The sequence below is a fragment of the Pelobates fuscus genome, chromosome 3, assembly GCF_036172605.1.
Source record: "Pelobates fuscus isolate aPelFus1 chromosome 3, aPelFus1.pri, whole genome shotgun sequence".
In the NCBI taxonomy this organism is placed as follows: domain Eukaryota; kingdom Metazoa; phylum Chordata; class Amphibia; order Anura; family Pelobatidae; genus Pelobates; species Pelobates fuscus.
Window position 1 is genome coordinate 145,459,070 of NC_086319.1, and position 1,153,433 is coordinate 146,612,502.

Consider the following 1,153,433-nt stretch of genomic DNA (forward strand, 5'->3'; position numbering starts at 1 on the left):
GCTGGGGCATTCCCTCAGCCAGCGCCCCAAAATGGCGCCCAGGGGATGTCCATTCCCAAGGTTCAGTCAGCAATAGGTGATAGCCAGCTGACCATGTCCCCCACTCCCAACCCTCCCATCACCCATCCCGTCATTTCCCCTGTTTGTCCGGTCCTGAATTCTGATGGATCTCTATTTTCCCCTTCACCATCCCTAACATTCCCATCATCCTCATCCATCCCTGCACTACCTTCTGTGTCTAATCTAAACATTTCATCCGCCATTCCTTCTCTACGCTCTCTCCGTTGATAATCCTACCCTCCCGTCTGCATCCACCCAGCTCACTAACCCCTCCTCCCTTGCTACTGCCGATCCTACCACACCCGCTCCGGCTCCTCCTACTACACCCACCTCTGCTAATCCCTCTCCGTTCTCTCCCTTACCCACTCCTCCCACAGCCCAGGTTCCCACCTCCTTCCCTAATCCTTGCCCAGCTATCCCGCCCTCCCCAGGTTCCGCCCTAGCCCCCACCCAGATGGCCTGGCCATACCCCTTCCCCTACCCCATGGCCCTGCCCTATCCAAATTATCCCTACCTCCTTTCCCAAGCCACTCCCCAGACCCCGGTCATGCCCAGTCCGGCACAGTCTGCCCCGGATGTGCCCACATCCAACATGGCCGCCACCTCTTCCCTTAACCCTAACGCAGCTTCCTTTCACGCCTCCAATATGGCGGCCCCCAGTCATCCAGCACCCCTGATGCCGGTACTTCCCGGTGACTATTCACCCCAAGCTCATAATCCACTAGCCACTCCAGCATCTGGGAATCCCTCATTTCCCCCAGTTCTGACACCTCAGGTGGCCCCGTTACGCAGAGGGGCCCAGGCCACAGATGAAGATGAGTATGAAGAGGGATCCCAGGACTCACAGGAGGTGAGTACTGGCCGGGGGGGGATCGGGCCCCTCCTAAATATGTAGCTTTTAATCCTACTCAAGCTAGTGCTCTAATGAAATCACTCCCTGACCCAGAAAAGCAACCTATGCCTTTTTACCGAGGGATAGTTCAGATTCAAAAGACTTATTCCGCTGCATGGCGTGACTTACTGAGCATTTGTGCTATTAAAGCCGGGGATGCATATTGGCCTAGCATGGCCCGCCACCTCAGTACAGATCTGCTTATAAGTGACATTGATTACCCCTCCGGAGTAACTTTTTGCAACCAACTAAAAGAGTGGGCTAAGGACAAACTTGCAGATCAGGCTGCTGGCCTTACTGATATTATACAAGACAAAGGAGAATCAGTGGAAAGGTTTCATGCAAGACTGTTTCAAATGTTTACAGATTTGGGATTTGATCTTACTGACAAGATCCATTCACAAATGCTGTCTGGTGCATTTGTCCAAGGTGTTAAAGACTCCATACGCAAGGGAATCATTGCTGCACGCCCTGAATATAAGGTAGTCCCTTTGGATACCTTACTCTTAGTTGCTAGAGGTCTGGAATCTGCCCAGACTCCCAGAAGGCCCACTTCAGCTCCTCTCATGGTGTCCCGCCCCGCACCTGTCCCAAAAGGCACCAAACCCGAGGATGGACATTGCTTTAATTGTGGGGCTAAGGGACATTTCAGAAGTGATTGCCCAGAACCCAAGAAAGAACCCAAGAGGATGTCCAAGCCTGCCCCTGCCCCCAAGGCCACAAAAACGGTTCCAATTGTTGTCCTCTCTCGCTTGCAGGCCTCTATCATCTTCACTCCAGATGGACAGGTGGAACTGTCTACCCCTCTGTCTGTATCAGACACCTCAGCCTTGTGCTCCCTGCCTTTGATGCTCCATTTAGAAGAACCCCATGGGAAGGCAAAGGAACTGAGGTCCAATTTCCCGGATTCACTAAAGACAAGGGTGCCTGCAAAACTATGGTCCTCAGGCCCAGAGGACATAGGCCACCTAAAAAGCTCATTCCAGGAGCAAAATTACCAAGAAAACCACAATATCCTTTAAAGCCAGCACAAGCTGCAGCCATTTCAATTCAGATCAAAGCACTCTTGGAGAAGGGTGCTCTCGTGAAATGTGAATCAAAATGTAACACCCCATTATTTCCTGTGAAGAAGAAAACTCCAAAAGGTGAACCAGAGAAGTACAGAATGGTTCAGGATCTCCATGCTGTCAATGAAGCAACAGTCCTGGACACCCCTATTGTGCCAAACCCACACACTCTGCTCTCTGGAGTCCCACCATCTGCAAAATACTTCACAGTCATTGATCTGGCAAATGCCTTCTTCAGTGTTCCACTGGATCCAATTTGCCAATACCTGTTTGCCTTCACCCATGAAATGCAACAGTATACATGGACTGTCATGCCCCAAGGGGCACAAAACTCTCCAAGCCAATTTGCAAAAGCCATGTGCTCCATCCTTGATCCATGGCAAGCAGACCATCCAGAAGTTGTACTACTCCAGTATGTGGATGATTTACTGCTCTGTGGAGATGACATACCCACAACTGAAGAATGTTCAATTAGTCTCCTTTGCTATCTAGCAGAACAAGGATGCAAAGCTTCACTTCTCAAGCTGCAATTCTGTCAACCTACAGTAATCTTCCTTAGTCATTGTCTATCTCAAGGTACCAGACATCTCACTCGGGACCGAGTCAGAGCAGTACTGGATATTCCACCTCCAAGGACTTCAAAATCTCTACATGCCTTCTTAGGCCTCATTTCCTACTGCCGAGCATGGATCCCAGAAGCCTCTCTGCTTATGCAACCACTTTATGATGCACTCAAGTCAGACCCATTCTGCCTGACCAATGAAGCACTGGATAATTTCCATACACTAAAACGTGCCATTGCATCTGCTCCTGCTCTGGGCCTGCCAGACTATACCAAACCCTTCAAATTGTTTGTCTCTGAAAGACAAGGCCATGCTACAGGAGTCCTTACCCAAACAAATGACTTAACCCCTTAAGGACCAAACTTCTGGAATAAAAGGGAATCATGACATGTCACACATGTCATGTGTCCTCAAGGGGTTAAGAGGCCGCCAGAGGCCTATTGGATTTTTCTCCTGCCAGCTGGATATCGTGGCCAGAGGGACCCCTTCTTGCCTTAGGGCCGTTTTTGCTGCAAGAGAACTCATTGAAAGAACTGCAGACCTGGTCCTTGGCCACCCTCTGGTTGTCTTGGCCCCTCATGACATTTCTGCCATCATCAACCAAGTTCAGCTCAAGCATGTGTCTCCTGCCAGACACCTACGTCTACAGTGTCATCTCCTGCTACCTGACAACATTACCATTCAAAGATGTCAAGTTCTTAATCCATCCACTCTTCTTCCACTCCCTGAGGGGGGTATCCACTATGGGTTTATCATGGATGAAACCTACATCTACCTTCTCACTGGTACCATCAAGAGAATGCATCCTGATTTAACCTTTTATAAAGAACAAACACCTCTCTGTGAGGGTCCAGGATATGCCTTCTGTACCATGTGGTACAAGCCAAACATCACTCCTGAACCTTGCTATGAAGATGAACTCTATCATTGGGTGGAGGTGAAACTCACTGCTCAAGACTTCTACTGTGACTCTGAAGGCAATAGCATGGTCCTGATCCAACTACCTTCAGAACTCAATTACTTGTACCGTCACTGGGATACTGCTATTCCACATGTCCCTGTTACCAAGTTGAAAACAAAATCATGGAATGATCTTGGGCCCATGGCAAAATTATGGGCCACCATGGATGAATCACAGCTACAGGAAAATGGCATTGCCAAGTACCCAACAACTGACCACCTTGAAGCATGGCCACACCATTTCCTGGAAAATGAATTTCAAGACCTGGTCATAGTGAATGATTATGACACAGAGACACCTCATGACTGTTTTGAACAGATGAAAATGGAGACAATACATCTGCCAACTGTACATGAGAATCCATTAACAAATCCTGATTTCACTCTGTTTGTGGAAGGTTCAAGGTATGCTGATGAAGAAGGAAAATACCACACAGGATATGCCGTGACCACAACAGATGAAGTTATCAAATCATCATCTCTACCACCAGCAATGTCTGCACAAGAAGCTGAATTACAAGCCCTGACTTCAGCATGCAAAATCTCCGAAGGAAAACGTGCCAACATCTATACAGATTCAAGATATGCTCTGGGTGTGGCACATGACTTCGGCCTCATTTGGAAGACAAGAGGATTTCTTACCACTGCCGGTACACCAGTCAAACACAGCTCTGCAATCAAGGAACTAATGGATGCCCTCCTACTCCCTGAAGAAGTGGCCGTCTTGAAAGTTAAGGCACATGGGAAGTTGGATACAGATGAAGCAAAGGGCAACCATTTGGCTTATCAGGCTGCTAAGCAAGCAGCAAGAAATTTGCAGGAAGTGGATGAAGAAGTGTCCGGACAAGAAGAAATTCCTATTTTTACCTTGCAGACCCTTCCTACTGACCTAAGAATTTTGCAGGAAAAGCAAGCTGCAATTACCCCCGAAGAAATCCAGAAATGGAAGAAGAAAGGAGCAGTCCTAAAGGACGGAGTATATTACAACAACTTTAGATTCTGCCTTCCTAAGAATTTATATCCAGCAGTTGTTCAATGGGCACATGGACCTGCACATCTGTCAAAAGACTTAATGGCCGCCCTCATACAAAAGTATTATGAAGCACCTGGAATCACAACATTGATCAATAGCTTCTGTAGGGCCTGTGTCATTTGCGCTAAATGCAACCCAGGAAAGCCAACCAAAGTGCCTTTGAAACACCTGGCTAAGCCCATGTACCCATTGCAGAGAATTCAAATTGATCACATACAAATGCCCAAGAGTGGGACTCATGAATATGCACTAGTAATAGTGGACATGTTTTCAGGCTGGCCAGAAGCCTATCCCGTGACTAATATCACTGCCAAAACAACAGCAAGACGCCTACTTACAGACATTGTATGCAGATTTGGACTCCCAGAAGTCATTGAAAGTGACCAGGGCCCAGCCTTTACAGCAACAGTGACTAAAGAAATTTGGACTGCTCTGGGGGTGACCCTAGCCTTTCACACCCCTTACCACCCACAAAGTAGTGGCAAAGTGGAACGCATGAATGGCACCCTAAAAACCTAAATGTCACAAGAAACAAAGATGCCCTGGCCAGAAAGCTTGCCAATAGCTTTATTCAGCGTTAGGCACACACCTAGAGGGAAGCACTCACTATCCCCATATGAGATTCTATTTGGGACTGCACCCAGACTAGGTTGTTATTACCCGCAACAGTTGCAGCTTCAAACTGATGTTTTAGTAGACTATGTAACTGAACTTGCAAGTGCCTTAAACAAAATACATGCCCAAGTTTTCTCTTCAATTCCAGATCCAGAATCTGATACGGGTACCCACAACCTGCTTCCCGGAGATTGGGTTCTGGTCAAGAAATTTGTGCTGAAACATACCCTGGAACCAAGATTTGACGGACCATTCCAAGTCCTCCTGATCACTGCAACCTGCGTCAAACTGGCCGGCAGGCCACACTGGATCCACGCTTCCCATTGCAAGAAGACTCCTGCCCCAGAGGAAGCAGATACCGCACAACCATGTACTTCTGGTACATTATCTCCTTAATTAGCTTAATTAAGGCCCAACAAGTAGCCATCACCAAAGATGTCAGTGGGTACACCTTCTGGTACAATTCATCATGTACCCGTGTGGCTACTTATACTTTTGATTACTGTGACATTGTAGAATGCCCATTCCCTACATCACAGATTCAAAATATCTATAGAGATATCCCTCATTCAAAGGACCCCTATGTTTGTGTAGTTGACAAACAATGGGGGCACAATTGTAACCATTGGGGGGCGGCGGGATGGAATGCCGGGCCTGCCTGGGGTTACAAACCAAAAAGTGCCTTATCTAAAGTAGATGATCATGGTAGATCCCTTCTCCAAAGAATGACTCTGAGAAAGCCTGGAGGAGGTATACCAATGAAATTGATCCTAAATATTGAGCATCCCAGTCCAACAGATGCAGACCAGTATGTAATGGGAATGTATTGGAAGAAAGGTTCCTATAACAAGCTTGGGCATTTCTACCTTAAAGATATGTGCAACTCTTCAGAGTGGCAAGGGACCACCCATATGGTCTCAAATCCTTTAAAACCACACATTCAGTCCTTTAACCCCTTAAGGACACATGACATGTCTGACACGTCATGATTCCATTTTATTCCAGAAGTTTGGTCCTTAAGGGGTTAAAGACATGATGGCCATAGCTAACCCCACCTTTGAAGATACCATGGCCGCTGAAACAGGTTTTAATGATGTTAATCTATGGTTAGAATGGATGAAATATAATGCCAACAAGCATAACAGAACCGCATGCTATGTGTGTGGCGGTGCCCGGCCTCACCTGGGCACCGTGCCTTTAACCTTGCCAGTAGACATAGAAGAATGTGTTTTGAGTCTTTTTGCCTACCACTACGATTTCAATAGGTCCATATGCAAAGCATGGACAGTAGAGTATCCTCTTCTAGCCAAGGATGTCAAACCCCCAGATGGTGTTACAGTCTATAAAGGTAATTACACCTGTTATGCTAACTATGATGGAATTGGTAAATTTTTGGGTAACTTCTCTAAAGGGTATTGTGCCACCTACAGAACTGTCTCCATGAACCTTCTGCAATTCCACACTAGGTCATTGGGGGATATTTACTGGTTGTGTGGGGATTTACAGCTAAGATCCAGGATGGACAAAGAGTGGTGGGGGAGTGTACTCTGGCTAAAGCCATCATGCCTATCCATATTATCTCTGACACACACGAGTCCAAACACACACCAACCAAGGTAAAGCACGAAGCCCCAGTAAAAGGCAGTTTTGACCCTCACATTTACATTGATGCCATTGGGGTGCCTAGGGGGGTACCCAATGAATTTAAAGCAAGAGATGAAGTTGCTGCAGGATTTGAATCACTTTTCACCATAGTTACTGCAAACAAGAATTTAAATTGGATAAATTACATTTATTACAACCAACAACGCTTTGTTAATTACACCAGGGATGCCCTCCAGGGTTTAGCCGAACAGCTGCAGGCTACATCTCAAATGTCCCTCCAGAATAGAATAGCCCTAGACATGATTCTAGCTGAAAAAGGAGGTGTATGTAAAATTTTGCCCGACACCATGACATGTTGTACTTACATCCCAGAAAACACAGGCCCTAATGGTAAAGTCACCTTAGCCATAGAGAAATTAAATGAGCTCTCTGAAGAGTTAAAAAGGAATTCTGGGATAAAAGATCCCTGGGAAAGATGGTTTGGTTGGATGACAGGATGGCAAAAAGCTTTAATGCATATTGGTATAGCAATACTAATTTTTCTTTTTATCTTTGCTCTTCTTGTTTGTTGTGTCCTCCCTTGTCTGAGAAAATTCCTCCTGAAGACTGTAGACCAAGCGGCACCCACTTTCGCACATCTCACAGTTGATGACCAAGATTTCCAAGATCTCAACTCACCCTGTATACCGCTGCAAACTATCCCTTTTATTGATAAAGTGCGAGAATTCTAGGTAGGGACCAGCTTAGGGACAGCATCTGTCTGTATGGGTAAAGACTACCGTGTGGAGAAGTGGTGGGTTAGCCACCGTGGGCCACCCATGGTAGTGAAGCGTTCGAGTGCCATACTGACGGATGAGTTAGCCTACTAGGGTAAGATTAAGGGACAGAATTGCACTTTGCAATAACACCTAGCTAGCGGCCACGGGGTTTCTGTGCCTTTGGGCTAACACGTCTTCTGATACTAACTAATAAAGTTTATCTTTTAGAATCTAACATTTCATAGGGGGGACTGATGTAGAATTATTGAAAATCTTTATTGAACCTGCATTGAATTATTGTACTAACTCCATTTTAATCTCACATAACCTCACATTATGACAGACCCTCCATTTTGTCTACATTACACAGCATTTTGTATAATGAATAGAGACTGTATTTTCTATAAAGACATGACTAACCCCGGAATTGCTGAATCTCCCGTAATTTGCAACAAAGTATAATCTGAAGGCCATGAGAAAGCTGGCCTAATGAAATGTTCTATTCATAAAAGAACCCTGAACCTGACCACGAGATTGACATCACTAACTACGCAAAATGACGCCCAAGCCCCCCTTTCCACCGAGTAAGCCTCGTGCTGGGAAAGATGGCGCTTGAGCCATCCGTCCACACCCGTGTCCAGAACAATACCACCTCTCGGTGGGAGGACACCTAGCTAACCACTTAGTTTTTGAGCCAATTAATCATATTGATGGGTGGACATTGACATAGCCACTTAACAATTAATACAATTAATGATGTTTATTTACTGATATCTTGATAATCAATGATCGTACTTGGAAATCGTCATTTGGCAGAGAGACAATTTCCCTACAAACCATATCCAGGAATACCTCCAAATTCCTATAATCTATAAGAACTACTGGAATCCAGTGATGGATCCATTAGGAACACTGTTCCCCAAACTTATCTGAGATCCAAAAGTAGATTTACCCCTCCGTTTAAAGATTATAGGAATTTGGAGGTATTCCTGGATATGGTTTGTAGGGAAATTGTCTCTCTGCCAAATGACGATTTCCAAGTACGATCTGGGGGTAACCTCCCGAAACATGAGAGGTTGGCTATTAGTCAGCTCCAGGCTAATAGGGACTTGATCATTAAGCCATCAGATAAGGGGGGAAATGTGGTTGTCATGGACAGGGATAACTATATAAGGATGGCTGAACGACTGTTACTGGATGAGAATACATACCGTGTGATCAAAAAGGATCCAACTCCAGTCTTTTTGATTGAATTACGCACCTTATTGACTGGAGCTGTTGAAATGGAACTCATCTCGAAAGATGAATTTGAGTTCATGAATCCTAAAGAACCCATTCTGTCAACTTTTTACTGCTTACCGAAAGTACATAAGTCCATGTCAGATCTGACAGGTAGACCAATTGTATCTGGTTGCGGTAACCTCACCCAGAATTTAAGTGTATTTCTTGACAAGATTTTATCTCCAATGGTACAAAGTTTGCCCTCATACCTTCGGGACACAAAACAACTACTTGGGTTTTTAACCCAGACCGAGATTCCCTCTCATGCCAAACTGTGTAGCCTTGATGTCGAGGCTTTGTATAGCTCAATTCCCCATGAACTTGGAATTGAACACTGCAGAGATGTACGTTGAATTTATATCCAATCTGTTGAAATTTGTGTTAACACACAATATATTTCTCTTCAATGGGAAACTCTATCAACAGACAAGGGGAACGGCCATGGGCACACCATGTGCATCATCTTATGCAAATTTACATCTGGGCCGGTGGGAGCGAACAATTAGAGAAGACCCCAACCTCAAACAGTATATGGACCAGGTCCTGTACTGGAAGAGGTACATTGACGACATCTTTGTCGTCTGGTTGGGGACCCCCGAGCATTTTGCTGATTTTGTGGTTACCCTTAATGATAATAGCTATAACCTGCGCTTTACCAGCGAGATGGGGGGCTCTAAACTATGCTTTTTGGATGTCTCTCTTGAAATAGGGGAAACGAATAAAATAAATACTACCCTTTTCAAGAAAAAAACAGCTACAAACAGCCTTTTGGATTGGTCTAGTTACCATCCCACCCCATTAAAAGCCGGTATCCCCATTGGACAGTACCTCAGGTTACGACGGAATTGTTCATCTTTAGATGACTTTAAGTCTAAAGCACGGACCTTGAGACTATCATTCAGGGAAAAAGGATATCCCAATACGGTGCTTAAGAGAGCGCTCTCTCAACCGAACGACAAACTCTTATCGATGACAATTCCACCAAACAGGAGAGACACCTGATAAGATGCATTGGAACATTCGATGCCGGGTGGGCCCAAATGATGGGAATCTTTAAGAAATATTGGCCCATCATATCCTCAGATAAACATCTGAAAGATGTAGTGACAGCATACCCCTCTATTACAGCACGTAGAGGCAGGAACCTAAGGGACTTACTTGTCCCTAGCCACCTCTCCTCACTATCAATCCCAGGAACCTTTAAGAATTATTTGCCCATTGGCACATACCGATGTGGTCACTGTAGTGCATGTCCCTATATTAATAAGAACTCTAAAGTTTGTAATAACAGTTCAAACTCTGAGACTTTTAATTTGCGCTCTTTCATCAATTGCCGCACCGCAGGGGTTATCTACTTACTTACCTGTTCATGTGGCCTTATGTATGTGGGGAAAACTTTTCGCCCCTTCAAGCTCAGAATTAGGGAACATGTAAACTCAGTGAGGAGACGTCTTGAAACCCCTATATCAAGACATCTACATCTTTGCCATAATCATTCCTCAGCAGGAATACGCTTCCTGGGATTAGAACATATCCCTCAGCCCCCACGAAAAGGAGGGTGGGATATTAAACTCCGTCAGAGGGAGGCTTTTTGGATTTTTAAACTCCAAACCTTATCACCACAAGGTCTAAATGAGGGGTTCTCATATACCCCCTTCATCCAATGAACACACTTTTTCCAGTAACGTTATAAGGGTTTTGTTTATTATGATTGTAATCACTATTATTCAACATTTATTTTGAAGCTATGATTCACTTTTTGGTTTGTTAAGTGTTTATTTAGGGACCTAATCTACCATATATATCTTCTTATATACACTTCAGTGATGTCACATTGGTTATCATTAGTTACCTGACTGTCTGGAGGGATCTATGGTTGCCTTTGATATTCACTATATAACAGGACTCCATACTGACCTTTCATGGTTAGATAATGGGCTAGGGGCGGATTTTTGTACTATAGTGTGCCCATCCCCAAATTAAATGTAAGTTTATTATTATTATTATTCATTTTTCTAGTGGGTCCCATGTGTGTGTGTTCTTTATAACTATACACTGAGTTGTTATAATATCTAGGCAGCAAATAGCCAATCCTGGGCTAGGATCTGATCACCCTTTATAGGGTCGATCAGTCTTCTAATCCCCCTGCTGCAGTGTGTTTTCGGGGGTTTTCTGTTAACTCCGCCTACCTAGTGACGTCTTTAGTCACTTGGTTCATCAGTGAGGAAGCGTAACTATGGAGTTGGAGTCCTCCCCCCCTTTCCCGCCCACGTGACATAACGCTCGATGTCATAGTCACATGGGGTATACAGATGTGGCACCCGCCTCCTCATTGCCCACGTGACGTAACGTGATGATGTAATCGTCACGTGGGATATGCGGAAGTAAGCTGCACTGCAATGGACTCATTGGCTTAAGTTGGTAGGAGGAGTCTCGTCCGGACCAATGGATTGTGAGTCTCTGTTATGAGGACCAGCTGTTAATGATGATCAATTAAGAATTGGACTTTTAACCCCTTAAGGACACATGACGTGTGTGACACGTCATGATTCCCTTTTATTCCAGAAGTTTGGTCCTTAAGGTGTTAAGGAAGTGGGAGAGACCGGTAGATTTCGTATTTGCCCCTGACGACGGCGTCTTGGTACGCTGAAACGCGCGTCGGGCTTTGATCCTTTTATATTTTAACTATGCACTTGGGGTGTGGGGGTTAGCACTTTACTTATTACCTGATTTTTTTAGTCACTCCATAGGACTATTGTGTTAGTAGGCATTAGTTCTATGCTATGCTGAGGTAATAGGGACAGTACTCAGGTAGCACTTAGCTGGCAGTATGTAATTTGATCAAGAGAAGCTACAGATGATTTCTAGCTGTGTAGTGTAGAAAGGAGTGTGTTTATGCCTGCTGGATACCTATGATCAGTTTCTGCTAGAACTCTTATTCAGAGCAGGCTACCTACTATCCCTGATTATTACCGTTAGCCTTTTTGACATAGACTTTTTTTTGACCTACTACACCTAGTACCTAATGGATGGGAGACTAAGGTTTTTAGCTTTATTTAATAAATTACGATACATATTTTAATCATAAGTACATGTTAATAGGGTTGTACATCTTTTTCCTGGCACAATACCGATTCGGGCATCTGTGCTGGTGAATTAGAACCTTTTTTCTTGTTTCATAATCACAGACACACAGCCACCCTTTCTCTTAGCTAGTTTCCAGAAATGCTGGATAGGTAGAAGGGCTATAAAGACTCAGAGAGGTCTAAGAAGAATCCTCTAAACTAGCCCTAATCTCCTTGAACACCTTCAAGGGTGTTTTAAGCTAAAGCTCAATCTAAACGTTTAGATGACTGCCTGATTTCCCATCACAGATGCTGGCTAGGAATAACAGTGTGCAAGACAAAGAGTGGGTCTAAGTGCCCATAGTGCAGTAAAGTGTCCCTAGTGAAGTGAAAAAGAGAAGAGCTGGCACCCAAGAGAATAACGAGCTGGTGCCCTATCAGGGGACGTGTATATGGCATCGATTTTAGGAACCGGGAGATGTCAAAAGATGCTTGGTCGGTCCTCCTACTTCAAATTTGGGGCACTGCGCGTGCAATCTAATGTGCCACCAGATAGGAATAGTACTACTTAACACACCACTCCTATCAGTTTAATCCCTGTTATGTGCCTTTTTTTGGTTTGGTTTTTGAAGCCACAGTGCAGCACCAGAGGGCCAAAAAATTAGGCATGTACACATGCCTGAAAAATTAGGTATTGTTGCAGCAGCGGCCATAAAAATTAATGTTTGTTTCCCAGGCAGAAAGTGCCCTAAAACATTGCAGCTTGAACCGTAGTTGGTGGCGGATAAGTCACGCAAGTTAACCGGCATTCAGAGCTAAAATACAGCAGCGTGTGGACCATTTTTAGTCCAAGGCAGCTCATCTCATCAGGCCTTTTTTAGTCGGATGTATCGCCCACTGTCAGTACCTTCGGGATCCATCCCTCATTAATCTTAATAAAGGTGAGGTAATCTAGACTTTTTTGACCTAGGCGACTTCTCTTCTCAGTGTCAATACCTCCTGCTGCACTGAAGGTCCTTTCTGACAGGACACTTGAAGCGGGGCAGGCCAGAAGTTCTATTGCAAATTGGGATAGCTCAGGCCATAGGTCAAGCCTGCACACCCAGTAGTCAAGGGGTTCATCGCTCCTCAGAGTGTCGATATCTGCAGTTAAGGCGAGGTAGTCTGCTACCTGTCGGTCGAGTCATTCTCTGAGGGTGGATCCCGAAGGGCTGTGGCGATGCGTAGGACTTAAAAAGCTCCGCATGTCCTCCATCAACAACACGTCTTTAAAGCGTCCTGTCCTTGCCGGCATGGTCGTGGGAGGAGGAGGATGACTTTCACCTCTTCCCCTGTTAGATTCCCGTTGTGCTGTGACATCACCCTTATACGCTGTGTAAAGCATACTTTTTAATTTATTTTGCAAATGCTGCATCCTTTCCGACTTGTTGTAATTCGGTAACATTTTTGGCACTTTCTGCTTATACCAGGGGCCTAGTAGCATGGACACCCAGTACAGGTCGTTCTCCTTTTTATACGAGGGTCCCTCAACAGGCACGACAGCATGAAAGACCCCATTTGCACAAGGTTGGATGCCGAGCTACTCATTTCCCGTTCCTCCTCCTCAGTGATCTCAATGAAGGTATGTTCTTCCCCCCAGCCATGTACAACACCACGGGTACCAGATAGGTGACAACGGCACATGTGTCAACTTGCCCAACTTCAATGCCGCCAACAAATTTGTTCCGTTGTCACAAACCACTTTGCCGATATCCAGTTGCTGCGGAGTCAGCCACTTTTCCACCTGTGCGTTCAGGGCGGACAGGAGTGCTTGTCCGGTGTGACTCTGTTTTTAAGCAAATCAAACCCAAGACGGCGTGACACTGCCATATCCGGGATGTGGAATAGTACCTGGGGAGCTAGTGGGGTGCCGTTGATGTGGAGCAAGACGCATCAGCAGAAGAGGACTCAGCCGAGGAGGTTATGGAAGAGGATGGAGTAGGAGGAGTAGAGGACGTGGCGGCAGGCCTGCCTGCAAGTCGTGGCGGTGTCTCCAACTCCTCTGCAGAGCCACGCATTCCATGCTTGGCAGCCGTCAGCAGGTTTACCCAATGCGCAGTGTAGGTGATATACCTGCCCTGACCATGCATCCTTTTGCACAATCGAGTACAGGTTGGGGATTGCCTTTTGTGAAAAGAAATTTCGTCCGGGTACCTTCCACTACGGTGTCCCAATAGCTACAAATTTTTTGAACGCCTCAGACTCCACCAGCTTGTATGGTAAAAGCTGGCGGGCTAATAGTTCGGACAAGCCAGCTGTCAGACGCTGGGCAAGGGGGTGACTTTCTGACATTGGCTTCTTACGCTCAAACATGTCCTTGACAGACACCTGACTGTGGGCAGATGAGCGGGAACTGCTCAAGGCGAGAGACGGAGTGGCGGATGGTTGAGAGGGGGCAAGGAGGACAGCAGTGGTTGACGTGGCTGAAGATGCTGGACCAGGAGGAGGATGGCGGCTTTGAGTTTGCGTGCTGCTTGTACTCATGTGTTGATCCCATTGGCGTTTGTGATGTGCGATCATGTGCCTACGCAAAGCAGTTGTACATAGGTGGGTGTTGGACTTCCCACGACTCAGTTTCTTTTGGCACAGGTTGCAAATGGCATCGCTGTTGTCAGAGGCAGATACACAAAAAAAATGCCACACTGCTGAGCTCTGCAATGACTGCATTCTGGTGGTGGACACAGCATGTGTTGATTGGCGTACTGTCGGGCTGACCCCGGGTGCCGATGCATGCTGTCTGACTGTGCCAATAGCTCCTTGCGACGACCTCCCCCTGCTTCCAACTCGTCTCCTCCTCCTCCTCTCTGTCTCCCCATCTGAACTTTCATCCTGTTCTTCTTGCCGAGCGGGTACCCACCTGACATCCATGGACGCATCATCATCATCAACCGCTTCACTTGTATCTGACAACTCAGCAAAGGAAGCAGCAGCGGGTACAACATCATCATCATCACACTGTACGTCCATGTGTGTAATGCTGCCTGCCTGAGACATATCCCTGTTATCTACATCCTCTGGCAATAATGGTTGCGCATCACTCATTTCTTTAAACGGATGTGTGAATAACTCCTCTGACATACCAAGTGAAGCGGCTGTGGTGCTAGTGTTGGTGGTGGCGGCAGGCGGGTGAGTGGTATCTTGAGAGGTGCCCGAAGCTAAGCTGGAGGAGGATGGTGCGTCAAGGTTCCGAGCGGAAGCTGTAGAATATTGGGTGTCCTGTGTTAGCCAGTCAACTATGTCCTCAGAACTTTTCAAGTTCAGCATACGTGGCCTCTGAAAACTGGGCATTATTCTAGGGCCAAAGGGAATCACAGCACCACGACCACGATGGCCCCTGCGGGGTGGCCTGCCTCTGCCTGTCATTTTTTTTGGATTAGTGGTACTATGCATGCAAGCTACTGTGAGACCAGATATGAGTGGCACTGTGCAGTGGCAGAGGTTGGCAGAGTACACGCTGTAGGCCTGACACACCCGCTTGAAGACAACTAACTGCTATTCAATCTATAACAGTGAAAAAGTTTTTTGGTTTTAAATGCACGCTATTGTGACACCAGATATGAGTGGCAATGTGCACTGGCAAAGGTTGGCAGAGTACACGCTGAAGGCCTGACACTCGCTTGAAGGACACTGACTGCTATTAGCTTACAGTGAAAAACATTTTTTCTTTTTAAAGGCACGCTATTGTCACACCTGATATGAGTGGCAAAGTGGACTGGCAGAGGTTGGCAGAGTACACGTTGAAGGTCTGACACCCGCTTGAAGACAACTAACTGCTATTCAATCTATAACAGTGGAAAAACTTTTTTCTTTTTAAAAGCACGCTATTTTCACACCAGGTATGAGTGGCAAAGTGGACTGGCAGAGGTTGGCAGAGTACAAGCTGAAGGCCTGACACACCAGCTTAAAGGACACTGACTGTAGCGGAATGCAGTAAGCCTGTCCTATAATTTACCTGTGTAACTCTATTCGTGCTTTGTATTCATGTCTTTATGTATGATTTCGTATGTGGGTTCGGTAGTTCCATGAGAATGAAACTACCGAACCATTAGACCACCCCAGTGAGAAGTGTGCGCCTCGTTAGGCGTTCACACTTCTCACAGAAACCGCAACTTGAATCTTAATTGCTGATGCCTGGGTGGCCGCTGTTCGGTAAACGAACCAAGTGCGGCGGCCATCTTACGCATCAAAAATCTTTGGTCGTCGAGTGTCTGGAACTCAAATCGGACACTCAAACAAGCGAACACCGCTGAGACCTCCAGAGCTCTGAAACTACCGAACGGAGGGACCTAACAAAGCCCCATTCGGTAGAAACCAAGTACCGAACGAGGGAACTGTAATGCAGGGGGATTTAACTGTGGATGGCTAAGAATATTGTATATTTCACCTGCCGAACGGAGACCGACCGCAGGGCCCAAACGTATGGAACCCTTTTCGGCTACCACCTCGTGTACGGTCGGTCAAACTTCACCCTCCACCTAATTACCGAACCCCTGGTCCGATCTGGGTGAATTTTGGATATATTGTTCACCCAGATCAGGGCTACCTAGCGGTACCCTAATATTAATGTTATGTGCTAGTTTAGGGGTACATCCATGTTTGGGGTAAAATACTGTATATCTTAAGGGGATTATGAGTCACCCTGAGGGGAGGAGATGTGTGGGAGGTAACATTTACAGTATTGGTTACTGTCCTAATTGATGTAAATCCCTCCCTTGCATGGGAGCATGCTTTCTAAGGAACCCTGGAATAAAGATTGTTATTTCTGCTCCTGAAACTGTGTGTCATCCAGTTATTGGGATTGCTGTTGGGATATTGCTGTGTCATTTTACCTGCTGGAAACTCTGCTTGTGGATTTACTATTGCCTTGTTCCTGAGCCTCACTGTGATCTTAAGTGGAGAATAGTTGTGGGATATCAGCTCTCCGCTACATTGGTTGGCAGCGCTGGGATCCAGACTCACAGAGGAACAAGGATTAATGGAGATTGACTTTTCTACACTAAAGCGATCCACATTGAAAGATCTTTTGGAAGTGAAAGGTGTTCCAGCCAGCAACAAATCAAAGGCAACACTCATCGCTCAAGTGATGGCAGAATACCGAGCAGAGGAGGTTCTGGTCACTGAACAAAGGAATGAAACAGAACAAGAGGAGTTCCAAAGACAAGTACAGTTCAGGCTGGCCTTTTATGGAGAAAACCCACCAGCAGAAATTATCTCCAAAACCATGACGGAGGTACAGGAGTTTGTGATGCGCCAAAGGAGACCAGAAAGAAGTACAGCCGGAGCTATGGGACAAGAGGGTAAGCCTAAAATCCCATACCAAGCGTTTAAAATGTATGTAGAAGCGGAGGAGGATATAGATGCCTTCCTCCAAGACTTTGAAAGACTGTGTACGCTGCATAACATACATAGGGAAGATTGGGTACCCATCTTAGCGGGACGGCTATCAGGGAGGGCAGCTGAAGCCTACCGTACTATACCAGACATTGAAATCAGAAACTATAGCCGTGTAAAAGAGGTTATCCTGGCCCGGTATGCCATGACACCAGAGGCATACCGGAGGCGCTTCAGGGAACTGAAAAAGGCAGAAAAAGACTCACACGCAGAATGGGCTTGCCGGTTGCAGAGGGCAGCTCTCGGGTGGATACAGGCAAACCAAGCGCAGTCCATGGAGGACCTGTTACAAATGCTGTTATTGGAGCAATTTTATGAGGGGATATCCGCAGAACTGCAGGAATGGGTGAGAGACCGTAACCCCACATCCCTCACCGAAGCTGCTAAAAAGGCAGATGATTTTATGGATGCCCGCAGACAACCCAAGGCAGTGAGTGCTAAACCTGCTATGCGACCGCTGGGAGGAAAATCTTTCTCCACTAGCACTCACCCCCCACCGAGACAACTCCCTCCACCAGCACCTGCAGCAGCGCAACCGAGATATCGCCCACCTGCTTCTGTGCAATGCCACCGGTGCTAGAAGTGGGGACACTTCCAGCGAGATTGCCCGCAGTCTAGAGACCGCACCACCTGGGTCCGACCAGGGCCACCACCACCACCACCGAGAGCAGCAGCGCATCACTACCAGGACAAGACACCACTTCCCTATGGCTCTGCAGCTCCAGTCACAGCTGTGGAACAGTGGGAAGTGTTGCATGAGGCCAACCCATTGCAGGCACAGGCGGATAACAGACAGCACCATAGGCAAACCGTGTACCTAGAGGGGAAGCCTATGCAGGGGCTCAGAGACTCGGGAGCCACTATCACCTATGACAGGGCCAAAACCAACAAGACTGTGGCTGTCAGGGTTGCAGGGGGAGCCGTGTATCGGCTAAACACAGCCAGGGTGCACTTGCATTGGGGTGCGGGTGTTTAGCAATACCTGGCAGGAGCACTTGGCCCATATAGGAGCGGTTCTAGACAGGATCAGGGAAGCCGGTTTGACCTTGAAACCAGCTAAATGTAGCATTGGGATGGCCGAGGTACAGTACCTGGGCCATCGAGTGGGCTGTGGCAAGCAGAAGTCGGAACCAGCCAAAGTAGAGGCTGTAGCCCAGTGGCCTACCCCTAAGACTAAAACCCATGTGTTTGGCCAGGGCACTATAATTGGGAACAAACTTCCTAGGGACAGCGGGGTACTACAGGAAGTTTGTTCCCAATTATAGTGCCCTGGCCAAACCCCTCACTGACCTGACCCGTAAAAACCTTCCCCGCCAAGTAACCTGGACCCCGGAGTGTAAGCAGGCATTCCAACACTTGAAAAATGCTCTTGTTAATGCCCCTGTCTTGGCAGCTCCCAATCCAACTAAACATTTTCTTGTACACACAGACGCTTCTATGTTTGGATTGGGGGCAGTACTGAGCCAAGTCGGGGCCGATGGCGGAGAACATCCAGTGGCTTACATCAGTCACAAACTATTACCCAGAGAAGTAAGCTACGCCGCCATCGAGAAGGAATGCCTGGCTGTGGTGTGGGCCTTGAAGAAGTCGCAACCGTATTTATATGGACAGGCTTTTTCCCTGCTCACGGATCACAACCCGTTAGTCTGGCTGAACCGGGTGGCTGATTTAAGTGTGGATGGCTAAGAATATTGTATATTTCACCTGCCGAACAGAGACCGACCGCAGGGCCCAAACGTATGGAACCCTTTTCAGCTACCACCTCGTGTGCGGTCGGTCAAACTTCACCCTCCACCTAACTACCGAACCCCTGGTCCGATCTGGGTGAATTTTGGATATATTGTTCACCCAGATCAGGGCTACCTAGCGGTACCCTAATATTAATGTTATGTGCTAGTTTAGGGGTACATCCATGTTTGGGGTAAAATACTGTATAAGGGGAGGAGATGTGTGGGAGGTAACATTTACAGTATTGGTTACTGTCCTAATTGATGTAAATCCCTCCCTTGCATGGGAGCATGCTTTCTAAGGAACCCTGGAATAAAGATTGTTAGTTCTGCTCCTGAAACTGTGTGTCGTCCAGTTATTGGGATTGCTGTTGGGATATTGCTGTGTCATTTTACCTGCTGGAAACTCTGCTTGTGGATTTACTATTGCCTTGTTCCTGAGCCTCACTGGGATCTTAAGTGGAGAATAGTTGTGGGATATCAGCTCTCCGCTACACTGACTGCTATTAGCTTACAGTGAAAAACTTTTTTTCTTTTTAAAGGCACACTATAGTCACACCAGATATGAGTGGCAAAGTGCACTTGCAGAGGTTGGCAGAGTACACGCTGAAGGCCTGACACCCAGACGCTTGCAGACAACTAACTGCTATTCAATTTATTACAGTGAATTTTTTTTTGGGGGGGGGGTTTAAATGTCAAGCTTAAGCTATTGTGACACCAGATATGAGTGGTGGCACTGGACAAGTGGGCACAGTATCCACTGTGAGCCTGACACAGAAGCTGGCAGGCAGGCAACTGCAATTACATTACACAAAAAAAAAAAAAAAAAAAAAGAAGCAGACTGATGTTCTAGCTTTTTGGGGTGCTGTCCTTACAGCAGAGATCAGATGAGTCCTTCAGGACTGTAGTGGTCACTGAATACCCTAGCCTAGCTATCAATTTCCCTATCAAATGAGCAGCAGCTACACTTTCCCTCCTCTATCTAAGAATGCAGCTTCAGAATGAATCTAAAATGGATGCTGTACAGGAGGTGGGAGGGTCTGGAAGGGAGGGTCTGCTGCTAATTTGCTGGAATGTGTCTGCTGACCGTGAGGCACAGGGTCAAAGTTTGCTCAATGATTTCTAATAGGGGGCAGATCGAACCGCGCATGTGTTCGTCCCCGCCGTGGCGACCGCGAACACACTATGTTCGCCAGGAACTATTCACCAGCAAACAGTTCGGTACATCACTAGGTAAGACACATGGAGGAGGGAAAAGAAGAAATTAGACACATGGGCACTGGGCAATGAGACACATGGGGGCTGAGGGAGGGAAAAGAGAGAGGTTTTAATTAAACCCACTAGATTTCTAGTCATGTTGACTAAAATCTACTGGAGATTTAGTCGACTAAAACTAAAACAATACAGATGACTAATATATGACTAAGACTAAAATGGCTTTTAGGTCAAAAGACTATGACTAAAACTAAATTGAAATTTACCGCCAAAATTAACACTGATGTGCATTGAAGCTAATAATTACTTACCCTTTTAGTATCCGCGGCCTGGTGAATCCTAGCTGAAGTGGAGTCTGACTAGACTCCTTGCAGTTCCGCTCCTCTTGTCTACACTGTTGCTGGCTCAGTCCGACTCCTGCATGTCCCGACACCTGTGCTAACTATGTTGCCATTACAGCACACGTAGCCAGACACAAAGGGGAATTCTCACGCTCCTGGGGGCCAGCCCACAGCAACAGCCCTGCAGCAAATTGATGCTAGTAAAGTTCCCACTGAAGTTCCGGCACACACAGCTAGTAATCTCAGAGAGTTGAACTTCAGTGGGAAACATGTCATAACCCTGAGGACCAGGCTAGCTCCAGATCAGCCTCCCTCTCCAGACTCCTATGATTTTTCTTTTTGAGCAGCCTTCCAGCCCTCTCTAGCAGACGAGCTGATCGGGGAAAACTGGGCTTTCCAGTTTTCCTGTCAAAGTGCCGCCTGGAGCCATGGCCCCACTGGGACCTATGGATTGGCCAACCCTGACAGATACAGACACACACACACACACAGAAATAAAGATACACATACAGATACACAGACTAGGGATGTGCACAGGGAAAATTTTCGGTTCGCATTCTGAAATTCGGGACTTCGGCAATTCGGAACTTCGGCACTTATCTTGCAGTCGCTTAGTAGACAACTCCCTAATTCCCACGGTATTAGGGAGTTATCTACCAAAAGGCTGAAAGACCTAAATTGGTCTTTTAGCCACATTTACTTATACTAAGTTAAAATTACTTCGTATTTGTAAATTTTGCCCCTACTTGCTATACCTAAATTCAGCCAATCAGAGTGCTCTATGTCATTTTACACAGCGTGGGAAAGTTATTTGGAATTTTCCCATGCTGTGTAATTTGACTCATAACACTCTGATTGGTGGAGTGAAAGTAACCAGAGTTATGAGTCAAATTACACCACGTGGGAAAATTCCAAAGAACTTTTCCACACTGTGTAAAATGACACAGAGCACTCTGATTGGCTGGATTTAAAGTTAACCAATCAGTGCTGTGACAGGTAAATGTAGAGACTTACCTGTCAGTCTCTTCATTTACCTGTCAGAGCACTCTGATTGGATGGCTTAAACCGACCTACCAGAGTGCTCTGAGCCTAATTGCAGGGCAGGGCAAGGCGTTATAAGCCTTCCCCCACCTTGCAGAGTTCAGTCTGCGCAGAGCCCTCCATGGGTGAAGGAGGATTATTTTTTTGCGCTCTGTTTTTTTTTTTCAAAGTGCGTCGGTTATTATGGATTTTTATTTGGCCTTTTTTGGGGCTGAAAAAATAAGATTTTAGTAGAAAGAAGACATCAAATGGTAAATTGTATAAATTTTGATTTATTTTTTATGGTCCCCCCTCATTATTTTTATGGTGAGGGGGGTAGGTAGGGAGGGGCAGTGGCGGATCCAGAGCCTGATCTCAGGAGGGGCACTTGTAGATTATTTAAATAATCCAGGCACAATAACCACTACAGCTCAGTGTAGTAATTATGGCGCCAGTAGTGCCAGGATCCCATCGCATAGTAAGTAGTCAAACCGTTTAAGAACAGTTTGACAATTTACCTGGGGTCTGCTGGGATATAGGGCATAGGAGCAGTGGTATGTGTTAGGGGTGAAGTGTGTGTGTGTTAGGGGGCAGTGTATGTGTGGGGCAGTGTGTGTGAGCGGTGCAGTGTGTATGTGAGGGTGGCAGTGTGTGTGTTTGGGGCAGTGTGTGTATGGGGGGGGCAGTGTTTGTGGAACAGTGTGTGTATGGGGGAAAGTGTTTGTGGAACAGTGTGTATGGGGGACAGTGTTTGTGGGACAGTGTGTGTATGGGGGGCAGTGTTTGTGGGACAGTGTGTGTAGTGTGTGTATGGGGGCAGTGTTTGTGGGGCAGTGTGTGTAGTGTGTGTATGGGGGCAGTGTTTGTGGGCAGTGTGTGTAGTGTGTGTATGGGGCAGTGTTTGTGGGGCAGTGTGTGTAGCAGTGTGTGTAGTGTGTATGGGGGCAGTGTATGTGTGGGGAAGTGTGTGTAGTGTGTGTATGGGGGCAGTGTTTGTGGGGCAGAGTGTGTAGTGTGTGGGGCAGTGTTTGTAGTGTGTGTATGGGGTCAGTGTTTGTGGGGCAGTGTGTGTAGTGTGTATGGGGTAGTGTGTGTGTGGGGCAGTGTGTGTAGTGTGTGTATTAGGCAGTGTTTGTAGTGTGTGTATGGGGGCAGTGTGTGTAGTGTGTATGGGGGCAGTGTTTGTGGGGTAGTGTGTGTGGGGCAGTGTGTGTAGTGTGTGTGTGCAGCAGTGTGTATTGTGTGTATGGGGGGCAGTGTATAGGGGGCAGTGTGTATAGTATATGTATGGGGGGGAAGGAGGGTAGGGAGGCTTCTTTTTTTTATTAAAAATGTAATTAAAATAAATATAAATTTTGTTCCCTGGTGGTCCCAGTGGGGATTCATTGGTGGTTCCAGTGGTAGGAGTGAACGCTAGCCCGTGCTAACCGCGGCAACGCTCCATGCTCGCGAGAGGAGGACCCGGAGGAGCTGCTGGTAAGAGCTCCCGGGTCCTCTCTCACTCCCTACCCCCGCCGGCTGTCAGCAATGTGCTTTGATCTCCCTCCCAGGTCCGCAGGCACATTGCAGGGCTGGCACTTGAGCAATGCCAGCCCTGCACTAGCCGGCATGGGAGAATCTCGGGGGGGGGGGGGGCAATTGCCCCGTTGCCCCCCCTTTGGATCCGCCAGTGGGGAGGGGGTGGGGTCCAGGGGGAGGACAATAGGTCCCCCCCTTATTCTAATTTAGGGCCCCCACCCACAGCTCAGGGGTGGGGGGCCAGGGGAGAGGACAATATAATTTACTAATACTAAGTAATCTTTTAGTATTAGTAAATTTTGCTGAAAGACCAATTTAGGTCTTTCAGCCTTTTAGTAGATAGCTCCCTAATACCGTGGGAATTAGGGAGTTATCTATTTATTCATTCCTGTCATTCCATTGACAGGCTAAGTAATTTACGTTTTATATGAATGTGTGTTTCTTGATTGTTGTAAGTGTTGCAAATGCTTACAGCTGAATCTTGGCTCTGTTTGTATACTTTTTATTTAAACTTGTATACAGTGTAACATTCTTCATTCTTCCACTGGGTAGGTATATTAGTACTTAGGCAATACTGTGCTTCGGAACTCCGAATGTCCGAATTGCCTGAAATTAGTCGAATTGCCATTCGGAACGAAACTAATTGCATATATCTAATACAGATGCACACACTGACACAGACACACAGATACATACTGAAACACACAGATATGCAGACATACATAGATACACTCACACACAGATACAGACATACAGATAGACACACACACAGTAGCATACACACAGACAAACTGATACAGACATACAGATACTTAGACTGACACACACTAACCCTCACGCAGCCATACAGAAACGCACACTGGCACCCACATGCACAGACATACAGATATGCACATTGACACACAGATACACTGAAATACAAATGCGCACACTGACACACATACGCACACTGACAAACACACAGATACACAAACATACAGATATGAACACTGACACACACAGATATACAGACATACAGATACACACACACACCTAAACTGACACACTGACCCTCACACTGACACACAAACATATAGATATGCACACTGACAGATACACAGACATAAAGATTCACACACTAACACACACCCATACAGATACGCACATTGACAAATACAGATGCACTGGCACACACACATATACATATACACACTGACACACTGACACAGATATACTGAAACACACACACACAGTCATATATATATATATATATATATATACCGAAACACTGACACACACACTGCACAAACACTACCTACATACTGACACCCAAAACACACATACACATACCTTTTGGGTGGCTTCTGTGGCTGAGGCTGTTGAGAGTTGAGCTCTGATCCTCTCCACCCGCCCCCTTCACGGCCTCCTCCCGCGCAGCTTGGTAACAGCTAGGAGGAAGTGTGCGTCTTGCGCTCACTTCCTCCCAGCTGTCCAGTCGGGTTAGAAGGGGCCCGGTCGTGCTATTAAAGCGTTGCTGCACACGACCGGGCCCCTCATAGCACACATCCATCGGGTGGCCCTAAATGCATGGGCCACAAGATGAACCCGCTCACCTTGTGGTCCCCAGCCCGTGTGGTGGCACCACCGCCATTACCGTTTTGTTTACGCGTACCCCTGGGGCACTGAATTGTACCCCTGGGGGTACGCGTACCATGGGTTGGGAATAGGTATAGGCTTATAGTGGTTTCAGCTGAAAAAAAAAACACAAAAAAAAAACAGATGAAACCAGAAAACAGATTATGTGTTTAAACAAATCTCACAGTTATTGTATTTCCAAATCATTTTTCAGCACTCCTGTCCCAATTTGCTTTTGTCTGTTAGTGTACTACTAGTTTCAATAGTTTAACCACTTAATGATCAGTGACATGCCAGGAATGTCAATGGACCATTGATTTCTAGTCCGTGAAGAGTTAAAGTGCTTTAACGAACTTACATCACATTATTTTAGCTCTGAGTTTTTTTTTTGTTTTTTTTTAGTATTTCTTGTTTTATGTGTGGTAGTGTGTTCCTCGTGTCATTCATAGGTCACGGTGAGCAAATAGATTTAATTTACAGTTTGTTAAAAAATGAGGAAACAATTATTGGAAATTAGCTTTTTTGGACATGCTCGCCCCTTTGGTCAGTTCTGGTGAAGTGATATATATCAGTGGCCCACCCAGTGGAGTCTCTAGGATTCATATTTAGGGGGGGCGCATGGTTGGCCAGGGACAAAAGTGGGGGGGGGGCAGTTATAAAACGTGTGTGTGTGTGTGTGTATGTATGTATGTATACACATACACACACACACACACACACACACATATATATATATATACAAACAAACATACTAACACACACACACACACCCTTAATCCCTCTGCAAACTGCAGTCTCAGCCAGGTAGGTAATGTGTCACACATTAGATGTAGCCGCACTGTCCGTTCAGCTTGCATCTACCCCATGGATTGAAGAATCCATGTATTTTCTGCCCCCTTCCATTCATGTCTCTGTTCCCATCCCTTTCCTTTCATGTCTCCCCCCCCCCCCCATCTTTCATGTCATGGATGCAGTGTGTGTGTGTGTGTGTGTGTGTGTATGTATGTGTATACAGTGTATCTAGTGTTTTGTGGTGGATGCAGTGTGTGTGTAGTGGATGGAGGGAACTGCTCATGCCATTGTACAGGACACTGGTGAGACCTCATTTGGAGTATTGTACACAGTAATGGAGACCGTATCTCCAGAAGGATATTGATACTTTAGAGAGAGTTCAGAGAAGGGCTACTAAACGGGTTCATAGATTGCACGATAAAACTTACAAGGAAAGGTTAAAGGATCTTAACATGTATAGCTTGGAGGAAAGACAAGACAGGGGGGATATGATAGAAACATTTAAATACATAAAGGGAATCAACACAGTAAAGGAGGAGACTATATTTAAAAGAAGAAAAACTACCCCAACAAGAGGACATAGTGTTAAATTAGAGTGGCAAAGGTTTAACAATAATATCAGGAAGTATTACTTTACTGAGAGGGTAGTGGATGCATGGAATATCCTTCCAGCTGAAATGGTAGAGGTTAACATAGTGAAGGAGTTTAAGCATGCGTGGGATAGGCATAAGGCTATCCTAGCTATACGATAAGGCCAGGGACTAATGGAAGTATTTAGAAAATTGGGCAGACTAGATGGGCCGAATGGTTCTTATCTGCTGTCACATTCTATGTTAGATAGGTGACAGTGTAGGAGTGCAGTGTGTAGGAAGGTGACAGTATGGTGGGCAGAATGTGGGGATGACAGTGTGGATGGGCAGACTCACAGACAACATGCCCTCACTGATACACACTTACTGACATACAGTCATTGTCTCACACACTGTTTAACTAACACACACACATTCACTGACAGACACAATCTCAGAGACATTGACAAAAGAAGACACAAATGGAGTGTCTGGTGTACAGAATACTAGGAAGTGTAAGTATAAATGATATGTTAAAACTTAGCTTTTATTAATTAAATTACTAAAATATTCAAAACAAACTTTTATGCAAAGAATAAAAAGGAAGAGAAGGGAGAATAAGCACCATGGACAAGTTTTAATCTGAGTGGAATATAGAGACATATCTATTTGTTATAATACCAATCAAATGATAACTATAGTAGAGACATGACAGTCACACACACACACACACACACATTCACTGACACACTCACTGTCATGATCTTACCTTGGTCAGAGTCCAAAGTGCAGAGATGTATGCTCACCCTTGCAGATAAACACAACCCACGGTAACCAGGTAAGAAGCTTCCTGGGCTGTGAATCTGTGCACGGGGCTTAGACAGGAACAATAACTGGGTATGAGGAAACAGACAAGGGCAAATCCAGAAGAGTAGTCAGGCACGGTTTCAAAGGTCAGGGCAGGCAGCAAACAGGCAATAACAAAGATTCCACAAGCGGGGTCACAAACAAAGTCAGTCTTAGGAAACAGGATATAGGATACAACAAACTGACACTGCCCTAAGGGAGATTCAGTGTTATATATGTGGATAACGAGTAATCTGCCCTAGGTGGCCTTAGAGTGATAGACAGCAACCACAGGTGGAGTCCAGCCCCCAGTGCTGCAGACAATACCAGGTAAACAGGGCTATAACTAGAAGTTCTGGAGTGGTTCAAAGGCAGGAAAGATGGCTTAGGATACAGAAAGGCCCAGGTTCAATTCCCCTGTGAGGTGGCCACGCCTAGCTGTCTGGATGGATGGGGAGAACTGTGACACGCAGGTGTCACTGACAGACATAGACTCTCACTGATTTGACATACACACATGCTTTTACTGACAGGCACACAAACACTCAATGAGAAACATAGGCTTTCACTGATGTGACAGACACACACACATCAACTAACGGACACAGACTCAAAAATTACTAATATTATTATTTTAATTTGTCCACTCAGCCTCCCTACCTTTGGGCGAGCTGGAGTGGATCTGTCCCTGGGGTCCACTGGGGCAGCTGTGAGCACATCAGAGGTGGCGAGGGAGCTGCAACCCACCTGCTCTGCTCCCTCGCTGGCCGTCTTCTAATGCAAGGAGCCGGAATATGACGTCAAATACAGAGGTAGATAGTCACACACAGTTAGAGTCAAATATACACAGTTTTAGTCACACACACACACACACACAGTTACCTCTGTCCATTGTGGGCTGGAAGGTAGAAGTGGAGGCAATGCAGCTCCTGGAATCTGGGTGTTAGGGAAGCAGGCACTCCTTCCTGATTCCCCCTTCCTATGCAGCAGTTACCCCCGAACGGCACACTTTCTAGGCGCTTTAGCTCCACCCCTGCCGTCATTTATCTCACTTTATCTCCTCTACTCCAGAGCTACTGAAAGGAATGAGGGACCTCGCAGCATTCAAGTCACTATGTGTCCTCCACACCCTTAAAGCTCAGCACCTCTCCACATTTTACATAATTGTCCAGCAGAACACAACACACCCCCTTGACCCAAGTTTATGACCAAATGGACCACGGAACTCAATATCACTCTTACCAATTCAGAGAACAAACAGGTATTCTCAAACATGTTCCATACCTCTATTAACAATGCTACACATGAAAGCAATTGTAAAAGGCTCTCCGGGTGGCACTATACCCCAGCCTACCTACACTGAATCTTCCCAGACACTTCAGACGTTTGCTGGAGATGCGGGTAGGTTTGTGGTACCCCAGGCCATATTTGGTGGTCGTGGGAAATGATCCAAGAGTACTGGAAGAAAATATTCATGCTCATCCAACTTTTATCGGGATTAACCTACCGGCGACACCAAGTGTTGCTTTATTTTTCCTCTACTTGTTCCTGATACCCAAACCCACTTGTATGCTCTTAAACCATCTCCCGAGAACAGTATATTAGCTAATACATAGTTACATAGTTACATAGCTGAAAAGAGACTTGCGTCCATCAAGTTCAGCTTTCCTCACATTTGTTTTTTGCTAAATACCAGTTCATTGGAAAAAAGCCTCAGCTCCATCAATTGATCCAATGAGTACAGTCTATCGGGATCATGGAGCAGTTACATTTCTCCCTATCGCATTTCTATAATCTATACATCCACTCATCACAACCCCTTCTCGCCTCTCCAATTCCTAGTTTAGGCGAGAAAAGTTCTTTATCTCTTTCTCACTGTAGCGGAGTAGTAGGGGTTAATCCACAATATCTCCGCTGGTAGTCAGGATTCCACAGGTTAAACACAAGTAGTGCAGTATAATTCCCTTTTCCCCAAGGACTAGACGACACATAGTCTGGGAGTCAACTGAGGTTTTGTTGCAAGGTCACCAAATTTATACGATTCCCCATGCAAGGGGTTTCCAGAATGCTCCTGAAGGGTTTTAATCAGGTGGACTGTGTGGGAAACTGACCATGCAGGGTCATTTCCCATCATTCCTTACTATACAGGGAAGGTGATGACGTCACCAGGCACAGATAATTCCATTATTTGTATGGACAGTGAAACAGGCATTTTTATATTAAATTCAGTAACACATGCAATTTACCGTGGATTTGACTGAATGACCCCTCATTATATTGCGGGGATCTGAGTGCGTATTCTTACGAAATACCGCTCAGATCCCTGCAGAAATAACTGAATGCCACATGCAATACACTTTTAGGTGAACCGGGGTTTAAACGAAAAAACAGACGAAAAGCTTTGTTTTACCGAAAGAGCGAGTTGCCCGAATGGTCTGGAAGTCCAGCGGTGTTTGGAAATCCAGTAGCCGATTTTAGTTCCAGGCACTCGATGAGCAAAGATGGCCGCCCCCACGTGTTCGGCATACGAACGGCGGCCACCCACGAAACCCATTAAAAGCGGTTGATACAATGTTGCAAATTAGTTCGGTATTTATTGAGTTTCGCGAACAGTGTGGTAGGTTACTGTTTATGAAACTCCCAGTTAGATGCTGGCGGCTTTTCGCGACGCTAGCATACGAAAGCTTTATTCCCATAACATGTGCAGCAAGAAATTCGACCATTTACATTGTTTAAAGCGATACCAATACACAAATGTCTTTTGGAATGTAGTATTAACTGGCTAGGTTTGCCACACTCATATTTCTACCAAAGACTATGCACACGGGAGCCCAACCAAGCATAGGAATGTCTCTCATGCCTTTTGATATATATATACACAAAAGTTCTCCACACGTCTCACGAGATACCCAATTTTAACACAAATACATTTGCACATGTAGCAAACAGACCATGCATTTAGCATCAGAACATTTTATTTGAGATTTTATTTATGATTTGATGAGTATGTTCTGTAACGGAATGCAGTATATTAGTCCACGATATCCGTTGGTATTCTCAGGAAATCCACAGTCAGAGCAGAAAGCACGGCAATATTCCCCATCCTCCCAATAACCGGATGAAACACAGTTTGGGAGTCAACTAACTTGCTTTATTCACAGACTTCCATATTTATGCAGTTCCCCTTGCAAGGGGTTTCCTTACAGCTGTTACAGGGGATTTCTCCCATCAGGCATTGTAATTATCCCAACAGGCATTGCTACACGAGAGGGATACTCCCACTAAAATGGACGATTAAGTGGATTATACCCTCGTGGAGCAAAACCGACAATTTATACAGAAATCCATATTTTATACATTTTTGCTCGCTTTTAGACGAATGACCATTCGGTAGATAGCTGGGGTCGGCGGACACATTTAGTGAGAATACCGCTCTGATCCCAGCTAAACTAACCGAACGCCGCACAAAATACATTAAAACATTGAGTTCGGTTTAAAAGTACCGAACATCTATGGGGAACAGAATGTGCCGAACGCGGAACTCCCGAACGCTCTGGAAGTCCAGCGGTGTTCGGATCATTGAGTAGCCGTTTTCAGTTCCAGGCTCTCGACGACCGAACACCGCTGCAGAGACAAAGGATCCAAGATGGCCGACCGCCGCATGGTCGGTAGCAGGACGGCGGCCACCTAGGAGAGCCCTTAATTACCGATTGCAACATTGTTGCAATCGGTTAATTGGTGCCACACGACTTGTGAATGTGTGGTCTACCTGGGGAGCCCGCATTCGTACGGCGAACGGCTGGGATAGCCGTGTTTCGTCGAACAAATGCTTTGTATGCTGGCAGCGTACGGCTGCCAGCATGCGAACGGCCATAACACAGCACTTATACAGGTAAGGACATACAGTACACATTCAGCCTATGGACAACCTGCAATACATATAGTCCAGAAGTGGCTAGGTTTGCCACAATGCTCCCCCAGAACCAAGCCGGCATACACAGTCTGATCCCAACGGATCGGCTTGGGGATGTCCGGGGGAGTACTCACAGATCACTTCTCTAGTTCAGTCTGTCGTTTTGTTTTCCTGGTTGGTAGTGGATGGTAAAGTCAAAGGGCTGCAGCGCCAAACTCCAGCGCAGCAGCCGGGCGTTGTCCCCAGATACACGGTTTAGCCACACCAACGGGTTGTGATCTGTGAGTAAGGAAAAAGGTTGTCCATACAAATACGGCTGTAACTTTTTAAGGGCCCACACCACGGCCAGGCATTCCTTCTCAATAGCGGCGTAGCTCACTTCACGGGGCAACAACTTGCGGCTTAAGTAGGCTACGGGATGTTCTCCGCCATCGGCTCCCACTTGACTCAGCACTGCCCCCAATCCAAACATTGAAGCGTCTGTGTGGACAAGAAATCTTTTAGTTGGATCAGGAGCAGTTAACACGGGAGCATTAGTTAGGGCGGTCTTGAGTTGTTGGAATGCCTGCTTACACTCTGGGGCCCAGACAACCAGTCGAGGAAGGTTCTTTTTGGTCAGGTCCGTCAGGGGTTTGGCCAGGGTGCTGTAGTCGGGTACAAATTTCCTATAATACCCTGCAGTCCCTAGAAACGCTAGCACCTGGGTTTTGGTCCTGGGGGTAGGCCACTTAGCTACGGCCTCAATTTTGGCTGGCTCGGGTCTCTGCTGCCCACATCCTACTCGGTGTCCCAGATACTGCACCTCGGCCATACCTACGTGGCACTTACTCGGTTTTAAAGTTAACCCAGCTTCCCCAATACGGTCTAAGATCGCCCCTATATGATCTAGGTGATCTTCCCAGGTCTGGCTGAAGATGGCTATGTCATCCAGATAGGCACAGGCATAGTCCTGGAAGCCGTCCAGTAGCCGATCTACCATCCGCTGAAAAGTAGCCGGAGCGTTTTTCATTCCGAAGGGCATGACCTTAAACTGGTACAGGCCAAACGGAGTGACAAACGCCGACTTGGGGATGGCATCATCGGCTAAAGGAATTTGCCAGTATCCCTTACATAAGTCAATGGTAGTGAGATACTGACCCCGGGCCATCTTATCTAACAGCTCGTCTATCCGGGGCATCGGGTAGGCATCAGACACTGTCTTGTCATTCAGCCTCCGGTAGTCAACGCAGAATCGGGTAGTGCCATCCTTTTTAGGCACCAGGACTACCGGTGATGCCCAGGGGCTATCTGAGGGTTCGATAACCCCTAGCTGCAGCATTTCATCCAACTCGGCCTTCATATGGGTCCGGACGGATTCCGGAACCCTATATGGCGCCTGTCGCATAGGTAGCTGTCCCGGGGTTTCAACTCGGTGTGTGGCCAGCGGAGTGTACCCAGGTAAATTTGAGAAGGTAGCCCCTTTAGCTACGATCAGCGCCTGTATCTGGGCACGCTCGTGAGGGCTTAGCCGCTCCCCCAGTTGAACTCCCCGGGAAGGCTCTACCGGTTCTTCCGGTTCTAGTAGATCAGGTAGGGGCAAGTTCTCCTGATCTTCTAAGGCGGAGGCACAGATTGCCGTCACATCTTCTATCCTCTCATGGTAGGGTTTGAGCAGGTTTACGTGAAGCATGCGTCTCTTCCCCACCCCTGAGCAGGGGCCGATTACATAGGTAGTGTCGCATCGCTGCTCCACTACCTGGTATGGGCCTTGCCAGATGGCCTGCAGCTTGTCTGTGCGGACAGGTTTTAAAATTAAAACCTTCTGTCCCACTTGAAAGCTGCGGTCCCTGGCTCCTCTATCGTACCAGTGTCGCTGACGTTGCTGAGCCGCCTGGAGGTTGGTGTGCACAGCCTGAGTTAGCGCCTCCAGACGATCCCTGAACTCCAGTACATATGATACGATAGGGGTTTCGCTAGCTGTACTCTCCCCCTCCCAGTGTTCCCTAATCAAGTTTAAGGGTCCCCGTACTCTTCTCCCAAGCAATAGTTCAAATGGGGAGAACCCGGTTGATTCTTGGGGAACCTCTCTATATGCAAAGAGCAGGTGAGGCAGAAACCTCTCCCAGTCTTTGTGGGTTTCTCCGAACGTCCGAAGCATCTGCTTCAGCGTCCCATTAAACCTTTCACATAGTCCATTGGACTGGGGGTGGTAGGCGGAATTGACTATTGGCTTAATGCCACATACCTTCCACATATGTTGGGTGACCTCGGCAGTAAATTGGGTGCCCCGGTCGGATATTATTTCCTGGGGAAACCCTACCCGGGAAAATACTTTCATTAGGGCTTCAGCTACGGTTTCAGCGTGAATGTTAGGGAGAGCCACAGCTTCGGGGTACCTGGTGGCGTAGTCCACCACGGTTAGAATATACTTTTTACCAGAGGGACTGGGTTTTGGCAGGGGCCCTATTATGTCCACTGCTACCCTGCTGAAGGGTTCGGCAATAATGGGTAGGGGACATAACTTGGCCTTGTAGCGATCCCCTCGTTTACCTACTCGCTGGCAAACGTCGCAGGAGGTGCAATACTGTCGCACATCCTGTGAGATTCCGGGCCAGAAAAACGCATGCGTCAGGCGGTATCGGGTACGGGTCATCCCTAGGTGTCCTGACAAGGGGATATCGTGAGCAATTCTGAGCAGCTCCTGCCTATACTTCCGCGGTACTACTAACTGTTTGTTAGTCAAGGTGACAGACCCCCCCACGTCCTTGGCCGTGACACGGTACAATAACTCTTTCTCCCACGTGTAATGCTCCCCCTCTAACCCTGTCTGGTCAGCTTGGGCCCGGTCCCTATAGACTTGTAGAGTGGGATCGGTCTGTACTTCAGTGACAAAGGTAGTCGGGGTATCCCAGGATATGGGAGTCGGGTGGGGGTCATGGTCTCTTACCTGAGCCTCAGAGTGTATCGGGGTAGCCGTGGTGCGAGCCTGTTGCCGTGTGGTTACTGGATGGGCTTCCTGGTAGGGGGCCTGTGGAACAAAGGCAGAGGTCATCTGACCCAAATCATTCCCTAGCACAACATCTGCGGGTAAGTTCTGCATTAGTCCCACTTCTACTGTCCCCTCTCCCGCACCCCAGTTCAAATGTACTTTTGCCGTGGGTAGTCGGTATACAGCTCCCCCGGCTACCCGAACAGCCACAGATCCGCCGGTATGCGTGCCCTCCGATACCAAATGGGGTGCTATTAGGGTTAAGGTAGCTCCCGAATCCCGCAGTCCCTGAACTTCGTTCCCCTCAAGGGTTACCAGCTGCCGGTGATGCTGCCGGTTATCGGTGGCTCGGACCGACATTACTTCGTGCAATATACCCAGGGGTTCCTCCGCATGAACACTCCACAAATCCTGAGTGGCTGGTTCACTCTGGTAATGGTGAGCAGCCGCCCTGGGTGTGGGGTTTGGACGCCCCTGATTCCAGGTGGGCCTGCCGCGATTCTGGGTGCATTCTCGGGCCATATGCCCCCATTGTTTACAGGAATGGCACTGGATGTTGGCCCGCCCGTTGTATCTGGAGGGTGGCGGTATCTGTCCTTGTGAGGGACGGAACGGAGCGGCTGTGGGCGCTAGAGATGGTGTAGCGCTAGGTAGTCCTGTGGGTCGGGAGTAGCTTTTGGCTACAGGTCCCTGGTGCCTCCGGGCATCAAAGTGTTGATCGGCCAATCTAGCCGCTTCGGTTAGGGTGAGGGGTTTTCTGTCCCGCACCCATTCTTGAGTCTCCGGTGACAATCCGTTAAAAAATTGTTCCAGCAACATCATCTGACGCAATTCCTCCATGGTGGTGGCGTTGCTGGCCTGTATCCACCCTTGGGAGGCTTGATCTAATTTGTGTGCCCATTCTGCGTGCGAATCTCGCTCTGGTTTGCGTAAGTGTCTGAACTTGCGCCGGTATGCCTCTGGGGTAATGGCATACCTCTCCAAGATTGCGCGCTTTACTTTTTCATAATCTTTGCTGTCCTCACTGGGCACAGCACGGTACGCTTCGGCTGCCCGACCTGCTAGTTTGCTTGCTAGCAGTTGCACCCATACTGACCGTTCTAGCTCATGCAGATCACACAGTCTTTCAAAGTCCTGCAAGTACCCATCTATTTCGTCCTTTTCCTCGCAAAAAGCTCTGAAGGCCTGGTACGGGATCTTGGGCTTTACCGGGTTGTAAAGGGACCCTGGGTTGGACTCGGTTCGAGTCAAGGTGTGTTGCGGGCTGTGTGCCATAACATATTCCTGCACATTTGCCATCACCAGGTTCAACATGGCATCCGATATAGGCTGCGGCAAAAATGCTAGCCTGGTCCTCATCTCTCTTTCATAGAGGGTTTCCTCCATAACTACTGGGGGTGTAGCGCTGCGGGCTTGGTCTCCCTCCATCAGCTCGGCGATTAGGGTAGCCTTGGTTTTGCTGCTGGCTACTTTCCCTCTGGCTTCTAGTAGTTCCTTTAAAGTCTGTCGTTTCAGTATGGTATAATCAATCTCCATACGAATTGCCTTTGCTTTCCTTGTTCGGTAGTTCCAGTTACACGAACTCCTCTTTTCGGCTGTAAGGTTCGGATCCCGTCGCTTGCCACCAATTGTAACGGAATGCAGTATATTAGTCCACGATATCCGTTGGTATTCTCAGGAAATCCACAGTCAGAGCAGAAAGCACGGCAATATTCCCCATCCTCCCAATAACCGGACGAAACACAGTTTGGGAGTCAACTAACTTGCTTTATTCACAGACTTCCATATTTATGCAGTTCCCCTTGCAAGGGGTTTCCTTACAGCTGTTACAGGGGATTTCTCCCATCAGGCATTGTAATTATCCCAACAGGCATTGCTACACGAGAGGGATACTCCCACTAAAATGGACGATTAAGTGGATTATCCCCTCGTGGAGCAAAACCGACAATTTATACAGAAATCCATATTTTATACATTTTTGCTCGCTTTTAGACGAATGACCGTTCGGTAGATAGCTGGGGTCGGCGGACACATTTAGTGAGAATACCGCTCTGATCCCAGCTAAACTAACCGAACGCTGCACAAAATACATTAAAACATTGAGTTCGGTTTAAAAGTACCGAACATCTATGGGGAACAGAATGTGCCGAACGCTCTGGAAGTCCAGCGGTGTTCGGATCATTGAGTAGCCGTTTTCAGTTCCAGGCTCTCGACGACCGAACACCGCTGCAGAGACAAAGGATCCAAGATGGCCGACCGCCGCATGGTCGGTAGCAGGACGGCGGCCACCTAGGAGAGCCCTTAATTACCGATTGCAACATTGTTGCAATCGGTTAATTGGTGCCACACGACTTGTGAATGTGTGGTCTACCTAGGGAGCCCGCATTCGTACGGCGAACGGCTGGGATAGCCGTGTTTCGTCGAACGAATGCTTTGTATGCTGGCAGCGTACGGCTGCCAGCATGCGAACGGCCATAACACAGCACTTATACAGGTAAGGACATACAGTATACATTCAGCCTATGGACAACCTGCAATACATATAGTCCAGAAGTGGCTAGGTTTGCCACATGCTCTTTTTTGTTTCCACCTCTCTATGTCATGACGCATTGATGGTTATCATATGTTAGACACCATGTATGCAACATTATCCGTTTCTCCTCTGATAGTAACATCTCACTTTCCATCAGGTTGTTAAATGTACTAAGTTAAATGTACTTGTTAAGCATTATGTCTAAATGTATTTATCGCTCACTACCTTTCTATAATTTATGGTCAATTGTTCTGTCATGAACGAATATTCCAACTTTAAATTTTCTTTTTTTTTTAAAAATGGGTCAATACACTTCAAACCCAAGGTTGAAGAACAAGCTCAGGATTATAAATGCCTTGCCAGATTGTGGACAGTCGTCATGTATGTATTACACTTAGTGTGTTTTTTTCATTCATACTGAAATACTAGTCACAGGATTACATAATAAATTAACAGGTAGGATTTAATGTTACCATGCCTTGCTGGTAGATAAGTGCAAGTCTTTCTCCTGGTAGAAAGTTAGAAACCACCAAATCCTTGAGGCTGAACTCCATACAAAATTAATGTTATCTCACACCTTATGTACAAATGCAAAAATGTAGTTTATTCCATTATATTAAAAATAATCATAGTTATTCCCAAATAAGGAGAGCACTGGGTAGAATGTTGTGAGTTTTGTGTTTGATTTGGAATTTTATATAAAATATTTGGTATGAAAGCCCAGCTTGTAAATTGATTTGTGTATTAGCTTTTATGATTTCCACGGTTTCACTTTTCAAACATAGATTAAAAAAAAACAGATACATATTGTACTCTAAACAATGTACCATGTTGGAATGTAAATCTGTACACATTATAAAACCATAAAAATTGCAAAAAAAAAAAAAAAAAAAAGATAGATAGATACATATATGATATAAGAACTAACGTCAATCAAAAGTGTGACCCATGTTTATCAAGGTAAAAATAGGTTTTATTCTGAGGCAAATTGTTCAATAAGCACAACATTTAGATTCCCCCCCTAGAATAGCACCTGTTTTAGCTTAACAAATATGGCTCTATGAAATATGAAATAAAACTTTGCCTTCAAGAGGTTTTGCAGCTGAGCATTAATTGTAGATCCTAGGTAAACTAAAAGATATAGATTTTCTCAGCTGTAAAGAAGCAAACTATATTAAACATGGCTTAAAAATCGTACATCCTCTTGATATTTACTCCAAATGAGTATCTCTTTAAAATGACATGAGCAATGCATTGAAAACTGGGCATGTTTATTTGAGCTGAGAGACAGTCACAGCTTTTTGATCGTAGAAGAGGAAGCTCAGTAACTAAGCATTACAGAAAAGCCCAAATAGGAAGTTCTCAGTAGGAGTGTCACTGGGAGGGACCAGACGAATCTGCTACCTACAGCTAGATAAAGCAGAAACCAACTCCTTCCAGTTTGCGGACTTCTTGTTCATAGAACGTTATCTTTCGTTTGAGTGTTCCACATCAGTCTCATTCTCTATGGCTCCCTGGCAAAAAACTGGCAAGGAGAGATACGGAGTTGGTATGTTGAACAAACTAATTTAATTCGTTTACATCTTTGGTTCATCTCCCTCTTTTTTGAACAGGAAGGATGTGGGCAGGTGCTGAAAAGATGAGTTCACAAATCTCCATCTTGACAATATATAATAATGACTTGAAATAATTAAAGTAACCTAGTGACTTGAAAATCTTCCAGTTTAATTTTTAATATGAACTTTTAATTATATGCATGTTACATTACAAATACTTATTAAAACATATTTATATGAATAGTTAAGAAAATATGGTAACACTAATATACTAATATTTTCAAAAGAAAAACAAAAGTATATGTGTGTATAAAAAAAACAAGTGTATGCTTTACATTCTATTTATATAAAAACAGCTTCAAAAAAGTGAACTAATACTATCACTTACATCACATTTTCCCTGGGTTAAGCATGCATAAATTGCAACACTTTAAACCACAACTCGGTTTTTAGCTTGTGTAGATTAAATCAATACAATTAGAACACTGTGTGTCTTCAACAAACATCTTTACATAAGCAAGTGGAAATTTTCATTTTTTTTTACGATAAAATCTTTATTATATAATATACATAAATATTTTCAGGTTTTTATCACGTGTAAGTATGATTATACCTTAAATTAATAGCAAACGGTTTCGTTTCATGTAGTAAGTAATGACATTTTTAAACATTTAATCTGCTGTGTGAATGCAGACCATGTGTGTCTCTTGAGAATGAAATGTACATAATTAAAGCCTCTATGCTGCCTTGCTGTGTTGTGTAGTTTAAGAGTGCTTTTCAAAACGTTAATAACTAATTTTGACTGTTAATAGAAAAAAATAGAATCTTTAAAAAATCACTTGTTAAACTATTAAATTTTTAAAATGAAGCAAGCATATGGGCAAAACTGCCGGGTCTCACATAATGTCATTCCAGCAGGAGAACTTTTAAATTTCTAATCTAACATACCGGTAGTTTATAAAAAATAATTGTTGTTACTTAAGTTAAGCACGTGCATCCCCTCTAATGCTGGGCAGCAAAATCTAGACTAAAAACTGCAGCACATGACTAATCTGTTTTCCATTTTCAGAATCACTTATGTGCTAGAATAACTTTTTATCTTGTTCCATTTCTTTTTCCTATTTGAATTGGGCAGACTGTGAACCCATAAAACAAATGTGTTTGTATTGCCCAGTAAGTGCTCTACATGGTCTTTTTGGGTTTACTGAGATTTGTGGAGAATTCATAAGGGAACTGCATATTTTAGGCAAAAATAGCGGAAAGTTAGGAAAAAAAAATCTCAATCTCAGCTACTTTTCTAGTTCAGCTATTTTAGCCTAATGTTTGTGCCTGTATTGTAATTTTTCTACAACTCCTGAATAAGTGTAGGTAAGGACCATGTTTGGGCAGTAGTATTCAAACCTTTAGCAAACTACATCTCATTGAATACCAGCCAAAAACACAGTGCTGACACTGGTTCTTGGGAATTGAAGTTAGTTAATGGTTTAGGGTCTGATATTTATACACCCTCGTCTAAGTTGAGTTAAGATAAAGATCTCATATGTGTAATATGAGATCAGATAACATTAAGGTTAGAAGAATGTTCAAAAGGAAAATACTAGAGCAAGACGTTCGAACAAAAAAGGACAAGGATAGGGACAAAAGGACATAGAAAAATCCCTATGAAAGAAGGAGCAAACCAAAAATAATAATAGTTAAAACATAACTTTTAATTAGATCATTATAAAATTCAAGTGATGATTATAAAAATCATCAGTATAGCCAAGATATAGAAAATTCAAATATAAGCTATAGTGGTCATATTAATTGGATACAAATCTATTTACTCATACTAGTATGTGAAATAACAAAGTATCTAATAGATGTGTTTCAATATTCAGTATACATTGTACCATCATTAACCCCCTAAGGAATGCGTACATAAATCCTCAAGGCACACTCCAGGGAGTAATTACTGCATGGGGTAAATGTATATATGGAAGTATAAAAGGTATATAGAAAAAAGGGAAAGTAGACCTAAAGGTTAATACTGATTCCACCTCGCAGGGGTTAATCTAAAGTATGCTCTGAGTAAGCTATACTATCGTGCCTTCGAGGGCACCCCTTAAAGTATATCTACCTCCCACCAGCTCTATACACGTAAAGCTAACTCTAAGTATAGAGGAGAAAAGCGGGGTGAAAAGTATATATATACCATACCCCACCCCTTGCCAAGAGATACCAATATAAGGCTAAATATAAAAGATAAAAACAAAGAACGAGATAACATCAGATCTTGATATTAGTGAATGCTGCGTGTCTTTTAAATCAGTATATATAATGCTTCAAAATCATCCCATATCTATAATGCACCAACACAGAAACGTCCCAACGCGCATTTCGCCATTAACTGGCTCTTTCCCGGGGAGAGCAACCTTACACTATCGCCCTTTAACTTAGAATTCTAAGATATTATATTTATTTCAGACATTGCCGGTCTTACTGCCGAGAGACTTCTTTAGAAAATTGCGATCTACATTCCTGTCATTTATATGGAATTATAAAACTCCACGTATTGCATATAATACATTGACACTACCTATCGAGAGAGGCGGCCTGGGTCTTCCGCATATCTATAGATACTATGTTGAGGTATTATGTGCGCAAATTAGAGACTGGACGGCTATTTGTGACTGAAGGGGGGCAGGTAAAGGGGATATTTACTTTACTTTTTTTTATTCATATTGAAATACTAGTCACAAGATTACATAATAAATTAACAGGTAGGATTTAATGTTACCATGCCATTGGTCATACTCCTTGCTGGTAGATACGTGCAAGTCTTTCTCCTGGTAGAAAGTTAGAAACCCCCAAATCCTTGAGGCTGAACTCCATACAAAATTAATGTTATCTCAAACCTTATGTACAAATGCAAAAATGTAGTTTATTCCATTATATTAAACATAAGCATAGTTTTACCCTAATAAGGAGAGCACTGAGTAGAATACTTGAACTTGTGCATCCATCTTCTGCTAGGAACCAACGTCACTGCTGTACTCTCGCGCATGGGTGATTGAGGTCTATGGAAGAGACTGGGTGGGGGAGGGCTGAGGCAGGTGACCGGCTGAGGGAAAGCAGAGGCAGATGGCCTGCTGAGTAGAACAGAGGCGGTGTGGATATAATCTTCTTGCTCTGCTCCCTTCGTGCCTGCTGTGATGCCGGGAGCCAGAATATGACATGATTCTAGCCCCAGCATCACTAAACAGCGCGCGAGGGAGCAGAGCAAAAAGAGCAGAAAGATGATGCAGCCCCAAAGGACACCAGGGAAATAATCCACTCCAGCTCTCCCAAAGGTAGGCAGGCCGGGTGGATTTATGTATAAAGCAAATAATCGTTTGTTAGTGTTGCAGTATCAGTGTGTGTCTGTCATTGAGTGTGTATGTCTGTCATTGTTTGTGTCTGTCAGTGTGTGTCTGTCAGGGAGTGTGTGTGTCAAATCAGTTAGTATGTCAATGTCAGTGGGAAAGGGATTTTTACTCACCCTTTTTCCTACTCTGTGTCAGTCTCACCGTGATTGGCCCCGCCTCCATATCTGAGATCATCAATCTTCTAATCTCAGCCAATCAGCATGTCCTGATAGATATGCATTGAATCAACATGGGAACATCCAGCGCCCACATACAGAGCATGGTTTATTCACCTACTTGCGTGTGGCCCTGCCCATGCCCCACCTCATTGGCTGAGATAATCACTTTTGATGATTTCAACCAATCCAATGCTTTCCCATAGGAGGTGTAAGCGCACACAGCAAAATGCAGGACTTCACCAATCAGCATTTTCTCATAGAAATGCATCTAATCAATGCATCTCTGGGAGGAATGTTCAGTGTTTTGCAGAGTGTGGAAACACTGAACCAGGAAACACCTCTAGTGGCCATCTGAGTTACGGCCACTAGTTTTGACCCTAGGCAGTAATGTAAATACTTCTCTGAAAAGGCAGTGTCTACATTAAATTGCCTGCCGGGGCATACTATACTCACTAGAGTAATTACATTACGTTGTAGTGATTCTGGTGACTTTAGTGTCCCATTAAGATTTGTTGTTTTTTTTGTCCTTGCAAAACCTGTTTGCTAAGATTTTTAGCTGGATCCTATATTCCAATCAAATTTGTCAAGCTCTGACTTAGGGACAACTCCATGAATGTCCTTAATTGGCCCATCGAGTGCCTGTATTTGAACCCAATTGAACACCTGAAAATGCCTGTCCACCGACAGTCCCCATGCAACCTGTTTAACCTGACAGAGCTTGAGAGTATCTGCAGAGATAAATGGCAGAAATAACCCAAATCCAGATGCACAAAGCTTGTCACATCATACCCAAAAAACCATTGCCAAAGGTGCTTTAAGCACTTAGGGGCTGAATTCTTATGTCAGTGTGTTCTATTTTTTATTTATTTTATTTGCAACGGTGTAAAAATTCTGGTTTTAGCTATATTACATTTACAAAAAAATAATTTAAACAATTGTTGCATAAAAGGCTGTAACATAAAAAAGGAGAGATCCGAATAATTCCTGAATGCACTGCACATATGTGCAATAAAGTACAACTGGTCTCAATAGACACCTTAAGTGAACTACTTAATGATAGGCCATTGCCTTTTCTGCATGAAACAATGCTTCATTGCACAGTTGTTTTTACCACAGACATTTAATTATTTCAATTAATCTATGGTGATAAAATGCAGTAGCCTCGTCTCTTGTCTTTCATGCTCCCTGGCTTCGACTGCGACCTACAGAGTCTGCATAGATCCAATCTGCACCTTGCAGCTCGTGCTGTAGCAGCTTCGTTGATGCCCATGCAAGGCTAAACCAATAAAAAAAAAAAAAAAAAGATTACTGGCCCGGAATGACCTGTTCTTTGCTACAGGAATTGTCAGTGGAAGTATTGAACATTTTTTCTATTGTTCAACCCGCCTCTAAAGTGATCTCTTATGATAGAATAATTAATTAGCAGGGCATGTTATAATACAAATTGGAAAACTGATATAGGAACTGGTGTCCAGAGGTGTCATATTATACCTTATGAGCTACGGAAGGTTTCGATGTTTTCAGTTATGTCCCCATATGGCTCATGGTCTAAAATATGTATGTATTTTTTTGTAATGTGTGTTTTTGGATAAAACATGTGATATTTCTTTATTTGTGTTAGGTTAATGTATGTTTTAGATACAAGTGTTCTCTGCATGTGTGAGTGTACTAACGGATGTGTTTTGTGTGTATACATGTAAAAACACTGATCAGCCACAACATAAAACCACTTACAGGTGAAGCGAATAACATTGATTATATAATTACAATGGCACCTGTCAAGGGATGGGATATATTAGGCATTAAGTGAACAGCCTGTTCTTGAATTTCATGTGCTGGAAGCAGGAAAAACTGGCAAGCAAAAAGATCTAGGTGACTTTGACAAGGGCCAAATAGTGATGGCTAGACAACTGGGTCAGAGCATCTCCAAAACAGCGCATCTCCAAACACGTTGTAGCAAGCCAAGAGGTTTGAGGAGGTCATAGTGTACAAGCATACGTGAGCCCAATAGTTTATGTTTGGAGACCTCAAAAGCTTGTTGGCATTCTACTGACCACTCTCATCTGGAGTTACATAGTTACATAGTTGAAAAGAGACTTGTGTCCATCAAGTTCAGCCTTCCTCACATATGTTTTTGCTGTTGATCCAAAAGAAGGCAAAACAACCTAGTCTGAAGCACTTCCAATTTAGCAAAAACTAGGAAAAAATTCCTTCTTGACTCCAAAACAGCAGTCAGATGTCTGGATCAAGCAGCTTTTACCCCACTAATTAGAAATTATATACCTGTGTCTTGTGTTTTTGCAAATATTTATCCAACTGCAGTTTAAACATCTGTATGGACTCTGATAAAACCACCTCTCCAGGCAGAGAATTCCATATCCTTATTGCTTTTACTGTAAAAAAAACCTTTTCTTTGCCTTAGATAAAATCTAATTTCTTCCAGCCTAAATGTGTGACCTTGTGTCCTATGTATAGCCCTGCTTATTAATAGATTTCCAGATAATGGTTTGTACTGGCCTCAAATATATTAGGATAATGTTATCATATGCCCTCTGAGGTGTCATTTTTCCAAACTAAAGATATTTCAATTTTTTAACCTTTCTTCGTAACTAAAATGCTCCATTCCTTTTATCAATTTTGTAGCTCATCTTTGTATTTTTTCTAGTGCCATTATATCCTTCTTTAGAACAGGTGCCCAAAATTGCACAGCATATTCAAGGTGTGGTCTTACCAGCGATTTATAGGCAAAATTATATTTTCATCCCGAGAATTTATGCCCCTATTTATACATGACAAAACCTTACTGGCCTTAGCAACTGCAGATTGACATTGCATATTGCTGCCTAATTTGTTGTCTATTACAATTCCCAAATCCTTCTCGTGTGTGGTTATCCCTAATTCACTGCCATTTAGGGTATAAGTTGCTTGTGCATTCTTGACCCCGAAGTGCAAAACTTTGCATTTCTCTAGATTAAATTTCATCTGCCATTTTAGTGCCCAGTCCCCCAATCTATCCAGATCCCTCTGCAGCAAAGCAATATCTTGCTCACATTTTATTACTTTACAAAGTTTTGTGTCATCTGCAAACACTGAAACATGGCTTTCAATGCCTATTTCAAGATCATTTATAAATATGTTAAATAGAAGCGGTCCAAGAACAGAACCCTGAAGTAGACCACTTACCACTTTTGTCCAGTCAGAGAATTTACCATTAATGACAACTCGTTGTACTCTTTCCTTAAAGCGGCACTGTCATGGGCGAATCCCGTTTTCTTTTAACCCCCCTCCTGCCTCCACTACATCTAACTGACCCCCTAGTCACCCCCAAATGCCCCTAAGCGCCCCATATTGCCTATTTTTTAATCTTTATTTTCTGCCCGATCTATATTCAGGGCGCCGCCATCTTTGTGTGGGTAGATGAAGTCCCTGTGGGACATGTCATCTGCCCACAAAAGATAGCGCTGTGAGATTCCCGCACATGCCCAGTTAAACACCTGGACATGCGAACAGGAATTTCATCTACTCATTCATTCATCAGACAGACGATTGAATGAATAGAAAAATCAGACGAACAAACAAACACTGAATATCAGTGTTCGTTTGTTCGTTCAGTTTATTACAAGGAGGGAGCTACCGGCTCGCAGCTCCCTCCTTGTAATATGTAACTATAGAAGCGTCAGGGAGCTGTGCTCCCCGCCACTTCCTAAGCCCCCCATGTCCCCCTCTCACTCTATGGGGGTCAATATGACTCCCATAATAGCATAAGGGAGATTAAAATCTCCCGAATGCCCCTACTCGCTATACCGCGAGTAGGGGCATGTCCACTAAACAGTGAGCAGCCAGTGGCTGCTCACTGTTTAAAAACAAACAAACTACTAACCGCCACCCCCTCCCCCCTCCTGCGCGGGGGTGGGAGCCAGGGGGGAGGACAGTAGGCCCCCCCCTTAATGTTTTTTTATTTATTATTCTTTATTTTTGTAGTGCATAAGAGGTGCATACTTGCGCAAGGTACCCCGTCGGCAATCCTCTTGCAATGTCAAAGAGTACATAACAGTGGGGTTAACATACATGCACAATGTTTATATTTATAAATGAACAACTTCGGTTAAATTACGTTGAGTATGCTTGGATAACAGTTTTCAGAGTAACAATAGTAATGTTGGGATAGACTAAGCTGCCAGGATACAGGTCCTGCAGATAGGGTGTACTAGAAGAGGGTTCACTATATGCATGAGAGCAGTACTTTGCCATGTCTAGGGTAACTGGGAGGGTATACTCGTGTTACACCATGAAGATGGTAATCTCAAGACATATGTAGGTGAACAGGTGTTATTGCGGAATTCAGTTAAGCTAAGAGGCTCTCATTGCCGCAACAGCAGGCACCAATTAGTACGAGAATACAGGTGCCATTTTGACTCATGCCACCGTGTCTGCTTCAAGGTAGGGTAGTCTAGGCTACATAACAGGTAAGTGCCTTGCCCTTTAAAGAGAGTACGCGATCTTAGCTGCCACATTGCTCCGGTATAAGGAGCGCAAGTTAACACTATGACACTGGAGCGTGTACATGTTTGCTATATTATGTCATAAAGTAGGTAAAACATTGTGTGTGTACATTAGGGTAGGTTAGGTTATACTTTTCAACTTATCTGGGCACATGCACAAGGTGGGTATCAGAGCATCAGGGCTTCGCCAACGGTAACATTGTCCCATAAATTGTAAGCTGGAGAGACAGGAGTTTGGCCTCCAGCTCCACTGGCCTGTCCATTTACCTCCCTAGCCTATGCCAACATGGTCCATTGAACTGTCCAGCATAGAGGTGACTTGCCAGGGAGCGACTTGCTCGTTTGGTGAGGATATACTCGGCCATAGGTAGCTTGAGTGTCGGCTCAGAGGTGACCGGGGAGTTCTCTCCGTGTAGCTGAGGACAGACGCCTGCATGATGGGACTCGTCACACTGTGGTAGCGGCTGGCAGGGTGTCGGACTACTCTTCGCCACCCCAGCTGGTCGTGCGGTTTCCGCGGCTGACGTCGCTTTACTCGGTTGGGAGGCGGGTGCTTGTTCTGTTTGGATTCCATGCCCAGCTTTGTTCGCACTGGAGCAGAGCCTCGACGTTTTGGGGGTGGGAATCCTCCCCTGCCCCGGTGCTGCGGGAGGGCTGGTGTTTGTAGGCTACCAGCCTGGGGACCCACGAGACCCAGGGTCGCCCCTTGCGGGGTAGTGCGGTGGGTATCATTCAGTCGCTGGCTTGGTCGCTGTGCTGCTCTCCACCGATGTGGCCGGCACCTCCGGGTCATACCCTTCGTTGTGCTCAGCCTGGGAGGGCTACGGACGTGTGGAGCCGGAGTGTGGTTCCTAGAACAGCCCCGGTGGGTGACCCCGTACCTCCGCCTGTCTTCGGCTCTCATCCTTGCGGCGTTTTGGCAGCGTGGGGTTGCTGGCTGCATGTAGGCCTCTAGTTTCGCCCAAAAGCAATCAAAGATTCTGTCGATAGGATCTCTCGTGCAATCTGTAGTTGCTGCTGTAGCAGTTTGGTGCCATCGCTTGTCCGACACTTGCGTGTCAGGATGCTCCACCATCTTGGGGACCCCTGCCTCCATTTTGTGTAGGGAGATCTGTGCGCCTGTCTCTTGGTGCGGAGGCCAGAGCGGGGACCGAGATATCCCCCATCGGTCCATGGGGGGGGGGGTAGTTTGTTCCTCACTCTTAATGCGGTTGGCATCTGGGGGGGATGGCGGCCTTCCGACCCCCGTGCCTCCGCTAGGCCTCACGTTGCCGCTGCGGTTCCCGGTCGAGTACGTCGCCATGGATGGTACCGACAGGTCTGTGGAAACTTCCTCCGTGTACTGAGCACAATTGCGGTAAGTTTCCATCAGTCAGATTCGGGTTATACGCATTTTTTGGACTCTCTCCGCAGGAGCTCACACAGCGTGCGACTTGTCTGTTAGCTGGTTCAGCTCCCCCTTAATGTTTTTAAGGGCCCCCACCCACCGCTCGGGGTGGGGGCTGTGGGGGAGGACATTAGGTCCCCCCCCTTATTGTTTTTTAGGGCCCCCACCCACCGCTCAGGGGTGGGGGCCAGGGGGGGGAGGACAGTAGGTCCCCCCCTTATTGTTTTTTAGGGCCCCCACCCACCGCTCAAGGGTGGGTGCCAGGGGGGGAGGACAGTAGGTCCCCCCCTTATTGTTTTTTAGGGCCTCCACCCACCGCTCAGGGGTGGGGACCAGGGGGGGAGGACAGTAGGTCCCCCCCCACCATTCTTATATAGGGCCCCCACCCACCGCTGAGGGGTGTGGGCTGGGGGAAGGACAGTAGGTCCCCCCTTATTGTTTTTTAGTGCCCCCACCCACCGCTCAGGGGTGGGGGCCGGGGGAAGGAGAGTAGGTCCCCCCCTTATCCTTATTTAGGGCCCCCACCCACCGCACAGGGGTGGGGGCAGGGGTGGACAATAGGTCCCCCCATTGTGATTTATAGCCCCCACCCACCGCGCAGGTGTGGGGGCCGGGGGAGGGGAGGACACTAGCCCCATTGTCATTTAGGGCCCCCACTTGTCGCCCATGGTTGGGGGCCGGGGGGGAGGACAATAGGTTCCCCCCACCTAATTGTTATTTAGGGGGCCCTTGTTGGTTAGTAGTTTGTTTTTTTTAAACAGTGAGCAGCCACAGGCTGCTCACTGTTTACTAGACATGCTCCTACTCGCGGTATAGCAAGTAGGGGCAGAATTTACTAATACTAAGTAATCTTTACTTAGTATTAATAAATTTGGCTGAAAGACCAATTTAGGTCTTTCAGCCTTTTGGTAGATAACTCCCTAATACCGTGGGAATTAGGGAGCTATCTACTAAGCGGCTGCAAGATGCAGCCACAGCACGAATAGGATCGGAGTTTCATTCATTCGAATGAAATTGCGATCAAAAACAAAGTCCCGAATTGCATCCTAACACAAATGGAGAAACTCTTCTAATTCTGTTAAGATGCAATTCGGCAGTTTTGCCGGCGTTCTGTCTAAGTGACAGGACGCTCGGCAATACTGACAGGAAGCATTGTGGGAACAGGGAGGAAAGCTAAGGATTGTGGGAAAATTGCTCTGACCAGCGGAAATGAAGCACACTTTGCTCCTCAGCTGGTCAAAGCTGGTCAAGCGGAGGAAACCTACATAAGGCAAAGAGTCCCTACTTTGTCTTATGAGTTTAAAGAAAACTAAAGAAGACAGGAAGAAATGAAGAACAGATCCCGAGAGAGGGGAAGAAGAGGAAGAGATTGAGGAAAGGTAAGTTCGGCATGACAGTGCCGCTTTAAGCCAATGTTCTACCCAAGAACAAGAATAATCATCTAGACCAATTTCTTTTAGTTTGAAGACTAACCTATTGATACCGGAGAAACTGACGGAAGCCAAGCACAGAGAGATGGACACAGGTTTCTTCAGGAAGGAAGAGATTCTTTATTGGATCACCGATCGGGACTCAGAGGGACTAGCGTCACCAAAATACAGCAAGTTCTGAGCCCCGGACAATAGTGCAGGCTCCTTATATTGGCACATAACTCCTCCCATATTAAGCTCCACCCGCACATTCTCTTAACCAATCAACACAAATAAGAATTAACTTCCTGTTTGACCGCATGGCTTGTCCAGCACAATGGAGGAGGGGGAATACTACATCCTGTATTCTTGCACATGCTCCGTACACTACTGATCGTATCTTGCCTCGTGCAACCAACTGATCGATACGTCAGCATATGCACGTACACATGCCACGTGGTAATCTCGGCCTACTAAATTTATCTTTTACCGAGATTCCACCACATTCCCCCCTTTGATGCCTCTTGATATTTCACAATTACTTGAGGCATCACTTAACCTTGGTTTGCATACACCGCAAGTTACCATGAACCAGACCAGACTTATCTTATGATGTGAATCTTCAACACTCATCTTCCTGCATTGGTTCTCCCTGATCTAAAGCCTTATACTTATAAATCGCCATTATCTGTGCAGCAGCCTTCCTCTCTGCTATATTTTCTATCAGGCTTTGCACAGACCTAACTACTAAGGGTATAAGACACGGCAGGAGTAGACACAACATTAAAATTAGTAGGACTCCACCTACCACTGCCTTAAGCCCTCCAAACCACTCATACCAGCTACCAAACCAACTACTTGGATTATACCCTTTCCATACCTGAGTAGGCACATGCGCTAGTTTAACCATATGGCTAGTAAGCTCAGCTATTGCCTGCCCTTCGTCATCTATTTGAAGACAGCAATTGCTCAGGTTAAACTTCCCACATACACCTCCCTCTACTGCCAAAAGGTAATCCAAGGCTAATCTATTTTGGTAGACTGCCGTCCTCATCCTGGTGTTATGCTTCGCTAGAAGATTGAGCGCTTGTGATGTCTCGTTAGTAATAATCTCAACCACCGCCTGTAATCTTATAATACGGTTGAGCATATAAATAGGGGTTCTGTAACCAAAGGTACCATCCTCAGCCCACGTGGCTGGCCCATAATAATCTATGATACGCTGGGGAGGCCATTCATTATCTTCCCAGGTGCCTATCTCTATGGGTCCCCTTTTCTTCCTATGATTCACATCATACACTTTAACACCTAAAGTCTCACCTGTTTCAATCGGTAACAAGAAGAAGGATGGTTTGAGCATACCCAACACACATGCCCCTTCCCAGTCCTGTGGCAACTCCGAATAGGCTTTCTTACCACAGATCCAGTACAAATTTGGTGGTTTTAGATTAGATGGTTCTGAGACATTTGAAGCCGACCACCAAGTTGTATTCTTTGTATCATCATCATAAGCTTTTTGCCCTAGACAAGTTAATTCTCCTACAGAAGTGTTATACATTATTCCTTTCCTTGCTATGCAAACATAACCTATGATGGAGGTCTTTAATCTCCACTCAGATTTACCTCTAACACTCATATGATAATCGGCTTGTGTAGATATTAGTTGGTCAACTGCCTCAGAACCGGACATTACCTCCTTTGCTTCCCAAGGCCATTGGTCTCCCATGTTAGTACCTCCACACACATAGCAGTTGGTAACATTAAGACTACCGGCAATACTTTCAGCTAAGTCAATGAACAGGTTTTTAGCATTATGGGGGATCTTATTATCTATACTCATCTCTTCATAAAAGGAATGGTATACTTGATGAGTTTGGGAGGATACCGTATCAGTCTCTATCCCTATAAACAATACTGTCCCAGGATCTAAACCCGTCCCGTATATTTGAAACCCAAATAAATTGCCATATTTGTCTAAGAACTTATCGGGGTTATTTATAAGTATATGGATGGGATTACATTCCATAGACTTACAATATGGGCTAGTCGGCAACTTAGTCACTATCATGTCTTTGTCTACTGTCTGTCCCCAAGTCGCCCACCCCACACAAGACCAATATGGGCAAAAGTTATAGTCTTTATTTGGGCATCTAGGACTTACATATTTATTTTTACTACTGGGACAAATATATTTATCATTAGACCCATACGTCCTCTCCCATCTAAGATCCCCACATACATTCCACGGCTTTCTACCACTCGATATCGCTTTACACGCATCAAATAGCAGAACACCCGAAGAATGTACGGATTCTAACACCGTTTTATTAATTAGGGTCCCCTGAGGATCTCCATTCCTGAGAGTCAACCAAATTGTACGAGGTTGATACTCCGGACTGAAGCACTTAGGTTCTCCTACTCCTAAATGGCACACACTATAGTCTATATTTAAGTATCTACATCTCGATACATCTCCTTTACACTCGTATTGTGAATGCCAGATTAGGGTTTGGGAAATATGGTTACCTGTTCTCGTAGTCTTAATGCATACCTCACAGCTAGGAGTGTCGGTACCTCTACCTTCCTGAACATAAAAACACATATAAATAAACACTATCAAAAGCACATCTTTCGCCGTCATCCTCAGTCTTCGTCCGTGCGAAGGCACCTCAGCTTCCAGGATGTAAGGGCTGCAGGGAATGGAGTTCTGCTCGTCTTCACAGGAGTCCCTTCGAGACTTTCCCTGGCTTATAAACTATACGTCGGTGGGCGGACAGGCTTTATTATGGCCTTCTCACTCACGCACCAAATCCCCAAAATAATAAAATTTGTAATCCACAATAGTTCCTCGTTACTCCGACTGAGTAGTGCGTTTTAACTGGATCTTGCAGGGATTCTCTGGATCTGCTGTAACTTGCCAAGAATCGACTGTTGCTGGTTTAACCCTGGAGTGATGTATCCACGGAGGCACTTCGGCTACTTTTATCGCTGTAGGGGTAGACAAAAGAACAACATAAGGACCTCTCCACTTGGGCCCTAACGGTACATTATTCCACTCTTTAATCCACACTTGATCTCCTGGATGATAACTATGAACAGGGGGATAAATATTCACAGGTAATCTATCTTGTACCCATGTCTGTACCTCCTCCATAGTCTTACCCAACTCTACAACCTGCTGCCGGGTAATTCCTTCTCCCAACTGACTCAAATCCCCCCTTAAGTTACCAAGTACGGGAGGTGGTCGCCCATACATGATTTCAAAAGGAGAGAGGCCCATCCTTCTGGTAGGGGTACTGCGGATTCGCAATAGAGCTATGGGTAAGAGAACGTTCCACTTAAGTTGGGTTTCCTGACACATTTTAGCCAACTGGTTCTTAATAGTTCTATTCATTCTCTCTACCTTACCAGAGCTCTGGGGTCTATATGCAGTATGAAGCCTCCACTTTATACCAAGCATATGAGTCAGTTGTTGTAGGCACTGATGAACAAAAGCTGGACCATTGTCCGATCCTATAGAACAGGGTAGTCCATATCGGGGTATTATTTCTCGTAGCAGGAATCTCACAACTTCTCCTGCTTTCTCTGTACGAGTAGGACATGCTTCTACCCAGCCTGAATAGGTGCACACAATTACCAGCAGGTAACGATGTCCACCCGATTTAGGCATCACTGTAAAGTCTATTTGTAGATCGGACATGGGGAGTCCCAACATAAACTGGACTCCTGGTGGCTTTACTGGTCCTTGTCTTGCATTATTTTTAGCACACGTTACACATCTTCGTACAATGGCCTGAGTCAAGTTGGACAATCTTGGTATGTAGAAATGTTTTCTGAGAGATTCTTCAGTACTGTCTCTCCCAGAATGTGTCCCGTTATGATAATTTTGGACAATTTCTACTGCTAGTGATGCTGGTATGACTATTCTTCCATCTTCTAGCTGATACCACTTGTTCTCCAAATACTTTCCTGGTTCAGTCTTTAACCACTCCTCTTCTTGAGCTGTATAAGCTGGAGTCCATTGGGACAGTGGAGTTGGTATAAGAGCAGCTATATGCCCCACATACTCCTGTCTTCCTGATTCAGCAGCACGCTTGGCTGCACTATCTGCCATCCGATTTCCCTTGGTTACATCACCATCTCCTCTCAGATGCGCTCGACAATGTATGATACCGACTTCTTTCGGCTCCCACACTGCTTCCAATAGTTGTAGGATTTCAGCTGCGTATTTGATTTCTTTTCCTTCTGAATTCAGTAGTCCTCTTTCTTTATACAAAGCTCCGTGGGCATGAGTGGTTAAAAACGCATATTTGGAGTCCGTGTAGATGTTTACTCTTAAACCTTCAGCCAATTGTAACGCTCGTGTCAGTGCTATCAATTCTGCCTTTTGTGCTGATGTTCCTTTCGCCAGTGGCCGAGCTTCTATCACCTTGTCTATTGTTGTCACTGCATATCCTGCATAGCGGATCCCTTCTTTCACATAACTACTGCCGTCGGTATAATATTGAACATCGGGGTTCTGGATGGGAAAATCACGAAGATCTGGTCTACTTGAGAATACTTCATCCATTACTTCCAAACAATCATGTTGACTTTCAGTAGGTTGTGGCAAAAGGGTAGCTGGATTTAAGGTGTTTACAGTCTCTAAATGCACTCTGGTATTTTCACACAACATTGCTTGATACTTGGTCATACGGCTGTTACTAAACCAATGATTTCCTTTGTAATCCAACAACGTCTGTACTGCATGTGGGACTCGTACATAAAGTTCTTGACCCAGAGTGAGTTTATCGGCTTCAGCTACTAGCAGGGCGGCTGCAGCTACGGCTCTTAGACAAGGTGGAAGTCCGCTGGCCACTGCATCCAATTGCTTAGACATGTAGGCAACAGGTCTTTGCCATGATCCCAAGTACTGTGTCAATACTCCCACAGCCATTCTTCTTTGCTCGTGTACATACAAGTAGAATGGTCGTGTGTGATCAGGTAGACCTAATGCTGGGGCACTCATCAAAGCCTTCTTCACATCTTCAAATGCCGTTTGCTGTTCTTGGGTCCATAAGAAGGGGTCGTGCTCTGTACCTTTGATAGCTGCGTACAGAGGTTTTGCCAGTATCGCATAGCTGGGAATCCATATCCTACAGAAGCCTGCTGCCCCCAAGAATTCTCGCACTTGTCTTCTATTCTTGGGTATTGGTATTTGGCAGACAGCTTCTTTTCTCTCTGGCCCCATAATTCTTTGACCTTCAGAGATATGGAATCCCAGATATTTGACAGTTGGCAAACACAACTGAGCCTTCTTTCTAGACACCTTGTATCCTGCCTTCCAGAGAATGTGTAGTAGATTGTGCGTTGCTTGCTGACAGATTTCTTTTGTAACTGCTGCTATCAACAAGTCATCTACATATTGTAACAATACACACTCTCCTGGGATGGATTCGAAATCCAGTAGATCTTGACTTAGGGCTGAACCAAATAGGGTAGGTGAATTTTTAAACCCTTGGGGCAGTCTTGTCCAAGTCATTTGGCGTTTTGAGCCCGTTACAGCGTTCTCCCATTGGAAAGCGAAAATACATTGACTTTCTGCGGCAATTCGGAGGCAAAAGAAGGCATCTTTGAGGTCTAAGACTGTAAAGTAGGTAGCCCCGCCCGGAATTAAAGCAAGCAGGTTATATGGATTGGGTACAACTGGATGTATACTAACAACCGCATCATTGACTGCTCTCAAGTCCTGCACAGGTCGATACTCATCTGTACCGGGCTTTTGAACAGGCAGCAATGGGGTGTTCCAGGGGGAAGTACAGAATTTTAGGATACCATACCGTATGAACTTATCCAGATAGGATTGGATATTCTTCTTAGCCTTCTGCGGGATGTGGTATTGTCTTAGGCTCACTGGATAAACCCCAAGTTTTAGTTCAATTTTTATAGGTGGAATATTGCGGGCCAGTCCTGGTGGGTTGTTCTCTGCCCAAACTCCTGGTATGTTAAATAATGTCTCATCACTCCTAGGGTTTTGGCTAGTCAACGCTGTATAAAGTCGCCACTCTTCTTCCTTTGGTACGGATAATGTCATGATACCTGAAGGTCCATTAAACTTTAAGGATGTTGTTCCATTTGGTAGGAACGTAATCTGCGCTTGTAATTTTGATAGCATATCACGTCCCAGCAATTGGACTGGACATTCAGGCATATAAAGGAATTGATGTTTTACTACGTGGCCTCCCAATGTACAGAGTCGACTTTTAAGAACCGGTTTTTCAGCACTTCTTCCAGTTGCTCCTATCACAGTAATAGTCCTTCCAGATGGAGGAGCAACTAGATTAGTCACCACTGAATGTTCAGCACCAGTGTCGATCATGAACGCACTCCTTTTTCCCCCTATTGATACCTCGACCATAGGCTCCGCTCGACCAAGGGGGATGGAGCCCGGTCGGTATCAATAGTCCTCCATGACCGTGTCAGCCAATCCCACAAAGTCCCTACCTTCTCTATCGCGGGACCTTTGCGCTGCTGGAATATACCTGTCTTCCCTAACACTTCCTCTGTTCCCATTACTCCCTCTATTACCATTACTCCCTCCGGGGCTTCCTCTACCTCTCGCTCTGCCTCTAAAGTTTCCATAACCTATCCTAGGTCTGTCTTTCTCACACTGTTCTCTACGAGGACACTCATTTCTCCAATGCCCTTCTTCCCTACAGTATGCGCACTGATTTCTACTTAGAGGTTCCTCATTCCATCTACTATCGCCTCTATCTGGGCCCCGTCTATCTACGCCTGCGATCGCTACCGCTAGCATGTCTGCCTTTCTACGCATCTTGCGCTCTTCCTCTTTCTTACTTTCTGTTTCCCTATTCATATAAACCTTATTCGCTACCTCCATTAGCTGGGTGATTGACATACCTGCAAACCCTTCTAACTTTTGTAGCTTGCGCTTAATATCTCCGTAAGCTTGGCTGACAAAGGCGGAGTTCACCATTCGGGAATTATCTGCGTCTTCCGGATTAAAGGGGGTATACAAGCGGTATGCCTCCAATAATCGGTCATAAAAGACACTGGGCGCTTCATCACTTTTCTGAATCACCTCAACTGTCTTCGATGTGTTAATAGCTTTCTTTCCTCCGGCTTTCATGCCAGCAATTATAGCGTCTCTATAGGCTCTGAGTTGAACCATATCAGCACCATTTACATTCCAATCGGGATCGGTGTTGGGATAATGTGTTGCGGCCCATGCTGATGGATTGGCTTGGTTTAAAGTACGGGCTTTATCCTCTAGTGCTTTAATGGCCGCTTGATTAATTCTTGTCCTTTCCTCATTGTTGAATAAAGTCATTAATAACTGCTGGCAATCGGGCCTACCTGAATCAGTCCAGCCTGAGGCAATATTAACCACAGTCCACACAATCTTCCAATCCATCCTCCCGGAAGCAACAGAACAGGAGCTCTACATAGAACGCGCACACAGGGCCCTGCGCCCCCCAGCCTTCAACCTAAATGCGCCCAGGGACATCGTCACCAAGCTCCTGCACTTCCCAGTGAAAGAACTACTCATGAAAACAGCGAGAGATAACCCCCCAACCTACCAGGGGCACACACTACACTTTTACCAAGACCTAGCACCGACTACCTTGAAGAAACGCAGAGAACTCAAACCCCTTACGACCGCACTCACGGAGAAGGGCTGGCGATACATGTGGGGTCATCCCTTTAAGCTTCTCGTCAAAAAGGGCGACCAAACATATACCCTTCATCAAGTCTCGGACATGCAAGACTTTGCCGCCCATATCGGCATCTCACTTCGCCACCCAACACCGACCACCGACCTACCTGCGGAGAACGGCAAACACAGCGACCCGAGACCCCGCCTGCCCAGATACCAGACCAAGCCGAGAACCTACAGTGCACCCAAAGGCCTACCCCAAACGGACACATGAACTGACCGGCACCGAAAGGTTCAACCTTGTCCAAAGGGCTTTTCCTAAATTGCCACAACTCTAAAACCTTAAGTACCAAGTTTATTATTGTTATTAATATCTGTTGCTCAGTTATCAAACTTATCACTAACTGTTGTTTATAAAAATGTTTAATGTGTAGGATTTAGCCTAAGAGAACTGCATAACAAACATGTAACAATAGACATAGGCACAGACACCACTGGGACCCCCTTCCTACCCCTGAGCCCAGCTGCAGCCCACACACTTGTAGCTGAGCTCACCAAGCGAGAGCCAGACCCCCGAGAACTAGGCCTATAAGCCTTCCCATATCTAACCTGTAACAGAAAGCAACCCGGCAGCCTCCACACGGGCACGCTACTCCCGCCAAACAAAGCTCCATACACAATGGCACACCACTAGGCCGGTCATGTAGATACACAATATAAAGGGGCGAACATAATCGCAAACCAAAAACCCCCTTCAGCTACATGACCTGGGGGGAAAACAGCCCCTAACCATAGAAGAAAGAAGGGACCATTATGGCCACCCAACAAAGGCCCAGATACACTCATATAAAAACCACGCTACCAGAGAACCTAACATACTTAAGCAACACATAACTAGAGAGCATAGGACCACGGACACTCTAATTCCCAGAGACAAAGTGGCATACAAACACAGAGGCGGAAGGCCACGGGACGGCTGGCAGCTACACTAGAGTATCCCTTATATGCTATAACCCATGTCTGATCCAGGAGGATCCCACCGTTATACACCACGCTCCCATAAGCCTACACCTGGTCACACAATATTGTTATCACTAACATACACACCGAAGGGGCATACTGAGGAGAGGAGGGCGGGACGTAACACGAGAATTTAGGCAGTGAGCGGTCGATCTCACCCCTGCCCCTTACTTGGTAAGTGAGGCACGACAAAGACCCCGCCGGCTGAGCTGTAAACCCCAAAAACTGGAAGACTTTAGAACCCCAAGCCCGAACAATACAACGACCCCCCCACTACTATCGCAGGCGACCTGAGAAGCATAAAGAATTCACCCCCCACCACACCAACACCTCAGAGAACCAGCACAACAGGGGGACTGAATGCTGGCTAAAGTCTACGACACCAGGTTTATAATATAAGATGTAATGCACACCCAACTTAATGCACTACTGTTATGGAAATTACCGCAATTCACTGCTTTTTGTTACATATCGACCTCCAAATGTATCTGCTGCACTGTACTGAATGTTTTATTGTTATGCACTTGATTACAGTTTAATGCACATTGTTACAGGTTAACTACCTGCTGTGTCCCCTACAACCTACTACGGGCCCATTGACACAGTTAACCCGATCACTGACGCCACCCACGCTCAACGACCCCCAAGACCACGACCTGACACCTGACCAACCCTTCAACGGGACCCATAACAGAGACACACCTGAATCCCCCGCCCAGACAACCCACGGATGGAGCCACTACATTCCCGCTCATTACAACCCCAGACGAATAACCTAGAAAAACGACCTCCGACCCATTTCAGTAAGCAGACAGACAACCCCACAGCCCCCTACCTGACCACCCCCGAAACACGCCATACAGCAAACCCACCTCAGGTGGACCAACAAGACGGTATGGAGAACCACCCCCACCACGACACAGAAAACAGCAAATCAAAATAGCTGAAGAATCCCGGGGAGGACAGCGCCTGGTACTCCAGCCGCCTTCCCCCCACGTCCCCACACAGACGAAATACCACCGGACCTAGCTTCAACCTAAACGAAGACAGAGGCCGCGGCACACACACTCAACAAACCAGCAAACACAAGCCCACAGACGTAACTCCCTCCGCCCACAAGACACCTGGCAGCTGTCAAGTAAGACCAGGTACGCTCACCCCAGTACCCCCATTTAACCTCTAACCTCTCTCCCCCCCTCTTCTCTTCCTCCCCATATCTCTTGATAGTCACTACCCCCCCCTCCCCCCCCCCACACACACACCCACACACCCACCCACACACCCGACAAACAGAAGATGCCGGCCACTCTGACCTGCCTATCGATCAACTGCAAAGGCCTCAACAACCCCTCCAAAAGGCACCAACTCATGAGGTGGGCCAATAACACTAAGGCAGACATACTCCTACTCCAGGAAACGCATTTCACCCGAGCCAAACAGTTCCCTCTCCTGAGCCGACACTATCGGGTGAACCACTTCGCCAGCTCCCCAGCAGGCAAACAAAACGGAGTCGCCATCGTAGTACGGAAGTCATGCCCTCTCTCAGTCACTACCACCATAGCCGACCCACAGGGCAGATACCTTACAATAGCGGGCACAATCGGCCCACAACAATATGCGTTTACCTCAGTATATGCACCCAACTCGCCTACCAGCTCATTCTGGAACATTCTCAGAGCACACCTGGCATTATTCCCCTCCCACCATAAGATAATCGGAGGCGACTTTAATGCCACCCCATCACCCGCGGTAGATAGAAGACGAGCCAGAACCCACTCACAACGCCGAATTCCAACGGCAAAAGCCGACAAACTCTTTGCGACCTTCCTAGACCAGACCCACCTAATAGACGCCTGGAGATCTCAACACCCCACGACACTAGATTACACCTTCTTTTCCCACACACATCTATCACATTCCCGCATAGACCTTATTTTAATTTCCCCGGCAATGGCACCCTCACTCAAGAACACCTCCATCGGACAGATTACCTGGTCTGACCACGCGGAGACCACATTAACATTCACCATCCCAGGCACGAGTCGACCATGGACATGGAGACTTAACCCCACTCTCCTCCATAATCCACAGATACGGTCCACAATCTCCAAGGCCCTAACAGAATATTTTGACATAAACAAAGACTCGGTGGACTCCAAATGCACTCTATGGGCAGCCCACAAAGCGGTCCTAAGAGGGACAATAATAAACCAAGCAACTATACACAAAAGAAAACAGCTCTCACACCTAGAACAAACCTTGGCGACACTTAGAACCCTGGAGACCAAACTAAAACTCGAACCCACACCAGAATTGACGGCTAAAATCACAAAATGCCAAACCGACATAAAGGAGTACATGAAAAAAGACTCGACAAAAGCCTTACTGTGGTCCAAACAACTATTTTATGACAAGGCGAACAAAGCAGACACCCTACTAGCGAGAAAACTCAGACAACGCACAACCCAGAAACAGATAAATAAAATAGCCATGCCAAATGGGACCATAACGGAGGACCCCAATAAGATTGCAGAAGTCTTCCAAAGCTACTTCACGTCCCTATACGACCATAGCCCTGAAATACGGCAAAACCCACACGCCACCAAAACACTCATTGACCACTACTTAACTGAAACCCCGCTACCGTCCCTGTCAATCGACGCGGCGCAAAAACTAGTAGAACCGATAACCCCGGAGGAACTCGCGGGCACCATGAAAACGCTCAAACCAAACAAAAGCCCAGGCCCGGACGGGTTCACAGGTCTATATTATAAAACTTTCGCCCCCATACTTTCCCCCCACATATGCAACTTATTCAACGCCATCCTACAAGGCAACCCATTACCACAAGAAATGCTCCAGGCCACAGTCTGCCTCCTCCCCAAACCCAACAAAACGCACTTGGACCCAGGTCACTACAGGCCCATCTCCTTACTTAACGTGGATATAAAATTATTCACTAAACTCATGGCAGATCGGATATGCCCCTACTTACCTCAACTCATCCATCCCGACCAAGTGGGCTTTATACCCACAAGACAGGCCAGCGATAACACCAGAAGAACATACGACCTCATCTGGGCCGCAACCTCAAAACAGATTCCCACACTAATACTATCACTAGACGCGGAAAAGGCCTTTGATAGGCTACTATGGCCTTACCTATTCGCGACCCTCCAAAAATTTGGATTCCCCACGAGCTTCCTAGAAGCCCTACAAACACTCTATGCCTCACCAAGGGCCAACCTCCTTTTACCCCTCACACAATCACCCATGTTCACTATACACAACGGAACACGCCAGGGATGTCCCTTATCCCCAATTCTATTCGCCCTATCCTTGGAGCCGCTCCTGCAGAACCTCAGACAGAACGCAGCCATAAAAGGCCTCAAAATCCGTGAAGACGAATACAAGACCGCAGCCTATGCGGACGACCTGCTCATCACCATCACAGACTCAACAGTCTCCCTGCCGCTACTGATCCAAGCCCTAGAGCAGTACGCCACAATATCCGGTTACAAACTCAACATAGACAAAACCGAAGCCTTACCCATACACATTGACTCCCCCACATTGGAGTACCTACAGAAGGCTTATCCCTTCAAAATAAACTCCACCCAAATACAATACCTGGGCGTCACCTTAACAACAGACCTTACCCAAATCTACTCCAAGAACTACACCCCAATCATACAAAAAATCACACACGACCTCGCCAGATGGCAGAACATGTCAATATCTTGGCTCGGCAGACTGGCTTCAGTAAAGATGAACCTTATGCCCAGACTACTTTATTTGTTTCAAACCCTCCCAATCCCTCTACACACCCCAGACTTTAAACAGCTACAATCACGAATAGACAAGTTCATATGGTCCAATCGACGTATACGTATAAAGAGGCAGACCCTATACGTCCCGAATAGGGCGGGAGGCCTCGGCCTCCCCCACCTTATCCATTACTACCAAGCAGCACAGATAGCACAAGCCCAAAACCTGCACGCCCCCTACGGAGTCAAACGATGGGTGGATCTTGAGCACGACATGTTCGGCAGGGACCACCCATCCCTGTATATATGGCTCCCAAAACAAGCCAGACCTCCCACACCAAGAACTACCCCAGCACTGATCAATACAATCAAAATTTGGGACAAAGTCACACATAAAAGTGGCTTAACCACCTCCCTATCCCCTCTCACACCAATACTCCGCAACACAAAATTTCCCCCAGGCGTGTCACCTAAAGACTTCACGCGCTACGAGGACAACAATCTCACACGCCTGTACCACTTCTTTCAGGGCCAACATATCACCCCATTCCCCGATCTGCAGCAAACGACACCGTTCCGGACATTTGACCTGTTTAGATATATACAGATCAAAAGCTTCCTCGCACAACCAGAATACACAAAGGCGGGCACAACGGCACTAACTCCCTTTGAGAAACAATGCATGCAAGCCCCAACTCAGAAGGGGCAAATCTCAGCACTTTACACCCGTATTATCCAAAATGTCCGGGGCGGAGCTCTCACATACGTGTCGGCTTGGGAGAGGGACTTAGGCCCAGCAGAAGACCCCACCGACTGGGTGGAAATTTGGGAGGCCATAGCAACGATCTCCATCTGCGTAAATCACAAAGAACAGGCCTATAAAACCCTCATGAGATGGTACACCACCCCCCTTAAGCTAAAACAGATGGGCAGGTCAGACACCGACTTGTGCTGGAAGGGATGTGGCCACAAGGGAACCTACCTCCACCAGTGGTGGGAATGCCCCCCGATCAAACAAGTCTGGCAACAGGTTGCAACCATGGTCTCTAGAATCCTGCACATAGACATCCCACTAAACCCGTGGATCTGGCTGCTATCAAAACCACACACTGATATGCCTAGAGCCCAAAACAAAATGATAGCAAAAATCGCATTAGCAGCCAGACGGGCGATAGCCGAAAAATGGGGCAGCAACGAAATACCGACCATGGAAGCAATTAAACGAAAGATTACAGACACAATTAAAATGGATGAATTATCCGCATTACTTCACGATAATACCAAACACTACCACAAAATCTGGGACCCATGGTTATACGAATACCCGAACATCACCGGCACACACTGAATAAAAACCATACACCCGACACACCCCGAACCAAGACACAATAAATCGCCCAACTGGACACCCTACCACCCCAACAATTCCCCCCCCCCTCCGTCTACACGTTCCCTATTCTCCCCCTCTTATCCCAATCATCCCCTCCTAAACTTACAATGCCATCCGACGCCAAAACCACGCAAAACCTACCAAACCCCACACACCCAAGACCAACGACAACAAGAAAACCTGATACCACAAACAACTCACCTACACCAACGACAAAAGGGAAAATCCCAATAACAAACCAAAGAAACCACATGTAGACCCCTACGCCCCACCAAAACCCCCCACACTAAACCCCACAAGCCAAGACCTGACAAACTCGACCCAAACCTCAACAACCGACACCCGCAACACAGAGGTACCGAACAAACGGAATACATGACGAGTTCAATGTACAGACATACCTCTAGACACAAGCGATACACCGTCAAGACAGGGCATCCTTCCCCAACCCCTTTTTACTTCTGTACCCCATACCAACCCTTAGCAGAAACAGGATTGCAAGCTAATAGGAGAACGACAGACTAAAACAGTCACGAACAATTACTAAAGATGTTTTGGCAGAATCCCCACTTGCAGGTGGACAGCCAACGCACAGCTTATGTAACTTGATGACACCGCAAATCTGTACTGTTAACTAATCCCCTCTACTTTCTTTCTGTACCCCTACCCTGAAAAATATATATCAAAAAACTCAAAAATAAAGAATTTAAAAAAAAAAAATAACTGCTGGCAATCAGCCCATGTCGGGTTATGTGTCTGTACTATTGAGGTGAACAGATCAGTCATAGCTTGTGGTTTCTCAGTATACGAGGAATTGTGGGTCTTCCAATTTAAAAGATCGGTTGTCGTGAATGGGACATATACAAAGACTGGGTCAGCATGTGCCATTTGGCCTGCGGCATCGATATAGGCTGACCCAGGATTCAGACGAAGAGGCATCTGATAGTGTTTTAATTGTTGGGCACCGGTCAACTGTCGGGTCTGTATGGGGCTACGTGGAGGGGCGTCAGTCATAGGTTCCAGTCGGGGAGAAATAGGGTATGGGGATGTGGGAGCTTGGTTTTGGGAAAAGGTTGTAAATAAAACACTTCGAGCCGAGCTAGATGAAGCTTGACCGGAAGTCTGAAGTGGCGCCAAATCAGGATATTCGTTTTTAATGGGGGTTGGTTCTGATTCCGGAAGGGGAGATTTAGTACGAGGGGGGGTGGATCCTGTACTGGAGGAGGAAGCGGAAGTGGATGAGGGTAATGAGGGGAGGGTTGCAGGACTTCCTGTATTTGCGTCACTTCCTCTTAACGGAAAGTAAGGGGGCGGCAAAGGGATCTCGTACTCAGGGGGCGTGTCCAAAATGGGCCTAACACCAGTCCTAGTGGACGAACAAGTCCTAGCTACCATGAGGCGACATTGCTCCTCGTGGCATGTCCGGAGCCATTTTGGCGAGTCATTTACGGCCTGTCTCCAACAATCAATATAAGGAAACTGGCCGTAAAGTTCAGGCCTACCTGATACAGCCACGTGTAAGCGCTGTACCAGAGTTGGATCCAAACTGCCACGTGGCGGCCATGCCGCAACCAAAGTAGGCCACTCCCTAGTACACAAAGTGACCAAACGTACAGGAGACATTTTAACCCCAAAATCACAAGTTTTGAATCCCTTTTTAAAATTCTTCACCATACAACCTAAGGGATCCGGAATCGTTGACTGCGACGCACCCATACTTAACAATGGAACGTCGTCGACAACGAATACTATACACGCGTACTATTCAACAGTCACACCCGTTTCCTCTGGCAACAGCACCACGTGGTACGGTTACCAAGTGAAACGTACACAATAACACAATAAACACTCAGGGAATTCCCGTACACACACAGCTGTTACACCAGTCACTAGATAATCAATATTATGCCCTTTGGCGTAACTATACAGTCACCCACGCTATAATTCTCTATATACGAATTACCCGTCTATAACACACCCCAGTAACATCGTCTTTTACAAATAGCGGTTACAGTACGGTTAACATAGGTCAAAGCACAAGTTAAGGTCACAATACAATTTTTAGTGGTTATGGTGTTAAACATGCAATGGACGACAATGATTAGTACTTATATACAGTGTCAGTAAATATACAGGGTTATGGTACCGTGCACTATAATACAGCAACACACTATTAACACTCTCGCTAGACGGCTGAGCTCGCGCTATCTAACAAGATATACACTTTACTAACAATCTTTAACACATTTACAATTCCCAACTAAACTATTGGCCAGTACCTTGAATGGACTACCTAAAAACAATCTACATACGTTTTGGTTAGCCACACTGCCCAAGCACCACATATATAGCGAGCTAGAGGACCGAATTTACACAGACGCCTCTTAGTCGCACTATCAAAAGTCTAGTGGGTTCCAAATTTACACGCCTTCCCACTTAGCCCAGATAGGATGAGACCTAGCGAACAAAATATACACCCTAGAACGCTAGTCTAGACAAGACACCGGTGTCCGACTAGGGCTATTTACACCAGAGCCCCGCCTGACTAACAAAATCAAACGGTCTGACTAAAGAGCGTTCGATCGAGCGGTGCGCCTTCGCTCCTTCCCTCCGACAGAGGGGGCAGATACACAGATTCAAACCCCTTTGGGCCTACCGCACAATCGGTATACCCCTAGTGGGTCCTGCCGTCTAAAACAGCAGTTGTCTTACCTCCTCGTTCCTGAACCTGAGTTCACACTCATCGACGGGGACACCCCAGCACTTCTCACGTAGAGGCCGATGATCTCCTGGACAACAGACCAGTGGCGCCGAGACGAAGGGAGGTCCACGCAGAAGTTCAGGGGTGCAGCCGTAGAGAACGTGGGCAAAGATAGACCGTCTCACGCCTCTGCCTCTCAGCTACCGTTGAACGATGAGCTTCCCGGCCAATGCACCAAATGATACCGGAGAAACTGACGGAAGCCAAGCACAGAGAGATGGACACAGGTTTCTTCAGGAAGGAAGAGATTCTTTATTGGATCACCGATCGGGACTCAGAGGGACTAGCGTCACCAAAATACAGCAAGTTCTGAGCCCCGGACAATAGTGCAGGCTCCTTATATAGGCACATAACTCCTCCCATATTAAGCTCCACCCGCACATTCTCTTAACCAATCAACACAAATAAGAATTAACTTCCTGTTTGACCGCATGGCTTGTCCAGCACAATGGAGGAGGGGGAATACTACATCCTGTATTCTTGCACATGCTCCGTACACTACTGATCGTATCTTGCCTCGTGCAACCAACTGATCGATACGTCAGCATATGCACGTACACATGCCACGTGGTAATTTCGGCCTACTAAATTTATTTTTTACCGAGATTCCACCACACTATTGTGGGGAACCGTATCAAATGCCTTGGCAAAATCCAAGTAGATCACATCCACTGCAGCACGTGACCTATGTTTCATAAAACCATGCTGATTATTGCTAATAACAAAGTTCTTCCCAATGAATTCCTAAATATTATCCCTTAATAGCCCCTCAAAAATGTTCACAGGCACTAGAAAAAGTACAGAGACGTGCTACAAAATTGATAAAAGGAATGGAGCATTTTAGTTACGAAAGGTTAAAAAAATTAAATATCTTTAGTTTGGAAAAACGGCGCCTCAAAGTGCATATGATAACATTATGCACATATATTTGAGGCCAGTACAAACCATTATCCCTATAAAGGAAACTTTTGGTAAGTGCATACTTTTCTTTTTTTTTTAGAGAAAGACTGTTTATAAATGCTTTCAAAGAGTCAGTTATGTGAAATGAAACCATGTGATCAAAAATAGGGAAGTAGAATTAAAACTGTACAAAACATAATATTAGCTTTGTTTCAGTGGTTGAGACATAACTATAGGCATATGCAGAAGAGGGAGGTAGAAGGGAGCAGTTAGAGTTGAGGAAAATTAGTTTGGAAATGTTCACAAAAAATATATGGTAAACAGTTGGAAGCAAACATTATTGGCATAGGACACTAATTAACCCATTAAGCACACACTTTTGGAAGCTTGCCTTGCTCTTAAAGGGACAGTCCGGGCACCAATACAACTTGCATTTGATAGATTTTGGCCTTATTAAAATGCTGTATTTTTTTGCATGCTCAAATCTTTTTATTTTTCACACACAAAAAAATGTATTGCAGAATGTTGCAAGACAAGCCTGCCTCCTTAGCAATGCCCCACATGGTCAGCCCAACAGCACTGAGTGAGCTGTTTTTAGTTCACAACCTGGCTGTAGACAGTCAGAGAAACTGATATTCTTATGGTATGCCCCCTGGATGTTCTCTCCGTTTAATGTAGGCTGTTCTGATAATTCAGTGTTGCCAGTGGCTTAGCTGTGTGCATACCTTTTTTATAAGGATTCCTTTTCTGGAGTGAGGGATCGTGGCTAAAAAGGCAGGGTTATGACTTTCGGGGCATTCTGCAAAATGTGTATTTATTTTAGAAAAACTTAATATTTGAGTATGCAAGAAATACAGCATATTAATGAGGCCAAAAATATATGAAACGTATTCAAGTAGTATTGGTGGCCGGAGTGTCCCTTTAAGGAAACAAGAAGTCTTGGTATATCAGTCTTTATCATTTATTGTAAAAATACCTGTTGTGACACACATATACATATCATTTTTTGCATTTTATATTACAATAATTTTGAATTTAAGAGTACACAATATGTCTAGAATTTCAGTTTATTTTTGGTACTTAAAGGTCACAAAATACAAGGAGTAATATAACATTTCTAAATTCACAAAAAAAAATTGCCACACAAAAGTATATATTTATATAAAGTAGACATCACAGGGTACCTAAGGGTATTTTTACACTTTTTATGAAGCCGTCTGACTGCCAATCTCTACTAAATATTGTAGTAAAATAGGTTTTCAGATGTTTAACTTGCTCAGACTTAAGTTGTTTTATGTAAAGCTGATGTGTGCTACTTCTGTACAAAACCCCGTAATGTGTTCATCTACATCTTTTGAGAACAGAGTGGGAATTGGAGCACACCGTAAACATGCATTTTATAGTGTTGGTTCTGCCGTAGAGACCAAAATATATACATAATACAGACAGGAAACCGTGCACACATAAAAATGAAATTTTAAACTTTATAAGGCCACATAAAATCACCTATCTCAGCAAACAAATATGGTGATTCAGTTCCATCATATGGGTCATATTGTGTAAAGCCCATCACTAGGGGGTACTGTGAAGTAGTGGTGGGCTTAACACAATATGACCATATTTGTTTGTTGAGATAGGTGATTTTAAGTAGCTTTATTAGGTTTAAAGGAACACTATAGGGTCAGGAACACAAACATGTATTCCTTGCCCTATAGTGCTAAACCCACCATTAAGGTTCCTTACCCCCCCTTACAAGCATGAAACACTTACCTTATTTCCAGTGCCGTTCGGGTCCGCTGGCATTGGCCCTGCCTCCTGGGTGAAATCATCAGAATTTCTGATTTTTAGCCAATCCAATGCATTCCCATGGGGAAATCATTGGATTGGATACAATCAGCAAGGGGGTGGGGCCAAATGCCATTTTGGCCAATCTGCACCTCTTTATAGAGATGCATTGAATAAATGCATCTCTATGAGTAAAATTCATCGTCCCCATGCAGAGCATGGGGACGCTGAACGGCAGAGCTGCCTACTGTGCAGCACTGAGCCAAGAAGCACCTCCAGTGTCCATTTGAGGAGTGGCCATTTGGAGGTGTCCATAGGGGCAATGTGAATACCTCCTTTTCTCTGAAAAGGCAGTTTTTGCATGTAAATGCCTGCATATAATAATTATACTCACCAGAACAACTACATTAAGCTGTAGTTGTTCTGGTGAATATAGTGTCCCTTTTATATTTTATTTATATGTGTGCACTGTTCCTTAGTCTCTATTACATCTTTTGAGTACTACAGTACCCCCAATGTATGCCTTTGTCACCACCCCATGATGCTACAATGTCACAATTAGAGACCTGGCCATTTTAGTTTTTACAGTTAGAATTTTGATAGATGGATTTGATGGGTCTATGCCTCTTTTTTGTGCATTATAGCATGTATAGTATGCCTGCTAAATTTGTCACAGAAAACACCACCATTTGTGAAAGTATCTTACATACTGTCCATATTAAGTGATCGACTCCCCCCTCTCCCTCCCCCCACCCATGCTAGGGTTAAAAAGGTGTTTTACTTACCTTTTAATATGAGGCCATGCTACACTGTCCACAGATGGTCCTGTGATCTTGGTGATCTTCAGGATCTTAGCTAATCTAATGTTTTCTCATAGGAAAGCATTGGGAAGCTAGTGTACATGCACGTCACAATACCATGCTGTGACAATCATTGAAATAGCCAAGTTTCATATTTAGTTATATCTCACAATACAAAGGATGGGGAACTAGTGGATGGGAAACCAAAACTGCTACCACACTACTTTTTACTACTTTCTACTCACAATGTCATTGATGATATAGTGGAAAAGATTAAGTATATGGAAATGAAATATCATTACTTTATCATTACATTATTTTCTCAGAATTTGCTACTGAAAATTTTAAGTTTACTGAACAACAGTCTCCTGAAACGATCCTCATCATAACTCTAAAATTTTACTTTTGTTTTATCACAGCTTCAATGTGAACTAAGAGTATCTCAGCACTTTGTGAACTTTTTTTTTTATCAAACAGCAGGAAATCACATACAGCACATGATTATCTGTCAGTGCCCTGCAGAGTATAAGTTTGTCCACTTTTTTGCAAGTACCAGCCATGCAAAAAAGTGACATTATTATTAGTCTGCTGGTGCAGTACTAACAGATACATGATAAAAAGGAACTTTGAAGAGCTCTTGGTGATGTCTGATGGCAGACCATTTTTGTTTTTTTTTAACAACTGCAATACCATGCTTTGTATAGTAGGAACAACACTAGATTTTGCATAGCAGTTAGTTGGTATAACTAAACAAGTGAAATAAATGTGTAAAATGTATGAATATATCATATATAGTGTTTGCATATCCTATTTCTCTATGGTATATCCATGCTGTATTGAACCTCAATGCAACCTTCAGAGGAAATGTGTAGAGAGACAGTTCAGGGTGAACTTGGCAGCCATGTTACTAAAGTAATGAGCAGTAGGGCTTAGTGGAGATGGTGAGAGAAACACAACAGTCATTAGAGATGACTATAAAAAGAGACACAACAAAGGGTTATATAGACAAAAATGGTGCCAGGGAGAAGGGGAAGGAGACTCAAGGGGTTTAATGGAGATGCATACCCCAAACAGTCCTGGATTTGGTGGGACAGTTCTGAATTTGAGGTCCCATCCCACTATCCTGGATTTTTTGCTGGGTACCATCCATCTGGAGAAAACTGATAATTGTCCCCAACATATGTGAATCCCTTAAGTGTGGCTGGCCACCAAAATAGCCAGTCAGCCTGGTGTCTAATAATGCTAGGTTGACACTCCAGTTTTTCAAATAGTACCCATTCCCTTTTGGGCATAGCCAGTGGCACAATCTACAACACTCGTGTGCCCTCTATACACCCTGATCTAGAATTTGAAAGTATGGAGTTATGGTGGAAGCCAATTTATGGAGATTGGTCATGAATGCCGCTATGAAGGATTTTACGAGGATTTTATGAGGTTTTACAACATTATCCTATTTTATCTAACTAAATGGTTTACTGCCTTCTTCAAACCTATACTGTAGATCATAGGCGTGCGCACGGGGTGTGCCGGGTGTGCCTGGGCACAACCTAATCACGCGCGGCCCACAGACAGGGAGGGAGGCAGGAGAGGACACAGGGAGCTCTTGCCAGCAGCTCTGCGAGGCTCCTATCGCGAGGTCAGAGCGTTGCCGCAGCAACGCTCAGATCTTGCGAGAGTGAACTCTAGCCCTGCAGGCTAGAGTTCACTCACCACTAGGACCACCAGGGATCAGGGATGGCAGCAAGGGATCCCCCTCCCAGGCAAAAGGTAAGAAGGGAGGGGGCTATTTCCTAATCTGTCCCCCTACTCCCACACACAATCCCTCCTAACAAATTCACACACACAGCACCCTTACACACACACACAGACACACACACACAGCATCCTTACATACACACACACACACAGCACACTCACACAGAGCACCATTACTCTCACACAACACACACACACACAGCACCCTCACACACACACATAACTTTCACACACACAGCACCCTTACACACACACACACACACACACAGCACCATCTCTCACACACACACACGCACAGCACCCTCACACACACACAGCACACTAACAGCACCCTCACACACACACACATATACCCACACACACAGATACACAGACACTCATAAACATTGACACAAAAGGACACAGATACACAGAGAGACACACTCATTCCTGACACACACTTACACTGACACACAGGATAGACATTCCTGACACACACACACTGACACACAGATATAAACATACTGACACACACACATACATACTAACATACACATACTGAAAAAGACATACATACACATACGGGCATACATACTGACACACAGACACAAACTAACATACCAACAGACACACACACACATACATGCATAAGGACATACTGACACACACATACATAAATATTGACATACATACAGCCACACACACACACACACATACGGACATACATACAGCCACACACACACACAGACATATCGACATACACACATACATATGAACATACACACACATACTGACATACATACAGACAGATACACACGTGCATTAATACTGACATACATACATACAGACAGACACAAACTTACATACATACACACATTCATACATACATACATACATACAGACACACACATACATACATGCATACTGACATAAGTGCATGGGCCATCCAATGAGCCCCATTAGTGTGTGGGCCACAGTGCCGCTACACAGGTGGCAGTGCCATCACTACACATGATGAATGTGGGGCCAGGGGGGCCAGGACGTCTGTCATGGTTGTCACCCCTGATGGCAGCCCTGCTGTCGACTATACTCTTGTGGAATGTCATTGTACATAACTGAATGTTATACCTTGCACTACCAAAAATAGAAAAATATTAAAAAAAAATATAGTTCAAATTTTATTCAGCATGAAATAAGTATTAGTTATGTAGCATAAGGCTACATATTAATTTAATATTAAATTTTTTGGCAAATTCATACATTTCATGCAATTTTATTGAACTTGTGACTGCAAAAATAACACTTTTTCACAGCAAAAATATTATAAAATAATCATACAAAGTTCAGAAAAATACCTTAATCCCACTGTTATTCTGCAAATCTATGTAAACATTGAATAGTTTACCTTAAAGGGTTACTCCCAACATCACGACCACTTCAGTGATTTAAAGTGATCATGGTGCTTGGAGTCTGTATGTGCAGCTTTTCAATAAGAAACATTGCACATAGTGCTGTCAGATCTTTAACTACCCCTCCAGTATTATTAATAGTACAGAGTTTCACAGCAATAATACTCACAGTAATATATATTTAACATACAATAAATGTGTTTGGAAATCAGTCTGTGTAAAAATCTAAATTACATTTCCATTGCATAAATTGTTATAAGTAAGTCACATAAAATGTCTCAGAACAGTCTAACCCCTGGCCATTTCTTCAGTAACATCCCTAAAATTGAAGTGTCCCTCTTTGAAATGTTGGGAGGTGTGACGAGACCAATCTCACCACTGTGCATTGGAGGAGCCTGGTTGCCCGCCTGCTGCCTTTAGACTATGGCCCCATGTTGAAACGCTTGATTTTCCCCTGCAAAGACACGAAAGCCGGGTCATTCGGTGCTTGCCCTGTTTGAGCGGTGATACCCCAGATAGCTATGCCATGGAGCCCATTCGTATAATGAAAGACTATAGGAAAGACTTTGGCTCCATGGCAATTGAACTGTATGTGTGTGATCTGAGCGCCATTCAGTAATAATGTGCGCTCAGATCGGAGCTATCTGGGGATATGTTGAATGTACCTGTTTTATGCAATGGCTGCACAGTTATATATTTTTATGTATTTTATTGTCTTTTGCTGCCATGTGTTCAATGGAGTTTTTACTTCCCAATTATCTCCAGGATAGAAAACTGTGTGGAACTGGGCAGAAAAGCCATGCTTCATTTGGTCACAAAGGACTACGATCTATCGTTTTAACCACTGCACCAATTTGTATGATTTTGACGAATGTTTGTATTTGGAGTATGCATATTCTGAAAATTTAAGTTTTATGTGAATGTGATGCATACTTTTAAAGTTATGAATAATGTGGAAAAACTGTATTTCTCTACCTGTGATAATTACATTACCCATTGTGTAAGGTAATTGTATCACAGGCAGAGGGGAGGATTTTGTGTGGGAGTGTCTGAGTGTATTGTACGTGTTTATGGGTTGTTTTCCAAAACCCTGTGGGTGGTACTAATGTGTATATAAGAACAATAAACCCACAGCTCTGTCTGTTCACTGCTTGACCCTCAACACAGAGCTTTTTCTTGTTCTTGGGGGGTGGGGATTTATTGTATGCTGTTCCAGTTCGACTGCTAGGAGTGTAAACCTTTCGTATGGTTTTTCCTATTCGTCTGTTTACGGCATTCATATGGTTTCCTGTTCGGTGGATTGGTGTCTTTGGTAGCTGCCTGTATATCTGGAAGGGGAATATCCCCTAAACGGTTTTTAACCTCTTTTGTGCAAAACGGTTCCTTACAGGAGGTATGCTTTAACCCATTCCTGACCTCGGACGTATCAGGTACGTCCGAACAAAAACGGTCCTTAAGGACCACGGACGTACCTGATACGTCCGCTGCTAATTAGAGCACTGGAAGCAATCATTATTTCTTCCAGAACGGTTCTGCAGCAATGCCTTGATGTCGAAGCATGGCGTTTGGCAGTGAGGCAGAGCATCAGAAGCCATCAGGCAGGCTTCCGATGCTTTGTCTGTGCTGAATGCCTCGAGGGGTCAAGGCACTCAGTGAAGATAAATTACATTTTAAAAAAATTAAATAAAAAATAAATAAATCATTAAAAAAAAAAAATTAACTTATCCGGTCGCAACATTTCCCCCGCCGGCGATCAGTATTCTTCTTCTATGGGGGAACTGTCTGCAAATTAGGACCCCCAGGGGCCATGTGATCGCTCTGATCGCAATAGATGTCCATAGTGCTGCCAGCGGGGGACTGCCTGAACTGACAGGTAGTTCTCCTGCTGGTGAAAAAAAGTTTTTTTTTAAAGTTTTAAAATAGAAATATTAATGTTAATTATAATAATAATAAAAATATATATATATATGTATTTATAAGATATATATATACATATATCTATGTATATGTAAATAAAAATATTACGAAATATACATATGTCCATATACATAATTACATAAATAATTTCATAAATATACATGTACTCTCCCAATATATAAATATGTATATATATTTAAATTTTACGTGCATATTTATGTAATATTTTTACATAATTTAGTAATTTTATTGACTGCAATTTGGGGGACCTGCCTGACAACCAAGGACGAAAGTCCAAAGAATTTAATTTGCTAGCACTATATTTAACCCTGTAATTTTCCAAGACACCCTAAAACCTGTACAGGGGGGTACTCGGTAGACTTCGCTGAACACAAGTACTAGTGCTTCAAAACAGTAAAACATATCACAGCGATGACATGAAAGTGACATTTTTTGCATTTTTCACACACAAACGGCACTTTCACTGATGATATCATTTTTGTTATACGTTTTACTGTTTTAAAACACTAATATTTGTGTTCAGCGAAGTCTCCTGAGTATAACAGTACCCCCCATGTACAGGATTTATAGTGGTTTTGAAAGGGTCAAATATAAGGCCATTTTTTCACAGTGAAATTTGCCAGATTGGTTATGTTGCCTTTGAGATTGTATGGTAGCCCAGGAATGAGAATTACCCCCATGATGGAACACCATTTGCAAGAGAAGACAACCCAAGGTATTGCAAATGGGATATGTTCAGTCTTTTTTAGTAGCCAATTAGTCACAAACACTGGCCAAAGTTAGTGTTCATAATAGTTTTTTTGCATTTTTAACACACAGATATAAATGCTAACTTTGGCCAGTGTTGACTTGGTGTGACTAAGTGGCTACTAAAAAAGACTGGACACACCCCATATTGAATACCCTAGGGTGTCTACTTTTCAAAAATATATGGCTTTATGGGGTAAATTACATTGGCCGGCTTAAAATTTTTCCCAAATAGGACATAGGTGCATGATGACCAGCTTTGAAAATTCCAAGTTGGAAAACTGGAATGCGCACCCTCCAAATAAGGTATTTTAGCCCCCATAGAACCCGACACACCTATACATGGGTGGTATCACTGTGTTCAGGAGATGTTGCTGAACACATATTGGGAGTGTTATTTGGCAGTAACTCTTAAAGTTATCAGTACATGTATTGTTAAATTGCTATGTATGTCAAAAAATCACCAATTATTATTATTTTTTTTAATTTGGCATAGATTGGTGGTAAAATGGTTGCATTGAAAGAGTCAAAATACCCCAAGTTTAATACCTTAGGATTCGTGACAGATATCAGTGTAACAATGTAACGCGCGTTCATTTTGGGGGAAAAAAATGGTTTGAAAATAGCAAAGTGCTACTTGTACTTATTGTCCTATAACTTTCCCCCCCCCCAAAAAAAAACATGTTAACATTGGGTATTTATAAACTCAGGACAAAATTTATAAACTATTTAGCATGGGTGTTTTTTGGCGGTTGTAGATTCGTAACAGATTTTGGGGGTCAAAGTTAGAAAAAGTGTTTTTTTTTTTTACATTTTTTCATCATATTCTATAATGTTTTTATAGTAAATTATATGATGAAAATAATGGTATCTTTAGATGGCGAGAAAAACGGTATATAATATGTGCGGGTACAGTAAATGAGTAAAAGGAAAATTACAGCTAAATACAAACACAGCAGAAATGTAAAAAGAGCCCTGGTCCCAAACGGTAAAGTTTGGAGTTAAAGAGATTTTCTGTAGAACGCAGTTTTGTTTTACTATGGCATAACAAGCTAGAAATGTAAAGTGAATTTCACATTTAGGCAAAAAGAGCCAAATTGTAAAAATTCTTCAAACGCACCTATGATTTCAGTTTTGTTATTTTGAGATTTACTAAAGTGAGAAATGTTAGTAATGCAAAGCAAATTGAAAGTGAATTTCAAATATAAAGCTGAATTTCAGTCTTAGAAAAAAAATCACAGTTGCTATTCCAGTTTGGATACGTTGGATTTAAATTTAAAATTCACTTTGAACTCACTTTGAAGTCCCAACAATTCTCACTTTAGTAAATAACCCTGTTAGTGAATAACCCTGACAAACTGAAAATAAAAATGAAGAAACCAGGGGCGGAGCCAACGGCGCACCGAGGCAGTCGCCATTTCTGAGCGCTCCACACAGCGGGCACTAAAGACCCCAAATAACGAGCATACCCGACACCCATCGACCTAAACCAACGACGGGCACAGCGTCTGGGCACCCTGCTGACCACGCAGATGCCTTTTTTTCAGCCGTCGGGCACGAAACGCCGGAGCAAGGGGCAAGGGGCCTATCGCACACGCGACCAGTACCTCACCAGGGAGCTGACAACGTGGCTTGAACAAAGCCCGCAATCCACAGAGGTAGACTCCCCGATAGCTGCAGATATGGGACGGAGGTCCAACAAGCTGGCAGCAAGTACCCCCACACTTAACAGGGACATCAGCGGCACACTGCAGCACCATCCGCCCGCACAGGCCCAGGCTCCAAAGGCAACCTCACCTAAAAGGTCTGACGATGAGGACTCCATACACAGCACAGCTGAGACCACTGCAGGCACCTCGAATGCACAAGCCCATAGTGCAATAACCCCAGCGACGAAAATAGACATTCAGACCATGTTAATGGGACTCCAAAGTAACCTGCAAATCATGTGGCAAGCTGACCTGAAAGGGCTGGCAGCAGAGGTACAGACATTGACGGCCCGAACACAGACCACGGAAAAATAAGTAAAAGACCTGAGCCAAGCCCTGAACTCACTGACAGACAAAGTGGCCCAGTTACAAACAACACAAGCTTCTGTCGCCAGGCAGGTAAACATCCTTGATGATAGGGGTAGGAGGAAAAATATTAAGATCAGGGGGGTCCCAGAGTCAATCCCTTTGGACGAACTGCCCCACTTTGTAAGACGCTTGGTGGCCTCGCTCATTCCTAACAAGCAGGCAAAGCATTTTATGTTTGACGGGGTGTACTGTATTGCAAAACCCCAAAAGGCACCCAAGGCGGCCTCACGGGACATAATCCTACGCTGCCAAACCGTCACAGATAAAATAGCCCTAATAACGGCCATAAAAGGGAAAATGCCATATGACTTTGAGACTCCCCAAATCACGTTTTTTCAGGACTTATGCAGAGATACACTGGCATGGCGCAAGAGTTTGCAGACCATAACCACCACCCTGCGCACAGCGGGCTTGATGTACAGATGGGCAACCCCCAGAACGCTTTGGGTGACCAAAGGAGAGCAACACTACAGAATTGCTAACGGGGAAGAAGGGCAGGCCTTGCTGCACACACTGGGACTCTACAACAACGCTACCGGTGAAGACGACTCGCACCCGGAACCAATTCCCTGAAACATGAACTGTTCAAAGACCAGACCTTCAGTTCCTGTTATTGTTAAAGTTTTTCTATGCTCTGCTATTTGTCTAACGCACCATGCTGAGTTATGTTTAACCTGTATTCAGTCAGCTCCCTCTCTCTAACGACGTTAGGTTGTAACTGACCAGGGGCCCGTAGGGCAACACGGCAACAGATTGCCGTTAAACCTTCCCCCCCCTAATGTCTCAGGGTTAAGAGACGTAGCAACCGTTGGAACACATTACGCCCTGAATGGTACAAGCTTTCACTCACGCAGACCTCCATTGCCATCTTCGAGAACCCCATCTCAACACGGCTCAGACACAAATATCATGGGTTATAGACAACCCACACATAGACGATACTCAAACTCCTAGTTCCTACATTAGTATATTCACCTATGCCTCTCCACGACTAAAGGGGACAGGTGGCTTCATAGCACAACCCCCGTACCAGTACCATCTCGTTTTAGGTGCAACACCCTACTTTTCACACTAGACATGACACGCATAGTCCACACTGGTATTGGAGACCATGTCGTTATAACTATTTAGCCTTGTATAAAAAAAATTTGTATGACCACTCTTAGCCCCAATGGCAGTATATATTTATTGTTGAAACGTTTTGTACGACTTTTTTGCTGTTGTGGCATATTTCAAACTTGTCATATTGAACTGGCACTGAAAAATAAAGATTTACAAAAAAATGAAGAAACCACACACTGAGTTGATCTAATTATAAAGTACTTCCTTAAAGTGATCATGTCATGATTTTTTTTCTTTTAGTTTCCATTTTCTTTTACCTTTATTGATATTATACTATATTATCTTTTCATCCTTGTGCCAAATCTCACTACCGGGGCACAGCCATTTTATTCTGTTTTTCCCATAATGTCTGCTGTCCTTCTGTGGGATTGATTTAACTGATGGATTGTGGGCAGGTCTGGCTCTAGACTTTCGCTTTTGATGAAACTCAAACATGAGTCCCTCACTGACATTCATAATAAAGAAAAAAATAAATAAGGGCTTATATTGTGTGTGTGTGTATCAGCTGTGGTGTGTTTATAAGTAGAGGGGTTTAAGTGTGCGTATGTAGGGTAATGTTTGTGTGTGGGTGTACAGTGTTCATATTTGTATAGGGAGTATGTTCATGGGGTAAAGTGTGTGTGTGTGTGTGTGTGTGTGCAGTGGTTGTAGTGTGTGTTATCATGGGTATATATATATATATATATATATATATATATATATATATATATATATATATAATTACAGAGAATTGAGCACTGATAATACAGGAGTGTGATATATAAACCAAATCTGCTTCAATAAGCTACAGTTGTACTAGTGCCTATTTTATTATTTTAAGCCTTTAGGTGCCCTGTGCATAAAATATTCGCAACGCCCCTCCCTGGCAACATCCCATCATTCAATACCTCCCATAACTTAAAACAGATTCTTATTAACCCTGAAACAATGAGATTAGAATGCTGGATGTGAACACAGTTATTATATATGAATACAGCTGTAAATGTATGTAAGTAGGTGGTGGATTGAGGGTGAGCTTTATGGACAGACTTTGGCTGGCCCTCTTGGCTGACTCGGTGGCAGGTCCTCTGTCCTTGAGGGTGGGCCCATATAGCTCAGGCCTTAAGCAATTTAACGAGACCCAAAATTTCTAATGGCAGCCCTGAGTGCAATGTAAGTATAATTACTAAATTATTACTAAATAAAATATCAGTAAACATACTAAGGTTTTGACCTATTTAGTAAAGCAAAAATGGTAAGTTAAAATACCATTATGTATAATGATCAATCCTGGGGCAAAATTCTATAAATTGAGCAACAATACTCCATTAGTTTCCATGGTGATTGCTCCACGTTCATCACTGTATCCAAACTTTCAAAGGGACACTCCAAGCATCATAACCCCTACAGCCTGCTGAAGTAGTTATGATGTAAGCAGCACCCTGGCTCCATTTCTTGGTAATGGGGCAATCCATTTTGCAGTTGATTGCCCTCTTACCGTGACCTGTCGGGTGCAGCGGGTTCTCTCCTGCTGGCTGTGATGACATCGGAATTCTGCAGAGCTGCAGAAGCCATGCCATTCATTAGCTGAGTTTTTATGATAACTATTGTGCTCAGGGGAAAAAAAAAAAAAAACAGATTCAGCCACTAGGAGCTATACAGATACAATTAAATAGTTTAATGGTAAAATAGACACTTTAGAATGACTCTGCATTATTGCTATATCATTGCATGTTGTAGCCTGTTTCTTTCTTTTTTTTTTTTTTTAAAGAAATTAAAATAAAATTTAAAACTCCTTAGCTGGCTCTGCATTTGCTTGCCTTTCCCCTACATGATATACATTTTTGGCTTTGTATCTTTATGATTGTGAACCACAGACTTATACTGTGATAAGAGCACATGCTCATCAACATGAGATCACTGTCCCGAGATCCCATAGATATAGCCTAAGGGAAGACTAAAGAGCCAGCACAAATATGGAGATGGTAGGCGAGGCAGAAACTACCATAGAAATATGTTTTTAAAAAGTGATATGTCTCTTTTTTCACAACAGAAGTATACAATTTAATATAGTACATAATATAATGAAAATTGAACAGAATGTAAAATACAAAAGGGGTTACACATGGACTAGATTACATTTTTGGATTATATAACATACATACTGTACCTTTACAGCTACATAATACAATATGGAATTTCCTATGATGTCTATATAAAACTATTTAACTATTGCTTTTACATTCAAGTAAGATGCATTATACCTTTGCTGTACTATCAAACAAAACTGTTTTTATCTGCCTGTGTATATGGTATTGATTAAGGCCATACTACGCACTGGTATGGCATAAGTTGTAGTTCTCTTCGAATGCTTATTTACAAAGTTTTTTTTTAAAGTAACTATGTGTTATACCTGGAATGTAGGACACTGCCCTCTAACTTCCCGCTCACTTTAACTAGTGGCTTCACCCCTGTGATGACTCACAGGTCAGAGAGCATGGCAGCTATCTTAAGTCAGTGAGTGTGATCCAGTGCTGCACAGAGGATGTTTTACTCCTGTGTTCCTCTCAGTTCTAATAAGCCTGATTGTTTTTGATCCTTTTAAGATGTACAGACATGCCACACAGTAACCGCACTGATAGGTGCCTATAACAGAAATCCAGCTTTTCTTAACAGATGGGTTCGATAGGTGACTAGGGGACTAGGCTTCTCCTTGAAATCTTCTAGGGACAAACAATTACGTCTAAGTCTCAAATATTGGCTAATCAGTATCCCACTTTTTAAAAGTATTGGATAGTAACTATCCCATCTAAGCATTGTATTGCTTGAGGTGGGTTTCCGAAATAGAGTTGTACTGACCTCCAACATGTCAGTTATACTCAGAGTACAGTCTAGAAAATTAAGTTTCAAATTGAGGTTGTTCACGTTCAGATGTGTAACAAAGCGAGTGAAGAGCTCCCCAGTTCCCGTCCAGACAATGAGGACATCATCAATGTATCTCTTCCACAGAAACACATGGTCCATATATGGCTTTGAAGCCTCTGAAAAGACGACGTGTTCAGGTTGGCATAAGACAGGGAACAAGATGTCCCCATCGCAGTGCCCCGCACCTGGTAGTAGAATTGATTTTGGAAGAGAAAAAAGTTAGAACAAAGGACGTGTGCCTTTGATGTTCAATGCCCCTGGTCTCAAGGAAGAATTTTGTATTTTCAATACCTATACAGTGTGGAATATAGGAGCAGGGCCGTCTTTAACGCGGGGCAAACGGGGCAGCTGCCCCGGGCCCAGTTGCTCATGTGGGGCCTAGAGCAGCTGCCCCGTGGGCCCCGCGATTTGCGCAGCCCCCCTTGGACCCGGTGGTGCGGCTGCACAGAGCCGCACCGGCCCGCACACTGAGGAGGCTCCCCGGGTGGCTCATGCACTAAGGGCCACCCGGGGAGCATGTGTGAGCAGGGGCCCGGTTTGGCGCTGAGACGCTTAAACAGCGCGACCGGGCCCCTTCCTGTACCGGCTGGGACGTCACTTCCTCCCGACGGAGAGCACAGCCGCACGGGAGGAGAATGGCAGGAAGAGGGGAGTTCCAGAGGAGAACTCCCATCTGCCTCAGCCTGCCACTGTACCCAAGGGAAACCACCCTCCAGGAAAAGGTAAGAACCTGGAGGGTGGCTAAATGTATGCTTGTGTGTAAGTATGTCTGTGTGTGTTTGTATGTATGTATGTGTGTGTGTATGTCAGTAGGCCTGTGTGTGTCAGTATGTCTGTCTATGTGTATGTCAGTATGCCTGTGTGTGTGTGTCAATACGTCTGTCAGTGTATGTGTCTGTGTGTGTCAATATATCTGCCAGTGTATGTGTTTGTGTGTGTATATCTGTCTGTGTGTGTGTGTCAATACGTCTGTCAGTGTATGTGTCTGTGTGTGTATGTCTGTCTGTGTGTGTGTGTGTCAATACGTCTGTCAGTGTATGTGTCTGTGTGTCAGTATATCTGTCAGTGTATGTCTGTGTGTGTATGTCTGTCTGTGTGTGTGTGTGTGTCTGTGTGTCAATACGTCTGTCAGTGTGTCTGTGTGTCAGTATATCTGTCAGTGTATGTGTCTGTGTGTGTATGTATGTCTGTGTGTGTGTGTGTCAATACGTCTGTCAGTGTATGTGTCTGTGTGTGTCAGTATATCTGTCAGTGTATGTATCTGTGTGTGTATGTGTGTCTGTGTGTGTGTGTGTGTCAATACGTCTGTCAGTGTATGTGTCTGTGTGTGTCAGTATATCTGTCAGTGTATGTGCCTGTGTGTGTATGTATGTATGTCTGTGTGTGTGTCAGTATGTCTGCCAGTATATATTTGTGTGTCAGTGTATGTGTGTGTCAGTATGTATCTGTGAATGTTTTAATGTCTGTCTGTGTGTATGTGCCAGTACGTCTGTCTATGTGTATGTCAGTATGCCTGTGTGTGTGTCAGTATGCCTGTGTGTGTGTCAATACGTCTGTCAGTGTATGTGTCTGTGTGTGTCAGTATATCTGTCAGTATGTCTGCCAGTGTATGTGTCTGTGTGTGTATGTATGTCTGTGTGTGTGTGTCAGTATGTCTGCCAGTATATATTTGTGTGTCAGTGTGTATCTGTGAATGTTTTAATGTCTGTCTGTGTCTGTATGTGCCAGTACGTCTGTCAGTGTGATTGCGCATTGGGAATAATTGGGGGGAGGGATAGGAAGGGCAGGGCCCAGGGGGCCCAAGAAAATGCATTGCCCAGGGTCCTAATCATATTATAGACGGCCCTGTATAGGAGTATAAAGCCTCCATGTCCAGACTGTAGAGGATAGCATTTGGTGGTACTTTAAGTTCCGACAGACATTTGAGGGTATCTTTTGTATCTCTCAGATATAATGGTAACTTCGCTACAAAAATACGTAAAACCTTGTCTACATATATACTGCCTCTATTGGTCAAGTTGTTAGAGCCAGAGACCAGGTCTTCCTATCAAACTGGCATATTGTTTATGGACCTTAGGGAGGCATAGAAAGTAGACACTATTGGTTTATTCACGTAAATGTAGTTATACTCATTTCTGTTGATGACTTGGTCATCAAAGGCCTTATTAAGGAGAGCTTTATATTCCCTCAGGAATTTAACTGTCGGGTCTCCAGTGAGTATATTATAAGTTTGTCTATCATTAAAGATTGTCTCTGCAATATGAACGTAATGTGTCCTATTCATGAGGACTATATTACCCCCTTGTCGGCAGGTTTTATGATGATGTCCTCGTTGTCATGCAGGTTACTATGCCATTTACAATCTATCTTGTATAACTTTTCCTTGTAGCAATTTTTATTGTAACATTGTTATATTGTTAATATTTGATTAATACAGTTTATCCATGATAGTGGTTTTACCTTGGGGGGCTTTTTTATTGCCTCTCTTTATTGCCACAAGTGGTTCACTATAAATGGCATATTAATTTATACCAGAGTGACATCCTCCCAGGTAGCATTTTTCCCTGATTACCCATAATAGTGGGGTTGATTTATATGGCCTCAAATTGCCTTTCATTCCAGCCATAAGTGGTTTAAAGTTGAAATCTAAATCTTTTCACTAAGAGCTAAGGCTGCCTCACAGTCACATCGAGTATAGTCTATTCAACACAGTTCTTCTATAATAGTGGTATTGATTCATAGGGCTTCTGTATTGCCTTTTCATTATAGCCACATGAGATCTTGTGTAGTCAATATATAAAATCTTTTTAGGGCATCTAACTTCCACCACCATTACCCTCAGTCCACATTATATCCAGTCTACCTTAGAGTCTGTCCCCGTTTCTTATTATAGAGCCTTTACCGGTGTATGGCTCTTTTTTTTCAATGTCTTGATTTTTATTGACATTTTCATATATAATAAATCAAAAGGGGTACAGAAAGTAAAAGGGGAGGGGGGGTCATGCATACAGTAGAGCCAAACAGGATTTTTGATAACGCAGATCAAATATACAGGTACAATTGCATAATGGATGTACAATGTGAGATGGGAATGCATTGCGAATTAGGCCTAAATTACGATACATTAGGAACAATTGAGTCATCATGCGTCAGTCTGTTACAGCAGAGTATATTCATTGGTCTAGTGAGTCGCCATTGGACAAGTTCCTGGAACCCTGCTAATACAGTTTTGTGGCATGTCTGGGTCGGTCACTAATCCTGTTGTTGTCCATGGGGCCTATTAGCTCCCTTCATTGCACCTTGGGATATAGTTTCCTAATTTCCTTGTTAGCTTTTGAGGTTTTCTCCTGTTCTAGGGGGGTTGTTGGTAGTGTGGGAGTGGGGTAGTCATGGGGAGGTAGTTGCTCATTCTTTGTTGGTCTCTCAATTGTGATGTAGGTTTTACAGGACCCAGATAGGTAGATCCCTAGGGAAATCACTAGATCAGGGTTTTAGTACCCTTGTTGGTCTCTAAACTGAACCCATCTTTGCCAACGTGTAGTGTATTTATGTTCCTCGCTCCGGAGGCGGCTGGCCATTTGTTCATAATTGCTCGTCGTGTCGAGACGTGTGAGAAACTCTGGTAGGCTTGGGCTTTGTGTTTTTTTCCACCTGTGTGCTATTGCTATTTCAGCTGCTATGAGGCAGTGAGTGAGTATGTGCATTTCGTCCTCTTTGAGAGGATAGGGGAATAGATGGAGTAGGTAGTATTCTGGAGTCTTTGGTACCCTAATCTTCAATTCCTTTAGGAGAAACTGTTCTAATGCGTCCCAGAATTTAACGATGTTCGGACATGTCCAGAACACATGAAGTAGTGTGCCTTCGTTGTCATGGCATCTCCAGCACATGGGGGTCGCGCCTTTGTATATATGCGCTAAACGTGAAGGAACCAAATACCACCTCATAAGTAATTTACAGAACGCTTCTCTATGGGCCAAGCTGTATGTGGCTTTTTTTACCTTACCTAATGCCGTCCGCCAAGTGTTTTGGTTGATTTGTGTGTTTAAGTCTTTCTCCCATGAGTTCATGTATGGGGGAATTTCTTTATCTACTAGGTTCATAAGAGAGGTGTAGCAAAAAGATAATGCTTTAACGCCTTTTAGTTTCCCTTGGCATTTAAGGACAAATTGTGGCGAGGGGGAATTCCTGCCAATATGTAGTTTACGATCATGTAATATGTTTTTTATGCGTAGGTATGTGAATAGTTCCCTAGAGGGGAGAGTGAAGGACTGTTGTAGTGTTGGGAAAGGTGCCACACCCTTATTGTCGAATAAAGTGCTTATATGGAGAATGCCATGTCGTATCCATGTGTCAAGGCATAGATCCGATGTGTGGAGTGCTAACGTTTGTAGGGGGGCAACGTACACGAGGTCTTTGCTGATACCCATTTTTAGGACCGCCTGACCCCATATACAGAGCAGCAGTTTCGTGGGGGGTAGTATATTAATGTCTCTCATTTGCCGGTCTGAGTGTGCCCACCAGGCATCTTCCACCGTTTCCCGCGTCATGCAGGCATTTTCTAAAGCCATAACGTAAAAGAGAAATAAAAGGAAAGGCTGCGCCAAAATATAGTCAATATACAGACAATAAATAGTCCAAATAAGTAAGGAAGAAAGTCTTATCTAAAACAGGTCTTCTAGGGTACGCAGGATTTGTAGATGTAAGGTCCAGAACGGAAATCCTCGGTGTTTATTCTCCTTGGAAATTCACTCGTATGTGGAAAATAAAAAGAATAGAGAGCAAAAAATAGTGCAATATGTCTGATAGGAAATAAATATAATAATAAAAGCTGGTATAAAACTCACATGTATAAGAGCTATAACCTGCTCTTAGTATAGAAGGCGTACAGCGGTACAATCCCCGCTTGTGGGATATATGGGGAATTCCTCCGTCAGTGGTGTATCCAAAGTTCAAGTATAAAAAGAAGGGAGAGACAACCAATAGTGCTCACCGAATAAAATGCAAAGCTAAAATAATTAAATAAAATGGTACTCATAAGGGCGGAGCAGGCCAACTGCTCCTTGAAAATCGCGCTGGTGGTATTATCCCCACCTCGGGATTACTTGGAGTCCAGGGGTGCCAGGTAGCAAACAATATACGGTGTATTAAAAAGATAAATGGCACCAATAAAAAGTAACCAAATGATCTTTAATATATAAAATACACAGTAAAATATCCAAAAAACGCGTTTCGCCAATACGGCTTTATCAATATGGAAAGAGAACCTGATACCTGGCATTACAAAGTTTAAATAGCAATACAAATAATTAGAATAATTAAAATTGGCGCCAAAATTAGGGATAACCAATCAGAATTACCATAATATGCAGTATTAGTATAACATATAAAAATAGGCTTATTACATCGAATATATAATACAGTATGCTGAATGAACCTTGTGGTACATTAAAAATTGGAAAACGAGGGTTAAAAAGTGTGAAATTGCCTTTTTCAAAATATTTGTATTGCGGTCATGTGACCGGCAAGCGGCCGCAGGGGATTCTGGGGCTTGTAGTTAGTAGACGTCGGCAAGCACTGCGCAGCTGCCGACGTCTAAATCGGGGAAGGAGGGTTGGACGTCGGCTTGCAATCAATTGCGGCCGACGTCTGACGGAGGGAAACACATACTGGCATGACGACGGCGCGCGTCTAGCCGCGGCCGTCGTCATGGGAACCGGAATAAACAGATAAGACGACGGCTAGCACAAGGCTGCGGCCGTCGTCATGGAGATGGCAACAAACGTCGGATCACAAGGGCATGTGATCGGCGTGACAGTAGAAAGACTCTTATGTCTGATATACTGAAAAGTATCATCAGACATAGGTCTATTCCAGGGAATATGATAAAAAGCAAAGATGGATAAAAAAAGTGCATAAATACAGTAAGAACTATGAATATAATCTCAATATAAAAATATTATAAAAACATTATAATGGATAATAAAAGGCAAAATATAAAATATAAAAGCAACAGAAAGGCATATAATTACAGGAAATTAAATAAGTCAAAATCAACATTTAAACCATGTGGTGTCAGAGTTTTAAGTTTATATACCCATTCCATTTCTGTTTTACCGAGAATGGTTTTTAATATTTCCACCCCTCCATGGGATAGTACATTTTTTTATTCCAATACACTTCAACAGTCTCGGGTCTTTATTATGTTTAATAAAATGTTTGGATACTGAATGATTTAGGTATCCATTTTTAATGTTTCTGCAATGTTCGCTTAATCGCGTTTTCAGGCACCTTGTGGTGAAAACCTTGTGGAAAAATGAAGAAAATTCTATTTTAAATCCGACCCCACTCCCCCCACCATTACCTCAGCCCAATTCAATAATTAATACACGTCTTAGAGAAAAATCAACTTTTTATCCTGCTCATTTTAAGTCCGCCCCCCTCACTATGTTTGAGAAATTAGTAGTAAAAGACTTGGAAAAAATTAAGAATAATAAATATGATCCCCAAAACCTTACTCACTCTGAAAAATTGGCATTAAAGGAACTCTAAGAGGATAAAAATATTGTAATTAAGCCAGCTGATAAAGGAGGAGGTATAGTCATTTTATCTAGCCAGACGTACATAGAAGATGCACACAGACAATTAAATGATATTAATGTGTACGAAAAACTTTTATCAGACCCAACTGCCCAAATACAAGTCATTTTAACTCAGTTTTTAAATAAAGGTTTAAATTTAGGGATTTTAAATAAACACGAATTTAATTTTTTAAATAGACAATTTCCGGTAACACCGGTTATATACTTTCTCCCTAAAATCCATAAAAATGAAACTTTGCCTCCAGGGAGACCAATTGTGTCCGGCATGGGCTCACTCCTATGCAACCTTTCACAGTATATAGACACTCTTTTACAACCTTCCGTTAAACTCATGAGATCCTATCAAGACTCTATGGCTCTTTTAAAGTTCTTAAATAATTTTATATGGAAACCGAGTTTTATATTAGTTACATGTGATGTGCAGTCATTGTATACCATTATACCTCATGAGATAGGCTGCCAAGCCATTAGAGATATTTTAACTAAAGAAGGCAAAATTGCTGATACACAAATAGAATTTATATTAGACGGTATTAATATTATTTTAAAAAACAACTATTTCTGTTTTTTAAATTCCTTTTATCTACAAAAAAGAGGGACAGCTATGGGTACTAGGTTCGCTCCCAGCTATGCCAATTTATTCATGGCCAACTGGGAATCTGAAGTTATTTTTAATGATCATATCTGGAGAGCGAACCTAGTATCATATTTTAGATATATTGATGACCTCTTTTTTATTTGGGAAGGCTCTGAAGATGATCTTAACTCTTTTATGAATAATCTTAACATAAATAATAGAGGTATAATTTTAACTTATGAGTATAGCAGGGAACAAATTAATTTTTTAGATTTGAATATTTTTATAAAAAATGATAAAATACATACCAAAACCTTTTTTTTTTTAAAAAGTCTGTGTGAACACTGCCATAGATAAAACTAGTTGTCATTATCAACCCTGGCTTGACAGTGCCCCTAAAAGCCAAATACTAAGACTACGGAGGAACTGCTCTGAAATAAGCGATTGTAACAAACAAGCAAACCTCCTAAAAGATAAATTTATTGAAAAAAACTATTCTGAAACTGAGCTAATGGATACTATTGAAACTATTCAAAAAAAGATAAAAATGAACTCTTACAATATAAGTTAAAAAACACAGACGATCCTATGCCCCTGCCTATTATATTTAACTATAATAATAAAAGTAACAATATAAAAAAAATTAGCAAGAAACACTGGCATATTCTAAAACAAGATGAAACGCTCAATGCGATTATACCAGAACGCCCCAACATAGTGTTTAGGGGAGCTCCAAATTTTAAAACAATACTAACCAAGAATTTTACCAAAGAAATTACCCAGGTACCTTCATTATCCTTTTTCCCACAAATTGTGTATAGTGTGTAGAAGCACGGACCCCACAGTTCCTAACAAAGTGACCCAATTTACTTCCAAAATGACAAACCATGTTGATAAAATTAATGAGTTTATTAACTGTACAACTAAAAATGTTATCTATCTGCTTGAGTGCCCTTGTGGCCTCCAATATGTTGGAATGACCACAAGGTGCCTGAAAACGCGATTAAGCGAACATTGCAGAAACATTAAAAATGGATACCTAAATCATTTAGTATCCAAACATTTTATTAAACATAATAAAGACCCGAGACTGTTGAAGTGTATTGGAATAAAAAAATGTACTATCCCATGGAGGGGTGGAAATATTAAAAACATTCTAGGTAAAACAGAAATGGAATGGGTATATAAACTTAAAACTCTGACACCACATGGTTTAAATGTTGATTTTGACTTATTTAATTTCCTGTAATTACATGCCTTTCTGTTGCTTTTATATTTTATATTTTGCCTTTTATTATCCATTATAATGTTTTTATAATATTTTTATATTGAGATTATATTCATAGTTCTTACTGTATTTATGCACTTTTTTATCCATCTTTGCTTTTTATCATATTCCCTGGAATAGACCTATGTCTGATGATACTTTTCAGTATATCAGACATAAGAGTCTTTCTACTGTCACGCCGATCACATGTGATCCGACGTTTGTTGCCATCTCCATGACGACGGCCGCAGCCTTGTGCTAGCCGTTGTCTTATCTGTTTATTCCGGTTCCCATGACGACGGCCGCGGCTACACGCGCGCCGTCGTCATGCCAGTATGTGTTTCCCTCCGTCAGACGTCGGCCGCAATTGATTGCGAGCCGACGTCCAACCCTCCTTCCCTGATTTAGACGTCGGCAGCTGCGCAGTGCTTGCCGACGTCTACTAACTACAAGCCCCAGAATCCCCTGCGGACGCTTGCCGGTCACATGACCGCAATACAAATATTTTGAAAAAGGCAATTTCACACTTTTTAACCCTCGTTTTCCAATTTTTAATGTACCACAAGGTTCATTCAGCATACTGTATTATATATTCGATGTAATAAGCCTATTTTTATATGTTATACTAATACTGCATATTATGGTAATTCTGATTGGTTATCCCTAATTTTGGCGCCAATTTTAATTATTCTAATTATTTGTATTGCTATTTAAACTTTGTAATGCCAGGTATCAGGTTCTCTTTCCATATTGATAAAGCCGTATTGGCGAAACGCGTTTTTTGGATATTTTACTGTGTATTTTATATATTAAAGATCATTTGGTTACTTTTTATTGGTGCCATTTATCTTTTTAATACACCGTATATTGTTTGCTACCTGGCACCCCTGGACTCCAAGTAATCCCGAGGTGGGGATAATACCACCAGCGCGATTTTCAAGGAGCAGTTGGCCTGCTCCGCCCTTGTGAGTACCATTTTATTTGTAAATGTGCACATGGTAGTGATATAGTCGTAGAGTTTATCAGGCGGGACAGATTCCGCTATCCCCCGAAACCTTACATTGTTTCTTCGTGACCTGTCCTCCATATCCGCCAACTTCTGCCACAGTTTTGCATTATCAGCTTCTAGTGCTTGAAGCTTGTCTGCTGCTGCGTTATGAGCTGAGCAGAGTTCCTCAGTTTTCTGCTCCAGGTGGTCAGTGCATACTCCGCTATTTCTTGGTGTATGCCAGAAATAATAGTAGTAAAGTCCTCCCTGATCGTTGATCTCAGGTCCTGGAGCATGGTTTTAATATATAATTTAGTAATGTGCCCCTCCAAATCAGGGTCTAGAGACTGGTCGGGGTCCGTCGAATTCTCTGAGGCCTGCGTGGGAGTCTCCGACCCAGCGCCATCTTGGATTATTTTGTGTCGGTCTTTCTTTGGTTGTCTGGACGGGTCCCTGAGTTTCGTCTGCTTCGAGGGAGACATCCTTGTGGTAGGTATGTTCCCCTACACTCACCCTCCGGTAAGTAGTTTTCTTTAGTGCTTTTGAGATAGCTTTTTGGCTCGGTATGGAGAGGAGCTCTTACTCCATGCGTCAGTTCAGGCCAGAAGTCGGACACGCCCCTGGTGTATATCTCTTTTTAATGGGTTTATGTTATATATGTCTTTTTCTCTAAATACTTAATAAAATAAAATCAATTTAAATGTATATATTTTTCATATATTAGTTGTATATTTTACAAGGAACCTTGTTCTGTGTCCATTGGATTTGTATCCTTTGGACATTTATGCATTTGTCGTGGTTGTAAAATTAAGGGTTACCACCTTTTTGGTTCTGTTGTAGACACCAATAGTCCATTTGCAGAACTCTTTGTTTAGACTAAAAGTAGTCAGCTGTCACTCTCAGCCAATCACAGCTGCTCATTGCTGCTCAGACTAATGCTTCCTTATTATCCTAACCAGCACAGACGGGATAGAAGAACGATGCTAGGGACTCCAGACACTCTAACCACTTAAATGACTTGAAGCATTTACATGAGTCAGTACACTAGCACTGTTTTTGACCAGGGCCGGATTAACATAGGGGCTGATGGAGCTGCAGCTCCAGGCCCAGGCCCATGGAATAGGCCCATTGATTTAAAAAAAAAAACATTTTTTTTTTTTTTTACACACTACTCTTACGTTTGCCACCTGACTGGTATTTTACTGGCACAGCCGGTATTTGAGTCTGCCTGACCGTGCCAGTATTGCAGTAATACCGGAAATACAAACGCAGATATTTTTCTCAGAATAAATGGAGATTACTCTGCAATACCAGCACCGGCCAGTAGGGGTCACTGTGTGTGGAGAGAGGCAGGGATAGGAAGTTACAGCATATCCCTGCCTCTCTCTACTACTCACTGATCCGTGGGGGAGCAGCTACACAGAGTCCAGAAAGCAGCTCTACAGTAAGTGAGGGATGGGGGAAAAGGCAGCAGGGACACATGGAGACACTGAGACACTAGGGGACACATGGAGACACTGAGGCACTAGGGGACACTAAGGGACATATGGGGACACTGAGACACTAGGGGACACAGACACTAGGACACATGGGGACACAGACACTAGGACACATAGGAACACTGAGACACTTGGGGACACTGGAAAACATAGGGACACTGAGACACTAGGGGACACTGGGACACATGGGGATGCTGAGACACATGGGGACGCTGTGAGACATAGGGACATTGGGAGACATTGGGACACGGAGACACTATGTCCCAATTTCTCCCAGTGTCCCCATGTCCCCCAGCCAGTGTCCCTAGTGTCTCAGTGTCCCCAAGTCTCCCAGTGTTTGTGTCCCATGTCTCTCAGTGTGCCTAGTGTCCCCATGTGTCCCTATATGTCCCAGTGTCCCCATGTCTATCTCCACAACTGCCCCATGTCTCCCAGTGTCCCCAAGTGTCTGTCTCCCAGTGTCTGTGTTCCCATGTCTCTGTGTCCCTAGTGTCTTAGTGTCCCCAAATGTTTCAGTGTCCCCATGTGTCCCAGTGTCTGTGTTCCTAGTGTCTCAGTGTGCCTAGTGTCCCCATGTCTCCCAGTGTCCCTATATGTCCCAGTGTCCCCATGTCTATGTCCACAACAGTTCCCATGTCTTCTAGTGTCCCCAAGTGTCTGTCTCCCAGCCAGTGTCCCCTAGTCTTCCAGTGTCCTCTAGTCTCCCAGTGTCCCCTAGTCTCCCAGTGTCTGTGTTCCCATGTCTCTGTGTCCCTAGTATCTTAGTGTCTCAGTGTGCCTAGTGTCCCCATGTCTCCCAGTGTCCCTATATGTCCCAGTGTCCCCATGTCTATGTCCACAACTGTCCCCATGTCTCCCAGTGTCCCCAAGTGTCTGTCTCCCAGTGTCCCCTAGTCTCCCAGTGTCCCAGTGTCCCCTAGTCTCCCAGTGTCCCCTAGTCTCCCAGTGTCCCCTAGTCTCCCAGTGTCCCCTAGTCTCCCAGTGTCTGTGTTCCCATGTCTCTGTGTCCCTAGTGTCTTAGTGTCCCCAAATGTTTCAATGCCCCCATGTGTCTGTGTCCCTAGTGTCTCAGTGTCCCCATTTCTCCCAGTTTCCCTAAATGTCTCAGTGTTCCCATGTCTGCCAGTGTCCCCATGTCTGTGTGTTCCCATGTCTCTCAGTGTCCCCAAATGTTTGTGTCCCCATGTCTCTCAGTGTCTGTGTCCCTAGTGTCTCAGTGTCCCCATTTCTACCAGTTTCCCTAAATGTCTCCCAGTATCCCCATGTCTGTGTGTTCCCGGGTCTCTCAGTGTCCCCATGTCTCTCAGTGTCCCAGGGTCTCTCAGTGTCCCAGGGTCTCTCAGTGTCCCAGGGTCTCACTGTGTCCCCAGTATCCTAGTGACATGGGGGGACACTGAGACATTGGGACACTGGGAGAAATGGGGACACTGAGACACTGGGAGACTAGGGGACTGGGCGACATGGGGACACTGACACTGTGATACATAGGGATACTGAGACACTGGGTGACTTGCGAGACTGAGACAATGGGAAACAGGGAGACATTGGGAGCAATCCATCTATACAGCAGAATCAAACTGTGAGTAGTTTGTTGGTGATTTTACAGAATTTTCTCTGATGTCACTCCTTGTGATTATACAAATGATTAAGGCTGGTATTTTTTCCCAAGAAAGGTGGCAACCCTAACTACTCTTTACATACTCTTGCTTAAAGGAGCACTATAGGGTCAGGAACACAATCCTGTATTTCTGACCCTATTATGTTAAAACCACCACCCTGGCCCCTTCTTGCCTCAGTAAGTATAGTAAAATATAACTTGTATTCAAGTCTGCAGCTGCTGGCTCTGCCTCTGAACTGACTGTCTGCTGACATCATCAGAAGTGGTGGTCTGAGCAAATTACAATACTTGCCCATAGGATTGGCTGAGAGTGTCAACTAGGCAGATCAGGGGCAGAGCCATCACAAGTCCAACATAGCCCTGGCCAATCAGCATCTCCTCATAAAGATAAATTGAATCAATGCATCTCTATGAGGAAAGTTCAGTGTCTGCATGCAGAGGGTGGAGAAACTGAATGGCAGTGCTGCACAATAGGCAGTACTGCCCCAGGAAGCACCTCTAGCAGCCATCTAAGGAGTGGCCAGTGGAGTTATTTTCTCTGAAAAGACAGTGTTTACTGCAAAAGGCCTGAATGGAATTATTCTACTTAGCAGAAAAAATACAATAAGCTGTAGTTGTTCTGGTGACCATAGTGTCCCTTTAAGTTTGGGAGCTTAAGAGGGATGTATGGGAACAAAACTTGTGTGGACTGGCTGACAATAAAATTAGTTTAGGTAATGCAGACGTTGGTCTCTCTAACACTGTGGCATGTCCCCTTTCTTCTACACTCACTACATACACCTTTTCTCTGTCTCAGGAATTTCTGCCTGCTAGTAAGAAGGTAAGGAGACAAGTGGACCAGTGAGTGCTAGGGGACAGTCCTTAGAAAGCATGGAGTGAGTGCATCATTAGACACATTTATGTCAAGCTCAGGGTGCTGCCTGCATAGTATGCCCTTAGTTGGACAGCCTGCATGATTGGCGGGCAGCCTGACATGCATTCATGCCAGGCTGTCCTTCAAATTCGTTGGACAGACATGCCCCCTTTTTGGGCATGTTCTCCCCTTTTGGCAGCTCTGGTTACGTGATTCGCACCAGTGGCCCACCCTTTTACCCCACCCATTGACTTCCTGCTTCACTGGACACAGCTGTTAGGGGGTATGGATTTACTTGAAAGATGAAAGCATAAATTAGAGAGAGATTAGCATAGAGTATGTGTTTTCTTATAGCTGAATCCTATGAGTTTCCCTCCAAACACCATCTCCATCAGATACATGACGCTTGGGAGGTATGACTGTTTTTGTGTTTTTGGTCGATAAGATTCTGTAATTAGGCCCATTATAATTGTCAGCACCAGGCCCACTGTGCTCTTAATCCGGCCCTGTTTTTGACCAAACATTCATGAGCCTAACTAGGTTGCCCCTTGCCAAAAACAAAACAAAATAAGTCTCTTGCTTAATTCCACTTAGGAATCCCATACAGCAAACATAGCTTTAAATATATATATATATATATATATATATATATATATATATATATATATATATATATATATATAGTAAAAACCAAAGGAAAAAAAAACCTGTATATGGTTTTTACTATATATATTGGGGCTGATGTGTACTGTGGTCGTTGCTGCCGCCCAGGAGTGATGGGAGTGAGCGCAGGACTTTCTTTATCTTTTTGTTTTTGTATTCACTTTTTGTATCACAAAACTTTGTTACAATGCGGCCGCCCATCCCATGTGTTCCCTATTAAGGGTTAATTAGTATATAGTAGTGTATATAAAAAATACCCCTCTTTGTCTCATTAGAGGTATCTTTGCCAGTAGCTCAAGGAAGCAAGGTGAAGGGTCAGTGTAGGACCCGCTTAGGGGTCTGCCTTGACGTTGGCAGGTGGGAATTCCCTCCAATGGCCATTGGAGTATATAAATGACCTCCATTTGTTTAAATATACATAGGGATTAACCCCTTCAGGACGGAGTCAATAGTGCACGTTCTGATCAAAACAAAACGTAAACAAAAACTGGAATTTGCTCTATATGTCACATAGAAAGTTAGCCCAGTATAAATCACAAAAAAATAGGACAGGGACAGATGAGGGGGTTAACCCTGGGTAAACGTATGAATAGTAACAAGAAAACAAAGGAAAGAAAGATCTGTCCCAATATAATACTCAAAGGGATCAGTAATATACTTTATGAATGTACTAAAAAGCACACAGAACAAGACACTGAGTCACTTAGAAGTCCCAGTAGAAAAATAACTGGGGCACAAATCGTGACTTACAACAACTCCAAAGTGAGGAGTACATACAGGCGGGAGGGGAGTGAAGAGGGCAATAACAAAGACAACCTGAATCGTAAGGGGCAGAGAACCCCACAAAAGGAGGGGGGGGGGGGAAATAAATAAATCCCCAACAACTAATCGCTGATCTGTGATAATAGTTAAGTTGCACAATGGAAGTATACAATGGTATCTTAAATGGCCCAATTGCAGCAAGATAAGATGTGTAAATATGGTCAAAAGATACTCAATATATACGACTAATATGATGTTAGTAGCAAGGTAATGGTACACAGCTACAATGTTTCTAAACGGCCAGATTACCGTCAAGTAGACTGTGTGAGCACGGTCACAGAATTAAATCACAATGTTGCTCAATGTGTCAAACTAATACAATAAGCATCGAGCAAATACCCCAAAGTGCATGACTAATTGTACGTTCAATAGTGACACAGAAACTGCAGAGTGTATAATACAAATGTGCATCCGATTAGTTCATTCCTGCTCCACGTGAAATAACAGCAATCATCCCTGATCCGCATCAAAAGCTTAGATCGGCTGTGATTAAAACCAGTAATAAAGCATATAACCCCAGTTCTCCTAAGCTGTGCCTTCGTGGGCAACAATCTGAACTGTAAAGGAGTTAGCTGACGATACAACTATGCTGTGCCTTCATGGGCACCTAACGGTATAACTACAAAGGTCTCCTAAGCTGTGCCTTCGAGGGCACCTGTCTGAAGTCAGAGAGACCTAGCTAACTGTGCTCTAGAGGAGAGGGGTGAAAAAATATATAGCCCTGAGGGATACTAAGTTTAGGGGCGGTTCAACTAAACTGTGCCTTCAAGGGCACCTATCCGTATAGCTGCAGAGCCAAACTGGACCCAGGCTATAAGTGTATACTATATAAATGCGTCAAGTGCAGAGAAAATAGCTGCACCCAAAACATAAGCCAGAGTTAGATTATAACTGAGCTGATAGAGGGATCTGTTAAGAATTCGTCTGATATGGTTGTCAGTAGAATTATGAGGATCCGATGTATGTCAAAGTAACAAAGATAGATAATAGTATGATGAACTATTATCTATCTTTGTTACTTTGACATACATCGGATCCTCAAGATGGACTGAAACGTTGATCTGTCTTAAACTATTGGAATAAAAGTTATATTTTATGGAATCCGTGAGTGCCACCAACCATTTTTTCTATATATATATATATATATATATATATATATATATATATATATATATATATAAATATATTTATTTTATTTTATAACATGTTTAATCATTTTTTTTTTACTTTCCCACCAGCAGGGGGACTGTCTGCCATTTTAGACAGTGCCCCTGCTGGCAGATCCACCGCCAGCTATAGGGGACCATGTGATCGCTCTTTGAGAGCGATCACATGGCCCCCGGGGCTTCTTTTGCCAGGGGAGGGCTGCCTGGACTGTGAGGCAGTCCTCCCGAAGCGGAGTGCCGGTAAGGTAAGTATACCGGGCGCTCCAGGGCTCAAAGCCGTTATGGCGTTCTATGCCGCCGCAACGGCTTTAACCCCTTAAGGACCAAACTTCTGGAATAAAATGGAATCATGACGTGTCACACACGTCATGTGTCCTTAAGGGGTTAAAGCCCACTAAATGCGCGATGGCATAGAGGTCTGTGCAGGCACTTTCTTTGGTTTTTACTATATATATTGGGGCTGATGTGTACTGTGGTCGTTGCTGCCACCCAGGAGTGATGGGAGTGAGCACAGGACTTATCTTTTTTTTTTTTGCAAATCTGTTTTTATTGAAGATTTTGACAGTAGAAACACAATACAGTAGGGTATATCAGGTGGGACACGCAGGTCACCGACATAGCAAGATCATGAGCATTACGTTTGTGTGACATGCGTTCTCGTGATGTTGTGTATCTCTCTGATTGTTTCAGCCTGAGGCCTCTGCATGTAGATTCCCGTGTGACCTCTCTCCACTTTCGTAGGTGTTATGCAGTTTGTCCCCTTTTCACTGGGCTGATTTCATGCATTTGCCTATGTTTTGGGCCTAAGGTCTCTCCCATGTATATTTGGAGCTGCGTCAACCCTGGTAGGGTGTGGTCCTATTCTGTCTTGTCCGTTGTGTCTTTCAGTTGGTTCTAGTTGGGGTATGGTTGTCGTCTTCATTTTAGGTAAGGTGAGGTGTATTGGTGTGTGAGTCGCGTTGAGTGTGATCAGTAGTGTTGTGGCTGCATTTATGGCATTGACCTTTCCGTGTTCAGTGTGTTATGGGTTACAGCCAAATGTATTGTGTGGCTTGTGGTGTGCCATTGAACCTGTTAAATGGACAGATGTCCGTGTTTGTGTATCCTTTTTCTCTTGTGAGTGTTGTGATGGTTGAGTGTTGGCAGAGTGTCGTCTTTTTTCCATGGTGGTGTACCTCTCTGCTCCTGATTAGTGGTTGTATTGGGGGGGGGGGAGAGGAAGGGGAAAGGAAAGGATGGGTAGTGGGGAGTTCTTAGTGGGAGTTCCATACTATGGGGGGCCCGGGCCCGTCCGCGCATCTACCCCGGTTCCGCGAGCATCCCCCCTCTGTGAGTGTTGGGCAATATATACAAACCACAGTTGCCACATTTCCATGTGTTTAGTTTCTCTGCCTGTTAGGGAGGCATGAAGTGCCTACGTGCTCTGTATATCTTCAACTCGTCAAATCCATTCCTTTTTCGTTTTGGATGTTGGTTGTATTCCAGTAGGCCGGTATTGACGCCTTAGCCGCATTCAAGAGGTGTTGAAGTATTGATTTTTTATAACTCAAGATCGTTTGTTGTGAGATGTGTAGGAGGGCAGGTTCCGCAGACCAGTCAGGGACATCCCCCAGCACCCGGGTCATCTCAGTTTTTACCATGTCCTAATATGGGAGTATGACGCGGCATTCCCACCATATATGTAGTAGTGTGCCTCTGTCCTCCGGCATCTCCAACACGTTGGTGGCACTGCCAGGAAAATCTGATGAATTATGGTTGGTGTTCTATACCAGAGGGATAGCAGCTTGTAATTTACTTCCTGGTAGTAGGAACTCATGGAACTTTTGTGTTGCCATATCAGAGCTTTATCCCACTGTGGTGCAGTAAACATCTTGCCCAGAGATTCCTCCTATTGTCACCGGAAGGTGGTGTTGTTTGTTTGGGTATCCGTTATTAGTCATTGGTATAGCGTTGAAACCGCATGGTCCAGTCTGGTTCCTTGTTCGCAGGGGCCCTCGGACCATGTTAATTCCCTGTGTAGGAGCTACTTATGTGCGAGCGTGGTGTAATATTGTTTCAGTTGCATATATCGGAAGGTAGTCATGATGGTCCTTGGTCTACCTTCCAGTAGCGATTCTAAGTCTCGCATCCCGCCCGCTCGTAGAGCTCTGCTTATGGGGATATATTCTCCCTCTCCCAGGAAGCTCCAGGCTCTGGCTGGTAAGCCCTCACCTATTTTACTGTTGTTCGTAATCGGGAGCATTTGGCTAGGTGTGGGTGAGATGTATGACTTTTCCCTCAGCGATTTCCATCCACGTAATGTTTGTGCGACTGGTCCCCTGTTCTCCTCCCGGTTCCGGGGTTGCAGGGCTCCCCCCCAGACCATCGACTCCATGGTCCCTTCTGCGGCTTCTCTGTCTAGCGTCACCCAGTGTTTGTGTGGGGGGTTTCATGTGCCAATCCAGAATACGCTGTAGTACCGTGACCTGATGATATTTGCGGAAGTCCAGTAGTGCTAGTCCTCCCATGAATCTAGGCAGGCACAAGGACTTATCTTGTTGTATTTGTATAGCTTTATATATAGTGGTGTCATCTGCTAAATTTCTAGACATGAGTTTGGTATTCAGCCACAAAATTGCCACTAGAGGGAACTTCCTGCTTCATAGCACAGGTTTTCTGTGCTAGAGCGTCGCTGGACGTCCTCATGCTGTGTGAGGACCTCCAGCGTCGCTCTATTCCCCATAGGGAAGCATTGAAATTCATTTTCAATGCTTTCCTATGGGGTGCGCTAATGCGCATGCGCGGCATTGCCGCGCATGCGCATTAGGTCTCCTCGGCCGGCGGGCGAGATCAGTCTCGCCCACCAGCTGACGTAAGCAGAAGGAGGAGCGGCGGGGGAGGAGGAAGCAGCGACGTGGGACCTGTCGCTGCCTCTGGTAAGTCACTGAAGGGGTTTACACCCCTTCAGCAACTGGGGATTGGTGGGTGGGAGGGAAAGGGACCCTCCAGTGCCAGGAAAACGGATCGTTTTCCTGGCACTGGAGTTTCCCTTTAAGTTAAAATAAAGCTTTTATTTTTGTCTTCTGTAACTCTTGTAGAAAAAGTCAAGCCCAGGCAAGAGTACTTTTTTATTTATTGATTTATCTGAACAAAACTCTTTAGATAGGCTGTGAATTATCTTTCAAATTACAAATTATATTTGACAAGTATTTCAGTGTGTCTCTTATTGTGCAGAATCACTTTCTGTAAACATTGTTAATCTATAATTAAACTAGATATATTTTAAGTACAATGTAAGGTTAAGAAGCATACATGCTTATTAATTCCATCAAGTATTAATTATAATTAATTGCTAGTCTCTTGTATCTGTAGTCACACAGAAAAAAAAGAGTAATTTCATTGCCTTAAGTCTACAAGAAATTATTGGGATAATTTAAATAAGCTTTACTAACAGCTGCCTTGAAAACCACTTCCTCCGTATCTCTTTTTTTTATTTTCACAATATATATAAATTTTTTTTCCAGAAATGTAAATTTTACTTTTTATAGTTGTTAAGTTAGTATTATTATTATTATTACTGGTATTTGTATAGTGCCAGCATATTCCTTAGAGCTTTACAATATTAACAAAGGGGGAGATTTAACAATAAATGAGACAATTACAAAAATGTACAGGAACAATAGGTTGAAAAGAGCCCTGCTCAAAAGCTTACAGTCTATAGGATGTGGGCGTCAAACCCAACGGGACAGGAGGTAGCAATCAAACAAGGTGGAGTGAAGCAGAGCAGGAGGAGAGAGTTGAGTGCTGCCCTTTAGGAGATAGCAAGTGACAGGTATGTGAGGTAGAGGTTACTCTGGGAGGCCATAGGCTTTCCTAAAGAGATGGGTTTTGAGGCACTTTTTAAATGATTGAAGACTAGGGAGCTTGATGGTCATAGGCAGGCTATTCCAAAAGAAAGGAGCCACCCGCGAGAACTCCTGCAAGCGTGAGTTGGCTGTACGGGTGTGAGCAGCAGACAGGAGAAGGTCGTCGGCAGAGTGGAGAGACCGAGAAGGGGCATACCTGCGGATCAGTGAAGAAATATAGGAGGGGCTAGAATTGGCCAGTGCTTTATAGGTGTGTATTAGTACCTTGAATTGACTCCTATAGGATACAGGAAGCCAATGTAAGGACTGACAGAGGGGAGAGGTGTTGATACCGGAGAAACTGACGGAAGCCAAGCACAGAGAGATGGACACAGGTTTCTTCAGGAAGGAAGAGATTCTTTATTGGATCACCGATCGGGACTCAGAGGGACTAATGTCACCAAAATACAGCAAGTTCTGAGCCCCGGACAATAGTGCAGGCTCCTTATATAGGCACATAACTCCTCCCATATTAAGCTCCACCCGCACATTCTCTTGACCAATCAATACAAATAAGAATTAACTTCCTGCTTGACCGCATGGCCTGTCCAGCACAATGGAGGAGGGGAGTACTACATCCTGTATTCTCGCACATGCTCCGTACACTACTGATCGTATCTTGCCACGTGCAACCAACTGATCGATACGTCAGCATATGCACGTACACATGCCACGTGGTAATCTCGGCCTACTAAATTTATTTTTACCGAGATTCCACCACATTCCCCCCTTTGATGCCTCTTGATATTTCACAATTACTTGAGGCATCACTTAACCTTAGTTTGCATACACCGCAAGTTACCTTGAACCAGACCAGACTTATCAATGATGTGAATCTTCAACACTCATCTTCCTGCATTGGTTCTCCCTGATCTAGAGCCTTATATTTATAAATTGCCATTATCTGTGCAGCAGCCTTCCTCTCTGCTATATTTTCTATCAGGCTTTGCACAGACCTAACTACTAAGGGTATAAGACAGGGCAGGAGTAGACACAACATTAAAATCAGTAGGACTCCACCTACCACTGCCTTAAGCCCTCCAAACCACTCATACCAGCTACCAAACCAACTACTTGGATTATACCCTTTCCATACCTGTGTAGGCACATGCGCTAGTTTAACCATATGGCTAGTAAGCTCAGCTATTGCTTGCCCTTCGTCATCTATTTGAAGACAGCAATTGCTCAGGTTAAACTTCCCACATACACCTCCCTCTACTGCCAAAAGGTAATCCAAGGCTAATCTATTTTGGTATACTGCTGTCCTCATCCTGGTATTGTGCTTCGCTAGAAGATTGAGCGCTTGTGATGTCTCGTTAGTAATGATCTCAACCACTGCCTGTAATCTTATAATACGGTTGAGCATATAAATTGGGGTTCTATAACCAAAGGTACCATCCTCTGCCCACGTGGCTGGCCCATAGTAATCTATAATACGCTGGGGAGGCCATTCATTATCTTCCCAGGTGCCTATCTCTATGGGTCCTCTTTTCTTCCTATGATTCACATCATACACTTTAACACCTAAAGTCTCACCTGTTTCGATAGGTAACAAGAAGAAGGATGGTTTGAGCATAGCCAACACACATGCCCCTTCCCAGTCCTGTGGCAACTCCGAATAGGCTTTCTTACCACAGATCCAGTACAAATTTGCTGGGGCTCTCCAGTTAGATGTGATGGATAAATCAAACCATACATCCTTTAAATTGGCGTATCTAGCAAACGGGTTAGATGGTTCTGAGACATTTGAAGCCGACCACCAAGTTGTATTCTTTGTATCATCATCATAAGCTTTTTGCCCTAGACAAGTTAATTCTCCTACAGAAGTATTATACATCATTCCTTTCCTTGCTATGCAAACATAACCTATGATGGAGGTCTTTAATCTCCACTCAGATTTACCTCTAACACTCATATGATAATCGGCTTGTGTAGATATTAATTGGTCAACTGCCTCAGAACCGGACATTACCTCCTTTGCTTCCCAAGGCCATTGGTCTCCCATGTTAGTACCTCCACACACATAGCAGTTGGTAACATTAAGACTACCGGCAATACTTTCAGCTAAATCAATAAACAGGTTTTTAGCATTATGGGGGATCTTATTATCTATGCTCATCTCTTCATAAAAGGAATGGTATACTTGATGAGTTTGGGAGGTTACCGTATCAGTCTCTATCCCTATAAACAATACTGTCCCAGGATCTAAACCCGTCCCATATATTTGAAACCCAAATAAATTACCATATTTATCTAAGAACTTGTCGGGGTTATTTATAAGTATATGGACTGGATTGCATTCCATAGACTTACAATATGGACTGGTAGGCAACTTAGTCACAATCATGTCCTTGTCTACTGTCTGTCCCCAAGTTGCCCACCCCACACAAGACCAATATGGGCAAAAGTTATAATCTCTATTTGGGCATCTAGGGCTCACATACTTATTTTTACTACTGGGACAAATATATTTATCGTTAGACCCATACGTCCTCTCCCATCTAAGATCCCCACATACATTCCACGGCTTTCTACCACCTGATATCGCCTTACACGCATCAAATAGCAGAACACCCGAAGAATGTACGGATTCTAATACCGTCTTATTAATTAGGGTCCTCTGAGGATCTCCATTCCTGAGAGTCAACCAAATTGTACGAGGTTGATACTCTGGACTGAAGCACTTAGGTTCTCCTACTCCTAAATGGCACACACTATATTCTATATTTAAGTATCTACATCTTGATACATCTCCTTTACACTCGTATTGCGAATGCCAAATTAGGGTTTGGGAAATATGGTTACCTGTTCTTGTAGTCTTAATGCATACCTCACAGCTAGGAGTGTCGGTACCTCTACCTTCCTGAATATAAAAATACACATATAAAAACATTATCAGAAACACATCTTTCGTCGTCATCCTCAGTCTTCGTCCGTGCGAAGGCACCTCAGCTTCCAGGATGTAAGGGCTGCAGGGAATGGAGTTCTGCTCGTCTTCACAGGGGTCCCTTCGGGACTTTTCCTGACTTATACACTCGTTGGTGAGCGGACAGGCTTTATTATGGCCTTCTAACTCACTTACCAAATCTCTGAAACAATAAAATTTGTAACCCACAAGGTTCCTCGTCACTCCGACTGAGTCGTGCGCTTTAACCGGATCTTGCAGGGATTCTCTGGATCTGCTGTAGCTTGCCAAGAATCGACTGCTGCTGGTTTAACCCTGGAGTGATGTATCCACGGAGTCACTTCGGCTACTTTTATCGCTGTAGGGGTAGACAAAAGAACAACATAAGGACCTATCCACTTGGGCCCTAACGGTACATTATTCCACTCTTTAATCCACACTTGGTCTCCTGGGTGGTAACTATGAACTGGGGGATAAATATTCACAGGTAATCTATCTTGTACCCATTTCTGTACCTCCTCCATAGTCTTACCCAACTCTACAACCTGCTGCCGGGTAATTCCTTCTCCCAACTGACTCAAATCCCCCCTTAAGTTACCAAGTACGGGAGGTGGTCGCCCATACATGATTTCAAAAGGAGAGAGGCCCATCCTTCTGGTAGGTGTACTGCGGATTCGCAATAGAGCTATGGGCAAGAGAACGTTCCACTTAAGTTGGGTTTCCTGACACATTTTAGCCAACTGATTCTTAATAGTTCTATTCATTCTCTCTACCTTACCAGAACTCTGGGGTCTATATGCCGTATGAAGCCTCCACTTTATACCAAGCATATGAGTCAGTTGTTGTAGGAACTGATGAACAAAAGCTGGACCATTGTCCGATCCTATAGAGCAGGGTAGTCCATATCGGGGTATTATTTCTCGTAGCAGGAATCTCACAACTTCTCCTGCTTTCTCCGTACGAGTAGGACATGCTTCTACCCAGCCTGAATAGGTACACACAACTACCAGTAGGTAGCGATGTCCACCAGATTTAGGCATTACTGTATAGTCAATTTGTAAATCGGACATGGGGAGTCCCCCCATAAACTGGACTCCTGGTGGCTTTACTGGTCCTTGCCTTGCATTATTTTTAGCACACGTTACACATCTTCGTACAATGGCCTGAGTCAAGTTAGACAATCTTGGTATGTAGAAATGTTTTCTGAGAGATTCTTCTGTGCTGTCTCTCCCAGAATGTGTCCCGTTGTGATAGTTTTGGACAATTTCTACCGCTAGTGATGCTGGAATGACTATTCTTCCATCTTCTAACTGATACCATTTGTTCTCCAAATACTTTCCAGGTTCAGTCTTTAACCACTCCTCTTCTTGAGCTGTATAAACTGGAGTCCATTGAGACAGTGGAGTTGGTATAAGAGCAGCTATATGCCCCACATACTCCTGTCTTCCTGATTCAGCGGCACGCTTAGCTGCACTATCTGCCATCCGATTTCCTTTGGTTACATCACCATCTCCTCTCAGATGCGCTCGACAATGTATAATACCGACTTCTTTCGGCTCCCACACTGCTTCCAATAGTTGTAGGATTTCAGCTGCGTACTTGATTTCTTTGCCTTCTGAATTCAATAATCCTCTTTCTTTATACAAAGCTCCATGGGCATGAGTGGTTAAAAACGCATACTTGGAGTCCGTGTAGATGTTCACTCTTAAACCTTCAGCCAATTGTAACGCTCGTGTCAGTGCTATCAATTCTGCCTTTTGTGCTGATGTTCCTTTTGCCAGTGGCCGAGCTTCTATCACCTTGTCTATCGTTGTTACTGCATATCCTGCATAGCGGATCCCTTCTTTCACATAACTACTGCCGTCGGTGTAATATTGAACATCGGGGTTCTGGATGGGAAAATCACGAAGATCAAGTCTACTTGAAAATACTTCATCCATTACTTCCAAACAATCATGTTGACTTTCAGTAGGTTGTGGCAAAAGGGTAGCTGGATTTAAGGTATTTACAGTCTCTAAATGCACTCTTGTGTTTTCACACAACATTGCTTGATACTTGGTCATACGGCTGTTACTAAACCAATGATTTCCTTTGTAATCCAGCAATGTCTGTACTGCATGTGGGACTCGTACATAAAGTTCTTGACCCAGAGTGAGTTTATCGGCTTCAGCTATTAGCAGGGCGGCTGCAGCTACGGCTCTTAGACAAGGTGGAAGTCCGCTGGCCACTGCATCCAGTTGCTTAGACATGTAGGCAACAGGTCTTTGCCATGATCCCAAGTACTGTGTCAATACTCCCACAGCCATTCTTCTTTGCTCATGTACATACAGGTAGAATGGTCGTGTGTGATCAGGCAGACCTAATGCTGGGGCACTCATCAAAGCCTTCTTCACATCTTCAAATGCCGTTTGCTGTTCTTGAGTCCATAAGAAAGGGTCGTGCTCTGTACCTTTGATAGCTGCATACAGAGGTTTTGCCAGTATCGCGTAGCTGGGAATCCATATCCTACAGAAGCCTGCTGCCCCCAAGAATTCTCGCACTTGTCTTCTATTCTTGGGTATCGGTATTTGACACACAGCTTCTTTTCTCTCTGGCCCCATAATTCTTTGACCTTCAGAGATATGGAATCCCAGATATTTGACAGTTGGCAAACACAACTAAGCCTTCTTTCTAGACACCTTGTATCCTGCCTTCCAGAGAATGTGTAGTAGATCGTGCGTTGCTTGCTGACATATTTCCTTTGTAACTGCTGCTATCAACAAGTCATCTACATATTGTAACAATACACACTCCCCTGGGATGGACTCGAAATCCAGTAGATCTTGACTTAGAGCTGAACCAAATAGGGTAGGTGAATTTTTAAACCCTTGGGGCAGTCTTGTCCAGGTCATTTGGCGTTTTGAGCCCGTCACAGCGTTTTCCCATTGGAAAGCGAAGATACATTGGCTTTCTGCGGCAATTCGGAGGCAAAAGAAGGCATCTTTAAGGTCTAAGACTGTAAAGTAAGTAGCCCCACCCGGAATTAAAGCAAGCAGGTTATATGGATTGGGTACAACTGGATGTATGCTAACAACCGCATCATTGACTGCTCTCAAGTCCTGCACAGGTCGATACTCATCTGTACCGGGCTTTTGAACAGGCAGCAATGGGGTGTTCCAGGGGGAAGTACAGAATTTTAGGATACCATACCGTATGAACTTATCCAGATAAGATTGGATGTTCTTCTTAGCCTTCTGCGGGATGTGATATTGTCTTAGGCTCACTGGATAAACCCCAAGTTTTAGTTCGATTTTAATAGGTGGAATATTGTGAATATTGTTCTCTGCCCAAACTCCTGGTATGTTGAATAAGGATTCATCACTCCTAGGGTTTTGGCTAGTCAACGCTGTATAAAGTCGCCACTCTTCTTCCTTTGGTACGGATAATGTCATAATACCTGAAGGTCCATTAAACTTTAAGGATGTTGTTCCATTTGGTAGGAACGTAATCTGCGCTTGTAATTTGGATAGCATATCACGTCCCAGCAATTGGACTGGACATTTAGGCATATAAAGGAATTGATGTTTTACTACGTGGCCTCCCAATGTACAGAGTCGACTTTTAAGAACCGGTTTTGCAGCACTTCTTCCAGTTGCTCCTATTACAGTAATAGTTCTTCCAGATGGAGGAGCAACTAGATTAGTCACCACCGAATGTTCAGCACCAGTGTCGATCATGAACGCACTCCTTTTTCCCCCTATTGATACATCGACCATAGGCTCCGCTCGACCAAGGGGGATGGAGCCCGGTCGGTATCAATAGTCCTCCATGACCGTGTCAGCCAATCCTACAAAGTCCCTACCTTCTCTATCGCGGGACCTTTGCGCTGCTGGATAGTACCTATCTTCCCTTACACTTCCTCTGTTCCCATTACTTCCTCTATTACCATTGCTCCCTCCGGGGCCTCCTCTACCTCTCGCTCTGCCTCTAAAGTTTCCGTAACCTGCCCTGGGTGGGTCTCTCTCGTACTGCTCTCTTTGCGGACACTCGTTTCTCCAATGCCCTTCTTCCTTGCAATACGCGCACTGATTCCTACTCAAAGGCTCCCTATTCCATCTACTATCGCCTCTATCTGGGTCCCGTCTATCTACGCCTGCGATCGCTACCGCTAGCATATCAGCCTTTTTACGCATCTTGCGCTCTTCCTCTTTCTTTGTCTCTGTTTCCCTGTTCATGTATACTTTATTTGCTACCTCCATTAGTTGGGTGATAGACATTCCTGCAAACCCTTCTAACTTTTGTAGCTTGCGCTTAATATCTCCGTAAGCTTGCCTTACAAAGGCGGAGTTTACCATTCGGGAATTATCAGCGTCTTCCGGATTAAAGGGGGTATACAAGCGGTATGCCTCCAATAATCGGTCATAAAAGACACTGGGCGCTTCATCACTTTTCTGAATCACCTCAACTGTCTTCGACATATTAATAGCTTTCTTCCCTCCGGCTTTCATGCCAGCAATTATAGCGTCTCTATAGGCTTTGAGTTGAACCATATCTGCGCCATTAACATTCCAATCGGGATCGGTATTAGGGTAATGTGTTGCGGCCCATGCTGCCGGATTGGCTTGATTTAAAGCACGGGCTCTATCCTCTAGCGCTTTAATGGCCGCTTGGTTAATCCTTGTCCTTTCCTCATTATTAAACAATGTCATTAATAACTGCTGGCAATCAGCCCATGTCGGATTATGTGTCTGAACTATCGAGGTGAACAGATCGGTCATAGCTTGTGGTTTCTCAGTGTACGAGGAATTGTGGGTCTTCCAATTCAAGAGATCGGTAGTCGTGAACGGGACATATACGAAGACTGGGTCAGCATGTGCCATTTGACCTGCGGCATCGAGATAGGCTGACCCAGGATTCAGACGAAGAGGCATCTGATAATGTTTGAGTTGTTGGGTACCGGTCAGTTGTCTGGTTAGTATAGGGCTACGTGAAGGGGCGTCAGTTATGGGTTCCAGTCGGGGGGAAATAAGGCATGAGGATGTGGGAGCTTGATTTTGGGAAAAGCTAGTAAATAGAATACTCCCAGCCGAGCTAGAAGAAGCTTGACCGGAAGTTTGAAGTGGCGCCAAATCAGGATATTCAGATCTAACAGGGGTTGGTTCTGGTTCCGGAAGGGGAGGTTTAATACGAGGGGGGGTGGATCTGTACTGGAGGAGGAAGCGGAAGTGGATGAGGGCAACAAGGGGAGGGGTATAGAACTTCCTGCACTCGCGTCACCTCTTCCTGTAGGGAAGTAAGGGGGCGGCAAAGGGATCTCGGACTCAGGGGGCGTGTCCAAAATGGGCCTAACCACAGTCCTAGTGGACAAACAAGTCCTGGCCACCATGAGGCGACATTGCTCCTCGTGGCATATCTGAATCCATTTTGGCGAGTCGTTTACGGCCTGTCTCCAACAATCAATATATGGAAACTGTCCGTAAAGTTCAGGCCTACCTGACACAGCCACAGTACATAACGTGTACACGCTGTATCAGGGTTGGATCCAAACTACCACGTGGCGGCCATGCCGCAACCAAAATAGGCCACTCCCTAGTGCACAAAGTGACCAAACGTACAGGAGACATTTTAACCCCCAAATCACATGTTTTAAATCCCTTTTTAAAATGCTTTACCATACAACCTAAGGGATCCAAAATCGTTGACTCCGACGCGCCCATACTTATCAATGGAACGTCGTTGACAACGAATACTATGCACGCGTTCTATTCAACAGTCACACCCGTTCCCTCTGGCAACAGCACCACGTGGTACGGTTACCAAGTGAAACGTACACAATAACACAATAAACACTCAGGGAATTCCCGTACACACACAGCTGTTACACCAGTCACTAAATAATCAATATTATGCCCTTTGGCGAAACTATACAGTCACCCACGCTATAATTCTCTATATACGAATTACCCGTCTATAACACACCCCAGTAACATCGTCTTTTACAAATAGTGGTTACAGTACGGTTAGCATAGGTCAAAGCACAATTTAAGGTCACAATACAATTATTAGTGGTTATGGTGTTAAACATGCAATAGACGACAATGATTAGTACTTATATACAGTGTCAGTAAATATACAGGGTTATGGTACCGTGCACTATGATACAGCAACACACTATTAACACTCTCGCTAGACGGCTGAGCTCGCGCTATCTAACAAGATATACACTTTACTAACAATTTTTAACACATATACAATCCCAACTAAACTATTGGCCAGTACCTTGAATGGACTACCTAAAACTATGTACACCCGTTTTGGTTAGCCACACTGCCCAAGCACCACATATAGCGAACTAGAGGACGGAATTTACAACAGAACCCTCTTAGTCTATTTACTCTATCAAAAATCTAGTGGGTTCCAAATTTACACGCCTTCCCACTTAGCCAAGATAGGTTGAGATCTAGCGAACCGAATTTACACAGGCGCCGCTTAGTCTCCCGGTCCCTCCGGACCTAGCGAACGTAATATACACCCTAGAACGCTAGTCTAGACAAGACACCGGTGTCCGGCTAGGGCTATTTACACAGGACCCCGCCTGACTCCAAACCAAATCAAACGGTCTTACTAAAGAGCGTTCGATTGAGCGGTGCGCCTTCGCTCCTTCCCTCCGACAGAGGGGGCAGATTCCATACACAGATTTAAACCCCTTTTGGGCCTACCGCACAATCGGTATACCCCTAGTGGGTCTGCCGTCTAAAACAGCAGTTGTCTTACCTCCTCGTTCCTGAACCTGAGTTCACACTCATCGACGGGGACACCCCAGCACTTCTTACGTAGAGGCCGATGATCTCCTGGACAACAGACCAGTGGCGCCGAGACGAAGAGAGGTCCACGCAGAAGTTCAGGGGTGCAGCCGTAGAGAACGTGGGCAAAGATAGACCGTCTCACGCCTCTGCCTCTCAGCTACCGTTGAACGATGAGCTTCCCGGCCAATGCACCAAATGATACCGGAGAAACTGACGGAAGCCAAGCACAGAGAGATGGACACAGGTTTCTTCAGGAAGGAAGAGATTCTTTATTGGATCACCGATCGGGACTCAGAGGGACTAATGTCACCAAAATACAGCAAGTTCTGAGCCCCGGACAATAGTGCAGGCTCCTTATATAGGCACATAACTCCTCCCATATTAAGCTCCACCCGCACATTCTCTTGACCAATCAATACAAATAAGAATTAACTTCCTGCTTGACCGCATGGCCTGTCCAGCACAATGGAGGAGGGGAGTACTACATCCTGTATTCTCGCACATGCTCCGTACACTACTGATCGTATCTTGCCACGTGCAACCAACTGATCGATACGTCAGCATATGCACGTACACATGCCACGTGGTAATCTCGGCCTACTAAATGTATTTTTACCGAGATTCCACCACAGTGTTAGAGAAGAGACAGGAGAGGAAAATCAGTCTAGCTACAGCATTCATTACAGACTGTAGCGGGGCAATAAAAAAAGCAAAAAACTTGTGGGAAGACCTATTAGGAGGAAGTTACAATAATCCATGCAAGAGATTACTAGAGCATAGACAAGCTCCTTAGCAGCATCTTGTTTAAGAAAGGGGCTGATGCGGGCTATGTTTTTAAGGTGGAATCTACAGGATTTGGTAACAGACTGGATGTACGGCTCAAATGTGAGGCCAGAATCAAGTATGATGCCAAGACAGCATGCTTGCAAGGATGGAATGATGTGGGTACCACTCACTTGAAGGGAGTGTGAAAGAGGGGGATCAGTATTAGGAGGAGGAAAGACAAGGAGCTCAGTTTTAGAGAGATTGAGTTTCAAAAAGCGGGAGGATATCCAATCAGGGATGTAAGAAAGGCAAGCAGTGACACATTGCAGGACGGCAGGGGAGAGGTCCGGGGAGGAGAGATATATTTGAGTATCGTCAGCGTAACACCCTAACCATTACAATACTGTATTGTTTTTTTTCTGCTTTTGTTTTACTAAACAGTGAATTTTGATAACTGAAATCCATTCTGAAAAAGTTAGACAGAATAGCTAGAAGATAGAAAAGTAATCTGCTATTTTGGCCCACATGTTGCAGTTTTATTTTCAAACTGTCACAGGTCTCTGCAGTGTATGGCCCCCCATACAGAATTCAGTACCTACCAAATTTATAGTACAACAAACAACAACAAGCCTTTTCTCTGTAGGTTAGCATAATAACAATGCAATTTCACGAACTGCTGACTTTTAACCTAGTTGCCAATGTGACATGAAAAAACAGCTTACTAGGCATTAGTAAATACCCAAATTGTAAACTACTGATGTACAGTAAGCAGCTGTTGTACCTAAACAATAGACCTCTGAATGCTGGATAATATTCCACATTTTCATATAAAGTCAGTGGACAGCAAGCAAATGTAAAGCTGTAAAGAACATATAGGGGTGCAGCAGAGAAGTAAATTGGTAAAAATGTACGGTATTTGTGAATTCTCTGTTGCTGCGAGGTGGAAATGAATATATGGCGCATTGAAATATAATTTTTTTGTTAACAGAGCATTGTTAAACATTACAGTCAATTGCTCTCCAACGCCATGCCATCTGGTATTCAGTTGTCTCTAGCTTTGACTAAGGAAAATATACTGATGAAACATGAAAGAGAGAAAAGGAAAGGGTTTTTTTTAAATGTATTTTAGTATTTTGTCAATAATTGTAGATTATACTAGCTTTAGTGTAACTAGAATCTTCAGAACTCCACAGCAGCACATTAACATAGAGATAAAAACACCAGAGACAAAAAAAATCAGGAATCTATAAAAGGCTTCTCCCAACTAACTATTTCCTCTTTCACGCTGTGACAAGTAAAGTATATGAACAATACACCACAAATACAATAACAGGAGAAACAAACATAACATATCGATGAATTCCATCCGAAGTTGAAACCGTGGAACCAGTGGGTAAAGCCTTGACCTTTATCCTGTAGAGTAGTTGGATCTAAGAACTGTAGCCAAACCAATAAACTGAAACGAGATAAACAGAGTCGAAAAACAGATTAGCGAATGAAATGTACTGAGAAAACATGAATCCCCATCGTAAAGACTGACATATAATATCCCAGATAGTGAAAAAACCTGAATCCCCATCATAAAATACTGACGGTACCATATCCCAGATAAACCCCAACTCCCCCATATAACCAACCTAGTCCAGGAGACCAGGTGAATAAACAACAAGTCAGTCAAACCAACAAACAACAAGGGGAGGGAGAAACTGGGAGGGAAATATTCGCCTCCTGTCATTAATAAAAATAAGATTATAGTTGCACTAAAGCTAGTATAATCTACAATTTTATAGCATGACAGGAAGCTTCATATTTGCTGTTTTAACGCTTGGACAGCAAAGACCAAAGAAACACGATTCGCCATACCAACCTAAACGCTGAGAAGATAGCTCCTTGTAACAGGCAGGAAACCGTACAATGTCTTGGAGAAAAACGCCCGCCGTGTCGGTACCTGAAGTCACCGTGTTACGGACTGAAGTGAACCGAAAAAACCTATACGCCCGCCAATGCCAACCACAACCAAGCGGTACATGAAGGGCGAGAAAAAGGGAAAAACCATTTAAACAAACGGTGACGTCGAACATCGCCTAAAGGTGGGAGCGCTACCAAAGTAAGAATATGACCCTCGGATCCGACTAAGGCTGATAGACAACTAAGGTCCAAACCGCCGAACCCATCTGAAAGAAAAACAAGGTATAATAACGGAAATAACTCCAGAATCAGTGAATGGGCAAAACCCGACAGAACCCACCATAGGAGCATGACAAAAACGCATATACCCCCTGGGGAGATGAATACCCATCCTTAGATATCGTAAAGGGAATTCTAAGCAGAGCAAAGCCCGCCGACAACAGTCGTACGCGCTACCTAATCTAATTAATATGGCAGTCCTCGGTAATAAAGTGACCGAACAATACCCGAACCCTGTAAAAGCGGTAGCAAAATTAGGAGATCTGTACCAGACCCAACTACGTCAGGGTCGCCATGCAGAACAAGGTCTCACAATCCCCAAGATCAAATGAGCAAGGGTCCAGGGAATCCAGGAACTAGATTCGACTCTGCCAAAGCGGAGTTCATAATTCCAAAGTACCAGCAGACCGAGGTACATGTAGAAAGGTCCTGAGACCAAACAAACGGAGGAGACTCGTCCGCTTCTCCGTGTCGAACACTCCTGGAGGGAATCGTCCATCGCTAAGCAAACGGGTCCGTCATCCAGCCGAACTGGTCGGGGCCTGATGGGTTCTCCTCTGTGGACTAAAGTCTTGACGCTGGGTCCTTCCAGAGCAACTATTCCATACGTACGAGAACTTGGGCAGAGGAGAGTGTAGGAGGCACCTCCTTGCGTCCAATCCGCCCTCCAGGACTCTACTCCTTGAGATGTAGAGGAGGTCGATATTTCCCTGGTTGAAAACAAAATCCAGGGACTCGAACAAGGGAAAACGCAGTGAGCGTCTGACCTTTCGGCCTGGGAGGTACCTCGCAGGGGGTCCGGCAAGCATGTCCAGGTAGACCCTACAGCAAGATGTCCTATATCGATGAAGAGTCGCGTCTGGATCCCAACGCGTGGAAAACGAGAAAGATCTCTTCAAATAGTTCTGGAATTCCTGAATGTCCTCAATTCCTCCCAACCTGTCAACCAGATTGTATTGTCGCCCAAGTGACTGATGCACAAGATACCTATCTCACCAGGGAGAAAATAGAGGCCACCTTACCAGAACTGGGCCCCGCGGTCCCTAGAAGTTTCTTGAGGTCCGCGTCTAATTCAAAGTAACCAATGAATATACGTTCAATCGTAGACTCGTGCTGGGACTCCGAGGGGCTCAGTTCCCTTTATCCCAAGCACCTCCAGCGGACCAAATTGCGTTTCGGATAGGGTCGTCTGCCACCCCAGACTCGGGGCCCCGTCTGGGATGTCATCCGAAAGTGGAGGCAAGTGTGAAATTCCGGGTCAAGGGTCCAATCCACTATAAAAGGTACGGGTCGGAGCTGAGATAAGCCTCCATCAAGTATTTCCATGTAAAAAAAAGACATATATTATACTTCCTCGTATGTTCCGCTAGCACAACTCACTCATGTAGTGGAAAACAATCGGCTTGCCAGTGCGGACTTAATAGTATAGGCAGTGCAGTGGGCCGCACTCAGGATCCCCTGAATACTAGACAGGTGCTTAACCAGCAAAACCGCAGTGCCCCATCGGGGTCTAAGTCTGGGTTTGCGGCTACTTAGTTCGGGAGCCCGGCTGGGAATACCGCTCGAATTATCCTGCGGGCTTCTCAAGCCAGCAGTCTACGGGCCCAGAAACACACCAATGGTGCTAGGTGATCGGGCAGAGACCATTCCAAAGAAACCAGGTGAGCAATGGATCGAGGGTCGAACAGGGGTTCATTTAAGGCGATCCACGAGACAACCTCTTCTTCCACGGTCGTCGGGGCCCCTGTAGTTGACTTTGTTCTACATCTCATGGTGCCACTAGGGGCCATCATCATAATCCACACCCCCATCGTCCTCACCTTCCGAGGGCAACCGGTCCACCCGCCATTCAGCTAGGGCAGCCATGGTGGGGGGGGGGGAGTTACGGGGGACCTTCACCCCTGCGCCACATAGGCAGTGTTGTCAGGCCGTCAAAGCCGATCGTATCAGGGCTAGACACTTCTCCGGAGTCTAATCTTTCCGGGCGTCTGGTTCCGGGCCTTCACCCTACCCCTAGTGCTTATGCGCCCTTGCCTGCTCTCCACTCGGAGAGTCTGACTCCTTCAAGTCGTCTTCATTTTTAAGAAGGTGGTCACTGCCGCGTTCGGTGGTCATCGCCTTCCCCACGCCATATAGGCAGGGCTGTCTGGTCTTATCTTTCGGGGAGCCTGGTTCAGGGCATTCACCCTTCCAGTAGCGCTCATGCGCACTTGCCTGCTCTCCTCAAGGAGAGTTTGACTGATTCAAGTCACTGGTTCAGGGCATTCACCCTTCCAGTAGCGCTTCTGTGCCCTTGCCTGCTCTCCTCTAGGAGAGTCTGACTCATTCAAGTCGCCTGCCATTTTAAAGGTAGGCCCTCTAGTGTTACGCTCCTGATAAGCTTAAGGGAGGACCCTGGCTGAAGCCTAATTCCACGGAGGTGATCACTGCCATAGTATTCATTGTCTGCGCTGTTAACCCGGATAAGGGTTCTCCTGTGCAACGGTCCCAGGCAAAGCAACCTCAGGGAGTATAGAGGACAAGTGTCACCAGCAGGGAGATAGGGGCAGCACCTCATATAGTGACCGAGGCAAGTTGGGCAGCGCATTCAATGCACAAGCGTGAGTATGTGGCAGTAGGCTTGGCATGCAGACATTCTGGCAGAGACAGCGCAGGCCAGATCAATGGGGCACAGACAAAGCAGGCCAATCAATGGGGCACAGACTCAGCAGGCCAATCAATGGGGCACAGGCAAAGCAGGCCAATCAGTAAGGCACAGACAAAGCCGGCCAGGTCCTGGGGCACAGACAAGTCAGGACCTTCAGAGATGTACAGGTGAGGAACTGCACATTCTATTCTTCCGATAAAATGTACCTTTCGCTCTTCAGATAAGATGTACATAACACTTCTTCAGATTAATAGCACATAACACACTTCTGTGTAACTGTAATTAACACTCTTCTGTGTAACTGTACGTAACCTTCTTCTGTGTAACTGTACATAACACTCTTCTGTGTAAACATACAATACGTTCTTCTGTGTAACCGTACCTAACACTCTTCCGTGTAACTGTACATAACACTCTTCAGTGTAACTGTACATAAAACTCTTCCGTGTAACTGTACATAACACTCTTCCGTGTAACTGTACATAACACTCTTCTGTGTAACTGTACATATCACTCTTCCATGTAACTGTACGTACATATCACTCTTCTGTGTAACTGTACGTACATAACACTCTTCTGTGTAACTGTACATAGCATTCTTCTGTGCAACTGTACATAGCATTCCATTGTGTAACTGTAGATAACGCACTTCAGTTAAATAGTGCCTGACACTCCGTAAATAGTGAACTTGCATATTGAGTCTAATCTTTCCGGGCGTCTGGTACCGGGCCTTCACCCTACCCGTAGTGCTTATGCGCCCTTGAGTTACCTCACAAGAGGTGCTCCATTGGTCAATATGATTAAACAGAGTGCTGCAAGCAATCATCTAAACAAACAAAAAGGGGGGGGATGAGTATAAGTGGTAACACTGCCAGCTGTGCCTGTAACCCTTGAGGGGTTGTGCACAGCTCTATATAGCAAGCCTGTGATCTGTACCATACACTATGGTCCCCAGTAGCCTAACCTGCCAGCCACATGAGGCACAATGCCAGGACAGCCTGAGGGTGCAATGTACCCAAGTCCCAGTCAAAGCTACAGCACATGTGCCTGCCATCGACAGAACTAATGCGGTAAGTCTGGAAACTGTCCGGCCCCGCCCCCACCCGACCATGCGGTTGAAGGGAAGTGGATGCTCGGGGCCGCCGCACTGCATGGGAAGGTAACCCCCCCACGCTGCGTGGGTCGGGTGGGGGGTGGAAGCAGAGGATCTCGCTCGGCGGACGGAGCTGGTGGGCGGGATCCAACACGTGGGACCGCCCGAGTCTTACTCCGGGGTCTCGGCGGTCGGCAACGGAAAGCGGTCGGAGGGACGCTTTCCAGCGGCCGCAAATGGATGAAAAGTGAAGGGGGCAAAGCCACTGGAAAAGGAAGAGGGAGGGAGGGAAAAAGGAAACCCCCCCAAAAACGATCCCCAGACAGGGGGGCCCAAAACAGGAACATGCAGAAAAGACATAAGAGAAAATACATCCCTACAGCAAAAAATTAGGGACAGAAAAATACAATCTAAATAAATAAATCATAATGGCAGAAGGAAGGTAAACACATTCTAAACAAATCAATCCCTGCAGCCATAAGAAGGTAGATGCAGAAAAACAGAGTAAATAAATCAATCAATCACTAGAACACTAAGAAGGTAGGTGAAGAAAATACAGATTAGCTAAATAAATAAATCCCTACAGCACTAAGAAGGTAGATGCAAAAATACCCTCTAAACAAATAAATCAATACAGTAATAAACATATAAATACAGTAAAATATCTACAACCACCCACATATAACAGGAGGCAGTGGTACTCTGACCTGTACTGACTGTGGAGCAACAAAGAAAGAGGAAATAGTTAGTTGGGAGAAGCCTTTATAGATTCCTGATTTTTTTTAATCTCTATGTTAATGTGCTGCTGTGGAGTTCTAGTAAAGAGAGACTTAAAAGACCACTATAGGCACCCTGACCACTTCAGCTTAATGAAGTGGTCTGGGTGCCTGGTCCAGCTAGGGTTAACCCTTTTTTTTTAATAAACATAGCAGTTTCAGATAAACTGCTATGTTTACAATGAGGGTTAATCCAGCCTCTAGTGGCTGTCTCATTGACAGCCGCTAGAGGCGCTTGCGTGCTTCTCACTGTAAAAATCACAGTGAGAAGACGCCAGCGTCCATAGGAAATGCTTTCCTATGAGACCGTCTGAATGCGCGCGCGGCTCCTGTTGCGCATGCGCATTCATCCGATGACGTCGCTAGGAAGGAGGAGACGAGGAGGCCGCCCGGCGCTGGAGAAATGTAAGATATTAACCCCTTCCTCTCTCTAGAGACCGGCGGGAGGGGGGCCCTGAGGGTGGGGGCACCCTCAGGGCACTATAGTGCCAGGAAAACGAGTATGTTTTCCTGCCACTATAGTGGTCCTTTAAGCAAATATGAAGCCTCCTGTCATGCTATAAAATTCCAGTCATTTTAGGTTCAGAAATGCAGAAAAGTGAGTATAGATCAAAATTGGAGGAGGTATTTAAAAAACAACAGATCCCAATATATATTCATGGGTGGGTACTGGCTTTAGGTTGAAGATTTGATAAGGGGACAGTTTTAATCTCATCTACATCTAAACCAAAAATTGAAATATAAACCCTTAAGAATATATTATACATAATTTTAAAAAAATCTATATATTAGAAATAGATATAGACTAAATATATTTACCTTTAGCAACTTAGATTCCATAGTTGCAAGTTCTGTATAGTCTTGAAGACAATTGGAAACATGGCTTAGATGAACATATTGTGTTCAACAATGTATTTTTCTATTTACATAAATATGACTTTAAATTGACAGGCTACACAATGTAGAGCAATGAAAGTGTTATACAAAACAGTTAATGAACCAGGTGCATCTTTTTCAAGGGTCACTCCACTACCCAAATTAAAAAACAAAACAAAAAACTAACAATATAAAAATCACTCTTTAGTAGATAATTTTTAACGATGCTAGTCTGCCTAACCAGGATATGAATAGGCCTTCCCAAGATTCGATGTCTTGTTTTGCTTTTTGTATTAGGGGTGTGTAATTTAGGCGGTATGTATGGGTCATGTCTGCTGGCAGGTTTGTGCCCAGATAGTGGATGTGAGATTAGTTGTATTGTAACGGGTAGGATGCCTGAAGGGTGGACATGGTCTCAGACATGTTGTGGATTGGAAAGGACTCTGTTTTGTCTAGGTTTAAGTGGTAACCTGAGACTTCTGAATAGTCGTTTAGCAAGGTGAGTAGTGGTGGTAATGATTGGGGCGGGTTCGTTAGGGTTAAAAGTAGGTCATCCACATAGGCCGCTATCTTGTATTTTTCCCCTCGTACTCCCAGTTCCTGAATGGTCGGGTTGAGTCCAAGTGTTTGTAGCAAAGGTTCTAATGATAGCGCAAATAAGATGGGGGAGAGGAGGCACCCCTGCCTTGTGCCGTTAAATATCCGTAACAATCCACCAAACGATGGTGGGCATTAGGGATGAGACGATTGGCTGCCGGAACGGAAGAGAGGGCTTGAAGGGCATCGATGAAGCGCCGTGGGATTCCGAAACTTTTATGAATAGAAAGGACCATAGTAGGCGATCGAACATCTTTTCGGCGTGAAGTGATACAAATAGGGTGTGTTTTTTCGTAGTTAGCAAAGCATATGAGGTTGAAGGTTCATCGTTTGTCGTCATATGCCTGTCTAGATGGTATGAATCCCATTTGGTCAGGATGGATTAACTTGGGCAGGTGGGGTTAAGTCTTTCTGCTAACAGTTTCGTGAAGAGCTTGACATCGACGTTTAGTAGCGAGAGGGGTCTGAAGTATCCCGGTTCAGTGTGTGGTTAATTAGATTTGGGAAGGAGGCAGATATTCGCCTGGAGCATGTCAGGTGGTAGGGTTTCCCCTTGTAGCATAGAGTTAAATAAATCGCAGAGATAAGTAGTGTTGTTGAGAAGGTTTTGTATTATAGGCCCGTAAACCCGTCTGGGCCCGGCCTCTTGTTTGGTTTAAGGGTTTTGATGGTTTTAATTATTTCCTCTGTAGTTATCGGAGCGCCTATCTGTTTAGCCGCCTCTGGTGTAAGAGATGGCAGGGGTATGGCGTTGAGGTAATCCTCCACCAAGCGTCATGTCGTGTCCGGTCGTTGTGTCAGTGTGCATGAGTATCTGTTTGTGTGTGAACAGAGGCGGCTCTCTAATTAGGCGGCTGGACGGGGCCTCGCGGCCGCCTAAACTGCCTGTGGGCAGACTGTGTCTGGTCCTCAGTCAGTGACCGAGGACCCGACACCGGGTGCGAGGCCCCTCCTGGCTGCCCGGCCAGCTACCGCAGACACTGGTCTGCAGCTCCGCAGTGAGCAGAGCTGCAGACCATGTGTCTCGCCGAGAACTGGCCAATCAGAGCGTTACCGCAGTTTACCACATACACACAGACACACATACACACAGACAGACACACACACAAAAACACATACATACAGACACATACATACACACAGACACATACATACACACAAACACATACACACATACAGACACACACACACACAAGACACACATACATACAAAGACACATACAAACAGACAGGCACACATACATACACACAGACACATACACACATACAGACAGACAGACACACACACACAAAATGTTTAAGTCACCCTCCTGTTTCCTACCTTTTAGGTGCTGCAGGGTGATTTATCTGGGATCCAGTGCTGGCTCAGGTTGATGGGAGTCAGAGTTCCCACTCTGACTCCCTCTCCTTTCTCCTGCGCGGCTCTCTGATAGCTGGGAGGAGTGACCGGGGCAGTCACTTTCTCCCAGCAGTGATCTCATTACAGGGGGCCTGGTCACGCTGCTAAAGCGCCATAGCGCTGACCGGGCCCCCTGGAAAGCCGTACCCATCTGGTGGACCCCTTGAACGCGCGGCCCCGGTGGTTTGCCGTGCGGGCCGGGGCCACAAAACATGGTGGCTGGTACCCAGACACAGGGGTCTGCAGGGAGGCCGGGCCCCCTGGAGTGACAGGCCCATTCGCAGCTGCGACCCCTATATGTACGTCACTGTCTGGGTGCATACGTGATACAAATTGACCCTGGAAATTTTTTCTAATGTTGCCAGCTATGGAGATCTGTGTTCTCCCCAGTGACTGTTCTGGAACAAAAGAGAGCCCTTGCTGAGCTGTCACTTCAGCTGATTTCCAACGCCACTTTGATGTAGTGTTAGCCCTGTGAATGGACAAGGCACATGTACACCCTGGTTAGTGTTTACAGGAACTGTGAAACAGGAGAACAAAAAACAAAATAGTGAAGGGATTAACAAATAGGATCCGTATTAAAGGAACACTTTAGGCATCACTGTATTTACCGCGAGGTTGACAAGGCATTTGCCTTGGGCGCCACTTTCAGGGTGGCGGCAAAATAAGCCCCCCTCAAATGCCCTGGCAAATGCCTTGCCAGCCTCTTGTCCTGGGGGGGCCCAAGAGCTGGCCCGCTGAACCCCCCCCCCCGAGGCTTGCATCTACCTTATGTGGGAGGCGGGCGGCGAGGGAGCACTCTCCCGGGAGCTCCTGCTCAGCTCCTTCGCGTGCACCGCAGTGATGCCGGAGCCGGAAAATGATGTAACTTCGGCATCACTAAGAGGCGCGCAAGGAAGCTGAGCAGGGAAGATCACTGCCCCCTCGCCGCCTGCCTCCACTTTGTACCTGCCTGCTCGACCGCCCGACGAGCTACAGCCAGCCCCACTGGACCACAGGGAAGAATCCACCCCAGCACTCCTAAAGGTAAGAAGGCTGGCTGGATTGAACTTGATTTGTAAAATGTTTAATATTGTGAGTGTGTGTGTTTTGTTAGTGAGTATGTTAGTGTGTTTCTGTTAGTGAGTGTTAGTGTGTGTGTCTGTCAGTGAGAGTGTGTGTGTGCCTGTTAGTAAGTGTGTGTGTGTCTGTTAGTGAATGTGTGTGTGTCTGTTAGTGAGTGTGTGTCTGCTAGTGTGTGTCTGTTAGTGAGAGTGTGTGTGTGTGCCTGTTAGTGAGTGTGTTAGTGTGTGTCTGTTAGTGTGTGTGTGTGTGTGTGTGTTAGTGAGTTTTCGTGTGTGTCTGTTAATAATAGTTAGTGTGTGTCTGTTAGTGAGAGTGTGTCTGTCAATGAGTGTGCATGTGTGCCTTGTCAGTGAGTGTGTATGTGTCTGTCGGTGAATGCGTGTCTGTCAGTTAGTGTCTGTCGGTGAATGTGTGTGTGTGTTACTGTGAATTAGTGAGTGTGTATTTTTGTGATGTGTATGTTTTTAGTGAAAGTGTGTTGGTTAAATAGTGTGTGTGACAATGACTGTGTATCTGTAAGTGAGTGTATGTCAGTGCATGTATCAGTGAGGGCGTGTGTCTATCAGGGAGAGATATTTGGATGTGGGGTTGCCTGAGTATTTTCATGCCTAGGGCAGCACAAAACCATAATATACCACTGACTATAGGGTCAGGAACACAAACATGTATGTAGTGCAAAACCCACCATTTAGGTGACTTGCCTCCCCCTTTGCCCCCTTAAAAGCAATTCAAACTCACCTTATTTCCAGTGTTGCACGGGTCCGCAAGCGCTGGCCCTGCCCTCTTGGCTTAAATCGCCAATGGGGCGTTCAAGATCGGCAAGGTCATGGGTTTTGAATCAATGCATCTCTATGAGGAAATTTCAGCGTCCCTATGCAGAACGTGGAGATGCTGAACGGCAGTGCTGCCTACTGAGCCAGGAAGCACCTCCAGTGGCCATCTGAGGAGTGGTGACTTGGAGTTGTCACTAGGGGCAATGTAAACACTGGCTTTTGTCTGAAAAGGCAGTGTTTGCATGAAAATGCCTGAAGGCAATGATTATACTCACCAGAACAACTACATTAAGCTGTAGTTGTTCTAGTGACTCTAGTGTCCCTTTAACCCCTTAAGGATGGAGGACGTTCTATGCCGTCTTTAAGGGGCTGGCTCTAAACGCCAGCGGGCGGCATAGAATGTCCTAGCCGTTCTTGCTGCCCACGTGGCCGGCGCCATGAGCCCGCTGCAGTGACCGAGGTGACCACCCAGTGACCGCAGTCGGCAGCCTCCGATCACAGTGACATATAGCATTTTTATATTTTTTGGAGCAGTGTATATAGCAGTGTAAATATATATATATATATATATATATATATATATATATGTATATATATATATTTTTTTAATATCAAAATACACGAAGAATGATAAATAAATAAATATATTAAAAAATAACTAATTAAAAAATATATATACGTGTAATTTCGTTCTAACTGTATTTTGATATTAATTATATATGAACGAAATAATATATATATCTATATACATAAGTGTTACAAAATACGTATATATCACTATATGTATACCTATATATAATTAAAAATAATTGAAAAAAATTATATACATATATATATATACACACGTATATATATAATAATTTTACAGATATATTTATGTAATAATTTTACATAATTAGGTCATTTTATTAATTACAATTTGCGGGACCTGCCTGACAACCCAGTTAAGTATAGGGAATTTAATTTGCTAGCACTGTATTTTTTTTTTGTAAATATCTGTTTATTCGTTTTCAAAGATTTAAGAAACATTGAGACTTGCAGGTCTCCATATTGTAACCGTTTGTGTCAACATATCAATTGAACGTTTCGAAACTCGCAGGTTTCATCAGTTATATGGACATCGATTATTTGAGACTCGCAGGTCTCACTATTGGTTTGGTTTTTGTGAATATATTGTACATTAAGTAATTTTCAATGTCATGACGATGTGGCACCTCATCGCCGTGGACTCGCTGGTCCCACAGGTTGGTAAGATCTTCTAAGGTAGCTTAACACCTGGAACATTTGTCTCGAATGCAAACCTTGGTGACTCGCAGGTCACTTTATGGCATGTGTGGTATATATTGGTGGGTTTCGCAGGGCCCGCAGTATGTGTGCCTTAGGTGGTGGCCCTAGGCGATTATTGGGGTCCCTCTTACACCTGCGCCCTAATGGGCTAGTGCGTTTCGTGTGTTTCTTATAGGAGGAGTACTGCCTTGTTGGTGTTTGTGGCACCCATAGTCTAGGGGGTCCACTAGGGTGGGTGCTAGGGTTGTAGTGTGTTCCTCCCCATAGGGGGGGTTCCGTGCCCTGTACCCTGGGTGTGCGTCTACTTACCCCTATTGGGCGTGCCTGCCCTATCTGTGTTGGGGGTCTCCGCTCTGTATCCCCTTCCTTGGTTCCCCTGCCTCGTGAGCTACTGTGTGTGTGCCTGCAGCAGTGTTAAGTGCCTCAAAACCATCAAGGTGTATCTGAGTCAGGCTCGGAGGCCTGTGTGAGGTGTTCATGTTCCAGGTCTCCTTTCTCCAACCTTGCGTGTGATGCCTCTTTACTTGTCGTGCCAGGCTTGCCTAGCCACATTACCGTGGGTTATCCCCCCAGCAGTCGCACGTCCTCGCCTTCTGGTCCACGAGAGGGGGGGGGGGGCGGATGGGGGGGGGCAGATGGGGGGCGGGATATGGGTGGGGTTCCCGTCTTGTCGGGTCCTTGCATAGACTGAGTCAGTTTGTCTAGGTCAGTGGAGCATGGCTTGGAAGTCCGGGCGTGCAGTAGTCAGTAGCCAGTGTGTCCAGATCGTCAGGTAAGTCTGGGATTTCCCTTCTGCCATCAGGGATAGCTCCTCTAGTGTTCTGAGTTCCTCCATGCGTTGGTACCAAGTGTCTATGGGTGGTGCAATTTGTTTTTTCCAATAGATGGGGATGAGACTTTTAGCCACATTGAGTATACGGATTGTGAGGGATTTTTTATAAACAGATGACTTTGTCTTGGTGTGGTGTATGAGGAATGTTGCAGGGTCCTTCGGTGGGGGGATGTTGGTGAATCTCTTAATGATTTGGTATATGGATTCCCAGTAGGGTTGGATGAGTGGGCATTCCCACCAGATGTGGAGGTATGTGCCCGTGTGTCTAGTGCATCTCCAGCAAGTGTCGTCTGTAGTGGGGTCGTATGTGTGGGTCTGGAGTGGGGTGCGGTACCAGAGGGCTAAAATTTTATAGGCCGTTTCCTCGTTCCGCTTGATAGCGCGCAGTGGAGTGTGAGGGTGCAAATTTTGTCCCATTGAGGTGGTGTGAAGGTTGTACCCAATGCTTGTTCCCATTTCCCCATGAAGCCTGGGGGTGGTTGTCTGCCCTGTCGCTTGAGTATGCCGTAAAGGGTGGAGAGGCCTTTAGGTAGGGGGATTGGGTCCATACAGAGTTCTTTGAATTGTGTCAGTGTTCTAGTGGTGTTGTGGATCAGAAGTAATGGTTGTGTGAATAATTGCAGTTGTCTGTACCTGAATTGTAACATGAATGGGTGGTTCGAGTTTCCGGTCATGGCCTCTAGTGACTTGAGGGGGCCGCCGGTGGTTGCGTGGCACAGCCTCGGGATTTCTCGGTTCAGGAGGCGGACTAGAGTTTTCGGTTCCTTTCCTGGGGGGAAGGTCTCGTTGTAGGTCAGCGGAAGTAATGGGGAGGGGGTGGTGGTAAGTGACAGTCGTGTGGCTAGTCTATGCCACACCTGTATGGTCGCCTTGATAAGGGGGTGTGGGGCTGCTAACTGCCTGCCTTGTTGGGCGTCCAACCAGGGGAGGACTGCGATAGGTCTGCCTACCTGTGCAGTCTCCACGTCTTTCCACAGTTTGACTACCTCTGATTTAGTCCATTCCATGATCCGTTGAATAGGTGTGGCTCTATAATACTCCTTGAAGTCAGGGAGGGCCAGCCCTCCCTTTTCTTTGGGCAGTGTGAGCACATCATGCTTTATTCTGGCTTTCAACTTCTGCCAGGTGAATCTGAGGGTCATGGATCTAAGCGAGGCGAAGAAAGCCTCTGGAATGGTGCAGGGTATGGCCTGAAACAGGTACAGCACCCGCGGCAAGATGTTCATTTTGAGAACTCCCACTCTGCCGAACCACGAGAGCCGCACGCGTCCCCAGTCAGTGAGGTCGTTCTGGATGGTGCGCAGCAGCGGTTGAAAGTTCGCTTCATACAGATGGGTGAGGTCTTTGGTGATCTTTGCCCCTAGGTATTTCAGAGAGGTGTCTGACCACCCAAAGGGGAAGTCCTCCTCAGCGCCTTTTCTGTACGTTTTGGAATGGAGATGTTTAGTATCGTGGATTTGGAGAAGTTTATTTTGAAATTCGATAGTTCCCCATACGTCTCGAATTCCTTCATGAGAGCCGGCATAGCCGATTCAGGTTCGGTGACAAAGAACAAGAGATCATCCGCGTATGCTGCTACGGAATGCCTCTTGCTCCCCAGCCTCAGACCCGGGATGAGTGGGTTGTTCCGGACCGAGTTCAGGAATGGTTCCAGTGCGAGTACGAACAAAAGGGGGGGAGTGGGCAGCCCTGTCTGGTTCCATTCCTGATCGGGAAGGGGTCTGTAAAGGCCCCATTCACACATACGCGGGCTGTCGGTCTCGAGTATAGTGTTTTGATCCATGTCACCATGAACGGGCCCATCCCTAGCCCCTCCAGCATCTGGAACATGAAGTCCCAGGATATTCTGTCGAAGGCCTTCTCCGCGTCCGTGGAGAGCAGGAGAAGGCCCTCTTTGCTGGTGTTTGCAGTGTGGATCAGGGCTAGCGCCCTGATCGTGTTATCCCTAGCTTCCCGTAGTGGGGTGAATCCCACTTGATCCCTGTGTACTAAGTCCGGGAGGAAGGTTTGCATTCTCTGTGAGAGGATTTTCGTGAAAAGTTTGAGATCACAGTTGAGCAGGGATATCGGCCTGTAGTTGGCACATAGTTCCGGATCTTTCCCCTCTTTGGGGATCAGGACGATGTTTGCTTCCAGGGTCTGAGGGGGGATCTGTGTCCCGTCTCTAAGCGCGTTGAGCGCTACCAGGAGGCGGGGAAGAAGGAGCTCCGCGTACGTTTTGTAGTACCTGATAGGTAAACCGTCAGGTCCCGGGCTTTTGCCGGGTTTGGCCGTTTTGAGGGCCCATGCTAGTTCCTGGGCAGTGAGTGGCTCATCTAATTCCGCGCTTGCTTCTAGGGTGAGACGTTTGCCTATACGGGACTCTAGGTACCTGGCAATTCGTGTTTTTTTGTCCATTAGTGTGTTGTCTATTGTGTGTGGTTCTAGATTGTATAGGTCTGCATAGTAGGTTCGTATAGCGTCTGCCATGTCCCGCTATCTTGGGGATATAGGCTGTTGCCCTCTTTTTAGCTATCATGCGTGCAAGGAGGGTGCCGCATTTATTAGCGTTGTTATAGAAAAATGCCTTGGTGTGTATGCATGCTCTATGATAGTTGGCATTGAGGATGGTGGAGAGTTCCCTCCGGAGCGTCGTCAGTTGTGCCCCATCGGTCGGGAGATGGGTCTGTTTGTGTCTGTCCTCTACTGTGCGGATTTAGGTTAATAGGGCCTGTAGTCTGGCGGCTTTCGCCCATTTAAGGGCTGCACCTTTCGCTATGAAGTGTCCCCTCATCACACATTTGTGAGCTTCCCAGAGGCAGAAGGGCGTAACGTCCGGCGTGTCATTGTCTAAAAAATATTGCGTAAGTTGCGATTTGGCCTCTGTCAGCACCACCTGGTCATTCAGGAGGGAGTCGTTGAGCCTCCAGCTGTTGCAAGTGGGTCTATAAAGTGGGGACGTCAACGTCATTAGGACTGGGGCATGGTCCGACCAGGTTGCCGTGCCGATGGCCGTCCGTCTGATATCTGTCAAATAGTAGTGTGGCATCAGGAAATAGTCAATTCTCGAGTAGGTGTTGTTGGGGGTCGAGTAAAAGGTATAGTCACAGTCCGTTGGGTGCGTCGCCCTCCAACAGTCTACCAGGCGGGCGTCGTGTAAGGTCCTGTCTATGGCTGTGAGGATGTGGCGGGGTAATGAAGAGGCGCCGGTGGACGTGTCAACTGTCGGTCTTAGGGCTACATTCAGGTCTCCCCCTATGATCAGGCAGCCTTCGGCAAACCTCTCAATTGTCTTGATTGTGGAGCGCAAAAAAAGGTGTTGGCGTCGGTTAGAGGTATAGAGGCATGTGAACGTGTAGGGTTTGTCCGCTATTAGTCCCTTGACACAAATGTATCTGCCTAGGTCGTCACTGAGGGTGTCTGTGGGGGTGAAATGCAGCGATTTGTGGATCAGTATTGCAGTGCCTTTGGTTTTTCCCTCTGGGTTGTTGCTAAAAAAGCCCTGGGTGTACCGTCCGTCTGCAAGTTTAGAGCTTGACCCTCTTTGAAGTGGGTCTCTTGGATCAGCACTACGTGTGCCCTTAGGCTATGGAAGTGACGCAGCGCGTTCAAGCGTTTCTCAGGGATGTTTAGCCCTTTAGCGTTTATGGTCAGGAGGTTGATCTCTGCTCGCTTGTGCGTGGTCTGGGGCGGAATAGTGAGGGCACCACTGCGTCGGTGGCCTGTATGGGCGGGTGTGGTAGGAGTAATGGGTAAGGGAGGGGGGGGGGAGAAGGCTGTGGGAGCCGGTCAGTAGGAGTAAGTGGGGCTTCGGCCCTCCTGCCGGGGGCACCTCGGGCGAGGAGCGTGCGAGGCTGTAAATAAAATTAAAAAAAAAATGCAACAATAACAGTAAACAATAATACCAACTCAGTAACCAAATATGCAATGAAAAGGTAAAGGTGTGGGCGAGGTAGGAGTCGGTTCGACCGCACCTGTCGGTCCAGCCGAGTCCCCCTGCCACGAACTGTACACCCCTGTCCTGTGGGAGCGTGGCCTGTCACTCCGTCTCTCTTTGCGGTTAATCCCTACTATTCTGCCGTGGCTTAGTGGGTGGTGTGCCACTAAAGAGCGCCCTGACTGTGGGCGGCTAGTGGGAGAACTTGTCTCTTCAGGGGTCACCTGCGTCCTCCGTCGCTACCCGTTTGCCAGTGGATATAGTTGACCCCTGTATTGTCAGCGGTCGGGAGACCCTTTTCTCAAGCACCTCAGCGTACCTTGGGGATGTGGCCTATCTTGTGTGGTCAGCGTGGCCCAGTCTACCCATGGGCGTAGGCGTGTTGTCCCTGTTGTCCCTTTCTCTGGGCCACTAGAGCCGTCTTAGTAGGGGGAGGGGGGGATGGGGGGGGGGTGCTGTTGCCATCCCCAGCCAAAGTTGGCTCTGTGGGGCCCTAGTTCCCGGTCGTCACATGGTGCCTGCAAGTCAGCTACAGTGGGCCAGTGGGGTGGTAATTTATTGTCCCAACATTCTCTATTTGACTGAACCATTCAAGTACAGTGATGGTGTCCCACTTCCATACCCCAGTCAGCCATTTGACCGATACCACCCGCCTCACCCCCCTCCCCAAAATGTCAGTGTAGTCCCATGCCAATTCACGGCCATCAAAAACCCCAGAGCAGGAGGCTCGGAAGGAGTCAGCAGTACTCTTGTGGCCGTGTAGATCTGTCCCCTTTCCCCTTATTACCCTTGCCCCACCTCAGGAGTCTCAGTGGGCCGTTGATTTAAAGATCTGTGTGCGTGGCTCGTGTGTGTGTGGGGTTGTCTGCCCCGGTGTGGGTGGTTATAGTTACGTGTCTTTTATGTCCTTTCGCAGCTTTGGGGTCGCCTGGCATAGCTAGCACTATATTTAACCCTATAACTTTCCAAGACACCATAAAACCTTACATGGGGGGTACTGTTTTACATCGCTGAACACAAATATTTGTGTTTCAAAACCGTAAAATGTATTACAACGATGATATTGTCAGTGAAAGTGCAAAAGTAGACAACCCAAGGTATTGCAAATGGGATATGTTCAGTCTTTTTTAGTAGCCACTTAGTCACAAACACTGGCCAAAATTGGCGTTCAAATGGGTTTCTTGCATTTTTCACACACAAACAAATATTAACGTTGACTTTGGCTAGTGTTTGTGACCAAGTGGCTACTAAAAAAGACTGGACATACCCCATTTGCAATACCTTGGGTTGTCTACTATTGCAAATGGTATGCCATCATGGGGGTAATTCTCGTTTCTGGGCTACCTTACGGTCTCAAAGGCAATGTAGCAAATATGGCGAATTTCAATTTAAAAAAAATGAAGTTTGCTATATTTGACCCTGTAACTTCCCAAAACACCATAAAACCTGTACATAGGGGGTACTGGTTTACACGTGTGACGTTGCTGAATACAAATATGTGTATTTTATTGCAGTAAAAGCAAACAGTATTATGACATTCACAGCTAAAATGTCTTGTTAAACTAAAAAAATTAAAACAAATCTTATTTTCCCCCATTTTTTTATATTTTATTCATTTTAAATTATGTTCCATACATAAATATTTGATGTTAAATGAAAGCCCTGTTTCTCCTGAATAAAATGATTTATAATAAGTGTGGGTGCATTTAATATGAAAGAGGTGAATTACGGTTGGACAGACATATATCGCAAATGCCAGGTTTTGTTTACGTTTTGTTTTGATCACAACGTGTACATTTGGCTCAGTCCTTAAGGGGTTAACGTATACTTATTTGTTTGAGCAGTCATGATCATTTAATGGATCTGTGTTGTCCCTAGAGGAGAATTGTTTCAATCTTTATGTTTAAAAAGCAGTTAAATTAGTTAAAATATTTAGTTATTTGAATAAATCAGATGAATGTTGTATTTTTATATAAAATAAAATAATATGCAATTCTCCCTAGTATAATAAAAAGCATGCCTGTAATATTAGTTTGAATATTTGTAAACTCACAGAATAAAGTTACAATGTTCTTAATTTATGCCATGATATTAAGTTTGTTACAGGTAAGGTCAAGAACCCTCATATTACTGGTAACCTACGACTAACTAGCTGAACCTTATCATGGCGAGTGAGGATTCATGGCAAATAATATATTTTATAGACATCTAACTGTAGACAGAAACCCTAATTCAGTAACAGTTAAAAAAAAAAAAAAAAAAAATACAACATACAGTCTAAAATTCTGCGTGACAAGCTGTTTATGAGATTATATAAAAATCTTAATTATGAAATATATCTCTTGAATTCAAATGTAATGGTTACACATAAGCTCTATCTGAAACTACGCTAGGTTGCATTTTGATGCTTGTTTCATTTAAAAATGAATTATGCACAGAGCCAGATGTTCCATTAAGCGCCTGTCTTGTGGGGGTGCCTATATACACTGTTCAAAATGTATCTTTTTGGAGTTTAGCTGGGCTGGTGAGGGGAGATAAGTACCAGGAGCCTTGGCCAGTATTCTCTTTAGTCCAGTCAGAGTCCGATGCTTCATCATAGAGCTGTAGTAACAGTTATAGAGGGTGTAATACTCAGTGCTATCCCGGTTTCTCCAGTCTGTGGAAGGGATCACTTCCCTTCTGCCCACTATCAGCCTCTCACAATTTAAATGCCTTGCAGAAGGAGCAGGTATAGCATTAAGTGCTGCACACTATAACCGTACCTGGGCAGGTGCACCTGGTTGACAGCTTGCAGGTGCTCTGCAGATAGAGGCACATTGGCACAACCATTTTAAGCTCCCCACCCTCACACTTGGCTAGCACTGTTCAGGGGTGGCCAGAAAGAGCAGACAAAACAGCTCATTGCCCACTGGACCACAAGGGAACAGAATGGCCCAAGGCAAGCCTCAGAGAGGGAGGGGGTAATCTAGAGGTTTTACTACAGCCTCTAACCCCCCTACTAAAGCCCCTTAGTTTCTATTACAGCCCTAACCCTTCCACTAAAGCCCCTTACCTCTTACTACAGTTCCTAACCCCCCTACTAAAACACCTTACTTCCTATTAAAGCTTGTTACTTCCTACTACAGTCCATAACCCCTTACTAAAGCCCATTAGGTCCTATTACAGCTCAAACCCCCCAACTAAAGCCCCTTACTCCCTATTAGAGCCCTAACCCCCCTACTACAGTCCCTTATCCCGCCTGCAGCTTTAAGACCCTCCCCAGGGCAGCCCCTAAAAAGATGGCACTGATTAGCTATTTTGAGACAATGATAACACTGGTAAAGTTGTATGGCGACATAGATGGCACTGGGAAGCTGGCACAAAGATGGCACTGGTCAGCTTTTTGGGGGCAAAGCTGGCAGTGTAGGAAATGGCTGACATGATACTTGGTGAAGTTTGGAGCCCAAACAGGTGGAGTGGGTTCCATAGAAATATTTGTGGTTAGAAGTGTTATGTTTGTGAGGGAAGGAGTAAGCAATATAGCCATGTCTACCTGAGGGTGACAAAAATATTCTTGCACCCAGGCATCAGTGACCCCAGGATTGTCCCTGATGAACACTGTATAACATCTAATGCACTTTTACTATTAATTATAAGATATTGAGTAACTTGTAAATAACCCTTCAAACTCAACACGTGTGTACCTAAAACACCCACTTTTCACTAACCCTAAATTGAATCCCTCCCTAAACCTAAACAAACTCTTCCATTACTCCTAAATTTAAGCACTCAAAACCTAAACCTGAAACAAAACCTTTACCTTAATCCTTGGTTACACTCTTCTTAAAATGTAAATACACCATGTACCCCAGTACTAAATTTAAATGAACACTTTACTTTAGGAATTCAAAGATGTATTCCTAACACTAGTGTGTTAATCAGCCTCCTCAAGCCTTGTGGTTCCTCTAACAGGGGAACCTAATGCGCATGCACACTACCTCAATGCTTTCCTATGTTGTTTTCTCTGACGCTGGACTTCCTTATGCAGAGCGTGAGGACGTCCAGCGTCGTTTCACGTAATTAAACTCTGTGGAGCTCCAGGAGCGTCTCTAGTGGATGGTAGGTCAGTATGCCAGAACATACAACTGCAGAACATGCCATGAATTGAAAATGTTAGTGTTTTTTTAGTGCATGCACACTACTATTCTCTTTTTAGCTCTGCATGGACTGCGTAGAGTTAGCAAAGTAAAGGCCACTAAATCCCTCCCAAGATTATAATCACCAGGTCATTAAAAAATGCAATTTTGAATTATTTTTATATGATCTCAAGAACATACCATGCCACAGATTAGGTCTAATACCAGAGTTACTCTGCAATTGCATTTTTTTAGTCCGAGGTCTTGTGTGTTTGGAATTTGCATGCCCCTCTGCGTAAAGTGCGACTAAAAGGGACACACCTGCCCTGGGTTACAGCTGACCTCATTCAAATGTACCAGTTTAGAGATTCACTGTGGTCAATGTTCAAGCGTACTGGCTCCATGAACAATCACTGTATTTACAGACAAGGGGTTAGAGCAAATTGGTAAAGCTGCAAATCGGGGGAACACATTAATTTTGGAGATTTTAATTACCCGGACATAAATTGGGATAGAGGGACTAGTACTTCAGCTAGGGGAATCCGGTTTTTGAATGTGTTAAATTACACTTTTATGTCACAACTGGTACAAGGACCAACTAGAAAGGATGCTTGTCTGGATCTCGTTATAACAACAATGTTAATCTTTTAACCAACATTCAAGTAGGGGAGCATTTGGGAAATAGTGATCACAATATGGTAACTTTTGAAATAAACTCAAAAAAGCAAAAGCACGTGGGGTATATTAAAACGTATAATTTAAAAAAAGCCAATTTTAATAAGATTAGGGCAGCTCTACAACATATCTACTGGCATAAACTCCTTAGTGATAAAAACACTGCGGAAAAATTGAAACTATTCAAACAAATATTAGAAAGGTACATTTCACAGTATGTACCATTGGGTAATAAATATAAAAGAAACAAATTAAAACCAATGTGGCTTAGTAGAGAAGTAAAACAAGAGATTAAAAATAATAAAAGGGCTTTTAAAGCATTTAAATTGGACAAATCAGAGGCATCCTATATAAGATATAAGGAAGCCAATAATACTTGCAAAAAGGCAATTAAAGTGGCTATTGGGCTAAACTAGAAAATGAGAAATTGATAGTCAAAGAATGCAAAACCAACCCTAAAATATTTTTCAAGTACATTAATTCTAATAAAACAAAAAATGAAAGTGTAGGTACACTGAAAACAGAGATGGGTCTGTTAATCAATGAAGACCAGGAAAAGGCAGAAATTTTAAATAACTATTTTTCTTCAGTATATATTAATGAGGATCCTATGGCAAGATATATGCATATGATTGCTGCAACAAACTTGCAGATAACTTGTGATTGGATAACTCGAGACAAGGTGCTACAGTTATTAGAAAATTAATGTAAATAAAGCTCCGGGGCCTGACGGTATCCACCCACGAGTACTTACACTCCAGGCACCCAGACCACTTCTGCTCATTGGAGTGGTCTGGGTGCCAACTCCCACTACTCCTAACCCTGCAAGTGTAATTATTGCAGTTTTTTATAAACTGCAATAATTACCTTGCAGGGTTAACTCCACCTCTAGTGGATGTCTATTAGACAGCCACTAGAGGTCACTTCCTGCTCTATAGCACAGGAAACCTGTGCTAGAGCGTCGCTGGACTTCCTCATGCTGTGTGAGGACCTCCAGCGTCGCTCAAATCCCCATAGGAAAGCATTGAAATTCATTTTCAATGCTTTCCTATGGGGAGACATAATGTGCATGCGCGGCATTGCCGCGCATGCGCATTAGGTCTCCTCGGCCGGTGGGCCGGATCAGTCTCGCCCACCGGCCGACGGAAGAACAGGGAGGAGCATCGCGGAGGAGGAGACAGTGGCGAGGGACATCGCCGCTGCCTCAGGTAAGTGACTGAACGGGTTTTTACCCCTTCAGTAACCGGGGATTGGGGGGTGGGAGGGAGAGGGACCCTCCAGTGCCAGGAAAACGGATCGTTTTCCTGTCACTGGAGTTTCCCTTTAAGGAGCTAAGTGGGGAAATAAGTGAACCTCTGTATTTAAATTTTTCAAGATTCTTTTGTTTCAGGTATTGTACCGGAGGATTGGAGGAAGGCAGATGTTGTTCCTATATTTAAAAAGGGTTCAAAAGCATTGCCTGGAAATTATACACCTGTGAGCTTAACTTCTGTGACTGGGAAATTATTTGAACGGCTATTAAGGGATAATATTCAGGAATTCATTGGGAAGAACTGTGTTATTAGCAATAATCAGCATGGTTTTATGAAACATAGGTCATGTAAAACTAACCTAATTGCATTCTACGAAGAAGGAAGTAGAAATATAGATCAGGGTGTTGCAGTGGTTGTGATCTACTTGGATTTTGCCAAGGCATTTGATATGGTTCCTCACAATAGGTTAGTCTTCAAACTAAAAGAAATTGGTCTAGATGAATATTCTTGTTCTTGGGTAGAACATTGGCTTAAGGATAGAGTACAGCGAGTTGTCATAAATGGTAAATTTTCAAGCTGGACAAAAGTGGTAAGTGGTGTCCCTCAGGGTTCTGTTTTGGGACCGCTTCTATTTAACATATTTATAAATGATCTTGAAATGGGCATTGAAAGCCATGTATCAGTGTTTGCAGATGACACAAAACTTTGTGAAGTAATAAAATGTGAGCAGGATATTGCCTTGCTGCAGAGGGATTTGGATAGATTGGGGGACTGGGCACTAAAATGGCTGATGAAATTTAACGTAGAAAAATGCAAAGTTATGCACTTCGGGGGTTAAGAATGCACAAGCAATTTACACCCTAAATGGTAGTGAACTAGGGATAACCACACACGAGAAGGATTTGGGAATTGTTATAGACAACAAATTAGGTTGCAATATGCAATGTCAATCTGCCGTTGCTAAGGCCAGTAAGGTTTTGTCATGTATAAATAGGGGCATAAATTCTCGAGATGAAAATTTAATTTTGCCTCTTTATAAATCGCTGGTAAGACCACACCTTGAACATGCTGTGCAATTTTGGGCACCTGTTCTAAAGAAAGATATCATGGCACTAGAAAAAGTGCAGAGATGAGCTACAAAATTGATAAAAGGAATGGAGCATTTTAGTTATGAAGAAAGGTTGTGAATATTATCAATGATCAAATTATCTGACTGCTGATCAATCAGGCTTTCATCCAAATCAATCAACGTCGACTGTCCTCTTAAAAGTTTACAATGACATTCAAATTGGCATGGAACAAGGAGACTTAACTGGAGCTATTTTCCTTCATTTTGCTAATGCCTTTGACACAGTAGACCAGGAATTCTTTTGCAAAAACTTAAAAACTCAGGCATTGGTGATCGTCCGCTAACCTGGTTTCGATCGTATGGTATTTCGGCCCCCTGCTATTCACATTATTTATAAATGATCTGCCTAACATCTGCAAATCCTCCACTGTATATATGTATGCAGACGACACTGTAATCTACGCTAGTAAATCCAAGATACCGCAACTTGAGGCTGTGCTCCAAAACCAATTCACAGAGGTTGAAAAGTGTATAGCAGATAACAAACTCTTCCTAAACACTGACAAAACTGTTACAATGATCTTTGGAACTGTACCTAAATTATGTAAACTACAAAATCAACAACTGTGTATCAGAACAAATTCAAATAGCACACTGACAGCTAGGTATGGTGCTAGACCCCAATCTATCCTTTGGCCTTCACATTGAAAAAATCTCTTCAAAACTTTACCAAAAACTAGGTGCCCTGTACAGAAACAAATCCTGCCTAAGCCCTACAGTAAGGAAACAGATAGTGCAACAAATGCTAATGCCGGGTATTGATTATGGGGATGTAGTGTATGCACCCGCACCGCAAACCCACCTTAATAAACTTAATACATTATATAAGTCATTCTGCCACTTTGTACTAGAATGTAATTACTTTACCCACTACTGTGACATGTTAAAAGAGCTAAACTGGCTATCGCTGGAATACCAATGCACTCTTCATCTTTCCAGCCTTGCACATTAGAGTATTTCTGGAAAGCTCCTACCTGAGTAGAATGCTCTCCCCGGCTGTTCCCACCTCCTATAGCTTTCGATCCAGTACTGGCACAATATTTAGCATACCCCAATACAAAAATAAAGTGGCTCGATTCTCATTTTCCTGCAGAGCACCGCAATTATGGAATAACCTCAGGGACACAGTCGAGTCTTCATTCAATCTAAGATCTTTTAAGATCTATGGCAATATATATCAGCACAGAATGCACCTGTCATGGTTGAATATATTTATTAGCTGTAATGTATTAAATGTATATATGTGTGTATGTATATATATATATATATAGTTTGTATACTGTATTTTTGTAATGTTGTATCATATTGCAATTGTATCCTATTGCAATTATCCTATTGTAACAATGCAATGTTTTGTGGACCCAGGACATACGTGAAAACGAGAGAAATCTCAATGTATCCATCCTGATAAAATATTTTATAAATAAATAAATAAAGAAAGAAATACATTACGTTCGTGTTAAGAGTCGAATGCATAGACATGTCATTGTGGCTAGCTCTAGGAGACATCTAAAGGCGGAGGGAGTAAGAGTTTTTTTTATTAATATACCAATCGAGCTGAGAGCAGTTAATGCACAAAAATACATATTGCAAAAACAGACTATGTATCAAACTAGGTTAAACAAGAATAAACAAAGTAAAGCCATATCAAGCATAGACAAGCTTCCCCACAAGGTGAGTCAGGTAACAACAGCTGCAGAAAAGTCCGGTGTGGATCGCTTCGGTATAAATGGTGTTGCTCTGGGTTACATCTGTGAGGTGTGTGTCCTACTGCACAGATCTAGTGAGTCCTGTAGGAGACTAAAGGTAGCCAGCAATGCCTTCACTTCTGCAAGGATGTGGATCTTAACTCTGACAATAATCCATCTCTAGCAATAAACCTCCATTTACCCTAACCACTTACATTATTTTTTAACCTGCATACATTCATGATTCTATACCACTCAGACTCTTATACCCTAGCTAACATGGTCCTGCATGACCAGATAACAAAAAAGGAAAAAACGAAAATATGGTTGTTTACTTGGACCTGTGTCTCCTTTGGTAATGCACTTTATTATTTTTTTTGAAAATGTTTTATTTAATAATTTTTATTATACAAAGTAAATGTTCACATAATTGAAAATAACAAGAATACATAGACAGATATAAATATGACACAGAGAGAAGAAGACTACACTGTATAGAAAGTGTTCAGCATATGGACAAAATACAACAATCGACATCATGATTGTGGAGCTAAATCTGGCCATTCACACATATTAAAATGTGGTACATATACTGATAAATATAGCCTAGAAGATCCTGGTCTCAAATTATAGAATTTTAACCAAATGAACAAGATTGCCACAAGTAGAGATTTGTTTGTGATTAATATAGGGGTTAATTAAATATATGTCCTCCATTTCCAACTGATATATCAATTGTTTTTTTAAATTGAATTTTCTTGAAACAAGGGCTTGCTTCCTATATCTTGCAATTACTACCTTAGCTGCCATTAACCAGTATGTAATCAAGGTGTAAGATTTTCTGGCATTATCATCCCAGTTAAGATGTAAAAAGGCGATGGTTTTATTTTTCATTATCACCCCAAATACTTTTCTGATAGTGTCAAAAACTATATTCCAAAACTGCTTAATCCTTGGGCAGCTCTACCAAATATGTTTTATAGATTTGTCTTGCTGCAAACATCTCCAACATAGAGAAAAATTTGAAGGATACATTTTGGATAGTCTGGTTGGAACCATATACCATCTGTACAACATTTTCACCTCATAGTTACATAGTTACATAGTTACATAGCTGAAAAGAGACTTGCGTCCATAAAGTTCAGCCTTCCTCACATATGTTTTTGCTGTTGATCCAAAAGAAGGCAAAAAACCCAGTCTGAAGCGCTTCCAATTTTGCAACAAACTAGAAAAAAATCCTTCTTGACCCCAAAATAGCAGTCAGATGTCTCCTTAGATCAAGCAGCTATTACCCCACTAATTAGAAATTATATCCCTGTATGTTATGTTGAGGGTAAAACAATCTGCACCCAGAAGTCTCTTTTTTTCTTTTATTTCATCTTATTTGGAGTTTTTACATTGGCTGAAAGGGGGGAGGAAAAAGCAAGCTGAATCAATACGGTCTCGTTGCCTACCTTAAAGGCACGGATACTCAAGTGTTTAGAGCCTATATCCATATAAAAGGCTCTAATAAATGTGAGTTTATTTGTATACATTTAAATTCATTTCAATATAGGTCTTACAATATCACCCTATGCATGTTTTCAGTTTTTTCCTTTTTTATGTAAACATTTTGGTATTACCCTGAGTGGTAAGTGTATATTTGAATTCTTGAGCACTTTGTAAATACACCTATTAGCGCTACACTCTTACCAACAGTGAGAAAGTGTTTACACTGACCCATTTGAGGTTTATTGTCTGTTTTTTGCATGTGGAGAGTGGTTTTTGGAGTAACCTCATGAGTGTTTAATAGCAGCTTTTCGAAATTATCCTCCATTATATCTACAAGCGCCATCCATTTCCACACCTTTCTCTGTGTTGTTTCAATAGAATATATTGCTTTGTGTTTTGCGCCATTAGTTATCCAATGTTGTTTTCTAAAGTTAATAAGGTAATGCACTTTAATTCTTGCCTTGTAACCAATAAAAAGTTAATTCACCAAAAAAAAAAAGACACATAAAACCCACTTTATCATATTTTTGTAAAAACTAATTTTGGGGAGGGAGGGTGTGCATTTTAGAATATTATGCCTACGAGCATCGGACATGTACATCCAGCCCTGATTATGCAACCAGTACACTCCTGTCCAGCTAGTAAGGATGTATGTACATCTTCATGATGATGGCTGTAAGTACATCTCTCAAATATTTGAAGGTGAAAACTTTTGGGTTGTTGCAAATGAATGCAAGTAAATATTCAGGAACATTTTGAATTCATCACTACTATTAGTTATTTATGTTATTGAAAAAGTGATGTGAACCAAGTTCATAGTATTCCAGTTAAATATACTAATGTGTCTACATAATTGCTTTACTTTCAAGATGCATCTATTGTTTATTCACTAAATGACAAATGGCTTATGCGTATCCAAATGTAACCATTTCAACTGCAAGTTTGTTATGCAAAACCTATTTGGGTATTGACAAAAGTAACATGGAATTATTTTAGTGGTGTTAGTATTTCCAGTTTCCTGCCACATTGGTAACTGCTAAAATCAGCTGTATTTTTATGTATGTTTTCTAATTAGGTAATGCTACTGAATTGCCTTCAAATATTTGATCCACATCTGCTGCAGTCATGAGATATGGCACTTATAAATGTTTGCTCCCATTTTTTTTTTAATACTTTATTTTTGATGTGCATGCAGAGAACAGACTCTGATGCCCTAACAGCATAAGTAAGGCAAATAATATCATAAAGCGTTTTAGTATAAGGTGTTTGTTTGCCTTATACTAATATGCTTTATGCTATTGCATGTCCAAATATGCTTTATGATATTACACAATGTCCATCTAGCATCCAATAAATATCATTCTGATTGCCACTCTTGTTTTGTATAAAAAATAAAAAAAAGGTGCAGTTTTGGTTATTTCTGTATGAGAATAACTGCACTTTTTTTTTTTTAATAGAAAACAATAGAGGCAATCAGAATGAGATTTATTGGATGCTAGATTGACTTTGTGTAGTCACAAAGATTAGTCATGCCTTTATTTAAAATTAAATGAAGAGAATAAAATGGACAGTAATCTATAGAAGGTGAAGGTGATATACAGTAGATGGAATCTATGGACTAGACTAGGCTTCAGCACTGTCACAGATTTATTAAAATAAAATAAGACACATAAAGCTTAAACAAAAATATAGCCACGGGAGCATCTAAAAGAGCCACATAGGACTAGGCTTCAGCACTGTCACAGATTTATTAAAATAAAATAAGACACATAAAGCTTAAACAAAAATATAGCCACGGGAGCATCTAAAAGAGCCACATAGGACTAGGCTTCAGCACTGTCACAGATTTATTAAAATAAAATAAGACACATAAAGCTTAAACAAAAATATAGCCACGGGAGCATCTAAAAGAGCCACATAGGATATAAATATCATAATGTCGGGTATGTATAAGTAGACTTGACTTGTCGGGTATGTATAAGTAGACTTGAAAAGATTCCTCTACTCCGACTCTTAATGCATATGTGTCTGCTTCTCAGCCGACTCCTAGTGCTGGAAAGACACCCTCAGGCCTGCCCAGGACTCCTGTATTCCAGTTCTGCTGATAGAGGTAACCAAAGGGGCCTCTCTCTCAGGATCTAGTGCAGTGGTAGTCAACCTTTTTCTACCTACCGCCCACTAATGCATCTTTTTGGTTGAAAAAATTTCCTTACCGCCCACCAGTTTTCGCGCAAATGCGGAATATTTTTAAGAAAGGGGGGTGTTTTTTAAAAAAAATAAATGTACGTACATTTATCTTTTTATTTCTACTTAATGCAGGTTTATAAGGTTTTTAACTTTATAACGTTTAATGAGAAAACAATAAAGTAAATTGAAATTACCTTTACTAGTGATTAATGAGATCCTTGAGGTTGATGCTGCGAGACTAAATATTTGATATCTGGTTCGATTTTCGTAAGGAACAAACAAAGGTCTCTTTCAGTGATATTCAGACGACTTCTCTGTTTGCGCATAATATGATTTCTCATTTGTGCGTCAGCTCATCTCCTCTCCCTCCTCAATTCCCCTCCCCACCTTTTATTCCCCTTTTTTTCTATTTTTTAACCGTCCTTATAGCAATGCCCAGTAGGAAGGCTGAGCTAGGTAGCCCACTTACTATAGTCCACTATAACATACAGACACACACACAGGGGACACACACAAAGACACACAGGACACACACACAAAGACACAGACAGGCACACATACAAAGACACAGACAGGCACACATACACACACACACACGTATGTGTGCCTGTCTATGTCTTTGTATGTGTGTCCTGTGTGTGTGTGTCCTGTGTGTGTGTGTGTGTGTCCTGTGTGTGTGTCCTGTGTGTGTGTGTGTGTCTTGTGTGTATGTTATAGTGGACTATAGTAAGTGGGCTACCTAGCTCAGCCTTCCTACTGGGCATTGCTATAAGGATGGTTAAAAAATAGAAAAAAGGGGAAAAAAAGGTGGGGAGGGGAATTGAGGAGGGAGAGGAGATGAGCTGACGCATAAATGAGAAATCATATTATGCGCAAACAGAGAAGTCGTCTGAATATCACTGAAAGAGACCTTCGTTTGTTCCTTACGAAAATCGAACCAGATATCAAATATTTAGTCTCGCAGCATATACATACAAACAGACAGGCACACATACAAACAGACATGCACACACACATAAGACATACATAGACACACACACATGCAGACACACAAACAATGACACATACATACAAAGACAAGACACACATACATACAGACAGACACATACGACACACACAAGACATACAGACACATACGACACACACAAGACATACATACAGACACAGACAGGCACATATACAGACACACAAGACACACATACATACACACACACACAAAGACACAGACAGGCACACATACACACAAGACACATACATACAAACAGACACACAGACATGCACACACACATGCAGACATACATAGACACACACACATGCAGACACAAGACACACATACAATGACACATACATACAAAGACAAGACACACATACATACAGACACACACACAGACACATACACACACACAAGACATACATACAAAGACACATACAGACACACACACACACATACACACACAGACAGACACACACACAAGACATACATACAAAGACAAGACACACATACATACAGAGACACACACACACACACACACATATATACACAGACAGACACATACACACACACACACAAGACATACATACAAAGACACATACAGACACACACACACATATACACAGACAGACACATACACACACACAAGACATACCTACAAAGACACACACACACAAACAAACACACACACACACACACATTATATTTAAGTCACCCTCCTGTTTCCTACCTTTAAGGTGCAGGAGGGTGACTTTCCCTGGGGTCCAGTGGTGGCTCAGGTGGATGGGAGTCAGAGTTCCCACTCTGACTCCCTGGTGATCATCCCGCGCGGCTCTCAGTTTTAGCTCAGGTGGATGGGAGTCAGAGTTCTCACACTGACTCCCTGGTGATCCTCCCGCGCGGCTCTCAGTTTTAGCTGGGAGGAGTGACCGGGGAATCACTTCCTCCCAGCTCTGATGTCATCACAGGGGGCCCGGTCGCACTGTTAAAGCGCCCAGCGCTGACCGGGCCCCCTTACAATCCGCATCCATCGGGTGGCCCTGACAGCATGGGCCACCCGATGGACACTTTGGAAGGCGGCCCCGGCGGTTTACCGGGCGGGCCGGAGCCGCAAATGGTCACGGCGGTACCCAGTCGCACGGGTACCGCCGGCTCACACCCGCCCGCCCGATCAACCTGGAAATCCCTACCGCCCACCTGGAATCCTGAAACGCCCACTAGTGGGCGGTAGGGACCAGGTTGACGAACCATGATCTAGTGAGATTAAAAACCTCAATAGGTATCAACCAGGAGGCCTTGTATTGCGATGGAGGCGTCCCCTTATCAGATAATGACATTGACCTCTATGTGCCATACGAAGCCTTTGGTCAGGCCCAAAATGACTCTATTGGGGGGCATGTGGCTCATGCGAATTCCTGAGAGTCGAAAGCGCTTCATGCACTGGAATCCAAGTCAGGCTGTGGCTGCCACTTCCCCTCTGGGCTTGATGCTCCAGTTTCACCCAGAATTTGTCGCTTATTGCCGCAAAAGCCTGACTAAAAGCTGTCTCCCAAGCACACTCTGCTTCTCCCAACTGTGGGGACTGCAACTGGTAGCCGGAGGATGGTGAGTATAGTGATGCCCCAGGGTGGACCGGAATAACCCTTCCAGTCAAAAAAGGGGGGAAAACAGGGCTGTGTTGCAGGAACTCAGGCTTACTGGATTGCTGTAGTACAAGGGACCAGCCGCCTACCTGCACACATTGGCACTCCAGACTAGGCTGCACAGTCAAGAACTGCTCCAAAATAGTCAATATCCGATGAGAAGGCTGCAATTTAGCTTTAGCGCGGTCTGCTATATACCGTAATAGCCCTGCTTAGAAATCGAGTTTTAGCAGTTTAGCAACTGGAACAAGCCTAAAGGCCTAGAGATTTGCAGGAGCTAGCATGCTCCCAATTGAAAGATACCATAATACTGCCCACTGTGGTGTATCACCAAATTAATATATATATCACACAAGGTTCGTCTACATTAAAAGGTATTTATTTAGAAGGCAACAACACAATACTATAAATGTATCACAAACACACAGCCCAGACCCACGGAGCAACAACCCTTTTTAAATCTATCTATCTATCTATCTATCTATCTATCTATCTATCTATCTATCTATCTATATAGTAATCCCCTTCCCCACACGTTTGATCTCACCCACGGTTAGGCCTTCACATCTAGTAATGGCTCACTGCTGCAAGTTCGACATCACATCCACCAAGGAAGAAAAGGAAGCAACAGAGTATAACATGGTTCACCAAGATAGCACATGGCGTCTGCACATCTGCTCTGCAGCAGAGCCAAGAAAGAACAGAGAGGAATGAGGATAGAGGGGGAGTGGTTATCTCTTTCCTGACTTATAAAGGTATTGAATTACCATATCAAAGGTTAAGCTTATCCCCCTGTAAGAAAGATCTACATGAACTTGGTCACATGACCCCTGGTCACCATGTTAGTTTGATGACAGAATGTCACCACATTCCCTCACTTTTTCTTCTCTTATGTTGAGCACATTTAAAAATAATATCACTCTTATCTATCTAAACTATGAGATCTGAAGTAGGAAAGGGGAGCACAGGAATTAGTGTGAGTGAGATGAGTAAGGTAAAAGAAAACAGTCAAATAGGGGTTGCATCACCCCACATTTCACCCCACACCCACAACCACCTTAACACTGCAGCATTACTTAAACCCTATGTCTCCCTTAACCCTGATCTTAGATTAGTTCCTTATTGCAGAAAATTCTGCTGCAACTTGGTTAAATTTTGGTTACAGTTTGGTTGAGCTATTTTCAGGCAAATATCTCTGCAGAAAAGAGATTCATTTGAAAACAAGAGAGACCCATTGCCATGGTCGTTGCTAGGGAGATTGAACCTTAAATCGCATTGGTTAATTCCTGCTGTGAGTATTCAAGCTAGAGAGAAGTGCTTTTTCTTGCATGAGTCTAGTGTAATGCAGCTCCTTCAGCATAATTCATACTTGCACTGAAAATATTCAATATTGTACATGCATTTTAGGTTTCTTTATGTAAGAATAAGCATGGGTTCTAGCTTGCTTGCTTACAGCAGGTTCAGATGGTAAACCTTACTAGAAGGAGCATGACCAAAAAAAGAAAAGATGACAGCAGGCCCGTCATTAGGTGGGGTGAACCATATCTGTTCCCTGGTCCATGCTTTGAAGTCCCTTTGTAAAAGATGGGCTGTAGAGTATCTTTTCAAAGGTGGGCCCATGGTATCAATAGGCAAGGAGAAACATGGTGACTTTTAAAGAGTATTGGGGAATCACCTTGTTTTGTGGGTTATTGGGGAAGAAGGACTATGGTTGCCTTTACAGCTCCGAAGTTAGCTCCCGTTTTTTAATCTTTGGGCCAAAGCTCCAACAATTCAACTCCCTCAGAGAAATTCAGTAACTTTTTTGAAAGTTACTGAATTTGCTATAATGAATAAACCCCATGTATATTTTATGTCTTAAGAAATCTGTGATACAAACCAAACAATCTGAACGCAAATGTAAAGGCTAACAGAAACAAAGAGGAACTATACACCTTATAAGAGTAACCCAGTTGCTTCCATTTAAGTAGCAATATTCATAGTTTCATGTAACAAAAAAAAAAAATATGGATTTCATGTAGGTTTTATTTTTTTTTTTTATCTCTTAGGGCTGTTACAACTATTATTCTTATCCCTACCATTGTATACACTGGAATTGGAAAACAATTTCTCCAGTCATTTAGAGTAGCTGAACCATTTCCAAGACATGCAAGGAGGTTTCTTAGCACATTTAATTTAAGGAAAACCAGAACTATGCTGTATGATAGATCAAATTGAGAAATGAAGACTAATTAAATTAAAATGTAGAAACAGATGTAACATATGGCTTAAAAAAATATGTTGTCAGCAATTTATGACATACAGTATTTCAAAAGATAAAAAGAAAGAGATTGTATATTGATGATTTAAGAATTGCATAAGCAAAAATCTCTTTATAGAACTAAGCCCTTGGGCCAGATAGAGATAAAACCTGTTGCATCTCTCCCTCTATTTTAATATCACGATTTGAACTACTTGGTGCAAAATGTCTACATTTTAACCCAAGTGTGCATCCTAGTTTAGGGGCCAGTGCAAGGATTTTTGCCACTCTAAGCAAAGATCAATTTTGCTGTCCTCTCATGAATACAGCCTCTCAGAGTTTTATTCACTAAACAATGAATTGCAGTGAATTGAAAACTGAACTTGGAGAATTCTTCTAATTCAGCTATATTGGTCTAAACTTTGCAATTTCTTAAAATTTGTAATTTAGTCTATCAGCTGTCCCTTCTTTCCTAGTGTTCATTCCTCAGTCTTAAAGAAACAATTTGGGCATTATAACAACTTAATTGAAATGAAAGAACCAGAAAATACCTGTCTTATATCCAGCACCGTTTAGCTCTGCTCCCTGCTTTTGGATTATTGAAAAAAAGAAGCCTTGCACTGTCATGGAGAGAGGCATCGCTGATGCTCTAAAACTATCAGTAGCTCCACATTTAAAAAATGGCTTGAATGGAAAGCTAATAACGTTCTCAACCAATCGGCAGTGCATCTGTTCATGGCTGAGTGAGGCTTGCTCTTTCAAGAATTCGAGAGCAAAGGAAGGAGAGGAGGCTAAACGGCACTGGATACAACACTTTGGGTGGGTAAGCTTGAGCCAGGGACCAATAAAGTTGTTATGGGTCTGGAGTTTTATTTTAGCAATCGGTATAGTGTTCCTTTAGCTACTCTTTTCCACCAGTTTTCATCGCTCTACTCTGTTTCTTTCCCCCCAACTTGCAGTTTCTCTGTTCATGCTTTCTTTGCTCATTCTATACCACTGATTCTCTCCAGCCTGCCACTCTTTATTCTTACAGAGAGGCCCAGACTAGCCATCGGGGAAAACCGGGCAAATGCCCGGCAGGGTAGATCAATGAATCTCCACCGCCGGCCTATGCAGTGCAACACCGGCCTTAGGAGGGGCCAAGGTCCCTTCATGGGCCGAAGAAGAGATTTGTAGGCCGGAATGGAAGAACTGATCAAGACACACTCTGTCTCTGTACTCTGTTCCTGCATAATGCAGCGTAGACTGTTTACTGAAGCAACCAGGAGTAGCAGCAGTAGCACCCTCACAAGTACAAAGAGCAGTGTAGCCAATACCAGAACCTATAAGTCAGCATCAGCCCTATATTGCAAAGGAGTAGTGCTACTATTGGTAGTACTGCATATATTCAGAGAAGTATACAAGTATACAAATACAAGTATGAGGGATGTAGAGGAGGGTCAGTCAGCAGCACTGGTATTACTACGATTACCTGCAGATTTCACCCTCTTCTGAGAAAGTGTTTGAACAAATTCTAAATGACTTAGAGCTTCAGAAGGAATTAGATTTTAATTATGGTCCAGAGGAAAAAGAAGAGAAGAAGCAGGGGTCTATTGTGACATCATCTCCTGAAAGACAAAAAGAGAAAGATCAGGCCGGCAGGGGAGATTCCTTGATTCCATGCAGGGAAGCACCGGCCCTAGGAGGGTCCACAGTCCCTTCAGGGTCCAAAAGGAGAGATATGGGGGGCAGAATGGAAGAACTAATCCAGACACTCTGTGAGTGCCGTGCAGTCTCTGTCTTCTTGCAACTCCTATATTAACAGAAATTTGCAAAAATCTTACTCTTCCTGCAGCCTGCAAACAGCAGCACCATGTGAAGGAAAGTCAGCTGGCCTCCTCTGATGATGTCAGAAGGAGGGGGTATGACTTCCACTCCTAGACTCCCCAGCAGTCTTGAGTGGATCTCCAGCCTCCAGCTCCTGTCTGGCCCATACCACCTACCACGAGGGATAAGTTCCCCCCTCCCTGGCCCAAGGTAACCCGGGAGACCTTCTAGTTTTTTGTTTTCTTTTTAGATCAAAATGTTTTTTGTTTTTTGTAGAAGCCCCTCTCAACAGCTCCTGCCCCCAACATACTGACCCTATCCCCCCCTACAGTCCCTGTCCCATTCTACTACCCCTGTGCCCACCATACTGCCCCTGCCCCCCCATTAATTATACTGTCCATTATACTGTCCCTGCGCCCTTTATATTGCCACTGTCCCCCTCTGTATTTCCCTCTACTGCCCCTGTATTTCCCTCTACTGCCACTGTCCTCCTTTTACTGCCCCCGTTTCCCCTCTACTGTACTTTTTCCCCCTCTAAAGCCCCTGTCCTACCTTTAGTGCCCCCACCATATTGCCTATGTGGCCCCCCTACAGCCCCTGTGGCCCCACTACAACCTCTGCCCCCCCCCTACAGCCCATGTCTCCCCCTCTACAGCCCATGCCGACAGACACTGTGCCCCCTCTCAACTGTTCCTGCCCCCCTCTACTATCCCTGCCCACCTTCTACTGCCCCTGTGCCTCCCACCACAGCCCCTAACTGCCCTACTTCATATTCCTTCTACTACAGCCTCTATTACCCCACATGCAGCCCTTAACCCCCCTTTTACACCCCATGACCCTACAGCCCCTATTCCCTTACTACCGACCTTAACCCCCACTACATTTCCATATCCTCCCCACTATAGCCACTCTTCCCCAATTTCTGCCCATATCCCCCACACTGCAGTCCCTTTCCCCAATTGCAGCCACTTCAGTCCTTAAGCCCCATACTACAGCCCATATCCCCTACTACATTTCCTAAGCCCACAATTACAGCCTCTAACCATCAACTACAGCCCGTCCTCCCCACTACAGCCCCTAACTTCTCAATTACAGACCCTATCACCCCACTACAACTTACTACCAACCCACTTCTCGAGATTAGGTTCTGGATCTGGCCCTGCCCTGTATGCCTGTGTATGTATGCCTGTGTCAGTATGACTCTGTATTACTGTGTCTGTATGTCTCTGTATGACTGTGTCCGTATGTCTCTGTATGCCTTGTTCTGTATGTCTGTATGGCTTATCATGGTTCCTCGCAAGCTGGAATGCGTGTAACTGTAGCTGATAAGCTGATAGCAGCCATAACACGACTTACTTGCCTTAGGTTCTTTCCATAGCTGGAGAGAGGAGGGAAAATATGTTATGTGAATGTTAGGTGTGATATGAATGTGATGAAAATAACTTTGCCACTGGGTTTTGGAGGGGACTACTTGCCAGCCTTTTGCCCTGTGACTATGGCCCCTTTAATTTGGAGGATGTTGTGTGGTGTATGTAGTTTCATCGTCTCCTCTTGTTGAGAAGCCTTATAATAAGCAGAAAGGCTAGGCAGCCTCATCCCTCCATCCTCTTCCCACCTCTGCAACCAAGGAGCAGAAATCCTGGGCTTATGTTTTTTCCAAACGAAGGCTGTTGTCGGCAAAAGGAGGGGGGATAGTCACGGGTAGCATCCTAAATAGGTAAAGTATCTTTGGTAGTATGACCATTTGATGGCATTGATTCAGCCCATCCATGAGAGTTGGACTGATTTCCACGCTTGGCATTCTTTTGTACTTTGGGTGAGTAATGGTTTGAAGTTGTGTGTGAAGATATCCCCCGTAGTAGGTGTGAGTTGTACTCCTAAGTATGTGATAGTCTTATTCCTCCTGTCAAAGTTATACTTCTGTTTGAGTGTGTCTACTAGGATCTATTGGAGCCCGACTGGCATGGCTTGTGTCTCTGTTCGATTTAGTTTAAAGTAAGATAGGTTTCCGTATTGTGTTAGTAAGTCTAATAGTTCAGCCGAGATGTGGATGGATTGCTGATCAGGAGTCAGGAGGCAGGCTGGATTAACATAGCTGCAGCTCCAGGCCCATGCCCATGGAATAGGCCCATAGATTAAAAAAAATAATAATTAAAAAAAACAAAACATTTTTGTACACAGTACTCTTAGGGTTGCCACCTGGCCGGTATTTATTTGAGGCTTCCTAGCCAGTGCCAATATTGCAGTAATACCGGCAATACAAATGCCGTTATTTTTCCCAGTATAAGCAGATATTATTCTGGAATACCAGCACAGGCCAGTAGGGGTTGCTGTGTTTGTGAAGAGAGGCAGGGACAGGAAGTTACAGCATACAACTGCATCTCTCTACTCACTGATCCACGGGGGAGCAGCTACATAGCACAGAGAGTCCAGACAGCAGCTTCCAGCCTGCAGAGACAGCCTACAGCTCAGGGAAGTGAGGGATGGCGTAAAGGCTGCAGGGAAATATGGGAACACTAAGAAACTAGAGGACACTATGAGATATGGGGACACAGGGAGACCTATGGGGATGCTGAGACACTTGGGGACACTTGGAGACATGGGGACACTGAGACACTAGGGACACAATGTCCCCAAGTGTCTCAGTGTCTTCAAGCCAGTTTCCCTGGTGTCTCCATGTCCCCATGTCTCCTAGTGCCTCAGTGTTCCCATGTCTCCCAGTGTTCCCAGTGTCTTAGTGTCCCCATGTCTCCCAGGGTCTGTGTCCCCATATCTCTCAGTGTCCCCAAGTCTCCCAGTGTCCCCAAGTGTCTCAGTGTCCCCATGTCTCACAGTGTCCCCTAGTGACATGGGTACACAAACACTGGGAGACATGGGGACACTGGGAGACCTGGGAGACAGGGAGACACTGGGAGCAATCTATATATACAGCAGAATCAAACTGTAAATAGTTTTTTTTGGTGATTTTCTCTTATGTCACTCCTTGTGATTTACACGTATGTCACGCATACATAATTAGTTATGCAAATTAGTAAGGCCTGTATTTTTTTTCCAAGAAAGGTGGTAACCCTAACTACTCTTCACATACTCTTGCGTAGTATAGAAGTATGGAAACTTAAGAGGGATACATGGAAACAAAACTTGTGTGGACTAGCTGAAATGAAATTAGTTAAAGGGACACTTCAGCTCAATGGTGTGGTCTGGGTGCCAGGTCCCCCAGGTTTTAACCCTTCAGATGCAAACATTGGGGAGGTGTTTGATTGTGTCTTAAGCTGTTAAGCTGTCTAGTTCAACTGGGAGTAGTTTGGGAAGGTTTAGTGTCTCTAAGAATCTAGTGATGTCTTGTGTCGAGGGGATATTTGTGGCTGGATCATCTTTGAGATTATATAGTAAACTATAATACGTGGCAAACGTGTCTACTATATCTTGTTCATAATCTTTTCCTTAGTATTAGAGTATACATATGCGATTTTGGTACTTTTTGAGCATGATTTGAGTTGGGAAGCAAGTAAGGCTCCCAATCTGTTTCCCATCGTAAATAATTTATGTTTATATAGTTTAAGCAGGTAGGTTGTTTTTTCCAATTCCATTTCCCGAAGTTTGGTTTGTAGTTTGAGTAGTTTATCATTCAGTGTAGGAAATGGACTCATTTTGTTTCTGTGCGTAATGTCTGTCAGTTCTTGTATCAAAGAGGTGTATGCTTGAATTTTATTTTTTCTGACATAGCTAGCTGTCTTAATAAGCACTCCCCTAATCACTGCTGTATGTGCTTGCCAAATATGTTCAATGCTTATGTCAGGAGTCGTGGTAGTGGAAAAGTTTAACGCTTAACGCTTCTTTGATAGAAGAGACTGTAGCAGGGTCGAGGGGAAGAGTATCATTAAGCCTCCAAGAGCCTCTACCAGTATTCGGAAATCGTTCATGGAGTGACAGGAGTATAGGTGCATGGTCCAAGCACATTATCAAACCTATTCTAACGTCTTGGATTTTGTGTGTGATGGAAGCCGGTGTGAGAAATCTGTCAATCTTGGTGTATGTTTTATGAATGAGTGGTATATATAGTCTCAGTCTGCGGGGTGTAGTATTCTCCAGTGGTCTATGAAGGCATGCTAGAGTATAGTTGTGCATCTGTGTTCAGTTGCGTTCCGCAGCTTTTTTGCAGTGGTGTGGGAGATCCTACATGTGGAATAAGTGTTCAACGTGTTCAACGTGCTCTCCAGAATAAAATGTGTGTCACCCCGTATAATGACATCCCTGAACTTTTGTTGGGTCACCATGGCTAGAATTTTAGTTAAGAATTCACCTTGATTTGAGTGCGGTCCGTATACATTAACAAGAGTATAGGATTCATTATTGATATACCATTTTTATCACACCTTTTTTTGACAAGGGTAAAGGAGACACCACCACCAATCAAGTTTGACACACCCCGCTTTTTCTTTTTAAAGAAATAGTGTAAGTCATGTGGAAAGGCGTTGGAACAAAATCTTAGCCCGTGTCTTAGCCAGCCTCCTGTGCCTTAGCTTCTTTTAAAGCCAGCCTCCTTTTGTTAGGCGAGTTGAGGCCTTTGGAGTTAAAAGATAGATTAGTGAGTATCATTTTGAGACCTTAAGTGGGGGGGACTCTGAGTATATGAAGTATATGAAGGGTCTCTCTGTTATAGTGAAATATTGGCAGCTTGCCATATAGCGTGGATGCTTGTGTTTGAGGGGGGAAACTGAGGGGCCAACTAATGATGCAATTTTTTAAAATGAGATTTTTTATGTTTTGTATATATATATATTTTTTGTGTGTGTGTTTTTTTGTGTTTTGTTTAGTCCTTTTTTATATTTTTTGGGTCGGTTTTTTGTATGTATAAATGTTTCACTATGTAGGTAGTATAACATGGTGAACTAGAGGCAGAGCATCCTTTTGTAATGTGCACATCTCATCAACCCACCAATAAGTAATTGTGAGGTGTCTCCTTTTCCCGTTACTATCAACCCTGGTCCCCAGACCAGCATCCCCAGCAGGTAAGCATCCAGTGGAATCAGATGAAGTTTAAGTTTTCTACAAGCGTGGCTAACATTATTGGGGGTATATACATTACATGCCTGTAGGGAGCCCTGGACAAATATTGGGTGACATAAGGCGACTCGGGGGGTGGAGTGAGCTATCTGTATATTGTATGACAGGTGGGGGAGGGGGAAAGGATAAAAAGAGAGATACAAACAACATATTAGCATAACTATATACAAAAACATTGCACTCTTTTTAAAATTGTTTTATCAATATAATGCTTTCAAAAGTTTAGGTCACTTTGCATCCCTGTACTTTAATATTAATTTAATATTAATCAACATAATAACTTTATAAGATTGCGCAGTTTATGAAAACTGACTGCGATTATAAGCCAGACACAGCATGGAAGGAGTTTTTTTTTAATTAATCTTTTGATGTATCATTTTCATCCAACTTGTGTAGAGTTTCCCTTCTCCATGGAGAGATATGAACTGCAGCTGTGTTCATGTATGTTCGGTAGACAGCAGCTACAGATAGTTTGGTTAACAAAACTGTGAACATGGCTGCATGTTACAGCATGTATGCGATTCCGCATTATAAATGGAAATTCATCTGGCGGATGAATAACTTATCTCAGAAACTGGCTCTTAATATACATTTAAAGTGGATCTGTCATTTAAGTGGATCTGTCAATTTCAGGGTTGTTTGCATATTTAAAGACTCCAGAAACTGAAAGATCCAATGTGGCTCCGGTGGCCAAAGGGTGCAGGGGAAATTAATTTTACTTACCTCGAGGTGTCCCTCACGTTTTCCGCCATCTTTATGCAGCTGTCCTCTTTGGCTGCCAGGAGCCACATAACGCACAAGAGTACAACACTGAGGTCTATCCATAGACAGAGCCTGAATCCCACTTTCCAATTATTTGTGAGGGCTGCTGGAATTGGACAAAAGTTGATGGCAGAGCTGCTACTTTTTCCAACATTTGTTAGCCTCAGGCTTTTTCCATAAGACAAAGTACTCCTTACTTTGTTTTATGGCATCTTTGGATTTCATTAATATTCCAATGCAAAAATATATCTTTATGAAATACCGAAAAGTGACATCCGCTTTAACACAAGTTGTAGATCATTTGAAATGTTTTATTAAAACATATAAATTATAATTACAAACAAGTGTTACTCACCTTTTAAAATCTTTTGCTTGTTAGTTGAAAAATGAAACTTTTTGTCCAGAGTACCTGAGTTTGCAAACTGTGCATATAGTATTATATATTGTTATTGCTATTCAGATCAAACATGTAGCAATATGTCAAAGATCCTTGAGATGGCAGTGTTGGCTAATTTTCTGGATATTATAAGGTACACTTTTTTGAACAACAAAACAGTGTTTAAATATGTTTGCTCTATGAACAAAAAAAATCGTATTAATTTTGTTTGTTTTCTTTTTTTTCCAGCAATTTGTAACTTCAAGAGCAATACATCTCCACACATTTCACTCCAGATTGGAGATGTGGTTCATATATCGGAGTCTTGTGAAGGTAAGAATATCCCAGCTAATTCTAGCTATCCCAGCCATACCAGTTAATTCTAACTGTGACACACACACACACCCCTTAGCTGTTCCTAGAACTGCACTCTTCTGGACAGTGATCTGCGCAGAACTCTCAAACTCCCAGGACACTGGTAGAGGACCCAAGAATGATGAGGGGTGAAAAAAATTTTTTTTTTATATATTAAATGCCCAGTGCTCAGTAACATCTAAGTCCAATTCATACTGGCACTCTGGGTCTTTAAATTCTAAATATAATTATTATGTTTTTACTCCATAAGGGTTGATGTTTCAGTTCATAATTTGAACTTTCATCAGGACATTTAAGACTTATAAATCAAGAAATAGGCTATTTAGAGACAAAATACTCTTCTTATTATCCACGTGTAGCGCCAAAGTATCGCACTAGAAGAACCAAACTACACCCTGACGTGATCATGCACCTGGCAACTGTTGTTGCCATTGTGAGGTGTAAACTTTGTTGTGGAAGTTTTATTAGTTTTCAACCAATCACTTATCCTGGTGGTTAATTGCCGCATTTAAGCCGTGTTGATTGTAGCTTTGTGAGAAGAATGTATTGTACATCATTTCAGGAAGCTTTCTGCTTTGTTCAGCTTAGGAGTTATTCTTCAGCACTAGCAAATTGTGAGACAGGGAGGGACCACTTCAGATTTTTATGATAGGCACTGGAAGAGTGCAAGATAGCATTGTGATTAGTTGGTTTGGAATATAAGCTATACTCCAATTGTCCATTAGATAAACACATTTTCACATCCATATGTTGGATGAAAGTTTGATTAATTTGTTATGTGCCCTTGATAGGAGTGAGCAAGTTGTTAATATAATCGACACATTGTTGTGCTTGCTCCTCTCCACCTGACCTAAACATGTCATCGATATAGTGAAAATATCCCACTTTTGAGCCTGTATATTGTTCCAAGATTTATTTCCTTTTGCACTTGTATATGAAAGCATTAGCATACATGAGGGCCATAGCTGCCTCTATAGAAGTTCCAGAGTTTTGCATCTACGACAGTTTTCAAGTTAGACAGCAGAAATTAAAGAATATCTTCATTTGAAGGGCCTCAATAATATGGAGAATTATATGAAACATAGAAACATAGAAACAGAATGTGACAGCAGTTAAGAACCATTCGACCCATCTAGTCTGCCTAATTTTCTAAATACTTTCATTAGTCCTTCGCCTTATCTTATATCTAGGATAGCCTAATGCCTATCCCACGCATGCTTAAACTCCTTCACTGTGTTAACCTCTACCACTTCAGCTGGAAGGCTATTCCATGATCCACTACCCTCTCAGTAAAGTAATACTTCCTGATATTATTTTTAAATCTCTTGTTCTGGTAGTTTTTCTTCTTTTAAATATAGTCTCCTCATTTACTGTGTTGATCCCATTTATGAATTTAAATGTTTCTATCATATCCCCAGTGCTATATTTAGTGCAAGGCAAACAAGGCATTTGCCACGGGCGGCACTTTCAAGGGGGCGGCAAAAAATATCCCTCGGACTGTGACAGCTTCCATTAGTCTGAGGGAATTCAGGAGGCAGGTGCTGGGGACCGCATTACGCTGCTGACAATCGAAGGGAGCACTGAGTCTCCCTTCCTGATTCCCAGCACCTTACTTAGCACTTATGCCTCGGTCCAGCATGGAAGCTCTGCCCCGTTCAGAAGCCCCACCTCTGCACGTAAGCTTCACCTCCCGCACTCAAGCAGCGGACCTTGCTGCAGAAAGAGGCCTGAAAATGGCCTCCCAGAGAAAATGACATCGCCCACAGCTTTCAGTGCCAGGTGAGGTTTAAATACTGTGTCTGTAGTAAGTGGGTGTAGTAAGTGTGTGTGTGTGTCTGTAGTGAGTGTGTGTGTTCCAGTGATCTGGTGTGTAGTGAGCATGAAAGAGTCCCAGCTGTCAAAGCATTGTTGGAGTTGCTTGACAGATTGGAATCTACATTTTAGCCACCATTGCAATAGCGGGGTACAAAAAAATTCATGCAAAGGGTCCTCTCTACTTTAGTTCCGACATGGTAATATTGGTGGTGTGATTGCATGCCAGCGAATAGGCGGGCCAGGACACCCCCTGTGTCAAATGCTTGTCTAGGATCCAATCGATATTAAAAGTGTCCCTGACCATGCATCACTGTTGGGTTGGTATTGCTCAGATGATGAGCGGTGCATGGTTTCCTCCAGGAATAAGGCTTTGAATTTAGGCCAAACAGTTCAATCCTTGTATAAACAGACCAGAGAATCTTGTTGTTCACAGTCTGACCTTTAGGTGTTTTATTTTTAATTCCAAACAGGAAGCTCTTACCAAGCCCCTCTCTCTCTAGTGTTCAGTTTGGCAATAGGGGGACACAGGCTTGGTAAGAGCTTGCTGTTTGCCAATAGTTTGTGTAGTGATGTCCCGAACGGTTCGCTGGCGAATAGTTCCTGGCGAACATAGCTTGTTCGCATTCGCCACGGCGGGTGAACATATGCAATATTCGGTCCGCCCCCTATTCGTCATCATTGAGGAAACTTTGACCCTGTACCTCACAGTCAGCAGACACATTCCAGCCAATCAGCAGCACACCCTCCCTCCAAGACCCTCCCACCTCCTGGACAGCATCCATTTTAGATTCATTCTGAAGCTGCATTCTTAGTGAGAGGAGGGACAGTGTAGCTGCTGCTTATTTAATAAGGAAATTGATAGCTAGGCTAGTGTATTCAGTGTCCACTACAGTCCTGAAGGACTCATATGATCTCTGCTGTAAGGACAGCACCCAAAAAAGCCCTTTTTGGGGCTAGAAAATCAGTCTGCTCTTTTTTTTTCCTGTGTAATCTAATTGCAGTTGCCTGCCTGCCAGCGTGTGTGTCAGGCTCACAGCGTATACTGTGCCCACTTGCCCAGTGCCACCACTCACTCACTGGTGTCACAATAGCTTGCATTTAAAAAAACAACACTTTTTTGACTGTAATATAATAGCAGTCAGTTTCCTTCACACGTGTGCGTTTCAGGGCCTGCCCAGTGCCACCACTCACTCACTGGTGTCACAATAGCTTGCATTTAAAAACAAACAAACACTTTTTTGACTGTAATATTCTAGCAGTCAGTTTCCTTCACACGTGTGCGTTTCAGGTCCTGCCAGGGCACACTGTCACACCAGTGCAACTCATATCTGGTGTAACAGTTGTGTACATTTTAAAAAAAAAAATACAATTTTGACTGTAATAGATTGAATAGCAGTTAGTTGTCTGCCAGAGTGTGTGTCAGGCTCACAGCGTATACTGTGCCCACTTGCCCAGTGCCACCACTCACTCACTGGTGTCACAGTAGCTTGAATTTAAATAAAACAAAACTTTTTTTGACTGTAATATAATAGCAGTCAGTTTCCTTCACACGTGTGCATTTGAGGGCCTGCGCAGTGCCACCACTCACTCACTGGTGTCACAATAGCTTGCATTTAAAAAAAACAACACTTTTTTGACTGTAATATAATAGCAGTCAGTTTCCTTCAAACGTGTGTGTTTCAGGGCCTGCCCAGTGCCACCACTCACTCACTGGTGTCACAATAGCGTGCATTTAAAAAAAACAAAAAAACTTTTTTGACTGTAATATAATAGCGGTCAGTTTCCTTCACACGTGTGCGTTTCAGGGCCTGCCCAGTGCCACCATGCACTCACTGGTGTCACAATAGCTTGCATTTAAAAAAAGCAACACTTTTTTGACTGTGAAATAAAAGCAGTCAGTTTCCTTCACACGTGTGCGTTTCAGGACCTGCCCAGTGCCACCACGCACTCACTGGTGTCACAATAGCTTGCATTTTAAAAAACAACAACACTTTTTTGACTGTAACATAATAGCAGTCAGTTTCCTTCACACGTGTGCGTTTCAGGGCCTGCCCAGTGCCACCACTCACTCACTAGTGTCACAATAGCTTGCATTTAAAAAAAAACAAAAACTTTTTGTACTGTAATATAATAGCAGTCAGTTTCCTTCACACGTGTGCGTTTCAGTGCCTGCCAGGGCACAGTGTCACACCAGTGCAACTCATATCTGGTGTAACAGTAGTGTACATAAAAAAAAAAATAAAAACATTTTTGACTGTAATTGATTGAATAGCAGTTAGTTGTCTGCCAGCGTGTGTGTCAGACTCACAGCGTATACTGTGCCCATTTGCCCAGTGCCACCACTCATATCTGGTGTCACAATAGCTTGCATTTAACAAAAAAAAAACTTTTTGGACTGTAATATAATAGCAGTCAGTTTCCTTCACACGTGTGCGTTTCAGGGCCTGCCAGGGCACAGTGTCACACCAGTGCAACTCATATCTGGTGTAAAAGTAGTGTACATTTTAAAAAAAATAAAATTTTGACTGTAATAGATTGAATAGCAGTTAGTTGTCTGCAAGCGTGTGTGTCAGGCCTACAGCGTCTTCTCTGCCAACTTCTGCCACTGCACAGTGCCACTCATATCTGTTGTCACAGTAGCTTGCATGCATAGTACCACTAATCGAAAAAAAAATGACAGGGAGAGGCAGGCCGTAGTGGTCATGGTGCTGTGATTCCCTTTGGCCCTAGAATAATGCCCAGTGTTCAGAGGCCACGTACCCTGAACTCGAAAAGTTCTGAGGACATAGTTGACTGGCTAACACAGGACACTAATCTTCTACAGCTTCCGCTCGGAACCTTGACGCACCATCCTCCTCCAGCTTAGCACCTCTCAAGTTACCACTCGCCCGCCTGCCACCACCACCAACACTAGCACCACAGCCGCTTCACTTGGTATGTCAGAGGAGTTATTTACACATCAGTTGGTAGAAATGAGTGATGCGCAAGCATTATTGCCAGAGGATGTAGATTACAGGGATATGTCTCAGTCAGGCAGCATTACACACATGGACGTACGGTGTGATGATGATGATGTTGAACCCGCTGCTGCTTCCTTTGCTGAGTTGTCAGATACAAATGAAGCGGTTGATGATGGCGATGCGCCGGTGGATGTCACGTGGGTGCCCGCTAGAACAGAAGAAGAACAGGGGGGAAGTTCAGATGGGGAGACAGAGAGGAGGAGGAGGAGACGAGTTGGAAGCAGGGGGAGGTCGTCGCAAGGAGCTAGTGGCACAGTCAGACAGCATGCATCGGCACCCAGCCTCAGCCAGACAGCACGCCAATCAACGCATGCTGTTGCCACCACCAGAATGCCGTCTTTGCAGAGCTCAGCAGTGTGGCTTTTTTTTTGTGTGTCTGCCTCTGACAACAGCGATGCCATTTGCAGAAACTGAGTCGTGGGAAGTCCTACACCCACCTAGGTACAACTGCTTTGAGAAGGCACATGATCGCACATCACAAACGCCTATGGGATCAACACATGAGTACAAGCAGCACACAAACTCAAAGCCGCCATCCTCCTCCTGGTCCAGCATCTTCAGCCACGTCAACCACTGCTGTCCTCCTTGCCCCCTCTCAACCATCCGCCACTCTGTCTCTCGCCTTGATCAGCTCCTGCTCATCTGCCCACAGTCAGGTGTCTGTCAAGGACATGTTTGAGCGTAAGAAGCCAATGTCACAAAGTCACCCCCTTGCCCGGCGTCTGACAGCTGGCTTGACTGAACTCTTAGCCCGCCAGCTATTACCACACAAGCTGGTGGAGTCTGAGGCGTTCAAAACATTTTTAGCTATTGGGACACCGCAGTGGAAGGTACCCGGCCGAAATTTCTTTGCACAAAAGGCAATCCCCAACCTGTACTCGATTGTGCACAAGGAAGTAATGGCATATCTGGCACACAGTGTTGGGGCAAGGGTCCATCTGACCACTGATACCTGGTCTGCAAAGCATGGTCAGGGCAGGTATATCACCTACACTGCGCATTGGGTAAACCTGCTGACGGCTGCCAAGCATGGAATGCGTGGCTCTGCAGAGGAGTTGGTGACACCGCCACGTCTTGCAGGCAGGCCTGCTGCCACCTCCTCTACTCCTCCTACTCCATCCTCTTCCATAACCTCCTCGGCTGAGTCCTCTTCTGCTGCTGCGTCTTTCTCCACATCAGCGGCACACCCCCAGCTCCCCAGGTACTATTCCACATCCCGGATACGGCAGTGTCATGCCGTCTTGGGGTTGACTTGCCTGAAAGCAGAGAGTCACACCGGACCAGCACTCCTGTCCGCCCTGAACGCACAGGTGGATCAGTGGCTGACTCAGCACCAACTGGAGATCGGCCAAGTGGTTTGTGACAACGGAAGAAATTTGTTGGCGGCATTGAATTTGGGCAAGTTGACACATGTGCCGTGCATGGCACATGTGTGTAATCTGATCGTACAACGCTTTGTGCTTAAGTACCCAGGCTTACTGGACGTCCTAAAGCAGACCAGGAAGTTGTGTGGCCATTTCAGGCGTTCCTACACGGCCATGGCGCACTTTTCAGATATCCAGCGGCGAAACAAGATGCCAGTGAGGCGCTTGATTTGCGACAGCCCGACACGTTGGAATTCAACACTCCTAATGTTCGACCGCCTGCTCCAACAAGAAAAAGCCGTTAACGAATATTTGTATGACTGGGGTGCTAGGACAGCCTCTGTGGAGCTGGGAATTTTTTTGCCACGTTACTGGACGCTCATGCGCAATGCCTGTAGGCTCCTGCGTCCTTTTGAGGAGGTGACAAACCTAGTCACTCACACCGAAGGCACCATCAGCGACATCATACCATTTGATTTCTTCCTGGAGCGTGCCCTGTGAAGAGTGCTGGATCAGGCCGAAGATGAGCGTGAAGAGGAAGAGGAAGAGTATAAGCAGAAAGTGCCTGAAATGTTACCAAATTACCGCAAGTCGGAAAGGATGCAGCAGTTCCAAAATAAATTAAAAAGTATGCTTTACAAAGCGTATAAGGGTGATGTCACAGCACAACGGGAATCTAACAGGGGAAGAGGTGAAAGTAATCCTCCTCCTCCCACGACCACGCCGGCAAGGATAGGACGCTTTACAGACGTGTTGTTGATGGAGGACATGCAGAGCTTTTTAAGTCCTACGCATCGCCACAGCCCTTCGGGGTCCACCCTCAGAGAACGACTCGACCGACAGGTAGCAGACTACCTTGCCTTAACTGCAGATATCGACACTCTGAAGAGCGATGAACCCCTTGACTAGTGGGTGTGCAAGCTGGACCTGTGGCCTGAGCTATCCCAATTTGCGATTGAACTTCTGGCCTGCCCCGCTTCAAGTGTCCTGAGAAGAGAAGTCGCCTAGGTCAAAAAAGTCTAGATTACCTCACCTTTATTAAGATGAATGAGGGATGGATCCCGAAGGGACTGCCAGTGGGCTACAAAAGGCCTGATGAGGGGGACTACTTAACACACCACTCCTATCTGGTGACACATTAGATTACACGCGCAGTGCCCCAAATTTGTAGTAGGAGGACCAACTGATAGGAATAGTACTACTTAACACACCTTATAATAACGCAGAGAGAGGCAACGCAGAGAGAGGAGTCTGAAGAAGAGGAGTCAGAGGAGGAAGGTGGCTTTGAGGAAGTGGAATACCAAACACAGCAGGCGTCCCAAGGAGCTTGTTGTCACCTTTCGGGGACCCTTGGTGTTGTACGTGGCTGGGTGCAGGAAGAGACCTTCAATGACATCAGGGAGGACAAGGAACGGGACATGACTAGCTTGGTATCCAACCTTGTGCAAATGGGGAGTTTGCGGTTGTGCAAATGGACTGTTTGCGGTTGTTTGCAGTGCGTTAAACGGGGAGTTTGGTCTGTCACTGTGAAGCGGGCATAACCCTTACACTTCCTGATCGATACAACATCATACCTGATGTTTTAAAGCACGTTATTCCAAACAATTTAGGAATGTTAGGTGATTTATGCCCTTTATGGATTAAAACCAGACTCTGCATCAACTATGTAATTTTCCATGGGAGTTTTGCCATGGATCCCCCTCCGGCATGCCACAGTCCAGGTGTTAGTCCCCTTGAAACAACTTTTTCATCACTATTGTGGCCAGAAAGAGTCTCTGTGGGTTTTAAAATTCGCCTGCCTATTGAAGTCTATGGCGGTTCGCACGGTTCGCCAGTTCGCGAACATTTGAGGAAGTTTGCGTTCGCCGATCGCGAACGGAAAATGTTATGTTCGCGACATCTCTATTCAGGGAACATGAACTAATGAGAGAAGAAAAGTATGACTGTTTAGCGAGGGCAAGGGCTGCGCTGTATGAGATCGATAAGAATCTATAAAGGTGGGTTAATGGGAATATTGAAGTCTCTGAGAATTAGAGATGGAATAATAAAAGAGAGTAAGTAGGGTAGCCAGGCAGCAAAGTGTTTAAGGAAGAGAAGAGGGGAACTAGGTGGCGATAAATAACGACAATGTTAGCAGAGATGGTTTGAAAAGGCAAAGAGAAAAAATTTCAAATGATGGGAAAGAGAAGGGAGGGTGGGTAGAGGTTTGAAGTGTATAGTGTAATGTACAATGTTGGTGTTTGAAGGGGTGCTTGTATATAGTTATTGTCTTTTAATACAGGGGTGTGTTTGTATGTAATGTTTGTAATGTTTGATTGTAGGGGAGTGTCTGAATGTAATGTTCACTATAAATGTGGATGTACATTTGTGTGAAGTATTTGTGTTTAAGTGAAGGGGTGTATTTGTATATTTTTTTTGTTTAAATGCAGGGGTGTATGTATGTAATATTTGAGTTAGATTGCAGGAGTGTGCTTGTATGTTGTGTTTGACTGCTTGGATGTATGCATATACACTACCACATACATACTGTAACGGATCACCTGGCACCCCGACTGGGCACCTCCGTTGACGTACACTACCTAGCTGATGCCGAGGACCATAAGCACCGCACTGGACACCACAACCACCGCAGACTGCACAACCACCGTAGCTTAACTGGAGTCTCGCCGTCTTCCTTCCACCCTGGATCAACCTCTGTCCTCCAGGACCATGTGGGAAAGACCTCTCCTCCAGGAGAGTGTATCACGAACAGCTCTTTAAAGAGCTAAGTGATTAGAGCTCAGGGGAGTATACAAAGTATAGCAATCACCAGTGTGAATATAGCACAGACAAGGCTACGTATTGACGTTTAAGCAGGAACAGAATGCACTGAGGTGTTATCGCTTCTTATATACACATTTCCCCACAAGGTTACCACCCACATGGAGCTTGTTGGGCACTGAAAATGCAAACTCAACAACCAATCATTTACAGTTACACAGTTAAACACTCCCATTCATTACAGTAAATTCCTCCCCTCTGCTTAGGAGATAATTGAGTTAATTACTGTATCAGCTCAATTATCTCCAAGCGAAAAATATACTTTTTACACAACTTTTATAACTTCAAAATTATACATGCAATTCCAATAACGGTTTCTGAACCAGCATAATTAGGGAACCAACATACTTAAAAATCATGTGAATCGGTTCAGTGGTTCGGGAGATAGCTGGAAGTCCCATTTAACTGACCGCAAGCATGGCTTTCCTGCCCAAAACAGTTCCATAGAGTTTGGCTGTGCGGCCGATCCATTCACCACAGTTCAAATACCGTTCAAATGCACGAACAGGCCGATCGTGCAAATATGCAATGTTAATGTGGCATTCGTATTGTCGAACGCCGTTCGACTCCCGCCAAAGTGTTGAAGTTACAGAGAAGTTAGAAGTTCAGCTGTGTTCATGCCGCAATACCTTTTTTATTGGACTAACAGAATATTGTAATGACAAGCTTTCCTTATAATTATATATATAATTATTTGCATCTAGCTGATTGTTGTATAGTTGATAAAGTATACATAGTTTGTATGTTGTGCACTGTATATATTTGTGTTTTCTAGGCCTGGATACCAAGTTGTTTTGATGACTTGGTAATAAACAGCTTTGCAAGCGATGCTTTTTATTAATTGGCAATAATAGATTTACTAGATAACTATATTACAAAAAAAACAAACAATGATAGATTTATTAGATAAATATATTACAAAATAACCACACTTTCATTAAGTGACTTCCCATCCTTAGCGTCAACACATGAGCATTGTCCTTATGTTCCTGTATGATAGCTCTATTGTACTTTAGTTCTTTAATTTTTAATTTATTTATTTTAATGAACATGGTCAGTATAGTGTACCTTTTCTCTTTAATGGCTCCATCCTCTTGATAAAGATAGTATCTGCTAAAATACTTTGCCACCCCTTGCACTAATATCCCAATGTTGTACAGTTTTTTACATGGGTAGCTGGCTCCATTGCATACAATAGCAACCTCAAGTGATGTACTTTTGCATGGATGTCAGAAAAGTTGGTTGTTCTGCAAAAGGCAAATCAAGGCAAAGATGGCAGTTGTTCCACTGATGGTGGCTTATCATACTACATGTCAAACAGTGAGTGGATGCACTCAACTGGGAAGGACTGCAACGTAGCTGTGAAAGGGCTAGCTTCTGTCCATGATACCAGCACTGTGCAGACACTTAGTAGGTGCACCACTAAAAAACATCAACAAGTAACGCTATCATAATGTAATAAAGAAGAAAGTTGTATGCATGAGGGGTCACTTCTACCTGATGTTTATCTTAGCAATGTTCTTAATCTACACCAGAAGTGAGCACTAGAGGTCACTATCCCACCAAGAAAGTATTTTATCTGAAAGAAACATTCTCTGGTGAAAGAATTTTCTAGAACAAATGAGGTGTACACACCATCAGTTTTGTATTTTAAACATATAGAGAGGCATAGCTGACATTTCAACTAGCAACACAAATAATAATGAGTGATTTGGGGAGAAGAGTATATCAAATCACAGCAGTGATCAATGATTGCTTCAGTCAACTATTGGGTCACATTCTAGCAGACCCATAATGTTTGGCTGCAGGCAGAAGGAGATGCATTTTTAAATTATTCTACCTCATGTTTAGTAACTGCATACTATATGATAACAGTTCATTTCCCTGCTACAAGAGGGTTAGGTCAAGATACCTGCCTCTGGACCAAAGTTCTAGAAACTTGATCAGTAAACATTTTTTTGTTTTTATATACATGAACTTGGTTGCCCATCCACATACATAGATAAATCACAACATTACAACCACTGACAGGTAAAGTAAGTAGCATTGATTATATTGTTAACATGGCACATGTCAAAGGGTGATATATATACATGTAGTAAGGCCTTTTGGCCTGTGTTTGTGGGAGGGGCGTATGACACACCCCTTTCCTACTTAAGGGACACCCCTTACCTGGCTCCATACCTTCGAGGTCAGCGTTGCATGAGAATCCACTTCCGGTTCACGTGCGGCGCCATCTTGCTTTTCTAAAAACCCGCGGTTTTCGTCTGGTGTAGCTGTGTCCAGGATTCCTTACAGGTTTTCCGCCCGTCCAGCTCCTCACAAACCCGGTCTTCGTCACAGACTACGTCCTAGTGACTTCCAAATCGTAAGTTCGACGCCTGGATCATTCCCACGGCGTCGCGCTGTTAAACGGGCCTTACTTTACGGCCTAACACTTTACGGCCTAACACTTTACGGCCAGCTACACTTTCGGCTAAAAATCCTTTCGTTAGTTTCTATACGAATGGTACTCATTCACCAAGTACCCACTTCGTTTCATTTCACTGACTCATATCATACGTACTCATTCGAACTGACTGGCTTTCGGTTTTCTGCATGTCTCATACCCATATCTTTCGTCTATGTCTGTATCATACAGTTCTGCTCATGTCATTCACATCGCTATTCCTTTCATATCTTGGAATACAGCATGCAGCCTGTATATGTATATATAGACATAGGTCGGTTATTTACCTGTTTTATGTACAATCCATAGGATAGGTTATTTAAATCTCATTCTGTTTTATGGTATTTTGACTTTATATAATAGTTCATGTTTCACATTAATTTAGATAGCAAGTATAGTACATAATGTGATAAGCTTTCTCTAAGGTATTTCTGTATATTACGTTGTCACAACCATGTACACACGATTACATGGCACGTACAATTTCTGACCTTTCTGCATGTACTCAAACGATATATCGAGTATACAAGAACACGGTCCCAACATCACAAACTTTCGGGTTGAATCACACTTTTGGTTCAACCACTCATACGTCAACTTTTTCTGCAAATGGTCAATTTTCATATTCCACCTCACCCACATCTTTCATTTTACATCAAGGCTTATATAATCCATAACGGATAAATCACATGACACTCCCTGCACCATGAATACTACAGTAGCATGGCCATATATTTATAATTTTGTCACCATGTAGACACATTATACACACCCACTACCAGGGTAAATCCCTGCGTTACGGTTATACTCCATAACAAATCAGGCAGGTTACTACCATGCTCAAAAATTTTCCCAACAACACATACGGTTAAAAATCAACTACAGCATATCTAGTCTACATTGGTATCACAGGATCCAATTCTCATACTATCATATCTATTTCTACCCATTTAGGTTTATCCAGGTTTTCTATACCTGACGCATCTCATATACGTATACATACTATCAGGTACGTAAACCTGCTCACGTATCACATACGTTCTCCCTAAATAGGACATAGAGTACTGGCAATTCAGAGGTATAGGCCCAAATAGGTATCTCCCCTCTTGGCATACTGCCTATAGTTTAGCGGTCCGCGAGGCCAACACCCCGCCTCAACGTTTCGGAGGCAAACGCCCCTCGAGCCACACGTGAGTTAGCCGCCTCGCAAAGTATAGAGACGGCGTCACCTGTCACTCCCTTCCCCTGTTTTTCTTTTATTGTCACCGAGAGGCCTACGAATTCCTGCCACTACGATGGGTGGCCTCAATATCCCCTCGCGCCAACGCATAGATAGAGCCTCTCATAGCCACTTGGCAACTAGCAGGGCCTCACCTGTCACCAAAGAACAAGATTCATTTTTCGCCTTAAACGGTATAGTTAGCCCGCCAGTACATCCCCTGGGGTTCAACACACTAAAGATATATTTTCTCATCTAGTATGTCTCAAGAAGGGGTAGAGGATTTCTCCTTCCCGAGCACTCCGGCTAGACCAAATACCCCATCACCGGAAGAAGACATGGCTAGTCCGGCATCGTTCAGGTCATGGACAATCCCTCGCATAACCGGCGAACTCAGGAGGCGACATATTCCTTTCCCCGCTACTGCCAGGAAAGCGGAACTGTACAAATTATTGCATGCCTCAACTGATAACACTGATGCAGGGGAAAGGAATAGCCAGTCTAACCCGACAGATATACACGGCATGCTAACATCCCTCATGTTATCCATGGGCAAGGTCAACTCCAGGCTGGAGAAACTGGAATCGGTCACCACAGCCCTTACCATGGCTGGGTCAGCCACTGCGACCCCTCCGCCACTGGTCGAGTTGCCACTAGTTTCTCCAGCCACCACCTCCGACGAGCAGGAGGTTAACCCTGCCCATATGATACCTGAGCACCTTAAGAAAGACATTCTGGAAGGTAAAGATGTCAACTTAGCTTCACTACTAATTGCCTCCCAGGATGTGGTGGAGCATAAAACTTATGCGTATGAGGATATTTCTGTGGTGGTCAAGTCCAGGGATGCACGCCTAAATAGGAAACTCACCATCCCGGAATTTGTGTTGGCCTTTGGCATCTACCGGGATGTCATATGTGCCGTTTACCCACACAGGCGTGAGGAATTTGACATGTATATGCACAGGCTGGTGGACCTGGGCAATAAATATGGTGGATCGGCATTCTACGATTAACATAGATCTTTTTCTGCAAAAGTGTCAGGCGCCTTCTCACAGTACGGGACAAGGTCCAACTGGAGCAAGATAGACACAGTGATTTTCTGCAAACACTTTGCAGGTTTAAGGACGCCGGCTTGTGCATACTGCTCCTCCATGTCTCATTCCGCAAATTTTTGTCCCACCACTGCTAACGAGCATACCCACTTGCAAGGACCTAGCTCCACTGGTCCTATGGAGAAAATATCTAAAGATAAACTGGGAAGGCCTATCAAGTTTCTGGGCAAATCCCAGATATGTAATAACTTTAATGTTGGAACATGTAATTACAGCGGTTGTCGTTTATTGCATATATGCTCAAAATGTTTCAGGGCACATGCTAAAATCATGTGTCCCAATAAAATGTATCCTAAACAATACCTAACGTCTATAAACATATCCCTACTTGCGACATTTCTGTCACAGCATCCATCTACACATTTAGTAGATTTCATAATCTCTGGTCTATCAGAAGGATTCCACACGGGTATCATACATATGCCTTCAGGAATCCTGGAATGTCCAAATCTACAATCCGCACAACACAACCCTACAGCTGTTGACACACTCATAGCTAAAGAAGTCACAGAAGGTTTCTTATTGGGACCTTTTCAATCCCCTCCTTTCACTACATGGAGGACAAACCCTATCGGGGTTGTCACAGGGAAATCTTCCAACAAGCAGAGACTTATTATCGATTTATCGGCACCACACACCTCTACCACTCCTAGCCTTAACTCCCTAATACCATCGGAGGAATTCTCCCTGCATTATTCCACTATAGATCACGCCATTACGGCTATCATACAGGCAGGAGTTGGTGCATGGCTCAGTAAGACCGACATAACGAATGCTTTCAAACTACTATCAATCCACCCCACACTGTGGCACCTACATGGCATCAAATGGGCAGGGAACTACTACTTTTTCTCACGCCAAACTTTGGGTTCTAAAAGTAGTCCAGCCATATTTGACATATTTGCCGAAACCCTATGCTGGTTACTACTCAATATATCCAGATGCCCTACAGTCATACATTATCTGGACGATTTCCTACTGGTCGAGGAGAATTCTTCCCCTCCCAGTAGCCTCAAAAAAACCGTCAGCCTATTCAACCAGTTGGGGGTCCCAGTCTCCCCTACCAAGACCGAAGGCCCAGATACCATCATCACATTCCTGGGCATCATGCTAGACTCAGCCAACATGCAAGCTAGCCTGCCACGCACTAAGGTAGAAAACATCCTGACAAACATCAATCTCTACATACAACTACGCACTTGTAACCGCAAAGAATTACAATCTTTACTGGGGTCACTCAATTTTGCCATGCGTATTATACCTCAAGGCCGTGCTTTCATCTCACGTCTCCTCAGCATGTTCCCACGGTTTCTACATGATGCACACAGATTATCTCTAGATACCCAAGCTACGGCAGACCTACTCATGGTAAAATGGTAAAAGCATGTTCCTCCCTCAATTGTCTGACACCTCTCCTACTGTTTGGTCAGACGCGGCGTCTACCACAGGTTTTGCAGCAATATTTGGGAACAAATGGCTTTGGGGCAGCTGGCCTTCAGAGGTTCAGGACCTGGAGCGTTTTTCCTCTACCTCAGCTCTTTTTGAGATATATCCCATCGTGGCGGCTGCCATCTATGGACAGGTTCAGCAGTAAGGTGTTACTCAGACAACCAAGCAACCTGTTACATTATTAACAAAGGTCGCTCCAAATCCCTTACTATCATGAGATTTCTGAGGAAACTCACTTGGTTGGCAGCATGTCATAATTTCTTCTTGCATTGTGTTCATATTCCTGGTATATGTAACGAGGCAGCTGATAATTTGTCTCGTTTTAAATTCCAGGCCTTTCGTCAACAGCCACGGCCACTCCACTGTTCCATCAGCTAGTAATGGACTAGACGCTATCATGCAACATAGCAGAACGTTGTCCCAACTAGCTCTATCTACAAATACCCGGAAAACCTATGACAGAGCTTTCATTTTATTTAAAAGATTCCTTTTGTAACACAACATATTACAACTGTTCATCATGATATCATTTTTAGGTTTTGCCTCTTTTTGCCACATCAAACTCAAACTTTCTTACAACACAATCAAACTATATCTAACAGGCATCCAACATCACATGCTAACGCTACAACCCAACAACTCAAGTTTTATGTCATCATACCAAATTAAGAACATCCTTAGGGGTATACAAAGATCCGAACCCCTGCATACAGCACAGAGGCTTCCTATAGATTTTCATATCTTTAAAGAATTATCACAACTACTAGATCTAAAACCCTTTTCCATCAGCACAACTCTAGTCATCAAAACAGCAATTTATGTGGCTTTTTATGGGTTTTTGAGACCTAGAGAATTTACCGCCATCAATACAACACAATCCACTCACCTCCTGCTCCATTCGCACTTAACCAAACATATGGACTATTATATCCTGACACTACCTCATTCCAAAAACAATCAACATGCACCAACAGTAGAGGTTAAGTACTATCCAACTCACAACAGATGGTGCCCCGTCCAAATACTGGATTCTTATACAGAACATAACAAGGCACCGCCATCACAACCACTTTTTGTTCTACGAGGTTCAGTACTCACTACTACCACCTTCATGACCCACGTCAGGTCATTACTAACACAGCTGGGGCTCAAGCCAGCTAACTACTCAGGCCACTCCTTCCGCATAGGAGCGGCCTCCACAGCCTCCAGTGTAAACATACCGGTTCATGTTATCAAGACACTGGGGCACTGGAAATCATCCGCTTACACACGATACATTCCTAACCCTGTACAAGAAGTAAGGAATGCTTTTCAGAACATGTCTTGTTAAAAGTATGTATCTTGGTGGTTTGTATTAAATATTGAAATTTCTATTTTTGCTCTCTTTATTTACAGGCCTACCTCATCGTCGGTTCCGGCACACCACAACCGACTTGCTACTTTTATACCATCCTACACTTATTAAGGTCTTATTACTCTATCATCATGAGCCCTTCACACAAGTAGTAAGGCCTTTTGGCCTGTGTTTGTGGAGGGGCGTATGACACACCCCTTTCCCTACTTAAGGGACACCCCTTACCTGGCTCCATACCTTCGAGGTCAGCGTTGCATCACCCTCCCACCCACTCCTCTTTATCAAACTCCTTTTTATTACATTTCTTCTTGGTGGGCCCTCTTTATTTACAGGCCTACCTCATCGTCGGTTCCGGCACACCACAACCGACTTGCTACTTTTATACCATCCTACACTTATTAAGGTCTTATTACTCTATTCCATCATGAGCCCTTCACACAAATATATATATATATATATGTGGCGAAACCAACTTCGCCACTGTGAACTGGAGAAGCCTGGTTGCTAGCCTCCTGCCCGCTGACTATGGCCCCTGGACATATTGCACTTTAAAGACTATATTTGGGCATGTAGTAATTTATATTGCTGCTACTGGCCCTTTAAAATCAGCGATGGACATTTTGGGACTACTGTCCCTTTAAGACTGTGAAGCATATTCTATTGTACTGCCTGTATATTGTATATGTATTTATGTATGCAGTTAACCTGGGTTATATATATATGCAGCCTTCATCTGATTGTTCGGTAGAATCACTCCATTCCTTGTATTGAGGAAACTACCGAACAACCAGACCACCCAGGACTAAGTGTGCCTCCAATTACCGTTTGCAACAATGTTGCAAACGGGTAATTGGCAATCAGTGCAGTGTGGTCTTTGTCCTCTGGGTGGCCGCCATTCAGGAAACTAACACGTGGCGGCGGCCATCTTAAACTACCGAACAGCGGTGTTTTGCCGTCGAGTGTCTGGAACTAAAATCGGACACTCAACTAGGCAAACACCGCTGAGACCTCCATACTTCCAGAAATTCGTATGGAAACTACCGAATGACCCGCCGTTCGGTAGAAAGAACCCCACCAACAAGGGGATTCATACGAATCCCCCTTAGTCTCTATAACACAGGCAATTCGTCTGTTTTCATTCCCTTGTTTGTGACCGACCGCAGGGCCAAAATGCATGGAACTGTTTTCGGATACTTTACCCATGCGGTCGGTCAATACTTTAAAGTCCCATAACTCCCGAACCGTTTATCCGAATGGGCTGATTTTAACGTATGTTGTTCCCCCAGACTAGGGCTATCTGGAGATATTGGATTTGTGGATGTACCCCAAGTATTTAGGGTACATCCAAAACTTGGGTAAAAATATGTCCCTGTTAATTGTGTTAACAGATATGTTGGAGGGAGGAGATGTGTGGGTTGTACCTTAGACTGGATTGGTGTACTGTAAACCCCTCCCTTGCATGGGAGAATCTCATATAAGCCTGTGTGTGAATAAATCAGTGTTGTTGCTGTTTAACCCTGAAGCTGGAGTGTGTCTCTTTCTTGGGGGGAAATGCCGACTGCCAGGAGTGTAAGCTGTTCACATTGCTTTTCCTGTTCGGCTGCTTCCAGGGTTAGTGTGTCTGCTGTTCGAGAGTTGGTGAATTCGTGCAGTTTGGGAGTTCGGGAAGTTGGTGCTTATGGTAGCTGCTGGTGTATCTAAAAGGGATTATCGCCTAAACGGATTTTTCCCCTTTTATGCTGAAACGGTCCGTTACAATATATATATATATATATATATATATATATGTATGTATATATATATATATATATATATATAAATAAGGCAGTAAGTGAACAGTCAGTTCTTGAATTTCTTGTGTTGGAAGCAGAAGAAATGGGCAAGTGAAAATATCTGAGAGACCTTGACAAGGGCCAAATAGTGATGGCTAGATGACTGGAGCAGAGCATCTCCAAAACGGCAAGTCTTGTGGAGTTTTCTCAGCATGCAGTGGTTAGTACCTCCCAAAAGTGGTGCTAGGATGGACAGGGTCACGGGCGCCCAAGGCTCATTAATGCAAGTGGTGAGCTAAGGCTTGGTTGTCTGGTCCTATCATACAGAAGAGCTGCTTGCTCACATTGCTGATGTCCATCGCTGAAAGCATCTTTAGTGGGGACATGAGGATCATAACTTGACCATGGAGTAATGGAAGAAGATTGGGCTGGGTGTGTGTTGTCAACCTGATGAAGGGATGGCAGCAGGATGCACTATGGGAAGAAGGCAGGCTAGCAGTGACAGTGTTATGCTCTGGGCAAATTTCTGCTAGGAAGCCATGGGTCCTGACATTCATGTGGATGTTAGTTTGACAAATACAAACCTACCTAGAGACCATGGACAATTTTTTCATGGCAATTGCGTTCCATAATGGCAGTGGTCTCTTTCAGCAGGATAATGCACCCTGCCACACTGCAAAAAATATTCAGAAATGGTTTAAGGAACAAAGAGTTCAGGGTGTTGCCTTGGCCTTCAAATTCCCTAAATTTTAATCTGACTGAGCATATGTGGCATGTGCTGGAACAACAAATCCGATCCATGGAGTCCCCACCTTGCAACTTGTAGGACATACATCTGCTGCTGCCAGATACCACAGGACATGTTCAGCGGTCTTGTGGAGTCCATGACTCAATGCATCAGAGCTCTTTTGTCAGCACAAAGGGGATCTACACAATAAAAGGCAGGTGGTTTTAATATTGTGGCTGATCAGTATATATTTGTAGTGGTTTATTTACTTAACATGGATGTTCTGTTTGATGAAACGCACACATGAAGACTCCTTCCAGCTTACACCGGGAACCACGTGGGAGGAAGAGAAGGGAACTCTGACTCCCATCAGGCTGACCCCAGGGAAAGTGACTAAAACATTTTGTATATGTGTGTGTTTGTTTGCATGTATGTGTGTGTGTTTGTGTATGTGTCTGTATGAATGTTTCTATGTATGTGTGTGTGTATGTATGTGTGTGTGTTTGTATGTCTGTGTTTGTGTGTGTGTCTGTATGTATGTGTCTGTGTCTGTATGTGTGTTTGTATGTATAGGTCTGTGTGTGTGTGTCTATGTGTGTCTGTATGTATGTGTGTCTCTATGTGCGTGTCTCTATGTGCGTGGCTGCATGTGTACCTGTTTGTCTTCATGTGTGGGGAGGCAATGTACGGGGGGGGAGGGTAGATATATGGGTGGAGGGGGCCAGGGCAGTTTTCGCACCGGGGCCCTGTGGTTTCTAGTTATGCCTCTGTTTTACGTGTTAGTGTGTCAGGATCGGGACAGGGATCCAACACGCAGAGTACAAACAGTAGCCAGATACGTATACCGGACCTTAGAATGGCCGGACTAACGTAAGTAGTACAGTATAGAATGGTCAAAGACAAGCCGAGGTCGAGGGTAACAGAAGACAGGTAAGCGAGAGACAAGCCGAATCAAGGGTAACAGAGATAAGCAGAGTAAGGTAAACAAGCCGGGTCAAAACCAAAAGGGATAATAGAATACACAAGCACTGAGTGACTAGAACAAGCTAGAACCACGACAGGGCAATGAGCTAATGAAAGAAGCTCTGTTAAATACCCTGTTCAGAGCAGTAACCACGCCTCCAAGGCGTCCTGATTGGTCCTGCAGCCATTGACTGACAGGTTGTTCCGGGGGAGTGTCCTGATGACTACTTCCTGCCTAGATGCTGTAAAAGGCAGTCACTCCCTCGCGGCCGGCCTAGCATGACCGGATAGACCGCGGGGAAGGGAGCCATCAGACCGTCTGGATGGAGGAACAGCTAAGTCTCTACCTCTTTCGGAGGTAGAGACCACAGGTACCCTGACAGTACCCCCCCTCTCAGATACGCCCACCGGGCGGAATGAACCGGGACGAGATGGGAAGCGAGAGTGATACGCCCTGCGGAGACGGGGAGCATGAACATCCTCCTGAGGTACCCAACTCCTCTCCTCAGGACCATATCCCTTCCAATCAACCAGATATTGTACTCTCCCCCGGGAGATTCGAGAATCAATAATAGAGTTAACCTCATACTCCTCCTGACCCTCCACCTGAACGGGGCGAGGAGGGGCTATTGTGGAGGAAAATCTGTTACATATGAGTGGTTTCAGCAATGAAACGTGAAACGAGTTCGGGATGCGTAAGGTATTAGGAAGAGCTAAACGATACGCAACTGGATTGATACGGGTCAGCACCCTGTAGGGTCCAATATAACGAGGAGCGAACTTCATGGAGGGCACTTTTAAACGGATGTTCCTCGTGCTCAGCCATACCCTATCACCTGGAACAAAGACCGGAGCCGCCCTTCTACGTTTATCAGCGTGTTTCTTGACCAACATAGAGTTGTGCACAAGGATTTGTCGAGTTTGATCCCACAACTTCCTCAAATTGGCAACATGAACATCAACCGACGGCACCCCCTGGGAAGGGGAATCCGAAGGAAGAATAGACGGATGAAAACCATAATTCATGAAGAAGGGGCTTGAATGAGTAGAATCGCAAACGAGATTGTTGTGTGCAAACTCCGCCCAAGGAATCAAACCGACCCAATCATCCTGGTGTTCAGAAACAAAGCATCGTAAATATTGTTCAATTTTCTGGTTGGTACGTTCAGCAGCTCCGTTAGACTGAGGATGATAGGCAGAAGAAAAGTTTAATTTAATACCAAGTTGAGAGCAGAAGGACCTCCAAAAGCGGGAAACAAATTGGGAGCCTCTGTCCGATACAATTTGAGAGGGTATCCCATGTAGGCGAAAAATCTCCTTAGCGAATATCTCTGCCAATTCGGGAGAAGACGGGAGTTTAGGCAGGGGAATGAAGTGTGCCATCTTAGTAAACCTGTCAACCACGGTGAGGATAACAGTCTGTCTTTTAGAGATAGGTAGATCGACAATAAAGTCCATGGCCAAACAGGACCATGGTTTTTCTGGAACCTCCAAGGGTTGCAGGAATCCACATGGAAGCGTATGGGGTTGTTTGGTTTTAGTACAAACTTCACATGCAGCGATGAACTCCTCAATATCCCTCCGTAAAGCAGGCCACCAGAAGTCCTTAGAGATCAACGCGTAAGTTTTGCGAATACCAGGATGTCCCGCCATCTTGCTATTATGTAAACACTGTAAAAGTTCCAGTTGAAGAGCAGGAGGAACGAAATGACGGCCCGCAGGAGTCTGTTTAGGTGCTAGATGTTGCAACTTAACGATCTCGGCCAGTAATGGAGAATGAATCCTGAGATTCGTATTAGCAATGATATTGCATTTCGGAACTATAGAAGAAAGAACTGGTTCAGGTACAGTAGAAGGTTCATATTGGCGAGATAATGCATCGGCTTTAGAGTTTTTAGAACCAGGTCTGTAAGTCAGTACATAATTGAAGTGAGTCAGGAATAAGGACCAACGAGCTTGTCTAGAGGATAAGCGCTTAGCCTCCCCAATATAGGACAAGTTTTTGTGGTCCGTCAAAATCGTAATAGGGTGTAGGGTCCCCTCCAACAAATGTCTCCACTCCTTTAAGGCTTTAATGACTGCTAACAGTTCCCTTTCCCCGATGTCATATCTGCTCTCAGGCCCAGAAAATTTCTTAGAGAAGAAACCACAAGGGTGTAACGGTTTATCCACCCCTAACCTTTGAGACAGAACAGCCCCAACTGCTGTCTCAGAGGCATCGACCTCGAGCAAGAAAGGCAGAGTCGTATCAGGATGGACTAGAATGGGAGCCGAGGCAAAAAGTTCCTTGAGAGTCTTGAAAGCACCCAGAGCTTCCTTAGACCAGAACTTAGTATCAGCCCCTTGTTTGGTCATATTGGTAATAGGCGCAATGATAGAGGAGTATCCTTTAATGAAGCGCCTATAGTAGTTGGAAAAACCAATAAACCTTTGGATAGCCTTGAGTCCTTTGGGCAAGGGCCAGTCTAAAATAGATTGAAGTTTTACAGGATCCATTTTAAAACCCTCCCCAGAAATCACGTATCCAAGAAAGTCTACCTGAGACTGATCAAAACTGCACTTCTCCAATTTGCAATATAGACCATGTTGCAGCAGCTTGTGTAATACCTTTCTGACCTGTCTATGGTGAGTCTCAATCTCCTTAGAGTGTATTAGTATGTCGTCCAGGTAAACAATAACACAATCATGCTGAAACTCCCTAAGTACCTCATTAATCAAATCTTGAAATACTGCAGGAGCATTGCATAGTCCAAATGGCATAACAGTGTATTCGTAATGGCCATACCGGGTATTGAATGCCGTCATCCACTCGTGACCTTGCTGGATTCTCACCAAATTGTAAGCCCCTCTGAGATCTAACTTGGTGAAGATTTTGGAGCCCTTAAGACGATCAAATAACTCGGTAATCAGTGGGATAGGATAGGCATTTCTGACAGTTATTTTATTCAAGCCTCGGTAATCGATACAAGGTCTCAGCGTGCCATCCTTCTTCTTAATGAAAAAGAACCCAGCCCCGGCCGGAGAAGAAGACCTCCTGATGAATCCCTTTTCTAAATTCTCCCGAATATACTCCTCTAGAACCGAGTTTTCCTGAACAGACAAAGGATATACATGGCCCCTCGGAGGCATAGTGCCGGGTAGAAGCTTAATCTTACAGTCAAATGACCTGTGTGGAGGCAAAGAATCGGCATTCTTCTTGTCAAACACTGCCCTTAAGTCTAGGTAAAGGTCTGGTATTTGTCTTTCTGTGGACTGAGTAGGATTCTCCGGTATGTTAATATTAGCTAATGGAGAAACCTTGCACAAACACCGATCCTGGCAGCCCTGGCCCCACGAGAGTATCTCTCCTAACTCCCAATCGATAATAGGGTTATGTTTTTTCAACCATGGGTACCCCAGAACTATGGGAACGGAAGGAGACGAAATGAGCAGAAGAGATAAATTCTCCACGTGTAGGATACCCACATTTAAATTAATGGGTATGGTCTCACGAAAGATAACAGGGTCTAGTAGTGGTCTACCATCTATGGCCTCAACGGCCAAAGGTGTCTCCCTTAGCTGGGATGGGAAATTGTTCTTACTAGCAAAGGCTTGGTCGATAAAATTCTCAGCAGCACCGGAATCTATCAATGCCATAGCCCTTACTACTTCCTTCCCCCAAGTTAAGGAAACTGGTAGCAGAAGCCTGTGATCTTTATAATCAGGAGTAGAGGACAAAATAGAAACACCCAAGGCCTGTCCTCTAGAGAGACTTAGGTGCGAGCGTTTCCCGGGCGGTTAGAACAGTTCGAGAGTAAATGACCCTTGGCTCCACAATACATACACAAACCCTCTCTTCTCCTGTGCTGTCTTTCCTCCTCAGAGAGGCGGGTATACCCTATCTGCATAGGTTCAGTAAGCAAAGATATCGTGGAGTCAGGACTTGGAACAGCGGGAGCTAACCTAAAAGAAGGTCTCTGGTTCCTCTCTCGAGTGTTCTGTCTCTCTCTTAGACGTTCATCTATACGAGAGATGAACGAAATTAAATCCTCTAAATTCTCAGGGAGTTCTCTGGTAGCAACCTCATCAAGGATTACATCAGATAGGCCATTCAAAAATACATCCATATACGCCTGCTCATTCCACTTGATTTCTGCCGCCAGAGACCTGAACTCTAGTGCATAATCCACCAGTGTTTGGTTCTCCTGTCTCAGGCGCAACAGTAATCTGGCTGCATTAACCTTTCTACCTGGAGGGTCAAATGTTCTTCTAAAAGCAGCTACAAATGCGTTATAGTTATAAACTAATGGATTATCGTTCTCCCATAGTGGGTTGGCCCATCTCAGAGCTTTCTCAATGAGTAGGGTGATAATAAATCCTACTTTTGCCCTATCTGTAGGATAAGAGCGAGGTTGCAATTCAAAGTGGATACTAATTTGGTTTAAAAAACCACGACACTTCTCAGGAGCCCCACCATAGCGTACTGGGGGGGTAATGTGAGAAGAAGCACCCACTGTGGCTACCTCTAGACCTGAACCGACAGGAGAAACAGGGGTATTACGTATCTCCTCTGGTGGGTTATTGGCACAAGCTAATAGAGCCTGTAGCGCAAGCGCCATCTGATCCATTCTGTGATCCATGGCTTCAAACCTAGGATCAGGAGAAGCCAGCTGACTGTTTGTACTTGCAGGATCCATTGGCCCTGTCGTAATGTCAGGATCGGGACAGGGATCCAACACGCAGAGTACAAACAGTAGCCAGATACGTATACCGGACCTTAGAATGGCCGGACTAACGTAAGTAGTACAGTATAGAATGGTCAAAGACAAGCCGAGGTCGAGGGTAACAGAAGACAGGTAAGCGAGAGACAAGCCGAATCAAGGGTAACAGAGATAAGCAGAGTAAGGTAAACAAGCCGGGTCAAAACCAAAAGGGATAATAGAATACACAAGCACTGAGTGACTAGAACAAGCTAGAACCACGACAGGGCAATGAGCTAATGAAAGAAGCTCTGTTAAATACCCTGTTCAGAGCAGTAACCACGCCTCCAAGGCGTCCTGATTGGTCCTGCAGCCATTGACTGACAGGTTGTTCCGGGGGAGTGTCCTGATGACTACTTCCTGCCTAGATGCTGTAAAAGGCAGTCACTCCCTCGCGGCCGGCCTAGCATGACCGGATAGACCGCGGGGAAGGGAGCCATCAGACCGTCTGGATGGAGGAACAGCTAAGTCTCTACCTCTTTCGGAGGTAGAGACCACAGGTACCCTGACATAGTGTAATTAAGTGGTTTAGTGTAAGTGTTAAAGGTAGTGTATGAGTTAAGGGTTAGTTTTATTCAGAGTTTTTTACTTCTGTAGCACTGAGATTAGTGGGAGATTAGTGGGAGTTATACTCGTGCTCACTAGTTATTTTCCCATTAATATGGGTTACATCGGTGGTGCTCCGAGTTTAGTGGCCCCCATAGTCGACAAAGTTAGGTCAGCCATACATCACAAACGCTAACACATGCGTGATATTACCCACCTTACAATATGGGATACCCAATGTGGTGTTAGTTTTCCTTAACAAATAGTTTTTATCTTTTATATTACATGATGTTTGTAGGCTACAGCTGTGTGTTAGGGTTGAAATTAGGGCTAGGGTCAGTGTTAGAGTTGAGGTTTTTGGGGTAGTGTAAATGTTAGGGTAGTGTAGGTGTGTTAAGTATTAAAGTAGTATAGAGTTTAGGGTTCATGTAAGGGTTATTTTAGTGCTTAAGTTAAAAGGACACTATAGACCCCTAAAACAATTTAGCTTGTTGAAAAGATTGATTTGTGAAGAATGTAAGTAGAAGTATAGATCATGGTGTTGAAGTAGGTTTGATCTTCTTGGATTGTGCCAAGGCATTTGATATAGTTCCTCACAATAGGTTAGTCTTCAAACTAAAAGAAATTGGTTCTTGATGAATATTCTTGTTTTTGGGTAGAACAATGGCTTAAGGGTACAACGAGTTGTCATTAATGGTACAATTTCAGGCTGGACAAAAGTGTTAAGTGGTGTCCCTCAGGGTTCTGTTTTGGGATCGCTTCTATTAAACATATTTATAAATGATCTTGCAATAGGCATTGAAAGCCATGTTTCAGTGTTTGCAGATGACACAAAACTTTGTAAAGTAATAAAATGTGAGCAGGACATTGCTTTGCTGCAGAGGGATTTAGATAGATTGGGGGACTGGGCATTAAAATGGCAGATGAAATGTAACATAGATAAATTCAAAGTTATGCACTTCGAGGTCAAGAATGCCCAAGCAACTTACACCCTAAATGGTAGTAAATAAGGGATAACCATACACAAGAAGAATTTGGGAATGGTTATAGACATCAAATTGGGCAACAATATGCAATGTCAATCTGCAGTTGCTAAGGCCAGTAAGGTTTTGTCATGTATAAATAGGGGCATAAATTCTCGGGATGAAAATATAATTTTGCCTCTTTATAAATCACTGGTAAGACCACACCTTGAATATGCTGTGCAATTTTGGGCACCTGTTCTAAAGAAAGATATCATGGCACTAGAAAAAGTGCAGAGACGAGCTACAAAATTGATAAAAGGAATGGAGCATTTTAGTTACGAAGAAAGGTTAAAAAATTTAAAGTTTAGTTTGGAAAAACGGCGCCTCAGAGGGGATATGATAACATTATACAAATATATTCGGGGTCAGTACAAACCATTATCTGGAAATCTATTCATAAACAAGGCTATGCATAGGACACGAGGTCACGCATTTAGGCTGGAAGAAAGAAGATTTCATCTAAGGCAAAGAAAATGTTTTTTTTTTACAGCAAGAGCAATAAGGAAATGGAATTCTCTGCCTGAAGAGGTGGTTTTTATCAGAGTCAATACAGAAGTTTAAACAGCAATTGGATAAATCTTGCAAAAACACAACATACAGGGATATCATTTCAAATAAGTGGGGTAATAGCTGCTTGATAGTAATGTCCCGAACGGTTCGCAGGCAAATAGTTCCTGGCGAACATAGCGTGTTCGCGTTCGCCACGGATGGCGAACATATGCGATGTTCAGTCCGCCCCCTATTCATCATCATTGAGTAAACTTTGACCCTGTACCTCACAGTCAGCAGACACATTCAAGCCAATCAGCAGCATACCCTCCCTCCCAGACCCCCCCACCTCCTAGACAGCATACAATTTAGATTAATTCTGAAGCTGTATTCTTTTTATATTTTTCTTTTTTTGTGTGTGTTTGTGTTTATTATACATTATCCTCCATAGCCAGTAACCTGTGTTTATTATACATTATCCCCCATAGCCAGTAACCTTTGTTTATTATACATTATCCCCCCATAGCCAGTAACCTGTGTTTATTATACATTATCCCCCATAGCCAGTGACGTGTGTTTATTATACATTATCCCCCATAGCCAGTAACCTATGTTTATCATACATTATCCTCCCATAGCCAGTAACCTGTGTTTATTATACATTATCCTCCCCATAGCCAGTAACCTGTGTTTATTATACATTATCCTCCCATAGCCAGTAACCTGTGTTTATTATACATTATCCTCCCCATAGCCAGTAACCTGTGTTTATTATACATTATCCTCCCATAGCCAGTAACCTGTGTTTATTATACATTATCCTCCCATAGCCAGTAACCTGTGTTTATTATACATTAGCCCCCCCCTAGCCAGTAACATGTGTTTATTATACATTATCGCCCCCATATCCAGTAACCTGTGTTTATTATACATTATCCTCCATAGCCTGTAACCTGTGTTTATTATACATTATCCCCCATAGCCATTAACCTGTGTTTATTATACATTATCCCTCTATAGCCAGTAACCTGTGTTTATTATACATTATCCCCCCATAGCCAGTAACCTGTGTTTATTATACATTATCCCCCAAAGCCAGTAACCTGTGTTTATTATACATTATCCTCCCCATAGCCAGTAGCCTGTGTTTATTACACATTATCCTCCCATAACCAGTAACCTGTGTTTATTATACATTATCCCCCCACAACCAGTAACCTGTGTTTATGATACATTATCCCCCATAGCCAGTAACCTGTGTTTATTATACATTACCCCCCATAGCCAGTAACCTGTGTTTATTATACATTATCCTCCCATAGCCAGTAAACTGTGTTTATTATACATTATCCCTCCATAGCCAGTAACCTGTGTTTATTATACATTATCTCCCCATAGCCAGTAACCTGTGTTTATTATACATTATCCCCCATAGCCAGTAACCTGCTGTGTTTATTATACATAATCCCTCCATAGCCAGTAACCTGTGTTTATTATACATTATCCTTCCATAGCCAGTAACCTGTGTTTATTATACATTATCCCCCATAGCCAGTAACCTGTGCTTATTATACATTATCCCTCCATAGCCAGTAACCTGTGTTTATTTTACATTATCTCCCCATAGCCAGTAACCTGTGTTTATTATACATTATCCCCCATAGTCATTTATCGTTGGACCTAGGCAGCATGATGTCTCAGGCTGGCCCAGAGAGTGAGTGAGTGAGTGAATAATATCATATATATGTTCAGAAACATATTAGTAATATATGTAAATCGGGTTCATGCAAAGAGGGTGAAAAGGTATTAAAGAAAAACACACTTATTGCATCAAATTTACAAAGCCAAACGTTTAAAAGCTTTCCTCATTTCTTTCTCGGGATGTGGAATATATCGGTTGTAGACTGAGGATTTCCATCTGCCCAATCTTTTAATAATATGCACTGGAGTGTCAGTGTTGAAGGAGACCGAAGCTGCCCCTATTCTAAATGAAAGACCCGAGACATGGATACAACCCAATCTTAGGAGCAGTGTTCTGATGTAGAAGATGAATTTAGCCATAGTCAGAGGGATTCAGTGAGAGTAGTGGTGAAATGTTTGTGGCATGACTGAGTGTGGGTAAGTAAGAGTCAAGTATTTTAACTGGGCACTAGTTCTAGGTGGGATAAAGTGGTATAGTGGATGGATGAGTAGTTTGGTTAGTTTTAGAGGTTTGTAGAGAAAGTATATAGTGATCATGATTTTTAGCGATATCCAATATTTTTAAGGTGGTCCCAGTGCCACCACTCATATCTGGTGTCACAATAGCTTGCATTTAAAAAAACAAAAACTTTTTTTTACTGTAATATAATAGCAGTCAGTTTCCTTCACACGTGTCCATTTCAGGGCCTGCCAGGGCACAGTGTCACACCAGTGCAACTCATATCTGGTGTAACAGTAGTGTACATTAAAAAAAAAAAAAACTAGAAATTTGACTGTGAAATAATAGCAGTCAGTTTCCTTCACACGTGTGCGTTTCAGGGCCTGCGAGGGCACAGTGTCACACCAGTGCAACTCATATCTGGTGTAACAGTAGTGTACATTTAAAAAAAAAATACAGGGAGCTTGTTGTCACCTTTCGGGGACCCTTGATGTTGTACGTGGCTGAGTGCAGGAAGAGACCTTCAATGACATCAGTGAGGACAAGGAACGGGACATGGCTAGCTTGGTATCCAACCTTGTGCAAATGGGGAGTTTGCGGTTGCGCAAATGGACTGTTTGCGGTTGTTTGCGGTGCGTTAAACGGGGAGGTTGGTCTGTCACTCTGAAGCAGGCGTAACCCTTACACTACCTGATCGATACAACATCATACCTGATGTTTTAAAGCATGTTATTCCAAACAATTTAGGAATGTTTGGTGATTTATGCCCTTTATGGATTAAAACCAGACTCTGCATCAACTATGTAATTTTCCATGGGAGTTTTGCCATGGATCCCCCTCCGGCATGCCACAGTCCAGGTGTTAATCCCCGTGAAACAACCTTTCCATCACTATTGTGGCCAGAAAGAGTCCCTGTGGGTTTTAAAATTCGCCTGCCTATTGAAGTCTATGGCGGTTCGCCGGGTTCACCGGTTTGCGAACATTTGCGGAAGTTCGCATTCGCCGTTCGCGAACGGAAAATTTTATGTTCGCGATATCACTACTGCTTGATCCAAGGAGATAACTGACTGCTATTTTGGGGTCAAGAAGGAATTTTTTCCTAGTTTGTTGCAAAATTGGAAGCGCTTCAGATTAGGCTTTTTGCCTTCTTTTGGATCAACAGCAGAAACATATGTGAAGAAGGTTGAACTTGATGGACATAAGTCTCTTTTCAGCTATGTAACTATGTAACTATATGTGTCCTCTTTTTGCAACAAAAAGGGACACACTTTAAATAGAAATATGCACTTTTATAATAAAAACCTGGTTACACTTGGATTTCAAGCAGTCAACTGTCCCTGTTACTTCCTGGGTTGCTTTAAGTCAGCGGAGCTAAACTGAAGAGGCAGCAATTGCCTAGAGCACTTCCCAAAGGCTTCCCATTGAGCTGCATTGAGTAGTCGGTGATTGGACAGCCACAGAAAGTCTGGGCCAGGTTAGAAGGGGAAGGAACTTAACATGTATAGCTTGGAGGAAAGACGAGACGGGGATATGATAGAAACATTTAAATACATAAAGGGAATCAACACAGTAAAGGAGGAGACTATATTTAAAAGAAGAGAAACTACCACAACAAGAGGACAGTCTTAAATTAGAGGGGCAAAGGTTTAAAAATAATATCGGGAAGTATTACCTTACTGAGAGGGTAGTGGATGCATGCAATAGGCTTCCAGCTGAAGTTGTAGAAGTTAACACAGTAAAGGAGTTTAAGCATGCATGGGATAGGCATAAGGCTATCCTAACAATAAGATAAGGCCAGGGACTAATGAAAGTATTTAGAAAATTGGGCAGACTAGATGGGCCAATTAGTTCTTATCTGCCGTCACATTATATGTTTCTATGTATGTTTCTGAACCTTTTGCAAGATGTTTTTAGATTTACCCATAATGAAAAAAAATGCATAATTAAATGCATGCAAGTTTCCATTTTGGGTACATATACTAAACAGTGATTTGTATTTATTTTCTATTTGGGAAGCTTCCTGTTTTAATACAGCTTAGGGCCAAGCAGAACTAAAATGGTGGCAACTGCTCCTTTGCAGCATAACTCCCATTACGCTCAGTCCTATATTCTGCTGAGATTAGAGCCCCCAAACTGCATAGAGGGGAATGTAATTCAACAAATGAACCGATAAGCAATTGAGAACGCAAAGTTGAAATATGAAAATAATAGCTTGGCACCATTTTTGTAGTATTGTTCTCTTTATATAATGTTCTAATGTAATCCCCCTAAACTATAAAGATGTTGAAATGATTATCTGATAACATTAAGTGAAATTTGTGACATAGCAAGATGCCCATGCAAGAGGCAATAGAATATTGAAGATAAAAAAAATGATAAAAGCAAATTGAGTTTCTCTAGATCCAAGATATTGAGAAAACTGCAGCATACATATAAAATATATAACCAATAAAAATGATTATATTAAACGTATAAATCTTAAAAGTAATAGGTTGACATAGGTCAAGAGATAATACAATAACTGCAGATAACAGAGCACAAAAAATATAATTGTGTGTGCACACGCTTATTGCTATTGCAGTAACAGCAAATGTTGCTGTTCCTTGTAGCTCCAAGCAACAGAAGTGTCCAGTTAGTGGCCTAGTTATTAGCAATGCAAATATTTATTTCTTAGTGATACTAAAAATGAAATTTATTTAAGAGCTATTAGAGTGGATGTAAAATTAATTTTGAAAAAATTTAAATCGTGTTTGTTACTAAGGAAACCGTGTTACACACTACATCCATAAAATGCAGAGAGGTAGCAATGCTTTTTGCCATGGGACTTCACAGTTTATTTTAAAACTTACATGTACGTTTTCATTACTTTACAGCCGGATTTGTGACTATACCCCCTGACTTTATTATACATGTTTCAGGTGCATATTTTATACTTGTTGAAATATTTCAGGTTAACCGCACTATATGTAATAGTAAAAACCTTACCATTCATATATTAGAAATTTTATGGGAATTGGGTTCCTTTTAATATTCTTATTCATTTTTCCACAATAACATTTCAATTAGCATTATCACCGCAAGACCTTCCACATTATATGATGCTCGTACCATAACAAAGGACTGTAAAACCTGTCTACAAATTGTGTTGGCTGGTTTAGTTTGAAATGGCTCTTTCCTGTTAGCAGCAGCTCTGAATGCTTTCAATATTATCACAGATAATCTTGCCAACTACAAAGGAAAAACGCGATTGCTTACTACTGAAGTCTTAATGTTTTATATTCAATCCAAGCCCAACCCAAATAATGACTGACGCAAGTAATTTGGGGTAAGACATTGATCACAGCTTTATTACATAATGTCATAATAATCTGCCAGCTTAATTTAATCTTTCACCTGCCATCTGCTGTACCAACAGGACAGAGCAGACAGCTACAACAAACTGTATGCAGAAAATAAACAGTAAGCTTGTTTGTAGGGATCAGTCATTTTCACGCACTGGCCAAGAACAAATCACAATTTTGACAGTAGAACATAAATAAGCCAAGCGAGAACATATCACATTAGGAAAGGCAGGTGGGAATATTATTGTGTTATCCTGTCCTGTTGTTTAAAGAGTGAAATATTAACTTTCACAATACATTTTATACCCTTCAACATTGTTGCAATGTTTATGTCAATCAATTTCTGTGTCCATTATATATATTCTTACAGCAAGTTTGTTATGAAGACCTGTTGCTGCTTTGCTATTAGCCCAGGGGAACTCTTGATGCTTCAGAGAACCATTACCCTCCTTTATATGTAAGCAGAGAGGCAACTGCACTCCTGAATGCTTACTGGACTACTGAATTCCATTTTCTTTTGGTAGTTCAACTAGACAACCCCTCTAGGTTTATCCTACAGCTACAATTCCACTCTAATGACCTGATAACATGCTCACAGCTCCTTCCCAGTTTTGTGAATAGGGCAGTCCCCAGAAATCACCAGAGCAGCTGACAGCACGTGTGTGTTCTGAAATTATGAGGGAGACGGGGGCCATCTTATAAGCAGAATTTGTTTGCAGTTATATGATACCTTGTGCACCTATGAAAGGGTAACCAACTCTATGCATCATATACTGGACAAAGATATAGCACTTATTGTATTTATTTAAGGAATACACAAAATAGTTTAATTAAGCTTTAATTTTTATACTCTTGAGGTCAGCACTGTGAGCACAAATGTATATATCAAACGTTTACATAATCTGGCAGAAATTGAGAAATTTTGACATTGATTTTGAAAATATGACTGATCAAAAATTTATTTTATTGAAGGATAGTGATCATATTAAGCCATTTATTATCACATAGTAGACATGTGCAATTCGTTTCGGTCCGAATATGAACTTGGACGAAGGGGGCCCTAAGTCAGAATAGTCAGAATAGGGGGGACCTAATGTCCTCCCCCTGAGCGGTGGGTGGGGGCCCTAAATACTAATAGGGCTGGGACCTAATGTCCTCCACCTTGGCCCCCACTCCTGAGCGGCGGGTGGGGGCCCTAAATACTAATAGGGGGGGACCTAATGTCCTCCCCCCTGGCCCCCACCCCTGAGCGGTGGGTGGGGGCCCTACAGTAAAATAAGGGGGGGACCTAATGTCCTCCCCCTGGCCCCCACCCCTGAGCGGTGGGTGGGGGCCCTACAGTAAAATAAGGGGGGAGGACCTAATATCTTCCTCCCTGGCCCCCAACCCTGAGCGGCGGGTGGGGGCCCTAAATACCAATAGGGGGGCCTATTGTCCTCCCCCCGGCCCCCACCCCTGAGCGGCGGGTGGGGGCCGTAAAAAAATGTTAACCCCCCCTCCCAGGTGACTAGGGGTCCCCAAACCCCTAGTCACCCCTTCCCCCCCAAAAAAATTAACCCCCTACCTACCTCCCTCACCCTAAAAATAATTAGGGGGGGACCTTTAACTAAGTACCTGTAAAAATAAATAAAACTTACCATTCGATGTTTTCTTTCTTCTAAAATCTTCTTTTTTCAGCCCTCAAAAAAGGCCAAATAAAAAGCCATAATAACCGACGCACTTAAAAAAATAAATAAATAAAAAATAAAAAAAATAATCCTTCTTCACCCGTGGAGGGCTCCACGCAGACTGAGCTCTGCAGGGTGGGGGAAGGCTTATAAAGCCTTGCCCCGTCCTGCAATTAGGCTCAGAGCACTCTGATTGGTGGGTTTAAGTCTCTATATTTACCTGTCACAGCACTCTGATTGGTTGGTTTGAAATCCACCAATCAGAGTGCTCTGTGTCACCTTGAAAGACCTTGAAACTGAGCTGCAGCACGGTGGGCAAGACAGGTTCACAGGACAGGTTCCCCTCAGAACAGGCTTCACCATGGTCGACCAACGAAGTTGAGTGCATGTGCTCAGCGTCATACCAGAGGTTGTCTTTGGGAAATAACTGTATGAGTGCTGCCAGCATTGCTGCAGAGGTTGAAGGGGTGGGGGGTCAGCCTGTCAGTGCTCAGACCATATGCCGCACACTGCATCAAATTGGTCTGCATGGCTGTCATCCCATTAGGAAGCCTCTTCTAAAGATGATAACAAGAAAGCCCGCATACAGTTTTCTGAAGACAAGCAGACTAAGGATTACAGGAACCATGTTCTGTGGTCCGATGAGACCAAGATAAACTTATTTGGTTCAGATGGTGTCAAGAGTGTGTGGCGGCAACCAGGTGAGGAGTACAAAGACAAGTGTGTCTTGCTGACAGTCAAGCATAGTGTTGGGAGTGCCATGGTCTGGGCCTGCATGAGTGCTGTCGGCACTGGGGAGCTACAGTTCATGGAGGGAACCATGAATGCCAACATGTACTGTGACATACTGAAGCAGAGCATGATTCACTCCCTTTGGAGACTGCGCCACAGAGCAGTATTCCAACATGATAACGACCCCAAACACACCTCCAATACTACCACTGCCTTGCTAAAGAAGCTAAAGGTAAAGGTGATAGACTGGCCAAGCATGTCTCCAGACCTAAACCCTATTGATCATCTGTGGGGCATCCTCAAACGAAAGGTGGGGGAGCGGAAGGTCTCTAACATCTGTTGTTGTTGATGTTGTCATGGAGGAGTGGAAGAGGCTTCCAGTGGCAACCTGTGAAGCTCTGGTGAATTTCATGTCCTTGAGGGTTAAGGCAGTGCTGAAAAATAATGGTGGCCACACAAAAAATTTACACTTTGGGCCCAAATTGGACATTTCCACTTGGGGTTTACTCACTTTTATTGCCAATGGTTTATACATTAATAGCTGTGTGTTGAGTTATTGTGAGGGGACAGCAAATTTACACTGTTATACAGGCTGTACACTTACTACTTTGTAGCAGTGTGTAATTTCTTCAGTGTTGTCACATGAAAATATATAATAAAATATTTACAAACATGTGAGGGGTGTACTCACTTTTGTGAGATACTGTATATATACAGATGTATCATATATTACAATCCTCTGCTTAAAATTACATTATCAAGGTTGCATTGTGTAGCTTTAACATTTTAATGCTTTGGTTTAAGCACTTTGTTATATCTGGCAATGGAATTACAGAATAGAATAGATAATGGAACTCTTCTTAGGTTGTATGTACTGTACTTTGACTTGATTTGTACTGATTTGTACTTGATTTGTACTTAAAAATATATGAAAGTTAATATGTTATGTTTGAACATGGTGTTCTTTTTAATTCTTTTAGAATGGTACAAAGGATATCTGGTAAAGCAAAGGTCAAATGAGGTAAGATAAAATTTCTTCCTTCAGTCAAGATGATTTATAAGGCTCCATTTAGAGGAAATGACTGCCAAAACCATTAAAATAAATTAGGTTTTTGTGTTCATAAATTATAGCGAGAGCTGACTGTAAAGTGTTAAGTTTCATTTAATTTTAACTGTATTCCTACTTACATTTATAAAAGATTATTATTTTTAAATAATCCATTTCATTTTGTTAATTAACAATGTCTTATCTCATAGAAATAAGTAATTCATTTTGTTGTTGCATTTATTACATTACATGGAAACAAAGGTTATATTGCCCATTGGCTCTTAAACTGGATAGAGAAGATGACAAAATGTGAATTTAAATGTATGCAAGTACAAAGCAAATAGATAACAAAATGATATTTGATTCAGTTGTTGAATTTGTCAGAATACCCATACTCTATGGCTGTTTAGGGAGGGGTACACAAATACAGAGTATGCTTTACTTGTTTTACAACAGATAATGACTAATCATACCTTGACCATTGAAAATATATTTTTTAAAACATTAGTATGAGTTTAAATAAAGTTAGCAGAGAGAAAAATGCAGAATAGTTAAATGCAAATACTTAAAAATTCTACACTGAGGAACTCCTGTTCAGTGTATTGCAATTAGCTTTTAGGTTTTCTGATATTTAAAGAGCCAGATAAGACATCGTTTTGACTTCCAAGTGCAGTAACTTTATACTTTAGGAAAAGATTATAATTGACTTTCACTTTGATGACAGAAGCAGATTATTGGGAAGGCGTTTACTGAGCGATATATTGGATGATAAACAACCTCACTCTCTTGTGAGGTTGGAATCAATGTTCAGCCATTTACTGCTGTATATTTGTGAAGTAAAACAATTATCTGTGCACATAGATTACAATTACACATCCTGTCAGTTAAGTGAATTCAAAACAAACACAGAGCAATGGCACAATAATTATTTGGCTTTTTAAAAAAGTGTTTTTTTAGTAGTATCGTTTTAACTTTTTTATTGTTATTATATCAGGCAGCAGATTTTTTTCAATATTTATGGTTAACTATAAAAATATGTATTTGTAAATATAAAAATAAAATTAAAAATAGTTATAGCTATATATTAGGCAGTCTCACATTCAAGTTTTTAAATAAATAAGGGAAGGTGATAATCAACAGGGTATTTGTCTGAACTCCCCTAACTAAATTGATCTGCTAGCAAATGGGGTAAAACTATTCAGTGGGGCTATGCAAAATTCAGACACTGTTTATGCTATTTAACGCAACATTCAGATTTTGCAAAGAAGAATCCAAATGAGCCTGAATATGGTTGGATTTTATCCATACTGAACACTGTCGGTTTCAAATGTGGGCACAGATGTTAAAATTCTGAATTTTCATAGTTTATATTTACTGTGAATAGTCACTGGCTGCTTAGTAGAAATGACCCCACAAGCTGTAGAAGGCCAGCCACCTTATGGTTAATGTTTGCACTGCCGAGGGCTTTTTAACTATTTGCCCTCAGGGACATAGCACTGAAAGTGTGCAAATAGTACTTCTAATAATCTTTCAGATACACAAAGCAAGTGATCGATTTGAGAATGTGCATCCTGCTGGATGCATTTGGTCACAATTTTTTTTTTGAGCTGACAACTGACTTAATATATTGTGTAAAAATACCCCCCTAGGTGACTAAGGGTCTACAAAACCCTAGTCACCCCAAATAAAATTAAATAAAGCCCTACCTACCCCTCTCACCCTAAAAATAGTGAGAGGGGGAGACAATAAAATGAAATACCTGTAAATACATTTAAAAAAACATAATACCCGAACTATAAAAAAAAGCGAGGGCACTGTGCAGACTGAGCTCCACAAGGCGTGGAAAGGCATTTAAAGACTTATAAAGCCTTCCCTTGCCCTTCAATTTGGCTCAGAGCGCTCTGATTGGTTGGTTTAAGCCAACCAATGAGAGTGCTCTGACAGGTAAATGAAGAGACTAACAAGTAAATCTCTACATTTACCTGTCACAGCACTCTGGTTTGCTTGGAATCCAACCGATCAGAGTGCTCTGAATCATTTTACACAACGTAAGAAAAGGGGGGGGGGACAATAGGTTCCCACATTGTCATTTAGGGCCCCCACCCGCTGCTCACTATTTAGTAGACATGTCCCTACTCACGTCATAGCGAGTAGAGGCATTAAGGAGATTTCAATCTCCCTTATGCTAATATGCGGGTCATATGGACCCCCATAGAGTGAAGGAGGACATGGGGGAGTTAAGTACTGGCTGGGAGTACAGCTCCCTGCTGCTTCTATCTTTACATATTAGAAGGAGGGAGCTGCGAACCAACTGCGCGCCGGTAGCTCCCTCCTTGTAATAAACTAAATGAACGAACAAACAAACAAAAGAACACCGATATTCAATGTGTTTGTTTGTTTGTCTGACATTTCTATTGAATGAATAAATGAAATTCCTGTCTGAATTTCGGATAATAGCCCCAGTGTTTAACTGGTCATGCGCGAGAATTTAAAAGGCTATCTACCCACACAAAGATGGCGGCGCCCAGGACCTAGGTCCAGGCATAAAATAAAAATGAAAAAATAGGTAATATAGGGGGCATTAGGGGCATGTGGGGGTGACTATTGGGGCAATTAGATGTAGTGGAGTTGGGCGGGGGGTAAAAAAAGAAACAAAAAAACAAAACAAAACGTATGTGGCCATGACAGTGCCGCTTTAAAAATAGGAAAAATCTGTATGACTGGTACACTTATGTAGGTCTACTATAGAGGACCATGTTGAAGCCCTATGGTTAGTAACTTGAACTTTACATTGTTATCCAATTACTGTTGGGAGTTATATACCTAGATGTAGGTAGACAGGAGAAGCATAAGGTATGATTTTACCATAGGAGTATAGGCTCTCTAAATATTCTTTCTGATGTGATAGGTGTAACGGTCATACTGATTATTTTCTCTATCTAATACTCATATATGTTCTCCAAAGAAAGCATTTCAGATAGGAAGGACAAACACAATATATTAAGTCAGTTCTCCTTGCAGTTTATTGACATCTTCTTTACTAGCTACCAGTAAAGCTGGACTCAATATAATATTAGTTATTTGGGCTCCTGAAGTGGACCTATTTATATCAGTATATAGACAGATGTGGCCCAGTTTGGAAAATCTTTCTAACACAAGCAGTAAGAAAAGCGAAATAAAATATCCCTGCAGCGATATATTAACATACTAGAGGGCTGTCTGTTTCTGAATCTATGACTAAACATCTTTTGTAATTAACAGTAACAAAGATGAAATAAAGTTTCACTTTGTAACATCCATAGAGTGCATCTATCCATACATAATTAAAGGATCACTATAGGGTCAGGAACACAAACATGGGGAAAGCATTGGATTGGCTAAAATAGGCAAGGGGACGGGGCCAAACAATCCACATAGAGTTGGATTAAATCAATGCATCTCTATGACGAAAATTCAGCACCCCCATGCAGAGCGTTTACTGTGTAGTAAATGCTTACTGTGCAGCCCTGAGCCAGGAAGCCCCTCTAGTGGCCATTTAAGGAGTTGCCACTTGGAGGTGTCCCTAGGGGGTGTCCCTAGGGGCAATGTAAACAATGTTTTCTCTGAAAAGGCAGTGTTTACATGAAAATGCCGGAAGGGAGCTATTATAATCACCAGAACAACTACACTACAACTGTAGTTGTTCTGGTGACTATTGTGTCCCTTTAAAAATAAACACTGCCTCTTTTGGACTAATTGTCACTGATTACTTACTATCTCAAATACTGATATGTGTTCTTCAAAGAAAGCACTTCAAATAGGAAGGACAAACACAATATATTAAGTCAGTTTGCAGTTTACTGAAATCTTCTTTACTAGCTACCAGTAAAATTGCAAATACAAGCACTGTCTGTCAGTTTTCTGGTTGAATAAATAGAAACAACAAACTAATGTAGAGGTCATAGTGAAATGCCTCCTATAGTTATATATTATGTCAAAAAATGTAGTCATATAATATATTTTTCTCAACAACTCTGACTATATACATTAATTATTTTATTGACTACAATACAATTAATATGCATATTTGGAGCAGATATTATCTACCAAAGTTTATTATGCTTTAAGAGCAGATGTAAATATTTGGATATTAAGGAACATTGTTTCATACTTACTGTAATTTTCTTTTCCTGATCATTATTCATGGCAGCATTTACTCATGGGTTAGCTCCTCCCCTCACAGCAGAAAGGACAGGAAACAGAACTCTGAAACTGGTATAATTATATCCTCCCCCTCCCCATCAGGCAGTCTTTGTAACTAGCTTCACAACTTATAGTATATGGGTGGGAACGTAATGCTGCCATGAATAATGATCAGGGAAAGAAAATTACGGTAAGTATGAAACAATTTTCCTTATTCCTGATCAATCATGGCATCATTTACTCATGGGGAATACCCAAGCAGTATATATAAAGGGAGGGACAGAATTCAAAAACAGCTAATAGCTATAAAACCATTATTGAGCTGGATAAATCTTAGATGACTTCAAAAAGCCAAACAACTAATCAATAGGATATTGTCATAAAATCTGTTCAGACAAGTTAATTTACTCTTTAGGCTGCTAGGTAGTCAACCCCCTGGCATTCAAATGTCTGAAATATCCTGGAGAAATATAGAGCCATATAGGCATTAAGGTCATGATAGCCAAACCTAGAGTAGTAACAAGACAAACTCTCATAAGAAATAAGGTACCCATCTTGTAATGAATTAAAAAAATAATTTAGAGAACCTCCATGAAACCCAGACACAATCTAGAAATTATAGATCTGTTATGTCAACAATAGAAGATAATTTCCTTCTCTGATATAAAATTAAAAACCAAATGGATGGCATCATCAAATCAGAACCTTGACAAAGGCATAACTTTCAGAGATCATACTTGAACAAGCAGATACTTTTGGATGAGAATAGTCACACCGTGCTATTAAACAGGGGTAGAATTACACACTGAGAATCCTACTATATTCTGGATGTATTTATTAAAGATGATTCACACTGCTTCATCTTGCCTAGTGAACTACTTACCTGTAGACATGGAAAAAAAATCTGCCTGTCAGAAAGAGGCAGAACCTAGTAGAGAAATAAGAGAGTCTGTTATTAAAACACTGCAACAATGACTATATATTGCAAAAATCAGACTCACAACCATACCTCACACTGTGAATGAATTGATACAGTAATGATCAGTTACAGGAGAGGTAGAAACCAATATTGCTAGGCAAAGGCAAGAAGAATCATATACAGATTAGTTAAAAAAAATATCGATATGAAGCATAGAATTTGTGGCAACTACTAAATTATAAGTAGGCAATGTAGGCCAACCACGTCAGTACCTACATTAAATAAAAACATATTGTAAATAGTACAGATTATGCCAAACAGTAGAATCAAAATGATTAGAGACTATTGCAATATAAGTAGGAGATATGCAATAGGCAGGTTACTGATGAGAAGATGGTATCCAGAGGCACATGGTCCATTGTGGCAACAGACACATAATAAGCAGGATAGTAGAAGATATTCAGTTATCCTTACGAGAACAACAAACCGCATACTTACTCTGACCTTATCTTCGGATAGGGATGAAATACTTATGTTAGAGCCTGTGGTGATAAGATCATTCTGCAGCTTATTTTATCTGCGAATATATCAACACCAATCCAAGCATATAATCCACAAGTATTACATCAATGCAATGTTAGGAGTTACCATCACTTATACAGATCTGGGTACAGAGACCTTGTAAAACATATCAGCCAAATGTTTGTCATCAACAAGCTACAATATTATATTATACAATGACCCAACAGCTTAAAGCCATGCATCGGTTGCAAATTCCAGATATAAGGACACCTAGAAGAATCCCCATGAATATGAGAACAGAGGTCCGTAACGGAACTTCACCTGACATAGTAAACCTGGTAGAATGGTCTGGGGACTGGAAAGACCTTTCAATGTCAATTAAAATACTTGCAATACCCAGCTTCAAAGTTACATGGAGCATATGATCCTAAAAGAAATAGCACATTCTCCAACTTATAAAATTATGCTTTAAGGAAATGTACTAAAGAATATTTTAAACCCAATTCCAGTGCATTGAGCTAAAATCTGAATAAAAATTATAAACCAGACCAGGAGTAGTGAATTTTTCAGAGTAATAGTTTGTAAAAAAGAAAAAAAATTTCTAAAGTTGAAAACAAAAAGCCAATATCAACAGCTTTTAAATCAGTTAAATTAGATTTGAGAAAGAAAAACATACCAGTGAAAAAGTCAGGTAATTGCTTCAGAGTTATCTACTTATGGGAGCAATAAATAGCCCAACCTTTGCTCCTGAAACCAGCAAGATCTACTAAGCTGTGCTTCTGCAACCATCAAGATCTACTAAGCTGTGCATCTGCAATCAGCATATATACTAAGGTTAAACACTGCCACCAAACTTAAAAAAAAAAAAAAATCAAACATGTAATTCCCTCCCCAACCCTGGAGATAATCAAGTCTGATAAAGTAATAACTTGATTATCTCCAGGCAGAAAAATCACTGTTTTCCCCAATATCTGGAACACCCCTTTATACATGGAGTATCCCCACAAATAATATGTCCCCTGATAGCCCCAATCTGGGTGACCAACATATTCAAATTTCACCCAGATCGGTTCAAGGGTTCTCAAAAACCATGGAAGTCCTTTGTGACCGGTTCACCGTGGGTGGGCTGCCCAAAATAGTTCCACAAGTTTGGGTGGTTTTGCCGGTCACTTTAGAAAAAGGATAAAATGAACAAAAGTACAGAATAGATTCCCCTGGCTCCTAGCAGCGATTGTTCCCCTCATTTGTATGCACAACCGTACTGAATAGCGCTCTTCTAGCTAATCGGTACATATAGTTCCAGCGTTCGTGTGTTTGAGACCGGTGTTTGGGAAGTCGAGTGTCCGATTTTAGTTCCAGACACGCGACGACCAAGTCCCGCTGCCTTTGTTCGTATGAAAAAAGATGGCCGCAGCTTTCTCAGCCACGTGGCTTTTGGTAGTACGAACGCTGGCCGCACACGTAGAGGGTTTAATTGACGCCGGTTTTGAAGTTAAATGAGCCAGGGGGTGGTCTTTGTTCGGTAGTTTCATCTACCGAATGGAAACATGAAGAAATAGAAGGGAAACACTTAGAAATACCGAATACAGGGGTAATTTCTTCACAGAGAATACCTGGCAAAAGAATACATAGGTGTGCACACACAAAAACATTAACTGTTTTAATCTGTTGAACATTACCATGCTCCATTTTGGAAATCAGGTCTCCTTCTGTCCTGGGAGAGCCCCCCAGACAGGTTCAGTAACACCTGCAGTCCATCTGAAGTGGTTAATCGTGTTAAGTGCTTATCCTGAAACAACTCTGGGAGAAGAAATCTAATGCAAAGCCAAAGGCAGAATGTTTCTCTTATCTACTTCATTTAAAAAACTGAAATAGAAAATCCACAGTATGTAATAGTAACTTACCCAGTACACCAGTGCATTTGTTTTTGGTAGAATTGGGCTATATTATATTCCAGCGCAAAAATCCCAGACCTTAGATCAGTTGCATATATTAAATATACTAAGGCTGTGTAGAAATTGGGGTTATATAATAATACCAACTTGCATACAGAACATACTAATCACATATATTGTGAGTTTTTCTTAACAGTGCCTTATACACAGGGATGTCAGTCACATACTGATTCTGTTGAAACAGTAAAATCATGCATAGCCTACATCTGCTACATACAGTGACACTACGCCTGCACACCAGCACATATATTAAGATTATATGAGTGAGATAGATTGAGGCTGTGTTTTCACAGAACTTTGTGCACAGATTATACCACTCATATATACTGAGGTTGTGACTAACAGCAACCCACACACAGAGCTTGTATTAGATTTGACTCATATATAGAGGATGTCTTATATCATTCACATATATTGTTGTATTTCCTCTAATACATCAAGCATATAGTGGACACATTTACTGAAGCAATGTCTTCACATCAACTTACTTACAGAGCATGTAGCGGACATATACTAAGGCTGTGTTTTCACAGCAACCCATAGATAGAGCATATAAAGAACACACACTCAGGCTGAGTCTTCAGATGAACTCATACATAGACAATATAGTGGATCCATATACTTTGGCTGTGTACTCATAGTAATTCATACATAGAGCATATAGTGCATACATATACTGAGGCGGTGTCGTCATAGTAACCCATACATAGAGCATATACTGGACACACACACACTGAGACTGAGTCTTCAGACCAATTCATACATAGAGCATATAGTGGAAACATACTAATGCTGTGCCACAAACCAGTGGTCTCATATGCGGTATATTTTCTTCCACTCTCTTCATGTAGGCAGTAGATCACATTCATCCCCTGAGGGTTTACCCAGACTGGTGACTCAGATATATGCTGTTGCTGGGTCTTCAGGGATAAGAGGCTGAACCCTGGCATGCAGTGGACCATTTTCATTCCCTGAGGGAGAGGTTGGGTCCGACCCCTGGTCACTAAAGAGGGTACCTAGGCTAGCCACTTTTACAGTAGTGTGTTGCTGGGTCTTCAGGGCTTAGAGGCTTAACCCTGGCAGGGATACAAAAATATTACCTGGTGAGCATAAAAGAAAAATCTAGGCCTGCATAAGCGGACTCCTTCCAAACTGCTATGAAGGAGAGGAAAAAAGACTGCCTGATGGGAAGGGGAGGATCTATTTATACCAGTTTCAGAGTTCTATTTTCTGTCCTTTCTGCTGTGAGGGGAGGAGCTAACCCATGAGTAAATGCTGCCATGATTGATCAGGAAAAAGATTTGTCATCTGTGTAGTCTGTATACCACGGAATTACTATAAACTTTTTTGTCCTTCTCCTTACTACTATGTTTAATTTTCATATGCACTTTAAGGTGTTTGATAACACAATGTATAAGTGGTATTTTTGTTAAGTGTGTAGAGCACAGCAGTTCTTTTATTTTGCTTTAAATTATATAGTAGACATGTGCAATTCGTTTCAGTCCAAATTTATATTCAGATGAATTTCAGCAATTCGGACATTCAGATGCTTCCAAATGTCCGAGTTTCGGAAGTGTCGAGGTGCCGAATTTCGGAAGTGCCGAACCGAACCGAATTGCTGAAGTCACAAATTTTGGAATTGCCGAACCAAAGTCCCAAATTGTCAAAGTCCAAATTGCCGAAGTCCCACATTTTTTACCCATGCACATCCCTGTTATATAGTGTCAGATATTTTAGATGCACAACTAGCACATATTTACTTCAAGGAAGACAATTTGAAGACTGATAAAGCCTTGGATATTTATATCCACCCTCTCTTGTTTAATAAATACATCAGGTGTTATGTGTTACTAATCCCCCTTAGGACGGTGGGCTTTCTATGCTGTCTTTGGGGAACCGGCTCTAAACGCAACAGGTGGCATAGAACGCCCAAGTCGTCCTATGTACTTAGCTGGTCGCCGGCGATCCCACTCCAGCGATCACGGTGTGGGGACTCACCTGGCAGCCCAGGGAGTCCCCCTCCTTCCTCTCCGGCCCCCCTGGGCCATGTGATCGCGAGGTCCTTGCGAGGACCTCATGATCACATGGACGGCATACTAAGTCTATTTTAATATTAATATATATATAATTATAAATATATATTAATATCAAAATACATGTACATAGATATTGATTAAATATATATATTTTTATTATATATATATATATTTATATATAAAATAAAATACATAAATATGTAAATATGTAAAAAATATATAATAATACAAAATAAACAAATATATATGTATGTGTAAATTTGTTCTAACTGTATTTTAAAATTAATATATATATATATATATTAATATAAAATACATGTAGAACGAAATAATATATATATATATATATATATGTATATATATATATATATATACATATATATATATATATATATTATTTTGCTCTACATGTATTTTATATTAATATATATATATATTAATTTTAAAATACAGTATATATATATATATATATACTTATACTTTAAAAAACAGTATATATACTTATGTATATATATATACATAAGTATATACGTATATATCATTATATATACCTATATATAAATAAAAATAATGTAGAACGAAATAATATATATATGTATATATATATATTTATATATATATATATAATTTCGTTCTACATGTATTTTATATTAATATATATATATATTAATTTTAAAATACAGTATATATATACTTATACTTTAAAATACAGTATATATAGTTATGTATATACCTATATATAAATAAAAATAATTTAAAAAAATTATATACATATATATATATGTATATATATATATATATATATATATATATATATATATATTTGAAGATAGTGATCAGCACTCTCGGACTTAGAAAGGTTTAAAACTTACAGTTTATTGATAATCCATTAAAAGATCAACGTTTCAGTTCCCACTGGAGCTTTCATCAGGATCAGGCATACATTAGCAAGTGAAAAAGTGCATATTATATACATAAAATGTAAGTGCATACATTAGCAAGTGAAAAAGTGCATATGTATAGTGTATATATATAATAATAATTCTATGTATATATTTATGTAATAATTTTATGTAATAAGGACAATTTATCAATTATAATTTGCGGGACCTGCTTGACAACCCAGGCCAAAAGTCCAGGGAATTTAATTTGCTAGCACTATATTTAACCCTGTAACTTTTCAAGACACCAAGACTTTTCAAGACATCAAGACTTCGCTGAACACAAGTATTAGTGTTTCAAAACAGTAAAATGTATTACAACAATACTGTCAGTGAAAGTGACATTTTTGCATTTTTCACACACAAATTGCACTTACACGGACAATATAATTGTTGTGATACGTTTTACTGTTTTGAAACACTAATATTTGTGTTCAGCGAAGTCTCCCGAGTATAACAGTACCCCTCATGTACAGGTTTTATGGTGTTTTCAAAAGTTACAGGGTTAAATATAAGGCTTGCGTTTCAGTTGTTTCACAGGAATGAATTACCCCCATGATGGCATACCAATTGAAATAGTAGACAACCCAAGGTATTGCAAATGGGGTATGTCCAGTCTTTTTTAGTAGCCCCTTAGTCACAAACACTGGCCAAAATAGGCATTCAAATTAGTTTTTTGCATTTTTCACACACAAACAAATATTAACACTAACTTTGGCCAGTGTTTGTGACCAAGTGGCTACTAAAAAAGACTGGACACACCCCATTTGCAATACCTTGGTTGTCTACTTTTGCAAATGGTATGCCATCATGGGGGTAATTCTCATTCCTGGGCTACCTTACGGTCTCAAAGGCAACGTAACCAATCTGGCGAATTTCAATGTGAAAAAAATGAAAAATGTAACATGCTATATTTCACCCTGTAACTTCCCATAACAGCATAAAACCTGTACATAGGGGCTACTGTTTTACACATGTGACTTTGCTGAATACAAATATGTGTATTTTATTGCATTAAAACCAAACGGTATTATGACATTCACAGTTAAAATGTCACGTAGACCTAAAAAAAAAAAAATGTAATTCGTATTTTCTCTTATTTATTTTACATTTTATTCATATTAAATTATGTTTCATACCTAAATATTTGATGTTAAATGAAAGCCCTGTTTCCCCTGAATAAAATGATATATAATAAGTGTGGGTCCACATAAAATGAAAGAGGCGAATTACGCCTGAACAGATATATAGTGCAAATTCAAGTTTTTCATTACGTTTTGTTTTGATCACAACGTGTACATTTGGCTCAGTCCTTAAGGGGTTAAAGTGGCATGAGAACAGTAAGTGCTATCATGACACATTTTTTCCCAGTTGGAAGTTTGTTTATCTAATTGTATAATGGTTAGGCTCTTGTGACTGGATAGGCACTTATTGCATCCAGATATTCCTTTAAAACATAAGAGTCCAGTTTTTCCCCCTTTTTTTGTTTTGATGTGCATCACTTAATCTCTTCTATTAAGATTTAGTCCACTTGTCTGTTAAAATGAACCACATCTTCATACAACATGGGTGATTTGGCTATTTAAAAACAGCCAGATTGCTACAGAATTGCAACTAAATTGATTTAATTGCGTTGTTCCAATTTCCCTGACATAAGGGCATTGCACCTTAAATTCAAAGAGGTTTGTTCACTAAATAGTGAATTGTACTGAAATAAAAAGTAAACTGCAAAATTGAGAATAAATTCCTCCTACCTATCCCATAGCTCTCTAAAGGTGCCAATACCCTAAATTCCCAGCTAAACCTGTTATTAGCATTAGTAGCATTTTTGTTTTGTAGCAGGCAAATTCATTTCATTTGCAATTTGGTTTCAATTCGGTTAACCAATTTTTTAAATGATATGGTTACATTCTGCTCAGTTTGGTTAGAATTTGGCTGCTAGTGAATGTGGAGAACCACAGAGATTTTATAGCAACTGTTTGCATCACTTGTTGAATATAGAAATAGAGCTGATAACCCTTTTATTGAGAAGCAAAGAGGAAAATAACATTACTGTGGGTGGCATAGAGCAGTGACAGACAACCTTTAGTATTCCAGATGTTGTGGGCTACATCTCCCTAATGCTCATACAGCCATAATACCAGAAAAGCATAAGGGGGAATGTAGTCCACAACATCTGGAATGCCAAAGTTTGTATACCCCTGGCATACAGTGGAGAAAAAAAAACCTAGAAAAGCAAGGGTTTTTTGGCTTACTAGAACATATTTTAAGAGTTGGACATTCATGAAAGTGCACCATTGAAGTTATATTCTTGTTAAAATCTAATATCATTTTTGTTTTTAATTAATTTCATGTTTACTTCGACTTTGCTTGCTCTCTATGTTCGTTTACTTGTTGGTTGTGTAATAAACAATGTTATAAAATAACATTTTACAATTGTTTGTATACATTTTTATAATCCCTAAATGTGACTGTTTTTCACCACAATTCTGTGTTGAATCAAATGGAGCTTTACTTTTAAACACAATTTATTTGCACAAAAGTTAATCAAGTTTATTGTATGTGTTTATTTTATTCTTAACAGGGAATATTTCCCAAAGCATTCATCCATATCAAGGAAGTTACAATTCAAAAGAAAAGGTATTGTTTATATACTTTGCAGTATTATGTGCCAATTGCTGCAGATAGAACACATTCCTGTATGGTTACTGTTTAATTGACAAAGGGTTTATCAGGACAAGGATTGGCATGGGTAATTCCTGTATGTAATATGAAAGAAAATATTGTGGTTCACGAATATCCTAATAGATAGCTGCCCTTAGTCAAACATATGAATTTTTTGAAATATTTAAATTTCATTTATGAGCTAGATAATGCCCCCATATTGCATACATAATCCCTACTATTGCTGTCTAATTTCAATGTCTATTTTTCCTTTTTAAAGAAACCCGCCGGGCGCCATTACAACTTAATTGGGATAACGTTGTTATGGTGCAAGTAGGTTTCTGCCCCTCTTACCTTAGTCAAATATAATTTTTATGCAGATTAAAGTAAAATAAAACATGTGAAAGAATCAGTGTGAGGTTTGAATAAATGTAAATGTTTTACTTTGGGTTAAAAAATGTGTCCTTTATTTTGGAATTTATACTTTTGAATGCAGAAGAATGCAGTGAAAGAATACATTATTAAAATGGTACAGTTTACCCTGAATAAAAAGAAATGTATTATTACTTTTGTAGGTGAATATCTTATAAATTAAACATGGGCATTACAATATGTAAAAAGCATACAGATTTCATATGATGCAGCTTACAGAATTCCATTGTGTTCCTATTAAACTAACTAAAACAATACTATTTTACTACATTTAAGACATACAGAGAATATAGTGCCCGCTGAAATCCCATTGGTGCAAGAACTTACAACTACATTACGGGAATGGGGCAATATTTGGAAACAACTGTATACGGTAAGAAGCATTTATAATGTTGGGATAATTTCAGAGATGGCTAGTTGCAGTTTTGCACATTGCCCATAAATATTGCTTATCAGAAACTACACTATAGGCATAAAGAAGACGTGCATATTCAATTAGAGTGTAATGATACACGCCAAGTGCATATTCAATTCGAGTGTAATGATACACGCCAAGTAAGGCACTAAACTGTGAGGTGTCTGGAATTTAAAGCTAATTCAAAGTGAAGTTACATATCTGTCATATTCGGAAGAAACATCCTATATCAACATCAAATCTGAACTTTAGGGAGCAGAGTTCCTATTAACCTCCTGATTTTTTTGCAGTGTCAGGTTTATTCAAAGTGAATTATCAAGAATCTAAAGTGAACTCAGTAGCCAAATCATAACTGATATATTTCTCAATTTGGTTCTACTGGGATACAGATTGAAATTGTTTTGAATTCCTGACAATTTACACTTCAATGTATAACACACACTTAGAACTGAAAGTAAATGCTTTGACACGTTTTGCAAAGCACAGAGAATCATGACAACAGTTCAAAACTAACTTGGAAATGCATACTAAAATATTTGATATATAAATCTCTGGTCCAGTTGGGTTGGGATTTTTTTTTTTGTGTCTTTTTATAGTGTTTGGTGAAAGACGGTCTACGTGTGAGTGCATTTGTGATTATGTGCCTTTTGTTTCTTTTTACTATGTGCTCTTTACTTCTGTCTTTGGCTTTACCTGTTTGTATGCATTTGCCTTTCTCTTTTGCTTGCAGGTATGCAGAAAACGTAATAAAACCAGTCTGTCTCTATCTCTGTGTGTCTAACTTTATACAGAAATCTCTGTTGGTCTTTTCATCAAAAGAGTGAGATGACAGAGAACCCACATGGTTACAGCTGTTTGTTCCAGAAGTGCAAATGCCAATTTCTCATTAATGTAACAAAATTGGCTGCAAATGATGATAATTTCTCTCTTGTTACATGTTTGATTTTTCACTTTCAGCACCACAGAACAGACCAGTGCATTGTGACACCAAACAATAGCATGCACGAAAATTCAGGCTATTCCACCCCAGACTGTTTTCTTTTTTTCCTTTACCACTGCTGGAGACTACTGTAGTTTTCAACTTACACATGTTTTCTCCTAGCAACATGCAAACTTTCCTCTTATGTCAGTTAAAAACATAACTCTAAAAGTGTCAATCTTAGATGTCAGGCCCTGCCATACCAGCAAATTGAAAAGATCTTTCTTTATGGCTTTAAAGCAGATATCCTTTTTTTCAGATACATTGATAGTTACGTAGTTACATAGTTACATAGCTGAAAAGAGACTTGCGTCCATCAAGTTCAGCCTTCCTCACATATGTTTTTGCTGTTGATCCAAAATAAGGCAAAAAACCCAGTCTGAAGCGCTTCAAATTTTACAACAAACTAGACAAAATTCCTTCTTGACCCCAAAATAGCAGTCAGATGTCTCCCTGGATCAAGTACCTATTACCCCACTAATTAGAAATTATATCCCTGTATGTTATGTTTTTGCATGTATTTATCCAATTGCAGTTTAAACATCTGTACAGACTCTGACAAAACCACCTCTTCAGGCAAAGAATTCCATATCCTTATTGCTCTCACTGTAAAAAAACAAAAACCTTTTCTTTGCCTTAGATTAAATCATCTTTCTTCCAGCCTAACTGTGCGACCTTGTGTCCTATGTATAGCCCTGCTTATGAATAGATTTCCAGATAATGGTTTGTACTGGCTCCCGAATATATTTGTATAATGTTATCATATCCCCTCTCAGGCGCAGTTTTTCCAAACTAAAGAGATTTACATTTTTTAACCTTTCTTCATAACTAAAATGCTCCATTCCTTTTATCAATTTTGTAGCTCGTCTCTGCACTTTTTCTAGTGCCATGATATCTTTCTTTAGAACAGGTGCCCAAAATTGCACAGCATGTTCAAGGTGTGGTCTTACCAGCGATTTATAAAGAGGCAAAATTATATTTTCATCTCGAGAATTTATGCCCCTATTTATACATGACAAAACCTTACTGGCCTTAGCAATGGCAGATTGACATTGCATATTGCTGCCTAATTTGTTGTCTATAACAATTCCTAAATCCTTCTCGTGTGTGGTTATCCCTAGTTCACTACAATTTATGGTGTAAATTGCTTGTGCATTCTTAACCCCGAAGTGCATAACTTTGCATTCCTCTACGTTAAATTTCATCTGCCATTTTAGTGCCCAGTCCCCCAATCTATTCAAATCCCTCTGCAGCAAGGCAATATCCTGCTCACAATGCTCACATTTTTTCACACTGCTCACATTTTATTACAAAGTTTTGTGTCATCTGCAAACACTAATACATGGCTTTCAGTGCCCATTTCAAGATCATTTATAAATATGTTAAATAGATGCAGTCCCAAAACACAACCCTGAGGGACACCACTTACCACTTTTGTCCAGCTTGAAAATGTACCATTAATGACAACTCGTTGTACTCTATCCTTAAGCCAATGTTCTACCCAAGAACAAGAATATTCATCTAGACCAATTTCTTTTAGTTTGAAGACTAACCTATTGTGAGGAACCGTATCAAATGCCTTGGCAAAGTCCAAGTAGATCACATCCACTGCAACACCCTAAACTATACTTCTACTTAATACTTCGTAGAATGCAATTAGGTTAGTTTGACATGACCTATGTTTCATAAAACCATGCTGATTATTGCTAATAACACAGTTCTTCCCTGAATATTATCCCTTAATAGCCGTTCAAATAATTTCCCAGTCACAGAAGTTAAGCTCACAGGTCTATAATTTCCAGGCAAGGATTTTGAACCCTTTTTAACCCCTTAAGGACACATGACATGTGTGACATGTCATGATTCCCTTTTATTCCAGAAGTTTGGTCCTTAAGGGGTTAAATATAGGAACAACACCTGCCTTCCTCCAATCCGCCGGTACAATACCTGAAACAAAAGAATCTTGAAAAATTCAATACAGAGGTTCACTTAGTTCCCCACTTAGCTTATTAAGTACTCGTGGGTGGATACCGTCAGGCTCCGGAGCTATTTTTACATTACTTTTCTTTAATAGCTGTAGCACCTTGTCTCGAGTTTTCCAATCACAAGTTATCTGCAAGTTTTTTGCAGCAATCATTTGCTTATCTCTTGCCACAGGATCCTCATTAATATATACTGAAGAAAAATAGTTATTTAAAATTTCTGCCTTTTCCTGGTCTTCATTGACTAACAGACCCATCTCTGTTTTCAGTGTACCTACACTTTCATTTTTTTTTTTGTTTTTTTTAGAATTGATGTACTTGAAAAAAATTTGGGGGTTGGTTTTGCATTCTTTGACTATCAATTTCTCATTTTCTAGTTTAGCCACTTTAGTTGCCTTTTTGCAAGTATTATTGGCTTCCTTATATCTTATATAGGATGCCTCTGATTTGACCGATTTAAATGCTTTAAAAGCCCTTTTCTTATTTTTAATCTCTTGTTTTACTTCTCTACTAAGCCACATTGGTTTTAATTTGTTTCTTTTACATTTATTACCCAATGGTACATACTGTGAAATGTACCTTTCTAGTATTTGTTTGAATAGTTTCCATTTTTCAGCAGTGTTTTTATCACTACGGAGTTTATGCCAGTCGATATGTTGTAGAGCTGCCCTAATCTTATTAAAATTGGCTTTTTTAAAATTATACGTTTTAATATACCCCACGTGCTTTTGCTTTTTTTAGTTTATTTCAAAAGTTACCATATTGTGATCACTATTTCCCAAATGCCCCCCTACTTGAATGTTGGTTAAAAGATTAACATTGTTTGTTATGACGAGATCCAGACAAGCATCCTTTCTAGTTGGTGTTTGTACCAGTTGTGACATAAAGGTGTCATTTAACACATTCAAAAAACGGATTCCTCTTGCTGAAGTACTAGTCCCTCTATCCCAATTTATGTCTGGGTAATTAAAATCACCAATAATTAACGTGTTACCCCGATTTGCAGCTTTCTCAATTTGCTCTAACAGCAGTTCTTCCTCATTAATATTTACATTTGGTGGTTTATAACATATCCCAACCAACAATGTATTTCCCTTTTTTTGCCCCAAGCAGATATCTACCCATAAAGCTTCCACATTTTCCTCGTCACACTCCACATGCCTAAGATTTGACTTTAACTCATGGCTGACAAACAAACATACCCCACCACCCTTCTTGTTTTTCCTATCCTTCTTAAATAACGTTTACCCATTTAAGCTAACTGCCCAGTCATGTGTCTCATCCCACCATGTTTCTGTTATGCCTATTATATCATATTGTTTAGTGTATGCTATTGCCTCTAGTTCCCCCATTTTGTTATATAGGCTCCTTGCATTAGTAAGCATACATTTAATATTACCATAAGTCATTTGTACTTTTTGTGAATTATCAATATTACATACCTCCTCTGTTCTGAGCTTTCCCCTCCCCCCATCTCCATCCCCTTTGTTCTGAGCTAAAGCCCATCTCCTTTATATCCTATCTCCATTTTCTAGATTGCTTTGACCCTCCCCACCTACTACTAGTTTAAAATCTCCTCCAACCTTCTAGCCATCCTATCCCCCAGCACAGCAGACCCTCTTCCATTTAGGTGCAATCCATCACGACTATACAGGTTGTACCCAAGCGCAAAATCGGCCCAGTGCTCTAAAAACCCCAAACCCTCTTTCCTGCACCAAGACTTCAGCCATGCATTGACCTCTCTAATCTCCCGCTGCCTTTCTGCTGTAGCGCGCGGCACAGGTAATATTTCTAAAAATATTGCCTTGCAGGTCCTTTGCTTTAGCTTACTTCCTAGATCCCTGAACTCACTCTTTAGGACCTTCCATTTTCCTCTGACTTTGTCATTGGTACCAATATGGACCATGACAGCTAGGTCATCCCCAGCCCCTCCCAATAATCCCTCCACTCTGTCGGCAACATGCCAGACCCAAGCACCCGGGAGACAGCAAACTGTCCGGTTGAGTCGATTAGTTAAATATGTTCTCTTTTTAAAATGCTTACAAACATGAGATAAATGTTAATAACACATACATAAAATTATAAAATATATCATATAAAAAAGAAGGTATTATTCTAATTTAATTTTTTTTTTTAAATCCAGACAACCAACATTTCACCAAATAAACTTCTCCTTGTCTGATCTCCCTTTCTGCTGATCATGTCAGCAACTACCTGCCCTATGTTTCTGACTGTTAGACTTCACAATTCCTAAAACTCAACCTCTCCAAGCCCGATCCCATTGTCTTACCTCTCTCTAGTGGTACATCTGTGCCTGTTTCTCAAAACTACCATAACCTCTTCCATACAGGCACATTGCCTTAATTTGCTCTTTGACTATGACCTTTCCTTCACCACTTACATAAAATATATTACTAAATCATGTCTCTTTCACCTTAAAAACATTTCTTGCACCCTTTTCTCACTCAGGGCACAACTAAGGTGCTTGTACATGCTCTTGTTGTGTCCCACCTTGATTGTTGTAACCCTCTACTTACCTGCTTGAGAAGTGCCCTTATTGCCATGCTACAGTCCATAATGAATGCCTCTGTCAACCTCATCTACCTTATGTCAAGAACCTCTCAAAACTCATCCCCCTATCAGTCTCAACTCTGGTTTCCTGTTTCATGTAGAATTGGGTTTTTCATGCTTACCTATAAAAGCTCTGCATAACCGTGCCCTCTTTCCTAATTAGCAGATATGTTTCCAATTGGCCCTTCGCTCCACCATTCACCAGTTCCTGTTCGGTTCTTGCATCTGTACCCTGGACTTTTTCAGAGTTGCCCTCTCCTTATGGAGTGTCCTCCCTTAGCACAATTGACTTTCCCAGTCTCTGCATTCTTTTAATAAATCCCTAAAAACATATTTCTATAGAGAAATCTGACAGCTTACCCCTTAACTCCTCATCCTTTCCACCCCTTTTCTGCCATATTCCATCTACTGTGTTGTTTCCTCAAAAAAAACCCTACCGTCCCTAACGTCCCTTCTGTATATTTGTCCCTCATCCCTTTAGATTGTGAGCCTTTGAGGGCAGGATTCTTTTTATCTGCTGTTCCCATATGTTAATCATGTCTTGTTAGAATTAAATGTAAATAAAAGCAATTGTTGTATTGATTGACCTTTAACCACTGATCTACCAAAGATTTTCCATGACTACTCCTAGCTGTGTCTCCTGTCAGTGACATGGGGGAAATTGGACAACTCTGCAAGATATGATTAACCAGTCTCAAGCACGGATCCTGGAACTGTTTTTTTTTTCTCTGTAACTGGGTTCAGAAAAGCTCAGCTGTATATGTCCAACATATCTGTGTTGCAATATATTCACTTAAGTATCCCTATTCCAGACCACTTTCTACCTTAATCTTTTTTTCTCTTTGTTCCATCTCGTTCTTGTTTAAGCACTGCAACTTATAAAGCCTTCCCACGCCCTGCAATTAGGCTCAGAGTGCTCTGATTGGTTGGTTTAATTTTTGGTGGTGCCAGTGATGCTATAGTGTCACTGACACATCCCCTCCACGCACTCCCACCAGCTACATACTTATTGGGACGCCAATGTTGAGGGATATGTGAGTAGCAGAGCTGGGCCCTGTGTCTGTGGCTGAGTAACCTTGAGGCCTGCTTACTCTGATTCAACTTGAGAGCCTGTACATAGTGAGCCTCTCACAGGGTCTTCTTTCAGAAATACATATCCTCTATCTTGGGTATGGTGCTGCCAGGAACACACATTTGCATCGTACATCCTGGCCACCCAGGGAACCAGCATCTGCATGTCCAACCATGGCGAAAGCACTCATTGCATAGTGCGACAACTGGCTACTTCCTCCTTTAGAAACCAGTCTTCCAGTGGATATGCTCTGGCTTTATTTCACATTGCGCCATGTTCTGATATTTCCTCCTTAAAACCAATACTCTAGCTCTAATGAGTGTATATATGCACAGTGGTCACCTGGGGGAACCTTCCAGCTGGCATGGGCCTGGTATTATTTTAGGACAGGTCCAAAACTTTAGACTGTTTAGACTTTACACTTTTTTTTTTAAGGTTTAGACTATAAATGTTAGTAGTCACCTTTATAAGGGCTTGTGTGGGCCTCTCAGAGCAGGATTAATGGCGAGGCAACCATAGATCGCTGCACAACCAGAGGTTAGGCAGGAGATCTGGAATCATAAATTTACTTGGCCTTATCAATGATCAGTATGTGAAGAATGAAGGGACGGCTCCAAACTGGTAACCTGCCTAGGGCCTCTTGGTATCTTAAAAAAAAAGTTGCCTAGTGAGCGTAAAATAAAATAGTAAACCATGAAATGGAAGAAAATGTCCACAGACAGTCGGGACAGAAAAAAGAGTGGCAGGAGGGATCTTTTATTTCCTGTTCTAACAAAGTGGGCGGAGCTAAAACAAATAATTATGCCATGTCCATATAAATGTGCCATTGTTTCACTCACAAAGGTAACTTGCATTTGTAAACACAAACTTAGCATAGATTAATGCATGGAGCATTGTGCATAACTATGCTGTGCATATTTATAGCCTCTTGACATTATATAAATATTATAAACATATTGATCTCTTTTGTCCTATTGCAGACAAGCAAAACACAAAAATTTCAACAAGTACAATCCATGATGTACGACTTAATGGAGTGGCGATCACAACTGCTATCTGGTACCTTGCCAAAAGATGAACTGAAGGAACTCAAACAGAAAGTGACATCCAGAATCGACTATGGCAATAAGTATGTTCATTTTCCTCGTCCAGTTTCGCATACTTAGTACACTAAATTTTTCTAAAGAATGTATTGTTATTTAAAGGAACACTCCAACATTTTTATTTTATTGTGTTGAACAATGTAGTAAATTTTAACAATTTAGCTATACCCCCAAATAAAGCATACATGCATTTCATTATGCATTTTTTCATTGGTTTTTGCATAGAGACAGCCTGGAAAGTCTGAAGCTTTCCCACATCCTCCCCGTCTAACTCAGCCCAGAATTTCTGTGGCTGTCCAACCACAGACTTTCCAATGCAGCTCAATGAAAGTCTTGAAAGGCAATCACTCTGGACAATTGCCTGCCACTTGATTTTAACTCCACTGTGCTAAACAACCAGGAAGTTACAAGACTGGTTGTCTGATTGACAGCCATGGTGGTGTAACAAGGTTACTTTTCATATGTGCCAATTTCTATTGAAGTCTGCACTTTAATAAAAAAAAAAAGAATAAATAGAACACACTCGCCACACATGAAGCTAAAGTGATGTAGGTGTGTAAAGTGTTCCTTTAATATGTAGTTCTTTCGCTTTTAGAAATGGTACTACTGCCACTGTGATATACCACATGTGAAAGAAAATGTTCTCTACAAATGAAAAAAAATTAACTCTATATCTTATATATATATATATATAAATTTACACACACACATATATATATATATATATATATATATATATGTAAATTTATATATATATTATTATTAACATGTCTTATTTTAATGAAAACAAATTAATGTTTTCCATTCAAACCAGCCTCAGGCTGTTTTTTTTATTGCAAAAACAACATATTCACCTAACATCAGCACTCCTGAAGCTCAGTTTGAACATGCAAGACATTGGAACCTGAAATGCTATATTTTGAATTTTTTTTAGAACTGTGCAAAATGTGTTTCATTATTTATGTTTTTCCCAACTTTTCAAGTATTCAGAATTTTTGTAATTTTTTTTGTTCCTTTATATTTTCTTCCATCTGTAGAATACTTGAGCTTGACTTAATTGTAAGAGATGAAGATGGCAATATTATGGATCCTGACAAAACTAGCGTGATTAGTTTGTTTCATGCACACAAAGAAGCAACTGAAAAAATTACAGAACGTATCAAAGAAGAAATGGTAAATGGCATTGAAAACTGTTGTCTTTACATTTTGTGCTAGGTGTCTATAGAAATTATTAATTTATAATCTTTTTGCTAAAATCACATTCTTCAAAGTACGTCATGTCTATTTAAAATATTGTGTGTAATGAAATATATTTTAACCACTTAATCACTCACATTTTTTAAACTTTTGAGGAACATATTGCCTGTAGCAATATGGAGTTCTGGAGAAATTGGATTATTTAAAAGTTGCACTTCTGAAGGCAACAGGAAGAGCAGAAAGCTAAAGAAACCACTGTGATACTCCGCATATGTGGCCAAAATAGTAAAAAAAACAAAAGTTAGCATTTAGTAATTATAAAACAAGAACTGACCTTACTAGCAGACTCAAGTTTAAATGTAAAACAATTTATTGCAAACAATGCAGACAAAATATAAAAAAGTAATTACTTAAACATAAAACTTTCCTGATACATAAAATTTAAAAGAAAGCCTTAACAAAGTCCAGACCTTATTCAGATGCTCGGCGTCCCGAGTTTGAATATATCATGTTGAAAAAATATAGAACGAATAAAAGTCTTTCTTTAATCCAAGTAGTGGCTTGTGGTGTTTGGAGTCAGACCTCTCTGACTCCAAACACCACAAGCCACTACTTGGATTAAAGAAAGACTTTTATTCGTTCTATATTTTTTCAACATGTTTTTCAACATGATATATTCAAACTCGGGACGCCGAGCATCTGAATAAGGTCTGGACTTTGTTAAGGCTTTCTTTTAAATTTTATGTATCAGGAAAGTTTTATGTTTAAGTAATTACTTTTTTATATTTTGTCTGCATTGTTTGCAATAAATTGTTTTACATTTAAACTTGAGTCTGCTAGTAAGGTCAGTTCTTGATCTACTATTAGAGAAGGGGTAGTCTCGTTATGTATTTATATAGTTATTTGATAGGTTGTTAGGTATCCTATTTCGTCTAACCCCGCTCATATTCCTTTAATCAGCGCTCCACTTAATATATTTTTCTGTAATTATAAAACAAACCAGAGTGAGGAAGACAGTATGATCTATAAGATTAGGCAGAAAGAGGCTAAGCAAGTAATAAGAGCTTCCAAATCACACACAGAAGAGAAAAAAGCACAGTCAGTAAAAAAGGGGACAAAACATTTTTTAGGTACATAAATGAGAAAAGGAAAGTAAAACAATGATTAGTTAGATTGAAAACAAAAGAAGGAAGGTATGTAGAAGAGGATAAAGGTCTAGCTGACTGCCTCAATAAATATCTTTGTTCAGTATTTACAGATGAAAATGAAGGAAAGGGACCTCAGTTAAGAAAAAGGAAAAATTTGTAATTTGTTACATGTGAGTTTACAGAGGAAGAGGTTCTATTTCAACTGTCAAAAGTAAAGACAAATAAGTCAATCGGACCTGATGGAGTACACCCGAAGTTATTAAAAGAGCTTAGAGGTGTACTAGCAAAACCATTAATATATTTATTTAACTAATCATTGTTAACTGGAGTAGTCCCAGAAGATTGGAAGTAAGGAGGAGTCGGGCAACTACAGGCCAGTAAGCCTTACTTCAGTAGTGGGGAAAGTAATGGAAACCATGTTAAAGGATTGGATTGTTGAACATCTAAAAACAAATGGATTTCAAGATCAGAGACAACATGGGTTTACTTCAGGGAGATCATGCCAAACTAATCTTATAGATTTTTTTGATTGGGTAACTAAAATAATAGATCAGGGTGGTGCAGTATACATTGCTTACCTAGATTTCAGTAAGGCTTTTGACACTGTTGCACATAGAAGGTTTATCAATAAACTGCAATCTTTAAGTTTGGATTCCAATATTGTTGAACAGGTAAGAATAGGTAAGGCAGTGGCTGAGTGACAGGCAACAGATGGTTGTAGTCAATGGAGTATATTCGAAGCATGGGCTTGTCACCAGTGGGGTACCTCAGGGATCTGTACTTGGACCCATTCTCTTTAATTTTTTTATTACTGATATTGCAGAAGGTCTTGATAGTAAGGTATGTTTTTTTGCTGATGATACTAAGATATGTAACTGGGTTGATGTTCCAGGATGGATAAGCCAAATGGCAAATGATTTAGGTAAACTAGAAAAATGGTCAGAGTTGTGGCAACTGACATTTAATGTGAATAAGTGCAAGATAATGCATGGACGTAAAAGCCCAGCAGAGTACAGCATATTTGATATAGTTCTAACCTCAACATCTGAGGAAAGGGATTTAGGGGTGATTATTTTTGATGACTTAAAGGTAGGTAGACAATGTAATAGAGCAGCAGGAAATGATAGCAGAATGCCTGGTTGTATAGGGAGAGGTATTAGCAGTAGAAAGAGGGAAGTGCTCGTGCCATTGTACAGAACACTTGGAGTATTGTACGCAGTACTGGAGACCATATCTCCAGAAGGATATTGATACGTTAGAGAGAGTTCAGAAAAGGGCTACTAAACGGGTTTAAAAAATCTTAACATGTATAGCTTGGAGAAAAGACGAGACGGGGGGATATGATAGAAACATTTAAATACATAAAGGGAATCAACACAGTAAAGGAGGAGACTATATTTAAAAGAATGAAAACTACCACAACAAGAGGACATGGTCTTAAATTAGAGTGACAAAGGTTTAAAAATAATATCTGGAAGTATTACTTTACTGAGAGGGTAGTGGATGCATGGAATAGGCTTCCAGCTGAAGTGGTAGAGGTTAACACAGTAAAGTATTTTAAGCATGCGTGGGATAGGCATAAGGCTATCCTAACTATAAGATAAGGCCAGGGACAAATGAAAGTATTTTAAAAAAATGGGCAGACTAGATGGGCAGACTAGATGGTTCTTATCTGCCGTCACAATCTATGTTTCTATGTTCTATGTTACAATGTAAAGTAGTAAGTGTGCAGCCTTGGCATTCATGGTTCTTTCAATGAACTGTAGCTCCCCAGTGCCAGCAGCACTCATGCAGGCCCAGACCATGACACTCCCACCACCATGCTGGACTGTCGACAAGACACACTTGTCTTTGTACTGCTCACCTGGTTGCCACTACACATGCTTGGCACGATCTGAACCAAATACGTTTATCTTGGTCTCATTGGACCACAGGACATGGTTCCAGTAATCCATGTCCTTAGTCTGCTTGTCTTCAGCAAACTGTTTGCAGGCTTTGTACATCATCTTTAGAAGAGGCTTCTTTCTGGGACAACAGACATGCTGACCAATTTGATGTAGTGTGTGGTGTATGGTCTAAGCACTGACAGGCTGACTATGGCGAGGCCTGTTCTGAGTGGAATCTGTCCTGTGAAACCACCTTATGGTCTTGCCCACCGTTCTGAAGCTCAGTTTCAGGGTCTTGACAATCTTCTTATAGCCTAAGCCATCTTTATGTAGAGCAACAATTCTTTGTTTCAGATCCTCAGAGAGTTCTTTGCCATGATGTGCCAATGGTAAACTTCCAGTGACCAGTATGAGAGTGTGTGAGAGCGATAACACCAAATTTAACACACCTACTCCCCATTCACACTATAGACCTTGTAACACTAACGAGTCACGTGACACTGGGGAGGTAAAATGGCTAATTGGGCCCAATTTGGAAATTTCCACTTAGGGGTGTACTCACTTTTGTTGTTTAGACATTAATGGCTGTGTGTTGAGTTATTTTGAGTGGACAGCAAATTTACACTGTTATACAGGCTGTACACTTACTACTTTTTTGTAGTGTCATTTCTTCAGTGTTGTCACATGAAAAGATATAATAAAATATTTACAAAAATGTGAGGCGTGTACTCACTTTTGTGAGATACTGTATATTTAAATTCTACGTGCATATTTATTTAATATTTTTACATAATTAAGTAATTTTATTGATTGCAATTTGAGGGACCTGCCTGACAACCCAGGCCGAAAGTCCAGAGAATTTAATTTGCTGGCACTATATTTAACCCTGTTACTTTCCAAGACACCCTAAAATCTGTACATGGGGGATACTGTTTTACTCAGGAGACTTTGCTGAATACACATTTTAGTTTTTCAAAACACTAACACATATCACAGCGATTATATTATCAGTGAAAGTGAAGTTTTTTGCATTTTCCCCACGCAAACAGCATTTTCACTGATGATATTATTGTTGTGATACATTTTACTGTTTTGAAACACTAATATTTGTGTTCAGCAAAGTATAATAGTAACCCCCATGTACAGGTTTTCTAGTGTTTTTGAAAGTTACAGGGTCAAATATAAGTCTTGATTTTCTGTTTTTTCACATTGAGATTTGCCACTTTGGTTATGTTGCGTTTGAGAGCGTATGGTAGCCCAGGAATGAGAATTACCCCATGATAGCATACTATTTTCAAAAGAAGACAACCCAAGGTATTGCAAATGTTCAGTCTTTTTAGTAGCCACTTAGTCACAAACACTGGCCAAAGTTAGCGTTCATAATTGTTTTTTGCATTTCTAACACACAAACAAATATAAATGCTTACTTTGTGTCAGGATTACTGTTTGATCCAGCACGTAGAACTGTATTGCACGGATGACAAATAAGTAACGTATTACCGTTACCTTAGAATGGCCGGATTTAACGTACATAGAATAGTCAAAATACTAGCCGAGGTCAGGGAACACAGAAAGGGACGCAGCAATGAGGAAAGCCAGGAGTCAGGATACCAGAATATAGAGAAGTCAATAAACAAAGCCAAAGTCAAAAACCAGGTAGAAAACGAATAACAGGAACGCGCGCTCGAACAACCACAAGGGAAACCACGACAGGGCACTAAGCAGGATGAGAACAGGGCCTAAATACCCCTCCTTTAGTTCTGATAGGCTGTAACCGCCCTTTGACCCCAAAGTCAGTTACCAGGTTTCATTTGCATAGTTGCTGCTCAGCATTAACCCTTCTGTGGATTAGGTTGCTGCTCGGCACAACTTTCCTGTGTGGACAGTAAATGTCATTAACCACTTTTCTATAAGCGGATGAATATGTGACACCAGGTTTCATTTTTACAATTGCTGCTCAGCATTAACCCTTCTGTGGATTAGGTTGCTGCTCGGCACAACTTTTCCTGTGTGGAGAGTAAATGTCATTAACCACATTTCTATAAGCGGATGAATACGTGACACTTTGGCCACTGTTTGTGACTAAGTGACTACTAAAAAAGACTGGACAAACCTCATATTGAATACCCTGGGGTGTCTACTTTAAAAAAATATGTACATGTGAGCAGGGACGCGAGGCAAACAAGGCATATGCCTTGGGCGGCACTTTGCGGGGGGGGGCAAAAAAAGCTGCACCCAAATGCCCAGGCATATCCCTTTTTTGCCTCTTGTCCTAAAGGGCTCAAGAGCTGGCCGGGCTGGCCACTTTTGAGCCCCCACTGAGGCGGGCGGCAGGCATTGGGCAATGGGCAGCAAGGGAGCATACTCACCTGACTCTTCCTGCTCAGCTCCCTCCGCGCCGCTTAATGAAGCCGGGAGCCGGAATATGACATCAGACCGGCTCCCGACATCACTAAGCGCTGCCTACTCAGCCTGTCCATCCCCTGTCCTCCCGCCCAGCAGCCCTACTGGACTGCAGGTAAGCAATCCACTCCAGCTCTCCTAGGGAGGCTGGGTGGATTTAAAATAAAATAAAAAAAAAATTAGTTTGTGAGTGTTGGTTGAAATGTCTGTGTCTGTGAGTGTGTATGTCTAAGTGAATGTGTGTGTGTGTGTCTGTAAGTGTGTGTGTATGTGTCTGCAAGTGTGTGTGTGTCTGTGAGTGAATGTGTGTGTGTCTGTAAGTGTGTGTGTCTGTAAGTGTGTGTGCGTGTATGTGTCTGTAGGTGTGTGTATGTGTCTGTAAGTGTGTAAGTGTGTGTGTATGTCTGTAAGTGTGTGTGTGTGTCAGTCAGTGAGTGTGTATGTGTCGGTCAGTGAGTCCGTGCGTCTGTCAGTGAGTGCGTGCGTCAGTGTGTGTGCGTCTGTCAGTGTGTGTCCAAGTAATAGTGTGTGTGTATGTCATTGTTTGTCAGTGTATATGAGAGTGTGTGTCTGTCAGTGAGTGTGCGTCTGTCAATGAGTGTGCGTTTGTCAGTGAGTGAGCGTCTGTCAGTCAAAGTGCAGCCTTGACAGGAAGGGGTGGGGGAAATTTAAATTGGGGGAAGGGGTGCCCGAGCACTGTCCTGCCTAGGGCAGCACAAATCCTAAATACACCACTGCATGTGAGGTGTGATTCAGAGATTTATGACAGATAACAGTGTTACAATGTCACTATTGATACATTTTAAAAATATATATTTCGAAACAGCAAAAATGTCCTACTTGTACTTATAGCCTTATAACTTGCAAAAAAAATCTAAGAACAAGTTAACATTGGGTATTTCTGAACTCAGTACAAAATTTAGACTATTTAGCATGGGTGTTTTTTTGGCGGTTGTAGATGCGTATCAGATTTTTGGGGTCAAAGTTAGGAAAAGTGTGTTTTAAAAAAAATGTAATCATATTTTATAATTTTGTTGTTAGTAAATGATATGATATGATGAAAATAATGGTATCTTTAGAAAGACCATTTAATCACGAGAAAAACGGTACATAATATGTTTGGGTGCAGTAAATGAGTAAGAGGAAAATTACAGCTATATACAAACTCCACAGAAATTTAAAAACAGCCCTGGTCCCAAACAGTAAGAAAATTGAAAAATTGTCTGGTCGCTAAGGGGTCAAGCTGTCAAACTTAATAAATCCATTTCAGGGTTGATAAATACTTGATAAATTATATTGAATTACCACATTCAATATTATCAATGGACTTGAAGGTTGAAACCACTCGAACCAACATTTATTGGCTCCTAAATTTGCTTATATTAAATTGCTCCAATCTCATTAAAAGGCTAATCGGGAGCCATATGTAATACATTTCATTGGTGTATTCATTTACAATAATCTATGACTCATTTTTCATAGCTAGTAATAAGTCCCTGTAGATAGCTAAGCAGCAAAAATAATCCGTTATGGCTGAAAATTGTGTGATCTATCATGAGCTAATTTATATTTATTTTTAAGTATTATGTATTTTATTTTCTAGTCAAAGGCACAGAATGACTTTACTATGCATGGACGAATAACCTCTTCACCAACACACGGCCTCTATGTCTTTGTGAGAAATTTTGTATGCAGAATAGGAGAAGATGCTGAACTTTTTATGTCATTGTATGATCCTGTGAAACAAACCATCATAAGGTACGACTTTTGGAATTGGGAATATCGGTGCACATCCATTTAGAAATTACTGTAATATGTCTTGCTTATTCTTTGATGGAATTTTTTTTCCTTAGAGATAAATGAGAATAAACTAAAAGCAACATCGACTTTACTTAAATAAAATATTTCTACTTTTCTAAATATGTTTCTTTAAACATTCTGACATATTAAAAGTTCTGTTCAAAAATAAAACTGGAAAATAAAAGGATCAAAGGATCATCTTTTTAATGATAAAAATACCCTACATAGTCAGGTTAAATTTATGAAGAATTAATGATAATTTGTATAGCAGGCAGCAGTTTTATGACACGACGCACAGGTTTTGCTAAATAATGCACTAATAAGAAATATTGAATACACAGGTGTAATGTGATGAATACATATTGTGATGGCTTTTAGAAAAGAATGGTTTCTTAGAATGTATCTGTGTCTCATGTTTACCAACTATGTGTATTTGAATGGCTACTTAAAGAATCAATTAAGGCTATAGTTAAATTAGTTTACATGCAACAAAGCAGTGATTGGTGATTTTCCTTTTCTATTCAAGCTAAATTTAATTTATTCTAAAAGCAACGTGATCTGTCTTAATTATTAACATTTTGCAACCAGAGCAGTCATCATCATTTGTATGTATCAGCAACTTCCTGGAATTTGTTTGTTTATCAATTCCCAAATGTAGAGCCCCAGGAAAATATTGACTCTTAAATGAATGATAATATTATCCTCAAGGTTAAAAAAGAAATATATCACTTAAAGAGACTCTCTATGCACTATATGAACTTCTGATTAAAGTGGTTATGGTTCCTTGAGTCGCCTGGCTGTACAAAGAAGAAATAACTCTCATGTACTGTTAAATTTGTTAATTTGTTAAATGTGTTTGTAATCATGCTCAGCACCACAAGACCCTCAATTTTATTGATCCTCACTTTTCCTATAGTTTCTTAAAATATTAATTAAAAAATGTAAAAATGTACAAGGACTTCACTCTAATTTTAAACGACAAATGGTGCTAAAAACAATGAAAAAATAGGCTATATTATATTAATGGTTCAAGAAACCCATTAGAGAGTAAAAGATCAAAAATGGTGGACTAATAAATTTACACATGTATACTCAGCATCTTTGCCTAAAAATAAAAAAAACAAGGAGTAGCCATTATATTGGCAAATACCCTACAAATAAATATTAATTATCAGAGTAAAGATACAGAAGGTTGCTATATAATCTTGTGCGGGATAAACAATCAGTTATTCATTTTGTTTTTATATATTTACCAAATGTGTACCCAGTACACTTTTTTCAAAAGATTTTTGAAGAAAAATAAACAAGTTAGATTGGGCAGCTTTTAATCGCAGGCGACCTAAATTGTGTCCTTGACTACCATTTAGATAAAAAACAAATACTAATGTGATAGATAAAAATTCTATTAAACAATCAAAAAAATTAATAACTGTATTATTGAAGCGAATCTGTCTAATATCTGGAGGGTTTACCACACAAATGAAAAAGACTATATACATTTTTCTAAAGTTCATTCATCGTTTTCTCGAATTGATTTTTTTGGGTGACATGTCCATTATTAGTAATATGAAAAAAATATAAAAGATAATGTGTGGTCAGACCATAACCTTGTAATCTTGGAATTAAATGATGTTCTAAAATCAACATCTAGAACCACATGGCATCTAGCTGACTACATTCTATTAAATGAAGAATATTCAAAAATCTATTAAATCAAGAATATCTACATAACATAATCAAATTCTATTTTCAATAGAACTCCACTAAACAGATACCACATAGCACAGTTTGGTGTGCATTACAAGCCGTTGTTAGAAGTCATTTTGTTAAACTTAAATCTAATCTTATCAAAGCAAGAGGCGCTTCATTATCGGAGCTATATATACAATTTTATAATCTTTCTCGAAAAAAAAATAAATTAACTTTACAACTCTAACTCAAAAGAATCTTGAAGAAATCTCAAATAAAATCAAACAGCTAGAATTAGAAATTACTATTAAAAATTTGGATTGCCTTAAAATGAAATTTTACCACTAAGGCAAGAGAGCAGACAAAATTCTAACAAACAGAAAAAAAAAACATTAAAGGAAAGAATTACATCAATAAAAGTTAGATCAAGTATGTATGACCCCAAAAGATATAGCAAATGCATTAGTTGAAGTTTATAAACATCTCTATAATCTTCCCAAAAAGGTTTCTAAAGAAGACATTGATAATTATTTGAATAATATAAGTCCATCTCCTATTCTAATTGAAAAAAAATAATAAATTAAATCAACCAATAGAAATAGCGGAGGTAGAAAGGGTAATTGAAATTTTAGCACAGAATAAGACACCAGGTCCTGACCGTTTCAGCTATTTATTTTATAAATGAAAAATGAAATTTCACATAATCTAGTTAAAACCTTTTAAACCTTTTAAAAGTTAAAATCTAGTTAATGAGAGAGTGACCAAAGGTATTTTCCCTCAGGGGAAACTGGGTAAAAATCCATCAGATTTAACCAGTTATCGGCCTATCTCATTAATAAATGTCGACACAAAGCTATATTCTTCAATATTAGCTGAACGATTGAAGACTATTTTGCAGGATATTATTCACCAGGATCAGATTGGTTATGTTCCCGGCAGGTCATCCTGCAATAACATCAGAAGGATAATTAATATTTTAGCTAAGTGGGCGTGTACTCCTCTCCTTACCCTGTTGCAGAGAAAGCATTCGAAAGGGTGGGGTGGGAGTACATGTTCGCTACTTGACAACACTATGGCCTTAGCTGTTGGCTGTTCAGAGCAATAAAATCCCTATATACAGTTAAAACAGCCAGGGTGGTGGGCATGAACCTATGCTCAGAGTGGTTTGATTTAAAAAAATGGAACAAGACAAGGCTGCCCACTATCCCCCATCTTGTATATCTTGTCAATAGAACCACTTGCTATAAGAATAAGAAAGAATAGAGAAATACGGGGGGTAACCAATTAAAAATCAACAGTCAAAGTTATGTTTATATGCGGATGATGTTTTTATTTTTTTAACGGATCCAAATGAATCGCTAACGCACCTGTTGGAAGAATTAGACAGATTTAGCTATATTTCAAAATATAAACTTAATATGAGTAAAACTATTGCTTAACTTTTTAATTTAGATAAAAAAGAACGGGAGTGAATTTTTAACAGCTATAGCTTTGATTTTTCAAAAAAATACTTGCACTTACTTGGGTATAATTATTCCCAAGTTGAATTTAACTTTTTGGATAACTTTAGAACTATAAAAGATAAACCAAAGGTGCTGTGTCAATATAAGGCGCTATGGTAAATTTACATCGACAATTTGAAAAGCTGCTCAACACTCGTGTTAATACCTCTTACTTAACACAAAAACATGCAAACCAAATAGTGAAATATTGTTTGAGTGGCGAGAACTCACCACATCAAACAAAAGACAGTGGAGCGCCAAATTTATACACTTACCCTTAAATAAGGGAATATAAATAAAACATAGTGTCTAAAAGAAAAAATAGACAAAATATGGTGCAGTATGTCTAAAACAAGTAGAATATTATATTTCTCATATGAAGCACACTCACATGGTGCAGAGCCTTATGGGGATAGGCTCAAATCTCATGCGTAGAGGTATTTTAAGAGAATACCAAAACTTCTTCAGTGTAGAGATGTTGAGTACGCAGAGATAATGGGAGAGATAAGACAAAATATAGTGTGTTATCCTCACTAAAAACATAAATAAAATAAGGTAGTCACTGCTCACCTTGTTGAGAGCCAAAATACTGGTCTCTCAGAGTAATGCGCACTGTGCCTTTAAGAGGGCACAACTCTTCTTTGTAGCGAAGGACACTGGCAAGATGTGGGACTTGAATAAATTTATTAACCAAAATATAAGGTAAATTAAAACAAATTAAAAACAGTAAAATGAGGGGGCGTGGCTAGCAGAGTGTAAGGAAACCAAGTATATTTAAACCTCTTTCGGTAGTTTCCTCCCGAAGCGCCAGGGTCTAGTGTAGATAGATCTCCGTTCGGTAGTTCCAAAGAACGAAATCCATACGAAATACAAATAGCTTCACAAGATAATTCCCTTAGTAAAGCATACAAATTCCAAATAACAGCCAGAGTCAAGGATCAGGATACCAGTAGAACTGAGCTTTATTCACACACACAGCCTTTTATGCAGGTCCCCATGCACAGGGAGGAGTAACATTTATCCAATCATGTACAGTAAAAATATAAAACACACCCAACACAAACATGTAATTCCCTCCCCTAGCCCTGGAGATAATCAGGTCTGATACAGTAGCAACCTAATTATCTCCAGGCAGAAAAATCACTAGTTTCCCCAATTTCTGGAACACCCCTTTATACATGGGGTATCCCCACAAATCCTATGTTCCCTGATAGCCCCGATCTGGGTGACCAACATATTCAAATTTCACCCAGTTCAGGGGTTCTCAAAAACTATGGAAGTCCTTTGTGACCGGTTCACCGTGGGTGGGCTGCCCAAAATAGTTTGGGTGGTTTTGCCGGTCACTTTAGAAAAGGGAGAAAAACGAATAAAAGTACCGAATGGATTCCCCTGGCTCCTAGCAGCGTTTGTTCCCCTCATTCGTATGCACAACCGTACCGAATAGCGCTCTTCTAGCTAATCGGTACATATAGTTCCAGCGTTCGTATGATTGAGACCGGTGTTCGGGAAGTCGAGTGTCCGATTTTAGTTCCAGACACTCGATGACCAAGTCCCGCTGCCTTAGTTTGAATGAAAAAAAGATGGCTGCGGTTTTCTCTGCCACGTGGCGTTCAGCAGTACGAACGCTGGCCGCACACGTAGAGGGTTTAAGTGATGCCGGCTTTGAAGTTAAGTGAGCCAGGGGTGGTCTTTGTTCGGCAGTTCCATCTGCCGACTGAAAACATGAAGAAATAGCAGGAAACAGACAGAAATAGTGAATATAAGAGTCATTTCTTCACACAGAGCAACACACTGGACGTGTTTATGTGGAGCTCCTGCTTCACAAATCTAAAATTTACCCAAAAAGCCACGAAAACGCTGAACCGAGACCCAAAATCCAAGCAGCAACAAGCACTAGACCCCCTACAGAGAGATGGGGAAAAAGAATAAGAAACCCGCCCGCCACGAGAGCTCCCACCAGCCTGACATTAGGCGAACCTTTGAAAGGCCTTTGAAAGGCCGCAACAAGCTCCACAGGCCAAAATGAGTAGGCCCCGAAGCGACAGCGAGTCTGACTCCTCCGTGGAGAGGGAGAACTCCCAACCACAACCGAGACAACCACGTTATACGGGTCGGAGACGTCGGACTCGGACGACTCACCTTCAACAAAAGGTTATATCAAGAAACTCCTCGTAGATCTCCAGGAGATGTGGAAATCAGATCTGGCCGGTGTGAGGACGGAGGTTACTGGCATGAAGGGGCGCCTGGATGCAATAGAAACCCAAGAAGGTAAAAGAGACGACTTACTGGCAGATACCAGAAGGCAAGTGGACGCCATGACACTCCAACTCCAGGGGCTCACGCGCTCGGTTATGGCGATGGAAACACGCCACCGCAAACGAAATGTGCGCATACGTGGAGCCCCTGAAGACATAGGCCCAGAGGCCTTATTAGCTTACACAAACAAAGTGGCAATGACAATGGGGGCGAAAACGGACGGGGACACAAGGCCGATAACGGCTGCATTCAGAATCCGGAAATCCCTGACCGAACCAGCAGATGCCTCGAGAGACATTATAGCTGTTACCCAAATTGTCACAGTTAAAGTGACAAATCCCTGACCGCCCAGCGGATGCCTCGAGAGACATTATAGCTGTTACCCAAATTGTCACAGTTAAAGTGGGGCTGATGGCCTACTCCAGGAAGACCCCCACCATCACCACGTGAAAGTTTTAGCTGACATCCCATTCACAATTCTACTCCAGCTGAGGAAATTCACACCGATCACCCGCCAACTGAGAGACAAAGGAATCAGATATCGATGGGGAGCAGCAGGCACACTGGTGGTCCCACAAAAGAACTCGATCCTCACACTGTCCTGCAGGATTTATCCAGGCCCTCCAACTGCAGCAGTAAGTGCCCATGGACGGGGTGGGAGAGAACCAGGAGACCGAGAACCAGGGGAGCAACACTAGGGTGGAGAGGAAACGAAGCAGACAGCATTCGCACAACCCCCCACAGACCTGAACGGGCAAATGACTAACTCATGACTTTCACCGCAAGCCAACTATACGGACGAGATAGGTACATAAGGAAACAGTCCAATTCTACAGACGCTATGCCCAGACTGATTTGCTAAACATGTATTATGAAAGATACGTAAGAGACTCCAAAGTGTTGTTTTTTCTTTTGTTTCTCCTTTTTATATATTCCTGCACCTACTGACCAATGGCTCCACTCTTTTACACCCCAAAGGAGGGAAAGGGGGGGAGCGGGGGAAAGGGACAGCTACAACAAATATTACCGGAGATGCCACCTCAGGGACACAATAACTGCTCCGCTAGCCCACAGGTATTGTAGAACTGTTAACATCACTATTATTATAATATATTATGTTATATATTACCTCCTGCCATGCAACCAGATGCCACACTCCTTGAATGTCAGGACTCTTGTTTATTAATAATGACTGTCTCTGAAATGTCTGCAAATTTATCCATGGCAATGTGGGGCTCATTACCCAAATCCGCATGATTGTGCTCCTCCGATGGTAGTCTTGTACTGATAATTTATACCACGCTGTTACACTACTCTGTTGCCCTTATATATGAATACTCTTACTCCATGAATGTAGGGAACAGATGTTACTGAGGAGTGTACTCAATCTTAATATGTGCTATCGCCACAGTTTGCCACGGTGTACACTCTTACGGGAGCGGTTAATACATAATATTAATAGACACATTAAGACCCCACAAGAGGTTAATACTCCCAACCAAAGTGCTACACCATTGGCCTTATAGGGGTTACCGATGGGATGTACCTCAGTCTTTTATTTTCCTATTTTTGTTCTTATTATTTAGAAAACTCACATGAGCAGCCAGTAGGTTTTACCTATAGGGGTAACCCATGGGAAGTGCAACACGGCCCACTTAGAGTCCGCCCAAGCTGCCAACACATTGAACCAAATAAACAAACCCTCCCATGAGCGATTAGCTTGCTATACCAAGCTGCGAGTCCTAAGCCCAGTTGACCAGCTGGCGAGACACATTAATTGAGTTTCATGAGCCGAAAGTGAACTATACCGTGTTGCTACCCTTAAGCCCAATAGAGCTGCTGAAAGTGAAACCAACCCATTAAGCCCGAACCAGAACGGAAAGACAAAAGCTAAAGCATATCGCATACCCTGCGCCTGCAGGAACAACTGGTGCGAAATACTGACCTGGGTCCTCACTGCCCCCTCCCTGAACTTGTCACTGAGCGCACTAGAAAAGATAACATGCTCAACCAACAGAGACTCATGTTTATTATTACCTAATGTGATGTTTAATTTGTATTGCTTTTATTCATTTGTAATGAATGATTGCACGCTACCATTAAAACCAGTGGGAAGTTTCTCACTGCAAAATAAAGAATTAAAAAAAAAAAAAAACAGTAAAATAAAAATACCACAAATGTTCAGTCCAAACATTAAAGTTGCCATCCAAAGCAGTCCGAGACGCGTTTCGCCTGAACCAGCAGGCTTTTCCAATCGGTATCATCTTCTGTGCGTGTTGTGCCAGTTTTGTACCTGGCGGTTCGTCCGTGATTGGTCTCCCTGTGTGCCTCTTATCCAATCCAATTGCCGATCCGAGGAGGTGTTGGCTGAATCAGCTGTTTACATTTGCTTTCGTATATCCGGAAGTGACGTATAGGAGAGCATCAAACGTCACTTCAGGTATTTTGATATCGCCATATTGCAAACTGGCGTGGTACCTGTATTATAGCTCCAGGCAGTTATTCTTTATGAAAAATCCATTAATGCATCTAAATCAAAATAATTCAGAAACAGGTTTAGTATGTGAAAGTCCAGGTAAAAATTTCGTTCACACTGAATTAAAAAAAAAGTCTAAATTCTTTACTAAGCATTTCAGAAGAAATTACGACTTTCGAAAGGATGGTTATGCAGGACCTCCATAAGATTAACCCCTTAAGGACACATGACATGTGTGACATGTCATGATTCCCTTTTATTCCAGAGGTTTGGTCCTTAAGGGGTTAAACCCGTCAAGAAGAATGAATATAATTTAAGCTACATAGAATGGAAAACTTTAAGAGAACTTAAAAATGACACCTCACTGGTAATTAAACCAGCTGATAAAGGGGGGGGGGGGGGGATTGTTCTTTTAGAACGTGAGGACTACATAGATGAGTCAAATAGATTGCTCAATGACACTAAAACCTATGTAATATTACACAAAGACCCAACCAATGATATTACGGTACACTACCATAAACTAATTGATAAAGGGAAATTGGAAGGCATTCTTAACAAACAAGAATCAGAGTTTCTAAACATTCAACACCCTAAAATGTTGATATTTTATTACCTTCCAAAAATTCACTAAAGCATCACCAAACCACCTGGATGGCCGATCATTTAAGGCATAGGCTCCATCTCTAGCAGACTCTCACAGTACATTGATAGATGTCTACAACCCACGGTCCAAAAATGTCCCAGTTAAATTGTGAAAAACTACATGGGACACTGACTATTTTTTGGTCACGGTGGACGTGAATTCGCTCTACACAATTATGGAACACACTAAGGGCTGTGAGGCTACTAAATATTTTCTTGAAAATTCAGGAGAATTTCCTGAGTCACAAATAGGTTTTATATTGGAGGGGATCATTTGGATCCTTAACAATAATTATTTTTGGTTTTACGGTAATTTTTATTTACAGGTTTGTGGAACGGCGATGGGCACGATGTTTGCGCCTAGCTACGCCAATCTATTTATGTCCTTTTGGGAACATAAATTCATCTTTACGGATTGTAGATGGGGCGCAAACCTGGTGACCTATGGCCGTTACATTGATTACATTTTTTTCATTTGGAAGGGGAGTAGCGAATCTCTGGACAGTTTTTTTGAACATTTGGAAAATAATGACTGGGGTATTAAACTCACTAAAAATATAGTAAGAATTCAGTTGAATTCTTAGATTTGAATATATATATTGAAGATAATACTATTAAGACAAACAAGAAAGTGGATGTCAATAGTTATATCTAACAAACGAGCTGCCATTATTCACCTTGGCTTTTAAATGCACCAAAAGCACAATTCTTAAGAGTAAAACTCAACTGCACGGACACAAACATGTTCCAGAAACAGGCTCAAAAAATTATTAAAGATTTCTCCGAAAAGGGATATGGTAGAGAACTATTACAGACAGCTTACCATGAGGCATCATTTAGAGATAGAAAGGCTCTACTAGAATATAAACAGAAACCAGCTACACTTGTTAATAATGATATATCTTTTGTATGTGATTTTAATGTTCAGGGCAACCAAGTAAAGAAAGTAATTTCAAAACATTGGCCCATCTTAAAGAGTGACGATATACTTAATACACTTTTACCAGACAAGCCTAAAATAATATATTGGGGAGTACCTAATCTACGTAATAGTCTCACTAACTTCCACATGAACAACAAGACTACTAATCCATTTAACGAAAAAATGGGCTGTGGAGTATGTGGAGCATGTAGGAGCACGAACAGTAGGAAAAGAGAAATTAGGGAACTTATACACCCAAAAGACCCTAAGAAAAGTTTTAAAATCAAAAACATTATAACGTGCCATTTTAAAAAAATAATATACATGATTACTTGTCCATGTGGACTGTTATATATTGGACGTACTATTCGTCCTTTACAAATTAGAATACAAGAACACATTAGAAATGTGAGAAATGGATTTTTAAAACACAATGTATCTCTCCATTTTAAAAACTTTCATAATAGCGACCCAAGTAAAATAAAATTTTTGGGAATCCATAAAGTGACCCCTAACTGGAGGGGAGATGACTTAATAAAAAAGATGGGTCAATCAGAGATGCGATGGATATTCAATTTAGACACCTTACACCCAAAAGGTCTAAACAACGATTTTGAACTCTGTCACTTTTTATAAAAAATGTTTATAAAATAACTTTTAAAGGAGATTTTCTTTAAAAAATCTGTTGAGGAAAGGAAGGAAAAGAAAGAAAAAAGAGAAAATTAAAAATTAAAAAAAGAAAAAAGGAAAATATTTTTATAAAATGTATCTATACCATTCAATTTTTAAGCATATATACCGTATATACTCGAGTATAGTACAACTTACATTTCCATAATACAGACCAGGACCGCCGGGCTCATTACAAGCCCGAAGGTCCTGTTGGGGACTGGCAGGAAGCGTTTACTTACCTTTCCTGCAGCTCCTGTCAGCTCCCTTCACCTCCGTTCCCTTCCGCTCACTGTCAGCTCCGGTCTGCTCCCTTCACTTCCGCTCCATTCAGCGCACTATATATATCTCGCGAGACCAGCGGTCGTCAGAGCGTTGCCGCGGGTTACCGTGGCAACGCTCCGCGCGGCACGTAGACCGCGAATTTTAGACAGTGAGCTGAACGGAGCGGAAGTGAAGGGAGCACAGGAAAGGTAAGTAACAGCTTGCTGCCAGACCCCCTCCTGCACAGCCACTGCCACTGGACCACCAGGGATTGAGAGCCCCCCTCCCTGGCCAGGTAACAAGCACGGAGGGGGGACAAAAAAAGTAAACAATTAAATAATAAAATAATATAAAAAAAATAATTTAAGTAATTATATTGAAATAAAAAAATATTAAAATAAAAAAAATATTAAAATAAAAAAATATTAAAAATAATACAAATACCCTCTCCCACCCAGTTTACACACACACTACACAAACACACACACTATAATTAATGCAGAATGTGTGTGTATGTATATAATGCAGGGTGTGTGTTTGTATGAATGCAGTGTGTATATAATGCACACACTCTGCATTATATACACACACACACATTCTGCATTGATTATATACACACACTACACACAAACACACTGTAAATAAATATTCAATTAATGTAATTTTATTGGGAACTAATTTTATTTAGAAATTTACCAGTAGCTGCTGCATTTCCCACCCTAAGCTTATACTTGAGTCAATAAGTTTTCCCCGATTTTTGGTTAAAATTAGGGGGCCTCGGCTTATATTCGGGTCAACTTATACTCGAGTATATACGGTATATACTTTTTAATATAGATTTTTTTATTTAAATATATACTTTTTATATGTAGATGGCACTGTCATGTGGTCCTTTTGGAAAGTTTGATGACTCTTCTTGCACTTAAATATTATGTGATGATTACTCTTGCACTTTAATGTTATATGGGATAGGCATAAGGCTATCCTAACTATAAGATAAGGCCAGGGACTAATGAAAGTATTTAGAAAATTTGGCGGACTAGATGGGCCGAATGGTTCTTATCTGCCGTCACATTCTATGTTTCTATGTTTCTATGTTTCTACACTGTACATACAGTTTTGATCAAGTGAATGAGGATAACTGTTTATTTATTCTTTATTTTTTATTTTGTATGTTTACCAATAAAACAGTTCAACTTATATTTCTTTCATGAGAAATAGGTGTATAAAACACTCTTAAACACCATTTGATTTATTTGTTAGTTTATTATCAGAACCAAATTCCCTTTATAGAACAATTAAGTGTTCTTTTTATGTACAAGCCCACTTGCTATGTATTGCAATTTTAATGCTTTTGCTCTTCTCCCTAATTTACCGCAATGGACATTACAAATTACTGCCTAGAGCTATAATACAAGTGGGTACCACGCCAATTTGCAATATGGCGATTTCGAAATATCGGAAGTGACGTTTGATGCTCTCCGATACGTCACTTCCGGATATCCGAAAACAAATGTAAACAGCTGCTTCAGCCAACACCTCCTCGGATCGGCAATTGGATTGGATAAGAGGCACACAGGGAGACCAATCACGGATGAACCGCCAGGTACAAAACTGGCACAACGCGCACAGAAGATGATACAGATTGAAAAAGCCTGCTGGTTCAGGCGAAACGCGTCTCGGACTGCTTTGGACGGCAACTTTATTGTTTGGACTGAACATTTGTGGTATTTTTATTTTACTGTTTTTAATTTGTTTTAATTTACCTTATATTTTGGTTAATTAATTTATTCAAGTCCCACATCTTGCCAGTGTCCTTCGCTACAAAGAAGAGTTGTGCCCTCTTAAAGGCACAGTGTGCATTACTCTGAGAGCCCAGTATTTTGGCTCTCAACAAGGTGAGCAGTGACTACCTTATTTTATTTATGTTTTTAGTGAGGATAACACACTATATTTTGTCTTATCTCTCCCATTATCGCTGAGTACTCAACATCTCTACACTGAAGAAGTTTTGGTAATCTCTTACAATACCTCTATGCATGAGATTTGAGCCTATCCCCCATAAGGCTCTGCACCATGTGAGTGTGCTTCATATGAGAAATATATAGAAATATTCTACTTGTTTTAGACATACTGCACCATATTTTGTCTATTTTTTTTCTTTTAGACACTCTGTTTTATTTATATTCCCTTATTTAAGGGTAAGTGTATAAATTTAGCGCTCCACTGTCTTTTGTTTGATGTGGTGAGTTCTCGCCACTCAAACAATATTTCACTATTTAACTTTAGAACTATGAATGTACTATTAAAAGAATGGAGAAATAAAGAAATATCATGTTACGATAGAATTAATATCATAAAGGCAAATGTTTTACCCAAATGGGTTTATTTGTTCAGGATGTTACAGCTCAGCTTCCCATCTCCGTGACTACAATTAATTCAACTTAGTTTTAGGAATTTTGTGTGGAAGGGGAAAATACCACGTATCAATGTCATTTTGTACAACAATTATAAAATGGGTGGTTTAGGTTTTCCTATTGTTCAACAATATCATGATGCAGAGGGCCCTGTATCATATCAATAAGATTGTTAATCCAGTCTTCAATAATGAGGACTGGTACCAACTAGAAATGGTAAATGCAGAGTGTAAATATCTATCCACTTTAATATGTGGATAGATCAGCCTGTGTCAGTCAGAGGGGAGTAATGAGGGAGGAGCTGGGGGCTGCTGCGGCCGCAAGTACTCTTCCGGTGGCTGGAGGGAGACCTGTCAGTCTCCCTGCACAGTGTACAGTAATTACAGCTTCATGACCCGCCCCTGCACTTAAGCCCTAGCTCCTGAACACAAGCCCTTCCCCCAGATGGAAGCAGCTGACCTCGCTGGAATGAAGAGGCCAAACAATGACACTTTCAGCTACCACTGTCAGGTACGGTTTATGTGTTATGTGTGTGCTAGTTAGTGAGCTTATCTGTTTGTATGTGTGTGTGTGTGTGTGCATCTGCTATTGAGTGAGTGAGTTTCTGTGTGTGTGTGTGTGTGTGTGTGTGTGCATCTGCTATTGAGTGAGTGAGTTTCTGTGTGTGTGTGTGTGTGTGTGCACCTGCTAGTGAGTGAGCTTGTGTGTGTGCCTGCTAGTGAGTTAGCATGTGTGTGTATGTGCCTGCTAGTGAGTGAGTGAGTGTGTGTGACTGCTAGTGATTAAGCTTGTGTGTGTGTGATAGTGAGGGAGCTTATGTGTGTGTGTGTGTGTGTGTGTGTGTGTGTGTGCTAGTGAGGGAGTTTCTGTGTGTGTGCATCTGCTAGTAAGCTAGTTTGTGTGTGTGTGTGTGTGTGTGTGTGTGTCTGCTAGTTAATGAGTTTGTGTGTGTGTGTGTGTGTGTGTGTGCCTGCTAGTGAGTGAGTTTGTGTGTCTGCTCATGAGTGAATAAGTGTGTGCCTGTTAGTTAACTTGTGTGTGTGTGCCTGATAGTGAGTGAGCTTGTGTGTGTGTGTGTGTTTGTGTGTGTGTGTGTGCTAGTGAGGGAGCTTCTGTGTGTGCCTCTGCTAGTAAGTTAGTTTGTGTGTGTGTGTGCCTGCTAGTGAGTGAGTTTGTGTGTGTATGTGTGCCTGCTAGTAATGACAGTGCGTAGTGATCTCATATTTTGTTTAGATGCGAAATGTGTAACATGTTAGACGTATCTGTAACGAAAATATACCCCAACACGCAGGATTCAACTCAACAGAAGACAACAGAGGGGAGATACGTCTACCGGACCTTAGAATGGCCGGACTCAACATAAATGAGAGGAGTACAGAGTCAGGAGCAATCCGAGGTCAAGGGCACAAAGAGACAGCGTAAACTAGGACTAGCCAGGGTCTGGTACACGGTAAACAGCAAGCCGGCAAACAGAACAGATAAGGATAAAGAGAAAACGTAGTCAGAAACAAAGCCAAGGTCAAGTACGAAGGAACACAACTGAACACAACAAGCGCTAAAGGGAACTGTAACAGAAACCACGATAGGGCAAGGAACTAAGGGAAAAAGATGAGTATAAATCCCTTAACATCTATTTTGATTGGCCCCTGTCACATCCACGCCCCCAAAAGGTAAGTGTATGGGGAATGTGGCATGACATGGACCAATGGGAGGCCTTTGCCAATTTAGGCTCCCACTGTCCCTTTAAGAGCGCGCCCGAGACACGCGGCGCGCTCTTAGAGTCAGGCGGGATACGTGAGCACCTCTCGCGGTCACTGCCCACCTTCCTGTTGCAGCCGTCGGATGAGCCGTGCGCGGCTCGTGCAGCAGCAGGAACGTGCGCGGCTTGAACAGAGGACCCCGGCCGGCCCCTGGAAAAGGTAAGTACCGCTACAATATCTTTGATGTTTCCTATGGTGAGTTTGTTGGGTCGCAAAAACCCGTAAAATGCCAGGTATATTGCCGTTTTGATTGTATTGTTTGTGTGGTAGAGTGGGAGTTTGAAGAGCAAACAGCACAAGACGGTGGTATTAGCCCGGCAAAATGGCGGCAGAACAGTTCGGTGTCTAAGTGACTCCACCCTGTTCTTATGTTGAATTGAGCCAATGCTGCCACTGCTTTGGCTGAATATGACTTGTGGTAGTCAAAAAAGGTATGTCCACCGTACTTGTGCCCCAGATCTACAAACTTGTGCATGTACAAGTCTAGTTCTTCTCTACGTTAGGGAAAATTGGTGCATACTACGTCTCTGTATAACCCGAAAGCAAGGACGAATTCAGGTATGGACAGATTTTTGCTTAACCTGGGGTCTCTTGCTTTCAGTAGTACAGACAAGTCCGCATAATTGTAGGTCTTGTTTTCCACCAAGTCCTGTGATGCTATAAGTAAGGAAATTAGATTGACGTATTTTCCTTCTAAAATGTCCTTCCTAATGTTAAGAGGTATCAAGTGTGCTGGTGGGACAATGTGTGTGATGGGACTCTGTGAGACTTGTGTAACCGAAACATTACCCTGTGCTGCAATATTTTCTACCGTTGGTGTAAGATTAATATCTGGGGGAACAATGGCCGGCTCGGGGGCTTCCAGCCTGTCCATTCTCTGGTTTATATTGCTTATGGACAACAAGATTGATGTCATTGTGGCCTGTATTCCTGCCAGGGTTTTGTTAACATTATCCTGAGAGCTGGTTCCTGGTTGTGTGTTATCGGTGTTTGACATCATGATTCTATAAAGTTCTGCTTTTTTTGCTGTGGCGAGATACAGAATCCCTCTATGTCTTGGTTCTGCTGCAATTTTTGGGATTGTCTATGATCTCAATGAGCAGGGGCTCTCTTGATTTTCGCCTGATGTTGGGGCTGTTGTTGGGGTGGGAGGCCTAGCCGGTGTGGTGGGTGGGGAAATTTCTTCTCCTTGGTCAGATACATGAGACATGCTATAATTAAATGAAAAAATGTTTATGGTGAAATGTTAGTGAATTTTTTAAAACTATTTCGGGAAAGGTGAAGCCCTGCTAATTTGCCAAGTGGCTGATAGAGGCTCTGCCTATGTATTGGTCATTGGGCTGAGCCAGCCACCGAAGTGGTGTGGTGGGAACGTGGGCCTCTGTGAAAGATAGCAAGATTGACTGGACATGACAGATGAGGCCCTCTCTGTACTTTGGGCGAAGTACTGCGAGACTCTAACTATGAGTTGGACCGATGGGCAAATACCTCTGACTTGAGGAAGGATGTTGGTCTCGTGGGAATAATAATTAATTACCGTATAATGGACCGCATCTTGTTCCTAAACTTAGTCCTATGTTTGCGAGCTTAAGGATGTAAGGGGGATTCTTGACTATACGTACCTGACAGGTGTGTCTTTTGGAGATGGTTGATGTTAATGTTTATACTGATTATTGCTGGGCCTAAGGTAAAAGGAATTTATATATTATGAAACACATGCTGAATCTTAAATTTTTTTTCTTTCTTCATATATAAATACCTGTTTGAGAACTTAATTGGTTTGGTTCTATGTAATTCTCTGTAGAATAGTGAGAGGATATGCAGTGCCATATAATTTACTGAACACTCTGTAATGGGATGATGTTAAACCGATAGTGGAATATTTGACCTGAAAGGACATTACAGACAGCATGTGATATGCCGGAATAACTTAGAATTGGACTTCGTATGCCCCTGCTTGTGTTTCCTGTATCCTGTAACTTAATTTGTTAACATACTTTATGCTAGGAAACTAGCGGTTTGGGTTTCATGACTTTTGATGTGCTTCATGCATGTTACTTGGTCAGGTTTCTCTGTGTTTGTATGTGACGTGAACCTGATAATTGTGCCCAAAGCATTCCCTTCCCCATGAAAGAACATGGGTTAACACACCATGTTCTTTATTGCCAATCCCTTGTGATGGGATGATGGTAATTGATAGTAAAAGTGAACAAATTCGGAATCCTGCGAGGACATGACAATAATTCTTTATTTTATGTTACCAGGCCTATGATTATTCCTGTAGACATGTTTTTTATATCATTAGTTATGTATTAATCGTTATGCTATTTAAGTAAGTCATATTGTAAATGCATTCTTGTGCAAACGTGAACAAAGGACTAAACATTGCTTGTAATTATGGACGTTTCCCCTTACATGGATTATAGATTGTAACATAACAACGCATCAGTAAATGCAAGAACGACCCCCTGACAGATTATTTTTTAACTGATAATTTGTGTACGGTTGTATAGTTAGTTGCAGCATCAATAGGTGGCAGCGTTGGAGTCTGTACATGTATACTCTGCACGGTTAAGTTTGTGTGAATAAAAGCTTGTAATTCGTGCCGTGTTTGTGCATTCGTGAGTTTTATCGGTATGATCATTTTTGTGAATTTATCTCGGTTTGTGCATGCCTAACATTTTAACTTAACTACCGTTTGTGTATTAGCCATCATTCGTATGTTGATACCGTTCGTGTGTTTTATGCCTTTCGTGTGTTTAGTTCCATTCGTCTGTTTAAAAAAAAAATATATTTTTTGTTGGTGCCGTTCCTCTGTTTAGTGCCGTTCGTGCGTTTCGTGTCGTTCATCTATTTGGTCTGCCTGTATGCATAGCCTTACCACATTATGATGTGCGTGTGTACTGTCTGTTCGTGAGTTTTAGTCGTCCGTACATCGATTTTGCACGTATGTTGCTCACGATTACTGGCTTGTCGACCTGGAAGTATGGTCCGATGCCCCGGAAGCTGTAGTTACGTTGGAAGCGTTGGTGTGACCGCGGCTACCTGAGGATCGATCGCGATGGAAGGATGTTTCCTTGGCTGTAAGGCCTGCTGGTGGGCTGGAATACCTGCTGGTGTGGCAAGCACGTATCCTGGCTGGCCTTGTCCTGAATCAGCAATCCTGAGATGAATCTGGAACCGGAAGTAACCAGGCACCGTCACCCAGTTATAGAATTAAATCAGGGGTTATATAGGCTGGGTTCAACCCCTCCCACAACTCCAAGCTCCGCCTTCCATATATATATATATATATATATATATATATATATATATATATATATATATATTAAAACACACACACACACTACATAGCACAATATCTTATGGGGCTGGGGCATAGCACAATTACTTTTCCAAAGCTGCTTTGTATCCCCAGTCTGGCCCTGTTTTAGGTGTTAGGAGATCAACTGTCCTGAATTCCCCTAACATTCTCTGTATTGAGGGGCAGCTCAGCTGACCTTGGTGTAGGGAGGCTCCAGAGCGGTCTGATGTTAGCAGGTTTGTTAAATCGGAGACTCGCTGGTGCTCAGTGCAGGCAACCACCTGCATTGCTGCTTTGCCTTCAGTGGAGCCCAAAATCTTGCGAAGATTAAGTCCAGCAAGGCCAGAAAAGTTGCAATGTTGGCTCAGCTAAGAGAGTGTCTGCGATCGCCTTAATCTTGGAAGCCATGTGTTTTCTCCATGACTGAGAGCAGTAGGTGCTCGGCTTAGTGGTGGGTAAGTCCACGGGACCAGGATTACCCCCACCGGTCCAAATGTGGAGGGGTAAGTACAGAAGTCTGCCTTAGTTAGCAGGAATCCAGCACCAGGTGTGCTTGAAGGACATAAAAAGTAGCAGGGTGGCAGTACAGACCAGAAAGGTTCAGAATCTGGTATTGATCAGTTCACCTTTGTCTCCACTATGTGGTGTGCGGTATTTTGCGGTAAAATATGATGACTGGCTCAAGATATTAGTGAAATTGTTGTGAGGAGCCCAGGAGCTCTTTCAACTTGCATCTACTCAGCTTGCCAGTCAGGCTCCACCCCCCATGTTGATTAAAAAAAAAAAATAGTTTAAGAAATGGTACTAGGAATATCCTGGTCCTATTAGCATTAGGAAGTCTGGGCATCCTCTTACTCAATTCACAGCACTGGGGATAGAGAATTTGGCATCCCTAGGACCCAGATTGTATTTCTCTCCTCCATGATGCACACTGGATGAAGGAAATATGGGGATATATACCAAACCAGTTAGTTCACCTTCATTTGTATCAGTATCAAAAACGGACTTGAGAAAGACTTAACTTGATGGATGCACATTTTTACTTCAGCCTATGTAACTATGCAACTTTCCACTGATGAACCGAACATTGGTTACATGTGTAGATGGTTCAGCTAAAATTAATTAAAAGTTACCTCAGCAGCAAGGGTTAATATTGTGACAGCTGTCCAGTGCTTGCTAGCCATCTTCCACATTAATATACAAAAAGTCTGTGGGAGTCAATGTGATCCCCATATTAGTATAATGGAGATTAAGGACCTCCCGGATGCCCCTACCTGCCATTCATAGCTAGAATTGCTACCTGTGGGCATCAGGTATGGATTTTATAGTAAATAATAGAGGATTAACAGATCACTTTCTACCATGCCGCAACCGTGAGTGAGGGCTATAAATAAAAAATAAACAGTGGAGCATCCTAATGCCCCCCTGTCCTCAACTTTGGTTAGAGGGTGTACTTACTTAATGGGGGGTTGCCAATGTACCCAACCCTAGCCCCCACCCAAGATCGATGGATGGGGGCTCTAATGATTAAACAAGGGGAGGGATCCTAATGACCCCCATCCCAGTCCCCACCCATTGGTGGCACTTGGCGGGCTCTAAAACAAATTAAACGGGGTGGACAATGGCTATGGCTATGTCCACACACAATAAGTGGCTTGTTCCAAGTTAGTGGTTAGTGTCCCCAGGCCTGTAGGCACCCCATTTAAATAAATAAAACCTAGCACCAGGTGAGAGGTGGGATTTCAATAAGCGAATACCTTTAAAATAGTTATGTGAAATTTTTCTCTTAGATAGGGGTATTTATCCAGTATCTTACATTACCTACAGATTTTTTATACAATTTACATGTAATGCTATAAAGGGTTTCTAACCAAGGTTTGCAACATTTAGTTGCCCTTCGTGTTCACATGTACTTTCCATTTGGACGGCTACATGCTGCTTCTGTATTAATCAAAACTGTTGCAGTTTTTGGGAAGTATATGTTATGAACCATGTTAGAATTGGATTCATTATTTATTTAGTGTGTTATATGCCCCACCTAAGAGTTATTTAATATATCGAGGGTAATTATTTTTCATCATTTTAGCTGGTATTTTTTATTAAAGGTATATATCTTTTATAGGAACGTTTGTTTCCTCTAATTATTTGTGGAGCACACATGCTATATATTTTTAGTTATAATACCTTTAAAATAAAAAATAAATACTTACCATCAGAAGTCTTCTTTTTTTTAAATCTTCTCATCTTTAGCCTCAAAAAGACCAAATTAAAATCCATAATATGCGACACAACTCTTTTGCAAAAAGTCAGACTGCTCACTGTAGTGGCCAAATGGCACCGGCCTAAAATTTTTGTAATTCTTTCAAATACGAATGCACAAGTCTAATATACAGTGATTTATTTCACTCCTTTCCAGATAAGGAAACAGGGAGGTTGACTCCCACGCTACTCTCTGGGCCAATATGAATTGCTGTGCTATGGATACAATACCCGTCCTTGCAACCAACTTGATTTGTTTGTACAAACAGTCCAAGAGAAAATGCCAAAACATGAGATGCAGTGGTTGTTCCAACCTGTAAACTAAACTTGGGTTAATATTGTCCTTAGTACTTAAATTGTCTGATGTTTAAAACATTTTTTTTTAACAAAAACTAGTTCCAAGATTTCCATTTTACAAAGATTTGCTGTTTAGTGAATAAAACCCTGTGTATTTACTGAAGAGGTTTATTACTTTTGATTTATTCATTAATGAGTTAAAAGTTGGCACACTAAACATTGGCATCCTTAAACACTTACCTCTTAGGCAATTCATTTTAATGGCTGTGAAAGGGTCAGTCATTTTATTTGTCTTTAATGTCTTACTGTGATAGCAACTTTCTTTAAAATGCTTTGGGATTGAAATATAATGGTTCTGTGTATGCTTGTAAGTATGTCTTATAGTACAACTGAAAATGTTTTCACTTAAAGGTAAGAAAGAAACCATTTTGGGAACATAGCCATTTACTACATGGAAAAAATGTGGCGTACAAATCACGCTGGATATAGAAAGTGACAGGAGGAACCATTAGTAGTAAAAAGTGCATTGTTGCCATATTGACTTTATTTAGGGTTTGTTTAGCAGTGCAATATATCTGAGGAAGTAACAACTAAGAGCAGATTTACTGGCTTGCTGATGAATAAAGTGTCAAGCATGGCGTGTTTTTGTTAATAAAGGTGTAGCAAACTATTGCAAGATAAAGTTTCGTTTTACTAGCTTTTATTGGACTTGTATTTATTTTTTAAGCTAATAAATGTAAAAAAAAAAAAAAAAATGAAGAAAAATTAAATAATTTGAACGTGGTTCCAGTTACAAAGTTTAACATAATACTACGGCCAAAGACCAGGAAAGATACACCCAATGCTGGTTTTACTGGTTGGAGTTCCTATCATCGCCCGATTATACAAGGCTCCTCACTAATCTTGAACCATAGGAACAGCACTGCACAAACCCGAAGGGAAAGAGAACGGAATTCAGCCCTCCCCTCTCCTCACATTTCTCTTTGCTTTCTTCTCCTCTCACCTTTACTCTCTGCCTTCCCCCCACTAACCACCCCCCACCTAGCTAACAGCAAGCACCAACACAACTCCCGCTACAAACGATGACACAGGCCAGCATGGATGCCGCCATGGAGGCTCAACAGGGAGCGACCATACCCAGCCTGACACCTAAATACAAGCTGAGGTGCCCCATGTTGATAATTTTACTAGCTGAACACAATAACAGACAACCAGACAGACAGGCATCCTAATGCAGAGGCCAAACAGCCGTAAGCCCACTTCAACGATGCAGCAACATGACTGAGACATTAGCATACACATCCAGACACTTATTCAGACACTTGCATTGGAATACAGTCAGAATGCGTTACATTGAAGTTTGACTTTCTTCTGTTAGACATAAACATTGTTGCTTACATAATGTGCACTTTATTCATACATAAGCTACCTATTACTATACAAGGCCTTCATAACGCTGTAAATTTCTATCAGAAAAAATCCTGTTCAGTTAGGCATACTTCTCTTTGTACTTGAATGTATAACATTACTTTCTGATGACTTTATTAGCCTCTGCGTAGGCGCACGTGAAACTGCATTAGCACTCTGGCTAACTCTATGCCTTATTACGTACAAAATAAAAAATCATTTAAACAAAAGCTTAACCCCTTAAGGACCAAACTTCTGGAATAAAAGGGAATCATGACGTATCACCAACTTTAGCTTAATGAAGCAGTTTTGGTGTATAGAACATGCCCCTGCAGCCTCACTGCTCAATCCTTTGCCATTTAGGAGTTAAATCCCTTTGTTTATGAACCCTGGTCACACCTCCCTGCATGTGACTTGCACAGCCTTCCATAAATACTTCCTGTAAAGAGAGTCCTATTTAGGCTTTCCTTATTGCAAGTTCTGTTTATTTAAGATTTTCTTATCCCCTGCTATGTTAATAGCTTACTAGACCCTGCAAGACCCTCCTGTATGTGATTAAAGTTCAATTTAGAGATTGAGATACAATATTTAAGGTAAATTACATCTGTTTGGAAGTAAAACCAGTTTTTTTTTCATGCAGGCTCTGTCAATCATAGCCAGGGGAGGTGTGGCTAGGGCTGCATAAACAAAAACAAAGTGATTAAACTCCTAAATGACCGTGAATCAAGCAGTGAAATTGCAGGGGAATGATCTATACACTAAAACTGCTTTATTTAGCTAAATTAATTCAGGTGACTATAGTGTTCCTTTAACATAATATACTTTAAAAAAAAAAAAAGACTTTCTTAAATAACTGCAATAGCACAAATAAAATAGAATTCATATTCAATTTTGCAGTTAATGATCCTTCATTGTGTCCTCACCAGTGGTGGCAATAATTAATTTCAGTAAAGATTTTTTATCAAGCAATAGACATTGACTGCAAGCAAAGAAGATCATATCAGTCTTCATTATGACACATCAGTGAGGCATAGCTGGTATCCCTCTAGGCATAGTAAGCAAGGGGTCCACATCTGGATTACTGTTTGGAGTAGGATACTAGTCATATGCAAATTAAGCTAAAAACACAAATTTATGAAAATGCTGAAAAAGTGCCTTCTGAGTCAGAAGTGCACTCCTTGCTCAATGTGCCTAGCGGGTATCAGCTACATCTCAATGATGAAACAAAAATTATCATTGGGGACTATTGTATCTTTCCTGCAAAAGGAACATTTCAGATCTGGACTGCCCTTATGGGTGGATCAATCTGTTATGCAAAAGGCTATAAATCTCTCTGTAATGGCACTGGTGAGCTAAAACCTGTCTGAGGCCTTAAAGAGGATGAATCAGATGGCAAGCTATTTGAGCTGTGTCTCATAAATGTTTGTTTTTTTTGGTAATTTGCATATGTGTCTACATAGCAAAATAAATATTACATGTATTCTGCCTGTTCATTGCACACAATATCAAATTATTGGATATCCATATAAAATGCTTTACTAAACAACTGATAGCTAGTGTTACAGTACATGCATTTGTTATGCATCATAAAATTATACATTTTTAAAAGTTCACTCATAGAAAGTGCTCTCTGTATATGATTACCTGAGGAGAAAAATAAATAATATATACTTTACAGAGTAGTAGGTACTACTTTGTCTCTGTATATTTACTACATCTGACACTTCTAGAAACTGGGCAGAGCTGCAGGAAATGGAGGTTCCTGCAGTCTCACTAGATTCTCCATAGAGCTCAATGCTGTACTCACTCGCATGCGCGAGAGAACAGCTGCGATGTCAGCTCCTGCTACTGAAGCACCAGGAACTGAAGAGGACCCACCGGAAGAAGATGGCGGCACCCACAAGGGACATGTTAAAGGGACACTTTAGTCACCAGAGCAACTACAGCTTATTGCATTTGTTCTGGTGAGTAGAATCATTCACTTCAGGCTTTTTTCTGTAAACACTGCCTTTTCAGAGAAAAGGCAGTGTTTACATTACAGCCTAGCGATAACTTCACTGGCCATTCCTTAGATGGCTGCTAGAGCTGCTTCCTATCTCAGTCTTGCCTAGTTTGAATCACAACCTTCAGTATATCCTCCCTCTGCAAGCAGACACTGAACTTTCCTCATAGAGATGAATTGATTCAATTCATCTCTATGAGAAGATGCTGATTGGCCAGGGCTGTGTTAACTTGTGCTGGCTCTGCCCCTGATCTGCCTTCTTCACAGTCTCAGCCAATCCTATAGGGAAGCATTATGATTGGCTTAGAACAATTTTTCTGATGATGTCAGCAGATAGCTTGCTATTCTGAGCCAGACAGGGACAAAACCAGCAGCTTCCGGCTTGAATACAAGTAAGATTTTACTATATTTAGGGAGGCATTTTTTTTTATATAATATTAAATCAGTTTAAAAGTTAATCAAAATGAAATCATTGTGTAAACATATCTATTATATTAAATTGAGGCCTTGGTTAGGTAGGAGGGAAATAAATTAGCATGGATTGTCATTACAAAAATAATAACAGTTAAATCATTTAAAAAATGTATCCACTAATATTAAATCTTTTGGAAAGCTTATCCAATAATATTAAATTGAAGGATAGATTAGCAATTGATTCATATTCTGTAAGACACTAAGAACATTTAATATTAAACACATGCATGGCAAGTTAATGTCACCATATAAATAATATACAGTTAATTGATACAGAGATCTGCCCTGTATCGTACTCTAGTGGGTGTGGTGTTTGGTGTGTTCCTTTTATTGAAATTCTCCCATTGAGAACTATGGAAAATGTGCCATTCAATTTTATGTCTGGTATTTACTAATGAGTAGTGATGTACCGAACTGTCCGCCGGCGAACAGTTCCCGGCGAACTTAGCGTGTTCGCGTTCGCCGCGGCGGGTGGACACATGCGCAGTTCGATCCGCCCCCTATTCGTCATCATTGGGCAAACTTTGACCCTGTGCCTCTCGGTCAGCAGACACATTCCAGCCAATCAGCAGCACTCCCTCCATTCCACACCCTCCAACCTCCCTCCCAGCATCCATTTTCGATTCATTCTGAAGCTGCATGCTTAGTAAGAGGAGGGAAAGTTTAGCTGCTGCTGATTAGATAGGGAAATTGAAAGCTAGGCTAGGGTATTCAGTGTCCACTACAATCCTGAAGGACTCATCTGATCTCTGCTGTAAGGACAGCACCCCAAAAAGCCATTTTTAGGGCTAGAACATCAGGCTGCTTTTTTTTCCCCTGTGTAATGTAATTGCAGGTGCCTGCCTGCCAGCTTCTGTGTGAGGTTCACATTGGATACTGTGCCCACTTGCCCAGTGCCACCACTCATATCTGTTTTTACAATAGGTTAAGCTTTAGATTTAAAATAAATAATTTTTTTTCACTGTAATAGAAGAGCAGTTGCCTGCCTGCCAGCTTCTGTGTCAGGTTGGATGCCTTGCCCATTTGCACAGTCAGTGCCACCACTCATATCTGTTTTTACAATAGCTTAAGCTTTAGATTTAAAATAAATAATTTTTTTTCACTGTAATAGAAGAGCAGTTGCCTGCCTGCCAGCTTCTGTGTCAGGTTGAATGCCTTGCCCATTTGCACAGTCAGTGCCACCACTCATATCTGTTTTTACAATAGCTTAAGCTTTAGATTTAAAAGAAATAATTTTTTTTCACTGTAATAGAAGAGCAGTTGCCTGCCTGCCAGCTTCTGTGTCAGGTTGGATGCCTTGCCCATTTGCACAGTCAGTGCCACCACTCATATCTGTTTTTACAATAGGTTAAGCTTTAGATTTAAAATAAATAATTTGTTTTCACTGTAATAGAAGAGCAGTTAGTTGCCTGCAAGCGTCTGGGTGTCAGGCCTCCTTCAGCGTGTGCTCTGCAGACCTGTGCCAGCGTGCTTTGACAGTTGGCAATCATATTTGGTGTCTCTTTAGCGTGCTTTTACAAAGAAAAAAGGTTTCCAGTGTAAGCTAATAGCAGCCAGTCAGTGTCCTTCAAGCGGCTCTGTCAGGCCTTCCTTCAGCGTGTGCCCTGCACAACCCTGCCAGCGTACTTTGACAGTTGCCACTCATATCTGGTGTCTCTATAGCGTGCTTTTACAAAGAAAAAAGGTTTCCAGTGTAAGCTAATAGCAGCCAGTCAGTGTCCTTCAAGCGGCTCTGTCAGGCCTTCCTTCAGCGTGTGCCCTGCACAACACTGCCAGCGTGCTTTGACAGTTGCCAATCATATCTGGTGTCTCTTTAGCGTGCTTTTACAAAGAAAAAAGGTTTCCAGTGTAAGCTAATAGCAGCCAGTCAGTGTCCTTCAAGCGGCTCTGTCAGGCCTTCCTTCAGCGTGTGCCCTGCACAACCCTGCCAGCGTACTTTGACAGTTGCCACTCATATCTGGTGTCTCTATAGCGTGCTTTTAAAACCAAAATTTTGTTTCCACTGTAATAGAAGAGCAGTTGCCTGCCTGCCAGCTTCTGTGTGAGGTTCACAGTGGATACTGTGCCCTCTTGCCCAGTGCCACCACTCATATCTGTTTTTACAATAGCTTGAGCTTTAGATTTAAAAGAAATAATTTTTTTTCAATGTAATAGAAGAGCAGTTAGTTGTCTGCAAGCGTCTGGGTGTCAGGCCTCCTTCAGCGTGTGCTCTGCAGACCTGTGCCAGCGTGCTTTGACAGTTGCCAATCATATCTGGTGTCTCTTTAGCGTGCTTTTACAAAGAAAAAAGGTTTCCAGTGTAAGCTAATAGCAGCCAGTCAGTGTCCTTCAAGTGGCTCTGTCAGGCCTTCCTTCAGCGTGTGCCCTGCACAACCCTGCCAGCGTACTTTGACAGTTGCCACTCATATCTGGTGTCTCTATAGCGTGCTTTTACAAAGAAAAAAGGTTTCCAGTGTAAGCTAATAGCAGCCAGTCAGTGTCCTTCAAGCGGCTCTGTCAGGCCTTCCTTCAGCGTGTGCCCTGCACAACACTGCCAGCGTGCTTTGACAGTTGCCAATCATATCTGGTGTCTCTTTAGCGTGCTTTTACAAAGAAAAAAGGTTTCCAGTGTAAGCTAATAGCAGCCAGTCAGTGTCCTTCAAGCAGCTCTGTCAGGCCTTCCTTCAGCGTGTGCCCTGCACAACCCTGCCAGCGTACTTTGACAGTTGCCACTCATATCTGGTGTCTCTATAGCGTGCTTTTACAAAGAAAAAAGGTTTCCAGTGTAAGCTAATAGCAGCCAGTCAGTGTCCTTCAAGCGGCTCTGTCAGGCCTTCCTTCAGCGTGTGCCCTGCACAACCCTGCCAGCATACTTTGACAGTTGCCACTCATATCTGGTGTCTCTATAGCGTGCTTTTAAAACCAAAATTTTGTTTCCACTGTAATAGAAGAGCAGTTGCCTGCCTGCCAGCTTCTGTGTGAGGTTCACAGTGGATACTGTGCCCTCTTGCCCAGTGCCACCACTCATATCTGTTTTTACAATAGCTTAAGCTTTAGATTTAAAAGAAATAATTTTTTTCACTGTAATAGAAGAGCAGTTAGTTGTCTGCAAGCGTCTGGGTGTCAGGCCTCCTTCAGCGTGTGCTCTGCAGACCTGTGCCAGCGTGCTTTGACAGTTGCCAATCATATCTGGTGTCTCTTTAGCGTGCTTTTACAAAGAAAAAAGGTTTCCAGTGTAAGCTAATAGCAGCCAGTCAGTGTCCTTCAAGCAGCTCTGTCAGGCCTTCCTTCAGCGTGTGCCCTGCACAACCCTGCCAGCGTACTTTGACAGTTGCCACTCATATCTGGTGTCTCTATAGCGTGCTTTTACAAAGAAAAAAGGTTTCCAGTGTAAGCTAATAGCAGCCAGTCAGTGTCCTTCAAGCGGCTCTGTCAGGCCTTCCTTCAGCGTGTGCCCTGCACAACCCTGCCAGCATACTTTGACAGTTGCCACTCATATCTGGTGTCTCTATAGCGTGCTTTTAAAACCAAAATTTTGTTTCCACTGTAATAGAAGAGCAGTTGCCTGCCTGCCAGCTTCTGTGTGAGGTTCACAGTGGATACTGTGCCCTCTTGCCCAGTGCCACCACTCATATCTGTTTTTACAATAGCTTAAGCTTTAGATTTAAAAGAAATATTTTTTTTTCACTGTAATAGAAGAGCAGTTAGTTGTCTGCAAGCGTCTGGGTGTCAGGCCTCCTTCAGCGTGTGCTCTGCAGACCTGTGCCAGCGTGCTTTGACAGTTGCCAATCATATCTGGTGTCTCTTTAGCATGCTTTTACAAAGAAAAAAGGTTTCCAGTGTAAGCTAATAGCAGCCAGTCAGTGTCCTTCAAGCGGCTCTGTCAGGCCTTCCTTCAGCGTGTGCCCTGCACAACCCTGCCAGCGTACTTTGACAGTTGCCACTCATATCTGGTGTCTCTATAGCGTGCTTTTACAAAGAAAAAAGGTTTCCAGTGTAAGCTAATAGCAGCCAGTCAGTGTCCTTCAAGTGGCTCTGTCAGGCCTTCCTTCAGCTTGTGCCCTGCACAACCCTGCCAGCGTACTTTGACAGTTGCCAATCATATCTGGTGTCTCTATAGCGTGCTTTTAAAACCAAAATTTGTTTTTCACTGTTATAGATTGAATAGCAGTTACTTGTCTTCAAGCGGGTGTGTCAGGCCTACAGTGTGTGCTCTGCAGAACTGTTACAGTTCACATTGTCAATAATATCTGGTCTCACAGTAGCTTGCACGCATAGTACCACTAGTCCCCCAAAAAATGATAGGCAGAGGCAGGCCACCCCGCAGGGGCCGTCGTGGTCGTGGTGCTGTGATTCCCTTTTGCCCTAGAATAATGCCCAGTTTTCAGAAGCCACGTACCCTGAACTTGAAAAGTTCTGAGGACATAGTTGACTGGCTAACACAGGACACCCAATCTTGTACAGCCTCCGCTCGGAACCTTGACGCACCATTCTCCTCCAGCTTAGCTTCAGGCACCTCTCAAGATACCACTCACCCGCCTGCCGCCACCACCAAAACTAGCACTACAGCCGCTTTACTTGGTATGTCAGAGGAGTTATTCACACACCCGTTTGAAGAAATGAGTGATGCGCAACCATTATTGCTAGAGGATGTAGATAACAGGGATATGTCTCAGGCAGGCAGCATTAAACACATGGAGGTACGGTGTGATGATGATGATGATGTTGTACCCGCTGCTGCTTCCTTTTCTGAGTTGTCAGATACAAGCGAAGCGGTTGATGATGACGATGCGTCCATGGATGTCACGTGGGTGCCCGCTCGGCAAGAAGAAGAACAGGGCGAAAGTTCAGATGGGGAGACAGAGAGGAGGAGGAGACGAGTTGGAAACAGGGGGGGGTCGTCGCAAGGAGCTAGTGGCACAGTCAGACAGCATGCATCGGCACCCGGGGTCAGCCCGACAGCACGCCAATCAACGCATGCTGTGTCCACCACCAGAATGCCGTCATTGCAGAGCTCAGCAGTGTGGCATTTTTTTTGTGTGTCTGCCTCTGACAACAGCGATGCCATTTGCAACCTGTGCCAAAGGAAACTGAGTCGTGGGAGGTCCAACACCCACCTAGGTACAACTGCTTTGCGTAGGCACATGATCTCACATCACAAACGCTTATGGGATCAACACATGAGTACAAGCAGCATGCCTACTCTAAGCCGCCATCCTCCTCCTGGTCCAGCATCTTCAGCCACGTCAACCACTGCTGTCCTTCTTGCCCCCTCTCAACCATCCGCCACTCCGTCTCCCGCCTTGAGCAGTTCCCGCTCATCTGCCCACAGTCATGTGTCTGTCAAGGACATGTTTGAGCGGAAGAAGCCAATGTCACTAAGTCACCCCCTTGCCCAGCGTCTGACAGCTGGCTTGTCCGAACTATTAGCCCGCCAGCTTTTACCATACAATCTGGTTTAGTCTGAGGCGTTTAAAAAATTTTTTAGCTATTGGGACACCGCAGTGGAAGGTACCCGGCCAGAATTTCTTTTCACAAAAGGCAATCCCCAACTTGTACTCGATTGTGCAAAAGGAAGTCATGGCATGTCTGGCACACAGTGTTGGGGCAAGGGTCCATCTGACCACTGATACCTGGTCTGCAAAGCATGGTCAGGGCAGGTATATCACCTACACTGCGCATTGGGTAAACCTGCTGACGGCTGACAAGCAAGGAATGCGTGGCATTGCAGAGGAGTTGTTGACACCGCCACGAATTGCAGGCAGTCCTGCTGCCACCTCCTCTACTCCTTCTACTCCATCCTCTTCCATAACCTCCTCGGCTGAGTCCTCTTGTGCTGCTGCGTCTTGCTCCACATCAACGGCACCCCCCCAGCTCCCTAGGTACTATTCCACATCCCGGATACGGCAGTGTCACGCCGTCTTGGGTTTGACTTGCTTGAAAGCAGAGAGTCACACCGGACAAGCACTCCTGTCCGCCCTGAACACACAGGTGGAAAAGTGTCTGACTCCGCAGCAACTGGATATCGGCAAAGTGGTGTGTGACAACGGCAAAAATTTGATAGCGGCATTGAAGTTGGGCAAGTTGACACATGTGCCGTGCATGGCACATGTGTGTAATCTGATCGTACAACGCTTTGTGCATAAGTACACAGGCTTACAGGACGTCCTGAAGCAGGCCAGGAAGGTGTGTGGCCATTTCAGGCGTTCCTACACGGCCATGGCTCACTTTGCCGATATCCAGCGGCGAAACAACATGCCAGTGAGGCGCTTGATTTGCGACAGCCCTACACGTTGGAATTCAACACTCCTAATGTTCGACCGCCTGCTCCAACAAGAAAAAGCTGTTAATGAATATTTGTATGACCGGGGTGCTAGGACAGCCTCTGGGGAGCTGGGAATTTTTTTGCCACTTTACTGGACGCTCAAGCGCAATGCCTGTAGGCTCATGCGTCCTTTTGAGGAGGTGACAAATCTAGTCAGTCGCAACGAAGGCACCATCAGCGACATCATACCATTTGTTTTCTTCCTGGAGCGAGCCCTGCGAAGAGTGCTGGATCAGGCTGTAGATGAGCGTGAAGAGGAAGAGGAAGAGTTGTGGTCACCATCACCACCAGAAACAGCCTTATCAGCATCGCTTGCTGGACCTGCGGCAACGCTGGAAGAGGATTGTGAGGAAGAGGAGTCAGAGGAGGATTGTAGCTTTGAGGAGGAGGAGGAGGAGCAAGACCAAACACAACAGGCATCCCAGGGTGCTCGTTGTCACCTATCTGGTACCCGTGGTGTTGTACGTGGCTGGGGGGAAGAACATACCTTCAATGACATCAGTGAGGAGGAGGAACGGGAAATTAGTAGCTCGGCATCCAACCTTGTGCAAATGGGGTCTTTCATGCTGTCCTGCCTGTTGAGGGACCCTCGTATAAAAAGGCTGAAGGAGAACGACCTGTACTGGGTGTCCACGCTACTAGACCCCCGGTATAAGCAGAAAGTGGCATAATGTTACCGAATTACAACAAGTCGGAAAGGATGCAGCATTTGCAAAATAAATTTAAAAGTATGCTTTACACAGCGTATAAGGGTGATGTCACAGCACAACGGGAATCTAACAGGGGGAGAGGTGGAAGTCATCCTCCTCCTCCTCCCACGACCACGCCGGTAAGGACAGGACGCTTTAAAGACGTGTTGTTGATGGAGGACATGCGGACCTTTTTAAGTCCTATGCATCGCCACAGCCCTTCGGGATCCACCCTTAGAGAGCGACTCGACCGACAGGTAGCAGACTACCTCGCCTTAACTGCAGAAATCGACACTCTGAGGAGCGATGAACCCCTTGACTACTGGGTGTGCAGGCTTGACCTGTGGCCTGAGCTATCCCAATTTGCGATAGAACTTCTGGCCTGCCCCGCTTCAAGTGTCCTGTCAGAAAGGACCTTCAGTGCAGCAGGAGGTATTGTCACTGAGAAGAGAAGTCGCCTAGGTCAAAAAAGTCTAGATTACCTCACCTTTATTAAGATGAATGAGGGATGGATCCCGAAGGGACTGACAGTGGGCGATACATTCGACTAAAAAAGGCCTGATGAGATGAGCTGCCTTGGGCTAAAAATGGTCCACACGCTGCTGTATTTTAGCTCTGAATGACGTTTGACTTGCGTGAGTATCTGCCACCAACTAGGGTTCAAGCCGCCATGTTTTAGGGCACTTTCTGCCTGTGAAACAAACATAAATTTTTCTGGCCGCTGCTACAGCAGCGGCTGCAACAATACCAATTTTTTCAGGCATGTGTACATGCCTAATTTTAGGCCCACTGGTGCAGCTTCAAAAACCAAACCAAAAAAAAAATCCTTGCTCGGGTCCCATGGCACCAATATACCAGTGGTCTAAGCATCTTCCCACCTTGGCCTAAAAAAAAATCTCTGCCATTTACACGTCCACTGATAGGAGACGCGGAAGGTATTAAACTGATATGAACAATACTAAACTCACCACTCCTATCTGGTGGCACATTAGCTTGCCCGCGCAGTGCCCCAAATTTCAAGTAAGAGGACCGACCAAGCATCTTCTTCCATCTCCCTGTTACATAAATCAATGCCATATCCATAGAAATTGTAGAGAATATCCAGGATAGTTTTACAGGGCAAAATCATGTCGCCTGTTGAAAGAGGTGACCTTGCTCGGGTCCCAGGTGTGCGGTTCCTAAAATGGCTGCCATATACATGTCCACTGATAGGAGACGCGGAAGGTATTAAACTGATATGAACATTTACTAAACTCACCACTCCGAGTGCTGTTATTTATTACATTTTTTTGTGGTGAGGCTTTACAGGACAGAGTGCTTCTCCACGGGACATGTTAACTCACGGGCAGCTGGCTCATCAAGGAACCAGAGCAGCTTGAACGAGGTGACCTTGCTCGGGTCCCAGGTGTGCGGTTCCTAAAATGGCTGCCATATACACGTCCACTGATAGGAGACGCGGAAGGTATTAAACTGATATGAACAATACTCCACTCCTATCAGTAGGTCCGTCCCATTGTGATTTATCCCCCCACCCACCGCGCAGGGATGGGGGCCGGGGGGGAGGAAAGTAGGCCCCCCCCCATTGTGATTTATGGCCCCCACCCACCGCGCAGGGGTGGGGGCCGAGGGGGGGAGGACAGTAGGTCCCCCCATTGTGATTTATGGCCCCCACCCACCGCGCAGGGGTTGGGGAGGACAGTAGCTCCCCCCAGTGTGTATCATGGGCTTTGAGGACAGGTGTCAATCCATACCTGCCAAGGGACCCTACGTAGGGGTAACAGTCCCTATTCTGCTCTGTGTCAGTGTGTATCATGGTCTCTGTGGACGGGGAACAGTCTCTATTCTGCTCTGTGTCAGTGTGTATCATGGTCTCTGTGGACGGGGAACGGTCTCTATTCTGCTCTGTGTCAGTGTGTATCATGGACTCTGTGGACAGGGAACAGTCTCTATTCTGCTCTGTGTCAGTGTGTATCATGGTCTCTGTGGACGGGGAACAGTCTCTATTCTGCTCTGTGTCAGTGTGTATCATGGACTCTGTGGACAGGGAACAGTCTCTATTCTGCTCTGTGTCAGTGTGTATCAGGGGCTTTGAGGACAGGTGTCAATCCATACCTGCCAAGTGACCCTATGTAGGGGGAACAGTCCCTATTCTGCTCTGTGTCAGTGTGTATCATGGTCTCTGTGGACGGGGAACAGTCTCTATTCTGCTCTGTGTCATTGTGTATCATAGTCTCTGTGGACGGGGAACAGTCTCTATTCTGCTCTGTGTCAGTGTGTATCATGGTCTCTGTGGACAGGGAACAGTCTCTATTCTGCTCTGTGTCAGTGTGTATCAGGGGCTTTGAGGACAGGTGTCAATCCATACCTGCCAAGTGACCCTATGTAGGGGGAACAGTCTCTATTCTGCTCTGTGTCAGTCTGTATCATGGTCTCTGTGGACGGGGAACAGTCTCTATTCTGCTCTGTGTCAGTGTGTATCATGGTCTCTGTGGACAGGGAACAGTCTCTATTCTGCTCTGTGTCAGTGTGTATCAGGGGTTTTGAGGACAGGTGTCAATCCATATCGGCCAAGTGACCCTATGTAGGAGGAACATTCCCTACTCTGCTCTGTGTCAGTGTGTATCAGGGGTTTTGTATGTAGCATAATTCACACAGTTAAGCACATTGTGCGCAAAACGCAAGATATTCAAAAAAGGGGGGAAGGGGCACATAGGTGTCCAAATTCCCGCTGTTACAAAATGTAGCATATTTTGACATCAATAAGTTGGCATTGTACAGTATACCTTGCTCTTATACGGCTCACGTTAAAAGAGACTTGCGAATTGTTCTTAAGCAGGTAAGAGCGTACAGTTATATAAATGTGAAGTATACAAACAGAATCTACGTGGGTTAGCTTTGAATATCAGAATTCTGACTTGAATCGTATGTATGGAACTGATTAATACAAAGCTCTAGGCGAATAAGGAACCCCTGCAGTCTTAAAGAGCGAGTGAAACATCACAATACTCATGTAAATTAAATGTAATCATGTAAATTAACTGTGCAGGGGACTATTTGGCATCATTTAACCTTTGCACCTCTGTTGTTTATTATAATGTGTTTGCTTAACCCCTAACCGAACAGTAGATGTAACCATCCCTAGAGAGAGAAGTGTGGGTTTGGAGTTGACTACCTTGCAGATACCTATACGATCCATATGCAAATGGCGAGTGAAATAGTGACGGTGTTTGACATCGCTTAGGGGTGCAGAGGGGACACGAATAAGGGAAACACAAAAGGGACTAGCATAGGGGAGGGTAATTCGGTACCTGCTATGATTTGTGCACCGTATCGTTAAAGTGCTAATTTGGAGATCACATTCGTATCCCAATCATTACATAATGCATGGAATTTTGACATGTCTCCCCTCTTAGCCCATTCCTTTTCATGTAAGTATGTAGTATTAACTCTGGCAATTACCTCTTGTAATGTTGGACATACGGAGCTTTTCCAGCGGGTTGCAATGCAAGTCTTCGCTGCAATGAGAATGTTTAGCACCGCTGCTCGCAAGGGGAACATGTCTAGATCTGGTATCAAATGGAGAAGGTAATGTGCTGGTGAGAGTAGTAACGTTTGGCCACTTACTGATACTATGAGGCTTTGAATCTGAAGCCAGTAATTGGTAAGCATTGTGCAATCCCAAAAAACATGTTGTACCTTTTTGAACGTTACACCTCCAGCAAAGTGAAGAAACATTCTGAAATATATTACTGAGTCTATCTGGCGTTATATACCATCTCATTACCACTTTGAGGTACGCTTCCCAATGGGTAACGCATTTTGACGATTGTTTGGTATATCTGACGGCCTTATCCCAATCAGAGCTATGGATGTCTATGCCCAGATCCCTTTCCCAGCGAAGCCTATATGATAACTTGCCACTCGTCTTAGTCAGCGATAGCTGCAGATAGCAGAGGGAAAGGAATTTCAAGGATGATAGGTTCGCCTTACAAGCGTAGCATAAGCGTCCCACCATACTCAATGTGGATGGATCAATATATTCAATCTTTCTGGATTGCAATATGTGTTTCACCCTTAAATATAAAAACAGATCTCGTGGCGTTAGTACGAATGTACGTTGAAGATCCGGAAAAGGGATCAAGCCCGTACGTGCATATAACAAATGTACATGAGTTATACCCTTTGTCGTCCAGTTGTGTACTGGCATGTTTGGTGAAATAGCTGATAGGGCTTGTAGTGGTGCTACATATAGTAATTCCTTTTGAGGGCATAGTATTGAGCTCTCCAATATCCATGATTTCAATAAAAACCTAGTGGTCGTCAGCATGGATGATGATGCTGGGATAACCCTAGACCAAAGGTTATCGGATAAAGACCGAGTGTTCCCACACTCAGCCTCCAGCTTCAACCATAGTGGTCTGGATCTATTAGTGATAATGTCTAGGCCTTGAGCCAAAATTGTTGCCCTATAGTAGTTCTTAATGTTTGGGATGTTAAGGCCACCTTTATTGAAGGGGAACCAGAGTGACTGGGCCGCAATCCTTGGTGGTTTTTTCTTCCAAACGTGGGCGTTTATTGCAATTTGGAATCTGTTTAAAAGAGCATTCGGAAGGGCGATCGGCAGTGTTCTAAAAAGGTACAATATATTGGGCATTACCATCATTTTAATGGAATTGATCCTACCAATCCAAGATGTATTTACCATATCCCACGAGCCAGTTTGTTTTGAAATCCTAGCTAAAACTGTTTCATGATTTTCTCAAATAATTTGCTTATGGGAACACGCAATCTTTACCCCTAAATATAATATTGATGTTTTGCGCCATTCAAAAGGGTACTTATCTTTTAGGTTATGGATTATCCCTTGATCCAAATGGACAGGAAGTATTTGTGTTTTTTTTATATTGTTCTTATAGTAAGAAACATTGCCGTATTCATGCAGGGTGTCTAAAAGGTGGGGGATAGATTGTACCGGCGTTTGAAGAAACAGCATAACGTCGTCAGCAAAGAGTGCAATTTTATTTTCGCCATCGGGCGTTTGAAGGCCTGGAAGTAAAGGGTTCGTTTGTATTGTTTTTACCAATGGCTCCAAACATAAGATGTAAATTAGGGGAGATAATGGGCAGCCTTGCCTGGTACCATTTGTTATAGTGAAGTTACGTGAGGTGAACCCCGTATTGAATACCTTAGCCGACGGCGATGAGTATAAGGCCAAAATACTGTCTATAAAGGGTCGGGAAAAATTGAACGCTGAAAGTGTGCTAGCCATATAGTTCCAGTTAAGGCGGTCAAATGCCTTTTCCGCATCTAACGCCATTAGGACGCCATTTTGTTTATGTTTGAAAGCCCATTCCAATAAATCCATACAGTATCTAGTGTTATCCCCAACTTGCCTTCCAGGCACAAAGCCCGCCTGTTCCTCCGATACCAGAGTGGATAAAAGAGGTTTTAGTCTGTTGGCTAACAATTTTGCATATAATTTTACATCAGCGTTTAGTAGCGAAATTGGCCTTAGATTGCTACAAATTGTGGGCGCTTTATTCGGTTTAGGTAAGGTTATGATATAGGCTTCTAACATTTCCCCAGGAAACCTCCCGCTTTGTTTGGGAAGTGCTATGTTTGGGAAGTGCTTGAATTGTTTCTTTAACCTTGCTTTCTGTGAATGGAGCATTTAGCTGCTCATTTTGGAGTGTCGTAAGTTTTGGAAGTTTTATCCTTGATAGATAATTGTCTACGTCTATTTGAGATGGCGTGTGTGTGTCTCCTTGTGACTTTAAGTTGTATAGACCCTCATAATAATAGGAAAGTTCGTCCACTATGTCGTTAGGGTTATAAATTCTGGTGTCGGAGTTGGAAATTAGGTACGGGATTTTGGTCTGGAGGTATCTAGATTTCAATTTGCTTGCTAATAATTTGCCCGCTTTGTTACCCATATGGTAATAATGTTGATTGAGCTTCTGAGCATGTTTAGTAAATGCCTGTGTGTTTAGGTGTTGGAGGGCAGTGCGGGTGCTGGCAATTTGTTTGGATAGAGTTTTCGAGGGGGATGCCTTATTCAACGACTCTAATGACGATAAGTTTTGGGTCAGAGTGGTAAGTTCCTTGTTGAATTGGGATTTAATAGAAGAGCCCAATTGGATAAGAACTCCTCTAATAACCGCCTTGTGGGCTAACCACTGCGTTTCTATGGAAGTGTCGTCAGTGTTGTTGAGAGTAAAGTATTCCTCCAAAGCCGACTGTACTTTCTTTAAATGTACAGGCCCATCTAGTATGGATTCATTTAGCCTCCATTTGACCCTGCCTTTTGTAGGCTATGGGACTGCAATGGTGGTTATAATTGGGGCATGATCAGACCATGTTCGTGGTTCAATCGATTGACTAATTAAATGCGGCAGCGTAAGATTGTCTATCAAACACATATCAATTCGTGTATATGTAGTGTGGACCTGTGAGAAATATGTAAAGTCCTTTGCTGTGGGATAGAGATTTCTCCAAGAATCGTATAAGTCGTGTGAGTGTATGAGTTGAGAAAAAAGCTTGCTTGTCTGCTTGGAGATTTTATTTGGACGTTTGTTGTGTATGCGTTGTACATCTAAGAGCGGATCTAACGTGCAGTTGTAGTCTCCGCAGATTATTACATGTCCCTTGCGTATTTGGAGTATTCTTTTAATGGCTTTAGACAAGAAGGAGATTTGGGCTGTGTTAGGTGCGTACAAGGAGGCAACTGTTATTAGTAAGCCATTTAGTTCGCCTACTAAAATTAGTAGTCTGCCCGCATGATCTGCATATTGGGCATGTAAAGTGAAGCTCCAATCGGAGTGGAAGAATATAGCAACACTTTTTGTTTTGTTGTCTGCATGTGCGTGGAACCCTGTGGGATATCTTGGTGAGCGGATTGTGGGTGGATTATTCTTAGAAAGATGGGTCTCTTGAAGGCACACTATTGCCGCATTAGAGGCATTCATATCTTTTAGAACTTGGCGCCTTTTATAGGGACTGTTAAGCCCTTAAACATTGAGGGAAAAAATTTTCATGGTGTTATTAGTCATTGGCACAGAGTATAGTCATGCATTGAAAGTTGCTCTTCGTGAACGAATTAAAGAGCATGGTTTGGTGTAGCCTTGATGGCAGCTTACTACGTTTCGCGTAGATTGTGTGTCCTATAGCAGTTAAGTCTGGATTCTGTGGAGGTGATTCGGTTGGGCTGACATAATGTGTTACTGGGCGTTGAAATACAGTAAGCAGGATTTGAGGGGAGGTGGTGGATAAAGGGGGGGGTCGGTGAGGTGGAAAGAAACCAAAGTATATACAAACATCTCCCGTAAGGGGGAGACACAAAAAGGTCATGTAGAGGACACTCCGTGTGCACTCAAGAGGTGACCTGAAGTAGGGGAGGGGTAAGGACGTTCCTGTCGTCCTGACATATGGTGGCTTGAGTGTCGTTTGAATTAAGGACGGCTGATAAGAGAAATAAAGTATAACAGTGCAACTTACTGAACATATTTATGAACATTAAACCTTATTAGTAAGGACTATCCGCGTTCCCTGTCTTCGACCATATGGCTTGTTGGGCTCTCTCAACATGTTAGGAGAACGATTGAGTATTGAGTGGGTTATGTGCCAAGTAGGCTCTATGCTGATATGAAAGGTGCATGAGAAGTTAGCAAAGTATGTTACCAAAGTAAGGTGCATGCTGAGTGATATTATGCACGGCTATTATACCTTACAGGAAAGTAAGCATAAGACGCCTGTTGTTGGCCAAATCGTGAAGCCCTATGTTGGAAGTGTTGTTTGCATACTCGAAGTGATATAGCCCATAGTCATATCTTTTGAACCCTGGGCATGTGATTGACTACAAAAATCTAATTTACATGTTAAACCATTCATTAGCGCCAATGAAGGTCGGGAAGAATCCCCAGTCGCTGCACGTGATAAACATGCCGCAAGAGGGATTAAACCCGACCTCTGAGATATGTGGGATAGAAAGTATCTATGCGCCTTGTTGCATGCAGTGGTACAATTTCGCATAAAACATAAGAAACTAACAGTCTAACATGCGCAGAACATATCCCATTTGAATCAGGGCCGGCTGATAAGAGAGCTAAAGTATACCAGTGCAACTTACTGAACATATTTATGAACATTAAACCTTATTAGTAAGGACTATCCGCGTTCCCCGTCTGTGACCATATGGCTTGTTGGGCTCTCCCAACACGTTAGGAGAACGATTGTGTAATAAGTGGATTATGTGCCAAGTAAGCTCTATGCTGATATGAAAGGTATATGAGAAGTTAACAAGGTATGGTGCATGCTGGGTGATAATCTGCGTGGCTACCATACCTTACAGGAAAGTAAGCATAAGACGTCTGTTGTTGGCCAAATCCTTAAACCCTGTGTTGGAAGTGCTGTTTGCATACTCGAAGTGATATGGCTCACATTCATATCTTTTGATCCCTAGTCGTGAGACTGGCTTCAAAGATATAATTTACATGTTAAAGCATACATTAGCGATAATGAAAGTCGGGAAGAATCCCCACTCGCTGCACGTGGTAACATGCCGCAAGAGGGATTAAACCTGACCTTTAAGAAATGTGGGAAAGAAAGTATCTATGCGCCTTGTTGCATGCAATGGTACAATTTCGCTTAGAACATAAAAAACTAACAGTCTAACATGCACAGAACCTATCTCAGTTGTTCGAGTTCATACCCATACCGCCAACACGGTCTAGACTAGGACGAGGTGCGAAAGTCTATTTTTTCTTATTTTGCGTGCCGGCCATCTGCCATTCCGCCGATATTTTCTTGGGAGAAGTCGCCTTGGTGAGTTCTTGTTGGTCGCTCTCGTTGTGCCATAGACCCCATTCCATTAGTACCGTATATACTCGAGTATAAGCCGACCCGAATATAAGCCGAGGCCCCTAATTTTACCCCAAAAAACTGGGAAAACTTATTGACTCGAGTATAAGACTAGGGTGGGAAATGCAGCAGCTACTGGTAAATTTCTAAATAAAATTAGATCCTAAAAAAAATATATTAATTGAATATTTATTTACAGTGTGTGTATAATGAATGCAGTGTGTGTGTATGAATGCAGTGTGTGTGTATGAATGCAGTGTGAGTGTATGAATGCAGTGTGTGTGTATGAGTGCAGTGTGTGTGTATGAGTGCAGTGTGTGTGTATGAGTGCAGTGTGTGTGTATGAATGCAGTGTGAGTGTATGAATGCAGTGTGAGTGTATGAATGCAGTGTGAGTGTATGAGTGCAGTGTGAGTGTATGAGTGCAGCGTGTGTGTATGAGTGCAGTGTGTGTGTATGAATGCAGTGTGAGTGTATGAATGCAGCGTGTGTGTGTGTATGAGTGCAGTGTGTGTATGAGTGCAGTGTGTGTGTGTATGAATGCAGTGTGTGTGTATGAGTGGTGTGTGTGTGTGTGTGTGTGTGTATGAGTGGTGTGTGTGTATGAGTGGTGTGTGTGTGTGTATGAGTGGTGTGTGTGTGTGTGTGTGTGTGTTGCAGAGCCTTGGTGGGGGGTGGGAAATTTTTTTTTTTTTATTTTAATTTTTTTTTATTATTATTATTTATTATTATTTGTATTTATTTAATTGTTATTTTTGTATTATTATTTAATTATTATTTTTTTTTATTATTACTAATTAATTTTTTTTCGTCCCCCCTCCCTGCTTGCTAGACGGCCAGGGAGGGGGGCTCTTACTCACTGGTGGTCCAGTGGCATTGGCAGTTCAGTGGGGGGGAGAGGGGTGCTGTCAGAGCTGTAACTTACCTGTCATGCAGCTCCTGTCAGCTCTCTCCTCCTCCGCGCCGTCAGTGCAGCTCCCTCTGTCAGCTCCCAGTGTAAATCTCGCGAGAGCCGCGGCTCTCGCGAGATTTACACTGGGAGCTGACCGAGGTGCTGAACGGACGGCGTGGAGGAGGAGGGAGCTGACAGGAGCTGCATGACAGGTAAGTTACAGCTCTGCCAGCACCCCTCTCCCCCAGTCTGTATTATGGCAATGCAAATTGCCATAATACAGACTATCGACTCGAGTATAAGCCGAGTTGGGGTTTTTTAGCACAAAAAATGTGCTAAAAACTCGGCTTATACTCGAGTATATACGGTAGTTTCATACCATCTTCGGGTTCAGCAATCACTCGCGTCTTGCCTTGACGCCATACGAGTAACTTGGTCGGGTACCCCCATTTATAGGCCACGTTGTTATTGCGCAGAGTCTTGGTGATGGTGACAAATTCTTTTCGTCGTGCCATAGTAGTTGCTGAGAGATCCGCGAATAAAGCTATCTTAGCATGCGGTTCTGGAAGTGTAGGGGATTTTCTTGCAGCAGTCAGCAATGCTTCTTTGTGGGTGTAGTAATGAAACTTGACAATCGTATCTCTAGGGTTGTCGCTGGATAACCGGGCCGGCCTGGGGAGTCTATGCATTCTGTCATACGCCCAGGCAGAATCAGGTACATCAGGGACTAACGATTTGCAGATGGACAGCATGTAGGCTGGGAGGGCGTCATTAGAGATATCCTCAGGGATCCCCCTGAAGCGGATATTCTGTCGCCTTGATCTGTCCTCCAAATCCGCCAGCTTTAGTTTCAAGGTGGTATTTTCTTCTGCTAAACTTTGAAGTTTGTCTACTACTTCGTTATGAGCAGAGCACAGTTCCGCCGATTTATTTTCAAGATGGCTGGTCCTTTCGCCTATACTTGCCATCTCTCTCCTTAGGTCCCCATCAATGCGTTGGAAGTCCGCTTTTATCGTGGCTCTTAGGTTTTGTAACATTCTATGGAGGCTTTTTTCCGTTACAACGGAATCGGAATATTTAGAGGATACCGATTCTGGGTCGGAGAGGCCTTCTGAAAAGTTTTCTGCCTCCTCGTCGCCATCTTGAATCGTTTTCCGGCGGTCCTTTTTCCTCGATTTCATTGATTCTTGTAGCTTAAGTTGCTTGGACGGTGACATATTACAACTCCTCACAGTCCGAGGATCGCAAAAATCAATATTTCTCTGAATTTTAAGTAAATGATTGCTTATATTGTAGCTAGTCAGGTCGAGCAGCCGACGGAGCCCTTAAACCATGCGACCAGACGCGCCGGAAGCCAGACACGCCTTGAATCCTTACATGTTTACTTTATCGTTTGTTTGATTTTTGTGAACCATATATAAACTACAAGCAGCGTGAAAACTATAAAAACTCAAGTGGCCATGCTGATCAAATTAAATAGTATGCTTTACACAGCGTATAAGGGTGATGTCACAGCACAACGGGAATCTAACAGGGGAAGAGGTGAAAGTCATCCTCCCCCTCCCACGACCCCGCCATATCTGCCAAGTGACCCTATGTAGGGGTAACAGTCTCTATTCTGCTCTGTGTCAGTGTGTATCATGGTCTCTGAGGACGGGGAACAGTCTCTATTCTGCTCTGTGTCAGTGTGTATCAGGGGCTTTGAGGACAGGTGTCAATGTTAGGTGATTTCTGCCCTTTATGGATAAAAGCAGACTCTGCATCAACTGTGTAATTTTCCATGGGAGTTTTGCCATGGATCCCCCTCCGGCATGCCACAGTCCAGGTGTTAGTCCCCTTGAAACAACTTTTCCATCACTTTTGTGGCCAGAAAGAGTCCCTGTTGGTTTTAAAATTCGCCTGCCCATTGAAGTCAATGGCGGTTCGCCGGTTCGCCGGTTCGCAAACATTTGCAGAAGTTCGCGTTCGCTGTTCGCGAACAAAAATTTCGGGTTCGCGACAACACTACTGTTGAGTAAAAGTCAGTGATTTTGAAAAGTAATTGTTTGCTGAGTATTTCATCTAGTGTTTTTTTTGCATCTTTTCTTTGTGATTAAGCACAGTTTACTGATTGGGGAATAAACCTCAATCTGTTATCTTTGAATCAGCATGCAGATGATGAGTTCAGCTACTGGTGTATACATTACCATTCTAATATATATTCTTATATATAATTATAAAAATAATAATTTACATTGTGTTACTTGGTCTGTATTTATTTTAGCACATTCTTTGTTAAAGAATATTGTGAACTTTTTTTTACTTAATCAGCAGTTTATTTAGGATTCCTTTTGTAGACACCAATCCATTTATCTAACACCTGCATTCACCTAACTTATTGTCACACAGGACTACAAATTTCAGGAAAAGGCAGTTTTTGTGTTGATTGCATACATATAAGCAAACTATAACAAAATTTTATTTAAATCTATAATAAGTTTTAATATAAGCAATATTGCATTTCTGAATTTATGTAAAAATTAACATTTTATAAAGCTATACCTTCTGCAAATATAATGATTAATAACAATAATAATAATAATAATATATTTGTAATATATGTCTTTTTTGGAAGAGAGAATTTGGGGACAGCTTACCTTGTAGCAAACCATGCACTCCATGGATAAAATTGCTGAAGGAAATCACTCTGGTATAGTTTAGATGTCAAATATTAAAAATAGACAATATATAGTTAATGGCTATCTCTATGAAAACGTGTTTCTTCTGGTCCAGCTGATATCACCTACATAACAAATTTCGCGAAACACGTTGTGTGGATGACATCACTCAGAAGAAAGGAACTTGTGATTAAGACGTCGATTATCAGACAATACGTTTGTGTACGTTTACAAACGCAGCAATACATGGTTTTCACTATTCCGAGGCGTTTCTTGCTGGTGGTCTGAAGTGTACGTGTAGTTTTTTTTTTTATAGATATATGGAGTTCAAAGCTGACAGCCTTTGAAGATTGTCCAAGTGCATGCGACTCATGTGATTTGGGATACACCAATACCAATGGTTTAATTCTCCCAGAGTGCAGCAGTCTGTGTGACACTATAGCTACTCATATTTAATGAGTTCTTTTCAGGAGGGAATAAATTCAGGGGATTTTTTTTTCTTTGCAGAAATACACTATAATGTATTTTTAAAGCATATATATATATATATATATATTTTAAGGCCCTCATATATAAGGAATACCTTTTGAATTTTCTAACTATATACCCATATATTTTTGTGCACCATAAGATAAATTAGATGTTTGTACTGTGGATTTTTTAAATGTTTGAAATCAGTTGTCGCTGCAGTTGTCGCTGCATATAATTTATTTATTTTTTTTCTAGTATTTTACACATTTAAAATGTGTAACGTTATTTATATTGGGTCTTTGCACTTGTAATAATATTGCACATTTCAGTAGTTTGCACAAAGATGTGGCACCCAGATCAATTCATTGAGATCTTGGATCCTATAGTATTAATTTATGCTACAATTGTTTAAATTTTTTTTTTTTTACATCAGTCTACACTGAGTACCCCAGAATGACAAAAAGCAGAAACCAGATTTGTTTTTTTAAAACTTTGCAAGTTTATTAAAACTAAAACAAAAATATCACATTGACATAAGTATTCAGACCCTTTGCAGTGACACTTGAAATTGAACTCAAATGCAAACCATTTCTCTGGATCATTTGAGATATCTCTACACTTTGACTAGAGTCCACCTTTGACAATTTGAATTGATTGAACATAATTTGGAAAGACACAAAACTGTCTGTATAAGATCTCTATGTAAATGAACATGAGAGCAAAAACCAAGAGGTCAAAAACGATGCCTGCAGAGTACAAGTTTGTGTTGAAGCACCGGTCTAGAGAAGGCTAGAAAAAAAAATTGTCTACATTGAAGTTTCCCAAGAGCACAGTGATATTCATAAAATATAAATGGAGAATGTTTGGAACAACCAAGATTTTTTCCAGAACTGGCCAGCTGGCCAAACTGAGCATTTAGGGAATAATCACCTTTGTATGTAACCAATAATGTGATTGTCACTCTGGGTGAGTGCCAGAGATCATGTGTGGAGATGGAAGAAACTTGCGGAATGACAATCATCACTGCAACACTCCACCAACCTGGCATTACTGGTACACTGGCCAGACAGAAACCTCTCCTCACTGTAAAACACACGGAAACCCATTTGGAATTTCTAAAAAATCACCTAAATCATAAACTGGGAAACAAAGATTGAACTGTTTGGCCTTCAAAGAGTTATGTCTGGAGGTATTCAAGCACCACTCATCACTTGCACAATACCATCCCATTGGTGAAGCACATGGCGACAGTATTATTCTTGGGGGTATTTGTTATTGGCAGTGACGGGGAGACTGGTCATGGTTGATGGAAAGATGGATGCAGCAAAATATAGAAAAATCCTTAATGGAAACTTGGTTTACAAAGAAAATAAATGTGCCCAGGACCTCAGATTGGGTTGCACGTTCACCGTTCAACAGAACAGTGACACTAAACAAGCAGGCAAGATAACACAAGAATGGCTTAGGGACAACTCTGTTAATGTCAATGTGTGGTCCAGAAAGAGCCTGACTTGATCCCAATTGGACATCTCTGGAAAGACCTGAAAATGTCCGTCCACCAATGGTCTCCATGCAACCTGACAGAGCTTCAGAGAATCTGCAGAAATAAATGGTGGAAACTACCCAAATCCAGGTGTGCAAAGCATTTTGTGTCATACTCAAAATGAATTGAGGCTGTAATGACTGCCAAAGGTTATAGGCCTAATTACTTATGGCAATTTTAAGATTATTTATAATTCATATTAATTTACACCATATTAAAAACTCACAGTAGTGTGGTTTATACAAATGTTACAATAAAACATATGAGTAAGTACATTCACCATATTATTAAATTTACTCAACTATTCCAATAAATCACTAAAGTTTGAATCTACAGCACCATGTTATTAAGTCAGCACCATTATATACTTGTATTAATCCCTTGCTGGGTTTACACCAACCATTCAACTACATTTCATTACATAAGTACATTCACAAAATTGGTCAAACTACTTAATTATTCCATTAAAGCACCAAAGGTTGAATCTAGAACAACATTTTATTCAGCACCATTATATACTTGTAGTATTCAATTGATGGGTTTACATCAACCATTCAGCTACAATTCATTAGATCTCATAAAATCAAATAACCTTCCTTATGGAATGTGAATTAAGAAGCATGCAAATCATAGGCTAATTCAAAGGTATAAAATATAATAAAATAAACCTTTCCTTAGAAATTTCAACAAAGGCATATGCCTTCCTTTTGTAGCATTATTTCAAGAAGACCAGATAGCTTTTCATACCCATAGTAGTTGGTCATGTCCAGCAGTGATGTCCCTTCCTTGCTGTTGCTTGGGGAGAGATTTTGTCAAAGACTTTAAATAGTTTTTTCACATATTCTGTGTCATAAAACATGCTACTTAGCCATGCCAAGGAGTACTGAGTTAAAATAAAACTAACCCTACATATTTTATTCATATTTCTCCTCTATATATTTTACCAACTCTTAACATCTACACCAGTATAAGTTACACAGTTACATGGTAAGATAAGTTAAACAATATATATTATTTATCAAATTCAAACGTTCAAACAAACTCTATCTGTGATTGCTCTTAAAGAAGGCAAAAACAAATCAACTTGAAGGGATCTCCAACTAAAATATGAGAAAAATCATTTCTCTAAAAAGTAACAAATTGTTAATAACATCATATTAACTGTTTATGAATGTTTTCTAAAAATAAAAAGCACACAAAAAGAGCCTTTGTCTCTGCTGTAGGTGATATTGTTATTCTGCAAGTCTCAGTGGATAATCTGTTGTCCTTTGTGTAGCCCTGTTAAAGGACTGATCACCTAAAAGTCTATTGTGTATCTAAGTTACCTTTTTAAAGATGCAAATAGTTTACCCTTTCTTCAAAAAGCTTATCTGACAAACATACCTAACACATTTTTACCTTTTCTTCCAAATAAGTCACTTATTCTACTGGTGTGTTTCATTAGATTGTATATTATATTGTACATCTTAAATCTTTTCATTTTTTTTTCTTGCAGTGAGAATTATTTGGTAAGGTGGGGAAGCAAAGGCTTCCCAAAAGAAATAGACATGCTGAACAATTTGAAAGTGGTTTTCACGGTGGGTGCATTTGATTTTATGTTTTTTATGTGGATATGATTTGAGCATAAAAAATAACCATCATATTGAGCATAATTTGGTTGTATTTTTGTTAGTGATAGTTCTTCTGTACTCTCTCCAATTTCTCCAAGACTGATACGGTTACTGTTGTGGGGTGTGCAGTAGAAGTAAGAACAGACTTACCTTCATTGCCAGACAGGCTATACCTCCATATTCCTGACACTAACTGGACATATTTAAGAAATAATGGGAAATAGCATCATAAACAAGGCTTTACCAGCATATTTAGTGAGTGTTCTTGCATGCAATTAAAGGGTTTTTCCAATCAGTCCTGTGTAGGGTTTACAATGTGAGTAGTAACCGCCAGGCCCCATACCAAAGTAGTAAGGTAAACCATTTAGCACTTGTTAACCCCAATACCAGGGTCCTACATGGCTCCAGGGCTGCTTTAAAGCAAAGTTAATAACTCAGAGATTCTTAATCCAGATGCTGATCCTGCTGATAAGGCATTGGAATTACCTTATGTGCATAGAATTATGCACATAACTGACTTTAACCACCCCGGAACTCTTGTTCCAAGCTGACATTCAGTGATGCTACTGTAAGTGGAGTTACGCCTCCAACAGCAAATGGGTTAAACTCAGTAGGTGCCACAAATCTCTGAAATGGTCATGGTGCTTGGAGTAACCCTTAAATCTTTAAACGGGAATTGCAGATTTGTTTTGTGTACAATCTGTTTCCCCTACATTTGTATTAAGAGACCATGGCAAAAGGGAAAATAAAAACACCATGGCATGGGAGTATGGTTTTTTGGTACTTATTTTTTAATTTCCCTTAATTGTAGAACATCCAGCACATTTATTTATATTTCTAATCACTGGTAAAGCCCAACAAAGCACACTTTTAGTTTTCTGCTTGAGCTTATATTTTGTTTTTTGGTATATTATTTCTCAGTACAGACTGTCATTGTATAAACATTCACATATTCTTTAAAAAATAATAAAACATATAAATGTTAATAAAAGAACAATGACTACAATTTAATTAGCAATTGAATGTCCCTTTCTCTCCCAGGTGACAGTACCCATCTAATCCGAATATTTTACTTATTTCTAGCTCTACATACTTTTATTGCAAAAACAAGAGCATTTGATTATTTATGTAATCTTTCCTTCTAGCACATTTTAAAATATTTCCTGTTCTCTCTGTGAGCATTGGCAGTATGATTTAATGTAAAAAACATTTGCTCAATGTGAATACCAAATAGTTTGCAATAACTATATAATGCAAAATACCTGGATTAGAGGGGTGGGAGAACTTTTGTAAACCCCTTCAAATTAGCTGTGTTCTAGGATTAGTTTGATCTAAACTGATCTGTGATTTTATCATCGGTAGGGCCCATATATTAGTGAATCTCATTAAACATGTAAAAAAGAACATATGATATTTACATATCTTTATTGAACATACCTTGGTTCGTTTAGTGTTTGAAAGAAAAATCCATATTTTGAATAAAACTCTCTTATACTGGGCTATAGTCACCAAAAGAATAGCTCAATGAAACAGTTTTAGTGTCTAAATCATGCCTTTGAATTCTCACTGCTAAATTCTCTGCAAATTAGGAGTTTAATCACTTTTGTTTTTTTCCATGAAGCCCTAGCAATACTTGCACTGGCTGTGACTCACACAGGCTGCATGTAAAAAAAGGTTTAATTTTCAACAGGATGGTAACTTTCTTTAGACATTTTTATCTCCTGCCCTGTAAATTGAACTTAAATTACACAAGAAGTCTAGCAAGCTATTAACAGTTCAGGAGATAAGCAATTCTAAATTACACAGACTGTAAAATAACAAAATTTCTCACTTTACAGGAACTGTTTAGGAAATCTGTGCATAATGTATCGGACCGCTCGCAATATGTGTCCATTTCTGACAGCGACTCCCTCCCTCTCCCAGTCACGTGTGGTGTTCCCCAAGGTTCCATTCTCAGCCCCTTACTATTTACATTATTTATAAATGATCTGCCTAATGTCTGCAAATCCTCAAATGTACACATGTACGCAGGCGACACGGTAATCTATGCGAGCAAATCCGATCTACCGCAACTTGAGGCTGTGCTCCAAGACCAGTTTACAGAGGTAGAAAAGTGGATTGCAAAAAACAAACTCTTCCTAAACACTGACAAAACTGTCAAAATGATCTTTGGAACAGTGCCTAAATTACACAAATTACACAATTTCCACCTATCCATCAAAACAAATTCAAATAGCACACTGACTGCAGTCCACTCTTTCAAATACTTGGGTATGTTGTTAGACCCCAATCTATCTTTTGGCCTCCACATAGAAAAACTTGCATCTAAACTTTATCCAAAACTAGGTGCCCTGTACAGAAACAAATCCTGACTAAGTCCTACAGTAAAGGAAAAGATTGTACAGCAAATGCTGATGCCAATTATTGATCATGGGGATGTAGTATATGCATCTGCACCGCAATCCCACATTAAGTATTGAGTATACATTGTATAAATCGTTCTGCCGATTTGTGCTACAATGTAATTACAGGACCCACCATTGTAACATGCTAAAAGAACTAAACTGGCTGTGGCTGGAATCCAGACGCACCCTTCATCTTTCCAGCCTTGTGTTTAAGAACTTTTCTGGAAAACTCTTGCCCTACATGATTTCACCGCAATTGTGGAACGACCTCCCTTACAATTTAAAATCTTCCCAAAGCCTAAAGTCATTTAAGAGATCCCTCTCTACATACCTCAAAACAGAATGCATGTGTTGATTAGATATTTCCTACCTATTCTATGTTACATTTTGTGTATATTGTGTATTAATATTGTTTTTGTATTTTATTGTACCATAATGTATCAATGCAATGTTTTGTGGACCCAGGACATACTTGAAAAGGTGTGACTTGGTTTTCATAAACAAAGTAATTTGACTTCTAATTGTCAGAGAATTGAGCAGTGAGACTGCAGGGGCATGATATATATACCAAAACAGCTTCAATAAGCTAAAGTTGTCTTGGTGACTATAGTGCCCCTTTAAGTTAGAAAATGCCTGGGGCCTCAAAACAAAACCACCACCCATAGTACTAATGTTAAAAACAAACTGACTTGGCCTAATGCGCACTTCAGTGTTTAAACACACCTTTGTTGCAACCTTAGCCATCTTACCGGTTTAAAAAAATAAAGTTTACTAGATTTTTATTAGACTCTTTCTATGGTTCCCTTATCCTGGCTTAGCTACCTAAATATTTTTTTTTTTCAAATACAGTGCAAAAATTGACAGTTTGAATAGCAGATTAATTACAAATTAATTACTTATATAACCCATGGAACAATGTCAAGTAGCATTGCCATATTATTGACGTTGTGTGGCTTTTTAATATTGTTTGTTTCATTTGTAATAACCATGATATTATGATTACATTTGTATAAAAATGTATGCTTTGTTTGTAGGATCTTGGAAACAAAGATCTGAATCGAGAAAAAATGTATTTGGTCTGCCAGATAGTAAGGATTGGACGCATGGACCTGAAAGAAAACAACCTGAAAAAGTGCACTCAAGGTTTAAGAAGACCTTTTGGAGTTGCAGGTATTAGGACATCTTGTTCTTGTTTTGTCTTAAAAAAATCTTGTTAAAGGACCACTATAGTGCCAGGAAAACAAACTCGTAGGGTCTTTGGGTACCCCCTACACTCAGTGTCTCACTCTCGCCGGGCTGAAGGGGGTGGAAGGAGTTAAACACTTACTTTTCTCCAGCGCCGCGCTCCCTCTGTGCTGGGAAACTCTCCTCCCTCTTCCGACGTCAACGATGAATGCGCATGCGCGGCAAGAGCCCCGCGCGCATTCAATCAGTCCATAGGAAAGCATTTCTGAATGCTTTCCTATGGACGGCAGCGTCTTCTTACTGTGATTTTCACAGTGAGAAGTGCGGAAGCCCCTCTAGCGGCTATGTTTACAGCTGCAGGGTTAACCCTAGATGAACCTGGCACCCAGACCACTTCATTGAACTGAAGTGGTGTGGGTGCCTATAGCGGTCCTTTAAGTCAATACATGTGTATATATATATAAAATATTGTTCTCTTATTTACTCTATGGCACTTTTGTTGCCGCTCTGAAAAAATTTTTTAATTCTCACTTTTGCATACCTTTTTGTGTATTGCAGCCTCATTTGAATTTTTTTTTTAAATTCAAATGTTATTTCAACTCTCTTTCCTTAATTTTATTTATTTTATGTCCAACGTTACCACCCTTTACATAACTACATAGCAATAATATAACTACATAGCTAGACATAATTGATAACACTTTATTTTCCATGTAGCTATTCATATCATCCATCTTTACTCTAATTATGTAAAATAAATTCGGGTTACACTTAATTGTACCAATTTTCTTTCATTTTGTGCATAAAGTAAATATAATTTATGAGTAAATGTATAGTTATTAGCAAGTATTTATGAAGATCTTTAAAGGGATCTTATAGTGCCAGGAAAACAAAGCCATTTTCCTGGCACTAATGGTTTAAAAGGTGCCCTCCTCCCTTTAAAACCCCTTCAACCACTTACCTGAATCCAGCACCGATGTACCTGCGGTCTGGGTCAGGCCCCGCCCACACTCCTCCCCTGCCACAAAGGCCGCACTCACATTAGCCTTTCCCCATAGGAAAGCCTTATTAAACACTTTGTTATGGTGAAAATCTGAAGCTGGTTGTCCTCATACAGAGCATGAGGAAGTCCAGCGTCAGATAAAGGACCTAAGGTCCGTTTCGATTCTGGAGGTGCCCCCAGTGGCTGTCTGGTAGATAGCCACAGAGGGCAGACTTAGAGCTGCAATGTAAACATTGCAGTTCTATGGAGCTGCAATGTTTTACATTGCAGCACTACATGCAATAGGGACACCCAGGGCAGGCCTTAGGCCCTTAGGCGCCCTGTGCGAAAAATCTTCGCAGTCCCCACCTGTCATTCTTTTTAGAGTGTAACAAATAAATAATGATTTAAAAACAAATATTAATTCCTCCTTTCCTGTTGTTACCTAATTGGGAGAGGGGCATGCTGATCTGCATCTGGTCTGCCCCTGCACTGGGTGCAGGCCATGTGTAACTTGCAGTGTCCTGTGGTAATCTGCGGCAGTGCTCTAATTGGCCGGAGCTAGGAAGACAGCTACTTATGGTCTGCAGCCAACAGAAGTGCATGCCAGATGTGTCAGACTGCAGAGTCACAAACACAGTTACAGGCAGACAGTCACACGCACACACAATTACAATCAGACAGTAACACACACATACACACACAGTTACAGGCAGACAATGACAAACACACACAGGTACAGACAGTTACATACACTGACAGCTTCACACACAGACAGTCAAACACACAGAGGCAGACAGTCACACTGGCAGACAGTCAAACACACACACACACAGGCAGACAGCCACACACACAAGTACTCACACACACACACAGGCAGACAGTCACACACACACACACAAACACACAGGCAGTCACACACACACACACACACACACACACACACACACACACAGGCAGACAGTCACACACACACACACACACACAAGTCACACACACACACACACACACACACACAAAGTCACACATACAGACAATCACACACACAGGCAGACAGTCTCACACACACACACACACACACACACACAGGCAGGCAGACAGCCACACACACAGGCAGACAGTCACACACACACACACACACATACAGGCAGACAGCCACACACAGAGGTACTCACACGCACACAGGCAGACAGCCACACACACACAGGCAGACAGCCACAGGCACACAGACACACACACACAGGCAGGCAGACAGCCACACACACAGGCAGACAGTCACACACACACACACACACAGGCAGACAGCCACACACACAGGCAGACAGCCATACACACAGGCACACAGACACACACACACAGGCAGGCAGACAGCCACACACACAGGCAGACAGTCACACACACACACACACATACAGGCAGACAGCCACACACAGAGGTACTCACACTCACACAGGCAGACAGCCACACACACACAGGCAGACAGCCACACACACAGGCAGACAGCCACACACACAGAGGCAGACAGTTGCACATACTCACACACACTCACAAACAGACAGTCATACATGGTTACCTCTGTCCTTTATGGTCTGGGAGGAGTGAAGGCAGTGCAGCGTCTGATTGTTGGGGAAGCAGGGACTCCTTCCTGCTTCCCATGAGGCCGGCACTTTTAGCTCCGGCTCCGCTGTCATGTTAGCCCTGCCTGCCATCATGTTAGCCCCGCCACTGCCTCAAAGTAAGCCCCGCCCCCACTGCAATGCTGGGAGTTTTTTTTCTAATCCTGGGTGGAGAATAATGTAATCCTCCACCCGGGTAGCCGGCCATGTGTGAGCTGTGTCGGCCACATGGCGCCCCCTGCTCCATGCGGCTGCACAGCTCACACACCCCTAAGGCCCTGGGGACACTGCACCCAGACCACTTCAACGAGCTGAAGTGGTATGGGTGCCTACAGTGCCCCTTTAAGGAGTTCTTCCACATTTGTGCATTCAAAAAAAATTCTGTTTCAATGTCAAAATATTTAGTATTATCCATTACCACATTGTCAAAAAATGCAAGCAACAGTAAATATACATTATGCTAGTCTTTACAAATTAGGGAATTACTCCCACAGTTTTCATTTAAGAAATTGTAGAAAGTTTATATAATGTTAAAAAGCCTTATGGAAATGTTTGTATTTTTAATGCACATTTCTAATTTACCAGTTAGACTCCCTCAGGTTTTTAAGATGGTTTAAGCTATTTGATTAATATTACCTCTTGAGTTTAGACAATGAAACAGTTACAATTTTATTTTAATTAGTGATGGACATCACAGATGTGATTAAAGGAAAAGTGGAAAGTGATGAAGAAAAGCAACATTTCATACCCTTTCATCCGTAAGTTTTACAGGAATTGCATTTGTGTTTTCTGAATCAACTAATTAACACCTATTACGAAGGCAATGAATGTAGTTTGATGTTAATGTTTTATTATGGTAAGAAGCATTTAAAATGTATTATTAATTTAGTAAATACCTTTTTATATTGAAAATGAAAACTTATATAGTCTCTTTTTGTTAGCAATGTATACTTTGTAAACATGGAGCAAACCTTTTTGACAACCATAAACATTTATTATTCTGCAAAAAATGCTAATGCACTCAAAAATTCCCTACTACTTTGTACAAAATTGATTTTGCATCATCTGAAAACAACTGAATACAGAGTATTGCATTATTTTATAAACATTAGCACTTTCTGTATTCACCTACGCTACTGAACTGTACAAAGTCGGGCATTGCTAAGTTCCAGAAACACCCATAGCTTCAGAAGAAGGGAAAACTTGATGACCCCTAACAGAGAGGTGGAGATATGTTATGACATATGCCTTGCTCTCTATCCATGAACAGAGCACTGCTGATCTACCCCAGGAACTCAATAAAATAATTCCTGGAAACAAGAACATGCTGCACAGCCAGATATTCATTGTCATCCCTCCACGTTGCATTACTATTTGCCGCTAAGTATCTCTTTCTGACAGTCACCTGGAGGGCACCAAACCTCATCCTAAGTATCCTAGTGAAGCACTATACTACTGCTCTTTATTTTTTTAATAGGTGGCTAGTGGCTACCACATGTTAAATTAATAATGAAAGAACACTACTATCCTACTTCCCCCTCCACCTACTGTAGAAATCCTCTCTAGCAATGCCTATGACTACAATCCCTCAAAGATAGGGACAAACGTAATGTCCGGTTATGGATTGGATATAGAGGCATGGTAAAATGTAACTTGTTAGTGTATCAGAATCAGTGAATCAGACTGTTTGTACAAATGCATATTGTGTTTATACTTCATATATTTTTATATTTATGCTTAAAAATCCTAGGTAATTCTATGACATTGCAAAACATACCATACACATAATCTCTTCACGATTAACTCATTCAAATGTTATTTGTGCTGTACCATTTTTAAATGGTTATTTCAAGCAATATCACCACTTCAGAGATTTGAAGAGAACATATTTCTTGGAATTTGTATCTGCAAGATTTTGCAATGAAAAGCTGCACATACAGAGTTTAAACCATTTGCTGCCGAAAGTGTAACTCAATTCATGGCTGACTTATGTTAACCAAGTGCATATTTTAATGCACAGAGGTTAATTCATTAACTGAGAGTGCCCTGATGATGCTCTCAGCCTGTGAACGGCTGACAAGATTGGCATCTTTAACTTCACATGACAATAATATATTGTCTCTGACCTACAGATTTCATATTTCATACATGTTTTTAGTTTTATGTTTTTTTAAATAAAATGTGAAACACACATAAAACTACAAGTGGTTCCTGACTGTAGTTTGTTTGTGATGATTTTATTAATTGTTATTTCTGATTAAACAACTGTCCTTTTTTTAGAGTTGTAGCTGAAAATGATTTTCTACACAGTCTTCTAAATAAAGTTACGGCACTAAAAGCAGACAGCGGTGGACAAGGTAAACATATTGTTATGCCTGTTTGATTTTGAAATTAGCTTAGAAACCCAATCTTCTAACAAGAAAATAAAAACTCTCTCTCGATTCTTCAAGCATAACATAATTTACAGGAAGGCACACTTTAAGAAATATAACCACTAGCTTGAACGGCACTGGTTATGATGCTTATTATGCTCGTTTAAATGAAAGAATCAAGGTGTCTCCATCACACCAAAGAAAGCAACCTAACTGTAGTGTATTGTTTCTGTGCGTAGTGAACTGGGGTCTGGTGAATATTATGTTGCACATAGAAGGCTTATCAATAAACGGCAATATTTAAGTTTGGATTCCAATATTGTTGAATGGGTAAGGCAGTGGCTGAGTGACAGGCAACAGAGGGTTGTAGTCAATGGAGTATATTCGAAGCATTGTCTTGTCACCAGTGGGGTACCTCAGGGATCTGTACTTGGACCCATTCTCTTTAATATGTTTATTAGTGATATTGCAGAAGGTCTTGATGGTAAGGTGTGTCTTTTTGCGGATGATACTAAGATATGTAACTGGGTTGATGTTCCAGGAGGGATAAGCCAAATGGCAAATGATTTAGGTAAATTGAAAAATGGTCAGAGTTGTGGCAACTGACATTTAATGTAGATAAGTGCAAGATAATGCATCTTGGACGTAAAAACCCAAGGGCAGAGTATAGAATATCTGATAGAGTCCTAACCTCAACATCTGAGGAAAGGGATTTAGGGGTGATTATTTCTGATGACTTAAAGGTAGGCAGACAATGTAATAGAGCAGCAGGAAATGCTATCAGAATGCTTGGTTGTATAGGGAGAGGTATTAGCAGTAGAAAGAGGGAAGTGCTCATGCCATTGTACCGAACACTGGTGAGACCTCACTTGGAGTATTGTACGCAGTACTGGAGACCGTATCTTTAGAAGGATATTGATACCTTAGAGAGAGTTCAGAGAAGGGCTACTAAACTGGTTCATGGATTGCACTTTTCTAATCCTCCGCTGCTCCTGGATTCAGCTACAGCATACAGTGATTATAGCCCTCTGGAACTTTTTTAAAATTTCCCAATATAGTGGACAAGACCAGTCGTATTGGGTAAAAGAAGCAATCTGATCTTTATTAGGCCACGCTCTGCTTTTTATGCAGTGCCCCTAGCATGGGATTTATAATACAAAATCACAGGGGTTTCCTTCCCACGAACCATTGTGTTTGAAAGATAATTGAGCTTCACTTATGCTAATAAAATTATCTCTCAAATAGGAAAATTTACATACAATTTTTACATATCACAAAAATACATGACAACAGCATCGGAACCCCACACAAACTATATTCCCGAATAGCCCGATCTGAGAGCACAACATATCCAAAAAGCACTCAGATCGGTTCAGTAAAATGAAAGTTATGTTCGTGCATATATGAACTGGTTGCCTGGTAGAGGTAGTATTGTCAATTTCAAAATGGGTTAATTTGATTTATGGGAGATCAGAGCTTACAACCTAAATTCCTATTTGAAGCTGGGACCCCAGCCACTCTGCAAGGTGTGAGAAGTCACACATAAGTGGCCTGGAAGTCTGGTTTAAATATAAACTAACTCTATAATTTGCCATATGTCTAGATTCCCTCTTAGATAGGGGGTTCTTTGATATATTAATGGCCATAAGCCTTGTGTTCCAGTATCATAGCCAAAAGGAACACTAATACCCACCCATAGATTAATAATCAAGCCTTATTCCTATCATATTTAGAATTGGACAAGCACAATCTTTTAATCAAGCCTAAACATGATTTGTGAACAAAGGCGAGCCCACAAAAAATACATTGCTTAATAGCCCTGAGCTGAGCGCCCAAGTTCTCCAAATAGTGATCAAATCCATGAAGTGTAGGGGAAACGCCACCGTGTTACAGTTCTCACCAGCAGCACACATGGTTCTATGCCTAAAATACGGGGTGTTCCAGCCTGGTTCAGGTAGCGTTTGTTCAGGCGCCCAGGGAAAGCTACTAATGGCGGCTGGGCAGGGTAACTCCTAAATGGTGTTCCAGACCTGGACCATTGTCGGTGGGCAGGAGGACGGCTTCTACACTCTTCCAGGAGTCCTTGGCAAACGTATGTGGGAAGGAGCATTTGTCACATTATCTATGCTACTTTGTGAGGTTTAGGTTCTTTTGAAATAGCGATATATCATTTTTTACAACTTTTGACAAATGTAACCTGTATATATATATATATATCTTTGTTGCTCATATGATTTTAGGTCTTTGGGTAACAGTAAAAATGCTTGTTGGCGATTCTGTGCAAATTCGAAAAGATTACCCTCATCTCGTAGACAGAACTACAGTGATTGCAAGAAAACTAGGATTTCCTGAAATAATTATGCCAGGTAAATTCTCAAAGATAAAAATTATCTTTTCTAATATGGTTAAGACTACTTATAACTGTACTTGCTACACATGCTATATGCAGTGTACTCTAATTCTAACAGAAAATGTACACACATAAATACATTTGTAGATATATAAAAGAATGTTTGCTTGTGCATCCGGTACTTGAATGTGTATTCAATGTGTATTCACACTCCCAGAAATAAAGGTTTAAGAGTGAATTTATATACAAATTGAATAAATACTGACACAAACCACTGTATGAAAGCAATTGTATAGTTTCGACATCTAGACATGTGCAATTGATTTCGTACTGAATGTAAATTGGGAAGATTTTCAGCAATTCGGGCATTTTGGATGCTTCCGAATGTCTGAATTGCCTAATTTCAGAAGTGCCAAATTTTGGAAAGTGCTGAAGTGCTTCTGATTTCTGAAAAGTGGCAAAACGTTAGAGGGAGGGAAAATTATGTGAATGATGAGAGGAATCTAACCCTAACCCTACCCCTAACTCTACCCCTAACCATACCCCTAACCCTAACCCTAGACGTGTAAGTGGTTGTTGTGGTTAGGGTTAGGGGTAGGGTTAGGGATAGGGGTAGGGCTAGCGGTAGGGTTAGGGATAGGGGTAGGGTTGGGGGTAGGGTTAGGGAACTGCCAAATTCCTGAATTGCCAAAGTCCCGAATTTCAGAAGTGCCGAACCGAAGCACCGAATTGCCGGAGTCCTGAATTACCAAAGTTCCGAACCAAATTTTTTGCCCATGCACATCCCTATCTACATCTACATAGAAGATAAATTATAGTAACTTTCTTAATCTCAGCCTTGCTAGTATACCCCAATTTAATAAAATGTTGCATAGGTAAAATGATGAAATCTGAGTTTACCTTATTTAAAACAAAAGCAAGATCAGTTTATGATGAAAAAGGGATCTTTAATTAAGCTTTGTATTTGCATGACATTTTTATTGTAGCCATATAAACAGAAATTCTATTTAAAACAGCTCTTTGTCTTTTAACCAGTTTTCTGTCAAAATTCCAATGTCATTCCCCAGGGCTAATTGGCTACTTGTGTTATCTTACAAACCAACATCATTAATGCCATTGTGTCAGTGGTTATTGCAAAAGTAAATTAACTAATTTTACAGCACTGCCTTGATTCCAAGAAGATATAACTGGATGTCTAACATTCAGTTCATTATGTTTTGAAAAAAAGTCAGAACTTAATTAGCTATTATGTTTGGCCGTTTTATGTTTGCTTATGTTTTTGGCGGAACATTATTTATTTATTAGTTTTTATTCATGCAAACACAATAGCATAATACAATGATTTCTCTACATTAGTTTAGTAACTAACCTGACAGAATGTTGCTGTTTTTTTTTATCATCAGTAGCACCGTTATTTATTTTTTAATTTTTATTTTCATAAATTCTACATAGTTATTTGTTTGTTAGGTTGACTAGGCTGTAAAACATTCTTCCTAATGTTTAGGATAATTTTATTTTCTGTTTCTGTTATATTTTTTGTATGATTTCAATTGTCACTGTTTTGTTAATGCAGGTGATGTACGGAATGACATTTACATTACATTGTTAAATGGTGACTTTGACCGAGCCACACAAAGGAATGTGGAAGTTATTATGTGTGTTTGTGATGAGCAAGGAAAAGTTATGCAAGTAAGCATGTTTCATAAGAAATATTTAAATTTGTTTGTTTTTTTTAAATGTAAATTTAGATGTTATCTTTATTTTTCACCTTATAACACATATGTTACAGTAGAAACTGATCAAATAGCTCATGAAAGTAAAGAGATTGGAAGTAAGTGGAATATCATATTCTGATGGAAGATGTATTGAAGAAATAAAATGATTAGAAAAGTAGCCAAATGTTGCATATCTTACACACTGACTGATGTTAGAGCATTCTTTTTTTCATTAGAATAGCGGGCTCTGCTTGTTGAAATAAAAAAAGCTGCTGAAAGCAGTTAAAGGGAGACTATAGTCACCAGAACAACCATACCTTAATGTAGTTGTTCTTGTGTCTATAGGCAGTCACTGCATGAATTTTGCTATAAACACTTTCAGAGAAAAGGCAGTGTTTACATTAAGGCCTAGGGATACCCCTGATGGCCACTCCTCAGACAGCCACTAGAGGTGTTTCCTGGAGCAGTGCTGTACAGTGTGCAGCACTGTCATTCACCGTCTCCATGCAGAGTGTGAACTTTCTCCGTAGAGATGCATTGTTTCATCTCTATGAGGCGATGTTGATGGGCCAGCGTGGCGTTTGGCTCTACGCCCCGCCCAGACTCCTTGGCTGAGATTATCAGAATTGACAATCTCGGCCAATCCAATGCTTTCCTATGATGATGTCATCCAAGGAGACAGACCGGGGGCGGGACCAGCGCCGGCAGACCCATGCAGCACTGGAATAAAGGTAAGCTTTCCAGCTAGTACAAGGTGAGTTCAGCTCCCTAAATAGTGTTTTTAAAACTATAGGGTCAGAAATACACATTTGTCACACTATTGCCACACTCAATGAATCCAATTCTTCTCTATGAGAAGCATTATCAATATACAGCCGAATGTGAAGACCTTTGATTTTCAGAGGTCTTAAGGAGGAAGTTACTCTAGTGGCTGTCAGGGGAGGCTTGTTCTCAGAAACAGCTATGTTTTACAGTATCCAAGTAAAGAGACAGGGTCTATTCTTGTAGTTGTTTTTGTGCATAAAATGTACCTTTAAATATATATGAGTATATGCTGATGTTTTAATATTAGGATTCCTTTAAAAAAGTCAGTCTAAAATATTTACAAGCATTGTATAGAATTGGTGTTTATTAATGTTTCCTTGCTACACTCTAAACTGTGAACTATGTATCTTTTGTTATGTGGTTAGAATGCGATTTGCATGGGAGCTGGAGACAAACCAGTGAGTGAATATAGATCAGTACTCTACTATCAGATTAAGCAGCCCCGATGGATGGAAACCATAAAGGTAAAAGATGTGTCAAAAAATTCACTATTTTCTACAATCCTGCTGGCAGTCATTTTCAGAATAACACAAATCATGTGTATCTCATCTAACTGAACAACACTAAATAGACACACAACATAAAAATGTCAATGCAATAACAGATCTGGTGGCTTTACCGGGCAATTCAATCAACACCTTAAGTTTCACGTGCATTCTCCTTGAAGGAACACAGATGCTATAAAATGTTTATTGATGGTAATAATATTCAAAACACTGCAGCAAAAATTATTGTCTTTGAAGTAAAGCAGATATATAATATAGCTACTGGCATGAACACCCGATTCAAATTATTTTTTGCATAATGTCGTGGTTTGTTATGTGAATGTATGTATGTAGTTTTGTATGTATTTCTTCTATCTCTGATTGGATGTCCTCCCGCTTTCTAAAACTGAATCTTTCCAAAACAGAACTTTCTGTCTTTCCTACCACTAATATTAATCCTCCTCTCTCGCTCTCCCTTCAGATTGGTGGTATCCATATCATCCCATCCTTACAAGCATGTTGTCTTGGTGTTACTTTTGATTTTGAGCCTCACATCTGGTCTGTTGTCAAATCATGGCAATTCCACCTTAAAAACATCACCCGAATCCGCCCCTTTCTTGCACAAGATGCTACTAGAGAGCTAGTCCATGCTCTAGTAATCTATGTTGATGGGCATGGACTATTGTCACTCTCTCCTAATTGGTCTTCCCAATAGCCGTATTGCCCCACTACAGTCAGTAATGAATGCTGCCTCCAGACTGATTTTCCTCTCTAGTCGGTCCTCTAACACCTCACCCCTATGTCAGTCCTTACATTGGCTTCCTGTATGCTTTAGGAGTCAATTCAAAGTGCTAACCCATACCTATAAAGCACTGAACAATCTTAGCCCCTCTTATATCTCCTCACAGATCTATAGGTATGCCCCTTCTCGGTCTCTCTGTTCTGTCCGTGACCTTCTTCTGTCCGCTGATCGCACCCGTACAGCCAACTCACGCTTGCAGGACTCTGCTTCACTCCCACCTAATTTGATTGCTATTTCCTGTCCTAATGTGTTTTATACCCCACCTCCTATAGACTGTAAGCAGGGCCCGTCTGAGCAGGGCCCTCTTCAACCTATCGTTTCTGTACGTTTTCCTGTAATTGTCCTATTTATAGTTAAATCCCCCCTCTAATAATATTGTAAAGCGCTATGGAATATGTTGGCGCTATATAAATGGTGATAATAATAATAATAATAATAATAATAATAATAATAATAATAATAATAATAATAATAATATGGTATCTATTTACAAAACAGAAAGTAGTCATTTGTAAAGCTAATACTAAAATAATATAAACTTAAATTTGTGAGCTGTCTAAACTACAACACGCATCAAAATTATCTAATTAAATAGCTGAAAGGTCTCATTTAAACCCACACGCATACTTTTTTATGTTTCAATCTTGATTCAGCTATATGGGGTAATATTCCTTTTTCTAACCACCTTTCTAATGGCTTCACTGTCTGATCAACAACCGATAACTCAGTCACACATCATATTTATCTGATCTAATCAGGGCATAATACTCTTCTGTTTTATGTCATCTTACTGTGTGTATAACAAATGTGTATTATTCTACCAACACAGTCTCAACCTGCATGGTGAGATGTGGGCTTATGTCATTTAATTGGTATAATATTCCATTTAAATATGTACTTTGTACTTGTCCTCTTTATTATCATCTTCATCCTACTCTAAGAAGGCCTTTCACCAAACTCATTCAAATTAGTTTTTTTTCCCAACATGGCTTCCACCTAATCAGATTTCAAGCTATAACAGAGTCATTCCAAAATAGCTTATAGATTGTAGAGTTTATCACTGGACACACATACTAATTAGGGGAATGGAAGATTTTAGTTATGAGGACATGCTAAAAAACATGAACTTGTCATTTTAGAAAAAAGGCAATTCATAGTTGATATGCTGCATGAGTTATAGTGCTTGAACTTTTCCCGATTCTTACAATTTTCATAACTTGCCAAATAAAAAAGAAATACTGTTTAAGTTTGCTTTAATTACATTCTGTCATGTTTATGAAATAAAATATTTGATTAGTTATTTAGTAGAAATAATATTCTATTCACAAATTTTCACAGCCAAAAGAGTTACAGAATTTTACAATTCTGGCCTTTCCTCCCTCAAGTTTTGCTACTCCTGTGTCTGTCTCCCTCCAAGTCAACGGTGTTACCATCAGCTCTACTATGCTTGACTACTGTAATCCGCTACTCAGTGGTCTTACATGCTCCCAACTTGCACCGTTACAGTCCATAACGAATGCAGCGGCAAGGCTCATCTTCCTGTCCGCCCGCACCGCCCATGCATCATCCATTTGTCAGTCCCTACATTGGCTTCCTGTAAGATATAGGGCTAAATTTAAAATTCTGGTTCTTGCTTTCAAATCTCTACATAATGCTGCTCCCACCTATCTATCCTCCCTATATCCCGTCTTGGTCCTTACGCTCTGCTGAAGACTTATGTCTATGTTCTGTCCGTACTCCCTCCTCTGATGCTCGCCTTCAAGACTTCTCGAGGGCTGCACCGTTCCTGTGGAACTCACTTCCCTCCTCCGTTAGATGCTCACCCAGTCTCCAATCCTTTGTTTTGTCATCCTGGTAGCATTTGGAAAAGCATATTTATTTTAAAGGGACACTATAGGCACCCAGACCACTTCAGCTTATTTAAGTGGTCTGACTGCAGTTTTCCTTTATGCACTTAGTGCTGCAATGTTAAACATTGCAGTTAGAGAGAAACAGCAATGTTAACAATTGCAGCACTAAGTCTGCCTCCAGTGGCTGTCTCTCAGACAGCCACCAGAGGCGTTTCCTGAAATCAAACGGACCTTTGGTCCGGTAACTAACGCTGGACGTCCTCACGCTCTTCATGAGGACAACCAACGTCCGATTTTTCCCCATAGGAAAACATTGATTCATTGCTTTCCTATGGGGAGGTTGCAAGACATCTGGGATGAGGCGGAGCCGTAACGCAGCTCTGAGCAACTTCGGCGCTGGTGTAAGGTAAGTAAATGCAGAAGTTATACCTCTGGAAGCGATAGCTATTTAATTCAATCAGATACCTAACAGATATTTAGACTGACCATCTGCTGAATGGGAGCACCAAGCCGTTTTCATGGAGCATAATAAAATAGAGCTAGGTAGTTTACCTCGAAGATTAGATGACCACAAAGGCACAGTATAGACTAGTGCTACATAAACTCCAGGAATAAAAAGCTATTATATTAGCATCTCTCTACCTCTAATTCTTAACCAGATCACAATTTATTATTGGGTATATAAGAAAGACACTTTAGGAAGCACAATATCTTCCCTTTGGGTGTATTCCCACTAGTTACAAACCTCAGCTGATAAATTGATACAATCACTTCACTCAATCTGATTCTCAGGAAACAGCAACATTTGCAGATACTCTGTTACTTTTAAGAGGTTTGACTAATAATTTGACTATAAGTGTTGAAAGGATACCCAATCGTAGGAGTATGCTTATGTAAAACTGGCCAAACTACATACTAATATCCTATTATCTGGTTCCAGATACCTATGAATAGGAGTGTATTATGTAAATATCCATAGTTTCTGCCTTCTTTCTTTTCCTCATTTTCTTATAATTTTTTTCCTCTTTTTGATTATATATTTTTGTATTTTTAATAGTTTTGATTAAAAGTTATGTTTTATCAATCAAATGAAAGTTTCAACCTCAAAAGGAACCTATTTGGATATGGCATTTTTTGTTCTTATTTCTCTAAATTAAGTAAATAAAGTTTTTTTTTTAACCATGTATTTACTTCAGGGAGGGGGAACGCAAGGGGGGGGGGGGCAGAAGGAGCTATAGTGCCCCCTATATACTTATAGAATCCCTTTAACATTTGCAAAGTGTCGTTTTTTTTCCTCAGAATAAATTGCTCTGTGGAAATGTCTCCAAATTCTGGATGTCAGTCTCACAGGAAAAACAACTATTTAGTGGCCAAATTAAGGTTATACACCATGCTGTGATGGGGCAGGGATTGCATCAAAGCAGAACATTGGCATGAATTAAGTCATCATTTAGTTAAATGAAGATAAACGAATGCAGCTACATTTCTTTCAATTTCCTGAATACAGCGAAATATAGAATGCTCTGTGCACGGTGGAAAAAAAACAGCTGCTGGTTCTACAATCTGCGTCCGTACCCCGCTGGCTGTGATGTGGTCTAACGCGTTTCATGGGTGTCAGCCCCACTTCATCAGAGACAGGATCCTGTGTCTGATGAAGTGGGGCTGACACCCACGAAACGCGTTAGACCACATCACAACCAGCGGGGTACGGACGCAGATTGTGGAACCAGCAACTATTTTTTTCCCCCGAGCACAGAGCACTCTAAGACCAACCGGCAAACAACGTGCAGCACCCAGAGTGAGGTCTGGGACGCATGCCAACCTCACGAACAGCCGGCAGATAGTAATTGTTTCTGCAACATACTATCCACATCCATCCAGATCGGTCCCTGTGGTTAAATCGGAATCACCAATACAGATGTGCTGGTAACATTCCCTGGCTGTTATTTTTATACTTTTATAACTTTCATTGATTTTAGTACTTTGTATACTTTTGGCACAGTCACTTTTGCCTAAATAAAAAGTTGTATTATTTGCAATTCTCATCTATTATCATTTTTAATATAATGGATGCTATTTTTCAATATATTGGACTTTATTGATTGCACTATATTACAGAATACAGCTAACTGCACTGCATCTCTACCTTATAAGATCTTTGGATACGGATTTAAAGGTGTATACACCACAAATCACTGTGTCATTATACACTAATTTTCACACCCAATTTCAGTACAATTTAGGAAACGGTTCCTCATACTGTTTTCCTATACATGAAATGGTCAATATCTTTTCCATATAAAGTATAACATTTGGCGTGTATCAGATTGATTCTGTCTATAGCAGATTTAAAGGTATACACTCCATATATATAAGTACTGCCATCCATCCTAGATCTTCTAAAAATTTTACCAAAGCCTTTTTAATGGACCAGCTCCTGGATTCATCACACTAATCCCACGGTGTTAACTTCATTATTTCATATTTTCAGACAGAGTTTTGGTGAAATCTCTGCCTATATCCAGTTTTGAGAGTCTCCATTTACCAGTCAGACTCCCTCATTCCTGTGTGTTGCACTAGGCATACCAGATTAACCCAATGGAGATTTAAATATATCTATTTTATTATATAGAAATATATAAAACCATGTCCTAAGCAAATTATGTATAATTCTAAAAGAACAAATTCCATATTCCATCAATGATTTAGTTATACACTGCTCAAAAAAATAAAGGGAACACAAAAATAACACATCCTAGATCTGAATGAATTAAATATTCTTCTTAAATACTTTGTTCTTTACATAGTTGAATGTGCTGACAACAAAATCACACAAAAAAAAAAAATGGAAATCACATGTTTCAACCCATGGAGGTCTGGATTAAAGTGGAAAAACACACTACAGGCTGATCCAACTTTGATGGAATGTCCTTAAAACAAGTCAAAATGAGGCTCAGTAGTGTGTGTGGCCTCCACGTGCCTGTATGACCTCCCTACAACGCCTGTGCATGCTTCTGATGAGGTGGCAGATGGTCTCCTGAGGGACTGGGTTGGTCTTCTAGAGGCTGTCGCAAGTGATGAGACATTGGGACTGTAGTTTTTGCAAGCTGGTTGTAGATATACACCCAATGAAAAATTATATAATAATTAAATGCAAGCATGTTTTCATTGTGAGTATATATACTAAATAGCGAGTTGTATTTGTGTCTGTATTTGGGCAGTGGCATTTCTTTATAGGTTTAATTGTTGTTTAAGTCATAGTCTCTTCATCATGACAGTGCATTTTTGATTCAGTTGCTGTACTGTACCAAAACTTTCTCCAGGATTCTACATCTCAAGAAAAAGTATGCTAATTTGTATTTTCACATTTGTAAACTGGGTCTGCTTAGAGAAATTATCATCTAATTAAAACATCCTTCTGTAATTTCACAGTAGAATGGTCTCTTTACATCTGTAATAAGCAGTGGAAATTAAGTTTCTGTATTTACATATTAATCACAGATCACTTTTTGTCAAATTCTTCATAATATATTAATAACATATTTTGAAACAGTATTTATGGGATTATTAACTAAACATATGTATTGGTTATGGTGCCTGGAGTGTTCCATTAATATGTACTATGCAGATTTAATTTTGCACAGTTTAAGTGTCATTTGCAGCTTAGGTCTTGGGCATCTATTGTGAAATCGAAATAATCAAAATTAAAGCAGCTTCTAAAATGTCATATCAACATTGAGAGGGTATCGTTACATCTTCCCCCATCTCAAAGGCTAGATAAACAATTGTAAAAGCTAAATGAATGTAACTAGAAAACCATATCAACAAGATGGTGTTCTTTCCTTACCTTATATGAGAGATGTGAAAAGTTGATACACTTGCATATTCTGGAACATAAAATTACTCAGCCTAAAATATTGTCAGTGATCCTAAAAGTTCTAAAGTATAATTTTCAACATTGGCCTCTCGAGAAAAGGAAAGGGTATAGGTCAACTAAAATTCCTGGCAGGTCAGCCTGGCATGAGTGCGTGCAAGCCCTCTGAGAGCAGAACTTGCAAGGAGCACTGTTTCAGAGCCCTCTTCAGGGTTCTAGTGCCCTAAGTGCAGTGCAAGCGTGTCTAATGAAACAATCACATTATACTTTTTGGTATAATGGTGTCCCCAAAATCACAACACCAAGAAACAAAGTCGGAATGGTAGGACAGGACCCAAAGATTGTGACAGTTCTGTCAAAATTGGGATGACTGTAAGGCTTGCTTCCTAGACTCTTAAAATGTAGCTTTATTAATAATAGATTCAGTAAAATGGTCTTTTGTCAGATGTGTACAAATTTGATATTTCAATATGGTAATTACCTTGGGCAAAGCGGTGATAGAATTACTCGTTGAACTCAAGGCACCTAATATGTTATTCTATCCTTTCTGTTGTAGTGGCACTTTTAATTCTATTTATTGATTTTTTTTGGTAAGCAAAATATGACTTTAACCAATTAACCAATTAAATAAATTCTCAGAGATAATTTTGCATCACTTTCTAGTGTTGGCATGTCTGTAATTGAGGTTGATTGCTTTACTAAGTGACTGTGTTTGAGTTTGTCTGTTTTACTGTTTGTCTGTCAGGATTTGTCTGTTTGTCTGTCAGGATTTTTCTGCTTAACACCAGATAGTGTCCGGATAAACAAAATCCAGTGAAAATGACCGAATTCTGACTGCAATGGCAATTCCCATGTTTACTAAAGCCAAATAGTATCTGCTAGCCTGCTTCCATATTAAATAGTTTAAATAAATAAACAAAAAGCCTATGGGGGTCAATAATACCCCAATGTTATTATAAAGGATGTTTAAAACCTACTCATGCCCACACCTGCCATGGGACACGTGTGGGGCATATTTGCTGTCATTTTTTGGGGGGGCGGGGGCGGGTGAGGGGTTTGTGAAATAATTACGTATGGAAATTGTTTTCGCCTCTTGCTACCACATGTGGGCATCGGGTGGGGTACTTTAAAATAAGTAATGGAGGGTGAAAATATTACTCCACCGATGGCTAGGAGTGGGAATATTAAATAATCACTATAGTGTCAGGAAAACAAACTCGTTTGCCTGACACTATAGCATCCTTAGGACCCCCCACCCTCAGGGCCCCCCTCCCGTGGTGCTGAAGAGGGTTAAAACCCCTTCAGTTACTTATATTAATCCTACGCCAGACTCCCTAGGCGCTGGTGACCTCTTCTCCTCCGCCAACGTCAGCTCCCAAGTGGAGCCACGCGCGCATTCAAACAGTCCATAGGAAAGCATTTCTCAATGCTTTACTATGGACGTTCTGCACACTGGATGCAAATTTTGCATCCAGCATCACAGAAGCGCCTCTAGCGGCTGTCAGGAAGACAGCCACTAGAGGTTGGATTAACCCCGCAATGTAAACATAGCAGTTTTTCTGAAACTGCTATGTTTACATCTGAAAGGTTAAAACCTAGGGGCCCTGGCACCCAGACCACTTCATTGAGCTGAAGTGGTCTGGGTGACTATAGTGTCCCTTTTAAAAAATATATGGGGGCCATCCTTATGTCCCCCACTTCCCCTGAACAAGGGGGAGCACGTATTATCCTCCCCTGGCTCCCACCCCCACGGGAATGGTGGGGGCCATTATTATAATACTAAATGAGGGAGGACCTAATGTACTCTTCCCAGCCCCCACTCTTTGGAAGCAGGTGGGGCCCCTAATTATAATATCCTCAGGAGAACCTAGTTTGCCCCCGACAAAGGCACTGGGTGAGACTCTAATTTATGCCATTGTCCACGCACCAAATAGCGGCATGCTTCCTCCCAAATAGCTTGATGTTCACAAGTCGATAGCCACCATCCCTCATTAAAAGTAAAGAACTATACCTAACTCCCTCATTCTCATTCTTACAGTAGTATGAAAGGCCAATAAAACCATACCTGTTAAAATAATTTTACTTACCCATCAGTCTTAAGCTTTCTTATTCTAATTCCTCTTAGAGGCCAAAAAAGCCAACTAATACATAATAAATACAGATGCAAGTAATGAAAATGAAAAAAAGAAAATCTGATTAAAAAACAAAACAAAATTCTGACAGTCAAGTCTCCTCCTGAATTAGGCAGTGGGTGGGTGCCAGGATGAACACTGCTGCTGCTCCCCTGAATATTATAATAATAATGATTTAAAGTAACAAAATGTTTTAATCTCTTATAGGTGGCAGTTCCAATTGAAGAAATGCAGCGGATTCATCTCCGGTTCATGTTTAGACACAGGTCATCTCAGGAATGTGAGTACTATTACACTGCAGAAAAATATTGGCATCTCAAAAAACTGGATGCTGGTGGGAGTGGGTAAAAGGAGTGCATCACTTTCTCTACCCGAAGGGGAAGTCGAAATGCCTTACTTACTAGCAGGCTGCGTGCCAATGAAGCAGGCCGGCCCACTGAAGGCATGACTTACAGGTAGCCTGGTACAGAGTATAGAGTGCAGTGTGCTTGCACTTATAATGATCCACTAAGACTACACTTTTTAGGGACGATTCACTGGTTTCCCCAAAAGCAGGACACCAGGGAACAAAGTTGGAGTGGCGGGGCATCGTTACTGTCTTGCAAAATTGGGACAGTATTGGGAGGCATGTATTCCGAATTGAAAAGACTATGTATAGTATCCCGTCGTCCCTGATCCACAAACTATTGAATCAGAGACTAGGATAGAAGGTCAGGATGGTGGTACCAGGTCCACCTGAAAGTGGGCTTGGACCCCAATATCAACATGAAATTACAAAAGGATAAATAGATTGGGTAGCACCCCCCCCCCCCCCCCCTTAGAGAAAAAAATGGGAAAGAAGCTCCCAATCAACCTGGTATAGAGAAAAGAAGGACAATAATAAGGATATACCTATAGATATGTCCAAGTGTAGAGAAAAAGGTATCTAAAAATAAAGCATACTAATGTTGGGAAACTAGTAGAATATGTATCCTAGCATAAACAGTGAAACACTGTAACTTTATTAAACCAACTATAGAAAGGATACAAAATATCAGTTTCCAGAGAATGCTTGATTACTGAAAAAATCCCAATTGGATATATCTTAATGCCCAGGTACAAATTAAAGCATATTAAACACTGGAGAATCCAAATATTCCTATTGGGCAATCCACAGAGGAAAGAAAAAAAGTAAAGAATGATACCTTTAAATCTTATAGAAGTTGAGCAAGTGGGATAGAGGCAGAGTGGCACAGTATGGAAAAGGACACAGAGTGTCCGTTAATCAGTAGCTAAAGGATAGGCTCTAAACTATCATTACATGATAGGATAGAGCATGTATATAATATGGAGGATAGACAAAAAACTATCATAGAGTGAAAGGGTAGATCAATAGTAGAGTAAAGGGTAAAGTACCCAAAAAACCCGCTGGTTCTAATCTCTCCTATACACTCCCCCCAACACCTTCGTGGGTGTTCTATCCTTGCTAAATGGCTATGCTCTGTCCCATAAAGACTGCCGTTGCTACACTAGTACAGCTTCTTAAGAAAGGTAAATAAACATAAATTAAAACAACGAAAAAGAAAAATAAGTGGTAATCAAAAGGGGATTCCCTCGTGCATAGTGCTGGGTGAGTGCTCAGTGAGTGAGGGATCCACTGTAGAAACCCGACGCGCGTTTCGGAGTGCTAGACTCCTTCGTCAGGGGCTGAGAATTGCCGCCCGATCTCCCCCCGGTATTTAAATATAGGCTAGCCAATCAGCAGGGTTCCATCATTAATGACGTGTCGCTATGCGGTCACGTGAATTTGCTGTGGGCGGAGTGAACCGCCGCATCAGGGTGATTGGCAGCTAGATTGCCTCCCTCTGTTCCCTTGCTAACAAAGTGTCCGAAAATGTTAGAAAATTAAATATAAGCTCCGTAAAATGGCAAGAGAGCGCTGTTAATATCTCTTACTGTTAATGTTAGGCTGATGTAAGGAAATCAGCTGCAAATCAAAGTGCTGATTTCCTTACATCAGCCTAACATTAACAGTAAGAGATATTAACAGCTCTCTCTTGCCATTTTACGGAGCTTATATTTAATTTTCTAACATTTTCGGACACTTTGTTAGCCAGGGAACAGAGGGAGGCAATCTAGCTGCCAATCACCCTGATGCGGCGGTTCACTCCGCCCACAGCAATTTCACGTGACCGCATAGCGACACGTCATTAATGATGGAACCCTGCTGATTGGCTAGCCTATATTTAAATACCGGGGGGAGATCGGGCGGCAATTCTCAGCCCCTGACGAAGGAGTCTAGCACTCCGAAACGCGCGTCGGGTTTCTACAGTGGATCCCTCACTCACTGAGCACTCACCCAGCACTATGCACGAGGGAATCCCCTTTTGATTACCACTTATTTTTCTTTTTCGTTGTTTTAATTTATGTTTATTTACTTTTCTTAAGAAGCTGTACTAGTGTAGCAACGGCAGTTTTTATGGGACAGAGCATAGCCATTTAGCAAGGATAGAACACCCACGAAGGTGTTGGGGGGAGTGTATAGGAGAGATTAGAACCAGCGGGTTTTTTGGGTACTTTACCCTTTACTCTACTATTGATCTAACCTTTCACTCTATGATAGTTTTTTGTCTATCCTCCATATTATATACATGCTCTATCCTATCATGTAATGATAGTTTAGAGCCTATCCTTTAGCTACTGATTAACGGACACTCTGTGTCCTTTTCCATACTGTGCCACTCTGCCTCTATCCCACTTGCTCAACTTCTATAAGATTTAAAGGTATCATTCTTTACTTTTTTTCGTTCCTCTGTGGATTGCCCAATAGGAATATTTGGATTCTCCAGTGTTTAATATGCTTTAATTTCTACCTGGGCATTAAGATATATCCACTTGGGATTTTTTCAGTAATCAAGCATTCTCTGGAAACTGATATTTTGTATCCTTTCTATAGTTGGTTTAATAAAGTTACAGTGTTTCACTGTTTATGCTAGGATACATATTCTACTAGTTTCCCAACATTAGTATGCTTTATTTTTAGATACCTTTTTCTCTACACTTGGACATATCTATAGGTATATCCTTATTATTGTCCTTCTTTTCTCTATACCAGGTTGATTGGGAGCTTCTTTCCCATTTTTTTTCTCTAAGGAGGGGGGGGGGGGGTGCTACCCAATCTATTTATCCTTTTGTAATTTCATGTATTCCGAATTATGTGCCCTTTTTATGTAACTAATTTGAAAATGTTATATATTATAGCCTCTGGACAATTTTTTTTAAATTGCAGCTTTTATTTTACTTTGGTATTTACCATCTTTCTACTATTCATTTCTTGTTCCCTTTTTATTCTCGTATTCTTTCTCATGCTTTTCTAAATGTCCCCAATTGACATAGTTATTTTGTATCTATTGCTTTTCTGTGTCATGCTCTGCTCTGGCATGTTCTCTCATAATATGAATACTAAACACACCATTTATATTATGCCTCTAGTTTTAAAGAGGATGTTAAGTCCCTCATGCTGGAAAATTGGCAAAATTATGACCTATGTATTGACTTAAACACTTTTTGTTTTTGTTATTAGTAATCACAGCTATGGACTTTATGTCTACACCAGAGGCAAAGACAAACTTCTATACAAAGAGACTATAGACTGTATAAAAGATTTTATAAAAATATATATATTATTCATATTTATTGATGTCAATGTTGTGCTTTGTAGCTAAAGACAAAGGAGAACGGAACTTTGCCATGGCATATGTAAAGCTCATGAAGGATGATGGTACAACACTTCAGGATGGCTGTCATGATTTAGTGGTGTTAAAGGTAATGCAGATACAAACTTTAATTACCCGTAGATATATTCAAACCAGTGTAAAGATACCTACAAACATGGCATTTATAGTTAGATTATGCACAGGGCTGTCAGTGTATAAACTTCCATGGCATTACTGATACTTATCTATTATAGTAAAGCACCAGTTTTGTACACTGGTAATCAAACCCTATCTGGTTTATTGATAAAATACAAACCGGTTGGATTTGTTACCAATCTCTGTATATTGTTCCTTGTCCTTTGCTTTGTAATAGATATAAATGTAAACATTTAAAACAGGAGCAGAGAGATGTAAATTAAGGTTTTTTTTTTAAAGCCATGTTACTCCAGAGTTTTAATTCCAATAGTATTATGTTAAACTTTTATTAAATAAATAAAATACTTACAATAACATAGCATATTTAATAAGATTGTGTATATTCCCCTTTAAAGATGTCTAGTACATTTGCCATGTGGTATAACCTGGCGTGGATGCTGCTTTATGGAAATGTCTCACAGTACCGTCTTTTCTGTGACATGTTGATATCATGTGGCACTCACATAAGTATTATACTGTAATATGGCAGATGTGAGTCTGTGAATATAGGTGTGCCACTCTATTCGCACATATTATTATTATTATTTTATTATTTATATAGCGCCAACAAATTCCGTAGCGCTGTACAATGGGTCATATCATCTAGATTTTAAACCTATCATGTTATATATAATGTGCAAACTAAAAATTTCAAATATATTACATCTCTGTGTATATGATAATTTACTGTAAAGATAAAGGACCACTCTAACAACATAACCATCACAGCTTGACGTTGTGATTACGGTTGTCAAGAGTCTATGCATATCATGGATATCATCACCTGGTTTTTCATGAAAAAAAACACACACTCCCCAGCTATCACAGCCTGTTACCTTTCCAACTGACTTTTTAATTCTTTACAACCTTTATTGTCGTTGTAGGCTGTGAGCTATGGGCTAACCATCTCAATTCAATAGCTCTGAAACTCTTTTGGATTGCAATACTGTATGTTCGTTGTCACTTTTTTCAGAATTACATTTCTTTAGGCAACTTTCAAAAATGTCATTACTGTCTGTGTTTATTTGCAAAGTTTGCAAAGCATTCTAGGAGATTTGTGGAATCCCAATTTTTCAGATCTGCTATGTCTACAAGTGATTTTTTATCGGTTATCTGTGAATGTCTGGAATTTGCTTTAATCAGTTGGTACTACCGGTATTTCAAATTAATTGATCTCACCAAACCTTTGATAATATTGTATATTCATTTACATGTCTGTTGTCCTTGCTCTAATTTTTCATTTGACAGAGGTTAATATTTACAGTTTTAGTTTGGCACTGATGAAAAAGCATTACACAAAGGTTGTCTTGTTTATGCTCTTTTCTCTTTGTTTAATTATGTGCTTGTAACTGGACAGTTAATCAGACGATATTTATGTTTGCTTGAGTTGAAGTAATGCAGAATGCATTTTATTGTCGAACACGGTATAATAGATAATTATTTAGTGCTACACATATTGTACCTGTACCTTACGTTATGCTCTGAAGACTTTCTACTTTAGCTGTCTTTGCTAATTAGATCACAAAGTCCAGTTTATGTTGTATACTTTCCCTTTAGAAAATATGGGTGGAAGGAAGAAAATCTGTACTGCACCCTAACTAAAATGCAATAGTTATGGCTTATGACAGTGGAACGTGGATACACAATTAATGTGAATTCTTCAAGTAGGTTTGAGTTTAGTTTTTGGCTCATATCTAGCAGTTTTCTAGCAATTGGGCTCTTTGAATTATACCCTGTAGTGACCAACTAGAATAATGAAAGGGGTCTAGATCAACACTTTCTACATTGAAGCAGAACTTGGTAATTCCTAAACCCTAGGCTGCCTAGGTCTCTCTTGAGGTCTGGATCAGGAACCACTGCCTTGGTGCCTTGCTAATTTAAGTTAAATACTTTCCCTATGGCCTTTTGATGTTTATTGATAGCATGCATTCTGAGATAGATTAGAAGAACATGGGATAAAATGGTCTCAGTATGTTTTCATACTATACTAGTAACAATCAAAGGATGATTGTGTGTTGCATAACTTGTCAAAATATATATTGTGTTTAATGATTAACACAGATTTATGTTCAATGTTATTTTAGGGAGACAGCAAGAAAATGGAGGATGCCAGCTCTTATTTATCTCACCCATCTACCCGACAACAAATGGACTTCAAGTCATCATCATTCAGCAGAAACAGCAGCAGTTCTGGAGGGCTTTCAATTAGTTCACGTGATGCATTTTGTATATCTACCCTTGTGTGTTCCACAAAACTGACCCAGAATGGTATGTTTTGGTCCAACTTTATGATATTGCATAAAGCAACAAGTTCAGTTTAATTTAGATATTTAATTATGATAGATATATGATAGGTTGTTAAGCTACTGTTATTGTTTACATCATTACTTCTTATCAACTCACACTGTATGCAGGAAACATGCACCAGTGTAGTCAGTCAGAGGAGACAAACAGTAGGCAATAGTAGAATAGTCAGAGTAGACAGTGGTTTCTTCAGACAAATTTTCATTGAAGATATGTATATGCAACATGCTATTTAATCCCTGTCCTTTTCTGCTAAGATGTTGTTTTCATGCAGTTAGCTATGTGCTGTTTTGTCATTTAAAGGGACACTGTTGACACTATAAACAGTTCATCTTACTGAATTGGTTATGTTCCTCCATTAAGTAATAAACTATTTTCAAGCAGTTAAACACAGGATAAAGGTCATACCCACAGTCCAGCTTTCACTAGAGGCATGGCTAAGATGCACACTTTCTTCTATACCTTTTCACTCCAGCAACTGGTGCTTTAATAGGAAGAAATACTTTCTCATTAGCCCAAGAAGCACAGAGGAAATGGACTGCTGGAGAATCTCATTTAGTGTTAAATCAGGGGGTGGCTGTGCTCAAAACACACCAAGGGCTTGAGCCCAAAAATAATTTGGTGACCCCTACCTACTGGCCCACCCTTGGCCCATTTCTATACCGACCTCTCCCAAATTCCACGACTTAACACACCTTTTGGTACATGGTTACTTACATACACACATAGACAGACGTACAGACACACAACAAGGTAGACACAGACAGGTACACACAAACAGACAAGCACAAAAGCCTGCAGTAATGGGCATATGTGGTGATTATCAAAGCTACACAGCTATAAAACACAGAGTAATTTGAATTTTGCATTAGTATCATAGAATTCCATTGTAATTAACCTCAAATTTGTTGCTGACTTGTCTGGTATGCCCATGAGTACATTTTCATGGTGTAGTGTGTTGTTTTGTGTTTGTGGTGTAGTATGTGTGTCTAAGGGATGTAGAGAGATATAGATTGTGTGTATAGGAGCTGTAAAGTATGTTTATAGGGGATGTAATGTTTGTGTAGCGTGGATACAATGTGTGTGTCTCTGGAAGGTTGTGTATAGGGGGATAATGTGCTTTTGCTGGTAGTGAAGTCTATGTGTGTAGAGGATGTAGTATATGTAAGATAGAAATTGTGTATCCTGGATATACAGTGTGACTGGGTTGTAGATGTTCTGTGAGATAGGGTATGCCGTGTGTGTAGGGAATGTCTTGTGTCTGCAGGTGATGCAGGGGATGCTGAGTGGGCCCCTCTCACTCCTGTGTCAGTCATTGTTTGGGGATTCTGTGACTGTTTTGCAGTCAGGTTGCTAATAAAGTGTTGTATTTCTGTCTGATATTCCTTTATATTATTTCTAGCATGATGTGTGTATCAATAGCCACTGGTTTTGGCTAAATAGCAGTATAGGCTAGTTTTGAACAATAATGTGAGTCCGATGTGTTGATTTTGAATGGCTGGTATTTATGTTTCTGCCATATGGAATTTGTGTGTTTATTGATGATAGGTCTGAGCTTCTGCAGTGTGAATGTTTGTACGGAGCAGGTTCTATCGCTGTGTGTATAGGGGCAGTCTGTGTGTATGGGAGTTAGTGTGTGTGTGTGTGCACGCGCAGGGAATACAGTGTGCATGTCTGTGTTAAGGATGCAGTGTGAAAAAACAAAAATAGTGATGCTGTTGGAGTTATACTTAACAATTACTTCCCTTGAAACTAAATTTGTGAATAACAATATATATATATATCTAGCGCAGACCATCTGTTGAAAAAAAACAAACACTATATATAAATACAATGTAACATGTATCATGTGCATCACTTCTTCATTTAAAATCAAATATTAGGGACTGGTTTTCCTTTCTAAACCAATTCCTGTTTGTATCTGATCTGCCATAGAACATTCTTAATTTGAGGAAGTATTGCAAAGGAGACACAGTCATAGAAAATATAATTGCATCTTTATTGGTTTAAATAAACTTATTTACATTTTTATAAACACGTGTAGTAAAATCCAATTTAAAGTAATACATTGTAAGCAAAATACTGCTTAGAGTGATTACAGGGTCTGAAATTTAGTACTTCCTGCAAGATGTATGTTGTAAACTAGAATATTAAAGAGAACACAGGGCCAGATTAAATCTTATCAACAAAAAAGGCTAAAACAGTCATACCTCCCAAGCGTCATGTATCTGGTGGAGGTGGTGCAGGAGGGAAACTCACAGGATATAGCTATCAGAAAACACATACCCTCTTCTAATTTATCACTTTCCTCATTCAAGTAGGATGTCGGTGGACAGGGTAAAAGTATGGGTCACTGAAGCAAATCACGTAGACAGAACATGGCCAAAAAGGGGGGCATGTCTACCTGAAGAATTGGAAAGTCAGCCTGGTGTGAATGCATGCCAGGCTGCCTGCCAATCATGCAGGATGAACAATCAAGGGCCTACTTTACAGACAGCACCCTGAGCTTGACATAAATGCATCTAATGATGCGCTCACTCCACACTTTCTACAGACTATCCCCTAGCACTCACTTGTCTACTCCTCTCCTTACTAGCAGGCAGAAGCTCCGGTTATACAGTCTGGCACAGAGAAAAGGTGTATGTGGTGAATGTAGAAGAAACGGAACATGCCACAGTGTCAGAGAGACCGAAGCAGCAAGAGTATTTGCATAGTGCGCAAAGTCAGTTTTACCTTAACTAATTTCATTGTCAGTCAGTCCACACAGGTTTTCTTCCCCTTCATCCCTCTTGAGTTTCCATACTTAAGCAAAAGCATGTGAAGAGTACAAAAAAAAAAAAAAAATTCCATGGGCCTGGAGCTGCAGCTCCATCAGTCCCTATATTAATCTGATTGTAGATATTTGAAATGGAATCTGTGGGTATTTTAGTGCTGATTAGCAAATAAAGGACATTTCAGTTAATAGATTGTTAACTGCTCACGTTTTTTTCACTATCCCTATTATACTTACATGTGTCTTGGTGTAAAATTCAAATAATTTTTACTTCTTTATTTAGTGGGTTTGCTTGGCCTGTTGAAGTGGAGGATGAAGCCTGAACTCCTGCAGGAAAACCTGGAAAAGTTAAAAATTGTGGATGGAGAAGAAGTTGTAAAAGTATGTTTCAGAGCATATTTTTTTTTTATAACTATTATGCTGGTTACCACAGTGTTTATTCAGTAAGGATATTTCCACAATAAACATCAGCATCTAAAACGTTTTTGCAGCACAGTATGACTCAGCATCGCTCCCATCTTTAGTGCTTATTTCTGCTCGTGTTAGATATTTTTCAAAACAATAGACTCTGCACTTAGTTTCATTGCAAGTTTCCCTTGCTGAGACATTTTTATGTGATTAGCATAAACCCTTGGTACTGCTTGGTACAGAACATTTCTGACTATTCAGAATATTGTATGCTATGTACTAAATAACATTCAACATACTATTTTTACTGTCCTATGGCTACTAATATTTATATAATTTTGTACAGGTTTATTGCAGCTCTATATGTTTGTGACTAATGAAAAGTTATGTCACAGTATGTATAGTCATTCTTAACTCAATGAATAGAAGAGCTTATTTTGTCTTTTAAAATAATATGAACAGAATATCAGCAACACATTCAGAAATCATGCGAAGTGTAATGCTAAACAGGAAAGGATTTATGTTAACTTGTTCAAGACATGTGAATACCTACAGGATTTGATTCCAGGATCACAGCCTGATATACACCAGCTAACTAAATACTGACTAGTGGTACTTATAATTAGTACAACTAAAAGGGTAATTCACTATAATCTGAATGACTCTGTATTGAATGGGACCACACCATATATTGCTGTATGGAGCTATTCGGAATGCAAAATCCAAATACTGTACGGGTTTCGGAGAGCAATCTCTGAATGAACCCAAGTTTGGTTTTGGATTCAGCTAGACCGAACACTGTCAATGGCTGAAAGCCTGGAATTCCAAATTATTTGGCCACTGGCAGTTCTAGTAACCAGCAGACAAATAATTTAAATACCATAGGCAGTGCTAGGATAAACCATGAGGTCTCTGACCAGCGCTTGCAAACCAGTCACCATATGAAAAAAAGTGTAAAACAAACAAGAAAAAGGTATAACTAATTAAAATAAACGTGGAGGACTTTGCGTCCCTTCCACCGACCACCCAAGGGTAGCAGGTGTGAGCCAATAATAAATAATATACCATTGTCCCTCCCCCACACAATTTTGGCTATTGTTTGTCACCTCCACACCCCTTAGTTATTTATATAATAAAATTAACTCCTGCATGACAAACATATAGAAGTTTAAAGTCATAAGTAAAATAACAGTATCAGCAGCTCGATAAAGCATTAAAGATGCTAAATGAACTGAGGTGGAATATACACCAATAAGGGGGGTACCCCAGCCCTACCTCCTCCTGTCAAAATGTTTCCTTTCTGATCTTGAATAATATTAAACTCATAGAAAATGTTATAAATCTTATGTTCACAAAATATTGTTTCATTAACTTTGTATTAATGCATTCTGTTTTTATGTAGTTTCTTCAAGACACCCTTGATGCTCTTTTTAACATAATGATGGAACACTCTCATTCAAACAAGTATGACATTCTTGTTTTTGATGCACTGGTAGGTAATCATGTTAAGCTATCTTTAAGAGATTTTTAGTAAACATATTCGTAATGCTTTAAAAAAATAAAAATATGGCTTTTTAGTTCCATTATAATATATGGAGAGACAATTGTACACACTGTCACATTTAATACAATTAATTTAAACTATCCCTGAATCACACAAATAGGGCCATTTACTGTAACATCATAAAAGGATAAGCATATCCCAGGACTCTGGGCAAGTCAAATTAGTGTGACCCCAATCATTCAGAAATCGTTGTGATTAGCTATACATAAATAACTAGCCACTTATAAACATGGAATTAGAGATAAACACATAGATAATTTTCCTTGCATAACTTGCCACACACCAACCTAATTAGCAACATTATCACACACTAGAACAAATCAATACTCTTACACACAGATGCACATGCAAACACACTGTAGCATACAGATGCACACTACCAAACATACAAAGACACACTAATACACAAACTAATTCTAGCAAGCATTAATGCAACCATTAATGCAGGCAGACTAACATTCATGCAAGACATAAACAAACAAACACTTTTAAAAACTTTTTTTTTTTTTACTAGTTTTGCAGGTGATGCTTTACTACACTTTTGCAAAATACATAAATGCAAACTCGATTCATGAACACAGCAGTAACATTATAGTCACGTTAGTTTCACTAAATTTTCTCAGACTAAGGAACTAATAGGGTATGGGTGGAGGAGGAGAGAACAAGTTTATAGATTATTAGTCGTCAATAGATGGTTAGGGAGCCATCATATGTATTTGTCATAACCTTAGCACAGAAACGTTCTGAACCTAAAACAGGGGAGGAGTACAAGTTACTTAGAGTGAACATTTAGGAGAGAAGAGACTGAGAAGGAATAGGAAACAGGATCTTCCCCTAGCTCGATCGGAGTCAGGAAGGGGGTGGCTTCTTACACTTTCATCAGCTTGCCATCCCTGGGGACTGTGAGGGCTCTAGGAGTAGTCCATCAGTACAGGACTACTGCTTCCTGAAGCTGTTGTATGATGGGTCTCATTGACTGCGTCTATAATAGAGTTGAGCGAACCCGAACTGTAAAGTTCGGGTTCGTACCGAACATTACGATTTTTTGACCCAGAACATTTCAGTAACAGTTTGGGTTCGAGTTCGGTGTTAGGCGATTTAATGGCGCATTTTGAAAAGCTGCAGGGCAGCCAATCAACAAGCGTTTGACGCGTGTACCCTTAGAAGCCATCACAGCCATGCCTACTAATGACATGGCTGTGATTGGCCAGTGCAGCATGTGACCCAGCCTCTATATAAGCTAGCGCTGCACATCACATGAGCTCTTATTAGTGTAGAGAGAGGATGCTGCAGCTGTGAGGGACAGATTAGGAAAGAATTCTGGTGTTGAATCTCCAAATCTCCAAACTACAGCGATTATTTTTGTGGGTGCTATACTACATTTTTGTACCCTGCCCTGAGCCCAGTGCCACAGAGAAATAAGCAATCAGCCTGTTTCTTAGGTGGGAATCGGCGGCCATTTTTGCAAGTGCAGTGCACTTGCAACTGCATGTGTGCCAGGCACATTACTTTAATACTGTTCTGGTAGCTCAGTGGGCAACATCTAGGCATTTTTTTTTTTTTTTTTTTTATTAAATAAATTTTTCTTTATTTTCAAAGGCATAAAGAGTATGGGGTACAGAAGAGAATAGGGGACATTCAGGTATTACATAAAGGGTGAACAATACAAATGCACATAGTTAGATACTGTACTTTTCCCCTTACATTCAATCCAGCTTTGGGACGAGTCTGCGCCATGAGGTTTTGGTGTTACAGATGAAATACTAGGGAGGTAGGTGTCCCCAGCGCAGCTCTTTCCTTGAGGGGTTGTATAACTATGGCAGGTATAACCTAAAGTGGGGTAGTCTAGGGGGAAGTGGAGGTAACAAGGGAAAGGAGGTAGTGGGAAATTGTTCTGCCTCGTAACCTCTGAATCATGTCTAGTAGGTTCTCCTATAGTGCCAGATTGTAATAGTCTTGGTCTACGTACGGATGGTCAATAACTTAGCTAGGATGGGTGAGTTCCGATCATCTCCTGGGGAGTTATTCCAAAATTTAAGCCACGGCCCCCATATTTTAAGGTATTTGTTCCGCTTCCCCACTATTGACCAATGTATTTCTTCCAGTTCCCTCGTGCATTCAACCCGTCTTATCCATTGTTCCCTACATGGCATGCTGGGTCGCCGCCAGTGCGTTGGCACTAGGGCGTTGGCTTCCCCAAGTAGTGTGTGTAGGAGTCGTTGTTTATGAGGATCCTGGAAGGAGCGGGGCCATCCTAGTAAAACCTGGGATGGGGTGAGGCCTGGTCTCAACGTGAGAATGTTTGCTATGTCAGCTAGTATAACCTGTCAGTATGGCTGTATGGTTGGACAGCTCCACCAGATGTGTTCTATGTCACCCAAACCCTCAGAGCATCTCCAGCATTTATCGCTAACGGAGGGCCAGAATGTGTGGAGTGTAGCTGGGGTCCTGTACCATCTAGTGACTCTTTTGTAGAAGGTCTCTTTACGGGCCACACTAACAGGAGTTTTGATCCCTGTTCTCATAATGTCTGTCCAGTCCCTATCCGACATATGAATGTGGAGATCTCTCATCCATTTCTGTTGGAATGGAAGCGGAGTCTGCTCCCTGTCAGCAGTTTGGAGAATACGGTAAATTTTTGACAAGGGACGTTTTGGAGCGACTTCTGAGTTACATAGGGTTTCAAAGGGGGTGTCCTCCCTTGGGCGCCAGAAGGGGATGACCGACTTATTTAAGAAGTTTTTAAGTTGTGTTCTGCCCATTATGTCGAGGAGCGTGTCCTGCTTGTTTCGCCTGGCAAGAGCCTTTAATGTAGGTGGGTTACCAGCTTCCAGTACCTCTGTGATGCCTGGATTTGGCGATCCCAAGAGTCTTGATAGGATGGGGCTGCCCTGTCCTCGCTGGAAATCTGGGTTATCTGCCAGGGGGAAAAATCTTGAGAGTCCTGGGGATAGACCCCATGTGTTTTTGTAACGCCTCCACAGTGTTAGGATATTGTGTGTGAGAGGGTGATGAGTTGGTGATAGTCTTTTAAGTGAACATGTTTGCCACGGTAGTGTATGGAGGGGGAACTGTACAAAGCTCTGTTCTAGGTCGTACCATGATTTTTCCCTACTAGTGTTTGTCCATTCCTTTATACGGGTGAACAATACCGCAACATAATATTTGTATATGTGGGGTAGACCCAGGCCACCGCTCTCTATGGTGGATGTTAGTGTGGAGTAGGCTATTCTAGCCGGTTTGTTGCCCCAGGTATAGTGGAGAAACAGTGTTCGCATTTGTCTAAAAAAGTCTCTAGGGAGTGAAATTGGCAAAGCCTGGAATAGGTAAAGTATTTTCGGGAGGACCATCATCTTCAAGATGTTGATCCGACCCATGAGTGAGAAGTGGGGGAGGTCCCATTTATGGAGGTCTTGCTTGATGTTGTTTAGGAGGGGAATGTAGTTGAGTTTGTATAGGCCTTTGGACGGTGCGGTTAGTTTGATTCCCAGGTAAGTCAGCCCGGTTCGTGTCCATGGGAAGGCGTGAGTGCGTTGTATGAGCGTCTGTAGGGCCGGTCGTACAGAAATCCCTAGGATTTCGCATTTGTCGGCATTTATTTTAAAATTAGAGAGGGCCCCGAAGAGTCCTATCTCAGTTTGTATCTGCGGGAGGGTTTTTATTGGGTCGGTGATCGTGAAGAGGACGTCGTCCGCAAATGCTGCAACCTTCGTCTCACCTCCAGGGTACCTGTACCCTTGTATGTTAGTGTTGTTTCTGATAGCCGTTAAAAAGGGTTCCATAGCGAGAACAAATAAGAGGGGTGAAAGAGGGCATCCCTGGCGCGTACCGTTATTAATCTGAAAGGGTGTGGATAAATGGCCATTGACCCTGACATGGGCGGACGGTCCTCTGTATAAGGTTTGTATCCAGTTCCTCAGTCTCGGACCGGTCCCCAGGACCTCCAGGACCATGAACAGATAAGACCAATCCACCCTGTCAAAGGCCTTTTCTGCGTCTATCGCCATAAGCAGTGTTGGTGTGTCCTTCACTGTCGCCCCCGTGGATGACGTTTAATATTTTTGTGGTGTATCCCTGGCTTCGCGGCCCGGGACAAAGCCGGCCTGGTCAGGATGTATTAAGTCTGGCAATAGGGGTTTAAGCCGATTAGCGATCATCTTTGCCATTAATTTTAGATCTAGGTTTATTAATGAAATGGGCCTGTAGCTCCCACATTGCGTGGGGTCTTTGCCGGGTTTGGGGATAATTGTGATCGACGCATTCAGCATCGGGGGCGGTAGCGGGTCACCCTGGGTCAAGCCGTTAAGTGTCTTAAGAAAGTGGGGGATTAATTCCGGTGCTAGTGTTTGGTAGTATCTCGCAGTCAGTCCGTTCGGGCCTGGGCTTTTGCCTTTTGGCAGAGTTTTGATAGCGAGGGACAATTCATCTTGGGAGAATGGCTTGTCTAGTGTGAGGGCTGTGTCAATAGGGATGGTGTGTGGGAGATTTGAGGCGACATAGTCCCTCAGGTCAAATACCGGGGCATGGTCAGACCACGTGATGTTCCCAATGGATGCTTCACTCAGCAATGGAAGGTGTCTATGGCTAAGGAGGAACATGTCAATCCTGGAGTAACTGTTTGCTACTTGGGAGTAATACGAATAATCCCTCTCTTGTGGGTGTAGTAGACGCCAACAGTCCATTAATTGGTGGGTATGGAGGACATTAGAGAATAGTGCCCGTTGGTGGCGACGGGAGTCAGTGGTCTCTGATGAACTGTCAATGGAGTGGTCTAGTACCGTGTTCCAGTCCCCCGCTGCAATGACAACCCCCTCAGCAAAACTTTCTAATTTGGTTAGGCAAGAGCGTATAAAGGGTACGTGGTCTGAGTTTGGAGCGTATACACTCGCCAAAGTTGTAAGCACTCCATTATATACCCCTTTAACAAATACAAATCTACCCCTTGGGTCAGTTTTGACGCTGATCTCGGTAAAAGCAGCACTGGATGTAATCAGAATCGCCACCCCCCTGGATTTCCGCTTTGTATAATTGCTATAGTAGGACATTTGAATACGTTTTGTTCTGAGTTTTGGCTTAAATTCTCCCTTGTAATGGGTCTCCTGCAGGAATACTAGGTCAGCTCCCTGCCTGTCTATTTCTTGTGCTAGCATCATTCTTTTCATCGGGGTATTCAGACCCCTAACATTCAGAGACATGAGCTTAGTGTAGGCCATGGTGTCTGTGCGTGTGGCCATTTGGATCAATGTGCAACCATAGGAGTGCGCTTTCTATTGTAGCGCAGATTATGATAGCGGAGGCAGAGGTGGAGTGGGCAGAGGGAACTGGGGTAAAACTTGGACTATATACAAAATGATATGAGAGTGTCATATCAGTAGAGAGTTTGGCGCTGCACGTGTGGGTGACGCTGTCGTGTCCACAGGCAGTGGTAGGTCGCCTCTCTGGGGGTGGTGACTAGGCGGTATAACCGAGGGCTAGTGGGGATACTCCTAGGGTGGTTGGAAAGCTGATGACAATGCCCCCATTCTTCTAGGGAATAGGACAGTGGAGGGTCTGTGTGATAACATCAACCTCCCTAGGGGCCAGGTCCCTACGGGCTGCTAGAACATACATATAAGCGTGTTTCTAATATCTGGTGCCAGAGGGCCTGGTATCGGCATATTCTACATTCTATAACGTAATATTGGCAACAAGAAAATATAACATTCAAAACAGGTATACAGTTCAGTGCATGGTGAAGGCATTAAGTCGAGATTTAATGTAAAGGATATGGTAGTATAGCTCTGCCAGAGCTCAGGCCGCTCGATCTCTAGGTGAGGTAGGAACTTCGATTCCAGTTTGGGCCTGTCTGCGCCTCTTCCTCTGATTTTTTTGCCATTTGGGTCGTTGCTGCATCTGTGTCGGTGGAGGACCTGATAGGCCGGTCCAGTCCTCCACCTCCGAGGGCGGCCGGTTCAAGGCTCTCTGGAAGTCAGGTACATCTGCTGGCGTGGTGATGGTGTGTGTTGTATTCTGATAAGTCACTGTAAGAGCGAATGGAAAGTTCTACCTAAACCTAATTTGTTTCTCCATTAGAGCCTGGGTGACAGGTCGCAGGGCCCTTCTTGCTTGTAGAGTGGATGGTGATAGATCTTGGTATACGGTCACTTGATGGCCGTCGACTGAGAGTTCCTTATCTTGGCGGGCTTTATGGAAGATCTCCTCTTTCAGAGGAAAATTATGAATTCTGCATATAATATCTCGTGGCCTGTCTGGGGGTAGATTCCTGGGCCTCGCCGCTCTGTGGGCCCTGTCAAACTGGATGGCCGTGTCTGGGGGTCTGGCTAGGATGCGGTTGAAAAGGGTAGTTAATACCTGGATGGGGTTCTCTGTTGTGCCGTCCGGCCCCTCTGGTATGCCTCTCACCCTCAAATTGTTCCGTCGCCCCCGATTGTCTACATCCTCCAGCCTCCTTTGCAGGTGTCTGATGGCTTCAGAGTGTGTCTCCTGTGTAATGTGACATTCAGTCCACAGCCTGTCAGTGGTTTCAGTTTCCTCCTCCAGGGCCTGCACTCTGTCCCCCAGTTGCTGGACATCTGCACTGACTGCTTGGAGCTTTTCGGTAAAGCTGTCTTCCAGCTTTTGAAACATGTCTGCCAGATCAGACTTGGAGGGTAGCTGGGTGATAAGTGCCCTAATGTCGAGTTCGTCAGCTGAGCACTCCGATATTGAGGGGCTGGGCGGGTGGTTTCCTCGTGCGTTTTCCGCGGGCGCCATCTTGCCGCGGCCTCGCGGGTCTGAGTTCTCGGTGAAAAATCTCCGTAGAGACGTTTTAGCAGCCGGGAGATCCGTTGCCGGGGTAGTCCCCGTAGTGCTACGGTTTTTCTTTGTTGCCATCGCGCGGGTTTGGATGCCGGGTATCCCCTACTGTACTCGGTCAGGTACGGAGCTCAGCGATCATGCGTCCATACACCTCGGTGTCCTGGCCACGCCCCCCATCTAGGCATTTTTAAATACTTCTGTGACATTGCAGTTTGACAAATTCACATTTTTTTGGTGCTAAAAAGTTAATTTGGGGCGTGCACTTCATATCTGAGAGTCAAATAGAACCATCAAATACTGTGGTTAAATCACAGTTTTGCCAATTGTAACAGTCACCAGGGGACTTGTGTAACAGTTAACCAGGAGTTGGAGCCCAGTTGCAGGATATGGCACAGGAAGGAGGCAAAAACCAAAAGCACAGTACAGATTAACGGGAAATCCAAAGGCAGGGTCAGACGAGAAGCAGAATTCAGGGCTGGCAGCGGAGTAACGAAGTCGGTAATCGAAGTAGCGAAGCAGAGATCCGGCAGGAAACACCAAACAGTCAAAATGACCAGATGCTAGGTTTCAGGCAGGGCTGGCTTTTACAGCTTGCTGATTAGATGCAGCTGACCCTAATTGGAAAAGGGATGCAGGTAAGTCAGCACTGGTTAATCCAGGGCAAGGGGGTCAGGAAGCATAAAAATGCAAACAGAAACTGAAGCCCCCTGGTGGACAGCACGGCAGAGAACCTGATGCTGGAGCTGTGAGTTCTTAAAGGGGCAGCCACGCCTTGCTGTCAGCAGGGCTCGGGCTGTGCCGTGACATCAAATCACATTTTTTTGGTGCTAAAAAGTAAATTTGGGGCGTGCACTTCATATCTGAGAGTGAAATAGAACTGTCAAATACTGTGGTTACATCGCAGTTTGACCAATTAAATTTTTTGGGATGCTAAAAAGTAAATTTGGGGCATGCACTTCATATCTGAGAGTCAAATAGAACCGTCAAATACTCTGGTTACATTGCAGTTTTCTAAATAGTACATTTGCGGCCTGCAGTGCATTTCTTGCCATCCAATAAAACCGTTAAATACTACTGTTACTGTTGTTTGAGAAATTCAAATTTTTTGAGACAGTGAAGAAACTGTATTAATTACGCCTGTCACACTGTTGTGTGACCTCTAGAATTTTTTTCTCTTTAGGACACCGGCACTGCCTTACTGTCAGTGAACTTAATTGTTGACTATTGGCGGTTACATTGTTGCCTGACATAAACCATCTGTTAGTTTGGTGGCTGAACGCAAAGAATGAGGAGAGCGTCAAATAAGGGACGTGGCACTGGTCGTGGTGCTGCTGGTGTTGGTGGAGCTCCTGTTGCAGGGAGAGGACGTGGTCGATCCGTGCCAGCTACACGCACAAGTGAAACACCTTCCTCAGGTGCGAGTAGGTGACAGAACCTTCAGCGTTATTTGGTAGACCCGAATGCCGCTCTACGAATGGTGAGGCCAGAACAAGTACAGGCGATAGTAGATTGGGTGGCTGACAGTGCCTCCAGTTCCTTCACATTATCTCCAACTCGGTCCCCTGCACTGATGTACAACCACTTTTGTTTCAGGATGTGGACATGCGAGGACCACCACTGCACGTCTCTGATGATGACGAAACACAGTTGTCAACTGCTGTGGCTTTCGTCAGCGTGCAGACCGGCAAGGAGGCCAGGGTTGAGGAGTGGGTGGAAGATGATGTGGAGGACCTCACATGGAATCAAGGTCATGCGAGTGATGTGTGCAGTTTGGAGGAAGAGGCAGTGGTCGCACAGAGGCACCAGCACAGCATAAGAGGGAGCAGGGTGCAAAAACGGAGCGGTCGTCCCATAGACAGTACGCCTGCTTCTGCCCACCGTACCCAGGGACCGAGCACACCAAAGCCAGATCCAAGGAGTTCCCTGGCATGGCAGTTTTTCAGACAATGTGCTGATGACAAGACACGAGTGGTTTACACGCTGTGCAATCAGAGCCTGAAGCGAGGCATAAATGTTCTAAACCTGAGCACAACCTGCATGACCAGGCATCTAAATGCAAAGCACGAGCTGCAGTGGAGTAAGCACTCCAAAAACCAAGAAAGGTCAGACCGATGAGTGGTTGTTGCCACCGAGCCTCAAACCCAGCCTGGTGCTGTGCGATAATGGGCAAAATCTCGTAGCAGCTCTGGGCCTAGCCGGTTTGACGCACATCCCTTGCCTGGCGCATGTGATGAATTTGGTGGTGCAGAAATTCCTGAAAAACTACCCAGCTATATCAGAGCTGCTGCAGAAAGTGCAAGCCATCTGTGCGTGCTTTCGGCGTTCTCACCCTGCTGCTCGCCTGTCTGCGCTGCAGCGTAACTTCGGCCATCCCGCTTACCGCCTCATATGCGACATGCCCACAAGATGGAACTCCACCTTGCACATGCTGGAGAGACTGTGCGAGCAGCAGCAGGTGATAGTGGAGTTTCAGCTGCAGCATGCACGGGTCAGTCGCTCTGCGTAACAGCACCACTTCACCACCAATGAGTGGGCCTCCATGTGAGACCTATGTGCCATGGTGCTCGAGTACTCCACCAACATGGCCAGTGCCGACGACGCCGTTCTCAGCCTTACTTTCCCGCTTCTATGTCTCCTTGACAAAAACGCTTCAGGCGATGATGGAAGTGGATGTGGCACAGGAGGAAGAGGAGGAGGAAGAGGGGTTATTTCCACGGTTATCAGGCCAGTCATTCACAAGTGGCTTGGAGGGTGGTTGGAGGGTTGGGTGCACCAACATAGGCCAGGTACACAATTGTCCAGCCAGGGCACAGTTCTGGAGGATGAGGAGGAGGAGGATGAAGAGGAGGAAGAGGAACCATGTTCACAGCAGGGTGGCACCCAACGCAGCTTGTGGGCATCACTGGAGCGTGGCTAGGGGGATACGGAGGACACAGACGATACACCTACCACAGAGGACAGCTTGTCCTTGCCTCTGGGCAGCCTGGCACACATGAGCGACTACATGCTGCAGTGCCTGTGCAACGACTGCCTAGTTGCCTACATTCTAACTTGTGCTGATTACTGGGTGGCCACTGTGCTGGATCCCCGTTACAAGTAATACGTGCCGTCCTTAATTCCCTAGTAGACGCGCTGCTGAGGGCATTCCCAACTGACACCGGGGGCTCAGTGGAAGCACCAGGCGAAGGCAGAGGAGGAGGAAGAGGTCGCCAACGCAGCTGGGGCACTGCCAGCACCTCAGAAGGCAGGGTTAGCATTGCCGAAATGTGGAAAAAAGCTTTGTCAACATGCCACAACAACCAGCACCACCAGCTGATATGGAACGTCTTAGCAGGATGCAGCATTTCAGCAACATGGTGCACACGCCTACACGTACTGACTGATGGGTCTGCCCCATTCAACTTTTGGGTCATCAAATTGGGCACATGGCCTGAGCTTGCCCTTTATGCCTTGGAGGTGCTGGCCTGCCCTGCAGCCAGTGTATTGTCTGAACGTGTGTTTAGCATGGCAGGGAGCGTTATCACAGACAAGCGCAGTCGCCTGTCCACAGCCAATGTGGACAAGCTCACATTTAATAAAATAAACCAGGCATGGATCCCACCAGACTTGTCTGTACCTTGTGCAGAATAGACATTTTTACCGGCCTCACCCAACCATTGTTATACTCAAGTGCACTTATTCTTTGTTTACTTTTTTATATGTCCCAATATTTTGGGGGCTACCCCAATTAAAAAAAACAAAAAAAACAAAAACAAATAAAAAACTGTGTTGGCTACCTCCTCCTCCTCCACCGCCGCTTCCACCTACACTGCCACAGTCACCGCCTCCTCAACCTCCTACTCCACATCCACCTCCTCCTCCTAGTTCAAGATTATTATTTTTAATTTTTATGTATTTTAGGTTATTAAGTGTTCTTGCATAGCAAGACCACTTAATGTTATCTCACATATATATTATTAAGTGTTCTTGCATAGCAAGACCACTTAATGTTATCTCACATATATATTATTATTATTATTCTTATTATTCTTATTATAGCCAAATTTGCCACCCTAACTCCTCCCACAGTTTTTACACTACATAGACAAAAATATACCAAAACGTGCAGATTGTTCCCGATCGGATTGCTATTACTTTGTGGAACGTTTCGCCGAATGGTTCACGGAATATCGTCGTTCTTGTGGCGAAATTTGTCCCATAGGAATGAATGGCAAAGCTAGAGTGGGAGCTGGCAAAAGCTGAAAAATCAGGACATGATTTCTAAACTGCCACCACTCCCTCATTTTCAGGCCCACCTACACAAATCTTATATCAAAACGTTCAGCTATCCCTGCTGCCACTAGAAATGTCCACGGCTAAGCCATAGTCCTGATAGTTTTCACAATATGACCATTTGTTTGCAACTCACGCAGTCCATTGACATTCATTGAAACTCCACTCTGCAAAGCTCACATTTGAAGGGCAATTTCGAAACTGCGACTGTGCCTTCATTGTTAATATCTCAGAGACATACTATACATCAAAATGTAGGTCTGGGTCTTGTGATTCTCACAATATAAAGCTCTTCACTGTAGGATTTATAGTTTTTAAAATACGACCGTTTGAAGATGGCAACCGCCAAAATACTCTGATCTGTGCAAGGCTGCAGCAGCAAGTGATGTCATAGACAAAGCCTTTTACACCTGCTAATTTTTTATAACTGTATGTTTTAATGTAACTGTGAAGCACTTTGGGCAACAACATTGCAATTAAATGTGCTATATAAATAAATACTAACAGTTACTCCGCCCACTCTAGTTGTAGACTACTGATGGAGGCAAGAACACTTCACACAATTTCCCCAGAAATTGTAGCTTTTCTAGTTATTATTATTCTTATTATAGCCAAATTTGCCACCCTAACTCCTCCCACAGTTTTTACACTACATAGACAAAAATTTACCAAAACGTGCAGATTGTTCCCGATCGCGTTGCTATTACTTTGTGGAACGTTTCGCTGAATGGTTCTCGGAATATCGTCGTTCTTGTGGCGAAATTTGTCCCATAGGAATGAATGGCAAAGCTAGAGTGGGAGCTGGCAAAAGCTGAAAAATCAGGACATGATTTCTAAACTGCCACTACTCCCTCATTTTCAAGCCCACCTACACAAATCTTATATCAAAACGTTCAGCTATCCCTGCTGCCACTAAAAATGTCCACGGCTAAGCCATAGTCCTGATTGTTTTCGCAATATGACCATTTGTTTGCAACTCACGCAGTCCATTGACATTCATTGAAACGCCACTCTGCAAAGCTCACATTTGAAGGGCAATTTCTAAACTGCGACTGTGCCTTCCTTGTTAATATCTCAGAGACATACTATACATCAAAATGTAGGTCTGGGTCTTGTGATTCTCACAATATAAAGCTCTTCACTGTAGGATTTATAGTTTTTAAAATACGACCGTTTGAAGATGGCAACCGCAAAAATACTCTGACCTGTGCAAGGCTGCAGCAGCAAGTGATGTCATAGACAGGGCCATTTGCACCTGCTAATGTTTTTATAACTGTATGTTTTAATGTAACTGTGCAACAACGTTGCAATTAAATGTGCTATATAAATAAATAATAACAGTTACTCCGCCCACTCCAGTTGTATACTACTGGTGGAGGCAAGAACACTTCACAATTTCCCCAGAAATTGTAGCTTTTCTAGTTTTAAGTTATTTCCCTATCCACATTTGCTTGCAGGGCACTTGTCCTACTCTTACCCCCATTTACATCCTTTTGCAGCCTTCTAGCCCTTTCCAGGATTTTTTTAGAACCATCTTAGTGCCCAAAATGTCGGGTCCCCATTGACTTCAATGTGGTTCGGGTTCGGGGTCAAGTTCGGGTCAAGTTTGAGTCCTGAACTTGAACATTTGGACGAAGTTCGCCAAAGCCCGCGAACCCGAACATCCAGGCGTCCTCTCAACTCTGGTCCATAACAAAGTGGAGCGGTGTAGGTCTTGGAAAAAGTGATATGTTGTGAGACTCAAAGCCAGTGGGGACTTTTTCTGCATAGCCATAATCAGAGCCTGTTTGTCATGTAGTTTCCCGCAACATAGTATTATAGCTCTGGGGGCAGTAGGCAGTGCTTTAGGTGACATGGTGATACTGTAAACCACATCATTGGTCAGACCTCACCACCGCTATGTCCTGTTTTGTTGCATAAACCATAATTGAAAAAGTAGTTGTGACTGGGCGTAAATGGTGTCTATGCTGGTTTGCCGCTAAGCTCCACCCCCACAAACGAACACTTTTACATACATCCATTGAAATACACTAACACACATCCATAAACACACACTAACACATAGACACACTTTAAGGTACATCTTTCCAAAGACACACATGCACAAACACACATTAATTGACACACACATCTGAAGTCACGAAGATACACTAACAAACATCCACAGAAACACTTTTTTTTATTTTATTTGTAGTCCTGCTGCATACCTTACTTAGAGACTGAGGAAGAGTGCTGTGGCAGTTTAAGCTCTCTGGTGTCTATTGTGGGGAAGCCAAATTCACACAAATGTACCCATAGAGATCATAGAGGACAACTTGGCCCTGCATTATGATGTATTATGGTACAATTGGCACACTACTTGTGCACGCTTACTATATGTAATGCTATGACATTTATATTGAATTGTAACCTAGTATTTTGTAGTAGTGTTTCTACTATAAATCAAACATCTTTGTTAAATTATTAATTTTCTGAGAACAAAATAGCCTCCTCCACCTACTAACTTGACCGCCTCAGACTTTGCAACTCACTTCACTGACAAGATCTCTACAATCAGGGAAGAGATCTCTCATCTTTCTTCTTCCCCTTACAATACTTCCCCTAACCTCACTCCCTCTGCTGTTCTATGTTCATTCGCACCCGCTACAGCGGAAGAGGTTTCTGCTCTGCTCCAGTCCTCCCGCCCCACCACCTACTCCCTAGTTCCAATTCCCTCGCATCTCATCCATACTCTGTCTTGTTCTCTTTCTCTACCTCTCACTGAAATTCTCAATCTCTGGCATATTTCCATCACCATTCAAACATGCAACTGTAACCCCAATTCTAAAGATGCCCAACCTTGACCCTAACTCCCCGTCCAACTACCGTCCTCGCTACTGCCTTTTGCATCCAAGATCCTTGAAAGTGTTGTGTATGTGAGATTGACAGACTTCCTCAAGTCCAATTCTCTGCTAGAGCTACTTCAGTCTGGTTTCTGCGCTAAGCACTCTGTAGAAATGGCACTGACCAAAGTATCCAATGATCTACTCACTGCAAAATCTTGTGTTCACTACGCTATCCTAGTTCTCCTTGACCTTTCAGCGACTTTTGACACTGTTGATCATCAACAGCTTCTTCTCATCCTCTGCAATCTAGGTCTACAAGATATTGCTCTGTCCTGGTGCTCCTCCTACCTCTACAAGTGCTCTTTCAGTGTTTCTTTCTATGGCTCTGCTTGTTCTCCCCAACTCCACTCTATTGGTGTCCCCCAAGGTTCAGTCTTGTCTCAGTAGGTGTCCCCTACTGTTCTCCATCTATACTGCCTCCCTTGCTAAACTCATTAGCTCTTTTGGCTTCCAATATCATTTCATGCGGATGACACGCAAATCTATCTGTCCTCTTCTCATCTCTCCCCGTCCCTCTTGACTAGTGCCTCTGAAAATCAACTTGACCAAAACTGAAATTCTGGTCTTTCTTTCCTCAAGTGTTGCTACTCCTGTGTCTGTCTCCCTCCAAGTCAACGGTGCTACCATCAGCTCCGCCACGCAGGCTCGCTGCCTAGACTCTTAGACTCCAACCTCTCCTTCACGCCTCATGTTCAGTCTATGGTCAAGTCCTGCCGCTTCTATCTCATAAACATTGCACGCATCCGACCCTACTTAACACCAGATGTGACTAAGGTGCTGGTCCATTCCACTGTCCTTTCTCACCTTGATTACTGTAATCCGCTTCTCAGTGGTATTACGTGCTCCCAACTTGCACCGTTACAGTCCATAATGAATGCGGAGGCAAGGCTCATCTTCCTGTCCACCCGCACCTCCCACGCCTCACCCTTCAGTCAGTCCCTACATTGTCTTCCTGCAAGCTATAGGGCTCAATTTAAAATTCTGGTTCTTGCTTTCAAATCTCTACATAATGCTGCTCCCACCTATCTATCTAGATGTGGGCTTCTGTCATTTAATTGGTATAATATTCCATTTAAATATGTACTTTGTACTTGTCCTCTTTATTATCATCTTCATCCTACTCTAAGAAGGCCTTTCACCAAACTCATTCATATTAGTTTTTTTCCCAACATGGCTTCCACCTAATCAGATTTCAAGCTATAACAGAGTCATTCCAAAATAGCTTATAGATTGTAGAGTTTATCACTGGACACACATACTAATTAGGGGAATGGAAGATTTTAGTTATGAGGACATGCTAAAACACATGAACTTGTTATTTTAGAAAAAAGGCAATTCATAGTTGATATGCTGCATGAGTTATAGTGCTTGAACTTTTCCTGATTCTTACAATTTTCATAAAAAAAAATACTGTTTAAGTTTGCTTTAATTACATTCTGTCATGTTTATGAAATAAAATATTTGATTAGTTATTTAGTAGAAATAATATTCTATTCACAAATTTTCACAGCCAAAAGAGTTACAGAATTTTACAATTCTGGCCTTTCCTCCCTCAAGTTTTGCAATTCCTGTGTCTGTCTCCCTCCAAGTCAACGGTGCTACCATCAGCTCCACTACACTTGACTACTGTAATCCGCTACTCAGTGGTCTTACATGCTCCCAACTTGCACCGTTACAGTCCATAACGAATGCAGCGGCAAGGCTCATCTTCCTGTCCGCCCGCACCACCCACGCCTCATCCCTCTGTCAGTCCCTACATTGGCTTCCTGTAAGATATAGGGCTAAATTTAAAATTCTGGTTCTTGCTTTCAAATCTCTACATAATGCTGCTCCCACCTATCTATTCTCCCTATATCCCGTCTAGGCCCTTACGTTCTGCTGAAGACTTACGTCTATCTTCTGTCCTACTCCCACCTTTGGTGCTCACCTTCAAGACTTCTCACAGGGCTGCACCGTTCCTGTGTAACTCACTTCCCTCCTCCGTTAGATGCTCACCCAGTCTCCACCGACTTCTTCATAAAAGCGTATAAATTAAACTCTTAATAGCTCCTGACTGATTCCTCTCTTGCAACTGTCATTAGTCTATTACTATCCTTTCCTTTTGTGTCACTTTACCCCACTCCCTCTAGCATGAAACAACAATGAGCAGTGCCCTAAATCCCTCTGTTCTTGTGTGTCCAACTTGTCTGGTTACAACCACATCTTTGTTCATCCACCCACTGTAAAGCGCTGCAGAACTTGTTGGCGCTATACAAATAATAACATAATAATAATAATAATATTGGTTAACATTTTATAAAGAGCTTAATATTTTATTTTGTTATTTTTACCACTTCTCTTGTTTTTATTTTCTGTTTAGATTTACATAATTGGACTCATTGCAGACAGGAAGTTTCAGCATTTTAACACAGTGTTAGAAGCCTACATAAAGCAACATTTCAGTGCGACCCTTGCCTACAAGTAAGTCTGTTTTTACTGGAATATTATTTTGAGATGACTTTGCTCCACCCATTGCCTGACCACTCAGGAGATATGTAGTGTCGACTCCTCAAGGTATATGGGGTACTGCATCATATGTATGTTACTGAATCTCCAGTAGAATTCTAAAAGCAGGTTTACATGTGGTAACTAACGGTGCATCCCTTACCCTGTGCAGTACCCTGGATGGTACAAATTTGTATGCCCCTTATTTTCCCATTTGGACCTTTTTCCCTTAGTTCAACTCTCAGACACATACTCACTCACTCAGAGACACAGACACAGTGAGATACTCACACACACTGTTATTTTCAGACACATAAACATAGACATTCATGCACACACATAGAATAATATACAGATGTTTATTCTCATGTACTGATGCTCAGGTACTTCAGATGTTCATACACACACATATAAAACATGACACTCACATACAAACATGCTTGCACATTATACACGTTAACACATATGCACTTTCCCACACAAATAAAAAACTTATGAGATCAACATGCATAGGAGCTATACTATCACATTCAGTGTGCACTCACCCCCTTTCCTGGTTTTCTGATAGGAATTGGTTGCCAGTTTGACTATAAAGAGTAATTTTAGCTTCTATTTCTTTACAGACAATAAAATGCAAGTGAGATTAGATTTATGAATGCTGGGTGTACTGATAGAATACTTTGTTTTTTGTTGTTGTGTTTTTACACCTTAGGTTTTAAAATCTCACTCTCAACACAAATCTGTAAGATTAGTGGAAGAACAATGGGATTTGTGATGAATGTTATTTCATACCTGCTTTAATTGTTTAAGTGCCAGAGGAAAGTAAAAATTTCTGCATAGCAACATTTTGTTCTATTATTATTTCCATTGTAATGATGACAGTGTGACGGCAGTCATCATCACCTGGACCTTCAGACAGACTATTTATGTAGGTTGCTGGACTTTTCATATGTTTTAGTCACCCTGTACCCATTATAGGTGGAGGGTGTGTGTAATGTAATTGTTTCTTATGTGCGTGTTTATACTGTTAAATGTTTTGCCTGCTCTCCTGTACTGCTGAGGATTGTTACCAACTAGGTATGTACCCTGACTGGGTACCTCCGCCAAGGACCGCTACCTAGCTGGAACATGGGACAAACCGCAGCACTTCTGTCCACAGTCACCGTGGCTTGACTGGGGCCCTGGAATCGCTTCTTCCTGGAGCCAAATGGGGAATCTGCTCTAGACACCCCCAGGCACTGGACGACACTCAGTCCACTGAGCTGTAGTCCTTACGATGACTTTCCCCGTTGAAACAGCATAAACAGGGGTTACATTTTCCTTCCCTCCAATAACAGCACAACACACAGTTTTGGAGTGTAAGCTGGAATGTTTTAATGGCAGCCACAACTGACCAGGGCCGGACTGGGAATTAAAAGCAGCCCTGGAAAAAAATATTTACCAGCCCCATAATGCGTCGCGCCAGCATAGTGTGCAAATACAGCGTTAGAAAGGATAATTTAAGATTAAAAATTATTACTCCAACGTGAAAAAAGCACATATAGGCTTAAAAAAAACCAAGAGTGCAGATTTATTTTAAGCAGACGTGTCTTTGCATATAACCAATGTTTCAGTCCAACTACCTTGACATATTAAGAAAAGCTTGGTAATGGGACTGAAATGGTGAATGTATGTAGGGCACAACTGTAAAAAATGACGGTATCTTGTTTATTTTGAAGTCCTGTGGGTGCGCTCTTCACTTGAAATATGTTATTGTGCTGGAGTATGCACCTAGCAACAAGACTGGGCCAATATCTGCTCATTACATATGGTACATATCAATTACATTTCTCTGTGTATTACGTATATATATATATATATATATATATATATATATGTACATTAATATATGTGTAAATATAATAGGCATAATTATATATATATAACTAATACACACATAAATATACATGATATATATATACACACACACACACCAGGGGCGGATCCAGAGCCTGATCTCGGGAGGGGCACTTATAGATTTAAAGAAATAATCAATGCACAATAACCACTACTGCTCTGTGTAGTGGTTATGGTGCCAGGAGTGCCGGGACCCGCTCCCAGAGTAAGTAGTCAAACCGTTTAAGAACAGTTTGACAACTTACCTGGGGTCTGCTGGGATATGGGGCTGTAGTAGGGTATAGGAGCAGTGGTGCAATGTGTGAGGGGTGCAGTTTGTGTGAAAGGTTTGGTGTGTGGGGCTGTGTGTGTGGGGGGGGGCAATGTGTGTGTGGGGGTCTGGGTGTGTGTATGGGGCTAGAGGTCGCAGTGGTGAGAGTGAACTCTAGCCTGTAGCTCCAGCGCTAAAGTTCACTCTCGCGAGAGCTGGAGCGTTACCACTGTAACCGCGGCAACGTTCTGTACTCGCGCAAGAAGGACCCGGAGGAGCTGCAGGCTGAGCTCCCGGGTCCTCTCTTCCTCCCTCCCCTGCTGGCTGCCTGCATGGGGCCTCCAGAACAGGGAGGGATATCTCTGATCTCCCCTCCAGTTCGTGAAGGCACATGGTGCTTGGACAGTGCCAGCCTTGCATTGGCCAGCAGGGGAGAGCATCTGGGGGGGGGAAAGGGCAATTGCCCGTTGCCCCCCTGGATCCACCAGTCATATATATATATATATATATATATATATATATATATATATTTCTTTCTCCCCCTCACTGCTCCTCTGTGTCCATGTCACCCCTCTCCTTCCCAGTCACTCTCTTCCCCCTCTGCCTCTTTCTCCCCTTGTGTATCTCTCTTCCCCTCTGTCTCTTTTTCCCCCTTTTCCCTGTCTCTCTCTACCATCTCTCTATCCCCCTCTTTCTCCCCTTGTGTCTCACTCTCCCTCCCTTTGTGTATCTCTCTCTTCCCCTCTGTCTCTTTCCCCCCCTTCTCCCTGTCTCTCTCTCCCTCTCTACTATCTCTCTATCCCCCTCTTTCTCCCCTTATGTCTCACTCTCCCTCCCCCTCTGTCTCTCTCTATTCTCCCACTGTCTCTTTCTTCCCTATCTCTGTTTTATTTTCCCCCCTCCCCTTGTGTCTCTATATTCCCCCCTTGTGTCTCTATATCCCCCCCTTTTGTGTCTCTATATCCCCCCCTTTTGTGTCTCTATATCCCCCCCTTTTGTGTCTCTATATTATCCCCCCTTTTTGTGTCTCTATAGTCCCCCCCTTTTGTGTCTCTATATTATCCCCCCATTTTGTGTCTCTATATTATCCCCCCCTTTTGTGTCTCTATAGTCCCCCCTTTTGTGTCTCTATATTATCCCCCCCATTTTTTGTCTCTATATTATCCCTCCCCCTTTTGTGTCTCTATATCCCCCCTTTTTTGTCTCTATATTATCCCCCCCTTTTTTGTCTCTATATTATCCCCCCTTTTTTGTCTCTATATTATCCCCCCTTTTTTGTCTCTATATTATTCCCCCTTTTGTGTCTCTATATTATCCCCCTTTTTGTCTCTATATTATCCCCCCCTTTTGTGTCTCTATATTCCCCCCCTTTTGTGTCTCTATATTATCCCCCCCTTTTGTGTCTCTATAGTCCCCCCTTTTGTGTCTCTATATTATCCCCCCTTTTGTGTCTCTATATTATCCCTCCCCCTTTTGTGTCTCTATATCCCCCCTTTTTTGTCTCTATATTATCCCCCCCTTTTTTGTCTCTATATTATCCCCCCCTTTTTTGTCTCTATATTATCCCCCCTTTTTTGTCTCTATATTATCCCCCCCTTTTGTGTCTCTATATTATCTCCCCCTTTTTTGTCTCTATATTACCCCCCCTTTTGTGTCTCTATACCCCCCTTTTTTGTCTCTATACTATCCCCCCCCTTTTTTGTCTCTATATTATCCCCCCTGTTTTGTCTCTATATTATCCGCCCCTTTTTTGTCTCTATATTATCCCCCCTTTTGTGTCTCTATATTCCCCTCCTTTTTTGTCTCTATATTATCCCCCCCCTTTTGTCTCTATATTATCTCCCCCCCCTTTTGTCTCTATATTATCTCCCCCCTCCCCTCCTCTCCTCCATTTACCTGAGAGGAGTCAGAGGGGGCCGGCCGCTTTCCACGCTGGTGCCGCCGGGCACTTCTAATGCTGAGGACGGAAGGAGGAGGAGGAGGAGGGAGGAGCATGTCTCTGTACCATGCTCCCTCGCGGTTCCCACAATTCACATCACAGGAACCGTGAGGGAGCATGGTACAGAGACATGCTCCTCCCTCCTCCTCCTCCTTCCGTCCTCAGCATTAGAAGTGCCGCCGGACCGGCGAGGCGGCCACCCGGCCCGGCGGCACCAGCGTGGAAAGCGGCCGGCCCCCTCTGAGTGTGCCACCGGACCGGCCACCCGGTGGCACATACCTCTGCAGCCCCCAGGTGCCGCGGCCCACCGGGAAATTTCCCGGTATCCCGGTGGGCCAGTCCGGCCCTGCAACTGACCTTATATGCATGTACCCATGCAAGGGGAACTCCCCCCTGGACCTCGTGGGGGACTGCAACACAAAGTCACAAACCAATGACAAAAGGTGTTTAAATACATGACACTCCCATATACAACCATACAATCCCTCCCCTCTGCCTGGGAGATAGAAACATAGAAACATAGAATGTGACGGCAGATAAGAACCATTCGGCCCATCTAGTCTGCCCAATTTTCTAAATACTTTCATTAGTCCCTGGCCTTATCTTATAGTGAGGATAGCATTATGCCTATCCCATGCATGCTTAAACTCCTTTACTGTGTTAACCTCTACCACTTCAGCTGGAAGACTATTCCATGCATCCACTACCCTCTCAGTAAAGTAATACTTCCTGATATAATATTTAAACCTTTGTCCCTCTAATTTAAGACTATATCCTCTTGTTGTGGTTGTTTTTCTTCTTTTAAATATAGTCTCCTCCTTTACTGTGTTGATTCCCTTTATGTATTTAAATGTTTCTATCATATCCCCCCTGTCTCGTCTTTTCTCCAAGCTATACATTTTAAGATCCTTTAACCTTTCCTGGTAAGTTTTATACAGCAATCCATGAACCAGTTTAGTAGCCCTTCTCTGAACTCTCTCTGAAGATAAATACGGTCTTCTGAAGATACGGTCGTCAGTACTGCGTACAATACTCTAAGTGAGGTCTCACCAGTGTTCTGTATGGCATGAGCACTTTCCTCTTTCTACTGCTAATACCTCTTCCTATACAACCAAGCATTTTGCTAGCATTTCCTGCTGCTCTATTACATTGTCTGCCTACCTTTAAGTCATTAGAAATAATCACCCCTAGATCCCTTTCCTCAGATGTTGAGGTTAGGACTCTATCAAATATTATGTACTCTGTCCTTGGGTTTTTACATCCAAGATGCATTATCTTGCACTTATCCACATTAAATGTCAGTTGCCACAACTCTGACCATTTTTCTAGTTTACCTAAATCATTAGCCATTTAGCTTATCCCTCCTGGAACATCAACCCTGTTACATATCTTAGTATCATCAAGACCTTCTGCAATATCACTATTAAAAATATTAAAGAGAATGGGTCCAAGTACAGATCCCTGAGGTACCCCACTGGTGACAAGCCCAAGCTTCAAATATACTCCATTGACTACAACCCTCTGTTGCCTGTCACTCAGCCACTGCCTTACCCATTCAACAATATTGGAATCCAAACTTAAAGATTGCAGTTTATTGATACGCCTTCTATGTGCAACAGTGTCAATGCCTTACTGAAATCTAGGTAAGCAATGTCTACTGCACCACCCTGATCTATAATTTTAGTTACCCAATCAAAAAAATAAATAAGATTAGTTTGGCATGATCTCCCGGAAGTAAACCCATGTTGTCTCTGATCTTGAAATCCATGTGTTTTTAGATGTTCACTAATCCTATCCTTTAACATGGTTTCCATCACTTTCCCCACTACTGAAGTAAGGCTTACTGGCCTATAGTTGCCCGACTCCTCCCTATTACCTTTCTTGTGAATGGGCACAACATTCGCCAACTTCCAATCTTCTGGGACTACTCCTGTTATCAATGATTGGTTAAATAAATCTGTTAATGGTTTTGCTAGTACACCACTAAGCTCTTTTAATAGCTTTGGGTGTATTCCATCAGGTCCCATTGACTTATTTGTCTTTACTTTTGACAGTTGAAATAGAACCTCTTCCTCTGTAAACTCACGTGTAATAAATGACTAATTTGAGGTCCCTTTCCTTCATTTTCATCTGTAAATACCGAACAAAAATATTTATTGAGGCAGTCAGCTAGACCTTTATCCTCTTCTACATACCTTCCTTCTTTTGTTTTTAATCTATTTAATCCTTGTTTTACCTTTCTTTTCTCATTTATGTATGTAAAAAAAGTTTTGTCCCCCTTTTTTACTGACTGTGCTCTTTTCTCTTTTGTGTGTGATTTGGAAGCTCTTATAATTTGCTTAGCCTCTTTCTGCCTCATTTTATAGATCATTCTGTCTTCCTCATTCTGTTTTTTTTTTTATAATTACTAAATGCTAACTTTTCGTTTTTTACTATTTTGATAATTGGACCAGTAACTGTACTAATTCTAATCCAATTATCTCCAAGCACAGAAAAAACATAATGTTATGCAAAACACCCCAAAAGTACCCTAAAAATACATAAAAGCCCCCATATGTTACATCCCCTGATAGTCCCGATCTGGGTGACCAGCATATCCAAAAATCACCCAGATCAGTTCAGGGGTTCAGGATTTTCATGGAAGTTATAATTTTGAGTTTGTTAGTCTTTTACAGGTTTCCCTGCAGAGCCCATAGTCTGTGGGCAGGAGGCTGGCAAGCATGCTTCTCCAGGAGCTTGTGGCAAACTCACTTGGAGAGGGGAGTTTGTCACATATCTTCCCCCTCCCAGGGAGACTATCCAGACCCCAGACCTCCAATCGGTGGGTCTGTGGTAGTCTGGTGGCCTTTCTCAAAAGGCGTAGTTGTCCAGACGGCCTCCTGACACAAGTGCTCATTTGTACATCCAGTGTCCTGCGGGGAAACAACCTGGATGCACTCCACCCTGATTGGACCAAGTTGTCGCTGGGGACTGAGGGTGCAGTTTTCCTCATCCGTGCCTGGTGGGCAAAGGGGAGCGGCACTCTGCTCCATAGCCAGCAGTTCAGCTGGGTTGGTTGTTGGGTCGTCAGGCCCCAAAACAAAGGGGTTGGTAGGGCAGAGTCCAGCTGCCCCGATGCCAGTTATTCTGCTGGAAGGAGGTCAGTAGAGGCCGTAGTTCCCTCTCCTGCACCTGGACCATGGGGCAGTGGGGGATCTGGGTAGGCTGCCCAGCATCCCTGTAGCGCCGGTGAAGAGACCTCGGTACCATCTGCATCATCCATGCCAGGGGGCTTGGACGTCTCTGGACGACAGCCCCAGCTTCTGGGGAGTGGAACCATCCATCTCCACTCACTGTATCTTTCCCTGTGGTTGGGGAGTGGGACCGACTGTCCCCTCGAGGTGTCTCTGGCTGGCACTGGGGAGTGAGACTCCACTCCCTGTATAGTACTCTGCCGCTGGGGAGAGAGGACGATACGCTCCTCTCCCTGTGATACATACTGCCGCTGGGGAGGGAGACCGGTTGTCTCCACTCCCAAAAACTTGCCCTGCCGCTGGGGAGTGAGACCAATTATCTCCACTCCCTATAACACACTCTGCTGCTGGGGAGTGAGAGACCAACCGTCTCCTCTCTCAATAATACACTCTGCCGCTGGGAGGAAGGATAACACACTCCACTCCCTGTACTGCACACTGCTGCTGGGGAGTGAGACTGATTGTCTCCACTCCCTGTAGGATACGCTGCTGCTGGGGAGTGAGACCGGTTGTCTCCACTCCCTGTAACAGACTCTGCCACTGGGGAGGATAGACGACACACTCCGCTCCCTGTACTGCACACTGCCGCTGGGGAGTGAGACTGGTTGTCTCCACTCCCTCTAACACACTCTGCTGCTGGTGTTAAAACCCCTGATAGCCCAGATCTGGCTGACCAACATATCCAAAAATCACCCAGTTCAGGGGTTCAGGATTTTCATGGAAGTCATAATTCTGACCGACCGTGCACATGGTCCTATGCCCAAAACAGTTCCATGAAATCAGTGCTAACGGTCGGTCAAGTTTGGTAGTCTTTTACAGGTTTCCCTGCAGGGCCCATAGTCTGTGGGCAGGAGGCTGGCAAACAGGCTCCTCCAGGAGCTCGTGGCAAACTCACTTGGAGAGGGAAGTTTTTCACAGTTACCAACTAGGTGGATTTGGCTATGGAGCCTGTGTAGTGCCCACTGTTGGTAGCAACAGCAACTTACACTACCTGAGTAACAGGGTTGGTTAATTTGTATATTTGGGAAGATGTGCATATTGCTAATTCTGCAGGCAGGAGAGATATTTTTTGCAGGTCTTCCCCACCCCTTTATAAATATGTCATTGTATTGTAATAAGTTGCTGTATGTTGTCTGCTAGGAGTGGACTGTTTGTATTTTTATTGAGTTGTCATAGCAATCTTCATAATAATATAATATAATAATCATATAGACTAGTCACGAGAAAAATAAAGTTTTGTATGTCAGTTCCTTTGGAACTTGTGTCCTGTGTGGATTTGTAGGGATCCCAGTGACAGAGTCTTTGGACCTGTTTGCTGGTTGCAGGCTCTCTTTAGCCCTGGGATAAAGCGAGAGAGTTAGGCCTGAGAGCCGCAAATGTCTTTTTAAAGACAGGAGCTATAGCATTGCAGGTGGATGTGGATACCTGCCTGGATGAAGGGCAGCAGTCAGCGAGGCAGAGGGGACTCTACCTGCCTGGAAGTAGGGTTGCAGTGTATGAGGCAGAGGAGACTATACCTGCCTGGAATGAGAAAGCTGCAGCCTGGTCAGGTGGAAAAGCTCCAGAGGGACACCCCGTCAAGCTTTGGCGACTGGGGCTGAAGCGTTCCGGTGTCCCTGAAAGCGGCTAGGAAGAGGACTTGGTGGAGCTACTCGGTCGGTGTACTGGAGTTCTGTTACAGACAGGTTTAGCTTTGTTAAGTTAAAAGAGAACATAAAATTAAACAATACCTAATTGATCATTGATCATAATCCTAATTCAACTATAGGAATATTTTATCCATGTATTATTTTCTTATTTAATTCTTTAAATTTCATTTAGTTGAAATTAGTATCAGCAGAATGAATAAGATTCAAATGCATTTGTAATTGTGAAGCATATTTAAAAGGATGATTTCTCTTTGTATATTTACCCCAGATTGTGGAAATATTGAGCTAGGTCTCTACATCTTTCAAATGTTAAAAAGGATAATATTCTAGTAATATAGCTTTAATAGTTCAGCATGTTTTTTTTCAGCAATACATTACAGGACTAACGTATTTTGCAAATATTTTCTTGACAGGAAACTAATGACTGTTTTGAAGAAATATTTAGATATTTCCAGCAGAGGTGAGCAGTGTGAGCAAATTCTAAGAACTTTGAAGGCCTTGGAATACGTATTCAAGTTCATTGTGCGGTCGAGGACATTATTTTCACAGTAAGCATCCTTTTTTGAAGTACCTTGTAATTGATTAGTACTGTTTTGCCACAGTGATGTGGTATAGCTGCTGCAGCACTTACAAAACATATTGCTCTACAATGATCAAACATCCAACTCTAGGACACTAATTTGAAAATGTAAAGGGATTTCTCACCAATTAATTGTGAACCTCAGTACAAACATTTATAGGGTCTGCAGAGATTTAAATGTTATTCTTTTTTATTTCTAATTGAATTATTTATGTGGTACATTTAAAAGAAAATCCTCTGATTTTCTTTATTTTTGTCAAGGTTTTGTATCAGTGGTTTTGTAGCTTATGTAATATTAAATATTTTTTATTCAGTCTCTGCTTTGGGTAAGTCAAGAGACCTTTCATAATATTTGAGCATTTACAACTTTTTTTTATGTATTAGTTGAAAAAAACGTAAACATGTTATAACTAGATTAATGCTGGTTTAAGTATTTCCTATAAATCTGACTAGTAACATTTATAAATTAAATTGTCTGATTTTGAAGATATATATTTGTTATTTGTGTCTGCCAAGTGCATTGTAAATGAATAGTAATAACACATATACAATTTAATATATTTAAAATATAAATATAACATTTTAATAGTTTCTGTATTTGAAAATAAGATCCTATCCCAGTTAAGCATAAAAAATAAATAGTACATTCGAGGGAGGGGGGAGGGGGGGGGGAGGAAAGGGGGGAGGTAGAGGACCTGACCACTGAGCTAGACAGACACAAGTCTCAGCAGATCCTGCATTTTATTATATTTGCCAGCGAGGCTCTCCTGCCACTAAACCGAGGAATGCAGAAGATTGATACAAAGAAGGGTACTGCAACTCTGCCGTAAAATCACCTCTTTCCCCCCAAGATGGCAATGATGTCTTGCTGAAGCTAAGAAGGTTATGGACGAAAGCCTCAGCTCACATCTTATTGGTTGTTAGCCTGGTCTTGACCTCAGCAGACACTCATACTAAGTCCCAGAGGCCCTACAGATTGAGTGTCGGCTGAATCCCTGGTGACTCTCTCAAGCTGCACAGTGAGCACCGGTTGAATGGGTCCTAGAATTTCTCTAGTCTGTGGAGCTTAGAGTGTTATCACAATCATATTAGTGCTTTTTTTAACTACAAATAATCTTTAACATGCTTTATCTTTCTTATTATTCTTAGCATATACAGCCTGTTTATTTAATATCTTAATAACTAACTTAATCTGCACTGTGTTCCAACCATATAATCTATTGTTTACTCCTACCCCCAATGCCTAGGATTAGCCTGGATTTTTTAAACCTAAGTTATTAAACCTTGCACTGTGGTCATATTTATGTTATAATTTAACTTAAGATGAGGCATCCAAAGCTCTTGTGTGGTATGCCGTGCTACTCGTCCTATGACACGTCTATTGTATAACCACCAAATGTTTATGCTTTCCTTTTACGAAAGGTTTACCTTTACTAGAGTGATGCAAATAGGAGAGTTGCATAGTAAAATAGGAGGAGACAAATTCAAATCCATCAATTGAAACCTTTCACACATGTTTCGGCTATTGATATAAAATAAGGTGAAAACCCCATTTGCTTTCTGATTGTGCCAGTGTCAAAATCCAAGCAGATCACATCCACTCCAACACCATGATTTATACTTCAACTCACTTCTACAGAAAACAATTAAGTTAATTTGACATGAACTGTCTTTCATAAAATAGAACCATGTTGATTGCTAATGACGTTGCTCACAATTCCTGAATACTGTCACTTAATAACCTTCACATTATGTCACAGTCACAGATTTTAAACTCACATGTTTGTAATTGCTGGTCTGAGATTTTTTACCTCAGCTGAAATAAAAATAAATGTGTGAAGGTTCTTATACTTGATTATCTTGAGTCTTTTTTTCAACCTCCTTTACTATGTTACTATGAAAATCCATGTCTAAAAGACTTTTCTTTTATAGATATACTGAAAATTTTAAATATTTCCAGCTTCAAGTACATGTTAAACTATATATTCAGGTGTAGCTTACGATTTATTAAATTACTGGGGCAAGGAATGAGTGACCTCAGAGGAAAAAAGGTTATTTATTATAATGGGCATTGAAGTCTAGAAGATGTTTATTCACTAAAAAACAAAGGAAAAACATTAAATCTGGCCACCGTATGACAGAGGAAATGGTTAGTTGCGGTAAAAACAATAAAGGTGTTAAGTCATCTACCTAAAGAGGTTGTTTAATTAGATTTTGTACTGATTTTTAAATGTCTGGAGAACAATATTTAGGAAGGTAATATTTAACATTGGCTTTCATTGAGATGTTATAGAATTTTAAATATCGGCTAATCTAAAAGAAAAATCTCAACATGGCTCTTTGCCATGTAAAATGAGCCACGTATTAAAATGTCATCATACTTTTAGATTGTATGACTTCAAACCATCTTCATTTTAGCATGTTAGTTCTTAGTACATCACTTTACTACCCTATTGTGAAATTTTTCACACTCACATAGCAGTGGTTTCTACACCCTCGCTGTATCTATGACGGCAGATAAGAACCATTCGGCCCATCTGGTCTGCCCAATTTTCTAAATACTTTCATTAGTCCCTGACTTTGTCTTATAGCTAGGATAGCCTTATGCCTATCCCATGCATGGTTAAATTCCTTCACTGTGTTAACCTATACCACTTCAGCTGGAAGGCTATTCCATGCATCCACTACCCTCTCAGTAAAGTAATGCTTTCTGATAGTATTTTAAAATTTTTGCCCCTCTAATTTAAGACTGTGTCCTCTTGTTGTGGTAGTTTTTCTTCTTTTAAATATAGTCTCCTCCTTTACCGTGTTGATTCCCTTTATGTATTTAAATGTTTCTATCTTATCCCCCCTGTCTCGTCTTTCCTCCAAGGAATATATGTTAAGATGCTTTGACCTCTCCTTGTAAGTTTTATCCTGCAATCCATGAATCAGTTTAGTAGCCCTTCTCTGAACTCTCTTCAAAGTATCAATATCCTTCAGGAGATATGGTTTCCAGTACTGCTTACAATACTCCAAGTGAGGTCTCAGCAGTGTTTTGTACAATGGTATGAGCACTTCCCTCTTTCTACTGCTAATACCTCTCCCTATACAACCAAGTATTCTGCTAACATTTCCTGCTGCTCTAGTACATTGTCTGCCTACCTTTAAGTCATCTGAAATAATTACCCCTAAATCCCTTTCCTCAGATGTTGAGGTTAGGACTCTATCAAATATTCTGTACTCTATCCTTGGGTTTTTACACCCAAGATGCATTGTCATGCACTTATCCATTTCAAATGTCAGCTGCCACAATTCTGACCATTTTTCTAGTTCATTTGGCTTATCCCTCCTGGAACATCGACCCTGTTACATATCTTAGTATCATCGGCAAAAAGACATACCTTACCATCAAGACCTTCTTCAATATCACTAATAAAAATATTAAAGAGAATGGGTCCAAGTACAGATCCCTGAGGTACCCCGCTGGTGACAAGACCATGCTTCAAATATACTCCATTGACTTCAACCCTCTATTGCCTGTCACTCAGCCCACTGCCTTACCCATTCAGCAATATTGTAATCCAAACTTAAAGATTGCAGTTTATTGACAAGCCTTCTATGTGCAACAGTGTCAAAAGCCTTACTGAAATCTAGGTAAGCAATGTCTACTGCACCACCCTGATCTATTATTTTAGTTACCCAATCAAAAAAATAAGATTAGTTTGGCATGATCTCCCTGAAGTAAACCCATGTTGTCTCCGATCTTGAAATCCATGTGATTTTAGATGTTCAACAATCCTACCCTTTAACATGGCTTCCATTACTTTCCCCACTGCTGCCCTATAGTTGCCCGACTCCTCCCTACTAACTTCCAATCTTCTAGGACTACTCCTGTTAACAATGATTGGTTAAATAAATCTGTTAATGGTTTTGCTAGTACACCACTAAGCTCTTTTAATAACTTTGATTGTATTCCATCAGGCCCCATTGACTTATTTGTCTTTACTTTTGACAGTTGAAATAGAATCTCTTCCTCTGTAAACTCACATGTAACAAATGACTTATTTATCCTTTTTCCTACAAATATTTCCCACAAATATTCATTGAGGCAGTCAGCTAGACCTTTATCCTCTTCTACATACCTTCCTTCTTTTGTTTTTAATCTAAGTAATCATTGTTTTACTTTCTGTTTCTCATTTATGTATCTAAACAAATTTTGTCCCCCTTTTTTACTGACTGTGCTATTTTCTCTTCTGTGTGTGATTTGGATTTTGAAAGAACAAACAATTTGATTCAGTATAATAACTGACCCACAAAACATTACATAGTAACTGGATACAACTAGTGCTGGATTTTTAGTATAAAGAAAGCTAAAAGTGTATACATAAATCACATTACCTTAGTGTGATATGAACGAAAAATATATATTCATAACATTTTGATGTCTTTATTATTGCAGACATTTTTATACATTGCAGGCCACTTTATATATCTTATGTAACCTGCAAGTAGTTAAAATAATGATAAATTGATAGCAACATATATTTGTTTTGAAATTAAACTTCATAATCTCCCCAGATGTCTCTTAAATGTGTGAGTTAAACATTTAAAATATAACGACTCAACTCAGTGTATTCATTTAATAGATTGTCAATGTGTTTTTAAAAAATCTCCATGAACTATTTAAAGGAACACTATAATAATCCAGATCACTTCATCCAAATGACCACTAGGATCTCAGTGAAGTGGTCTGGGTGCAGTTTCCTTGTCCCCTTAAGTCTGCAATGTAAAACAGTGTGAAATGTTTACATTGCAGTTTTGTGAATGTTTACATTGCAGTTTTGTGAAATGTTTACATTGCAGTTTTGTGAATGTTTACATTGCAGGGTTGCGTTTCCACTAGAGGCACTTCCTCGGCAAAGACAGAGTAAAACTTGGTCATGATGCTCCTAAGCCCTATAGGAAAGCATTGCACATGCACATTAATTGTTTCAGTGTTCCTCTGTGAGGGGCATTGAAATGGACCATGCCGAGAAGGCCCTGCCTCCTCTGTGACGGCACCTGGGGAGGAGATGTGAGCAGTGCCAAGTAAAGAAGGTTTTTTTTAACCCTTTCAGTTCCGAACGGGAAGGTGGGGACAGGAATACTAAAACGTTAGTAATACAGATTTGTATTCCTAACATTATGGTGCTCCTTTAATTGCTTTATGTTGTGTGTGTTTACTCTACATTGCTAAACTACTAGCACTGATCCTAGTTAATTCACTGAGCGCTGCACAGAGGGAGATAGGACTGAATGGTCCAAAAGTAAGTAATGGGGGGCCGGGGGAGGGGGGAGAGAGAGTTGTTCAGTAAATGAAGGGGAAGGAGGGAGGACTTCACATTGCAGGTGTGCTCACAGTGCTGCCTGCAAGTGATGAAACACATTACATCAAACGTGAGCAGTGTGATCTGGCAGACGTATTTTTCGCTCAGAGCTATAATATGGCATTCCAGAACAGCGTTTTGGGCTGCCTCGGTCACTTTCCTTCCAAAATTGTGGAATATGTTGCAGGACTATTTTAACAGACTATTATGTCAACTCTCTAACATTTGGATGAGCTATAAAGCTATTTATGTAACACATTGTACCATCTCCTCTACTTTTCAAATCCTTGAACTGACTTCATGCATCATTGAGGAAGAGATGGACATCTTCAACTGACTTGTTTTGCTTTTGTTCTATATATTTTGTCTGAGAAATACTTTAGCCACTGCAGTCCTGTCTGGTTCATTCATGAATGCTAGTAGCAGAGTTTCAGGACCTGCTTTTAGGGGGCATAGTTCCCTCGTACATTCAAGAAAAGAGCTGGCCTGACAGACAAATGCTAGGCCTGTGAGCAGACAGTGGGGTCGATTACTGCCTGGAAGGAGGATCACAAGGTTAATGCCTGCCTGGAAGGACGAGGGCAAGTATATGGGTCAACACCTACTTGGAAGGAGACAGAGTTGGCAGCAGGGCCAGACTGGGAACAGAAAGCAACCCTGGAAATAAAATGATTCTAGCCCTATAATTCATCGTGTCACATAATGTTTGTATTTTTTATATCGATGTGCTTTGGGAGCTGTTATATTGTTTCTCACCTGGAGACCCTCCAGATGATCCATGGGTATTACAGTGCTGTAATAACCACCATCCAGACTGACACACACAAGCTCACCGACACACACAAGTTATTTTACCCATACACAAGCTCACTACAGACAAGTTTACTGATACATACAAGTTCAGTACAGACAAGCTTGCTGACACACACAAGCTCACTCAAGTCAAGATCACTGATACACACAAGTGCTATAAGCAAAGCCTGATTTCAAAACGATCAAGCCTCAATACTGCTGTAAGAAAGTCAGTGCTCCATCAGCTGATCGTCTGCAATAAGCAAAGCCTGATTTCAAAACTATCAAGCCCCAATACTGCTGTAAGAAAGTCAGTGCTCCATCAGCTGATCGTCTGCAATAAGCAAAGGAAGCCTTTTGGAAGACCACACTAAGACTCTATCCTGCACAGCATTATTTATATTTAATTTAACCACCCTGTACATTTATTTTATTTTATATATCCTGTGTGCATTGTATATATTCTTGACTTTATATCTTGTCTGTCATGCTAAAGTGTAGTTTTGCTAGCCCTGTATGTAATTGTTTTATTCACCTATATCCATTCCTATATTTCCCCTCTGATTTCTGACTGACCTCTGACCCATCCCTTCTTTTATTGATATGTTTGTTTTTATTTGAATAACCATCCCTTCATCTCTGTGCCTAGATACATATCTCCCTCCCTCAGCTTTATGGCAAGCCTATCTGACCCTTGCATATCTTTATTCAACAGCCTGATTTCAAAACTATCAAGCCCAAATACTGCTGTAATAAAGACTGATACCTGCCCTCCCCTCACTACCCCACCCCATGCTCATTATTACATTTATAGATTGTCTGTCACAAATTTTAGATGTACACACTGTCTCTTAAAAGTACACTCCTGCACTTTCTTAACCCATGAAACTTAATATTTACCCTACCTGCTCTTGATATTTAAATTATTTTCCAGTTTAGCAATAATCTGTCTTCTCCTCCTCTTTATTTCCTCCTTCTCCCTCAGTATAAAAACATCTCCTTACACCCACGTCACTCATCCCCCATCCACATTTACATATGCCCCTCTTTGCTACACTCCCCTCTTCTCTCATCTCATGCCTTATACTCATTTTTCTACTCTCTCACTCCTACCCAAAATCGATCTCATCCTAGACCCCATGCATACAAAACCCATTCACACCTCCTGTCACTTTCTCTCCTTCTGCTTCTAGCAGCTGGTGATGTCTCTCCCAACCCAGGGCCATTCACCTTCTCTACACACTAAGAAAACCAGAAACCCCAGAAACCTCATCACAATATCCTGCTCTTTACCCTCACTTACCAACATTCAGTGTGCACCCTGGAATGCCATACACAACTTTTTTTATCTCAAACTCTCTCACACTACTTGCACTTACAGAGGCCTGGCTGTCCCCCTCTGATAGCGCTACTCCTGCCTCTTTGTGTTTTGGTGGGCTGCAATTCTCTCACACTCCCAGACTCAACTGTAAAGGAGGTGGTGTAGGCATCCTTCTCTCCCCACAATGTACCTTTCAACCAATCATAACTACCCCTGCCCTATCCGTTTCTTCTTTTGGAGTTCACACTGTCCGCCTATTTAAATTCACTCCTTTAAGAATTGTTATCATGTACTCTCTCCCCCCCCCCCCTGGTCATCCTAGGCTATTCATTGAGCACTTCTCTTCCTGGCTTTCCCACTTCCTCTCATCTAGTACTCCTTCCCTACGTGGGGATTTCAATATCCCAATCAACAACCCCAACTGCACTGATGCCTCTTGTCTGCTCTCTGTAACCTCCTCCTTTAACCTTACGCAATGGTCCAATTTAGCAACCCATACAGCAGGAACCACTCTTGATCTCGTCTTCAACAATCTCTGTACCGCCTCTAATCTCTTCAATATTCCTTTTCCTCTATCTGACCACCATCTGCTGACTTTTGACATCGGCATACCTAAGACCCAATTGATACCACCGTCTGAACATCAATCTCACAGAAACCTCCAATGTCTTGACCTAGAGCATTTCTACACTTATCTTCAAACTGTCCTTTTACCTATCTCAAACCTCACCTGTCCTAGCTCTGCAACCTTCTTCTACAATGACACCCTCTCCTCTCAATTAGACATCATGGCACTTCCTACATTTAAATGCAGCAAACCAGAAACCCCAGAAACCTCATCACAATATCCTGCTCTTTACCCTCACTTACCAACATTCAGTGTGCACCCTGGAATGCCATACACAACTTTTTTTATCTCAAACTCTCTCACACTACTTGCACTTACAGAGGCTTTCCCACTTCCTCTCATCTAGTACTCCTTCCCTACGTGGGGATTTCAATATCCCAATCAACAACCCCAACTGCACTGATGCCTCTTGTCTGCTCTCTGTAACCTCCTCCTTTAACCTTACGCAATGGTCCAATTTAGCAACCCATACCACTCTTGATCTCGTCTTCAACAATCTCTGTACCGCCTCTAATCTCTTCAATATTCCTTTTCCTCTATCTGACCACCATCTGCTGACTTTTGACATCGGCATACCTAAGACCCAATTGATACCACCGTCTGAACATCAATCTCACAGAAACCTCCAATGTCTTGACCTAGAGCATTTCTACACTTATCTTCAAACTGTCCTTTTACCTATCTCAAACCTCACCTGTCCTAGCTCTGCAACCTTCTTCTACAATGACACCCTCTCCTCTCAATTAGACATCATGGCACTTCCTACATTTAAATGCAGCAAACACCCCCAAAAACAATCCTGGCACACCAAGCTGACTCAATACCTCCAAAAATGCTCCAGAACTGCTGAACTCTGTTGGAGAAAGTATCACTGTGCATCTGACTTTCTCCACTACAAATTTATGCTGCGCTCATACAGCTTGGCTCTTTCCTCTGCTAAAGTAAATTACTTTAATACCCTCATAACCACACTCTCCCGCGAACATAAACAACTATTTCACACATTTAACTATCTTCTTCCCCCTATTGTTCCTCCTCCACCTACTAACTTGACTGCCTCAGACTTTGGAACTCACTTAACTGACAAGATCTCTACAATCAGGGAAGAGGTCTCTCATCTTTCTTCTTCCCCTTACAATATTTTCCCTAACCTCACTCCTTCTGCTGTTCTATGTTCATTCGCACCCGCTACAGCGGAAGAGGTTTCTGCTCTGCTCCAGTCTTCCCACCCCACCACCTGCTCCCTAGATCCAATTTCCTTGAATCTCATCCGTACTCTGTCTTCTTCTCTTTCTCTACCTCTCACTAAAATTCTTAATCTCTCTTTCTCCTGTGGCATATTTCCATCGCCCATCAAACAAGCAACTTGACCCTAACTCCCCATCCAACTACCGTCCTATCTCGCTACTGCCTTTTGCATCCAAGTACTTTGAAAGAGTTGTGTATGCAAGATTGACAGACTTCCTCGAGTCCAACTCTCTGCTAGACCCACTTCGTCTGGTTTCCGCACTAAGCACTCTGTGGAAACGGCACTGACCAAAGTATCCAATACTCTACTCGCTGCAAAATCTCATGGTCACTACTCTATGCTAATTCTCCTTGACCTTTATGCTGTTTCTGACTTTGTTGATCATCAACAGCTTCTTCTCATCCTCCGCAATATCAGTTTTCAAGACATTGCTCTCTCCTGGTGCTCCTCCTACCTCTCCCAGCGCTCTTTCAGTGTTTCTTTCTCTAGCTCTGCTTCTTCTCCCAACTCCTCTCTGTTGGTGTCCCCCAAGGTTCAGTCATTGGTCTCCTACTGTTCTCTATCTATACTGCCTCCCTTGGTAAACTAATTAGCTCCTTTGACTTCTAATATCATTTCTATGCGGATGACATGCAAATCTATCTGTCCTCTCCTGATCTCTCCCCGTCCCTCTTGACTAGTGTCTCTGAATGCCTCTCTGCTATTTCTAACTGGATGGCTGCCCACTTCCTTAAACTAAACTTGACCAAAACTGAAATTCTGGTCTTTCCTTCCTCAATTGTTGTCTGTCTCCCTCCAAGTCAACGTTGCTACCATCAGCTCCACCACGCAGGCTCGCTGCCTAGGTGATTCTGACCTCTCCTTCACGCCTCATCATCAGTCTATCGCCAAATCCTGCCACTTCCATCTCAAAAACTTTGCACGCATCCGACCCTACTTAACGCCAGATGCAACTAAGGTGCTGGTCCATTCCACTGTCCTTTTTTGCCTTGACTACTGTAATCTGCTTCTCAGTGGTCTTATGTGCTCCCAACATGCGCCGTTACAGTCCATAATGAATGCGGCGGCGAGGCTCATTTTCCTGTCCGCACACCTCCCACGCCTAGGGCTCAAATTAAACTTCTGGTTCTTGCTTTCAAATCTCTACATAATGCTGCTCCCACCTATCTATCCTCCCTAATACACAAGTATGTCCCATCTAGACCCTGACGTTCTGCTGAAGACTTACGTCTATCTTCTGTCTGTTCTCACACCTCTGGTGCTCAACTTCAAGACTTTTCGAGGGCTGCACCGTTCCTGTGGAACTCACTTCCCTCCTCCGTTAGATGCTCACCCAGTCTCCTTCAAAAAATCATTAAAAACCACCTTCTTCATAAAAGTGTATCAATTAAACTGTTAATAGCTCCCGACTGATTCCTCTCTTGCAACTGCAGAATGTGTTGGCGCTATATAAATAACAACATAATAATAATAATAACAAGCTCACTAAAGACAAGCTTAATAACACACGATAACTACAGACAAGCTCAATGACACAGAAGCACGCTACAGACATGTTCACTGACACAAATACACAGAAGCTCATCAGACACACACAAGCTCACTGACACACACATAAGCTCTCTGACCAAAGTAGGCTCACTATAGACAAGCTCTCTGACACACACAAGCTCACTACAGGCTAGTTCATTGACCCACTACAGACAAGCTCACTGACATACACAAGCTTGTTATAAGCTCACCCACAAACACAAGCTCACCGACACACACAGACGCTCTCTGACCCATACACATGCTCACTAAAGACATGCTCACTACAAGCTCACTGACACTCAAAAGCTCACCACAGTCAAGCTGGCAGACACACAAGCTCACTGACACACACAAGCTAACTACAAAAATGTTCACACAAGCCCACTGACACACAAGCTCGCTACAGGCAAACTCACTACAAGCTCACTGACACACACGCTAACTACAGACATGTCTCAATGACACACACAAGCTCACTGAAACACACACAAGCTCACTAAAGACAAGCTCTCTGAAACACCCAACCACAACACAGAAAAGCTCACTGCAAGCTCACTGATACACACTCAAGCATAGTACAGACATGCTCACTACAAGCTCACTGACACATGCTCACTACATACAAACTCACTACAAGCTCACTGGCATACACAAAAGCTCACTACAGGCAGGCTCACTACAAGCTCACTGAGATACACAATGTTACTGGCACACACCCAAGCACAGTACAGACATGCTCACTGACACACACACACAGGCTCACACACACATAAGCTCACTACAAACTCACTGACACACATAAGCTCACTAACACACACACACGCACACACACTCTCTCTCTCTATATCAATCATGGGCTGCTGGTGAATATATAAGTACCTGTAACTTCACTGAAACTGGACTTCAATTGCAATATGAGGTTTTTTCATGTAAAGTTCCTTCCACTTACTGTGTGAAAGGTCACCAGGGTGAGGATATTTCCCGGTACTCCGGTGGGCCAATCTGTCCCTGGTTGGCAGATAGGCCTGTGCACTGAGACAAGTCCAGCTGGGTGAGATATAAGTTTACCTTAGACTTAGAATAGGGTATTTATGTCATGTATTTGGGTTCAAGGGGTATTTAGTTCTTAAGAGGATTTCAACCTAGGATTAAAGTAGATGATTTTTCAAGAGAAAGAGAGTGATCTGGTTGTCTCACAAGTAGTTGCAGGGTTATGGATTTTGGGGGGGGGGGGGGGAACTTTTTTAGGGCTGAAGATTTACAAGAAAGATGATTTGAGAAGGTAAGTATAACGTTTTTATTTTCACAGGGATTAGTTTTAATGGGCCCCTCCTCACTACCACTAGGATTGGGGACCCTTATCTACTTGAAGGTGGGACTATAGCAGTTTGGGAAGAGGTGTATAATGGCATGTTTAATAGTTGTATTATTTAGAGTCTGGAGGGGGACTAATGAATGGGCAGGAAAATTAGGTAAGCCCCATATAGTATGGGTGAGGGATGAGGTAAAGACATTAGGTTCCCCCTGTATAAAATTAGTATCCCCCCCCCCCCACATTCTCACTTCGGGTAGGGAGAACATAATGATGACCCCCCCTGTTTCTTTTAATTTAATAGCCTCCACCAGAAGGTCACAGGTACAGGTAAGGAGGTTATTTTTGATCTATCACAAAGTCACAGGTTTTAAACATTGAGGAGGTATGCCCCCACCTTCCTCATGGCTTTTAACCTTCCTTATAATAATGTTGGAGTCTGACAGACCCTGTAGGATTTTTATTTCATTTTATTTTACTATATAATATGGTGGCTAACCAGCTATCAAATAATTAACTCACGCACTGCCAAATAGTTGGAAAATAGTTTGAATTTGTTTACATTTATTTAATTTGACCAAGTTCAGGCCTATTTGGTACCTGAATTGACAAATCCAGACAAATTATCTGTTAAATAATGTGAATAATGTTCAAATTTTGCAGTCCAATGGCACTGTATGCAGACAGATTGTTTTATCCGATTCGGTATGAGGCCATTTTTTTATTTAGTGAATAACCCTGTTAATGTATAAGTGGCTTGTGGATTCCTTATTCCAAAATGCACTTATCTTTATTGAATCTCATGTGCCATTTGTCTGCACAGTCCCCCAATTTATCCAAATATGTGAGTGGTCAATATCTTGGAGAGCAGTCATTATTGGCAGTCAGCTGCTAAAAACTAGAAACAAGATTGGAAACCAGTAGCTTATTAGTAGCCGCTACTAGCTACTGGCTTTTCTTAAATACTAATAGCTTGAGGCCGTCAGCCATTTATTGATAAGGTTGGAAAAGAGCCCTTAGTCAGTTTTATAAATGATGCAAGAGAATTATTTTCTTGTAAATGTTTGCACCAAAAAAAAAAAAAAAAAATTAATAAAAACCCCAAAAATATGAAATGACATGCAACAAAATCTATGGATTTTGTTTTCAGAGATGCTGTAATTGCTACACAAGCTAATTTTGTTCAAAGATAATAAGCAAAGCATCTTAATTGTTTAGAGCTGAGAAGCCATCTGCCATTTCAAATAATTGGATGTTAGCTATGCACATTTGTTTTGCTTATCCCTTAAAGGCAAACTTCAAATGCTATAATCAAATAAGTAAGATTTGTGTTTGCTTCAGAATGGGACAAATAATAAATACCGTATATACTCGAGTATAAGCCGAGTTTTTCAGCCCATGTTTTGGGCTGAAAAACCCCAACTCGGCTTATACTCGAGTCAGAGTCTGTATTATGGCAATTTGCATTGCCATAATACAGACTGGGGGGAGAGGGGGGCTGGCAGAGCTGTACTTACCTTTCCTGCAGCTCCTGTCAGCTCTCTCCTCCTCTGCGCCGTCCGTTCAGCACCTCGGTCAGCTCCCAGTGTAAGTCTCGCGAGAGCCGCGGCTCTCGCGAGACTTACACTGTGAGCTGACAGAGTGAGCTGCACAGACCGCGCGGAGGAGGAGAGAGCTGACAGGAGCTGCAGGAAAGGTAAGTACAGCTCTGCCAGCCCCCCTCTCCCCCCACTGAACTGCCACTGGACCACCAGGGAAGGAGAGCCCCCCTCCCTGCCATATATCAAGCAGGGAGGGGGGACGAAAAAAAAAAATATAAAAAAAAAAAAAAAAAATTAATAATAATACAAAAAAAGGGGTATAAGGACCACTATGGGAGGGAGGGGGGGGTATAAGGACCACTATGGGAGGGAGGGGGGTATAAGGACCGCTATGGGAGGGAGGGGGGGTATAAGGACCACTATGGGAGGGAGGGGGGGATAAGGACCACTATGGGAGGGAGGGGGGGGGGTATAAGGACCACTATGGGAGGGAGGGGGGGATAAGGACCACTATGGGAGGGAGGGGGGGATAAGGACCACTATGGGAGGGGGGGGATAAGGACCACTATGGGAGGGAGGGGGGGGATAAGGACCACTATGGGAGGGAGGGGGGGGATAAGGACCACTATGGGAGGGAGGGGGGGTATAAGGACCACTATGGGAGGGAGGGGGGTATAAGGACCACTATGGGAGGGAGGGGGGTATAAGGACCACTATGGGAGGGAGGGGGGTATAAGGACCACTATGGGAGGGAGGGGGGTATAAGGACCACTATGGGAGGGAGGGGGGGTATAAGGACCACTATGGGAGGGAGGGGGGTATAAGGACCACTATGGGAGGGAGGGGGGGATAAGGACCACTATGGGAGGGAGGGGGGTATAAGGACCACTATGGGAGGGAGGGGGGTATAAGGACCACTATGGGAGGGAGGGGGGTATAAGGACCACTATGGGAGGGAGGGGGGGATAAGGACCACTATGGGAGGGAGGGGGGGTATAAGGACCACTATGGGAGGGAGGGGGGTATAAGGACCACTATGGGAGGGAGGGGGGTATAAGGACCACTATGGGAGGGAGGGGGGGATAAGGACCACTATGGGAGGGAGGGGGGTATAAGGACCACTATGGGAGGGAGGGGGGGATAAGGACCACTATGGGAGGGAGGGGGGGATAAGGACCACTATGGGGGGGACGGGGGGATAAGGACCACTATTGGAGGGAGGGGGGTATAAGGACCACTATGGGAGGGAGGGGGGTTTAAGGACCACTATGGGAGGGGGTGGGATAAGGACCACTATGGGAGGGAGGGGGGGTATAAGGACCATTATGGGAGGGAGGGGGGGGGTATATGGACCACTATGGGAGGGATGGGGGGGGGATAAGGAACACTATGGGAGGGAGAAGGGGGATAAGGACCACTATGGGAGGGGAGGGGGAAGTAAGGACCACTAGGGGAGGGGAGGGTAAGGACCACTAGGGGAGGGGTGAGTCAGGACCACTGGGGGGGGGAGTGAAGGAACACGGGGGTGGGGAGGTAAGGACCACTGAGGGAGGAGGAGGGGAAGTCAAGACATATGGGGGGGGAGGGGGCGGCAAAATTTTTTTTGCCTACGGCGGCAAATATCCTTGCACCGGCCCTGCACACACTGCATTCACACACTGCATTCATGCACACACACACTGCATTCATGCACACACACACTGCACTCATACACACACGCTGCACTCATACACACACGCTGCACTCATACACACACACACATACGCACACACTGCATTCATTATACACACACTGTAAATAAATATTCAATTAATATATTTTTTTTAGGATCTAATTTTATTTAGAAATTTACCAGTAGCTGCTGCATTTCCCACCCTAGTCTTATACTCGAGTCAATAAGATTTCCCAGTTTTTTGGGATAAAATTAGGGGCCTCGGCTTATATTCGGGTCGGCTTATACTCGAGTATATACGGTATGTAGCAAAATACACAGTGATATCTGTTGTTGTGATTATGCAGGGCAAAAAAATGTACCTGCAAAGCATTTTGTTAGCCAATGTGATAGCTCCCAGGAAAAAAAAAAATGTTTTATTAAATCACTTAAGGATGAATGAATGAATTATTCTGTCATGTTTTTTTTTTCCCTTAAAGGGTTACTCCAACCACCATGATCACTTTAGTGGTTTGAAGCGGTCATAGTGGTAGGTGTCTGGATATGCAGTGTTTCAGCATGAAATACTGCACATACTGAGTTATATTGTGGGGGGGTTAGTTGCATCCACAGCACATGTGACATTGGCAGCCCAGAACTCTGTGCTGTCAAGTTCTGTTTATGTCAATTGTGTGTTTTAGCGCGCACTGAATGCTGCCAACAATCGTAAAATTCTTCCCCTTGCTGGCAGAGTGTCTGCAAGGGGAAGATTGCCTAACCATGACAATGTAATGTTTTTCCAGGAATGCAGGTCATATTGGACCATATCAATAAGTGGATCATAGTTAAGCTTATAGTTCCTAAACATTTAATGAAATCTACTCTCTAATCATATGCAATGCATGCTATTAAACTAGTCAGTTCCTCAGCCGGTATCCCTAATTACAAGACTTATAATATGAAAGCTTCCCAAATAAATCCAGGAGAGTGAATAGCCAGTAAGAAAGTGGATTGTCATCAGAATATCCTCAAAGAAAAAAAATTATAAATAGGGAATTGTTCTCTCTCGATAATCCAGCACTGCCCTGTACCTAATTGTTTGGTGGATACCATCTACTTCCCTATCTTTTCCTGTACCTTTACCTCTACTCCTGGCTTTTTCGGCCAGACTCCAGAGACGTTACACGTGTGGCGGATTTATGTTTTTCTTTTTGGTTTCAGTAATAATGTTCTTGTTATTAATAAAGGACCTGGAGCCTCGTGACTCGGCAAGGATGCTGTTATGGGCTGCACCTCCTCTGAGGATATTGGCACTAGTTATCTCTGTTGATATAGCTTGGTGGGTCTAGTGATAGGGAGCTTATTCAAAAGATAAGATATGTCTTCCTGAGAAGGTTTATGTGTTCACTCATTGTCTCTCAAATTATACAGTTTAGAATAAACTGACCTGACTATTGAACTGCTTGTTGCCTCCTGCCTGTTCCTTTCTGGATTCCTCACTTCCTCTGTAATTATAAGTGTTCATAGCCCTGTAGATCTCTCAGGTTCCTGTATCACTCTAAGGCACTCAGGAAGATAGTGTTTGTGAGTGAGTACCTGCAAGTGAGTTCCTCTCCAACCAAACCAACCAATACATTTTCACATAACAACCAAGCACTCACTATGGAACTTGCAGGAACTACAGAGGCCATAGCTGCACTTATACAACAGGTGGTGGCTCTGACTCAATCAGTTCAGGAACTGCAATCCAGCCAAGCCACTCTTCTCATAAGTGAACAAGAGTGCTGAATCCACTCAGCTACCTGCATCCTCTCTGGCATTAGCTCCTCCCTCTCTGCCATCTATCATTGCAGTACCTGCCATCAGGGACGTATTTGCCGTGAGGCAAACAAGGCATTTGCCTTGGGCGGCAATTTCCAGGGGGCGGCAAAAAAAACGCAGCCCCCAAATGCCCAGGCAAATACCTTGTTTGCCTCGTTTTATGGGAGCCCAAGAACTGGCCGGCTGGACACCTTTGGGCTCCCCCGGGCGGGCTGCGAGGGAGCACTTTCCCCTGAGCTCTCTGCTCAGCTCCCTTGTGCGACCCGCAGTAATGCTGGGACCCGGAATATGACGTCATATTCAGGCTCCCGGCATCACTCTGCGGCGCTCAAGCAAGCTAAACAGAGAGCTCAGGGGAAAGTGCTCCCTCGCCGCCCGCCCGCCTGCCCGCCTGCCAGCCTGCCTGCCCGTCCGCCCACCAACATCTGGCCACCTCCCTGCCCAGCAGCCCCACTGGACCCCAGGTGAAATATCCACCCAGAGAATTGTGTGTGTTTGTCAGTGAATGTGAGTGAGTGTGTCAGTTAATTTGAGTGAGTGTGTGTCTGTCAGTGAGTGTGTCTGTCAGTGAGTGTGTGTCTGTCAGTGAATGTGTGTGTCTGTCAGTGAATGTGTGTGTGTGTGTCCATCAGTGAATGTGTGTGTGTGTCAGTCAGTGAATGTGTATGTGTCGGTCAGTGAGTGTGTGCGTCTGTCAGTGAGTGTGTGCGTCTGTCAGTGAGAGTGTGCATCTGTCAGTGAGTGTGTGTCCAAGTGAGTGTATGTCTGTTTATTAGTGTGTCAAATCAGTGAGTGTGTGTGTATGTTATTGTTTGTCAGTGTATATGAGAGTGTGTGTCTGTCAATGAGTGTATGCATCTATCAGTGAGTGTGTGCGTCTGTCAGTGAGTTTGCGTCTGTCAGTGAGTGAGCGTCTGTCAGTCAAAGTGCGGCCTTGACAGGAAGGGGTGGGGAAAATGTAAATTGGGGGGGGGGGGGGGGTTCCCGAGCACAGCACAAATCCTAAATATACCACTGCCTTCTGTTCCGACTATTCATACCAACAGCCCCCAACTGGCTTTGTGAGAGTCCTTCATTTCTTCTATGCAAGTCTTATATGATGACCTCTTAAGAGCATCCACTGCATGCACAACCGTGCAGTCTCTGCCACAAGGGAACATAACTGTACATAATTCATGGAAGTAGCCCCTGATATAGGATAAAATGAGACCAGTCTCATAAACCAATACCAATTGGGACTATCCAAAGCGTTGAAGGACAAGTTGGCTTGACTAGTAATGCCGCCATCTTTGGAAGAATTGATCCTGCTTGTTAACCAGTTAAACATATGTGTCCTCAAGATGAGGTCTCAAAAGATAACCTTGCTCTGTTCCGACTCTCTGCACAAGCTTCTACTACTTTCCCTGCACAGACCTTGGAGGAATCTATGCAGCTGGGGATGGTTCACCACCCTCTAGGCCAGGGGTTCTCAAGCCAGTCCTCAGGACCCCCTACCAGTCCAGGATTTGGGGATTACCTGGATGTATCTAAGGTGTTTAGAACAAGGGGAAAAAAAAACACCTTAGACTCTAAGGTGGTTTTTTTTCTTTTTCTAAACACCTTAGATACACCCATAGTGATGTCGCGAACATGAAATTTTCCGTTCGCGAATGGCGAACGCGAACTTCCACAAATGTTCGCGAACGGGCGAACCGGGCGAACCGCTGTAGACTTCAATAGGCAGGCGAATTTTAAAACCCACAGGGACTCTTTCTGGCCACAATAGTGATGGAAAAGTTGTTTCAAGGGGACTAACACCTGGACTGTGCCATGCCGGAGGGGGATCCATGGCAAAACTCCCATGGAAAATTACATAGTTGATGCGTCTGATGAGTCTGGTTTTAATCCATAAAGGGCATAAATCACCTAACATTCCTAAATTGTTTGGAATAATGTGCTTTAAAACATCAGGTATGATGTTGTATCGATCAGGTAGTGTAAGGGTTACGCCCGCCTCACAGTGACAGAACAAACTCCCCGTTTACCGCACCACAAACAACCGCAAACAGTCCATTTGCATAACCGCAAACTCCCCATTTGCACAAGGTTGGATACCAAGCTAGCCATGTCCCGTTCCTTGTCCTCACTGATGTAATTGAAGGTCTCTTCCTCCACCCAGCCACGTACAACACCAAGGGTCCCCGAAAGGTGACAACAAGCCCCCTGTATTTTTTTTTTTTTAAATGTACACTACTGTTACACCAGATATGAGTTGCACTGGTATGACACTGTGCCCTGGCAGGCCCTGAAACGCACACGTGTGAAGGAAACTGACTGCTATTATATTACAGTCAAAAAAGTTTTTAGTTTTTTTTTTTAAATGCAAGCTATTGTGACACCAGATATGAGTGGTGGCACTGGGCAAGTGGGCACAGTATACGCTGTGAGCCTGACACACACGCTGGCAGGCAGGCAACTGCAATTAGATTACACAGAAAAAAAAAGCAGACTGATGTTCTAGCCCTAAAAAGGGCTTTTTGGGGTGCTGTCCTTACAGCAGAGATCAGATGAGTCCTTCAAGACTGTAGTGGACACTGAATACACTAGCCTAGCTATTGATTTCCCTATTAAATCAGCAGCAGCTACACTGTCCCTCCTCTCACTAAGAATGCAGCTTCCGGGGGGCGGGGCCTAGCTGTCATGGAGGAAAGACGCACTTCGTGTGAGCTCCCTCAATATCTCACTTTAAGCAGCTATCAACAAGCGAATTTCACCCCCAAAGGGGATCACTGTCCCTCCTCTCACTAAGAATGCAGCTTCCGGGGGGCGGGGCCTAGCTGTCATGGAGGAAAGACGCACTTCGTGTGAGCTCCCTCAATATCTCACTTTAAGCAGCTATCAACAAGCGAATTTCACCCCCGAAGGGGATGACCCAGCAATGTTGCTCCTACCTGACCGACCCGACATGCTTAATAGCGGTCAGCAACTCGACAGAGTCTTACTTACCTCTGCGTGGCAAGTGTGGCCTGGTGCTCACCGGGCGGGAGAGGAGGCCAATCTCCCGATTCCTGGCAGGAGCTCTGTTACCCCCCCCCCCCTCGGACCGGTGGGGGTTATCCCAGTCCACCCCTGAGAGGCTGTCTGGAGCTAATGGACGCACAGAGCACAGCCGCCCAGGCTGACATACTCATCTGAGACTCTCGCAATATGGCGGCAGCCGCGTGTCTTTCTGGTACCAGCAAAGCATGGCAGGATATTGAGTCTAAGCTGGACAGACTCTTTAATCAATTTTGTAAGCAAAAAACAAGCAGGAAGCCCCAACAAGCTCTACCACAGTCCCAACAAGCTCCACCACAGCTAAGCGAAGCAGTCCCCATTAAAATCCACCAACGCAAAAGGCGTCGAAGACTGGACCGGAGGCACAAACAGAAATGCAGAGCCTGCCCCATGTCAAGCACTCACCTCCACCTTAAGCCACCACAATCCCGCACCGAACGTGAAACACCACCGGGACAGATCCGACCACCCGACAAAACAAGCTTCCACCACCTCAAGCCGCGAACCCGGCACTCAGCCAGAGACTTGCCTTTGTTGTTCTAGGTATCAGGAACTCCCAGGGTCTGCACTTGGCGCCTTGAAAGGATCGGATGAGCACAAGCAGTAAACAGCAGCTTGCCAAGCATGTCCCACTATAGCCGATCCTCCACACCATGCCTTTGATCACATAAACTGCTCTCTGCACATTAACTAATCGTAAAGTAGCAAGCGTTTAAACATGTCATTATGTCACCTCCTAAAGAGTTTATTGTCGTAGTTCCTTACATGCCTTTACCTTAACCGTTCATGTATTATGTTATTCACTAGTCTCATCTCATGGGGCGACTTACACTTGATTTATAATTAGTGGTGGAGCTGCTGATATAAATACACAGTTGATAACGTGCAAGCTACACCCTAAACATGACAGCCATCTTTCACAACAAATGTACTGCTATATACTCATACCCTCAGTGCAACTAGCCATGATATACGCACGTTCAGCCTAGCATGCTCAAATATAACACACTTCTGTCTAAAAAAAAAATAATAATAATAAAAAAAAAGAATGCAGCTTCAGAATTAATCTAAATTGTATGCTGTCTAGGAGGTGGGAGGGTCTGGGAGGGAGGGTCTGCTGCTGATTGGCTGGAATGTGTCTGCTGACTGTGAGGTACAGGGTCAAAGTTTACTCAATGATGATGAATAGGGGGCGAACCGAACATCGCATATGTTCGCCATCCGTGGCGAACGCGAACAAGCTATGTTCGCCAGGAACTATTCGCCAGTGAACCGTTCGGGACATCACTACACACCCAGGTAATCCCTAAACCCTGGACTGGTAGGGGGTCCTTGATGACAAGGTTGAGAACCCCTGCTCTAGACGAAGAATGCTAGAAACATTGTGCACAGAGACTCTCTGTGGAAAGGCAGACCACTTATTGTGAAACTGCCCTGTTCGCCCAACTCCACTTCCGGTAAACTAAATGTTGTCTCTACCTACTGGAATCTTCCAGCTCCTTCTGTTTCTGTTTCTCTCCATTTCTCTTTCCCTAGAGTGGGGAAATAAAAATCATGTTATCATTGCTAACATTGACCAAGGAGCTAGCAGTTGCTTCTTTGATCAAATAAAAATTAAAACTACAAGAAACTGTATCTTCTTCTGTTATATGTGGTTGATGGGACTCCTCTCAAAATCAGACCCGTACACCTGGAGACTGATCCTATGCACCTTCTCATCAGCCAGCATATTGAGACTATATGCCTGGATATAGTTCCGTCTTCAATGTTCCCACTTATGTTAGTACTTCCTTGGGTTTGGGCTCACAACCATGGCTCGAGTCCTGCAGGAACGAGTGGAACCGGCGTTCCTGCACTTTTTTTCACAGCAGGAACGCCGTTCCCGTTAGTAGTCCTGCAAGACCTGCCCTTTGATCTGCAATTAATAAATGTGAAGGCTCCTCTGTAGACCCTGATATTGTGGTCCACCTGCAGACCCCGATAGAGAGTTTCCCTTATGCAGACCCTGATATAGGGGTTCCCCACTGCAGATCCTGATATAAGGGTTCCCCCTAAGCAGACGCTGACATCTCCCCTTGAATCCCTAGCTCCCACTCTAGTAACACTGCTACTGTACGCTGACGGCATCTCGCCGTCTCTCTCTAGCCGGAGCAGCTCCCACGCCTGTCACTGGTGGCAGCCCGGGCACCTCATCCTGCAAGATGGTGGAGAGTGAGAGCCTGGGGAGCTTCACCGCCTGCAGGAGATCAAGAGCACCGACACGGCCTGTGTGGGGCCCACCCTGCTGTGAGACACTGGGCTTGGGCTCAGCCATTGTCCCATCCTCCTCCCAGCCTGACCTGGGGACAACTGGGTGATGGGGAGAACAGGGACACTGTGATGATGATGATTATTATTATTATTATTATAGGGGCACCCTTTAATACTACAATGTGATTATTATTATTATTATTATTATTATTATTGGGGCACCCCCTAATACTACACTGTGATTATTATTATTATTATTATTATTAAAGGGGCACCCCTAATACTACACTGTGATTATATTATTATTATTATTATTATTATTATTATTATTATTATTATTATTATTATTATTATTATCAGGGCACACCCTAATACAACACTGTGCTTATTATTATTATTATTATTATTATTATCATTATTAATAATAACAATACTATTATTATTATAGGGGCACCCCCTAATACTACAATGTGATCATATTATTATTATTATTATTATTATTAGGGCATCTCCTAATACTACAATGTGATTATTAGTATATTATGATTATTATGATTATGATTATTATTATTATTATTATAGGGACACCCCCCTAATACACTATTACTACCATTGTTATTATTATACACCCCCCATTACACGTTGGTTAATATTATTATTATTAATTATTATTTTTTATTAGGACACTACCTAATACATTAACACTACAATTATTATAGCCCCCCCTTTTATTACAATTATTATTGTGACACCCCCTAATACACTGTTACTATTAGTATTATTATTATTATTATTATTATTATTATTAGGAACCCTAGCCTCATCAATATTATTATATGGACACCCCCACACCACACTGTTATTATTATATTATTATAAAAACACCCTGCGTCATTTGGCACTGCTCATCAGACTGCTAGCCTCGTCTATCCAGGCGGTTAGGATAGCTCATCTATGAGAGAGTGCATCTTATGCAGATCTGGTTACTCTGGATGGCGTACCAGGGGACGCATTACAGTGTTGGGTCCTCAATCTGTCTGTGTGGCACGGCAGGACAATCTCTGACTCGCGACCGGAGTTCACCATAGACTCAGATGAGAGTCTCCACGACTGGGGTGCCCACTGCATGTGTTGACGGGGGGTCGTTGGTCATACTCCAAATCCCAACTCCACATCAATGCATTGGAACTTCTGGCAGTTTCTTTCGTGATCCGGAGCTTCGCGAGAAACCGTACATTTGTCTCTGCATGGATGACATCTCTGCAATGAGATGTCAACCGCATGGGCGGCACCCAGTCAGCAGCCCTGGCCAGATTGACAAAGGAGTCTTGGGAGTTCTGTCTGGCTTGAAACTTGGTGGTCCAAGTGGAGTATCTCCCAAGCCTACACAATATCCAGGTGGATTGGAATTCAAGGTATCTTGAATGACTGGGAATTTGGACACGGAGGTGTTCTCAGCTGTGTCGCCTCACGGCTCAACGTCAAACTCCCACAAATGTTTCAGCTGGAGACCAGACCCGACGGGGGGGCCGTGGAGATCTCATGTGTGCATTCCCCCATTCTCCATGGTTCCATGCACGTTCATACAGGTTTGCCGCCAAATAGCCGAACTGGTGCTTTATGGGATGCAGTCATGGTTCCCTCAACTTCTGGAGATATCGGTAGACTGTCCTAGGCTGTTGCCATCGTTCCTAGGCCTGGTTAACGATCCAACGGGAGGATGCCAATTTCGGGGGACCCTGGGAGGTCCAAGAAGTTTTGGAGACTACTCAACGATTGTTGGTGGATGCATGGGCTCCGGGAACTAAACAATCATATGGGTCAGCTTGGTGAGCTCGGGCTGGCTGTTGCCTGGCTCGGGACATGGATTCCATTTTAGCCCCTGAAACAACTGTTCTGGAATTCCTGACTTCTCTGTTTGAAGCTGGCAGGGCCTATCAAACGATCAATCTATACAGGTCGGCTATATCTTCGACCCACTGGGGGTTTGATTGTCCCACTGGTCAACATCCTTTGGTGTGTCGCCTTCTCTGCGGTTCCTGTCTCTTTTGTCTGCCTAGACCACGTTATTCATCCACTTGAGATGTCTTTGTTGTTCTGTCTTTTGTCAGTGCCTAGCCTTCTAACCAGGATCTCTCATTATGTCAATTGTCGTCTAAATTGATTTGTCTCTTTTGCCTGATCTCTTGCAAAAGAGTGTCGGATGTCTGTGTGTTGGAGGTGCTTCTACACCTCAACTTTTTTTTGTCTTTTCGACCTTTTGCTCCAGTTGCGAGCGCTACATTGTCCCGTTGGTTGAAATGGATTTCAGACCAGGCTGCTATCGACATTTCTGTTTTTGGTGCACATTCTGTTATTGGTGCCTCATCGATTATGGCATCGGGCGCACGTTTGGAAGTCCTTATGAGGATGGTCGATTGGTCGCGGAAGTTAGCGTTTCGTGAATTTTATTTTTGCCCTTTTTCTCATGTGTTTTCTGCGGTGGTTGATCAGCTTTAAACTTGCAATATGAGCCTCTGTGTCTTGTAGTAAAATTACATGATTTTCCTATTACATGACAAAAAGTCATGATTTTATTAAAGACACAGAGGAGAGTATTGTCCCACCTGTAATGAAGCAATTTCTCAACTTTAGTTTTTTACAATTTTTTTCCCACCCATGTTGTTCATTATAGGTGTCTGGACTCGCTGGTATGGTAAGTGGAGCATTGTATTTATGAGGCTTAGTTTTGATTGTGCCTGTTCATTTTGCTATATGGATTACTGCCTATAGTTATCCTGGTCTTGATGTTGGTCTATAGTACCGATTTAAACCTTGGTCTCCTGTTCTTTGTTTTCACAGCATGATCTGGACCTGTTGTCTTTCTCACCTGCCTCGGAGCATTATTGTGGCGAACAGAACCTTGCCACAGGCTTTTGGTGGGGCCTGCTTGCCAGCCTCCTGCCTCAGGACTATGGGCCAGGTCAGCGACTGTAAAGACCCATATTTTATTACCCCTGATTCAGCACTTTACATAGAACTGAACGGCCGTTCACTGGCGGCCATTCACATGGACCAAAACCATGAATAGCATTCAGGGGGACTTAGCCGCGAATGCCCTTGAACTATTTTCGTCATGAAAACTATACGGTTCATGGTCGGTCCCCAGTGGCACTTAGCCGCGATTCTATGGAACTGTTTTGGGCATGGGACCATGTGTGCAGTCGGCCAAAACTATGACTTCCAGGAAATTCCTGAACCGATCTGGGTGATTTTTGGATATGTTGTTCACCCAGATCGGGGCTATCAGGGGATGTGACTTTTGTGGGGGGTTTGTGTGTTTTAAATGTATTTTGGGGGTTTTATAAAAATGTGTTTTTGTGTCTGGAGATAATTAAGTTAATAAAGTACTTGAATCAGTTTTCTCCCAGGTAAAGAGGAGGGATTATCTGATTATATATGGGAGTGTCCTGGATCTGAGAGCCAATGTGGTAGTGGTTTACTGGATCTGAGAGCCAATGTGGTTGTGGTTTACTCTCAGGTCCAGGGGGAGTGCAACGTGCATGGGGATTGTCATAAAAGGGAAAGTGTGGTACCATTAATATCAGTTCATTTCACCCTCAACACGCAGCCTTGTCTCGTGATTGTAGGGAACAGTTATACCTGCTTCGGATTGCTATACTGGCTATAATCACTAGTTCTTGTAAGGGCTACACCTGCTAGACTCTCTGGAGTAGGAGAGGTCCACCCACTGGAAGCTGGATCCTGGGCTTGGGTCCTGGGTGGGTGGAGGACAGCGAGACCCCAGCCAAGCTATGGCGGCTAAGTGGCTATGGTACTTATGCTGTCTGGTGCAGTGCTTATAGTACTCCAGTCTACTAGGAAGCAGTGATTGGCGGATACACTCAGTCGGGGGGCCAGGCAGTCTGTCACAATTATCTTGTTGGAGCTGTTCCATGGATGTTCTGGATTAGTTTCCTGTTAATTAAGTGGTCCTGTGTTCTCGATTCTGGACATCTACGTTTCGTTTGCTGGTTTGTCTGCTGGTTTTTCCTGTTTGCGAACTTTCTTTTATGGTGTGTCGCATCGTCAAGAAATAGGGAGATCTGAGGGTGGTGCCTGCTATTATACTGGGACTTGGCTGGGTGTGCCCTATGTTACTATGTATGCATTATTTTTCATTCTGTTTTTGTATTCTTTGCTGCTATTGGTGGACAGTAAAGAAAGGGATATGCAATACTCGACTCCGTGTCTTTAATAAAATCATGACTTTACACCATGGGAAAATCATATAATTAATATAACTGAACATTCTAATTGAACCTATTTCTTCCACTTCTCATTCTACATTCCAGTACTATCCTATCCTTTCATGTACTACATGTTCCTAGATTCAAGGCTTTGTTAGCAACATATCAGCAATACTAAGCAATACTAAACGTGTTTAGCTCAAACTGGAGGTGGACACCCAGTCATGGATTATGTAAACATTTGTTATTTAATATTATGTATGTGGCATGTTTTCTATTCATTTTTATTGAATTATTTTGCATTTCTTTCTAAATTGGAATTTTTTATTTATTTATTTATTTTAGCATTTGTTTCTACCAGTTCTGATGACTCTAGGCCCAATAGCAAATGGTGATGTTGTTCCAAATAAGTTAATGAGCCAGGGGGGTGGTTGGTGTTCAGTAGTTTTAACTACCGAACCAAAAAAAAAGAAGTCTAGGATAAGTATGGTGGTTTCAGCACAGATGTAATCTATGATCAGTTACCATCAAGGGTTCAAGATCATGGTAAGAAACCGAGGCAGTAGGTGCTTGATTGCCAATTTTTATCTAGAAGAATAGTTACACACTACTACCTTGCAAAGGTTAGAGCAAGTGTACAACTAAAAGTTTGAGATATTCTATATTAATGTCCTTTAATATAATTTGCTTTCTTTCCAATTAAAGAATACAAATTGCATGTTTTAGTATTGAATTTATGTGTATTATTACAATTTTCTTTTTGTATAGTTAAACAAAGTCCTTGACTATTATTGCATATTCTTCTCTTCAGTTAAATGCACTTTGAAAACCTTTATTTGAGCCTTTTTTTTTCATTAAAGGTTTTATATTTTTACATCAATATATGCAGTACCTGTATATTGAATACATACAAGACAAAATTGTATATGGAGATACATACATCAAACGTACAAAGAGTATTTGAGCCTTCTAACAAGAATACAGATTTTGTGTTAATGTTTGCCTGCATTGCCAACAAATTACTGTAGGTAGCACTGTAATCATACAGTGTTTATTGTCCTTGTTAGGATACTGTACACATTAAACTGTGCTGTCTCAGCTATTAAGCACAATGAAGGGTCGCAAAAGGCCACTCCTTTATGCAACTGCAACATTAACTTTTGTTTAACTTATTTAATGCCGATATAAAAATTGCTTAATTGGTTATTCCAAATAGGGCATGGCTTTGCTTTTTTTGAAGCAATGAATGCTTTTTAAAAAACGCAGTGTGAACGCATGAAAATCAAAGATCATATTTAGCAGAAAAACATCTGAAAAACATTAAATAGCAAAAATAACATTACGCATTTATATTGTGCTTTAGTAGTAAATTGTATTAAGGGTTGGTAATTTTTAGGTAACTGTATAGTCAAATATTTTTTTGGGATTCATGCATATGATTTCTGCCACATTGTAGAGATTCTTAAAGAATATTGTGTTTTGCTTTAACATCTTAGCATGTGCACCAGGCTTTTATACTGTAGCTATGGCTAGGGCACCATGTGTATTTCTTGCCAATTCTACTCATTTTCAAGGGCAAAAATGCAAATTGAGTTGATACAATCAAAGTACTTACATCAATTAATATCAGATGAAGGTAGAAGATGAATATGTTCTCACTCTTTCTTTCATAATGGCAGCACATTCAACGGTTTTGAAAAAATATATATTTTTGACAATCCCAACATTATAGTTACATAGCTGAAAAGAGACCTGCGTCCATCAAGTTCAGCCTTCCTCACATATGTTTTTTGCTGTTGATCCAAAAGAAGGCAAAAAACCCAGTTTGAAGCACTTCCAATTTTGCAACAAGCTAGGAAAAAAATTCCTTCTTGACCCAAGAATGGCAGTCAGATTTATCCTTGGATCAAGCAGTTATTACCCTACATTGAAAGATTATATCCTTGAATATTCTGTTTTTACAAGTATGCATCTAGTAGCTGTTTGAACATCTGTATGGACTCTGATAAAACCACTTCTTCAGGCAGAGAATTCCACATCCTGATTGTTCTTACAGTAAAAAACCTCTTCTTTGCCTTAGACGAAATCTTATTTCTTCTAGTTTAAACGCATGACCTCGTGTCCTATGTAAAGTCCGGTTTGTGAATAGATTTCCACACAATGGTTTGTATTGGCCTCGAATATATTTGTATAATGTTATCATATCCCCTCTCAGGCGACGTTTTTCTAAACTATGAAGTTCCATAGAATTTTATGGAAAGCATAACAACTGTTCAATACTCTTAAGAATATATTTACAAACTCAGACTTGCCAACCGTCTCATGTACAGTAGTTGGTTGTCACATCATTTCATGTCCAGTAATTCAAGTATAAAAAATAATATATATATATATATATATATATATATATATATATATATATATATATGTTCCTGATTTCTAACTAGATCAGATCATCTCAGTGAATCCAGATAATTGACTTGAGGCCAAACATGATATATATTTCATAGGGTCATAAATACATGTTTGTGTTCCTGACCCTATTAGTGATCCTTTAAACATTTCACTCACATTCCAAATTGCTAGCTTTGGTGAAATCATTGCTTAGTTGGTAATCCAACAATGGACTTGAAAACTCTAACAATTGTGATGCCCTGTTTGAGATGGTCAGTCCTCCATATTCTTGCAGCACCCAAAGACAGGCACATCAATAGAGGTAAAATGTCCCATTTTTATTTAAGTTATTGGGCTAAATTAAAAACAGCAAAATATTGGAGCAGCTACTGCTAAATTTGCAACAAACCTCCACTGCCCTAGCAGGGCAGACATTGTGGACAGCACACACTCTACACGTTTTGGTGCATAACAACTGCGGGGATCCCCCAAGCCCAATGGGACACAAAAATAAAAAACTGGTGACGGACAAACCTTCCATAGGGCTGATGATCCGCGACATGTAGAGGCAAACAAGCGGCACAAGCAGGTCCAACATGGCGGCTCTCCACGGCGGCTGCTCAGATTTCTCAGATGACTTCTCTGGGGACGCCGAAGAAGAATATCTCCCTGCTCAAGCAGAGGGCGAGACAAAACAAGACAGGAGCTGACACTGAGCTGGTAACCACCGGGGTTTTGAAAACTCTATTAGCAGATCTACAAAAGAGCATCCTAATGGATGTAACTGCTCTCCGGGGAGAATTACAGGGCCTGACAGGCCACATTAGCACGCTGGAGGGTTCCTACCAAGATTACCAGCTGAACATTTCCTCATTACAAAAGGCTGTACAGGACTTACAACAGCAGAACCAGTTGCATGAACACCGCTTTGCGACCCAGGAGGATGCCAGATGCAGACACAACCTAAAGGTTAGAGGGATCCCGGAGAACTGCCACACGTAAAAAGGTCCATGTTGGCAGTTATATTGCCGCCCGGACAGACCAAAGCCATCACCCCTGCAGACCACGTCTGGGTTCCCAAACCCACCAGGGCACAATCTGCAGCCACAAGGGACACGATAGTCACCTTCCGGAATGGGAAAGACAAAACGACGGTCTTCACAGCCCACCGGCAGCATTGAATTTCTTCGCTGACTTGTCCAGAAGAACCCTAGCATTGCGCAGATCACTTCAACCACTCACCTCCCTGCTTCAATGACATAACATCAGCTACCGATGGCAGCTCTCCAGAATACTCATCATAAAACACAGAGCTGACTCCCATCCAATCCAAAGCATCCAGGGCGCAGCAGATCTCTTGCGGACTCTGGGCCTATCACAAGACTCACTCACCCAGGAGAGAATCCATAAGCCAACCTCTTCCGCTCGCAATTGGGATCCAGCAAGAATCATCCTGTTTATTCCAGAATCCTATGCCGCGGTCTCCACCTAAGCAGAGACTAAGAGCAACACATACTAAGTGCTAATGCATTATGAAGTGCTTTCCTAGAACTGACGCAAACCGTTTTATATAATGTTTTTATGCCTCTCAGAATTTAGTTAAAGCCGTTGATTTCCTTTTTTATTATTACTGTTTTAATTTTTACCTACAACTCTGGGAGTAACTCAAAAAGTTTACAGAGTAACGTTTGTACCATTAAATCGAGTTGCACATGCAGAGCAGAGCATTTTACCCATATATCCAGGTGGTCCCACGATTAATGGAACCATTGTACACAGCCCAGGCTGCAGCTACACCATACCTATCAGCCAGATAAAAATAGTCTAGCCCAATTCCTGAGGGGTGGAGTTCCACAGTGCCCATGCATACCCTTGACTGTCCAGCTCAGACATGCATGATCTGCATGCCTGCGTTTCTGTCAGGCCTGTATCAGGGCAGCCTGTAGACGCAGTGAACTCTGTTATATCATCCCCACCCGACTTTATCTCCCACACACACGCGTGTCTTCTTAATATTATTAAGAGGCCAATCTCCTAAACTCAAGCAAGTTAACTGAGCCTGGTATAGCCACTAACACTTAACCCAGGTGATCTCCCAGACCAGCACATAGGGGTATAGCGACCACACTGATGGATATGAGAGTTCAGTAAACCTCACTTATTTGTTGGCCCTGAGTTGGCCCTTCAGGTAACCTACACGCCACTTAATATGGCATGCTTACCACTATTTCGATCCTAATATAAACAATAATGTACCAACTACTTTTAGTTCAGATTGTATGTAATTCTATATAGACATTAATTTGAAGAGCTGATATAAGACCGTGGTTTATCTTTTAATGTAGATATTAAAAAAAGAAGAGTGTATCGGTGAAGCGCTAAAAAGTAATAATAAATGTAAACCATATATAGTGATTTTATTGGACACCCAATATAAAGGAATATACCTTTAAGAATGTTTTCACACTTTGGAATGCCAATACGTGTGTATTATCTCTTTACACAGAAAACATAAAAATACAAATCATAGTGCAAACTGTATAGCAAAGTTCTAATGTGAGGTATAGTGGCAAGTAAGAACTCACAATTTTCTGAGCTAAAATCTTAGCTCAAGTTCATACTCTTTAGAGTCCACTAAGGCGACCATTTCCCTCCTTTATTTTCAGATTTCTTGATGTTCTGTCCTAAGTAGTTGATGTAAAAGGAAACATATGTAGTGTAATTGTGTTGATCCTTGTATGAGTGATAGTAAAGAGCAAATAGGTACTCACAAACCCAGAGCCTTCCAATAGGCTCAAATCAGATCGCATAAGTGGTTAAGGACCACATTCCTTCTTTGTAATAGCAGGAAAAATAGTGCCGTAAGTGTAAAAAATTTATATATTTTATTTATCATTAATATTAAAACCATATAATAAAAAACAATATTCTAAAAACACTTATTCGGCTAAAGACTTTTTACCCAGCTGAGGAAGCCTATTGGTGAAACACGTCCTGGGAGAATTTGAGCATTAAGACTCTATTTTTTGGACTATAGCCGAATAAGTGTTTTTAGAATATTGTTTTTTATTATATGGTTTTAATATTAATGATAAATAAAGTATATACATTTTTTACACTTATAGCACTATTTCTCCTGCTATTACAAAGGAATGTGGTCCTTAGGGTTAGGTTTAGGGTTAGGGTTTCTGTGTTAATATATATAAAGCACTAAAGTATGGGCAGCCAGGCATTAATCCACTTGTGCTTGACTCAGTTTATAAAGCGATATTATAGCATGACTTTTACTTTTATTTAAACTGAGTTACCAATCGGTGAGCAAAGCAACTGCTTCTTTTATGTGGTTGTGAAGTATACAATATAATCCTGTTGGTTTCTCTTTATATATATAAAAAAGTGCAATGTTTTTGATGCCATGTAAACATATGTGAATGTAAATTGATCTGCATCAGTTATTGTGGCAGTGCAAATTACATATTTCATAACTGCACGAACAAAATAAAGAAAAAACATAGCTGGAAAAAAAAAGTATAACTAAATTGTAAGCAGTAAAGACCATAAGACTAGAAAATTGTCTATACTGTAGATTTTCAAAATATACCTAAACAGACCATTGCTTGCTGCAAAGAATGTATAGTATAGCTTGTTACTTTCCAAAGCTGCAAAGAATTGTGTTCTCCACGGCTCAGTGATTTCAAGACAGAAACTGATCTATTGTCAGACATTCTTTTACTACAATTTACTGAGGGGAAGTTGAAGCACTGTAAACTGTAGTCAAGATGAAAATAGTTTGACCTACATATGTATTTCAGAATTGCTACATATTGTGTGCATAGAACTTTATCAAGGTCATAAACAATTTTAGCAAGGTTATTTCAAAATATATAACTATGCTCTTTGTCAATCCAGTTCTGTAGTATGCTTTGCTTAACTCATAGACCACAATACTATAATCAACTTGTCCATCAATAAAAATGTATTTATATTTATACATAAAATATGAAGATGTACGACGTTATACACTAAAGTCCGAATGTCCCTGTCCCGGGGCAAGACCATTCAGCTGCATACCTTGCCATCTGGACTGCAAAATCTATACATTTTTCACACGATTTATCAATATCTAAAATTTTTTCAAACCAGGCCCTAAATGGGCCTGAATTCGGTGTGGATTTTAGCTAGCCAGCCACCACATTAAGAGAGTTCAAATAAATACATAAAAAGCCTATGGGGCGCTATAGGAACTCCGTATTACTGTAAGGGAGTTTTAAACCTCCTTATGTCCCCACCACCCATGTGGCAGGTGGGGTCATGTCTACTACTAATTTGTTAAATAAATACATAAAAAGCCTATGGGGCGCTATAGGACCTCCATATTGCTGTAAGGGAGTTTTAAACCTCCCTATGTCCCCACCACCCATGTGGAAGGTAGGGTCATGTCTACTACTAATTTGTTAAAATGATCGAGCGCTCTGACAGCCAAATCTCGAGTCTCGAGAGAAGGAGATTTGACGATCAGAGCCGAAACATAGAAACATAGAAACATAGAATGTGACGGCAGATAAGAACCATTCGGCCCATCTAGTCTGCCCAATTTTCTAAATACTTTCATTAGTCCCTGGCCTTATCTTATAGTTAGGATAGCCTTATGCCTATCCCATGCATGCTTAAACTCCTTTACTGTGTTAACCTCCACCACTTCAGCTGGAAGGCTATTCCATGCATCCACTACCCTCTCAGTAAAGTAATTCTTCCTGATATTATTTTATCATTAACATTTGTCCCTCTAATTTAAGACTATGTCCTCTTGTTGTGGTAGTTTTTCTTCTTTTAAATATAGTCTCCTCCTTTACTGTGTTGATTCCCTTTATGTATTTAAATGTTTCTATCATATCCCCCCTGTCTCGTCTTTCCTCCAAGCTATACATGCTAAGATCCTTTAACCTTTCCTGGTAAGTTTTATCCTGCAATCCATGAACCAGTTTAGTAGCCCTTCTCCTGAACTCTCTCTAAAGTATCAATATCCTTCTGAAGATACGGTCTCCAGTACTGCGTACAATACTCCAATTGAGGTCTCACCAGTGTTCTGTACAATGCCATGAGCACTTCCCTCTTTCTACTGCTAATACCTCTCCCTATACAACCAAGCATTCTGCTAGCATTTCCTGCTGCTCTATTACATTGTTTGCCTACCTTTAAGTCATCAGAAATAATCACCCCTAAATCCCTTTCCTCAGATGTTGAGGTTAGGACTCTATCAGATATTCTGTACTCTGCCCTTGGGTTTTTACGTTCAAGATGCATTATCTTGCACTTATCCACATTAAATGTCAGTTGCCACAACTCTTACCATTTTTCTAGTTTACCTAAATCATTAGCCATTTGGATTATCCCTCCTGGAACATCAACCCTGTTACATATCTTAGTATCATCAGCAAAAAGACATACCTTACCATCATGACCTTCTGCAATATCACTAAAAAAAATATTAAAGAGAATGGGTCCAAGTACAGATCCCTGAGGTACCCCACTGGTGACAAGCCCAAGCTTCGAATATACTCCATTGACTACAACCCTCTGTTGCCTGTCATTCAGCCACTGCCTCACCCATTCAACAATATTGGAATCCAAACTTAAAGATTGCAGTTTATTGATAAGCCTTCTATGTGCAACAGTGTCAAAAGCCTTACTGAAATCTAGGTAAGCAATGTCTACTGCACCACCCTGATCTATAATTGTAGTTACCCAATCAAAAAAATCAATAAGATTAGTTTGCCATGATCTCCCTGAAGTAAACCCATGTTGTCTCTGATCTTGAAATCCATGTGTTTTTAGATGTTCAACAATCCTATCCTTTAACATGGTTTCCATCCCTTTCCCCACTACTGAAGTGAGGCTTACTGGCCTATAGTTGCCAGACTCCTCCCTATTACCTTTCTTGTGAATGGGCACAACATTCGCCAACTTCCAATCTTCTGGGACTACTCCTGTTATCAATGATTGGTTAAATAAATCTGTTAATGGTTTTGCTAGTACACCACTAAGCTCTTTTAATAGCTTTGGGTGTATTCCATCAGGTCCCATTGACTTATTTGTCTTTACGTTTGACAGTTGAAATAGAACCTCTTCCTCTGTAAACTCACGTGTAATAAATAACTCATTTATCCTTTTTCTTAACTGAGGTCCCTCTCCTTCATTTTCATCTGTAAATACCGAACAAAAATATTCATTGAGGCAGTCAGCTAGACCTTTATCCTCTTCTACATACCTTCCTTCTTTTGTTTTTAATCTAACTAATCCTTGTTTTACTTTTTTTTTCTCATTTATGTATTTAAAAAAAGTTTTGTCCCCCTTTTTTACTGACTGTGCTATTTTCTCTTCTGTGTGTGATTTGGAAGCTCTTATAACTTAATGGTAATAACTGCTTGATCCAAGGATAAATCTGACTGCCATTCTGGGGTCAAGAAGGATTTTTTTCCTAGCTTGTTGCAAAATTGGAAGTGCTTCAAACTGGGTTTTTTTGCCTTCTTTTGGATCAACAGCAAAAAACATATGTGAGGAAGGCTGAACTTGATGGACGCAAGTCTCTTTTCAGCTATGTAACTATGTAACTATGTAACTATGTAACTATGTAACTTGCTTAGCCTCTTTCTGCCTAATCTTATAGATCATTCTGTCCTCACTCTGTTTTTTTTTTTATAATTACTAAATGCTAACTTTTAGTTTTTTACTATTTTGGCCACATCTGTGGAGTACCACAGTGGTTTCTTGAATTCTTTGCTTTTACTGACAAGCCTAACACAATTTTCTGTTGCCTTCAGTAGTGCAACTTTTAAATAATCCCATTTCTCTTGAACACCATTTAAATTGCTCCAGTCTGATAATGACTCCTTTACACATATTCTAATTTTAGAAAAGTCTGTTTTTCTAAAGTCTAAAACGTTTGTTTTTGTGTGATGTGACTCAGTCACTGTTCTTATATTAAATCACACTGATTGATGATCACTGGATCCTAAACTTTCACCTACAGTAATATCGCATACAAAATCTCCATTTGTTAACACTAAATCTAGTATGGCCTCTTTACGAGTTGGCTCCTCAACGACTTGTTTTAGAGACAATCCCAGTAGGGAGTTTAGAATATGTGTGCTCCTGGCACAAGCAGCAGTCGTATGGATATTACATAGCATTGGATCCCACACATTTGAACTATAAGAGAGATCGGTTTGTGGCAAGTCCTTGCAGAGTGAAGATGTATTGATTATATTGTGTCATGTTTATAATTTTTTTCCTTTTTTAAATTTTTTTAAAATTTTATTCAGGCTTTTAAAAAAATATTAATTTAGTTGCTTTTTTGTATTCATGGATTCCTATTTGTCTTTTTGGGGCTAAAGATGAGAAGAATTGGAAGAAAGAAGACATCCAATGATAGATATATTTATTTTTATTTAACAGGATTAGATGTATTAGCCTCAGTTATCTGTCTATCCCCTACTACTTATTTTAATGTTCCTCATCTGATGCCCATGGGGTGCTATGCCCTCCCTTTCTTTTATTCTTACATTTCCAAGGGCTAGGCCTTTTTTTTAGTGACTGCGCAACATTTAGTAGACAAGTTAGTAGACATGCCCCACCCATCATGGCAGGTTGGGGTATGTGGAAGTTTAAAACCTCCTCCATTATAGTAATAGGGGCCAGCAGACAAATAATACTAAACATTATTGTTCACTTGCATGAAAGCAAGTAAATTATAGCATTTGGTCCCTATTCAATTTAAAATTGGTGCTTTGAGAATCTTTTGAATCCTATACGTTTTATAGGATTCATATGCAAAAGCACTGATTTTAAATCTGGACACTGAATGCATCAAGGCAACTGCTGCAGATTTGCTTGGGCTAAATGAATTCTGACCTTATTTGGCTTTAGTTAATATGAGATTTGCCACTGCAGTCTGAATTCACCGGATTTTGTCCATCCGAACAAAATCCGGTGTTTAGTGAATAACCCTGGTAGTCTGCATTGGTGGTCTTATCGCTTCTGCACATGTGTAGAAATATATGTAGCACATTTCAGAATAATATAAATATTAAGAATATAAATACAAAAAGTGTCAGTTGAAGAAGAGCACTAGTTAAACATATTCTGTTTCTTTTTTTGTATTCTGTTCAGGTCCATTCACTTCTTTTCCCTTAAAATAATGTGCTCATTTTATAGCACATATTGATTCTTTTTAGCAGTAGTGACATAAATGTTTAATGGTATTTGCTGCATGCCAAAGGACACTGTTGAAAGTAAAGAGAGCAAAAATATGGAGCTGGGTATGATGATGTATATCATAGGCAGGGTTTGAAAAAAGTTTTTATTTAAATCACACAGACATTTTGAAAATGGGTTAATCCATCATTAAAGTAGCAAATCAGTAGCAGTTAATGCTTTAATATTGAAAAGGAAAAACATTTTTTTTTTCTATTTATCACTGTATATAGTTTTTGCCAAGCTTTCTGGCAGTTCAGTGTGATTTATGAGCAATGAAAGCATAGTTTTACAGTTTCACTAAAAACAGATCCTAACTTTGCTTTAGAATCATATCATCTCTATCATTTCCGGAAAATGGTTTGTAATTTTATACTGCATCTGTATTCATTTAAAGTATTGCACATCAAGCCAAAACTTCAATTACAGACTAGAACTGGTATCATAGCTCTTAAAATGTGTTTCTCGTGATTCTCAATGTGCCAAAATAAGTAATTTCAATTGAGATTTTAAGCAGATAAAACATTTCGTATTATAAACAGTCATTTTAGAAATGTAAGATTATCAAATGTTAAAATTCTTCTTTTTTTTTGAAGAGCAACTGTATTAAGGAAATGTGAACAGCCCATACATGCATTCATTTAAATAATTCAACTCCAATAGATTTAGATTGTAAGCTATTTTTGGCAGTGCCCTTTTCACCTACGGTTTCTATATGCCAAATATGTTTTGTTAAAATTGCTTGTCTTATTTTACTTCTTGTACAGTGTTGCAGAATATGTTTGTGCTATAAATGTAATTGTGATTGTATTTATAAATATGATACAGTTGTTGTTTTTTTTTACCAGTTATAATTGAACACCTTTTGCAAGGTATATTTTCAGACATTTTGAGAACAATGGGTGCTAACGCAAAAAAGAAAGGGGAAAGATTTTATAAAGAACAAGCAATAGCAAAATTATTAAAATGTTCACAAGTATGTAAACAAATTCAAGCTGAAGGTGGAAGGGATGGGGGTTTAAAATAAATAGGAGTCTATCTATCTAGCTATCTATCTATCTGTTATAAATATATATATATATATATATATATATATATATATATATATATATATATATATATATATATATATATATATAGATAGATAGATAGATATGAAAAAATGAAAATATATATGTTTTAGCATTGAGAAAAAGAGGGGTCCTAATGACTTGGTCTATGTAGAGGTGATGTCTCTTTGTATTAGGTTAGAACTTCCTGGTACTAATTCCTAAACCAGTTTGTGGAAATCAAGGTGAAATGATGGCTACATATTGTGTGTGTGTGTGGAAAAATAAGTAAGGCATGTTTAAGACAGATAAAAAAAAAAAAAAAAAAAAAACATAAACAAAAAACAAACCCCACATGAGAAGTGGCAAAGAATTAGTACCATTGATACATTCATGTAAAATTTTAGTGGCATTATAACAATCAAAAAGGTACTAAAAGTAAGGAAAGACTCATATACACTTGACACTTGGGTTATTCACTAAAGTGAGAATTTATTGGAATTTCAGAGTGAATTCAAAGTGGCTATGTGGCCATAAATTTGACATTCAAACTGAAAACAGAATTGACTTGAAAGATTTTTCCAATTTGGCTATTTTGCCCTAAATTTGGAAATTCACTTGATATTCCCAGAAATGTTCTCCTTAGTGAATAATCCTGATAGTATCATTGCCCATTGTCTGATAACACTGGCATACTGGTTTGCACTGACTAGAAGGAAGAAACTAAGTATAATTTTTCAGTAAATCTCTGCAGTGTATTTAATGATACTGAAAGTATGAGAGGCATTGTGAAGTAGACTAGATGAGTAACACTATTCAATGGGGCTCCAATGAGTGTGTATAGTTTAGATAGACAGACAAACGTTTTAATATCGAGAAAAAGGGAGTCGTAATGACTTGGTCTATATCGAGGTAATGGGGACAGTAATATCCAGCTCTGTTGTTTTTTTTTTTGTTTTTGTATTTATTATTAAATTCCACCCTTCTGCTATACATGTATTTAATTGCCACAATCAAAAGGTTAGAACTGCATGCTAGTAATTTCCAGAAATATCAACATCAAATGTTTGGGAAATAATTGATGAAAATAAAAATATGAGCGGCTTTAAGAAGTTAATTAGTAGAGTGACACTAGTCCAAGAGATTCCAATGAGCATAATAATTCATACATAGTCCATCCATCTGTCAGGTACTAAAACGGTAGGAGGCATATATGATCAAATGTTGTGTACTTCCTCTGTACTTGCAGGTGGGTGGTAACTGATCACAATGCCTTTTTAAATTACAGTGTTATAACATGATGTTTATTAATTCACTGGTTATTGTTGAGTCATTTATGGTGGACTAGGATAACTGAAGGCGGACAAGTAAAAACAAGGAGTAGCAAATTCAATGTAAAGGAGCAGAAGAGATTTAATTAGCTTAGAAAGAATCAGGGACACACTTACCAGTCTGTAGAGTAGCTGAGACTATAGAATATATATGCAATCCCTGTCCTTTCCATATATATATATATATATATATATATATATATATATACTTTTAATAGACTAGTATATGGAATATAGTAAAAGTATGGGAAACAAGAAGTACACAGTATCATATTTGTATGTGTACTCAAATCATATATGTATCATAAAGTATCAGGTTTTTCAAAAAATGATATTCAAATGAAGTAGACACCTTCTGTCCACTAAGGTATGCAAAATAATATACCCAAGGCTTTTGAGGGAACCTTCTTCTCTCACTCTTCTATCCGTGTTGTTTATTTCCTTTTGGGTTGAAATCCAGGCTTAGAACAGTGTTCCATTTCTAAGAAAATTGGGATAGTTGTTCAGAAATTATTTATCGAAACATCTCAAAGTGGCATTCCCAGGGTCCAACATGAGATTGCTAGGCGATACATTACAACAATGTTTGTATATGCATCAATTTGGAAGCTACTTTTATCATGTTTGCTCTCACAACAAATCACCTAGCTATGTTGATGTGTATATTTTATAAAGTAATTTATAGTCTCACTTGTGATATGAAATGGGAATTTTATTACTTCACCTAACTGTAAATTATGTGCATGGAAATCAATCTTTTCTATTGCACATACTTGGTTGTTTTTTTGTTTTTTTTTTAAATACTTTGTCTCAAGATGCCTTTATTACCATTTTAATTAATGTAAAGTAAGTATATGAAAAAAATAAAAATAGAAACAAAGGTTATACAAGAAAACAAAAAAAAAAAAACAGACAAACCTCCTGCCCACAGGTGGGAGAGTAAGTAAAAATCCGAGAACTGCAAGCTTTCTATGTTTCCATGTTTTAAATTTTTATATTTAGACTATAAAATATATTTAAATGTAAATTATAGTCACAAATCTAACATCAGTATATGTTTTCTCTACATATTGCATGCTTGGTGTGTTTAAAGGGTTATAAAAACCTTATTAAATAAGCTTAAAACTTTGTCAGGTTAAGTGCACTGCGCTGGTTTACGTGACCCTGACGATATCACCAATGCCCTCTTGTGTTTCAAATATGTATCATAGAGAAGCATTTAATTGGACCATTGCACCAGCTCAAATCGCACTGCGTGCGCATGACAGATGTGATTTGTTCACAGAATTGACATTAGGCAGCCTGGAACAGCGTTTCAAACTCCCTAAATCACGTGTGTCCTGTATGCATCTAGTTCCTGGCACAAATGTGCAAATATATTTTGGATATTTTTAAAACAAACAAGTAATGAACATAGTACAATTAAGAAAAAAATAAAGAAAATAAAGAAAAGTAAAAAGAATAAAATAAAGAAAATAAATTAGAAAAGAAGAGGAGAGGAGAGGGAAGGGATCCATAATTTTGGTTGATATTAAGAATAATAAATTAATCAGCATTGTGTATTCTATTTAGCAGATCTGCATATATGTTAGTATCAAATATCTTATAATATCATCTCTACAGGGTGTGTTCTAAAAGCAGAAGTGGTCATAGTGGTTGGAGTAACTCTTTACTTGTACCATATTAGCAGCATTTTCTTTTAGTTTATCGGAACATGTATTTGTTCCGGGAAAATCACCCACCTATTTACAAAACATAGCAATGTATCTCTAACAAATTACACAATGGATGTAAGCCAAAAGAATACTTGTAAAACTGTTTTATGTGCTTTGAAACCAGCTGGGAAGCATAAGAAACATGCAATTAATTGGTTGAGCTTCAAATAATTCAGTAACTCCAAGACATCCAGGTTTTCTCAAAAAAGAAAATAATAAACTTATAGAGACCCTATAGTCATCAGAACAACTACAGCTTATTGCATTTGTTTTGGTGATTAGAATCATTCACTTCAGGCCTTTTGCTGTAAACACAGTCTTTTCAGATAAAATGCAGTGTTTACATTACAGCCTAGTGATAACTCCACTGGCCACTCCTTAGATAGCTGGCAGTCTCAGTCAATCCTATGGGAGGCACTGTGATTGGCTCAGACCACCACTTCTGATTATGTCAGCAGAAAGAAGTAGTTCACAGGCAAACAGGGGCAGAGCCAGGAGCTGCATACCTGAATGCAAGTAAGATTTTACTATATTGAGGGAGGCAAGAGTGGGCCAGAGGTGTAGATGGTGGTTTTAACACTATGGGGTTCTTTTTATGGGTTTTTTTGCCTTGTATTGTAAAATTCAAAGAAGCTATGTACATTTATTGCTAATTTAGATATTATTTCTTTTAAAAAATTGTCTTGAGTGAAAAGTTGAACAGAAAAAGTTGAAAAATTCAACTTTATTTACATTGATTTGGAAATTAGTTTATAGTAAATATATGTAGTGGACTGGTATAGGCAAAATGTTTTCACCCTAAAATCATCTCAATGATGTTGAGGTTTTACTTGTTAAATTTGTGTGCAGCGGGTGGAGACTAATAATAAAATATACACAGTAAAGAGAGAGAAAGGTTGCGCCAGAAATAAAATAAATAAAAATAAAAAATAAAATAAAAATAAAAAATATAAAAAAATATAAATATAAAAATAAGATAAAATACAAAATAATACTTGATGGGACACCGATAGCTACAGCACGGACCCCACTGTCAGGGCATATACATCCCCTCCCCCCCCTCAACTGCACACTGGCATTCCGTGACAGGAATGTTCAGGGTACACATCATGCCACGGCAGCCCTGCCAGCTGACAGACGGGTTCACACGTTAACGCATTTACCACCGTCTCCTACACCAAGGCTGAGGCATGCCCACCAACACAACTCATATCTTTAGGGTATAATGCTATGGTTAAGCCGCTATGAATATGCACTGTGTTTTCACCTGTTTGCTGACAACGCCTACATGTTGCTGAAGATGATGTCGATACTGTGCCACTGCTGAACCCAGTGGTTTACTAACGCATAACATAGTCATCCTTCACTGAAAAGCTACGCACCCCCTCCCTCAAGTTACCTATTGGAAATAAATGATCTTATATTTGATTAACAACAACGCATACAAAAAAAAAAACACTTTGAGAATATACTGGCGGAATGTAACTGAGGGTCGGACCCAAATGTGACTAAAGCTATTGAAATTGTATTACTGACTTGTTGAATCCCACTCTTTTTTCTGTAACCCTTTTCCCTTCTAAAAACACGAAAAACACGAAAATACAAAATAATAGGTAAGTTCCAATGAGTGTCAGGAGATAAGATAAGTATAGTCACTAATTCCGCTGTGGGGGTAGGTTCTCTTGTTGTAGTAGTTCCCACCGTCTCGTGATATGGAAAACACAAGGAGAAAGGACCAATCGTGCGGAGTGTATACACTTAATGTGACAGTATTAAAAATATATATGTTGCACTCACATTTGGGTGAGCTATAGCCAGCTCAGGGTTTGTAGGCATACCCCGCTTACAGGATATATTGGTGCTTGTCCTCCAAGGGGTTTGTCCAACTCTCAGGAGAAGAAGGAGATAAAAACAGCAGATAGTGCTCTCTGATGATATTTTAAGGTGGTGAATAAAATAAGATAAAATATACTCACAAGTAAAGTGCAGGTCACACTGCACTTTAGAAATAGCGTTAGTGGTATAATCCCCACTTCAGGATATGTAGTATAAAATGCCAGGAAAAAATAAAATAAAATAGTAATAATAGTGTGCAAAAAATGATAGTGGTACACATTTCTAACCAAAAATCATTTATTATATAAATAACACAATATAAATAACCATTTAACGCGTTTCACCGCTGGGGCTTTATCAAAAATTGAATAATAATGATAAAGCCCCAGCGGTGAAACGCGTTAAATGGTTATTTTATATTTTTAATTTTAATTTTATTTTTTATTTTTATTTATTTTATTTCTGGCGCAACCTTTCTCTCTCTTTACTGTGTATCTTTTATATAGAGGGTTAGAGGGTTACCCTCTAAAAGGTCGCTGCCTGTTCATTATATTATTAGCGCTAACCTTACCTTTTTTTAATAATAAAATATACATGCGAGTGTTGATATGCAAGTGTCCACATATGCCCAAAATTGTGTCTAGTTTAAAACACCTATGGCTACTAGGAATTCCCAAACCAAGTTTTCATCCCCCCGCTGCCAAATAAAAAAAAATATATATTTCTACTCCCTTCACCCTAGTAATAGTGAGGGAGACCTAATGAATCTAATACATGTTTAAGAAAATTTACTTTTGTTTTGGTTCTGAAGATGGACAATTGCCTTGGTCTTTAAGTGGTAAATAACTTATCAAGAGCTCATAAACTGATGATAAACGTGATCAGCTGGCCGGTAAACATGATTCGCTGGAAATAAATTGAGATCTATATTTTTAAAAGAACATTAACTATCTGTTGACTACAGTGCATTTAACAAAATTTTTATTTTTTAAAATGTAATAGTATTTTCAAGATTTTATTTTCTCACCATATCTTGATTTTTTCAGGCTGTATGAAGGCAAAGAACAGACAGAGTTTGAGGAGTCCATGAGGAAACTTTTTGAATCCATAAATAATCTTATGAAGAGTGAACACAAAACTACGATCTTGCATCAGGTTTGTTTTGTTTTTAAACTGTGAAGAGTATAACATAAGTTATATTGGTTTTCTTTTTAAAGTATTAAGTACTAAATGGTTTTTGCACTGGGTAATGGAGGAAATTAGACCAATAAGAAGGCCACTTATGATTTTGGTTATTGTAGTTGTAAAAACCCTCCCTTGTATGCTGGAATCAGTGACTATAATATTACATGTTTTTCTAGTTAGTAATCTACATGTACACCAATTCCTTAAAATAGAATGAACTTCTTAAACAACAGTACAAATACATTTGAGTGGCAAGATAAACTTTTGACAATGCGACTTCAATCTTCCTGCACTATTCTAATAGTTGTATATGTGCTTAGTGGGAATGGTGGTGTTCCTGTTGTCTTGGTGTTGTCCTGTCTTCTTAAACTGCTTCCTTTACAACACATATATAGCCACACTGTCACACATTCAAGATTGTCCCAGTGTATAATAAACATAACTTTGTGTTAGTGTCCAGTAACTCTTGGGTAGGCGAAATCCAGGATATGCACCGACTACTTGTAGGTGTCAATATTGTCCACACAATAGCATGTTCCAACTTCCTCTTTGACCATTGAGGGCAGAATTTGTGTGTGTCCTTGAAGCCTTGTTCTTTATATCCTGGTTGTTGACATTTATCAAAAATAACATCTCACACCTCTCCTGCAATTGTCAGGATAGAGCCTTTGATATAGGTGCAGAGGACTGTCCATGCAATGTGCTTGTGATACCCATCAGTACAGGTTGAGTTTGGAGAAGTCAGACAATAGAAGAACAAATGTTTTGCAAATGAACGCCTTCTTTGTCATCAGTTAGACTTGTGAATTCAACGGAAGAGTTGTACATTTATAACAGTATTTATACAAAAAGAGAGAGAATATATTGTCATACAGTGTCTGGAAAGGTAGTGGATGGAAGTACTTCCATCCACTACCTTTCCGTGTATGAGACGCCCCTATTTTTTTAACCCCAAATTAAGAAATATATATTTTAAACATCAATAGCACTAAAGTCCAGTTTGGCTGATCAGGATCCCCAACCAGTCCCGGCCCACTCACACTCCGGTAGGCTGCTCCCCATTGTACAGCCACGTCCGGACACTGGTTCTCTGGGCCGCCGTCCTGCTGTTGGCGGCAACAATGCCCTCTGCCCGTGGTACGCTAAGGGGAACCACGGGGTACCCTAAGGGGAATGTCTGGTCAAGGCCTGACCTTGCGGCGTCTATCTGTAGTCCGGAGCCGTGAGGTTTTGGTGTGGTCCAGAGTGGTGTGAGGAAGCATGTGGTTGCACAAGATCTCTCAGACCCACGTACACAATCAATTAAATTCACGGAGAAGCGCCTCCTCTGCTTCAAGTATGTCAGCAGGTCGCAGAGGTTTACAACACAGCCTAGGCTCGCAGGAACCTGGCAGTAGCGAACTCCACAGGTAGTGTTCTTTCAGCGAGTAGCCAAGTTTTGTGCCCAAATTGAGTAAGTACCATAAGTATTTGGCTTAATATTTTGGTTTTGGTTTTTGAAGGAGCTCCAGCCACATGCACCTAGCTTGGTTGGCTGTCAGGCCCTGTGTACAAGTGTTTTTTTTTTTCTTTTTTTACCCCTGAAGTGACATTCCGTGTATAAAAAGACTCTTAATTGTAGACTAAAAGAAAAAAAATAGTCTTATACATTGAAGATTAAAACAGCTGAACATGCAGGTCCAAAATATGAAGGAAATATTTTTTTTCAGAATTGCCACATTCACTGGATGTTCACTTATCATCTTCAGCATCCGAGAAATGATTAAGTATTGCTAGATAATACAGTGGCAACACATTGCACCATCAACATCACAAGACAGTTGCCTGTAAAACTAGACTTCTAACACTGAGCACCATTTTTATTCCCCTCATAGATCATCATCTTCATCTAGCAGTGCAGTAGTTCGAGCAATCTGTAAATCTTGCTCATACTATGCTTCCAATGCTGGATTTATAAAAACGTCTGGTGGGGCTAGAGAAGGCATGGTACAAATTCAAGATTGGGGTCTCCTATCAGTTTTCTCAAACTTCAGGACTTCTCAAAGTTGTAATTACTGTTTACAGAAATGTTGTAGTACTGGAGGTACTTTATGTCCACTTTATTGCTAAAGAGGATTATAGGGATGTTTTCACATAGTCTCTGTGATCTCTGGGATGTGGTATGTGGTTGGCTAATGATTTGGGATGATCGTGTAGACCACCACCACATACTTATTCATGTTACTTTTTGAATTACCCCCCTTTTACATTTTATTCTTGCGTTTTCAGTTACCCTAGATGATACTTCAACTGTATATAAGTGTTGGACATCAGCTTAAGTCTCTTAATTTTCACCACATTAGCTAGGAGGGAGGGGGATTAGCCTTTTTTAACCCCTTAACGCTGTTACGACGTACCATGCCGTCCTGCATTAAATGGGCTTTAAAGCCGTTGCGACGGCATGGTACGTCGTAACGGCTTGCAGCCCCAGGAGGTGAGTTGTACTTACCTCCGCCGCGATCCTCTTCTGGGGGTCTGCCTGACAGCCCAGGCAGCCCCCCTCTGGCAAATGAGGCCCGCAAATATATATATATATATATATATATATATAGATAAATACATACAATTACATAATAGATTACATTAGTATATACGTAGAATTTAAATACCTATAAATGCATATATATTAAAATTCACGTATATATTTAAATAATCTTTTAACATAATTATGTGATTTGAATAATTAAAATTTGATTGACATGCCTGACAACACAGGGAGAAAGTGCAGAGAATTTAATTCGCAAGCACTATATTTGACCCTGTAACTCTCCAAGACACCAAAAACCTGTACTTAGGGGGTACTGTTTTACTCGGGAGACTTCGCTGAACTCAAATATTAGTGTTTCAAACTGGTAAATTGTATTACAACGATGATATTTTAAGTAAAAGTGACATTTTTCGCATTTTTTACAAGCGAACAGCACTTTTATGGTCTATATTATTGTTGTAATATGTTTTACTGTTTTAAAACACTAATATTTGTGTTTAGTGAAGTCTCCCGAGAATAACAGTACCCCCCATGTACAGGTTTTATGGTGTTTTGGAAAGTTAGAGAGTCACATATAAGGCTTGCATTTCATTTTTTTCACATTGAAATTTGCCAAATTGGTTATGTTGCCTTTGAGAGCGTATGGTAGCCCAGGAATGAGAATTACCCCCATGATGGCATACCATTTGCAAAAGTAGACAACCCGAGGTATTGCAAGTGGGGTATGTCCAGTCTTTCTTAGTAGCCACTTAGTCACAAACACTGGCCAAATATTAGTTTTTTGCTTTTTTCACACAAAAACAAATATGAACGCTAACTTTGGCCAGTGGTTGTGACTAAGTGGCTACTAAAAAAGACTAAACATACCCCACTTTCAATACCTTGGCTTGTCTACTTTTTCAAATGCTATGCCATTATGGGGGTAATTCTCATTCCTGGGCTACCACACCGTCTCAAAGGTAACATTACTAATCTGGAAAATTTCAATTTGAAAATGGAATGTTCTATATTTGACCCTGTAACTTTCCAAAACAACATAAAACCTGTTAATGGGGGGTACTGTTGTACTCGTGAGACATCGCTGATTACAAATATGTGCATTTTTTGACATGTTATGACATTCACAGTTAAAATGTCAGACGGAAATGCAAATTTAAAAAATAAATCTTATTTTCTCACATTTTTTTTAATTTTATTCATAATGAATTATGTTCCATATATGAATAGTTAATGATAGATTAAAGCCCTGTTTCTCCTGAACAAAATGATATATAATAAGCGTGGGTGCATATAATTTGAAAGAGGGGAACTACAGGTGAACAGACATATAGAGCAAATTCCAGTTTTTGTTTACGTTTTGTTTTGATCAGAACGTGCACTATTGACTCCGTCCTGAAGGGGTTAAGGGGTGCCGTTGAAGGCATGGTAGGAGAAGTATACCGTTTCTTTTACATCTCCTTTATCTTCATTTGTTTCCCTACCTACCCCTTTTTCCCTCCTAGATTTTGGTACTTTATGCTAGAGATGCCATAGGATAGCTGTCTATCCCGTCTGCTAATCATTTCGTTTCTTGTTATAGTTGTTACATTTTATCCAGGTAGCAGTTACATTTGTTTTTCTTTATATTCTATAAGAGTTAGAAAGTTACCATGTATATAATATCTTAGAGTACAAGATGCCACAGTCACAAAATATGAGGTAGATATAGTTACCAAAATGTTGAGGAAAGCATAAAGCTCACATGAAAAAGAGAAAAAAGAGATCATAGTGCAAACTTTAATTAACACACAAAGTTAAAAGCTGATAAAAGGAACACTCACAAATATAATGGCACAATTGAAATGAATCAATGTGTGCAAAAGTGCTTTTTGCCTCAATTGGGCTTAGTCCCAAGGAACATCAGTTGCAGTGTATCAGCAGGGCTTCCTTCACAGACCACAGGTGATCAAGAATTAGGCATCAGTTGATTAGATGCCACTGCGCTGGAGTCCTTACGGGGGTATAAATTAGCTCAATGCGTTTCGTCTCTTTCCAGGCTTCTTCAGGAGAATGTGTGTTCTTCCTTCGAAACTTGACATTTAAATATGCCAGGCAACATCCTTTTGCTGTGTCTGCGCATACGCCCCACCGCTGTTAGGTGACGTCATTACGTCCTGTTGGTGTTCCTCTCTGGAACACAAACAAACTTTATTGCTCTAAGCAAATTCGGACAACCCTGAACCTATACGTTAAAACCAGTCTCTAGCCGATTGCCAAAAGTCATCATATCCACAGATCTATCTGATGTTGAAAATAATCTCAACTGGATAATTAAAAATGATCTGAATTGGATATGTAAAAATCTAAATATGAAAAGGATAAATAAGTGATAGAAGTCAATATACATGATTCAATAGATTTGTGAATATTACAAAACATAAGTAAAATACAGTGATTACAGTGAACAGGAATATTATAGTGCATAATATCAATGTTGATGCTGATATATTCCAATAATGGGAAATCATGGTGGTGAAACATAAATAGTTCATAAAAGTATAAAATACATAATGCAAAATACGCAATATACATAATACGTTTTTTTATTTTTTTTAAATCCTAAAAGATTTTGGGGGTAAGAAAATAGAGAAATAGAGATACTTAATAAACTCTAAAATAAATGGTGAGACCTAGGGAATTATAAATAAAATACCATACATAATAATAACAACACAAGTGTAGTTTTTAAAATGTAGATGCTCTGACCATTTATAAAGTGCTTAATTTTAAAAGAGTCCCCAGCAGTGGTGCTTTTAAAATCTAATGTTTTGTGCTGCATCTGCCACATTTATAAAAGCCCTTGGGGTTTTCACTCAAAACTATTGTCAGGAATCATTATGTCCTTTCTATTCCTGACCTCCAGTAAAACACTAGGGGCTAGAATAGATTTAACATTTCCAGTTTTCTTGTAAGTTACACAAGGTTTTTTTTAGGAAAACATTTTTAAAAAACTCATCTTGAATTAAAATATTTATTTATAAAATATTTTACCAGGATGGATACATTGAGATTTCTCTCGTTTTCAAGAATGCCCTGGGTCCAAAAACATTGCATTACTATAGGATACAACATTACAAAATTTAATACATATTGGGTAATACATATCTTCAACCATGACAGGTGCATTCTGTGCTGAGGTATATTGCCATAGATATCTTAAAAGATTTTAGATTGAATGAAGATTTGACTGTGTCCCTAAGGTTATTCCATAATTGTGGTGCTCTGTAGGAAATTGAGGATCATGCCACTTTATTTTTGGATTGCGTTATGCTAAATATTGTGCTAGTACTGGATAGGAGGTTATACAGTAGGAGGTGGGAACAGCTGGGGAGAGCATTCTACTCAGGTAGGATGGGAGCGTCCCAGAAATGCCCTTATGCACAGGGCTGGAAAGAAGAAGAATGCGTTGGGATTCCAGCGACAGACAGCTTAGCTCTTTTAACATGTCACAGTGGTGCGTAAAGTAATTACATTCTAGTACAAAGTGGCAGAATGAATTATATAACAAATTAAGTTTATTAAGGTGGGTTTGCGTTGTGGATGCATACACAACATCTCCATAATCAATGATCGGCATTAGCATTTGTTGCATCTGTTTCCTTCATAGGCGTGCGCAGCCTATTGCATTAGGGTGTGCACCCTAAAGCACAAACACACGCCGCATGTATATATATATATATATATATATATATATATATATATATATACATACATACACACACATACATATACTGCTGTTTGTGTGTGCTGCTGGTGCGCTGTGTGTGTGTGGGTGTTCGTAGTGTGCTATGTGTGTGAGGGTGCTGTTTGTGTGCTGTGTGTGAGGGTGCTGGTAGTGTGCTGTGTGTGAGGGTGTTTGTGTATGTGTGTTTGGGGCCTGTTAGTGTGCTGTGTGTGTGAGGGTGCTGTTTGTGTGATATGTGTGTGTGAGGGTGCTGTTTGTGTCGTGTATTTGTGAGTGTGCTGTTTGTGTGAGGGAGCTGTGTGTGTTTGTGAGGGTGCTGTTAGTGTGCTGTGTGTGTGAGGGTGCTGTTTGTGTGCTGTGTATGTGAGGGTGCCGTGTGTGCGCGCTGTTTGTGTTAGGGTGCTGTATGTGTGTAGGTGCTGTGTGTGTGTGTGTGTGCTGTATGCTTGGAGGGATTGTGAAGGTGGGGGCAGATTAGTAAATAACCCCCTCCCTTCTTACCTTATGTAGGGAGGGGGGATCCTTGCTGTCCAAGGGAGAGTGAACTCTAGCCTGCGGGCCTAGAGTTCACTCTCGCGAGATCTGAGCATTGCCGCGGCAACACTCAGATCTCGCGAGAGGAACCTGGCGGAGCTTCTGTCTAGAGCTCCCCGGGTCCTCTCCTGCCTCCCTCCATGCTGCTGGTGAGGTAGATCTTTGATCTCCCCGCCGGCCCATGGAGGCTAAGAGCAGAGCCGGCACTTAGATAGCGCCAGCTCTGCATGAGCCGACAGGGGAGATCCGGAGATCTCCCCTGCCGGCAGGGGTCAAGTCCTGGGGAATAAAGTGTGGGATCTCTCCCAAGATTCCCACCCCCCCAAAAAAATATACACGTGTGTGTGTGTGTGTGTGTGTATATATATGTATATATATATATATATACATACACGCGTACACACACTCACACACACATACTCAGACACACACACATATATTCACAGACACACAACATACATTCACAGACACACACACACTTACAGGCACACACACATACAGGCACACACACATACATTCACAGACACACACTCACTTACAGACACATACACTCACAGACACACACATACATTCACAGACACACACACACATACATTCACAGACACACATACACACTTATAGGCACACACACATACATTCACAGACACACACTCACTTACAGACACATACACTCACAGACACACACATACATTCACAGACACACGCACTTACAGACACAGACACACACACACATACATTCACAGACACACATACACACTTATAGGCACACACACATACATTCACAGACACACACTCACTTACAGACACATACACTCACAGACACACATACACACACACTTAAAGACACATACACTCACAGACACACACACAAACACTCACAGACACACACACATTCACATACACACTTACAGGCACACAGACACACACATACACACTTACAAACACATACACTCACAGACACACACACACACACACTTACAGACACTCACACATACATACATACACAGACACACACACTCACACACATTGACAAATTATTTTTTTTTTTTACAAAAATTGTCCACCCAGCCTCCCTACCTGGAGAGCTGGCGTGGACTTGTCCCTGGGGTCCAGTGGGTCGGGCGGCTCTCTCCATACAACAAGCGGCGAGGGAGCTGTGTGCTCTCTGCTCCCTCTCACCGCGCGGGCTGTCTGCTGTAGCTGGGAGCCGGAATATGACGTCATATTCCGGCTCCCATTACCAGCAAACGGCGCGCGGCGAGAGGGAGCAGAGAGCACACAGCTCCCTCGCCGCTTGTTGTATGGAGAGAGCCGCCCGACCGGAGGGGGGGGGGGGTGTCCGGGTGTCCATCACCTCTTGCTCCCCCCCATGACGGGGGAGGAGGAGGAAAGCATTTGGGGGCGGCAGAGTACCTGCAGGAACAGCGTTCCTGCAGGACTCACAGGCGTGCCGCGGGGATTAGGGTGTGCCCAGGCACACCCGGCACACCCCGTGCGCACGCCTATGGTTTCCTTACTGTAGGGCTTAGGCAGGATTTGTTTCTGTACAGGGTACCTAGTTTTGGGTAAAGTTTGGAAGAGATTTTTTCAATATGAAGGAGAAGAGATAGATTGGGATCTAGCAACATACCTAGGTATTTAAAAGAGCAGACTGCTGTCAGTGTGCTATTTGAATTTGTTCTGATACACAGTTGTTGATTTTGTAGTTTACATAATTTAGGTACAGTTCCAAAGATCATTGTAACAGTTTTGTCAGTGTTTAGGAAGAGTTTGTTATCCGCTATCCACTTTTATACCTCTGTGAATTGGTTTTGGAGCACAGCCTCAAGATGCAGTAGCTTGGATTTACTAGTGTAGATTACACTGTCGTCTGCATACATGTGTACAGTTGAGGATTTGCAGACGTTGGGCAGATAATTTATATATAATGTGAGTAGCAGGGGGCCGAGTATGGAGCCTTGGGGAACACCACATGTGACTGGAAGAGGGAGGGAAGCGCTATCAGAAATGGCAACATATTGCAATCTGTCTGAAACATACGATTGAAACCAGATTAGCAGACGATCACCAATGCCTGAGTTTTTACGTTTTTGCAAAAGAATGCCATGGTCTACTGTGTCAAAGGCCTTGGCAAAGTCAAGGAAAATAGCTTCAGTTAAGTCTCCTTGTTCCATGCCAATTTGGATGTCATTGCAAACTTTTAAGAGGGCAGTCGAAGTTGAGTGATTTGGATGAAAGCCTGATTGATCAGGGGACAGATAATTTGATTGTTGATAATATTCACATAGTTGCGTGTGGATGCGTTTTTCCAAGATTTTTGACAACACTGAGAGCAATGATATTGGGTGATAGTTAGATATCAAAGTATTGTCACCACTTTTATGGATAGGTACACCTTTTGCAGTCTTCCAAATTTTGGGTATGTATCCTTACACCAGGGATTCATTGATAAGGCAAGAGTAAGCGCTAAATAACAAATGGGGCAGCAACCCTATAAGGGAGTCCCTCAAAAACCCTTAGAATACAACAAGAGAAAAAAAGAGGAGATAGGGCTGCGCCAGAAAGACCTAATATCATACAATAATTAAAATAAAAGATAGTCCAAATAAAAAAGTCTTAACTAGAATGCTCTTATTGAGATCACAGAGTCTATAAGGTGATTGGTCAGGAACAATGTCCTCGCTGTCCTTGTCCATGTAGATCCACTCATATGCAAAAGATAAAACAAATAGAGAACCAAATAGTGCAATATGTTCAGTCGTAATAAAGCAAATAAATATAAAAAGCTGTTATAAAACTCACATGTACAAGAGCTATAGCTAGCTCTAGTGTGAAAGGCGTACAACGGTACAATCCCAGCTTGTGGGATATGGGATAAACTTCCTTCGTCAAGGGTATGTTCAACACTCAAATAAAAAGAGACAACCATAGTGCTCATTGGATAAAATAATGGTGTATAAAATATATAAAATGGTACTCACAAGAAAGGAGCAGGCCAGCTGCTCCTTGATGATAGCGCTGGTGGTATGATCCCCACCTAGGATGATAAAATGCCAGGTAAAAGATAAAAACAATATAAAGTGTATAAAAAGATAATTGGCACAATATAGAATATCCACAGTGCGTTTTGCCAATACAGCTTCTTTAAAATGGAATTAGGACCTAATACCTGGCAGGGTAGGTTTAAATAGGAGTGCAAATAATTGAAATTGGCGCCAAAATTGAGGACAGACAATCAGAATCCTAGTGGTAAACAATTATCTTAAAACATGTAAAAACAGATTTCAATTAATATGTATAAAAAATAATAGGCTATATGAACCTTGTATGGTTATTTAGTGTAAATGATAATATATAGTAATGTAGTGCTGTCACGTGACTAGCGTGATAACCGCAATGAGTTCTGGGATATGTAGTGCAATATTAGTAGAGGTTGACTTTGGCGCGCACTGGGCATCCGCCAACGTTGGGACAAGTGGGCGGTGTATAGACGTTGGCTCGCATATAGTTGCATCCGGCGTCAAGGAAAGAAGGCGTCGGCACGCACAAAGCTGCGGCCGTCGTCATAGGAGATGGGCGTGTTTATATGATACAATAGAACGTTGGCACGCACAGAGCTGCGGCTGACGTAGGAATATGGGAGTGTACCTGGCAAACTAGAGAGAAGTGTCGCTAGGCATGGAGCCATATTTTGGGATGAAGTAATAATTATATATGGCTGATGAAAAGGGGGTTAGTAATATGAGCCATACTGGGGAAGGGAATAATATGAGCAATCATATAGGAAAAACATATATGGCTAAAGGGGGATAGTTACACAGTCACAATAATAAAATTAGACACAATCATAAAAATAAATAAAAATAAATAATAAAATTTAGTTGCACAGTAATAGCAGTAATAAATGCTAAAAATGAACAAAAGAAGAATAGGAATACATATGAAAATAAAATGATAATATATACTTATAAAAAATTAAACAAATCAAAATCAGCATTTAGACCATGGGGTATAAGGGTCTGGAGTTTATACACCCATTCCATTTCAGTTTTACCTAGAATGTTTTTAATATCCCTGCCCCTCCATGGTGTGGTACATTTTTTTATTCCAATTAATTTAAGCATTCTTGGGTCCTTATTGTGTTTAATAAAATGTTGAGCTAATTTATACCCACGTAAGGACTCCAGCGCAGTGTCATCTAAAGAACTGATTCCTAATTCTTGATCACCTGTGGTCTGTTGAGGAAGCCCTGCTGATACAGAGGTATCTACTGCGGACTGATGTTCCTGGGGACTAAGCCCAATTGAGGCAAAAAGTGCTTTTGCACACATTGATTCATTTCAATTGTGCCATTATATTTGTGAGTTCCATGTATCAGCTTTTAACTTTTTGTGTTAAAGTATGCACTATGATCTCTTTTTTCTTTTTCATGTGAGTTCTATGCTTTCCTCAACATTTTGGTAACTATATCTACCTCAGATTTTGTGACTGTGGCACCCTGTACTGTATTTACTTTTGTTTTGTACAGTTTGCTTGCATTTGGTTTTTGGAGGGAAACAGGGAGTGTTTCCTGTTTTTAGTGACTTGCCTGCACATTTTTTGCACTTTTAATCTCACTTACCCGTAACTTGGTTTCTAATATCTTAGATACTGTAATTTAACATTTCACTTTAGTATTTTTAGTCCTTTCAACGAACATTAGCCAAGATTGTCTAGGCATATTTACCTCAGAGTAAGTTTTATTCTTTTTATGGGTTGCATTTTTCATGAAGGATATGGTTGGAATGGGTTTTTCTAAACTCCACTTCCCCTTCACGTGTGGTCTTCTGGTTTTTCTCAATATTATATTTAGGGGTTACCCCCCATTCTGTATATAGCAACCTGGCACACTCTCCCTTAATCAAGTCATTTACAGTTACTCTCTGTGATCTGTAGGCCAACTTTGTGTGTTTTGGTATGTGACTAGATTTAGCATTACACATTAGGAGGACACGCTGGGCTTAAATATAAAAACCATCCCATCGATTACCAAACTTCTCTTGACCACACATTGAATTTAATAAAACCTCCGTTAGTATGGAATACTAAAGGGTGAACCTGGCTACATATTTCTTTTCAAATTCACCAGCCAAATGATGCTTCAAAAATTATGTTTTACCAATACCACCATCTCCAACTAGAACAAGCATTAACTGCACTTGAGGTTCTCCTTGGGCTGGCATGATTTGTGTCGTGCAGGGATCCTGCCCAAAGCTACAGGGATCGGTGGTGCTGCACTTTTGCTCGGGCAAAGAGACAGTCAAGTCTCCTTTGGGCATGGGATGGCTGTGATACAAGTAGGATTGTGAATAGGGGGGCTAAGGGAGGATGATATGTCTCACAGATATCAAATCTCACCTTCCAGAAGCATCTGTGAGGAAGTTAAAAAAAAAGTCCAGGGGCGTGGCCACGACCGGGATGCAAATGGACGCATAAGAACAGAGCTCCGCTCAACTAACGGCAAATCAGCCTGAATCCAACCAGGTAGCGACGGCTACAGCACCTCTAAGGGCACTTACCGACTGCCTGCACCCTCGAGCACCCATGGCGAGCAAATCCGCTCGTAAATCTAAGGGCAAAACGCCCTCACTGCAGATCGCGGCCTTTTCCCCGCCAAACAAGCGCTTCCAAGATGGCGCCGGAAGCGAGCGTTCTCCTTACTCGGAATCAGAGCGCAGTGAGTCTGGACGGAGTGATATCACCTCAATATCGCTGACCACTGCCCTACAAGCTGAGGAAACCAATATCCCTAAGCTGCTAGAAGACCTAAAAGCCACCATCAGGTCAGACTTTCAGAAATTAGCAGCAGACATAAGAAAGGATGTTCAAGCTATAGGGGAAAGAACAGCTCACTTAGAAGATAAGACAGAGGAGATCATAGAGGCTCACAATAATCTGGCTGATGCCTATGATACCTTCTCTGCAAAATTGCAAGCACTCGATACCAAAATCACAGATATGGAAGACAGAACCCGCAGGAATAACATCCGCCTGCGCGGTATTCCAGAGGAGGTCAGGGCCCAGGATTTAAAGCCGTACGTGACACAGCTATTTCAAACCCTGCTGCCAGAGGCTTCCCATCAAGAACTGGAGCTAGACAGGGCTCACAGGCTCATGAAACCACAAAATATACCCGCGGCGGTACCCAGGGACGCTATAGTCCGAGTCCACTTCTTCGCCACCAAGGAGAGGCTGATGCAAGCGGCCAGAGAACCAGCGCGTCTGACAGGGAAATATACAGGCCTTCAACTTTTTGCAGACCTATCACCGGCTACGCTAGCAAAAAGGAGATCCTTTGGTACCATCACTAAAGCACTGAGAGAGGTGCAAATTCCTTATAAATGGGGTTTTCCCACCCGTCTCATCATTCACAAGTGTCAGGGATCTTACCTGGAGTGGGAGTCCGGCAGGCAGAGTTAAGGCACCCTTTGCAATTCGGCACAGACCGAGGGGACTCAGGACAGAAATCCCCAAGGGTGTGACACAGTGCACTGGGGCTGAAATAACCAGTGCTTCCTGGAACGCAGTACAGACAAGGGAAATCCAGAAGAGTAGTCGGTAACAGAATCAGAAGTCAGGGCTGGCGGCAATCAGGCGAAAACAGTAGACGAGAAGGAGATCAAAACCAGGAGTCAGACAAACAGCAGTGAAACCAAACGGAACAGGAAACACGATCTGACAACGAGGACAAGACTTGCGGGGTTTAAATAGGAAGACTCAGCCAATAATCATGGAACCAGGAACAGGTGTGCAGATCCCAGGCAAACAGGCTCAGACTACCGGATACCAAGAACATGTAGAAACAGTCAAAGATGCGTGGAGCCCAATGTAAGGATCCTGACTGGGATGCAGGCAACTCAGGTTCGATTCCAGCCAGACCCAAATACACAATATTGTGTAAAACCCACTGATGATCCTGACAACAAGAACGGAGCAGACAAGATCGTTGCATCGCTGGAGGAAGGAAGAAGACTATTGACTCAGTGGAATATCCCCTTCCAAGCAGAGGTACCAGTGATCAGAGATCCGGAGCCGGCGGCTACCAAAATCGCAGGGGATTGGCAGAAAGTAGCATCCGCTAAGTGAACCATCATTTTGGAACTGTCAAACGACGAGTTCGAGCTATGCAGGGAACTACGGAGAGGGTGTAGTATTATTTACTGACAATCTGATATTCTTGTCTGTTTTGGTTTTTTTTTTCCTATTGTAGCATTGCAAAAAAAAAAAAAAAAGGGAAAGGGAAAAAAAAAGAAAAAGGGAGAAAAAAAAAAAAAAAAGAAAATGTTATAACAAAACTGTAAAAAAAAAAAAAAAGTAATAGAGAGAAAAAAAAAAGAGGAAAAAAGGAAAAGAAAGAGACAGAAAGTAGCATCCGCTAAGTGAACCATCATTTTGGAACTGTCAAACGACGAGTTCGAGCTATGCAGGGAACTACGGAGAGGGTGTAGTATTATTTACTGACAATCTGATATTCTTGTCTGTTTTGGTTTTTTTTTTCCTATTGTAGCATTGCAAAAAAAAAAAAAAAAAGGAAAGGGAAAAAAAAAGAAAAAGGGAGGAAAAAAAAAAAAAAAAAAGAAAATGTTATAACAAAACTGTAAAAAAAAAAAAAAAGTAATAGAGAGAAAAAAAAAAGAGGAAAAAAGGAAAAGAAAGAGATGGAAGTGCCTATACAATCACGAGACTGTTGCTACTCACCAGAAGGCCGTACTAAGCGGAACTTCGTGCGAAGGCTTTAGTACGCACACCTTTGTTACTCTCCTACCCACGTCCCCACTAGGCTCACTAGAGAGCCAATGCGGTGTGGTACGACCACACTGTCAAAATGTTTGTCCCTGATCAACACGCAGATGTCTCGGATGAGGCTATCTGGAGTGGGGGGACACCTGTATATAGTTAATTTTTGGTTTATTGCTTTTTATTTCTGTTTACTTCTATTATCACTCCTTTTTTCAGTGGGAACAATGTATATTTATGGCTGGTATGACCTGTATGCTTATATGTCTAATGAGGGTGATGTAAGGTTATGGCAATGTGGGAAAAGAATGATGATCTACCCTGTAAGGGGGCCCTTGGGCCCTAAGGTCAGCTCTTAAAACCCCTCCTCACTATGGTGCTTACCATTTTCTCACTTAACACAAAAGGGCTAAACTCTCCACACAAGCGACGCCTGGCACTACAGGAAGCAAAAAGGGCACGAGCCCACATAGCTTTATACCAGGAAACACATTTTAAATGGGGTCACAGACCTAAATTCAATTCTCAACAATTCCCGATTGACTTCCACTCCTGTTATGCTAAAAAAAAAAAGGTGAGTCTCCATCCTTGTTAGCAAAGATGTTGCCTTTACAATGGTGGCAAAACACACAGACAAACATGGCAGATATCTGATAATTCAATGCACAATTAACAACGCACATTTCACACTAGTGAACATTTATGGACCACACACTAACCAACCGGCCTTTCTAGACACGCTTTTCCAAAAAATTGAGGAAAAGAAGCTTGGGGAGGTGATCATAGGTGGGGACACCAATTTTATTCTGGATGACCACTTAGACACCAGGTCCTTAGGGACGGCAGTTCACACCACCGCGACATATAGAGCCCCCACAACGAGGAAACTGAATCAAATCCTCTTAACTCATGGATATATCGACCCGTGGAGGTTGACGCATCCGTTGAAACGGGACTACTCGTTTCATTCGCTTGCACACAACTCCTACTCACGGATCGACCGATTTTTATTACACAATTCAATGATATTAAGGGTACAGGAGACGGGAGTGGGTTTGATTTCTTGGTCAGACCATGCGCCGGTAACGCTCACATTGGGAGAACAATTTCCTAGCAGGGGTAGAGGTTCCTGGCGCATGAATGAACACCTACTCACAAATCCACAAATCCTCGCAAATATCCGAGAGGAGTTGAACCTGTACTTCCATACGAACCAACTGCCGGCCACGAAGCCAGACCTACTCTGGTTGGCCCACAAAGCCTACATCAGAGGGGTTTTAATTAAACATGCCAGCTATGCTAAAGCCAAACGGCTGCAAAATTACTTGTCACTTACTAAACAATGGGAGAGCTCCTCCCATTCCCAACCTTACAAGAAACATATCAACTGCCAACGAAATTTACATTCGCATACTTGCAACTTAAAGGGGTGATACTAGAACATGTTGATTATAGGAGAAAAGATACCAACCCCATTGATAGTGATACACAGCTACTGCTAGATTCATGCTGGACTGCACCGATGAAGCCCAAACTCCTTTCTCGTTGCTATAGAGCCCTTGCCGTCCCGGGGTCCGGAAAACCCATGACACTAGAGTCGCAATGGGAGAAAGAATCTGGTAAAATAGTCTCCCAGGAAAGGTGGATAAAACGACTAAATGCACTAAGGGGTGTTACCAGGTGCTATACACTAATAGAGGCTCATCGAAAGCTTGTTTACCGCTGGTACCTTACCCCTGACAGACTAAGCCGGATGTATGGAGGAGCGTCGGCAACATGTTGGCGATGCGGCCTAGAGAGGGGCACCATGACCCACGTATGGTGGAACTGTCGTGCAGTTCAACCGTTGTGGAAAGTGGTGGCGGAGCTGGTGGAAACACTACTGCTCGAGCTACCTACAGAACCTGAAATATATCTCTGGCTGGAGTTCCCCCCTTGGGTGTCCTTTCATCAGAGAGCCTTAGTATCACATATAGCTCTTGCGGCCAGGGCACTTATAGCACTTAATTGGAAATCCAGCACCTGCCCGACAAAACAGGCATTAGTAGATAAAATAAACCTTCACTATGCATACGAACGTATGGCAATCCTTTCTGTGGGTGCTAACTGTACAACATCCAGGATATGGGAACCCTGGGAAGCTCTCTTCCCCTCAAAACTGGGGGGCAGCAACCCTAACAACAGGAGTATTTCGAGTAACTCTCCTCACATGACACGTTCTTACCAGCCAAGTCCACAATAACCTACTACTCACTGATTACCTGATATTCTACTGTGTATTCTTGTTCTTTTTTTTCTTTTTTTTTTTTTTTTCTTTTTTCTTTTTGTTCCTTTTGTTTATCTCTGTTTTAGATGTTTAACTCACACAAGGTAACGGACAAACTAACTAGTTAGCTTATCAAAGAAACACTGTTACCATTAAGGTATCCACTACATGTGTGCATGCAACGCTTCAGACTCCCCCTCCGGCCAGCTCCGGTACGTAGTAGGCGGCTAACGCTATTGAGTTAAAATATGTCACCTAATAACCTCTACGGGGGCACCTCACACAGAACGTACCTGTAAACATAGGTAGCTGAATCCGATTCCAAGAGATGGGGGTGAAGGGAAATAAGAAAACTGGAGACTATTGTAATTTGAATGTTTATATAAATAATAGAATGGTTATGTCTCCATTAAGGCGTATGTTTTTGATATGACACAATGTGGATGTATGTATTGTAATGAAATCAATAAACTTCAATTATAAAAAAAAAAAAAAAAGTCCAGGATACGTTGAGAGGCATGCACACATACGCTATGAAGCAAATGCAACTTATCTAATATTTCAGGTTTAAACAAAACACTTTTTTTTTTACCAATGTAACCTACATGCCATCCCATAACCATGTGAGAATCACTGGTGCTACTACAGCAGGCAAAAACCAGAAGTGGCACTTGAGTGGTGCAAGAGCAGAGCAGCAGTACTAGTTCCCCCATTTTACATAAAACAGAATCATGTCTACAGCACAGGGGAAAAGTGTGGGATCATTGGAATCATTTTGATAGTGTGGTCGATGAACATTTGACAAAATGCAGGCTGTGTGACAAGGAGGTTAGTGTAAATCATGTTGGGCATTTGATAAGCGCAGGAATGAGCAAACATCACACATCACCTCACTCATCACAAGGCTGTCCTGTTGCAGTGTTAGAGTGAAGGTTTAGCAGCAGAGGAAGTTGTGATTGCCTGGGCTCATGTTCAAAGTCTGCTGCTGCTGATCTGACTGAAAACTAAACATCCCCCTTTAGGGCTTGTTGTGACTGCCACCTCTTCCCTGGCTCACATCTAAAGTGCTGTTGTTCTGACTTGGGTGAACATTCCCCTTTTAGGGATTTCTGTGACTGTCCAATTTTATTTTATCTAGTTGTTAGTGTGTGCATGCAAAGGCATACGTATACATTGCATAGCCTTTCTTTAAAAGTAACATATATTTATTTATGCTTTCATTTTGCATTAATTCTGTTCTATAAACAGGATTCATTCCCATAGATATTAATGTTTGGCCGAAATGTGTTAAATAAATTACCATTTTCAGGAGGATTTAGCCAGACCAAATAGATATGGGTAAAAATTTCAGAACTGAAATGAAAATTATTTCTATACACATCACTATGGATTAGTGCAAAATATTTCAACATGTTTACCTACCTCTAGCCATATTTGTAAAAGGGTCATATAATAGAAACTATATAATATGATGTATTAGGGGGAAATACTGCCTAGGGGCTCTTAAAGTTTTTATGCTGTCTACAGACCTTTCAATGACATTGTTTCATATATTACATGTTTCACAGTTGTCTATCCTATGTATATCATTCTAGTCGGAAAATATATATCCTAACACATTTATCAATATCTCCAGACCCTGAGATGACAGTTTCCCAGATGTACTTTTCTCAGCTATTTATCTTTTATATTTTTACTGCTTGAACTGGTGTACTGGTTCATTTTAGTAAGACAGTTATATACCTGTGTGTTTCTACCAAAGATAGTATACAGCAATAATGATTTAATTCCATTACCCGCATAAACATGTATTACTATTTTTTTTTTCTATCTACAAATGTTATTTTGTAGTTTACACGGTTAATGCAAGATAAAAATAAAATGTTATGCGTTTATCCTTGGAATCAGATGGTCCTATATCTGAGTTCAGTAAAATGCTATATTTGTGTACCAGCTCCCATGGTTCATATTTTCAACACCAAATTATCACAGTGCGAAAATGTATTATCTAGGTAATGATTATGTTGGTAAACTCAATACTTCATTTTACCCAGTTTTTGGGGGGTTATTTCATTTTGTACATACAAGAAGACAGACCTAAACAATTAAATTATTTTAGGGAAAATAAAATATGTTCAAGAGTCTTTCTCTTCTCCTGTAATGTTTTTATATAAAGTGACCACGACAGATGCGATTTCAAGACACTGATTTTCGAAAGCCATTTTTTTCAATATAGTGTGTATACACGTCTTTTAAATTTAAAACAACATTTAGTTTGTGTAAATCCTACATTGCAGGGCATCTGTAGTCTTGCAGTAACTGAAGGTATTACCTAACAACGTAAGGGAACACTGTAGTGTCAGCAATACAAACATGTATTGCTGACACTATAGTGTGGGTGTGGCTATTTAAGTGACCGCCCCCACTATCGTCATGCTGAAAAGACAATTTTACTCACCTTTTCCCCACACCGTGGTGTAGTGGTTCTGGTGACTGTAGTGTCCCTGTAATAAGTAAGCATGCATTATAGGTCGCACTGATAATTTTATATATTCAAAATAAATTCACTATTCCTCAAGGAATTATGTAACTTGTGTGTTACAATAAGCATTCTTACAGAATTTACACTGAATGTGACTTGGGTACAATACAAATAAATGTTATAGCCGAGAAGAATATTATTAAAAATAAATGTTTATAGAAGGAAACATATTAAAATATTTGATATTTTCAAGTACATACTGAATACACAAGTGCCATATGAATAAAAGAAAGATAAACATATTTTAAATCTCCTCTATATCTTTCCAAGCATTTAACTTTTTAAACAGTTATTATTATTATTGGTATTTATATAGCGCCAACTAATTCCACAACGCTTTACAATATTATGAAAGGGGGGAAATTTACAAATGATACAATTACACAGGAACAATAGGTAGATGCGATCCCTACTCATACGAGCTTACAGTCTAGAGGAGGTGGGGTACAAAAACACAACAGGGCAGCAGGGTGACAACCACCAAACAAGGTGGAAAAGTAGCAGAGGTGAGAGTTGTGTAGCTCTTTATGAAAGCAAGAGACAGATATGGATAAGTATAGATAAGTTTAAAAAACATATACAATTAAAGTTTACATGTGTATTCATTAGCAGTTAGCTATTGATAATATTTGTACTAAAGGGAACCACAAATGTAAAGGCTTGGAATGCAATAGTGGGAGGGGCATGGTACCTATTTAAACCCCCCTACTCACCTTCCTCCGTCCCGTACGTTTTCCAGCGACTCGCATGTCGCTGTTTCCGGCCGTCCTTACTCCCTCTTACCTGGTCCTCGTGGCTCCTCACCTGGCCTGCGGTTTCCTGGCTGCTCTTTTTGCCGCACGTGCACTTATGCACTCGCTGGCGGTCGTGTGTCCATGCGGCCAGAGTTGTGTTTGGGTTGCGGTTGTAATGGCCTCCGCGGGCATCCTGCTTGCGGTGTTTCTTGTGGGCAGGCAGGGATATCTTGCAGGTATGCCTCGCCCGTGACTCTGGGGGGAGGGGTCGGCCATGCTGCCCTTCAACTACAAATTTGATCTTCCAGTGATCTTGCAATTGAGAAACACTAATACCGGTGCCTGGGTTAACAATATAAAGTGTAATTAGAATGAGAAGCTGTAGTTACAGCTGCTCTCACAATAATGGTTTACTATGGTTTTATTCCCTGAATCAGGAATCCACTATAGCTATGTTGACCCTAAAATGGCAACGGCTTTCTTAATTCTCCAGAGTTATCTATTTAGTGAATAACTCCCTATTTTTTTTTTTTTTTTTTTGCGAGGCCGGAGTGAGGTAACATTTGTGGTCACTTTGTGACTGCGGCTGCTTTCTACCACGTCTGTGGTCTCGTTGGCACTAATTGCTGTTTTCCAGCAGTGTTTAATAAAATAATTAGGACGTTTATGTGGTGTCTGAGCAAGATTGCAGAGAACTGAGAAAACTCCTGTTTGTTTCTGTTACATCAGCATAAAAAGTGACTGTAGTTGTAGGGGTTATACTGAGGAACAGGAATCTCTCCATGATTTCACCATGTAGTAAATCAGCTCTGGATGCCCTGTGTGGAGTCACCCACACACTGCGGTTTACATCATGGTATGAGGTTTGGCTCAGAGTGCTGCGTCTTGACTACAGAGCCCCTGACTGAAAATCTCCCTTTTAAATTAGGATTTCAATAATGAAATCCTGGCCAGACTTTGGGATTGTGACTTGCCTTAAAGCTGCTATATTTATAAATTTGTCAAGCTTTGTAATCCTGTTTACTTCTGTGCAGACATATTTATGACAAAAAATTGCTTTTATTTTCTGGATTGCAGTTTCAGGAGGAAGGTAGGGACCATTATATTAGGTCACACTGCTCAGGTACTGAATGCATACATTTATTTTTCTGTTTAAATAGATTTTTACAAAGGTGAATCTCAGCAGACCCATTACCTTGTACATGGTCCCTGGGTTACACCGTGCCCTAGAACACCTCCCAGGAACATTTAGCTGGATATTCGTTACATGTTTTAACTTTATGTGTTATATTAACTATTATATAGTTATTATTCTAGATGGCAACTCTCAAATGCTATCTGAGTGCTACTTTAATTTTGCTACAGTTCACGGTTTAGTTGATATTCCCCTTGGTGTCTCCACTAACTTTTCCTTTTTACACTGTATGTGTAAGTGCAGTATAATCTGCCCCTGTAGTTATAGTCATAGTTAGTCGCCTCGCATTGTGGCATAAGGAGGGCCTCACCTGTCACTCCCATTCTATCTTATGTCAAACTGTCACCGAGAGGCCGACACCCCGCCACAACGTTTCAGTGGCCACGATATCCCCTCGCGCCAACGCATAGATAGAGCTTCTCACGCCGCTTGGCATCTAGCAGGGCTTCACCTGTCACCAAACCTAGTTTTAATTGTTTCGCCTTTTGGCTTAGCTAGTATGCCAGCACTCCCGCACTCGATCTCACACACACACACTGGGTCTCGTGACTCCTGTGGGGTTTACACCACCACGGTTTCTGTTACCTACTGCCGAGCTCGCTCCTTTCACCCTGTCCGCTTTGACTCTGACATGCTTACTCTGCTTCCGGTTACAGTCGGCCCTGCGGTATTTCCTCATTCACCCTCACGTTTTCGATACACATTCAGCACATCCGTCCTCTCTCACATTACCTTCCCTCCCCTCATAATTAGCTGTTGCTGGCTGTCAGGGTCCTAGGTGTCCAATAGTGGTAATTTCCCCCTGGCTCCTTCGCCTTAGGTTAGTGGTCCCGCGAGGCCAACACCCATCCTTGGAGGTACTACGCCCCTCGGGCCAAATCATAGTTAGTTGCCTCGCATTATGGCATAGGGAGGGCCTCACCTGTCACTCCCATTCTATCTTATGTCTACCTGCACTGCCTATTCGTCTCATTTTTCTGGCAGGTTTCCGCTGCTAGGCATTGGCATGGTATCGTCCACCCGGGCTCTCTGGCTTGGTGTGGTATCCATCAAGCTGTGGTGCTTCGGCTACTCCTAGCTTTTTTCGGGTCCTGCTTCGCTGCGGTTCTCGCGAGTCCCCCTTTGTCTTTTTTTTTTGTTTGTTTTTTTTTGCCCTTTTGGACAGCTGAACTCTCAGTCCGAACTCCATGGGTAACGCTGTTGCTGGTGGGGGCCACCGAGTTTGCGCTTACTTCTCCGTTTCGCCTCCTGGTTGTATTCGCTGCTGTTGTCTATGGGATGGTGTCGGATGGCAGTTTGGGGTAACTGGCATCTGCCACTTTGGCTGGTTCCGATCCAAACTTCCAGCACCTTTCGGGGGCCCGACAATGGGCTGCCAGCCTGGTTAGCTTGTGGTCATCATCTTTCACGTCTGGCTCTTTTTCCAATGCTCGCGGTTCGGGTGTTCGGGCCTTCTTCCCCTTTGAGGCTCCTTCTTCTTCTTCTTGTGCCTATACTGTTTCTGTAGCTATGTTGTCTGCATTTTAGTTTTTGCTTCTTTTGCCACCTCTAACTTGCTTCAACTCTACCTATCCGGTTCACAACTCTACATGTTTACCATTCATACGCAGTTTTCATGTCCTCATACCAGACTATTAGCATACTCAAGGCGTTTCAGGTTCCAGGAAATTTCAAATTTACAGATTTCACATCGACATCCAAGTATCTCATTCCCTACCAGACTTATTAAATGCCTGTCACTACGAACCGGGCATCAACCTTCAACCTGCTTGATCCAAGGAAAATCTGGCTGCCATTATGGGGTCAAGAAGGAATTTTTTCCCAGCTTGTTGCAAATTGGCAGCGCTTCTAACTGGGTTTTTCGCCTTCTTTTGGATCAACCGTTTATACACAATGTGAGGAAGGCTGTATTTGATGGGCACTAGTCACTTTAACTTTGTAATCTAGTTGTTGAGCCGCTATTCCAGCTTCCATAGTTTCTTGGGTCTCACATACTTTCCCCCAGCCACCACGTCCTTCTTGCAGCATTATCTTAGGAAGTCTCACCTATTCATGCAGTCTATTGATTACCTTTCTCTACCCCACATTTAGTCAACCCTAGGTGGCCAACACGTTTAATATACCTTACTTCTATTTCTTCGCTCGGCATTTACCATACAGCTAGGCATATAGGTTTTGTTGTTTGTTTTTCATTTCTGACAGGTACCCAATTTTTGCCCTCTTTTATTACAGGCCCACCACGACGTCGGTTCCGGCACACCTCAACCAACTTATTTCCATTTTACTTCCTATACGGCCTTATTTGCCCCTCACACAAATGTAAAGGCTTGGCCTGCAGTTGTGGGAGCGGCATGGTACCTATTTAATCCCCCCTGCTCACCTTCCTCCGTCCCGTACGTTTTCCAGCGACTCTCATGTCCCCACCCTCCACTCCCTCTATCTCTACTTTCATTACACCTCATGGGTGGGCCCTCTTTTATTACAGGCCCACCACGACGTCGGTTCCGGCACACCTCAACTGACTTATTTCCATTTTACTTCCTATACGGCCTTATTTGCCCATCACACAAGTGAAAGTAACAGAAGTTGAGAAAGAAATCAAACTAATTATTTAATTATTTTATTTATTTATAAAAAAATTTACCAGGAGGATACATTGAGATTTCTCTAGTTTTCAGGTTTGTCCTAGGTTCACAAAACATTGCATCATTACAATAGGGTACAGTAAAATACAAAAACAATATCATCACAGAACATATATACAACATTTAACATAGAACAATAGAACAGGTAAGAAATATATAATCAACCATGAGAGGTGCATTCTGTTTTGAGATATGTAGAGAGGGATGTCTAAAAGGGATTTAGGCCCAGGGAAGATTTGAAAGTGTGCGGGAAGTCATTCCATAATTGCGGTGCGCTGTAGGAAAATTAGTAATTATAAATTATTATGAACTAAACATTTTTCATCAATAAGAATCACTGTGTTCTACTTCTGTTATATTTTGCATATAAAGAGAAAATTTTCAGAAGTCCCTTAGTAGTATTATTTTTATTTATAACGATTAAACATCAACATTTACATAAATGTACCTTATTTGTAGGCATCAATGAAGAGCAATCTTGAAAACATGAAACTGCTGTCTTACCCCATATTAACCCCATAAGACTGCAGCTAAATTTACAAGTTGTGATCCAAAAAAAATGTAAACAAACCACAGAATTTTACTATATGTCTGTTCAACAATAATTTACCTCTTTCATATTAAATGCACCCACACTTATTATATATAATTTTATTCAGGGGAAACGGGGCTTTCATTTAACATCAAATTTTTAGGTATGGAACATAATTTAATATGAATAAAATATAAAAAAAATGAGAGAAAATAAGATTTTTTTTAAAAATGTCTTAGTTCTACGTGACATTTTAACTTTAAATGTCATAATACGGTTTTCTTTTACTGCAATAAAATACACATATTTGTATTTAGCGATGTCTCACGTGTAAAACGGTACCCCCTATGTACAGGTTTTATGGTGTTTTGGAAAGTTACAGGGTCAAATATAGCATGTTACACTTTTCAGTTTTTTCACATTGAAATTCGCCAGATTGGTTACGTTGCCTTTGACGCTGTATGGTAGCCCAGGAATGAGAATTACCCCCATGATGGCATACCATTTGCATGAGGGGTACTGTTATACTTAGGAGACTTTGCTGAACACAAATATTTGTGTTTCAAAACAGTAAAAAGTATTACAGCAATAATATTGTCAGTGTAAGTGCCATTTATGTGTGAAAAATGCAAAAAAAGTCACTTTCACTGACGATATCATCGTTGTAATACAATTTACGGTTTTGAAACACAAATATTTGTATTCAGCGTTGTCTCCCGAGTAAACCAGTACCCCCCCATGTACAGGTTTTATGGTGTCTTGGAAAGTTATAGGGTTAAATATAGTGCTAGCAAATTAAATTCCCTATACTTTCAGCCTGGGTTCTCAGGCAGGTCCTGTAAATTGTAATTAATAAAAGAACCTAATTATGTTAAATTAAGTATATAAATATATATGTAAAATGATTTTATATATACGTGTGTAAATATATATATATATATATATATATATATATATATATATATATATGTATATATATACATATATAATTTTTTTACTTGATATATTTACGTGATATATATGTATATACTTATGTATATAGATATATATATATTATTTCGTTCTACATGTATTTTGATATCAATATATATATATATATTATTATCAAAATACAGTTAGAACGAAATTACACATATATATATTTTTTAATTATGTATTTATTATTTTTTTATTTTTACTTTTTAACATATTTACATATTATTTTTGTATTATATATATATTTAATCAATATCCTTCTACGTGTATTTTGATATTAATATATATATATATATATATATATATATATATATATATATAAATGCGTGTGTGTATATCTATCTATCTATCTATATATATATATATATATATATATATATATATATATATATACTTAGATCATATAAAATTAATATATATGATCTAAGTATATTTTATTTGTAACTGTAATTTATTTATTTTTTTAACTAATATTTTATTTTTATAACAGGAGAGGGGCAGAGACAGTGTCAGCCAGTGATTTCACATCACTGGCTGACACACAGGATCAGTGATCACAGAGACTGGCTCAAGCATGCCAAGCATGCCCCCCACCGCAATCTGCAGGGGGATCCTGCCTGTAGTTACATGTGTCAGCCAATAGGCTGACACATAGTAACTCTGATCGCAGTAAGATGCTGTCACTGCGATCAGATCGCAGGGAGAGGCTGTCTCTGCATTCAGATTGCAGAGAAAGCCTGTCACTGCGATCAGGCTGAGCAGATCATGGTCAATGACCGCAGGGGGACTGCCTAGGGGGCCAGGCATGTCCCCCGACAGCGATCTGCTGCAGGAGAATGCGGCCGGCTCCATGTGTCATCCGATTACAAATCGGTTGACACATGGTAAATACCGATTGCAGTGACAGCTTGTCACAGCGATCGGAAACTGCAGACCGTGGTCCCCAGGCACAGGGGGGCTGCCTGGGGGGCAGGCATGCCCCGACCGCGATCTGCAGCGGCCATGTGTCGCCGGCCACGTGGGAGGCAAGATCGCCCAGGGCGTTCTATGCCGCCCTGCGGCGTTCAGAGACGCCCGAATGCCCTGCGGTCTTAAGGGGTTAAAGGGATGGTATAGGCATCAAATCAACTTAATCTTAACAAAGCAGTTTGAGTGTATATATAATGATTGATTATTGCTGCTTGATTCTTGATCATCTTCCCAAATCCACATTGCTGCACTACATTGTACATGTTGCTGCCAGGTTTATCTTTCTTAATGTTCCTCTCACATCTTACACATTTTCCAATCTTTATGTGGCTTTCTGTACTCTTCAAGATCCACGTGAAAATATTAATGCAAAACTACAATGCTCTCATCTAATTTCCTCATTACATTTCTTCTGTTACAAGTAAAGCAAGCCATTTTTTATCAATCCACTGTGTATGTGACTTTGTTTATCTTCTGTTGGCATAGGTTTTACCAATTCCCAACCAACAGACTTCTCAAGGGTAGAACCACTGCTGTGGCAATATAACTTACTTCATCTTTCCTATCTCTTTAGGAAAGTATACAATCTCACTTCGCTAATATTTCTCTTTATACCAGTTTGTGCTGTTCTTTGTCACATAATTAGTGGTATCATGCTCTCAGTATTCCACTATCCAGCTTTCCATGTATATTTTTTTAGTTCTTAGTTCATGTATAACTAGAAATATGGGTCATACCGGAGAATTTATCTTCTTCTCTAAAACAGTTTTCTTCATTTGTGATTTTATACATTATGTCTTCTACATTGTTAGCTTGTTTGAACAGGCCTCTTTTTTTTTCTTTTTACACAAATTTGCAATTTGTGTGATGTTTTGTATACCATTTGTAAAATTGAAAGGCACTATGTTGGGGCTATGTAAATGATAACAAAAATAGTCCTTTAAAAGGCATTTTTTACAGATTTTCCAAGTGATGAACAATTGACTAATATTACCACAGGTCGGATTGCAAAATTTACTTATATTGCCTTAAAGAAACACTAAATGTGTATTCCTGATGGTATATGTCTAAATAGCTGTTTTGGGCCACGGCCCCACCTTACCTCCGGTTAAAATGGTGATTTACTCACCTTTTTCCAGTGCTACACATGTCTAATTGTGGCTGGCCCCCGCCCATGCTCCTCCCCCTTGGCTGAGCTCATCAAACTTGCATCAATGCATCTCTATGGCGCAGGTTCAGCACCTCCATGCAGAGCGAGGAGACGCTGAACCACAGCATGGACCCAGGAAGCTCCTCTAGTGTCCATCCGAGTATCTGCCATTAGTAGTGTCCCTAGGCATCAAGTTCATTCCTCCTTGACTTTAGCTTTATCATTTTCTTTGAAAAGACAGTGTTTACATTTAAATGCCTGCAAGGATAGACTATACATTAAGCAGTAGTTGTTCTGGTGACTATAGTGTCACTTTAAGGTAATAGATATTTTATGCTTCCTTCCTGTGACCACAGTCTGATCATAGGAAAGGTAATGAATATATGCATAAATAAAAGCAAAGATGCCAGAGACGCCAAGCTCATTTTTCATCTTTGTGTGTTAATAAGAGAAACACTTGAAAATGAGCTTTGATATTGACTTTTTTATTGACTGCAGTATGATACCACACCACTAAGGTAATTTAAATTATTGTTATACAGTGGAATTTTCTAATGATGTATTTCTTGTTGTCATCATTATTGCTGCAGCATTATGTATTCTACGAATAATATCCATAGCACACAGAATTGATATCATGATACCTGTTCTGGCCAATAAAAACAATATTAAAAATCCTCAACATTATTATGAAATAAATGTGCAATTAATGTGTGTTCAAGAAGACACTTATCAAAGATTTGTAACTGTGTGAAACATTGCGATATATCGGGCTTTGTATTAAATGCTGCTTCGCTATATGCAACCAATTCTTGTGATTCGGTATTTTTAAACATACCATTGTGATATGATTCATCCATCACAACGATGCCATTGTTATTGCAATTGTGTTCCATTTTTCTAAACTGCACAAGTTTTCAAAAGTGTCCACTTTTGACTTTTAGAATTCAAAGTCTACCAAACTACACTTGTTTGGAATTGAAAGCAATTGGTGACCCGTAACTGTATGTTCAACCGTACCAACATAATAAGCTCTTTTATTTAACCATTTTTTCCAGAATCTTTTTAAAACCACTACGTGTCAGAATGAAAGAAATGACAGTTATGAAACAAATATCAGACAAAGCCTTTTAATCTCTGAAACAAAATAAAACACTTCATAGGAATGCCCATTGTTTACTGTGTAAAAAATCTAATTTATTGAGTGTTGGTAATTTATAAATAAATATGTACTTGTGCATGCTGTTAGAATTATTTCAATGTAAGTATTCAATTAAAACTAGTGTACAAAAGTTATGGAAGATATATTTTTTATTTTTTTTTGTCAAACCATTTTGTAGTAGTTTAACAAAAACTAGCTCTCCTGTATGGCAGTGACAGGTGGACAGTGCTGCATTTACTCGAATCTGATGATCCATCAAATCTATTGTGCATCTCAATTTTTGAAACCTGGAAGCTGACAAATGTTTTTGCTGGTACATCTATACAAGAAGATACTGCTATACAATGTTGTGCTACAATGAAAATGTTTATTGCCATATGCCATTGTAACATTGATGGTATGTCAATTTTAGTGTTACACGTTAAGTCTATTCTTTCTATTCTTTCTTAACCTTCCTTCGGGAACAAAATGTGCCTGTGTGAATTCCCCCGGAATGAAATTTGACTGTGTGTATTCACCTATTTGAATTCACCAGTTTTAATTCACCTGTGTGAATTCGTCAGGAATGAAATTCGCCACAAAATTTAAAATTTTAAGTTTTTCTCCAAATGTAATGTGCCATCGAATCCCATGTTACGAAGAAGTGGTGTCACATTTTTCATAGAGTGTCACCAAGTTCTAGTTGACCTGAAGAGATCATTGTAAAAAGATATGCCGGATCCATAAAATTTGAAAGTTATTAAGTTGCCCGCTGTGGGATGCGCCCTTCATCATTAGTTTGCATCTGAGAGATTTGAAGCGAATCAGTATGTCTCTTGGGGACCGCTTCTACTACCACTAAACAGCTTGCTGGTAGTACCCAGGAAATATCGACATGAGCTGTTGAAGATAGCACACAATATTCCCCTGGCAGGGCATTTGGGAATGAGTCATGCCATACATCAACTCACCCAAAGCTTCTTCTGGCCAGGTATCTCTAAAGACCTACGGCAATATTGCCAGTCTTGTGATGTCTGTAAGAAGGTGGGGAAATGGGGAAATGGGGTGATAGGCGCAAGACCAAGCTCCATCTTCTTTCTATTATTTTGGACCCCTTTGGCAGAGTAACTATCGACATCATAGGTCACCTTCCAAGCCTAGTTCCTTTCGGAAGACATACATTCTGACCATTGTGTTCTACACCACTAGATATCCTGAGGCAGTCACCCTAAACAATGTTCAGGCAGATACTGTAGCGGAGGACTTGATGCGAGTCTTTTCCCGTATAGGAAAAAAACAAGATGTTAAGCGCTAAGTGAATAAACCCCTTATATGGCAAGCAGGTTTCACTATGGACAAATGGTGAAGGAAGTCCATATAATATTGTATGACAATTACTGATGTAAATTAACCAGGATAATAGGTGAAAAAAACACGCAAGGGGTGGGGGGGGGGGAGAGACAATGCCTGCGACAAAATCCTCCTTCCTCCTTCAGGTGATGTACCTTTAAATATAGAAAGAAAAATACATAGCGTGATACCGTAAAATATATATTGGTTTATTAACAATCTGTGGCCCCCAAATTAAAAACTCTTACAAGAGATATATGTGGTTCTTGTCTCCAAGTCCCACACAACAGCTTGTCTGTTTTAGCCCAGCGGCTCTTTAAAACACGTTACCGATCCCAGTCGTCTGCAGTTGATGTTTAAAGTCCCGTGCACTCGGACAAGTTGTTTATCAATGCAGGTAAATGCTGGAATCTCGGTTTAAATGTTCGGCTTACTGGTGTCTTTAGTAAGTTGATTTCATCAATTTCATCTACGCGTTACGCCTGCTAGAACCCAAGCTTTTTCAAGATGTAAAGTTGAATGAGACATCTTGAAAAAGCCTGGGTTCTAGCAGGCAAAACATTTGTCAGCTTCCAGGTTTCAAAAATTGAGATGCACAATAGATTTGATGGATCATCAGATTCGAGTAAATGCAGCACTGTCCACCTGTCACTGCGTAGATGAAATTGATGAAATCAACTTACTAAAGACACCAGTAAGCCGAACATTTAAACCGAGATTCCAGCATTTACCTGCATTGATAAACAACTTGTCCGAGTGCACGGGACTTTAAACATCAACTGCAGACGACTGGGATCGGTAACGTGTTTTAAAGAGCCGCTGGGCTAAAACAGACAAGCTGTTGTGTGGGACTTGGAGACAAGAACCACATATATCTCTTGTAAGAGTTTTTAATTTGGGGGCCACAGATTGTTAATAAACCAATATATATTTTACGGTATCACGCTATGTATTTTTCTTTCTATATTTAAAGGTACATCACCTGAAGGAGGATTTTTTTGCAGGCATTGTCTCTTCCCCCCCTTGCGTATTTTTTTCACCTATTATGCTGGTTAATTTACATCAGTAATTGTCATACAATATTATATGGACTTCCTTCACCATTTGTTCATAGTGAAACCTGCTTGCCATATAAGGGGTTTATTCACTTAGCGCTTAACATCTTGTTTTTTTCATGTTGTTTATATCTGAAAATATCTGAGAATTTTCATGTGTATGTTATAGCAGCTTTTTACTAATTAGTCACTTATTACATCTGTATATATCGCGCTCTCTAAACAGTTTTCTTTTCCCGTATAGGTTTTCCCTGTGAGATTGTCTCGGATCAGGGTACTCAGTTTACTGCTGAGATAACTCACCAACTGTGGAAGTTATGTGGCTTTAAACCTATCTTGAGCTCCCCATTCCACCCACAGACTAATGACCTGTGCAAGAGCTTCAACGGCACTTTGAAGTTGATGTACCTTTGCAGCGACTCGCAAGGACTGGGAGAGATTCCTGCCGCATCTCCTGTTCATATATAGGGGGATGCCCCAGGAATCTGCAGTTTTTTTTCTATTTGAATTGTTATTCAGGTGGAGGGTTAGAGGGCCCCTAGACCTAGTCTGAGAACACTGGGAGGGGGATGGGGATCAGGAAGAAACCTCCATCATCCCATATGTGCTGGAGCTTAGAGAATGACTGGAGGAACTCACTGACCTAGTGCGTGAGAACCTCCAGGTGGCCCAGGAGCCCCAGCGCACATGGTATGATCAGGAAGCCAGGAGCCATAGCTTTCGGTCAAAAGGTGCTGGTTTTGAAACCCATTTGACATGACAGGCTACAGGCTGCTTGGCAGGGCCCATATCATGTAGTGGAACAGAAATGTGACACTACCTACATTATCGGTCCTTGCTCAGGCGAAAAGTTAGACACATGTTACATGTTAACATGCTGAAGCCCTACCACGAGCGGACGGAGGATGTAGCTACTATATGTGCTCCAGCCTCAGAAGATTTTGATAATCTTCCCCTGCCTGATCTCCAAGAAGATGAACTTCAGGCAGGGTCCATAGATAAGGTCCACTTAGGGGACCGACTGACTGAGAAAGAATGCAGGCAAATGCAGCAGATGCTCTCTGCAAAGAAGGAGACATTCTCCAATCTGCTTGGGTTTACCCCAATGACCACCCACAGAGTAAAGACTCCTGGCTAGTGATGTCCCGAACGGTTCGCTGGCGAATAGTTCCTGGCGAACATCGCTTGTTCGTGTTCGCCACGGATGGCGAACATATGCGCTGTTCGGTCCGCCCCCTATTCGTCATCATTGAGTAAACTTTGACCCTGTACCTCACAGTCAGCAGACACATTCCAGTCAATCAGCAGCAGACCCTCCCTCCCAGACCCTCCCACCTCCTGGACAGCATCCATTTTACATTCATTGTGAAGCTGCATTCTTAGTGAGAGGAGGGACAGTGTAGCTGCTGCTGATTTGATAGGGAAATTGATAGCTAGGCTAGTGTATTCAGTGTCCACTACAGTCCTGAAGGACTCATCTGATCTCTGCTGTAAGGACAGCACCCCAAAAAGCCCTTTTTAGGGCTAGAACATCAGTCTGCTTTTTTTTTCTGTGTAATGTAATTGCAGTTGCCTGCCTGCCAGCCTGTGTGTCAGGCTCACAGCATATACTGTGCCCATTTGCCCAGTGCCACCACTCAAATCTTTTTTGACTGTAACATAATAGCAGTCAGTTTCCTTCACTACTGTGTGTTTCAGAGCCTGCCCAGTGCCACAACTCACTCACTGGTGTAACAATAGCTTGCATTTAAAAAAAGAAAAAAAAACATTTTTGGACTGTAACATAATAGCAGTCAGTTTCCTTCACTACTGTGTGTTTCAGAGCCTGCCCAGTGCCACAACTCACTCACTGGTGTAACAATAGCTTGCATTTAAAAAAAGAAAAAAAAACATTTTTGGACTGTAATATAATAGCAGTCAGTTTCTTTCACGGGTGTGCGTTTCAGGGCCTGCCAAGGCACAGTGTCACACCAGTGCAACTCATATCTGGTGTAACAGTAGTGTACATTTAAAAAAAAAAATTTTTTTGACTGTAATAGATTGAATAGCAGTTAGTTGTCTGCCAGCGTGTGTGTCAGGCTCACAGCGTATACTGTGCCCACTTGCCCAGTGCCACCACTCATATCTGGTGTCACAATAGCTTGCATTTAACAAAAACTAAACTTTTTGGACTGTAATATAATAGCAGTCAGTTTCCTTCACGAGTGTGCGTTTCAGGGCCTGCCCAGTGCCACCACTCACTCAGTGGTGTCCCAATAGCTTGAATTTTAAAAAAACTAAACTTTTTTGACTGTAATATAATAGCAGTCAGTTTCCTTCATGCGTGTGCATTTCAGGGCCTGCCAGGGCACAGTGTCACACCAGTGCAACTCATATATAGTGTAACAGTAGTGTACATTTAAAAAAAAACCAAAAAAAAAAACATTTTTTGACTGTAATAGATCTTGGGGTTGACTTGCCTGAAAGCAGAGAGTCACACCGGACCAGCACTCCTGTCCGCCCTGAACGCACAGGTGAACGCCCTGAAGGCAACGGAAGAAATTTGTTGGCGGCATTGCATTTGGGCAAGTTGACACATGTGCCGTGCATGGCACATGTGTGTAAGCTGATCGTACAACGCTTTGTGCATAAGTACCCAGTCTAACAGGATGTCCTTAAGCAGGCCAGGAAGGTGTGTGGCCATTTCAGGCGTTCCTACACAGCCATGGCGCACTTTTCCGATATCCAGTGGCGAAAAAACATGCCAGTGAGGCGCTTGATTTGTGACAGCCCGACACGTTGGAATTCAACACTCCTAATGTTCGACCGCCTGCTCCAACAAGAAAAAGCCGTTAACGACTATTTGTATGTAGGACAGCCTCTGCGGAGCTGGGAATGCCACGTTACTGGATGCTCATGTGCAATGCCTGTAGGCTCATGCGTCCTTTTGAGGAGGTGACAAACCTAGTCAGTCGCACCGAAGGCACCATAAGCGACATCATACCATTTGTTTTCTTCCTGGAGCGTGCCCTGTGAAGAGTGCTGGATCAGGCTGTAGATGAGCGTGAAGAGGAAGAGTTGTGGTCACCATCACCACCAGCAACAGCCTTATCGGCATCGCTTGCTGGACCTGCGGCAACGCTGGAAGAGGATTGTGAGGAAGAGGAGTCAGAGGAGGAATGTGGCTTTGAGGAGGAGGAGGAAGACCAACCACAACAGGCATCCCATGGTGCTCGTTGTCACCTATCTGGTTGTACGTGGCTGGGGGGAAGAACATACCTTCATTGACATCAGTGAGGAGGAGGAACGGGAAATGAGTAGCTCGGCATCCAACCTTGTGCAAATGGGGTCTTTCATGCTGTCGTGCCTGTTGAGGGACCCTCGTATAAAAAGGCTGAAGGAGAACGACCTGTACTCGGTGTCCACGCTACTAGACCCCCGGTATAAGCAGAAAGTTGCGGAAATGTTACAACGAATTACAACAAGTCGGAAAGGATGCAGCATTTGCAAAATAAATTAAAAAGTATGCTTTACACAGCGTATAAGGGTGATGTCACGGCACAACGGGAATCTAACAGGGGGAGAGGTGGAAGTCATCCTCCTCCTCCCACGACCACGCCGGCAAGGACAGGACGCTTTAAAGACGTGTTGTTGATGGAGGACATGAGGACCGACCAAGCATCTTTTTCCATCTCCTGGTTCCTAAAATCGATGCCTTATATACACGTCCCCTGATAGGGGACGTAACAGGGATTAAACTGAGAAGAATAGTACTACTTAACACACCACTCCTATCTGGTGGCACATTAGATTGCACGCGCAGTGCCCCAAATTTGAAGTAGGAGGACCGACCAAGGATCTTTTTCCATCTCCCGTTTCCTAAAATCGATGCCTTATATACACGTCCCCTTATAGGGGTCGTAACAGGGATTAAACTGATAAGAATAGTACTACTTAACACACCACTCCTATCTGGTGGCACATTAGATTGCACGCACAGTGCCCCAAATTTGAAGTAGGAGGACCGACCAAGCATCTTTTTCCATCTCCCGGTTCCTAAAATCAATGCCTTATATACACGTCCCCTGATAGGGGACGTAACAGGGATTAAACTGATAAGAATAGTACTACTTAACACACCACTCCTATCTGGTGGCACATTAGATTGCACGCACAGTGCCCCAAATTTGAAGTAGGAGGCCCGACCAAGCATCTTTTTCCATCTCCCGGTTCCTAAAATCGATGCCTTACATACACGTCCCCTGACAGGGGACGTAACAGGGATTAAACTGATAAGAATATTACTACTTAAAGGACCACTCTAGGCACCCAGACCACTTCAGCTTAATGAAGTGGTCTGGGTGCCAGGTCCAGCTAGGGTTAACCCATTTTTTTTATAAACATAGCAGTTTCATAGAAACTGCTATGTTTATAAATGGGTTAATCCAGCCCTCAAAGCCTCTAGTGGCTGTCTCATTGACAGCCGCTAGAGATGCTTGCGTGATTCTCACTGTGAAAATCACAGTGAGAGCACGCAACCGTCCATAGGAAAGCATTGATAATGCTTTCCTATGAGACCGGCTGAATGCGCGCGCAGCTCTTGCCGCATGTGCGCATTCAGCCGAATGGGAGGATCGGAGGAGAAGAGCTCCCCGCCCGGCGCTGGAGAAAGGTAAGTGTTTAACCCTTTCCTCTCCCCAGAGCCCGGTGGGAGGGGGTCCCTGAGGGTGGGGGCACCCTCAGGGCACTATAGTGCCAGGAAAACGAGTATGTTTTCCTGGCACTTTAGTGGTCCTTTAACACATCACTCCTATCTGGTGGCACATTAGATTGCACGATTTGAAGTGCCCCGAGCATCTTTTTCCATCTCCCGGTTCCTAAAATCGATGCCATTGTAACCCGGTAACCCTTTTTTGCCCTTTATTGCCCTGCTCCTGGCAACAAGCCGTAGCTAGCAGCAGTTACACATTCTTCTGTGGCTGACAGGGATCCTGAGCCTCCGCTATAGTTGGGAGATCGGGACATCTTGTTCTGACGCAGTGCCTCCACTCAGTGCAACTTCTATTTATGGGGAACCCACCCCACTGAGTAGATGAGTACCCTCCACTTAATACCTCAGAGACATGAAATAAATACAGACATGGGAATAAACACTGTATTGTGGTCAAAGGGATACACATATAACAACGCAGTTCCTGGCTAATGTTAAACACAGTCACAAGAGTCTTTAGCAGCAGGAATGCAGACAACAAACTTATCTTATTAACATTAATAACTACATCTGAACAGTTAAACTTCTAGGTACCTGCAGGTAAATTATGTGCACAACGTTGGGGCCCTTAGGTGTAGGTAGCGCTACCCAGGTACAGTTATAAGGGAGAATCCTTAAGCAATCTCTGGAGACAGTACCTTTGAGTGACTTCTGTAACTGCAGTTATTTCCAGAGAGAAGCAGCAGAACAGCAATGGCAATCCTTTCTCTTCCTTCTGCTGGCAGGATGCAAGAGCTCATTCACACTCCTGCAGAAAGTTCCAGAATCTGCAGGGAGTTGAACATAAAATGACAGTCTTCTAATTCTCCTAACAGAGCAGTAGACCGTCTCCAACTTCTTGTAGTTGCAGTGCATTAGCCTTCCTCTGTTATTATCTCACTGTCCCAGCAGTAATAGACCATATAAACAGGTAGGAACACACTTTCTCTATAGCAGACTCAGAAAGTGGGCAGCGGTATTTGTACGTCAAGTGCTTGGAACTCTTTTCAGCTAGGCACTTGCGTGAACGCCGGTAAAACTGAGACCGCTGCCTGTTCTGTTTCCAGACCACCAATACGAACGCTGTTCGGGAGATATTAACTACCAAACAGGGGGAGCATTCGTATCCTGAAATGAATAGATTCGCTTGCATGGTGTTTGCACAGGAACCTCGCGAACAGAGACCGGCCAAGGCACCTATTTTCCTAGAATTGTTTTGGGCTAGTGCCTAATGCCGGTCAAAACTTTAGCTCAATGGCATTCCTGTTTCACTAAACCGATCTGAGGGATTCTTGGATATGTTATACACTCTAGATCGGGGCTATCAGGGAATATACTTTTTGTGGGGTTCCTATGAACGATGGGGGAACTTTTGGGATACAGTATATTTTTGGGGATTTTCTGTACCTGAGAGATAATTAAATTAGAAGGTTTTTCTCACGCAATTATCTCTCAGGCACAGAAGATCCTGGGATTAAAAGTCCTTTTAGGGGTCAGGGGACTGGGCACAAAAGCCGCGTGTGGCCAAATAAAGTTCAGTTGACTCCCAGGACGTTTCGTCTGGTTACTGTGGAAATGGATGTCTGCCTATTTTAATGGTTCCAGAGTGGCTGAGGGAAGGAATAAGCGGAGGTAACCGGTCGGGTTACCCCTGGTCCGCTACAGGCACCATCTTGGTAGGCCTCAGCTGTGGAGTCACTCAGCATAAATCTCCAATATTCTTAGATGATGGCATTGTTTCACTGCGATGATGCATCGTTTGTATCCCATCTTGCTTATAAAAGGATTGAGGGCAAGTAAACTCTTTATATCTGTAGATTATATAAGGAGTTTAGCAGTGTCTCCCAGGAGCTTAATGTCTGCAAGTCTGTTTTGGTCTACAACTAGCTCCACTCCCAGGATAGCTGTATTTCTAACTGGTTAATCTGCTAATAGAGGCTCTCCTTAAATTTATATGCTAATCAAGCCACTTTTGTGTGACAATGCAACAGTATTTGCAATGCATGCATCATTACCATTGTAATTATTTACAAATATTATTTCATGTGAATATATAATTAACACAAAAGCTTACTAAAGTTTTGTGACTATAATTTAGTCAGCGTTTAAGCTGTGGGGTCTTAAGATTTGCCATCTTATTTATTATGTAAGCCTTTTCTGAATTTGATATTCTATTCCTCTGGTAATAGCAAGTCCAAATATTTAATCTGTAGAAATTGGAGTAGGCACATGCACATATGATAATATATCCTGTTGGGTGGCCACATGAATATTGCTCCCTTGAAACAATTGCATACTCATTCATTGCATATGAGAAAACTAGTTTTAATTTTATTTTTTTCCAACACATTGGCGATGTTATTAAACAGTCTGTGATTCTTTTTTTTCTCGAAATAAAGCTGGGCAGATAGCTAAATCATTACCTTACCAGGTGTTGTAGTTCATTGCTGTCTAGGAGAGAACTTATTAGCAGTTTGTTTAATTCAGCGATGTAGTATTCTAATATAGCTTTGGTTTGTTAGGCATAACATTTCATGGGTCACTTGACAATGCCTGCCTACATTTGGCGGACCCTGATATCCAGTCATAGATGCAATTCAGTAATAGGTGCAATTCTCAAAACATGGTCATTTTTTATAGTAAAGAGAATGAGAAGGAAAATTAAAATTGTATGGCACCTCTTATTCTTTTCCATGTAGACATTATTGGAAGATAATTTTTTTTTATGTTTATTTATTATTAAGTTGCAATGTATTCTGCAGCATTGTATAGTTTTATTATAGGGTATTCAGAAGGTAGAATACAAAATTGCATACAAAAAAAATATAACCAGTACTGGGGACCAACACAACCCCAAATCTCAGATTTCTCTCTCTTTCTTTCTCTCTCTCCATCTTTTAATAATTTTGTGTGACTTCCATCTGTGTTATTCACTCACATTTTCAACATCTTCCTCCTTTTTCCTTCCATACTTTATATTGTATTGACATATTGCAGTTTTGAGGATGTAGTTCCCAGTGACATCTGTTGTTTTGGGTGAGTTAGACATATACAATATATTATTGTGCTACTGATTTAGTAATACGGCCTGGAGAATCTCACTGTTTATATCTACTTAACTCTATCTTTATCACAAGACAAACTCAATTAAGATGTTGGCAGTATAACTCTTGTGTCTTATAGAGAGGCTGTAACATATATGTCACAGTGGTGACCTCAAAATAGACATCGCCACACTGCACATTTTTGTTAATACTATGCATTAACGGCATTGTGGTGTATAGTTCCCCTAACAGCTCTCACTCAAATTCTGTTACCAACGTGTATTTGATAATCTTCTGTTGTCAAGCATTGAACGTTTGGATTAAATAGGAAGTTTCCTATCTTTCAGGGTTATTCAATAAAGTGTAAATTGTTAGGAATTCAAGGTGAAATCAGGCCAAAGTTGCAGAACTGGATGCATAGCTGACTTCACTTTAGATTTCCAAACTATTTGCACTTTGGTTAATAACCCTGTCTGTTATATCCATTATTTGGTAATTATACTACAATTGCACCTCTGCTGGATAATATGGATTTCTCTTGGTAACATTGTTCACACATGTATAATATCTCATTATAAAAAATAAATATCAGTGTTGTAATGACATTTTTTTTGTGGGCTGTGTGCAGTAATAATATGTTAAACATAAACAAAGACCACTTTTTTGCTTATGAAAAACTTTCTACCTATGCAAAAATCTGTCTTTTTTATTTTATGAAAAGTGATTGCTTACATTCTAATAAGCCAGCAACCACTGCAAAAAACAGGTGCAGATTAAATTCCCTTAGAAAAGAAGAGAAGGTGGTATGAGAGGTTATGCAACATTTTACATTTCTTGAATTTAAATAAAACAAATTATCAAATGCTTGATGTAGATAAGCAAAATGCATTATATTAATTAGTTAAGTACTTCAGCAGTGTTTAAAATAACTTATGTCATGATTAAGTGCATAGATATCTTCTTGTCTATTGTGTGTTATGTTATAAAACACACTGATATATTGTTCCCTTCTGATGTTATGCACCATTTTTCATCTGAAAATGCAACTCTACACATTTGAATTGACGTGGAACCCAAGGTTTTCCATTATAAAATAAATATCTTGGAAATATCCCTTTAAGTATTTATGACTCATATATTATACTCATAATGCTAAATTATGATTAATTGTGATTGATAAGTTATCAGCTTTTAAATCAGGTGTGCTTAGGAACATTCATAATATCTAAACTGGTAAACGTATATTTTTTTTCCAGCGTGGGCATTAAGTAATTCAACATAAGGTGAGATGAATGCCTTGTCTTTGAAGGGCTTATAAAGGCCAAAAGAAAATAGATAACATATTGTCAAATAGATGAAGTAGGTCATGCTTCTGTGTATCTTCTTCAGGACTTGGTGGATACATAACTAGTTACCTCCTATTCCTGCAGTGGATTCCCTATTCCTTCACTTCTTTTCTTTTCCCTATATCTCATATCGTTATCCTATTTTGTAAGCCTGTGGATTGGCACATTAATCATTTTTTTTTCACTAAAATCTATATATTCTCCACAATACTCAGTACTGGATTTGTCAGGTGCCTATGAGCATGTCAATACAAGGAACCCTCTGCCTACTCCCCTGCCTCTGAAAAATACCCATTAGTTTAATTTATCTTCTGGCATTGTAGGCATCAAAGAAAATCTGAAAATGTAGAATAAAATTTGAGAACTGCATGTGTGTATATGTGTATATTTCTGCTTGTATTGTGTTTGAAACTGTGAGCATAGTTTGTGCATATGTGCAAATGCATGTAAGGTTAAAAAATGTTAGAAGTGGTTAGGGTAAAGGTGAGTTTAAGGTTAGAGAAGGGTTAATTTTAGAGTTTAGTTACACAGTGTGTTAAATGTAAAGAGGTTTAAAAGCTTTGGTGAGTTACAGTTATGGTTTACAGGGTGTTTACAATCATTGGGTTTAGGAATACAGTGGGGTGAAATTTAGTACAGGGTAACATGGTGTGTTAAAATTTCAAGGGACACTGTAGGCACCCAGACCACTTCAGCTAATTGAAGTGGTCTGGGTGCACTGTCCCTTTTGCACTTAGTGCTGCAATGTAAAACATTGCAGTTTCATAGAAACAGCAATGTTTACATTGAGCACTAAGTCAGCCTCTAGATGCCGTCTACCAGACAGCCCCCCGAGGGTTCCTGAATTGAAACGGACATTTGGTCCGGAATCGTCAGAATTTTCCACATAGGAAAGCATTAATTTGTCGCGGGACGGAGAGGGGGCAGAGCGACACCCCAGCATCGAGGGACACAGGCGCTGGGAAAAGGTAAGTAAATAGAGGGTTATTTACCGTGGGGGGAGATGGAGCACACACGAGAGAGGGGGGGAGGCAGGGGAAGTGCCAGGAATCCAGCTTTGTATTCCTGGCACTACAGTATCCCTTTAAACCTAGGATTAAGATAACGTTCTTTGTTTCTGGTAGCAGGAAGGTGACTGTACTACAGAGGGCACTGACCACGGCTTCTGGTACTTATCATCCAACACCAATCAACCTAAACTCCAAAAAGGAACATGACAAATACAGTGAATTGGTGCCCTCTCCACAACAGACAACGGCATTGACAATATGGCAGATATAAACTGCACTCCAGTTATGTTTACGTTAAAACCACTTGAAATGTATTCTTTGTATATAAAAACTGCTTTCCATCCTCAGACAGGTAACTGAAAATAATAATAAAAACCAGTGAGATAGGTAACACAGCAAAAGAAAAGAGAAAAGCTGAACATGCATAGCTTCTCAGAGAGATTCTTTCTCAGTAGCCATCCACTAAAATCTATAAATAGAAGACTGTAAAATTATCTGGCATATTTATTCCTGAAAGGTTGTATTCTGCAAATGGGCAGTTTTTAGAAATGATGCAATGATGTATATTTATAAGCAACCGGGAAAAATGTGCTTAGTAATGTCTAAATTTACATCCATGATACCACTAGGCACGACGATAATAGGCATCTCCAACAGTCTCCAAAATCAATATATAAATTAATAGGGGTATTTTAGCACTCTTTAAAGTGAAACTTTGCTGCAGCTAACTATAGAAAATCTCAAATTATATTTTGCAAAATGTTTCTGTGTATCAGATTTTTGAAAATCATTAAGCATAAAGCAAATAAATATGCAAAAAAAGTTTACTAATATTCTGATAATTGTAATAGCATTACCAATTTAAAACACTTTCTTCTTTACAGATGCTGTATGCATACTATGGAATATTTGGCTTTGTAAGACTAGAGGCTTAGAATTAATGTGACACGTCACTGATTTTTTTATATACTCTTTGACAATTCCTTCCAAATTGTCCTTTTAACCCCATCACTACCGAGCACTTTCTGATTGGAAAAAAATATTAGAATAGCATTTATTTGAAGCAAGGGATGCATAGCTAGCAAGTAAACATGTCACTACACAGCAATTTTGAGTATAGATCGCTTTGCAGACAAACTTGAAAATCAAAATTATGTACATATGTCCAATTTTTATTTCCTGGCTAATCATAGCAGTATCACTTATGGGTAGCTCTGCACCTAACCAGATCAGGACAGGATCAACCAATAGACACTATAGATCTAAATAGCTGTTTAGTCAACCGGACTTCTGCTTACCTCAGGTTAAAAATGGGATTAACTCATCTTTTTCCATCACCACACAGGTCTGGATGCAAATGGTTCTGCCCTCTTGGCTGAAATCATCAAACTTGCAATCAGCATCATAGAGATACATTGACACATTTTGACTCACATTGTGCAGCAGTGACCCAGGAAGCACCTCTAGTGACCAGAGCCGCCACCAGAAATTTAAGGGGCCCCTAACTTAGCTCAGGGTCTGGGCCCCCTGGGGCCCGCCTCCAAATACCGCCCATAGGGTCCGCCTCCAAATACCGCCCACAGGAATACACATACAGACACAAACACACACACTGATACAAAAGGACACAGATGCATACTAACAGACACACATATTGAAACAGACATACACGCATACAGGCATACATACTGCCACACACATACTGAGACATACACTCATATACAGACACACAGGCATACATAGTGACAGACAGACACATACTAACATACATACAGACACACATGCATGAGGACATAAAGACACATACATACATACACAGTGACATACATACAGACACCGACATGCATACACACACACATAGATACAGACATCCATACACACATACATTCATAATGGCATACAAACATACATTCATAATGGCATACAGACATACATACAAACATACATTCAGACTGACATACATGCATATATACAGACACACTGACAGACATACATACATACTGACATACATGCATCCATACACACAGACATACATTCATACATATATACATACATAATGACATACATACATACATTGATACTGGCATACATACATACAGATATATATATATATATACACACATACATACAGACAGACAGACATATATACATACAAACTGACAGACATACAGACATATATACATACATACAGACATACTAATAAAGAAAATGTGCAGGCACTCTTCCATCAAATAGGTGCTAGATATCTGGGTAGCCCACTCCTGGTACCTCATGTTTATATATACAAAAACATATGATACCACACTCTAATATATGGTACAATTATACTGATCAAATGCTTCAAAAAAAATATTAATTTTATTCAATATATCTGATTATCCTATCCTCTACAATACAGACATCAACTATAATATTGGTGAGATCCAACCATATATTATTTAAATGGGACATATACCAACAATAATTGGTGTGTACACACTGGGACTGTAAATATTTTATTTTTTATTTTTCTCTTTTTTCTTTTTTCATTTTTTTATATTTTCAATTTTTTTTTATTTTTTTTCAAAATATGTTTTGCAACTTTTCCCTGTGGATGGACTTATGTTTGTTCTCTACTACTCAGTGCCAATTAGCACTTATATTACTGACATTGTCGGATTGTATTGGGGTATATTTATTTTATGTTTAGTGTATTTATAACAACTACGGTGGTTATGGTGGAATGGGATGTATATTATTTATTGTAGGAATTACAAATTTTTTTGAGAGATTTATCATTTCGATATATTGAATAAAATTAATATTTTTTTTGAAGCATTTGCTCAGTATAATTGTACCATACAGACATACTGACAGACATACATAATGACATACATAATAAAATACATACTGACAGACATACAGACATATATTTATAATGACATGCATACATACAGACATACATACAAACATACATTGATACTGGCACACATACATACAGACATATATACATACAGACATATATACATACAGACATACTGACAGACATACATAATGACATACATTGGTACATGCATACGTACAAACATACATTCATTCATAATTACATACATAATAAAATACATACTGATAGACATACAGACATATATTTATAATGACATACATACATACAGACATGCATACATACAGACAGACATACAAACATACATTGATACTGGCATACATACATACAGACATATATACATACAGACAGACAGACATATATACATACTGAGACATACAGGCATATATACATACAGACATACATACATAATGACATACATTGGTACATGCATACATACAGACATACATTCATAATGACATACATAATAACATACATACTGACAGACATACAGACATATATTTATAATGACATACATACATACAGACATGCATACATGCATAAATAAACAGACAGGCATACATACATACATACATACATACATACATACATACATAATGACAGACATACATACACACACACACACAGCTCATTTTCCAGCCACCCTCTTGTCTCTTACCTTTTCTTTGCAGGAGGGTGGCTGGGGCTGATGGGAGTAGTCGGCATGGCTCTCCCTCACTGCCAGGCGCGCGCTCCTCCCACGCAGTGTGAGCTGGGAGGAAGTGACCACTTCCTCCCAGCAGCACTTGCTGCTGCTTTTTTTTTAACCCCTTAAGGACACATGACGTGTCTGACACGTCATGATTCCCTTTTATTCCAGAAGTTTGGTCCTTAAGGGGTTAAAGGGGCCCGGCCACGCTATTACTTGGCCACAGCGCTGACTGGGCCCCTGAAGATACAGGGCCCATCGTGTGGCCCCATCAGCGTGCGGGCGCCGGTGCAAGGACACCGGCGGCAATTCCGCCGCTACACGTGGGGCCCGGGCAGCCGGGCCCCCGAGGGCCGCTGGGCCCGTGACAACCGTTATGGTTGTCACCCCCTGATGGCGACCCTGCTAGTGACCATCTGCCACAGCCACTGGAGGTGTTACTAGGCAGTAATGTAGTGTTTACATTAAAATATCTGGAGGAACATACCATACCATTAAGCTGTAGTTGTTTTGGTTACTAATGTCATGCTCTGTGTACTTTTAAATGTGTATCAAAATTTGTGCAAATAAAATTCAGCTAACACAAAAATTCAGCTAACACAAATCCAGGGCAAACATTGCAAATGAAGAAGAGAATAGAATATTTGTTTTTCTATCTAGCCTTTTTCTGTATTACAAAGGACAGAGTGACAATGAGTTACAGGAGCTAAGATGGTAGCACCTAGTTGCAGAAGAGGTTTGGATTTATTTTAATTTTTGCACTTCACAAAAACGTATTTGTTAAATATGATATTAAAAATCCTGGGAAGTGACAGTTGCCCTTTCATGTACATATTTTACATATTTTATTTTTAGATTAGTTTCCCAAAATGCATATTAGTTGTGTAGAATGATTAAACAAAGCTGAGTCCTTTAAACCCACAGCATCATTAAAGAATACAAAAACAAACAAACAAAAAAAGCAGTTGCTTTTTCAAATATTTATCAATAGGATGCTATCAAACATTTATGGTGCACAAGTAACTAGCTGTTACATTTGCTAAGGATAGTGCATTGTTATCAAGATTTCCTGGCATCATTTTATGTTAGTGTGTTAGAAGACAGACCTTTGGGAGCCTATAAAATTGCTAATACCATTTTCTTGATTTATTATATTTTCAGGTTGCTGCTTTGAAATATCTACCTTCAGTTCTTCATGATGTGGAGACCGTGTTTGATGCCAGGCTTCTTAGGTAACTAATAAATAAATCGAAGTAATTGTTATGGGAAATACTTAAAATATAACTTTCTAATATAGTAGTATGTATTTTCTATACTTTTGGTATGTACTGTTAAAATATTTAACACTTTTTCTAACTTTTTATTTGTAGTTTATACAGAATTTTAAATATTGTTTTTGAAAATTCAGAAGTACCTGTGAAATCTTTAAATGATTTGTGTCTGATACTGGCTTTACTTTGTAATTTATATTTTATAATATACTATTCCAAATTGTAATAAAAAGTGAACCAAGTGCAGTTGACTTTCATGTCGTTGTATTACAATAAATGTGCTAGGGTGAAAAAGGATGGTCTGTGCTACATAAGTGATTTAAAAAAAAAAATTGTGGAATAGTTAAGTTAAAATTAACCATTAAGGCTGACAGATCAGTAAAAATCAACAAAATCAATGTAAGAATTGTAAGTCTATGCAACTATAAAAAAAAGATAGGTAAACTTCATGCACACAGCAAGCACCCCTCCCTCCTCACACACAGCACCCCCCCCCCCCCCACACACACAACTCTACTCATACACAGCACCCCTCACAAACACACACAGCAACCCTCACAAACACACACAGCAACCCTCACAAACAGCAGTATGTGTGTGTGTGTATTCTGCAGTCTGTATGAATTCAGCAGTTTGTATGTATTCAGCAGTCTGTGTGTGTATGTGTGTATTCAGCAGTCTGTGTGTGCGTGTTTGTGTGTATGTATTCAACAGACTGTGTGTATGTATTCAGCAGTCTGTGTGTACTCGGCATTCTGTGTGTGTCTATTCAGCAGTCTGTCTGTATGTGCATTAAGCAGTGTGTGTATTCAATAGTCTGTATGTATTCAGCAGTTTGTGTGTATTCAGCAGTCTGTGTGTGTATTCAGCAGACTGTGTGTAGGTTTGTGTGTGTGTATTCAGCGGACTGTGTGCATATATTCAGCGGACTGTGTGCATATATTCAGCAGTCTGTCTGTGTTTGTATGTATCAGTCTGTGTGTATTTATCAGTCTGTGTGTATTTATCAGTCTGTGTGTGTGTCGGTGTGTATAAATGTGTTCAGCAGGATGTGTGTATGTATTGTAAGTATGTATTGCATTTGTTGGAGATACTAATAAATAGAAGCTTAGTTTTATCTATATTTTTTAAATCATTATTTATAATTTGTATCATTGAACTCTCTGTTGTTGTGTTCTTCTTTTAAAACAAAAGATGTTAATCAGTTTGGACAGCTGTATGAGTTGTTTGTTCTAAACTTAAACCTCAGTATTCAGGTTTAATTACCGTGTTGGGACTTTAAAGAAAAAAAGTTGGCATGCTTTGCAGTTTGTGCACTCTGACTCATATAGGTTACTGTTGTAGACGCTCTTTAAATTTATTTTGGGGGCTAGTTGGGATTTATTGTTCTTATGGGAATTCTGGAGTCCTGTAGCCAATATGTTGAAGATTACCCTAAGCAAAGAGTATTCTTCTAGTCTGAATCCATCTTGCTTATCGATATATTTCTATCATTGCAATGGATATGAAAAATGTCCACAATTAAATATATTGCGTAATATTTTGGGATGTTATGTAGACAGTCACTAAGGTGTTATTAATTATAGTGCACCTTTACATCTTTTGTAGGATAGTGTTTATTATTTTATAAGAACCCTTGCATATGTAAAAACTGCTTTGAGTCTGCATTTTAACTTAAACATGGATCTTGCTGACACTATTCAGGTAATAATTCATAGTCTAACTTGAATAATGAAAAAGAAAAATGTAATTTCGGCAAACGACTAGACATATATATATACATATATAAATACAAATAAAAATACAGTATACTTTAGATTGATATTAAACACTTTTGTTAACTTTATATTGTTGTATAGAACTCTGCAGTGCAGGTACTTTTTCATATGCCGAGGCCCTTGAAAAATATCAATAAGTTTAATACCTCACTAGTAAAAAGTAAAAATATATGAAAACACGTATTACTGCTTGCTAGATTTACTTACTTCACACAATAGAAAACACTAGAGTAAAATTTAACCTATTATTTCATCATAAAACCTTGTCTAGAATTGTACAAAATAGCTATTTGATTTTCATCAAACACCGTATGTGTTGCATAATGACTTAAACATGTTTGCTAGTTATTTTATTATAAAGTAGTTCTGACATGGCTTGAAGGAAAAATTTTGGTCATTATCTTGAACTACTGGCCAACTAGGCATCATCCATCCTTACTCTGCAAGAGGCTTATGCCATCCTCACATGTGAATCATAGAGTGACAAATTTCATATAGGAAATATTGACACTTTACAGGATCTGATTTAGATCCCCTAAGTGAGCTCCCAGTCTACAGCCACATACAAGGAGGAGCTCAGAAGCTGAAGAACAGTGGGCACCCCAAAACTTAACCTCCCCTGAAATACCCCCTATTTGGTGACTCCTTTTTGAGTGTGCCAATAAATTATTAAAGGACCACTATAGGCACCCAGACCACTTTAGCTTAATGAAGTGGTCTGGGTGCCAGGTCCAGCTAGGTTTAACCCTTTTTGCAGTAAACATAGCAGTTTCAAAGAAACTGCTATGTTTACCTATGGGTTATTCCAGCCTCTAGTGGCTGTCTCATTGACAGCCGCTAGAGGCGCTTCTGTGCTTCTCGCTGGGATTTTCACAGTGAGAAGACGCCATTGATAATGCTTTCCTATGAGACTGGCTGAATGCGTGCGCGGCTCTTGCCGCGCATGTGCATTCAGCCGATGACGGAAGAAGAGGGAGGAGAGTCCCAGTGCCGAGGGAGCCTGGCACTGGAAAAAAGGTAAGGGATTAACCCCTTCCTCCCCCTTCAGTGCCACGGGAATGGGACCCTGAGGGTGGGGGCACCCTCAGGGCACTCTAGTGCCAGGAAAACGAGTATGTTTTCCTGGCACTATAGCGGTCCTTTAAAACAATTTTTTATGACTGATCACCTGCTTGCATATATAGCTACTCAAACTAATTTGTATGCCATCCAATATCTGTCAGCTCATCCAGGTTCACACCGCCATCAGTAAAACACTTAGCACACAACTTACCAAACATAAATGAAAAGGTTTTGAGCATTAAATGTTAGTTAAGGGTATTGTGAAAAAACAAAAAAAAATGCATTTGTAATTACTGGCACAAGCATCCCATCCTCACTAACCTCTGTTTCTCAGTAATCAATATAAGCAAGTATTAAAACTCTGTATGAAAGGTTTCACAAAAACTACAACCTTGACCAGAACATCTGCATGAAATTGAAGGCAAGATTGTCTTCTGTTATATTTAAGTGGGCACACTATGGCATTACAGTTTATAATTTGTGTGAATGCACTATAGGTTCTAACTGGGCTTCGTGCATTCATAAAGGGAAAGATTGCCACGCTAATCCATTAGGCTGCCCTGCTCTTCACAAACAAAGACTACCACTTATGGGTCAATAATTTTTATAACCGTATAGATTACTTTAAAATGTGTGTTTTACTTTAAGTCCCTAGCATGTGGTACAGTGTACCAAAAATGCAAAGGTTTTCTCCAGAAGTTGACATATGGCAAAAAAACATCAAGGCACATCACCAACTTTACACCATGGTGGAGTTTTGGCTCTTCAGTTCAATAACAAAAAGGTGCAACAGTGCACATGTTTATCAGGAGAAGAGATGGCAAAATCCAAAAACCAAAGGGCATTGTTGAGGACAGCAATATATGGAGGGATTAGATTTAGCTGAAGTGAAGACAACGGTATCAGACATAAACCTGGTACAAATATATTGCCATATACACAGGTGGCAGTCTATAATTCATATGTGCCGTACAAAAAAAAAAGCAGACATAGAGAAGCCATGCACTTTCTTGGGATTCACACTAGAGATTTTAGAAGATATTTTGTTTAACCAGCCTAATCCTCACACTTTTGAATCAGAAGAAGTCCAGCGACTTTGTGGCAAGGACCTTTCGTGTAATCTCCTCATATAGTCTGCAGAAAGTCACCCCAGAAAAAGTGAAGGCCTATCTCCAACTAGCCTATATGTTGCAGACTGTATAAAAAATACCACACAGAGTTAAACTATTACGTCAGAAGACTCTGTATGTGATTTAATTTACTGTTATTTGAAATTCCTGACCTTGGTTTGTCCTGATTACTCTTTGTCTTATTGGCTTCTCATACTGACTTATCTTACTGTGGCTTGTCTATTTTTATGTTAAGCCCCTCTAAGGTCATTATAAAGTGTCTACACAAAACAACTCAAAATACCACATTTGAAATACCCTTAGTTGTCTGTTTTACAAAATGATATGTCGCCACAAGGGAAATTTCCTCTCCAGTGCTACCATATTGCTGTAAAGGCAAAATAGTACCAGCAAAGAAATCTGGTAAAATTCAATGTGTCAAAAAACAAATAAGGGGACAAGCACAAACTACCATGCGAAATACCAAAAAGTTTTAAAGATACATTTATTGCATAATAATAAATAAATGGATAAATTGTAACAGATAAAACAAGGTGTCAGATATAACTAGCAATGACAAAAGGGGAAAAGAGGAATATTCTGTTTTTGCAAGTATGCATCTAGTTGCTGTTTGAACATCTGTATGGACTCTGATAAAACCACTTCTTCAGGCAGAGAATTCCACATCCTTTTTGTTCTTACAGTAAAAAAAACCCTTTTCCTTTGCCTTAGACAAAATCTTCTTTCTTCAAGTCTAAACGCATGACCTTGCGTCCTATGTAAAGTCCGGTTTGTGAACCGATTTCCAAACAATGGTTTGTATTGGCTCCGAATATATTTGTATAATGTTATCATATCCCCTCTCAGGTGATGTTTTTTCTAAACTAAAGAGGTTTAACTTTGTTAACCTTTCTTCATAGCTAATATTTTCCATTCCTTTTTGTGACGAAATGGCTTTTGTCACTGGGTTTATTGGTGACAAGCTGCCCTTTACCCCTGGCTGTTGGAGGAGCCTGATTGCCAGCCTCCTACCTGTTGACTATGGTCCCTGGGAGATATGGCCCTTCAGGTGCAACATTTGGGCATATTGGATTTGTATGGTGCTGCTGCTGGCCCTTTAAAAACCATCCGTGGACATATTATGACTTTTAGGAACAATGTCCCTTTAAGACGGTGTAGCAGATTGCATTCAGGCTGTCTTCAAGATTATGTATGCTGTTATGTGTTAGGTAAATTGTAAATGTGTAGGTTCTATGTGATAAATGTAACAGTATGTATTTTTACGTATTTTATTGTCCTTTGTCTGCCATGTGGCTAATGGAGTTTTACCTCTGTCCTTGGAGATAATTGGATTACTTCCCAATTATCTCCAGGATAGAGACTCTGTGGAACTGTTTTGGGAAGAAAAGCCATGCTTCATTTGGTAACAAAGGACTTTCCCTTAACTTTGCACCATTTTTTAATATGTTGTTCCCCTGAATGGATTGATTGTGAATATGTATTTTTTATAGAGATTGGATGTATGGTTTTAGAGTTATGAAAGTTGGGTAAAAAGTATGTTTTAACTGTATGTATAATTGAGTTTCCTCTCAGGATAAGGGGAGGGGATATGTGGGATGTAACTGATATGATTGGTTGTTTTATCCCTCCCTGTGGGCGGTCCTGTATTTGCAACAACTGTAATAAAAGCCAGACTGGGTGTGCTAGCACCTCAGATCATCTTGTACCTTCATGAAGTTTCGGCTCATGTTTGGGGGATTGGAGAACTACACTCTGGGGATTGCTATAATCACTATACTCCCCAGGGTATAATCGCTGAGCTCTGCTAAGAGCTTGTTCCTGTTCCTGTTCTCTGGAATTCGGAGAGGTCCACCTACTGGAAGCTGGACCCTGGTCTTGGGTCCAGAGTGGGTGGAGTCGGCGAGACCCCAACCAAGCTGCGGCGGTTCGTGGGGTCTGCAGTGGTTATGGTGTCAGGCAGAGTGCTTGGAGACCTCGGAAAGCACTAGGAGCATCCGTCAGCGGAGGGTACAGGGTCGGGGTGCCAGCGGTTCCGTTACACTTTTATTAATTTTGTAGCCCGCCTCTGCACTTTTTCTAGTGCCATAATATCCTTCTTCAAAACAGGTGCCCAAAATTGCACAGCATATTCAAGATGTGGTCTTACCAGTGATTTATAAAGAGGCAAAATTATATTCTCATTTACAAATATTTTCGGGGCCAGTACAAACCATTATCTGGAAATCTATTCATAAGCAGGGCTATACATAGGATACACATTTAGGCTTGAAGAAAGGAGATTTCATATAAGGCAAAGAAAAGTTTTTTTTACAGTAAGAGCAATAAGGATATGGAATTCATTGCCTGAAGAGGTGGTTTTGTCAGAGTCTATACAGATGTTTACACTGCAATTGGATAAATACTTGCAAAAACATAACATACAGGGATAAAATTTCTAATAAGTGGGGTAATAGTATTAGTAAAATTAGTAAAATAGTAAAAATTAGTAAAATAGTAAAATATAATTTTTTCCTAGTTTGTTGCAAAATTGGAAGCACTTCAGACTGGGTTTTTTGCCTTCTTTTGGATCAACAGCAAAAGCATATGTGAGGAAGGCTGAACTTGATGGACACAAGTCTCTTTTCAGCTATGTAACTATGTAATGCCATTTTTCATGCATGACAATACCTTACTGGCCTTAGCCACTGCTGATTGAGATTGCACATTGTTGCAAAGTTTGTTGTCTATAACAATTCCCAAGTCCTTTTCATGTGTTTTTAGCCCTAATTTGCTTCCATTAAGGGTATACATTATTTGTGCATTCTTTACGCCACAGTGCATAACTTTGCATTTTTCAACATTACATTTCACCTCCCATCTGAGTGCCCAGCCCCCCAGTCTATCTAAATCCCTCTGCAGCAAAGTAATATCTTGCACACATTGTATTACTTTACAGAGTTTTGTGTCATCTGCAAACACTGAAATATGACTTTCAATGCTTTTTCAAGATCATTTATAAACATGTTAAATAGAAGGGGTCCCAGAAGAGAATCCTAAGGGACACCACTTGCCACCTCTGTCCAGCTTGAAAATGTACCATTAATGACAACTCTTTGTACTCTATTTTTAAGCCAATGTTCTACCTAGACATGTGCAATTCGATTCGGTCCGAATGTGAATTTGGACGAATTTCGGGAAATTCGGACATTCGGGTACTTCCGAATGTCCGAATAGATGAAATGCCGAATTGTCGAAGTCCCGAAATTACCGAATTTCCAAAGTGCCGAAGTGCTGAAGTGCCAAAGTTCCGAAGTTGCCGAAGTTCCGAAGCACAGTATTGCCTAAGAACTAATATACTTACCCAGTGGAAGAATGAAGAATGTTACACTGTATCAATTTTAAATAAAAAGTATACAAACATAGCCAGTGTTGCGGACCGTTTCCCTCACAAGAGGATAAAAAACGTTTAGGCGATAATCCCCTTTCCCACAGACCAGCAGCTACTGCAATCACCAACCTCCCGAACTCCAAACTACACGTATTCACCAACTCTCGAACAAGAGATACACGAACCCTGGAAGCAGCCGAACAGGAAAAGCAATATGAACAGCTTACACTCCTGGCAATCGGCATACAGTCAAATTCCCCCCAAGAATGAGACGAGACTTCAGCTTGAGGGTTAAACAGCAACAACACTGATTTATTCACACAACTGTCTTATAAAGGATTCTCCCATGCAAGGGAGGGATTTACAACAATTACATAATACACCAATCACACCGGAGTTACCTCCCACAATGCCTCCCAATCACTCACCTCTGGCCTGCAGATAATTGGGGAAGAAATCCAATTATCTCCTAGGACAGAGGCAAACTCCATTACACACATGGCAGACAAAAAGACAGTAAAATACATAAAATTACCTACTGATACATTTAGGACATAAAATATATACATTCTACATTTCCCCAGATAGCTTGGATCTGAGCGCACATTATTACCGAATGGTGCTCAGATCATATACATACAGTTCAATCGCCATGGAGCCAAAGTCTTTCACATAGTGAGGCTCCATGGCTTAGCTATCTGGGGTAATATATTCACATATTCCAAAATACCGAATGAACTGGTGTTCAACCCTAAGGGCACGAATAGGAACCAGGGGGCGGACGGCTCAGCGGTGTTCGCGCAAATAAGTGTCCGTTTTTAGTTCCATAGTTTTAGCGCTGAACACCGCTGCCCGTTCGGGACTCGCAAGATGGTCGTTACCACGTGTTCGACAAACGAACAAAGGCCACCCAGCATTCGTCAATTAAGCTGTGGTTAACCGCAGCTTCTGGGCGGTCAATTGGCGGCACACTCCAGCTCCTAGGTGGTCCATCGTTCGCCAGTTTGTTCGGTAGCTGGAATCTACCGAACACCCCGGCAGAAAGGCACGAATAAACCTTTCTGCAGGGAATATAAATGGGTTAACCTTGCAGGGCCATAGTCCAAGTGCGGGAGGCTAGCAACCAGGCTTATCCAGTTCACAGTGGCGAAGTTGGTTTCGCCACAGCCAGGATTCAGCTAAATCATATAAAATGTTACTTAGCCAGTCAATGTAAAGACAGGAATGAATAAGTAGATAACTCCCTAATTCCCATGGTATTAGGGAGCTATCTACTAAAAGGCTGAAAGACCTAAATTGATCTTTGAGCCAGATTTACTAATACTAAGTAAACATTCCTTATTATTAGTAAATTATGCCCCTACTTGCTATACCACGAGTAGGGGCATGTCTATTTAACAGTGAGCAGCTCACTGTTAAAAAAAACAAACAAAACAAACAATAAAAAAAACTATTGCCCCCCCCCCCTGGCCCCCACCCCTGAGCGGCGGGTGGGGGCCCTAAAGTAAAATGATTGGGGGGAACCTATTGTCCTCCCCTGGCCCCCACCCCTGAGCGGTGGGTGGGGACCATAAATACTAATAGGGGGGGACCTAATGTCCTCCCCCTAGCCCCCACCCCTGAGCGGTGGGTGGGTGCCCTAAATAAAAAAAGTAACCCCATCCCCCTCCCTCTGGTGACTAGGGGTCCTCAAACCCCTAGCCCCCCTCTCTCCCCAAAAAAACTAAGCCCTACCTACCCCCTCACCCTAAAAATAATGAGGGGGGACCATTAACTAAGTACCTGTAAAAAAAAAAAAAAAAAAAAAAAAACTTATCATTTAATATTTTCTTTCTTCTAAAATCTTCTTTTTTCAGCCACAAAAAAGGCCAAATAAAAAATCCATAATAACCGATGCACTTAAAAAAATAAATAAATCCTTCTTCACCCATGGAGGGCTCCACGCAGACTTAGCTCTGTAGGGCGGGGGAAGGCTTATAAAGCCTTGACCGGCCCTGCAATTAGGCTCAGAGCACTCTGATTGGTGGGTTTAAGCCATCCAATCAGAGTGCTCTGACAGGTAAATGAGACTGACAGGTAAGTCTCTACATTTACCTGTCACAGCACTCTGATTGGTTGGCTTGAAATCCACCAATCAGAGTGTTCTGTGTCATTTTACACAGCATGGGGGTCAGGGGGGAGGACATTAGGTCGCCCCCCTTATTCTGATTTAGGGCCCCCACCCACTGCTCAGGGGTGGGGGTCGGGGTGGGCAATAGGTGGGGGCTCAAGAGGGGGGACCTTTTTTTTTAACAGACAGGCTGCTCACTGTTTAATAGACATGCCCCAACTCACGGTATAGCGAGTAGGGGCAAAATGTACTAATACTAAGTCATTTTTACTTAGTATTAGTAAATTTGGCTGAAATACCAATTTAGGTCTTTTAGCCTTTTGGTAAATAACTCCCTAATACCGTGGGAATTAGGGAGTTATCTACTAAGTGGCTGCAAGAGAAGTCCCGAAGTGCCGAAGTCCCGAAATTCCAAAGTCCCGAAGTGTCGAAGTCCCGAAGTGTCGAAGTCCCGAAGTGTCGAAGTCCCGAAGTGTCGAAGTCCCGAAGTGTCGAAGTCCCGAAGTGTCGAAGTCCCGAAGTGTCGAAGTCCCGAAGTGTCGAAGTCCCGAAGTGTCGAAGTCCCGAAGTGTCGAAGTCCCGAAGTGTCGAAGTCCCGAATTGTAGAAGTCCCGAATTGTAGAAGTCCCGAATTGTAGAAGTCCCGAATTGTAGAAGTCCCGAATTGTAGAAGTCCCGAATTGTAGAAGTCCCGAATTGTAGAAGTCCCGAATTGTAGAAGTCCCGAATTGTAGAAGTCCCGAATTGTAGAAGTCCCGAATTGTAGAAGTCCCGAATTGTAGAAGTCCCGAATTGTAGAAGTCCCGAATTGTAGAAGTCCCGAATTGTAGAAGTCCCGAATTGTAGAAGTCCCGAATTGTAGAAGTCCCGAATTGTAGAAGTCCCGAATTGTAGAAGTCCCGAATTGTAGAAGTCCCGAATTGTAGAAGTCCCGAATTGTAGAAGTCCCGAATTGTAGAAGTCCCGAATTGTAGAAGTCCCGAATTGTAGAAGTCCCGAATTGTAGAAGTCCCGAATTGTAGAAGTCCCGAATTGTAGAAGTCCCGAATTGTAGAAGTCCCGAATTGTAGAAGTCCCGAATTGTAGAAGTCCCGAATTGTAGAAGTCCCGAATTGTAGAAGTCCCGAATTGTAGAAGTCCCGAATTGTAGAAGTCCCGAATTGTAGAAGTCCCGAATTGTAGAAGTCCCGAATTGTAGAAGTCCCGAATTGTAGAAGTCCCGAATTGTAGAAGTCCCGAATTGTAGAAGTCCCGAATTGTAGAAGTCCCGAATTGTAGAAGTCCCGAATTGTAGAAGTCCCGAATTGTAGAAGTCCCGAATTGTAGAAGTCCCGAATTGTAGAAGTCCCGAATTGTAGAAGTCCCGAATTGTAGAAGTCCCGAATTGTAGAAGTCCCGAATTGTAGAAGTCCCGAATTGTAGAAGTCCCGAATTGTAGAAGTCCCGAATTGTAGAAGTCCCGAATTGTAGAAGTCCCGAATTGTAGAAGTCCCGAATTGTAGAAGTCCCGAATTGTAGAAGTCCCGAATTGTAGAAGTCCCGAATTGTAGAAGTCCCGAATTGTAGAAGTCCCGAATTGTAGAAGTCCCGAATTGTAGAAGTCCCGAATTTTGGAATGCCAAACTGAGCCGAAAATTTTCCCCATGCACATGCCTAGAAAAAACGGGTCGCAAGAGTATTCTGAGAACGGACAGCAGCTGAAATAGCCTGCCCTTCGGTGGGTCCCCGCTCAGAACTCAAGCTGGTTTTAGCTCATCTTGTGCCATTACAGAGAGAACATATCTGAAGCATATCAGACTGGTCCCACCCATACGGGCAGTCCAGATCCGAAATGCCAGCAAGTTCTCTCTGCACGAGAGATACAGCAACCCCAGACAATCGTTTCAACCTTGTTAGGCATCATCAGTGAGGCATAGCGGATATCTCTCTAGGCACCGTGAGCAAGGGGTCCACGTCTGGATTAACCAAGAACAAGCATTTTCATCTAGACCGATTTCCTTGAGTTTGAACACTAATCTATTGTGTGGAACTGTATCAAATGCCTTGGCAAAATCCCAATAGATCACATCCACTGCAACACCCTGATCTATACTTCTGCTTACTTCTTCATAGAACGCAATCAAGTTAGTTTGACATGACCTGTGCTGATTTTTGCTAAAAACCATGTTCTTCTCAAGGAATTCTTGAATATTATCCCTTAAAGGACTTTAAAAACTTGTTTTCCTGGCACTATAGGGTCTTTAGGTTCCCCCCACCCTCTGGGTCCCCCTCCCACTGGGCTTTAAGGGGGCTGAAGGGGTTAAACACTTACCTTTCACCAGCACTGTGCTCCCTCGGTGCTAGGGAACTTTCCTTCTCCTCCCGAAGTCACTGCTGAATGCGCATGCGCAGCAAGAACCGCGCGCGCATTCAAACAGTCCATAGGAAAGCATTTCTCGATGCGTTCCAATGGATGTCCAGCATCTTCTCACTGTGATTTTCAGCTGGGGCTTCCATTAAACAGACTTATTTCACCCTCAATCTAGAGTCTTGTCTCTTATTGGGGGAAACTGCTATATCACTACAAGGGATTGCTATAATCACTATACTCCCTTGGATTCTCTGAGCTCTTGTAAGAGCTATTCCTGCTTGACTCTCTGGAGGAAGAGGTTCCTGGAGCCTTGTCGTAGGTCCAGGGTGGGTAGGAGACTGTGAGACCCCAACCAAGCTGCGGTGGTTGTGGGGTCTGCAGTGCTTATGGTGTCTGGTGGAGTACTTGGATCCCTCGGTGAGCACTAGGATTATCTGTCGGCGGAGGTACCCAATTGGATATATACATTCATTTTAATTGTTTATATTATTTCTCGCTGTATCTCAGGTTACTGTATAATCACAGTAAAGATGTAATTTTAGTTTTATTTGGTGAAATATACTTAGTTTGAATTGTCAATACAAATATTGGCTTCAAGTATCCAGTATCAAGTAGTAAATTTAGGCATTAAGGCATATACATAGCTCTCTGAACTTCATAATATGACAGTGTCTTAAGATAAGTTCTATTAATCCATTAACACCAGCACTTGTGTATATACTACTGCCAGGGTATACCCCACAATCTTGCATACACAGTTTGTATAACCGCAAATGAAATTTGTTATGCCACGAACAACATCAGAGAGCTCACAGCGCAGTGGCACAAGGAGGCTCATTGCTACAGGAGTCTGAATGCTAAATACAAAGAAACATAGAAACATAGAATGTGAGGGCAGATAAGAACGGGTGAGCAGATAAGACCCATCTACTCTGCCCAGTTTTCTAAATAGTTTAATTCCCTGGCCTTATCTTATAGCTAGGATAACCGTATGCCTATACCACGTATGCTTAAACTCCTTCATTGTGTTTACATCTACCACTTAAGCTGCAAGGCTATTCCATGCAGCCACTACCCTCTCAGTAAAGTAATACTTCCTGATATTATTTTTAAACCTTTGCCCCTCTAATTTAAGACTATGTCCCCTTGTTGTGGTAATTTTTCTTATTTTAAATATAGTCTCCTCCTTTACTGTGTTGATTCCCTTTATGTATTTAAATGTTTCTATCATATCCCCCCTGTCTCGTCTTTCTTCCAAGCTATACATGTTAAGTTCCTTTAACCTTTCCTGGTAAGTTTTATCCTGCAATCCATGAACCAGTTTAGTAGCCCTTCTCTGAACTCTCTCTAAAGTATCAATATCCTTCTGAAGATACGGTCTCCAGTACTACGTACAATACTCCAAGTGAGGCTAGCATTCTGCTAGCATGTAATCTGCTAGCTATTACATTGTCTGCCTATCTTTAAGTCATCAGAAATAATCACCCCTAAATCCCTTTCCTCAGATGTTGAGGTTAGGAATCTATCAAAAATGTTGTACTCTGCCCTTGGGTTTTTACATCCAAGATGCATTATCTTGCACTTATCCACATTAAATGTCAGTTGCCACAACTGACCATTTTTCTTGTTGACCTAAATCATTTGCCATTTGACTTATCCCTCCTGGAACATCAACCCTGTTACATATCTTACCATCAAGACCTTCTGCAATATCACTAATAATAATATTAAAGAGAATGGGTCCAAGTACAGATCCATGAGGTACCCCACTGGGTGACAAGCCCAAGCTTCGAATATACTCCATTGTCTACAACCCTCTGTTGCCTGTCACTCAGCCACTGCCTTACCCATTCAACAATATTGGAATCCAAACTTAAAGATTGCAATTTATTGATAAGCCTTCTATGTGCAACAGTGTCAAAAGCCTTACTGAAATCTAGTTAAGCAATGTCTACTGCACCACCCTGATCTATTATTTTAGTTAACCAATCAAAAAAATAAATAAGATTAGTTTGGCATGATCTCCCTGAAGTAAACCCATGTTGTCTCTGATCTTGAAATCCATGTGTTTTAAGTAATATTAATATAAGTACATATATTAGTATTAAAATACACTTAGAATGAAGTCACACACACATACATATATATATATATATATATATATATATATATATATATATATATATATATATATATATGAAAATCACTGCGCTTAAGGGACAACTGTCATCACATTTTCACTTTTATTTTGTAAGTGTTTATTAAATCAAATTAAACGTGATTATTTTATTTAAATGATGCATGCAATGTACTTTATGTGACTGAGCAGTCATATTTGTTCAGACTGTACTGTTATCTGACCAAACACTGCTAAGCCTAACTTGCCTGTCGCTGGAGCCTAACACAAAACTACCATAGCAGCAGGCATGTGAGGTTGAGCACACATATATATATATATATATATAAACATGTAAACTTATTACACATGATCATGTATCCAACATCAAGCAGGCGTGCTAATTGCATTGTATGTCATATAGCCCTGACCAGGGCTTGAGTCCTGCTGTGAAAAAAGTGCAGGAACGCTGTTCCCCCTGCAGGCACCAATTCTTAATCAGGAAGAAGTGCACTCTTGACGGGAAGGGTTGGTAAATTTAGATTAGGGGGTGCCCAGGTTTAGTCATGCCTAGGGCAGCACAAAATTAAAATACACCACTGTGTGAGTGTCTGAGTATGAGTGTGTGTCTGTGAGTGTGTGTGTATGTCTGTGTGCACCTGTCAGTGTGTGTGTGCACGCGTTTATATATGCATATGTGTTCCCACACTTTTTTGCCCAGGACTTGACCCCTGGCCCTGACTGTATTTACTGTAGATTATATAAATATTAGTATTTGCAGCTCAACCTCTTGACATTACATATGGTCCCATGTATGAAATACAGCATATATTTAACATGTGTACAGGTCTGAATCATTCATATCTAATCTTATCTATTGCTATGATGCCAACTTAACGTATGTATAATTGCTGAACATTGCTGCTGTTGCTGAAATTGGATGTATACTGCATTGTACAACAAACTATGAATAATACTATGAATAATACTATATATATATACATATATATATATATATATACACACAAAGATAGATTTTGTCTTTTAGAGAAATGCAACATATACATGTAGAGAAATGCTATATATATATATATATTATATTAATATTCTATTAATATTTGCATTTCTCTACAAGACCAAACTGTTATAAATACTGGAGTGTTAATAGATGTTTGAATTTGGTGATTGTTCTCCATAATGTTTCTTCTTTTTTCACATTATCATTAGCCAACTTCTCTATGAATTCTATACGTGCATACCTCCTGAGAAACTGCAGCAACAAAAAGTGCAATCAATGAATGAGATTGTTCGAAGCAACTTGTTTAAGAAACAAGGTAAGATTTAAAGGTACCCTCCAGACCTCTAAAGCATTTCAACTTGCTGAACTGGTTTATGTGTGAAGAGTGTATCCTCTGTAATTCATTTTACAAGTGCAGATTTCAGTACAAATTGCCACTTTTATAAAGTTACCTTATGATCACACTTCATACTTGTTACTCCCTGATTCTTTATCTCAGTAGAGTCAAACTCGAGGCAGCAATTAATTAGAGCACCTGTTTAGCAAAGTCTTATCATTAAAGGATCACTATAAGGCCAGGAACACAAACATGTATTCCTGACCCTACAGTGTTAACACCACCATCTCGCCCCCCCTAGGCCCCCCATGCCTCCATAAATATAGCAACATCTTACTGTATTCAAGCCAGAAGCTGTAGATCTGCATGCTGTTTGTCTAAAAAAAACAAGCAGTCTGCTGACCTCATCAGAAGTGGTGACCTGATCCAATCACAATGCTTCCCCATAGGATTGGCTGAGAGTGACAAAGAGGCAGATCAGGGGCAGAGCCAGCATGATTCAAACACAGCCCTGGACAATCAGCATCTGCTCATAGAGATTAATTGAATCAATGAATCTTTATGAGGAAAGTTCAGTGTCTGCATGCAGAGGGAGGAGACACTGAATGTTTGGATGCATTTTAGGCAGCCATGACCCAGGAAGGATCTCTAACTGCCACCTGAAGAGTGGCCAATGAAGTTATCACTAGGATGCAATGTAAACACTGCATTTTCTCTGAAAAGACAGTGTTTACAGCAAAAAGCAAAAGGTAATGATTCTACTCACCAGAACAAATTCAATAAGCTGTAGTTGTTCTGGTGACTATAGTGTCCCTTTAACCCCTTAAGGACACATGACGTGTGACATGTCATGATTCCCTTTTATTCCAGAAGGTTGGTCCTTAACCCCTTAACGACGAGTGACGGCCGAGGTCCGTCACTCAGGGGAAAGCGTTAATGACGAGTGACGGAACTTGTCCATCACGCGTTAAAATTAACGCCGCGATCGCGCAGTGCCGGCGATCGCGGGGTTAATGCTGTTGCTGGGTCCCTCCGAGTCAGGGGCAGACCAGCAGCAGCAAATCCGGATATCCCAGCCCATGTGATCGCTGTGACAGCCAGTCACAGCGGTTACAATGCTGCTGGGATATCTGATCCGTCTCCCTCCACCTCGTGTGGGTTTGTGAAGTGGAGAGAGACGGATCGGTGCTACATTGTGTCCCAGAAGAATAGTTAAGGTTCAAAAAAAGTTCCCAATCCCTTTACCCTTTATTTAAAAAAAATAACCCTTTCCCTGCTGCTTGATCACTGCTAGCAGTGATCAATATACAGGTCACAGTACTTTACTGTGATCTATTTTTTTTTTTACTTTCAAGGGTTAATTTTTAGTTTTTTTGTAACCCTAAGGGGTTAAATTTTATTATTTGATTTTATTAATTTGTGATTTAGTTATTTTGGTGGGTGGAATTTAGTGGGAATTAGGGAAAAAAAAAATTATTAGTTTTTGTTAGAGTTTTGTTAGCTGTGTTAGCGCTATTAACAATGTTTAGGAAGTATAGCGCAGAGGAGGCTTATGTCCTGTTAGCGGCCGACTCAGAGGCGACTGACACTGCCTCAGAGAGTGAAGCAGGGAGTGACGCAGGGGACACAGGGGACAGGGACTATGTGCCAGATACTGCAGGACCATCAGGGGAAATCGACGATTCCCCTAATGCTGAACATGGCGCAGATGACTGGGTACCCCCTAATAATTTTTCACCAGACATCCCAGTGTTTACAGCCAATCCTGGCATACAGGCTGACCTGTCTGCCTATAGTGCGCTGGATGTAATGCAGCTGTTCTTGGGGGATGAGATTTTGGGGGAGATAGTCACCCAGACTAATCTCTATGCGGAGCAATATCTGGCACGCAATCCAGACTCTCTTATCTCCAGGAAACAGAGATGGAACCCAACCAGTGTGCCAGAATTAAAACAATTCTGGGCACTGACCATGTTAATGGGGCTAATTAAAAAGCCCACAATTAGGATGTATTGGTCCAAACATTCTATTTGCAATACCCCAATTTTTGCCGAGACAATGACGAGGGAAAGATATGAAGACATACTAAGATTTATGCACTTTAGTGATAATAGCAAGTGCCCCCCAAAAGGTGATCCACAGTATGATCTTCTTTACAAAATACGCCCTTTAATTGCCCACTTTAACAGTAAATTTGCCACTATATATACCCCCAATAAAAACATTTCCATTGACGAGTCCTTAATGAAGTTTAAGGGAAGACTGGGGTTTAGACAATATATCCCATCCAAAAGATCCCGATATCGGATCAAATTTTATAAACTATGTGAAAGTGGCAGTGGCTACGTATACACCTTCCGTGTATACGAAGGAAGGGATAGCCACCTTGATCCCCCAGGGTGCCCAGATATAGTAGGGACAAGTGGGAAAATTGTCTGGGACTTAATAATGCCACTACTTAATAAAGGTTATCATCTATACATCGATAACTTTTAAAATAGCATCCCACTGTTAAAAATGTTGTACTGCTTCGAGACCGTGGCCTGTGGCACTATTCGGAAGAGTCGCACAGGTTTCCCAAAGGCTCTAGCGAACAAAAAAATGAAAAGGGGGGAAACAGCAGCTCTCTGCCAGAATGAACTGCTGGCACTCAAGTACAGGGATAAAAAGGATGTTTTCATCTTAACCACCATCCATGGTGAAAACACTCGGACGGTCGCAGTTCGTGGCAGAGACGAATATAAACAGGTGCCAGTCTGCATACGGCAATATAATCGGCATATGGGGGGCGTTGACCTGTCCGATCAACTGATGCAGCCGTATTGGATCATGAGAAAGACCAGGGCATGGTATAAAAAAGTGGGCATATACCTGATGCAGTTGGCAATCCACAATACCTTTGTCATTTTTAAAAAGGCAAATGCTGGGCTGAAAAGCACTTCTCTTTCTTTCCAGTTTGAGCTAATTTCTAAGCTGCTAGAATGCCACACAAGGAGACCATCAGTGGAGCCTAGCAGAATAATGGAGGCAGGTGACTTCTGCTTTAAGATTCCACCAACCCCTAAAAAACAAAACCCCCAGAAAAGGTGCAGGGTGTGTTACAAGAGGGCGAAAGAGTTGAGACCAGCTATTACTGCCCTGATTGCCCCTCTCAGCCCCGCCTATGTATTGCCCATTGTTTTAAAATTTTTCACACCCAGGCCGAATAAGTAGACCAGTTTTGGGGTGTAATTTTAGTTATCTGTCTGATTGGTTACCGAATCTTTGGTAAAAACTCATATGACTTGGTCTCCAATGTGCCCCTTCAACATCCACATAACCATGAAAAAGGTACACATGTGGGTATCGTTGCACTAAGATGACATAGCTGAGCAACATATTAGGTGTTATACTGCCATAGCACAAATAAGGATAGCAAAATATACAGTAACATCTCCAAGTGTGTGTCAAAAAGGCAGGCAAAAATGCTAATTGCAACGAGACTTGGTACAAACTAACAAAAAAAATGATCCTACACTAAGGTTTAGAATATACCTTTTGAAATACCCCGGGGTGTCTACTTTAAGGAATGGTAGGCCTTTGTGGGGTAGTTTGAATTTAAAACCTGCTAAGATGCTTGGAAATTGCACATACCGTGTTTCCCCGAAAATAGGACCTACCCCGAAAATAAGCCCTAGCCGAATTTTCGGGGTGGGCTGCAATATAAGCCCTACCCCGAAAATAAGAACTAGGCAGGGCCGGCCCTTTAAATGCCTCAGCCGCCTGAGCGCTCGCTCAGACGGCTGCCGCACTGCCTCACCTGCCCTTCCCTGTAGCGTCGCCGAGCTCCTCTCCGGTCCGCGACCTGCCCGGACTGACAGGAAGTGCACACTGAGTGTGCACTTCCAGGTCAGTCCGGCCGGGTCGCAGACCGGAGAAGAGCTCGGCGACGCTACGGGGAGGTGAGGAGAAGATGGAGGAGGGGGGGGGGGGAGTATTACAAGGAGGGGGGAGTATTACAGGGAGGGAGGGAGGGGGGAGAGCATTACAGGGAGGGAGGGAGGGGGGATAATATTACAGGGAGGGAGGGGGTGTGTATTACAAGGAGGGGGGAGTATTACAGGGAGGGGGCGAGTATTACAGGGAGGGAGGGGGGAGTATTACAAGGGGGGAGAGTATTACAGGGAGGGAGGGGGGATAATATTACAGGGAGGGGGGAGAATATTACAGGGAGGGAGGGGGTGTGTATTACAAGGAGGGGGGAGTATTACAGGGAGGGGGGAGTATTACAGGGAGGGAGGGGGAGAGCATTACAGGGAGGGAGGGGGGAGAATATTACAGGGAGGGAGGGGGGAGAATATTACAGGGAGGGAGGGGGGAGAATATTACAGGGAGGGAGGGGGGAGAATATTACAGGGAGGGAGGGGGGAGAATATTACAGGGAGGGGGTGGGGAGAATATTACAGGGAGCGGGGTGGGGAGAATATTACAGGGAGGGGGGTGGGGAGAGCATTACAGGGAGGGGGGTGGGGAGAGCATTACAGGGAGGGGGGTGGGGAGAGCATTACAGGGAGGGGGGTGGGGAGAGCATTACAGGGAGGGGGTGGGGAGAGCATTACAGGGAGGGAGGGAGGGGGGGAGAGCATTACAGGGAGGGAGGGAGGGGGGGAGAGCATTACAGGGAGGGAGGGAGGGGGGAGAGCATTACAGGGAGGGAGGGAGGGGGGAGAGCATTACAGGGAGGGAGGGGGGATAATATTACAGGGAGGGAGGGGGGAGAATATTACAGGGAGGGAGGGGGGAGAATATTACAGGGAGGGAGGGGGGAGTATTACAGGGAGGGAGGGGGGAGTATTACAAGGAGGGGGCGTATTACAGGGAGGGAGGGAGGGGGGAGTATTACAGGGAGGGAGGGGGGAGTATTACAGGGAGGGAGGGGGGAGTATTACAGGGAGGGAGGGGGGAGTATTACAGGGAGGGAGGGGGGAGTATTACAGGGAGGGGGGTGGGGAGTATTACAGGGAGGGGGGTGGGGAGTATTACAAGGAGGGAGGGGGGAGTATTACAAGGAGGGAGGGGGGAGTATTACAAGGAGGGAGGGGGGAGTATTACAAGGAGGGGGCGTATTACAGGGAGGGAGGGGAGAATATTACAGGGAGGGGGAGGTGAGGGTCTCTGGGGGGGTTACACAGCGCGGACACCGGTTAACAGACTGGCTCTAAGCCCTACCCTGAAAATAAGCCCTAGTGTGTTTTTTGTGATTAAAATTAATATAAGACCCGGTCTTATTTTCGGAGAAACACGGTAGGCCCAGCGTCAAAATTCAAAGTTCGGTAAAAACTGATATGGCTTGGTCTCCTATATGGCACTGTAGCTTCACGAAATAGTGCCAAAGACATACAATGGGGGTGTCATTTTACTCAGAAGACTTAGCTGAACATAATTTGGGGGGTTTGAACTTAGTGGCACATGTGAAATATACAAAATGCCCAGCACAAATACAATCCATATGTAAAAAACGCACAAAATTATTTTTTACCACATACTTTGGCATCTAATGGTGAAAAAATGGGGGCATGTTAAGGCACAATATGCACCTTATGAGATACCCTGGAGTGTCTACTTTTACAAATGGTAGGCCTTTGCGGGTTTTTTTTGAACAGTCAAACTGTTATAATACCCCAAATGGAAGCATAGGCTCATTAAATCCATCTCTCAAAATTCTACTGTGAATACTGAAAAGGACAGGTCTCCTGTATGGCACTGTAGCTTCACGAAATAGTGCCAAAGACATGCAATGGGGGTGTCCTTTTACTCAGAAGACTTAGCTGAACATAATTTGGGGGGTTTGAACTTAGTGGCACATGTGAAATATACAAAATGCCCAGCACAAATACAATCCATATGTAAAAAACGCACAAAATTATTTTTTACCACATACTTTGGCATCTAATGGTGAAAAAATGGGGGCATGTTAAGGCACAATATGCACCTTATGAGATACCCTGGAGTGTCTACTTTTACAAATGGTAGGCCTTTGTGGGTTTTTTTTGAACAGTCAAACTGTTATAATACCCCAAATGGAAGCATAGGCTCATTAAATCCGTCTCTCAAAATTCTACTGTGAATACTGAAAAGGACATGTCTCCTATATGGCACTGTAGCTTCACGAAATAGTGCCAAAGACATACAATGGGGGTGTCATTTTACTCAGCAGATGTAACTGAACACAAAATAAAACTTTGTACAGGAATAGCACACACCAACTTTACAAAATACACATGAGAAGTTCTTTGTTATAAGTTTGCGTGCCAAAAACCCCCAAAAACTCAATTTTACTCCAATATTTAGCAGAGGTTGGCGGTGAAATGGTTACGTAGAAAGTGTCAAAACAACCTTAGGTAAATAGCCTGTGATGTCTACTTTATATAAATATATACTTTTGTGTGGAAATTTTGTTTTCTTTTATGGCTATTAAGCTTACAAGACACACATACCAAATTCTAAAATCGCTCCACATTAAAAGTTTATTTTACTCCTTGTGCTTTGTGACCTGTAACTACCAAAAAAAACTTAATCCCAGACACATTATATATTCTGTAAATCAGAACAACTAAATGAATTTATTTTTAATTACTTTCCTTAACCTGCACTAATTGTGCACACATTATTATTGCAAAAACTAAAAAAAAACAAAATTTTCATTTTTTTTGCATTTTTATGTATTTTTTTTATAATAAATAAGCATTTATGTATATATATGTTACATCAAATTAAAGCCCTTTCTGTCCTTTAAAAAACGGTATATAATATGCGTCGGTGCAATAAATTAGTCAAATGCAAATTGCAGTTGAACGCAAACAGCAAAAAATGCAAAAAATGCCGTTGTCATAAAGTGAAAGACAAGCTTCCGAAGCTCTGTCCTTAAGGGGTTAATGGGGTTAAGCTGCATTGGGAAATCTGTTATTGGACAGCAAGACCAGATAAGAAGAAGCACATCCTGTATTAAACATAAGTGAAAAGTATTATAATTTTGGGTACTAGTATAATAACTTTTTTTAAACTTAAAAAAATTATTCCAGTACAACTTGAACATGCGCTTAACCTAGAGACATGGCGTGTTATGACTTAAAACTCAAGGGACTGGCTGCACTCACCTAAACATGCTTAAATGGGGTGCTGCTGGGGGGCAATAAGTACAGTAAAAATAGAAATCCAGCGCACTCACTTATCAACTAAACAGCTACTTTGATGCGGACAGATTTTACTAGTTTTATTAAAAACACCTAATCTAGGCAAAAAATAATGGGGGTTTAGTTACACTATATGATCATATATTGCATAAGCCTGCCACAAATGTCAATGTACCCCATCTTTGGCAGGTCCTACTCTCACTGCCAACTGTCTCCTAAATGAGCTACTCACTTGGGGAAATCCTTCCATCTCGAGTTCTCTGCAGTACAAGGCTTAAATAGGGTCCTGAGATGAGACACCTGTGACAGGGGGCGGTGCAAAACCAAGGAGCTGGCTAGACTCCTAAATATATATATGGGAAAACAAGGGGCTGGCTGCACTCACCTAAACATGCTTAAATGGGGTGCTGCTGGGGGCCAATAAGTACAGTAAAAATATAAATCCAGCGCACTCACTTATCAACTAAACAGCTACTTTGATGCTAACAGATTTGACTAGTTTTATTAAAAACACCTAATCTAGGCAAAATACCCCCATTTCTATTTTTACATGACTTAAAACTCAAAAATTATTCCAGTACAACTTGAACATGCACCTAACCTAGAGAGATGGTGTGTTATGACTTAAGATAGTGTCTGACTCTTTAAAGGGACACTATAGTCACCTGAACAACTTCAGCTTAATGAGGTTGTTTAGGTGAGTGCTACAGCTACCCGGAGCCTTTTTCTTGTAAGCACTGTATTTTCTGAGAAAATGCAGTGTTTACATTGGAAGCTTGGAACACCTCTTGTTGCAGTCAATCAGACGGCCACCAGAGGGACTTCCGAGTTCAGAGGCCCTAAAAAGGCCTCTCGTCCGATGCATTCTGGGTGAATGCATCAGACGGGCTATCAGCACACAAAGCACTGTGAACGCGCTTTGTGTGCTGACAGCCTGTCAGCACTGCTGTGGGCGTGGCTTCAGCTGACAGCTGAAGCCCGAACCCACAGGGATGCTGTCTGGCCACAATAGTGGTTGAAGGGAGGGGGGGGACGGACCTACTCTCCTCCCCCCCCCCCCCCCCCCGGCCCCCACCCCTGAGCGGTGAGTGGGGGCCCTAAAAATAAGGGTGGCACATACTGCCCCCCCGGCCCCCACCCCTGTGCGGCGGGTGGGGGCACTAAAATTATCAATAAGGGGGGACCTATTGTCCCCCCCCGGCCCCCACCCCTGTGCGGTGGGTGGGGGCCTTAAAATAAAAAATAAGGGGGGGACATACTGCCCCCCCCCCGGCCCCCACCCCCACCCCTGTGCGGCGGGTGGGGGCCCTAAAATTCACAATAAGGGGGGGGCCTACTGCCCCCCCCCCCGGCCCCCACCCCTGAGCGGTGGGTGGGGGCCCTAAAATTCACAATAAGGGGGGGGACCTACTGCCCCCCCCCCCCGGCCCCCACCCCTGAGCGGTGGGTGGGGGCCCTAAAATTCACAATAGGGGGGGGACCTACTGTCCCCCCCCGGCCCCCACCCCTGTGCGGCGGGTGGGGGCCCTAAAATTCACAATAAGGGGGGGGACCTACTGCCCCCCCCGGCCCCCACCCCTGAGCGGTGGGTGGGGGCCCTAAAATTATCAATAGGGGGGGACCTATTGTCCCCCCCCGGCCCCCACCCCTGAGCGGTGGGTGGGGGCCCTAAATACAAAGGGGGTGGGGACCCTAGTTAACCCTCTCCCCCCCCCCCCAAAAAAAAAAAACTTATCTCCCTACCTACCCCCTCACCCTAAAAATAATGAGGGGGGACCCTTTAACTAAAAACCTGTAAAGAAAAAAAAAAATAAGATAAAAACAACTTACCATTCGATGTTTTCTTTCTTCTAAAATCTTCTTTCTTCAGCCCCAAAAAAGGCCAAATAAAAATCCATAATAACCGACGCAATAAAAAAAAAAAAAAAAAAAAACCCGAGCGCAAAAAAAATAATCCATCTTCACCCATGGAGGGCTCCGCGCAGACTGAGCTCCGCAGGGCGGGGGAAGGCTTATAAAGCCTTGCCCCGCCCTGCAATTAGGCTAAGAACACTCTGATTGGTGGGTTTAAGCCAATCAGAGTGCTCTTTGTCATTTTACAAGCGTGGGAAAGTTCTTTGGAATTTTCCCACGCTTGTAAAATGACACAGAGCAATGTGATTGGATGGCTTGAAATCCATCCAATCACAGTGCTCTTTGTCATTTTACAAGCGTGGGAAAGTTCTTTGGAATTTTCCCACGCTTGTAAAATGACACAGAGCACTGTGATTGGATGGATTTCAAGCCATCCAATCACATTGCTCTGTGTCATTTTACAAGCGTGGGAAAATTCCAAAGAACTTTCCCACGCTTGTAAAATGACACAGAGCACGGTGATTGGATGGCTTGAAATCCATCCAATCACAGTGCTCTTTGTCATTTTACAAGCGTGGGAAAATTCCAAAGAACTTTCCCACGCTTGTAAAATGACACAGAGCACTGTGATTGGATGGCTTGAAATCCATCCAATCACAGTGCTCTGTGTCATTTTACAAGCGTGGGAAAATTCCAAAGAACTTTCCCACGCTTGTAAAATGACACAGAGCACTGTGATTGGATGGCTTGAAATCCATCCAATCACAGTGCTCTGTGTCATTTTACAAGCGTGGGAAAATTCCAAAGAACTTTCCCACGCTTGTAAAATGACAAAGAGCACTCTGATTGGCTTAAACCCACCAATCAGAGTGTTCTTAGCCTAATTGCAGGGCGGGGCAAGGCTTTATAAGCCTTCCCCCGCCCTGCGGAGCTCAGTCTGCGCGGAGCCCTCCTTGGGTGAAGATGGATTATTTTTTTTTGCGCTCGGTTTTTTTTTTTTTTTTTTTAATTGCGTCGGTTATTATGGATTTTTATTTGGCCTTTTTGGGGGCTGAAGAAAGAAGATTTTAGAAGAAAGAAAACATCGAATGGTAAGTTGATTTTATCTCATTTTTTTACAGGTTTTTAGTTAATGGTCCCCCCTCATTATTTTTAGGGTGAGGGGGGTAGGTAGGGAGATATTTTTTTTTGGGGGGGGAGGGTTAACTAGGGTCCCCCCCCCCTTTGTATTTAGGGCCCCCACCCACCGCTCAGGGGTGGGGGCCGGGGGGGGGACAATAGGTCCCCCCCCCTTATTGATAATTTTAGGGCCCCCACCCGCCGCTCAGGGGTGGGGGCCGGGGGGGGGGGACAGTAGGTCCCCCCCCCTTATTGATAATTTTAGGGCCCCCACCCGCCGCTCAGGGGTGGGGGCCGGGGGGGGGGACAGTAGGTCCCCCCCCCTTATTGATAATTTTAGGGCCCCCACCCGCCGCTCAGGGGTGGGGGCCGGGGGGGGGGGCAGTAGGTCCCCCCCCTCATTGATAATTGTAGGGCCCCCACCCGCCGCTCAGGGGTGGGGGCCGGGGGGGGACAGTAGGTCCCCCCCTCATTGATAATTTTAGGGCCCCCACCCGCCGCACAGGGGTGGGGGCCGGGGGGGGACAGTAGGTCCCCCCCTCATTGATAATTCTAGGGCCCCCACCCGCCGCACAGGGGTGGGGGCCGGGGGGGGGACAGTAGGTCCCCCCCCTCATTGATAATTTTAGGGCCCCCACCCGCCGCACAGGGGTGGGGGCCGGGGGGGGACAGTAGGTCCCCCCCTCATTGATAATTTTAGGGCCCCCACCCGCCGCACAGGGGTGGGGGCCGGGGGGGGGACAGTAGGTCCCCCCCCCTCATTGATAATTTTAGGGCCCCCACCCGCCGCACAGGGCGGGTGGGGGCCCTAAATTATTATTGATAATTTTAGAAAGCGAGCTGAGCTGTCAGTCAGACAGCTCAGCTCGCGAACGCGCATTCCGCGCACATGCGCGGTAAAGCGCTCAGGTTCTTCATAGGGCGGCATTCAATGCCGCTCTATGAAGAACGCGATTGGTCCAGCGCGAAGCCGTCCCATTGGGCCCCGCGATTTCGTCATTTTGACGAAAAAGGGGGCGCGGCCTAGCGGGGAGCTCGGCGCTGGAACGGAGGTAAGTTTTTAATATAAAAACACCGATTTTTTTTTTTTTAATGAATGAAAGTTCATATAAAAGCAAGAAGGAAGGCTGGGGGACCTGTCTTTCTTGCTTTTATATGGTGACTATAGAGTCCCTTTAAGAAAATCTGTGTGAATTTATTTGCCCTGAGGAAAAAGCCCTCTTGCCTCAATTTTACAGAGTATTCATAAGAAATTAAAATGGGGTTGTTCTGGGAAAAGCTTTGGCTCCAAATAAAGAGATTTTAATCTATGCAAAATTAGTGTACTTTGCTTTGTGATATAAAAATGTTTGGTTTATGCAAGCAAATACTGTATGCTATTATGTTCGCAATGCACTGGTAGTTTGGGGATCTACAGTTTAAATAACTAATTGCTGATTTAAAAATAGGACATTCATATATCTTTTCATATCATTTTTTTTTTTTGGAAGATAGAGAGACAATGGGTATCATACATTTACTAATTGTTTTTATTCCCTAATATATCTGAAATAGATAAATAAATAAGTATATTTTTTCTATATATACGTTTACACAATTTCATATTTGTCTTCCCTGAGGAGCACTCTATTTACAAAAATCATTTTTTTTTTTTATTAAGTACATTTCCTATGCATCCAGTATTTAAAATACATTTCATGCCCTGCTTTCTAAGGCAAATTGCATCTTATTTCAAAAGTAGTTTTTGTTTTTTATTATTTTGAGCAGTAGGAAACCTACTGTGAAATAGTTTATATTGGTTGGTCCCTGTGTGTTTTTTTTTTTTTTTTGTCTGTTGAAAGTAATCTGTCAGGTTATGAGTAACACATCTTTCCATTTTTGATGCACAGTGACTGTGATTTATTGGATAAAGGACTTGTTCCATACCACTGCACAGCATCACACTATCTGCATTTTTGTCACATATCATATAAGGTTATCAATGCTGACTTCTGTAGAAATTTGAAGCAAATGGGAATTGCAAGAGTTTGTAGCACAAAGACTAATACAATAATATATAAAAACGTAATATTTAAAAACTTCAGTAACGTTTGAGTTAAAAATTAAGCTCCTACTGAGAAATATTTTTCAGAATTTGAATTATTCAGGATGCTAGTACCTTCTGAAAACATAAATAATTAGTTATGTATCTTTATTAGTTTGGTTCTTTATTGTATAATGAAAGTATGTGCGTAGAGAAAATTACATTATTAATAGCCTTATTAGAGAACTACAAGCAATCAAGAGTATGCAATCACTCCAGCACATCAACACATTAAAAAAAACTATTTATTCCTTTCTCTAATGCAAGAGCGAAAAGGATTGAAAAGCCATCGACCACACTTTTTCACAATTTAACAAATTCCAAGCATATCCAGTATAAATATTGAACTATACAGTTACAGTATACATATAGTTACTATGCACCAATCTAATAGAGATATTGCATGACAAATCTACGAAATGTAAGCCAGGCAATGGTTTGTTCTTAAAGGGATACTCCAGGCACCAGACCACTTCTGCTCATTGGAGTGGTCTGGGTGCCAACTCCCACTACTCTTAACCCTGCAAGTGTAATTATTGCAGTTTTTTTATAAACTGCAATAATTACCTTGCAGGGTTAACTCCACCTCTAGTGGCTGTCTACTAGACAGCCACTAGAGGTCACTTCCTCCTTCATAGCACAGATTATCTGTGCTAGAGCGTCGCTGGATGTCCTCATGCTGTGTGAGGACCTCCAGCGTCACTCATTTCCTCATAGGAAAGTATTGAAAATCTTTTCAATGTTTTCCGTGCCGCGCATGCACATTAGGTCTCCTCGGCCGGTGGGCGGGATCAGTCTCGCCCACTGGCCGACGGAGACAGAAGGAGGAGCGGCGCGGAGGAGGAGACAGCGACGAGGGACATCGTCGCTGCCTCAGTTAAGTGACTGAAGGGGTTTTCACCCCTTCAGTAACCGAGGATTGGGGGGTGGGAGGGAGAGGGTACCTCCAGTGCCAGGAAAATGGATTTTTTTCCTGGCACTGGAGTTTTCCTTTAATGAGATGCACTCATTTGGTTGAAATGACCAAGTTACTACTCTCTCTGCCTATAATTCAGTTTTATTTTCAATTTGATATTTAGTTTGTTTAACTGAATTATGTACGTCTATACATCATTTGACATTTAGTGAAAAACCCTGTATCTGTTGGGTTGTACCTTGTAAATTTGGACTGAATATTTGACTGTCTCAATTGAAAGCCCTACCTGTGACATTCAAGGAATATTTATGAATATTCAGCGCTACAGAATTTGCTGGCACTATATAAATAATAATATAATAATAATAGTTATTCAGATATACAGAGCTAGTCTAAAGTCTTTGAACTAATCTTAGTTAAACTTTATGTTCTATAAAGTTATTTACAATTTACATTTACACGTGTGTGCTTGCTTTTTACCACTTCTGATTTGTAAGGTAATTGATTTCTAGAAGGTAATGAAACACATTATATTCAAACCATTTAATGTCACTAGTTCAATTATTGACAATTTTTTTTTTAACTATTATAGTAATCTAGTGAAATTGTGACATCTACAACTATTAATTTCCCCTTTTCTTGTCTAGTAATTGAGCTGCTTCTTATATCTGTTCCTATGGTTATTGAGTGTAAAATAGCTAATTATTTCATTGCAGTGGGTTTCTCAAGAAATTAAGCTTTGAGTTTGGGCACTGTTAGCTGCTAAATTAAGAAAAAAATATGTTTCAGTCTAAGCAGAGGCTTGAACTCCTGTGATGCTCTCCAAATTGAAAGAGTTGATAATCTTGATAATCAGTGGAAAAAGGAAACAAATAAACATGTTAATTTATTATGAAATAAAATTATTAGAACAGTACGTCCTACATCTACTTATGTTCAGACTAAATAAATAATTTTCATTAGTTCAGGTTTTATTTAAAAATGTCACATTTATAACAATACAATGTTCTATGTATTTATTATTTGTTGTTTGATCACATATGAACTTTCTTTTTACTTTTGTCTATTTGAGTCATATGTACCTGAGCTCTGCATTATTACAATTTTGGTGGAATAAAAATAGGAGAGTAATGACTGTTCATATATATACACTGTCCGTAGCCAACCGTTTCTGTCTTTGCGAGGCATTGTATCTGGTAGTGCCTGAAGCTGGAATGTTATCACATCATCGTCAAAATGTTTATTTTATGTCCTCTTTAACTTTGATTTTTTATTTTTAAATGAAAGGTATATGTGTTTAACCTCAATGGTAACTGAATTTTGCTGTATACTCTTACTTGCAAGAATAAATTTATATTTAATAGGCAGTGCTCTCATGTGGACTATAATATTTTAAAGTTCAACATTTATTAGTCGTTATAGTGTATGAAGTTATTCTTATAGCAGATTAGATTCCAATGACCACCTTTGTACCTCATATTGTGAGATAACAAGAGCACACTATGCACTGCAATGAAAGAGGGTTGCATATTTTTTTATTTTTTTATTTTACCACAGTCTTGATATATTGAATATATCCATATCTGTTTGCCTTATTGCCCAGTATTGTCCAATTAAATGTAATCCTGGTGATTTCAAATACAACTTGATCGTTTTATGTTTAGTAAACTATTTGATTGTGGGCATTTATTATAAGATTGCATCAACCTGTGACATTCAGTGCCTCACACAAGTATTCATCTCTTTATCTTCTCCATATTTTCTTGTGGAGTTTATATAATTGGATTTTTTACCATTTAATTTTTTGAATGATAGTTAATAAAATATTGCAACAGAAATGTCAGAAACATACAAAAATTATACAGTCTCATATAATTCCTCATACCAGCACAAAGTATACAATTAGTAGATGTATCTTTGGAAGTAATTACAATGTATTTGTGATTATATTGCACTTTTGGTAACTTCTATATGTGGCAGTTACTCTGTATTTGTGTGCCCCTGTCACATTTGATGGGGACAATTGTTTTTATACTGTTTTAAGTTATTATTATTATATTTATATAGCGCCAACAAATTCTGTAGCGCTTTACAATGGGTGGATTAACAAACATGTAATCGTAACCAGACAAATTTGACGCACAGAAACAGAGGGGCTTACATGCTAGAGGGAGTGGGGTAAAGTGACACAAAAGGTAAGGGAAGTATTAGGGAATTAGATTGGTAGAATAGTATTCAATGAAGACTTAGTGTGGGGTTGTTTGAAGCCATTAAATGCTAAATTGATATTGAGCCCTATATCGTATGGGAAGCCAATGCAGGGACTTACCGAGGGGTGAGGCATGGGATGTGCAGGCGGACAGGAAGATGAGTCTTTGCGCCGCATTCATTATAGATTGCAATGGGGCAAGTTGGGAGCACATAAGACTACGGAGAAGCGGATTGCAGTAGTCAAGGTGAGAGAGGATAGTGGCATGGACCAGCATCTTAGCTGGGGGCAGGTGTGTATTGGTTACAGTACTTTAAATTATAATGTGAATTCAGTTTCTTTGACAATTTGAATCTGTAAAAACTTCTAATAGAAGTGTAGAATAAATTGTTTAATTTATGTACAAGTTCTTTTAATTATTTTTCCAGCAGCAAATATACTTGAGAACATTAGTGTAAACCTCTTACAAGCTTTTTCAGAAACTTGAAACAACGAAAATGGATTTTGTTAATTCTTAGGCAAAAAGTCAAACCAATCAGATTTACAAAATAATCTTATAGATACGTGTTGAAGTACAAAGAAAAAGAAATTCACAATTTTACTTGCATACAAGTCTATAACACTCCATAGTTCAATGGCTTCCAGGAGTATTAGAATAGGCTGATTATTATGGCAAATCTAATACTCCAGCATTGTATTAATCTATTCTTTGTTCTTAAAATTCCTTCTCTTCTATCAGTAAAATGTAAAACTACCACTTTGCAGTTCTGCTTTATTATTGTTTGAGTTATATAAGAATATAATTATATGCAGTAGAATAGCATAAAATTATGCAATGCATATGTCTAATTTCAAATTAAAATTTCAGTTCTGGTATTAAATGATTGCTATTTGTTTAGTCATAGATATCTAAAATTTCCAAGAATACATGAAAATGTTCTTAAAACAACTTTATCCATACTTTATCTGTGGTTTGATATAGGATTGTTTGTATTTGCATATTAATATTAACAGGCTTCAAGTTCATATTTAGACTAGGGTAGATATTCAGAAACTGGCCTATTTTTTTGATTTACATTTAAAATAAAATTGAGATTTAACAGAAAGCAATGATCAGTGCATAAACTCAGCTCAGAGCTACAAGCATATAAAAGAAAATGTTACTTGCACTTTCTCCTTAATCCCTATGTATATTTAGACAAATGGAGGTCATTTAGTTGCTCCAATGGCCATTGGAGGGAATGCCCGCCTGCCAACGTCAAGGCAGACCCCCCTAAGCGGGTCCTAACACTGACCCTTCAGCCTGCTTCCTTGAGCTTCTGGCAAAGATATCTCTAATGAGACAGAAAGGGGTATTTTTTATATACACCCCTATACTTATTAACCCTTAATAGGGAACACATGGGATGGGCAGCAGCATTGTAACCAGGCTGTGTGATACAAAGTAAATACAAATACAAAAAGAGAAGTCCTGCGCTTAGTCCCATTACTGCTGGGCCAGCAGCAATGACTACAATACACATCAGCCCCAATATATAGTAAAAACCACAGAAAAGAAAATGTTACTTGCGCTTTCTCCTTAATCCCTATGTATATTTAGACAAATGGAGGTCATTTAGTTGCTCCAATGGCCATTGGAGGGAATGCCCGCCTTCCAACGTCAAGGCAGACCCCCCTAAGCGGGTCCTAACACTGACCCTTCAGCCTGCTTCCTTGAGCTTCTGGCAAAGATATCTCTAATGAGACAGAAAGGGGTATTTTTTATATACACCCCTATACTTATTAACCCTTAATAGGGAACACATGGGATGGGCAGCAGCATTGTAACCAGGCTGTGTGATACAAAGTAAATACAAATACAAAAAGAGAAGTTCTGCGCTTAGTCCCATTACTGCTGGGCCAGCAGCAACGACTACAATACACATCAGCCCCAATATATAGTAAAAACCACAGAAAAGAAAATGTTACTTGCGCTTTCTCCTTAATCCCTATGTATATTTAGACAAATGGAGGTCATTTAGTTGCTCCAATGGCCATTGGAGGGAATGCCCGCCTGCCAACGTCAAGGCAGACCCCCCTAAGCGGGTCCTAACACTGACTCTTCAGCCTGCTTCCTTGAGCTTCTGGCAAAGATATCTCTAATGAGACAGAAAGGGGTATTTTTTATATACACCCCTTTTTATATACATTAATATGACATTAATGAGTGAGTCAGAGTGTAGGTCTGTGCCACAAAAGAATGTTTTACAGATCTGATGAATGTCTTTAACAAGACAGATCATGTTGTAGTGAGTGAGACAAAAAAATAGTGGTGCAAATAAAAATATGTAAAATATGCCTAAAAATGTTATTGTTTTTAAAACATTGCCAGGTCAAAGTCATTAAAAGAAACACTAAAAACAATGACATTAATTAAACAATTAATGTTTAAACTGAGTGGTGGCCATCTTCCACAGCTCCAGTCTTGGGCCTCTAAAATAAGCTACAAATTCCCATACTGGTAGTATATGAGTCATTTGCTGACATCACCCAGGGGAATACTCGATCTTCCAGTTAATATCGGTCTGAAGCGTATCGCCTTGAGTGGACCGATCCTGGCCTACTCTTTGCTCCCTTTCGCTTTAAAGACAGAAAAAGGTGCCTGATGCTATACCTCTGCACATGGTCAAGGCTGATTTTTGCAGAACAGCTCTGCTTGAAGCCTGTGGTGGTTCGGGATGCAGCCATGCTTCTTACCCTGACTGGTGGGGGTTATCCTGGCCTTCGAGTTGGAGCACACTTAAAAACGAAAGTTGCCACTCAAGATGGTATCTTTACCTTGTTTGAGTTTCTTTCCCTATTCCTGTGTTGGCTTCATACTCCCATGTCTGCGTGGTGAATGGAGAGAAGGGATGTCTACTCACCTGATTTTCAGCGCTGCGTCATGCTGACATTCCATCACTGTGAGCCCTATGGAGCTTGGCTGTCCTTCAGATTAAATTGGCCATGGCAAGGTGCATGTACCTGTACCTAATGTGTGGTCGGTATTGGGAGAGACTTGCAGAAGCATCCCAGTTACTGGAGCTCTGGGGCATGGAGGAGGTGCATGGGGTGGTTGTTGGGGTTAGGGTCTAGTTTACTGAATTAGCCCCTGAGTGCCCTCTGTACTACAGGATGCTCTGCTGAGAAGTTGGGACTAGCTTGGAGGGAGTAAGGGGAGGGGTTCGGTGACCTGGATGGTCTACTATTTTCACACTATGGATAGCCCTGATGCTTCTCATTGATAGCCCTGTGTTAAACTTTGTTGCTACACACTAATCCTGCTCAAGCCTATGTGCAATGAGATAAAGCTGTTAATAAATCTGATATTTACCAGTGTGTCACATAAAGAAGGCTAATATTGGAAATTAATTAACTATATAAGTATGCCATTTATTGTATATAAGTAGAAGCTTCCCCAGGGAGCAAAACAATTATTAAAGGGAGATGAGCAGAACCAAATATACTGTGCTGGAAGGAAGCATTTAATTTGTTTAGTTCTTATATTTTCTTCTCATTCAAAAAGGTAGTGATAAATTATTTGTGTGCCTCTAGATTTACAATGCCGACTTGACAAAATGTGCTCTCCAAGGTACTGTAAGGTAAAAATATTTATATTTGTGAATGTAGAGTCATGGACTCTAAGGTTAATGGCTTCTATTTTACAAGCACTGTAAAACAACAGTGTGTGTTGATTGAGTCTGTGAAATAATATATACATATTTATATGTTGAAAAAAATGTTTTGACTGTGATTTCAGTCCTCGGCTATTTTTGGACCATCTGGTAACCAGCAGTACTACAGGAAGCTTTATCAAAGTGTTGAGGGTGTCCTTGAGGTGATTGTTTATATATGCCATGAGAACATTTAAATTTGCAGGTAAATTACGTCAGCTTCACCTAGGACTCTACGACATCATTCAGCGCAAAACTAGTTGTAATTACAAGAAAATATATAGAGCAACTCAACAAATATAAAAGGATTATATGTACAAATCACAGTGTGTATATAATGTAAACATAAAATAAACATAATAACATTGTCTCGTGATTGGACTGGCAAGGGGCCCACACATGTGATCGTAATAGACCAGGGATAGGAAAGCTTCCACACTCCAGATGTTGTGGACTACAGCTCTCCTGATTCTTTGCCAGCATTATGGCTGTTAGAGCATTATGAGAGATGTAGTCCACCAGATCTGGAGTGCTTAAGGTTGCCTACCCTTGTAATAGACAGAGGCAACAAAAATATATTTTGAATTTAAAAAAAGGAAACAGGGGATAACAGAAGACTACACAAACTACTATTGTAAGCAAAAGCAATTTAAGCAATAAGGAGTTGAACATAAAAGGAGGGTTGATGCAAAGTGCACTTGCGGACTGCATCCACATGGCCGCGGATCCAAAAAAAGGGATTATAAGGATTGTAGGGTAGAATCTTACGCTGATACCAATGCTGCATTTTGTCCTGCATGGATATCTCAAAACAATTCCTTCTCTATGAGAAGGAGTGGTTTTGAGGAGATCACAGAAGACATCAGCAGTGGAGTGGCAGTGGAGTCCTTAATCTTTATTTTTATCTTTGCTAAAAGCAAAGGAGGTGGACAGAAGAGAACCTATATGTAATCTATATGGTTATTTTCAGTACTGTAGGTTACCTTCAATATGTAAGCTGCCACTGTCACCCATGATTTGTGATATTTGTATCCGATTTTAGTTCCATGATATTTATGCCCAAATACCACTGCCTGCGTTCACAAGATGGCCGCCACCTCATGGTCTTTCATACGAATTTCAGCCACCTAAATGAACACTTAGAACACTGCAGTGGAAATTGCTACAAAGTATCAATTGGGCTTAACAAGCACCCGGGTGGTCTCTGGTTCAGCGGCCGTTCGGTTCCCGAACAATATAAGCCAAATTGCACAAACCAAGCCTTTTTCTAGTGTATTTTGCATGGCCCATAATCCTGGGGCAGGAGGCTGGCTAGAAGGCTCCTCCAGGAGCTCATGATGAAGTTCGGGTCGTCACAATATATATATCTTGTGTATTATATATATATATATATTTATATACACAAGATCCAGCGCACTCACCTATCCACTAAACAGCAACTTCAATGTTGAAAGATTTTATTTGGTTTTATTTTTAAAACACCTAATCTAGGCAAAAATAACGGGGGTTTAGTTACATTATATGATCATACATTGCATAAGCCTGCCACAACGTCAATGTACCCGATCTTTGACAGGTCCTACACTTACAGCCTAATGTCTGCTCTTATGAGATTAACCCACTTACTTGGGGGAAAATTCCATCTGGGACTCTCTACAGTACAAGGTCCCCAGGCTAAATAGGGCCCTGGGATGAGGCACCTGTGACAGGGAGGGGTGCAAAACCACGGAGTTGGCTAGACTCCAAAATATATATATATGAAACAAGGGGGGGAGCTTGGCTGCACTCACCTAAACATGCATAAATGGGGGTGCTGCTATTTTTACCTAGATTAGGTGTTTTTAAAAAAAACAAATACAAATTTTCAACATTGAAGTTGCTGTTTAGTGGATAGGTGAGTACGCTGGATCTTGTGTATTGTATAATTTGGCCCCCAGCGGCACCCCATTAATGCATGTTCAGGTGAGTGCAGCAAAGTATATATATACTCTAAGTGGCTATAACATTTTTAATGTGTTTCATATTTCTACATTAGATTATTACATTTTTGCAGATTTAATATTAAGATATACTGTGAATCGCATTCATATTAAACTATATGTCCATACTCCAATAATAAATTGAGGTATACTTAGCATGATTTTAACCTATATTCCAAATGGCTGATTGTATAATTATTCAGCTGCGGTCAATTTACTCATGTTATTACAGGACATACAAAGATTTGTCACACATTGAGCTGCATGTGATGTTATTAAGGTTATTTACTGACTAATGTTAATTAGTCAACTCCTTTATTTCTTGGCTCTTAATCATAACTACAGAGTACCTGTAATTAAAGGTTACCTGCTCCTATGTCTCTTGAAGGACAGTCTATTTATTGGAGAGCATTGAAACTTGGCAGCTGTATCAAGTAAATGATTCAGACTAGAATTATGTAAGTGTAATTCCAAAAATCCAGATAAGTGATAATGCACTGCAGATAAATGGATAAACTAAAAGCTGTGCTGTGTGCTTTGATGTGAAAATGAATTATGGGAATGTTTCATTGACAGATTCATTTTGTTAGAAGTAACTACAGAAAATATTAACAGGAATCTGTGTGTTTAAAACATAGTTCAATTAATAAACTTTTCATAATGTGATAAACATCCAAAAAGAAAGAATAAAACTGTTGAAAAATAGACTTGCGTCCTTCAAGTTCAACATTTCTCTGTTTCTGCAAAAACTAGGAAAATAATTCCTTCTCCATAGGCGTGCGCAGCCTATTGCATTAGGGTGTGCACCCTAAAGCACAAACACACGCCGCATGTATATGTATATATATATATATATATATATATATATATATATATATATATACACACACACACACATATATACATACACTGCTGTGTGTGTGTGTGTGTGTGTGTGTGCTGTTAGTGTGCTGTGTGAGGGTGGTGTGTGTAAGGGTGCTGCTGTGTGTGTGTATGTGTGAGGGTGCTGGTAGTGTGCTGTGTGAGGGTGCTGTGTGTGTGAGGGTGCTGTGTGTGTGATGGTGCTGTGTGTGTGAGGGTGCTGTTTGTGTGATGTGTGTGGGTGTCATGTATTTCTGAGGGTGCTGTTTGTGTGTGTGTGTTTGTGAGGGTGTTGTTAGTGTGCTGTGTGTGAGGGTGTTGTGTGTTTGTAAAGGTGCTGTGTGTGTTTGTGAGGGTGCGGTTAGTGTACTGTGTGTGTGAGGGTGCTGTATGTGTACTGTATGTGTGTGGGTGCTGTTTGGGTGCTGTGTGTGTGTGAGGGTGCTGTTTGTGTGAGAGTGCTGTATGTCTGTAGGTGCTTTTTGTGTGTGGGTGCTGTATGTGTGTGTGTGTGCTGTATGTTTGGACAGATTGTGGAGGTGGGGGCAGATTAGTAAATATCCCCCCTCCCTTCTTACCTTATGTAGGGCGGGGGGATCCTTGCTGCCATGTGCCATCCTTGGTGGTCCAGTGGAGAGTGAACTCTAGCCTGCGGCGCTAGAGTTAACTCTCGTGAGATCTGAGCGTTGCCGCGGCAACACTCAGATCTCGCCAGAGGAACCTGGCGGAGCTGCTGTCTAGAGCTCCCCGGGTCCTCTCCTGCCTCCCTTCATGCTGCTGTGGGCCGGTGAGGTAGATCTTTGATCTCCCTGCCGGCCCATGGAGGCTTAGAGCAGAGCCGACACTCAGCGCCGGTTCTGCGTGAGCTGACAGGGGAGAATAAAGTCCTGGGGAATAAAGTGTGGGAACCAAGATTCCCACCCCCCACAAAAAATAATATACACTCCAGTGTGTGTATGTATATGTGTGTGTGTATATATATATATATATATATATATATATATATATATATATATATATATATATATATACACACACTGACACGCATACTCAAACACACACACACACACAAACACAGTCACAGACACACACACACTCATACATTCATAGACACACACATTCACAGACACACTCATACATTCACAGACACACATATTCACATACACTGACACACATACACATTCACAGACACACATTCACAGATACACATGCACACACACATTCACAGACACACACACACACACATTCACAGGCACACACATATTCACATACACACACACATTCACACACACACACACATTCACACACACATTCACAGACACACACACACACACACATTCACACACACACATTCACATACATTCACATACACACACACAGACACACACACATACACAGTCAAAGACACACACACACAAACACACACACACACACACACACACACACACAAACACAGTCACAGACACACACACATTATTATTTTTTTAATTAAAAAAAATGTCCACCCAGCCTCCCTACCTGGAGTGCTGGCGTGGACTTGTCCCTGGGGTCCAGTGGGTCGGGCGGCTCTCTCAATATCAGCCGCGGCGAGGGAGCTGTGAGCGGCTGATATTGAGAGAGCCGACCGGGGGGGTCCATAACCTCTTGCCCCCTCCCATCCATGACAGGGGGGACATGGGGGGAGGAAGGGGGGCGCTGAGTGCCTGTAGGAACGGCGTTCCTGCACAAAAAAAGTGCAGGAACTCTGTTCCTGCAGGACTCAATCCATAGGCGTGCCGCGGGGATTAGGGTGTGCCCAGGCACACCCGGCACACCCCATGCGCACGCCTATGTGACCTTCTCAACCTTAGAATGGCAGTCAGATATTTGTTTGGATCAAGATATCTTTGCAAGAATTCATCCACTTGCTGTATAAAAGATGTAGACTCTGTAAAACCACATGTTCAGGCATATTATTCTAACTCTTCACTGTTTATACTGCCTTAAACTAAGCCTCTTTCCCCCCAGTCTACATGGGTGATTGCCCATTTATGTATAGTTCTATTTCTGAAAATATTTCAAGACAATTGTTTTTTATTGGTCCGGAATATATTTGTATAATGTTATCATATTCTCTCTGATGCTCTGTTTTTATAAACCAAACAGATTTGCATGTGTTAACCTTTCTTTATAATAAAAATGCTCAATTCCTTTAATTAATTTTGTAGCCTACCTCTGCATTTTTTCTAATGTCATAATATTCTGCTCTAGAACAGATGCCCAAAATTGCTCAGCATATTCAAGGTGTGGTCTCACCAGTGATTTTTAAAGAGGCAAAATTATGCCCCTATTTTTACATGACAATACCTTACTAGCCTTAGAAACTGACGATTGACATTGCATGATGTTGTCTAGTTTGTTGTCTATAACAATATTGTAACAGATCCTTCCAACTTAGTCTTTTGTTCGTTTCATGCCTCTGTTCGCCTGATTTCGTGCGAAGTCCGTATGTGAAATATAGGTGGCCGCCATTTCGGGACTTTACACGTGTTCGCGGCCATCTTGTGTACGAACAGCGGTGTTTGCCTGTAACCGCATGGAACTAAAAACGGATACGCAAACAGGCGAACACCGCTGAGTCCTCCAGACCTCCATAAGTTCGCACAGAAACTACCGAACACTCCACCATTCGGTAGTTACACTCAGTCATCTATGGGGATTTCAGCGAACCCCGCGATTCGGATGGATGACAAGATTTTCATACCGTTTTACCGTGCGAACAGAGACCGACCGCAAGGCCAAAACTCATGGAACTATTTTCGGCTAGTTGGTCTGTGCGGTCGGTCAAAACTTTGAAACTCCGTAACTCCCGAACCGTTCATCCAATCGGGCTGATTTTTGGACAGAGTGTTCCCCTAACGAAGATCTCTCAAGCGGTGCCGGATTTAAAGGTGTACCCCCTGTTTTTGGGGTACATCCAGAACTGGGGTAAAATATTGTATGTTCTAATTGTGTTATGTGGTTATCTGAGGGGAGGAGACGTGGGGGTGTTACCCTGTGCATAATTGGTTGTTTTTATCCTCCCCCTGGGAGTGTCCTGTGTGTACCCTTTTCTAATAAAAAGCAGGCTGGGTGTCCCAGTCCTCAGTTCATCTTGACCCTTCATAACGTAGCCTCGTCTCGTTCTTGAAAGGGGATTATTTGGGAAGGTTATTCTGTTCCTGTTGCAGCTGAACCTGATTCTCGCTCTGGATATCGTGGATGGGATTACAGCAGCCTACTTCTCCACAGCAGCTTGCAGGGAAAAAGGACGTCTTCAACGGCAGAAACCCTCTCTCTATCTGGGTAGCCGTTACATTGGTGGCAGCGGTGGGATGGTCCTTTTATCCAAGGAGCAAGTGCTGAATGGAGTCTCAGTATGCCAAGCTGAAAAGACCCACACTAAAGGATTTATTGGAGAATCGTGGTAGAAGTGCCAGCAACAGACCACGGAGGGAGCTGATAGCTGACCTGCTGGAGCTGGACGAGATGGATAGGTCCATGGAGGTAACGGAACCCATGGCACCCAGCAGTGAGGACGATGTGATTACGGCAATTGTGCAGCGGAGATTAGCGTTGTATCCAGTCACGTCTACAGAGCTAATAACCCAACTGCTCCGGGAAACAAGGGAAGAGATCCAAACCAAGAGGGTACAAGAAATGGAACTGGTAAGAGCCAGACAGCTCACTACACAGACAGTTCCTACCCCGCTACCCACTACTACAGTAAAGAAAATTCCCTTCACTGCATTTAAAACCTTTGTGGAAAATGAAGAGGAAATTGATGGGTATTTGGCGGACTTTGAAAGACAGTGCTCGCTACATCAAATACCGCCAGAGCAATGGGTCACTATCCTGGCGGGAAAACTATCAGGAAAAGCTAGTGAGGCTTTTCGAGCGCTCACTACAGAGGAGATCACGCAGTACCAAACAGTAAAAGAGGCACTGCTCACCAGGTATGCGGTAACCCCAGAAGCATACCGTCGCCGCTTCCGGGAGTCCAAAAAGAAAGCTGTGGACTCCCACATGGAATGGGCCAACCGACTACAAAGAGTGGCATCACATTGGGTCCAAGGGTGTAAGGCCAACACCGGAGAGGAGATATTGCAATTGTTCTTAATGGAACATTTCTTCCAAAATTTGGCTGCGGACCTACAAGACTGGGTACGAGACCGGCGCCCCGCTAATTTAAATGAGGCGGCTCGGCTGGCCGATGAATACGCCGAGACAAGGAGAGTAAGCCAGGGTACTCCACGACCAGCTCATAAGATAGAGCCACGTACCCCAGCCGCTGTCTCACGCCCAGAGTTTCGAGCTCCAGTCCCACCAGGACCACCCCGTCCTCAGGGACCTACCAACTACCCCCGAGATTTGTCGAAAGTGACGTGCCATCACTGCGGCAACCTCGGACATATTGCTCGATATTGTCCCCTAAGATCCAATAGCAACAATTGGAGACGCACAACTCCCAACACAGAGGCCCCTGCATCACGACCCTCTGCGGCTCACTGTGTGGAAGCTGAAATGGGCCCTGAGGAATGCCTGGGGATTTTGTATGAAGCAGATCCCATACAAGCTGCTTCGCCCGATAACCGACAGCATCATCGGCAGGAAGTTCGGGTGAATGGACAAATAGCACAAGGCCTAAGAGACACCGGGGCTACCATCACGTTGATCCAAAAACACCTAGTAAAGCCAGAGAATGTGTCTACCCGCACTGTTGCTGTTCGGGTCGCAGGGGGCGCTGTTTTTCGCTTGCCCACTGCCCGAGTACACTTAGACTGGGGAGTCGGATCGGGAAAAACCACAGTTGGCATTATGGACAACTTGCCTGCCGAGGTCGTCTTGGGAAATGACATTGGCCCCTTGACCTCAGCATATTTGCCCACACCTGCTGCCGCTTGTCCCGTAACCACCCGCTCACAGGCCCGTGTCACAGATGACCCTAATACAGGCCGGGAGACCCAGGTAAGCCAAGCACCCACATGTAACCCCACTACAACAAGCAGGCCCATAGCTTGGGACACCCCAGAGGAGTTTGGGAGGGAAACTAGAGAGGACCCCACCCTCCAAAAGTATCGAGAATTAGCAGACAGTAGGGAGGGCAAACAGGAACGTTTTCTATGGGATGGGGACAGGTTGTACAGACTGACGGAAGGAAAAAAGAGAGGCTGTCCCCCTTCGCAGAAGCGCCAACTAGTGGTACCCAGAAAGTACCGGTTGGAGCTTCTCCGAATCGGCCACGACATTCCGTTGGCAGGGCATCTAGGGGGTAACCGTACCACCTTCCGGATCACCCAGACCTTCTTTTGGCCGGGGATCTCAAAGGATGTACGACGTTACTGCAGCACTTGTGACGTATGCCAACGGGTAGGGAAGAGAGGAGATCACCCTAAAGCTCGACTGTTACCTATGCCTGTGATCGAGGAACCATTTAGCAGGGTGGCAGTCGACCTAGTGGGACCCCTACCTAACCCCAGTCCCTCTGGTAAGAAATACATCCTTACCGTAGTGGACTATGCTACTCGCTACCCGGAAGCTGTCGCTCTGACGAATATCCAGGCTGACACTGTCGCCAGTGCTCTAGTCGGGATATTCACCCGAGTGGGATTTCCTCAGGAAATCTTGTCCGATAGAGGGACCCAGTTTACCGCAGACCTAACCCAGCAGCTATGGAAGGTTTGTAGTATTAAACCCCTACTTAGTTCCCCGTACCACCCTCAGACTAACGGTCTCTGTGAACGTTTTAACGGTACCCTAAAGCAATTACTACGGACCTTTACAGCGGAATACAAAGATTGGGAACGATTCTTGCCGCACCTCCTGTTCGCTTATCGGGAGGTGCCACAGGAATCCACAGGGTTCTCTCCCTTTGAACTGCTCTATGGCCGGAGAGTACGAGGCCCTCTCGACCTCATCCGAGAGCACTGGGAGGGAGAGACAGAACATGAGGGTGTCCCCATCGTGCCATATGTGCTAGAAATGCGGGACCGTATGGAACAGTTAGCCCGGATGGCACGGGACCATCTCCATGCGGCCCAGGGACGGCAGAAACGTTGGTACGATCAGGGCGCCCGCCAGCGAACGTTCCAAGTGGGCCAGAAGGTGCTGGTGCTTAGACCTGTCAAAGGGAATAAGCTCCAGACCTCCTGGCAGGGCCCTTACAAAGTGGTAGCACAGGTATGTGACACCACCTATGTAATTGCCAGCAGCAAAGATGAAAGGATTCGGAAGTCCTTTCACGTAAATTTATTAAAAGAATATCAAGAAAGGCCCGAGGATATAGCAGCCATATGTATACCAGCCACTGAAGACCCTGACAGCTTACCCATACCCGACCTTTTAGCTAACTCGGAACCTAAGACCCTGCTCAATACCATACAGCTAGGGGAGCGGTTAACCCCCGCTGAAAAGGGACAGATCCGACAACTGCTGACTGAAAAGAGGTTGACGTTTTCCCAAGAGCCCGGATACACCCCCTTAGCAACTCACTATGTAGAGACCCCAGGTCAAACTCCTCTCCGGCAAACTCCCTATAGGATCCCTGAGGCAGTAAAAGATGAGATGAGGAAGGAAATCCAGGAGATGCTAAGACTAGGAGTGATAGAGCCATCTGACAGCCCGTGGGCCTCACCGGTGGTCCTAGTCCCCAAAAAGGATGGGACTACCCGGTTCTGTGTCGATTATCGACGTCTCAATGACAAAACCCTGACAGACGCATATCCCATGCCCCGAGTAGACGAGCTATTAGATCGTATTGCCAGGGGACGTTATCTGACCACCATCGATTTGTGTAAAGGGTATTGGCAGATTCCCCTGGCCAAGGAGGCTATCCCTAAGTCGGCCTTTGTCACCCCATTTGGCTTGTACCAATTTAAGGTCATGCCATTTGGGATGAAAAACGCCCCGGCTACATTTCAGCGCTTAGTGGACCGCCTCCTTGATGGCTTCCAGGATTTCGCCTGCGCGTACCTGGATGACATTGCGATTTATAGCGAAACCTGGGGAGAGCACTTAAGGCATGTAGAGGCCGTACTGGATCAGATTCGGGCCGCAGGCTTGACTCTGAAACCAGAAAAGTGTAACTTCGGCATGGCAGAAGTCCAGTACCTGGGACATCGAGTGGGATGTGGGAAGCAGCGCCCAGAACCCGCTAAAATTGAAGCTGTAGCTAACTGGCCCACACCCCACACCAAAACTCAAGTATTAGCATTTTTGGGGACCGCAGGATATTATAGGAGGTTTGTCCCTGACTATAGTACCATCGCAAAACCCTTAACAGACCTAACCAAAAAGAACTTGCCTAGGATAGTCCTGTGGTCTCCCGCCTGTGAAACAGCCTTTCAGGCCCTAAAGAATGCTCTGATTCATGCACCTGTCCTGTCTGCCCCCGTCCCTAACAAAAGATTTGTCGTTCATACAGATGCATCCATGTATGGACTGGGGGCAGTTCTAAGCCAGGTCGGAGAAGATGGAGGCGAGCACCCTGTCGCGTATCTCAGTAGGAAACTGTTACCTAGAGAAGTGAGCTACGCGGCAGTGGAAAAGGAATGCTTAGCCCTGGTCTGGGCATTAAAGAAACTCACCCCATATTTGTACGGACAGGAATTTACACTAATCACCGACCATAACCCCCTGGTGTGGTTAAACAGAGTAGCTGGAGATAATGGACGCTTGTTGAGATGGAGCCTAGCGGGGGGCGTGGCCGACTGCCGAAGTGAACGGACGCATGGAGTAAGAGCTCCCGGTCCGTAACAGCCAAAAGCGTGATTTAAAGCAGCATTTTCGCCCGACGGACATCAACTCCCGGGTATATTACCCTGACAGTACCAGGCAATGGCCCCTGCGAAGCAAACTAAGCTTACAGACCCGATACGCCACGCTAAACGAGACCGGCCGCGACCGGCGCAAGATGGCGGAGGTGAGGAGCAGGACACAGTGCAGGCCGCAAATACTCACACTGAAGGTGAGGAGCAGCAATACACCGACGCTCCGGTCACAGAAAAGAAATTATTTGCCATGTTACAAGACTTCAGGGTGTCCCTGCAATCGGACTTGAAAAAAGCTACAAATGATATTAAGAATGAGATAGCTGAGCTGGGGGAAAGAACGAACAATCTAGAAACGCGCACTGATGATCTATGTGCCGCGCACGACACCATGGCGGACACAATCCAATCCCTACTAGAGGAACAACAATTCCTTAAAAGCAAACTCGCAGACATGGAAGACCGCTCACGACGCAACAATATACGCTTCCGTGGCGTACCAGAATCAGTCACAAGGGACCAACTACCACAATTCCTCCTGTCCCTATACAAGGCACTGGTACCAAATATGGAGGACAATGAGTGGCTCATGGACCGCGCACACCGGCTACCGAAACCACAAAACCTGCGGCAAGACACGCCACGGGACGTGGTGGTGCGCTTTCATTATTACACGACAAAGGACTCTCTACTGCAAGCTGCAAGAAAGTTACCAAAATTGCCAGAACCATACGCCAATATCCAACTCTTTGCAGACCTGTCGGCCATGACGATGAACAGACGGAGAGAATTCATTACGGTCACAAAGACCTTAAGAAACAACGATATACAGTACCGATGGGGCTACCCAACTAAACTGCTAGTATGGAGAAACGCCAAATCACACATTATTAATGATCCGGAGGTGGGGATGCGATTGCTGAAAGAATGGGGACTGTTCCCGCTCCAAGACCAAGTAACTACGAGCTCAAACTCGACGAAAAGACCGCATGCAGAATGGCAGATGGCGGGCTCGCCACGTAAGCACAACTGAAACCCGATCCGGCCCCGACTGTACTAAAACTGGACTTTGTCATACATGTCAACTAAAGGACACTCTGCCTGTACAATGGCATCACGATAAGATCTGTGTACCGCATGGGTTTGTGAGTATGACATATGTGGAATGTTAAAACTATGTGAAATCTGAGTGTTACTCCTAAGGTTTACCAGATGAGTCCTAGGCCATAATTAATGTCCCGAACACAGTAGTGAACGTACAGAACGGGGCGAACCGCAGTCAACAAGGGTGAGAACAATAACGCTCATGACAGGCTGTTATTCACTCGGCCCGATTTTATATCGGTACGACCCCAGGATGAGTAGTGTGAGGAGGAACCGTTGCCCTCTCACACCTCACCCGCGTAGAGCGCCGACGCTCTTAATGGCGCTATATTTGTATTTATATTTGTATTGTTTGTATTTGTATTATAGTTACTCACTACCTACTCCCTTTTCCAGTCCCACTACTCTCTCTCCAAATCCCTTCGGCCCTGGTCTACCCCCACAATGCCCGCACCGAGGTGCAAATGCTACCATAACTCCCCCACGCCAGCCGGCGTTACAACACGATTATGGATGACTCCCTTGTAATATTCAACCTAAACGTTAAAGGCCTCAATAGCCCACACAAAAGAAGAATGGCATTGACAGAGATGTCCAAGTCTAAAGCGGCCATTGTTAGCTTACAGGAAACACACTTTTGTATCAAAAACCCACCTAAATTTTATACCAAGCAATACCCACAGGGCTATGATGCAATGTCCCCCACCAAGGCCAAAGGTGTCTCTATATATTTCCACAAAGATTGGGTGTTCACCCCTTCCAACCAATTTGCAAGTCGAGACGGGAGACTGCTGATACTAGTAGGCTCTCTAAATGGCCTACTGATAACGATCGCATCTATCTATGCACCTAATATTAAACAAAAATCCTTCCTCACTAAGGTTTTTCGCAAGGTTGACAGTATGAAAATGGGACACACAATTATATGTGGGGACTTCAATTGCGTTCCAGATCCTGAGGTAGATATACAAAGGGAAGACAATAAACCGCCCCAACTTCACTCAGTCTCTTTAGGCCAACACCTCAGGAAACTAATGCACGATCACGACTACTATGACGCTTGGAAAGGCCTTAATCCGAGAGATAGAGACTATACATACTACTCTACAGTCCACAAGACATACACGAGAATTGACCTCTGCTTATTAGACACTAAAACGCTACCCTTTGCCACCAAGGCTTCGATAGGCCCTATCACTTGGTCAGATCACGCCCCACATACAGTGACTATGCGCATTCCATACCCTAATAGGGGTAGAGGCACATGGCGACTGAACGACGGGCTACTGGACACACCGGTTCACCTCCAGCGGATTCAAAACAGAGTAGAGGAATATTTTAAGGCCCATGCAAACTGCCCAACATCCACAACTATGCAATGGCTGGCCCATAAGGCGGTCGTGAGGGGCGAATTGATCCAAATAGGAGCTAGGGCCAAGCGTACTCACAACACGTTACTATACAATACAGAACAGGACTTGGTCAAACTAGAGACCATCCACAAAGCAAACCCAAATAAAACCACACACAAGAAACTGTTAGTACTCCGTAAACAACTACATGACCTAAACCTAGCAAAGACAGAACGCCACCTACGCTTTTTGAAACAAACGCATTACACAATGGGAAACAAGGCGGGTCGACTGTTAGCAAGGAAAGCGAAACAGACGAAATTACAATCTAAAATTCCATACATAACCTCAGATACTGGGGATAAACTGTACAACCCCCAAGATATAGTGAACGAGCTAGCAAAATATTATGCTTCTCTATATCAACTAGAGTCCGACTCTACTACATACCAACCCACAGATGCTGAAATCACCAGCTTCCTAGAAAAAACACCATTAGCCAAACTAACACAGGAGCAATGCACTCATTTAGAAAGCCCCTTCACGCACGAGGAAGTAGAGACAGCGATCCTCTCTCTGCCCAAACATAAAGCCCCCGGTCCCGATGGTCTCTCCAACTATTATTATATAAAACTGGCTAAACAATTAAATGGACCCCTCACAACGCTGTTTAATCATATCAAAGATGTAGGGAATATGCCCAAAGAAATGCTGGAAGCCCACATTATAACTCTCCCCAAACCCAATAAACCTCCCACACAGTGCGCAAACCTACGCCCGATCTCCCTTTTAAATGCAGATACCAAGTTATACGCTAAGCTGCTAGCCTCTAGGCTCAAACAAATACTTCCGGACCTTGTCTCGGAAGAACAGGCTGGCTTTGTACAGGGCCGACAGGTAGGGGACAACACCAGACATTTTTTAAACCTAGTGGACTGGGCAAATGCCTCGAGACAAGCGGGACTTCTACTCGCGCTCGATGCCGAGAAGGCATTTGACCGTCTACACTGGAAATATATGCTGCTCACCCTTGCTAAATTGGGATTCCCCCCGACTTTTCGTTCTAGCATACTGGCTCTATATCAAAACCCCTCAGCCAAAGTGTTCAGCACTGGTTTCGTATCCAAACCTTTCGACATTCGTAACGGCACCCGCCAAGGTTGCCCGCTCTCCCCCTTAATTTTCATTTTATGCTTAGAACCATTGGTCAGATTCATTAAACAAGATCCATCCATTCATGGGTTGTGCACCCCAGGAGGGAGATGGAGCCTAGCACTGCAACCCTACAACTTCTCCATTCAATACCGCCCGGGCAGGTTTAACGGGAATGCCGATGGTCTGTCCAGACAAACAGAACTATTACCCTAACAAGGGACCGGACAGCCCCAAGTTGACCCGAAAAGGATCAATCCGGGTCTGCCGGAGTGTTCCACAAAAGGGGAGCAGTGTAACAGATCCTTCCAACTTAGTCTTTTGTTCGTTTCATGCCTCTGTTCGCCTGATTTCGTGCGAAGTCCGTATGTGAAATATAGGTGGCCGCCATTTCGGGACTTTACACGTGTTCGCGGCCATCTTGTGTACGAACAGCGGTGTTTGCCTGTAACCGCATGGAACTAAAAACGGATACGCAAACAGGCGAACACCGCTGAGTCCTCCAGACCTCCATAAGTTCGCACAGAAACTACCGAACACTCCACCATTCGGTAGTTACACTCAGTCATCTATGGGGATTTCAGCGAACCCCGCGATTCGGATGGATGACAAGATTTTCATACCGTTTTACCGTGCGAACAGAGACCGACCGCAAGGCCAAAACTCATGGAACTATTTTCGGCTAGTTGGTCTGTGCGGTCGGTCAAAACTTTGAAACTCCGTAACTCCCGAACCGTTCATCCAATCGGGCTGATTTTTGGACAGAGTGTTCCCCTAACGAAGATCTCTCAAGCGGTGCCGGATTTAAAGGTGTACCCCCTGTTTTTGGGGTACATCCAGAACTGGGGTAAAATATTGTATGTTCTAATTGTGTTATGTGGTTATCTGAGGGGAGGAGACGTGGGGGTGTTACCCTGTGCATAATTGGTTGTTTTTATCCTCCCCCTGGGAGTGTCCTGTGTGTACCCTTTTCTAATAAAAAGCAGGCTGGGTGTCCCAGTCCTCAGTTCATCTTGACCCTTCATAACGTAGCCTCGTCTCGTTCTTGAAAGGGGATTATTTGGGAAGGTTATTCTGTTCCTGTTGCAGCTGAACCTGATTCTCGCTCTGGATATCGTGGATGGGATTACAGCAGCCTACTTCTCCACAGCAGCTTGCAGGGAAAAAGGACGTCTTCAACGGCAGAAACCCTCTCTCTATCTGGGTAGCCGTTACAAATATAATAACATAATCCTTCTTGTGTGTTGTTATCCCTAATTCACTACCATTTAGGGTGTAAGTTGCTTGTGCATTATTTACTCCAAAGTCCGTAACTTTGTAATTTCCTAAATTAAATTTCATCTGCCATTTGATTGCCCGGTCCAAACATCTGTCTAAATCCCTCTGCAGCAAGGCAATATCCTGCTCACATTTTATTACTTTTCAGAGTTTTGTGTCATCTGCATACACTGAAACACGACTTTCAAAGCCTATTTCAAGATCATTTATAAATGTGTTAGATAAAAGCAGTTCAAGAACAGAACCCTGACGGACACCACTTACCAATTTTGTGCAGCACATAAATGTACCATTAATGTCATCTGTCTGTACGCTATCTTTAAGCCAATGTACTATCCCAAAACAAGAATTTTCATCTAGACCTATTTCTTTCAGTTTGAACACCAACCTATTGTGAGGAACCATATCAAATACCTTGGCAAAATCCAACTAGATCACATCCACTGCAACACTCTGATCTATACTTCTACTTACTTCTTTGTAGAATACTTTTAGGTTAGTTTGACATGACCTATGTTCCATAAAATCATGCTGATTATTGCTAATAACACTGCTCCTCCCAATTAATTTGTGTATAGTATCCCTTAATAACCCATCATATACTTTCTCAGCCACAGAAGTTAATATAACTTCCAGGCAAAGATTTTGAACACTTTTTGAATATAGGAACAGGAACCACGTGCAATAACAATTTTTCTGCAAGTTTTTTGCAGCAATCATTTGCTTATCTCTTACCATAGGATCCATACCATTAATATATACTGAGGAAAAATTGTTATTTAACACTGTTGTCTTTTTATAGTCTTTATTAACTATTATTTTTACAATTTATGTACTTAAAACATTTTTGGTGGTTGGTTTTGCTCTCTTTGGCTATCAATTCAAAATTTGCCGTTTAGCCACTCTAATTGCTTTTTTGCATGCATTATTGGCTTCCTTATATCTTATTTAGGATGCATCTGATTTGTCCAATTTAAATGCTCATTCTTATTTTGAATCTCTTGGTTTACTTTCCCAAACATTGGTTTCAATCTGTTTCTTTTATATTTATTATCCAATGGTACATACTGAGAAATGTACCTTTCTAATATTTGTTTGAAGATATTCTATTTATCCTCAGTGTTTTTATTTTCTAAAGAGTTTATGCCAGTCAATATGTGGTAAAGCTGCCCTAATCGTATTGAAATTGGCATCTTGGAAATTACATGTCTATTTATACCCCATGTGCTTTTGCTTTTTTGAGTTTATTTAAAAATACACCATATTGTGATCACTATTTTCCAAATGCTCCCCTACTTGAATGTTGGTAAAAACCTGATTCGTCTTGCTGAACTACTAGTCCCTCTATCTATTTATGTCCGGGTAATTATAATCTCCAATAATTAACGTGTTACCCAGCTTTCCCACTTTGTTCTTACAGCTGTTCTTCCTCATCAATATTAACATTGGGTGGTTTATAATACATCCTAACCAATAATTGATTTTCCTTCCTTTGCCCCAAGCAGATATCTACACAAAACATTTTCTTTTTCACATTCAACTTGATTAAGGCTTGGCTTTACCTCTTGGTGAAGATACTAGTGTACCCCTACTCTTGTCCTGTTTTTTTCTATACTTCCTAAACAATGTGTAACCACTCAGCCATGTGTCTTATTCAGCTTTGGGGTGATTGCCCAACAGACAGATAATCCATGTGTTTTCCAAAGTCCTAAACAGCCTGCCTTTCGCCATCAGCCCGAACAGGCTGCGAGTCCCCAAGCCGACTCAGCACTTCCATCACTTGCGCTGGCCAGGAAAACCGCATGCGACAAAAAGAAGAACAGAAAAACACCAAAACCAACAATAGCACACAATAACCACCAAAAAACTAGGGAGGGAGGGTGGGAAACTTCTTAAACCTTAGGCTTCTTCTTAACAAGAGGTAAGTATACTCCCCTCTGAGCCCCCTTCATCTTGTCCCCTTTTTGCAACATTGTATCCCCATTTTAACCCTCCCCTACTATGGGAAGTAATCATGCCTCCCCTTCCTTGTCAGTCCAGGGGAATCCTTTAGCACTTAGTCATGTTGTTGAGGTATTTTGAAACATCTTATTTTATCCATAGCATCAAATGTAATGCAAAGCCTGCTCTCCACTGCAAATGCAAACATGATGAAATAGGGAATCAATCACCTAGTAACCCAGTAGGGCCGGGAGTAGCCCATGACACTGATTGATGGGGCGGACAATGACATATCCACACCTCCTTATATAATTACTTAGAACCCCCAACTGCAACTCATGGGTGGGCACTTTGAGGGGGAACATTAGATCTCATCACATGATTGTTAGTAGAGCACCCACCGCTTTTAATGTTTGTTGACTGGGGTGGGGAAATTAAGTTTCCCTGTTCATTGTTAAATAATCTTTCACTTGCTACTAATGGGTGGGGGCTGCAGTCACTGCCAGCGGGCAAGGAATACTTCAAATTATCAATAGCATCCTGCTGGATGAATTTGGTTCTGAATTTAAATTAATATTGTTGCTTTGTGAATCTTCCTGTACTTTGTATAGGGATTGGATGCAAAAGCACTGATTTTAACCTGGACACCAAATACATTCGGGCAATTGCTGCAAATTATTTTTGGCCGACCACATTCCAACTGTATTTGGCTTTAATAAATATGAGAATTGCCATTGGATTTGGAATTTTGTATTTTTTACCCTATTTGTACTATCCAGACAAAATCCGATGTTTCATGGCATAAATGTACTTAATTTCCAAGTATGATGAATGCCATTCTTTCTCTCTATTTCTGCTTTTCATTATAGTAGTTTTTTAGCTTGCTTGGGGAGTTTTCTACGCCAGCATAACTAATTAGATATGGACAGCAGTAAATGCCATTTTTATATAGCCTTATGTCTTGTTAAATAGCTATTCAATTACATGTACAAACAATTCCACTGGTGGAAACCTGCTTGAGTCACTTCTAGAATCTCAAAGATTCCATGGAGGATACCACTAATCATAGGGTCTGATTAGAGACCCCTAATATTCACTAAAGTTAGAATTGCTGGGAATTTAAAGTGATTTTCTGGCAAAGGTAATTTTAAATGTAAGACCAAAAAAGACAAACAAAATGTATTCATTTTTCTAATTTGGCTATCTTTGGCCTAGATTTTTAAATGCACTTTGAACTCACTTTGAATTCCCAACAATTCTGGCTTTAGTAAGTAAGCCTGTAAGTGACGAAAATGTTTCTAAGAGCAGCTAACAATGAACCATAAAGTTAGAAATTCAGTTCCCAATGGAGTCACAATGATTTGATTTATTTGAGTGATTTTTTAATGTTATTCCTTGACTTCCATATATGAAAAAGTAATATTCAGGGCTAAAAAATAGCATTCTTGTGGTAAAACAACATTTTACTGCATTGACTGGATAACTGCATTGAAGAGAGGTCAATATTAAATTGCAATTCTCACTTCCTATTTAACTAGCATTTCAATAAGAAAGCACAGTCATAGCAGGATAAACGTACTTTTATTATATACATCTATAGAAAAAGCGTTTGGGTAGTATTTTGCCCACAGACATTTATTGAGAGAGCATATTTTAGCAGTATTATGTATATTCACAAATGTCCTTGTTATTGTATTTCACTTACTTACATTACATTGTCCCAAACATATACAAAACATGACAGAATGTTTGAAAGCTATTTAAACTTTTGTGGAGAGCGTGCAACCAATATTTCTACTTAAACCTCATAACATCATTCTTACATAGTTACATAGCTGAAAAGAGACATATGTCCATCAAGTGCCTTCCTTACATACTGCTGCTGATCCAAAAGAAGGCAAAAAACCCAGTCTGAAGCGTTTTGCAACAAACTAGGAAAACATTCCTTCTTGACCCCAAAATAGCAGTCAGGTGTCTCCTTGGATCAAGCAGCTATTAACCCACTAATTAGACATTATATCCCTGTATGTTATGTTTTTGCACATATTTATCAAATTGCAGTTTAAATATCTGTATAGACTCTGACAAAACCACCTCTTCAGGCAGAGAATTCCATATCCTTATTGCTCTTACTGTAAAAAAACCTTTTCTTTGCCTTAGATGAAATCTCCTTTCTTTCAGCCTAAATGTGTGATCTCGTGTCCTATGTATAGCCCTGTTTATGAATAGATTTCCAGATAATGGTTTGTACTGGCTCTGAATATATTTGTATAATGTTATCATATCCCCTCCCAGACAATATTTGTGTTTAAAATAATTTGAAAAACTCAAGAGATATTCAACGTTAAAGGCATCATATTGAAGGTTTACGTATTCACATCCATGCCAAGTTCATATATATATAAGTCAGAGACATATTAATTATTTCAGTAGATAAAAGTAAATTTGATCCTTTTCATCTGTCCATTTCTAAAAGCATGTTAAAATGTTATAAATATTGTATATAAACATGAATAACTGCAGGATTGTAAAGGAGTATGTGTCCAATGCCAACATATATTAAAACTTAAAGTTATGCTGAAAATATGAAATGAAATTCATAGAAATCTAAGAATATTTTGCATAACAAAATAGTAACACTATTTGTAACACAACTGGCAGAATTACCCTTTGCTTAGCCTTTCAGTACTGTTAGTTTTTTCTATTTTCTTTTCTTTTTTCTTTTCCATTATTTTCATATAAGGTTATATCTGCATTAGAATGTTGGATTTGTTTGAGATTTTGGCCAACCTACCAGAGCACAGTATAACACAGTGTTTCTAAACCTTTCACCTTTCACAAAGAAGTGCCCTTGCAGGTCTAAAAATAACTCTTAAGTGCCTGTGCTTCGAGAAGGTCATTTCCATTGATTTAAATTCAAAATAAAACACAGAAAAATCTGATACACACACACATTTACACACAAAGGACACTGTCACACACATATTTGAATACAGAGGAAACTGACACACACACCTACACACAGAGGACACACTCATTCACTGACATACATATGCGCAGTTGCACACAGAGGTCCTTGACACACACTGGACATTGATGACACACACTCACATTTAAACACAGAGGGCAGCTGGGGGATTCTCAGGCATGGGAATCATACTGAGACAAAGTAGTCCATACTTTGTCTCAGTATATCTTTTGACCTGGTTGGAATTTCAGTAAAAATCCAACACAGTCAATATGAGTAGTTTGTAAAGATTTCATCTTTATGAAATTCTAATTTTGCAGGGGGAAGGGGGCTGTGACTTTTCCACTTTAAATTATTTTGTAATCCACTTTGGGAGCCAAACCAAATTTGTAGTGGATTTCCATTTCATTTTCTTTATTATTCATAAAGTGCTAAAAAATTCCACAGCACTGCACAATGAGTGGACAAACAGACATGTATTTGTAACCAGACGAGTTGGACGCACAGAAACAGAGGGGTTGAAGGCCTGCTCAATGAGCTTACATGAGTGGGGTCTAGTGACACAAATGTTTAGGGTTGGGGTAGAAAAGTAGGTTGTTAGCATAGTATTCACTGAGGGCGTAGTTTTTTGTATTTTATATTTTTTATGTCAGTTGCAGGAGAGGAATCAGTGTGCGGGGAGGAAAAGCTATTAACAGTATGTAGAGATTTGTAAGCAAGTATCACAACCTTAACCCCTTAAGGACACAATGCATGTGTGACATGTCATGAGTCCCTTTTATTCCCAAAGTTTCGTCCTTAAGGGGTTAAATTGAGCCCTATATCTTACGAGAATCCAATGTAGGGACTGACAGAAGGGGAGGCATGGGAGATGCTGGCTGACAGGAAGATGAGCCTTGCTGCCACATTCATTATAGAGTGTAATGGGGCAAGTTGGGAATAAAGACCAGCGATGCGGATTGCAGCAGTCAAGGCGGGAGGATAGCTACACGAATGAATGCACGCTATGTTTTTGAAATGGAAGCAGCATGATTTGCAGATTGACCAGACATAAGGGGCAAAGGAGAGGTTGGAGTCAAAGAAAATACCTAGGCAGCGAGTCTGTGAGGTAGAGCTGATGGTAGCGCCTTTGACTTAGAGGGAGACAGACACGGGAGTAGCAACACATAAGGGAGAAAAGACCAGAAGTTCTGTTTAGGACAGGTTAAGTTTAAGGAAGTAAGCAGCCATGTAGTTTGAAATAGCAGTGAGGCAGTCAGAAACACGAGTCAAGAGTGGTGACAAGAGATAAGGAGAGGACAGATAGATGTGCGTGTAATCCACATAGAAATTATATTGGAAACCAAAGGAGATAATGAGTTTACAAAGGAAGGCAGTATAGATCAGGAACACTAGGGGACCAAGGACTGAATAGTTACAATGAGTTTTTGCTTCAATTAGATCATAGTGTTTAGGATACTTTGCTCAGAGTCATTTCGTCAGACTTATGAGCGCGGAATCCAGCCTGCTAAAAAGCAGTGAGTTGGATTCAAGGAAGTCTGTCAATCTCGCAAACACAACTCTCTCAAGGATCTTGGATGCAAACAGCAGTAGCAAGTTAGGGTGGTTGCTGGATGAAGAGTTAGAGTCAAGGTTGGGCTTTTTCAGAATCTGAGTTGTTTGCATGTTTGAAGGGTAAGGAAATATGCCAGAAGAGAGGAAGAGATATTGGTGAGAACCAGAGCAAGAGAAGGAGACAGAGTGCAGATGCGATACAAGGGAATGGGATTGAGAGATTTAGTGGTGGAGTGGGAGAACCATAACAGAGCTGCTGTAGCGGGTGCAAAAGAGCATAGAAGAGCAGAGGGAGTGGGGTTGGGTTAACTATTGGTACGGAAAGGAGAAAGATGAGAGATCTCTTCCCTGATTCTAGACATCTTTTCAGTGAAGTGAGTTGCAAAGTTTGTGGTGGTCAAGTTAATAGGAGGAGGAGGAGCAACGGGGCTAAAAAGTGTTCACAGCAGAGCATTCTTATGAGGGTATTAAAGTAGTTTTCTTTTGCAGAAGAAAGAGCCAAACTGTAGGAGCGCAACATTAATTTATTGAGGATTAATTTAGATGCAGAGTGAGACTTGCTTCTGCAGCGGTCAGCAGTTTTGAAACATTTTTTGAGAAATCGGGTCAGCTTGGTGTGCCAAGGATGTAATTTAGGGGGCTTGCTGTGTTTAAATGTAAGAACTGCCATGATGTCTAGTTGAGAGAAGATGGTGGAGTTGTAGAGGGAGCTTGCAGAGTTAGGGCAGGTCAGGTTTGAGATGGGTAATAGGAGAGTTTGCAGGTTGGTGGTGAATTGCTGCAGGTTAAGACAGGGCAGATTTCTGTGAGATTGATGTGCCATGGGTGGTGTAATTTTGGTACAAGGTATGCCGATATCAAATGTCAGCAGATGACGGTCAGATAAAGGGAATGGAACATTGGAGAGATTAGAGGTTGTACAGAGATTGGTAAATATGAGATAAAGAATGTTTTCCTCTGTATGAGTTGCTACATTAGATGATTGCAACTTGATCCATATTCTCAGCTACATGGTTAACATATTGACTCCACAAAATATACTGATTTTTTTGACGATGTAGTAAATTTATTTATTCATTATTGAAGATAGGTTCTTTTTCCATTATTTTTCACCACTTATATATTTTTTTTGCTTATTATTTTAATATACTAATAAACATTAAGTTTTATTTTTATTTTCATCTATTTTGCTCACTACAAATGGGTTGCTTTTTTTCTTCATGAAAGTTATGCTGGAACTTTATTTAGTTCCACTTTACTTTTGTGAGCGGTCTTCATTCTTGTTTACTTGGGTTCCCCCCCTCCCCAACCCCCCCAGTAATTTAGAAACCTTTCTATCTTTCTACAATCTGTGTGAATTTATAGCTGTGTATGTGTACTTGTGTGTCCATGTGTATGTGTACCTGCATGTGTGTGTGTTTCTGAGCCTGTGTATATATATGTGTCAGTATCTGTACGTGTGTATCTATGCGTGTGGCAATGCATTTATCCCAGCATTCCAATGCCAACACTGCACACAAATACACTCCTGCTTTCCAACAACATTGCACAACAAATACAACACTGAATGTATGTCTGTGTCCCTGTGTGTATCTCAGTGTTTGTGTAAGTGTGCATCTGTGTGTATGTGGCAATGCATACATCCCATCATTCCAACGCCAATACCGCACACAAATACACCTGCATGTGTACCTGTGTGCCTGTGTATCCGAGTGTGCACATATTTGTGTCAGTGTGCATCTCTGTGGGTGGATGTGCCAGTGTGTGTATCTGTGTGTCAAAGTGTGTATCTGTGTGTGTTTGTGTTAGTGTGTGTATCTGTGTGTCAAGGTGTGTGCATGTATCAGAATGTGTTTATGTGTGTATCTGCGTGTCAATGTGTATGTATATCTGTGTTAGTATGTATGTGCATACATCCAGGCATGTACACCTGCATTTAACCCCTTAAGGACACATGCCATGTGTGACATGTCATGATTCCCTTTTATTCCAGAAGTTTGGTCCTTAAGGGGTTAAAGGACAACACTACATCCAAACACACCCTTGCATGCAATTACAAACGTTACAGACAAACACACCCTTTTATTAAAATGCTAAAATAAACACCAACTCTACACATAAAAGCACACCTGCATTTAACCCCTTAAGGACCAAACTTCTGGAATAAAAGGGGATCATGACATGTCACACATGTCGTGTCCTTAAGGGGTTAAAAGCCAACACTACATACAAACACTACACACAAGTACACCAATGCATTCCAATAGTAACAGTCCATACAAATAAACCCCTACATGCACACACATACTCTATACAAAAAAAGGCTTAGTTTAAATTCACAAACACTACTCACAAATACAACCCTACAAGAATGGCCAAATGGTAGATCCCCATCTGGCATAGCATTGTGGGAGTTGTACAACTAATGGTTATCTCTCTTTTCTCCACTCTTGCACTAGAGGGGAGACCCAAAAAGAATTCTTGCACTAGACCCTCTCTATATTCGTTCCATCACTAGGTTGGGGGTGGAGGCTGTGATTACATGCCAGGGAGCTGGGGGTTGGGAGTGGTGGTGGGGGAGAGGGCAGGTCCAGGGTGCCCAAGCAAGTGCTTGCCCAGGGTCCAATTGATATTAAAGAAGGCCCTGCTTGGAACAGACTGCTATTTTGCTAGGAAAATGAGTATTAGGGATTCTGTTACTTTTCTCCCTTTTTATTTTATCTGTTTGTTGGTGTGTTTAAAATGTATTTGTAACCTGTTTTTTATATATATGCACTGTAACTAATTTTGTTCATAATAAATGTTCCTTCATAAGTAATTGGGACATAAAATGCATTTTATTTAATTCCATCAAGTGTTCAAGTGCAGTTAAAATGTAATTAATCAATCATCTTGATTTTATTTGTAGAATGTCGTGACATTTTGCTACACATGATAACCAAAGAGCTGAAAGGATGGTTAGAATATGGAAGACCAGAATTATCTCAAATAAAAGAGAAGAAATATTGTGTGGATTTACTTAACAGCATTCTTGAAGTGCTTAGCAATCAAGATGTGGTAAGTGTAACATATGATTAGAATACTTTTATTCACTATAATGAACCATTCTCAATGACCTTACATAATGGCAAAGTAAAATACACTTTGCCCTAGCAGAAGAGATCTTCTATGTTATACTTTTGACATTAGAGTGCATGATACTTCACGTGCTTTGTCAGTGGTTTGTGAGAAACTCCAGCAAAACCAGACAGTTTTTGGATGTGTATTTTAAGGAAACTAAAAGGATATTCAGTCGCAAATCTTTAGTTCTGCAGCATTTAACTTGTTTAATCTTAAAGTATTATCAGCTGTTCACATGAAATGGTAAATGTTTGAATATTAAGCAGGGAATGTTGAAATACCTAATCTATTTGTCTTACCATAATCATGTCTGGGGAAATTCTGTGTGAGCTGCCCCTGAAAACTTTTCAAAATGCTAAATACTTGCTTGGTAGGCCTGTGTCATAAAGGAACACTATGGTCACCCAAAGGGCCGGTGCTGGACTACTTTGCACCCTAGGCAAGTAAGCTACTCGCACCCTCACCCCCAGAGAAAAAAAACAAAAAATTGACACCCTTTGTGCTCTTTATCCCTTGTGTGTTCTTTTCTCCTCCAACCCCTTTGTGTGTTTCCTTTTTTCCTCTTACCGATCCCCCCTTTTTGTATCTTTTTCCCCGCCATTTTTTGTGTCTCTTCTTCCAGCCTCTTTGTGTCTCTTATTCTCCCCAATTCCCATTGTGTGTCTCTTTCTCTTCCCCAGTGAGACCTAGGTGGCTGCCTAGTTTGCCCCGTGATAGCTTTCTCCCTGATTGCACAGGCCACTTTGCAGAAGTTGCAATGTTTTCCTTAAAGGGTTAATACCACTTCCAGTTGCAGTTAAACTTAGTTAGGTGACACTGTATGTCCCATAGGAAAGCATTAATTCACTGCTTTCCTATAGAGAAGCTTGGATGCACTTAAAGTGTGCGCCACAAAGAACGGTAAGTAAAAGCTTTTTTAAAAATATTTTTTTATTTTAATTTTTTTATTCATGGCATAATTTATTTGGATTTTTAGTTGGCTTTTTTGGGGGGCTCAAGAAAAAAGAAGGGTAATAGGCGCTCACTATAGTAACCAGGCAGCAGTATACAGGACAAGGATTCCCCAACCTTGTGAGTGAAATAGCAAAAAGAGAGAGGGCGTATACCGCGCTTATAGTATTAAAAATAAAATATACAAAAATACATACATATGTTCTTGGATATTCCAATTAATCGTGACCTCAAAGGGAAATAGAAATAAAAAAATAATAGCGCAATACAGCAAATATTGTTTAAGAAATAAATGATAGGAAACTAAGTACAGTCCACTCACATGAAGTAGAGCTATAACAGAGCTCTACTGTAAGGCGCTTGGACGGTACAATCCCCGTCTTGGGATTTGTGGTGGTTGCCGCAGATGTATTCAAAGGTGCCAAGTGTATAGTTGGTATAAAAAGAAAAAATAGCAGCAATATGGTGAAGTAAGTCCAAGTGGTAAAATAAAATAGTAAAAAGTAATGTACTTACACTTTCCAGAGCATGTAACCTGCTAGAGGCAAGCAATGGCATGTCCACCTCCCCATTTTATAATTAATGAAGAGGAGGGGACAATAGGACCAAACCCCTTTGTTATAAATATTAGGGCCCCTACCTGCTGACATGGGTGGGGGCCAAACAAGGGGACAAAAGCTTTTTTGATTTAAACATTTTTTTTTTAATAAATATTATTGCCCCCAACCACCAGCGTGGGGGCCAGGGGAGTGGATAATAGGTACCATCCTGTTTTACTGCTCATGATTTGGGGCCAGGGGAGGAGACAATAGGTTCATGACTCCCACCATCCATAAAATCTAATCAGAAATTATAAAATCAGTATAGAATATAAATAACCTGGAACATTTTCAATTCCTCTTGAAGGGTCCAATTTAACAGTGTGTTGCTGGACCTTTGCACAATGCAGGAATCCTCAGATGGATTTGTGTTTTTCTTAGTTGCATACCTATCTACATCCATGATTTTTGGTACATTCACTATTTTTAAGGTGAAGACTGTACCATTCTGCTCAGGATCACTCCCTTATGCTTCATAATAAAATAAGTGGGGAATCTTCCAACATCCTTAGTTATAAATATGTACTCGTTATTGTAGCCTTCATAATCCAATTTCACTGTAATTTACTGAGACTGGAACCCCAGACACTCATGGTTAGGTCTTCAGTTTTCCTATGTATGTCTGTAATAGATGGCTACCATGCAAGGTAACAAGTCATCTTTGGAGAAATCCTCAAGGTCTTTTTTGAAAAATCAAACATAATACAACAACAGATATACTTAGAAATGTATTTATGAATAAAGAAAAGCACAAAAAGAACTTATCTGCAAAGGTTTCTCTCTGCAGTGTATATTTAGCAAAAAGAAAGGTTAGCCTTGCAGTTCTGCTTTTATATTATTACAGCACTGTGGGACATAGCTACCACTGCTGATACCTATGAATTGAATTTCTTTTTAAAATTATGAACAAGTATTGTTTCCTGTGCTGTTATTCTGACACCTCTTAATGAACATTGGTTTCAATTTAAAATATGACTGTCAATTCTCAACCAGGCAAATTTAACAAATTAAATTATTTACCATCTGAATGATTAGTACACTTTTGAGGTGTGCTAAATTTTCATTATTTTCATTATTTTTACATTAAAAAAATTAGTTAGAAACAAACATAATGTAAATCATCTCTTAGGGAAGAAACTATTCCAGCTGAGGAAGCCTTTTGGTGAAACGTGTCCTGGAGGAACAGTGAGCTAATAGACTTTTGGACTTTATGCCGAATAAGTGATTATTTTAAAAGTTATTTTGAAAGTTTTATACTGTTATTAAAAAGTTTTTTTATATAGTAATAAAATATATCTTTTATACACTTACGGCATTTTATAAATTTTGTAATTGTTCTATATCTATCAGTTTCACAATAGCGCTTCACCGATATTCCCTTTCTTTCCTAAGACTTTTGTTTAAAAGATAACCACGGTGATATAGCAGCTACTTTAACTTGGTGCACACTGTGATTATAATATATCTATCATTCAAATAGCGCTAATACTTTCCCATTTTTAAATCATCTCTTGCCTAGATAGTCAAAAGTACATTTTTTTTTCTGTGTATGTCTATATATCATTTAATTTTCCCTTTATATTTAGCAGCCAGACACAGAGAAGATGGAGTACTCACAGATATTGACTGAAAGTTTTCTGAAGCATTTTGATTGATGCAAAAGAACATCAGACTTCAGAAAATTGCTATTCAAGACTTGTGAATATTCATTCTTCACTATTCTCTCTCTGCTCTCCACTGTCTGTCATTTGTATATATCAGGGGCAGGCATCCTCTTGCACTCCTGATGGTGTGGATTACATCTCTCTTGATGCTTTGCCAGCATTATGGCTATAAGAGCATTATGGGAGATGTAATCCACAGCATCTGGAGTACGGAAGGATGCCTACCCCTGGTATGAATGAAAGAGAGGGAGATAGATAATGCCTGTGAGGGCTCATAGAGACAGGATACTCAACACCCACAGCTTCCTGCAATTACATTAACTATCCATAACACAGTGGCCCGTGCATATTTTTATATTACATGATTTTAAGAGTAAAAATGTAATATAAATTCAAAATATTATTTTATTGTTTTTTTTGTTTTTTATTGCTCCAGTGACACTGGAGGGCCAGTGATTTGCTGTTACCCCAAATTTCTGCTACCATGGAATACAACTCTCAACACCATTCCTTCCTTCCTTCCTTCCTCCCCTTTACTGGATGTATGTAACATCAAAACCCTCAAGGTGTCCTTCATATAAAATATAAAAAAAAAAAAACACTTTATGCACATTCACTAAAAATGATCTGCATAAATCAAATTGTTATGCTCAGCTGCAAACACATACAGTTAGATTTGGCTACTGACACATTTTGGCTCTGTGTACCCCCACAATGGATCTGAAATGAAACAAATAAGATACAATTGAAGTACAGACTTCCAACTTTAATGCAACGGGTTGAACAAAAAAAATATCACATGAAATGCTTAGGCATTGCATCCATTTTCATATATTGTCCCGTTTCAGGAGCTTAAAGGTAATTGAACAAATTAACACAATCTTAAATAGAATTATTTTTTTTTTTTATATTTTGGCGAGAATCCTTTGCAGGCAATGATGACTCTTGATGTCTGGAACGCACAGACATCACCAAACGCTGGGTTTCCTCCTTTGTGATGCATCACCGGACATTTACTGCAGTTGTCTTCAGTTCTTGTTCATTTGTGGGTCTTTCTGCCTTAACTTTGTCCTCATGAAGTGTAAGAATATTACACTTCTTTGTCTTACAAAGACTGGATTGCTTTTGCAGTAAGTTTTGGGTCATAGTCCATCTGTAAAGTGAAGTTCTGTCCAATCTACTTTGATGAATTTGGATGAATCTGAGCAGGGAATATATCCCTTTACACTTCAGAATCCACCCGGCTGCTTCTGTCTTCTGTCACATCATCAATAAACATTAGTAACCCAGTACCATTGGAAGCCATGCATGCCCATGTCATCACACTGCCTCCACCATATATTATGGTGTGTTATGCTACGGATCAAGAGCCGTTCCAAGCCTTCTCCATACTCCTTTCTTCCCTTGATTCTGATACAGGTTTATCTGATTTCATCTGTCCAAAAAATGCTGTTCCAGTATTGAGCTGGCTTTTTTTTTTAAGATTTTTTTTTTAGTCTAATCTGGCCTTTCAATTCTTGAGGCTTATAAATTATTCACACCTTGTGCTGAGCACTCTGTATTTGCTTTTACTTTATGGAAGACTTTGATAATGATATGCCTACCTGCTGGAGAGTGTTCTTCTCTTGGTTGGATGTTCTGAAGGTTTTTTGTTTTGTTTTGTTTTTTACCATGTAGATGAGCCTACGATCATCCATCACTGTTGTTGTTCATAGACATCCAGGCTTTTTTTGTGTTGCAGAGCTCACCAGCGAATTTTTTTTTTTTTGTAGAATGTACCAAACTGTCAATTTGGCCACTCCTAATATTCGTGCTATCTCTCTGATGGGTTGCTTTTGTTTTGTAGCCTAAGGATGGCCTATTTCACTCTCATTGACAGCTCCTTTGACTGCATGTTGTGAGTTCACAGCAACAGCTTCCAAATGTGCCTGCCACATCTGATTTCATCTCCAGACCTTTTTGATAAATTGATGAAGAAATAATGAAGGAATAGCCCACATCTGTCCACTTTTGGTCCTTTGAAAAATAGAGGGTTACAATAGCTATAATTCTGAAACCATTCCTCCAGTTTGAATGGGAATACCCTCAAATTAAAGCTGAGAGACTGCACTTTAACCCCTTAAGGACACATGACGTGTGTGACACGTCATGATTCCCTTTTATTCCAAAAGTTTGGTCCTTAAGGGGTTAAGCTAATATTCCTTATTTAAATGTAACTTGAATTTATTTAGGTAAACAGCCAAAATTACAAAACTTGTGTCAGTGTCCAAATATTTATGGACTTAACTGTACATTTACCATCAGGTGTATTTTCCTGTAACTGTGAAGCATAGGAAAAACTAAATATGTTACAAAATAAATGCCAACGTACAGTGTACTGTGAATGTCCATCAAGTGGTTGAAACTATTGTCCTGAACTTTAGTGAGTCATAATGATTTATTGCCTTTTTTTAAAAAAAACATTAGAACATTATGCTTTTAAATTCATTAAGCGCAACTGACAACACATTTGATTAAGTATAATACAGTCTCCCTAAGAAAGCAAATTGTAATGGTTCTATAATTTATAGTAGACTATTAGGATTTATAAATCCATGAAATAATTTTAGATAAGTTCTGCTATTTTCATGTTATATTAAAGTGCACTTGCTTCCTAAAAAAATAATAAAATCAATTGATAATGAAAATTAGCATTTAAAAAAATATATATTTTCTTTTTATTTTGTTATAACATAATGACATACATAGTCAAGTAGTGCATAAAGATGAACATATTGTACATTACTGGTATTCACAGAGAATGAACTAATGTATTCTGCAGTAGAGCAAGCATGGTGGGGTAAACATGACAATACCGTGTATAAGCCAGGCATAGGCAACCTTCGGCCCTCCAGATGTTTTGGACTACACCTCCCATGATAATTTACCAGCATTATGAGTGTAAGACCATTATGGGGGATGTAGTCCACAACATCTGGAGTGCTGAAGGATGCCTATCCCTGCTCTAAGCCATTAAAGTGGGCCCCTCAATATAATCAGGGCCGGCGCGTCCATAAGGCGGCACAGGCGGCCGCCTTAGGGCGCACCGGCTCTGGGGGCGCCAGATTTCAGTGACCGGCAGGAGGGAAGCGCTCCCTCCTGCCAGGTCACCTTCTGGACCCCCGACGGGCGGCAGCATTCTAATGAGAGGCGGCGAGGGAGCTCTAACCTGTCTGCTCTGCTCCCTCGCGCGCCGTGTGCTGATGCTGCGGGAGCCGGAATATGACGTCATATTCCGGCTCCCGGCATCAGCAGACAGCCCGCGAGGGAGCAGAGCAGACAGGTTAGAGCTCCCTCGCCGCCTCTCATTAGAACGCTGCCGCCAGCCGCACGGAAGCCCCACTGGACCCCAGGGACACATCCACACCAGCTCTCCAGGTAGGGAGGCTGGGTGGATATTAATATTTAATTGTGTGTGTCTGAAAGTGTATGTGTGAGTGTGTGTGTCTGTGAGTGTGTGTGTCTGAAAGTGTATGTGTGTGTGTCTGTGAGTGTGTGTGTCTGAAAGTGTATGTGTGAGTGTGTGTGTCTGTGTCTGAAAGTGTGAGTGTGTGTTTGTCTAAATGTGTGTGTGTCTGTGTATGTGTTTGTCTGTGAGTGTGTGTCTGAAAGTGTATGTGTAAGTGTGTGTTTGTCTGTGAGTGTGTGTGTATGTGTCTGTGAGTGTGTGTGTATGTGTTTGTCAGTGTGTGTATGTGTTTGTCTTTGTGTGTGTATGTTTTTCTGTGAGTGTGTGTATGTGTGAGTGTGTGTATGTGTTTGTGAGTGTGTGTCTGTGTATGTGTTTGTGAGTGTGTGTCTGTGTGTTTGTCTGTGAGTGTTTCTGTGTGTGTGTGTCTGTGTTTGTCTGTGAGTGTGTGTGTATGTGAGTGTGTGTATGTGTCTGTGTGTGTCTGTGAATGATTGTATGAATGTGTGTGTCTGTGTGTGTGTTTGTGAGTGTCTGTCAAATCAGTGAGAGTATGTTTGTGATTGAGTGTGTGTGTCAATGAATGAATGAGTGTGTGTCACATCAGTGAGTCTGTGTCTGTCAGTGACGTCTGTGTGTTTGTCATTGAGTGTGTGTGGCTGTTAGTGTGTATACACCACTGAGTGTAGCGTGGCGGAGCGGAGCGCAGTACAGGAGCTTCTGTTTCCTGTACCCGGCCAGACTGAGAGGAGGTGCTCACTGAGAGAGCACTTCCTGTCAGTCCAGCCAGGTACAGAAAACTGAAGCTCCTGTAGAGGGTCTGCTCCGCAACGCTACAAGACAGGTAGGAGGCACACCAGGAAGGGGAGTGTGACCGCTAAGAGAGTGGGGGGTGCACCAAGGGACAGAGAGGGGAGGGGAGAGAAAAACCAAGGGACAGGGAAAAGAGGGGGGAGGGGAGAGGAACACTAAGGGACGGGGAAGAGGGAGGGGCTGGTTAGGAGGCACATAGGTGAAGATGTTAATTTTAGAGGGGGGGGGGGGCGGAAAAATTCATCTTCGCCTATGTTCCCAAAAATCCTTGCACCGGCCCTGAATATAATATATTATCGATAACATTATGCAGCAACACATTACATTGTAATATCCAGCGTATGATGATACCATTTAAACTTTGTATGGGTGGACACTGTTGGGGTCTCAGTATATTCTTTGGGTGGTTTTCACTCAGATCAGGGCCATTTTTCGCCTTCGGTCATCAAAAGGACCCTATCATTGGTGAGGCAGGAGACACTGGAACCCGTGCATAGGATTGGAATACAACCAATTTGCTTGGTAATTCAGATATTACAATAACCGTGGGAACTACATCAGTTCCAGAGGCCCCACTCGGGCCTCTCCGTTGCTCTGACAGGAGGGGTGGTTGCTCAATTTCCTTGAGCCATATGTTACCACAATGTTATGTGCATTTCGTTACATTGCGGCACCAAAGCATTGAGCACCATTGAATGAGAAAGGCGTGGAAATAAGTGGCTGATGTGAGTTTGTTATGTTCCCAGGTTGTCGGTCAGAAACTTCAACCACGGTTCCCAAGTGGCCGAGTAAAAATAGTATTTATGAGATAAGGAGGTGTTAATCTCTTCCATTAGCCTAATCGTTTCAACCCTTTGTATCCATTCCGTAGGTGAGGAGGGTAGGGTGTTCTTCCATTTTACTGGAAGGAGAATGTTCGCTGCTGAAAATAAACGAGTGGTTATGGTTTTTTGAGGTTTAGGAGATGGGGTCTGATGTACTAGAAATATGGTCATTATCGATGTGTAAGTTTCATGCGGATTCCCACTATAGCTTCAATCATTTATCCTATTCTTGACCAGTATGCTTGGATATTGGGGCATAGCCACCAAATGTGGGCAGAGGTGCCCCCAGGGTGATTACATCTCCAACAGGTATCTACAGTAGTTGGGAAAAGGCTATGTAATTTAGATGGTGAGTAGTGCCACCGTGATATCCTCTTATACTGACTTTTTTTGCATGGTGTTACATACTGTCAATGTATGAATCTGTTTAAATACCATTTCCCATTCTCTTTGTGATAAGGTGATAATTAGCTTCTGGGCCCAAGAAGTGGTGAAGTGAGGTAACTGTCCCTTGTGTTCCTCTTGTAACATTTTGTATAGTATAGAAAGGTGTTTGCGCTTGAGGATACAAGAACAGTATGTTTCAAAGTTTGAGAATGTGCATGAGCCTTTGAGAAGGTTCTCAGTGGAGTGTATCAAGTGGTATAGTTGGACATCATGGGCGTCCGCAGGGGGGGCAAGTGGGGGCACTTGGTCCCCCCCTGGATTTTTCAGCTTGTTCTGCTATTTTTCGTGTGAGATTTAAAATGAACGGAGAGAGACAGGGACAGGAAGCTGCATCTATCCCTGCTTCTCTCTGCTGAGTGTAACCGCAGGGGAGCAACACATGCAGCCAGAGACAGCCTACACATCAGGTAAGTGGGGGATGGGATGGGTGGTATAAAATAGCCTATAGATTAGGGGAGTGAGGGATGGGGGGGGCAGCCTATATATTAGGGGAGTAAGGCATGGGAGGGCAGCCTATTTATTAGGGGAGTGAGGGATGGGGGGCAGCCTATATATTAGGGGAGTGAGGGATGGGGGGCAGCCTATATATTAGGGGAGTGAGGGATGGGGGGAGGCAGCCTATATATTAGGGGAGTGAGGGATGGGGGACAGCCTATATATTAGGGGAGTGAGGGATGGGGGGGCAGCCTATATATTAGGGGAGTGAGGGATGGGGGGCAGCCTATATATTAGGGGAGTGAGGGATGGGGGGGCAGCCTATATATTAGGGGAGTGAGGGATGGGGGGCAGCCTATATATTAGGGGAGTGAGGGATGGGGGGGCAGCCTATATATTAGGGGAGTGAGGGATGGGGCAGCCTATATATTAGGGGAGTAAGGCATGGGGGGCAGCCTATATATTAGGGGAGTAAGGCATGGGGGCAGCCTATATATTAGGGGAGTAAGGCATGGGGGCAGCCTATATATTAGGGGAGTAAGGCATGGGGGGCGTCTATATATTAGGGGAGTAAGGCATGGGGAGCAGCCTATATATTAGGGGAGTAAGGCATGGGGCAGCCTATATATTAGGGGAGTAAGGCATGTGGGGGGGGGCAGCCTATATATTAGGGGAGTAAGGCATGGGGGGCAGCCTATATATTAGGGGAGTAAGGCATGGGGGCAGCCTATATATTAGGGGAGTAAGGCATGGGGGCAGCCTATATATTAGGGGAGTAAGGCATGGGGGCAGCCTATATATTAGGGGAGTAAGGCATGGGGGGCAGCATATATATTAGGGGAGTAAGGCATGGGGGGGCAGCATATATATTAGGGGAGTAAGGCATGGGGGGGCAGCATATATATTAGGGGAGTAAGGCATGGGGGGCAGCATATATATTAGGGGAGTAAGGCATGGGGGCAGCCTATATATTAGGGGAGTAAGGCATGGGGCAGCCTATATATTAGGGGAGTAAGGCATGGGGGCAGCCTATATATTAGGGGAGTAAGGCATGGGGTGGCAGCCTGTATATTAGGGGATTAAGGCATGGGGGGCAGCCTATATATTAGGGGAGTAAGGCATGGGGGGCAGCCTATATATTAGGGGAGTAAGGCATGGGGGGGCAGCATATATATTAGGGGAGTAAGGCATGGGGGCAGCATATATATTAGGGGAGTAAGGCATGGGGGGCAGCCTATATATTAGGGGAGTAAGGCATGGCGGCAGCCTATATATTAGGGGAGTAAGGCATGGGGCAGCATATATATTAGGGGAGTAAGGCATGGGGTGGCAGCCTATATATTAGGGGAGTAAGGCATGGGGGGGCAGCTTATAGATTAGGGGAGTAACGCATGGGGGCAGCCTATATATTAGGGGAGTAAGGCATGGGGGGCAGCCTATAGATAAGGGGAGTGAGGCATGGGGGCAGCCTATAGATAAGAGGATTGAGGCATGGGGGGGGCAGCCCATAGATTAAGGGAGTAAGGCATGGGGGGCAGCCTATAGATAAGGGGAGTGAGGCATGGGGGGGCAGCCTATAGATTAGGCGAGTAAGGCATGGGGGCAGCCTAAAGATTAGGCGAGTGAGACATGGGGGGGCAGCCTAAAGATTAGGCAAGTGAGGCATGGGGGGGGCAGCCTAAAGATTAGGCAAGTGAGGCATGGGGGGGCAGCCTAAAGATTAGGCAAGTGAGGCATGGGGGGGCAGCCTACAGATTAGGCAAGTGAGGCATGGGGGGCAGCCCATAGATTAGGCAAGTGAGGCATGGGGGAGGGGGGGCTAAATGAAGAGTCAGCAAGGAGCAGGGGCAGCAAGGAGCAGGGAGGGTCTGCAAGGATCAGGGGCAGCAAGGAGATGAAGGGTATGCAAGGAGCAGGGGCAACAAGGGGCAGGAAGGGTCTGCAAGGAGCCGAAAGGGACAGAAGGAGCACAAAGGTAAAGGAGCAGAAAGAATCAGAAGAAGCACAAAGCTAAAGTAGGAGAAGGAGCAGAAAAGGTCTGCAAGGAGCAGAAAGGAATCAGAATGAGAAAGGAGCAGAAGTGCGCAAAATAAGCAGAAAGGAGCAGAAGGAGCCAAATATAGAAGACAGTGTCAGAAGAAAAAGAAGACTGTCAAATGAAGGAAAAGAAAAGGAGATTGGAGCAGGAAGGACAAATGAAGTGAACCCTCCACTTTATTCTGAACACCACATCATAAGGCTTTGGTACCTGGGCCTGGCAGGGAAACTCTGGACCTTCTCATCTCCCCAGGTAAAACAAAATATCAGTGTTAATGTGTTCACTTTTATTTACTGAGTGTCAGGAAGCACAGAGTGTCGCTGGGTAGGGGTGTTGCTGATTGGCTAGAGCGGTCAACTGGCACTCTAAGCCAATCAGTAGCTCCCCATTCATAAAAAAGTTTAAAACAATTATGAACCGGGAACTAGCGATTGGCTTAGAGCGTCAACTGGCAACTCTAGCCAATCAGCGGCACCCATGCCTGACGTCAATCTGCACTTCCTGACACTCCGTTTCAGATGCCGAATACCACTGAGGGACCTGGAGCTGGAGGAAGCCTTTGGGGTTAAACCATTTGAGAGCGGTTTAACCCCTTAAAGGAAAGAGCACCCAGGGGCTTCCTGGCATCATAGCATTTTCATTTAGATGAAGTTGTTATGGTGACCAGAATGTTCCTTTAATTTGCTTAAAGGAACACTATAGTGTCAGGAATACAAACATGTATTCCTGACACCATAGTTGTGAAAACGCTATTCACCCTGGCTTTATGTGATAATCACTATGCTCCTCCCCTTCATGACACTGTCAAAAAGGGGCCAAGCATAGATGTCATTACAATTATGCCCCCCCCTGGAAAAATTCCTGCGGACGCCCATGTTGGACATATTTGTAAGTTTGAAGGACTGAAGGTTGGTTTGATTTCATCAGATCGCCGAGGGTCTTAGCTAAGTGTCTGTCCAGCCTAACATAGGATGTTGTGCCTGGGACCTTTAAAAAATCGTATTAGTGTGTGGGTATTCCCAGTGGGAATAGTGGGCTACCTGTCAGTGGATATAGTAGAGAAGGGAATGGGGCTATGGATTGTAATTTTTTAATTATGTTCCACATGTGGAGGGTTGGGGTGATTGTAGGATGAGTGGTTTGGCATGGGCAGAGAAAAGTGGTTTCTGTCTTACGCCAAGGAATCACGTGTAGTGGTATCAGAAAGAACAAGTCCTCCATTAGCACTAATTGTGTCTGTGGTGTCGGATTGGTCCATTCATATATTTTGGTTAATATAATCCCTCTGTGATAGAGGCCCATGTTGGGCAAGCCGAGTCCCCCTGTGTTTTAGGTTTTGTTAGTAGGTCAAGAGATAGTCTGGGATGTTTGTGGGTCCATAAAAATTTAGTGAATAATTGTTTAATTTTGGCGAAGAAGGATATGGGGATATGGGGAAGGTTTGAAGAAGGTACAAGATTTTTGGTAGGGTATTCATTTTTAGAATATTTATTTGAGATTACAAGCCAAATTGGGGTTTATTCCATGAGGTAAGGTCCCTATCTATTGTGTGGAGAAGAGGTTCGAAATTAAGGTTGTATGTTTTACTGAGATCATCAGACTGGTGTACCCCTTTACTTTACTTTACTTTATATTGTTGTTTGCCCAGTAAAAGGGTAATAGGTTCTTTAAAGAATCTTGAGATGGGATATCCATCTTGAGGGGTAGTATCTTGCTTTTGGGGTAGTTAATTTGGAAGTTGGATACCTTATTATACAGATTGATTTCCTCCAGTAAAGGGGCCAATGATGTGGTGAGTGAAGTCAGTGTGAATAAAAGATCATCGGCAAAGGCCGAGAGCTTGAATTCATGTTGTCTTATACTGAAACCTTGAATTTCCTCTCTGTCACGGATCCCTTGAAGGAATGATTCCATCGTTAAGATGAATAGGAGAGGGGAGAGATGGCACTCCTGTCTCGTGCCATTCCGAATCCTCACTGGCTCTGAAAGTTGGACATTGATTTTTAATTTGGCTGTGGAGTTGGAGTAAATGGCTGCAAGCCATCTCATCCAACTGGCACCAAAACCCATTGTATGTATAGTATTTTTTAGAAGTTACCAATCTACCCTATCAAAAGCCTTTTCGTCATTGACAGATAGTAGAAGACTTTAGTTTTGGTGTGTCTTTGACAGATGTAGGAGGTTGAGTAGTTTAGTGGTGTTGTGTTTTGCCTTCCGTTCAGGTACAAAGCCAGATTGATCTGGGTGAACCGGGTTTTGGAGTTGGTGGCGCAGTCTTGTTGCCAAGATTTTTGTAAATAGTTTCAGATCTATGTTGATCAGGGATATCGGTCGGTAACAGTAACAATTTTTGGGATCTTTCCCAGGTTTCGGTAACAATGTTATGTGTGCCTCCAAAGCAGAGGATGGTAGTGTTTGAGTGTCAGAAAATGAGTTAAAGGCTTGTTGAAGGGGTCCGCTAGTATGTTAGCAAATAACTTGTAGTATTTGGCTGTAAAGCCGTCTGGACCGTGTTTTCGTTCAAAGGCAATGCATGCAGCGCTTTATCAAATTCTGTTTTTGTCAGTGGTGCATCGAGGGTCTGCAAGGCATCTTCAGAAATGTTGGTTTTTACTCTAGAGGTAAGGAAACATAGAAACATAGAAACATAGAAACATACAATGTGACGGCAGATAAGAACCATTCGGCCCATCTAGTCTGCCCAGTTTTCTAAATACTTTCATTAGTCCCTGGCATTATCTTATAGTTAGGATAGCCTTATGCCTATCCCACGCATGCTTAAACTCCTTTACTGTGTTAACCTCTACCACTTCAGCTGGAAGGCTATTCCATGCATCCACTACCCTCTCAGTAAAGCAATACTTCCTGATATTATTTTTAAACCTTTGTCCTTCTAATTTTAGACGATGTCCTCTGGTTGTGGTAGTTTTTCTTCTTTTAAATATAGTCTCCTCCTTTACTGTGTTGAGTCCCTTTATGTATTTAAATGTTTCTATCATATCCCCCCTGTCTCGTCTTTCCACCAAGCTATACATGTTAAGATCCTTTAACCTTTCCTGGTAAGTTTTATCCTGCAATCCATGAACCAGTTTAGTAGCCCTTCTTTGAACTCTCTCTAAGGTATCAATATCCTTCTGAAGATATGGTCTCCAGTACTGTGTACAGTACTCCAAGTGAGGTCTCACCAGTGTTCTGTACAATTGCATGAGCACTTCCCTCTTTCTACTGCTAATACCTCTCCCTATACAACCAAGCATTCTGCTAGCATTTCCTGCTGCTCTATTACATTGTCTGCCTACCTTTAAGTCCTCAGAAATAATCACCCCTAAATCCCTTTCCTCAGATGTTGAGGTTAGGACTCTATCAAATATTCTGTACTCTGCCCTTGGGTTTTTACGTCCAAGATGCATTATCTTGCACTTATCCACATTAAATGTCAGTTGCCACAACTCTGACCATTTTTCTAGTTTACCTAAATCATTTGCCATTTGGCTTATCCCTCCTGGAACATCAACCCTGTTACATATCTTAGTATCATCCGCAAAAAGACACACCTTACCATCAAGACCTTCTGCAATATCACTAATAAAAATATTAAAGAGAATGGGTCCAAGTACAGATCCCTGAGGTACCCCACTGGTGACAAGCCCAAGCTTCGAATATACTCCATTGACTACAACCCTCTGTTGCCTGTCACTCAGCCACTGCCTTACCCATTGAACAATATTGGAATCCAAACTCAAAGATTGCAGTTTATTGATAAGCCTTCTATGTGCAACAGTGTCAAAAGCCTTACTGAAATCTAGGTAAGCAATGTCTACTGCACCACCCTGATCTATAATTTTAGTTACCCAATCAAAAAAATCAATAAGATTAGTTTGGCATGATCTCCCTGAAGTAAACCCATGTTGTCTCTGATCTTGAAATCCATGTGTTTTTAGATGTTCAACAATCCTATCCTTTAACATGGTTTCCATCACTTTCCCCACTACTGAAGTAAGGCTTACTGGCCTATAGTTGCCCGACTCCTCCCTATTACCTTTCTTGTGAATGGGCACAACATTCGCTAACTTCCAAAGGAAGTTTGTAATGTTTGTTTGAGAGGACGGTACATCCCTCAAATTGTATAATTGAAAGTAGTATAAGTGGAAAGCTTCCATGATATTTGGTAGTGTGTGGGATATACCCTTATTGGGCTCTTAGATATTGGCTGAAGGTGTTTTGTCTGCTTTGTTTCAATGAATTGGCCAAGAGTTGCCCATATTTGCCTCCCATGGAGTAGTAAGACTGTTGTCTTTGACCTGAGGATTTAAGAGTTGCTGCATTTCGGAGCATTTAGAAATGAATTGTTTATAAACATTTAAGTTCTCTGTTTGTTTGTGGGTTAATTCAAGCGCTCTTATTTGGTCCGTAAGGGTTTTTAGTTTAACTTCCCACATCTTTTTGTGCTTATAGGCAAGAGCAATAATATTGCCTCTAATGACACATTTGTGTGCCTCCCACATGATCTGTGGTGATGTGTTTTGTCCACTGTTTTCTTGAAAGTAATGTTGAATGGAAGTGTGTATTTGTGAAATTATGTCTTTGTTGTTGAGCAATAGGTCATTTAATTTCCATTGGAAGGACTTCAGTGGCAGAGAAGGGATCCGGATGACAAGAGACAGGGGCGTGTGATCTTACAGGTTATTGGGCCATATGTACATGAGCTAACTAGGTGTAAAAATCTGTGTGGGCAAAAGAACATATTAAGTCTAGAGTATGTATGTGTGACATGTGAGTAGTATGAGTAATCTCTGAGTCAGGTGTAGGATTTGCCAACAGTCGAATAGTTGTGATTGGTCAAGAAGGTGAGAGAATTGTTTGCGGACCAAGGTCAGGTGTGTAGAGGTGTTGGAGGTCATATCCATGACTAAATCAAGTGAGACATCAAAGTCCCCTCCCATGAGCAATATTCCCTCTGTAAAGGTTTCTACAGAATGCAAATAGTTCTTGAGTGCCTTGCATTGTTTCCTATATGGTAAATAAATATTCACAAGTGTAACCATGTTGTTGCCTATTTGTCCCTTAACCATCAGAAACCTACCCGAGTCATCAGTTTTGTCATCAATGTATGTGAATGGTACTTGTGTGGAGAATAGAATGGCGACCCCACAAGCCTCTTCCTTTGAGAAATGACTAAAGTAGTCAATAGGGTATTTGCAATTATGGAAGTTAGGGGCCGCATCCCTTCTAAAGTAGGTTTCTTGAATGAAGGCTATGTCGGCTTTCAATTTTTGAAGTTCCATTAGAGCTATCAAGCGTTTTTTTGGAGAGTTTAAGCCTAGAGCAATGAGGGTTGTGACCCATAGGGTAGCCATTTACTAGAAGTGATGTGGGTGGCGGTGTTCCCTAGACTCCCTCCGGCAGAGCACAGCAAATATGAAAAATCAGAACAAATAAAAGTTAACTATTTACAATTAAACCCAGAAATATGAAGGGTGGGGTGTTATGAAATGGTATGATATGTGACGCTGACACTGGCGGGTGTAGGGGGAGCCCTTTGTGACTGTCTCAAGTCCAGTCCATTACGGGGACAGAGAGCCTTACTGTCACCACAGGAAGGTGCAATACCTATTAGATGGTAGGGGTTGAAGGTGGGCGAATGATTACATACAGGGCGGGGGGATAGAAATCTCTAAAAATGAGAAATCTAAATGGTTGCTGGGAAATGTCATCCGTTCCTTTGAGAATCCTAACCTAAATATGTTATTGGTAAATAAGTAGGGATGAAATATTCATACAATTAAAAATAATGAGTGGGGGTGGTGATTGGGCGTATGTGGTCATAGTACAGTAGTTAGGTGCACTGTGGAGGATTTGGCTAGTGGGATCCAAGATTTGGGCCTTTAACAAGTTCGGCTTCCAAGAGAGGCATTTAAAAAATCTCTTAGATAAGAGAGCCCCTAAGTGAGCTAGGGGAGAACTTGGCAGCCCAATAGAGGCTTACTGGGGTCAATGCAGTGGTAATACATACTGGGCGATATCTACTAATCCCCTACTTCAAGTCTGAGGGTGTAGACTCTAGGTCTGGGCTCGGGACCTCTGCGACGTGTTTATGCCTCGTGAGGGTGTTGGAAGCACAAAGTAATAATATGATGTGAGGAGCATGCGAGTGAGCTGGTGAGCTGCAGTATTAGGCGGTGGGTGGTGCATCAACAATACAAGGGATGATAATAGATAAATAGATAAAAACAATGAATTGGATAACCACTTTTGGAACTCAATTATCTTACGAATCGCAAGGGCATTGTTGATTATGTCTCAGTCTCTCTTGGGAACTCCCAGTGTGGTCCACAGCAATTAGAGCTAGGCAATTTCAGGTAAAAACAGCGTCCATGACCATCATCACCATAATAGCTTTTAGTAAGCATCGTCCACAGATAAGTGTCTGTTCCGTCTGGGCTATTTATCCATAGAGATGCTAGGCCTGGTAGACGTTGTCGGGGTGTCAATGGTGGTATCCATCCGTCTCTTCTTCGCCTCTTGTTGCCATCTGTTGGTCTGTGGAAGTTGAAGCCATTCAAGTAGTACAATTGGGCCTTACCAGTTGCTGATTGGCATAGTGGGTAAGTCCAGGTCTTGTTGAAACGCCGGTACATCTTGGACAGTGTGGATGGTATGCATAGCGTTCTTGTAGGTGGTGCTTAGTGCGAACGGAAAGCCCCAGCGGTTACGTATGTTATGGGCCCTAAGTTGGTCTGTGATGGGTATGAGTGCTCATCTTGCTTGCAATGTGAACCAGGACAAGTTCGGATAAATAGTGATGTATACATTGTGAAATAATAAAGGTTGTGATGAATTACGTAGAGCCGCTAGTATGTCTTCTTTCCAGTGGAAATAGTGGAGCCTGCATATTACGTCCCTTGCATTGTCTGCTGATACTCCCCTGGGGCGTAAGGCCCAATAAGGCAGTATTGGGGAGTCAGAGGGTTTATCCAGGATAAGATTGAAGAGCTCTTTTAGTAGTAATGGAATATCTTCCTGGTCATGTTCTGGAAGACCCCTATTCCTGCGATTATTGCGTCTCTCCCTGTTGTCGAGTTCATCCATAGACCTCTGCATGGCAGTCATTTGAGCTGTATGTGCTGCAACTTTATCTGGGAGGGAGTTCAGTTGCATAAAAATTACATCCCTGTCATCTTCCAGGGCACCCATTCGATCTCTCACGTGGCGGATGTCAGCCCCTATGGCATCTAATTTATTTTGGAAGGTCACCTCCAGTTTTCCCAACATGTGTGCTAAGTCCTGTTTAGAGGGCATGTTCCTTAACATATCTCTCACCTCAGTGTCAACTTGGTGACCTGCTGCCTCTGATACCCCCGGGCTCGATGGCGTATTGTCCGAGCGTGGCGAGTCCGGCACCATATTAGGGCCTAGCTGGCTGGGTTGTTGGTCCACATTATCACGGAAATACTTTGTCAAGGCTCCCGGTTTGCTCACTGGGGTCTTGCTGGAGGTATGCTGTGAGGTTGTGGACCTTTTGGGGTGCCCCATGTTTTTTTAGTTTTGCCTGATGCTGTTGGATTCTACTCGCAGGACGACGGAGCTAGTCTAAGCTGTGACCATTCAGCTCCATGGTTGGCTCCACCTCTGAAAATTTGCTTTTTTTGTTGAAATGTTGAACAGCATTTCAACTTTTTAAAAATTTTTACAGGTCACATTACATTTTAACATAGGACCCCTTATTTGAAAGCAGCTTCACAAGTCTTGCATCCATTGGACTTGTGAGTTTTTGGACAATTTGTGCTTGAATTTGTTTGCAAGATGTCAGAATAGCCTCCCAGAGCTTCTGTTTGGATGTAAACTGCCTCCCATCCTCATAGATCTTTTGCTTGAGGATGCTCCAGAGGTTCTCAATAGGATTGAGGTCAGGGGAGGATGGAGGCCACACCATGACTTTCTCTCCTTTTATCCCAATAGAAGCCATTAATGCAGAGGTATTCTTTGCAGCATGAGATGAAGATAATTTTATTAAGGAAAGTATAGTTCTTCCTTCTGTACCAGGGAAGAAAGTGGTCAGCCAGAAACCCCACATACTTTGCAGAGGTCATCTTTAAACCTTCAGGGACCCTAAAGGGGCCGACCAGCTCTCTTCCCATGATTCCGGCCCAAAACATGACTCCACCACCGCCTTGCTGACGTCGCAGCCTTGTTGGAACAGGGTGGCCGTCCACCAACCATCCACTACTCCATCCATCTGGTCCATCCAGGGTTGCACGGCACTCATCAGTGAACAGGACTGTTTGAAAATTAGTCTTCGTGTATTTTTATGCCCAATGCAGCTGTTTCTGCTTGTGAGCATTGGTTAGTGGTGGCCGAATAGAAGGTTTATGCACTGTTGCAAGACTCTGGAGGGACTGTCCGAGGGACCAGCAGCACCAGCAGCTTCAACTATCTGTTTGCTGCTATGTAATGGTATTTTAGCAGATGCTCTCTTGATCCGATGCATGGATCTGGCAGAAATCTTCCTCAATGTGCCTTTATCTGCACGAACCCGTCTTTGCTCTGAATCAGCCACAAATCTCTTAATAGTGCGATGATCACGCTTAAGTTTTCGTGAAATATCTAATGTTTTCATACCTCGTCCAAGACATTGAACTATTTCACTCTTTTCGGCAGCAGAGAGATCCTTTTTCTTCCCCATATTGCATGAAAATGGTGATCTGCTTAATAATGTGGAACACCCTCCTTTAGTAGTTTTTCCTTAAATCTAATTATCACAGGTGCCCGAGATTGTTTTCAGTGATCAAAAAAATAAAACTGAAAAACAAAATATTTAATCTTTGTGACACTTAAATAGAATTTGCATAATAATTTGGAACAGGGTGTATGGTAAAGTGCTCTGATGTATGCTGGAAAGTGTTATTTTCTCAATAAAAGACAGTCCAAATTTGCGAATAGACATAACTTAGCTCAACTTCCACTTTTTAATTTTTATTCTTTGCACCCCATATACTTTTTTGTGCCTTATTTAATATACTGTATGTAAATAATGTAGATTTTGTTTTTTAACACATACAGGGTTTTTCTTTGTCTGGGTGGACATAATTTTGTTAAAATAACCGAATTTCAACTTAACTTGCAATTCTTATATTAAAATAACCAATTTTCTACTTATAATTTCAGTTATGGCTAAAATTATGTAATATCAATCATTCAATACTATATGTGCCTGGTTTAAAATCTGAATATTTTGCATGTGAAATAAAAAATATAGATATATATAGAATTTGAATATTTACTAAAACTTGGATTTTCAGTTTCATCTGGAACCAGACAATAAATTGACCAGCATTTTTGCAGGCAAAGCTTTTTTAATCTTTACTATGTCTCCACTGAAGCACTAGCATCCAGAGGGCAAATAATAATAAAAAAGTTTACTGAATATATAATTAATTGATCCTTTGTATTGCCCTTTTATAGTTCTATTAGCCACTCACGGTCATCAAGCAATATAATTGGTCTACCTCTCTGCTGTCTGTCCTTTTGGCTTGGCGATCGGGCTCCACCCCCGATATTTCTTTTTTCAATAGCAAACATTCTCTTTAGATTGACATGTCCTATTTTTCTCATGTTTCACAGTAATGTTCCTGATGTTCATCAGTTTTTACATAAAACAGACACCCTCTTAAAATTAGTGGAAGGATAAAATCCTCTTGTGACATGGCATATTAAAGGATCACTATAGTCAGGAAAACAAATCTGTTTTCCTGACACTATAGTGCCCTGAGGGTGCCCCCACCCTCAGGGTCCCCCTCCCATGGGGGTTAAAACCCCTTCAGCCACTTACCTTATTCAAGCGCCGGGCTCCCTCGGCTCTGGTGACCTCTCCTCCCCCACAGACGTCAGCTCCCTCTGTCAACGTCAGCAGGGCTGAATGCGCATGCGCGGCAAGTGCCACGCGTGCATTCAAAGTGTCCATAGGAAAGCATTTCTCAATGCTTTCCTATGGACGCTCTGCGCGATGGAGGCTGGCTTAACCCCAAATGTAAATATAGCAGTTTCTATGAAATTGGTATGTTTGCATCTGAAGGGTTAAAACCTGAGGGACCTGGCACTCAGACCACTTCATTGAGCTGAAGTGGTCTGGGTGACTATAGTGTCCCTTTAATATAACAAAATCTGTGTTTCTGGTAATTATGGTTACCCCCTCCCTCCCATTAGCCCCACATATTAGTTTAAAAGCAAATGGGTGTGGTTGAACCTGCATTGGGTCTACCTTCCTACCTCAACCCCCAAGCAGGAAGGTGGGAGCTAGACTACAGCATATGGTTAACCATCAAGGTTAAGAAGACACATGGCATGAATATTGTAATAATAAGTAGTTTAACCCCTTAAGGATGGAGTCAATTGTACACGTTCTGATCAAAACAAAACATAAACAAAACCTGGAATTTGCACTTTTTGTTTGTTCAACCATAATTTACCTCATTCATATTAAGTGCACCCACACTTATTATATATCATTTTGTTCATGAGAAACTAGGCTTTCATTTCATATCAAATATTTATATTTAAAACTTAATTTAATATATACAAAATTTAAATAACTGAGAAATGAACACATTTTGTTATTTCAAATTTTTTTCATGGTACTTTAACCCCTTAAGACCGGAGGGCGTACTATTACGTCCTTTTAAAAGCGGCTCTAAACGCCGCAGGGCGTAATAGTACGCCCTCCGGTTTTTAGTAACTTACCCGGTCGCCGGCGGTCCCACGCCGGCGATCGCGGTTGGGGGGACTCCCAGGGAGCCCCCCCGCGGCACATCTTCCTCCTCCGGTCCCTCCCGGTCATGTGAGAGTGAGGTCCTTTCGAGGACCTCACAATCACATGGCCGGTATAGCTGGCTGCAGCAATGCCAGCAGGGGGACCAACTGTAATGACAGTTGGTCCCCCTGCTGGCTGAAATCAAATCAAATAAATGTTAAATAAGTGTAAAAAAAAAAATGTATACTTAGATCATATATATATGACTTTCCAAGACACCATAAAACCTGTACATGGGGGGTACTGTTTTACTCGGGAGACTTCGCTGAACACAAATATTAGTATTTCAAAACAGTAAAATGTATTACAACCATGATATCGCCAGTAAAAGTGACGTTTTTTGCATTTTTCACGCACAAACAGCACTTACAGGGACGATATTATTGCTGCAATACTTTTTACTGTTTTGAAACACAAATATTTGTGTTCAGCGAAGTCTCCTGAGTACAACAGTACCCCTCATGTACAGGTTTTATGGTGTTTTCAAAAATTACAGCGTCAAATATAAGGCTTGTGTTTAATTTTTTTCACATTAAAATTCGCCAGATTGCTTACGTTGCCTTTATGACCCTATGGTAGCCCAAGAATGAAAATTACCCCTATGATGGCATACCATTTGCAATAGTAGACAACCAAAGGTATTGCAAATGGGGTATGTCCAGTCTTTTTTAGTAGCCACTTAGTCACAAACACTGGCCAAAATTGGCGTTTTTTGCATTTTTCACACACAAACAAATACGAACGCTAACTTTGGCCAGTGTTTGTGACCAAATGGCTACTAAAAAAGACTGGACATCGCTTATTTGCAATACCTTGGGTCGTCTACTATTGCAAATGGCATGCCATTATGGGTGTAAATTTATTTCCTGGGCTACTATACAGTCTCAAAGGCAACGTAACCAATCTGGCGAATTTCAATTTCAAATGTAACACGCTATATTTGACCCTGTAACTTCCCAAAACACCATAAAACCTGTACATAGGGGGTACTGTTTTACACGTGAGACTTTGCTGAATACAAATATGTGTATTTTATTGCAGTAAAAGCAAACAGTATTATGACATTGACAGTTAAAATGTCATGTAGAATGAAAAAAATAAAAAAAAATCTTATTTTCTCCCATTTTTTTCATATTAAATTATGTTTCATAGCTAAATATTTGATATTAAATGAAAGCCCTGTTTCCCCTGAATAAAATGATATATAATAAGGGGGGGGGGTGCATTTAATATGAAAGAGGTGAATTACGGTTGGACAGACATATAGCGCAAATGCCAGGTTTTGTTTACATTTTGTTTCGTTCACAACTTGTACATTTGGCTGCGGTGTTAAGGGGTTAACTGTGAATGTCATAATACTGTTATTTTTTTGCTGCAATAAAATACACATATTTGTGTTCAGCGATGTCTTACGAGTAGAACAGTACCCCCCATGTACAGGATTTTATGGGGTATTGGAAAGTTACAGGGTCAAATGCATAGCTTTCATCTTTTTCATTTTTACACGTTGAAATTTGCCAGATTGGTTTGCTGGGCCTATGCTGCCTTTGAGGTCATATGGCAGCCCAGAAATTAAAATGAACCCCATCATGGCATACCATTTGCAAATGTAGACAACCCACGGTATTCAAAATGGGGTATGTCTAGTCTTTCTTAGTAGCCACTTAGTCACAAACCATGGCCAAAGTTAATTTTTGTTTTTTGCATTTTTCACACAAAAACAGCAATTTCATTACATAGTTACATAGTTACATAGCTGAAAAGAGACTTGCGTCCATCAAGTTCAGCCTTCCTCACATTTGTTTTTTGCTGTTGATCCAAAAGAAGGCAAAAAACCCAATTTGAAGCACAATTTTGCAGCAAGCTAGGAAAAAAAATTCCTTCTTGACCCCAGAATGGCAGTCAGATTTATCCTTGGATCAAGCAGTTATTACCCTACATTGAAAGATTATATCCTTGAATATTCTGTTTTTGCAAGTATGCATGTAGTAGTTAACAAAATACTTGTTAACAAATATTGTGGCTGCTGAGAATCAGGAGTTTGCCTGCTGCAACTTACTTTAACCTATCCTGTTAACTTGGGGGTTTCTGTTTCAGGGTTTTTGGGGATTGCGAGTGCTGCCAGCTGGAAAAATAATCTGGATCTTTAAAATTTGGATACAGATTTACACAATCCAGATAAGATTTTTATAATTCGGTTCTGGTATTAATCTCTTCAGTTTTACTGAAATAGGCTGGAATCTCGACTACATTCAAGTTAATCTTGTGGCTACTTTGCAAAATTCAGATTTTAATAAATGTAATGGAACAATATCCATGCAGGGTAATGCAGGGTAAATGTTTACAGAGCATCTTGGATTCATTATGCCAATTCAGATTGGGGGCATTCGGACTTTAGTAAATATCTTTGATTGTGCACATTTGAACATTTGAATGTCGGAGAGCTAAATAATATGTCCAAATAATAATGCAACCCATACAATGTCACAAATGTATTTCTTTAGCATATTTTTAAATGCAAGTAAATGTTATTTAGTCCGTAGAATTTAAATCAATGAAATAAAAATAAGTAAAAGTCATACTATATGTATATATTTTATAACTCATGGGTATTTTTAGATCATACCATATGAAGGTCATATTATAAGAATTACTGATAAAAAAAAAAAATGCTTATTTTTAATATACACTGTACAGTTATAATCTTTCATTCAAGACTTTCAGATGACCGCTATAAAGTCTCTAATTAAAATAAATATTTGAAACTTAAACTGTTGGTTTCCTGGCTGACTTCATATGACTATATTTCTCCTGCATTCTCTTTCTCCTCACATAGGAAGAACAATATAAATTGCATTATTTTAATACGTATGGCACCAGTGGTATATTGATAAATGTTCCTGCCTGAATTACCCTCCATGTCCTTGAACAGACATTACAGAAGAGTTAATGTAACAATGCAGATTACAGTAGGGCTCTTGGAAAGTTCTAATGCAGCAGCAGGTTGTGACAGAAAGAATACAGATTTTGAATTTGGCCAGATAACTAGGATATTTGCCAAGATACCAAGTACTGCCATGACATTGATATATTTATCAGCAGCTTTCCACTTTCTATCCATTATATTTTACATATCACCCTCTAGCTATCACATATTTACTGTACAAAATATTGTATATTGTTTTGATGTGATTTATTGTGGCTATTCTAATTTAATGGATCACAAGTAAATATACCTCTATGTAAGCAAATCTATATACACAATAATAAATATAATTTAATTTTTAGTTTGTCCTAGCTAAATCATAATGCAATGCAATTATCTTGGTAATCAGATCTGTGCTGATGTTTGTTGCTTTACATAAATTAGTAATTACACTGTCCGTAGTCACATCGTCAGATATTTGAATCAAGTATAAACAAGCTACATTAATATTGGCAACTGAGAGGAAGACAACATATGTCAGCGTAGTGATTACATTGGTGAACAGTAAGGAATAAAAAAGCAAGTAGTGAGTGAGGTGATAGATTGCTGAGAAGGAAGTTAATTAGGTTCAAGAATGAAACCAAACTATAAAGGACCTACAAAGGCATGTCTTAACAGAGAGTTTTTTCAGAAATTTGAAGGAGTTAGCGCAGGGACGTTGCTAGATTGCAAAAAGACCATGTGCATCAGCCCAAGGGTATATTTTATGGTCTCTCCCACACATTTTTATTTAAGCACTTTCCAAAGCACCTTTTATATAAGCACCTTCCTATACCACACTCTATGTCCAACCCAATCCAACCATAGCTATACCACTTCTTACCACTCTGCCTGTCCGCTGTTCATTCCTGTACTCATGCTTACAAACTTATCATGGGCAACTCCACTCTAATAGAACAGGCTGCCTCCCCTATGAGACTCTTCCCTAAACTTCAATCCTTTAAGAAGTCCCTAGAACTCACAAAATCCTGTCCTATACCTCATCCTAGAACACATCTTAGAACATCCTAGAACACTTCTCACCACTCTGCCTGTCCACTGCTTCTTCATGTATTGCTAACTCATGCTTACAGGACTTATCATGGGAAACTCCATTCTTATAGAACAGCCTGCCTCCCCTTATGAGACTCTCCCCTAGTCCTCAACCAGAATCGCTGTCATTCATCAAACCTGTATCGTACTTACTCATTTATGGAAATTTAAAGGGGCATTCCACAAGTTGTGTAATTAGAGATGTTATTTCTCGCTCTCTATTTCAGGGGACTTGAGGCAAACAGTGAAAGTAAGATACAAACATACCCACTTGGGTTGTAGCCCAGCTCAGTACTCATAGCAAGTAAGCTGGGTGCAAAAAAAAAAAAAAAAAAACAAGCAGAAGGACAGATAGAGTCGAAGTAAGAGATTATTGAGTAGAGATTAGTAAACTCAAAGTTATTTACACCTTTATAGCAATTTAAAAAATAATGCATTGGTAGCTTTTTTTTTTTTTTTTTTTCATTCTTTATTTTTGAGGTGCAAAGAGCCTCAGATTTTGCAACAACATGTTGTAAACATCACATCATGACAGTTCAAGTATAGTTCCATTAACACATCATATAATGCTGCACCAATTTTTTTTTTTTTAAAGGAATCATTAACAGGATAATGCAAGTCGATCCGACGGTGCCTGTAGAGCAATTGAGGGATATATACATGTTGATTGCCGCCTTATGAGCAATACAGACATGTCTGTAAGGAGTATGCGTGCTGATAGAGCTGAGCTAGTAAAGCTTTTGAGAAATATTGTTGCTGGTGTTACGAAATGTAAGAGCCTGTAAGGTTTATACATGTTGATAATATGCAGCGTTATGAACCGTATAGAGGTATCTATAGGGAGTATGCATGCTGATAGAGCCGAGCTAGTAAAGCTTTTGTAAATTATAGTTGCTGGTGTTACTGAGCGTAAGAGCTTATAAGGATTATACCTGTTGGTAATATGCTGCGTTATGAGCAGTATAGGGGTATTTAAAAGGGGTATGCATGCTGATAGAGCTGAGCTAGTTAAACATTTAAAAATATAGTTACTGGACTTAAGAGCTTGTTAGGAATATGCATGTTGATAATATGCAGAGATATGAACAGTATAGAGGTATCTATAAGTAGTATGTAGGCCTATAAAGCCGAACTAGTAAAAACATTTAAGGAATACGGTTGCTGATGATACTTAACTTAGGAGCTAGGATGGATTACACAGGTCAATAATATGCATCGGTATGAACAGTAGAGACGTATCTATAAGTAGAATGTGGGCCTATAAAGCCGAACACGTACAAACATCTAAGTACAGTTGCTGATGATACTTAACTTAGGAGCTAGTATAGATTACACATTTCAATAATATGCATCAGTATGACCAGTAAATACGTATCTATAAGTAGTATGTAGGCCTATAAAGCCGAACTAGTAAAAACATTTAAGTACAGTTGCTGATGATACTTAACTTAGGAGCTAGTATAGATTACACATGTCAATAATATGCATCGGTATGAACAGTAAAGGCGTATCTATAAGTAGAATGTGGGCCTATAAAGCCGAACACGTACAAACATCTAAGTACAGTTGCTGATGATACTTAACTTAGGAGCTAGTATAGATTACACATTTCAATGATATGCATCAGTATGACCAGTAAATACGTATCTATAAGTAGTATGTAGGCCTATAGAGCCGAACAAGTAAACACCTTTAAGGAATACAGTTGCTTGTGTGGCTTCTCGTAAGAGCTTTTGGGGATTATACATGTTGGTAATATGCAGCAAGCATTGGTAGCTTTAAAGACTTTTTTTTGCACTTATTCAAGGTTTTCCAGTTTATACAAGTTTACATTTCAACAAGTTACAGTTCAGTAAAGTACAGTTCAATTCAATAGGGTACATTACAATGGGGCACAGAGCAACTAACATATTGGTCACTTGTAAAAGATTACAGAAGCGTTGTTGATGCTCGGTTCGTTGACAGTGTAAGCAGTACTAATTATGCAGTAGGATAATTTCTGTACATATTGCTAAAATATTTCCATACTTGTTAGTGAGTGTTCTTTATGTTTTGCCACACTGTGACCCCCTATACAAGTATCGCTGCTTGTTGGTAAAATTATGTGTACCCATTTAGTGGTAGGTTAAGGAATTCAAATCTTGGTGGCAGAAACTAGGGTAAGTAAAGAGGGAGGAGGGGGAGAGGGTTTTGTCCAGAGTTTTCCGTCTGGCATACCTGTCTAGCCTGCTTTTGCTTAAGTATCTCTCAAGCTTCCCTCAGTGGTGTTTTGTCCCTCAGGCTTCTAAATTGGTCTCATCAGTGGGGTCTGAAGGGTCTGGGAGTGGCGGTTGTGTTTTTTGATACTTGTCCCATATATCCCACGCTTCCCTCCAAAACGTTAGTGGAGGTCTGTTTGATCTGGCTATTAGTTCATACAATTTTGTGCTTTCAATTTGTAAGGCACATGCGCTAATATGCGGGGGAGTCGGTTGCAGCAAGTTCCTGCAGATGGTTATGAGCACAGCAGAAGTAATGTGGTATATTAAGTACTGCTCAGTTTTTGGGAGGTGGGTTTGCATTTATTGCAGGAGGTAATTTTCGGGAGCGTGTGGTAGGACAGTTCCCGTTACCTTCTTGTGACAGACCCATCCGTCGGGACTAAACCTATTTGGGTTCGTCTGATTTGCCCAGTACTTATGGTCCCTGAGAGATTATGCGAAGGGTTGTGACTTTGTACAAATGACATTTCAAGTACAGCGGAAACTAATGAAACGCCCAAGCTACCAAAGTCCTCGAGGTGGCCAACATCGGACAAAGGACCACGTGGCGGCGGCCATTTTAACTTCGAACCCGCCGACCCGTACTATCGACGATACTTCGACAGTTCAACGAAAGTCGAAGTACCGACCCACCTCGAACGGGACTTAGCCATTTTTAGGCCAGCAAGTGACCGACCGCACAGCCCGAATCCAGGGAACTATTTTGGGCAAGAAAAGGTACCTGCGGTCGGTCATAAACGGACTTTCGCGTAACTTTTTATTCACTGAAGGGATTGATGTGATTTTTGAGAATGTTTATGTTTTAAGTATGCTGAATCTGAATATGTGTCTCTTATGTGAACATGATGGATGGATTTGAAGTTATGAAAGTTGTATAAAAGTATATTTCAAACTGTATGTATAATAGGATTATGTGTCACACCAAGGGGAGGGAATGTGTGGGATGTACCATCGATGCCAGTGGTTATTTTATGCCTCCCCTTGGGTGTGGCCTGTGTGTGTGAAATGCAAATAAAAGGCAGGCTGGCTGATCCAGTCCTCAGTTCATGTTTTACCCTCATAATGGAGCTTGGTCTCGTTATTGGGGGAACCGGGAATACAAGTGACTAACGACTGTGTCTGGAGCTCGGAAGGTGGTACCGTAACAACTGGTGGCAAGCGACGGGATGATCTTCAACGCCCAAAGAAACCGCTACGACCAAGAATAAAATGGAACTACAATACCAAAACCTGAGAAGAGCTACCTTAAAAGACTTATTGGAACAAAGGGGCGGACAGGCCAGTAACCTCAAGAAGAGGGACATTATTGCTTTATTGCTGGAAATGGATGGAGTACCAGCGGCAGAGGGAGCCAATGGACCCAGCCCAGACGACAGAACCCCCGAGGAGGCAAGATTTGACCGGGCGGTAAGAATTCGGCTGGCCCATTATGGCCCCAACCCCTCCGCAGAGATCATCACCCAGGTTCAAGCCGCTGTGGAGGCCAGCCTGCTACGCCAAAACGGTACTGCAGCGGCCCCAGTCCCAGCAAACCCGGGGGACAAACAGAAAGTGCCATTTGCGGCCTTCAAAGCCTTCAGTGAGACCGAAGGAGAGATTGACGGGTACCTTGCGGATTTTGAGCGGCAATGTGCTCTGCACAAGGTACCCCCGGCAGACTGGGTTGCTATACTGTCCGGCAAGTTATCCGGCCGGGCCAACGACGCTTTTCGGGCTATTCCGGATGAGGAGATCGGGGATTATGTTACCGTCAGGGAAGCTTTACTTGCCCGGTATGTCGTTACACCCGAGGCATACCGGAGGAGGTTCCGGGACACTGCAAAGACCACTGGGGACTCATACGTGGAATGGGCCTGCAAGGTACATCGCACAGCCGCCCACTGGATGGCAGGATGCCAGGCGGTGTCGGGAGAAGAGGTGCTGCAGATGTTTTTATTGGAACATTGTTTCGACAAATTGCCGACAGGGGTCAGAGAGTGGGTACGAGACCGTAAGCCTTCCACTCTACACGAGGCGGCTCGCTTGGCCGATGAGTACACTGACGCTCGCAGACTGGACAATTCCATCACCAAGGCCACAGCCCGAGCGGAATACCAACCAGCCGCTGCCACGTATCAGCCTCCCATAAACAGACCATCCGCACCCCCTCCGGCTGCCCAGTACCAACGTCCACCCCGGTTTAACGCCCGAGAGTACTCTGAACCCCTTCGGTGCTTCCTGTGCAATCAGCTAGGGCACCGGCGACAGGAGTGCCCGATGAACCGTGCCAACAGGAACCAGTCCTGGAGGAAACCCACGGGGGCCCCTTCCCCAGCACCTCTCCCAGCAGTCCACTGTGTAGAGGAAGAGGAATGCTGGGGCATATTACATGAGGCGGACCCTGTTCAGGCTGCCCACCAGGACAATCGACAACACCACAGACAGAGTGTAAAGGTCAACGGAAAGGAAGCCAGTGGGCTACGAGACACTGGTGCAACCCTGACTTTGCTCCAAAAGCACCTAGTGTCCGAAGCTCAACATACCGGGGATACCGTGGCAGTACGAGTAGCCGGGGGTGCAGTATTTCGTCTACCCGTGGCCCGGGTACATTTGGATTGGGGAGTGGGCGCTAGACACGTGAATGTGGGGGTCATTAAGGATTTACCCGCTGATGTTCTTCTTGGCAACGACTTGGCCCCCCTGGTTTCGGCCTTTGCTCCCATGGGCCCCGCTGCAGTGGACGCTGTTACGACCCGTGCCCAGACCCGTGCCACTGAGGCCGGCCCACCTGCTGTTGAGACCCAGGTAAGACTCTCTACCCCGACTTGTACCTTAGACCAGGCCCCGTTCGGCTGGGATACCCCAGAAATGTACGGGAAGGAAACTAGGGAGGACCCGACGTTAGCCAAGTACAGAGCCAGGGCCGACGCTGGGGAAGGAGTAGTAGGTGGGGAACACTACGAGTGGGTGGGGGATAGGCTGTACAGGATCCCGAAACCTTCCCCGAAACCGAATGCCCCTCCGCAGAAACGACAACTAGTAGTACCTGCAAAGTATCGGCAGGAGATTCTGCGGATTGGGCATGACGTGCCGTTAGCAGGTCATCTAGGTTCCCACCGCACAGCTCATAGAATCACCCAAAACTTCTTCTGGCCCAATTTTAACCGAGATGTGCGGATGTATTGTAGCACGTGCGACACTTGTCAACGGGTAGGTAAGCGGGGAGATCATCCAAAAGCTAGGCTACAGCCGATGCCTATCATTGGAGAGCCCTTTTCCCGCATAGCCGTTGACATTGTGGGTCCACTGGCCAGGGCTAGTCCATCCGGTAAGAAATATATTCTTACTGTGGTAGACTACGCCACCCGTTACCCAGAAGCAGTAGCGCTGTCTAATATAGAGGCAGAGACGGTTGCTGATGCCCTGGTTAAAGTCTTTACTAGGGTCGGGTTCCCTCAGGAGATCCTCTCTGATCAGGGAACCCAATTTACCGCTGTGCTCACCCAGCAGCTGTGGAAGGTGTGCGGCATCAACCCGCTACTTAGTTCACCCTATCATCCACAGACTAACGGTCTCTGCGAGCGATTTAATGGTACCCTCAAACAGATGCTGAGGACCTTTACTGACTCTTGCAGAGACTGGGAGCGATTTCTGCCTCATCTGCTATTTGCATACAGAGAGGTGCCCCAGGAATCAACTGGGTTCTCCCCCTTTGAGTTACTCTATGGGAGAAGGGTTCGTGGACCCCTAGATCTCATTAGAGGACACTGGGAGGGGGAGACGGAGCAAGAAGGGACCCCCATAGTACCATATGTTCTGGAACTCCGGGACCGCATGGAGAAACTATCCCTGATGGTAAGGGAAAATCTCCGGGCGGCCCAGGGGAGACAGAAGCGATGGTACGATCGGGGCGCTCGACAGCGGGTCTTCCAGGTTGGGCAGAAGGTCCTAGTGCTCAAACCTGTGAAGGCAAACAAGATGCAAGCATCTTGGCAGGGCCCGTACAAGGTGTTAGCTCAGGTATGTGATACTACCTATCTTATAGCCAGCTGTTCGGATGAAAGGGTACAACGATCCTTTCATGTGAACATGCTCAAGGAGTATCAGGAACGACCCGAGGATGTTGCAGCAGTTTGTGCCCCAGCTACTGACGACCCAGAGAACTTACCTTTACCTGACCTGTTAGAAAGGGATCCCCAGACCGACCTTACTAGCCTCGTACAGTTAGGTGACCGACTAAGCCCGGCCGAGAAAACCCAGGCCAGACAGCTTCTGTGGGAGAAGCAGGCGACGTTCTCCCAAGAACCCGGGTACACCAACCTAGCTATACACAAAGTCGAGACACCCGGACAGAACCCCCTACGACAACCCCCATACCGTATCCCGGAAGCAGTCCGAGAAGGAATGCGGAAGGAGATACAGGAGATGACCCGGCTGGGGGTTATTGAGCACTCAGTCCGTGGGCGTCGCCCGTAGTCCTAGTACCCAAGAAGGATGGGACCACCCGGTTCTGTGTGGATTACAGGCGGCTCAACGAGCGGACTACCACTGACGCCTACCCGATGCCCCGGATAGACGAGTTACTAGACCGCATTGCCAGGGGGCGCTATCTGACCACCATTGACCTATGTAAAGGGTACTGGCAGATCCCCCTGGCCGAGGATGCTATCCCCAAGTCGGCATTCGTCACCCCGTTTGGCCTATACCAGTTTAAGGTTATGCCATTCGGGATGAAGAATGCTCCGGCTACCTTCCAGCGTATGGTGGATAGGCTCCTCGATGGCTTCCAGGGATTTGCATGTGCCTACCTGGACGACATCGCGGTCTACAGTGAGTCTTGGGAAGACCACCTAGTACACGTAGGGGTAGTGCTGGACAAGATTCGGGCCGCCGGCCTGACTCTGAAACCAGACAAGTGCCATTTAGGCATGGCAGAAGTACAGTACTTGGGTCACCGGGTGGGTTGTGGGAGCCAGAGACCCGAACCTGCTAAGGTGGAAGCGGTAGCTAACTGGCCCACACCTATCACCAAGACCCAAGTGCTTGCTTTCCTAGGGACAGCAGGGTATTATCGACGTTTTGTCCCCGACTACAGCACGATTGCCAAGCCCCTGACTGACCTGACTAAAAAGAACTTACCTAGGCAGGTCCTGTGGTCTCCAGCTTGTGAAGCCGCGTTTCGGGCCCTGAAGCAGGCTCTTGTGAATGCCCCTGTCCTGGCTGCCCCAGTCCCTAACAAACGTTTTCTTGTCCACACAGACGCTTCCATGTATGGACTGGGGGCTGTGCTGAGCCAGGTCGGGGAGGATGGAGGAGAGCACCCTGTCGCATATCTCAGCAGAAAGTTACTACCTCGAGAAGTGAGTTATGCGGCAGTAGAGAAAGAGTGTTTAGCCCTGGTCTGGGCACTGAAGAAACTGAGCCCTTACCTATACGGACAAGAATTTTCTCTCGTAACAGACCACAACCCCCTTGTCTGGCTTAACCGGGTCTCTGGGGACAATGGCAGACTGCTGAGGTGGAGTTTGGCATTGCAGCCTTACAATTTCACTATCAGCTACCGGCCCGGTAAGCAGAATGGGAATGCGGATGGGTTATCCCGGCAAACAGACGTCCCTATTCTCCCTAAGTCCGGTCATCCCCAAGTTGACCCGCCACAGGGTCAAGCCGGGTCTGCCGGAGTGTTCCACAAGGAGGGAGCCATGTGACAGACCCATCCGTCGGGACTAAACCTATTTGGGTTCGTCTGATTTGCCCAGTACTTATGGTCCCTGAGAGATTATGCGAAGGGTTGTGACTTTGTACAAATGACATTTCAAGTACAGCGGAAACTAATGAAACGCCCAAGCTACCAAAGTCCTCGAGGTGGCCGACATCGGACAAAGGACCACGTGGCGGCGGCCATTTTAACTTCGAACCCGCCGACCCGTACTATCGACGATACTTCGACAGTTCAACGAAAGTCGAAGTACCGACCCACCTCGAACGGGACTTAGCCATTTTTAGGCCAGCAAGTGACCGACCGCACAGCCCGAATCCAGGGAACTATTTTGGGCAAGAAAAGGTACCTGCGGTCGGTCATAAACGGACTTTCGCGTAACTTTTTATTCACTGAAGGGATTGATGTGATTTTTGAGAATGTTTATGTTTTAAGTATGCTGAATCTGAATATGTGTCTCTTATGTGAACATGATGGATGGATTTGAAGTTATGAAAGTTGTATAAAAGTATATTTCAAACTGTATGTATAATAGGATTATGTGTCACACCAAGGGGAGGGAATGTGTGGGATGTACCATCGATGCCAGTGGTTATTTTATGCCTCCCCTTGGGTGTGGCCTGTGTGTGTGAAATGCAAATAAAAGGCAGGCTGGCTGATCCAGTCCTCAGTTCATGTTTTACCCTCATAATGGAGCTTGGTCTCGTTATTGGGGGAACCGGGAATACAAGTGACTAACGACTGTGTCTGGAGCTCGGAAGGTGGTACCGTAACACTTCTGTATTAATGTTTGTGTGTCTGTCCATAGTTGTGCTAGAGCGGGACATGCCCACCACATGTGTAGCATGGTGCCTGGAGAGTTGTTGCATCTCCAGCATATTCTCGAGTGTGCAGGTGTTATGCGCTTAATTCGTGTGGGGACTAGATACCAGCGGTATAATATTTTCCTCGCTACCTCCAAATGAGATGTGCTCAGCCTGAGTTTTATTTGCACATAATATTTGTGCCCACTGCTCATTAGTCAGTTTCCTGCCTATTTCTGCTTCCCATGCTTGTACAAATGTGAAGCTATGTGGATCTGGTGAATGGTAGTGATGTTTGTACAATGTGGACATTGGTTTCTGTGGTTTGTTTTTTTGAATACACATCTTTTCCAGTTCCGACAGGTCTACCCATTTTTCCCCTGAGGGAAGTATAGGTTTATTTTTTTCCTAGCTAAGAGCTGATCTGTCTATGTGCAAATTCTGCTGAATTAGGGAGCTTGTATGTACTTTGTAGCTGTTTGAATGGGACCATAGGCGTGCGCAGCCTGTTGCATTAGGGTGTTAGGGTTTTTATATACACATACACATACATATACATACATTCACACACACACATATATATATATATATATATATATATATATATATATATATATATACAAATATAAATAGGTGCAGTGTGTGTGATTGTGAGCGGTGCAGCATGTAAGGGGTGCAGTGTGTGTGAATGCGAGGGGTACAGTGTGTGTGTGTAATTGTAAAAAGTACAGTGTGTGTAATTGTGAGGAATGCAGTGTGTGTGGGGCACAGTGTGTATGATTGTGAGGGGTGCTGTGTGTGGGGGGTAAAGTGTGTGTAATTCTAAGGGGTACAGTGTGTGTAATTGTGAGGGGTACAGTGTGTGTGTGATTGTGAGGGATGCAGTGTGTGTGCGGTACAGTGTGTATGATTGTGAGGGGTGCACTGTGTGGGCGACAGGGGTTAGGGGGGTGGAGGGGCAGTGACAGGGGATAGGGGGGTGGAGGGGCAGTGACAGGGGGTAGGGGGGTGGAGGGGCAGTGACAGGGGGTACGGGGTTGGAGGGGCAGCGACAGGGGTTAGGGGGGTGGAGGGGCAGTGATAGGGTTTAGGGGGGTGGAGGGGCAGTGACAGGGGTTAGGGGGATAGAGGGGTAGTGACAGGGGATGTGGGGGGGTGGAGGGGCAGTGACAGGGGGTAGCGGGGGTAGACGGTTAGTGAAAGGGGTTAGGGGGTAGAGGGGTAGTGGCAGGGGTTGGGGGTAGAGGGGTTGTGACAGGGGTTGGGGGGGTAGATGGGCAGTGACAGGGGGTGAGGGGAGTGGAGGGGCAGTGACAGGTGTTGTAGGGGTAGAGGGGTAGTGACAGGGGTTGGGGGGTAGAGGGGTATTGACAGGGGTTGGGGGTAGATGGGCAGTGACAGGGGGTGAGGGGAGTGGAGGGGCAGTGACAGGGGTTGGGGGGGTAGAGGGGTAGTGACAGGGGTTGGGGATAGAGGGGTAGTGACAGGGGTTAGGGGGGTAGAGAGGCAGTAACAGGGGATGTGGGGGAGTGGAGGGGCAGTGACAGGTGGTAGCGGGGGTAGACGGTTAGTGACAGGGGTTAGGGGGGTAGAGGGGCAGTGACAGGGGTTAGGGGGTAGAGACAGGGCTTGGGGGTAGAGGGGTAGTGACAGGGGTTAGGGGGGTAGAGGGGTAGTGACAGCGGTTAGGGCGTAGATGGGCAGTGACAGGGGGTGAGGGGAATGGAGGGTCAGTGACAGGGGTTAGGGGGTAGAGGGGCAGTGGCAGAGGGTAGGGGGGTAGAGGGGCAGTAACAGGGGCTTGGGTGGGGGGCAGTGAGTGACAGGGGGTAAAAGGGTGTGGGGGCAGTGAGTGACAGGGAGTAGAAGGGGGGTGGGGGAAGTAAGTGACAGGGGGTAGAAAGGGGGTTTAAATACCTTCCCTGGTGGTCCAGTGGGCGCCCTCTCTCTTCAGTCTGCAGCTCTGCCGGGAGTGAGCTGCAGACCACATGGTGAGTCTCGCGATCTCCAGGCAGAGCGTTGCCGCGGCAACGCTCTGACAGTCTGGAGATCGCGAGACACCTCAGTCTGCAGCTCACTCCCTCCTGTTCGTCAGGGCAGACGAACAGGAGGGGCCTCGCACCCGGCGGCATTGTGGGCAAGCCGCCGGCCCCCTCCTGTGTCGGGTCCTCGGACCCGACATGTTAGTCTGCCCTAAAGCAGTGCAGCACGGAGGTGTGATTAGGGTGTGCCCAGGAACACCCGGCACACCCCGTGCGCACGCCTATGAATGGGACTAGTACTCCTTGGTCGAACAGTTGGTGGAGGTGTGTCAGTCCTTTTGTGCACCAGAGGTTGATATTTAGGAAATGTATCAGGTCTGTGTGTGCTGTTACACAGTTAATATTCTCGTTATTGTAGATGCAATTTACATAGCATATTCTGTGATTTATTTACCTTGTATTTTTCTATGGGTAGGTATTTGCTGCCACCTTCTGACCCATTTTGGTAATGCTCTTGTTCCTCCTGTGAGCATCTTACATAATTTCCTGCTATGTAAACTCCGCCCTGTTCTTGCTGTACTTCCGGTGTCATGGCGACTTACATTGGCCTCATGAAACTGGGACTCTGGTATTTCACATGTTAAGTTAAGGAAAGCATCATCTTTTGACCGCATAATACTGAAATCCATTCATTCTGCTGTATTCCTGTTGTGTCATGTTCAGAATAAACCAGCCTTTGAATTGAAACTAGTATTGGTGAGTTCAGCTATCTGAGGAGGATTGTTCGCAGTGACCGTATCTGCTTATACAGGCCAAGCACAGAGGTCTCACAAGGGTTAGATCACTATCACATCAATCCGAGTCAGAATACTGTGAAGGAATGGAGTAGTAGTGCTGGGGAAAGTGTCATATTTGATTTGTGCATTCTATGGTACCAAGCCCATTCCCTCAGTGTTGTCGATGTGATTGATGACATGTTTTTGTGTTTCTTCCTGTGTTGTGGTAACACCCAGGCTAGTGACGTTATGTATTGGCCCTCAGTGCTTCTATGGCTGTCCAGGGGGTCAGTGTGTTGTTTTGGTGTAATGCCATAACAAGTGGGCTTATGAGGGCCGATCTGTAGTAGGAGATTTGGCAGACCCATGCCCCCTTGTTTATAGGGTAGATACATGGTCTATGCCGCAGTTCTTGGTTTCTTGGGTGCCCAAATGAATGTGCTGATAAGTTGTTGGGCCTCTTGGAAAAATTCCATTGGCAGTGTAATCTGCAGGCTGCGAAACAAGTATTAAAATTTCGGGTGTATTAGCATTTTTACTGCAGCAATTTTCCCCATCGATGATATGTATTTTTGCTTCCAGCTTAGTAGCTGTTGTTTTATGAAGGTGAGGGTTTTTTAATTGTCCCGGCAAAGGTTTTGCACCTGTTTCATGAATTTTATGACTAAGAAGGTGAGGCTGTCTTGTCTTATGAGTGTGTCTGTTTTCGGTCTTTTGTTAATTGTGAGGGTGTATCTAGGCACATCGCCTGCGTCTTTGTACTGTTTAATTTGTAATACGAGCAGTCACTGTATTGTTTCAGGTGGGTATGTAGAGCAAGTTGGTTGGGTCGGTGAGTGAGAGCATAACATCATACGCGAACATGGTAATTTTGTATTCTTTGTCTTTGATTTTCACTCCCTTGATCAATACATTGTCCCTTATGGCTTGTGCTAATGGTTTAAGGGTGAGGATGTAAAGGATAGGGGATAATGGGCAGCCTTGGCGCGTGCCATTCGAAATGTGGAAGGGCTTGGACACAAATCCGCCATTCACTACTTGAGTAGAGGGTTTGGAGTAAAGAGCCTCAGGGCCAAGAATGTAGTGGCAAAGCCAAATTTCCGCACGACATCTCTAAGAAAGCGCCAGTGCAGTCTGTCAAAAGCTTTCTCAGCGTCCAGGTTTTATAGTAGTCAAGGTTTTATAGTAGTCATTCGTGAATCCGTCAGGTCCCTGTGACTTCCCCAGTGGCAGGGAGTGCATCGTTTGCCTCAATTCTGTCAAGGAGATTGGGCTTGTTAAGGAGTCTTTTTGGGTCTGTGTTAGTGTTTTTAAGTGTATTTGCGAGAGGAAGCGTTGTGTTTCACTGTGCGTTGGTTTGTGTGTTTGTGCGTCATCACTTAAGTTATAAAGGCATTTATAGTAGTTAGCTATTTTCGCATTGAATTCTTGAGGGCTGTAAGTTTCCCTTCAGTGATATTAAGTAAGTACGGTATCTTCGATTGGGCTTGCCTATGTAGCATTAGCGACGCTAGCTTCTTGCTAGCTCTGTTGCCTTGTGTGTAATGTCTTCATTTTAGTTTTTGAAGGTTTTGTGCTGTCTTGTGGAGTAGCAGGTTATTGATCTGTTTAGTGACTTGTGTTATTTCTAATTGTGAAGTGGTATTAGGATGCAGAAATTGGGAGTTGGTCCTGTAGCTTTGTCAATAATGTTAGATATGATTACTGGGTGCATCGTCTAATATAAGATGCTCTGCTGATGAGCAGCCCCCTAATTACTGCTTTGTGGGCTTGCCAAGTAGTGGTGGGTGGGAGCTCAGGGCCTGTTTATCTGTAAATAATAATTTATGTCCTTCTCTACTTTAACCTGCATTGTCTGCATTGTCTGCATTGTTCTGCAAGTCTGCATTGTTCAGTAGGGTGTTGTTTAGGCACCATGTTGTTTCCCTCTGTGTTTATATTTGTCATGGATCGTAAGAGTGTTCCACTGATGGTTTCACATCACGTGACATCAGGATGATGTCTATTCTAGAATGTGTTTTATGGACAGAGGAGTAGAAGGAATAGCTCTTAGCGTTAGGGTGTTGGGTACGCCATATGTCATAGAGACCATGGCCGGTTGTTAGTTTGGTGAGGGCTTTACATTGTGGTAATAGTGATTTGAACCTGGGGGTGGATGCGGACACCGTTGTGTCTATGTGCAGTTGTAGAACGTGGTTCAGGTCCCTGCAGATTAGTAGGGAGGTCATGATTTGTTGGGGGATTTTGTTCAGCACTTTGTGTAAGAAGTTACGTTGATTGGTATTAGTGCATTGTTGATGTTACAGTGTAGAATGAGGTAACATCCTTGGGTGTCCTTCTTAATCTGTAAGAGTTCAAATGTTAGTGATGTGTGGAAGGACACTCCCCTGGTTTTGGAAGAGTATGTGGTGTGATACTGGGTCGTGGAGTCTTGTTTTCCAAATTCAGGCACTTTGCTGTGGACAAAATGGGTTTCTTGCAGACATATGATATCCACTTTGTCTTTTTTGGCACCTTCCAAGAAAACCCTATGTTTGTGTGGGGTGTTAAGCACTCTAACATTATGGGATTGTATCTTCATAATTTAGTGTGTTTAAAAAGTTAGTGGTTATGAGTATTTTGAGAAGTCTACCTCGGAACCTCTGGTGCGTACCCATAGTGTTTGTACAGAGTTTGTTAGTCGGTGTCATTTTAGCATGGTTGCTCAATTTTGTAGACAAGGCGGGGAGCTTATTTTCATGTATCAGCCAGTCGAGGCATACGGGAGGAGGGGGGATTTAAACAGGGGGGGGAACCAAAACTAGGTATTTACACAGCCTTTTTTCTTAAGGTGTGATACTGATATGTGATACCATGGGAGTGGAAACTCTCACGTCTCCGTATGGTGGCTACGGGTCTAGAAAATTTTGTTTAACTGGTTAGGGCACTGTGAGGTAGTGACCTTGGCCGGGGGCTGTGATTGTTTCACCAGCTGTTTGTCAGATCTGACTATGTGTTCTTCAGGTGTGGGAGAGCCTATGCACTCCTTATAGCTAGTGCTTTGTGTTAAGACAGTTGCATACACATAAACATGACAGTTACATAGTTACATAGCTGAAAAGAGACTTGCGTTCATCAAGTTCAGCCTTCCTCATATATGTTGTTGCTGTTGATCCAAAAGAAGGCAAAAAACCTAGTTTGAAGCGCTTCCAATTTTGCCACAAACTAGGAAAAAATTCCTTCTTGACCCCAAAATAGCAGTCAGATGTCTCCTTGGATCAAGCAGCTATTACCCCACTAATTAGAAATTATATCCCTGTATGTTATGTTTTTGTAAGTATTTATCCAATTGCAGTTTAAACATCTGTAGTGACTCTGACAAAACCACCTCTTCAGTCAGAGAATTCCATATCCTTATTGCTCTTACTGTATAAAAACCTTTTCTTTGCCTTAGATGAAATCTCCTTTCTTCCAGCCTAAATGTGTGACCTCAAGTCCTATGTATAGCCCTGTTTATGAATAGATTTCCAGATAAAGGTTTGTACTGGCCCCGATGTTATGTAGCATACACATAAACATGACCACCTCTATACATTTCATATTCCTACGAGTTCAGTATCCCCATGCAGAGAACGTAGGAAGCACCTCTAGTGGTTGTCAGATTGACAGCTACTAGAGGTGTTCGTAGGCTGCAACACTGACAAAAAAGAAGACTACATTAAGCTGTAAATAAACAGTGCTTTGAAATAATTTAATTTCAATAGACTAAGGAACAATGTGCACTGTCACTCAGCAGTTACAAAGGCCAGTAAGGTATTGACATGCAAAGAAAGATTATTAACTCACATGAACTATAGTTTTTCAACTTTAAAAAAAAAAAAGATAAGAACCCATCTTGAATATATAATGCAAATTGTAATGAAAGATATTGTCAGGTTCACAGTTTAGTGCACGGAGCCCAAGATGCAGATAGGTGCTGAGGGCAATGGGCCAAGTTCACAGTACAAAAGGATCAGACGAGGAGAGTAGTCAAAGGTCACGACAGTAGGCAGAGATTCAGCAGCTATGATACAGGCAAGGGTCAAGATCAGGATACAACAGGACAGTCTCTGAAGGTCTTTACACAATGAGTAGCACAATAGAACTGAGCGAAGAGTGAAGGGTGTTTTTGCGACTTAAATAGGAAAAGTGTGTCTCCACCTCCTGTACCTTAAAAAGGCTCTGTGTCGGCATACGCGCGCCCTTTGATTCTTATGAAGTTGTACCTTCTGTGTGGTCACACATGGAGCAGCGGCGTTCTCACGAACAGACTTTTGCTCCTGCTGTGTACAGGACCCGGCGTCCACACAAATGGAGTTCTGCCTGCAGTATGGTTAAGTGGCGTTCGCACGAACACAGGTCCCGTTCACATGGGGTCGCACTTCGACACTGCGTCCTCATGGAGCGCGAGCTAGGTGTGTGTGGGAGCAAGGTCCTGATAGATATTGAGAAATTGGAAAAAGTGCAAAGGTGGGGTACACAATTAATAAGAGGAAAATAATATTTTAGTTATGAAGAAATGCTAGAATACATTAGTTCACTTTTGACAGGGAAGATATGATAGCCCTATACAAATGTATACATTGTCAGTAGAAACAGCTCTCTGGTATCGTGATCTTTAAAGGAACCCTCCATGAGCAGTACAACATGCTCTAAAATGGTTTGTTTACTTACAGGGGTGGGGGGAGCTCCCCCCCCCCTCCCACCCCACCCCCCACCCCACCCCTGTAAGTAAACAAACCATTTTAGAATGATTTGATGGTTCTTACTTAGGGTCTTCCGGTCACTGCTTCCAACCTCAAACACAGCTAGAAGCCATGCCCTATATACAGCTCGGCAGCTTTTTGTCACAAGGATGACAATGTGATCAATGTATTTCTTTTTTCTAATGGATGCATGATAGTTTTCATTCAATCATTATAATAAGCATAGAAAAAATATCAGCCTTTCACCTAATATAGAAGAGTTAGATAACGTATCTTCCTCAAATTGGTGTTTGAGTAGTCATTCATCATCATATAATGTGTCTGTTTGTCAGACTAAACAATAGGTGTATATTTAGCAAGTACATGTAATTATCAAATGAGGTATATTTGGCCCTGTCTCCTATCATTCTCTGATTTTAATACTTACATACTGTTGTTCACTTTTCTGATAAAATGCCAGGTTTTACTAGTAAGGTTTAAAAGGGCACTTTTCTTTTCAAGAGTTATCCAGGAACTACCTATTTTAGGAGGTCAAGTCGAATTCCAACAACCAAAACAAAAGCCATTCCCTAAAGTTTACACCAGAATAATAAAAGTGCTTATTAGAGCACATAAAACAAGTTGTGCTTGGTTGTATAACCTGAAAGATAGAAAGGCAGCCAGAGACAGGAAGTGTCTTGTGTCTTGTTTCAAACAAGTTTTAACACTGTAGTGTAAGAAATATTTTTTGTTTTTTCCTTTTCCATTAACTGTCTCTGATGTCAAAAATTGATACATTTATAATAATTGTTGACAGAGAGCCTAGATGTGCCCAGTTACAAGATGTATGTATGGATTTTTACTCTCACAAAACACATATATACTAAATGTATATAAGTAAACAGAGTATTAAAACGTCCTGTTTTGATCCAGTGACAGTTTTGATCCACAATGGCCTGGCATGTCCACATAGCTATGAGTCAGGAAAGGTTACCTGAAATAGAAGATACAATTTCTGCCCCATTTATACCAGAACATTAGTTGAGCTTTCAGTGTTGCTATGCATTTCCATCTTATGCTTTGAAAATATCAATCTGAGTAATTGATCTACAGTTGGCACTGGACTAAAACACTTATGGTTAATAGATTTGTCTGTAAAAAAAACTAGCTAGCATGTGCAATTGATCATCACAAATAACTGTCCCCTTGTTTCTCCTCCTGATAATTTCAAGAGGCACGAAGTAAATAGAAATCCAGATATAGCTTTGATTAATGGTGTAACTATACTGTACATACAGTCATATACTTCTAGTATGCTGCTTTACACCAATAAATAAATAAATAAATGAATAAATAAATAAATAACTGTTGCGCCCTAGTATGCAATGATGGAATTTACAAGTGAAATTGTACTTCAATTTAAAACAGAATTATTTGTATTAGGAACAAGTAACTTTCTCCAGTGTGTGTGTGTTTGTGTATCTGACTGTGTATATGGTGTGTGTGTGTGTGTGTGTGTATGTGTGTGTTTCTGACTGTATATGTATATCTGACTGTGTGTGTATCTGACTGTGTGTGTTCGTGTGTGAATCTGACTAAGTGTGTGTATCTGTGTGTGTGTATCTGACTGTTTGTATCGGCTGTGTGTATGTCTGTATCTGGCTGTGTTTGCGTTAGTGTTTGTATCTGACTGTATGTGTGTATTTGTGTGTGTGCAACTCTAACCTCAATTCTAAAGAAGCCCAACCTTTACCCCAACTTCCCACACAACTACCGTCCTATCTCGCTACTGCCTTTTGAGATTGGCAGACTTCCTCGAGTCCAACTCTCTGCTAGACCTACTTCAATCTGGTTTCTGCGCTAAGCTCTCTGTGGAAACGGCACTGACCAAAGTATCCAATGATCTACTCGCTGCAAAATCTTGTGGTCACTAATCTATCCTAATTCTCCTTGACCTTTCTGCGCCTTTTGACACTGTGATCATCAACAGCTTCTTCTCATCCTCCACAATATTGGTCTACAAGATATTTCTCTCTCCTGGTGCTCCTCCTACCTCTCTCGGCGCTCTTTCAGTGTTTCTTTATCTGGCTCTGCTTCTTCTCCCCAACTCCTCTCTCTTGGTGTCCCCCAAGGTTCAGTCCTTGGTCCCCTACTGTTTTCCATCTATACTGCCTCCCTTGGTAAACTCATTAGCTCCTTTGGCTTCCAATATAATTTCTATGCGGATGACACGTAAAGCTATCTGTCTTCTCCTGATCTCTCCCTATCCCTCTTGACTAGTGTCTCTGACTACCTCACTGCTATTTCTTCCTTAAACACTTCCTTAAACTCAACTTGACCAAAACTGAAATTCTGGTCTTTCCTTCCTCAAGTGTTGCTACTCCTGTGTCTGTCTCCCTCCAAGTCAATGGTGCTACCATCAGCTCCACCATGCAGGCTCGCTGCCTAGGTGTTCTCTTTGACTCCGACCCCTCCTTCACGTCTCATGTTCACTCTATCACCAATTCCTGCTGCTTCCATCTCAAAAAACATTACGCGCATCCGACCCTACTTAACGCTAAGGTGCTGGTCCATTCCCCTGCCCTTCCATGCCTTGACTACTGTAATCCGCTTTTCAGTGGTCTTACATGCTTCCAACTTGCGCTGTTACAGTCCATAATGAATGCGGCGGCGAGGCTCGTCTTCCTGTCCGCCCGCACCTCCCACGCCTCACCCTTCTGTCAGTCCCTACATTGGCTTCCTGTAAAATATAGGGCTTAATTTAAAATTCTGGTTCTTGCTTTCAAATCTCTACATAATACTGCTCCCACCTATCTATCCTTCCTAATACACAAGGTTGTCCCGTCTAGGCCCTTACGCTATACTGAAGACTTCCGTCTATCTTCTGTCTGTACTCCCACCTCTGATGCTCGCATTCAAGACTTCTCGAGGGCTGCACCGATTCTGTGGAACTCACTTCCCTCCTCCGTTAGATGCTCACCCAGTCTCCACACCTTCAAAACGTAATTAAACTGTTAATAGCTCCCGACTGATTCCTCTCTTGCAACTGTCATTAGTCTAATACTATCCTTACCTTTTGTGTCACTTTACCCCACTCCCTCTAGCATGTAAGCTTATTGAGCAGGTTCCAACTTGTCTGGTTACAACTACATGTTTGTTCGTCCACCCACTGTAAAGCGCTGTGGAATTTGTTGGCGCTGTATAAATAATAACATGATAAATAATGTGTACCTGCGTGTCTGTGTATATGTACCAGTGTGTGTAAATGAGTGTTAGTGTGTGTAAGTGTGTATCTATGCGTGTGGCAATGCATACATCCCATCATTCCAGTACCAACACTGGACACAAATACACTACTGTATTCCAACGCCAACAGTGCTCACAAATACACTCCTGCATTCCAACACTAACACTGCGCACAAATACACCACTGCATGTGTATCTGTGTTCTGTGTGTATCTCAGTGTTTGTGAAAGTGTGCATCTGTGTGGCAATACATACATCCCAGAATTCCTACGCCAACACTGCACACACCTACACCCCTGCATGTGTACCCATGTGTCTGTGTGTATCTTAGTGTGTGTACATATCTGTGTCAGTGTGTGTAAGTGTGTATCAATGTGTGTGGATGTGCCAGTGTTTTTATCTATGTGTGTGTGCACATTAGTTTATGTATGTGTCTGTGTGTGTATACACCAGTCTGTGCCAGAGTGTGCATGTGTCCAGATGTGTGCATTTATCAGTGTGCTAATGTGTATGTATATCTGTAAATGCATGTCATACATCTCGCCAATCAAACACAACATGCAAACACACCCTTGCAAACATTACATACAAACACACCTCTGAATTCAAACTCAAAAGTATATAGAAACACACCCCTTCACTCAAACACCAATACTACACCCTACATGCACACACATACTGTATACAACAACATGCTCACATTCAAACGCACAAACACAGACGGCGTGTATACAGTTGGAATGAAGGTGTTGTATAGCATCTTAGAGATACTTTGGTTTATGTATTTAATATAATGTCAAAATCAGTAATTGCATTTTGACTATTCTGTTTAAATGACAAGTGCCCAGCAAAATCATTGGTAATTGTCTAGATCAAGATATAATGCATTTTAGTTGTCCTTTCTATGTCTGTTTATTTAACCAAACCTCATACTGTGTGCAAATGAATTTATTACAGATTTCTACATACCATCACATTCAAGAAATAACGGTGCAGCTTCTGAGGACAGTTAACCGAACGGTCATAATGATGGAACGAGATCAAGAATTAACTGTGAGTTGGGAATTTTATCTCATTGCTAAATCTAAAAATAGTATCCATGGTCTATTCGCTAAAATAGCAATTTATGGTAAATTGAATGTCTCTTGAATTGAATGTCTCCCACAGTAAGCTATTAACCTGTTTATGAATGTCTTAAACACTTATCTGGCTTTGTTGGACACTTCTGGTTCTTCTGGTCTGCAGAAGTATGCAAAAGTGGAAGTTCATTTTTCTGCATTAGTAATGCCTACCAATTTTGGAAATGTGTCATTGTTTGGGTACAGCAGTCCGTGGACACATAACCAGCACCATAACCTTTTGATCTTTTGTTAAAGAAATTCACAAAATACTCTGCTATCATGGATATCAAACAGCAAACACAAAACTAGATATTTCTTAAATATATGTGTGGCAAAATTACGGTCATCCTTTTAGTCAAAACTTTGTGCTACCTCCCTTTGCCAACATAACAACTCTGAGTTTTCTCATATAATGCCTGATTTCGAGGCCTGCCTGGCAAGGGATCTGAGACCATTTCTCCATACAGACTCTCCAGATCCTTCAAATTTCAAGGTCAACACTAGTGGGCATTCTTTTTCAGTACATCCCACAGGTTTTCTATGGGGTTCAAGAGACTGGGATGACCAAAGAAGGATCTTGATTTTGTGTGGATTTTAATGTAAGTATTGGATCATTGTCCTGCTGTAAGATCCAACCATGGCAAATTGTAAGCTTTCCGGCAGAGGCAGTCAGGTGTTTACTTAATATCTGTTAAGATTTGATAGAGTCCATGATGCCATGTATTCTAACAAAATGTCAAGGTCCTCTGGCAGAAACCTCCATTCTCCTCAAAACATTAGCCACCACTATATTTAGCTGTGAGTATTAGATACTTTTCCATTTGACTGCCTTTCTGTGTGCCAAACCCTCCTCTGGTGTTTATTGCCAAAAAGCTCTATTTTTGTTTCATCTGACCATAGAACCCGATCCCATCTGAAATTCCAGTAGTGTCTGGCAAACTGAATACTTTTGAGTTTGGTTTTGGATGAGAGAATTGGCTTTATTTACACCCTTCCAAACAACTTGTGGTCGTGTAGGTGACTCAAGATTGAAGTTTTGGAGACTCTCACCCCAAGACGCAACTAACTTCTGTAATTCTACAGCTGTGATCCTTGAACATTTTTTGGCCACTTAAATCCTTTTCACAGTGTGTTAAAACAATATAGACACATTTCCAGTTGATTGGAACTTGTTAAGTATTGCCCTAAAGGTAAAATATGGTAACCATGTAATATGGAGGTACTAGTATTAATAGCCAGGAAGGAAAAGGATGGAGAGAAAGGTGGTGGATAGAGCAAAGATGTATGCAATTGAAAGGTTTACCAATCAAATTACACCAACCCAAATATTAATAACTATATATACACATATGAAATATTGGTGGAATTCATTCACTGAAAATAACAATATATATTTTTTTTTATTTTACTTTGTTAAACAACAGGTATAAATGGCAACATTTAATAGTAAAATAATAATATGGTGACAAAGGTAGAGTAAATGAGACAATCTTCCAATCTTCAGTTAGTACCTGAAAGTAAGAGAAGAAATTAAGAGTCTGAGGTTTTTGCCATTGTGTTTTTGCCATTTCCTTGGTCTTACCCATTGTGATGAATGAGTAAGGAGATTTGTTACCTCATATTTATACCGATGTGAAACCCATGTGTTCATGGTTGAACAATTTCCTGTTCCTAGTTACATTGTACATGTAAAATTTAAATGGGAATATACTTCAAGTATATTTTTCTCATATGAATTCATAGGTGTGTCAAATATTGTGCCATGCATGTTTAACAAATATTTATTTATTTGTGCCCCCCTGCTTTCCCCTAATATTGGCACCCTTGGTACTCATATTTACCAAGGGTGCCAATATTAGTGGAGGGCACTCTATATCAAGGCTTAATAGAACATTCCAAGCACTATAATAGCTTATAGCATTTTAGAATAGTTTGATTTATTACCTAGAGTCTGCCAGGCATGCTCCCCAGAAAGCGATCAGAGCAATTAGGGCTAATCTCTGAAGAGCAAACAGAAAATCCTAAGCAGCATCTTCTGGCTCGACTTTTAAAATGTAGTATATACGTGGGTTATCAACTACTATCAACTACTACCTAAGGGAACTTGGGTTTATTTGTGACTTGTCTCATTCTGGTCGGCTATTTAGATATATGCTTCTATGTGTTAATTGTCTTCAAGCCATATCACTGTTTTCTTGGTCCTTTTATCTGTTTGATATATGTGTTGTGGTTTCAGTGATTTGTAAGTAAAGCTAAAATTTATATTAGCACTGGGACTGGTGTGCATATTTAAGTTTTTTGATGAAGAGACCATTCAACTGCAAATGTGTAAATGTTCAAGCATGCCCAATCAACTTTTCCAGCATTCCTAGACCAGGAAAATGACACTAATTGATTAGATCTGTGTCCACCCTGACCCTGTACTTAGTATGGAAAAAATAAGAAAGAAGAGGCAGGTGAACATGGAGAAAAAAACAAAACACATTTACCTGTTTTTTTCAGCCTGCAAAGTGGGGCAACTGTCTCAGTCAAAGCTAAATCTTTTGTATGCTAAATCTTTTCAATGAGACAGTTGTCTCGGAGTGATGCATGTTACTTTAAGCAGTTCAACAGCTAGACTTATAATGCAAACTTGTCTTACATTTCTTACTTCAAAATTATTGTTAGAGATGTATTACAGTTATTAATTTTGTATAGTTTCCTCAGTTTCTTCTTGCTGAAATCTATATTTAAGGTTAGGGTCAAATTTCAAGTTACAAAGAAAATCAATAGATGCTGCAATGAGATATGGGTATTTAAAGTCTGGACAAATATTTAAGAATGCATTAAAAAAAAAAGAACATGCAAGCTTTCCTACAAACAAAAGCAAATTATGTTATTGTGATCACAAGTATTGTTGTTGTTAATTATTACTGTTATCATAAAGAAAATCAATAGATGTGGCAATGAGATATGGTTCTTTCAAGTCTGCTGCAGAAATGTATCATATAAACTGGACAAATATGTAAGTAACCATAAACCCCCCCCCCAAAAAAAACATGCGTTTAGTAAGTAGGGAATCGACCGATTATCAGTCTAGCCGATATTCGGTATCTACCTTGAGAGTTACCGATATTGCAGACCAGGACCGCCGGACCCATGCCACCCCGGCGGTCCTGGAAGGCCCTCAGCAAGCTCTTACTTTCCAGCAGCTCCCTTCAGCTCCCCTGTCTAAATCTCGCGGCCGTCAGAGTGCTGCCACAGATTGCCATGCTGACTGCTAGATTTAGACAGGGGAGCTGAAAGGAGCTGCTGGGAAGGCAAGTAAGCTTGCTGTTGGCCCCCACTGCACAGTCCATGCCACCGGACCATCAGGGAATGCCAAGTAAGTAAGCAGGTAGGGGGGCCAAACAATTTTTATTGTTTAAAAAAAAAAATGCCCCTCCCATTTTACACACACTGTGTACACTTCACATACTACACAAACACACACACTGCATCCACTACACAAACACACACACACTGCATCCACTACACAATCACACTGCATTCACTAATCAAATACTCTCACTGCATCCACTACGCACACATACAGTTGCATGAAAAAGTATGTGAACCCTTTGGAATGATATGGATTTCTGCACAAATTGGTCATAAAATGTGATCTGATCATCATCTAAGTCACAACAATAGACAATCACAGTCTGCTTAAACTAATAACACACAAAAAAGTGCACACTCCTCCAGAAAGGTGAGATCAGGCTCTACACTTAGGTGAAGGATTCCCGTAACCTTCACAAATCACAGACAAAAAGATAGAAAATAAATGGAGCACTGAAATACCTGTACAAATGTATAAACGATGGATATGGATAACACTGTATTATAGCCTGCAAATGACAGACAACCAAATCATAGTGCAGACATGTGTAATATAAAAGAGTAATAAAGGTAAAACACACATATGAATTGTGAACTCACAAATATAGAGCCAAGAGGTCACCTGGCTCTAGTGGTGTACGCCTCGGGATCTTTAATAGGGGATCCACTACCCTTTTCTTGTCTCCTTGTCTCCTCCTGATGTCTTCCACTCCCAATAGATGAATAAAAATGCAAATGGGAAGGTATCCAATAAATCAGGAAGAAATTTATTCAATAAAATAAAATAACAAATAACATTAAAAATAATAGCCAAGATTCAATTGAATCAACATAGCATAACAAAAAGTCCTTCAAACCAAAACGCGTTTCGCCAGGATCTGGCTTCCTCAGTTGGTTCAGCAATATTCTTGGGATGTCTGGTGTGAATCGCTTTCTTGAGGTCATGCCACAGCATCCCAATCGGGTTGAGGTCAGGACTCTGACTGGGCCACTTCAGAAGGCGTATTTTCTTCTGTTTAAGCCATTCTGTTGTTGATTTACTTCTATGCTTTGGGTCATTGTCCTGTTGCAACATCCATCTTCTGTTGAGCTTCAGCTGGTAGACAGATGGCCTTAAGTTCTTCTGCAAAATGTCTTGATAAACTTGGGAATTCATTTTTCCTTCGATGATAGCAATCAGTCCAGGCCCTGACGCAGCAAAGCAGCACCAAACCATGATGGCCCCACCACCATACTTCACAGTTGGGATGAGGTTTTGATGTTGGTGTGCTGTGCCTCTTTTTCGCCACACATAGTGTTGTGTGTTTCTTCCAAACAACTCAACTTTGGTTTCATCTGTTAACAGAATATTTTGCCAGTACTGCTGTGTAACATCCAGGTGGTCTTGTGCAAACTGTAAATGTGCAGCAATGTTTTGTTTGGACAGCAGTGGCTTCCTCTGTGGTATCCTCCCATGAAATCCATTCTTGTTTAGTGTTTTACGTATTGTAGATTCGCTAATAGGGATGTTAGCATTTTCCAGTGACTTTTGTAAGTCTTTAGCTGACACTCTAGGATTCTTCTTCACCTCATTGAGCAGTCTGCACTGTGCTCTTGCAATCATCTTTACAGGACGGCCACTCCTAGGGAGAGTAGCAGCAGTGCTGAACTTTCTACATTTATAGACAATTTGTCTTACCGTGGACTGATGAACAGCAAGGCTTTTGGAGATACTTTTATAACCCTTTCCAGCTTTATGCAAGTCAACAATTCTTAATCATAGGTCTTCTGAGAGCTCTTTCGTGCGAGGCATCATTCACATCAGGCAATTCTTCTTGTGAAAAGCAAACCCAGAACTGGTGTGTGTTTTTTATAGGGCAGCTGTAACCAACACCTCTAATCTCATCTCATTGATTGGACTCCAGTTGGCTGACATCTCACTCCAATTAGCTCTTGGAGATGTCATTAGTCTAGGGGTTCACATACTTTTTTCCACCTGCACTGTGAATGTTTACATGGTGTGTTCAATAAAAACATGGCAACATTTAATTCTTTGTGTGTTATTAGTTTAAGCAGACTGTGATTGTCTATTGTTGTGACTTAGATGATGATCAGATCACATTTTATGACCAATTTGTGCAGAAATCCATATCATTCCAAAGGGTTCACATACTTTTTCTTGCAACTGTACATATGTATATTCTTGAAAACAGTTCTGACTGGCATGTATATTCTTTGTATTTACCTTAATAAAAATAGATTTGCAAAAAAATTAAAAATAAAACATGTTCAGTTAACAGTAGATTAAAGGTAAATGTACAGAATATCGGTAAGTTATCGGCTATCGGCCTGAAAGTTCACAGATTATTGGTATCATTATCGGTCGATCCCTATTAGAAAGCCTTCCTGCAAACAAAACAAATTGTTATCTTTGAAATAAACTTTTGTCATGTTATTGGATTATTTTGCTTTCTAAATATATTCTGAAACTTTGTACTGCCCCAATGATATTATCACTGTGATTGGAGCCATCTGTCAGAATACATTTCAGTGAATATGGTTGGAACCTGAACTCAGGACATAAGTGTTAACATTCTTTTTTTTTCCCCCTTCAGGTTTAATTCACTTATATAGAAATGTACTTCTGCTTTCGCAATATGAATGTCTTATACATTTAAATGCCAGTTATATGCTGTACACTCTCCAGTCAATCGTCTTGGTGTTTGCCTAATCTCCAGCCAATCCTCCTAGATGCGGTTTTGTCTTTTGGTAGTGGTTAATATATTATTCATCTAAAAACTAGTTTAATCATAAACTTTTAAAGCTGATAAAGCATCCCAATTCTCAAATCTACTTATTGACTGGTGACATAATCTGCTCTCTTTAGTCTTGAAAATGATGATGCAAATTCATGTTGACCCCCTTTTAAGAACAAGGTTATTTCCTAAAGTGCAAATTTAAGGTGATTTCAAAATGAATTCCACATTTTTTGTAAAAATGTGGCCCTTCTTGACTCTGTTTCTTGTTGAGTGGCACAGGTGACCTATCAAAAGAGAATGCATATAAGGAGTGTGTTGAATTCAGACGTTGAATTAAAATAAAATAAGGATAATGGCACTGTTACAGTGCAGTGAAAGGAGCATGTGGGTGGAATTTTTCGAATTAGTCCACTTGGTTCTCCACCTTGCTTTGATTTTTTTTTTTTATATCCTGAATAATACACAGTCGTGTGATTCCTAGATTCTGTACTTCAAAAAATCCTAAATAAATTGGGATCTTACAAATAAGAAAAAGATTATTCTTGCAGCTGAAATTGTTTAAATTTGCGTAGTCAAAGCTAATTTCTATTTTTTGCTACCAGTTCATTTTGTAGATCTTCAAAGTCAATCAGTGAATGTCATTTTTATTAGTATGAATAAGACAGGCCTGCATATATTTGACATCTTTCTTGATAAACGGTGATTAGACCTTGCAGTGATTTTTCAGCAGTCATCTTTAATGATGTCAAGGCTTTTCCAAATCAAAACTTTCTGTCTACTCTATTTTCAGCACAAGTAGTTATTTTGAAATTAAGATATCACATTAAGTAAAAGATAGAAATAACACAATTATATGTAAATCAACCTGTTACGTATACTATTTTTTAATTAGACTAGGCTGAAAATGGGCCAAAACATTATTATAATTTGCAAGAGCGATAAGGGAGAGCTGCTCGCTCTAGATATTTATAACTAGGCGCTCCCACAGGGGGAGTGATTAGATAAGGGTGTTCGCCGCTCGTCACCCTCCCTTATCTAACTACATTTCCCATGGAGCTTTGCTCCAATTATTTCTGATCATGTGATACCCACATTTTATTTATATTTCTAGGTAAAAGCTTTGTTTTTTATTTTAAAATATATTATACAGTTTCTACAAGTCTTGTCTATGGAATTGTAAATATTCAACTTGTTTTAATTATGTTTTAAATACGGTTTCATGCCAGGTATACTGTTATGCACCATTTTGATAAAGCCTTAAAGGTGAAACGCGTTAATGGTTTTAAATTGTGTATTTTAAACAATAAAAAAGTTTTTTTTGGTTACCTTTTTTATAGTACCAATCTTCTATTCATTTTATTTGTATTTTATATACACGTTTTATTGTTACTTTTCCTGGCTTTTTTATTGTATCCTGATTCAAGAAATCCATAGGTGGGGATCATTCCACCAGTGCTGTGTTAATAGAGCAGTATTCTCTGCTCTACACTTGTGAGTATATATATTTTATCTTTTCCAACTGAGAGCACTATTGCTGTTTTTTTATATATATTGTGGATTACAACATTACCAAGGCCGGACTGATGGACACACTTCTCCAGTATATCCCTTAGCGGAGATCGTACCGCTAAACGCCCTTCATCCTAGAGCTGGCCTAAGCTCCTCCAAATGTGAGTGTACTATCCTCCTTTTATTCATTTTATCCTTGGATTTACAATACTTCACTATTGGCAGTTTGTCGTGTTTTATTCTTGTCTTCACATATACGGATTATTTACAACCCGGATGGATCAACTCCTGAGGATTGTACACATACTCTATCCAGCTATACCAATGAGATGTTTTATTTATTTTTACTCTTCTAAACATTTTACTACTTGGATGGACTTTGTTTTATTATATATTTTTTCTGTTGTTTAAATAGAGAATTTTTATCTACTATATAGGCCTACTTGTTGTTGTCTATTCATTTAGAGCATTTGGTCTTGTTTTTACTGTACAGGCTACTGTATTTTAGCGCAACCCTTACCCACTTTTACCATTTTCTAAAAATGGCCCATTTTCTGGCTATAGACCACTCAGACAGGTTTAATATGATCTAATATGATTTCTAATTTCACTTGTTAGATGTGCATTGAGTTGCCAGTTCCTTTACACCCTAAATGACAGGCTAGAGCAGGGGTCCTCAAACTCCGGCCCCCAGATGTTGCTGAATTACAACTCCCATGATTCTTTGAATTACATAGATAGCCAGAGAATCATGGGAGTTGTAGTTCAGCAACATCTGGGGGGCCGGAGTTTGAGGACCCATGGGCTAGAGCATCTGTGTCTGTCACTAGGTAACAGCATAAGAGGGTGGAGTCACACCTTCTTAAAGTGGTTGTTGTTTCCCAAATACATAGGTTGGTGGTCATAAACTAGGCATGATGTCTCACTTGGCCAAGGGTTGAATACATGGGTTTAAAGAAACACTCCGGGCACCATGACAACCTAATTGATTCCAATAACATCTGGTATCTTGCCAGGGGTGCTGCTGATTGGTTTCAGAGAGGTTAGCTGATACACTAAGCCAATCACTAGCTCCCCATTCATAAGAAGGTACATGTCCATATTGATCCTTTAAGTTGGTCAAGATAATTCTGGGTATGAAGTCTATTGCCACTCTATCTTAGAAGTTCAACAGCTGCCACTGCTTAATGTTAGTTTGTTATACGCAAGAGATGGGTATGCTGCTATTACTGCTATAGCATTGCCAAATGAGTACATTATTTGAAATATTGCTCCATTTCAAAATATTGCTAATGATCCTGGACTGATCATTGAAACCCTAGATTACTGTGGCAGTATGGTGTGTTTGAGGAGGGCATGTGATTTAACTTTAATTGTCTCCAGCAATCAATCTGCTTAGAGAGACTGAACCTGCACTGAGAGTTTACTTAATCGTCAGTCTGAATCTCAATATTGCATTGCTGCATACTTTTAGAAACAAAAATAGTTCTAACATTAATGGCTATTGCTTTGTTTGTTCTTCAGTAATGTCAAAACACAACCAAGCAAAATGCTGTAAAATTTAAATTACTGTATAATTTTTCATAATTGTCTAGAACTGATAAAGTGCGAGTCAGTCCATAGACTGAAGGTGTAAATATCAGTGCCATTGTTGAATGCCATCCTAAAAAGACACGGTCACAGAAAAATGTCAATGTTGCATATAAAACAGATTATTATTTTCTTTCTTTATTTATTTTTTTTATCTACCCAGGAAGCTATGTATGTTTTATGATTCATACACAAAAATAGTAGCTTCTTTATTTTTCTTTATTTACTTTTGGTGGTACTCGTACCAGCAGTTACTCCTAGCAGACCATAATGCATTGCAGGCAGCTCTACAGTGCAATATAGGACCGCATGTAATATGGATTGGTTTAAAGGGAAACTTCCACTTCTCCATTTACACCATGGAATAAAACTTTGGAAATCACCTTTAATTTGTATTAACATGAAATGCTCCATTTTCTTTGAAATTTGTAAAAATATTTCGCAAATTACATCATAATCCAGTTTAAACAAGGCAAAGTCCCGGAAAACATTGCAAATGGAGAGTAAAAATAAAAACATACAGGGTAATTCATTTTTAAAAAACTAGTTATTCGTTTTATTGATCCACTCACTATTTTTAATGTGAGGGGGTAGGTAGGGTAGTTTTATTGAAAGGTGGGTGGCCAGGAGCTTTGGGACCATTCGGCACCTGGCGTGGGTATCAGTCTTACAAACTTGCATATTTAATTAGAGACCCCATAGAATCTAATAGAATGTCCTTCTCATTTATTTTTTATTTATTTTTTAAATCAGCTCCCTCTGGCCACGGTGGGGTCTACTCCAATTATATGCCTTTAAGCCCCCACCTGATGCCCATTGATGGTGGCTTGGGGGAACAGATCCTCACTTTAATTTTGCAGCCTTTCTAACAACTGGGCAGCAATGTCTGCCAACTAGTTTTTATTATGAAGTAGATTTAGCCCCACCTGCTGCATGGCAAGTGGGGTCTTGAGGGACGAATACAACATCTCTTGTTGTAGTATTAGGATATTATTGACCCCCGGAGACTTTTTATTTTATTCTTATTTACTGTGGCAGCTTGCTAGCACATACTGGCCAGCCTCAAAATGGTTAACCTCCACAGCACAGAAGGTTTTCATTTCTCTGCTGCCAGCACGCAAATAGTATGAATTTTTAAAATCCTGGCCCTGAGTTAAAGTAAAACAGCATTTAATCAGGTTGAAATCCAACCTAGTTCAGGTTTGCTTAGAACCTGCTAATCTTAAGTTGTAGTGAAACACCACCAGGGATGTAGTTCTACCAGCAAAAACTGGTACCGAGACCAGGGGTCAAGCCAGCAGTTAGTCCAGCTTGAATAGTCTCTGGAAGGGCTTACCCTCCATAATATGCAAATCTGACTATATCTGAGTCTTGCTTTTCAAGTATTGAGCATAATTGTTCCAACCAACGGTTGCTGCCCCATATACCTGTTACAGACACATTTGCAACCAGCAGGTGGTTTTGCATAGGCCCCCACGGCCAGACAGGAGATTACACAAGACATTCCCCAAACATCATTCATGCGCCTATAATGGGCATGGGGTGAGTTAAACATAAGAGCCCTCTGGGGACCTACATGAAGTGTCAGAAATGTGCTCCCAGTGATGGTGACTAGTGTCGCACTGACATTGTTGCAAATTATGAACAATCAAAGAGGGAGGTTATTCAGTGCTTGTAGAATACTAGTATAGTTCAAAGGCAGCTTAGTCACCAAGTCCAGAGTACCTCTAGTCCAGTGGGGGAAACAGGAGGGTGGTGTAGTGCCTACTATATCCTTGCAGATATGCAAGATAAAACAAAGAAACTGATGGTGTAGTATGTCAAATACAGTAATAAAACGATAAAAAAAGGTAGTCCACTCACTTTTTGGGAGCCTGGGTGTAGCTCCAACCTATTCGCTTGGGCGGAATAATCCCCACCTAAGGATATGCTGTAGTCCACGGGTCTGCGGATGGTGTTTCTCTTTACAACAATATCTTCATAAATATGTAGAAGGGAAATAGAGACAATTATTATTCCGTCCAAGCGCATAGGTTGGAGCTACACCCAGGCTCCCAAAAAGTGTGAGTGGACTACTTCTTTTCATCTTTTTATTACTGTATTCAACATACTACACCATCAGTTTCTTTTTATCTTGTATAACTGCAAGGACATAGTAGGCGCTATACCACCCTCCGAATTATGAACAATCTCTGCAGTTTGCACCCGTACAACACCAGATGATTTCAACCAATTTGGTACATGGCCATAGGCACTTCTCTGTATACTTTTTATGTCTGCCAGGTGCAAAGAACAAAGTTTATAACAATGATTAAAGACCGCTGTGATTGGGTGCCCAGTTGCAGGATAAGGGATTAGTATAAAGAATTACAGATTGTCCCTCTGTAATGATGCAGCTGCTTGGAAGTGAAATACAGGCATCTCCCGCTTTACGTACTACCGCTTTACGTACTCCCGCCTTTACGAATGCTCCATGGACCCCCCTGTTACTTGTGTATAACGTTGCAAATTATGAACAATCAAAAAGGGAGGTTATTCAGTGCTTGTAGAATACTAGTAGAGTTCAAAGGCAGCTTAGTCACCAAGTCCAGAGTACCTCTAGTCCAGTGGGGGGGAAACAGGAGGGTGGTGTAGTGCCTACTATATCCTTGCAGATATACAAGATAAAACAAAGAAACTGATGGTGTAGTATGTCAAATACAGTAATAAAACGATGAAAAAAGGTAGTCCACTCACTTTTTGGGAGCCTGGGTGTAGCTCCAACCTATTCGCTTGGGCGGAATAATCCCCACCTAAGGATATGCTGTAGTCCACGGGTCTGCGGATGGTGTTTCTCTTTACAACAATATCTTCATAGATATGTAGAAGGGAAATAGAGACAATTATTATTCCGTCCAAGCGCATAGGTTGGAGCTACACCCAGGCTCCCAAAAAGTGTGAGTGGACTACCTCTTTTCATCTTTTTATTACTGTATTCAACATACTACACCATCAGTTTCTTTTTATCTTGCATAACTGCAAGGACATAGTAGGCGCTATACCACCCTCCGAATTATGAACAATGTCTGCAGTTTGCACCCGTACAACACCAGATGATTTCAACCAATTTGGTACATGGCCATAGGCACTTCTCTGTATACTTTTTATGTCTGCCAGGTGCAAAGAACAAAGTTTATAACAATGATTAAAGACCGCTGTGATTGGGTGCCCAGTTGCAGGATAAGGGATTAGTATAAAGAATTACAGATTGCCCCTCTGTAATGATGCAGCTGCTTGGAAGTGAAATACAGGCATCTCCCGCTTTACGTACTCCCGCTTTACGTACTCCCGCCTTTACTAACGCTCCATGGACCGGCCACCATTTTATTTTGACAACATTTTGTGCCGGCGGCGCTCCGTGGATGCAGACCGAGGAGCAGAGTTTGTGGGCAGGAGAAGAGCAAGCTGAGTAACAATGATGGTGATTGGTAGGAGGGGAGGGCTGTGCTGAGCTGCTCCCCTCCTGCCGCTGTTGTAGCGTGGCTGAGCGGACTGCAGTCTTCCAGGAAGTGCTCACTGAGAGAGCACTTCCTGGCAGACCGGGTACTGTACCATGGTGATTAGGTACAGGATGGATGGGGGGAGAGACACCTGAAAGGAGGGGATGGAGGAGAGGCACATGGACAAGTAAAGAAGGGGGGGAGGCACATTGGCAGGTATAGGAAGGAAGGGGGGAGAGACAAATAGGCAGGTACAGGAGGAAAGGGGGGAGAGACTCATTGGCAGGTATAGGAAGGAAGGGGGGAGAGACACATGTGCAGGTACAGGAGGGAAGGGGGAGAGACACATTGACAAGTACAATAGGGAAGAGAGGATAGACACATGGACAGGGAGGGAAGGGGGGAAATGGGACACATGGATTGGGCTAGGAGGGGAAATGGGACACATAGATGGGGCTGGCAGGGGGAATGGGACACATGGAGAGGCTTGGGGGGGGCGGGGAAGGGCCAATGAGACACTGAGAGGGGGAAGCAGACACCTGGAAGGGCTTGGAGGGGGTAATGAGACACTGGGATGGGGTAATAAGACACCTGGAAAGGCTGGGAGGGGTTAATGAGACACCTGGAGGGGCTGGGAGAGGGGATAAGACACCTGGAAAGGCTGGGAGGGGTCAATGAGACACCTGGAGGGGCTGGGAGAGGGACTAAGACACCTGGAGATGCTGGGAGGGGGTAATGAGACACTTGGGAAGGCTGGAAGGGGTTAATGAGACACATGGAGTGTCTTAAACGAACCAGAAACAAGTGCAGTGCTACATTCAACAAGTGCAACATGTGGTTGAGGAGGAAGATAACTGATGAAGATTTCAATATGGTATGTCTTCTTTTAATGTTCTTACAACATATATGTATTTGTTATGCTTTCATCTTGTATTTGTACTTCATAATTAAGGTTTTCAATGGAAAAATGTGTTGGTCAGGAACGGAACCCATGTTTATTACATTGTGATCTATGGGAAATTAGTTCTCACTTTATGAACTCTCACTTTATGAACTAGGCTTCGGAACCAATTAGTTCGTAAAGTCGGGAACTACCTGTGTGTATATATATATATATATATATATATATATATATATATATCTTGTGACCTTTATGGGCAAAGCAAGACAGTCCTCAAGGGTAACAGGTATAGAACAACAGTCTCTTATGCAAAAAAGGTGTGGTTTATTTACATTGTGCACAAAAATCCATTCAGCTATTAGTTTGTTCAAAATTGCAGCAAGACCTTCCTTCTATTACCCTCCCATAGACTCTGTCACAATATATACACACATATCTATATTTACAAACTACATGTAAATAATGTGCTTATAAAAGGAAATGGTGAGAGGTATAAAAGGGCCAAAATAATGCTATAAAAAAATCATATAGAGATTTAAATGCTGTTAGCCTACTAATCATATTTATTAGCATTATTTTGGCCCTTTTATACCTCTCCCCATTTCCTTTTATAAGCACATTATTTACATGTAGTTTGTTGAATAATTTTATTTGTTTTCTTTTTCTTTTATTTGTTTTCATTTTATTTGTTTTCTTGTTAATATTATGAATTCTATCCTAGGAACCTACTTTTCTAGTCCACGTGTAAGCTCATTGAGCAGGGCCCTCTGTTCCTGTATGTCCAACATGTCTGGTTACAAATACGTGTCTGTTAGTCCAGCTATTGTACAGCGCTACTGAACTTGTAGGCACTTTATAAATAATAATATAATACAATCTTATTTGCACAAAATAAATAATATTAGTTATTTAGTGTATTTTTTAATTCTTTGAAATACAAATTCACATGAAATGAATCTAAAGTGATTTATTCTACCATCTACCTTTCTTCAAATCCAATGAATTTTAGATTAATAATGTCATAATTTCACAGGAAGGATTTATTTATCTACCCTTGCTGGAGCGAAGATGAAATTTACAAGAAGAAATTTAGTTTTATGAGTAATTTAAAGGATGAACTATAATAACATATTCAAATATACATCATGTATCTCTTTTTGTTATTATTATTTTTGTTTTTATAGGTAGTATCTGATTAAAGGGGAAGTCATTTTTTTAATCAATTTATTTTTGTTGGATGGGGGCTACAGCAAATCCTTTGAAAGGGATTACTGTGTATTCCATTAATCTAAATTGGTAACATAATTGGTAACATAGCAGGATGCATTGTGCTGTAGCATTTGAACAAGTCTGATATGAGATGGGAGGGGGCAAAGATGTTTATTTAATTCACAACATGTAGTAATGAGCTCTCATCTTATCTCTAACCTTGCATGGGTTTCCTTCTTACAACACTACATTGATTATTAAATAAATCCATGTATTTCTGTAAGAATATGATGTTCATGAACTTGTTACAATTACTGTGAATATTGTTTAGCATATACTCTTCTGTCAGAAGATGACAGTGCTTACTTAGTTTCAGTAAGCTGTATTTGTATCCTCTTGTGATCTTAATAAAGTTAGGAGAATTTTAAAAAACAACAATAAGGTAAAATAAACAAGCATGAGAAGTTGCAGCAGCCATGTTCAAACGAGAATTACAACTGTGCATTGTTTATTTTTGTAGTGGTTATCCCCTTAAGGATGGCAGCGTACTATGCTGTCCTTAAGGAGATGTGACTTAATGCCTCCGGGTAGCATAGCATGTCCAGCCGTCTGCCCTGATGATGCTGGTCCAGGAGGACTAACTGACAATCCCCTTGCAGCAAGTCCATCACAGTAATCACATGGCTGCAATAGGAGGCTTCAGTGCTGCCTGCAGGAGGACTGTATGGGTTGTCAGGTCCCTCAAAGTTGAAATAAAAGTTAAATTAAGACCTTGCAATTAATTGGAATTTTATTCATTCGAATTAAATTTTGAACCAACCCAAAAGTACTGAATGTCGTCCTAACATGAATGAACAAACTGTTCTCATTCTGTTAGGACAAAATTCGGTAGTTTCGCTGGCGTTCTGTCTAAATGACAGGATGTTCGGGAATCATGAAAGCAGGCATCGCAAGATCACGGAGGAAAGGGTGAGTATTGTGGGAAAACTTCTATGACCCACAGGAAGTAGGTCAGAGCTCGTCAGGCATAGGAAAAATACAGGGACTACTATGTTTTAAAGAAAACTAGAGCAGATAGAAGAACAAAAAAAATAGAACAGATCCTGAGAGAGGGAGAGAAGGGGAAGCGCTTAGGGAAAGGCAAGTTTTGCATGACAGTGCCGCTTTATATATATATATATATATATTCTATGCCACCTGGGGATCTACCATTTGGCCATTCTTGTAGGGTTGTGTTTGTGAGCAGTGTTTTTGTATAGATTATGTGTGTGCATGTAGGGGTGTATTTGCATGTACTGTTACCATTGGAATGCAGTGGTGTACTTGTGTGTGTTTGCACTTAAATGCAAGGGTGTGTGTTTGTATGTAGTGTTGGCTCTTAATGCAGGTGTGCTTTTGTGTGTAGAGCTGGTGTTTGTGTATAATTTTAGCGTTTTAATAAAGGGGTGTGTTTGTATGTACCGTTTGTAATTGCACGCAGGGGTGTGTTTGGATGTAGTATTGTCTTGGGAAGCAGATGTACATTTGTGTGTAGTATTGGTGTGAGTAAAAAGGTATGTTTGTATACAATTTTGGAGTTTGAATTCAGGGGTGTGTTTGTATATAATGATTGTGTTTGCAGCGGTGTGTTTGATTGCCTGGATGTATGCACATGCATACTAACACAGATATATATACACTTTGACACGCTGATACATGCACACACCTTGACACACAGATACACACACACTAACACAAACACACTGCCATATACACACACACTAGCACATACACACACTCAGATACACACTTTGATACACAGACTGTGATACAGACACTGGTGCACATACACAGATACACACACTGGCACATTCACACACAGCGATACACACTAACACAGGCACTATTTGTGTGCAGTGTTGGCTTTGGAATGCTGGGATGTATGGATTGCGACATACACACAGACGTACACTTACAAAAACACTGAGATACACACATGAACACAGACACACATGCAGTGGTGTATTTGTGTATAACGTTGTTGGAACGCAGGAGTGTAATTGTGTGCATTGTTAGTGTTGGAATGTGGGGTGTATTTGTGTGCATTGTTAGCGTATGTGTGTGCAGTGTTGGCATTGGACTGCTGGGATGAATGCATTGCCATGTGAATAGATACACACTTACACATACTGACACATGTATACAGTGCCTTGCAAAAGTATTCACTCCCTTGTCTTTTTACCTATTTTGTTACATTACAACCTTACGTTCAATGTTTTATTAATCTGAATTTTATGTGATGGATCAGAACACATACAGCCAGATGCACACACACACACACACACACATCCAGATACACACACTGACATACACATAGCCAGATACACACACACACACACACATACAGCCAGATGCAGACACTACTGACATACACAGAGCCAGATACACACACACACACATACACACACACATGGCCAGATGTACTGCCCCAGACCCAGGTACACACACATATACTAATTTACATAATATTTTAGCCACCCTCCCAGCTTCCGTGGGGTCCAGTGGGAGCTGGATGGCCAAGGCTGATAAGAGTTTGACTTCCTTAGTCCCTTTCCTCCTCCTGTGTATGCCTCCTCCACCTCCCCAGCGGCACTCTGTTACTTGGGAGGAAGTGATCTCACCTCACTTCCTCCTAGCAGGCAACATGAAAGGGACCCAGTCCGGAGCACTCTTATAGGGCCGGGCACCCCTGATTACATCAGGCACCGCAGCCAATAGAGTTTGGATGCCGGCAGGGGGCCCACGGGGCCACTACTTTTGGCCCCCCAGGAGTAATTAGGCCCGGGCCCCCCCCCTTTAAAGACGGTCCTGCCTATTTCCATGCAGCTTCCTTCAGTACATCCAGCTTAACATGCTCTGCATTCAAAGAGGTCTGATTATGACAATGGTAACTTGTGCGTGTTAGGAGTCTCATTTCACTTTGTGATCACTTGTAAACACCTCCGGGGACTATACATTATAGTCTTGCAGCCTTATCAATACTAGAAATATCCCATTAGATTATTCCATGCTTTGAAAATATTGAGATTGTAGGCCACCAGCTCATGCGCAATGCCACACATCTGGGCTAGCAATAATACTGCACAAATATTGCCTGCTACCTCATTCTTGAAGCAAGGCGATAACAGAAACTCTAGCTAGCCTCCAACCATTCTCATCTACAGATTGATGGTGGGATGCTGCAATCCACAACCCTTACGTGCTAGTGTCCTTGGGGCATGAGCCTCCCACTCCCTCTTGCCAGTCACTTGATGGGTGGCAGAACTTTAAAACTAAAAAAGCATTTGCCCAGAGCACTGCTTCAGATGAGTCACTCTGCAAGCCAAGCATGGTAAAAAACTAGTCCTGACTTATTATATATTATTACATCATTAGAACCATTCTAAGATGTTTTACATAATTGCATATTAATCTTAGTTTAAAAAAGAAAAAAAACTAAAAAGTACAACAGTGATTCCCATTCATTCATGCTGCTGATCCGAAAGCAGGTAAAAAATAAAAAAAATAAAAAATAAACCACACACACACAAACTGTTGTTGCCATTTTCACCAATGACAATCAGATTTCTCTTTGGTTCAACAATTTCATATAAAAAAAAAAAAAAATACATCCAGGTCATTTTTCTTTTAAATATCTATAGAATCTGATAAGAACCTCTTTAAGTAGAGATTTTCACATCTTCATTGTTCTTACTAAATTAAAAAAAAAGCCTTTCCTCTGCTAAAAGCAAAAAAACACCTTTCTTCCAGTCTCAATGGGTGACCTTTTGTCTGTTGTATATGTCTACTAATGAACAGGTTAGCACATAGCTGTTTGTACTAAACCTGTATATTATCATTATGATTATTATTTATAAAGCGACAAATTTCGCAGCGCTGTACAATGGGTAGACTAACAGGCAAGTATTTGTAACCAGATGAGTTGGACACACAGGAACAGAGAGATTGAGGGCAGTGCTCAATGAGCTTACATGCTAGATGGAGTGGAGTATAGTGACACAAGTGCCATCATAGCCACTCTGAGGTGCCTTTTTACTATAGAAAACAAATGCAGTTTTTCTAACCTTTTTTCAAAACGTATGTTTTCCTGTCTCCTTAAAGCAGCACTGGCATGCCGAACTTACCTTTCTTTAATTGATTCCTCTTCTCTTCCTCTTTCGTGATCTGTTCTTCATTTCTTCCTACCTGCTCTAGTTTTCTTTAAAACATAAGACAAAGTAGGGACCATTTGTCTTATGGAGGTTTCCAATGCCTAACCATCTCTGACCAGTAGAGGAGCAAAGTGTGCTTCATTTCCGATGGTCAGAGCAATTTTCCCATAATTCTCACTTTTCCTCCGTGATCTCGCAAAACATTCTTTTTTTTTTCCCGAACGTCCTGTTATTTAGACAGAACGCCGAATTGCGTCCTAACAGAATGAGAATGTTGCGTCCTAACAGAATGAGAACCATCATATGGTAATATAGTGTTTTTTTTTATTATACAGGATATTATTAGGGTGAAGGAGTAGGTAGGAAATTTTATTTGGGTAAGGGTAGTTAGTGGCTTGGGCAATGGTATGTCGATCCCCTTGTATGTTTTATCAGTAGCACAAACCCACCACCCATGGTAGACCTTTAAAGAGATATTTTATGTACTGTAACTTCCTCATCTCAAGGTGCCATCCTTCTTTTAAGAGTTAATATTATATGTTTAATGCTAAATGAGAGTTCCCACCAGGAACTGCCTGGATTAATTAGTAAACATTAACAATGATTACCTGAGAGTGTCAGTTGACCACTTCCAACCTATCACATCACCCATTTCTGGCATGAATTGTTATGACTAAAGAGTGTAGGGCCATGCTGTGGGTGTCCAGAGAACTTCATTCATGGTTAAACTGCTTACAAATGGCGTAACACTCCAGGGGAATTTCAGTCATTAAAACTAATTCCTGAAGATGAAATGGTTATAGTGTGTATTTTGTCTATGTAATATTATCCTAACTCTCAGTTCACCAGTAGCCCTATACTTAAAAATAAAAAAAAAACTCATAAACAACAAACTGTTATTAATCAGTGCTCATATTTCTACATAAAAATTGTATTAATCAGTGCTCATGTTTCTACATTATTTGAATTGTTCTGAAGAAGGTTAATCATATATTTTAAATTGATAGAATCTTACAACTATTTTATTATTGAACTAGCTTTGCTTTTTGTTCATACATTTGTGTATGATGCTTGCAGGGTTGAATTTAAAATGTAAGGTCAATATAGGCCAGCGATAGCGAATCTATGGCACGTGTGCCACAGCTGGCACGCCAGGCCCTCTCTGTGTGGCACGAAGCCATAGGTTGCCGGTAGGGTACCCACGTGTTCCGGATCGGGATCAGGTCCGGTGCTTCCTATATATGACTTAGGCAGTCGCCTAGGACGCACCGGCCAGGGGAGCACCAGATTTGAGTGACCCAGTACGAGGGAAGCACACAGTGCTCCCTCTTGCCAGTCACTCTGAGTAGCGTGGCTGGGCAGCGCGAACCGAGGTACAGGAACATCAGTTTCCTGTACCTTGACAGACTGAAAGGTATTTGAAACTTTTTTTTCATCTTTTTATAGATATTTTTAATCTTTGCTGATTTTTTTTTTTTTAAGTAGTCTCTTTTAAGTAGGAGTTGAAATGCCGGTGCCCGGAAGAGAATGCAGGCGGAGAGGGAGGCTCTTCTTGCAGCCTCTCACTCCTCCCTTGTGTGCCCTCTGTGATGCCGGGAGCCGGAATATGTCAGTGAGTGTATGTCAGTTAGTGCATGTCAGTGAGTGTCTTTGTGAGTGTATGTCTGTCAGTGAGTGTCTGTGTGTGTGTGTGTGTCTGTCAGTGAGTGAGTATATGTCTGTCAGAGAATGTGTGTCTGTGTCTGTCAGTGAGTATGTATGTCAGTGAGTGTGAGTGAGTGTATGTCAGTGAGTGTCTTTGTATGTGTGTGTGTGTGTGTGTGTGTCTGTGTGAGTGTATGTCTGTCAATGAGTGTCTGTGTGTGTGTGTGTGTGTGTCTGTCAGTGAGTGTATGTCTGTCAGTGAGTGTCTGTGTGAGTGAGTGTGTGTGTCAGTGAGTGAGTGTATGTCTGTCAGTGATTGAGTGTATGATTGTCAGTGAGTGTCTGTGTGTGTGTGTGTGTGTCAGTGAGTAAGTGAATGTGTGTCAGCGTGTGTGTGTCTGTCAGTGAGTGAGTGACACGAAGGGGTGGCAAAATGGATGTTTGCCTAGGGTGTCAAAAATTCTTGCACCGACCCTGGTGTAGTGGTGTTGTGGAGACAGACTCAGGCACTGAGTGTAGTGGTGTTGTGGAGACAGACTCAGGCACTGAGTGTAGCGGTGTTGTGGAGACAGGCTCAGGCACTGAGTGTAGTGGTGTTGTGGAGACAGGCTCAAGCACAGAGTGTAGTTGTATTGTGGAGACATTCTTAGGCACATAGTGTAGTGTTATTATGGAGACAGGCTTGGAGACTATGGAGAGGACTAATAGAAAGCAGTTGTTCTTGGTGTGGAGCTGGACAATTGTGGTCTTGTGAGATGTCTTCCCGGAGCTACTGCTCACAGAGACATAATTGAAATATTGTTAAGCGAGCAAAGCAGGAAGGGGAATCGGATGTACTTGTCCATCTAGGGACAAATGACTTGGATTGCAAGGAGGTTTCAGAGGTAACTGAAGTTTTTTTTGTGTTTGTAGCCAATGATATATGGCAGGTTGCTTCCACACTGGCATTCTCTGAAGTTCTGCATGTGCATAACACTCAGAACGATAGGCGATGCATATTAGGGACTTTAACTTGTGGCTTGGTGAATGGTGTCAGGAGCAAGGATTTAGGTTCATTTTACATGGTAGCTCTGTTTGGAATGGAAATAAACTGTACAAAAATATGGTTTGCATCTTTCTCAAAATGAGACAAAAACATCAATCCAATTGCCCCCCAAAACAAGGAGAGAAGGTGCCTGTAGCAACTGTGTTAAAAATGTATAAGCTTAGAGTCATGTCTACAAATGCTTGCAGTTTAGGGGATAAGATCCATGAACTTGTGGCAATAATGGCAACTGATAATGTTGATTTAGTCGCTGCCACTGAGATATGGTATAATGAGAAAAATTATTTCTATAGAAAAGACAGGAAAGGCAAGACAGGGTGAGGGGTGACCCTGTATGTGAAGGATAGCATAAAATCTAGCCTAATAAAAGTTAGTGAGGCGAACATAGAGTCCATTTGGGTTACATTAGAATTTGGTAATCACACAGTAACTCGTGTAGGTGTGATTAGAAGAGTTAGATAATCAAATAGAAGACAAATAGAAGAGTTAGATAATCATATTAGTTGGGGAAATAGCTAAAATGACAATGAAGGGGACGTTATCATCATGGGTGACTTTAATCTTCCGGATGGGAACTGGAAAACCAAAATAGTTGCTTGTGCCAGGAGCTCACATATCCTAAACTCCCTACTGGGATTGTCTCTAAAACAAGTCATTGAGGAACCAACTTGTAAAGAAGCTATACTAGATTTAGTGTTAACAAATGGAGATTTGGTATCAGATATTACTGTAGGCGAAAGTTTAGGAACCAGTGATCATCAGTCAGTGTGGTTTAATATAAGAACAGTGACACAGTCACAACACACAAAAACAATAGTTTTAGACTTTAGACAAACAGACTTTTCTAAAATTAGAATATGTGTAAAGGAGTCATTATCAGACTGGATCAATTTAAATGGAGTCTAAGAGAAATGGGATTATTTAAAAGTTGCACTGCTGAAGACAACAGAAAATTGCATTAGGCTTGTGAGTAAAAGCAAAAAATTCAAGAAACCACTGTGGTACTCTGCAGATGTGTGAGTAAGAAAGACAGATCTATAAGATTAGGTAGAGGCTAAGCAAGTTACATGAGCTTCCAAGTCACACACAGAAGAGAAAATAGCCCAGTCAGTAAAAATATGGGGACAAAACATTTTTTAAATACTAAAATGAGAAAAGGAAAGCAAAACAAGGATTAGTTAGATTAAAAATGAAAGAAGGAATGTATGTAGAAGAGGATAAAGGTCTAGCTGACTGCCTTAATTAATATTTTTGTTCAGTATTTACAGATGTAAATGAAGTAAAGGGACCTCAGTTAGGAAAAAGGACAAATTAGTAATTTGTTACATTTGAGTTTACAGAGGAAGAGATTATATTTCAACTGTCAAAAGTAAAGACAAATAAGTCAATGGGACCTGATGGAATACACCCAAAGTTATTAAAATAGATTAGTGGTGTACTAGCAAAACCATTAACAGATTTATTTAACCAATTATTGTTAACAGGAGTGGTCATAGAAGATTGGAAGTTAGCGAATGTTGTGCCCATTAACAAGAAAGGCAGTAGGGAGGAGTCGGGCAACTGTAGGCTAGTAAGCCTTACTTCACTAGTAAGGAAAGTAATGGAAACCATGTTAAAGGATAGGATTGTTGAACATCTATTCACATGCATTTCAAGATCAGAAACAACATGGGTTTAATTCAGGGAGATCATGTCAAACTAATCTTATACATTTTTTTGATTGGGTAACTAAAATAATAGATTTGGGTGGTGCAGTAGACATTGCTTACCTAGGTTTAAGTAAGGCTTTTTGAAACTGTTGCACATAGAAGGCTTATCAATAAAGTCTTTAAGTTTGGATTCCAATATTCTTGAATGGGTAAGGCAGTGGCTGAGTGACAGGCAACAGAGGGTTGTAGTCAATGGAGTATATTCGAAGCATTGTCTTGTCACCAGTGGTGATACCTCAGAGATCTGTATTTGGACCTATTCTCTTTAATATTTTTTATAAGTGATATTGCAGAAGGTAAGGTATGTCTTTTTGCTGATGATACTAAGATATGTAACAAGGTTGATGTTCCAGGAGGGATAAACGAAATGACAAATAATTTAGGTAAACTTTAAAACATGGTCAGAGTTGTGGCAACTGACATTTGTGTGGATAAGTGCAATATAATGCATCTTTGACATAAAAACCCAAGGGCAAAGTATAGAATATTTGATAGAGTCCTTGCCTCAACATCTGAGGAAAGGGATTTAGGGGTAATTATTTCTGATGACTTAAAGGTAGGCAGACAATGTAATAGAGCAGCAGGAAATGCTAGCAGAATGCTTGGTTGTTTAGGGAGAGGTATTAGCAGTAGACAAGGGAAGTGCTCATGCCATTGTACAGAACACTGGTGAGACCTCACTTGGAGTATTGTACGAAGGATATTTATACTTTAGAGAGAGTCAGAGGCGGCTCTCTAATTAGGCGGTTTAGGCGGCCGCCTAAGGCCTCGCGCTGGCGGGGGCCTCGCGGCCGCCTAAACCGCCTGTTAGCAGAGTGTGTCAGGTCCTCGGTCAGTGACCGAAGACCTGACACCAGGAGGGGGCCCGGCGGCTTGCCCAGTATGCCGCCGGGTGCGAGGCCCCTCCTTGCTGCCAGGCCGGCCACCGCAGACACTGGTCTGCAGCTCCGCAGTGTGCAGAGCTGCAGACCATGTGACTCGCGAGAATTGGCCAATCAGAGCGTTGCCGCGGGTTACCACGGCAACGCTCTGAATCTCGCGAGATTACACGGTCTGCAGCTCTGTGGAGCTGCAGACCGGGAGCAGGGGCCACCGGACCACCAGGGAGCCCACTGGACCACCAGGGAAAGGTAGGCTCACCCACCACCATCACCCCCACCACCCTTAGCATCACCCCCAACACCCTCAGCCTCACCCCCACCACCATCACCCCCCACCACCCTCAGCTTCACCCCCCACCACCACCATCACCCCCAACACCCTCAGCCTCACCCCCACCATCACCCCCACCACCCTCAGCTTCACCCCCCCACCACCACCACCATCACCCCCCACCACCCTCAGCTTCACCCCCCACCATCACCCCCCACCAACCTCAGCTTCAACCCCCACCACCATCACCCCCACCACCCTCAGCCTCACCCCCACCACCCCACCCTCAGCCTCACCACCACCATCACCCTCACCACCCTCAGCCTCACCCCCACCACCATCACCCCCACCACCCTCAGCTTCACCCCCCACCACCATCAGCCTCACCCCCACCCTCACCATCACCCCCCACCACCCTCAGCCTCACCCCCCACCACCATCACCCCCACCACCCTCAGCCTCACCACCACCATCACCCTCACCACCCTCAGCCTCACCCCCACCACCCTCAGCTTCACCCCCCACCACCATCAGCCTCACCCCCACCCTCACCATCACCCCCCACCACCCTCAGCCTCACCCCCCACCACCATCACCCCCACCACCCTCAGCTTCACCCCCCACCACCATCAGCCTCACCCCCACTGTCACCATCACCCCCCACCACCCTCAGCCTCACCCCCCACCACCATCACCCCCCACCACCCTCAGCTTCACCCCCCACCACCATCAACCCCACCACCCTCAGCCTCACCCCCACCACCATCACCCCCACCACCCTCAGGTACACCCACCACCACCATCAGCTTCACCCCCCCCACCACCATCACCCCCACCAACCTCAGCCTCATTCCCCACCACCATCACCCACCATCACCACCCTCAGCCTCACCCCACCACCATCACCCCACCCTCAGCCTCACCCCCACCACCATCACCCCACCCTCAGCCTCACCCCCACCACCATCTCCCCACCCTCAGCCTCACCCCCCACCACCCTCAGCCTCACCACCCACCACCATCACCCCCACCACCCTCACCATCACCCCTCCCTACCATCACCCCCACCACCCTCAGCCTCACCCCCACCACCCTCAGCTACACCCACCACCACCATCAGCTTCACCCCCCCCACCACCGTCACCATCACCCCCCACCAACCTCAGCCTCATTCCCCACCACCATCATCCACCATCACCACCCTCAGCCTCACCCCCCACCACCCTCAGCTTAACCCCCACCACCATCACCCCTCACCACCCTCACCATCACCCCTCCCCACCATCACCCCCACCACCCTCAGCTTCACCCCTGCCCACCCTCAGCTTCACCCCTGCCCACCCTCAGCTTCACCCCTGCCCACCCTCAGCTTCACCCCTGCCCACCCTCACCATTACCCCTTCACCCTCAGACTCACCCCCCCACCACCCTCAGCCTCACCCCACCCTCAGCTTCACCACCCCTCAGCATCACTCCCCCCACCACCTTCAGCATCACCCCCCTCAGCATCACCCCCCACCACCCTCAGCATCACCACCCTCCGCATCACCCCTCACCACCCTCAGCATTACCCCCCACCACCCTCAGCATCACCACCCTCAGCATAACCCTCCGTCACCACCCTCAGCTTCCCCCCACTCACCATCACCCCCTCCTTCTCACATCACCCCCTTCTCACTCTCACATTACCCCCTCTCACTCTCACATTACCCCCCCACTCTCACATTACCCCCCCACTCTCACATTACGCGCCCCACTCTCACATTACCCCCCTCTCACTCTCACATTACCCCCCTCTCACTCTCACATTACCCCCCTCTCACTCTCACATTACCCCCCTCTCACTCTCACATTACCCCTCTCTCACTCTCACATTACCCCCCTCTCACTCTCACATTACCCCCCTCTCACTCTCACATTAACCCCCTCACTCTCACATTAACCCCCTCACTCTCACATTACCCCCTCTCACTCTCACATTACTATCACCCCCTGCTCCCTCTCACATTACCATCAACCCCCCGCTCCCTTTCACCATCACCGTCCACTCCCTCTCACCATCACACCCCCCGCTCCCTCTCACCATCAGCTACCCCATACACATAGGGTCTCAGACAAAAACACAAACATGCTCACAGAGACATACATTTGCACACACAAGGATACTCTCTGTCAGACACACTCTCAGGCACATACACAGGTAGACAGTGCGTCAATGTGTATATGTGACACTTTTTTGTTAGTGGGGCCTCATGTTTGCGTTTCGCCTAAGGCCTCATAAAGTCTAGAGCCGCCTCTGGAGAGAGTTCAGAGAAGGGTTACTAAACTGGTTTATGGATTGCAAGATAAAACTTACAAGGAAAGGTTAGAGGAACTTAACATGTATAGCTTGGAGGAAAGACGAGATAGGGGGATATGATAGAAACATTTAAATACATAAAGGGAATCAACACAGTAAAGGAGACAGTAGAGGAGACTATATTTGAAAGAAGAAAAACTACCACAACAAGAGGACATAGTCTTAAATGAGAGGGGCAAAGGTTTTAAAATAATATCAGAAAGTATTACTTTACTGAGAGGGTAGTGGATGCATGGAATAGCCTTCCAGCTGAAGTGGTAGTGGTTAACCCAGTGAAGGAATTTAAGCATGCGTGGGATAGGCATAATGCTATCTTAATTATAATATAAGGCAAGGGACTAATGAAAGTACTTAGAAAACTGGGCAGACTAGATGAGCCGAATGGTTCTTATCTGCTGTGACATCCTATGTTTTTATGTAGCTAAAGAAAAGGCCCTCCATGGAATATTTTCAGAAATATTACCTGTGCCGCGTGCTACAGCAGAAAGGCAGTGTGAGATTAGAGAGGTCAATGCGTGGCTGAAGTCTTGGTGTAGGAAAGAGGGTTTGGGGTTTTTAGAGCACTGGGACGATTTTGCGCTTGGGTACAACCTGTATAGCAGTGATGGATTGCACCTAAACAGAAGAGGTTCTACTGTGCTGGGGGATAGGATGGCTAGAAGGTTGGAGGAGATTTTAAACTAGTAGTAGGTGGGAGGGTCATAGCAATCTAGAAAATGAATGTATGATAAAAAGGAAGCTCCGAACAGAGGAGGTATGTAATATTGATAAAAATCCACAAAAAGTACAAATGACTCATGATAATAATAATAAATGTATGCTTACTAATGCAAGGAGCCTATATAACAAAATGGGGGAACTAGAGGCAATAGCATACACTAAACAATATGATATAATAGGCATAACAGAAACATGGTGGGATGAGACACATGACTGGGCAGTTAACTTAAATGCGTACACGTTATTTAGGAAGGATAGGAAAAACAAGAAATGTGGTGGGGTAGGTTTATATGTCAACCATGAGTTGAAGCCAAATCTTAGACATATGGAGTGTGACTAGGAAAATGTGGAAGCTTTATGGGTAGATGGAAAATATCAGCTATGATGCAAATTAACAAATTTAAACCACTAAAGGGGGGAGAGACCACTATGGGGGTGGGGGAGAGGAGTAACCACTTAAGAGGGGAGAGGAGAGGCCAATAATGGGGTGGAGGGAGAGGAGTGACCACTAAAGGGGGAAGAGAAGAGACCACTAAGGGAATGGGGGGATAGGAATACCAATAAAGGGGGTGGAGGAGCGACCACTAAGGTCATGGGGGAGAGGAGTGACCACTAAAGGGGGGGGGGAGAAACCACTAAGAGGATTGGGGGAGAGGAGTGACCACTGGGGGGGACAACTCTAAGGGAGGGGAGGATAGAGAGCACTAAGGGACAGAGGGGTAGGGGAGATCACAGGGTTACAAGGGAGAGAACTAAGGGGCAGGAGGGGATGGGAGAGCACTAGGGACAGGGGGAGAAGGGAGAGCACAAGGGTATGTGTGTATATTTTGCCCTGTTAGTACTTTGAGGAAAAAAAGTTGTTTTGTATAGTGGTTTGGGCACTCGGGCTCAAAAATGTTTGCCATCACTGATATAGGCAAACTAGAAAATGTCAGCTATTCTTCCATTTCAGCTACTAAGGCCTTCAAATTTAAATTCACTATTCACTTTGAATTTTCATTTTAATAAATAGCTCTGCATGTGAAGCAACATGTGAAGTTTTAGTGATAACACAATGTCTTACCTCCCAAGTATCTGTCCTTTTTTAGGCCCACATCCGTTTGTCCCTCTTTTCTATCCTTGTTGGTGAGTCGAAGTGTATAACACAGCCCCATAGCAATTAGACTCACATTGATGTGTCTTTAAACTACAATAAATTTTGCAAATAAGATACATTGTTCTTTCTCTAGGTTTTAATTTAAAATCATAAATTATTAGTAAGTAACCCAAAAATGTATTAGAACAGCCTGGCCACAACCCCACTTCTAAAAGCAAAGCATACTTCTTTGTCTACTTAAAATGTATTTGTGTCTAATATAACATAAACACTGAGAATACAAGCATATGTTTGAGTTGATGAGGATCACTAATAAAAAAACACAATCAATCCATTAACGCATTTAGATAATTTAATCATAAGCCCAAATTCATAGAAAAATATTTACAGCTTATATAAAAAAGTATATTTACTTTTTAAGACCAGACTGCAGAAAATGCTTAACTTAAGTAAAAGACATGATAAGCTTTCAGTGTATTATGCTATTTATAGAGAACCCAACAGCGGCATCACATTTAAGAGAGCAAAAAGTCAGTACATGAAAAAACGTGACATAGGTTTTATGGTATGTACATATTAAATCCACCAAAAACATTTCTTTTTTACTTTCTTTGTTTTCTTCCGAACATCTTGTTTTTCAGGAATCACATTGTCCTCTTCAGGTTTCTGAACAGGAGCAGGAATAGGGCATGGTTCTGCTTGATCCAACATTTTTAGAACTTGATGAAATCTGCCTTCTTGTTGTCTGAAGTCATATTCTACACTAGGAAATATATGAATAAATACATAACTGAATTTAGCTTGTTATCATGTGTTTTTGGTACAATCCAATGAACATTTGGCAAAAAAACAACAACTGGTATTTGGCTAGTTGGCTGACAGAACTGGGTGGCTTGCTGTTAGGGCTGATCTGAAAATCTGGTTTGTTGACATTGTTTTTCTGGCACAGCCCCACTACATCACTCTTTTCCTTTCTGTGCTAATTTCATACTCCACAGTTCTGTGTGTAAAAGGTTTATGGAGAAATGGTATTATTTAAATAAAGGAACATTAAAAAATAATAATACGTTGTAACTTGTATACTGGCATTTCTGGGTGCCTGGAGTGTGCCTTCAAGTAATCGTTTGCAATTGTATACACAGTCGGAGTATAAAATACCATTCAATGAAAGTGCCTTAGATAGTGATCAAGTAATCGTTACTAAATTAGAACGTTCTTTCAAAGCAGGCATGCTAGTGGTGCTTCAAAAGACCTTAATGTAGATTTTGAAAACTCCATGAAAAGTAATTTAAAATCATATTTGAATCATGTTTCTGATTTTTAAATTCTGATAATCTTGCTAGTAATATTCATGAGAAAAAAATATATATCTAAAATACATTTGTATTGGCATGTGTTTGTGCCAAAATAGTAACATTTGCAGTTTTATCCTAAAATCCTTATCAACATTTCAGTTGTACAGATATTTTCCTTTGTTTATCTGACAACGCAGAATTAATTTCATGCTTTGGACCACGGTTGTGAATAAAGAAGATTATAGAATCAGAAAAGGATTATAAAAGAGTGCTGTTTAAGCTCTCTGTTAGCATTGCTTTAGCCTTCTTACATTGTACAACATTAATTTATTTTTAACAGTATGTACTATTTAAGCTTTGAAAATGCATGCCTTGCTTTCACAATAAATGCAATTTGTATATAGAAGAACTGGAATGAGCATTTCCTGTTTGAATTACAAATTTAGTTTTAGAAGTATAGATAAATAATACAGATAATCAGTCTATTGTTAATTTGTATTTTAAACATTTGATGCATATATAGCACTAGAGGATGAAAAAAAATCAGTTTTGTTTATTTTTTATTTTTAACTCTTAATATATGTGATCATGCTTTACAGAAATATTGTGGGCATATATAGTACATATATTACATATCATCATGTCCCTTGCAAGTGTTTATATATTTGAATTCATCTAGACATAACATTTTTTTGGTCATACAAAACAGGTATGACAACAAATATGTAACTACAAATTAGTCAAATACGTTGAGTATATCTAATAAACCTGATCACATTTGTTGAAAATAACTTACTAGAATGTAAATATTGTTAGACAAATAATAGAGGGTGCAATATCCTCAAAACCTTTTTCTTCCCCCTATTGACTGATACAATATGGTCCTAAAAATGTTATACAAGAAATAGAAAAAAGGAGAGAGAACTACTAATTCCTCTGTAGAGTTACAGAAGAACAGACTTAAATCCTCACATATCAATACATTGCTTTGCAGGGTAAATAGCTTTGAAGTAAAACGTTAAAGTAATTTGGGCTATATGAATTGTAAAACAAATCATAACAAAAGTATACAATTTGATGTTTGAGGGTTAATAGATATCTTGTGCTGAAAGAAAAATTAGAATGACTTAATCTTTGCTATTGTGTGATAGAACAACCCTAGTGAATGGTTAAACCATTTAGGACTACAGCTTTTCGGCACTTTAGCATGTGTTCATTCTACCACAATTTCCCCCTTTCTGTTTAAGTTCATCCATGCATATTGAATATCATTTATTACAGGAGAAATAGAACTTTCTTTTGATACCCAAAATGTGTACATTACACAATATTAAATAGGAATAAATATTTTTTTAAAAAAGAAGCGAATTTATATTTTTTTAATATCCAGTTATACATTTTATAATTTCTACACAACAAGTGTAAATGTAGAAAACTAACTCAAACTAGTTTCACTAACTAGTCCTGTTGTGTCTGGGATTTCAATTCATTTTTAGAGGAGTGACTACATTTAGCATGCTGAGAGTAGTCACAGAATCTAAAACCACTACACAAAATTATATATTTGTACAAAGTACATCCCCCAGTCTATCTAACTATGACATTTTGACACTTAACCATTTTAGCACAAACCAAGGTAAAATTAGTTATTTTTGTTGTGGTTTTTTTTCCCACGCGTTTTATTTTGGAAAAATTCCCAGATCACACTAATCCCATTCCTGCAAATACCCCATATTTGTATTCTTATTGATATTGATATTGATCTTGAGTACAATGATATCCCACATGTATAGCTATTTACATTTCCCCCCAATTCTGCTCTTAAACCTACCCCTAATCTGTTCCCTAGCCCAAACCTTAATCAAACCACAAAGTCAACTCTTAATCCACCCCATAATTTACCCTATAATTATACCCATAATCCAATGTTAATCCTACCTATAATCCATCCCTAATACAACCCATAATCTAATCCATACCTATAATCCCAGTCCTTATCCCACCCTCTAAACCCATCACCCAACTGACAGTACTGACATCTGCAGAGTGATTTCATAGTTTACACAGTACAAAGGGCTCACTCTCATACTGTAGCTTTTTATACAAAGATTGGTGTTGGGCAGCTGGCAAAGCTAAGCACTGATCTGTCTGCAGGGGGCAAGCCGGGTGACTTCCCCAGGCTTTTTTTAGACCCTTTGTGTCTTCCTGACAGAGGGGGGGGGGGAACCAAAATAATTTTTACATTTCCCACAGTGGCGTGATTGCAGCATTTAAATAATTTAAAGGGCTATAAGCAGCGCTCACATTGAGAGCTGCTCATAGCTCTCCTGTCAGTCTGGGGTCATGAACTGTGACCCCAAGTGATAGAGGGTCTTGCCAGCAGGGATTTAACCATCATGTGGTAGTTAAGGGGTTAAATAATGTAATGTAATAACATGTATGAATGTATGATGTATGAATGCAGATATAGTCAGAATAATCAGTTTGCAAGTGACTAAACAGTATGTTCCATAGCTATACCATTGCATGCATTCTGAATGCATTTCAGGCACAAAGTGTCATATAGAATGCAGTCAGGTTTTCATTAGTTCCGATGAGTGTTTCGGGTGGGTCCTTAAGTGGTGTGATAAAACTCAAAAGGAGCGTGTCAGCTTGGCATCAGGCATGCCAAGCTGAATGACAGCCTCTCTGGCCAACCCACTAGAAATTTCCAGAAGTACAAAATACCAGATATTCCCCCACTAAAGGTCAAGTTCAATCTTACATGTTTTTTATAGAGCTAATCTAATTACCAAGGTCATTCACGGCCATCACATTGCTCCAGTAATTTCCCTCTTGACACTGGTAATTTAGTAATTGTGTGGCTGTGGGAATCAGATTTTCGAGTTTGCTTTAGTCTTTGTGAGTCTGTCTCTTTCCATGTGAGCCACTCTGTAAATAATTGAAAAACGAGTAGCAAAAGGTAGGCTAAAATAACAAAGCTTTGGTGTTTAGTGAATAAATTCCTCTAAGTCTTATACTGTGTCAGTCTTTCTGTCTTAGTGCCCCAGTTGTAACAGAGTTGTCATAGACTGTAGTATGACAAAATAACAGTTTTTTGTTGATTCGTTTGCATAGATATTTACTATACTACTACATATTTAAGCAAAGAAAATTCCTAAAAAGAAAAAAAAAAAAAGAACCCCATTTAATATGTTTGGGTAGATCTTCTATCAAATACCTCTCAAATGATTTCTCTACAAAAATTCCCATAGACTGAAATAGTGATTTCAGCATATAAATAATTTGAAATTTTTATCCAGAAACAATAAATTAAGGCATACGTCTTTAGTAGAATGTGGTTAAAGTTAAAGCCATGCGCTGAGCACATATAAATATTTGAGTTTATCGGAACTAATTGCATACTTTGTTTTATTTTAATTTCAGAACATTAGAAAATATAAGCATTAGTTACACTATTGCACATAAATTTAGTGTAAACTATTTACCGATCCTTTACAGAAAGCTATTTTTGCAAAGTATTTTGTAGTAAGATCCTAATTTACTGGCTTTTGAAATTGTGGGCTGCATATGTGCTGATATTCCAAATTAACCTAGATATAACTTTGCAGTAAAGTCATGAAGCTGTAAATGTTATGGCTGCATCCCTTCTAATTGGTCAAAATTATTTCTACTCCTTAATTAGTATTTCCCAGATGTAGATACATTTTAAGGCATAAAAACAGACCTCTTTAAAGAGGCAATTCATGTGAATTAGAATGGACTCCCATATTGATAAAATAAAATGTTTCTGCAAATGTAATTAAAGGACCACTATAGGCACCCAGACCACTTCAACTTAATGAAGTGGTCTGAGTGCCAGGTCCATCTAGGGTTAACCTTTTTCTCTATAAACATAGCAGTTTCAGAGAAACTGCTATGTTTAATTTGGGTTAATACAGGGCTCTTGCCGCGCATGCGCATTCAGCCGGAGAGGAGGAGAGGAGGAGAGGAGGAGAGGAGGAGAGCTCCCCGCCCGGCGCTGGAGAAAGAGGTAAATTTAACCCCTTCCTCTCCATCCAGTATGTTTTCCTGCCACTATAGTGGTCCTTTAAGCATGAATATATAGGTAACAATGTATGTAGATATGTGATTTTATATATATATATATATATATATATACATACATATATATATATATATATATATACATATATATATATATATATATATACATATATATGTATATATATATATATATATATATATATATATATATATATATATATATATATATATATATATATATATATATACTCATATCTATATACATTGTTTCTTAATTCTGTAATTATATGCTTAATATATACCAAAATATTTGTTGTGGAGAAAACGAGTGTGGATGAAAACCTCTTCCACCTGAAGTAAATGGATAGTTAATACATTGTTGAACACATATCTGCACACACCAGTTGAGCCATGAGTGCTCTCACTACTGCAAGGGATTCTGGGTAATCATATGCAAATGAGCTCAACAAAGAACCACATTTTTGCCTCATAATTCGACTTTATACATAGATTCCTTCTTCTCACTACTGCATAGCACTGTTAAAGTAAGATTTCTGTGGGAAAAGCAAGCCTTTTGGCTTGACTCGTGTGTGCAGATTTGTGTTTAACAATGTATTAAATATCCACTTTCTTCAGGTGAAGGGGTTTTCACCCACACTATTTTCCCCACCACAACTCTTTTGGCATGTACTTTACAAGTAACGCCAAGCCTCCATAGCAAGCCAGTAACCAACCTCATGCATATGAGTTGCATTAACAACGTAGCAGCTGTCCATGACGGTTGGTTCACTGGCTTTGCACCTCTTCCTGAGTTGTGTTTCAAAGCTGTTGTATACCCAGAATCCCTTGCAGTAGTGAGAGCACTGTTAAAGTGAGATTTCTGTGGGAAAAGCCAGCCTTATGGCTTGACTGGTGTGCGCAAGTTATGTTCAACCATGTATATATATATATATATATATATATATATATATATATATCAAATTATATAATTTATAATGTAAATTCAATAGACAGGTTATGTTTTCAAATTCTATACTGTATGGTAGTTAATGCAATATTGTGCTCTAAAATGTAATGCTTAGTTTGACTGATAGTACAGGTCCCATTGTCTCAGCAGCCATAGGCTGTATACATACCGATCTGCTCATGAACAGTGAGAGGTACACTCCTGAGTAGCAGATGTTATTTGTTCATAGTGATGTGTCTGGAGAGGAGCTAGCTAGACAGCTAGCGAGAATTAACAGCAGTTGCAAATAGTAGCTGCAGCCTACACCACCACCTTTACATTCAGAGTGTCTTGGGTTGTGGGTAAGTTGAAGACCACCAAAGGATATAGATGCAGGGGTAGCAGTGTCAGAGGTGGAGAGACATGTTTCTGTTATGGCTAGTAAATCTAGGGAACGAGAGATGAAGAGGTCATGGACAGCCATGGATTTTGGAATATTGCAAACAAAGCATGCATTCCAGAGGGCAGTATTGAAGGAGGATTTAGAGGAAGAGTAACATGAGATGGGTATGAGATCGGTGTGGTTCCTTGAATTGGTACGTGGTGGGTTTGCTGAGATGGGACTGGGGTATGGAGAGACATCACCAGCTGCTAGGAGCAGAGGGATAGAAAGGAAGTGAAGGTGGGAGAAGGATTTGAAAGTTTTGTAGGAGGGTTTGTATATATAGGATTTGGGAGAAGTTGGATGAGATCTGAAGAAAGATAGTAAAATTTGGCAGTTGTCATCTTCCACAAAACTAAAAAGATCTTGACATGTGTCCCTGTGAAGCTGTGTTGGGCTTTGCCAGAACTTAAAAATTGCAGGGAGATCTGCCTGTAATGCTGAAAACAGCCAGCAAATTGTGATCACAGAACGCTCTGTCTGGTTTAACTTGAAAATCTCTCTGCTGATATCAGAACTGATATTAGCAGAGGAAATCCCTTAGGGGTAGGGTCATGAGTAGCGTTTGTATACTGTTAGTGTAAAGTAAAGGCTTGTTGCTGGGATAGAGTTAATGGCTGTGTTAGACGCAGTGCAAGATTGAGGTTAGAGGTAATGTGTTAGACACAGTGCAAGATTGAGGTTAGAGGTAAGGTGAGGGTAGGTGTATGGGTTGAGCATAGGTAAGGTAGCAGTAAGTTTAAAGATAGCGGTAGGGTTGGTTGGTATATGGTTAATGTTGGAATTGGTATAGGGTTAGAGTTAATTACCAAAAATAATTTTAGACCATCCAGGCATTCAACCATCAGAACTGATACATGAGTTTATTTTGAATTCTATATTGTTACTTGCACGTGATGTGTAAAAATTATTGTAACCATTTTTTAAAACTAATATTTAATATGTATGGGTCACCTAAAGAGAAACCCTTAAATGATGGTGGACGAGACACATGCAAATTCTAGGTTTTGTTTTAGTTTAGAATTTGAACAATTGCCTCAGTCCTTAAGTCCTTAAGAGGTTAATTTACAGTTAGAAGCAACAAAAATATTGGATGGGCTGTGGTCTTGATAAAAATCGTATCAGGGACTAAAAATTAAAAAATAGCCTGGTTCACTGTGATAAGCAAAAGAGATACATTGTTACTCTTTTTACAAGTACTGAGCATGCTAACTTTTTTATTTCTCTAGGATAGTGAATTGGGTGTTAAGGGCATACATTGCTGTTGAACAGTTATACAGATATCAGAATAATGCATAATAAACATAATAACGCGTGAATCATTATAATAAATGTTTTTTATTTTTTTTTAATAGTAAATATAAGTATATTGCTTGTAGGCAAAGAGTTGTTCTATAAAGTGGTCTATTTTACTAAAAATGGAGCAACCACAATGGGAACCAGTGGAATCAGCATGCACATTCCATTGGTCACTACTAATTTGTGGACTGTAGAACTTGAGTGAAGTATATACTTTGCTTATAAAGGGGCTTGAGATGAGTGTACACATTCACTTTGGGTAAGCACAGTGGTGATTTATCTACCATTCCTACATTAATAATATAGATGGATAATTCAGTGGTTTGTTTTTTTCAGTCCCATTACTTTAGTTGAAGTATTGAATTTGTCCTTTGGCAGAATGTGAATAATAACATTTGTGTCACTATAATTGTATGATAGCTCTCTATTGACTAGAAAATTGTCTGTTTCTGTATGTCATAATGTGAATACATTTTGACACTTGCATGTCTGACAAAATAATGAAGAATGCACTTTTAGGAACATTGAGGTCTGTACATTAAGCAGTAAATTGTAGTTAGCTGAAATAACATTCGAAATTTAGACTAAAATTTCTGGTATACATCCATATACCCACTCACTTGATTCCTCGCTGATATTACAGTACTTCCTTTGCTTTTTTTTCACTGTCCTCCTCTTGTTTCTCATATATTTACTACATACATTTACTACAGCCAAATATGCATCAAGGTATTTTGATATTTCGTTCCAAAATAAGTAGGATCTTTCATTTTAGGAGAGGAATAATATAGATAGACAGTTATATTATAACTAGTTAAGTAAAATGAATGTTCACGGTCTAATATCTATAGATCATCATGAACTAACATGCTGATCTTGGTGCTGAAGAAGTTGCACTATCTAGAGTCATTAGGCATTATATTCAGTACCAAAATGTTGCAGATGTGCATTGTGTATGAAGAAGAAAAGCCCCATTGCTAAACAAGGGTGCACATTACTGGTTCTGTGGTGCTGCAAGTGGTTTGTGTGTAGTATGATATTGAGACTCATCTTATTTAACTTATTTGAGGATTAAAGTGTATTTTATTTTCTGAAAAGAAAAATAAAATACCCACCAATTAGTAGTAAGATTCAAGTACATTAAACTAGCTGTAATAACTGTTAACTTATTTCATACAATTATTAAAGCGGCACTGTCATGGCCGAATACCGGTTTTTTTTAACCCCCCCTCCCAACTCCACTACATCTAACTGGCCCCCTAGTCATCCCCAAATGCCCCTAAACCTATGTTCTAGGTGCCGCCATCTTTGTATGGGTAGATGAAGTCCCTGTGGGACACGTCATCTGCCCACACTAGATAGCACTATGAAATTCCCGCACATTCCCAGTTAAACACTTGGACATGCGAACGGGAATTTCATCCATTCATTCATTCATCAGAAAGACGAATGAATGAATAGAAATGTCAGACGAACAAACAAACACTGAATATCAGTGTTTGTTTGTTTGTTCGTTCAGTTTATTACAAGGAGGGACCTACCGGTTCGCAGCTCCCTCCTTGTAATATGTAAAGATAGAAGCGGCAGAGAGCAGTGCTCCCCGCCACTTCCTAAGCCCCCCATGTCCTCATTCACTCTATGGGTTTATGACCCCCATAATAGCATAAGGGAGATTAAAATCTCCCGAATGCCCCTACTCGCTATACCGTGAGTAGGGGAATGTCTACTAAACAGTGAGCAGCCTGTGGAAAAAAAAACCCTAGTACCCCCCCTCCCTGGCTCCCACCACTGAGTGACGGGTGGGGGCCCTAAAAAAACACTAAGGAGGGGGAACCTATTGTCCTCCCCCCGGCCCCCACCCCCCACCCCTGAGCAGTGGGTGGGTACCCTAAAGGATAATGGGGGGACCTATTGTCCTCCCCCCTGCCCCCACCCCTGAGCGGTGGGTGGGGGCCATAAATAACAATAAGGGGGGAACCTACTGTCCTCCCTCTGGCCCCCACTTCTAAGCGGTGGGGGGGCCCTAAATGAGACTGTGGGGGGGCCCTAAATGAGAATGTGGGAGGGGACCTATTGTCCTCTCCACGGCCCCCAACCTTGAGCGGAGGGTGGGAGCCCTTAAGGAAAATGAGGGGGGACCTATTGTCCTCCCCCCGGCCCCCACCTCTGAGCAGTGGGTGGAGGCCATGCATAACAATAAGGGGGGAACCTATTGTCCTCTCCCCCGGCTCCCACCCTGGAGCAGTGGGTGGGGGCCATGCATAACAATAAGGAGGGGGGAACCTATTGTCCTCCCCACCAGATCCCACCCCTGCACAGTGGGTGGAGGCCCAAACAATAATGGGGGGGACCTATTGTCCTCCCCCCGGCCCCCACCCCTGAGTGGTGGGTGGGGTCCATAAATAACAATAAGGGGGGACCTATTGTCCTCCCCCTAAGTGGGGTGCTCTAAATAAAAAATGCCCCCCCTTCCAAGGTGACTAGGGGTCCCCAAGCCCCTACTCATACCCCCCCCCACCCAAATAAAAAATAATCCCCTACCCCCCTCACCCTAAAAATAGTGAGGGGGGAATAAAAGAACTAACTACCTGTAAAAATAATGGCTGCTCACTGTTTACTAGACATGCCCCTGCGATATAGCGAGTAGGGGCAGAATTTACTAATACTAAGTAACCTTTACTTAGTATTAGTAAATTTGTCTGAAAGGCCAATTTAGGTTTTTAAACCTTTTGGTAGATAGCTCCCTAATACTGTGGGAATTAGGGAGTTATCTAATAAGTGGCTGCAAGATGCAGCCGCAGCATGAGTAGGATCGGAGTTTCATTCATCGCCTGACCATCTCTGACCAGCGGAGGAGCACAATGTGCTTCATTTCTGGTGGTCAGCCCCTGTTAGGACGCAATTCAGCAATTCAACAGTTTTGCCGGCATTCTGTCTAAGTGACAGGACGTTCGGGAATACTGACAGGAAGCATCGCGTGAAGAGGGTGGAAAGCTAAGAATTGTGGGAAAATTTCTCTGACCACCAGAAATGAAGCACATTGTGCTCCTCCGCTGGTCAGAGATGGTCAGGCGTAGGAAACCTCCATAAGACAAATAGTCCCTACTTTGACTTATGTTTTAAAGAAAACTAGAGCAGACATAAAAAAAATAAAGAACAGATCCTGAGAGAGGGAGAGAAGAGGAATCGATTAAAGAAAGGTAAGTTCGTCTTACTTTAAATATTATTCATTAATATGCCTTTGAACATATTTAGGAAAATAAGTACCTCCTAAAATTGTGTTTTGTGAGTTTCAGCAAACCCTTACAGTAAATTATATTTTCATTGGTTGGCTAACTTTGACTTGAATAATTTGTTCTATTATCAAGATTTTATTAAAACACATTCCTGCACAAATTAGGATCCATATGAAACACACTGCAGTACTGTTTTATGAAAGAAACGCCAATCATAATTAAGGAAAACAATTTGCTGAGCCTTTCTATTATTTCTACTATATTCATCTCGCTGTTCAAATACATTCATGGCTAAAACATTTCAGAATCAGGACAACATTAAGAATGAATTTCAAATCAGCCATTTCGAAAAAACTGAAAGTAAAGAATAAATGTAAACATTTACTTTGTACTTCAATCTATTTGGAAGAGAATTGGAAAGCTAGTTGGCCCGTTTGATAGCATTTATACATTTACAGAAGGGTCTAATGACTAAATAGCAAGTTATATATAAAATTCCTAGGATAAACAAATTCCTCCCAATTATCTTTATAATTCAGCCGTTTCCTGTTCTAAGATGAAAAGGCAAAATGTTGAGTAGGACTTCTGTAAAGTTCTTACAGGAAATACACAGTTTGAAAATACTTGAGAATGCCTTGCTTATTAGTAGACTGTTTTTATACTATGGAAAGGTAAACGGTATTTGGAAGGAAAATTGTATAATAACTTTTAAAGAGTCACTTCTCTAGAAATTTCACCACTAAGTAGCACGTTGACAGTGGTCTGTAATGAGTATTCACCTTTTTCACGTGATGCTCTGTTCTTTTTTTGTTTTGTTTTTAAGTTGCATTAAAGGTTACCTATTTACCTAATAGTCCAGTACAATCCAAACACAGCTATGACACATATCACAAATCAGGATAAAGAGAATTTTCTCTTTATGCTGACTACCATGTGTTAACAGAACATATAACAATAGGTTGAAATGGTAAAGATGGAGATGTGACTTTGTACCTTTTTATTTTTTTATTTATTACCCTTTTATTGAATTTATTTTTTCACAAGTAACAAATATATATTTGTTAAATATAGGTAAGTAGATAGTTTAAAATGCTGATAAGTTAACATGTTAAATTAACCAAAAAAAATATGTTACACTTAACTTGAAAAACCCCTGTTACCTATGTAAACATCCTTACACAAGCAAGGGTTGTCAATTGTCAACAGAGGCAGAATTGTCAATTTTTGCAAAAAATAAATAAATACTTAATAATGTTAGCTCGCTATGAATTAAAACATATAGAAAAAGTAATTGGATAAATACAAGTTGAACATCTGCTAATATTAAATTGAAAACTGAATATTATTTCCTGATATTATTTTGAGACATCATGACTGTCATTAGAAAAGGGTTAACTGTCAGTGTTTTAATAAACAGGGAATGAAGATACATTAAAAACTAAACTGCAAAATAAGTCAAGCATAAACTATGAGTGAAAATGTTTATTTAGTTATCTTTTATTTAAATTTTATTTTTCTGTTCTGCATTTTACAATTTGGTGTTTAGTGAATAAACCACTCAAGTATTAAAACTTTCTAAAATGTTCTGTACATATTTTTGCAAATATTACTGCTTGGGAAATATCTAAATTTACAAATTAAGTGACCTGCTACACATATAACATGATAAATGAATGATAAAAAAAAAAAAGAAAGAAAAACACTACCTGTATATAATACAAGCTGTGCTCTGACAAGTGCTACAGTTGTTTAGATCTTGTCCAGTTCTATAGAAGTTCCGCCTGTGTATTAAGAAAATCATTGAAATCATGAATTAAAATAATAAAATACATTTCTAAGATTGTCTTCTGCTGCTACTGTTTGATTGTTTATTTGTTTGACTTTTATTTAATAAAGGTAATGATTTGTAAACAGATGTTAACTGCTATAAAAAGTAATCTATCACTACATAGTGTGTCTCCCAGCTAGCATCTGTAAATTCCCCTTGTTCTTTAGCCTACATGCTCCCACTGGGAATGTAGCAAATAAGTTAATATGTGTATATAATGTGTCTATATAAATAATAAAATAATAATAATAATGTGTAAAATAAAGTAAAATTTTTATTTTTCTACAAGCATCAGTAACACATCATGATTTTTTTAAGTGTGGAGTGGGTTAACCGGCTCCCCTTGGCAGTCAATTCATTAGGAATAATAATGTCCTTGAATACTGGATTCTGATTGTTACCTCTGCCGGTGAGTGCTAAGCTTGTAACTTGTTATTTTTTTTCTTTTACAAATAGATGTAGTTTGTTATTTTCCCTTTTGTGACATTATTTGGGTTATAGTTTTCATAACGGGCACATTCCATGTACATGATATATTTTAAACACTTATGGGCCAATGACAAGCAAGGCTTCTCATTGGCCCATAAGTGTTTAATTAAAATATATCACGCATATGGAATGTACTTTACTATAAAAATTCCATACAAGCAAACTGGAACACAACCTGCATTACTAACTAGAAACTGTTGGCTGGCCTGTTGCATTTTGAGCAGTACAAGAAGCACCTTTATTTCATAATTAATTTTCTCCTCAATTAAATGAAGTAAATTTTGTTGAAAACCAAAAGTGCCAATTAAATACATTTCTAAACTCACATAATTGTAAGTACCTTAAGTAATTACAAGACAACAGAAATGCTACTTACACAGCAAGTAATTAATTTCTAATGTTATTTCCTAGCTCATACATTTCATAGTTGTAAATTAGAATATTGTGATATGTAGTTTCACAATTCTGCAATGGAATGGCTGTGAATAAATAATTATAACCTACCCTAAAGTACATAAAATTTTTAAAGTGGCTCAGTCATCAGAAATGGCCTTTACACTGTTATATTGCATCTTACATCTTTAGTTAAGCTTGTATTGTTTTGGCAGTTTCTAGTTATTAGGTAAGAGTAGAAAATACTCTTCTAGACATATTTTTGAAAACAAGAACAAAACAGGTTGACATTGTACAGTTAGAATACTAAATACATAATGCATTTTTAACTATAGGATACTAAGGAAACTAATTGAAAAATACAAAAGAAAAATTATTATTCCTTCACAATCATAAAAGGTGCTTTGAGTAAACTGCAGTCATAAATAGAAATGTTGTGATCAGTACTATATGCAATAAATTATTAGCTTGAGATCACTTATTTTACAACTAAATTACAACTAAAACTACTATATTTATTTTTGGTATTTATATACCGCCAACTTATCCCACAGCGCATTTACTATAGCTGGTTAGATTAAGCAAGCAACATGTTGGGAATGGTTTAAAGCAGAATTAAGATGATAGAATCTTTTTAAATCATCTAATTTGATTTGATTGTTCATAATAGTGACAATGTCCTCAAATATAATATATTGTGGCAAATATTTCTTTGTGCTTTAACATAACTGCTTTTACTAGCATTAAATTTTCATCCATTTCTTATTTTACATTTGATATCTAATGATATTACCTGTTGTCAACTATAAAGCAATCTAAATACCATAGCCACTAAGGAATGTAATGGTTTTGGTGCAATGTGTCTGTTCCTGCAGTCTCTTGTTTATAAATACTGCCATTTTAGTAAAAGCCAGTGTTTACATTTAGCTTGTAGGGACACCAGACCACCACTAGAGGTGTTTCCTCCTTACAGGCCTGCAATGTTTGCAGGACTGATGTTTGGCTACCTTGAAGCTAAGCATATTGCGTCTCTCTGACAGGCTCTCCAGTCCTTCTTTGTGGAGGAGTTTTAGTTTGGCTGAGATTATCATTACTGATGATCTCAATGAGGGATCAATAGGCTGCACAAGACTCGCACCGTGAGGTATGATAGGTGAGTTTATCTTCTTTATGTTTTCTTTTAAAAAGGGGCCTAAATCTAGTTTGGCTAAAAAAAACAAAACACCTCTAATATTGGAAATACATGCTTGTGTTTTCTAACGTTAAAGTTTCTCTTTCATTAAATGACACTTGTTTTGACACTTAATTCTATTCTATTCCTATATATTTTAGCAAAGCTTCCTTGGCATAAAACCATCGGAAAATACCTACATCTGCAAGTTTATTTAGTAGAGTGTAAATTGTTATAAAATCAAAGTGAATTTCAAATTTAAGACCATATAGCTAAATGTATGAAATATAGCTGATGAATTTGTTTCCAAAAAAAATAATTTTGGTTCATATCTAGATTCTCTTTAAATACACTTTGAATTTCCAGCATTTCACATTTTAGTAAATAACCCCAAAGTATTTGATTTTTTTAATTTAATATCTTTAAAAAACAGCAATACATTGGCAGAATTATATGCATGCATACTGTTTGATATGTTAGCTGAACTCATATAATGTTTATCTCTGTCATTATAAAATACATTTTAAAGCTTAACTATTAGAGTCAAACATTTAGAACCTAATTAATTTTATTCTGCAGTATCAAAACATGTGTGTGATAATAGTTGGTAGAACATAACTATTGTATGACAGATTTAATGTATGCAAAAAAGTTAGAAAACTTCATTTATATATACATTCAGTTTACAATTTTAGATTTGGGGAGTGATTTTAATGTTTGTAAAAAAAAAATCTGAAAAGTGCTGATTTCTATAGCTGTCCTTCTGTGTCGAATTAAGGCACATTCACTGTTTATTTTGTTTCTGTATACTGCGAATTAACTGTAAAAGAGAGTTAATATTTCTATTGTAAAATATTGTCCCTATTTTTATGTTTTATTTTAACTTGGGTGTTTTCTCTAATAAATGTAATTAAACAAACTTTTTATTATTTCTATTCTGAAATAGCAATTATGTTCCCTTAATGTTATGTAATGCTATACCATAGTATGACTTATTTCCAAATATAGTAAGCAGTTAAATATACGTTGAATACATTTTTTTCACAAATGCATCAATAGATATAATAAATTTAGTACTTGTTTACATTTTCCCTTAGATTCCAAACTTTGTCATACCCTTCACTGAATGCTCTGGCCTTTTCCAGGTCTTGAATTACATTCAAAAGGATCTTAATCTTCTCTTGATTTGACTGTAAGGATTCCTCTATGGATTTCAGTTTACCTTGTAAGGAACACAATTCACCTTGTGTGGTATGCCCCGGGTTTCCCTCTTTAGTTTCATCATAGGTATTATAATGTGTTTCAATCTTTGGGAAGAAATTGCTTTGTTCTACACCTCGACTGCACTGTGCTGTATTTGGTTGTGTTGGGTTCTTTTCTGTCCTTGTTTTAGTTGTTGCATCTTGTAATTTATCTTTCTTTTCAAATGTTCTTGATATTTGACTACTCCTAGTGGTGGGAGTCCCTTCTGAAACTTTGTGGGATTGGTGTTCTGAGTGAAAACAATATGATAGATTGCTGCTTAATGAAGGCGTTACATTTATAATCTTTTTAGAATCAATATTTTCTTTAAACTTCTCGACTATATTTTTATTCAGCCTATCGATATGCTCTTCTGTTTTTTGTTCCCTATGTTTTGTGAAGCATACATGTGAAATTGATGACTGTGTACATTGTGAATTATATCTGTCAGGACATCCTGAAGAATCCTGAAGTGTTTGTTCAGTTTCCAGATTCACGTTAGACTCTTCATATTCCTCTGAAATACTTTCCATTGAATTTTCAGGTACCTGTGTTGAAACTGTCACCCTTTGAAAAGTCTCATCAAATTCCATTCCTGAGCATTCATTTATGGGTCCATTGCTTTGTGCTTTAGATATTACCTGTTTGAAAGAACAGTATTTCCTGGCTCCTATAAACCCTTCCAATGTATCACCTGTTCTTAGGTGAGATAGCTTAATAGCCATGTCTTCATCTGAAAGGTCCCCATTGAACTGTACACAGCTTGAGCCTCTTGGTGATTTATTTAAATGCTTTGTTGCAGTGGGGTTTTTTTCCTTTAAAATTGGGAGATTTTTCCTGAGTCTAGGAGATGTCTGAACAGCAACAGTTTGAAGTCCCTTTTGTGATTTTGAGTAAGGAAAGGAACACATTGATCTGCTGTGACATTTTTCTGACTTTCCATTTATTAGTTGAGTGTTTTCACCAGACTTTAAATCCAATTCTGCAAAGCCAGGGGGATTTGTGTTTGTTGTATCCTCCTTAAATCGTACTTGCTGAGATTTGTTTCTACGATGATTAGAATGATTTAGGAGTTCTGAAGAATCTTGATTTTTTCGTTTCAGCAGTGCAGGTCTCACTTTCATTGTTTGCTGTTCCATTGAGTCACAGGATATGTTTCGTAGACAACTAGTTTCGTTGCGACCCATTTCACTAGGTCATATCAAGAGTGTATGAAAAGAAAACCACAAGTTCTCAATATGTCTGTATGCACGATCCATTCATGTTTGTTTTCTTCGGTATTTCCAGACAAAGCCTTGAAGTGTTTTTGCTTTTCTCATAAAATCTATGCTTCACCAAAGGGTTTCATTAATATGTATAGTACATTTATATTAAAAAAAAAAATAGTGATGCTTTGGTATTCTTCTAATTTGTGAGATAAAACTATTTACTAAAATGTTGTATCTTAGAAAAACATACTATATTTTGCCCCACTTCAAAATGCATAGTATTTTCATGTGACTTTTGATTTTAATTATTAAAAGGGGACTTTTTGTTTTCCGTAATTATTACTATTAAGTCTTGAAATGTAAACTACTTAAATATATTTTCCTTGATTGTGGCATAACTAAAAACTGCATTGCAATAAGCATGACATTTTTATCACAATGATTGGAATGTCAAATGTAACATTATTCCCTTGAATGATGAAATAACACATTGAAGATACTCCTCTCTGTCACTTTATGATTTAAGGAAGAACAGTCTTCTGCTTCCAGTAGTAAACTTTTTCAGTACTCATATAAGCATTTTCTGAAACAAAAAGAAATATAATACAATTTTAAGAGCAACTCCATACAAATAATGATTCAAATATATACACATAATATTAAGTAGTCATAACTGCATTCCAGGTTATTAGGACATAATGATAAATTATGGGTGAACTAACTGTAACCCATCACCAATTAATTTTTTTGAAAGGATGTGGAAAGTGATGTATGTAGTAGTCTCAATTTTGATTGAAGCAGTCAGACCAAGTTGGGAAGGTGAATTCAACAGATTCCAGGTGGGTCATCTGAGATCTCTGGCCAGAAGTGTTCAGTTCCAGTAATGTAAGATACTGTACAGAACCCCTAGACTAGAATGAAGAATACACAAACATTTCAGCCAAATGGGTGATAAAGTATTTAATTTTTTTAAGTCAATGTCTCTTTTTAGGACATCTCTTCTTTAGCCCTATTTTGGCTGAAGCACCATATATCTGCACCATATATCTGCTAAGACCATGCACAACTTCAAGGTGTAAAACCTACCAAGCATGCATAATTAATGTCCGACACTTGCACATGAGGTCCGGATTTTTGAATGCACACTGCTTGCTCTTGATTATCAGCACCTATTTTTTTTGGGGGTCACATAAACAGTGCTTTCAGTCAAAGAGAAATAAAAAATGACTGCACCTATGGATCACAAGTACTCAAGTACAATAACATAAAATAGTTATTCATTTAAATGCATGCATTACAAAAGGTTAGAGTGAAATGAGGTCGGCACACAGAAAACTGCGTATGCCCGCCACACAAGGTACCCATGACAAGCTGGAGAGTGGCAACGGAGCCCACCTGACCCCCTTGCCTGACAGCGGAGCCGGAGTCTCACTGAGCCAGGACTGTGGTATCGGCTGAAGTCTAGCCCATAAACTCTGAGCTCACCTGACACACAGGGTTGTCTTGTACTGTCTCACACTAGCTCATCTCCTCACTGACATTCTTAAAGCTTCTAATCTATTAATGCTCCTAATACGTATCTTTAACGTGACTTTGCATAGCATCCGATAATATATAACGTACACCGCTCAGTTTTTGTTTCACAAGTTCTAAATGTGATATGGGCAAATCAGTAGGCTACCGGTGTTGTTCCCTTCTCTTACCTTATCTTGACTCCATACCCAGTGGGATCTGTATCAACACCAGAATAAGTCTTTCATAGGCTCAGCATGTTAACTCTTACATACCTTTAGCTTAATCAATCGTCAATTTGCATGTCTTTACCATTATACTGTTCATACATTGCCTCACTACGTATAAGCTTGTTTTCCCTTAAAAAAATTGTGCACTGTTTCAATGCCATAACTGTATAATAACTGTGATATATTTCGGCTTCCAAACGCTGTTGTGGCGAGGTAAGCTGTTTGTCATCTTTCATGCACGCAAAAATAAAGAATTCAAAAGGTTAGAGTGTATTCAATCTACTATTTGAAATAACAATAAAAATATGAAAAGTTTTGCTAAAATTGATAAGCATTATATTAACCCCTTAAGGACACATGACATGTGTGACATGTCATGATTCCCTTTTATTCCAAAAGTTTGGTCCTTAAGGGGTTAAATGCAGTGCTTTCACAAAATATATCTTCTAACTTAAAGAAACACTATAGGGTCAGAAACACAAACATGTATTCCTGACCCTATTGTGTTAAAAACACAATCTAGCCTCCCCTTCCCCCCTTGTTCTAAAAAACAGTAGGTGTAGAGGTAACCGACCGGTTACCTCTGCTAATTCCCTGCCTTCAGCCACTCAGGAACCACTCAGAGTGTAAAGGGACCCATTTCACCCCAGTAACAGAACAACACACAGTCCTGGAGGTACAACACAATTTTATTGGCCACACACGGCTTTTATGCATACCCTGTGCAAGGGTTGGATCACACACACATACAAAGACACATCCCACAATCCTCCCCCTCCCCAAGGTCCCAGCGTGGGAAGGGACTCCGTTCCCTTTGTCCCAAAAGGCCACCACTGAATCCCTGGGGTTTTTCAACACCAACCGCCAGGGGTCTTCTTCCCAAGAGCCTCTGTGCATGGGAGTCTAGGAGTCAGACACAGAAAAGCCCACCTGCAGGAAAATAGATGGTCCCTTTGTCCCTTGGGCTCATGAGAGCCCGCCAAAACTTGCCAGTGCCCCAGAAGTGCCCACACTAATCTCACATCGGTCCCTCGACTGACCGGTCTCTGTTCGCGAGGTCCTGGCGTGGAAAGTGTCTACTTTCAGGGTACAAATGCTTCCCCAGATGGCGTTCGCCTGTACGAAGCACTCGTTAATTGTTTCCCTTGTGGTTTGTGGTTTTGACACGTATGTTGCAAGGTGATTGGGAGGTGTGAACATTCTATACCAACATTCTAAATTAGGTATTGTTGTGGTCCCCGTTCGGGAGGTGAATAAATCCCCTTCGTGGGAGCTCTCCCGACACAGTTCTGCGTGCTGGATCAACTTGTAATCCTGACAATTAGGCCACAGGTCTTCCGTGTGCTCCTACCTGAAGCTTCCACGCAAGATTTGAAGTTTATTGTGAAGAGCCTGGCCAACCTGCCACAAGTGGTGTCAGAAGTGGGATGGCCAGGCTCTTCACAATAAACTTCAAATGCAACAGTCAGGATAAAATAGTACTGCAGTTTATTGTCACTCTCAATATATACAAGGTTGTGCTCTCCCACAAAAATAAAACAAAAATAAAATAAATCCTACTCCAACTTGGAGACTTACTAAACAACAGTACTACTAACTATTCAACTGGCCAGCTAATCTGGTTCCCAGTTGTAAACAACATGAAATACAGCATTTTAACCCTTAAGGACCAAACTTCTGGAATAAAAGGGAATCATGACATGTCTCACATGTCATGTGTCCTTAAGGGCTTAAGCAAGTTTCACACAGTACCTTTTTCTCAGAGTCTCAGAGTCTCAGGCTTAACGGCCTCCTCTCTCCCAGCGGTTAGATTCCCTCATGTCTTCAGAGGCTAACCTTTTAAAACCCTAGAGCTGGTTAATTAAATTCACCTGGTTGATAACATTCAAGGGGTGACCCCCACCAATTAACCCCATCATGCTGGGAATAGAGAGCGCTCCAATATATTACTAACATAAAAAGCCTCTCTGACCCTGCCACAATCTCTCTCTCTCTCTCTCTCTCTCTCTCTCTCTCTCCCTCACTCCCTCTCTCTCTCTCTCTCTATATATATATATATATATATATATATAATCTAAGTACTTTTATATGCACGTACATCTATATACACTATCATTATAAGTGTATTTTAATATATACATATAAAATAAAAATAGTCAATCAATAAATAAAAAAAAATGAAAAAATAAACCCTGTAACTTTCCAAAACACCATAAAACCTGCACATAGGGGGTTACTGTTATACTCAGGAGACTTTGCTAAACACAAATATTAGTGTTTCAAAACAGTAAAACTTATCAGAGCGATGATATTATCTTTATACTGCCTCTCTTGGCAAACTTATTACCTCTTTTGGATTTCACTACCACCTGTACGCTGATGACACCCAGCTATATCTCTCCTCCCCGGACCTCTCCTCTGCCGTCCTGCAACGTGTCACTGCTTGCCTTTCTTCCATCTCTGACTGGATGTCCTCCCGCTTTCTGAAACTCAATCTCTCAAAAACTGAGCTCCTTGTCTTTCCTCCTCCTAATACTGATCCTCATCTTTCGCTCTCCCTCCAAGTTTGTGGTACCAACATTAGTCCATCCTTGCAAGCGCGCTGTCTTGGCGTCATACTTGACTCTGGTCTCACCTTTGAGCCTCACATCCAGCATGTTGCCAAATCCTGTAGATTCCATCTTAAAAACATAGCCCGCATCCGCCCCTTTCTTGCACCAGATACTACCAAGGAGCTTGTCCATGCTCTAGTAATTTCCCGCATGGATTATTGTAACCCTCTCCTGATTGGTCTTCCCAATAGCCGTACTGCACCCTTACAGTACGTAATGAATGCTGCTGCTAGATTGATTTTCCTCTCTAGTCGTTTCTCTCACACCTCACCCCTCTGCCAGTCCTTACATTGGCTTCCTGTATGCTTTAGGAGTCAATTCAAGGTACTAACTCACACCTATAAAGCACTGAACAACTCTAGCCCCTCTTATATCTCCTCACAGATCCATAGGTATGTCCCTTCTCGGTCTCTCCGTTCTGCCCGTGACCACCTCCTGTCCGTTGTCCGCACTCGTATGGCCAACTCGCGCTTGCAGGACTTCTCGCGGGCGGCTCCCTTCCTATGGAACAGCCTGCCTACCGCCATCAGACTCTTCCCTAGTCTTGCATCTTTTAAGAAGTGCCTTAAAACCCATCTCTTTAGGAAAGCTTATGGCCTCCAAGACTAACCAATACCTCACATACCTGTCTCTTGCCCTCTCCTAAAGGGCAGTCCACCTTATTTGAGTGTAAATTCCTGTCCTAATGTGTTTTACACCCCACCTCCTATAGAATGTAAGCTCGTTTGAGCAGGGTCCTCTTCAACCTATTGTTCCTGTAAGTTTATTTGTAATTGTCCTATTTATAGTTAAATCCCCCTCTCATAATATTTTAAAGCGCTACGGAATCTGTTGGCGCTATATAAATGGCAATAATAAATAAAACAAATAAATAAAAAAAAGGTTTTTCACACACAAACAGCAATTCCACTGACAATATCATTGTTGTGATATGTTTTAATATTTTAAAACACACATATTTGTGTTCAGTGATGTCTTCCTGGTATAGCAGTTTTAATGATGTTTTCAAAAGTTACAGGGTCAAATATAAGGCTTGCATTTAATTTTTTCACATTAAAATTTGCCAGATTGGTTTATATTGTCTTTGAGACCTTATTGTAGCCCTGGAATGAGAAGTAACCCCCATGATGGCATACCGTTTGAAAAAGTAGACAACTCAAGGTATTGCAAATGGGATATGTCAAGTCTTTTTTATTAGTGAGAAACACTGGCCAAAATTAGCGTTTATATTTGTTTTTTGCATTTTTCACACGTATATTAATTTATCAAATTTGGATTAGATTTTATGCATATTGAATTATGTTTCATTTGTGAATATATGATGTGAACAAAATGATATATAATAAGTGTGGGTGCATGCGACAGAGCTCCCTGAACCCATGGCTGGGTACCTCCGCCAAAGACAAACCGCAGCACTTCTGCCCACAGTCACCGTGACTTGACCGAGGCCCTGGAACCACTTCATTCCTGGAGCCGAATGGGGAATTCACTCTAGACTCCCCCAGGTGCTGGACGACACTCAGTCCTGGGAGCTCTAGTCCTTACAAGGACTTTCTCCGTTGAATCCCCTGCAAGCTGGAACAGCAGACACAGGAGTAAATCTTCTTTCCCTCCAATAACATGATGGCACACAGTTTTGGAATGCAAGCTGGAATGCTTTGATGGCAGCCACAACTGACCTTATATGCATGTCCTCATGCAATGGGTACTCCCCTCTGGACCTTGTGGGGGACTGCAGCACAAAGTCACAAATCAATGACATTAAGGTGACAAGGCACGACACTCCCACACACAGCACACAATCCATCCCCTCGGCCTGGGAGATAATTGAGTCAGATACTGTATTAACCCAATTATCTCCAGGCAGAAAAAACACACATTTCTGTAAAGTCCGAAAAGTACCCCAAAACACATAATATCCCTTGATAGCCCTGATCTGGGTGACCAACATATCCAAAAATCACCCAGTTCAGGGGTTCCTGGAAGTCACATTTTGACTGACTGCATGCATGGTCCCATGCCCAAAACAGTTCCATAGAATCAGGCTGTGCGGCCGGTCTACTTGGGGATTCTTGGGGATTTGTATGGCACATAGTCCATGTCATCCATGGCAAGAATTTAGCGGTGTTCGTGCTGTCGAGTGCTTGATTGAGTTATCTGCACTCGACGACCAAACACCGCTCATTTTGCTTGCGGCTAAAGATGGCCACCGCCACGTGTTTGAATGCCGCTTCGAATGGCTTTGAAAGTTCGGGAGTTTGACGTGCCACTTCAAACCACTTCTGGAGTTCGAAGTGTTACTGTCCAAGTCCAAAAAGGCACAAACAGTGGTTTCCACCAGGGTTTAACGCAGGGGCCATAATCACAGGGTAGGAGGCTGGCAAACAGGCCTCTTCAAGAACCAGTGGTGAGGTTACTTTCGCCACAGTGCACTTCATATTAAAGAGGTGAATTATGGTTGAACATTCATATAGCTCAAATTCCAGATTTTGTTTAAATTTTGTTTTGATCAGAACAATAGCCTCTGTCCTTAACTTGCAATATTCATGCAAGGTCTGAAATGTTAGTATAAAAGTAACTGTTATGTTTGGGCAATTAGCCCTACCACAGGCAACCAGCATAAATGCTCTTGCAAAGAAAGTGTGTGGCAAACGGTGTGTAAGCGCTAAAATTGCAGACCTCCGTAGATGCTGAATCTGCGGATCATGCACTCTCTAGTGAGTCAGAGCACACTGCAGGCTCCAAGCATACACTCTGACTAGGAATGCAATGAAAACCAATTAATCCATTCTGGAGGTCAGAAATAAGTCAAAATGAGCTGGCCTGGAAACCAACCCACAATACAGAACACACAGTAAAAGGCATGCAAACGACGAAGCTCAGCTCCCTACCTTTTCACTGCTTGAGAAATACACCCAAAAAAGTATTAAAAAAGTCCCCAAACCACTGGCAAAATTTCCAGAATGTCTCCAAAACTCGATGCAAAAGCCGCTCCAACACCTCCACACTCAACGGTACGTGCTACCCACAGACTCTAGCATGCATTGGAGCGGCGCTATAAACCTCCCAGGCGCAATGCATCCTGGGGAAACTTGCTTTGTAATGCAAAGTTTGTAAACCCAAGCATTATTTTTAATGGATTTTCATTTGTAATGACTTTTGTTAACCGAGACATGTGTAAATCGAGGTAGTTTGGCATGATCGTCTTTTTCCTAAAAAACATCAAAGAGGTATTGTTCCACATAAATAGTTGCTAAAAGCCTTATTAACCAGATTTATATATGTTTTACCCTAGTATATGTGAGTGAAAACATTATTTTACTATTTATTAATTTTGTTAAATATATTGGTTTCCTATATATGCAGGGAATTTGGTATATTTAGGTACAGCAACCTTATATTTTTTTTAATATTTTTTTAAAGGATTACTCCTAGCCCTTTGGCCTTCAATAAATTGATGCCTGGAGTCACTATGAAACACTGTACATGCATAAGATTGATGCAAGAGTTATAACGTCACCTCTGGCAGCATCATTAGCTACCCAGAAGAATAGCACTGTCCCATTTTTCCAATTTAATTCCCTGGTGTCCCACATGCAGGGACACCAGGGAACTGTCCTCAGACAGCACAAGCATATGACTAGGCACGCTCAAACTATGCAGAGAACACTTCAGCAGTACTCTTAGCATGGTTCTGTAGGTTGTGGGCCCGCTGGAAAGCTGTCTGTCAGCATGGCATGTTTGGCGCAAGGCTGTTAAGCCCTTTTTGGTGGGTGCACCCGCCCAATTTTAGCTGAAGGCCCTCCCACCTGTCCCTGATTTTACCCTAAATATCCAATTTTCTTTTCATTATCAAAGTCAGATCAACTCAACCTATAATGGATATAGCGTAAATACATATTCTAGTATCCATTGTAATAGCTGCTTTTTTCATATGGTAACACACAGGGATGTCGCAAAGAAACCAATCTAATATAATTTATCTGGTACAGTATGTTTACTTTTGCTCACACTGTATATTTTGTGTTTATATTCTGCATTCATTGTGTTTAACCCCTTCAGGACGGGTGACGGACGAGGTCCGTCATCCAGGGGATACCCTTAACGACGGATGACGGACCTCGTCCGTCACGCGGTAAAATGAACCCCAGATGCCGCAATCGCGGCGATCGTGGGGTTAATGGTGCTCCAGTCTGCCTCTGTATTAGAGGCAGACCGGGAGCACCGGATCAGGCTGTCCCAGTACATGTGCCCGCTCTGACAGCATGTCTGAGCGGGCACATGTGCTCTGCATACTCACCTCCGCCTCCCTGCACTTCCGGGTTCAGTGTGAAGTGCAGGGAGACGGATCTTCAGTGATCCTGCCCCCTGGTGTGTAAAAAAAAAAGTTAAATTAAAATCCCACCCCCCTTTACCCATATTAATAAAAAATTAACCCCTTCCCTGCCAATTGATCACTGACTACAGTGATCAATTGGCAGGGGTTACATTTTAATATGACCTGATTTTTTTTTTAACCCCTGAGGGTTAATTCTTTTTTTTAACCCTCAGGGGTTAAATTTATTTTATTAATTAATTTAAATATTTTAAAATTATAAATTTAGCTAGCTGGGGAGGGTGGAAGTTAGTGGGGAATTGGGGGATTTAGTGTTAGGCTAACTAGGGGTTAACGTTAAAAAAAGTTTTAAAATAAGCTTTAAAAAGTTAAAAAATTAAGTTAAAAAAAAGTTTTAATAACGTTTAAGTAAAAAAAAAAAAAAAAAATAAACCCTTTACCCAGTCCAAATAAAAATTAACCCCTTCCCTGCCAGTCTATCACTGCCTACAGTGATCAAAATACAGATCACAGTATTATACTGTGATCTAATTTTTTTTTAACCCCTGACGATTAACTTTTATTTATTTTTTAACCCTCAGGGGTTAAATTAATTTAATTAACTAATTTAAATATTGTATAATTAAATATTTTGCTAGCTGGGGTGGGTGGGAGTTATGGGAAAATGGGGAATTTACTGTTAGTGCTGCTTACTGCTAGATATGGGTTAACGGTAAAAGAAAAAGCTTAGAAAAATGTTAAATCTGTAAAAAAAAGTTTTACGAAAGTTTAGGAAACTTTAAAAAAATGAATAAGCAAAACAAAAGTTTAAAAAATAGTTTTAAAAAGTAAAAAAAGTTTTAAAAAGTTAAAAAATTAATTTAATAACACTCATTACCACTACACCTGGTACAAGCTAGCGGAAAAATTATCCCACGCTAAGGTTCAAAATATGCCTTTTGAAATACCCTGGGATGTCTTCTTTAAGAAATGGTATGGCTTTATGGGGTATTTGGATTATATAGCCTGGTAAAATACTCTAAAATGGGACATGGGCACAGCGTAAAAATTTAAAGTTTGAAAAAAAATGGAATGGCTGTGTCCCAAATGTGCCCCTCCGATGTCCACATATACCTGGCAAAGGTACATACGGGGGTATTTTTGTACTCAGCCGACATAGCTGAGCAACATATAAAGTATTATAGAGTGGTGGTACACATAAGGTTTGCAAAATATACTGTGCAAACTCACTTTGTGTGTCAAAAAGGCAGAAAAAACGCTTATTACCACTACACCTGGTACAAGCTAGCGGAAAAATGATCCCACACTAAGGTTCAAAATATGCCTTTTGAAATACCCTGGGATGTCTTCTTTAATAAATGGTATGCCTTTGTGGGGTAGTTTGAATTATATAGCCTGGTAAAATACTCTAAAATGGGACATGGGCACAGCGTAAAAATTTAAAGTTTGAAAAAAACTGGAATGACTATGTCCCAAATGTGCCCCTCTGATGTCCACATATACCTGGCAAAGGTACATACGGGGGTATTTTTGTACTCAGCTGACATAGCTGAGCAACATATGAAGTATTATACAGTCGTAGCACACATAAGGTTTTCAAAATATACTGTGCAAACTCACTTTGTGTGTCAAAAAGGCAGAAAAAACGCTTATTACCACTACACCTGGTACAAGCTAGCGGAAAAATTATCCCACGCTAAGGTTCAAAATATGCCTTTTGAAATACCCTGGGGTGTCTACTTTAAGAAATGGTAGGCCTCCCCCCAACATTCATTACCGCCCTACAGGTACTATACGCCACCCCACAAGCCCACCTCCTATTACCCCTAACAAATCCCCCCTCCTTCACGATACACAATGGCACACGCCAGGGATGCCCGCTGTCCCCTCTCCTCTTTGCGCTCTCCTTGGAGCCGCTCCTGCAAACACTCAGAACAAACGAAAACATACAAGGCCTAAAAATCCGCGGAGAAGAATACAAAACTGCAGCATATGCAGATGATCTACTCATCACAATAACAGAACCAATAACTTCCCTCCCACCACTCCTTCAAGCCCTGGAAACCTACGCCAACATATCCGGATATAAACTGAACATCGACAAGACTGAAGTCCTAGCCATACACATAGACGCCCCCACAAAAACGGCTATACACCAAATCTACCCCTTTGACCTCGCACCCACACATATCAAGTACTTAGGTATAGCCATCCCAGCAGACCTCTCTCGCAGCTATGACCTAAACTACACACCCACGATCCAAAAAATCAAACAAGATGTAGAGAAATGGCAAAACATGCCAATATCATGGCTGGGAAGACTGACATCGGTTAAGATGAATGTCTTACCCAGGCTGTTATACTTATTCCAAACTCTACCAATCCCAATTAAAAACACTGACATCAAGCAACTACAATCTACAATCGACAAATTCATATGGGCCAACAGACGCACCAGGATCAAAAGACAAACCCTATACGTTCCCAACAAAGCAGGGGGTTTAGGCCTCCCACACCTCACCCACTACTACCAGGCAACTCAGCTAACACAAGCACAAAACTGGCACGCCCCTTGCGGAACCAAAAGATGGGTAGACCTAGAGCACGATATCTTTGGCAGGGACTTCCCATCATTATACATATGGCTCCCCAGAACAGCAAGACCTCCCCTACCCCGAACATCCCCCGCAATCATCAACACTATCAACATCTGGGACAAAGTAACCCAAAAAAGTGGCTTGACAACACAACCCTCACCCCTGACACCAATCCTCCGCAACACACACTTCCCACCCGGCATGACACCAAAAGACTTCGCCCGATTCGAAGAAAACGACCTCACACGACTACACCACTTCTATAGAAACCAACAACCAATACCATTCGCGGACCTCCCACAAACTACACCATACCGCACCTTCGACATGTTCCGCCACCTACAGCTTAGGAGCTTCCTCGAAACTCCGACAATAAAACAGTCCGGCACAAAAACTCTTACGCCCTTCGAAAAACAATGCATACAAACCCCTACACACAAAGGACAGATCTCAAAGCTATACACCCATTTAATTCAAAACGTTAAACACGGAGCACTTACATATGTGTCGGCTTGGGAGAGGGACATAGGTCCAGCCGAGGATCCAACAGACTGGACCGACATATGGGAAGCCACGGCATCCATATCCATATGTGTGAACCACAAGGAACAAGCATACAAGACACTACTGAGATGGTACGTCACCCCACTAAAACTCAAACAGATGGGCAGGTCGGACAATGACCTATGCTGGAAAGGCTGTGGACACAGAGGCACTTACATACACATGTGGTGGGAATGCACACACGCAACACAACTATGGAACCAAATAGAAACCATGGTATCACAGATCCTCCACACTAACATACCACACGACCCATGGATATGGCTACTATCCAAACCCATGGCCAATACACCAAGATCCCAAAACAAACTGATTGCCAAAATTGCACTAGCAACCAGGAGAGCCATCGCTGAGAAATGGGGAAGCCCAGACACACCCACGCTAGACACAGTAAAAAGGAAAATTAAGGACACAATCAAAATGGATGAATTGTCCGCACTGGTTCACGACACGACCACACATTTCAATAAAATTTGGGACCCATGGTTCTATGAATACCCACCAACAGCCTAGACCACCAGTGAGCACCCACACGGGATCACATCCCAAGTACGCGTCAACCACACATATCCCACACCCATAACCCCCTCAGCCCCCCTCCCCCCGAGTCAGTAGACCGCTAGAACACCCCTACACAAACCACACTCTCCTACCAACCAAGCTACGATACACGCCGGCACCAATGGCGAACAAAAACAAAGGACACACATGACCAAACAATAGCAATACGCAGCAAACACACACTCACACTAACGATTAACAAAGCAATACAGCACCCACAACGCACACCACACCGCACCACAAATGACGCCGAAACGACCCACAAACCACACCCATACCGATGACATATAACGGACAATAACTCACTTAGAACGGAAGAGCACAAGAAACAGAGACAGACACTACAAGCTGACAATTCAGGATATCTCCCACCCCGACCCCTCTCATCCCAGAGGAGCCCGAAACCCAGCGGGACGACTTGACCACTGAAGTACGCAAACACAAAGGGTACAACAGAAAGATCACGAAAGCACAATGTGCAAAAAATGTACCCCACAACTGCACACCTATGATAGGACAGGGCATCCTACCCCCAACCCTTTAATCTTCTGTACCCTACCCAAACCACTAGACCAGGATGTATCACGCAAGAATAGAATAATGATATGTAACACAACGCTGAGATCCATAATCACAAGAATATTGCAACTGTCGAAATATTCGAAATACTGAAATAACTTTATGTGCAAGCAATATATGTTCCTTTTTCATGTTTACCAAATGTTTACCCCCCGCTTATTTTCTGTACCCCTTACCCCTAAACAAAACAAAAAAATCTTTCAAAATAAAGAATTTATAAAAAAAAAAAAAAGAAATGGTAGGCCTTTGTGGGGTAGTTTGAATTTAAAACGTACGAAGATGCTTGGAAATTGCACATAGGCCCAGCGTCAAAATTCAAAGTTCTGTAAAAACTGATATGGCTTGGTCTCCAATATGCCACTGTAGCTTCACAAAATAGTGCCAAACACATTCATTGGGGATGTCTTTTTACTCAGAAGACTTAGCTGAGCATAATTTGGAGGTTTTGAACTTAGTGGCACATATGAAATATACAAAATGCCCAGCAAAAATGCAATCCGTATGTCAAAAAATGCACAAAATTATTTTTTACCACATACTTTGGCATATATTGGTGAAAAAATGGGGGCATGCTAAGGCACAATATGTACCTTATGATATACCCCGGAGTGTCTACTTTTACAAATGTGCCTTTGTGGTTTTTTTTTGAACAGTCAAACTGTTATAATACCCCAAATGGAAGCATAGGCTCATTAAATCCGTCTCTCAAAATTCTACTGTGAATACTGAAAAGGACAGGTCTCCTGTATGGCACTGTAGCTTCACGAAATAGTGCCATAGACATACAATGGGGGTGTCCTTTTACTCAGACGACTTAGCTGAGCATAATTTGGGGGGTTTGAACTTAGTGGCACATATGAAATATACAAAATGCCCAGCAAAAATGCAATCCGTATGTAAAAAATGCACAAAATTATTTTTTACCACATACATTGGCATGTAATGGTAAAAAAATGGGGGCATGTTAAGGCACAATATGCACCTTATGAGATACCCTGGAGTGTCTACTTTTACAAATGGTAGGCCTTTGTGGGGGTTTTTGAACAGTCAAACTGTTATAATACCCCAAATGGAAGCATAGGCTCATTAAATCCGTCTCTCAAAATTCTACTGTGAATACTGAAAAGGACAGGTCTCCTATATGGCACTGTAGCTTCACGAAATAGTGCCAAAGACATTCAATGGGGGTACCGTTGTACTCAGCAGAAGTAACTGAACACATAATAAAACTTTGTACAGGAATAGCACACACCAACTTTACAAAGTACACATGAGAAGTTCTTTGTTATACGTTTGTGTGCGAAAACCCCCAAAAAACACAATTTTACTCCAATATTTAGCAGAGGTTGGCGGTAAAATGGCTACGTAGAAAGTGTCAAAACAACCTTAGGTAAATAGCCTGTGATGTCTACTTTATATAAATATATACTTTTGTGTGGCAATTTTGTTTTATTTTATGGCTATTAGGCTTACAAGACAAACATACCAAATTCTAAAATCGCTCCACATTAAAATTTTATTTTACTCCTTGTGCTTTGTGACCTGTAACTACCAAAAAAACCTTAAAATCCCAGACACATTATATATTCTGTAAATCAGAACAAGTAAATTAATTTATTTTTAATTACTTCCCTTAACCTGCACTAATTATGCACACATTAGGATTGCAAAAACTGTAAAAAATAAAACAATATTTTTCTTTTTTTTTTGCATTTTTCTGTATTTTTTTGATAATAAGTAAGCATTTATATATATATATATGTTATATCAAATTAAAGCCCTTTCTGTCCTTTAAAAAACAGTATATAATATGTGTCGGTGCAATAAATGAGAGAGATGCAAATTGCAGTTGAACGCAAACAGCAAGAAAATGCAAAAATTGCTTGTGTCATTAAGCGTAAGTCAAGCTTCTGAAGCTCTGTCCTTAAGGGGTTAACAGTTAGCAATTGATTATAACGTAAAATGCACAATGAAAAATATGTACATTTTTTAAAATTCTTTTGTCTTGAATAAAAGAGAATATTTTTGGGTGGAAAAGGCCTGTATTGAATGTCGAAGTAGATAAATCGTATAATTAGAAACTGATAATTCAGAAGGTGATGTTGGGTGGCATAATTTGCATAACATTTGAATACAATATTTTATATATCATTTAAGTAAAGTTCACATATATATACTAATTGGGGATATTGTATGAGACGTTTATACTATTTTAATTTTGCTGCAGTATAACTATGTATTATTAATATTCTAATACTTTTAGTTATTCGTATAGGGTTAAAATGCAATGACGTGGTTAAAATAATCTCAGCAAGTAGAATTAATTTTTCAGATTAGCAGTGAACGATTTTAACACAATATTTGAAAACACTAAGGTATCTTTCCTGCAGAGAAACAGAGGTTATTTTTACTTTCCTACAAGTCATAATTTACATGAATAATTTTCTGCAACTGATATGCTTGTGTCTGGACACTTTCACAGATGATTAACTGAAGTACAACAATGATAATCATTTTTATGCATCCTTAATTAGGTTTGTAACACTGCTGTATAATTAGTAGATTCAATGTTCTAAAAATTAGTGCTAGTTATCAGGGCTGGATTAACATGTCAGTTGCCAATTGTTAATTTGCACAGAATGCAATGGTGTCCCGAGTATCCGAGTCAGATAAAATAAATTTAATGAATTAAATGTAACACAGTGGGGCAATATATTATATACCTTTGTTCATCAAAATATGTTGTCAAGATAGCAATCCCACATATAAAAAAAAATTGAAAATATACAATAATTAAGTATTGTTAAGGCATATAATCAGCTCTTTTATGGCTATAACAGGAATAACATTCTTATCATTTTCAGCAAGGAACTCCTATAGATGAAAATCATAAAAATAACAGTATATATAAAATTACAGAAATGTTATTAAACAATTAGCTCAATAAGCTTTCTCAAAAATCATCTATAAAGATACAAATATAGAAATATAATATTTAGGCAATATTGGCACCTTACTGCTATAACGCTGCCACTCAAAAGAGCTTGTGTTCCCCAATGGATCCTATGCACCATCTCCAGGTGAAACAGAATAACATGCAGTCACAATTCGTCATTGCAAGTCTTTGATTATCTTCAATCCTCGATCGGGACCACAGCTTATATCTTTTCCTGCTTGAATCTCATGGGCCGAAACGTACCTGCCCACTTTATGGCATCACCACGTCTACACGTTTCGCCATAGGCTCTCCAGTACATCAGTGTGCTGATGCCACCATCTTTACTACTGATATTAAAGAGCAAGGGTTACAATTGGCTCAATTTCAAGTCCATAATTTGCATGGCTCAAATAGCCAAATCCACAAATGTCTATTAGTTCATTAGTCAATAGATGTGTGTATATTAAAGGATCCCAATTTGCTCAACTTCAATTTTCTAATTTGCTTTGCCAAATAGCAAAATCCATGAATGTATATTAATTTGTTTGTCCAAGAAAAAATATATAAATATAGTTCACCAATCCTAGCTTATTATTAATATCTAAACAGGAATTAAAAAGGAATGACCAAATGAAATCCATATGTGTCCATAATTAGTATACTACAGAGGAGATAAAAAAAATCATATTAGTTAAATTATATAAATTAGTAAGGAGATGTAGATACCAAAAATATAAACCAAAAATAAAAATGGAAATAAAATAAAATAAATGCAAAAAACATAACATAAAATACACATCAGGATATATATAACACCTCCAGTTTTTTGGGGGGGGAATTTTAAATGTAAATTTATATCTATATATTTTTTATATATATTTATTAATTGTTATAGGCACTTGTAACACTTTATATGGCTGCTAGCACCTTGTAATAGAAATTTGAGCTATGTCCTGGTATGTATTTTATGTTATTTTATTTGTTTTTATTTTATTTCCATTGTGACAAACTCCCCTTTTCAAGTGAGTTTACCACAAGTTATTGGTGGGGCCTGCTTGCCAGCCTCCTGCCCACAGACAATGGACCCTGTAAACTGTGATATAAAAGTCTCCATTTGTCCATTGGAATGATATGGTTCGGTAACTGAGCAGCCGCACAAACCGGAGACCACCATGGAGCTTGTTAAGCTTAATTGATACATTTTGGCAATTTCCACCACAGTGGTCTAAGTGTTCGTCTGGGTGGCCGCAATTCCTATGGACGACCACGAGGTGACGTCCATCTTGTTCGCATGGAACAAAACCACGAATAGACTTCAGGGGGACTTAGCCGTGAATGCCCTGGAACTATATTCGGCATGAAAACTTTGCCGTTCCCGGTCAGTCCTCCAGCAGCACTTAGCCACGATTTTATGGAACTATTTTCAACCTGAAGACGTCGCTGTTCCTGGTCGGTCCTCCAGTGGCACTTAGCTGCTATTCTATGGACCTATTTTCGGCTATGGGACCATGCCTGCGGTTGGTAAAATAAATGACTTCCAGGAAATTCCTAAACCCCTGAACTGATCTGGGTGATTTTTGGATATGTTGGTCACCCAGATCAAGGCTATCAGGGAATGTAACATGTGTGGGGTTTTATGTATTTTTAGGGTACTTTTGGGGTGTTTTTAAAAAAATAATGATTTTTCTGTGGGGTTTTATGTATTTTTAGGGTACTTTTGGGGTGTTTTAAAAAAATAATGATTTTTCTGTGCTTAGAGATAATTAGATTAGAATTAGTACAGTTACTGATCTAATTATATATATAGGGGAGGGATTGTGCTGTGTGTGGGAGTGTCGTGCCTTGTAACCTTATTGTCATTGGTCTGTGAAGTTGAAAATCAGTCCCCCACAAGGTCCCTGGGGGCGTACCTCTTGCATTGTCATATAAGGCCAAGTGTGGCTCCCATTAAACAGAGATTTGTTTACCCCTTCATGAAGTCTTGGCTCATGTTTGGGGGATTGGAGAACTACATTACTCTGGGGATTGCTATAATCACTATACTCCCCTGAGTAAAATCACTAGCTCTTATAAGAGCTGTTCCTGCTACGCTCTCTGGACTAAGAGAGGTCTACCCACTGGAAGCTGGATCCTGGTCTTGGGTCCAGGGTGGGTGGAGGACAATGAGACCCCAACCAAGCTGTTGTGGTTTGTAAGGTGGTTATGATGTTCCAGTACAGTGCTTATGGTGCTCGCAAGTATTAGGAAGCAACGATTGACGGAGGTACCCGGTCGGGGGAGCCATGCGGACCATCACATCCATATTAAATAAAAAACTGTCATACTTTATACTAATGTAGCCACTAGTTTTAAACATTTAATAGATAAGCCTCACCTGTGCATGGCAAGTGGAGGAATATTATTATTATTATTTTATTATTATTTATATAGCGCCAGCAAAAAGTTAATTCCTCCAGTCTATGGGAAAATTGCAATTCAGTAAGAAGAATAAAAAAACACCTTACTCTGCAAATATAACCCAGCTCAATTTCTTTAATGTTGTGTGCCATGGATTTCAAATGTACTTTTTATTTACCGATGGGTATTGTTCTCTTTTTGTTGATTTCTTTGACAATTATTCTGTTGCCTTTACCTTTGCCAAGGATCTATGATGTCTACAGTGAACATAAAATACATGTATCTAGTGTGTCCACTATTATGTAAGCCAATGTAATGAGCATGAAGAATGTTTCATGGTGATCCAGTGTAGTTTTTTGAGTTAGCCTAAGTTAATGTCCAACCTTTGCTCCCCTTTAGTAATGCCTAGGACAAGAGATGGTTTGTAACAGGTCTAGAATGTCGTTGTTATTGTGGCTGATCACTTTTTATATGCTTTGTATATAAAGTGGTGTGTTGTAATGGGTCTAAACAAGATAGTATCATTGTGATTTAGTGATATTCATGGAATACCACATGGGCTTCCTCTTATAGTGGTGTATGGGGAAATTCCCTGTTGATTGAAATGCAGATTTTTTTTTTGTAGTTCCACAGCAGAAAAAGGTGGATATAGGCCCCTTTGTGACAATTCCAGGTAATTTTAGATTGTAAGCTCATTTAGATAGGGCCCTCTGTTTCCGTATGCCAGACATGGTTTGTTAGAATTATTTGCCTTGTTTACCTATTGTAAAGCTCTGCTGTTTATGTTGGTGGTCTATAAATAATTGTAATTGACTTGGTAACTGCTCTGGTAATTTGTGATTGTACATATGAATTGTAGATCTAAAGCCATATATGCTTGATATTTATAAAATGGTCAAGTCTCTTTTTTTGTTTGTTTTTTTCCTTCCAGTCACTAGTTAAATATGTTAAATATGTTGATTATAATTTTAACTACTAAACATGTGGACTACTCAATTAAACAGTGTACTTTGACTGACTGATTAAGTAAATCTGCCCCAGCATCCATCTTGTCAAACTGGGTCACCAATGACGTGCATTATCTGAATATACTATAATTACTAATTAGTGTATCATTTATTTATTTTATTTAACAGCAAAATATGAAAATCCACATCCATTGAAGATAAGCCAACACTTATTTTCCCTTTCCTATGTGGAACATCTTGTTGTTACTCATCAATCTATAAAATTCTGAAAAGCATAACAATATACACATAATTTATCTTCACTAATTAAAAAAAACATATGTTGGTTGGTTTTGGGCTGTTACTTCAGACTTGTCAGATTGTTAATACCTTGTGGTATTAAACTAAAGATCTCAGTTCGTCATTTATAATTTCCCATCTGGTCAACTAAGTCACTTATAAATTACTGATCTGTATATTAAAAAGCCGACTTTGAATAACATTGCTTTCTGAAATAAAACATTTTAATAAGTTTTAGGTGTTTTATTTGTAATTGGCTTCATTGTAATTAGATATACATATCACAGTTTTAGATGGAACAAGCATAATGTTAATGCAGAATACTGATATAGTGTGCTTTGATGTCGGCTATGTGTTTTCTATTTATAAATACATTTCTATTGAGTTCTTGAAATATTAGCATATAGTGGGATTAACTGTACCACGAGTATAATAAAACTTCTGTAAAATATATATATTTAGAAAATACAAACCAACAGACAAAAATAAATAGAATTACCTCAGAAATTATGAAATTTGTGTGCTTCTAAAGGTCACGTTCTCTAAATATTTAATTTCAGCATAAAAAAATAAAATAACTTCCTCACAAAGTGTAGGGGAGGCTTATCACATCAGGATTTTAAAATATGTTATAACTCTATGCATGTTACAAGGATTATGGAGTGAAGTATCCCCAATAATTATAAATTATGGATTGGCTTTATGGCATCCACACTTCTTTTTGCGGTTTGCTGCCTACCATGGACTGATTCTGGGTAGGCCTCAACTGTGTGTATATGGCTTTCCCAATTAACTAAATACTTTCTTGCCATGACTCCCTCAACACTCTTGTCATTGAGTGACAACCCAACTTCTGAGGCAGGTGGAGGATGCTCTTTAGATATCATATTCCCGCAGGTGTTTATCCCGGAGGTGAGACATGATGTTGACTCATAGTTACATAGTTACATAGTTAGATAGCTGAAAAGAGACTTGCGTCCATCAAGTTCAGCCTTCCACACACCTGTTTTTTGCTGTTGATCCAAAAAAAAAAAAACAACCCAGTTTGAAGCACAATTTTGCAACAAGCTAGGACAAAAAATTCCTTCTTGACCCCAGAATGGCAGTCAGATTCAGGGGCGGGCTGGGCCGGGGGGCAGGGAGGCAATTGCCCCCCAGGCCGCCCGAAATTATTTTAGGACCGGCCGCGGCGGGCCGGCCCTTTAAATGATGCAGCCGCCGAGCGCTCTGTAAAGAGCGCTCGGTGGCTGCAGCTGCTTTACCCTCCCTCCCCTTCCCTGTAGGTGGCCGAGCTGCACTCCGGTCCGCGGTCCCGGCCGGAGTGATAGGAAGGTGCACTGAGTGTGCACTTCCTGTCAGTCCGGCCGGGTACAGGAAACAGAAACTCCTGTTCCGCGCGGAACAGGAGTTTCTGTTTCCTGTACCCGGCCGGACTGACAGGAAGGTGCACACTGAGCACCTTCCTATCACTCCGGCCGGGACCGCGGACCGGAGTGCAGCTCGGCCACCTACAGGGAAGGGGGTAAGAAGAAGGGGGGAGGGGAGGGGGTAAGAAGAAGGGGGGAGGGGGGGAGAGTAAAAAGAGGGGAGGGGCGGAGAGTAAAAAGAGGGGAGGGGGGGAGAGTAAAAAGAGGGGAGGGGGGAGAGTAAAAAGAGGGGAGGGGGGAGAGTAAAAAGAGGGGAGGAAGGGGGGGGGAGAGTAAGAAGAGGGGAGGGGGGGAGAGTAAGAAGAGGGGAGGGGGGAGAGTAAGAAGAGGGGAGGGGGGGAGAGTAACAAGAGGGGGGGAGAGTAAGAAGAGGGGAGGGGGGGAGAGTAAGAAGAGGGGAGGGGGGGGAGAGTAAGAAGAGGGGAGGGGGGGGGAGAGTAAGAAGAGGGGAGGGGGGGGAGTAAGAAGAGGGGAGGGGGGGAGAGTAAGAAGAGGGGAGGGGGGAGAGTAAGAAGAGGAGAGGGGGGGAGAGTAAGAAGAGGAGAGGGGGGGAGAGTAAGAAAAGGAGAGGGGGTGAGTAAAAAGAGGGGAGGGGGGAGAGTAAAAAGGGGAGGGGGGAGTAAAAAGAGGGGAGGGGGGAGAGTAAGAAGAGGGGAGGGGGGAGAGTAAGAAGAGGGGAGGGGGAGAGTAAAAAAGAGGGAGGGGAGTAAAAAGAGGGTGGAGAGTAAGAAGAGGGGAGGGGGGGAGAGTAAGAAGAGGGGAGGGGGAGAGTAAGAAGAGGGGCGGGGGGGAGAGAGTAAGAAGAGGGGCGGGGGGAGAGAGTAAGAAGAGGGGAGGGGGGGAGAGAGTAAGAAGAGGGGAGGGGGGAGAGTAAGAAGAAGGGGGAAGTAAGAAGGAGGGGAGATAAGAAAAAGAGGGGGGTAAGAAGAAGAAGGGGGGAGTAAGAACAAGAGTGGGGAGTAATTAGAAGAAGGGGGTAAGAAGAAGAGGGGGGTAAGAAGAAGGGGGAGTAAGAAGAAGAAGGGGGAGTAAGAAGAAGAGGGGGGAGTAAGAAGAAGAAGGGGGTAAGAAGAAGGGGGTAAGAAGAAGAATGGGGTAATAAGAAGAATGGGGTAAGAAGAAGAAGAGGGGGTAAGAAGAAGTAGGAGGGTTAAGAAGAAGGGGGGAGTAATACGAAGAAGGGGGTAAGAAGAACAAGGGGGGAGTAAGAAGAACACAGGGAGGAGGGCGGGTAAGAAGAACACAGGGAGGAGGGGGGGTAAGAAGAACACAGGGGGGGTGAGAACACACAGAGGGAGGAGTGAGAAGAACACAGGGAGGGTGGAGGGGGGATGAGAAGAGCACAGGGAGGGTGGGTGAGTGTGAGAAGAGACCGCTAGGGGAGGGTGGGGGAGAGGAAAGACCACTAAGGGGCAGGGGAGAGCTCTAAGGGACAGAAGGGATAGCTCTATAGGACAGGGGGCAAGACAGGGAGCTCTTTAACAGTACGCGCACACACACACACACACACACACAATGCATCCCTATACATACACAGAAACACACAATGCACCCCTATACATTAACAGAAACAGAACATGCTTCACTTACACACAGAGAAACACACAATGCATCCATTACACACACACACACAATGCAACCCTTACACACAAAGACAATGCATCATTTGCACACATACACAGAAACATACAATGCAAACCCTTACACACACATGCAAACACACACACTGTTTTTCTTACATACACACAGAAACACAATGCATCTCTTACACTCAATGCACACACATACAGACACACACCTTGCATCCCTTATGCATACAAACACAGATTCACACAATGCATCCCTCACACACAACCAGAAACACATAATACATCCCTTATACACAAATACACACTGCTTCCACTACACACAAACACACTGCATCACCTGCACAAACTGGTATCCCTATACACTACATACCATAAGCACACATATGAGATAACACATAACACATCCCCTACACACTCCACTCCCTGTGAGCGAGCTCATGGGTGGGTGGAACATATAAGTGGACTTATGAGTGGGCCTTATGGGCATACTCACCGTCAGGCACTGGGGCACAGACCTTGAGCTGTGTAAGAGGCCCCTCAAAAATGGAGATGCTTCCAATTCTCCCAGAACGTTGAATTTTGTGACCACAGTTGCAAACAGCCTCCAGAGGTCCTGTTCTACACCAGACCAGTGGAGCCAAACTGCAGCCCATCATCATCCTCATCTAATTGTAAGTAGGCAATCTAGTATATTATTAGTGACACTAATCTATAATTTACCTCACATTAAAGGGACACTATAGCTTAATGAAGTGGTTCTGGTGTCTATAGCTGGTCCCTGCAGGCTTTTTAATGTAAACACACACTGTGTGCAGCACTGGCGTTAGTTCATATGGCAGATCATACGGGTGGGGCATTGTGATGTCACATGGGGGGGGCGGCAAATTTATATTTTGTCTAGGGCGGCAAAAATCCTTGCACCGGCTCTGATCCTGGGCAGGTGCACCAGTCTACTGGTGACCCACAGGAGGGGAGTGCACTGATTGCACTGCACTCTCCTCCTGCCCAGACCCGTCTTGACCGCAGTGCAAGTGCCCTCTGCCCCTAACTTACAGTGGCTCACACTCACAACAAGCAGTGCCCAGAGCCCTTTGCAGAGACGGAAACAAAGAGGTTCTGCGGCAGCTGGCCGTCCTGCAAGCATTACATTAAACAGCTGTTCCCAATGCAGCCACAGGTGGCGTTGTGCAGGGAGACTGTGATTACTCTTCACTTCCTCCCAGCCTACAGAGCAGCGCATGGGGGAGAGAGGAGGAGGCATGATTTAATCTTGAATAAATCCTCTAAGCAAACCTTTATAAATTTGGGGGGGATCAGCTCTGTTTCCACAGTTTATTGGTGTTTACTCTCATCTCTGTATTAATATTGAGGGATGTCTAAGTAGTAACATCAGTGTGTGTCAGCAGGGCCAGCCGTTAGGGTGGGCAAGCTGTGCGGTCACGCAGGGTGCCATGACAACAGAGGCGCCCGGCGGCCAACACAGCTCACAAGTCGGGTACACCAGCATATTTAATTTAAACGATTCGCTGGTGGTCCACTGGTGCGCACCAGCAGTAGGTGCAGTCAGATCAAATCCTCTCCCTCGTGGTTCCGGCGCTCAGTTAGTGAGTCAGAGCACAGGCTCTGAGATTCTCAGCCTGTGCTCTGACAACATTTAAAGTCAGAGCCGTGAAGGAGCGGGTATGGCAAAGAGCTACTGATTAGCATAACATCAATATCCGTTATAAAACCAGAAAAAGGTGGGCATGGATGGTGAACTGATTTGGTGGCGCAATGGGCCACTTGACTGGTTTTGCCCCCCAGGCCTAAGGCTCTCAGCCCTCCCCTGGTCAGATTTATCCTTGAATCAAGCAGTTATTACCCTACATTGAAAGATTATATCCTTGAATATTCTGTCTTTGCAAGTATGCATCTAGTAGCTGTTTGAACATCTGTATGGACTCTGATAAAACCACTTCTTCAGGCAGAGAATTCCACATCCTGATTGTTCTTACAGTAAAAAAAACCTTTCCTTTGCCTTAGACGAAATCTTCTTTCTTCCAGTCTAAACGCATGGCCTCGTGTCCTATGTAAAGTCCGGTTTGTGAATAGATTTCCACACAATGGTTTGTATTGGCCCCGAATATATTTGTATAATGTTATCATATCCCCTCTCAGGCGACGTTTTTCTAAACTAAATAGGTTTAAATTTGTTAACCTTTCTTCATAGCTGATATGTTCCATTCCTTTTATTAATTTTGTAGCCCGCCTCTGCACTTTTTCTAGTGCCATGATATCCTTCTTTAGAACAGGTGCCCAAAATTGCACAGCATATTCAATATGTGGTCTTACCAGTGATTTATAGAGAGGCAAAATGATATTCTCGTCCCGAGAATGAATGCCCTTTTTCATGCATGACAATACCTTACTGGCCTTGGCCACTGCTGATTGACATTGCACATTGTTGCATAGTTTGTTGTCTATAACAATTCCCAAGTCCTTTTCGTGTGTTGTTATCCCTAATTCACTTCCATTAAGGGTATACGTTGCTTGTGTATTCTTTACGCCGAAGTGCATAACTTTGCATTTATCAACATTAAATTTCATTTGCCATTTGAGTGCCCAGTCCTCCAGTCTATCTAAATCCTTCTGCAGCAAAGTAATATCTTGCTCACATTGTATTATTTTACAAAGTTTTGTGTCATCTGCGAACACTGAAACATGACTTTCAATGCTGTCTTCAAGATCATTTATAAAAATGTTAAATAGAAGGGGTCCCAGAACAGACCCCTGAGGGACACCACTTGCCACCTCTGTCCAGCTTGAAAATTTACCATTAACAACAACTCTTTGTATTCTGTTTTTAAGCCAATGTTCTCATGTAGACAAATTTTATCTTTGGAAACTTTGAATGGGGATGAGACGGATTCTACTTTTTTTTTAATTTGTGTAATACCAGATTAGAAATTAAATTCTGTAAAAACTGTGTTTGGCTTGAGTCCTTACTAGCTTTGAAGAGATGCACTCCTCTTAGAGCCTATCTTGCAGTGAGCACATACTGTGTCAGCACTTGCAATTTGATGTTTGTGGTCCAGGACTCACTGCCATCTCCATTCCATACTTTCTAGTATCTCATAGTTACATAGTTACATAGTTAGATAGCTGAAAAGAGACTTGCGTCCATCAAGTTCAGCCTTCCTCACACCTGTTTTTTGCTGTTGATCCAAAAGAAAAAAAAAAAAGAAAAAAAAACCCCAGTTTGAAGCACAATTTTGCAACAAGCTAGGACAAAAAATTCCTTCTTGACCCCAGAATGGCAGTCAGATTTATCCTTGAATCAAGCAGTTATTACCCTACATTGAAAGATTATATCCTTGAATATTCTGTCTTTGCAAGTATGCATCTAGTAGCTGTTTGAACATCTGTATGGACTCTGATAAAACCACTTCTTCAGGCAGAGAATTCCACATCCTGATTGTTCTTACAGTAAAAAACCTTTCCTTTGCCTTAGACGAAATCTTCTTTCTTCCAGTCTAAACGCATGGCCTCGTGTCCTATGTAAAGTCCGGTTTGTGAATAGATTTCCACACAATGGTTTGTATTGGCCCCGAATATATTTGTATAATGTTATCATATCCCCTCTCAGGCGACGTTTTTCTAAACTAAATAGGTTTAAATTTGTTAACCTTTCTTCATAGCTGATATGTTCCATTCCTTTTATTAATTTTGTAGCCCGCCTCTGCACTTTTTCTAGTGCAATGATATCCTTCTTTAGAACAGGTGCCCAAAATTGCACAGCATATTCAATATGTGGTCTTACCAGTGATTTATAGAGAGGCAAAATGATATTCTCGTCCCGAGAATGAATGCCCTTTTTCATGCATGACAATACCTTACTGGCCTTGGCCACTGCTGATTGACATTGCACATTGTTGCATAGTTTGTTGTCTATAACAATTCCCAAGTCCTTTTCGTGTGTTGTTATCCCTAATTCGCTTCCATTAAGGGTATACGTTGCTTGTGTATTCTTTACGCCGAAGTGCATAACTTTGCATTTTTCAACATTAAATTTCATCTGCCATTTGAGTGCCCAGTCCTCCAGTCTATCTAAATCCTTCTGCAGCAAAGTAATATCTTGCTCACATTGTATTATTTTACAAAATTTTGTGTCATCTGCAAACACTGAAACATGACTTTCAATGCTGTCTTCAAGATCATTTATAAAAATGTTAAATAGAAGGGGTCCCAGAACAGACCCCTGAGGGACACCACTTGCCACCTCTGTCCAGCTTGAAAATTTACCATTAACGACAACTCTTTGTATTCTGTTTTTAAGCCAATGTTCTACCCAAGAACAAGCATTTTCATCGAGATCGATTTCCTTGAGTTTGAACACTAATCTTTTGTGTGGAACTGTATCAAATGCCTTGGCAAAATCCAAATAGATCACATCCACTGCAACACCCTGATCTATACTTCTACTTACTTCTTCGTAGAACGCAATCAAGTTAGTTTGACATGACCTGATCTCAGATAGTTGCTGGTGATATATGAATGGTGAGTGGACATTTCTGCTTATCTGGTGGAGTAGCCAGATGATGAAGTCCATGGAATTACTGCCCTACTGAAAAGCAATGCTTTTACATAAAACTAGTAGCTCTGTGACATGGTACAAACAGACATTCACAATCAGATTACTAAGCGCATCATACCCGTATACTGAGAAGAGAGCAAGGACTCCATCCCTGGGTGCTTAGGTAAAGCAGTATAGGAAATTATGAGGCTAGAGGATCTGTTTACTAATACTACAAAATCAAACACCTAGTTTTATTGGCTGAGATTAATGACTCCCTAAACCTACTTGTCTAATTAAGTTGTTTTCATGAAAGTGGAGTGATGTGTTGGGAGACTATTGTGGGGCTAGCGTGGATTGTGCTGCGCTGACTTTGAAACATTATTTATGCTAGCTTGGTACTTTGGGTGTTACAGTAGATTGTCATATTGTATTTATTGCTGTTCAATAATGGCAAAGTTTAGTCATTTACAAATTTGGTATGCACACTATGTTGACTACATTTGAATGCAGTGTGCCCAGTGAGCCACAGAGTCTAAGCTTTAATGCAACACCTTCACTAAGGGTTTTTCATCAATATACAATCTTTCTGAAAAACTCATTCAAATTGCAGTGACATTAGAAGCTGTATAAGCAGGGACTACTTTGTCTCACATGAGTCAATTTTTTGGCCAAAAAGCAGAACTCTAATGAGCCTTCACATTCTACATTGCCATTTCACAGTACATGTCACTTATGACAGCTCCTGGGCAATTGCCATTCTCGCATGATATTCTAGATTATTAAAAAAACAATGGGCGCATGAGTCCAAATATGACGCGACTCCAGCAACTGCATATGTTAAAAGCTGTATAGAGAGAGGAAGTGGAAAATTAAGGAGAGGTAATTATGTCTCCCTTTTCCCCATACCTCCAACTGCCTGTAAACAGCATGTCACCTGGTGTTAGACACCACAAAGGACAGTGTCACTTTAAATTCCTGGGCAGAAATAGTAGTATCAATCTAATTTGATAGAAACACTAGTATATGTTTCCTAGTTCTTTGCTTCACTTACCCAAGGATGAACTATCCCTGCAACTATAGCTTACTGTGCCTCTATATTCGGTACATTTCCCATAATTCTCTCACAGCTACCAAGTGGTTTCAACTAGTGTGGCTAAAGCATCATGTTAATTTAAAAATTCCAAAACAAATAAAATGTAATTTATTACTAAATGTATTACTGTAATTCACGAGTGATATCATAAGAATTGTTCATTGCATATTTGTCATGGGTCTTTGTCCTAGATCATTAAATAACCTAGCTATACCCCTGATGGTATCTGCTTTTAACCAATATGTTTTATCGATAGAGATGTACTTGTACTTGTATTTGTATCAAATGATTTCATGGTATCAAATGTGTACACATGTGCTATGGTTTCAAACATAGCAACAAAACAATTAAAATATGTATTTCACATTTCTAGTTCCTAGGTAATTAATCAAGCATTTCTGTTAAATTGAAATCTAACATTTACAGCATATCAATCACAGATATATTTGCTGTTATACAACAATTTGGCATTTGACAAGAAGGACATAATCATAGGTTTAAATGCAATATAAAGGTAAAGTCCCAACTGTATGCAACCTGTACATTAAAAATCTCTTTTGTTAAGATTGTCTGTTGTAAGAAACCATTCAGTAATAGAGTATATTAAACTGATGATTAAAACAATTTGTTTTTAAACAAAATATACACATTCTTTTAATGACAGAGAACGAAACAAGGCAGCGAGAGCAGACTTAGGCACTGTACGATAGGTTACAGGTATACAATTTTTTGGCACCCAATATATTTAAGGGAGGCTTTGATCACTATCTTGTTGGCCCCTGACGACGGTGCAACATATAAGCACTGAAACGTGCGTCGGGCGTTTTTCATTCATTTTTTATTTTTTGTTCAATATGGGCACTGGGCACTTCTTGATTTGAGCACTTTCAAAGTTTAAATATGCTATGAATACAACTCTTTAACTTACCTTTTTACCACTATACCTGTCTAGATAGCTTTACAGGGAGAGAGGCTTTATAAAGTTCATTGTCAGTTTATTTTAAACTGACTTCTTCATTTCATTTTATTCTCTCTCCTATCTATCTATTGCCCTGCTCTGACTAGCAGTATCCCTAGACCAGGGGTAGGCAACCTTTTAGCAGCACTGTGCAGAAATAAGATTTTGATGTCCCGTAGTGTGCCGGTCCTATTTTTTCAAATTGAAGTGTGGATGTTGCTGTATTCTGCTTGTGTTACTTATACTGCAGTTGCTTTTGGATTTTGTGCGTATATGAGCTGTTATATTGTATATGTTCATGAGTAGTTTGTGGTATCGTGTAGAATACCTATGAATGTATGCTGTGTATAGGTGCTGTTTGTTGAATTGTGTGTGTGTGGATGGATATGTCACATTGTGTGTTTGGTAGTGTATGTATGTGTGTATTGGCTGTTTGGGGTATTGCATGGGAGAGGCTGCATGTGGTGTTGTGTGCATGTATGTGGATTGTCAGTGGTGTTGAGTTTGTGCGGATTGTGTGTTGTGTTTGGGCTGTTCGTATTATTTGTATGAGGGGAGGGTTATTCTGCATTTCTGTGTATATCTATCAGTGTGGGTGGCTTCCCTGGGTTCCAGTGGGGACCAGGCTGGCCAGGTACAGGTCAAGGACAGGAGCTGCAACAACAGCTGCGGGCTGCTCTACTACAGTGTGGATTCCTATTCACAAGTGCTGGAATGAAGTGATCTGAGATCACTTCCTCTGCGTGCCGTAATGTATAAATTGTGGATTGTCCTTCACCACATTTTCGTATTACCAGATATCTGAAGTTTCACTGGGACTCCTGATAGGCCAGAGCCTGTTTGGCTCTAGCAGCCTTGAGTGCCGTGCAAAGACACCTCGAGTGCCGTGCATGGCACTAGTGCTGTAGGTTGCCTACCCCTTCCCTAGACTATTCTTATACCTAGGGATTCTATCCCCTATTAGGAGTCCTATTGTTAGGACTCCATAGGGGTTTTTTTGGGACCGTGTACAGTTTTGATTGGAGACGTTATACTCCTGTAGGTTCTAGCCAGTTGCTTGGCAGAGTGTTGTTTAGATATAGGGGTCACAGGGGGGATCTATACTTACGTTCTAGCCTGTTTCTAATAAAGCTTTATTTTTAGTGTAATAGATCCCTCTAGCTATTTAGCAGTGTTTTTCCCTTATATCTATTTTGGTGGTATAGTAGGTATTAGTCACACTTGTATATACTTTATTTATCCATCATTATTTTCTTTTATCGTTTATTTGGCCTCACCTTTTGTGGGTTAATTTAGCTTGTATCTACTCGCATACCAGTTTCCTACGTGGCTATATTGATATCCAGGCGATGCACGGGGTCTCATGTCTTGGTTTAGATTGACACTCCTTAGCATCTTTCTCTCTCTTTTTTACATTCTTCTAATGACAAATATTTAGTGTCTATTTCAAGTAACGCGGAGCAGAAAATCTGTGTTTTTGGATGAACTTCGAGAGGAATATTTGTGTGTTTGTATAGATGACTGCAAAGAGGAATAGCTGTTTATATAAATGCAAAGTAGAATATTTGAGACTTTGTATGGATGCAGAATGGGATTATGTGGATTATTGTATAGCAGAATATCTGTATTTATATGACTGGGTGTAGAGCAGAATATCTGTGGGTGTGTTTGTATAGAATAATGCAGAATACAATGTTTACACTGCTGGGTAAAAAGCAGAATATATATTAGGTTAAGCAGAGTTAAATTGCTATCCTGAACATGAGTACTAGCCTTAATAGACGTAGGCACCTAGACACCTAAAAGCTCAGTGACGACTGGTAAGCTCTGAAGCCTTTGCACAGAACATCATTAATTATCGACACACACACAATTATTGACAGAGGGGCTAGGGGGCAAATAGACACACAGTGGAGCTGGGTGGGGCAACGAGACATACCATGGGCCGGGGGGGGGGGGGGGGCAAGAAAAACACACACAGAGAGACTGAGTGAAGAATAAGACACACAGGGGGAATAGGGGGACAAAGAGGCACAAACAGAGGTTGGGGAGAATGAGATACACAGAAGGGCTAGAGGGACAAAGAGACATCTGTTGGAGCTAGGGGGTGCAAAGAGACACACAGAGGGACCAAGGGGACAAAGAGACACACAGATGTGCTGGGGGGATAAAGATACACACAGAAGGGCTGTGAGGGACAAAGAGACTCACAAAGGTGCTGCAGGGGAGACAAACAGAGGGACTGGGGAAGGAGAAAAAGGCACACAAAGGGGCTGGGTGGAAAATGGGATACACAGAGGTAATAGGGGAACTAAGAGACACACAGAGCGGTTGGGGAGAATGAGATACACGGAGGTGCTAGAGGGACAAAGATACACCTATAGGGTCTAGGGGGAAAAGAGACACAGAGGGGCTGAGGGACTGAGGGGACAAAGAGACACCCGGTGATGATGTGGGGGAGCAACGAGACATGCAGAGGGCTGGGGGAAAAGATACACAAAGGGACTGAGGAGGCAAAGAGAAGGTGTGGGGGCAAAGAGACACAGAGGGGCTGTGAGGGACAAAGAGATTCACAAAGGTGCTGTGGGGGAGACAGACAGAGGGTCTGGGGAAGGTGAAAAAGACACACAAAGGAGTTGGGGAGAAAAAGGACACACAACAGGGCTGGGAGAAGAAATAGACACACACAATTGGCAGTTATTGTTTTGGGTGGAGGTTTAAAGCAAGTTTAAAGGAAGGCAAAACAGCATCTGGACATTCCTGCCTTCATACCAAGTACTTAGTACTTACTTAGTAAGCTTAAGTTGTTATGCTGGTGGGATTTTTTCCTTAACATATAAGCCTCAATTACAATCCAGCCAACATTTGTTGGTTTATAAGCCTTTCATGAGTTCAAATTGATTATATTAACATTGTTAAATACTTTTTGGGGAGCTAATGAATATTGCTTTGAATAATACAAAAAAATATTGGTATTAAAATATTGAAAATATTGGATTTTGATAAATAGCCTTGAAAAAAATTGACAAGAAAAATCTGTAGATAAATGCATTTTTTTGCTACTTGTCTCCAGTCAGCACCAGCAGCCAGCTGACAAATAGTTAAAGGTCAGTGGAGGTCAATATGACCCCACATTAGGCTTATCACCTCCCCATACCCTTCATCCCTTTGCCGCGAGTGGGTCCATGCCCACTAAACAGCAAACCATCAGTGGTAGCTTGGTGCAATAAAAGACTTTTCACTGGTCAACTTTTGTACAGATCTCTCCATGCTCTAATTTCTTGGCATCTGGTAGGAGCCTCAAATTTAAAAAAAAAATGGTTTGTGGACAGATCATTGTCCATCTCATGTACCCCCACGGAGGATCTCTTATCAAAATAATAAAACCCACCTGTGACAAAGAGGCCTCTGCCACGAGCTCCTGGAGGAGCCTGCTGGGTAGCCTCCTGCCCAAGGACTATGGGTCTTGTAAAATACCTTTTAAAAGACTTGGTTTGTTCGGGAACAGAACAGACCCACGAACTGCAGACCACCTCTGTGCTAGTTAACCTCATTGTCTCCTTTTGACATCTTAATAACTGAGTCATACCTCAGTGTTCTAAGTGTTCAGCTGGGTGGCCGCCGTTCATATGCATGAACACGTGGGAATGAGTTGGCAGCGGTGTTTGGTCGTCGAGTGTGACTGTGACTGATTCTGTTACTGTGCCTGCATTATTGAGTTCTACTCCCAGCATTTAGTCTTGGTTCATGGGTGGGGGGAAATGTGATACTGGCTATAATTACTGCTATACAGCTATACTCTCTGGAGGAGAGCTTTTACCACTGGGAGCTGGATCCAGGATTTGGATTCAGGGTGGGAAGAGATATATTTATATGTAATAATTTTACATAATTAGGTCATTTTATTAATTACAATTTGAAGGACCTGCTTGACAACCCAGGCCGAAAGTTCAGGGAATTAAATTTTCTAGCACTATATTTAACCCTGTAACTTTCCAAGACACCACAAAACCTGTACATAGGGGGGTACTGTTTTACTCGGAAGACTTCGCTGAACACAAATATTAGTGTTTCAAAACAGTAAAATATATTACAACGACGATATCGTCAGTGACAGTGACATTTTTTGCATTTTTCACACACAAATGGCACTTACACTGACGATATAATTGTTGTGATACGTTTTGCTGTTTTGAAACACTAATATTTGTGTTCAGCGAAGTCTCCTGAGTATAACAGTACCCCTCATGTACAGGTTTTATGGTGTTTTCAAAAGTTACAGAGTCAAATATAAGGTTTGCGTTTCAGTTTTTTCACATTAAAATTTGCCAGGTTGCCTTTGAGACCGTATGGTAGCCCAGGAATGAAATTTATCCCCATGATGGCATACCATTTGCAATAGTAGACAACCCAGGGTATTGCAAATAGGGTTTTTTTAGTAGCCACTTAGTCACAAACACTGGCCAAAATTTGCGTTCAAATTAGTTTTTTGCATTTTCAAATATTAACACTAACTTTGGCCAGTGTTTGTGAACAAGTGGCTACTAAAAAAGACTGGACATACTCCATTTGCAATAACTTGAGTTGTCTACTTTTGCAAATGGAATGCCATCATGGGGGTAATTCTTATTCCTGGGCTACCATATGGTCTCAAAGGCAACGTAACCAATCTGGCGAATTTCAATGTGAAAAAACTGAAATATGTAACACGCTATATTTGACCCTGTAACTTCCCAAAACACCATAAAAAAGATTCTCATGTTTTGAAAGAGTTAAACTTAAATTTTTTTAAATATACAATATTTTTATGTTCTTGTGTTTTTGCGCCTGGCACCAGCTTTTGCTATCTTTTTTTTAACATCCTGCACCTGACAAAAATAGCATTCTTTCTAATACCTGCAATTTTTTATTGGGTTATTATTATTATTATTATTATTATTGCAATTTATATAGCGCCAACAGATTCCGTAGCGTTCCTAAATCTCATACTGTCACTTGCATCAGTTAACAGGAGACTAACTAACAGCATTACGAAATGTTATATGAAAAATTTAACTTTCGCTTCTGAGACTCCCATGATTGGTTAATGTTGCCATTGATGTATGCACCCTTAGACAAACTGTGTTTTATATATACGATGTACTACGCATTAAAACCTTTGAATGCTTGAATACTACATCCAAGTGGTTTGACTTCGTTGAGTATATCCAACAGCTGAAAATGGAAAGCAGAAACTTCTTTGTTGGTGCATAAGTCCATAGCAGCATAAGGGTTTCCAAACCCTGTGATGATTTCCAGCCTAACAGACAATACAATAAAAACCTCATAAACATTTCATTGAAACAAGGCTTCTGAAGCACATTTATCAGATGCTATTCATTGCACAGCTGTCACATTTATCAAGATCAGATGCTATAATGTTGTTTGGCACTAAATCCAGTTGATATTCGATAAACATATCAGCCAATAGACTGAAATCAGGGTCATAGTTTTACCTTCTTGGCTATTGTACATAAAGTGCAACAAGTTTTCATTATCAACTTAAATAAATCAAGTTTATATTTAGTAAGAATGATTGTATGTGGGCAGTGAACCACCGAAAACATTATACCAAATATAGAGTGCGGTAATATGTGATTGCATTTAAAATGTTTGCCATTGAGTACATATCATGGAAAGGTTAAGTTAGAAGGAATGGAGATAGGGGTTCTTTAGCATTTGGGTGCTTAAAACTGAGGGGATTAATATTTCATATTGCATAATCAGATCTACTACATTTTTTGGTAGCATACTCTTCCAGCAGTTTACTCTTAATCATTAACCCATAAAAATTGTGCACGTTTTTTCAAATGTCCCTTTTTGTTTTATTACATGCTTTGTACAGTCACCTTCTGGTTATTTGCTTCTGGGACATAACAAGCTTGTTTCTAACACTATGCACGGCAAAAATAAAGAATTACAATAAAAAATTAAAAAAAACTGAGGGGAAATTCGGGTTAGCAAGTATTTCTGGTTAGTAGGGATTTAGAAACGCCCCTAAACCTAAGGTTTCTTATTTTAACTCTGAGTACCCTTAAATTAAAAGTTCCTCTAATCCTAAACCTATAAGCATTGCTGCACTTGCATTATTATAGTATCAGGTACAACAGTGTACTTTGATTTTTCAATGCAAAAACATTATTGCATTCCTATAATGCTGCTCATTCTCATAAAGTCAGCATTTTAAAGCCAATGTTTAGAAACTGCATATCTCAAAAGCAGAATAAGCAAATGATGCTCTTCATCTTTAGGAGCATAGCATTTAGCACACTATTAGAGTTTGTGTCTATTGAGGCAAGAACTATTTTCTATAGATTCTATTGTGTTTTCATTTAATTTGCACTTTCTGCAATATCAGACTATGAGCAAATTACATACAAAATGCTAAGAAAGCAACTGACCATATTTATTTTATTGTTTACCTGTGTGCAGGTGTACATTCAATAAATGTTAATGTTTTTTTTAAATGTCTAAAATTAGCAAACATAATAATGAAAAACAATATTTTCCTTTTTAATTGCATATGTGCTGCATAAGAGCACCTCTGGGAAAATGGAATTTAGATGAGGTATTTGAAACAGGACAGAATGTAAATAGCATCACTGTTAGAGTTTAATTTTACAGTTTTTTTATTGCATATTATGCCAGGAGGTAAAACGTGATGTTTACTTTTTAATTATCGCATTACGTGCTTTGCATTTACCCTCAACTGTGCTATATAAAGGGATTAGTGTGTGCAATTGTTTTAGTGTGTGAAGTTATTTTGTGAATATATCTGCATTCTGTTTAACAGTTAAGCACTGAAATGTTTATGTATAGCCAAATGTTTTAAATCCATTTATGGTTCAAGTTCTATGAAAATCATCATTTCATCTTAGATATGTCTATCTGCCTTTTAAATATACCCAAAAATGGAAGTAGAATGCTGGTTGCAAGAACATAAAAGTAAATAATAGTATTATTTATAGAAAATAAACAATGGGGGGTGAACAACCTGACACTACCTGGGTCTGACCTTCCTTATTGGGGTTGAGTCTTACCCAGAGGGTACAAGGTGGAGGAGGCAGCCAAGCCTTGTAGTGTTCCTTTTATCTCTTAGTCTCCATACCCCCCTCTGGACTGGTGGGTGTTATCCCAGTCCACACTGACCACTTTGGCATTTTTTGGCTACCTATAATACATTTTCGAACCAGCTATTTCCTTAGAGGTTCCAATATGCTAAGCAGAAACAAGTTTACCTTGAATGTTATTTGTGATCCCAGCAAGCCCTCATTATGTAATTTGAACGCTTTCGCCAGTCATTTTGGCAGAGACAAACAGTCAGATTGGATTTGCCCATTCCAACAACTCCTATCACGCACAGTCTCCCCTGCACATCCACCTTAGCACGCAGGATACTGGAAAGAGCCCTGAGTGCTCCCATCAGTTGCTGATGGGAGGAACTAGAAAGGGTGGCTGGCTTTCTACAGGCAGCGGGCGCTCAATGGATTTCATCCCCAACACAGCTTCCATTCCCTTAAATGATGGTAGCAAAATCGGGTGAACAACGGCCTTTAATAGGTGCTAGACCAGGGGCAGATCAGGGCGCCCCAACTGGGAAGTATGGTGTCTTTGCCCGCATACATATCTAGAGGCTGGTTGGCCCTTACTTGCTGCCCCTGGAGTTATTGAACCAGTTCATGAAGGCACTAAGAGTCCTGGCCAACTATTATATGCCTGAGTTACAATTTTTTTTCGACAAGGAGTTGGATAGTCGATTTGCTTATAGGTCTGCAGGATGCATATGTAACTATATTTCATTTTTTAATGTTAATATCAGTTTGATTACAGTCTTTTGATATGCCTGTGAGTTTCCTCGCATGTCTGAATGCCAGCCAATGTTATATTATATCAGCCACACTTACTACTTAAAAGTTTCTTATTATCTGCTCGCTGTTCACTATTACTCAATGTGAGGGCTGATTGTATTGATATTAAATACCCATAATTAAAATGTGGTTATTCTTTGCTATACTGTTATTGTCATGTATAATCTTCATGCCGCAATATTCATGCAACTAGAGTACGTAGGTAGCGATTATTTCAAGCTATGTATTTATGCTTCTAGTTTCTAGGATGTCGCTACAAATATTATAAAAAGGTGCAACATTCTTGACATGTACTGACAATCTCATACACAATTATTAGTCATGTTCTTGCTGTAATGTCTCCACCAGTCTATATTTCCTCTGCACTGCAAAAATAAAGAATGTATAAAAAAAGCAAATAGAAAAAATAAATAAATAAACATTGGCAAAAGTTATAGAAATTTTTTTTTTATTTTAAAGCAACACTGGTTGTATTTTACAAGAGATATTTTAGGAGAGAAAATGGTCAATGAACATTTCAACATTTCAATATTTCAATATGTTTCTGTAAAGGAGCCATATTTGATATCAAATGTAAGCTTTAGGAACTGCAATTAAATAACGAGTGGATTAGTTAGAATTCCCCACCAGCTGTGGACAATGTAGGAGATAGACAGTTTCTGTTATTAATTCATTGGTGGATCAACTCTGCTTGCTCATGCATAGCATGGCATACTTAATATGAAATAACTAGGATTACAGAAAGTTGGTGAGATTAAACACTTGAGGAAACTGTCCATTTAAATGGGTATACATAATTTAGGAAGGATAAAAAAAAAAATAATGGGGCAGGGTATGTCTATGTATGTATGTGTGTGTGTGTGTGTGTGTATATATATATATATATATATATATGTGTGTGTATATATATATATATATATATATATATATATATATGTGTGTGTGTATATGTATATATGTGTGTGTGTGTATATATGTGTATATATGTATATATATATGTTTGTGTGTGTGTGTGTGTGTTTGTTTGTGTATATATATGTGTGTGTGTGTGTGTATATGTATATATGTGTGTGTGTGTGTATATATGTGTATATATATATATATATATATATATATATATATGTTTGTGTGTGTGTGTGTGTGTGTGTTTGTGTATATATAATATATATATATAAAATCAGATTTTAAGCCAAGTATTAAAGAAATGGTATGTGATTATGATACAGTTGAGGATGTGGAAGCCTTATAGGTATGAGAAATTAGTGGACAATTATTCATAGTAGGAATAGGTTACAGTCTGCCCAATATGAATTCTGATAGGGAAGTGCAACTGCTATCTAAATTAATAAGTTTGCATGGCTGCGTAATTTATTAATCATTGGATATGGTATAATTTGAGATTAACTCCATGTATTGAATTTATATGGGTCTTAAAATAATGTTTCATTATATAATTAATTATACAAGAAAGACTAATTTCAATTGGATAAGGGCATGGTATTCACTATATTCAAGTATTCACTAAATAAATCATTATTTTGGTGTTAAAATTAATGTGCCCCTATACACTTTTGTTATATTTTATCATTGTTATGTGTGTGTGTATATATATATATATATATATATATATATATATATATATATATATATATATATATATATATTATATTTATTATTATATTTAAAAAAAAAAAAAGCTTGACAAGGCAGCCACAATCTGACATGAATCAATGGTCGGAGTGCAAATACAGGACATGCCCCCTCATGACTTTGCTGTAATTATTGTTTATTACAAAAGCACTAGACTTTCCTACCACCATTTCATGCAGGATCTACTATAAAATTCAAGTGTCATGATAGTAAGTAAAAAGTAAAATGAAAACAACACCCACTGAATGTTTGTGTCAGGGCATTGTACAATATTGAAAAGACAAAAACAAAAATCTGAAGTGCACTTGCTGTATTCGTGAACTTAAATGCATCTCTGCAACAGTATTTAACTAATGAAAAACCATGTTTATCTTTTTATTTTAGTTTTTACTTTTATTTTATTCTTCTAGATGAATACAAGCATGTTTTTAAGAAACTACCTTATCCATTGTTCTTCTTTTACATCCCACACAGTTAATTTATCCTTATAATTTAGTGGATGACATAACCATGTTTGTGCTATGCTTTATGTTGCAGTGTCTTTTCCTGATTAATAGGATTACTTACATTGTATTTGACAGTTTGATATTTTTCTAAATTTGTATCAATATGTTTGTCAAAGGCATAGTATAGCTACAAACATGTTTTATAGACCTAAGCTATATTTGGAAGTCCAAGGCTGGGTGACCTTGTATTTCCAAAACTAATGTATTATTATACAGGTCAACTAGCCCAGATCATAATGGGGCATGCTCCCCCCTGGAGATAGAATCTAGGTAGACTTGGAATTTGACTTGATGGCTCTGATCTCCCAATGTGTTATATGTGATTGGATAGATTGCAAAGGGTATTACGTTTTTCCTGGCCTACCCTCTTTCTGTGGTCCTAAATAATACAGGTTTTCCTCTTGATATGCATCCTTGGGATGTTGAAACCCTTCGGGAAGCTGTTATCCAAACATGCTTGTATTTGACACAGGGTCTTTCCGTTATTAGCTTCCCTCAGTTACAACATAACTTCCAGCTCTTTTTTTTTTTTTTTTGTACAGCTTAGGTATTTTTGTCAACTAAATTGATTCATAGATACTCCCTAACTGTCGCAACAATGTTTAAACATCTCTATTTAAAAGGGTCCAAACAAAAGGCCTTATTTCGTTAATAGCTTTCATATATGTTTAAACACTGCAGTTTAGGGTGCCTTATATTATGTTGGGCAGTGGGAGAGTGACCTGGGTGGTGAGATGGAGGGTAATTCCTGAGCGGATGTTTGGGAAGCTGTGGCTAAGGTGTCAATTTGTGCTGCTTCTCAAGAGCAAATGTACAATATAGTATTTCAATGATATGACTCCAGTTTGTGTTTTTTAGGATGGGAAGACCCCTTTGGATTGCTGCTGGCAACTGGCCAACAGGGACATATTAACAGGGACATATTAACAATTTTATTGAGTTTGTAATGAATGACAATACATTCTTCATCAGTAAAGCAAAAAGAGAGATGACATAGGATAAACTGAACTGTGACGCCTTATTTGAGTAGAAGCAGTACACTCCACAATGTCCATGCACAGTCAGGTTCACCCAATAAGTCAGACAGAAACATATGGCCAGTTACAGTGCAATGAATTTTCAGTTCCATTCAAACAGTATAGGTCTACATTATTTCTATTATTTATAAAGTGCCAACTAATGCCGCAAAGCTGTACAGTAGGTGGACTAACAAACAAATATTTGCATCAAGACAAGTTAGAAATACAGGAACTGAAAAGGCTGAGGGCCTTGCTCAGACAAGCTTATTTTCTAGGGGACAAATGGTGGTCAAGTTATGTGGTGGGATACTTCTGGAGAGAAATGGAGGGGTCTACTGGTGGCAATCTTCCTGAAACCTTTTGAATTTGCATTTTTGTCCCTTTTTGGCCGCTTGAGAGATTTCTATCTTGCACTCAATAGCTTTTTAATAAGATATCTTCAGTGGTACGGAGGAGTCTGGCTGTTTCCTGGCTCAGGGACTATTCTCTTTTTCTCTGTGAGGTAATAGCTAAGATTGAGGAGAATCACCTAATGGATAACTTGCAGGCTGCACTATTTAATAATATCTCCTCTTTTTGTAAGACCTGGGACCCATGGTGACTGAGCTATTGCAGTGGATACCCCTCTCCTTTTCCTCCTCTGCTCATTTCCCTTTCTTTCACTCTTTTTTCTTACTTTTCTGTATATTTTTGCCTTTCTCTTTACTATTCTCTATGGAAAACCTTTTCTTTTTTGTAAAATTATTAAATCAATTCAATCTGCCAGTACTTTGTTTCACACATACTGTCTCTTAAATAAAGAATTAGAAAAAATATATAATGAGATGTTTACCATGCTTTTAAACAGCCATGGGTGCACAGTTTAGGACAGGTGTCCCATTTCAGAGGATAAAATAAGCTACTAATTACTTTTGCTTGGGATTTCTACAACTAGGAGAGCATATTTGCAGTGTCTAATACATGTGTAGGGCTAGTTTGCTGTTTGATAAGGGTTTATATAAGCCTAGGCTATATACCCACCATGCTAATGCATTTATGTTTTGCTCGTGATTGGTGTCATGCGTCACTCACTGGCATGTTGGGAGTTTGGTATACTATTAATCATTGTGATTTGGAAGAAAAGGTAACTCACCTTTTCATGCACCCGAAGGGGGAGCCAGGAGCGTAAAACTTGAACAAGTTACTATTGCATTCAGAATATGTTTTTTATTCCTAATGCTATAGTGTTCCTTTTTGTGTCTCGGTGTGTGTATGTATTAAGCAGTTGGTGTCAGGGCTAGTGCAAGGATTTTTGCCGCCCCAGGCAAAAAAAAAATTGCCGCCCCCCCCATATGTCCTGCCCACCATGTGACATCACAATGCCCCGCCCATATGCTCTGCCATATGGGCCAACGTCAGTCTTCACAAAGTGTCTTTTATCTGAAAAGACTGTTTACATTAAAAAGCCTACAGGCACAGGCTATAGACACCAGAACCACTACATTATGCTGTAGTGCTTCTGGTGACTATAGTATCCATTTAATGTGAGGTAAATTAGAGATTAGTGCCACTAATAATATACTGGATTGCCTACTTACCACCAGATGAGGACAAGAGGCTGATGATGGGCTCAGTCTGGTTCCACAGGTCTGGTGTAGAAGAGGCTCTCTGGAGACAACAATTAACGAACAGGGCCCATTACACAGCTCAAGGTCTGGGCCCCCAGGGCTTGACCGTGAGTATGCCTACAATGCCCACCCATAAATACCTACATGGCCCACCCATGAGTTCTCTCACAGGAAGTGGAGTGTATGTGTGTAGGGGATGTTTTAAGTGTTCTTGTAGACTGGATGCAATGTGTGTGTGTTCTTATGGAATGTAGTGTATAGGGATACCAATTTGTGTAAGGGATGTAGTGTGTTTATAGGGGATGCAGTGTGTGTTTGCGTGTAAGGAATGCATTGTATGTTTCTGTGTGTGTGTGTAAGGGGTGCAAGGTGTGTTTCTGTGTATGCAATTGAATGCAGTGTGTGTCTGTAAGGGGTGCATTGATTGTGTAAGAGATGCATTTTGTTTCTGTGTGTAAGAGAATGAGTGTTTGTGTGAACGTAAGGGATGCATTGTGTGTTTCGGGTGTTTCTGTGTGTGAGTGGGAATGCATTGTATGTTTCTGTGTGTGTGTGTGGCGGGGGATGCATTATGTATGTGTGTAGTGTAAAAGAGAGGGTTTGTGGGGTAGGATAGGGACTGAGAGGGGAGCAGCTCTTTATTTAAAAAAAAAAAAAATTCATAGTGCTCTCCCCTCCTGTCAGTTATTGATTTCCCCTTCCCTCCTGTCCCTCCGTGTTAGAAACATAGAAACATAGAATGTGACGGCAAGTAAGAACCATTCGGCCCATCTAGTCTGCCCAGTTTTCTAAATACTTTCATTAGTCCCTGGCATTATCTTATAGTTAGGATAGCCTTATGCCTATCCCACGCATGCTTAAACTCCTTTACTGTGTTAACCACTACCACTTCAGCTGGAAGGCTATTCCATGCATCCACTACCCTCTCAGTAAAGTAATACTTCCTGATATTATTTTTAAACCTTTGTCCTTCTAATTTTAGACTATGTCCTCTGGTTGTGGTAGTTTTTCTTCTTTTAAATATAGTCTCCTCCTTTACTGTGTTGATTCCCTTTATGTATTTAAATGTTTCTATCATATCCCCCCTGTCTCGTCTTTCCACCAAGCTATACATGTTAAGATCCTTTAACCTTTCCTGGTAAGTTTTATCCTGCAATCCATGAACCAGTTTAGTAGCCCTTCTTTGAACTCTCTCTAAGGTATCAATATCCTTCTGAAGATATGGTCTCCAGTACTGTGTACAGTACTCCAAGTGAGGTCTCACCAGTGTTCTGTACAATGGCATGAGCACTTCCCTCTTTCTACTGCTAATACCTCTCCCTATACAACCAAGCATTCTGCTAGCATTTCCTGCTGCTCTATTACATTGTCTGCCTACCTTTAAGTCCTCAGAAATAATCACCCCTAAATCCCTTTCCTCAGATGTTGAGGTTAGGACTCTATCAAATATTCTGTACTCTGCCCTTGGGTTTTTACGTCCAAGATGCATTATCTTGCACTTATCCACATTAAATGTCAGTTGCCACAACTGACCATTTTTCTAGTTTACCTAAATCATTTGCCATTTGGCTTATCCCTCCTGGAACATCAACCCTGTTACATATCTTAGTATCATCCGCAAAAAGACACACCTTACCATCAAGACCTTCTGCAATATCACTAATAAAAATATTAAAGAGAATGTGTCCAAGTACAGATCCCTGAGGTACCCCACTGGTGACAAGCCCAAGCTTCGAATATACTCCATTGACTACAACCCTCTGTTGCCTGTCACTCAGCCACTGCCTTACCCATTCAACAATATTGGAATCCAAACTCAAAGATTGCAGTTTATTGATAAGCCTTCTATGTGCAACAGTGTCAAAAGCCTTACTGAAATCTAGGTAAGCAATGCCTACTGCACCACCCTGATCTATAATTTTAGTTACCCAATCAAAAAAATCAATAAGATTAGTTTGGCATGATCTCCCTGAAGTAAACCCATGTTGTCTCTGATCTTGAAATCCATGTGTTTTTAGATGTTCAACAATCCTATCCTTTAACATGGTTTCCATCACTTTCCCCACTACTGAAGTAAGGCTTACTGGCCTATAGTTGCCCGACTCCTCCCTATTCTCCTCCCTCGCTAACTTCCAATCTTCTGGGACTACTCCTGTTAACAATGATTGGTTAAATAAATCTGTTAATGGTTTTGCTAGTACACCACTAAGCTCTTTTAATAGCTTTGGGTGTATTCCATCAGGTCCCATTGACTTATTTGTCTTTACTTTTGACAGTTGAAATAGAACCTCTTCCTCTGTAAACTCACGTGTAATAAAAGACTCATTTATCCTTTTTTTTAACAGAGGTCCCTTTCCTTCATTTTCAGCTGTAAATACCGAACAAAAATATTCATTGAGGCAGTCAGCTAGACCTTTATCCTCATCTACATACCTTCCTTCTTTTGTTTTTAATCTAACTAATCCTTGTTTTACTTTTCTTTTCTCATTTATGTATCTAAAAAAAGTTTTGTCCCCCTTTTTTACTGACTGTGCTATTTTCTCTTCTGTGTGTGATTTGGAAGCTCTTATAACTTGCTTAGCCTCTTTCTGCCTAATCTTATAGGTCATTCTGTCTTCCTCACTCTGGGTTTTTTGATAATTACTAAATGCTAACTTTTCGTTTTTTACTATTTTGGCCACATCTGCGGAGTACCACAGTTGTTTCTTGAATTATTTGCTTTTACTGACAAGCCTAATGCAATTTTCTGTTGCCTTCAGTAGTGCAGCTTTTAAATAATCCCATTTATTTTGGACTCCATTTAAATTGCTCCAGTCTGATAATAACTCCTTTACACATATTCTAATTTTAGAAAAGTCTGTTTTTCTAAAGTCTAAAACTTTTGTTTTTGTGTGGTGTGACTCAGTCACTGTTCTTATATTAAACCACACTGACTGATGATCACTGGATCCTAAACTTTCACCTACAGTAATATCTGATACCAAATCTCCATTTGTTAACACTAAATCTAGTATGGCCTCTTTACGAGTTGGCTCCTCAACGACTTGTTTTAGAGACAATCCCAGTAGGGAGTTTAGAATATGTGTGCTTCTGGCACAAGTAGCTATTTTTGTTTTCCAATTCACATCAGGAAGATTAAAGTCACCCATGGTGATAACTTCCCCCTTCATTGTCATTTTAGCTATTTCTTCAACTAGTAGATTATCTAACTCTTCAATTTGTCCTGGGGGCCTATAAATCACACCTACACGTACTACTGTGTGATTACCAAATTCTAACGTAACCCAAATGGACTCTATGTTCGTCTCACTAACCTTTATTAGGCTAGATTTTATGCTATCCTTCACATACAGGGCCACCCCTCCCCCTTTCTTGCCTTCCCTGTCTTTTCTATATAAAGAGTACCCTGGTATTGTTATGTCCCAGTCATTTTTTTCATTATACCATGTCTCAGTAACAGCGACTAAATCTACACTATCAGTTGCCATTATTGCCACAAGTTCATGGATCTTATTCCCTAAACTGCGAGCATTTGTAGACATGACTCTAAGCTTATCATTTTTTAACACACTTGCTACAGGCACCTTCTGTCCTTGTTTTGGGGGACAATTGGATTGATGTTTTATCACCCTTTTGCCCCCCCCATCCTAGTTTAAATACATCTTAGCAAAACCTCTGAACTGCTCACTGAGAACATTTGTTCCCTTTTGAGAAAGATGCGAACCATCTTTTTTGTACAGTTTATTTCCATTCCAAACAGAGCTACCATGAGCAATAAAGCCAAATCCTTGCTCCCGACACCATTCACCAAGCCACAAGTTAAAGTCCCTAATACGCATCCGCCTGTCATTCTGAGTGTTATGCACAGGCAGAACTTCAGAGAATGACAGTGTGGAAGCAACCTGCTGTATATCATTGGCAAAAACACTAAAAACTTCCTTAACCTCTGAAACCTCATTGCAAGCCAAGTCATTTGTCCCTAAATGGACAAGTACATCCAATTCCCCTTCCTGCTTTGCTTGCTTAACAATATTACAGATACGTCTCCTGTCTCTGTGAGCAGTAGCTCCGGGAAGACACCTCACAAGACCACCATTGTCCATCTCCACACCTCTTATGATGGAATCCCCCAACAACAACTGCTTTCTATTAGGCCTCATCATAGTCTTCAAGCCTCTCTGCACAACACCACTGGCCTCAATGCCTCTCTCCACAACAGCACTAGCCTCAGTGCCTCTCTCCACAACACCTCTAGCCTCAGTGCCTCTCTCCACAACACCTCTAGCCTCAGTGCCTCTCTCCACAACACCTCTAGCCTCAGTGCCTCTCTGCACAACACCACTAGCCTCAGTGCCTCTCTGCACAACACCATTAGCCTCAGTGCCTCTCTGCACAACACCACTAGCCTCAGTGCCTCTCTGCACAACACCACTAGCCTCAGTGCCTCTCTGCACAACACCACTAGCCTCAGTGCCTCTCTGCACAACACCACTAGCCTCAGTGCCTCTCTGCACAACACCACTAGCCTCAGTGCCTGTCTCCATGACACCATTACACTCTGAAAGTGCAGAAAATGAATTATGTAGAACAACAGACTGTGCAATATGCCTTTTATCCACAACTCTAAGTTGACCAGATCCTACAGTAATCCATCTGCCATTCCTAGTATGTCTCTGTGGCAGTGGCTTTGCAGCAGTTCCAGCCTGAGTTTGTTTACCAGATAATTTACAAATCTCAGATTTCAAAAATACAATCTCCTGCCGCAAGATAGAGAACTGTCTACAGATTAGACAACAACTAAACCTCCAAAAAGTGGAACGCGAAACAAATGCATAGCAACTATTACACTGAACTAAGTCTGCCATTCCAATGAGATCAATTATTTAAATCAAACGAATCTTAACTTTTTATTTATCCTCCTGAATACCTCAGATTACCTCCAGTTTATCTCCAGTGTTCTCCCCTTCTGTCCCTTAGTGCTCTCCCTTGGCCCCCTGTCCCTCTGCAGTCCCCCTTGGTGGTCTTCTCACTCCCCCCTCTCCCCCTTAGTGGTCCTCCCCCTCCCAAACCCCCTAGTGGTCCTTACTCCCCCCTCCACTAGTGGTCCTTACTCCCCCCCTCCACTAGTGGTCATTACTCCCCCCCTCCCCTCTCCCCTTAGTGGTCCTTACCCCCCTCCCCTCATGGTCCTTACCCCCCTCCCCTCTCCCCTAATGGTTCTTACCCCCCACCCCTCATGGTCCTTACCCCCCTCCCCTCATGGTCCTTACCCCTCCTCCCTTCATGGTCCTTATCCCCCCTCCCTTCATGGTCCTTACCCCCCCTCCCTTCATGGTCCTTACCCCCCCTCCCTTCATGGTCCTTACCCCCCCTCCCTTCATGGTCTTTACATCCCCCTCCCTTCATGGTCCTTACCCCCCCTTAATGGTCCTTACACCCCCCTCCCTGGTCCTTACACCCCCCTCCCTTCATGGTCCTTACCCCCCCTTCATGGTCCTTACACCCCCTCCCTGGTCCTTACACCCCCCTCCCTTCATGGTCCTTACCCCCCCCTAATAGTCCTTACCCTCCTATCTGCCTATGTAGCGTGGCCGGGCGGCGCGGGACACGGGACAGGAACTTCTGTTTCCTGTACCCGGCCGCCGGCGGACTGAAGGGAAGTGCTCACTCGATGAGCACTTCCTGTCATTCCACCGGCAGCCAGGTACAGGAAACAGAAGTTCCTGTCCCGCCTTCCGCGCCGCCCGACCAAGCTACATTAAGAGACCGGGAGGAGGGAGCGCTCTGCGCCTCCCTCCTGCCGGTCACTCAAATCCGGCCACCCTCCACACAGCAGTGCTGCGCCGCCTGGGGCTTGCTAAAGCGCTCAGGCGGCGCAGCATGAGGAGCCGCAACGGGGAATCCGGACACAGGGATCCGGCGCCCCCTGCTTAGGTGCGCCCTAGGCGGCTGCCTAGGTTGCCTTACAGGTGGCGCCGGGCCTGGTTGGTGTGTGAATGTGTTCAGCAGTCTGTGTGTATGTATTGCATTTGTTGGAGATACTAATAAATATAAATAAAAACAATAAAAAAGGCTGCGCACACAAAATAAAGTCCAATTAAAAAGGAAAGGAAAAAGTCCAACTGTTTTTTCTTTTTTTACAAGTGTCCTTGGTTGATGAGGTCTTCTACTATTGTAGTGGTTCCACTTGTTATGAAAGATAAAAAGAGAAAGAAGGGCAACCAATGGTGTAGTATGTAAAATTCAAATGTAGGCGTAAAAAATAATAGTATAAAACTCACATTTACCAGAGCTAATGTCCAGCTCTGGAGTTAAGCACGAACAGCGGTTTAATCCCCGCTTATGGGATATACAGCAGGTTCCTCTCCGTGAATGGTATCCAATTCTCGGGATAAAAGAAACAGCCAATAGTGCTCACTGTGTGGCAATATTGATAAAATAATAAAAGAATGTACTTACAAAGTAAGAGCAGACCCACTGCTCTATGATGACAGCTTGGGTGGATTGATCCCCACCTGAGGATTTCTTTAAGTGCAGGAAACTTCCAGGAACTTTCTAGGTTTCTTATAAAACCAGTAAAAATAAATAAAAGAACAATAAAAGGCCAGGGTAAAAAAGAAAGGTTATGTGTCTATAAAAAAGATAATTGGCACAAACAAATGACCAAAAATGCTTTAATATATAAAAAACACAATATTTAAATTTCCATAACGCGTTTCGTCACAAAAGGACTTTTTCAAATGGAATAACATGTAATACCTGGCACAATACCTGGTATTACATGTTATTCCATTTGAAAAAGTCCTTTTGTGACGAAACGCGTTATGGAAATTTAAATATTGTGTTTTTTATATATTAAAGCATTTTTGGTCATTTGTTTGTGCCAATTATCTTTTTTATAGACACATAACCTTTCTTTTTTACCCTGGCCTTTTATTGTTCTTTTATTTTTTTTTACTGGTTTTATAAGAAACCTAGAAAGTTCCTGGAAGTTTCCTGCACTTAAAGAAATCCTCAGGTGGGGATCAATCCACCCAAGCTGTCATCATAGAGCAGTGAGTCTGCTCTTACTTTGTAAGTACATTCTTTTATTATTTTATCAATATTGCCACACATTGAGCACTATTGGCTGTTTCTTTTATCCCGAGAATTGGATACCATTCACGGAGAGGAACCTGCTGTATATCCCATAAGCGGGGATTAAACCGCTGTTCGCGCTTAACTCCAGAGCTGGACATTAGCTCTGGTAAATGTGAGTTTTATACTATTATTTTTTACGCCTACATTTGAATTTTACATACTACACCATTGGTTGCCCTTCTTTCTCTTTTTATCTTTCATAACAAGTGGAACCACTACAATAGTAGAAGACCTCATCAACCAAGGACACTTGTAAAAAAAGAAAAAACTGTTGGACTTTTTCCTTTCCTTTTTAATTGGACTTTATTTTGTGTGCGCAGCCTTTTTTATTGTTTTTATTTATCTTGTCTTAAAGGGTTTGAGGGATTCCCTTTTTAAGGTTGCTGCCTAATAGTTATCTAGCGCTGTCTCATTCTTTTTATTTACTAATAAATATAAGCTTGGTTTATATCATTATTTAAAATTTGTATAATTTAACTATCTGTTGTGTTCTTCTTTTAAAACAAAAGTTGTTAACTGTACGAGTAGTTTTTTTCTAAACGTAAACCTCAGTATTCAGGTTTAATTACCATGTTGGCACTTTGAGGGAAAAAAAGTTGGCATGTATTGCGGTTTGGGCACTCGGGCTCAAAAAGGTTCGCCATCACTGTCCTAGATGGACCAGGCACCCAGACCACTTCATTAAGCTGAAGTGGTCTGGGTGCCTAGAGTGGTCCTTTAAGGACACATGACATGTGTGACATGTCATGATTCCCTTTTATTCCAGAAGTTTGGTCCTTAAGGGGTTAAAGATGTGTTACTTGGATATGATTGACATTATTCCTCAAATAATGTTGCATTATTATCAAAGTAATCCTAGCAACAGGTGAATATGGTTATTTATACAACAATGTATGGAGATAATTGAATAAATGCCCTGTTTAAATTGATTAGAGATCCCTGTCCTACATACTTTTATAGTATTAATCTTAGATTTACATTTGGGCATAGTTAGCTATACCCACATTTCTCACAAGAGAACTTTCTTCATTTGTCTATGAAATAATATTTGTGATTGGTGTGTAAATTATAAATATTTGAATTACGAGATATTTTGGCCTGGTGAGAGAGATTCTGCTTTTATAACTTCATATGACCCTATATTTTTTCCAATAGAGCTGACTTAAAATGCCTGAAATTAAATATTCATGCATTTTAATAATCTTCCCTTTGGTCTAAAATCAGTGTTATTTAAACTCTTAATGATACTTTTACATAAAACTGTTGCACAATTAAAAAGGCACATGTTTCATAAACATATGTTTAAAAGAAGAAACTTTCTTACATGTCTCCAAGCATATAATTAATGATGGACTACGCAGATGAACTATTTATTAGGGTCATTAAAATGGTAGAATACCTATAGAGTGCCTGTCACTGCAAGTAATTAACATTTACGAGAATGCTTAAAACGTCTCCAGGGAATTTAAAAAGATTGTCGAAATTCATCTTCAGCTTCTTTCCAGCACTAAATTGCTTCTCATACAAAGTTGCTGGAAATATGAAGTAGTTACTTAATAAGTGAGACTAGTACCCTGCTGATAATTAGTCATAACAATGAGTTACAAATCTTGAACTGTACCAGTACATGCAAATGTAATGTATGTGTATTATTTTACACAAATATATTCATTTTAGGTAAGATCTTGCAGTGCAATAGAATAACATAGCACTTAGAGAATATAAACTAAACAAGTTAAAATATATTAACATTGAAGTATATGCAAAGTTTTATTCAAAGGATGTGATAGTTTTGCAAGACATACATCTATACAGAGTTGATTTGTACCCCCCTTTTATCCATGCATGTTTGTGTCAGTTAGGTTTTATTTGTCACTGCTCAGTTCTCAGTTCTGCCATTTAGCAGCTAAATCACATTGTTTATGAATCCCAAGCCACATTTCCTCCCGGGTCCTGTAACTTACAAAGTATCCCTATGCACACCCTGTCAAGAGAGATCCTTTAGAGAGGATTTAAACTTCCTTTATTATACAGTGAGTTTAATTTCAAATTTTCTATCTCCTTCTCTTGTTTGTAGAGCCTTCCGGAGACTCATGTGTAATTACACTTCAATTAACAGAGCAGGAGATAAACATTTCTAGTAAAGTAAACACACTGTGCTGTAAAACCGGATTAAAATGTTTTTTTTGTCTTTTTTTTAACTGTTGGCTGTGAGTCACAGATAGGCAGAGTGTGCCTAGGGCTGCATAAACCCTTGGGTAGCCTGGCTTAGAGTATTCCTCTAGACAAGAATGTTATCCTTAGAACAACATTTGGTATTTTGTGTCTCATGTATTAAGTGTACAACATTTTGCAAATATTTAAAAAAAATGATGATTTAACTTCATTAATAGAAATGTTCTTGATTAATATATAAACAATATCTGTTGATCAAATGTTCTATGCACTTATACCCATAAATGTGTTGTTTTAAGAAGATATCTTGATTAATATATCTGTGAAGGCAATGCTGAATGATGGAGAACATAGTTTTGCAGACATAGCATTTGACTGAACATTTGTGCATCTATTTATAGTTAAACTTTTCTCACATTTCACTTCTCATCCAACTGTTGATATCTTGTAAAACATGGTATTGAAACTGTCATACTTCAGGATTGATTGGGGTATTAAACTGCTGACCCAGGCTTAAGCTCCGAGTGGGCTTCCAAACAGCTTTGGGTCATGAGCCAAACTATTTTGTTACTGTAAGAAGAGAACTTGTTAAAAGTGACAGAAGGGCCATAAATACTTTTTTTGCAATAGTATTTATATGGCAATATTGCTTTACTATTTACATTAATAGTGCTCCATTGCTAAGAGGGCCTGCAGAAATGCAGGATGCAGTCTAAAACATGATTCCTGGTTGAGTTAATTTGTATGTCAAGCGGGGATTTGTTGCTGAGTTTTGGAATGTTTCTTAGAATCATTGTACTTATGGTGGACCTTTCTCGAAGGTCCCACTTGCAATAATTAGATGATGCACAATAGTAAGCTTTCACTTTGCATCAAGCGGAAGCGAGTTGTATCATGTTTGTTCTCTCCACAACTTGTATATAGTATCAAAAGAAAATCCCATATGTCTCATAAGCATTAAAAAGGGCTATCCTGACACCCAAAATCCACCTTTAATACTGCCACCAAGTTCAACAGGAATTTAGTTTCCTCTATCTGTGTCCAAATTTAATCTGCAATGATAGAATGTGAATGCTTAGCATTGCAGTCCAAATTATATTTGACAAATGAAATATGGGACTGCCATGCTACCAGAGTATCACCGACACGGATGCCCTTTCCCCAATAAACAAACACAAATAATCCCAAAGTCAAAATATAAGTGATGTCCCATAACCCTCCACACATGAGCCAAGGCTTAATGCTGGAAGAAGACTGGTTTATTTTGAGCCACAAATGGCTTTTTATGGAAAAGCCCCAACACAGGATTTCTAACACAAGAAAACAGGGAAATCGATCTCATGATCCTCTGTGCCTGAGAGATAATTATCAGAATACATATTGCTAATTATATTCTCTCTCAGGGACATAAAAATCATAATTTTTTTAACCACCCCAAAAGTACCCTAAAATAAATGGAAACCCCACAGATAGCCTGGATCTGGGTGAACAATATATCCAAAAATCACCCAGATCCGTTCGGTAGTTTTGGATCGCCATCACAGGGAAGTTTTGATCGGTCTGCCACAAGGTTGAAGCCCAAAATAGTTCCAGGGAAGTTGTGGCAAGAGCCGGTATCCGTTCACCACATAAGGAAGATGGAAGCTGATTCGTGTAAAATGCTCCCCGTGTTCGGTAGTCTGTAACTCCTGAACGCCATTCGTATAAGTGGACTGAAACGGACAGTAGGCCCATGTTGACTGGTGTTCGCAGGAGTGCCTGGCCGAAATGAGTTACAGGCACTCAATGACCAAACCCAGCTGCCAGCAATCGGGAGACAAAATGGCCACCATCCATTGTCCCAACCACGTGCATTCGCATTCACGAAATAGCGCCAACCCAGTGGAGCAGTCTATTAATTATGTCCTTTGCGGTTTTCGTACAAGATACTCAACGTACCATGTTCTAATGGGTCTCTGTGGTGGTTTTATTTATTCAGGAGAAATAGGGCTTTCATTTAACATCAAATATTTAGCTGTGAAACGTAATTTAATATGAAGAAAATATAAAATAAAATGAGAAATTAAGAAATTTTATTTTTTAGTTCTGCGTGACATTTTAACTGTGAATGTCATAATACAGTTTACTTTTACTGCAATAAAATACACATATTTGTATTCAGTGATATCTCACGTGCAAAACAGTCCCCAATATGTACAGGTTTTATGGTCTTTTGGGAAGTTACCGGGTCAAATATCACATGTTAGATCTGTTTTTTCACATTGAAATTTGCCAGATTGGTTACGTTGCCTTTGAGTCCGTATGATAGCCCAGGAATGAGAATTACCCCCATGATGGCATGTAATTTGCCATCATGGTTGTAGACAACCCAAGGTATTGCAAATAGGGTATGTCCAGTCTTTTTTAGTAGCCACTTAGTAACAAACACTGGCCAAAGTTAGCGTTAATATTTGTTTGTGTGTGAAAAATGCAAAAACTAATTTGAATGCCAATTTTGGCCGATGTTTGTGACTAAGTAGTTATTAAAAAAACTAGACATACCCATTTGCTATTATATATATATTAATATTAAAATACACCTAGACAGTGTATGTGTATATATGTGTAAGTATATATATATATACTTCAATCATATATATATACATATATATATATATATATATATATATATATATATATATATATATAAATGATCTAAGTATATATTGTTTCATTTCAAACTGTTTTAAAACTTTATTTAACTGTATTACAGGCAGCAGGGGGACTACCTGTCATTCTAGGCACTCCCCCTAGGCACTGCTATGGACGGCTATTCCGTCAATGTGATCGTGAGGTCCTCACAAGGACCTCGCGATCACATGGCGCAGGATCACATGGGATGCCAGATAAGTCCCCCCATTGCGATCGCCAGCGTAGGTAAGTCCCCTGGGCGGTGTGGACGTACCATGCCGTCTGCCGGCGTTAAGAGCCGGGTCCCCAAGGACGGTATAGCATGCCTGCCATCCTTAAGGGGTTAACGTGCATTTCTGCAAGGAAAATGAAAATTGCCTTCACTATGCTATTCATAAAGTAATACAATGAATCAATTTGATTACTTATATATTTAATAAAAGTGGTTAATTATAATCCAAATAGTGATGCCTGTAACAAAAGAGTGCCAGAATTGCTCTAAAGAGCATGCTCTTTCTTTTGATATGCACATAACTTTGTTTCTATAGGGAGTGAAACCCTAATTAGTTCTATACAGTACATGACATATAATTAGGAATCAATGTTTTATTATAATACTCACTAATAAACACTTACCCAGTGTTTGTGTAAATTTTGTTCTATTAGTTAGTTAACAGTATATTGTAGCTCCAAAAATTGACAGATTTACTACTAATGGTAATAGAGCAAGCTCACTGGAGATCAAAGCAGCATGTGCTATATAAAATTAATGGAGCATTTATTTTGATTGGCTGGGACATTGTTTTACAGATTATCTATAGATAGATAAATAGATAGATAGATACACATATATATCTAGATACAGCACACGTCAGGGAACTAAAGCAAGACCCCAAAATATGGATTGTCCCATCAAAACCATCACTGTTGGCAGTCATGCTAAGTGTAGCGGTACTTACCCTCTCCAGGGGCCGGCCGGGGTCCTCCCTTCTCGCCGAGCGCGGTCCTGCTCCCGCACGAGCCGCGTGCGGCTCAGCCAACGATGGGATCAGTCAGGCGGGCAGTGACCGCGAGAAGCGGTCACATGTCCCGCCCGACACTAAGAGCGCGCCGCGCGTCTCGGGCGCGCTCTTAAAGGGACAGTGGGAGACTAAATTAGAATCAGTCTCCCATTGGCCCCTGTCAGGCCACATTCCCCATACACTCACGTTTTGGGGGCGTGGATATGACAGGGGCCAATCAAAGTGAACCTTAAGGGTATTTATACTCACCTGTTTCCCTTGCTCTTTGCCCTATCGTGGTTTCTGTCCAGTTCCCTTTAGTGCTTGTATCGTTCAGTTGGTTTTTTGGTGCTTGACCTTGGCTTTGTTCCTGACTCCGCTCTCTCCTTATCCTTGCTTGCTTATCCGCTGTTTTGTCCTCTGTGTACCAGTCCTCGGCTTGTTCTACGTTACGCTGTCTCTCAGTTCCCTTGACCTCGGCTTGTTCTGACTCTGTCTTTCTCTCGTCCTAGTCCGGCCATTCTAAGGTCCGGTAAGACGAACACTGTTTTTTGTCTCTTGACTGTGAACTATTCCTGCGTGTTGGGGTATATTACCGTGACATTACGATAGGGCCATGGACCCCGCAGGTTTAGGTCAACAGATGGCCACTCATGAGGCTAGATTCGCAGAACAGGATCACCGTATGGATCAAATGGCTCAAGCCATCCAGACACTGTTATCCAGATCTGTTCCGGTACCTGTACCTACGCCTCCTGTAAACCCTATACCGGACACAGCTAATATGTCTAATGCTTCTGCACATCTAACCCCGCCACCTAGGTATGGAGGGGACGCTAAGACATGTAGGGGATTCCTTAATCAAGTGGAATTCCACTTCGAAATGTACCCACGTTCATTTCCCACTGACAGATCTAAGGTGGGTTTTCTTATGCACCAGCTTACGGATAAGGCACTAGAATGGGCAAATCCTATTTGGGAGGCTAATGGGCCTATGGTACACGACTTCAATAGCTTCCTCACAGCGTTCCGTAGAACATTTGACACGACTAAAAGGTCAAAAAATGCCGCCAGGGCATTAATGAGAATAAAGCAAGGATCTAAATCTGTAGCCGATTATGCTATTCAGTTCCGGACCCTTGCCTCACAGGTAGATTGGACTAATAATGGCCTTACTACTGCCTTTATGGAAGGTCTGTCTGATACTATCTTAGATGAGGTAGCAGCTAAGGACCTCCCTGTACCCCTGGAGGACCTGATTGACTATCTTATCGATATAGATAACAGGATCCGTGACAGGTTATATACCAGGTCCAGAAATAGACATTTTGTTCCCTTTAACTCCCCTAGAGCTGAGACTCCCGAGGGATCTAAAGGTTCTGAGGAGGAACCTATGCAGTTAGGGGTTGCTAAACTTACCGACGCTGAAAAACTTTATAGGAGAAAGGAGGGACTTTGTCTTTATTGTGGTAGGAGGGGTCATATGAGACAAGAATGTCCCGTGCGTCCGGGAAACTATCGCACCTAAGACCGTATAGAGGACTGGCCTTGGGTGTGACATCACAGTCCTCACATTTGCCTCTTAATAAGTTACTTCTTCCTGTTTCCCTGCACCTTGATAGTGACTGCATAGCAGGGAATATACTAGCCCTGGTTGATTCCGGAGCGGCCGAAAACTTTATTGATTCCAGTTTTGTCAAGGAGAATAACATACCCACCAGAGAGAAGGAGACACCCTTGGCCGTTGAGGCCATAGATGGTAGACCATTATGCTCTCCAATTATCACACATGAGACTGTTCCCCTACATATGTCTACAGGGGTGTTACACTCTGAGACCATTCGGTTTCAGATCATTACTTCTCCTTCCTCTCACCTCGTGTTAGGGTATCCTTGGTTACGTACTCATAATCCCACCATTGATTGGGAGTCAGGACAAATAGTTTCTTGGAGTGATTCTTGCCAAGAGTCTTGTGTTGTTAAAGTCACCCCTTTGAATTCTACTCATATTCCTCCCGTGCCTACGGTCATACCCTCTCAGTACCTGTCTCTTAAATCTGTTTTTGATAAAAGGGAGGCTGAAAGATTGCCACCTCACAGGCCTTACGATTGTGCAATTAATTTATTACCTGGTACGATGCCTCCCAAAGGGAGAATATATCCTTTATCTCCTCAGGAGAATCTGGTTATGGAGGAATATATCAAGGAATCTCTTGAGAAGGGATTTATAAGAAGATCCTCTTCCCCGGCAGGGGCTGGGTTCTTCTTTGTGTCTAAGAAAGATGGCGAATTAAGGCCTTGTATTGACTATAGGGGCCTTAATAAAATCACCGTCAAAAATGCGTACCCCATACCTTTGATCACAGAACTTTTTGATAGGCTTAAACAGGCCACAGTTTTTACTAAATTGGACCTTAGGGGTGCTTACAACCTCATACGTATCAAAAAGGATCACGAGTGGAAGACTGCTTTCAATACCAGGAGTGGCCACTACGAGTACACTGTGATGCCCTTTGGTCTTTGTAACGCCCCAGCAGTTTTTCAAGAATTTATTAATGATGTCCTACGTCAATTTATACATACATTCGTTATAGTATACTTGGACGACATATTAATTTATTCTAATGATTTACAGACTCATCACATGCATGTTAAATTAGTGTTGAGAACTCTTCTGGTTAACGGTCTCTATTGCAAACTCGAAAAATGTTCATTTGATCAATCTGAAGTCCAATTCTTGGGTTATATAATCTCTGCCAAGGGTTTTCGTATGGATCCCAAGAAACTGTCTGCCATTATGGAATGGCCTCTGCCCCAGGGTTTGAAAGCCATTCAGCGTTTTCTGGGGTTCTCTAATTATTATAGGCGTTTTATTAAAGGATTTTCTGCCATTGTAGCGCCTATAACCAGAATGACCAAGAAGGATGGTAATACTCATGTCTGGAAACCAGAAGCACTCGAGGCCTTTGAATTCTTGAAAGCTACATTTGCCTCTGCTCCTGTTTTACAGCATCCTGTCCCTTCACTGCCCTTTATTCTTGAGGTTGATGCTTCTGAGATAGGGGTAGGTGCTATCTTGTCTCAAAGAGATTCACCTGAAAAGCCGTTACACCCTTGTGGCTTCTTTTCCAGACAGATGTCCAAAGCAGAGAGGAATTATGATGTAGGCAATCGTGAACTCCTTGCTATCATTTTGGCGCTCAAGGAATGGAGACATCTGCTGGAGGGTACCAGGGATCCTATCCTCATTTTAACGGATCACAAAAACCTCTCATACCTTAGTGAAGCAAAAAGATTGTCTTCTAGGCAGGCCAGGTGGTCTCTCTTTTTGTCTCGTTTTAATTACATAATCACTTACAGACCGGGTGATCGTAATACTAAAGCTGACGCTCTGTCCAGACAATTCGAGACTACTGACAAACTCGAGGTCGATGTTACCCCTGTCATTCCGCCTGACAGAATAATAGCGACTACTGTTCTTTCTATTTCGTCTTCTCTCTTACAAACTATTCAGGCTAAACAAAACTTGGCTCCTGAGGAGAGGCCTGCTGATAAGTTATTCGTTGATATACCAGAGAGACGAGACATCTTGTCATTATATCATGACACCAGAACTGCTGGACACCCTGGTATTTCTAAGACAGTCTCAGCAGTTTCTAGATATTTCTGGTGGGCTTCCTTGCGCAAGGACGTCACCGATTACGTTAATGCCTGTAGCACTTGTGCCAGTATGAAGTCCTCCCACAGAGTTCCTTGTGGGTTGTTGCATCCGTTGCCCATACCCGAGAGGCCATGGTCCAATATATCCATGGATTTTATTGTTGAATTACCTCCCTCTAATGGTAAAACTGTCATCCTGATGATTGTGGATCGTTTTTCTAAGATGGCTCATTTTGTGTCTCTTCTCAAATTGCCATCATCCAAGGAACTTGCCTCTATCTTTGCCGGGGAGGTGTTTCGGTTGCATGGTATTCCCACTTCGATCGTGTCCGATAGGGGTAGCCAGTTTATTTCCAGATTCTGGAGAGCGTTTTGTGCAGAGATGGGTATCTCCCTCTCGTTTTCTTCAGCCTACCACCCCCAGTCTAATGGAGCTGCTGAACGTGCCAACCAATCTCTGGAGCAGTATCTTCGCTGTTTCGTGTCCCACCATCAGAACAATTGGGCTGACCTGCTTCCTTGGGCTGAGTTTGCTCGTAATAATGCTGCTCATGAATCCTCCGGTAACAGCCCTTTTTACGTTGTTTATGGCCGGCATCCCGTGGTTCTTCCAGCTGCATTCTCCTTACAGGGCATGCCAGCTCTGGACGAACATTTGGCTAGTCTACGTAATACTTGGGAGCAGGTTCAGTGTTCTTTGGTGGCCTCAGCTGCTCGCCAGAAGGTTCACGCTGACAAGCATCGCAGGGCGGCTCCATCCTATGCTGTGGGAGACCGGGTTTGGCTTTCTACTCGCAATATTCGTCTTCGTGTGCCTTCTATGAAGTTGGCCCCTCGTTTTATTGGTCCTTTTCGTATCTTGCATGTGGTTAATCCTGTCTCGTATGCATTGGATCTTCCAAAAAATTTACGCATTCCTAACGTGTTTCATACCTCCTTGTTAAAACCCCTCCTGTGCAACCGTTTTACTCGGCATGTCCCCCCTCCTCCTCCGGTTTCGGTGGAGGGCCATGAGGAGTTTGAAGTGGCGGCTGTAATTGACTCTCGCTTGCTTCGGGGTCGCCTCCAATATCTGGTACATTGGAAGGGCTATGGGCCTGAGGAACGCAGTTGGATTTCCGCTGACGCTGTTCACGCTCCTCGCCTTGTGCGTTCTTTCCACGCTCGTTTTCCTGCCAGGCCTGCTCCTCCCCGCCCGGTGGGCGTGTCTTCAAGGGGGGTACTGTAGCGGTACTTACCCTCTCCAGGGGCCGGCCGGGGTCCTCCCTTCTCGCCGCGCGCGGTCCTGCTCCCGCACGAGCCGCGCGCGGCTCAGCCAACGATGGGATCAGTCAGGCGGGCAGTGACCGCGAGAAGCGGTCACATGTCCCGCCCGACACTAAGAGCGCGCCGCGCGTCTCGGGCGCGCTCTTAAAGGGACAGTGGGAGACTAAATTAGAATCAGTCTCCCATTGGCCCCTGTCAGGCCACATTCCCCATACACTCACGTTTTGGGGGCGTGGATATGACAGGGGCCAATCAAAGTGAACCTTAAGGGTATTTATACTCACCTGTTTCCCTTGCTCTTTGCCCTATCGTGGTTTCTGTCCAGTTCCCTTTAGTGCTTGTATCGTTCAGTTGGTTTTTTGGTGCTTGACCTTGGCTTTGTTCCTGACTCCGCTCTCTCCTTATCCTTGCTTGCTTATCCGCTGTTTTGTCCTCTGTGTACCAGTCCTCGGCTTGTTCTACGTTACGCTGTCTCTCAGTTCCCTTGACCTCGGCTTGTTCTGACTCTGTCTTTCTCTCGTCCTAGTCCGGCCATTCTAAGGTCCGGTAAGACGAACACTGTTTCTTGTCTCTTGACTGTGAACTATTCCTGCGTGTTGGGGTATATTACCGTGACACTAAGTGACTGTAGGCTTAGTCTTGTCAATCATTACATTTTTAATCAGTAGAGACAATGACATGAAACATCATGTTCAGTACTGGGAAGTTTGAAAGGTACTATGTGTTAGAAGCATGTTGGAATACATCACTAAATGAAATACCAATGTATCACAGGAAGTGATATCAATTTCCGCTTACATTACCGTATATACTCGAGTATAAGCCGACCCGAATATAAGCCGAGGCCCCTAATTTTACCCCAAAAAACTGGGCAAACTTATTGACTCGAGTATAAGACTAGGGTGGAAAATGCAGCCGCTACTGGTAAATTTCTAAATAAAATTAGATCCTAAAAAAGTTATATTAACTGAATATTTATTTACAGTGTGTGTATATAATGAATGCAGTGTGTGTGTGTATGAATGCAGTGTGTATATGAATGCTGTGTGTGTATGCAGTGTGTGTGTATAATGAATGGAGTGCAGTGCGTGTATATGAGTGCAGTGTGTGTATATGAGTGCAGTGTGTGTATATGAGTGCAGTGTGTGTATATGAGTGCAGTGTGTGTATAATGAATGCAGTGCAGTGTGTGTATGAGTGCAGTGTGTATATAATGAATGCAGTGCAGTGTGTGTATGAGTGCAGTGTGTGAGTGCAGTGTGTATATAATGAGTGCAGTGTGTGTATGAATGCAGTGTGTATATAATGAATGGAGTGCAGTGTGTGTATATGAGTGCAGTGTGTGTGTATGAGTGCAGTGTGTATGCAGTGTGTATATAATGAATGCAGTGCAGTGTGTTTATGAGTGCAGTGTGTGAGTGCAGTGTGTATATAATGAATGCAGTGCAGTGTGTGTATGAGTGCAGTGTGAATGCAGTGTGTGTATGTGTGTATGTATGAATGCAGTGTGTATGCAGTGTGTGTATGAATCCAGTGTGTATGCAGTGTGTGTATGAATGCAGTGTGTGTATATAATGAATGCAGTGCAGTGTGTGTATGAGTGCAGTGTGAATGCAGTGTGTATGCAGTGTGTGTATGAATGCAGTGTATGTATATAATGAATGCAGTGCAGTGTGTGTATGAGTGTGTGTATGAATGCAGTGTGTGTGAGTGCAGTGTGTGTGTGTGTGTGTGTGAGTGCAGAGCATTGGTGGGGGTGGGCATTTTATTAATTACTATTATTTAATTATTATTGTAATATATATTTTTTAATGTTATTATTTTTTATTATTATTTTATTTGTTATTATTATTATTTATTTTTTCGTCCCCCCTCCCTGCTTGTTAGCTGGCCAGGGAGGGGGGCTCTCACTCCCTGGTGGTCCAGTGGATGGGCTGTAGGAGGGGGGCTGTCAGGAAGCTGTAACTTACCTTCACCGCAGCTCCTGTCAGCTCCCTTCTCTCTCCTCCGTCCGTGCAACTCCCAGGTCAGCTTCCTCTGCAACTCTCCCGGCCGCGCGGAGCGTTGCCACGGTAACCCGTGGCAACGCTCTGACCCCGCGGCTCTCGCGAGAGTTGCAGAGGGAGCTGACCTGGGAGCTGCACGGACGGAGGAGAGAGAAGGGAGCTGACAGGAGCTGCGGTGAAGGTAAGTTACAGCTTCCTGCCAGCCCCCGGTCCTTGTCTGTATTATGGCAATGTAAATTGCCATAATACAGACAACTGACTCGAGTATAAGACGAGGGAGTGTTTTTCAGCACAAAAAATGTGCTGAAAAACTCGTCTTATACTCGAGTATATACGGTACTTCCTGTGATGCTCAACTATCCAAAAACCGGAAGTGACATCAGCATCCTTCCAGAAACTGCAAATTGCTGTATGAACACCTGAATCCACTAACAAACACCAGAGAACACATATAAAGCTGTACTACAGCAGAATACCATCCACTTATGAGAAAGTCTTTGGCGAAATGCGTTATGTGAGGACTTATTTTATCCACAGTTTGTTTATTTGTTTTTACTTATATAGCTGTTGTTTCCAGCTTTTTATTTAATAAACCTAGTATTTTATACATCATCATCTGTTGGAGTACATCCTTCATACAACCCTTATCATCCTTCCAATTCCAGCAGATATCCCTAGGTGGGGATAGTTCCACCTCAAGTTCTTCATACCAGAGCAGGACATTGCTCTAGGTGACGTAAGTAGGATATTTTCCTCCATCAATACCAATTGTTTGTGTATACTATACCATTGGATTTCCTATTTTGTCTTTTTTCATAAATACCTACTACATTCTGAAAACAAGCTCCAAAGACCATCCACTTATATCCATAGACGGGGTTTATTCCATCCAGACCGTCATAATAGAGCTGAGACAGCTGTACAAAGTGTGAGTGTGCACTTTTGCCCATTTGTACTCCCTTCACAAACATCTACTGTACTGCACCATAATCTGTTTCTTGCTTTGTACTAATAGATTCATATACTAAGAACATCATCTGTATCGTATGTATATATAATCTTAAGTGCTGATCACCTCCTGTCTGTTATCTATAGATTCCTTTGAGTCTGTGTTTGCTGTATACAACAGCTTTGAAACACAACTTGGGAAAAGATGCAAAGCCAGTGAACCACTCATGGACAGCTGTACTCATTTGCATATGCCCACCCAGAATCCTTTGCAGTAGTAACATCACTGCAAATGTGTGATTTCTGTGGAAAAAGCAAGTATTATGGCTTGACTGGTGTGCAGATTTTTGTTTAACATTGTATTAACTATCCACATACTTCAGGTGGAAGGGGTTTTCAATCACAATTTGTTCCCCACCATAACTTTTTTTTGGTTTTTGCTTCCTTTGCAGTAGTAACATCACTGCAAATGTGTGATTTCTGTGGAAAAAGCAAGTATTATGGTTTGACTGGTGTGCAGATTTTTGTTTAACATTGTATTAACTATCCACATACTTGGCTTTGAGTAGCATGAGTAGCAGGCTTGATCTACTTACTGCTGTGTTTCGCTTGATTGCTAGTCTCTTCATCTGTCAACCATTATATAAACTTATATCAATTATATCGTATTAAAGAAAACAAATGCATATTTTTGTATTGTGAAGAGCAGTATTCATAGTGTGGCAATATAGAAAAGCATTTTTATTCATCTGCAGCTAAAAATGTTGGAAAAAATAACATTAAGGATAAAGAAGTCCCACTGAATTAAAAATAGAGACTTGCACACATGAATTACAAATAAAAGCTGACATTTACATTTTTAGAGTAAAATGCATTTCTCCAATAGAATGTTTTTATATATTTGAACTTATGTATTAGAATATGACATTGTGTTTGAATGTAATGGCTTATTTGGTTAGTATGATCATTTTAGCACCATTCAATTACAATGAGCAGTAAGTAGTTTTGTTGTATGCTTAGTCCAACTGTTTCTTAAAATTGTTGGTTAAAAAGGGATTTAATTTAGATAAGGCATAAAAGACACATAAAATGTGTTTGGTAAATGTTGAGGGAATGTATTTGTCAATATTATTGTTAAATTTGTATAAATGGGATCCTGTAAAAATGTGGGTTCATTTTGAATGCTATTTTGAATGCATTGTTAAATCTGGACAGGGCTCATTCATTTAAGTATGTGAAAGCAGCTAGCGTCCTTATGAAGGACAATCATGCAGTGTATTGGACCATTTCCAAAAGAGATGGTGAAAAGACTTTGCCTAGTGCCATAAATGCTTTTACTGATAACTCTAACACACTTCTCTTTCCAGTAATCATTCATGGTTTTAAAATTAACATGCATACTGAATTTTTCTAACATTAAGGAACAATAAATTATCACAAAATGATCACTTAATCTGGATTAAATTAATGTTAAATGTAATGTTGGATTATAGTCCATCTAATGGACACACTACTGGAAAAAAGTCATAAACATTGTCAGTGTTATTGGCTAAGCTTTAAAAATTATAGATACTTCACTGAAGATACCATCCTTCAAAAGTACTACATTAATGACTCAAATAGCCATCTCCCCTCAGCCACATGCATTAATTTCTCCCATAGACACATTCATCTGTTAGCTCATATCCTCACGGCCACATCCCTCCACACTATGTTGGGAAGCATTAAGGTCACTGTACTATAATTCTACTCTTTCCCACCATAGCATTCCTGGAACTTGCCTGTGTTCAAACCATTTCCTGTTATACAATAAAAAAAAAGGGGAGATATAAGTAATGGTCAGTCCTGAGGCACGAAGAAGACACTGGTAGTTCTATAGAATGCCACTCCAATGGATTTACCCTGATAGAACTGGAAGCTGCCTTTTAAAATCTGACAGTTTTATATGCAGTTAGTATTATGCCACAGAATTGGCCGCTGAGCAGATCTCAGAATGCCTATAGATACTGTGATGATTTAAGACAGGGACAAAAGTTCAAAATGTGGGATAGTCCTTGCAAACTAGGGACAGTAGGCATGTATGCTAACCTAAGGGTAAACAAAGATAACATTCTTCATTGCACTACCTGTAATGAACCCATCAAGTGAGATGGGTCATGTTAAAAGTAGACTGTCTATCTTCAGAATTTGGCAGCCCATAACATTTTTGGCAGCCCATAAATAAAAAAATAACCTCACTGTGGCATACGATTTGAAAAAGTAGACAACTCAAGGTATTCAAAACGGGGTATGTCCAGTGTTTTTTTAGTAGCCACTTAGTCGCGAACGCTAGCTAAAGTTAGTGTCCATATTTGTATTTTGCATTTTTTACACAAAAACTGCATTTTTACTGGTGATATCGTCATGATAAGTTTTACAGTTTTAAAAACCTCATATTTGTGTTCAGCGAAGTCTCCCAAGTACCCCCCATGTCTAGAATTGTGGTGTTTTGGAAAGTTACATGGATAAACATAGGACTTGCAAATTAAATTATCTTGACTTGCTGCCTGGGTTGTCAGGCTGGTCCCTCAAATGATAATTAATTTGAAGAAAATCCCATACAGGGACTGAAACGTCGATCCTATGTTTTAATCTTGCAAAATAAAGAAGAATTTTACTGGAGACCGTGAGTGCAGCTATCTCTATTAATTACTATTTCTTACTTATTATTAAGGTCCGCGAGATTTACACTGGGGAGCTGGAGGAGCTGCTGGCAAGGTAAGTCAGCGCTTGCTGCTTGCCCCCCCAGTACTTAACAAGCCACCGGACCACCAGGGAATACTATATCCCCCCTCCCTGGTAAGAAGCAGGGAGGGGGGACGAAAAGAAACAAAAAAAAAACACAGTTTAAATATAAAAAAATGTTTTTTTTACATAACCCCCCCCCCATTTTACACAAATTACATCACTACACAAACACACACACTGCATTACATACATAAACACTACACAAACACACACACTGCATTACATACATACACACTACACAAACACACACTGCATTACATACACACACACACTGCATTACATACACACACACACTACACAAACACACTCTGCATTACATACACACACACTACACAAACACACACTGCATTATATACATACACACACACTGCATTACATACACACACTACACAAACACACACACTGCATTATATACACACACTACACAAACACACACACTGCATTACATACATACACACTACACAAACACACACTGCATTACATACACACACACACTACATTACGTACACACACACTGCATTACATACACACACACTACATTACGTACACACAGACTACACAAACACACACACTGCATTATATACACACATTACACAAACACACACCCTGCATTACATACATACACACTACACAAACACACACTGCATTACATACACACACTACACACACACTGAATTACATACACACACACTGCATTACACACACACACACTGCATTACATACACACACTGCATTACATACGCACACACACTGCATTACACACACACAAACACACACTGCATTACATACACACACACACTGCATTACATACGCACACACACTGCATTACACACACACAAACACACACTGCATTACATACATACACACTGCATTATATACACACTACACAAACTCTCACTGCATTCACTTTACACACTACACAAATACACACTGCACCCACTACACACACAGCTCCCCTGTCTAAATACACTTTATCCACTACATGTGGCATGTATATTTTGTGCATTTACCATTAGAAATAGTTTATTTTTTCAAAATGGTAAATGTACAGAATATCGGCAAGTTATCGGCTATCGGCCTGAAAGTTCACAGATTATCGGTATCGGCTTTAAAACAATCAATATCGGTCGATCCCTAATTAATATATATATAAACTCCATAATAAGTGTATTTTGATATTAATATATAGAACTATCAATACAAAAATATACAATCGGACGATATTCGGTATTTTCGGCAATATTGGTATCGGCCAATATAGCTACCGATATTGCCGATAATACCTCCTACGACCGCCAGGCTCATTAAAGGCCCAACGGTCCTGGGGGGGCGGGCAGCAAGCGCTGACTTACCTTGCTAGCAGCTCCTGCAGCTCCTGGTCTAAATCTCGTGAGACCCGCGGCCGCAGAGCGTTGCCACGGGTTACCATGGCAATGCTCCGCGCGGCACTAAGGGCCGCAAGATTTACACTGGGGAGCTGGAGGAGCTGCTGGCAAGGTAAGTCAGTGCTTGCTGCTTGCCCCCCCAGTACTTAACAAGCCACCGGACCACCAGGGAATACTATATCCCCCCTCCCTGATAAGAAGCAGCGAGGGGGGACGAAAAGAAACAAAAAAAACACAATTTAAATATAAAATTTTTTTTTTTTACATAAACCCCCCCATTTTACACAAATTACATCACTACACAAACACACACACACACTGCATTACATACATACACACTACACAAACACACACACTGCATTACATACATACACACTACACAAACACACACTGCATTACATACACACACACACACTGCATTACATACACACACACACTACACAAACACACTCTGCATTACATACACACACACTACACAAACACACACTGCATTATATACATACACACACACACTGCATTACACACACACACTACACAAACACACACTGCATTATATACACACGCTACACAAACACACACACTGCATTACATACATACACACTACACAAACACACACTGCATTACATACACACACACTACATTACGTACACACACTGCATTACATACACACACACACTACATTACGTACACACACACACTGCATAACACACACACAGACTACACAAACACACACACTGCATTATATACACACACTACACAAACACACACACTGCATTACATACATACACACTACACAAACACACACTGCATTACATACACACACTACACACACACTGAATTACATACACACACACAAACACACACTGAATTACATACACACACACACTGCATTACATACACACACACTGCATTACATATGCACACACACTGCATTACACACACACAAACACACACTGCATTACATACATACACACACTGCATTACATACACACACTACACAAACACACACACTGCATTATATACACACTACACAAACTCTCACTGCATTCACTTTACACACTACACAAACACACACTGCACCCACTACACACACAGCTCCCCTGTCTAAATACACTTTATCCACTACATGTGGCATGTATATTTTGTGCATTTACCGTTAGAAATAGTTTATTTTTTCAAAATGGTAAATGTACAGAATATCGGCACGTTATCGGCTATCGGCCTGAAAGTTCACAGATTATCGGTATCGGTATCGGCTCTAAAACAATCAATATCGGTCGATCCCTAATATATATATATATATATAAACTCCATAATAAGTGTATTTTGATATTAATATATAGAACTATCAATATAAAAATGCACTTATTATGGGATATATATATATAGGCATAGGCAGCTATGCCTGCCATCTGATCACTCTTTCAGAGGGATCACATGGCCCCCAGGGGCCTAAAGTGCAGAGGGGGGACTGTCTGGGTTGTCGGGCAGTCCCCCAGAAGTGGATCGTGGCAGAGGTGAGTACACCTCTGGCTTAAATGGGGTTGCAATACACATTTAATATCATATAATATGCATCAGAAGAAAAATATTGGTGGTTTCTATCATCAAGCAATTGATATAAATAATGGGCTTATAATACAAAATTATTAGGTAAAATAGTGGTTTGCATCAGCAAGAAATGGATAAAAAATAATGGGCTTATATTACACATTTAATATCATACAATATGCATCACACATTAATTTATAATATTGTGGTTTGTATCATCAAAAAATTAGGCAATTTCCTTGTCAATGCTTGTAACTAGGTTGACTGTAAACTATCTATTAGTCTATATTTATTAATCTCATCTTTTACACAGGAGATCATAGGTCACTTCAGAAAACATGGTAATTGGGAAAGAGAACATTGCAGTCTCTGTCACACATTCACTTAAAGCATCTCATTATATGCAATGTGCTAGCCTAAGGATTTAGAATTTTACAATCTTTCTAAGCAAAATAGTAGATCAATGTCTTTCAAAGGGAATATTTAATTGCCAATATTAAGACAGAGAGAGAGAGAGTGTGTGTGTGTGTGTGTGTGTGTGTGTGTGTGTGTGTGTGTGTGTGTGCTTTTTATTAACCATGTTGTTTAATTTCAAACACTAAGGATAAATAGAAGAAAATAAAGGAGGAGAAGGGATCCACTTTTTCACAGTAGAACACAATGAACTTCACACTAATAATTATAATGCAGTCTCGGAAAAAGAATAGTCTCTTGACCTGTGGTAGGCTGTCCAGCAGGATTACAATGCTGTGCCCAAGATCGAAGTTCAGTATGCCTAATTCAAAATAATGGAACTATGTATTTGTTGATTATTCTAAGTTAAATTTATCCCAGTGATTTGTGGAGATTGATAAAGGAGCAGAGACTTAACTGATGGTTGGTGAGCTTTGGCATTGAAAATGTGGCATATTCTCCAAGGTGAACGTGTAACATTTCCTGCTCCATCCATAAGACCAAATGTATGGATAAAAAGTTGGATATGAGTTAGGTGCAGTGTACTGCACTATACTACTGCGAGATGTTTGAAAAGAAAAAAACAGCTTGATATGGCTTTTTTTTGTACAGTATTAACTGGGAGATCTCCTTAATTAATTTAATTCTTTGATACGGTTTATAATTGAGCATTTTACCCTATGGGGTGCATATCACTGAACACAGAATTGACTGCATGGGGGCACATTGCCATTTTACTGATTAGGCACATACTCTTTGCTTCTCCTATTTCACACTATAAGTTGCAGCATTATAAAAGAAAAGGCAGGAGAGTCTGGGGTTAGAGACTTCTAAGCTACCTTTTCAACATTTTCTCGTGTTACATCATCAGATACCACAGCTTAAAAACCCTAAGGAGCTCTGTTTCTTTAAATGACCTAGAAATGACTCTGTCAAGTAGAGGCTGCCGGTCAGAATGCTTCCCTAAATCAGGACAACATCAGGAGGTACTTCTATTAATAATGGCATCTTTCTTGGGAGTAGATATCTGTGACTCAGTTATTTCTATACCTCTCTCCAAGACCTGCCTATTGAATATCATCATACTGAACAAAGTGGGTCATATGCACCTATAGACTGAATTCATCAACAACATTAAAATGGGAAATACGTTTAAAACAGATTGTTTCCAAGAAGACTGTTTTACTGATATCTGACTCTTTTTTGTATCCGCTATTGCCATAATATCCTTCTCTAGATCAAGTGTCAAGTAAAGTTGCATAGCATATTCAAGGTGGAGTCGAACTATTGAGTTATAAAAATGCAAATTTATATAATCTATATTCAATTTCATTTGCCATTTGCGTGCCTAGTCCCCTAATCTATCTAATTGCTTCTGTGGTGAAGTAATAACCAGCTTACATTGTACTGCCCACCTACTTTTGTGTCATCTGCAAACACTGGAAGATGACTTCCAATCGCTATTGCAAGATCATTTACAAATACATTGAATGGAAGTGACCCCAGAACAGAATTCTGAGGGACATCAACTACCATCTTTTAAAATGTGCTATTAATGATAACTGTTTGTATTCTATCATTAATCCAACCAATGTCTTTTCATTTGAACACTTATCTTTTGTGTAGAACTCCGTTGAATGCCTTGGCAAAATTCAAGCGGATCTCATCCACTACAACACCTATAGTCCTAGTTACGTCTCTGTAGAATGCAATTAATAAATATGACATGATATATGTTACATAAAACTATGCTGATTTCTACAGTAGAAAATGTGGTGTAATTAAAACGTCACTTTTAATTTATTCGTATTAAAATTAAAAATGTATCAAAAATTAGCACATCATCTAAACAAAGGTACAAAAATCACTCATAATCTTCCCACAAATTAAAAGAGAAGAAGAAGAAATGCTGATTATCTATCTATATATCTATCTCTCTCTCTCTCTTTTATTTTATTTTGGTAGTTTAGCTCAATGTAGCTAAACTCAGGATAAAGGCTAGAGCATTACCTAGAGCAGTACAGACCTTACAAAGACTGTAATTAACTGTAATGAGCAGTTGCCTTACAAGGAAGTCTCTGATCAAATAACCACTTCAATTCAGTGTTGTGTGAGATGATAGGGGGCTTGCAACGGCTGCAGACAAGATATCTGCAGCTTTTACAAGCTTTTTAAAAATACCTAAAGGGAAAAAAATTATAGTTAAATGCATGTATATTTTCATTTGTGGTATATCTGTTAAATACTGATTTATTTATTTATTCTGAGCAGAGGACTGTCTGTTTAACATGTCAATTTTAAATGAATTATCCAATAATTGCAGTGTGGGCTGTTAAAATTTTTGCAAAGTAAGAATTTAAATGATATAATACAGTGACCTTGCAGGTTGTAAGAGGACATCATGTTATTTTTTTGGCATCGACACAACAGAAATACTGCAGTAGAATTTGATTGTCAGGTTTCCAATGTCTCCTTGTAATTCAATGTTTATGGTGATGTATAGTGCCATTACCAATATTGTTTACTATAAGTGTACAATTACATATTTCTACATATTATTGTACTTTTATTTTTTTTATTTTTTTTTATTAATTGTATTTTATTGAAGTTTTACAGTTATATATTCCGTACATAGTTACAACTTAGAAAACTCAATTTTGTGGTACAGATGTAGCCCCCCGATAACATCCGAGGGTTCACACTATGTATGCATCATAGCAGTATAAAACATAACAAAGGTATATACAAAAAACAACAGGTGTTCAGACATGGTCTAGTAACATTTAGTTGACAATACTCTTTACTCTCATTCTCTGTTGGGGCGACATATTTCCCTTCACCTATAACTGGGTTATAGCGAATCTCCCTATGTTGTCAGTTATCCATAACACCTCCTTTTCCCTGCCAATTTTCCCAATTTTTCCAGGTGTCCCTAAATTTTGCGGTATCAGTGGAAGTGTCTACGGACATTTTCTCGTATATGTAAAACTGCTGAATTTTGTCTTTCAGTTGTTGTGTGGATGGACAGCTGTGCTTTTTCCAGTTGAGCGCAATTAGGTTACGTGCAGCCATAAAAATCAGCAGGAGCAGTTGTTTATGACTCTCGTGAGTTTCCTTGGGGAACAGGAGGAGGAGGCAGGTCTGGATGTTCAGGGGGAAGCCTCTGATTCCCAAAGCCTCTAGTATATGTTTAATGTCTCCCCATAGCGGCTGTATGCCACTGCAGTGCCACCAGATGTGTGATAGCGTGCCTACTTCGGTTGCACACCTCCAGCATGTGGCCGGCACCGCCGGGTATATCTTATGGAGCCTGTCGGGGGTCATGTACCACCTATAGAGCAGCTTACGGTGTGCCTCTATATGGGAATGGCATTTTGTCCACTTTCTGAGGCCGTTTAAGGCTGATAGCCAAACCTTGTCAGTGAGTTCTATCTCCACCTCTGTCTCCCAGTGATGTCTGCTTGGTGTTGTTTTGTGGGGGGCTAATTCTAACCAGGCTCTGTAACAGATGGAGAGGGCTTTGGGTTTCTGCGGGGCTGTCCAGCATCTGCTGGGTATTAGTCTCGCAGCTATGGTTTGTGTTATCGGTGGGGTGTGAGAGGTTTTTACGTGTGAGTTGATTGTGTTTTTTAGTTGTAAATATGGGAAGATGTCTCTCTCTGGTACCCCCCATCTGCGCTTCATGTCCGGAAAGTCTATTATAGTTTGGTATTTGCATATCTGTTTGATCTGGGATATTCCCAGTCTTGTCCACCTAGTGAGGGGAATTGTGGGGTTTACTGCGTGAAGTGCTTTAAGAGGGGCTTCGGGGCGGAAGTGTTTCTTCCAGCCTAGGGATGCCATAAATTCGTCCCACACTTTGATTGTCGCAGTCGTAGTGGGATAAAGCTGTGTGTTAGGTCCTCTCAGGGCCTTTGGTGTCCATAAATGGTTTAGCAGGGTTGGGCAGGCAAGTTGCTTGTGTTCCATATCTACCGACTGTGTTGTGCCCCTTGGGGCATGTAATAGTATGCCTGAGGCTAGTAAGGAGGCCTTGTAGTATAGGCCAATGTTGGGTAATCCAATGCCACCCGCCTGGTACGTCTTTTGTAAGAGGTGTAGAGGTAACCTAGGTTTTTTGCCCCCCCCCATATATATCTGCTGCATATTGTTTGCAGCGATCTATGAATTGCCGCCGGTACTGCTATAGTAAGCATTCTGAACTTGTACAGCAGTCTCGGTAGTAGCATCATTTTGTACGCGTTCACACGTCCTAACCAGGAAAGATGTGCAGACTTCCATTTAAGCGTCTCATTTTTGCACATGTGAATAAGGGGTTTATAGTTAAGCTGTACTATGTTGTCAATAGAAGGGGTGATCTTCACACCTAAATATGTTAAAAATGTTGTCCGCCAATCAAGCTCAAATGTATTCTTTAGGGTTGCCACGGTTAGCTTGGGTAAATTTATGGGTAGGGCTTGTGTTTTTTCTTTATTTAAGCGATAGTATGAGACTTTGCCAAAGTCTGACAGCAGTGTTAGCAAGGTGGGCAAGGAACTTTCTGGGTTCGACAATGCCACAAAGATATCATCTGCGAATAAGGCTAAACAGTACTCTGTCTCTCTCAAGGTGATGCCTGTTATGTCTGAGTGCTCTCGTATCTTCCAGGCTAGGGGTTCTAAGGAAAGGATATAAAGCAGGGGGGACAGCGGGCATCCCTGACGTGTACCGTTTGTAATGTGGAAGGGTCTAGAAAGGAACCTGCCATGTGATACCTTAGCACTGGGTTGTGCGTAGAGTGCTAGCATGCCCTTGATAGTTTATTCGGGGAAGTTAAACTTGTGTAGCACCCTTGTCATGTACTGCCAATTCAACCTGTCGAAGGCCTTTTCGGCGTCCAGCGCCAGGAAAAGGCCTCCGAGCTTCCCCCTCTCCATCCCCGCTATTATGTTTAGTACCTTCCTAGAGTTATCGGAGCCCTGTCGGCCCCTCACGAACCCAGATTGGTCATTGTGTACCAATTTTTGCAGGAGCGGGGCCAATCGTTCACTGAAGAGCTTTGCGTAAATTTTTGCGTTGCTATTTAGCAGTGAAATGGGCCTGAAGTTCTTACATTGGTCCTTAGATTTGCCTGGCTTAGGAAGGGTGGAGACATGAGCTAGTAGCATCTCTGCTGGTAAGGAGCCCTCTTTCATGCAATGGTTAAACATGTCTGTAAGGGGCTGTGACAAAAGGTTAGAGTATGTGCGGTAATATTTATTGGGTAGTCCATCTGGACCTGGGGATTTATGCGGTGGGAGTGATGAAATCACCAAAATAACCTCCTCTGTCGTGATGGGGCTGCGTAGGTAATCTATATCAGGTAGCGATAGTGACGGAAGGTTGACCTCTGAGAGGAAGGCATCTATATCAGACTCTGTAGGGCATATCGTTTGTGAGTCATCTTTAAGATTATATAGCTTTTCGTAGTATTGAGCGAACTCATCTACAATCCCTTGTGGGTCTAGTATCTTGTTACCTCTATCTCCCCTGAGGGAGGCAATTCTGGATATTTTTGTTCTCTGTTTTAATTGTGTAGCCAGACAGGCTCCCGATCTGTTGCCGGCAGCGAAGTATTTATGATTGAGCCTGCGCGTGAGGAATGTAGTTTTGGCTAGTTCTATGTCTCTTAATTGAGATTGTAAGAGTAGCAATTTGGCATGAGTTGATGCTGTTGGTGTGTGTTTGTTGGCATGGTTTAATGCGGCTAGCTCAGAAAGTATGGAGGTGTATTTCTCTAGGCGTTGCTTTTTTGCGTAACTAGCGTGTTTGATAAAGCAGCCTCGTATGAAGGCTTTGTGTGCTAGCCATATTTGGAATAGGGGTGAGTCCGGGGTCTTGTTCTCTCTAAAGTAGTGGTGTAATTCCTGTGCTATCTGTTTGGTTACTTCTGGGTCAGATAGGAGCTGTTCATTAAGTTTCCAGCTACCCCTCCCTTTATTGGGGAATTGTTCTCGAATTGAAATTGAGATAGGGGCGTGGTCTGACCACGAGATCAGGCCAATGTCGGTGTGGTCTATTTTTACTAGAGAGGAGGTGTGAAGTAAGAATCTGTCTATCCTAGAGTAGATGTTATGTACTGCAGTGTGGTATGTGTAGTCTCTCTCTGTGGGATGTGTAACGCGCCAGGGATCTACAAGGTTGTGTGTTGCTAGTTTGTCGCATATGCGTGAGGTTAATTTGGACCTGGCCTTTAGTGTTTGGTTCCTCAAACGTGGGACTCCAGAGGAATCTATGTCACTGTCTAATAGGAAATTTGTATCTCCTCCAATAATTACCTCCCCCAGTGCATGCACAGACATTAATCCCAACAATACATCAACAAATTCACATTGATTAGTGTTAGGTCCATATACATTGATCAGGGTATATGCATTATTATTCAAATAGCATTGTAATATAAGATACCTTCCTTTTTTATCCCCTATTTTTCGTATCAGGGAAAATGCTACGTCCTTACTGATCAGAGTGGATACTCCTCTTTTCTTAGTTGAGTAGCAGGAGTGATAGTCTACGGGGAAAGCTGGGGAGTTAAATTTAGGCTTATGGCCCCATTGAAAGTGCGTCTCTTGAAAAAACATTACGTGGGCACCTAGGGATTTCGCTTCACGTAAAGCTAAGCGGCGTTTGTTTGGGGAGTTTAGACCCTTGACATTCAACGAGCATATTTTAAGTGCCATCCCGGTATTGGATGAGATTGTGGGCTAGTTTGGGTATACCTAAAGGACCGCTAAAGGTCATTGATGACGTACCACTGCTCCTACTCTCAGTGGGAGGGAAGTGCATAGGTGTCTTAGGATTATAGTGAAGCAATATGAGTATTGGGCTTAGGTTCTGCATGGCCTGCCTGTCAAAGGATGAAGAAATAATAAAATAACTAAAACAGTAAATAACTATGTACAACATTCCGTTCACCGCAACTTCGCGGTGTAGTAATGAGCATAACGGTTTAATTAGTGGCTTTGATGAAGTAGCCACTCTGGGGGTAGGCATAAATACCATTAGCAAGTTAAACAATTTAACTACCAAATGTAGTGAAGAGGGTCACAGTGTCGCCTTAGCACAGTGCAAATAGGCTATGAGTCCGGTTGTTCATCGTGTAGGGTGGAAACTGGGAACATAGAATAGTTGTGAAAGTAAGGCACATGTAATGTATACGACCTGTCCCTGTATGGAATTGTGTTGTAGACTTTGGGTTGTCAGGTCCTTGAATTTTTCAAGTGCGCCCTTGCGCGATGGCGGTGCAAAGTTGCTTTTCCCATTCTTTCTGCAGGGGTCTGGGAGGTCTGCTGCCAGTGTCACGCAATACATCCTCCGGTAACGGGATGTTCCATTCTGTCAGAAGTCTCTTGCCAGTTTCGGGGTCAGAGATCTGGTTGTCCACACCGTTGCGTTTGACCACAAGTTTGGTCGGGAAGCCCCACTTGTATGGGACCTCTGCTGCTCTTAGTGCTGCTGTTATGCGAGCAAACGTGCGCCTTTTGAGCATTGTGGTGGAGGATAAGTCTATAAATAATTTGACTTGTGAGAATTGGCCTGTGAGTTGACCCTGGCTCCTCGAGGCTTGCATGACCCGGTCTTTTATTGTGAAATAGTGCACCCGAGTAATCACGTCTCTTGGTATGGACGCCGGTAGGTGTGTGTGCGGTCTAGAAGCAATTCGGCCTCTGTCAGGGTCGGGATGTAGGCTTTAAGGATATCCTGGACGCATCTGGTCAGATCTTGTGGACCAACCGACTCCGGGATCCCCCGGAGCCTGATATTGTTGCGTCGGTCACGGTCTTCGTGGTCTGCTACTTTTGCCTCTAAGGATTGCAGCCTTGTGAGTAGGGCTGAGTGAGCCTCTAGTATGCCATTGTGGGATTCTGTGAGTTTGTCTGTTTTTTCTTCTAAACGGGATGTTCTTTCTCCCAAAGATTTAATATCTGATCTGATATCGCTGATCTGATGTCTAGAAGCAGATTATGCAGAGTGTTGTTAGTGACAGGCGTTTGCATACTGCCTGTGGTGAGGGCAAGCTCACCTGCCTCAGCACATGAGGCTGGGGACTCCAGGCTGTCGGCGCCATCTTGGATTTCTGCTCCGGTGTTCGGCGTCGATGTTAGCTGCATCTGGAGCGTTTTCTGCTTGTATTTCTTAATTGGCTTGGTGGACATCGCTGCTCTGCTTTTGAGTGTTGTTGCAGCCGGGCTTGAGGGTAGGAAAATCGCTGAAATTCACGCTGTGTGCACTTGCTGGCGGGAGAGCTCCGGGTTCAGGCGACCTCTCTCATCCGTCACTCGGCCACGCCCCTGTACTTTTATTTAAATAAAAAAAAAAATACTTGTATGTCTAAGTTTGGAGAGATAAGGTTTAACTCTATTTTTACACAGTGATATGTGTTGTTATACATCATATTTAGAGTAAAAGATCTAGTAATCTAGTTAAACCCTTCTGTGACAAACTTCCCTCTTTAAGGGAGTTTGCCTTGAGTTTTTGGAGGGGACTGCTTGCCAGTCTCCTGCCCTGTGACTAGGTCCAAGCTGCGGCGGTTCGTGTGGTCTACAGTGCTTATGGTGTCAAGTGGAGTGCTTGAAGCCCTCGGGAAGCACTAGAAGCATCCGTCAACGGTGTGATCCGTTACACCTTCATTACCAAACAAGTAAAAAAAAAAAAGAAACACACAGGATTGTTTATATATATATATATGCCTTGTACATGGACTAGCAAGAAATGTAATCAGATAATATCCACTATACATTTTTAGATAGACATAGTGTTTATGGTGCTGGGAGTGTTCCTTTAAGACATTGGTCTTGTTCCAATCTATATGCTGAGGGTAGGAAAACTGGTTAGTGAACACAATACCGGAGGAACACACCACACAAGTGTTTAGTGCTTAACTGCTCTGCACTCAACAGAGAAAATGGCGAGGCAACAACTTTATTGTACCACAGACAAATTAATAGATTGAGGGCCTTTTAGGATAACATCCTCAACACCCCTACTTGCTATAACATATGTTATTCATAATAAACATTTTTTAGGGAAGAATTACATTCCAAACAAATTCAAGAATTTTCTAAATTGAACTTTTTTTTGATGATTTAGTCATGATCACAGACCATGTCAACTTCATTGATCAGTGATCGGATGAAGTGGTATTTGATATCAATATTACCTCCCCAATAGGCCTTATGTTTATGTTATAAGGTATATGTTATTGAATTTTAACTAATTTTTCTCTGTAAATCCATATTTTCTAGAATATAGTGCACAGACACAGTGGTACACATATGCACACAAATACACCATCAAACACATCATCAAACATACAGAGACACAAGTATATATCCACATATTTTATTCAGGCAATAACATGATATTGGTGGCCTCTATTCGTGAATATAGTCATTAAAGGAACACTGTAGCACTGTTCAAACATGTATTTTATATGTATGAATTAATAGAACAATTTAGATTGTATCGCCACTCCAATTAAATAAACCATTTTACTTATCTTATTTCCCACAGTGTGCTAGTGTCGCTGCAACCACCCCACCTCCTCTGGCTGAGATCATCAGTCCTGATGATGTTATCCAAATCAGTCATCCCTCATGGGGATCGTTCAGCGCCACCATGCAGGAAGTGGAGGCACTGAATATCTTTCCTTCAATCTTTCAATGACCAAATCCAGAAAGTACCTCTAGTGGCTCTCAGATGACAGCCACTAGTGTTGGCCTTACACAGTAGTATAAACACTACATTTTCTCAGAAAGGGTAGTGTTTGCTCTGCAGAGCCTTTAGAGTGTTTGCTCTGCGGAGCCTTTACCCCAAAAACTACTACATTAAGCTACAGTGATTCTGGTGCCTACAATGTCAGTCCATCTTCTGTTAGAAGTATGCGGTGCATATCTCTCTGCAATCATAAATTAATGCCCTAATGCTGACTTAAATACAGCAATTATGAATATCTAGTCCTGTGATGGGTGCAAAGCATGATCTGCATTGATGGGATTAGAGCAATAGTTAGTGCTTTGTAAATGATTAAGCATATATCTCAATGCTTGATGAGATGAGTTTTGCATTGCTCTCATTTTCTATTTCCTGCTATAAAAATGAGATGGAATTAGTGAAATATTATGGCTATCAAATAAAATGACATGTAGGGGTTGAACACCTGTATGTTAACTAGAAATTGAAATTCTATTTGGCAGACTTTAAACAAGGTGATGATAAAAAAAACATTATTTGGCAACATTTCTTCATATTTACTAAACTCATTGTAATATGACTGAAGGGCAGACAAGGGAGTACAGATGGCATCGCATCATTTATACCCTAGATAATTTGAACTTGTCTTTTCCTCAATGTTAGTGTTTCCCTGTAATAAGAGAATTAATTTAGTGGATTTAAAACCAACAAGTTAAATATAGATTAAAATCATGAATATAACACATTTCAATAAACGGGGTGACTAATATATTATGCTGCTATTTTTACTTTATTGGTAAGTAGTAAGATACCCGACAAGCAGGATCTATGTTGTGTCCACAGAATCTTAAATAGGGGGTAACCCTTGAATATATTAACTAAGTAGACAGGTGGTGATCAAAGCCCAAATCGGCACATGAACACCCATAAAGATTCTGTGAGTCTACCCTTGATGGACAGAAAAATAAAAAACACCTTTATTGTAGGGTATAAATTCCCCTCAAAACATAAAGGAAACTTATAACTAACTAACACATCTAATGAATAAATAAAGGGGGAGATGATCTTGTATCAATATGAGATAGGAGTGGATAATAAAATAGTTCGTAATAACGTCCTCGGATCCCTAGAGTATAGCTATGATCTGCATAGGAGGTAACTGATGTGAACTGATCATAGTGTAGAGATCCTATATAGAATGGAGATAGACAGTGTCCCTTCTAAATAAAGCCGTGGCTTAGTGTACGATAGGTGAGGGAATATGTACAATGAGGCACTTAAACGTTGAGAACCAATTGTCAACTGTGTCCCAGAGGTCCTGAAAACCTATCTGTAAGCAATGGGCTTTAGTAAGGGAATATCCAGACCATTCTATCTAGAGGAAAAAACATAATAGTAACCACCTAGAGGCTTACTAATCAAGATCGTCTAAAGCAAAAAAGTCAATCAGTATAAGGCAATTGCGAGAGATCTGTAAGTAAAGCCTTAAAACCAGTGTCTATTACGGTTCCCCTATTAGTGAGGCTGTTAGTGAGTCACTTAGTGCGATAGGATTTGGTGTTGCCGTCGTGAGGACAACTAGATCCCAACTAGAATTGCGGTTCTGTACGAGCAGACCCTTTAGATCCTATCTGGAATAAGTATAGAACAGGAAATGCTCTAATTTAATGGGCTATTAGCAGAACAGTATAGGTAAGCGGCAGTACATTGAAATTGGCCAGTAGATGCTGCGAGACAGGTATACAGGATCTATACGTCGTACTATCTATCAATATGTACAACTTGTTTAAAGAATTCTGTAACTTAGTCTCTAAAGCGACCGTCCATGACGCTGAATACCAGGATAACTGCTGCTCACACTGTTACAGAGTTAGCTAAAAAAGAGTATCATTCTGTACTGACTGCTAGAACTTGGAAAACTCCAACTCAATAGAAATATAAATACTCCTATATGAACCTCCTATATATCTCAAAAAATCTCCCCCCACCTAGTGAACACACAAAGTGTTTAGTGATGAATTAAAAGCATAACCTAACGCACGTTTCGGCGCTATGCGAGCGCCTTTTTCAAAGGCCTTTTTGAAAAAGGCGCTCGCATAGCGCCGAAACGTGCGTTAGGTTATGCTTTTAATTCATCACTAAACACTTTGTGTGTTCACTAGGTGGGGGGAGATTTTTTGAGATATATAGGAGGTTCATATAGGAGTATTTATATTTCTATTGAGTTGGAGTTTTCCAAGTTCTAGCAGTCAGTACAGAATGATACTCTTTTTTAGCTAACTCTGTAACAGTGTGAGCAGCAGTTATCCTGGTATTCAGCGTCATGGACGGTCGCTTTAGAGACTAAGTTACAGAATTCTTTAAACAAGTTGTACATATTGATAGATAGTACGACGTATAGATCCTGTATACCTGTCTCGCAGCATCTACTGGCCAATTTCAATGTACTGCCGCTTACCTATACTGTTCTGCTAATAGCCCATTAAATTAGAGCATTTCCTGTTCTATACTTATTCCAGATAGGATCTAAAGGGTCTGCTCGTACAGAACCGCAATTCTAGTTGGGATCTAGTTGTCCTCACGACGGCAACACCAAATCCTATCGCACTAAGTGACTCACTAACAGCCTCACTAATAGGGGAACCGTAATAGACACTGGTTTTAAGGCTTTACTTACAGATCTCTCGCAATTGCCTTATACTGATTGACTTTTTTGCTTTAGACGATCTTGATTAGTAAGCCTCTAGGTGGTTACTATTATGTTTTTTCCTCTAGATAGAATGGTCTGGATATTCCCTTACTAAAGCCCATTGCTTACAGATAGGTTTTCAGGACCTCTGGGACACAGTTGACAATTGGTTCTCAACGTTTAAGTGCCTCATTGTACATATTCCCTCACCTATCGTACACTAAGCCACGGCTTTATTTAGAAGGGACACTGTCTATCTCCATTCTATATAGGATCTCTACACTATGATCAGTTCACATCAGTTACCTCCTATGCAGATCATAGCTATACTCTAGGGATCCGAGGACGTTATTACGAACTATTTTATTATCCACTCCTATCTCATATTGATACAAGATCATCTCCCCCTTTATTTATTCATTAGATGTGTTAGTTAGTTATAAGTTTCCTTTATGTTTTGAGGGGAATTTATACCCTACAATAAAGGTGTTTTTTATTTTTCTGTCCATCAAGGGTAGACTCACAGAATCTTTATGGGTGTTCATGTGCCGATTTGGGCTTTGATCACCACCTGTCTACTTAGTTATTTTTACTTTATGTTCAGAAAAAAGAGAGCAGACACTATCATTAACATGTAATATCCCCGAGATTTCCAGCTTTTGCACCTGATAATTATAGATTTTTTTTTAGACATTTTTCTCCTTGGATCTATGCTATCAAACAAGTATCCTTGTTGTGTTACAGAACAAGATAACCTATAGTAATTGTAGTCCTGTGTTGCTCAGCTCTGTATTGACATCAATGTAACATTTATTTATTTGATCTCATTTTATCAACCTCAGAAGGATGAAAGACTAAGCTTTTTCTGGACTTTCACTTATATGTTGCAAACTATTGAATTATTTGTGCTTCAGCTATTTGGTTGTAAATGTACTTGATGTATGGCTCACATTCTTCCTATGTATTACTGATGAACACTGTAGCATGATCCATAGTTTAATTAATTCATTAATGACTGCAAACCTTTCCCTTGCACTGAGATTGTAATGCAGCCCCAAAATACAGATTACTTCAACCTCCATGCTTTACTGATGAGATAAAAATATTGTTTTAAAATGCAGTTCTACTTTATGTCAAAATCCTAAAATAACAATTATTCTTTCCTCTCATATATCTACAGGATATGCTTCCCAAATCATTTTGATGAATCTATAGGACCTCTGATATCTTTGATGTGAAGAGTGTAACACACATTTAAAAAAAAACACCTTTTTAATAGGGAATAACCTCTCAAACTCATGCACCCACACATGCGGTTAAAACAAAGTACTCTTTTAGTGAAACTGGTGATCCTTGTATAATAATGATGTAAACATGAACTGTTACTTAAATTATTAAATTATTCACCTAATATTAGTACTTAAAGGGAAACTATAGAACATAGAAATACAAAGTACCCCTGCCCCTCCTCCCCCCCCATGCCACTGCCAGCACTGAAAGGGTTAAAAAACATTTTGTCCCTCGGCACTGGGGCAGGCTCCGCCTCCACTGCTCCTCTGACGATATTAGCAGAAGAGGGGACCTAACCCACATGCGCAGTGAGCACTGCAAGCGCATTAGGATTTCCCCATAAGAAAGCATCAATCAATGCTTTTGTATAGGGTTTTAGCAGACGCTGGATGTCCTCAGGCAATGTGTGGGGATAATGCAGCAAAAGAGGAAAAGGTTGCGCTAGTTATGAACAAATGTGTTTAGAATATTAAAACACTAAAACAAATAAACAAAGAACAAGTAACACATATATAAAAGTCCAAAGTCAATGTATGCATTTGCAAAGGTAACAGCCAAATCACATAGAGGAGTATTTTTGTCCTTTTCTATAGGGATACCGGATCTAAAGTTTCTTGGGAATCGTATAGATATAGAAACTAAAGCAAAGAAGAAATCTATATGGTCCAATATTATTACAGTGCAAGTCTTGTTTGGTCCTACTCACGTTTTATAGAGCTAAGACCTGTTCTAGTATCATGGGTGTACAGTGGTATATTCCCCACTTGTAGGATACATGTAGTAGTCTAGTCAGCAGTGCAGTTTTCACAGTGATATAAGGACCATAAGCCCAAAAATTGCATACAAATGACAACACTAGTGCTTACTGTGTAAACTAAACCAGGAGTAATAAATAAAAATACATTTACTCACATTTAATTGAGCAGACACACCGCTCAATGAATGGCGTGAGTGGTATAAACCCCACCTAGGATTATTTTTTTTATTTTTTTTTAAATTCTTTATTTTTGTTGTGCATGTGAGTACAAATCGACTTGATAACGCCACAACAGCATATACTTTGACATTGCAGTGAAACAGTGGCAGGAAAAAACTTTGCACATTTTTAAATTATTAACAGGCTTAAACTTTTGTTAATAAGATGATTGCTACAGGCTAGCTAGCATACGTCCAGATTGCTATATTGCAGTAAATTCTCCATTTTGTTTACCAACTGGACTGTGAGAGTAGATTAAGGAACTGTGTAATACAACTATTATAAGAGATATATGATCCTCAGTGCGCATAGATTGGGTGATCCTACCATACCATCAGGTGTATGTCACGTATAGGCTGACTAGTGGACATATAAAATAGGCTTAGCTCGCTGAGCAGGGTGGGTGCCATTTAAGTGGGACTGTCATATATGCGTGAAAAACTGTCATTCTTGCCAGTAGGCAAGTTACACTGAGGTTTTGATTGGAGACACATGTTTAGACTACACAGAATATCAGGAACCAAATAAAAGGGAGAGTTCTAACAGAGTAGTGTAGCAGGGGAAAGTTAGGGTAAAGTAAGGGTGGAAAGAATAGAAACCGCTGGGGTCCCCCGAACAACATGAAACTTTCAACAGCTCAAATACACAAGCCGAGATACAAATGTCCCATAGCCAGTCAGTTTCAGCCCACCCCAACCCGATAGAGGTTAGCTGAGAGTTCCAGAGTCCCTAGCAAGGCATCTCTCCTGTCCCAGACCGCGTCACCTGGCTTGCAGCTCCATCCATTTTCGTCGATTGTCAGCTTCTTGCACATGCCATGTGTTGCCGTTGAGTGGGCCATGGAGGGGATAGGGACCCCAAGCAGATTGTGTTTTGGCTGTGTGGTAGTGCAGCTGGGCTTCCGACGGCGCTGGACCCACTTCGGTCTCTCCCGCAGTTGTTTCTTCGTGTGGGGCATTCTGCCATGTGAGGTCGGCCATCCCCTGAGGAGACCTCCTGCCGTCTTAGGTGAGTGTGGCAGGGGCTTCCCAGTACTCATGGTCGCTGCAGTACCGGGGGGATCTCGTAGGGGTGGTTTGGGCACTGTGTGTGTTCGCGGGCGCTGGCTTATTCGGAGCCAAAATTCCTGACATAGCCGCTCGAACCTTGCCTCGAACATAGCTGCCCAGTTCTGGTGCTCTGGGATGGATTGTTGTGATGGGGTTGCAGGTCGGCGGCCATCTTGAGCTCACCACGCTGTCTCAGGATCAGCTTCTTTCGGCTCAGCTGTAAGGTGAGTTCCCCAGCAGGGACCGGGATATCCCACACCGGTCCAGAGGGGGGGGGGAGAGAGTAAGTCGCTGTGAGCTACACGGCCCCAGGTGGGAGAGCGGCCGTCTCTCCTCACCGATGGGTCCACAGTCTCTTTAGGCCAGGCGATGGATTGCTGCTCCAGATTACGATTTTTGAGGGTTATAAACGTCCCCTCCGGTAGCGTTTCGTGTTCTGGATCGAGTTCCGTTGCTGCTTAGTCTGTTTAGACCATTTTAAGACGGTTTTAAGATTTCAGTGGCCGGAGCTGCTAGCAAATGCGTCCGGCCATCTTGAGAGTCAGCCCCCCCCCCCCCCCCTCCCCACCTAGGATTATTTTGTGAGAGCCTCTCTGGAGTGATGAGCAGGATGGCAGGCAAAAATAAAAAAAGCAGTAAAAAAAAAAGGGCACAATCACAGTATAAAAGTAGCCAAAATCACTTTAATTAGAATGCTTTAAAAATCCAATACATGTTTCAACACATAGGGCTTTATCAAGTGGAAACAAATAGTCAGGCAAGGGCTTTTATAAAGAATAACAAACAAGCAATTTTGAAAATGGTGCCCTAGCATGAGGATGTCCAGCATCAGTTAGACCTGGAAGCGCCTCTAGTGGCTATAATGTAGACAAGATAATTGTGGCAGTTCCTTAATAACTGCAATAATTACAGTTGCAGGATTAAGGGGACAGGGGCACTGCACCCAGACCACTTAATTGAGCTGAAGTGGTCTGGGTGCATATAGTGGACCTTTAAGAGTAAAAACCAGCTAGATAGAGAGAGAGAATAGTACACATTCTACTTTATAACAAGACTAGAAAGTGAAATGAAAAAATAAATAAAAATTTTGACTTTTCTTTTAACACTAACTTTAACTCTCACACTTTTTATATTAAACGAACTTTGAAAAAAACATTGGACCATTTTATTAGAAGACGAGATACTAGGTCAAAAATTACCATCTAAACCCTGTGTCATTTTAAAAAAAGGAAGAAACTTAAAAGACTGTTTGACACCTAGCATTTTGTAGGAGAAAACAACCTAAAATTATACAACTAAAGTTAAGGATAGTTTTTACACTTGCAGATGCTTTTTACCTAGAGTGACAACCTCATTTAAGAGTAATGTTACTAATGAAACTTTTAAAATCAAGGGCCATACTTCCTGCTCCTCCACACATATTGTGTATCTGCTCACTAGTGTGGAGCACAGTATGTGGGAAAGATGGGAAAACAGGCGAAAGTTCGCTTCGTAGAACAACTAATTAATATAAGAAAGACTATTATTTAATCAGCCTTTTTCCATATTTGGATTTGTGAGTTCAACCATGAATAGATTTTAATATAAGTGGTTTAAACGTATTACACTATTTGGTCTCTTGTTTTATATATATGTAGATCTACGTTTGTACATTTTATAACGAGGATTTTTGAAGAACCTTGTATTTCTACATCTATTAGTGAAAAAGGGTAATTTACCAATTTTTTCACATTAATGTGTGTTTTACTTGCACTGGTGAGGTGTTGAACTATTTATTTTAAAAAACAGCTGGGTATGTTTTGCCGGTCAGTTTCGGGAAAAGTAAAAGTTTGCTCTATACTTTCTCTAGAAAAGGTCATTTTTCATCAGTTATGTGCACTGCCTAGCAGGTACTCTTTAGTTAGTACAGGTCATCCTGACTGGAATGATTTAAATTGTATGCAGAAATGGGAGTTCAATGTGTTTTACCTTGTTGAAGAGAAAATATTAGACATACAATACTATATAAATACCTTTTACGTGTGATGAGTAAAAGGGGAAGAACCAGATCTGTAATTTGATGTCCGTGTTACTCTTTGCACCTTTTCTACCTTTGCACAACTTGCTTAGTGCCCTTCCTCTTCTTTCACGGAACAGGCTACCAAATTTGGGGCAATAGCAGTAAGAGGGCTTCCCTCAATCAAGACGTTTAGGCTAATCATAAATACGCATTTAGAGATGTATTTTCCTTCTGGGAATAGAATGCTGTAATCAGTCCATAAAGGTTTCCAAGTGAACAGAAAACACAATTCTTGTGACAACAAAGAAAAAGCTTCCAGCAATCTTCAATTTGTAGCACATAGATTTCTTTTTATCTATGATCATAAGAGAAAACATTCTGCGAGAGAACCTTCTGTGTAGCTCTGCCCTGATAGCACAGATGTATAGAATTGCATTTTTCAAGTGATATTTAAGAAAATAACATGAGGGGTTCAAAGAATGAGTTCTGTTAACATATTTTAAATCTTCAAATTGTTTTTCTTGTAAAGGTTGCTTTACAAATGTCACATTTAAATACGATAGTTTTTCAAATAAATAAATTCATGTTGTATTTTGAATGAACATTTTGAATGAATACAATTAATATTTATTAGTTAGGAATTTAGAACACCTAATGTTAAGTAGCATAATAGCTCATGTGCTTATCTGCTATGAGGCAATCCCTTTAGTTTCCCCCTGTACACCTTCGGAAGGGGGATCATGACTGCTGCCCATGTATGGGGGGGGCTGGGCTAAATTGAATATAATGTTGTAGAGGAGTGGAGAGGAGACTTACCAGTCAGCAGAGACTCTGGAGGAAACTGGTGAAAATGTCTGTGCTGGCTGGATTAGGCCCTGTGAAAAAATAAGAACGTTTGTTAGTCCCTGCATTGCAATCTGTCACCCTGTGCCCCCTCCACATACCCGCACGCATGGCCCACATGTCGGAACCTGATCTACTGAGGCTGCTGCAGGAGTACCAGGTCTCCCATTGATGTCCGGTGTCACGGCGGCCCCTGGGACTGGCCCCGAGGCGGCTGTGTCGGTGGATGGAGCTGGCGGGCAGAGGGCCCGGCGGTCGCGGCCTCCGTCGTGCTTATTGCCTAGCCCGGCACGACACGGTGAGAGGAGAAGTCGGCGGAGTCGGGAGAGCAGAGGTGCCGGAGCTGCGGTGGCGACGTCCCCAGCGCTGGAAGGAGGTAGGCGGAGAAGATCCCGGCCGGTCGGAGTGGAGAGGGTCCAAGATGGCGGCGAGGAAGATGGCGCCGGCATCACCGGAAGATCGCGCAGCCCGTGCGCTTCTCGGCCGGCTCCACAGGAAGTGACATCGGCACGCACGGCACAATGCGTGCGTGCGTCCTCCAATGAAGTCATCGCGCACAGCGGGTACGTGATGTTGCCGCGGAGAGGAGCGCGGACGTCACAGGCTGTGCGGCTGCAGAGTGCGCCGGAAGTTGGACCCAGAAGCAGGAGAGCCGGACCGCGGGTGGGCCAAGCAGGCTACCGCGGGTCCCCGGAAGTATTGGAAGGAGCACAGAGTCTGCATCTGATAATGAGGAGTTCCATGGAGTCCCAGGGCCAGGTCCTGCCCCAACGCCCAGTGAGTATTGCGCTAGCGCTTGGGCTGCACTGGCAGGGGGGACAGGGGTAGGAAAGGGTGCTCAGTGTAGCGGGCAAGGGTTGCAGGGGCAGGGGGAAGTAGTTAGCTTGCTGAGGGCTGTCCTGGAGAGGCTTCCCGGTGGGGGCCCCCCTTTTCCCACAGTACCCTCACCTGTGGCGGTCGGTCAGGCAGGCGTGGCGGGCGTAGCGTGCACGTGCCTGCCGGGGTGTGAATTGTCACCCGTGGGTGTAACAAAATTTTAAAGGGTGAGTTTGTGGATCTCCTCTCCTTGGTCCCTCCGGACCGTGAATCGGTGGACAGGCCGCGGCGAGGGGAGATGGTGGAAGGTGAAAAAGGTAAGCAGTTGCCGCGTACCTTTGGGAATTGGCTCCAGGGCTTCTGTGTGTACGCGGTTATTCTCTCGCGGCGGTGGCCAGAGCGGGCGCCGTCATTATTCGGATATTTGGATTTGATTTGGGGGGCCTATAAAATTTATGGGGGTCAGTGCTGGTTTTGTTATTACCAGCAGTTTCGCCAGAAAATGGCGGTGAGTCCGTGTATGGATATTGGGGTGCAGGATGGCAGCCTATGGCTGCTGCTGATGACCCCTTGTCGCCCGGCCCCCTTTCAGGGAGCCGCCGGCGCGCACGCTGGACTATCGGCGGGACCACGAAAAGGAGTATGCTGGCTCTTTAACGAGAGCCATTGCCGATGGTATGGGTCATGTAGATTTTGACATGAGTGCTCGCACTGCGGCGAGGCTCACCCGGCCTTGAGGTGTTTTAAGAAGGGGAAGCAGGGGCCCCGCTTCAGTAAGGACGACGTACCTCAGACGGAGGACGCCGGTGTGCGTGGAAAGGATGCGGCAGTGGCTCGACCGGTATCCTAGGCGTCGAGACACGCAAGTTTTATTGGATGGGTTTTCGGTTGGGTTTAGGATCCCCTTTGTGCCTTCGTCCTCACCGACCTTTGCGGGTAATTTGCGGTCGGTGGTGGGGAAGGAAACCATTTTGGGGGACAAGCTCGAGAGGGAGGTTCGTCTGGGTTCGTATGGCGGGCCCCTTCGATGACCTGCCGTTTCTCAATTTGCGGATCTCTCCTCTGGGTTTGGTTCCCAAAAATGAGACGGACACTTTTCGCCTCATTCACCACCTGTCGTATCCCTCGGGTGGGTCGGTGAATGACAGGATTGATAAGGAGGTATCTAGGGTCAGGTATGCCTCTTTTGATTGGGCGCTAGAGTAGGTGCGGGACACCGGAACGGGGGCCCAACTTTGCGATGTCATTTCCAAGGTTTGTATTTCTTTGACATGTGTTTGCCCATGGGTTGCGCCATTTCCTGTTCGTATTTTGAAATAAAACAAAAGAGGAAGGTGGTTGCGCACACAATGAATGATATCCTTAGTGTAAAATGAGATCCCTAGGTTCTGTAAACATAAAAAATCATCATAGGGTAATACATCTCAGACTAAATGAAATATGAAAAAACTAGGGATCTGAGTTGGCTCTAAACTTTTAAAGCAGATTTGTCAGTCTGGTGCAGGTAATGAAATGTAGGTCCCTTGGAAAACATCAAAGGTCTTCTTTATATAGAAATCAGGAACCAGGATCACCAGATGGGTAAAAGGTACATACTTTAATTAGAAAATAAAAAAATTAAGCACAACGCGTTTCGACCTAAAACAGTAGGTCTTCCTCAGGTGCATAACATAAGACAGTCCAACATCATTCTTATATAGCATACACAATAAGTATAATTACTGATAAGCATTCACAGGTGTGGAGTCCGTCCTCAAATCCATATATTGAGTGTTTACGGCGAAAATTGCAGTGTTTGTACCTCCTTATTAGTCACTCGTATTTTGAAATGTTCGCTTCGTTCCTGGAATGGGTGGTCTCCCAGGTGGCGGGTCTGACATCGCTGACCCATTACTTGGATGACTTCCTGTTTGTGGGGCCAAGTGCATCATGGGAATGTGCGGTGCTACTGGAGTCCTTTCAAAATGTGGCTTCGGATTTTGGCGTGCCGGTGGCGGCGGGTAAGATGGTCAGGCCGTCAGGGGTGTTGTTGTACCTGGGTATTGAAATTGACTCAGGCGAAATGGTGTTTCGGCTGCCTGAGGATAAGCTGGCGCACTTGGTGCACCTGGTGGATCGGGTAAAAGGCGCAAAGAAAGTCCAGCTGCACCAATTGCAGGTTTTGTTGGGGAACCTAATTTCTCATGTCGGGTTCTAGCCATGGGCAGGGCATTTTCTCGCAGGTTGTCGTTAGCAACGGTCGGGGTGGCCCAACCATTTCATTTTATACGCATCATTGGGCGGCTCCTGGATGATCTCCAGACTTGGAGTTCGTTCTTGGGGACATATAATGGGCAGTCCTGCTGGTTGTGGTCTGCTATTTCCAATGTGGACTTGGATTTTTTTACAGATGCCTTTACAGAGAAAATATTAGACATACAATACTATATAAATACCTTCTACGTGTGATGAGTAAAAGGGGAAGAACCAGATCTGTAATTTGATGTCCGTGTTACTCTTTGCACCTTTTCTACCTTTGCACAACTTGCTTAGTGCCCTTCCTCTTCTTTCATGGAACAGGCTACCAAATTTGGGGCAACAGCAGTAAGAGGGCTTCCCTCAATCAAGACATTTAGGCTAATCATAAATACGCATTTAGAGATGTATTTTCCTTCTCGGAATAGAATGCTGTAATCAGTCCATAAAGGTTTCCAAGTGAACAGAAAACACAATTCTTGTGACAACAAAGAAAAAGCTTCCAGCAATCTTCAATTTTTTATCTATGATCATAAGAGAAAACATTCTGCGAGAGAACCTTGTCGTTAGCGACGGTTGGGGTGGCCCAACCATTTCATTTTATACGCATCATTGGGCGGCTCCTGGACGATCTCCAGACTTGGAGTTCGTTCTTGGGGACATATAATGGGCAGTCCTGCTGGTTGCGGTCTGCTATTTCCAATGTGGCCTTGGCCTCAGGACTGGTGTGGCAGTGAGCTCATGGGTAATTTGACTTTCCTGGAGTTTTTTCCCATTGTGGTGGCGGTGGAGCTGTGGGGTGGTGAATTTGCCAATCGAAAGGTGATTGTTCACACGGACAACTGAAGCGTGGTGCATGTGATCAATCGCTCCACGTCTGCCTCTCCCCCGGTGTTGGCGCTGCTTAGGCGGTTAGTCTTGCTGTGTCTGCAACGTAATGTATGGATTGTGGCGCGTCACGTTCCTGGAACCTTGAATGTGATTGCCGACTCTCTGTCTTGGTTTCAGTGGGACCGCCTTGCCCGAAGGACATATGGGACCTGGTTTCAGACATCTGAGGCGAATGGTGAGGGATTCGTTATCGGAGTCCACGTGGTCCGCGTATGTGTCGGTTTGGCAACGGTGGTGTAGTGAGGGGTCCATTGAAGATCTTTCATCGGAGGAAGGGAGATTGCGTAACACGCTGGCTCTTCTGGAGAACTTATGTGCAGCAGGTAAGTCGGCGGCGGTCGCAGGGCGTCACTTGGCCGCCCTTTCCTTTTTATTTCAATGGTTTGGTTGGCAGGATGCTACAAAGGCCTTTTGCGTTGTGCGGGCCTTGAAGGGTTGGAAGAAGAGCCATCGCCCTGATGCTCGATGACCCATCTCCTTCGGGGTGCTATATAGGTTGTTAGAATTTCTGCCGCAGGTCTGTTTTTGGGGTACGAGGTTCTACTTTTTCGAGTGGCATTTTTGCTATGCTTTTTTGGGGCCCTTTGGGTCGGGTAACTGGTGGCCCCTCGGGCCAATGCACCAGCGGCGCTGCTACTGTCGGATGTCTCGATCTCTGACCATGGGTTGGTGCTGTCAATTCGACGGTCTAAGACTGACTCCAAAGGAGTGGGGGCGCGAGTTAGCATAGGCAGGACAGGCGGTCCATTTTGTCCCGTCGGGATGGTCCGAGAGTTCCTGACAGTGCGGGGAGATGAAGAGGGGTCCCTTCTTCTTCATCGGGAGGGGACCTCTCTGAGTAATTTCCAATTTTCGCGGGTTCTGCGGTCCTGTGTGAGCGGAGTGGGGTTGGACCCGTCCTCTTATACTACCCACTCCTTTCGCATTGGGGCAGCGACCCAAGCCAGCATGATGGACTTTCAGGAAGATGCGCTTGGGCAGGTGGCAGTCAGGTCGTTTTCAACTGTATGTTCGGCCTCCCTGTTCTTCTTGTTGTCTTTGTTGTTGTCAGTTTGTTTTCGCAGGCATGGTTACCAGATACGTATGGATCCTGGGCCATTCCCATGTTTATTGGGCGGCTAGACGGGCCAAAGCCAGACCATATGGGCGTAATCTGGGGTTTCCATGTGAGTTAGTGCAAATTCGTTGGAGGGGTATGAGGAGTTTGTCGTGTTCTCAGATGTATGCTGAGTGCGTACAGCTTAGTCGGTATGTGTCGGGGCCGGTCACATTAGTGCTCCACGCAGGTGGGAATGATATTGGCCGTAGGAGGTCAATTGATTTGATCCATGAGATGAAGCAGGACATGGCCAGGTTTTTTGCCCTCTTTCAGGAGCTGACCCTGGTATGGTCGGATATAATTCCTCGTCCAGTTTGGGGAGTTTCAGGAAAAGATAGGCCCTTGGAACGTTGCCGTCGCAAGGTCAATATGACTATTGCGAGATTTGTGCGACGGCTGGGAGGGTTGGTCATTCGGCACGTGGAGCTAGAAGGGGATAATTCTAATGTTATGAGGAAGGACGGGGTTCATTTATCTCCCATTGGGTTGGATATCTTCAATGTAGGTTTACAGTCGGGATTGGAGGCTGCACTGTCTGCGGGGGGTGCGATGCCGGCGCGGCGTAGTGCGCAGGGAGTGGCATTGCGGTGGCGGGATCCCTGGACAGTGCAACTGGGAGTAAAGGAGAAAGACACGGAGTCGAGTTGGGGAGACGACAGACCGCACAAGGGCTGATGGCAGTGCCGGCTGTTGAGGCTCTTGGGAAAAAGAGGTGGAGAACTGTCTGTTTTGTTAACCGCCCAACAGCTGACAGGTCATGGTTATTGGATTTGAATTGATTTAATAAAGCTGTGGCCGTTGCCCTTATCCACAAGAAAAGTGTGTGGTGTCTTATTGGGAGGGCAACGGGAAGGTAAAAGGAGGATGGGTCAGCAGTGAACTTTCCCCCTGTACACCTTGGGAAGGGGGATCATGACTGCTGCCCATGTATGGGGGGGGGGGGGGGGCTGGGCTAAATTGGATATAATGTTTCAAAGATATGGGGTTTGAGGAGAGGAGTGGGGAGAAGTCTTACCAGTCAGCAGAGACTCTGGAGGAAACTGGTGAAAATTCCCACCCACCCTCCCCTTGGTTACGGATGTGTTGGTTTGTTTTGTTTGGTGTCTTGCTGTTGTTTCTTGTTTTGTCACAGCTTGGCGGGATCCCTGGACAGTGCAACTGGGAGTAAAGGAGAAAGACACGGAGTCGAGTTGGGGAGACGACAGACCGCACAAGGGCTGATGGCAAGTGCCGGCTGTTGAGGCTCTTGGGAAAAAGAGGTGGAGAACTGTCTGTTGGGTTAACCGCCCAACAGCTGACAGGTCATGGTTATTGGATTTGAATTGATTTAATAAAGCTGTGGCCGTTGCCCTTATCCACAAGAAAAGTGTGTGATGTCTTATTGGGAGGGCAATGGGAAGGTAAAAGGAGGATGGGTCAGCAGTCAAGTTGATTTGGTAGGCTTCCGGCTCTGTGTAAACAATTGGAATATCTTTGACTAGAACTAATGAGCTGCATCTTGAAGGTTTACTCTGGGTACTGAACAGCCATTACTCCCCAGAAAAATTGACAGTAAAATTGCTATTCAGTAACCAGCGTGTGGAGGTAGGGAGCGGTAATCCTTAATACTATTGGTTACTGGTATTTTACTTTTATGTGATTTTGCATGAGACATTGCAGAGAGCTATTTAGCATTAAACATTTTTTTAGTTGTTTTGTTTATATTGTCCATATTATTATATTATTATGTCTGCCTTGTCATTCTAAGCAACTACGATAAGTTAAAGGGACAGGAAAATAAACCTCAATGCAATGGCCGGGCGCGCGCATTAGACCTCCCCATAGGAAAGTATTATTTAATGCATAGTGTGAGGATGTCAAGCGTTGTTTAAAACACTTTTCATGTTCTAACAAGCCGGAAGTCCCTCTAGTGGCTGTATGATAGACAGCCACTAGAGGAGGATTTAACTCTGCAAGGTAATTATTGCAGTTTTAAAAACTGCAATAATTACACTCGCAGGGTTAAGGGTGATGGGAGTTCACACCCAGACCACTCCAATGGCTGCCTGGAGTTTCCCTTTAAAATGTAATTTATATATATATATATATTCTGTCTAGATTTTAAAGGGACACTATAGTCACCTAAACAACTTAAGGTTGATGAAGCTGTTTTTGGTGTATAGATCATGCCGCTGCAGTCTCTGCCATTTAGGAGTTAAATCACTTTAGTTATGCAGCCCTAGACACACCTCTCTGCATGTGACTTACACAGCCTTCCTAAACACTTCTTGTAAAGCGACATATAAGTGAGATATAATGTTTAAACAATCTGTTTAACAGAAGAAAAAACATTTAAACCCCTTAAGGACCAAACTTCTGGAATAAAAGGGAATCATGACATGTCACACATGTCATGTGACCTTAAGGGGTTAAAGGAAGTTAACATCTGATTAAAAAAAATAAACTTTTTTTTAATGCAGGCTATGTCATGGGCAGGGAATGTGTGGCTAGGGCTGCATAAAAAGAAACAAAAGTTATTTAACTCTTAAATGGCAGAGTATTGAACAGTGAGACATGATCTGTACATTAAAACTGTTTCATTCATTGGATACCAAAGGGAAAGTGGGCAGGTATAATGGATATAGAGGAGGGGCTGGATAGAAGTGTAAGAAAGCACCAAATCTTCTGGTCCCTAAAATATGTTAAATTGGTCGGTGAATGGCTTTTGGAGACCTATACAGATCTTATCAAGGTCCTTTCTAAAACCTTGGGGAGTAGACATTGCATCTAAACACAATGTATGTGCCTTACCCTTTCTAGGGGATGTCCTCTTTGGCAAACACTTAGAAGAGGCCATTAGGAGAGCAGCAGATGCCAAACAGGTGCTTCATCCACAGGATAGTAGACCAAGGAAACCACTTCCAGACCGTAGACCTTACAGAGAGCATACTTCCTATACTTCCTATAGGGGTAGTAAGTCTATAAACCTGATAGAGATTATTCTAGGAACACTACCTGGAGAAGTGGTCAATCAGCAAAAGCATCCAGAGGCAAGTATCCTTCGACTTCCTTTCATTCCAATAAACTGTTCTGAAGATTACAGTCCCCAGGCTTCCATAGTAGGTGCCGGATGTTTACACTTCCAGAAAACCTGGGATCAGATTCAGGATATGTGGGTAAAAGCCATAGTGTCATCCGGCTACACCCTGGAATTCGAAGAAGATATTCCACCTCCTCGATTCATAAGGACACGAGTACCTTCCAACCCTCAAAAGAAAGAGGTGTTATTGCATTACGTTTGGTCTCTTCTTCAACAAGAAGTCATACTACTAGCACCAAAAAAGGAAAGATTTCAGGGTTTTTATTCCCCTCTCTTCCTATTAAAAAAACAAGAGGGAAATGCATTTACATTAGCTCAATCTCTTCCTCATAATCAGGAAATTCGGCATGGAGTCCTTAAGATCTATCATACCGGTGATTCAACAGGCGGAGTGGATGATTTCAGTAGACTTAAGGGACGCATATTACTATATCCCGATTGCCAGTCCTCACAAGAGGTTCTTCAGATTTTGCATATACAACCATCACTTCCAGTTTCAGGCCGTGCCATTTGGCATAAGCACAGCTCCGAGAACTTTTTTTGAAGGTTCTGTTTACGATTATAGCCTTGCTAAGGAAACAAGAAGTTACAGTCTTCCATTACCTGGACGATATTTTGATAACCGCATCAGAATAAAACCTGTTGATTCAGCATTTGTCCCTGGTTCTGGAGACTCTCTCTTATTTCGACTGGTTGATAAATCACGAGAAAAGCCAGCTACATCCATACAGGGAACTGATATTCCTAGGTGCTCATTTCTACACCAAAACGGCAGTTGTCTCCTTAGCACACGAAAGGAGGATCAATCTGTTGGAGCGTGTGCGGCAGTTTTGTCAACAATAGGCCTTGATGGGTGGGCACAGTGGAATATCCATCCACTTCAAAAGTGCCTGGTAGACCACTTCAATGCCAGTTTTAGTTTTCAAGAATGGGAGACATCCCTTTTCACATTTTCCAGGGGTTTCCTCTAACGAACATAGACTGGTGGATCATAACTACAGATGCAAGCTAGTTGGGCTGGGGAGCCCATTTCTGAAAATTGTCTGTCTAAGCATCATGGCCTCAATCACCCTCAACATTTGGGAACTAAGAGCAGCTTTTCTGGCTCTACTACATTTCCAAAGTCATCAGAAGGAGATGGTTGAAAATAAGGATAGACAACAAAGCTGCAGCTGCTTATATCAGTCATCAAGGCGGTTCCAAGAGCACTTAATTAAGGAGAGAGATTCAACCTATCATGACATGGGCTCAGAAGAATTTGGCAAGAATTTGGTCTGTGTGAGATTTTTCTCCCAGAGAAAGACAATATGGTAGCGGAGTTTTTGAGCAGACACCAGGTAGAAGAGACAAAAAGATATTCCTCCAATTGGTCTGAAAGTGGGGTCTTCCCCAAGTCAACCTTATGGCCATGGCAAAGAAAGCTCAAGTTCCAATCTTTATTTCAAGGCGATTTCATCCAAGGACTATGCCCCAAGATGCTCTCTCAGTAGAATGGAGCTTCGATCTGGCCTAAATCTTTCCACCAATACCTCTGATCCAGACGTTGCAGCCACAGCCGCTCAAAAATCTGTTGGAAATACCTCTATAAGTCAATGTATGTCGTTTGTTTAGTTACATTTCTCACATACTGCAGTGGTGCATCTTGCAACAGAGCCAAATGTATATAATTGCGGGGGGTGGGGGGGGGGGGGAATATGAAGAATGACATATTCAGTCTTCTTGGTCTGCAAGAATATTAACCACATGCTTGATTATAATGTGTTGTTTCATCTATAACGAACTCAGAGGCCAGGTGTCTGGCACCTTTACCAACTCTAGTCTTTACCCCTGTAACTCTGTATTCTGTCCTTTTGTCAAATTGCCAGATTGCAGACACTGAAAAATAGGACTGTAAAGCTCGTCTTAAATTTTGGGATAATTTACCACAGCTCTCAGACCATTACATCGACTATCTGTAGCCAGTTGCATTGCTATTAAATTGCTGTCTTACACATGCAGTTTCATTTATAAAACAGGTAGTTTGTACCTTTAAAAGCTCCCATTTGCTGATCTTTTGGTTTGGAAACATGTAAAGTGAGGTGATTTGCTTCACCGTGTTTATGTTACATATGCAGATTTTAAATAACATTCAAATGCAGCAGATGTTTATTGTGTCTGTATAAAATATGTACTATTTGCCCTTGAGAAAGGCGGTGAGACCGCCGAAACGTGCGTTGGGCAGTTTGTTCCATATGACTGGACACACAGATATACTTTTGATGCTGACTGCTTTGACAGCTTGAGGGAAAACCTCACAGCCCTAGGTACAGACTAGAGGGATTACTCTGAGTTAGGAGCAGCAATGGTAACTGTATTTTTTGCTTAACTCTGTTTAGACTCAGCCCCTTTTATTACTTTGTTTTCTCTGTATATACTATTTTGATCTTACTATCCTTTCAATTTACTTCCTTTTGGTGCACTGGTTATACCAGGTATTTTGATATTGGACTAAAGTTAAGTACACCTTAGGACTATCGGAAGTTATTATATAGAGATAACTAGATTTCAGCTGTTCCTAGGAATACTGCAATTGGGGGAATCCCCCGGCTTTGGTGCTGTTTCCTGGCATTAATCAGTAGGTAGGCTGAGGTTCCAATGGAAGCTAGATTAGCAACTATGTATCTTCACAATTTATATTTTGCCTAGTAACTTGATACACTAGTATCTTTTGTGATTGCTGTTGCTACTTGTATTCCAATAGGTACCCAGCCACACTGGTTCGCCAGTTTACATCTACAGTCACATCTTATTATCTTGTTTTTAACCCTCACGGAGTGGGGTGATTTAATAGGTGGTGTGTTTTTTGATATTATAGTTTTTTCTTAAATTTGTTCTATTCAAGTTTTTGTTATTTTCTTTGTTCTTACTGCTTTGATACTAAGACTGGGGGTAGCGGTAGTGAGATTAAGGACCCCGTTTCTACGGGGAACTCTTCTCACTCCCTCTGTTTTGATAGTTGTATAAAATATGAACTATGTGAGTAAGTTTTATATCAATGTCTAAACTTGGTTCTTAGAGCTTAAATTTCCACGACGCTTAGTCAGCCTAGCCATTTACCAAACAATGTTTCAAACTCTAATTTAAAAAAAGCTGTATGTATGTATGCCAGGATGGAAGGCAAACATGCATTAAACTCTATATGCAGAGGGCTGCTATGCACTGGAATTCTTGTCAAGTGCATTGTCGGTGTGCACAAGGAACACTCCAGGCTCTATACCTGCTTCATTTGAATTATGTTATGGTGGTCTCGTTATCTCTGCCCAGCTATTTCCATTTGAGTCTGATGCTTTAATCAGGAAGTATCAGACCAGTGAACCGCATATAGGCTGAAAGTGTCAGCTGATGCTCTCAGTTTTAAGTAGCTTCCTATTCACAAAATGGAGTGCAGTACCTGTTTCACTCCATTTTGAGATGGGCTTAGAGCATCAACTGATGCTTTCAGATTATTAGCGACACCCCAATCCAAGGCTTCTCGTTTGAATCCTCGGACTCAAACAGGAGCTGATAGGCGCTGGTTTGAAGACTTTGCAGTTAAACTATTTTAATGGTTTAACCCCTGAAGGTAAGCCAGTACCTGCAACATCCTCATACCACAATAACTTGATTCTGATGCCCAGAGTATCCCTTTAAACATGCCGTCATTTTGAATATTTCTATAGTGTTTTCAGAACATATGGACAGCAGTCCTACTGAATTGAGGGTTGCTAAAAGACATACGTGGTGTATTAAACTACATAGCCTATGTTGTATTACCTATTCAGACTTATGTATTTAAAGCTATCACATATTTACAACAGTTGTAAAAAAAAAAAATGCCTTTATCCTTAAATACATATGTGAGAAGACTCTGGCTTCCACATCTCCAGTTTTGTGCTACTTATTGTTCTGGAATTTTAATAACTATGAAACCATTATTCACATTCGCTATTTAGTTTAGATACACCCAAAAATTCTAAAAATTATATTAATTTACATAATTTAAATAAATTTATCTTTGTATCATTTACAGAAATAGGAGGGATAAAAATATTGTGATGTCACATAACATAATGAAATCAGAATCACCATTTGTTACATAGAAACATAGAATGTGATGGCAGATAAAAAAACATTTGGCCCATCTAGTCTGCCCAATTTTCTAAATACTTTCATTAGTCCCGGTCCCTTATCTTATAGTGAGGATAGCCTTATGCCTATCCCACGAATGCTTAAACTCCTTCACTGTATTAACCTCTACCACTTCAGCTGGAAGGCTATTACATGCATCCACTACCCTCTCAGTAAACTAATACTTCCTGATATTATTTTTAAACCTTTGCCCCTCTCATTTAAGACTATGTCATCTTGTGGTAGTTTTTCTTCTTTTAAATATAGTCTCCTCCTTTACTGTGTTGATTCCCTTTATGTATTTAAATGTTTCTATCATATTCCCCCTGTCTCGTCTTTCTTCCAAGTTATACAGTATTAGTACAGTAGTAGTGACAAAAATGGCCAAATACTCAGCTTTTAGGTATATGAAAGAAACATATAGTATTTTTTGAGATGTTTACTGTTTTATGCCGTTCTAGTGCCCTTACATCAAGAATTTCCACTACAAAGAACATTGATGACTGCTAATGCAGCGTGCCAATATTCCGTGTAGCTTATTTAGTGTTCTCAGAGCCCTCCCTGACTGCTAGAATGCAACCATAACGTTTAACCTACAAATGCTGCTTTAAAATATGAGAAGAGAGCTGCCATTTACAGGTCCTGGCATGGATGCAAAATGTCAGAATAAGAACAAATGGAAAGAAAGAGGTTAAAATATTAAATTGGTTACATCAGTTTTTGTCACTCATAAACCTGACCTTATTATTATCAAACATCTGCTACTTAATACCTTTAAATTACAGTTTTTTTTTCAAGCAGACGATGCATTGCATTCCAGTCTGAGCTTTTCTTTGTTATGTATTAAATGCAAACATAAATATACAAGCATCATATGTTCTGTCCACTCCGTACATGCAGAGATTGTAAGGCACAGCTGTATTGCTTATGAGAATATAATTCTTCACTATATAATAATAACACTAATCAATTTCATTATGCTGAAAACCTCAACTGGCCAAACACTTATAATTTTTTTTTCATCTATCACACAGGTTTTGAAAAGCTATTCTACACTACATCAGTATGTGCTTGTCTTGTTATATGGTTAAGTAATAGGCGACTGCCACAAATGTGCACAGAACACAGAACACAGATTTCAGGATGTGCACAGAACACTTCCACTCATCATATGTGTTAAGTGGCACTGCTTATTTCCATGCAATAAGTGCCAATAACACAGACCAAAATGAGAGACTCTTAATTAATGAGCCTCCTGCTGTAGTGGCAAACTACTGACACTTGCTACGCAACTACTTTTTTTTTTTTAATATATATATATTTTTAAATTAATTAACTATGGGCTCACTTAATGTTCAAGTAATATGTCTCTTTTAAAGAGGAACAAAGTCACTGTTAAAAAAAACATTGTAAATATTGGGAAATATAAACATTGTTTTATCTTCTTCTCTGTATGTTTATGCTATGCTGACTGCCAGGTGCAAAAAGTAGAGTTTATAACAATGATTGACAGGGCAATAAGATGGCGGCAACCCGGGTAACAGGAAGTGTACTTTAATTAGGTAGACATTTAGAGTAGATATGCAGTATTATATGACTTTAAATGGATGAACCCCATTCACTTCAGCATGTAGAAATGTTTATGGGGCCAAGTTATGATCCCACCACCCCTACATTTTACTAAAGAAGAGCATGGAAGTGGAGCTCCCACCTTGTATAACAACCCATAGCCGTATGGGGGCTTGCTATCAGTGCTCTATGGGGCTGCATTCCAGGACTGCCCCTATCTGTCTGATAATTGATGCTGCATGTCATGTGTTGCCAATACCAATTTTTTTAATTATTATTTGCAAGTGCTCGTTTACTATGACCAGGACCTGAAAGTCTCTCTCATATTAACACATTGTAAATGCTCAAAGCCAGGATATGTAACCCCTTTTTTGTTGACAGGACTTGCAAGCCTGTTTGACAAAATATGAAACATAAAAGTGTGAGTATAACTACTTCAGTAAGCTGAAGGTGTTATAGTGCCTAGAGGTTTCCTGCAAATTTATTTACAAGCTGAACTGTGCATTTTTAATATGTTTGTGTAGTTAAACAGGAATCTGGACACCATCTGGTCACTTGATCCAATCCAAGGTGATCTGAGTTGCAGTGCATAATTATGTTGTATCTACATTTTTATTTTATGTACAATTATTTTAGACTGTGCTACATAGGGTGTGTAGGCTAATGTATTTTTTTTTTTTTTTTTTTGCTAGTCAGCTCATATTCTGAATACATACCCTTTTATCATTATACTAATTCAGTAACCTAAAAACAGGGTCAAATATGGAATATGTTTATTGCCAGGTAAATTCCAGGTCAGTGCTGTCCAGCATGACGTATTTTTTCATAAGCATCTTCATATACATTTGAACTAATTTGTTGTAAAAATATTAAGGGCAGTGTACACAGATGTCCTTACATAGTCTGTCACAAAGTCTCAAAATAATTTCTCTAAACAATAATGGAAGCAAAAATATGATTGAAAACATGTGCAGGTGTAGGTGAGAATTGGTGAAAAATGCAGGTTACAACGTTTTTTTTTTTTTTTCTTCAGTGTTTTATATATTACCTTTATGTATGTAAAAAAGTTATTCTGGAAACTCTTTAAATTCTTGAGTAAATTTTATTTTTTGGGGCAATAAGTATGCTTATTACTTTGGAAAAAAACACACTATATTAACTAAATTTCATTCTTGTGTGACTTTGTCCTTTTATAGTGGTAATATCTTGAAAGGCAATTGACCTGCTCCTGCTATGTATCTAACCGTCCTAAAGTACTCTGATGCCCAGTCATATTCAAAGTGAAAGTGACTAGTGGCATCTGTGTTTCGTGGAGATATTAACCACTTCACATATGATTTACCAAGCATAACAGAAGAGTATCTGAGGATTACAGTCCTTATCAACTAACTACAGGGGTATAATTTTATGACTCTCTAAGCACCAATCGAAGCATAACATATGATATTATCTTGTTTGCTCCTTAAATTCTTTTTGAAAAATTACACTTCTAAAAATGTAGTCTACTAAACAGGCAAGATGACAATTAAAGGTAAAATTATTTTAAGTATAATTATATAGATAGTGCACCTTTTTTATTTCTTTAAAAATATGAATTAAAACAAATTAACATAAAAAATGCAAAGAAAAAGAGTAATAAAGCAAAATGAAGAAAAACTAGCTAGCTGACAATAATAAATGCAATAATAAATACAAAGACTCTGTTAACCAACTGAGTTTAACTTCTGAGTCTGCCTTGAGTTGAACTCCTAAATTATCTGATTTGCATTAGTCATTAGTAAATGGATTCAGGCACAGTTGAAAAATACTTAACGCTGCCTAGGGCCATAGGAAGTACTAAAATCACATAGCTCATGTATCCTAGAGGAAGCTGGTTGGTACACAAATTGTGCATAGGGTTCTTGCCCTGCCATCAGTATAGAAAAAGGGTATTATTTACCCATTGGGTATGCCCACTTTAGAGTTTGTTGAAAATGTTGCCCATTTATTCTTTGTTCAATCCCTTGCTGTATTTACATATATCTATAATATTATTGATATTGTTTTATGTATTCCTGGGTAAATATGCACTCATATATTCCCTGTATATCTCAAGTTGGACTTTGGGAAGTACTGTTTGGGCACAGAACCTGAAGAAATCACAGAGTTCCCAGCTTGACATACAGGATTGTGTTTTAAACGTTATTCTGCGTTTCTACATAAACCCATAGAAATGGACACTGCTTAACCTAACCACAACACACAACTGCGATTTCACTCTGTTTAAAAGAGCACCCACTGCTAGGTGCATTTGCAGAAATGCAGTATGAAGTCTGAAATACATTGCCTGTTTGTGCTCATTTGCATGTCAAGCTGGGAACTCTGGGATAGTTGTGAAAACATGATTTCTCAAGTTTATGTGTCCAAGGAGTGCTTCTCAAAGTCCAACTTGAGATGCAGATGATGGATAACAGTAATTTTTCTGTTTGTACTGTGGGGAATTTTATTGTGTTTGTTCTCACCAACATATTTTTGGTATATATATATATATATATATATATATATATATATATATATATATACCCTCCAAGAAAAAAGCTGTGAACTGAAACGTTGACCATTTGGAGAGCTGGAGTGCAAAACTCCCATCGAACTGTATTATATAAATTGACTGCAAAGGATAGCACTCCAAGGACTTATAAAATGTAACTTTTATTTACCTTCTAATTATTTTTTTTCATTTATATATATATATATATTCTTTCTCTCATTTCTGCAGAGCACTCTTGATATTGTCAAATATACTCCAGTGTAGTCGGAGATCACACATAACTCCAGTTGAGGACTAATGCATTGTTTGTGTTAGATTACTAGAAGAGCCAAGTAAGCTGTCTTGTAATAACATCTTATTTGCTCGTGCATACAACAGCACTTTTGAAATATAACACAGATTTGTATATCTACCAGCAAGTTAGGGAAAAAAAAGAAACTAATTTACAAATACAAAATAATACAAAATAAATAAAAACATCAAAAAATAAACAAAATATTAATTTGTAAATCTATAAATATAAAAAATTTAACTGCACATATGACAGCGAAATAAAAACATCAAAAAAACGTTGCAAAACACATACGGTTGTCTTTATTGATACAGCACTGCAAAACATTGCACACAGGCTTTTATCAAGACACATTTAGCAAAACTAGTCAATAGTGGACTAATTATTAGACTAATGCATGGTTTGTGTTAGATTACCAAAAAAGCCAAGTAAGGTGTCTTGTAATATCATCTATTTTGCTCGGTCATTAAACAGTGAGACAGCAATTTTGAAATATAATACAGTTTTTTTGTATCTACCAGTCAGAAGAGAAAACAATGAAGTAGGACAAAAAAAAAAAAAAATAAAAAAAAAAACAAGTTTGGATTGGAAAAAAAATCCCCAAAAAATAAATTACAACTAATTATAATTCCGAGGCTTTTTCCAGTGCATCCATTTCATTCTAAATTTTAGACGTTGATTTTTTTTAACTTAGTAAATCCCACCTGTTTTTTCTAAATTATTCTTTTAAAACCCTTAGTTGACGAGTTTTCATACCATCCATTGTAATACATACCACTGGTTGAACAACCTTTTATCATTATATTACTATTATATCTGTATACCATTTATCATACTAAGTATCATTTTAAAATGACAGTGCATGCAAGATATCATGACTCAGACTATGATCAATAACAGCTTCAAATAGCAGCAAAAAGTCAACGAGAGTAATAGTGAAAAAAATACAGCTGCTACCCAATTATGTGCTGAATACATTAAATTGCACTTTATTCAGTTTTGGTATAGCTCATTCCTATACACGGTTAAATCTATGAAAGCTAACTCCGAAAGCCAGATGTTTTTGAACCACACTTCCCATGATGCACAGTCAGCCAAAGGCTAAGCCATCAATGAAAATTCAATGCATCTTAAATGGTATTTGTCCAAATGTCATTGAAAAAAAGTAATGTTCTGTCCTTTTTTGGATCACTATTACAAACACTGAATTCTATGTACAAGTTCCATTGTACAAACACATGAATCTCTGCTAGTCTTTAATCTTTGAACTGGATTAGCCATAATAGTAATTAATATTTTGAGCATATGATGGAAGTAAGAAATAAAAACTGATTGCTAAAACTCACTGGTCAAGAGAGTCGTTCAGGTTTGTTTGTTTTTTAAGTAACATACAGCTATATACCTGTATATGCAAGCAAGCACCCAAAATCGAATTGATAATATCCAGGTTGAGATGCAACATACAAAAAGAATAATGCTACATATTTCAAAGATTTGTACTTGTAAAGCAGTTGTCATCACATTGCATTCATTTGAGAATAATATTCTGAAAAGTATGCTAGCAATAGAGATATAGAGAAAACCCGTTTTCTTCTCTAACATCATATACAAGGACAACACATTTCCTTACCTGAATGATACAAGATTATTACCTGGAGAACATATAAATCTTCTTATTCTCACATACCAGTCAGTGCTTTGACAAATATAATGCAAGTCTTAAAAAAAAGATATAGTAAGTCCTTTATCTCTGAAGAAATCACTGATTGCCTGCAAGGAGCCTGCTGGTTGTGCTAACATAGGAATAAATAATAAAAATCAGTTGAAACTGAACAGTGTGCTCCATATGTGAGCAGAAGACCTCTAGTGGTAAAAAACTGCATCACTACTAACTAGCTTTCATTGCAATGTAGTTGGGTGTTACTGTTACAAGACAGTTAGTAACATTTAACCAATATATCAGGGATGTGGGAATTACACTTTTTTTCACCGAATGTTGTGAGCTAGATAATTTTTTCAAATCATTTTTTTTTTTGTTTCAGATTTTCTATTTACAAACTTTGGCCTCAGTTTTCCATCCAAATTTAATGTTAAAAAAACCCTGTGATGGAAGCTCCTGTGTAACTGAATTTTGTAGAATGATCTTTATTGCACATAACGTGGTTATTTATACAAAGCAGTGTTGATTCTTCCTACACACAATGCTTTGCACAGAACTGTAGTCCCTCCTGGATTTGTCTGGGGACCTAATTAAATTAGTACAAGCCAACACAAAAGTTTCCTTGCTATGCAAGCAATATATATCTCTTGAAAACAGGTCAACAAGCGCCCTCACTGTTCAAACAGATTTGAGAATATGAGCCTGTGTTGCAGCGTGTTACTACTAAGAAGTTCCAGGCATGCATTGGTTTAATCTTGGTTTAATCTTGGTCTGAAAAGGAGTTCCTGGGGCTCTGGGGACAGGAGTGCTCTCAAGTCTCATGTATCCTCCAATACCCCCTCGCCTCCATGACCTCCCCTCCAATTAGTGCCCTATTTGGTGGTTGGGGGACCAAGCAATACCCGTTAAAAGATGTACTAAACCACAGCACAGTTCCGATCCAAGGAACAGTTCCAGATTGTTTCAGAGTATCTCCCGGTCAGGCACTCAATGTGTAGGATGAGTCCAAACTATCTCCAAAGATCATCAAGGCCAACTGGGAAGCACAATAAGCATCCAGGGCCTCCATACCACCCCCCAAAATGACTACAGCCCCTTTTATGGGCTCTTGGTACCAGGCCCATGGTCTGTGGGCAGGCGGTTGGCATTAGGGCCTCTACAAAAGTCAGTGGTACTGGAGCTTCCATCACAAACCCCTAAATTACTCATCCTCATCCTCACCCCCTCATAATCTGCCTGTATCCTTCTCATATTGTATGGTGGTATCTACTCATTGCTAAATTAAAGCAAATATGGTGCTGTATAAATGACTGAGGGTTTCAGAACTGCTACTAGCCCTAAGGATACCTTAAACATTAAGCTAGTGAAGTCAGCATATTTGCATAAGCACAGAGGACTCCCCTGTTTGCATCAATGCTTATCAACACACAAACATACAAACGCACACACATATGATATATTTTATATAATCGTGTCAATTTTTTGTAACGGTTTGGGGTGAATGGGCTCCATATGCAGAGAGAAAACAAAACAATGTCACTTTAGTCACAGAAGGGAGGACTATCCAGCAGCAAAGTTTAGAACCAATTAGCAAAGGTCAAGGACCAAGAAGCAAGTGTAAAGTCTTAAGCAGGATAATCCAAGGCAGGATTGTGCAGGGGACAATGTTCATGATCAGGAAACAGGTTTAGAGTTCTTGTATTTTACAGGCAGAGGAGATTTGTAACCTCTAGGGAGCTCACAAGACATCTGAGCAATGAACATAGGGTGGACTGAGTTTAAATAGGACAGGGAAAGGCCAAACCCTCCCATGGAAAGGGGGACAGAGGAGTGCTCTCTCTACCTCTTGTATTTGTCTGTGTATATGGAACCTTCTTCACTAATGCGGAATCTGTTGGCGCTTTATAAATACCAGTAATAAATAATAATAATGGCCTTCCTTAGTGAATTGGACGAATGCTGGATTTACACCCTATCTTGCTGATCCATTTGGTCCCCTAGGGTTCTGACAAACTGAGGGGTTCCTGGAGCAAAATGAGGGACAGCAGACAGGGACAAATACAGAGTGCCCGCTGGAGGGGAGGTGTGCTGGAGGACAGACATGGTGCGCCTCCCACTCCCTGCATGCTGCAACCCCCATGGAGCAGGAGCTGGTGGGGGAACAGCAAGTGTGTCACACCTTATACTCCCTACACGTCATAGAAAACTAGCAACCCACGTGGAGTATCTGCCTCAGCGCACCTGCCTCTTCTGGCGTTCTGTGACAGTTTTAAACAAACCCATCTAAACAACCATCAAGAGAACTATGTCGGGCTTGCAGGCCTACAAGTGATTTGTTTAAGCTTATTATTTTGTTGTATCATATTAAGTTAGAAGCAACTCTGCCAAACATTTTCCATAATTTACATTACCAAAAATAGTTGAAGATATTTGCTCATTTCATTCCATTATAAATACTCATCTGCCAGCCAGCAGGAAGAAAAAAAATCAATTCTTCTTTCTGTTAAATGATTTTAAAAGCTAAATGTATAAATAATATAGAATAGTCTGATCTATTTCTTGCCTTGTGCAAAGTACTCAAGCCTGCTGTGGTGACTCATGATAGAAAAAAAGAAAAAATAACTTCTGTTGACTGGATACCATTTTCAATGTTTCTTGTTCCTGTGCAAAACATTGTAAACCCCATAACGAAATTGATTATTCATCCTATAAATGTTGTTTGGCCTGAAGTTGTGGGAGGGGTTTATCGGCCTTAAAAAGGCCGGTAGCTTGTATTGTGTGGTGAAATGGAACATCACTTCGGTCAGCGTCATTTCCGGTCGGTGTCTTTCAGGTTGCAGCTGGCAAAACAAGTTCTTGAGTAGGGAAGGCTCACACCACAGTGAGTCCTTTCCTCAGTAATTTTCAATCAGTGCTGCCTCTGTTCTATATTTCAATTCACAAGGTGGTCTGCACTTTCCCAGTTCTATATTTTCTATGCACAAATGTAAGGATTTGAGCAACAATAGATTTAACTTATTGTAATCATTCAATCTATCATGCTTAACATTTGCACACGTGCAGCCACACTACACATTTTGTTTGGGAGCACAGCAATTCTAATTTGGCCTGTGTTCAGCCACACTTCACATTTTATTTGGAAAAACTCGATACCAAGAGGTATACAGTATAAGGGCGCAACAGTGTCCAATTTAGATACAACAACTAGTAACAAATTGGATAATGTGTCGAGTCTAATCCTGTCAAGGTAGCTGCCCTAATATAGGTTCAGGTTATGTTTACCCTTACAACCAAATACTATAATAACCCTATTGTGCCTAGTTTGAAGGTCCAATAATCACTATCCTAAACATTCATCTGATACCTAAGTCAGCTTGAGAGTGAACGGTTTCAATTTCTAATAACCATAACACCGTGGAACGAAAAATAAAATATTAAATAAAAAAAAAAATAAAAAAAATAAAAAATATATATATATATATATATATATATATATATATTGGCAGTAGCGATGTCTGGCTTTATTCTCATTTATCCTAACCTGTCTCTGTGAATTGACAAATAATTGTGTAACCACAACACCATGAAGCTAAAAATTATAAACAAAAGAATAAGAGAAACAGAAATAAAATAATTTTCCCATTCAAAATTACATCTTTAACATAATTTCAACAGGGATTTAGTAATCCCAAATGAATTAATCATGAAATGTGTGGTCACAAACATTTAGCGTATGGTAACAATTGGTATATTCTTATCTGCTTAATTATTCTCTGTAAATTGATTTAAAAAAATGTAATAACCATATTTGGAGCTGTATAAATACATTAAAAACAAACAATAAAATAATCTTTGTGGCTGACCGCCAATATCTCGCCGCCACAGATTCCCTTTTCCCCAAATATCACAGCTCCAAAAACCCTGAAAGTAAATATCGCCAGTATCGCATATCCCCCCACACATGCGCTGAGGCTTAATGCTAGGAGTAGAACTGTTTAATGCAGGCACAGTCACAGAATTTATACATGTCACAAACTCCTCCTCTGAGCTTGAAAGATAATTAAGTCAGGAAATGTACAAACTCAATTATCTCCAGGTATAGAAAAACATAAACATTTTCAAACACCCCAAAAGTACCCCCAAAATCCATGGAAACTCAGAAAAAGTCACATCCACGGATTGCCCTGACCTGAGTGACCATCATATCCAAAAATCACTCAGGTGGGTTCCATAGTTTTGAATTGCCATCGCGTTTTGACTGGCCTGTCACGAGGTCGAAGCCAATATAGTTCCATGGAAATTGTGGCAAGGGCTGGTCTCCATTTGCGGGATTTTGTATGAAAACCACATTGTTTATGTGAAATCTTTAAGTGTAGAATGCTCCCCTCATTCGGTAGTTCATATCTCCTGAACGCCGTTCGTATAGGTGGTCGGGAACTTGAACGGACAGCAGGTCTATCTTCACCGGTGTTTGCGGAAGTGCTTTGCCGAAATCAGTTCCAAGCACTCGACGACCATGTCCCGCTGCCTGCGTTCGGGAGACAGAATGGCCTCCATCCATTTTGTTGACCACGTGCGTTCGGTTGCACAAAATGGCGGCCACCCAGTGGAGCATTCTATTAATTGTTTCCTTTGCGGTTTTCCTAATTAATGCTCAGTGTTCCAAGTTCTAATGAGGTTCTGGGGTGGTCCGCCTTCGAGAACTGAACCAGGTGGGTACGAACAAATAAACACATTTCCTGCAAATGAACTGGGTCAAATCTAAGTGATGGGGTATTCCTTCACAATCTTAACACCTTGGAATGAAATATAAAATATAACATAAAAATAAATAATGCCAGTGGCAATGTCTGGCTATATCCCCATTTAGCCCAACCTGCTTCTGTGAATTGGCAAAGACTTGTATAACCACAATACCATGGAGCTAAAAAATATAAATAAAATAATTATAATAAATGAGAGAAACAAAACAATCAGAATACCCTAATAAATAATACAATTATTTAATAATACAACGACAGCAGTGATGCTGATACCTGAGTTGTGTCAAATTTTGCATTGGTGGTTTTTTGGCTATTTGCCTCTCACATTTTTAATACTGATTGGGATATCATCCCATATCATCAAAACAGCTCAGCTGGAGACATTGCAATATACACTGAAAGTGATATGTGATGTATATATATATATATATATATATATATATATATATAAGGCAAAAAAAGACCAGCACTCTCAGGGTTTTCAAATAAATAGAAAAATATTACTTTAATATTTTTCTAAATATTTTTCTATTTATTTGAAAACCCTGAGAGTGCTGGTCTTTTTTTGCCTTATATATAAGATACTCACATAAATACCGGACACGATTTCAGTCCGGGTCCCCTCTGATGAGCCGAAAGGTGAAACGCACATGAGGGATCTTGACGTTCGAACCGCTCTATTCGCTCCCATGTGGACTTATTCACCAGACCGAAGAGTCTTAGACATTGAAACCGTTCACTCTCAAGCTGACTTAGGTATCAGATGAATGGGGACCCGTTGGATGTGTGATTATTGAGCTTTCAAACTAGGGACAGTCTTTGTTAAGGGGTGCCCTTGAAGGCTCAATAGGGTTATTATAGTATTTGATTGTAAGGGTAACCATAGCCTGAACCTATATCAGGACAGGATTAGACTCGACACATCATCCAATTTGTTACTAGTTGTGATATCTAAATTGCATACTGTTGCGCCCTCATACTGTATACATCCTAGGTATCGAGTTTTAGCCCAAATGGCAGCCTGTTTGAGCTTTGAGTGTTTGGTTGCAGATTCTAGTATTTTACTCGATTTTTAGAGGTTGAGGATATATACACCTCTACTGCATTGTGAGGTATGAGAGATATGTAACTTTGTATGAGAGATATGTAACTTTGCATCATTTAGTAGACCTACCCTCTTATATTCACATTAGATTTTTATTATCGTTGTGTGTGTATGTCTTTTTTTGTGTGTTTTTGTATTTAGTTTATTTATAACTTTGGTGGAGATTTTCCCTCAGGATACTATATACTGCACTTTTTTTTTTTTAGCAATATTTGCATTAAAGGTTAGGTTTTAATCCATTTGCTTAGTCTGCACATTCACCTTAGTAGGTACCCTTCCAATTGTATACTAGAATGTTTATTGGGTATACCGATTGTGACAGACCCCTTTTGGGAGTGACAGATACCATCTCGGAGAATTGTCGTTGTATTTGGATTATTGTGGATTTCGGGTACTTGTGGATCCGTACGGTACACGCCGCCACGTGGAAAGAACAATGGGTCACGGCCATTTTGACCGCATGGACTAATGACCGAACAATCACAAACTTTCCACACGACGAATTTCAACCTTACCGGTAACGTACGCCCATACTGGTCGACAGATCCAAAGTACCGAAATAGAGACACCGGATCCAAGAGAGAGTTTTTGTTTATGTTATATGGTTCCTGAGTAAATGGTGCGAACGTGTATCTAGCGAACGGCCCAACCGATCTAGGGGATTTTCACGTATATTGTTCCCCTAGATCTCCGTTCCCTAATACACGTAGCACATTGTATTTTCGTTATATATTGTGTGTGTTATTAAACCTGTAATTTTTGTATAATATTCTGCTCGGTACAGTGGGAGTGACTCCCACTGTAAATGTATTATCTCCTCCGGATACGGGGAGGAGTTGTTGTACGGCATAAAAGCCCGAGTTGCAGAATAAACATTATTCCTACTTTGACCCTCAACACAGAGTCTCGTCTCGTGCTTGGAGGGGATGACTATTACTTGGATGTCGTAATTATGGGGAACCTGTTATGCTTTAGCTGACTTCGTGCTTGGGGGAAAGGACACCTTCTCAGCGGCGTAAACCCCTACTACACCGGGGTGTCCGCTACAATTGGTGGCAGCGGTAGGATCGTTCTTTCACCCCAGAAGGACAGCTACCGAGAGCAATCAGGATGGAGGCCTACTACGGAAGGTTGAAACGATCTACCCTAAAATACTTGTTGGAGAGCCGTGGTCGTTCGGCTAGCAACAAAAAGAAAAGAGACATTTTGGCAGAATTGGTCGCATTGGACTTAGCTGAACAGAATGGCGAACTGGGTGTCGAACCAAACCCAGAACCGGAGATCGCCTTGGTCCGAACCCCGGAAGATGAACGATTCGACCACGAGGTGAGGGTAAGGCTGGCTCACTACGGACCAAACCCCTCACCTAGGATCGTGACCCAAGTAATTGCGGCGGTCGATGCCAACCGGCGCCAGACTTCAACCAGCGCCAGTCCAATTGCTGGGACTTTTCAAACTCCCGAGGAAAAGAGGAAAGTACACTTTGCCGCTTTTAAAAATTTCGTAGAAACAGAGGGGGAGATTGACCAATACTTAGCGGATTTTGAGCGTCAATGTGCCCTACATAAAGTACCCTCCGAGGAGTGGGTTAAAATTTTGTCTGGCAAATTATCCGGACGAGCCAGTGATGCTTTCCGGGCGATCCCGGACCATGAGGTGGGAAATTATCGATTGGTCAAGGAAGCTCTATTGTCCCGATATGCAGTAACCCCCGAAGCATATCGGAGACGCTTCCGGGAATCCCGAAAGCAAACCGGTGACTCCTACACCGAATGGGCCTGCCGACTACAACGCACGGCTGGCCACTGGATGGATGGGTGCCAAGCTACCACCGCGGAGGAGGTATTACAATTGTTTTTGTTGGAGCATTTTTTTGAAAAGGTGGACAAGGAGCTCAGGGAGTGGATTCGGGATAGGCGACCACTTACCCTACCCGAAGCCGCCCGGCTGGCTGACGAGTATGCAGACGCCCGCAAACCCGACCCCTCGGTCCAAAAGGCAGCTCCCCGAGTAGAAAGCCGCCCCGTCGGCCCTACTCCAACCACCTCCGCTAATCAACCTAGCTACAACACCCCCTCCCGCTTCGCCCAGTCCAGTGTCCCGGACCGCCGGCGGTGCCATAGGTGCCAACAGGTGGGCCACCTGAGAGACAAATGCCCACTAGATCCAGCTCGACAAGCTTCTTGGAGGAAGCCCGCTGAAGGGAACACCCGGCCCTTTACCTCAGGGGCCCATTGCATTGAAGCCCAGCCCCTGGGGGAAGAGCAATGGGAAATTTTGCACGAGGCCAACCCCCTATATGCGGCTGCCGTAGACAACCGTCAACATCACCGACAAACAGTCCGAGTGAATGGACAAGTTGTCAGTGGATTACGAGACACTGGGGCCACCCTAACCTTGATCCAACACGACCTGGTCCCAGAAAAAGAACACACTGGCCAAACGGTGGCCGTCAGAGTGGCCGGGGGTGCGGTGCATCGTCTTCCCACGGCCCGAGTGCATTTGGACTGGGGGGTGGGAGCTGGCCAAGTGAATGTGGGCCTGATGAAAGGACTACCAGCGGAAGTACTCTTGGGAAATGATTTAGCCCCGCTGTTGTCCGCTTTTGCCCCTCAAGGCCCTGCTGGAGCCTGCCCTGTCACCACCCGGGCTCAGGCTCGTGCTATTGGAATCGGCCCGCCGGTCGCAGAGACCCAGGTAAGATCTAACCCTCCGACTGTGACCTTAGGACAGACCCCCTTAGACTGGGATACCCCTGAGACTTTTGGGAGGGAGACGCGGGAAGACGTCACTCTACGAAAGTATAGGGATAAGGCAGATAAAGGGGAACCGGGGACAGATGGGGAAAGCTACGAGTGGGTGGGGGATAGACTGTATAGGATCCCCCAGGAGCCCGCAGCAGGTAAAAACCCCGTCCCACAGAAGCAACCAGTGCTACCGAAAAAATACAGGCAAGAAATCATGAGGATCGCTCACGATATACCCTTAGCTGGCCATTTAGGAGTACGTCGCACGGGCCATAGGATTACCCAGAATTTCTTCTGGCCAGGGTTTAACCGGGACGTGCGACAATATTGCAGAACCTGTGACACTTGCCAACGGGTGGGTAAGAGGGGAGATCGCCCGAAGGCTAAATTAATGTCGATGCCGATCATTGGGGAACCTTTCTATAGGGTCGCCGTCGACATTGTAGGCCCCCTAGCGCGACCTAGCCCGTCCGGTAAGAAGTACATTCTTACTGTGGTGGACTATGGGACCCGGTACCCCGAGGCAGTACCCCTGCCGAATATTGAAGCTGAGACGGTAGCCGATGCCTTGGTTAAGATATTCACTCGGGTGGGGTTCCCTAAAGAAATCCTATCCGACCAGGGAACCCAGTTCACTGCCGTACTCACACAGCAGTTATGGAAAGTGTGCCACGTCAAACCCCTGCTCAGTTCCCCGTACCACCCCCAAACTAACGGTCTCTGTGAGCGCTTTAATGGGACTCTCAAACAAATGTTGAGGACCTTTACGGACGGTTGCAGAGACTGGGAGAGATTCTTACCCCACCTGTTATTTGCGTATAGGGAGGTCCCCCAAGAATCTACGGGTTTTTCCCCCTTTGAGTTATTGTATGGGAGGAGGGTGCGAGGACCCCTCGATCTCATTCGGGACCACTGGGAAGGGGAAACCGAACAGGCAGGGACGCCTATTGTGCCATATGTCCTGGAACTCCGGGACCGCATGGAGCAACTCTCCCTATTGGTAAGGGAGAATCTCCAGGCTGCCCAGGGTCGACAGAAACGATGGTACGATAGGGGTGCCCGGCAACGACTATTCCACATAGGGCAGAAGGTATTGGTGCTAAAACCGGTAAAGGACAACAAACTGCAAGCTGCGTGGCAGGGTCCTTACAAGGTTCTAGCCCAACTCTGTGATACCACCTACCTTATTGCCAGCTGTGCAGATGAAAGGATCCAACGATCCTTTCATGTGAACATGTTGAAGGAATACCAAGAGCGACAGGAAGATATTAATGCTGTTTGTGCCCCAGCTACTGATGACCCCGAAAATTTACCCCTACCTGACCTGCTAGAAAGGGAGACTCACCCCGACCCAGTTAGCCTAGTGAAGCTGGGAGAGCGACTGAACCCTACGGAGCTAGAGCAAGCTAGACAGCTCCTATGGGAGAAACAGAGTACCTTCTCCCAGGAGCCCGGATACACCACCCTGGCCATGCACAAAGTAGAAACCCCAGGACAGGCCCCCCTCCGACAACCCCCTTACCGTATTCCGGAAGCCGTCCGGGACGGGATGCTAAAGGAAATACGGGAAATGACCCAGCTGGGGGTCATTGAGCCATCAGACAGTCCCTGGGCCTCTCCCGTAGTCCTAGTCCCCAAGAAAGACGGAACCACTCGGTTCTGCGTCGACTACAGGCGACTGAATGAAAAGACTACCACTGACGCTTACCCCATGCCCCGGGTAGACGAATTATTAGATCGCATAGCCAGGGGTAACTATCTCTCTACCATAGACCTCTGCAAGGGTTATTGGCAGATTCCCCTGGCCGAGGATGCCGTCCCCAAGTCGGCATTTGTCACCCCGTTTGGCTTATACCAATTTAAGGTCATGCCATTCGGGATGAAAAATGCCCCGGCTACATTCCAGCGAATGGTGGATCGGCTCCTCGATGGCTTCCAGGAGTTTGCGTGTGCATACCTGGATGACATTGCGATCTACAGTGAGTCTTGGGAAGAACATTTAGTCCACGTAGGGGTAGTACTAGATAAGATTCGGGCCGCGGGCCTGACACTAAAACCCGAGAAGTGCCATTTAGGAATGGCCGAGGTCCAATACCTGGGACACCGGGTAGGGTGTGGAAACCAGAGGCCGGAGCCTGCCAAGGTTGAAGCAGTAGCGAACTGGCCCACACCTAATACCAAGACCCAGGTATTGGCCTTCTTAGGGACCGCCGGGTATTATAGGCGCTTTGTCCCTGATTATAGTACGGTAGCCAAGCCCTTGACTGACTTGACCAAAAAGAATTTACCCAGACAGGTCCTGTGGTCTCCCGCTTGCGAAGCCGCATTCCAATCCCTCAAACATGCTCTTGTTAATGCTCCTGTCTTGGCTGCCCCAGTACCTAACAAACGTTTCCTTGTACATACAGACGCTTCCATGTATGGACTGGGGGCTGTGCTGAGCCAAATCGGGGAAGATGGAAAAGAGCATCCGGTCGCATACCTCAGCCGAAAGTTGTTACCGAGGGAAGTGAGTTATGCGGCCGTAGAGAAAGAGTGCCTGGCCCTGGTATGGGCATTGAAAAAACTAACTCCCTATCTGTATGGACAAGAATTTTCCTTGGTAACCGATCACAACCCATTGGTATGGCTTAACCGGGTCGCAGGAGACAATGGCCGATTGCTAAGATGGAGCTTGGCCCTGCAAACGTACAATTTCACCATCAGCTATCGACCCGGTAAGCTAAATGGCAACGCCGATGGGCTGTCTCGACAACTTGACAATTCTCCGGATAAGTAAATTCCGGTCATCCCTAAGTTAATCCGAAAGGATCAAGCCAGGTCTGCCGGAGTGTACCACTAGGAGGGAGCCGTGTGACAGACCCCTTTTGGGAGTGACAGATACCATCTCGGAGAATTGTCATTGTATTTGGATTATTGTGGATTTCGGGTACTTGTGGATCCGTACGGTACACGCCGCCACGTGGAAAGAACAATGGGTCGCGGCCATTTTGACCGCATGGACTAATGACCGAACAATCACGAACTTTCCACACGACGAATTTCAACCTTACCGGTAACGTACGCCCATACTGGTCGACAGATCCAAAGTACCGAAATAGAGACACCGGATCCAAGAGAGAGTTTTTGTTTATGTTATATGGTTCCTGAGTAAATGGTGCGAACGTGTATCTAGCGAACGGCCCAACCGATCTAGGGGATTTTCACGTATATTGTTCCCCTAGATCTCCGTTCCCTAATACACGTAGCACATTGTATTTTCGTTATATATTGTGTGTGTTATTAAACCTGTAATTTTTGTATAATATTCTGCTCGGTACAGTGGGAGTGACTCCCACTGTAAATGTATTATCTCCTCCGGATACGGGGAGGAGTTGTTGTACGGCATAAAAGCCCGAGTTGCAGAATAAACATTATTCCTACTTTGACCCTCAACACAGAGTCTCGTCTCGTGCTTGGAGGGGATGACTATTACTTGGATGTCGTAATTATGGGGAACCTGTTATGCTTTAGCTGACTTCGTGCTTGGGGGAAAGGACACCTTCTCAGCGGCGTAAACCCCTACTACACCGGGGTGCCGCTACACCGATTTCTATAATTTCACCACTAGACACTCCTATCTTTTCTTTTTTTTGTCAAACAATAAAACTTGACATAAAATCAAACAAAATAATCAAAAGACAATATCCAGCAGTAGGTTGAAATCAACAGTGAGTAAACATATACACTACCACTATATGGATAAGTCTTAATAAAAGCAAACGCGTTTTGACTCGTACCAAGTCTTCTACAGTGCAGAATAAGTCCTTATATCCCACTGGTCCATATTTATGTAGTCTTCTGATTTCTCCATCACGCTCAATTGTTGATGCAGCGTTCCTCTTCCTCCTTCCTGTTTTCAGTCACGCCGCTTCCTCGTTGCATATGTGCGTCTTTCCCGGTGCATTTATGATGTCACTTCCAGTCCGACTTGTGTAGTTCCTTTTGTGGACCGGACGTTGTGTAGTGTCTATTTTAAAATTTGGCAAAATGCCCTTTCAGTGCATAACATAGGACTGTCCAGAAGTATATTTGAATGTAGACATATAAAATAAAATAAACAAATACCTATCACCTCACGTATTAAAAATAAAAGAAGCAAAGCACAATAGAATCTTGCTTGCGATACCTAAAATAAGGGTACACAATGTAAAATATTATTGATTTAGTGATTTCAAACATCCAATGTACAATGAGGTATTCCAATAAGAATATGTGATACAAATGTTTGAAAATGAATAATACAGATATGTAATAAAGATCCATGCAGCTTTAATTAACTCAGCAACATGATAAAGCCCAAGTATAATTTAAATATCCAAATATTATAGAAAATATGTCAAAGGATATTAAAAAATCTAATCTTAAAAAATATTAAGGTATACTATTAATGAACTATAAAATACAGTATTATTATTATTGCCATTTATATTCCAACAGATTCCGTAGCGCTTTACAATATTATTAGAGGGGGGATTTGACTATAAATAGGACAATTACAAGAAAACTTACAGAACGAAGAGGGCCCTGCTCATTCGAGCTTACAATCTATAGGAGGTGGGGTATAAAACACATTAGGACAGGGAATAGGAGTCAAATTAGGTGGGAGTGGAGCAGAGCTGGAGGAGAGAGTAGAGTGCTGCCCTTTAGGAGAGAGCAAGAGACAGGTATGTGAGGTAGAGCTTATTCTGGGAGGCCATAGGCTTTCCTAAAGAAATTAGTTTTAAGGCACTTCTTAAATGAGTGAAGACTAGGGGAGAGTCTGATGGCGGCAGGCAGGCTCTTCCATAGAACGGGATCTGCTCACTAAAAGTCCTGCAAGCGTGAGTTGGCCGTACGGGTACGAGCAGCGGACAGAAGGTGGTAACGGGCAGAGTGGAGAGACTGAGAAGGGGCATACCTATGGATCTGTGAGGAGATATAAGAGGGGCTAAGATTATTCAGTGCTTTATAGGTATGGGTTAGCACTTTGAATTGGCTCCTATAGTATACAGGAAGCCAATGTAAGGACTGACAGAGGGGTGAGGTGTGAGAGGAACGACTAGAGAGGAAAATCGGTCTGGCGGCAGCATTCATTACAGACTGTAGTGGGGAAGACCAATTAGGAGAGAGTTACAATAGTCCATGCGAGAGATTACTAGAGCATGGACAAGCTCTTTAGTAGCATCTTGTGTAAGAAAGGGACGGATGCGGGCGATCTTTTTGAGGTGGAATTGGCATGATTTGACAACAGACCGAATGTGAGGCTCAAAGGTGAGACTAGAACCAAAAGTAACACCAAGACAACGTGCTTGTACGGATGGGCTGATATGGGTACCACCAATCTGAAGGGAGAGTGAGAGAGGAGGATTAATATTAGTAGGAGGAAAGACAAGAAGTTCTGTTTTGGAAAGATTCTGTTTCAGAAAGCGGGAGGACATCCAATCAGAGATAGAAGAAAGGCAAGAGGTGACACGTTGAAGGACATCAGGGGAGAGGTCTGGGGAGGAGAGATATATTTGGGTGTCATCAGCGTACAGGTGGTATTTGAATCCAAAAGAGGTAATAAGCTTGCCAAGAGAGGCAGTGTAGAGAGAAAATAGAAGGGGCCCAAGGACAGAGCCTTGGGGTCTCCAACTGAGACAGGATGAACGGTGGAGGTATTATTAGAACTAAAAAAATGGCCAATTCAAAATCAAGATTTAAGCTGTTTGGGCTTAATGTTTCAAGCTCGAATATCCACCTGCTTTCCACCTTACTAAGTTCTCTAAAGTTGTCCTCCCTTCGCCAGCTGTGATCTTTTTTTGTGAATTGCCATAAAGCTAAGAAAGGAAAGGGTCCCCATTGTGTGATTGACAGAAATGAGCTGACAGACTATGATTAATATAACCCCTTTGGATATCCCCTTGTGTACCAGCATGCGGGTCTTAAGGCTTAGTGTAATCATACCCACATACTGTAACCCAGAGGGGCACTAGAGGAGGTATATCATATTCTTAGAATGACAATATGTCTTTAATTTTAAACTTATTTTGGGACATATTGGATTTGAATTCTACTTCAGTTGTTTTATTCAATTTAGTTATTTTGCAGGCTGTGCACATTTTACAAGGATAAAAACCCTGTGTTAAATTAAACATATTGCCTATCAGTGGATATTTAAGGAAACTTTTAACTCATTTATTTTTCATAATTTTAGCTCCTCCATAAAGTATATTTGGTCTATCACCCAAAATCTCTTTTAAGCCCTTGTCTGTTTTTAAAATATGTCAGTATTTGTTAAAACTATATTTAATTTTCTTGGCATCCTCATTAAAATCCAGAATAATGGGAACACCCTTATTTTCAATTCCTAAATTTTGGTTATCCTTTGCATCTTTTTATATTGACTAAAAGCTTATTCCTATTAAGTGCCTGTATTTCCAGTTTTTGTTTTTTAAGAGCGCCGGTGTCATAATTCTTATATTTAAAGAAAGTGGTCAGCATTTTTGCCTGAGCTTCAAATTGTTGCAGTTCACTACAATTCCGTCGCATTCTAATGGGTATATTATTTATTTACGTCGACCTTCTTGAAAAATGTTTTAGTCTTGAAACATTGATTATCTGTATATATTTCTAAAAAAGTGTACCATATTAAAACTACATTTACTAGTCAGGATTACCTGTTTGGTTATTATTTAAACTGGTTAAAAATGTCTGTAAAAGATGCATACTGCTCTTCCAAATGAAGAAAATATCGTCAATATATCTGCGATAGAGAACCAAGTTCACATTCCAGATGCCATCTAAGCCCAGGAAGGACTCCTTCCAAAAGGACATCAACACGTTGGCATAACTGGGTGCGGACTTGGTTCCCATCACAATCCCGATCAGCTGAAGGAAAAACTCTCCCTCAAACTAAAAATAATTAGTGCACAAAATTAGCTTAATACTCTTCATAATAAACTCAATCTTTATTGTTTCTATGTGTTTTGATTTTAATATATGTTCCACCGCCTCACATCCCAGCTTATGTGATATAATTGTATATAAGCTGGTGATGTCACAAGTGACCAGAATGAGATCCTCCTCCCACTTAATATTTTCTAGGTCCTTCAAAAGTTGGGTGGAGTATTTCAAGTAGGTAGGTTGAGACGTCACTAGAGGTTGCAGTTGTTTATCCACATACTCCGAAAGGCGGCTGAGAATAGAACCCACACCGGAGACAATAGGTCTTCATGGTGGGTTTACTGGATCTTTGTGCATTTTGTGGATAGTATAGAATACCTGTATTTTACATGCATTTAATTTGAAATACTGGTACTCTTTAGCATTCAAGAAACCCAGAGATCTTCCCTGTTCAATCAGAGCTTTATATGATACTTTAATATCCTCTGTAGTGTCCTTGGACAGTTTTCTTTAGGTTGTAACATTGTTTAGTTGTCTATAGATCTCCTTTATGTAATCCTTTTTTCTCTTACCTGATTCCACTTGGATCAGGCTCTTCCTCCCGCAATGGCAAGGCTATCCTGGAACCTAATGTGTGTGTCCTTAAAGCAATGCTTTCTTAAGGGGTTTTGCAAGACGCTGAACATCCTTATGCGCAGTGTGAGGATGTCTAGCGTTGATTCATGACGTTAAACTCCCTGAACCAGCAGGAAGTGCCAGAAGTGGCTTGTAGTTTCCCTAAAATTGCTCTACATTGCAGGGTTAAGGGACAGTGCACCCAGACCAATTCAATGGACTAAAGTGATCTGGTGCCTATTGTGGTGTCTATTGTGTCCCTTTAAAAACTGTTTTAAGTAAAACTATAAATAAATGATGTAACATATTAGTGTTGTAACATGTTATGGGGAAACAGAAATGCAGTAGAATAAAGAATGAACAATAAGTTATATCATTTTTATTGCTGTTTAAGGAAATGTCTCTAAGGACTTGTTTTAAAAGAAATAGTTTGTGCCCATCTTTTTTATTCTTCTCTTCTAAATTATAGTAACTTCCTGTAGCAAAATGCTCAGTTTGCCTATAATCCTTTATATAATCTCATAATCCTTTTTCTTTCTCTTTAAAATGCATATTTTTTGTCTTGTTTGAAATTATTCATGTTATTGATTTGACAAGGAAATTCTGTAGAGAGAAGTGCTGATACCTTTTTCTTGAAATTGTTATGAATTACTTCTTTCATTAATCATAATGCCCTGTGGTATTCAGTATCTCTTTACAGACTGCCAAAATAAAATCTATTGGAGCAATTTGCATCTCCAGACATTTTTCCCAAAATCTTGAAAAGAAAAGTTTAAATATTATTTTAATGTGGTGATTACAAAAATAAATCCGTGTCTATTAAATGATTGATTTTATGGTTTAAAATAAAATAAAGTAATTATGTGTAGTTATAAAATATGTATTTTGAATCAAAATATATATTTTTTGGGTAAATGCACGGGACAGAAATATAACCTCTTCCAATCATTAATATGTCTGTATGTGTTCTCAATAGGAATTTACTAAATGAACACTCCACGCACCACAACCGCTAAAGTTAGTTGTAGTGATTATGGTGCAAGGAATGCACTGGTGCCCTCCCAGAGTAACTAGTCAAATTATGTAAAAATAGTTTAATAGTTTACCTTGGGTCAATCAGGCACCCGCCTTTGCTCTTCCACTGAACTAAGCCTGATGGTGCTTGACCACACTTAATGGCTAAGCGCACTCAACTAACACTCTCTGCCACTAAGAGCCAATCCAGACAGGCAGGGTTTCTCTTTGTGGAGCCTGATGGACCCCATGAAAGTTGTCAAACAAATTTTACATGCTTTGACTACTTATTCTGAAAGGCTGCAAAGGCAATCCTGGCACCATAAACATCACTGCGCATTTGAATGTTCATTTAAACAAATGCTGTAATGACCTGAAAACCTTTTTGTTTTTGAATTATATGTAATTTTTAGGGTTATCCCCTGCCAGTAGGTTTTAGGCCTATAAACCTATTTATATATATTTCTTTCTCTATTTGTGGCAAAGCCTAGAGTTTAAAACAATTTTCTAACTTGTCTATTTCCTTTAATATATGCCACACTGACTGTTAATAGTTAACATACTCAAGTGTGGTTCATGGGAGGAAACCTGAGTATAAATATTTATATTCAACTAAAATACACAGTGCATTATAAAATTATTTAAAACTGGTTCAATATGAAAATATTTTGAACTCCAGTGTTTTCAGATATGATGACATGAGCAGAATATATTTTAATTTTTTTACCTAAAAAATCTAAGCTACTTTTATCTTAATTCTGATATTATATTATATGTTTTATCTTTTACAGAGCCATTTTGTGGCATGCATGACAGCGATCTTGAGCCAAATGGATGATCAGCATTATACAATATACATTGACACATTCCAATCAAGCTCAGATTTAGTAGTAAGTTCAAATTTGAGTATTTTTCTCTTTGCTTTACAATATTATTTACATTGCCTGGTTAAATCCACCTCTAGTGGCTGTCATAGTGACAGCACTTAAGCACTTCTACTGCAATGACTGAATAGAACTTGGTCACGTGTCGTGGAAGGCCATGCAAAAGCATTGAATGCAGTGCTTTCATATGGGGAAGTTAGGATGCTTGTATATGCATTGGGCCCCCAATTCTCCTTTATGAGGAGCCTTGTATAGGACTATTGGATAGGACTATTGCCGAGGAAGCCATACCTCCACAATAACAATTTGGAAGTTGGAGAGGTGGAAAGGTGAGCAGTGCTGAGGGAGCCTCTGCATTGGAAAATGGTACAACTTTCATTTTATAAATTATTGCACACAGGGGGGACAGGGACAGGCAGGGTCTGGAATGATCATCAGGCAAACCGGCCAAATGCCTGAAAGGTGTCCCTAGTGGGCAATGTAAACACTACTTTTTTCTATTAAAAGTCAGTGTTTACAGCAAAAAGGGAATCATTATACTCACCAGAACAACTACATTAAACTGTAGTTGTTCTGGTCACTATAGTGTCCCTTTAAGTATAATTTACATAAGTTTGATTTACATTTACTCAATGACATTCATTTTGGAAAGACATATAGTGATGTTTTATTTAATTGTAATTTGGTGCTTAAGAGATTAACAATTATAGCAAATATATATATATATATATATATATATATATATATATAATAAAGTGATATCGATTATGCTTTTAATTATTGTATTCATTTTGTAGGACTTTCTGATGGAAACATTTATAATGTTTAAGGATCTCATTGGAAAAAATGTTTATCCTTCTGACTGGATGACCATGAGCATGGTGCAAAATAGGTAACACCATTTTACTGATACTCGAAATAGGTTTCTATAGATTGTGATTGACATGTTGTTTTGATTTATTTCACGCATATATCTGTTGAACATTGTGTAAATAAAATGTATTATTGTGTTTATATATTTTCTAATATTGTGGTTTCATAATATAACAAACAGAAAACTTTTCAGAGAAGATGCAGGGTTTACATAACAGTTTAATGATAACTCCACTGGCCACTCCTCAGATTGCTGCTAAAGCTGCTTCCTTGGGCAGTGCTGCAGAGTAAGTAGCACTACCATTCAGTGTCTCCCCCCTCTGCATGCAGACACTGAACTTTCCTCATAGAGATGCATTGATTCAATTCCTCTCTATGAGGAGATGCTGATTGGCTAGGGCTGTGTTTGACTTGTGTTGGCTCTGCCCCTGATTTGAAGTATTGTAATTGGCTCAGACCATCACTATTGTCAGCAGAAAGTGCACAGGTCTGAGGCAGACAGGGGCAGAACCAGCAGCTACCTACTTGAATGCAAGTAAGATTTTATTATATTTAGGGAGGCAAGATGGGACCAGGGGGGATAGATGGTGGTTTGAACACTGTAGGGTCAAGAATACATGTTTGTGTTCCTGGCCCTATAGTGCTCCTTTAATACATTTGTTAAAGAAAAATGCTAATGGAACACTCACATATTAAAGAGCTAATTAACCAAGCTCTGGTGTGTAGAACCTTTAGGTCCGTAACCAAAAAGTAACTTTATATTCACTAAACAAAAATAGTGTAATTGACCCTTTTTTAGAATACGGTAGGTAACTAATCTAGGTAATAGTATATTTATACTCATAAAGATAGAGCTTTCATCCTGGCTCGGTATTGAAGCTCTGAGTTGTTAAGGACCACACTACCTTCTTTAATAGTGCAGGGACTCAGATATGTGGTATTAAAAATGCATATTTAACTTTATTTCAAATATATAGAAATATAAAAGCAACAAAAATGCAATATAAAATACCAACCTCAAAGTTAAGTCCTTGTTAGAGTTCTAGAAATGTATTTCACAGTTTCTTTAGCTTTTTCAATCTGGTATAATATTTATATCCTTTCTTGTGCACTTCATTGATTTCAGACGTAGATTATTGGCTCTTCCCCTCCCTCACGGTGCATTGTGTACCACGCTTCGTTCCCAGATTAGACGCGGCGCAACCTCATTTCCAGGTTGGGTCACGTAATTTCTGATTTTCTTGATTCAACCATATAGTGTCTTGCTCTATGATATGCATTCCAAAATGTGTTCCACCACTTGTGGAACTCAAAATACAATCCAAATTGATTGAAAATCGGCCAGACATTCATATTATTGATGCAATTATAATAAGGAAAAAAAGAAGAAAAAGAAAAAAGATGAAAGAAAACAGGAGTATTCATATTTATACCAATTTAAGTAATTTTTTATCTCTTACAAACATCATCATTCATATTAAATAACAGGTGTACTATTAAATATTACATTTTAAATCACCATAATGCACTATTCCCTTTTTAAAAAAAAAGTATCTAAACTTATTTTATTGCTCACTGATTTGCACTAATACTGCACTTTAAAGGTGTATAGCTCTCCGCTGTATTCTATTTGTCATTTCACATGTGCTTTTGGAGGATTACACATACAGTGTGTGGTAGCGGAAAAACAACTATAGTTTGAAGTTACAGATTTTTACATTGTTTTATGACACAGCTTTTAGCACACACCCCTTTTGTTGTCTTTTGGGATTGCATAGTACATAAAGTTATCTATCCGGCTGGGTCACTATATCAGTCAGTGACCGCAAATCAACAGAAGTATCCACAGATGAGAGGAAAATAGCAGTTTAATTTTTCATATATATATTTTATTCATCAAGGTTAGAAAGTCATGGTCAGTCATTGGTCTTAAATATGTAACAGACCCCATGTGAGGTGTGGCTAAATGCGAGAGTGAGGATATAAGTCAAATAACAAGTAGAAAAGTAAAAAAACAATGAAAATAAAAGACAAAAATCTACATATGGACTGGTGGGAACCCAAAAATTCTCATCTCAGTACCAAGGTAAAATGCAGCTGTTTGCGGTGAGGAAGAGAGAGTAGAGAATGGAGACTGTGTACATGAGTGTTAGGCAGTATGTCATGATAATTAGCTTTTCCACCTATGGAGGGATGTTCTTGGAGAAAAGAAAGCCAGGGATTCCAGGTCTTAGAGTATCTATGTGTCATAGCGTGACAGATCTCCTCTATTACCTTTATGTTTTCAACTTTTTGTATCCAATCTCTTATTGAGGGTGGACGGACTCTATTCCAAAAAGTCGGGATAAGTCGATTAGCCGCTGTCAGTAGATGGTTCGCTAAGGAGGTTTTTAAATTGTTGTAAAGAATGTGGTAGCAGAAAAAATATTACCGCTGTGGGTGCAAACGGGAGTTGGACATTTGTAAGGATGTGTATGAAGGAGAGTATTCACCTCCAAAACCCTTGGATAAATGCACATTGCCACCAGATGTGTGAGGGAATACCCATGGATTAATGACACCTCCAACTGATGTTAGATAAGGGTGGAAAACAGGTTTTGAAGTTGTGTGGGTGTACAGTGCCCACTGGAAATGCGCTTATAGTTACTCTCTTATGCTGCTACGTTTTGTGAGAAGCCATGTATAAAAAGGAAGATTTTCTTCCAGTCATCTGGAGTGAGGATTATTTGTAGTTTATGTTTTCCATTTGGCAGTACATTTTGGTAGGTCATCTGGTATTGTAAGAGCTTGTAGAGGAGGGAAAGGAGTTTTCTGTTTGAGCTTTGGCTTGTGCAATACATCTCAAACTTGGTGAAATCGCGTAAACCCTCAAGAAGGTGTGAGGTAATGGTTATAAAGTGTGTGAGTTGATTGTTGTGGAATTGTTGCAATTTTTTATGATTTATGTTTTCATTGTCTTTCATATAATATGCTATATCAAAAAACAATACCAGCTCCTTCAGAGCGAATTATCTACCCTTTTACTTGTGAGTGCCATACTTATGCTCAGTGATATTTTGGCAAAAAAAGACAAAATATACTTTCTCCTTTTTCTCCCATCTAAATGCATACATGAGGAAATTTAGCCAACAAATCTATAATTTGCTTCATTATGTTTGTTACCCTCCTGAGAAGCCCCTTTTCCAGAGCACCATTCACTACTTCTTCAACTCTTCAGAGGGAATGTAATGGTCACCATTCTCCCTTATTTTTTTTAAAAAATTACTTTTCTAAACTTAACAACTGTATTCTGATAGGATGATACAAGGAGGTATGAAGGACTTTGAACACACCATTCACATTCTACATATTAATTTAGGCACCAGTAGCAACCTGCAATGTCCTGTATCATAAAATCTTATTGTAACTGTACACATTCATACTTTACACATTATTTGTCACATAACTATCAGTGAGCTCTCCATAACCTTCTTTCTTACTGTAGCAGAGCTCCAGTCCTAGCATGGACTCTCCTCCGCTGGGTACTCCAAGATTGGCTCAGGAACAAATAAAATACTCCAATAGATCAGTCAGAGGTAGTAAAGTATTTCAGGAATCTCCCACCTCATCCCCAGCAACTGGACGACACTCAGCTTTGGGGGTATAACTGGTTTTAATGGAGCCACACAAAGCCTTTTATGTGAATCCCCATGCAAGGGGTTTCCTGATACATATTCCAGGGACATTCCCCACTGGACCTGAGAGTAGACCGAGACAAAATACACAACATAATTATATTAACTCTCCGGTCCAGGACATATACAGTAATAACACCCCAAAATATACAGTTAACAAAAAGGTACCCCCTCAAGTCCTATATCCCCAGATAGCCTGGATTTGAGCGCCCAACATATCTGAAAAGCGCTCAGATCCCACAAACGCAGCTGAAACGCCACCGAGGTATAGTTTAGACCGACCGCACACGAGGCCCCTGCCCAAAAGAGTTCCATGAAATCAGACTGTGCGGTCGGTCTCTTTCAGGAGTACAAAACAAGCCAAAACTAACGAATGAATTGTTCGTGCGTACACTCATCCCATATATCTTTTTCGGAAGTATGCCCCCCCCAAACGCCATTCAGTTCGTATGAATTCCGACGAATATAACCAGAGGTGGAAATCCCAACGGTGTTCACGCCGTTGAATGTCCAATTTTAGTTTCATGCACTCGATGACCAAACAGCGCTGTCTCTGTTCGTGACTAAAGGTGGCATCCGCCAGGTGTTCGCACATACGATCGGCGGCCAACCAAACCGACCTCTTAGAATGTTGGTGTTATTGCGGTTTATGGAGGTGTTACTGGGGTCAACAAGCGGTTCACTCCACATATGGGTTGACTGGCATTCAGTGATTTGTTTGGTTTCCGAACAGAATACTGTTAACATGCGAGGTGGATACAATTTACTGAACAACCATGCGAATAGGGGAAATAGCTTGATAATCCAGGAAGAGGGTGATCTGTCCCACACACAAAATATTAAGCAAAACATACGCAAAAACAGGGGAGAAGATACGGATAGTCCATAGAAGGAACAAAGTGTACTTCCAAAGGTTCATTCTGCTACACTTACTTAAAAACTAATTTCAACATCAACATCTTTACTCCATGAACGCTTACACCTTTTCCATCAGCCTTCCTACTTCCCATAAGCAACTTTACTACATCATCCTTCTATACCCCATAAATTATGCTCCTACTTCCATCTCCTTATTCCCACATTAGAGAATCTCTATCTCAAGTGCCTTTGCACAAAAGCCCCGTTTTCCCCATAAGCACTTTTTATCCATTAGGTTGTATATCTTTTTATTCTATTTTAAAGAGGGAAAATCACTTTTCATGTTGTTTGTAGTATTATGTTGATCTATATTTAATAAAAATATATATATATTTGATGTGTGCAAAATAACAATAAAAGTAGAAATCCACACCTCTTTATCCTCTGAATTAATTTGGGGTGAGTTAGCCATAGTCCCCTCCATGGGCATAAGGTAAGGCTATTTAAAATGAATAATGGTGGGTTGACAGATCACTTGCAATGGATGGGGGTTAAATTTCCATTCTCGCTTCCTGTCTGTTATTGTTATAAGCTTTGCCCTTTACTCTTGGCAGTCAGCATAGAGCCTACAGAGAAAACGAGAAATTAAACAATGTTTTTATTTCTCATCTTTAAGGCTTTGCTTTGCTTAGCATGGACTGGATTACTATGTTATTTGTTAAAGATTTAATATAAATGGAAAAGAAAATGGAGTATCTAATGGAAAAGGTTAAAAAATGTATTGGTGATTTTCAGTGTTTTATTCTATGTATAGATAACCTATAGCATGCAAGGTGTCTTTGCACAGCACACAATGCTACCAGACACAAACATAACTGGCCTTAAAGGGGTTCTAATGGGACTTTCAAATATATATGCCAAATTGCAGGGGGGGGGGGGGTAGGGTGGAGCAGCCCTCTATTAAGTTCCACGTTTGGAGAAGTATATATGTTGTGTAGTATGTGTTTGGAGCACTATGTGTGTTTATTAGTGTAATTGTATGTCTTGAAGATTGTATCTTGCAGTTTGACTATATGAGTGTGTGTGTGCATGCAGCAGTGTGTGTGTGTGTGTGTGTTTAGCACTGTGTATGAATCCTGCTGTTTGTGTTCTCTGGCAGTGTACATTGAAGGGGTGTCTGACAGTTTGTATTGTGGCAATGCATTGTGTATTGTGGCAGTTTGCATTGGTATAGGTTTGTGTCTGCCAGTTTTATATCAGTGGCTATGTGTGTATTCTTTGACAGTGGCTGGAATGTATTTATTTGTGTGTTTCTATGATTGGCTTTTTATGGGAGTATATGTTAGAGGCATACACACACACGCAGATTTTTCAAGCAGCCTGCACACAAACATATAACTTCATAAGAAGCCCCCGCAAACACAACACCTCTGACTACCCACATACACAACTCAACCCCTACATGCAATGCCCCAAGCAAATTCCACACATACGCACAACAAGCAGCCCTGCACACAGAGCCCACATTTACACACATAACATGATAACCATCCCACATACATACATAACACATACAATATCACTGCTCATGCACCTACACAATATTACATAGTTACATAGTTACATAGTTACACAGCTGAAAAGAGACTTGCGTCGATCAAGTTCAGCCTTTCTCACATTTGTTTTTTGCTGTTGATTCAAAAGAAGGCAAAAACCCAGTTTGAAGCACTTCCAATTTTGCAACAAGCTAGGAAAAAAAATCCTTCTTGACCCCAGAATGGCAGTCAGATTTATCATTGAATATTCTGTTTTTGCAAGTATGCATCTAGTTGCTGTTTGAACATCTGTATGGACTCTGATAAAACCACTTCTTCAGGCAGAGAATTCCACATCCTTGTTGTTCTTACAGTAAAAAACCCTTTCCTTTGCCTTAGACGAAATCTTCTTTCTTCCTGTCTAAACGCATGACCTTGTGTCCTATGTAAAGTCCGGTTTGTGAATAGATATCCACACAATGGTTTGTATTGGCCCCGAATATATTTGTATTATGTTATCATATCCCCTCTCAGGCGACTCTTCATTTAGACCGATTTCCTAGAATTTGAACACTAATCTATTGTGTGGAACTGTATCAAATGCCTTGGCAAAATCCAAATAGATCACATCCACTGCAACACCCTGATCTATACTTCTACTTACTTCTTCATAGAACACAATCAAGTTAGTTTGACATGATCTGTGCTTCATAAAACCGTGCTGATTTTTGCTGATAACCATGTTCTTCTCAAGGAATTCTTGAATATTATCCCTTAATAACCTTTCAAATATTTTCCCAGCCACAGAAGTTAAGCTCACAGGTCTATAATTTACAGGCAAGGTTTTTGAACCCTTTTTGAATATAGGAACCACATCTGCCTTCCTCCAATCCTCCGGAACACTTTCTGAAAGAACAGAATCTTGAAAGATTAAAAACAGAGGTTTACCTTTTTCTAAACTTAGTTCCTTAAGTACACGTGGATGGATACCGTCATTCCCTGGAGCTTTGTTTAGATTAACTTTCTTTAGTTGCTGCAGCACCTTGTCTTGAGTTAACCAATTACAATTATTCTGCACGTTTTTAGTAGCAATCATTTGCACATCTATTGCCATGGGTTCTTCCTTAATATATACGGAGGAGAAAAATGTTATTTAAAATTCCTGCATTTTCTTGGTCTTCATTAACTAAAACCCCTGTTTCAGTTTTTAGTGTACCTACACTTTAATTTTATTTTTTTTTAAATTTGTGTACTTTAACAATGCTTTGGGATTTGTTTTGCTCTCTTTAGCTATCATATTTTCATTTTGAAGTTTAGCAAATCTAATCGCCTTTTTACACACATTATCTGCTTCCTTGTATCTTTTATAAGATGCATCTGATTTGTCTGATTTAAATGCTTTAAATGCCCTTTTCTTATTTTTAATCTCTTGTTTTACTTCTCTACTAAGCCACATTGGAGGAGAAAAATGTTATTTAAAATTCCTGCATTTTCTTGGTCTTCATTAACTAAAACCCCTGTTTCAGTTTTTAGTGTACCTACACTTTAATTTTTTTTTTTTTAAATTTGTGTACTTTAACAATGCTTTGGGATTTGTTTTGCTCTCTTTAGCTATCATATTTTCATTTTGAAGTTTAGCAAATCTAATCGCCTTTTTACACACATTATCTGCTTCCTTGTATCTTTTATAAGATGCATCTGATTTGTCTGATTTAAATGCTTTAAATGCCCTTTTCTTATTTTTAATCTCTTGTTTTACTTCTCTACTAAGCCACATTGGTTTTAATTTGTTTCTTTTATATTTATTACCCAATAGTACATACTGAGAAATGTACCTTTTTAATATTTATTGGAAGATGATCCATTTATCCTCAGTGTTCTTTTCACTAAAGAGTTTATGCCAGTCAATATATTGTGAAGCTGCCCTTAACTTATTGAAATTGGCCTTTTTAAAATTATATGTTTTAGTATACCCCATGTGCTTTAGTTTTTTTGAGTTTATTTCAAAGGACACTATATTGTGATCACTATTTCCCAAGTGCTCAACTGCTTGAATGTTGGACAAAAGATAAACATTGTTTGTTAAAACCAGGTCCAGACAACCGTCCATTCTAGTTGATGCTTGTACAAGTTGTGACATGAAGGTGTCATTTAATAAGTTTAAAAACCTAATTCCCTTTGCTGAGCTACTAGTCCCTCTGTCCCAATTTATGTCCGGGTAATTAAAATCTCCAATAATTAGTGTTACCCAGATTTGCAGCTTTCTCAATTTGCTCAAACAGCTGTTGTTCCTCGTCAATATTAACATTAGGTGATTTATAACATATTCCAACCAATAGTTGGTTTCCCTTTCTTTTCCCCCAAGCAGATATTTACCCATAAAGCTTCCACAATTTCCTCATCACATTCCACTTGCTTAAGATTTAGATTTAACTCATGGTTGACATACAAACATACCCCACCACCATTCTTGTTTTTCCTATCCTTCCTAAATAACATGTACCTATTTAAGTTAACTGCCCAGTCATGTGTCTCATCCCACCATGTTTCAGTTATGCCTATTATATCATATTGTTTAGTGTATGCTACTGCCTCTAGTTCCCCCATTTTGTTATTTAGGTTCCTTGCATTAGTAAGCATACATTTAATATCATGAGTCACTTGTACTTTTTGTGAATTATCAACATTACATACCTTCTCTGTTCTGAGCTTGCCCCTCACCCCGTCTCCACCCCCCTTATACTGAGCTAAAGCCCATCTCCTTTCTGTCCTATCTCCATTTTGTAGATTGCTATGACCCTCCCCCCATTACTTGTTTAAAATCTCCTCCAACCTTCTAGCCATCCTATCCCCCAGTACTGCAGACCCTCTCCCGTTCAGGTGCAATCCATCACTTCTATAAAGGTTGTACCCAAACGTAAAGTCGGCCCAGTGCTCTAAAAACCCCAAACCCTATTTCCTGCACCAAGACTTAAGCCACACATTGACCTCTGTAATCTCCCGCTGCCTTTCCACTGTAGCACGTGGCACAGGTAATATCTCAGAGAATACCACCTTGGAAGTCCTTTCTTAAGTTTGCTACCTAATTCCCTGACATCATTCTTTAGGACCTTCCATCTTCCACTTACTTTGTCATTGGTACCAACATGGACCATGACCGCTGGGTCATCCCCAGCCCCTCCCAATAATCCATCCACTCTGTCAGCAACATGCCGGACCCAAGCACCCGGAGACAGCAAACTGTCCGGTTGAGCCGATTGCCCGATTGCCCTGTCTACTCTCCTAATGATAGAGTCCCCTACCACCACAACCTGTCTTGCCTTCCTTACATTTTGATCCCCACCTGTACTAGAGGGGCTGTTACCTCGGCTGTTAGAAGTAACAGCTTCCTCTAATACAGCTACTCCTGAGCTGATGCTCCCAACATCTTCACTCAAATGGGCAAATCTGCTAGGCTGCACTAAATCAGGACTAGCTAGCCCTTTCCTCTTCCCTCCCCCCCTGCTTCCTCGCCCCACTGTCACCCAGCTACATGCCTGTTCCCCATCTGTCTTATCTCCTCCCTATCCACTACCTGTCCCCACTAAACTCTGCTCAGTGAGCAACAGACTCCTCTCAAGATTGTCAATCTCCCTCAAAGTTGCGATTTGCTTCCCGAGATCTCCCATCTGAGCTTCCAGAAAAGCCACTCGCCCACACAACCATCACAGAGGTATGGACCCTGGACGGGTACATCCAGGCATGCATACAAGCAACAAGATGTGCATTGAGTCAAACCAGCAATCTTGCTAACACTCATTTCCCCAGATACAGAACAATAAAACAATTACCTTGTTAGTTTAAACACATTGTTAGTTTTAAAACTCCTGGTTTTCTAACTGCTACTTGAAAGAGTCTACTTAACAAAGTCTGCTTTCAAGTAATGTGAGCAAGCTCAGTGAGTTAGGGGTGTGCCTTTATGGGCTTACAAATCCCGCACAGGTGCAATTAATGAACACTCCCCCGATCAATCAAGCAGCAGCACAAAAGAGGAAGAAAAACCAGAACACAGAAAAAAAAAGAAAATTAAAATTAAAGTTATAAAATAACACATACGCACAGAAACAACCCAACAAAGCTGCCTCAAATATCTATCAATTATACGAGTAGAATATGGCAACAGACACACACGTTAATGTAAAAAAATAAAACAGAACTGGCACGCCATGGACCTTCAACGTTTTTGGCACCTGGTGGATAAAATGCTGCCTACTCCTGTTTTATTCAGTGGTGTAAATTCTATAGAAATTACAGTTCCTCTATAACCATGTTTTCTCTAGACGTCCCCCTATTTCAATATACATCAGCCTTCCATCTTACAAAACCTCTAAAGAATCATACCCCTCTTCAGTGGCATAACAAACATATAGAGGGCCCTAATGCAAGACAATTTCTTGGGGCCCCCCTCTAGTGCAAGGGTTATTAAAAGATAAATCCTTAACTATCGTGCAAATCCCACAATGCTTTGTTAGCTGGAGTTTTACCATTTTCCCATCCTTGGAGGATGTATTTGTGAGCAGTGTATGTGTGTTTGAATGTGAGCATGTGTGTTTTTTAATGTAGTGGTGTGTTTGTATGTACTGTCGGCATTTGCATGCAGTTGTGCATTTTGCGTGAAGTGTTGGCATTTGAATGCAGGGGTGTATTGTGTTGGTATTTGAATGCCTGTATGTATTTACATATACACATATTCTTCCACACACAAATACACAAATATACTGGCATAAATACACATTCTTACTGACACATAGTTACTGACACAGATGCACATATAGACTGACACACATATAGATACACACATACTGACACATACACACACATACTGAGACACACATACATACACACCCGTACTGACACAGATATACACTGACAGATACATGCACTCAGTGCACACATACAGTGACCTATACACACACAGTGACCCATATACACACACACGCAGTGACTACCCACACACACAATTGCCCCCCGACAAATACAGTGACCCCACACACACATAGTGACCTACGACAGTGACCCACACACACAGTGGCCTCTACACACACACACACACATACACACAGTGGCCCTCACACATACACAGTAACCCACACATGCACACACAGTGACCCCTCCCCACACACACAATGTATGTGTGAGAGCAACTGTGGGGGGTCACTCTGTGTGTGAGTCACTGTGTGTTTGTGAAGGACACTGTGTGTGTGTGGGGGGGGGGGAGGGGGGGCACTGTGTGGAGGCCACTGTGTGCATCCACACACAGATAGTGACCCACACACATACTAATGCAGTCCTACCTTCAGTGCAACATCTGGCATGCCAATTTGACCAGCTTCTCTCTTCAGCCGCAGGGATGACATCATATACCAAGAGCAGACAGTATCCATGCAGGGCCCTTGTGAACGGGACACCCTAGGGGCTCTCTTATTGACACTATCCTGCTTCTAGCTGCCTTGCCTCAGACTCACACAAGCCAAGATTCATGCTAATGCTGTGGGACTGCATAGTTCATTGTTGTTCAAATACCATATTTGGAGATCATATTTGGAGTCTATGGTGAAATTAGCGATGCACATATACTAAATGCCCTTCCTTTTTATTTTGGACAGGTATTCCATCAAATTTCCCTACCCGTGAAAATCCCCTTTTTAATGGAACACCGGAGCATTTCAAACACAGCATAACAATGTTGATAATATTTTATAACTCGGGATAGCTCTGCTGTTAGTGTTTTATAAGAGTAAATCGTAATATGGGAAATACATATTTTTGTTTAAAAGCTAGTCTTACTCTTTGGAAAATTGGCTTTATGTGTGACAAATTCCTCGTTAACTTTTTAGCTGCTACTGCTGCAGCTGAGCATTGTAATGTCATCACTGTGTCGCCAAGGATACAGACTAATTATTCAGCCCTGTATGTATACCTTGTCTCATTCCACATTGATACCATAAGCATAACAAGTGCCTTCACTTTCCATTTAATGCTATTTTAGCTACAATATAATGGCAGTATTAAAAGTTGCAGTTTAAAAAAAAAAACTAAAAACTTTTTTTAACATGGACATTGTATGCTATGAATTATGTTGCTCAACTCTTTGTCATTCAGTGAGTTAAATAGAGTTCTTTTGCTGACTGACATATTTTACTAATTTGTTTTATCAATATTCGTCTGTTTCCTATGAATAAAATAGTATAATTTGATGTTAATAGTGTTAGCTTGTGAAAAATATTTACAATTAGAATTCTTAACAGAGCCGTTGGTTGCCAAGACAGCTTTCTTAGGGAGCCTCAGGAGAGGGGTGCAAATGCTGTACCACACTTTGGGAGGCTTTCAAAATAAGAGAGAATAGCAGGTGCCTATTCTACCCAAATCTACAGCTTTGGGGGGCAGTGTGCATGGGTGTGGTGGTCATCCTGCACTGCTTCCTTTTGTGCGCTGTACTGATGCCAAAGCCAAGATGTGACATCACCCCAGCCACTTTACTGGGCTTGCATGGGAGCTGCGCAGGCAAAGCACAGTGGTTTAACCCCTTAAGGACCAAACTCCTGGAATAAAAGGGAATCATGACATGTCACACATGTCATGTGTCCTTAAGGGGTTAAGCACCCGCATCTGTGCACTCCAACTCTCCCAGGTAAATGTAGAGAGGATAGGTGAATCTCTTAAAAATAAATACATAAATAAATAAAAATAATTTGTGTGTGCAGTCAGAAAGTAATCAGACCCTTTCATTTATTTCAATTTTTTTTATGTTTCAGTTTTATGCTACAATTGTTTAAATATTATTTTTTTTGCACACATTAATCTAAACTCAATCCAATCACCATAATGGCAAAGCAAAAACTAGCAAAATGTGTCCTGAATCCGCCGTCTGGTTACTGCATACTGAGGGGGAAGCAGGATGGAGTACTTGCTTCCCCAACAACTACACACCAGTTGCTGCAATTCCTCCACTCCCTTCTCCAGTGCCCATAATCGAAAGAGGAAACTGCTGGTAACTGTGTATGTAACTGTCTGCCTGTAACAGTATGTGTGACTGTGTGTGTGTGTGTACCTGTCTGCATGTAACTGTGTGTGTGACGGCTAGCCTGTGACTCTGTATATGTTACTGTCTGTCTGTGATTGTGTGTGTGTGTGGCTGCATGTAACTGTGTGACTATCTGTCTATGACTGTGTGTGTGTTTGTGATTGTGTGTGGCTGTCTGCCTGTGACTGTGTGTATTACTGAGTGCCTAGAACTGTGTGTGATTGTGTGTGTATGTGTATGACTGACTCTATGACTGAAGGCAAGTGTGTGCGTGTGTGTCTGCCTATAAATGTGTGACTTTTGGATTTGTAAATGTGACTGCATTTGACAAAGTATGTGTATAATTGTCAAATACAGTCACACGTATCTGACTATGTGTCTGACTGTGGGACTGTGTGCATTTAACTGCAAAATTACACACAAGGGCCTACACACATTACATCAAATTATTGTGAGATTTAGTACAGTGGTACTCAGTCATAATGTATACACATTACACTGTGGGTTATAGTTTGGGAGCTTAGTGATACACTTATAGACATAGGAGTTTTATTGTTGTGGAGTTCTGTAATAAACCAGTACACAACACATAGTACTGTCAAAGCTTTTTTTTTCAATGCCCCTCAGTGATAAATTGATAAACACAGCACAGTTTTTTAATACTAAGAAGATCAAGGAAAATATGTTAAATCCAGAGCTCCAAAGTAAAACAACTTGCACAATGATATTAAGAAAGTGTCCAATAGAGACAAGAAAAGGACTCCATTCCCAATTTAATTTTGTTTTTCTGTTTTTTTGTCTCCTCCCCCTCTTTTTTTAAAGCCAGAGCAGAGATGTGTTAGCTACAACTCCTATCATTGCTGCTTATAATGGTGGTCAAGCCATGATCACAATATTGTAATAAAACTGCACTACAGTGATACTTGTTCCTCCAGATATCCTTACTCTTTATTCCATGAGTTCCTCTGAGTGTGGTATTGCTATCTTTGTGAGAACTTTCGTTGCTCGAATGCGAACATCTGAACCGTGTTATGTCAGTCACTCCATTCCTATACCTTCTAGCCAGCTATAGCAGCACTGGATAGGGAATTACCAAAGCAACCAGGGTGAATGCGCTGTAGTGGCGTTGGTAAGAGAGCAGAAGGTGCTCCTGTGGGGGATATTTTCTGCTATCCCTGTCTATGCAGAAGACTTGCTTGACAGGTGTGATAAAAACCTGTTACCCGCAAAATTGCTTGCACGATGCACAGATGAAATGTTATGCTCTTTTAAAAAAGCAAAATCAGTTTTGGGCATGCCAGGTGCCCTTTAAATTTTGAATTCACCTTGCATTCTCACTTAATTGAATAACCCTGCAAAAGAATGACTGGAAATTTTGTTGGTGCATATCCCAGCAGAAAATAAATAGCAATCTTACTGATAGCAGAACAAAAAAAGAAATACATTAAAAAAAAAAAAAATTGTAAATAGACCCAGGAGAAACTATATAAAATGAGGCAATAAAAATGCACCATAAATGTCTAAAGGTCCATATCAATGATAAATGTTCCAAATGAACGGTAGAGCTTCACTCTATTATGAATCTACAATAAAGCAAAATCACCAGATCACAGTACTTTCTGTAAAATACACTTTTTTAGTACACATGGTTAAAAACACTTTCTCATCACAGAATTAGTTATAGGCATCTCAGAATTTTTTTTTATCATTAGCAATTTTGGGGGCCCGGGTGCCCTGACCTTGAGCTCTGCCTCAGAGTCCGTTCACAGGGCTGTTCCTGAGTCCACCCGCAAGGATGCAGTACTTAATTGGATGTGTGTATAGTAGATGTAGAATTAGAATGTGTGTAATGGATGCAGAATGCGTGTGTAAAGTGGATGCAGAGTGAGTGGAAAATGGATGCAGTGTGTATAGTGAATGCAGATTTTACATTTGTATAATGGATGTAGTGTTTGTGTGTATTAGATACAGTGTGTGTAGCGTATGCAGTGTGTATAGTGAATGCAGAATGTGTGCTGTGTAGTGTGTGTATAGTGAATACAGAGTGTGTTTGTGTACTGGGTGTAGTATGTGTTTGAGTAGTGGATGTTGTGTATGTATTATATGCAATGAGTGTAGTGAATGTAGTGTATGTGTGTATTAGATGCAGTGTGTGTAGTGTATGCAGTGTCTGTGTATAGTGAATGCAGATTATGTGTTTGTGTAATGGATGTAATTATGTGTGTGTGTATTAGATGCAGTATCTGTGTATAGTGAATGCAGAGTGTGTGTTAGTGTAGTGAATGCAGAGTCTGTGTTAGTGTAGTGAGTGCAGAGTGTGTGTTAGTGTAGTAAAAGCAGAGTGTGTGTTAGTGTCAGGGCCAGCCCAAGGCAATGTGTTGCCTGGGTCCATAGGTGTTTGTAGAGATGTGTACTTGATGTAGTGTATGTGTGTTTGTAGTGCTGTGTACTGGTTGTTGTGTATGTGTGTTTGTGGGCTGTGGGAAGGTATGTAGTTTTTTTTTTATGTGCAATAAAATGTATTTCCCCCCTCCATGCCTCTTACCTATTGGCAGGAAGGGGGAACATGAGATTCCCTAGCGGTCCAATGGCACAGGAAGGTTTCTTGTGAAGAGGGGGCCCAGAGATCATATTTCCATCTCCTCCATCAGGTCCTTTCCTCTTGCGAGCTGTGAGAGTGAAAAATACCTGCTTTACGCTCTCTCTCTCTCTCTCTCTCTCTCATTTTCTTTCTTTCCTGGTTTACTCAAGACTGAGTGTGGAATACCACTAGTGTCTCTATTATTGGTTCCAAAAACATATTATCAAAAATGCTTCCTAAACTTTGTAAGTCTGCTAACTTAGAATACATAAGGAGATATGCAAGCAAAATGTATTTAATCTTTCAAGATTATTTTCTTTTGAGCATTGTATCAGAGAATTGGAGAAAGGCAGTGGTTCTTACAATCAAAAACAGTTTAAAATCTCTTCCCGGAAATTATAGGTTTAAGCTTATAGGTAAGCTTAAATTCTGAGGCTGGGAAAATATTTGAAGGGTTATTAAGGGGTAATATTCAGATAACATTCAGAAATGCATTGGGATAAACAAAGTCAGTAGCAGAAATCATCATGGTTTTATGAAACATGGGTCATGTCAAACTAAATTGCATTCTAATTAAATTCTACAAAGAATAAAGTAGACGTATAGATCAAGATATTGCAGTGGATGTGATCTACTTGGATTTTGCCAAGATGTTTGAAGTTTTCCACACAGTTTTCATATTAAAAAAACTGGTCTAGGTAAACGTTTTTGTTCTTGGGTGGACCGTTGGCTTAAAGAAAAAGAGCAGAGAGTTACCATTAGTGGTATATTTTTTAAGCTGGACAAATGTGGCAAGTTGGTTTCCTCAGGAAAACTATGCAACCTATTTATAAATGATTTTGAAATCTTACATTCCTGGCTCTCCTATTCAGAGGGCTTGGATGAGTGGCTTGAAGCCATGCTTCCAATCCTTCAAATTGCGGAAATATTACATTTTGTGCTTAAATGCGGGAAACCTGCTCTAGGTTCCACAATAACATTAATTAGATAAAGTTCCTATAGTGAATACAGTGTTCCTTTAAATGCCTAATCACACAATGCTTACTAAATCAACTTATATTTCTTAAATTAAAATACTAGCAATAAAATAAAATGCACTCTACAAGCAAATAATGCTCTAGAATTGTGAAGCCAAACATTGGTATCTCAGATGTCTGGGAACTACATCTGCCATGATGCTAAGACAGCCTTCAATTCCCCAGGGAATAGCCTATGATGCCTTATGGCTGTTTTGGCTCTGAAGCTGAAAAGTAAAAGATCAATGAATATATCAAGAAATTGATTTGTGTTTCAGCATCTTACCTTTCTTAATACTGGTTATAACACGGTATATAGACAAAAAATATAATGCATCTTAAAATAAAATCTCTCTTTTTCTTGTATGATGTATTTCTCTATTTTAACGCATGTATAAAACTGCTGTAAATCAGAATGCGGTGCAAATTTATTTTAGATTCAGGGCCATCCTTTGTTAAAAAAATATAAAAAAATGATGATACTTACTTATAGTGCAGTTCTGAGACAGTGTCTTTGTAGCAGTAACTCCAGCCACAATAAGATCATAGAAAAGCCTTGTGGAACTAGCGTGCATGCAACGCAATCGTCGGCTTCTGCAAACTCAATACTTCTCAGAGAGAAGCATGGAATTAATTGCCAATCTATGAGAAGTACTAGCAGCGTTAAGCTTCATAATGCTGTGCGGGATGAAACCAAACATGTAAATTAAACATCCTAAGGATGAAGTGCCTCTTGTGGCTGTCTGCCTGACAGCCACTAAAGGCTGCTAAATGCAAGCATTGACGTTTGTTTTACAGTGTCAAAAAACCCCAAAACTGTGGCTATGTGCCTAAACCACTACCATTAGATGCATTGGTTTTGGTGCTTTAAGAGTCCTTTGAAGTAAAAAAAGCATAGGTAGTTTTAAGGACAGATGTTAGACATATTGACACAAAAGGAGTAACAAGCTCTGTTATTCATTGTATAAAAATATTTAATTGTAAAGTAGATGAAGGATTGTAAAATGCATCACAATCTGAGAACTTGAACCATTAGAAATGAGTGTTACTGTACACACATACACAGACACAAACTCACACATATACTGCTTCCATCTATTGACACAGAGTTAATGATTTAGGTTTCTAGGAAACCTTTTTTGTGCTTACTTCTCTGCATTCTGTTATTGAATTGATCCTCTAAATCCAACCTTTTAATTTAGAAAATCATTTAAGCCTATGAATTCCATTATCATTTGTCCTAACCTCTTTCTTACTTAACCGTATCCGTCGCTCAGAGATAAGCAAGATAGAACGGGTAGCCTTCCTAGACAACTAATAATGACATAATAATCCCTACATGTCAACTTCCTAAAGCTTGGTATTCATGATGCATAGTACGATCACATTGGAAATAGACTTTTGCAAATATCATTTTAACAGTGTAGATTCTTCTTTAGATTCTAAGGGTTATGTTGAATGTTATGCTATACTCAAGGGTGTATGTTCTGGATCAATGATGATTTCGATTGGTTAATAAAATTGATTGACTAATGCCACATAGTTCCTGTCAAGGTTGACTACAATAAGTGGATACATTTGATTCATGTAAAATTTCACAGAATTAAATTTACTTCAATCAGCTGATCCCCAATTTACATGGTAATGCTAAAGTATTAATAACGATTTTGGAAAAAAAGAAAAGAATAATTATGCAGACAGGAGAAAGGGAAAGTAGGGAAAATAGTGAACAGAAAATAATACTAAGGTTATGATATTGTCATTATATTAAAGGAACACTATAGTCACCTAAATTACTTTAGCAAAATAAAGCTTTTTTAGTGTATAGATCATTCCCCTGCAATTTCACAGCTCAATTCACTGTCATTTAGGAGTTAAATCACTTTGTTTCTGTTTATGCAGCCCTAGCCACACCTCCCCTGGCTATGATTGACAGAGCCTGCATGAAAAAAAACTGGTTTCACTTTCAAACAGATGTAATTTACCTTAAATAATTGAATCTCAATCTCTAAATTGAACTTTAATCACATACAGGAGGCTATTGCAGGTTCTAGCAAGCGATTATCATAGCAGGGGATAAGAAAATCTAAATCAAACAGAACTTGCAATAAAGAAAGCCTAAATAGGGCTCTCTTTACAGGAAGTGTTTATGGAAGGCTGTGCAAGTCACATGCAGGGAGGTGTGACTAGGGTTCATAAACAAAGGGATTTAACTCATAAATGGCAGAGGATTGAGCAGTGAGGCTGCAGGGGCATGTTCTATACACCAAAACTGCTTCATTAAGCTAAAGTTGTTCAGGTGACTATAGTGTCCCTTTAATGATTTTATTTTAATTATATATTATTAAAATATCGCTATAAAAAGATAATTTCCCAAACAGTGACATTGTCAATGAGTATCTTGCTGACTACGGCAGTTAGTTTACATTTTGAGAAATTAGAGTAATCTTGGCAGAGCAACATACATAATTAAAAATGCCAGCAAACCTCAGTGAACTGAAGCAACGTTGTAACAACAATGTGAGGGACTGAAAGTCATACAGAATATGATTACTTCAAGTTATTGCTGCTAAAGGTGGTTTTACAAGCCATTAAATCACAAGTGTACTTAGTTTTTCACACATGGCTTTATTTTTGTTAAACAAATCATGACACGGTGTAATATGTCATATGTTGTTGACCTGTGGTTGTATTTACCTAATTGTAAGACCTGCTAAGGAATATATGATTGTTATTATGCCCTGCTATGTAAAACCATTCACAAAGGATGTACTTTATTTTTCCCTTGACTAAATATACGCATGACTATACAGGATATGCACGAAGACCTATATACAGCATACACAGACACACACTCACACACTCACACACATGTACATTTTCAATATACGCAAGTGCATACAACAATATACATATAAATACAACCAAATGCACAAATATATGTACATATATATACACACAATACACAAGATCCAGCACACTCACTCATCCATCATATATCATATATATAAAAAAATCTATATATATATATATTTATAAATTATTAACGGAGCACTATAGGAACAGGAACACAAACATATATTTCTGACCCTATAGGGTTAAAACCACCATCTAGCCACCCTGGTCCCCTCATGCCTCTAAAAATATAGTAAAATATTACTTGAATTCAAGCCTGCAGCTGTTTGTCCCTGTTTCCTTTAGACCTGCCCACTGCCTGCTGACATCAGCAGAAGTGTTAGCCTGATCAAATCACAGTGCTTCCCCATAGGATTGACTGAGACTGACAAAGAGGCAGATCAGGGGCAGAGCCAGCACAATTCAAACACAGCCCTGGCCAATCAGCATCTCCTCATAGAGATGAATTGAGTTCAGTGTCTGCATGCAGAGGGAGGATATACTGAATGTATGGATGCATTTTAGGCAGCCATGACCCAGGAAGGATCTCTAACAGCCATCTGAGGAGTGGCCAGTGAAGTTATCATTAAGCTGTAATGTAAACCCTGTACAAATCACGTGGCCGCAAAGCAGTTTATGAGACTGCCTGCAGGGGGACTGCTTGAGTGTTCAGGCAGTCTGCCTCATGCCTAAAAAGTGAAAAAAACTGTTAAACACACATTCAAATAATATATTATACATGTATCATATATTATAAGTTAATTAAAGCATCTGATTAGCACATATATACATATATAATTTAATTCTTACTGTATTTTGCTATTAATACCAAAATACACTTAAAATTAAAAAATATATGAATTATATATGTATGATATGCTAATCAGATATTTTAATTAGCTTGTAATATAGTATACATGAAAATATACATGAAATAAATAAATATATATATATTTCAACCAATGTAATGTTATGTAATGTTATAAGCGTATCTTGATATATATTCTGACCAATCTGAACGGTCTCCTCGGAACTGTTGATCACGTGTCCATACCCGGAAGTAAATGCATATGCGACCTGAACGCATCGGGCGGCACTGGGGAATGGGCATCAGCTGGACAAGTGAGTACTTACCTAATTTCAGTTCCCTATATAAGCCATGCACTTGTAAAATGTGTTGCTTATGTCCTGATGAAAGCTCCATAACAGAGCTGAAACGTTGATGTACTTTCCTGGAATAAATAGAAGATTTCTTTGGAAAACCTAGGAGTGCCAGTATTTTTTTGTTTATATTCTCAAGCAACCAGAGCACCAGGTACCTGATTATTTTATTGGAGTGCAAGAGCTTTCTTCATTTATATATATATTCAACGTTTATATTTATCTACTATATTTACATAATTAATTATTGTATTACTTATAATTCAAGGGACCTGTCTGACAACCCAGGCGGAAAGTCTATTGAATTTAATTTACAAGCCCTATATTTAACCTTGTAACTTTCCAAAACACCATAAAACCTGTACATGGGGGGGTACTGTTGTACTTGTGAGACTTCGCTGAACGTGTAGTTTTTGTGTAAAAATATATGAAAACTAACTTTGGCTAGCATTTGTGGCTACTACAAAAGACTGTCCATACCCCATTTTGAATACCATGGGTTGTCTACTTTTACAAATGGTATGCCATGCTGGGGTAAATTTTCATTCCTGAACTACCATACAGTCCCAAAGGCAGCATAGGACAGCAAACCAACCTGGCAAATTTCAATGTGTAAAAATGAAAAAGGGGAAAGCCCTATATTTGACCCTGTAACTCTCCAAAACACCATAAAACTTGTACATAGTGGGTACTTTTGTACTTGTGAGACATTGCTGAATACAAATATGTGTAATCTATTGCAGTAAAAACTAACAGTATTATAACATTAACAGTTAAAATGCCATGCAGAACTTGAAAAATAACAAAATTTCTTAATTTCTCAAGGTTTTTTAAATGTTATTCATAATAAATTATGTTTCACATATAAATATTTGATATGAAATGAAAGCCCTGTTTCTCCTGAACAAAATGATATATAATAATTGTGGGTGCACTTAATATGAAAGAGGAGAATTATGATTGAACAGACATATCGTGCAAATTCCAGGTTTTGTTTTGATCACAACTTGTACAACTGACTCCGTCCTTAAGGGGTTAAGTGTTTATGTCTGATGTTAGATATAAACCAGTTGTTTCACTCTGTCATAACATTACTCGTAATGCACAATTGGAAATCTAAGTGGAATTAATAATACTTAGCCTATATAACATCAGAGGCAGTATTCTTCATTATACTCCTTAAATGAAGTTAGTTAGAAAAGTAAGATAACTGCTTCACCATTTTCGTTTTTTAAATGTATTCATATATGTCAGACAGTTGGCAACCCATATATTAAAATTAATTTCAGAAGGAAAGCAGTATTCTTTTACTAAGCAATTTCAAGTCCATTTATTTTATAAATGTAATTTATTTTTAAATTAATTATCTGTACACATTCGCTAGTAAATAAATACATAATATGCCAAGAGCAAAATCTTGTTAGCTCAATATGCCCTACAATATTTAATATTTCACTTAATAAAACCTGTCATATGTTTCTACATCGATGCCTTGATTAGCCGCTCTGTTTCTTTTTTTCACACTCGTAGAGATTTGGTTTAGGTTCAAGAAAAGTAGAATTGATTAAAATGTCAGAATTAATGAGATTAGGGTCATGCTGCCATGCTGACATAGATATCTTTCGCAACGTGGTTGAGAATTGAATCATTGTTTATCAATGCCCTTAAACTAAATTTGTAAAAAATTACATACTCTGGATTTTAACCACACATCTGAGTCATTGATACTTAATGAATATGGGAAATCTACATATAATACATTAGCAGCCTTTGTTTTAGCCTCTGAAAAAAAAAGGATAATAAACCCAATATTTTTTTTTTCCGGCAAATTAGTATTGAAAGATGTATGTTTTGCTTTATTAAGAATGCATGGTTGCAGGTAAGGATGTTTTGTTACCTTGTTATCCAGACATATAATATTGCTACCTAGACAAACAAAAAAAGTATTCTTCTCAAAATGATAGAAAAAAATAAAATATATAACTGTGTCAATCAGTCAAGAGTTTTGAAAGGCTTTTATTGCCCTTTCTTTGTGTATATGTGAAACTGCACAAGACACTTTAATAAAGATAATAATAACAATAACAAAAGTAATTTATATATTGCTTTTCTCTTTGCTGATCTCAAAGTGTTTCACTGTTTAGGTCACAGCAGAAGTGCTCCTTAAAAATAATAATGAAAGAGATTTGTCCAAAGTTTCTTTTAAAGGGACAAATCCAACAGAACATTAAATATATTTTTTAAGGATTAAAAAAGTTAGAATTTGTTAAATAGTAATGTATTTGTTTTACTATATTGAATTAACGAAATGTACACTTTTCATGTATTTTTCCAGGCAGTGTGGAAGTGGGGCCAATAGGCAGCCAGGCTCAACCCAATCCCGTAGCATTACTTGGAGAATGTAGCATTTATTGTCCATTTGAACAGCTAACTGTGACTTTAACTTAGTAAATGAGAACTACACAATAGAAATTTGAAAAAGAGATATGTTGAGAACTTCACACTGCTGGCTGCAGGTGAAGTTAAAGTAACCTTCTTTTTAAACATTCTATTCTATGTAATTATTCTAAAACACTTTAAAACACTATTAATGCTTTTGTTTTAGTATTAAAGATTTCAAAATTAAATGTAGAGAGAAACTGCTGTTAGTGTCCCATTAATTGGACATTATTTTACAACGTGGAGAAAGAACATTGTGAACTCGTTGGGGGTATATTTTAAAGAGCTTGCAAAAGTTGCAGTTCTTATAATCTGCAGCCTTTGCAAACCTTTCCCTTTCCCCATGGAATAGACTCTTCATGGGGTAATAGCTTATCAGAGGCTTCTCGGTTAAATGCCTCTGAAACTAAGTCCCATGCTCAAGTCCCTGTGCACAAACACACTAAATCATTCAGAAAGAATGCTGGTCTGAGAAGGAAGTATGTTGGGGGGACAGGCACGCTCTACTTATGCTGGCTCAAGGGAGTTTGACTGACTGCCCAGGTGGGTGTTTCATTAATTAATAATAAGATTACCAATTTCTCATAGAGGAGTGGTCCTTTAATGCAAGTTTTCAGGGGTGAAGCTAATCCCAGCTAATTATGCCACAGTGCAGTATCCATCCTAGAAAACTATGAGAGCGCCCAATCATGTTATGATGGAAAACAAACACCATCCAAAATTGCGTACAGCCAGAAGGAAGCATAACATAAGAAAACTTTAATTCATTGGGAAAGCAATCAAAACGTCAACAAAAAGGCACAATTTGAAGCTGTTCATAATTGAAGAAACATCTGTTGTACAGGCCTTGTTTATTATGTGTGCTGATTTAAGATGAGTTTCATTGAAAGCAATTTCTCCTTTTTTTTAAAAAAAAAAAGTTCTTCAAAACATCTACGCAAAAACTCACACATTGTTTATGAATAGAAAAAGAATATGATACGTTTTTTTAACCACTTGACTACCCAGCACTTTTGCGTTAAAAAATGTGAGCAAAACATTTATTTGAAACATATACAACTGCAAATGTATTTATAGATTGTGTTTCACATGGACATAAAACGTATATCTTGTAAATTTGAACAATTTAAATTTTTGCTTATCCTTTACACAACTTTCACTCACCTGTCCCTGGCAACACAATCATCATTACTTCCACCTTACCCCCTCCCCTCTCTATTCATCCCATGCACTCTACACATACCTTTCCAGCCTATCTCCACCAACTCCTCCCAAACCCTCTACATACATACCCTCCTACAAAACTTTCAAATCCTACTCCCACCTTCACTTTCTTTCTATCCTTCTGCTCCTAGCAGCTGGTGATGTTTCTCCAAACCCCAGTCCCCTCTCAACAAACACAGCACATACTAACCCAAGGACCCACACTAATCTCATACCCATCTCATGTTCCTCTAGATCCTCCTTCAATACTGCCCTCTGGAACGCACGCTCTGTTTGCAATATAACTAAATCCACTGCTGTCCATGACTTCTTCATCTCTCGTTCAATAGATTTACTAGCCTTAACAGAAACCTGGCTCTCCCCCTCTGACACTGCCACCCCTGCATCTTTGTCCTTCGGTGGTCTCCAACTTACCCACAACCCAAGAAACTCTGAATGTAAAGGTGGTGGTGTTGGGTTTCTCCTCTCCCCTCACTGCTCTTTTAAACCTCTTCCCACCCCCCCTTCCCTCTCTTTCCCGTCATTTGAAATACATTCAATTCACCTTTTCAAACCCTTCTCTGCTAACATTGCTGTTATTTACCTTCCCCCTGGTTCCCCTCTTCTCTTCCTTGACCACTTTGCTGCCTGGCTACCCTATTTCCTCTCTTCTAACATTCCATCCCTAATTCTCGGGGACTTCAATATTCCTATAAACCCACCTTTGACCTCTGCAGCCACTAAACTACTTTCAATGACTTCCTCCCTCGGGCTATCGCAGTGGGCAAATTCTCCCACCCATGTAGCTGGCAATACCCTTGACCTAATCTTCACTTATGCATGTACAGTAACTAATATCTGCAACACTCCATATCCACTCTCTGATCACCACCTCTTATCATTTGCTCTTGCGTACCCCCTCACCCAACAACCTCAGCCTAACCCCCCTCAACTCAGGAGGGACCTTAATTCTCTTGATCTCCAACAGTTGTCAGCTGACATTGATTCACAACTGCTGTTCATCCCTTCCCTCTCCTGTCCTTCACTGGCCATCTCCATATATAACTCTACTCTTACATCTGCCTTGAACACTGCAGCGCCACTACAAACAAGCACCTCGAGGAGGACCCGCCCCCAACCATGGCATACTAAATTAACGCGCTACCTGCAAAGATGCTCCCGTTTGCTGAACGCTCCTGGAGGAAGTCTCGTACCCAATCAGACTTTCTCCATTATAGATTCATGTTGTGTTCATACAGTGCAGCCCTTGCCCTTGCCAAACAGTCCTATTTTTCCTCTCTCATTAGTTCATGTTCCCGCAACCCCAGGCGTCTCTTTGACACCTTTAATTCTCTTCTTCGCCCTGCTGTGGCCACCCCCAAAACTAACCTTACTTCTGATAACTTTGCATGTTACTTCACTGACAAGATTGAACAGCTAAGGAAAGAATTCTCCCCTCCTTGCCTTTCTGTTTCTCAATCACACATAGATCATGCCTTTCCTACCCTTCAGACATTCTCCCCAGCTACTGACCAAGAGGTGGCTGCTCTTCTTTGCTCCTCTCGCCCCACCACTTGCCCACTCGATCCTGTCCCATCTCACCTTATCAGATCTCTCTCCACTTGTCTCGTGCCTTCTCTAACACACATCTTCAACTGCTCGCTCTCTTCTGGCATCGTCCCTGCTGACCTTAAACATGCCACTGTAGTGCCTATACTAAAAAAACCATCCCTCGACCCATCCACCCTCTCTAACTACCGTCCCATATCCCTGCTCCCTTTTTCCTCAAAGCTTCTGGAAAGACTTGTCTTTACCCGTGTGTCTCATTTCCTCAATTCCAACTCTCTCCTTGACCCCCTTCAATCTGGCTTCCGCCCTCTCCACTCTACAGAGACTGCCCTTATCAAAGTCACTAACGACCTAATCACAGCTAAATCCAAAGGCCACTACTCCATACTAATTCTTCTTGACCTCTCAGCGGCCTTTGACACCGTTGATCATGCTCTCCTTCTTCAAACTCTTCAATCGCTTGGTCTCTGTGACTCTGTCCTCTCGTGGTTTTCCTCTTATCTCTCCCAACGCTCATTCAGTGTCTCCTTCTCTAATGATACCTCCTCCCCTCGCCCTGTCTCGGTTGGTGTCCCCCAAGGCTCCGTCCTTGGTCCCCTTCTATTTTCTCTTTATACTGCCTCTCTTGGCAAACTTATTACCTCTTTTGGATTCCGCTACCACCTGAACGCTGATGACACCCAGCTATATCTCTCCTCCCCGGACCTCTCCTCTGCCGTCCTGCAACGTGTCACTGCTTGCCTTTCTTCCATCTCTGACTGGATGTCCTCCCGCTTTCTGAAACTCAATCTCTCAAAAACTGAGCTCCTTGTCTTTCCTCCTCCTAATACTGATCCTCCTCTTTCGCTCTCCCTTCAAGTTTGTGCTACCCACATCAGTCCATCCTTGCAAGCGCGCTGTCTTGGCGTCATACTTGACTCTGATCTCACCTTTGAGCCTCACATCCAGCATGTTGCCAAATCCTGTAGATTTCATCTTAAAAACATAGCCCGCATCCGCCCCTTTCTTGCACCAGATACTACCAAGGAGCTTGTCCATGCTCTAGTAATTTCCCGCATGGATTACTGTAACCCTCTCCTGATTGGTCTTCCCAAAAGCCGTACTGCACCCCTACAGTCCGTAATGAACGCTGCTGCTAGACGGATTTTCCTCTCTAGTCGTTTCTCTCACACCTCACCCCTCTGCCAGTCCTTACATTGGCTTCCTGTATGCTATAGGAGTCAATTCAAGGTACTTACTCACACCTATAAAGCACTGAACAACTCTAGCCCCTCTTATATCTCCTCACAGATCCATAGGTATGTCCCTTCTCGGTCTCTCCGCTCTGCCCTTGACCACCTCCTGTGCGTTGTCCGCACTCGTACGGCCAACTCGCGCTTGCAGGACTTCTCGCGGGCGGCTCCCTTCCTATGGAACAGCCTGCCTACCGCCATCAGACTCTCCCCTAGTCTTGCATCTTTTAAGAAGTGCCTTAAAACCCTCTTTAGGAAAGCTTATGGCCTCCAAGACTAACCAATACCTCACATACCTGTCTCTTGCCCTCTCCTAAAGGGCAGTCCACCTTATTTGATTGCAAATTCCTGTCCTAATGTGTTTTACACCCCACCTCCTATAGAATGTAAGCTCGATCGAGCAGGGTCCTCTTCAACCTATTGTTCCTGTAAGTTTATTTGTAATTGTCCTATTTATAGTTAAATCCCCTTCTTAATATTGTAAAGCGCTACGGAATCTGTTGGCGCTATATAAATTGCAATAATAATAATAATAACTGTTATTAGAAGTATTGTTATAGGGGGCACATAGAGAACACATGGCATTTCAGAAAGTCCTTGACATATTAGCAAACATACAAAAATACAGTTTTTGTCATATACTGTAAGTGTGACTAAACATATTTAAATTTTAAAAAGTAAAATATCTAGCTTAAAAATGTAAAGGATCTGATTGTATTTTTACTGTTACACTGTACTGTTAACTTAAAAAAACTATTTAAAAATAATCGATGTTTAAATGATATTCATACCTCCCAACATTGGGAGGCATGAAATCAGGACAGATGGACGGGCATTCAAGTAGGCATCGCCGGTGACATGCATCACTGATGAACCCGTCATGGGTGGACCTGCCTGGGAACTGGATGTGCCCCTCCACTGAATAGTGTCAGTCTGGTGTCAAGCACATAAAGCTGACAGACAGCTCCTGGCCAGCCCAAAAATACAGGACCAGGATTATTAATTAATAATGTTGGGGGAGGGGGGTCATTGTGTCCCCCGCTCCCCCAACTGTGGCCAGCGGATGGGGTTATTATTTATGGGAGGAACTAATGTCCTGCCCAAGCCCCCACACATGGTCAGTGGGTGAGACTAAATGTAATTTGTGTACTTAATGAATCCCCAAAACTTAACATCCAATATTTGTTTCTATCAATTTTTATTCAATTTATTACTGATTCTATTCTTTTCTATTTCTTGTTTGTAATGCTTTTTATATCCTAAATGTGTAAGATTTGTAATTAATCATAATATTTGAAAGAATATACCATTAAGCTTGTATTATATGTTATCAATAAAATGTTTTTTTTATATATTTTTGTTCTTAGGGTATTTTTGAGAGCCATCAACAAATTTGCTGGGACAATGAATCAGAAATTTCTTGAAAATATGAATTTCGAAGTACAGGTAAAGCACTAAGTTTTTGTGACATGCTTTTGTAAAGTTTTATCACATTCATCATAGCGTACATAAAATTAATAAGTTGCACAGTGAGGAAGATGGTAAGATACAATGGGATTTCAACCTGTATGTCGTCTCCAAAAAAGGAGATGTTAAATAAATAAAATTATATTCTTAAGCAGAGGTGCCTAAAGATAGATCCCTAGATGTTTTAAAACTACAGCTTTGTCAATCTAAAGGCATTCCAAAAAAATGCATGCTAAGCATCATGGGAGATGTAGTTCTACAACATCTGGCAGATTTTCCTTTTGGGTACTCCGACTTAAAGGGACACTATAGGTACCCAGACCACTTCATCACATTGAAGTGGTCTGGGTGCGGTGTCCCTGTACCCCTAAGCTCTGCAATACGGACACTATAGTCACCAAAACAACTTTAGCTTAATAAAGCAGTTTGTGTGTGTAGATCATTCATCTGATGTTTTACTGCTCAATTTACTACCATTCAGAAGTTAAATCACTTGGCTTACCTAAATTGTGAATACTTACTGCCGCGAATCTCATGACAGACAAATTTTCACTTCAAGATTAGGCATGCTGTGACTGTACACTCAGTCCTCGTGTACATCCTGTTATTTCTTCAACTGTCCTACTTGTAGCAGCAGTGGGTGGCTTAGTGTCAGAGTAGGCTTTTTAAGGGGTAATACAAAACTCTAAAAGGAATATGGGGCGCTCGTTTAATAATAATCCAATGCAGCCTAAAACAACTTCAAGTGCAATGTCACATTATACACTTAAAAAATAGTAGAGAACCCAAAACACACAATGATTAAAAATTATTTACATTAAGAAGGGTCTTGTTATTAACATTTACACATGTCTTGTAACATATATTCAAATAAGAGGACCCTAAATAAAATAGATAAAAAAAGGAAAAACCATAGTGCAATCTGTATATTTATATAAATAACAGAAGATGGTACAAATGACACACTCACAATTTCAAGAGCCCTTAACCCCTTAAAGACACATGACATGTGTGACATGTCATGATTCCCTTTTATTCCAGAAGTTTGGTCCTAAAGAATGGCTCTGAACTGTATAGGCACTTCATCCACCATTGGGATTGTAGTACAATCTTTTGTATCCAGAAGCGACAGGAATCAGATGATCAATGTTAAAATCACTTTTTTCCATGTACAGAGAAAAGTAAGTTGAAACAGCAGCACAACGCGTTTCAACCTCTATACAGGTCTTCCTCATGTGCAGTCTAAGGTAACAATGACCCCCTGGCTGTTTTCACAATATAATTACATATAGGTGTGTTACTATAGGTGTGTACACTCAAGATGGCGACGCTTCCAGTTTCGGCCATACCACTGTGTAAAATGCCTCATCCAAGATTGTCGAACATCCTTCAAATGAATACAAAACATCTAGTAATAGAAAACAGCCATAAATATTCTTCCTGGATAAGCTACACCATTAATACAATAAAGATACAATAAACACCTAAAACAGACATACTAATAGCTCTTGAATCCTCTGCCTTCCGGACCGGAAGTGCGCCGCCACACACAAGATAGCGACGCATCTAGTTTCGACTGTGTTGCAATCACTAATGCCCCTTCCAAGATGGCCGTCCGTCAGTCGCAATGATGTGTCCAAATTGTATAGGAGGGCTTCAGTGTCAATCAAGTTTGTGCGCGGAGTCAAGAATATCCAGTTTGTGTTTATAAAGTACACACATATTGGCTCAAAACTACAAATATTGCAGTTTTAAAAATTCCCATAAGGCATTGTGGTCCAGATTTCACGGCCAGTTTGTAGTACATTGAGTTCATGATAAATCCATGTCATTTTAAAATCAAAGAAATAAGGGTGGAGGGGAAGATAAAAAACAGGCATTAAGGAGAGAAGAAAGAGACTTAAGCATAAAATTAAATTCTATTAAAAATGTGATAAAAATACAAATATAAATATAAATAAGTGCAGAAGATGATAAATAGCCAGATAACTACAAGCAGCATGAATATATATATATATATATATATATATATATAGAGAGAGAGAGAGTATAGAGTATAAATGGTTTATATATATATATATATATATATATATATATATATATATATATATATAAATATATTAAAAAACTATACACATACAAATCTGAGACTATAAAATAGAATTAATCTCAAAGTCTATATTCAGGCCCTTAGGGGTAAGGGTCTGAAGTTCAAAAATCCCTTTTATTTCCTGCTTACTCCGTTTTCTGGATATATTCCCTCCTCTCCAATGAATGGTAACTTTCTCTATGGCATAAAACTCTAGATTTTTTGGGTCTGAGCCATGACTTTCTAAAAAATGTTTGGATACACATTAATAAAACCATTTTTTATATTTCTCTCATGTTTACTAATTCTAGTGTTTAAAGATCTTGAGGTTTTGCCCACATATTGGTAGCCACAACTACAATTTAATAAATAAATTACATCTTTAGAGTGGCAAGTGATAGTGGACTTAAAGGGAAACTCCAGTGCCAGGAAAACAATCTGTTTTCCTGGCACTGCAGGTCCCCTCTCCCTCCCACCTCCCAATCCCCGGTTGCTGAATGGGTGAAAACCCCTTCAGTAACTTACCAGAGGCAGCGACATGTCCCACGTTGCTGCTTCTTCCTTTGCCGCCACTCCTGATGATTGCGTCAGCCGGTGGGCGAGACTCATCCCGCCCACCGGCCGGGGAGACCTAATGCGCATGTGTGGCAATGCCGCTCATGCGCATTAGAGCTCCCCATAGGAAAGCATTGAAAATGCTTTTCAATGCTTTCCACAGGTTCCCTGTGCTAGGGACATGGAAGTGTCCTCTAGTGGCTGTCCAATAGACAGCCACTAGAGGTGGAGTTAACCCTGCAAGGTAATTATTGCAGTTTATAAAAAACTGAAATAATTACACTTGCAGGGTTAAGAGTAGTGGAAGTTGGCACACAGACCACTCCAATGGGCAGAAGTGGTCTAGGTGCCTGGAGTGTCCCTTAAGCTTCTCGAACAACCAGTCTTTACCCACTTGGCATGCTTTCTCAATTCCAACTTTCTCCTCAACCCTCTTCAATCTGGCTTCTGCACCCTTCTTTCTACAGAGCCCAGTCTGACTAAAGCAATGGATGATCTAACAACACACACTATTTCACATAGTCAGTCATATACATACTATTGCACACTCACATTTCTGTGGCCTGGTGCAGTATACTGGGCAATGTGAGGGAGCAGATGCCAGTATCTGCTCCTTTGCAACGTTAGTCCCCCCCATTCAGAACCCAGACAGAGCAGCCACTACCTCTCCCTCCCTCCTACATGGAGTCAGTAGTCCCAGTTGCCCATGCTGTCTCCTTTCCTGTTCACCTGCTCTGCTGTCTGGGATCTGGGAGGAAGTGAAGTTTAATCATGGGAACAAGCAGCTTTGCTTGAGGCCAAATTTGGGGGCTCTGCAGGCCCTCTCCGGTCCCTAGTCTGTATGTTTGATTGCCCTGCTTTATAGGGTATTAGAGTGTTTCTCCTGTCAATATGTTTGCCATTAATCCACTCGCACAATAATTTTGTCATAATGCTGCAAAAAAGTCTGGATTGCTTTCCCTGTGTGTGGATTGCATTTATCTATGTCTCTGACACTGTTAGAGAAGCAACTCCTGCTGAGTGGGTGATACTTACAATTAATGCAGTTAAGGCCACTCAAAACCAAATATATATGAATTGTAATTTAAACAGGTGCTCGCTGTATAAACCCTGTTTTCCTTCAGGGTTAAATCAATACTCTTAATAAAATACCATACAAGGGAACACTATTATTGGTTTATTATTGGTTTTAAGATTATTGGTTTCCTGTGTGCTACTGTATGGTATTATTTTTAGAGTGGATGAATTTGCCTGATAAAGAATTTGGTTTAGAAAGTGGTCACAAAGCCTTCCCCAAACACATTAAATATTTAAGATATATGTCTCTATATAATTATTATTGCTTTCATATTAACTGCACATTTAAGACAAGAAAAAAACAGATACAAAATAAATGTTAATTAAAATGACAAAAAAGACAACAAACTGTGAAGTTAAAATGTCTTATTAATTTTTATCAAAATATACTTGAAGCAGTAGGAAATTAAAGATCTGTGATAACTTACTATTCATTTTTTTATTTGAAGTATAACATTTTTAAAACAAACAAACAAACAAACAAACCAGTATTGCTATTTTATCATTTTAATATCAAGTGCCAGCTGTGTGATTTTTGTTGAGTAGGTAGATTCCATCCCTTAACTATTAAGGATAATAATGTATATGTTTATTTGGTTTTATATAAAACATCTCAGCGATTGAAATTCAAAATGTGTGTGAAAGAAAACCCAACAGGGGAGCTTTATCAGAGAGCTCTCTTATAAAAAGCGGTCTAAAAGTACTAAGCATGGGGCAGTTACCATGGAAATCATAAAAACCAGCTGGCACATTATTGTTTACAACTCTCTTTTTACATTTTTGCACCACTTTTTAGAACAATATATTTCCAATTGTGTGTCCATTCTGCCACTTACAGCATTAATAAGTGTTTTGTTTTGTTTTCTCCGGAAAAACAAGCAATTCGGTAATTGTCCAACATAAATGTTTTTAATTAATATTGTTCTACATTTTCTTATCAATGGTTGCTTTGATTTTTAGATATATTAAAATTATTTTATTTGACTATTTCATGTTTAAGTTAAATTTGACCATAACACATCATAATTGTTTTATAATATCAAATATTGAACCACTTAAACCTTTTTTTTATAGCAAATTTGCCTAATAAAAAAAAGGACATTTAAAATTAAGTCAAGGAAAGAAGATTGGTTTAGGCATAAGGCCATTTATGTCTATATATATAAATTGTAAACTAAAAGGTTCAAAAATAGACACAATGAACCTGCATTACATTGGAATGCTAATGGTAGTTTCTGTTGAGGAACTTTCGTCTCTCAAGAGATGAATGTGGAGACTGGGAGCGGTGTCCAGCAGAACCTAGGTATGAAGGATAAAATGGTATGCCTCCTTACAATGTGAAGGTTCCAAAGTACTCCTGGCATGATGACCACTACATCCAATTATACGGGTTATGCTGGTATCCTGTGAGCACTATTTCATGTTATGCCATTACATTTGGTGCTGACATTTTTTTTTTTATCTGGTTGCGGTTTGGTACTTTATTCCCAGGGAATAACTGAGCAAGCCAGTCTCCATCTAAGGATTAATTTGAATTATTTGCCCTATTTTGGAACAAATTCAGATTATTTTCAAACTCATAAACAATTACAGAGCTGAAAACGAGGATGGCTTTTATTGATTGACAAATAGACATTCTGGACTATTTTGTTTTTTACAAGATAGAAGTCCAACTATGGAGTAAATGTTCCCCCAATATAACCAATGGGAAAATGGATATTCAATAAGCAGAGGAAGCCTTATCTTTGTCAAAAGAATCCAGACTATTATTTGGGGGGTTTGGAAATATTAATCCATGTGCAAGAGTCAAAAAGAAAAGTAAAATGCAAAATACAGTGATAAAAAGTATTAGCAAAAACAAGTAGTACAAAACAATTTATTGTACAAGATAACAGAAATGAGTCTGGATGTCCACCATGTGTTCGGATTAGCATTATAATTATATAAAGACATGATCACCTCAAAGCTAACGTAATTCATTATCCATTCCCTCCAACTTGCTGCTTTCACTGGCTCGATCAAACTATTGTACAAGTCAAAGAAGAATCATTACACAGGAAATCCATTATCATGAATTTTCTAGCTCATAAAATATTTCTAATGCATTGTGGTGTTGAGAACAATAACATTGAAAGGCAGTCAGATTGTGAATTACTTATTTTTCCCAAGGCTTTATTCTCCTCATATTCAAAGGTTTGCTTCAGGGTAGATTTACCAACCAAGACCTTTGCAATTGTATCCAACATATACAAAATATATAATTGTTAGAGGTATGGTTTGATTGCAGATTCACAGAGGCCAATACTTACTGAGATTTAATGTGCGTATATGATGTACTCTGGATGGTTATCCCATACAAATGTTGCATGAAAAATACCACTTAACCAGCATTCCTGTTATATCGTTGTATACAGATATTATATCTCTAAAGAGCGATGTGGATAATTTGAGGACTGGGTAGACAAATATAGATGAGATTTAATACAGAGAAATGAAACGTCATGCAGTTTGGAATAATGAACCCATAAGTAACTTATACACTAAATGGGGTTGAGTTAGACATGACATTATGCAAATGCTAGTATTTATTTATTTGTTTTAGAAAAAAAGACATATCAGAGGGGAGATATTCAAATATATACAGGATTAGTTCAAAACTCTACCTGGTAACCTGTTCATTAGCAGGAATATGCAACATGCATTGAGACCGGAAGAAAGGATATTTTCACTTACCGCAGAGGAAAGGGTTCTTTACAGTAAGAACAATAAAGATGTGAAATTTTCTGTTCCAAAATGCCATCTTATCAGACTCTGTAGATTTTTATTTTTTTTTAAACGCCTGGATTTTTTTAATTGTTTTTTTTTCTTTTTTAATAAAAACTAAATATTCTAAATTACTATATAACTGTGCATAGAAAATACATTAAAATGCATAGGCACTTATTTTTTTATTTTAAATAGTATAAAAAATATTTTTCAAGGAAAACCTGGAAGTTAATTCCAAGCTTCCCATTTTTTTTAAATCAGACATACATGTATAGCATCACATATGTTTCTTTTTAATCCCCAGCTATTAAGTATATTAAAAATGTAAAATATATTGGGCTGCTGGTTGAAGGAAGTCTTCGTAAAAGAGAGTGAGCAGTAAGAGAGTTGCTGAAATATTTTTCTTTAATAAAAAATATAAATATATTTGAAAATCAATTTGTAATTTAGACAAATAATATAGAAATGCTTCTCTACTCTGGATACTTGGCATAACATGTTATTTATTCACTACCATGACCCCTAAAAAACTTGTCAAGGAGTATTTGTTAAGTTGCAGACATTGATCAGGTAAATGCATGTCTGCTTATTTTGTATTTCAGTGGCAAAAATGTCTAGGTGCACCTCCCTTTCAACTGTTTAATACTTTATTAGTTATTATTATTATTATTATTATTATTGCCATTTATGTAGCGCCAACAGATTCCATAGCGCTTTACATTGTTAAAATGGAAAGATCAACTGACTTACACCTTCATTTCTTGATAAGCTTGTCAATCATAAATTTTATTTTTCGCAAACATTTTTTAAAATGTTTGCAAATATATTAAAAGATCAATTTAATAAAATATGTGTACTTTTAACCTTAATACAGTTTCACTAAATTGTCCAATTTTCTCTTGTTCAATGTTAAAAATATATAGTTTTTATTTATCAGAATTACAAAACACTATTGTGTCATGTTCCTTTTGCCTTATAAATTATTTAGGTATCATCTTTTCCTTTGAGATAAACATTTTATATTCTCTATATTCAATTTACAGCTCTGGAATAATTATTTTCACTTGGCAGTGGCTTTCATTACCCAGGACTCTCTGCAGCTTGAAAATTTCTCTCATGATAAACGAAATGAAATTCTAGACAAGTACGTAATGTTTTCTTTTATTTATCAGTCTGTTAGCATGCTGTTAATGAAAGTAATTATTTTAATGGGTTTTTTTAATTTGTTTTTTTATCAGGTATGGAGACATGAGATGCCATATTGGCTTTGCAATTCGTGATATGTGGTACAAGCTTGGTAAGAGAAAAAAAAGAAAAAACATTAATATTACATTTTTTATGTTCTGGCATATTCCATGGTGCTGTACAAGAAGACACAATAAACACAATAACCGGCAGCAACTATACTTATAGACCAAGATGGAAATGAGGGCCCTGCTGAAACATATTTTCAGTTTTGTTTACAAAGCATGCATAGCTGAATGTGCTGATAATAGGTAGGGATGTGCATGGGCAAAAAATTTGGTTTGGTTCGGAAATTCGGTAAGTAAAAAAATTAGTCTGCTTCGGCAATTCGGGCCAATGGCAATCGGTTCGCCACTTCGGAACTTCGGAAATTCGAAACCCTAACCCCTAACCCTAACCACTTGTTTTGCCTCTAACCCTAAACCCTAAGCCCTAACCCTAACCACTTTTTTTGCCACTTTTCAGAAATCCGAAGCACTTTGGAAATTTGGTTCGGAACTTCAGAAATTCGGCAATTCGAACTTCAGACATTCGTACGCATCCGAATGTCCGAATTGCACGCAATTCATCTGAATGTACATTCGGAATAAAACAAATTGCACATGTCTAACAAAAGCTACAATATTGCTTGTTGTAGGATCAGTAAAAATTAGTGATAGTTAGGGAGTGGGGCCAGGCTGCTAAGCTAGCAGGACGCTGGCTGAGGGAGCTCTGGCTCGTTTGGAGAAATTGGGCAAATAACTGAGATATTTAGCAAAATTAAACGCGGATATTGATTTTGATTTCTGACCTGTAGAGTAAGCTCTGGCGACTCCTTGTCTAATTTTTCTGGCACGACTGGGGGCTTTCAAGACCTGACGCTCATTTTGGCCTGACCTGAGGCAGTGCTGGTGCAAGGATTATTGCTGCCCTAGGCCAACAAAAAATTGCCGCCCCCCATATGTTCTGCCCACCATGTGACATCACAATGCCCCACCCACATGATCTGCCATATGGCAATGCCAGTTCTGCGCAAAGTGTCTTTTATCTGAAAAGGCAGTGTCTTTACATTAAAAAACCTGCAGGCACAGGTTATAGACTCCAGAACTACTACATTAAGCTGTAGTGGTTCTGGTGACTATAGTGGCCCTTTAATGTGAGGTAATTTAGATATTAGTGCCACTAATAATATATTGGATTGCCTACTACCACCAGATGAGGACTAGAGGATAATGATGGGCTCAGGCTGCAGTCTGGCTCCACAGGTCTGGTGGAGAAGATCCTTGCTGGAGACTGTAACAGTGCTCATAACAATTAATGAACAGGAAGCAGCTCAAGTTTTGGGGCCCCTTACACAGCTCAAGGTCTGGGCCCCCAGGGCCTGACCGTGAGTATGCCTACAAGGCCTGCCCATGAGTTCACTCACAGGGACTGGAGTGTATGTACGTAGGGGATGTGTTATGTGTCATTGTAGAGGATGTAATGTGTGTGTGTTCTTATGGAAAGTAGTGTATAGGGATACCAATTTGTGTAAGGGATGTAGGGGATGCAAGGTGTGTTTCTCTGTATGTAATTTAATGCAGTGTGTGTCTGTGAGGGGTGCATTCGGTGTGTGTAAGAGGTGCATTTTGTTTATGTGGGTGTAAGAGGAGCAGTGTGTGTGTGTGTGTGTGTGTGTGCATGCGTAAGGGATGCATTGTGTGTTGCGGTGTGTCTGTGAGTGAGTAGGGATGCATTGTATGTTTCTGTGTGTGTAGGGATACATTGTGTGTTTCTGTGTATGTGTAAGGATGCATTGTGTATGTGTGTAGTGTAAAAGAGAGGGATTGTGGGGTAGGATAGGGGCTGAGAGGGGAGCAGGTCTTTAAGAAAAAATTATAGTGCTCTCCCCCCTTAGTGGTACTCTCACTCCCCCTCTCACCGCGTATTGGTCCTCTCACTCCTTCCTCTTCCCCCTTAGTGGTCCTCTCACTCCCCCCTCCCCCTTAGTTGTCCTCTCACTCCCCCCCAACCTTTAGACCCTTAGTGGTCCTCCCTCTCCCCCCCTTAGTGGTCCTCCCTCTCCCCCTCTCTTAGTGGACCTCTCCCCCAACCCCTTAGTGGTCCTCCCTCTCCCCCACCCCTTTAGTGGTCCTCCCTCTCCCCCCTCTTAGTGGTCCTCCCTCTCCCCAACCTCTTAGTGGACCCCCTTGTACTGGCCCTCTAGTGGTCATATCCAGTCCCATCTCACCCCTTAGTGGTCCTCTCCCTCACCCTTAGGGGTCCTCCCTCTCCCAGAACACCTCCCTCTCCTTCACCTCCTACCCCCTTAGTGGTCCTTCCTCTCCCCCTCTCTCCCCCCCCCCCCTCTCCCCAAACCCTTAGTGATCTTCTCCAGTCCTCCCTCTCTGCCTTGGTGGTCCTCCCTCCCCCTTATGGCCCTCCCCTCGTTAGTGGTCCTCCCTCCCTGTTGTGCCTCCTACCTATGTAGCGTGGCCGATCAGTGCGGACCACGGTACAGGAACTTCAGTTTCCTGTACCCGACCGCCGGCGGATTGACAGGAAGTGCTCACTCACGCTCAGCTGCATCTCTCTCCTCAAGTTAGGGCCGGCGATCCGCAGCAATCCTGGTCCAGGGTGACTGGCCGAGACCCCAGAAGTCCCCCTGCAGCAGCCCTGTCTCTCTGGGCCTCCAGGGCCATGTCATCACGATGATCACATGGCCGCAATGCCTGCAGGTGGACTGTCTGAGCTGTCAGGCAGCCCCCCTGACACCTAAAATTAAAAAAATATATATTAAAATAATTAAATAAATATATTATGCATATATTATATATGTATAATATATTATAAAGTAATGAAAGAATTTTATAATATATTATACATATATGGGAAATAAAAGTGTGTGTGTGTGTGTGTGTATATATATATATATATATATATATATATTTATATACTACGTTTGTATATATATTTATATATACACACACACATACGTAATATATTTATTTTTATATATATATATATATATATATATATTTATATATTATAAAAAAAATAAAACTATATATATATATATATATATATATATATTCTCCTTGCTCATGACTAGGATAAAAAGAGGATGTCGGTCTAAACTTCGAGTGGATGATTTGATTGGATATATTCTCCTCATTATTTCTATCTTGGAGGGATTCTAGAATTCGTATTCCTTCCAAGTCATAACTGTCCAAATTATCATAACTGTCCATTGTCATTGGTATAGTTACATTGATTTCCACTTTTCTTAAACAAATGGAAAAGTGAGTGTTTGGATGAATTTGTGAACATCTACAAAAATAGTAAAATAATTTGGTGATAGAGTAGGGGCTTTCGGATGAATTTGTGAACATCCATAAAAATAGTAAAATCATTTGGTGGTTGAATAGGGGCATGTATTTTATTTCCGTAAAAGCCAACAGTATTATGACATCCATAGTTAAAATGTCATGCAGAACTTGAAAAATAACATTTCTTAATTTCTCATACTTTGTTGGATTTAATTCATATTCAATTATGTTTCATCTATAAAATATTTGATATGAAATAAAAAGCCCTGTTTCTCCTGCACAAAATTATATATAATAAGTGTGAGTGCACTTAATATGAAAGAGGTGAAATATGGTTCAACCACACATAGCGCATATTCCAGGTTTTGTTTACGGTTTGTTTTGATCACAACTTGTACAATTGGCTCCATCCTTAAGAGGGGGTGAAGATTGCTGTATTATTTAGTATCGATTTTGGCTTTTTGACCATTGCTAGTAGTGTGACCATTCTCCATTTTGTTTTTCTTGACTCTTCGCTTGTCTACTCTATTATATTTCTTTCTGTCTCCCTGACCTGGGCTTATTTACTACAATTCTGTTAAGCGTTAAGCCTGGCCACTCTAATGTCCGGTAATACCCCTCTCAGCCTTACTATACCTACCTTCAGTCAGATATCAAAACACAATACAGTTTAAAAATATGCTGTTATTTGCTCTCAACATTTCTATTTCAAATTTTATAACTCTTTTAAACTATTTTAATATCACTTTGGCATTTTTTCTGCCATGTTCAACTGAAAACATAAAATAAAATGCCTGCAGAAAGCTGACAAGGGTATTGTACATCAGCCTCTAGTCATCTCCTCTATCACTTAAAGGCTTGGATCCAAAACCCATAGTAACTTGCTGCACAGGTATTGCTAAAGAAACTAATGACACAATTATAACAATAACTGACTTAAATAGGTATGTGACTGTCATGAAAAAAAAACTTTAGTGGATTACTTATTCCATTTTAGTCAAAGCTATTACAATTCCTACAAAAACACCAGTTCAGAGGTAAAATTACCTTACAACCTTTTCTACAGGGAATATACTACAAGAAAATAATCTGAGGGATTTGTGAAAAATGTAATGAAATGTGTGACCAGCCTTTTAGAATAATAAAAAAATCATGTAATTGTTCTAGTCTGGAATATGGAATGGCATGGAATTGTTTTCAAGCAACCAAATGAGTCTCTTGGTTCTCTGAATCAGAAAGTGTTGAGATGCAAACTTTTTTTACATTTGAATTAGAAAATAAATAAGATGTTTTAACTTATTTATTTTAGCATTAGATTCATTAATTTATTTTCATGTTCCTTTAATTGATTTGATGCATTATTTAGAATCATACATTTGTATACTCCAATGCGTATTTTATATTTTAGTAACTAAATTAGCATTTTTTTAGTTAATGCATACATACACTATTATGTTATACACTTGTGGAATTGTAGATTCTAAAGCACCGATTTCCATTTTTTATTTATCTCGGGTATCTACCCATGTGGCCTATGGTAGAGGGTAATAATAATGGTGGTTCTACCTCCTAACTAAAAAAATGACAAGGGATTGCAAGTATCCTCGCTTCAAGTATTAACCCCCAAGTAATTAGCCCTATATATATTTAACTGATGCAGATGAAGAAAGCATAATGTATTGCAGGCCTACAAACATCTAGAACAACATAATCGTATTTGACAACTGCACATATGTAAATGTATGTATGTGCATAGTTGTGCTCTGCTTACAATGCATTGTGTTTTAATCTATAAGTATTGTGATTGTGTGCAGCACTGAAACAGGAAGCACCTCTAGTGGCCTTCTGAGTGGCTGTCACTGGAGGCAGGGACGTATTAGCCGCGAGTCAAACAAGGCATTTTCCAGGGGGCGGCAAAAAAGCCGCACCCAAATGCCCAGGGCAAATGTCTTGTTAGCCTTGCGGCTAACTACAAATCCGGTCGGTCGGGCGAGCACTTTCCCCTGAGCTCTCTGCTCAGCTCTCTCGCGCGCCACAGAGTGATGCCGGGAGCCGGAATATGACATCATATTCCAGCTCCTGGCATCACTATGCGGCGTGCGAGGGAGCTGAGCAGAGAGCTCACTAAACAGTGCTCCCTCGCCAGCGCTGCCCGCCCAGCAGCCCAGCAGCCACTGGACCCCAGGGAAACCCCCCTCCCCCAGCATTCCCAAAGGTAAGGAGGCTGGGGTGGTTGAATTAAAAAAAAAAAAAAGTGAGTGTGTTAATGTGAGTGTGTGTTAGTGCGTGTGTGTTTTAAAGAGCTGGTGCCCTTCATCTATCTCTATTGTGAGGACCTGATACTCCTGGATGGGATCTACTCTATATACAAAGCTGTATAACCAGTTTCTTAACAGGCTCGTTAAAATGTGAGTTGATGACCTAAAGAGTGTATCTGTTCCAAACACTGAACATTACTTTAGTACCCAATGAGAGTGTATTTTTTTTTTTTACCTTTCAGATACAAGCCGTGTATTCTGTTAATATTAGGTATAAACATATATATTTATATATACTCACTATTATATACGTTGGGAAGAGGGAGTTTTGGGACCACTGTTTTACATTTGTACATTGTTTTATACTTCTGCGCTGGTCACTACTTTTTACTGCTTGATTCTAATTATATATACATGTAATATTGGTAAAATATGTTCATTGAAAATAACAATGGAAAGCTGCATATACATATTATGACAGTGGTAAACTGCAGCTATAAATAGTAACATTGGTATAGTAAATAAATATTAACATGGTAACAAATATAGACTAAATCAGGTGGAGTACCTTCCAAGCTTTAGTCAGTATCTTCAGTGGTGTATCCTGGTTTTGTGCTGACAAAACTCAGGCGCCCCCCTCCCGCCCGCGCCACCCCCACCCAACCCTTCCCCCGCCCCGCCTTCTAAATACACACACACATTCACTGACAGATACGCATACACTAGCTAACAGAAACACACACACACTCACTAGCAGATACACACACACACTCACACTAACAGACACACACACACTAACAGACACACTCACTAGCAGATACACACACTCACACTAACAGACATACACAGACACTAACAGACATACACACACACTAACAGACATACACACACACAAACACACACACACACACTCACTTTTTTTTTTTTATTTAACCCCCCCTCCAGCCTCCTTACCTTTGAGAATGCTGGGGGGGGGGGGGGGGGGGGTTCCCTCTCTCCCTGGTGGTCCAGTGGCTGCTGGGCGGCGCTGGGCGGCGGCTGGCGAGGGAGCACTTCCTCTTGCCGCCCCCTGGAAAATGCCGCCCAAGGCAAATGCCTTGTTTGCCGCGTGGCTAATACACCCCTGCTTGGGCGGCACGTAAACCAGCACATTTCACTAGGTAATATGCTCTCAATGCAAACTACAAATTACTAAAGGGACCTGCGCGCCCAAACGTATGTTCGATTGCCAAGCCTAACTTGTTATGTTTTTCTTGTGCTTTAATTATATCTCTGCTAAAGAAAGTACCTGCGAGTCTCAATGTTTTCTCTTGCATTGAAGAAAAATAAAAATCATATTTACAAAAAAAGAATTATAGATAGGGCGGAGGAAAGAGGGGAGAGGAGGGAGTGAAGTGATTATATAAGAAAATGTGGTATTGTTTTTATTACCTTTAATTTTTTATTTATTTTTTTACTATTCATTAATTTATTTTCTCTACTATATTATATTTTCCACTAGAGGGATAATAGTAAATTCTGTAAAGAATGATCACAGAGGTAAATAAATATAGCAATATTTTAGAAAGTAAAGGAATTACACGATAAAGAGTATTATATGATTTTGGGGGCACTTAGCCACAATAATCAAAGATTAAATAAAAGGAAGTTGATATTTTGAATATAAGGTTGTAAGATCATTAAATAGTAAAGAGTACAGGGATAAAGGAAAATGACACGAGCGGCAAGCGACTTAATCTAGAATTAAGGAGTATGCACATTTTCAGATTTTTATTTTTTATTTCACAGAGGTAAACTTATATATATGGTAATATGTGATTTTAAGGGTATTTAATTACTAATGGAAGAAAGTGTCTACTTTGATATTAGGTTGTAAGATAAAAAGGTAACAAATAGGGTATAGGTGATAAAATATATCCCATGGGCAGAAATTAATTCAATTTAGTAACTAAGGACTATACCTTTAACATATGTTTATTGCTCTCTTCCTCTCCTTTCGCTTTCCTCTCATTTTGATGTTTTTATAAAAATGTTATATAGAAGTGGGAAAACAGTGGAGAAAAGATACTGAGCTTTTTTTTATTATTTAATTCCCCCCCCCCTTACCTTTGGGAATGCTTGGGGGGGGGGGTTCCCTCTCTCCCTGGTGGTCCAGTGGCTGCTGGGCGGCGCTGGGCGGCGGCTTGCGAGGGAGCACTTCCTCTGAGCTGTCTGCTCAGCTCCCTCGCGCACCGCACAGTGAGGCTGGGAGGCGGAGCCGGAATATGACGTCATATTCCGGCTCCCAGCCTCACTGTGCGGCGCGCGAGGGAGCTGAGCAGACAGCTCAGAGGAAGTGCTCCCTCGCCAGCCGCCGCCCAGCAGATCGCCCGCCCAGAGGGCTTGTCAGTTAGCCACAAGGCTAACAATGCATTTGCCCTGGGCGTTTGGGGGCGGCTTTTTTTGCCGCCCCCTGGAAAATGCCGCCCAAGGCAAATGCCTTGTTTGCCTCGCGGCTAATACGCCCCTGAGTATCTTACAGTTTCAGGGAGAGGTGGAAATGAAGTGGCTTTGTGTCTGTTAGCTGGTTTGTGGAATTAATCTTTTTCCACATTTGTTATATCTTTTTAAAGGTATAATATATGGTCAGGAACCCAAACATGCATTCCTGACCCTATAATGTTAAAAACACCATCCAGCCCCCCTTGCCCCCAGGCACCCAATAAATAGTAAAAATCTTACCTTTACTACAGTCTGCTGCTGGCTCTGCCCCGATCTGCCTGTTTGGCTGACATCATGAGAAGTGATTCTCTCCGCCAATCACAATCCCATAGAAAAACTGTAGTTGTACTGGTGACTATAGTGTCCATTTAACTCTGTGCCCACATTTTTTCTCTAAAGTTGTTTTCTATATTACTATATTCTACAAGCATACAGTTTATGTGTAGAAACAAGCAGCCTTGATTGCAATATAATGTACTGTTTAAAACTGAATGGTCCCTTGCACTTTCAAATATCTGTAGGTATTATTCTGTGGCTCACCTAGATCCAATCCTCTATTAGACAATGACTCATATGCGTAAGTTATGAATTGACGTTGAGGAAAGGTTCGTCAGTTCTACTCTTTTGTCTTTGGCCTGGATTTCTCCCTCCGCAGTATCCACTTAGCCCATGGACACTGCCTCAGTAGAGGTCTAGTTACAGACCTGGAACAGTGTGCAGTGCTTATATAATCTCTCCACCTACCTTTCTTCTCTGTTGCCACTCTCTGACAATCTGGAGCTTGAGATGGATGTTCTTTCAAAATCGAGTCTACTGCAACTTTATGCTAAGACGGAGCTGTTGCACCTGGCTCTGCTTCCTTTTTTAAGATAGTAAAGCTTAAGTTCCACCTTTTGTCAAGATTGACAAGTGTAAGAAAAATACAAAGTCCTTAATTTAACTTATATTTTAAGAGAAATAGATCAGAGAAAAAGAAAATAAGAACAGATTCTGAAAGAGTAAATGAAAAGGACACAATAGGAGATATGCAAGTTTGAGGTGACAGAACCAAAATACATACTTACCTTCCCCTCTGACCAGTAGTCGAAAAATATTTCTCAGCCATGTCTCCAACCAATCTGACCCTCTGCATTTCTGTAGAGAAATGTAAATGCCTGTCCCCATTCTGCCTCCCACACTACATGACAACTTTTGTATTTGAAATATAAAAAAATTGACTTAGCACAATAACCACTACAATAGTGGTTATGCTATAGTGGATATGGTGCCAGGAGTGCCATGGCACCCTCCCAGAGCAATTTGTAAAACCATTTTATAACACATATGTGTCACAGCCTGCTTCAAGAATCAAATTGCAGGAGAAATCAGTTAGCTCCACTGAGCTAAGCAGGGCCATAAAGGGCCGCTCTCATTGACTGAGCATGTCAGGTGAGTACTCACTGCCATTGAGTGTTATCCTGGACCAGACCTGCTTAGCTTAATGAAGACAACAGGCTTATTTGGCAGTAGAAGACAAGGTGAGCCATGTGCACCTAGTGAACCCAGCTAAGGTGTTGAACTATTCTAACATTCTAACAAAACATTTTGACAGATAACACCATAACCGCTACAGCAGTTAATTGGTTGCATTCTAATAGCCATGGAAGGAGTAAGTTATATGACCACACTGAGCTTTCTTGCAGCAGTGGGTATGAGAATAGATTTATAGGGTAATATATGAAGGACATGCTCTTAGTCTTTCCATGTAAAATTTTAAATGTCAATTGTTGACATTGACTGAAATACAGATATAATAATTATGATAAGGTTTTTCTTTGAAGAACATCTCATAATTTGTATTGAAAGTGGTTAATGTTTTTTAGTGATATTTGATTTGATGTTGTTTTCATTGGCATTTGAATCTTCCTCTAGAAACATCATCTGTAAATTTGTAATTCAAATGCATTAAGCATCTTAAAGAGGAACTTTCATTCCTCTAGAAATGACAGTTCCTTGTTCCATCACTGCACGAATCATTGCAGTGTTAACTTTGGTGCACAAAGCCATGTAAGTTAAATCTTTGGTGTAGAAAAGCAAAATTAACACAATAACTAAATTACACCAGATCATGCAAAGTAATAAAAAATGAAAATATATCTTGATATTTATGTTTGATTTAGTGAATTATTATTTTGATGAATCATGTTTATTTCAGATTTACTTTATAAATCATAACTTGTATCTAATACAAATTCTATGAGGTTGGGACAATTGCATAGTACATATTTAAACAAACAGAAACACAATAAACACAATAAACAGGACAAAAGCTAGTTTCTCATTAACTCTTTGGCAAAAGATAGTGCTTAACATGCAAAACTTTGTTGATTGCAGTGGGTGTACTAAAAAATAATTAATTTGCAATTAGTTTAAGTTAAAAAAGGACAATGTTATTGTCTGGCTTTCTATTTAACAAAATCTGTAGGTCATACATTTCACAAAGATGGTATTTATAACAGATTCAGACTACAGACTGTGGTCAGGCTACAAACAAATAACCTGTTGTGAGTAATACAAACCGAGAACCCCTGAATTAAAAAGTATACACTAATCCACTAAGTATGCCACTAATCTTAATGATGTGTGCTATGTATTTGTAATACTAGCATGTTGTATAGTGGTATAATAGTATAAGTGCTCTATAAAATATGCTCATAAACAACATTAAAACCTGTGACAGTGGAGGGAATTACATTGATTATATTGTTAAAATGGCTCCTGTCATGGGATGTGATATATTAGGTTGCAAGTGAACAGTCAGTTCTTGAATTTCATGCGTTGGAAGCAGGAAAAATGGGCAAGTGAAAAGATGACTTTGACAAGGGCAAAATAGTGAGGACTAGACTACTGGATAAGAGCATCTTGATGGTAGTTCATGGCATGCTGTGGTTAGTACATATCAAACAGCGAACAGGCATCAGGGTCATGCATGAGCAAGGCTCATTGAAGCACGTGGGGAGCGAAGGTTAGCCCATCTGGTCTGATATAGAAGAGCTACTGTAGCTTAATTTGCCAAAAAACATAATTCTGATCATGATAGAAAGGTGTCAGAACACACAGTGCATTTCACTTTGCTGCGTAGCTGCAGACCTGTGAGAGTCCATGATCACCCCTGTCAATTGCTGAAAGCACCTTCAATGGTTACATGAGCATCAAAACTGGATCACAGTGCAATAGAAGTAGGTTTGACCTGATGAATTACAGTTTCCATTAGATCAGGTTTATGGCTGGGTGTGTGCACGCCATTAACCATGCATAGAGATTGTAGCAGGATGCACTATGGGAAGAATGCAGGCCGATGGAGGCAGTGTTATGCTCTGAGCAGTTTCCTACTGGGAAACATTGGGTCCTGGCATTCATGTGGATGTTACTTTGACACCAACCTTTCTACGTCTGTACGTATTTGACAGGGGGAGTACAGGAGGCAGGAATCAGCCAAGACAAAGTATCATAGGGAAAATCAAAGTCGTAGTCGAAGGAAAGACAGGGGTCAGATAAGATGGCATAGGTTCAGAGACGATTTAACAGGTGGAGGATCAGATAGCAGATAAATCAAACAAGGCAATTTAGGCACACTGAAGTTAACACCACAGTAAGCACATTATAACTAAGCAATGAGGTAGAGGTAGACTGAGATTATATAGGGGAGAGGTATCCACCTCTCACATTCTATTAGTTAAAAAGTGATTAGTCCTTTAACCCCTTAAGGACACATGCCATGTGTGACATGTCATGATTCCCTTTTATTCCAGAAGTTTGGTCCTTAAGGGGTTAAACAATGTCACGTGTGCTGTCCCTTTGAAAGGCCGCGCCTAGTGAAAGTGGAATTACACATGGTTTCAATTGGGGCTTCCCGTGGGTTGCGGCATGTTGTGGAGAGCCGCGGTTCCACATCTGTGTTTGCAGGGAGGCCGGTTGACTGCATACATCACTGGGCATGCTGGAGTCCTCAGCGTGTACCTAGAGAAGACTGCTGCAGCTGTGGGCGGAAACGCGGTGGGGGACCTACAGCTAAGTGCGGCCGTGACACCTACCTAGAGATTTTTGATATAGTAATATCAAAATACATGTACAATTAAATTATATATATATATATATATATATGTATATATATATATATATATATATATATATATATATATACACACCCTGTTCCAAATTATTACGCAAATTCTATTTAAGTGTCACAATGATTAAATATTTAGTTTTTCAGTTTAACTCATGGATGGCATTGTGTCTCAGGGCTCTTTTGATCACTGAAAACAATCTCGGATACCTGTGATAATTAGATTGCCAGGTGAGCACAATTTAAGGAAAAACTACTAAAGGCGGGTGTTCCACATTATTAAGCAGAGCACCATTTTCATGCAATATGGGGAAGAAAAAGGATCTCTCTGCTGCCGAAAAGAGTGAAATAGTTCAATGCCTTGGACGAGGTATGAAAACATTAGATATTTCACGAAAACTTAAGCGTGATCATCGCACTATTAAGAGATTTGTGGCTGATTCAGAGCACAGACCGGTTCGTGCAGATAAAGGCACATTGAGGAAGATTTCTGCCAGATCCATGCATCAAATCAAGAGAGCAGCTGCTAAAATACCATTACATAGCAGCAAACAGATATTTGAAGCTGCTGGTGCCTCTGGAGTCCCACGGACATCAAGATGTAGAGTCCTCCAGAGTCTTGCAACTGTGCATAAACCTTCTATTCGGGCACCACTAACCAATGCTCACAAGCAGAAGCAGCTGCATTGGGCATAAAAATACATGAAGACTAATTTTCAAACAGTCCTGTTCACTGATGAGTGCCATGCAACCCTGGATGGTCCAGATGGATGGAGTAGTGGATGGTTGGTGGACGGCCACCCTGTTCCAACAAGGCTGCGACATCAGCAAGGCGGTGGTGGAGTCATGTTTTGGGCCGGAATGATGGGAAGAGAGCTGGTCGGCCCCTTTGGGGTCCCCAAAGGTGTAAAGATGACCTCTGCAAAGTATGTGGTAAAAAAATACTGTTATCATTAGGAGGTTTGTTTAATAAAATTTGAATTGTACTCTTAATAGTTGATAACATGATAATTATGCTGACTGTTATTTAAATCAATTATTTAGGTAAATGAGAAAAATATCATTTGCATAATAATTTGGAACAGGGTGTATATATATATATATATATACACAGGGAGTGCAGAATTATTAGGCAAATGAGTATTTTGACCACATCATCCTCTTTAGGCATGTTGTCTTACTCCAAGCAGTATAGGCTCGAAAGCCTACTACCAATTAAGCATATTAGGTGATGTTCATCTCTGTAATGAGAAGGGGTGTGGTCTAATGACATCAACACCCTATATCAGGTGTGCATAATTATTAGGCAACTTCCTTTCCTTTGGCAAAATGGGTCAAAAGAAGGACTTGACAGGCTCAGAAAAGTCAAAAATAGTGAGATATCTTGCAGAGGGATGCATCTCTCTTAAAATTGCAAAGCTTCTGAAGCGTGATCATCGAACAATCAAGCGTTTCATTCAAAATAGTCAACAGGGTCGCAAGAAGCGTGTGGAGAAACCAAGGCGCAAAATAACTGCCCATGAACTGAGAAAAGTCAAGCGTGCAGCTGCCAAGATGCCACTTGCCACCAGTTTGGCCATATTTCAGAGCTGCAACATCACTGGAGTGCCCAAAAGCACAAGGTGTGCAATACTCAGAGACATGGCCAAGGTAAGAAAGGCTGAAAGACGACCACCACTGAACAAGACACACAAGCTGAAACGTCAAGACTGGGCCAAGAAATATCTCAAGACTGATTTTTCTAAGGTTTTATGGACTGATGAAATGAGAGTGAGTCTTGACGGGCAAGATGGATGGATTGGTAAAGGGCAGAGAGCTCCAGTCCGACTCAGACGCCAGCAAGGTGGAGGTGGAGTACTGGTTTGGGCTGGTATCATCAAAGATGAGCTTGTGGGGCCTTTTCGGGTTGAGGATGGAGTCAAGCTCAACTCCCAGTCCTACTGCCAGTTTCTGGAAGACACCTTCTTCAAGCAGTGGTACAGGAAGAAGTCTGCATCCTTCAAGAAAACATGATTTTCATGCAGGACAATGCTTTATCACACGCGTCCAAGTACTCCACAGCGTGGCTGGCAAGAAAGGGTATAAAATCTAATGACATGGCCTCCTTGTTCACCTGATCTGAACCCCATTGAGAACCTGTGGTCCATCATCAAATGTGAGATTTACAAGGAGGGAAAACAGTACACCTCTCTGAACAGTGTCTGGGAGGCTGTGGTTGCTGCTGCACGCAATGTTGATGGTGAACAGATCAAAACACTGACAGAATCCATGGATGGCAGGCTTTTGAGTGTCCTTGCAAAGAAAGGTGGCTATATTGGTCACTGATTTGTTTTTGTTATGTTTTTGAATGTCAGAAATGTATATTTGTGAACGTTGAGATGTTATATTGGTTTCACTGGTAAAAATAAATAATTGAAATGGGTATATATTTGTTTTTTGTTAAGTTGCCTAATAATTATGCACAGTAATAGTCACCTGCACACACAGATATCCCCCTAAAATAGCTAAAACTAAAAACAAACTAAAAACTACTTCCAAAAATATTCAGCTTTGATATTAATGAGTTTTTTGGGTTCATTGAGAACATGGTTGTTGTTCAATAATAAAATTAATCCTCAAAAATACAACTTGCCTAATAATTCTGCACTCCCTGTATATCAATCTGAAACCCCTTTCACCTGAAGTAAGTGGATAATCAATACATTGTTAAACACAGTTCAGCATACCAGTCAAGCCGTAAGACTTGCTTTTCCGACAGAAATCTCAAATTTGCAATGATGTTACTACTGCAAATGATTCTAAGTGGGCATATGCAAATTAGTTCAACAAAGAATCACATTTTTTGCATTATTATTCCAATTTGAACATGGATTCCTTGAAATTTGTGTTTGCTGTATACAACAGCCTTGAAACAGTACTCAGGAAGAGATACAAAGCCAGTGAACCACTCATGGACAGCTTTTTTTTGTTAATGCAACTCATCAGCAGACTGATGAGTTGCATTAACAACAAAACAGCTGTCCATAAAAGTGCAAATTATTATACCAGTAATAAAAAAACTTGTGAAAACCTATTTTACCTCAATGCAAAAAAGCAATCTGATCAATACATAAAACCTTAGTACAATTGTATTCTTAAAAGCTCTCGGCTACGCACAGAATTCAAAGACATTACCGCAAAAGGAACAAAATTCTTCCCAAGCCTACAGGTTCGACAATACAAATTCTTATAATGATTCTCTGAAGGAAGAATATTAAATAATCCATGATTACAATTAAATGTATCCTTAATGATTCATCTTACTCTCTGGGCACAGTGTTTACGGTGAAGTTCTTAAAATTGATGGGAGCTGAACACCAATAATGTATTAAGCAGTTTTGAAGAGCCTTCCTGTCAAGAGCTGAACATTACTGTACCATGATAAAATACAATTTGTCAGAATACTTTTCATTATACAGCAGTAAAAGTTGGTCATCTCTGGTGAAAAACTGTTTTTTTTTGTTCAGTCTTCTTAAAAAGAAGAGACACTGCTGACTACAGTAATGGAGTTAGTGGTCCAAGGCAGGTCATCTGAGATATGCACTCCCAAAAACGTAAAATTAGTGTTCAACCTCCTCTCCATTAATATAAATAGGGTGTGTGTATCTTCTCTTAGTGCTTCAAAAATCCACAATGAGTTTGCTAGATATTTGAATATTAAGAGCTACATTGTTATTAGCACACCGCTCCAAGCAGGGGCATACCTAGAGCATTTGTACCTTTCCTCCCCCCACACACACACTTTAAAATGTAAAAAGTACACACAATATTTTTAATGTTTAATGTTTTCATTTTTAGAAATTGCAAAAAAAATTCAAAACCCCTCTCCTGCATGTCCTGCACCCCCTTTCATAAAACTCCTGCACCTCTCTACCCACAAAATCCTGCCTCTCCCTCTAAAGCCCCTGCTCAGCCCTTACAATAGAATTAATTTTTTACACAACAATATTAGCAACAGTCTTCAGAGTCCAGTCCCAGGCACATAGTCACTCGCGCACAGTCACACACACAGTTATAGGCAGACAGTCACACAAACAGTTACAGACAGTCACACATAAAATGACAGGCACACTGTCACATACACAGTCACAGGCAGACACTCACACAGAGTCACGGGTAGACAATCGCACACACACACACAGGCAGACAATCATGCACACACACACACACACACACACTCTCTCTCTTACTTACAGACAGTATGGACAGGAGTGGATCCATTAAAGCTCCTGGAGTCTGTAAGTTGGGGAAGCAGGGACTCATTCCTGCTTGCCCTCGATGTGCAGAAGTAACAGTAGCGGATAAAGGCCATGTTTATCTCCTCTCCCGCTGCTGGATTGGCTCCGCCCCCACTGCCGATTAGCCCCCCCCCTTTTTCTTAGATGCAGTCGGTTTTCAAGTTCTGCGGCCCCTGCGTGTGTGAACTGTGTGGCCGCCCCCGGCACCCCAGCTATATGGGCACCCTGTGCGGCCGCACAACTCACAATTCCTAAGGCCGCCCTGGTCATGGCACCCCCATAGTGTGTGGCACCCGGGGCGGACTTAATCACGTTCATGTAGGCCCTTTCATCTTCATTAATAATAAGGCCAATCACATTGGTATCATCGGCAAGCTTGATTATTACATTGGAATCATGACCAGAAACACAATCAGGGTATACAGAGAATAGAGGAGAGAACTAAGCATACATCCATGTGGAATACTAGTACTCAAGGTCAAAGTAGAAAAAAATCATATTGCCAATCTTCAAAGTCTGCGGCCTGTCTAAAAGAGAGTCCAATATCCAGTTAAAAAGAGAAGACAGTATTTACAATGCTGCCTAGTAACACCTCTAGTGACAGTCACTCAGGTGGCCACTAGATGTAAGTCCTAGTTTAGTGTAGCACCTATTTTCAGCCTCTTCATGCTCTGTATGTAGAACCTGAATGCTCCCCATAGAGATGCAGTGATTCAATGCATCTATATGATAATATGATAAGATATTGATTGGCACATGCACAATAGCCTCCCAATGCTTTTCTATTGAAAAAATTGGCTTGGCTGAGATTGTACATATTGATAATCCCAGCCATGGAGGCGGGGTCAGCCATGGCAAAACTAGCATGGCGTGGTAAAAACACCTTTCCCATGCAATCCTGGGGAGGGGAGTCACTTAATACAGATACACTCACTGACAGGTACACACACACTGATCCTGACATACAAACACATTTTCTCATACACTCACAAATTGTAATATTAATTTTTTCTTAAATTTAAGTCCCTACCTTTGGGAGAGCTGCAGTGGATCCTTTACCTGGAGTCCAGTGTGGCTGCTGTAAGCCTTCTGCTCTTCTTGCTCTGCTCCCTCCCCACTTGCTTCCATTCCTCAGCTGGTCATCTCCATTCACCCCCAGCTGGTTACTTAGATTTTATCCCAGCGACCGCCTTCATTCACCCCCAGCCAGCCATCTCTACGAAATTGGCTTAGGGTTTGTCAAGCCCTGTACTAATGTACACATTATTATTGCTAAAACTGTTTTTTTTTGTTGTTTGCATTATTTTTGTAAGAATGTATAAAATGCATATGCCACATCAAATTAAATCCCTTTTTTGTCATATACAGAACTATATATAATAAGTGTATGTGCAATAAATGAAATAGATAAATAGCAAAAATGCAAACATTGTTTGTGTCCAGTGCAAATTAACCAAACTGAAGTTGTGAACTTAGAGGTTAATAAGACACGAGTTCAGCTGTAAGGTTTTCAGTGCAATTACAATCTTATTCTCCTGGAAAATTGCTCTCACGGATCTAAGAAATGTAGCCAAAGCTAATGACAGTGTGACCTTTATTTTGATATGTATATTTAGGAGGTATTTTATTCTACTGTGTTTGATTTACAGCACAGCTCTTGAATTCTTTATTTAACATCTTACTCTTTTTTGTTTTTACACCTCAACTTCCATTTCTTTCTTAAAAACCATTTAAAGCAACATAACCACTGCAGCTCATTTTTGCTGTTATAGGTCTGTGAGCTCCATTTACTGTTTTTTTTTACCCCAAAATTTTTTCAAGTACATAAATTCTAAAAAAAAAAAAAAAAAAAATGAAAGTGTAGGTACACTGGAAACAGAGATGGGTCTGTTAGCTAATGAAGACCAGGAAAAGGCAGAAATTGTAAATAAATAATTTTCTTCAATATATATTAATGAGGATCCTATGGCAAGAGATATGCAAATGATTGCTGCAAAAAACTTGCAGATAACTTGTGATTGGATGACTCGAGACAAGGTGCTACAGCAGTTAAAGAAAATTAATGTAAATAAAGCTCCAGGGCATGACGGTATTCACCCACGAGTACTTAAGGAGCTAAGTGGAGAAATAGGTGAACCTCTGCATTTCATTTTTCAAGATTATTTTGTTTCAGGTATTGTACCGGAGGATTGGAGGAAGGCAGATGTCGTTCCTATATTTAAGAAGGGTTCAAAATCCTTGCCTGGAAATTATAGACCTGTGAGCTTAACTTCTATGACTGGGAATATATTTAAAGGGCTATTAAGGGATAATTTTCAGGAATTCATTGGGAAGAACTTTGTTATTAGCAATAGTCAACATGATTTTATGAAACATAGGTCATGTCAAACTAACCTAATTGCAATCTACAAAGAAGTAAGTAGAAGTATAGATCAGGGTGCTGCAGTGGATGTGATCTACTTGGGTTTTGCCAGGGAATTTGATATGGTTCCTCACAACAGGTTAGTCTTCAAACTAAAATAAATTGGTGTAGATTAATATTTTTGTTCTTGGGTAGAATATTGTCTTAAGGATAGAGTACAACGAGTTGTCATTAATGGTATATTTTCAGGCTGGACAAAAGTGATAAGTGGTGTCTCTCAGGGTTCTGTTTTGGGACCACTTCTATTTAACATATTTATAAATGATGTTGAAATAGGCAATGAAAGCCGTGTTTCAGTGTTTGCAGGTGACACAAATCTTTGTAAAGTAATAAAATGTGAGCAGGATATTCCTTTGCTGCAGAGGGATCTGGATAGATTGGGGGACTGACAGATTAAATTTAATGTAGAGAAATGCAAAGTTATGCACAAGCAACTTACACCCTAAATGGTAGTGAATTGAGGATAACCACACACGAGAAGGATATGGGGATTGTTATAGACAACAAATTAGGCAGCAATATGCTATGTCAATCTTCTGTTGCTAAGGCCAGTAAGGTTTTGTCATGTATAAATAGGGGCATACATTCTCGAGATGAAAATATAATTTTGCCTCTTTATAAGTTGTTGGTAAGACCACACCTTAAATATGCTGTGCAATTTGGGGCACCTGTTTTAAAGAAGGATATCATGGCACTAGAAAAAGTGCAGAGACGAGCCACAAAATTGATCAAAGGAATGGAGCATTTTAGTTACGAAGAAAGGTTAAAAAAAATGAAATCTCTTTAGTTTGGCAAACGGCGCCTCAGAGGGGAAATAATAACATTATACAAATATATTCGGGTCAGAACAAACCATTATCTGGAAATCTATTAATAAACAGGGCTATACATAGGACACAAGGTCATGCATTTAGGCTGGAAGAAAGGAGATGTCATCTAAGGCAAAGAAAAATTTTGTTTTTTACAGTAAGAGCAATAAGGATATGGAATTCTCTGCCTGAAGGCGGTTTTATCAGAGTCCATACAGATGTGTAACCCCTTAAGGACACATGACATGTGTGACATGTCATGATTCCCTTTTATTCCAGAAGTTTGGTCCTTAAGGGGTTAAACTGCAATTGGATAAATATGTGCAAAAACATAACATACAGGGATATAATTTCTAATTAGTGGGGTAAGTTGCTCGATCCAAGGAGACATCTGACTGCTATTTTGGGGTCAAAAAGGTATTTTTTCCTAGTTTGTTGCGAAATTGCAAGCGCTTCAGACTAGGTTTTTTTGCCATGTTTTGGATCAACAGCAAAAACATGTGAGGAAGGTGGCACTTGATGGACGCAAGTCTCTTTTCACCTATGTAACTATGTAATATGCTTTGGGCAAAATAAGTTGACATGATCGAAATTGCAGTCGCTGTCCAAGTTGATAGTAGCCATGTTTGTATGAGATAAGTATAATGATAGGTCCATTCATGTTGTTCATTTGCTAATTGACTACAGAACACCATAAAAAGCTATGTAAAGCAAAATTACTTAGACATTAATTTGCTGATCCCTAGCAAGGAAATGGGGAAGATTTGGGTTAGAGAGAATAAAAGCAATACAAAATTACCTTTATTTTAATCTGCATTAAGGCAAGCTATTGAGTATCAGATTACAAGGAAAAAGTATACCATTCACCAGTCACAGAAGCATTAAGTCAATCTTAAAAGTGCTGTCTGTCTTTTTTTTTGTGGTAACCCTAAATTTGTTGGTTAAGGTCCCTGGCCAAAAAACCTAGCATAAAAAGTACACAGTGATCATTTACAGAAATGTAGTATTCTTTACTCTATTAAGTATGGGATTTTGATCAAGGACCTTTCCCTCAGTGATTTAGGGTGACCTCTAGGAATCTATAGACAGCACTTTTCTGAACTTATTGCCTTTGTGACTGGCATACGGTATAAGCTTTCATCGTGAACTGAGACTGAATAGGTTGCTTTTAATGAAAAATCTGATAAAGGTTATTTTTATCTGTTGATTCGCTGCCACAAAATACAAGTGAATTCTGGGTCAGATATTTTCATCCTATTCTACAAAACACAGGTTTCACATTTTGCGTGCCTTTTTATGTCCGTGCATATGTGATTTCCCATCTCCAAGTCATTTACTCACAAAAATAATACTACTATTTAGATGCAATGTGAAAGATAAATGCCATTTACATGCAAAACTGTAAGAAATCCATTAACATTTTTGGACACGTGTAGAGAATTTTGATCCAAATATTCATGACTTTTGCATTAGAATTACTAACTCTGAAAATGTAGCACATAGAACAGCTTGAACAGGGTGGCTATCATCTAGGACACAGAGCTAATTCTCAATGCTTTAAGCTGTGAAATATTATGTGGGGACTTTACACAATTTTTGCAGGCCTTTTTTTTGCTGCTGTGGAAGGAAATTCTGTGGAAACTTCAGTTCTTTTTACATGTCATTTGGTATGAAAAAATGAGGAGCTACTGAGCACTGAAATACCAGCTGGACATACTCTTTCTAGCATACTATACATACTCAATGTGCTTTTGATGTAAGTTGTTATGACATAGCTGAGTTAGAAAAATAACATCACTTATAAACTGCTTTGTGCAAGGAGATGTGGGCAGCCTGATCCAATCAGGGCCGGCGCGTCCTATAGGCAACTTAGGCAGTCACCTAGGGCGCACCAGCCCGGGGAGCGCCAGATTTGGGTGACCCAGCAGGAGGGAAGCACACAGCGCTCCCTCCTGACAGTCACTCATTGGAGCATGGCCAGGTGGCGCGGACCGCTGTACAGGAGCTTCTGTTTCGTGTACCCGGCTGCTGGCCAGACTAACAGGAAGTGCTCACTCAGTGAGCACTTCCTGTCAGTCCGGCCAGGTACAGGAAACAGACTCTCCTGTACCACAGTCCGCGCCCGACCATGCTACAAAGTTAACGCTAAGGGGGGAGAGCAGGGGTCAGAGGGAGGACCACTAAATGAGGGGAGGGGAGGGGAGGGGAGGGGAGGAGAGGGAGGATCACTAAGGGGGAGGGGATGACCACTAAGAGGGGAGGGACAGGAGGACCACTAAGAGGGTGGGGGAGAGGGAGGACCACTATGGGGTTGGGTGGGGGAGAGAGGACCACTAACGGGGAAGAGTGGGAAGTGGAGAGGACCACTAAGAGGGGGGATACCACTAAGGGACAGGGAGAGGAGTGGAACACTGAGGGACAGGGAAGAAAGGGGAGAAACCACTAAGGGACAGGGGGCATGGGAGAGTTCTAAGGACGGAGGGGACATCTCTAAGGGAGGGGAGGAGAGAGCATTAAGGGACAGGAGGGAGGAGCTCCGAGGGACAGGTGGGGAGATCACTAATTGACAGGAGGGGAGAGCAGTCTAAAAAAAAATAAAGATCTGCTCCCCTCTCAGCCCCTACCCTACCCCACAAATCGTCTCTTTCACACTACACTAATCTCTAATTTACCTCACATTAAAGGGACACTATAGTCACCAGAACCATTACAGCTTGATGTAGTTGTTCTGGTGTCTATAGCCGGTACCTGCAGGCTTTTTAATGTAAACACACTCCCTTTTCAGATAAAAGACACTGTGTGCAAAACTAGCGTTGACCCATATAGCAGATCATTTAATGTCTGAACTAAGCTCATTTGCTCTAGATGCTATATAAAAAATTATTTTAAAAAATTGCTTATTCTAATGAATATTATTCAAGTATTTTTTTTTTTTAAGGTTCAGGCATTTTTATTTAATAACTATGTTAATCTGAAAAAGCATTCTTCACATTTTTTTTACTAGGCCAGAATAAAATTTGTTTTATTCCTGGAATGGTTGGACCAATTCTAGAGATGACACTTATACCAGAAGTTGAATTACGTAAATCCACCATCCCTATTTTCTTTGATATGATGCTGTGTGAATACCAACACAATGGAGACTTCAGAAAGGTAAGAGAAAACTCACTAACACAGCAATGACTACACTGCCTTGGTTTGCTCAAACTGGTATAAGGTGTATAATAATCTGAAATTGTAAAATAACAATATATAAAGGTATATAATAAACTGTGTTGTGTGTGTGTGTGTGTGTGTGTGTTTTATTGAAAAATGACTCAATTATTAAAATCTTCCATACTGTAATTTCAAGATAATTGGTCTATAACAGGGATGGTTCTGTTGGCTGACAAAACAACATTAAAGTTGTATTTTTTTTTTTTTTTTTTAAATGTACTGTTGTGCACCAATCACTTTTTCAAGCCACATCTTGGGATGCGTCCATCTTGGGGTCTGTAATTCTGAGAAATCATGTTTCCACAATGCTCCCTGAATTCCTAGCTCAATAACAACACAAACAGGCATCAAGTTTCGATCTTCATACTGCATTTCTGTAGGCACCCTTAGCAATGGAGCACTGTTTTAAAAACAGGTTTTTAAACCAAAGCATGGATTGTGATCCAAAAGGACCGATGGCCAGAAAGCAACAATGCTTTTATATAGTATAGTTTACCTTTGGGTATCATTAGCATGGCATCATGTTGTAGAAGGTGATGTATTTCTGCCAACATATAGCATATAAGACAAAAGAAAAAAGAAAACATAACTTCAAAGTAAACTGTGGTGGATCATCTACATATCTTGAGTCTGAAACATGGTGCCTATCTATACTAGTTTATGCGGATATGGCACAACAGACAATGTTAAATCTCTCATGGTATCTTGAAAGCATTACCCTTTAATATCTATGGATATACATGCTATTGCAGTAACAATAACATCTCAATAAATTAAAGTAAAGCTGACATTCAGCTATCCAGTTAAGTATTCAGTTGAGTAAATATAAACAATTAGCAATATACTTAAATTCTCCCAGTCAGGAGAGAATATTGCAATACATTTACATTAATTGTTGCTTAATAAGTCTCCAAGAAGTGAGACTACAGAAATGCACAGCCGTATTGAATTTATGTAAATTGTAATTCTTGTATCTGTTGTAAAATTAGCCCTTAGCTCTTTGGTAACCCTCCCTATAAGAATCATGTTCATCCCACAAACTCTTCTTACATCCATTTTGCATCATCGGTACATCTCTCTGCAAGTTCTTGTATCCCTGTGTGTTGACTTTGCTGTAATAAACCCTTTAATAAACCCTTCTTTATTAAAGAAGCAACTTTGAAAATTATTAATTGTGATGGATCACCCTGTCCCTGGATTGTAATCCTTTTATTTCATCCCCCTATGGGTTCAGGACATTGCATTCTCCTTTGTTTTATTTCTATTTCATTCTCCTACCAAACAAACTACCGATCGACTAAAGCACCAGAATGTGGAATGTGCCACTCATTAACCTCTATCACCTCCTTAACACTTCTAAAACTGCAAGTGTTGTAATCGGTCGACTGGGTGGTCGTTGTTCGGTATACGAACACGTGGCGGCGGCCATCTTTAGCCGCGAACACATACAGCAACATGTGTTGCAGGCGGGCAGGCGGGCATTCCCTCCAATGGCCATTGGAGCAACTAAATGACCTCCATTTGTCTAAATATACATAGGGATTAAGGAGAAAGCGCAGGTAACATTTTCTTTTCTTTGGTTTTTACTATATATTGGGGCTGATGTGTATTGTAGTCGTTGCTGCTGGCCCAGTGGTATTGGGACTAAGCGCAGGACTTCTCTTTTTGTATTTGTACATACAGCAACATACAGCCACGAGCACATGGAACTATAATCATACACTCGACGGCGCGAACACCGCTGGGATTTCCATCCCTACATATGTTCGGCTGGATTTCGTATGGAAACAGCGGTGTTCGTTGGGAACAAGCTCCCGAACGAGAAACATAGACCGAGTCTACCCACGAACCCCTAAGTTCGGTATTTTGACTGTATTGAGTATTCCTGCAAGAGACCAACCGCACAGCCTGATTTCATGAAACTATTTTGGGCAGGAGCCAAAATGTGACCTCCATGGAACTCTCGAACCCCTGGACCGATCAGGGAGATTTTTGGATATGTTAGTCACCCAGATCGGGGCTATCAGGGCATGTAACTTTTTTGGGATTTCCATGGGTTTTGGGTGTACTTTCTAAAATGTATGTTCTTTGTGCCTGAAGATAATTGAGTTAATACAATCCATGACTCAATTATCTCCCAGGCACAGGGGAGGGATTATCTTATTTTGTCTTATTTTATATGTAGTCTACTCTCAGGTCCAGATGGTAGTGCCCCTTGCATGGGGATTGACATAAAAGGCTATGTGTGGCCCCATTAAACGCAGATGTCCCACAGCATAGAGCCTCGTCTCATGTTTGTGGGAGAAAGCTACAACAGCCGTCTCCCTTCTGCTTGGAGTGCTAAATCACTAGCTCTTGTAAAAGCTACTCCTGCTCTGCATTACAGCATCCCTCCCACTAGGGGGAAAAGAACATCTCTGTTCCCATCGGGGAGTCCGCCACTTTAATTAATTAATAATAATAATAATTAAATGTTTAAATGGTATAAACATTTAAACCATACATAATTGTGTGTTGGAAAAGAGAAGATACTTCTTCTACCACAAATAACATCCCAACTCTGACAATTTGCATGTCTAGATAGGAATTATATGGTATCCTTATAAACAGATACACTATCCAAATTAAAAACAAAAAACAATATTTAGTAGATATAACCCTAATGAAACTATGCATTCATTTAATTATGTATTTGTTCTGTAACATTTTTTTTTTATCTCTATACTGCATCTATGTACAATATTACTGTTTTGTCTTAAGTGTCAATGTAAGCAATGTATTCCTGCTTTCAAAAAAATAATTATTTGGATGAAAACTCAGCAGTGAAGGGGTTAAATATTTGTAAGGAAAAAATGTGGTGTGGAAGGATTTCAGTAAAAGAAACTTCATACTGACCTGTATGGAAATCTTGCCTAGCATTTGCAACACCCTCACAATTTCTAATCAATTAAGCCACTGTAGTGGCAGGACATCGATTCAAGCACTCATCCATATTACTATTATCACAGGTTCTATTAGTTTATAACCACGCTGAAGAACAACCTTCTGTTTGTTTACTTCTGAAATTACTAGGCTGTCATGGAGATTATAACAGTCTACAAATATTTGCTGCAATATAAATATTTAATATTGTACATCATTTTTGAAATAAGATAATATCTTATATATATATATATATATAATTTATTTTTTTCTATTTTTTTGAAAGTACATTTATTTATTTTTTCCTGATATTTTCTACTTTAGCTGCATTTAGTGATGGGATCTAATTCAAACCATTTGGGGAAACAATTTGTCGCTGGCCAAAAATCTTTATTTTTAAATTCATAACACTCCAGTTCTCATTCAATTAGTGTTCTCTATATTTTGTTCATTTTGGCACACAAAATAAAAATGTGCTTAATAGTTCGTTGGATCAGATGTTAAATAACTTTTGACCTTTTTATGTCTCAAAATTAGGATATTTGCAAATAATATAAATTCAGTCAGAGACATTTTATGGATGTGGATGCATCATGTGAAGGTCATTTGCCTAAGATGGTTTATTTCTACATTTTATCTTTTTATAGCATTTTTGGGAAGCATTTTAAATTTATAGTATTACATGGAGATACCAATATGTAAATACATACAATTATTCTGTCTTACTTTGCAGTTTGAAAATGAAATTATACTGAAATTGGACCATGAAGTTGAAGGTGGGCGTGGTGACTGGCAGTATATGCAGTTGTTTGAATCAATGTAAGGACATGTTCTCTTTCGTTTGTTTTGGACCAACTAACTCTTTCAGAACCATGGCTAGGCAAATATTTATCGTGACAGTTTTGCATTCAGTATAAAATACTATATATTAATAAATAAATAGCCAAGAGCAATGAAATAATACATAAAACATAAAGTATGTGGTAATAATATATAGGGTAATATCTGAATTTACAGATACATTTTTTAAGTAAGTCATTATATAGCAGGAAATTCTTTCAATATATTTTTACTTGTAGAAATGTCGCAGATGCGGAAGAGCTGCATACATTACTAATTATAAGGAGCAAAATAATATATTAATAGAGATGTTCGATGTCTGCTCTATGTAGCTCTCCTTGTTATGTTATATGGTTATTCTCGTATTGGCCTTTACGTTTAGGTAAACCTCAACTTTTGTGAAGGTTGGTACTTTTTCTATTCATGAACATGCATGGAGATATAAAAAATACCAGTAATTAAGATCACCTACCACAGCAGGATATTTCTAAGATTGGCCTCGATTTAATAAGCTATTTAAATTATTCAATAATTTTGATAAACTTTAACTTTCCAAATTATTTATCTACAGAAGTCACCATTAATGTCCATTTTTGTAGATAAATCAGTTGGAAAGTTTTTCTGACCGGATTGATTCACTTGGAAAGCTATTAAAGCTATTAAATTAAGGCCATACTTTCTGAACTCTCAGTTACTGATCAAGACTAGTAGATTCTCTTCCTTCTGGACGCTGAGAGAGGAGCATGGTCTCTGTACAACTGTACAATAATCTTTTTGGTTTACTTTTTCTTTCTAACTTTTTATTGAATTTGACTGATGAACTTATTATTGCCCTGAACCTTTCCAACCAAAGCCTGGAGGATTACTAGTGCTAATATTATTATTGATAACATGCCAACATAGACTACATTGCAGCACATCTCGGTTGTTGAGGACCCTATTGAAATTAGCTTTTAGGAAGCAGACCACCCAAAAGGAAAGAACTTGTTAGCCGTACTATTTATTCTCACTTTGTATGGAAAGCATGTAATAGATGCCGTAACTGAGAAGTAAGAAGATATAATAGAGTTTCAGCACATGGTAAAGCACTTTGTCTATGTCAGACAGAATTAGGATTTCTTAAAGGAAAAGTCTGATTGAACACGACAGATATGCATTTAATAAGAACTTGGCAAAAGTGTGTGTGTATATATATATATATATATATATATATATATATATATATATATATATATATATATAGTAGAAATGAATAAAGAAAGCACTGCATTTTCAAAGTTAAATTCATGTTGTATTAAGAGATCCTATTTTGTGTATTATATATATATATTTATATATATATATTTATTAATTTATAAGATAGCTTTTCTTATTTTGTTTCAGACTGCTGGAATATTCAACAAAGCATCTGTATATTGCTAAGGCAGTCGAAAGCTTTGTGACTCTGATAAAAGGCTTGTTGGAAAGGTTATTGGATTATAGAGCAATGGTGACAGATGAGAGCAAAGACAACCGAATGAGCTGCACAGTAAACCTATTGGTAAGTTCAGGGAGTATTTATTGTAAGATACGAGATTAAGAGGCTTTTCTCAACAAAATATATGTAGTCCTATGAAAAAAAAAATATTATAAAAAACACAAACTAGTCTAAAGATGTGACTTCTGCTGTTTTAATGCGTTAGACATTTTTTTTCAAAATTTTCATTTTATCTATAAACATTTTTTAACCCCTTAAGGACCAAACTTCTGGAATAAAAGGGAATCATGTCATGTCACACATGTCATGTGTCCTTAAGGGGTTAAAGACATGGGTTATTTGGATTGGAACCACTGCATTGGAACCACTGCATCTCAATGAACTGTTTTTTTGGTGCATAGATGCTATACCTCTTTTCTGACAATGTATACTGTTATTAGAATCAAGGTGTTATGCCTTTTTTTAACTTTAAAATACAAATGGAGTAAGGGTAGTAATCTATTCTATAGCACTGTAATATTAAAAATGAACATATTTATTTTTAACATAAAAATGTTCTTTTAATGCAAGACTAAAACATTCTCTTTGTCTCCTGTTTAAGTCTATTTGGGCACTGTTTGGGTTAACTTGTTATAGAATTTAGAGACTTATGTTTGCATTTGAAGACTATCTCGGTATAGAGCATTTTTAAATTAGTATCTTTACAATGGATTTAGATCTAAAGTACTGTGCATACCTGTGTCTACCCCCTTTTATATTCTTGTATTTTATATAAAAAATAAAAAAAGGGGAATAACAAATGCAAAATAGCTGAAAAGAGTTTCTCTGATGGTTGGGGTGTGGGGGGGGGGGGGGTGATGCTGAGGGTGGTGAGGATGGTGAGGGGGGTTATGCTGAGGGTGGTGAGCGTGGTGAGGCTGAGGGTGGTGAGGGGGGGTGAGGCTGAGGGTGGTGGTGAGGCTGAGGGTGGTGAGGATGGTGAGGGGGGTTATGCTGAGGGTGGTGAGGGGGGTGAGGCTGAGGGAGGTGGTGAGGCTGAGGGTGCTGAGTCTTAGGGTGGTGGGGGTGCTAAGGCTGAGGGTGGTGGGGGGTGCTGAGGCTGGTGGGGTGGTGAGGCTCAGGGTGGTGAGGGGGTGAGGCTGAGGGTGGTGGGGAGGGTGGTGAGGCTGAGGGTGGTGGGGGTGGTGAGGCTGAGGGTGGTGGGGGGTGCTGAGGGTGGTGGGGGGTGCTGAGGCTGAGGGTTGTGGGGTGCTGATGGTGGTGCGGGGGTGGTGAGGCTGATGGTGGTGGGGAGGATGGTGAGGCTGAAGGTGGTAGGGAGGCTGAGGGTGGTGGGGAGGTTGAGGGTGGTGAGGCTGAAGGTGGTGGGGAGGGTGGTGAGGCTGAGGGTGGTAGGGAGGCTGAGGGTGGTGGGGAGGGTGGTGAGGCTGAGGGTGGTAGGGAGGCTGAGGGTGGTGGGGAGGGTGGTGAGGCTGAGGGTGGTAGGGAGGGTGATGAGGCTGAGGGTGGTAGGGAGGGTGATGAGGCTGAGGGTGGTGGGGAGGGTGGTGAGGCTGAGGGTGGTGGGGAGGGTGGGGAGGCTGGCTGAGGGTGGTAGGGAGGGTGATGAGGCTGAGGGTGGTGGGGAGGGTTGTAGGGAGGCTGAGTGTGGTGGAGGGTGAGAGAGCCTACTTTTAGTCCCTGGTGGTCCAGTGGTCTCCCTGGTGGTCCGGTGGCCACTGCTCCCGGACTGCAGCTCCGCAGAGCTGCAGACCATGTAATCTCGCGAGACCATCAGAGCGTTGCCATGGTAACCCACAGCAATGCTCTGATTGGCCGGTTTTCCCGAGACACATGGTCTGCAGCTCTGCTCACTGCGGAGCTGCAGACTGGTGTCTGCGGAGGGCCTCACACCCGCGGCATACCGGGCAAGCCGCCGGGCACCCTCCTGGTGTCAGGTCCTCGGTCAGTGACCGAGGACCTGACACAGTCTGCCCACAGGCGGTTTAGGTGGCCTTGAGGCCCCAGCCAGCGCGAGGCCTTAGGCGGCCGCCTAAACCGCCTAATTAGAGAGCCGCCTCTGACGTACAAGCTACACCCTAAACATGACAGCCATCTTTCACAACAATGTACCGCTATATACTCATACCCTCAGTGCAACTAGCCATGATATACGCACGTTCAGCCTAGCATGCTCAAATATAACACACTTCTGTCTAAAAAAAAAAAAAAATAATAGAAAAAAAAGAAAAAGAAAAAAAAGAATGCAGCTTCAGAATTAATCTAAATTGTATGCTGTCTAGGAGGTGGGAAGGTCTGGGAGGGAGGGTCTGTTGCTGATTGGCTGGAATGTGTCTGCTGACTGTGAGGTACAGGGTCAAAGTTTAATCAATGATGACGAATAGGGGGCGGACCGAACATCGCATATGTTCACCATCCGTGGCGAACGCGAACAAGCTATGTTCGCCAGGAACTATTCGCCAGCGAACCGTTCAGGACATCACTCCTACAGATACAAGACTTTACTAGCTATTTAAGCTATTTTGTTGCAAATGATTTCAGCTGCAAGTACAGATTGCTGTTACTATCCGGCACTGCTGCATACATCTTCTCACATCGAGATTTTGGAGTTTGAGTATTATGGCCATCGATGCCAGTAATTAATTAGGTTTCTATAAGATACAAGAACCAGCCGAAAATGCAGGCTATTTAATTTTTACTATAGTCATATAACGACTAACACAATTAAGAGGTTTAGCACTTATCTCAACGTATGATTCATAGATCAAAAATCTCGATAGCAGAATATTCAGTATTTCGAAAAATCTGCTTGTCATACACCAAAATTTTGGACAGTGTGGTCAATTCAGTACAATATCATACTGTTCCTAGTGGCCTAGATTCCACTTATAATCATATCCCAGTTATATCTGACAGTATTAAACTGCGGTGGATATTGGCTTATCAAGTCTTCTGGGTCTTTTCTAATTATTTTATCACACTATTTTTTGATTTTGGGTTTTTTCACTTTATGTTGGTGTGTCAGTTTGTATAACATAGCCCCTATAGATAAGGGTGCTTTTTTAGTTATTCATTTATTAAAAGTCATATTTTATTAGTTTTTGTCATTTTTTATTGTATTTCTTTTTTGATCCAGTTAACATCATAGGATTCCCTGGTTGTACTATTAAAAGTTAACTGTTACCTCCAACTCTCCTTCATATTCTATATAATAGGGGTTATCCTCCATACGGAGGCACCAGTTAGTAAAGGCTCCTCTCTTCTTTTTCTTTTCTTTTCTGTCCACAATAAGTATGTTTTTGTTAACGTGCCTTATAGCTTATATTGTGTAATGTAATGTAGCAGTTGTTTAATTCATCCACAAGAACAGGCCAACAGTTCATCCGTTCAATTGTGTGATTCATTTTCTGTGTTAACTTGCTTATAAAATCAGTAAATTAGAATTTCTTAAATTAACATTTTTATTAATGTTTCCACAGAATTTTTACAAAGATATTAACCGTGAAGCAATGTATATTAGGTAAGTATGTTTTATGTTGAAATAAAAGCATGAACAGCGCTATGGAATCTGATGGTGCTATGTAAATAATAAAATAATAATAATAGTAATAATGAAAAAAAAGCAATTTTCATTATTTTCAGTCAACTGCACATCTGTATTATTAATTTCCTTTTTTAAAACAAAAATTAGATTAAAGGAACACTAACAGTAATGTTAGACATACGCTAGAGTGTTAGATTAGTTATTTAGATTCAGGCCCCAACAATATTAAAATTGTTCTAAATATTAAAACAATATTAAAATATTAGTGTATAGTGCTTTATTTACATTATATTCCCAAGTGTACCAGTTTCTCCATAGCCACTATTCCTCCCCTGTCAATATTGCGATGCCTTCCCATAAGAGAGTGTTCAGGGTCTCCATGCAAAGCTTGGAGGCGCTGAACATTGGTCCTGCAGGACCCCATACAGGAGATCCCACTAGTGGCTGTCCGAATAACAGCCACTAGCGGTGGCATTAGGCAGCAATTTAAACACTGCCATTTCTCAAAAAAAGGCAGTGTTTACACTGATGAGCCTGCAGGATTAATCTCTTTGCCCCAGCACCTCTACATTAAACTGTGGTTAGTTCCCAGAGGGTCTTATTAAATAGAATTGGGCCTCTGTTCCATGATACATAACTTGTTTTGTTAGTGTATTACAGTGCACTCACTAATATTGGCACTCTTGCTAACTATGAGCTAAGAAGGTCGTAAAAAAATACACAAAAATACACAGCTCTTATGGATATCAAACAATTGCAAACACAGCATAGGTTTAAAAAAATAAATAAATAAATAAATCTCTGTTAAATGTATGCATGGCACTGTTATTGGTACCCGTATGAACTCATATGAGAAAAATACATTTGGAGTATATTTCCATTGATACTTTAAATTTTTTAGTACACGTGTGTGACTAGGAACAGGATATTGTTCAACCATGACTGGTTTCTGGTTCCTTCTGGTTTCTGGTGTCTTATGAAACTCTTCCCTCAGCGTAATTTTGCAAACATTACTGATTACTTGCTCTCTCTTGAGAGAGATGATTAGGTTGTGGTGGATCCATTTTGACATTACAGAACTGAGCCTGTTGAGTGACTGCTAGAACATGTTTACAGTCTCGGACTGTAGCCATTTTATGTTATATATGTTATCACAGTAAATCTCAAGAAAGGCCACACTGGGCCACACCTGAAAAAAAATCAGTCTGTGATTTAAAATTTTCTGAATGTGAAAATATATATAACGGACTTAAAAAATATGAAATCTCAGTATATCCTTCCTGGTCTAATATTTTATAAGTAAAATGCTTTGGATTTTTTATTTTATTTATGTGTCCCCACTTTTGTACAAATAAGCTCTCCAGAGCAGTTCATGAGCATACCAGTAAGTAAAGTGTCGTAATAAAATCTGCTCTGTTAAATTCAATGCAAAAACGTATTTAACTCTAAAAATCATAGCTAATATGAATTATTAATGAAACACTACAGTGTTAAGAATACAAATCTGTATTCATCATGCTATAGTGTCCTTCTGCCAAATACCTAAAGATCCCCCAGTGAATAAATGGTTAAAAACTAGATCGAACTTTTTCTCCACATATGGGCATGCATGGCAAGCATAGTCCACGCATAAGTCCTTCCACATAGACCCCATGGGAATGTATTGGATCAATGATATCCTTTGAGGATTTTGAAGAAGCTGGATGTCCTCATGCGTTAAACTTCATGAGAATTTAGAAAGCGCTTCTATTGGTTGTCTGTGAGACAGACACTAGAGGTTGTCTTAACCATGAAATGTAAACATTGCAGTTTCTCTGAAACTGCAATGTTTTGCATTGCAGGGCTATGATGACAGGGGCACTTTACCAAACCCACTTCATTGAGATAAAGCAGTCTGGGTGCCTGTAGTATCATTTTAAGTAGGAATTTCATGTTACAGTTTTGAATTTTCTGTTTGTCCTTTCTTCTTCAATTCTGTTTATAGATACTTATACAAACTGAGAGATTTCCATCTGGATTGTGAGAATTACACTGAAGCGGCTTACACCCTTTTGCTCCATACACGGCTTCTCAAAGTTGGTATTATGTTGTGTATTACCTATTTGTTTTTCACACATTTTTTTAAAGTTTATGACACATCTTTCATAACATTGCAGTAGGAGCATTAAAAGAAAACCAGTGTTTTATATTCATATGTTCATTTGCACATAAGTAATTAACATAGAAACATAGAATGTGACGACAGATAAGAACCATTCGGCCCATCTAGTCTGCCCAATTTTAAAAAATATTTTCATTAGTCCCTGGCCTTATCTCATAGTTAGGATAGCCTTATGCATATCCCACGCATGCTTAAACTCCTTTACTATCAGTTAGATATAGCACTGTCAAGGGGTGTTAGTATAGTAAATCCACAGTATGAAGATGTCTGACATTGTAATATCATGAATGTAACTTTTTATATTGATATTTCTGTATAGACGGGTATCACTACTTTGTTTCTTTGTGGGTAAAAGTGTTGTTTGACATTTGAGTAATAACGTTTGTTTGATTTTGTTTACACTATGTATGTACCAGTTTATTTACCATAATATATTCATTTTACCAGTGGTCAGATGAGCAATGCTCCTCTCAGGTTATGCAGACAGAGTTCCAGAGTTCACAAACTCACCGGCATCTGAAAGAGTGCTTGTATGGAACCATTATTGGCTATTTTGACAAAGGAAAGGTATGACAAGCTTGTAATAGAAATTATCCACAATACAAATTATATAATTAACTATATAAGGTGTATATATAGCTCATAGTTCATTTTATAATTTTTACTTAGTGTTTTGGGTTATTAGGTTGCTGCTCCGTTAAATATATTCACAGCACCATTGCAATATTGTTTGCAGTGTGTATGTGCGTGTGTGCGTGTGTGCGTGTGTGCGTGTGTGCGTGCGTGCGTGTGTGTCTGTTGTTTTATCTTGTTTACCTTTACCTATGTTGTTGGTTACATACCAAATACAATAAGAACATATTTAGAGATGTAATATACTATCTAGACTATAATAACTATTTCTATATTTTTTTTACCATAGACTATGATTTTTTTATTTAATATGTGACTCTTTATGCAAGTTGCTGACTAAATACGTATCATGTAACTAAGTGTGTATGATATGAATCATATGTATGAATATTGGTATGCCTTTGCATTTAGTATGTACTGGTAAAATCACTACAACATAAAGAATATTTTTCTGATGAGAAGTGTTTAAATGCTGGATATACATACTCTTGACTACTTGTTCCAACAACAAAAAAATTACCTGCTTACGTGTCCAATTTAAATTCCTTTCCATCTACACCTGAAAGAATCAATTCAGCTTATATTTACCTGATTTTACCTGATTTACCTAATTAATTTCTTTCAATCTCTACATGTATAAAAACTATCCTCTCTTTGGTAATATACTATCTAGACTATGATAACTATTGCTATATTTTTTTTTTACCATAGACTATGATTTTTTTTATTTAATGTGTGACTCTTTATGCAAGTTACTGACTAAATACGTATCATGTAACTAAGTTTGTATCATATGAATCATATGTATGAATATTGGTCACTACGGCAGCACCATTTATTGCAGAATGTATGTATTGAGCCCCCAATCCATTTTTTCTTTGCTTTGTACATTATCAAGGATATTTACTAAAGTGATAATTCAAGGTGAATTCAAAGTAAATTTCAAATTTAAGGCCAGAGTAACCAAAATGAAAGGATAGCTGTTTTAGGCAATCTTTCCAGTTCAGTTATTTTGGGCTTAAATTTTAAAAACACTTTGAATACACCTTGAATTTTCACTTCAATAAATAAACCTTTTTAAAGGGATCCTATAGTGCCAAGAAAACAAACCCTCCTACTCTCGCGCTCCCCCCTCCCGCGGGCCTGAAGGGGTTTAAACCACTTTAGCCACATAACTGAATCCAGCACCGATCCCCCATCGGCCCATGCTCCTCCCCCGCCGATGTCTGGCGGCGGGGGAGACCTAATGCTTTACTATGGGGAAAATCTGACGCTGGAGGTCCGTGAGGACGTCCAGCATCAGATAACGGACCAAAAGTCAGTTTAGATTCTGGAACACTCCAGTGGCTGTCTGATAGACGGCCACTGAGGGCAGACTTAGAGCTGCAATGTAAATATTGCAGTTCTCTGGAACTGCAATGTTTTACACTGCAGCACTAGGTGCAAAAGGGTCACAGCACCCAGACTACTTCAAATAGCTGAAGTGACCTCGGTGCCTACAGTTTCCCTTTAAGTCTAATTGTCTTTTAAAGAAAAATCCAAGCACCATAACCACTACAGCTCGATGTATATTCTCAAATAGGTCAGACTTTGTGATTTGCTTTGTTCCTTTCTATTGTGATGCATTGTTTTTTGGATATTTTCTGGTTTCAGTTGTTTTACTCTTTAAACAGCATCTAGTTAACATTTTGAAAAATATATAATCACTTCTTCAGGTAATAACACATAAATTATTTCTCTAATCAGCTAGTTTGTCTGGAATTTTTAGAGTTATCAAAATTAAACTCAAGTTTCTTTTTTAACTCTTGCAAATTTATTTGTATTTATTACACATGAAACATAGGTATAATTTGTGATTTAATAGCAAATCCCAGTACATTTCAAAGAAAAAGGTAATTTATGAATGTGTTGTGTAATTACATCATAGATGTGGGAAGAAGCAATATCCCTCTGCAAACAGTTGGCAGATCAGTATGAAATGGAAATTTTTGACTACGAACTTCTAAGTCAATGCCTGGTAAGACCGCATCACTTATAAATCTATTTGTCTTAAGTATATACCAGAGGCAGCTTTTAACACTTTTAGCTGCTATAATGCTCTAATACAGCTTATTGACTTTGAAAACTAACAATTAGAATATAATCTTTTTTTTTTTTTTTTTTTTTATAATGTGCTTTATTTACTGAACAGTGAGTAGGTTTGATGATCTAGAATGCCACTATTATTTTCATGTAATAGTTCCTTCGTGAGGTGAGATTAATAATTAACAAACATTTTTTACTACAGCTAAGTTCTCATGCAGTGTTTGTGTGTTTGAAAAAAGCATGTGCATGCAGGGGGGTTTTGTATGTACTATTACCATTGGAATGCAGTGATGTACTTGTGTGTAGTGTTTGAATGCAGGGGTGTGTTTGTTTGTAGTGTTGGCTTTTAGCTGCAGGTGAGCATTTGTGTGTAAAGTTGGTGCATATATATAATTTTAGAGTTTTAATACAGGGGTATGTTTGTATGTAATAATTGTATTTGCATACAGCAGTTTTTGGATGTAGTGTTGGCTTTTAAATGACACACAGATACATGCACTGGCACATTTACACATACTCACAAACAAACCCTGACACACAGCTATACACATTGGCACATACAAACAGATACACACACTGGCACATACACATGCACTCAGATACACACACCGACACACAGATACACACTGACACAAACACACACAGATACACACATGCTGACATATATATATATATATATATATATATATATATATATATATATATATATACATGTCATAATTTGTACATTTGCAGCCAGCCTCCTGTTAGCATACCTTTTGTCTACAGGAAGGTAGCTTGCTTGGTGTGCTGCAGGCTGAGGCTGATGTGGGGGGTTATGCCCCACTGCTGCCTGTGCCTCTTGCCCTCCCATGCAGTGCTCTCTATAGCTGGCATTAAGTGACAGACTGTCATTTCCTTCCATGCTGCCGATACTACAGGGGCCGGTCACGCTTTTGAAGGGCCACCCGATAAGCCCCAAAGAATGCAGTAGTTTCGCCACTGTGTGCTGGCTCTGCCCCGATCTGCCTCCTCGGCCAGAAGTGCCAATTATGATGCTTTCCCAAAGGCTGAGATTGTCAAGGAGGCAGCTCAATGGCAGAGCCAGCACAAACCAAACACAGCCCTGGCCAATCAGCATCTCCTGATAGAGATACATTGAATCAATGTATCTCTATCAGGAAAGTTCAGTGTCTTCATAGCAGAGTGTGGAGATACTGAATGTCTGTCCCAGGAAGCACCTCAAGTAGCCATCTAATCAGCGATCAGTGGAGGCTGTAATGTAAACTCTGCATTTTCTCTAAAAAAAAAATGTTTACTGCACAAAGTATGCAGGGACTGCTTATACTCACCAGAACAAATAAAATAAGCTATAGTTGTTCAAGTGACTATAATGTCACTAAGTTAATGTAGGGGTTAATGTGCAGTGTTTTACTGATAGGCTAGCACAGGGACAAACATTCGATGTGTGTGTAGGCTTTTTATATACAGTTTCAACATACAATAAAGAAAAATAAATAAATAAAAATGGTCAACTATTTCACTTGTTCTGGAACTACCAAGTATAAACATTCGGGCACTACAATAACTTGGTATAACAGGTGCACAAGACACCTTCCAAGAAAAGAGGAGGGGTGACCTAAGTTAATTAGAACTTTTTACAAATTAGAATGACTCTCTGCTTCTACTCGGCCAGAAAACATATGGTCACAAACCCATGAACCAAATGATTTGGTAAGATAGATAAATTAAAAAAGTTATCAGTCAGATTTCCAGTATACATGTAGGAAAAAAAGAGGCCTAAATCCTGACTTCTTATTGACCCTAAAGCTAAAGTGAAAATATATCAGATATATAACAGAATAAGATTACATTAGCCTGGATGTTATAGAAGTTTCCAATTCATAGGAAATTAAACAGGGATTTGGCTTGCTGCACGGATCATTAACAAATGTATACTATGCCTGCGATTGTTGGTAGGCTGGCTATGTCAGTTACCATAGAAGGAGAAAATAATGAAATATGTCTCTATAAAGTGTCAGTGAATTGTTCCTCTATGCTCATTAGAGAAGATTGCCGTGATGTGAAACACATGCATTAAATATGTGGTAATGTGAATTTAGATTATTCTTTTGTGGCTGCATGTTTAAGGAAATTTAATAAAGGATTGAACAAGGCAAATGTTGTGATATCTGCCTCTCAGTATTTATTTTGTCCAACATTTTACAATGGTAGACTCAACAGGCAAAATTCTATGAAAACATAATGAAAATTCTCCGTCCCAAGCCTGATTACTTTGCAGTTGGATACTACGGCCAGGGATTTCCTACTTTTCTCAGGGTAAGAATTAAATATATTTTATATATACAAAACTTGAATGTGTGAGCTCTTGTCAAATGCATTACCTGACATAGAGGACGTACTGACATAAAAATGTGATTTGCAATCATTTATAAAAAAAAAATGTAGTGTTCACAGCGGGAGCTATCCTTAAAAGTACCTAATAAACCACAACAAATGTAATGTTTTTAAAATAAAACAAAGAATATATATATTAGTTAACCATCTATATATATGTGCAGTGTAGGGGTGCCTGGGACTAAGCAGTCAAACTGTTTTAGCAAACCTTAACATTTTTACTTCCATGTTACTAGCCAGGCCTTAAAAGTTACATGCCTCTGCTAGCCAGAGTATGGTTTGACTCTTACTACCTCCTCTCTGCAGTCAGAAGAGCTGAACACTCATGTTTAGGAGCTTCAGTTAGCTCATTAGCTGAGAACCAATATAATGCACTGCAGCATATAGTAAGGCAGGGATAGGCAACCTTCGGCACTCCAGCTGTTGTGGACTACATCCCCCATAATGCTATTACACCCATCATGCTGGCAAACCATTATGGGAGGTGTAGCCCAAAACATCTGGAGTGCCGAAGTTTGCCTATGCCTGTAGTAAGGTATCCTGTATCCAATCATTTTTCATGGTTGTTAGAATATAATTTGTTTGTAATACAACATACTGTGTATCTGACCATTTGTTGATAGAGTGTGGCTAGCAGCACAGGGAATATGAACATTGCTGTGAAGGGGGAAAAACAGTGCAAGCGATTTTGAATCAACGCATAAGAAAATATACAAAAATGTACATGAACCAAAGACTGATTTCATGCAATGACTGCATTAATCTATGCTTGTTCTCAGATTCAGTAAATAAGACATGCTAGCATTACAGTGGGAATATGGAATCCCATAACAATGAGTGTAATCTGGACTTGGAGAATTGACTAAATATGTTTTTAGAGAAACTAATGTAAAATATTTTTTTGTGTTTTCATTCCATTGAGATGTTTGTAATCAGTTGGGTAGTACAATGGTTATCCATCATTGCAGATCTTTTCAGCTAACATATAAAACCATGTATCCCCTGCAGTAGAAGATATTGTTCTTGATATTTTGTTTAGCACAGTGCCCTTAGAGGAACAAGCCATGGATGTTATAAACATACATGAAAAGACCAAATTACACAATATACAATGCTGCTTGTAATAAAAACAATAACAGTTTCATTGAAAGTAGAGCAGTGGAACATTTATTAGTTTTTACAGTGTCCGCTTCTGGTGACCTTAATAAAGCTATTTTATTTCTCAGGCTGGGGGGCACCAAAACATTACATACTGACTTGAAAGCAAAGTATGTTAATGTGCCTAATGTATTTGTTCAGCATCTCAGAGTACGATGGATGTACCAAATTGCTGTGAAGTGTTTTTTTTTCATAATGATAGTAACACATTAGTGTGTGGATGAAATATATCTGTATATGTATAGTTATACACTAATTTTTTATGGTAATTTGCAGAACAAAGTGTTTATCTATCGTGGCAAAGAATATGAGAGGAGAGAAGATTTCCTGGCCCAGCTGATGAGCCAGTTCCCCTTTTCAGAGAAACTGAACACCACCTCATCCCCAGGAGAGAACATAAAAAATTATCATGGGCAATGTATCTTTATGAGTTTGTGGAATACATGCTAACTACAAAATGGTTTCCTGTATAGGTATGACGTCGGGTCATACCTATGGTGAATGTTAAAAAAATGTATTTGTTCACTTTGGATGTTCATGCAATCTCTAGAACAGCGTTTCCCAATTGGTGATCCGCTGAACCCTAGGGTTCCATGAGAATACAATTGGGGTTCAACCAAAATCTTTAAATATAAAATGGCTGCGGGCGGTGAGGGAGCAGTGGGCAGTGATCTCCCTGCTCAGCTCCCTCGCATGCTACAGTGATGCTGGAGCCGGATTATGACGTCACTCCGGCTCCGGCATCACAAAGAGGCTCACTAAGGAGCTGAGCAAGGAGATCACTGCCCCCTTCACCAATCGAACGCCGGTCGCTCAGCGGCTCCACTGGACCCCAGGGACCGCACACTCAGTCCAACAACCCCACTGGACCCAGGGACTGCACGCTCAGCCCAGCAGCCCCACTGGACCAATGAGACATAGAGACTCCACGCCAGCACTCCCAAAGGTAGGGGGCTGGGTGGAGTAAAATTTTAAAAATAAATAAATAATTGTATGTGTGTCTGTTAGGTAGTTTGTATGTGTTTGTGTGTCTGTCAAAGAGTATATGTGTGCTTGTCAGTGAGTGTGTATGTGTTTGTCAGTGAGAGTGTATATGTGTTTGTATTGTGTTTGTCAGTGAGACTGTATGTGTGCCTGCCAAAGAGTATGTGTGTTTGTCAGTGAGAGTGTATGTGTGCCTGTCAAAGGGTATGTGTGTTTGTCAGTGAGAGTATATGTGTGTCTGTCAAAGAGTATGTGTGTCTGAGTGTGTCAGTATGTGTATATGTGTGTCAAGGTTTGTGTATGTGTCACTGTGTGTATCTAAGTGTGTATGTCAGTATGTGTATGTGTATGTGCCAGTGTGTATCAGTGTGTGTGTATGTCAGTGTGTGTATATCTGAGTGTGCCAGTGTGTGTATATGACACTGTGTGTATATGTCAATGTGTGTATCTGAGTGTGTGTATGTGCCAGTGTGTGTATCTGTGGGTGCAAGTGTGTGTATATGTCACTGTGTGTATCTGAGTGTGTGTGTATTTGTGAGTTAAGATGTGTGTGTCAGTGTGTATCTGTGTGTCAAGGTGTGTGTGTCTGTGTGTCAGTGTGTAACTGTGTGCCACTATGTGCCAGTTTGTGTATACACACACTGGCACATATAAACACATATATACACACCTTGACACACACAGGCACATACAAACACAGATACACACACTTTGACACACAGATACATAAACACACACAGATACACACTGTGTGTCAAGGTGTGTGTATATGTGTCAGTGTGTGTATCTGTGTGCCACTATGTGCCAGTGTGTGTGTGTGTGTGTGTATTTCTGTGTGTAAGATTCATACACACTAGCACATACAAACACAGATACACACACCTTGATACACAGACACGTACAAACACAGAGACACACACTTTGACACACAGATACACACATTGACACACAGAATCACACACTGGCACATACAAACACAGATACACACACCTTGACACACAGACACACACCAAGGTGGGGGAGAGAGGGGAGTGCGGGGTTCCACGATGTTGACACACTATGTCAAAGTGTTCCACAGGAAAAACTAAATGGGAACCTCTGCTCTAGAACAATTATGGCTTAAATATAGTTTGACAGGGACCTACGTCATGTACAATACAAAATAAATTCTGCAAAACACCTTGGACTCGTATTTGTTTTGCAGGGTCTCCATTACACTGGGGTTGTCAATGAACTATTTACAATTGGCAGTTACATGGGCCTGGATAAATGTGATATGTCTGTCATAACCAGTGGAAGCCCATTGAAAATAGCATGGAACCAATGAAATTATAAATGGTAGTGATTTTCCATATAAAATGTCCCTCTTCATGGAATCTATTTTATACATATCTGTTTCATTGTATTTGAGAAGAAGCTGAAGTGTGACCTCCTTTCAGAATATGTAGTATATGAGCTTGGGACCTCATTGAGGGATATCAGACAATATTGACTTTTAGATTGCATTTTCAATTTAAGTCACTGTTCTTACTAGGGAAACATCATTCTTTGTTATATATTTATTACAATTGTTATGATCCCTAACGTACAGACTTAGATATCCAGTGTTTTACTGTGCAGCCTGTGTTGGAAGAGCAACCCCGGTTTAAAAACAAACCTGTACCAGATCAGATCATAAAGTAAGTTGTTTTTTTGTTCTTGTTTGGCTAGATGAATCTTGCTGACATCTTTTTTTTAACAAATCAAGTATGCAAAACTTTTTTTTTATTAATATATTATTCTTTCCATAATGACTGTCGAGAAAAAAGTAATATTTTTAAATGACATCACATTTTACACTTTGATTCTGATATGTAAAGTAATATTCTTACAAAATCTGTGGAGCAATACATTTGCCTTTGAATTTGTGTTGAGAATTTATTTATAAGGGCACTTGAGGCTCTTAGACATAGCTCTTTTGACTTTGTCTCATGCTACATAGGATACCTGAACAAATTAGACTATCATTCACAGCTTTACTTTAACTCAGGACTAGCCAATATACACATTCTAACTGATATACACATTTAACTTACAGTGGCAACTCAGTAAAATGCAGTAAATTATTTAAATCATGTGGAGACTCACAATAACACCATAACATATTCATAAAGGGGCGGTGAAAACAAAATTTAAAGCAAAGTATCTCTCCTGCCTGCAGAATTTACAGTATGCGAATCTACCTGAATATGCAAATTAACAAGCCTTGCTATTCAGGTAATGCATATAACTGTTGCTTCCAACAGAGGGCATTGTACATAACTGTTGCAACTGTGGGGATATTTATGGGATGATAATAGTAAACAGTTGAGAATTGCCCACTATTTCAATTCTCAGATCCCAAAGATCGTTATTGTGTAAGTGAAATGTATTCCATAAAAATAAAATCACAATTTGTTATGAAAATAGATACAATTTATTGTGACAATTTAAATAATAATAATATGTAACATGCGTGATAATAATCAATGAATATTTAGTATAACATGGTATGCAATACAATGGCAATACACATTCCATGGTTAACATAGCAATTGTCAAGACAAGATTTATGACGGTACTTCAGAGACAAAGAAAAACTTTCTTTCACAGAGCGCAGAATTCCTCAGAATGCAGCGAAAGGCCATAAAACTTTAGCTAGCAGTTAGTGGATAACCCTCCAAATGCTGGTTAGGTCCTTCTAGGCATATATTATCCTATTTCATGTAATTTGAATTAACACAACATTTAAACCAGCTCATTAGTCATTTCATGAAACCATCCAATAAAAATAATCTACCAGATTCTACAAGCTGAATTTTAATTTGCCTAAACAGATATTTGATCTTATTTGAGAGCAAATCAATACACCTGGATAAATATCACAATATGCTAACATGTGATATGTCACATTAATGCATAATTATTCTAATTCCATCTGCAGAATGGAATGGTTATAACTATATATTTCTTAGTTAACTAAGATTTCTAAATATCGAAATCTGACCATGATTTATCCAGTCATATATCATGCTATTAGAAAAAATTTAATTAATTTAGATTAATTAAATTAATCCAGTATAATTACCAGTTGAGTAGACATTCTCATCAGATGAGTAGGTAGTCTCAGGAACTGAATGGATGTGTGATTGGTGTGTAAGAAATTCTGAGTGCCCTGGAGTGGATATCTGTCATGGATTTCTCAGCATGGCTCTGCTTTTCTTTCTTAGCCTGCGATCCTGACTTCTTATGATCGCCTCCACTGCTCACTTCCCCCGATCCTTTGACTTAGCCCCCCTCTTCCCTTTGTCTTAAATTTTTAAAGGGAAAATTCTCTGTTCGTCACTAGGTGATAGACCAATAGAAAACTGGAGGTGTGGTTACCTTCCAGATAGCAATTTAAGTATTTGGTCTATAGAGGGCAGTCTCGTCCCACTAAACATTCCTATCCAGGAAAGAGTTAACTTTTCCTGGTGGCGATTTTGACGTAATTTGACTTATCTATATGGCTGCCATAATTTTAAGGTTACTTGTCAGTTCAAAGAGTTTCTTCAGTCTTTGTGTCTGCAATTTCTGTCGTAATTTCTAAAACTGACAGTTTAAACTTAATTTCAACTTTTACTTACAATGGGATCTTGTAAAATTTAGAAAGTAAAAATAATTACTATGGTCACTGGTGTCTGGCTTTAGAATTATTTCTATTCCATTAATATCTAGGCAGAGCATCCATCCCCCGTTCTCATTTCTTATCACTTGGTTTGTATATACAAACATTCCTAAGCTCCCAGCTCAGTAGTTAGCGTTACAGAAAGGATAGAAATCTTTGTCTTTTGTTAGCTTGAAAATGACAAAATGGAGTCTGCTCTGTTCAGAGTGATTCTGACAATATACATTTTAATTTCTATCATAGCACAAAATGTCTGCCGATATAAATACCCTGACACAACATATTTGCAACCAACAAGTAGCACTGTACAGGTCCCACAGCCAAATCCACCTAGTAAGTATAAAACATTTAACAATAAAAATTTAACAATAAACAATACATTTAACAATAAACAATACATTTTACGTACCCTGCACCTATAATTTGCACAGGGTGACTAAGACATATTAATAATCTGGGCACATACATAAAGTGCCTGTCTTAAGCCCCCCCCCCCCAGTGATGGTCACTACCATCACATGGAGGAACTAGTGAAATTTTCTGTTAAAATGTGCTCACTTTAAAAACACGATTGGGACACAAAGGGGATGATTACATAAAAAAGGGTTAAATTGATTTGATGTAATACTTATTTATAAAAATGCAAAATGCTCAAAATCTAAATTTAAAGGATCACTATAGGGTCAGGAACACAAACAAGTATTCCTGACCCTATAGTGTTAACACCACCATCTAGCCCCCCTGGGCCCCTCATGCCTCCATAAATATAGCAAAATCTTACTGTATTCAAGCCTGAAGCTGTAGATCTGCAAGCTGATTGCCTCAGAAAAAAAAACTGTCTGCTGACATCATCAGAAGTGGTGGCCTGATCCAGTCACAATGCTTTGCTATAGGATTGGCTGAGACTGACAAGGAGGCAGATCAGGGGCAGAGCCAGCATGATTCAAACACAGTCCTGGCCAATCAGCATCTCCACATAGAGAGGAATTGAATCAATGAATCTCTATGAGGAAAGTTCAGTGTCTGCATGCAGAGGCAGGAGATACTGAATGTTTTGATGCATTTTAGGCAGTCATGAACCAGGAAGGATCTCTAACAGCCATTTGAGGAGTGGTCAGTGAAGTTATCACTAGGCTGTAATGTAAACACTGCATTTTCTCAGAAAATACAGTGTTTACAGCAAAAAGCCTGAAGGTTATGATTCTACTCACTAGAACAAATCCAATAAGCTGTAGTTGTTCTGGTGACTATAGTGTCCCTTTAATCTATCTGGTACTAATCCACTAAGCTTCCGCTTTTTCAAGTTCCTTATCTAAATCACCTCCATTCCAATGGGAATGCAACAGTATGGTTTAGTAGCACACGGACCAGAATGCTACATTTGTATTCCGTTATTACTATGCCTTAATTTTACATGTAGATGATTTATTTGTGGACATTTTTTTTCAGGCTACATTTGTTTTCATATATAATTTAAAGGGTTAGATTTAGTTCCCCCTTTTTCTCTTGTGTTAAATACTAGCTTCTAGTAATCTTTTCACATTGGTGTAAAATTGGCTGTTCATTATTTTTTTCTACCTTAATCTATTGTGTCATTTTTCCAGGAGGACATTTTATTAATTTACATATACTTTGCCTGTAAAAGCATGAGTACCTAAGTGTAAAGTGAATTTATAGACATTATTAGCCACTGAAATCTTCATACACACAAAATATTGCCCAAGAGATATGGATTAAGCTCTGCTTGTCATGCGGGTCATTTTACATGATTGTCCTTTAAATCTTGCAGCTTTTACAAGTCGAATTACGTGCAAAGATTTCAGTATTCAAGACCTGTAATGAAGGGGTCCATTGATCGTGAAAATGAATTTGCTGTAAGTATATACAACAGGGATTTTTTTCATTCTTTACTGTGCTATAAAATTCACTTCTGTGTAGTGCTGATGTTTTGAAAGATTAGAATATTGAGGTAAGGAACCCAAATATACAGGAAATATTTCATATTTAATAGTAATAGTAAATAGCATATCTGTAAAGTAGCTTGGTTTGTTATGAATAGGTTATGAGCAATTACAGAAAATTTTCTCCATACTTACCGTAATTTTCTTTTCCTGGCTATAATTCATGGCAGCATCACTAATGGGTTAGCTCCGCCCCTAACAGGAACAGACTTCTGGAATAAAAGGGAATCATGACATGTCACACACGTCATGTGTCCTTAAGGGGTTAATCAATTATAACCAGACTATAGGTATAAAAGGTCCCTCCTCCCTCTAACCCACAGTCTAGTATAAAGCTAAAAAAAAATTGGGAGGGTTGCTGATGCTGCCATGAATTATAGCCAGGAATAGAAAATTATGGTAAGTATGGAGAAAAATTTCTGTATTCCTGGCCATTCATGGCAGCATCACTAATGGGTAATACCCAAGCTCTGTAATAAAGGGAGGGTGAATAAAAACAAGACTCCAATATTATGCTGCAAAGGAGATTTATTCATGAGAGATTCACTGAGGACAAAACCCCTCTACCGAAGGATGATGAGGAAGAGACCACATCCAGTTTGTAATGTTTGATGAAGGTTATAGGTGACGACCAGGTGGCTGCCCTGCATATGTCGTCAGAAGGAACCTCTGCCCAATTAGCCCAGGAGGTGGCCAATGCTCTCGTAGAATGGGTCTTTATCTTTTCCGGAGGAGATAGATTTTTGCGTTTATATGCCATTTTTAAAGTAGCTGTAGAGGCCGCCTCCCCTTGTCTGTATCCTGACGGGATCAGAAATAATTTCGGCGATTTTCTAAATCTGTTTGAGACCTCTATATATTTCATTACACATTCTCTCACATCCAACTGATGGAGTTTAACTTCTTCCGCAGAAGAGGGGTGTTGGTAAAAAGATGGTAGAACCACTTCTTGAGCCAAGTGAAAACGAGAAAGCACCTTAGGTAGGAATTCCATTCTAGGTCTTAGGATAATTCTATCATGGAAAACCTGAACGTGATTCGGATTACTGGAGAAGGCTTGAATTTCAGACATTCTTTTTGCTGTAGTGATTGCCACCAAGAACAAGGTCTTGTATGTCAGATTAATAATACCCAAATCATCCAATGGAGCAAAGGGAGTTTCTGACAAAACATCCAGTACCAAAGGAAGATCCCAAGGAGGAGCATAGTTTCTAGATGGAGGTCTTATGCGTATAGCTGCCTTAAAGAACCTTGCAATGATAGGGTCTAGGTGTTACACAGGGCCGACAGAACTGATGACTGCACTTTTAGAGTGCTCAAGCTTAGGCCATTCTCTAGACCTTCGTTTAGAAATTCCAGAATATCTATATTCGAAGGCTGTAGGAAATTCTTGGATTTCTTTTCTGTCCATAATCGAAATAAATCCCGTATCCTGTGGTAACATGCAGAGGTGCAAATTTTCCTGGATTTTAGCAGTGTATTCACCACCGGCTCTGGTAATCCTTGCTCTAAAAGTCTCTGCTTTTCAAGAGCCAAGCCGCCAGTTTCCATTGGTTTGGATTGGGATGCATCGCTGGACCTTGTATTAACAGATCTATTCTCTGAGGAAGAGGCTATGGAGGACCCAAGCACATTTTGTTCAGGAGTGGAAACCACGGTCTTCTCGGCCAAATCGGAAGTATAGCAATCACCGTCTTCCGTTCCTTCCAAATTTTCCTCAACAATCTGTGAATCATTGGCAGGGGAGGGAATGCATACCCCAGATCGAAGTCCCAAGGAAGGGAAAAGGCATCAGATTTTTAATCCTAATTTGAACAATAAACAACACTAAATATACGATAGTCAATGTATATGCTCCTAACACAAATCAAAGGAACCTCTTACATAGGTTGCTAACTAAGATCTCGCCAGTCCAGGAGGGAATGCTCATTCTCTGTGGAGACTTCAACCATATACTAGACTCTGACTGGGATATAACTGCCCAGGCATCTCAGGCTACATGAACGCGTCAACAGAAAACACGCACTAAGTATAATAAACTCCTAGACACATACCACCTCTATGAGATGTGGAGAGTGATCCATCCACAAGAGAGAGACTATATGTATTTCTCCCCTCCCCACAACACATATACAAGAATAGATCTCATGTAGAAAGGCAACATCTTGACCAAATTCTGGACTGCTCAATAGGATTACATGAGAATGTAATGAAGGCCCAGTACGGCCGCATGTGAAAGCATTGGCCATGAAACAAAACCAGGAAAACATTATTTATACACAACCTTCGCTATACGTGAGCAGTTCAATATGAGACCTGTTAAGGAGATAATGAACCTGCCTAAATAGATACAGGTAAACCAAAGTGCTTAATGTGAGGTAAAGATAATATATGTAATGAGGATTACAGTTACCCCACGAAAAATGGTCCAACGAGGGTGTAAGGATAGGTATGTTGTCGGTAACAAGTAGTACAACGGGGTAGTATGCAACACTAGTAAGACAGATGTAATGCAAATGAACACACGTTGTAAAGGTATAGTGGGGCCATGAGGGGAAATATGCATATAAAACCGGGAGGTGGCCCGATTTATATACTGAGTTATAGGGTGGCTGTGCGGGCTGTGTTGGGATTAATGCAGGTGAAGATAGGATGTGAATCAAATAATGGTTGTGATATTTGTTACTAGGACATGTTGGTGATAAGATGGTAGAGAATCCGATAGTTACTAATAATCATCTAGTTTATGAAATGGTAAACAGAATAGAAACCGTATGTTAACACTTATTAAAGATCATATAATACACACCTACTGAGCCAAATAAAACGAGGTGTCGGAAGACAGAATCAAAATGGGAACAGAGGACTCTAGAATACCTCTAGAATTCCACAGTGGCTTAACAGGATAGCGTCCACAATGGCCGAACATAATACATAGGAAGAGACAGGAGATATAAGCCATACATTTAAAAGACCTAAATGCCGAATGCCTAACAGCTGGCATGGAAGATTAGGGTTGAAAACAAAAGCAAATGCTAGAATAATGTTAGACTATCTTAGTAATATTAGCATCAGACAACTGCTTAAACTGAACATGACTTAATGATGTTCCTAATGCATGTAGACTGTACAAAGAAAGTCTGCCTAGGGTTAGCAAGGGAGAGAACGCAAAAGCAGCAGACAAGGGAACTGCAGGTTTAGCTAGCAGTATATAGGGTATACCCCAATGAAAATTACATAATTAAATGCATGCATGCCTTCATTTTGGGCATATCTACTGAACAGTGAATTACTAAACAATGTAGGCCTATTGAGTGTCTGAATACCCAGAGGGGAGACAAATAATAATTAAAATGTAGGGTGACTAACTGAAATGCATATGATATAAAGTTTGAGGTCATTTAGTAAGCACATTTTAGAGATTTAGAAGATATTCCCCTTTACAGAGAATAAGAAATGTTAACATTTATGTGTACAGAAAATGTATATACCAAGTTTATATTACTATATCCTCAACCAAGTTTTGGCCTGCCATAAATTTACATCGTCCGTTGCAACACCTAGCCACATATTTACTAAACAATATAGGCCCCAAGTGCATGAATACCCAGAGGGAAGACAGAGAAAACATTAAATTGTGGGGTGACAAATTGAATTGCATATGAAAACAGTCGATACGGCCTAGTGAGGGCCAAATACAGTCAGCAGAATAAGGTAGAATTTCTCTAGTCAACAGTTATCTGACGGCAAAACCTAAACATGTTGTTAATAATTGCTTTGGGGAACGTACAGGTTTTTATAGATGTAAAATGTGCCTAGGCTGTAGGAACACGCAACAAATTGGGAATGGTGTATATCATAAGTTTCAATCGGAAAGAACACAGCAGCAGGTTGAGGAAGGAGAAGGGAACATCTGCCTTGTGTTCTGTATATTACACCTTGCTGCATGGTGAGTGGTATGAAAAAAAACAATTCATCAATCCTCTAGTTAGTAGGGGCCATGGAAATAGATGCATACTTTTTGTCTTACCTATCTGGACATTTATTATTTTTTAAGTGAGGTTTGCAGTAGTTGATTTTATTTTATTTCATTTTCATTTTTCTTGATTCTGATTGGCTGCTTCTTGAAAAATTACTTCTTCGTTCTTAGTTTTATCAAAACCAGTTTTAATTTCGTTTATTTCAAGTCAGCCATTTTTATGCATACTGAGCAAGTAAATTAACAAACCCCAGTAACATTTTAACTGGAAACAATGAAAATATAATACTACAGTTAATTTGGATGACAAAAATCAGGCATTTCTAAAAGTCACAGTGGTGCAATACACACAGACTCCAGCTCCCTTCTCTTACCACTGAGCTATCGCTTCAACCTGCAAAATGTCATCCAGAGTAGCTGTAAACAATTCTAATTCAGCTGACCTGGAGATTTTATGCAGCTTGTTTATTTAGTTCTACAAATCATTAATGACATTACATCTCGCTCTAGGTTGATAGACCATTAGGTGAATTCTTAAAAATACACTGAATTAAAGCAAGTGAGGAATGTAAAATGCCAACATGTTTAAAAAGGAGAAACAAATATTGTATTTTTTGTGCATTTTTGAACAAATTAATACATATTTTTTACAATGTAATGCTTCTGTATCTCCCAACATTTCAAATGGACAAAGAGGGGCACTTTCAATATAGGAGTGTGAGTGGGGGTGTAGCCAGTGGTGAGGCTGTTCTGAGAAATCTTTGGTTTCTTTTTAATAATAATTTATTCAACTAAACCCATTTAAACTTTATCTTATTTACACATTATTTATAAATACATTTATTGTAAAGACACATTACTGTGAGTATTATTGCTTTGGAGCTTTGTTATACACTCAGACCCACCAACAATGGAGCTCCGAGAAACGAGGGACATTAGCATAGAAAAGAGGAAGGGATTTTGTAACAAAACAGAGCACCTCATAAAGAGGTGCACGTAGGTGGTTTGCGCTACCCGTAAAGACAGACTACCAAGTTAAAAAACATTATATTTTACACTTTGGAAACTCCAGACCAAATGACTTTTCACACCACATTATCACCATGATTTATAAGTGTGTGGGAAAACCAGAGGAAGTAGTAAGATTATATACATATATGTTTTTTTTCCAATAGATTTATGAGATTTACTAGTCTAACTCGCTGCAAGAAATATGAGCGTAACTTGACAGCTGCTGCATAAAATATTTCACCACTTAAAACCTTCAGATTCGTGGCACAATTAGAAATGCCAATTTGCGTTGCAAATCCACCTCTTTAAAGCAATACTGCCAATCCACAAGTTTATTTCCCTTCATTAGATTTCATCAACGAGTCTGTAATCTTGAAATAGGCATACATAATGTTTCAAAAGAAAAAAGAAAGACTGAACTTGCTGGACACAAGTCCTTTTTTTTTCAGCCTGTGTATGTTATACTGCACTTGCAAGTTAATTTTGGTGAAATATTATTGAGCATAGCAACCAGGATGTTTTCTAGGAGGCAGAATAATATTTTAGCAAAATTAACTTGCAATTTCCATTGAAATCTGATTATGGAAAATTAACTCATATGTACACATGTAAATATGGCCTTTTAACGCTGGCAGTGATTTTAATATCTAAAACTCCTACTCCAATCACGGGAATTATTTTTAATACATATTTGGTAGAATATAAAGCAGGGGTAGGCAACCTACGGCTCAAGGTTGCCAGAGCCAAACAGTCACTGGCCTGTCAGATATCTGCTAGTGCAAACTAAGTGGTGATTGCAGGTGGTGAGGGGCAATCCTTAATTTACCAATTGCAGCGCTCAGAGGAAGTGATCTCAGATCACTCCATCCTAGCACTTATGAACGGGTACCTGCACTGGAGTAGAGCAGCCCACAGCAGCTATCGCAGATTTTGACCTGCACCTGGCCAGCTAGTTGCCCACTGGATCCCAGAGAAGCCACTCACACTGCTAGATATACACAGAGCTGCTAAGGAAGCCTTCCTCTTATGCCAATTATAAAAATAGCCCACGCCCACACCACTGACCATCCACATACACAAACACAACCTCACAAGCAGCCCATCACATGCAATACTCCAAGCAGCCTCACACATACACACCACCAAACACACAATGTGACATAACATCCACACACACAATTCCACAAGCAGACCCCATAAACAGCCCACATTTATAGTGTCAGGATCGGGACAGGGATCCAACACGCAGAGTACAAACAGGTACAGGATACGTATACCGGACATTAGAATGGCCGGACTAACGTACGGAGAATATAGAGAATAGTCAAAGACAAGCCGAGGTCGAGGGAACGAGAAGACAGGTAAACGAGGAACAAGCCGGGTCAAGGGTAACAGAGATAAACAGAGTAAGTCAAACAAGCCGGGTCAGAACCAAAGGAATAACAGAAATACAAGAGCACTGTGTGACTAGGCAGACTAGAACCACGACAGGGCAATGAGCAAATGGGAGGAACAAGTTTAAATACCCTGGCTCGGAAGGATAGACACGCCTCCGACGAGTCCTGATTAGTCTCTGAAGGATTGAGTGACAGGTCGTTCCGGGTTGGCGTCATGACGTCGGTTTCCGGACGTCATGCTAGAAAAGGAAGGGAGTCCCTCGCGGCCGGCGTTTACGTGACCGGATGGACCGCGAGGAACAGAGGAAACAGCCCGTCCGGACGGATGGACGTCTAAGTCTCTACCTCTAGAGACTTCAGGTACCCTGACAGTACCCCCCCTCTCAGATACGCCCACCGGGCGGAAGGAACCAGGACGAGATGGGAAGCGGGAGTGAAACGCCCTGCGGAGACGAGGAGCACGAACATCCTCCTGAGGTACCCAACTCCTCTCCTCAGGACCATATCCCTTCCAATCGACCAGATATTGTACTCTCCCCCGGGAGATTCGAGAATCGATAATAGAGTTAACCTCATACTCCTCCTGACCCTCCACCTGGACAGAGCGAGGAGAGGATGATGTGGAGGAAAATCTGTTACAGACTAGTGGTTTCAACAATGAAACATGAAATGAGTTAGGGATGCGTAAGGCAGTTGGAAGAGCTAGACGATACGCAACTGGGTTAATGCGAGTTAGCACCCTGTAAGGTCCAATATAACGAGGAGCGAACTTCATGGAAGGCACTTTTAAACGGATGTTTCTTGTACTCAACCATACTCTATCACCTGGAACAAACACCGGAGCCGCCCTTCTACGTTTATCAGCGTGTTTCTTAACCAGGATAGAATTGTGCAGAAGAATCTGTCGAGTCTGATCCCACAACTTCCTCAAATTGGCAACATGAACATCAACCGACGGCACCCCCTGGGAAGAAGAAGCCGAAGGAAGAATAGATGGATGAAAGCCATAATTCATGAAGAAGGGGCTTGAACGAGTAGAATCACAAACGAGATTGTTGTGTGCAAACTCCGCCCAAGGAATCAAACCAACCCAATCGTCCTGGTGTTCGGAAACAAAACAACGTAAATATTGTTCAATCTTTTGGTTGGTGCGCTCAGCAGCTCCGTTAGACTGAGGATGATAGGCAGAAGAGAAATTCAATTTGATACCCAGTTGAGAGCAGAAGGACCTCCAAAAACGGGAAACAAATTGGGAACCTCTGTCAGATACAATTTGGGAGGGTATCCCATGTAATCGAAAAATCTCCCTTGCGAATATCTCCGCCAATTCGGGAGAAGACGGGAGTTTAGGCAGAGGAACAAAGTGAGCCATCTTGGTGAATCTGTCAACCACGGTGAGGATAACAGTCTGTTTTTTAGAGATAGGCAAATCGACAATAAAGTCCATAGCCAAACAGGACCATGGCTTCTCTGGAACCTCTAAGGGGTGCAGAAATCCACAGGGAAGGGTATGAGGTTGCTTGGTCTTAGTACAAACCTCACATGCACCGATGAAATCTTTAATATCCTTCCGTAAATCAGGCCACCAGAAGTCCTTAGAGATCAAAGCACATGTCTTGTGAATACCAGGATGTCCAGCCACCTTGCTGTTGTGGAAACATTGCAACAGTTCCAGTTGTAGAGCAGGAGGAACGAAACGTCGACCTTCAGGAGTCTGTTTAGGAGCTAGATGTTGCAGTTTAATGATCTCGGCAAGTAACGGAGAGTGAATCCTGAGATTCGTGATGGCGATAATATTGCATTTCGGAACTATAGAGGAAAGAACCGGTTCAGATATAGTAGAAGGTTCATATTGTGAGACAAAGCATCGGCTTTGGAGTTCTTAGAACCAGGTCTATATGTAAGCACATAATTGAAGTGGGTCAGGAATAAGGACCAACGAGCTTGTCTGGCGGACAGTCGCTTAGCTTCCCCAATATAAGACAAGTTCTTGTGATCCGTTAAAATAGTAACAGGATGTAAGGTCCCCTCCAATAAATGTCTCCACTCCTTTAAGGCCATAATGACCGCTAAGAGTTCCCTGTCGCCAATGTCATATCTACTTTCAGGGCCAGACAGTTTCTTAGAAAAAAAACCACAAGGGTGTAGTGGTTTATCCACCCCTAACCTTTGTGACAGAACAGCCCCTACGCCTGTCTCAGAGGCATCGACCTCGAGTAGGAACGGCAGAGTCGTATCAGGATGGACTAGAATTGGAGCAGAAGCAAAAAGATCCTTGAGAGTCTTGAAAGCAGCGAGAGCTTCATTAGACCAAGTCTTAGTGTCAGCCCCCTGTCTGGTCATATTGGTAATAGGTGCAATAATAGAAGAGTATCCCTTAATGAAGCGCCTATAATAATTGGAGAAACCAATAAACCTCTGAATAGCCTTGAGTCCCTTAGGCAAAGGCCACTCTAAAATGGACTGGAGTTTGTCAGGATCCATCTTAAAGCCTTCCCCAGAAATCACGTATCCAAGAAAGTCTATCTGAGACTGGTCAAAGCTACATTTCTCCAATTTACAGTATAAGCCATGTTGCAGGAGTTTGTGTAATACCTTTCTGACCTGTCTGTGGTGGGTCTCAACCTCTCTAGAGTGTATCAGTATGTCATCCAGGTATACAATAACACAATCATGTTGAAATTCCCTAAGAACCTCATTAATCAAATCCTGAAATACTGCAGGTGCGTTACAAAGACCAAAAGGCATGACCGTGTATTCATAATGCCCATAACGGGTATTGAACGCTGTCATCCACTCGTGTCCTTGCTGGATTCTCACCAAGTTATATGCCCCTCTGAGGTCCAACTTGGTGAAAATTTTAAAGCCTTTCAGACGATCAAACAGCTCGGTAATCAAGGGAATCGGATAGGCATTTCTGATGGTTATCTTATTCAAACCTCGGTAATCAATGCAAGGTCTTAGTGAACCATCCTTCTTTTTAACAAAAAAAAAACCAGCCCCGGCAGGAGAAGAAGATCTCCTAATGAATCCTTTGTCTAGATTCTCCCGAATATACTCCTCTAGAACTGAATTCTCCTTAGTGGATAGGGGGTATACATTGCCCCTCGGAGGCATGGTACCAGGTAGTAAGTTAATTTTACAATCAAAGGTCCTGTGTGGAGGTAGAGTATCAGCATTCTTTTTGTCGAATACTGCTTTTAAGTCTAGGTACAGAGGCGGTATCTGTATCTCTGTAGACTGGGTAGAACTACCTGGTGTGTTAATTACACCCAATGGAGAAACCCTCCGTAAACAATTCTCCTGGCAACCCTGGCCCCATGAGAGTATCTCCCCTAACTCCCAATCAATAACAGGGTTATGTCTTTTTAACCATGGGTAACCCAGGACTATGGGAACAGAAGGGGATGAAATAAGCATAAGCGATAAGTTTTCCTTGTGTAAGATACCAACAGTTAAGCTAACTGGGATGGTCTCACGAGAGATAACAGGCTCAAGTAAAGGTCTACCATCTATGGCCTCAACGGCCAAGGGTGTATCCCTTAACTGGGATGGGATAGTGTGTTTAGTAGCAAAGGCTTGACTGATAAAATTCTCAGCAGCACCGGAATCTATCAAAGCCATGGTCCTTAGTACTCCCCTTTCCCAAGTTAAAGAAACTGGTAGCAGAAGCCTGTGATCTTTATAATTATGCATAGAGGACAAAATAGAAACACCCAAGGCCTGTCCTCTAGAGAAACTTAGGTGCGAGCGTTTCCCGAACGATTAGGACAATTCAGGCGTAGGTGACCTCTGACTCCACAATACATGCATAATCCCTCCCTTCTCCTGTACTGCCTCTCCTCCTCTGAGAGGCGAGTATTGCCTATCTGCATAGGTTCAGGACATAGTGAGGTAGTGGAATCAGGACTTTGAAATGCGGGAGCTAATTTAAATGAAGGTCTAAGGTTCCTCTCTCGAGTGTTCTGTCTCTCTCTTAAACGCTCATCAATACGAGAAATGAATGAAATTAAATCCTCCAAATTTTCAGGAAGCTCTCTAGTAGCAACCTCGTCGAGGATTACATCTGATAGCCCATTCAAAAATACATCTATATATGCCTGCTCATTCCACTTAACTTCTGCCGCCAAAGACTTGAACTCTAGTGCATAATCCACAAGAGTTCGGTTCTCTTGTCTCAGGCGCAACAGTAATCTAGCTGCATTGACCTTTCTACCAGGAGGGTCAAAAGTTCTTCTAAAGGCAGCTACAAAGGCATTATAATTATATACCAAAGGGTTATCATTCTCCCATAATGGGTTGGCCCATCTCAGAGCTTTCTCAATGAGTAAGGTGATAATAAATCCAACCTTTGCCCTATCTGTAGGATAGGAGCGAGGTTGCAATTCAAAGTGGATACTGATCTGGTTAAGGAAACCACGACACTTCTCAGGTGAGCCACCATAACGTACTGGTGGTGTAATACGGGAAGAGGCACCTACAGTGGCTACCTCTAGGCCTGAGCTCACAGGAGAAATAGAAGTAGTACGCGTCTCCTCTGGCGGGTTATTAGCACGAGACAATAACGCCTGTAGTGCTAGCGCCATCTGATCCATTCTGTGCTCCATGGCTTCGAACCTAGGACCAGAAGGACCAAGCTGACTGTTTGTACTTGCAGGATCCATTGGCCCTGTCGTAATGTCAGGATCGGGACAGGGATCTAACACGCAGAGTACAAACAGGTACAGGATACGTATACCGGACCTTAGAATGGCCGGACTAACGTACGGAGAATATAGAGAATAGTCAAAGACAAGCCGAGGTCGAGGGAACGAGAAGACAGGTAAACGAGGAACAAGCCGGGTCAAGGGTAACAGAGATAAACAGAGTAAGTCAAACAAGCCGGGTCAGAACCAAAGGAATAACAGAAATACAAGAGCACTGTGTGACTAGGCAGACTAGAACTACGACAGGGCAATGAGCAAATGGGAGAAACAAGTTTAAATACCCTGGCTCGGAAGGATAGACACGCCTCCGACGAGTCCTGATTAGTCTCTGAAGGATTGAGTGACAGGTCATTCTGGGTTGGCGTCATGACGTCAGTTTCCGGACGTCATGCTAGAAAAGGAAGTGAGTCCCTCGCGGCCGGCGTTTACGTGACCGGATGGACCGCGAGGAACAGAGGAAACAGCCCGTCCGGACGGATGGACGTCTAAGTCTCTACCTCTCTCGGAGGTAGAGACTTCAGGTACCCTGACATATAGGTATCAAACGTAATATCAGAAACTACTCATGAACATACAATATAACAGCCCACATACACAAAATACAATGGTACAAAGCAACTGCAGCAACCATAAATTACACAAGCAGAATACAGTAACACACATCTCATTTTTTTAAAATAGGACCAGCACACCAAGGGACTTCAACATCTTGTTTTGGCACAGTACTACAAAAAGGTTGCCCCTAATGTAGTGTATTAATGATGTGTGTTTTTATATGGTGTGTTACTTGTGTCTTTGGAAAATGACCAGTGATTATCCATTCTTTACATCAGTGGTGGACAAAAGATTCCTAGCTATTGTTGAGCAATACCTATGACACATTATCAGGCATTAGACACGCAAAAAAAAGTTATCAAATTTTTGGTCTTCCCAGCTTTATAAAATAGTCAGTGTAATTGCATAACTCTTGCAATGATATAGGGTAGAGAAAACCACTGCAAATAATTATTTGCCACCACCGTTTACATTTGAGAGAGCAAATAAACTTATAATATACACTTAGTGAATAAAAAAAAAAATATTGAAAGCACAAAAGAGAAAATCACTAGCTCTCAATTCAGATGGTCTGTTATTTGTATGCCCACAGTTCCTGTAACACACTGATATTATTTGATTCCTTTGAAATATTAATTGAGAATCTCAACATGCTTTTTATGGATAATTAACTCTATGTAAAGCCTTTATAATACCTGTCAAAATGGCACTCTCAATTAGTGTATTGCCATTTCCACTATAAATTGTGTTTTGTGCAGCAGTGTGGTTTCAAGATATAGCTTTGTGGAATAATCTGTTCATGGCTGAGAGCTTCCATTGCATTGCTGCAAAGCACAGTATTTTCAGGTTAGATTATAGTATTTTAGCTGCACAAAGTAATTCCCTGAAACTAAATTACCCATACTTGAAAACCATCACAGCCCATACAGTAATACCATGTTTTATTTTTGCTTTACTAAATATAATATTTAATGCATTTAATTTGAAAATCTAGTTCCACTATTTCGTAAACTGCAATAATTATCATAACCAAACAATTTTGTGCCAAATGGTTCTGAACACTATGGTGTGGTATTATATAATATAAAAAAAATTAAAATGACAGAAAACAGCTTTATTTTGTAATCCTTGATTTCAGAGTAAAGGAAATAAGTTGAACGTAATATTCCCATTTACTGCTGAACCTGTTCAGAGCCTTTTTTCAATGCTGAATAGATTTTATCACCTTTCTGATGTCTAAGCTCAGTGATTTTTCTTTTAGTTATCCATATATTGTCAGTAGACTTTGCTCTATCAAACCATGTCCTCTGTTTAATATTGTTGAATAATCTTTTCAAATAATGTATTATTTTTTGATAAACTTCTAAATTAATTTAAGCTTAGCCAACAATATCAAATTGTGGCCCGTATTGTTTGGTTTTCGTTATCCTCTTTTTTATTTTTTTTTATTCTTTATTTGTATAGATTTTCAGATTTTTATAACCAAGGGTGGGTTTACAGAACAAAGAAGAGGCATTAGGGGGTGTTTTCACGTTTTACAATTTACACTGTACAGTAAGGGTATTGCCAAATACATCAGCATGTGTTGGTACAATCAAATTTGTGAACAGGTGATCAGTCGTTATCCTCTTAAATGCCAGAATACAGGTGTGATTCAAAGGGTGAGTTACACAGCAGAAGCCTAAAAAACGTTTTTACTTTTTTTTTCCCCAAAAAATTGTTTCAAGATTTTATTCTGGAGAAAAATTGTCATTTATCTAGATAAAAAAAAGTTATAAAAATATTGAAAATCGTCTCTAGATTTTGGCCTTATTGATATGCTGTATTTACATGCTCCAAGCTTTACATTTTTTGTATACTATATAAATAAATAAATGTTTTTCAGAATGATGCACTAGAATCTCTTTTGCTAAGTCACACTCCCTCATGTATATAGTTCAGATCACTCGATTCTATCAGTGGGTAAGTTATGTACATACATTTGATAAGGAAATCAAATGCAGTAAAGGGTTTCTCTGAACACCATGACCACTTCACTGAGAAACGCTGCACATACAAAGTTAAAACACTTTGCTGCTAGATGTGCAATATCAGCCTTACACCAGGATAAGGTGCTAGTTCTTCGGTACACAGATAAAAACATGTTAACATGCTGTCCACAATGCACAATGAAAGTACAATGCCAGTGTCTGTCAAGGGAAGAAATTAACAGTTAGAAAACACAAAGTGCATTGTAGAGTACATCAGATATATGGGGTGATAGGTTTGACTAATCAGTACATACCGTTTTATCTGGTTAACCCCAAGACTAAATCCTGATATAAAAAAAAAAAATTGCAATCAACCTAACCCAGATTGTTATTTCAAATTCCTATGTGCTGTAGATGGAAAAAAAAAAAAAAGGGACGCCATAGCCTTTTTCTTGATTTACAATAAAGCAATAAAGTTTTTACCCAATATTTTCTTTACCCAGTCACCTGATATTTCCACATTCGAATGAGAGGATGTCCAGAGACATTGCACTGTTTGTCAGCTGCCTGTACTGCCATATTGGCTTGTTTTACTGACAGCTCTGATTTCTGGATCACCTGACCTTGGCCTGTATCTGTTTACGTTAATCCGATCCATTATAAAGTGGATAGACCAAACAACTCAGCATACTACATTTCAAATACACTATGCTGCCTACCTTTTAAAATGGTCTCCCATCATGGAATGCCATACTCTCTCAAAAACAACATAGGCCCAGAAAATCAATTTGTAATATTTTCAAGTTTGAGAAGGGCATGTACTATATTTGGCCTTGTAACTTGCCAAAAAACAAACATACAAAGCTAGAAAACATGGGGACACTGTTATTTTTGCGAGACTCTGCTACATGAAAATATTGTGCTTCTATTGTACACGTGCTGCCATACTACCGCAAAGGCGACATAGGACCAGAAAATAAATGTGTCATATTTCCATGTATGAAGACTGAAATGGGCAGGTCCTATACTTGGCCCTGAACATCCAAAACCCCATATTATTGTACACATGGAATAACGTTTAACAGAAATATGGGTGTTTTATTGCAGTAAATCATATAAAGCTGATTATACGAATTATCAAAATGCAGTGTTTGTGTGTTAAAAAAGAAAAAAAAAAAAAGATGTGTCACGATTAATTATTAAGTTGCTATTAAATGAGACTGGACATGCCTATTTTGGAAAGCCTGAGAATTATGTTTCACAATTTAACATGAATAAAATCGAAGCCCTGTTTTTCCTGAAGAAAATTCTATATAGTACATGTGGGTGCACTTAATATGAAAGGTACATTATGTTTGAACAGACATATAGCTAGAATTTCAGATTTTGTTGTGATCAGAACTTGTACAATTGCCTCCTTCTCTAATGGGTTAAGGACAAAAGCAACATTGCCATTGTTAAGTATGTTCAAACCCATCTTTCCTATTTATTGCAGCAATACCAATTGTATACACATTTATTGGTCAAAAAGGGTTTTATTTTAATGTGACATACACATATATAAATTCTCATTTAGTATAATTAAATTAAAAATGTAACACCATTTCTTTACAGTTTTGGCAATAATTTTGTGTGCATAATTAGTGCAGGTGAAGAAAAGTAATTTAAAATACATTTATGTACTTGTCCTGAATACATCATATGTTGAAGATTTCAGTTTGTTTTTATTAGTTACGGGTCACAAAATGCATGTATTAAAATACAATTTCAATGTTTGTAGATTTTTAATTTGGTAAATCCTCTAAATGTAACAGCCATCACAGGAAACAATATTGCCACAGCAAAGTATCTATTTATATAAGTAGGAATCACAGGCTTTTTTAACTGAGGATGTTTTGACACTGTTACCTAGCCAATCTCTGCTAAATATTGCAGTAACATTTTAATTTTTCAGATTAAATATACACTTGTATAACAAGGGATTTCAACATGTATTTTGTAAACCTGATGTGTGCTACTCCTGTACAAAACCCCAAATTGATTTTAGCTATGTGTTCTAAGAAAATCAATACAACCACTATCTTGTGAAGTTACAGTGCTGTTAGTGCTATTTTTCTTTCTCCATGGATCCTAACAGCTGCAGTCCATACTTCCAATCAGCACACCATGCCTACAGGCCTGGAGAATTGACTTAGACACAATACCACTGTGAGGTCTAAATCAATTCTGAGTTTATTGACATATATAGGCAGATTAAATAGGCTTTACATCATATCACATTACATCACATTTGGATAATTGACAAAGATTACTCATTATCATGAGATTATTGGCATTAATAAAAGAAGAAAGGAGTTATAAAATGTCAAGATCAAGGGCGTTGCAGTTTGGTGAGTTCCTTATTTTTTAAGTATTAAAGTGGCACTGTCATGGCAGAATCCAGTTTTTTTTATCCCCCCTCCCGAGTCCACTACATCTAATTGCCCCCCTAGTCACACCTAAATGCCCCTATGCTCCCCTTATTGTCTATTTTTTAATGTTCATTTCATGTCCGGACCTAGGTCCGGGGCGCTGCCATCTTTGTGTGGGCAGATGAAGTCCCTTCTATTTACCGTCCCCCTGGTTCCACTCTCCTTTTCCTTGACCACTTTGCTGCCTGGCTACCCTATTTCCTCTCTTCTAATATTACATCCCTAATTCTCGGGGACTTCAATATTCCCATTAACCCACCTTTGACCTCAGCAGCCTCCAAACTACTTTTAATTACTTCCTCCCATGGGCTATCACAGTAGGCTAATTCTCCCACCCATGTAGCTGGCAATACCCTCAACCTCATCTTCTCTTATGCATGTACAGTAGCTAATATCTGCAACACTCCATTCCTCTCTCTGATCACCACCTCTTATCGTCTGCTCTTAAGTACCGCCTCACCCAACAACCTCAGACCAACCCCCCTCAACTCAGGAGGAACCTTAATTCTATTGACCTCCAGCAGCTGTCAACTGATATTGATTCACAACTGCTATCCATCCCTTCCCTCTCCTGTCCCTCACTGGCCATCTCCACATATAACACTGTGCTCACCTCTGCCTTGAACGCTGCAGCCCCTCTCCAAACAAGCACTTCAAGGAGGACACCCCCCCAACCATGGCATACTAAATCAACACGCTAATAATTATTAAAGGAAGGTTTAATCAACACGCTACCTGCAAAGGTGCTCCCGTTGTGCTGAACGCTCCTGGAGGAAGTCTCGCACCCAGTCAGACTTTCTCCATTATAGATTCATATTGTGTTCATACAGCGCAGTCCTTGCCCTTGCCAAACATTCATACTTTTCCTCTCTCATTAGTTTATGCTCCCGCAATTCCAGGCTGGATGCAAATATCACTTGAATGGGTCCATCGGATGGCTCATGCTGTTGGGGTCACCCAATGGGTATGGATTGTCAGGGGGCCTGGTCAGCGCTGCAGCACTTTAACAGCGCAACCGGTCCCCCTGTGATTACATTACACAGTGGGAGGAAGTAACAGCCCCGGTCAATCCTCCCAGCAATCACCTAAAAGGTAGGAAACAGGAGGGTGACTTAAACATTTTGTGTGTGTGTGTGTGTGTGTGTCTGTCTGTCTGTATGTGTGCCTGTATGTGTGTCTGTCTGTATGTCTGTCTATATGTATGTGTCTGTGTGCCTGTCTGTATGTATGTGTGTATGTGTGCCTGCCTGTTTGTATGTATGTGTGTCTTGTGTGTGTGTCTCTGTGTGTATGTGTCTGTATGTATCTGTCTGTCTGTATGTGTCTATGTGTGTGTGTGTGTTTCTGTCATTGGGCAAAGTGGGGGGAAGAGGGGTGGGCACGGATCAGTTTCGTACCGGGGCCCCATGGATTGTGTGTATGCCACTGGTTTTAAACATTATTTTTCTATTTTCTCCAGTGCAATACTAATTGTTTTTTAATAACATTTTGTGTAAAAACTACCCCTGTACATAGGTTGGCCTTGAATTAGCGTTTTTATCTCTGGAATATGCTTATGAAACTTGCAATTTCAGTGACCTCCGCATCTTGACTCTCTCTCTGTATATTTATATATTATATTTTATGTACTATGCATGAAACCTTTTTTTTTTTTTTTTTTTTTGATGGAACAGGTAATTTTCAAAATTCAGTCTACTGTAAAATACATATGCTTTGATTCGTAGCTGGTCAACGAGCTTGCTTCAAGCTGTTGTTATATATAGGTAGTTAACCGTGCCTTTTTATTTTTTTACTGACTTATATACAATGTAGACAATGTTCAGCATTCCAGATGTTTTGGACTGTCTTTCCTGATGCTTTGTTAGCATTATGGCTGGAAGAGCATTATGGGAGATGTAGTCCACAACACAAGTGCCGAAGGTTGTGTATCCCTGCACCAAGGTCTCCCATATGTACCTTGTATTGTATTATTATACTATGTATTTTTTATATATTTGAATGTGGCATAATTTTTGTTATTATTATTATTGGTATTTAAATAGTGCCAACTAATTCTGCAGTGCTTTACAATATTATGAAAGGGGGTCAAATTTACAATAAATGAGACAATTACACAGTAACACAGGAACAAGAGGTAGATGAGGACACTGCTCAAACGAGCTTAGGGTCGAGATGAGGTGGGGTACAAATACACAACAGGACAGCAAGGGTGACAGCCACCAAACACGGTGGAAAAGTAGCAGAGCTGGAGGTGAGAGTGGAGTATGGCTCTTTAGGAGAGCAAGAGACAGATTTGAATAAGTATATGAGTTGTAGCACTTTGTCTTCATGTCAGCCCCATAATCCCTCTCTGGTGTTCTTTTTTTATAACAAATGTCATTTGCAAAGTCTTTCTTTAACCCCTTAAGGACCAAACTTCTGGAATAAAAGGGAATCATGACGTGTCAGACACGTCATGTGTCCTTAAGGGGTTAACTGTTATTTTGTCATTTTGAATTATTTCCAGTTCTGTAAAGTCGTTTAAAACAACAACAAAAAAAAATGGTCCTCAGATTTCTATTGCTCATGTAAATTAAAATTTCTTTGCACAACTGCAATATCTGTTATCTACATCTGTAGACTATCTGGATCTTGTCTTCAGCCGAAGTGTTCTTCTAATTTTCAACATTTTAATTGCCAGATTCTTTTTTAAAAACGATGTAGATTATATTCACTGCATTATCCTGATCTTGGCAGGGGAATATATTTTCAAAAAAGAGCTGTGGAAGCTGTTTTTTGATCATGTTGGTCATTCATTGGCTGAGAGCGTCAGCTTGCTGCTCGCAGCCTGTGAATGCCACTATGTTTGTAGAATATGCACAGAATTAGCTTGACAAAAACTCTTATTCCAGGCTGGCATATTAATGATGCTGCAGGGGGTATAGTTACATCTCAAGCAGCATTATTAAATACCTCTGTAAGTACACAGAGTTCAAGCAGCATGTTTGGCGTAACCCTTTAACAAGATGATTGAGAGTCCAATCGTGTTGTTAAAATTTGGGTTACTATATTCACCCAAATTTCTATGCAGCCTGCATTAATTGCCCTGCAACTGAAAATATTTTCTTTCACTGACTCCCTGTACAGTTGACCTTTTTGTTAGTATTCTGGAAGTCTAGTGGGAGATACGGTGAGCTGAGCCCCTGTAGAATAGTTATTTTTTAAATATGCAACCGTACTAAACAGAAACTATAATATTGCCTGTAGTATTTCAGTACATGATAGTGCCATGCCTTAACTTTATGAAAAAAGAGTTGTATCACCTAGATCACTATTTATAAAATACATTACAAGCTGTGTTATCATTATAAAATAAATTTTTTATTTCAATTTGTTATAATGGTGCCCAATGAATTTCCGCTGTTGCTCGCTTAGAAAGCAAGATTTCTCTGGTCAGCTAATTTCCTGTCTCCTATCTATATGAAAGAATAATGCAGAAAAAAAAATCACCATTGAGTGTAAGGTAACCATGGAGGAGCTGTTATAAAACTACAACTTTAATGTTGTTTTGTCAGCCAACAGAAACATCCCTGCTATAGACCAATTAAATTGAAATTACATTATAGAAGATTTTAATCATTGAATAAACACACACACACTCTCTCTCTCTCTCTCTCTCTCTCTCTCTCTCTCTCTCTACATTTTGTTCAAGGTGTTGTAAGATTATATGCTGCATTCTCAGCATTAAACATTTTTAGGCTACCATCCATGATTATTTAGTAAATTTTATTTGCTGTTTTCCTAATTTTATTCTGACTGTTTAAAAAAAAAAAAAAAAAAAAGTTAGAAAAATGATAAAGCATTTATTGTTTTTATTCACAGTCAATGTGGATTGAAAGGACAACATTCATCACAGCTTACAGGTTACCTGGGATTTTGCGGTGGTTTGAGGTTACCTCTATGCAACATGTATGTATACTCTAAAACAAAAATGTTTATTTCAGTAACTATTGGTTTTATATTGTTGACTGTTATACAAGAACCTTCTCATTGTCCACAGATAGCCAACCTTCCTTTAACAAACTTGAAACCACATGATTTTTATATTATATATGGTATTCATGAGCCATCAAGTGTAAGAGTGAGGTGTGGATATAAGCATATAAATCGACCCAACTCCATCATTCATTCATTCATTCATTCTTTCTTTCTTTCTTTCTTTCTCTCTTTCTCTCTTTCTTTCTCTCTCTTTCTCTCTCTTTCTCTCTCTTTCTCTCTCTTTCTCTCTCTCTCTTTCTCTCTCTCTCTTTCTTTCTCTCTCTCTCTCTCTCTTTCTTTCTTTCTTTCCCCTCTCTGTTTGTGTGGGGATACATTGAAATTCACCATTTTAAGATCACATAAATCTGGCAAATATGTATATTGAGAATATTTATGTACTGTATGAATGTAGATTAACATATTTTATTGCTGTATCACACATATTGCTTGACAAAAGTTTTCATGTGATACATTTCTGAAAATAATTATAACCTTAAATGTTTTCCAAAATAAATTGTCCAAATTAAAAAGCTCAAAATTCCATAGATGAGATAATTGTTTACTCTTGCAAAGAGCATGAATTATGGGTGTGGTTTAAATACATGACTTGTTAAACTGCCCTAAAATTAGCCTTGGGTCTAGCAAATCTGTCATAATGTATGATATAATTAATTATATTTTTACAGTAAAAAAATGAACTAGCAATATGAATTTGCTGTTCATCGTTTTATGTAGTTATTAGACTTCATTCTTTTGGTGACTAATGGCACAATTGACTATATAATATTCTTCCTAATATTAGTCCAAATTTTTATGTAGCCTGCATTAATTGCCCTACGACTAAAATATTTACTTCTTTAATAAGAACATTGTTTTCAATAACCTTTTACCAATAAGTTAGCACTAAACTAACCCATTACATATATTTACTGAATAGAATAGTTGGTTCTGAAAATAAATAAAAACACTGGCATTACAAAAGGGTAGCATTTTTTTTTAAAAAACAATAGAAACGCAGTAAAATTCTCTGCTAAAACGGCCTGCATTAATTGTTTCCCTTAAGAACTTCTGTTGAAAGTGAAATGTACCCATATTGTATATGTTTGTTGGTTCCATAAAAATATACAAGTTCTCAAATGTATAAAAAGAGGAGCTGTTTGTATCACCTAGATCACTATTTATAGTGTAAATTATAAGCTGTTGTTATTGCAAAATGAAATTGTAATTCAGATTTGTTATAATGGCACCTTAGCAGTAGATTTTCTCTCTCCTATTCATATGTAGGTAATACAAAAAAAAAAAATATTACCATTGACTGAAGATGACTATAAGGGAGCTGTTATAAATTGTAAAATGGTGCTTTGACAGTCTATAAAACCATCCCCGCTATATACTAATTCACTGTCAAAAAATAGCATTTTTAATAGAAATGCAGTAAATTTATCCTCTAAACAAACATGTTTGTTCTTTCCTATGAGAACCTCTGTCGGAAGTGAAATGTGCCCATTGACTGTTTCTCTTTTGGGCAATATATCTTGCTACTGGTTACTAAATATACGTAACCCACTTAAGGGAAATTGATGCAACATTTTGGACATAGCAGTATTTATTTCTGCAAGAACTAAAATATTTCAGTAAAGTTCCACTTGAAATACAAAATATGTTATTTTATTGGTTTCAATTAGGCGATTATTAGTCCGCTGGAAAATGCAATCGAAACCATGTCTGCCACAAATGAAAAGATCCTTGGGCTTATAAATCAATACCAGAGTGATGAAAATCTTCCAATCAATCCACTGTCAATGTGCTTGAATGGGATTGTTGACCCAGCAGTGATGGGAGGATTTGCCAAATATGAAAAGGTAAAATTCTGTATAATATGCATATTATTATTGTTATTGGTATTTATATTGCGCCAACTTATTCCACATCGCTTTACAATATTATGAAAGGGGAAAATTTAACAATAAATGAGACCCTTACAAAATGATACAGGAACAAAGGGTAGATAAGGACCCTGCTCAAACGGGCTTACAGTCTAGAGTCATGTTATTCAGGAGACTGAAAATAGTACTCAATATCTATGAACTTGAGAAGCAAACATCCTATAACACAAATTACATTTAATGTCTAATTCACATTTTAATGGATTCTGTAGTAATATGTAAGTATTATATGAAACAATTAGCAAGAAAATATCCAAAAGTAGATCATTTTTAGCGCTGTGCAATAGCCCCAAATAAGTATTTGTGGGGAAGCTGGGTATTGAGATAAATGTGCATGATTTCCACCTCCACAGGGGTGGTTTAGGAAATTTGAAGTATTCTGTGTAAACTTTGTATCCAACAGCAGTGATCACTAGGAGTATTCTGTGTAAACTTTGTATCCAACAGCAGTGATCACTGCTGTTGGATACAAAGTTTACACAGAATACTCCAATGTTCCTACACCACCCCATGTGGAGGTGGAAATCATGCACATTTATCTCAATACCCAGTTTCCCCACAAATACGTATTTGGGGCTATTGCACGGCGCTGACATTTATCTACTTTTGGACATTCTATCACATAGGTTTGCGGAATAACCTTTTATATCCGGCAGCTACAAATTTTTATCTTTGGACTTTTAATATTTGGTGTCATACAGACAATTTAATTTTATATTGCGCTTTTTTGTCCTATTTTTTTTGAGCAAGAAAATATGTTTCTGGTTGTTGTATTGAAATCATATGAACATTGTAGCTGATTTTCCAAAATGTATCTTTCATCAGCCCTTCATAAGTTTCTTTTTTTTTTTTTTGGTGGAACTAATTCGTTTAAAATGCATTGTGAGTATAACATTATCTATATCAGTGGAGGACGGGGACTACACACAGGGCTGCCATCAGAAATTTCGGGGCCCCTGACACATTTCAAAGTGTGGGCCCCCTGGGCCCGCCCCCGAGGGCCCTTTCTGAGTCCACCCACAAGGATGGCCTGTGTGGTGTGTAAAATGGATACAGATTGCACATTTGTATAATGAATGTAGTTTTGTGTGTATTAGATAAAGTGTGTGTATGTGTAGTGAATGCAGAGTGTTTGTGTTGTAGTTTTAGTGTGTGTATGGTGAATGCAGTGTGTGTTTGTGTTGTAGTTTTCGTGTGAATGGTGAAAGCAGTGTGTGTTTGTGTTGTGGTTTTAGTGTGTGTATGGTGAATGCAGTGCGTGTTTGTGTTGTAGTTTTAGTGTGTGTATGGTGTATGCAGTGTGTGTTTGTGTTGTGGTTTTAGTGTGTGTATGGTGAAAGCAGTGTGTGTTTGTGTTGTGGTTTTAGTGTGTTTATGGTGAATGCAGTGTGAGTTTGTGTTGTGGTTTTAGTGTGTGTATGGTGAATGCAGTGTGTGTTTGTGTTGTGGTTTTAGTGTGTGTATGGTGAATGCAGTGCGTGTTTGTGTTGTAGTTTTAGTGTGTGTATGGTGTATGCAGCGTGTGTTTGTGTTGTGGTTTTAGTGAATGTATGGTGAAAGCAGTGTGTGTGTGTGTTGTAGTTTTAGTGTGTGTTTGTGTTGTAGTTTTAGTGTGTGTACGGTGAAAGCAGTGTGTGTTTGTGTTGTGGTTTTAGTGTGTTTATGGTGAATGAAGTGTGTGTTTGTGTTGTAGTTTTAGTGTGTGTATGGTGAATGCAGTGTGTGTTTGTGTTGTGGTTTTAGTGTTTGTATGGTGAATGCAGTGTGTGTTGTAGTTTTAGTGTGTATGGTGAATGCAGTGTGTTTTTGTGTTGTAGTTTTAGTGTGTATGGTGAATGCAGTGTGTGTTTGTGTTGTGGTTTTAGTGTGTGTATGGTGAATGCAGTGCGTGTTTGTGTTGTGGTTTTAGTGTGTGTATGGTGAATGCAGTGTGTGTTTGTGTTGTGGTTTTAGTGTGTGTATGGTGAATGCAGTGTGTGTTTGTGTTGAGGTTTTAGTGAATGTATGGTGAAAGCAGTGAGTGTTTTTGTTGTGGTTTTAGTGTGTGTATGGTGAATGCAGTGTGTGTTTGTGTTGAGGTTTTAGTGAATGTATGGTGAAAGCAGTGTGTGTTTTTGTTGTGGTTTTAGTGTTTGTATGGTGAATGCAGTGTGTGTTGTAGTTTTAGTGTGTATGGTGAATGCAGTGTGTTTTTGTGTTGTAGTTTTAGTGTGTATGGTGAATGCAGTGTGTGTTTGTGTTGTGGTTTTAGTGTGTGTATGGTGAATGCAGTGCGTGTTTGTGTTGTGGTTTTAGTGTGTGTATGGTGAATGCAGTGTGTGTTTGTGTTGTGGTTTTAGTGTGTGTATGGTGAATGCAGTGTGTGTGTTTGTGTTGAGGTTTTAGTGAATGTATGGTGAAAGCAGTGTGTGTTTTTGTTGTGGTTTTAGTGTGTGTATGGTGAATGCAGTGTGTGTTTGTGTTGAGGTTTTAGTGAATGTATGGTGAAAGCAGTGTGTGTTTTTGTTGTGGTTTTAGTGTGTGTATGGTGAAAGCAGTGTGTGCTTGTGTTGTGGTTTTAGTGTGTTTATGGTGAATGCAGTGCGTGTTTGTGTTGTGGTTTTAGTGTGTGTATAGTGAATGCAGTGTGTGTTTGTGTTGTGGTTTTAGTGTGTTTATGGTGAATGCAGTGCGTGTTTGTGTTGTGGTTTTAGTGTGTGTATGGTGAATGCAGTGCTTGTTTGTGTTGTGGTTTTAGTGTGTGTATGGTGAACGCAGTGCGTGTTTGTGTTGTGGTTTTAGTGTGTGTATGCAGTGTGTGTGTTGTGGTTTTAGTGTGTTTATGCAGTGTGTGTGTGTGTGTGTGTGTGTGTTGTGGTTTTAGTGTGTGTATGCAGTGTGTGTGTTGTGGTTTTAGTGTGTGTATGCAGTGTGTGTGTGTGTGTGTGTTGTGGTTTTAGTGTGTGTATGCAGTGTGTGTGTGTTGTGGTTTTAGTGTGTGTAAATGTGGGGGCTCTATGTAAAATAGGGGGCTGCATAGGGGGGTGGGGGTGAGAGGGGAGCCTTTTTTGCAGTATTTACATTTTATTCCCCCCTCCCTGCTTCTTACCTGGCCAGGGAGGGGGGAGATTGCATCCCTGGTGGTCCGGTGGTCTGGTAGAGGGAGCCAGCCGCTGTAGAATGCAGACGGGCACCAGCCAGCACATCTTAACACTCCAGAAGCTCCTGCCTGTAAGTCTCGCGAGCTGTGCCTGTTTGCCGCGCGGAGCGTTGCCATGGCAACCCGTGACAACGGTCTGCCGGCCGCAGAGCTCGCGAGAGTTACAGGCAGGAGCAGCTGGAGTGTTAAGATGTGTTGGCTGGTCCCCGTCTGCATTCTACAGGTAGCCAGGGCCCGAGGTGAACATATAGATAGCGATAATCGCTATCTATATGTGCACAAATGAAATGTGGGGCCCGGGACTCCCAGAACAGTCCGGGCCCCCCAGGACCGCCGGGCCCATGACAACCGTTATGGTTGTCATGCCCTGATGGCGGCCCTGACTACACACCTCCAACCAAAGAAAAACAAACAACTTTTTGGTGAAAAACCTATGACTAATGATACCGTAAGGTCCAACCAGCCATGCCATGCCATCTAGAATGCCTGGAGTAATCTACATAGTGCTGTAGGAAGGAGCAGCACAATGCACTTATTTCTGTTGTTCTGAAATGGCAAAACTCAATATACTAGAAAAATTACGTGAGTGGTGTTAGTCAGATTAAAATACTTACTCTGGATTGGCGAGCTGCATTTTTAAATATACAGCCTAATCTGGACACCAGTAGTAAATAGGATTACTGGGGTCCAGGTTACACTGTATATTTAAAAGGACCAAGGACATCTTTCTTCTTCTCATATTCCACACGTGTGAAGAGGTTGAAGGGGACAGCTCCAACCCCTTCCTCTGCTCTTTGTGAATTGGGATGGGAAACATTATAATTACAGGTTAATGGGTCCCTAAGCCTTCTGTCCAATAATAATAGGGCACAGTAATTCCCAGTACAATAGTTACAATACTAATAAGGCTTTATTGCTGAATATATTTAGATCATTGGGGAGTTGCTGTCACTCTTTGATCACATCACCATATTAATAATACTAATGGAAAAATTCAATAAGTATTACAATTCTGGTTAAAAAAATATATTTTACTTAGTAGTTAAGTAGAGATAAGGAAAAACATTCTCTAAAGTAGTGCGTAAGTAGTCCATACTTTGTCTTATGTTTCAAAGACAAATAGATCAGAAATAAACAAAAGAAGAACAGATTCTGAAAGACAAGATGAATCAATAGGAAATAGGCAAATTTGAGGTGACAGAGCCACTTTAATTAGTTAAGGTTTATCCATATGAAATTGTGGTCAGTAAGTGTCTACCACCTTTTGTATTAATTTTAAAACAAAGAAATATATATGATAACTTTCAAATTCATTTTTAGGCTTTCTTCACTGAAGAGTACATGCATGATCATCCTGACGATTATGAGAAGCTGAACAGACTAAAGGATCTTATTGCCTGGCAGGTACATATAACTATCATCACTAGTAGGTCCTACATTTTGAAATATTTACTGTATATATCATTCATAGCTGCAGCACAGCATATAATGATAAGAAGCTTTACTTGTTGTTCAATAAATATTACACAGGGCAGTGCGACCGATTCAAACAAGTTTGACCATGGTATGATTGGTGTAAGACATGGCAGGTACAACATTTCAAAAAACTGCTGAATTCCTGGGATTTGTGTGTACCTGTCTCTCTGATGTTTACTGTTTATGTGCAGAAAATAATTGCAAAAAGCAACACTGTGAACAAGAACACATTGATGAAGCTGACAAAAAAAAAACACAATCTCTTAATCCACAACTCTTTCAAACAGCTGTATAGAAAATCACTTCTAAATGAATATCATACACCTATGATAAGAAGTCAAATTAAGTTTCCACTTGATTGGCAGCATTTTATTATTTGTAAATTACAAATTTCCCATAGGAAAGCATTGTGAGGCTAGTGCGCGTGGGTGGCAAAATGCAGCACTGTGTCAATCAGATGGTCTCTCTGAGAACATCGGACTATTTACTCTACTATTTAATGGAATCCCCTCTAGTGGCCGTCATACAGCCACTAGAGGCAGGTTAGCCCTGCAAAGAAAAAAATGTTATTCCTGCAGAAAGGCAATGTTTTCAACCACAGGTTTAAAATCAGGCACATGACACCCAGACCACTTCATTGAGATGAATAGGTTTGGGTGCCTATAGTGTTCCTTTAAGAAATGCAGTTATGGCAATTCAGTAAATTAAAGATAAATGTATATTGCTAATACAGGCACATCACATGTAACACAAATACATCAGCGTGTAATCGTAGACTCTAGTCTTCAAATCTAATTGCTAATATGTCATTGACTTACAAGCTAAATGATTGTGTCAACACATGTAAATAGGGATTGCCACTTATATCTTCATTGTTTATACTTACAATAATTTTATTCTCTCTCTATATTAGATACCTTTACTTGGTGCTGGTATCCGTATTCATGAGAAAAGAGTCACTGATGATCTACGCCCTTTCCATGACAGGATGGAAGAGTGCTTTAAGAGCCTGAGAGCCAAGGTGGAAAAGCAGTATGGTGTACGGGAATTGGTAAGTTGCTACATGTTTTTTTAAAACAAATTTCCTGTATAGTTATTTTAAAATAAACTATCCAACCATGTCCAAGATTTTTTGACATTTTTGTTTAGACAGCAATATCCACCCACTGCATATTTGCTCTCATAATTGCCCATAACTGTGGCATACAATCTGGTATAGTAGAAAAATAGAGGAAAGTGGAAAAAACAATGAGGCAAAGTTAATGTTTGAGAAGGGTGAAATGGCATGAGTGATAATAAAGAAGAAAGAATATTTAGGTAAAGATGAAAGTATTAATGTGTTGGGGAGGAATTAATATCTGCACCAGCTTTGCCAATGATACATCTTCTGTAGAATGCATATAGAAATTAATTCTCTTGATTGGTGCATTACAATCTTCATTACAGTCTTCATTCGTCACTTTAAATAATGGTATTCATTTTTAAAATGTTCATACAGTATCTCAGCAACCTGAGATGTATGCACATTGCTTTTCCCTAATGATGTTGTGATGTTTAATTATCATTTATTCATGTACATAGAAACATAGAATGTGACGGCAGATAAGAACCATTCGGCCCATCTAGTTTGCCCAATTCATGTACGATTGCTGATTTAAATAACTTGCATGCAAATTTTACAACAATTACAATCACTATTGTTAGAAACTTAAAATAGCTACCTTCCATTTGTGGAGGTAAGTCATCAAACTGAAAAGTCAATGAAATAGTGTTTTTCCCATTGTAACAGTAATGACTTCATACTTTTATCTGCACAGAAAAATTAACATGTAAGGTACTAGAGCTTTTGTGTCTGTTGTGTCAGTTTAAAATGAAGTAAATGAGATTAAACACCTTTAACTCCCTTGGGTTTGTTAATTAAAGGTTCACTCTAAGCACTAAAACAATTATATCTTAATCTGCAGTCTAACAAATGTAAAAATTGCTGTTTGTGAGAAGTTTCAATCTTTACATTTATCACTAAAAGTGCCTCTAGTGACTGTCAACCAGACAGCCAGTAGATGCACTTTCTTATATAGACTTTAAATAATTTAACGTTTTCACATTCCGTATTAAGGGTTCAGGTACCCCAGTATTGTCAGAGGGAAACTTAAGTTGATCTCATCTTTAGAGTAACCCCACCCAGAGATTCCCAGCACTTTGTAAAATCTGTCTAAACCCCAATAAGAAGGCCCTACCCAAGAAACAAAATATTTGATGGTCCCCAAAGCCCCTTGTAACCAAGGATTCAGCATTATTCACTAAAGTAAGAACTGTCAAGGGATTTTCAAATTTAAGTTCTTAATAATTGAAATGGAAAATTCTCCAAGTAGGCTATTTTACCAATTTGGCTACTTTGTTCTTTAATTTGAAATGCACTTTAAGTCCTCAACAATTCCAACTTTTATGACTACACCAGTTGTTGTCTGGTGGTGGAAGGTAATTTATACCAATCACCAATGAAACACCATTAGTGATGTCCCGAACAGTTCGCCAGGAACTGTTCGCCGGCGAACATAGCTTGTTCGTGGCGAACACGGCGGGCGAACATATGCGATGTTCGGTCCGCCCCCTGTTCGTCATGGAGGTGGGAGGGTCTGAGAGGGAGGGTCTGCTGCTGAATGGCTGGAATGTGTCTGCTGACTGTGAGGTACAGGGTCAAAGTTTACTCAATGATCACGAATAGGGGGCGGACCAAACATTGCATATGTTCGCCCGCCGTGTTTGCCACGAACAAGCTATGTTCGCCGGCGAACTGTTCGGGACATCACTAAACACCATATATTATGCCATCTTCTCCTGGGTTGTCCTTTTGTCTTAAGTGCCACTTCGCCTTATTTTTTTCTCTAAGGAGTTTATGTGCAGTAGGGTTTATGTATGCTGCATTTTGAATCATAATGCTCACATTTTGTCATTCACTACTTTTTTGTTCTGTATTTGGTTTGGTAGCTTTTGGTTATTGTGTTCCATGTGTTACTCCAATACATATAGGAACAGAAAATATACATCCAGGGGACACAGTTATTTATTCACTTCAATGTCTTATGGAATAACATTTTATCAACTGGCAGATCAACTTGTGTTCCTATATTACTTTTTATAAAAACAAATGTTAAAAAATTAAAAATAAAAATGATTACCACTGAGACAAATTTCTATGTAGATGCTCTAAACATACCTCCAAACTATAATAGACCAAGCTAACAAAGAAATATTGATCTGGGAAATATTAAAAAGGTAAATAGATGGGGGTTGGGGCCTGGCAGCCAAAATGGCTGTACACGTTATCTGAGAGCTCCTGCATACGAGCATCTAATATAAGCTTTTCTCACAAATACACTCTCATGTGGAAGCCTCACTCACTCAAGCTGTGGACTGCTCTACACAGAGTGGGAACTTGTGGATACACAATTTGTGCTGATATGCTGACTGATTACACAGCACAAACATGCGGCCTAGTCTCCTCAGCTGCCTGGTGACCGGGAGAGGTGGCCAATCCCCTGGCGCAATGCCCCTTTTCTCCTGAATACTTTTCTGTGGCCCTGTAACCCCCCACCCCCCTTTTGGACTGACGGGGGATATCCCGGTCCCTACTGGGGAAACTCACCTCCTCCCTGCAACGGACCCCGGTCAACTCAATCACTGCATGGCGAGCCCAAAATGTCCGCCGTCATCCAGCATCCGCGACTTCAGGAGGGCTCACCACTCCAGGCTTTGATAGCTATTGCTTCGACGCCCGCTTTGAAAGCATCTGCCAGGAGTTATGGAGGCGCATCCAGTGTTGCAGCTTGGATTCTGCCGTGCCTGCAGAGTCTGTGACCCACGCTATGGTTTCTGCAGAATCTGTGACCCAAGCTATTGTGCCAGAGAACCGACCCCATGTCGGGCTGGAGGCCCACAAAGAGGTACAACACACCAATGACCCAAACACCCAAAGGGATCCCTAAACTTCGAGGCCTGTCGGGAGCTGCGACTCTGCGGCGGGAAGCAGGAAGACACTGAGAGGCGCACCAAGACATACACACACATAGATACACACCGACATATACACACATGCACCCTGACACACAAAAACATTGATACATACCCACACCATGACACAGATACACACTGACATAAAAACACACACCCTGACACACAGATGCACATACACAGATGTGTTAGTGCACACAGACACAGAAGCACACTGACATTATTTATATATATATATATATATATATATATATATATACACACAGATGCACACCCTAACACACACATACTCATACAAACACTCACATTCATACACATACAAACACACACTCATACACATACACACTCACACTCATACACATACAAACACTCACACTCACACTCACACACTCATACTCATACACTCAAACTCATACATTTACACACAGACTCATACACACTCACACACTCATGGTCATACACTCAAACTGATACACACACTCATACACAAACATACACACACACACACACACTCACACACACGTAATTTTTTTTATATCTCCAGCTGCCCTCCTGTCGGGAGGGTGGCTTGGAGTCCTGCTGCTGCTGTAGGAGTGAGGGGTCTGGAGCTCTTCATGCTCCTCTCCCCTCACGCTGCGGATGCCTCCTCTCCCTCCTGTGCTGTCTCCCTGCAGGATGCTGGGAGGAAGTGACAGGTGACAGGCACTCGACCAGGTCCCTTTTGAGCAGTAATGTTTATAGCATCGGAGAAATATTCTGCTGTACCCCTGTCTGCACGCAGTTTGGGAACCGCTGATCTAAAGTATACATCAAATGCTGCTGAATCTGATCTTTTATGTCATGAAAGATGTCAGTCACAGCCAGAAGTGTGACTTGGGCTGCATAAACAGAAACAAAAGCGATTTAACTCCTAATTGGCAGAGAAATGAGCAGTAAGACTGTACATACACGAAAACTACTTAATAAAGTTATTTGGAGCCTATAGTATCCCTTTAATGTAGTGACTCTAATGTGTAAATGTTTCAATGTAAATGCTGCCTTTTCAAGAAAAGACAGTGTTGACATTGTTACCTAGTAACACTTCTAGAGGTCTTACCATATTTCAGTCCTGCATCCTTTGAAGACCTTCGTTCAGCATATCCACAATATGCATGGAGATGCTGAATACATTTTTGCAATTTTATTGTCAGATCGCTGAGATTTCTGTGCATGCGCCATATGCTGAATAACACTTCTCATGCGATGAAGAAAAATATCATTATGACCAAATAGTTGGCGGTTCGGACAACGGATTCTGCCTGTATTTTTTTTTTTTTGTTTTTTTTTAGCTTTTTTTTTTTTGTTTTTTTTATATTCCCAGTGCCAATAAATATGGTTTCCTGATTCAGCTTTTCCACATGTATTTTGTATTTTGGTATCTCTGACTTGACTATCATTGACTTTGGCTTGTTATTCATTCATCCACCTGCCCACAGGTTACCATTTTGCCTTTCTATAGGCATCACATTAAGCCCGGCCTCTGTGCCAATACACATCTGTCCTATTGTCCTGTATCCATTAAACACTTACTGTAATTCAAATTCTGTATGCCAGTTTTGTTTACAGATTTGTAGAGCATTTCCATTCTTTCAAAACCCCCTTACCTCACATCATTGTATTTTGCTTTAAACTTGTCACCCTTTTTGAATTAGTAAAAGTCATTGATGCATTGGAGACTCATTGCATTTGATATATAGTTTTTTTTTTTGGTATCCTAAAACTCTAGCAGAAACACTACACTAATATGTAAAAATTAAAAATAAAATCTAAAGAATACCATGAGCAAATGAGTAGTCAGTGAGTACTCCATCTTTTCCCCCCAACCAACGGGTTTGATAAATTAAGCAAAAGGCTTCCTACAGGTCTCCCACTGGATTTGACCTTCCTCTGAACCTGTTTAACCCCTTAAGGACCAAACTTCTGGAATAAAAGGGAATCATGACGTGTCACACACGTCATGTGTCTTTAAGGGGTTAAAGATGCATAATAGTGCATTTTTTATGTGGTTGAAGATGACAACTATATAATCCCTTCTCATACAAAGAAAACGTTCATACTACCTTATCCTCAGTCTCAGATATTGTGCTGTGGGTTACCAATCCCCAAATCTCATATGTATCCAGGAAATTATCTCAGATTTGTGCTTCTCTGATAAATTACCCAAAACATTACATTGGCAACTGTTCAATCATTTATTCTTGTTCACTAGCCCTCTTGACATGTTTTAACTATTCAGCAGTATGTATGCATGTAGACTACAAGCTACTATTACATGCTGGTAGCTGTGACAGTATGTACAAGAGTTTTACCCATTTATAGCTTTCAATGTATATGGCATTCTCAAGATTCTCTTAAGTACTCGCAGAATGCACCACGGAAAGTGATGAACCTTCTGTAATCAAAAACTTGAGCAAAATGTATGTACTAAATTTGCTCTACTTAACGTGACAGAGAGTTTGATATTTTTATCTAAGTGAAGCATTTTATTTTGTTGACATTTATTTTGATTCATTAACCTCTTCAGGACGGAGTCAATAGTGCACGTTCTGATCAAAACAAAACGTAAACAAAAACTGGAATTTGCGCTATATGTCTGTTCACCCGTAGTTCCCCTCTTTCATATTATATGCACCCACACTTATTATATATCATTTTGTTCAGGAGAAACAGGGCTTTAATTTGTCATTAACTATTCATATATGGAACATAATTCATTATGAATAAAATTTTAAAAAAATGTGAGAAAATGAGATTTTTTTTTAAATTTGTATTTCCGTCTGACATTTTAGCTGTGAATGTCATAATACTGTTAGGTGCACATATTTGTAATCAGCAATGTCTCACGAGTACAACAGTATCCCCCATTAACAGGTTTTATGGTGTTTTGGAAAGTTACAGGGTCAAATATAGAATGTTCCATTTTCAAATAGAAATTTGCCAGATTGGTAATGTTACCTTTGAGACGGTGTGGTAGCCCAGCAATGAGAATTACCCCCATAATGGCATACCATTTGAAAAAGTAGACAACCAAAGGTATTGAAAGTGGGGTATGTTTAGTCTTTTTTAGTAGCCACTTAGTCACAAACACTGGCCAAAGTTAGCGTTCATATTTTTTTGTGTTAAAAAAGCAAAAAACGAATATTTGGCCAGTGTTTGTGACTAAGTGGCTACTAAGAAAGACTGGACATACCCCACTTGCAATACCTTGGGTTGTCTACTTTTGCAAATGGTATGCCATCATGGGGGTAATTCTCATTCCTGGGCTACCATACGCTCTCAAAGGCAACATAACCAACCTGGCAAATTTCAATGTAAAAAAAATGAAATGCAAGCCTTATATGTGACTCTCTAACTTTCCAAAACACCATGAAACCTGTATATGGGGGGTACTGTTATTCTCGGGAGACTTCACTCAACACAAATATTAGTGTTTTCAAACAGTAAAACATATTACAACAATAATATAGTCCATAAAAGTGCCGTTCGTTTGTAAAAAAATGCGAAAAAACGTCACTTTTACTTAAAATATCATCGTTGTAATACAATTTACCAATTTGAAACACTAATATTTGAGTTCAGCAAAGTCTCCCGAGTAAAACAGTACCCCCCATGTACAGGTTTTATGTTGTCTTGGAGAGTTACAGGGTCAAATATAGTGCTTGCGAATTAAATTCTCAGCACTTTCTCCCTGTGTTGTCAGGTATGTCAATCAAATTTTAATTAATCAAATCACCTTATTATGTTAAAAGATTACTTAAATATACACGTAGAATTTTAATATATATGCATTTATAGGTATTTAAATTCTACGTGTATACTAATGTAATCTTTTATGTAATTATATGTATTTATCTATATATATATTTTTGCGGTTATTTGCATTTTATATATAGATAGATATATATAGAATGTCATTCTAAGTGTATTTTGTTACCAATATATATATATTAATAACAAAATACAGTTAGAATGAAATTACATATGTATATATAATTTATATAAAATTTTGTTTCAATATTTTATTTATTAATTTTATTATTTTATTTATTTATTATTGTAATTATACGTATTTATATATATAATATATGTGTAGATATCTATTATATATATATATATATAATATATGTATATTATATATATGTAACGTCATTCTAAGTGTATTTTAATACTAATATATGTACTTATATTAGTATTAAAATACACTATGTATGACGTTAAATATGTATAATATACATATATATTATATATATATATAATATATATACATATATTATATATATATATATAAATATATTTATTTTATTTTTAAACATGTTTAATATTTTTTTTTTTACAGATCCCACCACCAGGGGGACTGTCTGATATTTTAGACATTCCCCCTGCTGGCAGATCCACAGCCAGCTATAGGGGGCCATGTGATCGCTCTTTGAGAGCGATCACATGGCCCCCGGGGGCCTGATTTGCCGTGGGGAGGCTGCCTGGGCTGTGAGGCAGTCCTCCCGAAGCGGAGCGCCGGTAAGGTAAGTATACCGGGCGCTCCAGGGCTCAAAGCCGTTACGGCGTTCTATGCCGTCACAACGGCTTTAAAGCCCACTTAAAGCGTGACAGCATAGAACGTTGGAACGGCGTTAAGGGGTTAAGATATCAATTTTAGGCTGTTATTTTATCTCATGGAATATGTATTTTACTACCATATTCAGTTTTAATGTAATTAATTGTATATAACAATATGATTTTCTACTTTTAAAATCTAATAATCACTTTCTATTTCTATGTCATGACTTCATTAATAATCAAAACAACTTTAGCATAATGGAGCAGTTTTAGTTTATAGATCGTGCCCCTGCAGTTTCACCGCTCAATTTTCTGCCATTTAGGAGTTAAATCCATTTGTTTATGCAGCCCTAGCCACACCTCCCTGAATGTGACTTCCTAAACATTTCCTGTAAAGAGTCATCTAATGTTTATACTTCATTTATTGCAAATTCTGTTTAATTTAGAATTTCTCATCTCCTGCTCTGTTACAAACTTGCTAGACCTGGCAGGAGCCTCCTATTTGTAATTAAAGCTCAACTTACAGAGCAGGATAAAAAAAAAAAAAACTTTTAAAGTAAGTTATATCTGATTGAAAATAAAACCATTCTGTTTTCATGCAGGCTGTGTCAGTCACAGCAAGTGGGGGTGTGGCTAGTGTTGCATAAACACACACAAAAGTGATTTAATTCCTATCAGTGAATTGAGCAGTAAAATTTCAGAGGCATGATCGATTCACTAAAACTGCTTTATTAGCTAAAGTTGTTTTAGTGACTATAATGTCAGTTTGTGGCAGGTGAGCTTACCTTTTAATGGCCATTGGAATGATACTAAAAAAAACCTCCAGTTTTTAAATGTGCATCGGGATTTGGGATAGATTGCAAGTAACGTTCTCTTTTGTTTTATAATAACTAAAACATAGACTATATTAATTTCTGACACCAGGGGTAATTTGTTTGTGTTACTGAAGATCCAGTTTGGGAAAAACAGTAATGAACATATGTTTATAAATGTAAACAAAGATATCTCTCTCTGTGAAAATAAATTGCATTCTCAATGTATTTACAATTGGAAGATACATGTTTGGAACACTTATCATATGCAAATGTTTTATCTACTGTTTCTCGACCGAAGGAACAAATGAAGATTACAATTTAACCTTTATTAATAATTTATGAAAAAAACGCTAATAAATGTTCTAAAAGCATTAACAAATATGTGGATAACAATTAGACTAATGGGAAAAACAGGTATTTACAAATATGGATTGGAATAAAGCATGTAGTTTAAACAAAAGTATTGTGAATAGAAATAAAACTAAAGTAGTAACAATTTTAAATAAAGAAGAAAAATAAATCTAAAATATTTGGTGAGACAGAGCCCGAGCTTTCAGAAAATTATGCTGTGTCCTTGAGCTGTAGTGGTTCTGAATCACTGTAGTGTAGACTTCTATAGGACATTTTTGCTGTGTGTCTCAGAGAGTAGGGCAGTGCTTGTATCAAAAGCACTGACAGAAAAAAACGCTATTTTGTTTCCTTTAAAGAGCTACAGTATTTCTTGAGGTTGTCTGTATCTTTAAAAGGGGGAATTTTAACTAAGTAGCACTCTGAATCAAACTACCATCCACAAAGACAACAAAAAGATACATAAACCAAAAAAGAACTCTAAATAAAGAAATGTTACTATTTAAAAAGAGAAAAAAGAAGTATATAATACTGCTAACAAGAGATTTTATGCTGTGCCTTAAAGGGCACCTCTGTGCTTGAGAGCAAGCAAAAACTGTCACTAGGTTAGCAGTCTGAACAGTCTATTAACACCTTAGTTTGCAAGAGAAGGAGGATCATTCCTTCTACAATATGATGCTTATCGGTCAGAGTAGCAGCAATGTAGTATACATCTGGTCAGGCTCCCCCAAAAGAGCCGCCTAACCGTCAAAACGCGAGTTGGGGTTCATCTTATACCTGTGACCAGATTGGTTTATTCCAATCCATATTTGTAAATGATAAAAGTATAGAGAAAGGAGGTTGCGCCAAAACATATGACTCTGATACAGGTAGGCAACACAAAAATCTGATAGAACAGAATGTAGTAAATATACACAGAATGACGGAAATATAATAATGAAAAAACAATGAATATTAATATAGAAATGTCCAGTTTAGATTGCAAAAGAGCACAAATATAAACTTGCCCGAAGAAACAACTGTGATTTTTTTTCAGAGTTTTCTTCTGCCGGGATGCCAATTCAGAAGAATTCTTGGAATCCGTATGTGAAAAAACAAAGAGAGACCAATAGTGTAATATATCCCAGAAAGTGGTGTATGATAACAAATCTATATGGTCCTACTCACGTTTTTGTAGAACTTCAACCAGCTCTAGTATGGATAGCGTACAGTGGTACAATCCCCACTTATCTAAAAACAAATGGATTTCAAGATCAGAGACAACATGGGTTTACTTCAGGGAGATCATGCCAAACTAATCTTATTGCTTTTTCTGATTGGGTAACTAAAATAATAGATCAGGGTGGTGCAATAGACATTTCAGTAAGGCTTTTGACACTGTTGCACATAGAAGGCTTATCAATAAATTGCAATCTTTAAGTTTGGATTCCAATATTGTTGAATATGTAAGGCAGTGGCTGAGTGACAGGCAGCAGAGTGTTGTAGTCAGTGGAGTATATCTGAAGTTTGGGTTTGTCACAAGTGGGGTACCCCAGTGATCTGTACTTGGACCCATTCTCTTTAATGTTTTTATTACTGAGATTGCAGAAGGACTTGATGGTAAGGTATGTCTTTTTGCTGATGATACTAAGATATGTAACAGGGTTGATGTTCCAGGAGAGATAAGTCAAATGGCAAATGATTTAGGTAAACTAGAAAAATGGTCAGAGTTGTGGCAACTGACGTTTAATGTGGATAAGTGCAAGATAATGCATCTTGGACGTAAAAACCCAAGGGCAGAGTACAGAATATTTGATAGAGTCCTAACCTCAACATCTGAGGAAAGGGATTTAGGGGTGATTATTTCTGATCACTTAAAGGTAGGCAGACAATGTAATAGAGCAGCAAGAAATGCTAGCAGAATGCTTGCCTGTATAGTGAGAGGTATTAGCAGTAGAAAGAGGGAAGTGCTCATGCCATTGTACAGAACACTGGTGAGACCTCACTTGGAGTATTGTACGCAGTACTGGAAACCGTATCTTCAGAAGGATATTGATACTTTAGAGAGAGTTCAGAGAAGGGCTACTAAACTTGTTCATGGATTGCAGGATAAAACTTACCAGGAAAGGTTAAAGGATCTTAACATGTATAGCTTGGAGGAAAGATGAGACAGAGGGGATATGATAGAAACATTTAAATACATAAAGGGAATAAACAAAATAAAGGAAGAGACCATATTTAAAAGAAGAAAAACTACCACAACAAGAGGACATAGTCTTAAATTAGAGGGACAAAGGTTTAAAAATAATATCAGGAAGTATTACTTTACTGAGAGGGTAGTGGATGCATGGAATAGCCTTCCAGCTGAAGTGGTAGAGGTTAACACAGTAAAGGAGTTTAAGCATGCGTGGGATAGTCATAAGGCTATCCTAACTATAAGATAAGGCCAGGGACTAATGAAAGTATTTAGAAAATTAGGCAGACTAGATGGGCTGAATGGTTCTTACCTGCCGTCACATTCTATGTTTCTATGTTATAGGATATGTGAAATGTTGATAGTTGATATGAAGACCATAAAAAATAATAAAAAGGAACAACAATAGTGCTCACTGTATTAAAAACACCAGGAGTATAGAAATATAATTGGGTACTCACATTTGGTTGAGCAGACAAACTGCTCAATAGGTAGTGCGTGAGTGGTACAATACCCACCAAGGATTCTTTAGAGTAGTACTCACTGGAACAAATAAAATCAGATGCCAGGCAGTAGAGAAGTAAAAGTATAAAATAATAAAATAGTAAAATGGCACACTCACAGTATAAAAGAAGCCAAAATAACCTTTATTAACAATATTAAAATATCCACAACGCATTTCACCTTTAAGGCTTTATCAAGTGGAGATAAAATAAGACTGACCTGACAAGCAAGGGTTTAAATACAGACATTATAGATTCAAATTGGCACCAAAATGACGTCATAACAATGTTAAATCAATTGTTAACAATTTTAAAATATTGATTTAGACTTATCAAAAGGATATATATAATTTTAGGAGCTTTTAGTAAAAAGAACTGTGTAAAACAAAGCTTTTAACCATTAGAAATTAATAAATAAAGATGATCACGTGATCCGCGGCCATCTTAGCCGCACCACATGGTCAGGCACTAGGTAACATGGGAAATGTAGTTTTGAGCCGCAACCGGCTCAAATTAATACAAAATTCTGCATATTGAATCACAGCCAGATAGGGTGTGGGAGGGGATGGTAATACTAGCAGTGCCTCATCATAGACCTAAAGGAGGTCTTAATGACGTGGTCTTGAAAGAAAAATGGCATGCCGAGATACATATGGCGGTGGCCATGTTTTTGGTGTATCTTGAATAGAGTGGCGGCGACCATGTTTAGGGAGGTATTTTAGGTATAAAATAAACAAAGGTATTGTCCCTAATGAGAGGAAAAGGAAAGTGGATATTCCTATCAAGGGTAGATCTAAAAGTTTAAAATGACTAGAGAGATTTATATGATTCATATAGTGAGGGTAAGACACTATATGGTCTTAATATCTAGCTTATTATTTGACTAGTGAAAATTACATATAGATTTACTATTTGGTGGATATTAAGTGTATTGAAATGTCGGTTCAAAATATTTTATATACAAATTATACGAAAAGAGGAAAACTAGTTATTAGTTGTGGTATATGTATTAAGTGTAATAATGAAGAAATATGAAAAAAAAATAAAAAAAATTGAAAATGAAAATATTATTTAAAAAAATGAAGTTGGAAGTTGGAGTTGAATTGGAAAAATGAAGTTGGAAAAAAATGTAGAATTTAAAATAAAAATACATTTACACTGAACAAAATTATAAACATATCACTTTTTGTTTTTGCCCCCATTTTTCATGAGCTGAACTCGAAGATCTAAGACTTTACCCAATACAGTAAAACTGAACATTTTAGAGTGGCCTTTTATTGTGGCCAGCCTTTGCAATAATCATGCGGTCTAATCAGCATCTTGATATGCCACACCTGTGAGGTGGATGGATTATCTCGGCAATGGAGATGTGCTCACTAACACAGATTTAGACAGATTTGTGAACAATATTTGAGAGAAATAGACCTTTGTGTACATAGAAAAAGTCTTAGATCTTTGAGTTCAGCTCATGAAAAATGGGGGCAAAAACAAAAGTGTTGCGTTTATAATTCATTGTAAGTAAATATAAAGATAAAAAATAAATAAAAATAAAAAATAAAATAAGAATAAGTATAAAAATAAATAAAAATAAAAAAAATTATAAAAGAAAAACAAATAATAAAAATGAAAAAAAAAATAGAAATACTAATATGTGAGTGTATAAAAATGTAAATACAAATAAAAGGTATATTGGAAAATAAATTGGGAAAGTTATAAATAATAACATGGAATTTTTTTTATAAAAAATTAAAAAGATCAAAGTATACATTTAGATTGGCAGAGGAAAGTTGTTTTTAGGAGAAACACCCAATGATTTCTTTGAAGGCCCAGAATTTTTTTCACATCTCCACCTTTTTTTTTTAACATCTCCACCTCTGACTGCCCAGACAGTCCCCCTGCTGGCAGATCCACAGCCAGCTATTGGGGGCCATGTGATCGCTCTTTGAGAGGGATTACATGGCCCCAGGGGGCCTTATTTGCAGGGGGAGGGCTGCCTTGGCTGTATGGCAGTCCTCCCGAAGAGGATGGCGGCAGAGGTAAGTACATCGGAGCTCCTGGGGTCTTTAACTGTTACGGCGTTCTTTAAAGCCCATTAGAATGGGGACGGCATAGAACGTTGTAGCGGCGTTAAGGGTTTAAGACAACCAAAAGTTAGTTGGTGGCTCTATCCTATTCCTTTACTCAATCTGTGGAAGCTTGAGAATTACTACAATTACATTGGCATGACACTGTTTTTCTTTTTGGTTTTGGTTTTTCTTTTCCTTCTCTGTCCACATTCATGTATTTCTTAATGTGCTTATTTTGTAGCCTGACTTCGATGATGGAAGAGTTGGACGGCCAAGATCCATGTTGAGATCTTATCGACAGATGTCTATAATTTCAATGTCTTCAATTGGATCTGACTGTTGCACCCCTAATAAATCTGTAACTGAAAGGTAAGATGTACATATAGCATTACTAACTGATGTTCTAAGTAAAGTAAGTAAAGTATTTTTAAAAATTACAAAATATATATTAAATACAACCAAATATAACGAGCCACATATATTAAAAACTGGTAATTATACTCAGAACCAAATGTCCACAAATAAAGAAAAAGTAGCCAACAGTAATGCTACTGCACTGCCACGTTTTTTAGCTGAACCAGTTTTGCTTTAAGCTTTATATCAGTGATGGCGAACCTTTTTGAGCCCGAGTGCCCAAACCGCAATACATGCCAACTTTTTTTCCTTAAAGTGCCAACACGGCAATTGCGTGTGTGTGTGGGGGGGGGGGGGGGGCTGTGGGTGTGTGTGTGGGGGGTGCGTGTGTGTGGGGGGTGCGGGTGTGGGGGGTGCGTGTGTGGGGGGTGCGTGTGTGTGGGTGTTGTATGTGTGTATGAGGGGTGCTATGTGTGTGTATGAGGGGTGCTGTGTGTGTGTGTATGAGGGGTGCTGTGTGTGTGTGGGGGGGTGCTGTGTGTGTGTGTGGGGGGGGGTGCTGTGTGTGTGTGTGGGGGGGGGGTGCTGTGTGTGTGGGGGGGTGCTGTGTGTGTGTGGGGGGGGGGTGCTGTGTGTGTGTGGGGGGGGGGGGTGCTGTGTGTGTGGGGGGGTGCTGTGTGTGTGTTTGGGGGGTGCTGTGTGTTTGGGGGGGTGCTGTGTGTGTGTGTTTGGGGGGTGCTGTGTGTGTGTTTGAGGGGGGTGCTGACTGTGTGTGTGTGTGTGTGGGGTGCTGTGTGTGTGTGTGAGACGGGTGCTGTGGGGGGGTAGGGGTACTGCTGGGGGGTAGGGGTACTGCTGAGGGGGGTAGGGGTACTGCTGAGGGGGGTAGGGGTACTGCTGGGGGGTAGGGGTACTGCTGGGGGTGGTAGGGGTGCTGGGGTGGTAGGGGTACTTCTGGGGGGTAGGGGTGCTGCTGGGGGGGTAGGGGTACTGCTGGGGGTGGTAGGGGTACTGTTGTGGGGGAGTAGGAGTACTGCTGGGGTGGTAGGGGTACTTCTGGGGGGGTAGGGTGCTGCTGGGGGGGTAGGGTGCTGCTGGGGGGGTGGGATGCTGCTGTGGGGGGTAGGGTGCTGCTGTGGGGGGTAGGGTGCTGCTGTGGGGGGTAGGGTGCTGCTGTGGGGGGTAGGGTGCTGCTGGGGGGTAGGGGTGGTGCTGGGGGGGTAGGGGTGGTGCTGGGGGGGTAGGGATGGTGCTGGGGAGATAGGGGTGGTGCTGGGGGGGTAAAGGTACTTCTGGGGGGGTAGGGGTGCTGTGGGGGGTAGGGTGGTGCTGGGGGGGTTAGGGGTGGTGCTGGGGAGATAGGGGTGGTGCTGGGGAGATAGGGGTGGTGCTGGGGGTAAGGGTACTTCTGGGGGGGTAGGGGTGCTGTGGGGGGGTAGGGTGCTGCTGGGGGGGTGGGTGGTGCTGTGGGGGTAGGGGTGGTGCTGGGGGGGGTAGGGGTGGTGCTGGGGAGATAGGGGTGGTTCTGGGGGGGTAAGGGTACTTCTGGGGGGGGTATGGGTGCTGTGTGTCAGTATCCCCCCCCTCCCTCCTTCTTACCTTTAATGAAGTGGGGGTGGGGACACAGCCATCCCTGGTGGTCCGGTGGTGGTACCGTCATCCCTGGTGGTCCAGTGGTGGTACCGTCATCCCTGGTGGTCCGGTGGTGGCAGGCAGTGCTTCCGTGTCGGGAGGCAGGGGGAGGGATCTGTGATGCTGATCCCCTGTCCTCCCGCGCGATGCTGTGTGGAGCGTTGCCATGGTAACGCTCGGCAACGCTCCACACAGCATCGCGCGGGAGGACAGGGGATCAGCATCACAGATCCCTCCCCTGCCTCCCGACACGGAAGCAGAGTAGGCGCCTGCCGTTTCGGGCAGGCAGGTGCCTACTCTGCAGGGATGGCGGACCTGTGGCCGCGTGCCCACAGAGAGGGCACGGCGTGCCACCTGTGGCACGCGTGCCATAGGTTCGCCATCACTGCTTTATATGGTCTAGTTAAAATGTCTAATTGTTTGAAAGCTTTATGCTAATTTATTTTTTAGTATACAGGAATTCCAAAGACACTCAAGTCCATTGCATTCATATACTTTAAAGTTTCTTATTGAATATATTGCTGATTTAAGTTCTGTTAACCCCTTAAGGACCAAACTTCTGGAATAAAAGGGAATCATGACATGTCACACATGTCATGCGTCCTTAAGGGGTTAAGACATTATTACAATAGTACAGTGGCACAAGTAAATTTTGACTCAACTCTAAATATGCATCCATCCACTGAATATACATTTTCAAATTGTAAAATATGCATTTAACTCTTAATGTATTCTTATCTAAATAAGATATTGCCTTTTTTTCTACCTGTGCATGTGGTTTTTGAATGTAATGGAGCTCGGCATGTCAACACTATGAGAAATACATTTGTTGAGTAGAAGGACAGTGTCAGTAGAAATATAGATTGTGGTGTTTTAGTGGATTTGACCTACTTGGACTTGACTTACTTGGATTTTGCTAATTCATTTGATACAATTCCACTCACATTGAATGTAGAGAGTAGTTATAAATGGACAAAAGTGGTAAGTGGAGTGCCTCAGTGTTCTGTCAACGTGCCTATCAAATATTGCATTAAATACAGGCCTGTCTGAGATTGCTAAATTCATATACCTGATTTTATGATAAAAATATTTTTAATACTTATCCTTTTAAATTACATTATCCATATGTATTTATCTTTGCACTTTGTATCAATTGCATACTCCTAGCTATGATCTATCCTCTTGTTTTGTCCAATATCATGCCTCCGAATGTTGGATGGTGTGGCACATTTCTAAAAGTTGGGAAGGTCCCCATGGGAACTATTAAAACTTAACTTTTAATAGTAATAAGTGTAAATTAACTGACTTAATTTATTACTATTAAAAGTTAAGTTTTATCTTTATTATTTATTCTTATTTATTTTTTGAGGTTTCACTTTATTATTTCCCTCCCCCCTTTTTTCGGAACATTACAGCTATCCGAAATCAGCAGGGATCCCCCACTCCTCAGGATACTTTACCGAAATCCTATTTTTTCTCCTGATTTCTCCTTTTGCTTTTTGTACGTAATAAAATGATCACATTGATTGAACCACTTTTTGAATTGTGCCCTAGAAGTGTACTTATTTTCAAATGTTTAAGCTGCTTTTTATCTTATTTTATGTTATTTTTTTTATTTTTTTAAAAAGGGCATGTGTTATTTTCTTTTCTTTTTAAGAGTCTTGAGTTTTCCAAGGTTTAAAAATGTTTGGCTGAAGAATTTGTCTATATATGAGTATAGAATGACCTGAATTATTTTTGTATAAATACTCTCTGCTAACACCTCATGTTTTCCAAAGCATGCTCATTATGTCTTTCTATACAAACAACGCTGTAAGAATTTTTTTTTTTTAATTTCTTTGAATACAAAAGAAACATACTGGGAAAATGCTTGTTACCACAAACACCAGCAAATATAGCCTTTGAATAAACTCAGTAGGGGATAATAATTAGACTACAAATAAACGGTACATTAATTTAACAACATATTCTTTAAAGAGATACATTTGTAGTACAAGCCTAAATAAACTACCATGTATTGAAATGTCTCCATGCAGTGAATATCATTGATTAGAATACAAGTGTCGTTTCATAATATTTCTATCTTTAAGTTCATAAGGATTTTTGTATGTGTGTAGTGTTGCTACAATTTAATGGGCAGTTGAACAAATGTTTTAGTGACACAAATCATAATTTGCCCTGCTCACACCCTCTATAAATCTGAAGATACATAGGGCTGGATTCTATTATTAGAGATTCAGTTAACCCTGGTAATCTTCCCATATCACTTAACCTCACTTGAGTCTGCAGTAAAGATGTTTGACAGCTAACCAACTTCTAGAAAATATGTTGATCATTTTCCTGTTCCATAAATTCTCTCTGTCTTTATCTATCTAGTCTTTATTAGGGGTATTTTTTTAACAGGCACTATTGTCCACCAGTTAGACACTCCAAATTGCAGTTGGCTCAAACACTTGTAAATCATTATATTGATAGTGCATTAAAATGCAAATATTAAATAATATAAAAAAAAAAGATTAAAAATAAAAGATTAATAATACAAAATGTTTATTGAAGATCTCTAATACATTTCCAAATGATAGCTGTTCAATTAGCTTCTATGTGACTTTTTCACTTTTTTTTTTATTTTATTTTATAAACCATTAAACAACATTTATATGGCTGCTACATGAATGTCCTTCTTGAAAACTACAGTAAGAAATATAACTTGTTTTGCATGTGGAAAAAAAAGTTTATATAAAGAAATATTAACAAAATACTGGATACAAATGCAGAAAGAAAAGTCCTGCGCTCAACTCCCATCACTACTGGGCGGCTGCAATGACTACAGTACACATCAGCCCCAATATATAGTAAAAACCAAAGAAAAACAAGTTACTTGCGCTCTCTCCTTTATCCCTATGTATTTTTAAACAAATGGAGGTCTTTTAGTTACCTCCAATGGCCATGAGAGGATGAGCCCACCTGCCAACATCAAGGCAGACCCCCCCTAGGTGGGTCCTAACTCTAACCATTCACCTTGCTTCCTTGAGCCTCTGGCAAAAATCTCTAATGAGACAGAAAGGGGTATTTTTTATATACACCCCTATACATTATTAACCCTTAATAGGGAACACATGGGATGGGTGGCTGCATTGTAACAAGGCTGAGTAATACAAAATAATGGATACAAATGCAGAAAGAAAAGTCCTGCGCTCAACTCCCATCACTACTGGGCGGCTGCAATGACTACAGTACACATCAGCCCCAATATATAGTAAAAACCAAAGAAAAACAAGTTACTTGCGCTCTCTCCTTTATCCCTATGTATTTTTAAACAAATGGAGGTCTTTTAGTTACCTCCAATGGCCATGAGAGGATGAGCCCACCTGCCAACATCAAGGCAGACCCCCCCTAGGTGGGTCCTAACTCTAACCATTCACCTTGCTTCCTTGAGCCTCTGGCAAAAATCTCTAATGAGACAGAAAGGGGTATTTTTTGTATACACCCCTATACATTATTAACCCTTAATAGGGAACACATGGGATGGGCGGCTGCATTGTAACAAGGCTGAGTAATACAAAATAATGGATACAAATGCAGAAAGAAAAGTCCTGCGCTCAACTCCCATCACTACTGGGCGGCTGCAATGACTACAGTACACATCAGCCCCAATATATAGTAAAAACCAAAGAAAAACAAGTTACTTGCGCTCTCTCCTTTATCCCTATGTATTTTTAAACAAATGGAGGTCTTTTAGTTACCTCCAATGGCCATGAGAGGATGAGCCCACCTACAAACATCAAGGCAGACCCCCCCCTAGGTGGGTCCTAACTCTAACCATTCACCTTGCTTCCTTGAGCCTCTGGCAAAAATCTCTAATGAGACAGAAAGGGGTATTTTTTGTATACACCCCTATACATTATTAACCCTTAATAGGGAACACATGGGATGGGCGGCTGCATTGTAACAAGGCTGAGTAATACAAAATAATGGATACAAATGCAGAAAGAAAAGTCCTGCGCTCAACTCCCATCACTACTGGGCGGCTGCAATGACTACAGTACACATCAGCCCCAATATATAGTAAAAACCAAAGAAAAACAAGTTACTTGTGCTTTCTCCTTTATCCCTATGTATTTTTAAACAAATGGAGGTATTTTAGTTACCTCCAATGGCCATGAGAGGATGAGCCCACCTGCCAACATCAAGGCAGAACCCCCCTAGGTGGGTCCTAACTCTAACCATTCACCTTGCTTCCTTGAGCCTCTGGCAAAACTAATGGCCATTGGAGGTAACTAAAAGACCTCCATTTGTTTAAAAATACATAGGGATAAAGGAGAGAGCGCAAGTAACTTGTTTTTCTTTGGTTTTTACTATATATTGGGGCTGATGTGTACTGTAGTCATTGCATCCGCCCAGTAGTGATGGGAGTTGAGCACAGGACTTTTCTTTCTGCATTTGTATCCATTATTTTGTATTACTTAGCCTTGTTACAATGCAGCCGCCCATCCCATGTGTTCCCTATTAAGGGTTAATAATGTATAGGGTGTATATAAAAAATACCCCTTTCTGTCTCATTAGAGATTTTTGCCAGAGGCTCAAGGAAGCAAGGTGAATGGTTAGAGTTAGAGTTGTCATTAATGGTAAATTTTCAGGCTGGACAAAATTGGTAAGTGGTGTCCCTCAGGGTTCTGTTTTGGGACCGCTTCTATTTAACATATTCATAAATTGTCTTGAAATAAGCATTGAAAACCATGTTTCCGTGTTTGCAGATCACACAGAACTTTGTAAAGTAAAACAATGTAAGCAGGATATAGCTTTGCTGCAGATGGATTTGGATAGATTGGGGGACTGGGCACTAAAATGGCAGATGAAATTTAACATAGAGAAATGCAAAGTTATGCACTTCGGGGTCAAAAATGCACAAGCAACTTACACCCTAAATGGTAGTGAATTAGGGATAACCACACACGAGAAGGATTTGGGAATTGTTATAGACAACAAATTAGGCAGCTTAATGCAATGTCAATCTGCAGTTGCCAAAGCCAGTAAGGTTTTGTCATGTATAAATAGGGGCGTAAATTCTCGAGATGAAAATATAATTTTGCCTCTTTATAAATCGCTGGTAAGACCACACCTTGAATATGCTGTGCAATTTTGGGCACCTGTTTTAAAAAAAGGATATCATGGCACTAGAAAAAGTGCAGAGACGAACTACGAAATTGATAAAAGGAATGGGGCACTTTAGTTATGAAGAAAGGTTAAAAAATGTAATTCTCTTTAGTTTAGAGAAATGGCGCCTCTGAGGGGATATGCTAACATTATACAAATATATTCAGGGCCAGTACAAACCATCTGGAAATCTATTCATAAACAGGGCTATACATAGGACATGAGGTCACACATTTAGACTGGAAGAAAGGAGATTTCATCTAAGGCAAAGAAAAGTTTTTTTTACAGTAAGAGCAATAAGGATATGGAATTCTCTGCCTGAAGAGGTGGTTTTATCAGAGCCCATACAGATGTTTAAACTGCAATTGGATAAATACATGCAAAAACATAACATACAGGGATATAATTTCTAATTAGTGGGGTAATAGCTGCTTGATCCAAGGAGACATCTGACTGCTATTTTGGGGTCAAGAAGGAATTTTTCATAGTTTTTTGCAAAATTGGAAGTGCTTCAGACTGGGTTTTTTTGCCTTCTTTTGAATCAACAGCAAAAACATATGTGAGGAAGGCTGAACTTGATGGACGCAAGTCTCTTTTCAGCTATGTAACTATGTATACTGTTGTGCAGCAAATGTGTGCCTGCCTTGGAGTCAGTGTGTGTTAGTCTATGTTTAGTTAGTCCCCAAAAAATATATTCTGGAGCTGCCCCTGTTATATATAAAAGACTGAGAGTGCATAACAGTTCCCGGCTCCCCAATGGAACCACCACTAATTTATATTCCTTGTAGAGGTTTTTGACAGTAAAAGAGAATTTTAATTAAATATATAAATTCATGTATATGTATTGCCAAATATTTGTCATACATGGACTATATGTTTGTTTGTTTTTTAATAAAAGTTGTATCATGGTACTTAAAAAGATGATATCTGAGTATTTTTTTTGTATCAATTGTATGTCATCAGAAATTATTTAATGAAAAGAAGATGCATTTAAAGTGACACTGAAGGCACCCAGACCATTTTAGCACATTGCAGTGGTCTGGGTGCTGTGTCCCTTTTGCACCTAGAGCTGCAATGTTAAACATTGCAGTTCCAGAGAACTCAAAGTCTGCCCTCAGTTACTGTCTATCAGACAGCCACTAGAGGTTTTCCGGAATTGTAACAGACTTTTGGTCACGCTCTGTATGAGGACCATCAGCGTCAGAGTTTTCCCCAGTGGAAAGCATTGATTCAGTGCTTTCCTATGGGGAGGTGTAATGTGCGTGCAGCATTAGTCACCACTCATTGCGGGACCGAGGAGGGGGCGGAGCTTCGACCCAGTGCAGAGAGACATAGGTGCTGGGATCAGGTATGTAAATAAGGGGTTTTTAACACTTTAAAAGGGTGCTAGGGAGGGGGAGGCAGATGGATCTGTAGTGCCAGGAATACAGCTTTGTATTTCTGGTACTACTGTATGCCTTTAAGCAGGACTAGCTCTGTATATTTATGATATGAAAAATGATAATCAAATCTGACTGATTTATTTAAGGTTCTTAATTGACTTGATTCCTTAATTTAATTGTAATAATACAAATAAAAATGTATTTATTGGGGGCGGGGTCTGACTGCCATGCTGGCTGGCTGCACGTGAAGGGAGCTCTGAGTGCTAAACTTTAATCTAGACAAATCTAATGACCATTCCACATAAGAAACTCTCAATATCTGTGCCTGAGACAAGCCAGATACATTAAGGCTGAATCCTGCCACTTTTGGACACACGAGCACCGACTAAACCCTGAAGGAAATTTGCGGCCTACCTGGAGGTGCAGGCAGTGGAGAGGTGGCCGATCTCCCTGCTAGTATTCCCGGAGACATTGCAAACAGCAGAAGCTCTCCTGCTTCCCCCCCTGCCGGTGAGGGATATCCCGGCGCCTGCTAAGCAACCCTGGTGGACAGATGCTGGAGACATCTGAGACCTGACACTGCAACGACACGCAAACTTCGCCACTGCTTTGACCAAGATGGCGACCTATACGCACCCCTCCACTGCACGAGGCCCGCTAGAGTCCAGCTTAACGCGGCTCGACCAAATATTTGCCGACTTCTGGCTGAAGCTAGACCGAGCATGCCACACTGAAACCAGGCCAAGAAGCCACAGAAGTACGCTGCTATACGTACCTGATGTTCACCAACAATATGGGTTGTTGACCCATATTGTTGGTGAACATCAGGTACGTATAGCAGCGTACTTCTGTGGCTAGATGTCCAGCCACCGCGCACGCCAGCCCTAAGAAGCAAAAGCCACGGCGGACCTCGGATGAGAAGCAGCCTCCTGGACAGGAGCACATTCACAGAGCATCTACTCACCTGTGCTCTCAACCAGGTGCTACAATCACGAGGCCAGCGGCGAGAAACGCACCTCGACGATCCGCTGCACAACGGGTCCAGGAAACAAGGCCGGCTCTGAGCCACAAAGCCCCAGTGGTGCCAGCTAGGCTGGAGGCTGTCCTCAATGCCTTTTGGCACAAGCTAGAAAACCGGGCACTACAACATGCCATACAGAAGACAGGCAGCCACCTACCTGAGAGGCATCCACACCAGGCAAAGAAACAGCCTGCAGTTCACACCAGGAGGGAGTTCCCGCAGAGAAGGTGCAACAGACCACGCAAACCACCCCAGCACAAGGACAAGCAGAGGAAAATGCCGCTGGGACCTATTGCTGGCCCTCACCAACGGTCTGCAGGACTCCTGGGCACACCGATCCGACGGGCTGAACTACTCCACCTGACAACGCCTGTGCCGGGAGGCCTGAGGTACCGAGCCATGCTGCAGGACTGTGAGGTGCCCACAAAGGGCATAGGCTGATGAAGGGGTCTGCCACCACAAGCTGTCCGGCTGGACACAGGCTACTTAGGCTACTTTGCTTGCAATCTACCAATTTAATACTAACCACAGCCAAATGCTCTAATGCTCTAAATCTTCATATCTGGACTGTTGCTGCCATAACCTTGTTCTGGATAGATCTGATTAGCATGTTCATAATCGTATTTAGCCAGCCTGACTTTATGTGAATGTTTCTGGGGTTTTTTCTCAGTTACTCCACTCCATAAACAATATAGATTTACCTAGTGAGCCTGCAAATGTTTAGCTACTACCTGGTCCGGGGATGGGCGGCCTTTGGCGCTGCGGATGTTTTGGACTGCACATCCCATGATGCTTTGCCAACATTATGGCTGTAAGAGCATTGTGGGAGATGTGGTCCGTGGCGTCTGGGGTGCCGAGGGTTGCCTGGCCCTGACCTAGTCTATTAATTATACATGCCTGACATGAACTGGTATTTTCTTTATCATCTTTCAAACTAGTGCAGTAGTCCTGACAGCATGTCCAGCAGCCTAACTCAGGCATGAATATAGCACCTTCTGTAATACCTAGTAGACAGGACTTCTAACTACTGAACTCACAATGTTATTGTTTAGCAATCTATATAGGACGACTGCCCTTCATGTGCCCCTAGCATGTTTAACACCGACACAGTCTTGTATTATATTTTGACCTTTGTGTATGTTACTTAACCTAGCAAGTCTCCTAGCCAACTCACCTATATACACCTGTACCATGATTTTCAGATAGATGAACCTACCTAGGAAGCATAAAACTCTGTTTATCTTATGTTCATACCATGAAAATTGTGCCTCCTCAGCAATGCAAAGTCATGTAGTTAACATGATTGTAAACGTGACCTAACTCCTCATAAGCTTGTCTAGCTTAGCATGTCTAAACCAACTCATCGATGTTATGTAGTTAGTTACTCTCATGTTTTCCTAAAAGTAAAATGTGCTGTTTAATCTGCCACACTTTAAAATACTAAAATGTTATGAAAAAGCCTGTAGCAGCTGTTGTGGCTCTACAAGCCTGTTGTTACCTCATGCACAATAAAAATAAAGAATTTTAAAAAAAAATATTTATTAAATATTTGTTTATTAAGTAGAACACTGGATAGTTACTGACTTACTTGATTTTTTTAAAAAAAATATTATTCTCATTAAAACAGCACCTTTGAACTTGATGTGCCAACACCCAAAGTCAAACATCAAGATACAGAAGTATCTTCCTTCCAAGTAAATACTGAGGCTGACGTTAAGTTAAGAAGATCCAAAAAGAAAACAAAAAGAAGTAGTGTGGTATTTGCTGATGAGAAAACACCTCCTGAATCATCTCTGTCAGATTCCAAACGCGTGAGTTTTTATGAGCTGCAAGTTTAGATGATTAGAGGATTAGTTCTTCCACTGAACACTGGTACATTTTGGAAAAGAGGGTGGACTGCTGTAATTGTAGGATTTAAACGGATTGACATTAACAAAAACTGGTTTCTCCAATTTTAGCTGGCCTTCCTAAAGAGTTAGGGTTTCTTTGCATTTGATCATGTTTTCCTTCTTATTTATATATTATTTTTATGGGTCTGCAAACCTACATATCATAACACTGTGTCTCAACTCTTACATGCTGGCAGTCTCAAATTTGCCAGGACAGTCCTGCCTTTTGGGGTACTGTGCCACAGTGGTGTATCCTGGTTTTGTGCTGCCCTAGGCAGGACAAAACTCAGGCGCCCCCCTCCCGCCCGCGCCACCCCCATCCAACCCTTCCCCCCGCCCACACCACCCCCACCCTTCCCCCGCCCCGCCTTCTAAATACACACACACACATTCACTTACAGATACGCATACACTAGCTAACAGAAACACACACTCGCTAACAGAAACACACACACACTTACAGACACACTCACACTCACTAACAGACACACACTAACAGACACACACTCACTAGCAGACACACACTCACTAGCAGATACACACACTCACACTAACAGACACACACACGCACTAACAGACACACACTAACAGACATACATACACACACACTAACAGACATACACACTAACATACATACATACACACACACACACTAACAGACACACACACTAACAGACATACACAGACACACTAACAGACATTCACACGCACACACACTAACAGACATTCACACACACACACACTAACAGACATTCACACACACACACACACTAACAGACAGACACACACACTAACAGACATATACACACACACTAACACACACACACACAGACATTCACACACACACACACACACACTAACAGACAGACACACACACTAACAGATAGACACACACACACTAACAGACATATACACACACACTAACACACACACACACAGACATTTACACACACACACACACACACTAACAGACATACACACATACTCACTCACATACATATTTAACACATTTTTTTATTTTATTTTTAAAATTTACCTCCTTACCTTTGGGAATGCTGGGGGGTCCTATTTCTCCCTGGTGGTCCAGTGGCTGCTGGGCGGCGCTGGCGGGCGGCCGGCGAGGGAGCACTTCCTCTGAGCTGTCTGCTCAGCTCCCTCGCGCGCCGCACAGTGAGGCTGGGAGGCGGAGTCGGAATATGACGTCATATTCAGGCTCCCAGCCTCACTCTGCGGCGCGCGAGGGAGCTGAGCAGACAGCTCACAGGAAGTGCTTCCTCGCCGGCCGCCCGCCCGCCCGACAGCGCCGCCCAGCAGACCGACCGACCGACCGCCCGCCCACCCGCCCGCCCAGACGGCATGTCAGTTAGCCGCAAGGCTAACAAGGCAATTGCCCTGGGCATTTGGGGGCGGCTTTTTTTGCCGCCTCCTGGAAAATGCTGCCCAAGGCAAATGCCTTGTTTGCCTCGCGGCTAATACGCCCCTGCTGTGCCAGCAAATATAGGCCACATGGGCCTGTCCCACCTTTATATCCAGTCTGGATGTGTACATTTCTTACACAAGATGATACTAAGGAGCTAGTTCATGTAATGTCTTGTACTGACTACTGTAATTCTCTTCTTATTGGTCTCTTCAGTGTGTACCGACTGCTGCTGCCAGGCTTATTTTTCTCTCCCGTCACTCCTCTCACACGTCACCCCTTTGTTAATCGTGGCATTGGCTTCCAGTACCCTATAGGATTCAATTCCAAATATTATCTTTTACCTGCAAAGTGCTCAACAACTCTAACCCCCGTTACACCCTTTCTTAGCCGCTTAACTCTGCTGGTGTCTTTACTCTTCTCTGTTTGAGCTGGGTCCTCATCAGCCTACTCCTGTCAAATTTTTGTAATTTTTATTTTAAGTTTGTTTTATTTAGTGTTAAAGGCCGCTTAATAATATTGTAAATCACTGCGGAATAAATGAGCCCTATGTAAATGCCAATAATACTAATAATGCACTTGCATTGCCTAAATAACATACACAAAATAAATACATATATACCAAAAAAATTAAATAGAATAACTATACTATAGTATAATATGACTATACTATATTATCTGCAGATATAGCAGAACAATTTACCATTGCAGCAAATTCATTGATAATATGATCAACATCCCTTTTAATGGTAACCCAGAAAAGAGAAGCAAATTGGCAGTATTTATTTTAAATATTACAAATATTAAAATATTTAAGACATATGCAAGACATTACAATTATTTACAAGATCCTTATCCCAGCAAATAAACATGACACTCTGTTGGACCAATATTGCAGTAGAATTGCTTGAATTTAAAACAGTGTTTTTAGTAATACTGTTCGGATAATGTAGGTCCCTGAGTCTGCTGACAAGTTCACCGCAGTAAAAGCATTATAAATGGTGTAACATGAGCACAATTGACACTGGTTTGAATTAGAACGAGGACCAGAAGCCAATCATTTATATTGACTGTTCTGTTTAGTGTGTTGTCCAGGACTGGTATCTCCGGTGAGAAATTAAAATGTGCAGCTCAAAAATGTAATGTTATATGTTTTTTAAAATATGTCATGACATATATGTCATCATTTTTAGGAGCCAAATGCCACATTTGAACATTTAATATAACAGATTTCTTATTTATCACTCTTTTTCTTGCTTATATGTATGCCACTAGTACAATGTATATTGTTATATGCATATTCAAGTGCTATATTTCAAGATTCACAATGCTCCCATGATTGTTTTGATGAGTGAATATTTAATTACTGTTTATTATACATAGTAGATGTCCACACAGTTTTTCTAATACGCTGTTGCTGTTTAGAAATCATTTTTTTTGTGTCTGTATTTGTTTAAAGTGGCTTTATTCTGCCATCTAGTGGCATAGTTAAACTGAACTGATTGCTGCTTGAATGATTAAGATCTAAGGAAAAGAGTATTTTGATGTACTCATATGTCTGTGTAATTTGTATCTGTTAACTAAACGGTTTGTAGATATATTTATTTTTGTATTTTCATAGTTATTCACACTCACCAATATTCATATAGGTAGTACAATACACATATACACAACAGATATTTGTGGACATGTAGCCCTTTTTTAATATTTATTGTGCTTCAGCACAAACACCGATACATAAGATGAAATTTAGTACATGAGAGATACATTATTGTCAAAACATGACATCTCTCTAAATTAGCAAAAACTAATTTTGAACTGGTACGGCAAGGAAGAATTAATTCACATTATCTGAATTAGTACAATAGTATTAGAACCAAACAAGAAATAGAACCTAAGTAAATAAAATAAATAAATTAGTGGTCCATAATAACCACCAATGTAATATTGACCAATTCATACCTTATATACCTATAGACTTTAGAAACACAACCATGGGTCGCAGATGGCTTAACAATGAGAGACAGTCATACCTCCTCCGAGACCAAATTTTTTCTATGCAATATGGTAGTTCGACCAATGTTTTTTCAAGGGGATTTGAACCTTTCCTTTTCTCAGGAAACAAGAATGTTATTGCTAATGTACATGCTTTGTTGATTGCTTTCTAAATATACAATTGCATATTCATACCAATATACTATACTATGCATGCTCTTTAGCTATTATACCATTCTACAGGGCAAGATGAAGATCTACAATTCTCATCACTGTCATTTAACTTGCTTTTCCCAATTATCCATTTCTGCAGGAAAATGGTAAACTATAGTATATGGGACAATAAGTGTATGATGACCAGTTTATTCCAACGAGGCAAATACAAAATAGAAGAGATTTCTAGGTATAAGAAAGAAGATGAACTAAAGGGATCCTGTAGTGCAGTTTTCCTGCCTTCTTATCTTTACTGAGGGAGGAGGGGGACATTTCTCGATCCCTTGTGGTTGGGGGGGAGGGGCAATAAATGTATTTATCTTAAAAAATTATAAAAAAGCCCCCCTACCCTCCTCACCACACATTCACAAACTGCCCCCCCTACACACATTGCCCTCCCATACACGCACATGCATCACCCCCACATACACACACTGCCCCACACACACACATTGCCCCCCCATACACACACTGCCCCTCCATACACACACTGCCCATACACACACTGCCCCCACACACTGCCCCCATACACATACACTGCCCCCCACACACAGAGCCCCCCATACACACACTGCCCCACACACACTACAGCCCCATATCCCAGCAGACCCCAGGTAAATTGTCAAACGGTTAGACTACTTACTCTGGGAGGGGGTCCCGGCACTCCTGGCACCATAACTACTACACGGAGCTGTACTAGTTATTGTGCATGGATTATTTCTTTAAATAATCTACAAGTGCCCCTCCCGAGATCAGGCTCTGGACCCGCCACTGGTCCAGCGTCAGATAACGGACCAAAGGTCCGTTTCGATTCCGGAAGCCCTCTAGTGACTGTCTAGTAGACAGCCACTGAGGGCAGACTTAGAGCTGCAATGTAAACAGCAGCACTAAGTGCAAAAGGGACACAGCACAAATGAAGTGGTCTGGGTGCCTAAAGTGTCCCTTTAAGAAAGAAAGAGAAAGCTGTGCAGCAGAACAGCAGCGAATCGTGGCTCTTGAGTTGTGAGCCCAGGGAAAAAGTAGTTGTCTGAAAACAAACTCCTAATGTAGCAGTCACAATCCTAAAGGGGGTATTGGTTCAAACAGCAGCAGCATAATTTAGCTCCTCAGACATGAAAAAGCAGTTGTGTGAAAACACACACACATCCTGAACCCCAAGAAAAATATAAAGTCTGAGAAGTTCCAACATTGCCAGCAAAAATGGGAATCTACATTCAGATGCATTTGTACTTTGTCTCTGCCATTTCACACAGCATTTGTACTGCTCCCTCAGGTAAGAGAAAACGACTATGTTATTTCTAAAGGGGAAAATATAGACTTTTAACTCCAATAGGCTGCCCCTCTCTGCATGGGTGGGAAGTAACTACCAGATGTAAAACATGGACTTCATAGTGCACAATGATAAAGTCCCCATCTCTGATAGCATTAATCATTTTTGCTCCACACTTACTGCAAAGTTTAAAAGCTCATGTGTACTGTTATGCCTACTTCCTCTCCAACCCACCTTTTTTATCATGGTTTGAAGAGATGCCAGAATCTTAACATAATCTTTCTGAAAAGTGTAAGGAGTGACATAATGATAACCTAATACTCACTTAAATGCAGAATTCCTGTAATCCTACAAATATTGGCTATGTATCAAACTAAAGCAATTATATCTGTGTTTAGATACATAAATGAGAAAAGAAAAGTAAAACAAGGATTAGTTAGATTAAAAACAAAAGAAGGAAGGTATGTAGATGAGGATAAAGGTCTAGCTGACTGCCTCAATGAATATTTTTGTTCGGTATTTACAGCTGAAAGTGAAGGAAAGGGACCTCTGTTAAAAAAAAGGATAAATGAGTCATTTATTACATGTGAGTTTACAGAGGAAGAGGTTCTATTTCAACTGTCAAAAGTAAAGACAAATAAGTCAATGGGACCTGATGGAATACACCCAAAGCTATTAAAAGAGCTTAGTGGTTGTCAGGATCGGGACAGGGATCCAACACGCAGCGTACAAACAGTAGCCAGATACGTATACCAGACCTTAGAATGGCCGGACTAACGTAAGTAGTACTGAGAGAATAGTCAAAGACAAGCCGAGGTCGAGGGTAACAGAAGACAGGAGAGCGAGAGACAAGCCGAATCAAGGATACAGAGGTAAGCAGAGTAGAATAAACAAGCCGGGTCAAAACCAAAGGGGATAAGCAGAATACAAGCACTGAGTGACTAGAGCAAGCTAGAACCACGACAGGGCAATGAGCTGACGAGAGAAGCTCCGTTAAATACCCTGTTCAGAAAAGTAACCACGCCTCTGAGGCGTCCAGATTGGTCCTGCAGCACTTGACTGACAGGTCGTTCCGGTAGTGTCCTGACGTACTTCCGGACGTGATGCTGTAAAAGGCAGTCACTCCCTCGCGGCCGGCTTTGCACGACCGGATAGACCGCGAGGAAGGAAGCCATCAGACCGTCCGGATGGAGGAACTGCTAAGTCTCTACCTCTTTTGGAGGTAGAGACCACAGGTACCCTGACAGTACCCCCCCTCTCAGATACGCCCACCGGGCGGAAGACACCTGGGCGAGAAGGGAAGCGAGAGTGGAACGCCCTGCGGAGACGGGGAGCATGCACCTCCTCCTGAGGTACCCAACTTCTCTCCTCAGGACCATAACCCTTCCAATCGACCAGATACTGCAGTCTCCCTCGGGAGACTCGAGAATCAACGATGGAATTGACCTCATACTCCTCCTGACCCTCCACTTGCACAGAGCAAGGAGGGGCGATCGTGGAGGAGAACCTGTTACATATTAGTGGTTTTAGCAAGGAAACATGAAATGAATTCGGAATGCGTAAGGCATTAGGCAACGCTAAACGATACGCAACTGGGTTAATTTGAGACAGTACCCTGTAAGGTCCAATATATCGAGGAGCAATCTTCATGGACGGCACCTTTAACCGAATGTTTCTAGTACTTAACCATACTCTATCGCCTGGAACAAACACCGGTGCTGCCCTTCTACGTTTGTCAGCGTGTTTTTTAACCAGCATGGAATTGTGCAGAAGGATTTGTCGAGTCTGATCCCACAACTTCCTTAAATTGGCAACATGAATATCCACCGACGGTACCCCTTGAGAAGAAGACTCCGAAGGAAGGATGGAAGGATGAAAGCCATAATTCAAGAAAAAAGGGCTAGACTGCGTAGAATCACAAATGAGATTATGTGCAAACTCCGCCCAAGGAATCAAACTGACCCAATCGTCCTGGTGTTCAGACACGAAACAATGTAAATATTGTTCAACTTTTTGGTTAGTGCGTTCAGCAGCTCCATTGGACTGAGGATGATAGGCAGAGGAGAAATTCAATTTGATGCCTAGTTGGGAGCAGAAAGATTTCCAAAAACGGGAAACAAATTGGGAGCCTCTGTCAGAGACAATTTGGGAAGGTATCCCATGTAAACGGAAAATCTCCCTAGCGAATATCTCCGCTAATTCAGGCGAAGATGGGAGTTTAGGTAAGGGAATGAAGTGAGCCATCTTAGTAAATCTGTCCACCACAGTGAGGATAACAGTCTGCTTTTTAGAGATAGGCAAATCAACAATGAAGTCCATAGCCAAACAGGACCATGGCTTTTCAGGCACCTCTAAAGGATGCAGAAATCCGCATGGGAGCGAATGAGGTTGCTTAGTCTTGGTACAAACCTCACATGCCCCGATGAATTCTTTAATATCTTTACGTAAGTCAGGCCACCAAAAATCTTTAGAGACCAGAGCATATGTTTTGCGGATGCCCGGATGCCCCGCCACTTTGCTGTTATGGAGACAGCGTAGCACCTCCAGTTGGAGAGTGGCAGGAACGAAGTGTCGATCCCCAGGAGTCTGTTTGGGTGCCAAATGCTGAGACTTCATGATCTCGGAAAGCAATGGAGAGTGAATCCTAAGATTCGTGTTTGCGATGATATTTCCCTTAGGAACTATGGAGGACAGGACTGGTTCAGTAATAGTGGATGGTTCATATTGACGAGACAAAGCATCGGCTTTAGAGTTCTTAGAACCAGGTCTATAAGTAAGTACATAATTAAAGTGAGTGAGGAACAAGGACCAGCGAGCCTGTCTGGCGGATAAGCGCTTAGCCTCCCCAATATAAGACAAGTTTTTATGATCCGTTAATATAGTAACAGGGTGTAATGTCCCTTCCAGTAAATGTCTCCACTCCTTTAAAGCCTTAATGACCGCTAACAGTTCCCTCTCCCCGATGTCATATCTGCTCTCAGGCCCAGATAATTTCTTAGAGAAGAAACCACAAGGGTGTAACGGTTTATCCACCCCTAACCTTTGAGATAGAACAGCCCCAACTCCTGTCTCAGAGGCATCGACCTCGAGCAAGAAAGGCAGAGTCGTATCAGGATGAACTAGAATGGGAGCCGAGGCAAACAGTTCCTTGAGAGTCTTGAAAGCAACAAGAGCCTCCTTAGACCAGACCTTAGTATCAGCCCCTTGTTTGGTCATATTGGTAATAGGCGCAATGATAGAGGAGTATCCCTTAATGAAGCGCCTATAGTAATTGGAAAAACCAATAAACCTCTGGATAGCCTCGAGTCCTTTGGGCAAAGGCCAGTCTAAAATAGATTGGAGTTTTTCAGGGTCCATTTTAAAACCTTCCCCAGAAATCACGTACCCAAGAAAGTCTGTCTGAGACTGATCAAAACTGCATTTCTCCAATTTGCAGTATAGACCATGTTGCAGAAGTTTGTGTAATACCTTTCTGACCTGTTTATGGTGAGTCTCAATCTCCTTAGAGTGTATTAGTATGTCGTCCAGGTAAACAATAACACAATCATGTTGAAACTCCCTAAGTACCTCATTAATCAAATCTTGAAATACTGCAGGAGCATTACAAAGTCCAAATGGCATAACCGTGTATTCGTAGTGGCCATACCGGGTATTGAATGCCGTCATCCACTCGTGACCATGCTGGATTCTCACCAAATTGTATGCCCCTCTAAGATCTAACTTTGTGAAGATCTTGGAGCCCTTAAGACGATCAAATAACTCGGTAATCAGTGGGATAGGATAGGCATTTCTGACAGTTATTTTATTCAAGCCTCGGTAATCGATACAAGGTCTCAGCGTGCCATCCTTTTTCTTAATGAAAAAGAGCCCAGCCCCGGCCGGAGAAGAAGACCTCCTAATGAATCCCTTTTCTAAATTCTCCCGAATATACTCCTCTAGAACCGAGTTTTCCTGAACAGACAAAGGATATACATGGCCCCTCGGAGGCATCGTCCCTGGTAAAAGCTTAATCTTACAATCAAATGACCTGTGTGGCGGCAAAGAATCGGCATTCTTCTTGTCAAATACTGCCTTTAAGTCTAGGTAAAGGTCTGGTATTTGTCTTTCTGTGAACTGAGTAGGATTCTCCGGTATGTTAATATTAGCCAAGGGAGAAACCTTGCTTAAACACCTATCCTGGCAGCCCTGGCCCCACGAGAGTATCTCCCCTAACTCCCAATCAATAATAGGGTTATGTTTCTTCAACCATGGGTACCCTAGAACTATCGGAACAGAAGGGGACGAAATGAGCATAAGAGATAAATTCTCCACGTGTAGGATACCAACATTTAAATCAATGGGTATGGTTTCACGAAAGATAACAGGGTCTAGTAGTGGTCTACCATCTATGGCCTCAACGGCCAAGGGTGTCTCCCTTAGCTGGGATGGGATGTTGTTTTTAATCGCAAAGGCCTGGTCGATAAAATTCTCCGCAGCACCGGAATCTATCAATGCCATAGCCCTTACTACTTCCCTCTCCCAAGTCAAGGAAACTGGTAGCAGAAGCCTGTGATCTTTATAATTAGGAGTAGAGGACAAAATAGAAACACCCAAGGCCTGTCCTCTAGAGAGACTTAGGTGCGAGCGTTTCCCGGACGGTTAGAACAGTTCGAGAGTAAATTACCTTTGGCTCCACAATACATACACAAACCCTCTCTTCTTCTGTACTGTCTTTCCTCCTCAGAGAGGCGGGTATACCATATCTGCATAGGTTCAGGAAGCAAAGATACCGTGGAGTCAGGACTTGGAAAAGAGGGAGCTAACCTAAAAGAAGGTCTCCGGTTCCTCTCTCGAGTGTTCTGTCTCTCTCTTAAACGTTCATCTATACGAGAGATGAACGAAATTAAATCTTCTAAATTCTCAGGGAGTTCTCTAGTAGCAACCTCATCAAGGATTACATCAGATAGGCCATTCAAAAATACATCCATATACGCCGGCTCGTTCCACTTGACTTCTGACGCCAGAGACCTGAACTCTAGTGCATAATCCACAAGTGTTTGGTTCTCCTGTCTCAGGCGCAACAGTAATCTGGCTGCATTAACCTTTCTACCTGGAGGGTCAAATGTTCTTCTAAAAGCAGCTACAAATGCGTTATAGTTATAAACTAATGGATTATCGTTCTCCCATAGTGGGTTGGCCCATCTCAGAGCTTTCTCAATGAGTAGGGTGATAATAAATCCTACTTTTGCCCTATCTGTAGGATAAGAGCGAGGTTGCAATTCAAAGTGGATACTAATTTGGTTTAAAAAACCACGACACTTCTCAGGAGCCCCACCATAGCGTACTGGGGGGGTAATGTGAGAAGAAGCACCCACTGTGGCTACCTCTAGACCTGAACCGACAGGAGAAACAGGGGTATTACGTATCTCCTCTGGTGGGTTATTGGCACGAGATAATAGTGCCTGTAGCGCAAGTGCCATCTGATCCATTCTGTGATCCATGGCTTCAAACCTAGGATCAGGAGAAGCAAGCTGACTGTTTGTACTTGCAGGATCCATTGGCCCTGTCGTAATGTCAGGATCGGGACAGGGATCCAACACGCAGAGTACAAACAGTAGCCAGATACGTATACCGGACCTTAGAATGGCCGGACTAACGTAAGTAGTACTGAGAGAATAGTCAAAGACAAGCCGAGGTCGAGGGTAACAGAAGACAGGTAAGCGAGAGACAAGCTGAATCAAGGATACAGAGGTAAGCAGAGTAGAATAAACAAGCCGGGTCAAAACCAAAGGGGATAAGCAGAATACAAGCACTGAGTGACTAGAGCAAGCTAGAACCACGACAGGGCAATGAGCTGACGAGAGAAGCTCCGTTAAATACCCTGTTCAGAAAAGTAACCACGCCTCTGAGGCGTCCAGATTGGTCCTGCAGCACTTGACTGACAGGTCGTTCCGGTAGTGTCCTGACGTACTTCCGGACGTGATGCTGTAAAAGGCAGTCACTCCCTCGCGGCCGGCTTTGCACGACCGGATAGACCGCGAGGAAGGAAGCCATCAGACCGTCCGGATGGAGGAACTGCTAAGTCTCTACCTCTTTCGGAGGTAGAGACCACAGGTACCCTGACAGTGGTGTACTAGCAAAACCATTAAGGAGGAGTCGGGCAACTATAGGCCAGTAAGCCTTACTTCAGTAGTGGGGAAAGTGATGGAAACCATGTTAAAGGATAGGATTGTTGAACATCTAAAAACACATGGATTTCAAGATCAGAGACAACATGGGTTTACTTCAGGGAGATCATGCCAAACTAATCTTATTGATTTTTTTGATTGGGTAACTAAAATTATAGATCAGGGTGGTGCAGTAGACATTGCTTACCTAGATTTCAGTAAGGCTTTTGACACTGTTGCACATAGAAGGCTTATCAATAAACTGCAATCTTTGAGTTTGGATTCCAATATTGTTGAATGGGTAAGGCAGTGGCTGAGTGACAGGCAGCAGAGGGTTGTAGTCATTGAAGTATATTCGAAGCTTGGGCTTGTCACCAGTGGGGTACCTCAGGGATCTGTACTTGGACCCATTCTCTTTAATATTTTTATTAGTGATATTGCAGAAGGTCTTGGTGGTAAGGTGTGTCTTTTTGCGGATGATACTAAGATATGTAACAGGGTTGATGTTCCAGGAGGGATAAGCCAAATGGCAAATGATTTAGGTAAACTAGAAAAATGGTCAGAGTTGTGGCAACTGACATTTAATGGGGATAAGTGCAAGATAATGCATCTTGGACGTAAAAACCCAAGGGCAGAGTTCAGAATATTTAATAGAGTCCTAACCTCAACATCTGAGGAAAGGGATTTAGGGGTGATTATTTCTGAGGACTTAAAGGTAGGCAGACAATGTAATAGAGCAGCAGGAAATGCTAGCAGAATGCTTGGTTGTATAGGGAGAGGTATTAGCAGTAGAACGAGGGAAGTGCTCATGCCATTGTACAGAACACTGGTGAGACCTCACTTGGAGTACTGTACACAGTACTGGAGACCATATCTTCAGAAGGATATTGATACCTTAGAGAGAGTTCAAAGAAGGGCTACTAAACTGGTTCATGGATTGCAGGATAAAACTTACCAGGAAAGGTTAAAGGATCTTAACATGTATAGCTTGGAGGAAAGACGAGACAGGGGGGATATGATAGAAACATTTAAATACATAAAGGGAATCAACACAGTAAAGGAGGAGACTATATTTAAAAGAAGAAAAACTACCACAACCAGAGGACATAGTCTTAAATTAGAGGGACAAAGGTTTAAAAATAATATCAGGAAGTATTACTTTACTGAGAGGGTAGTGGATGCATGGAATAGCCTTCCAGCTGAAGTGGTAGAGGTTAACACAGTAAAGGAGTTTAAGCATGCGTGGGATAGGCATAAGGCTATCCTAACTATAAGATAATGCCAGGGACTAATGAAAGTATTTAGAAAACTGGGCAGACTAGATGGGCCGAATGGTTCTTATCTGCCGTCACATTCTATGTTTCTATGTTTCTATCTATATAACATTTCTTGTTGGATACTTTATAGTCTTCAGGTGTGAGCTGTTTCCTGAAATATCTTTAATTTGAATTCTACACATCTTGAAATTCACAGCTGCTTGTTGCTTGATGCTTAATGGTTTACAGTGTGTCTAAACTAAAAAAAAAAAAAAAAAAAGAAACGGTAAATGAAAATTAGTTTTATTGTATCAATGAGTAAGATGAAATGAAAGAGGATCATGACAGAGTTGTAGGGTATATGTTGTAGAATATATGTTGTCCCTTTACAGTATTATTATTATTATTATTGCCATTTATATAGCACCAACAGATTCCGTAGCGCTTTACAATATTATGAGAGAGGGAATATAACTATAAATAGGACAATTACAAGAAAACTTACAGGAAAGACCTTGCTCAAACGAGCTTACTGTCTATAGGAAGTGGGGTATAAAACACATTAGAACAGGAAATAGCTATCAAATAAGGTGGGAGTGAAGCAGGGCTGGAGGAGAGAGTAGAGTGCTGCCCTTTAGGAGAGAGCAAGAGACAGGTATGTAAGGTAAAAGTTACTCTGGGAGGCCATAAGCTTTCCTAAAGAGATGGGTTTTAGGGCACTTCTTAAATGATTGAAGACTAGGTCTGATGGCAGTAGAGTCTGATGGCAGTAGGTAGGCTATTCCATAGGAAAAGAGCCACCCGCGAGAAGTTCTACAAGTGTGAGTTAGCTGTATGGGAGCGAGCAGCGGACAGGAGAAGGTAACGGGCAGAGTGGAGAGACTGAAAAGGGGCATAACTATGGATCTATGAAGAAATATAAGAGGGGCTAGAATTGTTCAGTGCTTTATAGGTATGGGTTAGCACTTTGAATTGACTCCTATAGGATACAGGAATCCAATGTAAGGACTGACAGGGGGTGAGGTGTGAGAGAACCGACTAAAGAGGAAAATCAGTCTGGTGGCAGCATTTATTACAGACTGTAGTGGTGCAATATGGCTTTTGGGAAGACCAATCAGGAGAGGCTTGCAATAATCCATGCAGGAAATTACTAGAACATGGACAAGCTCATTGGTAGCATCTTGCGTAAGAAAGGGGCAGATGCGGGCTATGTTTTTAAGATAGAACTACTGGATTTGGCAACATACTGGATGTGAGGTTCAAAGGTGTGGCCAGTCAGAGATGGAAGAAAGGCAAGCAGTGACATGTTGCAGGACAGCAGGAGAGAGGTCCTGGGAGGAGAGATATATTTGGGTGTCATCAGCGTACAGGTGGTAGTGGAATCCAAAGAGGTAATACGTTTGCCAAGAGAGGCAGTATAAAGAGGAAATAGAATGGGGAACAAGGACAGAGCCTTGGGGGACTCTAACTGAGACAGGACAAGGGGAGGGGCTATTATTTAAGAAGGAGACACTAAATGAGCATTGAGAGAGATAAGAGGAAAACCACAAGAGGAAAGAGTCACAGAGACAGAATGATTTTGGGTGGAGATTCAAGTAGCTTCTGTCACCATATCTTGCTATCTTCCATTATACATTGCTCTCACTTGTGTTTTCATTGAAGCTTGCTGCTAGTAGATGAAGCTACCATAAAATGTAGACAGGGCCAAAGAGGAACATCATGGCATCTAGGAGAAAGAGGTTTCTGTAACCATATCTACCTTTATTCCTCTTCCCCAATAACCTTGGAAATGAGCCTTAGGAAGGGACTCCGCAGGAGTTCCTTCTTTACGATATGTAATTGAAGGAATCCTGACAATCTTACTACATGAATCTGTTGGTTTGTTTTTTCATAATTATTCTTGCAAATATGTTAAAACCCTAATAATACACATAACTGAGAATTCGACTGAGAAGGTTCTAGAATGGGGTAAACCCTTTTTTTGAGATGAAAGAACACAGGGTATACTTTCACAAAGTTTACCAGTTTTGCTTCATCACCAACTGCTGAACTGTAATTTGCTTTGGAAACACCCTGCATGTTTTTTTTTGTCAATCTTTATTTTGGTTGTGCATATGCGTATATACAAGCGTACAGTGCCACCAGAGCAACAGCATGCATCTCAAGATTTTACATAGTATAATATTTGCATGATGTTTAAGGAACTTGCAAATTCCATGAAAAATTATTAAATGAAAAGTAGACAAGAATGAACTAGGTCAGAAACTGAAGAGAATTTGACAGTAAACAAGAGATTAAACCATGTTAGCTGACTTTACAAGATACAACACACAAGGATAAATTGTCAAGATCGGTCAATTAATTATAAGAGGCAGGCTGTAAAGCCACTGGGCATGCATATAATAAGAGAAAATGAGAATAGAGCACTCTAATACTAGCAGAGTATTACATGTTAGGTAAACTCAGATGCTCAGATGAGTTGAGAACATAAGGCATGGTTATACACCTCTCTAATTCAATAGCAAATGAAAACATGTTAAAGGCTGCTTGTACAGAAAGAAAGAAAGAAAGAAAGAAGAAAGAAAGAAAAAAATATTGTAAACCATTCTCCACAGAGTCCAAAGGTAAATTGGCATGTAGGTTAGAAACTGTGCTTCTACATGTGATCACCCAATGGGCCTGGCCAGAGAGTCTATCTCTATGCTCGGCTCATCTCCCACTCCTACTCCCCGTGGAGAGAACCAAGGTGAGGCCCTCCGCAGAGCATCTCAGCTCCTCGTTTCTTTGAGCCCGGGCCTTGATGGGAGCCGTAGCCTCTTGTGAATCAGAACCATGACCCCGTTTGGGTATTTGGAAGGCGGGCTACACCCTGCATGTTTTTGTAGTGCAACCTAGCTCTTTGCATGGGTCTGCTCACAATGGATTCAGGCTGTTTTTCATGGAACTAGAAAGGAACCACTCCATACCAAGTCATGGAGGACTTTTCCTGATATGGCAGTCGGGTCATGGTTACTTGTGAGTGATTAGTTAAATAAAAAATAAAATGCTCCCAAAAATTGCAGATATTTACCTAGGTAATATTTTTTTTTATTTTAAATGAGAATTATGTGATACAATATATCTCCTTCATATGACCAGATACATTTATGGTTTCATTAATAGCTTAATTTTCATCAATGTATATGAGTCAGAATTATTCTACAGCTGAGTTATATTCATTCAAAAACGTTAGTTACTTAAGGAAGCTCGCCTTCTAGCAGAATATGTTAGTTAAATTAGTGATAAACAAATTGTTTCCAAATACATATGTGATAATGTAGATGAATTTACAGTGAAAGTTTGTTTAAATTAATATAGATTATTAAAAATATAATGCTTATTGTACTTTTATTATTTGAAGATGTAAATATGTATATATATATAACATTTTTTATTTTGGTTGATTCCAGAAAATTACATATCTTTCTAGCTTTCAAAATTGTTGTAGATCTTGTATTTACATTTGATATCTGTCTTATAGCTTTCAAGAAAGCAAGAATTTATGAGTGACACCAATCTTTCGGACCACATGGCAGCTCCTCAGGTGTCATCTGTTCTCAAGCAAATGAGCTTTGCAAGTCGCTCAATGCCAACTATTCCAGGTAGTTTCTTGTTGTTTCATGCCAAAACTTCTCACATTGTTAGAAGATGCCATTTGTAACAACTCACCAAAGATGTTCTTCTGAGTGAATATTGCATTGCTCTGCACCTGACTGTAAACCCTAATGATGTACACATTAGCTATATGTACAAGCTAGGAGTCAGGAGAGCTTTATTATGTGGGGAATTAAATCATGTTGGTTTTATGAACCTTTTCTTTCTATTGATGTTATCCTGTTGTTATTTGTTCTTGCTGCATATTTCTGATTATTGCTAGGGACTTTTTACCTACAAAAGTACTTTTTGATTTGTCAAGTTGGAAAGTTACTATTCAGCCTCTACGAGAATGGTCTTTTCACTCTAGCACTCTTCTTACTATCTACCATTGTAAGCAGTGGTGTATTTTGGATTTGTACTGTACTAGGCATGACTTAACTCGGACACCCCCTAGTATTCCTGTTTAAGACCAACAGGCACTCTTTTGACTGACAGACACATAGCCTCACTGATACATGCGCTGACATACACTCATTGACAGACATAGTCACCGGAATACACACTGTTTAACCAACACACACTTTCACTGACAGTCACATACTGGACACACCCTCTCACTGACAGGCACACACCCTCAGATACACATACACTCACTGACAGTCACACACTGACCTACACACAAATACACACACATCCTTACTGATTTGACACGCTTTGTTAGACACATTAACACACACATGCACACACACACATTCACTCACATACACACACTCACTGATGGGTACACACACATTCACTCACATACACACACTCACTGACAGGTACACACATATTCACAGACAGACACACACACTCTATATCATACACTCACAGATTATTATTTTCATCATAAGTTTTTTCCAGATAAACAGAATATTTTACATATGCTAGAATGCTCTGAAAAATTAGCAGGTACATTTAGCACATATCCTTATCTCCAAGTTAGGACAGACTGGAAGAATGTACAGGCATGGCCTTATTGAAACCCAAGAAGCCCATACTCATATTTGTTACATGGGTTGGAGTATAACATTTAGTATGGATTTAAATAGCAAGTAAGGATATACAGTCAGGTCCATAAATATTGGGACATCGACACAATTCTAATCTTTTTGGCTCTATACACCACCACAATGGATTTGGAATTAAATGAACAAGATGTGCTTTAACTGCAGACTTTCACCTTTAATTTGAGGGTATTTACATCCAAATCAGGTGAACGGTGTAGGAATTACAACGGTTTGTATATGTGCCTCCCACTTTTCAAGGGACCAAATAATGGGACAAGTGGCTGCTCAGCTGTTCCATGGCCAGGTGTGTGTTATTCCCTCTTTATCCCATTTACAAGGAGCAGATAAAAGGTCCAGAGTTCATTTCAAGTGTGCTATTTGCATTTGGAATCTGTTGCTGTCAACTCTCAAAATGAGATCCAAAGAGCTGTCACTATCAGTGAAGCAAGCCATCATTAGGCTGAAAAAACAAAACAAACCCATCAATGAGATAGCAAAAACATTAGGTGTGGCCAAATCAACTGTTTGGAACATCCTTAAAAAGAAAGAACGCACCGGTGAGCTCAGCAACACCAAAAGACCCGGAAGACCACGGAAAACAACTGTGGTGGATGACCGAAGAATTCTTTCCCTGGTGAAGAAAACACCCTTCACAACAGTTGGCCAGATCAAGAACACTCTCCAGGAGGTAGGTGTATTTGTGTCAAAGTCAACAATCAAGAGAAGACTTCACCAGAGTGAATACAGAGGGTTCACCACAAGATGTAAACCATTGGTGAGCCTCAAAAACAGGAAGGTCAGATTAGAGTTTTCCAAACAACATCTAAAAAAGCCATCACAGTTCTGGAACAACATCCTATGGACAGATGAGACCAAGATCAACTTGTACCAGAGTGATGGGAAGAGAAGAGTATTGAGAAGGAAAGGAACTGCTCATGATCCAAAGCATACCACCTCATCAGTGAAGCATGGTGGTGGTAGTGTCATGGCGTGGGCATGTATGACTGCCAATGGAACTGGTTATCTTGTATTTATTGATGATGTGACTGCTGACAAAAGCAGCAGGATGAATTCTGAAGTGTTTCGGGCAATATTATCTGCTCGTATTCAGCCAAATGCTTCAGAACTCATTGGACGGCGCTTCACAGTGCAGATGGACAATGAACCGAAGCATACTGCAAAAGCAACCAAAGAGTTTTTTCAGGGAAAGAAGTGGAATGTTATGCAATGGCCAAGTCAATCACCTGACCTGAATCCGATTGAGCATGCATTTCACTTGATGAAGACAAAACTGAAGGGAAAATGCCCCAAGAACAAGCAGGAACTGAGGACAGTTGCAGTAGAGGCCTGGCAGAGCATCACCAGGGATGAAACCCAGCGTCTGGTGATGTCTATGCGTTCCAGACTTCAGGCTGTAATTGACTGCAAAGGATTTGCAACCATGTATTAAAAAGTGAAAGTTTGATTTATGACTGTTAATCTGTCCCATTACTTTTGGTCCCTTAAGCCCTTCTGGAATAAAAGGGAATCATGACATGTCACACATGTCATGTGTCCTTAAGGGGTTAAAAAGTGGGAGGCACATATACAAACTGTTGTAATTCCTACACCGTTCACCTGATTTGGATGTAAATACCCTCAAATTAAAGCTGAAAGTCTGCAGTCTAAAGCACATATTGTTTGTTTCATTTCAAACCCATTGTGTTGGTGTATAGAGCCAAAAAGATTAGAATTGTGTCGATGTCCCAATATTTATGGACCTGACTGTATATTTGGCAGATCCTATTTTCAAATAGCCAAAAATACACAATGGACAGCTATGGCGAAGGAGCTGTAACTTTCTTGCTCTGCTCCCCAACGCACCACTTATTGATGCTAGGGCCGGAGTGACATCATATTCTAGCTCTTGGCATCACATCAGGGCATGTAAGGGAGCAGAACAAGAAGAGCACAGAGGGCAGCACCCCCTTACCTCCTGCTTGAAATATCTGCAGCCACCCGCCTTCAGGGGGCACTAAGGTGGCCAGCAGCCAAATCTTGGGCCCCCCCATAACACAAGGCTAATAATGCAGCACACAGGGCATTTTGATGCAGCGTTTTTTGCCGCCCACACTGAAAGTGCCGCCTTGCGGTAAATACAGCCCTGATAATAAGCACTGATTTATATTAATGTTTCTTTAATTTTGTCTATTAGTTAATTTTCCCTGTTTGTGCAAACATTTTGTGTATGCTCTTAATTTATGATCAAAGACCAATTATAGGTTGTCCTTTTTTTTGTGACTATCTACCAGACCATTAAAAACCTAGTGCTTACTTTAGGGTGTTTATTTTAATATGACTATACCCTAATGGCAGATGATCAAAATCACAGAGAAAAATATGTCACTTTATTTTTATATGCTCTCCATTGGTTTTATCATAAGTCCATGCAAGATCTATCAACATTGCTATCACAGCATAGCTATCCAAGAATCCACATCAACTTTTACTAAAGTTTAGACTTGCAATTTTGAAGAGTATGATTTGGAGGTAATTGACAGAAATCTTAAAGGGACATTATAGGCACCAAAACTACTTTATCTCATTGAAGTGGTCTGGGTGCACATTCCCAGGTCCCGTAACTCAGCAAAGATATATTTTTTTAATAAACTGCAATAGTTGCTTTTGTTTGTTAACTCCACCTCTAGCGGTTGTCTACCAGACAGCCACTAGAGGTACTTCCGGTTCATTAAGCGACTTTTGGTCACCTAACTGACACTGGATGTCTTCACGCTATGTACTCGAAACTCCATAGGAAAGCATTGCATAATGCTTTCCTATTGGGGAAGTACTTATGCTAGCCATTGCTGCGCATGCGCTTTAGGTCTCCCCTGCCAGCTCACGGAGGGGAAGGAGCAGAACCTGAGCCAGCGCCGAGGGACAACTTTGTTTTCCTGGTACTATAGTTTCCTTTTAAAGCTTACTTTTATGGGTTTTTTTTCTGTCTTTTTTATATGTATTTAAATTGTATTTGTTCCCCCAACTGCTTATGCACTGTTTTCACTCTCTAGTGCCCATCAGTACAACATCAGGTCCATGTCTGAAAATGTTAACACATTGTGATAAGTTTAAATAAACTTTTGGTGAAATATAATAGTAACAAAGCTCACCATTATATATAAATAAATTAGATACAATACTGTTCACATTATTGTTTGTCAGTGGAATAACATATATTCACAATTAATTTATTAAATGTATAGATTTTAATAAAAACAAAAGTTAATTGTATTTGTTTCTATTGTCAGCATTAACCTTATCAGTTGCCAATGGGCCTCCATCTGAGGACCAGAATCAGTCTCATAGACTGAGTCAACAAAGCATTCCTTCTTTTGAGGGAGAAAAAAAAACTTTGAAGAAAAGTAAAGTGAACCAGTTCTTTAAAACAATGGTAAGTAACATATATCATCCAATTTTGTAAGTAGTTTTAATATTTATACAGCTTGCTTTGAAAACGCTTTAAATGGGCAGTCTAGCATCAAAATCAATTCATCTTAGTGAAGTGCTTTTGAGATGTAGATGCAGCATTGCAAATGAAAGAGGAACACATGGTTTATGCATTTTCCAGACTTAAATTATAGACAATATTTTCTGCATATGTGTCATTTCCATTCCATGCTGCTATATGAGCAAAAGTGATCAGGGTTGTTGACCGATGGTGGAATAGTGGAATAGGAAACGGTGCTGCCACTGCAATAAATGTAAGTTTTTGTGGGATTTTGTTTATGTATTTATTTTTTTAAAAGTTCCTAGTATTCTTAAGACAAATAGGAACACATTTGAAAAATCAAGATTTTTTTAATGCGAATATTTCTATGACTATTTTCAACCCTATTTTTTTACCTACTTTTTTTTCTTTTTCAAAATGTCTCCATAAGAACAGTTAAACAAAAACAACTGTAAAACCATGACTCTAGTCTACTGATCTCAAACATTCTCCTGCAGTAATTAAAGGGACACTATAGTCACCAGAACAACTACAGCTTATTGAATTTGTTCTAGTGAGTAGAATCATTACCTTCAGGCTTTTTGCTGTAAACACTGTCTTTTCAAAGAAAATGCAGTGTTTACATTACAGCCTAGTGATAACTTCACTGGCCACTCCTCAGATGGCTGTTAGAGATCCTTCCTAGGTCATGGCTGCCTAAAATGCATCAAAACATTCAGTGTCTCCACCCTCTGCAGACACTGAACTTTCCTGTGTCATGACAGTGACCCCTTCACACAGAGTATAACCCAGAGGAAGACGTATACCGGACCTTAGAGTGGCCAGACTATCGTCTGAGAGTAGTCAAATGGATAGCTAGAGGTCAAGGGAGTACAGAAGATGGACAAACGATATAGCAAAGCCAAAATACAGATAACCAGAGAGCAGAATAGTCAAAACAGAAAGCCAATAGTCAAATAACAGGAAAAACACTCAGGATATCAAGAAGCACCAGAGGAACCAACAAGAACCACACTAGGGCGCCTGACAACTGACAGGGGCACCCTTATATAGTGTGGGGTTTATTGCTTTAAAAACACACCCCAAAAAGGTCCGGGAACGTGGTCGCGTTTGAGCTACGTCAGCATTATCTCGCCGACTATGGTGCGCATGCGCCGCTTCATAAATGTGGGCGTCTTGTGAGCGGCCGGCGTCATAAGGGCTGTGCTGCTCACCGGAAGTGAGTTGAGTGAACGTTGTGCTGCGCGGGTCCGAAGAGGAAAGGTAAGGTATCGTTACATCCTCATAGAGATGCATTGATTCAATTCATCTCTATGAGGAGATTCTGATTGGCCAAGGCTGTGTTTGAATTGTGCTGGCTCTGCCTCTGAGCTGCCTCTTTGTCAGTCTTAGCCAATCCTATGGGGGAGCATTGTGATTGGATCAGGCTACCACTTCTGCTGATGTCAGCAGGCAATGGGGAGGTCAAAAGGAAACAGGCACAAAGCATGCAGCTGCAGACTTAAATACATGTAAGACTTACTATATTTAGGGAGGCATGAGGGGACTGGGGGGAGGGGGGAGGGGGGGCTAGATGATGGTTTTATCCCTATAGGGTCAGGAATACATGTTTGTGTTCCTGACCCTATAGTGCTCCTTTAGTATATATATATATATATATAATATATATATAATCATTACAAGGTGATTTATCTAAGAATTTACCAGTTAATTTGTTTGTGATGCACATGTTAAAATAAGTCTTATCATTGTATGTTTCTTATTTTGATCATCTTATTAATAATAACATTTTGTTAATACAAAAAAATGTGAATATATATATATATATATATATATATATATATATAGTTTAGTTGTATAGAGATAGATATTATATGAATGATAGCAGACACAAAATATGCAGACAGACAGGAAGGGGAGGGATAGAGACACATGGAAAGGACAATGTTGTGCTAAAGCTGATTTATTTTGTAAAATATTTTACTTTGTGTCTTTTTTCTTGTAGCGTACCTATAAGACTCCCGATGAAGTGAAACAGTCAGCTGATCAGCAAGCCGAGCAATTTCCAATGGAAATGTAATTCTATTGTGTTTTCTTTTTGTGAAAATACATACTCCAAAAAGAATACCATTTACTTTAAGGTTTTGCACGTCCAGGCAACTTTGTTTATATAGTATGACAAAAAAAAGTTTTGTATTGAAACATTACATTTCTTTAGTAAAACAGATATTTTTTTACTCAACTCTTAAAACACAGAGATCATTGAAGTCATCACAGGTCTGTTTGAGCTTCACCCATTCTAGAACACTTTTATTATCTACCATGTCTAACTTAACCCCTCTTACATTCACCATCACTCCAACATTGGTTATAGAAGAGGTTATAGAAAAACAAGTTAATACATCTGAATGCCAATCGTTCCTCAAATGATCACAAAGCAACTATAAATTGCATTCCCATCTCATGCAGCATTGTGCAGACGTATGCATGGATAACAAAACAAATCAGGGAGAGATGTGTAGGGAGGTGTAGGGAGGGCTGCAATACTCTATACAATACAGATTCCAGGTTTTTACCAGGTTTATATATGTGCTATATTAAGCCATTAGGACATTTTGGAAAATAATTAAGCAGAAGGATTTTTTTATGGAGTAAATCTATCTAGTTTTATTAAATTTGTTTACAAATCTTAAACAATAATCTTTACAGTATAAGTGCATTGATATCCATACCTGACATGGATCGATATAAGATATTGTGGTCACCACAAAACAAAGCTTGCCATTTCCATTATTTTTTTTCGGTGATATTTTTAACCATTCTATATTATTCTAACCATTCTGCACTATACAATATTTTACAAAACTATATACCATATTATTACGACATTCACCTATATCAATTTTATAAAAAGTTATATCAGTGTTAAAAAGTTCACCTCAAACTTTCATTTTTGGATATGCAGTAACGTAATTTTCATGCTCTATTATTTGTCCAGAAAGTATTTATACTTTCTAGCTATCTTTTTATAATTGCATTTCATGTTTAATTATGCATACATTTAATTAGCATCTTATATTTTACCATGCTATTCATTTATTCTGTGTTTTCTAGTATGTGCTTTTTGCTTGATATTAACAATAAAGGGATCTTTTTAATAATAAATGCGTTGTTTTTTTTTTAACCCCTTCCCTACCAAGTGGCTTGCAGAAAAACTACCCCCATATTCCGAGTATTTTGGGCTACTGGAAAGTAATGTTTAACTGTATTTTTCATTTCAGTATGACTAGATTATTTAACGATAACAAAAATTAAAATGTTGTCTGGACAGAAAAACGTTATTATATATCAGTGTTTACAGATCCCCCAACTTTTTTATATATATTTAAAAAAAAAAAAAAAAAATATATATATATATATATATATATATATATATATATATATATATATAAAAAAAAGTTGGGGGATCTGTGAACACTGACATTGCTATAATACAGCCAAGGAATGTATCAACCCAGGGTGCTTTCTGTGCATGGGCTGTGTCACCTGTGGCCATATAGTACCAGGCAATTGGTTTTCACATCCACATACAAGCAAAATATATCAAATAAAACACTGCATCACTTGCACCACAGATTATGTGGTGTACAAACGAACATGCCCATGTGGCCTGGCTTACCACAGACCAAACACTTAGGGAGTGACCTACCACTTTGGGAGTGAAATAGGAATCACAGATCCAGTATAAAAGTACTGCATATAGGGATAACAAGACATATCTACTGGTGGCTAAGCACTTTTTGGAACTGGGACATGCTTTACCTATATTAAAACTTATGACCATAAACCACATAGCCCCTCTTAGAAGGGGTGGGGACAGGAAAAAACCTACAATGATAGTTGTTTTGAATTAGGACTTAGAAACAGTGCATCCAAGGGGCTCAGTAAAAAAAATATATTATAAATACACATAATGCCCATCTTTATGCAACTTAATTCTAACTCATAACTATAGCTATTTGACAAAAATTAAGAGGTCAACCCTATCTTATACAGTGGACATTATTATGCCACTTCATTTGTAACATATAACTCCTCTTTGGCGATCCCAGGTTCCCATTAGTTTTTATGGGAATGTTTATAAGTATTTATTAGTTTCATTAGTGGATGTATATCACTTAAGACCCAATGGGTAACATGTTGACATAAAGGCTTAGTTTAATCTGTATTCACTAACTTTACGCACCCTTTAACGATCCTACTCATTCCACTTTAACGATCACAACATTCACTACTTGGGCACAAACCTCCCGATAGACCTTCATCAATCTTACATACTTAATTCCACTCCTGGAAACAGCCCTTAAGTACTTGCAGACCTGGCAGTCCCTGTCCATATCATGGCTAGGAAGACTAGCCTCTGTAAAGATTAAACTCCTCCCATGCTTCCTATATTTCTTCCAAGCATTACAAATACAGATATCTACACACAATTTCAAAACATTACAAACACAGATCGATTGGTTTATCTGGGCAGGGAAAGAAGCCAGAATCAAAAGAGCAACAATGTACATCCCAAATTGGGCACAAGGTCTGGGACTGCCAAATTTAAAGTTTTTTTTTCTATGGGGCACAACTGGCACAAATCCAAAACTTACATGTGCCAATAGGCATAAAGCTATAGGCAGACCTGGAACATGACCTCTTTGGCAGAGACTTCCCGTCTCTATACCTATGGCTTCCAAACCAAGCTAGATCCTTTATACCTCCTACCACACCAGCACTATATACCTCGATCATAAACAACCCATCCCCACTGACCCCAATTCTGAGGACCAGACAATTCGCTCCGAACACCGCAATCCTTTGCACACTTTAAAGATAACAATTGAATCCGATTTTATCACTTCTTCCACAACTAACAGATGATTTCCTTTGTAACTCCCCACACAATATTTGACCATTTCCACTTTCTACAAATTCAAAGTTTCCTCGATACACCACCCAACAAAGCTGCGGCCACAACTAAACTCACCGCATACAAACCCCAATACAAAGAGGACAGATATCCATCATATACTCCCTACCAAGCACAACCCACTCACAACATGCATTATCATACAGGTTGGCTTGGGAGAGGGAGCTGTGACCCCCTGAAGACCCCAGGGATTGGGCAAACATATGGGAAGCAGTGGCAACAGTCACGGTTTGTGTGAACCACAAAGAACAAGCTTACAAAACAATGCTACGCTGGTACCTAACTCCAATCAGACTTAGACAAATTAGTAGGGCAACCTCAGACCTGTGCTGGAAGGCATGCAGAATGAGGGGTACTTACCTACACCTATGATGTGAGTGCACAGCTATATCCCAACTATGGCACAGCATATCCCAACTCACATCTCAAATACTACAAAGAGACATACCCTTAAACCCCTGTATATGGCTACTATCCAAACCTCACTCCGAAATGTTCAGGGACAAAAACAAAATAGTAGCTAAGATAGCATTGGCCACATGGAGAGTCATCGCAGAACACTGGAGCAGACTGGACATCCCAACATTGGCAGAAGTTCAGTGGAAAATACGAGATACTGTGGAGATGGACAGGCAGTCATCCATGACACCACAATCTACTTCCACAAAATATTGGACCCCTGGCTGACAGAATTCATGAACCCTCAGAAACTAAAGAGGGCCAAACCGGCCGGGGAGGTGCAGGGCCGGACTGGCCCACCGGGATACCGGGGAATCTCCCGGTGGGCCGGTAGACTTGGGGCCGGCAGTGCAGCACATGAAAAAATATTTTTCCCTTCTCTGAGTTTTTGTTTGGGGGCTGGGTCAGATAATTACCGAGGTGGCTGCTAGAGGCTGGTACACAGACAGAGGTAGCAGCCAGCTGCAGCAGGGAGGAGTGAGAGTCTCCCACATTGCTAGTCTCTCTGCACGGCCAGTCTGGTTGGATCCAGCCCCCGCACTGGAGCTCCGCCCCCAGCCTCAGCCTGGTGAACTTTCACACAGGAAGAGGAAGCTTATCATGAAGGAACCTCACACCAAACTTAGAATCCACACTGCCAGTGACAGGTAATTGTATGAGTGACACTGAAAGAGTTAGAGAGAGAGAGAGAGAGAGAGTAAGTGTGTATCAGTGAGCTTGTAGTGTGCTTGTGTGTGTATCAGCTAGCTTGTAGTGTGCTTGTGTGTATCAGCTAGCTTGTAGTGTGCTTGTGCGTGTATCAGCTAGCTTGTAGTGTGCTTGTGTGTGTATCAGCTAGCTTGTAGTGTGCTTGTGTGTATATCAGTGAGCTTGTAGTGTGCTTGTGTTTGTATCAGCTAGCTTGTAGTGTGCTTGTGTTTGTATCAGCTAGCGTGTAGTGTGCGTGTGTGTGTATCAGCTAGCTTGTAGTGTGTGTGTGTGTATCAGCTTGCTTGTAGTGTGCGTGTGTGTGTGTATCAGCTAGCTTGTAGCGTGTGTGTGTATCAGCTAGCTTGTAGTGTGCTTGTGTGTGTATCAGTGAGCTTGTAGTGTGCTTGTGTTTGTATCAGCTAGCTTGTAGTGTGCTTGTAGTGTGCTTGTGTTTGTATAAGCTAGATTGTAGTGTGCTTGTGTGTGTATCAGCTAGCTTGTAGCGTGCTTGCGTGTGTATCAGCTAGCTTGTAGTGTGCTTGTGTGTGTATCAGCTAGCTTGTAGTGTGCTTGTGTGTGTATCAGTGAGCTTGTAGTGTGCTTGTGTTTGTATCAGCTAGCTTGTAGTGTGCTTGTAGTGTGCTTGTGTTTGTATCAGCTAGCTTGTAGTGTGCTTGTGTGTGTATCAGCTAGCTTGTAGCGTGCTTGCGTGTGTATCAGCTAGCTTGTAGTGTGCTTGTGTGTGTATCAGTGAGCTTGTAGTGTGCTTGTGTTTGTATCAGCTAGCTTGTAGTGTGCTTGTGTGTATCAGTGAGCTTGTAGTGTGCTTGTGTGTGTATCAGCGAGCTTGTAGTGTGCTTGTGTTTGTATCAGCTAGCTTGTAGTGTGTGTGTGTGTATCAATGAGCTTGTAGTGTGCTTGTGTGTTTCAGCTAGCTTGTAGTGTGCTTGTGTGTGTGTATCAGCTAGCTTGTAGTGTGCTTGTGTGTGTATCAGCTAGCTTTTAGTGTACTTGTTTGTATCAGTGAGCTTGTAGTGTGCTTGTGTTTGTATCAGCTAGCTTGTAGTGTGCTTGTGTGTGTATCAGCTAGCTTGAAGTGTGCTTGTGTTTGTATCAGCTAGCTTGTAGTGTGCTTGTGTGTATCAGTGAGCTTGTAGTGTGCTTGTGTGTATCAGCGAGCTTGTAGTGTCTGTATCAGTGAGCTTGTAGTGTGCGTGTGTGTATCAGCTAGCTTGTAGTGTGCGTGTGTGTATATCAGCTAGCTTGTGTGCTTGTGTGTGTATCAGCGAGCTTGTAGTGTGGTTGTGTGTGTATCAGTGAGCTTGTAGTGTGCTTCTTTGTTTATCAGTAAACTTGTAATGTGCTTGTGTGTGTATCAGTGAGCTTGTAATAAGCTTGTGTGTGTATCAGTGAGCTTGTAGTGTGCTTGTGTGTGTATCAGCGAGCTTGTAGTGTGGTTGTGTGTATCAGTGAGCTTGTAGTGTGCTTGTGTTTGTATCAGCTAGCTTGTAGTGTGTTTGTGTGTGTATCATCTAGCTTGTAGTGTGCTTGTGTTTGTATCAGCTAGCTTGTAGTGTGCTTGTAGTGTGCATCAGCTAGCTTGTAGTGTGGTTGTGTGTGTATCAGTGAGCTTGTAGTGTGCTTGTGTGTGTATCAGTGAGCTTGTAGTGTGCTTGTGTTTGTATCAGCTAGCTTGTAGTGTGCTTGTAGTGTGCTTGTGTGTGTATCCGTGAGCTTGTAGTAAGCTTCCGTGTGTATCAGTGAGCTTGTAGTGTGCTTGTGTGCGTATCAGCGAGCTTGTAGTGTGGTTGTGTGTGTATCAGTGAGCTTGTAGTGTGCTTGTGCTTGTATCAGCTAGCTTGTAGTGTGCTTGTGTGTGTATCAGCTAGTTTGTAGTGTGCTTGTGTTTGTATCAGCTAGCTTGTAGTGTGCTTGTGTGTGTATCAGCTAGCTTGTAGTGTGCTTGTGTGTGTATCAGTGAGCTTATAGTGTGCTTGTGTTTGTATCAGCTAGCTTGTAGTGTGCTTGTGTGTATCAGTGAGCTTGTAGTGTGCTTGTGTTTGTATCAGCGAGCTTGTAGTGTGCTTGTGTTTGTATCAGCTAGCTTGTAGTGTGTGTGTGTATCAGTGAGCTTGTAGTGTGCTTGTGTGTGTATCAGCTAGCTTGTAGTGTGCTTGTGTGTGTGTGTCAGCTAGCTTGTAGTGTGCTTGTGTGTGTATCAGCTAGCTTGTAGTGTACTTGTTTGTATCAGTGAGCTTGTAGTGTGCTTGTGTTTGTATCAGCTAGCTTGTAGTGTGCTTGCAGTGTGCTTGTGTGTGTATGAGCTAGCTTGAAGTGTGCTTGTGTTTGTATCAGCTAGCTTGTAGTGTGCTTGTGTGTATCAGCGAGCTTGCAGTGTGTGTATCAGTGAGCTTGTAATGTGTGTGTGTATTAGTGAGCTTGTAGTGTGCGTGTGTGTATCAGCTAGCTTGTAGTGTGCTTGTAGTGCTCGTGTGTGTATATCAGCTAGCTTGTGTGCTTGCGTGTGTATCAGCGAGCTTGTAGTGTGGTTGTGTGTGTATCAGTGAGCTTGTAGTGTGCTTGTGTTTGTATCAGCTAGCTTGTAGTGTGCTTGTGTGTGTATCCGTGAGCTTGTAGTAAGCTTGTGTGTGTATCAGTGAGCTTGTAGTGTGCTTGTGTGTGTATCAGCTAGCTTGTAGTGTGTGTGTGTGTATCAGCTAGCTTGTAGTGTGCTTGTGTGTGTATCAGTGAGCTTGTAGTGTGCTTGTGTGTGTATCAGCTAGCTTGTAGTGTGTGTGTGTGTGTATCAGCTAGCTTGTAGTGTGTGTGTGTGTGTATCAGCTAGCTTGTAGTGTGTGTGTGTGTATCAGCGAGCTTGTAGTGTGGTTGTGTGTGTATCAGTGAGCTTGTAGTGTGCTTGTGTTTGTATCAGCTAGCTTGTAGTGTGCTTGTGTGTGTATCAGCTAGCTTGTAGTGTGCGTGTGTTTGTATCAGCTAGCTTGTAGTGTGCTTGTGTGTGTATAAGCTAGCTTGTAGTGTGCTTGTGTGTGTATCAGTGAGCTTATAGTGTGCTTGTGTTTGTATCAGATAGCTTGTAGTGTGCTTGTGTGTATCAGTGAGCTTGTAGTGTGCGTGTGTGTGTATCAGCGAGCTTGTAGTGTGCTTGTGTTTGTATCAGCTAGCTTGTAGTGTGTGTGTGTGTATCAGTGAGCTTGTAGTGTGCTTGTGTGTGTATCAGCTAGCTTGTAGTGTGCTTGTGTGTGGGTATCAGCTAGCTTGTAGTGTGCTTGTGTGTGTATCAGCTAGCTTGTAGTGTACTTGTTTGTATCAGTGAGTTTGTAGTGTGCTTGTGTTTGTATCAGCTAGCTTGTAGTGTGCTTGTGTGTGTATCAGCTAGCTTGAAGTGTGCTTGTGTTTGTATCAGCTAGCTTGTAGTGTGCTTGTGTGTATCAGTGAGCTTGTAGTGTGTGTGTGTGTGTGTGTGTGTATTAGTGAGCTTGTAGTGTGCGTGTGTGTATCAGCAGCTTGTAGTGTGCTTGTAGTGTGCGTGTGTGTGTATCAGTGAGCTTGTAGTGTGCGTGTGTGTGTATCAGCGAGCTTGTAGTGTGGTTGTGTGTGTATCAGTGAGCTTGTAGTGTGCTTGTGTGTGTATCAGTGAACTTGTAGTGTGCTTGTGTGTGTATCAGTGAGCTTGTAGTAAGCTTGTGTGTGTATCAGTGAGCTTGTAGTGTGCTTGTGTGTGTATCAGCAAGCTTGTAGTGTGGTTGTGTGTGTATCAGTGAGCTTGTAGTGTGCTTGTGTTTGTATCAGCTAGCTTGTAGTGTGCTTGTGTGTGTATCATCTAGCTTGTAGTGTGCTTGTGTTTGTATCAGCTAGCTTGTAGTGTGCTTGTAGTGTGTATCAGCTAGCTTGTAGTGTGGTTGTGTGTGTATCAGTGAGCTTGTAATGTTCTTGTGTGTGTATCAGTGAGCTTGTAGTGTGCTTGTGTTTGTATCAGCTAGCTTGTAGTGTGCTTGTAGTGTGCTTGTGTGTGTATCAGTGAGCTTGTAGTAAGCTTGTGTGTGTATCAGTGAGCTTGTAGTGTGCTTGTGTGTGTATCAGCGAGCTTGTAGTGTGCTTGTGTGTGTATCAGTGAGCTTGTAGTGTGCTTGTGTTTGTATCAGCTAGCTTGTAGTGTGCTTGTGTGTGTATCAGCTAGCTTGTAGTGTGGTTGTGTGTGTATCAGTGAGCTTGTAGTGTGCTTGTGTGTGTATCAGTGAACTTGTAGTGTGCTTGTGTGTGTATCAGTGAGCTTGTAGTAAGCTTGTGTGTGTATCAGTGAGCTTGTAGTGTGGTTGTGTGTGTATCAGTGAGCTTGTAGTGTGCTTGTGTTTGTATCAGCTAGCTTGTAGTGTGCTTGTGTGTGTATCATCTAGCTTGTAGTGTGCTTGTGTTTGTATCAGCTAGCTTGTAGTGTGCTTGTAGTGTGTATCAGCTAGCTTGTAGTGTGGTTGTGTGTGTATCAGTGAGCTTGTAGTGTGCTTGTGTGTGTATCAGTGAGCTTGTAGTGTGCTTGTGTTTGTATCAGCTAGCTTGTAGTGTGCTTGTAGTGTGCTTGTGTGTGTATCAGTGAGCTTGTAGTAAGCTTGAGTGTATCAGTGAGCTTGTAGTGTGCTTATGTGTGTATCAGCGAGCTTGTAGTGTGGTTGTGTGCGTATCAGTGAGCTTGTAGTGTGCTTGTGTTTGTATCAGCTAGCTTGTAGTGTGCTTGTGTGTGTATCAGCTAGCTTGTAGTGTGCTTGTGTTTGTATCAGCTAGCTTGTAGTGTGCTTGTGTGTGTATCAGTGAGCTTGTAGTGTGCTTGCGTTTGTATCAGCTAGCTTGTAGTGTGCTTGTGTGTATCAGTGAGCTTGTAGTGTGCTTGTGTGTGTATCAGCGAGTTTGTAGTGTGCTTGTGTTTGTATCAGCTAGCTTGTAGTGTGTGTGTATCAGTGAGCTTGTAGTGTGCTTGTGTGTGTATCAGCTAGCTTGAAGTGTGCTTGTGTGTGTGTGTATCAGCTAGCTTGTAGTGTGCTTGTTTGTATCAGTGAGCTTGTAGTGTGCTTGTGTTTGTATCAGCTAGCTTGTAGTGTGCTTGTAGTGTGCGTGTGTGTATATCAGCTAGCTTGTGTGCTTGTGTGTTTATCAGCGAGCTTGTAGTGTGGTTGTGTGTGTATCAGTGAGCTTGTAGTGTGCTTGTGTGTGTATCAGTGAAATTGTAGTGTGCTTGTGTGTGTATCAGTGAGCTTGTAGTAAGCTTGTGTGTGTATCAGCAAGCTTGTAGTGTGCTTGTGTGTGTATCAGCGAGCTTGTAGTGTGGTTGTGTGCGTATCAGTCAGCTTGTAGTGTGCTTGTGTGTGTATCATCTAGCTTGTAGTGTGCTTGTGTTTGTATCAGCTAGCTTGTAGTGTGCTTGTAGTGTGTATCAGCTAGCTTGTAGTGTGGTTGTGTGTGTATCAGTGATCTTGTAGTGTGCTTGTGTGTGTATCAGTGAGCTTGTAGTGTGCTTGTGTTTGTATCAGATAGCTTGTAGTGTGCTTGTAGTGTGCTTGTGTGTGTATCAGTGAGCTTGTAGTAAGCTTGTGTGTATCAGTGAGCTTGTAGTAAGCTTGTGTGTGTGTCAGAGAGCTTGTAGTGTGCTTGTGTGTGTATCAGCGAGCTTGTAGTGTGGTTGTGTTTTTATCAGTGAGCTTGTAGTGTGCGTGTGTGTATCAGCTAGCTTGTAGTGTGCGTGTGTGTGTCAGCTAGCTTGTAGTGTGCGTGTGTGTATCAGCTAACTTGTAGTGTGCTTGTAGTGTGCGTGTGTGTATATCAGCTAGCTTGTGTGCTTGTGTGTGTATCAGTGAGCTTGTAGTGTGGTTGTGTGTATCAGTGAGCTTGTAGTGTGCTTGTGTGTGTATTAGTGAACTTGTAGTGTGCTTGTGTGTATCAGCGAGCTTGTAGTGTGTGTATCAGTGAGCTTGTAATGTGTGTGTGTATTATTGAGCTTGTAGTGTGCGTGTGTATCAGCTAGCTTGTAGTGTGCTTGTGTGTGTATCAGTGAGCTTGTAGTGTGCTTGTGTTTGTATCAGCTAGCTTGTAGTGTGCTTGTGTGTATCAGTGAGCTTGTAGTGTGCTTGTGTGTGTATCAGCGAGCTTGTAGTGTGCTTGTGTTTGTATCAGCTAGCTTGTAGTGTGTGTGTGTGTATCAGTGAGCTTGTAGTGTGCTTGTGTGTGTATCAGCTAGCTTGTAGTGTGCTTGTGTGTGTGTATCAGCTAGCTTGTAGTGTGCTTGTGTGTTTCAGCTAGCTTGTAGTGTGCTTGTGTGTGTGTGTGTGTGTGTGTGTATCAGCTAGCTTGTAGTGTGCTTGTGTGTGTATCAGCTAGCTTTTAGTGTACTTGTTTGTATCAGTGAGCTTGTAGTGTGCTTGTGTTTGTATCAGCGAGCTTGTAGTATGCTTGTAGTGTGCTTGTGTGTGTATCAGCTAGCTTGAAGTGTGCTTGTGTTTGTATCAGCTAGCTTGTAGTGTGCTTGTGTGTATCAGTGAGCTTGTAGTGTGCTTGTGTGTATCAGCAAGCTTGTAGTGTGTGCATCAGTGAGCTTGTAATGTGGGTGTGTGTATTAGTGAGCTTGTAGTGTGCATGTGTGTATCAGCTAGCTTGTAGTGTGCGTGGGTGTATTAGCTAGCTTGTAGTGTGCCTGTGTGTATCAGCTAGCTTGTAGTGTGCTTGTAGTGTGCGTGTGTGTATATCAGCTAGCTTGTGTGCTTGTGTGTGTATCAGCGAGCTTGTAGTGTGGTTGTGTGTGTATCAGTGAGCTTGTAATGTGCTTGTGTGTGTATCAGTGAACTTGTAGTGTGCTTGTGTGTGTATCAGTGAGCTTGTAGTAAGCTTGTGTGTGTATCAGTGGGCTTGTAGTGTGCTTGTGTGTGTATCAGCGAGCTTGTAGTGTGGTTGTGTGTGTATCAGTGAGCTTGTAGTGTGCTTGTGTTTGTATCACCTAGCTTGTAGTGTGCTTGTGTGTGTATCATCTAGCTTGTAGTGTGCTTGTGTTTGTATCAGCCAGCTTGTAGTGTGCTTGTGTGTGTATCATCTAGCTTGTAGTGTGCTTGTGTTTGTATCAGCTAGCTTGTAGTGTGCTTGTAGTGTGTATCAGCAAGCTTGTAGTGTGGTTGTGTGTGTATCAGTGAGCTTGTAGTGTGCTTGTGTGTGTATCAGTGAGCTTGTAGTGTGCTTGTGTTTGTATCAGATAGCTTGTAGTGTGCTTGTAGTGTGCTTGTGTGTGTATCAGTGAGCTTGTAGTAAGCTTGTGTGTGTATCAGTGAGCTTGTAGTGTGCTTGTGTGTGTATCAGCGCGCTTGTAGTGTGGTTGTGTTTTTATCAGTGAGCTTGTAGTGTAAGTGTGTGTATCAGCTATCTTGTAGTGTGCGTGTGTGTATCAGCTAGCTTGTAGTGTGCGTGTGTGTATCAGCTAACTTGTAGTGTGCTTGTAGTGTGCGTGTGTGTATATCAGCTAGCTTGTGTGCTTGTGTGTGTATCAGTGAGCTTGTAGTGTGGTTGTGTGTATCAGTGAGCTTGTAGTGTGCGTGTGTGTGTATTAGTGAACTTGTAGTATGCTTGTGTGTATCAGCGAGCTTGTAGTGTGTGTATCAGTGAGCTTGTAATGTGTGTGTGTGTATTATTGAGCTTGTAGTGTGCGTGTGTATCAGCTAGCTTGTAGTGTGCTTGTGTTTGTATCAGCTAGCTTGCAGTGTGCTTGTGTGTATCAGTGAGCTTGTAGTGTGCTTGTGTGTGTATCAGCGAGCTTGTAGTGTGCTTGTGTTTGTATCAGCTAGCTTGTAGTGTGTGTGTGTGTGTATCAGTGAGCTTGTAGTGTGCTTGTGTGTGTATCAGCTAGCTTGTAGTGTGCTTGTGTGTGTGTATCAGCTAGCTTGTAGTGTGCTTGTGTGTTTCAGCTAGCTTGTAGTGTGCTTGTGTGTGTGTGTGTGTGTGTATCAGCTAGCTTGTAGTGTGCTTGTGTGTGTATCAGCTAGCTTTTAGTGTACTTGTTTGTATCAGTGAGCTTGTAGTGTGCTTGTGTTTGTATCAGCGAGCTTGTAGTGTGCTTGTAGTGTGCTTGTGTGTGTATCAGCTAGCTTGAAGTGTGCTTGTGTTTGTATCAGCTAGCTTGTAGTGTGCTTGTGTGTATCAGTGAGCTTGTAGTGTGCTTGTGTGTATCAGCAAGCTTGTAGTGTGTGCATCAGTGAGCTTGTAATGTGTGTGTGTATTAGTGAGCTTGTAGTGTGCATGTTTGTATCAGCTAGCTTGTAGTGCGCATGTGTGTATCAGCTAGCTTGTAGTGTGCGTGTGTGTATCAGCTAGCTTGTAGTGTGCTTGTAGTGTGCGTGTGTGTATATCAGCTAGCTTGTGTGCTTGTGTGTGTATCAGCGAGCTTGTAGTGTGGTTGTGTGTGTATCAGTGAGCTTGTAATGTGCTTGTGTGTGTATCAGTGAACTTGTAGTGTGCTTGTGTGTGTATCAGTGAGCTTGTAGTAAGCTTGTGTGTGTATCAGTGAGCTTGTACTTTGCTTGTGTGTGTATCAGCGAGCTTGTAGTGTGGTTGTGTGTGTATCAATGAGCTTGTAGTGTGCTTGTGTTTGTATCACATAGCTTGTAGTGTGCTTGTGTGTGTATCATCTAGCTTGTAGTGTGCTTGTGTTTGTATCAGCTAGCTTGTAGTGTGCTTGTAGTGTGTAACAGCTAGCTTGTAGTGTGGTTGTGTGTGTATCAGTGAGCTTGTAGTGTGCTTGTGTGTGTATCAGTGAGCTTGTAGTCTGCTTGTGTTTGTATCAGCTAGCTTGTAGTGTGCTTGTAGTGTGCTTGTGTGTGTATCATCTAGCTTGTAGTGTGCTTGTGTGTGTATCAGCTAGCTTGTAGTGTGCTTGTGTTTGTATCAGCTAGCTTGTAGTGTGCTTGTAGTGTGTATCAGCTAGCTTGTAGTGTGCTTGTGTGTGTATCAGCGAGCTTGTAGTGTGGTTGTGTTTTTATCAGTGAGCTTGTAGTGTGCGTGTGTGTATCAGCTAGCTTGTAGTGTGCGTGTGTGTGTCAGCTAGCTTGTAGTGTGCGTGTGTGTATCAGCTAACTTGTAGTGTGCTTGTAGTGTGCGTGTGTGTATATCAGCTAGCTTGTGTGCTTGTGTGTGTATCAGTGAGCTTGTAGTGTGGTTGTGTGTATCAGTGAGCTTGTAGTGTGCTTGTGTGTGTATTAGTGAACTTGTAGTGTGCTTGTGTGTATCAGCGAGCTTGTAGTGTGTGTATCAGTGAGCTTGTAATGTGTGTGTGTGTATTATTGAGCTTGTAGTGTGCGTGTGTATCAGCTAGCTTGTAGTGTGCTTGTGTGTGTATCAGTGAGGTTGTAGTGTGCTTGTGTTTGTATCAGCTAGCTTGTAGTGTGCTTGTGTGTATCAGTGAGCTTGTAGTGTGCTTGTGTGTGTATCAGCGAGCTTGTAGTGTGCTTGTGTTTGTATCAGCTAGCTTGTAGTGTGTGTGTGTGTATCAGTGAGCTTGTAGTGTGCTTGTGTGTGTATCAGCTAGCTTGTAGTGTGCTTGTGTGTGTGTGTGTGTGTGTGTGTATCAGCTAGCTTGTAGTGTGCTTGTGTGTGTATCAGCTAGCTTTTAGTGTACTTGTTTGTATCAGTGAGCTTGTAGTGTGCTTGTGTTTGTATCAGCGAGCTTGTAGTATGCTTGTAGTGTGCTTGTGTGTGTATCAGCTAGCTTGAAGTGTGCTTGTGTTTGTATCAGCTAGCTTGTAGTGTGCTTGTGTGTATCAGTGAGCTTGTAGTGTGCTTGTGTGTATCAGCAAGCTTGTAGTGTGTGCATCAGTGAGCTTGTAATGTGGGTGTGTGTATTAGTGAGCTTGTAGTGTGCATGTGTGTATCAGCTAGCTTGTAGTGCGCGTGTGTGTATCAGCTAGCTTGTAGTGTGCGTGTGTGTATCAGCTAGCTTGTAGTGTGCTTGTAGTGTGCGTGTGTGTATATCAGCTAGCTTGTGTGCTTGTGTGTGTATCAGCGAGCTTGTAGTGTGGTTGTGTGTGTATCAGTGAGCTTGTAATGTGCTTGTGTGTGTATCAGTGAACTTGTAGTGTGCTTGTGTGTGTATCACTGAGCTTGTAGTAAGCTTGTGTGTGTATCAGTGGGCTTGTAGTGTGCTTGTGTGTGTATCAGCGAGCTTGTAGTGTGGTTGTGTGTGTATCAGTGAGCTTGTAGTGTGCTTGTGTTTGTATCACCTAGCTTGTAGTGTGCTTGTGTGTGTATCATCTAGCTTGTAGTGTGCTTGTGTTTGTATCAGCCAGCTTGTAGTGTGCTTGTGTGTGTATCATCTAGCTTGTAGTGTGCTTGTGTTTGTATCAGCTAGCTTGTAGTGTGCTTGTAGTGTGTATCAGCAAGCTTGTAGTGTGGTTGTGTGTGTATCAGTGAGCTTGTAGTGTGCTTGTGTGTGTATCAGTGAGCTTGTAGTGTGCTTGTGTTTGTATCAGATAGCTTGTAGTGTGCTTGTAGTGTGCTTGTGTGTGTATCAGTGAGCTTGTAGTAAGCTTGTGTGTGTATCAGTGAGCTTGTAGTGTGCTTGTGTGTGTATCAGCGAGCTTGTAGTGTGGTTGTGTTTTTATCAGTGAGCTTGTAGTGTGCGTGTGTGTATCAGCTAGCTTGTAGTGTGCGTGTGTGTATCAGCTAGCTTGTAGTGTGTGTGTGTGTATCAGCTAACTTGTAGTGTGCGTGTGTGTGTGTGTGTGTTTATCAGCTAGCTTGTAGTGTGCTTGTGTGTGTATCAGCTAGCTTTTAGTGTACTTGTTTGTATCAGTGAGCTTGTAGTGTGCTTGTGTTTGTATCAGCGAGCTTGTAGTGTGCTTGTAGTGTGCTTGTGTGTGTATCAGCTAGCTTGAAGTGTGCTTGTGTTCGTATCTGCTAGCTTGTAGTGTGCTTGTGTGTATCAGTGAGCTTGTAGTGTGCTTGTGTGTATCAGCAAGCTTGTAGTGTGTGCATCAGTGAGCTTGTAATGTGTGTGTGTGTATTAGTGAGCTTGTAGTGTGCATGTGTGTATCAGCTAGCTTGTAGTGCGCGTGTGTGTATCAGCTAGCTTGTAGTGTGCGTGTGTGTATCAGCTAGCTTGTAGTGTGCTTGTAGTGTGCGTGTGTGTATATCAGCTAGCTTGTGTGCTTGTGTGTGTATCAGCGAGCTTGTAGTGTGGTTGTGTGTGTATCAGTGAGCTTGTAATGTGCTTGTGTGTGTATCAGTGAACTTGTAGTGTGCTTGTGTGTGTATCAGTGAGCTTGTAGTAAGCTTGTGTGTGTATCAGTGAGCTTGTACTTTGCTTGTGTGTGTATCAGCGAGCTTGTAGTGTGGTTGTGTGTGTATCAGTGAGCTTGTAGTGTGCTTGTGTTTGTATCACCTAGCTTGTAGTGTGCTTGTGTGTGTATCATCTAGCTTGTAGTGTGCTTGTGTTTGTATCAGCTAGCTTGTAGTGTGCTTGTAGTGTGTAACAGCTAGTTTGTAGTGTGGTTGTGTGTGTATCAGTGAGCTTGTAGTGTGCTTGTGTGTGTATCAGCTAGCTTGTAGTGTGCTTGTGTGTGTGTATAAGCTAGCTTGTAGTGTGCGTGTGTGTTTCAGCTAGCTTGTAGTGTGCTTGTGTGTGTGTGTGTATCAGCTAGCTTGTAGTGTGTTTGTGTGTGTATCAGCTAGCTTTTAGTGTACTTGTTTGTATCAGTGAGCTTGTAGTGTGCTTGTGTTTGTATCAGCGAGCTTGTAGTGTGCTTGTAGTGTGCTTGTGTGTGTATCAGCTAGCTTGAAGTGTGCTTGTGTTCGTATCAGCTAGCTTGTAGTGTGCTTGTGTGTATCAGTGAGCTTGTAGTGTGCTTGTGTGTATCAGCAAGCTTGTAGTGTGTGCATCAGTGAGCTTGTAATGTGTGTGTGTGTATTAGTGAGCTTGTAGTGTGCATGTGTGTATCAGCTAGCTTGTAGTGCGCGTGTGTGTATCTGCTAGCTTGTAGTGTGCGTGTGTGTATCAGCTAGCTTGTAGTGTGCTTGTAGTGTGCGTGTTTGTATATCAGCTAGCTTGTGTGCTTGTGTGTGTATCAGCGAGCTTGTAGTGTGGTTGTGTGTGTATCAGTGAGCTTGTAATGTGCTTGTGTGTGTATCAGTGAACTTGTAGTGTGCTTGTGTGTGTATCAGTGAGCTTGTAGTAAGCTTGTGTGTGTATCAGTGAGCTTGTACTTTGCTTGTGTGTGTATCAGCGAGCTTGTAGTGTGGTTGTGTGTGTATCAGTGAGCTTGTAGTGTGCTTGTGTTTGTATCACCTAGCTTGTAGTGTGCTTGTGTGTGTATCATCTAGCTTGTAGTGTGCTTGTGTTTGTATCAGCTAGCTTGTAGTGTGCTTGTAGTGTGTAACAGCTAGCTTGTAGTGTGGTTGTGTGTGTATCAGTGAGCTTGTAGTGTGCTTGTGTGTGTATCAGTGAGCTTGTAGTCTGCTTGTGTTTGTATCAGCTAGCTTGTAGTGTGCTTGTAGTGTGCTTGTGTGTGTATCAGCTAGCTTGTAGTGTGCTTGTGTGTGTATCAGCTAGCTTGTAGTGTGCTTGTGTTTGTATCAGCTAGCTTGTAGTGTGCTTGTAGTGTGTATCAGCTAGCTTGTAGTGTGCTTGTGTGTCTATCAGTGAGCTTGTAGTGTGCTTGTGTGTGTATCAGTGATCTTGTAGTGTGCTTGTGTTTGTATCAGCTAGCTTGTAGTGTGCTTGTAGTGTGCTTGTGTGTGTATCAGCTAGCTTGAAGTGTGCTTGTGTTTGTATCAGCTAGCTTGCAGTGAGCATGTAGTGTGCTTGTGTGTATCAGCTAGCTTGTAGTGTGCTTGTGTGTGTATCAGCTAGCTTGTAGTGTGCTTGTGTGTATGAACTAGCTTGTAGTAAGCTTGTGTTTGTCAGTGAGTTTGTAGTGTGCGTGTGTATCAGTGAGCTTGCCTGTAATAAGCTTGTGTGTGTCAGTCAGTTTGACTATTGTGAGCTTGTGTATGGGGCAGAGAGCTTGTGTGTGTTGGTGTGCTTGTCTGTAGTGAGCTTGTGTGTGTCAGTGAGCTTGCCTGTAGTAAGCTTGTGTGGGTCAGAGCACTTCTGTGTTTGTCATTAGTGAGCTTGTGCTGGTCAGAGAGGTTGTGTGTGTCGTGAGCTTGTCTGTAGTTGGATTGTGTTTGTCTCTAGTGTGCTTGAGTGAATGTCAGTGAATGTAAGCTTGTCTGTAGTGAGCTTGTGCATGGGTCAGAGAGCATTTGTGTGTATCGGTGAGCTTGTCTGTAGTGAGCTTATTTAGTCAGTGTGTGTGTGCCATTGAACTAGTGTAATTTATTAATGTGGAACATCTTTTTAATATATATATCTTATGAAATTATATAATTGACACACTGATGCCGATATGCTGATATCTGCATGGAGTATTTCCCTGCTTAAAGAATTGTCCCCAAGCAGAGCCAGTCACAACGCACAGGGGGCGTCCTGGAGGGTGGCGTTATAGCACTGTAACACCCATGGATCATTTGGAGCGAGGGGCTGCAGGTAAGACAAAAGTCTTCCAAAGTACATACATAAAAACAATACAAGCTAACTATGTGACACAATGAATTAGAGGGCTGGAATAATTTTTTTGGGGAGGTGGGCGTGAGGGCTGGAGGGTGGAGGTCTCATTCTCCCCCTCGCACTCTGTGGTGCAACCTGCCAATCTACTCATATTCACCTAACTCCTCATCTCTCCCCCCTACTCCACTCCTATCACCCCTCACCATCCAATGCAGAGCACCTCTTCCTAACTTCTTCCCCCCAACAACAGGGACATTTGAGGTGACCCAAACCCTCATTCGTATACAAAATCAGAAGCACACCAATGTGGAAAAAATAGAGAAACATAGGGAACCCCACATAATGAAACCTAGCACTAGAGCCAAGAGGTCACTAGCTCCGCACAACACCACCAAACAGAGGGGCCTACTATAACAATTTTCTCTACCACTTCACTGCAAACCCTTCCTACCAAACTAAAAGTCCAGACACCCTCAAAATCCACGTGCCTTGCCATGCGGTACAGTGACCAGTATGTAAAACATTACTCTGTAGTAACCATTTAGCTAAGCTTACCCCTAGATGTACTTAAAACCTACAAATTCCAGAATATTTCATTACACTGTTATGCATCAAACAATGCTTGTTTATGTTTCATTGTTACGTTCTACTAAATGGATGTACAAACTGTTTATAACCCTCACAACATCCTGCACATCTGCAATCTTACCAAATGATGCCTCACATTTGCCCTAATGTGACTACTTGACCACAATTTGCGCATGTATGTTTTTCTAAATGTCTCTTTGCAAAATCTTGAAATACAGAATTAAAAAGAATAATAATAAAAATAATATTAAATATTGTCACAGGCTTCAGGTCTGTCCAGCCGGCTCTTGCTCCCCAGGCTCCAAAGAAGAAGCAAACCCTGAACGTATTACCCAACCTTAGATTGGTTGGATTTAATATAAAACGTAGAAATAGCAGAACAAGCCGAAATGAGGAGTACAGAGAGAAGGAAAATGGTGAGACAAAAAGCAATAGAGCAACAAGCAATAGAAATCAAAATAGTGAAAACAGAAGCCAAAGGTCAAATGCACAGTCGGGCAAAGTAAACTGTCAAGAAAGTGTTACATAGTTATATAGTTACATAGCTGAAAAGAGACTTGCGTCCATCAAGTTCAGCCTTCCTCACATATGTTTTGCTGTTGATCCAAAAGAAGGCAGAAAACCCAGTCTGAAGCACTTCCAATTTTGCCACAAACTAGGAAAAAAATCCTTCTTGATCCCCAAAATAGCAGTCAGATGTCTCCTTGGATCAAGCAACTATTACCCCACTAATTAGAAATTATATCCATGTATGTTATGTTTTGGCAAGTATTTATCCAATTGCAGTTTAAACATCTGTATGGACTCTTATAAAACCACCTCTTCAGGCAGAGAATTCCATATCCTTATTGCTCTTACTGTAAAAAACCTTTTCTTTGCCTTAGATGAAATCTCCTTTCTTCAAGCCTAAATGTGTGACCTCATGTCCTATGTATAGCCCTGTTTATGAATAGATTTCCAGATAAAGGTTTGTACTATATTTGTATAATGTTATCATATCCCCTCTCATGCGCTGTTTTTCCAAACTAAACAGATTTAATTTTTTTAACCTTTCTTTGTAACTAAAATACCCCATTCCTTTTATCAATTTTGTAGCTCTTCTCTGGACTTTTTCTAGTGCCATGATATCTTTCTTTAGAACAGGCGCCCAAAATTGCACAGCATATTCAAGGTGTGGTCTTACCAGCAATTTATAAAAAAATTATATTTTTATCCCGAGAATTTATGTCCCTATTTAAACATGACAAAACCTTACTGGCCTTAGCAACTGCAGATTGACATTGCATATTGCTGCCTAATTTTATAACATTACACGAGGCTTCATATTTGCTTAAGTCTCTCTTTACTAGAACTCCACAGCAGCACAGAAAAACAACCAATCAGAAAAAAGTTAGGTACTATAACACTCCCCTCCCCATGCATCATTTCCTCTTTCTTTGCAGCTCCACATCAGTACAGGTCAGAGTACCACTGCCTCCTGCTTCTAGTTGGTGGCTTTGGGATTTATTTAGTATATATATTTATTATATTTAGTCATGATGTTATACTTATAGTTATATAATATATATATATATATATATATATATATTTATATATATATATATACATATATATACATAATAAAAAATTATATATGTACATAATAAAAATATATATACATAATAAAAAGATATAATCCCAAATATGATAAAGATAACTAAATACAATATATATATATATATATATATATATATATATATATATATATATATATATATTGTATTTAGTTATCTTTATCATATTTGGGATTATATCTTTTTATTATGTATATATTTTATGTTTATAGTATTTAGTTATATCTATATTATTTTGTTCTATATTATATATTTAGTGATTTTTATATTATGTATATTGTATTTAGTCATATTTATTATTTTGATATCATATTATATTGATTATATATATTGATTATATATATATATTTTATGCTATGTTTTTTAGTTATATCCTTTATCCTTTTTCATATGTTTATTTACATATTAAATATATTATTTTTTGTTATATATTTATTATATTTGCTTCAGGATTACTGCCCGTTTTTTTTACTCGTTTCCCCTGTGTCTTTGGGGATGTTTTTTCCTGACATGTGGTGGTTTTCGAGGGGTCCTTTGGGATTCCCTTCTGTTTGCTTCCCCCCCCCCAACATACCACTACTTAGAGCCCTTCTATTACCCCCTGCGGGATACGGGCGCACGTTCGGGTGTCAGGAGACTAGCCGTTTGGCTGCCTCCTCGGATTCCCCGAGCTCCAGTGTGAGCCTGCCGGCGACCGGGGTTTCTCACGGTCAGACGCGAGTACCCTGCGGCCGGGTCCTCTCACACACGTGGCCGCCTCACCGCGGCCGGCTTCCTCATAGAGCTGCATGCATCCGACCGGCTAGAGGAGGGTGCGCCTGCTCGCGACCCCTCCTCCACACACGGTGATCGGACCGCAGTTCTTTTCCCATGTCATTCTGGCTATGCATCTGCTCAGTGGCTTAATATATAAAGCAGCTCTATATGTGTTGCTGTTAGTAAATGAGATAGTATCTTGCTTCTGGGAGTTCAAGTTATTTCTATAATACATTTAATGCTTCTGCACTATCCTGTATAATCCATTTTTCATCCGTTACTCGGCTCATACAGAGTCAGCTTGACAGGGGGATCAGGGGTCAACATGCTTTGGGTTCCCCTATTCTTGGATTTGTAATAAAACATGTGATAACCTCTATATTGCACAATTGATCATGTGTTCTTAGGTGCATATCCTGGTGCATCGGTATATATGCCCCTGATCCATCTCTGGAGTCAGAGATGAGACTATTTTGGGATGATACTCACTGTCCATGGCAAATATAAAAGCTAAACAGACCTGGCTCTGGCTAAAACTGGTATGGGAGACCAGTCTATGCTGACACTATTTCTATCCTATGATGTTCTGTGGCTAGTAGAGTTGGAAGGTTGTCCCTTCCAAGCTCAATAAGAGGGTACACTGAGTTGGTAATTGTTTTACCCTACTCCTGAATATATATCACGGGTACAATAACCGTCAGGTGGCATGCTGAGGATGCATAATTTTGATGAAGAAATCTCAAACAGATCTGCATATTCATGTGCATAACTTATTCACAGTTAAATGAATCGCTCAATATATCATTCTTTAATGGCCACTATATCACTGGAACATTTTCAGCCTATAGCCATTACAGATGGAATACCACATATGCCTGCTGGACATTTCAGGACTACTAGTCCCAATTATATGTTATTGTTATTGACACAGTATTACGCTGTATAATAGGGTTGGCACCTGGGAATCCTATGTCACAGGACACCCTGAAGATTGACATATATTTAAGGGACTGTGCCAAATGCAGGGGTCCCTTATTACTCATTTAGGCGCAACCCAGGATTGGCCTGCTCTGTCTGTGCCCCATTGATCGGCCATTGATTGGCCTGCTATGTCTGTGCCCATTTGATTGACCTGCTAGGTCTGTGCCCATTCGATTGACCTGCTAGGTCTGTGCCCATTTGATTTACCTGCTATGTCCGTGCCCTTCTGACTGGCTCTATCTGTGCCCTTCGTCTGGCCTGATCTATCTGGGCCCGAAATCTTTTTTGGCCGCAGGCCTGGGAGGATATGCCTGAGAAAAGCCAAATACCCGCTATTGACATGGAGATAGGTGGGTGTCCAGGCAAGCACTGCTATCCAAGAGGACACCAGTATACGGGCACCTCAATATGATTGGAAGGGTGAAGGCCCTAAACCTCATGCCCTGAGGGACAAGGTTTTCTTACGAGGATCCCCGGGCGCGCCACCATGGTTTACAAGAACCCGAGGCGGCACATCTCCTAAGAGAATTTCGCACAAGCAGGGACCAGTGCTCAGACGCCAACAGGGGAGCACGGTTGCCTTGCCTTCAGCAACTAACCTTTTAGCTGCCTTCCCGGTATCCATCTTCGGTATTGGCAGTTAGTCCTACGTCAATGTTTAGCTCCTGACCCTTTCAGTTGGATTTACTTGACTTGCCGTTCCGATCTGCTTTTTTCCTGCTCTCCGAGGTACGTATTTTCATTATTTGTTGTTTCTTGTTTTTGTTTTTTCAAGCCTTCCAATTGTTCTATCGCTCGGGTCGTTGAGAGGCCTGACTTGACCTCCTCCGGCCTCCCGGGCTCTTGTGGATTGCGGAGAACGTCTCCAGCTTTCCTCAGGCTACCGACAGTCACCCTGGACCCCGCGCGGGCGCACGGGATCCGGGCGGTCAGTTGGTAGTTTCCATCATTGTTTCCGAAGGTTGCATTTTCTCACCATCCCTTTCTGTTATTAAGGATGGACACAGCCCGAGGCTGCATACTATTCCATCTTCCCTTGGTCTGTTTTTTTGCCAGTTGATTTCCACCTCAGGTGAACAATTCAGAGAGAGGTCTCGTGGTCAGTGGGTGACCCACCTTAGGATCTCAGTCTCATGCTGATATTAGCGAATGGCGTCCCCCTGCAGTTGGTCACCATGAGTCTCTAAGGGACTCTAGTTTGGATTACAAGAGGGTGCGGCCCTCCATCACCTCGATCTGAGAAGGATAATCTATTTTCACGAACAGAGAGCGAACCCCTCTCATATACGGAACCAGAAACTGATTTGTTATTAGAGGGCGCGACCCTCCCTCAACCTTAGCTCGATACTGAGCTGGATACAGAGGTCATGTTTTGAGTGACACATTCTCATAGAGAGAACCGGTCACGGATGTAGACTCTACTGTTTGGTTATTAAGGGGTGTGGCCCGCTCAGGCTATCAGCCGTACGCTGACACGGAATTTGGTTCACATTATTAGAGAGTTCTCTCTCATACACTCAACGCACTACGGTGCCGTCCATTTGTTCATCACACAGGCTTGTGCCTGTACAGGACAACGATGACTGCATATAGGGGCGTCCCTCCTGCATTCAATTAGATCTAAGGACCGTGATACCGATTTTGTTATAGAGGGCTGCCTGATCATACAAGATATACATATTTAGACTGGATCCCTCTATTTCACCTTCTGTAATGGATCTACTGGATCCGGACCACTGTTCCCCACGCGAGAAATACTCACAAAGGTATAACGGGGGGAGACTCCCGCTTATTTACACACACTCCTGGAGACAGTATGGCTAACGGATGTGCCTCAGGTTTTACAAGAATGCAGGTTTTGGTATATTCTACGCTATATAAAACAGACAATTGTAGTCTGTTTTAGATATCCGGACCATTGCGAACAAACTGCACAGACAGTTTTTCCCATATCAAGATGACATGAGATACTGAGACCTTCATGGAGCAAACAGGCACTGCCTTGCTCGGGTAACAAGACTAGGGAAGGCCCACTACATGGTCTGCAGGTACAACCGTACGCACGGTTCGTAGTGAAAGACCGGAAACCTCGGTTGCCTTGAGTTCCCTGGTCATTACAATCTCAGGACATGATTCGGAGATGGGGGGTCCTCCGTCTATCCTCTATATCCCTCACGGGAGCCGTCTTGGTTTGGGTTCTCATGAACCCACTTTTCAACTACCATCAAGGAGACCTATGAGACTCTATGGAGGAACCCGGGGTGCCCCGACTCCTACACGGACGTCGAAGTCGGGTCGCGACCTACCGCTGGAGTACTGCTCAGGATGTGTAGCAGACTCAGATAGGGCTGCCGACATTCTCAAACGAGACATCACATGATTCGGACGGTTGAAGTTAGACCCTAGTTTTTTTGTTATATCTGCTCTCTGGAATCACCTGTCATGAGCAAAGGGTCTTTACGCCTTACGCCTGCGTATTGGAGAACGGTATGTGTTCGCTAAGCTAAGAAGGGAAGTATCCATGACTTCGGTTATCGATCTCACATTCATGGGTCCCTTGACCTAGGGCCTACTCTGGAAGATACGTGCCCAGACAGTCAAGGGTACAGGGACCTAGGGATCTCAATATGTTATGCCCTATCTTGTAGGTGGCGTGTAGACCAGGAACCCCTACACGAATTTTGACAGGTCGGGCATGGAACAGGATCATACTACTGAGATTATTTCACTCTCTCACTACAACACGTGAGGACTCTTCGTTGTTATACAGGTCCCAATCAACATTGGATCCGTTCATCTTATCATTCTTAGACAATTACATATCTGGATGGAGATCTCAACTCCGGTTTACGTTTCCCATCCCTCTGAATATTTCCAGATTCACTATCCCCAGAATAGTTGGCCACCATTCCACCACACAAGTTCACTTTGGGAACCTGATTAGACGTCCTTTTGGAGTCCTTTCTCTACCGCAGCCGAGGATGACACAGTCCATTTGGAATATTGGAATCACTTAGGATACGGCTAGTTTGACCACACTCTTGCCTGGATAATACATTTATTCTCAGATGAGCCATGGTGGCAGTTTCGTCTCGCGGCCCTAAGTTCGCAAATGACCTTCGACATTTTACAACTACAGGAAAATGGCTGATAGGTCAGCTTGACAGCTCATGGACCGACTGCTAGGAAACCGGTCGCAACCCCACGTACAATGGAGCTATCAGCAGATGGTGTTTTTTTCCGTATTGGGATGCTTCATTAGCTGGCATCCTCATTGACCCATCTGCTGGCACTTCTCGCAGTTGGAAAGTCCATTTAGGATTGCTCGGATATCTCTCGAAATAGGTACCAGCGAAACAAACAGCATTGGATTTGTTGACTGAGCGTTAAAACAGCAAATACGAAGCCTCCTGTCATGTTATAAAATTGTAGATTATGCTAGCTTTAGTGTACCTATAATCTTAATTTTATTAATGACAGTAGGCGAGTATTTCCCACCCATTCGTGTCCCTCCCTTGTTTAATTTTAATAGTTTGGATTAATCAGGTACGTATGCAACTCTGCTTGTTGTCTCTTCTACCTGTCACCTGTTCTTATGTCTGTTGTTCATAAGTAGGGTTGGGATAGCTACATATTAAGGTAATTTTGGTTGCTACATTGGGTACCTACATGCTTATTCAGAGTGCATTTCATTGGATTATCAACCTGTTCGATTCTGTTTTTCTCTCGTTTCAGTTTACAGTCCATCAACGCTATCTGGTGTGGCAGTTTTTCTCAGATGGTGGACATTGTATTCATCGTATCTAGGACTTCATTTCTTCCCCATTATATTTTTCTGCCTTTATTCTGTTTTTGTCGCAGCTTGAAAGAGGAAATTATGCATGGGGAGGGGAGTTTTATAGTACTTAACTTTTTTCTGATTGGTTGTTTTTCTGTGCTGCTGTGGAGTTCTAGTAAAGAGAGACTTAAGCAAATGCTCGCCTCCTGTCATTAATAAAATTAAGATTATAGGTACACTAAAGCTAGCATAATCTGCAATTTGTTGTCTATAACAATTCCCAAATCCTTCTCGTGTGTGGTTATCCCTAGTTCACTACCATTTAGGGTGTAAATTACTTGTGCATTCTTAACCCCGAAGTGCATGACTTTGCATTTATCTACGTTAAATTTCATCTGCCATTTTAGTGCCCAGTCCCCCAATCTATCCAAATCCCTCTGCAGCAAAGCAATCTCCTGCTCACATTTTATTACTTTACAAAGTTTTGTGTTATCGGCAAACACTGATACATGGCTTTCAATGCCTATTTCAAGATCATTTATAAATATGTTAAATAGAAGCGGTCCCAAAACAGAACCCTGAGGGACACTTTCCACTTTTGTACAGCCTGAAAATTTACCATTAATGACAACATTTACCATTAATGACAACAAATAGCATAAGTAGGGCTCCAATTAGCCCAAAGAAGCCATGTGATGTAGGGTGTGTGTGTGTAACGCAAGTGTGTTGACGCACGCAAGTTTACAAGCGTCATAATCAAGAGGGACCTCGGAGGGCTTCAAAAGGGGGACTTATGGACCCGGCCATGGAATATGTAAGTTAGATATCGGAGGTATTCTCACAACCTCATGGGAACACGCTGCAGCACAGTGCACCTGCTGTGTCCAATACCTCAGAGGGTGGTGTGACAGGCTGCTTGCAGTCTGTTGTGTATGTGGGAGGTTGTTTGTAGTCTTGCTGTATATGTTGTGTTTATGGTGGGGCTGTGTTGTGTGTATGATGGGTGATTGTGTGAGTTTGAAGGTTACTGTCTGTGTGTGGTGTCTGTGACTGAGGGTGCCAATGTGTTTATGGGATGACTGCAGCAGTTTGGTTGTGACAGAGTGAGGGTAACAGGTTGACTGTGACAGGGTGACTTTGGTTATGTGACTGTATGTAAGGGGTAAGTGTGGGGAGCAGGGCTGGATTAACATAGGGCCTGATGGAGCTGCAGCTCTAGGCCCATGCTCATGGAATAGTGGAATAAGCCCATTGATTTGAAAAAAAGAAGGAAAACATTCCTCTTAGGGTTGCCACCTGGCTGGTATTTTATGGTATTTGAGACTGCCTGGCCAGTGCCAGTATTGCAGTAAAACCGGAAATACAAATGCCAGTATATTTCTTAGTATAAACTGAGATTACTCTGCAATACCAGTGTCAGCCAGTAGGGGTCACTGTGTGTGGAGAGAGGCAGGGATAGGAAGTTACAGCATATCCCTGCCTCTCTCTACTCACTGATCTGTGGGGGAGCAGCTACAAAACACAGAGTCCAGAATGCAGCTCCCAGCCTGCAGAGACAGCTTACAATTCAGGTAAGTGAGGAATGGGGGAAAGGCTGCAGGGAGACATGGGGACACTGGGAGACACTAGGGGACACTGGGTGACTTGGGGATACTAAGAGACTTAGGGACACTGAGACACTAGGGGATGCTGTGAGACACTTGGGGATGCTGTGAGACACTTGGGGACACTGAGAAACTGTGTCCCTAGTGTCTGTGTCCCCATGTCTCCCAATGTCTCCAAGTGTTTCATATCTCCCAGCCAATGTCCCTAGTGTCTCAGTGACCCCATGTCCCCAGTGTCTCCCAGTGTCCCCTAGTCTCACAGTGCTCCCATGTCTCTAAGTGTCCCCTAATGTCCAAGACACTGGAAGACACGGGGACACTGGGAGACATGGGGCACTGTGACATTGTAATACATAGAGGACACTGAGATATGGGGACAATGGGACACATGGGGCACAGAAACACTGTGATACATAGGGGACACAGACACAGGGGGGCGCTGGAAGACTAGGAAACAGTGGGAGATTAGGGGACACTAAGACACTGGAAGACAGGGAGACACTGGTAACAATCCATCTTTTATTCAGCAGAATCAAACTAAGTAGTTTTTTGGGTGATTTTACTGAATTTTCTCTTATGTCACTCCTTGTGATTTACACGCATACAGAATTAATTATGCAACTTAATAAGGCCGGTATTTTTTTCCAAGAAAGGTGGCAACCCTAACTAAACTATCCTTCACATATTCTTGCTTAAGTATGGAAACTGAAGAGAGATGTATGGGAACAAAACCTGTGTGGACTGGCTGACAATGAAATTAGTTAAGGTAATGCTGACACAATGTCCCCTTTCTTCTACACTCACTACATAGAGTGGTGTACATACCGCGGACCCCTGCGACCAGGTAACCACGACATTTTTTGCGGCCCCGGCCATGCGGCAAACCGCCAGGGCCGCCGTCCAAGGGGTCCATCACCAAATGGGTATGGACTGTCAGGGGGCCTGGTCAGCGTTGGGTGCTTTAACAGCGAGACCAGGCCCCCTGTGATAACATCACATGCTGGGAGGAAGTGACTGCCCCGGTAACTCCTCCCAGCATACACCGAGCCCGCAAGGAAGAGTGGGTATAGGAGGGAGTCAGAGTGGAAACTCTGACTCCCATCAACCTGCGCCACTACTGGACCCCAGGGAATGTCACCCTCCTGCACCTAAAAGGAGGGTGACTTAAACATTGTGTGTGTGTGTGTTTGTTTGTTTGTATGTATGTATGTGTCTTTTATGTGTGTGTGTGTGTGTGTGTGTGTGTGTCTGTTTGTGTGTGTCTGTCTGTATCTATGTGTCTGTGTGTCTGTCTGTCTGTATGTGTGTATGTGTGCCTGTCTGTATGTATGTCTTTGTATGTATGTGTTTCGTGTGTGTGTGTGTGTCTGTCTTTATGTATGTGTCTGTATGTATGTGTGTATGTGTGCCTGTCTGTTTGAATGTGTCTATATGTATGTGTGTCTTGCGTGTTGTGTGTGTGTTTGTGTCTGTCTGTCTGTATGTATATGTGTGTGTCTGTATGTATGTGTCTTTGTATTTATGTGTGTCTTGTGTGTGTGTTTGTCTATGTATGTGTTTGTATGTGTGTGTGTGTCTGTCTGTATGTATGTGTCTCTCTGTGTGTCTGTATGTATGTGTGTGTGTCTGTCTGTGTGTATGTGTCTGTATGTATCGATTTGTCTGTATGTGTCTGTGTGTGTCTCTATGTATGTATGTATGTGTGTCTGTATTTATCTGTGTGTGTGTCTGTTGGGGTGAGTAGAGAGGGGGGGCACAGATCAGTTTCACACCGGGGCCCCATGGATTGTGTGCATGCCACTGACTACATACACCTTTTCTCCATCCTAGACTATATACCAGGAGCTTCTGCCTGTAAGAAGGTAAGGAGATAAGTGGACATGTGAGTGCTAGGGGACAGTCCTTAGAAAGCATGGAGCGAACACATCATTAAACACATTTAAGCCAAGCTCAGGGTGCTGTCTGCATAGTATGCCCTTAGCTGGCTAGCCTGCATGATTGGCATTCATGCCAGGCTGGCCTTCCAATTCTTTAGGCAGACATGCCCCCTTTTTAGGCATGTTTGCCTCTTTCGGCAGTTCGATTTGTGCCAGTGGCACACCCTTTTACCCCGTTTATTCACTTCCTGCTTCACTGGACACTGCTCTTAGGGGTATGGATTTATTTGAAAGATGAAAGTATAAATTAGAGAGAGATTAGCATAGAGTATGTGTTTTCTTATAGCTGCATCATATGAGCTTCCCTCCAGCACCACTTCTGACAGATAAATGACACTTAAGAGGTATGACTGTTTTAGTGTTTTTGGTCAATAAGATACTGTAATTAGGCCCATCATAATTGTCAGCACCAGGCCCACTGGGCTCTTAATCTGGCCATGTTGGGGAGTGACTGTGACATGGTGACTGAGTGTGTGTGTGGGGGGAGGGGGTGATGTGATAGGATGGAGTGTTTTTGTGTGTGGTGGGGGCATATAACAGGGTATGGTATGTATGGGCAGGAGGGTTAATGTGACAAGGTCGTTTATGTGTTTGTGGGGGGTGACATGGCGACTGTATGTGTGAGGAGTGACATGGAGACTGTATGTATGAGAGGAGGGGGTGATGTGACAGTGTGACTGTGTGTGTGTAGGAGGGGGTTAATGTGACAGGGGGACTTTTTGGGGATGTAGATTGTATGTGGGGAGCCTCCCCACACAGGGTTGCTCATTTTTTAAAAAAAAAAATATTATTATTTATTTTTACGTGTGTCCTCCTCCTGTTTCCCTTTTTGAAGTGAGGGGTGCTCTGATCCTTCTTCCATGGTGGTCCAGTGAGCTGCTTGTGGAATCTGCCTTCTGGCTGAGAGCAAACCCCCCCTCCCCTTCTGAAATGCTCCTTTCTGGTCACTGACCGTGAGGGAGCACTTCCAAAGATCTTCTCTCAGCCAGAGGGCAGTCTGTGTTGTAAGGAGTTCAGCACCGGCTGCATGCCTAGTGGAAGGGGAGGGCTGCTAAGGTAGTTTGAAAGGTAGCACTGGCTCTGCTAGCAGCCAAATCATTGCAACAAAATTAAATTGCAATGATTGCGGTCATGTATACATGATTGCGGGGTATGGGTGTTGACGCTGGCAATAGTGATGCCGCGAACACGAAATTTGCCCCCCAGTGGGGGGGGACCTAATGTCCTCCCCCGGGCCCCTACCCATGAGCGGCGGGTGGGGGCCCTAAATACCAATAGGGGGGGGGACCTATTCTCCTCCCCCCCGGCCCCCACCCCTGAGCGGCGGGTGGGGGCCCTAAATACCAATAGGGCGGGGACCTATTGTCCTCCCTCCCGGCCCCCACACATGAGCGGCGGGTGGGGTCCCTAAATACCAATAGGGGGGGACCTAATGTCCTCCCCCCCCGGCCCCCACCCATAAGCGGCGGGTGGGGGCCCTAAATACCAATAGGGGGGGACCTAATGTCCTCCCCCCGGCCCCCACCCCTGAGCGGCGGGTGGGGGCCCTAAAAAAATGTCCCCCCACCCAGGTGACTAGGGGTCCCCAAACCCCTAGTCACCCCCTCCCCCCCAAAAACAAAATGGTCCCCCTACCTATCCCCCTCACCCTAAAAATAATGAGTGGGGAGTCAATAAAGCTAAAAACCTGTAAATAAATAAAAATAAACTTACCATTAGATGTCTTCTTTTTTCTAAAATCTTCTTTCTTCAGCCCCCAAAAAGGCCAAATAAAAATCCTATATAAATCCTTTATAAACCTATGTGTATCTGCATGATTGTCAGTATATGTATCTCTGTAACTGCATGTGTGTCTGTTTCTCTGCACGTGTGTCTGTGTATCTGCATGTGTGTCTTTGTATCTGCATCTGTGTCGGGGTGTGCATCTGTGTGTCAGGGTGTCCACCTGTATATATATATATATATATATATATATATATATATATATCTGTGTGTCATGGTATATATCTGTGTTATGGTGTATATCTGCATGTGTGTCAGGTTGTATATCTGCATGTGTGTCAAGGTGTGTATCTATGTGTCAGGGTGTGTATCTGCATGTGTGTCAGTGTCTTTGAATCTGTATGTGTGTCAGAGTATGTATCTGTGTGTCTGTGTTTCAGGGTGTGTATCAGGGTATGTATCTGTATGTGTGTCAGAGTATGTTTCTGTATGTGTATCTGCATGTATGGTTTTGTGTGTCTGTGTATGTATGTCAGTGTTTTTATCTGTAGGCTTGTGTATCATTGTATCTGTGTGTCTGCACATCTGTACCTGTATACATGTCAGTGTGTGTATCTGCATGTGTGTCAGTGTTTGCACCTGTGTATCTTCAGATGTGTGTGTGTGTGTGTGTATCTTTATCTCTATGTGTGTGTCTGCATGTGTGACATTTTGTATGTCTGGGGCTTGAGGAGTAGCAGGGGGAGTCTAGGGAAGAGGAGTAGCAGGGGGAGTCTGGGGCAGAGGAGAAGCAGGGAGAGCCTGGGGTGGAAAGAAGCAGGGCGAGCCTGGGGTGGAGGATAAGCAGGTAGAGCCTAGGCATAGAAAAGGGGGAGATGGGACAGAGAAAAACTTAGAAATTTGATATAAATGCAACTATATTAATTACAAATCTTAGGCATGTGGAGTGTGACAAGGAAAATGTGGAAGCTTTATGGCTAGATATCTGCTTGGAACAAATGAAAATAAATCAATTATTGGTTGGGATATGTTATAAACCACCTAATGTAAATATTAATGAGGAAGAACAGCTGTTAGAGCAAATTGGGAAAGCTGCAAATCAGGGTAACATGTTAATTATTGGAGATTTTAATTACCCGGACATAAATTGGGATAGAGTGACTAGTACTTCAGCAAGGGGAATCAGGTTTTTGAATGTGTTAAATGACACCTTTATGTCACAACTGGTACAAGCACCAACTAGAAAGGATGCTGGTCTGGATCTCGTTATAACAAACAATGTCGATATTTTGACCAACATTCATGTAGGGCAGCATTTGGGAAATAGTGATCACAATGTAACGGAATGCAGTAGTATAGTCCACGATCTCCGTTGGTATTGTAGGTAATCCACAGTCAGAGTTAGAAAGCACGGCAATATTCCCAATCCTCCCAATAACCGGACGAAACACAGTTTGGGAGTCAACTAACTTGCTTTATTCACAGACTTCCATATTTATGCAGTTCCCCTTGCAAGGGGTTTCCTTACAGATGTTACAGGGGATGTCTCCCATCAGGCAGCATGATTCTCCCAACAGGCATTGCTGCACGAGAGGGATCCTCCCACTAAAATGGACGATTAAGTGGATTATCCCCTCGTGCAGCAAAACTGACAATTCACATAGAAATCCATATTTCACACAATATTGCTCACTTTTATACAAATGACCATTCGGTAGATAGCTGGGGTCCGTGGGCACATTTAGTGAGAATACCGCTCAGATCCCAGCTATTCTAACCGAACGCCGCACAGAATACATTTATCCATCGAGTTCGGTTTAAAGTTACCGAACATCGATGGGGAACAGAATGTGGCGAACGCGGGGCTCCCGAACGCTCTGGAAGTCCAGCGGTGTTCGAGTCATTGAGTAGCCGTTTTCAGTTCCAGGCTCTCGACGACCGAACACCGCTGCAGAAACAAAGGATCCAAGATGGCCGACCGCCGCATGGTCGGTAGCCGAACGACGGCCACCTAGGAGAGCCTTCAATTACCGATTGCAACATTGTTGCAATCGGTTAATTAGTGCCACACGACTGTGAGTGTGTGGTCTACTTGGGGAGCCCGCATTCGTTTGGCGAACGGCCCGGATAGCCGTGTTTCGTCAAACGAAAGGCTTACATGCCGTTAGCGTACGGCTGCTAGCATGCGAACGGACATAATATAGTACATACACAACCATGATATACAGTAATACATTCAGCCTACGGACAACCTTTGTTAACTAGAGTCCAGAAGTGGCTAGGTTTGCCACAATGCTCCCCCAGAACCAAGCCGGCATACACAGTCTGATCCCAACGGATCGGCTTGGGGATGTCCGGGAGAGTACTCACAGATCATTTTTCTAGTTCAGTTTGTCTGGACAACCCGTCGGCGTTACCATTTTGTTTCCCTGGGCGGTAGTGGATGGTGAAGTCGAAGGGCTGTAGCGCCAAACTCCAGCACAGCAGCCTGGCATTGTCCCCAGCCAAACGGTTGAGCCACACCAACGGGTTGTGATCTGTGAGTAAGGAAAAAGGTTGTCCATACAAATACGGCTGTAACTTTTTAAGGGCCCACACCACGGCCAGGCATTCTTTCTCAATGGCGGCGTAGCTCACTTCACGGGGCAACAACTTTCGGCTTAAGTAGGCTACGGGATGCTTTCCGCCATCGGCTCCCACTTGGCTCAGCACTGCCCCCAATCCAAACATTGAAGCGTCTGTGTGGACAAGAAATCTTTTAGTTGGATCAGGAGCAGTTAATACAGGAGCATTAGTCAGAGCCGTCTTGAGTTGTTGGAATGCCTGCTCACACTCTGGGGCCCAGACAACCAGTCGGGGAAGGTTCTTTTTGGTCAGGTCCGTCAGGGGTTTGGCCAGGGCGCTGTAGTCAGGAACAAATTTTCTATAATACCCTGCAGTCCCTAGGAAAGCTAGCACTTGGGTTTTGGTCCTTGGGGTAGGCCACTTGGCTACGGCCTCAATTTTGGCTGGCTCGGGTCTCTGCTGCCCACACCCTACTCGGTGCCCCAGATACTGCACTTCGGCCATCCCTATGTGGCACTTACTGGGCTTTAAGGTTAACCCTGCTTCCCCAATCCGGTCTAATAGCCCCTATATGGCGGAGGTGGTCTTCCCAGGTCTGGCTAAATATGGCTATGTCATCTAAGTAGGCACAGGCATACTCCTGAAAGCCGTCCAGTAGCCGATCTACCATCCGCTGAAAGGTAGCCGGAGCGTTTTTCATTCCGAAGGGCATGACCTTGAACTGGTACAGGCCAAACGGAGTGACAAACGCCGACTTGGGGATGGCGTCATCGGCTAGAGGAATTTGCCAGTATCCCTTACACAAGTGAATGGTAGTGAGATACTGGCCCCGTGCCATCTTATCTAGCAGCTCGTCTATCCGAGGCATCGGGTAGGCATCAGACACCGTTTTGTCGTTTAGCCTCCGGTAGTCGACGCAGAACCGGGTTGTGCCGTCCTTTTTAGGTACCAGGACTACCGGCGATGCCCAGGGGCTATCTGATGGTTCGATAACCCCTAGCTGTAACATTTCATCTAATTCTACCTTCATATGGGTCCGGACTGATTCCGGAACCCTATATGGAGCCTGTCGCATAGGTAGTTGTCCCGGGGTTTCGACTCGGTGGGTGGCTAGCGGAGTGTACCCAGGTAAATTGGAGAAGGTAGCCCCTTTAGCTACAATCAGCGCTTGTACCTGTGCACGCTCGTGAGGGCTTAGCCGCTCCCCCAGCTGAACCCCCCGGGAGGGCTCTATCGGCTCTTCCGGTTCTAGCAAGTCAGGTAGGGGCAGATTCTCCTGATCTTCTGAGGCGGAGGCACAGATCGCCGTCACATCCTCTATCCTCTCATGGTAGGGTTTGAGCATGTTCACGTGGAGCATGCGTCTCTTCCCTACCCCTGAGCAGGGGCCAATCACATAGGTAGTGTCGCATCGCTGCTCTACTACCTGGTATGGGCCTTGCCAGATGGCCTGCAGCTTGTCTGTGCGGACGGGTTTTAAAATTAGAACCTTCTGCCCCACCTGAAAGCTGCGGTCTCTGGCTCCTCTATCGTACCAGCGCCGCTGGCGCTGCTGGGCCGCCTGGAGGTTCGTGCGCACAGTCTGAGTCAGCGCCTCCAGACGGTCTCTGAACTCCAGTACGTATGATACGATAGGGGTTCCGTCTGTAGTACTCTCTCCCTCCCAGTGTTCCCTAATCAAGTTCAAGGGTCCCCGCACCCTCCTCCCAAACAGTAGTTAAAACGGGGAGAATCCTGTCGACTCCTGGGGGACCTCCCTGTACTCAAAGAGTAGGTGAGGTAGGAACCTCTCCCAGTCTTTGTGGGTTTCCCCGAATGTACGAAGCATCTGCTTCAGCGTCCCGTTGAACCTCTCACATAGTCCATTAGACTGGGGATGGCACGGTTTTATGAAGCACAGGTCGTGTCAAACTAACTTGATTGCTTTCTACGAAGAAGTAAGTAGAAGTATAGATCAGGGTGTTGCAGTGGATGTGATCTATTTGGATTTTGCCAAGGCATTTGATACAGTTCCACACAAAAGATTAGTGTTCAAACTCAAGGAAATCGGTCTCGATGAAAATGCTTGTTCTTGGGTAGAACATTGGCTTAAAAACAGAATACAAAGAGTTGTTGTTAATGGTAAATTTTCAAGCTGGACAGAGGTGGCAAGTGGTGTCCCTCAGGGGTCTGTTCTGGGACCCCTTCTATTTAACATTTTTATAAATGATCTTGAAGACAGCATTGAAAGTCATGTTTCAGTGTTTGCAGATGACACAAAACTTTGTAAAATAATACAATGTGAGCAAGATATTACTTTGCTGCAGAAGGATTTAGATAGACTGGGGGACTGGGCACTCAAATGGCAGATGAAATTTAATGTTGAAAAATGCAAAGTTATGCACTTCGGCGTAAAGAATACACAAGCAACGTATACCCTTAATGGAAGCGAATTAGGGATAACAACACACGAAAAGGACTTGGGAATTGTTATAGACAACAAACTATGCAACAATGTGCAATGTCAATCAGCAGTGGCCAAGGCCAGTAAGGTATTGTCATGCATGAAAAAGGGCATTCATTCTCGGGACGAGAATATCATTTTGCCTCTCTATAAATCACTGGTAAGACCACATATTGAATATGCTGTGCAATTTTGGGCACCTGTTCTAAAGAAGGATATCATGGCACTAGAAAAAGTGCAGAGGCGGGCTACAAAATTAATAAAAGGAATGGAACATATCAGCTATGAAGAAAGGTTAACAAATTTAAACCTATTTAGTTTAGAAAAACGTCGCCTGAGAGGGGATATGATAACATTATACAAATATATTCGGGGCCAATACAAACCATTGTGTGGAAATCTATTCACAAACCGGACTTTACATAGGACACGAGGCCATGCGTTTAGACTGGAAGAAAGAAGATTTCGTCTAAGGCAAAGGAAAGGTTTTTTTACTGTAAGAACAATCAGGATGTGGAATTCTCTGCCTGAAGAAGTGGTTTTATCAGAGTCCATACAGATGTTCAAACAGCTACTAGATGCATACTTGCAAAGACAGAATATTCAAGGATATAATCTTTCAATGTAGGGTAATAACTGCTTGATTCAAGGATAAATCTGACTGCCATTCTGGGGTCAAGAAGGAATTTTTTGTCCTAGCTTGTTGCAAAATTTTGCTTCAAACTGGGTTTTTTTCTTTTTTTTTTTTTTTTTTTTTTTTTTTTCTTTTCTTTTGGATCAACAGCAAAAAACAGGTGTGAGGAAGGCTGAACTTGATGGACGCAAGTCTCTTTTCAGCTATCTAACTATGTAACTATGTAACTATGTATGCGGAATTGACGATTGACTTAATGCCACATACTTTCCACATATGTTGGGTGACCTCGGCAGTGAATTGGGTGCCCCGGTCCGATATTATTTCTTGGGGGAACCCTACTCGGGAAAATACTTTCATCAAGGCCTCAGCTACGGTTTCAGCATGAATGTTAGTGAGGGCCACAGCCTCGGGGTACCTGGTGGCGTAGTCCACTACGGTTAGAATGTACTTTTTGCCAGAGGGACTGGTTTTTGGCAGGGGCCCCACTATGTCTACCGCTACCCGGCTGAAGGGCTCTGTAATAATGGGTAGGGGACATAGCTTGGCTTTGTGGCGGTCCCCTCGTTTACCTACTCGCTGGCATACGTCGCAGGAGGTGCAATACTGTCGCACGTCCTGAGAAATTCCGGGCCAGAAGAAAGCATGCGTTAGGCGATATCTGGTGCGGGTCATCCCTAGGTGTCCTGACAAGGGAATATCATGAGCGATCCTAAGTAGCTCCTGTCTATATTTCTGTGGTACCACTAACTGTTTGTTTGTCAGGGTGACAGACCCTCCCACTTCCTTTGCCGTGACGCGGTATAATAATCCTTTCTCCCACGTGTACCGCTCCCCCTCTAGCCCTGCCTGGTCAGTGTGTGCCCGGTCCCTATATACTTGTAGGGTGGGGTCTGTCTTTACTTCTGTCGCAAAGGTAGTCGGGGTATCCCAGGACATTTGAGTCGGGTGGGGTTCATGGTCTCTTACCTGAGCCTCAGAGTGTATCAGTGTAGCCGTGGTGCGAGCCTGCTGCCGTGTAGTCACGGGATGGGCCTCCTGGTATGGAGCCTGGGGTATAAAAGCAGAAGTCATCTGGCCCAAGTCATTCCCCAGTACAACATCTGCGGGTAAATTTTGCATAAGCCCCACTTCCACAGTGCCCTCTCCCACACCCCAATCCAAATGTACCTTGGCAGTGGGTAGCCGGTATACTGCTCCCCCTGCCACCCGTACTGCCACTGATCCGCCAGTATGAGTTGAGCCTGGTACCAAATGTGGTGCAACCAAAGTTAGAGTGGCTCCCGAATCTCGGAGCCCTTGTACCTCCTTCCCCTCCAGGGTCACCAGCTGACGATGATGTTGTCGGTTGTCGGTGGCTCGGACCGACATTACCTCGTGGAGTACTCCTAGAGGTTCCTCGGTCTGGGCGCTCAGCATTAACTGGGTGGTTGGGGCTACTTCATAGTGATGCGCAGCAGCCCTTGGTGTTAAGTTTTGTCGCACCTGGTTCCATGCTTGCCGGCTCCGGTTTTGCGTGCACTCACGAGAAATATGTCCCCACTGTTTGCAGGTGTGACATTGAATGTTCGCCCGGCCATTGTATCGAGAGGGGGGTGGTGGATTATTCGGTGTGGGCCTGGATAGGGTTACGGTGGGGCCGGTAGGAGAAAAGTTATTGGGTGGCCCGGTAATCCGAGGGAAAGACTTACTTTGAAGTCCGTGATGCCTCCTGGCATCAAAATGCTGATCCGCTAGCCTAGCCGCATCGGTTAGGGTGAGTGGTTTCCGATCTCTCACCCATTCTTGTGCTTCTGGGGACAAGCCATTAAAGAATTGCTCCAGCAGCATCAACTGCCGCAATTCTTCCATAGTGGTAGCGTTGCTGGCTTGTATCCAGCCTTGTGATGCTTGGTCCAGCTTGTGCGCCCACTCTGCATGGGAATCTTTCTCAGGTTTGCGCAAGCCCCTGAACTTGCGCCAGTACGCCTCTGGGGTAATGGCATACCTCTCCAAGATCGCCCTCTTTACTTTTGGGTAATCTTTGCTGTCCTCTCGGGGCACAGCGCGGTAGGCTTCGGCTGCCCTACCCGATAATTTGCCTGCCAGTAGGGGTACCCATACCGCGGGTTCCAAGTCGTGCAAATCACACAGCCTCTCGAAATCCTGTAAATACCCGTCAATCTCGTCCTTTTCTTCACAAAACACTTTAAATGCGTGATGTGGGACTTTGGGTTTTACCTGTCCGTATATGGAGGCAGTAACAGACTCTGCCCTAGGCGGTGTCTCTGGTGTGCGGTTTGCCATCAGATAATCATGCACATCTGACATCAGCACGGTCATTATTTCCATGGGTACTGGCTGTGGCAGGAACTCCATCCTGGTTCTCAGCTCTCTCTGGTATGGGGTCTCTTCCATGGCTGGTGGAGGTGTAGCGCTGCGGGCTCTGTCTCCCTCCATCAGTTCAGCGATCAGCACAGCTTTGGATTTGTTGCTGGCTATCTTACCCCTGGCTTCCAGTAGCTCCTTTAAAGTCTGTCGTTTCAGTACGGTATAATCAATCTCCATACGAATTGCCCTTGCTTTCCTTGTTCGGTAGTTTCAGTTTACACGAACACTGCTTTTCGGCTGTAAGGTTCGGATCCCGTCGCTTGCCACCAATTGTAACGGAATGCAGTAGTATAGTCCACGATCTCCGTTGGTATTGTAGGTAATCCACAGTCAGAGTTAGAAAGCACGGCAATATTCCCAATCCTCCCAATAACCGGACGAAACACAGTTTGGGAGTCAACTAACTTGCTTTATTCACAGACTTCCATATTTATGCAGTTCCCCTTGCAAGGGGTTTCCTTACAGATGTTACAGGGGATTTCTCCCATCAGGCAGCATGATTCTCCCAACAGGCATTGCTGCACGAGAGGGATCCTCCCACTAAAATGGACGATTAAGTGGATTATCCCCTCGTGCAGCAAAACTGACAATTCACATAGAAATCCATATTTCACACAATATTGCTCGCTTTTATACGAATGACCATTCGGTAGATAGCTGGGGTCCGTGGGCACATTTAGTGAGAATACCGCTCAGATCCCAGCTATTCTAACCGAACGCCGCACAGAATACATTTATCCATCGAGTTCGGTTTAAAGTTACCGAACATCGATGGGGAACAGAATGTGGCGAACGCGGGGCTCCCGAACGCTCTGGAAGTCCAGCGGTGTTCGAGTCATTGAGTAGCCGTTTTCAGTTCCAGGCTCTCGACGACCGAACACCGCTGCAGAAACAAAGAATCCAAGATGGCCGACCGCCGTATGGTCGGTAGCCGAACGACGGCCACCTAGGAGAGCCTTCAATTACCGATTGCAACATTGTTGCAATCGGTTAATTAGTGCCACACGACTGTGAGTGTGTGGTCTACTTGGGGAGCCCGCATTCGTTTGGCGAACGGCCCGGATAGCCGTGTTTCGTCAAACGAAAGGCTTACATGCCGTTAGCGTACGGCTGCTAGCATGCGAACGGACATAATATAGTACATACACAACCATGATATACAGTAATACATTCAGCCTACGGACAACCTTTGTTAACTAGAGTCCAGAAGTGGCTAGGTTTGCCACACACAATATGGTATTTTTTTAATAAACTCAAAAAAGCAAAAGCATGTGGGGTATACTAAAACGTATAATTTTTAAAAAGCAAATTTCAATAAGATTAGGGCAGCTCTACAACATATCGACTGGCATGAACTCCTTAGTGAAAAAAACACGGAGGATAAATGTAAACTATTCAAACAAATATTAGAAAGGTACATTTCTCAGTATGTACCATTGGGTAATAAATATAAAAGAGACAAATTGAAACCAACGTGGCTTAGTAGAGAAGTAAAACAAGAGATTAAAAATAAGAAAAGGGCATTTAAAGCATTTAAATCAGACAAATCAGAGGCATCCTATATAATATATAAGGAAGTCAATAATGCTTGCAAAAAGGCAATTAAAGTGGCTAAACTAGAAAATGAAAAATTGATAGCCAAATAATGCAAAACCAAACCCAAACATTTTTTCAATTCTAAATCAATCTAAATCAATTCTAAAAAACAAAACAAAAAAGGAAAGTGTAGGTACACTGGAAACAGAGATGGATCTGTTAGCTAATGAAGACCAGGAAAAGGCAGATATTTTAAATAACTATTAGATATATAACAGATATCTTGTGATTGGATAACTCGAGACAAGGTGCTACAGCTGTTAAAGAAAAGTAATGTAAATAAAGCTCTGAGGACTGACGGTATTCACCCAAGAGTACTTAAGGAGCTAAGTGGGAAAATAAATGAACCTCTGTATTAAATATTTCAAGATTCTTTTCTTTCAGGTATTGTACTGGAGGATTGGAGGGTTCAAAATCCTTGTCTGGAAATTATAGACCTGTGAGCTTAACTTCTGTGACTGGGAAAATATTTGAAGGGCTATTAAGGGATAATATTCAGGAATTCATTGGGAAGAACTTTGTTATTAGCAATAATCAGCATGGTTTTATGAAACATAGGTCATGTCAAACTAACCTAACTGCATTCAACGAAAAAGTAAGTAGAAGTATAGATCAGGGTGTTGCAGTGGATGTGATCTACCTGGATTTTGCCAAGGCATTTGATATGGTTCCTCACAATAGGTTAGTCTTCAAACTAAAATAAATTGGTCTAGATGATTATTCTTGTTCTTGGGTAGAACATTGGCTTAAGGATAGAGTACAACGAGTTGTCATTAATGGTAAATTTACAGGCTGGACAAAAGTGGGAAGTGGTGTCCCTCGGGGTTCTGTTTTGGGACCGCTTCTATTTCACATATTTATAAATGATCTTGAAATAGGCATTGAAAGCCATGTTTCAGTGTTTGCAGATGACACAAATCTTGTAAAGTAATAAAATGTAAGCAGGATATTGCTTTGCTGCAGAGGGATTTGGATAGATTGGGGGACTGGGCAGATGAAATTTAACATAGAGAAATGCAAAGTTATGCACTTCGGGGTCAAGAATGCACAAGCAACTTAAACCCTAAATGGTAGTGAATTAGGGATAATCACACATGAGAAGGATTTGTGAATTGTTATAGACAACAAATTAGGCAGCAAGGTTTTGTCATGTATAAATTGGGGCATAAATTCTCGGAATGAAAATATAAATCACTGGTAAAACCACACCTTGAATATGCTGTGCAATTTTGGACACCTGTTCTAAAGAAGGATATCATGGCACTAGAAAAAGTGTAGAGATGAGCTACAAAATTAATAAAAGGAATGGAGAATTGTATTTACAAAGAAAGGTTAAAAAAATTAAATCTCTTTAGTTTGGAAAAACGGCGCCTCAGAGCGGATATGATAACATTATACAAATATATTCAGGGCCAGTACAACCCATTATCTGGAAATCTATTCACAAACAGGGCTATACATTGGACACAAGGTCACACAATTAGGCTGGAAGAAAGGAGATTTCATCTAAGGAAAAGAAAACGTTTTTTTACAATAAGAGCAATAAGGATATGGAATTATCTGACTGAAGAGATGGTTTTATACAGATGTTTAAACTGCAATTGGATAAATACTTGCAAAAACATAACATACAGAGATATAATTTCTAATTAGTGGGTTAATAGCTGCTTGATCCAAGGAGACATATGACTGCTATTTTGGGGTCAAGAAGGAATTTTTTCCTAGTTTGTTGCAAAATTGAAAGCGCTTCAGACTAGATTTTTTTGCCTTCTTTTGGATCAACAGCAAAAACATATGTGTGGAAGGCTGAACTTGATGGACGCAAGTCTCTTTTCAGCTGTGTCACTATGTAACAAACATTTTGTTAATGGGAGGGGTACAAATTATGTAAATAGGTTGTCAAGCAGTACTCAAGTGAAAGTGAGTGGTTTCCGATCTCTCACCCATTCTTGTGCTTCTGGGGACAAGCCATTAAAGAATTGCTCCAGCAGCAGTTGGGAACTACTACTCTATCGCCTTCAATACTGCAATCCGCTTCTCAGTAGTCTTAACATTACAGTCTATAATGAATGTGACAGCGAGGCTTATCTTCCTGTACGCCTGCACATCCTACGCCTCCCCCCCCTGTCAGTCTCTACAATGGCTTCCCAAAAGATATACGGCTCAATTTAAAATGCAGGTACTTGTTTACAAATCTCTGCATATTGCTGCTCCAACTTATCTATACTCGTAAATACACAAGTCCCGTCTAGGCCTTTACACTCTGCCAAAGACATACGTCTATCCTCTGTTTTTACTCCCACACCTGATGCTCACCTTCGAGACTTCACTTGTGCTGCACAATTACTATTAAACTCCCTTCCCTTCTTTGTTAGACTTTCACCCAGTCTCCATTCCTTCAAAAAAATCATGGAAAACTCTCTTCTGCAGGAAAGCATATCAATTAAAATGTCATTAGCTTTCCCTCCCCGCACCCCGATTCATCTCCTGCAACTATCATAAACACCCCACCAAAAAAAAACACCTAGCCCCAGTGAATGCTATTCTAGCAACCTACGTTTCTACCCTACCCTTATCTTTTGTGTCACTATTCCCCACTCCCCCTAGAATGTAAGCTCATTGGGCAGGGTTCTCAACCCCCTCTGTTCCTGTGTATCCAACTCATCTGGTCACAAATATGTGTCTGTTAGTCCACCCATTGTACAGTGTTGCAGAATATTTTGGCACTTTATAAATAATAATACAAGGATATTAAAATTTCAGTAGAAAAATAATAATATATATCATACTTTTTGTATGGTCACTTGTATATCTTTTCAGGGGAACTGTCCCTACTGTGATTTTTTTTATTTTGTTTTTAGAAATTGCTTATTTATAAATGTGTTCATACAGTGATGCATAGTTGCTAAAACAGCTTTGATATCTATCCTTCTAATACTAAATTCTTCTCTACGAAGTGAAAAATGAAACAGCAAACAAACATATCTTATTTGGAATATATATACAAACACAAGGCTTTAGGGTCTTACTTATAGCTTACTTCACCCAACAGGTTCCAAGTTTTGCCTTCACAAATCTGTATGCTTTTAAATAAAAACAAGGCAGTTAGCATTTAGAAATATTGTCTTTTTTTAGTATTCAATGTGCAGGCAAGCTATTCAGATGTAATATTAATTGTAATATTTTGGGATCTATTAAAATGTTGCAATAGTTATAAAAAGAACTACTGAGTACAATTTACTAACGTAATATTAGAAAGTGTGCAATAATTGAATAGTGGCACTGGGGGGAGATGTTGTACAGCTCTTGAAACAACAACGCATACTGTTTTGAGAATGGCAAAATTACAGATAGGGTTCATTGCCCTGTTGTCCTTTGGGATATAAATGTAATATAATCTTGAGTGGTACATTGTTTAACTGTTAACAAATTAATATAAGATGGTTTCAAGTTTTCTAGACCTGTGTTTTGCTTTGTTTTATTACTGTATTGCTCGTGGGGTAGATAAATAAATCTAGAACTAATAATAAAACAAGTATGTAAAAAGGTAGGGCTCAATTGTATTTTTTTTAAATTATTATTACAACATATTCTAAAGTGCAGTGCATTTAAAGTTATACTCCAAAATGTCTATGTCTTTACTCCTTCCTGTGTTCCATAAATTAATGAATCTTTACTTCCTTCTCTGGAAATACACATATATGTACCCATGTGCGCAAAGTGTAAGTACATGTCATTTCCAATCCTCACCTTCCTTTTAGGGCACTTTGAAAAATTTGAGTTATCATTTCAGTTTGCACAAAAATAGTAGGAGAAAGGTAAAGTGCTGGAAGGTCTAGTGAAGGCAGACCGAAGGCAGCAAATTCTGAAACGGGGACTCGTCTGAGCCCAAACAAGAAATAAATAAATAGTACAAACAAAAGGTTCAGAATTGGATTAAAGACACAACAAAGTGCTTAAATGCCTAATCACATTTTATGGAGCTTACATACAAGCTCCAGTAGTAATATGTAGTGGTAGTATAGGCACTATTGAATAATGGTGTAGGGCAGGCAGAGTCAGCCTTGTTGGCCCCAGTAGAACATGAAATAACAGAGCAAAATCCAAATATTTGTCATTTCATCTAATTGTGTAGCAACACACGGTTTGTGTACGTCACACTTAACCAATCTTTTTTTATTGTTTTTAATGTTTTTATTTTAGTATTCTTATTTATGATGAGTTTACAGTGTTTGTATTCTTTTGCTATATCATCTCTGCTTTGCTGAGCTGGTGTTGTTGGAACTTTCCAGTGCCTTCTGTATTATTTTGTTGTTTTCTTTTAAGCATTTTATTTTCTCACCATGATACTTTATTCCATATTTAAATAATATTTTGTATCGGCAACTTATACAGAGTTTGCTGGTTGCTGGTCACCTCTTCCTCTGCAGCCCAAAAGCTTCTGCAGTGGAAAGCCAGCTCATTGGGTGAGTGCATCAGATGAGGATTCGCATACCTTAATCAATCTCTTATTTTAGACCACATAAATCTTTTAAGTGTAAATATATTAGTATGGACATTGGCAAGAAAGGGAAAGGTGGTTAATGGAAAGAGTGGGGATTTTGCATTAGAACAGTAGTTTCCAACTCAGTCCTCAAGTACCCCCTACCAGTCCAGGATTTAGGGATTACCCAATTGTGTCTAAAGTGTTTTTAGAAAAAAAACAAAAACACATTTTAGATACTACAGGATTGTAACAGATCACCTGACACCCTGGCTGGGCACCTCCATCAATGGATGCTTCCTTGCTGACGCCGAGGACCATAAGCACCGCACCGGACACCACAACCACCGCAGACTCCACAACTGCCGTAGCTTAACTGGAATCTCGCCGTCTTCCTTCCAACCTGTATGAACCTCTGACATGCAGGACCTCTGACATAGCAGTTCCCTTCCAATCACGAGACAAGACTACGTGTTGAGGGTCAAGCAGGAACTCTAGGTTTAATGGGGCACACTGGCCTTTTGTACAAGTTTCCCAACAAGGTTGATGCCCAGGTGGACCTTGTTTGGCACCGGATACAAAACATGCAAGCCAATAAAAACAGTGCAACAATGAACGACACTCCCACATACATTACACAATCCCTCCCCTCTGCCTGTGATACAATTAAAGTAGATAAAACAATAACCCAATTATGTACAGGCAGAAAAACACAATTTCCCCAAAGTCCAGAAAACACCCCAAAACATAACATATCCCCATAAATATTATATATTTAGCCCTGATCTGGGTGAATAACATATCATAAAATCACCCAGATCAGAGCAGGGCTTCAGGAAATTCCTGGATGGCCGCCACCTCATGGTTGTTCATAGGAATCGCGGTCACCCAGACGAACAATTAGAATACTACGGTGAGAAACGTTCCAAGTTGTTAATAGGTGTTAACAAGCTCCAGGGTGATCTCTGTTCGTGTGGTTGTTTGGTAAACGAACCATATAGTCCCAATTGCATGGGAGATAAAACTTTTTGAGATAAGTTAAAAATGCCATGTTCTTTCAGTTTGATTTGTTTATGTCTTTCTAGTCTCTCTCTTTTGTTGTAATCTTCTTCCACCTATCCTTCCTCTATGCTTAAACTCCTTTTTCTTGCCCTTGCTGGGTAAGAGGGTTGGACAAGTGGATTGGCATGGGTTCTTATCTCTACAAAATGCTCCTCATTTGAACAGATCCATTTTATTATAGAAGGTATTGATATCATTTTAACTAACAATTATTTTTGTTTTTTAGATTCTTTTTATATTCAAAAACAAATTTCAGCTATGGGGACCAGGTTTGCCCTGATCTAGGCTAACCTCTGCATGGCCAATTGGGAATCCATGGCCATCTGGGGCCACCATGTTTGGAGGACATTATTTGGAAAGGCCCAGGTGGATATTTTAACTGTTTGTTTTACATTGTATTTTAATAAAGGTATTTTGGCCTCTTTCCACTGTGAGTGTGCCATTTTACTTTTTTATTATATTCTACCTGGCATCCGATTTTAAGTTGAGGATTACTCCAAAAGAATCCACGGTGGGAATTATACCACTTACGCCTACACGTTGAGCAGTTAGTTTGCCCAATTAAATGTGAGTACCAATTAATTATTCTATACTCCTGGTACTGTGAGCACTATTGCTGTCTTTTTTTATATTTTTTATGATCTTCATACCGAAGATACATCTGCTACACAGTTTCACGTATCCTATAAGTGGGGATTGTACCACAGTACGCCATTCAGACAAGAGCTAGGTTAAGCTCGGTTAAGCTCCATCAATTGTAAGTAGGATCGTAGACGTTTTATTTGCTGTTATGTTATTCTGGGATTTTCTGCACCTCTGTTGTTTGTAAGGCTTAGAGGGAGCCTTATGTTTTAAGGTGTGTCGCCTACTTTCATTTTTGTATTTTTATATATATATATCTTTTAGTTAGGTATATTAGTGCTGATCATTTTTTATCCTTTTGACTAACCACTGAAAACTGGGAACACCCCACGAGACTTGCCGTTTTGGAGATGATCTAATACAGTCATCTTGCCATCCCTATTTGGCCCTTGTCAAAATCACTTAGATATTTTTGCTTGCACATTTTTCCTGCTTCCAACACATGAAACTCAAGAACTGACTGTTTACTTGCTGCCTTATATACTCATCATTTGACAGATGCCATTGTAACAGTATAATCAATGTTATTCACTTCATCTGTCAGTGTTTTTGATGTTGTGGCTGATCGGTGTATATACCTATATATTCATATTATTGATATCATACCATTATAGCACCCAGAGGCGGCTCTAGACTTTATGAGGCCTTAGGCCAAACTCAAACAGGAGGCCCCACTAACAAAAAAGTGTCACACATTGAGAGTGTGTCTGACAGAGAGTATCCTTGTGTGTGAATGTATCCTTGTGTGTGAATGTATGTCTCTGTGAGCATGTTTGCGTTTTTGTCTGAGACCCTATGTGTATGGGGTAGCTGCTTGAAGTGTGTTGTGTGTATGGGGGGTGATGGTGAGAGGGAGAGGTGGGTGATGGTGAGAGGGGGTGATGGTGAGAGGGGGTGATGGTGAGAGGGGGTGATGGTGACAGGAAGGTGATGGTGTGGGGGTGATGGTGAGAGGGGTGATGGTGAGAGGGCCAATCAGAGCATGATGGTAATGTGAGAGTGAGATGGGGGTTATGTAAGAGGGAGGGGGATAATGTGAGAGGGAGGGGGTGATGTGAGAAGGAGGGGGTAATGTGAGAAGAGGGGGTGATGTGAGAAGGAGGGGGTTGATGTGAGAAGGAGGGGGTTATGGTGAGGGAGGGGGGTTGAGGTTGAGGGAGGGGGGTTGATGGTGATGGAGGGCGGTTGATGGTGAGGGAGGGGGGGTTGATGGTGAGGGGGGTTGATAGTGAGGGGGTGGTGGTGAGGGGGTTGATGCTGAGGGGGGTGATGGTGAGGGTGGTGGGGGGGTGATGCTGAGGGTGGTGAGGATGGTGATGCTGAGGGTGGTGAGGGAGGGTGATGCTGATGGTGGTGGGGGTGTGATGCTTAGAGTGGTGGGGGAGGGTGATGTTGAGGGTGGTCAGGAGGGTGATGCTGAGGGAGGGTGATGGTGAGGGGTGATGCTGAGGGTGATGGGGGTCGATGCTGAGGGTGGTGGGGGGGGTGATGCTGAAGGTGGTGTTGGGGGGGGTGATGCTGAGGGTGGTGAGGGAGGGTGATGTGAGGGTGGTGGGGGGGTGATGCTGAAGGTGGTGAGGGAGGGTGATGCTGAAGCTGGTGGGGGAGGGTGATGCTGAGGGTGGTGAGGGAAGGTGATGCTGAGGGTGGTGAGAATGGTGATGCTGAGGGTGGTGATGATGGTGATGCTGAGGGTGGTGAGGGAGGGTGATGCTGAGGGGGGGTGATGGTGAGGGAGGTGATGCTGAGGGTGGTGGGGGGTGATGCTGAGGGTGGTGGGGGAGTGATGCTGAAAGTGGTGTTGGGGTGATGCTGGGGGTGGTGGGGGTGGTGAGGCTGAGGTTGGTGGGGGAGTGATGCTGAGGGCGGTTGGGGGTTGATGCTGAGGGTGGTGAGTGGGTGATGCTGAGTGTGGTGAGAGGGTGATGCTGAGGGTGGTGGCGGGTGTGGGGTGTGGGGTGGTGAGACTGAGGGTGGTGGAGGGGTGATGCTCTGATTGGCCAGTTCTCGCGAGACACATGGTCTGCAGCTCTGCTCACTGCGGAGCTGCAGACCAGTGTCTGCGGTGGCTGGCCGGGCAGCCAGGAGGGGCCTTGCACCCGACGGCATACCAGGCAAGCCGCCGAGCCCCCTCCTGGTGTCGGGTCCTTGGTCACTGACCGAGGACCTGACACAGTCTGCCCACAGGTGGTTTAGGTGGCCGCAAGGCCTCAGCCAGCGCGAGGCCTTAGACGGCCACCTAAACCGCCTAAATAGAGAGCTGCCTCTGATAGCATCAATATATTCTGCAATACTTTGCAACTAAATAAGGGAAATATTAGGTGTGTGCAGATATACTGACACAGTTTGCAGTTCCATTTTTTGCAGGGCGTAGACTCATTCACTGTATTAAACCTCTCTGTGGATTATCTTAATTCATCCTCTACCAAACGTCTCACTAGGCACTATGCATCCCAGTAGGAAGCATTCTGCTGACATGTGTCGCACTCAGATTCTTCCAACAGACTGCCAGATAGTGAAGCATGATTCATCACTCCAAAAGACATGGTTCCACTGCTCCAGAAGTGCAGTGTTGATGTGTTTTGCGCCATCCCAGCTGATGCTTGGCATTACATATGTTGATGTAAGCCGTCAATACAGCTGCTTGGTCATGGAGATCCATTGTACGGAGCTTATGATGCACAGTGTGCTGATGTTGCTCCCAGAGACAGTTTGGATCTCTGTAGTGAGTGATGCATTTTTCAGACTACATGCTTTAGCACCTGACTCCCCTATCCTGCATGTATTTGTTTTCCATTTTGGATGGGCTGTTGTTGGTCCTAGATGCTTCTACATCACAATATTAGCATTTACATTTGTATGAAGGAATAGCAGAGTAGTAAAGTAGAAATTTCACAAACTAACTTGTGGAAAATGTGACTTCCTATGACAGTGTCATGTTTAAAATCACTGAGCTATTCAGCATGACCTATTATATTGCTACTGTTTGTCTAAGAAGATTTGATGGCTGTGTGCTTTTTGCACAGTACCATTGGTTGCAAACACCCCAACTTGCCAACATTAGTATGTATGTCCACATACTTTTGGCCCTATGTAGATATAAATTGACTATTGGTATTCGTTATATATTCCTTATTTATATATAAATTGACTTTCTCACTTCTCAGGGTGGTATTTTTGTGTATTCCTCATTCTCTGTCATTTGCCTGTACAATATCTTAGCTGTTTCTTGAACAGTACTTCTGTACAAGGCAGAGATCTTTGGACAGAGTCCCACCTGGAGTTTGCTGAAGCATCTCTCCCAATTTAGGGGTTACATACCCAAGCTCCTATCCCAACTGGGACTTCTACTGCCTTCACTTTCTACATCATGTCCAGTTCCTATTTCTGTCCTTGTTATATGTCTACCCTCTCATGTTCCTTCTTCTGTATTTTATGGTCTCTCGGTATTGCCACATCCACCACCACTGCAGTCTTTAGTTCCTTGTCTACCACCACAATGCCTGGTTGGTTGGCCAGTACTTGGTTTTCTGTCTGGATTTGGAAGTCTCATAGGATCCTAGCCCTGTCATTCTCAGCTACCCTTTGTGGTACCTCACATATGGAAAAAGACAGGTCCAGCTCCTGTTTGCAGATGTTTCAGTACAGAATCCCACTAACACATCTGTTATCTGCCATTGGTACATCCCATTGAGACATTTGTCTTGCCATGGAACCCCCTCCTTCTGTATCCTCTATTTGCTGTTGTCTAGTGATGTACCGAACTGTTCGCTGGCGAATAGTTCCTGGCGAACATAGCGTGTTCGCGTTCGCCACGGTGGGCGAACACATGCGTGGTTCGATCCACCCCCTATTCGTCATCATTGAGGAAACTTTGACCCTGTGCCTCACGGTCAGCAGACACATTCCAGCAAATTAGCAGCAGATCCTCCCTTCCAGACCTTCCCACCTCCAGTACAGCATCCATTTTAGATTCATTCTGAAGCTGCATTCTTAGATAGAGGAGGGAAAGTGTAGCTGCTGCTCATTAGATAGGTAAATTGATAGCTAGGCTAGGGTATTCAGTGTCCACTACAGTCCTGAAGGACTCATCTGATCTCTGCAGTAAGAACAGCACCCCAAAAAAGCCCTTTTAGGGCTAGAACATCAGTCTGCTTTTTTTTCCTGTGTAATCTAATTGCAGTTGCCTGCCTGCCAGCTTCTGTGTCAGGCTCACAGTGGATAATGTGCCCACTTGCCCAGTGCCACCACTCATATCTGGTGTCACAATAGCTTAAGCTTGACATTTAAAAAGAAAAAAAATTTTTTCACTGTAATAGATTGAATAGCAGTTAGTTGTCTGCCAGCTTCTGTGTCAGGCTCACAGTGGATACTGTGCCCACTTGCCCAGTGCCACCACTCATATCTGGTGTCACAATAGCTTAAGCTTGACATTTAAAAATATTTTTTTTTTGTCACTGTAATAGATTGAATAGCAGTTAGTTGTCTAACAGCTTCTGTGTCAGGCTCACAGTGGATACTGTGCCCACTTGCCCAGTGCCACCACTCATCTCTGATGTCACAAAAGCTTAAGCTTGACATTTAAAAACTAAAAAATGTTTTTCACTGTAATAGATTGAATAGCAGTTAGTTGTCTGTCAGCTTCTGTGTCAGGCTCACAGTGGATACTGTGCCCACTTGCCTAATGCCACCACTCATATCTGGTGTCACAATAGCTTAAGCTTGACATTTAAAAAGAAAAAAAGTTTTTCACTGTAAGCTAATAGCAGTTAGTTGTCTGCAAGCGTCTGGGTGTCAGGCCTTCAGAGTGTACTCTGCCAACCTCTGCAAGTGCACTTTGCCACTCATATCTGGTGTGACTATAGCGTGCCTTTAAAAAGAAAAAAAGTTTTTCACTGTAAGCTAATAGCAGTCAGTGTCCTTCAAGCTGGTGTGTCAGGCCTTCAGCGTGTACTATGCCAACCTCTGCCAGTCCACTTTGCCACTCATATCTGGTGTGACAATAGCGTGCCTTTAAAAAGAAAAAAAGTTTTTCACTGTAAGCTAATAGCAGTCAGTGTCCTTAAAGCGGGTGTCAGACCTTCAGCGTGTACTCTGCCAACCTCTGCCAGTGCACATTGCCACTCATATCTGGTGTCACAATAGCGTGCATTTAAAAACCAAAAACTTTTTTCACTGTTATAGATTGAATAGCAGTTACTTGTCTTCAAGCGGGTTTGTCAGGCCAACAGCGTGTACTCTGCCAACCTCTGCCAGTGCACATTGCCACTCATATCTGGTGTCACAATAGCGTGCATTTAAAAACAAAAAACTTTTTTCACTGTTATAGATTGAATAGCAGTTACTTGTCTTCAAGCGGGTGTGTCAGGCCAATAGCGTGTACTCTGCCAACCTCTGCCAGTGCACATTGCCACTCATATCTGGTGTCACAATAGCGTGCATTTAAAAAGAAAAAACTTTTTTCACTGTTATAGATTGAATAGCAGTTAGTTGTCTTCAAGCGGGTGTGTCAGGCCTACAGCGTGTACTCTGCCAACCTCTGCCACTGCACAGTGCCACTCATATCTGGTCTCACAGTAGCTTGCACGCATAGTACCACTAATCCAAACAAAAATAACAGGCAGAGGCAGGCCACCCAGCAGGGGCATCGTGGTCGTGGTGCTGTGATTCCCTTTGGCCCTATAATAATGCCCAGTTTTCAGAGGCCACGTACCCTGAACTTGAAAAGTTCTGAGAACATAGTTGACTGGCTAACACAGGACACCCAATCTTCTACAGCTTCCGCTCGGAACCTTGACGCACCAACCTCCTCCAGCTTTGCTTCGGGCACCTCTCAAGATACCAATAACCCGCCTGCCGCCACCACCAACACTAGCACCACAGCCGCTTCACTTGGTATGTCAGAGGAGTTATTCACACATCCGTTTGAAGAAATGAGTGATGCGCAACCATTATTGCCAGAGGATGTAGATAACAGGGATATGTCTCAGGCAGGCAGCATTACACACATGGACGTACGGTGTGATGATGATGATGTTGTACCCGCTGCTGCTTCCTTTGCTGAGTTGTCAGATACAAGTGAAGCGGTTGATGATTACTAGTGATGTACCGAACTGTCCGCCGGCGAACAGTTCCCGGCGAAATTAGCGTGTTCGCATTCGCCGCGGCGGGCGGACACATGCGCAGTTCGATCCGCCCCCTATTCGTCATCATTGGGCAAACTTTGACCCTGTGCCTCTCGGTCAGCAGACACATTCCAGCCAATCAGCAGCACTCCCTCCCTTCCACACGCTCCAACCTCCCTCCCAGCATCCATTTTCGATTCATTCAGAAGATGCATGCTTAGTGAGAGGAGGGAAAGTTTAGCTGCTGCTGATTAGATAGGGAAATTGATAGCTAGGCTAGGGTATTCAGTGTCCACTACAATCCTGAAGGACTCATCTGATCTCTGCTGTAAGGACAGCACCCCAAAAAGCCCTTTTTAGGGCTATAACATCAGGCTGCTTTTTTTTTTTTTTTCCTGTGTAATGTAATTGCAGGTGCCTGCCTGCCAGCTTCTGTGTGAGGTTCACATTGGATACTGTGCCTATTTGCCCAGTGCCACCACTCATATCTGTTTTAACAATAGGTTAAGCTTTACATTTAAAATAAATAATTTTTTTTCACTGTAATAGAAGAGCAGTTGCCTGCCTGCCAGCTTCTGTGTGAGGTTGGATGCCTTGCCCATTTGCACAGTCAGTGCCACCACTCATATCTGTTTTAACAATTGGTTAAGCTTTAGATTTAAAATAAATAATTTTTTTTCACTGTAATAGAAGAGCAGTTGCCTGCCTGCCAGCTTCTGTGTGAGGTTGGATGCCTTGCCCATTTGCACAGTCAGTGCCACCCAGGGGAGGGCTGGCAGCCTTAGACCTGGGGGGCAAAACCAGTCAAGTGGCCCATTGCGCCACCAAATCAGTTCACCATCCATGCCCACCTTTTTCTGGTTTTATAACGGATATTGATGTTATGCTAATCAGTAGCTCTTTGCCATACCCGCTCCTTCACGGCTCTGACTTTCAATGTTGTCAGAGCACAGGCTGAGAATCTCTGAGCCTGTGCTCTGACTCACTAACTGAGCACCGGAACCACGAGGGAGAGGATATGATCTGACTGCACCTACTGCTGGTGCGCACCAGTGGACCACCAGCGAATCGTTTAAATTAAATATGCTGGTGTACCCAACTTGTGAGCTGTGTTGGCCGCCGGGCGCCTCTGTTGTCATGGCACCCTGCGTGACCGCACAGCTTGCCCACCCCAACGGCTGGCCCTGCTGACACACACTGATGTTACTACTTAGACATCCCTCAATATTAATACAGAGATGAGAGTAAACACCAATAAACTGTGGAAACAGAGCTGATCCCCCCAAATTTATAAAGGTTTGCTTAGAGGATTTATTCAAGATTAAATCATGCCTCCTCCTCTCTCCCCCATGCGCTGCTCTGTAGGCTGGGAGGAAGTGAAGAGTAATCAGTCTCCCAGCACAACGCCACCTGTGGCTGCATGGGGAACAGCTGTTTAATGTAATGCTTGCAGGACGGCCAGCTGCCGCAGAACCTCTTTGTTTCCGTCTCTGCAAAGGGCTCCAGGCACTGCTTGTTGTGAGTGTGAGCCACTATAAATTAGGGGCAGAGGGCACTTGCACTGCGGTCAAGACGGGTCTGGGCAGGGGGAGAGTGCAGTGCAATCAGTGCACTCCCCTCCTGTGGGTCACCAGTAGACTGGTGCACCTGCCCAGGATCAGAGCCGGTGCAAGGATTTTTGCCGCCCTAGACAAAATATAAATTTTCCGCCCCCCCCCCATGTGACATCACAATGCCCCACCCATATGATCTGCCATATGAACTAACGCCAGTGCTGCACACAGTGTGTGTTTACATTAAAAAGCCTGCAGGACCAGCTATAGACACCAGAACCACTTCATTAAGTTATAGTGTCCCTTTAATGTGAGGTAAATTATAGATTAGTGTCACTAATAATATACTAGATTGCCTACTTACAATTAGATGAGGATGATGATGGGCTGCAGTTTGGCTCCACTAGTCTGGTGTAGAACTGGACCTCTGGAGGCTGTTTGCAACTGTGGTCACAAAATTCAACGTTCTGGGAGAATTGGAAGCAGCTCCATTTTTTGGGGGCCTCTTACACAGCTCAAGGTCTGGGCCCCAGTGCCTGACGGTGAGTATGCCCATAAGGCCCACTCATAAGTCCACTTATATGTTCCACCCACCCATGAGCTCGCTCACAGGGAGTGGAGTGTGTAGGGGATGTGTTATGTGTTATCTAATATGTGTGCTTATGGTATGTAGTGTATAGGGATACCAGTTTGTGCAGGTGATGCAGTGTGTTTGTGTGTAGTGGAAGCAGTGTGTATTTGTGTATAAGGGATGTATTATGTGTTTCTGGTTGTGTGTGAGGGATGCATTGTGTGAATCTGTGTTTGTATGCATAAGGGATGCAAGGTGTGTGTCTGTATGTGTGTGCATTGAGTGTAAGAGATGCATTGTGTTTCTGTGTGTATGTAAGAAAAACAGTGTGTGTGTGTGTGTTTGCGTGTGTGTAAGGGTTTGCATTGTATGTTTCTGTGTATGTGTGCAAATGATGCATTGTCTTTGTGTGTAAGGGTTGCATTGTGTGTGTGTGTAATGGATGCATTGTGTGTTTCTCTGTGTGTAAGGGAAGCATGTTCAGTTTCTGTGTATGTATAGGGATGCATTGTGTGTTTCTTTGTATGTATAGGGATGCATTGTGTGTTTCTGTGTATGTATAGGGGTGCATTGTGTGTTTCTGTGTATGTATAGGGATGCATTGTGTGTGTGTGTGTGCGCGTAGTGTTAAATAGCTCCCTGTCTTGCCCCCTGTCCTATAGAGCTGTCCCTTCTGTCCCTTAGAGCTCTCCCCTGCCCCTTAGTGGTCTCTCCTCTCCCCCACCCTCCCCTAGCAGTCTCTTCTCACACTCACCCACCCTCCCTGTGCTCTTCTCATCCCCCCTCCACCCTTCCTGTGTTCTTCTCACTCCTCCCTCTGTGTGTTCTCACCCCCGTGTTCTTCTTACCCCCCTCCTCCCTGTGTTCTTCTTACTCCCCCCCTTGTTCTTCTTACCCCCTTCTTCTTATTACTCCCCCCTTCTTCTTACCCCCCTTCTTCTTCTTAACCCTCCTACTTCTTCTTACCCCCTTCTTCTTCTTACCCCCTTCTTCTTCTTACTCCCCCTTCTTCTTCTTACCCCCCTATTCTTCTTACCCCCTTCTTCTAATTACTCCCCACTCTTGTTCTTACTCCCCCCTCCCCTCTTCTTACTCCCCCCTTCTTCTTACTCTCCCCCCTCCACTCTTCTTACTCTCCCCCCTCCCCTCTTCTTACTCTCCCCCCCTCTTCTTACTCTCCCCCCTCCACTCTTCTTACTCTCCCCCCTCCCCTCTTCTTAGTCTCCCCCCTACCCTCTTCTTACTCTCCCCCCTAACCTCTTCTTACTCTCCCCCCTCCCCTCTTCTTACTCCCCCCCCTTTTCTTACTCTCCCCCCTCCCCTCTTCTTATTCTCCCCCCTAACCTCTTCTTACTCTCCCCCCTCCCCTCTTCTTACTATCCCCCCTCCCCTCTTCTTACTCTCCCCCCCTCCCCTCTTCTTACTCTCCCCCCTCCCCTCTTTTTACTCTCCCCCTCCCCTCTTTTTTACTCTCCCCCCCTCCCCTCTTTTTACTCTCCCCTTCCCCTCTTTTTACTCTCCCCCCTCCCCTCTTTTTACTCTCCCCCTCCCCTCTTTTTTACTCTCCCCCCTCCCCTCTTTTTTACTCTCCCCCCCTCTTTTTACTCTCCCCCCTTCCCCTCTTTTTACTCTCCCCCCCTTCCCCTCTTTTTACTCTCCCCCCCTCTTTTTACTCTCCCCCCCTCTTTTTACTCCCCCCTCCCCTCTTTTTTACTCTCCCCCCCTCTTTTTACTCTCCCCCCTCTTTTTACTCTCCCCCCTTCCCCTCTTTTTACTCCCCCCCTTCCCCTCTTTTTACCCCCCCCTGCCCTCTTTTTACTCCCCCCCCTTCCCCTCTTTTTACTCTCCCCCCCTTCCCCTCTTCTTACTCTCTCCCCTGTAGGTGGCCGAGCTGCACTCCAGTCCGCGGTCCCGGCCGGAGTGATAGGAAGGTGCTCAGTGTGCACCTTCCTGTCAGTCCGGCCGGGTACAGGAAACAGAAACTCCTGTTCCGCGCGGAACAGGAGTTTCTGTTTCCTGTACCCGGCCGGACTGACAGGAAGTGCACACTCAGTGTGCACCTTCCCATCACTCCGGCCGGGACCGCGGACCGGAGTGCAGCTCGGCCACCTACAGGGGAGGGAAGGGAGGGAAAAGCAGCTGCAGCCGTCTGAGCGCTCTTTACAGAGCGCTCGGCGGCTGCAGCATTTAAAGGGCCGCGGCCGGTCCTAAAATAATTTCGGGCGGCCTGGGGGGCAATTGCCTCCCTGCCCCCCGGCCCAGCCCGCCCTGTAATAGAAGAGCAGTTGCCTGCCTGCCAGCTTCTGTGTGAGGTTGGATGCCTTGCCCATTTGCACAGTCAGTGCCACCACTCATATCTGTTTTAACAATTGGTTAAGCTTTAGATTTTAAATAAATCATTTTTTTCACTGTAATAGAAGAGCAGTTGCCTGCCTGCCAGCTTCTGTGTGAGGTTCACATTGGATACTGTGCCCACTAGCCCAGTGCCACCACTCATATCTGTTTTAACAATTGGTTAAGCTTTAGATTTAAAATAAATAAAAAAAATTCACTGTAATAGAAGAGCAGTTGCCTGCCTGCCAGCTTCTGTGTCAGGTTGGATGCCTTGCCCATTTGCACAGTCAGTGCCACCACTCATATCTGTTTTAACAATTGGTTAAGCTTTCGATTTAAAATAAATATTTTTTTTCACTGTAATAGAAGAGCAGTTAGTTGTCTGCAAGCGTCTGTGTTTCAGGCCTACTTCAGCGTGTGCTCTGCAGACCTGTGCCAGCGTGCTTTGACAGTTGCCACTCATATCTGGTGTCTCTTTAGCGTGCTTTTACAAAGATAAAAGGTTTCCAGTGTAAGCTAATAGCAGACAGTCAGTGTCCTTCAAGCGGCTCTGTCAGGCCTTCCTTCAGCGTGTGCCCTGCACAACCCTGCCAGCGTGCTTTGACAGTTGCCACTCATATCTTGTGTCTCTATAGCGTGCTTTTACAACCAAAATTTTGTTTCCACTGTAATAGAAGAGCAGTTGCCTGCCTGCCAGCTTCTGTGTGAGGTTCACATTGGATACTGTGCCCACTAGCCCAGTGCCACCACTCATATCTGTTTTAACAATTGGTTAAGCTTTAGATTTAAAATAAATATTTTTTTTTCACTGTAATAGAAGAGCAGTTAGTTGTCTGCAAGCGTCTGTGTTTCAGGCCTACTTCAGCGTGTGCTCTGCAGACCTGTGCCAGCGTGCTTTGACAGTTGCCACTCATATCTTGTGTCTCTATAGCGTGCTTTTACAACCAAAATTTTGTTTCCACTGTAATAGAAGAGCAGTTGCCTGCCTGCCAGCTTCTGTGTGAGGTTCACATTGGATACTGTGCCCACTAGCCCAGTGCCACCACTCATATCTGTTTTAACAATTGGTTAAGCTTTAGATTTTAAATAAATCACTTTTTCACTGTAATAGAAGAGCAGTTACCTGCCTGCCAGCTTCTGTGTGAGGTTGGATGCCTTGCCCATTTGCACAGTCAGTGCCACCACTCATATCTGTTTTAACAATTGGTTAAGCTTTAGATTTTAAATAAATAATTGTTTTCACTGTAAAAGAAGAGCAGTTGCCTGCCTGCCAGCTTCTGTTTGAGGTTGGATGCCTTGCCCATTTGCACAGTCAGTGCCACCACTCATATCTGTTTTAACAATTGGTTAAGCTTTAGATTTTAAATAAATCATTTTTTTCACTGTAATAGAAGTGCAGTTGCCTGCCTGCCAGCTTCTGTGTGAGGTTCACATTGGATACTGTGCCCACTAGCCCAGTGCCACCACTCATATCTGTTTTAACAATTGGTTAAGCTTTAGATTTTAAATAAATCATTTTTTTCACTGTAATAGAAGAGCAGTTACCTGCCTGCAAGCTTCTGTGTGAGGTTGGATGCCTTGCCCATTTGCACAGTCAGTGCCACCACTCATATCTGTTTTAACAATTGGTTAAGCTTTAGATTTTAAATAAATAATTTTTTTCACTGTAAAAGAAGAGCAGTTGCCTGCCTGCCAGCTTCTGTTTGAGGTTGGATGCCTTGCCCATTTGCACAGTCAGTGCCACCACTCATATCTGTTTTAACAATTGGTTAAGCTTTAGATTTTAAATAAATCATTTTTTTCACTGTAATAGAAGTGCAGTTGCCTGCCTGCCAGCTTCTGTGTGAGGTTCACATTGGATACTGTGCCCACTAGCCCAGTGCCACCACTCATATCTGTTTTAACAATTGGTTAAGCTTTAGATTTAAAATAAATATTTTTTTTTCACTGTAATAGAAGAGCAGTTGCCTGCCTGCCAGCTTCTGTGTCAGGTTGGATGCCTTGCCCATTTGCACAGTCAGTGCCACCACTCATATCTGTTTTAACAATAGCTTAAGCTTTAGATTTAAAATAAATATTTTTTTTCACTGTAATAGAAGATCAGTTAGTTGTCTGCAAGCGTCTGGGTGTCAGGCCTACTTCAGCGTGTGCTCTGCAGACCTGTGCCAGCGTGCTTTGACAGTTGCCACTCATATCTTGTGTCTCTATAGCGTGCTTTTACAACCAAAATTTTGTTTCCACTGTAATAGAAGAGCAGTTGCCTGCCTGCCAGCTTCTGTGTGAGGTTCACATTGGATACTGTGCCCACTAGCCCAGTGCCACCACTCATATCTGTTTTAACAATTGGTTAAGCTTTAGATTTAAAATAAATATTTTTTTTTCACTGTAATAGAAGAGCAGTTAGTTGTCTGCAAGCGTCTGTGTTTCAGGCCTACTTCAGCGTGTGCTCTGCAGACCTGTGCCAGCGTGCTTTGACAGTTGCCACTCATATCTGGTGTCTCTTTAGCGTGCTTTTACAAAGAAAAAAGGTTTCCAGTGTAAGCTAATAGCAGACAGTCAGTGTCCTTCAAGCGGCTCTGTCAGGCCTTCCTTCAGCGTGTGCCCTGCACAACCCTGCCAGCGTGCTTTGACAGTTGCCACTCATATCTTGTGTCTCTATAGCGTGCTTTTACAACCAAAATTTTGTTTCCACTGTAATAGAAGAGCAGTTGCCTGCCTGCCAGCTTCTGTGTGAGGTTCACATTGGATACTGTGCCCACTAGCCCAGTGCCACCACTCATATCTGTTTTAACAATTGGTTAAGCTTTAGATTTAAAATAAATATTTTTTTTTTCACTGTAATAGAAGAGCAGTTAGTTGTCTGCAAGCGTCTGTGTTTCAGGCAGGCCTACTTCAGCGTGTGCTCTGCAGACCTGTGCCAGCGTGCTTTGACAGTTGCCACTCATATCTTGTGTCTCTATAGCGTGCTTTTACAACCAAAATTTTGTTTCCACTGTAATAGAAGAGCAGTTGCCTGCCTGCCAGCTTCTGTGTGAGGTTCACATTGGATACTGTGCCCACTAGCCCAGTGCCACCACTCATATCTGTTTTAACAATTGGTTAAGCTTTAGATTTTAAATAAATCATTTTTTTCACTGTAATAGAAGAGCAGTTACCTGCCTGCCAGCTTCTGTGTGAGGTTGGATGCCTTGCCCATTTGCACAGTCAGTGCCACCACTCATATCTGTTTTAACAATTGGTTAAGCTTTAGATTTTAAATAAATAATTTTTTTCACTGTAAAAGAAGAGCAGTTGCCTGCCTGCCAGCTTCTGTTTGAGGTTGGATGCCTTGCCCATTTGCACAGTCAGTGCCACCACTCATATCTGTTTTAACAATTGGTTAAGCTTTAGATTTTAAATAAATCATTTTTTTCACTGTAATAGAAGTGCAGTTGCCTGCCTGCCAGCTTCTGTGTGAGGTTCACATTGGATACTGTGCCCACTAGCCCAGTGCCACCACTCATATCTGTTTTAACAATTGGTTAAGCTTTAGATTTAAAATAAATATTTTTTTTTCACTGTAATAGAAGAGCAGTTGCCTGCCTGCCAGCTTCTGTGTCAGGTTGGATGCCTTGCCCATTTGCACAGTCAGTGCCACCACTCATATCTGTTTTAACAATAGCTTAAGCTTTAGATTTTAAAGAAATCATTTTTTTTCACTGTAATAGAAGATCAGTTAGTTGTCTGCAAGCGTCTGGGTGTCAGGCCTACTTCAGCGTGTGCTCTGCAGACCTGTGCCAGCGTGCTTTGACAGTTGCCACTCATATCTTGTGTCTCTATAGCGTGCTTTTACAACCAAAATTTTGTTTCCACTGTAATAGAAGAGCAGTTGCCTGCCTGCCAGCTTCTGTGTAAGGTTCACATTGGATACTGTGCCCACTAGCCCAGTGCCACCACTCATATCTGTTTTAACAATTGGTTAAGCTTTAGATTTAAAATAAATATTTTTTTTTCACTGTAATAGAAGAGCAGTTAGTTGTCTGCAAGCGTCTGTGTTTCAGGCCTACTTCAGCGTGTGCTCTGCAGACCTGTGCCAGCGTGCTTTGACAGTTGCCACTCATATCTGGTGTCTCTTTAGCGTGCTTTTACAAAGAAAAAAGGTTTCCAGTGTAAGCTAATAGCAGACAGTCAGTGTCCTTCAAGCGGCTCTGTCAGGCCTTCCTTCAGCGTGTGCCCTGCAAATCCCTGCCAGCGTGCTTTGACAGTTGCCACTCATATCTTGTGTCTCTATAGCGTGCTTTTACAACCAAAATTTTGTTTCCACTGTAATAGAAGAGCAGTTGCCTGCCTGCCAGCTTCTGTGTGAGGTTCACATTGGATACTGTGCCCACTAGCCCAGTGCCACCACTCATATCTGTTTTAACAATTGGTTAATCTTTAGATTTAAAATAAATATTTTTTTTTCACTGTAATAGAAGAGCAGTTAGTTGTCTGCAAGCGTCTGTGTTTCAGGCCTACTTCAGCGTGTGCTCTGCAGACCTGTGCCAGCGTGCTTTGACAGTTGCCACTCATATCTTGTGTCTCTATAGCGTGCTTTTACAACCAAAATTTTGTTTCCACTGTAATAGAAGAGCAGTTGCCTGCCTGCCAGCTTCTGTGTGAGGTTCACATTGGATACTGTGCCCACTAGCCCAGTGCCACCACTCATATCTGTTTTAACAATTGGTTAAGCTTTAGATTTAAAATAAATAAAAAAAAATTCACTGTAATAGAGGAGCAGTTGCCTGCCTGCCAGCTTCTGTGTCAGGTTGGATGCCTTGCCCATTTGCACAGTCAGTGCCACCACTCATATCTGTTTTAACAATTGGTTAAGCTTTCGATTTAAAATAAATATTTTTTTTCACTGTAATAGAAGAGCAGTTAGTTGTCTGCAAGCGTCTGTGTTTCAGGCCTACTTCAGCGTGTGCTCTGCAGACCTGTGCCAGCGTGCTTTGACAGTTGCCACTCATATCTGGTGTCTCTTTAGCGTGCTTTTACAAAGATAAAAGGTTTCCAGTGTAAGCTAATAGCAGACAGTCAGTGTCCTTCAAGCGGCTCTGTCAGGCCTTCCTTCAGCGTGTGCCCTGCACAACCCTGCCAGCGTGCTTTGACAGTTGCCACTCATATCTTGTGTCTCTATAGCGTGCTTTTACAACCAAAATTTTGTTTCCACTGTAATAGAAGAGCAGTTGCCTGCCTGCCAGCTTCTGTGTGAGGTTCACATTGGATACTGTGCCCACTAGCCCAGTGCCACCACTCATATCTGTTTTAACAATTGGTTAAGCTTTAGATTTAAAATAAATATTTTTTTTTCACTGTAATAGAAGAGCAGTTAGTTGTCTGCAAGCGTCTGTGTTTCAGGCCTACTTCAGCGTGTGCTCTGCAGACCTGTGCCAGCGTGCTTTGACAGTTGCCACTCATATCTTGTGTCTCTATAGCGTGCTTTTACAACCAAAATTTTGTTTCCACTGTAATAGAAGAGCAGTTGCCTGCCTGCCAGCTTCTGTGTGAGGTTCACATTGGATACTGTGCCCACTAGCCCAGTGCCACCACTCATATCTGTTTTAACAATTGGTTAAGCTTTAGATTTTAAATAAATCATTTTTTTCACTGTAATAGAAGAGCAGTTACCTGCCTGCCAGCTTCTGTGTGAGGTTGGATGCCTTGCCCATTTGCACAGTCAGTGCCACCACTCATATCTGTTTTAACAATTGGTTAAGCTTTAGATTTTAAATAAATAATTTTTTTCACTGTAAAAGAAGAGCAGTTGCCTGCCTGCCAGCTTCTGTTTGAGGTTGGATGCCTTGCCCATTTGCACAGTCAGTGCCACCACTCATATCTGTTTTAACAATTGGTTAAGCTTTAGATTTTAAATAAATCATTTTTTTCACTGTAATAGAAGTGCAGTTGCCTGCCTGCCAGCTTCTGTGTGAGGTTCACATTGGATACTGTGCCCACTAGCCCAGTGCCACCACTCATATCTGTTTTAACAATTGGTTAAGCTTTAGATTTTAAATAAATCCTTTTTTTCACTGTAATAGAAGAGCAGTTACCTGCCTGCCAGCTTCTGTGTGAGGTTGGATGCCTTGCCCATTTGCACAGTCAGTGCCACCACTCATATCTGTTTTAACAATTGGTTAAGCTTTAGATTTTAAATAAATAATTTTTTTCACTGTAAAAGAAGAGCAGTTGCCTGCCTGCCAGCTTCTGTTTGAGGTTGGATGCCTTGCCCATTTGCACAGTCAGTGCCACCACTCATATCTGTTTTAACAATTGGTTAAGCTTTAGATTTTAAATAAATCATTTTTTTCACTGTAATAGAAGTGCAGTTGCCTGCCTGCCAGCTTCTGTGTGAGGTTCACATTGGATACTGTGCCCACTAGCCCAGTGCCACCACTCATATCTGTTTTAACAATTGGTTAAGCTTTAGATTTAAAATAAATATTTTTTTTTCACTGTAATAGAAGAGCAGTTGCCTGCCTGCCAGCTTCTGTGTCAGGTTGGATGCCTTGCCCATTTGCACAGTCAGTGCCACCACTCATATCTGTTTTAACAATAGCTTAAGCTTTAGATTTTAAAGAAATCATTTTTTTTCACTGTAATAGAAGATCAGTTAGTTGTCTGCAAGCGTCTGGGTGTCAGGCCTACTTCAGCGTGTGCTCTGCAGACCTGTGCCAGCGTGCTTTGACAGTTGCCACTCATATCTTGTGTCTCTATAGCGTGCTTTTACAACCAAAATTTTGTTTCCACTGTAATAGAAGAGCAGTTGCCTGCCTGCCAGCTTCTGTGTGAGGTTCACATTGGATACTGTGCCCACTAGCCCAGTGCCACCACTCATATCTGTTTTAACAATTGGTTAAGCTTTAGATTTAAAATAAATATTTTTTTTTCACTGTAATAGAAGAGCAGTTAGTTGTCTGCAAGCGTCTGTGTTTCAGGCCTACTTCAGCGTGTGCTCTGCAGACCTGTGCCAGCGTGCTTTGACAGTTGCCACTCATATCTGGTGTCTCTTTAGCGTGCTTTTACAAAGAAAAAAGGTTTCCAGTGTAAGCTAATAGCAGACAGTCAGTGTCCTTCAAGCGGCTCTGTCAGGCCTTCCTTCAGCGTGTGCCCTGCACAACCCTGCCAGCGTGCTTTGACAGTTGCCACTCATATCTTGTGTCTCTATAGCGTGCTTTTACAACCAAAATTTTGTTTCCACTGTAATAGAAGAGCAGTTGCCTGCCTGCCAGCTTCTGTGTGAGGTTCACATTGGATACTGTGCCCACTAGCCCAGTGCCACCACTCATATCTGTTTTAACAATTGGTTAAGCTTTAGATTTAAAATAAATATTTTTTTTTCACTGTAATAGAAGAGCAGTTAGTTGTCTGCAAGCGTCTGTGTTTCAGGCAGGCCTACTTCAGCGTGTGCTCTGCAGACCTGTGCCAGCGTGCTTTGACAGTTGCCACTCATATCTTGTGTCTCTATAGCGTGCTTTTACAACCAAAATTTTGTTTCCACTGTAATAGAAGAGCAGTTGCCTGCCTGCCAGCTTCTGTGTGAGGTTCACATTGGATACTGTGCCCACTAGCCCAGTGCCACCACTCATATCTGTTTTAACAATTGGTTAAGCTTTAGATTTTAAATAAATCATTTTTTTCACTGTAATAGAAGAGCAGTTACCTGCCTGCCAGCTTCTGTGTGAGGTTGGATGCCTTGCCCATTTGCACAGTCAGTGCCACCACTCATATCTGTTTTAACAATTGGTTAAGCTTTAGATTTTAAATAAATAATTTTTTTCACTGTAAAAGAAGAGCAGTTGCCTGCCTGCCAGCTTCTGTTTGAGGTTGGATGCCTTGCCCATTTGCACAGTCAGTGCCACCACTCATATCTGTTTTAACAATTGGTTAAGCTTTAGATTTTAAATAAATCATTTTTTTCACTGTAATAGAAGTGCAGTTGCCTGCCTGCCAGCTTCTGTGTGAGGTTCACATTGGATACTGTGCCCACTAGCCCAGTGCCACCACTCATATCTGTTTTAACAATTGGTTAAGCTTTAGATTTAAAATAAATATTTTTTTTCACTGTAATAGAAGAGCAGTTGCCTGCCTGCCAGCTTCTGTGTCAGGTTGGATGCCTTGCCCATTTGCACAGTCAGTGCCACCACTCATATCTGTTTTAACAATAGCTTAAGCTTTAGATTTTAAAGAAATCATTTTTTTTCACTGTAATAGAAGATCAGTTAGTTGTCTGCAAGCGTCTGGGTGTCAGGCCTACTTCAGCGTGTGCTCTGCAGACCTGTGCCAGCGTGCTTTGACAGTTGCCACTCATATCTTGTGTCTCTATAGCGTGCTTTTACAACCAAAATTTTGTTTCCACTGTAATAGAAGAGCAGTTGCCTGCCTGCCAGCTTCTGTGTGAGGTTCACATTGGATACTGTGCCCACTAGCCCAGTGCCACCACTCATATCTGTTTTAACAATTGGTTAAGCTTTAGATTTAAAATAAATATTTTTTTTTCACTGTAATAGAAGAGCAGTTAGTTGTCTGCAAGCGTCTGTGTTTCAGGCCTACTTCAGCGTGTGCTCTGCAGACCTGTGCCAGCGTGCTTTGACAGTTGCCACTCATATCTGGTGTCTCTTTAGCGTGCTTTTACAAAGAAAAAAGGTTTCCAGTGTAAGCTAATAGCAGACAGTCAGTGTCCTTCAAGCGGCTCTGTCAGGCCTTCCTTCAGCGTGTGCCCTGCAAATCCCTGCCAGCGTGCTTTGACAGTTGCCACTCATATCTTGTGTCTCTATAGCGTGCTTTTACAACCAAAATTTTGTTTCCACTGTAATAGAAGAGCAGTTGCCTGCCTGCCAGCTTCTGTGTGAGGTTCACATTGGATACTGTGCCCACTAGCCCAGTGCCACCACTCATATCTGTTTTAACAATTGGTTAATCTTTAGATTTAAAATAAATATTTTTTTTTCACTGTAATAGAAGAGCAGTTAGTTGTCTGCAAGCGTCTGTGTTTCAGGCCTACTTCAGCGTGTGCTCTGCAGACCTGTGCCAGCGTGCTTTGACAGTTGCCACTCATATCTTGTGTCTCTATAGCGTGCTTTTACAACCAAAATTTTGTTTCCACTGTAATAGAAGAGCAGTTGCCTGCCTGACAGCTTCTGTGTGAGGTTCACATTGGATACTGTGCCCACTAGCCCAGTGCCACCACTCATATCTGTTTTAACAATTGGTTAAGCTTTAGATTTAAAATAAATATTTTTTTTCACTGTAATAGAAGAGCAGTTAGTTGTCTGCAAGCGTCTGTGTTTCAGGCCTACTTCAGCGTGTGCTCTGCAGACCTGTGCCAGCGTGCTTTAACAGTTGCCACTCATATCTTGTGTCTCTATAGCGTGCTTTTACAACCAAAATTTTGTTTCCACTGTAATAGAAGAGCAGTTGCCTGCCTGCCAGCTTCTGTGTGAGGTTCACATTGGATACTGTGCCTACTTGCCCAGTGCCACCACTCATATCTGTTTTAACAATTGGTTAAGCTTTACATTTAAAATAAATAATTTGTTTTCACTGTAATAGAAGAGCAGTTGCCTGCCTGCCAGCTTCTGTGTCAGGTTGGATGCCTTGCCCATTTGCACAGTCAGTGCCACCACTCATATCTGTTTTAACAATAGCTTAAGCTTTAGATTTTAAAGAAATCATTTTTTTTCACTGTAATAGAAGATCAGTTAGTTGTCTGCAAGCAAGCGTCTGGGTGTCAGGCCTACTTCAGCGTGTGCTCTGTAGACCTGTTCCAGCGTGCTTTGACAGTTGCCAATCATATTTGGTGTCTCTATAGCGTGCTTTTAAAACCAAAATTTGTTTTTCACTGTTATAGATTGAATAGCAGTTACTTGTCTTCAAGCGGGTGTCTCAGGCCTACAGTGTGTGCTCTGCAGAACTGTTCCAGTGCACATTGCCAATCATATCTGGTGTCTCTATAGCGTGCTTTTAAAACCAAAATTTGTTTTTCACTGTTATAGATTGAATAGCAGTTACTTGTCTTCAAGCGGGTGTCTCAGGCCTACAGTGTGTGCTCTGCAGAACTGTTCCAGTGCACATTGCCAATCATATCTGGTGTCTCTATAGCGTGCTTTTAAAACCAAAATTTATTTTTCACTGTTATAGATTGAATAGCAGTTACTTGTCTTCAAGCGGGTGTCTCAGGCCTACAGTGTGTGCTCTGCAGAACTGTTACAGTTCACATTGCCAATCATATCTGGTCTCACAGTAGCTTGCATGCATCGTACCACTAATCCCCCAAAAAATGACAGGCAGAGGCAGGCCACCCCGCAGGGGCCGTCGTGGTCGTGGTGCTGTGATTCCCTTTTGCCCTAGAATAATGCCCAGTTTTCAGAAGCCACGTACCTTGAACTTGAAAAGTTCTGAGGACTTAGTTGACTGGCTAACACAGGACACCCAATCTTGTACAGCCTCCGCTCGGAACCTTGACGCACCATCCTCCTCCAGCTTAGCTTCAGGCACCTCTCAAGATAGCACTCACCCGCCTGCCGCCACCACCAAAACTAGCACCACAGCCGCTTTACTTGGTATGTCAGAGGAGTTATTCACACACCCGTTTGAAGAAATTAGTGATGCGCAACCATTATTGCTAGAGGATGTAGATAACAGGGATATGTCTCAGGCAGGCAGCATTAAACACATGGAGGTACGGTGTGATGATGATGATGTTGTACCCGCTGCTGCTTCCTTTTCTGAGTTGTCAGATACAAGCGAAGCGGTTGATGATGACGATGCGTCCATGGATGTCACGTGGGTGCCCGCTCGGCAAGAAGAAGAACAGGGCGAAAGTTCAGATGGGGAGACAGAGAGGAGGAGGAGGAGACCAGTTGGAAGCAGGGGGGGGTCGTCGCAAGGAGCTAGTGGCACAGTCAGACAGCTTGCATCGGCACCCGGGGTCAGCCCGACAGCACGCCAATCAACGCATGCTGTGTCCACCACCAGAATGCCGTCATTGCAGAGCTCAGCAGTGTGGCATTTTTTTTGTTTCTTTTCACAAAAGGCAATCCCCAAATTGTACTCGATTGTGCAAAAGGAAGTCATGGCATGTCTGGCACACAGTGTTGGGGCAAGGGTCCATCTGACCACTGATACCTGGTCTGCAAAGCATGGTCAGGGCAGGTATATCACCTACACTGCACATTGGGTAAACCTGCTGACGGCTGACAAGCAAGAAATGCGTGGCATTGCAGAGGAGTTGGTGACACCGCCACGAATTGCAGGCAGTCCTGCTGCCACCTCCTCTACTCCTCCTACTCTGGCTGAGTCCTCCGGCTGAGTCCTCTTGTGCCGCTGCTTCTTGCTCCACATCAACGGCACCCCCCCAGCTCCCCAGGTACTATTCCGCATCCCGGATACGGCAGTGTCACGCCGTCTTGGGTTTGACTTGCTTGAAAGCAGAGAGTCACACCGGACAAGCACTCCTGTCCGCCCTGAACGCACAGGTGGAAAAGTGGCTGACTCCGCAGCAACTGGATATCGGCAAAGTGGTGTGTGACAACGGAAAAAATTTGATAGCGGCATTGAAGTTGGGCAAGTTGACACATGTGCCGTGCATGGCACATGTGTGTAATCTGATCGTACAACGCTTTGTGCATAAGTACACAGGCTTACAGGACGTCCTGAAGCAGGCCAGGAAGGTGTGTGGCCATTTCAGGCGTTCCTACACGGCCATGGCTCACTTTGCCGATATCCAGCGGCGAAACAACATGCCAGTGAGGCGCTTGATTTGCGACAGCCCTACACGTTGGAATTCAACACTCCTAATGTTCGACCGCCTGCACCAACAAGAAAAAGCTGTTAATGAATATTTGTATGACCGGGGTGCTAGGACAGCCTCTGGGGAGCTGGGAATTTTTTTGCCACGTTACTGGACGCTCATGCGCAATGCCTGTAGGCTCATGCGTCCTTTTGAGGTCGCAGTTGTGTGTGTGTATGGCTGTCTGCCTGTGTGTGTGTGTGTGTGTGACAGGGTGAAGATTTCTTGCACATGTTGCAGATGTTCAAACAGCTACTAGATGCATACTTGCAAAGACAGAATATTCAAGGATATAATCTTTCAATGTAGGGTAATAACTGCTTGATTCAAGGATAAATCTGACTGCCATTCTGGGGTCAATAAGGAATTGTTGCAAAATTGTGCTTCAAACTGGGTTTTTTTTTTTTTTTTCTCTTTTGGATCAACAGCAAAAAACAGGTGTGAGGAAGGCTGAACTTGATGGACGCAAGTCTCTTTTCAGCTATCTAACTATGTAACTATGTAACTATGTAACTATGTAACTATGTAACTATGTAACATGGGTGTGACAGGGTGAAGATTTCTTGCACAGGGCGCCCAAAGGCCTAAGGCTGGCCCTGCGCATGGGTCAGTGGCTCTGCACCAGACTTCCCTCCAATTGATCAAAGTTAAAGGATTTCAAGTGGACTGATTATAATTACAGGGCCTCTAAAGAGTCCTGTATTGTTATTTGTCGTCACTACCTTCCCGCGTCGGGAGTGGGTCATTTGCGCCCCTGCTGCCTTCCTTGCATGTGGTAGCTGTTTGTCAGGGATTTGTCAATCCATATCTGCCAAGTGACCCTATGACAGGGTGAAGATTTCTTGCACATGGGTGTGACAGGGTGAAGATTTCTTGCACAGGGAGCCCAAAGGCCTAAGGCTGGCCCTGCGCATGGGTCAGTGGCTCTGCACCGGACTTCCCTCCAATTGATCAAAGTTAAAGGATTTCAAGTGGACCGATTACAATTACAGGGCCTCTAAAGAGTCCTGTATTGTTATTTGTCGTCACTACCTTCCCGCGTCGGGAGTGGGTCATTTGCGCCCCTGCTGCCTTCCTTGCATGTGGTAGCTGTTTGTCAGGGATTTGTCAATCCATATCTGCCAAGTGACCCTATGACAGGGTGAAGATTTCTTGCACATGGGTGTGACAGGGTGAAGATTTCTTGCACAGGGCGCCCAAAGGCCTAAGGCTGGCCCTGCGCATGGGTCAGTGGCTCTGCACCAGACTTCCCTCCAATTGATCAAAGTTAAAGGATTTCAAGTGGACTGATTACAATTACAGGGCCTCTAAAGAGTCCTGTATTGTTATTTGTCGTCACTACCTTCCCGCGTCAGGAGTGGGTCATTTGCGCCCCTGCTGCCTTCCTTGCATGTGGTAGCTGTTTGTCAGGGATTTGTCAATCCATATCTGCCAAGTGACCCTATGTAGGGGTAACAGTCCCTATTCTGCTCTGTGTCAGTGTGTATCATGGTCTCTGTGGACAGGGAACAGTCTCTATTCTGCTCTGTGTCAGTGTGTATCAGGGGTTGTGAGGACAGGTGTCAATCCATATCTGCCAAGTGACCCTATGTATATCTGCTGTCAGTACACAGGAAAAGTTTAAATATTTCTTGTTCTACGTTCTCTGCAACTCCACGCACCGACTCATCCAATACGTGAAGATCTGGGGTTTCTCTGACTCTCCTCAGTAGTTTATCAAACAGAGTCTGCACTGTGGTAACACGGACATCTTCAGGACATAACTCAACTATTTGCAGATAGGCAGTCTGCAGCTTCTCTTTCACCTGTTCTCTTCTTTCTCTTATGCGTATTCTTGTCTATATGCAGGTGGTCTCTTGCCTTTCTTTTAACCAATTCGTTCCTTCCATATGGTTTCAAAAGATCTCTGGCATCATTACTTTCAACGCAAATAACGTCATCATAGTTAGTCTCCTCATTATTCACCGGGAAGAGAGTGTTTGCACTGACTACCCACAGCATGCTCTTGCCATTGCCTACTCCACCTTCAACGACAGGGTGCAAGTCCCAAGGAGAAGGATCATTCACTTTATTATCTGTCTTTATTTCACAAGTAGTGCCTGGAACATCCTCATGGGTCACAAGATGTAAATCTGGACTAATGTCAACCCCAGGGTCTGGAAAATCATCAATTTGAAATTTTTCGAATAATCCCAGTGGGCTGCCACATTCTTCCTCCTCTGATGGTATTAAAGTTTGCAGAGATTCACTATGGGGTGGTGTCAAGCATTTTGGAGAACAATTAAGCATCTCCATCCCAATACGTTTCAGATGTCCTATCAGCTCTTCCACCCTATGCGATACTATGGGCAGGCTACCCGTGACGTCATTACTCACGGCCCTATTTCACGCGGACACTCTGTGTCAGTGTGTATCATGGTGTCTGTGGACGGTGAACAGTCTCTATTCTGCTCTGTGTCAGTGTGTATCATGGTCTCTGTGGACAGGGAACAGTCTCTATTCTGCTCTGTGTCAGTGTGTATCATGGTCTCTGTGGACAGGGAACAGTCTCTATTCTGCTCTGTGTCAGTGTGTATCAGGGGTTTTGAGGACAGGTGTCAATCCATATCTGCCAAGTGACCCTATGTAGGGGGAACAGTCCCTATTCTGCTCTATGTCAGTGTTTATCAGGGTCCCTGAGGACAGGTGTCAATCCATATCTGCCAAGTGACCCTATGTAGGGGGAACAGTCCCTATTCTGCTCTGTGTCAGTGTGTATCAGGGTCTCTGAGGACAGGTGTCAATCCATATGTCAAGGTGTCAATATGTCATATGTCAGGTGTCAATCCATATCCATTGTGATTTAGGAATGTTAGGTGATTTATGCCCTTTATGGATTAAAACCAACTGTGTAATTTTCCATGGGAGTTTTGCCATGGATCCCCCTCCGGCATGCCACAGTCCATGTGTTAGTCCCCTTGAAACAACTTTTCCATCACTATTGTGGCCAGAAAGAGTCCCTGTGGGTTTTAAAATTCGCCTGCTCATTGAAGTCAATGGCGGTTCGCCCGGTTCGCCGGTTCGCGAACGTTTGAGGAAGTTTGCGTTCGCCATTCGCGAACCGAAAATTTTATGTTCGCGACATCACTACTGTACAACCAGCACCAACTGAAACTCGCTTACCTGGTACAATCAATTCTTATGACACACAAGACGTTAACCCTGCACGTATGATCCCAGCACATTGGGGAAGCTAGGCATATATATGTTTGATGATGTATCTGTGATGGTCAGATCCAGGGATTCCAGGTTAATCAGGAACATACCATCCCTTGGTTGGGTTGGCATTTGGAATATGTAGAGATGTTTATTTGTGCAGGTACCCATACAGAAGGGATTTTGTCCCAAACAAATGGACGAGCACTCTCCAGGTACCAGCACCTCTGAACTACCAGAGACAATTGATATGAGTAGTTGCATTGCATATAGACTGTTGCATATATGTTCAAATGGTTCAGGGCACATGACCAACCATGTGCCCCAATACAACTTACAAATAACGTACTCACCATCTGTACACACCAATGCATTTTCAACACTCCTGACTCATCACCCTTCCAGACTTGTAGTAGATTTACTAAAGCTCTGGAGCTTCAAAGGGCTCCCTTACAGGTATCATAAATACACCTTCAAGGAATATAGCATGCCCTCACTTACAGTCAGCACAACAGAACCATTGGCTGTAAACACTCATAGCCAATATTTGCAGAGGGGTCTTCCAATCTCCACCATTTACAGCATGGCACCAAACACAAACACATTGGTATTGTCACAAGGAAATCTTCCCTTAAACAAAGACTAACCATAGACTTATTGGCACCACACACCTCCGCTACCCCAAGTCTCAACTCCCTCATACCCTCCGAGGAGTTTCCTTACTATACAACACCATTGATCTACCTTTACAGCTATCACTCAAGCATGGGTTGAAGCTTGGTTAAGTAAGACCAGTATCATCAACGCAGTAAATGGCTACCTTCTACCCTACACACTGGCACTTACATGGCATAAAATGGGCAATCCTTTCCCCGCTCAACTTTCGAGCTACAGATTAGCCTACTATCGATATTTGCAGCTACTCTGTGCTGGTTATGATAACATATCCAGAGGCCTTACAGTCATACACTATCTAGAAGACTTCTTGTTGATCAAAGATAACATATTTTTCACTAGAGGCCTCACGGCAGCTTAGTCTGGTTGACCACTTGGGCGCCCCAGTACCCCATAAAAAACAGAAGGCCCAGACACTATCATCACATTACTGGGCATACGACTTGAGTCGGCATCCATACACGCAAGTTACCACAAGACAAATAGGGAACATTCTCAACTACATCAATCACTACCTCCTGCTTAGTACTTACAACTGCAAGGAACTACAATCCCTTCCAGGTTCCTTAATTTTGCCATGCCAATCATACCACAAGACCACACTTTCACATCCAGAGTACTTTCCCCTTTTTTCCACACTTCCAACATGACGATCAGAGGATGTCCCTAGACACCCCAGCAACAGCAGACCTGCACAAGGTGGGGGATTTATTAAACACTTGGCATGGTAAAAGCATGTTCCTTTCAGGATTGTCTGACACTTCTCCAACCAGATGGTCAGACGCGGCGTCTACCATGGGTTTGACAGCGATCTACTGGGAACCATTACTTTGGAGCTGTTGGCCATGGCATCCAGGTTTGGAAATTTTTCCACCACCTCAGCCCCTTTGGGGGATCTTCCCCATTGTAGCAGCTGCTGTGGCATGGGGTAAATCATGGTCATGGTCATCAATCCGTTGTTACTCAGACAACTAAGCACATGTCATATCATCAACAAATGCCACTACTCATCCATAAGGTCATGATATTTCTGGGGAACTCACTTGGTTGGCAACTTATCACATTTCTTTTACTTTCATGTACCAGGTGGGGGTATACATCCCTGCCGACAATTGTCTCATTTATATTCCAGGCATGTTCATCATACACTTCCTACAGCCGCCCATACAGTCACGGCCACTCTTTCGTTCCAGAGACAAAATCATGGATTAGACATACTCATGCAGCATAGCATGCACTATCCCACCTAGCACTTTCGTCCCATACTTGTAGAATGCATAACACAGCTTTTCACCTGGCTTAAAGAATCTCATTGGAACACGACATAGCTCAACCTGTGTCATAACATTTCTCCTAGGTTTTGCTTTTTTTTGCCACCTTAAACTTAAACTATCTCACACACCATTAATTATATATTTTACAGGCATTCAACAACACAGGATAACCTATGGCCAAAACTACCATAACTTCATGCTATCATACCAGACAAGAATATACTCAGAGGTTTTCAGGAATCCGTTTCCCCACGTTCCTCTCAGAGATTACCAATAGCCATCCAATTTTTCATCCGTATTGGACCTATTAGATATACAACCATTCAATTATACTACCAAGTCGGCCATTAACAACCATGCACATTGCCTTTTATGCCTTTCTCAGGCCAGAGAATCCACTACCATCACCACCACTCAAACAGATCATTGTCTTTAACGATCCCACGTACATAAACACATATATCATTACCTATTGGCTCTACCACATTCCAAAACGAGTCAACACGCACCAACAGTAGAGATAACATACTATCAGGCCTACCGTATCATCGGTCTCGGCACACCACAACCGACTTGCTCCCTTTATATTATCCTACGCTTATGCTGGATCCTTACTCCATATACGGCTATTTGCCCATTACACAAGTATTAAGCCCGTTTGGCCTGTATTTGTGGGAGGGGCTTAAATTCATTCACTCCCCTATATAAGGGACATCCCTTACCTGACTCATATCGCTTGAGGTCAGCATCAGAATGACCCTCCCACCCACTCCTCATTTCAACACTTTCTCTTTTCTTTCCATTTACTTTACTTTCTTACTCCTTGGTGGGCCCTCTTTATTTACAGGCCTACCGTATCGTCGGTCTCGGCACACCACAACCGACTTGCTCCCTTTATACTATCCTATGCTTATGCTGGATCCTTACTCCATATACGGCTATTTGCCCCTTACACAAATATATATATATATATGTCCACATTAAACAATTCCCTTGCACGCTTGTAGAATCCCTTACTGGTATCCAGTGGGTTAAATTGCTGGGTGCCCGTCCCTATAGGGATTAAGAAGTTGTATACAGTAGTAGAGAAGTAGAGGCTGCACTCACGGTCTTTGAATTCAAAATTGAAAAATAGGTTTTATTCCATGTGTCACAATCAACGTTTCGGTCCACACAGGGACCTTCCTCAGGATAGAAAGAATAAAAGTTCAAGTGATAACAATTACATATATATACCCATAATCATAAATAAGTTGTGACTTACCCAGGTGCAACTCATATCGCCCCGCGTTGCAATACATTCACCACGCATGTGCAAGCCCTCAGTGAACTCGCGTTGACCCGCGTCTCCCGCGTGATGATGTCACCATGCGTCGTTGTCACGGCAACGCAACGCCATCACCATAGGAACCGTGATGTGTCAAAATAGTACTATAAACCGGGACTGATCTGTTCAAAATAGTACACGATCAGTATAAGAAATGAAAGAAAAAAATAGAACATGATTAATTAACTAAATAGAAAACAAATTATTAGTCAATAATGTGCCTATATAGACTTCCCACCTTGTGTATATCTGTGACATAGTAGTCAGACCACAGTCCATCAGGCTATCATAATGAAATCAAACTGAGAGAATTAACTCTATATGTTTTATATATACTGAAAGATACCTAATGCTTAAATTAATACAAGGAAAAAAACTGTTTTAAAAACATTATTTCTAATGGAAAAGTATCTTTGTACTTTATTTTTCTGTGAGTAGTAAAACAGACCACATATAAAACCAAGACATTAGAAAAATGTATATACAGTATACCTAAAGAATAGGTTTTTCTCTATTGAAACTAACCCCTTAAAGGAGGACATAGAACAAATTAATTTTATAATCTATTACATAGATTGACTTTATAGTCAATTCGAGTCTTGGAACTTTTTTGTAACTTAGGCTTTTTTCATAGTATGAAATGAAGTACAAAGATACTTTTCCATTAGAAATAATGGTTTTAAAACAGTTTTTTTCCTTGTATTAATTTAAGCATTAAGTATCTTTCAGTATATATAAAGAATATAGAGTTAATTCTATCAGTTTGATTTCATTATGATAGCCTGATGGACTGTGGTCTGACTACTATGTCACAGATATACACAAGGTGGGAAGTCTATATAGGCACATTATTCACTAATATTTCGTTTTCTATCAAGTTAATTAATCATGTTCTATTTTTTTCTTCCATTTCTTATACTGATCGTGTACTATTTTGAACACGATCAGTCCCGGTTTATAGTGCTATTTTGACACATCACAGTTCCTATGGTGATGGCGTTGCATTGCCGTGACAACGACGCATGGTGACGTCATCACGTGGGAGACGCGGGTCAACGCGAGTTCACTGAGGGCTTGCACATCTGCGGTGAATGTATTGGAACGCCGGGCGATATGAGTTGCACCTGGGTAAGTCACAACTTATTTATGATTATGGGTATATATATGTAATTGTTATCACTTGAACTTCTATTCACTCTATCCTGAGGAAGGTCCCTGTGTGGACCGAAACGTTGATTGTGACACATGGAATAAAACCTATTTTTCAATTTTGAATTTAAAGACCGTGAGTGCAGCCTCTACTTCTCTTCTACTGTGTGTGTGTGTATATATATATATATATATATATATATATATAGAGAGAGAGAGAGAGAGAGAGAGAGAGAGAGAGAGAGAGAGAGAGAGAGAGATATATATAGATATATAGATATATATATATAGATATATAGAGATATATATATTTACATAAATGATTATATAAGTATACACGTAGAATTTAAATACATGTATATGTATATTTATTTATCTATATATATATATAATTACATAAATGATTTTATAAGTATACACGTAGAATTTAAATACATATATATGTATATATATTTATCTATATATATATAATTACATAAATGATTATATAAGTATACATGTAGAATTTAAATATATATATGTGTATATATTAATATATATATATATATATATATATATATATATATTTGCGGTTATTTGTATTTTATATATATAGAGAATGTCATTCTAAGTGTATTTTGTTACCAATATATATATATAAATGACAAAATACAGTTAGAATGAAATTACATATGTATATATAATTTATTTGAATTTTTGTTTTCAATATTTTATTTATTTATTTATTATTTCATTTATTTATTATTGTAATTTTATGTATATATATATATATATATATATATATATATATATATAAAATACATATATATGTATTATATATATAATATATATCTTATGTATATGTAACTTTATTCTAAGTGTATTTTAATACTAATATATGTAATTATATTAACATACACTATGTATGACGTTACATATATATATATATATATATATATATATACATATATGTATATATACACATTACATTTATTTTTAACATGTTTAAATATTTTTTTTTATACTTCCCACCAGCAGGGGGACTGTCTGACAGCCCAGACAGTCTCCCTGCTGGCAGATCCACAGCCAGCTATAGGGGGCCATGTGATCGGTCTTTGAGGGCGATCACATGGCCCCCGGGGGCTGATTTGCCGAGGGAGGGCTGTCTTGGCTGTCAGGCAGTCCTCCCGAAGGGGATCGCAGCAGAGGTGTGTACCGCAGACCTCCAGAGGTAGAAAGCCGTTACGGCGTTCTATGCCGCCATAACGGCTTTAAAGCCCATTATAATGGGGACTTCATAGCACGCTGTAACGGTGTTAAGGGGTTAAGAGTCTGCTCTCAAACAATGTGAGCAAGTTAGGGGTGTGCTTATATGGGAATACTCCCTCAATTAATCAAGCAGGAGCACACATGAGGGGAAAAAACAGAACACAGATTAAACTAAAATAAAATACAAACCACTCTCCACAGTATACAAACCACTCTGCAATGAATTCCTGGTTTTCTAACTCCTACTTAAAAGAGTCTACTTAATAGAGTCTGCTTTCAAGCAATGTGAGGAAGCTTAGTTAGTTAGGGGTGTACTATAATTTTTCCTTTTTCCTCAGTCTCTCTCTCCCTATCTCTCTCTCTGTATCTCTCTTTTATAGTTACTCAGTCATAAGCTACAAGTATATATTTACAAAATAGCCATAAGAATCCATCTTGTTTTTTAATACACCTCATAGGATAAGGTTTTTCAACTAACAATATTTGTGTGTTTAACTGAAAGAGCATTGCGAACACTTAGGCCTGTGTTTATACAACACTTTGAAAGCAATGTTATCACAAAATAAAATAGGTATTGTATATCTAACTTGCAATATTCCATTAATGGCATTCAAGCTGCTTCTTTTGTAGAAGTCAAAGCAGGAGAAATGGTCTTAGGAACAATTTTGCCAAACTATTTTGGTAAATCTCAGAAGATTGGCACTAGCATAATGGTAAATAGGATGACATCTGAAAACAGCGTACGTTACAAAAGGTATGTATGTTTACCTTATACCTTGCATTTAACCTTTTAACTACCAGAGATGTGCCTAAAATATTGCAAATCATGGAGTTACCCTTTAAGGATCAATAATATTTAATACCTTCATCAATGTTTGGTCCCTAAAGACCATATCCCAGTAGAACATTGTACTTACTTAGCATTAGCTGCAATTAGACCTGCTACCTTTAAATGAAAGGGACATTCCTTTGTGATCTTTCAAGGTTAGTTTGTTAACCGACCAATTCTTTCGTTGATTCCTAAGATGCAATATGAATGTCAGACAGAGTCAAAGAGGGACGGTCTGGTATGATAAGGAAATAAAAATTATATTTTATGTGGAGTTAAGCAGTTCATTATTTGTCACTTATGACTTGTCCCTCACTGTTTTCTGGGTAAGAATGGGAAAGTATATTGTCTTAAGTCACAAAAAGTGAAGCTGGACAAAAAAAATTCCATCACAAGTATTTCAAATTGATTTGTGTAAGTCAGATCTCAATTCAGTAGAATGCATTGTTTAAACCTTCGAGGACCAATGATGCCTTTAAAGATGCTTTTCTAAAATCGAATGCCCTACTCACAAATAACTGTTAAATGGAGCTGCTGATCCTTAGTAAGCAATGCTGGCATTAGGCTTCTAAGAACAAGATTAAGATATCAAAGCATTGCACTGGTTTTAAGGAGTTAATGACAAGTTGAATGAAAGTATGTCTTCAGGCACATACTGAAAAATCAATTTAATATTATGTCACATCATGAAAATGTGCTGTTTTATATGTGCATGTAAATTGTGTATGTATATGTGTATATGTGCATGTCTATTAAAGGGGAGCTCTTTCTACAATTTACACCACTGGATAAAATATGCATGTGTTACCCTTGTTTCACAAGGTGCTTCATTCCATAACAATGGCTAACAGGGAGCTAATATGGAGGCACCCAGTTCAAGGATAACGATGCAGGATGACGAAAATTGATTTCACATATACATATTTGTTAAGTATCAAAATAAATAAAAAATGTATAGAAAGTAACTGGTTCCCTTTAAATAACTTTCTCACAAGTTACTTCTTAATCTGCACATGGAAAAGTAGGCAGAACATAGAAAATGCTAATATCCTCACACCTAAAATAAACTTCTGTAATTGTTTAGTATACCTTAATCTCTCTATGTCACAGAACTCTCACTCATGTAACTTTCAAAAACCAAGGTCACATATCACAGAGCCTGTTTTTGCAAGTCATTTTTTTCAATACCAAACACCTATTTAATATATTTTTACTGTAAATATGTACACATTGCTAAAGGGCATAAGCCACCATAAACTGCTCATCAAACCCAGCAGTTTGCTATGCTGAAGATTTACTCAAAACAAGATCTAAAACACATGCCACTAATAACCTTCTCTATCTATAGTGATTAGTAAAAAAAAAAAAAAAAAAAAAAAAGGAATAAAAAGGAGATCACACATGGAACTTAAAAAAAAGTTCACCTAGTGCAGTTATACTAACCCACGTACTGTTGCTCAATTTCAGGTCCAAACTCTACACAGTGGTGCTGAAAGACTACCAAGGTTATTCACTAAAGTGAAAATTTACAGTGAATTCAAAGGGTATTTCAAATGTAAGGCCAGGGTAGTTGAACTGAACTTAGAACATGTTTCCAGTTTGGCTATTTTGACAATAAATTTAAAATTCATTGTCGTACAAAGTTGGTAATCCGGGTACCATATCCTTTGTCAATGCATCATGCCCTTCAAGGATGAGAGGGCAATATTTTCCTGGATAATGTATTATTAATTCATCCTGATGTGCAGCAGATGCTTTATAATATATAATAACTATGCACTAGGAGAGAAATCAAACTTGTTTTTTCACTCAACATTCATTTTTGGGAAACTAAATCTAAATTGCAAATATGAGGCTGATATAGCCACTCTGTGACCATAGTAAGCCTATGATTTTTTACACAACAGTGATCAAATTACATTTGCTAATGTTCAATATTCGATATGGACTTTGATATAGCCTAAATAAATTTTCATGGTACCACCTTTATAAATTAAATAACTTTTTCTATACATCTGGCAAGATGGGCTGCAGATAGGTGGATTAGAATTTTTTTGAAAAATCTAGTAGCCCCCACCCTCTGGCCATGAAGGAGGTAAGGGGAAAGGTGGCTGCTAACCGATTTACCAACCTCCTATTGGGTGGAGGCATCTTGGGGACCAGGGTCCTCTTCCATTACTTTATAGGCCACTTTCTCTTGGTATGGGGCTTTTCGAGCAAGTGGACAGTTGCTAGTTTTTTATGTTTAGCAGATATGCCATGGCAGGTAGGGGCATACGTTAGGTATACAACCTCCCTTACAGTAATGACTCTAATTTTTTACATTTATGACCCTACTTTTTAACATTTTAATGTTGTGGCTGGTATGCAAGTGCTGGTGAGCAATCAGATGGTTCACCTTTTAGTTGCCAAGGGTAATTTAATTATTTGCCCGCTTGCTGCCCATGGACATATAGTATATCAAATTATTGTTCTACTGCAAAAATCAAGTGAACGATAATGTGCGAATGTGCATTTTGCTGGATGCATTCGGTCCCATTTTTTAAAAATTCAGTATTTTGCAAATAGTTTGAGTCCTATACTTTGTTTTGGGGGTCAGAAACCAACTGACTTTAATGTTATCTAAACATCTAATGCATCCGGCCAACTGGTGCAGATTCGGTTGGGTTAGACGAATTATGACTGGAATAAGCTTTAGAAAAAATATGCATAGTTACATCGTTAAAAAGAGATGTGTCCACAAAGTTTAGCCTTTCTCCCATCTGTTTTTTGCAGTTGATTTGAAAGAAGCAAAAAAAAAAAAAAAAAAAACAGTTAGCTGTGCTTCCAATTTTGCAACAAACTAGGAAATAATTCCTTCTTGAGCCCAGAATGGTAATTCAGATCTCTCCTTGGATGAAGAAGATATTACCACACAAATTAAAAATTATATCTCTGAATATTATGCTTTTGCAAGTTTAAACATGTCTGAGAATTCCATATAATTATTGTTCTTGCTGTAAAAAACCCTTTACTTTGCCTTAGACTAAATCTCATTTCATCCAGTCTTAAAGAGTGACCTTTTGTCCTATGTATAGTCCTATTTATGAACAGATTTCCAGACATTGGTTTGTGTTGGTCCCGAACATAGTAAATTTGAGAGTTGCAATTCAGTATTCAGCCATTTTCACTAGATTTTGTCCAAAGGAATAAAATCCATTGTTTAGTACATTTTCTTGACATGGTTCATGGGTTTAAACTAACTGCCTACAACCCACTCTCCCACTTTGCTGAGCATGATGCACCATATGCATGATGCCAACAGGCTTGTTTCAATACCAGTGTATCTGCATTTTAACTAATAGACATCTTTAAATCACAAACAAGTTTGCCAAAATGTTTTGTTTGCAAATTTAATTTTAGAACAATGTACAGATAAAATGTAATCCTCTTTAATTAAAACTTTGCATGAGTGTACCATGGCAGGTGCACTTTAAAGAAACACTTATAGCACCATAATTACTGCAATGTGCTGCAATGGTTATGGTACCTGGAGTCCACCCACCCATGAAGCTTCTGGCTTTTTGTAGAAGAAGTACCCAATGACAGTGGTCAGGGCACTCCTGGCAACAGAACCACTACAGCACGCTGTAGTGCCTGGAGTGTGCCTTTAAACAAATATATATTTGAGGTTTATAGTTTTTTGATACTTAAAAATAGTTCACTTACATATCAATTCTATAAAATAAAAATATTTTTAATGTCTGAAAACCCAATAAAACTGCAGAATAAACAAAGAAATATTGTCAGATTTTTAGCAAAGTTTTTATACTCTGGTAATTTGGTTGAACAATCTGCAATATATCACAAATATAAATCTTCACTTAAATCTACTGTGATCATTCGAAGGCAGCAGGTGTTCTTACAAGACATAACACTTTTACTGCAACCTGCTGTCCCCATTGATCATGATGTGATCTGCTAATTCAGATCCCTTTGTAAAGATCAGAGCACTTCACCACCCACCAAAAACAAACATCTACTTAACATAAATGAAAATCAACAAGACTGATATACATGACAGTCCTAGCCATAGGAAAGGAATCTTCCTTATCTTGGTTGTATGTGTACACATTAACAAGTACTATAATTATCTGACAAAGAGCAAGATGTTTTACATCAGCTTTCTTATGTCAAAAAGGTGCTTCATTTGTACCATATATTTAATTATAAAAATGACTAGACTTTTCATCTAAATGTATTATATGGATAAGAATATAGATAATCAATTACAATTAAAGAAAATATTTATCTATCTGAATGTTAATTGCTTTTTGGGTTTGTTCATGGTCTGAGAAGATGGAAAAGCGCCCTGGCATTTATAAATGTGAATAAACATTGTGACATTACAAAATATAGTAGCTTTTTATGTTGTATATTTTGTTTTATTTTGATATTCATTCATATTGTTATACGGGGGATTGCACACTGATATAGCATGCTAAAGGGGATTTACTAAGCCAAAATGAGGTAGTTCTGGAGCATTATGCTTTGTAAGGAGCAATCACTATAGAAACCAAATGATTGTCACTCATATTGATATAACTGTCAACTTAAACATGGTGGGGTGCTAGATTTTGGGGCAATAGTTAACTCTGCCTCCTGACATTTTTTTGGCTCCGCTCATTTAAGCACCTGTGCTCAGCCTCTGACTCATTAAAAACCTCATGCCTTGTTCATCAACATAAATCAATCTATCTTTTTCTCTCATGACAGCTGTAGAAAATAGGACAATATGGTTGTCTGTCTATTAGGATCTCTCAGCCCAATACAGCACAATGTCAGAAATTCTGTCATAGCAGACTAAGGGTTATATTAAAAAAATACCATAAATCTTGACATGGTTATTTGCACTGTCTCAAAGCTGCAGTCATCAATAAGGTGGGGCTAATATAGAACTAACCGTGACAGACACACATTTTCTAACACAAACTTATCATTAGTTCTTACCACACACAATAGATTGTATTTCTATATTTACTTATTTTTATTATAACAAAAATGGGGTGGGTGTTGTTCACTCTGCTTATATGAAGCCAACGCCACTGGTCTCTCATATGTATCACTGTGCATCTGAATAGCACCTGCTTTAATTTTACAAATCTACCCCTAATTTTGGAACACCAATAGTGTAGATACTGTAAGTCTGGATTAATAAAATTAATATATATTCATGTTCCTTTAATGTCAATATATGCTAATCTATATTAGCTGATTTTTTTTAAATATATTTTATTTTTTCTTGTATGGCATGTGCAAAGCTTTCTTGTTTGTGCACTATATTATATATCAGAGTTTATAGGGATCAGATCACTTGTATGTACTATTACTCCACCAGTAATTTCCTGATTCAAATTTTGTAGATATTAACCTGTATGTGGCTTTTATTAGCCCGTATGTATATATACATATATTTTATTAGTTTGTATGTCTATGTATATATATATATATATATAAATATATATATATTTATATATATATATATATATATATATATATATATATGTATCAACATCAATCAACATCAACGTTTCGACCCTTCAGGGTCTTCATCAAGATGATCATCTTGATAAAGACCCTGAAGGGTCGAAACGTTGATGTTGATTTGTGGTTAAACAGTTAATATACATTTGAAAAATCCAAGCGAGTGCTCCTGTTTCTTACCTTCATATCTACTGGCCTGGAGGCACCCTGGTAATATTTTTATATCATATATATTTGTTTGGCTTGAGTGCCAGAGTCTGGTCTGATATATATATATATATATATACATTAGTGGGCACAATGGATACAGTGATCCACTATTCAAAACAAGTCTTAAAATTACATTAAGCATCACATTGTATTTTGTGTATGATCTATCACTAGGGGGCATGCTTGCGCACTGAGAAAAATATCCATTTGGGGAGAACATGAAAGATTCCAGTGCAACTCTGTGTCAACAAATGGGTATTCAAAACAAATATATGTGTATATTGTTGTAGCTTACAACCTTCTTTCACAGTTTGTAATTGGAGAATAGATAACATGAATTTGTATAATGATATATTTTGCACGTTGTTTTAATTTGTTTGCTGAAGGAATGTAGCTGATTTTTTTTTATTTGTACTGTATATTAAAAAAAATAATAATAATCTGAAAATCTACAATTATAGTGCCTGACTCAATGTATTACGGTCTATTGACTAAACAGCTAGTTGTGGTCAATTGAGATCTAACTTGCAATTCATTTGTCCAAAATAGAAGTGTCTCAAAATAATGCTTCAACACTGCTGTGGATTTCTTTTTCTAGCTGGCTGTTCCCAACTCACACTAACGCACGTCTCTTAATGAATAGACTCCATTGTTGTATCTGTAATTACCAAAGTGGAAAACTCATTTTTGTTTGTTGCAAATGCCCATTTTAAAATGTAGTCTAAAGGCACAAGTAGTAATATTATTCTCTTTTTTATGTTATGTCAAGATAATGCTAGATAAAGCCAGATAATGTTATAAACTTTGTAACTGAGCTTTATCTCAAAATGTTATTTTCCTATAGTAATTGAAATGTAATCTACAGAGGTAAATGTATCTGATACATTAGAATTCATTTTCTGCTCTCAACGTGACATTAGTATTACAAATATTGCAGAAGGGCTAAAATGTTATCAATATTCAAAAAAAATATTTAAGTGTGCCATTATGGTTTGCAAACATCCATGGCATTCTGAAAGATAAGTTGAATCTCGATCTGTATCACTTTTTATAAAGCCATTAAACTATATTCAAAATGAAACATGAAAGGATAAGCAAAAGTAAATGTAGCGTAATGAGTAAAATAAATTAAAAATAGTAAATGTTTTACTATTCCTGTTTTTTTTTTTTTTTTATAGGTCAGCTTAATCTTTTAATTTTATTTTTTATATATATAAAGAGTGCTGAATGTGCCATTAACTAACTGGTGTTTGTAGGTGTTAGATGGAATTGTATCAAATGAAACACACATTTTTGAAATAATAAAAAAGCCTTTGTCCTTTGCCTTTTGCAAAACAGACTTCTTTTGTGTACAGCTATAACATTTTACTGTGTTAAGCTATTGTTGCACTGTGTATTATGAGCATTTATTATCCTACAGGTTTGGTATCATTTACACCATTTTGTAAAAGTTAGAATTTTATTGTTAGTGAAACTTTTACCTAAATTCAGTTTACTATAGGATTATAGTATTTTTTTACAAGACTAGAAAAAAAAATACTTCATTCATTTTAAAAAATAAACACTCATAAATTTTAAATTGACTTGTAAGTTGCCAGCATTCCAAAAAAGGGATATCACAAATCTCCAGCCAGTCAGTGCAAGCTGGGCGGAGCTTTCACTGAAACCTAAACACTGACAGGTGTATAAATACAGCTAAGGAAGGGCACAACTAGTACACCTGTTTCTAGACAGTAGCTAGCACAAGATTATTTGGCTCAGTTAGCTCCCAGCTCTCATAATGAGTGCATTTGATCAACAGACACAGTCTCCACCTCGCTGTGGGCCACAGTTTCCAAATATTGGCCAGGAACCTCCAGAGATGAATATCTACTGTGAAAGCATCTTCCATCCTCAGGCAATGCCAAGTCCTCAACGACCTTCAAACTTTGAAACTGGTGACTATAGCTCAACAGCTAATCCCTTTCTGTGGCTCAATGGACCCTCCATAACACCACCTCCATACCTTCCAGGATCCAACTCCAGCCATTTTATGTCTCAGTCATATGGTATGCAAAGACAGCTCATACCTAACATGCATGGCTTAGGAGGATCAGAATTGGGTTGGCTTCCCATTCCTTCTCAAGAAGAACTGATGAAACTGGTAAGGCCACCCTATTCTTACTCTGCTCTAATAGCCATGGCAATTCATGGGGCACCAGATAAGAGACTGACACTGAGCCAGATCTACCAATATGTAGCTGATAACTTTCCCTTCTACAACAAAAGCAAAGCTGGATGGCAGAATTCAATTCGACACAATTTGTCACTTAATGACTGCTTCAAAAAAGTTCCAAGGGATGAAGATGATCCAGGTAAATATGCGTTCACTTATTTTAAACTTTCTTTTAAAGATTGTTGATATAATAGCGTGGAGTGTTGCAACTTTTTAAAATGTCTTTCATCAAAATCTATATTTAAACTGTGTTATATGGTTCAAAAGTGCACAGGCATTTATGCCAGAATAGGAAGTATAAGAGACCATTTATAATTTTATTCTGAAGTTTGATGCTTTGTATAATATGAAGGGAACTTCATATTTAAGATATTTAACTTTTTTGTTCTGAACTATGGAAACCCTTAATGTTTATATTTATCTTTATTTCTTTATTTTTCTATAACTGTCAGTTTCTTAGTTAAAGGTGGCTAGTTTAAAAAAAATTAAAAGTGTTTGAGACTGTGTTTTATTATTTATTTATTTATTTAATATATATATTTTTTTTTTGCTGCATGTTAAATATTGCATTTTAGATGTATCAAGCTTAGTGTTTTATTTATTTTATTTTATTTTATTGTATTTAATTAGGAAAGGGGAATTATTGGACACTGGATCCAAACTGCGAGAAGATGTTTGACAACGGAAACTTCCGCAGAAAGAGAAAAAGAAAGTCAGATTTGAATCCAAATGGACAACTTTCTTCTGAAAAGAGTGAGGGCAATCCACTGTCTGATAGTGAAAAACATGAAAAGCAGCAAGGTTTGCTGGAAAGCTCATCATCAGGAACAGATGACTCATCTGAAAATAGATCATCTCCACCTTCCATTACACCATGTCTTAATAACTTTCTCTCCAGCATGACTGCTTATGTTAACAGTGCTAATTCCGTAGGTAGGTCTGTACCACTTGGACTCAATAATGAAACACCTGATAGAATGGGACAGAATTTGGTTGGTTTAAATTCATACTCTCCCCTATCAAATCTACAAAGCCATGGAACTTCAGAATGGTCATCTGCAGTCTCATCCAGTCCCTTTGGTTACAGCAATTCTGTTCTTAATCAATTCAATACCCATTTCTACAACAGCATCGGTACCAATGGTCCTGTTTACAACAGAGATGGCACAGAAGTATAAAATCTTTTTTTAAAAACAACAACAAAAACACTGTAATTTTCTTAATAGAACTAAATGTTGATTTTCAGAGAACATGCCATTCATACTGCCTTCTGTTGTTCTCATTACAAAAAAATGAGTAGATGCATGGATTTAGTTTGATGCTTTTAAAACATTTTGTTACAGAGACATGTACAATGCAATGTATTTTTTTTCTTCCACGTGTACATATAGGGTTACATATATCTGTTTAGTAATAGATTTCAGCTCCGTTCATAAAAACATGGCTTAAGTTTTCCTAAAACCACAGGATAGGCTTAACTTTGATACAAAAGACTACATGTGTGATATTTGTAACATTGTTTTATTAATCAGCTACTAGTTTATTTTTACATAGCCTGTAATATGTTCATATACTGAATTTCAATTGTCTACAGCGCAAAAATGTTACATATATTATCATGAAGTATAACATATAAAGCATATTCACATTGTTATAAAAATGTGAATGGTAACATGGCTTGTTCTATGAATGTTGAATAATTAGAAAGAATGCTTTTATATACAGACTACATAGACTATAAAAATCTTTTGTTTTGCTAAAGATTTGTATTTATAAATGTTTACTGGGTATGTATGGTTTTTAAGAGCGTTACATATATGGTGAATGCAGACACATCATAACTTTGTATATATTGTATACGTAAAGCTGACTTCACTGTGCGGGTAAACTATGGGTTATTTTTTAATAAAATGAAAGAAAGAAGTAATTGTAAGTTTTCTGTCATTGAATTTCACTGCAATACAAAAATAAAATAATGCAAATCAATGGGCAGGAGGTGAACATAACACTACATACTATGGCACTGGATAATTTATATGTGATAATGTGCTACTGTCTGAGGCATTCTCATTAATGAACAAAAAACACAAAAAAATGTGCAATACATAACACAATTCATTACAAAACATGCACAAAAAAAAGTGTAGTCATATCATTCCTATTAATTAAAAAGGTATCTCTAGCATGATCAAAATTGCATTCAATAGTATGCACATATATTAAAATAAGCATAATAAAAATAAAGTGATAAACTGCAGGTACTGCAATATGTTATGGTATGTATGTGCTAGTCTTTATCAACATATGTGGCATAGTTTTTTGGGCATGTGTTTGTATGAGTAATATTTTTTTTTTTTATTCAAAAACTTGCTGTGTGTGAAAAGGAGAAAACTTTTGCGACGTAGACACAGTAGCAACACAATGCTATGTGTGAAAAGGAGCAAACATTTGCAACATTAACACAGTCACAGCACAGTGTTTTCCAGCAGTGTGTAGGCCTGTTTGTTGTGAAAAAAAAAATCATTGGGTTTTTATTAGCACAGATCTGTGCAAAATGTCTCAAACATGTAATATATGCTCCTTGCATGGCATTGCAGAGCATTATTAAACATTTTGTTTTTCACTTAGGGGCTTGTAGTGTGCTCCCTATACTTCTTTTTCATCTCCATTCATATACTACCCCATCCACATTTCATCTCCCAATATACTGCTCAATCAGTCCTAATTTAATTTTCATTTACACCCTCTTCATACTCTTTGTGTACACAGCACCCATATAATATGCATCTCCCTAAAACAATAAGACATAAACCCATTTATTACTCATTATCAGACACAGTGGCCTAGGTTTTTAGTTGAAGTCTGCTCCTACTCACGCAACAGGTTAATCTTTGCATTAAGCATCTCGTGCATGTCCTAACCATGGGTAACAGACTTCTTGCTTTTGCCCTTTCAACATTTTTCTGAGGCTGAGGTAAAATTCATCTTCTCTCCTGACTGCAGGAATGCTTGTAAGTGGAAAGATGTCCTACCTGACCATTTCTGGCCAAGTAGCAGCATTATATTGGTGTCATAAACTAGTTTACAATGAAAGCTCTACGTATCCCGCTGGCGTCTATCTCTGGAAGTAAAGGAGCCAGTCAGGAGCCTATGTCATGCAGTCATCCTTAGCCAGCTGCAGACTATGATGATGAACCCATGCTTGACGTCGTCAAAACATCAGTATATGGAAAACTATGGATACACCTGAATCAAATACCTTATCATGTGTTTTTTTGCTTCCAGTTAAACTATTTCTAACATGCACTGCCCCTGTGAACTTTCATACAAACCATTTTAGGTGAGGTGTCCAGGTAAGGGCTATTCCAGAGCATTTCAGGTTACAACCTAGTAAATTATGTTATTTAATTTAGTGGAAACTCTAAGCAACACAACTAATATGGTGGGCTGTTATGGAAATGATGCATCGAGTGCCGTGGGCCATCCCACAGTGAGCAGTTTTAAAATATTTTGACATGTCCTTATTTCCCCAGGTGCTCACGTTCCCTCCTCTCTTCAGATACCATTAAAGAAGTTACTACTAAATTTGTATTTATCAGTTCCACTCATCTTTAATAGATAAAATAAATTATGTCCAGGCACTCAGGATTGCTGCAGGAGGGCAGATTTATTGAAACAAAAACTGCAACGATTCTGCCTACACAGAGGCCTTTTTTAAGCTTGATAAAGGCCACCTTGTAAGACAAAACGTGGCAGTTTTTGTTTTAATAAACTGCAACCAGGTGCCTGGATGTAATTTATTTGATCTACTAAACTGGGTTTTGCCAACCCTGGCCCTGATAAGCATCTAGATTCCTAAGTTGAGAGCGGTACCCTCCATTTGGGAATTACCACTCATCTTTAATGACATCTACTGGCTGAATGCTATCAGCCAACAAATTCTATCAAAATAAGAATTACATTGTTTTATCTAATGCAGAAAGGGAACTTCCACTATAGCTGTAACTAAAAAGGAGATGGACTGTGCCCTGCAGGTACATGTCAAACCATTAAAAAACATCTTGTCTAATTACTAATTATTCTAGAACAGTGTTTCCCAAACCAATCCTCAAGATCCACTAACAATCCAGGTTTTGTCAGTTTCACCATTGGAATATAACAGGGAAATACATTAATCACTTTGGGAACCACTGCTCTAGAATCTTGCCAGGGGACTTATTTCATCATAACCGCTACATCATGCTGTAGGGATTATGGTGCTTAGGCTGACCCTTTAAGGTAAGACCAACATATCATATGTACACCAACTAATGTATAAATAAAAAAAATATATGTAAATATATATTTTTTAAGAAAATGAAATTAGTTCTATTGTTGTAGAATTCAAACAATCAGCAAATAGTATGGTTTAGGTTTTTTTTATATAAAAAAACGAACATGAGCAATTATTAATAATGAATAATGAAATACACTTTGGGGGGGGGGAGGGTTGCTATCACTGGATAACATTGTCATAAGCAAACACATAATCCTTACATAAAAACTAAGGATTTCGTTAAGGTTTTCATGCAGTTTTCAAGTATTGTGAAAAAAAGATCATCTTTTAAGTTGAGTTTTGCATGAGTAACACGTAACATCTTCAGAAAAATTCCAAACACAGAAAAAGTGAAATGTTGTTTTAACTTGATGCCAATCTACCAGCATAATGTTCTGAATATGGTATGCATAGTGGTATATTGTAACTGTCATTTATCATAACATCTCCTTTCCCAAACTATTTAACTCTTTATTTTCTTGTGAAGTTTCTTCATGTATCTTTTCGTGTACATTAAAAGAAATATTTTACTGTGCACATACTATATTTTTCCAATATTACAGGATTATCATGTATTTTTCATTAAGAGCATATCAGAAGGGTACAGCCCATACACTGTTAAGGGGCCTAGAAAAGCAATGGGCCTGTGACCCTAATTTGCATGGAGGCAATTAGGGCCCCTTACAAAGTATTATAGGGGGCCCAATAAAATGATGGCATTTTATACAATATATATTGCATTTAAATGCAAGTGCAGTACATGGGTGAAGAGGGAGCCTGCATGGTCTCTGGGCTGTCAGGGCACATTTCCTATTTCTACTTAGACAGCATTATTACTGATTGTCCACCACTCAGAACCCCGCTTGTTAACACTCAATGTCTAAAATTCCCTGAGAGAGATTGTCTTCCTGTATGACCCCTCAAAGCCATATGTGGAGAAGAAGGATTTAATAAAACAAACTTTGGGGATGAGGTAAAGGCTTAAACTGTTGTGTAATGGATGCTGGGAAGGTGTGAAATGTATGTAAAGGATGAGAGTGGTTGAGTTGATAGAATATGTAAAAGATGCAGATGAAGTACGTAATAGAATCTCTAAAGGATGTACTTTAAAACTTTCATTTATTTTGTGGTATCATTAGTCACCAATACACCAGTAAAATGGATCATCTACGAAGTTAAAATATAGGTATCTTCTTGAAGTCCAATTATGGTCATGTTCAAAATATATGGAACATTAACTCATGGAACATTTGCATTTTATTCTATTTTTTTTTAACATTTAAACTAAATCAATTAAACATTCTCTGTTGTGGACTTCATGAAAATGTCAGTGGTTCATTGCTACAAACTGTTCCAGGTAAACAATATAATGATATTTGTTGAGGTGTCATATTGTATTGAAAGCTAAAATAAACAAAACAAAAAAAAGATTTTGGGCCTAAAACTTTAAATGACATACTGTCAGTATTAAGTAATCTTATTTTAAATAATACAGTGAGTATTATTTAGAAATACACAATACTCACAGTAAGTGGTTTCACTGACTTATATATTTAAAGAAACATAAACTATATATCTTGGGCATAATATTACAGGGCTTTAAATATTAATTCCAAACTATGCTTTACTGACTAGAGAACCTCTGTCAACTCAGCAAAAATATAGCATGAAATATTCACATTGACTGTGTTAGAATTTCATTAAGACAACGTAGGGATTAAGGTAAAGCCTGAGATTGAGAAATCCACTTGAATGTTTACTTTAGTAAACAACCCTATTAGTCTATGGACAATAGTGTTAAACTCGCACAAGTACAGAATTGACCACTGGCAGAACTACTTATGCTGCAGTCAGAGGTAAGATGGCTGCAATCTTGGGGGACCCATTAGATGTCATTCACACTTAGTTAAATGGACATCTGATGGGCATGTCTTATTAGGGTAGGGTACAGCCACACTTTAAAGAGGCACTGTCACCAACTGGGGACTTTGCCGAATTCGCAAAGACCCCTAATGAAGACATTGCCACGGAATCCTCCATAGACACAGCCAATTTCCTGGCTGTGTGATGGCTGGTGACAGTTGTCGGGATTGACACTTAGACTCAGCCCTGAGTCTAAGAAAATTGGGCAGAGGAGAAATACAGAGACAAAGTAGTCTCCTACTGGGTTGGGATTTCAGTGAGATTCCAAGACAGTCAATATAAGTATTTCATAAAGATTCTATATTTATGAAATATTTTAACAGTGTAACCAGTAATATATTAACAGTGTAACCAGTGAAATTGGCAGTCCTGGGAGGAAGTGAGTACACTTTCTTCCAGGTAATAGGGCACTGTGCAGGGTGGCACAAAAAGGAGGAAGGAGAGAGCCTGAGCCAGATTCTCATCAGCCTCAGGCAGCAGTCAGGCAAGGTAATCAATCCTCAAGCAGTTATAGAAGCAGGGGCTGGCTAAAATATGTAAATCATGACTTGTGTGTGTTTTTGTCAATGTATGTATCTGTGTGTGTCAGTTGTGCATGTGTATCTGTGTCAAAATATGTTTGTGCGTTGATTTGTGTGTGCAAAACCATGTGGCTGCTTACCAGGGGAGGGCTGGCAGCCTTAGGCCTGGGGGGCAAATTCAGTCAAGTGGCCCATTGCGCCACCAAATCAGTTCACCATCCATGCCCACCTTTTCCTGGTTTTATAACGGATATTGATGTTATGCTAATCCGTAGCTATTTGCCATACCCGCTCCTTCACGGCTCTGACTTTCAATGTTGTCAGAGCACAGGCTGAGAATCTCTGAGCCTCTGCTCTGACTCACTAACTGAGCGCCGGAACCACGAGGGAGAGGATATGATCTGACTGCACCTAGTGCTGGTGCGCACCAGTGGACCACCAGTGAATCGTTTAAATTAAATATGCTGGTGTACCCGACTTGTGAGCTGTGTTGGCCGCCGGGTGCCTCTGTTGTCATGGCACCCTGCGTGACCGCACAGCTTGCCCACCCCAACAGCTGGCCCTGCTGACACACACTGACGTTACTACTTAGACATCCCTCAATATTAATACAGACATCAGAGTAAACACCAATAAACTGTGGAAACAGAGCTGATCCCCCCAAAATGTATAAAGGTTTGCTTAGAGGATTTATTGTAAGATTAAATCATGCCTCCTCCTCTCTCTCCCCCATGCGCTGCTCTGTAAGCTGGGAGGAAGTGAAGAGTAATCACAGTCTCCCAGCACAACGCCACCTGTGGCTGCATGGGGAACAGCTGTTTAATGTAATGCTTGCAGGACGGCCAGCTGCCGCAGAACCTCTTTGTTTCCGTCTCTGCAAAGGGCTCCAGGCACTGCTTGTTGTGAGTGTGAGCCACTGTAAATTAGGGGCAGAGGGCAGAGGGCACTTGCACTGCGGTCAAGACGGGTCTGGGCAGGAGGAGAGTGCAGTGCAATCAGTGAACTCCCCTCCTGTGGGTCACCAGTAGACTAGTGCACCTGCCCAGGATCAGAGCCGGTGCAAGGATTTTTGCCGCCCTAGACAAAATATAAATTTGCCGTCCCCCCATGTGACATCACAATGCCCCACCCATATGATCTGCCATATGAACTAACGCCAGTGCTGCACACAGTGTGTGTTTACATTAAAAAGCCTGCAGGGACCAGCTATAGACACCACAACTACTTCATTAAGCTATAGTGTCCCTTTAATGTGAGGTAAATTATAGATTAGTGTCACTAACAATATACTAGATTGCCTACTTACAATTAGATGAGGATGATGATGAGCTGCAGTTTGGCTCCACTGGTCTGGTGTAGAACAGGATCTCTGGAGGCTGTTTGCAACTGTGGTCACAAAATTCAATGTTCTGGGAGAATTAGAAGCAGCTCCATTTTTGGGGGGCCTCTTACACAGCTCAAGGTCTGGGCCCCAGGGCCTGACGGTGGGTATGCCCATAAGGCCCACTCATAAGTCCACTTACATGTTCCACCCACCCATGAGTTCGCTCACAGGGAGTGGAGTGTGTAGGGGATGTGTTATGAGTTATTGTAGAGAATCTAATATGTGTGCTTATGGTATGTAGTTTATAGGGATACCAGTTTGTGCAGGTGATGCAGTGTGTTTGTGTGTAGTGGAAGCAGTGTGTATTTGTGTATAAGGGATGTATTATGTGTTTCTGGTTGTGTGTAAGGGATGCATTGTGTGAATCTGTGTTTGTATGCATAAGGGATGCAAGGTGTGTGTCTGTATGTGTGTGCATTGAGTGTAAGAGATGCATTGTGTTTCTGTGTGTATGTAAGAAAAGCAGTGTGTGTGTGTTTGCATTGTCTGTTTCTGTGTATGTGTGCAAAGGATGCATTGTCTTTGTGTGGGGGTTGCATTGTGTGTGTGTAATGGATGCATTGTGTGTTTCTCTGTGTGTAAGGGAAGCATGTTGTGTTTCTGTGTATGTATAGGGATGCATTGTGTGTTTCTGTGTATGTATAGGGATGCATTGTGTGTGTGTGTGCGCATAGTGTGAAAGAGCTCCCTGTCTTGCCCCCTGTCCTATAGAGCTGTCCCTTCTGTCCCTTAGAGCTTCTTAACCCTCCTACTTCTTCTTACTCCCCCTTCTTCTTCTTACCCCCTCTTCTTCTTACTCCCCCTTCTTCTTCTTACCCCCTCTTCTTCTTACTCCCCCCTCTTCTTCTTACTTCCCCCTCTCCTTCTTACTCCCCACTCTTCTTACTCCCCACTCTTTTTCTTACTCCCCCTTCTTCTTACCCCCCTCTTTTTCTTATCTCCCCTCCTTCTTACTCCCCCTCTCCCTCTTCTTACTCCCCTCCCCTTCCCCCCTTTTTTTCTTATCTCCCCTCCTTCTTATCTCCCCTACTTCTTACTCCCCCCTCTTCTTCTTACTCCCCCTTCTTCTTCTTCTTACTCCCCCCTATTTTTCTTACTCCCCCCTTCTTCTTCTTACCCCCTTCTTTTTCTTATCTTCCCTCCTTCTTATTCCCCCTCTCCCTCTTCTTCTTCTTCTTCCCCCTCCCCTTCCCCCCTCTTTTTATTATATCCCCTCCTTCTTACTCCCCCCTCTTCTTACTCCCCTTCCCCCTCTTCTTCTTACTCCCCCTCCCCCGCTTCTTCTTACTTCCCCTTCTTCTTCTTACCCCCCTCTTTTTCTTATCTCCACTCCTTCTTACTCCCCCCTCTTCTTACTCACCCCCTTCTTTTTCTTATCTCCCCTCCTTCTTACTCCCCCTCCCCCTCTTCTTATTCCCCCTCCCCCTCTTTTTCCCCCCTTTTTCTTATCTTCCCTCCTTCCTACTGCCCCCTCTTCTTACTCCCCCCTCCCCCTCTTCTTATTCCCCCTCCCTCTCTTCTTACTCCCCCCTCCCTTCTTCTTACTCCCCCTCCCCTCTTCTTACTCTCCCCCCTCCCCTCTTCTTACTCTCCCCCCTCCCCTCTTACTCCCACTCCCCTCTTCTTACTCTCCCCCCTCCCCTCTCCTCCCTCTTCTTATTCCCCCCTCCCCTCTTCTTACTGCCCCACCTCCCCTCTTACTCCCCCTCCTCCCCTCTTACTCCCCCTCCTCCCCTCTTACTCCCCCCTCCCCTCTTCTTACTCCCCCTCCCCTCTTCTTACTCCCCACCTCCTCTTACTCCCCCCTCCCTCTCCACCTCCCCTCTAACTCCCCCTCCCCTCTTCTTACCCCCCTCCCTCTCCTTACTCCCCCCTCCCTCTCTCCCTCTTCTTACTCTCCATCCTCTTACTCCCCCATCCCCTCTTCTTACTCCCCCCTCCCCTCTTCTTACTCCCCTTCCCCTCTTCTTATTCCCCCCTCCCCTCTTCTTATCCCCCTCCCCGCTTCTTATTCCCCCCCTCCCCTTCTTATTCCCCCCTCTCCCCTTCTTATTCCCCGCTCTCCCCTTCTTATTCCCCCTCCCCTTCTTATTCCCCCCTCTCCCCTTCTTATTCCCCCCCTCTCCCCTTCTTATTCCCCCCTCTCCCCTTCTTATTCCCCCCTCTCCCCTCTTCTTACCCCCTCTCCCCTTCTTATTCCCCCCTCCCCTCTTCTTATTCCCCCCCTCTCCCCTCTTCTTATTCCCCCCCTTCCCTCTTCTTACTCCCCCCCTCCCTTCTTCTTACCCCCTCCCCTGTAGCGTGGCCGAGCTGCTTTCCGGTCCGCAGTGCCCGGCCGGAGTGATAGGAAGGTGCACACTGAGTGTGCACCTTCCTGTCAGTCCGGCCGGTTACAGGAAACAGGAACTCCGCGCGGAACAGGAGTTTCTGTTTCCTGTAACCGGCCGGACTGACAGGAAGTGCACACTCAGTGTGCACCTTCCCATCACTCCGGCCGGGACCGCGGACCGGAGACCAGCTCGGCCACGCTACAGGGGAGGGGAGGGAGGGAAAAGCTGCTGCAGCCGCCTGAGCGCTCTTTACAGAGCGCTCGGCGGCTGCAGCATTTAAAGGGCCGGCCCGCCGCGGCCGGTCCTAAAAGAATTTCGGGCGGCCTGGGGGGCAATTGGCTCCCTGCCCCCCAGCCCGCCCCTGCTGCTTACGGGTCCATTCAATCTGCAAAATCCAGACATTGTTCACGCTATTTAACAATGTCCAAATTTTGCAGTTAATTTTGGCCAGATTTCACAGTACATCTGTGTATAATGCTCCAACTCTCACTGTAAAACTATAATTCTCTAGCCCTCTCTGAATCTCTATCCTGATCTCATCTTCATAGCTTTCTAGTAAATGTTGCTACTGTGGCTATTTGAAAACTCCTGACTCACTGAGCTGATAGTTAGTTACATAGTTACATAGGCTGAAAAGAGACATGTGTCCATTAAGTTCAGCCTTCCTCACATTTGTTTTTTTTTTGTTGATTCAAAAGAAGGCAAAAAAAAAAAAAAAACAGTTTTGAAGCACTTACAATTTTGCAACAAACTAGGAAAAAAATTCCCTCGTGACCTTAGAATGGCAGTCTGATTAATCCTTGGACCAAGAAGGATTTAACCTACATTCAAAAATTATATCCTTAAATATTCTGTTTTTGCAAGTATGCATCTCGTTACTGTTTAAAAATCTGTACGGACTCTGATAAAACCACTTCTTCAGGCTGAGAATTCCATATCTTTATTGTTCTTACAGTAAAAAAAAAACCCTTTCCTTTGCCTTAGACTTAATCTTCTTTCCTCCAGTCTAAACGCATGACCTTATGTCCTATGTATAGCCCTGTTTGTGAATAGATTTCCACACAACGGTTTGTATGGTTTGTATATATATAATGTTTGTATGGTTTGTATATATATAATGTTATCATATCCCCTCTGAGGTGATGTTTTTCTAAACCTAAGAGGTTTAAATTTGTTAACCTTTCTTCATAGCTAAAATGTTCCATTCCTTTTATTAATTTTGCAGCCCGGATCTGCATTCTTTCTAGTGCCATAATATACTTCTTTAGAACAGGTGCCCAAAATTGCACAGCATATTCAAGATGTGGTCTTACCATAGATTTATTAAGAGGCAAAATTATATTCTCATCCAGAGAATGAAAGCTCTGTTTCATGCATGACAATACATTACTGGCCTTAGCCACTGCTGATTGATATTGCACATTGTTGTCTATAACAATTCCCAAGTCCTCACTAGTAGCTTTGAGCACATCTCACAGAGCCACTGAGCACTTTAAAGAAGATGGTGGACACTGGGCAGCTGAGCCTTCAAAGTATAGTAGGAGTTATTAAAACTATTAGTGACAGGCAATACAGTGCTGTCTGTCTGAAGTGTCTTCCATTTTCCCTTTCTTCCCTTGTTCTCCCAGAGCTTTCACGGATATATATCATATATATATAAACAAAAAAGAACCTCTTGCACTCCTACTTAAATAATTTAACCAGGTGCCAGGTCCCAATAGTATATAAATCAAAAAAAGAATTACCGGCACTCTTGGAATAAATTCATCCAGTTTATTTGTATGTAGAACCAGTCAACGTTTCAGCTCCCGGTCGGAGCTTTCATCAGGACACACAATTCCTTGTGTACAAAGCACCAAGAGCTCATGATAGATCCCAGAATGAAGTTGGCAGAGACTAAAAGGGATAGTTTGATGTAGTTATTGTATAGGGGATTTATTAAATTAATAATGATTTAAAAACAAATATTCATTCCTCCTTTCCTGTTGTTACCTAGTTGGGAGAGGGGCATGCTGATCTGAATCTGGTCTGCCCCTCCACTGGGTACAGACCATGCGTAACTGTCTCGCAAGCTCAGGGACTTGCAGTGTCCTGTGGTAATCTGCCGCAGTGCTCTGATTATCCAGAGCTAAGAAGACAGCTAGTTATGGTCTGCAGCCAACAGAAGTGCAGGCCAGAAGTGCCAGACTGCCTACCCTACATTACAGAGGAGCAGACTAAGTATGTCACATAATACTGTGATTGGTTTTGCTTTGGAGCTCTGGATTATACCTATTTACCTTTACCTCTTTGGAATAAAAATTTGTAGTAATGTGCTACTTCTCCATTTATCACAGAGCTCCACAACAATAAAACTCCCACTATTATGTGACTCTGTGACAAGATCATACACTACACAACAATACAACTCTAAGTAATGTGTCTATTAGTGTATCACTGAGCTCCCTAACTATAAAACACAGAGTAATGTGCATTGTATATACCAGAGCTCCACTGTAATACATCTCTCTATATATGATGTAATGTTTGTGTTGTCTGTGTATGTGATAGGTGTGATGACTGTGTGTGATATGTATGCTATGTGTTGGCTGTGTGTGATATTTGTAATGGGTGTATTAACTGTGTGTGATATGCTTGTACTGGTTGTATGTGATATTTGTGCTGAGTTTATTGGTTCTGTGTGAAGGGTATTTAATTCAGATAAAAAACATGCATTTAGGCCTATATGTGAATGCTAGTGTATATTTTTGCAGAGTTATGTGCCCACAGTCCCACAGTCAGATGCACAGTTATACATTTACACTGTCATCACCACATGCACACAGTCGCAGGTAGATAGTCACATACACAGGATCAGGCAGAAACACACAGTTACAGGCAGTAACACACATACACAGTTACAGGCAGATAAACACACTCACACACAATTACAGGCAGACAGCCACACACACACACACACACAGACAGCCACACACATCACAGCCACACATACAGTCTCACACACACACACACACACACATACTTACATGCATGCAGTCAGTCACACACATACACACACACAGGCAGGCAGTCACACACACACAGACAGCCACACACACACACACAGATAAACACAGAGGCAGACAGTCATACACACACAGGAAGTCATCCACACACACACAGAGGCACTCAGGCAGGCAGTCACACACACAGAGGCATATAGCCACACACACACACAGGCAGACAGCCACACAAACACACATAGGCAGACAGTCACACACACACACACACAGACAGTCACACACACAGGCAGACAGTCACACACAGGCAGACAGTCATACACACAGACACACAGACACACAGACACAGGCAGACAGTCACACACAGGCAGACAGTCACATACACACACAGGCAGACAGTCACAGACACCTGCACACACACACACACACACACACAGGCAGAGAGTCAAACACACAGACAGACAGTCACACTCACATAGGCAGACAATCACTCATATTTACCTCTGTTCATTATGGAGGAGTGGAGGCAGTTCAGCTCCCGGAGACTGGTTTTAGGGGAAGCAGGGACTCCTTCCTACTTCTCCTGCAGCAGATACTCTGCACTTTTAGCTCCGCCCCCACCACCTCACCTCCGCCCTGCCACACGGTAAGCTCCACCCCCACTGCAATATTGTTTTTTTAAAAGTTTTTTTTCATAATCCCGGCCGGCCATGTGTGAGCTGTGCGGCCGCATGGCGCCCCCTGCTCCCATGGCGCCCTGCACACCTCGCACACCCCTAAGGCTGGCCCTGGATGTAAGTATATTAGCTATTCTCTTCATCCCAGGAGACTACATACCAAGCAGTTATGTCACCTACAGGGCTATTTGCAAAATTTGTAAAGACGTTGAAAGAGACAGAGAAACTTTAAAAAAGATCAAATATGGGCTTCTGTAATTAAGTGGACTTTTTAGGTTTTCAGAAATGTGCGGGTTTTTGCAAGTTTGATTCCTTGTTTACTTTGGAAAAATGTCAAACATCTGCGTTTCTTACAAGATGGTAGATGCATAAGACAATGTGAAAGTGCATAGTGTATATTAATAAGAAGACAACTAAATTGATCATACAAACAGTATATTGTGTTAGATACCCATAAGGTGCCAGGAAAACAATGTCCCCACAACCCCCTCACTCCCCCCCCTCCCCCCCCCCCCCCCCCCCCGAGCTCCCATCCCCCCATGGTGCAGAAGTGGTTAAAAAACCCTTTTGTGATTTAATAGGTCCAGCGCATTGTGGGCTTACTCGACCTGTAATGACTGACTACCAGATCGCCACTAGAGGGGCCTCTCGGTCATTAGGTGGCGTTTGGTTGCCAGACACTGGATGTCCTCATGCTACGCAGCGTCACTGAAACCCTAGTGCGATTGTGGTCATTGTCGGGCACTCGCAGTAGAACTCCTCCACCGGCTGATTTAGTTGTGGAGGAACAGAAGCAGATCCGAGCTAGCGCCGTGGGACATCTAGTCAGCCCACAATGCAAATCATTGTAGTTTATAAAGAAAAAAATCAATAATTAGCTTTGCAGTGTTAAAGGACACGGGACACTGCTCCCAGACCACTTCAATGAACTAAAGTGATCTGGGTGCCTATAGTTCACCAAAATAGAAATATACATTATGGTGCATCACCAGCTGCCAATCAAAACCAAAGGAGAACATTTTATACTGAATATCAAAACATTGCAACTCTTGTAATCTCCCCTACCCTTCAATAGTTTGAAACATATGTAATGTATTTTTTTTTTTTTTTACAATATCCTTGTCCAAAATTAGGTGATTTTTGATGGGAAACAATATTTGTATGTCAATATTTAAGTATATAGAGTGTATATGTATAAAGAAAAATATAATTTTTATTCCTAATACTAAATCACTAGGGAAATAACAGGCAATGACCACTATAGGGCGCTATAACATTACACTTTTATGCAACTTTTAATTTACTAACTACTTGTTTACATTATACCAGAGTATTTGGCATATTGGATGAACAATGGTTATCATGCCTAGCTTTGATGTACCTGCTAGTGTTTTGAGTATCAAAGCTTTGAGCTAGTTATGTGACAATCAAACCTGCAATATACAAAATGTTTCTTATCAACAAAATATAACCTTACTCTGAGAGTCAAAACAATTTAATGTGTTTTCCAACTATTGAGTTGCACTTTCTTTTGCCCTAAGAACAGCCTCAGGTCAGTGGGACATTGACTCACAAGGTGTTGAATACACTCCACAGGACTGTTGACTCCAACACTAGTCAATGCTTTGTCTTAAATTGTCTAGTAGCCAATCTTTACTTTGAATAATTGCTGCACCTCATCCCACAGATGTTCTGCTGGATTGAAATCTGATATTTGGACAGACCATATGTCGTATTAGTGTAATAATTCATGAACAACTCTTAGATTTAGCATTACCTTTCTGAAACCATTAACTGGAGGTAGATATACTAAATTTCCATCTATCAAAGTGAGAATGATATTAAAGTGTATTGTGGCAAGCAAACTTTACTCCATTTAATCAAGGCATTCAATGTTTCCGATGAAATCATACCATCATTATCAATGGAATGTTGACATGGGTTGAAATTATCATATACTCTAAATAACCATAATAAACAGCATGTAAGAAAAGGGAGCCAAGACACTTCTTTGTTTTTTTAATTCTCCATGGCCCATTCTTTTTCTTAACCCACTGCCCAGATATGTGTGTGTATTGTCCAAAAAAACATGTTAGAATGTTGGCTCCCATATCTGAATGGCTTTACTAACGTATTGTGAATTTTGCATTTTGGCACTTATGTTATTATGGACTGCTAGTTGACTGACTTGCCTGGTTCTTACTCTGCACAAATTGTGTCAGTCTGCCTTTCATCAATGAGTCATTTTCAATGTTTTCTTGATGTTCTGTTTGAAAACAAAACAAAACAAAAACTAACAAAACAAAATGAATGACAAATTAGAACATTAATTTGCTATAGTAGTATATAATGATGTTTTGGACATGCTGAAACAATTTTAGATCTGTTCAGTATGAATGAAGTGATCATCTTACATTGCTCCTACATTGAATTTTTGTATCCTGCATCTTGCTTAACTGTGCTCCAGAAATTTGCGGTTCTGTACTACACAAGAATTGAGAAAGTTATATTCCCAATATTAAATTGCAATGCTAGCAAGTGGCTTTGGGAGCTGGTGATTCTAGCTAAGAATAAGCTGGATTGATTATGGTGGTCAAAATTGGTAATTATTTGTTCTACCCATTTGTGTGTTTAAATTAGTGGTGTTTGTTCATTGATAACCATTGAAATAACTTTGGTAAATGCATGTAATATAGGTTCAGAGATGGTTTAGATTAATGTTGAGTTCACAGAGATAAACAAAGCTGAGTCAAGTTTTGTAGAATTTAAAATAATTTAATGTATTGATGTAAATGACTTGAAAGTCGATATGAGATTTTTCCATGATATGAGCATATTATAATTCATCTGACTATTAAAATTAGGAACATGAAGTAAAGTACACATAGAACTGTCATTTATAAACTCATGATATTATGTTAAAGGGGATCTGTCACTGCACTGGATATAACACCGTGAATTAAACATTGACAATTACCTATAGCCTTTCAGCTAATGTTCCAAGTTCTTTTAAGTTTATTTTATAGATTTAGTGAATTACATCACAATACAGCTTAGTCATGATAAAGCCATTGCAAACAAGGAAAAGAAATAGAAACATTGTTCCATTCCTCCTCTTCCCTGTGGGTTCTCTCTACATTGGCTGCTTGATGCACAGGTAAGAGCATATATCAATGATTGACAAGGAGGTAAAATGGAGCTGTCCATTTGATGGATAAAGAACTGTTGATGTCTATGCTTAATTTTATTTTTCACACTTCACAAATACATTTTGTTAAATATGTTAAAGTAAGTTAAAATTCTGCAAAATCCCTTAAATATAGTAAGATAGTAAATTGTCTGTTCTTTAGTGTTGCGCCAGACTTGCATCAATTTGACAAAAATGTGTCAAACAATAAAAAACTAATTTGTAATTTATGACCTAAAATACCCTGGGGCTATAGATTTATGCTGTCTTTTTCTATTGTTTGTGAAAAGGTGTTTATTAAATTTTCTTGATAAATCCAGATATCCTAACTCGAATCAGCAATCAATGGAATAACATTCCCGAATAAGAAATAAATTTACAATATTTCTCAATGTATTTTGTTTGGCAACAACTGAATAAACTTTTGTCAAATTGGCCATTGTACTGACTTTTTCAATAAGGTTCTTTGTGGTTTTAGAGGCATATATTTTAGATGTTACATAAACACACAACCTCCTTCCGTATTTTGTTCCAACTATATTGTGTCAACATCTGATATTACTGTACCTCATAAGATAAATATACCATTATAAAGTAAGATAAATAAATGACCAATCTATGTTTATATGTATATGTCGCAAAATTGAGAGTGATTTTTTGTAATGTAAATGAACCTCAATTTAGTGCACTTTATTATTATAGAAGATATAAAAGGTGCAAAGTTACATAGTAATCCTGGTTGAAAATAGACATAAAGGGTTACATACCTTTTATGTGTGAAATTGGACACTATTTTTTTGCACAATATCCTGTATGATAAAATATTTTACTCACCTGGAATCTGCTTCCTTGCCCCCCTTTGGCATCACAGAGCCTCATTGGTCCAATCAGAGGGTTCTCATACAGAGCACATGGGGAGGGAGTAGAGAGAGTTTTTTTTTTTTAAATATACTGTGGGAAACGGAGGGAGGTGGGAGAAAGCACAAAGTGGGTGGGAGGGGGAATCAACTTTCCCCTTGCAGAATTAAAACTAGCACAATGTCATGTGCGCTGGGGATGCAACTAGCCACCAGCACACAATTACAAATGTTTCAGTATGTGAAGTGTTTCAAGTTGATACTGACTTCTTCCACCATGACCACTTTAAATCAGTAAAGTTGTCACGGTGGTTGGAGTAACCATTTAAGTTCATCAAGTTTAAACACATTTTTAAATTTAAACACCATGTAAACTGCAAAGCGGAACTGTCACTCCCCTCCCTCCCCCCACACACACACATCCTGAATAATGAGTATTTATTAAAACATTAAGTTATAATCTTTATAAAATACTCATATTTACTGTGTTAGAATTTAACTGAAATTACAACCTAGTAAAAAGATATGCTGAGACAAAGTAGGGACTACTTTGTCTCTGTATATTTTCTACATCTGACACTTCTTGACATTGAGCCGGGCTAGTGCTGTCAAGAAGTGGCAATCCCCCAGGGTCACCAGGGACTGCTGCAAGGAATTGGGTTTATCTATGGAAGTTCCCCTTAGTCTTGCGGGATCCTCCATAGACCTTAATACTGTACTCTCACACATGAAGAGGACCCTCTAAAAGAAGATTGCGGTTCACCTGAGAGACCTGTTCATGTAAGTAAATATCACCTTTGCCTGCCCCCTCCTTGCCACCTAACCACCACCTCAACGGTGATGTCAACTTTGGGGGTATTTGCAAAGTCTGTAAAGTCACCAGATAGTGGTAGCACTGCTTTTAAAGGGCTTTACTCAACTATACAAAAGGCACAATAGCCATAGAAAGGATTAGAAAAAAATAAAATGACCCCCTGCACTGGATTGTTAATAGAAAAACTACAATGTAATATGTGAAAACAAATCCTTTAAAAAAACAATACACTTTAACCTGTCTGCAGTAGGCATAATTAGACATGGTGATAGTATCATATACATTTAATTTTTTTGTTTTTGTTTTGCTTTTTTGATACACAGGGAAGAACCTCTAATTTCAAGAACAATGTACCAGCATGTGTCCCTTTACCTTTAAAACAAAAGCTGTGTGTAAAACATACAATAGTAATAACAACCCAAGGAAAGCTAATTTGCACTATAATTGACACACCTGAGACAATACTTTAGACAGCTATATTTTCCCTTTCACAGTAAGTAAGAGCAAAAGCATGTATACCAGTAGGAGGCACTGACGTTGATTTGTTTGTAATATCATGCAAAATATAAGTTATTGTAATGGACCTTGAAAGTCATGTGTCAGTGTTTGCAGATGTGTTTGCAGATGACTCAAAATTAGGCAAGATAACGCAGTGTATTATTTTTCTGCAGAGGGATTTTAATAAATGATGGGACTGATTAGTAAAAGGTTATGCATTTTGGTATGAGGAGTAACTTATTTTATAAATAGTTTTGTTGCACTTACCTAATTATAAGACCTGCTAAGGATCAGATGATTGTTGTCCTGATGTGTAAAGCCATCAAATTCAAAGAGGGTGTACTTTCTTTTTCCCATGACTGTATATTTTTTCTCTTGAAAAAGCAACAGGACTGTTACCCATTTAACTCAATTTAAAGGAGATTTTGCCCATGTCATGTCATAAGAAAACAGCTCTAGAATAGGAGCAATAAAGATGAGGCATTCTCGGCCAAAATAAAATGGTTTCATCGGATTATGTACAGGTTTTTTTTTAAACAATTTCTGGAAGATTTAAAAAGAATATTCAAAAACGTAAAAGTTTTTTAAGTTTATTACATTTCATGAAACCTAGGGATATATTTTTAAAAGATATATACAGATTTTTGATAATTTGTGATCATTTTTTTTTTTATTAATAACGTTTATATCTGTTGGTCAGACTTTACTATAATTTTACCAACTGCTGCTGAACCTAACTTGTATGCTATTAGTTCGATTGAGCAGCTATTGGTTAGATAACTGTAGAGTTATCACAGTTATCACAGTGATCACCTAGAAAAATAACCTGATATATTCTCAATAAAATCAATATAAATCATTTTTTTTTTTAAAAAACTATCATTGCTCCAATAAACTTTTAAAAAACAAGAAGTGAAAATGTGATGACATAATATATGGGTTAACTGCATGTTGAGGTAAGGAATGCCACTTTGCAGTCAAGAAGGATTTTTCCCATTATATGGCAACACAATTCAAATTCAAGATTTTCTTAGTCTTGACATCAGAAATTATAGATTTTATTAAAGACAGGAGGCGAGCATTATGCATTTACTTTCTTTACTTAACTCCAGCAGCAAATACATTTAAATAAAGTTTAGTGAACAATAGAAGAAAAAACTGTCAAATAATTGAAATGTAATGAATATTCAGCAGCTAATTAGCATCCAGCATAGTCTTTATGTTGAATAATCCCAAAACTCCTTCCTCTTTCAAGCTGAGACTCTAGAAGAATAGTGCAACCGAATAAACTCATAGGAACAGGTAATACGAAAACAATGGATCAAGCTGAAATACAAATAAAAGGGTGGGTTAATGGGAAGGATAATACTCTCCTCCTGTCTCCTCCTGTCTTAGGAAAATCTTGAATTTTATAATAAGACAGGAGTCTTATATTATGCATGTTAAAAGCTTAAATAATAGCAAATGAATCTAAATAAATTACAAAATAATTTTTTAACATGTGTGTTAGGCCTAAAATAAAAGCTTTTAAATGTAGATTCCGAAGACAAATCTGCAGCTTTTAATAAATCTGACAAAGAGCCTCCTGCTTGAAAAACACTAGTAGACATAGCTCCTCTGGAACAGTGAGTTTCAAATATGTAAACATCAGTACCTGCCATACACATAGTTTGTCTCACCCATCTGGTTAAAGATATAGAAGTGACAGGGAGAAAAGGGTTACTAAAAAAGGTTATAACGGTTGAGACAAATTAGTGATTTTGAGCTCATTTTTTGAAGACAATTGCCAACATATAAAAGAGGATTATCAGAAAAAGAAGGATAGAAAACGGAATAAAAAAATTGAAAATTAGTTTTAGTACGTCGAAAATTGAACACCATCCAGAATATATTGTCTATTTTTAGGACTAAAGCCTTAACATCAGAGACACTTTTAAAGGAAATTTGACAAAGTAAAATAGTAAGTGTAAAGGAAAGGAATTCTAATGATAATGAATCATTGTCACTCCAAGAATTCTAATAGAATTATAAAACTAGATTATCATTCCAAGTAGAATTATATTTAGGGCATGGAGGGCGTTTAAACTTAATGCCCTTCAGAAGTCTGCAGACTAGGGGGTCTTTGCCCACAGGAAAGGATTCAATCGGGTCATAGTTCAACATTAATAGTACGGTATGCTTTACCTGAGTCAAATGAAAAAAATGAAGAAATTGGGATATTTGCTAGATCGGAATGTATGGGATCCACCGTCTATTCCAAGCACCAATTAAGCCATATTTTCCAGGCTGATCCATAACTTGCACGGGTACCTGGTGCCCATGCTTCTATTTGACTCTGATAACTCTCTATGAGATTTGTGTGACCCGAGATCACTGATGCAATTAGAGATAATTGGTCTGATATCACAAGGGGATGAAGATTCCCGTTCAGATCGCATAGAGAATCCTGACACATTTGTATGAGTCTTGGGTAATCTATTAGTATGGTCAAAAGTTGAGGGTTTTAAAGGGACACTCCAGGCACCCAGACCACTTCTGCTCATTGGAGTGGTCTGGGTGCCAACTCCCACTACCCTTAACCCTGCAAGTGTAATTATTGCAGTTTTTCATAAACTGCAATAATTACATTGCAGGGTTAACTCCACCTCTAGTGGCTGTCTACTAGACAGCCACTAGAGGTCACTTCCTGGGTTCTAGCACAGGAAACCTGTGCTAGAGCGTCGCTGGACGTCCTCATGCTGTGTGAGGACCTCCAGCGTAGCTCAAAATGATTTTTCAATGCTTTCCTATGGGGAGACGTAATGCGCATGCGCGGCATTTCCGCGCATGCGCATTACGTCTCCTCGGCCGGTGGGCGAGATCAGTCTCGCCCACCGGCCGACGCAATCACTGGGAGGAGCGTCGCGGAGGCGAAGACAGCGGCAAAGGACATCGCCGCTGTCCCAGGTAAGTGACTGAAGGGGTTTTCACCCCTTCAGTAACCGGGGATTGGTGGGTGGGTGGGAGAGGGACCCTCCAGTGCCAGAAAAATTGATCGTTTTTCTGGCACTGGAGTTTCCCTTTAAGGCTGCAATGGCCAGGGAGAATTTATCAGAAGAACCCAAGATATTATTACAATTAATTACTCTTTATTTCCTCATTCTCCCTCAGTATAAAAATCTCTACTTGCACCCACTTCACTCATCCCCCCATCCACATTTACATATGCCCCTTTCTGCTACACTCCCACCTTCTCCGATCTCATGCCTTACACTCATTTTTCTACTCTCTCACTCCGATCCACAATCGATCTCAACCTAGACCCCATGCATACAAAACCCATTCATACCTCCTGTCACTTTCTCTACTCCTGCTTCTAGCAGCTGGTGATGTATCTCCCAATCCAGGGCCATTCACCTTCTCTACACACACTAAGAAAACCAGAAACCCCACAAACCTCATCACAATACCCTGCCCTTTACCTTCACTTACTAACATTCAATGTGCACTCTGGAATGCCCGCTCCATCTGCAGTAATTTAAAATCAACAACCATACACAACTTTTTCATCTCGAACTAACTCACACCGCTTGCACTTACAGAGACCTGGCTGTCTCCCTCTGATAGCGCTACTCCTGCCTCTTAATGTTTTGGTGGGCTACAATTCTCTCACACTCCCAGACACAACTGTAAAAGAAGTGGTTCTTTCAGTGTTTCTTTCTCTGGATCTGCTTCTTCTCCCCAACTCCTCTCTGTTGGTGTCCCCCAAGGTTCAGTCCTTGGTCCACTACTGTTCTCCATCTATACTGCCTCCCTTGGTAAACTCATTAGCTCCTTTGGCTTCCAATATCATTTCTATGCAGATGACACGCAAATCTACCTGTCCTCTCCTGATCTCTCCCCGTCCCTCTTGACTAGTGTCTCTGACTGCCTCTCTGCTGTTTCTAACTGGATGGCTGCCCACTTCCTTAAACTAAACTTGACCAAAACTGAAATTCTTGTCTTTCCTCCCTCAAGTGTTGTTTCTCCTGTGTCTGTCTCCCTCCAAGTCAACGGTGCTACCATCAGCTCCACCACGCAGGCTCGCTGCCTAGGTGTTCTCTTTGACTCCAACCTCTCCTTCAAGCCTCATGTTCAGTCTATCGCCAAATCCTGCTGTTTAGAGATTTCGCGAACATAAAATTTTCCGTTCGCGAACGGCGAACGCGGGCGAACCGCCATAGACTTCAATGGGCAGGCGAATTTTAAAACCCACAGGGACTCTTTCTGGCCACAATAGTGATGGAAAAGTTGTTTCAAGGGGACTAACACCTGGACTGTGGCATGCCGGAGACAATTTGCCTCCGGTGGAGTTCCCTCCGCAATGGGCACCTCAACCAATCTGACTTGGGTAGGTACATTTGGGTATGTAAACTCTGTGACATTATCACTTCAGGGGGCCCGGCCGCCCTGCGGATCCCTGTGACCGCAGGTCCCGATAGCTGAGTAATGCGGCCCCGGCCCACGCGGTATAATCGCCGGGGCCGCATTGAAGTGGCCCATCGGGTGGCCCATGCTGTTAGGGCCACCCGATGCTATGTAATTCCAGGGGGCCTAGTCAGCGCTTTATCAACTGCCCCGGTCACTTCCTCCCAGCAACCACTGGGAGCCACGCGGGAGGAAGGAGAGGGAGTCAGACTGACTCCCATCAACCTGAGCCACCATTGGACCCCATGTGTATGTGTGTCTGTATGTGAGTGTATGTCTGTCTGTGTGTCTGCATGTGTGTGTATGTCTATCTATATGTCTTGATGTGTGAATGTCTGTGTGTGTTTCTGTCTGTCTGTTCATATGTCTGTGTGTGTATGTCTGTCTGTGTGTTTGCCTGTATGTCTGTCTGTATGTCTTGCAAGTCTGTCTGTCTGTATTTCTTGCTGTGTGTATGTCTGTGTGTGTGTCTGTCTGTATGTATTTCTGTCGGTGTGTGTATGTCTGTCTGTGTGTGTCTGTCTGTCTGTGTGTCTGTATGTATGTATGTGTGTGTATGTCTGTCTGTGTGTCCGTATGTGTGTGTATGCCTGTCTGTATGCAGTGGTGTATTCTGGTTTTGTGCTGCCCTAGAAATGACAAAACCCAGGCACACCCCCTTCTAAATTTCACTTCCTGTTAAGTGATACACACTGACATATACACAGTCATTATCACACACACTGTTTAACCAACACACACTTTCACTGAAACATACACACTCACGCTCAGCGCTCCCTCACCGCCCTCCTGGACCTTAGTTAGCTGCCTGCAAGCCTGCCCAAACAGCCCAGCCAGCAGCCCCACTGGACCCCAGGTAAAGAAAAAATCCACTCAGTTCTCCCAAATGTAGGGAGGCTGGGTGGATTTAAATTAAAATAAAAAAAAATAATCTGTGAATGTGGGGGAAATGTGTGTGTGTGTGTGTATGTATGTCTGTCTGTCTGTATGTCTGTGTGTGTGTATGTATGTATGTATGTGTATGTGTGTATGTCTATCTGTGTGTCTGTATGTATGTGTGTCTGTCTGTGTGTATGTTGGTGTGTCTGTATGTATTTATGTATGTGTGGGTGTATGTCTGTGTCTGTATGTATGTGTCTCTGTATGTGTGTGTGTGTCTGTCAGTGAGTATGTGGGTGTATATCTGTCAGTGTGTGTCTGTGAGTGAATGTGTGTATGTCTGTCAGTGTGTGCCTGTGAGTGAGTGAGTGAGTGAGTGAGTGTGTCTGAGTGAGTGACTGAATGTAATTCAGTGTGTGTCTGACTGATTGTGTGTGTCTGTGAGTGAGTGTTTGTGTCTGTGAATGTGTGTATGTCTGTCAGTGTGTGTCTGTGAGGGAGCCTGTGTGTCTGAGTGACTATGTGTGTGTGTGTGTCTGTCTGTCAGTGTGTGTCTGTGAGTTAGTGTCTGTCAGTGAATGTGTGTTTGTGTCTAAGTGATTGTGTGTTTCTGTCAATGTGTGTGTGTGTGTGAGTGTGTGTGTGAGTGAGTGTTTGGTGTGTGTGTGTGTGTCAGTGAAGGAGTCTTTGTGTCTGAGTGATTGTGTATGTCTCAGTGTGTGTCTGTGAGTGAGTGATTGTGTGTGTCTGTCAGTGAATGTGTGTGTGTGTGTGTCTGAGTGATTGTGTATGCTTGTCAGTGTGTGTGTCTGTGTGTGTCTGTGAGTGGGTGTGTGTGTGTCTGTCAGTGAGTAAGTGTATGTGTCTGCGTCATTGTGTATGTATGTCAGTGAGTGTGTGTATGTCTTTCATTGATTGTGTGTGTCTGTCAGTGTGTTTAAAATCAGTGAGTGTTTGTGTGTTTGTCAGTGTATCTGAGAGTGTGTGTCTGTCAGTCAAAGTGTGTATTAGCCTTTAACAGGTTGAAGTATGGCCTTGACAGGAAGGGGTGGGGCACATGTAAATTAGGGGGTGCCCGAGTTCCGTCATGCTTAGAGCCGCACAGATCCAGAATACACCACTGAGAAGAGGCTTTGCTGAGGTAATGTAGGCAGTGAGTAGGTAGAAAGGGCAGTGTGAATCTGAGGGGAACTATGTGTGTAAAATGAACTAAAATTCAACACTGAAATAATATATCTTAATAATATATATCTTAATAAGTTAATAATACATTTATTAACTTCTGAATTACAATATAATGTTGATACCATAGAATATATACCATAGATATATATCAGAATATATGAAGAAATGTGAGGAGAAAAAAAAAGTATACATATTAATCATAAATATTGAAAAATATTATTGATAAGGGTTAAATAATATCATTTGTAATGTCATTCATACTAAAATATACATTTAATTAAACTAAAGTAAAAACTGTAACATTATGAATATGTATGTTACTTATCTCCACTGGAGCAGCAAAGAAAGAGGAAGGAGTTTGGGGATAATTCAATATAAAGACTATGCTGGAAGCTGATTGGCTGCATGCATACTTATTCAATTTCAGTTATTTGACTGCTTTTTCTTTTTTTGTTCACTATACCTTATTTAAACTTCTTTGCTGCTGGAGTTAAGTAAAGAAAGTTAATGCATAATATGAGCCTCCTGTCTAAAATTGTGTTTTTCAACTTGTTTTGGATCAACAGCAGAATGTGTAATTGGTTGAACTTCAGTAACGTGTAATTAAGTGGTATTACCCATCACATGCATTCTAAAAAAATAATGGTTCATTACCAAACTATAACTACGTGTCAAAAAATATAGGAAGGCGCTTTTAGGCCAACCAGACTCAGTCCTATATCATTGATGCCTATGTATACATCATAAACCTCAATGGCACTCACACTCACCTCAGTTTGTTTCTATTTGTCACAATTTAGAATTTTCTCTCCCATTTTTATTACCCTGACAACCCTCCAGATAATATAATACAGATAATTATCCAGATTGGAATTATAAATAGATCCATGAACAAGGTAAAGATGAGGAAAGCGGGAGATTTAAATTCTACATATAAGACAAGTACAAGTTAGGAGTACTAGAAGGCAAAAGGAACCAAACGATGACAAATTTACCATTATTTCAGTCATCACATTTGTAATTGAAAATGTTTCGTTAAACTAAAAAATAGTCATTTCACGTCTTCAAAATAGAAATATTATAAATGAATTAATTTCATGATCCAATAAGTTGCTGGTGTCAAAGCTGATAATGTATTGATAAGAGTGGAATCACTTCTTACCCAAATTTGAGGACAGTCTATTATAGTTTTATTGGAAATTATGTTAAATGAATACAATACATCAGTGGATATTTTTTTTTGTTGAATTTGTTGATCAACATTTTAAGTATATACTTATATATACCTAGGTATATTTACATTTTTTGAGACTTAGTACTTCTTTTAAAAATCTAAATAAAATAAGGAGTGTACCACAGGCATTGCTCAAATACAAAACAATAAAAATTACTGTTTAGTTATATCCCCAATGAAAACATGCATTCATTTAATTATGATGTTTTTTTTCATTGGGGGTATAACAGCTGGCAAAAGATGTAGATCTCTTGTCTGCAGCCTTTGCAAAGCCTCCCCTTCTAACACCATACAGACTTTTTGAAGCTGTGCAATGCAGTTCAATGAGAAGTCTTTGCAAGGCAGGTCCTTTAGTCAATTGCTACCTCTTTAGGTTAGCTCCACTGAGTTAACCAAACCAAGAAGTAACTAACACGACGTGTTGTCTGGTTGATAGCCAAGGGGTCTAACAATGTTCCTTATGTTCTTTTATAAATGTGCCCATTTAATTTGAAATCTGCATTTTTGTAAAATAAAAACAGAAGGATACACTATTCACACATAAAGCATTTCAGCAAGCTAAAGTGCTTTAGGAGTCTGGAGTGTTCCTTTAACAAAGCACTGAATGTTAGGTTTGACAGCTGGATAATGATGTGCATCACAGCTGACTTATTAGGTCTAACCAACTAACTATTTAAGTGCCAGCAAGTGAGATTATAAACTATGCACAGAGTTAAAATATGTACAAAGGATCAGCGCTAATATACTAGATCTTGCAGAGATAAATGTAAGGCAGCACACCTGAAAAATAGGGCTCCCTCACAGGCCCTATAGAGTAGACAAAACTAAAAAAGTGAAAAAAAAGGTCACCTTTTTTAGTTTTATGCACAGAGTTGAATTCAGAAAGTATTGAAATCCCTTTTTTACAGTCTTATGTTACAATTGTTTGTTTGTTTGTTTGTTTGTTTGTTTGTTTCACATCAATATACCCTCAGTACCCCAAAATCACAAAGCAAAATATATATTTTTTTTAATTTAGCAAATGTATTAAAAAGAAAACAAAATGTCCTACCAGAAATCTATTTTGTAAAAATGTGCTGAATCTCGGAATGCCATGTTTGTATACTATGCTTAATGTTTTTTTGTTTTTTTTTTACTACACCTGATACTACTGTTGTGGTGTGCCAGGCTTGTTCGTCATATTATTTTACCAGCACAATAAGATTGACAAAAAAAAAAAGAAAACAAAATAAATATAGAAACATAGAAACATAGCATGTGACGGCAGATAAGAACCATTCGGCCCGTCTAGTCTGCCCAGTTTTCTAAATACTTTCATTAGTCCCTGGCATTATCTTATAGTTAGGATAGCCTTATGCCTATCCCACGCATGCTTAAACTCCTTTACTGTGTTAACCTCTACCACTTCAGCTGGAAGGCTATTCCATGCATCCACTACCCTCTCAGTAAAGTAATACTTCCTGATATTATTTTTAAACCTTTGTCCCTCTAATTTTAGACTATGTCCTCTTGTTGTGGTAGTTTTTCTTCTTTTAAATATAGTCTCCTCCTTTACTGTGTTGATTCCCTTTATGTATTTAAATGTTTCTATCATATCCCCCCTGTCTCGTCTTTCCACCAAGCTATACATGTTAAGATCCTTTAACCTTTCCTGGTAAGTTTTATCCTGCAATCCATGAATCAGTTTAGTAGCCCTTCTTTGAACTCTCTCTAAGGTATCAATATCCTTCTGAAGATATGGTCTCCAGTACTGTGTACAGTACTCCAAGTGAGGTCTCACCAGTGTTCTGTACAATGGCATGAGCACTTCCCTCTTTCTACTGCTAATACCTCTCCCTATACAACCAAGCATTCTGCTAGCATTTCCTGCTGCTCTATTACATTGTCTGCCTACCTTTAAGTCCTCAGACATAATCACCCCTAAATCCCTTTCCTCAGATGTTGAGGTTAGGACTCTATCAAATATTCTGTACTCTGCCCTTGGGTTTTTACGTCCAAGATACATTATCTTGCACTTATCCACATTAAATGTCAGTTGCCACAACTCTGACCATTTTTCTAGTTTACCTAAATCATTTTCCATTTGGCTTATCCCTCCTGGAACATCAACCCTGTTACATATCTTAGTATCATCCGCAAAAAGACACACCTTACCATCAAGACCTTCTGCAATATCACTAATAAAAATATTAAAGAGAATGGGTCCAAGTACAGATCCCTGAGGTACCCCACTGGTGACAAGCCCAAGCTTCGAATATACTCCATTGACTACAACCCTCTGTTGCCTGTCACTCAGCCACTGCCTTACCCATTCAACAATATTGGAATCCAAACTCAAAGATTGCAGTTTATTGATAAGCCTTCTATGTGCAACAGTGTCAAAAGCCTTACTGAAATCTAGGTAAGCAATGTCTACTGCACCACCCTGATCTATAATTTTAGTTACCCATTAAAAAAAATCAATAAGATTAGTTTGGCATGATCTCCCTGAAGTAAACCCATGTTGTCTCTGATCTTGAAATCCATGTGTTTTTAGATGTTCAACAATCCTATCCTTTAACATGGTTTCCATCACTTTCCCCACTACTGAAGTAAGGCTTACTGGCCTATAGTTGCCCGACTCCTCCCTATTACCTTTCTTGTGAATGGGCACAACATTCGCTAACTTCCAATCTTCTGGGACTACTCCTGTTAGCAATGATTGGTTAAATAAATCTGTTAATGGTTTTGCTAGTACCCCACGAAGCTCTTTTAATAGCTGTGGGTGTATTCCATCAGGTCCCATTGACTTATTTGTCTTTACTTTTGACAGTTGAAATAGAACCTCTTTCTCTGTAAACTCACGTGTAATAAATGACTCATTTATCCTTTTTTTAACAGAGGTCCCTTTCCTACAGCTTTTTCAGCTGTAAATACCGAACAAAAATATTCATTGAGGCAGTCAGCTAGACATTTATCCTCATCTACATACCTTCCTTCTTTTGTTTTTAATCTAACTAATCCTTGTTTTACTTTTCTTTTCTCATTTATGTATCTAAAAAAAGTTTTGTCCCCCTTTTTTACTGACTGTGCTATTTTCTCTTCTGTGTGTGATTTGGAAGCTCTTATAACTTGCTTAGCCTCTTTCTGTCTAATCTTATAGGTCATTCTGTCTTCCTCACTCTGGGTTTTTTTATAATTACTAAATGCTAACTTTTTGTTTTTTACTATTTTGGCCACATCTGCGGAGTACCACAGTGGTTTCTTGAATTTTTTGCTTTTACTGACAAGCCTAATGCAATTTTCTGTTGCCTTCAGTAGTGCAGCTTTTAAATAATCCCATTTCTTTTGGACTCCATTTAAGTTGCTCCAGTCTGATAATGACTCCTTTACACATATTCTAATTTTAGAAAAGTCTGTTTTTCTAAAGTCTAAAACTTTTGTTTTTGTGTGATGTGACTCAGTCACTGTTCTTATATACTCCTAAAATCACCTTCCACTAGGAATTTTTAACACCTGGGTAGGCCTCTGCTTATTAGCAAACAATAGCTAATTTACACAGCAATCAATAGCAAGTAGCTAACTAATCAAATCAAATGCCTTATAATTACCAACAGGAAATCAAACCTTGTGCAATCAGTAACCTTTTCCTACAGATGAATCTTACCTGTAACAGTAAAAAAGAAAACTCTTAGCACAACTCTTAGACAGTTGAAGCTTCTGTAAAACTCTCCAGAATATCTCCAACCACAGACACTTAGAAGCAACACTTAGATGAAGCAACCAAGCTATATTAGCCAAGCTAATGACAACAACTCTTATATACTCCTAAAATCACCTCCCACTAGGAATGTTTAACACCTGGGTAGGCCTCTGCTTATTAGCAAACAATAGCTAATTTACACAGCAATCAATAGCAAGTAGCTAACTAATCAAATCAAATGCCTTATAATTACCAACAGGAAATCAAACCTTGTGCAATCAGTAACCTTTTCCTACAGATGAATCTTACCTGTAACAGTAAAAAAAGAAAACTCTTAGCATAACTCTTAGACAGTTGAAGCTTCTGTAAAACTCTCCAGAATATCTCCAACCACAGACACTTAGAAGCAACACTTAGATGAAGCAACCAAGCTATATTAGCCAAGCTAATGACAACAACTCTTATATACTCCTAAAATCACCTCCCACTAGGAATGTTTAACACCTGGGTAGGCCTCTGCTTATTAGCAAACAATAGCTAATTTACACAGCAATCAATAGCAAGTAGCTAACTAATCAAATCAAATGCCTTATAATTACCAACAGGAAATCAAACCTTGTGCAATCAGTAACCTTTTCCTACAGATGAATCTTACCTGTAACAGTAAAAAAAGAAAACTCTTAGCACAACTCTTAGACAGTTGAAGCTTCTGTAAAACTCTCCAGAATATCTCCAACCACAGACACTTAGAAGCAACACTTAGATGAAGCAACCAAGCTACATTAGCCAAGCTAATGACAACAACTCTTATATACTCCTAAAATCACCTCCCACTAGGAATGTTTAACACCTGGGTAGGCCTCTGCTTATTAGCAAACAATAGCTAATTTACACAGCAATCAATAGCAAGTAGCTAACTAATCAAATCAAATGCCTTATAATTACCAACAGGAAATCAAACCTTGTGCAATCAGTAACCTTTTCCTACAGATGAATCTTACCTGTAACAGTAAAAAAAGAAAACTCTTAGCATAACTCTTAACAGTTGAAGCTTCTGTAAAACTCTCCAGAATATCTCCAACCACAGACACTTAGAAGCAACACTTAGATGAAGCAACCAAGGACTGAGCCAAATGTACATGTTGTGAACAAAACAAAACATAAACAAAACCTAGCATTTGCGCTATGTGTCTGTCCAACCGTAATTCACCTCTTTCATATTAAATGCACCCCCCCCCCCTTATTATATATCATTGTATTCAGGGGAAACAGGGCTTTCATTTAATATCAAATATTTAGCTATGAAACATACCGTATATACTCGAGTATAAGCCGAGTTTTTCAGCACATTTTTTGTGCTGAAAAACCCCAACTCGGCTTATACTTGAGTCAATTGTCTGTATTATGGCAATTTACATTGCCATAATACAGAGTGGGGGCTGCGGGGGCTGGCAGAGAGTTTACTTACCTGTCCTGCAGCTCCTGTCAGCTCCCTCCTCCTCCGCGCCGTCAGTTCAGCACCTCGGTCAGCTCCCAGTGTAATCTCAGGAGAGCCGCGGCTCTCGCGAGACTTAGAGTGTGAGCTGACAGAAGAGCTGAACTGACGGCGCAGAGGAGGAGGGAGCTGACAGGAGCTGCAGGACAGGTAAGTAAACTCTCTGCCAGCCCCCCACGCCCCCCCACTGAACTGCCAATGCTGGACCACCAGGGAAGGAGAGCCCCCCTCCCTGCCATATATCAAGCAGGGAGGGGGGAAGAAAAAAAAATATATTAATAATAATAATTAAATTAAATAAATAATAATTAAATTAAATAAAAAATAATAATAAATAATAATAATAACAAAAATTTAAATAATAAAAAAATAAAAAAAAATTGCCCACCCTCCACCAAGACTCTGCAACACACACACACACACACACTGCACTCACACACACACTGCACTCACACTCACACTGCACTCACACACACACTGCACTCACACACACACTGCACTCATACACACACACTGCATTCATACACACACTGCATTCATACACACACTGCACTCGTACACACACTGCATTCATACACACACACACTGCATTCATACACACACGCTGCATTCATACACACACGCTGCACTCATACACACACTGCATTCATACACTCACACTGCATTCATACACACACACACACACTGCATTCATTATACACACACTGTAAATAAATATTCAATTAATATATTTTTTTTTAGGATCTAATTTTATTTAGAAATTTACCAGTAGCTGCTGCATTTCCCACCCTAGTCTTATACTCGAGTCAATAAGTTTTCCCAGTTTTTTGGGGTAAAATTAGGGGCCTCGGCTTATATTCGGGTCGGCTTATACTCGAGTATATACGGTAATTTAATATGAAGAAAATGGGAGAAAATAAGAAATGTTATTATTTATTTAGTTCTACATGACATTTTAACTGTCAATGTAATAATACTGTTTGCTTTTACTGCAATAAAATACACATATTTGTATTCAGCAAAGTCTCAAGTGTAAAACAGCACCCCCTATGTACAGGTTTTATGGTGTTTTGGGAAGTTACAGGGTCAAATATAGCACGTTACATTTGAAATTGAAATTCGCCAGATTGGTTACATTGCCTTTGGGACTGTATAGTAGCCCAGGAATAAAATGTATACCCATAATGGCATACCATTTGCAATAGTAGACAACCCAAGGTATTGCAAATGCGGTATGTCCAGTCTTTTTTAGTAGCCATTTGGTCACAAACACTGGCCAAAGTTAGCGTTAGTATTTGTTTGTGTGTGAAAAATGCAAAAAACACAAATTTTGGCCAGTGTTTGTGGCTACTAAAAAAGACTGGACATACCCCATTTGCAATACCTTGGGTTGTCTACTATTACAAATGGCATGCCATCATAGGGGTCATTTTCATTCTTGGACTACCATAGGGTCTCAAAGGCAACGTAACCAATCTGGAGAATTTTAATGTGAAAAAAATGAAACACAAGCCTTATATTTGACGCTGTAACTTTTGAAAACACCATAAAACCTGTACATGAGGGGTACTGTTGTACTCGGGAGACTTCGCTGAACACAAATATTTGTGTTTCAAAACAGTAAAAAAGTATCGCAGCAATAATATTGTCCGTGTAAGTGCTGTTTGTGCGTGAAAAATGCAAAAAACTTTACTTTTAATGGCGATATCATCGTTGTAATACATTTTACTGTTTTGAAACACTAATATTTATGTTCAGCGAAATCTACCAAGTAGAACAGTACCCCCATGTACAGATTTTATGGTGTCTTGGAAAGTTATAGGGTTAAATATAGTGCTAGCAAATTAAATTCCCTTTACTTTCGGCATGGGTTGTCAGGCAGGTCCCGCTAATTGTAATTAATTAAGATACCTAATTATGTAAAAAATATTACATAAAGATATATGTAGAATTAATATATGTATATATATATATATATATATATATATATATATACGTATGTGTATATATATCTATCTATCTATCTATATATATATATATATATATATATATAATTTTTTTAAAATATTTTTATTTATATATAGGTATATATATATAGTGATATATACATATATATTTATGTACAGGGAGTGCAGAATTATTAAGCAAGTTGTATTTTTGAGGATTCATTTTATTATTGAACAACAACCATGTTCTCAATGAACCCAAAAAACTCATTAATATCAAAGCTGAATATTTTTGGAAGTAGTTTTTAGTTTGTTTTTAGTTTTAGCTATTTTAGGGGGATATCTGTGTGTGCAGGTGACTATTACTGTGCATAATTATTAGGCAACTTAACAAAAAACAAATATATACCCATTTCAATTATTTATTTTTACCAGTGAAACCAATATAACATCTCAACATTCACAAATATAAATTTCTGACATTCAAAAACAAAACAAAAACAAATCAGTGACCAATATAGCCACCTTTCTTTGCAAGGACACTCAAAAGCCTGCCATCCATGGATTCTGTTAGTGTTTTGATGTGTTCACCATCAACATTGCGTGCAGAAGCAACCACAGCCTCCCAGACACTGTTCAGAGAGGTGTACTGTTTTCCCTCCTTGAAAATCTCACATTTGATGATGGACCACAGGTTCTCAATGGGGTTCAGATCAGGTGAACAAGGAGGCCATGTCATTAGATTTTCTTCTTTTATACCCTTTCTTGCCAGCCACGCTGTGGAGTACTTGGACGCGTGTGATGGAGCATTGTCCTGCATGAAAATCATGTTTTTCTTGAAGGATGCAGACTTCTTCCTGTACCACTGCTTGAAGAAGGTGTCTTCCAGAAACTGGCAGTAGGACTGGGAGTTGAGCTTGACTCCATCCTCAACCCGAAAAGGCCCCACAAGCTAATCTTTGATGATACCAGCCCAAACCAGTACTCCACCTCCACCTTGCTGGCGTCTGAGTCGGACTGGAGCTCTCTGCCCTTTACCAATCCAGCCACGGGCCCATCCATCTGGCCCATCAAGACTCACTCTCATTTCATCAGTCCATAAAACCTTAGAAAAATCAGTCTTGAGATATTTCTTGGCCCAGTCTTGACGTTTCAGCTTGTGTGTCTTGTTCAGTGGTGGTCGTCTTTCAGCCTTTCTTACCTTGGCCATGTCTCTGAGTATTGCACACCTTGTGCTTTTGGGCACTCCAGTGATGTTGCAGCTCTGAAATATGGCCAAACTGGTGGCAAGTGGCATCTTGGCAGCTGCACGCTTGACTTTTCTCAGTTCATGGGCAGTTATTTTGCGCCTTGGTTTTTCCACACGCTTCTTGCGACCCTGTTGACTATTTTGAATGAAACTCTTGATCACGCTTCAGAAGCTTTGCAATTTTAAGAGTGCTGCATCCCTCTGCAAGATATCTCACTATTTTTGACCCATTGAGCCTTTCAAGTCCTTCTTTTGACCCATTTTGCCAAAGGAAAGGAAGTTGCCTAATAATTATGCACACCTGATATAGGGTGTTGATGTCATTACAGAGATGCACATCACCTAATATGCTTAATTGGTAGTAGGCTTTCGAGCCTATACAGCTTGGAGTAAGACAACATGCATAAAGAGGATGATGTGGTCAAAATACTCATTTGCCTAATAATTCTGCACTCCCTGTATATAGATATATATGTTATTTCGTTCTACGTGTATTTTGATATAAATATATATATTAATATCACAATACAGTTAGAAGAAATATCAAACACACATCTATATATTTTTTAATTATTTATTTTTAATAATTTTTGTAATTTTATTTTTTAACGTATTTACATATTTTTTTTATATTATATATAAATATATATTTAACAATAATTATATATATATTTAATCAGTATCAGTCTACGTGTAATTTGATATTAATATATATATATAATTATATATATATTAATAGTAAAATACACCTAGACAGTGTATGTTTGTGTATGTATATGTGTATATATATATATATATATATACTTAGATCATATATATATAATATATAAATATGATCTAAGTATATATATATTTTTTACACTTAATAACTTTATTTTATTTGATTTCAGGCCAGCAGGGGGACTGTTATTACAGTTAGTCCTCCTGCTGGCAATGCCTCAGCCAGCTAACCCAGCCATGTGATTGTGAGGTCCTCGCAAGGACCTCACTCTCACATGGCCGGGGGGCCCCAGGAGGACGGATCTGCCGCGGGGGGCTCCCTCGGTAAGTAAAAAAAAAAACGGAGGGCGTACTATTAAGCCCGGCGGCGTTTAGAGCCGCTTAAAATAGGGCGTAATAGTACGCCCTCCGGTCTTAAGGGGTTAACATATGAAGTCAAAACCTTTCATATGGCAGTTAGACCAGATGCGTCCCATTTCTCTGGATTATCTTTGAGATTTTGCTACACTTTACTTGTGACATATTCAATTAATTGTCAAGAAATGAATGGTCAAGAAATTAGTAAGGTGCAAGCACTCCGGGTATATCATTACTATTTTATTATTTATAAAGCGCCATCAGATTCCGTAGCACTGTACAATGGGTTGACTAGAAGACATGTAATTGTAACCAGACAACTGGATGTACAGGAACAGAGGGGGTGGAGGACCCTGCTCAAGGAGCTCCAATCTCGCAGAAACCTCAACTGCCTTGATCTCCAGCATTTCTCCACTAAACTCCAAACTCACCTTTTACCCATCTCAAATCTAACTTGCCCTAACCCTGCAACCTCACTCTACAACTCAACTCTCTCCTCTCAACTAGACATCATGGAACCTCCTACAATTAAACACAGCAAGCGCCCCCAATTACAACCCTGGCACACTAAGCTGAACCGTTACCTCCAAAAATGTTCCAGAACTGCTGAACGCTGCTGGAGAAAGTCTCACTTTGCATGTGACTTCCTCCATTTATGCTGCGCTCCTACAGCCTGGCTCTTTCCGCTGCAAAAGTAAATTACTTTAACACCCTCATAAGTACACTGTCCTATCAACTCAAACACCTATTTCACACTTTTGATGCTCTTCTTCGCCCGTTTACTCCCCCACCTTCTATCACCTTGTCTGCCACAAACTTTGCATCTCACTTCACTGAGAAGATCTCTACAATCAAAGGAGAAATCTCTAATTTCTCTCCTTCCACTACCAATATATCACCCAACCCCACTCCCTCCACCATTCTACACTCATTCACACCTGCTACAGTAGAAGAGGTTTCTGCTCTGCTCTGGTCCTCCCGCCCCACCACCTGTTCCCTCAATCCTATTCCCTTGTATCTCATCCGCACTTTGTCTCTCTCTCTTGCTCTTCCTCTCACTAAAAATTTCAGTCTCTCCCTTTCCTCTGGCACATTTCCCTCACCCTTCAAACATGTAACCCCGATTTTGAAAAAGCCCAACCTTGATCCCAGCTCCCCATCCAACTACTGCCCTATCTCGCTACTGCCATTTGCCTCCAAGATCCTCGAGAGTTGTGTACACCAGATTGACTGACTTTCTTGAATCCAACTCTCTGCTTGACCCCCTGCAGTCTGGGTTCCGCGCTGGTTATTTTGTCAAAACGGCTGTGACCAAAGTATTCAACGATTTAATTGCTGCTAAATCTCGTGGCCATTACTCTATCCTAGTTCTCCTTGATCTTTCTGCTGCCTTTAGAACTGTTGATCATCAACTGCTTCTTCTCCGTAATTTTGGTCTACGGGATACTGCTCTCTCCTGGTGCTCCTCCTACCTCTCCCAGCGTTCTCTCAGTGTTTCTTTCTCTGAATCTGCCTCTTCCACCCAACCACTCTCTGTCGGCATCCCCCAAGGTTCTGTCCTTGGTCCCCTACTATACTCTATCTATACTGCCTCCCTTGGTAAACTCATCAGCTCCTTTGGCTTCCGTTATTATTTCTATGCAGATGACACGCAAATCTACCTATCCTCTCCTGATCTCTCTCCTCCCATCTTGACTCGTGTCTCTGACTGCCTCTCTGCGATTTCCAACAGGATGGATGCTCAATTCCTTAAGCTCAACCATTCTAAAAAAGAACTTCTGGTCTTTCCTCCCTCAAGTGTTGCTACTCCCGTGTCTGTCTCCCTCCAAGTCAATGGCGCTACCATCACCTCTACCTCGCAGGCTTGCTGCCTGGGTGTTCTTTTTGACTCCAACCTCTCCTTCACCACTCATGTCTAATCAATCACAAAATCCTGTAGCTTCCCTCTCAAAAACATCCTCCCCTATTTAACGCCGGATGCGGCTAAGGTGCTGCCCCCATGACTCCTCTCCTGCAACAGTCAAAGATTACATACTAAGCCCTCAGTGATATCATTAAGCAGCTTTATTGGGGAAACAGAACAAGAAATGCAATGTTTAGGCCTGCACAGAGGCCTTTGTCAAGCTAACACCTAAGTGCACACAACTACAATATATAGGTTACATAATTATACAACAATTTAATCCAAATAAAAGATAAATAAAATTTAAAAAATCACATTGTTCAAATGCTGGAAATAGATGTGTATGTAGCTGAAGGTTTAAGTGAATCCTTTTGTTTACAATAACACAGGACACAACATACTACCATTATTACTACTTCATATTACATATGTAGTATAATTGACATATGAAGACTGCAGCATGGTAAAGTAAAACAGTTCTACTAATATACAATGTATTGTAGTCCGCTGCTGACATACAAAGGATCCCCATCATTAAGAGACAGATTAGTCAAAGCTGACATTCCTGCAATTAGATTTAAGGGTACCACTCCTGAAAAAGGTGATTACTTGTACATTAATTGTGTTGCATGACACACTATGATCTAAGGTGAAATGTTAACCCATCCTCATAACGGTAAGAAATATTCTATCAACCATTTTGTCACATGCAACACACATTTCGTTGTGTATATCTTACACACAGTGCCCCTATGGTTAATTACATGTAGGACAAACCATACAAAAATTCAGGGAGCAGTTTTCTAACCACAAATCTACCATACACAAAGTTATGAGGGATTTAGCAATACCAGCCCATTTTTAAGAATATAGACATAATATTTCTCAAATGAAAGTCCAAATTATTGACCTTGTACTGGAGACAATCAGAAGGGGGCATAGAAACAAAAAGTTATTCTTGAGTGAAGCCTTCTGTATAAAGGAATTAGACACTTTGAGCCCGAGGGGCTTAAATGCTGAATATGATTTATTGTCTCTACTTTAAACTGTGCTGTAATTTTATTAGTCTAAGTGTTTTTACTATATCAATATTTCTAATACATTTCTTAATTTCTATAATGTTTTTATTGCAATGATTTACAAATTCTTTATGGTGCTGGCTGCTCCTCTCACCTGGATTCAGTTTCATCCTCAGAATCTTATCACTTTGGACACAATACTGCATTGATGCAGTTTATTGATATTTCAATTATTATGCACTTTATTTTATTCAATTAAGGTATTATGACTTATAAGCACTTTATACACATTAAATTAGATATGTTGATTGCACTTTTTGTACTGTGAATGATGAATTGTTGATTAATTCAATCTATTCTACTATGCACTTTATTTGTGGGGTATATCGGATTTGCATAATTTTTGTATCTAAAAATGATTATCATAGAACATCAATTGATGCGCTAGCATTTTAAATTTGTGCATTTTAATATTAATTTGCAAACAGTGATCAATGACAAATGTATGTAATGTCACTTTTTAGTGTGATTCCTTTACAATAATCTGGTGTGTTAATTTATGATGATAGAGTATATGTTTGGATTTTTTTGCCCCTTATTTGTATTTGTGGTTACTAGCACATAACATAAATATAATATATAACATAAATATATTATAAAATAAAAATATTTTGTAACTATCATACATTATATATTAGTAGCACACTGTTTCACTTTAGCATCCTGCAGTCTCCATCAATTATATTCAATATTATATTAAACATGTTCTACACCTGGATGTTCTACAGCAGTACTGGCAAAATATTCTGTGGACAGATGAAACCAAAGTTGAGTTGTTTGGAAGAAACACACAACACTATGATTGGCGAAAAAGAGGAACAGCACACCAATATCAAAACCTTATCCCAACTGTGAAGTATGGTGGTGGGGGCATCATGGTTTGGGGCTGCTGGACGGATTGCTATCATCAAAGGAAAAATGAATTCCCAAGTTTATCAAGACATTTTGCAGGAGAACTGCAAACCAGCTGAAGCTCAACAGAAGATGGGTGTTGCAACAGGACAATGACCCAACGCATAGAAGTAAATCAACAACAGAATGGCTTAAACAGAAGAAAATACGCCTTCTGAAGTGACCCAGTCAGAGTCCTGACCTCAATCCAGCACCAACACTTTATTTAGTCTACCTCAATACAAAAAAGAAAGTGGCTTGATCCTCTTTTTCCTACAGAGAACCGCAATTATGGAACGACCTCCCGCACACTTTCGAATCTTCCCCAGGCCTAAAATCCTTTATAAGTTCCCCTTCTGCATATTTCAAAACAGAATGGACCTGTCATGGTTGATTATATATTTCTTACCTGTTCTATGTTGAATTTTGTATATATTGTGTATGAATATTGTTTTTGTATTTTATTGTACCCTATTGTATCAATGCAATCTTTTGTGAACCCAGGGCATACTTGAAAATAAGAGATATCTCAATGTATCCTTCCTGGTAAAATATTTTATTAATAATAATAAAATTCTAAGCGTATTGTCTGGAGGAAACCAGGCACCATGCATCACCTGCCCAATTCTATCACAACAGTGAAGCATGGTGGTGGTAGCTTCATGTTTTGGGGTGTTTTTCAGCATGGGAAGAATGCATGCATACATATGCAGCAAATTACAGAGATATCCTTAACGAAAACCTTAGCTTTCAGGACTTAAGACAGGGCCATAAGTTCACCGTCCAAAAGGACAATGACCATAAACCAAGACAATACAACATTATACAATGCAATGCAATTAGTGACCACACTGTGAATGTACTTGAGTGGTCCAGATCTCAAACTTGAACCCAATCGAACAACTCTAGTGTGGTGTGAAAATGGCTGTCCAGTGACGGTCCCCATCCAATCTGACAAAGCTTGAGAGGATCTGCAGAGATGAATATCAGAAACTACCTAAATCTAGTACAAAACGTATTGCATTTATACCCCTCGGCAAAAAAAAAAAAAAAGAAGGTATTATCACTCTCACATGTGCTTCAAATAAATACTGAATTAAGGGTCTGAATACTTATGTTAATATGATATTTCAGATTTTTTCTGTTTGATATATTTGCCAAGGTGTCATACATATGTTTTTTTTTTTTTTTTTTTGCATTGTCATAATGGACTGTTGCATGTAGATTGCTGTGAAAAAAAATAAATTAAACAATTGTAGCATAAGGCTGCAACATAAAAATATGTGAAACAAAATTTGAAGGGGTTAGAATACTTTCTGAATGCACTGTATATATAAGGTCTCTTCAGCACCTGATACATTATACAAACATTCTCTAGAGGGTGCTGGATAACAAGCATATGACAATAATCATATGGAAAATTGAAGCCTAATGGCAATTGCTTTCCCAAGACATTAATTATTTTTTTTCTCATTTCATTAAATGTATCATCACTATTATCATACTGTGACATTATACACCCGCACATACACAATCACACACTAAATAGATCTTTCAATCTAGTTACCATGAAATTAGATCATTTGACAAAATGCAGAGTTATTAAATAAAAAAAATAAAAAACACATACCAAGAACATCTAGAATTTCAATGATTGTTGAAGGGATTGTAGAAGCAAATATACTACTTAAATTCTTTTATTTTTTTTCTCCATCAACCCTGGCAATGACCCAGAAGCAAGTAAAAGTATTAAAATATGTAAAGTGGGGGGGCGGAGTCTGACCGCCAAGCTGCACAGACGTGCATGGAAGGAGCTCGTGCCAGGCGGGCAGCAAAATGGACCATAACGGAGGCAATTCAGCCCAAAAACGCACCGAGGTGCGCTACCCACACTGGGGGTGCACCGCAGACTCGACGGACACCTTCCCGGAGCCTGTCGGAGCCCTGAATCCGAAAAGAGACCTGCGGCCTACGGGAGTAGGGGCCGGGGAGAGGCGGCCGCTCTCTCCGGCACCGGATCCCCTCAGAGGCGCTCCTGATCTCCCAACCCCCCCACCCCTTGGACCGGTGGGGGTTATCCCGGTATCCACAAACCAAGCGGACCGACACGACGACAAAAGACTGCAGCCTCGCAGCCAGCAGTGACCCCAGCCTGCCAGGGCACACCCAAGATGGCCGCGCAGCACGGGCCTAAAGGCGGGAACACTAGCAGTTATACACGCGCTCGCCAACTGGAAGCTCTAGACCTCCTCTGCTCAGGCTTCCACAAACTCATATGCAATAAGGCACTGTCCCACCGTCAAGCGGCTCGAATGGTGGCCTCTTGGCTCTGTCCGGAGACCCGCCGCCGCCACTACGGGCTTCCACAACAAGCCCTCAGGGCAGCCACCCGACCAACTGCACCATGACGACTGCAAGGGCGGAAATCCCGGGCGCAAGCGCCCAAGCTTCCACAACCCAGAGAGGGACCTGCCGACCCACACAACTTGCTCCACACTCAACGTACCCGACAACCTCGGGCCAGCAGGGCTCAGCCCCAAATGGGAGGAATTGGATCCAGACACTGCAAACCCGGGGCGTATCGACGCTGCCGACCAGGGAGGCCGTGAACAAACGAGAAGACGGGTGCAACACACACCAAGCACTGCCACAAAACTGCAACCAGGCAATCAGGAGAAATCCCAGGTACGACATGGCTCTACCAAGCCGAGGTATCGGCTGATCGTGCCACATACTCTTGAGTAAGGTACCCATGTCCCCTAAAGGACTTACAGCCAAAACCCAGCCTGTCGGTACCAAACTAGTGACTCAAAAGCTGCCGTAATATTGCAACACTTTACCTTATTATTTTAGCTTAAATGACCTAGTTATGCTCTATATTAGTTACACATGTTTGAACATAAGTCTATTCTTCACATAATGCTAATCATATTGTCCACCAGCAAAGTTACCCTAACCTAATATTGCTTCATAGCGACTTACTAATCTTAATAGAATAATAGTAATGCTGTTGTCCTAGCTTGACAAATGAATGATCACCCGCTAAATATATTACTAAACCCAGAAATGCTTCGGATTGTCCTTTGCATGCCTAATATGTAACAAAACTCGATGTTTTCATGTTTAAAAAAAAAAAAATATGAGCTGTATCAAAATGCCACTCATTGAAATGCCATGAATATGTCTGCAGTAGCGGTCGTGGCCCTGCAAGCTTGTTTGTAACCTATATGCACATGCAAAACTAAAGAATTTAATAAAAAAAAAAAAAAATATGTAAAGTGATGTGTGTGACAAAAGGCGCCTCAAAGTGTGTAAAACAATAAGTTATAAGCTACGCTACTACACTCAAGTGGGAATCTCTCTCACCAAACAGACATGCATAAACCAAAATGGAAGGGAGCCAAAAAGCCACCGACCTCAAGAGTGAAGCGTGAGAGTGGTTTTAATGTGGCCACCTACCCTAATTGAGAACAAAGGATCCTTATTTGGAGACTGGAAAATAAAAAAACTATATAGTGTAGAAACATTTATCACTTTATAACTGATAAAGTGTAATCAGTCCAACTCACAGGGATATAAGTCGCACAAAGACAAGCTCAAATCATAAGCACAGTGGTTTGTTAAACCACACAATTTCCTTGTAGCTTTAATACTCTGGGTGTTATCCTCAAAAGAAAAGCAGAGAGAAAAGAGGTGCAGTCTCCTTGTAAAGTATATCTGAACATGCACAACAGGTAATGTAATCAATGTATAACTGCTCACCTTCACTAAAGCCCACAAGACATGGCTCTAGGTAAATCTTGCCAAGTGCCAATTAAGGGGGCACAACCCTTCTTTGAAGCAGATGATATGGAGCCGCTCAATGGACAATAAAATAATGTATTACATATCATAAAATAAACAATTAAAACTTAAATTAAAAATAAGATTAAAAATCAAGTCGAAATAGACCTGTCCTTAAGCCTAGTAATACATTTTTTTATTGTCCATTGAGCGGTAGGTGGGGTAGATGGTCACATTGAAACCACTCACGCTCCACTCTTGAGGTCAGTGGCTGTTTGGCTCCTTTCCATTTTAGTTTATAAAGTATTATTACATTAAAAAAATAAATAAATAAGATATTAATTATTGGAGCTCACACTCTGACTCCTGGTTACATAGTTACATAGTTACATAGTTACATAGTTACATAGTTACATAGTTAGATAGCTGAAAAGAGACTTGCGTCCATCAAGTTCAGCCTTCCTCACACCTGTTTTTTGCTGTTGATCCAAAAGAGAAAAAAAAAAAAAAAAAAACCCCAGTTTGAAGCACAATTTTGCAACAAGCTAGGACAAAAAATTCCTTATTGACCCCAGAATGGCAGTCAGATTTATCCTTGAATCAAGCAGTTATTACCCTACATTGAAAGATTATATCCTTGAATATTCTGTCTTTGCAAGTATGCATCTAGTAGCTGTTTGAACATCTGTATGGACTCTGATAAAACCACTTCTTCAGGCAGAGAATTCCACATCCTGATTGTTCTTACAGTAAAAAAACCTTTCCTTTGCCTTAGACGAAATCTTCTCTCTTCCAGTCTAAACGCATGGCCTCGTGTCCTATGTAAAGTCCGGTTTGTGAATAGATTTCCACACAATGGTTTGTATTGGCCCCGAATATATTTGTATAATGTTATCATATCCCCTCTCAGGCGACGTTTTTCTAAACTAAATAGGTTTAAATTTGTTAACCTTTCTTCATAGCTGATATGTTCCATTCCTTTTATTAATTTTGTAGCCCGCCTCTGCACTTTTTCTAGTGCCATGATATCCTTCTTTAGAACAGGTGCCCAAAATTGCACAGCATATTCAATATGTGGTCTTACCAGTGATTTATAGAGAGGCAAAATGATATTCTCGTCCCGAGAATGAATGCCCTTTTTCATGCATGACAATACCTTACTGGCCTTGGCCACTGCTGATTGACATTGCACATTGTTGCATAGTTTGTTGTCTATAACAATTCCCAAGTCCTTTTCGTGTGTTGTTATCCCTAATTCGCTTCCATTAAGGGTATACGTTGCTTGTGTATTCTTTACGCCGAAGTGCATAACTTTGCATTTTTCAACATTAAATTTCATCTGCCATTTGAGTGCCCAGTCCTCCAGTCTATCTAAATCCTTCTGCAGCAAAGTAATATCTTGCTCACATTGTATTATTTTACAAAGTTTTGTGTCATCTGCAAACACTGAAACATGACTTTCAATGCTGTCTTCAAGATCATTTATAAAAATGTTAAATATTAAATAGACCCCTGAGGGACACCACTTGCCACCTCTGTCCAGCTTGAAAATTTACCATTAACGACAACTCTTTGTATTCTGTTTTTAAGCCAATGTTCTACCCAAGAACAAGCATTTTCATCGAGACCGATTTCCTTGAGTTTGAACACTAATCTTTTGTGTGGAACTGTATCAAATGCCTTGGCAAAATCCAAATAGATCACATCCACTGCAACACCCTGATCTATACTTCTACTTACTTCTTCGTAGAACGCAATCAAGTTAGTCTGACATGACCTGTGCTTCATAAAACCGTGCTGATTTTTGCTGATAACCATATTCTTCTCAAGGAATTCTTGAATATTATCCCTTAATAACCTTTCAAATATTTTACCAGCCACAGAAGTTAAGCTCACAGGTCTATAATTTCCAGTCAAGGATTTTGAACCCTTTTTGAATATAGGAACCACATCTGCCTTCCTCCAATCCTCCGGAACACTTCCTGAAAGAAAAGAATCTTGAAAGATTAAAAACAGAGGTTCACTTATTTCTACACTTAGTTCCTTAAGTACACGTGGATGGATACCGTCAGGCCCTGGAGCTTTGTTTATATTAACTTTCTTTAGTTGCTGCAGCACATTGTCTTGAGTTAACCAATTACAATTATTCTGCAAGTTTTTAGTAGCAATCATTTGCACATCTATTGCCATGGGTTCTTCTTTAATATATACGGAGGAGAAATAGTTATTTAGAATTCCTGCCTTTTCTTGGTCTTCATTAACTAACACCCCCGTTTCAGTTTTAAGTGTACCTATACTTTCATTTTTGGGTTTTTTGGAATTTATGTACTTAAAAAATGCTTTGGGGTTGGTTTTGCTCTCTTTAGCTATCATTTTTTCATTTTGAAGTTTAGCAAGTTTAATTGCCTTTTTGCACGCATTATTTGCTTTCTTATATCTTTTATAAGATGCATCTGATTTGTCTGATTTAAATGCTTTAAATGCCCTTTTCTTATTTTTAATCTCTTGTTTTACTTCTCTACTAAGCCACATTGGTTTTAATTTGTTTCTTTTATACTTATTTCCCAATGGTACATACTGAGAAATGTACCTTTCTAATATTTGTTGGAAGATGATCCATTTATCCTCAGTGTTCTTTTCACTAAAGAGTTTATGCCAGTCAATATATTGTAAAGCTTCCCTTATCTTATTGAAATTGGCCTTTTTAAAATTATATGTTTTAGTATACCCCATGTGCTTTAGTTTTTTTGAGTTTATTTCAAAGGACACTATATTGTGATCACTATTTCCCAAGTGCTCACCTACTTGAATGTTGGTCAAAAGATCAACGTTGTTTGTTAAAACCAGGTCCAGACAAGCGTCCATTCTAGTTGGTGCTTGTACAAGTTGTGACATGAAGTTGTCATTTAACAAGTTTAAAAACCTAATTCCCTTTGCTGAGCTACTAGTCCCTATGTCCCAATTTATGTCTGGGTAATTAAAATCTCCAATAATTAAAGTGTTACCAAGATTTGCAGCTTTCTCAATTTGCTCAAACAGCTGTTGTTCCTCGTCAATATTAACATTAGGTGGTTTATAACATATCCCAACCAATAGTTGGTTTCCCTTCTTTTCCCCCAAGCAGATATTTACCCATAAAGCTTCCACATTTTCCTCATCGCATTCAATTTGCTTAAGATTTGGCTTTAAATCATGGTTGACATACAAACATACCCCACCACCCTTCTTGTTTTTCCTATCCTTCCTAAATAATGTGTACCCATTTAAGTTAACTGCCCAGTCATGTGTCTCATCCCACCATGTTTCAGTTATGCCTATTATATCATATTGTTTAGTGTATGCTAATGCCTCTAGTTCCCCCATTTTGTTATTTAGGCTCCTTGCATTAGTAAGCATACATTTAATATCATGCGTCTCTTGTTTATTTTGTGAATTACCAACATTACATAGCTTCTCTGTTCTGAGCTTGCCCCTCCCCCCGTCTCCACCCTCCTTATACTGTTCTAAAGCCCATCTCCTTTCTGTCCTATCTCCATTTTGTAGATTGCTATGACCCTCCCCCCCTACTACTAGTTTAAAATCTCCTCCAACCTTCTAGCCATCCTATCCCCCAGCACTGCAGACCCCCTTCCGTTTAGGTGCAATCCATCACTATATAGGTTGTACCCAATCGCAAAGTCGGCCCAGTGCTCTAAAAACCCAAAACCCTCCTTCCTGCACCAAGACTTCAGCCACGCATTAACCTCTCTAATCTCCCGCTGCCTTTCCACTGTAGCACGTGGCACAGGTAATATCTCTGAGAATACCACCTTGGAGGTCCTTTTCTTGAGTTTGCTACCTAATTCCCTGAAATCATTCTTTAGGACCTTCCATCTTCCTCTTACTTTGTCATTGGTACCAACATGGACCATGACCGCTGGGTCATCCCCAGCCCCTCCCAATAATCCATCCACTCTGTCAGCAACATGCCGGACCCGAGCACCCGGGAGACAGCAAACTGTCCGGTTGAGCCGATCAGAGTGGCAGATTGCCCTATCTGCTCTCCTAATGATAGAGTCCCCTACCACCACAACCTGTCTTGCCTTCCTTACATTTTGATCCCCACCCGTACTAGAGGGGCTGTCACCTCGGCTGTTAGAAGTAACAGCTTCCTCTAATACAGCTACTCCTGAGCTGATGCTCCCAACATCTTCCCTCAAACGGGCAAATCTGCTAGGTTGCACCAAATCAGGACTAGCTAGCCCTTTCCTCTTCCCTCCCCCCCTGCTTCCTCGCCCCACTGTCACCCAGCTACATGCCTGTTCCCCATCTGTCATATCTCCTCCCTCTCCACTACCTGTCCCCACTAAACTCTGCTCAGTCAGCAGCAGACTCCTCTCAAGATTGTCGATCTCCCTCAAAGTTGCGATTTGCTTCTCAAGATCTCCAATCTGAGCTTCCAGAGAAGCCACTCGCACACAACCATCACAGAGGTATGGACCATGGACGGGTACATCCAGGCATCCATACATGCAACAAGATGTGCATTGAGTTAAACTAACAATCTTGCTAACACTCATTTCCCCAGATACAGATAAAAAAAAAAAAAAAATAAGTAAAAAAAAAAAATCTATATATATATAAATAAATAAAAAAATTAAAAATTACCTTGATAGTTTAAACCCCTAGTTAGTTGTAACTCCTGGTTTTTTAACTCCTACTTGAAAGAGTCTACTTAATAGAGTCTGCTTCCAAATAATGTGAGCAAGTTCAGTGAGTTAGGGGTGTGCCTTTATAGGGATACAAATCCCACACAGGTGCAATTAATAAACACTCCCCCCAATCAATCAAGCAGCAGCACAAAAGAGGGGGAAAAACCAGAACACCAGGAAAAAAATAAAAATAAAAAAAAAACTTTTTTCTTTTAAACTTTACAGACTGAACCAATTAAACAAAATAAAATACAAACCACTCTCCACAGTATACAAACCACTCCAAGCAACTCCTGGTTTTTTAACTCCTACTTGAAAGAGTCTACTTCCAAATAATGTGAGCAAGCTCAGTGAGTTAGGGGTGTGCCTTTATAGGGATACAAATCCCACACAGGTGCAATTAATAAACACTCCCCCCAATCAATCAAGCAGCAGCACAAAAGAGGGGGAAAAACCAATTAGTCAAATCGGGGCAAATTACATACATGTTTATTTTGTATAGCACCGAGAGGCAGTACAGGATTGCCCATTAGTTGGTCTAAGTGCCTGTCTAAGGCTCTCAGTGAGATTAAATAGAGCTTCCTGATTGGTCTTGTGCAACTCATCTGCTTTGTGGTCTGTTCAGATACTGGATGCAGACCATTTTAAGAGCTCCCTTGCAGTCCCTTTGTACTTCTTGATGACTCAGAGCGCCATAGTCAGTACTCTGAGTCATTAAATGTGCTTTGGAGCCATGAGGGAGCTTCTACCATGCTCTGCACCTGATATTGGTGCAGACCACAATTCTCTCCCATCGAACCATCAGGGTAGGCTCCACTATTGAACCACCAGGAAAGATAAGCAAGAGGGGGGTGAGCACACACACTAAGTCTCCTCTATTAAACACACACACAAAATTCACAGCCAACACACACACACCACTCACAGTAACAGAACCGATCTGGAACCCTGCATAGGGCCCTGGACAGCCTTAATGTGGCCCTGTTGGCAGCATATCGTTGATACAGGGTAGCCAAGAGGGTTTATCAAAATAAAAGATAACTGAATCCTCTGGCTCTCTAACTGAAAGCCTAATTCAGCGTGAATTTAGCTAATTAGATTTAAAATTTACTTTCAATTCCCAAAAATTCTCCCTTTAGTGAATATCCTGCGGAACTAATTCAAATGCTGATATTAATTCAAGGAACTTTATTTCCACAACCATTTTGGATTTTATTCTTTCAAATGATTCCATTTATTTTTTCATATAACAGTATAGACTTTTATAGTACAAAAATACAATGTGCAAAATGTACATATATCTAAAGCTGGCAACAGTGGGCCTTAAATGTATTATATATTTAACATTTCTGTTCTATTTTCAGTGGTGATATGATATTTCTGATAATATGATAATAATATTATTAATTTGTTCATTATTAGCTTGGTTTTCAGGCACATGTTAAAAATGTGTATTGAATATAATTAAAATGTGAACAAACTATGGCAAAAGTAAAACTTCACATAAATGAGACATGTATTAACTTAAGTTTCAGCATACAGCTTGACATTATGTATGATGTCCATGCCATCAGCTTAACGGTTAAAACAAGACCAAGTTATCACCTTATCTACAACAGTTGCTGGACTAGTCTGTGATCAAAAAGGCACGTGCCATTTGTTTACATGTAAACATAAGGCCTAAGCCTACCTGTGGCATCAGAAAAGAGACTATACACAAAGCACACTAGGTCTTATTTGGTTTAAGGAGTTGAAGTAAAACCATTAATCTCTTGGGGAAAGTAGTTCTCTGGTAGTTTAAGTAAACATTGTTAAATAAAGATCTATTAAAAGAAAGTAAAGCTTACAGACAACAACAGAAATATCAAGGGGCACCGCACATACTAATTCATGGTATTGTTTGTTTCTCTAAAAAGATCTTTGTTTTGAGATGTTTATTTGTTACGTTGTAATTTGCAATGTCATCTGAATGACGAAGGGTATGCAAGGTGTTTAATGCAGGTATTTCTAAAGGCTGCAGGTATTTAATGCAGACCCATACAGAAAGAAAAACAAATATAGATATGATAATATATAATGTACGGTATATATAAATCATACATGAGTAGTGAAAGCATTCCTGCTGTGTGTTAAATGTGAAAAAAAGATGAAATAGTCAAGTAAAAAATCCAGTATTAAGGCTGGGTTCTTTTTCAAAATCAAAGGGCACTTATAAGATAGATCATTAAATTATGGAGGTGTTAATAGCTTACTTTTTATTACATACTACTACATAACAAACAGAAATACCTTCAATACATTATTTCATTATTTACATTATTTTATATATATTTAACTGGATATATATTTTCCCATATAGCATTGTGTCATCAGGGAGGAGTTTACAGTCTAAAGGGCTTTAAGTGTTCAAAATTAATGTCCAATTTTCCCATGTCTTTATAAAAGGTAAATTTAACCTGCAAAAATGCACATATATAATTATCATTATTATTAATATTATATTTTATTAATTAATTGTTGAAAAAAGTTAATATGCTAAAATTTGCACAAAAATGTCCTAAGCCCTACAAAACTTACTTTTAATTAGCTACACACATGTTCTCTACAGCTAATGAAGATCTATCCACAAATAAACATAGAAACATAGAATGTGATGGCAGATAAGAACCATCCACTGACAGATAAGAAGCATCCACTACCCTCTCAGTAAAATAATACTTCCTGATATTATTTTTAAACCTTTGCCCCTCTAATTTAGGACTATGTCCTCTTGTTGTGGTAGTTTTTCTTCTTTTAAATATGGTCTCCTCCTTTACTGTGTTGATTCCCTTTATGTATTTAAATGTTTCTATCATATCCCCCCTGTCTCGTCTTTCTTCCAAGCTATACATGTTAAGTTCCTTTAACCTTCCCTTGTAAGTTTTATCCTACAATCCATTAACCAGTTTAGTTGCCCTTCTCTGAACTCTCTCTAAAGTATCAATATCCTTCTGAAGATACGGTCTCCAGTACTGCGTACAATACTCCAAGTGAGGTCTCACCAGTGTTCTGTACAATGGCATGAGCACTTCCCAGTCCCACATTTTGTTCAGCACTTACTTTAATGACACATCTCCAGTCTAAAGCTTCTCATAGATGTAGGCGGTTTAATTGAGATTAAAAGTGTCCATGGGAAAGCATTTCTCAATGCTTTCCTATGGACACTCTGCGCGATGAAGGCATAATATGCCTCCAATGTCGCAGATGCGCCTCTAGTGGCTGTCCGGAAGACAGCCACTGGTGGCTGGCTTAACCCCAAATGTAAACATAGCAGTTTCTATGAAACTACTATGTTTGCATCTGAAGGGTTAAAACCTGAGGGACCTGGCACCCAGGCCACTTCATTGAGCTGAAGTGGTCTGGGTGACTATAGTGTCCCTTTAAATTGCTAGAAAGCCAATCAGCAGGAGTTTTGATGTTGCATGTATGTTACTCATTCAGCCTGTCCATGGTGCCTGGGGTTAACTTCATGTCCAAACTGTGTGAGTAAAATGGCGCTGGAGAGGAGAATTTGGGGCTAAGCCTTTTGTGAACAGTTTAACACCTAAAGGTAAACAAGTGCCAGGGACCTCCTGGTGCCATAAGAAGTCCATTTCAATCAAGTTCTCCCTTTAACTTTTTTTTTTTTTTTTTTTTTTTTTTAGCTCAACAAAACGTGTCAATGTTTCAGGCTGCCAGAACTTTTATCAAATATACATACAAGCAACCATCTCAGAAATATGTACTCAGAATTATGCATTCACATTGTATCCACAATTAATTAATGTGTTTCATAAATAACACAACTTAAGTATGATATTTACCAGAGATCTGCCTGCTAACATCTGCCAAGTCAGAATTAAATAAGAGGGGTTTGCCGGACAGATATCTTCTGTAAAAAAAAAAAAAAATTGGAATGTTGATGCACAGCCAACTGATGAATGATGTATCCATGCAGTTTAACTATGCGAACACAAGATCATGTTAACAGTTGCTTAGAAATAGTAATATGTTTTATTGGATTGCGTATAGACTGCATTTTGCATGTGTATTGCACCTGCAATAAGCATAATGTTATCTATGTGCTGTAACAGCTGTGTTGATTATTGGATGCTTTGCTTACTGGGTAATAGGTGACGTGGAAGGGGACTTAGATGGATGTGATAGGGGACATGGAGGAAGGGGCAGGGGGGACATGGAGGGGGACATGTATGTATACATGAATGGAAGAGTTTGGGGACAAGGCAGAGGTTAGAAGGTTAGGAGAGGAGTGGGCCAGCATGTAGTAGGGGACAATCTTTAGAAAGTGTAGCACTAGCGCATCGTTAGATGCATTTATGCCAAGCTCAGGGTGCTGTCTGCATAGTATGCCCTTGGTTGGTCATCATGCATGATTGTTAGGCAGTCTAACGTGCATTCACACCAGGCTGACCCTCTAATTCTTCTTGCAGACACACCCCAAATGTTTGTCCCTTTGAGCAATTCTGGTTACATGATTCGGGAACTGAACAGCCACACGGAGACCATCCTGGAGCTAGTTAAGCTTAATTGCTACTTTGTAGCAATTTCCACCGCAGTGTTCTAAGTGTTCGTCTGGGTGGCCACATATCCTATGGACGACCACGAGGTGGCTGCCATCTTGTTTGCATGAACACAGGCAGCGGTGTTAGGTCGTCGAGTTCATGGAACTATTTTCGGACACTGAAACTCCCGAACACCGCTGGACTTCCATGATCGCCTGGGTTCAGTTTTATAGCACTTAGGAAGACACTGTTCGGTGGAAACGTTCCCACGATCAAGGGGAACAAGCTCCAGGGTAAGACTACTGACTATGTTCGGTAGTTTGTTTGTTTTTAAACTACCGAACTAGACCGACCGCAGATTCTCTGAAACTGTTTTGGGTGTGGGACTATGCGTGTGGTCGCTCAAATTATGACTTCCAGGAAATTCTAGGAAGCAGCGATTGACTTAGGTACCCGGTCTGGGTGCCAGGCGGTCCTTCACAATATATAAATAATAAAATAAAATAAAAATGAATATGTGTAAAAATAAAGATAAAACAGATTAATATTTTAAAAAATAAAGAAGATAAAACTGACCAATATTTTGCTAATACACTTCCAGCACTACACAGTCTACATTACCCAAGATACTAGTCGCATGGCGTGCAATTATTGCCGCACATCACGTAACCAGCCCCATCTGAAGCCCTCCAAGAGCCAGCACCTTCCGACATCTGCCAGAAATATGTACTCAGAATTATGCATTCAAATTGTATCCACAATTCATTAATGTATTTCATAAAAAAAGTTAAGTATGATATTTACCAGAGATCTGCCTTCTAACATCTGCCAAGTCAAAATTAAATAAGAGCGTTTTGCCGGACGGATATCTTCTATTAAAAACAAAAAAAAATTGGAATGTTGATGCACAGCCAACTGATGAATGATGTATCCCCCAGTTTAACTATGCGAACACAAGATCATGTTAAAGGTTGCGTAGAAACATTCATATTTGTATTGGATTGCGTATAGACTGCATTATGAATGTGTATTGCACCTGTGCTGTCACAGCTGTGTTGATTACTGGATGCTTTGCTTACTGGGTCAATAGTACTTTTTATGCTTCCAACAACAGGCTACATTAGGGATGTGCATGGGGAAAATTTTTGGTTGGGCATTCCGAAATTCGGGACTTCGGCAATTCGGAACTTTGGCAATTCGGAACTTCGACACTTAGGGACTTCGGCAATTTGGCACTTCGGCTATTCGGCTATTCAGACGTATCCGAATGTGCGAATTGACCGAAATTCTACGGATTTGCCATTCGGAATGAAACGAATTGCACATGTCTAGGCTACATATTACACGTCATTAGGGGCAGACCTAGGAGTTGGCAAATGCAGCCCCAACGGGGCACAGGTCGAGGGGGGCACAAAAGTCAGTTGGCAAACTGTGTCCTCGGGTAGTGTGCGGCTCCATAAACTAGGAGGAGAGTGCCTCCACCTTGTGCTTTGCATAAGAGCATGTCCCTTTTGTGCTCTGCCTCTGTCATTACCTGTAAGAGCCCGTGCTACCTTCACCTTGGGCGCCGGCTGTGTGAGAGAAGGAGCTGCCTGCCACTTGTGAAGGAGAGAGGGAGATATGGGTGGAAGGAGTAGGGGCACATGAATCAAAGTGGTAGGCTGACATTTATTCAAGGCGAAAGGGACATGGAAGGTAACATGTATGGAAGGGACAGGGGGACATGGAAGGATACATGTATGGAAGGGGTAAGGACATGGAAGGGGTCATGTATATCAGGGGTAGGGGACATAAAAGAGGACATGTATGGAAGGGGCAGGGGGACATAGAGGGGGACATATATGGAAGGAGTAGGCTACATGTATGAACATGGTAGGTGAGGTGAAAGGGGACTCGGATAGATGTGATAGGGGACATGGAGGGGGTTATGGAAGGGGGTATGGAGGGCAACATGTTTGGAAGGGGCAGGGGCACGTGGAGGGGGACAGGTATGGAAGGGGTAGGGGACATCGTAGAGGACACAGAGGGGAGGGGAACATGTATAGAAGGGCAGGAGGACATGTATGGAGACATGGAGGGGCATGTATTGGAGGGGTAGGGGACATGGAATGGGACATGTATGGAAGGGGTAGGGGAATATGTATGGAAGGGTAGAGGCAAGGCTGGATTAACATAGGGGCTGGTGGTGCTGCAACTCCAGCCCATGCCTATTTAAAAAGCAAAAAATAGGCCCATTGATTTAAAAAATATATATCTATATTTATTTATTTTATGTTTTTCTAATTTTCATTTTTGTTAACTAGTCTTCATATGATCTTGCTTAAATATGGAAACAAAGCTGGTGTGGACTACCTGACAATGCAATTAGTTAAGGTAAAGCTGACTTTGGGCACTATGCAGATGCTCTTGCTGCTTTAGTCTCTCTAACACTGTGGCATGTTCCCTTTGTTCTACACTTACTACATACAGAAGGTTAGGAGAGGAGTGGACCACCGTGTGCTAGGGGACAGTTCTTAGAAAGCGTAGCACTAGCGCATCTTTATACGCAATTATGCCAAGCTCAGGGTGCTATCTGCATAGTATGCCCTTGGTTGGTCATCATGCATGATTGTCAGGCAGTCTAACGTGCATTCATGCCAGGCTGACCAACTAATTCTTCTTGCAGACATGCCCCTTTTTTGGACGTTTGTCCCTTTGAGCAGTTCTGGTTACATGATTCACATCAGTGGCCCACGCTTTTGCACCGTGAAAAAATAAATAAATGAATAAAATAGGAATAGGAGTAAAAATTATATAAAATATAAAAAAATAAACAAATATAAAAATATATAATTATATATATAAATAATAAAATAAAATAAAAATGAATATGTGTAAATATAAAGAAGATACAGACTAATATTGTGCTAATACACTTCCGGCATACACAGCCTACATTACCCAAGATACTAGTCACATGGCGTGCAATTATTGCCGCACACCACGTAACCCGCCTCATCTGAAGCCCTCCAATAGCCAGCACCTTCAGACGTGTTCGTCATACAAACCCCATAAACAATTTCCGCCAACCACGTGGCACAGCATCAGAATCTCGTATAACGCGACCGGTCTTCTTAACCCAAAATAACCACTTTAGTACCCCCGTTTTTATTCAAAAATAAAAAGATCACCTATTTATAACATAAAGTTTTCGTTTATACCCTTTTTAATTCATTTTGCAATGTACATTTCAATCTTCTGTTTCATGTTGATGACGGCATTTTGATGCCAAAATTTGAAATTAAGTGTATGTTTTCCCTATATATTCCCCAATGTACCGGGTTATATGATTTTATTAGCATTTGAAGAAGTCGTGGGTTGGCGAAACATGTGGTTTGTTTTTAATTACTATTGCATTATTAAAGGAATATTGGCTATTTTATCCTCGTGCCAAATACTTTTAATATTTTTTTTTTTACCTTTATTTATTTTAGCCTAATCACATAGATTTTCGGAGATCAACTCACCAAAGAATCCAAGGTGGGGATTATAGCACCTACGCCTTGTAAATTGAGCAGTAGTTCCTGCTCAACTAAATGTGAGTATAAGACCTTTTTATTGGTTAATCTACACATATTTTATACACATAGAATGAAATAATATATATATATATATATATATACATACATATATACGTATATATCACTATATATATACCTATATATAAATACAAATATTTAAAAAAAATTATATATATATATATATATATATATATATATATATATATATATATATACATATATATACACATATGTGTATATATACATATATTAATTCTACACCTGTACATGGGGGGTACTGTTTTACTCGGGAGACTTTGCTGAACACAAATATTAGTGTTTCAAAACAGTAAAATATATTACAACGATGATATCGCCAGTAAAATTGAAGTTTTTTGCATTTTTCACGCACAAACAGCACTTACACGGACGATATTATTGCTGTGATACTTTTTACTGTTTTGAAACACAAATATTTGTGTTCAGCGAAGTCTCCCGAGTACAACAGTACCCCTCATGTACAGGTTTTATGGTGTTTTCAAAAGTTACAGCTTTAAATATAAGGCTTGTGTTTCATTTTTTTCACATTAAAATTCGCCAGATTGCTGATGTTGCCTTTTTGACCCTATGGTAGCCCAATAATGAAAATTACCCCTATGATGGCATACCATTTGCAATAGTAGACAACCCAAGGTATTGCAAATGGGGTATGTCCAGTCTTTTTTAGTAGCCACTTAGTCACAAACAATGGCCAACATTGGTGTTTTTTGCATTTTTCACACACAAACAAATACTAACGCTAAATTTGGCCAGTGTTTGTGACCAAATGGCTACTAAAAAAGACTGGACATACCCCATTTGCAATACCTTGGGTTGTCTACTATTGCAAATGGTATACCATTATGGGTGTAAATGTATTTCCTGGGCTACTATACAGTCTCAAAGGCAACGTAACCAATCTGGCGAATTTCAATTTCAAATGTAACACGCTATATTTGACCCTGTAACTTTCCAAAACACCATAAAACCTGTACATAGGGGGTACTGTTTTACACGTGAGACTTTGCTGAATGCAAATATGTGTATTTTATTGCAGTAAAAGAAAACAGTATTATGACATTGACAGTTAAAATGTCATGTAGAACTAAAACAAATAACAAAATTTCTTATTTTCTCCCATTTTTTTCATATTAAATTATGTTTCATAGCTAAATATTTGATATTAAATGAAAGCCATGTTTCCCCTGAATAAAATGATATATAATAAGGGGGGGTGCATTTAATATGAAAGAGGTGAATTACGGTTGGACAGACATATAGCGCAAATGCCAGGTTTTGATTACGTTTTGTTCTGTTCACAACGTGTACATTTGGCTCAGTCCTTAAGGGGTTAAGGGGGTTAAAACTTCCAGTGTGAAGGCAACTGCAGGCTAAACAAAACATCAGTAGATATTTTGCAATATTTGACTGCTAAGTTGAATGGCAGGTTTTAAGTTGTCATTCAAGTTTTCATAATTGTATACCATGGTGACAACCTGTATTTTTATTTAATGTACATATGTCTTTATGACAGATAATTTGTACAACATATTTGTTTCGTATAGGCTAAAAGTGGTTTCAGCTGGAAAAAAAAATCAGATGAAACCAGAAACCAGATTATGTGTTTAAACAAATCTCACAGTTATTGTATTTGCAAATCATCTTTCAGCACTCCTGTCCCAATTTGCTTTGGTATGTTAGTGTACTACTATTTTCAGTAGTTTAACCACTTAATGATCAATGACATGCCAGGAATGTCCTAATGTAAATGGACCATTGATTTCTAGTCCGTGAAGAGTTAAAGTTCTTTAACGAACTTACTCTGAGGTTTGTTTGTTTTTGGTTTTTTTGTATTTCTTGTTTTATGTGTGGTAGTGTCATGTCATTCATAGGTCACAGTGAACGAATAGATTTCATTTGCAGTGTGTTAAATAATAAGAAAACAATTATTGGAAATTTGCTCTAGCAGAGAGCTGTGAATGCACTCATTTAGAGCTGAAGTGCACCAAAGTTACTAATGAAGAGCTTAAAATCTCAAGTCCTACACTACAAGCCAGCTTTTCAAAGTGATCTATCACTGCAAACTTGAAAGGGCCAATAGCACAATAAGTAGGGGTGAATTTCTACTCACCAGGGCTACATTTTTACTCCCCATTACATTTATTTACAATACTGAAATGTTCTAAACTGTACTGGACCTTCCTTTCATACCATTCATGTAAAATTAAGCTGTTACTTACCATCCTCTAAGTCATCTCCTCACTGGTGCTCCACTACTTCTCCAGAAGGCCCTTATTAGTGATAATCTTCTGGTAAATCCAATGCTTCTCATAGAAAAACAAAGGGTGGCAGAATGGAAGTGTGACAATGTATCCTTTAGGAAAAAAATTAAATCCAAAGCTTTCCTATTAGAAGTCTCACATCCACTTTGAGCAAGCTTCAAAGCATGTGAGGAAAAGTACTTTCCCGGGTGTCTTATTGATGTCCAGGAGGGGTGCATCCTAAGTGTTTTGTAAAAGTGCTGATTTGTTGTGAGATACCAATTTTATAAAGTAAGAAAGAGCCACTCTTTAGGGATTTGGGGTTTCCCTCAAGTTACATGAATCAGATACGTATACATCCATATCTTGCCGAGAAACACAGTATCTTTCTCATCAGTCAAACCTCAATAACTGAACCACAGTTTTATATATAAGTTGATGGTGCATATATCTCCAGAAGGCCTGCTCATTCCTGAATAATGAAGATATTGCCTTGGAATTCTATTAGCGGATTGAAGCTGATAGGATGCACAGAGTACATGTAGACCATTATGTTTGTTGGCCTTATGTGTTTCATATTTGAGGATGCATATTTCTTTGTGAATTCATTCTAACTACACAAGATGCCTGCATCCACTGGAAAGTACATATCTGAAATTATACTTCTTTATAACATGCTTCCTTATCATTTCCAGATAACTAAATTGCTGCTGAGTCAACTTGTTGAGTTTTTATGCCCTACATTTCATTTTGCTCTCTTTTACAGTTCCTCTCTAACAAAGCATCATTTAGCCATGACAAACTGATATTACATAACATATATATTATTTATCTGAATCATATACTGATAATTATTTAGATGTGTATTATATCTCCTATGTTATTTTTTGTTGCTATGTCAATATAATGTACATTCATGTACTATCACATTTGCCCATATTAAAGCATTATTGTCCGTGCTCTGGCCACACTGCTTAGTTTTGCAACATTGCCACATTGCTTCTACATAAACACAATTACTGCTACCTTGCTCATTATTCTACTTGTTACACATAATATACTATTGACCACCGCATTGTCCATAATCCTCCCATATTGCTTCCATATGCGTCATTGCCCATTCAATCCTATATTGGCTCCCTTCTTATTGTCATATCTTTTTTTTCTCTGTGATTTAATAATGCAAACTGAATAATATTGTGAGTGTTTCGAGTACATTTCAAAAAGTTAGCCTCTGGTCAGATGACTCCACATAGGCCAATCTGCTCCTACACTCATTCTACAGCTCCTACTCCCTGGTTACCAATTTCATCTCACCATTTTTCGACCTGCTCTGCCTTGCTTTTTAGATTGACCTCCATTCTTCATTTAAGAACATACACTTGTGTCATGAGTCATCCTTGAAATGCCAGGATGGGTAACTATCCTGCCCTGCACCCATTGAGTTATTTCTTGTCATTATTTGCCTATTTTATTATTTATTTATTTATTTATTTTGTGTGGTGTGGGGAGAGACAAATACATAAAGGAAACAAAAGGGGGGAGTCATAAAAGGTGGGAAGACAATTCAGAAATAAGAATCATGTGAGGGGTGAAGGGGTGTAAGCATGAAACTGAATGAAAGGGAGAAGGGGAAACAGTAAATTGCTGGACAGATACAGAGTTAATTAGTTGTGCATGGTTGTGTTATTTTGTGTGCCTATGTTTTTTGCTTAAGGTTTGGCATTAATGTGCATGCAGTTGACCTTATTTATTATCACACAACTATTCTTTTTTCTTTTATTCTAAATTCTTTATTGAGAGAAAGTTGTTTCACTCTCTTCCATTTTCTTTCTTTTTTTTTCACCATATTTAACAAATCATAAATGTTTGAAATCATACATTTTACATGTGCATAAGTTACGTCTGTACAGAAAATAGTAATTATTAATTGTCAAAACATAAATTGAATTTAGCATTCACATAATTGAGTTTAAATACTTTCATTCATCAGCATGTATTCAAACTACATTCATACCTTGGGTTCCTGAAAGAGAGAGAAATTAAAAGTTGCCATCTGTCTATGCGTGTAGGTCAGAGGAAGGTTGATAATAACACTCATCAAATTGCTTAGTTGTATAAGTAATTTAACCAGGGTTGCCATTAACTTTCACATTTTTTTACTGTGTCTACTTATGAAGAAACTGCGTTTTATTCGATATTGATATGTAATTTGTTCAGATATGGTGGACCACTCTAATATAGTAGATTTCCAATTAAGTGCTATGGTTATTTTAGTAGCAAAAAAAAATTAAAATATGTGTAATCAGATATTCTTGGGATTTATTACAGACTGGAAAAATCTATTGTAAATTCATCAATATTAAGGAATTTCCCTCTCTTCAAAGTAAAACCAATCAAAGGTACTGATATTAGCTGTGAAGTGGGCCAGCATTGCAGATTTGTGTAAATGGTAGATATCAGGGTATAATTTATAGATTAGAATGTCATCGGCTATTCTTGGGTGTTTACCCAGCCAGATATAGTCTTTGAAGAGAGCTGAAAATCTATTGAAAATTTTAGTATGCACTCTTAATGGGATTGTTCTGAGTAGGCACTCACTACGTTAATCCGACCAGGCCATGATATCTCAAATCCTCTCCGGATGGAGAGATATGATGAGAGAGTGGTCAACATTTCATTATAATTAAGTTCTATCATATGCCTAATATCAAATTTGATTTTGATCCCATATAGTCAATGAGTTTTATTCACAACCACTATTCTTTATTTATGGCATATCATGCTTGTACAATAATACCTAATGCCTCAATTTTTGGTGCTACATCCAGTATTTCCACAGATAAGTTGTATTTTCTGTATCTAATTGCCATGGACACGCCTATTCTGTGTGTACATACTTTCTTTTTCAACATTACAAATTTGGTTTATCCTTTTTTCTGAATTAGCTCAATGCTCTACAGAGCCAATCTGAATTCCCTTACTGTGGTTAATACCATATATTATGGGCTATTGTAACACCTATTATAATGTACCATGGCACTCCATATATTGGAAACATATCTTTATTAGAATCAAAATAAGATAAAAATAGAAATGTATATGGTACAATCTATTATATGGCATTTAAGGAAACTCAAATACATTGACAATAGACAACCTACATGATCCAAGAAAGATTTGAACATGCAGAAATACTAATAAACCCTAAGTGTTACCTTGAGAAAGTCAGACAGAGGAGACCACAAACTCCAACATTTTGACTCCTAGGTCTTTTTCAAGGGGATCAATAAATAGTATACATTATAACATTTATTCATTATTACTAACTGGGTAATAGGATTTCTCTATGTAGCACCCAATCAATTTCTGAATATTAAATACTTACTGTGGTGCGCTTCAATAAATATTGTTCTATTGTAATACCTCACACATTGTTTACCCCTTGGTCACCCATTTAACCATGGTGCTTTCATTTTGTTCTGATACTCCTAACTGTTTTTTCTCTAAAGCCTAGATCGCTCACTACATGATAGTCATGGAGCTACAGTTATCCACGTGGCGTCCTCCCCACTCTTGCAGCATTTTATCCTTGTAATACCCCAACTGTGATAATTTTCACTCTAGCCAACTTAGTTTCCCCATAAGTCATATATCCTATTCTGTTTTGAAAAGCTCACTACCCTCATAATGTACTTTCAGGTTTTCTTTTCTGTACATATTACAAATGTTTTGGTGTATGCTATTTCTATCCATCATATATCATATAAGATACTTTGGCCTATGACCATACATTTTTACTTTTGAACTTATGCAAGTGTCTTACATGTATGTATTTTTCTCTGCTTGCTATACTAAGTCAGAAGGTTCAGATTTTTCCTTTCCCTGGTCCTCTATTCAACCCCTGCTGCACTGTACCAAGGAAATTACCATCATTAGGCCTATATGCCTACAAGATCCCTCTGTATTATGGATTGACAGTACTCTATATCGACAAATGCATCTTAATCGATAAAGAAGATGCCTCTTCTCCCCCTCTTGCTTCCTTTCTCTCTATCCTTCTTGGTTTTTTAGACTCCTGTCTATTTGTTGGTAATATCACCTTAATGCAGACAGTATCCTCTATCCTTCCTTCATCATCTTTAATTTCCTGCCATTCAATGTTGTAGCAAATTGTTCTGTCCTGTCCTGCTCTTATCTGGTCTTATTTGTAATCCAGACATACTCTTCTTGATCTTTTACTTTCTCTTTCTTGACCAGAGATGTGTATGTATGTATGTATGTATGTATGTATATCTCTCTCTTTCTTCCCACTTTATATACCTTTAGTGTTGAAAATATTTCCATTAATGCTAAGAATACTATAATCCTATTAAGCAACTTAGTCTCATTCGATGGGACCACTAGTCTAAAGTCGAAGTTTTACTAGTCCATGAAGCTTACTTGCTAGCTTCTCACACCTTCAGCCTACTAATATATTATGTATATTATAGGCACTTTTTTCTCTCTCACGTAAAATATTCTAAGACTAAGGTGGCATGATTGTACTTCACAAATCCTGCCCTCTCCACTATCACTCCACATTTTGACCCTAATGGTAAACCTTTTGCTCACTCTACGCACTGACCCATCCCTATCTAATTTTTTTGCATTCATTTTAGTCTGTTTTGCCCTCTTTTTTTTTTTTTAACCTCCTATCTTATTTTTGGGGGTGATTGTAACGCAGTCTAAATTCCAGCACAGGAGAACGGAGAGCAGGAGATCCCTGCTTGTCTTTTGCTCTGATAAACTTTTTGCCCACTTCCTATCCATCTTTTATCTGTTGGATATTTGGAGAGCTCAACATCCTTAAGAACTTGAATTTAACTTTTCTACATTGATTTTCACGTCCACATAATTCATACTCATTTTATTGCATTCTCTTGCTATACCTGTTCTGGCTACTACATCTTTTCTCTTCTTTGTATGACTCTCTCTTGGGGTTCTCCTTCACATATCTTCACGCCTTTCTTTCCGATTTGTAATTAACCCACCAGGACTGCTCCTTTTTCTCTTTACTTTTTGCACTTACAATGGAGCCCTTTCTCCATGCTCTCTGACCTTGCCAGGATATTTCAGGCATTAAAAATTATGGAGATAGGTTAAAAGCAGCTGAACAGTCACATGGCATCACAGCTTCAGCGATTTCATGCCATTGGGCAACAAAACCCAATACAAACATCTACCGGTACCTGTTAAGAGAGGATGAATCAGCATGGGTCGGAAGACTAAGAATCAGAAACCCGACAGGCCACGGCAAGGCATGGACATAGGAGACCTGCTGAGAATGGCGCAGGGGGCTGCTAGGCACAAGATAGCTGACTACCCAGAGATGTACTCCGACCTCCTGGATGACTTTTCCCGAGGGGAGAAAGTACTTGATCTGCAGGCCAGGTCAGCACCAGCACCAAAACCCCAAAGCACAGATTTAGCACCAGTAACAACAGAGGTGCCCGAAAGATGACTGGCAGATAGTGATGTCCCGAACAGTTCGCTGGCGAATAGTTCCTGGCAAACATAGCTTGTTCGCGTTCGCCACGGATGGCGAACATATGCGATGTTCGGTCCACCTCCTATTCGTCATCATTGAGTAAACTTTGACCCTGTACCTCACAGTCAGCAGACACATTCCAGCCAATCAGCAGCATACCCTCCCTCCCAGACCCTCCCACCTCCTAGACAGCATACAATTTAGATTAATTCTGAAGCTGCATTCTTTTTTTTATTATTATTTTTTTTTTACAGAAGTGTGTTATATTTGAGCATGCTAGGCTGAACGTGCGTATATCATGGCTAGTTTTACTGAGGGTATGAGTATATAGCAGTACATTGTTGTGAAAGATGGCTGTCATGTTTAGGGTGTAGCTTGCACGTTATCAACTGTGTATTTATATCAGCAGCTCCACCACTATTTATAAATCAAGTGTGAGTCGCCCCATGAGATGAGACTAGTGAATAACATAATACATGAACGGTTAAGGTAAAGGCATGTAAGGAACTACGACAATAAACTCTTTAGGAGGTGAAATAATGACATGTTTAAACGCTTGCTACTTTACGATTAGTTAATGTGCAGAGAGCAGTTCATGTGATCAAAGGCATGGTGTGGAGGATCGGCTATAGTGGGACATGCTTGGCAGGCTGCTGTTTACTGCTTGTGCTCATCCGATCCCTTCTGGGTGCCAGGTGCAGACCGTGGGAGTCCCTGATACCTGGAACAACAAAGGCAAGTCTCTGGCTGAAAAGACTCCTTGTGGGTTTTAAAATTCGCCTGCCTATTGAAGTCTATTGCGGTTCGCCCGGTTCACCCGTGCGCGAACATTTGCGGAAGTTCGCGTTTGCTGTTCGCGAACGGAAAATTTTATGTTCGCGACATCTCTACTGGTAGACCTCCAGTTGACTACCCAAACTGATGTGGCAGGCCTCCCATCAGACATTCAGGGGCTGACAGAATGGCTGGGCACCATGAAGAATACATCTGACGCCCACGAAGCACACATCACCTCCTTGCAGCAGGAGATCCAGGGACTACGGAGCCGCAACAAAGAATATGACCGCAGATTTGCAGCCCTGGAGGACACTAACTAAGACCTAACCCATATGGTTACCGACCTGTGCACTAATTCCCCCCCACCACGCGCTGGCTTATTGCCCAGGCCGTAAAACCAGCATGACAAGTTATAAACCTGGTGGTATATCTATACCCTACACGTACATCATACACTAACCCGATTAGCCAGACATTCAGACAACTGGGACACTAAAGATGTACCTAGATTAGCTTAATGTGACACGAATATAAACACAAAAATTCACCCCACAATATGCTGAGCTGAACCCACACAACACTGTTGGCTTATTACGTTTTGTTTTCTTTTATACTGTGACAATGCTCGTATCTCAATGATGTATTGTTAAACCTTGTGGTTTGAAACAAAAATACAAAAAATACAAAAAAAATAAAATAAAAAAAGTAGTCACTTATGTTGGTGTTGTTCTGTTGACAATGTCTGGCCATTCTTCCTCTATCTTGTCATTGTTCTTTTGACCCAGTATTAAGAAATTTCTGGATATTAATTAAAGGACCACTCCATACTTCCAACTACTCAGTAGTAGATATACCTCCAATGAATACATGCATGCATATTTCCATGTATCTTTTCATTGGGACTATAGTCTAAAAGAGCTTACAAAAGCTTCAGTTCTTATGACTGCAGCCTTTGCAAATTTTATTATATGCAAACAAAATACAATATAGTCTATGTATGCCTATAATATTGGTGCATATTGATGCAGTGTGTTTGTGTCTAGTGGAAGCAGTGTGTATTTGTGTATAAGGGATGTATTATGTGTTTCTGGTTGTGTGTAAGGGATGCATTGCGTGAATCTGTGTTTGTATGCATAAGGGATGCAAGGTGTGTGTCTGTATGTGTGTGCATTGAGTGTAAGAGATGCATTGTGTTTCTGTGTGTATGTAAGAAAAACAGTGTGTGTGTTTGCATGTGTGTGTAAGGGTTTGCATTGTATGTTTCTGTGTATGTGTGCAAATGATGCATTGTCTTTGTGTGTAAGGGTTGCTTTGTGTGTGTGTGTAATGGATGCATTGTGTGTTTCTCTGTGTGTAAGGGAAGCATGTTGTGTTTCTGTGTATGTATAGGGATGCATTGTGTGTTTCTGTGTATGTATAGGGATGCATTGTGTGTGTGTGTGTGTGTGTGTGCGCGTAGTGTGAAAGAGCTCCCTGTCTTGCCCCCTGTCCTATAGAGCTGTCCCTTCTGTCCCTTAGAGCTCTCCCCTGCCCCTTAGTGGTCTCTCCTCTCCCCCACCCTCCCCTAGCGGTCTCTTCTCACACTCACCCACCCTCCCTGTGCTCTTCTCATCCCCCCCTCCACCCTCGCTGTGTTCTTCTCACTCCTCCCTCTGTGTGTTCTCCTCACCCCCTGTGTTCTTCTTACCCCCCTCCTCCCTGTGTTCTTCTTACTTCCCCCCCCTATTCTTCTTACTCCCCCCTTGTTCTTACCCCCTTCTTCTTCTTACTCCCCGTTCTTCTTCTTACCCCCTTCTTCTTCTTCTTACACCCCCCTTCTTCTTCTTACCCCTTCTTCTTCTTTCTCCCCCTTCTTCTTCTTACCCCTTCTTCGTCTTACTCCCCACTCTTCTTTTTCTTACTCCCCCTTCTTTTTCTTACTCCCTCCTCTTCTTCTTCTTACCACTCTCTTTTTCTTATCTCCCCTCCTTCTTACTCCCCCCTCCCCCTCTTCTTATTCCCCCTCTCCTTATTCCCCCTCTCCCTCTTCTTACTCCCCTCCCCTTATTCCCCCTCTCCCTCTTCTTACTCCCCTCCCCCTCTTCTTCCCCCCTCTTTTTCTTTTCTCCCCTCCTTCTTACACTCCCCCCTCCCCTCCTCTTACTCCGCACCTACCCTTACTCCCCCTTCCCCTCTTACTCCCCCCTCTTATTATCCCCCCTCCCCTCTTCTTACTCCCTCCCTCCCCTCTTCTTACTCCCTCCCTCCCCTCTTCTTACTCCCCCTTCTTCTTACTCCCCCCTCCTCTTACTTCATCCTCCTCTTACTTCCCCTTCCTCTTACTCCCCCCTCCCCTCTTACTCCCCCCTCCCCTCTTACTCCCCTCTCACCTCTTACTCCCCCTCCCCTCTTCTTACTCCCTCCCCTCTTCTTACTCCCCCCTCCACTCTTCTTACTCCCCCCTTCCCCTCTTCTTACTCCCCCTCTCCTCTTCTTACTACCCCCTCCCCTCTTCTTACTCCCCTCTCCCCTCTTACTCCCCCCTCCCCTCTTCTTGTTCCCCTCCCCTCTTCTTACTCCCCCTCCCCTCTTCTTACTCCCCCCCTTCTTCTTACTCCCCCTCCTCTTACTTCCCCCATCTTCTTACTCCTCTCTCCCCTCTTACTCCCCCCTCCCCTCTTCTTGTTCCCCTCCCCTCTTCTTACTCCCTCTCCTCTTACTCCCTTCTCATCTTACTCCCCTCTCCCCTCTTACTCCCCCCTTCCCCTCTTCTTCTTCCCCTCCCCTCTTCTTACTCCGCCCTCCCCTCTTCTTACTCCCCCTTCTTCTTACTCCCCCCTCCTCTTACTCCCCCCCTTCTTACTCCCCTCTCCCCTCTCCCCTCTTACTCCCGCCTCCCCTCTTCTTACTTCCCCCCCTCTTCTTACTCCCCTCCTCCCCTCTTCTTACTCCCCCCTTCTTCTTACCCCCCCTCCCCTTATCCCCCTCCCGTCTTACTCCCCCCTCCCCTTCTTCTTACCCCCTCCCCTGTAGCGTGGCCGAGCTGCTCTCCGGTCCGCGGTGCCCGGCCGGAGTGATGGGAAGGTGCACGCTCAGTTCGGCGCGGAGTTTCTGTTTCCTGTAACCGGCCGGACTGACAGGAAGTGCACACTGAGCGTGCACCTTCCCATCACTCCGGCCGGGCAACCTGGACCGGAGTGCAGCTCGGCCATGCTACAGAGGAGGGGAGGGGAGAATCTGTCCTGCAGCCGCCTGAGGCTCTTTACAGAGTGCTCAGGCGGCTGCAGCATTTAAAGGGCCGGCCCGCCGCGGCCGGTCTTAAAAGGATCTGGGGGGCCATTGCCTCCCTGCCCCCCAGCCCAGCCCGCCCCTGGGCATAAGCATAAATGTTAACCCTTCTCATAAAAGCAATGCCATGTATTTAACATGATCTTAAATGTCACTAAACCAATCCACTGATGATACAAAGCCAGATATTTTCATGTGTTTTAAAAAAAAAAAAAAAATGTGCTGTTTAATATGCTACAAAAAGGCCTGCAGCCGCTGTTGCGGCTCTGCACGCTTGTTGTTACTCTGTGCACAAGAAAAATAAAGAATAAAAAAAAAAATAGAGTTACCCTAACACGCAAATCTAAAGGAAACAGTAAGCATATCGATCCTTAGAGTGGCCAGGTTAATGCCCGATATGAAATGTCTGCAAGCAGACAGAGAATAAACAAGAGACAGGCAGAGGTCAAGATAACAGAAATAAATAGCGTCGATAGCCAGGCCAAAATCAGGATAACAGAGAGCAAGAATAGTCAAACAAGCCAAGGTCAGAATACAGGAAATCCAATGCATAGCATAAACACCATCTCAGATAACAAAAACCACAACAGGGCAAAGAAACAAGGAAAAATAGAAAGTAGATATACCTTATACAGTGTTGTGATTGGTTACAGAGGACCATGATGTCACAAGTGCATATACATCAAAAAGTTACACATGGTCTAACACTATACTATACTATACTCTATAAAAGGAGACTAATGGGAGGGGTCCAAGTCACATATCATGTTATAATGAGGCACGAGGAAGCTAGGGATGAGTCGGTGTGCTTCAGAACTCAGAAAATACATAATTTATGAACTCTAGGCTGTGGGGCTAAAGTTCACTATTGCCGGATAGGGGGCATTGCCATGGCAATGCTCCGGGTTTCGCAAGAGGAACCCGGCAGAGCTGCAAGATAGAGCTCCGCCGGGTCCTCCCCTCCCTCCCCAGATGCATGTCTGTGGTTCGTCATGGAATACTGCAGGGCCAGCACTCGGATTGCGCGGGCCCTGCATGGACCGGCCAAGGAGATCCTGTGACCTCCCCTGTCGGCCTCGGCCCATGACCATCGCGGCCCACTAGGCATATGCCCAGTGTGCCCGATGGCCAGTACGTAAAATACATAAAATAGGCTTTTTTTGTGTTTCTAACTATTCATTTTTTTAATCTCTTTTTCTCGTTTATGTTTAATCCCCCTAATTTACTGACTTGGCTATTTTCTCTTCTGTATGTGCTTTGGAAGCTCTTAACGTGCTTTGTCTCTTTCTGCCAAATATTATAGATCTGTCTATCTTCCTCACTCTGGGTTATTTTTATAATTACTAAATGCTAACTTTTTGTTTTTTACTATTTTGGCCACTTCTGCAGAGTACCACAGTGATTTGTTCATTTTTTTGCTCTTGCTGACAAACCTAATGCAATTTTCTGTGAAACTTTTAAACATGCCCATTTCTCTTGGACTCCATTTAAAAAGCTCAAGGCTGATAATGAGTCCTTTCCGCATATTCTAATTTTATAAAAGTCTGTTTTTTTTTTTTGCGTCTTGTGACTCAGTTACTGTTTTTATATTAAACCAATCCTAAACTTTAACCTACAGTAATATCTGATATCAAATTTCATATATTACTGTACTGAAGACAAAAATCGTACAGTGATCAATCCAGAGACACGTTATTTTGCTAGTACTCCTCAGAGTTGCTCAACTAATAATGGTACTAAGAGTATAGACAATGAGCGTTTGAGTGCTACATGACTGTCTCTGTGGATACAAATGTAGATGGCCTTTGTATGCCAGCTTACAGTATGTACTATGTGGACCCTGATGTCTGCTGGGCTGATATGGGTACAAGAAACTAATATTAACTGCTTATGGTATGCAGAAAAAATGAAAAAATACATAAATTAAATTGATGAAAAATGCATGCTTATAGAGTTTCTGGATCACCATTGTCAGTAATGGATGCTAAAATTGGAGATTCCTTTCTGGCAAACCTGCAATCCAGTTAAATTTAGGCAAATTGGGTGTTCAGTACAAATTTCGATTTATGAGTGGCATATTTCCCCCTCCTCCCCCCTCTACCCCCACCCCCAAAAAACGTTTTTGCTATGATGGACAATCATGTGGACATACGTTTCCTGTTCAGTCAAGAGTTGGAAAACAAAAGATGATTGATGGTTAGGTTACAGATAGTAAATATTTATTTTATTCACAGATCAAGTGACAACAGAGCAATAGATAGAAAAAAAGGAGGAACAGTAAAACAATCTATACTTCCACACAGAATTAGTAGATAACTCCCTAATTTGCTATCCATACGTGGGATTGCCATAAGGATACCTAGAAGTTACCAAATAAGGGAGCTATCTGATAAATAGTGCTATAATTGTGTATACTTAAATATGGAAATCCCACATTAGGGTACCAATCTAAGGAGTTATCTGCTAAACTGTATATTGTATTGTATATTTGTGTATAATGCTGATGTGTGCATGCATGGCTGTATTTGTGTGTAGTATTGGTGTTTTAATGGGAGGGCATGCTTTGCTTAGTATTATTATTATTATTATTATTATTATTATAATTATTATTATTACTGCTATTTATAAAGCGCCAACAGATTCCGCAGCGCTGTACAATTAGTGGAGAAACGTACAATATACACAGACAAATACCAGAGGTAAGAGAGCCCTGCCCGTAAGCTGATATCTAGCCATTGGAGCTCTTTTATACAAAGTGCTTGGCTAGATGGCCCGTGAGCTTACAATCTAAAGGATACCATGGGGATTTGAGACAAGAGGTAGCAGGGGAAGTTTGGAGGTGATGGCTGAACGAGTTAACAAAGAAGCAGCTATTGGTAAGATGTTAGGGGAAGGAAGAGGTAATTGGGTGAGAATCTCAAACAGCTGGAGGAGCATGCAATATATTTAGGGGGAGCCTGGGTGGGTGCGTGGGTGGGAGGAGGCGAGCGTGGGTGGGAAGTGGGGAGAAAAAATGCAGTCTTTCACTGAGTTGAGTGAGGCCTGAAGAACAGAGAATGGGATTGAACAGTTATATGGAGGTATTTACAACTGGGGAGGAGAAAAGGGGGGGAGGGAGGAGAGAGGAGTAGAGTATCCATGTGTTCTATACTATTGAAGAGATTAGCAACCAAATTCTATCACCCAAAATATTAATAACTGTCTACATGAAATATTGGTCAGAAACATTAAATGACTATAGTACATACTGCATGCACAGAATATTACAAACTACAGGCTAACTACAGGTAAAATGGTTACAAATCTATAGTAATACATGAGAATGTTAGCAATCCAGGAATACAGGAGGTGGAGTATCTTCCAGAGTGGTAGGTGTTTCACTGCAGGATGGAAAATGCAGTCTTTCACTGAGTTGAGTGAGGCCATAGAGTGGTAGGTGTTTCACTGCAGGATGGAAAATGCAGTCTTTAGTGTTTCAATGCAGGGGTGTTTGTAGTGTTAGTGTTTGCATGCAAATGCATGTTTATGTACAGTGTTAGTGTTTGGTCGCAGGGCTGTTTTTGTGTACAGTGTTGGCATTTGAATGCAGATGTGTGCTTATGTGTATTGTAAATGTTTGAATGCAGAGGTTTGTTTTTTTATACTGCTAGTGTTTGAATGCAGTGGTATATTTGGGTGTAATGTTGTTGTTTGCATGCAGGAGCATATACACATATAGATTGCCACAGACAGAAACACACAAACATTGCCACATGCACATACACACATATACATTGCCACATAGAGATGACCAGACATCCACAAATAGTGTCACACTTGCACACACACAAACAGAAAGCCTCACACACAGATATCAAACACTGACATAACAATTGTTTTCTTGTTTCTGTACCGACAACCATACATTCTCATTGATCAAACTTGAAAACTAATATGCTAATGAGGTCCACACACTGCCTCCACCCCTCCATACCAATCATTGGCTAACCTAACTGCCAATCTTGAAGCACCACAATTGGTGACTGGGATTAAACCAATCCGATCCTTTCAGACCGGTATTTAAATAACTCCAGAACCTTACCCTATTTCATTCCCCCTGAAGAGTCTGCGCGTCGGGGCTTGGCTCAGGAAACTATTTACCTCGGCATTCTTCACATTTGAATTCTTCATCTCTCATTACGATATTTTGCCGCACTTTCGGCACACAGATATTCCAACATGTTTATAACTCCTAAGAAGCCACAGGTTGACTGAGCCGTTATCTATTGATAAAATTAATCCTGATAGAAGCTGTCTTTATTATAGCAACTATAGCAACCTTATTCTCCTCAGACGATAGGTGCCCACAAAGGCACAGCACAGGATACTATATCTTCTAAAATACAGCTCCAGATAATTGCTGTATAATAATTAGAAGCTTAGAAATTCAGTTTTATTAGAATATTAGGTACTTCTTAAAACACAGCAGTTTATCTACGCTAAGACTAGCTCTATCTCTATCTCTATTAGACAGTCTTCTATCATTTGCATTAACACTATCTGGATCGCTAACTCTCTAGCTAATTTCATATCGAACTGGCTACTCTCAGAAAAAGCAACACTTTGATACATATGTTGCTATCTTTGTTAAACAATCTGTCTGATTGCCAGCACTAGCAAACTTAATCAGCTAGAGCTCATCTGTATATATAATTCCCCCCTTTCCCCTTTTTTAATTTTTTTCCTTTCACTTATTGTTTTATATAAAGTATCTCACCATACATATTATTTTTGATCTCCCTATTGTGTGATTATAATTTTTTGCTTTTTAAAATAACTTTTCTAATGGATACATTTTTTTTTAACTTATTATTCACTTAATTGTTTGTGGGCTAAGTCTCCAATCTGCCAAAATTACTTCTACTGAGGGTTATTACCTCCCTATGCCCACATACAAAACCTATCGAGCTCCCTGTATCTCCCTCTTTCAAGTTGTACACACAGGAACAGAGGAGTTGAGGGCCCTGTTCAATGAGCTTACATGCTAGACTGAGTGGGGTAAAGTAATACAAAAGGTAAGGATAGTATTAGACTATCCTCAAGAGAGGAATCAGTCGGGAGCTATTAACAGTTTAATTGATATGCTCTCATGAAGAAGTGGATTTGTAATGATTTTTTGAAAGAGGGTGAGCATCTAACGGAGGAGGGAAGTGAGTTCCACAGGAACGGTGCAGCCCTCGAGAAGTCTTGAAGGCGAGCATCAGAGGTGGGAGTACGGACAGAAGGTAGATGTAAGTCTTCAGCAGAGCGTAAGGGCCTAGACGGGACATACTTGTGTATTAGGGATGATAGACAGGTGGGAGCAGCATTATGTAGAGATTTGAAAGCAAGAACCAGAATTTTAAATTAAGCCCTATTTCTTACAGGAAGCCAATGTAGGGACTGACAGAAGGGTGAGGCGTGGGAGATGCGGGCGAACAGGAAGATGAGCCTTGCCGCCGCATTCATTATGGACTGTAATGGCGCAAGTTGGGAGCACGTAAGACCACTGAGAAGCAGATTACAGTAGTCAACGCGAAAAAGGACAGTGGAATGGACCAGCACCTTAGTCCCATTGTGGCGTTAAGTAGGGTCGGATGCTTGCAATGTTTTTGAGATGGAAGCGGCAGGATTTGGCGATAGACTGAACATGAGGCGTGAAGGAGAGGTCGGAGTCAAAGAAAACACCTAGACAGCGAGCCTGCGTGGTGGAGCTGATGGTAGCACCGTTGACTTGGAGGGAGACAGACACAGAAGTAGCAACACTTGAGGAAGGAAAGACCAGAATTTCAGTTTTGGTCAAGTTGAGTTTAAGTAAGTGGCCAGACATCCAGTTAGAAATAGCAGAGAGGCAGTCAGAGACACTAGTCAAGAGGGATGGGGAGAGATCAGAAGAGGACAGATAGATTTGTGTTTCATCCGCATAGAAATTATATTGGACGCCAAAAGAGCTAATGAGTTTAGAAAGGGAAGCAGTATAGATGGAGAACAGCAGGGGACCAAGGACTGAACCTTGGGGGACACCAACAGAGTGAAGTTGGGGAGAACAAGCAGAGCCAGAGAAAGAAACACTGAAAGAGCGCTTGGAGAGGTAGGAGGAGCACCAGGAGAGAGCAATATCTTGTAAACTGATATTGCGGAGGATGAGAAGAAGCTGTTGATGTTCAACAGTGTCAAAAGCCGCTGAAAGGTCAAGGAGAACTAGGATAGCATAGTGACCACAAGATTTTGCAGTCAGTAGATCATTGGATACTTTGGTCAGTGCCATTTCTACAGAGTGCTTAGCACGGAAACCAGACTGAAGTGGGTCTAGCAGAGAGTTGGGCTCTAGGAAGTCTGTCAATCTTGTATACACAACTCTTTCAAGGTACTTGGATGCAAAAGGCAGTATCGAGATAGGACGTTAGTTGGATGGGGAGATAGGGTCAAGGTTGGGCTTCTTGAGAATCAGGGTTACAGTTGCATTTTGATGGGCAATGGAAATATGCCACAGGAGAAAGAGAGATTAAGAATTTTAGAGAGAGGTAGAGAAAGAGAAGAAGACAGAGTACAGATGAGATTCAAGGAAATTTGATCTAAGGAGCAGGTGGTGGGGTGAAAGGACTGGAGCAGAGCAGAAACCTCTTCTGCTGTAGCGGGTGCGAATGAACATAGAACAGCAGAAGGAGTGAGGTTAGTGGAAGTATTGTAAGGGGAAGAAGAAAGATGAGAGATCTCTTCCCTGATAGGTAAAAGGAGAGTCTGGTGATTAGTGGAGAAATGCTCTAGGTCAAGTGCCATTTCTATGAGATTGATGTTCAGACGGTGGTGTCAATTGGGTCTTAGGTATGCCGATGTCAAAAGTCAGCAGATGGTGGTCAGGTAGAGGAAAAGGAATATTGGAGTGATTAGAGGCGGTACAGAGATTGGTGAAGGCGAGATCAAGAGTGTTTCCCGCTGTGTAGGTTGCTAAATTGGACCATTGCGAAAGACCAAAGGAGGAGATTACAGAGAGCAGATGAGAGGCATCAGTTCAGTTGGGGTTGTTGATTGGGATACTGAAATCCCCAAGTATAAGGGAAGGAGTGCTAGATGAGAGGAAGCAGGGAAGCCAGGAAGAGAAGTGCGCAATGAATAGCCTAGGATGACCGGGAAGGCGGTAGATGATAGCAATTCTTAAAAGAGTGGGTGAACTTCCAACGAAGAAAAGTATAGGGCAGGGGGAGTCATGATTGGTTGAAAGGTGCATTGAGGGGAGAGAAGGATGCCTACACCAGCACCTTTACAGTTGTGTCTGGGAGTGTGAGAGAATTGTAGCCCACCAACACATAAAAAGTCAGGAGTAGCGCTATCAGAGGGGGACAGTTTGGTCTCTGTAAGTGCAAGTAGTGTGAGTTAGTTCGAGATGAAAAAGTTGTGTTGATTTTAAATTACTGCAGATGGAGTGGGCGTTCCAGAGTGCACACTGAATGTTGATAAGTGAGGGTAAAGGGCAGGGCATTGTGATGAGTTTTGTGGGGTTTCTGGTTTCTGGTTTTCTTAGTGTGTGTAGAGAAGGTGAAGGGCCCTGGATTGGGAGAGACATCACCAGCTGCTAGAAGCTGTAGGAGAGAAACTGACAGGAAGTGTGAATGGGTTTTGTATGCATGGGGTCTAGGATGATATCGATTGTGGGTAGGAGTGAGAGAGTAGAAAAATGAGTGCAAGGCATGAGATGAGAGAAGGGGGAGAGTAGCAGAGAGGGGCATATATAAATGTGGATGGGGGATGAGAGAAGTGGGTGCAAGGAGAGATTTTTATACTGAGGGAGAAGGAGGAAATAAAGAGGAGGAGAAGACAGATCATTGCTAAACTGGGAAAAAGTACATTGGAAATAATTTGAATATCAAGAGCAGGTGATGGTAGGGTAAATATTAAGTTTTATGGGTTAAGAAAGTGCAGGAGTGTACTAATAAGAGGCAGTGTGTACACCTGTTATTTTTACTTATCTAAAATGTGGGTGTGACATACAATCTATAAATGTAATAATGAGCATGGGGTGGGGTGGTTAGTGGAGGGGAGGGCAGGTATCAGACTTTCTTACAGCAGTATTGGCGCTTGATAGTTTTGAAATCAGGCTGTTGAATAAAGATATGTAAGGGTCAGACTGGCTTGCAATAAATCTGAAGGAGGTGTATATGTATCTAGGCACAGAGATGAGGGGATGGTTATTAAAATAAAAACATCAATAAAAGAAGCGAGGGGTCAGGGGTCATTCAGAAATCAGAGAGGAAATAGATGAATGCTTATAGGAGAATAAAACAGTTACATACAGGGCTAGCAAAACTACACTTTAGCATGACAGACAAGATATAGAGGCAAGAAAATATACAATGCACACAGGATATATAAAATAAATAAATCAAAGTCACCCTGATATAACAGGTATCCGCACACTTTCAGGAAAAAAAGGCCCTTTTCAGTGACGTAATCTTGCTATCCCTGAGCAACCCAGTAATATCTATTTCTTCATTAAAACTCTTAGATGATTTTGTAAAGGATTCCAACCACAAAAACTACATAGAAAAGACACAGACCCTCCCACTAGGATTGCCTCATAAATTAAATCCTCTCCTACAGAGGGACTTGAAATTTGACTGGAGAAACAAAGCTATTTCCTACCTAGGCATACAACTCACATCAGGCAATAATCAACATGAACGACATAACATTAATTAATTCAACAATTTAATAGAGGATTGGTCCAAAATTGAGGTTTCTTGGTATGGCATGAATAACTTAGTAAATACTGCTCCTCCTACCCAGTATCCTATCAGGACCATCACAACCTATAGCATTCATCAGGTTGCTTGAGATAAAAATTCCAGCCCATCTTCACAGGATACAATTAGAGCCACCAAGAGTGTCTCAGGCCACATGCTGATTATATACATGGGGAACTGTAAGTTCTGGATGTTAGATCGTACTATATAGCTAGCACATAAGTTCAAAAAATATCATTAAATATAAAACAGTATACACCCAATGTGAATAGACACTAAAATATACTTATGTGTGTTGAAGCAGCACAAGTTCAAAACATCTGAAAATACAGACAAAATAAAAACATAGTGCTTTCTGTATAGTAGCAATAAATGTGAGAAATTGAGTGATTGGAATCAAACTCACAAGGATAGAGCAGTGCCAGGCTCTATATAATCAGCATGTAGGGTGCCCATACGGGCTAAAACGATAGAATGCCAGAACAGGATACCGGGTCAGTAAAAAATGTGATTTATTTCAGGATATTAAAAAGGAATATCAGGACATAGATATAAAAATATATATATATATAAAATTAAGCAGTGTAAAAACAAAAGAATCACTGTCAAAGGTCCATACAAGTCCAGATTCTCAAAGTGCAAATAGACAGCAGAAATGTTTCAGCTATAAGCTTTCTTCAGTGTTTGTTCATAGCTGTATTTCGTCCGTTTTTATATCCTGTTCCGGTCTTGATCAGCTGACGTTCATTTCCTTATTGCCGATGTGACGTCACTTCCAGTATGACGTCATCACGCGGCGTGTGATTTTCTGCTGATATTTCCTCTCTTCACTAATATGTAGCCATTTTAACTGAGGGCAAAGTGCCCTAATGCAAAACAAATATAAAACATATGTGGTATGGGAAATAAATCAGCATATTAGAAATTATTACCCACATATAGAGAAACACCATCTCCAATATATCCTATATTATAAAACGATGATCCATATATTGCAAGAAAAACAAATTACATTGTTAAAAACAAATGAACTGATGATATTTCAGTATAAAAATAGGGTAAATACGTGATAACATAGCATATACCATATGATGTAGATGAATTCCCTCTGGTAAATTATAAAATACATACAAATGCATAAAAATACATAAACTTAACACATAAAATTAAAAATACATCAATGTACAGAAAGAGGGAAGAACGTATAGAAAGGTGAGTCTAAAAGAAATTATATCCAATACACATAAAGATAGATCGGGAAAAAAGGTACTATAGATATACACTATAGGTGAAAAGCTGCCACTCAATAGGCACACCCCAATTAGCCTATAAAGCAAAATAAGAAAAGACGACGGCGGAGAAGCTACAGCATCTACAGCTCCTGAGGAAGTCCCGAAGAACGCGGGACGAAATGCGTTGAGCCAGAGGCATTGAACACAGCAGTCCAGAGACCGTTATTTCACCACCACATTTGTATTGTATTGTGAGCCGCAAGTATATTTCAGCCCTAGGAGTCGCGACCAAGGGCTGTATGTTGCATCTGTTCACTTGTGAGCTAAGTGGTTGGTGTCGGGCTTTGTTCCCTGGTCTTAGAATTGCACTGCTTTGTATTTCTTATTGGAAAATATTGCTATTAATTTGATATTCAATTTTATATTTATTTTTATTTATTGAGAAGTGTACATAATACATGTTTGATTTTTTTAACAAACCTATACACTTGTCTGTAGTGATTAGCGCCTTCATTTGGTGGGTTTGCACCCACCTTCTTTTTTCTTAAAAGGAATTATAAACAAGAATTTTTTTTTTTTTTTTTAGAGAAAATGGATAAACTCTAAATCAATATTAAGTCCCCTAGGGAACATGGTGTCTAGATTGAAAATTCAATTCTTCAAAATTGTCCTCTCCCCTCCAATTGATATTCTTTTTAAAATAGACCATGAAGCCCAAAGAAGAGGGTGGTGTTTATCCAAAAAAATGTGCAGGTGCGCTATGTTTGTGTATCCCCTCTGGATGTTTCCCACATACTGGAGCCCACAGGGACACCAGAGAAGATACACCACATTCTTGCAATGACAGGTTAAAGTGCTCTTAATGTTAAAGCTTTGGCCTGTGGCATATGATTTAAAATTAGTTAGAGTGTCCTTCTTATTATTCGTTTTTTTACACGCTGGACATATCTTACAGTAATAAAAAACAGGTTTTCTCTTTTTTCATTTAATAAAAAACAGGTTTTTGTTTTAAAAAATTCCCGTCACTCCTATTCCTTTCTGGTCTAATATAACTATGTACCAGGCTGTCTTTTAACTTCCTTGCTCCTCTATATATAATATTAGGTTTAGCATCTATGATCCCTTCAAGATTGTTGTCTGTTTGTAGGATGTGCCAATATTTATTTATAATATGTTTTATTCATTTGACCGTGAGTAGGGGCATGTCTATTAAACAGTGAGCAGCCCCCCTCCCGAGCACCCACCCGTGCTGCACAAGTGGGGGCTTCTAACCTGAAGGGGGGACCTATTGCCCCCCCGGCTCCCACCCCTGAACGGTGGGTGGGGGCCCTAATGTAAACTAATGATTACTTAGTATTAGTAAATTATGCCCCTACTCGCTATACCGCGAGTAGGGGCATATCTATTAAACAGTGACTCATAACTCTCTGATTGGTGGATTAAGTAACCAATCAGAGAGTTATGAGTCAAATTACACAGAGTGGGAAAATTTAAAAGAACTTTCCCACGCTGTGTAAAATGACACAGAGCACTGATTGGTGGATTTCAAACCAACCAATTAGAGGGCTGTGACAGGTAAATGTAGAGACTTAGAGACTTACCTGTCAGTCTCTTCATTTACCCGTCAGAGCACTCTGATTGGATGGATTAAACACACCAATCAGAGTGCTCTGAGCCTAATTGCAGGGCGGGGCAAGGCTTTATAAGCCTTCCCTGACCCTGCAGAGCTCAGTCTGCGCGGAGCCCTCGCCTGGTGATGATGTTTTTTTTTTTTTTTTATTGTGTTGGTTATTGTGGATTTTTATTTCGGCCTTTTTGGGGCTGAAAAAAGAAGATTTTAGAAGAAAGAAAACATTGAATGGTAAGTTTTATTTTTTTTACAGGTACTTAGTTAAAGATCCCCCCCTTATTTTTAGGTTGAGGGTGGTAGGTAGGGGGTTAATTTTTTGGGGGGGGGGGGTAACATTTTTTTTAGGGTCCCCACCCGCCGCTCATGGGTGGGGGCCAGGGGGAGGACAATAGGTCCCCCCATTGGTATTTAGGGCCCCCACCTGCCGCTTAGGGGTGGGGGCCAGGGGGAGGTCATTAGGTGGACCCTTATTAGTATTTAGGGCCCCCACCCACTGCTCAGGGGTGGGGGCCTGGGAGGAGGACATTAGTTCCCCCCCCTTATTCCAATTTAGGGCCCCCACCTGCCGCTCAGGGGTGGGGGCCAGGGGGGAGGACATTAGGTCCCCCCTTATTAGTATTTAGTGCCCCCACCCGCCGCTCAGGGGTGGGGGCCAGGGGAGAATACATTAGGTGTTCCCCCCTTATTCCAATTTAGACATGCCCCTACTTGCGTTATTGTAGGGGCAAAATGTACTAATACTAAGTAATTTTTACTTAGTATTAGTAAATTTGGCTGAAAGACCAATTTAGTTCTTTCAGCCTTTTGGTAGATAACTCCCTAATACCATGGGAATTAGGGAGTTATCTACTAAGCGGCTGCAAGAGAAGTCCCAAAATGCCGAAGTTCCGAAATTCCAAAGTTCCTAAGTGTCGAAGTGCCGAATTTCCGAAGTGCCAAAGTTCCGAAGTGCTGAAGTGCCGAGGTTCCGAAGTTGCCGAAGTTCCGAAGTGTTGAAGTGCTGAATTGGGAAAGTTCCAAATTTTTGGAATGCCGAACCGAAAATTTTCCCCATGCACATGCCTAATAGCCTGCTTAAAATAAACTATGTTTAAGTAACTCCAAGTGAGCTTCTCCTCAGCGCTATCTACTTACATTTCAGGGTGGGAACTAGAAGTTATGATAGCACAGCCAGGAATGGTGCAATGGTGCCTGCAAATATAATCTCATGTCAGTCGGCCCTTGACCCATTAGGGCCCTAATGCAGTTTCATCGACTGCACTGCCTCTAGCTCCATGTCTGTTACCACTGCTTTAACTAGTTGATATTAGTTTAAAAGTTTTGTTTCTCATGCAAAGTAGTTGTTGGAAAAATTGGAAACAGCATATGTTATGTTATTAATATACTCTTTATATCCTTTTTAGGTTGTTCAATTTAATGTTGATAAATATCAGTTGAGAATGCATCAAAAGGAGAAAAATGTGTTGTTTGGAGAAACTCTCCTTCTCAGTTAAAATTACCACTTAGCTTTTTTTCAGCCTGAATTTTCCAATTCATATTTCAGTTACTGAAACTTGTAGTTTAGTGAATAAACCCAAAAGTAAAAGCTATTGAATAGGGAGAGCCAAGAATGTTAAGGAGAGATGTGAATAGAAAGAGTTGTGTGTGTGGTACCTACGAAAGGCCGAAAAGTACCACATGGTTGACACTAAGGAAAATATAGGGGCACTTAAGAATGAGAAAAGCAAACAATAATTAATAGAGGTATATGGGGGTTAAGAAGAGCAAGCCCATATATAGAGGTTTGATCAGGGACAGAAAAATGATGAGGACAAAGAAACATTAATAGGGTCTTAAAAACAAGTGGGATATGACTGGGATGTACATAATTCATGGCTTACAGCATACACTTTTTTCAGTATTTATTTTTGCTTTACAAAGAAAACACAAGAGTATAATGTAAAAGAAGAGAAGAGAATAGATTAATGATAACAGACAAGTATAATAACCTCAACTCATGGAGTCAGTGTTCCATAAGTAGAAACAAACATTGTGCCAACTTCCTTCAGGTGACAAAACATTCACATCATCTTTAAAAAAAAAAAAGTTGGAAAAAAAACTGGCGTCATAGATACATCTGTTCCTCAGTAAGCATCATTTTTATGCTTATTTTAACAGATGGCATACAGGAAAGCTATTGCTTTAACTGTCTGAGTTATGCCAGCACAAGAGCATTTGAAGGGAAGTACATGAACATTTCGGTAATCTGAGTTAACTAAAATGTTTGAGTCTCAGCCAGTCTCCTTTATGTAGTGATATTGTTTTACTGGTATAATTTAACTGATTTAAATGTGCTGTACTGAACATAGAACATATTGTGCTTTTTATTTTGTACTCATGCATATTGTTGGAAAAATAAATGTCACACTAAATAAATGACTGATGTTGTGCAGTGCTTAACACGTACTCCACCACCAAAATGTATAGATATTGGATTTTCCAAGACTCTAATAGTTTCACTACTGGGTAGCAGATTCCAATAGTTGCTATAGCCATTATAATTCAATCTTTCGACCCAGAGAAGGTTGAGAACAACATTTTGAAATATCACTAAAGGGAGAGGGGCGAGAGGCTGAAAGAAAGCATTATTGGGTAGACTGGGATATAATTAGAGAAGACATGCCCTTAACCCTAGACTTGTATTAATAAATCATATAATATAAAAGGGTGAAAAAACTACATAAAGATAGGGGACAAACCTATCCCTAGAGTTTGTAAAGGGGGGGTTACGGAGCTAAATAGGGCTTAACTCTTTACAATTATGAAAATAGGTGTGGGTGGTTCACCCCTAAGAATAAGGGGAACAGCCAACCACATAGAGAACCTCCAAGTAAAATTACAACATAGGGTAATAATAGGGTGAAAAATAATCACATACCGAAGAAATCACCAAAAATATTGTCAAAAAACGTGAAATGAAAGGTTGCAGGCGTTCATTGGGGACGGTGTCCGGCAGGCCTCTAACCCGGATGTTGTTTCACCTGGATCTATTGTTTAACTTTAAGTTTAAGTCTTCTTACTGTGTAGGTAGGCGTTGTCCTGGAAGTGGGAGGTAGTGGTTTTGGCCAGTGTGGAGAGGCAGGCCTCTGCCTGGTTGGTCCTAATGGTAAGGGCCTTGAGGTCTCCCTTCAGGTCCAGGATGTGTTGGTCCAGTTCTGCCGCTGTGTGTGCCTTAATTTCGGCTGTGGCGTCTCTTAGCAGCATTTGCAGGTCCTGTTTGGTAAGGGGGGAGTCAGCTGCCGCTGGTAGGCCACTGCTTTCATAATCTGAGCCGGAGCCCTCCATTCTTTGAGGGCAAGACAGCTGCCGTGGCACGCTTTGAGAGCGAAATAGCATGGCCACGGATGGGGTTTGTTCCCGTTTTTTCTTGCCGCCGCCCATGCCAGTGTAAGTATGCAGCACTTGGCAAAGTGGGTAAGCCGTTTGTGTGGCTGTGGTGTGCCAGTGGTCGCAGATGTTAGCGGAATTTATCACAGGGGAGAGAGAACTACGAGATTAAGTGTCCATCTCCTACAGAGGTCAGGCTCCGTCCCCCTTGGGTATTTTTAAAAACCCCTTTCAGTACCTTGAATTTTAGGTCCTTCATTGAGTGGACAGGCTGGGTAAAGTGGTGTCCCACAGGAGTGCAGTATGATTCTTCTTTGTGGTGTTTAATGGAGTGTCTGTGCATATTTATTCTGCCATTTAATTGCTGGGTAGTTTCCCCAATGTAGCATCCTAGGTGGCATTTGGTGCATTGAATCATGTATACCACATTGCTGGATGTGCAGGAGTATGATCCTTTAATGCTGTAGTAATGTGGTATACGTGATTCAATACACCAAATGTCATAAACTATTTTCAGCAGGGCATTCTTCACTTCTAATATCTCTTTTCTGTAATTGTAAAGTGCTGTTATATATGTTGGAGCTATATAAATGCAAAAACTGTGTTTGGAAGACAACATCGATACTATGACATGTGTCACAATGATACATATTTTACAAAGTTACTGTGTCCTTATTGTAGAATTGTTGAGCTCTTAATTTAATTTGTGCCATTCATTAATTCTATGAAATATGTACATCCCTTTCACACAGATTTCTATTACTTAGAACAATGCCCTTTCTTAACTCTGTTTTGTTAACTCTCTTTGCCCCTTCCTTGTTGCTTTCATTCCAATTAAAAATTGCAAAATGTTCCCCAGATTACTCTGTTGCCTAATCTGCTTCCTTTATCTTTTGTTCCTTCCATTTAATTCAATAAAGATGTGCATGATCAGTTTCCTAGAAACAATGACTCAGTGTGACACAGTTGGACAAGGCTAACGACTAACAGAAGCAGTTAATCATACACTCCTTACTGTTTTTCAATTTTCTTACCGTTAAGGACCAGGGCTGTTTTTTTGGGGTGTTTAGCTGTAATTTTCCTCTTAATCATTTACTTTACCCACACATATTATACACCGTTTTTCTCACCATTAAATGGTCTTTCTAAACATATCATTATTTTCATCATATCATACTATAAAAAAAATTATAAAATATGATTAAACATTTTAAAAAATATATACTTTTTCTAACTTTGACCCCCAAAATCTGTTACGCATCTACAACCGTCGAAAAATACCCATGCTAAATAGTTTCTAAATTTTGTCCTGAGTTTAGAAATACCCAATACTTTTTTCTTTTTTTTTTGCAAGTTATAGGGCAAAAAGTAAAAGAAACACTTTGCTATTTCCAAACCATTTTTTTCAAAATTAACAAAAGTTACATTGTAACACTGATATCTGTCAGGAATCCCTGAATAACCATTCACATGTGTATATATATATATATATATATATATATATATATTTTTTTTTTTTTTAAAGAAGACAACCTAATGTATTAAACTTGGTGTATTTTGACTCTTTTCATGCAACCATTTTACCACCAATCTATGCTAAATTAAAAAAAAAACTAAAATAATTGGTGATTTTTTTGACACACATAGCAATTTAATAATACATGTACAGAAAACTTTAAGGGTTACTGCCAAAGAATACCCCAATATGTATTCAGCAACATCTCCTAAGTACAGTGATACCACCCATGTATAGGGTGACACAAAGACCTTGTTTGGAGGGTGCACATTCCATTTTTCCAACATGGAATTTTCCCATCTGGTCATCATGCATCCATGTTCTATTTGGGACATTTTTTAAGCCGGACAGTGTAATTTACCCCCATCCAACCATATATTTTTGAAAAGTAGACACCATAGGGTATTTCAAATAATGGTATTTGAACACTTTCCATGCACTAATTCTATCACCAGTCTTTATCAAACTTTTGGATAGTCATTTTTTGTGTGTTATTTTTCTCTCACATTGTACTTTAGGCATGGATTCTCTGTTCCTGTTATGTGTAACTGACAAAGAACACACCAATAAGTAGTGATGTACCGAACTGTCCGCCGGCGAACAGTTCCCGGCGAACTTAGCGTGTTCGAGTTCGCCGCCATGGGCGAACACATGGGCGGTTCGATCCGCCCCCTATTCGTCATCATTGGGCAAACTTTGACCCTGTGCCTCTCGGTCAGCAGACACATTCCAGCCAATCAGCAGCACTCCCTCCCTTCCACACCCTCCAACCTCCCTCCCAGCATCCATTTTCGATTCATTCTGAAGCTGCATGCTTAGTGAGAGGAGGGAAAGTTTAGCTGCTGCTGATTAGATAGGGAAATTGATAGCTAGGCTAGGGTATTCAGTGTCCACTACAATCCTGAAGGACTCATCTGATCTCTGCTGTAAGAACCTTTTTAGGGCTAGAACATCAGCCTGCTTTTTTTTTTTTTTTTTTCCTGTGTAATGTAATTGCAGGTGCCTGCCTGCCAGCTTCTGTGTGAGGTTCACATTGGATACTGTGCCTACTTGCCCAGTGCCACCACTCATATCTGTTTTAACAATTGGTTAAGCTTTAGATTTAAAATAAATAATTTGTTTTCACTGTAATAGAAGAGCAGTTGCCTGCCTGCCAGCTTCTGTGTCAGGTTGGATGCCTTGCCCATTTGCACAGTCAGTGCCACCACTCATATCTGTTTTAACAATTGGTTAAGCTTTAGATTTTAAATAAATAATTTGTTTTCACTGTAATAGAAGAGCAGTTGCCTGCCTGCCAGCTTCTGTGTCAGGTGGGATGCCTTGCCCATTTGCACAGTCAGTGCCACCACTCATATCTGTTTTAACAATAGGTTAAGCTTTAGATTTTAAAGAAATAATTTTTTTTCACTGTAATAGAAGAGCAGTTGCCTGCCTGCCAGCTTCTGTGTCAGGTTGGATGCCTTGCCCATTTGCACAGTCAGTGCCACCACTCATATCTGTTTTAACAATAGCTTAAGCTTTAGATTTTAAAGAAATCATTTTTTTCACTATAATAGAAGAGCAGTTGCCTGCCTGCCAGCTTCTGTGTCAGGTTGGATGCCTTGCCCATTTGCACAGTCGGTGCCACCACTCATATCTGTTTTAACAATAGCTTAAGCTTTAGATTTTAAAGAAATATTTTTTTTTCACTGTAATAGAAGAGCAGTTGCCTGCCTGCCAGCTTCTGTGTCAGGTTGGATGCCTTGCCCATTTGCACAGTCAGTGCCACCACTCATATCTGTTTTAACAATAGCTTAAGCTTTAGATTTTAAAGAAATCATTTTTTTTCACTGTTATAGAAGATCAGTTAGTTGTCTGCAAGCGTCTGGGTGTCAGGCCCACTTCAGCGTGTGCTCTGCAGACCTGTGCCAGCGTGCTTTGACAGTTGCCAATCATATCTGGTGTCTCTTTAGCGTACTTTTACAAAGAAAAAAGGTTTCCAGTGTAAGCTAATAGCAGCCAGTCAGTGTCCTTCAAGCGGCTCTGTCAGGCCTTCCTTCAGCGTGTGCCCTGCACAACCCTGCCAGCGTACTTTGACAATTGCCACTCATATCTGGTGTCTCTATAGCGTGCTTTTACAAAGAAAAAAGGTTTCCAGTGTAAGCTAATAGCAGCCAGTCAGTGTCCTTCAAGCGGCTCTGTCAGGCCTTCCTTCAGCGTATGCCCTGCACAACCCTGCCAGCATACTTTGACAATTGCCACTCATATCTGGTGTCTCTATAGCGTGCTTTTACAACCAAAATTTTGTTTCCACTGTAATAGAAGAGCAGTTGCCTGCCTGTCAGCTTCTGTGTGAGGTTCACAGTGGATACTGTGCCCTCTTGCCCAGTGCCACCTCTCATATCTGTTTTTACAATAGCTTAAGCTTTAGATTTAAAAGAAATAATTTTTTTTCACTGTAATAGAAGAGCAGTTAGTTGTCTGCAAGCGTCTGGGTGTCAGGCCTACTTCAGCGTGTGCTCTGTAGACCTGTTCCAGCGTGCTTTGACAGTTGCCAATCATATTTGGTGTCTCTTTAGCGTGCTTTTACAAAGAAAAAAGGTTTCTAGTGTAAGCTAATAGCAGCCAGTCAGTGTCCTTCAAGCGGCTCTGTCAGTCCTTCCTTCAGCGTGTGCTCTCCAGAACTGTTCCAGTGCACATTGCCAATCATATCTGGTGTCTCTATAGCGTGCTTTTAAAACCAAAATTTTTTTTTCACTGTTATAGATTGAATAGCAGTTACTTGTCTTCAAGCGGGTGTGTCAGGCCTACAGTGTGTGCTCTGCAGAACTGTTCCAGTGCACATTGCCAATCATATCTGGTGTCTCTATAGCGTGCTTTTAAAACCAAAATTTGTTTTTCACTGTTATAGATTGAATAGCAGTTACTTGTCTTCAAGCGGGTGTCTCAGGCCTACAGTGTGTGCTCTGCAGAACTGTTCCAGTGCACATTGCCAATCATATCTGGTGTCTCTATAGCGTGCTTTTAAAACCAAAATTTTTTTTTCACTGTTATAGATTGAATAGCAGTTACTTGTCTTCAAGCGGGTGTCTCAGGCCTACAGTGTGTGCTCTGCAGAACTGTTCCAGTGCACATTGCCAATCATATCTGGTGTCTCTATAGCGTGCTTTTAAAACCAAAATTTGTTTTTCACTGTTATAGATTGAATAGCAGTTACTTGTCTTCAAGCGGGTGTCTCAGGCCTACAGTGTGTGCTCTGCAGAACTGTTCCAGTGCACATTGCCAATCATATCTGGTGTCTCTATAGCGTGCTTTTAAAACCAAAATTTGTTTTTCACTGTTATAGATTGAATAGCAGTTACTTGTCTTCAAGCGGGTGTCTCAGACCTACAGTGTGTGCTCTGCAGAACTCTTACAGTTCACATTGCCAATCATATCTGGTCTCACAGTAGCTTGCACTTATAGTACCACTAATCCCCAAAAAAATGACAGGCAGAGGCAGGCCACCCTGCAGGGGCCGTCGTGGTCGTGGTGCTGTGATTCCCTTTTGCCCTAGAATAATGCCCAGTTTTCAGAAGCCACGTACCCTGAACTTGAAAAGTTCTGAGGACATAGTTGACTGGCTAACACAGGACACCCAATCTTGTACAGCCTCCGCTCGGAACCTTGACGCACCATCCTCCTCCAGCTTAGCTTCAGGCACCTCTCAAGATAGCACTCACCCGCCTGCCGCCACCACCAAAACTAGCACCACAGCCGCTTTACTTGGTATGTCAGAGGAGTTATTCACACACCCGTTTGAAGAAATGAGTGATGCGCAACCATTATTGCTAGAGGATGTAGATAACAGGGATATGTCTCAGGCAGGCAGCATTAAACACATGGAGGTACGGTGTGATGATGATGATGTTGTACCCGCTGCTGCTTCCTTTTCTGAGTTGTCAGATACAAGCGAAGCGGTTGATGATGACGATGCGTCCATGGATGTCACGTGGGTGCCCGCTCGGCAAGAAGAAGAACAGGGCGAAAGTTCAGATGGGGAGACAGAGAGGAGGAGGAGACGAGTTGGAAGCAGGGGGGGGTCGTCGCAAGGAGCTAGTGGCACAGTCAGACAGCATGCATTGGCACCCGCGGTCAGCCCGACAGCACGCCAATCAACGCATGCTGTGTCCACCACCAGAATGCCGTCATTGCAGAGCTCAGCAGTGTGGCATATTTTTTGTGTGTCTGCCTCGGACAACAGCGATGCCATTTGCAACCTGTGCCAAAGGAAACTGAGTCGTGGGAGGTCCAACACCCACCTAGGTACAACTGCTTTGCGTAGGCACATGATCTCACATCACAAACGCCTATGGGATCAACACATGAGTACAAGCAGCACGCCTACTCTAAGCCGCCATCCTCCTCCTGGTCTAGCATCTTCAGCCACGTCAACCACTGCTGTCCTTCTTGCCCCCTCTCAACCATCCGCCACACCGTCTCCCGCCTTGAGCAGTTCCCGCTCATCTGCCCACAGTCATGTGTCTGTCAAGGACATGTTTGAGCGTAAGAAGCCAATGTCACCAAGTCACCCCCTTGCCCAGCGTCTGACAGCTGGCTTGTCCGAACTATTAGCCCGCCAGCTTTTACCATACAATCTGGTTGAGACTGAGGCGTTCAAAAAATTTGTAGCTATTGGGACACCGCAGTGGAAGGTACCCGGCCGGAATTTCTTTTCACAAAAGGCAATCCCCAACTTGTACTCGATTGTGCAAAAGGAAGTCATGGCATGTCTGGCACACAGTGTTGGGGCAAGGGTCCATCTGACCACTGATACCTGGTCTGCAAAGCATGGTCAGGGCAGGTATATCACCTACACTGCGCATTGGGTAAACCTGCTGACGGCTGACAAGCAAGGAATGCGTGGCATTGCAGAGGAGTTGGTGACACCGCCACGAATTGCAGGCAGTCCTGCTGCCACCTCCTCTTCTCCTCCTACTCCATCCTCTTCCATAACCTCCTCGGCTGAGTCCTCTTGTGCTGCTGCGTCTTGCTCCACATCAACGGCACCCTTCCAGCTCCCCAGGTACTATTCCACATCCCGGATACGGCAGTGTCACGCCGTCTTGGGTTTGACTTGCTTGAAAGCAGAGAGTCACACCGGACAAGCACTCCTGTCCGCCCTGAACGCACAGGTGGAAAAGTGGCTGACTCCGCAGCAACTGGATATCGGCAAAGTGGTGTGTGACAACGGAAAGAATTTGATAGCGGCATTGAAGTTGGGCAAGTTGACACATGTGCCGTGCATGGCACATGTGTGTAATCTGATCGTACAACGCTTTGTGCATGAGTACACAGGCTTACAGGACGTCCTGAAGCAGGCCAGGAAGGTGTGTGGCCATTTCAGGCGTTCCGACACGGCCATGGGTCACTTTGCCGATATCCAGCGGCGAAACAATATGCCAGTGAGGCGCTTGATTTGCGACAGCCCTTCACGTTGGAATTCCACACTCCTAATGTTCGACCGCCTGCTCCAACAAGAAAAAGCTGTTAATGAATATTTGTATGACCGGGGTGCTAGGACAGCCTCTGGGGAGCTGGGAATTTTTTTGCCACGTTACTGGACGCTCATGCGCAATGCCTGTAGGCTCATACGTCCTTTTGAGGAGGTGACAAACCTAGTCAGTCGCAACGAAGGCACCATCAGCGACATCATACCATTTGTTTTCTTCCTGGAGTGTGCCCTGCGAAGAGTGCTGGATCAGGCTGTAGATGAGCGTGAAGAGGAAGAGGAAGAGTTGTGGTCACCATCACCACCAGAAACAGCCTTATCAGCATCGCTTGCTGGACCTGCGGCAACGCTGGAAGAGGATTGTGAGGAAGAGGAGTCAGAGGAGGAATGTAGCTTTGAGGAGGAGGAGGAGGAGGAGCAAGACCAAACACAACAGGCATCCCAGGGTGCTCGTTGTCACCTATCTGGTACCCGTGGTGTTGTACGTGGCTGGGGGGAAGAACATACCTTCAATGACATCAGTGAGGAGGAGGAACGGGAAATGAGTAGCTCGCCATCCAACCTTGTGCAAATGGGGTCTTTCATGCTGTCCTGCCTGTTGAGGGACCCTTGTATAAAAAGGCTGAAGGAGAACGACCTGTACTGGGTGTCCACGCTACTAGACCCCCGGTATAAGCAGAAAGTGGCGGAAATGTTACCGAATTACAACAAGTCGGAAAGGATGCAGCATTTGCAAAATAAATTAAAAAGTATGCTTTACACAGCGTATAAGGGTGATGTCACAGCACAACGGGAATCTAACAGGGGGAGAGGTGGAAGTCATCCTCCTCCTCCTCCCACGACCACGCCGGCAAGGACAGGACGCTTTAAAGACGTGTTGTTGATGGAGGACATGCGGACCTTTTTAAGTCCTATGCATCGCCACAGCCCTTCGGGATCCACCCTCAGAGAGCGACTCGACCGACAGGTAGCAGACTACCTCGCCTTAACTGCAGATATCGACACTCTGAGGAGCGATGAACCCCTTGACTACTGGGTGTGCAGGCTTGACCTGTGGCCTGAGCTATCCCAATTTGCGATAGAACTTCTGGCCTTCCCCGCTTCAAGTGTCCTGTCAGAAAGGACCTTCATTGCAGCAGGAGGTATTGTCACTGAGAAGAGAAATCGCCTAGGTCAAAAAAGTCTAGATTACCTCACCTTTATTAAGATGAATGAGGGATGGATCCCGAAGGGACTGACACTGGGCGATACATTCGATTAAAAAAGGCCTGATGAGATGAGCTGCCTTGGGCTAAAAATGGTCCACATGCTGCTGTATTTTAGCTCTGAATGACGTTTGACTTGTGTGACTTATCCGCCACCAACTAGGGTTCAAGCCGCCATGTTTTAGGGCACTTTCTGCCTGTGAAACAAACATCAATTTTTCTGGCCGCTGCTACAGCAGCGGCTGCAACAATACCAAATTTTTCAGGCATGTGTACATGCCTAATTTTTAGGCCCACTGGTGCAGCACTGTGGCTTCAAAAACCAAACCAAAAAAAAATCCTCCAAGATGGCACCAATATACCAGTGGTCTAAGCATCTTCCCACCTTGGCCTAAAAAGGGGAGGTGATTCAACAATTAAAAATCTCTGCCATTTACACATCCACTGATAGGAGACGCGGAAGGTATTAAACTGATATGAACAATACTAAACTCACCACTCCTATCTGGTGGCACATTAGCTTGCCCGCGCAGTGCCACAAATTTCAAGTAAGAGGACCGACCAAGCATCTTCTTCCATCTCCCTGTTACATAAATCAATGCCATATCCATAGAACTTGTAGAGAATATCCAGGATAGTTTTACAGGGCCAAATCATGTCGCCTGTTGAAAGAGGTGACCTTGCTCGGGTCCCAGGTGTGCGGTTCCTAAAATGGCTGCCATGGGGGCGGGGCCTGACAGCAGAGCGGAGCGGACGCATGTAACTGCTGCTCCCGCATCTAACTATACCTACAGCCGAATCCTGCTGAACAGAGGCGGGGATCCATCGTATGGAAGCTGTAGAGTGATAGAGCATACCGAGTCCTGCGAGATGATACCACACAAGTGGCCTTCTGCTCCGGTACCAACCTACCTGATATTGCGGCCTACAAGCATGGCGGCGGCGGGGGAGACGGCCGGTCTCCCGCGGCCTAAACGAACAGCGCTGCAAAGCTCGAGCCTCTGTTCCCCCCCCTATGGACCGGCGGGGGTTATCCCGGTCCCCACCAGTCAGACACACATGCCTGCACAGCCAGCGACCGCCCATTCAAGCCTGAGGCCTAACCGCATGGAGAGAGAAACGCAACTCACAAGGCCTGCACCCGCACAAAGTCAGTATACAAACCTGGACCTGATATTTCAACAATTCTGGGTCAAACTGGAACGACTATTCACAAGACCCTCCTCAGCTTACGGCGATTCCACAGGGGGAGCGGGCAAGCAGCTGAGCGGGCCTGTCCCGGGCAACGCGCGCTCTCCTACCTTACCGGGGCGTGCTGAATGCCCACCCAGGCTGAGGGTCACAAGGAGAGTACCTCCACAGCATCGACCACACCGCCGGAGGCCTGACCGTCGCTGGTGACGGCAGAACACCAAGGCTTTCTGTGACGCCCGTAAAGGGAAAAACTCGGCCTCCACGAGTACCCGAGTTTGTGGCACCTGGATGCGGACCCCACACAAGGCCTGGGGCCAGGGGGAGGCCTTTCCAATTTTGCAGCCCACCGGAAATCTACACACCTTGCAAGCATCAGCTCCCTCGGAGCCACGCAGAGGAATAGGCTGAAGAAGAGGTCCGTGAACTGCGCCCAAGCCAGTTGGCAACCCATACCTTGCTGGAGTTGGTTCCAATGTAAAAAATATATGACCCAGTGACTTCCTGGACGATTTTTGCGCATACCTGCAGTGATAATATTGTTTCAGCTAACTGCCGTTAAGTTGCAAACCCCTACTGAGTGACGCTCCCTATAGTGCTTAGCTTGTTTGACTCACGATAATGTATGCATGTCTAGCCTAGTATGTCCTCCATTAATGTTAATATACTATATAAAATGGCTACCTGTGTCTTCATGCCGGCACTCCATGATTATCTTTTACTCGTGCACATAAGCATACTGTTTTTACTATTCCTGCTAGCCTAGCCACTGTTTAGCTTTGTATATTAGCCTGCAGCTCTGTAAGCTCTACCAATAAGCGTTTGTCAGGATCGGGACAGGGATCCAACACGCAGAGTACAAAGAGTGGAAAGGTACGTATACCGGGCCTTAGAATGGCCGGACTAACGTACCGAGAGTAATAGAGAATAGTCAGAGACAAGCCGAGGTCGAGGGAACGGGAAGACAGATAAGCGAGAGACAAGCCGGATCAAGGGAGAAGAGAGAAGCAGGAAAGTACAACAAGCCGAGTCAAAACCAAATAGAGCAAACTAGAATACCAGAGCACTGAGTGACTAGACAAGCTAGAACCACGACAGGGCAATGAGCTGAAGAGAGAAGTAAGCTTAAATACCCTGGCTCCGGATGGTAAGCACGCCTCTGACAAGTGCCGATTGGCTATCGGACACTTGAGTGACAGGTCGCTCGTGATAGCGTCATGACGTCACGTATTGAGCGTCCTGCTAGAAAAGGACGTGGATTCCTCGCGGCCGGTGTTTAAGTGGCTGGATGAACCGCGAGGAACGGAGGAAACAGCTCGCCTGGACGGATAAACCATCAAGTCTCTACCTCCCTTAGAGGTAGAGGCCTCAGGTACCCTGACAGTACCCCCCCTCTCAGATACGCCCACCGGGCGGAAGGAACCGGGGCGAGATGGGAAGCGAAGGTGAAATGCTCTGCGAAGGCGAGAAGCATGAACGTCCTCCTGAGGTACCCAACTCCTCTCCTCAGGACCATATCCCCTCCAGTTGACCAGATATTGCAATTTTCCCCTTGAAATTCTGGAATCAACGATGGAGCTGACCTCGTACTCCTCCCGACCCTCCACCTGAACAGGACGAGGCGAGGAGACCTTAGAGGAGAATTTGTTGCAAATAAGAGGTTTCAACAAGGAGACATGAAAAGAGTTAGGAATGCGTAAGGCAGGTGGCAGAGCAAGGCGATACGCAACCGGATTGATACGAGTGAGAACCCTGTAAGGGCCTATGTAGCGAGGAGCAAATTTCATAGATGGAACTTTTAGTCGAATATTCTTAGTACTTAACCATACCCTATCCCCAGGAACAAAAACAGGAGCTGCTCTTCTATGCTTGTCAGCGTGTTTCTTGAACAACGAGGAACTATGTAACAGAATTTGCCGAGTCTGATCCCATAATTTCTTCAGGTTGGCGACATGATCATCAACCGACGGTATCCCCTGAGAAGAGGAAACCGAAGGAAAAATCGAAGGATGAAAGCCATAGTTCATGAAGAAAGGGCTAGAGCGAGTTGAATCGCAAACAAGGTTATTGTGTGCGAACTCCGCCCAAGGAATCAGACCGACCCAATCGTCCTGGTGTTCGGAAACAAAGCAACGCAGATACTGTTCGATCTTTTGATTGGTACGTTCAGCAGCTCCGTTAGACTGAGGGTGATAGGCCGAGGAGAAGTTCAATTTGATGCCCATTTGAGAACAAAAGGATCTCCAGAAACGTGAGACAAATTGAGAGCCTCTATCAGAAACAATCTCCGAAGGAATCCCATGTAGGCGAAAAACCTCTCTTGCAAAAATCTCCGCCAATTCAGGAGAAGTCGGAAGTTTAGGTAATGGCACGAAATGGGCCATCTTAGTAAATCTATCCACCACCGTGAGAATAACAGTCTGTCTCTTGGAAGCAGGCAAATCAACGATAAAGTCTATGGACAAACAGGACCAAGGTTTCTCAGGAATGTCCAAGGGGTGTAAGAGGCCACATGGAGATGCATGAGGTAGTTTAGTCTTGGCACAAGTTTCACAAGCTGCGACGAACTCCTCAATATCTTTTCGAAGTGAAGACCACCAGAAATCCTTGGATATCAAAGAGTATGTCTTGCGAATACCAGGATGACCAGCTATTTTACTTTCGTGAAAACATTGTAAGAGCTCCAGTTGAAGTTCAGGAGGAACAAAGTTTCTTCCCTCAGGAGTGTTTTCGGGAGCTAGATGTTGTGACTTCAAGATCTGGTCAAGTAGCGGAGAATGAATTTTGAGACTGGTATTAGCAATAATATTGCATTTGGGTACAATGGAGGACATAAGTGGTTCAACTGAAGCAGAGGGCTCATATTGGCGAGATAGCGCATCGGCTTTAGAATTCTTTGACCCAGGTCTGTAAGTCAGAACGTAATTGAAATGGGTAAGAAACAACGACCAACGAGCCTGCCTGGAGGACAACCGCTTAGCCTCTCCGATATAAGACAAATTTTTGTGGTCAGTTAGAATGGTAACAGGATGTAATGTACCTTCCAATAAATGTCTCCACTCTTTCAAAGCCTTGATAACCGCTAGTAATTCTCTGTCACCAATGTCATATCTGCTTTCAGTACCGGTCAATTTTTTAGAGAAAAATCCACATGGATGTAATGGTTTATCAACCCCCAACCTTTGAGATAGGACAGCACCTAAACCAGTCTCTGATGCGTCTACCTCAAGTAGAAAAGGCAGAGAAGTGTCGGGGTGAACTAAAATTGGAGCGGAAGCGAAAAGCTCCTTGAGAGTTTTGAACGCAAGGAGAGCTTCAGTAGTCCAATTCTTAGTATCAGCCCCCTGTTTGGTCATATTAGTGATAGGTGCGATGATGGAAGAATAGCCCTTAATAAAGCGCCTATAATAATTAGAAAAACCAATAAATCTCTGTACGGCTTTAAGACCTTTGGGTAAAGGCCACTCTAGAATGGAGTGGAGCTTATCCGGATCCATCTTAAATCCCTCCCCAGAGATCACATAGCCGAGAAAGGTTACCTGGGTTTGATCAAAGCTACATTTCTCCAACTTGCAGTACAAGCCATGCTGGAGAAGCTTGTGCAAAACCCTCCTGACTTGCTTGTGATGAGTCTCAATCTCACTAGAATGAATGAGTATATCATCTAGGTATACAATGACGCACTCTTGCTGAAATTCCCTAAGAACCTCATTTATCAGATCCTGGAATACAGCTGGCGCATTGCATAACCCAAAAGGCATAACAGTATATTCATAGTGACCATATCGAGTATTGAATGCCGTCATCCACTCATGTCCCTGCTGGATTCTCACCAAGTTATATGCCCCTCTGAGGTCTAACTTGGTGAAAATTGTAGAGCCCTTCAAACGATCGAAGAGTTCGGTGATCAAGGGAATCGGGTAGGCATTTTTAATGGTTATCTTATTCAAGCCTCGATAATCAATACAAGGTCTCAAAGAACCATCTTTCTTTTTAACAAAAAAAAATCCAGCCCCGGCAGGGGAGGAGGACCTCCTGATGAATCCCTTGTCTAAATTCTCGTGAATATACTCCTCTAGAACTGAGTTCTCTTTTGTAGATAATGGGTATACATGACCTCTGGGAGGCATGGTACCAGGGAGTAGGTTAATTTTGCAATCAAAGGACCTGTGAGGGGGTAAGGTATCGGCTTTCTTTTTGTCAAATACTGCCTTTAAATCTAGATACTGAGGCGGAATTTGTGTCTCTGTAGGATTGTCAGAGGTAGTCGATGTGTTAGTTAATCCGAGAGGTAAGACCTTCCGCAAGCATTTTTCTTGACAATTCTTTCCCCACGAAACTATCTCCCCTGACTCCCAATTAATAATAGGGTTGTGTCTCCTCAACCAGGAGTACCCCAGGACTATGGGAATAGACGGAGAAGAAATGAGCATTAAGGATATATCCTCTTTATGTAGGATGCCAACAGTTAAGTTAATCGGTATGGTCTCATGGAAAATAACAGGCTCAAGTAACGGTCTACCATCGATGGCCTCAACAGCCAGTGGTGTCTCTTTTAACTGGGATGGGATAGCATGCTTGGCAACAAAACCCTGATCTATAAAGCTCTCAGCAGCTCCAGAATCGATTAGTGCCATAGTCTTTACTACTCCCTTCTCCCACCTCAAAGAAACGGGTAACAGAAGCCTGAACTCTTTGTAGTTGTGAATAGAGGACAAAGTAGAAACACCCAAGGCCTGTCCTCTAGAGAAACTTAGGTGCGAGCGTTTCCCGAACGATTAGGACAATTTAGGCGTAAATGTCCTCTGACTCCACAATACATACATAAACCCTCCCTTCTTCTGTACTGTCTCTCTCTCTCTGTGAGATGAGTACTGCCTATCTGCATAGGTTCAGAAATACGTAAGTCCTCGAACTCAGAATTTTGAAAGGTAGGTGCTAGTTTAAAGGAGGGTCTGCGGGTCCTATCTCGAGTGTTCTGCCTCTCTCTTATGCGTTCATCAATACGAGATATAAAAGAAATTAAATCCTCCAAATTCTCAGGGAGTTCTCTAGTAGCGACCTCGTCAAGAATTACATCTGATAACCCATTCAGAAACACATCTATATAAGCCTGTTCGTTCCACTTAACTTCTGCCGCCAAGGACCTGAACTCTAGTGCATAGTCCACAAGTGTTCGATTGTCCTGTCTAAGGCGCAACAGTAATCTAGCTGCATTGACCTTTCTACCAGGAGGGTCAAAAGTTCTTCTAAACGCAGCTACAAAGGCATTATAATTATAGACTAGTGGATTATCATTCTCCCATAAAGGATTGGCCCATCTCAGAGCTTTCTCAATGAGTAAAGTAATAACAAATCCAACCTTCGCTCTATCTGTAGGATAAGATCGGGGTTGTAATTCGAAATGGATGCTAATCTGGTTCAGAAAACCACGGCACTTCTCCGGTGACCCGCCATAACGTACTGGTGGGGTAATACGGGAAGAAGCACCTACAGTGGCTACCTCTAGACCTGAGACTGCAGGAGAAATAGAAGGAGTACGTGTCTCCTCAGGTGGGTTACTAGCACGAGACAAAAGTGCCTGTAGTGCTAGAGCCATCTGATCCATCCTATGCTCCATGGCGTCAAACCTGGGATCAGAAGAACCAAGCTGACTGTTTGTACCTGCAGGATCCATTGGCCCTGTCGTAATGTCAGGATCGGGACAGGGATCCAACACGCAGAGTACAAAGAGTGGAAAGGTACGTATACCGGGCCTTAGAATGGCCGGACTAACGTACCGAGAGTAATAGAGAATAGTCAGAGACAAGCCGAGGTCGAGGGAACGGGAAGACAGATAAGCGAGAGACAAGCCGGATCAAGGGAGAAGAGAGAAGCAGGAAAGTACAACAAGCCGAGTCAAAACCAAATAGAGCAAACTAGAATACCAGAGCACTGAGTGACTAGACAAGCTAGAACCACGACAGGGCAATGAGCTGAAGAGAGAAGTAAGCTTAAATACCCTGGCTCCGGATGGTAAGCACGCCTCTGACAAGTGCCGATTGGCTATCGGACACTTGAGTGACAGGTCGCTCGTGATAGCGTCATGACGTCACGTATTGAGCGTCCTGCTAGAAAAGGACGTGGATTCCTCGCGGCCGGTGTTTAAGTGGCTGGATGAACCGCGAGGAACGGAGGAAACAGCTCGCCTGGACGGATAAACCATCAAGTCTCTACCTCCCTTAGAGGTAGAGGCCTCAGGTACCCTGACAGCGTTATGTTCAGCGAGGTATGCGAACCAAGCGCCTCATACTAAGTTCAGAAATGGGTAACAAGGTGCTTTTGATTTTGTTCTTCTTGGATTTATTAATCGACAAATGCATACGTGCCCTAGTGTAAACGCCTGTAAAAATAACCCACCTTGTATATCCTATGATATGCTTCCATAGCAATTCTAACCTAATACTCTGTGACGCAGACCTCTTGTATTGCATACATTGAGACTATCTCGTCTGATGAACCATGTCTCTAACGTCTAACCTATGCACCAGATGTATCCCGCATATCTAACTTGTTCTCCCTTTATATAAAAATGGCTGTATGTTCTATGACCTTATCAACATAATCCCTACGTTCATGGATAAGGCTTTATGCCTCTCTTGCAATGTTAGGTCACGATATATAATGGAACTGTCACATAAGTGCCATTGCATACTATTCAAGCCTGTTTATAATATGTTTTCGTTAATCAACATAAAAACCAAAATGAGGCATTTATATCGCGGAAATGTACACCATCAATGTTATTGCTGTATTAACCCTATATTATGTACCACTTGCACGTTTCCCTTTCTCTATTCTGTAACCCATCTTGCGTGCCTCAATAAAAGAAAGATTGACAAAAAAAAATAAAAATGGCTGCCATATACATGTCCTCTGATAGGAGACGTGGAAGGTATTAAACTGATATGAACAATACTAAACTCACCACTCCTATCTGGTGGCACATTAGCTTGCCCGCGCAGTGCCCCAAATTTCAAGTAAGAGGACCGACCAAGCATCTTCTTCCATCTCCCTGTTACATAAATCAATGCCATATCCATAGAACTTGTAGAGAATATCCAGGATAGTTTTACAGGGCCAAATCATGTCGCCTGTTGAAAGAGGTGACCTTGCTCGGGTCCCAGGTGTGCGGTTCCTAAAATGGCTGCCATATACACGTCCACTGATAGGAGACGCGGAAGGTATTAAACTGATATGAACATTTACTAAACTCACCACTCCGAGTGCTGTTATTTATTTAATTTTTTTGTGGTGAGGCTTTACAGGACAGAGTGCTTCTCCACGGGACATGTTAACTCACGGGCAGCTGGCTCATCAAGGAACCAGAGCAGCTTGAACGAGGTGAACTTGCTCGGGTCCCAGGTGTGCGGTTCCTAAAATGGCTGCCATATACACGTCCACTGATAGGAGACGCGGAATGTATTAAACTGATATGAACATTTACTAAACTCACCACTCCGAGTGCTGTTATTTATTTAATTTTTTTGTGGTGAGGCTTTACAGGACAGAGTGCTTCTCCACGGGACATGTTAACTCACGGGCAGCTGGCTCATCAAGGAACCAGAGCAGCTTGAACGAGGTGACCTTGCTCGGGTCCCAGGTGTGCGGTTCCTAAAATGGCTGCCATATACACGTCCACTGATAGGAGACGCGGAAGGTATTAAACTGATATGAACAATACTCCACTCCTATCTGTAGGTCCGTCCCATTGTGATTTATGCCCCCCACCCACCGCGCAGGGATGGGGGCCGGGGGGGAGGAAAGTAGCCCCCCCATTGTGATTTATGGCCCCCTCCCACCGCGCAGGGGTGGGGCCGAGGGGGGGAGGACAGTAGGTCCCCCCATTGTGATTTATGGCCCCCACCCACCGCGCAGTGGTTGGGGAGGACAGTAGCTCCCCCCAGTGTGTATCATGGGCTTTGAGGACAGGTGTCAATCCATACCTGCCAAGTGACCCTATGTAGGGGGAACAGTCCCTATTCTGCTCTGTGTCAGTGTGTATCATGGTCTCTGTGGACGGGGAACAGTCTCTATTCTGCTCTGTGTCAGTGTGTATCATGGTCTCTGTGGACGGTGAACAGTCTCTATTCTGCTCTGTGCCAGTGTGTATCATGGTCTCTGTGGACAGGGAACAGTCTCTATTCTGCTCTGTGTCAGTGTTTATCAGGGGCTTTGAGGACAGGTGTCAATCCATACCTGCCAAGTGACCCTATGTAGGGTTAACAGTCCCTATTCTGCTCTGTGTCAGTGTGTATCATGGTCTCTGTGGACGGGGAACAGTCTCTATTCTGCTCTGTGTCAGTGTGTATCATGGTCTCTGTGGAAGGGAACAGTCTCTATTCTGCTCGGTGTCAGTGTGTATCAGGGGCTTTGAGGACAGGTGTCAATCCATACCTGCCAATTGACCCTATGTAGGGGGGACAGTCTCTATTCTGCTCTGTGTCAGTGTGTATCATGGTCTCTGTGGACGGGGAACATTCTCTATTCTGCTCTGTGTCAGTGTGTATCATGGTCTCTGAGGACAGGTGTCAATTCATATCTGCCAAGTGACCCTATGTAGGGGGAACAGTCTCTATTCTGCTCTGTGTCAGTGTGTATCAGGGGTTTTGAGGACAGGTGTCAATCCATATCTGCCAAGTGACCCTATGTAGGGGGGACAGTCTCTATTCCGCTCTCTGTCAGTGTGTATCAGGGATTTGACTATCTTTATTCAGATTCAAAAATTACAATTCCAGGAAAAATTTAACAAACATTTACAAGAACATGTTATGCACATCATAGAAACAACGTGAACCTCTTTAAAGCCACAAACTTAAGACAAAAAGTATGTACACACAAAGTGTAAGGGTTTGAAAGAATATTCTGAATCCTTACATGTTTACTTTATCGTTTGTTTGATTTTTGTGAACCATATATAAACTACAAGCAGCGTGAAAACTATAAAAACTCAAGTGGCCATGCTGATCAAATTAAATAGTATGCTTTACACAGCGTATAAGGGTGATGTCACAGCACAACGGGAATCTAACAGGGGAAGAGGTGAAAGTCATCCTCCCCCTCCCACGACCCCGCCATATCTGCCAAGTGACCCTATGTAGGGGTAACAGTCTCTATTCTGCTCTGTGTCAGTGTGTATCATGGTCTCTGAGGACGGGGAACAGTCTCTATTCTGCTCTGTGTCAGTGTGTATCAGGGGCTTTGAGGACAGGTGTCAATGTTAGGTGATTTCTGCCCTTTATGGATTAAAAGCAGACTCTGCATCAACTGTGTAATTTTCCATGGGAGTTTTGCCATGGATCCCCCTCCGGCATGCCACAGTCCAGGTGTTAGTCCCCTTGAAACAACTTTTCCATCACTTTTGTGGCCAGAAAGAGTCCCTGTTGGTTTTAAAATTTGCCTGCCCATTGAAGTCAATGGCGGTTCGCGCGGTTCGCCGGTTCGCGAACATTTGAGGAAGTTCGCGTTCGCCGTTCGCGAACCGAAAATTTCGGGTTCGCGACAACACTACCAATAAGTGTTCAGCAACATCTTCTGAGTACAACAGTAAACCCAATGTACAGGTTTTATGGGTTTTTGCAAACCTACAGGGGTCAAATGTAGGGCTTTCCCTTTTGCCATGTTTGCACATTGAAATTTGCCAGATTTGTTTGCTGGGTCTATGTTGCCTTTGAGACCATATGGCAGCCGAGGAATTTTTACCCCATCATGGCATGCCATTTGAAAAAGTAGACAACCAACAGTATTTAAAATGGGGTATGTCCAGTCTTTTTTAGTAGCCACTTATCCACAAACGCTTGCCAAATTTAGCGTTCATATTTGTTTTTTTAAATTTTTTACACAAAAACTGGACTTTTACTGGTGATTTCATAGTTGTGACAAGTTTTACTGTTTAAAACACTCATATTTGTGTTCAGCGAAGTCTCCTGAGTATAACAACACCTCCCATGTACAGGTTTTAGGGTGTTTTGGAAAGTTACAGGGTCAATATAGGGCTTGCCCAATTAAGTTTGCAAGATTGGTTTGCTTGGTCTATGTAGCCTTTTGAGACCATATAGTAGCCCAAGAATGTGAATTAACCATATCATGGCATACCATTTTCAAATGTAGACAACCCAGGGTATTCAAAATAGGGTATTTCCACTCCCACAACAGACTTTTGTGCACTACTTTGTCTCAATATATTTATGAAGCTTATTAGGCATAGAAAATACTGAGACAAAGTAGTCCCTTACTTCTAGACACTTTGCAGAGCTACCGGCATCTAGAAATGTCAATCCCCCAGCTGTCACTAGTAACTACATTTACATTTACACTAACCCTAAACTAAATAACCCAAAACACCCATCTTACCCAAATATTAATTTTAACCCCACTCTAACCCTAAACCCAATAACGCTAAATACCTATTATACCAGACAGTTAGCCCCTAAGGCATTTAATCCTCTTACACACTAAACCCTCTTTGTAAGCTAACTCTGACGTTAACTCCTCTCTAACCTTAAATCCCTCCTTCACCCTAAACACTTTTAACATCGGCCTTGATGTAATATTTTTATAAACTTTTCAAATATGTTAATGTTTTTGGATAAACCTTTCAAATGATTTTACAATGTTATCAAAAATATTAAAGGTATTGAAAATATTAACTAAATACTTAAGTTGTGTATTTTTCGCAAAGTCCACTAGTTGAGTAGAAATTATTATATGATAAATTGTGAAACAAAGGTGATTTTTTTTTTTTTTAAATGTTATATTTCATTCATACTTAAATTATGCGTCATGTATACATAAAGGCAAGTCTCACTTTCTTTGTCAAGCTAAGAGTGTGGAACTTCCCTCATGCTCCACTCGTTCTCAATATTTCTTATGTGCAGGAAAAATACATAATTCATAATAATGTAGTCCCTACTATGTCTTATATATGTTTTAAAGATTAATGGATTAGAAATTAAGAAAATAACAGATTCTAAAACAGAAGGAGAAGAAGAAAAACATGTATAAATGTAAGCTTAAGGCGATAGAGCAAAAAAATCTAGAAAATGTGCCAAAAATATCTCATGGATTTTGGAAAGGATCACTCCCTAAGTGTTAACATTAAACTGTAAAAAAGCACAACTTCTACTAAACTGAGCTTTGTATGTTTATTTATACTTTGTAAAGCAAGGGAATGCCTCTTAAAACAATTTCAAAGTAAAAAAAAAAATGTAAGCCTTATTGCAGAATATTGATTTTTCTACTGCAAATCTTGCCCTGAGTTTTAAAACAGATGCATTTTATTAGGTGAATAGAAACCTCATAATCCCTTCTATGATATTTGCATCAAATTTGAATATATTTGTAAGTTAATACAAAATAAATAGTGAAACACATTTAAGATACTGATCACTGCATTTGTAGATGAAACATAAAAAAATTAATTTGGGTTATATTACTTTGTCTTTGTTTTACCTTGTGTAACCTTGAATGCTGTAATCAAGTTATGCAAACATGCAGGTGTTTTATCTATATCTACATGAATACATTTTGAGATCATTTAAGCAGCATTCTCTGAATATTTTTTTTTTCATTTTACATAAAAAGTCATTAAGAATTTATGTTTAATTCAGTATTACGTAAATGACAGAACAATGGCATGCTTTTAATTTCATTTTGCGATAGTATGTATAAATGCTATTACACATTTTCCTCTTATAACCTTCTTAAGGTCACTATCAGAAATTTTGAGGCCAATTATAAGGTCATCTGCTGCCCTCCAACACACACATGCATACACAAAAATACAGATAGCTAAACATACATACTCCCTAATTCCTCTCTTGACTGCCATGTTATCTTCCTTCATACACTGCCATGGTTCCTATTAATTCCTCTCCAGACAGCTGTATGGCATCCTTAATCCCTATCAAGGCTGCTATCTAACCTGTCTAATTCCTATCCACTCCAGACTTCACCTTTCCTCCCTAATCCATAACTCAACTAGTACCAAACTTTCCTAAAACCTTTAAAGACTGCAACCTAATACCCGTAATCATTTTCCAGGCTGCTCTTGGAAATTATAATAACAACTTCCCCCTCTTTCTTTACCTATTTTTATAAATCCTTTAGGTTCATAAGTTCCTATAATTACGTGGAACCTCATCCTTTACTAGCCCGTTCTCATCCTCTACAGAATTTTCACATCCTTCCATCATCCATTGAAAGGTAATTTAAAGGTACACTATTATCACCAAAACAGGCAGTTCAGAATAGGCAGTTACTCAGACAGCCACTTTTGCGCGATAGCCTCCAAATGCTTTCATTGGCTTGACTGTGATCATCAACTTTGATAATCTCAGTCAAGGGGGCAACGAATAGTGATGTCCCGAACGCTTTGGCGGCAAATAGTTCCTGGCAAACATAGCATGTTCGTGTTCGCCACGGACGGTGAACATATGCGATGTTCGGTCCGCCCCCTATTCGTCATCATTGAGTAAACTTTGACCCTGTACCTCTTAGTAAGCAGACACATTCCAGCCAATCAGCAGCAGACCCTCCCTCCCAGACCCCCACCTCCTAGACAGCATATAATTTAGATTAATTCTGAAGCTGCATTCATTTTTTTTCTTTTTTTTATTATTTTTTTTTGTGTGTTTATTATACATTATCCTCCATAGCCAGTAACCTGTGTTTATTAAACATTATCCGCCCCATAGCCAGTAACCTGTGTTTATTATACGTTATCCCCCCATAGCCAGTAACCTGTGTTTATTATACATTATCCCCCATAGCCAGTAACCTGTGTTTATTATACATTATCCTCCCATAGCCAGTAACCTGTATTTATTATACATTATCCCCCCCTAGCAAGTAACCTGTGCTTATTATACATTATCTCCCCCATAGCCAGTATCCTGTGTATATTATACATTATCCTCCCATAGCCAGTAACCTGTGTTTATTATACATTATCCTCCCATAGCCAGTAACCTGTGTTTATTATAAATTATCCATCCCATAGCCAGAAACCTGTGTTTATTATACATTATCCCCCCCCATAGCCAGAAACCTGTGTTTATTATACATTATCCCCGATAGTCATTTATCGTTGGACCTAGGCAGCATGATGTCTTAGGCCAGCCCAGAGAGTGAGTGAGTGAGTGAATAATATAATATATATGTTCAGAAACATATTAGTAATATATGTAAATCGGGTTCATGCAAAGAGGGTGAAAAGGTATTAAAGGGCCACTCTAGGCACCCAGACCACTTCAGCTTAATGAAGTGGTCTGGATGCCTGGTCCAGCTAGGTTTAACCCTTTTTTATATAAACATAGCAGTTTCAGAGAAACTGCTATGTTTATATAAGGGTTAAGCCAGCCTCTAAATACTCTAGTGGCTGTCTCATTGACAGCCGCTAGAGGCGCTTGCGTGATTCTCACTGTGAAAATCACAGTGAGAGCACGCAAGCGTCCATAGGAAAGCAGCATTGTAAATTCTTTCCTATGCGACCGGCTGAATGCGCGCGCAGCTCTTGACGCGCATGCGCATTCAGCCGAAAGGGAAGATCGGAAGCGGAGAGGAGGAGGAGAGCTCCCCGCCCGGCGCTGGAATAAAGGTAAGTTTTAACCCTTTCCTCTCCCCAGAGCCGGACGAGTATGTTTTCCTGGCACTATAGTGGTCCTTTAAAGAAAAACACACTTATTGCATCAAATTTACAAAGCCAAACTTTTAAAAGCTTTCCTAATTTCTTTCTCGGGATGAGGAATATATCGGTTGTAGACTGAGGATTTCCATCTGCCCAATCTTTTAATAATATGCACTGGAGTGTCAGTGTTGAAGGAGACCGAAGCTGCTCCTATTCTAAATGAAAGACCCGAGACATGGATACAACCCAATCTTAGGAGTAGTGTTCTGATGTAGAAGATGAATTTAGCCGTAGTCAGAAGGATTCAGTGAGAGTAGTGGTGAAATGTGTGTGGCATGACTGAGTGTGGGTAAGTAAGAGTCAAGTATTTTTTAACTGGGCACTAGTTCTAGGTGGGATAAAGTGGTATAGCGGATGGATGAGTAGTTTGGTTCCTTTTAGAGGTTTGTAGAGAAAGTATATAGAGATCATGATTTTTAGCGATATCCAATATTTTTAAGGTGGTCCCAGTGCCACCACTCATATCTGGTGTCACAATAGCTTGCATTTAAAAAAAACTGTAATATAATAGCAGTCAGTTTCCTTCACACGTGTGCGTTTCAGGGCCTGCCAGGGCACAGTGTCACACCAGTGCAACTCATATCTGGTGTAACAGTACTGTACATAAAAAAAACAAACTAGAAATTTGACTGTGAAATAATAGCAGTCAGTTTCCTTCACATGTGTGCATTTCAGGGCCTGCCAGGGCACAGTGTCACACCAGCGCAACTCATATCTGGTGTAACAGTAGTGTACATTTAAAAAAAAAAATACAGGGGGCTTGTTGTCACCTTTCGGGGACCCTTGGTGTTGTACGTGGCTGGGTGGAGGAAGAGACCTTCAATGACATCAGTGAGGACAAGGAACGGGACATGGCTAGCTTGGTATCCAACCTTGCGCAAATGGGGAGTTTGCGGTTGTGCAAATGGACTGTTTGCGGTTGTTTGCGGTGCGTTAAACGGGGAGTTTGGTCTGTCACTGTGAAGCGGGCGTAACCCTTACACTACCTGATCGATACAACATCATACCTGATTTTTTAAAGCACGTTATTCCAAACAATTTAGGAATGATTTATGCCCTTTATGGATTAAAACCAGACTCTGCATCAACTATGTAATTTTCCATGGGAGTTTTGCCATGGATCCCCCTCCGGCATGCCACAGTCCAGGTGTTAATCCCCTTGAAACAACTTTTCCATCACTATTGTGGCCAGAAAGAGTCCCTGTGGGTTTTAAAATTCACCTGCCTATTGAAGTCTATGGCGGTTCGCCGGGTTCGCCCGTTCGCAAACATTTGCGGAAGTTCGCGTTCGCCGTTCGCGAACGGAAAATTTCATGTTCGCAACATCACTAGCAACGAGACCTGCTGGAATAAAGGTAAGTAAAACACATTTCTACTGCAGGGAGAGCAGGGCCAGCCACCTAGGCGCCAGTCATGTTTGTATTCCTGACACTATAGTGTTCCTTTAAAGATTTTTACATGTTTGTATTTCTGACACTGTAGTGTTCCTTTAAAGATTTTTAAATTCCTTTTTCTTGACAAGCCGCTTTAATGGTAGCCATGATCTCCCCAGCCAGAGCAGATGAGATGTTCAGAAAACAACGACAGACTGATTACTAAGAGGCTGGGTTATAGGGGGGTACATGCTTAGTGATACTGATATGTGCAGAGAAATTAGAAAAGCTCACAGAAAGCATAGAGACTCCAGGGTTGCTGTATCTCTTGTGCAGAGAGAACTTGCTGGAATTTTTGATGTGGTCTGCCCTTATTGGTGGGATCAGTCTGATTTGCAAATCGAATAGGTTCACTCTGTAATGGCACAAGTGAGACAAAATATGTGTGAGATCTGAGTGGGGACTAACCGGAACGCAAGCTAATGGCATTCTCTAAGCTTTTGTTCATTCTCAGAGTTCTCATATTTTCAGAGGTTTTTGTACACCCCTGATCAATAATGTGAAAAATATGGTATGTCCTTTATATTAGTTGGTACATCAAATATTCAGCATTGATTGATATTAAAAGCATCATTCTTCTCAATAATGTGAAATGTTTGAATGCCAAACAATTAATAATATAAAGTCTAACTTGTTTCCTTAGTCAAACGAAAATTACAAAAATAAACACTTACAAAAGGAAATGTGCTTGAGTACTGTGAAGGTTCACTGGATCTGTGCTCTAAGCACTAGTTACATGAACTTTCCAATGGCAACAGTTAGTTTTCTTCAGTTGCATTTGTTAACATCCTATAGCTTAAGGAAATACAATGAAACCATTCAAAAATGTCAACATCTGACAACAGATCTCAATACTGTAGCCAAATTTGGATTATCAATGCCTTTGTTCCCCGCTGTTTTCTACAACCTTTCAGTTATGTTGTCACACCTTAATATATATATATTTTTAAGATATATTCTCATTTCTATCCACATCAGCTTACAGGATTACCACTGTATTAAAATGTCCTTGTTACCTTTGACACTTGGCAGGAATTGTGAGCGAAATTAGTTTTACAAGAATAGTGAATAAATAAAATAAAGCCAGAAATGTACATAGAGTAGTAGTTTAATTTACTTGTTTCACATTGAAGGCCTCTGTGACAATTTAATTGAGGTGTTGTGATTTGTTTTTATTTCATCTAAAGTCATTGGTCAATATTTACCCATATTTCAAACATCTTCTTGAATGTTATAAGCACTCATTATGGTACAAATGTCACAAGCAATCCAGATATCAACACATAACTACAGCAGTTAAAATATTTATGTGTATTCCATCGTACCAAATATATCTCTCTAAACACCTACGCTTATCTGAAGTGCACCTGTGATCCCCCCGCCCCCCATCGCAAACATAAAAAAAAATCAAAGGGAAACTGCAGTTTATTTTCTGCTGTGCCTTTGACACATAATCTAAACTAAAAAGTACAACTTATTTGTTTTAACGCTGTAACTATCTAACTTAGTTACCATAGCTATTGGTTTGTTCAAAAACTACATTAGTGACAATTTCCCTCAAGATATAAAAAGTGAGGTCCTAAAGTGGTAAAAACAATTCAACTAATTATAAAAATAATGTGTTAAATGTTAAACGTTAAAAAGAAAATGACTAAAGTGTAACAAATATATAGAAACAGGGCCGGACTGAGAAAAAAAATCCGGCCTGGGTATTTTTTCATCACAGTGGCCCACTAAGAAGCTGGCGGGGCAGAGAGGGTGTGTTTTGTCATCACCAAGGAAAAGCATGCCCCCTCTCAAAATGTGCATGTTGGTTCAATGCTCTTCCAGGGCAGACCATGTGCAGAGCCCTGCTAAAGAGCTCTAGCATGAGAAAAAGGCCCTGTATTGCTTCTGAAGAGTGCAAGCAAATTTAATAATATGCTTGCACTGTGTTTCCTTGCAACTTGTCTCTATAAATGGGATATCAGGAGACAAAAAGCGAAGTCTATTGTGCATGTGTTTGGAGCCTGCTTGTGGGATTGCGTGTGTGTAGAGTGTGTGTAGAGTGAGCTGATTGTGATGTGTTATTGTGGTAAGGTCGGTTTTAGTCATGTTGTGTTTGTGGGGTAATGTAATGCATGTGTGGCTAGGGCTGTAGAGAGTGTGTGTATAGGGGATGCAGTATGTGTGTGAGGGTTGCAGTGTTTATGAGGGGTGCTGTAGTAAATATATATACATATATTGTGTATGTCTGAGTGCTGCAGTGTGTTCGGGGGGTTATGTGTGTATGTGTGAGGGATGCAGATGAGGGGTGCAGTATGTGTGTGTGTGTGTGAGGGTGCAGTGTGTGTGTGTGTATGTGTATGTGTGAGGGGTAAAGTGTGTGTGATGTATGCTGTGATTGTGAGGGGTGAAATATGTGTGTGGGAGGTTGCTGTGTGTGAGGGTGCTGTGTATGTGAGAGTGGTGTGTGTGTGTGTGTGTGTGTGTGAGGGTTTGCTCACTACTGGAGCACTTGTAGATTATTTAAATAAATAATCCATGCACAATAACCACTACTACTCTGTGTAGTGGTTATGGTGCCAGGAGGGCCGGGCCCCCCTCCCAGAGTAAGTATTCAAACCGTTTAAGAACAGTTTGACAACTTACTTGGGGTCTGCTGGGATATGAGGCTGTAGTAGGGTATAGGAGCAGTGGTGCAATGTGTGAGGGGTGCAGTGTGTGTGAAAGGTTCAGTGTGTGTGAGGGGGTGTAGTGTGTGAATGTGTAGGGTGTGTGGGGCAATGTGTGTATGAGGGGGCTGTGTATGTGTGTGGCAATATTAGTATGGGGGGCTGTGTGTGTATGGTTGGGCAGTGTGTGTGTGTGTGTGTGTGTGTGTGAGGCAATGTGTGTGAATGTGTATGGTGTGTGGGGGCAGTGTATTTATGGGGCTAGAGTTCACTCTCACCACTGCGACCACCAGGAATCCCTGGTGGTCACAGTGTTGAGAGTGAACTCTAGCCCGTAGCTCCAGGGCTAGAGTTTACTCTCGCAAGAGCTGTAACGTTGCCGTGGTAACTGCGGCAACGATCTGTGCTCGCGCAAGAAGGACCCAGAGGAGCTGAAGGCTGAGCTCCCGGGTCCTCTCTTCCTCCCTCCCCTGCCCGCACGGTGCCTGCGGACAGGGGAGGGGGCAATTGCCTCTTACTCCCCCCTCCCCCTCTTCATACTCCCCTTCTTACTCCCCCCTCTTCTTACTCCCCCCTCTTCTTACTCCCCCCTCACTCTCTTCTTACCCCCCTTCTTACTCTCCCCCTCTTCTTACTCCCCCCCTCTTCTTACTCTTCCCCTCTTCTTACTCCCCCCTCCCCCTCTTCTTACTCCCACCTCTTCTTACTCCTCCCTCTTCTTACTCCCCCCTCTTCTTACTCCCCTCCCCCCTCTTCTTACCCCCTACCCCCTCTTCTTACTCCCCCCCTTCCCCCTCTTCTTACCCCCCCTCCCCACTCTTCTTACTCCCCCCTCTCTTCTTTCTCCCCCTTCCTCTTTTTATTCCCCCCTCCCTTCTTACTCCCCCCTCCCCCTCTTCTTACCCCCTCCTCTCTTCTTACTCCCCCCTCCTCTCTTCTTACCCCCTCCCTCTCTCTTCTTACCCCCTCCCTCTCTTCTTACCCCCCTCCCTCTCTCTTCTTACCCCCCCTCCCTTTCTCTTCTTACCCCCCTCCCTTTCTCTTCTTACCCCCCTCCCTCTTTCTTCTTACCCCCCACCCTCTTTCTTCTTACACCCCCTCCCTCTTTCTTCTTACCCCCCTCCCTTTCTCTTCTTACCCCCCTCTTTCTTCTTACCCCCCTCTTTCTTCTTACCCCCCTCTTCTTACCCCCTCCCTCCTTCGTCTTACCGCCCCAGCCCTCTCTGTTCTTACCCCCCTCTTTGTTCTTACCCCCTCCCCTCTTTGTTCTTACCCCCATCCCTCTTTGTTCTTACCCCCCATCCCTCTTTGTTCTTACCCCCCTCTTTGTTCTTACCTCCATCCCTCTTTGTTCTTACCCCTCCCTCTTTGTTCTTACCCCCTCCCTCTCTCTTTGTTCTTACCCCCTCCCCCTTTGTTCTTACCACCCCCACCTCCCTCCCTCTTTGTTCTTACCACCCCCTCCCTCTTTGTTCTTACCCCCCCTCCCTCCCTCTTTGTTCTTACCTCCCTCCCTCCCTCTCTCTTTGTTCTTACCCCCCTCCCTCTTTGTTCTTACCACCCCCTCCCTCTTTGTTCTTACCACCCCCTCCCTCCCTCTTTGTTCTTACCACCCCCCTCCCTTCCTCTTTTTTCTTACCCCCCTCTTTGTTCTTACCCCCCTCTTTGTTCTTACCCCCTCCCTCTTTGTTCTTACCCCCCACCTCCCTCCCTCTTTGTTCTTACCCCCCTCCCTCTTTGTTCTTACCACCCCCCTCCCTCTTTGTTCTTACCCCCTCTATGTTCTTACCCCCCTCTTTGTTCTTACCACCCCCCCTCTTTGTTCTTACCACCCCCCTCTTTGTTCTTACCACCCCCCATCTTTGTTTTTACCCCCCCTCTTGGTTCTTACCCCCCTCTTTGTTCTTACCCCCCTCTTTGTTCTTACCCCCTCCCCTGTAGCGTGGCCGAGCTGCACTCCGGTCCACAGTGCCCGGCCGGAGTGATAGGAAGGTGCACACTGAGTGTGCACCTTCGGACTGACAGGAAGGTGCACACTCAGTGTGCACCTTCCTATCACTCCGGCTGGGCACCGCGGACCGGAGACCAGCTCGGCCATGCTACAGGGGAGGGGAGGTGAGAAGCTGCAGCCGCCTGAGGCTCTTAAGAGAGCGCTCAGGCGGCTGCAGCATTTAAAGGGGCGGCCGGGCCCCCTGATGGCGGGACCCCAGGGCCGGTGCTTCCTATAAGGCGAACTAGGCAGCCGCCTAGGGCGCCATATAGGAGGGGGCGCCCTGCGCCCCCATCGCCGGCCCTTTAAATGCTGCAGCCGACTAAGCGCTCTATAGAGAGCGCTCAGACGGCTGCCGCACTGCCTCACCTCCCCTTCCCTGTAGCGTGGCCGAGCTCCTCTGCGGTCCGCGACCCGGCCGGACTAAGAGGAAGTGCACACTGAGTGTGCACTTCCTGTCAGTCCGGCCGGGACCGCGGACCGGAAAGGAGCTCGGCCACGCTACAGGGAAGGAGAGGTGAGTAGAAGATTAGAGGGGAGGGGGGAGTGAAGATTGGAGGGGAGGGGGGAAAGAAGATTGGAGGGGAGGTGGGGGAGAGAAGATTGGAGGGAGGGGGGAGTGAAGACTGGAGGGGGTGGGCAGATTGGAGGGGAGGGGGGGAGTGAAGATTGGAGGGGAGGGGGGGAGTGAAGATTGGAGGGGAGGGGGGTAATGAAGATTGAAGGGGAGGGGGGAGTGATGATTGGAGGGAGGGGGGAGAGAAGATTGGAGGGCAGGGGGGAGTGAAGATTGGAGGGAGGGGGGAGTGAAGATTAGAGGGGAGGGGGGAGTGAAGATTGGAGGGGAGGGGGGAAAGAAGATTGGAGGGGAGGTGGGGGGAGAGAAGATTGGAGGGAGGGGGGAGTGAAGACTGGAGGGGGGTGGGCGGATTGGAGGGGGGAGTGAAGATTGGAGGGGAGGGGGGGAGTGAAGATTGGAGGGGAGGGGGTAATGAAGATTGAAGGGGGGAGTGATGATTGGAGGGAGGGGGGAGAGAAGATTGGAGGGCAAGGGGGGAGTGAAGATTGGAGGGAGGGGGGAGTGAAGATTGGAGGGGAGGGGGGAGAGAAGATTGGAGGGGAGGGGGGAGAGAAGATTGGAGGGAGGGGGGAGAGAAGATTGGAGGGGAGGGGGGAGAGAAGATTGGAGGGAGTGAAGATTGGAGGGGAGGTAGGGAGTGAAGATTAGAGGGGAGTGAAGATTGGAGGGGAGGGGGTAGAGAAGATTGGAGGGAGGGGGAGTGAAGACTGGAGGGGGGTGGGCGGATTGGAGGGGGGAGTGAAGATTGGAGGGGAGGGGGGAGTGAAGATTGGAGGAGAGGGGGTAATGAAGATTGAAGGGGGGAGTGATGATTGGAGGGAGGGGGGAGAGAAGATTGGAGGGCAAGGGGGAGTGAAGATTGGAGGGAGGGGGGAGTGAAGATTGGAGGGGAGGGGGGAGAGAAGATTGGAGGGGAGGGGGGAGAGAAGATTGGAGGGAGGGGGGAGAGAAGATTGGAGGGGAGGGGGGAGAGAAGATTGGAGGGAGTGAAGATTGGAGGGGAGGTAGGGAGTGAAGATTAGAGGGGAGTGAAGATTGGAGGGGAGGGGGAAGTAAAGATTGTAGGGGAGGGGGGAGTAAAGATTGTAGGGGAGGGGGGTGAAGATTGGAGGGGGGTGAAGATTGGAGGGGAGGGGGGAGTGGAGATTGGAGGGGAAGAGTGGAGATTGGAGGGGAGGGGGGAGAGAAGATTGAGGGGAGGGGGGAGTGAAGATTGGAGGGGGAGAGAAGATTGGAGGGAGGGGGAAATTGAGGAGAAAACGGGGGGGGAGTAAGGAGAACACAGGGAGGGGGGAGTAAGGAGAACACAGGGAGGGGGAGTAAGGAGAACACAGGGAGAGGGGGAAGTAAGAAGAACACAGGGAGAGGGAGAAGTAAGGAGAACACAGGGAGAGGGGGAAGTAAGGAGAACACATTGAGAGGGGGAAGTAAGGAGAACACATTGAGAGGGGGAGGTGAGGAGAACACGGGGGGGGGATGTACGAAGAGTCTGCTAGGGGAGGAGGGGGGGAGAGGAGAGACCACTCAGGGGCAGGGTAGAGCACTAAGGGACGGAAGGGAGAGCTCTATAGGACAGGGACGGGACAGGGAGCTCTTTCACACTATGCTCACACACACACACTGCTTCTATTGCATACACACAGAAACACAATGCATCTCTTACACTTAATGCACCCCTTACAGACACTCACACTACATCACTTACATATACAGAAACACACCTTGCATCCCTTATGCATACAAACACAGATTCACACAATGCATCCCTTACACACAACCAGAAACACACAATACATCCCTTATACACAAACACACACTGCTTTCTATCCCTTAAACAAAAACACACTGCTTTCACTACACACAAACACACTGTATCACCTACACAAACTGGTATCCCTATACACTACATTCCATAAGCACAGACATAAACCCGTAACACATCCCCTACACACTCCACTCCCTGGGAGCGAACTCATGGGTGGAACATGTAGGTGGACTAACCCGTAACACATCCCCTACACACTCCACTCCCTGGGAGCAAACTCATGGGTGGAACATGTAGGTGGACTTATGGGTGGGCCTTATGGGCATACTCACTGTCAGGCCCTGGGGCCCAGACCTTGAGCTGTGTAAGGGGCCCCATAAAATGGCACCGCTTCCCGTTCTCCCAGAACATTGAATTTTATGACCACAGTTACAAACAGCCTCCAGAGATTCTGTTCTACACCATACCAGTGGAGCCAGAGCCCATCACCATCCTCATCTGATTGTAAGTAGGCAATCTAGCATATTATTAGTGACACTAATCTCTAATTTACCTCACATTAACCCCTTAAGGATCAAACGTCTGGAATAAAAGGGAATCATGACATGTCACACATGTCATGTGTCCTTAAGGGGTTAAAAGGACACTATAGTCCCCAGAACCACTGCAGCTTAATAAAGTGGTTCTGGTGTCTATCGTTTGTTCCTGCAGGCTTTTAAGTGTAAACACACACTGTGTGCAGCACTGGCATTAGTTCATATGGCAGATATTATTGGTGGGGCATTGTGATGTCACTGGGGTGGTGAGTGGGAGGGAAATGGGGGGGCGGCAAATCTTTCTTTTGCCTAGGGCGGCAAAAATCCTTGCACCGGCCCTGGAGCCCCCCTCCCGGCCGGGCCCTCGGACCATGTCCGAAGTGCCCGACCAGGCAGTCCGCCCCTGGATGTGTGTGAGAGAGTGATGTGTGTGAGGTTGATGTGTGTGAGGATGATGTGTGTTAGGGTGCTGTGTGTGAGGGTGCTGTGTATGAGAGTGTTGTGCATTATATCCCCCCTTCTTACCTTTAGCCTGGGAAGAGGGACCTTACTGCTATCTCTGGTTGTGCTAGTGGCCTGTGGGGCTAGAGTTCACTCTCGCTAGATAGGGGGCATTGCCATGGCAACGCTCTGGGTCTCACGAGAGGAGCCCGGCAGAGCTGTAAGATGGAACTACAGTGAGATCTTTGATCTCGCCACCTCCCCATCATGGAATACTGCAGGGCTGGTGCTTGGATAGCGCAGGCCCTGCATGGACTGGCCAGGAGATCCTGTTACCTCACCCTGCCGGCATCGGCCCATGGCCATTGCGGCCCACCGGGCATTTGCCCGATGGCCAGTACGGGCCTGTATAGAAAAGTGTTTAATCAACCAATGATATACTTCTTATACCCAGCCACATGGATATTTGATAGATATGTCTGCCTGCTATCCTATTTTGGCACCAAGTTGCAAAGATTTATAAACATAAATAATTAGAAGCAACTGGAAGAGGTAGGTGATAATAAATATTATGCTTTAATTATATACTTAGCGAGTAAGCCTTGTCCACACTATATACTTTTGCGAGTGAGCCTTGTCCACACTTCCATGCATTTAGGGCCAAGGTTTTTTGACACCTTGCAATGTGCTCCTTCCCCCGTCATTATATACATTCTCTAAAAAGACATCCATACATATTATATCTAAGATTATTTAAAGCACGGGTGTTGCTTTCTTCTAAAATCCTATATATACGTAAAGGAACAATAAGCATGCACAAAATCTTAAACGATGGGGGGGAATGAAAAAACAACCTTGCAACAACATTGTGTTTTCATGATGATTGTCAGCTCCTTATAATATAAAAGCTGAAATCAATGTTGTAATACATTTTCTAATGGATAGAATTTTGGAATGAAAATCTTTTTGGGAGATCCATTTAGGATCAAAATGACATATAATTCAAATTTGAGTTAATACAGGAGTAAAAGTAACATCAGAGCAAATACTCAGATCTAATTAGGGTTAGTTAAAGGTAAAAGAAAATATAACCAGAGGGTTGTAAATATTTTGAATAAGGATCAGAGAGTGAGGACAGGACACTGGAAGGGTGAAATTTAGAACATGATGCAGATTAAGAATGCATGTATATACATTCATCTTCCAGAATATGTATCAAACCATACATACACAAACAGCTAAGCAAAACTGTGGTATGGTCACCCTCATTCACACTTTTTCTGCATTATATAATTGCAGTTCATATGATTCAATGTGTTGTATAAAGTGTAAAACTATAAAAATGGACATGTTCAAAAATACATATGAACAATTATGACATTCCTAACTGGTGCTCTTAAGTGTATACATTTACTGCTGCACTCATTTAAATAAAGCAGTCAAATGCAGAAAACCATACATTTGAACAACTGCCCTGTTCCTGGAGTTTAAAGCTGCAGGAAGGACTTCTGTTATTGGAGTCAAGTGATGCATTGTGTGTGTTTTGTATGCATGCAAATGTGTAAATACAGTCTGTGTGTGTGTTATAAATACAAATATAAAAAGACAGTGGTCCATTGTAATTCAAACATTTTAGGTTTAATCTATACTCTTTGATCTGGTCTAAGCTTAGCTTTACGTTTCATGTTTCATACGGTCTTTTCCATATCTGCGTGTGTGTGCTTGCTTTATGCAAATTGTGTTTATTTAACCCCTTAAGGACCAAACTTCTGGAATAAAAGGGAATCATGACATGTCACACATGTCATGTGTCCTTAAGGGGTTAAAGGGACACTATAGTCGCCAGAACAACTACAGCTTATTGAATTTGTTCTGGTGAGTAGAACCATTCCTTTCAGGCTTTTTGCTGTAAACAATGTGTTTTCAGAGAAAATGCCTAGGGATAACTTCACTTGCCACTCCTCAGGTGGCTGTTAGAGATCCTTCCTGGGTCATGGCTGCCTAAAATGCATCCAAACATTCAGTGTCTCCACCCTCTGCATGCAAACACTGAACTTTCCTCATAGAGATTCATTGATTCAATTTATCTCTTGAGGAGATGCTGATTGGCCAGGGCTGTGTTTGACTTGTGCTGGCTTTGCCCTGATCTGCCTCCTTGACAGTCTCAGCCAATCCTATGAGGAAGTATTGTGATTGGCTCAGACTACCACTTCTGATGATGTCAGCAGGCAGTGGGCAGGTCTAAAGGAAAGTGGACTAAGTAAGCAGCTGCAGACTTGAATACAAGTAAGATTTTACTATATTTAGGGAGGCATGAGGGGACCAGGGTTGCTAGATGGTGGTTTTAACCCTATAGAGTCAGTAATACATGTTTGTGTTCCTGACCCTATAGTGCACCTTTAATGTAATTGATTTATAACAAGTACTGGAGCCCAATATATCTGTAAAGTCTGGAATTTGATATATTTGTCTTTTGGTTTTTTTAGAAAACATGTTTTCCTTATTTTGTTGGTGTTAGCAATGAATTGTATTTGTCATTAATTAATATAAATATGGTATAAAGTAATGAAAATTTAGATTTTAACCAGTAAAACCTTTAACAACAAATTTGATCCAAAAAATAACTAATGAAAAGCATAAAGTAAACAATGTATTGTATCAATAGGAATAGATTGTTGTGTCCATCTTATTGAAATATTTGAAATTTGCTAGGAGATGGTCAGATTTCCTTTGAGATGCTATACACTAAAATAAAATTGATGATTCCAACCCCACAGTGACATGTTCATTTAATGGATGCTAGCATCAATATGGCTGTGAATTGCATTACTGATATGCAATTCACATCCATATACCCCAGCCAACTCCCTCATGGCTTCATACTTGCAAATGTTGGGAATTATGACCTAAATATAAGCAAAACATTGGGCAAGATAATGTTTTCATGTTTATATTGGTATCATTGTAACTAGAATGCACATTGTCATATTTAAAAAGCAGACATTCAAATCAATATAGTGTACAGGAAGAATTATTAAAAATCCTAAACGTACCAGGAGATAGCTAGTGAAAAATGCAGAAAAGTTAGTAATTGTAGTAGCTATATTCAATAGTGTATAATATAACACTTAATTTTTAATAATTCTTCCTGTTACACTATACTTTTGAAGCTACTATGGGAGTTTAACTATACCAGTTGAGATTATTTGTGGATTTGCACTACATTTGTGTTAATTCATATTACACTGTAGGGGGAGTAACCCCGTTATTTAATCTCTATTTCTTTCAAAAAAAATTCCACTCTATTAGGTCAGTTTCTTCCTGTCCACATATACATTCAAATCAATATGCTGTCAATCAACCAATATACTGTCACGTATTCATCCGCACATAAAAATGTGGTTAATGGCATTTACTGTCCTGACAGGAAAAGTTGTGCCAAGCAACATTACCGTCCTGACAGGAAAAGTTGTGCCAAGCAACATTACCGTCCTGACAGGAAAAGTTGTGCCGAGCAGCAATCATGCACATGGAAACCTGGCAATTGCCCTTGGGGTCAAAGGCTGGTTACAGACAATCAGATCCACAGGAGGGGTATTTAAACCCAATTCTCCTCTTGCTCATTGCCCTGTCGTGGTTTCATGCCTATGGTTATCCGAGAGTGCATTCCTGATCTTGATTTTCTGGTATTTGACTTTGGCTTTGTTTTGACTTCCCTGATATCTGGTATCCTTGACTTTTGGCTTTGCCTCATCTTTGTGTCTGATTCTGTGTCCCTGACCACGGCAAGTATTTTGACTATTCTTGGAGACGTTAAGTCCGGCCATTCTAAGGTCCGGTTATACGTTATCCTTATTCCTAGATGTGACACAGAACTGTGTGCTGGATCAACTTGTAATCCTGACATATACTCTTTAACCCCTTAAGGACACATGACATGTGTGACATGTCATGATTCCCTTTTATTCCAGAAGTTTGGTCCTTAAGGGGTTAAACACTCTTTATTGCTCTTTCACCTTCTTTTCGATGACACAATTTCCTGATTTGTTCCATTGCCCAGTATGTTTATTGCAGTACGCACACAGAACAGAATGTATTGCAGTCTTCAAATAAATCTATCTCTTTGAGTTACTCTGTCTCCGCGGTGTATTCATGCTATATATCACTTCTGGATTAATTATACAGTCTTCTTAAACCGATGGTATAAAACTGACCAAGGATTAAGTCATTCGAGGAAAGGCAATTGGCTCAAAGTATTTCTTTCATTGTCTTGCAGAGCACTGATTCACAACATCCCAGGTTCCACACTGTTTGTAATCTGCAGTCTATTATCTGCATTCATCTCCAGGCCCTCAGTAACCTCAAATTTCATACTTTGCAACACTATATGAATGGACACATAATGGCTTAATTTATGAGTGCAATTTATTTTTAATAATTATTATTATGTATGGATTTTTATTTACTTACTGATGCTGCAAATATTTTATGTTTTACCTTAAAGGGACACTCCAGGCACCCAGACCACTTTTGCCCATTGGAGTGGTCTGGGTGCCAACTCCCACTACTCTTAACCCTGCAAGTGTAATTATTGACAGCCACTAGAGGGAACTTCCTGACTCATAGCACAGATTATCTGTGCTAGAGCGTCGCTGGACGTCCTCACGCTGTGTGAGGACCTCCAGCGTCACTCAATTCCCCATAGGAAAGCATTGAAAATCTTTTTCAATGCTTTCCTATGGGGAGACCTAATGCGCATGTGCATTAGGTCTTCTCGGCCGGTGGGCGGGATCAGTATCGCCCACTGGCCGATGGAGTCAGAAAGAGGAGCGACGCGGAGGAGGAGGCAGCGACGAGGGACATCGTCGCTGCCTCAGGTAAGTGACTGAAGGGGTTTTCACCCCTTCAGCAACTGGGGATTGGGGGGTGGGAGAGGGAACCTGCAGTGCCAGGAAAACGGATTGTTTTCCTGGCACTGGAGTTTTCATTTAAAGGGACACTATAGTCACCAGAACAACTACAGCTTATTGAATTTTTTCTGGTGTGTAGAATCATTGCCTTCAGGCTTTTTGCTGGAAACACTGTCTTTTCAGAGAAAATGCAGTGTTTACATTACAACCTAGTGATAACTTCACTGGCCACTCCTCAGATAGCTGTTAGAGATCCTTTCTGGGTCATAGCTGTCTAAAATACATCAAAACATTCAGTATCTCCACCCACTGCATGCAGACACTAAACTTCTCTCATAGAGATTCATTGATTCAATTCATCTCTATGAGGAGATGCTGATTGGCCAGGGCTTTGTTTGACTTGTGCTGGCTCTGCCCTGATCTGCCTCTTTGTTAATCTCAGCCAATCCTGTGGGGAAGCACTGTGATTGGATCAGGCTACCACTTCTGCTGATGTCAGCAGACTGCTTTTTTTTTTCTTTTTTTTAGGCAAACAGCATGCAGATCTAAAGCTTCTGGCTTGAATACAGTAAGATTTTGCTATATTCATGGAGGCGTGAGGGACCCAGGGGGGCTAGATGGTGGTTTTAACACTATAGGGTCAGGAATACGTTTGTGTTCCTGACCCTATAGTGATTCTTTAATGCAACAGAATATCCTTTGTAACATTTTACAATTGGGGAGTTATTTCTATCTACAAACATTATTGTTGGTTTGATTCAGATTCAGCTTCAACTTTATCACTGTACAATGTACATACCAATACAATAAAACACAGTTGGCCTCTAGACAGAAATGCAGCATCAACTAATAAAAAAATACGACATAAAAACGTACTCTATGCGTAAGCTTTTTACAAACTATACGTAATACCATAATTGCCCTGCTACTTAAGAAATACAATAGTTCTTGATCAAGACTTTTCAGTTTTTCAGTTGGTTTTATGCTGCTGGATAAAAAAATTAAAGATTTTTTGGGGGGAGCCTGGGGGTTTTTTTTTTTTATTTCTTTATTCATATGTGCATTAGTTTTGCTTTGTATTAAGAATGTATACCTTACAAAAAACACCGCTAACAATTATTGCATTCACGTCAATATATACAGGACTGTATACAGGGTATTTACTAAACTGTGTATGTCCCTAATAAAATTAAATTACGCAATAAACACCAGTTAAGAAACATGGCGTATTACTGTGTACCACATGTTCAAACATAGATACTCCCAAGTAAAAACATCTGAAAAATACATGCAATAACAATTATGTTTGCCAACTTTTTATGAATCTGAAACATCAGTAAAATGTCTCAACAAGCCCTTATAGAAACTTTGGGTGTGTCTCAAAATTTGAATTTCATTTATGTTCTTATTATTCACATTTTACAGATTAAAGAAATTAACATGTTATACTTTTGTAATTCAGTTACAAAAAAAATGAAAAGATTAATATTCATAGTAAAAGGGTGCAAGTAAATTGTTTACAATTACAAATACAATTAATTCCCTAACAACTCTAGATTTTAGCAAGTTAAACAATACAACTCTACTGTGTCGCTTATGAAACAGGAATTATGCAAATTGCAACAAAAAAATGAAAAAAAATGAAACTACGTTGCCTCACCTGGATACTAAGATAAAAAAAGAGCAGAGTATAAAAGAGTATGTTTTCCTGGCACTATAGTGGTCCTTTAAGCTCACAGGCCTATAATTTCCAGGCAAGGATTTTGAACCCCTTTTGAATATAGGAACCACATCTGCCATCCTCCAATCCTCCGGAACACTTCCTGAAAGAAAACAATCTTGAAAGATTAAAAACAGAGGTTCATTAATTTGTACACTTAGTTCCTGAAGTACTCGTGGATGAATACCGTCAGGCCCTGGAGCTTTGTTTATATTAACTTTCTTTAGTTGCCGCAGCATGGGTTCTTCCTTAATATAGAAGGTTTATGAGGACCCTGTTCAAGTGAACTTACAGTCTAGAGGAAAAAATAAATTAATTACATTTAATGAATAAATTAAACACAATGAAAATGCTTTGAACCATTTAGATTGTGTTTATTTATTAAATGTATTTTTTATAAAAAATTTATTTTTACTTTGTATGTGGCTATTTTTATGTATATTGTCTTCCGATTGAATCTTTAACTGGTTTTATATATGTAGTCTATTTTCCTTGAGTCCAAAAAAAAAGAGTATGGACATGAGGAAAAGGGACTAGATATATAAGGGAATAAAAACAGGAGAAAGAAAAGGAAATAAATAAAGGTCATTCTAAACCTGTGAATTGCCAGAAAATTAGGAATATGTGACCAAAATACCAAACTGAAAAGAGTTCTCAATCAACAAGTAATCTACAGTCAAAACTAGTTTTCTGTCTCTGTTATTGTGGTCTCAATTTAAAAATGTTCTGGTCAGTTCAGTGAAAAAAGTTTGTGTGTGAAAAACAAGAGAGGAAAAATTAGACTAAGCATGGTGATAATAAAAGGGAAAATAGACTGTGGAGAGAATACCTGAGGGAATGAGTGGAAAGAAAGGAAGGTAGAAAGTACTTTACTTACCAGATAATATAAACTGATTTAACTTTTGTGTCTGTAATGTCTACATTTTTGTTGGGTTTTTGTTATATTATTCTATGTCTTGATCATTAGTTAAAATTTAGAATTCATTTTATGTCATGCTGATTTTAGAATCTTACATTAAATCAAAAGAGTCTGGAGTCCTAGTTGCATGATTTGATTCGGTAACAGACAATAAAGTGATGGCAATATAACAGAAATAATGTGTGGTTTCTCACTTTTCATGAGGAACCAGACGTTCTTGTTGATCTGGGCCTGTGAATGTGGTTCTGCCTTAGCTACATGCATTTGCAATGCTGCACAGGCTTTGAATATGAGCATATGAGCAGTGTGAGGGAGGGACTTATCGCTATATTCTCTATTTTGAAATGTTACCCATTGGTCTGGGTGTAGGGTCTAAAATAGGCATCATGAAAATTTTGCGTACATGGAAACCCATAGAGGCCTAACCCTAGGGCAGGACCACATTGTATGCAGGCATCTTCTCTCTTTCTGACAGCCCTAAAAGCAAGTGGAAACCATACCTGGTTGAACCATGGCAAATTGATAAGGGTGGACAAACCAGCACTCTATTACTTTCTCTTTTACCATAGTTTATTGCATAATGTGCATAATTTTAATGATGTCTGTCCAGTCGCTCTCCTGTAGGACTTCATCTAATTCATGTTTGACAGTTATATTTTTTCTTAACTGAATCAGTTCAGGCAGAACCTTTCAGCCACCTTGTCATAGTATCCTGATTGGGCTCTTTAGGTGATGCCAGTTATTGTAGAAAAAGTTTAGTGATTGTGCATTCCAGTGAACCACGGCATTCTTTGTTATTTGAAGACAACTATGGCAACTAGTTTCTTAATGAAATTAAATTGTGAACAGGGCTGGACTGGGACAAAAAAATTGCTTTGGCATTTAAAAGCAGAGCAGCCAAATACACAGGGTGAGTGGGGCAGGCTGCAGGAACAGAGAACGGACTTGTTGTGTCGTTACACACACTACCTAAAGTGTGCTTTATCAAGCTTGTTGCTGTATCTCATCCAATAAACCTGCTATGGCCTGTGTTATTTATTTATTATTTATTATTGCCATTTATATAGCGCCAACAGATTCCGTAGCGCTTTACAATATTATGAGAGGGGGATTTAACTATAAATAGGACAATTACAAATAAACTTACAGGAACAATAGGTTGAAGAGGTCCCTGCTCAAACGAGCTTACATTCTATAGGAGGTGGGGTGTAAAACACATTAGGACAGGAATTTACAATCAAATAAGGTGGGCTGCCCTTTAGGAGAGGGAAAGAGACAGGTATGTGAGGTAAGGGTTAGTCTTTGAGGCCATAAGCTTTCCTAAAGAGATGGGTTTTAAGGCACTTCTTAAAAGATGCAAGACTAGGGGAGAGTCTGATGGCGGTAGGCAGGCTATTCCATAGGAAGGGAGCCGCCCGTGAGAAGTCCTGCAAGCGTGAGTTGGCCGTACGAGTGCGGACAACGGACAGGAGGTGGTCACGGGCAGAACGGAGAGACCGAGAAGGGACATACCTATGGATCTGTGAGGAGATATAAGAGGGGCTAGAGTTGTTCAGTGCTTTATAGGCGTGAGTTAGTACCTTGAATTGACTCCTATAGCATACAGGAAGCCAATGTAAGGACTGGCAGAGGGGTGAGGTGTGAGAGAAACGACTAGAGAGGAAAATCAATCTAGCAGCAGCATTCATTACGGACTGTAAGGGTGCAGTACGGCTATTGGGGAGACCAATCAGGAGAGGGTTACAATAATCCATGCGGGAAATTACTAGAGCATGGACAAGCTCCTTGGTAGTATCTGGTGCAAGAAAGGGGCGGATGCGGGCTATGTTTTTAAGATGGAATCTACAGGATTTGGCAACATGCTGGATGTGAGGCTCAAAGGTGAGACCAGAGTCAAGTATGACGCCAAGACAGCGTGCTTGCAAGGATGGACTGATGTTGGTACCACAAACTTGGAGGGAGAGCGAAAGAGGAGGATCAGTATTAGGAGGAGGAAAGACAAGGAGCTCAGTTTTTGAGAGATTGAGTTTCAGAAAGCGGGAGGACATCCAGTCAGAGATGGAAGAAAGGCAAGCAGTGACACGTTGCAGGACGGCAGGGGAGAGGTCCGGGGAGGAGAGATATAGTTGGGTGTCATCAGCGTACAGGTGGTAGTGAAATCCAAAAGAGGTAATAAGTTTGCCAAGAGAGGCAGTATAAAGAGAAAATAGAAGGGGACCAAGGACGGAGCCTTGGGGAACTCCAACTGAGACAGGGCAAGGGGAGGAGGTATCATTAGAAAAGGAGACACTGAATGAGCGTTGGGAGAGATAAGAGGAAAACCATGAGAGGACAGAGTCACAGAGACCAAGCGATTGAAGAGTTTGAAGAAGGAGAGCATGATCAACGGTGTCAAAGGCCGCTGAGAGGTCAAGAAGAATTAGTATGGAGTAGTGGCCTTTGGATTAGCGATTAGGTCGTTAGTAACTTTGATAAGGGCAGTCTCTGTAGAGTGGAGAGGGCGGAAGCCAGATTGAAGAGGGTCAAGGAGAGAGTTGGAATTGAGGAAATGAGACACACGGGTAAAGACAAGTCTTTCCAGAAGCTTTGAGGAAAAAGGGAGCAGGGATATGGGACGGTAGTTAGAGGGGGTGGATGGGTCGAGGGATGGTTTTTTTAGTATAGGTACTACAGTGGCATGTTTAAGGTCAGCAGGGACGATGCCAGAGGAGAGCGAGCAGTTGAAGATGTGTGTTAAAGAAGGCACGAGACAAGTGGAGAGAGATCTAATAAGGTGAGATGGGACAGGATCGAGCGGGCAAGTGGTGGGGCGAGAGGAGCAAAGAAGAGCAGCCACCTCTTGGTCAGTAGCTGGGGAGAATGTCTGAAGGGTAGGAAAGGCATGATCTATGTGTGATTGAGAAACAGAAAGGCAAGGAGGGGAGAATTATTTCCTTAGCTGTTCAATCTTGTCAGTGAAGTAACATGCGAAGTTATCAGCACTAAGGTTAGTTTTGGGGGTGGCCACAGCAGGGTGAAGAAGAGAATTAAAGGTGTGAAAGAGACGCCTGGGGTTGCGGGAACATGAACTAATGAGAGTGGAAAAATAGGACTGTTTGGCAAGGGCAAGGGCTGCACTGTATGAACACAATATGAATCTATAATGGAGAAAGTCTGATTGTGTACGAGACTTCCTCCAGGAGCGTTCAGCACAACGGGAGCATCTTTGCAGGTAGCGCGTTGATTTAGTATGCCATGGTTGGGGGCGGGTCCTCCTTGAGGTGCTTGTTTGGAGTGGCGCTGCAGTGTTCAAGGCAGATGTAAGAGTAGAGTTATATATGGAGATGGCCTGTGAAGGACAGGAGAGGGAAGGGATGGACAGCAGTTGTGAATCAATGTCAGCTGACAACTGTTGGAGATCAAGAGAATTAAGGTCCCTCCTGAGTTGAGGGGGGTTAGGCTGAGGTTTTTGGGTGAGGGGGTATGTGAGAGCAAATGATAAGAGGTGGTGATCAGAGAGTGGATATGGAGTGTTGCAGATATTAGATACTGTACATGCATAAGTGAAGATTAGGTCAAGGGTATTGCCAGCTACATGGGTGGGAGAATCTGCCCACTGCGATAGCCCGAGGGAGGAAGTGATGGAAAGTAGTTTGGTGGCTGCAGAGGTCAAAGGTGGGTTTATAGGAATATTGAAGTCCCCGAGAATTAGGGATGGAATGTTAGAAGACAGAGGCTGTGTGGGGTGAAGGGGTAGTTTATTTCCCTTGACACTTACCTTGGGCTCGGGAGGGGGGCATCCTTATGCCTGATGGTCAGGCAGGTCTGCCATCAGAAATTGTGGGGCCCCTACCACAGCTCAAGGTCTGGGCCCCACAGGTGCCCGCCTCCACGCCCCGCCTCCAAATGCCGCCCGCAGGAATACACACAGAGACACACACACAGAAAGATATACACATACTAACATACACACATACTGAAACAGACACACACACATATACAGACGCATGCATAAGGACATACAGATACACACACACACACATGCTGACATACAGACACACACACTGATGTACATACATACTCACATACTGACACACATACATACAAACTGACATACATACACACATACACATAAATACATACTGACATACATACATACATAATGGCATACATACACATACATACAGATATACACACACAAACATACAAATATATATATACATACACAGTACATGCAGACATACTGACACACACACATACAGATAGACAAATACACACATACAGACATAGACATACTGATAGATATATATCTACATACATACATACTGACACACACACGCAGACAGACATACATACACATAGATACTGATAGATATATACATACATACATACTGACATACACAAACACATACACAGACACACATACTGACATACATGCACACATACATACTGACAGATATATACATACATACACACTGACATATATACTGACATACACACACAGACACACACATACAGAGAGACACATACACACATACAGACATGCATACTGATAGATACATACATACATACTGACATACACATACATATACACACACCTCATTTATCAGCCACCCTCCTCTTCCTTACCTTTTCGTTGCAGGAGGGTGGCTGGGGATGATGGGAGCGGATATCTCTCCTCTCCTCGGCTGTCTCTCCCCCCGCACGGAGTAAGCTGGGAGGAAGTGACTGGCTGTCACGTCCTCCCAGCAGCACTTGCAGTGCAGCTGCAATTTTTTTTAAAGGGGCCCGGTCGCGCTATTACAGCGCTGACTGGGCCCCTGAAGATATAGGGCTCATCGGGTGGCCCTAAATGCTTGGGCCACCTGATGGGCCCTGGTGCAGATGCACCTGCGGCAGTTACGCCGCTCCACGTGCGGCCCGGGCGGCCGGGCCCCCCAGGGCCTCCGGGCCCGTGACAACCATCATGGTTGTCATCACCTGATGGTGGCTCTGTGGTCAGGTGGAAAATGCTGCTTGTCTGCACTTCCTGTGGGGCTGCACTCTAGCTCAATGGGGAAATCAACCACACACTCTCACATAAAACTCATGTTCTAGAAATTCAACACTGTTATAGATTGACAGACTGTCGGCACATGATTAACCCAGTTGAAAAATATGATACTTTCTTCTCTGCTCATTCCCATTTCTGCCTGATTGTTCACAGCCATAAATTTATACCTGGTTTAGACTCCAAAATATTCCAACTAATTACACCTCACCTTAGTTTCCAAATTTTATGCATCAGTGGATAGGATGAATTAAAATGCCATACTCACTTTTAAGTAATTGGAAGACACAATTCAACCAAATGTATATATTGTCAGATAAAAACCTATATCTCCATAGCAACCCTATCTGTTAATGGAACAAAGGTGTTTTGAGAACCTCTCTGATAATTCTGACCCACTAGTGCAGTGGTGGAAACCTTTGGCACACCACATGTTTTTGACTACATCTCTCCTGATGCTTTGTCAGCATTATCCTGTAAGAGTATTATGGGAGATGTAGATCTATTTTTATTTATTTTTTTATGTAACCATTCATTGTTAAGATGAACATGATTGTACGCAATATAAGACACAAGTAACGCTTTGACACAAACTTTTTTTAATGTTTTTTTTTATTCATAAAGAAATAAAATAGTTTTAGTGTGAGAGATAATCTTTGAATATGTTTTCCCTCTTATTCAGATGGTGTGCTCTTTTATGACATTCTAAAATCATTAAATGCATGTTAAAGTATGTTAAATTCAAATGCTCATGAAGCATCCTGTGTGTTAAACACATGTCTCAATTCAATTCATTCTGTAAGAAAAAAACTTTTCAAATGATTTATCTACAGGGGTCACAATTAAACTCTACAGGAATATTTATAGATAAATCATTAGAAACTTTTTTTCTAACAGAATGGGCTAATTTCTGAATCAAACAAATAAAATCAAAGCCATGGTAAGATATGTGCAGGCTGTTGCATAATCCTTTTTTCTTTTTCGTTTAAAGACAGAACCTTGACATAGACAGATTATAACTGCATCTTGCTGAGTCCGGTTTGGTCTGGAGCATTGCTATTGTCACTAGAAGAGAAAGTTGAAAATGTGAAACTATTGTGGCAGTTTTTCATCACACACGTTAAAAAGCAACAATAGTTTAAAGATGTAATATATCTAAAGCACACAAAGCCGTTGTAATAATTTTTATACTGCAAAGGTTCAAAAATTCAGTGACAGTTTAAAATTCCTCTACTCTTTTATTCAGATATGCAGAGACATAAAAAGGAACATTATACTTATGTTTGGAATAAAATAAACAAATATATTATAAAGTGGGTAACATGTTCATTGCATGTGTTATGCTTATTTTTTTCATTATTTTTTTATTGGTTTTGCAGCATGTTGGGCATATTCATGAGCATTTCAATTATTGTACTTTGCATACAGGGTTATTCACTAAAGGAATTCTATAGTTTTCCTGGCACTAAATTCTACAGTGCCCCCCTCCCGCGGCGCTGAAGGGGTTAAAACCCCTTCAGTCACTCACCTTCGTTCAGCACCGATTGTCAGGCTCCGCCCAAGTCCTCGGCTCACGACAGCGGGGAAGACATAATATGTATGCGCAGCAATGGCTCGTTCATGAGGATTTCCTCATAGGAAAGCATTACAGTAATCAATGTTTTCCTATGGGGAATCCGGTGATGCTGGAAGTCCTCATCACCAAAAGGTGGTAGACAGCCACTAGAGGAGGAGTTAACCCTGCAAGGTAATTATTGCAGTCTCTCAGAAACTTCAATAATTACCACTGTAGGGCTAAGGTGCATGGGACATTGCACCCAGACTACTTCAATAAGCTGAAGTGGTCTGGGTGCCTACAGTGTCTCTTAAGGTGAGAATTTAAAGTGAATTGAAAATTTAAGACAAAAGTAGCTGAACTAGAGGCATAGCGGACCTAGAGAATGTTTCCAGTTTTGTTATTCTTGCATTAAATCTAAACTTTAAATTGAATTCTCACTTTGGTGAATAACCGGCTATTTTTGTACTCATCTCTGACTTATATTATAGAAATAAAACCATTTTTCTACATTACACTACATATTGTAATGTAATCTCCTCAAACACAAGATTCTATTAAAAACCTCACTACCAAGTACTTGGTCTTGAACCCAACAGCTGCGTTAAAATATTGTTACGCTATTGAATGATAAGATATTGTTTAGTGGCCCTACATGTATTAAAAGATGTTCGGCCTATTATTGCATTGCGCAATTTGATATTCATTGCTCATTTTTTTGGTCGTATATTGTACTGTAATTCATTTATGATAATCCAAGATTAATTTAAAAGGGCTAGCAACCCTTCCCTTAAATTTCAACATTTTAAATTTTTTGCAAACAGTCTCTTTATGTGAAATATTCAGTTGGGAAGAAAAAGTTCTTTCCTGGTTATTAGGTGTCCTGGGGACAATCACTCAAAACGTTCTATTGTTAGGATAATATATTACCAACTAGTGAGATAGATGATCTGCAGACTTCTCTAAATATCTTCCTTAATAGTGTTCCAGTTTCCCTCTACAATCTGACATTTATACAGAATAGTAAATTAAATAGAGCCAGTAATCATTAAAATTAGTAATTACATAATGTATGCTGTATCACCAGCTGTGCAGGTTCAGTCTAACGTGTAGAATGAGAAAGCCACATACTAAACTTGTGTATATTATGGTCCTAGATTTTTAAACTAAATATACAACATTATTGCAGAATCCATATTTAGAACTGTCTACAGTCTCATCAGGATGATACTATTTCAAATACTACATAATATCAAAATTTCTCTGATAATATCCAGGCAAGTACAGGATAGGTAAATAAAAAGCTTACCTGCAAATACAAGTGAAACTGTTGCATCTGCAGCACCTAAAACCTATGCAATGTCACCTACTAATCTTTATTTGCAACTATATGAACACGTATAATTCTATAATTAGCCCTGCTCAGTTTAAGGCATTGATTAGAAGACAGTCAATATCCAGCTTTTATAATTATTATTATTATTTATTATTATTATTATTATTATTATTGGTCTTTATATAGCGTCAACTTATTCCGCAGCACTACTTTAATAGAAAGTCCATGTTTTTCCAGCCGTATGGGTGTTATTCCACCAAACCAATGCGAAATAGTAAGCAAATGTATTTCTTTGCCCTAAGTGAATATTTTTTTATTTTTTGCTACAATGTCTGTTTAATGAAGCACAATATAACTTGCTTGTCACATTGGTACATCTCACAATTTTAAAATTTTTAGTTATTTTCATCTGAATAAGGAAAACAACGTATTGCTTTGGTTTGCTGACTCGATATACAAAAAAAATTACGAATCTCTAATATTTTGCACAGCTTTTGTGCTATTTATTTTGGTGCACTGTCAGAGAAGACAGGTAACTAGTTTGGCCCTTCACTCTTCACATAGGGACGGTTAATGGGGCCACGAAAAATCATGGTCCCCAAAGCGGCCGCCTAGGGTCATTTTATCTCTACCCATGGCAACTTTCCACACAGGTTTACAGGATAAATGGAATATGGCATACAATGTACTGGATAATACTACATGAAACATACATTTGTCATATTTTCCAATTAAAAGTGATCAAAGAGCAACCAAATATATCTGATATGGTGAAGCAGGGTCACTGGAAATCCTGCAGCATGTTCAGTGAAAGTGCTCTTCTAGGAGATTGACAGGTTCTTGTATTGCTAGTACTATACCTTTCCATAATGGATTGTTGTTTTCACCATATTAAGTGTTTCTTTTGTAGGTGTTTATACAGTGACCATATATTTTTATACAGAATAAATATTCTGACAGGTAAAATATCATGTAACAAAAGATTGTGAAAGTGTGTATTTGGTTAATATCTTTAGGCTCAAGACAAGAAGGTGTGCCTAAAGTATGTGTTGAGCCCTACAGAGAGCTTTCAAGCAGTTTCTGTCATTGCAACAGATCTGGTTTAAACTAACCCTACTGCTTGCCTCCCCGTGTTTACTGTAAACAAAAGAAGCATGTCTGGCTCCTGCCCTACTTAAACTCTCTCAAAGAAATTATTCCTTACTATTTCTTGCTGTTTAGACAAAGATTATAGTAAGAAATCAAAGTCTATGGAGAGGAATACACAACAAACACACATGGTATCACACTTTGATGCACTAAATAAAACAAAACAAAAAACCCACAAGTTCTTGTCCTGACCACTGAGAGTTCATTTTAGATGGGTCTAATTCAAAAGGAGACACAAAGTCTAAAAGTGATTTTAGAAAGTAATAATTAATACCCATAACAATTACCATAACTTGAACCTTTCTGTACTATGAAACTCTATATATCCAATAATCATATTGTTTTACATCTGCAAATGATAAATGCACAATACACGGTTAACACAGTGGCGGATCCAGAACCTGATCTCGGGAGGGGCACTTGTAGATTATTTAAAGAAATAATCCAGGCACAATAACCACTACAGCTCAGTGTAGTAGTTATGGCGCCAGTAGTGCCAGGATTCCATCCCAGAGTAAGTAGTCAAACCATTTAAGAACAGTTTGACAACTTACCTGGGGTCTGCTGGGATATTGGGCATAGGAGCAGTGATATGTGTTAGGGGTGAAGTGTGTGTGAAAGGTGCAGTGTGTGTGTGAGTGGTGAAGTGCGAGTGCGTGAGGGCGGCAGTGTATGTCAGGGTTGCAGTGTGTGTGTTAGGGGGCAGTTCATGTGTGGGGCAGTGTGTGTGAGAGAGCTGCAGTGTGTGTGTGTGTGTGAGGGTGGCAGTGTGTGTGAGAGTTGCAGCGTGTGTGTGTTTGGGGCGGTGTGTGTATGGGGGGCAGTGTTTGTGGGGCAGTGTGTGTAGTGTGTGTATGGGGGCAGTGTTTGTGGGGCAGTGTGTGCATGGGGGGCAGTGTTGTGGGGCAGTGTGTGTAGTGTGTGTATGGGGGCAGTGTTTGTGGTGCAGTGTGTGTATGGCGCAGTGTTTGTGGGTCAGTGTTTGTGGGTCAGTGTGTGTAGTGTGTGTATGGGGGCAGTGTTTGTGGGGTGGTGTGTGTATGGGGGCAGTGTTTGTGGGGCAGTGTGTGTATGGGGCAGTGTTTGTGGGGCTGTGTGTGTAGTGTGTGTGTATGGGGGCAGTGTTTGTGGGGCAGTGTGTGTAGTGTGTGTATGGGGGCAGTGTGTGTATGGGGGCAGTGTTTGTGGGTCAGTGTGTGTAGTGTGTGTATGGGGGCAGTGTTTGTGGGGCAGTGTGTGTAGTGTGTATGAGGGCAGTGTTTGTGGGGCAGTGTGTGTAGTGTGTGTTTTTGGGGCAGTGTGTGTAGTGTGTGCATGGGGGCAGTGTTTTGTGGGGCAGTGTGTGTAGTGTGTGTATGGGGGCAGTGTTTGTGGGGCAATGTGTGTAGTGTGTGTATGGGGCAGTGTTTGTGGGGCAGTGTGTGTAGTGTGTGTATGGGGCAGTGTTTGTGGGGCAGTGTGTGTAGTGTGTGTATGGGGGCAGTGTTTGTGGGGCAATGTGTGTAGTGTGTGTATTGGGGCAGTGTTTTTGTGGCAGTGTGTGTAGTGTATGTATGGGGCAGTGTTTGTGGGGCAATGTGTGTAGTGTGTGTATGGGGGCAGTGTTTGTGGGGCAGTGTGTGTAGTGTGTGCATGGGGCAGTGTTTGTGGGGCAGTGTTTGTATGGGGGCAGTGTTTGTAGAGCAGTGTGTGTAGTGTGTGTATGGGGCAGTGTTTGTGGGGCAATGTGTGTAGTGTGTGTATGGGGGGGCAGTGTTTGTAGTGTGTGTATGGGGGCCAGTATTTCTGGGGCAGTGTGTGTAGTGTGTGTATGGGGGCAGTGGGTGTAGTGTGTATGGGGGTAGTGTGTGCATGGGGGCAGTGTGTGTATGGGGGCAGTGTTTGTGGGGCAGTGTGTGTAGTGTGTGTATGGGGGCAGTGTTTGTGGGGCAGTGTGTGTAGTGTGTGTATGGGGGCAGTGTTTGTGGGGCAATGTGTGTAGTGTGTATATGGGGGGCAGTGTTTGTAGTGTGTGTATGGGGGCCAGTGTTTGTGGGGCAGTGTGTGTATGGGGGCAGTATTTAAACTAAATCTACAACATTATTGCAGAATCCATATTAAGAACTGTCTACAGTCTCATCAGGATGATACTATTTCAAATACTACATAATATCACATTTTCTCTGATAAGATCCAGGCAAGTACAGGATAGGTAAATAAAAAGCTTACCTGTAAATACAAGTGAAACTGTTGCATCTGCAGCACATAAAACCTATGCAATGTCACCTACTACTCTTTATTTGCAACTATATGAACACGTATAATTCTATAATTAACCCTGCTCAGTTTAAGGCATTGATTAGAAGACAGTCAATATCCAGCTTGTTATAATTATTATTATTATTATTATTATTATTGGTCTTTATATAGAGTCAACTTATTCCGCAGCACTACTTTAATAGAAAGTCCATGTTTTTCCAGCCGTATGGGTGTTATTCCACCAAACCAATGCGAAATAGTAAGCAAATGTATTTCTTTGCCCTAAGTGAATATTTTTTTATTTTTTTGCTACAATGTCTGTTTAATGAAGCACAATATAACTTGCTTGTCACATTGGTACATCTCACAATTGTAAAAGTTTTATTTATTTTCATCTGAATAATAAAGAAAACAACGTATTGCTTTGGTTTGCTGACTCGATATACAAAAAAAAATTACGAATCTCTAATATTTTGCACAGCTTTTGTGCTATTTATTTTGGTGCACTGTCAGAGAAGACAGGTAACTAGTTTGGCCCTTCACTCTTCACATAGGGACGGTTAATGGGGCCACGAAAAATCATGGTCCCCAAAGCGGCCGCCTAGGGTAATTTTATCTCTACCCATGGCAGCTTTCCACACAGGTTTACAGGATATATGGAATATGGCATACAATGTACTGGATAATACTACATGAAACATACATTTGTCATATTTTCCAATTAAAAGTGATCAAAGAGCAACCAAATATATCTGATATGGTGAAGCAGGGTCACTGGAAATCCTGCAGCATGTTCAGTGAAAGTGCTCTTCTAGGAGATTGACAGGTTCTTGTATTGCTAGTACTATACCTTTTCATAATGGATTGTTGTTTTCACCATATTAAGTGTTTCTTTTGTAGGTGTTTATACAGTGACCATATATTTTTATACAGAATAAATATTCTGACGGGTAAAATATCATGTAACAAAAGATTGTGAAAGTGTGTATTTTGTTAATATCTTTAGGCTCAAGACAAGAAGGTGTGCCTAAAGTACGTGTTGAGCCCTACAGCGAGCTTTCAAGCAGTTTCTGTCATTGCAACAGATCTGGTTTAAACTAACCCTACTGCTTGCCTCCCTGTGTTTACTGTAAACAAAAGAAGCATGTCTGGCTCCTGCCCTACTTAAACTCTCTCAAAGCAATTATTCCTTACTATCGCTTGCTGTTTAGACAAAGATTACAGTAAGAAATCAAAGTCTATTGAGAGGAATACACAACAAACACACATGGTATCACAGTTTGATGCACTAAAAAAAACAAAACAAAAAACCCACAAGTTCTTGTCCTGACCACTGAGAGTTCATTTTAGATGGGTCTAATTCAAAAGGAGACACAAAGTCTAAAAGTGATTTTAGAAAGTGATAATTAATACCCATAACAATTATCATAACTTGAACCTTTCTGTACTATGAAACTCTATATATCCAATAATCATATTGTTTTACATCTGCAAATGATAAATGCACAATACACGGTTAACACAGTGGCGGATCCAGAACCTGATCTCGGGAGGGGCACTTGTAGATTATTTAAAGAAATAATCCAGGCACAATAACCACTACAGCTCAGTGTAGTAGTTATGGCACCAGTAGTGCCAGGATTCCATCCCAGAGTAAGTAGTCAAACCGTTTAAGAACAGTTTGACAACTTACCTGGGGTCTGCTGGGATATTGGGCATAGGAGCAGTGGTATGTGTTAGGGGTGAAGTGTGTGTGAAAGGTGCAGTGTGTGTGTGAGTGGTGAAGTGCGGGTGTGTGAGGGCGGCAGTGTATGTCAGGGTTGCAGTGTGTGTGTTAGGGGCAGTGTGTGTGTGAGAGAGCTGCAGTGTGTGTGTGTGTGTGTGTGAGGGTGGCAGTGTGTGTGAGAGTTGCAGTGTGTGTGTGTTTGGGGCGGTGTGTGTATGGGGGGGCAGTGTTTGTGGGGCAGTGTGTGTAGTGTGTGTATGGGGGCAGTGTTTGTGGGGCAGTGTGTGCATGGGGGGCAGTTTTGTGGGGCAGTGTGTGTAGTGTGTGTATGGGGGCAGTGTTTGTGGGGCAGTGTGTGCAGTGTGTGTATGGGGCCCTGTTTGTGGGGCAGTGTGTGTATGGGGGCAGTGTGTGTATGGGGGCAGTGTTTGTGGGGCTGTGTGTGTAGTGTGTGTATGGGGGCAGTGTTTGTGGGGCAGTGTGTGTAGTGTGTGTATGGGGGCAGTGTATGTGGGGCAGTGTGTGTATGGGGGCAGTGTTTGTGGGTCAGTGTGTGTAGTGTGTGTATGGGGGCAGTGTTTGTGGGGCAGTGTGTGTAGTGTGTGTATGAGGGCAGTGTTTGTAGGGCAGTGTGTGTAGTGTGTGTTTGTGGGGCAGTGTGTGTAGTGTGTGTATGGGGGCAGTGTGTGTAGTGTGTGCATGGGGCAGTGTTTGTGGGGCAGTGTGTGTAGTGTGTGCATGGGGCAGTGTGTGTAGTGTGTGTATGGGGGCAGTGTTTGTGGGGCAATGTGTGTAGTGTGTGTATGGGGGAAGGGTTTGTGGGGCAGTGTGTGTAGTGTGTGCATGGGGACAGTGTTTGTGGGGCAATGTGTGTAGTGTGTGTATGGGGGCAGTGTTTGTGGGGCAGTGTGTGTAGTGTGTGTATGGGGCAGTGTTTGTGGGGCAATGTGTGTAGTGTGTGTATGGGGGCAGTGTTTGTGGGGCAGTGTGTGTAGTGTGTGTATGGGGCAGTGTTTGTGGGGCAATGTGTGTAGTGTGTGTATGGGGCAGTGTGTGTAGTGTTTATGGGGGCAGTGTTTGTGGGGCAGTGTGTGTAGTGTGTGCATGGGGCAGTGTTTGTGGGGCAGTGTGTGTATGGGGGCATTGTTTGTAGGGCAGTGTGTGTAGTGTGTGTATGGGGGCAGTGTTTGTGGGGCAATGTGTGTAGTGTGTGTATGGGGTGAGTGTTTGTAGTGTGTGTATGGGGGCCAGTGTTTGTGGGGCAGTGTGTGTAGTGTGTGTATGGGGGCAGTGTTTGTGGGGCAGTGTGTGTAGTGTGTGTATGGGGGCAGTGTTTGTGGGACAATGTGTGTAGTGTGTATATGGGGGGCAGTGTTTGTAGTGTGTGTATGGGGGCCAGTGTTTGTGGGGCAGTGTGTGTATGGGGGCAGTGTTTGTGGGCCAGTGTGTGTAGTGTGTGTATGGGGGCAGTGTTTGTGGGGCAGTGTGTGTAGTGTGTGTATGGGGCAGTGTTTGTAGTGTGTATGGGGGCCAGTGTTTCTGGGGCAATGTGTGTATGGGGCAGTGTGTGTAGTGTGTGTATGGGGGGCAGTGTTTGTAGTGTGTTTATGGGGGGCAGTGTGTGTAGTGTGTGTATCGGGGGCAGTGTTTGTAGTGTGTGTATGGGGGGGCAGTGTGTGTAGTGTGTGTATGGGAGGGCAGTGTGTGTAGTGTGTGTATGGGGGGCAGTTTTTCTGGGGCAGTGTGTGGTAGTGTAAGGAGGGTAGGGAGGCTTTTTAAAAAAAATGTAATTAAAATTAATATATTTATGTCCCCCCTCCCTTCTTACCTTTATTGATGAGGAGGGGGGGCATATTTCATTCCCTGGTGGTCCAGTGGGATTCCCTGGTGGTCCCAGTGGTGGTGAGGTGAACTCTAGCCCAGCTACAGGGCTAGAGTTCACTCTCGCGAGATTTGGAGCGTTGCCGTGGTTATCGCGGCAACGCTCCAAATCTCGCGAGAGGAGGACCCGGAGGAGCTGCAGGTAAGAGCTCCTGGGTCCTCTCTCACTCCCTCCCCTGCTGGCTGTCAGCAATGTGCCTGCGGACCAGGGAGGGAGATCATCTCCCTCCCCGGTCCGCAGGCACATTGCAGGGCTGGCACTTGGGCAATGCCAGCCCTGCATAAGCCGGCAGGGGAGAATCTGGGGGGGGGGAGGGCAATTGCCCCGTTGCCCCCCCCCCTGGATCCGCCACTGGGTTAACAGATTATTTGCATAGATGTTAAATCAAGCATGGCATGGATTATAGAAGTGGATTTGGACACAATTTCAGAGTATAAATTCAATAAATGTATAGAAAGGCAAAAAATGGAAGCCACAGAGGTTGAGAAAGGATACAAGGTGGACACCAAACTGTTTTCCAGTTGGCTGCATGTTTTTGTCACCCATTCAGGATCATTAAGTGCTGATGTGTATGGATTAATGTAAAATGTCCACTGAATGTAACTGAACAGTAAACGTAGGTGAGTCTCATATCATTTATATATAAATTCAAACATTTTTTTAAACTATAGTGCTAAATTCTGGCAAACAACTTGTAAAGCATATGCTACTTATTATATCTGGAACAGCAGAAATATATTATTTTAACATATTTATATAGTGATATCCATAACAATGGCTGTGTTCCAGAAACTGATTATAAATGTTAAATGTGTTAAATTAGTGATCCCTAACCTATAGACCAGTGATGGCGAACCTTTTTGAGCCCGAGTGCCCAAACCGTAATACATGCCAATTTTTTTCCCCTCAAAGTGCCAAAACGGCAATTAAACCTGAATACTGAGGTTTAAGTTTAGAAAAAACTCATACAGTTGTCCGAACTAATTAACATGTTTGTGTGTGTGCTCGGCAGTCTGTCTGTATGTGTATTAAGCAGTCTGTCTGTATGTGTATTAAGCAGTCTGTCTGTATGTGTATTAAGCAGTCTGTCTGTATGTGTATTTAGCAGTCTGTCTGTCTGTGTATTTAGCAGTCTGTCTGTCTGTGTACTTAGCAGTCTGTCTGTGTACTTAGCAGTCTGTCTGTATTTTGCTGAATACACACACAGACTGCTGAGTACACAGTCTGCTGAATACACACACAGACTGCTAAATACACACACACAGACTGCTGAGTACACACACACACACTGCTAAATACACACACACACACACACACACACACACGTAGACTGCTAAATACACACACACACATAATGCTAAATACACACAGACTGCTGAGTACACACACACACACAGACTGCTGAGTACACACACACACACACACACACAGACTGCTGAGTACACACACACACAGACTCCTAAATACACACACAGACTGCTCAGTACATACACACAGACTGCTAAATACACACACACAGACTGCTAAATACACACACACACATACTGCTGAGTACACACACACTGCTGAGTACACACACACACACACAGACTGCTGAGTACACACACACACAGACTGCTGAGTACACACACACACACACACACACACACAGACTGCTGAGTACACACACACACAGACTGCTGAGTACACACACACACACAGACTGCTGAGTACACACACACACACACAGACTGCTGAGTACACACACACACACACAGACTGCTACATGTACACACACTGCATTGAGGGGTACAGTGTATGTGTTTGTGTGTGGGGTGATGTGTTTGTGTGTAGGGTGGTGTGTGTGTGTGGGGGGTGGTGTGTGTGTGTGTGGGCGGTGGTGTGTGTGTATGTGTGTGGGGGGTGGGGGGTGTGTGTGGGGGGTGTGTGTGTGGGGGGTGGTGTGTGTGTGTGGGGGGGGCAATGTGTGTGTGGGGTGATGTGTGTGTGGGGTGATGTGTGTGGGGTGGTGTGTGTGTGGGGTGGTGTGTGTGGGGGGTGGTGTGTGTCGGGGGGGTGGTGTGTGTGGGTGGGCGGGGTGTGTGTGGGGTGATGTGTGTGTGTGTGTTTGTGTGGGGTGATGTGTGTAGCGCAGGGGTGATGTGTGTAGCGCAGGGGTGCTGTGTGTATGTCGTCCACCCTCCCCCCCGACTGTTTTCTTTCCCCCATGCCTCCCTCAGTTTTTTTCACCCTTCCCTCCCTCAGTTTTATTTCCCCCATCCCACACACACTTTTCTCCCCCTATACCTCCCTCAGTTACCCCCCCCCCCCCATCTTTCCTCGGTTTTTTTCCCCCTCTCATCTCTCCCTTAGTTTTCTTCCCCCCTCCCATCTCTCCCTCGGTTTTCTTCCCCCCTCCCATCTCTCCCTCGGTTTTCTTCCCCCCTCCCATCTCTCCCTCGGTTTTCTTTCCCCCTCCCATCTCTCCCTCAGTTTTCTTCCCCCCTCCCATCCCCACTTGTCCTTGATCTCCTACCTTGTAGCGTGGCCGAGCGCACCGCGGAGCTCAGTTTCCTGTAACCGGCCGGACAGGAAGTGCTCTCTCTGTGAGCACTTAATTTCCGTCCGCCCGGGTACAGGAAGCATGTACCGCGGCGCGCTCGGTCACGCTACACAGAGTGCCTGGCAGGCGGGAGCGCTATGCGCTCACCTCCTGCCGGTCACTCCGGTTTTGCGCCCGCCGGGCCGTTGCACCCTAAGGCGGCCACTTGTGCCGCCTTATGGATGCGCCGGCGGAGCGCACCCTCCCTCCGGCGACCTGTGGCCGAGTGCCCACAGAGGCGGCTCGGCGTGTCACCTGTGGCACGCGTGCCATAGGTTCGCCATCACTGCTATAGACAGTTGCCCTCAAAGGATCAGACCAGTTAGTAGCCAGGATGATACAACCATTTAGGGCAATGTACTACACCACAGAGTGTAAAGAACAGTTACTTGGACTCATCCTTGTAGGGAGCATTAGATCTCTTTAGGCTACCGGTGCTTGCAGGGACAACATGCCCCAAAATAGAACCTAGAAGCTAGGTAATATGTCACCTGTTTATGCCCAAAAAATAATAATTTAAAGGGTGGTTCAAACTGAATTTTTACCAATAATCGGCAAAAAGGGAGGGAAAATCCAACACTAAGTTAAATAAGTAGTGAAGATACCATTGGTCAGGAGAAAAGCCAGTAAAGAGGATGCAATAAGAGTGAAAAAAAAAAGAATCAGATAAATGAAGTTGGCCACTGTGACAACAAAATGTGAAATAAAACAATGGAAGGGAGAAAGAACCATGATCTGGTGACAAAGCCACGGGAACAAGCATAGAAGATAGCTTTAGAGAGCTATGTAAAACAAACAGGGGGAGGGGGGATGGATGGATGGGGAGGAGTGGTGGGAAGTAATGGATGGGGAGGTGTGGTGGGAAGTAGAGACTCGAGTGTTATAGAAACAGAGAGAAAGTAATGTGAAAAAGATTGTGCACAATAGCAGTAATTGAAAAAGCAATAGCAAGAGGAAAGAACAATGAGGGACAGAAAGATCTGTAAAAACATGTGGAGATTACATAGATTACAAGAAAGTAGGGGTCAACAGAGGGAATCAGTAGAAGAGATGGAAACCTCATTGGAAGAGCAGAGAGACAGTGATGGGACATTGAGAAGAGCACAATGAGGAGAGGAAAAAAAAGAGTCCTCCGTACAAGATTGGAAAAAGATCTAGGCCATGAGGTGACTGATTGTAGTAAACCTGGAGGTTGGGGATAAGAGATCTTGTAACTAAGCAGACTGAGAGTATGTGCCCAGGACATGGAGCAGAGGAACTAAAAACCCATATGTTAACAATTGTGTCTCACCAGAATATTTTGAGGAATTCAGAGGAATTCAGAAGGGTACCTCATACTAAAAAAAAAACAGGTGATTCCAGTTATTTCTATATTTATATGTTTGGAGTTTTCATATTAAAAATATTGATGGGAATAATTTCCTAAATAAAGCATGTTCCGCCTCATAATTATGTGAGACAGTTAACTTCCAGAAACACAGTGTGAGGGGTCTCCAAGTGTATACATAAACGTTAAGCTCTTTTAAATTGCACAACAATACAGTAAAAAGGTAGCTATGTAGTCCATGCTTAAAATACTGTATTTGTTTTTAATGAAAAGAACTTTGGAAGTAAAGGGTTTTAATCAATTATGAAAGTCGGAATATCATATAAGGTAAGCTAAAATAATTATTTCCAACCAGCATACATTCTATGGACCAATCTCAGAGAAACGTTTATATAATACAATATTATTTGTAGCAATATTTAGCCCCTTCAGGACGGAGTCAATAGTGCACATTCTGATCAAAACAAAACGTAAACAAAAACTGGAATTTGCGCTATATGTCTGTTCAACCGTAATTCACCGCTGTCACATTAAGTGCACCCACACTTATTATATATAATTTTGTTCAGGAGAAACAGGGCTTTAATTTATCATTAACTATTTATATATGGAACATAATTTATCATGAATAACATTTTTTAAAATGTGAGAAAATAAGATTTTTTTTTAAATGTGTATTTGCGTCTGACATTTTAGCTGTGAATGTCATAATACTGGTTTTACTGCAAAAAAATGCACATATTTGTAATTAGCAATGTCTCACGAGTACAACAGTACCCCTCATTAACAGGTATTATGGTGTTTTGGAAAGTTACAGGGTCAAATATAGAACGTTCCATTTTCAAATTGAAATTTGACAGATTAGTAATGTTACCTTTGAGACGGTATGGTAGCCCAGGAATGAGAATTACCCCCATAATGGCATACCATTTGAAAAAGTAGGCAACCCAAGGTATTGAAAGTGGGGTATGTTTAGTCTTTTTTAGTAGCCACTTAGTCACAAACACTGGCCAAAGTTAGCGTTCATATTTGTTTTTGTGTGAAAAAAGCAAAAAACTAATATTTGGCCAGTGTTTGTGACTAAGTGGCTACTAAGAAAGACTGGACATACCCCACTTGCAATAACTTGGGTTGTCTACTTTTGCAAATGGTATGCCATTATGGGGTAATTCTCATTCCTGGGCTACCATACGCTTTCAAAGGCAACATAACCAATCTGGCAAATTTCAATGTCAAAAAAATGAAATGCAAGCCTTATATGTGAGTCTCTAACTTTCCAAAACACCATAAAACCTGTACATGGGGGGTACTGTTATTCTCGGGAGACTTCACTAAACACAAATATTAGTGTTTTAAAACTGTAAAACATATTACAACAATAATATAGTCCATAAAAGTGCAGTTTGTTTGTAAAAAATGCAAAAAATTTCACTTTTACTTAAAATATCATCGTTGTAATACAATTTACCAGTTTGAAACACTAATATTTGAGTTCAGCGAAGTCTCCTGAGTAAAACAGTACCCCCTATGTACAGGTTTTATGGTGTCTTGGAGAGTTACAGGGTCAAATATAGTGCTTGCGAATTAAATTCTCTACACTTTCTCCCTGTGTTGTCAGGCATGTCAATCAAATTTTAATTAATCAAATCACATAATTATGTTAAAAGATTACTTATATACATGTAGAATTTTAATATATATGCATTTACAGGTATTTCAATTCTACGTGTATACTAATGTAATCTTTTATGTAATTATATGTATTTATATATATATATATATATATATATATATATATATATATATATATTTGCGGTTATTTGTATTTTATATATAGATACATAGATATAGAATGTCATTCTAAGCGTATTTTGTTACCAATATATATATATACATATATATATATATATTAATAACAAATATGAACATATGAATATATAATTTATATTACATTTTGTTTCAATATTTTATTTATTTATTTTATTATTTTATTTATTTATTATTGTAATTAAACGTATATATATATATGTATATATATGTAATGTCATTCTAAGTGTATTTTAATACTAATATATGTACTTATTATTAATATTAAAATACACTTTGTATGACGTTCCATATATATAATATGTATATATATTATATATATAATATATATACATATATTATATATATAAATACCTTTCTATTTTAATTTTACACATGTCTAATGATTTTTTTTTTATACTTCCCACCAGCAGGGGGACGGACTGTCTGACATTTCAGACAGTCCCCCTGCTGGCAGATCCACAGCCAGCTATAGGGGGCCATGTGATCGCTCTTTGAGAGCGATCACATGGCCCCCGGGGGCTTCTTTTGCCATGGGAGGGCTGCCTGGGCTGTCAGGCAGTCCTCCCGAAGAGGATCGCGGGCGCTCTGGGGGCTACAGCCGTTACGGCCTTCTATGCCGCCGCAACTTCTTTAAAGCCCATTTAAATGGGGACGGTATAGAACACTGTAACGTCGTTAAGGGGTTAACAATATTGAATCACATGTTTTTATATTTGAAATACAATGAAGTCACAAGAATATGCACAAGTACAATTGGACCTAAATGTTTGGATGGCACATGCTGGTCTCATACTACACTGCTGCATCATTGTATATTTCATCTCAATAAACAATTGTAAAATCAGCATAGCAAAATATTAGTAAAATAAATTCTTATGATCATTTTCATATTCATAATAATGACTTAAATGTGGGGATAGTGTGAAGCATCTTTTGAGCATACCTATGGCAATACTTATTTACGTCTCCAGTTTATATATCAATGTTGCATTACTCAGCGATATTGAATTATTTAGCTATTTTATACGAAGGTACCATAGTAATGGTGAAGACTGCATAGGATTAAATATGTTATAATGAATATTCTCTTCACCATAAGGACAACGAAATGTTTGTAGTAAACAAAATAAATTGCTCAGTAAACATCCAATGTTAAGTATTGTTTTAAACAATGCTTAACAATGTTATATCATTCTCTTATATAATTGAAAACTTTTTTTAAGTAAACATAAGACTTGGTACAATCACATATTTTATTTTTGTTTGTACATACCTCATATTTCCAGATGCTCATGGCAGGCCTGCCTTTTTTCTAGTCCTCTGTTTGATGCACCATTTGGGATAATTGTATTAAATGGACATATTGAGTACTGTGGAAATTAATTAAATTGATTTGCATGTTCTGCTTTTGCCATTTGTAAAATAAATTGCTGTATCAAAAATTATCATGTCCAAGCACAGTGGCATCATTTTAAGAAATAAATGGCCTGCTATTTATAGTGATGTACTACCTGTAAATCTCTATGTAATATCAAATTATACATGCTTACTACTTCCTGATGGAGAGTCTTTTTATGCTTGTAAATAGGGTGTAAATTATGATCCCTTGCTAGGACATGTGCTATTAATTTATAGGTGTTTCCCTGAGCCATATTTGCAGTTAATGCTCATATAAGTTTAAACCGCACCCATTGGGTTTTGTCTGCATCAATGTAAGCCTTCTCAAAAGATGACTACAATGTGGTTATGTTTCCCATAGTCTAATGTCAACTTTAAATGAGGGGGGGGGGGGGGGGGGGAGAATAAATGAATATATATGTTAACCTATAGAACATTATTATCTGCATTTTCAAGTACTTTTTTATTATGGCATTTTGACTCAAATTCTAGTGGATCTTTGAGACTGTGAACCTTACAACTCAATTTATATTTAACATTATTGATCCAGAGTTACTCATTAATCTGTGAATTATGGAGTTGTTCAGTAAATCACAAATATTAACTCACAATAGACAAATTGGAAAAATAATTAAACTCAGGTATTCTCTCACCTTGGCAATTCTCTACAGTCTCCATTTAAGTAAATAGACCCCAAATAATCCCAATCTGATCTGGTTGCTCCTCTTGTCTACTTTTGTATATACTCTTATCCTGTGAAGCACTGACAAGGAAATTTCAAAAATAGCACAGTTTGGGTTTTTCCCTACCTTAGCTATTTTGGCCTACATTTTCTACAAATTATCCTCACAAGTGAATAAATATAAAGCAGAGCAGGACAATTAATTCACAAATGAAAACAACAACAATGCCATTGTCACTGCAAATTCAGGAACTCTGAAGAAATGTATCAATCAAGTGAAACTATTACAACACACTGTAAGTATAGTAATGGCTAACATTTTTTGCACGTTAAGAGGACTAAATAGGAAAAATGTATATAAATAAGAAAAAGGAAATTAAATATAATTCAGGATTATTTGCATATATATTTGGGGTCATCTGTCACAGAGGTTTTCTGGGGATGGGGATTCTTTCTTGAATCCACAATGGCAAACAGATGTCTGGATAAACTAAAATAAATAGATAAATAAGGGGGCGGGGCCGGACCGCCGAGCTGGACGGTCGCAGGCAAGAAGAGCTCCTGCCCCATACAACTAAAACTGAACACAAATCATGCAGTTTAATGGGAAAAAAAAAAAAAGAAGACCAACAGCAACAGCGCCCAAAGCAGAAGGACTGCTGGAACCGGGGAGAGGCTGGCCCTCCGGGCTTCAGTCCCCTGGCGGAGAGGCTTCTGGTGGCCCAGTAGAGGCCTTCTTCGGCGGTGAGTGGGGCGGACGGCCGCCACCCCACTATCCTGCACTCCAGCATCCAGCCCAGAGCACGAACCCGAGCGGACCCGGCCCTGTTCCCCCCCCATGGACCGGGGGGGTGATCCCGGTCCTCACCCTAAAGGCCTGATCGAGACACAGCGGACGAAACCGCTGCACCCAAAATGGCAGCCGCCATGTGCGCGAGAGGGAAGAGGAGGATTAACACCCACCCTGTGCTGACGACTGACACCGTGGCTCAAGCCCCCAGACACCGCCACGCAAGGGATCAAGATCCTTAATATCTGCCCCAACAGCCGTCCATGCCAACAACGACAGCGGCTGCACAGGGGGGACAGAACTACCCCGCACCCCGACAACAGCAGGCTGCAAGGACTGAGCAGGGCGCCAAGCAGGGAGCCCCAGCACGAAGCTGGACATCCCACTCACCTTTTGTCCAGCCTGCTACCAAGCGACCACATGCAGACAACACTACGCCTCCCACCACGGCTGACCCAGGCCCTCGGAGGACCAACCACACCACAAAGCAGCTGCAGCCCCTGAGACGACAGCGTGCGACCCACAGAGCAGCAGGGCTGGACAGCGGTCAGATGCCTGCTACCCCACTACATAGAACGAGCAGACCTGGTATCGGTCGGCAGTGGGACTTCCCCTCCGAGCGCGGTCTCAGGACCACTAAGATGGCGGCTCCCTGCGGGGACAGAACGGATAGCCCGGACTGGCATGGGTGATAACAACAACGAAAGTGTAACAGCGACGGATGATAATAATGAGACTGACGATAGAACTAAAGCGACAAATGTTAGTATTAAAGCGACTGATGAGAGCACTAAAGCGACTGACAATAGCATTAAAACGACCGTTAATAGTCTGAAAGCGACTAACAGAAATTTAGCATGACCACCATTTACAATGCCTAGGCCCTAACATGTATACAGCTCCCAAAGTCCTACCTTGTGACATATGTAGAACTAGTATAGACTCTGACCAAGCCTCATTATAGTACAAACCTACTGTGAAAAGCTGAACTTAAGCTGAATATAACATAAAAATTGTGCCTGTTAATCTCTGGTCCCGCATGTTTAGCGTGGAAAATGCTTGGGGATTGCCTTCGGGGCACCTCATGCCTATTTGTAATATCTATGCGCACTACCAAAATAAAGAATAAAAAAAAAAAAAAAAAATAGATAAATAAATATAACTAAAATAAATAAAATAAAAGATTGGATAAACAACCTGTTCACATACTGTATATGTTAAATATATGCTTGAATATTCTGGTTTTCAACAAAAATATTATCTACAGAATTTGCCAAGATTACTTTTGGTTAGAGAACTCCACATCTGTTAGTGAAAACCCTTTACCCAGTCGCAACGGGTGTAGTAATGCTAACAAACAAGATAGCACATAGTGGTTAATACTAAACCTTTATATATTTGAATAGTGCTATCATATCCCCTTTGAGACACCTTTTTTTCTTAGGAACTATTGTCTCTTTGACATTAGTAATGGTGGACTGAGCAGCACTTGACAGACCCCAGGTACAAGGTTAAACTGTTCAAAACTGTAGTGGTTATGGTGCTTGGACAATTCCTTTAAACCTTTTATTAGAAATGCGCATACAAAAAAGCCTTTGGATAGTAATGATAGTTTAAGGGTGCTAGAGCAGGTAAGCTCAGTTATGTCAGCTTGTCATGGCTATTGTTTCAGAATTATAGGTGACTTAGTTTTTCTTCGTATTTGGAATAAGGCATCACATTAATTTCAAATTGCTGAGATTTATAAAACAGCAGATGGACTATGTAACTGGCTGGGATAGTTCAACTAGTAATGTTAGGTTTGCGGTTTTGTTAACCCTCATATGCCCATATATAAAGCAGGAGAACTTTACTTTTTTATAGTGCTTTCAGTGCCAGGAGACTGGGCATCCTAAGGCAATGTAGGCAGTCTTAGCACAATTTAATGACACAGACTGGACATCACTTGACATTAAGTGGAGGTCTCTAAAACGAATGCCAACTTAGCAGTGTAGTACAGACTTGGCAATCAGCCTTTAGTAAGTGCTGCATTGTGATTCGCTGGGATTAAACACATCCAATCAATTTTGAGAGACAGCTTTATTTAAAAGGGTAAAGGAGATAAATAAATAAATATTCTCCACTACCAGCAAGCCACAATTTCTCACCTTTTCTTTCACTTCAGGATAATTTATATTTTTTTGGTGTAGTGTTAAAATTAAAATTAGTAAAATGTTATATTTTATTTTCATTGCATGCTTTTACAAAAAAATATTATTTGCACTTGAGCTTTTTTATGAACTTAGAAAAGAAACATAGTTTATTTAAGAGAGCTCTGACTTTAATGTCATTTATTAAACAGCTGTTATTAAAAAAAACTTATATGCAAAATCTTGATAATACACTGTTTATAATTCATTATTTACACTGGATGTATAAAAGTGTGCGTATAATTAGGCATTGTATGCTATCATAAATCAGTCATTCAATGAATAATACACTGGAAATGTGCTAAACGCCATCAAACATACATTAGCTTACATTGTCAAATACTTATCTAAACAAAATAATCTAACACTGATTGGGTAATTGTTACAATTACAGTTGGTTAGCTCCTCTTCTTTATTTCCATAGCAGATAATAATAAAGCAATTCATGAAAAAAAGCATTACTTAAAGGAACATTAAGCTATTTTTTTTGATCATCTAAAATTAATTCAGTTATTACTAAGGTTTCTATATCATTCATGTGAAACATGATTTACGTACCTTATCCAGGTCCTTTTGTTTTATACATATACCTGCACATTATATACATCACCATGAATTAACAAGAGTAGCATTACGTTAACACTACATGTATAAAAGCAAATATTCACTAAAGTGAAAATACCATCTATCAAACAATTTGAACAGTCATAAGAATACTTTTCCTCATTAGTGGAATTTTACTGCAAATCTTAAATTAAAAAAAAGAAGAAAGAATCCAAATTCAGGCAATTAAATAATTTGTTTAATATGTTTAGCACCACATAACTCTAAATTCAGCAGTGCAATGGTTAAACAAATCATATACATTTCAACCAAACCTCACTGAAATAAAAATATATTTATATTATATACATTATATACATAAATCTCAAATATTGTCTTCTTTGTGAACCTTTTAGAAAGGACTGCATTTATGTATAAATGTGTCTTACAATATATTTTTACTAATACACAAATTATTGTATTGTTCTTCTGCATATTGAATAAATCATTGAAATATTCAAAGTGTAGATTGGAAACAGTATGTGATACCCTTGGCTAATGACTTCAACAAAAGCTAATTAGTATTGAAGGTGTGGATTAGAGCTACTTTGACTTCTGAAAAGCACACAAGCGCATTTAAACATTTTGAGCTTGCTATTAACAAAAAGCATCTGTGGATGCAAACCATGTCATGCAAAAAGAGCTCTCAGAAGACCTGGGATCCAGAATTGCTGCATTGCATACAGCTGGAAAGGGTTATAAAGTTATTTTGAAGAGCTTACAGTGAGGGAAAAAAGTATTTGATCCCCTGCTGATTTTGAACATTTGCCCACTGACAAAGAAATGATCAGTCTATAGTTTTAATGGTATCTGTATTTTAACAGCGAGAGACAGAATAACAAAAAAAATACAGAAAAACACATGTCAACAAAAGTTATAAATTGATTTGCATATCAATGAGTGTAATAAGTATTTGACCCCTTTGACTTAGTACTTGGTGGCAAAACCCTTGTTGGCAATCACAAAGGTCGGATGTTTCTTGTAGTTGGCCACCAGGTTTGCACACATCTCAGGAGGGATTTTGTCCAACTACTCTTTGCAGATCCTCTCCAAGTCATTAAGGTTTCAAGGCTGACGTTTGGCAACTCAAACCTTCAGCTCCCCCCACAGATTTTCAATGTGATTAAGGTCTGGAGACTGGCTAGGCCACTCCAGGACCTTAATGGACATCTTCTTGAGCCACTCCTTTTTGCCTTGGCTATGTGTTTTGGGTCATTGTCATGCTGGAATACCCATCCCAATGCCCTGGCTAAGGGAAGGAGGTTCTCACCCAAAATTTGACTGTACATGGCCCCATCCATCGTCCCTTTGATGCGGGGCAGTTGTCCTGTCCCCTTAGCAGAAAAACACCCCCATAGCATAATGTTTTCACCTCCATGTTTGACAGTGGGGATGGTGTTCTTGGGGGCAGCATTCCTCCTCCTCCAAACACGGCAAGTTGAGTTGATGCCAAAGATCTAGATTTTGGTCTCATCTGACCACAACACTTTCACCCAGTTCTCCTCTGAATCATTCAGATGTTCATTGTCAAACTTCAGACAGGCCTGTACATGTGCTTTATTGAGCAGGGGGACCTTGCAGGTGCAGCAGGATTTCAGTCCTTCACGGCATAGTGTGTTACCAATAGTTTTCTTGGTGACTATGGTCCCATCTGCCTTGAGATCATTAACAAGATTCTCCCATTTAGTTCTGGGCTGATTCCTCACCGTTCTCCTGATCATTGAAACTCCACAAGGTGAGATCTTGCATGGAGCACCAGACCGAGGGAGACTGACAGTTATTTTGTGTTTCTTCCATTTGCGAATAATTGCACCAACTGTTGTCACCTTCTCACCAAGCTGCTTGGCGATGGTCTTGTAGCCCATTCCAGCCATGTGTAGGTCTACAATCTTCTCCCTGACATCCTTCGACAGCTCTTTGGTCTTGTCCATGGTGGAGAGTGTGGAATCTGATTAAATAATTGCTTCTGTGGACAGGTGTCTTTTATGCAGGCAACAAACTGAGATTAGGAGCACTCTCTATAGAGCACTCTCTATAGAGAGCACTCTCTATAAGAGAGTGCTCCTAATCTCAGCTCATTACCTGTATAAAAGACACCTGGGAGGCAGAAATCATGCTGATTGATAGGGGATCAAATACTTATTTTACTCATTTACATGCAAATCAATTTATAACTTTTTTTGACATGCGTTTTTCTGGATTTTTTTTTTCTGCTATTCTATCTCTCGCTGTTAAAATACACCTACCATTAAAATTATAAACTGATCATTTTTTTGTCAGTGGACACACATTCAAAATCAGCAAGGGATCAAATACTTTTTTCCCTCACTGCAGATATGCATATGTGAAACTAGAATAGTGGACCAGGTAGCATCAAATAAGCCAATATTTACAATTAAAAACTATATGAAAATTGGACAAAAGAGTAATATACAGGTATTGATACACAATAAAAACAAATAAAAAATATATACTTAACACCTTAAGTATAGTAGTACAAGTTCCTATGGAATAGCCTGCCTACCGCCATCAGACTCTCCCCTAGTCTTCAATCGTTTAAGAAGTGCCTTAAAACCCATTTCTTTAGGAAAGCCTATGGCCTCCTAGAATAACCTCCACCTCACATGCCTGTCTCTTGCTCTCTCCTAGGGCAGCACTCTACTCTCTCCTCCAGCTTTGATTCACTCACATCTAATTTGATTTTTTTTATTATTTCCTGTCCTAATGTGTTTTTTACCCCACCTCCTATGGACTGTAAGCTGTCAACCTATCGTTTCTGTAAGTTTTCTTGTAATTGTCCTATATATAGTTAAATCCCCACTGCAAAATTGTTTTTTTGGGGGGGCGAAAGCTGTAACATAGACCACTTGATTTCCCCAAATTATCAAGATTACCTAGAGTACTCCAGATGTATTTGACTACATATCCCATAATGGTCTTACATCCATAATGCTGGCCAAGCAACAACATCTGGAGTTGCCTACCTCTGTCCTCGAAGATAATATCAGGGTGGCTCTGTGCCAGCTGAAGTTCAATAGATGTGAGATGATGCAGCAGGACAATGACTCTACACATCTAAGTAAATCTACTACAGAATGACTTCAAAAAAAATAAATCTGACCTTTTGGAGTGGCCCAGTCAAAGCCCAGAACTTGACTTAATAGAGATGCTGGTGGAATGACCTCAAGAGAGCTATTCACACCAGACATCCTAAGAATGGGAGGAGGAGGCAACGGCTCTTGAACAGGGCTGAAGCAGTGCTGTAAGGAAGAGTGGTCAAAAATTCCTCCTGATTTTTGTGCAGGTCTAATCCGCCATTGCTGGGAATGCTTGGTTTGGGTTATTGATGCTAAAGAAGTAGCTATTATATCCAAGTATTCACTAACTTGTTCACAGCACAGCTTTTTTTGCAAGTTGTAGCGCTATAAGTACAAGTAGGACATTGCTGTTTAAAAATATATATTTTTAAAATGTATCAATAGTGACATTGTAACACTGTTATCTGTCATAAATCTCTGAATCACATCTCACATGTACATATTTCTTTAAAGTAGACAACCCAGGGTATTCAATATGGGGTATATTCAGTCTTTTTTAGTAGCCACTTAGTCACAAACACGGGTCAAAGTTAGCATTTATATTTATTTGTGTGTTAAAAATGCAAAAAACTATAATAAATGATAACTTTGGCCAGTGTTTGTGATTAAGTGGCTACTAAAAATGACTGAACATACCCCATTTGCAACCTTGGGTTGTCTTCTTTTGCAAATGATATGCCATCATGGGGGTAATTCTCAGTACTGGGCTACACTCTCAAAGGCAACATAACCTATCTGGAAAATTTCAATGTGAAAAAAATGGAAAATCAAGCCTTATATTTGACACCGTAACTTTCAAAAACACTATAAAACCTGTTCATGAGTGGTACTGTTATACTCGAGAGACTTAACTGAATACAAATATTAGTGTTTTAAAAGAGTAAAGCATATAACAACAATGATATTATCAATGAAAGTGCCATTTTTATGTGAAAAATACAAAAAAACTTCACTTTCACTGACAATATTATCGCTGTAATATCTTTTACTGTTTTGAAACACTAATATTTGTGTTCAGCGAAGTCTCCCGAGTAAAACAGTACCCCCCCATGTACAGGTTTTAGGGTGTGTTGGAAAGATACAGGGTTATATATATATAGTTCTAGCAAATTAAATTCGCTGGATTTTCAACCTGGGTTGTCAGGCAGGTCCCCCAAATTGCAATCAATAAAATTACTTAATTATGTAAAATATTACATAAATATACACTTAGAATTTAAATATATGTACATATTTATATATTTGAAGTCTACGTGTATATTTATGGAATTATTTATGTAATTATGTATATGGACATATGTATATTTCATATTTTTTACATGTATTTATACATATTTATATATACATATATATATATTCATTCTAAATGTATTTTAATATATATATGTATATATAAATATATATATATATACATATATATATTAATATCAAAATAAAATGTATATATATGTATATATATATATATATATATATATGTGTGTATATATATATATGTATATATATATGTATATATATATATATATATATTAATATCAAAATACAGTTAGAGTAAAATTAAATATATATATATATATATCATTTTTGTAAAAAATTTTGGAGCCCTGGTAGTGCACCCGGCTAAGAACATTTTTTTCAGTTTGAGTGCAAGGTATTGTAGCTTCTTTATATATATATGTAACAGAACTGCTGGCACCCTGACCGGGTACCTTCCGTTGATGGATGCTCCTAGTGCTTTCCGAGGACTCCAAGCACTCCGCCAGACACCATAACCACTGTAGCCTCCCACGAACCGCTGCAGCTTGGTTGGGGTCTCGCCGTCTCCACCCACTCTGGACCCAAGACCAAGGTCCAGCTTCCAGTAGGTCAACCTCTCCGAATTCCAGAAAGCAGGAACAGAAACAAGCTCTAAGCAGAGCTTAGTGTTCATACCCTGGGGAGTATAGTGATTATAGTAATCCCCAGAGTGTAGTTCTCCAATCCCCCAAACATGAGCCGAAACTTCATGAAGGTACAAGATGATCTGAACTTTTAATGAACACACACTGGCTTTTATGCAAGTCCCCATGCAAGGGGACATCCCACAGGGTGGAACACAGTACAACCAATCATTTACAGGAACACCGTAAAACACACCCAGCACCAACATACAATCCCTCCCCTCTGCCTGTGATATAATTACTGAACACAATGGGTTAATGTAATTTATCACAGACAGGAAAAATACACTTTTCATACATACACTGTAACTTTAAAAATATGCATCATATTCACATAAAACATACATATTCAGAATCAGCATACTTTAAATATAAACATAACCAAAAATCATACAAATCCCCACAGTACATAAAAAGTTAGACGGAAGTCCTTTATGACCGACCGCAAGCACATTTTCCTGCCCAAAACAGTTCCATAGATTTGGGCTGTGCGGTCGGTCAATTTGATGCAGAAAAATGACCCATGCGTTTGAACTGCCGAATGGGACTTAGTCTCTGCAGCTGAAAATTCAGTGTAGGAGAAGGTAAGGGTCAGCGGTGTTCGCGGAAATGTGTAGCCGATTTTAGTTCCATGGATTTGGCTACACATACCGCTGACCTCGTTCGAATGAACAAAGATGGCCGCCGCCACGTGTTCGTTTGCACGAACTGCGGCCACCCAGCGTTCGGCAATTAACCTGCAGTAACCTCACAGCCTGGGAGGTAAATTGCCTGCACACTTCCACTTCTGGGTGGTTCGCCTGTGTGGTACTTGGTTCAGTAAGCCCCATTTACTGAACCAAGTGGAAAATAGCCAGGAACAAAATATTTTAACTAAGTCTGGGGACACTGAGGACACCGTCTTAAAGGGGCATTGCCACACAAAGTCTCAATATGTCCCCAGATGGTTCTTAAAGGGCCAGCATGGTCCAATACAAGTCCATAAGCCACAATGCAGTTCTTAAAGGGCCAGCAGCAGCACAATATAAATCCATTAGCCCAAATAATGTTTTTAAAGGGCCAAATCTCCCAGGGGCCATAGTCATGCGGAAGGAGGCTGGCAATCAGGCTCCTCCAACAGCCAGGGGGAAAGGGCAGCTTGTCACCTAAAAATCCAGTGACAAAAGGCATTTTGTCACAATATACATATATATATTTATATATTAATATCAAAATACAGTTAGAATAAAATTAAATATATATATATAATTTTTTTAAATTTGTTTTATTATTTTTGTAAAAAATTATGTATTTTTAATTAATTATTATTTTTTATAATATATATATGTATACAATATATATAGTTATTATTTATATTATATATATATATATATATATATATACGTGTGTAATTTTACTCTGTGTATTTTTATATTAATATATGTATATATTAATAAAATAAATACACTTAGTATCACGTTATGTATAAGATATATATACATATTACATATAGATATAATATATGTATATATATATCTCATATATATACATACATATATAATTTTTTTTTAATTTATGAACTTTATTTTTAATTTTTATTTTTTTTAACTTTTTTCACCAGAAGGGGGACTGCCTGACAGGCAGATGCCAGGACGCCTATTGAGTCCATGTGACCACTCTTTCAGCCTGACCACATGGCCTGCAGGGCCCTAATTTACAGAGGGGCTACTGTCTGGGCTGTCACACAGTCCCCCCAGATGGAGAAAAAGACCGATCACCAGTGGGGGAACGGCGGTGATCGGGTAAGTAATTAGAATTACCTCGGACGTACTGGGTATGTCCGAGGTCCTAAGGGGGTTGTTTAGTTATATATATTTTTTAAAAATATTTTTTAATGTTTTTTTTTATTTTATTAATTTTATTAAGCGCCTTGACCCCTCGAGGCAATCAGAAATCAGGCAGAGCACTGGAAGCCTGCCTGATGGCTTCCGATGCTCTGCCTCACTGCCGGGCGCCACGTGTGGTAACCCATAAGTGATAGCTCTGGGGGAGTGATCACCCGGTGGCCCTTCAGTCAGGGGAGGTATGGCAGGATGCCTCAACATCAAGGCATCGCTGCAATACCGTTAGAGTGTCTGGAAGCGATCATGATTGCTTCCAGCGCTCAAATGTGCCGCGGACGGGTCAGAAACATCTAAGGTCGTTAATAACCATTTTTTGTGGGACGTACCTGATACGTCCACAGGCACTAAGGGGTTAAAGAAATGTGTTCAATGAAGACATGAAAGATTATAAATGTTTGTATGTTAGCCTAAGCACATTGTGTTTGTCTATACTTGTGACTTTGATGAACAAACCTGCCAGCTAACCGGTGTAACTTTTAATATACATTGAAATATATTATTACTATATTTGCCACGTGAAGTTTGTTATGGGGTAGGCACATCACTTCCACCAGTCTGATACATAATTCTGAATTTTCAGAATTCCAGCACTGTGTAGATAGGCAAGTGTTCTGGACAATTGCCGGCCTCTTGAGTTTGGCTCTTTGCCGGCCTCTTGGTAGACAGCCACTGAGGGCAAACTTAGAACTACAATGTTTAACATTGCAGCACTAAGTGCAAAAGGGTCACATCACCCAGACTACTTCAATTAGCTAAAGTACAGGGAGTGCAGAATTATTAGGCAAATGAGTATTTTGACCACATCATCCTCTTTATGCATGTTGTCTTACTCCAAGCGGTATAGGCTGGAAAGCCTACTACCAATTAAGCATATTAGGTGATTTGCATCTCTGTAATGAGAAGGGATGTGGTCTAATGACATCAACACCCTATATCAGGTGTGCATAATTATTAGGCAACTTCCTTTCCTTTGGCAAAATGGGTCAAAAGAAGGACTTGACAGGCTCAGAAAAGTCAAAAATAGTGAGATATCTTGCAGAGGGATGCAGCACTCTTAAAATTGCAAAGCTTCTGAAGCGTGATCATTGAACAATCAAGCGTTTCATTCAAAATAGTCAACAGGGTCGCAAGAAGCGTGTGGAAAAACCAAGACGCAAAATAACTGCCCATGAACTGAGAAAAGTCAAGCGTGCAGCTGCCAAGATGCCACTTGCCACCAGTTTGGCCATATTTCAGAGCTGCAACATCACTGTAGTGCCCAAAAGCACAAGGTGTGCAATACTCAGAGACATGGCCAAGGTAAGAAAGGCTGAAAGACGACCACCACTGAACAAGACACACAAGCTGAAACGTCAAGACTGGGCCAAGAAATATCTCAAGACTGATTTTTCTAAGGTTTTATGGACTGATGAAATGAGAGTGAGTCTTTATGGGCCAGATGGATGGGCCCGTGGCTGGATTGGTAAAGGGCAGAGAGCTCCAGTCCGACTCAGACGCCAGCAAGGTGGAGGTGGAGTACTGGTTTGGGCTGGTATCATCAAAGATGAGCTTGTGGGGCCTTTTCGGGTTGAGGATGGAGTCAAGCTCAACTCCCAGTCCTACTGCCAGTTTCTGGAAGACACCTTCTTCAAGCAGTGGTACAGGAAGAAGTCTGCATCCTTCAAGAAAAACATGATTTTCATGCAGGACAATGCTCCATCACACGCGTCCAAGTACTCCACAGCGTGGCTGGCAAGAAAGGGTATAAAAGAAGAAAATCTAATGACATGGCCTCCTTGTTCACCTGATCTGAACCCCATTGAGAACCTGTGGTCCATCATCAAATGTGAGATTTACAAGGAGGGAAAACAGTACACCTCTCTGAACAGTGTCTGGGAGGCTGTGGTTGCTTCTGCACGCAATGTTGATGGTGAACAGATCAAAACACTGACAGAATCCATGGATGGCAGGCTTTTGAGTGTCCTTTGAGTGTTTTTGTTTTGTTTTTGAATGTCAGAAATGTATATTTGTGAATGTTGAGATGTTATATTGGTTTCACTGGTAAAAATAAATAATTGAAATGGGTATATATTTGTTTTTTGTTACGTTGCCTAATAATTATGCACAGTAATAGTCGCCTGCACACACAGATATCCCCCTAAAATAGCTAAAACTAAAAACAAACTAAAAACTACTTCCAAAAATATTCAGCTTTGAGTTTTTTGGGTTCATTGAGAACATGGTTGTTGTTCAATAATAAAATTAATCCTCAAAAATACAACTTGCCTAATAATTCTGCACTCCCTGTAGATTGGGTGCCTACAGTATCCCTTTAATTTATAACAGCATCAATTTCTATTGAAATCTGCACTTTTTTTAATTGAGAAAGGTGGCACACTTTAAACATAAAGCACTGGGATTTAAAACATGGTTCAAAGGATCTTAACTACTATAGCCCACTATAGTGGTTAAGATGCTAGGGGTATCCTGACACCATTCCCCGGTTAACGGTTTGCCTCTTACCTGGATCCCATCAGGCACCTAGTCTCCTAGAGTGGCATCTGAACCACATCCACCTTTTACCATTCATTCATCGGCTGGGAGTATGAGCTGAGTGCTATCGGCCACTGAATGAAAATCTGTGCACAGAATCAGCACATAATTGACTCTCATAGTGGGCTGGTTAATGATGCTGGTGAAGGTACAGCAGGTAGGAGTTCCAGACTGGCTAATAAAGCTATCAGGGGGAGCTAAACTCCATCAGGAAGCCTAAATATCTCTGTATGTGTAATGCTGCACGATGACCACTAACCCTGAAAAAATGTCCAAGTCAGCTATGTTTAAAAATCAGAAACATTTACACATTTAATCAGAAAAAATTGTGGAAAGCCGAACAGCCAACAGATAGCAGAATAGCAAGGTGGATATTCAAGGGTACTCTAAGCCCCTTGATGCAAAGGATCAGAGGATGCCATCCACTGGTTTTACACTGTTTAGCATCAGTTTGACAAAAAACGGGGCATTCCCTGGCACCTGAAGACCGCCCTGATTTGGTTACACTGATAATGTTTAATTTATGCATTCACATTATCACTATCAATTCTGTCCAGTCTAGCTAGCAATGATTGATAAGTTTGTTATTTCCTGGCAGTTAATACTAATTATATTATACATTATACTTCACGCTGGCTTTTCACTTGTATTGCTTGTAAACGAATATTGTACAACATAAGTTAATTTACAAGGGGCACATTTTAAAATGTATTATCAACCTACCAAATGTGCATTATAGTTCTAAACTGTCTACATTACCTGTGGGATGTATTCTATAGTTTTCAAGCACCATTATTAGGGGCAATTTCTTGCAATATAAAAGTACTTGCGAAGTGTTCTAGAAATGGACATAGAACAAAACACTCAATTGCAATCAGCCACCTTTATAATTGTTACACGTGAAAAAGTTCAGGGAGTGAATTTAATTTCAAATAATTACTAAAGAATAGCTTGACGAAAGCTAGACACAAAGTAATTTACAATTTCCTGAGGCCAGGGAGGATGGCATCACAACATTCTATTTCCTTTAATTCTTTAATTCTTTTGTATGGACATGATCTGAAGCAGATGTATATTTCAAGGAACACTCCAGTGGTATAGATATATTTATTTAATACGCTGGAGTGTTTGTTATTCTCCTGGACCCCTTTCCCCAGAAGAAAAAAAAACAGTAAAATAAATTGCCTGTAATACAGTGGCTGGAGCAGTGGCGGAACTAATGTAGAGAGAGCCCTGGTGCAAGAAAGTTTTCTGGGCACCCCCCTAGTGGTCAAAAGGTAGATCCCCATCTGTTGTATAACTCCAATGAAGTTATGTCAGCCGGGGATCTACCATCTGCCCATATTTGCAGGGTTGTATTTGTTAGCAGTGTTTGTTCATTTGAATGTAAGCATGTTTTTGTACGTAGTATATGTGCATATATGGGTGCATTTGTATGTACTGTTGACATTGGAATGCAGTGGTATACTTGTGTGTAGTGTTTGCGTTTGAATGCAGGGGTGAATTTATATGTAATGTTGGCTTTTAAATGCCGGTGTGGTTTTGTATGTAGTGTTGGTGTTTGATTGAAGGGGTACTTGTATATAATTTTAGTGTTTAATACAGGGGTGTGTTTTTATGAAATGTTTGCATTTGATTACAGTAGTGGGTTTGGATGTAATGTTGGCTTTTAAATGCTTGGATGTCTACACATATACACACTACCACATACATACATACATACATACATACTTATACATATATGCATGCACATTAACCCACACAGATACACCCATACCATGACACATACACACAAATTCATATATACACTGACACATGCACACACTTTGACACACAGATACACACTGACATATAGGAACATTCAGAAGCACAACCTGACACACAGATATGCACACTGACACACACATGTACACTGACACACACACCATCCGTGACACACTTATACACACTGACATACACACACCTACAGAGATTCATACTCTGACACACAGATACACACTGACACATATACACACACACACACACAGCTGCACTCACACACAGACACATACACACACCTTGACATAGATACATATGTCATATTTTTTATATTTGCGGCCACCCTCCTGTTAGCTTACCTTTTGTGTCCAAGAGGGTGGCTTGCTGACTAGAGATAATGGAAGTCACTGTTGAGAATAATGTGGGTCGTGTTCAGCTATACTCATTGGGTGTCCCTAAGTCCATGAACTTAGAGCCATGTGATGGGCTCCCAAAGCGTGCAGGCCCCAGTGCAATGCACCAGCTGCATCGACAGTAGTTCCATAACTGGGTGTGAGGATGCCTCGCTGCAGCTCTGATCCACCGCCGTCAGATCATCAGTGCTCACAGAGAACCATTATGATTCAGGGTACATGAGAAGGTGTGCTTCCCACCAGGTGCTTGGCATCCTACCAAGAACCTCACCCTCCTGATTTTCTGATTGATAGCTCTATTGAAATCAGCACTTGTGACAAATAGGAGACATTCTGTTATTGAATAAATCTCCTTGTAAGGCAGTATTCAAGTCATCATGGTTTCTTTTTTTTATGAGTACACTACATACATGTAAGATAAAATATATGTTATCGATTATTGCACCTTATAGCAGTGTAATTTTGTAATAGTGCATGTTGCAGCATGTGTAGTAGTGTGTGTAGCAGCATGCATGTGGGGGGGCAGGGGAGTTGTGTAACAGTGTGATTAGAATCATGTGCATAGCAGTGTGTATGTGTGTATGTGTGTATGTGTATGTGTGGGTAGCAGCATATAAAGTAGTGTGCATAATAGTGTGTGTGTAAAAGGGTGTACAGCCGTATGTGTTTGTATGTGTAGCTCTGTATGTAGCAATAAATGTAGCAGTGTGTGTTTGTATGCAACAGTTTGTTTTCACAATGTCTGTGTACAGAGCGAGTAGAAAAACTTTCTAGCAGTGTGTGTGCACGTGTGTTTCTACCTGTTGTTTATGAGTTGGTGATTCTGATGAGAGTCCTATCCCTTTTCCTGACCTGTCTTCTCCCCTTTTCCACTGCAATGTTGCGGCAAGAACATTGGAAATCAGCATGTTTTTAAATGTATTTAATGTTCACTACACAGTGTATTTGTTTGTTATGTATCAATTTAGTGCTGAAGTTGAGGTGTAATTTCCTGTTCTCAGCTACAGCAGAGAGAGTTAAAGGCACTGCCAAAATAAAAAAAATCACTGTAGATACACCTAAAATGAAAACAATTATGCATTGTTTTTATTTATTGGGGTATATCTAAAAATAACTTGCAAAAGCTGCAGTTCTCCTGTTTGCTGCTTTTGTTAGCCCACACCTTCTATGACTGCCCAATCACAGATTTTCCAATGCAGCTCAATTAGATGTCTTTGGAAGGTAGGTGCTCTGGGCAAGTGTTATTGTGCTACACTGAGCACAATAACCTGAAAGTAAAAAGGACCTGTTGAATTTGAAGCCAACCAGCTGGGTGTAACAAGGTTACTTTATAAAAATGAAAATTTCTGATTAAATCTACACTTTTTGTAAAATGAAAAAAGAGGACATACTCTTCTCACATAAATCATTTCAGCCAGCTAAAGTGCTTTAGGAGCCCAGTGTCCCTTTAAGTTTAGGTTATATGTTATTGAGTGTCCTTTTAATGAACAGTGCCAGAAAAGTTACCGATTGGTAGTTTTTACCATACATATGTACAGGGCTGGCCTTTGGGGTGTCGGACCCCAAAGTCTCGCAGTCGGACACTCACAAACCGGCCCGAATTGGAATGCAGGAGGAGCGTGGAGAAGGAGCGGTGGGGGGGAAAATCAGAAAGATCTGCTCAGTGGGTGTCAGGGGCAGGTGCTCTTCAGTAGACGAGTCGTCGGAGTGGGAAAAACTGACAGCTGGATACAGGGAGCAGCAGCCTTTAAAGCGGCACTGTCATGCCGAATTCCGTTTTTTTTTTAACCCCCCTCCCGCCTCAACTACATCCAATCGACCCCCTAGTCATCCCCAAATGCCCCTATGTCCCCCACATTACCTATTTTTTATTCTTTATTTTCTGCCCGATCTTTATTCAGGGCGCCGCCATCTTTGTGTGGGTAGGTGAAGTCCCTATGGGACACGTCATCTACCCACACTACACAGACTGTGAGATTCCCGCACATGCCCAGTGAAACACCTGGACATGCGAACGGGAATTTCACCTATTCATTCATTCATCAGACAGACGAATGAATGAATAGAAAAAATCAGACGAACAAACTAACACTGTGTATCAGTGTTAGTTTGTTCGTTCAGTTTATTACAAGAAGGGAGCTACCGGCGTGCAGCTCCCTCCTTGTAATATGTAACTATAGAAGCGGCAGGGAGCAGAGCTCCCCACCACTTCATAAGCCCCCCAGGTCCCCACCTCACTCTATGGGGGTCAATATGACCCCCATAATAGCACAAGGGAGATTAAAATCTCCCCAATGCCCCTACTCGCTATATCGCGAGTAGGGGCATGTCCACTAAACAGTGAGCAGCCTGTGGCTGCTCACTGTAAAAAAAAAAAAAAAAAAAAAAAAAAAAGGGTAATAAGGGGGGGACGGGGGGCCTACTGTCCTCCCCCGCCGGCCCCCACCCCTGGACGGCGGGTGGGGGCCATAATGGGAATGAGGGGGGACCTACTGTCCTCCCCTCAGGCCCCCACCCCTGGGCGGCGGGTGGGGGCCATAATAGTAATAAGGGGGGGGACCTACTGTCCTCCAGCCCCCGGCCCCCACCCCTGGGCGGCGGGTGGGGGCCCTAATGGAAAAAAGGGGGGGGGGGGACCTACTGTCCTCCCCCCCGGCCCCCACCCCTGGGCGGCGGGTGGGGGCCATAATAGTAATAAGGGGGGGGACCTACTGTCCTCCAGCCCCCGGCCCCCACCCCTGGGCGGCGGGTGGGGGCCCTAATGGAAAAAAGGGGGGGGGACCTACTGTCCTCCCCCCGGCCCCCACCCCTGGGCGGCGGGTGGGGGCCATAATAGTAATAAGGGGGGGGGATCTACTGTCCTTACCCCCCCCCCGGCCCCCACCCCTGGGCGGCGGGTGGGGGCCATAACGATAATGGGGGGGGACCTACTGTCCTCCCCCCGCCCCCACCCCTGGGCGGCGGGTGGGGGCACTAAGTAAATTCCCCCCCCCCCCCCATCAAGGTGACTAGGGGTGCCCAAGCCCCTAGTCACCCACCCCCCACCCAAATAAAAAATGCCCCTACCTACCCCCCTCACCCTAAAAAATAGTGAGGGGGGAATAAAATTGCTAACCTGTAAAGTAAAATTAAACTTACCATTCGACGTCTTCTTTTTTCTAAAATCTTCATTTTTCAGCCCCAAAAAAGGCCAAATAAAAAACCATCATAGCCGTCGAACTAAAAATAAAATAAAAAACCCGAGCGCAAAAAAAAAACCCGACGAAAAAGAAAAAACCCGAGCGCACAAAAAAATAATCCATCTTCACCCATGGAGGGCTCCGCGCAGACTGAGCTCCGCAGGGCGGGGCAAGGCTTATAAAGCCTTGCCCCGCCCTGCAATTAGCCTAAGAACACTCTGATTGGTGGGTTTAAGCCAATCAGAGTGCTCTTTGTCATTTTACAAGCGTGGGAAAGTTATTTGGAATTTTCCCACGCTTGTAAAATGTCACAGAGCACTGTGATTGGATGGCTTGAAATCCATCCAATCACAGTGCTCTGTGTCATTTTACAAGCGTGGGAAAGTTCTTTGGAATTTTCCCACGCTTGTAAAATGACACAGAGCACTGTGATTGGATGGATTTCAAGCCATCCAATCACAGTGCTCTGTGTCATTTTACAAGCGTGGGAAAGTTCTTTGGAATTTTCCCACGCTTGTAAAATGACACAGAGCACTGTGATTGGATGGATTTCAAGCCATCCAATCACAGTGCTCTGTGTCATTTTACAAGCGTGGGAAAGTTCTTTGGAATTTTCCCACGCTTGTAAAATGACACAGAGCACTGTGATTGGATGGATTTCAAGCCATCCAATCACAGTGCTCTGTGTCATTTTACAAGCGTGGGAAAGTTCTTTGGAATTTTCCCACGCTTGTAAAATGACACAGAGCACTGTGATTGGATGGCTTTCAAGCCATCCAATCACAGTGCTCTGTGTCATTTTACAAGCGTGGGAAAATTCCAAAGAACTTTCCCACGCTTGTAAAATGACAGAGCACTCTGATTGGCTTAAACCCACCAATCAGAGTGTTCTTAGGCTAATTGCAGGGCGGGGCAAGGCTTTATAAGCCTTGCCCCGCCCTGCGGAGCTCAGTCTGCGCGGAGCCCTCCATGGGTGAAGATGGATTATTTTTTTGTGCGCTCGGGTTTTTTCTTTTCGTCGGGTTTTTTTTTTTGCGCTCGGGTTTTTTATTTTATTTTTAGTTCGACGGCTATGATGGTTTTTTATTTGGCCTTTTTTGGGGCTGAAAAATGAAGATTTTAGAAAAAAGAAGACGTCGAATGGTAAGTTTAATTTTACTTTACAGGTTAGCAATTTTATTCCCCCCTCACTATTTTTTAGGGTGAGGGGGGTAGGTAGGGGCATTTTTTATTTGGGTGGGGGGTGGGTGACTAGGGGCTTGGGCACCCCTAGTCACCTTGATGGGGGGGGGGGGGGGAATTTACTTAGTGCCCCCACCCGCCGCCCAGGGGTGGGGGCGGGGGGAGGACAGTAGGTCCCCCCCCCATTATCGTTATGGCCCCCACCCGCCGCCCAGGGGTGGGGGCCGGGGGGGGGGGAGGACAGTAGATCCCCCCCCCCCTTATTACTATTATGGCCCCCACCCGCCGCCCAGGGGTGGGGGCCGGGGGGGAGGACAGTAGGTCCCCCCCCCTTTTTTCCATTAGGGCCCCCACCCGCCGCCCAGGGGTGGGGGCCGGGGGCTGGAGGACAGTAGGTCCCCCCCCTTATTACTATTATGGCCCCCACCCGCCGCCCAGGGGTGGGGGCCGGGGGGGGAGGACAGTAGGTCCCCCCCCCCCTATTACTATTATGGCCCCCACCCGCCGCCCAGGGGTGGGGGCCGGGGGGTGGAGGACAGTAGGTCCCCCCCCCCTTATTACTATTATGGCCCCCACCCGCCGCCCAGGGGTGGGGGCCGGGGGGGTGGACAGTAGGTCCCCCCCCCCCTTTATTACTATTATGGCCCCCACCCGCCGGCCAGGGGTGGGGGCCGGGGGGGGAGGACAGTAGGTCCCCCCCCCCCCTACTACTATTATGGCCCCCACCCGCCGCCCAGGGGTGGGGGCCGGGGGGGAGGACAGTAGGTCCCCCCCCCTTATTACTATTATGGCCCCCACCCGCCGCCCAGGGGTGGGGGCCGGGGGGGAGGACAGTAGGTCCACCCCCCCTTTATTACTATTATGGCCCCCACCCGCCGGCCAGGGGTGGGGGCCGGGGGGGGGGACAGTAGGTCCCCCCCCCTACTACTATTATGGCCCCCACCCGCCGCCCAGGGGTGGGGGCCGGGGGGGAGGACAGTAGGTCCCCCCCCCTCATTATCTTTATGGCCCCCACCCACCGCTCAGGGGTGGGGGCGGGGGGGGGGGGGGGACAATAGGTCTCCCTCCCTTATTTTACTTTACGGCCCCCACCCGTCATTTAGGGGTGGGGGGCAATATTTTTTTTATTTTTTTTCTACAGTGAGCAGCCACAGGCTGCTCACTGCTTACTAGACATGCCCCTACTCGCGGTATAGCGAGTAGGGGCATATTATTTACTAATACCAAGTCATTTTTACTTGGTGTTAGTAAATTTGGCTGAAAGACCAATTTAGGTCTTTCAGCCTTTTAGTAGATAGCTCCCTGATACCGTGGGAATTAGGGAGTTATCTACTAAGCGGCTGCAAGATGCAGCCACAGCAATGAATAGCATCGGAGTTTCATTCATTTGAATGAAATTCCGATCCGAACAAAGTACCGAATTGCATCCTAACACCAATGGAGAAACTCTTCTCATTCTGTTAGGATGCAATTCGGCAGTTTTGCCGGCGTTCTGTCTAAGTGACAGGACGTTCGGCAATACTGACAGGAAGCATTGTGGGAACTGGGAGGAAAGCTAGGGATCATGGGAAAATTGCTCTGACCAGCGGAAATGAAGCACACTTTGCTCCTCCGCTGGTCAGAGCTGGTCAAGCGGAGGAATCCCATAAGACAAAGAGTCCCTACTTTGTCTTATGGTTTTAAAGAAAACTAAAGAAGACAGGAAGAAAAGAATAACAGATCCTGAGAGAGGGGGAGAAGAGGAAGAGATTGAGGAAAGGTAAGTTCGGCATGACAGTGCCGCTTTAATGTAAGTGCTTGTTTTTTGTTTTTTTTTTATATATAACTATTGCGTTTTATTGAAGGGGGCAGGGGGCAGGTGAAGAGGGTGCAGGGGGCTGGTGATAAAGGGGGGCAGGGGACTGGTGATAAAGGGGGGCAGGGTACTGATGAAGGGAGGCAGGGTTTTGTTGAAGGGGATGCAGGCCACGGATTGTGAATGTGCCTGAAATTGTCTAAGCGGGTAAAACAAAGATGGCAGGGGGAGGGGGTGAGCACCACACGATTGGCTTGCACAGGGCGCCTGAACATCTAAGGCCCTGCATATGTACATTGTTAAAATAAAATACATACATATGTACCTCGTTAAAATAAAATAAATTGTGTATATAATGCAGAGTGTGTGTTTGTATGAGTGTGTGTATAATGCAGATTGTTTGTATGAGTGTGTGTTTGTATGAGTGTGTGTGTGTGTATACAATGCAGTGTGTATGTTTGTATGAGTGTGTGTATATAATTATAAAGATCACAGAATTTCATAGCCCCAAGTTTTACCCTCGATTTATCCACGAGGCATAGCATATTTCACAATTGTTGGTCACAAAACTGCACTCGACTTATACATGAGATCGACTTATACACGAGTATATACGGTATACCCTACACAGGGTCATGCTATATTACTGTCCCCTACTCAGGGACATTCTATATTAATACACCCTACACTGGGTTATACTGTATTACTGTACCTGATCGTACAAATTTAATGTGGGTGTCCTCTGGGTATTTTTTCATGGCACACCACCCGATCTGCACCTTAGCATTGGTTTCCTTTCTCAGGATTACCTCCACAGTAAATCAGCTCAGCTCAAACTGATCTCCACATACATATATGGATTTTAAACACTGCCTGTCAGTTTTACATTAAAGCAACAGTACCACTCTACTTGCTGGATACGATTTGAATGCAGGATCATAAGGAAACTGAGTGTATTGCAGAGTACCCTTCACAAGGATACATATATGTATATTTACTGTACCTAGTGTACATATTGAACGTGGGTGTCCTCTGGGTAATTTTTCATGGCACACCACCTGGGGTGACCCCCAGATACCAACTTACCCAACCCGGTACATTCCCAAGTTGACCCGAAAAAGGTGAAACCTTGTCTGCCGGATTGTTTCACAAGGAGGAAGCACTGTGACTCATGCCTCCTTCATGGATTGGATCCTGTAAACTTTTTCTGCTTAATTTTACGTTCTACTGCCTTGCTTACCCTCATCATAGAGTATCATCTCATGATTGTAGGGACCAGCTATACCTGCTATAATCACCCTGCTCTGGTAAGTGCTATACTATCCTGGGAAGTCAGAAAGCATCACTCTGGACAGGGGGAAAAGAACGGCTCAGGCGTCGAAATCCCTCATCCTCTCAGGGTAGCCGCCACAAGGGCTGTTGGGCAACTAAGGACGTGGAGATCATCTGCCTCTGCGGCCCGGTGCGCACTAGGCAGCATGATTCAATGTAGAGCACATGATTCAATGTAGAACACAGCTCTGGTTCCGTGACAGACTATCGCAAGATGAGTTCCCTTAGGAGAGGGCTGTTGGGCAACTCAGGACGTGGAGATCATCTGCCTCTGCGGCCCGGTGCGCACTAGGCGCATGATTCAATGTAGAGCACATGATTCAATGTAAAGCACAGCTCAGGTTCAATTACAGACTATCGCAAGATGAGTTCCCTTAGAAGAGGGATAATGCAGGAGTTTTTGTCTTAACACGAGCAGTAAGAGCCTAAAAAATGCCTATTTTCTTAGAATAGTGGATGAGCTTGCTTAGGACATGTCTGTCCACGATGACGGTCAGGCCCTACCCCCCTTCTAAAATTATTTTAATAAAACTAGCATATAGATGAATACAGTATGAGTTGCAGAGCAGAATTATATTAATTAAAGTAGAAAAATTGTAATGACATTTCAAAAAATATTTCTGTATTACAAACGAATAAATCTGCCGTTGTAACAAGCGTTTGAAAAAAAAAAATTTTTGCAGAATTTAAGCTTGCATGCATTAAACTAGTTTATGTTTCCTGTTAGAAATAAATGCTGCTGGAAAAGTCAAGAACTTGTTACATTTCTGCTTTTCTGGTTTAACCAGTTTAACTGTCAAGCAAACAACATTTTATGCAATCTAATGCAGGTTGTTTTTCAAGTTATTTTAGGGGAAATAGTTTTAAATTATTTTATTGTTTGCCTTCAATTGTAGCATGCTGCCAAATAATATCTCCTTATATATTTTTTGTTAGAAAAATACAGGTCATGTACAGCTATAGAAAGTCATAAGTCAAAGGGTCAATACTTTACGTTCAAGAGACCCTTTTTAAGTATCTTAAAATATGAACTTAAGAAAGCAAGATAGTATATTACTAGCTCATTTAATTATCAGCTGATTACAATTTATAAAGCCTTAGTACACGGTTCTGCATGTAAAGATGTATATATAGTGCCAATTATCTTTAACATATCCCTACCAGCGTTAATAAATACAATTATGCAATAATTACCTGAACAATTTGCCACTAAACATTGAAAATGCCATCATCATTACTGTGAGATGGCAAAGTCACAGCCATGTTTATAAGCCGTGTGTCAGAGTTATGTTACGGACACATCATATATCCATGTATATGAACGTAACCTGGCATTCCAGTATTTCAGAAAGAGGTTGTTCAACTGGTTGTAAGCAAAGCAAATTAGTTGCACTCAATCTGTTGCTAAAAACCTTAGTAAATGCAGGTCAACAACTGGCCTTCATTGATAATATATGTGCAATATTTAACACCTATGTGATTTCTCCTGCTTGTATTTTTGCTTATCTTTACACAGTATTGGACATGATGATATTACATAATTACATACTGTTCATGTATGTTCATTTGCACTAGGATGTCTATGATAGAAAAGATTTATATACAAAATATATATTTTATATAATAAGTTACTTATCAGAATAGAGACATTTTACAAAATGCATGTAGTTTTTTAAAAGAAATCTCTTTTTAACTTCTCAAGTCAAAGAGTTGTTCAGTTATAACGTGGATTCTTTGCTCAAGGCTAATAATTCATGTTACTAAAGAAAAACCATAGGAGAGAATAGGTTCACATGCTATGTTGATTTGTTATACAATATGCCAAGCTTGCTGACAATGCTGAGTGTCCTCAACCCCAGTTTTGGTTGCAAAAAAAAAGAAAATCAAATCTACTGGCATTACAAGAACTACTGATAAGTGTGTGTTGGAAACAGAAGAGCATTTAATGATTATATCTACAGTTTCCATTTTCTCCTTTACTTATGAATTGGAGATACATCTGGTGTTAAACAGAACATGGCATCTCTTGGGGTTACAGATGTAGAGCCACACTGTCTGTGAACATCACCAACCGCCACTGATCATTAATAATATTCTATTTGTCTCAACTCAAATGGGAAGTGAACAACTTGAAAATTGGCTAATGGATTTTGAGGCATTGCCATTGTTTAGATTTGATTACTTTAAAAATATATATATTATGCCTTGTTACTATGTGAACAATTGCTATATCCATCATTTATCCTAGACACACATCATTTTAACATGTTGACTAGCATAATGTGAAAATGCTATAGTGTAGTATGTAAACTTCATACGGAGCAGGTTTCCTGTTTATCACCTCATTTACTATCAGTAGCATTCACATAATACAAGGGAACATTTTCCATGTATTGCACGTTTATTTGCATAAGGGATATGTGTCATGGAATACATAGTGGATATGGCGCATCATGGACATTTTATCAAATAATTGTCAATGTATTGTATGTCCATGATGCAGGGGATTGGGAAGGGGGGGAGTCGGAGGGGGCCGTGTGTGTGTGCGTGTATAGGTCAGTCTGTGTGTGTGTATGGGTCAATCTGTGTGGGGTGTGTCAGTCTGTGTATGTGCATGGGTCAGTCTTTGTGGGTGTATGGGTCAGTCTTTGTGGGAGGGGGGGCAGTGTGTGTGTGTGTGTGTGTGTGTGTGTTTTAATGGGTCAGTCTGTGTGTGTGTATGGGTCAGTCTGTGTATGGGTTTGTATGGGTCAGTCTTTGTAAGTGCTTGAGCTCCAACTCAACCACCACAGATCTGATTGTGCCAACACCCTTCCTGCAAGGTAAGACCAGGGAAAGAGGAATATATATATATTTTTAAACAATTATTAAAGTAAACATTTTAAAGCTCTTCCCTATCCCACTCTCTACACCCTCTGAACACAGTACACCCTAACAGAGAGTGAACATACAGTAGACTCCCACCAACACAGAGTACATCTTTGCATACACACACTCCTCACACACATCATCTCTTAACCCACATACACACTTCTTTCCCAAAATACCTTCACTCCCATACACACATACATACACACATACATACATAGCTCACCCCATTACACACAGAAACTCAGGAGCCCAAAACTGTTTTTGCACCGGGGCCCACTCTAAGTTAGTTCGGACACTGTGCAGCAGCTTCCCCAGCATACAAGCTCTCCCCCTGCATGGAAGATCGCCACAACGTATTTAACCCCGCCCCCAATCTCTGACTGAGACACAAACTGACAGACATACACACATTCTGACAGATATACAGTGACAGACACACACTCTCTGACTGAGACCCACACTGAGACACATACACACACAAACACATTTTGTCAAACACTCACAAATTGTACATTTTTTTACATTTAAATCCACCCAGCCTCCCTACCCAATCTTCCTGCAGTTTCTCTCTGCTCCCCTGCGCGCTCTCTGTCGGGGCCAGAGTGACGTCATGACACTAAACAGCTTGCAAGGGAGCAGAGAGGAACTGCAGAGAGATTAATGCTCCCTCATGCGGCTTGGGTTGTCTACTATTGCAAATGGTATGCCATCATGGGGTAATTCTCATTCCTGGGCTACCATACGGTCTCAAAGGCAACGTAACCAATCTGGCTAATTTCAATGGGAAAAAAATAAAAAATATAACATGCTATATTTGACCCTGTAACTTCCCAAAACACCATAAAACCTGTGCATAGGGGGTACTGTTTTACACGTGAGACATTGCTGAATACAAATACATGTATTTTATTGCAGTAAAAGCAAACAGTATTATGACATTCACAGTTAAAATGTTATGTAGAACTAAAAAAAAATTACAACATTTCTTATTTTCTCCCATTTTTTATATATTTTATTCATATTAAATAATGTTTCATAGCTAAATATTTGATGTTAAATAAAGCTTTGTTTCCTGTGAATAAAATGATATATAATAAGTGTGGGTGCATTTAATATGAAAGAGGTGAATTACGGTTGAACAGACATATAGTCAAATTCCAGGTTTTGTTTACGTTTTGTTTTTGTTTTGGCTCAGTCGTTAAGGGGTTAAAAAACAAGCAAAATCAAAGAAGAGCCATCCGAATGTAAACACCATCCATGCCGAATAATTACCTAAATAATTGTGCAAACTGACAGAATCCATAATATATTGGTTAACTGATATTTTATCAAATCTGTTTTTCAGCTATGAAATACAATAATGTTAAATAAATATATCAGAATGGTTATAACGAGGGTGGAGCGTGCCTTTGTTTTGGGGTAAACACCACTCAAGGAAAATGCTGCTATTATCACGAAATCTGCAGTCAGTGAACTTGTGAAATAAAACTTCCTTTAGGGTGTAAAAGCACTTGTTTATTTATAGTTGTCCAATGGCTGCAAGATAACAGTGACAAGTGCCTTCTTGGAACTCTCCAGTGTTGTATGTATAAACACTAGACACCCTCCCTTCATAGCTTTAATGATTGAGAGCACACTCCAGGCTGGGTGCATTCTTTAACAGAAGTCCCATAGATGCAATATATGTAGACTCTGTTGTAAAAATTTGTGTAATAATTATTGTTTGATTTTTTTTTTATATTATAAATATGCAGAACTTTTAATTGTATGAAAATCTAAATTTAAAAGAGAACGTATATCCATTCCATTGAACAAAACATTTATTTACATGGATCAGATAAATATGTTTACTTTCCTGGTACCCTGCTTTAGCACTCCTACTTTTATCAGGGGGTGAGTTTATTACAGTTCATGGTGAGTTCATGGTGTGCAAGCAGTGTGCCAGGAATAGAGAATTGGGCAGCTGTGACAGGAACACTCTAAGAACCATAACCACTTCAGCTTTGCGCTCTCCCACACTAAATACTAAAAATTAAACTTACCAGGGGTTTGCTGGGTTCCCATTGTCTCCTCCTTGCAGCTGCAGAGGAGTCGGCAGTGGGCACCTGGCAGACCCCAGGTAAGTTGCCAAACTGTTTTTAAACTGTTTCATTACTTACTGTGGGGGGGGGGGGGGGGGGGGATAGCAGGACAAACCTACCATCATTATCCCTATAGTGGGCTATAGTGGTTAAGGTGTTTAAGTAACTAAATAACTAAATAAATATATGTATATATATATATATATATATATATATATATATATATTTATATATAATCATAAATATATATACATTTTTACTCTAAACCTTTCAATGCTCATCACAATATTCAGTCTGAACCTTGGTACTATTAATATTTGTTTTTGGGTCAACAAAATATATTTTTGTACTTTTTTTGTCAGCTAGAGCAGTTTTTATTTTATTTTTAATCCCTTCTCTGCTCTCTGGTACAGCGGGCACGCTACACAGTGCAACCTCCAGGACAGGGATGCTTTGTGCACCTCTCATGACTGTCACCCGAGGCATGTGCGAGCATTGGTGCTCAGCTCGCTCACCCAAAAGGCTGGCCCTGTTCATCGCCATACAAATATTTATTCAAGCAGTAGACATTTCTGCTTGGACCTCATATATTGCAGCCCGGGCCGGCCTTAGGGGTGTGCACGGTGTGCGGCCGCACAGGGCACCATGGCAGCATGGGGCGCAAGGCGATCGACACAGCTCACACATGGCAGGCCAGGATTATAATTTTTTTTTAAATCACCCAACATGGGGTGGGGCAGAGCGTACTATGCTGTGGGGGTGAAGCTTACCGTGCGGCAGAGCTAAAATGACAGTGGGGCGGAGATAAATGTGCTGGGTAACTGTAGCATGGGAAGCAAAAAGGAGTCCCTGCTTCCCCAAAAAACAGTCTCCAGGAGCTCCAAAGGATGTGGAGGTAGAAAGCAGGTCAGTAAGCTGTCATTAAGATGTCCCCAGGATCTGCACTGTCTCCACTCCTCCATAATGAACAGAGGTAACTATGTGTGATTGTCTGCCTGTGTGTGTGTGTGTGTGTGACTGTCTGTGTGTGTTTGTGTGTTTCTGTCTGACTGTGTGTGACTAACTGTGTGTATGTGTGTGATTATCTGACTGTGTGTGTGTGGCTGTCTTCCTCTTTGTGTTGCTGTCTGCCTGTGTCAGTCTATGTGTGTAGCTGTCTGCCTCAGTGTGTGTTTGTGTGTGTGTGTGTGTGTGGCTGTCTGCCTGTGTATGTGTGTGGCTGTCTGTGTTTGTTTGTGTGGCTGTATGTGTGTGTTTGTGTGGCTGTCTGTGTGTGTGTGCGGGGGGTGTCTCTGTGTGTGTATGGCTGTCTCTGTGTGTGTGGCTGTCTGCATGTGTGTGTGTGTGGCTATCTGTGTGTGTGGCTGTCTGCCCCTGTGTGTGTGAGTGTATGTGGCTTTCTGCCTCTGTGTGTGACTCCCTGTGTGTGTTTGTGTGTATGTCTGCCTCTGTGTGTGTGTGTGTGTGTGTGTGTGGCTGCCTGTATGTGTGGATGCCTGCCTGTGTGTGCATGTGGCTGTCTGTGTGTGTGGCTGTCTTCCTCTGTGTGCTTGTGACTGTATGTGTGTGTGTGGCTTTCTGCCTCTGTGTGTGTGGCTGTCTATGTGTGTGGCTGTCTGCCTCTGTGTGTGTGTGTGTGTCTATCTGAGTGTGTGTGGCTGTCTGCCTGTGTGTGGCTGTCTGCCTGTGTGTGTGTGTGTGTGTGTGTGTGTGTGTGTGTGTGTGTGTGTGTGTGTGTGTGTGTGTGTGATTTTTTTTACTGCATGCAAGTGTGTGTGTGTGTGTGTGTGTAAGAATGTATGTGTGGCTGTATGTACGTGACTTACTTGGAGTTGTATTGTTGTGTAGTGTATGAGCTTGTCACAGAGTTCCACATTACGGTGAGTTTTATTGTTGTGGTGTTCTGTGATAAACTGTCATAGACCACATAGTACTGTGAAGGCTTTTTGTTTCTGTGGAGCTCAGTGATAAATGGAGAAACAGCGCATTACTACAAATTGTAATTCCAAAGAGATCAAGGTAAATAAGTATAATCCAGAGCTCAAAAGCAAAAACACTCACAGTGTTACGTGACATACTTAGTCTGCCCCTCTATAATGTAGGGGAGGAAGTCTGGCACCTCCGGCCTGCACTTCTGTTGGCTGCAAATCACAAGTAGCTGTCTTCTTAGCTCGGGCCAATCAGAGCGCTGCTGCAGATTACCACAGGACACTGCAAGTCCCTGAGCTTGCGAGACAGTTACGCATGGTCTGCACTCAGTGGAGGGGCAGACCAGATTCAGATCAGCATGCCCCACTTCCAACTAGGTAACAACAGGGAAATAGGAATGAATATGTGTTTTTAAATCATATATATTAATTTAATAAATCCCCTATACAATTACTACATTCCTATACACACACACTATACATGAAGGACATGGGGGGGGCGATGTGAAGATTTTTCGCACAGGGCGCCTAAATGCCTTAGGCAGGCCCTGTTTGCTGCTCATGTATCAGTTTGATTATTAATTCGCTACTTTATCTGATTTGTTTCCATAAGTTAAAGTAGCTTTGTAACCACCCATTAAAAAAGAAAAGGCCTGACAGTCACACAGAGCAGATGCAAATAGGGAGAGCTCCGCAGCCATTAGCGACATTAGAGCAATTCATCTTGGCAAACCTTTGGATTCTGCCGTGTTCTGGTGCCAGTGGACTATGGACTCTGAATGTAGGGCATGTACATGCTTCGTGACTGCAACGTACTTCAGCCGCTTGCCGTTGAGACATGGTCAGCCAGTCTGGTGGGAGAAGCAACTAATCTTTAGCCTACTATGAGCACTTCTCAAGAGGAGTCTATTTGTGTGTCCCCTCCCACCCTTACACTGGTGGGGGTTATCCCTGTAACCTCTGCTGAGGCCATCCATTTAGTCCTGGAGATCCAGCAGCCTATGAGGCTGGATGTATAATGCTGGATGTATAACGCTGCACCATTTAGTCCTGGAGATCCAGCAGCCTATGAGGCTGGATGTATAATGCTGGATGTATAACGCTGCACGCTGGGAGCCCGCGCATTTATGTGAACGCCAGGGTCGGTCACGCGACCCGGCGTTAAAGACACAGTACCATAATCACAGTGGGAGGTGTAAATATCTCCCACGTGTGATTGTTAATTCTGATGGGAAGTTATCCAATCAGAATTAACCTTAGGATATATATACTTACCTTTCCTGTCTCTCAGTGCCCTGTTGTGGTCTTGTGATACCTGTATTGCAGTCTGTTCGTGCGTCTCTCTCTGGTTACCGATTATTTGGCTTGTTATTCCGATTTTCCCGTCTTCTCCATTCCTTTGACCTCGGCTTGTTTCTCGTTCTCCTGTTTTCTGTCTCCCTTTACTTGGCTTGTCTCCTGACTATTCTTAGTGTGCTTAACCCGGCCATTCTAAGGACCGGTATAGCACCCTTTTCTTTCTGTGACCTGTTAGCGTGTTAGGTTCCCGAATCGTGACAATAATCATATTAATAGCATGGTCTTGTTACCAGTGGGGTACCTCAGGGATCTGTACTTGTATTTGTATTAGTGATATTGCAGAAGGTCTTGATGGTAAGGTATGTTTTTTGCTGATGATGCTAAGATATGTAACAGGGTTGATGTTCCAGGAGGCATACGCCAAATGGCAAATGTTTTAGGTAAACTAGAAAAATGGCCAGAGCTGTGGTGACTGATATTTAATGTGGATAAGTGCAAGATAATGCATCTTGGACATAGAATATTTGATAGAGTCCTAACCTCAATATCTGAGGAAAGGGATTTAGGGGTAATTATTCCAGAAGACTTAAAGGAAGGCAGACAATGTAATAGAGCAGCAGGAAATGCTAGCAGAATGCTTGGTTGTATAGGGAGAGGTATTAGCAGTAGAAAGAGGGAAGTGCTCATTCCATTGAACAGAACACTGGTGAGACCTCGCTTGGAGTATTCTACGTAGTACTGGAGACCGTATCTCAATAAGGATATTGATACTTTGGAGAGACTTCAGAGAAGGGCTACTAAACTGGTTTATGGATTACAGGATAAAACTTTCAAGGAAAGGTTAAAGTATTTTAACATATATAGCTTGGAGGAAAGACGAGATAGAGGCATATGATAGAAACATTTAAATACATTAAGGGAATCAACACAGTAAAGGAGGAAACTATATTTAAAAGAAGAAAAACTACCACAAGAGGGCATAGGGGCAAAGGTTTGAAAATAATATCAGGAAGTATTACTTTCCTGACACGGTAGTGGATGTATGGAATGGCCTTACAGTTAAGGTGGTAGAGATTAACACAGTAAAGTAGTTTAAGCATGCGTGGGATAGGCAAAAGCTATCCTAGCTATAAGATAAGGCCAGGGACTAAGTAAAGTATTTAGAAAATGTGGCAGACTAGATGGGCCAAATGGTTCTTATCTGCTGTCACATTCTATGTTTCTATGTAAACTAAACAGATAAATAAATAACAGTAATTAAGACTGTATTTAATATGGTAAGTTCCATATAACAATATATAAAGTACCTCTGCTCACAAAAATCTAATGAAAAGGTGAAACAGTGGCTAGGCCAAACCTCCACTAAGAGAGTCCCATCTCTCCCTGTAATTCACAGAGCAATTGTACAGAATACCAACAACTGAACTGAAACGTTTGGCAAATGTGAGAATATAGTTGTCTAAAGATTGTATGCAGGGCTCCTAATTTGCAAAGAATTGAGAGACAATATGCTCCTTTCTATTGGGAGGTTTGAGACACTAATTTTTTTTTTTTTTTTTTATTATTCTTTTTGCAAATTTTACATATGTAACATCACAGACAAAAACAGTTCAGAGTTAGACATAGACTTTGATTTACAATGGAAAGATATATGAACTGTTGAGTAAACATCACACACAAAAACCACAAATATCACAATTTAAAAGGACTGAGCGGATTAGGCGGGCCTAAACTTTAATAATTAGGTTACTTCATAACTTTCCTGAATACAGTACCGTAGGGAAGAACTAAAGTGATCTTTATATATAAGGATATTCATAACAGAGAACGCAACAAGGTATATGGTTATATCAGATTATCTAGCCAAGGTAACCATTTCTCATCAAATTTTAAGTGGCTATCATATTGAAAAGATATTCCCCTTTCCATTTCGTGTTGGTATTTAAGCTGAGTTAGCACTTGGGTCCAAGATGGAGTCTTTTTCTGTATCCAATATCTTGATATTTCTATTTTTATGGCCATCATAAATTGGATTATTAGATATCTATTTTGAGTTGAGAATCTTCTTGAATTAAAATGAAAAAGAGCAACCATTGAGTTATCTTCCAAATCTTCTCCCACTAAATCTGATATAACTCTAAATGCTTTATTCCATATAGGTCTTAAAAGCTTACATCCCCACCAGATATGTTTAGAGCTACCTTCAGCACAAGTACACCTCCAACAAAGTTTGGAATTATCAGGGTTGATTCTATTTAGAATTTTTGGTACCCTATGCCATTAATGAAGAATTTCATAATGAAGCTCTATGATATTTAACTCTCTTGAATTAAGGTCAAGACTTAACTGAGGATATGAAAAATACCTTATTTTATTCAATTCTAATAAATCATCTATTTTAGTTGAACCAAATTTGATCCAATTACCTAAATTTAGGTCATTAATATTATATTCCTGTTGCGGTTGCCGGTCCGCCGCGTGGCACGGCTGTGCCCGACCAGCACAGTCTAGCCGACGGCATGAGCTTACCTGCTCGCCAGCAAGCCGACAACCGCTTCCCTGCATCCTCCTGCCGTCGCGCCCGGATCCAAAATGGCGCTGACCACGTGGTCGCGCCTAAACATAGCTCCGCCCCCGAAGTTTATTCTGACGTGCGCGTGACATCATGACGTCAACGCGCACGCACGTTTTGGGGTCAGAGGTCGCCCTCTGACCGATCAGACCTTTCAGAGGGATATTTAAATCCCTAGATCACTCCAGTACCTTGCCCTGTCGTGGTTTCCTGTTCCTGGTTTCCTGAGAGTGCTTTATCATTGTGAATCTGATTTCCTGGTATCCTGATCTTGGCTTTTCCCTGGTTATTCTGAATTCTGGTTTCCCTGACTTGGCTTGTGTAAACGGTATTGTGTATTTTCTGGCTTCCTTGACCTCGGCTTTCCCTTTGACCATTCTCTGTCTCTAGCGTATTAGTCCGGCCATTCTAAGGTCCAGTTTACGCTCTGTCCTTTTATTTTCCTTTTCTTGTCTATGTATATGTTTACATAGTTTCTGCGTGCTGGACCACACTAGTAGTCGTGACATTACGACAGGGCCATGGATCCTGCAGAACTATGCAAACATAGAAATGCCTGAGAGAATTGGGTGGAGGATATGGACCACAGGTTAGATCAATTTGCTCAGGCATTTCAGACCTTGCTCCAGAGAACTGCATATTTAGAGGAACCTCCTGTACCACCTGTGGTTCCGCCACCTGTAGTGGCCCCCATGCCACATAAACCACCGTCCATAACCATTTCTAAACCAAATTGAGTACCACTTCAAAGCTTCCCCCGGTTCATTCCCTACAGATAGATCAAAAATTGGCTATCTGATGAACCAATTAACAGGAAAGGCTTTAACCTGGGCTAACCCCTTATGGGAAAGTGGAAACGCCGTAGCCTGTGATTACAGTGTCTTCCTAACAGCTTTTAAGGCTACTTTTGAACCTAAAGGCAGAGAAAAGAACGCTGCCAAAGCCCTAATGAGGATAAAGCAAGGCAGTCGCTCTGTAGCCGATTATGCCATAGAGTTCAGAACACTGGCGTCCGAGGTTGACTGGACCAATAGTGGTTTGGTGGCTGCTTTCTCAGAAGGTTTAGCTGAGAGCATACAGGACGAGACCGCAGCTTGAGACCTTCCGGTTAACCTCAATGAGTTTATTGCGTACATGATAGGTATCGATAACAGGCTCAGAGAAGGAGAGAAAAACAAACAACGTAATAGAAGTCCTAACTTGTCCATAGCCCCTCGTTTCTCTAACCCAGTGGTGATTAGCCAAGCTCCACCTCCAAAACCTGAACCCATGCAATTGGGTATTGCTAAACTGAGACAGAGAGACACAAACGTAATGAAGGGTTATGTATGTATTGCAAGAAGGGACATCAAAGATTTTCATGTCCAGTTCGGCCGGAAAACTTGCACACCTAAGGCACGTATGGGGACCGACCTTAGGTGTGATGTATATGTCCCCTAAATTGACTAAGAACCGTTTCCTTGTCCGAGTTACCTTGTCTTTTAAGAAAACCACTGTGCAGTGTGAGGCTATGATTGACTCTGGGGCAGCGGAGAATTTCCTAGACAAAGAATTCTCTGCAAAGTATCTCCTGCCCTTAAGACAGAAAGAGAGACCTAAAGCAGTAAAGGCTATTGATGGAAGGCCTCTTACCCAGCCTCTCATCACACACGAAACTCTGCCAATCACTGTCTCAGTAGGTATTCTTCACTCTGAAGAGATGGTTTTTCAAATCATATCTTCACCTACATGTCCGATAATACTCGTTTTTTTTTGGCTCCAGAAACACAATCCACGTTTAGATTGGGTTGAAGGAGAGATTGTGAGTTGGGGTGAGAGATGCAGAGGTGTTTGCTTAAAGCAGATACCACAACCAATTGGTACCATCAATGTTCCCATTGCACCTCCCCTGACCACACAGATACCACCGCAGTATTTGGACTTAAAGGAGGTGTTCAACAAGGCTCAGTCGGAGGGGTTGCCACCACATAGGCCCGATTGTACCATACATTTATTACCAGGTACTATGCCTCCAAAGGGAGGAGTGTATGCTCTATCCCCCCAAGAAAATCTTTGTTTAGAGGAGTATATAAAGGATGCTCTCAGAAAGGGTCATATCCGTAGGTCCACCTCACCTGTCGGGGCTGGGTTCTTCTTTGTCTCTAAAAAAGAAGGAGACCTAGGCCCCTGAATAGGATTATGATAAAAAACGCCTATCCTATTCCCCTTATATCAGAGTTATTCGACAGGTTGAAAGGAGCTCGAGTCTTCACTAAGCTCGATCTCAGAAGTGCGTACAACCTAGTCAGGATTAAGGACGGTCACGAGTGGATGACCACATTTAATACTAGAATGGGACATTACGAATACCTGGTTATGCCGTTTGGATTATGCAACGCTCCAGCGGTATTCCAGGATTTTATTAACGATATCCTAAGAGAGTACCTCCACATGTTCGTTTTAGTGTACCTAAATGACATTTTCATATATTCCCCAGACCTAGAGACACATCACGAACATGTGAGAATAGTACTCAAAACCCTGTTAAAGAACGGTCTCTACTGTAAGCTGGAGAAATGCCAGTTTGACCAAACGGAGATACAATTTCTTGGATATGTTATATCTCCGTCCAGTTTCCAGATGGATCCCCGCAAGCTGGAGGCAGTCTTACAGTGGCCGTTGCCCAAGGGCCTTAAAGCTACACAACGCTTTATAGGTTTTGCGAATTACTACCGCAAATTTATTAAAGGATTTTCTTCTGTAATTTCTCCTATAGCCAACCTAACCAAAAAAGGAGCAAATTGCAAATCATGGCCCAAAGAAGCAAGAGAGGCATTTGAACAGTTAAAATCTTTATTTTCCTCAGCACCTGTCCTGACCCATCCTGATCCAACCAAGCCATTTATTCTAGAAGTGGATGCGTCAGAAACAGGAGTTGGTGCCATTCTGTCTCAGAGAGAAAGTCCTGATACGTCTTTACATCCCTGTGGATTTTTCTCTCGCAAACTCACACCTGCAGAGAAGAACTATGACATAGGGAATAGCGAACTTTTGGCCATTGTACTTGCCCTTAAGGAATGGAGGCATCTCTTGGAAGGTTCCAAAGAGCCACTTTTGATCTTTACCGATCATAAGAATTTGGCTTATGTTGGGGACGCTAAGAGATTGTCCTCTCGTCAGGCTAGATGGTCACTGTTCCTCTCCCGATTCAACTTCGTAATTACTTATAGGCCTGGGGCCAAGAACACAAAGTCAGATGCACTTTCTAGACAGTTTGAGACATATGAAGTTCCTGAACAGGAGGTATTTCCTATCATACCTCCAGAATGCCTCATTGCCACCACAGTTTCCGAAGTGTCTTCTCCACTCTTCTGTGCCATAATAGTAGATCAAACTCAGGCACCCATGGAAAAACCTCCGGATAAACTGTATGTGTCACCTCCATTAAGAAAAAAGGTACTTGATTTATTCCATGATAATCTCACAGCAGGTCATCCTGGAGTCCATAAAACCCTCTCTGCTATCTCCAGGAGGTTTTGGTGGTCTACTCTTAGGAACGATATAAAAGATTATGTGGGGGCATGTCAAATATGTGCCGTTTCTAAAGTTCCTCCTAGATCCCCTCCTGGACTGTTACAACCACTGCCCATACCGAAATGCTCCATGGACCCATTTAGCCATGGATTTTATTGTGCATCTACCCAGTTCAAACGGGTTTAATACAATCCTTATGGTCATCAATAGATTCTCAAAGATGACACATTTTATTCCTCTTAAAAAATTACCATCTGCTCAAGATCTCGTTCAGATATTCTTGAGAGAGATCTTTCGGTTGCACGAAGTGCCCAAAAACATAGTGTCTGACAGAGGTACCCAATTTATTTCTAGGTTTTGGCGTTCCTTTTGTAAACAATTGGGTATCGAACTCTCCTTTTCATCAGCATATCATCCTCAAACAAATGGAGCAGCAGAGAGGGCCAATCAGTCTTTAGAATCCTATTTACGTTGTTTTATCAATGCTAATCAGTCTAACTGGTATGAGCTCTTACCCATGGCTGAGTTCACCAGGAACAACGTGACTCATGAATCTTCTAATCATAGTCCATTTTTTGTAAATCAGGCTTATCACCCCACAGTTTTCCCTTCTGAATTCTCAGACACGGACATTCCTGCTTTAAACACCCGTTTAGAATCTATTCATGATACTTGGGATTCCGTTCATTCAGCTCTGCAAAAGGCTTCGATACGTGCGAAAGTCCAAGCTGACAAGAAACGGGGTGCCAGTCCTGTCTATCTTCCGGGTGACAAGGTGTGGTTATCCACACGCCATATCAAACTTAAGGTTCCTTCCATGAAATTTGCCCCTCGGTACATAGGTCCTTTTCGAGTCATCCGACGTATCAATCCAGTGACCTATTCCTTGGCACTTCCTGCCCATATGAGGATTGCCAATTCATTTCATGTATCTTTACTCAAGCCTCTTACTTGCAATCGATGCACTAGAATGTCCACTCCTCCTCCGCCCTTGGTAGTGGGTGACCAGGAGGAGTACGAAGTTCGTTCTATAATGGACTCCAAAATATCCAGAGGTATCTTGTCCTATCTTGTTGACTGGAAGGGGTATGGCCCCGAGGAACGTTTTTGGGTTCCTGCTGACCGGGTTCATGCGCCCCATCTTGTCCGGTCGTTTCACAACCGCTTTCCGGCTGTGCCCAACCGGCACAGTCTAGCCGACGGCCTGAGCTCGCCGGCGAGCCGACAACCGCTTCCCCGAATCCTCCGACCCAGATCCAAAATGGCACTGACCGCGTGGTCGCGCCTAAACATAGCTCCGTCCCCGAGGTTTATACTGACATCAATGCGCACGCACGTTTTGGGGTCAGAGGTCGCCCTCTGACCAATCAAACCTTTGAGAGGGATATTTAAATCCCTAGCTCACTCCAGTACCTTGCCCTGTCGTGGTTTCCTGTTCCTGGTTTCCTGAGAGTGCTTTATCATTGTGAATCTGATTTCCTGGTATCCTGATCTTGGCTTTTCCCTGGTTATTCTGAATTCTGGTTTCCCTGACTTGGCTTGTGTAAACGGTATTGTGTATTTTCTGTGTATTTTCTGGCTTACTTGACCTCGGCTTTCCCTTTGACCATTCTCTGTCTCTAGCGTATTAGTCCGGCCATTCTAAGGTCCGGTTTACGCTCTGTCCTTTTATTTTCCTTTTCTTGTCTATGTTTATGTTTACATAGTTTCTGCGTGCTGGACCACACTAGTAGTCGTGACAATTCCATTGTCTTAATTGGACTATACTTAGAAATTTTATTTCAAATGTGATTTCTTTTCCTGTATTTTACCCAAATTTCATAGATATCTTTTATGTATGAAGTTTCTATATTGGAGATGAATTTTGCACTAGCCCCAACGTCAATCCATAACATATTGGAGAGATCTTTTGAATTACACAGAAATGATTCAATTTTATACCAAGGCTCTTCTATTGTAGTTGGGCCCTAGCCTAGAGGCTTCGTAATATTTGATAAGATTTGGGATAGCCAGGCCACCATTACTGGACTTTTTCATTACATGTAAAATCGAGATCCTTGACCTCTTATAATCCCATATGTAATTCAGAAATAATTTATGAATCTGCCTAAGTTTAATTATTGTTATAGATAAAGGTATCATTCTGAACAGGTATGACCAATGAGGTAGATATTTATTCTTCCCAACCAGGATATTCCTGTGTTTGTTCACTTTGTGTAATTCATCACTGGTATCTTTTATAAGATTATCCACGTTTTTATTGATCATTTCTTTTATGCTATAAGAGAAATGAATCCCAAGATATTTAAAGCCTTGTGATGACCAAGTGAAGGGATATTTAACTGATAATCTATTAATTGTCATAAAATCTAAATTGATGGGCATAATTTGGGATTTACCAATATTTAATTTATAGTTTGAAACTCTACCATAGTCTTCCAACTCCCGAAACAAGGCCCCTAGTGATATATCCAGATCAGACAATGTTAATATTATGTCATCGGCATATAGGCTGATCTTAAATTCAGAATGATTCAGAATAACTCCTTTAATTTGATAGTTGTTTCTTATGCTCACTGCGAGCGGTTCAAGAGTCAAAATGTATAAAAGCGGGGCCAGGGGGCATCCCTGCCTGGTCCCATTAGAAATTGTAAACCAATCTGCGGAGATGCCAGGGCCCACGGTTTTAGCCGTTGGACTAGAATAAAGAGCCATTATTGCAGTTTTAATGAAGCCAACAAATCCAAATTTGTCCAGAGTCTCGTTCATAAAACTCCCTGTCAAACGCCTTCTCAGCATCTAGTGACAGGGCCAGCATAGGGATCTTGCTCCTTGTTACATAATCAATCAGGGCAGTCAATCTTCGAGTGTTATTACTTGGATCTCTATTCTGGACAAAACATATTTGGTCATGATGAATTAAAGATGGAATAATTGATTTTAGTCTATTTGCAATGACAGCGGAATAAATTTTAATATCTGAATTTATAAGAGATATAGGCCGGTAATTAACTAGATTAGTTGGGTCCTTATCAGATTTTAATATCGGTGAGATATTAGCCTGTAATAATTATTTCAAAGGGAGACCTTTGATTCTCTAGATTAGATTCTCTAATCTCGTTAAATGTATCTACTAGATGTTGAAATAGCTCATTTTTAAATTTCTTAAAAAAACAATTAGTATACCCGTCAGGACCTGGGGCTTTATTCAGCTTAAGCTTGTTAATTACCAGACCAACCTCAGATTCAGAGAAAGGTAAGTTTAACTCTTTCTGCTGATCATCTGTAAGAGTTGGCAACTTATTCCCATCCAAATATTCAGATATATCTAATTCCTGGGGGCTGGAGGAGAGATTATAGAGTTGTGCATAAAATTTATTAAAGGCATTACCTATTGATTTTGGCTCATTATAACTATGACCATCTACTATGATCTTTTCGGCTCTCGATCTAGCTTTTCTATTTTTTAGTCTATTGGAAAGCATTTTATCAGCTTTGATGCTTTTATGGTACCAATTCTGATTTAGCTTTTGTAGAGCGAAATTCACTTTTGCCAATAAAGTAGTGTTGATCTTCTTGGATATTTCTGATATTTGTTGATCAAACTCCTTTGTAGAGGAGATTTTATTTTTTTATTTAAATTATAGAATTCAAGGTATAGTTGATTTAAAGATAGGCCTTGTTCCTTTTTTTTTCAGACCCCAATTTAATTATATAACCCCTTATTACACTCTTAAAGGCACACCATAAAATTTGCTTTGATATTTCTTGTGTCGTATTTTCTTTATAGTATAATTTAATCCTCTCCGAGATATAATCAATAGTTTTAGAATCAGTAAATAATCTCTCATTCAGCCTACATTGTGATCGTGGTTCATTAGCATCTTATCCTATTTCCATAATCACAGCCGAATGGTCCGACCAGGTGATATCCTCAATTTTAATTAGGTAACATTGTTGAATTAACTGTAATTTAACCAAAAAAGAATCTATTCTAGAATATGATAAGTGAGGTTTAGAGTAAAAAGTGAACTCCTTTTCATCAGGATGTTTTACTCTCCACATGTCATATAGATTAAATTTAGATATGACATTTTGCAGAACTAATTTGTTTATGATATTTTGTTGTTTCCTTTCTTGTGGAATCTTTTTATCCAGTGATACATCTACCACACAGTTAAGGTCTCCTCCAACTATAAAGGACCCCTGTACCTTGTTTTCAAACGTGGTTAATATGTTATTAATACATTTTTCGGGTTGTTTGTTTGGAGCATATATATTGAGTAGTGAGTAGATTTCCCCCTGCAATTCACAGATCAAGAACACATATCTGCTATTCTTATCCACTTCTCTATATAGTTCTTTATAAGTTACATTCTTTGAAATTAAAATTGCAACTCCTCTGTTTTTAGAGCTATAATCTGAGGAGACAAGAGTTGGATAATAGAAACTTTTTATTTTTGAGTTTCCTGCTTTCGAGTGTGTTTCTTGTATAAATCCGGCAGTAATTTTCTTTTTCCATAAATGATCACTGTGCAACTCATATCAGTTTCCTTCACACGTGTGCATTTCAGGGCCTGGTGTAACAGTAGTGTACATTTAAAAAAAAATACAGGGGGCTTGTTGTCACCTTTCGGGGACCCTTGGTGTTGTACGTGGCTGGGTGGAGGAAGAGACCTTCAATGACATCAGTGAGGACAAGGAACGGGACATGGCTAGCTTGGTATCCAACCTTGTGCAAATGGGGAGTTTGCGGTAGTGCAAATGGACTGTTTGCGGTTGTTTGCGGTGCGTTAAATGGGGAGTTTGGTCTGTCACTGTGAAGCGGGCGTAACCTTTACACTAGTAAACAAATTCACAAAGTGATCTGTGCTAAACAGGCGCTTAAAACAATTTCCAAAAAAGTGCTCTTAATGCAGCAGCTCACACACAAAAATAGGAACCCTCCAATCCTATTGAAATACAGTCAAACAGGTGCACTATATACATAGACAGTGTGTAACAGTGACAGTGCGTAGCGCTCAATAATAATCACTTACTCCCCAGCTGTTTTCTTTGGGGTGTGTAAGGTATATGGGTGTTCTTTATTCCAAATGCAGTATATTCCTCAAAAGAAACAAAGGGAAAACAGGGAAAACTCGCCCTGGTGTTGAAATCCTTATGATAATATTCATACAAGTAAAGGTGAAGAATGTCTCTCACCTGGATCAGAGCCTGTGACCTGGCTCTGAGTATGTTAGCTTTTGAGTCCTTTTAATGGGATGACTCCTTCCCTCTTTAGCAGGATAGAAGATGTACCAGGTGTATGTTCAAGTAGTCAAACTTTTATTTTACAAATTATTAAAATCATAAAATACATACATAACACTGGTATCAGTCCAAGTTTCAGTCCAAGACGCGTTTCGCCGATTCCTCCCGGCTTTATCAATTGGTAACTTCTTCCTGCTTCCCTCTTGGTTAAATTCCCCACCTACCGTCCGGATTGGAGGAAACTGTCTCCATTCCACCCAATCACGGACGTTTCTGTGGGGGAGTGTGAGGACCTCCGGCTGAAATGATTTGTCCCTTATCAGTGACGTCAGCGCGCATGTGCATGCGTCCATGCGTGTGACGTCACTTCCGGGAATCTAAAAGTTCCGTATTCACCTCGCTGTTCCATGATGTAACCTTTACACTACCTGATCGATACAACATCATACCTGATGTTTTAAAGCACGTTATTCCAAACAATTTAGGAATGTTAGGTGATTTATGCCCTTTATGGATTAAAACCAGACTCTGCATCAACTATGTAATTTTCCATGGGAGTTTTGCCATGGATCCCCCTCCGGCATGCGACAGTCCAGGTGTTAATCCTCTTGAAACAACTTTTCCATCACTATTGTGGCCATAAAGAGTCCCTGTGGGTTTTAAAATTCACCTGCCTATTGAAGTCTATGGCGGTTCGCCAGGTTCGCCCGTTCGCGAACATTTGTGGAACGGAAAATGTTATGTTCGCGACATCACTACCTGCGATGTCAGATCACTGTACAGCATAATTCCACATGAGAAAGGAATCAAATCGGTTAAGCATTTTTTAGAGAGATCTCATTTTAAAGAGGAACAAATCAGTTTTATTGATTTTAACAAACAACTTCTTTTGGTTTCAAGATACGTTTTATCTACAGGTATGTGGAATGTCGATGGGCACCAAGTTTGCCCCAAGCTATGCCAATATGTTCATGGCATATTGGGAGGAAATTGGGAGGCCATGGCTGGGGAGCAAACCTGGTGTCTTATCGCTATTTCATAGATTATATTTTGTTTATCTGGACAGGCAACACAACAGAATTGGACCTTTTTTTACAGCACCTAAATACCAATGATTGGGGAATCAACTTGACATGTACGAAACGTTTTTTGGATATCAGTTTTTTAGCCTTTACTATTTACATACAGGATACATGCATCAAAACCAAAAACTACTTCAAACCAGTTGACGCGAATAGTTATATAGACAGAAAGAGTTAACACCATAAACCCTGGCTTACGAATGCACCAAGGGAGAAATTTATGAGAATTTGGAGGAAATGTACAGAAGACTTTGACTACGTAGAGCAAGCAACACATCTACAGAAACAATTCCTGGACAAAGGCTATGAGAATTAAGACCTTAAGAAAAATCTAGAAGAAGTGAAACTTCTAACAGGGAGAACACTCCTGGAATATAAAAATAAAAATAATTCTTTAGAAAAAAACGAGATACCCTTAATTTGTAATTATAATGGAAAGAGATTACAAAGGATCATAAAGGAGGACCCGATTTGAAATATAATGATACCACCTGAACCAAAGATTTTTTTATAGAGGAACAGAGAACCTCAAAAATATTTTAGTTAAGAGCAGCTTGGAAACAGAAAAACCAAGCAGCATTTTTTATAGTCTTTTAGGTTTTTATGGATGTGGAAATTGCCTTCCATGTAGAGAAACAAGAAGTAGCAAGAGACATCTAACAGATATAAGTCACACCATTGGAAAAGAAAAGATCATTTGACGTGCCACTCCAAGGGCATAATATACATCTTGAAATGTCCCTGCAATATTTTATATATAGGCAGAAATATCAGACCATTAAAAGTAAGAATTGCAGAACATATTCGAAATATTAAAAAGGGCTTAGACACGCATTCAGTCTCTCAACATAAAGATAACACAGAATCAAAACCCAGAGGGTCTATTCTTTTGCGCCTTGAAATCAGTAAATAAAGATTGGAAGGGAGGAGATTATATAAAGAAATTAGGTAAAGAAGAGATGAAGTTTTTTTTTTAACCTGAACACACTTATCCCCCACGGACTAAATACAGATTTTGAGAACTGTCAATTTTTAACATAATCAATAACACTTTCATTGGTCATGCAGAACCCTGAATGGAGAACAGGATTAGAGTCTATAAACATATTTTTAAAGATAATTTATTTTTAAATTATGTTTTACATTATTGATATATTTATAATTTTATATATATTATAAATCATGTAATTTATTTATATATTTTTTTCTATTTCCAACTGGAGACTTACACCACATATAGGTGATTTATCATTTTGGTACTAGAATTTATATTTTCCTTCTTCCCCATCATGTGGTACTCTGCAGAAAAAACACTTACGTGAGAAATCCCCTCCCCCCCTTTTTTATATGTTTTATGTGAAATTTATATGTTTTATATTTTCGGTATAGCCATCCACCGAAACATATGCTACTTGTGATATTTATCAACACTGAGATTTTTAAAAGTTTTTATTTATGTTCCATTCGTGATTAAGGTATTTAGTGTTTAAGAAATATGCTCCATATTCATGCACTTTAAGGGTGGAATATACATAATTAGACTCCATTTCTTGATATATTGTATCTGTCATACCCTAGCAACACAAATACATGTACATTTGTTCCTTTTACTTTCCTCCAGTTTAAAATAAATTATGGACATTTGGAGAACTCATTGGATGAATTATAAACACAGCCAAAAGACTATGGATGCAAGGATGCATTCCAGCTTCAATCCGCAAGACAAGAAATCAGAGTAACGGTGCGCTCCAGAGTGGACAGAGTGCATCTCAACACCAACACAACGCAACTTCCTGATGTCATCACAAGGAGACGGAAGTCAGCAGAAGCCGGGTGAAAGCAATTAAGGACACACATGTAAAAACAAAGAAACACAGGGGACTTGACATACAGCAACAGAAGAAGCCTCAGAATGAGGTGAAACACCTTTTGAACCTATTGTAAGGACTTTTAATTTTTATTGATTTTATTTGATTTCTCTGTTCTTTTTGCACAAATAAAGTTATACTTTGACTGTACCTGGCATCCGGTGGATTCATACGGGAGGGCAAAGGAACGATCACTAGCATACAGAGCAGGGAATGGGATCCCTGTAAATATCCCAACACGCCTTCAAGTTGAGCCTAATACCTATTGGCTCTACACTTGTGAGTACCTTCATAAATAGATTTACTTTCCGTTGTTTACATTACTTACAGTATTGCACTAGGATATGGTTACTTTTGTACAGTGCAACCATATTTATACATTGCCTTGAACCAACACGCTCCACCTACTGTATGTATTTTGTGTTTTATTATTTGGTGTGGGTTTAGAGGATACCAAACAGGTGTTAGAGTTTGAATTTTGTATATAATTTGTTTTAATAAAACAGTTCAGAAAATGTAATTGGCAAGCCCTATATTTAACATCGTAACTTTCCAAAACACCTTTACATGGGGGTATTGTTATACTCGGAAGACTTCACTGAACACAAATATGAGTGTTTAAAACAGTAAAACAGTAAAACATATCACAGTGATTATATTGTCAGTGAAAGTGAAGTTTTTTTCGCATTTTTCACACACAAATGGCACTTTCACTGATGATATCATTGTTGTGATACGTTTTACTGTTTTGAAACACTAATATTTGTGTTCAGTGAAGTCTCCTGAGTATAACAGTACCACTCATGTACAGGTTTTACAGTGTTTTTAAAGTTACAGGGTTAAATATAAGGCTTGATTTTCCATTTTTTCACATTGAAATTTGACAGATTGGTTATGTTGCCTTTGAAAGCGTGTGGTAGCCCAGGAATGAGAATTACCCCCATGATGGCATACCATTTGCAAAAGAAGACAACCCAAGGAATTGCAAATGGGGTATGTTCAGTAATTTTTTAGTAGCCACTAAGTCACAAACACTGGCCAAAGTTAGCGTTCATAATAGTTTTTTTGCATTTTTACGACACAAACAAATACAAATGCTAACTTTGGCCAGTGTTTGTGACTAAGTGACTACTAAAAAAGACTGAACATACCCCATATTGATTACCCTGGGTTGTCTACTTTAAAAAAATATGTACATGTGTGATTCAGAGATTTATGACAGATAACAGTGTTACAATGTCACTATTGAGACATTTAAACAAAATATTTTTGGAAACAGCAATGTCCTTCTTGTACTTATAGCCCTATAACTTGCAAAAAAAAAAAAAGCTAAAATATGTTAATATTGGGTATTTCTAAACTCAGGACAAAATTTAGAAACGATTTAGTGTGGGTGTTTTTTGGCAATTGTTGGATGCGTAACAGAAAAAGTGTGTTTCTTTCCATTTTTTCATCATATTTTATAATTTTGTTTATAGTAAATTATATGATATGATGGAAATAATGGTATATTTAGGAAGACCATTTAATGGCGAGAAAAACAGTATATAATATGTGTGGGTACAGTAAATGAGTAAGAGGAAATTTAAAGCTAAACACAAACACCTCAGAAATCTAAAGACAGCCCTGGTCCTTAACAGTAAGAAAATGGAAAAACGGTCTGGTCACTTAGGAGTTAAACTTCTATATCACGCCAACATTTACACTAATGACTACCCTTGCATAAAAAATATCAACTAATATTAAAGAATGTAATGGCAAAGTACTCATTATAGGGGAATAAATGCTATCTTTTTATACATTTATAAATCACTTGACGTTTGGTCTCATTGTTTATTATAATGTCTCCAAAACCCCAAGATGGCATCATTTCCCCACAATATGTGTTAACTGTTATGCATTCTCTATATCTACAGATGCAATGGAAATTTATTCCATAATCCTTAATGACGATGTTCTCACCAAAAATCGTTATTGCTGTTATCAACAGTGCACAGAGATCTATTCAGGATCCAGTGAACTGAAGCTACAAGATGAATATCACTATTAATAGTGAAATCACTATTTAGTCTTCATATTGCAACACATTTCCAGAGTTGTTATCAGTTCTAGTGACACTAACTAAAGTATGGATTGCCAGGGATTCTAAGTGAATTTCAAATGGTAGGCCAAGACAGCCAAATTGAAAACATAGGTGAATTGGAGAATCCTTTGATTCAGTTACCTTGGCCTAAAATTTTAAATTCACTTTTACATTTTCTTTGAATTCCAGTCAATTCACAAGTCAGTAGATGACCCTTGGTATGCTATAATTAACTTTTACTCCTGTGTTAAAGCTGCACTTAAAAATATGTTTTGCAGTTGCACATTACCAGACACAGTTAAAATAAAATATATAAAAATTAACAACATGAGTAAAGATTTTTAGTAAGGATTGTTCTGTATATTACTTTACTAGTCCATTAATCTTCTAAAATAAATATACAAGTATAATTGCATTGTACTATGAAGAAAATGCCCATACAGAATATATAAATGTAATAAATAGAATGTTAAAATACCACATTACCATTACAGTTACTATGCTACAAAGTACTAAAAATGTAATATTTATATGTGAAGTACTGGGCAAAATTATATTATAAGAGATAAGCAATGTCTGGTAAAGGTCATTAAACACATTTAAATAACAACATATCTCTGGTAATGAAATAGCAATGTTCCCGTGTTTGTTACACCCCCTGCACTTTCAGCCAATCAATGTTGACCAGGTAGGAAGAAATTTACCATGATAATACAGAAGTTTAATGCATCATTAATGAGGGCGGTCCCTCTACACTGTAAGATGTTTGGTTTATACCAAACCATTCTTAAAAATATAAACCAAGGAGCAGTGTTAGTTTTTGTTTTTTTTTATATAATATTTATTTCAGTGTTGGTCCAAGATGGGCATCATGTGATTTCTGATTTTTTTACAAAAAAATCTAATAAAATGAAACACCTATGTGTTAATTTTTAATCGCTACAACCATTTGTGCATAAGTATTCCCTAAATAACTCCAGGAATAAACAAGAGTAAATGGTTGTTTTTCTAGACTTATTACTAAAACCAAGTAAAAAAAAAAAAACACACCTGTAATAAATACACTCAGCTAATCTAGTGCTGTAGTTTTATTTATTTATTTGTTTTTTATATTGCAGTTTTTGTTTGGTTTGCCTTTTTTAAATTGAATTTATTGAATATGAATAATATTTTACTCAAAATGTCCAATTTATTCAGTGCTGTAGTGCACATACAAAAACTAAACACTCCTATACTAATCCACCGCTTAATCTTTATAATATAAACTACCTATTTTAAACTCACAGTTAATCTTACTGAGATAGAACAACTCCCTTATCTCCCTTACCTCACCATCAGATCAGTGGAAGCTCCTCTCTGTCTCTCCAGTTTCCCTTTTGAATGACTAAGTAACTCCACATCAGCCTTTTAAAGGTTTGCCTGCAGTATTATACTAAATGACAAACCACACCCATATTTGAGTCCAACATTTTTTGAAATACTGATTTTAATTTATGGAAGAGGTAACTGTCACTTTGAAAGATGGAGCATCTGTAAAAATTATCAATATCCTTCAAATTACTATTCCCAATTCTAACACATATCTGCAGCAACACAGTACAACTGTCTTTGGCTTACATTTCAAAATACTCAGCATGAACAGCTGATTAATAGCAATATCCCTTTAATTCTGCATATTGAAAACTGTCACCTCGGTCTTCCTATACTGATAAAAATGTATTCAAGACTCCAGCTATGACCAAACAGCCAAAGGGCTGATTCTACAAAACACCATATTTCAACCCATTGAAGCTGATAAGTATGAATGTTATATCCTTAAATAGAGTAAACCCACACAAAAGGTTACTAATACTGCTAATGCTAAATGCTATTTATACTAAGATATGTACCCAATGCAGTTACTCCCATAAGAAGCAGCTTTCTTCATCAAGGGGAGTCCAACTGTGTGTATCTGAGGTGTCAATTGATCTCAGAATTCATGCACGTCATTCTAGGAGGCTCCAAAGTTTGAGAAAGTTAGAGAATACATAGAACAGAATAAATTCTGGAGAAGAATTGTTAGAGAGGAAATACATCAGAACATTCTGAATAAGCTCCAATCAGAGTTGTTTCCTAAAAGAAGCATCACTCCTCACTCAGCATTGTTAAATCCATTATTAAAACATGGAAAGAATAAAGTAGAATTTGACTCTGACTCGACAAGACAGTTCACCAAATCCCCACTACAACGTAAGAGAGACATTAGTCAGAGAAACAAACATGTAGCTAGTAGCTGCTCTTCATGATTTGGAGTGGTCTGCAGCTGAGATGGGATAAACATTCCACAGAATAACCAACCTAACCTTCCACAAAGCTAAGTTTCATTCATGCATGATAAGAAGAAAGCCATTGATGTAAAAAAAGAAAGAGTTTATCAAATCACATTTCGAGTTTGCCAAAAAAATAAATGAATGTGGAAGGCACAGCACTTTCTGGAAAAAATATCTAAGGTGACAAAAATATAGAAACATAGAAAAATAGAAACATAGAATGTGACGGCAGATTAGAACCATTCGGCCCATCTAGCCTGCCCAATTTTCTAAATACTTTCATTAGTCCCTGGCCTTATCTTATAGTTAGGATAGCCTTATGCCTATCCCATGCATGCTTAAACTCCTTTACTGTGTTAACCTCTACCACTTCAGCTGGAAGGCTATTCCATGCACTACCCTATCAGTAAAGTAATACTTCCTGATATTATTTGTAAACCTTTGCTTCTCTAATTTAAGACTATGTCCTCTTGTTGTGGTAGTTTTTCTTCTTTTAAATATAGTCTCCTCCTTTACTGTGTTGATTCCCTTTATGTATTTAAATGTTTCTATCATATCCCCCCTGTCTCGTATTTCCTCCAAGCTGTACATGTTAAGTTCCTTTAACCTTTCCTTGTAAGTTTTATCTGACCTCTCTCTAAAGTATCAATATCCTTCTGGAGATACGGTCTCCAGTACTGCATGCAATACTCCAAACAAAGTCTCAGAAGTGTTCTGTACCATGGCATGAGCACTTCCCTCTTTCTACTGCTTATACCTCTCCCTATACAACCAAGCATTCTGCTAGCATTTCCTGCTGCTCTGTTACATTGTCTGCCTACCTTTAAGTCATCAGAAATAATTACCCCTAAATCCCTTTCCTCAGTTGTTGAGGTTAGGACTCTATCAAATATTCTGTACTCTGCCCTTGGGTTTTTACGTCCAAGATGCATTATCTAGCACTTATCCACATTAAATGTCTAACAATTTTTCTAGTTTAGCTAAATCATTTGCCATTTGGCGTATCCCTACTGGAACATCAACCCTGTTACGTATCTTAGTATCATCAGCAAAAAGACATACCTTACCATCAAGACCTTGTGCAATATCACTAATACAAATACAAGTACAGATCCCTGAGGTACCCCACTGGTGACAAGCCCATGCTTCGAATATACTCCATTAACTACAACCCTCTGTTGCCTGTCACTCAGTCATTGCCTTACCCATTCAACAATATTGGAATCCAAACTTAATGATTGCAGTTTATTGATAAGCCTTCTATGTGCAACAGTGTTAAAAGACTTACTAAAACCTAGGTAAGTAATGTCTACTGCACCACCCTGATCTATTATTTTAGTTACGCAATCAAAAAAATCAATAAGATTAGTTTGGCATGATCTCCCTGAAGTAAACCCATGTTGCTCTGATCTTGAAATCCATGTGATTTTAGATGTTCAACAATCCTATCCTTTAACATGGTTTCCATTACTTTTCCCACTACTGAAGTAAGGCTTACTGGCCTATAGCTGCCCGACTCCTCCCTGCTACCTTTCTTATGAATGGGCACAACACAAACCGGACTTTACATAGGACACGAGGTCATGCGTTTAGACTAGAAGAAAGAAGATTTCGTCTAAGGCAAAGGAAAGGTTTTTTTACTGTAAGAACAATCAGGATGTGGAATTCTCTGCCTGAAGAAGTGGTTTTATCAGAGTCCATACAGCTACTAGATGCATACTTGCAAAAACAGAATATTCAAGGATATAATCTTTCAATGTAGGGTAATAACTGCTTGATCCAAGGATAAATCTGACTGCCATTTTGGGGTCAAGAAGGAATTTTTTTCCTAGCTTGTTGCAAAATTGGAAGTGCTTCAAACTGGGGGTTTTTTTTTGCCTTCTTTTGGATCAACAGCAAAAAACATATGTGAGGAAGGCTGAACTTGATGGACGCAAGTCTCTTTTCAGCTATGTAACTATGTAACTATGTAACATTCGCTAACTTCCAATCTTCTGGGACTACTCCTGTTAACAATGAATGGTTGAATAACTCTGTTATGGTTTTGCTAGTACACCACTAATCTCTTTTAATAACTTTGGGTGTATTCCATCAGGTCCCATTTACTTATTTGTCTTTACTTTTGACAGTTGAAATAGAACGTCTTCCTCTGTAAACTCACATGTAACAAATTACTCATTTGTCCTCTTTCCTAACTGAGGCCTTCATTTTCATCCGTAAATACTGAACAAAAATATTGAGGCAGTCAGCTACACCTTTATCTTCTTATACATACCTTCCTTCTTTTGTTTTTAATCTAACTAATCCTTGTTTTGCTTTCCTTTTCTCATTTATGTATCTAAAAAATGTGCTGTGCCACTTTTTTACTGACTGGGCAATATATTTATTTATTTATTTGTTTGTTTGTTTATTGCTTGCTTGTCAAAATGCTGTGTGTGGAGTGGCTTCATGTTTCGTAATAGGGTTGTGATTGAAGGCATGATGAATGAGTCAAGGGTAGGGCAATTCTAGAGGGAAACTCATTTCAGTCTGCAAGACATCTAACTGTTGCAGCTTCCAGCAAGTCAGTGTCCCTTAACACACAGTCATAGGTTTAAAACCAAACACCTAAATGTATTTGGATGATGTAGCCAAAACTATACCAAACTAAGAATCTATGAAAATAATTGGTCTTCACTATTATCGATACCCAACAGAACTTGTGAATTTTGCCTAAACAATGGATAAAAACTGGAGGATCCACATATGCAAAGCTGGTAGAGACTTTGTCCAAAAGCCTCACAATTGAAATAAGTTTTTCTCCCAAGTATTGAATAAGAGGGATTAAATACAACCAACGCATTTTTTTTTTATAATTTATTCATATTTGTGTCACAATAAAGATATCTTTCCTCTTTACAGTGTTATTTATGTTGTACAATAAACTACTAAAAACCCTAATAAAATCCTTTTTAACATGGAAATATTCACGGAGTCAAATAGTTATACAAGCATTTTAAAGTCTGCATTTATTTTTCAATTTGACAATTTTTATTTAGACATCAAAATTAATCATCAACGGATCAACAGAGTACGGAATAGAAGAGGGGTATCCTCGGGGTTGCACCATAGCACAACTTTACTCAACAATTGTAACACATTAACACAACTGCATCTTTTGCTCTCGTGTTTTATTTTAGAGTTACATGTTAGGAACATGTATTTGGGACGTATACATAGCAACTCTTAGTGTGTCGGTCTGCATGGTAACCGATCGTGCCATCTTCCCTGTGTTTCCTCTCCATTAAGCATACCGTGTTGGTATATTGGTAGATTTCCATGCCCTTGCTATTAGGAGATTTGCTGCTATAAGGATTTGGAAGTGGAGGCTTGCGTCTGGCTTAGAAAGTCTTCCTAAGTCCATGAATAATATGTACATTTCTGGCATGAATGATATAGTCTGCCCTCTGAAATGTGATATTATATTTCCCCCCATGCTCCAAAAGGGATGAATGTTAGCACATGACCACCAGGTGTGATACATTGTTCCCCTCTCTTTTAGGCATCGTCAGCACGTGCTAGACGTGTTTGGGTACATGTTGGCTAGCAGATCTGGTGCCATGTACCACCTGTATTGTAGTTTTCGTACTAACTACAGATGTGATGCACAACTCGTTTTGATTTTGTGTGCCACAAAGGCTCTAGTCCATTTTGTTCTGTCAAATTCTTTGCCTATGTTAGTTTGCCAGACTACCATATACGGATCACACATGTGTGTTGTCACCTTATTTAATAGGTGGAAGAGAATATCTTTTTTGGTGTTGTCAGGGAGGCACATGTCCTTTCAAAATACACCATGATCGGTGTCATGGTTCAGACTAGGTTGGTTAGTAGCCAGGGAAAGATTAACATCGGGGCTGATGGAATAGGCCCATTGATTTTAAAAAAAAAAAACCTTTTTTTTTTTTTTACACACTACTCTTAGGGTTGCCACCTGGCTGGTATTTGAGAATGCCTGGCTGGTGGGGGGAAAGGCTGCAGAGAGACATGGTGACACTGGGAGACCCCTTGGGGACACTGGGTGACTTGGGGACACTGAGAGACCTGGGGACACTGAGACACTGTGTCCCTAGTGTCTGTGTTCCCATGTCTCCCAATGTCTCCAAGTGTCTCAGTGTCCCCATATTTCCCAGCCAGTGTCCCTAATGTCTCAGTGTTCCTAGTGTCTCAGTGTCCCCATGTCTCCCAGTGTCCCCTAGTCTCACAATGTTCCCATGTCTCTAAGTGTCCCCCAGTGTACAAGACACTGGGAGAAACGGGGACACTGGGAGACATGGGGCAATGAGACACATGGGGCACTGAGACATTGTGATACATAGGGACACTGTGATACATAGAGGACACTGAGACATGGGGACACAAGAGGACACTGAGGCACATGGGGCACTGAAACATTGTGATACATAGGGGACACGGAGACCAGGGGGCACTGGAATACTATGAGACACTGGGAGACTCATGGACCCTAAGACACTGGGAGACAGGGAGACACTGGGAACAATTCATCTTTTAAACATGTGCAATTTGTTTAGTTCTGAATGTTAATTCATACGAATTTCGGGCAATTCGGACATTTGGATGCTGTCCTAAGCGGCAGGTGGGGGACCTTAATCAGAAAAAACGGGGGGGGGACCTATTGTCCTCCTCCCCCGGCTCCCAACCCTGAGCGGCGGGTGGGGGCCCTAAAGAAAAGTAAGGGGAGGACACCTATTGTCTTCCCCCTGGCCCCCGGCCCCCACCCCTGAGTGGTGGGTGGGGGCACTAAATAAAAAGGTTACCCCCCCAGGTGACTAGGGGTCCCCAAACCCCTAGTCAACCCCCTCCTAAAAAAAATTAATAAATCCTTACCTACCCCCCCACCCTAAAAATAATGAGGGGGGAACAATAAGTAAGTACCTGTAAAAAAAGAAATACAACTTTCCATTTGACATAATACCCGTCGCACTTAAAAAAAAAAAAAAACCTGAGCCCAAAAAAACGTAGACGAAAAAAAACACGCTGACGTAATCCATCTTCACCCATGGAGGGCACCGTGCAGACTGAGCTCCGAAGGGCGGGGGAAGGCTTATAAAGCCTTGCCACATCCTGCAATTAGGCTCAGAGCACTCTGAATAGTTGGTTTAAGCTAACCAATCAGAGTGCTCTGACAGATAAGTCTCTACATTTACCTGTCATAGCACTCTGATTGGTTAGCTTGAAATCCAACCAGAGTGCTCTGTGTCATTTTACACAACGTGGGAAAGTTCTTTGGAATTTACCCACGCTGTGCAATTTGATTTAAATACTGAAACAGACACACACACATATACAGACACAAACACATGCATAAGGAGATATACACACAGACATACATACTGACATACAGACACACACACATACTGACAAACAGACATACAAACTAACAAACATACATGCATAATGACATACAGACACATACATACACATAAATACATACTGACATGCATACATACATAATGACATACGTACTGGCATACATACACATACATGCTAATTTACATACATACTGACATACATACAGACACACACAAATACTGACATACACACACATACATACTGACATATACATACACACACATACTAACATACAGATAGATAGATAGATACATACATGCATACACACATACACAGAAATACATGCATACTGACATATATACACATACTGACATATATACATACACACATACATACATAGATACACACATACATACCGACAAATAGACATACATACTGGCATACATACATACATATACTGACATACATTACATACATACATACATACATACAGGCATACACACACAGAGACACACAAACATAGATACATACTATACATAAACATATATACATAAACACATACATACATAGATACACACATACATACTGACATACATACAGGCATACACACACACACACAGACACACAAACTGACATATATACATACATACATAGATACATACATACTGACAAACAGACAAACATACTGGCATACATACATACACATACTGACATATATACATACACACATACATACATAGATACACACATACATACTGACAAATAGACATACATACTGGCATACATACATACACATACTGACATACATTACATACATACAGGCATACACACAAACAGACACACATACATGCATAATGACATACATACTGAAATGTATACATACACACATACATACATACATACATAGATAAATACACACATACATACTGACATACAGACACATATATACATACATACACATACTGACATACACATACTGGCATGCATACATAGATACATATACACATACATACTGACATACAGACACATATATACATACATACACATACTGACATACACATACTGACATACATTACATACATACATGCTGGCATACATACAGACAGACACATACAGATACATACTCACATACATACAGTGGAACCTCGGTTAACGAATGCCTCGGTAAACGAAAAATTCGGTTTACGTATAAAAATTCATTTAAAAAAATGCCTCGGTTTACGTATTTTTTTTGCAATACGAAACAAGTGTCCCAGTTTATAGCTCCGCCCCCTGCATACTGAAGTGTGGGTAGCACGTGAGTGTGTAGTGTGGAGGTGTTGGAGAGGTTTTGGAGCCATTTGCAGCAAGTTGTGGAGCCTTGTGGAGCCTTTTGGAGCCATTTTCAGCAAGTTGTGGAGCCTTTTGAAGCCACTTGCAGCAAGTTGTGGAGCCTTTTGGAGCCATTTGCAGCAAGTTGTGGAGCCTTTTGGAGCCATTTGCAGCAAGTTGTGGAGCCTTTTGGAACCATTTGCAGCAAATTGTGGAGCCTTTTTGAGCACTTTGCAGCAAGTTTTGGGGCCTTTTGGAGCCATTTGCAGCAGGTTTTGGAGCCTTTTTGGTGCATCTCAAGAAGTGGAAAGGTAGGGAGCTGAGCTTAGTTGTTTGCATGCCTTTTACTGTGTGTTGATGTGTGATGTTTTAAAACATAAAGTTGGATGTTTGAAATGTTATTGCTTGATTAATCATGTCCCTGTACAGTATTTATGCCTTTAAAGTGCACTTTATAAAGAGTTTTGAACAGATAAAATACTTTTTTTGACTTTTTTCTCACCTCCGGAACGCATTAATTGGTTTTCAATGCATTCCTATGGGAAACCGTGTTTCGGTTTACGAATTTTTCGCAATACGAAACGTCCCGGAGAACGCATTAAATTCGTAAACCGAGGTCCCACTGTATATACATACACCCACACATTTTTCAGCCACCCTCCTCGTCCTTACCTTTTTGTTGCAGGAGGGTGGCTGGGGATGATAGAAGTCAGCTGCCTTGCCTCACCTCTCCTCTCCTCACGGCCTTCAGGTTGCTTCTTCTCCTTTCCACGCAGAGTAAGCTGGGAGGAAATGACCAGCCGTCACTTCCTCCCAGCAGCACTTGTGGTGCAGCTAAAAGTTTTTTTAAAGGTGCCCGTTCGCGCTATTACAGCGCTGACCAGGCCCCTGAAGATATAGGGCTCATTGGGTGGCCCTAAATGCTTGGGCCACCTGATGGGCCCTGGTGCAGATGCATGGTTGTCACCCCCTGATGGCAGCCCCGGCCCCCTGGCCAGCTGTCTCCCCATAATGAAGCCCACTTGGTCGGTATGCATCATATGTGGGAATATTTTGCTGATTCTAGTGGCATAAGTAAAGCTTTGTGTATAGCTTTGTGTCCGTATTCAAGAGTGAGATAGGTCTAAAATGTTGTGGCTATGTGGGAGGTTTGCCCGGCTTTGGTAGAATAACGATGTGAGCTCGGAAGATGTCTCAATTTATGGTGTAATTGGAGGTGGCCTCTGTAAATGTGCGTACCAAATTAGGTGTTAAGGTTTTCTGATTTTTTTTTTGTAGTAAAACTTATATAGCCCGTCAGGACCTGGTGATTTGCCTGATGGTAGTGCTTTGATGGCTATCTCAACCTCTTGGTCTGTTATTGGGCATATGAGTTCTTCCTGCTGAGTAGTGGTAAGGTGTGGAACATTTATCTTATTGAGCTACGCATTGATTTCAGCTGCTAAGGGCTGATGTGTGTGACTGTTGTTTTTCAAGTTGTATAATTTGGCATTGTATCGAGCTAATTCATTACTAATATCTCTCAGCGATGTGAGTTTGGCTCCACTACGAGAGATGAGGCGTGCTATTTTTTGGGAGGCTTGTCTTGCTTCCAGTCTGTTAGCTAAAAGTTTGCTAGCCTTGTTCCCTTGGGCGTAGTGTGTTGCTTTTAGCTTTCTGAGCTGGTAGTCCATTGTTTCTATGGCCAAGGATCTTGGAGACAAACGGCAGTAGCAAGATACGGCGGTAGTTGGATGGGGAATTAGGGTCAAGGTTGGGCTTTTTCAGAATCGGGGTTACAGTAGAAGGATTAGAGGAAATGTGCCAGAGGAGAGCGAGAGATTGAAAAATTTTAGTGAGAGGCAGAGCAAGAGAAGCAGACAAAGTGAGGATGAGATACGGGGGAAAAGGTTCGCAGGAACAGGTGGTGGGGTGGGAGGAGCAGAGCAGAAACCTCTGCTGTAGCGGTTGCTTATGAGCATAGGACAGCTGAGGGAGTGTGATTAGGGGAAAAGTTAGTAGTGGATGGAGAGAGATGAGAGATCTCTTCCATGATTGTAGAAATCTTCTCAGTGAAGTGAGTTGCAAAGTTTGTGGAGGTCAAGTTGGTGGTAGGAGGAGGCACGATGGGTTGAAGAAGAGAGTTAAAAGTATTAAATAGTCATTTGGGCTTGCAGGAGAGTGTGGTTGAGTGTATTGAAGTAGTTTTCTTTTGAAGAGGAAAGAGCCAGACTGTAGGAACGCAGCATAAATTTATAGTCAGATTCTTTCTTGTAAATTTAATTTTCGTCAGCCCCCAAAATTCCAAATTATTGCTGCTTTATTCTGTGGGCTCTCGTAGTGTCAGTGTTACAATGTAACGTGCATTCATTTTGAAAAAAAAAATGGTTTGGAAATAGCAAAGTGCTACTTGTACTTATTGCCCTATAACTTGCAAAATAAAAAAGCTAAGAACATTTTAACACTGGGTATTTCTATACTCAGGACAAAATTTAGAAACTATTTAGCATGGGTGTTTCTGGGAGGTTGTAGATGCATAACAGATTTGGGGGGTCAAAGTTAGAAAAAGTGTGTTTTTTTTGTGTTTTTTTTCATACTTTTTTTTTTTGTAAATTATGTGATATGATGAAAATAATTGTATCTTTAGAAAGACCATTGGATGGTGAGAAATGGTATATAATATGTGTGGGTGCAGTAAATGAGTAAGAAGAAAATTACAGCTAAACATGAACACCGCAGAAATGTAAAAACAAATTAAAAAGCGGTCTCGTCACTAAGGGGTTAAATCCCCCCAGGAAGAGGGATGAGCAGTACATATATTCCATGGAGGCCAACGTTGTGGCACTATACATGTTTCATGGAAGGACTGCATTATCTATGGGCCCATCCTGTAACATGTCTGGCTGAGCGTCACAGCAAGTCTTAGGCACACATGTGTGGCTCAGCATTATGGGCCTAGCAGTTTACAATAGAGAACAAGCACTGACATTTTTTTATTTAATTTGGGGATACAGCCAGTTACTGGGAATAATGATTGTAGGTATTCAGTGTGAGAGTATTTATCGTGCTTCAGGGAACACAATACCCAGCACACAGTGAGTGCCCCCTGCCCTGCATAGCAGATTACAATTTGCCGCAGTCCATGGTGTTAGAGAGTAGACATCTCCAGCTAACCACATCATGGCAGTGTCCGAATTTAGGAGATGGTAAGCTTACAGAGATGCATCATTTATTTTTTTGATTGATTTTAGTATATTTGTACGGCACACCATATTAGCAATGCAAACAAAAAACATATGCTAAAATACACATGAACGAAACGGTAAATAATAAAATACGTAAAAGTACACTTTTACCAGGGGGGTAGGAGCTGTAGAGGGTGTAGGGGCTGTAGCGGGTGCCTTCGGATGACAGGAGTTGTAATAAGTGTAAAGGTTTAGGGGATTTGGGTGTATAAGGGCTGTGATGGGGCAGTACTGGGGGAGATTATATAATTAAAATATTTTTAATAAAAAAAAATAATAATAATAAAGCTCCCCTCCTACACCCTGTTCCAAATTATTATGCAAATTCTATTTAAGTGTCACAAAGATTAAATATTTTGTTTTTCAGTTTAACTCATGGATGGCATTGTGTCTCAGGGCTCTTTTGATCACTGAAAACAATCTCGGACACCTGTGATAAATAGATTGCCAGGTGAGCCCAATTTAAGGAAAAACTACTAAAGGAGGGTGTTCCACATTATTAAGCAGAGCACTATTTTCATGCAATATGGGGAAGAAAAAGGATCTCTCTGCTGCCGAAAAGAGTGAAATAGTTCAATGCCTTGGACGAGGTATGAAAACATTTCATATTTAATGAAAACTTAAGCGTGATCATCGCACTATTAAGAGATTTGTGGCTGATTCAGAGCACAGACGGGTTTGTGCAGATAAAGGCACATTGAGGAAGATTTCTGCCAGATCCATGAATCGGATCAAGAGAGCAGCTGCTAAAATACCATTACATAGCAGCAAACAGATATATGAAGCTGCTGGTGCCTCTGGAGTCCCACGGACATCAAGGTGTAGAGTCCTCCAGAGTCTTGTAACTGTGCATAAACCTTCTATTTGGCCACCACTAACCAATGCTCACAAGCAGAAACGGCTGCATTGGGCAGAAAAATACATGAAGACTAATTTTCAAACAGTCCTGTTCACTGATGAGCGCCGTGCAAACCTGGATGGTCCAGATGGATGGTTGGTGGATGGTTGTTCCAACAAGGCTGCGACTTCAGCAAGGCTGTGGTGAAGTCATGTTTTGGGCCAGAATTATGGGAAGAGAGCTAATCGGCCCCTTTAGGGTCCCCGAAGGTGTAAAGATGACCTCTGCAAAGTATGTGGAGTTTCTGACTGACCACTTTCTTCCCTGGTACAGAAGGAATAAGTATGCTTTCTGTAATAAAATCATCTTCATGCATGACAATGCACCATCTCATGCTGCAAAGAATACCTCTGTATCAATGGCTGCTATGGGGTTAAAAGGAGAGAAAGTCATGGTGTGGCCTCCATCCTCCCCTGACCTCCCCTGACCTCAATCCTATTGAGAACCTTTGGAGCATCCTCAAGCAAAAGATCTATGAGGGTGGGAGGCAGTTTACATCCAAACAGCAGCTCTGGGAGGCTATTCTGACATCTTGCAAACAAATTCAAGCAGGAACTGTCCAAAAACTCACAAGTTCAATGGATGCAAGACTTGTGAAGCTGCTATCAAATAAGGGGTCCTATGTTAAAATGTAACGTGACCTGTTAAAATGTTTAAAAAGTTAAAATGTTGTTATAAGTTTGATTGAAATAGCTTTTGATTTCAGTAAATATGCTGCAAACACAACAAATGCCAATTTTCAGTTCTTTACAACCTATAAAGTGTTTCGAAATTTACTGTGCGTAATAATTTGGAACAGTGCATTATGTTTAAAAAAAATACTGTTATCATTAGGAGGTTTGATCAATAAAGTTTGAATTGTACTCTTAATAGTTGATAACATGAGAATTATGCTGACTGTTATTTACATCAGCAGAACTAATTATATAACGTATTAGTTTATGAAGGTGGATTTGCAATGCAGGTGCATGCACTACATCCCCATCATCAATAATAAAGTTGCGTGTGAACGCATTTTTCCAAGATTTTTGACAATACTGGGAACAATGATATCAGGCGATAGATACCAAAGAATAGGTACTACTTTTTCAGTCTTCCAAAGTTTGGGTATGTATCCAGACACCATCGTTTCATTGATAAGGGTAGTGACAGGTTTAGCAATTGCCCGCGCACTGAGCTTAGAAACATGGATAGAAACATAGAATGTCATGGCGGATAAAAACCATCTAGTCTGCCCAATTTTCTAAATACTCTCATTAGGTCCCTGGCCTTATCTTATAGCTAGGATAGCTTAAACTCCTTCACTGTTTTAACCTCAACCACTTTAGCTGGAAGGCTATTCCATGCATCCACTACCCTCTCAGTAAAGTAATACTTCCTGATGTTGTTTTTAAACCTTTGCCCCTCTAATTTAAGATTATGTCCTCTTGTTGTGCTGTTTTTTTCTTTTTTACTGTGTTGACTGCCTTTATATATTTAAATGTTTCAATCATATCCCCTGTCTCATCTTTCCTCCAAACTATAGCTTCAGCAACAGTGTTGGGATTTGATGTGGTCCACACTGGTTTTTAATTTTTAAATTAAGATGTTCATTAACGACACTAACAGGCATAGGTCTAAAATTTTATTTTTCTATATGAGGATTTTACAGATTTAGCAGAGCCTGATCTTTCTTTGTGGTCTGAAAACAAGTGTCATTCGGTATCTTGGCAACCAGGGTGGTAGTGTCACGGGTGGTGGTACGGAGACCGGGACCCCTGTGTGCCTGATGATGAAGGGAGTCTCAGCATGGTAATGGACTATCAGGGCCTGGTGCAGGATAACCACATGCCCCCTGGTGTTGAACACCAGCGTTTGTACGGCCACATACCAAGGCCCTGATGCAGCTTCTGTGGATTCAAGAGCTAGGAGCTTGATATGCAGACCTCCCAGTAACTGGATAGGGGGGCTCTGCAGCAGACATGTATCCAGTACAGAAACAAGGCAAGACTAGGACAGACATCTAACAAGAAAACAAGACAAGACTAGAAGAACCCAGAACCGAAACAGGACAGAAAGCAGAACCCAGAACATGTACACAAGACACGAGGGAAACATGAACAGGGCAGGACAGGACTTACATGAACTGGGAATACAAGACAAAATAAAACAAGACCAGAGATGCAAGGCAAAACAAGAGGAGACATAACTAAGTACTAATATGTACAATAAACATTGGAGATTTAGACATACATTAATGGCCAAGATGTATGCAACCCACCACTGCGTCAAAGTACTCCAATTATGGTGGGTTCCTAGACTGCCTAGATATGCATGGCTAAATAAACAATAATAAAACACACACAGCACTTACCTGCAAGAAAGGGGCAGAGGACTTGAAGCAACTGCCTGCAGGAAAAAACTGAAACAAAAAGGATTAATGGGAAAGGAACAGGTGTGGCAACAGGAAAAGGAATCCAAGAGACTGGGAATTCCAGGAACGGAATACAGGAATGAACCCAGAAAACCCAGCATAAAGAAAACCAGACATGAAGTAGAAAACCAGAAAAACCAAGAAAAACTAAACAAGAATTGTAAAAAGAGTACGGGATACCAGAAGCCAAGGCCAGGCATCGCAGCAGAACAGAGCAGGATGTGACAGGTAGCATATCCAACAAAATAATTATGAAAAGGCATTTGCTACATCTAGGGGGTGTTGCAGTGTTTGGTTGTCCATTTTGACAGTGGAGGTTTGGGAGTGGATTGTGGGGGTTTCTATGCTATTTATGATTTTCCAAAATCTTCTTGGGTTTGATATGTTATTGTCCAAATTTTCACTGAAATATTGGGCCTTTGCCATTTTTGTTTGTATTGTACATGCACATGATACATATTACCTCCTCCGTGATAGATTAGAATTGATATTAACGATTCAATGTAAAAAATTGCCATTTATTAGAAACTATAATGTTTATATTGTAGGATTAAGAAATATACATCTAGTGGCTGTCTTCCCAACAGCCACCAGAGGCGGTTCCTACTCCAGAACGGAGTAAAACTCAATCCTGCAATCAAATGCTGCTCATAATGCTGCTCATAACAGCATTTGATTGGAGGACTGGAGTGTTTGGTTGCTTGTGCATATCTTGTCCACCAATGCTCCTCTATGAAGCATTACATTGGACATCTCACCACGGAAGACATTAGTAGGCATGCTTTTTTCTACTGAGGTGGAGCAGGCAGCTGCAGCAGAAAAGTCTCAGAAAAGGAAATTAGGTGAGTGAATTAAATGTAACTTTAATTCGTATCGGCAACGGGACAGTGGCCATGGTCATAGAAGGAAACCTATCGTCCCCCCAAAAAATATTGTTATTTACAGGACTGTTGGTTACCTTTTAAGGAAGAAACCTTTAAAATAAAAGTTTTCATATATAATATCATAGAATATACAAAGGTTTTATGTAAATGCAAGTTGTAATAATCAACTATATTTATGTGTTTTTTTTATTATGCTACAATAAAACTGTGTTTGGGTACAAGGTGCTAAAACAATATATTTTAATACATTGGCAACAAATCACTTCCATCTTTTTATAATCATTCTTTCAACAAAACAAAACAAACCACAAAACTCAGGCAATATGATGTTTAAGGAATTAGTAATTACAAAAGACAGAAAAAAATTCTCTAAAACCTTACATTGTTTATACTGTTTTATTATCTATTTCTTATTTGCACATATTCCACATTCTCATTATAATGTAACATGCTAGCATATGATATATTATCATAAGTGCTTACATATGATCCACTGTCTTTTTCTTGAAGGTTTATCTATACAATTTTTTTGTCCATTACATAAAGTGACATTCAGTGACATATTGAGAAAACATGCAGTCAAGTGTAAGGCCAACCCTCATACACAATTACATACAGCCAGCCCCACAAAAACACACAATCACACTCAGCCAACTCCATGAATTCCTATTATTCTCAGACATCTTCCAGAATTATACTCAGTCTAGCCTCATACACAATCACATACTCAGCTAACCCCTGTACAATTACACACATCCATCAGACATCCCACTCAGGTGTATTGTTTTGGGTAGCAAGAATGGGCAACAAATGGGCCCTTTTTTATTCTTGTACTTGCCCCAGCAGTTCCTACTAACGCCCATGAGGCAGAACTTGCAAATAGTTGTGCAAAACATAGTAGAATTGTTTGGAGGCAGGCCAGGTAGCTGCAAGAAGAAACAACTGATTCAAATATATCTGTATTCCATTTATTTACAATGTTCATGCATTTGTGGTGCATTTCTAATTTTAGACCACAATAGATAAACGGCAACAATGATTCATATCAGCAATATTTTCAGTTTGGCTATTATATCTAATAGCTATTATAATTTCTAACAGTTCACAATAATTATGCTTGTCAAGTCTTTTTATTAAGGATAATTTAACTAGAGTTTTTCATTTGTTAGGGAAAAAAAGTATGAAATATACCACAGTGAACTAGCTGAGTTGGAATACATATGCTGCTCATGCAGAGTTGATTTTTTTAGAACTTCGTGGACTTGAACTTTTGCATGTTGGTTGTCTGCTTACCTCAACATACTGTTTATGAGTAGATCCTATCACATATGCAGCTTTGGCTGTGTCAAAACTGTTCAGGCTTATTAGCTATGTGCCAAAATGGATTTGTTTACAGCTCTATACATTTAATCTTAATATATATCACACTTTTGCACATTAAAAATGTATTTCAATACGACTACATGTTTATTCACTAAACAGTGAATTTTGAACAGTGAACGCTACAACTCACCTATAGTCAAATATATTTAGTAATATAATCACTGGTATATAATGTTTGACACAATATGGTGTGTGGATGAAAACATTATCTAGGGTTTCTTTCACTAAACAATGATCATTTACAATTGTAGAGTACTAATAATGGAATTTGTACATTTTTGACCAAAATAGCTGAACTGGAAAAATGATTCAACTCAGCTGTTATTCATATATCTTGACCAAAAATATTTTATTTAATGCCAATTCCACACATTTTCTAATTTTGGGAATAAGCCCCTTTGTAGTTTGTTTATTTATATGTCTATAATTATTAACATTTGGGGCACATTCATAAAGCATTGCTATAAGCCACTCACCTTTGAAAAATAATTTGTATTTATTGTAACTAGATGTATTGCATCTGCCAGTTACTAAATTTGTATTATTGCACAATTCATATGGCATTTGAGTAAACACTGTTCTTCTCTGTTTAAAAAACTCAGCTGATTTAAATTGTGCATTTTTTAAATTTATCTCATGGTGTGTTTTCTGTTTCTTACTTGCTCCGTTAAAAAGTGAACACACCTTAAAAAAAAAAAGTCTTATCGTTTATAGGAATTTTACAAAGTATAATCTAACATGATTTAACATGCATAGCAGAGATCTATTAGAACTGGTCACCCAGAGCCTAGGGCCAAATAAAATTATTTACAAGGAACCTACACCTATAAGCTAGAGTATAAAAAGCTTGGGATAAGACAACATAAAAAACACTGTAATTAATGCTTAACATTTTAAATAACCTTGATGCCCTTTGCTTGTTTGCAGTGATACTGAATGAGTTCAAAGTCACTATATTTCACACAATGGAAAGTTACCAAACCATCTTTATATAGACTCTTTTGTATTTTCAATATCATTTAGATGTTTGTGCTCCAGTTTGAGCAGGGTCCTCTTCAACCTATTGTTCCTGTAAGTTTTCTCGTAATTGTCCTATTTATTGTTACATCCCCCCTCTCAAAATGATGTAAAGCGCTACGGAATCTGTTGGCGCTATATAAATGGCAATAATTATAATAATCTACATTCTGATTTATAATTGGAAATGTGAACATGGTCAGATATATTATGTAAAGAAGTAATAGCGAGCTTGCACTAGATAACCTAGCTTTGTGTTGTCTGAAAATACTTATCAGACCTCCCAACTGTCCCAATTTGAATAGAACAGTTCCTATTTCAGGTTCCAGTACCAGTGAGTTACCTGATGTCCTGCTTATTATTAGATGTGTGAGCACTACATTGAGGGCACAAGGATGATGCAGAGAGCACTGTAATAGCGCTCTCTGCATGACCCACCCTGAGTGTGCCAGCCTGCATGATTAGTAGTCAGCCTGGCATACATAATTGCTAAGGCATACCTAAACACATTACCCTAAAACCCCCAAAACATGACTACTGAATAAAAAAAATGATTGTCCACAGCTTTGTTTTAAATGCAGTGTGTCAGAAAGCAGTGAAACTTCAGAGAAACCAAATCCTTCGTAGCTGCAACTCCCCCAAAGAGAGTGCACTATAAAAGGCTATAGCACATGAGTCTCGAGACGCCAATGCCTCTGAGGAAAAAAATAAATAGTAACACCTTAAACAAACCATAAAAAACCTCACTAGACACTGGGCACCTAGAATCAGGCAGTCAGTTTCTCCTTTAACTCCTAACCACACACATCAAAAATGCTTTAGAAACATCCTCCAAAGCCATTTGACTATTGATATAGAGCAGATAAAATGTGTAGACTACCCATTAGGAAAACCAATCTCATCCTGATTGAACTGAAATCATGCATGCCAAACCTTTTCATAGGTATGCCAAATGCATGGAGCAA

General features: G+C 41.3%; 3 protein-coding genes across 5 annotated transcripts; 2 read left to right on the top strand and 1 right to left on the bottom strand.

Annotated features, from left to right (window-relative positions):
- The first annotated feature begins 37,790 nt into the window (after positions 1 to 37,790).
- On the top strand, positions 37,791 to 853,792 carry DOCK2 (dedicator of cytokinesis 2). The gene is made up of 52 exons (XM_063447503.1): positions 37,791 to 37,934; positions 154,327 to 154,410; positions 190,176 to 190,216; positions 203,383 to 203,438; positions 204,171 to 204,267; positions 211,894 to 212,042; positions 213,054 to 213,189; positions 220,254 to 220,408; positions 267,701 to 267,782; positions 271,255 to 271,390; positions 274,686 to 274,761; positions 276,284 to 276,360; positions 278,616 to 278,741; positions 280,299 to 280,414; positions 281,631 to 281,729; positions 290,616 to 290,688; positions 294,109 to 294,212; positions 296,383 to 296,566; positions 299,659 to 299,756; positions 301,186 to 301,275; positions 317,662 to 317,762; positions 327,167 to 327,301; positions 371,669 to 371,777; positions 417,782 to 417,852; positions 433,032 to 433,138; positions 477,089 to 477,237; positions 523,771 to 523,866; positions 693,972 to 694,070; positions 694,862 to 694,956; positions 723,531 to 723,609; positions 731,161 to 731,261; positions 731,356 to 731,414; positions 754,006 to 754,154; positions 757,873 to 757,958; positions 759,363 to 759,519; positions 762,936 to 762,976; positions 764,985 to 765,075; positions 765,609 to 765,728; positions 767,722 to 767,811; positions 770,094 to 770,198; positions 771,711 to 771,852; positions 774,016 to 774,097; positions 777,893 to 777,977; positions 798,015 to 798,101; positions 799,856 to 800,032; positions 804,576 to 804,659; positions 805,645 to 805,782; positions 819,482 to 819,609; positions 830,411 to 830,594; positions 846,490 to 846,610; positions 850,942 to 851,084; positions 853,147 to 853,792. The coding sequence occupies exons 1-52, from the start codon at positions 37,892 to 37,894 to the stop codon at positions 853,219 to 853,221; spliced, it is 5,508 nt and encodes a 1,835-aa protein (XP_063303573.1). The 5' UTR covers positions 37,791 to 37,891; the 3' UTR covers positions 853,222 to 853,792.
- INSYN2B (inhibitory synaptic factor family member 2B) lies at positions 553,078 to 676,145 on the bottom strand. 3 transcript variants are annotated; one of them, XM_063447505.1, is made up of 4 exons: positions 676,001 to 676,145; positions 568,898 to 570,814; positions 565,607 to 565,681; positions 553,078 to 553,398 (listed from the first exon to the last, which is right to left on the bottom strand). In XM_063447505.1, exons 2-4 carry the CDS (start codon positions 570,208 to 570,210, stop codon positions 553,212 to 553,214), a joined length of 1,575 nt encoding a protein of 524 aa, XP_063303575.1. In that variant the 5' UTR covers positions 570,211 to 570,814; positions 676,001 to 676,145; the 3' UTR covers positions 553,078 to 553,211. The 3 variants fall into 3 exon arrangements, with proteins under 3 accessions (XP_063303575.1, XP_063303574.1, XP_063303576.1); XM_063447504.1 differs by lacking the exon at positions 676,001 to 676,145 and having other exon boundaries at positions 568,898 to 570,817; XM_063447506.1 differs by lacking the exon at positions 676,001 to 676,145 and having other exon boundaries at positions 553,323 to 553,393; positions 568,898 to 570,817.
- Positions 853,793 to 939,017: 85,225 nt separating the features above from the next.
- Positions 939,018 to 941,591, top strand: FOXI1 (forkhead box I1). The gene is made up of 2 exons (XM_063445283.1): positions 939,018 to 939,803; positions 940,295 to 941,591. Exons 1-2 carry the CDS (start codon positions 939,230 to 939,232, stop codon positions 940,840 to 940,842), a joined length of 1,122 nt encoding a protein of 373 aa, XP_063301353.1. The 5' UTR covers positions 939,018 to 939,229; the 3' UTR covers positions 940,843 to 941,591.
- Positions 941,592 to 1,153,433: the final 211,842 nt, after the last annotated feature.

What these genes read in the sequence shown, in the direction of transcription:
- DOCK2 (XM_063447503.1), top strand. Translation starts at nt 37,892, where the DNA reads ATGGCTCCCTGGCAAAAAACTGGCAAGGAGAGATACGGAGTTG. An exon ending in ATCGTGAAAATGAATTTGCT is followed by an intron (nt 777,978 to 798,014) that starts GTAAGTATATAC and finishes TTTTATTCACAG; the next exon opens with TCAATGTGGATTGAAAGGAC. An exon ending in AGTATGGTGTACGGGAATTG is followed by an intron (nt 805,783 to 819,481) that starts GTAAGTTGCTAC and finishes CTTATTTTGTAG; the next exon opens with CCTGACTTCGATGATGGAAG.
- INSYN2B (XM_063447505.1), bottom strand. Translation starts at nt 570,210, where the DNA reads ATGGGTCGCAACGAAACTAGTTGTCTACGAAACATATCCTGTGACTCA. An exon ending in GCCAGAGCATTCAGTGAAGG is followed by an intron (nt 565,682 to 568,897) that starts GTATGACAAAGT and finishes CTTAATACACAG; the next exon opens with GCGGAACTTCTATAGAACTG. An exon ending in ACAGCTTGTATTATATACAG is followed by an intron (nt 553,399 to 565,606) that starts GTAGTGTTTTTC and finishes TATATTTCCTAG; the next exon opens with TGTAGAATATGACTTCAGAC.
- FOXI1 (XM_063445283.1), top strand. Translation starts at nt 939,230, where the DNA reads ATGAGTGCATTTGATCAACAGACACAGTCTCCACCTCGCTGTGGGCCA. An exon ending in AAGGGATGAAGATGATCCAG is followed by an intron (nt 939,804 to 940,294) that starts GTAAATATGCGT and finishes GTATTTAATTAG; the next exon opens with GAAAGGGGAATTATTGGACA.